This window comes from Talpa occidentalis, unplaced genomic scaffold (genome assembly GCF_014898055.3).
Source record: "Talpa occidentalis isolate TD23 unplaced genomic scaffold, MPIMG_talOcc4v2.1 talOcc4.9, whole genome shotgun sequence".
NCBI lineage: Eukaryota > Metazoa > Chordata > Mammalia > Eulipotyphla > Talpidae > Talpa > Talpa occidentalis.
In genome coordinates this window covers 44,321,343-45,474,775 of record NW_023605305.1, presented here as the reverse complement: position 1 = coordinate 45,474,775, position 1,153,433 = coordinate 44,321,343, and the positions used below count along the sequence as shown (strand labels likewise).

At 36.2% G+C, this 1,153,433-nt stretch overlaps 1 protein-coding gene, 3 long non-coding RNA genes and 1 pseudogene across 22 annotated transcripts; 3 read left to right on the top strand and 2 right to left on the bottom strand.

The window, feature by feature from the left end:
* Window positions 1–163,174: 163,174 nt before the first annotated feature.
* LOC119235394 (uncharacterized) lies at window positions 163,175–200,273 on the bottom strand. 3 transcript variants are annotated; one of them, XR_005122838.2, is made up of 7 exons: window positions 200,088–200,273; window positions 194,519–194,683; window positions 193,591–193,792; window positions 177,300–177,488; window positions 176,476–176,536; window positions 169,700–169,760; window positions 163,175–164,179 (listed from the first exon to the last, which is right to left on the bottom strand). It is a non-coding gene; the product is annotated as an uncharacterized LOC119235394 (long non-coding RNA). The 3 variants fall into 3 exon arrangements; XR_005122837.2 differs by lacking the exon at window positions 200,088–200,273 and adding an exon at window positions 194,952–195,133; XR_008550397.1 differs by lacking the exons at window positions 176,476–176,536; window positions 200,088–200,273 and adding an exon at window positions 194,952–195,133.
* A 17,826-nt stretch (window positions 200,274–218,099) lies between these two features.
* ADGRL2 (adhesion G protein-coupled receptor L2) lies at window positions 218,100–812,703 on the top strand. Of its 17 annotated transcripts, XM_054691650.1 has the most exons (25): window positions 218,100–218,235; window positions 300,912–301,092; window positions 327,741–327,809; window positions 602,376–602,417; window positions 665,117–665,289; window positions 732,628–732,841; window positions 759,121–759,230; window positions 765,293–766,093; window positions 772,325–772,618; window positions 773,464–773,567; window positions 774,419–774,604; window positions 775,422–775,460; window positions 778,228–778,411; window positions 786,554–786,679; window positions 786,936–787,141; window positions 788,268–788,441; window positions 789,695–789,904; window positions 790,798–791,018; window positions 792,298–792,364; window positions 799,793–799,884; window positions 801,727–801,895; window positions 804,791–804,919; window positions 805,456–805,552; window positions 807,229–807,357; window positions 810,647–812,703. In XM_054691650.1, exons 5-25 carry the CDS (start codon window positions 665,217–665,219, stop codon window positions 811,399–811,401), a joined length of 4,380 nt encoding a protein of 1,459 aa, XP_054547625.1. In that variant the 5' UTR covers window positions 218,100–218,235; window positions 300,912–301,092; window positions 327,741–327,809; window positions 602,376–602,417; window positions 665,117–665,216; the 3' UTR covers window positions 811,402–812,703. The 17 variants fall into 17 exon arrangements, with proteins under 17 accessions (XP_054547625.1, XP_054547624.1, XP_054547632.1 ...); XM_054691649.1 differs by lacking the exons at window positions 218,100–218,235; window positions 300,912–301,092; window positions 327,741–327,809 and adding an exon at window positions 540,394–540,482; XM_054691657.1 differs by lacking the exons at window positions 218,100–218,235; window positions 300,912–301,092; window positions 327,741–327,809; window positions 807,229–807,357 and adding an exon at window positions 807,622–807,674 and having other exon boundaries at window positions 810,647–810,695.
* LOC119235985 (uncharacterized) lies at window positions 458,659–516,440 on the bottom strand. The gene is made up of 3 exons (XR_008550398.1): window positions 516,264–516,440; window positions 460,928–461,043; window positions 458,659–458,764 (listed from the first exon to the last, which is right to left on the bottom strand). It is a non-coding gene; the product is annotated as an uncharacterized LOC119235985 (long non-coding RNA).
* Window positions 812,704–876,595: 63,892 nt separating the features above from the next.
* On the top strand, window positions 876,596–940,797 carry LOC129145152 (uncharacterized). The gene is made up of 3 exons (XR_008550292.1): window positions 876,596–876,714; window positions 876,833–876,976; window positions 940,712–940,797. It is a non-coding gene; the product is annotated as an uncharacterized LOC129145152 (long non-coding RNA).
* Window positions 903,732–903,884, top strand: LOC119237299 (U1 spliceosomal RNA; annotated as a pseudogene).
* Window positions 940,798–1,153,433: the final 212,636 nt, after the last annotated feature.

The window sequence follows — 1,153,433 nt, the reverse complement described above, 5'->3', positions numbered from 1 at the left end:
GTTGGTGGGAGTGCCAACTGGTCCAACCACTATGGAGAGCTGTGTGGAGATTCCTCAACCTACTAAACATAGAGCTTCCATATGATCCAGCAATTCCACTCCTAGGTATTTACCCAAAGGACACAGATACATCAATTCCAAAGAGCACCTGCACCCCTATGTTTATAGCAGCACTGTTTACAATAGCTAAGCTTTGGAAACAACCCAAATGCCCAAAAATAGATGACTGGATCAAGAAGATGTGGTACATATACACCATGGAATATTACTCAGCATTCAAAAAAGATAAACACATGCAATTTGCAGCAACATGGATGGCGCTGGAAGGGATCATGCTCAGCGAAATAAGCCAGAAAGAAAAAGAAAAATACCGGATGGTCTCACTCATAGCAGGAATCTAGAAAACTTAAATAAGGGACCAGGAAAATGAATAACTACAAGAAAGTGAAAATCAAAATCAACAAAAAAATATGAACCAGAGACACTCTATGGAGGGTGGGGGGCAGCGAGGGGAGGGATTGGGGTCAAAATAAGGGGGTTGCAATTGTATGGGGAATATAAAAATAAAACTTATTTTTAAAAAAAAAACTGTAAATAATACCAAGCAAAAAAAATAAATAAATTGCATCATAGTATAAAAAAAAAAGAAAGAGAGCACATGCATTTCTTAGTAGACAAAGTGAAGCTCCTGTATAACTTCTACCTCCTGCTTTTTTTTTTTCCCAGAAATAAAAGCATCGGAACTAGTTCTATTTCGTTAGATTTCCTTCACCCTTTTGATATCTGTTTACTTTATCCTCACTGCCATGTAACCCACTGTACTGGACTTCTATAGTTCTCTCCATTTTCCAAATACTGAGCTGCCTTGCTTCTACCCATGAAATAAAATGTAGATGAAGTTGTTCAATTTGTCCTTTTTATTGAGTATTGTATTTGAATTTGTCCTTTTAATTGAGTATTATACTCTTCAACTGAATAATAGCAATTAACCTAACCAATAGTTAGGTGATAACTCAGCTAACTCAACATCAACATAGAAAACAAAAATGTTCACTTTTCTTTTAAACTTTCTCATGCTAATCCTCCTTAAACTCAGTGTCATCACTCTTATCACACTCCCCAGCAAAATCAAGCCTTCAGAATTATTTTCTATTCTTCACTGTTTCACCACTAAATTAGCATGCCAGAATCTCCCTGGTGGTGCAAAGGGTTAAGTTCCTGCACTATGAAGCTATTGGCAGCCACTGCAGCAGCGGATCAATCCCTGGCTAGGGAGCTAACCCACATGGCACAGCAGACCTCTCCTGTCTCGCCTGCTGCTCCCCTCAGCAGTGTATTTCAGTAGATCTGCCTGTTCTGCTCCCCACTTTGTCTCTGGTGAATCTTCCTACCCCCACACCTCTAGACTGTATGGCAGTATGCATAAAAATAAACCTTAAAATAAATAAATAGATATGCCAAATGTCATTGTTGTTATTTATTCTAAAGTCTACATCGTTTCTCCTTTCTTTTAATCTCTGTATTCCCAGTCTTAACAGATTTTGATGTTCCACTTCAGTAAACATAAAATGGATATAAAAAAGTTAATCAATTTATGGTACTTTCCTGAAAGTACTAAGGCACCAATTGTTTGTTTTCTACCATTAAATACATTTATACTTTTTGAACATGGTTTGTCAATTTGAAATCACGCTGCACAGCTATTAAGTCTTACAAATATTGGATTCAGAATATTATCTTATCTACCTTTTTGACACTAATGTTTAATTTTATATCATTTCTACCTTGAAAAATATATAGATTTACCTTTCTCCTTCATTCTAATATCCATATTTGTTTTAACTCAATTCTATAATTATAGATTCTATGCTCACACCAAACATTGTTTGACAGAGATTAACACACTGATAGATGTGGACACTTGTAGGAAGGTATTTTTTGAGTTCTTGCCTATTTAATATTGGTTTTTCTATAACATATACACCAGAAGGCAATTTGACAGGTTAAAACTAGCTCACAATTTCTTTCTTAGAGAGCCTTTACTCTCTTTTCTACTAATTAAGAAATAATCTGCAGGATACCCAGGTCAACTTGATTTTTTTTTTGTATTTAAAAGTTACTTGACAAATATTTACCAAATCATAAATCTAAAAAGATTAATATTCTCAATATATAAAGAACTCCCACAATTTACACACACACACACATACACACACACAAAATTGATAAAAAGTGGGCAAAGAGAGCCTCCCCTGGTGTATTGTATTTCAGTCAAGTGCAGGCGGTTGAGAATAGAGCTGTGGAGCTGTCCGCAGCCTCTGCAGTGCCAGTTTGATCCTGGCCGGGACACGAGATATCCACATGACACAGCAGACCTCTCCTGTCTCTCCCACTGCTCCCCTCAGCAGTGTATTTCAGTCAGTTTGCCTGTTCTGTTCTCCTTTCTGTCTCTGTTTCTCACCCTCCCAAAATCTGGCCTGTACCCCGGTTCTTGTATGCATGAATAAATAAATCTTTAAAAAAATGGGCAAAGAATTTATCTAATGAGGATATACAATTGACCAATAGCACATAAAAAGATGTCCAACAGCACTAATCATTGGGGAGATGTCAATCAAAGTACAATTAGATTCCACTTGTACCATTAGGATGGTAATTATCAAAACTAAACTAAATAGAAAATCACAAGTATTAGAAAGAACATGGAAAAATTAAAACTCTGTGTATTGATGGTGAAAATGCTGCAGATACTTTGGAAAACAATATGACAAACAATATGGTGGACCCTCAAAAAATTAAAAATAAAGTAGCAATATATGATCCAACAATTCTACTTCATGTTATATTCCACAAAGAACATGAAAGCCCAGACTCAACAGATAAGACTCCACCCATTTTCACAGCAGCATCTTGACAACTGCCAAAAGATAGAGGCAACCCAAGAAATTATGGACAGATGACTGGATAAATAAAATATACACTAAATGGAAGAGTATCTAGTCTCAAGTGTGAGGAAATTCTGGCATTGGCTAACATGGGTGAACCTTGAAGGCATTATGTTAATGGAAATAAGCTTGTCACCAAAAGACAAACGCAGTATGATTCTAGCTATATGAGAAGTCAAAATCATAGAGACAGAAAGTAGAATGGCGGCTGCCAGGGGCAGGGCATGAGTAAACAGGAAGTTATCATTTAATGAATAAAAGTTCAATTTGCAAAATAAAAAAAGAACTAAAGACAGATGGTTCCTATATGTGTACAACAATGTGAAAGTACATAATGATGCAGAACTACCCTCTAAAGAATACAAGTTCTTCTCAAATGCATATGGAACATGAGCAAGGATCGACTACATATTGAATTACAAAACAAGGTCAATAAATTCATGAAGATTGAAAATATTTCAAGTATTCTCTGATCACAGTGATGTTAAACTAGAAACCAATCACAAAAAGAAAGCAGGAAAAACCTCCAATATGAGGATACTGAACAACTTACCATTGAATAACTGCTAGGTTAATGAGGAAATCAAAGGAGAAATTTCAAAATACCTGGAGACAAATGAAAATTAATACAGGAGCTTTCAGAACCTGTGGGACACATTAAAAGCTCTAAAAAGAGGAATGTATGCAGCAATACAGGTCCACATCAAGAAACAAGAAAGATATCAAATAAATAATATAACACTAGAACTTTAAAGGGACTATAAAAAGAGTGAAAAAAATCAAAAGCCAGTAGAAGGAAGAAAATAATAAATATTAGAGAAGAAATAAGTGAGATAGAAATTTAAAAGCCAGTCCAATAAATAAATGAAACCAAAAACTTGTTTTCTAAAAAAAAAAAAAAAAATGGAATAGACAAACCTCTAGCTAGACTCACTGAGAAAAAAAGGGAGAACAGTCTAATAAATGCAATCAGAAATGAAAGAAAATTTAATAGACATCTCAGAAAGAATACCTGTATGATCTGTACATATATATGAACATCTTTATGCCCATAAATTAAATAACTTAGAAAAAATAGCCAAGTTTTCAGAAGCATACAACTTTCCTTGATTGAACCAGAAACAGAAAATGTGAATAGACCATTAACAAACAAGGAATTTAAAACAACAATCCAAAGTCTCCCCAAAAAATAAAAGCCTGAGAAGAGATGATTTTACTAGTTAATTCTACCAAACCTTCAAAGAGAACTAATACCAATCCTTATCAAATCTTCCCAAAAATGAAAGCATAGGTAATGTCTCCAAATACATACTACAGGCCCATATTAGTGATACCAAAAGTAAACAAAGTCATCATAAAAAAATGAAAACTACTGACCAATATCCCTGAGGAACATAGATGTAAAAATCTTCAAAAATATTAGCAAACAGAATTCAGCAATATATTATAAAGATCACACATCATAACCAAGTGGTATTTATTCAAGAGACAAAGGGTGCATCATCCATAAATTGATCAATATAATTCACCCCATCAGCAAAAGGAAAGACAAAAATCATCTGAGCAAAAGGAAAGAGAAAAATCATCTGAGCATATCAATGGATGTAGAGACAGAACTTGACAAGATTCAGTATCCATTTATGATAAAAACTCTCAGTTCAATGGTGATAAAATGTATAAAGATGGTCAACAGGTTCTTAAAAAAAAAGGCTCATTATCACCAAGCATCAAGGAAAGCAGATCAAAACCACAATGAGATGCCACCACACAACTATAGGAATGGCCCATATCAAAAATAAATAAATAAAATAAAATAAAAAAATCAGAAACAAGTGTTGGTGCAGTGTGGAGAAAAAGGAAGCCCATGAATTATTAATGGGTATGTAGACTGGTCTAGTCCTTATGGAAAAGAGTATGGAGGTCCCTCAAAATATTTTTTTAAATTGCATACCATATGATCCAGCAATTTCATTCCAAAGCATCTCTCTGAAAAATGAAAAAAAAAAAAAAAAAACACGAATTTGAAGGGACATATGTCTGTTCCGTTCACTGCAGCACTCTACAGTATTCAAGTTTCGGAGACAACCTAAGTCTCAAAGACAGTTGAATAGATTATGTACACAATGGAATATCACTCAATTTAAAAAGAGAAAAATTCTTGCCATTTGTGACAACACAGATTGAATGAGAGGAAATTATGATACATGAAAAACAAAAACAGAAAACTTCACTCATGCAGAATATAAAGAAATAAAAAAAAGGAATAGACATAACTAAACCAAAATAAACCCTAAAATCTAATTATAGAATTGAGGCCACATCAAAGTGAGTGGGCGTCTGCAGAATAAAGGGGTAGGAGGACCAATGGATTGTGGCAGAGGATTATGATGATTTGGTAATAAGTGTAGTCTGATAACATACAAGTGAAGATGTGTTTACCTATATTCTAAATCATATAAAATGTTGTAAACCAATCTTACCTCAACAAAAATAATTCAAAAAAATAAAAATAGTTAAAATAATGAATTTCGTATATTTTACCACAAAAGTATATTCAATTTTGAAAGTGAACTGGAATAAGTTTTAAATGAGCACTTGTTTTTCAATAAAATAATGTGATTCTAGGGGCCTCCCTGATTGCACAAGGGGTTAAGACGCAGCACTCTGAAGCTATCCGCAGACACTGCAACAGGAGTTCGATCCCTGGCCAGGGAGGCGACCCACATGGTGCAGCAGGCTTCTCCTGTCTCACCCATTGCTCCCCTTAACAGTGTATTTCAGTCAATCTGCCTGGTCTGTTCCCTACTCTGTCTCTGGTGAATCCTCTCACCCCCTGCACCCTGGCCTGTACCCTAGTTCTGTTATGCATAAATAAATAAATCTTTTAAAAACCGTGATTCTTATAATTGACAATGAAATCATTGAATCCCTTTAAAAAATTATTTGATATACCCATTTGACAGCTGGCAGTTGATAATTTGATATTTTCATACAATGAAATACCAACCAGCCGATACAATATAGAGAAACCTTCACTATCTGTGGAGGGACAAATTTTGCTACAAAATTTGACATGCTGTGTAGTTATATGAATTGTCATTTGGTGACAGAAATAAGAATAGACAATAACGTAAATGAAAGTGACTAGAAAAGGGCATCCACATATTTTAGGTGATAATATCCTTTATCTCAGTTGAGGCAGTGATTACACAGATATGCTCTTTTAAAAAATATATCAAATTTGTGTACATAAATTCTCTGCATTTTATAGCATGTGAGATTTACTTCAATTCTGATTGTTAGGCTCTCAATGTTAGGATTGGTAAGATATATACTTACTAAGATCCAGTCTCATCACATTCTCTCTGTCATGGTATGTTTGTTTATTATACAGACACAATTCTTATTTTATTTTAGAAAAGGTTTCATAAACTGTATATATATAAATATATGTAGCATTTTTTTAAAGCACGGGAGGGTGAGAGCCAGAGCAGGGAACAGAACAGGCAGACTGACGAAATACACTGCTGAGGGGAGCAGTGGACAGCAGGAGAGGTCTGCGCACCATGTGGGACCCTCGCCGGCAGCTGGGGATTGAATCGGCGGTGCAGAGGCTGCGGGCAGCTTCACAGCCCAGTGCTCAACCACAGCGCCACCAGGGGAGGCCCTGTGTTGCATTGTTTTTAATTGGGTTTTTTCTTCAGACTTTTAATATGTCTATGCTGTTCTTTTCCCAACTTTTCTTATTTTTTCCTAGGCATTTTTAATTCTTTTAATACTACACATACCACCATTATTTCACTGAAATAGCTTTAAATAAGATTACAATAACTTTAACATCAACAAATCTAAAGCAAAATGGTTTGTTTTCATATAATTTGATCATCATTTTCATCTCTTTTTAGAATTAGTATCTTTCCCTAGCTTCATGTGTAACACATTTTTAAAAAACTTTTTTTTTTTCCCAACCTATCTGGCTTATCTCTCTTTCTACATTTCTACTTAGGCAGATCTATCCCTATCCAGAGATGAAATAATGTACAAACTCAACATTTTTTGTTTTTTTATTTCACATCGATGTTCATTTTTAAACAATATTTGCTTCCCCCATCCCCTCAGGTGTAGTCCCCATAGAATTTCCTTCACCAATGCACCCATGCACCATAACTTCAGTCCCCTGTGCTCCTCCCTCCCTCCCTCTGATCCCTCTCCCTCCACCTCCCCAATGGAATATTATTCAGCAATCAAAAAAGATAAACTCATGCCATTCGTAGCAATGTAGATGGAGCTATAAGGAATTATGCTCAGTGAAATAAGCCAGAAGGAAAAAGAAAAATATCGGGCAGTTTCACTTATAGCAGGAATATAGGGGAACCAAATAAGACCTCAAAAACAGACAATTATTAATCAACATTTTTCTTTAGTCCTATTTTTCCTCGTTCAATGCATACTTCTTAGATGACCTCATCTACACATATCTTTATTATTTATATGCAGATGAGTCCAAAATTTGTACTTCCAGCCTAGACTGTCACTTTAAACTACCTTTGTATTTTCATATGCATTATTATGATCTCCAAGTGGACCGATCAAAAGCACCTTAAAATTAATATTTCCAAAATGAAACCAGAGGTGGACTTCTCCCTCCAAATTTCATTATTGCAATCAGTGACTTCATCTTCCATCAAACTAAAGAAGCTAAATTCTAGATATATAGCCTAACCACCATATAAAATCTACTACCAAGACTTATTGAATTTATCTATTTGTCATCTAATTATTTCTCTTTAAAACCATAGCTACAACATACCCATAGCAACTGTTCTAGTGCAAACTCATCACCTCTACCCTGAGGTACATAGCCTCCTAACTGCACCACCCTACACATATCCATTCTGTTTCTCTCAAATCTATATCCCATAGCAGTCATGTGATTTTTAAAATACAATTCTGATCATGTCAATCCTCTACTTAAAACCTACAATGAATATCCACTGATGTTGAAATAAAGTCTAAAATCTTATAAGAAACTACATACCTGGTTACCAATCTATTTATCTAACTTCATCTCAAAATTGGATCCCTTCATTCTGTGCATTTAAGCATCACTGTTTTGTTTTAATTCTTAACATGATTCATACCACATTCTGCCAAGGATTTTTAAAATGTTCTTTTTTTTAATTACATGAAATGCTTTCTTCTGCTCTTTCTTAAGTTCACCTTCTGCTCATTTTCATTTTTCTTCACAAATCACTATTTTACCAGAGAATTTTTAGCCCTCAAGCTAGTCAGAACTACTATATTTCATTACATCATGAAACTCTGCCCTTAAAAATACAGTTATAATTTTATGATTTTTTTAGTGTAATTATATTTATATATAGTTCAACATCGAAGGTTACACCTCATTTGACGTGGGACTATATTTGTTTGGCTGATTATCTGAACTCACTGCCTAGCAGGGTGATTGTTTTTTTTTGTTTTTTTTTTTTTTTTAAATTCTATTTATTTATATACATAAGAACTGAGGTACAGGCAAGATTTGTGGAGGGTGAGAGGGTTCACCAGAGACAGAGTGGGGAACAGAACAGGCAGATTGACTGAAATATACTGCTGAGGGGAGCAGCAGGCGAGTCAGGAGAGGTCTGCTGCACCATGTGGGTAGCTCCCTGGCCGGGGATCAAACTCATTCTAAAGTAGCTGTGGCAAGCTTCATAGGCTGCATCTTAACCTCTTGCGCCACCAGGGAGGCCCAGAGTGATTGCTTTTTAACAGGAATCCAATATGCAGAATTTGAATGAGTAAATTAGCAGTAAGAGATAATCCAGAACATTACTAATTGCAAACCAGTTTTTGAAGGATATCCAGCATAAGGATAAGAAGTTGATACATAATTTGGTAGGAAACAAAATTCCTGTAGGATCTTGAATGAGTGAATAACATGAGGTAAACTATCAGAAAGAGCAATGTGTTAATGTTGCATGTTTTGTGGGAAGTTGAGGTCAATTAGCAGTTAGTGTTTAGAGTTGGACTTAAAAATATAAAATAAATAGACAAAGAACAGAAGTTCAGTGAGACTGGATAGAAATACTCTTTTATTGTGGCACTATGCGTGTCATGTTCTTAAAGGCATACCAAAGCTTATCCATAACAAAGCTAAACGGAAAAGAATGAAAAAAAAATTAAAAAACAGCATATGAGTATCATGGAATTGTATGAAATGAATAATAATTTAACATTCATTTAAATAAAATCCCAAAACAAAAAGGATATTTGAAGAATGAGTAGTTGAATTTTTCTTCAAAATTGATAAAACGTATCAAGCCATAATTCCTAGAAATTAGAAAACCTAAGATACTACGAATATTGCTGTAAGCATATGACAGTCAAACCCCTGAGAAACAAAGGTTAAAAAAAAAGTTTTGAAACTATATAAAGTAAAAACCCATATTACTTTCAATGGAACAAGAGCAGCAGTTAATTAGAACTGCTATTAGAAATAATGGAAGTTTGAAGGCAATGGATAAGAGCAACATGCTGAAGAAAAAAAAATAACTATCAACAAGAAATTAATATCCAGAAAAGTATTTTTAAAACACAAAAGTGAAATAAAAGCAGGTTTAGATAAGTACAGAGAAATTTGTCATCAGAAGAACTGTTAAGTAAACACTATAGAACATTTATACTAAAAGGGAAACAATTTCTGAAGATAGCACAACTTGGTAAGATAGTAAGAACTACAGAAATAGAAAATATGTAGATAAAAATAAAATATTTTTCTTAATTTTTTGAAAATCTATTTCCTTTTCAATATAGATTAAAATACATTATATGTTTATAGCAAAAGCACAGTAAAAAGCACATAAAAATTAAAATCACAACAAGCTAACATTATCCACCTAAAATAGCTGGAATTAAAATAACTACAAATGTATGTTAGCATACACTAAGTTTTTGCTGGGACATTAAAATGGTGTAACCACTTTGGAACACTGTTGATAGTTTACAATAAAAATAAACACATATTTACTCTATAATTTATCAATTCCACAAGAGTGAAACTATGACCATAAAAAAATTGCTTGGAAATTTGTTTATAGCAACGTTATTCAAAAAGGTCAAAAAACAGGAACAACACAAGTATCCATCAATATGAGAAGAGAGAATCACAGTATGATTTATTTATATATAATGCAGCAAATAGGAATGAAATATCAATACATGCAACAATATTATGAAATTAAAAATATGTTGAACAAAAGGAAATAACACGAAGGAATACCCACTATATAATCTTATATGAAATTAACACTAGGCAAAGCTAATCTATAATAATAGCAACTAGAATAGTAGTTGTTTGAGGGAGTATTAACTGGAAAGGTTACTCTCAGAAGTAATAGAGATAACAAATGTCTTCATTGGTGGTATTAATTATACGTGTATATGGCAAAACTAATCTAACTGTTCATTTAAAATTTTTGCATATTACCATACTTAAAACAGACTTCAAATTTTCTGAAGTCAAAGAGTATGCTTAAGATTCTAAAAGCAAAAATCATATCTAAAAACTAGACCAACTATTAATGAAACAACAAACATGAAGATATGGATCAAAAATAGATGGACGTGAGAAGAAACCAATTAAAATCCAGAAAGTGGGATATATAATATTCAGTATCATTCAAAGAAAATTCACAATAAAGTCTATCTACAATAGATGGAAATAAAGAGAAATTAATAAAATAAAAGGTAACACAAAGGAGTAAATACAGAGCATAACACAGAGATGGAAAATATGAAAAGAAAGTGAAAATTAGCAAAAGATAGATAGATAATCTATAAAAGTCTAACAGGTTCACAGGATAACAGATCTGAAACCATATTCTACATTTGTAATGTGAGTTACTTTAGGCTTCTCTACTCATTTCTTCATGTGTAAAATTGTAATAATATAAAGCTCCTATTTTAAAAGGTTATCATGAGATTAAATGAATTAAAACATAAATGTTTTGAGAAATTTTTGCAAACATTAAACATAAAATAGAACATAGATGTTAGTATGTAATAACAACTGCAGAAGCAGAAAATAGATTGGTACACCAGTAATATTTGAAATATAATGTTTAAAATAATTTTAGAACTATTGAAGAACAGACAAATTAAAAAGCATTGCAAATTTTGACAAATAATGCACATTTTCTACAAATAAATAACATTTGTACTAATAGTAAACTTCTAATAGCTTATACAACAAATTACTCCATTGCGTGTAAGCAGTAAGAAAAAAGGTTATATCTAGATAGAAAAATGGGATGTATGTAACAATAACAAGTTATCAGTAAAATATGGTATAAAAAAAATCTATTTTTACAAAACTTATTATACATATTATACAAAACATAACATATTATACAAAACATAACATAAAACCACTGACAGAAAAAAGTGGTATAATAGAGGAAAGTAATTTTAATTGATTCAGAAATGATTTGACTATCATTCTAGGTAACACTAGCAAAGAAGATAAGAGAATAATGTTTGTTTTCAAACTTTTAAAAATTATATATACACTCCTGGTAGTAACAAGAGTAATTATTTTTCTAAACAAGTAAAGGAAATGAGACTAAAATAACAACAATAGAATCAAAAGAAAGAAAGAACAAAGCCTACAAAGCAAAGCCCACAACAGCAAATTAAAAACACTGAATAAGATGACAAAGCCTGGTAATCACAATACATTTCTATAGATTAAATGTGCAGGAAAAATTCAAAGAGACTAGTTTGGGTTGTGTGTGTGTGTGTGTGTGTAATTTAATAAAGTTATATGTGCATAACTTAGAAAATAAAGGGATGGACTAAATCTTGACAGAAACAGTTACCAAAGAAAAGCTAGTACACAGTGCAGTGTAATATTACACAAAACATAACTTAAGGATAAAATCACTGACAGAAAAAAGTGGTATGCCAAGTATTGAAAGCTATAGTAATCCATCAACAAGAAATAAGAAACCATGAACCAAATATCCATATGATAGTCTTTAAAATACAATATAAAATCATAGTGATTTAAAAATAAATATTGACAAATATATCCTCATCCTTAAATTATTTTAGTAAAACTTTTTAAGGAATTTGTGCACTATCAAGCAGATATTTTAAGCATTAATGAATATTTAGAAAACTTAAACACTTATGAAAAGGTACATGAAAAGAAATTCAACATCGTTAATCATCCGGAAAATGCTAGGCAAAACCAAAATGAGATCATCAAATTACATCTGTTTAACGGCTATGATGAAAAATGACAAGAAATATCAAGTGTTAGTGAAGATGTGGAGAAAAGGCAAATCATGTGCACTATCGATGGGAATGTAAATTAATGTAGTCACTATGGAAAACAGTAGGAAGCTTCCTCAAAAATTAAAAAATTCAACTACGATATGATCCAACAATTCTATTTCTGGTTATTTATCCAAAGCACTTGAAACACTAACTCAAAAAGATATATAAATACCAAGTTGATTACAATATAAGTCATAATAGCCAAGATATGGGAACAACCTAAGCATCTATTGATCCATGAATGGATAAAGAAGATATATACTACATAAACAATGAAATTTTATTCAATCATAATAAATATTACCACTTGTGTCAACAAGGATAGATACTAAGGACATTAAGCTAAGTGAAATATGTCAAAGAAAGCCAAAATTCTGTATGATCAGTTTTATATAGGGAACCTTAAGAAAACAAGCTCAGAGGGGACTCTCTGGTGGAGCAAGGGGTTAAGACACAACCTATGAAGCTATCCGTAGCCTCTGTAGTATGAGTTGGATCCCCATCCAGGGAGCTACCCACAGCGCAGCAGACCTCTCCTGACTTGCCCGCTGCTCCCCTCAGCAGTGTATTTCAGTCAATTGCCTGTCCTGTTCCCCATTCTGTCTCTGGTGAATCCTCTCACCCCCCACGCCTCGGGCCTGTACCCCAGTTCTTGCATGCATAAATAAATAATCTTAAAAAAAAAAGACTGAAAGAGAAGAAAGACTAGCTGGAAAGCAGTTGTGGTGAAGAAAAGAAGTGGTAGAATATGAGATGAGATATGAGTAACAGGATGATTCCAAGTGAGACTAAGTTTCTTCCAGCTCCTAAGTTACATCGAGTTCTTTATATTTGAGGACATTAAGAAAATCTATAGAAGTCTTCCATTTCCAATCAAGATGATGTAATTGAAACTGGATTTACCCTACTACATTAAGAAAGTGAAAAAAAAAAATAACATGACTGATTATATGAAACCAAGTCTTTCAGGGAGTAGACAGTAGGCAGTGGGGAACAGTGATCTCTAAGAAGTAGAAAACCAATGAAATGTGGCCTTCAATTGTCATTATGGAAAGTATCCCAGTTGCAACTCACAGATGAGAACCCAGATATAGCTAAGCAGCCATCCTGTGTTCAGGAGACAGATGTGAGGCTGGGATTTGGTGGTAGCCAGGCTTGTGATATAGAGTACCAGAGAGAAGATTACTGAAAAGAGAACAGAATTCTAGATATCTATAGATGGTTTCATTTGACTCATAAATTGAGTATTGATCAGTCCGGGAATGTAAGGAAAGGTAAGAACGACTCCAGAATAGGAGAGTGAATAGCCTACAGATATCCCCAAGGGCTGGGAGTTGTTTGTGTGCTCATCACTTCAAAAAGGTAGAGGGTGAGTAATCAGCAGATTATCTCCGAAATCTGCCAAAATTAGCCATAGATTAAGGGTGACTCTGTTCTAACTACTCTAAGGAAAAAGCAAGGCTCAAAAGGGATCAGTTTCCAAAGCTAAAGGACAGGTAGTATCTGATTTCAAGACCTTTTAAAACTCCACAGTAATCAAGAGAGTGTGGTATTGGCATATAGATAGATAAATAGGTCAATAGAGAAAGAATAGAGAGTCCAGAAATAGACCCACAGGTATATATTCAATTGATTTTTGACAGAAGTGTCAAAGCTATTCAATATGAAACAATAATCTTTTCAAGAAGTGATGCTGGAACAATTGGAAAGTCATACGCAACAACAAAACCCAAAATACATTAAGCCTAGTCTCATACCATGAAGGAAAATGTTAGCTTGGAATTGTCATTGACAAAATTTAAGAGATAAAACTTCTAGAAGGAGTCAGGAGAAAATCTTAGTGACATGGATTTGGCAAAGGTTTTCTATATATATATGATACCAAAATGCTTATCATAAAATAAAAAACAATAAATAGGACTTCATCAAAATGAAACACTTCCACTCTTTAAAAAATATTGTTAAGAAAAGGAAAAGAGAATCCAAAGACTGGAAAAAGTATGCAAAACCTATAGCTAAAAGGAGATTTGCAAATAGAAGATACAAAAAACTCCTGTACTTCGATAAAAAAAAAATGAAATTGTTTAGCAGAATGTTTGCTAAAAAATATGTACAAATGACAAATAATGCATTAAAAGATGCTTAATAGCATTGTCACTAGAAAATTTTAAATTTCAGTCACTGTTAGATGTCACTATACATTCACCAAGCACCAAGCATAACTAAAACTAAAGCCTGGACATATAAAGACGTGCAACTGGATCTCTCAAGTACAACTTGGAAAAACAACAGAGCAGTTTCTTAAAACACTAAGCACACCCTGATTTTGTGACTCAAGCTATGTATTTACCTGAGAAAATAAAAGCATAAATCCATGCAGTTCTGTATCTCCATAGGATATAATTTGCAATAGTCACAATTAAAAGCAACCAAGTGTCCATCAAGTTGTCTTGTATCTGCACAATGAAATAATACTCAGCTTAAAATGGAATGAACTATAGATACATGCAACTGCCAAGATGAATCTCAAAGAAATTATGTTGAGTGAAAAGAACCAGGCTGAAGAAGACAGAGTACACACTGCCTGACTTCCTTTTTTAAAAAAATTCTAGAAGATGAAATTTATTCTATAGTTACCAAGTAATGGTTCCTTTAAATGAAGGAGTCAGAGAAAAAGAGATGTTTCAAGTTACAAAGGGGCATAAGGAAATTTTTTAGATTGCTGAATATGTTCATTATCTTGATTGTGGTGATAGTATCACCCCCATGTCAAAATTTATCAATTAGTACTCTTTATATATGTGTATTTTATTGTCTCAATCCTCATTCAAAAAAGGTATAATTAAAATAAAAAACATTTTCTGAATGTTAGTTAATAATTTAATGCTGGAGCTATAGAGAACATCACAAGATCTGGAGTAGAAAAGAAAAACATATTTGTATCTCTGAAGAATAAAGTAAGAAATTAAAAAATACTGACAATTAAAATGAAGAGATGATTTTGTAATAAGGAGGCATGAGCATTAGAAAAGACATGTTGGACAATATTGGTAAATTTGAAATAATGTAGGAAAAGGGCTCAGAAATCCTTAACTTCCTTAACTGAAAATCAATTAATACTTACACTATACCTTTTGTTAAATGTGGTGAAACTTTGCTACATAATAATCATGAAAATATCATGTATGATATCACCATACAACATAATTGTGCCCTTTATATAAAAGGATTCATCTGTCATTTTATGTATTTGTTAAATTGGTTATACAGGTCAAGCATTATGAATCTTTACCTTGTTTAGGATCATATGTAATAATTCATTTTAATGGCAAACAGTTTGCACTGGTAATAGTCTATGTACTTATAGATTCTTTATCAAACACAAAATAGAATTGAAAGCAGTTTCATTTATTCTTGTCTCAATTAAACTTAAAAGCAGGTTCTTTCAATGAAATACTAAGAACCTAGGATTTCATTTTATCAATTAGACAGTCATTAGATAATTGAACACATTGCTATAAGAGCTATTTTTAGAGCATGTTCAAAGATTGCTTCCATTATTTCATCTTTATCTCAACATTCATATTACTCTGATTCTCCAACCTATGCACTCATTATTATCAAATAAAGATATAGTTAGTATAGTTGCATATATAGTTAATCAGTAAGTGAGGTCAATGACAGCTTGCATAAAATAGAAAAATAATACAGACATCTATGAAATAGGGGGACAATTACACCTTAATAAAAATATATTCAAACAAGTGACAACAAAACTTTCAAGAGAATATAATTCTTTCACTCAACAAATGTCCCAGGCATCATACCAGACACAGGATAAATCAATGAGGAGAAAAGAACAAAATTCCCAGAGTTTTTGTTTTTATAAGCTATTTATTATTTAGAATATAAGTATTTTAAAAGGTCACAAATTCTGTGGGGACAGAAAAATAGAACAGGTAAAGGAAAACAAAGAGGACAAGGTATTTTGAATAAGTAGTAAGTAGAACCTGATTGAGAAGGTGACTTCTGGGTAAGTCTTGAATGAAGTGATAGATTTAACCACATTCAGATAGGGTCCAAAGGTTCCTGCAGCTGCTTCCTGGGAGCAAGGAAGCGAGGTTGGAGAGGAGGGGCCTGAAGAGAATAACACTGGAAAAGGCAGCCAGCTAGGTATAGGGCAAGATCAAGTAGAGCATTGTGTTACATTGGTTTTTACTGAGTGAACTAGAAGCCATTAAATATTTTGAAAAACGATAATGTGAACTCGTTGCATCTTAAGAGAATAATTCCTACCATATTACTGGCACTAGAATGTAGGAGATAGGAATGGAAGTAGGAAGTCAGCAGACTGTTGCAGTAATCCAAGTGAGAGTTGAGGAGGCTAAAACCACAGTGAATGTAATGACAAGCTGTGTTCTAGATATACTTTTTTTATTTTTTTAATATTTTGTTTTATATATTTTTACAACATTTTTCATTTTTGCACAATGTATGCATTTTCATCTTGGTTATATTCCCCATACAATTCCCATCCCCCATATTTTGACTCTAATCCCTCCTTCCCTCCCTCACCCCAGGAAGTGCGTCTCTGGTTTATAGCTGCTTGTTGATTTTGATTTTTACTTCATAGATATACTTTGGTTTCAAAGACAAAAATACAGTAAAATTGACAGGATGTGTAGTTTGAAGGTAAGATTTAAGTTAAAGGAAAATTAACAGTTTTTAGGCAAAGAGACTAAGACAGGCTAGAGTTGCTACTGAGATTGGAAGGCTTTGGATATAGCAGGTTTGGGGGGGCGCACATCAGGAAAGTCAGAACATACTAAGAGTGAATCTGTATAAAAAGAATTGTACGGGGTACCTGGTGATAGACACAAAAGTATCAATAAAGCAAAATCCCAGTCCTCATAGAATTGAGTCAAATGGGTCCACTAATGAACACTGGGGACTCTATGATCTCAAAAGAAATTGTCTGTGATGGGTTTATGCCTAACTTCTATAAGATCCCCAAATATCAGAATACTAAAATGTAGAAAATAAAATGCAGTTAAATTTCAAACAAATTAGATCTCTTGACCTCATTGGTAGCACACACATGAAGCTAACAGAAATTGTTAGTCATTTAAACAAGAAAATATGACACGAAACTAACATATTAAACTTTTGTAAGTGCTTTATATACTTTGTTTTATATTTTCAACCATTAGTGCAAGCGAAAAATAGTTTTCCAAAGTTGGGCCACTGGCTGAGTAGACAATGCCCACAATTTGATGATTTTGCCCAAGGCGCCCCATTCTCCTGTCAATGGTGTACCCGGACAGGCTAGATTCAGCTACATCAGTCCTCTTACAACAGGGCTATAGCATTGAACAGAGGGTCAAGGGGCAGTGCCAACATAAAGGACAGGTCACTGTCTATCGGTTCTTATCCATGTGTTCCAATGCAAGAACCCTAAGACTCAGAGAACAAAAATGGAGTTTATATAACAAATAGGGTAAATAGTTTCTAAGGCCACAAATGACCAGTTGTCTTACCCCACAGAGTGTCCGCAGTGTCCTGATGTCCCAAACAAAAGGCTGCTCCTCCAAGATCATGGTGTCCCATCAAAGGGTCTGGAGCTCATGGCACACTGGCCAGTTATGGGCCAGGGTCCAACACATCTGGCAGCTGGATGTGCTCAAGGTGGGGGCACTGACATGACACCACAGCAGGCCCCAGCAACCATCTGAATGCTGGACTGGACAGCACTGGATGCTGGACAGGACAGAAAAGGAGTCAACAAATCAGGAGGTAGTGCCAGATGATTAGAAGCACTGGGCATCTCGCAAAGCTGACCCAGACACAGAGTGTCAGTCACCTGTCAAGAGTGCTGGACAGTGCTGGACCCTATGTTCCTCCCTGCAAGCCTGAACTAGGGGCCACCAGGCTTGCTGTTGCCGCTTCTGCTGGAGCTCCCACACAGCAACCTTGCTTGACAGCCCCAGTAGGGCTGCATGCATTGAGGTTCCATGGCAGGGAAATTACTGCCTCCTGCTGTCACTGCCAGCCTTGCCAACAGCCTGAACCGCAGGGGGGCCGCTGGTGGTTTGTGATAAAATACCTGGCATGCACTGCCACCGCTGTCAGTTACACTGCTTGCAAGCAGTGTACTTCTGGGGCTTGGAGGGGGAACCCCAAGGAGAGGGTGTCTCTAGTGAATATACCTGACTAACACAGGGGCGGCTATCAAGCCTGGCCCATTGAGGCAGGCCTCCATGAAGCTGTCCTTCATGGTCGGGCTGCTGGGTGGCCTGGGTGCTGCCCAAAGGCAGCATTTCTGGGCAGCTGGTGGGAAACTCCTGCTGGTGCCCGAAGAGTCTTAGGGTCTCCCGCACTCAAAGCCGACGTGCACCCAGGGAAAAGGAAGGGGCTACCCGCAGGCAGCACATCCTGGTAGCTGCTGGTGCTCCTGCGCAGATGCTGATTTTAGAAGATGCGCTTGCGCAGGCGGCTGCTTGCACATGCGGGAAACCGATGCTGCTGCTTTTGCAGCCGCCACCTGACCGCGGTTTTAGGCCCCAGGGCAGGCGGCAGGAAAGAGCTGGTTTTGCCTCCCAACCCTCCCAGGTTGTGCTACAGGGAAGTGATTTCACTCTGAGATCTGTGTAAAGCAGTGAGCGAGGCACTGAAGACAGAGTCCAAAGAAGATGCTTAAACGGCATCTGGCAGTAACTGTGAAAGTGAAAAAGGAATAATCTCGGATTAGAATTTGAAAGCTCCATTTTCAAGGTGAAGGTAAGGGGGAACAGGTTATGATGCATTGAAAGTGATCTCTGGGGGCCTCCCTGGTGGTGCAAGGGGTTAAGATGCAACCTGTGAAGCTATCAGCAGCCACTGCGGCACCAGTTGGATCCGGGCCAGGAGATACCCACATGGTGCAGCAGACCTCTTCTGACTCACAGGCTGCTCCCCTCAGCAGTATATTTCAGTCAGTCTGCCTGTTCTGCCCCCTACTCTGTCTCTGGTGAATCCTCTCTCTCACACACCCTGATACACACCTCTGGCCTGTACCCCAGTTCTTATATGCATAAGTAAATAAATCTTTAAAAAAGAAAAGAAAAGAAAAAATGTTCTCTGGCCCTCTATGGTGGTGCAGTGGTTAAAGTCTCAGTATGATGAAGCTATGGCCAGCCACTGCGGCATGAGTTTGATTCCAGGCCAGGGACCTGGCCACCTCTCCTGTTTCACCTGCTACTCACTTTAGTAGTGTATTTCAGTCAGTCCACCTGTTCTACTTCCCACTCTGTCTCTGGTGAATCTTCTCACCACTCCTCCCCCGCCCCCACCTCTGGCCTACACCCCAGTTCTTATATGCATAAATAAATAAAAATAAATCTTAACCAAAAAAAAAAAAGAAAGAAAGAAAATGATCTCTGATCAAGGGAATAAGAGTCTTTCTTATTTATAGATAGATACTGCCAATAAATTGAAGTACAATTCAAAACACTATTTCCATTTCCAAAAATGTTTGAAGAAATACATGAGGTGAGAAAAACAAAATAATAAATCAATCTGGAATTTGAGAAAATAGTCTTCCCTTTGATACTGACCAAGCTTTGTGGCTACAGCTATAGCCATGACACAGTTGATTTCACCAGGCTGCCCACGCTGACGTAGTAACATTGTTGGTGTTGCACAATCCCTAGTTCACACTGACGATCTCAATGTGACTGAGATGTAGATTTGATAACTACTGTCTCCTAAAAGATATCATCATGTTTATGTTATGAAGTATTTAAAATAATATTAAATAATTTGGAAAACAAAGAAAAAAGAATCTTAAAAACAGAAAAGCCATTTTTCCCTACTTTCAGGGTTAACGTCCACTAACGTCCTAAATTTACAGGTGTAAAATGTACATTTTGTTATAAACACACATCTATCAATTTCCCTGAGAGATGATTTTGAGGAAAGGATTTATGTATTTAGACTACATATTGATGAAAAAGGTGACAGTGAAAATAAACATTATCAAGTATTGTCATATTTAGAAACATTCTAAATCTCTAAATTCAGAAGGTGACAATTGTCAATCAAAATATTACTCACTACATGTTTAATTTTCTTATAAAAATTTTTCAGTTAGATACATCAGCCCTGATTTTTTTTATATTATCAATATAAAATTCTTAAAATAGATACCTTAATAAAGCTGTTACATCTACTTAAAATGCTATGGTGTGTGTGTGTGTGTGTGTGTGTGTGTGTATCCACTTGTTAAGCTCTTCTTTCAGTCACTGGTACAATGCTAGGTGAAGAATGACAAAATAATACTTAAAACAACAAACATTATTTAGAACTTAATATGTCTTTCACTCTTTTATGTGCTTTCTTATTTAGCAGCTAATGTGAACTTCACAACACCTTAATGAGCTAAGCACTGTTATTATCACACTTTACTAATGAGGAGAAATGAGTCACAGAGAGATGTAGTGTCTTATCTTAACCTGCTTACCTTGGGTCACACATATCAGAGGCGCTTCTGGGTTTCATAGTACAACAGTGCCTGGCTTTCCAGCCCTAGAATTTGTGCTGTACTGTGCTGCTTCCTGTAGTCTTATCCTATCAATTTCAGATTTTTCATGAATAGCCATTTATTAATTATGTTGGATTAAAAACATGTAATTGTGAATACTCACCATTACTCTCATCTTAAAAAAAAAAAAAAAAACTTAGATTTTTAGTCTCATTTTCTCTGTGAACTTTTTTCCAGGCAATTTATATTTACCAATTACATTTTACAATTATTCAACCAATTTACATTTCTAATTTTTTCATAAAATCTCAGAAACTTTTCTTAGATTTTAGCACCTCCTGTTATTTTCCAGTATTTACATAACCATCGTTCCCCCCTCAGGCTTGAAAAAAGATTATTTATAATTTGACTTTTCTGGTAGTAATTAACAAGTCACTGCACTAGTTTATTTGATCCTACTGCTGCTTAACAGACTACTGTGTGCCTAATATTATACTGGATATTTGAAGAAATTGAAGGCATGGATTGTCCAGTGGAAAATTTCACAGTCTAATTGATAAAGAGCTTACCTTTACAATCAAAAACTGTCATGCCAGCATGCTTTTGCTTCTTTAATCCATGAAAAAGTGATTTTTACCACGTTTCACATACCAATGAATAAAGATTGTTGGTCAGGCACACTAGTTCAGACACTAAAACCACACACACACACACACACACACACACACACACACTCTTAAAATTACCCACCATCCAATATTTTTCTTTTTCCTTCTGACTTATTTCACTGAGCATAATCCCTTCCAGCTCCATCCATGTCGCTGTGAATGGCATAAATTTATCTATTTTGATTGCTGAGTAAGTTGTGTATATATACCACATCTTCTTGAAAATGATCAAAATTAAATGAAATTATATTTAAGTTAGTATGATTGGCCTTATACTTAAATCATTCTTGAATTTTGTTGTTTGCTTAAGCAAATTAAAACAATCTGTATTCTGTTTTACCAAGAGCATCTATTGAGGTGGTTATATGACTTTTCTCAAAAATTGTATCATTTTGTTTTCAATTAGCGTTTTCCATTTTTGCTGGCATAGCCTGGATCATGATTAACTCTCCTAGCAAGATTGGCCTTTTGTATCTTTGCTACACACATATAGTAAATATATATTCCCCTATTCATTCCTATACCTTATCTATCATCCTCTCCAAGACACACTGTTTATTGGAAAAAAATTATTGCCCATAAAAAAATTTTAAAATAGTTTTTACTGAGAAGCTCTTATTTTTAAGTGCACAATTATCTAATTTCTAATTCTAAATTCTAATTATCTTACAACAAAACTAAACATTTATTTCTATTACAAGGCAAGCACTTTTAAAATACAATATTCTAGAAATACCACTTTTCTAATGAAAGAAAATATTTTGAATGTTGAGTACAACAAATTAAAAAGCACATGTAAAATGATATGTCTATACCAAGTTTTTCTTTCAGCATATTTAGCAGCGACAAATTATGGTCACAGGCAAATCTAGAAAACTGACTAAACAATGCCCCTTCTGTTAAAATTTAAAATTTAATTATGAGAGTTTTATTACAGTTACATTAGTGTCTAAGGTAGGGTTTCTCAGTTGTTTTGCATTAATTGAATATTTCCAATGGTGGAACTTTCAGTGCATTTCTTGAAGGAGTTAAATGTTTTAAAGAATACTAACCAAGCCAGCAATGACCATCATGTCATGGTCACCACAGTCATGGAACAACACTCACTGCCCTATGTCCTCGGCACCACCCCTCAGCTTGTGTCCTTATCTGAACAATTATCGACTTCTCCCTGCTTTGTATTCCTGGAGAGGCAATCACTGGATTTTGATTTTTCTTCCTATAGGTTCTCCATGTTACATAACCTTTCTACCTCTTATTCCCAATCAGTCATACCCTTGCAATTGGTGACTTACACCCATGCTTTCTCTGTATATTCAGTAAGAGTAACAGTGCATTTTAAACATAGATCGATGTTGACAACATGTGTATCAAATAATTTGGCTTTTGAACTAAAATTAGAACCTGAGAAATATGCTACTCCATTGAACAGAGTTTTATGGAGAGTTACAGTTCCTTTATAAACATATCCAAAGACTAAAATGTATTTTGAACTTTCTTCATAGGTCTAATTTCTGATACACTAACTTTCTTTTTTGTGCGGTTTAACTTTTTCACTGTTCATAATCCAGAGAAGAGATGACAGATTATTTCATGGCTAATAGCCATAAATTTGTAAACTTGTGATATCAAGGTCTGGATTCAAATTTACTAGAAAATATTCCTTTGATCTTGGCACTATGCTGGGCATAGCTCCAGTCTTAAAATTTATGTGGCCTCTATAAATGAGTGGAGGATAATAAAATACAGTTTTAAATTTTCATGAGTCATAGGAAATGAACAAGAATGAAAGTTTTTTTTTTTAATTCTTAATTGTTCTCCTTATATGATTATGTCCAAAATCAACACTGCCTTTTCATTATTAATACAGATTTTATATTTTTAAAAATAATGATGTGGTTTCATTCCTCAATAATTCTAGTTTCTGACTGTTTATTATTTTTTTAAAGATTTATTTTTATTTATACAAGAACAAGGGTACAGGCCAGAGGCATGAGAGAGTGAGAGGATTCACCAGAGAAAGAGTGGGGAACAGAACAGGCAACTGGACCAAAAACACTGCTGAGGGAAGCAGCGGGCCAGACAGGAGAGGTCTGCTGCGCCATGTGGGTCTCTCCCTGGCCAGCCAGGAATCAAACCCGCACTGCAGAGGCTGCAGACAACTTCACAGCGTGGCGCTCAACCTGCTGTGCCACCGGGGAGGCCCCTGACTGTTTATTGACAGTGGGTGACATAATAGTTTGAAGTGTCTTAAGGACAATTAGAAAGTATATTGCAATTTGACATTTATTCAAGAAATAGTATTTTTTTAAGTCTCTCAGATACAATCTAGGTGTAAAAGTTTAAATAGAATAAAATGGTGATAAAAACTAATCTCTCTTCTTTAGAATCTAGTATCTGTAAGCCTAGATAGTAGAGCAAAGTTAGAACATATGCTGTCTTCATTGATAGCAAAATTTCATATTCTTGATTTGAAACCAAACTCATTATAAGTTGACCATGATTATATCCAGATAATATCAATTGTGATTTTATCAATAATTATTTATGAATTCATAGTATTTTATGATCATGTGAAGATATTATTTAATCTTCTGAGAGGAGGAAGGTATTTCCATGAAGGTAGAGTAATTTATGGTGGACTTGGAAAAAAGGATTTCCAAATACAGAAAGAATAATAAGAACAAAAGGAATGGAAGAGCGAAAGTACATGCAGCTAAACAATAAGGAAAGTAAAGGGTACTTTAATGTTATATTAAATAAATATTATTCCCAGTCTTAAATTCAGATTTGGAAACACAAAACAATGTTTAATTCTACACACAATGGAAACCCAAAACCTAATAGACTTGAAAAAGGAAAGATAGTGTTAAAGTGAGAATAGAAACAGAATTAGCCCAATAGTAGTAAATATGATTTTCTAGAATCAGGAGGTAGAAACATAGAGATCTTGCCAGAGATTATTTTAATGATTCAGAAGAGAAATGATGAAGGCTTGAACTAGGCTTGTATCAGTATAGTTGGAAAAAAAGAAGGCTTGATTTTTTTTGTTGTTAAGAGAAAAGATAATATGTAAAGATAAGTACTAAATGCTGTGAAGCAATATAAAGTGAAGATTTAAAGATTACTGAGGCACTTATATAGCATATAATTGAAAGAATGCTGCTAATATTACAAAACAAGAATACGGGAGCAGTTTTGTGGGACGATGAGTGGAGTTAATTTAAGAGTTGACAAAGTCTCTAAGTGAACTTACAAGGAAAATTGTGGAAATGCACGTTTGAAGCTCTGGAGAGAGATGAGGGCAAGTACTTAGATTTAGTAGTCACATCGACAATGATCCTGCTCACTCTGTAGTTATCTACTTACTGCCAAACCTATATTCAGAATTCCATAAAACTCTCAGTCAGTGCATTTATTATAGAGCTGCCACATATTTTCTGTTCTGTTTGTTTTTAACTCTACTAAAATTAAAATTGCATAATATCCCTTAGTTCAGGATAGTGTAGTATCTTTTCTCTGATTTTAAAACAGAAAATACTATTTCCTTAAGTCATTTGAAGCTTGTATCACATGATTCTTAAGCAAATGCTCTGGTCTTCAATCAATATCCCACTAGTATAGGTAGCAAGATTTTGAGTAGGCTTGTTAAATGCTTTCTTAATTTATAAAATTTGAGTAATTATCTTGCCTATCACCTAATTGTGCATTATTATTAAATGAGACAGGAATAAACACTAGTCACATATAAGAGGTGATTAATAAACTTTCTCTCTACTTCTGTTTTGCACTTCCATGTGAAAATTTCAGTGAATCAGAGGGTAGAGACATTTTATATCAGACGTCAGGCTTCAGATGGGCTATGCTCAGGATTTGGTAGGTTAGAGCATCAATATTAGAGACGCCAAGCCTCCATATGAGGCATTGTGTATTTGTGCATGTGAGTGAGAAGATTTTGGGCACCGTGACACTCACATTGTATGTCAGTTTAATGAAGAATAACACTGGAATGATAATAGAACCTCTCTTTTAGGTTATTGTGACTACAAGGTTCTTAGAAATATTAGCTCTAGATTAATATTCTTATACATTTAAGTCTTTAGTTTCAAAGTTAGATGTATACAATTGTTACTTATTTTCTTGAAAAATTATTTTTAAAAATATTTATTTATTTATGCATACAAGAGCTGGGGTATAGGCCATAGGTGGGGGGGTAAGAGAATTCACCAGAGGCAGAATGGGAAGCAGAACAGGCAGATCTACTGAAATACACTGCTGAGAGGAGCAGCGGGTGAGACAGGAATGGTCTGCTGTGCCATGTGAGTTAGCTCCCTGGCCAGGGTTCGGACTCATGCTGCAGTGGCTGGTGATAGCTTCATAGTGCTGAGACTTAACCCCTTGCATCACCAAGGAGGCCCTGAAAAATTAAAATTAACAAAGCTTTGCTGCCTTTATTCCAGTTACTGAAAAATTTCTTACCAACTCAAAGGTAAGTCACTTTTAGTTTTAGAAATCCTCAATTCAGGATTTTGATTCAGATAACTAAGGTTTTCACAATTATTCCTTTTAAATACCCTCATCACTGGCGCTTAGTGATAGGCAGGTCTTCGGGTCAAGGCTGTCTGGTCTATGCGCTCACTTGCCAGTCTCTCTCCTTGCTATTCTCCACATTGTGTAGCTTTAATCTTGGTTCTTATCATTGTGCACTAGTATATGCTGCTGACATCCATCATCTTTGTGACCTCTGGTAGAAAAGTTCACATGCTGTATCTGCACTGTACTCACTTCTATTGATCACTAAGTTATTAAATAGTAACTAATAACCTCCACCTCCTAATGACTTACAACAGCAGAGATTTATTTCTAGCTTGGGTTACATATCTAGTGAAGGTCAGCAGTAGTTCCCCTTAATGTCAATTTTATTCCAGGATACAATCTGAAGGACTTGCTCCCATCAAGGCTTGGTCAATCTCGTCATGTAAAGGAAAAGAGATGGTGGAGCCATATAAGGGATCATAAAGCTTCTGTTAGAAAGTGTCTGTATCATTTACATTTACACCTCATTGACCAGAGGAGATCATGTAGTCAAGTCTAATTTAATTGGCATGCGGAAATATAATCTTCTCTCAGAGAGGAAAAGCAATTTTTAATAATACAGTCTTTTCCAAAAAACAGGACTTCTTTGAGTCCCGATATCACTCTGTCATAACCCTCTCAGGCTCAGGTATTAACAACATCCACCAAGATGCTGTGAGCAGGATTCTCAAGCTATTCTCAGTGGCATCTGCTTAGACACACCAGAGTGCAGATTTCCAGATTTGTGGAAGGTACACAGTCACTTAATGTCAGCTCTCCAAACACTTTTAAATCTCAATGTCTAATAAAATTTTAAACACAGTAGACAGTCTAATAGACTTCCTCTAAACATTTGCAGGGCCTAAGGCAAGGTTTCTACTTCATATGTTGAAATATTTGAGTTATGATATGTTATGAATTACATAAAATATGTTCTAACTCTCCACCTTGACAAATACATCTTCATTCAGACTGGAAAGGCTAGTCCCTCATCAGAACCTGACAAAGCATACGGACCCTCCACAGGCCTAGAACCCAAACCCAATTTGATTCACCTTCTCTTTTTACCTCTGGCTCCCTGTCATACTCAAAGAAGGCTCCTGTCCAGGACATTCCAGCCCAACTTTCCATGCTTTGTATACATCTTCTACATCAAGGACTGTATTTACCAGCAGTAGCTTGGTCTGCCTTCAGGAAGGCACACATGGGCAAAAGACCCACACAGGCCTGTAAGACAATGTCAGTAACATTTGGGCTAGATATTCAGGGGCTCTGAAACCTGTATAAAGGCCTAGAAGGGGTGTGTAAGCTATTGATGGCATATACTTTTGGACTTTGGGACACCTCATCTACTAAAAAAAGTAGTCAAATGAGGGCCAAAATGGGATCCTTTAAACACATGGTGTAGAATGGGGGGATGCTCATCTGTTGTCTAAGGATGCTAAGTTGAACTAAATGTTTAAACATGTAAGTTACATGTGTATCAAAGTATTTGTCAGTAATAGTACTCATAAAAATATTCTAAAAGATCACATTTTATGCTATCCTTTTTTCTTTTTACCTCTAGGCACTGATTCCACTATGATCAGCCTCATCTAGATTTTGAGTAAAACTGACCCAGTCAATGAGCATTTTAAGAAATCCCTATCCATTTTACAAAATATATATTCCTTCTGGGGAAGAATACTCTAAAAGTTTCTCACAAATAAGTGTTTCCTTGTAAGACATTAAAAAAAAGCATAAGATTTCCAAATGTATGCACGCTCTCAAGACTTTTATATCTGCTATGTAAAGTAATATCTACTTGTCTTTGCAAATAACACAAATTCTGACTTTTGTCTAAGAACACGATACTCATTTATCAACGAAATGTCCGCATCAGTGTGATATATCACTGGAGACTTATCTGCCTTCGTTTGCATGAGCCCTGCTCTGTGAGAAGGGAGATGTCTTTTGTACACAGCTGGCCAAGATTCAAGGACTATCCCTGTGGCCAAGACAGAAAGGTTTTGCTCTGGAATAAATTTAAGGGGACCCCAACTTTGGCCTTACTAGTATACAAGCTTCGAGTTCTCTGCTCCTAACGCTGTCAATGCATACCATTTACTTAAAAATGAATAAGTGGCATTATGATTAACTGGCAGATCTTCCTTAGAAAAACACTGCATGGAAAGGCTTTACAAATGTGTTATGACATGTGAGATAGAATTCTGCTTGCTATAAAAATATCTATTTTTTTTATCTTGTCACTCACTGCAAAGGCAGTTTTTAAGAAAACTGCCAATTTGCTTGATCTTATGTGTATTTAATTTTTTGATTCTCAAACGGGGAAAACAGAAAACAGAAAATCTCACATGTAACCAAGCTGAAACAAGAAAGACAATTACTTTTCCCTAATGAAATGTTCTATTTCCTTAGTTTGCTGTTTCATTAATTTCCCAACTTCATTTTATGCTGATCTAGATTTTAGTAGTTTTCCCTGAACACAATTTAAACAAAAGATATTTAAATTAATTCAAAAAATTATTGTGTATCTATGGTATGAGAGACACTCTTTCTATGAGCTGGTTAATGGCAAAAGGCAATACAGATTTCTACTGTCATGGAACTTTTGTTTTAGATAGAGTGAGGGCAAATTAAAACAGGCAAAAGAAATAAATAAGAATCAAACATACTGATAAATATTACCAAGCAAGAGAATGGCTGTGGGGCACATAACCTATAGGGAGCCCTATGTAAAGAGGTAAGATTTGAGTAGAGAACTTTTTAATGAGAAAGACAAAGTAATACATGTAAATATTTGGAGGCGGGACTCCCCAGTGGCGCAGTGGTTGAGCGCTGGGTTGCGAAGCTGCCCGCAGCCTCTGCAGCACCAGTTAGATCCCCGGCCGCCAGCGAAGGTCCCACATGGTGAGCAGACCTCTCCTGCCTCCCGCTGCTCCCCTCAGCAGTGTATTTGGTCAGTCTGCCTGTTCTGCTGTCCTCTCTGGCTCTGGTGAATTCTCTCACCCTCCCATGCTTCTGACTGTACCCAGCGCTTGTATAAATAAATAAATCTTTAAGAAAATAAAAATTATAAATAAATAAATAATTAAATAAATAAATAAATAAATAAATATTTAGAGGTATATTCAGCTACCAGAGTAAAAGTCAAGGACAACAGACCAAGAAAGGGACTAGTTTTATGTTCCAGGACTAGAAAGAACATTGTTGTAATGAAGAAAAATAAACAAAGGAAAGCATGATAGGAAATGAAGAAAAAAAAATTGGAGTCAATTACAGTATATAAGGAAAAACAATATTGGGGAGTCAAATTAATTATAGTACTGTAAGTTCCTTTTTTATTTAGAAGTCACAGGAAGATTTTAACAGAGGAGCTTTGTGACAAAATTTTGATAGCTGCATGTGGATGTATTGTGCCTGGATGTGACAGAGTGGGTAATAAAGAGCAGAGAATCTTTAGGCCACCATTATAGTGTGAACCTGGGTCCTTTCTGATTTTTGGTCTTTCCAAAGAAAAATATGACATCATTCAAACATATCAAATAATATGTTGAATTTTCTTTTTGGTATTTGACCTGGGTTCCTAAGTAGTGGCCCCCTTATTTCTGGGTCTTTACTCCCTTTATTTAAGATATGTTATGAAACCATTTACATTTCCTGCAAATACTTAGCACTCCTCCTCTAATCTCCTATATGGGGGAATATACAGAAATCTCTTCTGATAAAGGCACCATAGTACATAGCAATTGCACTTGGAAGCACCAGACCCTGGTGTCCTGATGGATGACAGTATTTACAGAAGCTACACACAATCTTCCAAAAGTTAGCCACCCACTATTAGCTACTCACTATTTTCCAGCAGTATTTGATAGTCAAAAGCATATATGTGATACAGTAATTTTAGATAATAGACAAATATATTGTTTTTGTCTCTTTCTGGCTTAGTCATTTTAAGCTCTTAAACTATAATTGATGAGAAAACCAACTTCATGGACATGGAAATTCCTTCAAGCTATAAGAAAAGCAAAAAAGCCGATGTTTTTCTGATTTTTTCCCAAGTTATTGGATGCTGGCAGCTGGGTAACATTAAGAGGATTAGAAACGTGCATGGTCTTCTACTTAGATTTCTGTCCTTATCATACATGTCCAGTCTAATTTCTGGAACATCACTTTTGTTGTCAGTTATTAATCTTTCTGAGGTGGAACACTTAGTGGTTTCGGTTCAGTCAATAGCTTCTCTGGTATTAAAATGCTCTCAAAATGCAGTGACTCATGTGTATTCTTTAATTTCATTTCTGGCTGAGAGTCTTTTTTTCCTTTGGTGGAGCCAAAATGGGGGCCAACTTCATAGAACTACTTATGCTAAAAAGGCCCTGGATTTAGTAAATAGAGGGAGGTATTTCCCATTGCATTGAGGTGTTGGGTGGTTTCCACAATTCCTTTCTTCCAAAATCTCATCATTGTTATTTCTGTGCTTTCAAGGAATGGATGTGCAGAACAGAAATGAGGTTGTGGTTTAGACTGAAAAGAGCCATAAATAAGGAAGATATTGCCATGTTTTCCAACAGATGCTCTCTCTGGCTCAAAGTTTGAGTCTATCAAATTATTGAAAGGAACATTTGTAACATCATGTCTCAGTAAGGAATTGTGAAAAAAAAAAAAAAAAAAAAAAAAGCTCTCTCAGCTTTTCTTCCTGAAAGATCCTGTGTATTTAGAATTAACTATTACATGTGAATGAGTCAGTGGCATAAATGGCAACATTTTTAAGATGTAAGATAGCTACCTTATTCTTAAAATCAAGTCCAGATAAGCAAGCACTCATTTTATCTTCTCTAGAAGGTTACGCTATTGTATTAAATTCAGCCAAGATAATTCAGTGCATGTAAGTCTACATATTAGATGTAAACTTTGAGTGCTTAAATTTTGTCAGTTCACATCATCTTTCTTCCTGTTTCTGGACTAAATTTCAGATCCAGAAGAAGATGATTTACTGCTTCTATGACTGAAGGCATAAAATTTATTGTAAATGCTGTAATGAGATAATTGTGAACTATATTCTGAATGAGTGCCGTTTTCTGAATAGTTTGCCATTTTCTAAGTAAGTAATTCAGTGGAAGTTTCTGGATGCTGACTGGACGTGATATCAATTTGTTTCTATCAATCATTTCTACTTCACTCTATGTTTTACTACCAATGACCCTAAAGGAGGGAAATCAGTACTTATAACTTAAGAAATGTAAATTATTTTTAAAACAATGAGTCAGGATATCTAGGATTGTGGCATGAGAACAAACAACTAAAATAAAAGCTGCTTTCCTGCTCATGTCACATGGCTTTTGAAAGCAGGCAAGAAGTATTTTGCTCATGTTACTCAATAAGAGATCAGGCTGACTGAGAAGACATCATTTTCAGAATTGCCTGTTCCTAAGTCAAAGGAAAGAGTTCTTGTCCAATTCATTGTTCAAAAGACACCATGTGACTCCAAGGGGCAGGGAGGTAGAATGGGGTTTGTGTGCCAGTTGTAGAGAGTGCAGTTCCACAAGTAACCTAAAGAAAGGGAAAACCACAAATAATTTTATAAAAACTTTAATGGTTTCTCTAGCACTCTACACTCACTCTAAGACTGGCCTTCTCTAGGCTTTTGTGGACTGCTCTATTGAAATTCAGCTGTGTTTTTTTCTAGCAACCTAACCTGAAGAAATAAGTCCTCAGGAAAGTCAGAAAAAAATTCCCCACTCTGTCTCAGGTGAATCCTCTCACCCACCCACCCCCACACCTCTGGCCTGTACCTGTTATTTTATGCATAAATAAATCTTTAAAAAAGAAGAAGAAAAAAAAGCCTCTGAGTCCAGGAAAGAGAAAGAGGAGTATCAATTTTGCCTTTCCTCCTTGTTTTCTGATTAGTTAAAAAATAGAAGCTGGTGTTGAAATTAATCTCCTTCCTGACATTTGCACAATAGCCACTCCATGGACTCACTTGCCCTAGCACATATCCTGACACTGATAGAGACAAAGAATTTAGTTGCACTGTGTCTCTGAGATTCCCTGAGGGAGAACTGATGTTATCTGGCACTTTCTTGGCATCCCTGGACTTCTGTTTCTCTGTGAAATACTTCCATACCAGGAAATCAAAAACTATTAATAATTGTTCATTTGGAAGGTAGAGCAGATTGAAAAAAAATCTAAATCGTGCCTTGTCTTTGCTTAAGGGAATTCCCTTGGCCTACTCCCAAGCATTCTGTTAGTTTCCTCAGATTTCACAAAGAAACGTTCACCATAATTTCAACAGCATTGCTGTCTACTAGTCAGCATGTCTACCAGTAACATTAATCTGCTAGAGTCTAGGCATTCACCAGGGGTATTATGTTTGCTCTGATTGCCACTTGAAATTATCAAGAATTCAGATGAAGCCTTTTTTAACAACTTTATCAAGGTAAATTTACATATAATCACACCTACTAAAATATACAAATTGACTGTTTGTTTCTTTACTCAGACAAGCTTCAAAACTAACCCTTGATAGCTGACTGCAGAAATGAAGCACCAATGGGGGCCTCCCTGGTGGCGCAGGGATTAAGGCTTAGCACTATCATGATCATACTATCACTGTTCTGGCCTGAGTTCCATCCCAGCCAGGGAGCTAACCCACCTGGCACAGCAGACCTCTCCTGTCTCGCCTGCTGTTCCCCTCAGCAGTGTGTTTCAGTCAATATGCCTGTTCTGCTCCCCACTCTGTCTCTGTCTTTTTTAAAGATTTATTTATTTATGCATACAAGAACTGGGGTACAGGCCAGAGGTGTGAGGGTTGAGAGGATTCACCAGAGGCAAAGTGGGGAACAGAACAGGCAGATTGACTGAAATACACTGCTGAGGGGAGCAGCGGGCAAGTCAGGAGAGGTGTGCTGCACCATGTGGGTAGTTTCCTGGCCAGGGATTGAACTTGTGCTGCAGTGGCTGCGAATAGCTTCACAGGCTGCCTTTTAACCCCTTGCACCACCAGGGAGACCCCAATAAAAATAAATCTTAAAAAAAAAAAGAAATGAAGCACCAAGCCGGGGAAAGAGGTGGAGGAGGGAAGGATGCACAATGGGCTGTTGGTGGTGAACTAGGAGTGATTTTGTGGTGGGTGCACTATGGTGACAATACCTGATGAGTGTATCCAAATATTAACCTCAATTAAAAATTAATTAATAGGGCCTCCCTGGTGGCACAAGGGGTTAAGCACTGCACTACAAAGCAATCCACAGCCTTTGCAGCATGAGTTCGATTCCCGGCCGGCCAGAGAGCAACCCACATGGCGAAGCAGATCTCTCCGATCTTGCCCGCTGCTCCCCTCAGCAGTGTATTTCATCAGTCTGCCTGTTCTGTTCCCCACTCTATCTCTGGTGAATCTTCTCACTGCCTGCATATCTGGTCTGTTCCCCAGCTCTTGTATGCATAAATAAATAAATCTTGAAAAAAAAGGAAAATTAATTAATGTAAAAATAGGAATTAAAAATAGAGCTTAAATATTTTGTCATAAAAATATAAAATTATATATATAGACACCCATGAATTATGTATATATAGACACCTGTGAAACTATCAACACAGTCACAGAAGGAATACTTCTGTGGAGGAAAGCATTGTTGTCTACTAGTCAGCATACTTTTCAGGAGGAAAGGAAATTTTCCTCCTGAAAGTTTCTTGATGCCTTCTTTTATCCCTCCTTCTGGCTTTCCCTTCCTCCTAGCTTCAGACAACAAGTGATGTGCTTTCTCTCATAGATTAGTTCATATTTTCTAGAATTTTATACAAAGAGATTCAAAGAGGGCCTACCTGTTGGCGCACTGGGTTAAAGCACAGAATTATGAAGCTATCAGCAGCCTCTGCAGCACAAGTTAGATCCCGGGGTGGACAAGGACCAACCCACATGGCACAGCAGACCTCTCCTGTCTCACCCGCTGCTCCCCTCAGCAGTGTATTTCAGTACATCTGCCTATTCTGCTCCCCATATGTCTCTGGTGAATCATATCACCCCTGCACCTCTGGCCTATACCCCAGTTGTTGTATGCATAAATACATAAATCTTAATAAAAAAAAAACAAAGTCAAAGGGTATATACCCTTTTTGTCTGATTTCTTTCACTCAGCATAATATTATTATGAGATTTAACCATGTCATTGTGTGTGATATTGATTGATTCTTTTTTATTGAGTAGCATTATATACACATTCATGTATTGGTGAACATCTGGGTTGTTTCCAGGTTTTTAATATTAGTAATAAATCTGTGGGTATTTGTACAAAAGTCTTTATATCAACACATGCCTTTATTTCTCTTGGGTAAATACTTTTGACTAGAATGACTGGGTCCTATAGTAGGTGTATATTTAACTATTTAAGAAACTGTCAAACTGTTTTCCACATCAATGGTACTATATCATAGTCTCAGAAGCAATGCATGAGAGTTCCAGTTTATGTACTTTTCCACCCAACAATTGATATTGTCAGTCATTTCACACTTCATGTGTCCTGATGTTTCCATATGGTTTTGGTTTGCTTTCCCCTAATGACTAATGATATTGAATATCTTACCATATGCTTATTAATCACCCATTTATCATTTGTGACAAGTATCAGTTAAAATCCTTTGCCCACATTTTATGTGAATTTTTTGTATTTTTATTATCGAAATATGGTTTTTAATTTTTAAATTGTTATTTTCTTAAATAATTACAAACTTAAGCAACATTTGGAAGAAACACACACGTAGCAGTTCTCAACTACATCTGCAACCTTGACACTTTTAAAGATCACAGGTCAGTAATTTTGTGGAATGTTCTTCAGCTTAGGTTTAACTTCTGGTTAAGCTTTTTTAACAGGAATAGCTAGAGGTGATGTTAAGTCTGCTCTGTATTATTTTTATTTAAGTGACTTTATTGTGGTATGATTGACAATCAATAAGCAGCTCATATTCAAAGTATACAATTTGATGAGATATAACTGCTGTATATGTCATTCTCTGACATCAAGGAAACTGCTTTCTGTCACTGTACATTAGTTTCTATTTTTTTTTAATTTTGTAAAAATGGAGTCATACAATACACACTATTTTTTTGCCTGGCTTCTTTCTCTTGGCACATTTAGATTCATCCATGTTTCAGCATGCATCAATATTTAGTCCTTTTTACTTTTAAGGAAGATTATATCGCATGGTATATCACAGTTGTTGGCACTTGTTGATGGACCTTTGGGTAGTTGCCAGGTTTTGACTATTACAAATAAAGCTGATATGAATATTCATGCACATGTCTTTGTGTGGACATATGTTTTTATCTCTCTTGGGAAAATACTTTGGCATGAAGTAGCTGGATTATACAGTAAGTGTATTTTTAACTCTTTATAAAATTGCCAAATATTTTCCAACATGATTGTGCCATTTTACATCCACCAATATTGGATGAGAGATTCAGTTGGCACACTTCCTCTCCAGCACTTGATAGAGTCAGACTTTTTAGCTTTAACTATTACAAAATGTATGTCATGGTATCTCATTGTATTTTCAGTTTGTATTTCCCTAATTAATAATATTGAAAGTTTTTCATGTGCTTATTTCTTATACATGTATCATGTGCTATTAACAAATCACTCAAAATATGCTTGCTTAAAAATTGTCAAGCTGTATTCATAATGAACATCTGTAGCTATGTGTCATAATTCCCTGTCTTTTTAGGAAGAGGGTAGGCTGAGACTGTATTTTCTGTTCAGTCATCAGTACCTGCCTCTGCATAGAATGGCTGAAAACCTGGTCTATCGTTTTCTCTGACTCCTTTAATACATATCATAGTTATTCAAAGAACTCTTGTGTGTCTCCCACAAGTATTTTTATAGTTGTTATAGTTTATTGCTGTTTATTTGTTTGTTTACTTTGGGACTCAAAGCTTCCCTTGGAAACAGTTTTTAGTTCTCAGACCTACAAAAGTAATACTAGCTGTTTCTATGTACACTGCTGGCTTATTTTCTCAAATAGCATTTTTTTAATCAGGAATTTTTAATTTCTGAGGCACTGAATTTCAAGCTAGGTGTAAAATGGTCATTTTAGAAATAAAATATCTAACTAATATTTTATATACTTTGGGATACCAATGATAACATCATATATATGAACAGTATCATATCCTCTCTTTCCTCTACACACAACTCAGCTTCAATCCCAGCCATCCTATCCCTTGCAGATAGGCATGGTCATGTCACTGAGTTCTGACCAACTGAACAGTATTCAAATAAATGTAATGTGTCACTTCCAGATCTGGGTCATAAAAATCCAACCCATAAAATCCTCAACATTCTACCTTTACCTTCTAGTTGACCTTGTGACAAGTCAAGTAGAAGATGGAACAGAACTGGGTACCCAATAGCCATTTGGAAGAGAACCACACATGGACCAGGACATCAATCTGGTAGATAATCTGAAAATCTTCCCTTATTTTACATGACTGGAATTTGGTAATTTACCTGTCACCTTACCTTTATTACATAAGTCATTATGGTTGGAAAGATATGTCAATAATAAGGCTTCTACATTTTTTTCAGTTACTCTCCCTCCTTATTCGGACTTCTAGCCCCTGATAAAATACTAAACCCACTGAGACAACAGTGCTTAGAGTTTAATTGAAAGGCATAACTACTGTGCAACAGTCCTTTTAATCAAGATGTTAAAAGGAAACTTTATTAAACTGTGATTGAATATATAAAATTAAGAGCTATGCATTTTAAATATATTAGCTAAAATTATAAAATATTAAATTAAGATTTAATATATTAAATTAAATACAGATTAAACTAGATTAAAAAATACTTTTAAAAATCTCAAATACACCAGAGGAATAGTTAGCCATTTTATTTAAAAATAAATGTCTAGCAAGTACCGGTGCTATAGTGGGGATCTACTGTGTCTAGTCACTTTGGGTGTCCAGCAGTTACTCCACTTGTTACATGAGATTATCAAAAGACTGAAATGTAAATTTGGTCCTGGGTTAAAGAGTATAACAGCAAGATGTAACAACCTAATGAATTTACCAGACCCCATGTGATACTGAAGGCAGAGTAACAACCCTGTTGGTGAGCATAAGGCTCATCTATTTAGAACTGTTATTTTTTTCCCATACCTAACATTAAAATTTCTTGAAGTGATTTTGTGTTTGTGCTTGCATATATTCGTGATGCAGGCTGGTTTTCTGCAGATATCGACCCTTTGGGTCTAGCAGGAGACTTTTCACAGGGAAAAATATATAATAAAGGGAATAAAGTATTTTAAACCAAAAAAAAAAAAAATTTAAAAGAGAAAAATGACCTAAGACTTCATGTTTCATGTATAATCCTGAAGATAAATCAAAGCAAACACAGCTTTTGTGTTATTCTTATGAAGTGCCAATTCAAAACTCTTTATGTAAATGTTACCTCATCCAACTTTTACAATGATCCTATAAAAAAGTGTTATTTTTCCAATTATAAAAATGAGGAAATGACAAAAACAAAGGATAAAGGTTTTTCAATGGATAAAAGAGCTAGAAAGCAATGTAACCAGACTCAAGGTTTTGTCTTACACTAAATCTATCCTCTTGCCATTATTTCAACTCTGTGTGTGTGTGTGTGTGTGTGTGTGTGTCTATGGTGGATGACAGTAGCAGTCTGTATTTATGACTGGATTATTTCCATAAAATAAGTAAAGCAATTTCCTAGATAACAAATTACTAAGCATAAACACAAGGAATTAGAAAATAGATGATGATGATGATAATAATAATAATAATAATAAATAATCATTAGAGTAGTTACCATTTATTAAACACTTAATGATGTGAGACAGAATGATAAATACTTTACTTGCAAAAACCCCTTTGATCATCTGAATAACTTGTGAAATAAGTGCCATCAGTACTACCATTTTATAGGTCAGAAGTCTGAGACTTAGAGAGCTTAAGAAACACGTCCTAGCCCACAAAGATTTTAAGTCACAAGACCATATTCAAACTCAGAATTACCCACTTCTTGTTCCTCCCAATGAACACTCTCCATTGACCTACTTGAGGTAATTAAATGGACTTAGATGAAAGAATGAAAATTGTGGAGCACCTTGGTTTCTACAATAAACCTGTTCAGATGTCTCTTCCTGAACATTAGATCCTATAAATAACAATACTCTGATGTCCTGTGGGATCTTTACCAGGTTGACATAAAGTTTTTATCCTAATACTGAAATGAGCAATGGATATATTTCTGGATGGTATACTAAGAGCCAGAAGAGTGAATAAATTCTGTTTTTATTTACTATTTCAAACAATCATTAACCAATTTTTAATATTAGAGATGGAAGATACCTAAAGTAGACTCAAATGGAAGTGGTGACAATAGCCTGCGCTCCTCCACAAAACAATAGCCTGCGCTCCTGGCTATGGAGATAGGTTCTTAAGGTAGCTGAGGGTTAGCACCTCCTACTTCACTGACCACCCAAGAAACTATTCCCCTTGGCACCCAGTATCACCAGATCTGGTATGAAACAATCTGCAATGAGATAGTTCAACTTGGCCAACAGTTCTTCCAGGTCCAGCCAAGTTTTGAACCTTGTCTTGAAGTTCTCTTCAGTGTGCTCCATCACTGACAATCTGGCTCCTTCAGGAAGATTGCTTTGGACTATATCCAAGAAAATCTCTGCAAATACAAATTCAAACTACTAAGTTGAACCACTTGCTCAGGTGGTGAGAAATGAGTCGATGAATATATCACTGTCTTCTTCCTGCAGCTGCAACAGCTTCTTGGTTTTGGTGGGCATTGCATGACTTTCCTTTATGTTAATGGCAAGCTGGTAGCAGACACTGTGCCAGGGCCATGTCATATGCATTTAGGTGAGCATTTAAAACCACATATTCAAAATATGTCCCCACATTAATAGGACTTACCTCCACTTTTCCTCTCTTCTTCTTGTGTCCTTGTGCTTTAACCAGGTGCTTACATCTTCAGGTGCCATGGGTGGACTTTGTGTTATGTTGCTGAGTGGCACACTGTAGAATGCCACCTGCAGAACAGATGGAATTGTCTCCTGAAGTTCTGATTCTTAAGAAGGAAAAGGATAATTTAAAAATGATTTCAGTCCACACATATAGCACCTTTCCCAGAGTTCTGCTCATCCTTTGCTTCTAAGGCCTGTGATGGTGCAATTCAGAGAACAGCCTGAGCAGCTGTTAATTCTGCGTGTCTAAAAACTGTCCTTAACATCTTCACTCACTTCACTCTTCAGCCCCCTGTAACCTGACTTGAATCTTTTCCACTTCACTGAAATTTAACAATAACAATTATGAAATCTCAATGGCCACTTTTTAAACCTCATTACTCTTGGCCATATTTAACAGTCAACTACTCTCATCTTCTCAAAATTCTTCTCCTGACTCAGCTTCTGAAACACTGGCCTCCTAATTTTCCTCTTATGTCTTGGTTGTTCCACTTAACACTTTTAATCCTTTTCATTTCCCTCTTAACTTGACCACTCAATTTTAATGTGTCTGTATTTGGTTATTTCCTGAACTATTCTGCCAATGCATGCTAGAGATACCACCTGTTATTATTAATGACACAATGTTTCTACTATCATGTCTTCTTTTCAGTCAGAGTATAAACTTCTGGACACTATTTTTTGGGTCATTTCATCCACATTCATGTTTCCGAACCTATGTTCAGCCAATAGCTCTATGCTGACCCTTGAAATTATATTTTCAAGTCCTTCTTTCTCAATATTTCTTAAAACCTTTATCTAAATATTGAATGAAGTGTATTCCAAATTGATTTAATCCTAAGTGGGGGTTAAGAACATGTTCTTTGGAACCTAATTCTTCCACACACTATCTGTGGCCTTTGGCAAGTTTCTTAGTGTCTTTCCTGGTGTACTAGGGGCTTTACAGCACCTTAGCGCTTTAATAATTAACTGTATTATCATTATATTATAATGATAACAGTAACAATAACATTAATACATTCAATAATAATATCACAGCCTGCATACCTAACAAGGATCAAATCCTTATATCAAGACTACCAGGTAATGTCTATGTTTAACAGATGAGGAAATAGAGTGAAACTTGCATAAAACACTAAATCAAAATTTAAACCCAGTCATTCTGTGATTAACTCATATGTTCTACTATATCCTCACGCTTTGCACATGGTTTAATAAGTTTTTCTCATGTCTCTCATCTAATAGTAGATAAACTCAAAAACAGCATCGTTTTTATTCATATTTTTTCAACATGGTATTTATCGCATAGTTTTTTAACAAAAAATATTTGTTGATGAATAAATTAGTCAACCAACTGTTGATCAAAATCCATATTGGTACTAAACACATATTGGCTCTAAAGAGTTATTGACGAGAAAATAGAAAACATGGCCTCAACTTCAAGTCACTTACTATCTTCCAATTGAGTGCAGTATGGAATACTATAAAGGCACAGGAGTAAGTTCTGGCAGAATTAAATTTGTAATTTTCATTTTGCCAATATCAGGACTGTGAAACTCATTGAATTTCTTTGTGACTTGACTTCATGTCTTCTCAAAAGCCAAAAGCTAGAGTATGTAATCAAAAAAGCTTGCTTCCCACTCTAATAATCTGTCATCACCCCACAAGGAAGTCAACTCTTTGTAGTACTGCACAGTAAATATGTGTAAATCACTGACATTTAGGGGGAAAAAAAGTGCTTCAAAGGTGTGGGAAATTATAACAGGCCTCATGTCAAAGGAGCTTTATGTATCTGTTAAAGTTTTTGAATGATTATGAATAGCAGAAGAATTGATTTAGATATTTTACTTCTGTTAGTTTATTTAATCTCAAAACCTGAGTTTCAATACCCTTGTCTTTATAATGGAGGTTATGTGAAAAGATAAAAAGTCTCAACTAGGAACTAGTTGTCAGATGTCATATTCCATTCCTTTTTTCTGTCTCTAATCACTTCTTATACCATCTGCAAATGTTTCATAACTTGTCTATCTAATCTCTTACATACAGAGCTGATCTTTAAAACTTATTTAACACTTGATGGGCACCAGAACTGACCAACCAAAACTGGGCTTTTCTTTGTCATCAGGAAGCTCAAAACAACCTGCCTCAGAGTCTAGACAGCTGTACTCTGATGGATTACTAGCCTTGATCCAGATTATTTGAATTTTACAGTCAGAGATGCAACAATTTACCTTATCAAATTTGTATTATCTATTTATCTCTCCATAACCCAGGTGTGGTATATGGGAAAGTTTTAATATTCTACCAGAAACCCCAGTTTCAAATGTAGCATTACCTTTCTTTCTACTTGACACTTCCCTCAGCACTAAATTTTACCATATTTATTTTCCTTTAAAAAAGGAAAAGCAATGAAAACAAGAAAAATGTTACGTCAGTGCAACTATGATGAACATGAATTGGGTACTTATATTTATTGAAACTTATGTTGTGCAAGGAAATATAAAATTGACAGCTAGCAGACATGTAAACAAGTGGCAAAAAAGAAACCCCAAAATCTGTAGCTTGGTTCCAGCAGTAAAATAAAAAGGTGTTAGCATCTACAAATTTAAAATCAAAATGTAATTTCATAATACTTTGAATATCTATCAATGGTTCGCAGTAACTTTCAGGTGTAAATTAGCCAACTTTTGACTAACAGCTATAAGATCTGAAGTATTATTCAATTAAGTAGTCATGATATATATATATATATATATATGATATATGCATATTAACCACAGCACCATAAAGGAATATTTTAACCTTTGTGGCAGGTTTCTCTTGATTGAAAATTGTATGTATCTGGTCCATTAGCTATTAGTATCATCCCACAAAATACTGCTTCACAAATATTTAGACAAATACTCCCAGAAATTTTTTCCTCCTTCTTCACCAAATACTATTAGAACAGAGAGTATTATTACAGCATATTCTTACAGAAGAATCCAAAAAGTATTTTTGGTTATGACACAAAGACATTTCACATTTCTTGAGTAGAGATGGTAGGGAAAATTAGTCACTGATCATAATTTGGCAGAAAATTGCTAAGTATACAAAAACTATTTAAGAGCAGTGAAAAAATCTTATTAATGAAATGTCACAAAATATCATGGTTCATTAGGCCTGACTTTCTGAAGCCTACTGAACTACAGACTTTCAAATAAATGACTCCTTTTATGCACACATTTTTAAAAATATCAAAAATATTAATCATCAAAATCACCAAATATAACAATAAATAATTATTGAAAATGTAATTTAATATATCTAAAAGCACCTTACTTGAAGACTGCAATGTGCATAATATCTAAATTCAACCAAATCAATTATTGGGAAGCAGTATTAAGATTTAATTTTAATTCTTGGATTTACTGAAATCAAGAAAGTACTTAGTAATCTATTTATGTGCTATGTATGTTGTAATTAAAGCTTTAAATGTATTCATTAGCACATTTATAAAAATTATAATGGCATGTGTCTTAAATTCTTGATTTTATTAACCTTAAATATGCAAGAAAAGTAAAAAAAATCTTAAAACTGTCATGTCTCTATATCTTCATTGTGTCCTTCGCTTCCCATAGTACTGAAATATGGACATTTTTAGTTGGTGATAGTATTTTTTCTTGTTGCACAGGCTTCGATATGGGAGAGCCCTTCTTTACTCCCTAAGGTTGCATGGAAAATGGTTTGTAAAAGTAACCAGGTCTGGGTGCCCAACAGCATTTTCTTAATTTTTCCCAGAAACGATAAGGAGAAAATAACTTATTTGATTTTCTTTTTCTTTCTCTTTGTAATCTTCTGTGTGTCTAAGTCATCTAAAATGGAATCAAGGACACGATAAACATTCCTCTAGCTACAATATCCACATAAAATATTGTTGATAGTGTTCATTATTTTGATATCTGCCCCAATAATATTATTTTCATTTTAATATATGTTTGAGAACTAAAACATTCAATGAATAGTATTTCCCTTGAGGATCTGTCGACATTTCCTTTTCACAGTTCTTTTCTTATATCTTACTCTAGGGACCATTTTGCTTGTAAGGATTATAATTACAAGAATTTTGCTTATAAATATTATATTTCAAAGACTTACACCATGTCTGTGTCTTTTTATGTCATGTAAATATACATATGCTTACATATTAAAATTGCAGTTCACTAGTTGTTCACTTGGCTGCAATAGTTTTGCTTAAAACAACCTCAAATGATACATTCAGAACTTAAGCCTGGAGTTCTATATCTCATTATAAAATTTAGATAGTAGAAATTAATCTTTCCATTTGGTTTTCAGCAGGAAGCCCTTTTCTTGGTTGATGGTACAACCATGGCTTAGCAGCAAAGTTTACTTCTGTTTCACTTTAGAATATCTGACATAGTGTAACATTATATATGTATTTGAGCTAAATGAAAAGTTATCACAAATGTGACTTCAATTTGCAAGAGTTCTTGTAGGTTATGTGAGCTCAGACCACATATTAGAGTGTGCAGGTATCATTAAAACTTTTCCTTTGTGTTATATTCAGATGAAAATCATTTTACTGTCTGAACATAAGAACTGCGTCTACAGGGAAAGTTGAGAGAGTTTTCAGGAAGAGAGCCTTCTGAAATTCAGGTTTTCCTCAAAAGGTAACTGAAACTAGACCAAATAATAAATTGCTAATTCAAAATACAGACATCAATAGCATGAAAAACTGATGTTTACCCAGAAGTTCCAAGGGACAATCAGATGCTCAGGAACTGTTTGTTGAATAAATGGGTAAATAACTATTAGAGGTCAAAGCAGATCAAGTTTGATTTATTCAGGGTGTTTGTCCCTGCTCTCTTCTCATATCCTCACTATTGTGACTGCCAGTACTCAGAGAGGATAGGTGCAGCCACAAAGGAGAGAAACCACAGGCTCACATTGTTTCCAATTGTGAAAAGGCAGAGGTGCTAAAACTTAACCAGAGATTTTCACACGCACTTTATTATATAACACTGGCATTTTTTTTTTAAGATTGATTTATTTATACAAGAACTGGAATACAGGCCAGAGGCGTGGGAGGGTGAGAGGATTCACCAGAGACAGAGTGGGGAGCAGAACAGGCAGATGACCGAAATACACTGCTGAGGGAAGCAGCAGGCGAGACAGGAGAGGTCTGCTGCGCCATGTGGGATTCTCGCTGGCCAGCCAGGATCAAACCCACACTGCAGAGGCTGCGGACAGCTTCACAGTGCAGCGCTCAACCGCCTGCGCCACCAGGGAGGCCACTATAACACTGGCTTTTAAAAAATTTTTTGGAAAAACCAAAGGAGGCTGTTCAAAAATAAAAGTCTGTGTTGCAAAAGTGAAATACTGTGGAAGTCTGATAGAGCTAGTTTCAAAATAAACATTAGCTGTTGTCTTGCCCCTGAGAAGACTAATATTTACTATTGAGACCAAAAAAAAGTAGAGATATCTTACATAGTTTTGATTATTTTGAAGAACCAGCTTAAAGGCAGCCAGAAACAGAATTAAAATGAAGAATAATTACATTCTGAAAAAATAACAGGAATTTTCTCACAATTGTGAATTTGGTATGGAGTTGAATGATGACAATAAGTTAGAAAGTGAGTTTGTCGTGTCTCTAACTGGTCAGGCACCCTGAGCTTCATTTTACTTCTGCCACTTACAGATGTGCAATTTAAGTTCTTTGGCTTTTAATACCATCATCAAAAAATATTGACATAAGAGTTATTACCTTCAAAGGGTTATTTTGAGAATGAGCCATCTTGCGGCAGGTAGTTTATTAATGCTCTGTGGTACATTCAATCAACAAACTATTATTGTCCAGCACTGGGTTAGCTGCCAGGCACAAAAATTAAAAATATATAACTTCCTTGCCCTTGAGAAGATCACTATTTAGTGACAAAACAAACAGATCTGTACTTACAGTCTAGTGTATGCTATTCACTAATATAGCCCTGTACTCATTGCATAAGGGGCCTGGATTCTGCATGGAAAGAAAATTCCAAAAACATTGTCCCTTCACTGAATATCCCACTTTTCCAACTTTCTTGTCTAAATCACTGCAGAGATCATAGTGGCAACAAGACTGTGAAAGTCAAGTGAGCTAAGGCCAATACAAGCTCCGTTAGAGGTATGAAGACTAGAAAATCTCCATTCCCATGAAGCTGTGAGATCATGCCTGCTTTAAGCCCCAATACTAAGCAAAGTAGACCTCACACTGGGTTTCATGTGTAGAGGTTCATGTCCAATCCCTGTAACGAGGTGATAAGGTTTGTGTCACAGTTAGTCAGTAGCAGGCGATGGCAATTAACAGGATTGCACTAACCTGGAGATGCGCCAAGCTGGCAAAAGAAGGATTAGAGAGTAAATGAAGTGAACAACCATGAACCAGCAAATAGGGCTTAATGGACAGTACAGTCAGTGAGGCAAAAATGGACCAATTTGCTCTCATTGATTTTCACTGCCCATTGAGCTGCATTCCTCTTTTGCTTTCTAATGCATTTATCTTGGCCTAGGCAAGTTTTCCAGCTGTCATCCTGAGGACAATTCCATTGACCACAGTAGCTCCATGAATGACTGAAGTTGACCAGAGCACAATTTGACCTACAGAGTTTTCTCTGTCCAGGCATCCTGATGGGGTGTTCTGATGACTTGAGTGGCCAGAGAAATACCAATGAGGTCTCATGTTATACCTATGGAATCACAGAGGAGACTTTTATGAGAGAAATGGAAGTAAATATTGCAAAGTTGTATTCAATGTATGTATTCCACCTAATTTATAAACAATTCATCAAGGTAAATGAAAACACTAATTTCCCATTTTCCACTAGTTCTGAATCATCTACAGTGGAAGTACCAAGTGACTTTTGCTATCCAGAATAAGTGATTCTTGATGATCATTTGTTGTTCACTAATTCTTATTAAGAGGAAAGTCAGGCAGCTGCTTAAATAAAAAATAGACAAAATATAAGTGCCAACTAGGCTAGGATAATAAGGAAAATTTCCACCTAGAATAAATCCTTTCTCTCCTCCTCTTCTCTAAGCCTTTCTTGCTTCTTCATGTCTCCTGAGATTGTACCTACCCTTTTTTTTTTCTTTTTCTTTGGCTCTATCTTGCCTCTCTCTTCGTCTGAACCACTGACACTTTCTTCTTTCTTATTCTTCCTACATGACAACCTAAAAGCACTGCCCAATAAAGGAAAATTCACATTTGTCTGCTGAATTATTCAACAATTATGTTCCAGATAATTTCTCCATAGCCCTACCATTAATGCTTAATCTCAGAATTAAGTGGCTTCTGGGACTTTGAAATTCCATCAGTTGATGACGGGAAATAAATCTCCATCCAGTTTCAAGTGAAACTGGATATCTTGCTGTGAACATGATTTAAGTTCCATGCCTTTAAAATAAACTCAGACAGGACAGAAAAGATTTATCCATAATAAAATTGTTGTGTTGCATTAGGAAGTAATAGGCATTGTACATAGTTGATATTTACCTTCATATGAGCCTTGCTATGTAAGGGCCACCTTATACCTTCAGCAACTCAGAGTCCCTCAGCATTACAGAGATCAGAAAGAATGCACCTAGTCACAAACACTGCATGAGGAAGCCTCTGAGTTTTCCCTGGTGGTGCTGGAAGGTCAGATCCTACTTAACTTGTGCAAGCTAATAAGATTCCAACCTGACAAGAATGGCTGCAGGCCTGAAAACTTTTTTTTTTTTTTCCAAGCTAATTAACAGGTATTTTTCATGAGTCCAGAAAAGTAACAACTCATTTCTCTAGTTGCCTTTATAAACAATGCTTCATTCATTATTTGGTACTACGACACAGTTATGGAGAAATGATCAGAGTAAGCTGGGGAGTCTGCTAACAGGGTCACAAATATGTTGACTCCTTTATTTCTTGCTTTGTTTGAAACTATTATCCAAATGGGAGGTGAGGAGGGGAAGGACAGGAAGACAGGGATAGGGGTTAGCCTTGGCTGTCACAGGTCATATTACATTCGGTTATTAGTTCTGTCCTTACCTCATTTTGCTTCCCAATGGACCATTTCCTCCCCCCACCCCATCCCTCCTTCAAGTAGTGTTGCTTTCCCTTAGATGTTCCCTGGGAATTACCTGGCTAGCTGCTGTGGTCCTTTCCTGGGGCTGCTGCTACCACGGTCAGTAAAATAGATTCTAGGGTCATTTAAACTCCACGTGTTAACTGCAGCTGCTAAGGAGAGGGGGGAAAAAAGTCTTATTCTGAGCCTCCCTGGTGGCGCAAGGGGTTAAGCACAGCGCTATGAAGCTATTGCAGCCACTGCAGCACGAGTTCAAGCCCCTGCCAGCCAGGGAGATGCCCACATGGCACAGCAGACCTCTCCTGCCTCGCCCGCTGCTCCCCTCAGCAGTGTTTTCAGTCAATCTGCCTGTTCTGCTCCCCACTCTGTCTCTGGTGAATCCTCTCACCCTCCATACCTCTGGCCTGTACCCCAGTTCTTATATGCATAAATAAATAAATCTTTAAAAAAATAAAATAAAATTGTTGCTTTCTTTATAAAAAAAAGAAAAAAGAAAAAGTCTTATTTTAAGTTGTGCATTACGTGGCATGTGCATTTGATGTTTCTTCTTTCCAAAGCAATGTGCAACATATCACACTCAAACTATCACCATCTGAGATGTAGCAACACACATGCAAAATGTTCCAGTAAGTCTATTTTGTGCATGGGTTCCACCTGAAGCACCTGGAAATAAACTCCCAAACATAGGGCAGCTTTGCTTTAATAAAATAGCAATCTTTCATTGACATGAGTATCTTTTTAACTGCATTAATTTATCCTGCTGTGGACCTACTGAGTATTTTTAACTTTACTTTGGATTACTCCTAATAGTCTTTGAATTTGTCTTCCTTTCTGTTTCTTTTCTAATTCCTTTACATTCTATATGATTTTCTGGGGAAAAATCTACACTTTTTCAGTATCATTCCTCTACTTAAAACCATAAATGGTTTCTTTGATGCCAAAAATGAAGATCAAATGCCTTAACTTGACATTTAAAGTTCTCTACCATCTGGCCTCAACTTGCTATGGTTTCTGCTGAGCTCTCTTATATTTTTAAAAATAATTCTATTTCAAAGTAGTCTAATCGCTGTCATGCCATCTCCCTATTTTCACAGACCCCAATAAAAAAACCCATTAATTTTCTGAATGTGAATTCTCTTTCTCCTTGCTTGAAATTACCACTTTCTATCTGCCTTTATTCAATATTTCACTTATTCTGGAAGGGTTTTCCTTACCTGCACAGTTAGTGAGGATGGTGGAGTCTACTAGGAAGGGAATGGTGGAAAACAAAGTCTAAAACTATGGAGGATTTTAGTTTGAGTTTAATTCCAGCCTAAAATAACAAAAGATGAACTTGAAAGAGTACATTAACCCTCTGGTGTTCTGTTTTCTCATGCTTGTTCACAAAATGGGTTTACTAATAACTGCTTTCCATAACTCAATTACAGTCATATAAGAACATGTCTGAAAAAGTACTATAAAGCTAATAAAACACCCTGTGAATATAAAACATGACAATTTTTTTTTCTAAATAACATTTCCTGTTAATTGTTCTGCCTAATCCATCACAGTGTTACTTAATTATTAACATAAATTATTCTTATGAACTCCCCAAGGTCAATCACCACAGCACATCTTCTTTGTTTTTTCCAGATGACTTTCACTCTTTGCCTCGGATGCTTGTCACATGGCTTAGAAGATTCACTCCCTCGTGTCCTTAGGTCTTTGTCCAAATGAATCCCTGATATGGATTCTCTGACTACCATATTTTAAATTGTAGCCATCCAGTTTTTCCTATTCACACCATCTACTTTAGTTCCTCCATGTCCTTATCATTTGACATCTTACATGTTTTAAATATTCATAGTTTTATTGTCATGTCCCATTAGCATGTAAGTTCCACAAAGACAGAGGTTTATTTACTACTATATTCCCACTACCTACAACAGTGCTTATTACATATAAGCTATTCAAAAAATAGTTGCTAATAAATAAATGATTTAACTTTCTATGTGATTGATTAGATGCTTTGGAAGTTTTTTTTTTTTAAGATTTTTTTAATTTATATATTTATAAAAGAACTGGGCCAGAGGCATGGGAGGGTGAGAGAATTCACCAGAGACAGAGTGGGGAGCAGAACAGGAAGACTGATGGAAAACACTTCTGAGGGGAGCAGCTGGTAAGGCAGGAGAGGTCTGCCACGCCAAGTGGTTATCTCCCTGGCTGGCCAGGAATCAAACCCATGCTGCAGAGGCTGTGCTCAACCCGCTACACCACTGGGGAGGCCCCTAATTTGGAAGTTTTATTTTAACTGAAAACTATTAACACTTTTATGCAATTGTGTGGACATAGAATGTAGACAGTATTGATAATTATGGCATTCTCTTTAAATAAATCCATGGTTGGTGTCATTTGCATTAAGAGGTATGATAAATGCACTTTGATTTGGATAGGCAAGAGAGAATAGTAGTTTATTTGTAACTGAATAAAGCTCAGTTTTGTTTTAATTTATAAATATTGAATTAAAGAAAAACTACTTTGAATAAACTTCTCTCTTCTGTCTGCAAAGATTTTGCCTATCATAGTGTCAAATATATCAATGCTGATCACAGGATAAAAATCTAAATCTATGATCGTGAGCTACAAATTGTTTTAAGATGTTGTCACCATCTATGTATAGGTCCACATTCATTTCTTATCACTCCCCATTTCAGAAGCAAAACCCAATAGACAAATCACAAACCCTGGGAATCACAGTATCTGGCATTAAATACTACATTCATTTCCATTTGTGGCCATGTAACTTTGTTTCGTTACACCTCAATTTTCCTATTAGTAAAATAGGATAGTAATATTAACTAATTCCTAGAGTAAAATAAAATAACCCATGCTGAACACTTAGCAAACTACTCAGTGCAAAGTGTTTTTTTGGTTTATTGATAAATTTTTTAATTCCAGTTTTCAATGCAGCTACTTGAAGTTCCCCAGGGACCTCAACAAAAACTCACTCTCTCATGCCTTTGTACCTGTGAACATCAAGTTCTGTAAAAATCACTTTCCCTAACTTATTCAACTGGCAGATTCCTGCTTAACTTGCAGGTCTCAACCTAAATGCTGCTTTCACTGAGAAGTCTCCCCTGACTTCCACTTCAACCTAAGGAGTTACCCCTTTAAGTCCCACCTTCATATTGAACATATTTAAACTGACAATATTATGTTCCATTGGTTTGCTTGAAAATCTGTTTTCCTACTGAACTGTAAATACCTTAAAGGCAGAGAACATGAATTTCATTTTTTGTATCACCAATGACTAACCCATAGTTATCATCCAATAGATGCATTAACTTCATGAATTAATGTCAAGTTTTTGTTTGTTTGTTTTTAATTGACAATCAACCCTGAAAATACATCTATTTGTGCCCTAATTATTTAAAATTAAATGATTATTTAAGTGTTTGATTTTTTTTTCAGTGGCATTTGTTAGAAAACCTGTTTTCTCTATGTGAAGTAAGCTCTATTTGCGCAAATTCTTCAATCTTCCACTTCTTCATTCACCCCTCCTCACACACAAATTCTTAGGCAGAATGGGAAGCTGAGAATGAAAAGTAGTACCAATAAGCCAAGTCCCTTTCCATCTCTTGAAAGAGAGGGTCTGCCCATGGAGTACAGGCTATGTTCAAATTGTCAACTTGGCCATGAATTTTTACTGTCACGGTGGAAGCATTTGATTGCCCCAAATTCTACCTAAATTTTAACTTTCAATACCAGGAATCTGGGTTATTTTCAGCTGTAGTCCACATTGGCCAATAAGAGAAATATCAGTTGATAATTTTCAAAGTTAATTTTTTTCTTTCACATTTGACTTCTTCATTTGTCTTATTTTTCAACTCATTTGGAATTGAAGTGTGAAACATGTGGCTCTTAAATGGACCCTTGAAATCTCAAACATTTTTCATAATTATGTTTGCACTATGTCATAAATTAGTAGGTATTACTCATCAGCATTGCCATGCCTGTAACATTGAATTCACATATCTCAAGGAATCTTAAGTGTATACAAGAATTGGCACAAGGAAAATATTCACTATGATTATAAAATAAAACAAGCCATTTGAGTTAGCTGTTCCATCAAGAAGAAACATGGTCTACCCCATCAATGAAAATCACTCTGGTGCCACTAGAATAATGTACAGGAGAGAGAAAATATAAAACTCAGTCATGTAAGTGGTATCTTATCAAAATCCTCACATTCTACAGACAATCTTGCTCACAAATATTATTTCTACAGATCCTAACATGCTTTTTATCTAGTTTGAATTTCATTTACACATTTTATATATCCACTTACTCCACTTTCCATTGAAAATAAGCCTCTAATGAATAAAATGTTGTTTTTTCCACTTTATTAAGTAAAAATTAACATAGTGAAAGACAATTTTAAGTTGAAGTGTCATATCAAATTGTGTTTATTCACTAATCAAACATGATTATAACTGACAGAAGTTGTTTGCATTTTCATTTTACAATGTTACGATACTATTGAACATAAGAATAAAAATGAAACAAATTACAGTCATATTAAAATAGATTTTAGAGAGATTGGGGAAATAGTTTCTCATCACTATGTAATTACAGTTCTAAGATTTCATGAATAAACTATGCCAGAATATCAACTATTATTTGGTAGTTAACATTTCTTTCCTTATAGGTTTTCTGTGTTTTTGTCACTTTTAAGTTTATTGTATCTGGAAAAGCATGAGAAAATGATTATTGACATATTATTACTCACTTCTTTAGTGAGTACCTATTCAAATAAAATATTTGTTATTCATCTGAGTTGTCAATTCAAAAATTTTACAGACATCTCTAAATAGTTCATATATAAATTTTATTTTTCTTTCTTAATCTACAAATATAAAACAATTAATAACATTTATGAACATAGAGGATACAGAGTTACATACAGGTGACATTTCTACATGGTAGTATCCCACATCTAATGAAATTTCAGTGAGTCAAGGACAAAATACTTAGACTCAATCCAAATTTTATCAATACTTTCAAAAACCTATGAACTCCATGCAGTTAACTAAGATACTGTAGTGATACCTTTATACTAATCAGTATTCTGCTCTAGTGTACTAATGATTACTGCCCTTCATGCTGTGTGTACCAGAAAATGGTTTTGTACTGAACAAAATGTCTTGAATATCTCTCTTGCTCACACTCTTTCTGAAAATGTGTGCAACATTTATTGATTCACTTTTTAAAATTTTAACAAGAAAATTGCTATTATCTTTTCTCAAGATTTATTTATTTATGCACACAAGAACTGGGGTGCAAGCAAGAGGTACAGGGGCTGAGCGGCTTCACCAGAGACAGAGTGGGAAACAGAATGGGAGAATCTACTGAAAAACACTGCTGAGGGGAGCAGCAGGCAAGACAGCAGAGGTCTGGGGATAGCTTGATAGGATTATGTCTTTAGCCCCTGCACCACCAGGGAGGCCCTGCTATTATCTTTGTATCTATTATTTTTCAGTCTAAGAGACTTCATTTTTATTTTAAGGGTTAAAAGATATTACTGGAAAAGGCCTGACACATTTGGTAAAACCACCTGCCTCTCTAGCAATCCCAGAAAGGGCCTCAGTGAGTGTTACTCACTTTGATCAGTTACATGCCCATCTCTGGCCTGAAGGTCAAAGAAATAAAATGTCCCATTTACCTGATATGTGCACTATCCCTGGAAAACTGAAATAGTAGAAATGAGTACAACTCAGAAGAAATAAGAGAATTGGCATTTCCCCAAGGAAATTTAGACACCATTACCACGAGAGAAAACACACACTTCAAAGCCAAACAATGAAATTTCATTGTAACTTTTCTTTGATGAACAAGCACATTAGGATAGATTATTATTTTAAGCCATTTGCATATTAGTGGGAATTAATTTTCTTTCAGTTTCAATAGATTCATCAAGTGGAAAGAATTAATTTTAAAATATTCATTCAATTCCTAACATGTTTTAGGCTATAATCGCTGGGATTCTGTAGAAATTGCCTTAAAAATCTTACAAATTGTGCACAATTGGCCACTTTTTATGACTCCAAACACCGTGATGACTTCAATGTGAAGACTACCCCAGAGAAAGTGTTGGACTTTCCTTTTAAGAGATAACAGTTTCTGCAGCTTCCCTGGTGGCACAGGGGGTTAAAACACAACCTATGAGGCTGTCCACAGCCACTGCAGCACCAGTGTGATTCCTGGCCGGCTGGAAAGCAGCCCACATGGAGCAGCAGACCTCTCCTGACTCGCCCACTGCTCCCCTCAGCAGTGTATTTCAGTCTGCCTGTTCTGCTCCTCACTCTATCTCTGGTGAATCCTCTCACCCCCCACACCTCTGGCCTGTACCCCAGATTTCGTATGCATAAATAAAAAAGAGACAACTGTTTCTTGCATCAATGCGTCAATATATTCTTTATGTGCAAGAAATATTCTTGATATTCTTGAAGCATATTTAGAAAGCAGATATTATCTTGACTTCATAGATTAAAAGCAAAAAAGGACAGAAGGTCAGAGAAAATCTTTTAACATTTGTAGAACTACTGCAATTTGAAGTATAAATCAGATGTGGGTGATGACTAAAATCAATGTTTTCTGTTTTGTTCACCATATTTTTAGCCAACAAGCAGCATACAGAAATACACCTTTTTAGTCTTATGCACAAAACACAAAACACTTGCCAAACTGGTCTTTTTTTTTTTTTTTTTTTTTTTCTGACCAAGTTAGAAGAAGCATCACATATAAACTCGAGTCTATAGCATTCAGATACACTTGGATCCTGTACACTTGGATAGGAAGCTAAGTCTCAGTTTTCATATCTGCAAAACAGAGACAACAATAATGCCCTCTTCATAAGATAATAGTTTCCAGATCAGATGCTGAGTTACATGTTTAGCACAATGTCTTCACCTACTATGTCCTTTAGAACCATTAATTATTATTCCTTAGCTTCTTTGATAAATAAAAGACATTTTTCCCCTGAAAGATAAGGCTCTAGTTTAAAATGCATTGCTTGGAAAAAATCAGCTTGCTTGCAGTGCTCACTACTATTATTTAGTAGTAGGAATAAGAGACTACAGCCTTCTGCAACCATTTCAAGAGTAGTTTCTTTAAAATCAACAACAATCTTCTGTGGTTTATGTCTTTCATTATTCACTTTTACATGGTGAATTGAGAAGGATACTTCATCCCCTCAGAATCTGAAGAACAAAATGTGCTCAGTTGCAGACCAATTATGATATTCAAGTATTTTCAAGACTGCTGAATGGGAAATGTTGAACTGTGTTTGTATGATTAGCTTCATTGATTTCTATAGAAATGCAGTACTTAACTGCAATCACTATGGTAGTTCAGTAGTTCAAGGAAGTCTACTACTCCTTTGAAATTCATAAGGAAAATACAGTACAAAGCCAGCCTTGAAAGGGTCACAATGATGATTTAACAAAACTGCATGTCTCAGGATAATCTGTAATTTGTTCACTAATTTGAGCAGATTAGACCATCTCAAAACTCATGTGTGTTTTCAGTCTTACCTTCCTTACAGATTATACTACGCAATTACTTGCAAACAACTATTGATTACTTTAAAAATAAATAGGGATCCATTACATGGGAGTCTCTACTGTTTCTTTTGTTTAGAAATGCTTTACCGTCTTCTAGTTGAAATAGTGATGTCTTAGCCTTGGAAGATGATAGCCATTCACTAAAAAATATGGAAGCTTTTAGCACAATGAAAAAGCTTAAGTAGAAAACTAGTGGTTAATGGATCCTCAACAATAACAGAGATGCAACTTGGTGAACCCTTAAGTCAATCTACTTTTCCCATCTATCCATCTAATTATTACTATGGCGCCTGTGATCAAACTTATTTAGGCAAGCCCATATCAAAGGATACTAGAATTGCAACAGAATAGATAAAGGAAAGATTTTAATTTGCACTTGACTGGAGCCATATTAGGGATGTATTAGGACTAATGACACAACATTTAGACAATACCCTAAGTTTGGAAGAAAATCAGAACAAAATTTTAAGGGCTAAGCTTTCATTATCTTAACCTCGCACTGGGGTGAGCCTTTCCTAGCTAATTCAGGTGCTATCTGACCAGTCAGCTGCTCTCAACAACTTAATTGCATGATATTCTAGGTATGGCAGATATTTCAAATTTTACAAAAAAGCAACAATCTTAGGATTGTTTTTCAAACATCCAGTGTCAAATTAAAGAAGTCTATAGAGAAAACATCAGAAGCAAATTGCACACTTCCACTTCTCAAGGTCATTATCTAAAGCAGAATCACATCCAAATTATCTAGCTCATTCCTTCTAGCAAGACCAAAATCATGAGGCCCATGATCAATAGTGTGGTGAGTAGTTAATAGTCCCAATATATATTTCTGAAATATTATTTTCAAGCATTTGCACAGATCAATGTTGAACATATAGATTTTTTCCTTCAGTACTATTCTCAACTCTTCTGATAAAATGTACATTTAAATTTATTATGGAAACAGAAGTGCTCAGAATGTGAAAGTGAAACTCATAACCACCCTGGCTATTTTCTCTCATGTTTATATTTGCTCTAATTTTGAATTTGTAAGATGATATTTGTTAAAGGTCTCTAAGACAGTACTCAAGAGGCCAGTTATTTCTTTTGCCTTCTGCCCTGCAAACTCAAGGAAGCTTTGTTGTCTTTGAGAACCTGTAACCAATTGAGATGTGCATGTATGAATGAAGGTCAAATGTGGTGGATTCTAGAGTTGGCAGATTCTGGGGTTCACTCTCTCATGGGCCCTTGTTATAGAAGCAGTAAAGAATATTTCTTAAATTTAATTCTTTAACATACTTCATATAGAATTCAGGAAAGCTTTCACAGGTTTCTGTGGGGTTCCATCAAATTGAATAGACGTAATATGTAAGTACTCATTTCATAAAGGTTTTATCACTTGGCTTTTGGAATGACATTGCTCTGATTTTCCATTTGAGAATAATAAGATGTCTTTGAATAGTATAGATAATGTTCACAGGAATGTGAGTAAGCTAATTCATTCATTCAGTCACTCATGCATTCAGTCAATACATATTTGCATTCAACAAATACATTACATATTCATCTATTCTGCTAACAGAAGAGCCTTTTGTTCCAAAAGGTGACTGAATTTTCATGAAAAGTTTATGCTTCTTTTTTGTGGGATACTTTAAATTTTATACCATCAGAGCTAACCTATGAAAACATTGTAATTTTAAGAAATTTTAGAATTTTTAGATATTTGTAAGTTCTAAATCTTATTTATATCATGAAATCATTTGACTTCACTGTCATTGTCATTATAAGGATATTTCAGAGAATTGTAAGTATATGCCACTGAAAACATACCATTTCACTTTTGAGCTCGTAAGTGATTTTTAGGTCAACAACTTTTTGGTAGTATTTTGTAATGTGTTGATTACAATTAATATTCCCATGCTTGAGGCAGATGTTTTGGTTTTGGTTCTCTTCCTATCTGATTTAGCTGTCATATACAAATCATGTTTTATTAACAGTAATAGCAAAAGTTTCTCCAAACACTCTAATGTCGAGACTTGGCCAAAAATCAGATGTCACAGCATGGCCATAAATATACCATATATGTGGCTTTTTAAGAGTATTACCTGTTTTGATGGAAGGTTATATTTCACAATCTGTTAACTTGGGCAATTCCTTCTTACATGATGTCAGATGATCCTAAAGGTCTACCTCAACATGTCACTAGTTATTTCTGAAATGTGTGAGAAATGGTTACCGCATTAGTAAGTTTCACTGCCATCTTGCTCTTAAAAATCATCTCAGATGTCAACTCTAATAGTACTTTTTAAACATTCTCTGTTCTCCTTGATTTTAATTGGCACTATCCACTTGTCACAGATGAAAAATGCTTCTATTGTATAAATTCAAGGAGTTAAAATGTTGATTTTCTGCCCAAAATAAATTAGAGAAACCTAATCTCTTCATATAAAAGAATCAAGAGTGTATTTCAGAATATTAGAGCAAAGATTGTTCACAGACTGGTTTGCAACTTGTTTGCTGAAGGATATGAAAAAGTAGAAAACTAGCTAATTTAATAGGCCTGCGTGGAGATGGTTACAAATCCTGATTGTTTCCTTATAAAGAAAATGGGGCTTGATATTTAGAAAGCTTTTCCTTTCTATGGAAAAATCAATACAAATAATTTAATGATATATTGTTTTGGTGAAAGGAGCTAAAATCTCGACGTAAAAGTAAATCAGTTTTCTTTTACGAAATAGTGGATGGCACTAGGAAGCAAAGTATCCTATTCCTTAGTCAAAAAGTGTGGCAGAACTCTGGAATATAAGGTTGCTCAAAAACATCTACAATTGCCAACAGTTAACTTATGGGAATAAAATCTTTTTTGTTTAAGTGATTAGATTTTCAGGGCTTCAAAGAGAGTTACTGCATCTTAACTACTTGGAACATAACTACTCCAGTTAAAAACAAAATATTCAAGGTGAAAATACACAGTAGAGTTAAGCAGTATTATTTCAACCTTGAAATTGAAGTTTATCTTATCACTGTATTACCCTGTAATGGAAAACTGAACTTGTGTTAATCACTATGCCTGACTACAAATATAGGGAAATTTAAGGGGATTTTTCAGTCTTCCTTTTATTTTAAATGTAATGTCATCACCATGATTTAGATAGAAATATTTTGTAGAGGATAAAAGCTTTTAAAATTCTGATAAACACAGCCTAACTTCTGAGATGTATAACTTATTGAACTTCTTATGCATAAACCATTTAGGTTGATTTATTTAAATGAATGATTGGATTGTTCTGCTGTCACTGCCTCAGATGTGTCTGCTTGGGCTTTCTCTTCCATAAAGTACATTTAGTGATTAGCTGAGTACATTTAAATGCAATTTGTCTTGAATAAGAAAAATCTGAAGATAAAGTAGCTGTAAACAACTATCTAAATAAATAAAGCTGTAACAATGCTAAGGAGAGACACAAAGCTGAGAACTGGATAAGAGAATTGCAAGCATTGAATATATTTGGGACTCCAGTTCACAGTAAGTATATCTGTCTGTCTTACTGTTTCATATTTTTAATGAGGTCAAAACCAAAGAAAAATGAAAAGAATTACATGAATGTCATTATCATCTTAGTGTTTCTATACTACTTCAAAATACACAAAGAAAAATGGGGTCCATATCGTTAAAGCTCAGAACAATTCCACAGCTTGGAAGACTCTAGTTCACCCTGAGTTTCTCCCTATTCTATGACAGAAAACTATCATAGATCAGTATACCTCTAGGGCAACCTATGTGAACCAGGGTTTAGGGATTCCACATCAAGGAACCTCATGGTTCTGACTCAGCTGCGAGAAGTAAATCAGAAACTGCTCAAAATAAGATCCACAGTTTTGTTTTTCCAAAATTGCTTCAGAGTAAACTTGAGCTAGGTTTTATTTTTTCAATATACAAAATACATTTAAACATTTAATTCTAATTTGTAAAAGAACAATTATTAACAAAGAGGATTTTAGCATTTTAAAATATAATTGCCAGAACAAATATGTATATAACAAATGTGGATTCAACATTGAATTTAGTGGTAAAATCCTAGATGTTTCCTTCTTCAGTCAGTAGATATACCCTCCACCCTTTGCCCCCAGGATGCAGATTTTATGTTTATTTATTTATATATTTAATAATATGGCTAGTATTGATTTTTTAGTTAAGTATTTTGAGGTTGGGCCTCCCTGATGGCGCAAGGGGTTAAGCACTGCACTGTGAAGCAATTTGCAACCCCTGCAGCAGGAGTTCGATTCCTGGCCACCCAGGAAGCAGCCCACATGGTGCAGTAGACCTCTCCTGTCTCTCCCTCTGCTCCGCTCAGCAGTGTACTTCGGGCATTCTGTCTGTTCTGTTCCCCACTCTGTCTCTGGTGAATTCTCTCACCCCCCACACCTCTGGCCTGTGCCCTAGCTCTTGTATGCATAAATAAATAAATCTTGAAAAAAAATGTTTATTGAGGTGATGTTGAGCTAGGTTTGATACAGACTGGAACCCATTTCCTCTGAACATGCACTGTTATCCCCGTTTCCGAAGAACCAGAGTGGGTCTTGAGAGTTTCTGCTTATTGCCCTAAGAACGCTCTGGATACATAATGATACCTGTGGGATGAATCCTCTATCATAACCTCTGTTATTGTTCTTATCCTCTAGCTGAACACTCAGCATTTAAAAATATCAATATATTTCATTGCTTTCAGTTGAATTAGAGAAAGATTTACACAAACTGAAGAGAAACTAGAGCATGAGAATTACAAGAGTAATGCACCATGGACCAAAGTTCCTGAAGATTAAAAATAGAACTATAGTAAATCTATGAATGTAGAAGACAAAGGAAAATAGTTTTAAACTGAATCATGATCAGATTTAGAGCCTTTTATTTTCATATTTTTCTCTAGTATATTAACTGTTTCCAAAATAAAGAAGTAAAAATAATTCTTTCATATTGAAATAATGTTGGAAAAGCATTAAAATGTTCCTTTCCATTTTGTTTGTTGCCAAAATGTATCAAGTGCAAAAGTGCTGACAAAGGGGTTTTATAGGGCTCAATGTTCTGAATTAAATTCTCCTCCAAAGCAGTCTTCTTTTTGGCAGGAACCCTATTCCAAAGACATAAAGGTCAATTTTTTTGTGTAACAATTCTTTATTCTTTTCTGACTTTTTACCTTGTTGCCCATCAACCTTGTTAGCTAGCATGGTTTAGTTATTCAGCTTAATTTGATCATGCTTAGCACAGTGAGAGATCAGACTAATCTGGTTTTCTTCTTTTGGATCATTTAGTGCAAAATGTTCTAGATCCTACTAAATTGCAGATTCCTCTGACAATTTCACACGCACACGTCATTTTTTGACATGCCTTTGTCTTTAAACTCCCCTCTAAATATTGAAGAATAAAAACACATGGACTGCAAGTTATAATGTACTCTGTGAAATGTAATTAGCTCTCAGTCTTTGGGTTGTTGTTAAATATGTTTTGGATAATGCATAAACCACCAAAAGATGGAGGGAATGAGAGGGAGAGGGAGGGAGGAGGAAGAGAGAGAAAGAGAGGAGAGAGGGTGGTGGGGAGAGAACTTTACTGCTGGTCAAAAAAAAAAAATACAAAAAAACCTCTTAAGACCAAAGAACAATGTTTTCAATATGTTATGCATCACCTGTTCGGTGACTCAATTTGCCATGAAATTCTTTCTAAAACAGAGGCACAGTATATGGATGTAATTAGTTTCTTTGACAAATGCCTGTGTATTTGAATTTGTCGAACTTTTTTGTTTGTGATATGTTTGGTGCTTATGAGGGTGTGTGTGTGTGTGTGTGTGTGAGTGTGTGTGTTCTATCTCCCCTGGTACAGAGATCTTAAAATGCTTGGGAACTGTTTCTAATTGGTGTATAAAGCCATCTTTATGCTGTTTGATATTAATGTAACCTCTCAAAAACCATCACAAACTCAACATAGATCAAGATAAACATACATTCTTAAGTTGAAATTTTTCAGTTATTCCAATAATTCAAGTTGGATGAAAGTTCAGTGTTACCAGGTTTTTTAGATACAACTTTGTTTTGTTATAAAGTAGTGCCTACCTTATAAAAGAAAATATGGAGTGAAAAAATAAACATATCTAAAATCACAAGATTGACATTTTTTGGTGTGTTTTCTTTTAGACATTGCATACCACAATAGAGAGCTTTTCTTGATGACTTGGATTAACTGCTATTCTGGGCAGACAATAGATGAATCCTCCTTTAAGAGGAAGCTTAGAGTCCTCAACATAAGTTATGGTGCCCTCATATAAAAAAAAAATAAGCAACAACAAATGTTGGCAAGGATGTGGTGAAAAAGGAACTCTCCTACACTGCTGGTGGGAGTGCCAGCTGGTCTAACCACTATGGAAAGCTGTCTGGAGATTCCTCAGTCTACTAAAAATGGAGCTACCATATTACCCCGCAATTCTACCCTATGGGATCTGCCCAAAGGACATAAAAACATTGATTCAAAAGACCACCTGTACCCCTATATTTATTGTAGCACTATTCACGATAAGTAAAACCTGGAAACAACCCAAATGCCCAAAAATAGATGACTGAATCAACAAGATATGGTGTATATACACAATGGAATATTATTCAGCAATCAAAAAAGATAAAATCATGCCATTCACAGCAATATAGATGGAGCTAGAAGGAATTATGCTCAGTGAAATAAGCCAGAAAGAAAAAGAAAAAAATTGGATAGTTTCACTTATAGCAGGAATGTAGGGGAACCAAGTAAGACATCAGTGTAAAAAAACAATAACAGTACAAAACACAACAACGCAAAAAACAGACAATTATAAATCAGAGACATCCTGAAGAGGAGGAGGAGGGAGAGGGATCAGAGGGAGGGAGGAACACAGGTGACTAAGGCGACGGTGCACGGGTGCATTGGTGAAAGAAACACTATGGGGACTACATCTGAGGGGTGAGGGGAAGCAAATATTGTTTAAAAATGAACAATAATGGAAAAAAAATAATTAAATAAATAAAAAATTATGATGCCCTGTGTAAAACTGTCCCCCATCAATGCATCATCTGCAAATATTACTGGTGAACATTTTGGTCTCTGTTCACATATAGATACATATCTGCTTTCTAGTTTTGCCCTAATAATTGTGAACACTTAATTAAGTGGAAAAAATTACAGTCAGAAAAATTCTTAGTAGTATCATTAAGTTTCCATAGTTAGTCACCCCTGAAACTTGAGTCCTACAGTCATGTCTATTATATGTGAACCAAAAAATTCTCTTTTATTAAGCCCTGTTAATCTGATTCCCATTGCCCTTCCAGTTTGTCTAACTTAACAAGCAATTCATTTGATGGCCACATCTGCTTTGTGGCATAATTTTGAGAGTAAATTAAAGAGGAGAATTAATGTACCCCATTCTCCTAAGTGAAGATATATATTTTCAAAGGGCCTCCCCGGTGGCACAGCGGTTGAGCGCTGGGTTGAGAAGCTGCCCACAGCATCTGCGGCACCGGTTCTATCCCTGGCTGCTCCCCGGCCACCACAGGAGGGTCCCACATGGCACGCAGACCTCTCCTGCCGCCCGCTGCTCCCCTCAGCAGTGTACTTCGGTCCTTCTGCCTGCTCTGCTCCCTGCTCTGGCTCTGGTGAATTCTCTCGCCCTCCCGCGCTTCTGACTGTACCCAGTGCTTGTCTAAATAAATAAATAAATAAATAAATAAATAAATAAATAAATAAATAAATAAATCTTAAAAAAAAAAAAAGGAAAGCGACCATCTAGCTCTGGCGTCTTTTATAATGCCAACCTGAATGAGTATTCCCCATAGGGTGTCTCTGAACAAATAATCAGTATCTACTGAACTCACACAGGATGTCAAACCCAGTGCTAGAACCCTGCAGTACTTAAGAAGAATACTCAAAGTCCTGATTTTGCCCAGATGACAGACCCAATGGATTATGTGAAGGATTATGGATGTTTTTGTGGTGGGTGTTGTGTGGTAACATACATCTGAACCTGTACCTACAATCATATGCAGTGAGTAAACCATTCCCTCAATAAAAAAAAAAAAAATTAAAAAGGAGTTGTGTGTATATGTCAGTAAACAGGGTTGAAGGTATCAGTATAGATATAAAGCTAAGGGGTCAAAGTCCAACACACCTTCACTTGAATCTGGCTTTTTGACTTTCCCACTTTGGGACTGTGGAAGGGTAACTGAGGTTTCTAGAGCCACAATTTCCCACATAGGAAAAGAGAAAGCAGCAGCATTGTCACAGTAGATAATGCTTATTGAATGTTTACCATGTTTCAGACAGCTCTTTTGTACTTTGCAGATTTTAACTCAACTATTCCATATAACAAAAGTGAGAGATAAACACTATCTGCCTATCTAAAAGATTTGAAATTGAGACACAAAGAATTAAGCAGCCTGCCCAAGGTCACAAAACTAGCAGCTGAAAGAGTCAAGATTTGATCATAAGCAAGTGAATTCCAGTATCTGGATTTTTAGTCTCTATTCTACACAGCCTCTGAGGCTTGTGAGAATTAAATAAAATAACATATAAACTATTTAGCATTGTGCAAAATCGTAACTTCTAAATAACATCTGACTCCCTGATGAACTGAGGAATTTGCAAAAGAGAAGAGTTTACTTGAAAGTGAACTTGACTTTTGACTTAGAAGAAAAGGCAATGAAAGTTGTTTGACTTTTTTTAAGATGCAAAGAAAATTTACCTGAACTTTACTATGCTTCTTTAGATGTGAAATTTTTCTTCCCAGAGTATCTTAATTCTATTCCAAAACAGGTACATGTTTTCCTTCAAATTATTCTACTGAGAGCTTTGACTGTAAAATCAGAGGTAAGGTCATTCCTTAGAAATAGTACAGCTGTGATACACAGATTTCAACATGGATTTTAGAATACAAATTTTTCTACAAAATATACAAAGGTAAGGATTATTATGACTTTTTGTCATTCATATTCTTAATAAGGAATGTTTATTCATTCAATAACTATTAAGTCAATCAATATAAGGATCCACTACACACAAGGTAGTATAAAAATAAATGCACAGACAACTTTTATCAATATGAGGACATTTTACACTTACTTCCTGGCATCTTTTTCCCAGTGTTGTATGAATCCCTCAATTTGTTTTGGAAAACTGTATCCTACTTCTTACTTTGATGAGTTTCAAGAGAACTTGGTATCATCTCCTGGCTTCTGTCACATAACGTCCCTCTGACCACACTGATTTGTTTAGAGCTATGTAGACAAATTAATTACATCAATTCCATTGAAAGAGTTTGCTGAGAATTCTGGACAAAGATGTTGGTTCTCTCACATTAGTTGGCATCTTATGAATGTGAAGTCCTGGAGGCCCAGCAGACATATTTGCATCTTTAGGACAGCTAACCTTAGGGTGAAACTAACTCCACAGATGTCAGAATGTTCAGATGAAAAAAAAAAAATCTTGATACTATCATTAAATTTCTGTATTGCCATCCCTGAAGTTTGACTCCTTCACTCTTTTCAATTATATGTGAACCAATTAATTCCCTCTTATTATTTAAATCAGTTGCATTGGATTTTATTTCCTTAAATAAATGGATTTCTGATTGCTCTAAGTCCTGACGTGAATGTGATCTGAAATCCTTGTCTTTGATAACCATGAGAATGCACTAGCAAAATAAGTTGCCCTCAGCCCCCTGAACTCTTGGTACATATTATTTTTTTAAGATTTTTTTTTTTTTTATTTGTACAAGCACTAGGTACAGTCAGAAGCACAGGAGGGTGAGAGAATTTACCAGAGCCAGAGCGGGGAACAGAACAGGCAGACTGACGAAATACACTGCTGAGGGGAGCAGCGGGCGGCAGGAGAGGTCTGTGTGCCATGCGGGACCCTCGCCGGGGGCCGGGGATCGAACCGGCACTGTAGAGACTGCAGGCAGCTTCACAGCCCAGTGCTTAACCGCTGTGCCACCAGAGGAGGCCCTCTTGACACATATTTTAAGCTCCCTGGATCTCATTAGGAATTAGCTACTTAGCCACAAAGGTTCCATTAGTTACCTGACTTGCCAATGCGTTTGGTTTGTTTTGTTTTATTATGTTGTTATGTTTCTGATGTGACTGCCAAGAAGAAAGCCAAGAATTGAACAAATGTATGAGCACTTTTATAACTTGTTGGAATGATTCAAATAGATATAATACTTTTGATAATCAACACTGGATAATAAGAAATCCCTGGGCTGATGTCTTTTAAGATCTATTTAAGACATTGCACAATAATCTGCTAATTTCAAAATGTCCTACAACACACTGAATATATTACAAAGAACAGGAGGAAAAGTATTATTTCTGCAATGTTTCTGACTTATTCGGTTCACTTGCTCTACTCTACCCTCATTAAACTTCTTACTCTTCCTGGAATATTCCAGGTATGTTCCTGTCTCTGGGCTTTTGCACTGGCCCTTTCTTCTAGCAGGTACATGAATTGTTGTTACTCTTAGTTTGCTAATCTAGAAATCCACATGGTTCTCTCCCTCCCCTTCCTAAATCCTTTACTAAAATATCTCTTTTCTAAGATCTCTCCTAGCCACCCCATTTTAAAATTGTAAGTACTTCCCTATAAACCAGCAATTTCTACTCCTTTCCTGCCTTATAATACCTCTGGCATTTATCATTATTTAACACATTTTGTGCTTTTTTTTTTTTTTTTACTGTTTCCACCCATTAGAATGGAAGCTTGGTGAGAGCAAAACTTTTTGTTTGTTCCCATCTGTATCCCCAGTGCCTCCAAGAGTCCATCCCTAATTGAAAATATGTGTTTGTTAAGTGGAGGGATCTAACCTTCTATCAAAATGAGTTCCTCTATACTCTTAGGTATCACAGTGTAAGAAAGTGTCTAATTGGAGGAAAATTTAAGAAGATAGAATTTCAGATGAGTTAAGATGAAAATAAATAAGACTTAAAGATGCTATGAATGAAATATAAAACGTAAGGACAAGGAGCACACCTTAAAGTTTGAAAAAAAATTAAAAAAAAAAAACATGCATTATTTGGTATGGGTAAGGAATCAAGACATCAGATAGCCGGGTGTAACATATTGTGAGAAATTATCTGAAAGGAATTAACTCCTTGTGAATAAAGACCAGTTTAATGGGGGACAAAACATGAAAGTTTGCCGGTGCCTCAAGTTTTCCTCATCGTGAGTCAGAATCCCTCAAGGGGAAAAGATTGTCCCTCGCCTACTGCATAGAAGGGGCTGAGGAGAAGTGAGGTTTGGCTTAACCTCACTGTTTAAATAAAATCACAGGACAGAAATCAAAGGGAAATTTCCAATTCCTATCTTCAGAGGCGAGTCATAGAAAGGAACAGGATTGTAAGAACTTTGTAAATGTGCATAACCTTCCTTACTTTCCCACATTTGTTATTTTTATCTTTTCAATTTTTTCCCCAAAGGAATTAACAGTAAAACCCTTAAAACAAAACAAAACAAAAAGGTCTGTGTGATTCAGTCAAAGGTCGATAAATAATGGGTCAAACTGGCAAGACTTCACAAGCCTCTGTCTTCCTTCTTGGTAGATAACAAAACCCTAAAAGATAGAGCGGGCGGCAGGGACTATCAGAAAGAGAAAAACTGGCCGAGTATTTTCTGCTGGCAGCTGGAATAGAAGTGTCCCTTATGAAACAGTCTCTATGGCTACACTATGGAAATGTCTTTGGACTCCCCAACCTTTAAAATTTCACTACCTCGAAAAGACAGAGTTTATATACAAGTGGGTGCAAAATGCATATTAAATACAGGGCCTCCCCGGTGGCGCAGTGGTTGAGCGCTGGGCTGCAAAGCTGCCCACAGCCTCTGAAGCACAGATTCAATCCCCGGCTGCAGGGCGAGGGTCCCACATGGCACACAGACCCCTCCTGCCACCTGCTCCTCCCTTCAGCAGTGTACTTCATCAGTCTGCCTGTTCTGCTCTCCTCTCTGACTCTGGTGAATTCTTTCACCATATCGTGCTTCTGACTGTACCCAGTGCTTGTATAAATAAAATTAAAAATATATATTTTTTAAAAAGTCTTAAATACACTAATAGTGTAGCTTATAATGAGTATTTTAAGCAAATGAGGAATGTTTGAAAATCTTTTTAGAATGTGGTATTATGCAAAGCATCTCTAAAAGCTTCAAAATATACCTTGGTGAGCATCAGAGCCAAATCATAAACTGACTATATGATTAACAGGTTTGACCAAGTATGGCACATATAACTTTCTGTGATTATGCTGGAAAATTGTTTCTAAATCAAAATGCCTGTAGAAATCTAGGCTAGTAGATCCCTAGGTAAAACAAAACATTTCTAAATTGGGGAAAATATCAAATGCATTCTATAATGAAACAAAATGTTGCATCTTGCTTTCTGAAAATTTTCAGAATGATATGCCTTACCAAAATGTCTATGAATGTTACCACTGCTTCTTACTGAATTAATCAAATGCATTAATAATGATGTATCTCTATGTAATACTAATAGACACAACTCTGCTTTCTGAGGAATACTTGGCATATCCAGAGGCATCTTGATTTTTTGCAACTAGAAGGGATGCTATTGGTATCTGGTAGGTATAGAATAGGGATGTTACAAAATATCCAACAAGGTACAATACCACTCTCACAGAAAGAAGCATGTAGTCCAAAATGTCAATCCTGCCAAATTGAGAACCACTGTTCAGAGAACGTTAGGCAGTGAAGTTAGCAAAAACAAGCCAAAACAAAACCTTCATGTAAGTGTACATCTAATTTTAATTTTTATTGCAAATTTTAGCATGGTGAGAAATTTTCCTGTAGGTTCACATCAAAAGTAGAATAAAGTTGCGTTCAACATATGCCCCTAACATTTAACAATTGCCTGGAATTTAAGCATATGATATGATATCTTCCACAAACACCCCATTAGTACATTTTCATATCTCTCCCATTAATAGACACATGATTTATCTCTTGGTACATGACTCCAATGTGTTCTCCCTCCCGGCATTCATATCATGATAATACACTGCAGATGGCCAACGACCCACATCTCGAAACTTTGTTCCCATCTAAGCCTATCAGTAAACAATTGTTTCTACTGCCTTCTTGGATGAAAAATACCAAAGAAAAGTGGGATAGCAATAAGTAAAGTGAATAAATGAGGTCTCACTCAGATCTGTTGTTTCATTTTGGACTAAGTCTTCCATAAAGTGATGAGATGTCCCGGATGGCCGGCCAGCCAGACACATTCCTTGAATGATGAGACAGGTCCCAACAATAGCAAAGTGTTCTATCAATCCCTGAGTGCTGTAACAATAGACACATGCAAACATTCCATCCCTACAAGAGGGTTTCTGGTAAAATAATTTGGCTCACTCTCCAGATTCAAACAACTGCAGATACATTCCAATGTGTCATTTTCAATAAAGACAGGTGGCCTGCTGGTTCTTCAGACCGGAACTCTGCTGTATGCTGTGAATGATATGTAAGCTGCAGTTTAACCATACATGTGTATAAAGTATGGTGACATAAATTGGAGGCTCTTCAATTGGCTTTATATCAAGTGATCTTATCCTCTGCATACTTCACAGAGTTATAGAGTAGTCTCTTTTTTACCCCTAGAGCATTAAAATTTGAGTCAGCTACCAGCATGAATGCTATGAACTTTCTCGCTAGCAACTGAATTAAGTGGCAGCCTTAATACACAGATAAGCTGTTCTGTGTTCCCATTCCAAGCCTGAGAGATTCACTGTATACTTTTCATGTTTGCCATTTCATGTGGCACCACTTGTACACCCGTCTTCAAGTTCTTACAGTAATAAACCTGCACTTTTGGAGAAAGCTTCTAGAAAGCAAAGCAGAGGTAATCAAACAATAGAGGAACAGTGTAAGGAGCTGTCAAAAGAGATGGATTTGAGACTGACTGTGGTACCCTTGCTTTGGCTTATTAATGAAGTTATTGGCACCAAGTTTCTCTGCTGTATAGTCAGTTTTACTTTAACCTTATCATTGAATAAAGAGTATTGACTACAGTATTCCAAAAGGATTATAATCTTTACCCCTTGGTTTGGAATAGAGAGTTTATTGATAACCTAAAGAAATATGACTGCCATAAAAAGACATTGGTTCCAGGACTCATCTCCTGAAGTAAATAATTATTTGTATGTCTACATGTATCTGGTGAAGATGAAAGGCATCAAAATGATCTAATTTTAAGGTCATTATTATTTGTTCCAATTTTAAAACAAACATCCTTTTAAATCCAATGAATGTCCTCATAGCCTTTCTACTACTGTATGCTTATGACTATGTGTACAATACAAATTCTTTCCTGTATTCTAGCCATTAAGAAATGTCTAAAGGACCTAATGTGACCTTACTACACTTGCTGTGAATGTTCAGTATAAGTTTGATTATAATGGAGAAATTCTGATTAAATATGTAGTTTACAAAAATAGCTTATTGAAAAGTCTCAGATGGAAAGAGGGTTGAGTACCTGATTTCCCTCAGTCACTGTTTTCAGGCATGCAGTGTTAAATTTGCATCCGCAGCCTCTGCAGCATGAGTTTTATCCCCAGCCGGCCAGAGAGAAACCCATATGGCACAGCAGACATCTCCTCCTTGCCTGCTGCTCCCCTCAGCAGTGTATTTCAGTCAGTCTGCCTGTTCCGTTCCCCACTCTGGCTCTGGTGAATCCTCTCATTTCCACCCCCCCCCCATCTCTGGCCTGTACCCCAGCTCTTGTATGCATAAATAAATAGATCTAGAAAAAAAATTGCATGTCTTAATCCTTGAAGAGTGTAGGTTCTTCAAATTTCTGAATGCTTTTGACATGTAAAACTTGGTTTGAGCTGGTTTAAAATGTCTGTATTGCATCTACTCTTCCTCCCCCAATATAGACTGAGCTTCTGGCATGAGGAATAGAGCTAGAAACCTTGCACTTTACACACTTCTCTTTCCCTTCCATTTTTGAAATTGGAATAGAAAAGAGAGAAATGAGAACAAGATAGCAAACATCTTGTTCTGTAATAAGGCAAGAGTAGGCATTTGCATGAGTGGTGCTGACTGGTGATGTCCTCGGTGACATCATTGTTCAAATGTTGGTCCTTGTGAGCTCTAAATATACACTTTGGATGACCCAGTAGAGCTTCTTCAATTGTGGGTTCAGATTCAGGCTCAAGTTCAACTTTTCAGCTCCTAAAAAGAGCTGATGTGCTCTCTACATCCAGAATGGGATGAGCTATCTTAGATGGGGGACCAGAAATGCCTAATTATATATAACTCAGTTACCTCCCATGGAATTTTAAATATCACTATCCCTGCCAAGCAGACAGTGATAGTGCAGGGTGAGTTTGAATGAGATGATACCGAGTGTCTTTTCTTTTCAGCTTTGACTTTAGCTCAAGTAAAAATCAGATTCAATATTCTACATTATTCAAATTAGAAAAATGCATGAAACACTGCGTAGAATAGCATCAAATTGTCTTATATAAAACACAGTTCTACAATTTACTATCTGTATGACCTTAGCAAAGTCATATAATATCTGTAAGCCTCAGTTTCCTCAACTGCAGGATGGAACAACTGAAACAGGACAAAGAGGAGAACAGAGATAGACCCACTTGATGGGACCTTGTACAAGCTCTGAAGAACACAGAACAGCACCAAAAGCAGACAGACCCTATGGAATAGAAACAACAGAATTTATTTACATAGTAAGAAAAAGGAGAGTAAAGAGAAAAGTTATAGGCTGGCATGTGGCCAGATGTGGTCTGTCTTACCTCAGATAGCAAGATCCAAGTTGAAGGTGCATGGGGACAAATGGGCAGCTTCTCCAGACATCCCTCCTTACCTGTGGTTTAACCACAAAAACCCCAGCCATACAATTGTCAAAGCGCCAGTCATTTTGATTGCCAAAGTCTGAGCAGCCTAACTGCCAAACTGCTAAAAAAGCTCCAGTTCCGCCTCTTTTTCATATCTGCCCCAGGGCAGGGGAAGGAGCATAGAAAGTTCCACCTTCTGCTATTGGTTGGTTATGAGCACCACCCACTGGCATGGAGGTTGCTCCTCACTGTTCCTCTTACATAACTACGGTCCTTTAAAGTTAGCTTAATTTATGGATTTGTCAGCCAAGTCATTTGGCTAAAAAAACTATTTTTTAAATCTTTTTATATGGTAATGAAACTGGGCAGAGCAGTGAGAGAGATCATAATTTGTGAGTTCTCACCCATGTGCTCAAATAGCAAGTGGGTGCAACAACAGGGTTTTTTACAAAGAGGTGATTGAAATAAGGAAATAAGGAAAGAGTTCCTAAGGCCACAAATGGCCAGCTGTCCTACCCCAGATAGTGTCCATGGTGTCCAGCAGTCCAAACTAAAAGCTGCTTGTACAAGATGGCATTGTCCTACTAATGAGAGCCTGCAGCTGGCCCCACACTGGTAAGCAATGGACTGCAATCCAACTAACCTGTAGCAGCTGTGGGTATTTAGAATCTCTCCCTTCTATCAGGAGCACCTGAGCACCTGAGGCAGCACTGCAGAATTGTGGAAGCAACCTGAAGGCCAGGGTCGGTCAGTTCCAGTTGCTGGACAAAAGAGCTCTCAAAGGCAGTGCTAGAGAACCAGGCCCCAGTGTGACAGCTCAAGATGTTGGACTTAGCAGTACCGATGAATGCAGCTGAAACACAGGTCTCAAAGTTCTAAAAAGTTCTCAAAGGACTCATAGGACTGTGAAGGTCTCCAAAGTTCTATGTTGAAGGGCTTCTCAGGAGAGGGTGCAGATGAGACTCTTTCCTCAAGTCCAGTATCTCCTGAAGCCGCTCTGAATCCTCAAGCCAAGTCACTCTGTAGCCCTCTGAACCTCTTAAGTAGAGCAAAGCCTTGACTTATATCCTCATTCAAGGTACCTACCTTTCAAATCTGATTGGTCCATTTTCCAAACCAGCTGTTTCCAAGACTTGTTTTGTGCTGATGCAAGCTTGAATCCAATTAGTTTGTTTTCAAGACCAGCCCAAGATTCAAAACTGAACCCCTAGTAGCTCATCCAACCTGAGCTGTGCTGTCTTGTGCCGGAGCTGGGCAGGTGAACTCTGCTGTAGCTGAATGGCATCGGTCTGTGTCTCCAAACCTGCCTCTCGCCAAGGGTGACACTGGGTTGGAACATGGTTGGTTTCTGTTTGAACAGTTGCTGTCAGTTCTATTTTTACAGTAAGATTAAAAGTTCAACAATAGTAAAAAGAAGCAAATTTTACTTCTGAGACGATTTCATCTATTGGTGTTTTCTATACTGAAGCTATTTGTTTCTCTTTGAATCTCTTTAAAATAGATTTTTTAAATCCTTCTCTTTTCTTGGATAACTTGGGATATGGGTGCCCTGGAGTGGGTGGGGTGTAGTAATACACATCTCAGGAGTTATGAACCTATTCCTCTAAATCATATATAGTGATATAAACCAATGTTAGCTCAAGTAAATATTTAAAAATTATTAAGCTACCAAAAAATTATAGTTTTTAAAGTGATGTAAGCATATCAGCGTTTTTTACAAGTGTCAAATTTTATCTAATGATAGCTCACAAATTTTTTACACACAATCCTCAGATATGCTAACTTAATAGCACTACAGTTGGTAATGGGAATCTACTTTTGATAAAACATTTCCTGATTCCCAAAGAATTTGAAGCAGGGGATCCCCGGGCCCCATTTAGACAAACACTGTTTAAATATGAATGAGAAATTTTCTCACTAATAAATTCCTGTGAATGTTTGCAACTCTGTACACCACAGTTTTCCAAGAATGCCTTGCACTAATAGGAAAACCCAGGGGCAATTTGTATGACATTAAAGTTGTGACTTGATCATTGATTCTATAGTTACAGAAATTAAGTGATATTTACAAATAATTATAGTATTATATATTTATTATGCATGGGCAATTCTATTACCAAAAATCTTTCTTAGAGGTGTACAAGAGAAAACTGATTTTGAAGGTAATGCAGCATAGGTGGGGAAAATGGCAAATCTATTTTTGTTGTACATAAATGACCATAGTTTTAAAAAGTTTATAAAAACAAATGATTTTTTCTATGTATCATCTTAGAATTTTTTGCAATGCTTTATCGCTATCTTAAATACAATGGCATATTTAGACTTATAAAACAGGTGGTAGATTAAATATTTTCCAGGAAAATTTTTAAATTCTTAAAATTCTAGATTCTGTGTTTCCCTCTCTGTCTCTGGCTAACTTTCTTTGATTCAGAATACCTCCCTTTTACCAGGAGCACCTGGAAAATTTCTTTAGCATTTTGATGCAAATTATAAATATATATATATATATATATATATATACAGGGCCTCCCTGGTGGTGCAGGGGTTAAGATGCAAACTATGAAGCTATCTGTAGCCACTGCAGCACGAGTTCAATCCCCAGCCAGGGAGCTACACATATGGCTCAGCAGACCTCTCCTTCCTTGCCCACTTCTCCCCTCAGCTGTGTATTTCAGTCGGTCTGCCTGTTCTGTTCCTCACTCTGTCCCTGGTAAATCCTCTCACACCCCACACCCCTGGTCTGTACCCCAGCTCCTGTATGCATAAATAAATAAATCTTAAAAAAAATAAATATATACACACATATATGTATGCATATATCTCCACTCCACCTATCCCTAACACTCAACCCCCAATAGCAATTTCCCCAACAATAATTTCCAATGAAGAAAAACATTGAAATGGTAAGTGGCATTAAACACAAAATATTTTATATTTTGAAATAAAGTGATGAACTTAGCCACTTTATATACAGCAAGATGTAACCTCCTTTGTCTCTGACTCAGGACAGAACATCCCAACATCCTGACTTCTCTGTGGGAAATGGCTTTGTAAGTAAAATTTGCTGGAGGAGTCTCTTTACTCATACTGATGTACTCAGCAGCCAGTGATTTTGAGGATATTTAATGTCCCCACTTAAATAAATTTGGATTTAAAGTAGAAAAGTTGTGTTATCTAGACTCACTGTGATTTTCCATAGTACCTAAGATCAGTATTAGAAGCATTATATAAAAGACAAATTTATTCTTGTGTCTTCCTGTACAAAGCATAATTCAGTCCTGTGACTGCATTACATTTAGACAACCAGATTGTATGTGTGAACCTTATGTTATTCTGCCCTTTCTCAATATTTAAAAACTGATACCTATCTCTTCAAGAGGATAAGTGTATTCTTAATTTTAAAAAAAAAAAGTTAGTTCAGTCTTGGCCTGCATTAACTCTATTGAATTCTTCAAATACATACCAGATTAATGAAGGCTAAACCATGGTGGGCTAAATTTTTTGATAAATATCGTAGTCTCCTTTGATCTTGATAACCCACAACTGTTCAACATGAGTGAGTTTTCATGGTCAGCATGCAGTGATTTTGATATTTGACTTAAGCTCTAGCCCAATGTAGTTTATTTCACTTATGTGCATGGTATGCTTAGAACTAAGAAGCAGGAAAAATTAGAAACAGAACAAGGGTACAAGACATGACATATAAGGCGCTTTTTCCCATTTATCTAAGAGTCTGCACTATTTACTGGTGGCTTTGTGGGCTCTCTTTTTGTATGTGAGTTCATTAGAAGTAAAACAAACAAAGCTCAGAAAACAGTTCTTCATTTTATTTTGTTGACCAGCTTTTGTCTTCTTCCTTCTATGAATCAGAACTCCCTTTCTCTTCATGGTAAAGCTTTTTGAATAAACAGAGATCACGTGAATTTCCATCACTTGGCAACAGGAGAAACGTGGATGGAATAAGATAAGGTAAATTCAAGTAAACAGATATCCCCCAGAAATTACTACATTCTCATCCAATGCTTAAGTAATAACAAGAGCCCTCAATAAATGCATTGTAGATTCAAAGGTCTTCAAGTTTCTCTAAGTTAGAATAAATCCCATCTGTAGGATTTGTGGGATTCATCATGTGGGATTCAAATGGAAGGAGAGAATGTCTATGTAATTTATATTTTACATATATGTGTGTGCATATATATATATCATTTTATGATTCTACTTAAGTGTTCTTATACATCAGGAGAATTATTATCCTTTGGGGGAGTGGGCAGTAGCTGAAAGAGAGCATGAAGGGATTCCAGGGTCTGGATCATGATGTTTTCTTGATCTTGCTGTTACTTATATGGATGTATACTATTTAAGAAAGTAGGTGAAGTTTATTGTTTATGTTTATGATGTGTTGGCTTTCTATATCCCTGTATGCATACATACACACACACACACACACACACACACACAGACACACACACACACCCCTCAGTATTTCTCAACCTCAGCACTACTGATGGTTTGGACCACATAATTCTGATCAGTTGTTCTGGGCAATGGAGGATGTTTAGAGTATCCCTCACCTCTACTCACTAGATGCCAGCAATATCTCCCCTCCCCAGGTGTGAGTAGCAAAAATGTCTCTAGAATCATCAGATGTCTCCTGGGAAACAAAATCTTGAGAACCTCTGATGAAATCTATCACTGTAGAAGACTGTAAGTCACAGGTGTAGAAAAAATAATTTTTTAAGATTAGTTCAACAGAGCAATGAGTAATATCATCAGACTTGGAGAGAATTACGTGGGTTGGCATTACTTGAAATTCATGCTGTCTTCAAAATCATTAAAGTTTATTATAGTTTCGATATGCCATGTTTCTCATTGCTTAATATTCCTGCATTGCTTCTATAAATCAAATACAGCTGATTCAGAAATGCTTTTGACAACTGATTGATTGATAAATCTCAGTTTTGAGCAGAATAATTGGCAAGAAAAGGGAAACCATTATGGGACTACATTATTTATAGAAACAAGAGGGCTCAAAATTACCTGCAAGACAAATATACGAGGGTATTCTCAGCTCTAATAACAAAACCTGACTTTACAAATGGTTGTTGAGGCAGACAAGTTAGTAATGGAAAAGAATGAAAGTTGCCAAATCTCTAGGAATAAAGAATGACTAGTATAAGTTCAGATTGTTTGCAACAACAGATAAAATTAGTAGTAACTGGGTTGTTACAGAGACAAGCCAAACAAGAAATTCTGAGATAAAGCACTGTGGGTAAAGAGTCAAACAAAAAGGTGTTAAAAATGAACATTAACATTCTAGGCAAACACTTTAAAAGGCTCCGGCACCAGCCTCACAGACACCAGCAAATCTTGATAACTCTTTTTATTAGGACAAAATGTTTTCTGTTTAAAGGGCAGCCAATATGTTTTTGTTTGGCTTTTGTTTTGGTTTTGGTATTTTGCTATGTGTATTTTTTTAAGACGACTTATGGCTTGAAAAGGAAAATAATGCCATCTGAATTCAATGTTGTACCAAGAACTGTTTATCAGTGTTTCATTCTGCGCACTCAGAGCATAAATGCTTTCTTTTTTTCCTGAAGCCAGATTTGGATCACTCACTTGAGCTGGGCCTGGGGGAGAAACACAGCGAGTATGATGAGCTGATTAATTACCAGAAATCAAATGCCTTGCAGTCAGGAGCTCTTTGCTTGAGAGCAAGCGTGGGGACTAGAGGAATGGCGAGCTTCAGAGCTTCACATGCATGCATGGACAGACAGGAACACCCCAGGGATTAAGTTTCTCTGTGGCCTGAAACAAGGACTTAAGAATGACTGTTTATCCTTGGCTGTATGACCTGCCCAATCTTTTTTTTTTTTTTTTACAAAAGCTTTCAGCATATGATTTTTCAAGTCAAAGAACCCCTGTTAAATCAACCTCAAGATTTTGTCATCTTAAAAAAATTCTGCATGATTTTCTCATTGCTTTTCCACCTCCTTTCACACTCCTTGAAACTTAGGTAGTAATTCATAATTAAAGGTTAGGATATGTCTTATTTCAAGTCCTGTGTGCATAAATAGAACCCTTTGCAGCTGTCTCTTAGGAAGAACTCCTCATTTACAGTGGAGTATGTGTCTACCAGGGAGATATAAACAGAGACAGAATAATAAGAAATGTTGGGAACAATATATTGCCAAGTGCTGAAATCTTGAAAGCCATTAATAATCATAGATGGGCAAGATCAGCCTGTTGACAAACTTTTCTTCAAAGATCACAGAAATATGAGACTTATTTCCTCAATTCACTGTGTAGTTGGTTCCGTTTCCATGTCTAATATCCATAAAAACCCCATTAAAATTGCAGATCCATTCATACAAGAGGACTAAGGTCAAAGGGTCCAGTACTGAATTCTCACACAGGAGAGTTTTTTTTTTTTTTAATTTTGGTTGCTGTTATTTTTGTGAGTATCATTTGTTCCCCTGTTCCCCTCCCCAATTTGTTTATTCAATTAATTCTCTGCCCCCAAAGAAGCACCCAGCAATAGGATCTAGAGTTCTGTGCTGTTTCACAGGAGGGTCTTTTCTCAGAAAGCTGTGCAATACCATTAGAAACTGCTGACCCCAGTTTCGCTGCTTGAAGTCACTGAAACAGCTGAGTCCTTTTTGAAACATAGTTTTCCTTTTATTTATTTTTTTTCAAAATCATAACTGATTTGATTAAAAGGAACATGAGGCCAAACTCTATCTAAACCACCCCAGTTTGTCTATCTCAGAAAACAGGTGGATTGTGAACTCCAATAGCAGGACATTGAATTGTTCTTTGGTATTGGAAATCTTTTCTGGTTACTTTAGAAAGCTCTGCAACCCTAAGTCAGAGGATGAAATGAGATGAGAATACCTCCAATTTGGGGAAAGACAAACAAGTTAACCTTATATTGGATATATTTTCAGATTAATCCATGGCATGAATGGGGTTTATGTTTAAAAGCCATTTACAAGGGAAAACAAAACAAAACAAAACACCTATGCGTGAAGATATGAATATGGAATGGAAATGATTTAAAATGTGTAGCCTTTATCTACTCCTTTCCAGAGTGTTCTCTGCTTTGAAATTTCCATCTTCTGACCTGTGAGTCTGGCACCCTCTGGCACATCAGGTTATCAGGCAAAGGCAAGCTCAGAGGTTACAACTTAGAACTGCTCTTATTGGGCAGGGTACTTATAAGAGCCCGACTGGACTGGTGATCCAGGAGATGTTAATTAGAAAATTAGTTCTCTCTCTCAAAGTTGAAACTTCTGGACTGAAAAATATCGTAGTATGTGATTTATAGAGGGGCACAACAGATAGAAAATACTTGAAAATATAACAATTAGAAAATCATCATGAAAATCACAATGATCTGAAAATTTATAGGGCTCAAAAATAAAAACAAATCTTTTTAAAAGTGAAAAATTGTTTTCATTACTCTTATACCTTGTCTCTTCTGCCATTCCTGTAATTATTATTATCATTATTATTATTATTACTATTATTTTGATAATGTTTTCAGGCTCACCTTATTATTTCCTTACCCTATGCTACCAATCATTTTACAATGATTTACTGAGACTTTCCTCTATTTTCTGGAGAAATATGATGATGAAAAAGGCAAAGAAAAAGAAAAAGGCAAAGAAGTACCTGTCCTTAAGTTGCTCATACATATATATTCTCATGCCCAATTTTCTATTAATATTCATTAAATCGCCACCATTAAGTGAAAATGATTGTCTTATTTACATTTCCCTAAATATTTTTTATTTTATGTTCTGACCATTCAATTACCTGGAATTCATTTTACAGATAAAATATTTATGGAGTTCTATATCTTTACCTATAGCAGTATAATTCCATAGTATGTTGAGGAGGTATTTGTTGACTATTTTGCAAGAAAGTATAGGATTAATGTCTTAAAAATTATTTTCAAAATTATTCTCCGTAGTAAACAAATGGTAGCCATTTATGGATGATCTCTAACTCTGGGTTTCTTTGATGTGATATTTTGGGGAAGTATTAGAGATACATTTTCTTTACAAAAATTATATTACAATTGGAAATACATTGTATGATTTCCCCCACTTTTGGCAGAAAATTTACCCTTCTAATTATGTTTACCTTAGGCTAATATGAAAATTGGTTTGCATTCCTTGACATAAAAACTGCCTCAGGGAGAGGGCACAGAAAGAGGGACTTGACCCAGAAACACAGAGACAAGGGAGAAGTCTGCCAGGGGTGCAGATTTAACCTAGATAGTTCAGAAAGTGGTTAAGCCACAAACATATAACCAAGAGGTGCTTGTCTCTAAAAAGTGAACTAGAAACCTTATTAAAACTTTTCATTCTTGCAAATTTTTCAATTTTTGTCATTATCCATGTTCAGCTAAAAGTCACAAAAAGCCTATTTCATTTTATTCTTTTATCTTTTTCCTCTTTGGAAGAGAAATTTCTAATTTTTGATACTCCAAAACAAAACCTATTCAGTTGGCTTCACTTTGGCAAGAATTTTAGGTATGGTTGTTGTCCCCATATTTTAGTTTGTTTGTTTTTCCCCTACATAACTTGGGTGAAATTTGCTTTTGCCCTCATTGTAATTAACCTTCTCTAAGAAGCAATAACAATTGAAACTATATACTGCTTTTCTCTAATAAAGTCTAATTGATGCATCACCATTATCTTTGGTGCGGTCATTCTCTCCTTGTGAAGTAGGCAGGAGAGGTGGTATTGTTCTCATTTCACAAATGAGAAATTTGTGTCATAGAAAGCTGACATGAACTTTTTAAGGTCACAAAGCAAATTACTGTATGTATTATATCACTCATATGTAGAATTTCTTTAAAGTCATTTATGAGTTATAAATGAATCCATTATCCACATCCATTTTTTTCTTTTTTTAAGTTTTGTTCTATAAATCTTTTCATCTATACTTGCTTTGTTTTGTTTTATTTTTAACATTTTTTAAAGATTTATTTATTTATTTTATACAAGCACTGGGTACAGTTAGAAGCGCAGGAGGCTGAGAATTCACCAGAGCCAGAGGGGATAGCAGAGCAGGCAGACTTACGAAGTACACTGCTGAGGGGAGCAGCTGGCAGCAGGAGAGGTCTGTGTGCCATGTGGGACCTTCGCCAGGTGGCCGGGGATCGAACCAGCGCTACAGTGGCTGCGGGCAGCCTCGCAACCCAGCGCTCAACTGCTGTGCCACCAGGGAGGCCCTATCCTTGCTTTGTTATTTCAAGGAACAGCGTGAGAAAATATACTATCTTCCAAACAGTAAAATTATTTGTATTCTATTGCTGCCATTTTTTGCACACAAAGACAGAAATACAGACAAAAAAATATTAAAATTTGCTTTCAAAGAAATCAAATATTCTAAGACAAACCTCAGAGCCCATATAGTTTACATTTACTAGTCAGTATCAATTTTCTGTTGTATTTTGCTTACCAAAATAAAATATTTACAAAACTTAGGGGTTATATTTATATACACTTTAGTTTTGTTTCTGATCACTAATGTCCTAATTCCTCAGCTACTCAAAAACCATGTTTCAGAATCTTAGAGGCAGTTTTTCTTTTTTTTGTGGTGAAGTTTAACTACAGACTACTGTTCACCTATTTCCTCTACTGTTCATAGTATCTTCATTCTCTATGATAAATAACAAAATATTTACTTATAGCAACATAAAACAATTATGTGAATTGTTCACTAACTTCTGGGTGAAAATGTACCTAAACTGATGACTAAACAATCTTCCTTCATTTAATATATAAGGTAATTATTTTTAAATATAGCCCTTAAAAATAGATACCAAATGTTAGAAGAAAATTCATGATTGTATTTACTACTAGCCTCTATTTTCATTTTTAAAATTCACTTGAAGAATTTGCTTTCCAAAGGAAAGAAACAGCTCCTCAACAACTCTAAAAATAAAGAAATAAATGTCAAAGGAACTATTCTTGTCTTTTGTTTTTGAACTGCTGCTCTTGTTGCCAACTCTTGTTTTATTAGGAATGCAAATGTGGTAGGTAGAAACAAAATGAAGAATGCCCTTTAAGTTGTATGTGCTCTTCAAAAAGGTCAGGTCTATGGGACCTGTCTTTTTTTTTTTTTTCTTCTTCTTCTTCTTCTTTTTTTTTTTTTTTTTTTGGTTATAATTGTTGAAAAGGTAGCAAAAGTCTTGTAGAATGAACTCTTAGTTTTATGTTTTCTTTTTTCACATTGTTTCTAGCAGCAATTAGCAGAGCAAGGGAATGCAGACTCACAATCTCATTCATTGGGTAAGATCAATCAAATATATATTAAGGATATACCATATGCTTTCACTGTACTGTTCATTGGGGATACAATAAAGGATGAGGACTATTGAGATTCTGGAGTATATGTGCTGCAGGGGTTGGGATAGGATGGCAAATAAAATTATTTCAGATGGTGACTATTGCTGTGTAGAAAATAGATCACAGTTTTAGGATAGAGAATGATTGGGTTGTGGAAGGGGATTCCTTCTTTAAGAGAGATATTAAGGGGCCTCCCTGGGGGCACAAGGGTTAAAGTCTCAGCATTATTAAACTATCGCCAGTCACTGAGACCTGAGTTTGATCCACAGTCAGGGTGCTAACTCACATGGTGCAGCAGACCTCTCCTGTCTCACCTGCTGCTCCCCTCAGCAGTATATTTCAATATATTCACCTATTAGCTCCCCAGTCTGTCTCTGGTGAATCCTCTCACCTCCCACTCCTCTGGCCTACACCTCAGCTATTATATACATAAATGAATAAAAATCTTTTTTTTTTAAAAAAAAAAAGAAAGATATTAAGGAAGACAGCTCCTTAGAGCTAATTTTGAGGCTGACATCTGCACAGTGAAAATGAATTATGTAGTCAAGGCCCTAGCAAATGTGTGTTCCAGACACAGAGAGCCACAAGTGCAAGGTTCTTAGGTTATAACCTGTGACTGGTATATCTGAGGAAAAGAGATGGGGAGAAAATTGAGCAAGTAGAGGAAAAGAGAAAAAAGAATTAGTTAGGAGCACCTTGAAGACCATGGAAAAATAGATCAGATTTTTCTGTGTAACATAAAATCAAAAGCCTTTTTATGGTTTTAAGCAAACCAATGTTAAAATGGTGTTTATATATTGAAATATCTGTTTGCTGATATGTGGAAATGTGGTCTTAGGGAAATGAGTCTTAAAGGAGATCAGAAACCTACTTCAATAATTGTTCAGATAAGAGATGATAACAACTTGAATGTGGGTGGTTAAAAGTGAAAATCAAGAGAAGTAGTGTAGTTCAAGAAAGCCTTTGAGATAGAGTCTAAAGGACTTGATAGATTATGTGTAAAGAGTAAAGGAAATAAAGAAGATAAGAATAACACTTGAAAAGGGAAAATCTCTTCAACAAATGGTGCTGGGAAACTCAGACAGCCACATGCAAAACAAAACAAAACAAAAAGAACTAGATCACTATTTAACTCCTTACATGAAAAATAACTAAAACATGTATTGAACATTTGGATATGAAACATAAAATTAGGGCCTCCCATGGTGGCGCAGGAGGTTGAGTGCTGCGCTGTGAAGCTGTCCGCAGCCTCTGCAGCGCAGGTTCGATCCCAGCCACAGACTTCTCCCAACGTGCCCACTGCTCCCCTCAGCAGTGTATTTCATCAGTCTGCCTGTTCTGTTCCCCACTCTGTCTCCAGTGAATCCTCTCACCCTCCCACGCATCTGGCCTGTACCCCAGTTCTTTCATAAATAAATAAATCTTTAAAAAAAAAGAAACAAAATTATAAAATACATAGGAGAAAACATAGGTGTCATTGGAGACTTAACTCTAAGGAAACAGAAGATCGATAAATAGAACTATATTACATTTAAAAACTTTTGTACAGCAAAGGACCCACTTCTAAAACAAAAAGGCAAACTACCTACTGCGAGAAAACATTTGAACATCATATACCTGAGGACATCTGATAAAGGGTTAATATCCAAAACTTATTTAAAAATAGTAACAAAAACAAACAGCCCAATCAAAAAATGGACAGAAGACTTGAATAGACCCTTCTCCAAAGGAGATATACCAGGGCCATGATAAAAATCTCAACTTTCACTTATTTTACAGAAATACAAATCAAAACCACATGAGATATCATTTCATATCTGTGAGAATGGTATTAATAAGTATTCTATAGTTTTGTGTCATATCATAGTAGTGTTAATTAATGGGAAATCAATGATACCTTATTAAAAATAGAAAGAATAACTCCTAAGATTTGGACATGAGAAATTTTACAATTGTCCCTTAACTCTCATAGAAAACATTGTGTATGGGGGAATGGGGATAGAATAAGGAAGATGAGGGTTGGGGGAAAGAGTTCTACTTCCTGACACAGGAATGTTCTCCTCAATCTAAGGATGACATACAGGTGAACCATTAGACACTATTTGATCATTGTAGGGATAGAAATTTCACTACATTCAAAGCAGTCTTAAGCATGCTGTATACCTAATTGCAATTAATTCCCACAATATTCCTATGAGGAAACTGCTGTTATTATATTCTCTATACAAATGAGAAAATTAAGCTTTAGAGAGGCTACATAAGTCATGCAAAAAAATAAGAGTTTATCACTTTGAATTCACACTCAGATCTGGTTGGCACCAAAGCCCAAGCTCTGAAATTCTATGTTAGGAAGAAGGTCCAAGATCCCAAGGTAGAAAGCAATTCCCAAATCCCTGAGAATGGATTTGGATTCAGGAGATTTGGTCATAATGATGAAGATAGAAATCCAAAAAGTAAATCCAATATCAAAGGTGGTCTAACTCATTTTGGCTGCTTTTGGCCCACTCCTGTGCCATCAGACTAAAGAACATAAATTTCCTCTCCCTGGGAAGAAGTTTGTTCCAAGAACCAGAGATAGAACTTAATTTGCCAGTTGGCTATTAAGTGATTCCAGTTATATGGATTGGAAAGATGCTGGTTTAGAAATCATTCTATCAGTTTGAAGGAAATTTAACCTCTTATACAAGGCATCTCTGACTAGTCAGGACATAAATAAGTTTACCCAAATCTCTTTTCTCTCAGATTCCACTCAGATTTATGCTAGATAAAATGAATATGAAATGGTTAAATCGGGTTATTCTCAGACTTCCAATCTGCTGAGGTTAAGTGTTTAATATTCACATACTGGAAGTTACCTTTTCATATGTCTCACAAATGAATGGTCTTTTAAAATTTTCTTTAGAAAGAGATTTCCTTCCAAGAGCAGTTTTAAAAATCTCCCTGCAATTATGATAACATAAAGACAGCAGATATTGTAGATCAGCAAGATTTAACATTCTGAAAGATAAATAAGAATTTGATTTGAAAGACAAAAATATCATTTCAGGATTAATAAGTGTACCAAAAGTTATTCTTTAGCACTTGAAAAGAGAATAATCTGAGCTACCCTAAAAAGTACATATGACCCTTTTTCAATTCCTTAAGTGAAAAGACTTCAAAATTTATATCTTGATCATATGCTTTAATGTATGATTATGACTTAATGAATTAATTAAGTTGCTCATTATTATGATGACTGATTCATTTAACAGATATTGTAGGTTTCAGACACTATCGAGTGTCAGATACCGTGCTAGAACAAGGAGTCTTTGCCCTTTTGCAGTTCACAGTTTGATAAGGCAGGCAAACAAAATCATGCAATTGCAAATTCTGGTAAGTCAAAGGAAGAAAATAATAAATCCACTGGGAGAAAATAATGAGGAAAACTTCGTTCTGATTGGTTTACTTAGGAAATTTCTCTGAGAAGGTAAAAATTAAGTTGAGATCCAAAAAAAATAATTTTGTCAAACAGAGAGGGAGGAGGGGAAAATGCTAACAGTTTAGTCCAGCCCAAGCAAGAACTGAGTACTTGTTAGATTCAGTGAATAGAAAATGATGGCATGACAGGAGGCAGATAATAGGTGGGGAGAATTGAATTTGGAAAATAGGAAACAGATCATGAAAAATTTTAAGATATGTGAGGCATTATAATTTTCTTGCTTTCAAATGCAAGAAAAACCAAGAGTGGGGAACAATTTAACAGAGGTTCTTAAAGACCACACTGGCTGTTAAGTCAATAATGAATTAAAAGAGAGCAAGAGTAAAAATAAAAAGACATATTTTGGACAATATTTCAAATAAGAAGCAGTGATGGTTTAGCCAAAGAGAAATGGTTGCAATAGAGACAGAAAGTATAGATTAGACATTAATTTTATATACTTTTTAAAGATTGATTTATTTATGCATACAAGAACTAGGGTATAGGCCAGAGGTATGGGGGGTGAGAGGATTCACCAGAGGCAGAGTGGGGAACAAACAGGCAGACTGACTGAAATACACTGCTGAGGGGAGCAATGAGCGAGACAGAAGTCTGATGCGCCATGTGGGTCACCTCCCTGGCTGGGGATTGAACTTGTTCTGCAGCGGCTGCCATTAGCTTCATAGTGCTGTGACTTAACCCCTTGTGCCACCAGAGAGCCCCCTAGACATTAATTTTAAAGGTAAAATAAAGAACTTAGTCATGTTCTGTCACTGTAGAGGAGGAATGGGTAAAATGAACAAATTCCAGGCTTGAATCTGAGTATATAGAATTAATTTGAAGAAAATCAACATCATTTTCATATTATTTTAATTCAGCTGTTGCTATTTATTTTTGTTGTCTTTCCAAATAAACTGAAAACAATATTTCTTCCATTTTTGATTAAAGGAATGAGCAGTACTTTACCCAGTGACCTCACCTAAATGAAGGAGCCCAGGCTTTACTTTGGATGACTTCTCCCTTGGGAAGTACTGACAAGATTCTTTTCCTGTCCCCATGGCTAGGCCCATAAAGCATGACTGAAGGAGAATTCTAGGAGGACGGGGTGCATAGAAATATGAAACACTTTAAATATTATTGTATTTTCAGGTGTAATAAATGTGGTGATTTTTTCCCCTCCTTTCTCATTTTTGAAATATAACAAGCTATCTACCCTGGAGCTACACACGCACTAAAAGATATATATTTAAAGGATATATATTTTTAAGCCTAGTTATTAACAGAATGCCAAAGACTGTCTCTCAGTTTTTATTCAACAATTTTTATGTGTATCAGGAGTAGAAAATGTTAGAAACACTACACATACACACAGCATATATGTTTTGTTTTTGTTCCTTTATTAATAAGACATTTAGCTTAGACAATATGACATAGAAGGCAGTTACTAGTTTGTCCCTAAGTATAGCTAATAGCTGGCAGTTTGTTGGTTTTTTTAAAAGATTTATTTATTTATTCATTCATTCATTCATTCATTCAAGCACTGGGTACAGTCAGAAATGCGGGAGGGTGAGGGAATTCACCAGAGCCAGAGCAGGGAACAGAACAGGCAGACTGATGATACATACTGTTGAGGAGAGCAGCAAGCGCAGCAGGAGACATCTGCACAACATGTGGGACCCTCGCAGGCCAGCCGGGGATCAAACAGGCCCAGCAGCGGCTGCGGACAGCTTCATAGTCCAGCAATCAACCACCTGCACCACCGGGGAGGCCCTACCTGGCAGTTTTTTTTAAACTAGTCTATTAATCTGGACTGTCCTCTTTCTCCACCTGTGTGTGTGTGTGTGTGTGTGTAGTTTAATTCTTTACCCATGTACTAAGACTGCTCAGGGCATTTTTGTACCATTCCTTCTGCCAATCTGAAACTAATTCTGAACTTGTTCCTAAATGCAGTTTATCATTTACTCTAAGTTTTCTGCGTATATACTTGTCAACTAGATATAGATCTGAACTGAAATATTTGATATCCCAGTACAGTAGCTTTCACTGGTTGTCTTGCATCATGATTCACAGGCCTCCCTTCCACTCCTGAGAATTTAACTTGAATTGGAATTCAAGTTTGGGTTTATTAGAATGTATTCCTAGGAGACTTAACTCACTTTGACCCTCTTAAACCCTTTCACTAGGAAGAAATTGTAAAATATTCCATTTATGAGCAGCTGGTCAACACATAAACATTACTTATTGAGTACTGTTTATGAGCAGAATACAAGGAGCTATAGATCATTGTAACAGAATTAGAGAATTCAATCCCTATCCTTAAGAAAGTTACTATGTAATGAAAAAGACAATATACTATCTATTGACTCAGCTGTCTTTGAGGTCACATAACCATAATCAGAGGTGATCAAAACTACAAATTAAAAATAAGAAGAAATAAAAAAAAGACGATATCAAGAGTATAGGAATTTAAAGGATAGCAGAGGACAAGTGAAGGTACCCTTAGCAGGACAATAAATGCTGTTCACTTTCTGCATGGTTAACCCTGGCGTATTGGTTCAGTGGACTTAAAATTGAAAGAAACTAGCCATAGAGCACAGAATATACATGCCCTATTTTATACCCAGGCTTTTAAAAAACATTTCTTCAAAACTAATCTCCTAATTTAAGAATGTAACTACTTAAAGACTCTGAGTAACATGCAGAAACATCTTTCATCAAGTCTGGGCATTTCTCATGGCTTTATGTTAGAAATTGTTCATCATGTTATTCAATTATAAAAGGTGAAAACAGTTGTTTAAAATGCTATTAGAATAAAAAAAACAACTTTTACCACACAGTCTCACTCACAGATACACAATATTGCCCATATGCATCCATTTTATCTATTTCAATTCTTGGAGTTCATTTTAACCATCTACTGTAGTTCGATTATCTAATTTCCATATTCATTGCTCAGTAAGGAGTCTGATCACATTAGTTGTTATACAACCTTCTTGAGAATGGAAAAAATAACTTTTGTGTCATGATACCTACTTAAACTTAACTTGAAAACACCGTGGGAGATACTCAATAAGCCTACACTCATTTGGCTGGAAGAAGGAGGAGACTAGAGCTGTATCTGGAGGCAAAATTGCATATTCATCACTTTTCCAAATTTAGATATACAGATGAATTTCTCAGTGCTTAATTGCTCAGTGAAGACTTCCCCGTGAGTCCTGTGGAGTATAAGTGATAAAAAGAGAATTAAAGGACTCCTTAAGGGTGTAAGCTTCCCTCAGCTGGCCCTTCACTTTTGCCCAAACTCTATTATACTCAGAAGCTCTCCTTACAACAAAGTAGAACTGCCAAGTAAATGTGGATGATTATTATGGAGGCGCACTCCCCTGCTTTGAATAATCTGAGGTGTGCATAACACCTACATTCACATCAAAACACCTTTCAAGAAAGTCAACCCAGTGTGTGACACTTTAGTAGTCTTGAGGTAAATTTAGCAAGTTCTGATTGGTAGTTTAAGATGAAACAGAATAAAGTATTGTACTTCATTATTAACAAAATATTAAATATTAACTATGATTTTGGTTGCAGTTTTAAGGGGAAGTATTGTTACATAAAAATATTAACTTCTGATACACACATACTCCTTATGTCGTAATAAACAATAAATTTCTTGTGTGAGTAGAGGTGTTTGAAGTTTGAAAAACCTTACCAGGATAAGATATAAAATATATGTGGTGGAAGCAGGGACTGTGTTGTGGTACTAGGACCTTAAGGATGCCACACCGGAGACTTGAGGGGAATTCATCACAAAGAGAAAGTTGAAAAGATTGCCAGTATCAACCACCACTTTATACAATTTTGTTCTGGATCAAACCTGGAATAAATAGGCAAAAACAGGTGCTCAATAAATCTTTGTTGAATGACTGTAGCCCTGGAAGACTATATTTTGCCTAGAATCTCCAGGGTTACTTCAAATGAAACACTGAACTAAATCTTTAGACCATCAGAACAAATTAAATTTAACAGGAACCTGATACACATTATCCTGAAGTCTACATCTTCACATCTCTAGTCTTTTTCAGTCCTTAGGTGGGACAAACAACATTCATCATAGAGATAATTTTCAGAAAATGAGTTAGGGAAACAAATAAAAATATTTGAAATGATATTTTGTTTAATTAGTCAATAATGCATTGTAACCTGGTATAATAATGAAGTGTCTCAAACAGAAATGAAAATGATGAAGCAAATATGATAATTTTGAAGACTTAGCCTCATGAGTAAAGGCTTTTCTCTTCACCCCTCATGCTTCATCTAGTTTCAGATATATGTTAGGTGTTGATTTTTATTTCAACCTCTAACATATAAATATTACTTTGTTTTAAATATTCCAGTGCTTATTATAAACCTAGTAATATTTTAATTTGGGGGATTATAATATAAAACACAAAATATCATCAGTTAGGCATTTTAAACTGAAATTATGTTGTAATATGTCACATTTTATTCAAAAATCTATACTTTTAGACTGAATTTTTTAAGAATCCAGAGTCACCAATGATTCAAGAAAGTTCACACTTGTCTAATGGTGTAAGCATCATGATTTAGTGAATTTATTTGAAATGTGATATATAAAAGTTACGTAGGAACAAAGAATTATATTAACTATAGTCATCCCTCAAGCATTTATTGATTAAACACTGAAAAAAATAGCAACAGTAAGGCTTACAAGGCCCCTCTTTGAAGTTTTCATTTAAAGGGAAATACTCATTTCTTATGATACTTTTAATACCTATAATTTATTTACTTAGTTTTTTTGTGTTATCATAAATAAACCTTCAACTTTCTTTTGATCTTACAATAGTGATGACCTAAGGGGGCACTATGGAGATTTCATAAAAGTTTCACCTTCTTCATCTGACTAAATAGCATATCAGTATGTAACTCAAGTTTTTTTAAAGACTTAGCTTTTCTTTTAGTTTCTTTTTCCAGTTTAACCTTTCACTTTTCTTAGTAACATCTCAATAATAAATGAAATAATAACAATTGGAATGTTTGTTAGAATAAATAATGTCATTTGTGTCTTAAAAAAATCATCAAACTCATCACAGCAACTTATATGCTATCAGGACAAACAGATTTCTCAGAAACCTCAGTTGGAAATGAAGCTGTGATACCTATATTTGCTGTATATTCTTGGCCTCTTGGCTGCCAAATCTATGCCCATCTGTTTAGATGGCCGGTTGCCTAGTCACAAGTTGGCTGGCCCCTTGTACTACGACATGAGCTCCAGCCAATGACAGCTAACAAAATGCTTCAGGAAGCAGTTCTTCTTATAGGAGGTCCTTTCTCATGCCAGAGTTAGAGAAGCTATTGGCACCATGCATCCATTTAAACTTTGTTACACCTGTTGACACTTTTGTGCCAAATGCAGACAATACAACAAATGAACAAGAAAAGCACAAAGGATTTAATGAAGCTTAAAATAACCCTTTTCACCCTCTTAGAAATAGATGTTCAATTTCACTGTTGATTACTTGTACAGGTGACATTTAATTAATAAGTGAGGACTGCCTTCTAAGTGACCAGAAAAGAGTTTGAAATAGGTATCCTACATCTTCAGGATTTGAGCTCTTAATGCCCCATATTGTGTCATGTAGTAAAAGTCAATAATTAGACTAACTACCTCTTTTGTCTATCTTTTTGTTAATAAATGCAGACACATGTCACTCAAAGAAGATACCTTTTAAGATAGTTTTTTTTTTTTAAACTGGAGAATTAAGGTAATTATTGCAATGATTCAGACTCCCAAATGCACTGATTTGCTTATATTGTATCTTTCCTAAAACAGGTAAAGTCTATTAGGTGAAAAGATACTAGAACATAGTTCCAGAACTTCATTTAAACAATAAGTTTATTTAAAAATATGCATATTTCAGAAAATATTTTTAAATAGGTATATTGCAAAAAATTATGTTCAAATGTAATAATAAGGTATTTATGATTGTATACATTTTGTATTATTTTAATTGCTCTTGATTTACTGTGCTTTGTTGTCTATTTTATCACCAGCATACTCCTAAAATATGTGTCTGTAGTTAAAATGATTAAAAGCATACAGTTTCCCATCCCTGTCCCCATCCACACTTCTCCACAAACTAATGCCAGATCATCAATTTTCTTTTCTTTTATTTTTTTAACTTGATTTGTTTTTTTAGATTCATTCATTTATATAAGAACTGGGGCACAGGCCAGAGGCATGGGAGGTCGAGGGAACTCACCAGAGACAGAGCAGGGAGCAGAACAGACAGACAGAAAGCACTGCTGGGGGAGCAGCGGGCGAGACAGGCGAGGTCTACTGTGCCACATGGGTATCTCCCTGGCTGGCTGGGAATTGAACCCATGCTGCAGAGACTGCAGATAGCCTCACAGTGCTGCACTCAACCAGCTGCACCACAAGGGAGGCCCAGAACATCAATTTTCGATTTAATATTATGGAGATATTTCTGGGAACCAGGAAAAATATTGATTTGTAAATAATAATGATAAAATCATAAAATGATTAAACTAGTAATACATAATGCCTCAAAGGCTGTTGGAAGTAGATGGAGTATCTAGTTTCCTAACATGACCTGTAAAAATGTTAATGATCTCTTATTTCACAAATCAGCAGTAACAACTAGTATTTACTGAGAACTTCTTGTTTATCAGACTCTATGCTAATTTCCTTACATTCAATTCTAATTGAATATGAAAAACACCTAGTGAGATACCATTTATCCATTTCACAGATTAGTAAACTGAAGCACAGAAATGAAATAATTTGCCTTGGTGCAATAATGAATAACTGATCCAGGGAATTCAGTCTGTCTCTTGAATGATCAGTCTTAATTACTACACAATTCTAGCTCTTTTCTCATCACTTCTATTTTATGGATATTATTTAAGCATAAGTAATAAAATTTAAGTGGACAACGAACTTTTCAAAAGTTCTTGCAACATGTCATTGTCTCTTGAACCCATTTCTTCAGTCACACCTTTATTCCAGTCTACTTGTCTTTAAGTTCCCAAGTTTGATGTCACTCTATTGGTTGGACATCAGTGTCCTCCTTGACACCAAATTTTAGGTTTCAGGTGTGTATGTGTGTGTGTGTGTGTGTGTGTGTGCACGCGTGTGCACGCGCGCGCACGCGCGTGCGCCCATGTTTGCATTATAATCTCTGATGCTTACATTCTTTGTGTTTTACAGAAAAGGAGTAAATTAATATCTTTCTTCCAATCTAGATCATAAGTTTTTTGAAGAGGAAAGTGCCATCTATCTTATTCATTTTGTTATTGTAAAACTAGCAAGCTGAATAGCAGCTAATAGATTCTCAATAGGTATCTGCTCTCTCCAACATCTGCTATATGGCAGGAGAGTTCTAGGGCTTAGAGATACAACAGTGAAGCTGACATATGAAAGAGTTGCCCTTATTTTCTTGTTGGGGATTGGGTCAAACAATACAATAAGTAAATTATTCTTTAGATAGTAATAGATGCTCTGGGGGAAATAAAACTATGATGTGGAATAGGATTTGTGGTGGGGCTGAGGATTTTACCAATAACGGAGAAACATAGTCATCAATGTTTCACAAAGAAGGTGGCACTGGGAAAAAGATAGGAGTAAGGGGTAAAATTAAATGATATTATGGGTGGAGGGGACTATTCACAACAGGAAGAAAAGACAATAGCAAAATACCTCAAGTAAATGTATGAATTAACTCTTGGATTTAGCAATATAGCTGTAGCTTATCAACCTTGATAAGGACAATTTCATGAATTCATAGTAACCTGACAGTAATGGAGACATGAAGCAGGGAAAAAAAGGACTTTCTCTATAAAGTTCAACAGAGTAAAGATGGTTAAGGAAGTAGAAGACTCATGAAAAGGTTTTTAAAGATAATAGAAAATAGAAGAGGAAAGGATTGCTGGAACTATGTACTTGAATAGGTAGGACATGAGGCTGGCTATGTGCAGTAGATACCAGTTAATAGTTATTTGAAAACAATAGAAGTTTAGGGCCTCCCGGATAACGCAAGGAGTTAAGACGCAACCTATGAAGCTATCTGCAGCCACTGCAGCACAATTTTGATTCTCCGGCCAGGGAGCAACTCACATGGCACAGCAGACCTCTCCTGTGTTGCCTGCTGCTCCCCTCAGCAGTGTATTTCAGTCAGTCTGCCTGTTCTGTTCCCCACTCTGTCTCTGGTGAATCCTCTCACCCCCTACACCTCTGGCCTGTACCCCAGTTCTTGTATGCATAAATAATTAAATCCTTAAAAAAATAGAGGTTTATTTCTTTACCTGTCAAAATAAAAGCTATGGTGTTGAGACTACAGGATCAGGATCACAGAGACTTCATTGGTTTATTTCTCAACTACCTCTAAGCTTGCTCTGGTCAACCTAGTACAAAATGGCCCATAGGCACTTTCTAGCAAGTAGAAAAAGGGAAAATAGGAGGAAGAGGTAGGCCATGTATGTTCTTTCTCTCTGAAGGCAAGACCCAAAAGTGGCATATATTCTATATAAATGACCCTAGGACAGAATTTACACACAAGCACACCTAATTCTAAAGGTGGTGGAAATGTAATCCTTATTCTGGCCTACGGTCTCAATTTTAAATTTGTGATTTCTTTACCCATAGCAAAAAGGGAGTGAGGATTTGACCTATTTTCCACTCCATAGTCTTTCCAATCATGATCATTAGTATGTAGAATATATTTAAATCGTCCTTACTTCCATTTACCTCCAGCCTTGATTTGTTTGTGGTTTGTAGATGTGGGGAAGGAAGGAAAATTGGAAACAATTATATACATGAAAGAAAAAGATAGTTTTCATGTCTAGGGGTGTTAGGGGGAAATGATGTCCTGAGTTAATTCCATACAGGCTTTGTGGACCCCACCCCCACTCCAGACTAAAGCCATCAAGACATTGGGAAAGACAAATCCCATCACCACCAAAGGGAAGGTGGCTGGGACCTGAGGGTGGAGTTGGGCAGCCAGGTTGGATATAAAAACCAAACACGTGGGCTTGGGGGGCTCGCTATCGCTCGCCTCCTGGCTTCACCGCTCTTGGCTGGCGGCCAGCTCTCAGAGTGCCATTTTGGGATTCCTGATAGGCGGATTGGGTAGGACTCATTTAAAACTTTGTCTCCCACTTTTCTCCCTGAGCTGTACATTTCCTCATTTCCCCTTCCCTTGTAAATAAACCTTTTATTAACCTTGTGTGTGTGCCTGCAGTAGAGCATTGATAAGTCCTTTTAAGCACGCGGGTGTGGACCCACAGTCAGGCACCCCGTTTTGTATCAGGGTTGCTCTACAACAGTTGGAACACATTTTTTTCATGCCTCTGGGGCAAGAAAATCTACATGGAAAGGACATGAAAGCTGCACCTATGGTAAAGCAATAAATCCATATTTTAGTCAAAAATCTTTTTTAGCTCTCATGTATGTCATAAATTAAATTGCTTGATATTTTTATTGTGAAGCAGTATAGTGGGGTAAGCAAAGCATGAAAGAGCTAAAATAGAGTCCAGGTTGATACCCCAACTCTTGTGCTTATTTTCTATGTGACCTTAAACAAGTTACCTTACTTATTTAAGCTTTAGTTTCCTCATATCTGAAAAAGGGTTAATAATAATACTGGCCTCATGTGGCTGTTTGAAGAACTGAATATTAAGTAATTAGGCTAGTGCCTGATTATAATCAGTTCACAAAAATAACAGCTATTGTTGTCTTAACCTTACAAAACTCTTCATGCACAATTAGAACCAGTAGTTCTGATATTGTTTGAGCATCTAAATAACAATGGAAATATTAAGTCTGTCATGTGCCTTTGATTTAAAAATTATTGTGAAGACAGTGTAAGTTATGAGGAAGCACTAAGAGGTGACAATAATAAGAATTTCTCAATCATCTCTTTATAAAAACTTTTCTGATTTTAACAGCCCACTTAGGAGTTCCTTCCTGAATACAATTTTTAAATCTGAAGTACAACAATTTATACTTCAGGCTATTAGTGTAGCAATTACTAATCACATGATAATGATTCTGTTTATGTATTTTCTCTTTAGAAACAAAGGAAAATTCTTAACACTAACAGAAAAGCGACACAGATAGATGGATGATGGGTAGATAGATAGACCGATAATACAAAGATAGTATAGTCTATAGAGTTACATAAAATTAAGTCCAAATGCAAACTATTTTATACAGGGTTTTTACTAAATGGCTCATTTTCTCTGTCTCATTTTACTCATTTGTAAAATGGAAATATTATGCTATCTTTGCTGTAGATTGAATGTTTGTTTCCCCTCCCCAAATTCAGATATTAAGATAGTACCCCTTCTCCTCTCCAAAAGAGGTTGGTATTAGGAGGCAGGGTCACTGAGATGCGATTAAGATTAGAATTGTCATAACAATGGAGCCCGTGGGGGAGGGAAATGAAAGGGACCTTACTGGGCCTCCCCCGTGGTGCAGTGGGTTGAGCACAGTGCTGTAAAGCTGTACGCAGCCTCTGCATCATGGTTACGATTCCCAGTCGGCCAGGGAGATTCCCACATTGTGCGACAGACCTCTCCTGTCTCCACCGCTGCTCCCCTCAGCAGTGTTTTCGATCTGTCTGCCTGTTCTGCTCCCCTTTCTCTCTCTGATGAATCCTCTCACCCTCCTGCGCCTCTGGCCTCCAGCTATTGTATAAATCAATCCACCCTCCAGCTATTGTATAAATCAATCAGTCAATCAATCAATCTTTAAAAAAAAAAAAGGGAACTTACTGATCTTTGCTTTTGACCTTGTGAGGAAAAGAGAAATCAGTCTGCCCTCTGCAACCTGGAAGAAGGTTCTCATCAGGATTCTGCCATGCTGAAACTCTAATCGCAGACTTTCAGCTTCCAGAACCATGAGAATAAGTTTCTGTTCTTTATAAGCCACCCATCCTCTAATAATTTATTGTAACAGTCCAAACAGACCAAGACAGTCTTGTAAAGTCATTATGATTAAGTGAAATAGTAAATAATTTCTTGATTCAATTCCTAACACATGAGCTGCATAATGTATTTTCACTTCTCTCTCCTATCAGAGGATTATATACCCTGTGGGATGAAAGACTTTATAATACTACTGGATCCCCACTGCACAGTACAAAGAATACTAGTTGCTCAATAAATACCTGAGATTTAATGTGAGGCACAGTCTAGTATTTATTTCAACAAATATTAAAATAAGATAAAACCCAGAGGTTAGCGTCTCAGACCTCTCCTGACTTGCCTGCTGCTCCCCTTAGCAGTGTATATTCAGTCAGTCTGCCTCTTCTGTTCCCCACTCTGTCTCTGGTGAATCCTCTCACCCCCCCATACCTCCAGCCTGTACCCCAGTTCTTGTATGCATAAATAATTAAAAAAAAAAAACAGAGGTCTTCTTCCTTTTTTATAATTTGGTTATTTAAAAGCTTTTACTACTTTACAGGTCCTTTGCGTCATGATTTTTGGCTGAAAATAAGCAGTTCCACATCTTCATTAGGTCGGCTTAACTGATAATATCTTCAGGCAGTTTGGACCAATACCACAGGTCTTGAAGTTATGATGTCAACATCCACGTGTTTCTTCTGCTCACAATGCTAGGATAACCCAGAGAATGTTCGTAGCATCCGGATAATGGATCTATTTGAAACCCAACTATAGTACATGTTGCTTTAGATGTCTTGGTCAAGTAAAATTTGCTTAGTGCTGGAAAACTTTAAAGGGAAGTATTGTAGAAGAACACTGAGGTGCTAGTGAAAACATCTGCGGGCTGAGTGTTAATGTCTATGACCCCACTAATAGAAGAATATTGAAAGGATAGAAATATAGGTATTGAAAGAATACCAACAAAGAAACTTATACGTCACTATGTTAGCAGACTGTTCCTTTAATTTAAAAAAAAAAAATGGTCTATTAATGTATCCTAAAAATATCTCTTATATTTGGGCTTTATTTCTCTTGCCTTAATCAGCATATTACATTCAATTCTGTGAAACAATATTTGATTAGTCATATTTCTAAAGAGATATGAAGGATTAATCTAGTAGGCCTAAAATTTTGTAGTTTTAATCCACTGAGGTTAATTTTTTTAGCTACTTGTAAAATTTGTCTTCCATTACAAATCCTCATCCATACTCCTTTTACAGTTTTATTGGAAAATTGGCACTAATTTTTAAATATCATAAAAATATAGTTTACCTTCAAAAGAAAATAAAAAGATAAATTTCAGAAAAGCTTTCTGGAAATAAAGCTCCTAAAGAATTTTTTTCTGGGCAGTTATAAATTATCAATACTGCATTATAGTCTTGTCTACTTTAAAGGAAAGGAGGGAACAATAGTAGTGGTTTATAAACTATGATTTACACTAGGTTAGGAAGAAAGCTATATTTTAAAAGTATGTGCATTCCACAAATTTCACTTGCACTAAGCCTTTTCCTCCCTTTATGCTTCAGGATAAATCTGACTTTTACCCTGAAGGGAAGCTTTACATTCCACAAAAAGAAGAAACCAGCTGAAAACAGGTGTTCTGTACACAACAAAGCAATCTGGATGTCTGAGGACCTTCATTTTTTTCAACGACGTTTTTACTAAGAAGGGAAAATTTACTGTCTGGGTGGGGATTTTATAGGTATTTTTTAGTCCATATTTGTTACACTTTTATTAGTCTCAAAAATAGTTGCCATGGTGATAGCTCCATTTATCTCTAATCTTAGAGCAGAATTATAGAAAACCTTCCCACTGGGTAGCGTACAATGCCATTTGATGGTTTCATCTAGCCTATTATTTAAAGTTGGAATTATTTTAAATACTTTCAAATTGTTACATTCTATTTATGACTTTTCTTTTGTGACTCTCAAGTTAGTGAACTCCTTCAATGTGCAATTTTGGAAGAACTGTGTTTAATTTCAATATGTATTCTTTAATAATTTTGTATTACTCTTCCTTTTAGGAATGCTTTATAAATTTAGACATAAATGATCAATTATTTCCTTTTATAACAAAATTCAAGAGAAATTATCAACAATTATTTTCACATAAAATCTGTATTAAATCACAATAGCAGCAACTTCTAAGGGCTCTTAGGTATAAGGAATGACTTTCTCTAAAAGTATTCATAACTTGTTAAGAAGAGTTGTAAATAAATAAAACATGACCATAGATTCATAAGCTTTAAAGAAAACAATTTGAGGAGCTCTCCAATTTATCCTTCCAACTTTAGTCTAAATAGAAATTAAATCATCAACGTGACTATTCTCTAGAGCACATTCTGTAAAAATGACACTTGTACACTCCATGAAACTACACATCAGTGTTTCACCACCCTCATTTTTCAGAAGCCCTTCCTGTCTTACGTCATTTTCACTAAACCACCCATGACGAGTCATTTTGCTTATTGATATTAATAAGGCAATTTTTTGACTTTTCCAATATGCTTTAAGTTGAAATGTTGTAAACAATAGTAATCTATGAAGAAATGTGAAAATCTCATGCATTGCTAATATGGAATTACTAAGAAAAGAGATAAAGCTATCAACTGACTGTAGTGCCAGGATGGGCACAGAGCAAGTTTCTAAGTTTCTATGATTGGAGCAGACCAGATGGGTAAAGGAGAGTCCTGGCTCCCTCGGTGGCTTTCTCAGGCATTTATTGAGCTTTTACATGTAGTGCAGCAACAAGGTACACGGCAGGTAGGGGTGAGGGGTGGAGGATGCCAGGAGGTCTGCAGGCCCCCAGCAAATCTTCAATCTGGGCTTCTCTGGCCTTCTTTATCCCCTTCTCTCTCCTGCCTCTGCTTCTCTTGGCAAGTATCTCAATACTGAGCTATGGCCCACAGACATAAACAACATAAGTTAAAAAAACAATGTAATGAATGCAGGTACCCCATCAGGCAAGACATCCTAATGGCAAGAGAGCACAAAAGCCTGAAAATCATTTACCCTACACTGACTGAACACTAAAGCTGTTAGTTAAAAAGAAAGTTTACCGCTGTTGGAAGGTTAATGACACCTTGCGGAAGAAAGGGATATTATGGCACTCTAGCATAGTATGTTTATGAACAGATTTTAAAACCTGTGGATATCAAAACTTAGAATGAGAGAATAATAATAATAATTGCTTTGTAATGTTATTGAAAAGTGAGCATTTTTTTATATTGTTTTCCAATTTGGACAATGTTTTATTTTTAAATTTCTTTGAAAAAGAGGAAAGAATAAAATAAATATGAAGCTACTGAGCACCCATTTCCAACTTTTTCCCTCTTATTTGTCTTCATGTTAGAGAGTAAGAGTCAAACACAGGGCCACCCTGGTGGTGCAAGAGTTTAAGCACAGCATTGTGAAGCTATCAGCAGCCTCTGCCCACATGGCGCAGCAGGCCTCTCCTGTCTTGCCTGCTGCTCCCCTCAGCAGTGTTATCTCAGTCAGTCTGCCTGTTCTGTTCCCCACTCTGTCTCTGGTGAATCCTCTCATCCCCCACACCTCTGGCCTGTACCCCAGTTCTTGTATGCATAAATAAATAAATATTTTTTTTAAAAAAAGAGTGAAACACAAATAAACTCTTACTTTCCTAGTATCTTCAGTAGGGAGCAAGAGCATGCAACGGAGTATATAAGGAGATATAAGCAGACTTCTAGCGGCAAATATCTGAGAAAATGTGTTTTTCTGCTAAAAATGAGAAAATTGGTAGCTTTTCATTCATTCCTCACTCACCGATTTTTCCAGCCACGAATAGCAATTTCATGTCTAAACTGGAGCCTCGAAAACAATGATAGAAAGTCTAATGCTCATCTTTATATCATTTAGTTATTCTACTAATACAAGCAATTCTGAGACTCTATAATTGGAGAAATATAAACCTATATTTGCTTCAGCCACTACCGCCCATATTTTCTGTTTCTTTCAGCCAAAATCATTTCTCTGTGATCAAATATGGCACATGTAATTTCATATTATGTGAGCTTGATATCTTCGAGTTTCTCTATGAGAAATTTATTCTACTTTTTCAATTCTTGTTTATACAGTAATGAACACTGTTGTGTTTAATCTTATTTTTTAAAAAAAGATTTATTTATTTATATATACAAGAACTGGGGTGTAAGCCAGAGGTATAGGGGGTGAGAGGATTCACTAGAGAGAGTGGGGAGCATAACAGGCAGTTCTACTGAAATACACTGCTGAGGGGAGCAGTGGGCGAGACAGGAGAGGTCTGCTGTGCCATGTGGGTTAGGCCCTGGCTGGGAATCAACTCATGCTGCAGTGATCAGTGACAGCTTGACAGCACTGTTTTTAATCCCTGTGCCACCAGGAGGCCCTGTGCTTAAACTTCTTAAGGATGTTTTGTTTACTGTTGTGCTATAAAACAAACTAAAAGGACAGATTTTCATTTTGAAAGATAGGTGTTGTTCCTAGATGTGAAATAGCTTTCACAAAAATTTTTGTGATGAAAGAATAAGTGGATCTCAAGTCAATTAATATTATTTATTCAAAGAAACAAATTTATCAAATGCAATAGTAACTTATTGAGACAAAGTCACTTTTGAGTTTTTGGGCACTTGCGTTGTTCAAGAATTTGATTCATCTTTAACAAGTTTCCAAGTCTGGGGGCCTCCCTGTGGCGCAAGCGGTTAAGTCTGAGCACTATGAAGTTATGTGCAGCGTCAGTTCGATCCTGCCAGGGGCCTAACCCACATGGCGCAGCAGACCTCTCCTGTCTCTCCCGCTGTTCCCCTCAGCAGTGTATTTCCATAGATCTGCCTGTTTTACTCCCCACTCTGTCTCTGGTGAATCCTCTTACCCTCTTACCCCTCCTCCACACCTGTGGCCTACACCCCAGCTCTTGTATGCATAAATAAATAAAAAAAAATCTTTAAAAAAAAGTAAGTTTCCAAGTCTGAAATTATTAGCAAGAATGCCTCTTAAAAGAAATCTAAGTAAGTAGTAAACTGTTATTATTGGCGTTTACATTGAAAAAGTTCCCAAGATTACATGAGTATTATAGGTTACTGGGTCATGTTATGAAGTTTGTTAATGTTGACATCAAGAATTAAGTAATTAAGAGATTTAGTTCTTTCAAAATGGATCAAAGCACAAGAAAAATATGCCAAAGAAATGTCATTATTTTGACACAGTCCCTTTGAACTATATTAAAATATAGGATTAGATAAGAATGTAGATAAGACTGGGGTCCTATAACTAAACAAGTATTTGTAAATCCTCTTTCTGTTCCATTATTTTTGCAGAGGAATTGCAAAGAAACCACCTACAGTTCGCAACAGGTACCGGATGTTTTCACTTATTTGGGGACTATAAATGACCAAAGAACACACAACAGCAAAACTAGTTCTCAGACTGTGAAAAATATACTGATGGCCAGTGGAAATAAGAGGAGGAAAGAGGGGACAGAAAAAGGAAAAAGATACAACAGAGGCACAGGAGTTTTGGGGGTGAATGAAGCATGTGAACGTATAGAGGTGTGAAAATGTTTTTCCCCCCTAACAAAAATGCATACCCAAAGTTATAGAATATATATATATATATACACACACACACATACATATATACATATATATATGTAAACTACATGATGGAGGACAAGAATTGGAAAAAAAAATAACTAAAAAGGGAGGTGCCACAAGACCAGAAACCTGGTGCTCATATAGAGGTGGAGGCAGAAGGGATTAGCATAACCATCAGGCACTGTTGCAGAAACTAGTATCCTGAGGCACAAGATGCCTAGATTACAAAGCATAACATTCAAGAAGGTATCAGATGCTGTCGAGAGCACAGGCCCAAAGGTAAAGATAGGGAGATTGAGCCCAATGCAAAGTTCTATAATATGCAGATATGCAGATTGAGCCCATTGTAGAATCTCCCTTCCCTTTCAAATTCTACAGTTATCCAAAACTAGCAACCAACTGACAGCTCACAAGAAGTGACCCCTCCCAAACAGAAGACTTTATCAGGGCAGTCTCTGCAGAGGCTTGAGGCAGCAATCCCACTGCCTACCTGTATCTATGCAGGTGCCTCTTTTCACCAACTTGATCCTCCACAGGGCAGCAGCCTTCCTGCCTGCCCATGACCTGTCAAGGCCACCTGCTTGCAACCACACAGGCCTGTCTCAGCAAACCTGTCCCTTCTGGGGTAGCTCTTCCTGCCTGCTTGTGTCTATGCAAGTGTCTTTAACTGTTTTATCCCTTCCCTAATAAACTTGTCCTTTAAATATAACTAATGTCTCTGTCACGTGGATAAACTTACCTGGGAAAGTCGCCACGTGTTGCTGATACGGGAGCTCTGGTGAAACATTTCCCAAGTAAACCCAAGACCCCGCAACTCCAAACCCACAGACTCCAAAAAACGACAACACTACACACAAATTAATTTAAAAAAAAAAAAGAAAAGAAAAGAAATGCAATCAGAAATAAGTAAATATTTCACTTAAAACATATTTGGTTTTGGGGAAAAAACTTTTTGGGGAGAAAAGGTTTTTTGGGGAAAAGCTTTCCAATGGAATTATCCATACTTTGCATCAATCTACAACCATATTTTTTCTTTGGTGAAATCCAATGATTTTATTCCTTCAGAAAGGGCATTAGAGCCTCCCCTGTGGCACAGCAGGTTGAACACAACCCTGAGAAACTGTGTGCAGCCTCCGCGGCACTGGTTCGATTCCCACCAGCCAGGGAGATTTCCACATGGCGTGGCAGACCTCTCCTGTCTCGCCCCCTGCTCCCCTCAGCAGTGTATTTCGGTCCTTCTGCCTGTTCTGCTCCCCACTCTGTCTCTGGTGGATTCTCTCACCCTCCCGTGCCTCTGGCCTATACCCCAGTGCTTGTATAAATAAATAAACCTTAAAAAAAAAGGACATTAATACTCACTTTCCCACTTTTATATATCACAAAACAACATCTTATTTTCCGTTTGCACCTAGCACCTAGGACAATGCTGAAATCCACAATTTCTGGAAATGTTCAAAAGTTAGATCCAAATGCGTCATTGAAAAGAATTTGAGTTAAATATTTGTTGGTACAAATCATATTTCTACCAATACATTTTGAAAATCATTTTAATGATACCATCTTTACTCTTTACAAAAGAGGATAGTTTGGGATTCTCTGGTGGCACAAGGGGTTAAGTCTCAGCACTGTGAAGCTATCTGCAGCTACTGCAGCATGAGTTTGGTCCCCTAGCCCGGGAGCAAACCCACACGGCACAGCAGACCTCTCCTGTCTCACCCCCTTCTCCCCTCAGCAGCATGTTTCAGTTGACCTGCCTGTTCTGCTCCCCACTCTGTGATGAATCCTCTTACCTCCCTACTCCACCCCCACCTGCACACATCTATCCTATACCCCGGCTCTTGTATGCATAAATAAATAAAATAAGTCTTTAAAAAAAAAGCATATTTTTTTTCTCACTATACAAATGTTCCTGGAAAACCGTTTGTCTCCCAGGTGGGAGATCACCAGAAGAGTGGTTTCTTCACCTGGATAAAAAACGTTTTTTACAGAGAAGAAAATTGAAATAATGGGTGGATTTTGAATTTATGTTTGTGGCTACACTATGCAGTATACGAAATATTTTTATTAATAGAAATATCAATATTTAAAGTATTATTTTACTATCTTTTATTATAAAAATTTCAATTTGCCTGCCAAGATCTAGGAAAATTGTTATCAAATTCACTACTATTCTCAACACTCTCATATGAAAATAAAACTAGTAAAAAAGCAATATTATTAAAGAAGGAATCTGGAATGAAAGTGCTTCACATTTTACTGGTACCTATTTAAGGATCAAAATTTATTTTTGAAATACAAAAGATTTCACCATAGTAATTCAAAGGTGTTTAATTATTAAGTAGTTCAAACATGATTTGAAACTCTCATTTGCTCCTAAGTCCTTGCTACTGGAAAAAAAAAAAAAAAAAAAAAAAAGATAAAATAGTATATCTAATCTACTGAAATGCCAGTAGGCATTAATAAGTAAAACAGTCGATAAAAGTAAACATTCTTTCTTAGGAACAATAAAACAAGGAAATATTTGATAAATTTAGCAAAGAAAAGTCTAGGCCAATAAAAAAGAAATAATCCTGTGTTCCTCAGAATGGCTAGTTAGTGATATTTCCAAGAAATTAAGTAAATTTGTAGCTATTTAGCAATGTAGCTATTTTTTGTTAGATCATCTTTACTCTCACCCATGAAGCAGAGAGAAATGTCCTCTTGTAACCAAAAGAATGGGAACAAGAGGGATAAAAATTGAGATGACTTGCAGGAAGGAAAAATTTTAACAATTGCAATTGCATCACCTATGCATTTTTTTTATATTAGCCACTAGGATAAACTGGGGAGTGGAGGTGGGCTGTAAGAAACAACACTTAGATCTATTCTAAATGCATATTAGACAAATTTGAAAGATTGTAGAGTTGAAAATAGACCAAAGTTAGAATTCTGAAGAAGAGTTGTCTTTTTTTTTTTTTTTTTTAATGTATGAGGTAAAAAGAACAGCATCAGTTGAAATGGACTTTGCTATGTTTGCAAACATTATTAGAAATTAGCTGTTTCAGCTGGGACTGCATCAAATTAAAGAGCTTCTGCATAGCAAAAGAGACAATAACAAAAACAAAGAGAAACCCCACCAACTGGGAGAACATTTTTGCACCCAACACTAATGATAAAGGACTGATCACAAAAATCTGCAAAGAGCTGATGAGACTCAGCAACAACAAAGAAAATAATCCAGTGAAAAAATGGGCAGAAGAGCTAAAAAGAAACTTCTCTGAAGAGGAAATGCAAATGGCCAACAGGCATATGAAAAAATGTTCAACATCACTTGTAATCAGGGAAATGCAAATCAAAACTAGCATGAGATACCATCTTACACCAGTGAGAATGGCACATATTAAAAAAACTAGCAACAACAAATGTTGGCGAGGGTGTGGAGAAAAAGGAACTCTTCTGCACTGCTGGTGGGAGTGCAAACTGGTCCAACCACTATGGAGAGCTGTGTGGAGATTTCTGGACCTACTAAACATAGAGCTTCCATATGATCCAGCAATTCCACTCCTAGGTATCTACCCAAAGGACACAGAAACATCAATTCCAAAGAACACCTGCACCCCTATGTTTATAGCAGCACTGTTTACAATAGCTAAGCTTTGGAAACAACCCAAATGCCCAAAAATAGATGACTGGATCAAGAAGATGTGGTACATATACACCATGGAATATTACTCAGCATTCAAAAAAGATAAGCACATGCAATTTGCAGCAACATGGATGGCGCTGGAAGGGATCATGCTCAGAGAAAAAAGCCAAAAAGAAAAAGAAAAATACCGGATGGTCTCACTCATAGCAGGAATCTAGAAAACTTAAATAAGGGACCAGGAAAATGAATAACTATAAGAAAGTGAAAATCAGAATCAACAAAAAACTATGAACCAGAGACACTTTTTGGGGGTGGGGGGCGGGAGGGGAGGGATTGGGATCAGAAAGGGGGGGTTGCAACTGTATGGGGAATATAAAAATAAAATTTATTATTAAAAAAAAAAAAAGAAATTAGCTGTTTCCAGGAAACTAAAACATTTCAACTGGAACCAGGCATTCAGGAGGGAGGAACTTTTGTATTTTGAAAGAATAATGAAACCAAAGAGTTGCAGTCAAATTTTGAAGGGGAATCTAAATGCTGTTTAGGGAAAAGATGACTGAATGAATCCCAGTGGCTGTTTGTCACCTTCCAAAGCTCTGTTGCAGAGACAGTATTGAATAGCTTTTATAATCTTTTTTTCTCTCTTACCATTTTCTTTCAAATCAAGTCAAGCAGAATATAGTTAAAGGCTTAATTTTCACTGAAATCTTCCCTGTGAAATTAGATCTGAATCCAACTTTTCCCAGCCCTGTATTTTTTTAAAAAAAACAGTAAGTAATCAGTCTTTAATTATTTGACTTTTGCATGGTACAACCTTTGAGACTTTGCTGACTTACTGAGACTTCAAGGTGCATTGTTCAGAATGCTCAATGACCTGGAATGTCTTGTTAGTACTAAATATGCTATGTTTAGAAATGAGGAAAGTGCACTGTAATATGATCTTCAGGTGCAGCACTACACATATTCTAAAAATTAAATTATTTAATTGTGAGAACAGATGTAAGGTAGAAATAGAAATGTAGTCCAGTTTTTCCTTATGATTGCAGGTTCATTGCTAATGAAACTTTCAGTTGAGAGACAATGTTTTGTGACTATATTACAGAATATTAAAATATAGGAAAAGAATTATTTTATTCTGTTAAAATAGATAAATAAGTAACTGAGAACCAAAACATGCACAGTAACAAAAAGCTTATCTATAATATTCATATTTAGGTTAAGCATGTGTATTTTAGGTGGCAATTTTTCAAAAACCCAGATTAAGACTCATACTACTTTCCAAATTGCTTTATAGGATCTACCTATGTGAAAATCACAATATTAATTTATGGTGTTCTTCATAATTTAAAAAAAAAATAAACCAATTTAAGGAAAGCAATTATGGCATGTTCTACCTTTGAATTTCAATAATGAATCAAAGATTTATGTGTAATTTAAGGAAAAGTAACTCAAAAGATCTCTTGTGGCTTTAAATACATGCAATTTCTACTCTCAAAAATATTCCTCAAGATTTATTAAATATAAGCAATAATATACCAGGACATTTATGTAATAAAAGATCAAAGAGAAATAGATCTAATAATACATGGCAAGAGTCTATCATTTTATTTATTTATTTTTATTTATTTACACAAGAGCCAGGGTACAGGCCAGATGCACGGGAAGGTGAGAGGATTCACCAGAGAGAGCGGGGAACAGAATGCAGACTGATGAAATACACTGCCGAGGGGAGCAGCAGGCAAGACAGGAGAGATCTGCTCGCCATGTGGGTTGCTCCAAGGCCGACAGGGATCGAACCGGCACTGCAGAGGCTTCAGACAGCTTCACAGCGCTGCGCTCAACCACCTGAGCCACCAGGGAGGCCCCCAAAAGTCTATCATTTTAAATACTGATAGCTTAGTATTCCATTGTGTGCATATCCCACATCTTAATCTGCTAATTTTTCATTGGGCACTTAGGTTATTTCCAAAACTCGGTTATTGTAAATACTGCTACAGTGAACACAGGGGTGCATATATACCCTTTCAAATTAGTGTTTTTTCATTCTTTGAGTAAATATCTAGTGAAGTAAGTCAGAAGAAGAAAGACAAATACTGGATAATTTCATACATATGTGGAATATAAAGAAACAAAACAAAGTCACAGACAAAAATAAGCCAAAACAAAACCTAGAAATCTGACTGTAGAATTCAGGCTACCAGAGTGGGGAGTAGAACAGGGGAGCAAACTGGGGAGGGGCCCCAATGGACTACAGTAGATTATTAAGGATGCATTGGTGGTGAGTGTGGTGTGATGACATACATCTGAAGGATGAATTTATTCCCCTACATAATATACTGTGCTGTAAACATAACATTAACCACAGTTTTAGAAAACACAATTTAAAAATATTTGGGAATGAGAACTGTCTTGGCAAGGACTTATGAATATGGAATTACTAGGAAATTAATTTGATCACTTATGGTTGATTATTACTTATAATGAATATGACCTGTTTCTGGTCTTTTCTTTCCAACAATCTGTTTGATCCTTAGTGGGACACAGTAGAACCACACTCCACCATCTTCAATATCACTCAGGTAACTCCATGCAGGCAGGAACTCAATTCATTTTACCAATACTTTTCTCAACATCTTAATTTATAAGTCCCAATTCAAATCATTCTGGAAAATGTCTACTAAAAAAAATTTTACCTTGATATATAACTTTATCCTGAAGCTGCTTCTAGACTCCAGGTACTTTGAGTGTAAAACCCTGCTCTCTTGTTCACTTTTTTATCCTCATTGAAAGGCCCAGTGCATAGGATCATCCGGATTTCCCCAGAAGCCTGTGTTAACAAGGAATAAAAAAATTAGTAGAGATGGATCACATTTATAGTAAATAGATAAACTGCTACTTTTCTTCTTAGCTCTCATTTTTCATTAGAAAAACCAAAGATAATTAATCTATATCAGTTATTCCTAGTTGTTGTGACTTATTTAATTTTTCATTGTTTTCTTTTCCGATTATTTCAATGATTATGTGTGGTTTTATTATCAGGAAAAAAACAATGCGCATGATTCAAAATTGTTAGAACAATTTCAAAAAAGGAAAATTTCAGAGAAAATATGTCTTCTAACCTAGAATGAAGCTTTATCTGGACTGAATATTTTTAAAAGGGAAAAAAAAACATGCAAATGTACTCTTGACTAATCCTTGAAGGTTTGGACACTTATTATTTTTTAATTTTTTTATTATATATATATTTTACATCATTTTTCATTTTTGCACAATGTATGCATTTTCATCTTGGCTATAATCACCACACAATTCCCACTTATTATTTTAATGTACTTTCTATAGTATTTGCTAAAATAGCTGTTTGATAGCATGGCCCTAAAGTTCAAATTAGATAAAACGATTGCATTTAGTATTGTGCTTGATATGATTAAGCATCTAAAGAGGGGTGAGTGCAGAAAGGGAGAAGTTGAGGAGGATCAGGAGAAGAAGAAAACAGAAAGATGAAAAGGACATATAACAGGAGGAGGTGAAAGAGAGGAGGCAGAGAGGGAAAGGGAAGAGAGGAGGAATAGGAGGGAGAGCAAGAAAAGGTAGGGGAGGAGAGGAGAAGAGAACAGAGCAGGATTAGGAGGAAAAGGAGGAGAAAGAGCAGAAGGAAGAAGGGGAGGAGAAGAGGAATAGATGGAGAAGAAGATTCCTATCCATTTTTATACATTGCTACATTTCTTGTCCTTGCAACTCTAAATTATCTGAACTATCTGCAATTTCAGGCCTTCTTTACATTTTTATGTACCACTACTGGTACTATTTATAGATGTCTCAGATGCTAAATTAAGACTTTTAAATAAGAGCAATCTCATTTAATCATTACAAGTGTCCTATGAGATAGAAACTTTCTCCATTTAATAATGAAGAAATTAAGATTCACAGTTAATCCTTATGCCTAAATTCACACAAACCTAGAAAAAGCTCAGCCAGAATTTAAATTCCAGTCCACTTATGGCTTTTGAAATCTTAAAATACATCATATATTCTCTTAAAACCTGGGTTTGTTTGCTATTTCAAGGAATACCTAAAATAAAGTTAAAAATATATTTGAGGATACATTATGAATAGCAGCAGAACATTTAATCATTTAATTTCAAGTTTTTTTTTTTTTTAATTTACTGTGCAGATGATTGCTTAAATTCAAAAGACACAAGGAGTTTCTTTTTTTTTTTTAATGTCGTTTAGGACTTTTTTTTTAAGTATTTATTTATTTATGCATACAACAACCGGGATACAGGCCAGAGGTGTGGGGGGATAAGGGGATCCACCAGAGACAGAGTGGGGAACACAGGCAGACTGACCGAAATATACTGCTGAGGGAGCAGTGGACAAGACAGGTGAGGTCTGCTGTGCTGTGCCATGTGGGTAGCTCCCTGGCTGAGGATCAAACTCCTGCTGCAGAAACCGCGAACAGCTTCATAGGTTGCGTCTTAACCCCTTGAGCCACCAGGGAAGCCCCCCATAAGGAGTTTCTTTAGTAAGGATTTGTAGGGTAAATGGTTTTTCAGGCTTTTCTGCCCTCCCACCATTAGGATTGCCCTGAGTCATGGGACACCTGCAGTTGTTATATTGTTGCAAACTGTCTTATTTACTTCTGTGGGCCATGGGAGGAATATTGAGATAGTCCTGGAGAGAAGCAGAAGCAGGAGAGAAACAGGAGAGAGAAGGGGAGAAGAAAGGCCAGAGAAGCCCAGAGTGAAGACTTGCTGGGGGCTTGGGGGCTTGGAGGCCTGGAGGCCTGGAGGCCTCCTGGCCCCCGGGGCACCCTTGCCTGCCATGTACCTGTTTGCTGCACTGAGGGTAAAGCTCAGTAAAAGCCTGAGAAACCCACCGAGGGCTCCAGGACTCCTCCTTAAGGAAACCTGCTCAGTGCCCACCCTGCCCCTACAGATTGCAGCTAAAATGAGAAATAAGATTGCTTCAGCATCATTTACTTCAAATATGAAGTCTTTCCCCATTGAAACATTTCTTTTAATTATTTCCAAAAGATATTGTCGATTTTTCCTTTTCTATTGATTTTGAAATATAGACAAAGTCAGGATAATAATGAGCAAAATATTCCACATTTTTAAATTAATAGTTTGCTAACTTTATTAAATTGTTATCAATAATATCCTTTTTAAATTTCTTTAGAAAAATAATTCTAATTTTCTGTACCTTCTTTCACTACCCAAAGGAAATTTTTGATTGCCTAGTTTATCTGCACCTTATAGACAAAGCAAGAATAAATTCTAATTTTTCTATTTAACTAGTTATCAGTAAATACCATTTGGTTAATGAAAAATTTAAATTATTGGACAATTGTCTCACACTTTAAAATTTTTTATTAACTTTATATTTAAATGAATGTATTTCCCCAATAAGAATATAAAACTTGTGCTCTTCTATTACTGTCAATATTTTTGTAGCTCTCTGATAATTGGTTGTGTAGGGTAAATGGTTTTCAGGCTTTTCTGCCCTCCCACCATTAGGATTGCCCTGCCTGATGGGGCACCTGCAGTTGTTACATTGTTGTAAGCTGTGTTGTTTACTTCTGTGGACCATGGCTCAGCATTGAGAAATCCGCCAAGAGAAGCAAAAGCAGGAGAAGAGGCAGGAGAGAGAAGGGGAGAATAGATGACCAAGAAGCCCAGAGTGAAGACTTGCTGGGGGCCTGGGGGCCTGGAGGCCTGCCCGCCTCCTGGCCCCCTGGTACCCCTGCCTACCATGTGCCTGGTTGCTGTACTACATGTAAAAGCTCAATAAAAGCCTGAGAAAGCCACCAAGGACTCCAGGACTCTCCTTTACCCATCCGGTCTGCTCGGATCATAGAGAACCTGCCCTGTGACCATCCTGCCGCTATAGCTGGTCACCAAATTTATAAAATTGCCATTTTCTCTGAACATTTTCCCTTTTCAAACAAACAAAGGCAAGTGAGTGATATATTTTCTTGGTTTAGTCTCATTTGAAGCTTGAAATAACTTGGAAGTAAATAACTGACCTAATTATGTACACAGTGGAGGTATTTAACAAACAACATATGAAGCCGGCCTTGCTTGACTACAAAATAGAAACTGTTGTTCTTGTACTCATGTAAAAGCCATTGTAATGACAGGATATTACATTAACTACCTTCCTAACATGAACAGATCCTTACATCACAGACAATCCAATTTAGTGATAGAGGTTATGGGATGTGGGAAGGAAATCAAAGCATTCCATTTCATCTACATTCTCTCTCTTTTGCTCTCCCCCTCTCTCCACCCCCTCTCCCCCGTCTCTGTGTGTGTGTGTGTGTGTGTGTGCGTGTGTGTGTTTGGGGGTTAGTATTTTATTTGGATTTTTTTTGCTGTTCGGGCTTCTTTTTTTCAGGCTATATGAGAATTTTCCTGGGGTTGGGAAAAGAGTGATGGGAGAAAGCAGAAGAGGGGGTACATATATTACAATAAGAACAAAATAGGAAACAGATAATCTTTTCTTTCAAAATTGCACTATAGAAATAGATATATATCAATGACTTGAGGTGCCCCACCTGAATGACCACAAATAAAAGTTGCCTGTATCTTTGGGCTGCCAGGCTATGATAACTATAAAGGGTTTCTGTTCAAAGATGATTTAATACTGTTAACAGGGAAAGAAGTCAGCGGGGCATATCCTTTGGAGACTAATATTCTTCGTATCTGAATTCAGCTTTGGTTAAGGACTCCAAAAGAAACTTTAGAGATTGGGGAACTGCATGATTTTGCAGAATTTGACTAGCATGGCATTTCTGCCATATCAAACATGTCATATACTATTCAGAGAATCCTGGTTGGTTGCAGCTTCTGCTAAATTGTAAGTTATTTTAAAATGCAAAACTGTCTTCAGGTTTTAATTTAGAATATGATTTAAAGTATGCATGTGTGTATGCACAGGTAGTTATACTACAATTTGAAAATTTTGAAATCAAAAAGCAAGGGATTTTTCCTCTGTCTTCTCCAAACCAGGTTTTTAAGCTAATCAAAATATTCTTTTTAAAGTTTTATTTAAAAATAACTGGCAAATATAAGAGTGTGTGTGTGTGTGTGTGTATAATGGGTACAATGTGCTGATTTGATGTATATATACATTGAGAATGGTGATTACCAAGGTCAATTAGCAGATCTGTCATTTCATATAATTAACAGGTTGTGGTGTGTGTGTATGTGTGTGTCTAATATACACTCTCAGCAACTTTCAATTCTATAATACCATAGCATTAACCCTAGTCATCAGGATGCATATTAGATCCTCAATTTATTTTTCCTGTAACAAAAATTAAATTACTTGATTTATATCATATTTTGCCTTCCCCAACCTCTGAAAAATCACTATTTTCTAGTCTATTTTTATGAAATCAGTTTTTTGGTTTTGTTTTTTTTTTAGACTATACAAGAAAGTGATACCATGCGGTATTTGTCTTTCTCTCTCTGGTTTATTTCACTTAGCATACTGTCTTTCATTTTCTTCCACGTTGCAAATGACAAAATTTCCTTCCTTTTTATGGCAGAATAATAATCCATTGTGCACATATAAAAGTACACATAAAGGTACATTAAATATGTGTATATATACATGTAAATACATATGCATATATGCGTAAGTATATAGAGAGACACAGTATTTTCTTTTTTTTTTTTTTTAATATTAAATTTTATTTTTATATTCCCCCATACAATTGCAAACGCCCCATTCTGACACCAATCCTTCCCCTCCCGCCCCCCACCCCCCAAAAAGTGTCTCTGGTTCATAGTTTTTTGTTGATTTTGATTTTCACTTTCTTATATTCATTTTCCTGGTCCCTTATTTAAGTTTTCTAGATTCCTGCTATGAGTGAGACCATCCAGTATTTTTCTTTTTCTTTCTGGCTTATTTCGCTGAGCATGATCCCTTCCAGCGCCATCCATGTTGCTGCAAATTGCATGTGTTTATCTTTTTTGAATGCTGAGTAATATTCCATGGTATATATGTACCACATCTTCTTGATCCAGTCATCTATTTTTGGGCATTTGGGTTGTTTCCAAAGCTTAGCTATTGTAAACAGTGCTGCTATAAACATAGGAGTGCAGGTGCTCTTTGGAATTGATGTTTCTGTGTCCTTTGGGTAAATACCTAGGAGTGGAATTGCTGGATCATATGGAAGCTCTATGTTTAGTAGGTCCAGAAATCTCCACACAGCTCTCCATAGTGGTTGGACCAGTTTGCACTCCCACCAACAGTGCACAAGAGTTCCTTTTTCTCCACATCCTCGCCAACATTTGTTGTTGCTAGTTTTTTTAATATGTGCCATTCTCACTGGTGTGAGATGGTATCTCATGGTAGTTTTGATTTGCATTTCCCTGATTACAAGTGATGTTGAACATTTTTTCATATGCCTGTTGGCCATTTGCATTTCCTCTTCAGAGAAGTTTCTTTTTAGCTCTTCTGCCCATTTTTTGACTGGATTATTTTCTTTGTTGTTGCTGAGTCTCATCAGCTCTTTGCAGATGACACAGTATTTTCTACATCTATTGAAGAACATCACTTAGATGGTTTCCATATCTTGACTTGTGGCTAATGTTGCAGTGGACAGATTTGCAGGTATCTCTCTGAGATACTGTATGGGCAGGGCACAGAGCAGGTTTTCTATGATAGGGCAGGCGGGTAAAGGAGAGTGTCCTGGAGCCCTCGGTGGCTTTTTCAGACTTTTATTGAGTTTATCAGGTACACGGCAGACAGGGATGCTGGGGGGCCGGGAGGCTCACAGGCCTCCCAGCCCCCACCAAGTCTTCACTCTTTCCGGCGTTTTCTTGTAGCTTCTGCTTCTCTGCTGGTTATCTTCCCATCTCTCAATTGTTCTCCTTCTGATGTTCTCTTTCACTCTGCTGGCATCCCTGTGACGCCACCCTTATAAGCCCAATCTCAGCACAGGTGTACCCACCTACCTATGCCCACACCCTAGTCCAGGTGCCCGCCATCAGGCATGCATTCAGGACAACAGGGATCCATCATCAATCCTAATGGCAGGAGGGCAGAAAAATCTGATACTTTTTTTACTTTACCCTACAGACACTGATTTCACTTTCTTCATATACATACCCAGTAGGATGCTGGGGCCAATTCTGGCTCAGGTAGTGCAGGCTTGGTAAGGAGCACTCAATGTTTGTTGGAGGCTTGAAGAAGGGCAAGAATCCCTCCTGGTGTAGAATCCACAGCACTCCCTACAAGGAAGGGAGACTCTTGCTTGTGCAGCTGGCTGCCTGATTTTCCCCAATTGAACTCAGTGCCCCAGTACATTCATAGACAAGGTCTGCTGTTCCACACAAGTAGGCAAGGTTTGTACTCCCAGCTCACTGAATGAGATTGCAGGCACAAGGTCAGGGTCCATTCCTGGCTTGCTCAGCGTGTTGATATGACTGCCCTGTCCACGACTCCCTTGTCAGTTAGTTGCTCTGCCGCATCAATGAGTCAAGAACCTCAGAGCAAGATATGCATGTTTTGCTTTCCTGTTGCTGATGTTAAACTGGTAATATTATCTGAGAGCAAAAATTTGTTTTTTCTGTAGTTTCATGGAGGGGAGATATTTATCATAACCTCCCATTCTGCTGTATTGTGGGTTAAGCATTGTATTTTATTTCTGCTATAATATTGATTTGCTTCATTCTGCCGACTTTGGACTTTGTTTTTACTCTTCAGTTTTATTTGAAGTAATATAATATTCTTAAATTCTTACAGCACTGTCAATAAATTTTGAGTATATGTCATACATGTGAAACTTTCGTTCTCTTCAGAATGAATTTCCAAAATTTTTTCCTTAGCATATGTTCTTTGGCAGTTTCTCATTTCCTTCCTTCCTCCTGGATAGGAATTTGAACTCAAAGAAATTCAGTTTTCATATCCAGTACCTATTATAATTTGTCTTAATCCATGCTTATTATTTTACTAAAATCTTAAATGTATTACATATATATGTATGCATGTATATATGTATTCAATACCAATCTTAATTCTATTTGTTAAGAATATCTTCTATTAATGTAAGAAAAGAAAATAATACATTATAAAATATAACTTTGCAAAATATAATCTATCATTTTAAGGATAAAAATTGAGACTTCTCTTTCAAAATATGACTTTAAGTAAGTCCTTTAAATACAAAATTATTACTTAATTTTGACCAATTAACTGTAATGTAAAGGGAAAAAAATCTCTTGTCCTGGGGCTAGTATAAATACACTTATGTATATATTTTAAAATATTGAAATAAAAAATAGTTCTTTGTTATCCATATAAGAATACAATGTGTTAAAGGGGAAATATAAAAATGAATGTGAAAAGAAAACTTTCCTCTTACAAGTTGACTTTTCAAAAGAAAGTATTTTTTTTTAAGTATATACTTGAATAGCAAAAACAGTGAAGTTAAGAGTAATGTTTAGAAAGCATATCTTTGTCAAATGTTTTTAAACATTTGCCTTCTTTTCAAGAATTGATGTTACTGGACATTCATGAGACAAAATGTGTTGATATGTTTATGTTAACAAACTACACAAAATATATTTATTTTGTAAATTGTCTGCATGCCAACAAAGAAACATATTCTAGTCAAAACTTTTTGGACATGGAGAAAAATATCTGATTCAGAAATAATTAAGCACGGCATTATATTTGTTCTAATCTAAAGCAATGACTTTAAAATCAGAAGTTATTTTGTTAAGTATGTCTGATATTCAGATCAGCTTTGTGTGTTGGTCATATAGTATATAAAGTCTTAGGGAACTGGCTCTGCTATCATATGATATACATCCACATCTGGACTTTTCTGCTTCTGTACTGAACAAACAGTCAAGTTCTCTATCCAGCATAAAGGTCTCTAAACTCCCTGAACGTCAGTCACAGTAGCTTACTCATAGTTTGCTTTTTAATGCTATTGTATGAATCAAGTTAATCTAAGTAGAGCTTATTAGTTTGCCAACAACATAGTAAGTGCTATGTAAATAATAGCAATTTTTATCTGCAGGGATTGATTTTTACAAGTGAATACTAACATTTAATTAAGTTAGTACTTAATAGTAACAGCTAATTAAGTTACAATTTATGCCTTGTATTTTAAAACAATCTATTTAATCATGTTTGTTTTATTTAATACATTTAATCAACATAGTAAAAAAGAACTATTTCTTGCCTACTATTTATGTTATTGCATTAATGAATTATAAGAAAAAGAACTCAATGATTACAAGTTTGGTTAATTTTGGTTCCATCCCCTATTTATGTTTCTTGCTCATTTTTCTCTTTAACTATGGAAGGAATGCATCAATAGCTTTTATCATTTCTCTTTCTGTCCATCTATTATTTATCAGTCTTTATCTGGGGTGTCTATTGTTGTTGCACTGATGTCCTATCTAGTGTATATTGCAAACTTCAGAGACTCAGCCTGAAGAGGGAATTTGCAGAAGGCCTTGATTTGGCAGATCCAAAGGGAAAATTTTCAGGCCTGAGGGGCTTTGTTGTCTGGTGAAATAACAGGACAAAGAAAACAACTAGGAGATAAACCAAGGGAATTCTGAAAAATAGAAGGATACCAAGATATGAGTAGTGTTATCAAATTTCTGAGCATAGGAAGAAAATTAATCTCACCTCTGCAAACTAGATATTTTCACAAAGAAGATAACTTTAATGAAATCTTCATTAGCTTCAAAGTTTGAATTCAAAACATTGGTGGAGTCATTTTATGCCATGTATTGATGGAACACATTTTTTAAAGACCTTATTTGGGGAATTTCATAAAGACCTTATTTTCCTAAACATTTTCAATAACAAGATCATTGGGTTAATAAAAGTATTTTAAAGCAAATACATGACGCTCAGAAAATTAACTTAATCAGTCTTACCTACTTATTCATCATATCACTGATAAAAATTATATGGATTAATTTCTATTATGATGAATGAATGAACCCAGTTAACTGAGACTCACAGAGTGCAGATCTGGGAAATAAGTAAAGAACAAGTTAACAGGAATTCTAAGTGCTGTGAAGTGTGTGTGTGGTGTGTGCATGACCAAGGTGAGGGGAATAAGGTTAAAGGAAAAGCCAAACAGGCAGACATAACCCTGGATAAAAAGAGGGTGGTGAACTTTTGAACCGTGCTGGTGTACAAAGCATACAATAATACCCACCCTCCCATTTCTGCAGGTAATACAATCAGTTCTCAGGGTAAATAAAATCTAATCCCTCAGGGTGTACTTCAAATAAGAACTTTGTTTCAGTGGTATTAGCTCCTTATTTTTTCAGTTGTTTCTAAGTCTTTTAAATATTTGTATCATCAGTACTGCTCTGAGCTTTTATTCTTTAAAAGATAAGGACCAATACTTTAATTTTGCAATGAAAAACACCCAGTAATATACTAAGAATATAGAATTGCCTAATATATGCTTTTTAATTATAATGGCATTTTCTTCTTCCATTTCCCAAATGTAAATTAAATGCATAATTATTTAACATTAATTAAATAATTGTGGAACAATGTAAAAATTGAATAATTCTTTTTAGAGATTAAAAATAACTGTGACTTTTTAATTCATAGGGTACAGTAAAGAAAAGCAAAATAACAAACTTGCTATCTTGTCTTTCTAACATGTTTTGTTCTAGTATAATTTGCATTAAATTTTTATCATTTTTTTAAATATCTGGTATGATTCAAATTCAGTAACTTGTGCCAAAAAGTAAGATGATCATTTTTCAGAGAAATTTTGGACTAAAGAACATCTATTATTTATCATCTTATCTTTGTTCAAAATATTATGAAGTTGGGAAAAAGTCACATATAAGAAAAACATGTACATGGACTCAAAATAGGGAACACCAGCTAATATTAAAGTACCAATTGCTTCCTAACTACCAATATTTTCTGTGGGTTATTTAATTTCACCTCCCTGTGTCCTTCAAAGTGGGTTTTATTATGACATTCCCAATTTATACATGAGGAAAGAAGTTGTCATTTGTCCAAGTTGACACAACAAGTGCTTGTTAGAGTTAAGAGCCTAATATCAGATTTCAGCATTGCTTTCCTCTCTGGAATGTAATCTTTTGTTATTTAAACACATAAAAAATGTGTTTCTCATGCCCTGTTCTTAGTTTTTCTGCTTAAATTATTTAAATATAAAAAATAATTATAAACAAATCTATTAAATTATTATAAAGTAATTTGAAATATCTCTTGAAAAATGTATGGTATTCTCTATCTTTCTGTCACACAATCTGTCATACAATGTCATATTTACATGTATTTGTAAGGGTTAATTGAAAACACATCTGTTACAAAATTTAAAATTTATTTACAGACATACATAAAATACTATAGAAGAATCATACTATTTTGTAGTTCAACACTTAAAATGTAATGAATTATTATTTATATTAATCAAATTTATATTCATTAAGATGAAATAACTTGAAGAGCCACATGAAATATTTTTATTCTTCTAGATTGTTATTGTAAATTCATCATGAACCACACAAGTCAGTGTGAAGCAATTTGTGAAAGCATTTCACTATTTGTGAAAGTCATATTTTTGGAATGTATATTACTGCTTTCATACACACCCCTAATATTTCATCGTATAAAACACATATTTTGTATATATGATGTAAATAAATACATAAGCACTTTGTTTAAATATATATTATGCTAGTTTTATTTATACATTTTCAATACAAATTATACATAGTATAAAATGAATAATTTGTCTTGCTTAATTGTATTGTTTTGTAACATGTTCATGTATTTTTGATACATATCACATATGTATGTCATAATTCAAAGAGTGTTATATACAATGGCCATCATTAGATTTTTATCACATATTTTTTAATTGCACTTAATCTTTCCGGACTATTTTTTTTCTTTAAGTGTCAGAGAGGATGAAAGTACTCTAAAAACCAATCAAAACACATTTAGGATTATCTTAAATTTGGTGGGAAAAAAGAAAGATTGTATCCATACACTGCAATTTAATCTTTATGGATTACTTTTATTTACCCTCATGTCACTGTTTTGGTTTGTGGAGTTAACTTGAGTTTGTTGAGCTAATTAATACCTAGTCATCATTAAATGTTAGAGCCTCCTTTTTACTTTACACTTAATTTCTTAATATAGTGTTCTTCATAAGTGAAATACATGGATTGGGTTATACTATAAGGAAAGCTTTTATTTTTACCTCTAAGCATTGTGTATATTTTTGCCACATTAAAAAAATAAGTTTTAAAATAACTTTTATAAGAAAAGTTAAATGAATTGCTTTTTATTTGGCTATTGTCAGTCTTATAAAACATCTTTATCATGTGTTATCCTTTGTATGTATATCCTAGTTCCTAGCACATTTCCTTACTTGTAAATACATAATAAATATGTATTGAAAAAATATTCTGTGAATATTAATTTCACTGATGTAACGAATAATCTGTAGCTAGAATGTCACTCTTTGCTTCTCATGTAAACCTAAAAATGATTTGAAAAAGCCAAAACATTTCAAGAATTGCAGCAAGCAACCAGTGTTTCCTAATAAATTTCTCATTGAAAATTTTAAAGTAATAAATCAATTGAAAATAGTGCTACTGTTTTAAGTTTAGACCTTTTGCAGCCAAGTTTAAACCAGATACTTTCCATTATCTCTCATGAATGATATCAAACAAGAATTCCCAAGCAAATCACTATCCATGAAAAGTAAAACTATAATTCTTAGTAATACATCCCTTTAACATGCAAGTTTTTCTCCTTTATTAAATCTATAAAATGCTATTCTTTACTACTTTATTGTGAATGATAATTACTTGAAAAATCCAAAAGTCAGTTGTGTATCTCCGTAAATTCTCCTTTCATTCCATAATAAAAATCAATATATATTTAGAATTAATATAATCCTTTAGAATCAAATTTCATCAACCATTAGACATTTTTTGGCCTAAATGTCTGTATTTGTACATGTCTCATTGCTCAATAAGACTTCTTTATTTTATTGCCAAAGACATAAAATCCGGGAATAATTACCTAGGTTTCATGTTAAGTTTTTGAGCTAATCCAGATGTTGTGTACCTAATATTGATAATATTTAAAATGGGCTGGTGTTTTTAGTGGGAGAAATTAATACATTTAAAGGGAATTCTGTTTGTATTACAACCTCCATTCACCTCTTTTTTTCTTTACTATGAACAAATATATTCTCTTAGCATAGTTTAGGTAACTTATAAAGTTTCCTGTATAACAAATATATTTGTGCATCTCATATTTTGCAGTTGGATCCCGATCCCAAATTCAACTTATAAATTTCTCTTCACAAGATGTCAATTATGTTATTTTTCAGCATAGCTTAGAACACATTTTTATTCAGAATATATTTTACAGTATTTTTAAATCTGCTATTTAACACTCCATTGAACTTGTTAAAATTTGGTAAAGTGACACAATAAATTAAAAACTGAACATAATATTTTGCACAATGTTATGATTGTTAAACTGTACACTATTCCTTTCAAGAGAATTAAAATGACAGATTCTCTAACAATTCATTTAAAATCACCAACCATGCGATAGCATAGCATATTGCCCTTGACATTTGATGAGTGACTTATATATTCCAATGAAAGAAATATCCAATCAATATAAAAAGCATTACTTTTCAGAAGAAAAAGTTAATCAAGTGATCCTTTTAGAGTCACGTTTCTGCAATCATCTGTCATTTGTGAACTTAAATATCTATACTTATGTCTGGCCCATTACTGAGAAGGGTGTTATTTTCTTATTGCCAAAGATATGAATAGTCAGGACTGGTTACCAAGTTTTCATATTGAACCACTGACTTAATACAGAAATTAACTTTGTCTTTTTTCTTATTACCTTCTTAATAAATTTAAAACTCAGTATATTTTCCAGGTATATCATTACCTTCTCCAACGAGTTATGGTTATTTTTCTGAAGTATTGTATATTGACAAAATAATTTTTCTATGAGATAATAAAATTATTAAAGAAAAGGAAGAGATAAGTGTAAATTTACTTCATCAGATGTCTGGATATTTTTCATAATTGGGAATGAATGAAACTGTTACAGAGCAACCCCGATATAAAGCGGGTTGCCTGGCTGTGGGTCCTCACCCGAGCGCTTAAAAGGGACTTATGAATACTTCACTACAGGCACACACAAAAGGTTAATAAAAGGTTTATTTACAAAGGAAAGGGAATTAAGGAAATGTACAACTCAGGGAGAAAAATAGGGAAATAAAGTCTTTAATGCGTCCTACCTGATCTGCCGACCTGGAAACCCAAAGGCACTCTCAGAGCTGGTCAGATGCTGCGAGCCGGCGGAGAGCCAAAATAGGGGAAACTTCTCCAAAGCCCACGTGTCCCGTTTTACCAAACTTGGCTGCTTAACCCCACCCTCAGGTTCCAGCAACCTTCCCTTTGGTGGTGATGGGATTTGGAGTTCCCAGTGTCTTTTGGCTTTGGTCTGGTGTGGGGGGTGGAGTCCACAAAGCCTGTATGGAATTAGCTTTAGGACATCTTTCCCCCTAACAAAACTACAAAGTAAAAATTGTACAAGTTAATGTTTCTAAGGATGTCTTTGGATTTTTATGACCATTGTTGAGATTAACCATTTCCAAAACAAAAGAAACGTAGGAATCAATAAAATGCAGCAATGACCAGTATAGACAACAAATATAATTCTGAAAGTTGAAGGATACCATAGACTAAGTGTTCAGTCACCTTAATGAAGCATATTCCTTTTATCTTGTTCTTTCATTTTTGTTTTAGCTCATGCCTAGTATTTACTCAAGACAACAAGATCTTTCAATAGTTGATGAACTCTGGTTGTTGCTGGTTGTTGTCTCTGCAGACAGCTGTTCCACAACACACTCCTCCACCCTTTTTTAGGGCCTTACACCCATCTGACAAAGGGCCTGTCCCAGATAGCATTTATGCCACTCAACACTTCAACAGATTCTTCTAAGGTGTGACTTTATGTTGTGTTGCAACTAAGTTAAAGATTAAAATGTTGGTTTTAGAAATATGTATTAAGAAAACCAGTTTAAACTTTCTATCCAGCTTTCTTAAAAGCGTCTGCAAATTCTTCTATTCTTGTATAATATTTTCTACTCTCTAATTTTTTCACACACATACACACAAATGTTCCCAGTATATTGATTTTACTCCTTAAAAATACATGTCATTATTAAAATACATTGCTACCTGTAACGAAATGCTTTACAAATGACCAACTTAAGTCTTAAGTTATTTTCAGAATAAATTTCAAACTTAATACCATGATTTGGAAACCCTCAGTGATTTGGATTTTGCTTCCCTTTTAGGCTCACCTCCTGTGATTTCATCTTGAAATACATTCTGCTTATTGTATAGAAGGTATCATGTGCCTCTGGCTTGTTCACTATCTGGCCTGTTCTATTCCTTGTGACGCTGCCCTTACATGCCCAGTCTCAGCCCAGGTGAACCCACCTACTTATGCCCACACCCTATTCCAGGTGGCCGCCATCAGGCATGCATTCAGGACCACAGGGATCCATCATCAATCCTAATGGCGGGAGGGCAGAAAAGCCCGACAATTACTTACCCTACAGGGGCGTTAGTTCCCCCCAAATATATCAAAATACAGAGAATGACATAATGAACCCCTGGGTAACTGTCAATGAGATAAACAGTCATCATTCTGCCATTCTTCATATCTTTGTTTCCATCACACTCTATTCTAGTTGAGTGTCTGTGTTACCCTTAAATTCTATATAGTGAGTGTGATGAAGTTTGTCTAATTCACTTTTTATGCCTATTGTCTAGCCAGCCTGTGTCTGACCGTACATTTTCAATAGCTACAGGCTACAGGATATATTGTTAATACAATTAATATCCAAAACAATTTATAGTGATTAATGAGATTTTAATTAGTGACTGCTTTATCCCCTGGAAATGATTTAGGCATATATGCATATATATAAATTCAAATAGAAACATACAGGCTATAGATTTAGAAAGTAAACTATAGAGACTGCATACACACATACAGACATACATAGAGAGATCATTTAACAGATATCTAAAATAATGAATCTGAATAAAACAAGTAATATGTTAAGCAAGTAGCTAATGTAAATACTTCAAATGAACAACAAAATTAGCTCTAAACCTCTTGACAGCTACAGCACAAAGGGGTTTCCTATGATATGTAATTATAATTATGTAAGGGCAGGACTGGCCATAGTGCAGGTTTTCTGATCCCATGCAGACCGGGTAAAGGAGTCAGAGTCCTCAGTAGTTTTGCAGGTTTTTTATTGGGGTTCACCAGGCATATGGCAGGCAGGGGTGCTGGCTGGGAGGCTGGCAGGCCTCCCAGCCCCCAGCAAGTCTTTACTCTATCTGGGCTCTCTGGTGTTCGTTCTGCTGCTTCTCGGCTTCTCTTTCGGCTTCTGCTTCGGCTTCTACTGCTGCTGCTGCTGGCGTCCCCGTGATGCTGCCCTTAAAAAGCACAGTCTTAGCTCAGCTGAATCCCATCTACCTATGCCCGCACCCTATTCCAGGTGCCCGCCATCAGGCATGCATTCAGGACAAGGATCCATCATCTATCCTGATGACGGAAGGGCAGAAAAGCCTGATATTTTCTTTACCCTACAAATTATCAGAAAGAAAAATTCCAGTTTTTCAAGAAAACCAACTTTGGAAGGGGAGGAGCACTCAAACTAAATATAACTGACCTCCCAAGAAAATAGTTGGAATTATTATTAAAATATTTTAAAAACTTAGATTATTGCCTACCATTTAAAGTCAGTTATAAACACTAAGGACACCATATATACCCCTACATTGATGAAAAGAACATTTTTTTTGCAATAGGAACAAAAGAGTAAGCATGAAGATTTTCATTTCAAATAAACTAAGGGACATAGATCTGCTTAATTGCACAGACTATCCTACATGATTTTTAATAGTGCAGGACAGTTCCACAAACCACATATCTTAGGTGTTAAGCTCTCTGATTAACTTCTCTATGAGAGTCACTCTAATTACCCAAGACTAATAATTGACATTCAGAAAGGTAGCAGAAAGCACCTGCCACGCTGACCACTGCTGACCTCCACCATGAATGAACTGAAAAAATCCATGTCAGGCAGCTAATTGAATGAAGCTGTAGACTTGTAAGTGGTAATGGTTATGATTAGTGTGTAACATACCACATATCAGTAATGATGTAATCTGGATCTCCACAGACCTCAAATTGCTGGTTAAGGAGTCATATTGTAATGAAAGGGAGCATAAATGACAATAGAAAACTTGAAATGGACAGACAGAGCTCCCTGGCTCCTGTCTCCAAAAATTTCAATCAGATTTGAAAGGTTGGTGGGTATTACACTGTGCCCTTGCATTTGATAGCTCGTTAAGGTAGATAGGCCTGACAGTGCTCCTTTCATTTAGGACTGAGGGCTTTTTCTTCATTTGCAGCAGGGAGTGAGGAGTCAAATTGGAAGTGCTGACTGCTGCCTTTCTTAGAAGTCGGTGAATTGCATGTTTCAATGAGGTGCCTGCTGAGCATGGCATGTGCATGTGTAGTGGCTTACCGTTACTTTTTTGTCGCATGTTTTCAGAGCTATTACAGTAATGAGATTAGTGATGCACAAGCTGATCATGCTTTCTTTAGACATTAAACTTTGTATACAAGTGACAAATATGAAGTGAGCAGCCAGAAAATGTCATTTGGTAAGAAAGCAGAATATGTGGGTGTTCTGGCTAAGCACACACTGTGTGCACGATGGAAGAGCTTTTGTAGGCTAGATGAATCCTGCTGGGCTCTTAGCCCTACTGCTCTCAGATTAAAAAGAAAGCTTGTCCTGTGTGAAATCTGCTCCTGACTTCAGAGTCTGGCCCATGCTTGTTAGAATATGACATCTTGTAAATATACTCAGGAAGATATGTTACTGAACCTCTAAATGAGAAAAATGAAGCCTTTTATAGCAAATGTATCAGCCCAGTGACCAGCTTACTCATGAGCAGAAAGTGAACATGTGTCCAGAAATGCAAAGTGAGGCTTCAGAATGTGCTGTCAGTCCAGGATATTCTACATGCAGTTGGAGTTTCTATGATTCAACAGGACCCTGTGGTGTGCAAATGGGTTGCACTTCTGCCATTCCTTTCCATAGACTCATAGATTTACTGTATAAATGATACTTGAAGTTAATAGTGAGTAGAAAACTGCTTAATGGAACTCAAGAGCAGATCTGCGAAATGGCATCAGTCTACCGATAGTGCTATTAGAATGGTCACATATTTGCATCACAGATGCTGCATTAACCTTGCAAGTGCATCAACTAATTCCATAAAACCTGGTGTGTTTATACTGTATCCTGTCAGTAGGTTTGCAAGCTGTCTGCAATAAAAAGGAAGTCGTGGTATAGGACTATTAGGGGGGCAGCATATGTCTACTAGTAACCAGTGTGAAAGATAGATGGAATGTTATTTTTTCTCCCATTGGTACAAAAGTTATACTAAAAATATGTTTTCAGTTTGAGTAGAAATATTGATGAACAAGTAAAATTCAAGATCCTGAATTAGAGGATTAGGAAAATGAGTAATAAGCAAAAACTGGAAGGAAACATTACGATTAAGGGAAATACTGTGAGATCAATGGTAATCTCATCAACGCACAATGCCTAACTGTGTCTTTCAGGATATTTCTCTGGTAATATTAATCTGAGTTCATATTATATGTTTTTTAATTTAATAACTGACAGCCCATTCAAACTAAAGATTTATTCACAATCTGGAATCAAAACAAGACAGAAGAAAAAGGAAGGTCATGGCCTGAAAATCATCTTAAAATATTGCTTGAAAAGAACTTCCTGGAATTCATACCTGGTATTGTAATTATTGATTCTAATCCAATAAATAGAGAAGAATTTTAAAATGAGAGTCTTTTCTATTTCTTTAATTAAGGAATTAGGGTGAGGTTTACATGAAATTTTGTAGACATAATTTCTCTTCTACCACAATGTCTTTTAAGTTACCTAATACTCACTCAATCAAAAACACTGAGAAATAAGAGGTTTTCTACTAAAAAAGAAACTATCTTAACTTGGTATTTTACTTTTTAAATTTTTGAAATCAGGATTTATAGGTGTGACAACAAATAATATTTGTTATTATTAGCAGTGTAATAAATTACACTGATTTTACCTCATATATTTTCATTATTCTGAATTTATAGATCTCTATATACTGATATGACATATGTATATATGCACATATATTTAACATTATCATCTTTAAGATAAATTTGTGGTAATATATACAAAACACAATTGGATAAATACTGCAATATATTTCAAAAATGTTAGATTTGTCATAGCATATTTGTCAACATTCGACAACCAATCATAGGCTAGTCAAATAGCATCATCTTTCAAACTGAGAAGCTACAAAGCTTGCTTTTCTCAAAGTGTTAAAATATATTTATTATTACATTTAACACTTACATTTAGCAACCTTTTAAGTTCCAACTATTGTAACACTACTAAAGAAAAGTCACTATCTATTTAAACTGATTGAACAAATTATTAACTCCACTTAAGAATTTCAGAAGCCTGCATATTCATCACTGGATAACATTCATTTGTTAGTATTTTGTTATATTCTTAACAGTTCTGAGTGAAGGGGAAAACTCCTAAGTAAGGGCTCCCATGAATGCAGTTTTAAATGGGTAGTGTAATGAAAGGGAATATTAAAAATCCAAAAGAATTTGTAAAATAGAGCATGGTTTAGTAAAGTTTGCATAACTTTAAGTCACTTGAGCTAAAGCAAAATGAAAACCAAATTTTTAAAGGTATGGCTACAACAAATATTAAATCTAGTATGGTTTTAAAAACAGTAAATAGAACAAAATTTGAAAACCTCCCTATCCAAATACACTTACATCTTATAGCTTTTCTATTTCCCTTAGTAGATTAATTCAAATTTAAGGCCTATCAAAGAGTAATAACTTTTATATTAAGATTAGAGGATAAAAACAAAAGCTTCTATGTTGTAAAAATTGCTTCAAGGAATACACTTTGTTTCGGGGGGGGGGTATGATAAAAGTAGCTGGTATAAAGTAATAAATATTCCAAGGGTATAAATGCCCACCATGTTAGGAATGATTTCAAAAGCCATATAAGAACTTTAGAAATAAACCTTTATAACTTGGATAGTATACTTTTTAAAAATCCTATCATTTTTAAGTTGAAAACTTCTTACACATTGAATGGGTAAAAATAATTTGTTCTAAATATTTTTTTTACATATTCGTAGGTACTTGTATTATTAATTTAATTCTGTTAGCATTTCATGCTTTAAGAATGAAAACATCAGACATGATTCAGAAAACATGAATGTAAAACATTAGGAAACATAAGGAAGTCATAGAAAAAAAAGTCCACTTAAGTTATCAATGTGCACCTAATCAAAAGAACGAGGAACCAAAATCATATCCTAGGACCTGGTTGTGCACAATTATGTCTACATGGGGGGATGGAATTGTCTCGAAATACTTTTGTGACCAAATTCCTAGAAGAGACATATTGGGTCTACGACAAATTTGTTTCCACTTCAGACCGTTCATGACAAAGACAATGATACTAGTAAGATTGTCCACTGACAGGCTCAGCATCTACCATAACATTTCTCATTACTGTGATAATCAATATAAGCCAAATTACAGGCATTAAGCTGGTGAGTTCTATTTTTGTGTAGGAACCTGTCTTTGGAGCTAAAACAAAAAGCAAAATAAATTTGTAGTTTTCAAGTGGTATCACCTTTGAAAAACCATGATTATCACTTGTTTATACTTTAAATTTTTAATTTGAAGAGATTAGAAATTTTCTGGGAAATACTAATTTAATGTACTTTAAGTTTTCAAGTAATTTTATTAACTTTAGCAATCAGTCTATGTCTACTCCAAGTAAAAGACTGTTTATTTGGTAAAAACAATCAAATTGACAATCTCTGCATGATTATAAATAGATGTTTTATTTCATTTTCCAAAAGTCAAGGAACAAGAGATAAGAATAGAAAAATCATTGAAGCAACTCCCTTTATTTTGAAAATACCTAAATTTATGACAGAAATAATTAGTTCTTATTTCTAAATATAACATGGTAATGTGACATATGACATACTAAAAATTATTTTTCCATACTTTTTAAATTAAAATCTGTTTAACCTACATTAAGCAAATTAAACAAAAACTACATTTTCTCTTCACTTGATGGCAACTTTAAAAAAAAAACTTTTCTTATCCCTGCCCCCTCATTTTAATGCATTAGATGGTATTTAAAACATCATAACTAAGATTTCTTGTTGATTGAAGTAATTTTAGACTCTCTTAAATGGAGGTTTAGATACATCCTGTGTTTTCTTTTAATCTGAACTGTATTTGATATTAACACACATTTTTCTCCTTTCTGAGAATGTAAACTATACTGTGGGTAACAAGTTAAAGAAAATCATCAGTTGATTGCAACCAGAGTATATGTATTTAAAGTTCAACTTTTGACCAAAAAAGTCATTCTGATTTTATTTCTACCAAAGTATAAGTAAAGATAGTAATTATATATGATTGGTATAAATTGTTGAAATAAAACATACTCATTTAACTTGTCCTGTTTTTTTTCTTCATTATTTTTAGTTATTTTTGTTCACTTAGCCTATAAAGCTGTTTTATATGTTTTAATAATTTTTCTATAATTTTACTCATTATATATCTCAAAGAGGTCTTTTGCTAAAGTCAGCCAATCTTTTCCTTTTAGTTTTCTGAATGCAGGTATTTGAGCTATCATTCAATAAACAAATTCAGAAAATGATCTATCTCATATGTTTATTTGAGGAGCCTAGAAATAAAAAGGTACTGTTCCTTCATATTTTTCTTAGATCTTTTGGGTTTAGGTCATGTCTACAATTCGGTTGTCATAGGAAAACTCTAAAATAGGTGTCCTTCCATGCCTACCTTCTAACTTTTCCCCTGACTAATATCTTCAGTTTTCCAGTAGAGTAAACACGATGTATTTTTCGTAAATACTTATGTGGATGTTAACAAAATGAAATAGGGCATTGCTCCAAAAAGAGGGGAGGTGGGAGAAAGGAAAAGAACCTTCTCCACAATGCTGCTAGCAAGGCTTTATCTTTATGACACTAACAATAATCCCCTGTGTAATTAACTGGAGAGTGGTTATGCATGCAGCGCGCAGCCCATGACAAGCCTCATAGAAAATACATCAGTATTAGCCACAGGTGAATTCGTTTAGAAAGATTAATGACTGCACCTGAATTTTAATGTCTGAAAAGGGATGGAACACTGAATCCTTAATTAAAAAGTTGAATGACTGGTATGGTTTGTTTAACATCACAAATTTCAACGGGAGGGTTTGTATTCAAATGAAGTACACTAAAGGAAACTTTCCTTAGCAAGTGGTGAAGGGTGCAAAGAAAAAAATGTTTTATGTGCTTTTACTTTATGTAAATCGATACATGGATCAGTGGCTTTGATATGGATCAAATGTGGCATAATTGTGGCTCTTTTCTGTTTACAGTGAATGTGAAGCAAAGAATTCCTGCAAAACACGAGCCAGTATTACCGCCAACCAAGAAAAAAATTCGTAGGAGAGCAGTAAAACTGACCAGTGGTCTTTTTCTTTCCTTAATGGGAAGCCGTTTGTTCTTCATTATTATTTTACAAAGTTTTTAATGAAGAAAAAGTAACCTTGAAAAACAAGGTGGCAATGCCATTCCCAGAAGAGTTTTCACTCTGCTTTGCAAACTCTTCTAATGAGTATGTTAAAGCTTGTCACGAACAGATTTTTCAATGACAATTTTAACCTTTTTATTAGGAGTTGGAGAAAGGGGAAGGATGCTTTGGCCGTGCTTCTATCTAGAGGAGAAGGAAACCACTCATATTAATCATTTGTCCTTTGGGTAAGAGTAGCTAAAAGCAGATGTCTTAAGCAAGAATGACAAAGTTTTATTTTGGCCATTGTGTTTACAACATTAATATGTTTTTAATTTTTCCAATTAACCAAAGAAACAGCCAAAATATTCTGGAGCTTTAACAATATCCATTTTGGAAGGAAAGGAAAAAAAAAAGAGAAAAAAAGGAAACGTATATAAAAGACTGACTTAATATTAATAATCTATCCAGGGTTGACAAGTAACGTATTTGGTGTAGACGCAGGTCCAAATTTTTTCCTTTAAAAAAATCTTAATGTGTATTGTCATATGTGGGTCTCAAAAGAATGAAACTACATATATATCTGGTAGCTTTGAACTAACATAGCCTATACAATTGTCTGCATTTTGTTTGTTCTTTGTTTCAAAATGGGAATTCCACTGAAATTGTAGTTTAGAAGATATCAAAGCCCATGTAAAAATTCCTTTGCCTTTTTTTTTTCTAGGTCAAAATGCTGCTCACATCCATGGCAAAGTAGATTTTGATGCTCCTTAGCTTCACACATTGCCTGCTGTACCACTTTTTCTGCCAAGTAAAAAGCATGGCTTTTAGTTCTGTCCGCTTTCCAAGGGAACACATTTTTAATGAAATGTCATTTAGGAGTATTTGTTACTTCCTGTAAAAGCTTCTTTCATGGTTTTGTGTGTGTGTGAAGAAAAAAAAAAATCAGCCTCTAAAAATGTTGTAGTTGTAACTATTCCCAGTACTCAGAACACTGCGGGGGGGTGCGGGGTGGGGGGGCTCCAGTTCTCACAGATGTATCAGATGTTTTTAATAATGGATTGAAAAAGCTTGTGTTCTGGGTAACGCTAGAGTCGCTGAGATTATTATAAAGCAAGTTTATCATTGCCGATTTCCATTAGCTATAATTACCTGCTCCGTAGTGTAAGGCAACTTTATTGGCATATGAACTATAAATATTTTTCAGAGATTGGCTTTAGTTTTAAAGTAAACATTGACATCTTAACATAAAGCCAAAACTGAAATGTAAAGAAATGCTAATGCTTTGGCAGCTCTTGTCTGCTGAATTCAGTTAATCCATTAGGAGTCAATCTGTGGGATAAGGTTTAAGGGGGCTTAAGGAGTGGTATTGTTGATACCAGTTAAAATAATTTACAAAGGTGTCCATTAAACCTGTCAGCAAAGTGTTGATGGACAAAAATAGGTTGAGTCTGGATCCGCCCAGAGCTATTCACATTAAATGTCAGTTAATAATGCCTGCTGTAATTTTAGTAAGCAAATCTCTGAAAGTTAAGAATTATATCTTTCTCCAAGTTATGTACCTAAATCTTTTTCCAAACGTATTTAAATCCTCCTCACTAAAAGTTAAGCATAACCTCAATGGGTTCGTAAGCATTGCTGGAAGAGTCCTTATAATTTTTCTGAAACTCTAGGGGCTCATGTTCAATCCTAACCAGATTTTAAAAAAAAAGCAAATTTCAGACAAAAAATTAAAGGATTAAAATCAAAACATGTTAAGGTTACCGTGAAAGTATTTGATTGCTATTAACATAACAGTCATTCAAAATGATTGCTAAAGGGGAAATTGTTTAAAGAAAAATTGTTTTTATTCGCTGAAATTTGGTGTTTGGACTGAAATGTGAAATAGGACAAAACCCCATATCCATAAGTAAGTCTTTCCAATACACACACACACACTTGTTAATTATATGCATGTGTGTGAAATATATATGCAGTATATAAATTTATATATAGATAGAGATAACTCTCAAAGGTGTAATTTGGCTGTTATGCTACACAGTAAGTGCTCCATCTGTGGCATCTTACACTGTGACTTCATAAACCTGCCACATGTGGTACCCCAGCAGATCAAATTTGAAACACTTTCCTTGCTGAATGGAAGAACAGTATGTTTATATCTGAGTCATCCTCTGTCTCTCTCCCAAAGTGCAACATTAATTTTTAACATTACATTCTAATATATACACGATTTCTCAACATAAGTTAGCATTCTTAAAATATTTATAGTCTAGGTAAAGGTGTATCTACGTTTTGATTAAATGATTTAAACACATTTTGATATATGTGCATACAACATATATGGTTAGTTATTTTTTAAAAAAACATAAATACATAAAGTTAAAAAAATATACTATTCTCCTATCTGAAAATTAAAGAGAAGCACACTAGGAAGCTGATACTCAAATTTATTGATTATTTATTATATGTCAGTCACAGTATTCAAAATGTTGAATGTTTTCTCCTTTCGAGTTGAAAATATGTTTGTGGTGGGTATTATAAAAGCCTCATTTTATAGGTAGCATTCTGAAGTATAATGGCTATTTGGGTCTAAAACTTTGTGGTATGCTAAGCACAGAGAGATTTTAAAATTTGTCTTTTTTCTGTCAACTCCATTTAACATTTGCTATTGAATAAATTAAGAACTATTGATATCTTCACTCTAGAATTTTAGAATTTTTGCCCTGGAATTTGTTTGGGAATTCCTTCAAAATTTGTAGACAAATCTGTGGCAGCAAATGCATTAATAAACAATGGTTAAAAAAAAAAAAAACATAAAACCTCTAACTGCTTTGTGTGCCTAATAGTAACAGAACTGATGAAGTCTGCAGCAAGACTTTCCCTCAGGGCTGTGCCTGGAAGATAACAGTAGATGTTGGCAACATTTATGAAAACAAAGGTACTCAGCAAAGTCATAGACTGATACTTATTTTATTTAAAAATACCCATAAAGTTGTCTGTTTCTTTGGTTTGGGGTTCGGGTTACCTTACGTAGACAGGACACACATTTCACTGTCTTTCTGTCAAGGCTACACTCTGTTTACTCCAAGCCTCTTTTTCACTGCAAATCTGAAGTCCTCAGAGAACAAGGAAGAAATATAAATGATATTTTTCTTCTTGTGAAATGATTCCTTTTCACTGCATACTTTGTATGTCTGTAAAATTAAAGTAATTTAATGATAAAGGAATGAGAAGCATTTCTGTAATGTAAAATGTTTAAGACACGATATCATAAAGTTAATTGTGGAATCTATGTAGCATGTTTGTGGGATTTCTGTTTTCTGTAGGTTTGAAATTTTTCATAATAAAATTCTGGATGAAAGGGGAGCTTTAAATACACTAAAGTATAGCCTAGAAATTACACACCACACAAAACAATGATTATTTCTGTGAAGGTTAGGAGTTAATAAGAGAGTAACACTTCCTCTGAATTACATCTTATGCAAAAAACTTGTGGTATTAGAAAAAGCTATTGCCATTTTATATGTGAAATAAAATTTCTAGAACAAGTTATCAGTAAAACAGAAAATGGATCACTGGGCTGCTTTTGATGAAAAGTAAAAAGGAAAAGTGATGTCACTCATCCTGGAGAGGTTCTTTCTTCCCATGGTCTGTGGTAGAGAAATGACTTTAAATTTTGCTAAGGTCCAAATCAATGAAAAATAAAAAAGTAATCACAAGGGCTGTATGTTGACATGCTATTATATACAGTGCGTTACTGGAAACAAACATTTATATATATATATATTATTTAATCAATTGCTATTTTGTGAACAGTCATGTTTGGTCAGCACTTCACTGGTGTTCTAAACTAAATAATATTGAAGAATAGCCTTATTCTTTTTATATGTTTATATATGTAAAATATATAAAATATATGATATTTTCAGACAGCCAAGTACATTACTCTTGTCCTTAACATTGATCCCTGCTCTACTGTTAGCTCTGAGATCCGGGATAATGGATGGTTTTTATACCTTACATGAGGTATAGCAACAGGTGCTGTAATTTAAGGAAAAGTCACATATGAAAATCAATTCATATGTGAGAAACTGTGAACAAAATCTCCATTTTATACAAATATTTTCCCACAAGATTTCTAATTACCAATGTGCTTAAAATATATTTCCATTTATAACATTCTAATTTATATGCCTTAGCACACACATTGGTGGTGATACATATTACATTTATTGCATTATAATTTTGGTGCATCTCCTAAAGTTAAAATTAATTGATACAAATGCCATCCACTTTCTTTTAAGTACTTTTAAAACTAATTTTATTAAGAATAAACTGCCATATATTACTATATAAACATTTGCTAAAAGTTATTTATTATCATCTATAAGTTCAACTACTTATATTCAGCATGTCAGAAATTCAGATGTTTAGGTTTTTATTACAAAATAAATTATTTTGCAGAGATTATTTCCAGAATGAAGATGCAGTGTTACTGCCATAGTTTCTCTGGTAGTGCAAGTATTCCATTTGCTTTGAAGATTTAATATTTTTCAAAAAGTAGTTGCATGAACAAACTTCCAGAACCATTTGTCATTTACCTACATTTCTGTGTTTACTTGTGTCTATCTATTTCAAAACTTCACTTTTAATAGGAGAAAATAGGCCTTCAAATGGGGAAGCAGTGTTTTACTGCTGAGCAAGAAACTATTGGTATTCGTCTTTCAAAGCCTGCCCAGGAGCATGTAGAATGCCTCTTGACCAAAGGAGACGGTATGAATATTCATGTGTTTTATGAATCACAGAGTTGAGGCCGTATGGTTTTCCCATTTATCAATTACTGGTTTAGGATTATCCAGCCGAAGAGTTGAACTGATTAACAACGCTCTTTTTGTTTGCTCCGTGTTGAGGTGAAACAGCCCAGTGACAACTGTATTATTTCTTGCCTCTTCAGCTGTCCACACTTGTGCAATAAGCTTAACATCCTGTCAGGTTTCATCATGTAGCCTCTTTATTACCACATTGTGAGAGTTTGTATAGTTGTAAATCAGAATGACTTTTTAAAGTTTAATTTCTCATCGCAGTAAAGAGCCCATGGTTACTATGCCTAACAAGCATGGCTAATCATGCCCATCATAAGTGATCTCAGGTATGCTTGGCATCTGACTGGAAAATTAAAGTTTTAAAAGTTAATGCCACAGGCAATGGCAAAGTCACAAGCAGCTACAGTCACAAGTCGACTTGTAGAGAAGTAAAAATAATTTAGACAAACTCACCTTGATTGACTATATTAATATATTTATTTTGCTTTTGCTTTCCATTTGTTGCTGCTTTCCTTTCTCTTTTCCTCTAACCTCCTACCTTAGTTCCTGTTTAAATTTTCACCAGGAGATTTCTGCTAGGACTATTTCTGCTATTAAAATTAGGAAAAAAAAAAAAATGAATTCTTGGGCCTCCCCAGTGGCGCAGCGGTTGAGCGCTGGGTTGAGAAGCTGCCCGCGGCCTCTGCGGCGCTGGTTCGATCCCCGGCTGCTCCCCAGCCACCGGAGGAGGGTCCCGCATGGCGCGCAGACCTCTCCTGCCACCCGCTGCTCCCCTCAGCAGTGTGCTTCGGTCCTTCTGCCTGTTCTGCTCCCCGCTCTGGCTCTGGTGAATTCTCTCACCCTCCCGCGCTTCTGACTGTACCCAGTGCATGTATAAACAAAACAAACAAACAAATAAATAAATAAAACATGCCTCTATAAAAAAAAAAAAATGAATTCTTTAGTGAATTGAATTCTTTGCAAAAAATTGAATTCTTTGCAAACTCTGTGGTTCAGTGACTCTAAATTCTAAACTTTTTTTTGAAAAGTGAAAAAAGTAGTTAGTGACCTACAGACTTGATACCTCTCCTCTCTCTCTCTCTGTCTCTCTCTCTCTCCCTCCCCCCACCCCCGCCCTCCAATCCCTTACCTCTCCTTTTCCCCTCCTTCATGTTCACTTTTATTAGTACCAACAGTACAGTTTTAATGGGGTGGTGTGAAAACAGTCAAAGCCTAAAGGGGCTTTCTGGGGTATTTTCTCCCTTTAAATGCTGAAGAAGCAATTTCATTTATAAGAGAACAATGAACCTGTTTGCCCAGTATTTATGCAGCTTAAATTTGTTTATTTGTTTATTTATTTATTTATTTTATTTTTATATTCCCCATACAATTGCACCCCCCCTTATTTTGGCCCCAATCCCTAAATCCTTCCTTCCCCCCCATAGTGTGTCTCTGGTTTATAGTTGTTTGTTGATTTTGACTTTTTCTTTCTTACAGTTATTCTTTTTCCTGGTCCCTTATTTAGGTTTTCTAGATTCCTGCTATGAGTGAGACCATCCGGTATTTTTCTTTTTCTTTCTGGATTATTTCGCTGAGCATGATCCCTTCCAGCTCCATCCATGTTGTATGCAGCTTAAATTTAGATCCAAACACCTCTTTCTGTACTGTTACTTATTCACACTGTATCCCATTTTCAGTGTCTTTGTTGTTTAGCTTGTTATTTTTGACTGGGGTCATCTACTTCAGGTTGTTTGTGTACAAACACCTCTGTGCTTCGTTCTTTTCTTCAGTGATGGGCAGCCAGTTTCAAATCTATAGAAGATTATATTTTTACTATATTTTGAATTATTTCTTACATTTATCTTTTATTGTAATTATAAAGGAAATAAAACTTCCCCTACAATGTTCTGAATAATCCAGTGCATTCTGAATTAGCTGCTATTTAGTTCTTTCTTCATTTGCACAACTTGACTGCTAACCTATTTGAAAAGGGTCCGGGGAGAAGAGAAACTGCTCTGCACATTAGTTGTATAGATCTACTACTTTTGCTCTAGTATGGGAGAATCTAATTTTCTCTCTGAATCTGGGGCAACACAAGAGGCAAGTTAGCACCTTCCAGAACTTAGGAATTCCTCAAATGGTTTTTGCTGGAAAAGAAAACAAACCAAAAAACCAAAAACCTGCATATTTTAAGTGGTTGTAAAAGAAGTCTTAGTTGGGGAAAACAAATTAAACTTTCTTTGAAAAAAACACCCATTTGCCATGTAGGACTCTAACCCGTCAAGACAGACTGTGTCAGTGCTGTTGAAATTCACTTCTCAGATCCAAGCATATCATTCCTCATAGGCATTACGACACTTTGCCTGTCTGGGATTCTGAAAATTCTGTTTGTAAAGCAATGAACAGTGTCAAATTCTTTGTTCAACATTCTGAACACCAAGTCTCACATTGTGAATTCTGTTTTTTAGGTTTCTAAATCCTGGGTAGTGGCATGCAATATACATGTGGGACTGAGATTAGAAAGATTCTGTCTGTATAAATTCTTTTTCCTTCTAAAGCTGTGCTTTATTTGGTGAGTGCAACTCAAGTACATCCATGCTCATTTTTTTCCTGAAGAATGAGTTAGACTTTGATTTACATTTTATCAAATATACTTTCAACATTACACACACTCTAAGGCTCTCACACTGCATCTCATTTCTGATTTAGATTTGGTGTCTTCTAGACCACTACATGGCCAAGAAAAATTATACATTCATGGGCAAAATAGTGAATAAAACGCAAAGCTACATTAAATGAAACATAAAGAGAAAACCAACAGCCTTCAATGTTTTGTAGGGTTTGCAATGAGATTGATCTCACTCTAATGTCCTCCTTCCTCATACAATTTTCTCTTTCCTTCACTTTCTTCCCATGGTCTTTTGTTGTTGTTGTTATTCTTTTTTAAAAGATTTATTTATTTATAGAAGAACCAGGGCACAGGCCAGATGTGGGGGAGGGTGAGAGGATTCACCAGAGACAGAGTGGGGAACAGAACAGGCAGACTGACGAAATACACTGCTGAGGGGAGCAGCAGGCGAGACAGGAGAAGTCTGCTTCGCCATGTGGGATTCTTGCCGGCCAGCGGGGATCGAACAGGCGCTACAGAGGCTGTGGACAGCTTCACAGGCACTCAACTGCCTGCGCCACCAGGAAGGCCCCCTTCCCATGTTCTATAAATAAAAATATCAAGTGCTATAATCCTTTGTTTCTACATTGTCATACCCATCATTGAGAATCTTATCAATTACAATCATTACTTCAGATACATAGGCTAAGAAATAATGTATAACATCCTTACAATTTTCTACATGTCAATTGCAACTCTAGACAAAGCTGCATTCAGCAAATGACTGGAAAAGTTGGCCACTTTAAGTTCATCATTAAATGCATCTTTAAAGATAAATAATGGCAAATATGAAATTAACCTGATGCATAAAAACAAATCTCTTAAAAATGCAAATGTGTTATCTCCATTTTTATAATTGGAGTATTCATTTTCCCTCCTTCGTTAGATAGAGTTTGCTTTTGTAGAATGATTTTAGATTCACAGCAAATTGAATAGAAAGTAGAGTCCTAATATACCCTCTACCCCAACACACTTGCAGCATCCATTGCCAATATCACCACCAGAGTGATTTATTTCTTGCAATTTTCCTTTTTATTTGTTGTTGCAAAGAGACAAAGCTCAGTGGTTAGATCCATTGACACTCTTGGTTAAAAAGTCTAATTTTACCTCCATTTCAAGAGTGCTGCTAAATCCATGGTACGAAATGAGGTATTGAGGACAAACTGTGTTGAGTGCATGATACAGAAGGGACGCTAAAAGTAACAACTTGGAAAATTTGTCAGTAGAAGGACTAGTTGGTTGGTAGATAAAACCTGACAAATACCTTCCTGGAGGTTAACATTGGGGATATAGCATAGCCATTAGTGAGACTTCTCCTTCTGTGATTGGTAATTGCCTCTACCTGTTGGTTGACAAAATACCAGATGTAATCATTCAACCCTGGAACCCTGCTTCCTCCATCTGCTTCATAAAGGGACTATTAAAATTGAAACTCTACACAGAAATTAAAATAGAATGTTTCATAACATCTTAGAGAGAAATAAACTTATTTTTTCAGCCAAACAAAGGCCAATTTATAAAAGCAACAAAATAAATAATAGTTATGTAAAAGCAGAATAAGCCATTTGAAAGAGATGCTAATTAGAAATAATACATACTTGGTACGCTGGTTTTTTTTTTTTTTTTTTCAGGCTCTCATGAGATAATAAACATGTTTAGTCCATAAAGCTAAATGGTAGATCTTTCTGATAGCAATTCCAGGATGAATACCAGTTCCCAGCATTAAATACAGTGTGTTTCAGGCACTTGCTAAGCCCATGAATCAGAAAGATATCTATCCCGTTTGGCCATCCAGGTCTTGAATATTAAATAGGAAATCCTTAACCCGAGTTCCATAATCTTTCATCATATTGGAGACAGATGTAATTTTTAATGAATCAGGACTATGAGTATTGATTCTATCAAAGAGTTCTGGGAACATTAACAGAAAAGAGATTCTCATGACATCATGTCCCTCAACATAATGGTGTTCATATTGTTCATGAGAGCCATGTATATTTTATAAAATTATTGATGAGAAAAGGGATTCCTTTAAACCTTTACTCTTTAAATGATGTTTCTCTGAGATCCTCTTATCTTGTTGCTTTGAGGTTTTTCTAAGTGGTTGCTGGTTCTCTGTGTCTACCCAGATTTTCTACTAGAACCGTTTCTGCTTCAAAAAGTGCCTAAAATTTGCAGTCAGTCCTCATTGTGATTGCCCCTAATGCTTTTGCCTCTATACCCCTTCCCATCTTAACTTATTCACACAAACTATTAACAAATAATCATTATTAAGAGTCACTTAAGAATTCACAGTGCCCCTGCTTTGTAGGAAAATTGGCTATGAAATATATAAAGCCGATGCCATCATCAAATTATTAGAGCACTGTTGAATGGAACTTTCAATTTCAAAGTCAACAATACGTAGCCAAAAATAAGTTATTTTTTTTTTTTTACTTCCTGAGAATCCTTTATCATTGTTCAATGTTTATTAACTGTCAGTGGAATTTAAGTAATTTCATATAACAATTACTTATTTTTATCTATTTTTGTTTTAATTACTTTTTAAATTTTGGATAAACACAATCATTTATGTATCAGCCTTGTCACATTAAAAAATTCTGTGTAAATATTTATTGTATGAATGAATGAGGAAAATGTCTCCATTTAGCACTGGGATTTTCTTTTTTCCAAATAATATATTTAATAAAATAAGTATGGAAAAGCATTACCAAATCCATATGCATATATGCCACAAAACATTTGAGCGTTACTATTTCTTAAAGCATTTATTTTTTTCTGCAGTGTTTAAAGACAGCAACCCTGCTTTTATATTGGCATAATGGTGTCAAAAAAGAAAGCTGAGGGTAAGAAAAGCACGTCTTTCTTCTGTAGCTATGCTCTGATAGAAAGACAGTATTGGTGGTTTCAATCTGTAGGCTACATGGTTGAAGGCAGACAGTTACTTAGGGCTCATTACATGTGGTTTGAATCTCTAAGAATAGATATGTTCAAAGCACAGATATCAATGTCTTAAAAGCCACTCATGGGATAGACAACAGCTTCTTCTTTAAGCCACTTAATTTTTTGTCTCGAAATTAATATTTCATTATTCCTTGGAGTGCTTGACATGGTCTTTATGGTTTGAAGATGTACAGCAACCACCATACAAAGTAATATTAAACTGAGTCTTCAAAACCCATAGAGAGAAGGTGCTGCTACTAAATGCTTTAGCACGTAACAGAAGTAATTAACTGTAGTGGATAGATTAATGCTATGATGGTTTATTTTAACCAAGGACAAAGGTAGAGAGGGCAGCGCAGGAAAAGAAATGGATACAGTGGGAAAGTGAAAAATAAAATAAATGTCTGCGTTGTCCACACCAGGAACAGTGGCTCCCTGATACTTTCTGAACTATCATGTTCAAAGCTGTTGATTTAGGCTCCTACTGGCAAACATGATTTTTTATATCCTCAACTCATCCGTATTTCACACAAGAGACTTCATAAAAGAGACAGATTTATAATTTTCTGTCACTGAATTCAAGATCACCAATTATTTCTTTATTGAAATTTTTGCATCCTTTACTAGAATAGGTATTCATAGCTTTATAGACCTTTTATTCTTTCTTAGTAACTCAATTAGATTTATGAAACCTGAGATATTTTCTCCTGCAGCAACACACAAAAACATTCTATTTCAAATTCACAGTATCCCAATGAATGTAATTATTTCCAGGAGCAAGTAATAAGTTTTAGAATTGATATACTTTCCTAATTCCATATTCTTGGATTATGCAATGATTTTGCAGGAAAGGAAGTAAGGATTTTTTTTTTTTTTTGAGGACAGGATATATGGGAATGTTTAAAGTTTCCTTTGTAGATTAATTAGATGTTCATATTCAAAATTTTAACTTTTCTCTGTGTACAATCTAAGATTTAAACCATTCCCAATCATATCAATAGTTGATTTCAGAACACTACACTGAAATTTGCAGACAGCAAAAAAATTCAATTGCTATCTTGCTTTGGTCAAACTGAAAAAGCAGGGACAGCAAATTTATAAAATGTTTGTGATCTTTTGACCCTCAGGTCTTAAGGGCAATGTCCACAAAAGGATGAACAACATGTCACATCATCTACAGGCACTGTGTTTGGCTTGTGCATAGAGTTATGTTTCAGGTGCAGTTCTAATATGTGGTGGAATTAATAGGAATGTTAGAAAAAAAAATCATGAATATGTCTTGTATGTCTGAGAAATGATATGGATCGAGAGAAAAGCTATCTAAAATGCATCGTGAAGAAGTTGGCATTTTGTAGAGGGCTAAGCGTGATCTCAAAAAGAAAAGTGTTGATTCCAAAGGAAAAGACTCTGGGTTCTCCCAAACTTTGGTTTTTTAAGACTAGAAAAAGAAGCTCCCAGTCACCCAAGCAGACATCGGACTTCCCTTGCCAGATGAAATGGCAGTTACAGAGAGGAGGCTAGATTCAACCCTCCTGCCAGAAAGCACCCAAAAGGCACCTAGTGCTGGCAACTTGCACAGCCATATGTTAGATCTCCTGATCAGGTCCCAGGCAGTTCAAAGCGGGGTGAGTAAAGAAAATGACACCCAGATCGCTCTTCATTCCAGACATCCCACTGAAACATTCTCTATGAACACGGAAAGTCTGAAGAGCAACCACAGATTACTCTCAAAGAATGAGGAATTATTTGAATCGAATTCTATGTATCTAGCTGACTACTGCTTTTATAAACTAGATATGTGTGTTTATAGTTTATGCCATCTTCAGGTCGATCTTCACCCTCATGTTGATCTATCTTGAGATAGGGCTCAATATTTTTATCTACACGTCTCCGTGAAGGACATTTTAACCTCAGAGAGTTTAAAATGACCGGTCTAAAGCTACACAGCAAGTTAGGCTGTAAAAATCACATGTAAAATCTTCTGAATGCAAAACTGAGACAGAAACTACTATTGAGTTTCATAGGAGAGAATGAGTATTTGAACTTTGAGATTTTATGTAATGATTATCAGTTGAATATTGGTGGATAGGAGAGCCCATGGAAAATATGGACAGGTTTTCCACACATTTGTTAGCAGTTGTCCTTCAAGTTTTTCAAATATTTCAGGAATTTTCAAAATACTTAGAAACTCACACTAATTTTGTCATGTTTCTCAATTTATTTTGCTTGTGAATTTATGCAAATGTGAGGCTGTGTGTTTAATTTGGCATTGAATGCAGTAATAACTACAACCCATGAAGGAGATCCAAAACAGGGTATAAGGATAAAGATTTAAGAAGAGACATGGTAAAAAATTTCAAACAAGAACTAATTTAAGGAAATTTATAAATAATGGTATAGAATCATTTCCAGCCCTCCTCACTGATAGGAACACATTCATAAAACACTCTTCAATCAACAAAGCAACTATAAGCATCTCATGTGTAAATAATTCCTTGTTAGTTCATTTTGTTCCTTTGTCCTTGTCCAGAATTTTAAAAATTACTTGAAAATATCAGGTTAGACTAGGTGGTCATTAATGCTATATATTTTCTTAAGATTTTGTGAGATGCCATTTTAAAAAATTTTAAGACTCTCGCAGTAGAGTTTGTAAATATTCTGAATTGTAAATATTCTGTTCTATGAGTGATGTAAGTATATATAAGGAATATAACTATATATAAGGAATAAAACACATTGCAAATGAGTTGAAATTGTGCCAGTCTGAGTTTTTGTTTATCCTCAAGGGTATATTGTTTTTATCTTTCTTATAATATAAGCATAACACAGTATCAGAGACCCTTTATAAAGTCAAATTTAATGGCACACAATCCATGTTTTTGTAATATCAAGTGCATAGATTAACTTGAAGGTAACAAAACAGAAAAAAGAGCAAGGAAAAAAATATATACATTTTATGTAAAACATTTTGACTCACTATATCCTGAAGAGGGAAAAAAGTTGTTCATCTGTAACTTTCACATATTGTTGTTTAGTATGCTAACAGTAAAACATGGGACTCACAAAACCTATCTCGATCGACTTATTTTCATCAGTACTCCTGTATTCTGTTGTAAATTTGAAGCAAAATACTGAAAAAAGAAACACAAAATCAGTGAGATTTTTATGATTCATTTTGAGAGAAATAAACTCTATTAAATTTATTTTTCTAATGGCCAACCACACCACATTATATTTATCTTTTCTTAATGCACTGATTTTATCCCTTGTTATTGTGCGACTCCTTTAAATAAATTCCAACTTTTCTTACAGTATAAAAAATTACATCTCTGTTTTTACCTTTTTAATATAATAATATGCAGTTATTTTAAATAATATTGAAATGAAACATAATAATGTAAAATGAACAGTGAAAGAGTTTTCTGGAGAGTCAGAGCTGGAAATGTAAATAAATTAAGAACCCCTTGGATTCTAATGCTACATTTTCAGATTTCTTTTTAAGAAGAAATCTTCTTTTTCTTTCTTTTTTTTTTTTTGCCCATAAGACTTATGAAATCCTTCCAAGATTTTGCAAGCCTCTTTTGGGGGCTCTCCATAATGACGACTGCAGGCTGTTACTTCAGGTGACTGTGAAATCATCTTCTTAGAAGTCAATGAAAATTATGTGTATAGTAATCATCTGAATTTATTCTGAGGATAGAGCAAATAAATATGTATAAGATCAATTTTTACATTCAATTAAATTTTTGCATTTTACTCAAATAATTAACTTGAGGATGAAAATGATCTTGTAAAGCACATCACATACATTTATATAGTATGTTTTACCAGGGTTAAAATATTTTCATTATGCCTGATATACAAATGTGAAAGCAGATCCTAGGAATGAAGCATTTATAGTAAACAACCCATATGTTTTAGTAAACACAATTGCATGCTTTTCAGAGTAAGCAAAAGTGTGACTTCCTTAAAAGGTACTGAAGAATTTAAATAGTCACTCTTATTATATCCCTGAAAAAAAAATCAACACTAAGTAGCGTGCTTTAAGAGTATAACAAAATAATAATAGTGAAAATAGTAACAAAGAGCACCTATTTGGATTTATTACATTCTACTTATTTAAAATTTTAACATTTTTCTGGGTATAAGAGAGAAGTTTAACCACAATACTAAGTAAGCCTTATAATCTAGGGCATTCTGTCTTGATAATTTACCAAAAACTGAAGGCAATTTAGTAATTTTCAGGTGGTAATTGACCTAATAGGACTTCAGATCTAATTTTAAGGAACTAGTCAATAATAATAACAACGAATACTTACATAGTATTTACCAATTGAGGCACTGGGCATTTTTCTAAAAGTGTTCCATATATTAATTCATAAAATCTACCTTATTTAATTGATTCCATTATCATCCATTATCAGCCTCATTTTACTGATGAGGAAAGTAAGACACAGCATGATTCAATAATTATTTTTTATGTTTTACAATTTTTTATTTTAGGTGTGCATTATACTCAAGACCACCATTGTCATTTAAATTTCCCAAACATTTTTTGCTACATTTTGAAAATTACTTTTTTTATTTAGTGAGTCAAAATACAAATTTCTGGATCCAGGCATATTTTTTTGCTGAGCTGGAGAAAGATGAATTATTTTTTAAAAAACTTTAATTTCTTCAGAATGTAAACAAAGAAATCAATGTTCTGTATTATCTAATGCCTTTATATTCACTTTTAAACATTATTAAAAATTGTATGGGGAATATAAAAATAAAAAAATAAATGAAAAATGAAAAATATATTTTCTAATACTCAAAATTTTACTTAAGATTACATTTTATTGAATTTCATTGCATTAGATATATCCTTTGAGTTACATGTGCCAAAAGCAAAAAATTGCAAAAAAATCCAATGCATAAATTTTCTTTGCTATCTACACAACATAGAAAGACATTAAAGAGATTTTAGATGTGTTAAAAAAGAAAAATATTAAAATTATTAAGAAATAAGTCATAATAAATCCAATCCTTAATTTTTATAAAAAGTTTAATTCTTGCTTTAAAAAAGCAATGTTAAATTTCTATCTTGAGATACAGTAGGAGTTAGTTGTATTTTGTGATTTTTTGCAACATTAAATAGCATTATGGTTAATGACATATATAATAGGTTCAATGACTTTACAAAAGGTTACACAGCTGGTAGATCATAGTAGGGATTCAAAGGCAAGTATTCTAGCTTTGAGATATGTCTCAATCATGCTTAGGCTTAGATGTGGGGTATTTTTAGTTTAAATGGTTCCAAGTTGATCTAACTCTGATAGTTCACAGTCTTAATTTATAGATGTCCCAGGCTGTGTTCTGTCATGATTTGAGCTCTGGATGGTAGATTGGGATTCCCAGTGGCAATGAGACTGACACCATCCACCTCTTTTCATTAGAGACTCCTTTATCAGGAGACTTTTCATATTTCTAGCACTTCATGATCTCATGACTGTGGGAGAAAAAATTTGCTCTTCATTAAAATTTTTATTGGGGGTAACTGCCCACAGGTAAGGGAAATACTTTTATGCTGTCTCTTCTAGAGAAAAACCACAAGTGGTGTACCAACAATTGCTATTAGGATTAATGAAAGTACTTCATTTGAAAAAGTTAAAGGAAATAAGCAAGAAAAAAAGAACTATATAAACTTTGCTGCTTCATAAGTGTTCTCCTAGTGTCATTCTAGAATAGTTGGATCCCTAGTCTAGAATCAGGGAGATCAGGACTCAGAAAGAAGTTTAGGAATGTACTGTTAAGTCTCCAGCAATGCCCTTTCAAATGCCTGATGAGAAGCATGGTTGGGATGAGGACCATTCCCTATCCCTGCACCTAAATAAGCCTACAAGATAGGATCTATCAGATTATAGTAGGGTCATCAGGCATTGCTGGATTCATTTTCTCCAAGTGTGATTACATTGATCACAACTATAGGAACCAAAACTCCTAAGGCTCTTGCCATGTTTACTTAACTGAGGTAAAGGGCCCAAAGAAAGAAAAAGACTTGTGTACACTAGTGACCCAGGGTTTTAAAATTTACTATTACAGACCAATCTCTGTCCTTAGGTTGGGTTTCATCTACAACATCCAGCTTAGAGTTTTTGAAATGCATTTTACAACTAGTCTCACAACTCCTAACATTGGTTCTAGATAGAATCACTTTTCAAAAGCCCCAAATTTCTCTTTTTTCACTGAAATTCTATAATACCTTGAACATTTTTTAGACATATTAAAATAGGATAGTGACTTTTAAATAACTGCCTAATTTTTAACATGAACTTTTCATGGTGAATTTAATGTAGTCTATACACATGTTGATTCATAATAATGCACACCTGAAATTTATATAATGTTATAATGCCATGTTACTTCAATAAAAAATAGAAAAATAAAATAACAAAATATTTTAAACACATTGAGAAGCTAAATGGAAAAAAGAAAGAATAATGTTTTACCAACAAATATATTAGCCCCCATATAAAAACATTTTGTGGCATATGGATAAGGACAGACACAGACTAATTCACTCCTATACAAATCTGTGTTAATATTATGGTTCTTATTTGAAGTCTTGTCCACAGATTTAGGCTTTCTAGTTCAGTGAAACCACAGCTTAGCTATAACCACTGGGATTTCCTATTACAACTGAGTACTGAGCTCAACATATAAACCATTCTGGGAGAGGAAACAGAGGGTATTTGACAAGACAGGGCAAAGAATTAAAAGAAACTGTTACAAAAAAGTCATACTCCATTCTCCTTTCCAAAAGGATTTAGCTGGACTGTGGGAGTTGGAGAAAAGCTGGACATGCAACTTCATGACTGAATGTTATGTGCTTACTTAGACCTCTTCTATCATTTTTCCCCCTTGGGTTTCACTTTAAAAGTTATTGTTATAAGTAACTAATAAAATGTGCAGTCATTGCATAAAAGTTAAAAATAATCCATCTTTATACGCTAGGACTTAGGGGAACATGGTTTTTGGTCCCAATCTTTTTTTCTTTCCTCTCTATGCACTTTCCCAGGCCACCCCCAATCTGGCAGGGAGTCTTTTACCCTGGCCCTGAATTTCTTCACAGACAGTTGTTCATAATCTTTCTATTCTTGCAGCAAACCTTGGTCCCCAGACTATCATTACTATCCCTGTAGTATTTGTTAGACAAGATTTCTGATAACCAAAATTTCTTAAAATTGTTTAGTAAAGTTTTGGAGGTTATAAGTTGGCAGTTATCAAGTAATTGCCAAGTTGGTCAAAATTAAGTTTAGTCTATTTTGTTTCAGTAAGGGAAAATAACCAATTGAATCAATGTCTCATGAAGATATACTAATGGATTCATTTAGCCTAAAACATTTATATTTTTAGAAGTGAATGGATTTTATTCTACTCAGATCTATTCTCAATGAAAAATTTCATTTTAACCATAAATATATCCACTCATATAAAAGAAGTCTCTGTAATTATATTTTATGCTATGTAATGTAAAAATACCCTACAATATGTTTTCCTGTATCAGATCAATTCTTTTCTCATTCTTTATATCCCAAAGTCAAGCTACCAGTCTCATTAAAATTCTATCAACATTTGATTAGAATGCATTTAAAATCATTTATTTTTCCAATCATTATGCTATTAGGATTGAAAAATATTGTTATCACCTTCATAGAGATATGTTGGCAATGTACTTTAAATAGTGCATGACCTATAAAAAAGTTCATATATTCCATTATTATTCTTATCTTACTGAATCCTCATAATGCTGTAAAAAATAGAAGCCCTGTGATCCCAGCATATAGATGAAAAACTAGAATATGAAGTTAAGTAACTTTTCAATGATCAAACAACTGTTGATTAGCACAGCCAGAATTTAGTTGCAGATTTGATTCTAAGTGAAATGTATAAAAGATTTTCCAAATTCTGATTGTCTTTTCTATCTACTTGTCTTTGTAATCTAGTAAATTGCTATAGAAAAACATATAAAACTCATTAAAGTTCATGACAAAGAAGAAACAATTATTTGTGTGTATACCAATAGGTAACACTAATCTAAACTATGAACTGAAGTACTTGGTTAAAGCAAAGACTCCATAATCCATATTTCCTATCTGATCACTTCTTCCAGTGGAAAATGAATTCTGTTGTAACAATAAAGTGTCATTGCTTAAGCAAGTTGAGGGATGAAGGAGGGAATTATGCAGACATCTGTTTTAGCAATAGGGGGTATGATGATTCATATTCAAATCACAGTACATTGGGATTCAATGCTTTGGGGATATAACAATCTAAAAATACTATTAGATCAAATATACATGACTACACACTGCAAGCTTAGTGAAACATCCCATAAGAAACTAAAATGGCAATGATTAAGCTAAACTAAAAATTAATTTATAATTAAAGGCAAGGATAACAGCAATTAAAATCCTGGCCAACTCTAGACATTTCTGGTTCACCTATAACAAATTGTCCTCCCCAAAAACTAAAGGAATATTGTCAAGTGTTATCAACACCTCTGAGTATAAAATTGAACTTCTCTTCAGGAAGCTCTAGCAACTTGATATTTTTAGTAAATAAATACCAAATGTTAATATCATGGGTTACTAGTAAAACAATACAAAACAAAAACATCATAGTTTAATAAATAAAGGTAAGAGAGGTCTATGGAATAAAATCTGATTTTTCTCTAAGAATAAAAAGGACAATGTGCATTCAGTTTGAGGCTCTAAGATAGATTGCTTAAAACCCTTCACAGGGCCACAGAACATTCTTTGAGAATCAGTGCTGTAGAATTTATGCTCATCTCAAAGGAGTAAAGTTAAATGGTCCATCTCCAATTTATCTCAAGCTGTACTAATGTTTAAAACAATATAAATTGTCTTTTATGTCTCATAAGTGCTATGGGCTTTATTAGAAACACAGACAGACAACATACTTACATAACTTTGAAAGAATTTCCCTTGCACCCCAACTTCTTTCCCAAATTTTATTCCTCAACTTGCAAAATAATATCATCATTAATATGGCTATTTATGCACTAAACCTCCTTAGCTTTATTTCTCCCTCATGAGGAGATGTTGTCATCTGTACTAAAAAAGCAGCTTAGATTTACTCACCACCATGTTTGTGCAAGCCCAGGTCTCCCCCAGTGCCTGTAACAACTACTTGATTAGACCCTATTTCTATTTGTGTTTCTCTACTCTCTCAGATCTACAGGGTGATCTTTCCAAAAATGCAAAGCAGATCATAACATTTGGAGGCTCAGCCACCCATAGTTTTCCATATCATGGAAAGCCAACATCCTTCCCAATAAGTCTAATCTCCCGGCCCTTCTCACTCCTTCTGGGTAGGTAATCACATGGTCTCTTAACTGTTCCGAGGGAGGGAGGGGGGAGGGAGGGAGCGAGCGAGGAAGGAAAGGCCCCCACCTCAGTGACTTCACACTTGGAATTTTATCTACCTGGAATGCTTTTCCCAGGAATATGTATGGCTTGCATCTTTACTGAATTGCATCTAATTCTTATGTCACTTCCTCAGAGATCTCTCCCCTAAAGCTTGTAGAATACAATATTCAAAATGCACACTGTGTCACTCATCATCTCTTTACCCTGTTTCCTGTTTTTCAGTCTACATAATTTACTATGTTCAATTGCTTAAATGTGTGTCAGCTGTCTCCCGCACAAGAAAAATTCTGAGACAGGGTCTTCCTTCAGTCTCATTTACCTCTGTAACCCTAGTTCATAAGAGAGTTCCTCATATGTGGGAGACTATTGGGACTCCCTGGTGCCACAAGGGGTTAAGCACAGCACTGGGAAGCTATCTGCAGCCTTTGCAGCACAAATTTTCTCCCTGGCCAGCCAGGGAGCTGACCCACATGGTGCAGCAGACCTCTCCTGACTCACCCACTGCTCCCCTCAGCAGTATATTTCAGTAGATCTTCCTGTTCTGATCCCTGCACTGTCTCTGGTGAAACCTCTCACCTCCCACACCACTGACCCTTACCCCAGTTCTTGTATGCATAAATAAAATAAATCTTAAAAAAAAATGTGGAAGACTGTTCAATAAATATTTCTTATATGAATTATATTTCCATCTACATTTAGATCATTCTTAGGATCAGTTTACATAACTGCCTAATGTCATAATCACATAGAAAATTACTGGAGAATTCCACTGAAGTTTTTGTTTATTTGATGCTTTTGTAGGCTGAGACCACATGGTCCTTCCCAATCTGTGAGAAAGCAGGAGAATAGCAGGGTTGATTTTAGTTTCTTCTATGCAAAGCTGGCTGGACATTTAGCATTGAGATGAGACTTATATTTAGCAAAAACAAAAAAGAACTATCTCCTTACCTAGCCTCACTCTCCAACCAAAGAGCCTCCATTCATAATTCTGAATGACAACTATTGTAACCACTCTCCTCTCCTTGATTTTGCTGCTCCTGGTGCAGGGGGAAATGTTTAAGAGACTGAAACTTTAAGAAATCTCTGCCTTCATTTTATATGACACTTTGATTTGCTAGTTAGAAAGATTGCAAATTGGAAGTGCATTATATTTAAATGAGCTAAACACATTCCAATAGGGGAAAGAGTTAAAAGACATACCCTGGCAATATCATGCAAATCTAATCCAATAAAAACCTTTTTCCAACTTTTCAAAATAGAAGAGGTTGTATTTTTTAAGATCCATAACTCTACTTTAAAAATTGTACTGACATCATAGAATATGATGTCATAATAATTAGAAACATAATGCAGGAAATATGGACCACTTACACTTTTATATTAGTGACAAAACTGGTGAAAATAATAAAAATGATAATACTATGTAACAGGCATTGTTGCAAGTACTTTACATCTGGTATTCACTCTCTTCCAACCTGATACAAGCAACCGCATCTCTTGTGTGAATTAGTGAAATTGCTTCCTGCCCTGTCTATCTTCCTTTGACCCCTGTAGGGTAAATGGAAGTGATCAGGCTTTTTTCGGCCTCCTGCCATTAGCATCAATGATTGATACCTGTGGTCTTAAACGCATGCCTGATAGCAGCACCTGGAGCGTGTTGTGGGCGTGCATGAGTGGGAGCACCTGAGCCAGAGACTGAGGTCTAAGTGTGGTGGCAAAGGACAGGAGGCGGTAGAGGGCCATGCTGTGGGGTGCAGTAGAGACTAGCAAAGAGATCTCCAGAGAACACCAAGAGAAACTAGAGAGTCAAGATTTACCTGGGACTAAAAGGCCTACCACCCTCCTGGCCCCCAGGCCTCCCTACGTGACCTGCACCTGGTTGCCTCACTACAAAAGGTGTAGAAAGGTCATTAAAAGCCTGAAAAAGTCCCTTTTTCAGGTTCCAGGACTCATCCTTTACTCATCGGCCTGAATCAATAGAGAACCTGCACTGTGACTTGCTGGCACTACAGCCTCCTACAAACTGTTTTCAGTCTGGCTACCAATTGATGCTTTCAATGATAGTCATACTGAACAGAGCTGCTAGAGCAGTGCTATAGGGGGCTATAGCCTCAAAATGACAGTGGCCAACTAGAGGCCAGGTCACTGTTTAGGTTTTTCACCCACATACACAATTGCAAGACCACTCAGGCACAGGGAACAGCATCAATGGGGTTTATTTAACAAACAAGGGAAACTATAGTGTGCACAGTGTCCAGAAATCCCAAACAAAAGGCCATTCATTTAAGATGGCACCATCCTACCTATAAGGGCCTGGAGCTCTTGGCACCCTGGCAAGTGGTAGGCCAGGATGTGACTTACCGCAGCTGGAGGTGCTCATAGGTGGTGCCCCTGAGATGACACTGCAGCAGCCCCCAGAAAAGTCTGAAGGTCAGGATGGGCAGCACCAGACAGCGACAGAGGCAGCAGCACCAGGAGGTGGTACCAGACGATCAGAAAAAGCTAACATCTCTCAGAGGTGACCCAGACAGAGAGTGCTGGTCACCTGTTAACAGTGCTGGGCAGCACTGACGAGTAGGGTCAGTCACCAAGAAGCGGTGTCAGAACACCAGCATCATAGCTCTTTGTGAGTTGCTGGCCCACACCAACAACAAACAGTTCTTTGAAGCACAGGCCTGGGACTCTTGGTACTGCTTTCAGGCGATGTTAGAGGTAGGCCGGAGGCAAGTAGGGCCATGGCCGGCCTGAGTTCAGCAAAATTCTCTTGCTTCTTTTCAAAGCTTTTTGGTTTCTCTTCTTTCTTCACAGGTAGGCTTCTGGATGCTTTTTCTTTCTTCAGCGAACAAGTACAGCATTCAAGAATGAGTCCCAAGCTGGCTCCTGCCTTGCCTTTTATCCTCTTTCTGAGTCCCCTTACCTACAATTCCGTTTGGGCTTTTTCAATCCTGTGACTGACTGGACCATTTAGCACCAATAAGCTCATAGCTTGTAGATGATCGGTCCATTCTATGATCCAGACACCAAATATAAAAGGGAAAACTTGATGTTTGTACAAAACCTGAGGTCAGGGCAGGCTTATGGGCTGGTAGGCTGTGAGGAGTCACAACCAAAGCTGCCTAAATGGGGCCTGAGGCACTCTGCAGTGGATAGCCCTACATTGGGGCCAGGTGTAACAGTGTAATGAGGGGGAGCCTGTAACGACACTGCAGGGTGGGCTCCACTGGTAGCCTGCCTGTCGTTCTGGACTCCACTGCTGCAGCTGGGGCCCTGTTTTCCTCCCTGCAGCCTGAACCACGGGCTGTGATGGTGTTGTAGGGGAACCACTGCTGCCCGCCATCACTGCTGGCCTCTGAGCCCTAGTGGCAGTGCAAGGGGCAGCAGGTGACAGGTGGGAAAATGCCTATCACCTGCTGCCACTTGCACTACCTGTAAGCTGCTTCTTCTGGTGTGAGCAGAAAATTGCTACCTCTTTTCCAACAACTCCCGCCACTTAGCTGGTGGTGGAAAAGAACCCGTTTTGCCTCACAGCGTGTGCCCCTGGGTCTCAGTTTCAGTACCATATACTTTTCGGCTCAAAATCTTTTTCCAGGGCCTCTGGTGGCGCCAGGGGTTAAGATGCAACCTATGAAGGTATCCGCAGCCTCTGCAGCATGAGCTCGATCCCTGCCCAGGGAACAACATAAATGGCGCAGCAAACCTCTCCTGGCTTGCCTGCTGCTCCCCTCAGCAGTGTATATCAATCTGCCTGTTCTATTCCCCACTCTGTCTTTGGTGAATCCTTTCACCCCTTACACCTCTGGCCTGTACCCCAGTTCTTGGATGCATAAATAAATCTTTTAAAAAAAACAAAAATCCTTTTCCTCTCCAAATAACATCAAAGTTTTTACCATGTTCTACAGAAGGCAGGTTCTAATACTTCCCTGATGACATTTTCTTCTTGCTCACAATGACTTCTGTGCTGCTCTTTAAACTTTCCAATCATGCTCCTTCCCCCTACATTTGCAGTTGATATTCCCTCTGCCTGGAGCACTTCTGCAGATGTTTGCATGACAGTGTTCTTTCCTCATTCAGTCTTTATTCAAATGTCATCCTCTCACTTAAGCTGCCCACACCACACAATTTTTTAGATCCCATTCCAATATTCCTCAATTTTCTTCCATTATAGCATTTATCACCACCCTCCATATTATACACAGTTGAACACTAATTTGCTTATAGACTCCAACCTCCAGAACACAAGCTCCATAGAAGGTTTTTTGTCTTATTCGCTCCTATAACATTAGTCCTTAGAATAGTGCTTGATAAATAAAAGTTAATAAATAATGTTTAAAAAGTGAATACATTAAACAAAAATGAGATACTATTGCATATCTATTAGAATGGATGAAATCCTAAACACTAACAGACAACACCAAATTCAGCAAGGTATGAAGCAACAGGAAATCTCTTTCATTGTTGTTGATGTTAGGGGGAAAGGATGTCCTGAGTTAATCCCATACAGGCTTTGTGGACCCCACCCCCACTCCAGACTAAAGCCATCAAGACATTGGGAAAGACAAATCCCATCACCACCAAAGGGAAGGTGGCTGGGACCTGAGGGTGGAGTTGGGCAGCCAGGTTGGATATAAAAACCAAACACGTGGGGCTTGGGGCTCTTGCTATCGCTCACCTCCTGGCTTCACCGCTCTTGGCTGGCGGCCAGCTCTCAGAGTGCCATTTTGGGATTCCTGATAGGCGGATTGGGTAGGACTCATTTAAAACTTTGTCTCCCACTTTTCTCCCTGAGCTGTACATTTCCTCATTTCCCCTTCCCTTGTAAATAAACCTTTTATTAACCTTGTGTGTGTGCCTGCAGTAGAGCATTGATAAGTCCTTTTAAGCACGCGGGTGAGGACCCACAGTCAGGCACCCCATTTTGTATCGGGGTTGCTCTACAACATTGGGATTTCAAAATGGTTCTGCCACTTTGGAAAATAGTTTGAGACTTTCTTATAAAGCTAAACATAATCTTATCATATAATCCATAATTGTGTTCCTAATCACCCTAAAGACTTAAAAACATGTATACCCAAAAACTGTCCCCATGACTGTTTATTTTTTTACTCATAACTAAAAACTAGAAGGACCATTTTGGTCAACGGGTGAACAATTAAGCAAACTGCAGTACATGCATACAATGAAGTATACAATATTGTGACTTATAAGTAATAAGCTTTGGTCATTTAGATGACCAAAATATATTTCCTATACATATTTGTCTTTTGTTTTGTTAATGATTAAATTACAACAGCACCTAAGGGTGGGAGGCTGGTTGCCAGGAGAACCAATTATGTGATTAGAGCACTGAAATTTCCAGATCCACCCTAGACCTCCAGAGCAGGGATTAGGGCCGGGGATTGTTGTGGTTTTTTTGTTTGTTTGTTTGTTTAAGATTCATTTATTTTTGTAAGCACTGGGGTACAGGCCAGAGGCGTGGGAGGCTGAGAGAATTCACCAGAGATAGAGCAGGGATTAGAACAGGCAGAGGGAACAAAATACACTGCTGAGGGGAGCAGCACGTGAGACAGGAGAGGTCTGCCACACCATGTGGGAATCTGCCTGGCCGGCTGGGAATCAAACCAGTACTGCAGAGGCTGGGGACAGCTTCACAGCGCTGTGCTCAACCTGCTGCACCACAGGGGGAGAGGGCTGGGGATTGTATCAATTGCCAATGGCCAGTGTTCTAATCAATCTGATGCTTAAGTAATGAAGACTCATTGATGGGTTTTTTTGGAGTCAGTGGGTTTGGAGTGCGGGGCCCCTGGGTTCGCTCTGGGAAAGGTTTCACCAGAGCTTCCTTTTCAGCGGCATGCAGCGAGTTTCCCAGGTGAGTTTCTCCCCAAGACAGAAACATTAGATATATTTAAAGGGCAGGTTTATTAAGGAAAGGGCCAGAAGAGTAAAAGACGCTTGCATAGACACAAGTGAGCAGGAAGAGCTGCCCCGAAAGGGAAAGATTTGCTGAGAAAGGCCTGCATGTTTGCAGGAGGTGGCCTTGAGGAGAGCAGCCTCAGCTGAGGGAGGTCAGTTGAGGAGAAGCCCCGGCAATGTACAGGTAACAGGCAGGCAGGAAGCTGCTGAATGCAGAGGGAGGAGAAATTTGGTGGAAGGAAACACCTGCATAGTCACAGGTGGGCAGAAGGATTGCTGCCTTGGGCCAGTGCAGAGACTGCACTGAGAGAGTCCTTTTCTCTTCGGAAGGGGCTCACTCCTCCTTTGAGTGGCCTGTTTGTTGCTGATGCTGGATAACTAGCAAAACCAGGAAGGGATCACAGATTCCAGAATGGGCCCAGTCTCCATATCTTTACCCTCAGGCTCACTCCCTATAGCAGTCTGATCCTGCTCAGGTCTTATGCCTTGTGATAATGTACTGGCACCTAAGGATCCCGACCTCTACAGTGGGTTAATGCTCAAGTTATTTCCCTCTACCCCCATCTCCTTGTACGAGTCACGTTCTGATCTTGGGGCACCTACTTTTCAGTCTTTCTATTCTTGTCCTCCATCATCATGAGAACCCAAGAGGAGGAGATTCAGAGTTTTCAAGCTGGTGAACTAATAGCGATTTGGGGAAAAAGGCAAGACGGAAATGGTATGGATGCCCCGAGTTCTGTTCCCATAATTTGCCTTATGCATTTCTCCCATATGTCTGATCCTTTTATGAGTACATCCTTTTATAATAGATATAATAATGATCTATTAAGTAATCGGTTTACCTAGTTGTGTGAGCCACTCTAGCAAATTAATTGAAACTAAGGAGGGTTTCTCTGCTTCATAGCCTGGGTTTAGGACTGATACCTGGTGTATATATATATATATATATATATATATATATATATATATATATGGATCGGTTTGGAAGACTGAGCACTTAACCTATGAATCTAATACTATCTCCAAGCTGATAGTATGAGAATTTAGTTCAATCTTAGGACACCTTGCCAAATTTTTAAGTATTGGTTATGTGAAGAAATTTCCTCACATAATCACATTGGAACTGGCTTAAGGAATGAATCAAGTATTACTCAATGATAAAAAATAGTTAACTGTATGTTGCTAAATGTAATAAGCAAAACTGGAAAGATTACAGACTATATGACACCAACTATATGGCATTTTGGAAAAAGTACAACTACATAGACAATAAAATGATGAGTAGTTACCAGGGCTTTGGGGGAATGTCAGTGAGGATGAAAATGTGGAGGCTCAAGCTATTGTAGGACAGAGATTATTCTGTATTATGCTGTATAGAAGAATACACACTATTATACACAGAACTTCTGTACAACACAAAGTGAATCCTAACACGAACTATGAATTTTAGTTAATAATAATGTACTAGTATTGCTTAGCAATCATGACAAATATACATGTTAATGTAAGATGTTAATAACAAGGAGAAGTTTGGGGTGAGGAAAAGCAAATGGAAAATACATTCTGCCAAATATTTTTGTACATCTAAAACTGCTCAAAATAAATAAAATCTAATAATTAAGCAAATGCATTTAGTTACTAATTTGGTAAGAGATAAATATATCAACTATTTTAATCATAAAATCACAATAATGTAGTTTCTACTTTTATCTCCATTTTGAAAATGGGAGAATGTGACTCACTCAAGTTGAGTTACTTGTCCAAGTTCATACAGCTAGTACTTGGGAGCTGTGCATGGAACTCAGATTGGATCCTCTCTAAAGCAGTACTCTCAATTTTGCACTCCCCAAAGACGTTAACTACATAATGGAAAGAGTGATTAAAGAAGTTATAACCAGCCATCCAGGCTTAAACTTATTTCTTTGTATTTTTTTAAAGATTTGCTTATTTATGCATACAAATGCTGGGGTGCAGGCCAGAGGTACAGTGGCAGGGGTGTATGAAAGGATTCACCAGAGATAGGAGTGGGGAACAGAACAGGCAGATAGACTAAAAACACTGTTGAGGGGAGCAGGGGGCACGAAAGGAGAGGTCTGCTGCGCCATGTGGGTCAGTCTTCCTGGCCAGGGATCAAACTCTTGCTGCAGCGGCTGGCGGTAGCTTTATAGTGCTGAGACTTTAACCCCGGCACCACCAGGGAGGCCCCTTAAACTTATTTCTTATCACCTGTTACAGAGGTGGCCCACCTTGTGGTCAGAGAGTGAATACATCTATATGTAGTAGTTGTGCTGAGAAAAAAAAAAAATGAGCATTAGGGAAAGCAGCCTGATAGTTCCAGGGTTTGTTTGTTACCATTTTATTTTTGCTATTGCCTTTGAAAACAATTTCACATATGTTGTCTTTTGATGGTGAACATTTTCTACATTATTGCATAGATTTCAATATGGATAGATTCAGAGACACACCTTTTCTGTTTTGTAGCTGTTTGTGAGGCTAATGTGTGTGTGCTCTATAGGGAAGGCAGGGTTGTGTCATTTTTGTAAAGGATTTTTAAATATACCTGAGGTATCAGTTAGGTAAAATTAGAGACATGACAGGCCAAGTCACGAAGTATGAAACAAAGAATTTCAGTTGTCTGATGAGCCCTCTAGGCATATCACTGAGGGCTTTATAGTTTTCTTCTTTAAAGTAGTTTCTAGATATTCTGTTATCATGACAATCCTCCTCAAAGTCTGGATCTTCAAAGTGACCTTTTCCCTGCACTGCCCAAAATAGAAATTCCACTCCATTTCTGCCCATGGCAGTAATAAAACAACCCTAATATTCAGTCTCTTTCCCGATTATATAGTCCATAATAGGATATCATCATAACTTCTTTCCAAAGTATAATATCCAGCCAATTAACCTCGAATACTTTTTAAGAAAGTTCACAATAGCAAAGATAATTGCATGGGTGTCAAAAATTGTGATTAACAATGTACAATAGAGTCCCATAAAATAAAATAATTCCTATCAAAACATTAACATTTATCATTTTGACTAATGACACATTAAAAAATTTAAAAATAAAAAAAAAATTTAAAATTTAAAAATAAATAACTGGATAAACAGTATATAGTCACTGCATACCAATTGTACAAATAAAATGAACATAAAGGGAAAGGAAAATACATTTACTTCACCACAAAATACATTTTCTATATTTAACACAGGAATGGAATATATCTCACAATACAGAAATTATTCTCTCCAAATACTTGTGAAAGAGAGAGGACAGATGGAATAAAACGCTTTTCTTGCCCCTTTGTGGTGTCACAAGGTTATTTAATGAACAGGTTTCTACTATATCCCCCTTACTAAAAAGTCAAAGCCTTTAAGGTTCAGTCTTTGGTAAGAAATGGCAGGAAAAACCTTTCACACATACAGAAATGGAGAAAATTGCAAAAGAAAGGGAAAAAAGCCCCCTTGACAGATAAGCAATAGCTCTGCTTACACAGTAATTTATGGTAATATCAGAAAGCTTTTGATAAAATTCACACATATTGCAGGGTAGGACATTGAAGAAGATAAAGGACTCAAAGAGATAGGTGGAAATTAAACCATTTATAGGAGGGGGAAGTATTTTGTTAAAAAAATGGCAATTGGTTTTGATAGTCATAACAATTTATGTAATTTCTGTGTGCATTAGGCACTTGCGGTATGAAAAAGTGACAGCCTAACATTTTCCCCATTGTTGCAAAAAGTCATTTTTAAGAATAATAAATATGCAAAGGTGTATATGTGTAAGTTTTTGTGCACACATACATATGTACACACACACTCACACATGTACTATCATTCCCAGGCATGTACAAAACAATTGCAATCCAGTAATGCTTGTAAGCTAAATTTCTATCATTTGACTAGTTTAAATTTCTATCATATGATTAGTTTAGAACTTTTAAACTATTATCTTTATTTTATTTGATAGCGAATCAATGCTCCAATAAAATAATTTTGCCTTTGGGGGTTAATATTGAAAAAGCAATTTAAAATATAGTCCTATAAATATTGAAAAGGATCTTCATACTAGATACACAGTAAATAAATGAAGAAATATTCACACAACTTGCTACTTCCTTTCTTGTTATCTGAAAAATAATGAGCTTTAATTTACATATTTCTCCATCAACCCCAGTAGCTTTTTTGAAGGTCAAAGCTTGGATATACTATATTTGTTATTTGACAAAATTTTATATTTTGAATTTTAAAGTGTATTCGTTGCTCTGCTTTTACTTTCTATATCAAGAGATATACGTGGCATACATGAATTTTTTTTTATATTTTTCAATGTCCATTTTCAATAAAGTAACTGACCTGCCTTTCTAGGAATTTCATTGTCATAGTCATTCTTACTCATTGATTACCAAATTCAGTTTCTGACCACAGTCATTATAAAGACCTTCACCTTAGGAAGCATAAAAATATTATGCCATTTATAAAAAGCATATTATGAGAACTCTGGTTATTTGTTTGTAAGAATACTAACAGGAAAATTTGGAAAAAAGAAATGCCAGTCTGTCTCATTTATCACTAACCAATTTTTCCTGAGGCAGAGCTTTAACGAGTAGTTCTAGAAACTTCTTAAACAATATGTGTCACTGACTGGGATGGCTGACCCTTTCAAGCTGGCTGATACTATTCAATAAAGATACTATCAGAGTCTGAAGTAACTGGTTTAAGTTTCTCCAGTGTTTTGAGGAAATATTTTGTGAGAATGGGAAGCGTATTTTAATGCCATTCACATGTTTTCCTGAGAATGAAAGCTGATCTGCAAGGGCGTTGAAAGCATTACAGGCTAATTTCATTGCAATTTCAGAGCCTGAGAGGCAGGTTGGGAGAATCAGGAGGAAGGTGGGGGGGGTTGGGGTTGTTCAAGAACACTGAGGTGAACACTGTTGACCCATTAGAAAATCACTAAGTGCTGAAACTCACTCTAGAAGCTCATGTTTTCAGTCTTTATAGCAATTGTGTAACTCTTGAAAATTTACACTGTCACTTTATTTATAGCAGATGTCTCTTAAAGCAAACATTTTTACTTTATACTATACAAATCTTATGGAAAATTGCAAACATAATGTGAAGTTCTGGTCATGCTGTAGAAATCTACAGTATTTTCTATAATGGATTTGAGCAAGGGGAAAAAACTGATACTGATCTAAGGCTGAAGGATAAAGGGTAATCAAAACAAGCTTCTGCAGATGCTTTTATGAAACTTGTTTTAAAAGAAAAGGCAAAAGTTGAAACTGGATTAAACCAACTAAATTAAATCATCTTGTATTCAAAAAACATTCTACACTTCAGAAAGCAGTGACCAGAAGCCAGCATGAGCCTTAGGAAAGACCCTTAGTTGTGTGAGCTATAAAAACTTTAAAAAAAGAAAATTTAAAAAGTTTTCATTGGATTTTCCTAAGTAAAACTTGTATTTGTTTCTCGTGCATCCAATGAAAAATCTAAACATTTCTTTTTATTTTTCTAGATAGTTCTGAATTTCAGTTCTCTTGTAACTTAATTTCGGGTACAGTGATCAAAATACATTTTGGGCACAGTGTTTTTGATGAAACAAAAAGGTGCAGCATCTGAAATTTAGCTATTTTTAGAAACAAATATTATGTACAATTTAAGAAAAGAATAAAATCTGCCTAGAAAGGCACCCCAGGAAATACAATGAAAGAAAACAAGAGATATTATAATTTACAAAAGTAAATATTATAATTTACAAAAGTGAATGTCAGCTTTAATTATCTGAGGCATAGTCCATCCAGCTCCAAATATTTACTCCTATAATTGCTCTCCTAATGAGAGAATTTAAAAACAGAGAATTATATAAATTTTGGAAGTTGAAATCCAGATAAGTAAGACTAATCTTTCTGAGAATTTGCTGTTCATTATGCATGGTTTGTAACAATACACATTTCAAAAAGGAAGTCATAAAAATAATGTGGCTGTTATATTTTCATGTCTTTACTGAGAGTTTAACCAATACAACAGCATAATCTCCTGGACTTCAAAAACACAAATCCATGACAAAGACATTAGATTAATGGAATTTGTAGTCATATATTTTTAACATATTTAATAAATTATCATTTCAAGATCAATATTCAAAATGAACCCCTGTGTGACAGTGTGTGGATTCTATGCTGTTTTGCATAAACGTCTGCAGAAAATTTTCACACTCTTCACAATTTGCTGATGGTGTTTCAATGGGTTCCTTACTATTATAATTCTGGTCCACAAATGAGGGTTGAAATATCTCTAACCTTTACAAATGTTTTATGTGGTACCATTGACATAGCTTTTATTGCAGATAAAATCTATGACAAATTTTCTGTATGACAGAAGAACATGATTTCATATTAAATTGTGATGATGGAGACATATTTCTCTGCTTGTACTTCTGAAATGTTTTGAATATAGTAACAGTGGGCAATACTTCCTTGTCTATTCATCAATAAAATCTCTACATTTACTTCATTTTTAATAGGTCTAGAGCTTCAGTAAATATTTCTTAAGAGAACTGAAAAATAGTGGAAAAATGTTGAGAATCCAGTGCACTTATAAAATTTCTGATCAAAACAGACAAAACTTTCAGCTGGTTAGACATAATGAGAAGCAGAAAGAGGAAGCCACAAAAGAGACTAGAAATTGAGTGTTTCCATGAAGGTATATAAGAGCTCAAGCAAAAGTTTCTCAAATATAAGTGTCAAGATAATGGTAGGTCCCTCTGACAGTCATTTCAAAGAAAGAATAAAGCCTATTATAGTAACTTTTATAGAGTTATAAAAGCACCTGAGTTTTCAGGGAACCACAGACTTGTAAAATGTTTCTGACATTCTATCAAAAAAATTAGTATTATGACATTGTCATAATACAAAATCATAGAGTCAAAGAATGATTGGAAGTAAATCCATAATAGCAGATTTTCTTTATCGAATTTCACATTGCATTCCAGACATCTTTCTCCCTTCTACCCTCAGATTTAGTGATCAAGAGAGCACATTATTTTTCTTGATCCCTTTTCCAGAAAATCTCTTGGAAAAGAAGATAATTTTGGATGGTCTATTTTTTTTTCAGGTTTTAGATGTGAAGAGTCTCAAATGTGTCCATGTTTGAGGACTCTTTGATATGGTATTGATCACCTCTCCAAAGTTAGGAGAGCATATCCCTTAAAATTGCCAGGATACATCACAAACTATGTCACGGACTTGGTGGATTGTATTAAGATCTTGAGGATCTGCTGCACTTGAGCCTCCATCCATTGCCTTAACTGCATGTCACCAGAGACTGCCCTAGACTCTTTAGGGAATAGGCCTTTAATCATAAGATTACCTTAAACCAGACCTACACTTAACATTTGGAGTAGCCAACAGTCATATAAATATGAGCTTCCCCCCAAAAAAAGGTAACATATGGCTTTAATTTTATTTAATTTATTTATTCTTTCAATTTATTTAAAATAAAATTCCTCACCCATTGCCTAAGCCTTTGGGCACATGTGCATAATAAAAAACATTGCTGAGCATAAATAATGTATGTTAACTGTGTCTATTAGGATTCCCCTCAAAAAGTCCATCAAAGTGACCTATTTTATAGTCAAAAGTCTCAATTGAAAATCTATTAGCAAAATAATTTTATTAAGTTATATGATACTTCTAACATCAATTAATTACATTTATATCCTGTTCTATGGTGTAATGACTTTTTAATATTAATTTTGATTTTAATTTAGGAGAGAAGTTATAAGTTTGCCTCAAGTTTTAGTGTTGAATGGTTTTTCCACATTTAGACAGTTTTCCATAAACTGAGTCCTTTTCCATTTTTCTAGTTAACAACTGGACATTTCAAAGCTTATCTTTTATTATTTGACTCATTTAATTGACTTTGAGGATAATAAAGAAACACAGTAAAATAGACAAACTAGAAATTACTACTGAATATATTTTATTTTGACCAGGTATTGTTCACATTTGGACATAAAACCAGTAACTTATTTTCACAAACATTGGAATTATAGTTCCTGTAACTGAGCATAGAAAAAGCCAATAAACTGAATTTAAAATAGAGCATGTTCATACTTTATATTAGTTAATCAAACCAACTAAAACATCTATAAAGGTCAACATTAAGTTTATTCATTCCCGCAATCAACAAGTTTCACCTCCAGTCCTTTCAACAAGAAAAGTAAACTGGCTCTGAAATTACCTGGGTCTGGATCTAAAATCCTCCCTACGTAGTTCATATATTTCTCTTTGGTTCTTGCTTCTTCATTTTAAGACAGAAATTGATGATGAAAAAAAGGTAGTAGAAGCAAAGTGCTTAAAACTGCCTCATATAAGTGATTGTAAATGTTTGCTACTACTATTACTATTATTATTCAACTTAATACTGTGATTTAAGTATTTCACTTTTAGCATATTCTATTTCCTCTTACTGTTTTGTCTTTGTAAATTCAATAAATTTCTTTAAGACTCAGCTAAGCACCAGTTCAAAGTGATCTGCCTCATCTGTGACTTATGTTGACCCTATATCTCATATTACAATTTAAGACATGAGTCATTTATTCTCTAAACATTTATTAGCCATAAAAAAAGTGCATGTTGCTTTAAGAAGAGGATGCTTGCTATATTTCTTTGCCTGAATATGACACGTAACACATGCTATAAAAACACAGCACAATTAATGTTGTACAGAATCCAAAGAGTTAACTGGTTACTGTTTATGACATCCTTTATTTTTGTTAGTCAAGTTAAAAACCACATTGCTCTACAAAGATCCAGTTTGGCTTTCTTTTGTTCTTGTTTAAAACAATAACTTGAGTTTCTTTAATGGTGACTCCATATGTGCCTTTAAATTGCAAAACATATTCTTGTGCACTAAAATTCTTCTGATTGAGTCCAACGAGGTCCAGAATTATATAGTTTTTCCCTCTACGATGTAGTTTCCAAAACAGGTTATATGTCTTGCTGTTGCATTACAGAATATAAATATAGCTCCTTTAACTTCAATTCCCTGAAGCCAAAACAGATATGCTTATTATTATCGACATAGTTAAGAGTTACAATTATTAGGCATAGCTTATATATGCAATATATGCAGTTTTCATTGTCAACAATGGAAGTTTTAATTATTTAATATTTATATATAGATTTAATTTCAGCCCATTAAGGATCTTGGATGAAGGAAAGGTAGTAGTCTAAATGATTAGATACCTAGAAAGTGATTTTTTTTTAATTTCTCAATTGTCTCATAGGTAAGAAATCTGGCTTATTGCTTTTTTTGCACAAACCAAAGTTCTGTTACTTTTTTCACAGGATCATAAAAGATTCAATAAATTCTGATTTGCATTTCAAATTCACCTCTTTTTTTCAGAAGGATATTACATTCAATGACAATTACATCACTGATCTCTTTAGCACTGGCAGTAGGAACCAAAGTTAAGCTCCTTCTGAATAAAATCCTAAAGGTGGAAGGGAAGGTAATATTATTCTTTAATCATAGTAACTTTTGATGATCTCTTTAATCCCTTTTTATTAATCAATATGTGTTCATTTAAGCCATTTCCTTTGGTTAGATGCTGCATATTATTTGTTCCCTATCATTAAGAAATATACATGTTGCTATTTTGCTATAGAAAAAAATTGGCCATGGTTGTGTGTGTGTGTGTGTGTATGTCTAAATGATACATATAAATATTTTGACATGTAGTACGGGGGAGAAAAGTAAATCTCGCTATTGAGTAAATGTTCTTATGAATCAATTGTAACTATTTTAGATTCTATATAATTTTTTCATCTATTTTGAAAGGAGTTACAGTCAACTCTATTGCGGAAACAATATAAAACTATAGAACTTATATTTCTGAAGATTAATACATTTTTCTGACTCTGTAAAGAAACAATCAATAGATCCACATAGAAGTCATTATAACAAGGTAGTATACACTTAATGCCGTGACGAGAAAATATCCTGATATGCACATAAGATGGACAAAAAAATAGAAGGAAAAGGAATGTTTAAAAGAAAGTAATGCCAATTTCCAAACAACTTAGTTATGCTACATTAAAGTAAAATAATTTTTTGTATAAAGTGGAGATTTCAACATATGTAATTTTCTAATTTGTTACTCAAATTGGAATCCTAGTTATTTTGTTTAAATTCATATTTTAAATATTTGAGTTATCCAGAAAAGTTATTAACCAATGATTATTTGTAGGACACTTGCATAAAGTGTTTATCTTAGAAAGTGTAGTGTTAAGATTGGGTAGAGAAATATAATCAGATCACAAAATAAGTGCAAACATCACATTTCTGTATTTTTAAATCTATGTATCAGCTTTGAATGCCCTGACCTTCTGGATCACATAAATTAAACCATTAAAGGACATATATCATTTTATGTAAAAAGTGGATACTTAAATAATTCTTCAATTACGTAAAAAAAATATTGTTACAGAGGGTATGGGGGAAGCAGAAAGAATAGCAGATTGCAAGTAGTAGGGTATTTGCACTGGCAGTTTGGTAGAGGTGAGTGAAGCAAGTGCACTTATAGAGGTGTGAAGCTGTACTCCCAAAATTAAATTATATAGTTACATAAATGATTGGAAAATCAATAAAATTTGAAAAAAAAAGTAAAGCAGGAGAATAAAGTGGTACTTAATAAACACTTATTAAATTTGATTGTGAGGAAGAGAATCAATGAGTTATTTAACTTTTTGTGACCAGAAAATTCCATAATTAAAAAAAAAGTAAACTGGTTACTTCAGCCAAAAGAGCTGATGGATTGACCATTATTTTAATTGTATATAATGCTGTGTGTATGTGGTTACAAGTTCAGAAAATCTAAAAACATTTCAAAAAGAAATCAAAATAAAAAACAAAAGCCACAATGCAATACCTGAAATATTTCTGGTAAATTTTGAATAAAAAGTCTGATCAAGTTAAGTATTGTGAAGTGTTTAGGAAGTTAGGAAGAAAGGTAGGAAATTTAAAGGTGGATTAAATAAATAATTATTCATGTCAAAATTGTGTGTATACTAATCATGTAATAAAGAGTAACTGGTATCAATAAAGAATTCTTGTATAAACATCAAGATAAAATTCCATTAATGTTTCTTTTTTCCGTCCCTGTTTAAATTTTTTATTTTGCCTGTTTTTAAGAAAATAAAGCATGAATTTTCCATTACTTTTTGAAGTATTGCTGTATGATAAAATGAAGTAAATGTTTTGTTTACTAAAACTGAATATTATAAGCTGTTTGTATTATATCATATGGATATAAAAACCTATTGATTACATGACATAGAATTCATATGATAAACTGAATCATGTGAACAGCTATCATTTTTATTTCCAAGAATCTGTCTGATTGTTAAAAATAAATCAGCAATGAGTTCACAGTTACTCCGTTTATGTTAAAGTACACACAAAGCTCTGTCTATTTCAACCAGAATAACTAAATGAAAGAAAAAATCTTTATCACTATCTAAACAATACCCATTCATTTAGGGTCTCCCCGGTGGCGCAGCGGTTGAGCGCTGGGTTGCGAAGCTACCCGCGGCCTCCGTGACGCCGGTTCGATCCCCGGATGCTCCCAGGACACCGGAGGAGGGTCCCACATGGCGCACAGACCTCTCCTGCCGCCCGCTGCTCCCCTCAGCAGTGTACTTCAGTCCTTCTGCCTGCTCTGCTCCCCACTCTGGCTCTGGTGAATTCTCTCACCCTCCCGCGCTTCTGACTGTACCCAGTGCATGTATAAACAAAACAAACAAACAAATAAATAAATAAATAAAACTTAAAAAAAAATAAAATAAAATAAACAATACCCATTCATTTAGATATTGAGAAGAAATTGTTTGATATGTACCGATGAAGAAAACATCCCATGTTAGATGTCTTGTCGACCAAACAAATATTTTTTTTAAGATTTAGTTTACTACCCATACAAGAGCTGGAGTGTAGGTCAGAAGTGTGGGGGTAGGGGATGAGAGGATTCACCAGAGACAGAGTGGAAGTGGAACAGGAAGACTACTGAAATACACTGCTGAGGGGAGCAGGGGGTGAGACAAGAGAGGTCTGCTGCGCCATTGTGGCTTAGCAACCTAGCCAGGGATCAAACTTCTGGTGTGGTGGCTGCAGATAACTTCATAATGCTGAGACTTAACTCCTTGCACCACCATGGAGGCCCCAATAAATAATTTGACTCAATTTTCCAGCTGAATGTCCGGGCAATATGTAGACACATTCAATAAATTACCTTACTTTTAAAAGATCTGGGTAAGTGCCAGGAAATTATTTACTTGTACTGAGATAATGCAGTTGTATATGACTTTGTAACTGTATGTGATATTAAGAAATGTAAATATGGGAGAGACAAAAATTTTCTTATTTTTAGAGAAAAAAATGCGTTAATACACTTGTGTTCAAAATTGTCTCTTTTCGGGCCTCCCTGGTGGTGCAGCGGTTGAGTGCTGGGTTGCAAAGCTGCCCACGGCCTCTGCAGTGCCAGTTCAATGCCCAGCCGCCGGCGAGGGTCCCACATGGCGCAACAGACCTCTCCTGCCACGCCCGCTGCTCCCCTCAGCAGTGTATTTCATCAATCTGTCTGTTCTGCTCCCCGCTCTGGTTCTGGTGAATTCTTTCACCCTCCGGCACTTCTGACTGTACCCAGTGCTTGTATAAATAAATAAATAAATCTTTAAAAAAAAAAAAATCGTCTCCTTTCCTTCAATGTATGTAGCTACTGAAAGAGACCACAGAATGTCTCCTAGTGGAAAAATAGACCAAAGGAAGGACATAGTTGGCAAGCAAGAGTAGAGAGCTGGTTGACAAGGCATAAAAAGAAAAGATCCCAGAGGCAAAAAATATGTGGGAACAGCAGTCATAGATGAAGGAATATGTGGGGAGTATACAAACTTGGAGAAGACAAAAAAGCAGATCACATCAAGTTTACAGATCTAAAACTCACACATTCCCTAGTCTTGGTGCTTTGTAATTTCAATATTCTAGATATATATATATTTTTTTTTTGCCATTATGCTCTGACAAAGTGCAGAGAGGTGAAAGAGAGTATGAATTTATTAACTGAACTAATCAGAAAGTTTTTGCCTAAACACTATCATTACAGGTTTAGGAAAATACCACTTTCGGTAGAGGCAAAAAATGTAAATTAAGGATTTGGTTTGATGCCACAGAGTCAAAAAATTATTTTCAAGTAACTACCACAATGTATTTGCCATTTTATGCACATGTTGCTTTAGACAGAAAAATAAATTACTAGAGAAAGAGAAACCCATCAGTTGTGTCTTCAAGAAAATGTGAGAAACTCAAAAAAATGTGTATAGATAATTTTAGTGATTCTGTTTTTTCTAAGGAAGAGTACTAATATTAGTCACAATCCACATTGTCTATTCTACTCTGTAGAAAGAATTGATCAAAAAAAGCCATCCACCTAGTTTTTCTGAAACTCCTTCCACCTAGTTTTCTTCCAAAAGAAATGCCACTGACTTGCACTTTCCAATGTCTGTTACAAAACCCCTAGGCAAGGCATTCACTGTACGTAATAATACAGAAAATAATGAAAATATGAAATAAAAGACAATAAAAAATTCTATTAAACTAGGCATAACCTTCCATAACTTTCTTTTCAAAACATTTAAGCATTTTCTTTATATTTTTGTACTTAAGACATCAACGGGTATCAGTAGAAAATTGAATACCTTAAATAACCCAGAGAGAAGAGAATATATGGGACCACATTCTAGAAAGGTGCCAGAAAATATTCTAAGAAGTGAAGTTTATTATAGTGTTCAGCAGTATTAAAATAAATAAATTAGCTATAAAAATAATAATAATACTGAACATATTGAACTGATTTTAGTATAACAGTTTCAAATGTTTCCAGCCAGGGACTTTTCTGACATTCAACTAAATTTCATAGACTTTGCTTTTTATTTCATTTGCCTTTCATACCCCAAGGCCAATGCTTAAAATAACTCCAGAATCAGGTTCCTTATATCATCCTCATCTGTGTTCCCCAAGACATTTCTTCTTTCCCCTATCTACCTACATCCCTCATCCATCAAAAGAACTATCCATCTCCTTTTCATTTGCACTACATTCTTTCTCACTCTCTACCCTTGAAATCCATTCTATGGGACCATGCTCTGTGTGAAAGTGCTATAATTAGATCCTTCTGGTTCATTTGGTAATAAACCCATCTGGATTTGATCCAATATGTATTAGTTTTATACTAAATCTGACCTATTATGGCTAGAATTACACTGAGAGTCCATTCCACAGTCTTTCTTTTTTCAATTGTGAGCAGTCATTCAAGGATTCTAGGCAGTAAACTATGAAAATGAAGCTTACATTAAGATAACTTAAACAACATATTATTAGGTGTGACTTTTCTGGAGAAGAATCAGGGACAAATACAACCTGATTTTGTCACCTGCTAATTAGAATAGTAGCTCTCAAACAATTTAACCAGTGTCCATTTTAACATGGCAAATGGTCCTGAAACTCACTTACCTTTCCTGGTGCTCATTTCCTTTGGAAATGTTACTCCTTGAGAACTATTAAATATCACTCACTGTAAAAAATTAAATTTGGGGGAGGAGATTAGGGTTAGATGATATGGGCAATTTACACGTGATTCACAATGCATATCTTAGTGTCAAGCTATTATACGATTAGAGGACAGAAAATTAGTGGTAAAGTTATGCCTTGCTACCCACTACAACAAAGTGGATAATGATGATGCTAAACTGAAAGGAACTTATATAAAATAAAGCCAAGAATAATAACTGAAAATTACCACCACTACAATATAGTCTTCGTAATGTTCTTACCAGCAACCTTCCTGAGGTTTGCAGGAATGCCATGCTCTCTAGAAGCTTCTAGGAATTGCAAAGCACTGTGTGGCCACCAGACTTCTTAATAGAAGAAAGAAATCTATCAAATCTAGCATTTTATAAATTTTGGTTTAAAAATACTAAATTATGGTAATCCTGATTAAATTACATAGTATTTTACTAGTAACTTGGTTTTAATTATATACTAAGATGGAATTCCTATAGAAGTGCTTGTCAGTGCTCCAAAAGGACAAAGAAAAAAGTCACACAATTGTAGCAGTTTACAGACTATCTCTGGATCGATCAAGGAACTTAACTTTTTTAAAATCTCATTCACCTTCTGAGACGCTGAAAAATTAGATATACATTTGTTTGTTATGGTAATAGAGAATTTTTTCAAGGATCATATGTGCCTCATTTGGATGACAACTCTGTAACCAAATACTACAACTCACTTTTGGTTCCTAAATATGCATTTGTGCTCAGGATTTCACTGGATCAAGCTGCATTCCCTTAATTGTCTAAGACTAATAAGAAGTGTGTACTTCCTAAATAAATGAAGGGACCTCCTGAGTAAAGGTCAACCAATGCCATTTGAAATCTGGTGAAAATTTGTTTGAATAAAAAAAATGGTGAGAGAGTTAAGTGATGTGACAAGCTAGCACTGATACACCAAACTCAAAAGAGGCTGATTGTCATTTAAGTTGTGAGCTGCAATTTAATTTCCACAAAGCAACTTCTTCTGTCCATTAAATTAATTATGTTAATTTAAACTTTATTAGTTTTGTTGTTTTTATTGAATTGAACTTGTAAAATGGTTTTCCTTATACATAGCTATATAAAGCTGATAAGTACACAGAGTTTATACCTATTTTTATGTTTAAACGTGTTTAAGTAATACTATAATAAGAATAATTAAATCAAAGCTTAGTATCATTAAGAAACTTTGCTCTTAAAAAGGGTCTATGCAATAGTGCCCTAGTCTGTGGCACAGAGAAGCCGTTATGTGGCCTAGTCACAGTTTGTCACAGCTAATCCTCAAAAGAACAAAGCCATAAAATGAATGGCGCAGACTGAACCTATGGAGAAAATGGGCACAGAGATTAGAAAACATTCTGTAGTCAGCTGTGAGGATTATAGTATGGAACTGCTGAACAAAAAGCTTCCCCATGGCCTTTGAAGATTTCTAGAATATTATCACCAGGGAAACTCAGACAACTAGCACTCCCTGGTTCTTCTAAAGAATCCTACAAAAGCTCTAAAAAATTTCTCTCAAACTTCCAGAAATAATGTATTTTGCCAATTCTCCCTTGTCCTCACATCAAAGCAAATACAAAGTTGGGTTTACCTTCGTACTCTTGAATTAGAACCCTCCTCAACTTTTCCATTGTCACTGCCATTGCCAAAACCTGACTCCACTTCTTGACTTTCCTCCAATGTTTCTTTACTGTGAACCCTTCCTCCACTTCAATCCATTTTACACCTGTTTGCTATTTCCACGTCAAAGTTCAGATCATTTTGTTTGCATGATCTAGGAGCAATGAATGTTCCACATTGCCAACTAAATCAGGCACTCAAGACAATCATTCTGTTGCTCAAAGTTGTTTACAAAGTGGCGTCAATTTCTTACCGAATGTTTCCCTATATATCCTACACTTCAACAATACATTATTGTTAAACCTATCACTTTTCACAACACTGTGCATTTAAACCAGCTGCTTCTTTAAAAGGAAATGCTTTCTCCAATATCCAACTGTCATAGGACCATTTCCTTAAGAAAGAGACCCTGAGACCCTGAAATGTATTTATAGGGGTTTGGAGAATCCTCTCTAGGGTGGTATCTATAAAAGAGCAAGGAAACAGGATTGCTTGGGCAATGAAGTTAAACTTGGACAAAATTGCAAGTGTATTCAGTTGATCTTAGTGAGAACAGGAAGAACTAGGAAGGCATTTCAGAGATGTCCCTAATCTAAGAAAGCATTCAGGCAGGTCTTTGTATCTGTGCCTACCAGTCATTGGATGTAAGCTGCCCTGAAAATGTAGCACAGCCTTTGGCAAGGCAATTTTCTTCAACTGTGGATAAGAGAAAGGGAGGTAGTTATCTGTGAACAATCAATAGTCAACAATCAGGTGCTAAACATAGATATGCATAGCACAAATCATCATCTCAGCTGACCCCTTGTGCAACCCAGATCTATTTGCTTCATAAAGCAGGCTCACCCTATCTAGGAAAAATGTCAGAATTGTGGTTGATCTCCTTTTTAACTCATAAGAGAAGGTTGGTGAGTCAAAGGCATACCCAAGATACATATGATATTCATTATCCTTCCTCCAGTATTTGTTGTAATTCTCCTACTCCTACCTAGTCTAGATCTCTGTCTGCTTAGGTAAGCTACTTTGTAGGGTGCACAAGACCCTAAACCTTGAGAGACCTGGCCCCCTGAGAAATTACTCAGGCCTTCATTGCTCCACCATTTGATTTTACCATCAAATTGTGATAGGGAGTGCCAAAAAATGGCCCAGTGGATCACAAGGATATCCATTCTATTCTTCTGTACTCCTATGTTGTAATACCAGCCCTGCTTCTTCCTAATTTTAGGGACCAATTAACCTACAAAACTCACCACTGCTTTCCTTGTCTGTTGGTTTCTTGGAAAAGGAATTTGATGTGACTAGGTAGGAATCATCACATAAGGTTTACTTATTTATTTATTTATTTATTTATTTATTTATTAATTTTTTACATCATTGTTCCTTTTTAAACAATGTTTGCTCCCCCCCATGCAGGTATAGTCCCAATAAAATTTCTTTCACCAATTCACCTGTGCACCATCACCACAGTCCCATGTGTTCCTCCCTCTCTCCCTCTGATCCCTCTCCCTTCTCCTCCCCTGCAGAATGTCTCTGGTTTATAATTGTCTGTTTCTGTTTTGTTGTGTTGTGTTTTGTATTGTTATTTTCCCCCCTGCTATCTGATTTTGTTCCCCTATATTCCTGCTATAAGTGAAACCATCCAATATTTTTATTTTTCCTTCTGACTTATTTCACTAAGCATAATTCCTTCTGGCTCCATCCAAGTTGCTGCAAGTGACATTAGTTTATCTTTTTTGATTGCTGAGTAGTATTCCATTACATCACATAAGGTTTAATGGAACCCATGTGATATCCCTTGGGTAATCTCTGAGAGCAAGCATTGCTACACATATAAAGTCTAGAGTTACAAATAAAAGAAGCACAAACTGCATAAATAGGTCACTGCAAAAGATGATAAGTGAGGCCACTTAGATCTCTATGCCTTGATCCCTAGATTATATATGCCACCTATGGGGTATGAAACATCATATAACAGTCATTCAATCAAATACTGAATTCCATGGGGCTGTACCTATCCACAAATTGGCTCCTCAGTTGTACCTTCCAGATATTGTTCAACCAGTAACCACTGAATTGTCAGTGTGTAATAAGACCAGTGTACCCCATCATAAGCTCACTATCTCCATTGTTGCAAAGTTGTTTCTTGCATTGTTGCAAAGTTGTTTTCTTTGGTCCAAGAAAATTTTAATCAGTTTTCTATGTTGATGGCTCAAACCATCAAGCAGTGGTATTGGCTGAAGTTCTATAAACTAGAAATGGAATAAGGAAAAATATGGAAAATTGAATATGCTCAGACTATGTTATTCATTTCAGTCAATATCAATCTCAGTCCTTTCCAGAGTAAAAGGAATTCTGTGGAACTAACTTGTCATCAAATCGGTTGGTGATACCCTGAAAGACTGGAGTTATATCAGAGGTTTTTCACTGGTTTCTGTTGACATCATTGTATACCATTCCTGCCCAGTGAAATAAGCCAGAAAGAAAAAGAAAAATACTGGATGGTCTCACTCATAGCAGGAATTTAGAAAACCTAAATAAGGGACCAGGAAAAAGACTAATTATAATAAAGAAAAAATCAAAATCAACAAGCAACTATAAACCAGAGACACACTATGGGGGGTTGGGGAAGAAGAGGGATTAGGGTCAAAATAATGGGGGGCCAAATTGTATGGGGAATATAACCAAAATGAAAATGCATACATTGTGCAAAAATGAAAAATGATGTAAGAATTATATAAAATAAAATATATTAAAAATAAAAATAATAAATAACAATAGTAGTTAGATCAGTCTAGAGAAATAGAAATAGACTGAGTGATGTTGCCCAAATGATTCATTTGTAACATTCCTATAGTGGGTACTCTGGTGGAAATAAATGCAAAGAGAACCAAACTTTGTGCCCACACACATACATCTACTTAGATGCCTCTTCTGTAAACCTCTTATTCTGAATATGCCTTTCTTTTTCTTTTCAAACCATGTAACTAATGAACTGAGTCATTGACACTGTCCACAAGCCCAGATGTATTCTTATCTGGAGCCATTTCTCTTTCCACACAAAATACTTCACTGTGTTCACTGACAAAAACTGAACTTGATGAGTGCATTATTCTTTGCCACACTCTTCTGGGACTATCCTTGAGTTGAGCTCTAATAGACTTGCATCCACCTTCCAAAACAAATGAATTACGAATTATTCTCTTCTATCCATGAGCCTTGGTCATAAGGGACAACACCTCACGTGACTATATGTGTGAGCTAAGGGAAAGGCAATAATGCAACTGTGATAGGTGACATAGGATCCTGGATCATTTGTTCAAACCTCTTACTTGCATCTTATGGCACTACTCACACTCCATCCCAAGTGAAATACTTCCATGTTATGATGGTCTTATAACTCAGAGGGTCTATGAGAATCCAGTTCACAGTGAGGATCTCTGGATCACTGAGAAATTTTTATTGCATGATCAAATTATTTATGTCTACCAGAACTCAACAGCACAGAAGTTGCTGTTTATGCAACATATATCAACAGCTCTATGATGTAGCTGACACGACTAGGTCCAGATAACTACATGTCTATGTTGTGATTCTATTTTAGTTTTACCCTACATATATCTATGTAGGGTAGATAAAAGGGTAGAAAAGATTGTATATTCTAAGTGGCAAGACTGCTTGAAGTCTGAATTGTGCAGAGCATATTCTTTAAAGGTGGCATTCTTTGGTGTCACTAAGTAAAGGGGTTGGAGCAATAATCCTAAGAGTGTAATATATTACTTCCAGTACCTAAAGCCTAAGAGGTACCACATTGATGTCTTAGTGGTAGGAGCATAAGATGCAATCATTTATCCTTGTCTTAGAAGGAATGTCCTGGCATGCACTAAACTCCTAATTATTTCAACAATGATTCAGTTCCTGAATCTTTGTACTATTTATCTCCAATCTTTTAGAGTGCACATTCCTACTTAGGCCTTCATTGCACTTGCCATTCTTTTCCCCCATCTACTCTGGTTAGCATGTTATCAATATAGTATTCCTACGTGGTACTATGTGGCATATATAAATTGTTTTGATCCCTGCAGGTTATATACTGATAGAGAGCTCAAAATATGGAGCAAGACAATAAATACATACTCTTGTCTACCTTATAAGAATTCACTTTACTCTGGCCCTCCTTTATGAGGATGGACAAGAATCATATTATAATTCAGTGATAATATCCTATGTGCCATTAGCCATGTTAAATATTTGGCAAAAATAGCACATATAGCATAGTAACTTCAATTGGTGTTACTACTGGGTTGAGTATACAGGTCTGTTTTTATCTTTTAGATTCCATCTGTGTTTCCATAGAAACTAGGTTGGTGAATTAAATCAAGGATATGATGGATACCATCACCCCTACATCCTTGAGTTCTTTAACAGTTGCACTAATATATGCCATTCTTTCTAGGATGCAGTATGTGTGTGTGTGTGTGTATATATATATATTTTTTTTTTAAAGATTTATTTATGTATGTATACAAGAACTGGGGTCCAGGCCAGAGGTGTGGGGGGTAAGAAGATTCACCAGAGACATAGTGGGGAACAGAACAGGCAGATCAACTGAAACACACTGCTGAGGGCGACTCAGGAGAGGTCTGCTGTGCCATGTGGGCAGCTCCCTGGCCGGGGATTGAACTCGTGCTGCAGTGGCTGTGGATAGCTTCCTAGGTTGTGTTTTAACCCCTTGAACCACCAGGGAGACCCAGTATATATTATTTTGATCAACTATCTTGGCTAGGATTTTTGAGGAGCAGTTTCAGAGGCTTCTGGCTGGCCTTGCTTATGATAACTCACATTCCTTAGTATGAAAGTTTCAATGTGAGGGGCTTGCCAACTGCCAAGTATGTTAATTTTGGGACCTCATATATGACATTCTAACAGGTACCCCTGATATCAAGATCAACTGAAATCCTATGTCCAATAGTCCTCAAAATGTAAAAAAAAAAAAAAAAAAACAAAAAAAAACAAAACACTTTATCTATTACACAGTAGTATGTATACTTTGGGAGGAAGAACTAGGGTATTAATTATTACCTTTTTGCTATAGTAACAGGGTCTTTCTTTCTAAGATCTTCAGTCAGTAATGAGTCCAGGTCTGAAAATAGACTCAGTTGAAGAAATTGAACAAGGGATATGATTTTTTATATGACAGCTTATATAACCTAATTTATTCTTAGGTTAACCTTAGATTACCCATATGGACTATCATTAGGTTATCCTTATGGTTATCATTAGCTTTGGGTATGAATTTTTCCTTTAAAATTGTACGGATAAAAATACTCTTGTCATTGACCCATTAATATAGAAATAATGTATTCTATAAATCATTTCCATTGCTATTAACAAGTCAACATCTTCCCACATCCTGGTCATCATTTCAATCTTCCCTTGTATCATATCATATAATGCTTCCAAAGTTTCCATGATTTGAGGATTTTGTTATGAGAGTAAAGTTCTTTCCCCCACTTAGCAGATTCTGAACTTATCCATTTGATTTACTATTGTTATTTAAGTCTATGTGTTGGTTCTTGTGGCCAGAGGGAAGGAAGGTAGGGTTAAATTCAGAAGGCATATATGCTGAAACCTCTACATTTGAAACCTCTACATTATCTTGGAGCAGCAGCCTTCAACTGGGATCACTTCTGTAGTCTCAGAAGTTCAGAGAATCTAAGGAGTGAAGAATTTTAGCACAAACATTCAGATGCACTTAACCCACTTTGTTTTTTTTTTTTTTCGTTGTCATAGCAAGTTTGCTAAGATGGAGAATTCAACTCCCTCTGGAATTTGTTAATTTTATAATTAAGCACTAAGTTGACCCTGTGTCTTCCAAATATAGGAAATGTGATTTTCACACTTACCTTCTAATTGGTGATTACTCTGAGACTTCATAGGCTTTCCTCAATGCATACATTCCAAACAGTATCACGTATCTAATACCGTAACACTTAAAATTTCCCTCAAACTTCTTAAACACCTGAGATCAAAGTATTTCAGGCATTTTGACCGCAGGATAGAACTGAGTAAAAGACTCCAGAAAGGTTGGCTGTCTGAAAGAGAACAGGAGGACCTTGAGCCTTTGAGGTTAAAGATAAGATAAAGAGGTATTTCCATATGATGAGGGTTATAGGGAGTAAAGTAATACTGTTAAAGTCAAACTTTGTCTTGTTTGCTCTTTGACCACATCTTTCCATCAATGATCAGAGGACTGCCTTTGAGCCGTATCAGAAAACCTACCACAAGGCTCACTCTGCTTTTAGAAAATAAGGTCAAAAGAAGTAATGAATGGCTCTGTGGACATTTTTTCCAAATTCCTTGACTAGGTAGCACTGCAGATAGTAAGGATCACAAATACTCTTTTCTAATCAAGATTGATTCATGATATATGTTTATATGTGTGGGGGTGGGGTGTACGTATATATGTGTATATGCATACATACACACATCTTTATCATGTGTGTGCACATACACATGTGTATTTACTATGCTTATTTTGTTTATCTATTGTATTTATAGAAAAACACATATATTCCATGTGTCAATGGCTCAATATATATTTTTTCATTTTAGGATTTTTTAATATTTCCTATTATAACGGATGGGCTTTGGCATCAGAATATCTGAGTTTGAATCCTGTGTAAACCAATTATGAGCCATCTTTGAATATTCACTTGAGCTGAGTTTCCTCCTCTATAAAACAAAAGATAATAGGAAAAGCTGTGCTAGCACTATCTTAATGATCAAATTAAGAAATCAATATAAACGGATAAGTCACTACCCCTACAATTAGTTGTGATAATGACAGGCCAAGTTCAGTAACTTCGTAAAGAACTTTGTAAAGGCAATTGTTGATAAGGATAAGGTCTTCTCGTCAATACTTTATTTGGGGCAAGTGAAAAACCCCATCATGCTCTAAATGATTATTTTAAGTAATAAAAGTGCTTTAGAAGAAAAGTCTACTATTAACCCATTGACTGATTGAATGGTTGATGTTCATGGTGATTATTGGTTAATGTTCATAGTGTCAAAAAGTTGATGGAGAGAGCATTTTAGTTGTCAAATATCTATAATTTTATGTCACTTATTTATGAAGAAAATCTCAGGGTCTAAAATTCATATATGGTCCATTGATTTTTTTCACAGTGGTACCAAGGTAGCTCCAGGAGAAAGGATTTATATTTTTTTCAACATATTATGCTGAAATAACTAAATATCAGTGTGTGGGGGGAATTAATCTCAATCTTACCCTAATGTGCATACACAAAAATGCTAATTCTAAGTGAATCATAGATTAAAGCAAAAAGCTAAAACTACAAATCTTCTAGAAAAAGATAGAGAAGGAAAACTTTTTCCCTTCAGAACTGCCAACAATTCTTAAGAAAGTCAGGAAAACTATAGAAGAAAAATGATTATGTAAACCTTACCAAAAAATCTGCTTTTTGAAAGACACCTTTAAGAAATGAAAAGATAATCTATAAACTGGGGAAAGCAGTCACCATACATTCTAGCAAAGAACTTGAATTCAGGCTATGTTAGAACTATTTCAATCAATAATAAAAAAATGAAATAATAATCAGCAATAAAAAGGAACAAAGTGCTGATATGAATGACTTTGAAATATGTTAGGCTGACTGAAATAGACAAGCAGAAAATCTACAGACCTTGTGATTTTATTAATGTAAAGTCCTAGAGCAGATAAAACTTCTCTATTGTGAGGGAATTGGATCAGTATTTGCCTGGGGTTGAAGATGGGTAGAGGAATAACTGACTACATGAAGGAACTGTTAGGTGTAATACAAATGCTTTATAATATCTTCATTGGAGAGGTTTCAGTGTTTACAACTCTCAATTTGTTAAAAGGTGTGTTAATGATAAGTTGGCATTTTTTTTTTTTTTTAGTGGAAGTCCAATTATGTTTGTGCTAAGGGAATCCTCTGATAATATTTGTGACCACAGGTTGTACCCTTGTTTATTGATGGAATGAGTCTAATGTAGAATACAGATCTGGTATTAGTAAAATTCTATTCTAGTGCAAGCTCCTTCATGTGTCACTGTGAACTTGGGCAAGCCATTGTGATCCTGGATTCTTAACTGTAAAACTGGGAATATATTTAAACTAACATTTATTGAATACCTACTATAACCAAGGACTCTGCAGGATACTGACAGTGCTTCTAGAATGCCTTTGACAGCATAAAACCTAATAACATTTTTCTGGTTTTGAGTCTTGAGGATGCTTCCTTTCTTCTCTCAACCCATTTCAGCATGATTCTCCTCCTTCCATTAATTTATTTGTAAAATATATCCATATATATGTGCAATGTATGTGTATACATATATCTTGCCTCTCAACCAAAAAAAATATAGGTACTTTATGTTAATCTTTTTATTCCTTTTACCAACTATTCTCACATTTAGCATTCATTCAGCAGTTATGCATAGTAGGTGCTAGATGAAATTTAAGTATATAAAATATTAATAGCTATTATCAAAGGAAGAATCAAAAAATGTCATAATAGAAATTTAAAGAATTTACTCTGAATAAGTAGAACTTCTTAAGCTTCTCACAGAAGTTTAATTGCATTATCTCAGAAGATAACCTAGGAAGACAAATAGACATTTTGTACATAGAGAATTCAGACTCAGTGTAGCCTAATAATTTGTAGATAAAGTCTGGATTCATTAAAAAACAAAACTATGCATTCCCATAGCTCATAATATTCTAATCATATTTTCCATAGTATCACACATTAAAAGTATTGGAAAATGTTCCTAAAATTGGTGATCTTTGAGATTGATCTTGAGGTCAGGTAGAATTCTGAAAGCAAAGCTAAGGACCATTAACAAAGGTCAGAATTTGAAGTTTGGAATATGATTGAGGAAACAATAATCCAGGTCAGCTATAGATTGTGATTTGTGGATAGTTATCAAAAATAATATGAGGCAATAATATGAGGCAAAGCTATTAATATACTTTTGCTCTTTTTAAAACGTTTATATTATGTTAGTCTCTGCTCAAAAATACTTTAGGACTTTCCACTTCTTTCAGAATAAATCAAAGATAATTTCCAAATGACTTCTATGGGTGGCACACTGAGCTCACTAACACTACTCTTCTTCTTTTACCCATTTATTTTCCATCCATATTAACTTTCTTGCTACTTGTTTAACTCACCAAAGTGCTACTTCATGGTGACTACATTGGCATTTCCTAGGTCTGGAAATTTCTTTCCAGATATAATTCTATAGGTTGGTCCCTTGATACTTCCAAGTTTCAATTCAACTGTCTTGCCCTAAATTTGACTTGCCCAGTCATCCTATTGGGATGACTTACCAGCATCCTTTACTCTCTAACCAAATACACAGTTTTCATTTTATTAATATTATTGGTTTCTAAACAACATTAAAATAACTGTCAAGGTGATCAAAAAACAAGGAACATCTAAAATAAAATGACAGCCAAGAGATTTCTAAGAATATATGACAACAAATATAATTTGGTATCCTGAATGGGATCTTGTGTAAAAAAAAAAAAAAAAAATTAACATTATATAAAATGTAAAAAAATCTGAATAACTTTGAACTTAAGGTTAGTAATAATAATATAAGCTGTTAATATAAGAAAATCTGGGTATGAAGGAGCACTGTACTGTCTTTATATAGTTTATAATTTTTCAGGGCCTCCCTGGTGGCTTAAGGGGTTAAGTCTCAGCACTATCAAGCTATTGCCAGCCACTGCATCATAAGTTCAATCCCTCGCGAGGGAGTTAACCCACATGGCACAGCAGACCTCTCCTGTCTCACCCCTCTGCTTGTCTCAGCAGTGTATTTCAGTAGATCTTCCTGTTTTGCTCCCCTCTCTGTCTCTGGTGCATTCTCTCACTCCCACACCTCTGGCCTACACCCCAGCTCTTGTATGCATAAATGAATAATTCTTTAAATATATATATATATATAATTGTTCTGCACATCTAAAACTAATCTAAAATAAAAAGATTATTTTTGAAAGTGTATGTGTGTCTACTGTTTGGTTGTTGTCCATCTCCCTAGAAAATTCTTGCTCACTGTTTTATTATCAGTCTTAGAACAAGACCTTGCACATAGCAGACACTTGATAAATATTTGTTTAATTAGGTAATCAATCAATTGTGTCATTTATACTTCGCACAAACCTTACGATGGGTTATGCGATCTTAGTGACATTTGTTAGATTATATAAAAGAGCAAAAGTTAGAACCATGATTCAAACTCAGTTCAGTCAAATTCCGACATTAATATATTTAATCAGAATTTGGGACTGAAAATCAGAGTACTGAATTTATACTTAACATATGTACAGAAGGAAACCATGGAAGATTTTGAGCAGTGAGAGTAGCAAAGTGGCTCTTTAAAGTGAAGAATGGACTTAGAAGGGCAGAGTCAGTAATGGGAAGGCCAATTTGAAGATTATGGCAATGATACAGATGAAAAGAAATGAGACTTAAGCTAAGTGGCAATGGAAATAAAAAGAAATACATAGGTGTAAAAGATATTTTAGTCTAGGAATTTACAGCACTGACAAGTGGTTCCAGGTATTGAGCAAGGGAAAAAAAATAGAGATTAAATTTAAGTTATGAATCTGGATGACTGAAGAATGTTATTCTCATCCCTTGGAAGTGGAAACAGTAAATTTTCTCTGCCATTCTTACGCATCCACATATTTCATTTGGTTAACATAAGCAGAAAAATGAAATTTATATACAGAAAAATTGAAAATTCTCTTTAAAAAGTTTAACACAGACAAAATGTAAATTATTTTCAAAATGACTTTATAAGATTTCTCAGTGAAAAACTAGAACAGGAGAGTTTATTACGCTGCTTTAGTATATGCTTTGGTTTATCTGACAAAGCATTATGAAAGGTTTTCATATCTCAGTTATAAAACTTTGATAATAAAAAAAAAAAAACCTCCCTGTAGAAAGCATATTGAGACCTCTACTCTCCACATCAATCTTGGGGTTATTAAATGATAATTATTGCTATTACTTAATATCTATCTGAGACTAACATACAAACAACCAACAGAACAAATGAAAGGTGTTACCCTGGAGCAAAGCAATTTTTTTATGATCAATAGTGTATCATTAGCATAATGTTTATTTTATGCATCTGCAGACTTTTTATCACCCGAATTGTGGTTTATAAATATTAACCTATTGATCTTTGCTGCTCTTCCATTCACTATAAGAGTTTCAGATAAACATCACCACTTCTTTTTTGTGGGTGAAGGACAAAACAATAAAGCAAAGCTCTAGATATCTGATGACTACTCATGGTTATAGAAAGATTCAGAATTCAAGGTTGTCCAGCCATATGAATTCCTCCAAGCTATCCTAAAGGCTTATGTCCCAGCTTATTCATAAAATACAAACTGATAATATGTTCTTTTAAATAGAAATGTAGGTTGAGTACAATAAAACATACATCTTTTACCTAGTAATATGATTTGTGACTTACATATGCTTTATAAATTGTCAAATAACATGCTGACAGTGTACTTGGCTTGTTTTACAAAAACCTACTGCCATTTTTTAATATCTTATCTTTAAAGTTTTAGTAGCAATTTATTAAGCAAGAATTTCTGAATTTTTCTCTGAAAACTTGTCTGTTCGTTCTTTTGAGAATTCATTACACTAAATAGCAATCTGATTTCATTTAGGTAGTGAAGATCAGTTCTTTGAGTGATCAAAATAACATAGCCTTAAAAATAATAAAGGAATACCATCAGAGAAATTTAAGAAATCCATTTACTTTTCCTAAACTATTTCTTCACTCGGTTTGTGTGTAATTCCTGATAGAAAGCTTTATTTGGTCCATTATTTCTCTAATTTATTTTGCTAAAGTTAACCTGACACAAGACAGAAGGCTGGGACCAGCATTTGAGTTATATTTAATGAAAGCTTAGAGCACAAAAGCACTTCAATTATTCTTATTTCCTGATTTATACTGAAAAATGGGTGCACATCTGTGTGTTCCTTTGATAGGGTTCAAATTAGCAGTGAGCTTTTGAAAATTGGTCCTTAGTAACTTCAACAAATGTCTTTTACCAGCTTATCTTAAGCAAAACAGAGACTTCTAAATCAAACTTCTATTTCATCTATTTCTTTCTTTATTACTGAAATGAATAAAGTAATTTTGTATGAAAACTTAAATGCTTATCAAAAATGGGAAGCAATAAGTACAACAATAAAACCATTTGTTAGAAGCTTATTATATTATTATGACTAGAGTGATACATTTGTCTTTTCATAGGGAGTTAGGTGGGTTTCCTAGACTGCTAAACCAGACATGTCACGTCTGTGCAAGCAAGGCACCAAAAATCATATTCAGTTGAACTCACTGAAATTTGTTTATGCATAGGAACTTTAGAACTGGAACCCAATATCCCCCATTTCACCACTTGCAACACAGAAAAGACTCTCAGTAACAGATCTGACAAATCTATATACAGTTCCATAAGGCTATTTATCCTCCCTATGTCTTTGAAAGTAAAATACTGTGAAGGCGGCATTTGAGTTTTTGGTGACAAATTGCTTTTCTCAATGGAATCAAAGACTGTGGCCATCTGCAATGAAATAGATGAGCCACAGCTGGCTTTCATAATAATCAATCCTGATTGCAACAGGACTATGGCATTTCTGGATTGATTATGAGGACCTGCTGTGACGGACAATACTGACCAACTCAGTCACATTGACAAGCAGTTATTTCTCATGTTAAGAAACACACTCTACCTTATGTCATCAGATGGAAGAGAAGAGAGAAAATATATAATACATTTGGTGAGTACCAGAAACCTGAAAATATGGAAACTCCTTAAACTAGATTTGGAACTGTAAATTATCTATGTAATACATCAATACTGAGACTATATCTATATTGTATCAATAAAACGGGAGCCAAAGATTGCCATGGATCTTCAGCACTGCCTGCTCCATATACTTTTGCATCCCACAGAAAACTGCCTTACCCACAAATCCTGCTGTATGAACTGTACACCACTTTATTCCCGATTTTTCTCTTCTGTCTCACAGTCTTGGCTGAGTCAACCAGAAACAGACCTGATGAAAAGGCCAGCAGTTCACATGCATGGTAGTTACTTATGATTTTTGGCCTAAGCATGTCAAATTCATCCATTGGGAATCTGGATTCAAACATCTAAGATGCTGTGGTAGTTAATGGTGGAAAATTAAGCCAAAAGGTTATATAATCTTTATTGCTGGCCAAGCTGGTATAGGGCAAGCATTAGTGGCAGAAAAAGAAAAGCAATAATGACTAACAAGTTGAATATTTGCTATATGCTAAACACAAAGCTAAAAGTATATCATCCACTCTATATCCAATATATATGTTTTAAACCTCATGTCACTGTTAACATCTTTAGTAAATATTATTATCCTTGTCTAATTGATGAAAAATCTGAAATTTGGAGAGATAATTCAAATTATTCTTATCATGTAAGTATAAAACAAAGAACTGAAACCTAATTCTGTTGGACTCCTCTTGACTATTGAGCTATAGATCTGGGAATCTATGGGAAGTAGGGGTGGAGGAGGGAGGGAGAGAGAGAGAGAGAGAGAGAGAGATGAAAACAGAGAAGAAATGATCTTGCTCTATAGCCTTAAGAGATTGGCCTTCTCTCCTAAGAGCTTCTAAGCTGCAGTTCCCGTGGGTCTATATGTTCATTGATCTCTGAACTCCAGCTGTGTCTCTATATGGAATACAGTACACAATAGAGTTTGAGGTAATTAATATTTGTATTCATTTCTTCATACATTAATTTCAATGCTGGATAATTCATTTTAATGTTGGTGATTTTGACTTTGGCATTCTGTAGTTTTCTCAATATGAAATATAAAACTACCTTGTATCTAGGAGTAAGTAGGAAATTTGGATTTTTCCAGCAATTTTCTTCTACATTCTAATTTTATAAGGGACTTTTAAGATCAAATCAAAGAATATGTGTATATTTATTTTTAATCATCTACATAGTTAAATATGTCTGAGCTTTTCCTCCCTCTAGAATCTTCTTATTGTGAGATTTTAAATCTGATCCAAATGAACACTATTGGCTTCAGTCCATAATATTTCAATCCCATAAACAAAATTCCAACTTGGGGATAGCAGAGTTGGTCCCCTTCCCCACTCCCTAGTAACTAGTTAAACTGTCATACTAAGGATGAGGTATTAGGAGATTTATAACCAATTTTGTCTTTTCTAGATAGAAAAGATCAAGCAGGCTGGCATGATTCTAGTAGCCCCACATTTCCAAAGAATACTATTTCTTCCATAGGAGTGACATTCAAAGGAGAACAAAAATTCCATATCATTTTATATTATTATGCATTTTATTGCCCAAGATTTTATTTTTCCAGGCTTTGTTTGAGGTCGGGAATGTTAACTCCATTGCCAACTAGGGCAAATTCAAGTTTCAAACTATTCAAAGGCAAGATTCTCCAAGGGCCTCATCATCAGTAATGTGACTGTCTAAGCAAGGCCTCCTTACTACCTGTGGGTCCATCAGCTTTTGTTTGTTCCATCTTCCACAAGCAGACAGTACAATCAATGTTTCTACTGCTATGTTTAGCAATAGTTAACTGTTTAAGCAAATGTAGGATACTAGAAGAACATTTAAGATGTAGAATGAGGAACAGAAATAGTTCCTTAGCATTTTCCATTCTTTTCATAATGCTTTACCATCATTCTTCTTAAAATTGTTTCTGTTTGTTTTTAAAGGAGGAGGACTAAAATAAAATTATCACAAAAATATAAAGAATTCTTTATTCTTTCTCATATTGTTCACAAATTCTGTCATTATAGACAAATTGTTGAGAAGATTTGCAGATAATCTTATTCCAATTGCCCTAACGTCATTTCAATATACTTCTCCATTTTTCCTTAGAGCAAAACCCTCACTATAATGGAATTTCAAATATGTTAGCACATACCATTATTGATCTGACCTTTCCTTATGTTAAATAACTATTAAATCTATATGTTGCACTCATAGAAATTAAACAAACAATTTATAGATATGTTTGTATTTACATTATTCTACTTATTTTTTTAGCATATCTTTTTGGACCAATGATCCGTTTGTTTTTTTCTTTGAGTTGTAGGACTTTCTGTCTCATCAAAAAAAAAAAAGCATGAACAAAGGCCTGGGACCTGAATACTCTAGGTTTACTTGTTGTAGCACAAGAGGGAGGTCTAGAGCTGGAAGGTTGGAAACAGAAGGGGGTGGCAAGAGGTGTGGTGGGTGACATATCAGGTCAAATGGAGTCTCACAGGTAATGGAGGGGCTTTACATTCTACTCCAGGAAAGAGTGATCATAATAAAGGCTTCTAAGCAGATGTATAGCATGATCTGATATACAATTCTAAAAACTACTCTTTGTGTCTTGTTTTTTTTTTTTTTTTTTTAAATTATGGTGTATGTGTTGGGGTCGGGTAGGGCGTGCACTATCTAATTGGCTCAATGGATCCTCTATTGTCTAACACAGTGCCTGCTTCACTCATTCACTTTCCCTTCTTGACCTCTGACAGCACCTGCATTTTTGACACTTATTCCAGGCTCTTAAAATTTCTGCCCTTTACCACACAATAGGAAAATACTCTTAAAAGAAAAGCTCAAGCTGTTCTCCTTCATGTTTCCTTTTTTCCGTCCTGATGCACCAGGTCTCCCCTGACTTTCCCAAGTTCACATTCTGAATTGTAAAGCAAGTTTAAAATTTCTCTGTCTTCTGGGACCTGCTGTGGCATTCAGAATAGTTTAGACCTAAGAAACTGGATACTCCAGAGATCTTGAGCTTAGAGTTCAGAAAACAGGCTGGTTCTAGCAATCTTGTGAATTTCTTTTGAAGAAGAACCAGGCATAACTGGAACAAGACTCCTCCCTAGACAAGGTCATTCCTGAGGAATGAGGAGGCCAGTCACAGTACTTCATAAAATGTACTGCCTGACTCCAAAACTTACTGTTACAGAAATAATATCAGTTGAAAATTCACTTGGAAGACAGACTTGAAGAGGGAAAGAACTCTCCAAGGATCAGCATAAATATGCTTAGAAGAGGAAATAAAATAGCACACATTTGTTCTGGTAACAGCATGTGAAAGAGTTGAAGGGGAAGGACCTCAGGCTTCATCTACCTGCAAAATGTCCTCTTTTCAGCTGCCTCCATGTGTGCCTGCTATGGCAGGGGAGTTCAGAACTATCACTACTAAACATAGGATTACTAGACACCCCAATTTATCATTGCATAGAAGATAAAACTGTCATATTACATCATTTAGTTTACCTTTTTATGAAATTCTCAGCACGGGCTCAACAATACTCCAGAAATGAGCTCATAGAGTCCATAAAATTCCCCAAGCAAATTTAATTCTTATTTGCTCTGTTTAATATGCATTACCAGTTAGATTTATTAAGCATGTACTATGTGTCAAGCACTCTGGGTCCTGGATATTAGGCCTTGGGTATAACAAGATTAATAAGAACTATTCTGTCCTTGATGAATGCATGTTCTAGTAGAGTAGACAGAACTATAAATAGATAAATGGTGATATAGTCTATTAAGTGTTATTACTGAGGTAAAAATAAAGTGAGAATACACAGAGGGCACTCTCTCACTGAAAGATCACATTCAGAATTGAGCACCTCACTTTTCACTTGTCGTTTTATGTTTTAACTCATACTGGAATCTGGGAAAGAATAATTTCATGTATCACAAATCCTATAAGGTTGTAAAGGTAAGGTAGTAGAAGGGCTTCGATGACATCTTAAAGGCTTGAACTGCTTGTTATAGGAATGGGAAGCCACCGAGGATGCTTAAGCACAGGTGAGACTTGACATTTCCTCATTTCTATCACTAGACCAGTCCTCTCCTTCCACATCTGATTCATATATCCCACAGCCTTTATCTCCACTTTACAACCCCTTTACCTCTCTGCTTGAAGGAACCACGGTGTCAATACCATAACATGTTCAAGATTCTTCCTTTCTTTCCAATCTAGTTCTTCCCCTAATCTTTGTGATCTCTGACAGAATGACACCCACTGCTAAAACCAGAAACTTAGAAGTCTTTCTTGAGTCTTCCCTTTTTCCTCATCCATCATCACCAAATCCTTTTAATTGTCAATCTCTGGGTTATATTTTGGATCTGTCCATTTCTCTTATTTTCACAATTCCCACCTTAGTTCCAGACACACTCATCTGTTAGCATCTGTATTGTGCAATACCTCCCACTTGGTTTCTCCACTTTCACTTCAGCTTGAACAGCACAGCCTTTACAATTGCCCAGAAACATCTCTAATTGGAAACCAGATGAAGTCTCTCCACCTTACCCCAGCACCATCTTATTGCAAAATGCAAGGGCCTCCACGGTCTTCATACTATGTTCAGAATAGTCAGAATTGTTAGCATGACTGAGTCCGGCTCCCAGTCTCCAGTTACACTGCCAGTACCTCTCTTCCTCACTCTAAGTTCCAACCCCAGTTCTCTTTTTGTTCTTAAATGGGCTGAACATTTTTGCCATATAAAGTTATCACACATGATAACTTTATCTCCTTTCTCTCCTGTTGTCATTCTTTTCTCCATCCCACATAAGGAAACTTTTTCTTACTTCTCTGTTTTCTTATTAAATCTGAACTCTTCCTTGACCATCATAACATTTTCTGGTTATTCACTCATCTACATGATAATACCTGCTTTTCATCTTTCATAAAATATATTTGAGTCTACAATTAAATAGATAATGATGACAGATTATAGATAGATACATGGATGGAAGGAAGGTAGGAAGGAAGGAAGGAAGATAGATTGCTGTCATTTACTTGTTTAATGTTTGCCTCCCCTCTTAGACAATTATACTGCAATCTCCATGCATCTATTTCGTCCACTGTATCCTCAAGTTCAAAGTACTCAATAGGGCCTCCCAGATGGTGCAATGGGTTAAGATGCAACCTATGAAGCTATCCTCAGCCACTGCAGCACGAGTTCGATCCCTGGCCAGGCAGCTCCCCACATGGTGCAGCAGACCCTTCCTGTCTCACCCACTGCTCCCCTCAGCAGTGTATTTCAGTCAGTCTGCCTGCTTTGTTCCCCCACTCTGTCTCTGGTGAATCTCCTCACCCCCAACACCTCTGCCTGTAGCCCAGTTCTTGTATGCATAAATAAATAAATCTTAAAAAAAAAACAAAAAAAACCACAGTGCTCAATACAAGTCTTTGAATGAATAAAATATACCTTTTTCTTTTTTGATCATTTTAACTTCTGTAACTAATTTGTACATATTACCTAATTATTTTACTTAGCTATCTAAAACCTACTTCCTGACTACTTTCTACTAGATGCCAAGAAGAATGCAAGCAATAACATCTCATCGACCTCATTTTCACTGGAAAGTGCTAAGAAAACAACAGGGCATTTTCAAATGCTACAATGTGTTTTTAGCTCCCATTGACCAGTGAATCTCTGATACCCCAACAAATAATCACTTTCTAGTTTTATTAAAATTTTTATGAAATTGCATATTCATTTATTATCTGTCATCAAAAATAAGCAGACAGTTAAGCTTGCTTTTCTACTGCTTGCATCCTGAACAAAATTAAAGGTCCATTCAAACCTTGTTTTAATATATGAAGTAGAATAGGTAACTTTTCATCACAAGTATACATAAACATTTTTCTTGTGCTATTTCACTCCCAGCTTCTAGCCAAAACATTAAAAAAGTCTGTTCTTGCAATCATTGCAGAATTTCAAGCCTTAGTCAAAGAAGAAAGCCTAAAAATCTTTTCAGAAATCCTGTTTGGGCGCTATTCCCAGCTTAATTTTGCAAACCAAGATGTTTGGGCAGTCCTGGTATGCTGGGAATAAGCAGTTGAGGATTTTTATCTGAATCAAACCCAAACTCCAACCCTAATTAAAATACCACAACATTGTTAACTCCTTGACTATGTTAGACATCAGTTTAGTTCAACTAATTCCACTTCTGGAATATAGCCTCCCATTTATGTTCCTGCTGATTGCTTATATTTTCATTTCAGCTTTCCCATTGCTTTTCAAAGGACAGAGTATTGTTCCACTTTCTGTTGCTATGCAAATAACTCTGAGGTTACATAAAAAAAGCCAGATTACTAAAGCCATATAACACAAATATGGTGACAGGAGCTACTGTTGCTGCTGGGCTTTCTGTTTTAGCCATTGTTTCCCCACTGATGACTAAGGATGGTGCAAAAGATATTTTGTGACACTTTATATTGTGTGTGTATAAATGTATGTGCATCCATATACACACACACATTGGCAAATGAATTTACTGTCAGCATTCAAGTTCATAGTTCCCTATACAGGAAACATGAACTGCAAAGATACTGTAAACTCTGTTTAAAGGACTGAGTATATATGTTACAGATGCTTAGAAGCTATCAGTCTATAAGAACATGCCCTAAATTCTTTGAAATTCCATCAAAGAAAATCAGCAAAGGACACACACTCTCTGTCCATCTCAAGGAATTTTTATATGTACATCAACTTTTTGATCCTGTTCCCTTCAACACTTCTGTAAGGCCCTAAATTTCACCTTGCATTACCTGTTGCTAGTAGTGCTGCTATCCCCTCAATACTATTTTACTCAGGGTTTTGGAACCTTGTATAAAAGCCAAACATGAAGTGACAAGAGAAAACAAAGGAGTTTCAAAGTGAAAATTGAGTATGATCTTTTGCCATAAGAGAACAGTGCCATTTTCCTATAAAATTAGAGCATCTATATGCTTCTTCTCCAGAGAATTACAAACATTAGTTTTATTTTAAAGCTAATAGGAATTCTAAAAATATCCTCCAGAAATAGCATAGGGAATTCCCAGATCCTAAATATAAATAATTCCCTCTGATCATAAACTGTGTTAAGGCAAATAGTTGTTGATTCAGTGTCTCTCCTAAATGAGGGCCATAAAACAATAAGGAAAAGTCAAAAGACCCTCTCTCTTTCTCTAGGAGCTTACCTTCTAGTTGGGAGGACAATTAACAAACAAATGAATAAATATGGTATATAGTAGGCCAGAGGATAAGTGCTATGGAAAGAAATAGGGCAGGGAAATAGGACAGGACTGGGCCAGAGGTAGAGGGGTTTGGGCAGTGGATGGAATTTTAACAGCCTGATCAGAAAAATGTTCAATACATCAACTATATTTCCTAAGAATCCTGAAAGGGGCCTCCCTGGTGGTGCAAGAGGTTAAGACACAACCTATGAAGGGGTCCGCAGCCACTGCCGCACGTTTGATCCCTGGCCAGGGAGCTACCCACACGGCGCAGCCAACCTCTGCTGACTCTCCTGCTCCTCCCCTCAGCAGTGTATTTTGGTCAATCCACCTATTCTGTTCCCCACTCTGTCTCTGGTGAATCCTCTTACCTCCCAAACCTCTGGCCTGTACACCCAGTTCTTGTTTGCATAAATAAATAAATCTTTTAAATAAAAAGAATCCTGAAAGAGTCATGCAGGTAGAATATCTGGGAGAAGGACATGGTAAGCAGAGGGACACGGGAATACAAAGACCCAAAAGAGGGTGCATACCTTATATGCTGAAAGAAGAGTGAGCAGCCCGGAAAAGCTTAAGGTAAGAGAGTTAAGGAGAAAGTGTAGGATGCATGACAGAGGGGATAGGAGAAGGGAAATGAGTCCAGGTAGGGCCTGGAAGTCAGTGTAAGGACTTGGTAGTTGTACTTTACTCCGAATGAGATGGAAGCCATTGAGGATATGTTAGTTCCTTTGGACTTTTTAACAAAGTGCCGCAGACTAAGTGACTTAACATATTTTCCCTCTGTTAGTGCTGGAGATCAAAAGTCCAAAAACAAATTTGCTTTTTGGCAGCTCATGGAACCCTCAAAGATTCTAAGGGAGATTCCTTTCTTGACTTTTTCTGCTTTTTGTGGCCACACACACTCCTTAACTTTGGACTAAATACTCCATTCTCTGCCTCTTCACATAGCCTTCTCTGCGTCACGTCTTCTCCTTTGCTGTCTTTTCTAAGGACACTTGTCATTGGATTTAAAGCCTATCCAGATAATCCAGAGAGATGTCAATTCAAGAGCCTTAACTTAATTACAAGAAGTTACTTGAGGAGGGAGATTGCACAGCAGAATCCAAGAGACCATAGGGCACACAGTAATTCAGTTACACATTCTAGGTGAGTGACCTATATCTGAACAACAGTAATGAAGGTGGTGGAACCATTTAGATTCTACACATATTTTGAAGGTAGAGGTGACAGAATTTTCGGAAGATTACACATGAGAAGTAAAAGAAAAAGCATCATCAAGGGTTCTTGCAAGATTCTTGATCTGAATATTGGGGAGCGATTTTTGTGTTAATTTATTTTCTTACATCATTGTCAATTTTTGGACCATATTTGATTTCTCACCTCAGGTATAGTCTCTGTAGTTCTCCAACCACCATGGAACCTGTGATTGATCTCAGGGAGTGATTTTTGATGTACGTAGTAGGAATGCCTCCTTTCCTATAAAGCTTTACATTGCCAGGATCAAGGTCATTAACTACCTGTTTTTTCCTCCTCCAATAAGTCTCAGGTAGGATATGATTTCCTTTTGGCCACCATCCCTGAGTTTTAAAAGATTGGATTAATCTGTCTTTATGGTCTGCACCCTAAGTTTTTCACCATCCTAGCTCTTTTTGTCATTTGTCTTAGTTTGATTTCATGAACTGTTAAGGCAGAATTCCATCAGGGAAGCAGGCATCACTCAGAAAGGAGAGGGAAGTTCTTTCTTAATGCTGGTGGGCTCAGAGCAGATCCTTCTCCAAAGTCTGAGATCCAAGTAATTAGGGAACTGGTTATTTACTACCTAAAGAGGGGGTTACATTATCAATTTAAAGCCAGCTGATATACAGAAGCAGGAGACTTCTAAGTGGTTATCTGGGGTGTATGTGTCAGGCTTGTGGCCTTGAGATCCTTTATCAGTAACTCTCTAGAACTTTCGGTCTACAGTGAGGCTTTGTTTCAACATAACTTTAGACATTTTCCACTTGAGAACCACCTCAAAATACTTTAAAGTAAAATTATTAATTTAGCTCATGATTTTGCAAATGGACAAATGACTTACCTTGGCTGTGCTTCTGGTCTGGGCTGAATGCTGATCTTGACTGGACTTGCTCTAGTAACTACAGTTAGCAAGTGTTCCAATGGGGGCGTCCTGATTCATAATGACCTCAGGAGCGATGACTGAGATAACTGAAGTCCTCACCCACTGTGGTCTTCCCTCCTCTACCCACTGGCCCGAGCTTGTTCACATAGCTGTCAATGGACTGCAAGAGTATGAGAACAGAAATTGCAAGATCTCTTGAACTTGCTAAGTTCAAAATTAGCATAATTTCACCTCCATCAAATTCTATTGATCAAAACAAGCCACAAAACCACTCAAATTCAAGGGAGGAGGAAATAAATTCCATGTATCTAGAGGAGAAGTTATCAGGTATTTTTGCAATTTTTGTAATCTATCAAATCATTTAATACAGTTGTTTGCTTTGGTTTCTACCCCACAAGCAAGAAAACTTTGGTTTCTACCCCTTACTTTGTAGCTACCCCATAAGCAAGAAAACAAGTTTCTCTTTGTTCACTATTTTATCTTCAGACAGTAGACACAGTGTACATATTTATTAGGAAATGAAGGAAAAGAATGAAGGCGCGAATCAATCGATAGACAAACTAAAAGGCAATTTTGTTGGCAAATATCATGCTTGCCTGGTCAGTCTCCATTTTCTTGAGTTCTGCATCAGAATTTCCATGTATTCAGTATGTAGAAACTGTATTTGCACTTGGGGCAAATTATTGCTAAATCTGAGATATAAATTAATGTAGGCATATGCAAGAAATGGTAAAAATAAACATTCTTAATTTTTTTAAATATTCACATTTGTGAAATAACTTTCTAAGGAGTTTAGAGACTCATTTGCTTTATATCAACTGAGAACAATGATTTTTTTTTGTTTGAAACAGTTGTATTTTTACATTCAAGTTAACAGTATACTTACTTTTTGAATTATAGTGGGTGTTATATAGATCCTTTTTTCTTTAAATTTCTGAGTTGAGGTAAATCTCTTCTTTGCTTAAGTTATCTGGATCTTTTTTTAGGAATGTCTCACAATAACCAGGTTATAAAAGGATCCTTCTATTCCTTATTAATGTCACCTTAGAATCTAAAATGCAAAGAATTTCATTAATTATGTTACACGTCTGTTGCTCAACAATGCCATTGTCTGGGAAAATTCCAGTGTTTTACAAATGGAATACAGAGGTTAGTTTTTATCTTTTTTTCATTGGAAACATATAAGTGCCTTGGTGATATAAATAAGAATTGAAATTAAAGTCTTTGTACCCAAGCATTTTCACTAATAACTTCACTCCAAAGCCTCTATCTATTTTTCTCTGTTGCTCTATACACCACAAAGAATTTAAACTACCTACCAATAAGCTCCTGCTGGACTCTCTTACATCTTTCAAACCCTCCTTAATGTGAACTTCTTTCAGCACTGAACCTGAACGTCTTCCAGAGTCTTATTGATCCAAGTACATCAACATGTTGTTTGTGCTGCTTGTCTGTCTGTTGCAGTTAGTCTAATAAGTCTATTGGACTATTCAATTCTGAGTTTGGTAGTGTGCCTGTGTTTTCTACTCAGTACGCCAGAGCTATGGAAACAAAGTAGTAATCTGAGGAGCAATTCAGTGAGAGTAAGTCCTACTAACCTAAATCTCCCCACATAATCTTGTATTGTTTCAAGAACAAGAACATTTGGGAATTGGAAACATACTTGGGAGTTATCTTTATGCCCTCTGTATGTATGAAGAGTAGGAGGTCAGGTCTTTGGAAATCAAAGAGAGGAAGGAGAAAGAAGAAGAAAAGTAGCTTCTATGCCAAGTAAAAATTGTGACAGCTAGGAACTTGTATCTCCTGGCAAGCGGTCTGAGAATAGTTCAGAGTATAAGAGATTTATCAGGGACCCAAGCCTGTAAAAGTCAGATGATGGAAAAGGCAGGGTTGTGCAGAAAGCTCACGCCATAATGTGATCTGACAAAATCTTAACCCACCTAGAGGAGTCCTGTCCAGGACAGAAACGGACAGGCCGTAAGAGTCCCATTATGTTCATTGTCTAAGCGCTGTCTGACCCTGAGCATTGTGAAGATGCTAATTGCTGGAGGCTGTCAGAACCACCAGGCTTCTCTTGCAGGAAAATCCAAAGTGGCACACACCCTTAGCTACCTAGAGCTTTAAGTAGTTTTATGATATTTAAGAAAGGGCCAAATATTGAACCAAATATCTCTTCCCACCTTGGGGAGGGGTGGGGGGAATGAAGGACAGCAATCGAAAGATAATTTAAAAGAACCCTAATGTATTCAGTCATTCTGTTAATCAGCATAATTTTTTAATCATTTGTGGCTTAGGTGCCCTTTTTGGAGGTTTTTCTTGTCATTGTGTTTATGGGAAATTGACAGTTATTAATTGTTTTTAAGCTTGAACCAGTCCTTATTAGAATTCAAATATATTTCCCACTACTGGGTCCAATATCTATGTAATCATTTATCTTACAGTGAATTTTACTGTAAGTGTAATATTTACAAGAAGCAATTTGTCATCCTTGGGTTAAGTATAGAAACTTCAATATTTTCTGGATAAATATGTCAAAATAACTAAGATTCAAGCAATAGAAGAGAATGGGAAGCTTATAATACAGCATTTTATAATAGAGTCGGGAGGTTTGCTATTAGGTTTCACTCTATTATCATTATTGTTTTTGTAAATAAATATGATTTTGCAATTATTAACCATCAGTGGTATTAATGGCATTAATGCTAGTAATCTGTCTCACTAAGGATTTCAAAGTGCTGTGTTTTTTATACACTAAATGAGTTCCAGGGCTCTAACAGTGATTCCCTCCCTGATTTGCTACATCCCAAAGTCTCCAAACACAATTAATTTTAATTCCTATATGTATGTGCCATATAGCACTTTAGGGTAGAGGAATGGGGTGGCAAACCACACAAACAGTTTGGGGGTATTGCAACTCCTTAAAGATTTAAATCTCTAATTGGCAATATAGCTCCCTTTTCTAGCTGATGGTAGCACTCCTTGCCATTTAAAACACATCCTATGAATGTATTCCCAGGGCTGGGAGGTGTGGATGAATGCATGCACAAGGCTGAGGGAGGCAGAGAAAAAAGGTCCAAGCTGAAGCTCAAAAGTACCCACAATCTGTCCTGCTTGTGCCCTTCGTCTCCTGTCTGTGACTGCTCCTCAGTTCTCTTCTAACATTCCATTCAGTTCTCTCCTCATTTCCCACTAACCCTACTACTGTGCTCTGAGCATACTCAGTGATAGTCCCAGCTAACTGTCTCAGGTCACCCTGCTCTACCTGGAATACAACTGCAGCCTTGTCCTCCTTCCTCCCTTTGTTACCCAAACAACTCCTACTTTGACTTTGAGAGTCCCATCCAGTGTTGCCTAGTTTGTAAAGACCTTTGTCATTACCCCAACTGTGATTTGCCTCTTTTCCTCTGCTGTTAAATGAATGAATGAATGAATGATTCTTTGTTCTTCCAGCAAAGCATCAGGAGACAGCACCTCACGTCACTTTCTTGGCTCTTGCTTGCTGCAGGACCACTCACACAGAGCAGATCCAAGTAAACACAAACAGGGGTATAGCAGGATCCTTTTTAGGATTTCACCCCTGCACACTCTCATATACCAATTGAGCTTTCTTGCGCTCTTCACTGAAATATGACTATTCTTTCTTAGCTTTGCCAATCTTCAGCTAGTTACTAGAAGATAGGATCTCTGATGAGATCATTAAAACTACTCTGAATTCATGTGTTACTCTACGTGTAAACTTGTGAATGTGTTCATTCTGACAGTGGTATGTGAATTAAGAAAGAGAATGGGAAGCCAGTAAAACATATAAATGAACCCCTAATGGTGGCATTTCAGGAAATAGAGGAGGACAGATGGGAAGATATTTCTGGACTGGGAGCTTCTGGGTGCCCTTCACATTGTACCACGCAAGCCAATCCTTACTCCTGTACAGAAGGCTGGATCTGCTGCTACGACACCCTCTAGCTCTCCTGAGAATAGTACTTCTATTTCTGACTTTTATAAAAAGGTAGAGGAACCATTCCTTCTGGTTGTCAGCAACTAGGTAGAAGCTCTCCTCATACAATGGCCAGAAAAAGCTAGAACCAGAGATGTCTTTTTTCTGTACCTATATAGACACAAAAATAAAGTATTCCAGCTAGAGAGAGGCAATCAAGTTCAATGGAAACAGATTTATAATAATTATAACAGCTTACACTGATTACGTCTTTACCCAGGTATTATGTTAAGCCTTCCCTTTCTTCCTTAAGTCAACCATACAATAAAGGTCATTTTATTATTGCCATCTTACAAACAAGGAAACTGCCCATGTCTCGAAACTGATAATTCTTTGAGTAAGTACTGGGTGACCAGAAAGACAACTTAAATCCTAAATATACCTTCTGAAATATACTCCCTGGTATAGGAACGGGGAACCTAATTAAGCTTGCCTGTTCATACACAATTTAACTACTACTGGTAATTTTCTTGCAATCTTATATGTGGCAAGAAATTTACATTTTATTTCCATTTATTTAATACGGGTACAGAAGGTTTATAATTTCTGAATCCAATATTTACATCAAACAACTGGTATAAAAAATACAAATGTTTTCATATTATTTCCAATATTTTTTTCTACAAACTTCATGAATTAGCTAAAATATGTAAAGGATACTTTTCAAATATTGTGGGGAATATTTTAAAGGATATTGTAGGGCCTCTGAGTTCAAAGCGCTTACAACCTGGAAAGAAACATTAAGACTTCAGTAACATTCCAACTTCGACCTGTGTACAAACTGTGTCCAAATTGATATAGAAAACCTGAGAACTCACACCCATCCACTCAAAGAGCATTCAGACTATTATTGGATGTCAGAGACATAAAATAAGCATTGTCTTCACCCTTTTACTTTCAAGCAATTGTTTTCTAAACACTTACAATCTAAGTCTGCACACTTCAGAAATTCCAGAACTTTACTAAATCTCATGGAGATGTGTGTTGGCATTTTCCCTGAGATTTCTTTTCAAGTATCACTTCTGTCCATCAAGTCAAAGTTCCTAAGTAAATTGTGTTTAAATTCTTTATCTTTGCTGACAGGATGTGGATACCCAATAGCAGCAAAAATATAACTGGTCTCTTACTACCTTCTGGAAATATTGCTCACATGCTTATGTAAAGTGTTTTAATACCATTTGTTGAAAAATATTTAACCGGTGTCATTTGGTGCATACCAAGTTAATACTGGCTTCCCCAAGGCTATGATCAATTCAGTCAACCAGCAGATTTGACTGATTTATCCTTTGAATTGACTTGATTGCCTGGCTGTTTGGGCATCTGCAGACACCTTTACACAAAGAGAAGGCAAGCTTCACATTAACTTGCTAAATGAGGGTTATTCTTTTCTTCTTAGAGCTTCCACGTCCTTATTGAGTGACTGTTGGCAAGAGTTAAAATCATACCTCCACTTCTCATTTTTAAAAGGAATACAAATATATAAAACTCTGAAATGTGAACATAAAAGCAATAATAATTGCATATTTAAAGATCTATATAGTATAGAAAGAAGGTATTCTATTCTGTAATACCAACAAAGATAACTTGATGGAAATAAAACAACATAAAGAAATTTTTTAACACCCTTCTTGTACATATGGGTACTTTTGTATAATTAATCATTAATAAATTTTCAAGTACTATTTTATTTTTGCATTGCAAAAATAAAAGACTAGATCTTCGAAAGTTAAAGGAATTAATTTTGTTTTAAAAAATATATATTCTATTCAGCAAATTGTCTAGGTTCTTTCATTCCTTCATTGATATGTATACTAATCAAATCAAAGCTCTGATCTCAGTCAAAACTCAGTTTTATCCAAATTTGTTTACCTGGCTACAAATAAAAGATTTTCAGCCTACCACCTAAAATCCTGATGACAAAACAGAAAGAATCGTAAAATGTTCATAAAAATCAAATCAGATGGAGCATCAGCTAATCTGGGTATATTTTTCCCTATGATTAACCAGTTCTTAATGACAACATTTCTTATCTTACAACTGTGACATGAAGAGGGAGCTGTAGCTCTTCCGAGACACAGTTCTGCAAGAAGCAGCTTATCCACGCTCTCCGATCTCGTGTCTGTTTCTCTTTCTCTCTCCCTCTCTTGCGCTGTCCCTCATTCATTCACTCTTCCATCTTTTTGCCATTGTGCCAGCTCAATTTAAATGTATCTGCTCTGTATCTGTTCAAGTGGAGATAATCCATGCAAATCAGGAGCAGTGGCTTTCAATGCTTGGTTCACAGAGAGGACTCAGCTTGAGGAGGTCACTCGTTCACAGCCGCTCCTCCCATTATATTTTTCCCCTTATTGCAGAACTGCTGTATGTATACAGTGACTGAAAGGACTCAATTTACTGCAACTGCTGCCTGGCTTTACTTACAACTTTTTTTTTTTTTTTTTTTTTTTATAAAGGAACTTACCTCCATCTGTCTTTTCAAGGTAGGAAGTCTGATTCTTCTAAAGACGTGTGTAATGCCTCCACTGTCTGCTCATTATCAAATGTCACTTGAATGCTTTATATTGTTGCTGGCATTAGGAACAAATGCTGAGATTCCAGGTGCCTCACGCTTTTGTTACTTAACGTATAATACAATTGTTTAAGTGCCGGGTATTGTAATGTTTATTTTCCCTGCAGCCAGCTTCAGTTTTACAATGCCAGAAAGATTACAGTGTCCACATTCTAATCTAGAAATACAATCCTGCATCAAGTTTACCCTCTTAAAAAAAAAATCTCTCAGTGTGTTTTAACTTATCATGTATCCTGTCCAATAATAGTCAAGTGTAAAATGCAGCCGTGTTAAGGTTTGTTGTTTTTTTTTTTTTTTTTAAACCTGGAACCTTCCTGCAGCATTTTCTGTGAAAAAGAACTAACTGTTGAAATGTTTTTAACAACAGCAAGAAAAGGATAGATTTTACTTCATTCTGCTGCAAAGCAAGAAACTGAGGGCCTTATTACTAACAGGCCTGTCAAATAGATTTATTCTTCACAATTCATAAATTGTTACTAGGCTAGGCAGAAGTATTACAATTAGTTAGAATTCAGTTACTGTCACTGTACATGTTATCATTTATTGTTTTGAGATTGAAATTGCATTTTAAAAAGTTTAAATATAGCGAGACTGAAAGACAGCTTATATTCATATAATACAGTTTGATATCTTTTTTCATACTGATTTCAATAGCTAAAGGGCTATGTTTGGATTAAAAATGCATGCAAAAGGCTAACAGATTTGATGATATATGTGTTGATTTATGAGGGCAATTGCTGGACTTATATTACTTCATATGTATTTCCTTGAAGTTACTTATAATAATAGTTTAATCATTCCTTTGTCATTTCAATTCTAAAACATACTAAATGTCATAAAATTATAGCCTCAAAAATCTCTTTTTGATTAGTACAAATATAACTAGAACATGCTAGCTGTAAGTTAGATTTCTGTCTTTAAAAGCGCTCCTTATTAATAGAATTTTACATTTGTTACTTATTCTAAGAAGATTTGACATGTGACTATGACAGAACTATTTAATCTCTTGTATAGGATAGAATTGAACATAAATAGTAAGCAAAGTTGACAGTCTTGAAAAGAAGAAAAAATGATCCTCTGGTCTACTGAATACTTCTAATGACATAAATCTTAGATTTCATCTTCTAGGTAGATACTTGTAGTTAGTGGAGTTCAAGGGAAAAAATTTATTATCCACATAAAATATCTCACTGCCAAAAATGTGCAGTTCTTTTTCTTTTTGATAGTCTTTTTTTAAAAATGCACTCTGATTTTTGAGTACAGTACAAGGCATGAAACCCTGTCATTGTTAGCATAAAGAAGACATCTACACAAGTATTCCTGTACAGAGGGCAATCTTTTCTGTCTCTGGCATTTGTTAGGTTACTGTACATAGAATTTTACAGATAAATATGTTCTGCTTCGTGGCATTTTAGTGATCCTATTGGTATGCAAGCTACTCTGCTAAGATAGCAACAGAAAAATATATATATATATGTTTTATGGCAATGAGTAATAAAAGCCCTCCATAGTGAGAGAAATTTGACTTATTTTTTATGCAATAATTAGAATTTCTTTAAAACTCTCTGAAATATGAGTCGTAGAGTAAACTGAGGCTTCCCAGGAAGGGCTAATTGAATTTATCTATTCAAATCATGTAGTTGTCCATGAATATCTTCTTCCCAGACACTGTCACTGGAGGATTCCATTCACATCTTCAGTTTTACAGGGAAAGAAAAGGAATCGTCACTAATAGTGAGGGTGATTCTTTCGTATTTAAAATGAGTGTGAGACAACACAGGAAAACCTTAACAGATGGAAAGGTGTGTGGATTGCCTGGTTGCATGAACTTGAGACTAGTGTGAAACTAAAGGATGCCCTTTCAGAACAAAGGAACGCCATGCAATACTCTGTCAGCAGTCAAGCTGAGGATAGATAAAAAGTGTCCAGGGAGAGCTTTTGGGGACAGAGAAAGTGTAAACTACTAGGCAATCTCTTTTCAACAAAATTACCAGTATTTGCTAGTTCTGATGGTATTCCCCATGGGATCTCAAACCATTATTTTATAGGGTTATTTCAAAAGTACATATTTTATATACCTCTACATTTTTGCAGACCTTTTAGAAAACTCTTCAAAGACCTAACTTGCATGCCTTAAGTTAGATTTTACTGTGTATCCTGAGTAAAATGGTCACATCCTTCAACACCCACGGGTTTCTTTTGCTTCATCTGTAAGCTTGCCATATACCTCTAGTAACTCATTCAAGCAACTGCTCAAAATAAGTTGCATTTTACTCCATTTTAGTGTGCCTTGCAGCAGAATCTTTAGAACTGAAAAAGCTTGTAGCTGTATATAATACCATGATTTTATTCCCACTAGTCTCTTGCTACCATTTTTACTAAGTACAGTTAAAAAGATAAATTGCCATCTTAAAAAGATGTTATGGAAGGTGTTAATAAGTTCTCAGTAACTTCAGGAATGTTCTGTATGGCCAGAGAAACTTGCAACTCTGCTGGAGGGAAAATGATGTGCTTTATCAGCAGACATTCTATGCCCATATCATCTGTAGACATTCCAAATTTCTCAGGAAGGATTGTTTTATAAATTTCTAAGTCTTGTAACTCATTGCTGTATATGGATTGATAGTAATATTAAGTAAAAATTCAGAGGATGCTAATTTATCTGTGTATTAATTTAATCTGCATAACACTAAAAGGCCTATGAATCCATTATGTGCATTTCATAGATAAAAACATCAAGGTACAGAGAGGTTCTGTAACTTAGCCAAGGTCACACAGTTGTGGTAGAACTTAGATTTGAACCCATTTATTCTGATACTGGCTTCAAAGCATTCCACAATAATGCCTTCTTGGATCATTAACTCAAATGACTAAATATAAGGACATGCCCCCAACCCCAAAAAGCAAAAACATTTCTATTTACCCATTTGTCGTCTTGATTCAAATGTCAGATACCGATTTCCAGCTCTTCTCATAGTTCTTCACTTCTATCCGTATTGCCATAATAGTACAGATTTTTAAAAGTTTTTTTTTTTTTTTTCATTTAATGCATGCCAGGAATGGTTACTCTTGCTGAACATTTGTCTTTTACCTCAAGGAGTTAAGAACTAAATCAGATCTGTAATTGACTGACTTGTCTACTGACAGCCTTTGAAGCATAGCGCCCCCCCTTCCTTTTTTTTTCTGTCTAAAGAACAAGATTGACATCTCTTTATATGTTTAGAATTTTTCAGTGGTGTAAAGTGCTTGGTAATGATGGAAATTAACCTGAGGCTTTTTCTAACTACCTTTCCTAGCAACTCCATTGAAGTTCTGGTAACAATTAAAATTTCCATGCAAACAATTATTTCTATCAGAAAAAATACATTCTTCTATCTTGTCATATCTTTCTTTAACATCTCCTAGGTAGTGAAGGGAAAACCTTTTCCTTGCCTTCCTTTGCATTGGGCACATCTGAATAAAAATTTCCCCCAGTTGAAATATGCCAGCACAATAGAAAAGCAGATAAAGAAAACATGAAGTGAAAATGTATCTTTAAATGGTCAGACTCTGAAACATTGAACAGAGTTATCTGTCCTTGTGTCAGAAGGTGTTATCTCCTTAAGGAGAAATGAACAAGAACAGGTCCGAACAGCAAAGCATTTGTGACTTTTCTTCGGTTTATTTGGGCCAGTTTGAACCGTCTCCCACTGTTCAGAACATGAACTATTATACATGTATCTCATAGGATTCTGATTCAAAGGCTGTGTTCATTTGACCTTTGGATATCAAATTTGTAATGTAAACAAAAATCTGAACAGCATCAACACATAATAAAGTGGAAGAAGTGTGGGGACCATGGGTCAGCAGCAATTGAGCAAGCCACACATTTCTGGAGTAACGAATGAAAAACAATTTTGATGCCATTCGATGATACCAGCATTCTTTGTAGATCTTATTTGAAGTATCAGGCAGATGGACTGCCCTATATATCCAGAACCCCTATCTCCTGGCAGGCAGAAAGCCTGAAAACCTATCTTTAAAGTTATTGTAATATATCAGTTTTGCCAGATTAGCTAAGTTAGACATCGACCATTGGCACTGAAAAGGTTGGGAATTAATTTAAATTTCAGCTTACCCTACCATCATCTCTTGCTGAGTGAGAGAAGATAGGAAGACAGTCCTTTCAGATTTGATTTCTCCATTACTTAGTTGATATTCCTACCTTCAAAGAAAAAAGGGAGGGGGGTTGAAAAAGAAAAGCAGGGCATGGTGATTTTGAGCTATATGTGGATATAAACATTCAAAGAAGTTAAAACTGACCTAAAACCATTTAAAGACTGTTTCTCATTGCTAAATTCTTCAGCTGCATAACTGAGTTTCCTATCTGAAAAGACATCAATTTCCTGCAATTAAAAATAAAAGCAAAAAAATAATCACACTGCAGAAAGCTTAGGAAAGGAGCAAAAATATTCAGATAACTTAATTCTAAAATGTCTTAGCAATTGTTTAATACTGGACAGTTATCACTTCAGAGCTTAGAAATAAAACTTCAATAGCTAGTAAAATTCACAGTTGAGAAAGCAAAGCAAAAAATTTTCAGAGTCTTCAACACTGGAATGTTAAAAAAATTGCGTATTTGTAATTGTTGTTATACATGTTACTTTCCTATCTACCCTCGCCCAGAAAAAATAATCAGGTGTTTTTTCCACAGTCGTTGATAATTCTTATAGTATATTCACTATACTGCAGTTTACACCACACAAGTCAATCTCTAGTTATATTATTTTCTCCTATTTCCCCAGATGTTGTTTAGGTCACACTTCTGCATCAAAATAGCAAAAGAAATCTAATTTGAGGATAAATATCACACCTGTACTGTGTCTTTCACTGACCTGAGCTCAGTGCTAAGACTGGAGACTATTAATATTTGAATGATTAATATTCATCTAATTAGCTTAGGTTATATGTTTTTGGAAATTTGTCTTGGGGCAAAGAGAGGAACAGCTATGCACTCAAAACATTTATTTATTAAGGCCTAGAATTAAGACCTATTCCAGAGGTTATTCCAATAGATAAAATTGCATATATATAATATATGATTTCTTCTTTTGGAAATTAAAGGGAGAGACTCATAAAGAAACTAAGGTAGAATGTGAGAGAAGGGGGAGACTGAAAAAGACAAAGAAAATAATGCTCGTTATAAGGTTGTACAGGAATAGGGTAGTGAGGGATCTCTTGGAGGTGAAAAGAGAAGGGTTTAGGAGATTTTAAAGAATTCGTACTTTGGCATTTCTTATTAACCCAGCTTTACAGCTTTTTAACTTTTATCGTGTCTTCATATACTATAAATATAAAAGAAACAGTAATTAATCTCAAAGAGAAATTATTCTTTGGTCTAAAGCTTTGACTCCCTGGAATGAAAACATTAAGTGGGGTTGAGGTTCTAAGTAAAGATGAAAGCAAAAGAGGATACAAGGTGGCTTTTAAGGCAAACTATGAAACCGTCAATCCAATAAGAAATCCCACAGAGGGAGCTTATAACCATAAATCAAATCCTAAAAAGAATTTGGCAACTCCATTATCACCTAGGCAGACATCAACACCTAAGCAGAGTGAATGTGGAGCCAGTCGGAAAAAAGGGTTTCAGGGTGGCACCAGAGGTTCAATGTTTCACCCAATGCATTCCTGGAAAGAGGCTGAAATGGCTGGAATATGATACAGGTTTCAGGAAGCAGTGCTGGCAGGAGAGAAGCAGGAAAAGTAATTTGGGGTTCACCGACCTGGATAGAAAGCAGGGCTCCCTATCTCTAGTCCTCTGGGTGCCAGGAATGGGGGGGAAACAAAACTCTCCCAGTTCCTCGGAAAATTCAGCGTAAAGGCACTGCACATACAGCTGCTCTTCCCAGTCGGGGAGCTCTGGCCTCATGCTAGTGGCATTTTGTTGTTTCAGTTCTCAGTCATTTTTCACTTCTCTGCCCTTACCCATGGAGATATTAAAGATTATTGGTGAAATGTGACTGACTAACAACTGAGAAGTCACTGTGTACTGGCTACTGGGAATTTTTGGATTCAGAGCGGGACAGAGCAGCCTGCAGGTGACTATGGATAATTTTTCCTAATTAATGAAAAGGTTACAGGACCATGATTTTAATATCTCTGTCCTTGATTGGAAAACAAAAGTCAAAGTCATTTAAAATCATATGAACTGAATTTACAGAAGCAGCATAATGAAACAGAGCATTAGATTCAGACAGACAGACCTGGGTTGGAATCCAGATACTGGGAGTATTATTTTACTATTCTGAATTTTAGCTTCCTCATCTGTAAACGGGTAATAATAATAATAATAATAATAATAATAATAATAAAACATTGCTTAGTTTCATAATCAAAAATGGAATAATATCTGCTATATTCTCCAAACAATATTCAGTTCCTAGAAGACATCTGACTTCTCCACATTAATTTTGTTTTCTATTCAAAATGAAATTTACCTTACCCTTGATCCCACCCATAGACATATGTGTTTAGATGTTTTATGGCATAATTTTATTCTATAGCTAGAAAAGAAAAGATATTCATGGGAAAACAAAGCACTGATCCTCTTGCTAATATAGTATTGGAGGATTGTCAAACTTAAAATTCTGAAGTCTTCTGTGGCAATGAGGTAGATCATTGCCATGAATAGTATAACCTTAAAGACAGGTGCTTTGCTTTTTTTTTTTTAGATTTATTTATGTATGCGTATAAGAACTGGGGTATAGGTCAGAGGTGCAGGGGGTGAGAGGATTCACCAGAAACAAGCAGGGAACAGAACAGGCAGATTGACCAAAGTACACTGCTGAGGGGAGCAGCAGGCAAGACAGAAGAGGTCTGTTGCACCATATGGGTAGCTCCCTGGCCACCCAGGGATCGAACTCATGCTACAGAGGCTGCAGATAGCTTCACAGTGCTGTGTTTAACCCCTTGTGCCACCAGGGAGGCCCAAGACAGGTGCTTTCTTTGCTGTGGGTAATAGTTAGAATTTTGATTAAAATTATTTTCACCTACCTCTGCGTCTCAAGCCCTGATTTAATATCCTTAAGGTGTAATGTCTAATGACCAACATGTGTTAATTTCTATAGCTCTTAAAATGTCCTGCTTGCCTGCCAGTGCTCCCAGGAACTTGGGAGATAGCTACAGAGCTTGCAGAATTCCCTTTTAAGTGGTGTGCAGGCCCCTGTCAGTCTCCATCACCCAAGTTCAAAATCCAGACTGAGAACTTTTGGAAGAATTGACTATGAATTAGTCAAATATAGAACTCCTTCTCATGTCTACTTTTTTCTGCATGGGAGCTGAGCACATATCATAAGAAAAGAAACATCAGGACATAAGGAAGCCAGGAGCATATTTCTCATCTTGGTAGGATTTTTTTTTTATTTCTTTGGAAACTATGTAAATGAATTCCTTAAACACAGACTGTCATTGATTTTTTTCTGATGTTCATCGATCCCCTCGTCATTGCTTCATGTATGTGTTCTCCCAAAACATCTAGTATCGATATTTCTTTCCCTCAACTCTGTCTCCAATCCATTACAAGTATATCATTAAAATCTGTTTAATTTCCTATGAAAGATTATATTAAGTGCACTTTTAGTGTAATTATGTCAATAGTGGAAGATAAACATGTATTAGACAGTGAAAAATGCTGATTATCTGTCAGGGTAAATCTGTTTATTTCAGATATAGCAATCTGACAACCCCCTGGTGTTAATCGTGAAAGTACATGCTCGTGCCAGGTACTGTTTTGTGGGGTCCTGACAGCAAAATACGCTCTGTGGCCTCCTGCTGTCACATAATCTCCGTCCTATATAAACCCATATACATGCATATCTCCGAAATAAATACAGATGTGTGGATCATGTGTTTTAGAGATACATGATGTACATTCTGGTGTTTGTGCATTTATAGGAAATAAAGCATATTTTGAAGAGCACTGAAATCCAGTTTGTAGTAACAGCTCTGCTAGGATGGCGTGTCTTGGGGAAGGGCAGAGTGAGTTACAGGATTAGTCTGCATTTTAGTTTGTGCCCAGGGTAGAGTTTGCCCTCTGTCATGTCAGCTCGGAACCATCTGTATTAATCCACTGAAAAAAAGAAAATCTACACAAAAGGAAAATCTAGAGAAGTAGGACTGGTATGAGATGCTCATCAGATTCTCAATACAAACATGCTTCTTTAATTCTTTTAACTTTTTTCCTTGAGATAGTAGTTTCTAAATATATCCTAGAAACAGTACCGACTGCCAGCTGCTATTGGGCATGAGATTCCTCTTTAATGAGATAAAACACTACCAGGAAGTCAACATGCCACATGTGCGGTGGCTGAATTTCACTAGGCTTTTGTGCAGCAGAAAATGAATCAAAATTAATATGAATTGAATATTTGAGCACAGTTTGCCAACCCCTCTGAAAAATAATTTTGTCTGACTTTATTATATTGTGATCATTTCCTGAATGCCATAAAATGCTGAGTAGAATAATAAAAATTGATATGTATATTGACATTTCAGTTTTCTAAATGGAAGCGGGGAAAATATAAACAGCATTTGGGCTTTGCAACTCTTCAGGCCAACCATTCATATGCTGACTAACTCGTTCTCAAATACCTCATTCGGCCTTAATATAAATGTCTTCTGAAATAATTTCTCTCCAGTAGATTATGCACATCTTCGTTTTGATTCAGAATTTACATGTGTAGTTTGCATATTTTTGCATCAGAGTGTCTGCTTTAAATTAGATAAAGGTCACTGTCATTCTCAATCAAGAAGAAGGTGGATTAAAGGTCACAATTCAATAAAAAAAAATCTGATTAGATGTAGAGGTTTGTTCATGTGATTCAATATCATTGGGTAAGTGGAAATCATGAGTCAACAAATTAACCTCAATATAATGGGTGACTTGCTTCATTGCTATCAAAAATCATATTCACAGATTCTTTCATTCCCAATGTGTAACTTGTTTGTCTCTATGTAGCAGTCACGGTTCGTTCTTTTAATACTTTTACCACTATGTCATTTGCTTTCAGGAGTGACATAAATGACAACTCTATCTCCAAAATAAAGTATTAAGTTATAATGAATTAATATAGACACATGTAGATTAGAGTCCCTGAGGGCATAAGGTTACTCTACCCCTCAGGTAGTTCTCCTTCTTCCAATCTTTTTAAAGGATGGAGCTGTCACCACATTTCTTCTCTTCCAAATCTATTTTATACCTTTTGCGGACACTCGCAGTCACTTAAGAACCCCTATAAGTCCTTCCAATTCTTGACATTTACTCAGCATTTCCATCTGTGGTATTGGATAAGTTTGAAATAAATTTAGCTAGTGGAAGACAATTAGGCTTTTTCAATTCGTAGAACTTTTTAAGGTAAGTTTAACTATAGCCTGAAATAATGTAAAGCAGTCAAAAAATGAACAAATAAATTCCAGTATAATTTTGCCTATAACTCAATCTGCATACCAGAGAAAGATAATTGAGATATCTTTCACTTATGTTTGGAGGTTTGGTAAGTAACAACGTGTTAACATCAATGCTTTACTATGACAGAACTCACTATTACTACCAAGAAGTAAAGAACCATTTATTCATCTTATATTTCTTTTCCTTTGTAAATGTGCTCTTGACTTAAAGAGAAATCTTTGTTTCTCCCTTAATTGTTTGTCTACTCAATTTGCTATATTGACAACTTAGTATCAGATCATCTACCCCCTCCTGCACCCCCCCAAAAAAAAAGTAAAAAGAAAATAAGGAAAGATAGATGAAGAGGCATTGTCTTTTTAAAAGACCAGTGTTTATTTTTCCAAAGAAAATCAAACATTTTTATAGGAACAATAAAGGTTAAATGGTTTTAGCAGATTGTAATTAGTTAATTTTGTTAAACATATATTGGATCAATTTTACATTATTTTAATTACCTTTTGGAATAAATGGTTTGGTGAACAAATTCACTTGATGTTCAGGATCAAACAAAATTACCTTTCCTCTGGGTAGGCTTAAGTTTCACAAAATGATTTGGAAATGACCTCCTTTGCTTTCATCTAAAAATATCTTTGGATTTAGAAAATGATTAAAGTTGGATATATTGTGTTTTAAGTCAATCATATTTTATCATTTTCATGGCTTATTATTTCTTTAAAGAACACGATAATGAAACCTCACTAAACAGATGTTCCCCCTTTAAGGAGACTTCAAATTCATGTGATATCATGTATTTGTACAGTTGATTCGACTCTTATTTCTGCCAGAAGACATGTATTATCTACATTCTGGTTAATTTATGAAGATTTTTCTGACCAAAAAAAAAAAAAAAGATTAGAAATGAATGCTAGATCATCATTAAATATCATGATCAAATCAGAAATATTCTAATGTATTTCACTGCAGTGTGTGTGTGTTTATACCTATATTCACATCTATAAATAGACAATCCTTGGATTGTAAATGCTAGATTTCAGGTAATTGGGTGGTACATAATAAACTTATACCCAATCTCTTACCCACTCCAATTTACGGCATATAGGAGGCAATTTGGGAGAATGCAAATATAATTTGCCCTATTTTTGTTATGTAGGGTTAGCAAGTTATTTTCATTCCCAAAGATAGCCACCTTTCTTTTTCCTTATGAAAGGGGTAATCTTGCATTTCAGGGGACATTTGATAATTCCTGGAGACAATTCTGTTTGGGGTTGAGGGGCAGTTGTTTATACTATTAACATCTAAAGAGTAGATGTAGGCATACTGTTAAATAATCTACAATGCACAGAATACCTTCCCACAACAAAGAATTGTGCTGCCCAAATTGTAAACAGTCCTAAGTTTCAAAAACCCTCTCTTATAGAAAAAAAGGAGATGTTTCTACATATGTGTTCATCTCTACAGTACATCTCTCTCCACCTAACTATAGTAGGTTTCTTTCCTAACCTGCCTCTAACTTCTCTTCATCCCTTGGAACCCTCGGGGCACTCAACACCTCATTTCCTTTTGGAAAGGTCTGATGATTTGTCATCTGATTATATGGCATTCTTTACCTTTCCACTACAACCCTCTGAACTCTTATTTGCTTTTCTGTCTCCTTTGCTATACAATAAATCTCCTCAGAATGTACTTTGTATTGCTAACATCTAGCATCTTTGTGGGACATAATAGCTGTCCTGTTAAGATTTGTTTTTGAGTAAAATCAAGCTTATCTCTAGACAACAGTGCACAGAGTGTTTGGATTTAGCTTAAATAGAACTTAAGTTACTACTTTCCTACTTCAGGCATTGTGGATTAAATATATAAATTATAATTGCTGGCATAAAAGCATAATGCTTTGAAAATATTTTTGAAACACAGCCATTTGTAAGTAGGGGGTCTGCCTACATATTTATTTATATCTATATAGCTGGATGTGCTTTAAAACTTAATCATGTGTTTATGAAACATGGCATGATTGCATGTATACATATTTTTTCACTAAGGTATACATTTTAATGAGACACTGTAAGATTGTATCACGAATATACACATATCTAAATGAAGCAAAGTTTTATATTTACATTATTAAAATTTCCAAGCTCTAATTTTATAGTTTTTTAGCAAAATCTGTTTATATTTAACATGTTGACTATTATATTTTAATAAAATTAGCAAAAGTACTTTCACCTCTACAAACATAACTTTGTTACAAACAAAAGGTATTTCTATGTTTTATGTTTTCTTGATGTTTGTGTTTTAGGTCATGAATATGGTAATAATAGTATCTTGTCAAAAAAAATACACCTGTACAACTGAATAATAAGTGGTTAACTTAGTGATTGGTACTAATCCGTAAGAATGCAGGACTGCCTTTTATATCAGTTGTTATATCTTTCAAAGTAATATTAACTTTGCCCCTTATTAGTACAAGAATGGATAAAGTGAAAATCCTGGCCCATTTCTGATTAATACATATCAATCTAAACAGCTAATTTGGATTAATAACAAAAAAAATCAACACAATTTAAAGTTTCACATGCTGCTTTGAAAATATAGAGTTTATATTCTATTTCTGACTTTTCTATTTAGAAGCCTTGAGACCTTAAGCAAAATTTTTAACCCCCTAAACTTCATGTTCATCTGAAAAATGGGGGTGACACTATTAAGTACTAAGTACTATCAAATTCTGTTGTTTATAGATAAAGAAAATGTTCCTTATAAAAGAATTTTTATGTGCATATAGACACAAAATTAATTCAATAAGTGGTGTCTATTAATAAATACTAGGAGTTGCAGAAATAGCTTTGATAGTTATAATAGCAGTGGTAAGGAACCATCAATTTAGGGTTTCCTTTGCAACCTGAAATATACTTAATAACATTCCCATGACTTAAAATTGGATTTATATTTGGAAAAAATTTACAAAAGTAAATTCTCATGTTTTCTTCTTACCACAGTCATAATTTTCACATCACTCATACCCTCCAACTCTCTACTTCTTTCCATTCTTCTGTTTTGTATAGCAGTCATTTAACCTCCCATCAATTTTACAGTGTTCTGCAAGTTAATCTGAAAATTTTTTGAGAATATTTTCTACAGAACACTTTTTTTAGTAAACCCAATAGCATTATTTTTTTATTGAGGTAACACTGGTTTATATCACTATTCATGTTTTAGAAGTGTATGTTCTCTTTCAGATGTTATTATTGCACCACACCCACCATCAAAACACCCATAGTCCACTACCTTAGTCCATTTGGTGCCCTCCTCACTTTGTTTTTACCTGCTCCAACTCCTCTGGTAGTGTGAGTTATTCATCAGTTTTCTGAGTTTACTTTTTAGTTTGGCTTTATCTTACCCTTTTTTGGTTTCTTTATAGTCTACATTTACATTACAACATCAAGTATTTGTCTTTCTCCTTCTGACTTTTTTAGCTTAGCATAATACTTGCCAGCTCCATCCATGTTGTTGCAAATGGTAAGAGTTTACCTTTTTTGATTGCTGAGTAGTATTCTATTGTGTCTGTATACCTCATTTTCCTGATCTACTCTTTTGTATTTGGGCATTTATGTTGTTTCTATTTGCAACAGTTTGGCTATTATAAATGGTGATGCAGGGAACATGGGGTGCATGATTCCCTTTGAATTTGTGTTTTGTATTCTTTGGGTAGATACCTAAGTGTGGAATTGCTGGATTATATGCCAGATCCTTTTGGAGGCGGCCACCCTGCATAGTGAGCAAAAGGGCCTTGACCCGAGTCTCTAAGGCATGTGAAAACACATGCATCTCGGAGGAAAACCTCTGAGTGACAGGACTTGGTGTTGAGAGCCTGGAAAGTGACCTGCGTGGAGTCGGGCTTCTACATCTCCACAGCCTGAGAATAATAAAATGGAGAGATCCTGCGCAGTAAGCAGAAGGGCCTTGACCTGAGTCCCTAAGGCATGTGAAAACACATGCGTCTCGGAGGAAAACCTCTGGGTGACAGGACTTGGTGTTGAGAGCCTGGAAGTGAACTGCGTACATCTCCACAGATTGACAACAACAAATAATGAGCGAACTTCCCAGGCTCAGGCTAGGAGGCGATAAGATTATGTGTGTGAGAACTAACCGCCCATACCCTACTGTCTGAAGTAAATAGATAATAGTAAGAAAATAGACTAATCATTCATGCATGTTATCATTATGTGGTATGCTTTGATGTTACACCTGCTGCAATTAAAATAGTATATAATGAGCACTAAGACAATAAAGATTTACTGCATGCTGGACATGACAGTCCCCCATGTCTGATTTCCTTCACCGTTGCGGTTCAGGTTCAGACTCACTAGAAGTCCACAAGATCCAAATTTAATCTTTCAAAAATCTCCATGATGTTTTCCATAAGGGCTGGGCCAGCCTACATCCCCACCAATAATGTAGAAGTTTCCTTTTTCTCTAAATCCTCATCTATATTTGTTGTCACTGGTATTTTTGATATGGGCCATTCTCACAGGTGTGAGGTGGCATCTCATTGTGGTTTTGATTTGTATTTCCCTGATGGTAAGTGACAATGAACATTTACTCTTGTGCCTGTTGGGCACCTGTATGCCTTGGATAGTAGCCCCTTATTTGATGTATGATGTGCAAATATTTTCTCCCATTCAGTACTGTGTCTTTTTGTTTTAATTTTAGTTTTTTTCTCTGTGAATTTTTTTTTTTTTTTTTTTAGTTTTATGTAGTCCCAATTGCTTATAATCACTTTTGTTTTCCTTGCTACTTAAAACAAACCCCCAGTGACATATCTGAAGTCTGTTGTTTTGGAATATTTTATTTCTGCTTTCTACTGTGATTTTTATAGTTTCAAGACTTAAATCCAAGTCTTTAATTTATTTTGAGTTGATTATTGTAAATGGTGTGAAATAATGGTCTAGTTTCAAGGAGCTGTCCAGATTTTCCAACACCACTTATTAAAAAGGTTTTCCTTGTTCCAGTATATATTCTTGGTTCCTTTGTCATAGACTAACTGTCCATATTGGTGTGTGTTTATTTCAGGGCTCTCAATTCTATCAGTTTGTATGTCTATTTTTGGTCCAGTGCCTTACTGTTTTGATTATTATAGCTTTTTAGTATGCTTTGGACTGGACTTGAGATACCTCCATTCTTCCTCTTTTTTGTCAGCATTGTTTTGGCTATTAAGGTTCTTTTGGGGTTCCATATGAATTTCACTAATATTTGTCCAATTTCTTTGAAATTTCATTGAATCTGCATGTTGCTTTGTATCGTATGGTCATTTTGACAATGCTAATTTTTCCAATAAAATTATATATAATGTATATTTTGTATGGGTTATATATTTGGTTCTTGATTCAAAATAATATGAACCAAATACTATGGTTTCTTGAGTCCTACTGAGAGGGAGGAAAGGGTAAACACCAGGATTTTCTTTGGCCCTTGTTTTTTCTAAATCATATACATACATACATACATACATACATACAAACATACATACACACATACATACATACAAACACACACACACACACACACACACACACACTTTTCCAGATGCAATTAATATAACAAAGAGCAAGATAAGTGATAATTGTGTATTTAAGGTCCTCCCTCGTGGTGCAAGGGGTTAAGTCTCAGCACTATGAAGCTGTCTGCAGCCACTGCAGCATAAGTTCTATTCCCAGCCAGGGAGCTAACCCACATGGCACAGCAGAACTTTCCTGTCTCACCCGCTGCTCCCCTCAATAGTGTATTTCAGTCAATCTGCCTGTTTTATTCCCTACACTGTTTCTGGTGAGTCCTCTCACCAGACCCCCATACCTCTGGCCTATATCTCAGCTCCTGTGTACATAAATTAATAAAATAAATCTTTTTTAAATATTGTGTATTAAAATAGGCTTTCTAGGTAGGAAACATAGGAGAAAAAAATGCATCAGTTTGCTCTACACCAATAGTGCAATAGTGAGATCTGGTTGCTTAAAAAGCACATGGTTACTTTAGGCTAAATTAATAGATATTTAAGGACAGTGAAAGAATGGTACCATTTTAAAGTCAAGTGGAGGAAACAAAACTTTAAATAACTAATCGTGCAAATGAACATTCAATAACAAATAGTGATAAAGAAAGAAAAAGCTACAATGGAAAAATAAACTGATCTCAGCTACTGGGGCTAGAGCATGCTGTCAGGGAAGCTTATCGAAAGAAGAGACATTTAAATCAAATTAATTAAGAGGTGGGACAAGCTTGATACCAAACAATGATAATAGCATATGGAAACTTTCCTAGTCAAGGCCACTAAGGTGAAAAAGAACTTAGTAAAGTTGAAAAAGGGTGATTAAAGCAAATTCAACCAATAAAGAAGAAAGGTGTGAGGAGAAGAGGGTCTAGATTATTCTAGTCATTTGAAGAAGTTCAATAAGCTTCCATTCTAAGGGGCAGGGGAAGTGACTGAGGATTTAAACAGAGGGAAGGGTCAGAATATTTGTGTTTTACAAAGATCATTGGATTTGTTTGGATAATGTATTGGACAGAGACTAGAAGTGGTAAGGGAAACAGAAGTTATTGCAGCAGAACAGGCAAAAAATATAAATGTCATTTGACCTCAAGTGGAGAAGATGAAGATTAAAAAGAAAAAAGATTCAAAAACACTTGGAAGTAATATCAAGATAATTTGGTGGTGGTGGTGGGCTGCATGTGGCTATGAAGCAGTAAATCTGGTAGCAAGCCACATTCTGGTATGAGTAACTAGATAAATTACTGAGAAAGGGAAGAAGAAACTTTAAAGTAAATGCTCCAAAAGCCTTACTGTGGCCACAGTAAGCTTGAGAAACTGTATCAATGGCTTAAAAACAATAACCAAAACACACAAAAAAATCAGTTTTTGTATTACTTGAACGAATATCTGGTGGACTGTCAGGCCGAAAATAAAGCAGAATTCCTTTGTGTACTTCAAAAGAGAAGATTCACAAACACAATGTCAAATTTACCAGGAAGTCAACTTCAACTCAGTCCATTTTTAAACCTAGACTATCCTCAAAGAGAAAAACTACCTTAGAAGGGAATGTTTTTGCTCACAGTAGCTATACAGGCAGAGACAAAGTCTATAGGTGATGTTTTCTTTTAACTATTTCAGCACTTTTTGGAACACTAGAGACTTTTATATGCAAAGCTTTTATATTCAATTCCAGATATCAAGTTCAAATTTTGAGGAGAAAACAAAGAAGATTCTCACTTAGGTCACTGTAGGTGTTTGGCAAACCATCTAATTGCTGATTGCTACTGGGCAGGTACCTACAACCTTTCTACCAGAAGAATTATTGATTAACTAAAGCAGCTATTGGCTGTTTACTGAAATGTGCACACTTTTCCTTTCAGGTAAGTGAAGATCAACACCAGGCCAGAAATCAGCTGCAAAGGTTAGAAGTTGAGATTTCTCTTCCATTATGACCCTAAACTCTCTTCCTGCAAATGTCACTAATTTATTGAGGCTTGCTTTCTTGCTGTGCTTAAACTTAGCCTCAAGCATCCTTCTCCACCCAGCACTCTCAGACAATCAATATCCACTGATTGGCATTGTCATTTGAGATGATATTCAACCCAGCTGTCAGGAGCACTCAACCCCATGACTCATAGCTCTTAAGGGCGTCTACCCTCACAGACTCCACAGGAGAGGAAAAGCTATGATGATTTCTTCTAGATCCAGAGGATCTTGCTGAGAATTAATACCACTTGCCAGTTGGAGCAATTTTTTCCTCCCCTCCCCCACCCCACACTTGGTCAGCGCTTCATTTTTTTTCCTGAAAAAGCTTTGTAAATTTAAGAAGATTCTGTAGCATGGTCTATATAAATAAATGCAGGTGAAAAGAGCACTATGATTTAAGTTTGTCATAATAGCTTGGTGGGGTGATCCTGCTTTAAATGGAATAGGAGAAAGAATTGGCCACATAACCAGGCATCCCGTGATAGATATTATGTATAATCAGAGATTTGAGGTGCAGCATCCCTGTCCTCAGGAAAAAAAAAGACTTATTTTTCTTTTCCATAGACTTGAGTCTTCAACTGTGGGCTTTGTGATTATGGTTCAGGGATAGTACCTATCACATTAGAGTTCAATTTTAATATATCTAGAGCTCTTTAATAAGACAGTCTGTTAAGACTAGGGCACTGACTGATTAATAAGTTGGTTCAAGTAGACCTTCATTCAGGTCTCAGGAATAAGTGCTCTGTCTAGTTGATAAATTTCCACACTAAACACAAACGTTGTTATTTGTCATATACTAACTGTTTTAATGGGCCATTCTTCATGATCTTTAACAACTATCAATTGATCTCTAGGACTCAGATGTCACACTGCAATCCAGCTATGTTCAAAGAATCTAAGTTTAAGTGAATTACAATACAAAAGAAGAAAAAATGTCATTAATTTTCTCTAGGGACAGAAGTATATTAAGCACATTAATGAAGATGTGAGCAGCAAACAGTGATTCAAGGCTGTTATTTTCCTCCAGAACTGAAATATAGTAATCAATCTGGACACTTACATCTTCAGATCCTCAGGTTTTAATAAAGGTAAGTCTAAGAATTCTATTTAGACTTTCAGACCATTACATCTTGAACCATCAGAAATAATCAGATATGTTTTAAATCAGCTGGGAGAGAAACTGATCGATTTCATACTTGTAAAACATAAACTCTAGAGGTAGCTTAATTTTCACATTTATCATTTGTGATTATTTTTCCAGTTCCTCCTTGCCTAAAAAAACTACATCAAACTTATATTTCTCTTCAACAAACTGGCAGATCTGCACCATTTAATACAAATAAAACCCAAAATGCTTAGAAATGAAATGAGTTGTTTTTTAAAGAGGTTCAGGGCAAGCACTATGTCCTCAGAGTACAAAGAGATAGGCCTACTTCTTTATCTGAGAGTCTCTGGTGGCAACATTAGCACATGGATGTTTTATGCATTTCATACATAATGTTGCATGTGATTATAAAATCCAGACCGCAGAACTGAATTAAGTTTGCTGAGAATGGAATGGGGCAGAAGGGAGAACATCTACTATTGAGAAAAATCATCCCTTTCCTTTATCTTCTAGGAGATCTGTGGAAGTCTTACTTTTGGAAAGTGCTCAGACAGATCAAATGTGATAATAAAGGGTCACTATCTGAACAGGTCTGCCCTAGAAATAGTGCTTTGGAAATCTGAGGTGGGAAAGAAAGGCAGCCTGTGCCAGAAACTGATTAAATTTCAGTCATCTATCCAAAGAAGTCCCTAGTTGCTTGTAAAATGCTCCATATAATTACAGTAACTACCGATTTTAAAGGAATTTACACATTAGCCCTTATCATGGGACTTTCTTTGTGGGTGCATTTCTACTTTAAAATCAATATCCTTAAAATAAACTTTAATAAGATTTATTAATTTTATCTATGTGGACCTTTTAAAAGTCAATAGCAAATATCTTTCTCCAGATTCTTCTTGGCATTTGAGGAAGCTTAGATATAATCAAATGTCATGCCCTCTGTATGTTAAACGATCACGGTTCTATGACTTTGCTCTTGTATACAAGTTAGCCCTATTTTAAACTTCGGGAAGAGTTGTGAATCAATACAGAGACTGTTTAAAATGTATGGGTCATCCTGATACATGCTCTCAGTACTGTGGACAAGGCCCATTAGTTGCTTCTTGAGTTATTAACTTGCTCAGTGATAGATTTGAATAACCCAAAGAAGGAGTTTGACAGTCCCCAGCCAAACCTGCACCATTGTGGCTAAGATCACATTTTTGAAACAATCTACAAGCTCAAAGAACAAAAAACAAAAGATTTTTAGACAGTTATGTCCCAGAGAAGAAAAGACTACCACCTTTCATTGAACATTTATAGGATACCGTAATTCTCAAATATTTCCCTTTACAAAATAGACGTGGCACCCACATTTCTCTACAGTAACCTTTAAAGGGGAAGAATCCCTACCAACCACATACCTAACTTGATGTTAGCTGACAATAATCTGATTACAAAGACAAGCGAATATACATTTTTCATTGGAAAGAAGACTTCTGAGGAAGTCAAATGTTAAGATCTTCATGAAAGCCAGAAGAATTCTAGCATAAAGCATTAGAGACAGCAAATTTTGTTATCCTCAGAAAATGAAACTTGATTTAATCTTAGATCTCAGACCTTTGTAAATGTAAAAGTCAAGCAATTCCTCCATTCCTTAAAAAAAAAAAAAAAAAGTAAAAAGTAAATCTTGGTACTAGATTTAAAGCTTACTGAAAGCAATAACTAAGTCTAGTGTTTTCTATCTCTATTCTACCCAATAGTGTCTAATTTTTTGAGATAGTTTCTATATAAAAAATGTTTTAATATCATCTGGAAATGTTTTATAAAATTAATTCATAATATTGAAACTATACTGGTTAGGCATATCTTAAAAAGATTATTCACTAGTTAGCAAAGGTAAGCAATCCATCTTTCCACTTGGATGAGTAAGAGAGGACAATATCCCAATCCTTTGGCATGGCTAATTGCCCAGGGGTAAGGATTATCTCAATTCCAATATCCATTATCCACCTTACAATAAACAATAAACTATCTCTAGTCACCCCATTGTCCCTCCTATAAACAGGAAAATACTATCTGATGGTGCCCAGTAGTACTTAGTTATTTTCTAGTTTGACCTTCACCTTGACTATTTAAGTGAGGTATTCATTTCCTTTGTTATTTGCCAGTAAAAGGCATTTTGCATGATAAATAGAGGAGTTACAAATCCATATTAGAATTGGATTTTATGGAAAACAAACCCTCTAAATCTAACTGCAGAGACTATCACAAGAGGAGCATCAGAGAAGGGGCCTCAATGGACCATGGTGGAGGATTATGGGTGTACTAGCACACTATGGATAATACTGTGGTGTAATAACACACATCAGAAGAATTGTGAACCAATAACCCTAGATCATATAGAATAGTGTAAACCAATATTTCTGCACTAAAAAAAGAATAAATTTTTTTAGAAAAGCACAAAATTTAGTTGTGTAAAATGTGAAAACCAAGTAATTGTGTCTTAAACCAGCAAATACAATTTTCTATGCAAAAGGATTCTCTAGGTAGTCAACCCAGGAGGAGCATGGTACCTCCATAGTTGTGACTCACCCGTGCTCCCAGTGTCTTCTCCTCTGCCACCCTGAATGTGTTCTTCCTTTAAGATTCCTGAGTGATAGCTCTGGCGATTACGTTCTTTCTTCTGAACACCAGCAAGGATAAAGGGAAAACAGCCTGCACACCCATCCTATTGCATTCTCAGAATACCACCACCACATCCAGAATCATATTTATATCTGATTATACACCCTTGTTTTAAAAACAGTCTGAGAGATAATTTTATAAACAGAATATCACTGTTCCCAACTAATAAAGGATTCAGTTTCTTAGGAAGTGGGGAAGAATATGTTTTAGGTGGGCTGTTCACAGTGTCTGCCATACAATCTTAAAATTAGTCCTTAAATATGCTTCCAAAGTATTTACTATTTGGGGGAACAGTGGCCTCAAATTTAATGCAGAATATTTCTCCAGAAACTAAACAGCAATTCTATTAGCTAAGATATTTTAGCCTCACATGCCTGCCTGAACAACATCATCTTTATTAGTGAAAGCTCTAAATATAATGCACATTTTAAAATAATTTGATTTAATCAAAACTGCCCAAACCACCGACTGATTTTTTAGGTGCCAATTTATTTTTCACTTTTGAAATTTTGAGGTGATAGGTTTAAGCAACTGCTATTTTCAAAGTTTAAGAGAATGAGAGAGAAAAATGGTTGGTTTCACTCTATAAATGATCCTATTCTATTTCTCCTGAAGCACTGTTGTTACCAGCACATTATTATATTGCTCTAGAAAGTGTGATCATTACAGATTAATTGTCATCTGACAACTCTACTGGTGTGGATATCCTTATTTTGTGTTGCACATTTCTGAGGATCAGTTTTTAACCCGAGACAAGGTGAAAAAGAAAGAAAATTGTCATTGTGATTAAATTGCTCTTAAATAAATGACAATATTTTTGATCATCAAAGAAGCTTTTTAATTTCTAGCTGGTATCTGCTCTAAGCTAATAAACTAGAACATCACAAGATTAAAGACTATTATGATTTTCCTGAGCATGTTTAGCAACTCATCATCATGATGACGATAAGCAAAACTAAAATAAGCTTTTTTAAGAAATAGTATTTTTTTTATTGCAGAAATATTGGTTTACACCATTCTATATGATCTAGGGTTACTGGCTCACAATTTTAGAGAAAAATAGGGTCAGAGGATAATTTCAAATACTGACCCAATGGGAATTAATTCAAACAGATTTCTAAAACTGTCACATGCCACTGAATGAAACACATGTGATACACTGTCTGATCCATGACATCTGTAGGTCATAGCTGATTAAAGAGAGGTCACATATTTTTATATTAACATGTATGCATGCTTCCTCAGAGAATATTCCACTGCTGGGGAACATTTAGAAAATGCAACTGTAACTTATCTAACTTCAGTCTAAGAAATTCTAAGGTAGTGTACTTGATTAGAGTCAAGGTACACTGTAGAGGTTAGTAATCTGGGGAATTTGCATGTCCTTAGGTCAGAAACTATTTCTTAATATGGGATATCTTTACAATTCAGTCAAATAATGGACCTTTCCTATTACACTCAGCCATTATCATCTAAGTACACAAAACCTGTTAATATATGACATACCTGATCATCATCACTACTGGCTGCCAACAAAAACATCAGTCCACAACAAATATATTCTAGTCGTGCCCTGGAAAGAACTGTTTCACACCTTTGGAAGCTGACATCTGCACCATGCAGAAGTGCAAACAAGTGATTATGGTCTGCATTTATTGTTACCTGTTATATGCATTTGAGGAAACCTGTAAGGGTTGCTCAGAGGATGTTCCTGAAGAACTCTGAACACATTATTAGCTCTTGTTACCTATATTTTAAAATTTAAAAATATGGATTAATTTAGTTAAGTACATATATGACTGAATCATACATATTCTGAGAGCTGGGGCCATGTCTAAATTTACTGCATGTCCCATAGTGCCTGGCACAGTCCCTGAAAAATTGTGTGCTCTCAATAAATATTTGACCATAGTGAATACTTACATCTATATCAGACCTAGGCACCAACTGAAAAGGGGAGAGTTTTTGACATTTAGAACTCTTTACTTCCCTATACACATACCCATTTAATTTCTGCAAAAAAAAAAAAAATCAAGTACAATGGAACTGCCCCAAAATAAGAAATATGCAAAAAATGCCAGTGACAACAGATAAGTTAGATTGCACATTTGCAAGTAAAATGGATGGTTTTGGAACTAATTCATGTAACTAATTGGAAATAGTGATTAGGTAAATTTTTACTCTTTGCAGGTATACTATTTTTTCTTTAAAATTTGGGTCCATGAAATAGAAATATAGGCAATAATATATCAAGTCACAGACATGAAGGAGCAATGAATAGTGCTCATCTTTCTCATCATTATTACCTCCATGTTATATTTATTTTCCCCAAATAATTATTAGCTTTATATAAATAATATACTTTATTCCCTTGCTAGTGGAGAATGATGTTTGACATTAAGGAAAGGTCAGGTATCATGAATAGGAAACCACAATGAGCATTGCCTTTAAGGATTATTGAATTAAGAGGTACATATATTTGACAAAGTATAGAAATCAAATAGCTGCCATGTTAGCAGTGCCCTTTTACATGCCATAGATTTATTGACATTTACTAAATATAAAAACAAGGTTGAAACTGTGAGTGCTTAGTATGCATTACGATGAAAAACCTAATATCACTTCCCTGAAGACTTTAGGAGAGCATGTTAACCAGGGCAATTCACCAAATGATTTTGGACATAAGATTGAAATATAAATTAAACAGGGTATTTAATTTAAGAAAATACACATGCACACACACAAAAAAAGTTAAGTTACGAATGTCAGTTCAGTTGTATCTACCTGTCTGAGAAGTACAGGTTAAATCCATATCACACCTACCTGCACATACCAACACAGATGTTTTAATGGACCAAGTCATTCTTGGTGTTTTGATGTGACAAGTGGCTTTTGTAAATCACAGAGATGCTTACTGCTATAGATGCCACAGTAGTAGCTCTCCTGCTAAAAAGAGAAGAAAAAAATTGCGCAACCCCACACCTTTCATTGGAGTGTAAAATCACATTGTAGATTTTATAATCACGTCTATTGTGGTAGCAATCAAAATAAATGTCTACAGTCAAGGTTCTTGAATATTTACCTTCATAACTTCATTTTTTTTTCCCTGTCAGACAACACAATGTTTGCTATTAATTCTGTATTCTCCCACTTAATTATCAGTATATTTAATCAGTAAAAGAAACATTATTTGCAGAGATTGGGGAAAAAAATGGAGTTTTTAAAGACTTTCCATAAAATCTTTCATATGCCAATCAAGTTCAGTAAGCACCTCATGGGGACAAATTGATTTATATTCATCAGATTTAGTGATACCCATGTTCCAAGAGTTTTAGAAAAGTTAAATTCAAACCTCCTCATGGAGATACAATTTAATCCCAGGTAAATGTGCTTGTTTGCTATTACCTGAATGATTACATAGCCTTTGAAAGTAATACAAGCTTGAAATGTACCCAAAATGTTGGACTCCTCTGAGGAAATATATATTTAAATGTATAACAATAATACTTTTATATGAAATTGAACCAAATACCCATAACCTAAGTGCCTTTTCTCTTATTTTCTCTAGTAATACATCAAAGCAAGAAAGTTGGTTTTAAAAGGGAGGGGTGTGCACTTCCTATGAAATTTAAAAATACTGAATTCAGGGTTTTTTTTTTTCACTTTTTCATTTACTTTTTAAGATAGGTTTGTCTAGTTTTCCTTTGTTTTTCCCTCAGAGAAAAATGAGTCATCCTAAGATTGTAATATTTCACCATTAGGTGAGTTTAGACTTCTTACACTAGAGAGAACATGGCATTAGAATTAAGAAACTAGTTTCTGAAGTGAATTCTATCATCAACCAGTTGTATGATGGTGGCTAAGTCACCAAACCTCTCTAGACTTGTTGAAGTTGTTCATGATGTTGTAAAGGGAGGATTAAAAGTCATTTAAAGATTTATTTTTATTTATTTATGCATATAAGAACTGGGGTGTAGGCCAGAGGTGGGGAGAGGGGTGAAAGGATTCACCAGAGACAGAGTGGGACACCTAATGAGCGGATCTACTGAAATACACTGCTGAGGGGAGCAGCAGGCACAACAGGAGAGGTCTGCTGTGCCATGTGGGTTAGGTCCCCGGCAGGGATCGAACTCATGCTGCAGTGGGGGCCAATGGCTTGATAGCACTGAGACTTTAACCCCTGCACCACCAGGGAATAAGTCATTTAAATGCACTGTGTTAGTGCTCTGCTTAGCTTCTATAAGCAACATAGAAAATTCATAGAGAGATAACCCAAATACATAGTGTTTATTACCAACTGGGGCTTCTTTCCTAAATCTGCTCTTCTACTTTGAGAAAATAGGCTCAAAATAGAGAAATGCCAGGGATATCATTTTTGTTTTATTCTTAAAACCTAAACCAGTATCAAGCCAGAGGTCTCAGTCCTTTGTCTTTAGCCAGGATTACTTCTACTTCCCACTCCTTCTTAGCCTTTCAGAGCTAAGGGTTTTCAAGCCATTTCCACTTTCCCCCAAAAGAAATGTCACTTCCAAACCTAACAGGAAATAATAGACAGACATTGTTCTGGGGCAGTCAACATCCCAGGGACATTTTGAGTCTGAAACCTCTCCAGAATATTTCCTGTCTACTTCATATCCCAGAGCTTCTTTTGAGTAATGCAAGTGTAGGTAGGGGTTTCTCACTATTCACAACTCTACTGGTATCTTTAAGCATCTCAAAAATTAGAGTAGAACGATTGGATATGCAGCGCTAGAATCAGCCTGTGTCTTTGTCTCAGCTTTGCCCTATGTAGCTAAGAAAGCTATCCGATTTCACTAAGTCTTGATTTCTCCATGGGTGAACTGCATATCATATGAGAATTTTCTTCAATGGCATATCTGGTCTTTGACCACATGCAGCCTTGACTCCATAATTAATACTCTTTGACACTACACTGCTTCATACTCTACCCATTATAGCATACTTCCTCTCAATTTCAATAAAAGTTACTATCTCTTCGGCTAATCTCAGAGCAGAGCATGGGGACCATTTGGAATAGGACATTTTTCTGCCAGTAGATGAAATATAATCTAAGTTTTGCATATGTTTGGTACCAAATAAATACTAACTTTCTAGCCTTCCAGAGCACCAGAAACAGAATGTTGCCATTTATAAACATTTAATAGACTTTAATAGACTAATGGCCAGTGAATAAGGTCTCTAATTCCTTCTCTAATCATGTGTTGAGGGTGGCTATTGGTGGCCTTACTATCTTCCTTAACTACAATAGTTTACAAGACTCATTATGATGTGAGGTAGGTCAGCCAGTCACATAGTCAAGAATGCAAGCGGGTAGCCCAGGCAAAGACATGAACTTCCAGTATTCATTCATGTACCATCTCTTCATTCATGCAATTAATATTTACTGAAAATAATGATTCTATCATGGAACAGTGAACAATACTTTGCTCTTATAGCCATTCTAGTAAAGGGAGACATTCAATAAATAAGGAAGTAAATAAATAAGCCAGTTGATATTGAATAATAAGGTCTTAGAATTTGTAAAGGGTAACATGATAGTGAGTGACTGGCATAGAATAAGGGGCTATTTCAGGTGATGAGGAAGGACTCTCTGCTGATATGAATTTTGTTATTGGTAAATTGTAATAGGTCTGCTAATAGTTGCTTTATATAACTAGGTGCTCCTATATTTAAAACATATATAACAATAATTAAATTTTCTTGGTAATTGTTCCCTTGATCATTATATAGTGTCTGTTTTTGTCCCTGGTTACGTTTTCAAGTTGAAAGTCTAGCTTATTAGATATAAGAATAGCAGTTTCTGATTGATTTACTCTGAGTTGTCAGATAGTTTCTTTCTCTCTTTTCTACTGTCCTTCTCATTTTGCTTTGCCATCTTGCATTGGGATGTTCCTAACTTCCTAGGCATGTATATTGACTTATTTACTGCTATATATGTGTGTGTATGTGGTTGGGTGCTGGGGATTTATCTATGTTTATACTCTTATTAGTTTATCTCAGTGTCGGGTGGAGGGGGGTTTAGGGCTTTTTAATACTTGATCTTGGTTTGCGGAGTGACCTTGGCCAGCTGTATTCTGTGCTTCATTTGGCTTCACTTTCCTCCCGGTTGTGCCTTTTTTCTGGGGATCATGATCTATGAAGCTTGGGCATCCCAGAGAAAAAGGTAGTATCCAGATCTCCAGGCTCACAGTCCAGGAATAATTTGCACTTGACAGAATGGCTCACCTAGGGGGCGCACGTGTTCCCACTTAATGCTATGGCACCCACTATGGCTGCAGTTGCTGGGCTCTAGCCCCAGTTACCACTTCTCCAGGTCTGGGAAGTATACGTGATCTTGGCTTGCCTTCCTAGAGGGTCTGTGTAGGGTAGGGTAAGAGTAACAGGCTTTTCTGCCCTCCCGCCATTAGGATAGATGACAGAACCCTGCCATCCTGAATGCATGCCTGATGGCGGGCACCTGGAGTAGGGTGTGGGCATATGTAAATGGGATTCATCTGGGCTAAGACTGGGCTTTTAAGGGTGGTGTCATGGGGATGCCAGGAGAAGACAACAGAAGCAGAACGAATGGAGAAGGAGGAGAGAGAGAGAGAGAGAGAGAGAGAGAGAGAGAGAGAGAGAGAGAGAGAGAGAGAGAGAAGAAGCTGAGAGAATGCAAGAGAATGCGAGAGAAGGCCGGAGAGCCCAGAAAGAGTGAAGACTTGCTGGGAGCTGGGAGGCCTTCCAGCCTCCCGGCCCCCCAGTACCCTGGCCTGCCCTATACCTGGTAAATCCCAAAAAAAGCCTGCAAAAACCACTGAGGCCTCCAGGACTCTTTTCTCCTTTACCTGGCCTGCTGGATCAGAAAACCTGCTCAGTGCCCATTCCTGCCACTACAATCTGTAAGTTCACTCCAAAGTCCTTCTTTATGCTTTTGAGCTTTTATGGAGTCTAGCCTAGCTCGGCTTTCATCTCTTCTGGAAGGGGTAGGGGGGCGGGCTTTCAGTGGGCACGCCAACTCGTTGCAAGGTTCCTAATTACCAGGGTCAGAGTCTGCTGAGCTCCTACTGCCCCAGGGATTTGCATCCCAGGCCTGATAGGTTCACCATCGGTTCAGGCATCATCCCCAGAAGTTTTTTAATAGTACTTAGGGGAAACAAGCCAGCAGGGAGACAGCAACTTAAGCCTCCCGCAAATCTTTTTTTTTTTTTAAAGATTTATTTATTTATACAAGAACTGGGGTACAGTCAGTGGCGCAGGAGAGTGAGAGAATTCACCAGAGACAGAGTAGGGAACAGAACAGGCAGACAGACCAAAGACACTGATGAAGACAGCAGCGGGCGAGGCAAGAGAGGCTTGTTGCGCCATGTGGTATTTCCCTGGCCAGCCGGGAATCGAACCCAAGCTGCAGAGGCTGCGGACAGCTTCACAGGGCGGCGCTCAACCCGTGCGCCATCGGGAGGCCCTCTCGCAAATCTTTATACGTTCTTTTCTCTGGATTTTCCCTGGCATTCTCTCCCTGTCTCTTCCTCTAGCAGCTGAAGCTCGTCCTCTTGTAGCCTCTCTGCCAACACAGCCGTTTTTGCCTCTGAGTGAGGCCAATTTTATATCCCTGATCTCCTAGGCACTGGTGTCCATACTTACGCACGCCCACACCGTACCCCAAGTGTCCACCGTGGGGACTGCGTGCCCGAAGCCCACGCTGTCAAGCACCTCCTGCATGCAAAGCCGCCGGGGATAGCCACAAAGGCCAGCAGCATAAAAGCCTGACCAATTCTCTTACTCTAAACCCAGTTTGAGCCCGGGCCACTCTCGTGTCCGGAAAATTCCTTCAAGGAATTTTTCATTGTCCTGGGTTGCCCTGAGCCTGGTTTGGGATGTCTACCCCCAGCCCCGATGGCGCCCCTTTGCCACCACCTGTCTTTCCCCTCAGCGGCCACTACCTTTCTTGAACTCCCGGGGATGTCCTGGAGCTATATAGCTGGTTTAAAGTGTCTGTATTTTCCTACGAGCACATTATCAGTTTTTGTAAATTGACTGAGAGGGTTTCTGCAGCCTCCAATCCGCCATGTTGTGGGTGGAGTCTCAGGAAGGTGATTTTTTGAATTAATATTAATTTTTTTTTTATTTTCTTACATCATTGTTCATTTTTGTATTAACTTCTCCCCTTATGTGTAGTCCCCATAATTTTCCACCCCACCACTGGGGCATCCATGACCATCTGCCTGGTCCCTTGTGCTTTCCCCTCCCCTGTTCTGATCCCTCTCCTTTTCACTGCCCTGTTGTATGTCTCAGATCTATGGTTTGCTTGCAAGTTTTATCTTTTTCCTGATCCTTTGTTCGTTTTCCCTGTATCATCCCTAAATATAAGACCATCTGATTTTTTTCTTTCTCCTTCTGACTTATTTTGCTTATCATAATCCCTTCCAATTCTCTCCATGTTGCTGCAAATGGCATGTGTATCTTCTTTGATTACTGAGTAATAGCCTATTGTGTATATATACCACATCTTCTTGATCCCCCCATCTGTTTTGGGGCAGTTAGTTTATTTCCATTGTTGGCTATTGTAAGTAGTGCTGCTATAATCACAGAAGTGCAGATTTCCTTCCAAATTAGTGTTTTTGTGTCCTTTGGGTATTTACCCAGGAGTCGAATAACTGGATCATTTCATAGATCCCTTTTTAGTGTTTTGAGGATCCTCTGAGGAGGCCATTTTGAGCTGAGGCCTCAGTGACAAGGAGGAACACATACAGGAACTTCTCAGGAGGGAAAACCATATTCAGAGGAATAGCATAGAAAGAGCATTTGATGAGGAGGAATCCTCATGGTTAGGGCTCATGGTTAGTGCTCACTGATCCAAGAAGGACATATGCTGAGATTGAGTCAGAGAGTTAGTAGGACAAGACCCATTTAGCAGAGAATAATGGAGAACTGAATCAAAGAGGTGAAATCAGGCTAACAAAGCTTGAGCATTTTTAGTATCAAATCTGTGCTCAATGCCTTGCTTATTGTGAGACTATGGAAAAGTCACTAAAGGTCTCTGAGTTTCAATTCCAGTCAACAGTTGATAGTAACTACTCCCCATAAGTCTTGTGAGAGTGTGAATGTAAGGAGCTTAGCTAAGTGCCTCACATACACTAAATAAGAACTCAACAAGTGCAGTACTATATCATATTTATTGTGATGATGGATGGTGATAATCTCAGGGTAGTGCTAGTGATGGTGGTGGGTTCCAATTTTCTGTTTTTCACTCAGATATATTTTCCTGACATAAGGTAAAATTTGTGTGGTAATATAATCAAACTATAAAATAATTTCACTATATATTTCATATTATATAGTATATATATTATATCAAAATGTGAAAAAATAAGTCCTTTAGACAAGATTCTGGTTACTAGAAGAATACTCCAAAGTTATTCATAACTTCCATCCAATTTTGTCTAGATAAAGTTTGCTTACAATCTCAGTCTCGTGAAAGGGAGGGGAACTTTCCCCATAGTTCCAGCACATCATGTGGTGAAAAGCACAGGCTCTGGAGTCAGCCAGCCTGTGTTTCAACTTGGCTCACTGCTTCTTGGCTGTGACCTTGTGCAAGTTGCTCATCCTCCCTGTGTCTTGGTATTCTCATCTCCAAAAGCAATACCTACATAGCAATCTTGTGAATATCAGTTAAACAGTGCCTATAAATTGCATAGTACAGATTTCACATGCTATGAATTCTCAGAAATGTTAGGTGCTAACTATTTTTCTGTCCCATGAACCAGTCTTCCTACCATACTAGTTTCATGCCTTCTAAACACTTCTGTAATTTTAAGATGAAAGTCTAGAAAATGACTTCCATGTTGCAGCCTCCCCAAATATATCCAGATATTGCCATTTTAGTGGCTTAAGAGAAATGCAAATTTCATAGTTACAATTTCTTAGCCAATGCATTGATAAGTTTCATGAATATATGTTTTTCTAAAAACCTTAATAAAGCAAAAGACAAAAGAAAGGAGTTTGTTAACATTTAAATGGAGCCATCAATGGGCAGTAGGTTTTCAGGTGACATTTACTGTATTCTTTTTTTTTTTCTTATGGCCTATTAACACATTTATTTTCCCAGAATTGGCACTTGTAAAAAATGGTTGCTCACCTCTGCCTGAAGTCATTATCACACATTGATTATCAGTCAGCACCTTAGAGGGATTAGTTGCCAGTCAGAGACAGTAAGAATCCTCACAGGATAGATGTGTGCAGGATGGTGGAAGCTGAGGGCCAGGGAAAAGTCTTCTAAGGAAAAGAAAAAGAAAGCCATCTATGGAGAAGACTCAGTGAAGCAAGGTGTGTCAAGAAATTAACATGTTCCTTAACTCACAGTGCATTCTATTACCATGAATGAGTCTTCCCCACTTGTGAATAACCATCACAAATTCCTCCTTTTAAAATGAGTAGATTGTCATTTGCCCAAGGTCACGCCTATGGAAGAGTCATAATATGAAATCAGATCAGTTTGAATCCAAAGCCTTACAAATGCTGTGATATCAATAAGATAAAAATATTTTTAAAATATTTGCCTAAGCTTCTGTATTTAAAAAGAATTTTTTTGACTTATTTCATCTGACCTTCACCAACAACATATCGAATAGCATTGTTCCCTTTTGCAGATGAAATTGCAAAGTTCACGGTGTGAAAGTCATTTATAATCACATAGCCAGCCAGAGCTGGATTCTGAACACACAATTTTTGACATTTAGTCCACTGTCACTCCGGTTCCATACTGTCTTTCTTCACTAATTGATCACACTCTAAATATCAAAATGAAACCTCCATAAGCCAGTCCCTTGCCATACTAAAATCCATGATTCTGGTTTTACTAAAACACACAATTTAGTGTGAGAAATAAAATTTGCATGCACAAAAGAAATTAAGAGCCCTTCCTTAGTACAGATGAGCAAATACAGGATCAAATATAATTTGCCTGCATGATTCCAGCTGCCCCTTGCACATTCCTCCTACTTCCATTTTCCCCTGATAGCAGTCATTGAAAATCAATTTTGGAAGGAGGTATATAATAATATGTGCATTTCTTTCACCATCTGTCTCAGTTTTCACTTGATTTTATATTCCTTATTTTTCCTTCCTTCATATTACATTTATTAAAAATCTTACTAATAGCCAAGTTCCTATATCAAGTGCTGGGACTATAGGTTTTTTTTTTAAAAGATATCAACCTCTCCTTTCCCCCCAACTCCACCTTTCACCCCAGGAGCTTGCCAGTTCTTACAATGTTTAATATAAAATTTGTCGTTCAAAAAGAGCATAATTTGTTGGAGTCTAGATCCCAAAATTTCCTAACAGTTCCAATCTCTTTAGCCAATCTCTTTTTTTATGTACAAGTCTGCTTTAAGTATGACTGTGAGACAAGAGAGATTATTATCATCGTTCCGTTGTGATGACCTTCACTTTATCTTCCTTTCATTTTTGATTAACATTCAGTAGTCTTGTCAGAGTATCTTCTCTACTATGCCCATCTGCCCCTTTGAGACCTGCTTCACCTCCCTTTGTTGCTTGTATCAGGCAGAACAGGATTTCTGAAAAACATTTGTGCAAGCTATAATAGTACTTTTTTCTATAAACATAATGATAAATATATGAATGTGACTGATTGTGATAATGATCAAGGATTAGAAAAGGAAAGTTACACCGTAGCACATTGTAATCTCTCCTTTCACTCTTCAGGTTGATTGAAACAGTTTTCTTCTTGAATATTAGCCCCAGAACTAGGTGAGACTGTAAGGCTTGATGGAGCCAGTCAACTGTGTCCATTTCCTTGATCTCCCATCTCAGTTGGGGGTTCTTGTTCATTGGCTTTGTAATCTGCTTGTGTGAATATTTCCCAGGTTTCTGAGCACTGTTAATGTGAACTGGGACTGTTCCTATATCCATATGACTGTCAGTGTACAAGGTTATGTTAATACCATAAGCAAACTTGAGTGGGGAAATAAGTCATCCTCACTTGGGGTGTCTTGATGATCTGATTCTCCTCTAGAAAAAGTTCATGAACCTTACCTGTGTCATCCTAGCACTATAGATCTCTCAGAGAAATGCCATTGCTATAAATTATAGGAGGTCAAGGCTTCCCAGTGTTTCAATGACTGCTAATATATGATCTTCTTTTAGGTTCATCACCAGTTATATCACTGTCCAGTTCTATGTTTTTTCAAGTTCTCCGTTGGGAAGAAAACAAACAAAAAATGTTGCTAATAAAAGTTACCATACATTTTATACACTGACATGGTCTTATGCTCAGCAATTCTTTGGTACTGCATCATATGATCAAGCCCAGTCATCTGAGGTTTCATTATGTACATTATGAGTTCTGAGAGTCTGATGAGGTCTTCATTCAAGTCATTTGTAAACTGAGATCCCAAAGGGCCAGAGTTTTTGGTCTATAAAATATCACTTATAGGGCCTCCCAGGTGGCGCAGCTGTTGAGCGCTGGGATGCGAAGCTGCCCGCAACCTCTGCGGCGCTGGTTCAATCCCCGGCTGCTCCCTGGCCACTGGAGGAGGGTCCCACATGGCGCGCAGACCTCTCCTGCCGCCCGCTGCTCCCCTCAGCAGTGTACTTCGGTCCTTCTGCCTGCTCAGCTCCCCGCTCTGGCTCTGGTGAATTCTCTCACCCTCCCGCGCTTCTGGCTGTACCCAGTGCATGTATAAACAAAGCAAACAAACAAGCAAATAAATAAATAAATAAAACATGCCTCTATTAAAAAAAAAAAAAAAAGAAAGTCTTTAAAATATCACTTATAAATTTAAATTATTTTCCCCCCAAATAACCTTCTCTAAGTAGGAAAAATAAAGTGCATGTTTATTTACATGGCGATTTTAGGAATAGTCGAAACTTAAAGGTGGTATTGACTTATCACAATTAATACTCAGCTGGCAATCAGCAAATATTTTCTTGACATCTAGTCTGGACCAGACACTTGAATATTAACTGATAGTCCAAAGGTAAATGACTGTGTGGTGTCTGACTTTGAATTCACAGTGATAGAAATTAAGCGACTTAACTAAGAAAAGACTAATGTGCAGCACTCCAAAAACCTCCTTCATATTTGCAGATGTTTATAGTACAAACTATACTATAAACCTGGAGATTTAATAACAATAATTGATAATTCTATAGTATTCACCAAATGCCAGATTATGTTTTAAGTAATTCCATACTCTACCCACAGGAAAATTTGACCTTTCTTTTGTGGAGAAAATTGAGTCACAGAGAGATTACATCACTGCTAAATTTAGATATCCTCCAAATGACAGAGCTAGAAATTAATTCTGGTCTGACTCCAGTGTCCAAACTCTTGAAAGCACATGGGACAGTTTCTCATTGAACTCTGCTCTTGACCTTGGGGTCATAAAATGCTTCCTTTGCCCTCTAGTTTTGAGAATTCACTCATTTCCCATTGCGTTACCTTACTTTAATGTCTAGAATGTTCTTTATCAACTCTTTGAGATAATAATTCCTATTCATAAAACTCAACTTATGGTTCACTCTCTTCCTTGAAACTTTAGTCTAATTTAGGCTACCCTTCTTCTTGCTCTCATAGTGCTTGTAGATATGTATGTAAATAACTTATTTATTGAGCATTATTATGTGCCAATTATTTTGTTCCATCTTTGTCACAGCTTAAGATTAGAATTAATTATTTCATGGTAACTGAGAAAGCCAGAATTCAAACCCAGATGATCTGATTCCAAATAGCTTGTTCTTAAGCACCCTATCTACATGTGTGTTACATGTGCACACACATATAATTATAATGATAATACTTGCTATATTATGCTTTACACCTCACTGAAAGCACCTTGAGAGTCACAGCCATGACATAATTTTGTATACCAAGTTCCTACCACAGTGTCTAGAAAATGACTTCAAAATTGTATGTTAAGTCTTTCTGATTCTTCTACATTTACATATTTTTTCCATCTAGTGCCTCTCTTGATACTCGTTTCATAATGTTCTTCAAGGCTTCTATTCTCAGTTTTCTCACTTAAGATGAAATTCACTATTGTGGCTTCATACTCATGATTTCCTATATATTCCTCATTTCCAAATTGAAGTACTGATCTTTTCTGGAACTTGTCCTTTTCCCTATCTTTGGACACACTGAACCTTCTGCCTGGAATGCTTCTCATTCCCGTCTCTGATTTGCAATCTCCAAATTATTCATCAGGATTCAGCTAAATCATGAACTCTGTTTGGCATACGTGTTCTTCCCTCTGTAATTTGTTATCCACGTTCCTGTGTTAGCAGGACCTGTGATTTGCATCATGTTATTGATTACCTGTATCTGCTCCCCGGGGGAGATTATCCAAAAGAACTGTGCTATAGTCATTTTAATACCCCAGTCCAGAAAGAGTGGATCACATTAAGTGTGCTCAAAAAAAAAATCAGTAAATGAGTGAATGAGAAATCTGAAGAATTTATCTTGAATAATACTATGTATGAGAATGCTTTTATTGGGAAGTTATGTGTACTGTCATTTTATAATGAAAGTAATTTGAAGATGTTGTCATAAACAAATAGTATTTTATTAACTTTTTATTTCTAAATATAGATTTAATGTAAGAAGATAGATATTTCATTCTGCCTTTTTCGAGCTTTTTCTATGTTTAATTAGCAAAAGTAAGAAACATTAACCTTATCACTAATATCCAAATCTCTGGTTTTTGAAGAGTCAAAATCCTTTGCACAACTTGTGCTTGCCCCAGGTCACGAGTCCACATCAGCACTTCTCGTACAGAAGCAATTTTTTCTCTCTACTAGGGTAGCAGGGTCATCTGATTGGACTTTCCATGGTCCTGGCTGAATAGGAAGGGAATTAAATTGCAGTGTCAAAGGAAATTACTCATTCTAAGAAGCATTCACACATTATCTATGGCCAAAACCATCTCTGACACTCATTTATGATTAAAATTAAAAGTAATAAAGAAGAGGCAGTTTGGCAGTATTCTATGACAGTAAAAATGGACCAAATTAAATCGCTGGTACAAGACCGTGGCACAACAGATAAGAAAATGGTTTTCTCAGTGGTTTTTTAGTGTTTATAGGCATACCTAGTGAGACAAGGAGAGGACATGTTGCCCCTATGTGAGATGGTCTATATAGAACTTCCTTCTAGAACAAATTTATTTAGTATGGTGCCTGATAAGTTCCAGTCATCGAAGGCATTCTCTCATAGAAAGCAGTTAAGGAGCAAAGGTCTTTTTAAATAGATCTCTAAAGGTCTTAAAGTAGAAATTTCTCCAAAGCAAGCTCATTCTTCACATTGTCAATAGCATATACTATTCTAGTTAATTTTATTACCATCATTGTCCCAAGTCATACATTTGTAACCTGCTTATATTTGCTAAGGTAATGTGTGGTTGCAAAAGTGACAGAAACTATAATAATTTCTTAATAATAATATCTCCCTGAAATAACATGGAATTGAGGTAAAATGAATGATTTAAAGTATTTCAAAATTATACAATTGGCTTAAAAACAGTGCTGAATCCTGAGCACATAAAGGAAATAAAATTAAAATATTAGATTTTAGAGAAAACGCAAAATGATTGTTGGGAGTATAAATGTTCTTTTTTTTTTTTTTTTTGAAAGGCCAAGGAACTATTTTAGTTTCTGGGATAAATATAGTAGCAATGATAGCTTTAATGAGAAAACCTTCTAGATTTATTTAAAAGACATGTCATCTCTTTGATCTATTCACATAGGGCCGACAGAACAAAAATGACTTATCAGTTGGGCTATTTGCCTTTTAGAATACTGTGATTTGTTTCTTATATAAGCCTATTTTTATACTTTTATTTCTGGCATTTAAACACCGAAGAATTTTTTTCTTCAAGCATCAGCTTTCTCAACCTACTGAGCATTTACCTTCTTATTGAAAGCATATTCTTTTCAACTTTAAGATACTTTCTTCTGATTTATAAACAATTTAATGAAAGTGATACTTACAATACTTATAAGTGATCACACTAATTGATGATACTATATTTCATAAAAATATACTTGTGGATCTCCTTGTGAATTATATTCATTATGTATGTTACTTACCTGTCTTCTAAAACCCTTTAACACTAATGAGGAATTATTACCAATTAATATAATAAATATTAGTAACTATTTTATATCAAAGTTTGAACTAAACCAAATATAATTTCAAATTTTAAGATATTGTATTTTTTCTTTAGGAAGGGTAAATCTCATGAAAAGCAGTTGTTTCCTTAAAAAAATAGAAGATGAGTAGTGGATAACATTTTTGATGATGTGGTTAATGTGTTCAACACAAAGTAGATTGCTAACTCTTATGAGTTTATAGGACTTTGTAAATTAACGACAGATTTACAAAGCAAAGTTTGCTTTGGACAGAGCTACAGGGCTGCAGTCATAATACCCTGAATATAAGTATTTGTGAGTAGATAGTATTGTATTTCATCTTAATATGAAACAAATTTCTTGCAGGAAATTTTCCTCTTGGTAAAATCCTCACTGTAATTATCCAAGTCAATCCATTTAAAAATATTATTTAAATGCCCATGTTTTTAGATCCTATGTTGAGAATCCATAGAAAGAATTAGTTAACTGGGATTGAGCAAATAAATTAGATCTATATTTCAATTTCATCACAGAGCCTATGGCCATTTTCTGTTCATTTTCTGATGGTTATGGAAGAAATTGATTGGCCTTGTCTGAATTTGGCTATACTGCTAAATGATATCAAACTATGTCTTTACTTTAATTTATGGGTCAACTCATCGTTTTATAACTAATGATAAAGTTGCCATATGGCAATTTGATATGATTTTAAATTGATATCACTGGCATTCAAATTTGCTTCAGTCAACCACTTTAGCAGAGTAAAATAATGAAAATCAAAATAATATAAAAATTTTGATATTCCATTAATAGCTTTATTTTTTAATTGAGTTCTTAATACATGCATTAAGTATTTTTCCATTAATGTATTATTTTGTCTTTATAATAGTCTAATGAAGTTTAATATTATTGTTCCTTAACTTATAGACAAAAAATTAAATCAAGGTCTTCAAATGCTACACAGCTTTTCTTCTGAAAAACAAAGTTACTGAATTTAGATTTGAGATCATTCTGTTTGCAAAGTCTGGCTGTTTCTGTTTGCAAAATCTGACTTTTTATCATAACATCAGTGTTTTCCAACATGTATTCTGTTCTTCTAGATATAGTAATAGATTTTCTATAAATATGTAAAATAACACCAATGACATCTTTTCTTTAAAGATAATTTTTTTCTGTACATAAAAATAATGCACGCACTTATATAATTACAGCTATATAATAATCTTCTTTTAACAACAGATTATTTGTTGTATTTATTTTTTAGTGTATACTTTGAATAAAAGATCTTTCCTTGAAATTTTATATATATTAGCATTTATCACCAATCATTGGGTGAGTTCCTAACAACTCATAGTTTATATTGCCAGTTACAGGTGTATATAAACAACCTCTGTCTATGTGCCAGAACTATTCTAGGCATGTGTAAAAACATATTTTCAAAAGTAGAAAGGACATGCACTATTGAAGTTAAGCACATGTCTAAGATGCTTAATTAGGAAAATCCTATTCATAAATACTTTTCCTTCTTGTGAGCAACATCTATATGGACAGAGCAAAATTAACTTTTTGAATTATAATTTCAGTTAATAATTTTCAATCTAAAACTTCAAGAAGTTTACATATTTTGAAAATATTTCTGGAAAAACAAGTTGCATAGAAAGACTAATTATTCACAGTGTTAACAAAGCAATTTATCTTCTATTTCTTATATTTATCATATATGATACTTTTTTTTTTTTTTGTGGGACCCTCGCTGGTGGCGGAATGACAGGTGCTGCAGAGGCTGTGGGCAGCCTCGCAGCCCAGTGCTCAACTGCTGCGCCACCAGGGGAGGCCCTATGAAAAAATACTTTTTAAAGGCAAGTCAAAGTTTCACACAAAATGCTGTAGTTTACTTATATCTTAGTCAACTCACATTGCAATCAACTTTTGTGGCATAGACAGGATAGCTTAACCAATAGACATTTACTTTTGACAGTTCTGAAGCCTAGGAAATTCAGCATGAAGGTATTACCAGTCTTGATTCTTGGTAAGGGCCCTCTTCCTGGCTCACAGATGGTCACCTTCTAGCTGTATCCTCATGTGGGGGAGAGTAGGAGTGCTAGAATCTCTTGCTCATTTTTGAAAGTGATCCAATCCCCATCATGGGTTCTCCACCCTCATGATCTCGTATAACCCAAATTACCACTCCAAAATGGCACCTCATAATGCCTTCACACTGGGGGTTAGGTCTTCAACCTAGGAATTTTGAGGCGATACAAGCATTTGCAAACATTTAGTACTTAACATATCAGATGGGAAATAACTCGTTTGAAATGAGTAAAATATAAGAAAGTGTAAATACTTGATAACCTAGCTTTGGGGTTTGGTGGTAGATTGACAAGGAGTTGTTTAATCACAAAGAATGACTTAAACATTTTTGTGAGAATCATACAGGAATCAATGATGAGGGTGAACCAAGACTTGCAATTTGTATGATTTATAATAGATTTAATTTTTGTGACTGAGGAGAGGGCAGTTGAAAGGAAGGCAGGAAAGAAAGGGAATCAGCCTGTTTGCCATTGAGAAATCCAGATATTCAAATGAAAAGTCATCTGATTTACAAAAGGATAATTTTCAGTTTCATATTTAAATTTAGGCAGTCTTTACTAACAAGATTTCACTTTAGTATCTGGATGATGTTACAAACTTTGCCTAAAAACTTCGGTATTTTGGATTATGAATTTTTATCCTGTTTAGCCTATGGTTGAGAGAACACTTTAAAGAGAGTCATGTCTGAATAAAATAAGCAAAATTGCTCAAAATAAAAATCACCAAACTTAGCCTTTAATTTCTCAAAATATTAAAGCAGTTGTTCTACATGAGATAATTATTTTTGAAGCATTTCATTTCACCATGCAGATTTATGTAGTAATTCCCCCCCCTTAAAATGATGTACTGATATCAAACAGTTGAATGATGTTTATAATCATTTTCTCATCAAATGTCATTTTTCTTTAGGTATAAAAATTTTCCCAAAAGGGTAAAATTAATTACTTTTTATTTTTGCATTTTACCTTAAAAGATTTTTTGTTTTATTCTTAAAAAAGAAATTATGTCATTTTTTTTTTCTGTTTTACTGAGAGTTTGAGACTAATATAAAGTTTGTGGATTACCTGTCACTGTATAACAAAGTGACTCAACACATAGTGATACAAAACAAAAACCATTTTTATTTCACGGTGTTTATGGATCAAAAGTATGGGTTTGCCATCACGATAGGATAGAACCAGGCAGGCTTGACTGTCCTTGGGCCACTAGTGGTTTATATGCTGGAGCTGGCTCACCTGGCTTATAACAAAGGAGTCTTAAATGATTGCGAATGATACTAGTTGTTAAATATAACCATTATTCAAAATTTAATTGCATAAAAATTATGTTGGCAGATTTTACACTTTTATATAAATTACATTAAAACCAAAGGCAGTAAATACTCAAAACTAATCATTTTCTAATCCATATTCTAATCATTTTTTATTTTTTTGCAATTGATGCTTTTGTATCTGTGTAGTAGAAAGACTAGAGAACTGTAAGATACTGTGCATCTCTTCCCAACTATACGTTCTGTGACATAAATTGCTAGGTTGAAATTGGCCATGCTTTGAGTTTTTGTGCAACATAAATGGACAAATTCTATGAATTGGGGTTTGATTTAATGTTTTGTTTATTGCTGAGACTTAAGAAAATAATGCAGAAAATGTTGATAATCCAGAGTATATTCAAAAGTGTGTTGCACTGTAGCTTTTATGTTGTCAACAGCATGAAAAACCTGAAGAAATAGTTTCACAGTACTTGAAAATTATTTTCCATTCAGCAGAGAAGTCATTGATACTATTGATGAAAAAGTCAAGGCCCAACATATGTATCTACTTTATTCTTTAATGTAAACAAAATTATCAACCAGATTCATCATAAAACTACAACCATTTATCAGTGACCTCAGTGACTTCTTTGTAGAATTGACTAGTATTCAAGCATTTATTCAAAATCTGATTTTATGACACTGTTGTTGGCAATAAATTACAAAACTGATTGTGGACTTTGCTAGAAATTGGAGGTCACACTGAAGTATAGGTATGTGGAATGTATAATAAAAATATATATTACTGAGAAATTTTGTTATGAATTCTTTATATTGAGCATATGTGTATGTGTATGTGTACGTACAAAAATGCACACATGCTTTTTTTGGAGACTAGAACAACACTGACAGTACCATTGAACTGATTGGACCTCATTGTGGCTCACTGACATGACTGAGAAGTTGGTGGTGGTTCTTGACAAGAGGGTCAGTTCCTCCCCATGCAGGTTTCTCCTCAGAGCTGTTCAACATGGCATCTGGCTTTCTCCAGAGTGAGCAAACCAAGAGAGGAAGGGCCAGATAGAAATTATACCCATTTCATGAACTAGCCTTAGAACTCTCATAGTGTCTTCACAGCATCTTCTTTTCTTTTTTTGAAACACATCTAAATCTAGTGTTGTAGTTAGTTAGATATAAGTAACTATGATAGGCGGATTATATGTGCTTACTCAGATATATATTGAAGGCCCCTTCATGCCCACAGTGTGGAGGTATTAGGAGGTGAGGCCTTTGGAAGTTCTTAGGCCATAAGAGGGTGGAACATATTAAAAGCGATTCTGTGTCCCTTTGCCACATCAAGTTACAGTGAGAAGATCACCATTTATGAATCAGGAAACTCTGTCTTACCAGACACCAAACCTGCCAGTGCCTTGATTTGGAATTTTCAGTTTCTGGAACTATAAGAAATAGATTTCTGTTGTTTATCAGTCACCATTTCATGGCATTTTTGTTACAATGACGTCAATAGATTAAGTCAGTAAGCCCTGGCCACGTCCATAGGAGAGTGAAATCTCTCTGTCCCCTTTCCACCGTCTTCTTTCCTCCCTCCCTCCTCTCATCCAAGGTTATACATTTCATGTCAAGGACAGTTAGCAGTAGTCCATCAATATAATATATTTTTGAAAGAACTACATTGGAGAATTAAGTTTTGAAAGTCATGCATCCTGCCATATCATCCCCTCTATTTCTATGCTCACGAAATGCCTTCCTAGAAGTAATCAGGAGATTACTTCTAATAGTGTTTTTGTTAAAATATCAGAAACAGAATAATAAGTAAATTATCTGTTAATTCCAATAAAAATAAATGTATAGAATAATTTCTGCTTTATAAATATTAATGCCACAGAATCTGTACAGCACCTGGAAAATTCAGGTGAACTACTTTTGGTCTATGAGCCATAACTGTCCTAGATTCAGAATTATTGAAAGAGAGAGAGAAAGAGAGACAGAATGAGGGAAGAAGAGAGAGGTGCAGGAAGGAAGACAGGAAATATATAATAATGTAAAATAATGTAAAATGTAATACTTAGGGAATTTTTTAATCATATTCTAAATTTTGTTAGTAAAGATCTAGACATTCAATTGAGATTGTTACGTTTGAAATATTCATTATATATTCTATTCACTTACCTAACTACCATTTCAAAGGATTTGAGCTTTTGTTGAATCTGCTCTTGGATTCTGAATTTTATGAATAAATAATTTTTTTATATTTCTAGCCTCTATTGTTTCACATTTGATTTTCTGTGACAAGATATAATACAGCAACAGAAATACTTTGCTTTTCCATAACAGTTTCTGCAGCAAGTTTATAAAATTATTGTCTGTTAACCCAAAGCTAAATTGCATACTGAGAAATATGACAGGTATTTGGGGGTGGGGAAAGGTAAAAAGGGATACGGTGGGGGATAGTCATCTGGGAATACAATGCTTCTTACACTGGCTGGCAAAATATTTGCAAAATGAAAGTTATCCATCATACTTACATAAAAATAGGTCACAGTCACATTTGTGCTATTGCTATAATCCTTTTGACTACTGCAGACCCACTCCATGTCTGTGGCATTATGATCTCATAATCAGAAGGAACAATTTGGTAAATGATTTTTACCTCAAGGATATGATTTTTTTCAAAGTCTACATACTCCACATTCCAGGTTGGATTACAGCAGCATCAGAGGCAGCTATGGACTAAATTTTGTCCCCCTCCACAAATTTGGGGTTGAACTCCTGATTCCCAGTATAACTAACTATACCTAGGGATAGGGTCTTTAGGAGGTATGTGGTTGAATGAGATCGTCATTTACTTTAATCCAATGGGACTGTGGTTGATAATAAAAGGAAGTGATATCTTTCTCTAGGGATGTGTCTCTTTTTGCCTTCCTCTCTTTTTCTCTTATTGCTCACAACGTGAGCACACAGCCGTCTATAAACCGTAAAAGTGGTCTCACCAGATCTAATTGGCTAAAATCTTGACCTCAGACTTTCCAGTCTCTAAAACTGTGAGAAATAAATATCTGTTGTTTAGCCACCCAGTCTGTGGTATTTTGTTATGGAAACCTGAGCCGATAAAAATAAATATTCATATGGAGAGGTGGGGTGTTGTTGTAACATAGACCTAAAAGTGTAGAAGTAGTTTTAGAACAGGGAGGTGGGTAGAGGTTGGAGCAGTTTTGGGGTACATGACAGGAAAAGAGAAGATTTTGGTGAAAGGATCATTGGTAGAAATGTGGATATTAACAGTAAGTCTGATGAGGGCTCAGGAGCCGTAAAGTTGGAAAGGAAAAAGAATTCAGATGGAAACGAGTTGGAGAGAAAACTTCCACCTTCCTAGAGAATATATACATAATCTTGGACAGAATTTTGTGAGAAATATGGACTTGAAAGGTCATTCTGGTGTGGTTTCAGATGAAAATGAGGAGCAGATTATTTGAAACTGGATTATGGTTATTGGAAAGACCGTTCTTGTTATAAATTGGCAAAGAGTTTCACTGAATTGCCTTTTAGTGTTTTGTGGAAGGTAAAACTTGAGAGGGATGAAATTGGATATTTAGTAGAGGAGATTTCTAAACAAAGTATGCAGCCTGGGTCCTCCTTACTGTAAGCATACAGTAAAATGAAAGAGAAAATGGTGACCTGAAAAATAAATTGTTAGGCAAAAGGAACTAGAACTTGGAAAATTCTCAGTTTAGTCTTATTGCAAAAAATAAGAAAGCTTATTCTCCATTTTTCTCATTTGTTCTCATTTTCTCACATGCTATTGAAGAGAACCCTAAGTGTGTGACTGTAGAAGTGTTTGATAAGAGATCATGGGTGCAGCTCATGCATTTAATCAGCCATCTCAGCAGAAGCCAAGAATAGAGAGATTACAACAGCAGAGGTACTGCCAGTTTGAAATAAAAGGGACAAAGAAAGCAGGAAGGAATAAAGGAAGTTTGTTGAGTTTCTTGGATTCTATAGGACAAGATTTTAGAGCTATTTGGCTGCAAATACGTGCTATTTTTCAATAAAAAGTAAAAATGACCCAGAAGCATCAGAAATCACCCAGACTACCACTCCCACCACAGACTGTAAGGGTGCAGCTGCCCTGCAGACCCAGGGAGGTCACATGGCCATCCCGGTGGGCCTAGATATAGCATAGAACCAAAGAGAATTATAGCTTCCAAATCTCATGGAGTTTAGCTTCTCCCGCAGCTAAGATTCCAAAACACACCCTGTGCCTTTGCCACCAAACATCCACCTCCTCAGCCACTGATTTAATTCAGCTGCTCCTGCTATTATAAAAGATGATCATGACGAAAAACATCCTCTGGGATTGCAGTGTTCGTTAGTGTTATGCAGAGTCTAACTTCTCAAGTCTCCCTTCTCTTTTACATCTCTTCCACTTCTCTAGCCATAAAAGGTTCAAATTAGTATTTTAGTTCTCTGTTGGGGGCGGGGGTTAGGATGGAGCAAAGACAACTTTATGAAAAACAGGATGATTTCCCTGAACCTGGCTAATAGAAACATGAATTGAGATGGAAATTCATGAGTTTGAGAGGCAGATTTTAGAAACATCAAAAAAATTAAAACCAAGAATAAACAACAAAGATTCACAGTGAAGCTTTCAAAGACAATTCTTTCTTGCTGTCATTAAGAAGCAAAAAAAAGTTTCAACGTTAGAATAGTATGAAATATGAGATGGCCCAATCAAGCCTTTCTAGTGTAATACTGAGAAACAGTAAACAATTACATTATATAAACCAACCATCTGAACAGAAATGATAATTAAAGTAATGCATCTGTATGCTTCATTGATTTATGAATTTGTTTAATGATTCTTGTTCTGAGTAACAAAAACTATTATGCATTCACTGATTTTAAGAGACGATATATAACTGTGTGACCTTTCACTGCACCAGTGGAAATAATCTGCAGTAATACTGCAAGAGATTCAGTCACACCAATTTTTGATTACACTTTAACCATATATATTTTTTCTTCATTGAAAAAGTTTATAATTGTGTATTCATAACTATTGATTGTTTGGGAAAGAATCATGACACCCTAGCAAAATTGCCTCCCAAGAGCCAGGGAGGTAAGGGTTAGACTTAAATCAATGCAAGTAAAGCCATTAACCACGGTGGGGATCTTGGCTCCAGGCCCCTCCACAGGCCTCATTCCACAGCCACTAAAGAGGTGTCTGCTTGTAACCTGGTGCCAGTGGACAAATGCTAAGTGACTGGTGGTCATTCTTATCAGTCTTTGTTTATATAGTGTTCAGTCACAAGCTGATCTTTCTATTCATGTCTTGTGGTGTAAACTTCCTTGTTTGTTTTCATTTCTTTTTAACCTGGGAGCCAGAGAACATAAGCACACAAGCTAACCTGAGAAGGCAGAACAGGAATTTAAGACTAAGTGATGATAAGGCTGGCAGAAATGTAAGAATGGTATTAAGGCTTGGAATTTTGAACTCTTTAAAAAGCCTCTCTCTCTCTCTCTCTCTCTCTCTCTCTCTCTCTCTCTCTCTCTCTCTCTCTCTCTCTCTCACACACACACACACACACACACACACACCTTGCACCAATCTACTAATCTCTCCAAAAATCCAAAGAAATCAGCATTCATTCAGTAAATCCTAACTTTCTCTCATCAACATGCCCATGCTTGACTGGAAGCAAAAATCAGAAATAAATATAAAAAAATATAGAAGCAGGCAATTTGCCACACCAAATCAGACCACACATTTATATGTTTCTGTACCTTGCCTCTGGGACTGGCCAGTTTCTGAGGCTTCGTAAGAAGTTGGGGGTGCGGGGCTGTGTGAAATCAAACAAAAGAAAAAATACTTTTTTCTAACAAGCTTTACAAACTCATTCCCTAGTCAGGATAGCACTCTACAATCTTCTCTTTTTTGTCTTTTTATCCCCTGCCCCTCCCTTTCCTGTATTAAACTTAAAATATCACTAGGAATGCCATTTGAATATTCTGTGAAACATTTTGGCAACCTTACAATGTATTATGCACCTTTTTTTTATTCCTTTTTTTTTTTTTTTGAGATTTGCCTCTGTTGAAAAATTCACTGTGTTTTTGGAAAGAATTTTTAAGGGTAAGAAACAAAACAACAACAAAAAACCTAGCTTATAAATCTCTTTGAGTTCCTTAGTGTATGACTATAACTAAGCCACATACCACTTTCTCATAGAATGTATTGTATTTAAATGATGCAGAGAGGGGGTCCCCCTGATGGCACAGCAGGTTGAGCACAGTGCTATGAAGCTGTCCGCAGCCTCTGCAGCACAGGTTCGATTCCCAGACGGCCAGGGAATTCCCTGTCGCACCTGCTGCTCCCCTCAGCAGTGTACTTTGGTCATTCTGCCTGTTCTGTTCCCCACTCTGTCTCTGGTGAATCCTCTCACCCTCCCGCACCTCTGGCCTGCATCCCAGCTCTTGTATAAAAATAAATAAATCTTTAAAAAAAAAAATGATGCAGAGATTCAGCTTCCTGGAAGTGTTCTGACGATAATACATGCACATAAAATGGTGTATGCAGAGGTTTGGTATTGATTCAAGTGAATATTTATAAAACATTTTTCCCCATAAACCAAGATTAAACTAGTTTATTCAAGGATTTCACTTAAAAACACCCAAAATTATTTTGAGGCAATTTGAAAGGTATTGCCAAGATTCAAATTAAAAGAATAATTGGTGGAGAAAGCAATATAATAGCATCAAATATTGAAAAGAAACCAGATGAAAATATTTGAATATAGAAGTTCTATTAAACGTATATAATAGTTTGGACACTGATAACAGAATTTGGGTTTTACTTTACATGGAAGTCTAAAGAAAGCACAAAAGTGTAGTCTTCCAAAGTAAGATGGCAAAATGTAATGGCAATAAAGCAGGCTTATGGTATTTGACAATTTTTATCCTTCCACAATTTAAAAATTTTAGTTTTTTATATGTAGGCTTTTAGTTTACACATGCATGTGGGCAACTTGGCTGTGATGAAGCATTACACAGGAGGATTTACATGTTGATTTTGTAGAATGAATTTTCTATCAGCATATCTGATAGTGAAAAGAAAAATTTTGCTCACACTTACTGACTTACAACTTAAAGGAACAATCCTAAATAGGTTATGTACATTACGTTTTCATTATTTTCAAGGATAAATGCAAAGTTACAAAAATAAAAATATTTAAAATTTGGAACATAATACTCACCAGATTATGACAATTTAAGACTAGGTCAAAATTAACCCTAAACTATTTGACAGTGTCTTTTAAGCCTTGTAAGGGTCACTTAGCATTTCCATTATAAATCTTGACTTTCAGAGATTTAACTTTTGGCAGTTTAAAGTTGTAGGAGTCTGGAACTTATACAAGTTGTCAGAACAGATGTTTTTTATTTATTTGTGTGAAATTTTTCGCCCTTTCTTTTCTTTTTCCTTTTCACTAAATGTGTTTCTAAAGCTGCTGTTAACTTCCAAAGTCCACAAAAACTAAAAATGTAATTTTTTATTTTTCTGCACCAGAACCATATTTTTATTTAAAAATATAATATGTAGAGTTGTTCTTATTCCCATGATGAAAATAATTCCACCAGAATATTTATATATAATATTGCAAGGATGACAAGTAAAAATGAATTTTAAATACCAATGCAAAATAGTAATCTGAAGATACAAAAACAAACGAAGATTTTTTTGAATGGGCAAGGCAATTGACAAATGAACAAAAGTCCTTGCTGTCCTTTATCCAGTGTGTAAAACCTTCAAGTAGGTGGAAAGAGGCTTGAATCCTTGCTGATACTGAATGCTCAGAAGCAAGTTCAAGTTAAAAAATGTTTTTAATGCTTACATTTTCTGCCAAAAAAGTATTCCTATTATCAACTGTACTCGCTTTTTAAGTATCTGAATGACTACACAGGTGACAAAGTTATAAACCCCTTCAAATAACTGACAAGTGTCTAAGTCAGTTTAAAAAGATTAAGAGTGGCTCCCTTGTTCTAAAATTATACAAAAGTGCCATTTCACTTTTCAAGCAATTTGAAAGCCATTCATTTCAGTGGCAGGTAGCCAAAACACAAAAGCCAGAGAAAGGCAGCAGAGATGTCATACAGGCCTACACACATGCTTTCCAAGGGCTTGTGCTGCTTCTGACTCAAAGGCACAGCCTCAATAGGTTGCATAGACAAAGGTGTCACAGCAAAGATCAGTACTGGGTATACACATGTGTCTGGATCCCCTTGATTCACCAGCGCTGATTGCCATTCCTTAATTGAAGTCTTGAGCCCAGATGCCAGTGTGAAGTTGCTAGTGATTGAACAGAATTTACATCATCCCAAATAGCTGGTGTACAAAGTCTCCATATGCCAGTTGAAATTCTGATGAATCACACCTGAGTTTTATTTTCTGAAATCTTCTTGCCGTTTATGTATCAGCTAGGATGACACAAAATATATACAAGTACATTTCTCCTCTCACTCAATATAGTTGATATGTAACTCTGCACAGGCTTAAGCACTTGTTATAAAAGTCTGAGTTTGAATAGTCTGAAAGTTATTAGTTGGGGCAGTATGCTAATTCTCGGGTTCTAGAGACTGCTAGAACCTCCAGTGCAAATTGAGTATCAAGACAGTCTTGGAAAACTTGGAAAATTCTCTTATACCTCAAAGTTCTACTTTAATTTTTTAAGCCAGTAGTGGTTAAATAATATTGTATGTTAGTTCATATTATACGGCCTTCCTCCCAACTTGAAATATGCCATGTGAGAAGGAAAGTGATATTCTATAAAGTGCTTTTGATTAATTTTATGTACCTCTCTAGTTTCATAGCCATTCCTTTTAGTCACCTAGGCATTTTTCAGTACAGAAACAAAAAATACATTTGAACAATTCCATACAATTAAAGCAGTAGCAATGGAAGTCATGGGAAACAAGTACTGCAATCTCACTAGTTGAGTCAAGAAAGGCTTCATAAGTAAGGTGACATTAAAATTGCTGTTAAGAAATAGGAGGGAGGGGGTATGATGGAGTGTTATTGGTGTTTTGGTGGTGGGCAAGTTGTGAGAACATATAATTGCACAAGTTTTAATCTATACACCCTAAAACGAATACAGTGTCAACATCGAAAGAAAAGGAAGGAAGAGAAGGGGGAGAGGGTTAGTGAGTGGAAAAGAAAGATAAAACAAATATTCAAGGAGATGATAATGATGAAACATTAATTGAATGTTGGGGGCTATTAAGAGGATTGGGAGTAATGATAACTAATTTGTAATGAATACTTACAACATAATGGTCAAAATTCTGCATTTTCAACTACATTACTAATCATCACAAAAGTCTGATCACTGGGTTATTATTAAGCTCAATTTTCTGGCTAGGATTTACAAACAGGCAACACTCTATGCTTGACCCCATGCTTAGGCATCACCCCTTCTGACAGCAGAAATAGATGAGATGGAATATCAGGGAAGAATAAAAACAACAAATGCCTTGGTTAGAATTATGGACAATTAAAACTGAGTTGTTTAATTCTATAGTTATTAGATATATGGATAATTTATAGATTTCTGCACAGCTGAATGTCATAATTCAGATTTGCTTGTCATTTGAGTCAAGGACAAATGACAAGGGCCAAGCCTGGAAGGAAAGGAAGCACAGTCTAGGATAGAGGTTCTGATGACTAAGCCACTGAACACTCCTGGACTCCCCACCTAGAGGCCTGGACTCCCCACCTAGATATAAGAATTTCTGGGGAAATGGATGAAATTAATGAATGAAAGGGCAAAAACATAGCGATAGTGGAATGAATTTGAAGAAAAATATGTAAAGAAGATTTTATAGGTTATCTTCATTGATTTGAAGTAGAAAGATAAGGAAGAGGGAAAAAAAGTCTAGGTTTGGGCCTCCCTGGTGGCGCAGCGGTTGAGCACTGGGTTGCAAAGTGGCCCGCAGCCTCTGCAGCACCAGTTCGATCCCCGGCTGCTCCCCGGCCACCGGAGGAGGGTCCCACATGGTGCGCAGACCTCTCCTGCCGCCTGCTGCTCCCCTCAGCAGTGTACTTCAGTCTGCCTGCTCTGCTCCCCACTCTGGCTCTGGTGAATTCTCTCACCCTCCCGTGCTTCTGACTGTACCCAGTGCTTGTATAAATAAATAAAAAAATAAATCTTAAAAAAAATAAAAGTCTAGGTTTACTGCAAGGTTGGTGCATAGAAGTGCATTGGATAGCAATGTCTTTTAAAAATGAGAAAACACAGGACCTCCCCTGGTGGCGCAGCAGTTGAGCGCTGGGTTGCGAGGTTGCCCACAGCCTCTGCAGTGCCAGTTCAATCCCCGGCCACCGGCGAGGGTCCCACAAAAAAAAAAGAGAAAACACAAAAGGGAAAAGATGGTGAATATGGCGCATTTTAAGTGGCTTTGAGATGGTCGTGTGGACATACCCAGGATGCTGTGGTTCTGGAGCTCCCAAGAGAAGTGTTGGGTAGTTTCATATTGAAAGTTGGTAATCACCAGTGGACTGATGATTGTTGATGCCATGTTTAAGAGAGAAGGTGTCCTGGAATAAAACATATAGAATAAGCGAAGATGATGGAGCAAGAACCTCTGGGAACTGTGGTATTTAATGGGTATTAAATAAGAAATCACAGAAGGAATGTTGCAAAATTTGTAGGGTTCAATAGCACTGAGGATCAGTGGTATGAGAATGTGGGTGTAAGATAATGAAGTGGTAAAGAGGTGGACTTTGGAGTCCAGCAGACTTGGATTTGAATTTATCGGGCAATTACTGTAAGTCAAGTTCTATATGAGTACTTCGCATACACTCTTTCATTTAATCCCACTAAATAATCCTACAAAGAAACTATAATTATCAGTTTCTTTTCACTGGTAGGAGAAATGAACCTTAGTTATTAGGAATAACTTGCTCAACATCACTTACTTAGTTAATGATAAAACTGATTCCACTTCTATCCCCAGAGTCTGAACTCCTAAATATATGCTGAACTACCTCTGTAAATTCATACTCCAAATGCATGGACATATGTATCTTATTGAACACTGCATTTCCTTGTACCTAGCCACTACTGGAAACAGTAAGTTCTCCACAAGCATTGATTAAATGAAAGAAAGAACAAGAGTTAAAGTATTAACTTGCCTTTCCTCTCATCTCATTCCCTCCCAGAATGACTTCTCACTAACCTTATTGGAAACCAAATGATTCACTAGTGTCATAAAGCCTTCCTTGTTAGCCCCATCCAAAAACAGGCTTCCTCTCCAGTACTCTTGCAATATTTGTCTGTGCCACATTCCTAGAATTTTTTTCTACCTTGTATAATCAATTCCCTTTTTGGATTCTTGTACTCTGCTTCACAGGCTGACTGCCAGCTTTGCAAGGACATCTGTGTGCTTGTGTCTTCGTCGCAGCAACTAGCTCCCTGCCTTTTACTATGCAGGTCTTAGTAATTGTTCGCTGATTGACTCAACTGGTTAAAATCAGAATACTAAATGGCATTTAACTTACGGCTGTATCACAAATACAGTTCTCCCTTTACATTTTTCAGAAAGATTCTAAAGGATGTAAAATATAGATTTTAGGAAAAGCAACTGCATAGGAAAAAATTACTTGCCAGACATCCACAGTTACTCTCTGTAATATGCTTTGCTACTTACCATTACAGCAGGCAGCCTTTTTCTATGCTTAAATAAATCCCAATTGTCATAGCTTTTATGTCTTATGCATTTCAAGTTATATTCAGTGAAACATGGCATATGATTTTCTGAGTTTTCAGAGTTTTTCATATATATATTTCAAATGTGTGTATATATATACACACACACACAGACATACATATATTTCTGTTAATCTATACATTTGCTTGAATGTCTCGTAAATTACTTCCGTTGCCTAGTTAGATTAAGATGGAAGAAGTAAAGGGTACAGGCATCCATAAAGGGAACATAACTTCTGCTGGCATTTGGGAAAGTAAGCATTGCAGTCCCAGGAAGTGTACTGCAGACAGCATGCAGAACCCTTCAAAGAAGATGAGAGGTAATTAGAAGCAGTTTCACACTGGGCGGGCAGCTTTGCCTGCTCTACACACAAAACAGCTTCTGAATTCTCACTGCTGTTTTGTGGGCAATAAGGACCTTTTTTAAATCTGCCCTTTACCCAGTGAATGGTGATGTGCTCCCTCTCCACTGACCTTGCCTCTTTCTCTGCAACCCTTGGATTAGACCATTGCTCTGCATTTATACAGATAACATAGACAACTGCCCAAGACCCGCATCTTGTGTAAAATTAAGAAAATGTTTTTTATTGATGCCACTACATATTTTTCCCTCCTGGCATTATTCTTTTTATCTTGCTTAGGATATGAACATTGTTTGCTTTAGAAACCCTAACCAAATGCTTACCAATTGACGTGAAATTATTCTGTTGGGTAATGATTTGCCAGTGGGTAGAAATAAAAAAGACCTAAGATAGCACTCCAGGACAATTCTCTAATGCTTCCCTAACTCCCACCCCTAATATTTATACAATTGCATTCTTCAATTAGATTTAAAATGAACTAAGGGAAATGGTGTCATGTCTAATAGTAATGGTAAAAAAAATTAAGCATACTAAATTCAACCTAAAATTTCACGGAGGCTTAGGTTATACCTTGCAAAATGCTAGCTCCTTTCATGAAAAATAAAGATTCTCAAATCACATCAACAAAAAGATGTGGATCAATGAGAACAATATAGGATTTTTGCTAAGCAAGGATTCAACTTCTGTGTCCTCTGCTTACTGGATTACCTTGGGCACAAGACTAAGTTCTAAACTATGTACTTTTTGAAGTGGTGGGGACATTCAAAAATTGGAAAGCAAGAAAAAAATAAGGAGAAAGAAATGAGAGGATCACATTTAATTCTTTGTGAGGGAATCCCTGGTTATTTTCTCAAGGTTATTGAATGTTGTGGACTGGAGTTCCCTTCTAACAAACCTTCTAAACGTCTTCTCAGTGGGATGCTTCAGTCTGTCTTCAGGGGAGCATTAAGAAGTTTTCTTTTTGAAGCCCATTAAGAGTCACAGATTTCCTTTCATCTAAGCTCTAAGGTACTTTAAGCTCATCTATCCAAGAGATGGCTAGATAATGGCTACTCACATCCAAAGACTTATGAGAAAGAGCGTAAACATAGCAAGACTTTCCACCCCCTCTTGACCCTCCTCTTCATCCTAAAGGAACAAACTGAAGGAAGAGCACTGAGTCTTTGGACTTTATCCATATGTTACATTTTCCTTCGTCTCATGATTTATATTCATAGACTACAAAGATCGTCAGTCTCCCAGAGCCCTCTCTCCAGCTTCTAGCTGGTAAACCTACATCTAAAATACAGCCCAACTTGTAAGTTTTAATTCTAGGCTCCTTTACATTCAATTGATTGCTTTGCTAAGCCCTTGGTCTATGAAAGTCATAGATCTTTACTTTTATTATCTTTTTCTTTCAAAGTTTCCAGTATATTTTTGGACTCTAACTCATTTTTTTTATCCCTTTATTTATCATTGTGTAGCCTTACATTATGAAAAAAAAATTGGTCTTTGGTAAAAAACTACCATTTTATATATTTTTTTTAATTCACATATATCTTGCTATTTAATCTTTACAACAATAATATGATGTTAATAACACCAACATTTTACAGATGAAAAAATGAAGCTTACAGGGGTGGGGCATGGGTAGAGATGGAGATAAGGAAGTAGATGTGTAAGTAGATGTGTAAGGTTCTACAGCAAGTAGCTGAGAAAATATACAAAATTGGTTCTATCTTCTTTAATATGCATGTTCTTATCACTATTGTGACTCTGAATTTATTCAAATTCCTTAAGCCTTCATTCATTCATTTACCAAATGAAAAAATTCATCTCAGTGAAGATCAGAGTGTGCTTATGAAAACAAAATAAATGAGACTGACAAACATTAAAATGTTATATAGGGCAATATAAAATAGCACACATAATCATGTTCTATAAATTATTTTACATATTAAACAAAAAAGCATTTATTAATATTAGCCTTTTTTACTTAAAAGAATCAAGCCTCTAAGTGTGAAAATTAGACCACTGTTGCTTTGTGAACATTTATTTCATCCCCAACGCTAATTTATGGAAACAGGGTAAATTTTGCACTTTTAAAACTGTGTCACAAAGGGTGACTTTCCAAGGCAATGTGGGAAAAGACAGATTTTTCATAAGCAGGCCTGAGAATATTTTTCCCACATCGTGTGAATAAGGTGCAGCTAGAGAAAGCAGTGACCTCGCCTCTCTTGAAATGAATGTGCCTTGATGACTAAGTTGAAGATACCATTGCATGCCCTGTGTGCTCAGGGTAAAGTACAAGCATTGAATCTAGATTTTCCAGGAGCTGATGGTGTCCTAGATTTTTGTTGTATTAAATTCAGTCTGAATCACTGTATAGTCTCAATTGAAAAACAGATATATGTGCAATGGAAGTTCTGCTTTTGTGTTCTTTAATTTCTTTAAAGATATAGTATATATGAATTCTTCTCGTGAAAATTTCATTGCTAGTTTTACTAAATTCCATTGGTATAGCTAAAAATCAGCCTGAATAAAACTCTGCTTTTTTCTGGCATTTTATAGATGTCATAATTCTTGTAACTTTAGAAATCATGAAGATATTTGATTTATATTAAGCACCTGCTGTTGTCCTTATCTATATGCAATTGTGAGTGAAACAGGTATGTTTAAATCATAATGAGGAAGCAGGCTATTAATCAATGACTCAAATATATAATTAGAATTTTTAATAAGTGCTATATAGAAGAATTATTAGTTGGTTGGAGAGAGGTCTGCTCAGGGGGATCAGGAGAGTCTTCCAATGAAGTGATACTTGAGCTAAATCTGAAAATTGGGCAGGCGTTAATTCGAGCAAAAGGATAGAGAAGCAGGAAGAAATAAAAGAATTCAGGGAAAGGAAAACAGCACTTTAAAAAGCCCTGACGTAGAAAGATCTTCGGTTCTCCCCAAAAGATGAAAACAAATTGGTATAGTAGGGAAGAGGATATATGGGGACATGACATACACCAATGGAGCCCAAATCATGATGAGATATAGACACTAACTTGACTATGAACAACAAATATGACGACTATGACTGTATTTGCTAACTAATTATATATGATTTCTTCATTCTCATTATATTTACTGAGCATCTGGTATTACTCAGCATTATGCTACAAGGTTGACAAAAGAGAGAAACAGGAGTAAGATAGGAAAGGCATTTGTCCATCCAGGTGCTAACAGAATATAGTCCAATCCAAATTTGCTTACTTAGGTCCTCCAAAGGATAAAGGAACTTCAAGTTTTGGGTTAAATCCTAAATGTCAAGAGTAATCATGCAGATGTTACGTTTAATTCATACCTTCATCCATCTTGTGTCCTCCACTCTGGGAAAATTGGTGGCTCTTTGAAATTTATGTAAATAACTAAGTAAGTGGCTAAATAAATAAATAAGTGAACAAACTTGTATAATAGTGATTTGATCAATGACTTGATAATATGCCATGAGAGATGAAGTATTATTATTGAGCTACAATGTACATGTAATATATTCGTTTTAATTGTACAATGAAATGATTAGATATTTGTATATATATTTCAAATGAGAGGGTAAAATATATTTTCTGCTAGATTTCTTAAAAGAATTTATATGAGCCACATCTGTATATAGATGATTCTAATGTATGGACCAATTCATAAACAAATTTCCTAATTAACTGAAGTATAAGTTTAAAAGTCAGCTTGTAGGATTCTGGAAGAGTTAGGAGACTAGATCCTTTAGATGAAATTTGTTCCTGGATCTTCTTTATGCATGTTATAGAGATTCATAGTAGTTCTACTCATTGCTTTTCCCCTAGATTCCAATTATTACAAAGATCTGGATATAAGTTCCCAGTAGGGGTGAAAGGAGTGCCTCAGGGAACTCACAAGTGATTTCTTTTGCGTGAATATCTAAATTAATTCATTACCAATATGACACTCATTAACTCATGGTCATTGGAAAGTACTGATTACTTTGTTTGGATATGAAGGACTGTATTGTTTGGATATGTGGACTGTATCCCTAAAGTTTTCTCCAATTTTCTGCCACTAATCATAATAGAGATTGTCCCAAGTACTATATGGGTGAAGGGGCCAGAGCTAGCCTTGTGAGCTTATGAGTAAGTTTTTATTTTTAGTCTTGATCTTGTTCATGAGCTCCAGTATTAAATATCCGACTGCATACTTGTGGTCTCTACCTAAATATTTAATAAACGTCTCAAGTTTAAGATGGTCTTAAGCAGAATTTTTTATTTACCTACATAAACCCTCTTACTCTTACCCTATTTCTCTCCTAAACTTCCATATTCGGTGAGGACAATCACAATTCACAGTCAAAAAATTATGAGTCATCCTGGACTTCCCTCTTTCCTCACTTTTCCCACAATTGATTAATCCATCCTTTAAGTTCTACATCCATAATTTATCCAGAGTCTATCTTTATAATAATCCCTCAACACTATAGTAGATAATAACACTTTCTCCACACAGCAGCAGGATGATCATTTTGTTAATAATGATCAAAGTGTGTCACTCCCTAAATTAAAACTCTAATTACTTGTCATTGAATAAAAGTTGGATGTTCAACAAGCCATCCAAGACTCGATATCATCTATTCTTTGCCTAGGTCTTTCTCTTCATTTCATGCATATCCTGCTTTCTTTTGTGCTCCAAGTTTCATTCATGCTGCCCATTTTACTATTTCTTGAACAAAGCAAACAGGACCTTTGCACTTGCTGTTTTCTTTACTCAGAACTCTCTGCCCCCAGATCTTTGACTGTTTTCTCCTTATGTTATTCATTTCACAGTGCTAATGTTATTTCATCAGAGACATTTTCAACCACAAATATATTATCTCATTCATCCAAACCTTTAGTTTTATTTAGCTTTGTTTTCTGCATCCTTCTTATTATCTTTCTGTAAATATGCTTACTTTCTATTTCAAGTAAAAATATAAAGTGCTTGAGAAAAGGAATAATATTTATATTTTTCATGTCTATATTTCCAGTACCCAGAAAAATGATCCATAGATATTTATTTCAAAAAAGGAAGGAAGGAAACAGGAAAGCAGGAAGGAAGAGAGGGAGGTAAGGCAAACAAATAAAAGGGTAAAAAAGTCTAATTGTCTAATAAAAGCAAGTTAGCATGCTTGCATAGCCACTCTCCAGTCTAGATATAATGTAAGGAAAAACATACTTTTCCCAAAGCATTTTAATGTACCCTGGGGAGAAAATCTACTTACCTAATACCTATGTGGAAAAACTGAGTAGAAAATATATGGATAAATCAGGAATGCAAATGACAAAAGAAAAAGAAAAAAAGACCTCCTTTTGCAATGCGGAGCAGTGTTAGTTGTATTTTCTTGTTTTCCCTTTAGTTTAATTTTGGGAAAAATGGAAGGAAGAAAGGAAGAAAGACAGCAAACCACAATGACAACTCAAATGCATGTTTATTCTATTGGGTATCATTCATTAGATGATACATGGGGCTACATTCTCAGAGTGTGTGTAATTCTCTCTGAGTGGAGCTCCATTGATTTCAAATTCTCTAAGCTGCCATTTTGGAGACTGCTGAGTGCAAATATTATAATGCCATTTGGGATACTCTAATGTGCTTTTTAGAAAAGTAGTCTCTCAGTAATTCTCAAACTGGCCCTGATTGGGGTTTGGACTACATTCTTGCTGAGAAAAGATAGCTCTCCTAACTCTTATGCTTTATTTTAAGCACTTTAAATTTGACAAATCTCATCAGAGCTCTTGCCCAGGACTTCACCTATTCTACGCAGGGTAGCCCAAAGCTTTGAAGAAAGTCTTTGATAAGTGCTCCCTAAGGACAAGGGCTCTGTATTATAAATCATTGTATCACAAGAGCCTTGATAAATGTTTGTTGAGTGAATAAGTGAGTGAAGAAATGATTCCATATTAACTTCTACTTTCTGAGGGCAAAATGAACAATCTGCTCTGTCAACATGATTTTCCTCTTCAGGTACTCTAGAGTGACATAAAAAATTCTTTTACAAGTTCAAAAGGAATAAATACTTTTTCCTCTCATATTTTACTAAAGAAACATTTATTAATCACCTAATACATCCAAGGCACTATAATGAACACAGAAAATTAAAGCATATTCTGCCTCAAAGAAAAGTTGTTTAGAGACAACTCTGTGAAGAGCCCTTACCTATCTTTAAAATATTTTTTTTGCCTCTTCTACAACTGTTCCTTGTTCTACTAGAGTGTGCAGTATTTTTTTTTTTTCAAAAACACATTCCCTGTTAGTGCTGCTCTCCATTTCCGGAAAGTTCTTGACCTTCCAGGTTTATGTTTAATTAAGGATATGGATTCTATTCTTTCTTTAAGCTTTAATAGATACTATATCTGAATACAGGTATCCCAAGAAACTAAATATTAAACGATACTCTTTTGGCCTCTGATTTCTTTCTCCAAGATACTTTGGTATAGTATCCTAGGCTTTCATTAAACATTCCTATAGTAAACGCCATAGGAATCTCACCTTGACATTTAATACAGGAACTATTTTTGAGCATGATTTTTTCATTATATTACTTTGTGTCATCCCTCTCTATGAAGTGTCACATGAGAAGATTTTTTTAAAACTAAGAGCTGGGTAAATCCTTGCTTCTCCCAAGGAATTCTTTTCATTATATTCAAGGTTAATCTTATAACTTTTACAGCTGTCTTTTTGATTTTTTTTTTTTTTACTACTGGAAAGCTTAGAATTGGAAATACAACTGAATTTTAGTCATTACATGGGATTACATTGTGCTCCTATATTATGCTAACGTCTCCATGAGAAAATAGAGTTCTCCAAATTTATATGAAATTCCTTAAAAATAGAAACCAATTTCCAGAAACATTAGGTTTATTTTCCACTTTTTTTGCGGGCAATAGAGCAGTGATGAGTACAGATCAAAATGTACATCCTCGTGGAAAAATGCAATTCTTTGTATTTGTCCATATTATTTTTAACTAAATTAAGTGGGGAGAAGAACCTATCTCTTTTATCACTCAAATGATCATATTTGCTAATATTTTGTTTAATTTCCTTATATTTTGCTTATATATAAAACCTTTCCAATGCTATTAAATATCTTTTCAAATGATCATATAATATTCCTTCGAAGTATATGCTAAAATTACTTAACCTATTCTAACATGCAGACTGTTTTCTGCTATTTAATCATTTTAATTCTGTTATGTTTGGGAATATCGACCTATCAGAATGTCTAACACTTTTTCTGTTAGTTTGTTCCAGAATACCTATATATCATAGTATTGCATTCATTAATGGATTCTTCTTTCATTACTAGCATTTATATAGTGTTACATGTACTTGTATATTGTTAGAGATTTGTTAAGCAAAATGAATACGTTTAGTCATTTAAGTATTTAGATATAATTATTGATATAAAAATGCTTTACAATAAGATGATGAAATTTAGTAACATGTAGTATTCCTGACAGCCATAAAGACTAGAGCAGGAAACTTTGATTTAATCTTGGAGAAAAAGAGTCTTTCTGTGATATTTCAATAATCCCCTTGCTAACGCATGCTAAAGGGTAACTTAGTCATTATTCAAATCAGGATATTAATGAGTCAATCCTATGGTAATCCAACTGAATAATTTTTTCTCTAGAGATGTCTATACATAACACATTTTCCATAAAGTTTGACAATTTTCAAAAAAAAAAAAGGTGTCCTTGTACAGAATTTCCCTCCCTCTGAGGAACTGTAGGTCTATCAGCTAGGTAGCAGTCTTGCTTAAGAGTAGTCACTAGAGAGCTCAAATCTGTATTAACCCTACACCTAAACAACTGCCTCATTTAATCAAATGAAAAACAAAAAGCCATCCTGGATACTGCTAGCCAATCAACTCATTTTAATGTTATTTAATGTAGCAACAGCATTGTAAAAGAGTTGTATTTTATTTTTATTTTCCCATTTCAGAGATGTAACTTACTGGCCACATTGGGTGTATATTTTTCTTTAAAGATTTATTTATTTACGCATATAAGAACTGGGATACAAGCCATAGGTGTGAAGGATGAGAGGATTCACCAGAGAGAGTGGGGAGCAGAACAGGCAGAGCCACTGAAATACACTGCTGAGGGCAGCAGCAGGCGAGTCAGGAGAGGTCTGCTGTGCCAGGTGGATCACCTCCCTGGCTGGGGATCGCACTCATGCTGCAGTGGCTGTGGATAGCTTCAATGCTATTAAATATCTTCTCAAATGATCAAGAATATTCCCTCAAGGTATATGCTAAAATTAACCATTTTTAAGGTTGTGTCTTAACCCTTTGCGCCACTAGGGAGGCCCCCCGCATTGAGAGGTTTATTAAGACCTACATATACTGCACAAACTGAGGAAACAGTAGCCTAGTAATAGAAGCCTATAGATACTTACACTGTGATGTTATTCTTAGGTCCCTCTGTAAACACCTGCTCTATTACTACATACCTATTTCTAATATAAAATGAAAATTGCAAATGATCTTTCTAAGATCATTAAGTATTGTTGAAAGAGATGTTTCTTTATGAGGATGAACCATTTTTATATTTTGTATCTGTAGGGGAGTTAACTCACTCCTCAGTGCTCACATTAGCATGTTTTACTGTAAATCATCTTTTATTTCCTCTTACTCTGTCCCTTTCCTCCTACTGCTCCAGATTGAAGGATAACATGAAGGATGTGGATTTTTTAGGATAAGCCCAGAAATGTTCTATTTTTTTTAATGATTTTGCCAACTTCTAATGCCATGCTTTCCTTTATTTAAATTAGAGAGGAAGCCCATCACATATATTTTAGCCTATCTGTATGCTCAAGGCACATTTCTGCATGAATATATTCTGCAATCAAAAGTTTAACCTATTTTTCATTTCATGAGTAAAGTAAGAATATCTATATAAAAGAAATAGACAATTAATCATTTTTAATGTGATATACCCAAATGTAGGACAATTATTTCAGTAGATATGAATGTCTAACTCTGCTGTCCAGATCCAACCATTCCTAACATGAAAGGTCATTAAAAAAATTTGAATACCCGGGCCTCCCTTGATGATGCAGCGGTTGAGCATTGGGTTGCAAAGCTGCCCGCAGCCTCTGCAGCGCTGGTTCAATCCCTAGCCGCCAGCGAGGATCCCACATGGCGCGACAGACCTCTCCTGCAGCGCCCACAGCTCCCCTCAGCAGTGTGTTTCATCAGTCTGCCTGTTCTGTTCCCTGCTCTGGCTCTGGTGAATTCTCTCACCCCCCGCGCTTCTGACTGTACCCAGTGCTTGTATAAATAAATAAATAAATAAATCCTTAAAAAAAATTTTTTTGAATACCCAAAAGTTTAAAACCGTATCTTCTGTTAGGAATCTAGAAAACTTAAATAAGGGACCAGGAAAATGAATAACTATAAGAAAGTGAAAATCAAAATCAACAAAAAACTATGAACCAGAGACACTTTCGGGGGGTGGGGGGGCGGGAGGGGAGGGATTGGGGTCAGAATGGGGGGGCTGCAATTGTATGGGGAATATAAAAATAAAATTTATTATAAAAAAATGTATCTTCTGTTATAATGAAAAAAGAGGAGTAAAACAATTAATGTGAAATTCTAAGTAGTACCCTAATTAATCATTAGAATTCTTCACAACCAGTAATATCTGGTGTCACGAACAGCAGGATGTTGTTAATGAATATTTTAAATCTGTGATTCATCAGAGACTGGGACCAATTGTTGCTTGCATCTGTTTCCTTTATTTGCTTCTCATCCTATTTGACAACAGATCTACCTATGACTGGAGCTTAGATAAAGATATTCTGGACCTAGGCTAACTAGATTTCCAGTTGTATGCTATTTTATGTATTCAACTTATCAGATCAGAGTATGTGCTGTTTTAACAAAAACCTAACTTGTATGAGGCCAAACAGTGTCAAGTCCGAAGAGAGGCAATAAACCATGAATTAAAATATATAATGGCAGTTTAGACAATAAGTCATACTGAATCAAAATGGGAACTAAGGTGAAGACTGGTGACCTAGAAAGCAGAGGAGGTGAATAGTTGTCAAAGTATAGAGAAAACAGTGATGGGAATTTGTGGGCATGATTCATTTGCACTTCTGTCTATATATAATACAGATCTTAGATTGCCCTTCAAATGGGATATAAACAGTTATAGATGCCACCCTCCCTCATTTTACGGTGCTTATTGCCCACTTGTATTACTTTGCATTTATTTAACCTTAGTTGATATCTGTTGAACTGTAAATACTGACATTAGGTCATTTCACTTTGGATGACAACTTTACCACTGTCTAGCTATCTAATTTTCAACATATTACCTAATTTCCCAAGAGTATGGATTCTTCACTAGCAAATGGGGTAACATATTTCAAAGAATTGTTTTAAGGGCTAAATGCATCTATTAATATTTATAGACACTGTTAGCAGAGGGCATGGTTGCCCATAAGTACTTTAACAATAGTAATTTCTTTTTATTCTCTGCTACTCTAGTGACTTTCCTACTCTGAATAGGGATACATACGGATTGTATGTTGATTTTCAACAGGTATTCTCATACTTCCTCTTCAAAATATCTATGAAAACTTCAAAGGTGGGTTTTCCTCATCATAAATTTTCTGTTTCCCTTACTTCAAATGACAAGCAAAATGGTTACTTTGATAATATTTAAACTTAAGTATGTAGAAGGAATCTCCTGCATCCCCAACATCTTCATGAGCTCTTTATAGAGAATTCATATGATATATATGGCTCCAGAAAAAGAAATAGTAAATCCAATTTGGCAAAATATGTCCTTTTTAAAATCACATTTACTCAAAGAAGTAGGTTCGGTGCACAAATATTTATAAGAACATGCCAGAAACACTACAAAATTGCTGTCAGCAGAGAGTAGTAAAACAAAGGATTGTAAAATTAAATGCAAAATTAAATTTTGTGCAGATTCTAAATTTTCTATCTAGTTTTCTTGCCTTACTGTTTCATTTTTATTCTTTTGACTGCCCAGGAGCACACGCTCTTTATTTTTTTTTTTAAATGTTATTCTACCACTTGGATTCTTTTTTTTTTTTTTAATTTTTATTTATTTATTTATTTATTTATTTATACAAGCACTGGGTACAGTTAGAAGCGCGGGAGGATGAGAGAATTCACCAGAGCCAGAGCAAGGAGCAGAGCAGGCAGAAGGACCAAAGTACACTGCTGAGGGGAGCAGCAGGTGGCAGGAAAGGTCTGCACGCCATGTGGGACCCTCCTCCGGTGGCTGGGGAGCAGCTGGGGATCAAGCCGGCACTGCAGAGGCTGCGGGCAGCTTTGCAACACAGCACTCAACCACAGGGCCACCGGGGAGGCCCTCACGCTCTTTAATATATGTCAAAAACATATTTCTCTGTCTATATCCTAAATTCTCTGGTCTAATTTAATACAGAAATAGCATGAATTTCATATTTGGACTGTGGATTCGACTAGACTTTTGAAATAACATAATATAAAAGGTCTCAATATATAAAACTTAGCCTTATGTATTTTTTTAGACTAATGAATTAAATTTTCAAATATATGATTTTTGAAAGTGTTCCAATTATTGGCTTCTATGATGTAAGACTCATCATTTCTTATTCTACTTCTCCTCTTCACTATCCATGCTTAAATTTTGTTGTGCCCCAAGGTTTTAATAATACATTTTATTCTTTATTTATGCTATATATTTTGCTGAGATTATCCTGTGAATGCTTTTGATATATAAGTTCTCCATCACCTTCCTCCTGAGTTCTAGACTCATATTGCTAATTGATATTATTATTATCACAAATTTAAATGCCTGAAAACTTTCTTGCCGACCCAATTTTGTCACATATTTCTTATCTTGACAAATGTCACCACTTTCCGTATACTTGAATGACCCTACACCCAGGCTAAAATTCTTAATTGGTTTTTCCTTTCCCTTTTTCTAATAATTTGCCAAGTACTATCATTTTTTTCTCCATACTATCTCTGCAGAAGGTTAGCCATCTGTACATCCATTGACCACTTCCTTCATTAAGACTTACATGTTTTTCCTCCCATACCACATATCTGCTTAAGTGGATGATCTGAATGTACATCTGGACAAGTCAATCCATTGTTTAAAATCTTTTAATGACTCTATACCACATATAAGAAAGTTAAACTCGTCAGTGGCATACAAAGACCCTCACCATTGGATCCTCAGTGATTTCAACATCTGTCTTTAATGTCTTTTTTCACACTTTACATTCCTTCAGTACTGAACTGCTAGCAATCTGTCCTTCTCCCATATGCCCTAACTTTCCTACCACAGCATTGTTTTGTTTCCCTCCATCTCATTTAATGTACGTTGCTGATACATGAAATGTGCTCACAAACATCTGTACATGTCCATCCATTTGGGGAACTCATCTTTACTGTCTACCCTTTTTCAGACATAAATCTGCTACAAAATTTTGTCTGTCACCACAGATATCTTGCAAGGTATTTTTTTCCTCCCCTCCAGAAAATCTTAATCTTCTATATATTTCTATTATTATATCAAATGTATATATTTATTGCAAGAGCCAAAATGACAAATGCTGGACGTTGCTCTGAATAAACTGGAAAGGAGAAAAGGAAGAAATATTTGTATAAGTGAGTTTGTGTGTATGTGTGTGATTGACAGGTAAAAAGAAACAAAGATAGTAACACAGGGAGAACAAGAGAAATGGGAAGAGAAAGATGGAGAGAATGCACAGGATATATTCAAGGTTCCAATAAGTATAATACTTGACATCAAGAAATTAAAATTTTCATTAAAATGTTTGCAACTTGGCTACAGTTTCCCTTCAAAACATTTCTCTCTAAAAGTCACCAAAGGAAAACCCCTAAATATTTAAATTCAGTAAAAGTATAAAGTTTTTAATGCATGCACTGGTGGTAGTATAGTTATAATTTAGGTTTTGCTTACTTGGTAAATATTTTAATGTGTTTTCCCTTCAAGCAAATACTACAATATGTTTAACTGCATGTATTTTTGACAAGGACAACTAGTATATGGTGAGAAATATGTTTATTCTTCCATCTAGCTAGTTACATCAGAAAGATTAAAAGGATGTCTGTGTTTATCCAAACATACATGTACGGATATATATTTACATATACCTATGTATACATATATGTGTATATGTGTGCACATGCATACACACACATGTCTGAGGCTAGTCGCCAATTGGCACAATGCAACATTTCCAGGGTTGTTTTCTATTTAGGTTAGATTTAAAGGATTTTGCAAAAAGAATTCAGATATAGTCTACTTCTGGCAAAATGCATGCTTCCTTATACAGGGCTATTGTTCTGCTTTAAAAAGCAATCTTGGTTCAGCTGAATGGATGACCTTATTCTGAAGTGATTGGCTCATTTGAAAGGCCATGCATACTTTTTTCCTTGAGCAAAGGAAAGCTAGACTAAATCGATTTATATTTCCTATGAACATGAAAAAACTCTTTGGCTCAGAAAAATCATGGCAGAAAAACAAGGCATCATTGAACTTGAGCATTAATTTGCATGAAGCACTTGTAAGCTTACAGAAAGTGCTAGACTACCAATGGTTTTGGGATTAGGAGTTTTCATTTATTTATTTTTCATTATCACTAAGCTTTTTGGTTGGGAGGTATTACAGACCAAACAGCAGCTTGTACTGATTTCTAAAGCTATTGGAAGAGCATTGAGAGTTTCTTCCTTACAGGGTGATGTCATCAGTTAGTCAGTTTCTGTGGAGCCCCATACACTACCAAAGAAGTTCCTCTCTGTATTAGTTCTACCTTCACCTGCCAAGAAATGAAAACACACAACTTCCTTTATTCTACGGTGAAACAAAGTGGTATGGACATAATTTGGAGGAGAACTGCCAGAAAAAAAAGACTTTAACTTAATAACATTTCCATATATTTCGATGCTCTTCTAGAATATATGACTTTAATTGATTTTAACCTATTTTTACAGAATACAACTGGTATAATAGAAATGGAACTTTGGCATTTATCCAGAATCTTAAAGGAAAGATAAAAAAATTCTATATATCAAAACCCAAACTATTATATCATTGCTGAAGGGATATTTTCTTTTGCACTTCAGAAAATAACACAATGCTTGTTGTTATTAACAGAAAATATTCCTAATTTTATATGAGGTAATTATTTTTCTGTAGTAGTAAGACAAAATCCTAAACAAGGTGATTCATTAAAACCATATTGTGTACCAAAGAAACTGAACTAATTGCTATTGTTTCCACATGAAAAATATTTATAAAACTAAATATAGATATTGTAAAGATATTTGTGTGTTCCATTTTCAGAAAAAAAAAACTCACCAATAAGTTTTTTAGGTATTTTTAAAATTTATTTATGCATACAACAGCTGGGGTACAGGCCAGAGATGTGCAGGGTGAGAGAATTCACCAGAGACAGAGTGGGGAACAGAACAAGCAGATTGAGTGAAATATACTGCTGATGGGAGCAGTGGCCAAGTCAGGAGAGGTCTGCTGCACCATGTGGGTAGCTCCCTGGCCAGGGATTGAACTCATGGTGCAATGGCTGCAGATAGCTTCATAGGTTGTGTCTTAACCACTTGTGTGACCAGGGAGGCCCTAAATTTTTTAGGTATTGAGTCCTGAAAACAACTAAAATGTATCTTACCATCAGAATGCCCAGGGCAGAGGACTTGAGAAAATTTGAATGATTCCAATTCTTTGAGGAACACACTGTAGCACTTAAAATCATCTCATCCCTCATTAAATATGATTTTACCCTTTATGCTTTTAAAAAATTTCTCTATGTAATAAATTTTCATTTGGAGATACAAAAAGAATTAAGTTACAGTAAGTATAATAGAATCATTGATATTAGATATGAGAAAAACCTATTAGGCCTATCCTTTGAAGTCTCATGAAGGACAGTTTTCAATATAGTGTGTGACTTAGTGAGTTCTCTAGTCTAGCGTTTAATGGGAATTTTCAGTATGCTAATAAAATGCTTTTAAAAAATCTATCTATTCGGTCCATGTGTACCCGAGTGAGGCAAATGTTACTGAAAAGTGGTATAAGTTCTCATTTTCTGTAGATCATTAATATTGGTCTTGAGTGGAAAGGCAGCATCTTTAGATTTCCACCACCCTCAGACCCACTAAATGGATCAAGGCAACAGAAACAACACTTCTCCCTTTTTAGGCCTGTTTGGGCCATAGCCATAGGAATAAAGCCTTAGTGGTCTGCACAAATTGGGTATTTCCTCTAATTCTACATTTCTGTACAAGTTAGGTTGAAATAACATAGGGAAGAATGATATAGTGGGTCCAGAAAAAGACAATTAAAAGACAGAGAGTGAAGCACTGAGGGAGGAAAATTATAAAGCAAAAGAACGAATTGGTTAAATGATGTTTAGATGTCCAAAGCAAATGTTTTCTATTCAAAGCATTAAATAAATCTATTAATAGTCTCACTATAAACACCTGTTTGTTTTCACTGTCAACTGAGAGGAAAATAGTAAAGCATTTAGCACATCATAGAATATGTATTTCATAATCATTTTTCTTTATAGATGAAACATTCTATCATAGGCAAAAAGTAACCTGAAATATGTAAAAAGTTAAGGTCTTAAATCTCAGTGTTATTTTCCATTGTAATTGCTTAGTAGGAAATATAAAAGCCATTTTGGGGAAAGCACGCTATGATTTTGGTTAACAAAAAAAAAATCATGTACTTCCTCATCCACCTCTTCATTCATTTATGTAGTAAATACTTATGAAATAAATAATTTCTGAAGCACTGTAATGATTGCTAGGCATAAAGAAATGGACTGAAAAACCCAATATCCTCAAATTTCAACAAAGGTGACAGATATATAAATAAAAACAAAGAATAAAAGAATTAATGCTGATATGGAGGTCTATTCCAGGTACTTCTGAATGATCCTCATGTGAGAAGGGTCACCATAAGAGACCAAAAACAAATGTCTTCAGTCAGTAGTAAGCTGGAGCATAAAGATCATAGATACCACAAACCTGTGCATCCAACTTATCTTCATTTGGAGATACATTTATTTAAATCTGCAATGTCACTAAGACCTTTAGAACTACATGAAACCAATTTTTAAAAATACTGGAATACTATTACAGCAGTACTTGAATTAATGACTCATCTGAGCATAAAGATGAATAAAGTCAAATTGTGTTTAGGAAAAAAAGTGAATGAAAGTCTTTATAAATAATTCAAAGAATGTTAGTGCGTCAGAGTGCTCAGGAAGCATGTTCTTTTTCAGATATCATGGTGCCAGGCAATGCCAAAGATTCTCACCTTCTGTAAGAAGGTCAAATAGGGTATATACAAGAGGGGGCAGTGACATTTACTTTTCTCATTTGTATCCAACTAGCCTCCATTTGCTAGCACTTGTACAAGCTCATCTGTGGCTGGATGAACTGGTTTTAATTTAGTTCGTTTTAGTTCTTTACCTCATCATATTTTGGCTTCCCATGTTATGACTCTTTGATTAAAGAATAGAGGATGAGTTTGATCTTGTGACACCATCTCATTCCAAAAATGTTTTGATGTAACAAATTCTCTGATAGTTAATAATAAAATTTGCCATTTGTTAAAATAATTTATATCAATAGGCAGGTGGAGAGACATTTTCTTTCCATAAGGGAACCCTTGAAACAAAACCATATATATGTCCACCTATATGTGTATGAGTAAGTCACACAGGTTAGTGACACATTCCTGTATTATTTTGAATTATCATCCTCTGTTCTCTAGAAGTTTACTGACAACTGTAACACATATCTATCTTATTTCAGTTGTTCTTAAACTTTAATGTGCACCATCATAATGATACAAGGGATAGGACCTGTTAAAACATGCTGCAAGAATTTCTGATTCACTATGTATGGGAGGTAGTCCCCACATATATGTTTCTAACAATTTCCATGGTAATACTGAAGCTGCTAATTTGGGATCATACCTTGAGAAGCAGTGTCCTGTCCAATGCCTGGTAAATAGCTAAATAATAGTAAACAAGTCTTTCCTCTGTATATAAACTTCTAGAAAGTGCCCAATAAATAGTGAAAACATTAAATGAATTAATGAATAATTATATCTGGTTTAGTACTCCAATGAGGGAAGAATAAATAGCTCCTGATCCTATTTCTCAAATTGTTGTCCTTTAAAGAATACTAAGTAGGATGAGCTTGGAGGCAACACCAGAGTGATAAGTGGAAACTATTACTGGAAATATCAAACAGCATTTTGATCTTCAGTTCCTCATTGAGAGACATGTGATTTCCACATAAAGCCTCGGGAAGAACCAAAACACACTACTGAAGGAATGGGTTGTGAAAATGTGGAAAGAGCAGCAGTATTCAAGGGAAACCTGTGGGTTCATCAAGCACAAAGACTGACTGACATCATTTTTGGCAATATTGCTTTCAAGAGCAGCAGGAAAATAGAGCAGGCACAAAGTAAATGGGACCACAAAATGTTCTTTCTTCTTAAGCACAACATGAATGAAAGTTTAGGTGTTTAAAAATATAAAAATATTAATTAAGACCTAAATGGACATAGTGATCTTAGATTGAGAAGTCACAGTTGTGGCTTCTCATTTAACTCCAAGTGCTGCTTCTCATCCGGTTTGGATGATGTCATGGAGGGTGGGACACCAAAATTTCAGATGAATCAAAACTGGGGAATTAGCAAGTGATTCAGAAGATTGAATTTGAATCTGACAGTTTCCAGACAATCTGAAGCAATAAAGCAAAGCAAATATTACATTTATTAAATTTGATGAATTGAAATGTAGTGGTTCCAAAGATTAAGCATATAAACCTCAGATTTAATATCATGCATGAGAAAGGGTGAGAATAATAGGTTTGATAGGGGTCAACAATACTTTGTGATCACCTTTAAATATATTTAATTATAAATATGTATACAAATATATGTGACTGTATATCAATAATAAATATGAATATATATATTCATATATATACATGATAGAGGCACACGGTGCAGATAAATGTATCAGAATGAATAGGATAATAGTTCCATTCTTTAAAATACTCACATTAATCAAATTTTATAACACCCTTTTATCAGGTATTGATTTTAAAATATTAAAGTATATATAAGTCCTAACATGAGTGAATGGAGCAAACATGTTTAACATAAAATCTATGTTCCCTTGGTAGGAAATTAATGAAGTGACTAGAACAAACCTTCCCAGTGAATGCATTGACAGTTCTGGGGGTCTTGGCAACCAAACACATGTAGGTCACAGTTTCAGACTATCTGATGCTCATTCTCACTTACACACCCACTCTGTTGTCAAGCATGGCTTGCATATCCATTTAGGATACTAGGATTAACTGATCATCCCAGCACCATGAGAGCTATTTCATGCATTTCCTGATTAATTGGCATCCTGTTAATTGGTCCCCATGCAGGAAGATGAGGAGAGAGAGCATTGAAGACAAGGAAATCCATTCTTTGCCTCCTCACTTCCTGAATCAAGAGTGGTCCTCCTTTTCCCAATTGGTCCTCATTTTAGAGCAGGTGTGGGTGAAAGATCATGCCCAGCACTAATCATGTTCTGTTTGCTTGAGGATTTCCATGGATGCCAGTTTTCAGAGTTTTGTTCCAGACACCATAGTAGCCTCTCAGCCCACAAAGATAAGCTATTCCTGTCCTCAGTAAAGTTGTAGTCATGTCAGATATATCAGTGAACAAATTGAGTTTGATATCTGTCTTACCATGTGTGTAAAAAGTGCAATGGCAGCAACCCTGATCATTTAAGTCTAACTCAGGAAGTCATTGCATACAAAGTATCATTAAAGCTCAAAATTAATTGATGAATAGGTGTTTGCTAGAAGATAAATAACCAAGTTTTTTTCCATTGCAAAATCAGAAAATGAAATTATGTAGTCAAGCAGAATCAGATTATAAAGGGCCTTGGATTTTACTCAGAAGTATTTAAGGTAGGAAATAGCAGCCAGAATTGATCATCTATAATAATATATGTGTATAAACAAGAAGAGGAAATTTTTCAGTTAAGAAGCTGTGAATGAACCAGCTGTAGTATTAAGTAACCGTTGAGTATTTGTGTTTTCAGAAACATTTATACAAATGGAAAGAGTATGTTACTATTTGCAAATACTTTGGAAAGAGAACCATCTTTAGTTGCTTCAAACATTCTACTACTAGTTCTAGGATTAGGAAATATGTGATCAAGTCTGGAATGTTGCAAGAATATTAGTACTTGAAATGATTTCACATTATTTACTTAGTGTACAATCTTGGATGATTCCTTGATTATGTTTAAAAGTAGTCCCTTAGTGAATGGAATTCTGGACCCCCTTCTGTGGAGCCTTGCACTAGATTCATACTATAATGTAGTGGTGGCCTCAGGGATAAATTCAGCTCTGCTTCATCACTTGGACTTAATGATTTTTTTTTTTTTCAAAATGCTATACTCGATGCTATTTTTAGAAACAAGAATACATCCTTTGACATTCTGTTAATTAGGACAAAGACACCCATATTGGGCCTGATGCTTACCATGTTTAATAAAATAAATGGATTCATTTTTCTAATACTACAACATCATTATCAAGGTAGCAATAAATACCAGCTTGTACTCTTAGGTAGATTGGCCCCTGACACTCCTGGCATTGACCCTGTTCTCTATTCCTTCTAATAGGATGAATAATATATTGTAGCTATGTCCTCTCTTTCTTCATAAGACAATTAACAAACTTTTCAAAATCCATTTTGTTCAGCTCAAAGCCATAAAGTCCAAAGCTGGACATAACTAGTTTATTGCTAACCTATTCCAGAGAACCCTTAGGCATTTACCCAGCTGCCTGTGGGTAACTTTTACTTTTCACACTTATTCCATCACTGAGAAGGCAACAAGAGAACACTGCCAACCAAGAAAACACTGCCTAGTGGCCTGGTATTCTGGGAATGTTTCCAGCGCGATTTGTGGAGGCAGTGCAAACACCATAGTGTTCCCAAAATGCCTGATTGGGCTGACTAAACTTATGGTAATTTCACACAATTGTATATTACAGCCTTGTCAATATGAATTTCACTACTTCCTTTCCTTTCCTTTCTCCCTCCCTCCTTCCCTACCTTCCTTCCTTTCCTCTCCTACTTCTTTCTAATTTCCTCCCTTTCCATACATTTATCTTTTCTTTCTTCCCTCATTTTCTCCCTTCTATATTTCCTATTAATTATTCAGCCCTCAACCTGTGATGATTTGAGATAAAGTCCACTTTATTCCCATCCTGGAGCTTGAGTACCCCAAGAATTGGACTGGCCTCTTCACTGAGACCCAAGCAGACTGACTATAGCTGTGACTGTTGGAGGTCTACAGTGTTCAGCAGGAGTTGTCCACACTAGTAGCACAATAGTTGGTAAGGAAGATAAGTGCATGATTCTTCGTCTTCATCAGAGACAAACTGAAGCAAAGAGATAAAAAGTGTATTTTGAAAAATAATCATTAGCAAACATATAAAATTATGTTGTGAGGTTGCTCTGAGAACTAAATGCACAAAAATGGCAGAGAAATATTCAGTATAGTGTATGGCATTTCAAAAAAGCTCAGTAAGTTTTACTATCATTACCATCACCTTCATCTTTTAGTTATTGGAATCTCAAATTAGCAAAATCTTAAATTAGGACCCATTTTTATAAATTTATATTCAGGTATGTTCTGAGTATCATTTTGTATATACTCAAGTATATAGGCAGGAAAAGGTATTAACCAAGAAGCAGATTTAGGTTGGAAACCCTCAGATGTGTCTAAGGTGACTTTGTCACATTCATCATTGGCTTACGTCCAGCTGGAGAGTCAGACTGGTGATGGGACAACCTGTGTGTGTATATATTTTTTGCCTGACAGTTCTTCATTTTAAAAATATCTGACTTTAAGTGCTATGCCCTAATTTTTCATTAACTTCAAAAATGAATTGTCTATCCCAGCACTTCAGCACCTCTCACCACTTTGATCTATTTCATTTTGAATTTTTATGCCCTATTTAGAGTCATAATTATAATGTGCATAGGACATCATACCATGGTGTTTCTTATTATACTATATTGTTGTGATTAAGAACAGATTTCATTATCAGAATATCCAGGTTCAAATTGTAGGTCTGTTTGTCTATTGGCTATCTAATCTTTGAAGTCTCTTAACCTTCCTGAGACTCAATTTCTCTTCACGTAAAAATGAGGTAATAATAACAACAGCAATAACATACATTCCACTGTGAGAACTAAATGAGAGATTCCAAGTCAAGGTTACTTGCAATACCCAAAACATAATACTCAATAAATTTTGTGCATTTTAGCAGTTGAAAGTAGTACCTAAACTTTCAGCCATCTCTAACTGGTTATTAATGTCCAGTAATGTAACATGATAAATGAGGTTATAGGTAGCAATATTCCAGGTTCACACTACCCTTCCTATCAGGAATATTTTTTACTGATGTGATTTTTGAAAGATGATGTCATAGTTTATATTTTTAATGCCACTCTTAGCTGTTTATTAAAATTCTTCAATTTAACTAAAGAAAATAACAGCAGGCTTGTCAGAGTTCTTCAACATCCAACTTTCCTCCTCTACTCCCTCTCATACCACTCAGCCACCTCTGCTGGGGGCAGCTCCAGGGTGAGTGTGGTGGGATAGATCAGTACTATGACATGGTCTTCTTCCTGTTAGTTCACAGCTCACACTTTCCCTAACACACAGAAGTCCCAAGGCTCAAACTGTCTACTCTCCTCCTTTTTCTCAGAAGCCTAAGCTACAAAAACAAATGGTATCTTTTTTCCCAATCTAAGTATAATTTACATTCCTTTTCCTACTAATGAGGTGAACGTTTTCCCATATGTTTGTTTACTTGTATTTCCTCTTTGGCAAATTGTTCATGTCCTATGCCCTGTACTTATGAATGTGTATGGGCAAATTCACAAAGTTATTAACCCTTTATCAGATGCAGAGTGGAGATGTTTTTATGAAATAGGGAGTTTTTATATTTAAAAATCTAAATTTATTGATTTTTTTTCTTTTGAGTACTTTTTTATAAATTGCAAATTCATAGGCATCTTCTATACAAAAATCTAAATATTTACTTCCATATTTTCTATCTTAACAGTGGTTTGATTTTTTTGTTAGCATTTTAATTCGTTTAGAAGTTAATTGGAATAATAGGTGAGGTGAAGGAGTACATAGTTCTTTTCCAAATTGCAATTATCCTAGACCACTTTTGACTAAGCCTTCTCCTTCCATTTTATTGATTTATAATAACTTTATTATAGAAGACATTTTTACAGATAATAACAATTATTTCTGAGCTATTTATTCTTTTCCATTCAGCTGTCTATTTTTATATCAAAACCATAGATTTAGTTATGAGTTTACAATGTATTTCAGTGGTTATGGTGGTGGTATCAAATTTACTTTGATAGGCTTGCCCGTTCATTCTTTTTTTTTTTTTTTTTTTTTTTTTTATAGAGGCATGCTTTATTTATTTGTTTGCTGGTTTGTTTGTTTTGTTTATACATGCACTGGGTACAGTCAGAAGCGCGGGAGGGTGAGAGAATTCACCAGAGCCAGAGCGGGGAGCAGAGCAGGCAGAAGGACCGAAGTACACTGCTGAGGGGAGCAGCGGGCGGCAGGAGAAGTCTGCACGCCATGTGGGACCCTCCTCCGGTGGCCGGGGAGCAGCCGGGGATCGAACCGGCGCCGCAGAGGCCGCGGGCAGCTTCGCAACCCAGCGCTCAACCGCTGCGCCACCGGGGAGGCCCTTGCCCGTTCATTCTTTCTAACAGAATTTTATGTTGGGAAAAATGTTTTCAGTTTCCCAGAAGCTTCTATTTTTTTAATTATGCAAAATATGTAAATAAATGTGGGAATCATCTAACATGCAAGTACAAATGAGGTTCAGTCATCTCTTCCAAAATTAATTTTTAGCAATTTAATATCAATAAAATTTTCAGTTTTCCTTACATGTTTTACTTATATAGAATTCAGTTAAAATTGTAATTTTCTTTATATATGGTTTCAAAAGATCTTTTTAAGATCATTTCTGGGTTGCTGATATCTTTTGTTGTTTTGAATGGGATTTCGTCTTTTAATTATGAATCTAAACTTTCATTATATGCAACTTTATTTTATTTCATATGACTCTTTGGAGATTATAACTGCCAAAAATTTATACCCCATATTTGATTTCATCCTACATTGGTTAATCAGAAATCCCCAAATAATAATGCAAATTAATAATTATAAGGGGAATACTTATTTTATTCCTAGGTTTTGTCATTAAATGAAAACTGTCTGCTGGTTAAAAACAGTTTCTCTATCATGTCCAAGAAATAATCTGCTATTTCCTTTAGCATTTGCATGGAGAATGTCTGTAGATATTTTCAGTCTCCTTTTCAACACCTTTTGACATAAACATATCATTTCCTTTTAATATATCGATCTGCTATTCTCCATGAATAGATTTTATAATACTGAATCATGCTTCCTCTCCTGAGACTAAACCTCATGTGGTTGTGGTAAATTATTTTTCACAACGCTCCAATGATGTACTTATAGCCTAAGAATTTAAACAAATAATAATTGTTGTGTCAAACATTTCCCTAAAGTCCTGCTCTTATAACCCCTCTTGTCTTCCTTTATGCACCGATTTGGTAATCCCAGCACACACACACACATACACACACGCAAACACACATAAGCTTGTCTGGCCTGATTTGTACTAAGGAAGGTTATGCCCTTCATGGTGATGACTCCTTTGTTTAATAGTGGTTTAGTTTCTCTCCTGTAATATTTGTTCCTCTTTCACTAACTATTGACAATAAAGAATCTAACAGATATTCTTCCCAAATATTGACCTAACTGAGCCTTTTTCTGTTTTAAGGTTCCAAATAAGTCTCAGCATAGCATGGAGCACATTACATAAACATCATTATATAGTATTTTCCCAAAGGCATTATTCTGTACACCAACAGTTAGCAAACCTCAGCTCTCACACCAAATCACATCAACATTCATAGCTATAAAGCAGGTTTTGTTCTCTTCCACTTGATTAAAATGTAAAATCACCCAGATAAAACATATGGGAGTTTTCAATATCCCATTATTACTGGGACTACTACTGTTATTTGAGTTTAAAATAACAATCTGAATGTCCATTAAGTAACAACTAAGAAACGATAGGGGTAGCTATTATGAGCCACCGCTTGTTAGGCGTATTGTGGGCCAGGAGATCCACACATGCTTGAGATAAAAATGAACCATTTCATTTGACTGCTAAATTATTTGCTTTTTTAAAATATTAACTGTAACATTTATTTTCATGTTGAGAAAAATTGTGAAGCACTGGGAAAAAACAACAGACAACCAAAAGACATAAACTAGGAAATAAACTTGATCAAAGACAAAAATTGAATTTCAAGAATGCTGGTTCTGTTTTCCAAACTAAAAATCTCCCAAAAATAAACAGGAAAAAAATCAAGGAAAAAATAGGCTTAATACCATTGTTCTTATCTTAATATACCAGAAAACTGAGGGTAATGGGAAATAAGGAAGACTTTTATTGTGTGTTAGGAGAATCCATTCTGCTAGCCTAGTAATTATAAAATGTGAATGTTTCCATAGGGATACCAGCATATATTTTGAGATGTTTCCATTTAGCAAAGAAAATTTTCAGTATCCTTCCTCCAAGATAAATGTGTAATGCTTTTACTAACATGTTTATTATCTGTAATTGTCCGTGTATTCATTCAGTTCATAATCTGTCTTAATCACATACAAGTTTAACACTGTCCTAGACTTTGAGCAAATTTTTCTCATTCACACATCATCTACTCTTTCCATCCATTATTGCAACTGTCTCTAGACTGACCTATATTGAAGGAGGGCTTAGACATATAGAAAGAATGTATTCCTCTGCAGTTATTTTAAGTTGAAAAATTTCTTTGAAATTGATTAACCTTTAATATTTATTTGAAGTTGATTTTACTTGTATATCAAAGGGATTGACCTGATATCCTATACCATTGTAACATCTAACTTAAAGATTCAACAGCTAAAGAAAGGCTTTAAAGAATGTGAATGTTCTAACTGTGTGTGTGTGTTTGTGTGTGTGAGTGTGTGTGTGTGTGTGAGCACCATGCACTCAGGGCCTTAAATTATTTACCTTATTTAACAACAAGAAGTCCTTCAGAGAAGATTTTGTCCAAGATGCTCAACTTCTCTGACACTTAAAGCTATGTAAATTAAAACAACTATAAGATACATCTTAGAAAAATCTAAAGACTTCTATATCAACCAGTGTGAACTAATACTTAGGAAAACAGATTCTTTGTGGATTCTGCTATGGAAAAGCAACTTGTTATAACATTTTTGGACGGAAATTTAGTAATATCTGTCAAAAAGAAAAATGCACAATGCTTTCACTCTTTTTTTTATTTTTAGGGTTCTTTTCTATGACAATTCATGAAAATGTAAAGATATATACAGCAATGTACATTGTGGATTGGTTTATCATAGAAAACAATTAGAAACTAACTCTCTAAATGCATGTAAGATGGAAACCAGATTGATAAATTATGGCTTATGTATATCATGGCATGTAACAGAGTCTTTAAAAATGAAAAAAGTCTATATGTATGCTATGTTGGGAAATATGTTTTTAGATGATTAAAAATAGTTGACAGTTGTATAGTAAAATTTCGCTTTCATAGAAAAAGGTGTGATGTGTGTGTATGTGTGTATGATTAGAAAATTACCATAAAGATATTTAAGGAATCCTTAAAATGGTTTACCTGGCTAGGAAGGGTGGGCAAGTTTTAGGGGGTGAGGAAAGAGAATTGTATTTTTTACTTCATGCCTCTTTCTTCTAATTTTTTAACATTTTAAATTAATATATAAATAATGAATCATTCATTTCTCATTTTGAGTTGTATGAAACTAAACAAGTATACCAGATGTGAAATCAGAATGTCCTGTTTTAGCCACTGTCACTATAATTCCATACCTTGTGTGTTTTTAAGTTTTCCTAAAACATGCTCCAAAATATTTCAATAAATTCCATGTGAACTTTCTTGGGCTACCCTAACAAAATACTATAGTCTGGGCAGCTTAAACAACAGACATTTATTTTCTCCCAGTTCTGGAAACAGGAAGTCCCAGATATAGGCAATAGCATGGTCAATTTCACTTCCTGTCTTGTAGAGATCTGCATTCTCACTGTCTTCATATGTCCTTTCCTGTTTGTGGCAGGAAGAGAGAGATCGTTCCCTTCTCTTTTTTATAGAAACACCAATTTATTGGAATAAGGCCCCACACTTACCATTAAGGCTTAATTACCTCCTTAAAGGGCCTGTCTCCACTATGACAGTACTGATACATTGAAGTTTAAGACTTTAACATATGAATTAGGGAAGGTATGCCTAATTCAGTTCATACACCTTCTAAAAGATTTAAAACACCATAAGTGACAATGTACCAATGATAATTGGCATGCAAGAAAATGTGGCTTGGAAAGACTATTGCATTATATACCTGGTAATAGATTAAGGTGAAAGAAACAGCCAAGTTACCGATTTCACTTACTTATTTTAAGTGTAAAATATTTTTTAAAAGATTTATTTATTTTATACAAGAACTGGGGTACAGGTCAGAATCACAGGAGGGTAAGAGAATTCACCAGAGCCTGAGCGGGGAACAGAACAGGCAGACAGACCGAAGACACTGCTGAGGGGAGCAGCGGGCAAGGCAGGAGAGGTCTGCTGTGCCATATGGGGTTCTCCCTGGCTGGTGGGGAATGGAGCTGGCGCTATGGAGGCTGCGGACAACATCGCAGCGTGGCGCTTAATTGCAGCGCCACTGGGGAGGCCCAGTGTAAAATATTTATAAGTAATTTTCAAATGTATGTTTTCTTCTTTACTAATCATTGATGTTAACAAATGACTTTATTTCCTCCTCTTGCCCTGTTTACTTTAAATAACATACCCCAATTGCTACCATAACCCACAGTTGTCCAATAAGATATCAAATTGTGGTCAGTTCTACATTTGTTGCCTGTAGTCAGGTAATCTTTGATAAATATGTAAAAAGGGGCACAATATTCCATTCCTTTGTTCTTCTGCTACACCTGAAGAGAATACTTAAATTTTATCAATACAATTTCCATATATTCTTTTACTGTATGGCCATATAAAAGTGATGGTCCTGTAAATTTATTTAAAACCTACTATTTTTCTTTAGTGACATGTAGCTTTAGGGGTTTGGGCAAATACTGGAAAATCATAAAGCCTTGTGAATGTAAACCAAGCCTGAAAATAAAGTTTTTAAATTCACATTATTTTTTCTAGTTGAAATATATTCCAAAGCCCACCTGAAATGAGAACTGGAATAATGTTACATTTACTACATTTATGAAATGTGAAAATTTGATCTATTCACAGTAACTAGTTGATGTCAAGTAATTGGAAACAGGGGAAAGGCAAATGAAGGGTCATCTCTTGTGTGTTTGAGAAAGAATGAGAAAGAATGTACACAGGAGTGATTTAGATAAAACAAACAGAAATATTTTCTGATTTGTCAAGCTATTAAGCATTGTTTTGGAGAGAATGACAAAGGAAAAAATACTTAGATATTATTCAATGAACCTGGAATGTTTTCCCTACAATTAGAGAAAGTTATAACATGTAGGAGGATTAGAAAATGAGTTAACAGTGTGTAGATAATGAAATCTGTGTTCTATTTAATTAATAACTAAAATAAAAATAAGAGAATCTGCAAAATTTATATCAAGATAATTCCCTTAAAGAAAATTAAGAAGATGATTCTAGATTCCTCATCTAGAGATGATGCTCAGTAAATATATATATTTTCTCAGAAGCAAAAGAAAATGGTCCTGGAAGTAATTGCAAAAAAAAAAATGAACATTCTTCAGAAACCAGGAAAATAAGTGTTAACTTGAAGTCTGAGACCACATAGTATGTTTCTATAATTGTCTAATGTCCTTTAGGAACTTGTGGCTAATTAAAAAAAAAAAAAGGCTCGAGAGCAATCTTAATTTGTTTTCTGTTTAAATAGCACAATCTATTAGGTTTCAATGTCTCTAACTTGAAAGCATTTTCTTTCTTTTCCCTGAAAAAAAAATCCTATTCTTTACCATAAAAAATGACAAGGACAAGGTCAAATTCAAAGGTAATCTAATGACATGTCTGACTATCCTTCTACCTAAATGAAATAAAACAGACACAGACTCTTTTTTAAGGGACCTAATAGAATAAACCTAGTAAGCAGGAAATCATTTAATTTAGCTTAATTGATTTGGCCTTGGTTTCAAAGGTGACTAGAAGTCCTTGGTGTGGGGTAAGGTGGTTATTGAACAGGTTTTATTTGCTAACCTCCATAATACCTTCTTTCACAGTGTTTGGTTAGGTTTGGCTTGGAATCATGCACCAAAACATACTCAGGATATTTCTTTCTCCTCTCCTATTTGGTAATAACTTGGTAACAGATTGTCAACCTAAACCAAGAGGCATGTGCAGTTACAACCTAGAATAATGCATTGGCTTTATACCCTATGTTTTTAGTGCCCATGTCTTACAACAGAAAATACATTAAAGCATCTTTTTAATGATGTGATATGTATATGCCAAGTTTAAAAGACATTTGACCACTGTGGTGCACACAGTTGGTGCTAAATAAGTGTTCATTGACTCAACGGTCATTATTGAAATGTACATATTGCAACCACTGACATAGAAACATCATTAATAGAAGTGTACTTTCAAATCACACCTGATTGAATTTTCTTTCATTGCTGCTTTCATTGATACTGTCCTTTTCTACTCTGTTGTCTATCAATATTCAATTTGTAATGTATGAGGATTGCAGAGACCACTGTTTTCTCATTACCTTGAAAATTACCTAGGCGGGCCTCCCTGGTGACACAAAGGGTTAAGCACCATACTATGAAGCAATCCGCAGCCTCTGCAGCATGAGTTCGATCCCCAGCCAGGGAGAAACCCACATGGTGCAGCAGACCTCTCCTGTCTCGCCCGCTGCCCCACTCAGCAGTGTATTTCAGTCTGCCTGTTCTGTTCCCCACTCTGTCTCTGGTGAATCCTTTCACCCCCCACACCCGCATCGCTGGCCTGCACCCCCAGGTCTTGTATGCGTAAATAAATAAATCTTAAAAAAAAAAAAGAAAATTAGCTAGGCAATATGTCATATTAGGTAGTCAAGACTTTTCTTTATTGGATTGTAATACTTTAGTGGATGTTGATCCTTATTTTCAGAATTAACTTCCCCTCCTGTTGCTAGTGATTTAAAATTCCATCAAAGTTACCCATTCTCCAGAAGATGGTAGTGTTGGCAAAGTCCATCATGGAATGTTGTATGTTAAAGCACTTTGAACTTGTGAAACAATATACCAATATTAATTGTTATTGTTATTGCTTTTTTAAGATTTATTTATTTATGCATACAAGAGCTGGGGTACAGGCTAGAAGCGTGGGGGTTCAAAGGATACACCAGAGGCAGATTGACCGAAGTATACTGCTGAGGGGAGCAGCGGGCGAGTCAGGAGAGGTCTGCTGCGCCATGTGGATTGCTCCCTGGCCAGGGATCGAACTCATGCTATAGAGGCTGTGGACAGCTTCATAGGTTGCATCTTAACCCCTTGTGCCAGCAGGAGGCCCCTCATTATTGTTTTTTGAAACTGTGTCAAAATTTGTAGAATATGTTATTCATAAATAATTTTCTAAAATAATTCAAAATCACAGAGAAGCAGATTATACCAGCAAAGTGTACTTGTTGTAGAGATAAACTTAGAAAATAAGGGGGAAAAAGCTTTTCATATATAAATGATAAATTATGCTAATGGACTTTTTTGGTAATATAATAACAAAGTTAGTTTGCATTTTTATGTATTTTCCATGAAAGGCACTTTTTGCCATGCTTTAAATAAGTATTTAATCCTGTCTGTATCCATTAAAGTTAGTACAGTTATTATCATCTTTTACAGAGGAGGAACTTATACTTGGAGAGATGAAGTTTCTTGGCTTGTACCATGTGACTACACATGACAGTCTAAACTTGTAGCCTTCACTTTAGTTTGATTCATTTAGTCAGTTACTTGTTAACCAGCTGCTGTATTCCATGCAGTGTTTCTTATAGTCTGTAGTTTCAAGATGATAAAGGAACTATGTTTATCTTTTCTAATATCTCTACCCAGAGACAGGGAGTGGCTCTTGAGTCTATGAATTAGTGACTTTCTTTAACAGAGAAAAACATTTAGCTATTCTTTCCAAATAATGTCACTGTCTCATTCTTTTTAAATTCTTCTGGGATTCTAACTTATACTGGAATCTGCCATTCTTGCTATATCCCTTTTCCTCTAATTTTTTATTTCTCTATACTTCATTCTGAATAAATTTCCTGACCTACTCATTGGTGTCTTATGCTCTGTTCAATCTGTTCACAGAATTTAGTTTAGTTTTCTTTTTCAAAAATGTTTAAGGTCATACTTTTTCAAATCTTGTATGTCAGTTTTTATAGCTCCTGCTCTCTGCAGCTGTTTTCAGATTTGTCATTTGATTCCTTAACTGTGGCCATAGTAGTTGCCGCTTCATGACTGATAATTCCAATATCTGAAGTTTGTTGCCTTGTCCTGCTGACTGATGCTTCTCTTGGTAGTCACTCACAATGCCTTGTTTCCTTGTGTGTTAAGTTATGGGATTCCTTCAGGCCTAGCATAAAGGTACTTTGCTACAGAGAGAAAATATGGTGATTTCTGCCAGATACCTAAGGACACCAATTGTCTGGAACCATCTCAATCAAAGTTTATAGATTAAAGATCCTAGACCTCAAAACAGTGCATAGTGTAGGATTCAAGTCTGCAAAAATGCTGGCAATGACTTCTCCAGGAAAGGTTGTCTTTCCTTTTGTCACCTGCTCTGTGATGTGGCAGATCAATACTCACTCAGATCTACTGGGAGCAGAGGATAGAAGGGCAGAGGCATGGTTACTGCTAGTTCCTTTGTCCCTTGAGAATTGGGGCCCTGGTATCCCAGCTCAATATAGGTGGGATATCATTTATACTCCTTTCTTTGGAGAGTCTTGAAGAGTCTGCCAAAACCATAGTTCTAATTTGACAGGATGAAAAAATAACCTTGGAGCAAAGTCAGCTTAAGTCATCCATGATCCACTTGCATTTCTAGATCTCTGCTTTTTCTTCAATTTTTATCTTGTAGACTTTAGTATCTGTCACCTCTTAGGTGCATTGAAGAAAAAAAAAATCTCTTTAATATGAATTCATTGTTGTTTTTAGCAAGATTACTCAAAATAATGTAAACTTTGTTGAAACTCTCAACATTCAATAATGTAGCCATGATTGAAAATAGAGACCCTGTGCATAATAGGGACAAGCTCCTTTTTTTTCCTAATAGAGATTGCACTCTAGTCATAGGATCAGACCCAACAGAAGCAAAAAGATGAAATCACACTAGGCTTCCTAGAAGATGTTGTGTTCTGTGTTGTATGAATTCCTCTTCCCCACTTATACCCCTCACTTCCACTATAGGCTGCCCCAGAAAAAGCAGGAGGAGAGTTCTGAAGCTTCATTCTGAAATCAATCAGAAAATTCTACTTTTATCTATTCTAATACTGGGCTTTGCAATAATATTTCATAAACATGAATAAAGGATGGTGCAGATAGCAAACATTTTAAAAACCACTGGTTTACTTATTTGTTCAAAAAGGTAAAAGAGTAACAAAACAATGTAGACTGGTTTTCATTTTTTGTAATGAAAAAACTATGGGGACGCTGCAGAATTATTGCAAAGAATTTTCACAGAGGCATGAACTAAGCATGAGTCATTGGCAGAATATATAGTTCTTACATGGAAGTGTGAATATATACACACGCACACACACATATATATAATAAAGAGATAACACATAGATATACTATTTTGATTTTAAAATACAAATAATTTATTCTCATGAGTAAAATTCAAACAGTATAATAGTTTATGACCTGAAAGTAAATCCCTATTGCTATTATACTCAATTTAAGCTATTGTATATTCTTCTAGAATTTTTTCATATGCATCCCAACAGACCTGTGTAGTTTTTTCCTACACAAAGGAAATTATACTGTACATTCCATGCTGCAATTTTATGTTCTCTCTTAATATCTCTTGGATATTTTTTCTGTATCTGTATATATTGATCTAGCATCCTTCTTTTTTTAGTGTTATGAAATATTTCATTATATAAGTGCAGCATAATTTATTTAACCAAGCCACTATGGGTGGACATTTATTATGTTTTCATAATGGATCTTCAGTTGTTTTGCTATTACAAAGATGTTGCCACAAACACACTTTATATTACCAGTTTTGAATAGATGTGGGAACTGCTTTGGCAGTTGCTGTGCCATGTATTTTCTCAATCAAGAGATAATTCAAGTACAAATACTCATAAAATTTTTTGACACTTAAAGGAGATCTTCATGCTAAAATCGTTTGGTAACTATTGAGTGAGAAATTCATTTTAAGCTTCAGCTTAGCATTTGCTGTTTTAAAGTATAACAGGCAATCAAGTTTGTTAACAAATGAGATAAATGAATGCTCTTATCTGGGTCTCACCAAAATTGATTCATTGATGTAGCAAACTTGTTTTTGAGCACTTATTCTGTGGTCAGGATTGGTGATATACAAATAAGATATGACCCAGTACTTGTAGCACTTGTGGGAGAGACAACCATATTAACATAAATTGCAATACAATATTGCAAGTGCTGTCATAGCAGAGCTGCCCTGTGATTTTGCTATTTTAATGCAAACATTGAAAATGATGAACTAGTACTGCTGCTTTCTGTACCAATGTATGCAGTCATTCTTCAGGCATTTTCAGTAACTGTTGGATATTTTTCTGCAGAAAAACAAACAAACAAACAAACAAAAATACCACAAACAGAGAATTTGGCAAACAACCTTCAGTTTTCATGTACTTCACTATCATTTCCTATCTGTGGCTCACATATTTTTTCTTTTGAAATAAAGGGAGGATTTATTTTTCTAGTGTTACCTCTTTAGAATGTCCTCTAGTCTTTATTTATCTTCATGTGCCCTTTGAATGCAGCAGTAGAGGTTTTTCCCTGCAGAAGTAGAACTATGGTAAATTCAAACTAACACTTGACAATTTAGTCACTTATATTTCACTTGGAATCTAAACCTATCTCACACTGAATGCTTTAGTGTCTTTTCTCTAATCAGAAGATGCATATCTGGAGTCCTTCTGGAAAGGAGAAATAGTGACTATCTAGGAATAAATACATTAGTGTTGTCAATGAAGCTTTGGAATGCTTCTAAAAGAAGAATAATAATAGCTACTAATACCTATAACACCCCTACTATTTGAAGTGCTTTAGTTACTATACTAAGCATGTCACATATGTCATCTTATTTAATTTAGGTAGCAATCATGATCTCCAATTTACTGATGAGAATAAAGAAGTATGGGAGCATTTAGCTCATAAAATCATACAACCTGCAAATTACAAAACCAAGACCCGCACGCATCTAGGTCATCCACTTCCATTGTACATTCTTTCAACCACTACACAATACTACTTCCCCAATTAAAGTTATCTTTCAGGGGCCTCCCTGGTGGTGCAAGGGGTTAAGACACAGTACTAAGGGGTTAAGTTAGCACTAAGGCGTTAAGCTAGCTGCAGCCACTGCAGCATGAGTTCGATCCCCGGCCAGGGAAGTGACCCACGTGGTGCAGCAGACCTCTCCTGTCTTGCCTGCTGCTCCCCTCAGCAGTGTATTTCGTCAGTCTGCCTGTTCTGTTCCCCACTCTGTCTCTGGTGAATCCTCTCAACCTCCTGCGCATCTGGCCTGTACCCCAGCTCTTGGATGCATAAATAAATAAATCTTTAAATAAAAAAGGTCTCATTCAAATCAAGATAGCTTTGGTATCTCCAAACCATGTGTAGAAGCACCAAATGCATAAATCCTGCCATTCACCCTGATTCGACCCACAAAATAAAAGGCATCTCCTAAACTTAAGAAGAAACTTCCTGCCTGGATATATGGACTATAAATAATGTTTATTTTAGGAAGAAGATTTGAATATGTTTGAGATATTTAAGTTTTATACATACCTTCCCATATAACTTTGCTGCCTTAGGGTCTTTATAGATACTAAGGCTCATCTATTTTTACCAATTTCTACTCAATTATACTGGAGGAGAAAGTTAATGCTAACAAAGAGCTAGCTTGACAGATAAAGCCCCAAAGAAGTAAAAAAAAAAAAAAATTATCTCTATTAGAGTAGTATTAGTCTAATCCCACATCCCAAAATGCCATACTTGGATTAACCAATCTCTCTTAGATAAGCAAGATTTAAATTAGCAGTGGAAGACTTTCCCAACCTCTCAGCTGGAAGCATATTATTAAAAGACCATGCCCAATAGTATTAGGGAGATATGTGTTTGACTACAATCTTGAAATCCAGCAGGAAAGAGTGCCAACTGGCAGTTTCTTTTTATTAGTTCAACCTTTCTTGCTTGTTTAATGTGGTAGAGGTAAAACCATTCATAGTTCATAAAGTCAATCATCGAGTATAAGCTATACCTATCACTGAGTTAGAAAATCTTTTGCAAAATCTTGCTCGAATATAGTCCACCTCATCTTGTTGATTCTCGGTGTTTTCCTGAAAACAGAAGAGTGTAACTTTTGGTGCCTCGTTCAACCAAATCACATTTTGATAAAATTGTTTTCCTCTTTCATTGTTTGTACACATTTTTTTGATTGTCTGGTAACATGTGCATATGTGAGTGTAAATTTCAACATTGTTGATGTTTCCAAACAGTTATAAGTTCCAGCTGCAAGTTTTTTTCTCTCCAATGGAGATCTAACATTACAAAGGAAAAGAAAAAAAAATGTAACTAGTTCCCTAGTCTCTCATTATAGAGGAGATAAATTATATGCTAAAAATTCTATTAGCAATTACATTTTTAACAAATCAGAAATTCTCAGCAAGCAGTGTTTTAATATTCCCAGTTGTCTTTTCACTTTGGGGTGGAAAGGAGATCAGTGATTATAACCTGGGTATGCAGAAAGTTCAGATGAAGCACAAACTCCATAACCATGAAAAATCATTGCTCACATGTAGGATTTTATGAAATGCATTCTCTTGAAATCCGAGAACAATTATAAAGTACTAATTATTTCAGAGGTGAGGCTTTAATAGCTAACCAGTTCCTGTTCCTATTGCTCCCTAAATTAAATCTATATGACTTAACTTTTGGTAAAAAAGAAAGATTCTACAAGTGGCTTCTTTCTTTCTAATTTCTTAAGAGTCTGTGTGTTTTAATTTAGCAATGACGAAGAAACACCAATGAGAGGTCTATATGGTAAGATGGTTTTAGGTAAGAAGATGCTATCTGTTACCCACCTCCATCATATAAGATCCTTACAAGAACACGAAGCCAAAGCTTAATATTGGAGAGTTATCAAATGGCTGCATGAGTGTAATGAATAAGGAATATACCACATGTGATAGGTATATATCAATCAACCAATTAATAATTGAATACCTATTATGTTACACCACTGCCTGCTCATTTTAAGTGTTTATAAGTTGCCAGTGTTTGATTTCTAAGAATTTTTAAATAAAATTAAAGAAATATCCTAAGGTAATTAAACAGCATCACTTTCAGCTCCTTGCTCAAACTTATTGTGCATTAGTGGATTGTCTATTTAGGGGAATAAAACCCATATAAATGTCCCATTTTTAACATTTAAATTTAAAATTAAATAAACCCAAATGTATATTATGCTAAAATCTCTAGACACATCGTTCCCTTAAAGATAATCACTCATTTGACCACAGAGAGTAACATGTGATAACCAGACTTTCTTTCTAAAAAATTAAAAGCAGCAATTTTTTGTAAATCCTAGAGTAATAAACTAAATCTATGTGAATGCGCAATGAAAGACTTAGTAGATGATGTACATTTTTTCAAAACAGATAAGCAAATTAGCCTGTCTTTCTTCTTTCTCAAGAACCAGTGAAATCTAAACTCTTTCCTTAACTAAATGAGAAGATAACCATCTCTCAGTGCCATGGGGTTATGATCAGATCCTTGCTGTTTTTCTTAGCTTGGTGCTTTTCCCGTTGAGTGTGTCATCCACAAACAGACAACACAGTGTCTGAGAAATTGAGGTCAGGAGGAAATATGTCACTCTGCCTGCCAGGCTCCCTAGTATGTTATTTCACCTGCTGGGTACAGAAACTTTTCTCTAGAGTTCAACAAAGAAGGTGCTTCCTTGATTAATCACATACGCCTTCCGGTACCCAGGGGTCACTGGGTGACGATTCCTTGATACATAGCAAGAGAATCCTCCATATAAAGGTGATATTACTGCTGCCATCAACTCTCCTGGTATACATTGTTCTAACCTACAGTTTCTACAGCCAGCTTGTTTTAATAAGATTACAGAAAATGACTCGATGGAAAAGTGGGAAAAAATACTGTGGAAACATTTTTAAAACTCTTCCTAAACTCCTCTGAAACAAAATGATGAGTCATGTTTTTCCATTGTAGTCAGAACTTGTTTTCTCTCTTTTTTTAAGTTTTTCTAGTGTTATCTTTCCATATTCACTCCTTGAAACAAGGAGTGAAATGGGATCATCCACGATGAATTCTTATATTCACATAGCTTCCATCATGCCACAAATATGCAACCAGTTTTTATTTGAACTACTTATGACTGCCACCCCTAAGCAGCCTTGTCAGAGGCCAGTCACTTCCATTTATTCAATTGGCAAACCTTTATTGAGCAGTTATTCCAGTCTATGCTAGATGCCATGCTGGGTGCCAGGGAAAAAAGGACGAGCAAACTGCAAATATTTCCTACATTCACTGAGCTTTCAGTGGAATGGAGAAAAAACTCATGTTGCACACAGTTTTTTTTTAATGTGTAATAAAAAATTGTGAAAGACGTAAGCTAGAAAGATTCACTCAGTTGAGAGAAAAATCTAACCAACATGTTTGATATACTCAGAGGAATATAGGAAGATGTCTTTGATAAAATGACCTTGGTAACGAGCAATTAATTCCAATATAGCAACAATAAAAAAGAAAGTATCTGTTGGAATTTGCTTGACACTTTTAATAATAATACTTCTATATTTCCATATCAAAAGTAGGGTTACCATAAAAAAATTCAATGGGCAGGTTCTCTTGGAAAGGATAAATGCATTTAAAAATGAAAAAAAAAATGAAGCCACACTCTTACATGAATGCTTGTAATTTATGTATTTCCATATTTTGTTATTTACCTACTACTCCTAACTAAAGTGACAGAGATTGTAGACACAGTAGTATGCTTGTTTTTTATTAGAAAATCTGACTTTAAATTTTTATTCGGTGGTAAAAGTTTATGGATAGACCTTAAACCCTTTTAGTTCATTCTACAGGAAATTTGTGGCCCCTGAAGTGAAACATACAGAATAATCATCCCCTTGCTGCTACCTACTAAATGTATGATCTTAGGCAAATATTCAACTTTGGGGACTTTGGTTAATTTTCCTTTAAAATAAAAATAATAGTTTTATCATTGGCAGTTCTTATGAGAATGTTTTAATAAAACTATATTTAGTGCTTAGTGTGTCACAGGTACTATTCCAAGAACTTTCCCAGTAGCTACTCAATGAAACCTCATAAAAAAAAAACAAAACTATAAGGAAAGTTCTATTATTACTTTATATCACATTTTAAATGCGTTCTGGCCAAGATTATACAACTAGTATGGGGCAAGGTTCACTTTTAAACCTAGAGCTTGTACTGTCAGCCACTTCTCTCAGAGGCGCTGAATACACATAAACACTGTACAAAATGCCTAGAATGTTGTGAGCATTTTAAAATGTTAACTACTGTTTCATACATCTATTTATATGTCCATGTTCTGATGAGTAGTCAACTTTCTCCAGACTAATACAGATTTCTAAGCGGAGAATTAAATCACCTCTTTGTTTGTCCACTTAGTATTTCATCAAAATTGTCTTTCTCTCTTCTGTCCCATGCAGTCATTAATTCCCTCTAATAAACAAATACGTGACAATTATTTTTAATTTAATTATATTATATCAAAAAGATAAACCAAAATTACTATGAAATGCTTTTAAACTTGTATGCACAGTATCTGAATTGAACATAAATATGGCTTTTAGTAAAGATTCCTAAAGTCATGTTTATATTCTAAGATAATTTTTAGATATTGCTTAACAGTGTTGAGATTTCAATGTTTGAACTGATCATTCATTGTCTTCCCTTTAACATAGAAATCACTGTGTTAGTTTTTGTGACAGAATATATAAATTGCACTAAATTTTATAATGGTTCATTAGCAAGCCTAAAAACAACTGCAAATACTTTCTGAGGAAGGCCCAGGCTATGAGCTGGAACTTGCTTAAAATTATATTTCACTGAGATGTTATCACTTTCTCAACAACACACACAAGAATTGGAAGACTGAAGGTTTTTTTTTTGTTTGTTTGTTTGTTTTTTAGGATTTCCAATGATTCTGTGTTTATTTGGATGAACTATTTTGGATAAGACAAGACCTGCATTCAAATATACTTCCACATAGTTAGGAAACTATTTAAGATATTGAAATATACTATTTCATACTTTAAGCAAACTATATTATACTCTCAGAATAATAATAGAGGCTGTTTCCATAGATTTTTGCAACTTTCCAAGAAATTAAAAAATTAGTTGGACAATCTCCTCTGCTCCCCCATATAGTCATTGTGAACATATGATTATAGCATATAAAGTATCATATGTAATACTTTTTTTTTTGTGGGACCCTCGCTGGTGGCTGGGGGTCAACCTGGGATGCAGAGGCTACGGGCAGCCTTGCAACCCAGTGCTCAACCGCTGCGCCACCAGGGGAGGCCCTCATATGTAATACTTTTATTTTGTTTCCTTTTAAAATCCAATAAAATGTTATCTTTTCATGAAAACTTATAAAATGTTAGTCCTCTTGAAAAAGATTATAATTAATCTAAGGCTTCAGACACATTTAATCTATTAGTAGAAAAATTTCCCATCTCTACTGTAATTATCTTCAAAAAGTTTAAGAGGAGACTTTAAAAAATCTTTACCCATACATTAAACAATTTTGAATATTGCTCTCTTACTGAGAACAGATCAAGAGGAAGTATATTCTTAGCTGCAGTAGAGAAGATTTAAGCTAGAGAGAAAAATGGCCTCTGGTAGTTTTTACATTATGGAATTTTATCAGTGGAAATCACAGACCCTCTCTGGTAAGGGCTTCACAATAGAATTTTCACCTTTCAAATACAATTTACGTTTAACACTGTTTTAAGATAAGGCATGAACTGAGTGACATCTTAGCATCTTTTGATCCCTCACCTTGAAGGGCTTCACAGGATCATAATAGCAACAATCTTGAGAGAAGTAGAACCGATTTTGCTAAAACATCTGAAATATCCTCTTCCTAAATAGTAACACCTGGTCATAGAGAACGTCCCCGGGAGTCATCATTCCCGAGAGATTCCCAGCCCAGTTTTTTGCTCCTGAGAGGCTTAGATATCACACAGCTTGGGCCAGACAAAGCTGCCAGGGGTCCAGCCTCGAGGCTATTCCTTAAATAGAATAGCTTCTCTGACTCTCCTCACTCTCAAGTTTTGAATACTATGCAATTTCAACCATTCCTATCGATATTTTTCTGTTAATTAAAAATAACAAATGACATTGTTGTCTGAGAGGAGTTATGCTCTCCATGGTAGATGCCACAGGAGCCTAGAAATCACTGACTTTGGGGAAAGCAGAACTCTGCTCCCCAATCAGCAACATCTGCGATATGAAAAGGGGACTCTGGAGGTTAAAACCAATTTCAGCTTGTCAGTCTCTAGGCAAATACCGCAGAATCTTCAGAAACAGCTTGTGATGAGGGAGTGTTGAATGGAAATAAGCTCAATCAACCTTCCAGTTTGGATCACTGAGAACACTGGGATTTTTGAAAACTTTATTATTATTGTTTGGTTTGGGTTACATTTAGTTTGAGCTCCTTTTCTTTGTGTGGTGTCACTTGAAGAAATGTGTGTTTCTGTGCAATCTATTTCCTCCTATTTCAAGAAATCTTCATGGAAGAGAAGTTCATTGCTACCATCTGTACTTGGTTTAGGAGAGCTTTGATTAATAGGACCACCCTATTGTTCATTTGTTTGACATGTGGAAATATTTGTAATCTATTCCTGGTGTAAGAGATTTCAACAAGGACCTGGTTTGACTTTCAAACCCACATTGCCAATGAAAACCAGCCTCCTGAATCCCGAGGTCAGTGGGGAACAAGCAAAGGTGTTTTATCCTCCCCTTAGCCCCTCCCGCAAACACCAACACCTGTTAGAAGTGAGGTTGAAACGATCCTGTTGGAACTCTGGGACAGAGACCCAATTCCAACCTGAAAGAGGCTCTGATGTATGGCGTATAATGAGAGCTGGAGACTGCCCACTGCTACACATCATTATCATTCAGATCATGAAAGAAAATGAAATGGTTCAAGCAGATAACAGCTGTTTTTATTCTGCTTTTCAAAGATACTCTTAAACAACCTGATCTCATTGCTTTTATTTAAGGGTGAACACCCAATTGTAAACATAGGAGAGATGCATTCTCATGATGTCAGTAATAAAAGCATGTATAAAGCAGCATGTGTATTCTGGAAAGCTAACTAACCATTAAAGCCAAGAAACATAGTCTGGCACAAATCTTATTATGTGTCCAAGAGGACTTTATGGTATGCACGTAAGAAAATGTAATGAAACAGCGGGAAGGAGTAAAGAAAGGAGGTGAAGGAGCCACAGGGTTGGGGTGCACAGTTTTATATCTGTGAGAGGTTAACGAAATTAGAGAAAGCAAAGCTGCCAAGATCATCTGAGAAAAGAGTTAGCATAGTACAAATGCAAGCAATTTGGTTTTTGTTCCATTATATATTGTATTACAGAATCACCTCGTTGCAGTTTGTCTATTAGTTATATGCAGTGGGGCTCTTACACAGAACACACACAGAAAAAAGGAAGAGGCTCAGTCTTCTATCAGTTCTCATCTCGTTTGGGGTGATGTACATCTATTCTGTTTGTAATTGTTGTGAAGATTATCATAAGCATTCGGTATAGCTTGCTTGCGGAATTGAACATTTAACACCACCATTTAACACAAAGACATTATTCGTCAGAATTTTGTAAAAATAAACTAAGATGCAAGGGAAATTTGACAGTGTAAACCTTATAGAAAGTAATCTAATTGATATTTGTTATAATTTTTCATTTTTGTGAAAATATGCATTCTCTCCCAGATGATAGCAATGATCATTTTTAATGTTTTTTTTTCCTTAGCTCAGTATAATGGATAGCAAGCATCCTTTATGAAATGAGTCATATATATTAATTGAAGTAGAAATAAATCATTACCTGAAAACAGAAATAATTGTGTCTGAGGAAAGCAGACACACGCACACACACACACACATCTAATCTTGGTTTATGACCATATAAACTATTCCATTGAATGAAAATGTGAGTTCAACAGCAGTTTAAAATGAGGAAAAATTAGGAATGTGATACACCTCTGAGGAGGTGTAAACCTATTCCTCTGAATTATATACAATGATGTAAATCAATGTTAATCCAAATAAATAAATGAAATAAAAAATAAAATAAGGAATGTGATGTTCATGTCCTTTGACTTGCACTTTAAAAAAAGAGAAAAAGCATAAAAATGTCAGTTACATAGATCTGCTGCTAAAAAATTCTTGTTCACCTATCCATAAAATACAACTGCCCCCAAAGGTGTACAATTTTACAAAGGCAAATTAATCTCTCACTTGCCCAATACACAAACTATAGTGTATTTCAAAATCAAATAATATAAACTATTAAATATAAGATTGTTTTAGATAGTTGTGCCAAAGGAAAACTATAATCTATGGTTTGAGGTCCTAAATTATAGCTGAATTTTCTGCTTCTAGATGTTCATTAGTTTATGTGGAAGAGGCCAAGGAAATAAAGTAGGAACATCTTGTTCCACTATTTGACTTTCTATGTCTTTGAAACAAATAGGAAATTATGTGGAGATTTACACTGTTCAGTACTCTTAGAAACAATTTTCAGGTTAAACTGAAAATTTTTTCATCAGTGTGAAAAATATTGATTCCATCAGCTTATGCTAAAATGTAGACTAGAATGAACTCACACAAATAACACATACAAAGTGATAATTCCTAATGATTTAAACTAATATACTCTAACATTCTATTAATTTTTACTATGCTAAGTGAGTTTTCTAGGTGGTGAATTGTGTGGATTCCAAACTCCTATTTTTATTTTTTCCTCCACAGCACCTGGGTAAGATCACTATTAAATATGAGTAAAAATAAAAGGAGAATATAAAGAGGACTTCCAGTACACAGCAAAGGAACACAAAAAGTATATACATTTTATATGTTGTATACACATACACATAATATGAACATGTCGATTAGCAGTTTTGTATTGAATAAAGGATTTTTAACTGACCAAAATTACTATTTGAATCTATAAATATATTCTGAATCACAAAAGCTGTGTAGGTTAAGCAGGTAGAGTAGCAAAGGGTATAGCTCTGAAATTCAGAGGATCATTTCTATTTAAGGCACATTGCTATGAAACATGAATTCAGATGCCAACTGAATAACAAGTTTAAAGGCTGAGAGCCAAGTGACTTTAAACATCTGTGAAGTGAAAATATCCCTGTACCATGCCATGTTACTGTGTTGAAAAACAATTACCATTACTGATCATTTTCTTGCTTTGGATAAAGTGCATCTCTTCTGACAAGAGCAGGTGTACTGATAGCCTTGTGAATTGTCATTGATCAAATCACAAATGGACATGCCCCCCCATCTCCTTTTTTTGGGTAAATCCATGCATATAATATCACAACTTCTTATCATCTCAAAGATAGAAACCTGTGATTTGTTACCGAGGAAGGATAAATTTCACCTACCCTCTTCCCCAGGAGTCATAGTAATCCAAAATCAAGTAAGCAGAGACACTTTGAAAATCTGCCCCTGTACCCTCTGCCTTTGGTATATTAATGACTACAAGATGTTGAATGCATAGTTGAGCCATAAAAAGAACCTGCTTCCCAAATGAAAAAATGAAACTGGGAACAGACCCAGTGGAACAATGTTAGCGGACAGGTCTAAAAAGCTCTGAATATAAGCACGTCCGAAAACTTAGTAACAAAACTTATACTATTGCATGATCTGTACATCAAAGTCATGGCAAACACTTTCATTATAACTTCTAGAACATGACTTATTTTTCAGAAAAAAAAAAAAAACAGGTTTTTGTCTTTCATTGGAATTCATTGTATGATGCTAATAATTAGCATTCTGCCATTGCCTTTTTTGTCCTAGTCATAAAATGTTTTACTAACGAGCTAAAAAAAAATCAGAGAGAGGGGAGTATTTAGTATTTAATTCATGCATTCAATTTAGGTTCCTCTTTAAAGGATGGGGTAGAACAAAAATGTCCTGCTTTCAAAATGTGTATTTTGGTTGTAGAAAGCACTCTAGCCCAGGTGCCCTTCTTTCCTTCATTTACTTTTCTTTCAATTGTCTCGCTTTTCCTGCAGACATCCATGATGCAGATTAACAGAGGCCTCCAAGCCCCAGGCATCAAAGGAATTAGGTCAGACCCAGAAGAAATCAGGTTGCAGGCAAGAAAAAAAATTAATAAAATAGAAGCTATGCCAGCCTGGAACTTCTCTACTCCTTCAGGCAGACTAAGAAGCCCAGGCTTTAGATGTAACAGTATTAAGTAATTGGTATGTTGGGGAAGGAGGGAAGTGCTGAATGATGTTTGAGAGACCAAAGATTATAATATTAGAAACATGATAAATTCTCTTAAATATAGTCTGTATATACACTGTGTGTGAATACACACACACACACACACACACACGCATATGTATATAAAGAAAGAGAGAGAGGAGATACTGGGTTCCCAGCCATAAAGCAGTATTTGCAATTAAAAGTATTTCCAAAAAAGATCTAAAGCAACATCTTTTCCTATAATCTAAGCTTTAAAAAAAGTTTTTGTATTTGTATTCCACCTGAGACAAATAGTCTTTCAAAGCATGTATTATTTATCTACAGGAAATTCATTTTTGTATTACCATGTTTAGCACTTCTTTACTCAAGTAGTATTATATTATCTCCTTTTGGGTTATTGTAAGGATAAGAAAAAGAGATTTTATTAGAAAATGTCCATGCTTAGTTCTTTCTTCGGATGACCATTTCAGTTGCCATTATTACTGCCTCCAAAATGAGTGGAGGAGTAATTCAAATTCAACCTATCACATTATCCAAGGGCATTCTATGAATAGCTGTAACCCAGAGCAAGTTCTGGCAAAGATGCAAAGGCAGCCTATCAAAGTCAGCAATAACATTCAAGAGTGTTTTCCAGAGTTAGCGAATGCAGATGAGAATATTTATATGTGATCTCTCAAACTATAGGAAGTATTTTGGGAAATATATTTTTCACAATCCTTAGATTAGCCAGTATGTATTTTCTAAGCATTTTAAAGGATTTTTTGGATGATGAGACAAATCTTTGGGTGATGCCAGTCACATCTCACCCTATTTAATCCCCCCAGACACCCCCTCAGAGAGATTTTGGTGTGAAAATCTCATGTGACAGAAAAACCTGAGGCACCGGCATTAAGTAACTTGCCCAGAGTTGAAAGGTTGCTGAGACAGAATTTGAACTCAGGGTATTTGAGTGGTTTTGCTACCTTACTGCAAACAGTTTTAAGAAGGGGAAAATTGGGCCTCCCCGGTGGTGCAGCGGGTTGAGTGCAGAGCTGTGAAACTGTCTGCAGCCTCTGCAGTGCAGGTTCGATTTCTGGCTGACCAGGGAGATACCCACATGGCGCGGCAGACCTTTCCTGTTGGAGAGGTCTCCCATCAGCAGTGTTTTCAGTTGTCTGCCTGTTCTGCTTCCCGCTCTGTCTCTGGTGAATTCTCTCACCCTCCCTTGCCTCTGGCCTGTACCGCAATTCTTGTATAAATAAAAATAAAATCTTTAAAAAAAAAAAAAAGAAGGGGAAAATCTCTTTGGGTACTGAATGTAGTAAATCTTAGCTTTTTAGATCTCAGGCATCCCCTCATGGATAATAATAAATAATATTATTATCATCATTTTATCAAAATATAATTTTAACAAAACACTATCCTAGTGAATATATTGAGTTGTTGGAAAAGTTGTGACTTGTTTTTGCATAGAAAACAGAAAAAAAAATACATCATGACTTTTCTGATAGCCCAATATATTGAGCAATTATTTCAGGACTGATAGAAAGAGAAAATGAGTCAGAGAGATGTTGAGTAACTTCACCCGGATTATCAGGTAGAACAAAGGAGCAAGGATAGACACAGAAGTCTGGTTCTAGATCCAGTACATGTAACCGCTATGCTCTCTTGCCTCCCCAGGACATAGTTCATTGAATCATTACACCTTCTTGTGTATAAAGTCATGGAGTTTTGTTAAATAATTATGTTGTGATTATAAACAGATGTCAATTAAGGGCACATTTTGCATATGCTATATCTTTTCTCTCTAGAATTACCTATCTTTTTTACCACCTACCCAATTTTTCTTATGTTAAAATTCAGCTTTAATGTTAGCCTTGCCAGATCCACCAATCTGACTTACAAGCTCTTCTATCCTCACAGGCTAGTGCTATCATAGCATCTATCATACTACATAGAACTGATGTACTTAACTTTCTTTACAGCTGGACTCTAAGCTCCTTGAGGTAATGAACCTGATCTTCTATGTCTTTATATCAGTAGTAACAGTCTCTGGCGAGTTGCAGGCACCAAAAATATGTTTGTGAAGGGGTAAAGGAATAAAATGATTTATCAATACTTTGATGGGAAAAACATGATTAGATGAAGGGTGGATTATGGGTGGATGGGTAAGTGAATATATAAAAGAATAAGTGACATCAAATATAAAAATACATGAGTTAGTCTAATGCATTGGCCAGTTTTATAAAAAACAGAATTTCTTAAACATATTTTAAAAAAATCAAACATTTTCAATGTAATCATTTCCTACCTTGTCTTTACATACCATTTTTCTTCTACTGATTTCTATTAATCGTGATTAATGATGACTCAGCAAGCTAGTGGTGAAATTGGCTCTTGGAAATTTTCTCTACTTTTTTACTTTATAATACATACATATGTACATATATGTACATGTATCTCTACACATATATGTATATTTATTTTTATATGTCAAAGTTTGTGAGTTTGATTTAACTCATGTTAAGGCAGACATTTGGTCCCCTAGATGCCTTTGGATGGAAGAGCAGCATTGCAACCCCTTGTTCTCAGACTGAGGCCCATCCACATTTGCCTAGCAGGTGCAACTTGAGGATTTGGCCTTTGTTACTCCTACTACATTTAGCAATGAAAACAGCATGAAATCCTAAACCTACTGCCATATGTGAATCACTTGCTTCAAAACAGATATATCATCCTGGTCCTAACCAGGAAAAGATTTTTTAAAAATGTCTAATATTTTAATATTACACTACTCCAAGTGTCTATTATGTCTACCTACCTGTTCAGAACAAGATAAAAAAAAAAATGTCTTCTTCATTAATTGCCACAGCATTGTAAGAAAACATTAATTCCACCTTAAAAGAAATGAAACTGTAGGTTATCATCTTTGTTAATTTGATGGTATTGCTTATCAATATACTATATTTATGAATATGAATATATTATGTATATGTCATGAATATAATGCTCTGTTAAGAATCCAATTACAGAAGAGATTTCTCCATGAAAGATTTGGGATTATTTATAGCCACAGAAAAATTATCCACTGCTTTGAGAGTTGCACAATTACAAGTGAAAGCTTAAAAGTTGGACAATTACAAGTGAAAGCTTAAAATATAAAGACAGGTAAACATTAGTTTTCTACTTAAAGTCAATTAGTTCACTGATTTTTGTTAAGAAAAATAATTTACTAAATTCCTTTTACACTAGCAGTCTCTCATTTTTAATGTGATAGATTATTTTCCATAGTGGTATAATTTATCTGTTGATTATTTCACTGGATATGTATAAAGCGCTCGCTGTTTGCCAATGTAATATATTTTTGACTTATTTCTCTCTTACTGTTTTTGCCTCTTGTGACCAAGCGCTTATGACTGCACAAGCTAGTCAGTCAAAAACTCCAACAAAAATAATATTGGGGCAAAATATGCAAGTATGAGAGTATATTTTAATTAATAATAACAGTAGTAGCCAGGCTTATATTAAACTATGGGAGATTTGTTCAGATTTTAATTTGAACATAAATTCAATATATTATTGGTTGTTACTAAGTGGCAAGAAGGGTGATTGGACAGAGACATACTGCAGAGAAAGGGAGGGAGGGAGGCGCACAGGGGACTGAAGCGATGGGGCATGGGTGCATTGGTGAAGGAATCTCTATGGGGACTACACCAGAGGGTGTGGGGGAAACAAATATTGTTTAAAAATGAACAATGATGTAAAAATTTTAAAAAGTTAAAAAAAAGAAGGGTGATTGGAGTCTGCCATCTTATGATTATCTAAGTTAGACAATATGAAAAATCTCTGATTCTTGATTTAATTTTGCCTGGTCAAATATTTGTTTATAAAATTTAAGTGCTGTCATAATATGAAGTGAGGGGGCATATGGGCATAGGTGTGTATACACACACACATATACATACATACATACATGCATACCCACACAGATATATTCACATAAATGTGTCATATTTATATGTGCATAAAGATACACACATAGATATGTATATTTTAATATGACACTTGATTGTGAATGTATCAAAAACTTTACGATGCAGAGTCAGGTAGAAGAAAACTATTGGGGCTCCACAGTCACTGTGTACAAGAAATTTGTAGGGGTGGTCTGAAGACTGGTTGATCAATATTCAAAAGTCATCACAACTCTTAAAGGTTACCAATATAACATTTTAAACCAAACTAAAAGATAAGATACATGTTGGAAAGAGTGTGTGGGTTTTCCAAACATTCTTTTTAGCTAACTCTGTGCTGTCCACTCTTGCAAGGTTCATGGGATGCTTCTTAAACACACTTCACCTTTCTCTCTTCAGTTGCAGGGTAGAAAGGGTCCCTTTAACTCCTGAAGACAGTAAATCACAGTTTGTGTGGCAGTTCTCAGAAGACACTTAAAGAACTGAATTGGATGCTCTACATAGCACCCTTGCCAAAAGAGTTCGGAAATGACTTCCAGCTTCCCACAGTAATAAAATGGCAGTATTTGGCATCTTTAAGGTAATAAAAGTGAATTTTTTCCATTCTAGTAAATGAGAAGAGAGGCTTGGTTGTTTTAAAAACTGATTAAAATTCATGTGTTTTCCTCAAATTATAAAGCTCGATATAAGCACACTTACATGTGAACTTGAGACCACCTCAGAGCGTTATTATAGCCAATGCCTGAGGCAAACAGGATGTGCTGGAGGGTGGGTGGAAGGGGAAGGACCGTCAGGTGCTGTGAATACTGAGGTCATGATTCAATAGGTGGCACTCTTCCCTCTGAGTCAGTGGTGAATGAATTCCGAGTGTGCTCTTTGGAGGATATTATTTTGCTTGAAGGAAACGGTTTGGAAGTTCGTAAGTGTTTCTGGCACTTTTAAACAGCTGCTGAATCTAATCGCAGACTCTGGTTGTATTTTGGTGATGGGAAAAACTCTAGAAAACAGGTTTTATGTCTTTAAGAAAGAGGCTTATGTAAGGCATTACCGTCATTTGTATACAAGACATTTTAAAATTCAGTTTCACTCTCCTGCCGTTTCAAAGGAAAATCTTTTGTCATTCCTATTTGACTCATAAGGTCTATGAGGAAGTTTGATCATCTTCCATTTCCCATCTGGTTATTCATAAGACACCTGCATCTCTGTGATTTCTCCTAGACTACACAATGCTACCAGCTGACAACAAACACTTTATAAGGAAGACCACCTTTTCCGAAAGGTTCCCAGCCAAAGGCATGGAATGTAGCTTCCTAGCCTTATTTCAACTCTACCAGAAGCAGAAATTAGAGTTGCTTTAACCAGAAAAGACAAGATTGTTACTTTACACATATAGTCCAACCCACATTTGCCATTGTTTATATGCTGCAATTAGAAGGCTATTACAAACAAATTAGTAGTATCACGGAAGAACTTTTAATGACTTGCTGATTTCAATTATTGCCAAATACCTCCATCTACCCATCACATTCTTAATTAAGAGACACCAGTGTGTGTGTTTATATAATCTCTTTGTTAAAATTACGCAATAGTGGCCTCAGTAGTTAGGGACTAGTCCAGTAATTAAGTAGACAAAACTATTAGAGAGATAAAACAGATTATTACAAAAGAAGCAGGATGTAGGCACACCCAGTTTAACAATGGTAGGGAAGGCGGTGTCCCCAACAAAGATATAAGAGGAAGGGGAAATATTATTGCTGCTCTTAATGATGGTCTGTAAACAGTTGAGTACATATTTATTAAGCCTATGACAGCTCACTTCAACAAAGAGAATTAGATGTAAATGCTCATGTCTTTTGTTCAGAAAGTGTGACCCAAATTGGATCATTCAACTTCAGTGGGTAACCATCTGTAAAAGAAAGGTGAATGTTTCCTTCTGGGCTAGCACTGAAATACCACTGCAGTGGGTCCTTGACCTTCACCTTCAAGTACTTATTTACCCGTTAAATTATGTGGTCACCAAGCAGACTCATGGCAGAACTTAAAGAAAGAATAGTCCCAGCTATAGTATGGATCATCAATAAAATATGACACATGTTTATAGACCTATGTTTGCCCTTATCCCTTTGTAATGTAATTTAACTGTTTCTCTAAAAATTTGACTTACGAGCTTTTCATGTTCAGAGACCATATCTAACTTAATTCTAAACAGAGTACACAACCAATGAGTATTTGCTTAATAAATAAACATGTAAAAATGAGTATTTTTCTCATTGCCAAATGAAATCTTACATTCAGCAAATATGTAAGAGTATGTTCTTGATTTTCAAAAGTGTAATAAATTTATTCCTAAATACAGGACCTGTATTTACCCCAAACAACCTTCCTACTTAAAAATATTAAGTTTTGTAAAAATTAGAGCAAATTTAACACCTCTATCTTTTATATGTACAAGAACTTGCTGAAGAGTTTATGAAAACACTTAGGCTAGTTCCTTGTCCTGTATAACTTAAATTATTTATCTTCTGTGTTTAAAATATTATATACATCTAGTAGATGAAATAATCAATTTACTTTGAAAATTTTTAATCGTGACATTCTGTTCTTCCATGTATATGACATTTTATCTGTGTAAAATCCACTTATCCTTGCATTAAATATATATTGATTGAATGATGACCATGTGCAAGATAATCTATCAAATGCAAGGTTGCAACAGAGAACATTTTAACTTCTCTTTTTTCTACATGTTTCAGAAATACCCTAATCCCATTGGTTTGCTTTGATTTGGTCAGGGATCCCAAATGATCGTGCAAGCTAAAGATTTGCTTTTACAGGAGTGATTCTGCAAGTTGTCCGTGCTTAAGAAGCATCTGTGACTATGCATGTAGTGAAATAGGTCCTGAATTCCATTCTCTTGGAATCAGGGTTATTTCTACAAGTTTCTAACAAATTTCCCAGGTGATTCCCAGGCTAGTGGTCCTCAGACCATGCATTGAGAAATGGTACCTTATTAAAGAGATTTTTTCTTTCCATGCAACCTTTATTCCAGGAACAACAAACGTTATTTTTTACTTCCTCATTTTTCTTTTAAAATTTCCTGAATTATATTTTCATAATTACAACAAAATCTGTTATGACCCAAAAGTATACTGTAGACTTTTCTTATCACTCTAAAGTGGTACAGATAAATAAGGAGTATTAAAAGTGAGTCACATTTTGAGGATAACAAAAATCTTTTCATTGCCTTCATTCCATTCTACATTGCTAATTCATTATGCTAAAAATTCACATTTTTTGTCATTAACTTTGACTATCAATTTGCAAGATAATTTTCACAAGTTTCCACTCAGTGCTTTTCCTTAATATTTTCTTTTGTAATTCTCCCTTAAATTTTTCCTTTACCAATATGAATTACTCCTTTGGAAGAGAGTATATAAAAGAAGTAAGATCTGTTTTCCTTCTTATACCAATAATATCGTACTTCGATCTTTGAATGGATTATATGCCTATACAAGTCCTTTAATACCATGACTTAATGGCATGGCTTAAGTGCACATGACACTATTCAAGGTCAAGGTAAATAAAAATCTGTAACCACTATGCTTGTTGTGTCAGGGTCTACCATTCTCCTACAGAAATGGTGCCTTGTTACTTCCTAATTTGGGTTCAGACATAGTTTTCTTCATAGTTTTCTTGCTTCCAAGGTTGATGGGTCATCTCTTTAAGGAGATTTGATATATTTCTATCTTTTCTCATTTGAAAATAGTCATTGTGTGTCTTGATTTATTTTACATAAGTCAGTAGTCTCCAAGCTGCATTAGAACATATCAGTTGATATTAACAGTCACCTTCAGTCAAATCTCACACCATTTAACATTTTCTTTGCATGACAATGTCTCATTTACTTTTACTTTCTTCTTCCTGTTTTTTAAACTTATTTTAAAAGGCTCCTTTGGAAACAGCTCATAATAATAGACAACTGTGAAATGTTCAGTTTCATTGAGTGCTCTGACCAAATTTAACTAAATGACCCAGCTCGATAAAACTGAAATATATTCTAATTATTTGAGAAAATGTAGTGTCCAGTGATAGTTACCCAACAAATGGGAAAAAGCTAATCAAAATTGAATGAACCAGGATATCTTCCCTTCTCAAAACAAATTTAAAAGAGGAATAGATTTTTATTTTAAAAGTTAAAAAGGCTAAATAAATTTAAAATCCTGCCTTAAAGTATACTTTCATGTAATAACATGCCCTTGGGCCTGGAAACAATTATAATAAAATTTTTGGAGAAATATACTCACGGTTTCTGTGGTGGCATTTCTGCCATGGTTCAAATTAGAACTCTTATAAATCTGGGAATTGAGCAAATAGGGAAATAAAAATCTCATAAAATACCTGTCTTTATTCAGACTGAAAGAATGAATTTGGATGAAATTTCAAATCAAACTTTCTAACTAATTGAGGTTGACACATTTATATCTGCTTTCCAATTTGTGGCAAGCAATCTAAACAATTTCAAGTTAAAATAGAATGTATATTTTCATCATTCCTTTTTAAATGAAATCATGATAATTTTGGCCCAATTCCCTACACTGATGTATCCATTTCCCCACTTGGAATTCTGTTCAGTGGTACTAATAAACAACTAACTTTTTTTTCCACAAATGATGAGACTAAGAATCCAAAAGTCTCACATACTGAACCAGTGACAGACCAGGCACGTAAACGTGGACAAAAGAATTTTCTATCAACTTTACAATGGTAAAGTGTAAGGTAGTACACGTTTACCCTTTTAACTGTTTCCTTTTCAGCAACCTCATACAGAAAGTCTTTATCTTTTTAAATGTCATAATGGCATAATTGTAAATATTATGCAAATTATCTATTCACTCACTGAATGACAAATCCAAAATAATAAGCATCACCAAACTTTGAAAAATGCATAAATATCTCTAGGGCAGTATTTTCAAATGATGCATAGAAGTAAATACAAATGCTTCTGAACCATAGGCAAAGCTTAAAAAAAAATTAAATAGAAAAGTCCCTTGAGGAAAGCCTGACTAGATTTAAGAATGAAAATACCACAGTGCAGTAGAAGGAACCTATATAGAAGTTTTAATTCCTCTAACCCTGTCAAAAGGAATACAATCTAAGTATGTTTGTTACAGAGAAGACATCTTACAATGAAGGTCTAACTGCCCTCATTGTCTTATCAGAATATATTGTTGGTAAAGGAAAATACATTGTTTTTAACCATAAACATCAAGAAATTAGATGTAACTAGCAACAGTTACATAATTGTAATGAAAGTTATTAATCCTCTTCTTTCTTTTTAAATCCTAATGTACAGATGTTTTAGTATTACCCAAATGAGGGAAGAAAGCCAGAGGAAAAGAGGCAATAATCTATAATCTACTTTGCAATTGCTCACCAATAATGCCAAGGTGAAAACAGATTATTAAGATCAGAGCTGCATTTTGGTAGGAAAAACATATGTAGTCTACTTGATAATATTAATACTGTAATTCTCATCAGCATATTGGATATCATCCTCCCTCTATAGACTTCAATCTCATTAAATTTCTCTCTCTTATGCTTTAGTTTTTTGAAAGCCTTTGTGTAATTTAAGTACTTTAGCTGTCGTCTAACTATAAATCTTAATAACCATCCATCCATCTATCCAAATATGTACAACTCCCTGTCTATATCTATATAGATGTCTTCTAAAATCAGAGGACAGAAGCCTTTTCAAATACCTTACCAAAAAATTCCCACAGTATTAAAAGCTGCAAGAAATTATAAGTAAATATCTGCTAGGTTTGAAACCAGGCACACCTCTACCCTTTTAATTGATTTCCATTCAGTATGATTTTCCATATATTTTCCTAGTTTTTTCAGCATTTTTTTGATAATGAGATAAAGTGCATTGTTTTGTCCTTCGATGTTGCATAGTGATGTTGACACAAGGACTTTTGATTTGAAAATCTTTATCTGGCATAATTATACATTCTGTTCAGGACTCCATTGACGGGAAGTAAACTGTTTCTTTCCTTCAGTTGTCGTGCTTAGGGGAAAGGCCAGATGGGTCCAGTAGCTAAAACTACACAAGAAGCTCTCCTAGGTCGTTGGTGGGAAGCTCAATATTATTGCATCCCTAATAGCAGCTGCTTCTGTTTGAACTCGGGGTTATGAAAGATGAACTACATTAAATGGTAAATCATTAAATATCAGCTGAGTAAAAGCACTGTGGTGCGTTCCCTGCTTAAATCACCAGCATCTGTCTTCTCACATGCAAAGAGTTGCTCTTTACAATCATGCAGTGAAACCCTGACAGAAGGGCCAAGGCTGAAACCACACAAAAAACCTCAAATAGCATCTTTTAGATTTTCAGTTGTGAGTAAATGATCATCAGCAAACATTCAGCCATGGAACTAAAGCACACATTGCATTTAACAGAGCTATAAAATATTTAGGAATGCATAATCCCTTTAGAGCCTCATTTTTCCTCCTATTATGTGTTTGTTCTTCAGAAAAAGAAAAACAACTGTTTAAATTATGTCCACCTAATACCTTAGATTTATTGCAAAGCCTACAATTTGCTGGTTTCCTTTTACTATTGATCCTCTTCTTACTTATGGGGATGCGAGCATCATAACTAGAGCTAAAACTCATATGAACTCAAAACTACAATTGTACAATCATGGATACCATAAGATAAGGTGTCAGGATTATCAAAAAATTAGACCTATCTGGGCCTCCCTGGTGGCGCAAGGGGTTGAGACCAGCCTGTGAGGCTGTCTGCAGCCTCTGGAGCACGAGTTCGATCCCCGGCCAGGGAGCTACCCGCATGGCACAGCAGACCTCTCTTTTCTTGCCCGCTGGTCCCCTCAGCACTGTACTTTGGTCCATTTGCCTTTTCTGTTCCCTGCTCTGCTTCTGCTGAATCCTCTCAACCCTGCCGCCCCCACACCTCTGGCCTGTACCCCAGCTCTTGTATGCATAAATAAATAAATCTTTGAAAAAAATTAGACCTATCTGATCTACTTGAATTTGGGAGCAGAATAATCTCCAGTGACAATTAGAGCTCTAGTATCCCACTCTCTGCAGGGCTGAGACGCAGAGTAATATGCACAACTGCAAGCAGTTACCATAAAAGATGATGGCCTTTCATTATTTTCATGCTGCTGAGCTTTTGTGTGGCTGTGCTCCAATGCGGGTGTGTCTCTCCCTCAGAAGTGTGTGAGTTATCACACTACATGCCAGTATCATGGCAAGACACTAAAGTCACTGCAGACCATCTCAACTATACATTCTCTTCAACCCCCTGATTATAGAGGCCTGGAATAAAAAAAATATAAATGAGAATCTAGATTTTACTTTTGAGTTTCTAATTAGTCATCTCTCTTTGACATGAGACATATTTCGAGAGTTACTATTTTCAAAGTTTGGGGGGAAATGTAAAGCTTAACCTCATTAAATATGTTCTCCCAATCATTTTTATGGTATACTTATTTTGAAAATGTAACTTGTCATGTCATTCCCACACTTGTCTCAGCTGGGAGTATATTACCTTCTACAGACAATAGAAAGACAGTCTTTAAAATTTTCTTAGTAATTTCACTTAAAGACTCAACAAATGAAAGGAAGAATTGTCTTTTCATTTCTATTAAAGGAAATCATGAAATTATTTTTATAGCAATCATAAAACAAATGAAATTTTGAGGAAAAAATATTAATTTTGCGTGTCTTTTAAAAATACCTATATTCTACATATTTTATACCATCAAACATCCTTTTTACAGGAATTATGTTATATTAAAAACTGTAAAAATATAAAAAACAATCTTTTCATTGCTTTATTAATTAGCACCTACATCCTATAGGAATATCATGGAAGGTCTTATATGCACAGTCATATTTTCATTTAGGAAAGAAACATTTACATCTTATAAGATAAGGATGTGGAAATCATTGTATTGTATGATCTTATGTAAATCATTTATCAGCTTTGTGCCACTATTTTTTCACTAGTATGTGGGATGAAATGTTGTTTTGTTCTCCAAAACATACAATAGGATTCAAAACTACACTGTGTAGTTTATTGTGTTTTCTACAGCCTGTATACCCCTCTTCCTTGCTTGGTTCTGCCATTACTAAAAACAATCCTTTTTACAGATTCTCCTTCTATGTGCTTTAGTCCCTGAAATCTTTCAGAGACCAACCAGTGAGACCAACTTGCAAATATATTAACAGAAAATATATATAGCATGTGGTTACCTCTTCTGGGACATGAATAGACAAACAGAAAATGTCAGAGTGTCATGTTTTAGAGGAAATATAAATCTTCATGAACTGCTAGACATGATTTTGCTAACACAAAAAAGGAAAGGCAACAATTTTGACAAAATTAAACTTAACCCTCTGGGACATGGTAATCCCCAAGTTGGCTGCTTTTAAGATTTTATAGGCCTATACTCATATTCAGGTCAAACTAAAGATAGCCAAATATTACTTAGCGACATTGGAAAGTGGATTAAGCTGGCAGGCAGGCGTGCCCAGGACACTGTCTAGAAGACAGACACAGGACATTACCTATTATTTAATACTGTCTTGTCATTGTGTTAAAATACATTTGTCCAAACAGCTCAGAATGGTCACTGGGCAGAACAAAGACTCTAGAACCTGAAAGGGTTTATGTGAGAGGAAGAAGCATACGTCAGTCATGAGAAATCTGTAACTCAGATTCTGAATAATGAATCATCCAGCAGAAGCATTGTTCAAAGTGTTAGTCCACATCTTTGTCCATCAGCTTCCTCTCATCTTATGACTCCCAAAATAATGTCATACACAGATATGTATTGTGTCAATAATGAAGATAGAAACTTATGTTTTGTGTTAAAATGCTTCCTGAAGTGTAAAAACCACTTAATTAATTCTTTAGCCACTGAGACTAATTTCATCATAGATTACATCATTCACAAGTCATGTCATTACTGAAACTAAGGTTAAATAGCTTTTTTTCAAAAAACACAAAGCTAATCTTTAAAGAGCTTCCCCACAATGAAAGAACTGACAGATCGTGCCTCACGTTCTGAGGAAAAAGTGACCCATCTATCCATGTATCAAACTCTCTGTGTAGTTAGTCCTTCTTACCTGTAATAAAAAGTTTCCAAGGGCAATACATTTTAGCATTATATTGCGCATTTCTTTTCATAAGGACACTTTCTCTTCGTTTCTGGGGGAAAATGAATTTTGTCACAACATTCCAGACAGTGTTGCTTGAGAGAAGTCAGTTGCACACCAGTATTTATTGAAGTCCCAAGCTCAGGTGTCAGAGAGCAACCAAAAAAAGATGAAGCATCACCCCACAACTGCCATCTGTTGAGTGTTTTCCCGACAGCTGTATCTCTTGACCATCGCAAATGCTGATAATCACAAGAGGCATGAAGGAATAGCGCAGCCGTCAGACACGGAGGAAAATTCCATGTCCGTCTGTGAAACAGCATTGCTTTTAATTGCACCATAATGATTTTCTAACAGACACAATGGTATGTAGTGTAGTCTTAGAGCTGATTTAAAGCACACAATAAACCACAGCACAGCTGAAAAACCAATTGAGACTTCTTAGTGCCAGGAAGGTTTTTGTTCTACGTGAATACTTAAGAGCATTTTCGCCAGCTCCTCTGTCCACAATCCACTTTTACCAAAAATAACTGTCCCTATCATTGTGCTGGGACAGTTCTGAAAAGAAAATGAACATTTTTATTTCAAATATCAGTGAAGTTAAGCCTTAGATTTATTTTTAATCTTCGTGATATACAATTCTAAAATAAGACAAGTTCGTCTACTGGTGAACGGCTCAGAATTTCACTTTCCTGATATTTTTTCCAAACCACTTAACATTTTTGTTCTTAACCTTCAGTGTAAGACTCTGCCCAGCTGCAACAGTCTTTACCTCTTACAAAACTTAGCGTGGCATAGTGGTTCAGATGATATGGAAGTGGTGTGATTCATTGATCTGACATTGAAATACTTGGTTTCTTAAAAGGTACAATTGATAATACAGCTAGAAACGACTGTTATTTGAGGCAGTACTCTAGGGCCATCCTGTTCTCAGTATTTCATAGCCTTGGATTCGAAAGATTCCAGTCAAAATGTCACTTGTGTAAAAGTCTAATACTCTGTTTCTGGGAATTCAGTTGTCAGGATATGATGGATTAATCAGTAGAGACTTTTTAATTCCCCCAGCTCTCTTCCATGCTGAGGCACAAAAGAATGAGAGAGAGAGACAGAGAATAAAAGCCAGAGCCAGATAGAGAATGAAGGGAACTTCAAAGATAATACATTTTCCAACTTTCCATTAATTTTATCATCATCATTAAAATAACCAACATATACAATACGTTAACCCTATCACATATATATATTTCATATATGCTAGATATATATACATACAAACAACGCAAAAAACACATGGCATAGGCACACACACACACGTGTAGTTGTACATATGTACTCTAGACTCTTGTTTTCTTAACTATTGCTTGCTCTCACCTGTATTCGATCATATGTCTGTTACTATTACTCAGAGTGCAGCAGCCAGAACAGATGTTAGACCCACATTTAAAACAAACAAATAAACAAAACCAAGATCTGTGCAAAACTTGCATTAGGTACACTGGACTCATTATTTTTCAAGGTGATAAAACCTGCACGAAATTTGCCCCCACAGGCCTAGAAGTGATATTTTTGAGGAAAAAGTCTGTACCACCTATTCAGAACCACAGGTGGCACAAACATTTTGAATGCCCACATTTGAATACTAATAGCTATGTTTGTGAACTATGCAGAATGCATTTCCAAACAGCTTTTTCTGTAAGGACCTATTCTTCTTGGTGTAAAACCTGTCTGTGAACCTGATTTATCTGGTCCTGTGTCTTCACAGTGAATAATTGTGAGAGAATAGTTAATTCTGTTGTCACCTGGATGTGTGACTTTTTTTTTCAGTCCAATAGATTTTGCACACTAATAGTAGGTAAACATTGTCTCATTGTGCAAAAAAGTGTACACATAATTCAAGAGGTGTGAAGGGCTACAAGGTTAAGAAGCCATTCCTAATCGAGAAAATTTAGAAATGTGGAAAGAGAGCAGGAGAGTATAAACATAGCCAGTCTGTTTTAGGAATATTTTTTATCCCTAAATCAGCAGTCCGCACCATTCCTGCCTACTATCACTTTGCTGTCAGTCCTAAGAAATATTACTCTCACTCCTGCTATTCAAAATCAGTTGCATTAAAGAATGCAAGCACCAAATACGTACACTTCCTCAGTTGTACCCCCACCTATGCCACTAGGGGACCATTCAATCTCTCTCTCAAAACAATGGTATGCCAAACAGTATAGTCTATATAGACATTGTTTCTTGTCCACACAGACAAAAAAGAGAAAAATTAGGACTATAAAATTATATACAATTATAAGTGAAACAAATATGTATTGAGTACCTTACCTGTACCTGGCAAGGTTTTATTTTTTTTTAAGATTCATTTATTTATGCATTTAAGAACCAGGTACAGGCCAGAGGTAAGGGGGGGGGTGTGTGTGAGAGGATTCACCAGAAACAGAGTGGGGAGCAGAACAGGCGGATTGACTGAAATGCACTGCTGAGGGGCACAGCAGGTGAGACAGGAGAGGTCTGCTGTGCCAAGTGGATAGCTCCCTGGCTGGGGATAGAACTATGCTGCAGTGGCTGCAGATAGCTTCATAGTGCTGAGACTTAACCCCTTGCAGCACCAGGGAGGCCCACAGATTTTACATTCTAATGGAGGAAACAGATATTAAGCAAATAAATAATATAGAGACAGGTAGTAACAAGTATGTGACAGAAACAAAACAAAGTAAGGAGAGGGAGAGGAATGCAGGCAAGGAAGGGGCAGGCTTGTCAGCATGGGGTCTGGGGAGAGGAGCTTTAAATAGTGTGGCTAGAGAAGCCCAGCTTCTTGTGGTTAGGTTGGAGTGCAGAGATCTGCCAATGTCCCAGGGAATAGATTTCCAGTCAGAGGAAAGGCTGGGGCAAAAGCAACAAGGTGGGAAGAGGTTTGGTGTGTTTCAGGAACTGGCTGTTTCTGAAGGCCTTTGTGGCACGTTGGTGAAAAGTTGCCAACTCCTCATTCTTGAAAAGCCTGTCTTGTATTCTGAGATTATGGCTTTCTTCCTTCCTTCCAACTCTCACTGATGTTAACATGTCCTTTCTTTTAAGAAATGATGTAAGATTTCAATGTTAGTGTTTTTTTTTTTTTTAATAATAGCCTAACTTGGCAATATAAAATGTTGGCAACCTTATGTTGTTTCCCTTTGTCCCCCCAAACTAATTCATGAAATACAAAACTCTGTGAAGATCTGGCTTAAGACAGCTAGTGCTTAAAGTGCCAAGTCTCCCTCCCTATCCAGGGAGAACTCCATCTTAACTACTCCTAAGTGTTTGCTTTGTTTCACTAATTTTGGTACTTACTTCTTATTTTCCAGGTTTGCTCTCAAAGAAAAGGAAACACTGTGTTCCCCAAAATCACATTTTATATGTTTGGTTTATTTTATTTTGTTTTAACATGAAAAAGTGGTGGTAAAATTTATCCCTGATTCTTTCATAAAACAGCATGTCAGCAGAACAGGTACAGGAAATGGGGCCCTCCCAAGATCTTTTATAGTCTGACATCGAAATTAAATTGGGATGTTGAGAACATCTGGACCTCGCCTCCTTTTTTGTTTCCGCCTAGAAATTCCGAGAGGTACGGTGTTTGTTTTGTGTATGTGTTTTGGAGGTAAGATAGGGAGTCTGTAGCTGCTTTTCCCCCCCTTCTTTAAGGGAAAAAGAGAAAACCAGATATTTTCAAGGGAATTGACTAGTAGTGGCCAGTATAACAAAGAAACCCCACTAAGCCTAACCACAACCTGACAGAATGAAAAGTGATTCCAGAGCTGCCACTCACCACAAATCCCTGTGAAACATGCCAGGAAACCAGCTGAAAGCTGTAGAGAGGGTGCTTCTCAAGGGCCACATCGTGGCCCCCAGAGAATCTCCTGGTCCCATTCAAATTCAAAGTTGCAAAGTAGGGGGAGGGGTAGAAACTGGAGACAGAATTAGCAGCCCTGGGATCACTTTCAGGGTTATGATGGAACTGATTTAAAATGCAAAACCGCATTCCATCGTAAACACTGAGACAAACTGGAAGCCGGGAGGAAATAGGATTTCATTTGGTGATTTTCAATTTTAGGATTGAAATGGGGATGGGAACAGCACTATTTATTTTTCTAGAACTGAGATTGCCTGTTCTTTTTTTGTAGGATAAGTGAACATGGACTGATATATTACTTCTTTGGGCTTTAATGCTAATAAGGCATACTTCCCACAGAATCTGACAAAAAGGATGAATACCTTGCCCTGCTAATGGTTAATTTGTAGTGGCATGTGTATTTCTTGAATGTTCATGAAGTTTTCTAATTCATCAGCACACAATTGGGCTTTTTCCTCCCTTTAAACAGAATGAAATGCTGAGAGGGCAAGAGGTTTGGGGTGTTGTATTATCCCACAACCAGTGTATTTACTACCCAAAAGTTATTGCTAATTTTTTTTTTCTACTCAGGAACAAAATTGTTCTTCAGCAAATAATTTAGTACTGACCACACTTTAAAATGTTTATTACTGTTGAATCTGTCACAGATTGCATCAAGCCACAGAGATGCTAATCTATCTCATGTATTTGAAACTCCTCTGGGAAACATATATTTGGACTTACTGCTGAGTGAACATGACTGTTAGGATTATGGAGACCATACACAGTGAAGAAAAGCAGCATCGCTTTTCTGACTGGAAAGTAAACAATAGGGCGATTGTCAGCTTACACATTGGGGCCAACAGCCCTACTGCTGAGGAGCTGTATGTAAAAACCAAGATCAGCAAGCAGTCTTGATGTTTTCTTCTTGGAGTTGGATGTTGTCAAGGATTCAGATGAGCCACCCCAGTGAGTTTGCAGGAAACAAAACAGGATATTCTTGTTTAAGGACTGCTTTCTGTAATTATGTTGATTTTTTATGCAACACTTGAACTTTTAAAAACTCAAGGATGCATAAGAAGTACTCCAGAGGAGAATAAATGATTGGGATTTTGTCTTAAGTGAAATGTTAGCGTGTGTTCTTAACAAAATTAACTTGTTTGTATTTGTGAGTGGGTCTATGAATTAAGGATACTTAGACCATGTCTGTTTTGTCTCCCCACCTAGCAACCCCCACCCCCATTTTCAAACAGGAGGTCAAGTTGTCTTTGGAACATCATGTTTCCTGCTTGAAAAAGGCACTGGATTGTATAATAGTCTGACAGGAAAGTTTCAAGAGTACCAGGAGTTTCCCCTGGAAGCCTTGGAGGAGGTGTGGGGGGGGGAGGTGGGAGGTGTGGGGGAGGGTTATTGAGTCTATAAAGTTCTTTTCTTTGAGCTATCATGTGCTGTTCTATTGTTGTATATACAAAGTCTGTAGAATGGAAACAGCTAAACTAAACTGTAAATACCTTGAGGAAAAACGTCTTTGGAAATCTGTACCATGGCTTGCTTGGCACATTGTACTGTTATCTGTCCTTCCTAGCTGAGGAAGGAACATCTGGCCCAGAGACTGTCTGCTTAACGCTATCATGCTCCAGACATCCTGTTACCCCTTTCTCATCCGAATATCAGTTCTGTGTATTAGACAAGGGATGTAACATAGCTGCATGCCAAGAAATTTGATTTTGTAACAATTTTTTTAAAGATTTATTTATGCATATAAGAACCGGGGTACAGGCCAGAGGTGTGGGGGCAGGTGAGAGGATTCACCAGAAACAAAGTGAGGAGCAGAACAGGCAGACTGACTGAAAACACTGCTGAGGGGAGCAGCAGGAGAGGTCTGCTGCACCATGTGGGTTGCTCCCTGGCCAACTGGGGATTGAACTCGGTGCTGCAGAGGCTGCGGATAGCTTTATAGTGTTGTGCTTAACCCTGCACCACCAGGGAGGCCCGCTTTTGTGACAATTATTTGCTCTTTAACAGAATTACTTTGTGCTCCTTTTCTTTCATCAAAATGCAATGCCATTTCCTATTTCACTTGAATAATTTTCATAATTTTACAACACAATGAAAGGATTTATAGATTAGTACAGATCCATCTCTTTGGTATCCTCCTGATTTTTCTAAGATTCCAATCCACTGAAGGTCAGAGGCAACATCATACTTTTAGGACAAGGATACCACAAAGTCCTGTTGCAAAAGCACCCCAGCTGAGCATCAGTATTCCAACGGCAGTGTGCCCCGAGTTTTAACCGCTGTGACTCAATGGGGAAAATGAAGTAAAAACTAGTTGGCAAGTGCCACGCAGTCAGGGGCACCCTGGGAATGCTGACCTTACACTCACGGGGTAAAGCTGTGTGGGGTAGAATTGCAAGTGGTGTTCGCGGGGTCAGACTGCTAGGGTTTGAATCCAGGTTCTACCACTTGATGAGCCGTTCCTCTAACCCTTATCACTTGGTTTGTTCTTTTACAAAAGGAAGATTTTAGTTTTTATAATTAGTCATTGCTAAGTATCAAAAACACCCCAAACCTTAGCAGCTTAAAAATAACTATCTCTCATTTTTATGTGGCCTGCATGATTCTCACTCTGGTTTGTCATTCTGGTGCAGTCAGATAGCAGCAGGAGTTGGAGTTGGAGTTGGAATTATTTGAAGGGGAAGGATAGGCCTCCCCCAAATGTTCAGATAGACTTTTTCCAAGACTTGCTGAGCAGGCTTTTTCCCTTTTTTTACTATGTGTCACCTTGGCATGTGGAGGTAAGGTCAATCAAGGCCCTGTAAGCTTCAAGAAACACTGTTATCTTAAAAAATGAGTAACCCAGATTTAGGGCTATCTCCAGAAATAAACTTTTCATTTGAGCATCTGGTTTTGTCATTTGACTCCTCTCTCTCCTATTCATGTGAGACCCCCTACTTTAATTTTTGATGTCCCAGGTCCCCATGCCATTCCTTAGCTCAGCATGTAAACTCTCTGTCCTATTTATTCTAGAATTCAAGTAAATGTAAATTCCCCACACTTATGTAATTACATTTGTTCTTTTTTCTCCCTTTGACAGTTTGATTTTCAATTGTTTGTTCATCCAGCCCAAAAGGTACCCAGAGGGGTGGGGAATTTTCTCTTATGCTGCTACAATTCCTTCACTCATTCATTCAACAAATATTTATGATACTTTCTTTGTGTAAATAAACATTTTTCTAGACCTTGCAAAAAATGAAATCCCTATGATTGTGAAGTTAATATTTAGGTGGAAACAGAGAAAGTAAACACATGCATATAGCATAAATAACAAAGCAGAGAAAGATAAATGCAATGAAGAAATATAAAATAGGATATGGAGCTAGAAAATAATAACTTATTGAAAATATATTAAAGTGGCAGATACTGTTCTAAGAACATTATGTAGATTAATTTGTTTAATTCCCACAAAACTCTATGTAGTAGAGAATGTAATTGTGATAGATCGGGGATGGCAGCAAATTACTAACTTAATTCTTGAATTGAGAGGTGACCCTAAATCTATGTTATTATCATTTTTTAAGGTAACGGTAACTGTTTCTCTTGAGACCCACAGGTTTTTAATTGACCGTTGATGTTAACTACTCAAGCAATGGTGACATATTAGAAAAAGCTGCTCTGGTCATCTTAGAAAAAGCCCATCTGAACATTTTGGGGGGAGCTAGAAAATAATAACCTACAGAGTGAATAAGCTTGTGATCCCCTAGGGACTGGAGAAAACAAACACTTTGAATTTTCAGTTTTGGAAAATGGGTGTGTGTTCTGGGTTGGTGGAAGATTGCCTATAGAGTGGTTGACATTCTAATTTATCTAAATGTTTTCAAAATTAGGATCAATATCACCTCTCATCTGGAGCAGTTTTTAAAGGAAATTCCTTAAAAGCACAAAATATATGAAGCAGGCCTATCTTGTCATCAGAATAGCTGAGCACTATAGGCACAATTAGAAAACTGCCTTCTGCCACCCATAGACCTTAGAATCTGACAGGTCCAGGTTTAAGCCCCTGCTCTGCTATTTTGTTGCTGCCCGACATAAAAAAGTTATTTTTAACTTATCTGAGTTTTTCATTTATCTGAGTTGTAAAATTTGTAAAATCAGACAAGGCATATTTCATGAGATGCCTGTGAGAATTAAATACAGCTGACAAAGGACTTTAACAAAAGTACTGAACGCAATTGATAAAAATGTACCAACCCCCCAAAATATTAATGTTAACGAAATCTTCCTGACATGAATTTTATTATACTTACACTTTGTGTTAGTGTGATGGGTTTTCAATATCTATTTTTCAAAAACCTCTCTCAGGTTTCTAAACACATTGCAAAATATTAAAATAATGTTAAGTTCTCTTTTTACTAACTCAACATTCAATCTATGGGTATATTGATCTATAATTTGGCCTTTCTTTTCTACCAGTATTTGACACAGAAACTGAAACAGAATATTGAATGAATTCGAACAGCCATGTTAAAAATAAATATTTATATTCATCAAGAGAAATTGTGACATCAAAGGAAGTAAACATCATGTCCAAAGAACAACTTCCTAGAATTCAAGGGGAATTCCCCTAGTCCAGCCCTCTTAGTGAGGATGTCCAAAAGTAAATTACTTAATCAACAGATGGTGGTTGTTGAGAGTTCAAGAAATTTAAGCATTTGGAACTTTGGGAAATTTTAAAAGGGAAATCACTTCTCAATTTTTAGAACTCCTAGTATTTCAAACCATATGTATTGACCAAGATGAACTGACATCTGCAACAATTTATTTCTTTAAAACTTACATATATAATAATGCAAGAGGGGCAATATATAGATACATATATATAATTATATAAACTTGTAGTGGGTAAATTGGACAGAAATTTGTCTGTGTTCTTGTTTTGGAAAAGCTGTCAAATATTTCTAAAGTTAAAAGACTGCTCTTGAATGTGTGGAAGATGGAAACTTTGAAGAAAAGATGACACATAGAGAATCTTACATCTTCAAAAAAAATATTCAGCCATAACATTGTATATTGCTGGCAGTTATACAGAACAGCATATATTCTAATCTCCAAGCAGCAAAAAACACCAGAGAGGGGCACATAGCAGGCACTACTAGGTCCTTCAATGTGAAGAATTTGTTTGCAGAAGTCTAAATTTTAGCATAGTGAAAAATATTGAATTGATTTCCTTTTGTTTAGGGCATTGTGGGGAGGAGTGACATACAAATATAGGACTAACAGCTTTGATACCAGATAGTGGCCACATGTGCTGGATTCATCTTGTGGTCCTTTATTCTCAAGTAAACAAACCTAATCTGGTGAAGATTTACTCAAGGCAGGTGACTGGCTCCATCAATGGCCAGTATGGGTAAAGTCAAAGCCAGGTGCAATAAATATTATTTAAATTTATCTGAACAGTTTTATCATCCGATATTTAGTTTCTCCATGATCCATATATTATGAAGATAAGCATGTCAAAGCTTATCTTTTTTGTGAACCCCACTTAACATGAATGAGGAATCCCTTGTTATTCCCTATCAGGATCTTATTGGATCAGATTATATATATATAATCTAATATAATCTGTATATATATATACAGATATATATACATATGTATATGTGTGTATATATATATATATATATATATATATATATACAGGCTTCATATAAGCACATAATGACATGACATTCATGCCACAGGTATTTTTACTAGACAGATATGCTAACCAAAAAAATTTATTTTTTCCTTCCACATCCTACCCCTTCTTGAGACTATAATTCCCCTCCTTAAAATAGTAAATCCACATGGTAAGAACTCTTTACAAAAAGGTGTGCATAAACATTCACCTCTTTCTTCTGCATTTGAAGCAATGATAATTAATGACTATTGTTTGGATTATAATTTTTCAATTTATCCAACCAAGACAAAGCACTATAGGGAAATTTCAATGTCCAGTCTATTACTTAACTTCAGGAATCAAAACACCACATTGCCTCACTTAAAAAAGATTCATTGCAAGGGTTAAGAACAGATGAGATGGTGTCTAGAGTCTCCTGGAATCACAAATGTACAAACAAGACAACTATTTTTTCTCTACTGTTTTTATAAAAAATAAAAAAAGGAAAGATTTTTTCACACTAGGCAAACAGCAACTGGTTTAGTCTCATAAATTTACATATTCTAAGTAGTGTCAGTATTTAGGCAGATTAGATTAACAGGCCCTGTGTTATCATCCAAGGAAAAAAAACGAAAAATATATCCAAAGTCATCTGGTTAATTGGAGGAGGTGGGGAGATGAAGTTGCTTCCATTAAGTTCTTTTGGAACAGTTGCAAGATCCACAAAATCTGTTTTTAGCTCAGTCATTCATCCTGTTGGATGTGTGATGTGTTTTCAATTTAATGATAATTGCCCTTTCCATTTCTTTGATAATTGCCCTCTCTATTATCATTTATGGAGATTCGAATTATAAATCAAGAAAAGACAGCCAGAAAAATATTATGATTGTCCCTTCTGAGGCCACAGCAACTCAAGTAACACTGCCAAAGTCTGAGAGCTTAAGCTATTTTCATTTGCATGTTTCTGAACATTTTATTTTAGGGTCCAATGGTTTTCCTAAAGAGAAGATTGCACGACAATAATAGGAGGGAATGATAATGAATACAGAGAATGTAAGTTTAGCTTCAATTCAAGTTATAAATCTGTGTTTGAAACCAGAAACTCGCTCCCCTGACTATTTGAAAGCAAAGGTGGGGAGTCAGCCAAGAAACATTTGCTATTAGTCACCGTTGTCCCTGTGGAAGCCTGCACAGCCCTGCCCCCCAAAAGCTCCCCTCCCCCCTCTGCTCTCAGCTTGTTTGAGAAAACACTGCATTCTTCTCACTGATCCTGCCTGATGACCAACACACTGTGCAGTGTGCAAAGACACGAGTGAGCTTTTGTCCAGGATTCTAGGAACCATCTCCCAAGAAAAAAGCCAGAATATAAAAATGTACAACCAAGAATAATTCTTTGAGGTGGTGACAGTGATTTGCCGGTGCCAGCTCCTACCTGCCCAGACTATCCTCCTAGTACATTTTCAGGAATTTGGCAAGTTGTTCCACAAAAGCAGCTATTTAAAAAATTTATATACATTTTGAAATTCAATACATATTCAAAATGAAGGAAATAAATACACAGAACTAGTCACTTTCTAACAATTGTAGTACATTGTATTATTTTCTGTGTTCTTGAGGATATTTTCATCTATGGTATCTGAATGTTAGAAATACCATATAATGGTGTGACTTGGAGCATCTCTCCCCAACTTTGTATTCATATTAATGTCTTCAAATCAGCAATAGTATTTATACCAGTGATATCAGAAAACACTACAAATCAGCACTTTCCCCCAGACAGCTGTTTTTTAAGCATTTTTCAGCCCAGCCCTAAACAGTGTTATGTGTGTGAGAAAAGACCCAGAGCTAGGAGGCCCTTCAGCTCAATTAGTAGCTCTGTGATCTCGGGTGGCTTATTTATGTATACTCTCTGAGTCTTAACTTGTCACTTTCCTAGTTATATCTTTCAACATCTTTCCATTACTCTCAGGATAAAGTCCAAAAATCCTCAGGGCCTTTCCTCCCCTTCTTTTTTTTAAAGATTTATTTTTATTTATGCATACAAGAACTGGGGTCTATGTCAGAGATGTAGAGGTGTAGGATGGGGGGGGGGCTGATGAGAGGATTCACCAGAGACAGAGTGGGGAGCAGAACAGGCAGATCTACTGAAATACACTGCTGAGGGGAGCAGCAGGCATAACAGGAGAGGTCTGCTGTGCCATGTGTGTCACCTCCCTGGCCAGGGATGGAACTCCGGCCCCAGGGCAATAGCATTAAGCACTGAAGTCAAGCACTGAGACTTAACTTCAGCACCACCAAAGAGGCCCTTTTCCCCTTATCCTCACCCCAGATTTCCTTGCCCCTTAAATCCTGCCTAAAAGGGCCCTCGGATCTGGAGCACTCTTTTCAATTTTGTCACGCAAAGTTCTACCCATAATTTAGGTCTCCCTTTAAATGTCACGTTCTCTGGGTAGGACTTCTGCGATAGCAACTCCCTATACCTGCCAAATTAAAAAATCAGAACTCTTGATATAGCCTTTCATAAATTGATACAATAACCCTTCATAGCACCAAAGGCCTAACAAAATTATTTTGCCTGTATTTATTTGTTTAATATGAAAAGTGTTCTTTCATTTGTGCTTCTCATGCATGTTGCTGACCTAAATGTTTAACTGTAATCTGCATAATTTCTATTTGAATGAAACCAATTCTCTCTTCAAAGACACTCTCTCTACCTAGGTGCAACTGCAACACAGGCTATAGTGGCTAAGACAGGGCTCTGAGGCTGAACTTTCTAGACACACCACATATGAACTTTCTAGACACACCACATATGAGCTGTGTGATCTTAGCAGTCCCCTTGTACCTCCATTTCCTAATTTTCGAAGTAGGATTAATAACAAAATCTACTTCCCAGTGGTGGCTGTGACAGCAAACTCAGTTAACCTCTGTAGAGTGTTTAGAGAGGTGTTGATCAGGCAAGAACCAGTATTTAACTGTTTGATATTAGTCCTACTTTGCCTTCACTGTACTTGTGCTTTCCTCAATTATGTAATTTCCTAGAATTCCCGCTTTTATGGAAACTGTAAGCCTCTCTTACCTCTGATGATTATAGACAATCCTGAAGCTTTAAACTATTGTGCTCATCAGAAAGACATCCAAATCAAGCTCTAGTGTCTCTTCTAATTAATAATCTTACATTTTCAGCTACTGTCATCTCCTTGAGATTTTCTGATACCTCAAACACAATATACCACACCTGAATTCATCATTACCCCATAAAACTATTTCCTTCTTTTGATATCTGCAATTCTGTTAATAGCATCCCAATTTCTTCAGTGAGTCTCCAAGTTTCTAATTTATCTGTGTCTCTTCCCGTTCCTTTACTGCACATCTCAGCAGTTGCCAATTCCTATTGATTGTCTCTAAAATACCTCTTGCATCTTTTTCTTCCTTTTAATTCCCACTGCTCCCACCTAGTCTAGGTCCTCATTAATCTCTTTCTTGTCTGGACTATAACAATAGCCTACTATCCAGTCTTCACAGCTTTAGAATCAGTTTAACTTAACAAGAAGCATTCTTCTAGAATTAGACACTCTCATAACACGTATTCCTCTTCTCTCTCTCTTTCCTGATGTTTGATGTGATAGCAGAGACCTTGTCCAACTAATTTACCATTATATTCTCAACACCCAAAAGTATAAATAGCACTTTACTACTGAATTTCGTACTATTATTACTAAGCATTACTTTAGTAATAATATATATTAGGTTATAGTATGTCATTATTACTTAAAAATCACACTAGGAAAACTTAAGTATTACCAAAATTTAACTTGTTGGGCTATTTTTTTTTAATAAATCCACTTTCTGTTATTCTTCTAATCAATAGTACACACTTCATCTACTTAAATCGGATTTCTGGTTAATTCACTTCTCTACTCAAACATCACCAGTACTTTCCATTGATTGCCTAATGTCTAATGTCCCCATCCTAGAAACAGGCCTCCAATTACGAGGTCTATGAAAAGCTCTATCTACTCGGATAATCAAAGAATTGTTTCAATTAGAGACGTGGCAATATTAGTTGTGATTTCAAAACTTTCTCAGGTTATATCATGCAGGTCAATGGAGAAGGCAGAAACACTAATCTTTGTCAATTATACTTGCTCCTAAAACAGAAGGCAGAGTTAGAAATTTACCATTGGAGTCCAGGCATGAGGACACAGTTAGGCATGAGGGTATTAGTTAGGGGAAAGTGATGTATATTTGTAAGTACCAAAAATATAAGACCAGAGTTTCCTCAAAACCTTTCAAGATTTTTTTCTTTTAGAGATAGAAAAGACAACATAAGATGATACTGAAATCTTCCACTATTTTATTTCAATTCATTTTACTTCAGCTTTTCTCTAGATGTCAATGGATATTTTTTTCCAAACTGATTTCTTTTAATTCTTGAGCTTTTTTCATATTGAATTGTGTACTCTTTTCTCAGTTTATATTCATAATTATGATTTATTCATTTGCATCTTGATTAAAACATTGCCTCTATGTTATTTGGAATTTGTCTTTTCTCAAATATCATAGAGTTTTCACCTGAACTATAGTTTAAAGAATTCATCTTCTAATTGGTTTATAAATTCCTAACCTTGCATTTTTTTAATATTGATGCTAACACTACCACTACATAAGGAATAATAGTTACTCAAACATGACAAGTTTGTTAAAATGCTATTGTTTTGAACATTGAAATTTTTCCAGAGAAACTGACTTCTAAATTTGAAGAACTTACACAGAACACAACTCTCTTCAAAGCAGTTTTTATTCAGGCCTCCCTGGTGGTGCAGGGGTATAAGCACAGCACTGTGAAGCTATCCTCAGCCTCTGCAGCAGGAGTTCGATCCCCGGCCAGCCAGGACTCTACCCACATGGCACAGCAGACCTCTTCTGTCTCACCTGCTGCTCCCCTCAGCAGTGTATTTCAGTAGACCCGCCCGTTCTGCTCCCCATTCTGTCTCTGGTGAATACTCTCACCCCCACCCCCGCACCTCTGTCCTATACCCCAGTTCTTATATGCATAAATAAATAAATCTTTTAAAAAAACATTTTTTTATTCAACAAATGTAATAGGAATAGTGTTCAAAGGAGATTATCCAGTCCTTTCCACCTTTCCAATGAACAAGGAAGTCTCAACTTTACCAAGAATAACATCTTTTGTATATATGATTACACTTGGTTAATGTTGTTTCATTTACTCGCAAACATTATATATATATATATATATGTTTTATATATAAAAGAAACATTGGAATTAATTCTGTTTCTGTAATTCTGCTGCAAAATTATCATATATGGTGTTCATTGAATTGTATACCCTATAAAAAACCTACTTTTTTCAAGAAAATATTAAAAATCTCTTGAACCCTGCATTTTCAGAAACAGTGGCCTATTTAAAAAAATAGAAGGCTGGCTATCAACTCAAAAGCTAAACTAATTACTATAATATCAACAATGACTCAATTATCTTTGTTGTTTTTTTAAGATTTATTTTAGTTATTTATGCATGTATGCAAGAGCTGGGGAATAGGCCAGAGGTGTTTGGGGTGGAGGGTGTAGACCAGAGGTGAATTCTGGAGAGGATTCACTAGAGATAGAGTGGGTAGCAGAATAGGCAGATCCACTGAAATACACCACTGAGGGGTGCAGCCGGCGAGACAGGTCTGCTATGTCATGTGGGTCAGCTTCCTGGCCAGTGATGGAACTCGTGCTGCAGATAGCTTCATAGTGCTGAGACTTAACTTTGTAAGACTTACCTCAATTACCTTTGTCTTCTTCAAGATGGTATTTTTTGAGTCATTAATTCATCCTACAAAGAAGAGCTTTTTATTATGGAAAGATTTCTCTTTCACAAAACTATACAATCAGATGTTCATTACTTCTAAGTTAATTTCATGTCTATGGCTTACCCATGAAATGGAGAAATTGTCAAGAAAAAACTTTAAATGCTTCTTATTCACTTTTAACAATATTTTAAGTTTTATGTCCAAGTGTAACTGTGCATAACTAAGGACAGTGTGAAGTCTAGAAATGAGTCCATCTAGAAATTTCCTTTCTTACTGGTCACAGAATCTATAAAACTATGTTAGCTCTTCACCATAAAACACAGTGCCAGGAAGAAAAATTCCATGTTAGCTAGATTTACCCCTGGACTACATCTGAGGGACTCTCCTTGAATCTGAGATCAGATGATAGAAGGATGTATATCCATTCCTAACCTACCTTTTTAAGGTCAAATTTTGCATATTCACTTAGCAATCTGATCAAAGCCTTTGTAATTATAAATCTTTTTTTTTTATCCTGATCATCTCATGCCTAACTTAAAGTATATTGAGAAACTAAAATTTCTGGTCTCCAAAAACTTATTCTCTTACTTTTTGATTAGTAATTTACACATGTGAAAGTTTAATAGAACCATATTCTTTATAACATAGTTCAATCAGGGATATGTGGTATTTACAAGCCTCTTTAAATTCAAGAAACAACTAATAAATAATCTAGCCCTAAAATATATTAGTGCTTAGTGTCTCTTGAAATTTTATTGTTATAAAATTCACTAATGCATTTTTTTTTAATAACAGTCATATTTTGGTCAGCTCTTTTGATAAATCTTATATCCATTTTAGGCTAGAGACAATACTATATCTGATTTTCCCTTGCAAGTATGAGACTCATTTGATAGAAAATCCATCCATCTATACACTACTTAATTAAGGATGCACTTTCAGCACTCAGAACTTACAAACAATACTTTGATTTTTAGAGTAAAATGAGCAGAGGAGAGAACAATAATTAGCTACCAGGCCACAAGCTGACTTAACCTCACTCACTGCTCTGAGAAATTAACTAACTACTACATCTCACCATCCTTCTCCTCAGTTAGCATTTTACTGAGTGAAAAAGGTTTTTGACTGGAATGGTAATGTTCAACATAAAGAGAAAACTATTACTTGGTAGCCAAATAAATACAGATAGCTTGAATGGTGATAATAAATGATAGATATGCATATCATCAAACAAATTAGACTAAAAAAATCATTTCATTAAAGTTGATATAATCTGAGTCCTCCCATCACATATCTGATGCCTGGATAAATGTCAAATCAGGGGGTGAGAAAAGAATTGAAACACCCATTTATAATTGGAGTGTGAAGAAGCTGAGAGAAGTAGACAAAAGCTGCTGAAGGAAAAGTTCCTGTTACTGGGCCTCCCCGGTGGCGCAGCGGTTGCGAAGCTGCCTGCGGCCTCTGCGGCGCTGGTTCGATCCCCGGCTGCTCCCCGGCCACTGGAGGCGGGTCCCACATGGCGCGCAGACCTCTCCTGCCGCCCGCTGCTCCCCTCAGCAGTGTGCTTCGGTCCTTCTGCCTGCTCTGCTCCCCGCTCTGGCTCTGGTGAATTCTCTCACCCTCCCACGCTTCTGACTGTACCCAGTGCATGTATAAACAAACAACAAACAAACAAATAAATAAATAAATAAAACATGCCTCTATAAAAAAAAAAAAGTTCCTGTTACTGCCCTAAAATAATAATAATAATAATAGAAGCTTCCTCATTGTCCATCAATTGTTAGCAGGCATTTGCTGTGCTTTAGGAAATAATGTTATTTTTGAGCCTTTAATTATTGGACACTGATCTCAAATACAGGTAAATCTTTTCTTACATTTTGGTGGGAGAATAATCAACGACACAAAAGAGTCAGTGTTTCTCAAAAATCATTAAAAAACAAAAAGTTTGTGTAATTGGTACATTTTAACATATGGCCACTTTAAATCTGAGGTATAGAATAATATAAGAGGAACAAAAATCCCAAATTATTTTATAGTTTACAAGTAAAGTGTTTCTGGTATTTACAGTAATAATAACCTAATAAACACTTCATATTTTGGTATATTCATTGAAGAGGAAACCACCCCCACTCTCACGCCCACCCCCAGGGTAAAGACTTGTTTTCTGATCTGTCCTCACATCTGCATTTACCAGAAGAACAGATGCTCAGCTTCTCCGGGTCAGAGTTTGGCCTTTTCCCTCCTATCACTAGAACAGAAAGAAAGGGGGTTCCAAAGCAATGGCAGTTTTCCAATGGCTGCCTGTACTTTTACATTTAAAGTAAGCAGGTGGCATCAATGGGTTGTCTAATGACTAACAAGATAAGAGTGCAATTGATCTTTTTATTAACCATTTCCCCAGGTGGGTGGCAGCCTGCTCCTCCCTCCTGGGTCCAGTTACGTTGCTCACTTCCAGGAATCATTTCAGACTCCTCTACTTTTTAGTCTAAACTAATTCTTAAAGCAGAGGGGCACAAGTAGTGATATTCCGTCTCATCTAAATTATATCCTCTTTGAACTTCCAAACTGGTAAATGCCTTTACAATTTGAATCTGATTCAAAATGGATATTTAAAGTACATGTGACTGTATTATTCAATCCTGTTGATATTCTTTTCAGCTGAATTTGAACTGTGGCTTTGTTTGTCTTCCTTGCAGGTTGCAGACCTCTTCCTCTAAACCCCCCAACTAGTTCTGAAGAGTATGGAGCCTACATAGATTCATAAGGTAAGTGATTAATTTAAAAAAAAGACATAAATGATTCAGTAAATGTTTGAATTCCAACATTGCACAAATGTACTGTCCTTTATCTATGGGTGACTTTCTAAATTGTGACACTGGATAATCTATTAGTAGCAAGTAGAATCCTGACCCTGGGTAGTGCAAAGGGAATAATCTACATCTGTGGGTTCCCTCTCATCAGAGTCGGGTTATTTGTTGGATATTGATGAAAGTTGGCTATCTACCTAGATTTCTTGCAGAAGTATTCTTGTGCTCTAAGGAAGTTCCTGTCCTGGAATATGCCAGAACATCAGAATCACATAGTTGGCTGGAGTGATTATACTGTTTCCATAGATGAATCTCAAAAATTACTAAGATGCATTCCTTTGCAGAAGTAGGAAGAGGTAGAAACATCTCACTGAAGTTACTTCTAATGTAGGCATAGAGGTATTTTTTTAAAGAATGGTTTTATATTTCTATTTCTCTGAATCATGGTTATGATTTGTTTTTCTACTTGTTAAAAAATTGCATATTTCTAGAAGCTATTGATTCTCTATTTCAGTGGAATGGTGTAGGATCTTTGATATCACCTACAGCAAAATGACTAAGAGCTTAGATTTCAAAACCAACCTAAATTCAAATGGTGGTTCTGTCATTTACTAACTATGATACTTGCACATGAATTTTCTCATCTACAACATAAGTAAAGAAATAGTACTACTTAGATAGCCTTGGCGTCGTATAAGCAAGTGAGAAGATATAAAGCACTTAGAATATTTCCTGGCATCTAGTAAATACTGAATTTACTGATCAACTAAAGTCCTTTTAGTCTACTTCTTCACTTTGTGTATTTCTGTATTTGTCAGTTTCTCAATTTCCCTTTAGTCCAGAAACTCAAAAGTTATGAGAAATATTAAGGGAACCAAACTCTCAGTTCCCTTTCAGCAGCCTCTCTCCTAAAGGAGATATATCATAACTTTCATTTAATGCCAGAAAGGAAAGTAATTGGCATCCCATGCCCTTTGAATGGGTCCCTGGTTAGCCCTAGGTAGTGTGATGTGTAAAGTGACCCGAGTGGGGTGCCCGCCAGCTTGGTGCACAGTGTAGTGGGAGAATCAATTAGAAGGCTCCTCGCCATTTCAGAAACATGCAGACACCAATTGGCATAGAGTTTCAGGAAGCAGAATAAAAAGGAACCTACAAAACAAAAAGCCTTTCAAAGGGATGGAGGCACCATTCTTTCAAATAACAAATGGATGATTATGATCACCATTAGAGCTTAATGAGCCTATAGATGGCTAATGACTTCATCTTCAAATCAGCAGATTTGCCAATAGCCCATGTTTCCCTTCACATTCATCCTTCTCTTCTCAGAAGCATAACCACGATGCTAGTTGGTCAGCATAAATTGTTGGATTTCTCCTTCCTCCATGAGCAAAAGCAAATTTCTCAAATCTACCACCTCCCCAGTTTCCTTTTAGGACTGAAGGTGGCAAATGAGAGAAAAGAAATAACACCAATGTATGGTTGATAGCACTCTGCAACACCTGGGATCAATCCAAAAGTGGTCATAAACTCTCTTACCTAGTTTGCTCATCTCCAAAATGTAATTGGTCACTATTCTATTTCCAAAGATAAATTTAAAGATTAAAAATGGGTGAAATTGTTCTTTCAACACACATAGAAATATGGTTTACTTCAGTTAATTTAGACATTTGTTGTTGCAAATTTTTTCATTTATAATTACTGTATGTCTATTTTAACAAATCAAATGCAGAAGATGATATTATAATGTAGAAATAAGTTATCTACTGAACCATTGAAAGACTTCTAATTTGAATTAGAAGTAAGAGCTAAACTTAAACACTTTTTTTAAATTCACTATACTATTATCATTTTAGTCAAAAGAGTAAAATTTGGTGAAATAGAAATAGTATGTTGTTTTGTAAGAGGTGTAATAGGTTACTTATTAGAAAAAGAAAATTAATAAAAAACAATTGATACCATAGTCCATTCATGAATCTTACTCAAATTTCAGTTCAATATTTCATTTTCCTATTTTCAAAATAGAACCCAGTAAATAAAGTGTACTTAGTATAATCTTGAATAATAATCATACCAATATTGTTATCTTAATCTTAAATAATATCAAATGACTAGAATATTGAAAGCAAAGCAAATAATACTTACAATGGAAAGGAGATAATGTTAGCTATTAAGACAATGATTTAGTGTAATAATTTAGATTTTTTAAATTGTTTTAAGTTAAAATATTCCAGTATAGTTTTTCTGGGATCTTTATGCTATAAATAAACCTTGATTGCTATGGTAATGTAAGGAACATGAATGGATAATGTCTATTCCCTCTAACCAGCATTATCAGGAAAGTGTGATTGTTAAAAATACTTGGCTGGCATAGCATTTGGGGGTTCTAATCCCAAATTTGCATCTGAACTTTCTCAGTGATCATGAGCAAGTAACATCTGTCTGACTGAAATTTTTTATACACATTTTGAAGAAATAATCATAATAAATAAAGGTTGATTCTTAGGAAAATCCTACCTAAAAAAAGGCTTAGCAAGTTATAACAAGCACACATTCTGCTGTCACTCATTCCTTACAACTATCTGCACACCTCTCTTGCCTCACTGATCCTATCATTTAAAGAATAAAAGGGTTAGTTTAAAATGAATCCTCTTCATATTCACTGGACACTTCAAAATAAAAAAAAGTACAATCTAATTTTATTTTTTATTCTCACTGACTAAATATTTAGAGAGCTTTTTAAAGTCATTTTACTAACTTATTGGTGTCTATATGTCCAAAGCTTTTCCAAAACAAAGAATTAAAAGAATGTAAAGTGTCACCTGAGTATTATAAATTATAAATTTTGAAGGAGTTCTGGTAGAAAAGGTGGGATACAAGGGAGGTTTTAATAATGAATATAGCTTGGATAATATACTGCTTTTCTGGACTAAATAACCAGTGGTCCTATGAATTTGTATTATCTAGGATATATGTACGTATGTGAGCTGGCACTCATTAAAAAAAGCAAGGCAAAAGAACAGTTGAAGGGCTAGGTAATTCACCATGAGTGTTAGGTAAATCCCAGCAAACAAAATCTTTCGTTCTTCCATGCCCAGGAAAAATGCACATAAACATCCCACCAAAATCTCCAGCTTAACTGGACACTGAAACTCTTCCCACAGTTTGCAATAATGAAGACTCCAGGATGGCTGGAGAGAATTTTTTCCCCCTCGGAGAGAACTGCAGCTATTATAACTGGTTTCAAGACTTTAAGACCCAAATGTTGGTCTTGGGTATAAAGCTTACGAATTAACCTATCTCTCTGAAATGGAAATCCAGTCTCTGAGCCTCATCAAGCATAAGCATTTTCTCCCTGAAGATTCAGTATCCTGGATTCTCCCTGCTGGCTGTTCATCCCCTTTCTTTTGGTTCTTTGGTTTCTGAACATCCCCAAAGTGAAGAAATTGAGAGAGAGAAAACTGGTGCTATTAACATGGATAGAAAAGGATTTGAGAATCTGAAACATGAGACCATTTCATATCAAATTCTATGAATTATCTGCCAATCTAAGGGGGGAAATAAAATCATCCTTATATTAATAATCCAAAATTTGACTCAGGCAAAGAAAATTGAAATTATTGTTCTTGAAGCTCTAAGTTCTATTGTTGTAAAAGTGAACTTTGAGTATGTTGAAGACAATATCATAGATACCATTTATTGAAAGTTTATTGTATGTCTGGTATCCTGCTAGATGGTTTAATTTTAATTATGTATACATCATATAACCTTAGATATTTACATTAGGAAGCAAGTATTGTTGAATGTTAAAGAGAGAAATTGGATTCAAAAATTTAATTTGATCAAATTTAACAAATATGGTGTGATAGAGCAGGATTTGAACTCATGGCTTCCTGAGGCCAAAGGCCATGCTCCTTCCATTATGTGTACTACCTTTCAGACAGTGCTGTCTAATGATGCTTTTCCTATATATAATCACTGTCTAATGATGCTTTTCCTATATACTCAGGTATACCAGGAAGATGACTGAGTTGACAGTTTTATTGCATGTATGTACATTAACATCAACCAATACTTATTATTTAGTCCCATGAAGTCAATGAATGTTTTGCAAGCAGATGGGCTACAGATTCAGAAAAATCAATGAATATTTGACTAAGCAAGTGAATTATGAAGAGTAAAAGCATTTTATGTGCTTTTTCTTGGAAGTAAAGGGAAAGCTATAGTGTTAATAAAATGGACCCAAAGCTAATGACTTAGAGCTCCCCCAAAGTAGAAATCAATCTTACAGTAACGTTGATTTTGCTCATTCCATAAACTTATTTCCCAATGGAGTTTCTTAATTTTGACTTTCAAAATAGAGAATCCGGTCATGACTTTTTATGTTCAGATTCAAGGCCAGTTTACTTCCTAATCTCTTCTCATTTATTATTCACTTTCATATAAGGTTCACTTTGCCTTGTTTTCACATTCTTCATGTTCTTACACACTCTGTAAGAGACTCTTCTCGCTGTCTGGAATTTCTTCCATTGATCTTACCTTTTCCCCTTTGTGTCTATCAAATCTTCACTGTATTCAGTTTCCAGGATCTGAAGTTCTGATTTTGCTCAAAACTTTTGCAGTTAATTAAATATAAAACATTATAATCCTTCTATGGAAATCATCTTTCATCTGTAGCCAAAGTCATCACCAGTGGTAAATGTATTCATTTGCATCTAACAGTAATTTCAAAAGAATGTATTTTTTATTCATCTGTTTTTCCTGATTAAAATAGAAATGTTATTATAGAAAATTTATAAATATCAAAAGAAAATAAGTTATTGTTTATGACAGCACCCAGAGAAAAAGCATACTTAACATTTTATGTCTTTCTAGTCTTTTTGAAACATGTTTGTTTGTTTTTAAACTTAAATTTGCTATCTTACTATATCTTATCCTGACTTATTTCCCCTAAAATTAGACTCTCCTGGGTTTTTATTCACCTATTTTCCTGGATTCATAATGCCAAGTAGCCAGTCAGAGTGTTGAACTTTAAGATATTTGGTAAAGTATCGACTCCTAGCAACATAAAGTCATTCAAATTTCTGAGCTTGTTTATTATAAAGATATAAGTCCAGTATGGTCTTGTGTGCAACTCCTGGCTAGTTCTCTTTGCTTCCATCATGTGTTAAATTCCTAAGAATTAAAGCCACTCTGTTGTATTTCATATATTATTTTTAAAATAATATTTCTGTGTTCTTGATTTGTAAATGAAATTATAGATTTATAAAACTATTTTATGTTCATGAATTGTTAGAGAGGCTATCTGTGGGTTTTTCCCGTCCATGGGCCCTTCTTAACTATATAGAAGATGAAATTTTCTTGTTCAACTTATAGTTTCTAGATATCTAGTTTTAATTCCCCTATCCTCCAGCTCATTTTATCAAGACAACATTAATTTTTATCTGGTGAGCATATATTGTCTTCTCTGGACAAGTAAGTCACATAGACAAATAAGTCACATTTTGGGGTTCAACTTTTTGTCATTTACTACATTAGGAAAGACTTACTCCTAGGTAAGTGTCATGCATCTTATTTTTTTCACCTATTAAAAACAAATTTGATTATTCCACTCAGTATTCAACATTGATTCAGTTCAGATGAGTTTGTGAACCAAACTTTTAAATACCCTATCCAACTTTCCTCCAACATGCATTTAAAATGTGACTTCGTATGAGAAACAGTTTTACAATCTATGGAATATCTCACAGTTCTCCTGAAACAAAATATATCCTCACCACACAGAGCATTGTGTCATCATTAGCTATTTATAAATGAACAAATATCCTTCAAAGCATCAAAACCCATTTAAAGTAAGTAAGTAGGACTTACTGACTTATGAGAGTTAAAGGAATGCATTGCTTAGATAAGATAAAATTAAAAAGCATTTCACCCTACAAAAATGTTTCCTTAAATACTATCTATGACTGTTGCCTATGAGAACAGCATTTTTAGCACCTTTTTTTTTTTCCCTCACACTACCTAAAAGAGGTGCAGGAGACTATCCAAGTTAAATCTCAGTCTGGTTCAGCCCCTATGGAAAAACAGTATGAAGGTTTTTCAAAAGATTGAAAATGAATCTTCCATATGACCTTTCAGATCCATTCTTAAGTATCTACTAGAAGAATATAAAACACTAATTTGAAGGGAAACATGCAATCCCATGTTCATTGTAGCACTTTGTATAGTTGTCAAGTTAGGGAAGCAACCTAAGTACCCAAAAACAGATGAGTGGATCAGGAAGACGTGGTATATATACATAATGGAATACTACTCAGTTATCAAAAAAGATAAATTCTTGCCATGTGCAGCACATACATGGAGCTGGAGGGGATTATATAAGCAAAATAATTCAGGATGGTAAAGACAAATATTGGCTATTGTTACTTACAGATAGAACATAGACAAACATTATACAAAGGGTCAGAAAGCCAATCTAAGAACTAACCCTAAAAACCTGACTATAGGACTGAGGCTACCAAAGGGGGAGCAGGAAGGTAGAGAGCAAGGTGAGGAGGGAGCACAATAGACTGTAGTGACTGAGTGTGGGGGGTCTTGGTGGCGGGTACAGTGTGGTAACAACACCTGATGGGGAGAGCCTATACTTCAAATACACAAAAAATGATGTAAACCAAGGTTAGCTCAAATAAATAAAAAAAAATAATCTTTTAAAAAGACCCTGAGTCTAGAACTATTGGAAAACTGCTTAGTTTATTCACACATCTGTAATGTAGATTTTACATACAAAGATCAAGGAGCTTGATGTATCAGCAGCATGGAGGATAAACCCAAAAACTAAACAGCTGTTACTGCTGAGGTTCCACAGGCAGCGGGGTTCAGGAGGACAATCATGAGGTGTCAGGAAAATCAAGACACCACAATATTTTAAACTGCAGACATTCTGCATCAGGGCAGATACTGCCAGCAAGAGGTCTGTGTTTTATTGAAATCTAAACTAATTCCCCTTGTTTTATGCTACTGAATGGTTCATTTGCTTTGGGAGCCTCAGGAGGTAAAGGGGAGGGAAACAAATTAAGTCAAAACTACAAAGACTTGTTAAAACTACACTAGGTGTGTCTAGTTCTCTTATTGTTATACGCTATGTTGGGAAAAAATGTCTGTGGGAATTCCTCCCTCACTGACTCTACAACAACTCACAGCTGATTAATCAACCTTTAAAACATGCAGTGAAAACACAGAGAAAACCAAACTTAATATGCAATAGCATAAACTAATCATTGTTTCATTTTCTGGAAATTGTGCTGGCACCAGGGTGAGAAGTAGATGAAAAAACTCCAAGAAAAACAAAGACGTCTCCCTGTAAATCAGTTAAGTTTACTGATTAACTAAGAACCAGATTTTGCTGTTAAGAACTTGAAGCTCAGTGATTATGAACATGTCCCTCAGTAGCAGCTGCCACTTAAGACTTCCAAGGAGAGGCTCATATATGTGCCTAGAGAATGAAGGAAGTAGAAACATTTATGACTTTTGCAACACCCAACATACACAGAAACACACCCTCCCTTAATCCCTGTCCATAAAACCTTATTTATGTTATTGTAAATTGGAAATATCAAGCATAAAATTCTATATCTATTGAACACACAATGGTTTAGTGGACTGGTGGCTGTAGCAGAGTTGCTTATTTTTGCTTTTTCTGGCTCCAAATGATAGGAAATCATAGAGAATCCTTATCTCTAAAGTCAAAGAATCGCTCCCAATCATTTGTGGAATCATTAGCAACGTGGTGATATCCCTTAAGGACAGAACACATACGATGTTCTCCTGTCACTTACAATTGTGTCAAGGAGAAAACCAAAATGAACTTGCAAAGTCATGCACTAGCTCAATTTTGGAAGGAAAAAAAAAATCTTCCTTTGAAGGAAACGAAATCAATCCCCAGTTCAAATTAAATTTGGACTATTCTGTGAAGCTCCAATACACAGCTCCAATAACAATCAGTGCTTTACGGACTTAAGGTGCAGGCAAATAATGTTTCATTTAAAAGAAATTGAATGAGGATTACTGACAGCGAAAGTTTTGATGCTATTTTGTCATTAAAGTTAAATCATACCATTATTGGCTCAGTCGTGAACATCTCAATCTTCACTCTCCTTTTTTTTTTTCTTTTTTTTTTTTTTCCAAAAGCACTAGGAGCCCTTTTGCCTGGTTGGGCTTGTATCTTGATCTTATTAAAAACTTGTCATGCAAATGTATCATAAATGTAGCCTGAAGACTTCTGTCTCATGCAAAATTTAGCTTAAATTCTACAGGCATAAAATACTTTGTTATGCACAAACCTTCTGTTTGGTTTGCTGACATTCTTCTTAGTCGACTCTCATGGTGATTCATTATCTTGTGGTATAGATTTCCAAGTATCATCTTTGTATTGATTTTTATATCTTTAATAACCACTCCACAGAAGATGGCTCCACTGGTGTCATTGATCGCATCAAAAATTCAAGGCTTACAGAAATACTAGAGGGCTAATTGGTAGCAGAACATTTCAGACTTAATCTTAATGCAGTCTTAATCTTCTGCATTAAACCTACCTGCAGGTTTCCTCTTGGAGTCAAGGAGGGGAAGTTTAGTGCTTCGTTGAAAAACACCTGGTGAGAGCATGTAAGAACAGAGCAATAAACAGGCTGCAAACTTGAAAATGTCATATAACAAATATTCAGAAGTTAAAAGCTCTCCTTTCACACAGGGCTTTCATACCTGGAATGTGCCTTGCTTTTCCTTTCATCACCTTTGGCTCAACTGAATCAGATTTCTTCTGTTTTAGAACTAAAACTATTTAATTTCCCATATTCTGAAGCATGTGCCTCCCTGGGATTAGATAATTTCCTAATTTTGCAATAGAAGGAGTCCTCTGAAGAAATTGAGAGTGAGCATACTGCTTGCATAAATGACATTAAACAACAAATTTAGGACTGCTGGGGTAGAGCCAGCAACATGACTAGGTGTATCACACTCTGAACCCCTTCCTGCTAGCATTCCAGGGAGCATCTAGATCTGGTTTTGGTAATCAAAAACCTAACAAAGAGGAAGAGATTGGTACTTTCTACAAAGCTTAAAAGTAATTTGATTAAAAAGTTGACCCTATACCTCTGAATCACATACCAATGCTACATCAATAAAATGTAGATAGATAAGTAAAATTATGTGAACATAAAAAATGGAAACTTCAACTTTTTTGATTCATTCCAGTAACTTTTTGTGATCCTACTTTGCCCAGTCATGTATCAAAGGGCAAATAAGTATAGTCTCTTGGTACCTGCCACAGAAGATGTTGCTTTCGGAAGTCTATGGGTGGAAGGTAGAAAGAGAACTGGAAGGTACCTACTAACTAGAAAGCAGAGCTCAAAGGATATAGGCTTTGGAATTGGCCACACATGATTTATATTTCACATCCGTCATTGTCCTACATGGCACTTGCTAGATTGCTGCCTTGCTGAAAAATGATGACATGAGAAAAAAGAGGGGCAGTGCAATGCATATTTTGGGGGAATATATTTTATGCACTCAAGGTATATTTCCTATTGACTACATTAAGGAGGAAACCATGTAGTTGCCCTCCCCCCTTCCCATAGGTAGCTGAAAAAGTCACTTAAGAAAGTAGAAAAGGGAATCAATTTTAAAAATATATCTAGGGGAACCTCCTTGGTGGATGTAGGGTAAGGAATATTGTCAGGCTTTTCTGCCCTCCCACCATCAGGATATATGATGGACCCTTGCGGTCCTGAATGCATGCCTGATGGCGGGCACCTGGAGTAGGGTGTGGGCATAGGTAGATGGGATTCACCTGAGCTGAGACTGTGCTTTTATAAGGGCGGCGTCACAGGAACGCCAGAAGAAGCTGAAAGAGAAGCCAAGAGCAGAGAAGCAGAGAGATCACCGGAAAGCCCAGACAGAGTGAGGATTTGCTGGGGGCTGGGAGGCCTGCCAGCCTACCGGCCCCCCAGCACCCCAGCCTGCTGTGTACTGGGTAAATCCCAATAAAAGACCTGCAAAAACCACTGAGGACTCTGACTCCTCCTTTACCCAGTCTGCTGGATCATAGAAAACCTGCACTGTGTCCTTCCTGCCCCTACAGTGGAGCAGGAGTTAATGCCTTGGTATTATCAAGCTATTACCAGCCATTACCAGCCACTATGGCATGAGTTTAATCCCCAGCCAGGGAGCTATGGACGTGGTGCAACAGACCTCTTCTGTCTCACCCGCTGCTCCCATCAGCAGTGTACTTGAGTAGATCTGCCTATTCTGTTCCCCACTCTGTCTCTGATGAATTCTCTCACCCCCACTCTGTATATCTGTCCTTCAACCCAGTTCTTGTATGCATAAATAAAAATAAAATCTTTAGTAAGTATAAAACATTAAAAAATGTATATGATATATTCTGTTTTTTTCAGGAAAGTTAACAAAGAGCTAGACATATATTCTCATTCAGCATTATAGATGTAGCATCAAACACTGAGGGGAAGTGGAGTTTTTAAGACTTTCGGAGTTAGAATGAAGATTTTAGAAAGATCGGAAAAAAGGAAAGAATTGTGGATGTGGCCACAGTGAGATATAATAAAGGTCATGGTGAGATTTTGATATTTAGCATTTAGTTACTCATAAATAAGTGATTATAATTTTTAACTTACCAGAAATTGCAGTACAGATTTCAAAATTCTCTTTAAAATTAGATGCAACTATCTCATAAACAAAATAGTAAATAGGTAAAGGTCTAAGCAGTTCATTACGTATCAGAGTACTGTTGGAATTAATTGCTGAGATTATCTTCAATATGTTACATTTACAAAGTAAGAGTGGATTTCAAATAGTTTACCAAGTGTATAGTATTTAAAAGAAATGGCAGGGCCTCCCCGGTGGCGCAGCGGTTGAGCACTGGGCTGTGAAGTTGCCCGCAGCCTCTGCAGCACCGGTTTGATCCCCGGCTGCTCCCCGGCCACCAGTGAGGGTCCCACATGGCACGCAGACCTCTCCTGCCGTGCCCGCTGCTCCCCTCAGCAGTGTATTTCGGTCCTTCTGCCTGCTCTGCTTCTGCTCTGGCTCTGGTGAATTCTCTCGCCCTCCCGCGCTTCTGACTGCACCCAGTGCTTGTATAAATAAATAAATAAATCTTAAAAAAAAAAATAAAAGAAATGGCAAAAGCTTGTATTATACACACTATTTTTCTATTCATTATTGGTGTTGCAGTTATTTGATTTACAAAGTTTAGTGATCGGTCTGGTCCATATATGCTATTTATTGAGGAAATTTCAATTAGTGCTTTCACCACATCCTGTTTTCCCAAACTGGCTATAGTTTTCCACTTAGAAGAGAAACACATTTCCAGGAGGTTTTCATATCACCCTGTATATTTGCATCTTGAGCTCTTTCCTGTAAAATGGCTTCTGATTTTATTAGTTCCTCAAGAAACTCATCATCCCACCTGCCTCTTCCTTTTGCCTTTTATTTGCCTCTGCCACCTTGATTTCCTTCCTCTCATTTCCTTCTCTGCTACCTTTTGCTCTGTTTCTAAACTTATTTTTTCTCTCAACTTTATTTCATTAACTTTCGTTTCTTCCCTTCCCTTTTCCCTAATCCTGTGATTAACTTAACTGAAACCCAATGCACAGAAATGTAAGTTTGATTCAAATTTTATTTATCCTTTGGATATTTAAAAATAACAACAGTTTTCCATCTGTTACAAGAAGGATTATGACATGAAAGGGAGAAAAGTTCTACCAAAATCAGACACTACATAATGAAGCGAAGGTATTCAATAGTTTTTCAAGTGCTAAGAAATTTGTCTTTTCCTTAACCTTTACCGTTTTTTTCTTACAATATAGCAGAAACTATTAAAGGTCTCTGTGATCCTCAGTATAGGAAAAAAACCTTTTCCTCAATGGAGACTTAATATGGAATATGAAAGTTAATTTTTCATTTTTAAAGAATTCAAATACTACAAAAAGAAAATAGTGTTCTCTACTTCAATACACTGGAAAAATAATTTAAACATTCAATTACTCACCCATTTATTTTTTCTGAAAAATTTTCTTTCCTTTTTTCAAGTATTATCCTTTAAAATTGTTAGGGAATTATTTTACTTATTGACACAATAAAAATAATAGTATTTGATTATTGACCAATTGATCAATAATTGACTATGTAGGGAATATAGTAAAATGTTACTATTGAAAGTATATTTTTAAGTTTTCCTTTTCATTGAATTCCTTTATAATAATGGCAAAAGCCTCAAAAAAGGAGAATTAACAGAGATTTCTAGCCAAGTAATTTTTTTTTTAAATATTGGTTTCATATCTAAAATAGCCCAGAGATGAAATATAAAGTTTTGACATTTTGAAAGTATTTACTTTTCAGGACTTTCTCCTTCTGAGAATGCTCTCCAATTGGAAGCCCCACATCATTCCATAGCTGGAGTCACCTTTGCAAATATCATGATCCCATTCTTAAAAGTAAATCACACATGACTTTTAACTTGCCACTATGGAATTTATGTGACTTCAAATTAAAATTGAATGCCTATTGGAAAAAACTGACATCCAACTTCCAGTCACATGATAATAATAACTGCCTATTTAAGCAACTATATCGCTTTTACTTGGATTATGTTGAATTGTTACAAAGACTCAATATGAGAAATATCATCATCTTCATGTCACAGATGAGAAAACCAGGAATCAGAAAAATAAATTATTTTCTTGCCCAAAGAATACAGAATAATTACTCCAGATAGACTTTTTGTTCTGTTTGGCAAATAGCAGTGTCCTGAAAATTTACCAATTGGTTAGTAAGAGATTTTGTTTCCTTTAGTTCTGTTTATGCAGTAAGAAACTTTCACATGAGATCTACCCTTTTAGTGATGTTTAAGTGCATGCAAAAATATTGCTAACTACTCCGGCACCATCTTGCACAGTGGATCTTTAGATCTCATTCATTCTGCACAACTGAAACCTGGGAAGCAGGATTTGTGTATTTAACATATTTCCCCCACTGATCGGATATGTTATAGGAATTTGAAGTTTTATCCCTTTTAATTTACAAGAGATCAGCAAAATGATCAGAAGGAAGGCTGGAAACTTTTGATTTCCTGGATGCTATGAACTTGCCTCTGAATGCTATTTTTTTAAAGATTGATTTATTAATTTATGCATAGAAGAGCTAGGGTGTAGGCCAGAGCTGTGGGGGTGAGAAGATTCACCAGGGACAGAGTGGGGAGTAGAACAGGTAGATCTATTGAACTACACTGCTAAGGGAGGCCGCAGGCGAGACAGGAGAGGTCTGCTGTGCCATGTGGGTTAGCTCCCTGGCCAGGGATCGAACTCAGGCCTCAATGATGATAGCTTGGTAGCTCAACCCTTATGCTCCCAGGGAGGTCCTGAAAACTACTTCTTGTCAGGTCAGAGACATTTGCATGGCCTCTGTCTTTCCTGCAAAATAAGTGGAGTTTTTACTGCTTTGGGATCATCTATCTTGTTTGTCTCAGTCAGGTGTACATTTTATATCCAATTCAGAAGGAAACAGGAGTACCTATGCAGATGTATGGCAGCATATGGCCAGGATTTAGATGAGTGAATACTTGCACCTGGAAATCAAATATCAGCACACATAGATCCCAGATGCCGCCCACGGCAGCATCCACCTAATGGGTCAGGGAGCGAGTTGCCAGATCAAACGCAATCCAGATGTCTCCTTGGCTCCTCCTCTTCCCCATACAACCTTCCATTGTTTTCTTTGTCCTTTGGCAATATTTCTAAGTTTTTAAAAGAGAAAGGGAGCCCAGAAAATAGAACAAAATATGTTTTTAAAGCAGAACAAACACATCTTCCATTGAGAAGTAAAAGTTTTTTTTGTGTGTGAAAAGTTTGTTTTAGTTTTTCAGAAGTTTTATTTTCGTTATCTTCTTGGTCAAAGACTTAGGAGCATGTCCTTCAGGCTGGCTAAGGCAGTTTTTGAGAAGTTGCCAACTCAGATGTCACAGTGTGTCAATAATGTCCCAGCCACCTGCACTGGTTCTTACTTGCTAACTGTATGTTCCCAGTATTTAATACTTAAATCTAGCATGTTGCTTGGGGTAGTGTACTAGTAAAGGATCTTGTTTTATTTTTTCTAAACACTTATTCGTCAACATGTCATGTAACCACTTTGTACTTTAATATCCGTCTCTATATATTTTTTACTTCAGAAAGATAAAAAAGATAAAATGCTGTAAATGTTGAGAGCTTCTAATCACGCAAAATCTCATGTAACTACAGCTTTATAAAACTGGACAAAAGAGGGGAAGGAGGGAGCTTTCCAATGTATTTATTTCCCAATGAAATAAAATTTAAAACTAGCCAGTAAACATGAATTCTTCAAGCAGAAATGAATAGCTAATAACCTTACAAAAAAAAAAAAAAAAAGGGCCTCCCTGGTGGCACAAGGGGTTAAGATGCAATCTATGAAGCTATCCACAGCCACTGCAGCATGAATTGGATCCCCGGCCAGGGAGCTACCCACGTTGCACAGCAGACCTCTCCTGATTCGTGCGCTGCTCCCCTCAGCAGTGTATTTCAGTCAGTCTGTCTGTTCTGTTCCCCACTCTGTCTCTGGTGAATCCTCTCACCCCCACCCCCACACCTCTGGCCTGTACCCCAGTTCTTGTATCAATCAATAAATAAATCTTTAAATAAATAAATAAATGTGGTTTCTCTTTGCCAACAATTTTTTCTCTTCAAAATATTTCTACTATTTGTTACAGATGATGATGGTTCCCTAAACTGGGAACTTTTGTTCCAAGGCTGTTCCAAAGACGGCCCAGAAAATCTAAGACTACAGATGTTGTCTAATTTCAAAATTAGGGAGTTTCTCCTTTGGTCTCTTTCCCCAATTTGCTGAATTCCCAAGGTTTTGAGAATGATTGAATCTCCTATTTATTTGTCTTGGTTTCTTTTTTTGTGAGATAGTTACCTAAATTAGTGAGTAAAATATAAAGACAGCAAATGAACCAGAAATGTAACAATCCCCTGCCCAATCAGTTTCATGAGGCGTGCTGAGTCTGTATCAGGAGATTGATATGTATGAAAACAGTTTTAAGTTCTTTGCAGAAAAGTAGTGCCATTATTTGGGACGGGTAAGAAAGAAAAATATCTAGCACTGCTTTCATTAAAAATGAAAATTGTATTGAAAGTGAATTTAAACCTATACTCAGATTTTTAAAAATAGTGTGGGAAGGGAAGTTTCTTTTCTCTTTTTAATTTTTACAAAATGCAAGCAAGCCAAAATAATCCCTATTAGTTCTTCTATGTCTAAAGGAAAAGAATCACACGTATACACATACGATCATATCAGAAATATATTCCATCAGCAAATCTTGAAATGACTGCTATTTAAAGTGTTATCAGTTCAATTGAAAGCTCCTGTCAAGTACGAATTTATAACAGTTGCATTTTTTCATTCTTCTTTTCGGCAAGCGTGGACAGGAGACCCACATAAATGGGGCTAACTGCCTTTTCTCTCTCTCTGTTTAGGGCCTTCCTGTTCATCTCTCCACCTCTCCTCATTAGCTAACCCCAATTTGTGCACACGATCTCCTCAGCCCCCACCCCTCTCTTGTGGTGTGAAAATAGAAAAGCATCTGAGTATCTGGGCAGCCTATCAGTTTGCTAAGGTTCATTTTAGCTAATCCAGACATCCCGCACAGCAGGGGGAAAACTGCTGTATCTAGTGAAACAAGAGCATGAATAATTAAAACTCTGTTATTAATGAACTTCCAGTCGTTATGTAAATGAAACTGATTTCAAGTCTAATTTGTCAGCCTGAATTCTTTTTCTGTTCTCCCTTTGTCTAGGACAAGAACTGATCATAATGGACTTGATAATAAAACACTAGTAGACATGCTGTGTGCAGTGCCCATCTGAGTTACAGCTTTTAGCGTGGTTAATTGATACAGTTACTCCAGAACAAGTCTATAAGGCATTTTGTATGGCTCTAAGTTTTAAAAGCCGCTCTTTTTCCTTTTGACAGGGCTGCCTATTCTTCGCACATACCTCATTATCATTTACCTTTACATGAGGGGTAGCATATAATTACTGCCTAGTAAATAGTTTCTTTTGCAATATCCATGATGTTCAAAGACAGCAGAGTTCAAAAAGGTCCAGGGGAAGGGAAGTCTGTAGTCTTCCGAGAATGACAAATAGCCACCAGGGAGAGAAAAGAAAAGAAAAGAAAAAAGAATACTTGACAAAGCGCGAGACCACTTAGTACCACTCGCCCACTGTCCCACCATCAAGTGTCACTCATGCTATTGGTGGCATTGTCCTAGCGATGCCCTGATGTTTGTGGTCACATTTTCAGTTACTTTGTTTAGATCCACTGTATTGTGTGTGAAATCATTCACTATTAAGGTGACAGTTTCAAATACAACAGTCTGATTTCCTAGAGTTACAAATACTTTACACAACATAAAAGCAATAATTCTTTCAGCAGTAAGCTACTCTGCAGTGTTAACTTATTTAGAATTTACTGAGCTGAAATTGTCAGATTTGAATTTTGAGAGCGCTTCTGTGTCATTTTTAGGGAAATGTATCAATTAGATAGAAATTGTTTTGTATTTTGGATCTTTGACGCATTTTTATATCCTCAAAGCAATGTATAAATTAGATAATAAAAATTAACTTAGCTGGTGAATTTCTGTTACATGAAAATAATTTACTCCATATTTAGATGGAGGGAAAAATAGTTCTTCATTCCAAAAAATCTTATCTTTTAAGCTGCAGATGCTAATAACATGATTCTTGTTCATCTGGTAGATTTTTTTATTAGTGTAATCATAGTTTGTGGTGATATTAAGAACTGAAAAACTTCTAGCCTCCTCCCAGATACTAGTGTAACAACTCTGGAGTAATTTTATATCCTTATATCAGCATCTGCAGTTCCTTTGTGTTATTGAAATCAGAGAAGTGTTGTTTGCATTGTTTAGCTGTGCTGTCTGTGTCAGCTCATAACATTGCTTTGTTTATAATACCAAAGAATAAATACTATTCTAATCACCTTTGTCCAAACAAAGAAATATGGACATCTCAGCATCTGCTTGAATGATATAGTCAATCCTTCAGGGATCAGTCAGTATAAAACTGTAACAAACATTTTCAGGCTCCTGAAGTGTGCTACACTCTGAACTAAGCAACAAAAATGATAATTTGAAAAGGAAACAATCATTTTCAAAGGAGGGAAGATAGTCCAATTAGCAAATATTTATTTATTTTTAAAAATATATGTGAATACACTGTATATACAAAAATGTGCAAAGTGTCAGAGAAGCATTACAAAAGTAATTTGCAGCAAGCCAGGAGACGTGATGCTTGAGAATCTTGTCTTTCTACTTTGTCTAATAGCAAAATATGATCTAGCCCAAGCACTGTCAGTATTGGCAAGCACGAGGGGCTGGTTATAATTTGATTCCTTTTCTTCTAGATGCGTTATGTCACAATACATGCCTCAATTTCCCAGCCTGCAAAAGGCATACAGTTATTCCAGAACATGTCTGATTTTCATGATGTCAAAGTGTAAGTTGAAGATTTAGGTTAAGTAAATTCAGTTCCCTGCAGTTTCACAGGAACGTGAATCCATCCATGGCATCGCAGCATATGCAGCACAATGTGCTGTCTGGTGGTGCCCAACTTGACCTTGTTCAAGGGACTGTCCCACACATATGTCAGGCTTGTGTTGAAAAGATTCCATCCCCATTGTGTCTCATTCTCCCATTTCAGAAACCCTGGAATTCCTCTAATCCAATCTAAACCTAACAACTACCTACTTTAAAAGAAAAAAGAACCCAGCAAAAAGTGATAGGTGATGACATAAAACAAAAATTTCACACATACACACACACAACCCCCCCCCCCATGTCTTTCTACATTCCACTAATAATATGGCTCAGGGGGGCAGCAATTCTGATCATTCTAATTCCTAGCCAACTCCAGAAGAAGTCATAAAAACACGTAATCTGAAATTAAAGACAATTAAACTACGTTGCTTCCTCAGAAAGTTAAAAGGAAAACACATAAGTAATAGAAATCAATTATTGTATATTCCCAGGTCTGTTCTTATAAGCTGAAGAGGTAATCAATCACTCTAGAGATTTCTACAAGGTAATTACTGTTTATTCTTTAATGATAGTACTGTCTTCTTTTCCTCCTTCACACCGGCCTCCTATAGCTGCCACCTTGCAGAAAGCAAATAAGCTGTAGTTAAAAAAAAAAAAAAAAAAGCCCGACTTGAGAAAGTTGGTGTTGTGCATAATGTGGACAATAAGACTGCTGAACTTCATCCCTTTCTGTGACCTGAGGCTACAATACTTTATGGCTCATGCTGCATATACACATCATAACTGCTTTGCAGTAGTAAATGCATCCGTGGCTTTGAGCAGGGGCATTGCTGCATAGGGAGAATTAATGGGAAATATCTTTCTTATGGAAGTTTAGTCACTTAAAAGAACGAAGTTCGAAAATAATAAGCAGCTAAAAAAGAACATGAACCAATTAAGGATTTAAAACAAACTAGCATCCAACTAAGTCTCTTTCCCCTCTTTAAAAAGAAGGGGAGAAAAATAAAGAGTAAAAATAAATGCTGCTGCTATTATTGAGAGCCAAAAGCACTAACCAAGAGATTTCACAGCGTTTCAGTCAGAGCTGGGCTAATGAATATAAGTTACCTTAGCCGGTTTTAGCTGACTTTGAAATTAAAGTTCCAAACCCTTGCATGCAGGGAGAGCTGGACTTGAGCAAAATGGACTTAATAAACTCCATTGTGCGGTTAGATCCCTGGTGAGATTTCCTGCCCATCCATGACCAATCGGTATTATTTTTTCAGTGACTGGTACTTTTGTGAGTAAGATTGGGGTTTCTGCGAGTGATTAGCACTTTTCACCATTGATTGGCAGGTTCAAACAGAAATGAGACAATAGGAGGAGTCATTAGGAATTCAAATGTAAGGTTGTGTTTGCCGGCTTTACGAGAGATTTTAATAGACAAGAACAATATATGGAAGGAAAGTAGTTAATGTTTAAAATGTTAGTCTATGAAGTATAGACTAACATTTTCTATTAAAAATATTTTAGAACTGAAATTAATCAAAAATTAGAAATGAAACTGTAATGTTTTAGGCATTCTTTCTAGAAATTTCTTATTTCAACCGTGGATACTTTTAATTCTTTGCTTTAAATGTTTTAAAACCAGAGACTTAAAATCTTAGAGAAATTCTCAGCAGTAAAGGTTTAGAGGTGGGTTTTTCATAGATTAAAAGTCTTATTGGAAAAAAAAAAGGATTGTTTTTCTAGGAAAATAAATATGATGAAGCCCTCCATTATATCCAGGGAAGATACCGTAGGGAAATAATTATGGTGAATGATTCTAGCATTGACCAGTAATTGATAATTGGCCACAAATAATTAGAGTAGAATATCTTTACTAGTGTAAATTATGCTAATAGCTCAGCCTTGTCCCTAGGTGATGATGTTGGTTTCTTATAAGTAATTTTGTCTTAAATTCACATTATAAATTCAGCATACTATACTTGAATATTTAATCTTGTTTGGCATCAAACCAAAGGCAGATAATACAGAATTAAGCCTAATCAAAGAAGGAAGATAAGAAGCACACCATCATTTTTCAGGACTTTTCAGAGTAGACTTCTTATGGGAAAAGAAGTTTCTGTGACAGTCACGCACACAAACTGTTTAAAAAAGAAAAAAACAAATCAAACAGAGCAAAATCTGTTACTTGAAGTCACCTCAAAAATTTGAATAGAAGCATTTCCAATACCTCATAAGTTGTTAATATTTAAAGGCTGACAGCATAAACCTTATACCCTGTGCATGAAATAATCACCGTATCATATTTTTATGCATATCCTGTGTGTAGCTCAGTTTTCAAGCTGCATTTTTGAATATGTTGTGACTAATTTATGCCAAGTTTTCATCAACCTAGCATTTTTCATTTTTCAATTGACATACCAAGTTCTGTAATTTGTGTGCTCAGTGTGTTAATAGACTGAGATAGTACGAGAAAATCCAATACGTCACAATAACAAAAATAAACTATCAGGAAGCCTCGGTGGTAGTCAGAGGTCAAGAAAACATGTTCAACCCAGTGAGTGGCTAGTGTTAGGGTTTCTGTGGATCATTTATAAACCACAGTTCCATATCACAAGATGGTTTCTGTTGGTCCTTCTGAGCAATCCATCTACCATCTGCTCTTCAATCTCCCTCCAAAATGCCAAGACACACTGTATCAGTGGTTCTCCCACTTTGCTGCAAATTGGAATCACTTGGGAATCTAAAAAATTCAGAGGCTTGGTTCCTACTCCAAACATTCTGATTTCTTGGTTGGGGCACAACCCAGTCATCAATCAATTGTTCTGAGTTTTCCATGAGAGTCTAACGTGCAGCAAAATTGGGAAACAGCTGTTATGCTTTCCGTCCCAGGTTTCTCTAATTTGGCCTGAAAAGACACCAGTGTCTTCTCATATACATAGTTAAAAGAAACGCTTCTCCATCTTGCAGTTGATTTCAGACACACATAGCTCCTTCATCTGCTGTCTTGTCTGAGAAGGATCACATCATCATACTCAGGGCTTCTGCCAAACTCGCTTACAGCCTCTCATCCACTCTCAACTTCTTTCCTATTTTCCCTTTTATTCTCTTTCATCCCCTAAATTACTACAGATCAACTGTTATCCCTCCGAGTTTTCGGCACTTATTCAATTTCCTATCTTTAGCTATCTTCAGCATCTTATTGCCAGTTTAAGCATGAAAAAGGTTCCTTTTCAGTGTTACCTATTTCTTTCCTTTTATCCTAAAACCCACAGGCAGGCTCTATTCCTTTCTTCAATCTTCATCCAAGAGCTAAGTGAAGACTCTTAGTGACTTTTTTTATCTCATTATAGTGGACTTCTCAGTTGCAGACTCTGGGTTTCTGTCTGTCTCCTCTCAACAGGCTCATCACTTTCCAGTACAAAATGCTACTGTCAGACTTCTTGTCATTTCCCTTGCTTATTATGAACACTTCATCAGTGTGTTTCTTATACACATTCTATCCAATTCTTGTCCCTATTCTCCTATCGCTGAGGTGCCTGCAGTCCCAGGCTTACCCTAGAATTGTAGGTCCAGATGAGAGTCTGTGCAAGGAATAATCAGCAATATTTAGTAAATGCTATGCCCAAGGATGCATACAGAGAGCGAGTCCACAGTGTGAATGAGCAAGAGCATCTCTAGATTTCCTGGAAGACTCTATAGGCCTTAGAAACTCAGTGTTTTTACGCTTATTCTTCCTTTCCTCAGCTCATTTTATCGAGACTTACACAGTTAATGCTGAACCAGGATCATCCAAAGAACTGATAGTTATATACTCTACATCTGGTTCTATTATTTGTGTGATTATACAAGTTGTACATTTCATTGGAAAATTATAAAAGCAATGCCTTTTTGCTTTCCACCTCAAGGGCCTATTTATTACCTAAACTGAGCTTTGCAAAAGCCATCATCTCTGTTTCTGCCCCCCACCCCTGTGCTCCTATCCACCATCCCACAATTTCCCTTCTCATCAAATTCTACACCCAACTGCTCCCTTTCTTCTCTTTTCCCTGTCTTGTCTGTATTAACCTCAAGTTCCGTATTCTCATCTGCCAAACAGGTCACCACATTGTATTTTCTCAACTTACTTTTGTAATTTTTCTTCTTGCACTGATACTATTCTATCAGCTTTTCAAATAAGCTTTTTTTTTTTTTAAAGAAAAAAATGTTATTTTTTTTTTTTACTGCAAAGAAATATAGACCAGAAAGAACGCTATCTTCTGACTGGATACATTATATTTCTAAGCCTTTTAATACACCTAGGTACTGCACAGTTATGTATGTTAAGACCTGGGTTAGCATGCAAGGAAAATAGCTGCAGAGGAAGCAAAAAGCAAGATTTGATTTTCACAAGAGTTAAATGTCTTACAGTGAGATTCTAAAAAATAAATTAAATAATTGATGTCATTTTTTAATTTGTTAATTTTAAATGATGTTTATTATTAAGAGAGAAGACTAATTTCTTTGACTTGAGATGGGAGGGGGACAGATTTGTTACCCATTTTCACTGCTTTTCTGTTAGTTGTAGTACCCTCAGCCGGTAATTTTACCGGCTGTTCCTCATTTTTTTTTTTATGGTGAATTTCAAATCTTTTTTTTTAAATTTTATATTTTTTTCATATTTCTTCATTTTTGTACAATGTATGCTTTCTCATCTTGATTATAGTGTTTTTCATTGTTAATATGATCATATAAACAATGTTTTATTTGAAGTACATCTTTAAGATCTAAATGATGTGTTCAGTACATGTAGGACTGCAACATAGGAGGAAATCTGTAAATAATGGTTGACACTATTATTATGTGCTTGCCTTAGTAAACCTATATTGAAATATCTAGGTTTTTTCTATATTTCTTGGGAAACACTGATATGAATCTTTTCGCAGAATACCCCAGATCCATCCCTGGCATTTAACATGTCAATATAAAGAGATTTTTATACTTGCTCATAAACCTTAGCTATAGTCAGTATAAAGTATACTCTGCTCATTTTTCTTGTTTTTATATACACACTTTTATTATATAGACACACATTTCTATGTACTATTCATTTGATATGTGTATAAATGTGTATAAGCACATTTCCATATATGTATGTATTTTTAAATGCATACAACAAACCTTATATATGAACATCTAATGCTATTTTTATCTGCTTCTGCTTTGTCCATTTTTCATTCAAGAAAATTTTAAATTAAGATACTACATGTGCTTTCAATTGAGTATATCTGTTATCAGCCTCTATAACCACTAGATGTCAATACAATGTTTATCTGGAAGGTTTAATAAAGACTCATTAGTATCCTATTTAATGATTAATTAATGTATTCCCTCTGCAAGGTATTTTAATATGGTAGGGTTTCAGAACATTTTACTTTAATACATATGGAATCCACTCCACTAGCAACTGAAATGCCTCACCTCATCCAGGTGTCAACAGTTGTTGAATAGAAACAGAGTTTAAAGCCTGAATCAAATTAAAATTGCTGAGGAAAATGTATATAAGCAGAATATAATTGCCCTAATTGGATTTTTGCCAGGTATTTTGCTTGCAGAAAAACAATGAGATCTGTTCTATTCATAACTATGTAAGACCTAAATTTTATATTTCACATTGAAGGGCGCATCTATGTTTTCATAGTTACAACAGTAATTCTGAGAGAATACATAATCTAAGCCATTTCTAAAATTATTTCCTTCAGGATATTGGCTATTATATTAGTGATTTAGATAAAGATAATTTAGATTACTGCCAAGGTTCAGCTTTAAAAGGCTTGAATGTTTGCTCTTCAATCTTTAACCCTCAAATTACAGACACTAACTTTTTCCTGAACATACTAAATAACTTTAGAAGCCCACAGTGATATAGAATAAGGTAAATCAACTCTTCTTTCCTTTGACGTTTTAGTACCATGCCTTACATATAAATAGCAAGAAAAGTACCTCAAAGCAAACAAATAAAACTTGAACAAACAAGAACTGTGTAAACTTTATCTGAGAATGTATGAGATAGATATATTTTTCCCAAGCCCAACTTTGCTTGTTTTTTTTTTTTTTCCTGAATGTGTCGTATAACCTACCTGCTCATTTCAGCCAAAAAAAGTTCACAAAAGAAATAGGAAAATCCACTAGCATAAAATAAATCATTAGTCTAACATTTAGTGTAAACATCTCTTGTTATGTTTCCTAAGCATATCCTACATTATCAACACCCAACCATCAACAAAATGACTCTGAAATGAAATTTGGGGCAAGAACTGAAATTTTAGGAGTGTATTAGGAAGTTTCTGGAAGTTTCTTTTTGTCTTTGTCTGCCTTTCCTCATCTATACTGCAAGTTGGCAACACTTTGCATAAGATTATAATCTAGCATATTAAAAACTTTAGCAAAAAAAGAAAGCAAAGATAGTAGGGGAAGGGGGAGGAAGGAAACTGAGGCCAAGAGGATCTATTTGAGACCCATGCCTTTCTTTCCCACCATTTTATGGAAATCCTCTTCACTATTATGGCCCCAGTGGCTGTTGTGTGAGATTAATGGATAAATGTAAGACTATCAGTGATAGGAGCCTCCCTGGCGGCACAAGGGATTAAGACACAGCACTGTGAAGCTATCCGCAGCCATTACAGCACGAGTTCAATTCCCAGCCAGGGAAGGTGACCCACAAGGCACAGCAGACCTCTTCTGTCTTGCCCACTGCTCCCCTCAGCAGTTTATCTCAGTCAGTCTACCTGTTTTGTTCCCCACTGTGTCTCTGGTGAATCCTTTCACCTCCCACACCTCTGACCTGTACCCCAGATCTTGTATGCATAAATAAATAAATCTTAAAAAAAACTATCAGGGATAGGGAGAGAAGGGGAGGAGGAAATGATGATGAAAGGTGGGTAGGAGTGACAGAGGGGATGATGATGTGATAGGAAGAAAGATTTATGTAGTTTCAGAATGTTGAGTTCCCAGGTTTAACTGTTATATCACTTTAAGGGCAGGACTAGTCCTGCCTTGTCCAACATAGTTAGGTACTAGGTACTGAGCCAAGTGAACTCTTAGAGTGTGTCTAGTTGAGCTGAGATTTGTTGTGTTTGATACACACCGGTTTCCAAAACTATGGCATGACAACAGAATATGAAATATCTCAATATTTTTATATTTATTAAGCATCAAAATAATAAAACTTGAGATACATTTGAATAAGTGTGTTATTAAAATTAATATCACTGCTTTCTTTTGAATTTTTAAATGTGACTACCAGAAGATTTTAAATTATATACATGGCTTGCATTATATTTCTACTGGATATCACTGGATGACACTACTGTCCATCCAAAAGGACTTTGCTAAAAAATAGCACAAATGGTTCTGTGGCTCTACTATTATCACCCACCTCCAGCTTAATATTGTAAGAATAATGAGAGTCAAGAATGTATTGCAAAGGAAAAAATTATATTCTATCAAGAATATCACTGAGGCATCTTCTGTCGTTGGGCAAGGAATATGCTTCTAGCAAATACTAAGTGAAGCAAAGAGGAACTTCAAGAAGGAAGTTAAGATAGAGATACAAGGCCAAAGAGGAGATTGATACCTCACAATTTCTAGATATCCATAGGGTTACAGAAAAACTTAGGAAACTCTTTCTATGGTATATTGAGCTGAAGATGATAAGAGCACTTAGAAAAATTTGACTTAGACTTCTTACAGTCGAAAGAAGTCAGAAGTGGGGCCTCCCCGGTGGCGCAGCGGTTGAGCGCTGGGTTGCAAAGCTGCCCGCAGCCTCTGCGGCGCCGGTTCGATCCCCGGCTGCTCCCTGGCCACCGGAGGAGGGTCCCACATGGCGCGCAGACCTCTCCTGCCGCCCGCTGCTCCCCTCAGCAGTGTACTTCGGTCCTTCTGCCTGCTCTGCTCTCCGCTCTGGCTCTGGTGAATTCTCTCACCCTCCCGAGCTTCTGACTGTACCCAGTGCATGTATAGAAAGAAAGAAAGAAAGAAAGAAAGAAAGAAAGAAAGAAAGAAAGAAAGAAAGAAAGAAAGAAAGAAAGAAAGAAAGAAAGAAAGAAAGAAAGAAAGAAAGAAAGAAAGAAAGAAAGAAAGAAAGAAAGAAAGAAAGAAAGAAAGAAAAAAGAAAGAAAGAAAGAAAGAAAGAAAGAAAGAAAGAAAGAAAGAAAGAAAGAAATAAAAAAAAAAAAAAAAAAAAAAAGTCAGAAGTGACAGTGAGTAAGGGGGGGAAATGGAGAGCAAAGTGGTAGAAGGAAAGAGACCACATCACGTCCTCTGTCCCTATTAGAGTGTTCCTAATGCGAGCTGGCTTGAGTTGGGGAAGAAGAAGGAACCCTTCATTAGATGTGAAATCAATATTTTGGTGTGGCTGGAATTAGACTTTTTAACAATTCAAAGTGACACATCCAATACATGAAAATGACAAGAAAGCCCATGGAATATGCCTGAGTTCAGGGAGAGAAAAATATTTATTATAATATTATCTTCAACCCCCCCCACCCACCGCCAACCCCATCAGAATTTAAGCTTCAGGAGGGCAGAGTTCTTTTGTCTGTTTTGGTTTGTTTTCACTTGCATACCCTAAAGGGCCTAAAATAGCACTTGATACACAGTAGGTATGCAATAAATATTGGTTGAATGGATGGCTAAATGAATCTGACATAATATGATTGAAGGCAGTAGTTGGAATGAAAATGTTCCCTTTAGTATCTAAGAGTCTCACATGTTCAATATACTCAACACTTGTGTTAGGAAAAGCAATGCACATGTCATTTAATGAACATGAAGTGGCTGGTAGATAAGGGGAGGGATTACTGGTCAGTTCAGCAAATGCAGTCCATTTTAGAAATTATAGACTATAGTCAAATCACTGCATGATTCTATACTATCAGGAACTCTTTTGAATTTTCCTTGCCAATAGTCTCATATTAAGGCTTGTGGTGCTTAAAATATTTCCACTCTTTTAGAGTTATTGAACCTCTTTCAGTCAGTAAGATCCTTAGTGAATTTTTTCCCATCAGTCATGGCCAATTACCTTTGTTTTTTCAATTACTGGTCATTTTGTTGGAGATGGGGTTTGGAGTATGATGAACACTTTTCATCATTATTTTATGTAGATTGAAGAAACAGTGAGAAAAATTATATCTTTGACAAAGACATATGCTACCACCTGTACAGTTCCTAACCTTTCTAAACAAAACACCTTGTGTTTTGGGGGGTATGTGCTTACCACCCAGGGCCTAAATGCAATCAGCCAGGGCCTAAATGCAATCAGAGTCAGCTTTGGCTTTCTAGGCATCTAAGGCTTTAGTGTTCTATTCTTTAGTTTTCTAGAAGTCACTGACATCAGTTTTTGTACTTCAAAGTCAATAATAAGGATATAACAGAATGTTGAACCTCTACTTTTAAAAAGTTTGTTCCTGAAAATTTTTGAAAAACAGATTCATAGGTTTCAAAATATAGTCATGGCATACTCAAGATTTGCTTTCAGGTAATAAAATAGTGATAATTATTATTCTATTATTCTGCATTTGTGAACTTAGTTAAAAAGCTGTGAGCACAATCAGGCCCTCCATCTGTACAGGTTCCATTACTTTGGTTATGACCTGACAGATCTTCCTCTTTCTTCCATGCCTGACATCTTTGTTCCAAAGTACCAACTAGCCTTTGAGCTATATATACAGATGAGTGTTCTCACAAAAGATTCTTAAAACATTTATTCATATTGTTAAATAATTATGAGAGGGAGTTAGGTATCTCTACATTCCTATTTCTTGAAGTAAAAATATGGCCAATTTTAGTCTCATTTCCATTACTTTGTGGGTGGTGGGAAAAGTATGTTATAACCTTTAATAACTTTAGAAATGATTTCTGAAGGAGATAAACAATGACCTGTCATACTAGAAGGGGTATTCTATGAGTGGAGATGGGCAGAGAACAAAAGAAAAGGAAATCAGCAAGGGATAACGGTTGGGACAAGTAGATAAAATGAATAAAATGGGAACAAAATTGAAGGATATCAAATTGTTCTCAACTCAAATGTCAAAGAAGGTTAATAGTGGCTTTCCTGAGCAGGTTGTTTAGAAAATATTTAAGGCTATTACAATCTGTGTAGGAAAGAGTTTCATGATCACAGTGCATGAAGGGGGAGTAGGGTCACACAAGTCTTGTATTTCCATTTCTATTCTAGAAGATAAATTTTTCAGTCGCAAGATAGCCAGCAAGATTCAAAGGAACCAGAGGCACTATCTTAGTGCTGGAAAATCTTAGCTGTCAATATGAAGAACTAATTCTGAAATTATTTTTTCCACTGAAAAGGAAATTCTTCACACAAGACATTTAAATTTAAAGTAAATATATGGTTTGGAAAGACCATAATGAAGAAAAAAAGGAGGCACATAAGGTCACTTGACTATTTCAGAGCAGTCTATGTGTTTGAGGTCTCCATTATTTTATCTTAAACTACTGAGAGAACTTAAATACATGATTGGTGAGCCACTCTAAGTAAAATTATAAGATCTATGGAGAATAGGAAAAGTGCTATTAATCTAGATATAAGGCAAATATTCTTCCAATGCTCAAAAAAAGGAGGAAAGGATAGATTGTGTTAACCATGAAAACAGAGACTTCTCATTTCCAGAGAAAACCTCCTCCTCTGCTCCTTCTCCCCATACCAAGATCCCTCCTCCTTTTTTCACTAGACATATTTATTGAAGGAGTATTAATTGTGCCTAGTTACCTTCCATTTTTCTTTTTCCATTGCTCTCTCAAGGACTTACAATGGATTGCATTCTATTCTACTGGAATCTCACAAAATTCCTGTTTCAAGAATTATTAAGTGTCCAGTTTGCAGTGCATTATTAACCAGCTTTTACTATACCTTATTTTAGGTAACATTGTGTTGTTTTACTGTAGGAGACCCTGTTTTTTCTTTAGCCATCTTATGTTTTTTTCCAAAATTCCTCATCTCTCCCCGCCTAAATTAAATATTCTCTTATAGTCCTCAGCTTTCTCATTCCAAATGTCTTACCTTAGAAATATTGACCATCATGGATTAAGCTGTATTTTATGTCACTGATGCTTAAGTCTATATGTCTAGCCCAGATTGCCAAAATATTGGCCTGTGTTCCAACTACCCAGTAGCTATGTCCATAGTTGTCTGGTACGTACCTCAATTCAACATGCCCCAAATAAAATTTATCATCTTTTTGTCCCCCAGATTGGTTGACAATTTCTGGTGATCTGTTATTGAACCAGCACTCTGCATGCACCATGTACTTTTCAAAGGCTTATTTGTGCCATGACATAATATGCACAGTAACTCTCTGGCGTGGATCACGATTATGATGCCCATTTCACAGATGAGGAAGTGGAGGCACTTGTCACAAAGGACAGTAGACTCATAAGTTATGGAACCAGGATTCCTACTGAAATCTGATTGTCTTGAAAAACATTAAAATATGTTTTCCAACGGGGAGGAAACATGTAAGGAGAGGTGGTTTTATGTCAAAACTCAACAAAACATAGAAATTATGAATATTTCAGTCCACTTATAAAAGAATTTCAGTCAATTTATAAAAGAATCTCTTAAAAAGTGTTGACATTGAACAAAGAAATAAATTTCCTTGCAAAATAATGTCTTTAGACATAGGACCGTTGCAGAAAAATCTTTTGGATGGGGAAGAAATTCACTACCCACAAACTTCTAAAGTTCACAGCAGAATAGCATTCCCAGGTGCTGCCTCATCTGGGAAATAAAATTAAATAATAGGCCTGCTAATTATAAGAAAAACTAAACAGATGTATTGAATAAATATACGGCATTTTGGATAATCAGTGTGCTGTATATTAAACAGTCTGAAGTCATGAACACTTTGGTAATCTGAAATTTTTTTAAATAGAAAAGTGTTTGTTTTTTTTTTTTCATGTTTTAGTGGTTCATCTGCATTGGGTCATGTCATGTTCTGTCTTTTGAAAAACACCTAACATAGCTGCCGCAAATATTTCCAAATGATCCTTGCTATAATGTCATCCTGGCTATAGGTGTCACCTTGCGTGGTTTGAATAGGAAAAGGGATGAAAAGTGTGACTGGAACAAATCCGGCACTATGTTGTGAAATTGAAGAGGCCATTTCTGGTATGTTTGGGTGTGATTTTTGCTTTTCTGCCTAAGGTGTAGTACATCTGTGTTGTATGCAGTTGGGTTTATGTTGTTTTTATTTTTGTTTTTTAACATAGTCTTTAATCTGGCTTCTGTTGTTGCTTTAATCTCTTCTTTCAGAAAGGGTCTGTACACAACACTTTGTACCATGTGATAATCATTTCTCAGTAGAACTAGCAAATAGGTGCAAGGACAGGCGAATCATCCTCTCCAACTCTAACTTTTGTGGGGGAAATCTGAAAGGTGAGACACCAAATAAATCTTGCCAGAATCCATGCTTCGTGCCAGTGGCCAGACATGCTGGGCAATGTGCCCAGGGTTCTAGCTGGTTCTGCAGAGGCCACCAGCAGGTGCCTACAATTGAGACTGTGTTCATTCACTTTAATTAGCACCTCATCACTTTCAGCTTGGTGTCACCCAGCTGGCTAGAGCAAGACGACACCTCCAGCCTGAACTGGGCCCCATTCCATTTTCTTGGAGCTCATTGAGACATGTGGTGCTTTCCTTAAGTGCAGCTGGTGCTGGCACTTTCATTGTAAATTTAAATCTCTGTTTGGAAAAAGGTGATAAGAACAGTTTGTTTCAAATCCCTGGTGTTTAAGCCTTAAGCAATTCCCAGCAAATACATTCAAGACTCCTTCTGGTTTGATCAGCTACGATCTGTAGTCTTATTAATAGTAGCAGTGTTCAGAATCTTCTTAATGATAGGCCTCTACCAAGGAGGTCTCCACACAGGCATCACTGCTTCTCTGTGCTTCAAAGTTTGTGCTGATTGTTTTTAGCATTTTTGGTGGTGCCTGTTGATCAGTGCAAGTTATGAGAACATTACCAATGTCTGCATGCATTTATGTGAGGGGTTTTTTCTTGTTTCAGTGTGCAAAAAAAAAAATGGGATGCTTACTAGATGTATTCTGTTTTGTTGCAGTTCCTCCTAATAACATGAATGCTTGTATTTAGACTTCACAGTGAGCTACATGTAAGAACTTAACATCATGATGTTTTTCTATACAGTTACTGCACCATCAGTATTTAGTTCATTTCTTTCTAAATTATCTTGATGTGTGTTGTGCCTGAAAGTTATTATATAATGACAGCTTCATCTATTTTAAAATCATTTTGTATATCTCTTGGCTTTGTCCTGAAGGTGGGTGGATTTGATTAAAATATTTGCCTTTTCTTTGTTATCTTCTTAAATACCATTACATATTCTGTAGGCATCAGATACCTAAAATTAGGAGATAGGGGATTAAATAAGTCAAATAAAGATTCATTCATTTCTATGTAATATTCCAAGCAACATATCAGATGTCTGCATTTGTACTCTCAATTTCAAGATAATCCTTTTAAAATGATCATTATATAAGATAACACCTTAAATTGTATGCATAGTATTTTCTGGACATTATCTAATTTGGTTCTCATGGCAATTCTGAATTTTATAGGTGAGGTAACTGAAATTTAGACAAGCTAAGTTGTGAACTGGGACACCCAGCTAATAGTAGAGGAGTAAATGCCAGGCCGACTGTGTGTTCCACAGCACCAGACCAGACGGGAAGCCTACTACCTTGCTATAGACCCAACTCCTACCCTTGACCAGAATCTTTCACCCAATAAGCAACCAACAAGCACAACTAGAAGGCAATAGGATTTAGTAAGGGCCTTAGACTTTACTAGTCTGTTATTTTGACCTAGTAGTTGAACATTTTAGTCCTCGTTTTAGCCTTTGTAAAAGAGAAAAAAAACAAATCGTACCAACCACACATTATGAAGACTACATAATGTAAAAGTTAAGTATTAAGCACAGTAAATGTTAGTTGTTTTTTTTTCCTCTTTTATAGGAAGAATATAGGGACCCGATCTAGCATTATCTGTCGAAAGGGAAATATTCTCAGTGGGTCAAAAGATATAAGGGGCCTCCCTGGTGGCACAGTAGGTTAAGTTTCAGCACTATAAAGCTACCCACAGCCACTGCAGCATGAGTTCGATCCCCTGCTAGGGAGCTAACCCATATGGCACTGTAGACCTCTCCTGTCTGTCTCTCCCGCTGCTCCCCTTAGCAATGTATTTCAGAACAGTAGATCCACCTGTTCTGCTCCCCACTCTGTCTCTGGTGAAAACTCTCAACCCCCTCACCCCTGCACCTCTGACCTATACCCCAGTTCTTATATGCCTAAAAAAATAAAAAATAATTTTTAAAAAAAGATACATGATATTTATCTTGACAACTTTCCTGAGGCAGAGTAATATTTAAATATAAGTTTTAATTTCAGAACAGAACATATAAACCTTTATTTTCTCTGTATAAAACAGATGGGCGATTTTTTTAAATAGAAAAAGGTATAGATAAACATTCAGAAAGGAAGTACACATTTTTTTAAAACTTGGCTTAATTCATAGTACTAATAATAATAGTAAGAGCCAACATTCATTTTATAATTAAGTATCTTTTGTAAGATCATATTTTCCTCACAACAATATTGTCTGATGGATAGTTTCTATTAAACCCACTTTGCAGATGAAGAAACTGTTATAAAAAGCTAAGTGCAGAAATTTATGCCAGTCGGGGGGTCTCCCTGGCGGTGCCGGGGTTCGAGGACAGTGCTGTCAGGCTGTCGCCAGCCACTGCAGCACAAGTTCGATCCGACCTGGTCAGGGAGCAACTCACATGGCCCAGCAGACATCTCCTGCCTCGCCCACTCTTTCCCTCAGCAGTATAATTCGGTGGATCCTCCTTTTCTGTTCCCCACTCTCTCTGGTGAGTCCTCTCACCCCCCGCACCTCTGGCTTGCACTCCAGTTCTTGTATGCATAAATAAATAAATCTTTAAAATAAAAAATTATGCCAGTTGGTCTGATGATGGTGCCCTCATAATCAGCACAATATACTGCCCTAAAATATATGAACTACTACTTGCTACAGTATTTTTATCAACATTTATATGTATACATATATTACGAATAATGAAGCTCCCTTCACTAGATGCATTTGTATACTGCCCTCATCTTTTGCCTTCTCAGATTAGTGCAATGTGTATTTTAGCATTTATATCATTTATTGCTAAAATCAGTCATTGTCAAATTGAAGAAATTTAATTTGAACTTTGCATAACACCAAAAATATATGTCCATTAAATATTTTCCAATTATTTTGATCAGTTCCTAATGACAATTCTTTCAGAAATAGTAACTCTGATATTAGTAGCCTATTTGTGGAAAATAATGGATGAACTAATTGAGGTTTCTAAACCAATAAATTGTCGCTGTGGAAATAACTCCACAGAATTCCAGCTTTGGTAAATAAAATTTTCCTGTGAAAATTCTCTCAAATGTAAAGCCACAGAGCAAATATTTCCCCCAGAGAAATTATGCATTAATTCTACAAAGAGAGAAGATGAAATTAGGCTGCAATTATCAATGTAATTTTAAATGTTTTAGTCATCCTTTTGAAGTTGTTTCTCCATCTTTGGTGAGGTTACAGGGAACCGTTGTGGCCCTTAGCTCAGAAGCTCCTGGGCAAATGGACAGTTGCCTGGGGCTGAACCAGCTATGGGTAGCAAGCAGCCTTCCTCCCCCTGAGCTGGAGGAGAACCAAGAGTTGTGTTTTGTTAATCTGGGTAACCTCATTTTCTTCTCATTTAACTAGTGGGAGTTAATTGAACTACCTGCTGAGATCTCTGGCACATAGCTAAATAAGGTGAAATGAGGTTATAATGTTCCCTAACCCACTTTTGGCCCCATTTACAGTATAGGCTGGTTTACAAAGAGGGTCAAAAAACACTTTGAAAGCAGCAGATTACATCCAATTACTTTGTAGTTATATCTGTGTAGATTCCTTGTGGTCCTTCTAACTCCACCCCTCCCGACATATTAAATCCTACCCCGTTTCTTCCCCTCCGTCTCACCCAGATCCACTTCCCATCTTTTCAAGCCAATTACCAGCAAATTCTTAGGACCTTCCCATCCATATCTATGTAGCTCCTTGATGTTTCCAGACACATTGTGTCCAGAACTGTATTCTACGGCTCTTTGTCTCCTAACACACCCCACTAATCCCTGCTGAATTTCAGCCTAAAAAGACTATCTATAAAAAGTTAAGCATTGCCTTGAAATATAAAAATCCAACTCACCAATTACCTACATATATATTTTAAGTATCAAGCTTTGATATTCTACCATTGCTATACATTCGTCAATTATTTGGGCTTAAGCAGAAACAGATACTGGTTACTTCTGACATGTAGAACAGAGCTACATTTTTGGCCAAGATAAATTAAAATGAATAATGCATTCGACATGTCTGCATTGTTTTTCCGTGGAAAGGTGCTAATGAAGGATTCATTTCAGTATCTCCTTAAAAGTGTATATTATTCCTCTACTACCCAAGTAATACATATTTATTGTGGAAAACATTTTTTAATTCAAAAAACAAATACATAATCACCACCTTTTTTCTTGTTCTAACTAAACTCACACATAATGAATTGCTGTAAAGAAGTGAGGCAAATACCCATTTTTATATCACTTTCTGAAGCTGAAGTAAAAATGCCTTATATTAGGCAGGCAATATTTGCCATAAATTCCCACTTCATATTTTAAGAATTCACCAAATATTTTTCTTTACTTTAAAATTTTGTTTCCATCACTATTAACGTTTTATGCTAGTAGAATAATAGTAATTATAAAAATGCTGAAATATATTGTAGCATGAATACATTTTTACTTTGTGCTTATGAACAGTATAGCCATTAGCTAGGGTTTTGTTCAGATATGTGATATAAATAATTTCTTCTTATACATTATCACTTAAAGTCTTCCCCCTGCATTATATACATACTTATATTTCATATTAAGCACATGGAGACTTACTATATGCCACTCTATTTTTATTTAAATTGGTGATTGTCTTCTCTTGATTCCTCCCGCTTGCTGCTATCTGTATAAATTTAGCCAAGTGTGTGGGGTTATTTTTCTTATTTGATTTGTCTCCAAACTTATTGTAGAAAGTTACCTGTAATAAGACATCAAAAGGGGGAACAAATTATCATCATCAGTACCTGGATTCAGCAATAAAACAATTCTCCACCAGGTATTTCGTGAAACATGAACACACACTCAAATCTAGTGTGCATGTCATAGGATTGTTACTGAACTCCGTCTATCTTATGTAGGGTCCAAAGGGACACTTTAGATCTTTTAGTTCAAGTTAGAAGTATAAGTACCTTTCATATTGAATCTTACTGAACCCACAAGTGAGGTTAGATGAATCAGTCAAGAAGAATGTGAAGCAGCCAAGATGAATGCTCAAGCAACTTTGTGCATTTAGAAGCTTATAAGTGCACCAGCAAATAAGGGACTATCCCTGAGTTAATAATAAAAGAAATGTGAGGAAGCGAAACCGTGCTTGCATGAGTCAAACATTATCTGGTAACAGGTATTTCTATTTCAATTCAGTCAGTATTTCAGTGATCGCTCTACATAAAACCCCAAAACTGCATAGGAATATATATTCTATTTAGGAAGGGGGAAAAAAAAACACCATTTAGCAATGTGCAAACAGAATCAAGAAATCAGGCACAGTGAAGTCTTAACCACATTTCTATGCAGACTGCCAGTCTCAGAATGATTAGAGTTTAAAGCCAGGAGAAATGTTTGACCAGGTTATTTTTTATTATACATTGGATGTGACTTGATGTTTGAGCTTAACAAAAGTGTTTTCAAGCATATTTCCTTTCATATAACTTTTAATATACATATGGAAATGGAAGACACATGTTGAACAATTATAAGATAAGCTCATTTGAAACTCTCCAGAATACAAGAGAATGTTCTCCAAACCTTGGTGTCTCTGATTTCCAAAAGACTAAATCAAATCCCCAAAAGAAAGCAATTGTGATGGAGTTAATTAAGACAACTTTGTGGCTATATTTGATCATTTTTAAAGGGTATAAGTTTCTAAAGGGTATAGGTTTTCATGTCTTAAATTGTGTAAGTCTACAGTATAAAGGGGCCAGCTCCCTTCACCAGATGTATTTGTATACCTGCTGGGGGCTACTTGTACACAAAAAATGTGGGGGGAATAAATCCTTCATTGATTAGTCTTTTATAAATTAAAATTTAAGAATAAAACTCAAACATTAATTGATCAAAATCATACAACAGGTAAAAAAAATCAACATTTTCTTGTTAAATCTAATTATTTAAAAAGTACAGTCTTAAATCTTAATATATTTTTCTTTTTAAAAACCAATTGGACAATAGAGAAACACCACACTTGCCCATGTCAGCAGATCATTTTATTTGGGCTCCAGGTTTCTGAATGAACTTCCACACAGACCCCGGTAGACATCTGAACCTCATAAATCCACAGGTGTTTAAGAAGCCCTAAAGGCTGGGTCAGATAGCAGACTTGTTCCACTCTGACTTTACAAGGATTTCTACTGTGTAAACAACACTTGCAAGGATTTCTCTTTACTGCTGAGTAAAACCAGTAGCAGGAAGAACCACTTTTAGTTCCCTTCCCTAAACTAAGAAGCAGTTCAGTTTTATTTCAGTTACAAGCTATGTTTAGTAGGTTATCTAAACACAATATAGGTATCATTTCAGTCCTTTGATTCATGAAAAGAACCCGTCTTCATCAAACATCACCTCAAAAAAGGGAAAAAAGACATCTCAGAAGAGAAAATGTCCTCGGTTACAGTGATTTTCCATCTTTCCATTTTCTGCACTAAGAAAAAAGTGAAATGCCCAACTATCACTTATCTGTTCCTCTTTAAAATTAGAAAGTTTGCATTTCTCAAGTACCCCTCCCACAAAGGAAATTTAGTGAAGTAGTCTAGGCAAATTATAGATTATACCAATAAAATACCTGAAAAATCTAGTTTTGTTTTTGTTTTACTTCTTTCAGTTTTGTTTTAGTAATTAAGCCAAGAACTAAATTTAGAGAACAAATTCAGAATAAAAGCTAAAAATTTCATAGCATAATAGATAGTGTGCCCTGAATTCCAAACAAAAATATACAAATGTCCTTCCATAGAACATTATTAGTTCAGTTTAGGCAGGAATATTCAATCTAAAGAAAAAATAATAATAATGTGCTATAGAGTGAAAATTAGATTGCTTACCTACTAGTGAGATACAGAATTTAGAAACTAGAAATTGAAATCAAAACTATTAGAGGATTTTCAAGATCAAAAGAATACAAAAGGAAAAAATGTGATGGTCTTTAAGAGGAGTTTGTCCGCACAGGCATAATTAACTCAATAAAAAGCCTAGAGTCTCCATGTTGCTCTTATTTAAAATTGATTTTAGGTGTATGTTTATGATAAAAGTTTTCTATCACATATTAAAAATGGTATACTTTGAAGTGTACTTGATACTGTTGTTTTATATGGTCCAAATGATTTGTATGCAATATTTTATTTATTTTTTTAAAATTTTTATAAATTTTATTTTTATATTCCCCATACAATTGCAACCCCCTTATTTTGACCCCAATCCCTCTCCTCCCCACCTCCCATCCCTCATAGAGTGTCTCTGGTTCATAATTTTTTTTGATTTTGATTTTTACTTTCTTATAGTTATTCATTTTCCTGGTCCCTTATTTAGGTTTTCTAGATTCCTGCTATGAGTGAGACCATTCAGTATTTTTCTTTTTCTTTCTGGCTTATTTTGCTGAGCATGATCCCTTCCAGCACCATCCATGTTGCTGCAAATTGCATGTGTTTATCTTTTTTGAATGCTGAGTAATATTCCATGGTATATATGTAACACATCTTCTTGATCCAGTCATCTATTTTTGGGCATTTGGGTTGTTTTGTATGCGATATTTTATTTTGATAAAGATGCTTCTAAGGATGTGTCCAGGGCAGTGAACACGAGTCTCCTAGAAAAATAATAATTTCTTAGCACTGCTGTGGAGTACACACAGGTACCAACAGGTACCAGAGTCTTTCTGCATTAGGTACCTCTCTGCATTAGGAAAGTTGCTTAGGAACACTGTCCTGCCTCCATGATGAATAAACAAAACATTTCAGGGTCTCCCCTGGTGGCGCAGGCAGTTGAGGCTGCTCTATGAAGCTCTCCACAGCCTCTGAAGTGCCGGTTAGTTCCCAGCTGGCTGGCGAAGTCCCACATGGCGTACAGACCTCTCCTGCCTCGCCCACTGCAACTCTCAGCAGTGTATTTCGTCAGTCTGCCTGTTCCCGGCTCTGTCTCTGGTGAATCCTCTCCCTCCCGCGCATCTGGCCTGTACCCCAGCTCTTGTATAAAAATAAATAAATCTTAAAAAATAAATAAATAAACAAAACATTTCAGAGAGAGCCAGATCCACACAAATAAGCATCAATTAGCAGTCCAGCCTAATTCACCTATCAATGAATCATGTGTAAGTGATGAATCAAATGAAGGACTGAAGATCAAAGATGATCGGCACATAAAAGTAAAAACTCAGAGTTAACCTGCACACGAGATTAGATGTCTACTGAGGCCACAACTTTGCATTAGACCCAGCACCCTCCTTATACTTTATGTGCATGTAAGCCAGACAGTGAAGGTGTGATCCACACCCATGTGTGTGTGTATTCCTCTCTCTGGGCTTTGCTGTATGTTACTAACATTGTCTATTCATAAGTTTGATCTTTCCACTCAGTTACAAGTTACTCAAAGTCATGAACCAAACTGCTGTCTTTCTTTTCTATTCCCAGTGTACTTCCCATTGGTTGAAAAGAGTTGATGTTTTTGTATCTCTGAAGGCAATCCAAAAGAAATGCAAGACCCAACACCTCTGTAAATGCTATTTGGTAGAAAAACTCTTATGTATTCTAAAATTTTAAAAGCTAAATCCAAGTATACATCATGAAGTATATATCTGCTACATATTGATAAAACTTCAATAAAATGCTAGTGCTAATAGGTAGATGGGAGTTCTTTAAAATGGATATCAACTTATATATCATTATTTCTGCTTTTATCCAAGTGCTATATATAGATTCTGAACATTATGGCTCACCCCCAGAGTTATATAAATCTTTGCCCATCTTATGCAGCTCATGGAGATGTAGGTCTCATTGGACATATGAGTTAGAAAACCTACAAAAGTTTGCAGATTTCTAAATGATTGAGTAATTTTGTTCTCATTTTAGTTTGTGATTATTGATTCCACAGGGGAAAGGTAACTTCAAAAAAATATACACCTGTTTGAAAGTGATAAGACTTTAGTTGTAGCAGGAAGTTGTAAGATTACCAGATGACAGTGAAGGGCAAGTAAAATGATTGAGTTTAAAACAAATCCAAAAAAAAAAAAAAGTAAAAGAGGCCTATTTTTACCTGAAGCTCAAACAAGATAAGCCCATTTTAAATATATTAGAAAATGAAAATGAAACATTGCTGAAGTACAAAGGAACTAAAGTTGTATATTTAGTAAGACTTGACAATTCAAATAACCATTTCAAGGTCTTATTCTAGAATTTGAGGCAGAGGTTATCTGAATACTCATTTACTTGAAAAATGGACAAGCTGAAGAGGAGATGTAGAAAAATGTATACATATGTCAGTCTAAAGTACATTCTTCTCTCATATATTTAGAAACTACTGGTTTTTTTAGCTACATGTAGTAATGTATGTATTCAGTTCAGTGAAATAGTTTAGTAGTGTGTGTGTGCATTTTAACATTTTTGTTTGTTTCTAGTAGGATATAAAACTGTCAATCTGCAATGATAGTGCTTTCATTCTTTTTCCATTCTAACATTTTCATTATCTTTATTAATATATTTAAAAACTCTTGTGACTTTCCTTTTGTGCTTTCAATTAATAAAAAAGAAGAAAAGCAAATGTTGAACATAAAGAGAAGCATTTTCACATAAACATCCTTGTAAAATGACCAAGAAATGAAGAACACTTTAAATTCTATTTGCTTCTTTAATATCAAATAACAAGTAGATTTGTGTATGTTTCATAAGTTCAAAATTCAGCTAGATGTAAAGAACTTTATTCTGATAATGATAGTCTATTGACCGAGATCTTTTCTCACTGGGAATGAGAAATGTAATATAATGTAGAAATACTTAAGTTATAGCAAAAAAAAAAGGGGGGGGCTGTAAATGAGAAATACTTGGACCTAGGCGTGCTGTGCTAGGAATGTGTTTCTAATTGTTGAAAATCATCACTGTGCAATATTTAAACTTACACTAGGGACATTTCATTTCTAAACTTGGAAAAACTGATTTCATGTGAATAAAATCATCCTCAAATTGGATATAATGTTCAATATTCCAAGTTCAGAAAGATGTTTTAAACAGCGAGGCATTTAATACTGTGGTCCAAAAACTGTTCTGATGTGCTGATGCAGAGAGTTTTCCTGACGTCTTTCGGAAATTTGCTGATGTAGGGACTGATGAATATACTTCCTTTCTGGATTTCTTCCTCTATCTAGAAACAGAACAGGAAGATCATTTATTTGGCCATCTTATCTTATTCACATACTCTCCTATATGTGAAGTATAAAATGGCTTGGATAATGACTTCTTCTGACATCTAATATCCAATATACTTTTTAAATCTAGAAACAAATATAAAAGTATGCATAAGTAATAAATAAACTTGAAAAAAAAGGTCTACAAATCCTTTTTAAAAGTACGATGCAATCCTAGCACTAATGAGAAATACTCACAACCACATGTCATATAGCTCTAACCATTGAAAGAAATAGTCATTCAGCTTCAAGAGGTCTGTGAAATATACTTCAGGAACAACAAAATCTTTAAAAAAAAACTTAATACAATAACATGATCGCTGAGCAGATGCAATATCATATCACCCCACACAACACGATTCCAAGAGAGTGTATCACAATAGCCAAAAGCCACACTCCTAGGGAAGGAATATTTGCTGTCCATCAAACACAGGCCTATGGTTGCAATAAATATTTCTCTCCACATATCATTGGCTACCTGCCTGTCTTTAATTTCAGGCCCTTGAAATTTTATCTCATGAAATATTAAGATATCCTTGTGCTCTCCTATTTTTAGTCCTATTTCTCAAAAGTGTTCTATTTGTATAATACATCAAAAAAGAAGGCAGAGAGGCTGTATGTTTCTTCCCTTTGTTGGGATATGTGGAAGGAAGGGAGTGGAGGTTATTTTGGGCGTGAGTTTGTCTCTGGTCAGCTGAAATACATCAGTGAAGTAATTTCTATTTAAGTCTTGGCTTTGCACTCAGTTTGTAATAATAAGGCAGAACTATCAAACAGAAATCACAGCTCAAATCAGTAATGATTGCCAGAGAAAATGCATAGAACAGGAGAATTACTTTTATAAGGTAGAGGAAGAGGTCAGTGGCTATTCAAAGTACAAACCAACAGTCTCCCCAGAAGTTTGGGTCAGTAGATGCTCTGTACTTTGTTCCAAATCCTGTAACTACTTAAAACAGCATGGGGGTGGGAGGGTGCTGCTGGATTGTTCTCAATCTGATTCTTGATGTGGGGAATGTAAAAGGAGTTGTTGGGTAAGTAAGATAAGATCGAGACACTTTCTGAAACAATTTCACATTAATAGCTCTCTTCACTTTAAATGAGCTGAATACCAAACAAGTGTCAACATTCCCGAACTCATGTCTCCTTCATGTTTTGACAATGTTCACCGACCTAATAACACCAAGTTTTGCAAACTCTTTTGCCTAAATGCCAATTCTGCATATTAAGTTAGCTCTGTCTTGCGAGGGGTGTCAGAATCTTGCTGATTTTCTCTCGCTCAAGTGGAAGACTTGCTTCTATCAATCAGCAACATTCACAGCAATTTATCTATTCCATGTAAACTTAAGCAAGATAGGGTGTCCCATTTTTCAAATTTCATCTATACTCATCATTTTAAAAGTGTCATCAGAACTTCTGAAAATGGATAGCTAATTCTGAACAATATCAAATGTCCCTGCTGTGGCTATACCACACAGCAACTTTCTTACCATCTGCAATGGGTTTCATAGTAACAAATAATAGTCAGGTCATTTTACTGAAGCAGAAAACTTTAAATATCACCTATAACATTCATTTCATGTCATTATGAATGAAGCAGAAGCTCAGAGAAATTAAGTAACTAAATAACTTTCCTAAGAGTATACCACACAGTGATGGCAGGGTGTGGACTGGCACCGAGTTTTCTTGATAATATCCACAGATGTTACTGTAAAAAAATATTTATCAACACATCTCTTTCACAAATATTTTCTCTTTCCTCTCTCTTGCACACTCTTTTTCTCTCATTCTCCAGTTTTATTTTTTCTTCTCTTTGGAATATTAGGAATCAATTCTTTTATTAAATACTTTGTTTTAATAGATAATTTACTTTCTTTTGGTAATATCTCTGCTCAGGATAATTCACAGCAAGAGTTCAGAACTGACACATGCCAAATAATGAAGTTGCTCACCTATATTGCCAGTTTTTACTTAACAAATTAATCCGCCTAGGGTGGGCAAGTTTGTACTTAGATTGCGTCAGAGAACCACCTTTATGACAGAGAACTATTAACTCCTGTTAAGCTTTCAACTGCCTTAGTGTGAAGGAGTAAAAGAATCTAAAAACTGCAGCTCTTATTCAAATGATTCAGCGTAGAGCAGATGGTTGAAGAAGGCACACAAGCAAGAAGGAAATCTCCTGTTCTCCCTTTCTGATTGCTTTGCCCACAGAGGAATAACGATTCAAAGAAAATCAGTAATCATGGAGGATGTCATTAGCATATTCCCAATAAGGGAGCTTACATAAAAATTCCCAGAGAAAATGAATGACTGCCTGAAGATCAATGTGTAAAGAGCACATTTCCAGCTGCTTGCCTTCTCCCCGAATGCGAGCCATGTAAGACTTTAAAAAATGGAAGTTTATAAAAGATATGGACAAGTACAGAGGATTGTTTGGATTAATAATGATGATTACTATAAGCAAAATACAGCAGGTATATTTCAAAGTTTGCCAATGTATGAAATGTTTAGTACCTAATGTTTCGCATTTCTTAATTAAATTTCGTTTGAGCTGCAACAAAGTCCAAAGACTTATTAAAATATTGAATATCCCTTTTCTTCTCATCCTTTGTAATGGAGGATTAAGCAAGCTACAATGAAGCACCTTCATTGCTTTATCGTGAATCCATGTGGCAAAATGTGTTTTTTCCACCTCTTAATTGATGAGCAGAAATCACTGGAACAGTACGTGTACTTTAAAGAAAACTTGCATGAAGCAATTTTAAAAGAGGAAAAATTTCAACAGGTAATTTGGATTTAATATACCAGTATAGATGAAACCATGTTATGATATTTATTGAATTAAATGTTAAGAAAGAAAATAATAGATGCTAACTTAAAGTCATATGTTACACACCTGATGAGAATTCTAATTGGTATACATTTCTCATTGTTTCCTTATATAGTTTCTAGATTTCTAGTTATAAAGGTGATACAAATACCCGTTGCTGTTTGTCAAGCGAATACCTAACTTTTCAAATATGAGACAGGAGAATTTTCCTTTATCGGAAGAACAGCAGTCACCAAATATGCAAATAACTTTATCAATAATAAATCTGCTCATAAATTAAACATAAGCAAAATATCTGTAGGTTTTCTTGTTAAATAGAGAGGCTCTATGTAATGTCATCTTTGATTGGGCCAGTAGGAAGCAGATGGTTAAATAACACAATAGAAAATATCACAATAGTTTTAATTTTATTATCAAAACCCAAACTTTCAGTGGTGGTAGACAGATTGCCTTCATCTTTCATCCATAAAACAACCATCTTGAACATTTCATCAAAAAGAACTTTTTCTTACACTGGCATTGCAACCAATAAAACCTTTTATGCATGGCAAGTTGGCAGAAACTATTAATAAAATGTCTGTCAACTGCACATCTTTTTTTCTTTAGCAAAAAAGGGGGGGAATCATTAATTACAGTTTCTGTCACACACAAAAGACACAATGATTCTTCTGGTTTCTTAACAGGCTGGATTCATCTAGTGACCACTTCTTCTGTTGAATTTGAAAAGGGATAGGTCCTTATCCATCGAAACAAAAAGCTACAGAGCAATCCGAACACATTGCCTGTGTCTGCCTGGGCAACAAATGTGGTATTTTAGGTTGACTCTGAAAGAGGATTATGAATATGGATAGAATGCAAATACTTCATCTATCTTAATCAGAATACAGGAATTCAAGCTGTTGAGGAAAAAAAAAAGAGACCTTAGAATTCCCATACAAGGAAAGAAATTTTATAGTGCTTATTGAATTTAGAAGCGAACTTAATGATTCTGTTCATCAGGAGCCAAGCAACAGACAACAGACATAGCAACAAGTGTAGATCAATTACCCTGATGACAAATAAATATAATGAACTTTGAGAGTGGGAAACAACTGTTTAACACAATTAAAAAAGAAAATGATTTTGTTTCCTTAGGCAGATTTGCTTTTTCCTCTGCTTTCTACCTGAATCTTTTTCCTCCTTCTATTCACAGTTTTTAAAGCCCTATCCATCCTCCTAAAATTATCTTTTTTCCACGAGTTTTATGGTATGTAGTAAGAGTAGGAAAAAAAGAACACAACTGCACAATTCTTATAACCAAATATAAAAGAGAACAAAAGGGCCAGGAATGAATTGTGCAGGTTCCCTCTGAATTTGCAACAAGGTTTTAGCAATAACACTGTGTAGAAAGCTGCCAGTTTTCTTTATTATTTCAATTTTTCTACTCCAAGTATGTCAACAAAGAGGTCTAGGTAACCAGGTTCACCTCATTTGGATTCCCCATTTATTTTGACTTTTTGTGGATGCATTTGCTCCAGGTGCTAAAGTACTGAAATGCAAATGGTTTCTTCATTTTTTGTTTAAAGAAATTTTTCAATTTAATGTATGTCTTAATATGAACACTGATGATTACCAGCCCATGATGCTATAGATTATCTAAATATGTGTTATAATTAGTTTATGAAGTTCATTTAAGGATTTATATTAAAAGGATCGGAAATTTGAAGAGATGGAATAAGTCTAATCTTAAGGTGCAAAAAAAGCTTTACAATAATCTGTAAACTTAAGAAGATAAGAATAGTTACTAGTGTTTTTATCTACAAATGTATGTTGTAATATATCAGGTTTCAAATTTTTATTAGCTATGTTATAACAGATTTCCACTTGTTATTAGCGTGTGACTTCTTCACCTTCTTTACCTACAAAAGAAGGAAAATATGAGTAATTACTTCACGTAAAGACTAAACTATTTAAAATATATGAAGTGTTAGAATACTACTGGGACATTGTAAATGATATGTAATTGTTAACCAGTTTTATGAACTGGTCAAATTTTACTTGATCTGAAGCCAAAAATGAAAAGATGGGAACTAAGTGAAAAAATGAAAAGGAGAAAGATAAATACTGGATGGCATCACTTATATGTTGAATATAGAGAAACAGAACAAAGGGTCAGATAAAACTAAACCAATAACAAACTCTAGAAATGTGACTGTAGAATTAAGGCTGCCAGAGGGGGAACAAAAAGGGGAGCACAGGTTCTCCCTGGTGGTGCAGTGGGTTGAGTACAGCACTGTGAAGCTGTGTAGCCTCTACAGCATGGGTTCGATGCCCCACTGTTCAGGGAGATACCCACATGGTGCGGCAGACCTCTCCTGTCTTGCCCACTGCTCCCCTCAGCAGTGTTTTCGGTCCATCTGCCAGTTCTGCTCCCTGCTCTTTCTCTGGTGAATCTTCTCACCCTCCCATGCCTGTAGCCCTCATTCTCATGTAAATAAATAAATCTTAAAAAAAATAATTTTTTTTTTGAAAAAAAGGAGGAGCACAAAGTGGGAACAGAGCACAGTGGACTATGAGTGCCCTGGTGGTTGGTGTGATGTGTTTCTACATCTGAAGGGTGGGTCCCTATAGCTCTATATCATATGCAATGTTGTAGACCTTGGTACTGCAATAAAAAGTAGATAAATAAAACTGAAATGAAAAATAAAAATAAATGAAAAAATCAATGCATACATTAAATCTACTCATTCTTGACAGTGGGCAGATTAGATATGGTAAAAATTGTACAAAATGAATGGGATACTGTGGACAACTATTCCCTTTAGGAGCCAGAAGAGTGTAGAGGATATTAGTATTGATAATATTCAGGTATACACAGTTTATGATCAGAACCAGTGACCGCAAAAATCTGGCCAATATTATGCATGATAGTATCATATTTATAAAGTTGTTTTCAAGGTAAGAGATGACTGTAGTCTTTGTTACTTTAACATGTGCATATGCATGTGCAATATTTTTTTTTCTTAAAATATCTATGGAAGAGAACTTTTTATTACCACTAGTTAAAAATGTCATATCATAAGAATCTGGCAAGCATTCAGAACCATTTAATCTTTCATCAAGGTTTAATCAGAAGAGGTTTATATCTCTTTTGTGCATTGTCAAGTGCCCACCACAATTTGTCTCCCCCGTCCTAGACTGACAGATTGAGCGAATAAGCAAAGAGCCGGAACATTTGAGTATAATTGCAGTGTCAGCACTGTTAACTGTATTTATGAGAAGAGAGTTAACACTATGACATTAATAATTTCATCAGATTACACATGTTTGCTTGACAAACAAGCAAGCTATTCTCTTTAAATTATCTGTGACTAGCGCTGTTTTCAGCTGGAGAACAGCCATGAATTCCAGTTTAAAAAGAAAAATAAACTCTCCAAAAACACTATTCAACTTATATTGCTATGTTTTGGGGAGGAAAAAATTAAGACTTTAAATATTTGCATTGAGCCAGACTTTATAAATCCTTGTTTCCTGTCAATAAGAAGGAAAAAAAATGGTTAGGCACATACAATAAAAAGGAAGGGGCAGGAAGTATAATAATTGTGTCTAGCTGCACTGTAGTTCAAAAATAGCTTCAGGCAGAGACATGAAGTCTTTTAGTTTGCCTTGACTTTTTAAACCACTAGATGCTCACCTGCAGTGGTTTCTGTGATTTGTGGCAGCTTACCAAAGGCACAGGATAATAAAGACAGTTTGTTACCCTCTAATTTTGGAGGGGTATAACACATGAAGCTTGTACAGCAATCTCTTACCTACATATTTCACTCCATAAGGGGAAACAATAAGAGAGAACATGACATGTATTAGAGAAGTAAATTACAATGTTATACTCTTTGGTCCAATAAACCATTGTGGGCTGTCACGCTCCTGACTACTGAAGTGTTGTTTTATGCTACAGCTTAATCAGCTGGGTCTAGGCTGTGCTTTCATATGCTGGTGCCTTAGGCGGCATAAATGCTATGATTCACACCCATGATCACAGGAGCCTGGATGGTAAGGTCCACACAACCTGCCGTGGAAGTTATTGGCCAGGTGATGGATCTGCTTGTTCTTCATTTAGGAAAGGGAATGGGACTGGCACTGGATTGTTAAAATTATCACAAAACACTGAGTCACCTGTTTGTCTTATTTAATAGGAACTTCTTGCTAGTATTGGTTCTAGCAAAGGTAATGTTTCATCATTGGAGCCTAGAATATATGCCCTGGTGAGAACTTCACAGGCAGGAAGCATCTGTATTTATGATGCTTATGCAAGGCAGTATGATGTGAAACTTAATGCAAAAAGTTAAAAATGAGATCTATTGATTCCATCACTACCAGATCCCAGAACAAAAGCCCACCACTTGTATGAATACATACAAAATTATGTAAGGGTCGAAAGTATTTGGCTACCTTCTTTTATAATCCTGATAGTGGTTTTATATTGGCTGTCATTATTCTATGGCAGTAGGTATTTATAATATACAAAAAAATAAGATAATGAATTATTTATACATATAGCATATACTCAAAATCTAAGTATAAACACATGGAGTATGTGCACTTCAAAAAAAAAAAAAAAAAAACTAATAGACCTGATAAAAGAGAAAGAATAATATACTCTTGGACTGAAAAAATTCTCAATTCAATATAAGCCACTTGGAAATCATATCAGATTTCCAAGAGTTTTGAAAAACTTATAAAACACAAAATATAAAGCACATTTCCCCGTTAGTGTACTAATTGCCAGGAAGAAAGAGGGAGGGAAGGAGAGGTTAGAGGGGGAGGGAAGGAAAGACAACAAGTAGTGGCAAAGATATGAAGAAATTGGGATGCCCCCTGTTTATGGTTAGTGGGAATGAAAAATGGTGTAGCCATTGGTCCTCAAAAAATTAACATATTTGCCTAATTATCTAACAGTTCCACATCTCAGTATATACCCAAAAGAAGTATAAGCAGGAACTTGAAAAGATATTTGCCCAGTATTTCACTATTCACAACAGCCAAAAGATAGAAACAACCCAAATGTCCATCCATGAATAAATTATAAATAAACAATATGTGGTATATTCATGTATACACACACATATGTATATATATACACATATATGTATACATACATGCATACATAAAATGGAGTATTATTCGGCCTTCAAAAATAAAATCCTTGGGCCTCCCTGGTGGTGCAAGGGGTTGAGACACAGCCTGTGAGGCTGTCCGCAGCCACTGCAGCATGAGTTTGATCCCCAGCTAGGGGGCTACCCACATGACCTCTCTTGGCTTGCCTGCTGCTCCCCTCAGCAGTGTGTTTCGGTCAATCTGCCTGTTCTGTTCCCTGCTTTGTCTCTTGTGAATCCTCTTGCCCCCACGCTTCTGGCCTATACCCCAGTTCTTGTGTGCATGGATGAATAAACCTTTTTAAAAAAAATTCTTACACATGCTAGGTAAAATAAGCCAGACAAAAAGGACCAATATTGTGTGATTCTACTTATATAAAGTAACTAGAATAGTCAAATTCATTGAGCTTGAAAGTAGATTAGTGATTATAAGTGACTAGAGAAAAATTCAAATAAGGAAATTGTGTTTAATGTATACAGTTTCAGTTGGGATGACAATAATTTTCTAGAAATGGCTAATGGTGATAGTAGCAAAGCATTGTGAATATAGATTACACTGAACTGCATGCTTAAAAATGATTAAATGGTTAATTTTGTTACATACATTTTGCCACAATTAAAAAAAATCAAGTTTTGTAAAGAAAAAAAAGTCCTCCCTCCAAAAAAAAAAAAAAGAAGAAAAACTACTTGTTACCCAGAACTGATAATTTAAATATATCAAAAGAGAACTTTTATAACCTTAGAAACTTCAATTAGGGTAAACTCACAAATTTGTGGATCTCAAATTGATAGTGATATGTTCAAGCAAGGTCAAGGATTCCTAAGTATCAGATTCATACCCTTTTGTCCTGGAGACCAGAGGTGCTCATTAGTATCCTCAAGATTACAGTTTTAGGAGCAAAGTTCATAGCTGCTGCAATGTTAATTATTTAAGGATAGATTTGATGCTCATATTAGAGGTATGCAAGTATTTGCATTTATTAAATTCATTGTTCACACTTCCATATACAATGTGGCATGTTAACCCTCAATCTGTGAGTGAATTGTTATGGATTTTACCAAAACATTTGAAAACATTTACCAGACATTTGAAAATCTGTCTAAAAGTATCTCTCTATTACTTTTTAGTCTACTGTTTAGGAAGAATTCTACCATTTTATTTTACTAGTTCTCTGGGTCAACTCCTGTGTGTGTAGAGTGCAGTGTAAATGTTTCTGCTTAGGGCTGCTGAAATCCTATTTTAGTAATAGCTCTGCCTGTTTTGAAACTGTACTGTATACCTTAAATGTTTGTTGCTTGGATCACCCATCAAAAGCACAGAGTATGTATCTTTGTTTTTACATTAACATCAATTACAACAGTGGGATCCTGAAACCTGGAATTGAGGTACCCAGGCTTTTTATTTGATTTGCTTTTACTTTCTTATGTCCACCTCATTTTTTGCTTTCTAATATGGGATCAATATCAACACACCATTTTCATTAAAATTCTTTAGAAAACATCACATTACGTTCAAGATGGGCATAACCTGTGTGCAGAGATCATTACATGTTGCTGGGTCCTTTCCTTCCTCCAGGAGGAGCTTCCGTTCTTTTTCAGATGGAGAGAGAGAGCTGTGTGTGTGCAGAATTAAAGGAAGGCAGAGTACTAATGGGCAGAGTAACCAAGACAGTGGCATTTGTATCAAATGCAAATCAAGAGTGAACTTCTATTCATATGAAATACAGCAATATGATGAGACTGGACTGTAGGATCTGGGCATTAGCACATTTCTAAGCCAAAAAAAAATTAAAAAGGCTGCCTCATAAAATAATTAAGAACTCAAATGAAAGGGGTGAATATACTCCAGTAAAAGATTCATTTAAAATTCTATGAGGTCAATAAATTACCACTTAGGATGACATTTCCCAAAATGTGTTCCGAAGAATACTCATTGTAAATACAAAAAAAACAGTTCCATAGTCCAATTATACACTGTATTTTTGTTGGAGATTGACCGTGAATACAGAACTACCAAATGCCCTGTAAAGTCCTGCAATAAAGAAGATAGTTGAGGTTTGTTTAATCTGTTCCTTCCCAAATTTGATCACCTTCCAGGCCCATTATATCCCTCTCCTCCCCACTCCCCCTCAACATTCATCCATCTAACAAGTGTTTGTGGAGAACCTACTCTGGATATAGTAGTGAAAAATCAAAGACTTTGCTCGGCAGACTTTACTAGTAGGAAGAGACAGACAAAAAACAAAGTACTATACATGATTCAGAAAGAGTCAAATTCAGTGATGAAATATTTTTTAATGATCAAGGGTTGCTATTGTTAGGACACAAAGGAAAACATCAGATGCCCGTTTCGTTCTTCTAGGCTGGTGAATAATCAAACAGACATCAGATAGATTGATAAGAGAAAAAGCCAAAAAGAAGTCCAATAATAATACATATGTCTCCTACATACATGGGAGAGATCCAGCATGACCAAGTGACTCACCACCTATTTGACTTCAGATTTCATCCTACATAGTTGACCTAAGACAGAAACACTTTGGGAGAGCAAAAAGGGAAGGTCAGTTTAGGGACGTTACCAGGGAAGACTCAGTAGACAAAATATGTAGATTTAATTTCTGCCTTCCTCCTTGAAAAGACATAGGAGATTTGGTCTCCTCAATATTTGCCTTTATTTATTATTATTTTTTGAGACAGGATGTCTTTATTTTAGTATGTTATTTTTTATGTTTAATATATTTTATTTTATATAATGCTTACATCACTTTTCATTTTTGCACAATGTATGCATTTCCATTTTGGTTATATTCCCCATACAATTCCACCTCCCTTATTTTGACCCTAATTCCTCCTCTCCTCCCGCCCCCATCCCCACCCCATAGTGTGTCTCTGATTTATAGTTGCTTGTTAATTTTTCATTTATTATAATTAGTCTTTTTCCTGGGAGAAAATTTTTGCACACAACACTAATATTTGCCTTTAGACGAGAAGTTTACATGTTAATATCTTTATCAAACCTCTGTCCTGACTTCAGTGCACTTTTCATGAAATCAACCTTTTGCCAAAGGTATATTTTGGGGTGGCATATTTTTGCCGCCCTCTGCTATTTTAGACAAGGTGGTCAGGGATAAGATGACACTTGAGACACAGGTGAAATATTCTGATTTGGTTTTTTTGTTTGTTTTTTTTAAAGATTTATTTATTTATGCATACAATAGCTGTGTTACAGGCCAGAGATTTGGGGAGTGAGAGGATTCACCAGAGACAGAGTGGGGAACAGAAGAAGCAGACTGATTGAAATACACTGCTGAGGGGAGCAGTGGGCGGGCCAGACAGGAGAGGTCTACATTGCCATGTGGGTTGCTCCCTGGCAGGCTGGGGATTGAACTCGTGCTGCAAAGGCTGCAGATTGCTTCATAGTGTGGTGCTTAATCCCTTGCGCCACCAGGGAGGCCTGAAATATTCTGATTTAATTGATTGCTGGGGAGCCAATGGAAGCCCCAAAGGAGTATGGGAATTAGCATTCCCTATAACAAGAGCCCCTCAGCACTTTCTTTCCAACAGAGGGAAACTTAATGGTGATAGAAAAGTTCTACATGAGCCCACCATTAAGAAATTCTAGTGAGGGATTGATTTCACCAATGTGGATGGGGTAAATCACTCATCTTTTAAAAACAAATTAACTATTTGGATCCCTAGCATATTGTTCATTTATTAATTGACTTACAATAACTTCTATATGGTGACAATGTCCTTGGCGACCACATGTTTTGGAAGTATGTTACTCCATTGAACATTATATGGAGACAGCATGTGTGATCACCTGGTCATACATCATTTGCCATAACCAGGAAAGTAGCCATCAAGTTGCTAAGCTGTGTTGAGTGGAATGATGACACAAGACTGACAAGTTTGCTGTCTGAGCTGATTCTTGATATCACAAGAAGGGCCTGTTTATTATTGTTATAATTGAAATTGAATGACACAACTTCAAAGATAAAATAATTAAGAGGTTGAAAGTTTGCCTTATGCTATGTAGGAACACCGTATTTTCTGTTTCTCTGAGAGAAATAGTTCCTACTTTCAGTGTCGGTTACATAGTTTCATAGATCATGTGGTTCAGTGCAAAATTAAAATGTGAGCCTGTTCAAAAAACAGGAGAAATGTGGTTTTAAAGATCCTAAAGCATGCAGCTTTCTTTTCTTTCTATTCATGGTCTCTTTCTCTTGACTTGTGTTGACATTTATTTACTTGCTATTTAATTTCATTCTAATTAATATAAAATTTTAAATTGTTAGCATGAATTTTATCATTTGTTTATGTCATTCAATGTCCACTTTAAATACAAATGTAAGAGCATTTATGTCAGGTGGAAACATAAAAATCATACAATTTATATTTCAAAATTTAGATATGCCTATGCATTTTATTTTTACAAAATTATCACAAAATTATCTCAACTGTTACATTTCATTTTTGATACATGCACATTCTATCATCACTCTATTTACTGATGAGTAAAGAAAGATTTAAAGAAAGGAAACCTTGTGTTGTCCTGTGTTTTAGTTCCATTCTTATCAACACCATCACATTAGTAGTAGATGTTATATAGTTACCTTGTCCTCACTTAAATACTCACTGAAGTCACATATATTCAGGTCTACCAGAATTCTGTGTTCTTGAAGCATCACAAATGTTCCATGTGAAAGGGAAAGCAAGAGGCAAGAGGTCGATAACTTCTGTGTAATTCCTATGTTCATATGCATGCAACAGACTTCACTTATAAAACACAAGTTTAAAGTTAAAACTATTCTGAATTTCATACATCATACTTAAAAGGTTCTGGACAGCAAAAAAAAATTACAGAATGAAGAAGCAACCTACAAATAGGAAGAAAAATATTTACAAATGATAAGCCAGATTAAGGGTTGATATTAAAAATATATAAGTAACTCAAGTCAATAGCATTAAACAAATAATCTGATTAAAAATAGGCAGTAGAACTGATTAGGCATTTTTACAAAGAAGACATATAAGTACATGAAAAGATGCTCAATGTCACTAATCCTCAGGAAAATGCAAATCAAAACCACAATGAGATACCACTTCACACCTGTGAGAAAGGCTGTTATCAAAAAAGAGATAGTAAGTGTCCCCTAAGTGCTACCAAGGTTGTACAGGAAAGGAAACCCTTGTGCACTATTGGTAGGGATGTGAATTGTTATAGCCATTATGAAAAACAGTATGGACATTACTCAAAAATAGAAAATTAATAAAAATAAAGCTCTCACATTGTCCAGTAATTCTACTTGTGGTTATATACCCAAAAGAAATGAAATCACTATCTCAGAGTCTCAGAGATTCTATACCCCATGTCCATTGTAGCATTACTCCTAATATGCAAGATATGGAAACAACTTAAGTGTCCATGGATACAGAAAATATTTTACACACACACGCACACTGGAATATTATTCAGCCATAAAAAAGAGGGGAATCCTGCCATTAGTGACAACATGATGGACCTTGAGAGCATTACGTTAAGTGAAACAAATCAGGCAAGGAAAAATAAATACTGTTCTCACTTACGTGTGGAATCAACAAAAAAAGCCAAACTCATTACAAAGAATAGAATGGTTGTTGCTAGAGTTGGAGGTGGAGGAAATGGGAAAACATTGTCAAAGAGTACAAACTCCTACTTTAAGATGAGTAAGTTCTCGGGAACTAATATTCAGTATGGTAATCATACTGAGCAATACTGTGTTATGTCCTTGAAAATTACTAATCGAGCAGGTCTTCAATGTTATAACTACCAAAACAATATAATGGCATGAGGTGATGGTGTTAACCAACCCTATTTTGGTAATTATTTCACAATATACACATGTATCATCATCATGTTGAACATCCTAAGCATACACAGTGTTGTCAATTATACTCAACAAATTTTGAGGAAAATGAAAGTTACAGAACGGGGCTTAAAAGGAAGGCTTACTAAATGGAGAATACATTTTAAGAAATCAAATTGATTCCAATCAAAGAATAGAATTGGTTAATAGCATCAAATTAAGATTAAAGAAGGGGATGAAAATCTATTTGCACAAGTTGTTTCAAAACAAGACTTTCACTGCTGATACCATATTATATCAATCTGATTATGCTGTACATAATAAAGCATGTCCTACGATTAGAAAAAAATAATAATTTCCAGAGTGTGACAACAGAGCATTAAAGCATATGCCAGGCCCCTATTGGCATGCGGCCTCGTGCCAGGGTTACAAAACCATGAAGCCGGACCTGCCAGTTTTATACTAAGCACACCCATACGCAGTGTGGGGACCACAAATGAGTGCATTTCATCTCAAAAGGAATGTTGCAAACACTGTTCATTCATTTATTTTCCAGATGTAACTCTGACATAACCTTTAGAAGGTGAAATATTCACCAAGAATATATATTAAATATTAGTTTCAAAATAGCTTCAGGACTTACTTTGAACAACTTTGCTCAAAATGCTCCCAGCCCACGTGCCCTTTTACTTTGGGCTCAAATCAAGAACTTTTGATTCACTAATGGAATGGTTCATCCATCTTTTAATGTATGCAACATCATAACTCCTCTTTTTTATCTTCTTGGGCTAAAGTCACGTTTTCATCAAAGTCACTCTTTGTTTCCTTTTTTTCTGTAACTCTGCCACATTCCTCTGTGTATCAAATCACCATCTTTCAGAAGGATTCAAACTGAGTAATGGAGTATCTCAACTGCCAAAATGAATTGGCAACTGACGCACAAAACACACAGTCACCAAGCCTGCTAGTGATTCTGACACCCTGTTAATTGAATCTAGGGTCTGATCACCTTTGCATCTTCTTTAGGGAACATTAGACTCTTTGACCTGTTCAAGGTGCATTGCGTTCCTTTTGTGGGAAATCATTAGGGAAGAAAATAGGTAAATGACATGGCAAAAATGATGCTGCCTCTAGTAGTACAAACAAAAAGCTGCTTCCGACACATTCCTCTGAGCTCTCTATCTGCCATCATACATTGTATTGACCTTCTGCCCTGTTCAGATACATGCTTTGGAATGGATGTGGAATATACAGCATTTTGACGGGTCGTATGAATTGACGGTAAACCCGGTGCCTGCCTGCGTTGTGGCAGAAAACATATTGCCAGATTCCTAACAAGAAGCATGATGATGTTAGAACTGTTGAGAAAAAAAAAAAATCATGAAAGAAAAAAAAAAAGACCCCTTTACACAGATCCCGGAGAACTAGTTCAAGTAACAAAGCCCCATTTTCCATCTTTTATGTAAAGCAAATGGATTAACAACTGGCACGAAGCTGAACTGACACCCTGACTTGCTGTGCCAGGCAGGCTCCCAATTGAATTGTTTGCACCAGCCATGCCTTGTGTGCAAACAGGAGGAACTTGTTCAGGCAGCAGCCACTCTGAATGGTATGTGCGGATTTAGCGAGATACATGCTCAGGACAGCTTTCTTAATCCTTGCAAGTCTGCCCAACAGAGGGAATTCCAGGGTGACAGATGAAGGAAGCCTCCGAGTCTTTCATTGCACTACAGTCAAGTCCAGAAAAGAAAGTTTGTGGCGCTTTGTTATATATTCAGTTGCTGCTCATACAACAAACACCACTGCTAAGAGAAAAAGTTACATGAATGACTAATAAACAGACTGGCAGTACCCACTGATTAAAGTGTCATGATGCCTCTTTAGAAATCAAAGTAGTTATCCTGCTAATGAACTAAATTAGACTGAACTAACATTCATGTTAATAATTATTACTTACAGAGCTATCTGTGTTAGGAGTGGTGATGATAAAGTGAAAGCTTAATATAATAATATTTCTCAGGTGCATATCTTCCGGTTTAAAGCAAACTTGACAGGAACATGCAAGCACCCCACCAGCCCAATTTTGAAGGCTATGGGGAATTTTTTCAGTGTAAGGATGGTAGATTAGGTCCTCGATGAGTAATGAAAAGAGGGTTGAAAAACAAAATTCCTTATTAGAACCAGAAGTGTTAACCTGACAAACACACTCATTCAAACTCTTTAATACTATATATGAAGTACATATGGTACTCATTTTCCCTTAAAATGAGCCATGATAAAAAACATTTTTATATTCTCAAGGCTAGAACTAGAGAAGATATGCATTGGTGATAATATTGATTTTTCTTAAAAAATTCTACTGAATGGCCATTATTAGACATAGGTTATAGTTACAGTGAAAACTGAGAGCTGTTTTTAATCCCCTGGGGGGGAAGTTATGTTGGCTCCTTTTTGTCATTGTCAAGGTGTAGAAAGAATGAAAAATACTTTGATGTATTTCATTATTAGTACACATGAACAGTTTGAACCCTCCATTATTGGGTTGTCTTTTTTCATAGTCAATGCCTTTTTCAGCCTCCTTTAAAAAAAATCTATTTGACAAGGAAAAAATAGCTTTCTTGGTTTGATATGTGAGTATATACAAGTTCACACAAGTTTTCACAAGAAAGTAAATGAAGAGCATGCCCTGTGAGTTTAATCATATTAACTCTGAATATAATCAAGGCTTCAAGTTTTAACTATATCTTAGTGCTAAAGGTGAATGGCAAACAAAAAAGATAGAGATATATGTTGAATTTGGACAGATTTTTTTTTTAATAAATAGAATCTATCCCTATCCTTCAAAGTAAAATGTATAGGATACCTAAAACAATAGGAAGTGTCTCAGCTAGCAACAGCCAGATATTATTATGCAACCATTTGGAATGTGGAATAAAATTCTTCTAGAATAAGTAATCATTGGCAATCAAAATGCTCTTGTTACCATAAGGATGGCTATCTCCCTTTCGACTAAGACCACAGCTGAAGAAGACTTTTCAAAACACAGACGATTAGGGAGGTTTAGGATTGCTTTTGTAATACTGCAGCTCTCTAAAAAAGTCTCACTCTTAATAATTATAGGTATCTTGCAACTTTATTTTCTTTGCGTAAGGGAAAAGAGGTGACTAAAGGATTTTTTAAAGCTACTAATCTCATTTTTTCCATCTAAGTTTAATGAATTTATGTGAGTATATTTTCCTTAGGTTTCTTCTTTGCCTCTTTGTCTTTGACATTAGGCAAGGTGAGTGAAAAAGAAAAACACATTTCATGTGATATTTGACTTTGACACTATTTGGACCAAATAATAGTGAGAACAATGTTCTGGAAATGATTATTGTTTTTGTTAAACCTGTGAAGTGTCAGAATAGGTCTTAGTGAGTTAGATAAGAACATTTTCCCAATTATTTCAGTAAAGGATGGAGAGCTGTAGAAACAACTTTTTACATTTCAATGTTTTGTAGTAGCTTTTCCCTTTTTTCATAGAAAAATGCTATCTCTTTAATATCTAGGTGTTTATCCATGATGTATGTTTGTGTGACTCTAATATGGACTTTCTACTCCATTGTGCTAAATGAGCAGATCAGGTGATTTTAAACATGTCTACATTTTAATATGTGAGCCACCAGCCTTTTCTGCCTGATCTTCAATGGTTTATAGTGTGATGTTTCACATCAATTAAAAAAAAGATGAGAGAATGGGTTACTTGAAGAGTTTGTTTCCTTGTAATCAACTGTAAAGAGACCAAGGTCATGTAACAAATTTCTTCTTTCATTCCTTCTTAGCCAGGAAGACTATGTGAATGCAAATTGCTTTATTGGTGAAGGGAATTAAAATTATAAAAAGCCAGGCTTAAAGAAGTGCAAAATCAGGGCTGTGTCGGAGCAGGGACAATATAATTGTGGTATGGATTCCCATATGGGGCTAAATTATCTAGATTTTAGTAATGTCAGCAGTTCTGTGTAGTTGCTGGAATGTGGCCAACTTGCCATAGTTGCTTCATTTTTTTAAGATGGTTCTGATTCTACACAGTTTTAAATATGCAGAAAGCTAAAATTGTGAAGATATTTTGGTGACACTTCTCTGATACATGTCTTTGCATGTCAGGTATTCTATTTACCATTAAACAGGAAGTGACTCTGATATTGTTTTATTTTTCTAAGCAATGTCATTTATTACCATTTTTATCGAGTCCACAAAATCTTTCCAGTAAGGAGGAAAAATACCCTATTCTGTGAGTACATATCAAGGTTGTCTTCCTTTACAGTGCACCATTCAGTAATACTATTTTGTAGCAACTCAATAAAGCTGATAGTTTTTCTGGGTAATTACCCACAGCCCCCTGCAGGACAAATTAGCATTCATGACCTGAATAATGCTTACTAGAAAGAGTTCAATGGAATTTACTTAATCAGAATCATTGCTTTCTCTTGGCTAATTTTTTTTTTACCTAGTCCCCAATGCCTGCTAATAGCAAATATCTTTCTTTCAAGCCAGTGTTTGATACCTAATAGCTAAAAAAAACATGAATCATTATATTTTGTAATCCCTTTGTGGTTTGGGGAAAAAAATGCATTTTTTTACATACAGTGTGTGAAAATTAAAAAATGTATCTTCTTTAACATTTTCTAGTTGGATTTATATGTTGTATTCTCTTTTAAATACTTCTTGGTTTTAGAAGGTTTTTTTTTTCATTTACTAATTAGCTCTCAACAATTTCTCAATTTGTTGAAAACAAACTTAGAGAGTGAGTCACAGCTTTAGAGCAAATATTTTGTTATCACTGTATTCCTGGGCATCAAAAACTAGAGAACTTTGGAAAATATTTTTAGCAATTTGATTTTTGTTTTGATTGTTTCAATGATCTGAACTAAAATAACAATCAATGTAATTATAATAGTAAAAGAAATGAGAAGGAGGAAATGACATTAATTTAGCTTCTACTTTGTGCAAAACACTTCGCCAAGTTAACTGTTTATTTCAGTAATTCTTGAAATGGAGCAGTAAGGGAAGCACTAGCCTCTCCACATTTTAAAAGGAAGAAAATGAGTTTCAGAAGTTAAGATATTAACCACACTCTATGTGCAGTAACCAAAATGAAGTTCAAAGACTAAATCTAAAGCTGACACTATTCTTTTTGTAGTTATGTGTAGTAATTCTGCCTTTTTAGGCAAGGTTTGAAAAGTAAATATTAAACCAATTCCATTTACAGAATCTCTAGTTTGGAAAAGATTTCTTACCTGGAAGAGAAGACATTTCTTAAATGCAGTTGCAAATCTGTGTTTGGAAGGACAACCAAACATAAGGCAACCATAGTCTGAGAAGCGTAGAGTAATCCATAGCAATGCTGTTTCCTCTAAAAATTTGTTTTAGCCCATTTACCCTCTTTCCTGCCATCTTCTGTGACTTTCCACAACCCAGCAAAGTAAAAGGCAGGTGGAAACTGCTAGGACAAGAGTTCGTGGGTAGGACCTCATCAAGAGTTGGGAAGTAGTTTGGTCAAGTCAAGCTAAAAGACAAAGGTGTGAGATTGGATTCAAGAGAACAAAACAGAACCAGGGAGGTCCTTCAGCGTTTCTATGTACTTACCTCAGTGTAGACACAGTTTTTGTGGGATGGCGAAACGTGTCTGGAGGCTCAGTTTGTATAGCAACCTCATAAAAACTATGGTTGTTTTGGTTTGCATATTGTGCTTGTTAATTATTTATTGTATGTTGGAGGTGACTTGAGGGGAAGCTGATGGAGATTAGATGGGGTAATTAGAGTCCCAGAAAGAAACCTCTTGGTTCCTCCACTGATTAGATGCCACCCTTCAAATGTATTAAAACTGTTCAATACAACTGAAAAGAGAAATTCAGTCATTCAGGTCCTTGCTCCATGCAGTGCTGAACTGAATTTGGTACTTAATTAAGTTTCCCAGGGTGCAAAATGATTATCCCATTTCTAAATCTAAATAAATCAAAATGTTTTTTCAACTTTGGGGGTTTCAGAAAACCCGCAACACATTTTTGCACAGATTTTCCTTCCAAACACTAGAATATTGCGAGGAAAATTCAATCCATATGTTTCAGATTTGCTTAGAGTTGTATCAAAATCTTGTGTTGCAATTGACATTTGATGTTCATGAAGTTTTCTGAATGCTTTTTATTTGCCTTTAACTCAAGAACAGAAAGTTGATTTGTCAGGCTTATATGTACCAAAACCCCAAAATATTAAATTTGGGTTGAAGACAACCAACTTTAAATTCTGCGTCAGGCATAAAATTTAATAAAGCATTTGTCTTGCCATCTCTACAATGTTGTGTACTTGCGTATACACATATGCCTGGCAATATAGAGTAGGTAGATATACTTTTGATATTGACATGGCGAAGAGAAAGTGTAACAGTGAAAAACAACAAGGTCAAATACCTTTCTGATTTAAATGTTAACATTATATTGTTTATAATTCAACACAAAAAATATGTGTGCTGACAGCCTATATCTAATTTTCTTTTCCCCTGCAACAATCTCCATTCTGTCTCTGATTGGTTCTTCAGCTCTTCATCTCCTATTGGTATGTAGGAGATATTTTTCTGCTCAGTGGTGTCCTACCTCATCACCACACAGATAGACGACACTGAGAAGAGGACAGGCGAGAGTGAGAATAAATAATTTAAACCTCAGTGTGAATGTCTCAGGGTGGTAATATAAAAGAATCTGCATTTGTTGCTGTTAGTGCTATTTTAGAGAGCTGTAAAATGGCTACTTTTCTTGTTTATGGCTAATGATGTGGCTCTGCCTCTACTTAGAAGGTGGCAATAGTGCCTTCCAACCAGGGTGATCAGAGAGCTCTTGTGTTTCTTAGAAACCGAGCACCTCAGGAAAACAACAACAAAATGGTTTCTGTTAGCGCAAAATAAATAACAATCTCGCAGTGTTTGTTTACGATAGTGTCTACAGACGGTGTAGAAGTGGGCATTCACTTTGTTCCATGATTTGTATGCGCAGACTCTTTTACAGTTGCCACTACTTTTACTTCCAGTGTTTCTTCTCATAAACCAAAAATCACTTGAGAAAAAAACAATTTTTGAATGTGGAAAAATAAGAAGGTGTATGTAACTAAAAGAAAAAATTTAAAATTCCCATGGCCTCTCTTCCCAATGATAAGTATATGTGTCACAGATGTGTCCCTCCATTGTATTTTATATATGCAAACAGGCCTGTATTACATTTTTTACAAAAAATTAGGTCAGATGCACATATTACCTTATTCATTGGCAGTACAGAACAATACATGGTTGTTCTATCATTTAAATGGCTGTATAATATTCCATTATTAGGGCAAACTAACATTCAAATATTTAAATATATGAGTTTTCAAATTAATGATTTAAAATTTTAATTTTCAGATTATTCCAATATATCAGATACAAAAACAATACTGCAAATATCTTTAAATATGTTCCAATTCAATAATTATTTCCTTATAATTTCCAGAACTAAAATGATTGATCAAAACATTAAATCTTTTGAAGTATGTTTACTAAAATAGAATGTACTTTCACATGACAATGCGCATGTATATATATCAATAACTGTTTCTCCATGACTTCTTTTGATTCCTCTTAAAACACTTATGCATCTTTGTAAGAGAGCCAGAAGGTTGAGGAGGTGACGTGTGTGTGTGTGTGTGTGTGTGTGTGTGTATGTGTGTGTTGGGTGGTGGGGAGGAGTTGGATGGCCATGAAAGAAAAGTAGGCTGGAATCCAAAGTGACTCAAATACACTTCTTGTTTCAAGAATCTGTCTGATATTTGGATGCCTGAATTTCCTTTCTGCTTATTCCTGCATTTCTTCATCTTACTCAAAGTCCTTATCATTCTTCCAAAGAATTACCTGGACCTTAGGATCTATTGTAGAACTACCCATGAGTCCCATGTGTTTTCCATGAATGGATACCATTTTTATAATGAAATCTGAAATTTGATAAAATAACATTTAATTGCAAAGAAACAAAATATACAAATTCTTATGACATTCGTATTGATTAACTTCTACATGGAGGCATAAAACCCTGTGTTGTTTCTATTGAGTGAACAGGAGGAGGGATGAAGTGATTATCTCCCTGCTTAGAAAACAAGACAGGAGAACTAAGCAGAAATATACATATATAGATATATAGATATAGATATGTAGATATCTCCTGTATGTTTTACATATATATATATATATCCCTTTCAGAGAGAGATCCAGGGTTTATATCCGATCGTCCATCCATTCACTGCGTGATCATAAGCAAATGGCTCAGCATCTATTAATGTCAGAGTCCTCTGTCAGATGCTGATACTATCTTCATGCTGCCGTATACAAATCACCGGTGTTCATGGTACACCTTATGTGCAGTTGTTACTTAATAAATGGTAGATACTGTAGATACATTTAGATAAGGAAGGCACATAGTACTCATTGAAGTCTACTTTAAATGCTTTTAGTCCATTTCAGCTAGAGGTCATATTGATTAAAATTGTTTTCTGCCACAAGTAACAAAAAAAAAAAAGAGAAATTTACACAAGCAGAGCATCTTTTTCCCATATAATTCCATAACCAGGGACAGGCCTTATTGGTGTTGATCAGTGGCTTAAGGATGTCAGCACCAAGCTGCTTGGGATTAACTTAGCTTTTTCCCTAACCTATCAACATATGGCTATTGTTGTTGCTTTAGTCCCATGTCCTCATTTCAGGAAAGGAAAAAGTAGGAAGTGACCAGGAAGGTTATTCATGTGGGTCATGAAGTACCCACATGAGAAATTCAGAGCTGAGCTGACTGTGAGTATCTCATTGGCCATTGTCCCTCCTGCTTCCAGGGTTACTTGAGCTGGCATTTGCTTTTCTAAAGAAAACCAAAGAAATCTGCCTCCCAGCGATGTCCTTTCCTCTTACCCTGCCTCTTTATCTTACTTGCTTCTATGGAAGATAGTGTAGACTCAGTTGTCATGATTTTAGAGATGTTGCAAATCCCACCCAATAATTCTTTCCCACCCACCAGTTTCTGTTAATGCCTAAAATTTTATCATCAGCAAATTAAGCTACCACCCACTGTATGTTAAAATGTAGTCATTTATAGAAAGAAAAGTAGCACATTTCTTTGCTTCATTTCAGTTGTTACCACTTTAGATATTCAGTAAGTTCATAGATGAGACCCCTTTAAAATTAAAGGAAATAGGGGCCTCCCTGGTGGCAGAAGGGGTTAATTTGCAGCACTATGAAGTAACCTGCAGCATGAGTTCAATCCCCAGGAGGAAGCTAACCCACAAGGTGCAGCAGACCTCTTCTGTCTCACCCGCTGCTCCCCTGCTGTTCCCCTCAGCAATGTATTTCAGTCAGTCTGCCTGTTCTGTTCCCCACTCTGTCTCTGGTGAATACTCACAGCCTCCCCCCACCCCTTGCAACCTCTGGCCTCTACCCCAGTTCTTGTATGCATAAATAAACAAATCTTTAAAAAAATAAAATAATAGAATTAAAGGAAATAAATTGAGACTAGGTTTTTAGCTAGGGAAGAAGGAAAGCTCAGTTCTGAGTGACAGGCAATAGTCTGGCAGGCATAGTAATGGTGAAAGGGAGTGAGGAACAGAAAGGACAGCAGGAAGAGGCGGAGCAGTGGTAAGCTGTCATAAAGTAACTAATAACCACATCAATAGCAAATATCACCTTATTCACGGTTTGGTTTGTGCTACTTATTGCTTCATTGTTCTTTTTTCTTTAATCCTCAATACTTATTATGCAGAGCTTTATATTAATGCACGTCCCAACACACCAAACCATAAAGAAAGAAACTGGCTCTAATGTGCAATATGCTATTAGATACAGCTGCAATTTTCACATTATGTTAAGCTCCACCTGGTTACACTAGAACCCATTATGCAGAGGAATGGGGATGTTGGTTACACAGTGAGTGTCTTCTGGTTTGATGTTGATGTTAAGGTATTAGGACAGAGGCATTCATCTTCACATTTTTCTAACAACAGAGACTGTACATTGTGGAACTAAACTATCTGGGTTCAAATACACAATAACTATAGGCAAGGGGCCTCAGTTTCCTCATCTGTGAGATGGCCATAATAATGGCATTTATCTCTTTGCTGTGAAGATTAAATGAGGTGATGAAATTTTGAAGAGTTTTATCTGGAGCACAGAAGTATTTCTTTATTAAGTTAAATGTGGTCCCTTTTTTCTATCTCAGAACATTTCCTTACAGACTAACCATTCTATATTTTTTTTGCACTTCCAAAGTGCTCTCCTATGTATTTGCTCATTTTAGACAAGTGGACTATTTTCATTATCCCCATTTTACAGATCAGTGAAAGAGTCAGAGAGACTAAATAAGCTCAGGCCCAAGGCCAAGCAGATAGTGACAAGGCAGAGATTTAAACCTAAAAATTTGAAGACAAGTTCAGTGAACTTTCTGTTATGCTGCACTGACTTCTATTTGGAAGGAAAAGATTTGGAATTATGGCAAAATGAACATGTCTCAGGATTGATTCTGTTTACATGTATTCATGATTCCCAAAGGCTGTTTTTATGTATAGTCCAGTATACTTGCCTAGAAAGGTTTGAGTGGTCTTTGACTTGCTGATTTCTATATAATTTCTCTACTAGCCCAGAAAAATCCCAATTTATTCCCACAATATTGAATGATCCAATAATTATACTTCTAGGAGCAGACCCAAGAAGATAATGTTAAAGAGGGAGAAAGAAAAAGTTTTATAAAGAAGGATATTAATTTTAGAGGTAAATATTATAGCCAGAAAAGCAACAAATAACCTAAATATACTTGACATAGGATCAATTAAGTAGACTAGGACATCAACAAAATGAAATACAGATAATCATAATGGCCACCAGGTTGTAAGCGTCCCACATGAGCAATGCATTTCACTAGCTCCTTTCAAATGACATCTCTTTGATTTCTTAAGAGTTGGGCTTCATTGTCACCCCATAATATTGATAATGTCACAAAGTCAAGATCATATGACTAGTATAACAGATAGAGCTAACAACCACCTTAGATACTCAGTAAGTTCATAGATGAGAGTATAATGTATAGAAGTATAGTGTATATACTTATACTTAAGCCATTTTTACTTTTTTTATTGTTAATGAATTACTGATTTTTTTTTTGAGAAGAAAGGGAAACAGATCCAAGACATGAATTGAGACTAGTCTGCATTGAGTAGAGCAGTCCCTGTCTCCTGTAGTAAGTTTAGGGGTGGACTTGTGATATAATTCTGGTCAATGACACTTAAGAATAAACTTGCTGGCGGCTTTGAAAAGTGTGTCCTCCAATTTTCCTTTTCTGTTCAGACCTTTCTTTCCTTCCTTAGCCATTCCTTTCCTTTTCCTTCACCCTTTCTTCTTCCTTTGAACATTTTTACTTGAGTTGATGATGCTGGAGGCTGAAACAGTCATCTGGGGACCGCAAAGGGATAAGAAGTAGAATGATGAGAATGACGAAGTGAACAAGGGAAATAATTCAAATCCCTGACAATTGGAGTAAGCTACCAACCCACCATGGAATTGTCTGGCTCTAAGGCATTTCATTTGTTTGTGGGTCTTTTTGTTTCTTGTAATGGTAACACATATGCTTTTGTTATAAACCATGTTCATTTATTATTTATCACTGAAAGTAAGTGTATTAGTTAAGATAAGATAAAGCTGTGAGTAACTTAGCGCACCCCCAACGTAACTAGGACTTAAAAACATACAAAATTTTTTCTCATCTAAACCCATAATAGGCAGTCTGGGGCACATACGGCATTCCACAGTCCTTAGAGACTCGAGTTCCTCAGCCTTCCTCTCCTCTCTTCCAGGAGTGTCCTCTTGGCCCTAACATCACAATGGCTACCTGGACTCCAGGCGTCATGCCTGCATTCCAACCAGCAGAAAGAAGGTTAGGTCAAAGAAGAGCATAGTACCTTGTTTGTAGGAAAAAGCCTGGAAGTTTCACACACCATTTTACTCACATCACGTTGCATAGAACTGCTAGCTGCAAGAAAGGCAAGGAAATGTCATCTTCATTTTGGGAGCTCATGTACACAGTTAAAAATCAGCAATTCAATCAGTAAGAAAAAATGAAGACTGTATAGAGGAAGGCGCAATGGGTGAACCCACATCTGTCTGAGTTTAAAGTTGTACACTCACGGCTGTGCTCCACAGTCGCTTGTAGCTAGTTAGGTTATATAATGATGGAGAAAATTAGTTCTATTATTTTCTAGAACTTATTTTAAAATTATTTCATAATTTAAATATATTATAAAGGGAAAATGATTTTAATATACTATGCAGGATAAAACTATGTATATATGTATGTATGTATGTATATATACATATATATAGGCAAAATTATGCTTTCAAAAGATTTGAAGGAGAGGTTGTGTTTGAATTTAGGAACATGAATGAATTGGAGATTTGCTTCTACATTTCTCTATTTTAGTGTTTCTTAAATAAGCAACTAATAATTTTACAATAAAAATATCTTACACTTATGAATATATACCAATTAAAAGCCACACGGTCAGGGAATTTTTTATATATAGCCACACTAAGCAGAGTCTATAAGTGGTAGATTTTATGAAGAAGAAAAATGATAAATAGCATGTCATTTGATGCTTCATAATTTTTGGTTTGTAACTTTCTGGGTCACTGATTTCTCAAAGAGTTTTTATTCTTTCCACATATTAGTTAGGTGATTGAGGAAGGTGTCAGGCTACTGAGACATGGGAAAAGATGATGTGGAGAATTAAATTCTTCTTTTCTTTTGGCTGAGTATACAAAATACACAGTTTGATTTAGTAGTCTTTCCCCTCTGTATATTAACCTCTGTCTGCCGTGGGCATTGTTGAGACTACACTGTCATTGGCATCCAAATAAGATGCCTCCTTTAAAAAATAAACAATGTACTGATTTAATAAAATCAATATCAAAAATAAGTGGAATAGTAAGGGCTGAGAAATATGAGCTAAGATAAGAAAGAATTGCTGATTCATTATGATTAAGGAATATGTTGAGATAGGGTTAAGAAGAAACACTGTTGGAAGAATATTATGAACATAATACATCAGTTCAAGAGGTCTTCATGTCCCTTCAGTAAGTGCACATGTACAGGTTCCTTAAGTGTAGCTGGAATGACCAGCAGCATATATCAAAGAGGTAAAGGATCCCAAGATTGTTCTGCCATGTAAATGATGTATATCTTTAAGAAATATAGGTATAGACACTTTAATCTGTATCTATGCTCTCTTTTATATCTTTTATATTTGTTTGTTGACTTTTTATAGAGAAAAGGGACAAAAATTTAAATTTTAAAATGTTTTAAACCAGTGTTGTAATTATGATAAAACATAATATTTTACCTCTTAAGCTATAAGGACAATAAAACTACCTCTTCTTTGATTTGTATCCATTTTCCAGTCCAAATAAATTGAGTGCACTAATCTCACTGTCATTCAACAAGAAGTCCATGGCTCACTTCTAGTAATTTATTTACATTCAAAGGTTGAATAGAAATTTTATTTTTGAATATGTTCTAGGAAACATACACTGCTTTTCAGTTTCCCACCTATGTCTTTCAAGAACAGTAAATTGAAGTACAATAAAAGTTTGGCTTCTTAATGGTAGCACACACTCACAAAATACAAATTAGAAAGGGCCAGTAAAAATAGCACCCAGAAAGAGACTAACATGCTACAGTTGTAAAAATGTCAAAATGGACATTCTATATGACATAATTTGTAAAATGTCTTCCCAACTTTACCTTCAGTGATACACAGTGGTAGTTTGCAATCAACTCTGTGGGAGAATTTACCCCAAGGAAATGAGCAAACACTATAATCAGGGTTTTAATAGCATTGGTTAAGGGGAAAGCTAGTAGTGAGACATTTTCCAGCATAGTACTGGCCCACATGTTCTGAGTCTTCCCATGATTTTCTTTGAGACTTTCAAATTATTTGACATTATTTGCTGTGACATGGGTGGACATTTACTTGATAGTGAAGCTGATGAGAGATGTGTGGTAAGAGAAGACAACCATAATACAAGTGGACTGATAATAATTAAAATTGTGTTCTCATTCTGATGCACAACTAGAGTCATTCACTGAAAGAATAAGAGCAAGGTGACACCACACACTTCCAGGTTCAAAGTAAAGAGAATTTTCTGTGTCTCATTTTTAGACCATTACATAAAAGCTAGAGAAATAAAATTAAGCAGATTTGCAAGATTATTTTGTCCCTTTGCATCATAGACTGAGTCTCTCATTTAATATTTGCTTGTTTTATTAATAATTGAAAACAAACTTTGCAACTCATAAGCATGCAGAATAACTTTTGATCCTATGGGATTTAATGTCTAGTGACAGTGGTCCAGAAATGATATAAGTTATGATAATAAAAACTCTGGTCAGCTATTTTGCACTTTAAGTATATACTGTGGATATTTTCCTTTAAGAATGGCCCCCTTCACATGGAATTTGTATAACAAATTAATCTAGATCTTACAGCTTGATAAGTAGCAAACTATTTATACATAGATATAGGGCCATAAAATAAAGTTAACCTTTTCTTACTAAATATGATGAAAGAAAACACAGAATGTCATATGTGTCTTCAAAGGAAAATCACTTTGAATGCATAAAAAAAAGGAATGTAATGTTTGACATCATTCTGTGTTAAACTTTTATAAGTCCCAATTAGGGATCCCTTCTAGTATTGTTTTTCTCTGAAGTGACTATATACTCAAGAGGGAGAAGATTGGGTTTTTCAGGAATATTTGTATTTTTACTCCTTCAAAAACAAATCGTGTTTATGTAAATATGCCTACCTTGCCATTACCTGTATCATTACTGCCCAAAGGGAAGTCTATTTCAAATATACCAGCTCTCCAATATTTGGGAAATGAAAATTAAATCAGATATTTTTGTCTATTTGTTTGTTATTAAATTCTAATGTAAGATTCCCCAAGGGCAAAGCTAACACAAGCAAGCACACCTAATCAGACTGCTGGAATGCACATATTTACTTTGTCTGAAAGAGTTGTATTGACCATTTTGAGACACCTCTGGCTGTGGCATTTCTCTGCTTAACAAGCTAATGGATATGCTGTGGTGGTATTAAAAATCAAAAGTCAATGATCTTTAAATCTCCTCTAGCTGTAAAAGTTGCAAAAGCAACAACAAAAAAAAATCACTATATGAAAATCAGAATATTTTTGTTCAATAAATTCAAAGTAAACATTTAATCTGTTAGGTACTGTTAGTGTGACCCATAATATCCCCAACAGGGCCTGCCCTTCAAGCAGTTCAAAGACAACGCAGATGATCTATCAGTTGAATCAACATTGTACCAGTCACACAACCTTTGTAAGCCTCGGTTTCTTCATCTTAAAGTGGTGTTAGTGGGATAAAATAAGCACTATGCATTTAATGCCAAAATTACTGATCCAATGAATCTCTCTGAGGGGGAGGGGTCCGGGGAAGGGACTCTTGAGAATAAAAACCCTCTTACTCATATTGGTAATCTAAACACCTGATGGGGTGTCTGGTTTATAATGAACCCTCAAAAAACACCCCTTGCAGGATTAGAGTGATCAGAAGTTCATTGTTGGCTGATGTTGGAGAAAATCGAATTTTAACTCCATCCTGAAGGTAGGACAGAATCATATGGATGAAGAGACTAGGAAAAGATATTAAAAGTGGGGAACACTGCAGAAGTTGAACTCTGGAGAGAAAATGAGAAGAGTGCTTTAAGAGTACAAGGAATACGATTTCCAGATTAGCACTAAGAACACATGGAGCCAAAAGTAAATCTAAATGTTGCTGGGAAAGGTGAAAAAAGATTTATGAAAAGCCTTAAAAACCAAGTGGAGGAGTGCAGACTTTATTAGGTAAGTAAATGAGCAGTGGAGGAAAGACATGATGAAAAATGTTGTTTTAGGGAGTTAACTTGGCAGTGTTGGGGGAGAGAATCCAAGGAAGGAAGTTTGAGCTGCAGCCCCACAAAGGGGAGGTGGATGCAGCAAAGCAGCTGGTGTTGAGGTGAAGGGTAGTGGAAAAAACAGGGAGGAAAGGATTTGGGAGAAAAGATAAAATAAGAATCAAGAACATTTAGTGACTTTTAATATGAAGAATGAGTATGAGGAACCAAGAGAATAGTAAAGTCAGAGCTAATAATGAACTGTAGCAAGAATAAACAACATGCTTCAGATGGGCCCTGTGGCACTTTTCTGAGAATAATTGCATCGTTAGAATGAACTGTCCAATATATACTGGGTGCAATTAAGTATTTATTGAATGCTTATTCTTTGTCCAGTCTGTGCTAGATTCTGTGGGGGAATATAAAGGAAGTAAGTCAATGACATAAATATCCTCAAGATACTGATTAGGATGAATATTAAGAATATTAAGAGCAATGTGTATTGAGCACATAGTATGTACCAGGTACATTAAGTAGACTGTCTTATTTAATCTGTGCAACAATTTTATGAGGCAGGTACTACAATTTATCCCTCATTTACTTACATTGAAACTTAGTCTTACAGTGGTTAATTAACTTGCCCTGTGTAAACAGTAGTCAGGAATAAAATCCCTACAGTCTGACCTCAAAGCCTGCAGTTTCACCACGAGCATGTATGAAAGCCAATAATGGGTGACGTAAGACTAAATAGCATTGAGGTACAACATATGTGGTATCATGGAATTTGTTTCAGGGTAGGAACTAGAGAAAGGAACTTATAAGAAAAGTTGCATAAGAAAATACACAGAAAAGAGTAAACACAATATGCTCCAAAACATTAGGGAGATCAGCCTCACTGCTACATGGGGGTGAATAATAAAGGGAAGACAGTTGAAGGTGTAACCAGATAATGGCAACAGACTGAGTGCTTGCCACAGAATTCCGGACTCTCTTCAATATATACTAGAATCAATCTAATAAGAAATGCTTATTGATCAGCAATCATCATTCCCAGTAGTGGAGGCCCAGGAATCTAAAATAAATGAAACTTTCTCTCACATTTCTAAACTTCAGTTTTATCTTCACACCTGTGCAAGTCCTGGATGGGGTCTACATAAGCTACTTATTTCAGACTGATTCAAGCTGAACTTTCCAGAATGACCCAAACTCAAAAACATCTCCATGGTCTGCATCACACTCAGTTTCTTGTTCAGTCTTATTAGGCTGGGACAAAACCTCTAGAGGTTCCATGTAATTGAATGAGAGTAATCTTTCTAGTACATAGAATAGCCTGGAAAGGAAAAAGAACAAGAGTTTAGAAAGATAAGTATGAGGTAGTATCTAATGCATACCTGCTATGCAATAAACACTTGTTGCAAGAAAACTTTAAAGAGGCATTCTTCTCCAAGTTTGAGCAGAGAAGGACTTACATAATAGAATTCAAAAAGAAGCAAAAGACATTTCTTAGGGACAAATCAACACAGAGGTTGGGTATATGAGAAAGGAAAGTGAAAAATCATGGACTACACTGAGTTTCTAAATCTGCTTATTTGAGGGGAAAAAAGATAAATTTCAAGAAGTTGGAGTTTCATTAGTGTAGGAATGATTTCTCTGGTTTGCTATTATAATCTAGGAACTACCAGAACACCAATATACAGTAAACAGGAAGCAAATCATTAGGATAATAAATAAATAATGTTTTAGGTTTTTATAAACATTTATTTTTATTTTTGCATGCAAGAACTGGGGTGTAGGCCAGAGTTGCAGGCATGAGAGTGTTCAGCAGAGAAAGAGTGGGGAGCATAACAGGCGGATCTACTGAAATACTGAGGGGAGCAGTGGGCAAGACAGGAGAGGTCTGCTGTGCCACATAGGTCACCTCCCTGGCTGAGGATCGAACTTGTGCTGCAGTGGCTGCCCATAGCTTCATAGTGCTGACTCCTAACCTCTTGTGCCACCGGGGAGGCCTGAGAATCAAAATCTTATATCCTAATATGTTGAATCTCAACTCAAAGCCATGACATTTGCTACTAAGAATCTCATAAGTTCTTAATAATCCACGTTAATAAAGGAAATTTATTACACCCTTTAATGAGTTAGAGTAGGGAAAAAAATAATTTGAGGACCACTGCCTTAATGCAGAGCACAAACATCTAGTAGTGGTCCTGATTTAAGATTAGGTCTAGAATTAAAGGCCAAAGCTAGGTATTGGCTGGATTCCTGAAACCAATTTCAAGGTGGATTTATGGGGAAAGTCAATGGGTTTCCCACTTTCATGGGCCCTTATATCTAATTGTTTAAAATTTCTAAATTTTATAAACTTCAAATCTCACAAAATAATGGATCCAGCTCTGAACCTCTAGCCATACATTGGATCCAGTCTGTGCAAAAAACAGTTGAAATTCCCCCCTGTCATTTCATCATCCCATATAACCAAAGCTTGCGTTCTGGACTGTGGGTTGAGTTAGAACTGAGTTTGAGTTCCAGCTATGCCATTTACAAGTTCCATGACTTTGGTCCACTATTTCCTCATCTGCAAAATGGGAAATCCAATAAATACCCTTCAGTATTATTATAAAACTTAAATGTGCACAGGAGTTCAAGAAATTGCAACTCTGCTTCTGTTATTAATTAGTTCAGTGATTCTTATCTTTATTTCCCATTTTAAATTCAATTATATATAATTGACATTTAAAAATTCTCAGTAGGGCCTCCCCTGGTGGCACAGGCGGTTGAGCGCTGTTCTGTGAAGCTGTCTGCAGCCTCTGCAGTGCCAGTTTGAACCCGGCTTGCCAGCCAGCGAGGGTCCCACATGGCATAGCAGACCTCTCCTGTCTCGCCCACTGCTCCCCTCAGCAGTGTATTTCGTCAGTCTGCCTGTTCTGTTCCCCGCTCTGTCTCTGGTGGATCCTCTCACCCTCCCAGGAATCTGGCCCATACCCTGGTTCTTGTATAAATAAATCTTTAAAAAAAAAAAAAAATTCTCGGGCCTCCCCGGTGGCACAGCAGTTGAGCACTGGGTTGCAAAGCTGCCCACAGCTTCTGCAGCACCGGTTCGATCCCCCGCTGCCGGGCGAGGGTCCCACATGGCGCGCAGACCTCTCCTGCCACCCGCTGCTCCCCTCAGCAGTGTACTTTGCCAGCCTGCCTGTTCTGTTCCTGGTTCTGGCTCTGGTGAATTCTCTCACCCTCCCTCACTTCTGACTGTACCCAGTGCTTGTATAAATAAATAAATCTTGAAAAAAAAAATTTCTCAGTAGTCCATTATATAAGATTACTATTTTTCCTTTACTTTTCAACTTATCTTGCTAAAAATATTCCTGGATATGCTGACTTGCAAGAGTTATTTACCAAATTCAAAACATATATTTTCTTTTTTTAAATTTCTGCAATCTCAATGTCCATTGAATATAAGTCTAAACTTAATCACTAAATTTTTATAAATATTGGCCTGCAGAGATTCTCCTCTCACCAATTTATTTCAAGGAAGTTTTCAGGCTGAACAAAAGCCTCAAAATAATTTCGTGGTCATTCTTACCATCTGGAAACCAAAAAAAAAAAGCCATGATAATCAGTGAATAAGAGTATCATAACAATCACCAAACAAAGAGGAATTAGAATTTGTCTGCATCATCATCTTTTGAAGAAAAGTGGACTCGTACATACTTGGGGTGGGGTATGCTTGCACATACTTTTGCCCTTAAATATGTTTTCTGGAATTTGTCTCTTGAATGACCTAGTCACTGTATTATTCCAGCACAGGAAGAAAATGGCCAACTAGGCCAAAATTTCTTAATTTTGTGATGTCCAAGGGGTCCTTTCTCCACTAGTTGTATGTACTTTAAGTATCCTTTCATTTAAATAAACACAAAATGTCAGAAGTTACCATGAATTCCATAATTCTTTCATATGAATTCTACCTGAATATCTTTTTTTAAGATTTATTTTTACGTATTTATGCATACAAGAACTGGGGTTTAGGCCAGGGTGTGTGGGGGGGGGCAGTGAGAGGATTCACAGAGAGAGACAGAGTGGGGAACAGAACAGGCAGATCTACTGAAATACACTGCTGAGGGGAACAGCAGGAAAGATAGGACAGGTCTACTGCGCCATGTGGGTGAGCTTCTTGGCCAGGATCGAACTCATGCTGCAGAGGCTGGCAATAGCTTGATGGTGCTGAGATTTTAACCCCTGTGCCACCAGGGAGGCCCTCTGCATGAATATCTTAATAGCAGCTACAAACATTAAACATATAGCAATACAAACATATGCATGCTGTATGACCTATTAGAGAGCTTGGTATACATTCTTTTGGAAATAATTCCATATTCAATCCCTCCTCCCACTTGCAACAGGAGTCTAAAGAATGCCAACTGGGAATCATTGTTTGAGGCACTTCAGAGCTCATAGGCAGGATGCCTGTGTCCATTCTGCAAGTCTCGACACCTCCCTGGCCTAAGAGAAAGTCATTACAGGAATTTCAGAAAAGAAGGGGAGCACATGGAGTGACTCTAAGAACTTGGGCTCATCAGGCATAGCCTCCCTTTAAAAACCTGAGAAAAATCTCCTTTTATGGACTATTTCATAAATTCCGATTCTATTTCTGGCCCTGCCTTCTGTTAAAATGTGGGTGTCACCTACCACACTGGGTATCGTTCACTTATCTGTTGATTCAAGTTTTATCAGAAGATAACAGCTTTTACCTGTAGCATGCTTAACCTGCAACCAAGCACTTTCACATATATTATTGAATTTTGAGCTAAGGCATGACAAATAATACTATTCCCATTTTTCAGGTAAGAGAATTGAGACTTAGAGGTTAAATAGCTTTTCAGAATTAGACTTCATGAGTGCTTGAGGCAGACGCCTAGAAGTTCTTCTGAGTCTTGAACTAAAGAGATTCTCACTACATCCCCCTTGACCCCACTTCTATAAACCTAAAATTCTCAAACTCATGTTCCATCTTAGAGGCACTTTACATGGTTGATGCCTGAGAATAAGCAGTGTCTGATAAAAGCATAAAAATGCTGCTATTCTTTAAAGTTTTTTCAAAGGTTACAGAATCAAATCATTTTTAAAGATTATTAATTCAGATATTGGGTACAAATTGTGATCTTTCTTACTTTGATGACAAGAGTCTTTTTCTCTTTCTCTTTCCCCCTCTTTTTTAACCTACAACCAGAGCTTGCTGGTTCTATACTTTATGGCATCTCGGGGCGAATCTTAGTGATTTGAAATAGCTGTTACTGAACAGTTGTTTAGTACTTTGGTCCAAGTCTGTTCTAAATGTGTGCAAGCGTAGAAAGGAGTTCCTTTCTGAGGTCTGAGACTAAGCTTCAAGAACCATTGAAGGGTTTTGTTTTCCCAGAGCTGTCAAGTTTCTTTGAGAGAACTGAAAAGAAGCAACAAAGGAAGATGTGAGAGTGATTTTAAAATATTTTAAATGTCTCATTGGTTTTTCAATCTTTTTCAAATTAAAGTTCTGTTGTTAACCATTGCTTAAATGTCTCTATCTTTGGAATGTTGTTCTGTAATGAGATGACCCTTCTTCACTGTGTGTATGTGAGAGAGAGCGTGCGTGCACTTTCTTCCTTTTTTTTTTTCTTTTTTGTATTTTAGCATTTTCTCTAAAAGGTAAGAGTTTATCAGAAACTCAAAATTTCACATCTTTTCAAAGAACTAAATTTGTAAAGCATGGTTTAATTTAGAAATAAATATGGAGAGGATGTGGAAATAAAAGAATATAAGGTAGAAGAAACAGACAGCAGACCAAAATTGTACAGCCTACCATGTTTAAGTGATTTACTTGGGGTTATGTGTTTTTTAAAGCAACATATAAATGCATAGCAGGATTTTGGCAGATGAAATTGTGATGTGTTTAGTTTAAGGCACTAGATGATGATAAACAGTTATTTAGTACAAGTAGTATGCCCAGTGGTGCAAAGAACACTGAATTAGATACGGCTCCTGCAAAGTAGGTTTGAAATCTAAATACAAATTAGAAAGGCAGGGTAGAAAACATCCAGAAAAAGCTAACATTCTACCCATGTAAAGATGTCATAATGGCATTCTACATGTACTTTCAGACATAATTTGTAAAATTTCTTAACTGCACATACAAACATTGGGAATAGAATCATATTTACACAGATTTGATGTGTGCACAGATATATAAGCACACAGATCTCAGATGGCAATTTTAGGCAATACGTTTACCTGCTAAATATAGGCATCCACCTGAAAATCGTTATCCTTACTGTTCATCTCCTTACAGTTTTTAATTCCTTCCAAATATCTTTTAAAATTACAACTTTGAATAAACATGTGAACATTTGCTGTTTCTGAAGAATATGTGTCAGATGCATATTTAAGTGAAATTTCCTCTAAGTAATTTTTTTTTATTTTTTATTTGATCTCTGTAGTTGCTATGTGCTCACTTTATGAAAATTCTTTACTTTTTGAATTAGAAAAATAGAAAATTGAAGAGCCTTGAGAAAAACAAACTAAATTTTTCATGTGAACAATTGTTTCACTTTGATGTCTTGAAACAAGAAAGATTTCTGCTATTTATTTACCAAAGATGAATACAGATAATTTCATTGTGCATTGATTTTCTCTAAGGAGGGAGGAAGTGTGGTCAGCTAAAACAAAGCACTGAAATGGAGAATCAGCAGTCATGACTTCTAGTCTCATCTCTATCTTCAGAATTTGTTCTGACTCTTAGGATCTCTAGATTACGTGGCCCAGAGTTTGTCATTTTTTGTTTGTTCCCTTGGGTGTTTTTTGTTGTTTTTGGACAGACATGATCAGACTCACACATGGAATTGTTTGAGTTGTTTTGGGGGTCCATTTTAATGGGTCTTGTCTAAAACACAATGTATTGATAAAATGAGAACCAATACATTGCCATACCATTCAGGAATATAATCATTCTACATTTATGTCACCAAATGTTTAGTGAGAGCCTAAAGTATGCAGGCACAGAGCTAGACACTGCATAAGCATATTTGAACCTCACATCACAATGTAACGGTGAAAGTGTCATTGCGTGAAAATACAAGCTTTCCAATAGGCTAATATTTTGTGAATTAAGGGTAAATATACCAAAAAAAATCCACTGGGCATTTGAAATATACAGAACTCTTTTATTTTTGAGAAATATTTCTTAAACACATGAAAAATCTCAAGCTCTTGATTGACCTCTTTTATTCTCTTTTCAAAGTACTGTTTTTTAATTTGTAGAATATGTTCTTTGTATACATTTGGAAGTCTAGCGTGAATAAGTATACATACATGTATGTAATGGAAAAAAATGATGCTTATGCAAAATACACATATATTCATGCCTTTTAAATTGTGAATAAGAATTCCCAGTAACAATATTTATAACTAAAATTATTTTATCCTTAGTAGAGTTGAATTTGCTATTTTTTCTATTCTCAAGTATTTTTAGTCTGTTCTGTTCTCTGGGTTACAGTGAAAGATTGAAAAACTATCAGTGCCCTTTACAAATAGTTTGTTTTATAATCATGCTATCTTTTTAATATTTAAAATATTTTTAGGATTATATGCTTAACAAGAAATTCGGTGGCTTCTACTGGATTGCATTCGTATTTTGCTTTTCACATCTATATTATATAGGAACCTACTTAAGATGCTGTAACCAAAAAAAAAATCTCAAAACACAGAGACTCTGACAAGATGAGTTTATTCTCTCTCATATAACAGCTTAGATTGGTGGGATTGTTGAATACAGCATCTTTGCACTGTAAGGGTCACAAACTTTTGCTGTCACATTGCTCTGTCAACTCAATTGTGACTTCTGACTCTCAAACCAACCTGGCTGCTACAGCTCCAGCCATCATATTTGCCTTCAGCCAGCAGGAAAACAGAAGGGGACAGATATATGCATTCTTCTTCCTCTTGTGGGCATAACATGAAATTTTCATATGTAGTTTTTGAAATAACTCATAGTAGATGATCAGACACAACCACATTGAAGATACAACAAAGCGGTAAGATACTTACATCTATATACAGAATCTTACACCATATACAGAATCTGTTATATGACTATAACAAACACAAAGGCAGCCCTATGCCAGGACATTGTGCTATGTTGATGCAACATTACTGTGGCCAAATTTTCTGAAATGGACTAAATTACTAGCAAAGCTTGGAATGAGTCAACAAAAAAGATTCCCTCAATTTACACAGTCTTTGAATTTCTGAAAAATCCAGTGTGCTGAAACAATGCAAAGTAAAAACAAAGACTTTGTGTTGGATGTAAAATAGAATTAGGTCCTATGCTTGAATAATTACAGACAGGTTTTTCACCTATAGGAATGTCCATATGAGTGTTTGAAAGTCATGAGGGATGTAGATCAATTCTTTGTTGTAAAGGACTTTCCTGTAGCTTACAGATATTTGCCACCACAACCCTGACCACAAAATGATCTCCTCCAATTATTGTGGCAACCAAAATCAGCTCCATGAATTTCTAAAATGCTTTCTCATATAGTCAGTTCTAAAGTTACACAGCATGCTACCACCTGCCTATTTCCAGTATGTCAGAAATAACAATTTTACCTAATGCCTTCAATAGTCTAATGAAGGGTCATCAGTTTCTTACCATTAATATCTACATCATCACCACATATCATGCCTACACTTTCTAGGCACAACAATTCTGGGCACTAAGTGATATATTTGTTATTAATTCAAACTACTATTGGACAAACTACTATTGAACCCTAAACTGAACATATGTTTATTTCCTTCTCATGTAAAAGTTGTTCTAAGATTTCTAGGCCATAGATTGATAATTTGGGGGCCTGGTTTCTTCGCTCCTTTTGCTCTGCCTTTCTCAACATATGTAATTTTCATCTCATGGTCCAATATCGTTGTTCTAGCGCTAGCCGTTGCATGTGTCTTCTAGCAATGAACAGGTAAAAGATACCAAAAAAAAGGACATAACCTTCTCTTTAAAGGTAAACTCCAAAGGTTGCATAGAACTTCTGTTTATATCCCTTTCTCAAGAACTTAAATGTTTTTTCTTTATTTTTGATATTCTAAAATTACAGATTATTGGTGACTCTAAGCATCTGATAGGTACTGTCCTACCATGCCAGTGACATAGTGAAATGAACCCCAAACCAAAAATTCTAATTCTGACTGTACTGCTACCTTGACCCCAGGTAGACCATTTAATTTCAGTGATTCTGTTTCTCCATCTGCAAAATGAGAAAAGGAGAGTTGATAATTTCCAGAATCCAGAGTGTACTATAAGGCCTAGCACATCTAATGGCCAGACTCAATCTTAAACCTTTTTTATCCTAAAAATTTTCTGGTTTATTGTAGGTAGTTGGTTTTTGTTTTCAGAAGTCATTCCAGTTTTATCAAATACATTAGGACACAGAATTTAATGTAAAATGTTTACTTATGTCTTTGTCATCATAATTTGAAGAAATATGTATTGAGCATTTGGCACATGGCAGACATTGAATTAGATACTGGAGACATAATGGTGAGTAAGACTGGTAGAGTTTCTTCCTTATGAAGACAAATAAAAAATAATTGCAGTTTGTAGCCAATACTATGAAAGAAATATATAAATACCTAAATAAGAGGACTAGCAAAGTTGTCCAGCTATAGATAGGGTGTCATAAAAGGCCAAACAGAAACTTCTAGAAGAGAATAAGTCCCCTCTGCAAATTGTGGGGACAGGGACAGAATTCCAGACAGAGAACAGCCTAGGCTAAGGTCTTCAGCCAGGTGAGGGGTTGGGGAGAAGAAGAAAGAAAGACCAGTGGGACTAAAGAATAGAGAAAGGTGAGGGAATAGAAAAGTGATCCAAGAAGAGAGTGGAAAAATGAATTGGGAGGGGGGGATCACAGAGCTTACTGGACTGATAGACCTTGGTTAGAAATTTGGATGTTTTCCAATTTATTCTTTTTTAAAAAAGATTTATTTATTTATGCACACAAGAACTGGGGTAGAGGCCAGAGGTGTAGGGGGTGAGAGGATTCACCAGAGACAGAGTGGAGAGCAGAACAGGCAGACTGACTGAAACACACTGCTGAGGGGAGCAGCGGGAGAGACAGGAGAGGTCTGCCTCACCATGTGGGTCACCTCCCTGGCTGGCCAGGGATTGAACTTTGCTGCAGTGGCTGTAGATAGCTTCACAGTACTATGCTTAACCCCTTACGCGCCACCAGGAAGGCCCTTCCAATTTATTCTTCAGGATATAGGTTAAGGCATTGAAAGGATTCAAACAGGATAATAATGCGAATCAGTTTTTATTTTAATACTGCTTTCGGTGCAAAGAAATAAATGAGAGAGCAGATAGACCAGGAATCCAGAGAGAAATTATAGTAGTTAAAACAAAGGGGTGGCAACCTCCCTGGTGGCGCAAAGGGTTAAGTACTGCACTATGAAGCAATCCGCAGCCTCTGTAGCATGAGTTCCATCCCCAACTGGCCAGGGAGAAACCACATGGTGAAGCAGACCTCTCCTGTCTCGCCCGCTGCTCCCCTCAGCAGTGTATTTCAGTCAGTCTGCCTGTTCTGTTCTCCACTCTGTCCCTGGTGAATCCTCTCACCCCCCACATCTCTGGCCTGTACCCCAGCTATTGTATGCATAAATAAATAAATCTTTTAAAAAAATAAAATAAAATAAAACAAAGGGCTAGCAATAAGAGAAAAGATACCTGTGTAAAGTTCAATTTGAAAGGTTTAATTACATCTTACATTACATTCAATCAACCAATAAACAGTCACATTTTGAAGTCCTATCATATATCCAGCAACAGAGTGTAAAGATGCTTGATGTATTGTCCCTGACTTCTGGGAACTTATCATTTATTTTGGGGGACAACTAACATATAGGAAACCATATCAGCAAGCTCATAAGCCCTCCCCTGACACCTTAGAAAAGCTTATTTCTTTGGTTATCAAGGGAAATATGTAGAAATCTGAGGATAATAAGTTTGTGTTATATTATTGCGGTTGCTTTATTGTATTTATAGCTTGATTTGCCTGTGCCAGTAATCAGAATGTAAATGATGTTCAAATAGGTATTTCTTTCTTTTCCATTTATCACATTTTTCCTTATTTAGGCCAGGTCTTGGACATGGGGGAGGTACCAGATTGCAGCAGGTGGTGGAAGTTGAAAAGAACACTCAATTTAGATTTTACCAGCATATTCCAAGCTCTCACTCACACCTGCCTACAGAGATACTGAACTCTGGTCTCTTTACAGATCTACTTTTGCAAACACTTCTGCTTAAATAAGAGACAAACTCACAGATGGCAAAAATTGGCTATTTGCTTTCTAGAAATTATAAGAAACTGATTTAATTTCAATAGAAATACACAATCAAATGTAGCAAATGATCACATTTAAAATGACCAGTGTGGGGCCTCTCTGGTGGTGCAAGAGGTCAAGCACAGTACTATGAAGCTATTGGCAGCCACTGCAGCACAAGTTCAATCCTTAGGCAGGGGGCTAACTCACATGGTGCAGCAGACCTCTCCTGTCTCACCTGCTGCTCCCCTCAGCAGTGTATTTCAGTAGATCTGCCTGTTCTGCTCCTCACTCTGTCTCTGATGATTGCTCTCACTCCCCACATCTCTGGCCTACACCCTAGTTCTCGTATGCATAAATAAATAAATCTCTAAAAAAATTAAAATGGCCAGTGTGGTCTATTAGAATATCTTTTCACATCATGGAATAAACTGAGAGTAACTTGCCTCAGATTGAAAAGTCCTAGATGATTGCACCGATACTATGGCTACTTAAATGATCAAATTGGGGCCTCCCCAGTGGCACAATGATTGAGCGCTGGGTTGTGAAGCTGCCCACAGCCTCTGCAGTGCTGGTTCGATCCCCAGTCACCAGGCGAGGGTCCCACATGGTGCGCAGACCTCTCCTGCTGCCCGCTGCTCACCTCAGCAGTGTACTTGTCAGTCTGCCTGTTCTGCTCCCCCCTCTGGCTCTGGTGAATTCTCTCACCCTCCCTTGCTTCTGACTGTACCCAGTGCTTATATAAATAAATAAATAAATAATCTTTAAATGATCAAAGAATTTGTGAAGAAATTCTCATGATAACCTCATGGGGTTCTCCATACCGAAGGTTTGGAAACTACCCTGCTTCCACTGTCACTCCAGTTCATGTGGATGGTAGTGTGGATGGCCCTTTGAGTCTGTCAAGAACAAGTGGAATAAGGAAAATAAAAAGAAAGCAGAGACCTAACACTTGTAGCCATTACCATTCCCAGAGTGCCTTTTGCTGGAGTAGAGAATGTTAATTCTGATATCCTGGACACATTTTAAACTGAGTAATAACACTTTGCCTACTTAAATGCCCCCTGTAGTTTCAATTAGCTGGGCATGCTTCTGAACATTCTTTTGCTGTTAGGTGAGGCATGGTAACAGCCTGCATACATTGCTTCAGCTGTGAATAAAGAGGTGTTCTCATCTAGAACCAACTTTTCAAACCTGTGCAAAGGTAAGGATATAATTTAAACATTTAGGCTTTAATTTGCAAGACATTTTCTGAACAGTAGGGTCAATAACACTTGTATAACATTTCCACTCTTGGAAGAGGCATAAAATCCAAGAATAAATACACTGGCCTATTATTTTTATTATCTATTCAATAAATAGAATCATGCATTATTGCTATTGAATGCCTAGTTAATAACTACACAATAATACTCCAAAGCTCAATAGTAATGTAGAGATAGGTGTAATTCAGCAACAGATTTTACAGTAGATATTTCTTAGCAAATAACATTGCCTATAAAAACACTTCTTCCACTGTTTCACAGAAAACCATGTCTTTAGATATCGTAGTAAATGTCCATCAAGCACAGTTTTTGCTCTCTAACAAGTTTGTGATAGGCTGACTTGAATAATGTTGAAAGCATTTCGTCTTAGTTTTGGTTTTGTTGTTTTCATAATGCCTTAATAATATGCTAATGTTTATTTTGAAATCCAAAGGATCTAATGTATTGGACTGCATTTCCCCAATAGATGTGACTGTAGAACTCGGAACATACATTACCATATATGGTACCGATTTGCACTGGTTATTCCCTCTACTTGTCAGGGTCTCCCCCGAGAGAGAAAGGGCTTATTCCTGCATTTCAAGTCATTTGTTCAAATGGTACCTTCTTAGCAGGACCTACCCACTCTCACTAACTTGTTTAAAATGACAGAGCCTGCTCTTACCCTCTGACAACCCCAGGTCCCCTATCCTGATGTTTTACCTTTTATTCATTGTATTTATTAGCTACATAATTAATTCATTTATTATATTTTTAACTCCTTCTGCGAGAAAATAAACAGGAAAGAGTTTTTACTTTCACTTTACATGATGCATACCTACTTTGTAGAGCAGGGCCTAGCATATATTAGGTTCTCAATAAATATTTGTTGGCTGAAGGAAAAAAGGAGACTATTTTCCATATGTTTTTGAAATCAACCTGTGTCACATGAATGATATATTTCCTTTTTTGCTATTATGGAATTTATGATCTATGCATAGACAGTTATGTCTTAGAATCTTGGAAATATAAATCAGGGGACAGTTGCATTTTTCAGAACGCACTACCTCCAGAGGTAATTTAATATCTGGTAAGAAAGAAAGAGCTTAATGTCATTCGTGACTTTCCTTTCTCTAATTTCATCACTCCCCCTTCCTCCGCCTGAAATTAATTTTTTGCCAAGTTGCCGAGCCCGGCCAACTCTGTTTCAATAATAACTTCCTCATTAATTTCCTCCCCTTCTTCCCCACTAGGAAGGGCCCATATAGGGGGACAGCCGGCAATAACCCTGGAGAGGAGGCCAAAACCTTGTATAGGTGGCCTTCAATGCAATTAGACTTTCTGTGGGAAGCAGAAGGAAGCCTTTGCATTGTTTGAAGCAAGATCAGAATTTTTGGAACAGTATCTCTGACAGTGAGGTATCAAATGGCCTGATGATCAGCATGATTCTCATTTTTAATTCTGCACCAATTCTTTCTATTTTTATTTTATAAATTTTTACATCATTTTTCATTTTTGCACAATGTATGCATTTTCATCTTGGTTATAGTCACCGTACAAGTCCCACCCCCCTTGTTTTGATCCTACTCCCTTCTCCCCCTCCTGTAGTGTGTCTCTGGTTTATAGTTGCTTGTTGATTTTGATTTTTACTTTATTATAATTAGTCTTTTTCCTGATCCCGTATTTAGGTTGTCTAAATTCCTGCTATGAGTGAGACCATCCAGCATTTTTCTTTTCTTTCTGATTTATTTTGCTGAGCGTGATCTCTTCCAGCTCCATCCATGTTGCTGCAAATGGCATGAGTTTATCTTTTTTGATTGATGAGTAATATTAGTAATATTCCACTGTGTATATGTACCACATGTTTTTTTTAAAAGAGATTTTTTTTTAAATTTATTTATTTATTCATACAAGAACCGGGGTACAGGCCAGATTCGTAGGAGGGTGAGAGGATTCACCGAGACAGAGCAGGGAACAGAACAGGCAGACTGACGAAATCCACTGCTGAGGAGAGCAGCGGGCGAGACAGGAGAGGTCTGCTTTGCCATGTGGGACCCTCGACAGCTGGCCGGGATCGAACCAGCACTGCAGAGGTTGCGGACAGCTTCGCAGAGCTGCGCTCAACTGCCTGCGCCACCAGAGGAGGACCTGTATCACATCTTCTTGATCCAGTTATCTATTTTTGGGCATTTGGGTTGTTTCCATAGCTTACCTATTGTAAACAGTGCTGCTATAAACATATGGGTGCAGGTGCCCTTTTGAATTAATGTTTTTGTGTCCTTTGGGTAAATACCTAGGAGTGGAATTGCTGGGTCATATGGAAGCTCTGTTTTTTGTTTTTTGTTTTTTTTTTGTGGGACCCTCACCTGCGGCCAGGGAACTAACCGGCACTGCAGAGGCTGCGGGCAGCCTCCGCAGCCCAGCGCTCAACCGCTGCACCACCAGGGGAGGCTCTGGAAGCTCCGTTTTTCTCTGCACTAATTCTTGATTTTCCTTCTTATGATGCTCTTTCCACCCATTTCTCATCTGCTTTCTTTGGCCACCTACTGACGTCCAGACCTCCTAGATCCCCGAGAATTGGGATTTACAACAAAGAGTGACTCAAAGAGATCCTGCTCCATCTCCTCTCACTCTTTCTGGTCTTCTTGTACACACTAACCAGAAGAAAAGCATCAAAGGGAAGAGAGGGAGCAAAAAGAGCTTGAGGTCTGGGCCTCCCCGGTGGCGCAGCGGTTGAGCGCTGGGTTGCGAAGCTGCCCGCAGCCTCTGCAGCGACGGTTCGATCCCTGGCTGCTCCCCGGCCACTGGAGGAGGGTCCCACATGGCGCGCAGACCTCTCCTGCCGCCCGCTGCTCCCCTCAGCAGTGTACTTCGGTCCTTCTGCCTGCTCTGCTCCCCTGCTCTGCACCTTGCTCTGGCTCTGGTGAATTCTCTCACCCTCCTGCGCTTCTGACTGTACCCAGTGCATGTATAAACAAAACAAACAAACAAATAAATAAATAAAACATGCCTCTATAAAAAAAAAAGTATTAAAAAAAAAAGAGCTTGATGTCTGTTTCTAATCACAGTCCTAAATAATCTCATAAAAAGTGAGTTAGTCTCACTTTACAAATAAGGGAACCCCAGTTCATAAAACTTAAAAATTTACTGAACTTCACATAGGTAATGAGAGTCAAGCCTCAGGTTGCCCCAAAGAATAGAGAATAAAACTGATTAAATTTTAATGAGCCTGGGCTTCCCTGGTGGTGCAAGGGGTTAAGTAGCACACTATGAAGCAATCCACAGCCTCTGCAGCACGAGTTCGATCCCCGGCCAGGGAGCAACTCACATGGCACAATGGACCTCTTCTGTCTCACCCACTGCATTTAGCAATGTATTTCAGTCAGTCTGCCTGTTCTGTTCCCCATTCTGTCTCTGGTGGATCCTCTCATCCCCTACATCTCTGTCCTGTACTCCAGTTCTTGTATGCATAAATAAATAAATATTTAAAATAAAAAATAGGGCCTCCCCTGATGGCACAGTGGTTGAGCGCTGGGCTGCGAAGCTGCCCACAGCCTCTGCAATGCAGGTTCGATCCCCAGCTGCCAGCAAGGGTCCCACATGGCGCGACAGACCTCTCCTGCCACACCAGCTACTCCCCTCAGCAGTGTATTTCGTCAGTCTGCCTGTTCTGTTCCCGGCTCTGGCTCTGGTGAATTCTCTCACCCTCCCATGCTTCTGACTGTACCCAGTGCTTGTATAAATAAATAAATAAATCTTTAAAATAAAAAATAAATTCTAATGAGCCTAATGTAAGTTTCAGATAGCAAGAGGTATGCTTTATGTGAATTATCTCATTTAAATTCCAGCAGCCTTCTGAGAAGCTTCAATTGTTAACTTCATTTTATAGAACAAGAGGCTAAAGTTAAGAAGATTAAGTAATTTGTCTAAGTCCACACAGCTAGAAAATGGTGATTCTAGGGCTGGTTTTATTTTACTGGCGTGACAGGCCCAACCCCCTCACCTTCACTAACGCCAGTGTGTTCCATTACTCCATCTTGCCCCCAGAGACATGGGCACAAGAACCATAAGGAAACACACTGGCCTGGCACTGGCCATCACGATGGATGGTCTGTCCTTTTTGGGTATCAGTAAGTTCTCTGCTCTCAGTGTTCTCAACATGCCTATAACAGCCAGTGTTGTGGAAGAGAAGGACAGATGGTGCCCTAAAATATAGAGAGGTTTTCCTCATGTCTTTCCCTGATTCCTTTTAACAATTTATATCTCTACCAGCACCATTTTCATGTGCAATTGCAAAGAAGGGACAAAACTCTAAAGATTATGATATGAAAGTATATAGTCACTACCAAAGCATAAATGTCCTCTGTAAACTTTAAATTTTACCGTTAATTTCCAGCCCAGCACAGTGGATTACTCTAGATGCAATGAGACTGTCCTTTTCTTTATTTGGTATACATTTGGGTTTGGTTCTGCAACTGAGATTTGGGATAGAGACATCTAAATTAGATAATGATTCATTGGTATCAAAGGAGTTATTACTCAAAATATTCTGATACAAAGACTGGTGCAAATAAAGATATAGAAAAAATATAATTGCCATCAATATGATGATATGACACAATAGTAATGATAAATTAGAAGCATTATAATTGTATTTATACTGTGCTCATATGTGCAAAGAACCTGAATTTCTTTCTTTTTTTTTAATTGATCAGGCCTTCTTCACAATCCCACACCCACCAGGTAGTTTAGAAAAATTATTTTTGTTAAATTGTCAATTCAGTTTTATTTGGTTATTCAGCCCATCTCTCTCTTTATTGTGATGAGTAAGGGTGTTGCTTGTTAGAGAGCTGCGCTCTCCACCTGGATATATGTGGGACGAGTGAGATGTGTAATCTTAAAGGAGGGGGAGTCCTGGAGTCCATAAAGTCTTCTCTAAGCTCTCCTGGTTTGACCAACTACCAGAGATGGTAACATCTCAGGAGTGATGTTTCATCCTGTGAGCATTCTTATGTCCCCATTGCTAGAAACTACTTTTAGTGATCTTCATTCCTATTTTGTTCACTCAACTCAGACAATGCTCTGAGGCAACATTTCCTCTTGCTGATTGGGCCTCTCTCTCCACTTTTGCTGAGAGTATGCATTCCCTCACACATAGCTGTGATCCCCATTTAAACTCTGGTTTTACTTTATGGATGGTGCCATTCCTCTTACTCAATCTCCCTTGGCAAAGTTATCAAGCAGGTCCTTCAACTACTTTTAGCCAGATCCTTTTGTTTCATTCCAGAGGACACTTAAGAACTTCTGGGTAGTTACCACATCATACAGGAGCCAAGGAAGACTCTGCACATAGAGCAAAAAAAACATGTTAAGTCACTGAATTTATTTATATTTTTAAAAAGATTTAGTTATTTATTTATACATACAAGCACTGGGTACAGTCAGAAGCGTGGGAGGGTGAGAGAATTCACCAGAGCCAGAGCAAGGAGCAGAGCAGGCAGAAGGACCGAAGTACACTGCTGAGGGGAGCAGTGGGTGGCAGGAGAGGTCTGCGCACCATGTGGGACCCTCCTCCGGTGACAGGGGAGCAGCCAGGGATTGAACCGGTGCTGCAGAGGCTGCGGGCAGCTTTGCAACCCAGCGCTCAACCGCTGCGCCACCGGGGAGGCCCAAGGCACTGAATTTAATTTGGTATAACAACCCTCAGGTTTAAGCAGAAATCTGGAAGATGGTATCTTCCAATATCCTGCCCCCTCAGCATTTCCCTCAACCTTCCTAGAAAATCTTTACACTTCTCCTATCCCACTGAACACTGTTAGTCTACCTCTCTGCCTTCTTCCACCAAGAAACAAAATGGAAGTGAGAAGTCAGGCCTTTCCTACCTCCTCAACCCTTGCTCTCATTTTAAGCTCTGGTATCAGGGCCTCCCTGCTGGTGCAGGGGTAAACTCTCAGCACTATCAAGCTATCTCCAGCCACTGCAGCATGAGATCAGTCCTGGCCAGGTAGCCAAACCACATGGCACAGCAGACTTCTCCTTTCTGGCCTGCTGCTCCCCTCAGCAGTGTATTTCAGTAGATCCACCTGTTCTGCTCCCCACTTTGTCTCTGGTAAATCTTCTCACCCTCCCTCTGCCCTTACCTCTGACCTGTACCCCAGTTCTTGTATGCATTAAAAAAATAAATAATAAAAATAAATCTTAAAAAAACCCCACCAACTCTGGTATCAACCCTTAAAAACTGACCATAGATCCCAGGTGTCCAGGAGTGGAGGGGAAGGGGATGAAGGAGGTGAGAGACTATGGTGGAGGAGTATGGGTGCTTTGGTGGTGAGAAAACTATGGTGACCACACCCGAGGGAAGAAATCCTAGGTTGTGAAGAAACAAAGAAGGATGTAAAATAATGATATGGCATTAATAGTAAAAATAATAATAAAACCCTGGCATTGTTTGGCCAACTTCTCAACATCTTAAGAAGAAATAAGGGATTTAACAAATTCTTTTCTATCTTACAACCCAGTTTCATGACTATTGTCTCAAAGGGGTCAGCTCATGAAATCCAAAGTTCATGAATGGGCTCTTTGTTCTAACCTTAGGAATGCTGGGCTTCTTCCTTTGGGCTATATGTTCAAGAAGCAGTAGTTTGCATAGGGGCATGACTGAAAGGAGAATGATTCAAATATTATTTATTATTTGAAATTTATTTATGTCAAATAATTCAAACATTATTTCAAGTACAACTTCAAATAAATTCTTATTATAACTCAAACTAAAGTAATAATGGTTCTTCCTACATTAGACACTGTGCACCAACATTAATTTATTTCATCCTTAACTTCTACAACAATCCTAGCCTGAAAGTCTTATGACACAGATTTTCAAAAAAAGAAAAGTAAGGTTCAGAGTGATGCACTTAGCTTATTAGGAGCTCTTTGCTCTTACCTACAGCAGTCTGAAAAAGAGTTTTTTATTTTTATTTCAACTCACATAAAAAATCCAATTAATGCCACCATCCAAATACACACATAAACTGAAGCAAGAGTTTCATATAACAATGCTTAGCTCTCACTCATTTCTTAAATTCTATGTGATTCTATTCCTTTATTATTAATATTTTTCAATGCTGGTCACAACTAACAAGATTGATTTCACAACCTACGAAAGGGTCATATTTGACAGCTGAAATGCTGCTCTAATGCCTGCACTAGCAATATCAAAGAATCCTAATAGAAATTACATCAAACTATTTAGCCGTTTGGAAATCAGGCTAAGGTAATTTTTCATGTACAAGTTGTAATGGGGAGAGCTTGAGTATGAAAGACTTGAAGCAAGTAAAATAGTGAGTAAAATGTCAATTAAATACTGTTAAGTAGCTTTAAAACTACTTAGCAGGAGGAAATCCAGAAGCTGAACAAACATAGATTTGTGCTTTAAAGACTTGCCATTTTAGCAGTCTTCTTTAATTTTGCTTCTTAGAACTTGTACCTAGGTATTTTTACACTTAATTTTGATGTGCAGATTTTAATCATATATTAGTATTTGTATTTTCCCAAGAATGTAGATAAAAATGCAGCATTGCTTCTTTCAAAAGTATATTCAAAAATTCCTAAAGAGTTCCAAATGAAAACGCTTTCTTGAGCTCTAAAATCATGGATGATAATGGATTTTGTCAATTGATGTTCTGTTCTTAGAATAAGGAAGAAAAATCCAGGATTATTAATTAATAACAACTTGATAACTGGGGGTGAAAATGACATTTTAGGAAACAGATTAGGAAAATATACAAGAATTTCAAGATCATAAAACCTAGAAAAGTCAACCTATTCTTGCCTTTCCAACTAAATGATGATTACAAGGTTGTATGTTGGAATAGTTTGCTTTAGGCAATTTTCAAGTAAATCAAGAAGTGAGCCTTCTCCCGTGTTTATTGCACTTTCTATTTCTCACTAAATTATACCTTTGACCTCTGGGACATTTGTAATAGTGCCAGGATATGGCAACAAATTGGATTAGTATAGCCAAGCAGATGCTTCTGGCCGACTGGAATCCCTAATCCATCCTTTACCTACAGAAGTCAAATGGTTGGCATTTTTGAGATGAGATACACAACTTTAAGACAAAATAGATGCTTTTGAAAATGTAGTAAAGAAACTATGCAAAACACAGTACAGGAGAGGGTGCTTGAGCAATGTTGGGAGACCCGAATTCTCCCAATGACAAGTTTCAGAAGCCTCACAAGATTGCTTGACCTTTTTAGACTTCAGATTTCTCACTATAAATGTCCCACATAACTCTCACCTATAAATGGTTTTATAGCTGCTAATGTTATGTTAAATATTTTGAATCAATTACTACCCTCAAATTGCACATAAGATTCAAGCCACCACTTAGTCATTTCTTCAACCTTACACTTCAGAGAATATCATAAATAAATAAACCTCCTGGATTCCCTAGCCCTTGAGTAGAACCTAGAACTACTGATTTCAGGTTTAAGAAGAAAATCAGCGTCCACAAAATTGTGGGAGGAGAAATTCATATAACCTGCAGGGGGCACTAAGGTACTTTTAGAGAAAGAATCACTAATGGGCATGAAAGGTACCTGTTACCCCACATGTAACGAGCAAGTGAAAAGAAAGAAACAGAGAGATATCTTCATTTATCATTACTCATGTGATTCTGTTACTCTCTGCCTTCTATCTCAAGTAGGCAGCATAGACAGCAATCAGTGATTATAAAAGACAAACTACTAATACATAGGAGAGGAAAACAAATTCCAAAAGGAGAGGCTTCCTTCTAAGGATTTGATAAATGAACCCTTGTTACCTAATAACTTCACAATTTGACATTTAGTCAGGATTAGGAATTAGGAAATCCATGGAGAAAATGTTCAGAGCTCATGACATATTGATTATTGGCAGAGCAGAGGTAAATTACAGAGAAAATTCTAGGAGTCTTAGTTCTTCCTTTATAGAAAAGGGTCAAAAGGGTATCACAGATGGAAGGCTCAAGTCAATGCTTTCTATTGCAGGATTGCCTCTCAGAAAGGAACGAACCGGATTAACAATAATGCCCAGAAATGCCCTTACATTTGTATACTACTTAACAATTTGTAAAGCCCTTTTTTAAAGATATCTCATTTGATCCTCATGATCACCATTTCACATATGAAGGTTTACAGGCAGGTAAGTGCCTTGTCCAGAGTCACACAGTAAATTTCAGAGAGGGGTCTTTAATGAAAAGACAGATTTCTAGTGATTCTTAGCAAATCATTGGGCTGTTCTGTCAAACAAGTGTGTTTTGAGGACTTATTCACAATGGAAATATTCTGTTACCAGCCCAAAAGATGTCAGTTTATGTTTCGAAATGAAAATCAAATGACAGATATTCACAAAGCAAAATAAGGAAAATTTCTCATCACATGTTTTGTAGTTCCAAGAAGCTAACAGGAGTTTTCACAACATTGTCGAGCCAACACAAATGGCTAATCTTAACAGTACGCTAAATTGGCAGTCATGTCTGCCTGATCAACAGCATGCCATGCTGCTTGAAATTTATCCTTTCACAGTTCCTTTAGGTGAAGGTATCATTTCCAATAGGTCCCCTGTCAGAAAGTAAATAAAATCTAGTCATAAATGTTCATAGAAATAGAATCCTGTATGCCTTTCATCTCCCACACCTACTTCCCCCCAAGAACAACATTCCATTACTGCCTATATTCCAGAGCCCCAAAGTCAAAGGGAATCTGGAGTCAAAACAGGAAGAACCAGTTTTGGTAAGTTCTCCACCCTCTGGGAAACCTCAGATCTCATGAGGGGAGGTAATGTTGTCATGGGCATGAGGAGGGGCTTTGAAGTAGAACTGGGGTTGGAACCCAGTTCTGCCCATTAAAAGTACTTGGTCTCATTGAGCCTCATGTTCATATCTATGAAATGGGGGATAAATACTGGTCCTCCAAATTGTGGTAAGGTTCAGAAATAATACATGTAAAGTTTATGGCATGTGATAAAATAACCCAATCATTGATACCTAGAATTTTAGTGTTCCTGATGCTTGGTGAGAAATGTGACATAGAGTAAGGTGGAAAACCCTGGAGAGGTTTATATCCTTTTCCCAAAACTGTCTAAAGCTAGCCCTGACTTCAGGTCTTACAATAGATCGGCTATCACAAGACATCTTTCCTGAGTGTCACTTTAATTCCCAAATGTAAATTTATTGTACTTTGATTTGTAAGAGGCCTCCAAGATCAAAGATGGATTCTGAATGCTTGTTGTCAAATAAACGAACGATTGCGGAAATATAAAAGCAAAGCAATTCATGTTGCCTTAGGAATAGCTCATTTGCACAATCTAATATGCTATTACATTGACATATCTCACCATTTCACCTATTAAATCTTTCGTTTTAATAAAACTAGTTTATCACAACCAAATGCTGCAATTATATACATTTATGTACACATCCTATGGGTATAGTTTGCCTATACTATCTAAAAAATACAAGATCTAATTTGGGAAAAAAAAGGAAGAACAGGAAACCAAAATCCAAATATGAGTAACAGCCTTTGCATTCAAATATCTTTGAGTGTGGCTATAGTAAGAAAAAATTCTTCTGAAATTCATAGTGTTTAGTTCTTTACTAACACTTTAGTTCTTTCAGCCCATTAATCAAACTAAAAAGTGTTCTTTTAAAAAAAAGATCTCTAATTGAAGAACCTACAACAACTGATACCATGAATTGAAACACTTCCAAGGTAACTATTGTGTAAAGGACACTGTTTGTCGAATATTGTATTGGAGGTAGGTAGGCACTCACTTTCCTATTCCCTGAGTTTTTTAATCTAATCTTCCATCTGTGATTTGGCCTATTTAATTTGCATTTGGCCTGGGAAAAATGCTTATGTAAAAACTGACCTCTCTGAGTCTCCCAATAACTTCTGTGTAGTATGGAAGAGCGTGCTAGTTCCAGCTCCTCTGTTCACTGTTGACTAAGACCTTGAAGAGTTCTTCAGGCTCCACTAGGCCTGAAGAGAGACTATTGAGAGACTCGGCCTTTTTCTTTCTGCCAAGTTACTTTTTTTTTATTAGGCTGATAAACTCCTGAATTGTTGAAAAGCAGATGTTTAAAAAAGGAGTTAGCTTATTCCCTTGGGATTCTGGATGTGGGGGTAATACATATTTGACTTGGAGCCATTGGTGCCTAACATATTCAGACCTGGGTGACCTCCCTTTCTAGCTCTAAAAAGGTTTGTGAGGTGTGATGGAACAAAGCACAATTTTTCAGAGAAGGTCATAGTTGCTAAAACAGTTTCCTTCTCCCTCCTGTCTCCCATCTAATGTGGATATCTCTCTATAAATGTTAGTATTTAAAATTCAGGTAACTTGATGTTCACTAGGTAAAAGCCAACTAAATAAGGTATATGCAGGTTTGCTGAGAAAAAGGAGAGAAAGAGAGAGAGAGAGAGAGAGAGAGAGAGTAACAAGGTAGAAAGGGAGGGACAGGTGAGGAAAAGAGAGAGGGAGGGAAAAAGAAAAGGAGGGAAAGAAAAAGAAAGGGGTTGGGAAGGAAGAGAAAAGAGAATGGAAAAAAGAACCCCTCCTCAATACCACGAGTTCTGAATAGTGTTGTGTCTGTTTGGATGCCTGAAAGGGTTTAAACTGTTAATTTTCACATATTGCTCAAGTAAGCAAAACTAAAAGCATTTAATTTTTGTAATAATCTCAGACATGGTTTCCTTGTAATGTACTACACAATCTGTATTGATTACTCTGTCGGTGAGATACGCATTTAATAAACATGTATTCCAAAGTGAAGCGTAAAATCAAAGTTTAAATTACTATTTTTGAAAGCCACTTTTTTCCCTAGTGTGTCAAAACAAAATGTCAACTAGCAGGAAAAAAGACTTATATTTCCATTGTTTCTTGGGAAATTCATTCATAACAGATAGTAGGATGAACAGGGCAAAAGTAGAAAGCAGAGACCAGAATAATAATCTATATTCCTTTCTAAAATAAGTTAGAAACATGTAAAAACATCTTCCATGAGTTCATTTGAGGGACAGGAAAAAACTTGGTTGGACGTATAGAGGAAAGGTAAGTTTTTATGCTTCTAAAAAGGAAGTAAAAATTTCCAGTGTTCCTTTAAAATTGTTGAATTGATAAAAGTTATTTAAATATTGATTCACCAAATATGCCATTTATATGTATGTAATCAAGATTAGATTATAAGCTTTGAGCATTACTTACAAAGGGCATTATTTACATATAAGAACAAATTACTTTGCCAAATTTAAACAACCAGTTTCTGAACTTTTAGTATCCCCCAAAGCGGTATATGCAACTATGCAAAAATTTTACACATTTTAATGCTCTTCAAAAGAGGTCTACAGGAAAGGAAATTGTAAATGTGCAAAGTGGTAAATAGGAGGGGTGATTAAAAGGAAAAGCAAATGTATATTTGTAGTGGTGAAGGTACTGTTGTTTTGGATTTGTTATATGCCTTAATCTGGCATGCTATTTCACCCTTCATGACACACATCAATACCTTCTTTATGTCTGGCTATTACCACTCATTTAAAAATCTATTTTACATGATTCTTTCAGCCAAAAATGGACCATAATGACACAGAATACAGCATGTGCTTCATAAATTCTGTAAGAATCAATACTTTGGCTGGAAATTTGTCAGTCTCTCAAAGTTATGCATCATTAAACTTTACTGTTATTACAGTGGACTCTTCTTCAAAGTTCAGTACCTAGCTCATCTTGGAGGGACGCTTTTAGAGTCAGGAAAGGTTGAACAAAGCCAAGACTGCCTGCAAATGGATATATACCTTCAGATGATACTTAATTTGTAAAATGCAAACAGAACAAAAGCTATTTTGCTTATATATGGGTAGATATTGTATAAGATTTAGGTTACTTTAACTAAAGATTATATAGATGATATTTAAACAAGTTTGGAAAAAACGAGTCAGAGTCATCTACAGACCAGATTCCACCTCTCTTCTAATTCTCTGACAATGATAGCAGACGGGTTAAGAAACAGATGACACTTAGAAACACCACCCATTTTATAATACTCCCTGGATTAACTTGGAATGAGAACACCCCAGCTCCTTTTGGTTTTGTCCTTTGTGAGAGGCACTTGGAGATTGTCATAATGACTAGTCTGTGTAGACACCTTCCTTTCAGCCACACCTATAGGGATTCCAACTGTAATCATAGCACCTACCAAAGGTCTCATCAGCATCAAAAAACAAACAATGGTGGGGTTTCCTTTATGAGCTGTCTCCTGCTTACCTCTCTAGTCTCCTGGGTCAAGTTCTCGGTGTGCTCCTAACCATAATGAAATGTTTTAAGTTCCCAAGGGCAGACTAAACTCTTGCTGTTGGGTTCAAGGCCTTAACACTCATAGCTCCCAGTTCACTTCAGCTGTTCTGCCCTTACCTCCCTTAACTATTTTCCTTTTTTTTATGATCACAGAATGTTTCTCACTTCCTCGGGAAAGTTCTCCTGGATCATATTAGAAAGCCCTCACTACTCCTCCATTCTAGTGAGCACCCCTCTATTGCCCCCACATTGTATTTAAAAAGTTGTGCTGATTGCACTGCTTCTCTGTAACAATGACAATTTTAGTAGGGACTATATCTTATTTGCTATTGTATTCCCTTGCCCACCCAGTGCCTGGCATATAGTAGGTACTCAAAAATTAATTCATAAGTGAATAAAGTATTTCATGTGCAAAGTTGAAGCATAGAAACTAGAAAATTTATAAGGGCTACACAAGTAGCCCTATTCTTGAGTGGTGGGAATTTTAAGGGGACTACACCTGAGAGGAGAAAGCAAACATCGTACAAAAATGACCAATGATGTAAATTATATAAATAAATAAAAATAATAATAATATAGGACTCAGTGCCTAGCATATATGCTTAAAAATAGTGTAAATTTTATTAGTTAAAAAAATTAATGAAAATCTAACCCTATTCTTGAGGAACCTACACATCAAGGAGAGGAAACAGAACACAGATTTTTTTTTTAAGAAGAAAAGGAACTAAGAAAGAAGTAAAATACATTTTCATCAGCTACAAGTATTACTGCAAAAATTCATTTCTCAAATTAGTCATTTACAGACTACATGAATAAGCAAAAAATAAATGGTCATTTGGTGAAGGAATTATATGAAGTCTTAACACCTTTCATAAGCATGTTTTTACTGATTCCAGTAGCTGAAATGTCTCACCCACTGTTTGTTGACAATGCCTTCAGGGCCACATTGCTACATGGGAGAGTTTAAGGTACAATGATTGCTTTATGTTCTTTCTTTAACCCAACCAAAATTTGTTCTTGAAAATCATAAAAGCTGAAACTCACATATTTAATGAGTTGATACAATAAAGCATTTATAATAGTACCTGGCACCTGCTTAGTTTTCAAAAAGTGGTTTTGTTTTCGATTTATTTATTTATTTATACATACAAGAGCTAGGGTATAGGCCAGAAGTAGAGGGAGTGAGAGGATTCACCAGAGACAGAGCGGGGAGCAGAACAGACAGATCTACTGAAATTCACTGCTGAGGGGAGCAGCAGGTGATACAGGAGAGGTCTGCTGTGCCATGTGATTCAGCTCTCTGCCTGGGGATTGAACTCATGCTGTAGTGGCTGCATTATGCTTCATAGTGCTGAGACTTAACCCCTTGCGCCACCAGTGAGGCCTCGTTTATTCTTATTTCATACCTCCTGATATCTGCAAGTTACCCTTTCAAGAGCACCATATGTAAGCCTAAAAGCAAGAAGAGAGGAAAACAAAGATAATATAATGGTCTTGCAGCAAATTCTTGGACTATTTTGTGCATTTGAAATGAGTTCTGTGTTCAGTCATTTGAATTGGCTGCTTAAATAATAAGCACTTGTGGCTGTCTGGGTCAGGTGTAAGCAAGCTGGAACCTGGCACAGAGTCCTCACTAGTCCACCGTTCTGACTGTATGCTCCCTCTGTTTCCATAATCTTCACCTCCAATTCTTCTAAGGGTTAGGATTGGTCATCCACCCACATTATGCTGAAAGGCAACCTGGCATGAAAGACTTGAACCATTCACCTCCCTGCTTCTCCTTTTCCTTATTTGTGAAGATGGAATTAATAACAATACTTTAAAATCTCTTGAGGATAAGTGGTAATTAATATAAAATTAGTGGCATGGCTATGCTGTTCTGATCTTGATGAGAGAAAAATCTCTTCTGCACAGGTAACTGATTAATGTCAGTTGTGATGGATATAAACACTATGAAGAATTAGTATTATGTGCAGCTCAATAGTGCTTTAGTGCATCATAGTCTGTGGTCTGTGCCCAAGAGGCTAACTTCCATGTTTTTTGAATAGCCTACATGTTCGAAACTCAATATGTACTTTTGAATGGAATGGAATTAATAAGGGATCGAACTAAAAGAATGGCAGAAATAAACTCGTAAATTTTGTGTCCTATTACTGTTCAAATAATAATAATTTCCAACATTGTGTCACCTGAGTTCACATGGGAAAATTTTAAGAGTCTATTGATAAAGCCCCCAAAGGTCTTATAGGAAAGAAATGAGTTTTCTTACCTATTATGCATGATTTGTTTTTCATCTCTAATGAACAATGTTTTGTTATCTTTTATTGAATCATATAGAGCTGTCAGGTACAACACTTTAGGTTGTGCACTTTATAAGGGGTGTTATTACATCATAAATACCTTTAATAGTTTGGCTTTCATATTTATTTTACCTTTGGAAATACAAATAAATTTTTGTATTTATTATGACAAATTTTCATCAGTGACAGTTAAATATCTTTCCTTTAAAAGATCAGAATATTTTGGCAATTTTCCAAATAATACAGGGCCTTAAGGAAGAGACACCTTCTTCTAATTCATACAAAGACAGCATAGAGCCTTGCAGCTGTTCTGTTTCCACAATGCCTAACAGTGCTGAGAAGACAGTGGCATGTTAATACTTTGTGAATGAACACGCTTATAAACAAAACATTTCAAAGAGTGTTCATATTGTAAAGGATTAAAACAAAAGGAATTAGTATTGTGAATGACCAAGAACACAGGCTCCTAAGTTAAAAATACCTGAGTTCAAATTTTAGTTCTATGACATACTGTGAGTCTTAGATGAGTTACTTAACCTTTCTGTGCTTTTGTTTTTCTCACCTGCAAAATGGAAAAATAACAGCATCCATCTTACAGAGTTGCTGGGATGACTTAGTGAGTTAATATATCTAAAACATTTACTACTGTATCCTGTTCAATAGTGGCTAGACAAGCATACTCGGTAGTATCCAACAGATTTCATCTCTATTTTTCAAATGTGTCTAAGACAATTTCGTACACATTAAGAATTCCACACATTTTTTTGGACTGAAGGGAATTGATAAGAATAGCTGTGACAATGCACTTCTAAAACTTTAGGGCATTATTATTGCTCAAATAAAGACAAGTGTTCAATAAGTGCCTTGGTAATAAAGGTGATAATGGTAAAGAAGTAAGTGCATGTGTAGGGGAAGAGGATAGGAGGAGGAAATAGTGCATGGCAAGGACAAAAAATTGGTCAGTCAGGAGTCAGAGTCCAAGTCTTCACAAAGGCTTACAAGTTTGTGAAATATCTGCACCACCACCTCCCCCCCAGACACATCCTTCCTTGCCTCTGTTCCAACCACATTTATTCTCTTATCCTGGAATGTACCAGACACATTCTGATATCTGTTGGGATATTTCCTTGCTTTGTTCAGATTTTGCTCAAATACCACTTTCTCAGCAAGACCTGCCTACATTGCCCCATACATGACCCTGGTGTCACTAAACTCTGACCCCACCTCCACATACTGTCGGTTCTCTTCACCCAGCTCTACATTTTCCTTTCTCTTTGGCATAGAGTCCCTTTCTCACATATTGTATAGTTTATTATGTCTTTCTCCTTTCACCAAGTGGTCCCTCAAGTGCTCACTAGCATGTGAGCCTCAAGAGAGTGGAATTTTTTGTTAATTTTATTCACTGAGGTAATCTAAGAATCTGGAACAATACCTGACCCATAAAAAGCATTAAATAAATATTAGTTGTAAGATTTCACCTTTTTTAATCCTTTTCTTTCTTACTATTGTATTTTCTTTCTGATTAAATCCAATAAAAATTTTCATTTCGTACCGATATTATGTTGGTTGGATATAGGATTTCTGTACAACTGACTTGCTCCATTGTGGTTCAGTTCTAATATGAGCAAAGACCAGAATTAAAATTAAGTGCAAGATTTTACTTTGTTTTGTTATTGTTATACACACTCAACTTTCATTCCTTTCTGGGAAACTCACAAAATATAAAAGTTTGTATGACTGTATAAAAAACATTCCTGACTCAGTCTTCCTTGTTTTTATGATTATTTTTTATTGAGGTAACATTGGTTTACAATACAGTATATGATTGAGAAATAAAGGTTCATACCTTTTCAGACATATGTTACTACATGACACCCACCACCAAGGTATCTGCAGACAAGCTAAAATATTTTAAAATTATAATTTTTAAGGAATAAGAACAAGTACATAAATGACTTTTCAAGTGACCAAAACAACATTCCCAACCATCAATATGGATTTCTGTTTGCAAACAAAAGTTCAAATTTATCAATAATGAGTAGAAGATAGAGAAAATATGAGGAGAGAAGGAAATCACATTGTACCCCAAAAAGAGGTCCTTTAGGACTAAATGTATAGGTAAAAAAAATATTCTAACAAAATTGTGAGAGGCTCTTCAGTAGCAAAGAAAGATAGTTCAATTAGAAACACCAGTGACATTGTGCTGTATATAAATTCTCAAGTGTGGGTACACATATTCATACTACCCACACATATGTTCATTAAAGGACTAGGAAACAATTGCATCCAGACTGTGCATGTTTAATGTGTTGACTAACTAACAAATGCCAACTGAAAAATGCTTTTTTTTCTAAGCCAAAGTTTAGTCTATGTGTACTTTTAAATTTTTCTTAGGTCCAATAAATGTAAGTAAATTCTGTTTATTTCCACTTGGTCTGAAATATTAAATTATGCATTCCTAGGTGGAAAATACAATTTGATAAAGGCTTTGTTTATTTGCTGATTCCTGATACATATTTCTATTACTTAAGATTTTAACAAATTTTATTTTAATTTTTTATAAACTATGATTTTTCAGTTTTGGGTTTTTTTAAGATTTATTTATTTTATGCATGCAAGAGCTGGGGTATAGGCCAGAGGTGGTGGGGGCGGGGATGAGAGGATTCACCAGAAACAGAGTGGGGAACAGAACAGGCAGATCTACTGAAGTATGGTGCTGAGGGGAGCAGCAGGTGAGACAGGAGAGGTCTGCTGCACCATGTGGATTAGCTCCCTGACTGGGGATTGAACTCCTGCTGCAGTGGCTGCTGATAGCTTCACAGTGCTGAGACTTAACCCCTTGTGCCACCAGGGAGGCCTGATTTTTCTGTTTTTTTTAAATATTTCACACCAACATTCTGTGAATATTAGTTTTTTTTTAAATATTTTTGTCCATCATATACATAACTTTATAATTTGGGGAGTAAGAAATTTTATGCATCACTCACCCTTCTCCAAAGCTCCAGTGCCATTATCCTATTCCCTTCCTTTCACTAACCCCTTTTCATTTAAGGTTACATTCTTTAAGGTAACCAACATATTTTAAAAAGTGTCTACAAATTTTCTTGCTTTATTAGTTTGGTTTGGTTTTGGTTAATTAAATTCCATAAATGAGTGAAACCATGTGGTAACTGTATTTCATTTCCTAATAGTATAATCACCTCAAGAGTCATCCATTTTGTCTCAAGAGGCTCTATTTCATCTTTTTCATAACTGAATAGTATTTCCTTGAGTATGTATTCCACAACTTCCTTATCCAGTCTTCTTTCATTGGGTATTTAGTTTGGTTCTATGACTTGTCTATTGTGAATACTCCTGCTATGATCATAGACGAGCTTAAATCTTTTCATATTAGTGTTGACATATTATTTGAGCAAATGCCTAGCAGTGATATTGCTGGATCATGTGGCATTTTTATTTTATTTTTAAAGTATATGTTGTTGTTGTTGTTATTTTGCAATAACTTTGGTTTACATTGTTGTTCATGTATTAGAAGTATAGGCTCTCCCCCATCAGGAGGTGTTACCACACCGTACCTACAACCAAGATACCCATAGTCTATCAGCAAGTTCATTGGGGTCTCTCCCAACTTGTTCTTGCCACTTCCCATCCCTTTGCCACTCTGGTAGTCTCAGTTCTGTATTAAACTTTCTAGTGTTAGATCTCAGTTTGTTTTTATCTGATCCATTGTTTGGTTTCTCTCCATTCCACATATAAGTAACACCATCCAATATTTTTCCTTCTCTTTCTGACTTATTTTGCCTAGCATAATCCCCTCCAACTCTATCCATGTCACAGTGGCAAGAGTTTATCTTTTTTGATTGCTTAGCACTATCTCATTGTATATATATATACCAAATCTTCCTGACCCACTCATCTGTGTTTGGGCACTTGGATTGTTACCATAGTTCAGCTATTGTAAATAGTGCTGCAGTGATCATAGGGGTATATGTTTCCCTTCAAAGTGGCATTTTGTATTCTTTGGGTAGATACGAGGCATAGAATTCCTGGTCACAGGCAGATCCATTTTTAGTATTCTGAGAAACTTTTTTTTTTAAAGATTTATTTATTTATGCATACAAGAGCTGGTGTACAGGCCAGAGGTGCGGGAGGTGAGAGGATTCACTAGAGACAGAGTGGGGAACAGAACAGGCTGATTGACTGAAATACACTGCTGAGGGGAGCAGTGGGCGAGTCAGGAAAGGTTTGCTGAGCCATGTGGATAACTCCCTGGCCGGCTGGGAATCAAACTTGTGCTGCAGAGGCTGCGGACAGCTTCATAGGTTGTTTCTTAACCCCGTGTACCACCAGGGAGGCTCCCTGAGAAAATTCTATACTGTTTTCCACAGGAGCTGAAACAGTCTGCATTCCCACAGCACTGTAATAGGGTTCCTTTTTCTCTACCTCCCTACCAGCACTTGTTATTCCGGGTCTTTTAAATATGGCCATTCTCACAAGTGTGAGGTGGTACATCATAGATTGTTTTCTGTAGAGACTATACCAGATAACATTCCCTCCAAAAGTGTATTAGTGCTCCTTTTTCTCCATGTCCTCACAAACATTAGGAATTTTTTTTTTTTTTATATTTACTGCCTATCTAGCAAGGTCTTTAGAGAATTGATTTTTCTGTTTTGGGCTAATTGTTTAATTTCTAAATCCAAGGGGTTAATGCATAGAAACAAATATTATTAAAGAAAAGAGTACTTTCTTTACTATTGTTTCTGTAATATTTCACATAAATAGAAAGCATTTCATTCATTCACTTATTCATTCAGCCATTCAACAAATATTTCTATGTTCCTTTATTAACAAAGCAAACTTGACTTTTTGACAGCTTTGATTTACAGGAGCTCATTGTTAGGTGGATGTCACATTATGTCCGGTGTTGCGATACATTGTATTTAGCTGTCAATATCTATAAACATTTCTCAATGTGACCTGTAAATGTTAAGCTGTTTACAGTATTTCCTGCAATTATCTCTTCATAAATGTGACAGAAAAAATGGACTCATGTCACCCATAGGATTTGAGAAGCATCTAATGAAAATCATTGTAACTTTGCTCCTATTTTAAGATATTACACATTTGTTATTACCATACTCTTAGATTATTTTTGTGCCTTGCACAATATTATAGAATGTTTTTATTGTTTTTCCTTGACATCATCCTGGTGTTCAGATCACTATTATTTCTGTCTTTACTGGGAATTCTTTGATTACTTAGGGAATGGGATCATCATTTGGGATTAATTACCAACTTCCTTTGTTGGAAAGCATTAGCTAAAAGAGAAAGAAAGGAGATAAAGAAAAAAGAAGCTCAAGAAATAATGAATATAAAATTGACTTCTTATGTTTGTCTTATTAATGGCATGATTAATGTAAATAGCATTATTTACACATATTTGGTGATTACACTGTAGACATTATTACATATTTCTACAATGAAGAAACAATATCTAAAAGAGAAAAGAAATTCTACTTTCCTAACTCTACTGCTTATATTTCTTCTTATATCTCCTTCTAGCCTATGATGAACTTAATATCTCAGAACAAAAGCACCATATACAAATATGAATACCAAATTTATTCTTCTAGTACAATGTATTTACATATGCAAAATTAAAGCTACACCCAAATACTCATAGTTGTTATAGAGAAAGAAGAATTTGGAAATTTGAGGTATAGGAAATAAAAGGTTTCTGAATACCACCTTACCTGATCATATATCTCAACAGAAAACAATATTAAAATAGGGAAGAAGTCACTTTGTGAAGAACACACTTTGTGTTTTCTCTAGAATCCTCCTTCCCAAAGAGGAGGGTTGATTCCCTAGAATCGTGTTTTTTCATTAATATTTTACAAAATGCCATTAATTAAGTATTAATTCTTACCATAGGAATAATAATGTCAGGAATGCAAAACCAATATGGGTAGATGTCATTCATAGATGTAAATTCAAATGAAGGAATAATTGTAAAATAGCTAGCACTTTCTGAGTGTTTACTAAAAGCCAAACATTTTTGCTTTATTTTCATGATCTCACTTAAAAAAACAACAACTATGCATTAGATAATATAGGTAGATTGTTTTACAGATGAGAAAAGGGAGAATCACAGATATTAAATGACTTCCTCAGTGTCTTCAAGCTAGTAAATGGCAAATCCAGACACAGCCCAGATGTTTCTAATCCCAAAGCAATGATCTTATCCTCTATGCAGTTTTCATATTTACTGACATCAAATTCTTTCCCAAAATTAAGTCCAGATAGTGGGAAAGGCATTATGTACTTATAGGGTAGGAAAAAGAAGTCTATTAAAATCAGTGTACTAGTTATAAATTGCTGTGTAACAAATTACCCTCAAAATTTAGCAGTTCAAGGTAACAAACAGTTGATCTCACAAATTTCTATTAGAAATGGCTTAGTTGCTTCCTCTGTATCAAGGTCTGTAAGACTATAGTCAAGATGCCCATTAGATCTTGTAGTCAGCTCAGGGTAGACTGAATGTGGATAGACTCCCGAGTACACTCAAACAGTTGTTGACAAGATTCAGTTCCTCTTGGGTTGTTGGACAAAAGCAGTTCACTAACTGCTGGCTGGAGCCTCCCTCAGTTTCATGGGCCTCTTCACAAGGAAGTCCAGAGAATGGCAGCTGGCTTTCATCAAGATGAGCAAGCAACAAAGGGTGGGCAAGACAGAAGCCAGAGTTTTTCTGTAACCTAATCTCAGAAGTGACACCCATCTCATTTGCCATATTTTATTCATAAGAAGCAAGTCTGTAGGTCCACAGTACTCGAAGAGAAGGAATTTTATGTGAATACCAGGAGGGGGAGATCACTAGGAGCCATCTTAGAAGCTGCCCTCCATAGTTAATGGAGTGTTGTCAGAGGATATTGAGGACTAAAGGCTCAGTTGACTCTGGACTACATCTGGCTCTAGTGAAACTCATGAAGTGAATCTCCTTCAGTAGCCTCCATCCTCATTCAGGCAGAGCTGAACATTATGCTGAGTACAGCCTGAGAAACAGTATAATTCTGCCTAGGAGTCACCACAAACAAAATTAACTCTTTCTCATATAGAGAAAAAGACCTAGATTTTCATTGAAAAAAAATCAGAAAAGTAAAATAATAGCTGTAAGTAACAATTTTTGTAAAATGGAATGAAATGAAGGCAGATTCTAGAATTTTCTGACCAAGTTTAAAGATACAACTTAAAGATGCCAACTGTTTGAATATAGGTAACTTCCTTACACTAACAGAGCTTCAGCTTCCTGGTTGTGATTCAAGGACATACTAACTTTCACCATACTCCTATGAGGATTAAATAAAATTTTATATATGACTGTATTTTGTTAAACTGGAAAGGGCAACATCGAAATGCAAATTTTGTCAATACTTCCCTCAACAATCAAACAGGATACCTGTAAGGAACTGCTCAGTATACTATTCGACTACCTTGTTAGAGAAATAACTCTTTGAATATGGATAATAAATGAACGATGTTTTTATGGCATTCAAAGTACCATAAATAGCCATATTTACTGTTGATTTACTAAAGAGAAAATTAAAAAAAAAAAATTTCCAGGCAGTTTTGTTTCCAAGAGGCACTGTTTTTAGAACTGGCTTGTCTCTACCACACTGCAGACATTTTAAGACAAAGCATGAGTTTTCTGCCGTGTTGAAACAATTTGGCAGCTCTCACTTCCCTCAGCCACTTTCCTTCATTCCACACTGCTCCCAGTTAAAATGTTTCCGCTGTGTGTCTTTGACTTGAGAGAAAACATTTTCCCATTTCATGCAAGAACTACATGGAGTTTTGGCCCCTGATGGACCAGAAGCGTACATTAGCCTTTCTTCTTTAGTGGCCCTGATTGAAATGGCATCTAATGTTTTCCCATTGGAAATGAGATGGCAAGATGTTTTCTGGGAAGTGATTTAGGTATACTAAAACAATCTATAAGGATCTATTGATTAGAAGTAGATTTGCCTCAAATTTGATTTGTGTGCAATGAAATTCCTTGGAAGGTGATGTGATTGACAGACAATGCAGAATAGATTTTGGGCTGGAATAGTTACGATATTGTAGCTTTTTATAGAGGTGAATGGGCAGAGCTAATCTATGGAGAACAACCTAAGAAAGAAAAATAAGGAATTTAGAGTACTGAAAAACTGCTTACTCTGGGGTTTAGTTAATGTTTAGAAAATCAAATAAACAAACAAACAAAAAAAAGGGATTTTGCATACAGAATTAGAAAGGAACAGAATTCCAGGGTATTTCTCTGAACTTTGAAACATTCCCATTCTCACAAACATGTATTGGTTGCCATTAGGGTATTCTAATTAATTTTGGTAAATGAAATTGTTTTAAAATAACTTACCTGCAGATAATAATGACATTTTCCATTTAAGTGGAATTAATCAAACAAACAAACCTGAATCCAAATGCCCTGCCAATAACCTTATAATACACTATAGTGGAAAAGACAGAATGGGGCCTCCCCTGGTGGCACAGCGGTTGAGCACTGGGCTGCGAAGTTGCCTGCAGCCTCTATAGTGCCAGTTTGATCCCTGGCCACCGGCGAGGGGCCCACATGGCTCGCAGACCTCTCCTGCCGCCCGCTGCTCCCCTCAGCAGTGTATTTCGTCGGTCTGCCTGTTCTGTTCCCGGCTCTGGCTCTAGTGAATTCTCTCACCCTCCCGCGCTTCTGACTGTACCCAGTGCTTGTATAAATAACTAAAATAAATCTTAAAAAAAAAAAAAAAAAGAAAAAGAAAAGGACAGAATGATGAATTAAGGATTTCACAACTGGGCTAACAGGATAAAATGTTTACTAATACAATAAGTGAAACCACAGTTATGAAAATGCAGGGGCATTTTGAAAATTTTACATTCACTATACACTTTTTTTTAAAAGATTTATTTATTTATGCATACAAGAGCTGGGGCACAGGCCAGAGATGGAGCGGGTGAGAGGATCCACCAGAGACAGAGTGGGGAGCAGAACAGAAAGATTGACTGAAATATACTGCTAAGGGGAGCAGCCGGCAAGACAGGAGAGGTCTGCCTCACCATGTGGGTTTCTCCCTGGCCAGCCAGGGATCAAACTCGGGCTGTAGAGACTATGGATTGCTTCATAGTGTGGTGCTTAACCCCTTGTACCACCAGGGAGGCCCTCACTATACCATTTCACTCCACACATTTACTTAGAACTCAAGTTATCTGTAAGCAACATTTAAAATAATATGCTTTTAGCTCTCCCTAGGCATATTTTTCCTGAAACAAGCTTCCCTCTGCACCAAGCAAATATGAATCTTGCTGAAGAGATTCTAAGGAAGAAAGAATCTGTGAAAGAATAACTTCTTTAAGTCTAGCTGGTCACTCTATGAGGCTAAATGCTATCTGAAAATACTGAACTTTTCATATATGATAGCATTTTGTTTATTCTGAAAAGTATTCTTGATACTTCCATTTGAAGAAATTTCAAAATAATTATGGTGCTGAAGCAAGGGGAAAGTCAGTTATATTAATAAATCACAAATTTGGAACAAGTAAATTTAAATTAAATTTCTCCTGAACATCTCAAGTCTTGCAAATAGTAGTTAAATAAATGTCTTTGTGGGCCTCCCCTGGTGGCGCAGTGGTTGAGTGCTGGGCTACAAGGCTGCCCACAGCCTCTGCAGCACCGGTTCGATCCCCAACCGCCAGCAAGGGTCCCACATGACACGCAGACCTCTCCTGCCACACCCGCTGCTCCCCTCAGCAGTGTACTTTGGTCCTTCTGCCTGTTCTGCTCCCCACTCTGTCTCTGTTGTATTCTCTCACCTTCCCGCGCTTCTGACTGTACCCAGTGCTTGTATAAATAAATAAATAGTTTTTAATAAATAAATAAATAAATGTCTTTGTATCTTCATATGCAAAATACTTCAAAGGCAGGCATTCTTTAGTAAATTTAACTCTATAACATTGAAAATAACACAGAGACTAATCTTTTCTATGAGGATTAGAGCTGCCAGAGCTAGAAATTTAGATATGCAATCATGGTTGGATTGGCTGTTCTTTTATAAATCTGGTCCCAACTGATCTAGTCCTAAACTGTCCAGACTTGCCACTGGCAATATGTTGCTAGCTAAATATAAATAAATTAGAATAAATAAAATTTAAAATTTGATATTAATCACATTTCAGGTGTTCAACAGTCACATGTAGTTGGTGGTTACAGATTTGGACAGTAGAGATACAGCACATTTCTGATTCTGGATAGCACTGAATTCTACCTCCCACTTGCCATGTCCCTGTGTATGGTTTGTGCCCTGGGTTGAATCAGGAAAATATGTAGCACACTTAATATTCTGTTCCTAATGCTGATGACTGGATATCATTTCTCTTCCTTTTTAAAAGTTAATGAACACAAATACTTCATTGCCCAAGGTGTTCTATTAAACTATGGAAGTTATAACAAAATGAGGGTTGAAGATGCTTAGAATTATATATTGGGCTCAATGAAGCACTAAGAGATGTCTATCAATTCTCCATTTGTCCTCTGTGTTTGGAAAGAAGTTAATGAAAGAAAGCATATTTGTTAAAATACGTTTGCACCTAAACAAAACAATATTATGAAAGGAAGTTCTTAATGTGTGTAGAAAATTAGAATATCATTGAAACAAGATATCTTGTACAATAATAGGGGTTTCATTCTACTGGGGGAAAAGAGATTTTTTTTTTGTAAGCTGAATGTGTTTAAATATTCAAAGTTATCAATAATAAGATAAGCACAGCATTTCTTTATATCTGAAAACTCATGTATGAGGATGGCTATAAAACACTTTTAAAAAGTCAGATTGCCCAATTCTTTACCCAGTTTTTACTGCCAGTGATAGTTTAAAATTGAGCTACAATGACTTTACAAAGAAAACCATGAATTCTGAAACCTCAAATTAAACCATTAATATGATGACTTAAATAGCAGGGAGTTTTTCTCTAAAAATGTATAGTGGTGTTTTTCATTGTTAAAGAAAAGCTGAAGCAATGGCTTTTCATCCATGTAATGTATTCCTAGAAATAAGGATCATTGTCTCTGAACTTTTTTGACCTTAGCCTGTTCTCTTTTGCTAAAGTTATTAAAATGATTAGAACCTCAAGGAGGGTTACAGTGTTCTGTTCTTTTTCTCTTTTTAACTTACTCCAAACTGAATCAACCAGCTTTAAATCCTGCACACATCCTATTAATCCCATCAAGCTCTTCTGTCTGTCTGGGTGAGTTTCTTCAACAGATTCCCTGAATATGCGTTAAAAAACATAAATCACTGGATTAAACTTGTAGAGAATGATGAAAGCTAAATTCGTGTATATACATGTGGTGGGACAAATGGACCCTTTTATTATTTAACCTGAATGAAAGCAATAAATTTGAAACAGGTTTAACTGATGATATTGGTAATCCACAACAGATTTCGTAAATGTTTTTGAATAACATTGGTTTTGTTCAATAATCCCTTGGATTAAAGAAGGGCTAGATAACTCAAACAATCTGCAAAGAATCACATTATTTTGCTATTTATCTTTTATTTAAAAAAAATATGTATGGTTTTGGACCTTAGCAAATTAGTCCAAAAATTACATTTGTCATTTTATTTCTTAAAATTCATGACTGAAGTTAGACTACAAAATTCTACATATGTATTTTGGTAGCAACTTGTTCTTCATCCTTTTTTTGATTAAATATAATATCATGCAATAATAATACATATCTTGTTTTCAAGTCTATTAGCAATAGCTTCTTCTCTTAATTACTTATTTTTACTTAGCATATAGGATAAAAGTTCTTTAAAATTCTCTGATGAATTCACTTAGTTGTCAAAAAAAGGAGGTGTAAAAGAATTCTTAGATGGATACTTGGAATCAGTTCTACTAATAATTAAAAGTGAACAAATACTAACAACTGCAACATAGCAGAAAATCTTTATTCACTAACTCATTAAATTCCTCACAATTTCAAAAGATATGTAGAATCATATCTTTTTTTGCAATCATTTTTGCAGATGATAAAATTAAATCAGTGGGGCCTCCCGGGTGGCACAGTGGGTTGAGCACAGCGCTGTGAAGCTGTCCGCAGCTTCTGCAGTACAAGTTCAATCCCGGCCGGCCGGGGAGATACCCATGTAGTGGAGGAGACCTCTCCTGTCTCGCCAGCTTCTTCCCTCAGCAGTGTATTTCAGTCAGTCTGCCTGTTCTGTTCCCCACTCTGTCACTGGTGAATCCTCTCACCCTCCCGCACATCTGGGCTGTACCCTGGTTCTTGTATAAATAAATAAATTAAAAAAAAAAAAAGAAAAGTCAAATAATTTGCCCAAGACCACACATTTAGTAAGGTGTAGATCAGGGGACTATCTGTAAGTTGTATGGCATTAAAACCCACACTCTCATATATCATATTTGTTATTGATTGCTACATATAAATTACCCCAAAATTTAGAGGTCTACACCAGTAAGCATTTATTGTCTCATAGATTTTGAAGGCTGGTAATTCAAGAATGACTTAGTTTGGCGTGTCTGGCTTGGGGTCTCTTAGGAGTTATCATCAAGGTGTCAGCAGAAGTTGTAACCATCTAAACACTTTGAGCTTAAGGGTATACTTCCAAGAGGTCTCACTTACAAGGTTATTATTTTTTGGATGTCTCAGTTCCTCTTAAACTGTTGACAGGAGACTCAGTTCCCTGCTACATCTACCTTTCCAAAAGTGGGCTCAAAAGTTCTCTCAGCAGCAGCACTCCCATTGCCCACCTGTGACTAAGCAGGTGCCTCTTTTTACCAACTCTCTCCCTCTGCAGAGCAGCAGCTTCCTGCCTGCCCATGACCTGTCAAGGTTGCCTGCAACCAAGCAGGCCTCTTTTGCCAAACTTGTCCCTTTCAGGGCAGCTCTTCCTGCCCATTTGTGTCTATACAAGTTTTCTTTATTCCTCCATCCCTTTCCCTAATAAACCTGTTTTTTAAATATAAAAAAAAAGTTCTCTCAGCAGGTGCAGAAATCACAATGTCTAACCCATCCTCAAAGGTCAGACTCCATACCTTTTACAATATCATATTGCTTACACCTACCAGCCTTATGAATAGGGATCATTTGAAACACTCCAGAGCCTACAATAGCTACTACTTCCTGAGATAAGTTCTACCCTCCCAATGTAAAGTGTATTACTACAAAATTTACACATTCTAATGTGTAAATTCTAATGGGTAAATTCATACCCATACTTATAGATATTGAATAAAAGAACATCACTGAAATGGAGTTCTAACCAGTAGTTGTTGAGCTATTTAGAGGATATTTTTTATTAAAAAAAACATTGTTAACACATAAAAAATAAAATAAAAAATGAAATTTCCATAATATTCACATCAAATTAAATACAGGAGCAAAATTACATCAAAAGGGAAATACTGAATATTTTTTATAGTTTTTTTAAAGATTTATTTATTTATTTATTTATTTATACAAGTACTGGGTACAGTCAGAAGCGCAGGAGGGTGAGAAAATTCACCAGAGCCAGAGCGGGGAGCAGAACAGGCAGAACGACGGAAATACACTGCTGAGGGGAGCAGCGGGTGGCAGGAGAGGTCTGCGCGCCAAGTGGGACCCTCGCCAGCAGCCAGGGATTGAATCGGCGTTGCAGAGGCTGTGGGCAGCTTTGCAACCCAGCGCTCAACCGCTGCTCCACCGGGGAGGCCCCTGAATATTTTTTAATGATCCATAATTTGCTTTCCCACAAACTGCCATTCTTCTCTAACCAATTTACCAGTAGTCATCTAGAGAAGGAGTTGGCATGCTACTTCTCAAAAGGACTGGAAAGTAAATATTTTCAGCTCCGCAGACCATGCAATCCCTCTTGCAACTATTCAGTTTTGTTGTTGCAACATGAAAACAATCATACAGTATGTAAGTGAATAGATAGATGTGTTTCAATAAAATTTTTTTTACAAAGCATATGTTAGGGTAGATCTGGCCCACACAGGCTATCAACTTAGTTGAAACTATTCTTTAGACAGACTTCTGAACAATTATTACTTTGAGTTAAGATGACTAAAATGACTTTAAATTTTGTTACAGAATCATATTAAGTGGCATTGTCATGGCCCATGAAATATTGTACAATATTAGGAATAGTTGGCAGCATTGTCAAGACAGAAAAGATGAACCTCTGTAAAAACAGATCACAATAGATACAACAAACAGTTTACATGTCAAATGATCTCTCTAAAAATATAAACTGATTTAGGAAGGATGAAATTTTGATAATTCTTGATTCTATTGACATTGGTCTTATGAATATTTCATGTTTTTTGAATGACCTTGAATTACCTAGACTTTACATACTATGCCCAGCAAAGAACAGGTACTCTATAAATATTTGTTGAATGAATTAGATATCTTACCTCTCTTCCCTCTTCTGCACTTCACACTTCTCACTTGTCCACCTTCACTGTCTTTTCTTGTCTCGAATAGGTTTGTCAGAGCAAATTATGATAAATGAAGCTCATTGTTAGTTTTGCTTTTAAGGAGTCATTCAACAAAAAAGTAAAGGGCAGGTAAGAAATAGCTATTGGAAAATTATTGAAGATATGAAGACTCAAAAAACAAATTGGAAAATTATAGAATAGTATGAGCATTGACTTCAAATTGACCAGCTAATAGGAGCAATGAAGCATCAAATAATAGAGTAATTGGTAAGGAATTTATTGGCCTCTCACAAAGCTATTAAACACCAGTTCAATTTAGTCATCTCACTTTCACTTCTGTTATTTTTATTTTGAGGCCAAGCATTAATTTTTTGAAACCCACATTCTTATATTATTACAGCTTTAAAAGATGTTTATGACAGTGGTCATTCATTCATTCAGACACATACTTAGTGACTGCTTACAATGTGCCAAACACTGAACAAGTTACTTAGCTTACTTAGGGACTGATGAGAGCTACAGCAAAGAAAACAGGCAAGGTAAAAATGAACATCATAAGGTACAAGTTTCATATCTTACTTAATGGACTGCACATTTCCAGATGGATTAAACTTCAGTATGTCTGGTCTCAAAAATAGCATGTATCATGTTCTTCGCTATTTCTAGTTTCCTAACCAAAAATAACAACAAAATCACAGATATTATTGCAGAAATATACTGCTTTATAACTGTTCCAGAAAAAATGACCACTTACTTAAAGTACTTTAAGGAGAAAATCGTTCACACCCAAATTTTTGGTAGAATCTTGGATTCAACGTAGGTGTTTGGTTTTTGTTTTTTTTTTTCCAATGCTGGACCTCTCAGTTCCTATAATAAGGTGAGAAGTGCTGCAATTCACTCAGAAGGCATGTATGATGTAGTGTTTAGAAATGTACTTGATGATGTTTTTTTAAAAGGAGGCATTAGTTAATATCTAGCAGGACATGGAATTTTTTGAGACAAAATTTGAGAACAGTAACACACAATTTCACATTTTAATCAAATCACATTTAGTATATTCTGGAAGAGATAATTCTTTAAGTGAAATATTAATAAATGTTTTTATTAGGTGACCAAAAATTTTTTTAAAGATTTATTTATTAATGCATACAGGAACTGGGGTTCAGGCCAGAGGTGTGGAAGTGAGAGGATGCACCAGAGACAGACAGAGAGGAGAACAGAACAGCCGGATTGACTGAAATACACTGCTGAGAGGTTCAGGAGGCAAGTCAGGAGGGGTCTGCTGTGCCATGTGGGTAGCTCCCTGGCTGGGGATAGAACTCATAATGCAGTGGCTGCGGATAGCTTCATAGGTTGTGTCTTAACCCCTTGTGCCACCAGGGAGGCCCACTGATATTCTGTTTTTTAAAGAAACATTTGTCCCAATCAAAGCCACCAGGTTTTCCTAATTATGTGACAGCATACAGAGAAGTCCACTGAGTGGCAAGACATATGTGGCCTCAGTGTACAGATGACAGCCAAAGGATGAACAGGTCATTCAACCAATGGCAGCAATCAATTGTGTCCTCGAGTCCCATTTTCTTTCCTTTCCTCCAACTTTTTCTCCCTCTTATTTCTTCACAAGTTTATTTTTTCCTTTCCCGCTCTGTTTCTTTGCTTCCCCTCCCTTTTACTTACCCATCCCTTTACCAAAGACTTGTTTGTTGATGGTCTCCAAAGGTTTAGATTCAACCCTATAATGGGGTAGCATAGTGACTTAGCATAACCTATGATGGGTAGCATAGCAACCATATTTCGGCAATGTTTTATAATTCATGTATGGAAATAGTGAAGTAGGCATCTCATTCACAGCAATGGAAGGGACAGCAGAATCTGGCCTCTGGTTGCCCATCTCTTCTCGACCGGCTCATTCGATACTGACTCAATCTTATATATATAGCAGAGTTGGATGATACAGCCACACCATCATAGTCATGTCGGTGGAGGAGAACTACATTTTAGATAGGATTTGACTTATACAATATTTTTCTCTTAATCAGGCATTGTAGGGTAAGGAAAAACGTCAGGCTTTTCTGCCCTCCCACCATCAGGACAGATGACGGAACTCTGTGGTCCTCAATGCATGCCTGACGACGGGCACCTGGAGTAGGGTGTGGGCATAGGTAGATGGGATTCACCTGGGCTAAGACTGTGCTTTTTTAAGGGCGGCATCATGGGGACGCCAGGAGAAGCCAAAAGAGAGGCTGAGAAAGAAGCAAAGAAGCAAAAGCCAAGATCATTGGAGAGCCCAGATAGAGTGAAGACTTGCTGGGGCCTGGAAGGCTGGCAGGCCTCCCAGCCACCCAGCATCCCTGCCTGCCGTGTACCGGGTAAATCCCAATAAAACGACCTGCAAAAAGCCACTAAGGATTCTGACTCCTCCTTTACCCGGTCTGCTGGATCAGGAAACCTGCACTGTGTCATTCCTGCCTTACAGGCATCTTATATTTGAGTTCCTCACGTTATAAGGTGCTCTCTCAGCTACTTATTGTGAACATTGAAGTACTATTTGGAGAAGACACATAGCCTCAAAGAGACTCAAACAATAGTTTCAAATCACTGGAAAAGTCTCTAATTGAATTGGTAAAAATAGGAGACAAAGAAAGTTAACACAGAAACACAGACAATAATTATTCCTGGGGAATCTAGCTTCGAAATTGCAAGTGTTAGATAATGTTGTAAACATATCTTCGTTCAGATTACTTTAAAAACTACATACTAAGTTATTGCAAAGATCAAACAGATACCTACAAAATGAATTTTTTTTAATGTTTTAAGTACTTTTTAAAAAAAGCCTATGGGAATCCCTACAAGCTTAAGCAGGAAAATCATCTAGCATGCAGTGAGTACTTATAGAAGTAGGAGGGGGAATGGGTAGGTGGATATGAAAATGAAAATGGTTTAAGCTAAAAAAGGAAGGAAAATCAGAGATTGGTGAATGACCAAAGGAAGCACCTGCTTTCCGGAAATTAAAATCATGTATTAAGCAGTGCTGACTTAATTGCCAAATGGGGTGAAGCCCAGTCTCTAATGTAAAAGGGTCCCAAATTATAATTGGGCATCATGGATTAAAATTCAATACCTGAAAATTTCCTCAGAAATGAATAGGCAACTGGGGCAGACTGCAGAGCCCAGTACAATATGCTTCCCGCAGCTGACACTGGCAGGTCACTTTATTTGGCACCAAATAAAGTTCCCAAGTGGTCTTTAAGGGCATTCAGCTGCTGAGTGCTTATTTCATTCATCCCTTATTGTGCTGCCAGTAGCAGATCCAAAGAAGTAGCATGAATCAGCTCTGTGGATGAAATTTTCTCAGGCTGACTGATAGAGATGCAACTGGACTTCCTTCACTGCTTTCGTGCGACCTCCGTTAGCAGTGATACCCTGAATGGTAATGAACTTCACATCATATAAATCAACAGGAAATTTAGGGGAAAACAAGATAAATATGAACATTAAAATACTTTCAAAACAGAAACTGTTTAGTGAGGAAAAAAATTTTCACAGGAAATATTATATAGTCTGTCATGATGATATAACTTAGAAAATTATCAAATAAGGCTGATTTCCCTTTGTGTGTACCTCCAGATACAAAGTGAAGACTGGCCCTTCAATTTCTTCCATTACCCTAAAACACCACTTTTTCTTGAGCAGAATAAATATAGAAGCCAAATCAGTTTTAAATTGGTAGTAACTTTCTTCAGATGCTTCTTTTAAGGTCCCTAGAGTAATAAAAGTCAACCCATGTAATATCTTTAGTTTTATATGTGCTAATTTCAGAGCATATACACAATATTGGGTGTGTTTCCTTGTTTCTGTCAATTCTAGTAAAATTTTCTAGTCATAAAATAATATTCCGTGTCTTCCCCCATGCCGCTTAAGAACTGCAGGAGCTGGAGCAATTCTACTGAGGTCATGAACCTGTCTGATGAACTACAGACGAATGTAAAATACTATTCCAAGCTTAACAGGCCTTATTAATGTGCAGTTCCAGTACACATTTTTTATTTAAATTCATGGAAAGGTTAAAAGGCAGTAGTTTTTATTATTGTTTTGCCTTTGGTTTAGGACAAATTCTGCATGTATCTACAACAGAAACAGTCTGGTAATTATTTCATATAAATCACTGTTAGCAGCAGTGTATAATAGTGCTAGTATCACTGAATAGTTGAGAGTCTTACATTTCCATTAGAATTAGGAGCAAGGGCTAATTATTTTAGTTAAAGCTAAATTTGATCTAAACGGGAAGCACATTTGGCATTCAGTCTAGAAACCTAGGGCTGTTATAAAAAGACTGCTTGTGAATGCAGAGATTAGAATATATATATACAGATTTTTTTCGTTTTCCATTTTTAGGAGATCTTGGTATAGTTACAGTGGGATCATTAACATAAGTATAGCAATATAATATAATTAATATAAGATGTTCTGTTCTCCTGTTTATGGGCAAGTTTTGCTGTATAAAATGAATTGATTTGCTCAAGTAAGTTTGTGCAAGTATCTAAATGCTTCTCTAAATTGGATTTCTTTTAACTTTTTATTATGGAAAATTCCAAATTTATACTAAAGTAAACAGAATAGTATAACAAATCCCTACAGACCCACTCTCCAAATCAGTGATTAGCAACGCTATCTTGTTGCATCTATAGCCCAACCACCTTCCTTATCATTTTTCTTGAGCAGAATAAATATAGAAGCCAAATCAGTTTTAAATTGGTAGAACTTATCTTTTTTAATGGTGCATTCTTAGGGTCTACTGTGTTACTTTTTCCTCCCCACTTTACCCAGGAAAAGACTGGTGGACATTTCTCACAACAGAAAGTGATAAATAAGGTAGGCAGTTAGTAAAATACTTCCAACACCAGAAATTCAATGATCTGGATTATTATTTTCTGTAAATTGTCTAGGTAACTCATATGGTGCATTTTTTTCACCAGTAGAATCTCTAGTGTTCTAATCCTATGCTCCTCTAAGACTCCAGTCTGTCTTTCTTTCTCTCTTATTTATTTTTGCCTTTCTATAAATCATACTTAATAATAGTTCCCACATCATAGCTTGTTAGAGTTTAATGACAGCCTCCAAGGACAGGTGTCAGTTAAATGAAACATATAATTAAAATTTGTGCTATTCTAAAATTGGGTTACTTGGCAATACTCCAGTCAGAGACTGCCCCCATTCAGATGGAGGCCTGCAGTGCTCCTCCAGCTAACAGAGTGTGCTACAGATTCAATGGAGGCCAGTCTTTGATAGGTGCCAAAAATATGTTGGAATGCTTAGTTCGGCACACCCACATTTCAGGCACCATAATAAATGTTTTACACCTTGGGATTTTGACAACCAGTGTCCTTGTTCTTGATTAACTTAGCAACTTGGATAAAGGTGATATGTATGTTTTACCAAGCAATTAGTTTTGGTATATGCATAAAGTGTTTTAACCTCCAAAACGTCCTCTCTGAGCGATAGAGAGAAATGGTCTCAGTCTCAGTCTTGGACAGATACAACATCTTGTTAGGTCCCAGGCTTGACCTTTCAGGCACAGTTACCATTTTCTTACAAGGAATATTATGTAGTATCCAAGCTTGCAGAAGGGCCTGAGATTCAGCAGGAGATTACTCAAGAGCAAGCTCTCTGACTTTATTCCTGTTCCTGTTAATTCTGCTCTGGTAACTCTTCAACCTTTCATTGATTTCTATCTCTTTGGATTTGCCGTTTGTGCTCTGCATCACTCTGCTGTGGGAGAAACACATAATCTCTATTGAATTGGAAAAGTGTGTTCTCATCTGGTCATTCAACCACTGGCACCCTGCATGAATTTGTTCGGAAAGCCAGTTCTTTGGGCCACACTAGCCAATGATAGTCATTCTCTTCTCGTGATGGATTCCTGTGTGTTCAATCCTCATGTTACTCAGGGGGACCCCACAAGAGTCTCCTCTACCTTTACAACATCCCTTGTTGACTTTAGTGGCAAGCCTTCTCTGTGTTCTAACCAGGTTCCTTGGTGATCCACTAGCTGGCAGACACATCTAATGACTCCACTCTGGTAACTTAGCTAAGTCTGGAGTCTCAATGATGTCTCCACCTGCCTCAACTCTTAAGCCTGGACCTCTGTAAATCAGTGGTCAGACTAGGGCAATTTCTTTTCCCAAACTTGGTGTCACTGGCAGAATTATCCTGTTAGGAAATTAGCTCCTGTTCAGTCATTCAGTTTCCTGTTTCAAATCTTGCCCTTCTCCCAGAACTGCAAAGCAGAGGGGGGAAAATTCAAGTTGCTACTATTCAACCAGAAACACCTTTATTTTTAAATTATTTAAATGTTCAATCTTTCCTGTCTTACTGTATGTGGGTTTCACTCTAACAAACGTGCTATAGAAAGATTTTGATGTATGTTTTATTTGACTTTCTTTTGAATAAATCTAGATTTGAAAAAAAAATCAGTAAGAAAAGGCACAAACCATTAGGAATGCATTCAGGGTAGATTAATTGCTTATCAAGTTTTCATTCTCTCTTCAAACCATATTGAACCACTTGTTTTACATGAATTCCAAAGGCTGGCACTAGCTTTCACTTCAGGAAATAAATGACACAGGGTATTATATTTTAAGGACCATTAAAACCTTGAAATTGCACAGTGACTTTAAAAAACAACAAGTTATTTAGCCTGGATAGCTTTGTAATGGTTATACAATGGGGAAATTCATTGTTAAATGACCCTCCCACTCTAACTTCACATATAATGCTTGGCAGGAAGAGGAAGGAGGAATGAGACCAGCATCCAGGCACACAGGGTGTAATATAAATGGTGTAGGAACATTACGGGTTTGCATACAAAGTAGATCAGAGAACCTTCCTCAGAATCTTGGGTTCATTGATCCATGGCTGCTGATTAGAAATCATGTGTTTTCCTGGACTAACAAGGCTAGCTCATTGTCGTTGTCATAATTCCAAACCTCTATGTTCTGTTACCAAAGTTACTTTTATCTGTATTTTAATAGTTTGAGATAAACAACAGAAGGAAGGAGTAATAATGTTAATGAAACTAATCTAATATAAATAGATTCTGGAATATATTTAGTGGCATTTGAATTGGAGGCTTCTGTTGTCTAATTTATCACCTTTCTGACCTTTTCTTTTACACCTTCATTGCAACATCTATTAAGGTAATGAAACCTAGCTACCAGGATAAAGGCAGAAGGTGACAAGTTCTAAAATAACAAAAATTATTGCATCAAGAATAGTTTGAGCAAAGCTGCAAACCAACAACAATGATAAACAACAAACCCCACCTGTTTTTATGATGAAAACCAAACAGCATTTGAGTCTATAAAGAAGCAATAATTACTTAACAAACCAAAATGATACAGTTCATTATTTTTCTATTGCATGTTTATGTAGTTTTCCCCCCTGAAGCACAGGCATAATTTGTTTTTTTTTTTTTTAAAAAAATATGATTTACATATGGCACTTGAGGAAAGATGCTTTAGAAAATCATAAAGCATTCTTCCTTGTAAAAGTAATGTCCTTCCTTGTTAATGCCAAGGATGCTGTTCCCCAAACGCTCATTCCCTGCTCAAGACAGTGTAGCCACTAATGAGGAAAACACGGCAAGTACCTCAGTGGAATGTTTTCCTTTGTTTATATACCGGGAGTTCATTCTGCAATGGGAAGAATCCCTTAGTATCAATGAGTCTGAAAGGGCGCAAATTCTGCCAAGAGGAAAGTTGTAAAGCTTTGTGTACCCACACTTTAAATTAATCGAAAGCAATGCAAAGGAGCTCTGTCATCTCAGAGAACATCAACCACACTGCTTCCATTGTCTCAGTTTATAAAATACATTCCATCTGATTTACATGGGTCTCGTCACAGGGTCGCTGCGGCAACACTAGAAGACGTGTGTTTAAAATGACAAACTCTAAGGCTGCCACTTGCCACTTATTAAGAGTATATGAGGTTTTTTCAGCTTGCTTGGGATTTCCAGGGTAGTTTCAGTTACTGGCCATCAGTCCTTGAAAATGACTCTATGCCCAGTAATAATGAGCACCTTCAGATGGATTTTTTAAAAAGATGGCATTAGTTCAGAATATAAATTAAGAGAATACGTTTGATGGTGAAAAAGTACAAGCCTACCCACACATTTTGGTTTCATGTATAAAATATAAATAGCATGTGAACTCTCCCTTGTGTCCTCAGAGAGAGCTACAGTATTTTTTTTTCCTTCTGAAGGGTGTTCAAATTATGCTATTTTAAACATAATAATCCACAAATAAAATACAGTGCTTGCCAAAATTATTTTTTCACCCCTATATCTAGGGTCTTTAGACAGTGTTCTGAACTCTGATTTTCTTCTGAAACACAATTTAAGAGCTTAAAAAATGTCTTTAAATGACTTCCTATGAAATATGCAGGGTTTTTTTTTTAAATTTTCTGTTTCTATATGGTCAAATTGCTCTGTTGTTATAAATACTGTATTTAAAATTACCAGATTGCCTGGCATTCCATTTTTACAGGGGATACTGCATCATTAAGCATTGAAAGAATATAATATAACTATTCAAACTGCTTAAAATATTTTGTAACCATAAATTATTATCCAAAAATATTTTTCAAGTAGATAAAAAGAGTTGTCAATTCTGCATAGTGAATGCCTCATAAGGGGCTCGTTTGTGGTTGAAAACTGAATAAAAGCAGTAAATTAAGACCAGACTTTACCATAGAGAAGCTGTAATCCACTGCAGATTTCCTTGGTGAATGAAGTATTGTTATGTGCATTTACCCTCCTTGCTTGTACAGTTAACCAGTCACATCTGTGGCCAAAGTGCTGTCTGTGCTCACAGACAACGTGGGTTCACTAACCCCAAGGAGGTAAGCCCACGCTGGTTTACATTGTATTGATAAGTGCAAAATAAACTTCACAACTGTTTCACAGGGGCTGCCTGTGAAAGGGCAGATAGAATATTGAAATGCAACTACTGTATTGCTAAGGGTGAAAAAAAAAATCACCAAATGAGCAGGCACTTGAAAAACTGACAGTGACACTTGGTGTTCAGTTTTTGAATAGGCTTAAATGTGTGAATATTAGCAGAAAGGACCTTGATGAAGCCAAGTGAAAGGTGGGTGTGAAAAATGGTCGGGAGCATCTGGGGTTTCTGATGCAGGCAGAGCTGAGAACTGACAGAAATATGGTATACATTAAAGGAGCATCACTCATCATAAATATTCAATTTCAAGAATTTAAATAGTTTACAGACATAGAAACCCTTGATGATTATTTTATCCAGCACTGTTGATTTTCCTCTGTTGTTTGTCAGCAGCCACCATAATTAATGAATAAGACCCTGGAAGTCTTGACAATGAGTAGGTTTAGTCTTAAGTCTGTGTATTTTTCTTTGTGATTACATGCCAATAAAATAACTGATTTGCCTTTTTGTAAACTAAAGAAAGCCAAATAAGTCATATCTCTGCTATTTTTTCTTCTCATAGAGTCCAATGTTTCCAAAGGCATTAATTTTTATCTCTCATGAAAGCTTGGGGCTGCCCTTCATACTTTATAAAATATTACCAAGTCAGAGCCAAAACAGAAAATCATAAGTGAATATTACTTCACAACATTATGTTTTCATTGTCAAATGTTTCGTTGTTGTTTTTCTTTCCTCTGCGTTTGCTTTGTAAGAGATATATGCAAAGGAGAGAGGGAAGGAGGGGTGAAGGGAAGGAGGGAGAAACAGAACACAGTGAAAAATAACTTTTTAATCTATATAATGTTGGTATTTAAACTCTTTAAGATCCCAACAAATTTCTAAAAGAGTATTTTATTAATAGAGTATTTTATAAATAAGGTAGTTTTCACAAGACAAAAGGTTTTATTCTTGAATGTAAGAAGGTACTTGTACCTTAACACTATAGTATCACGAATGTGAAATATATCCATACTAGCTTGTTATGGTATTTGAATCCTTCGCATTAAGAAACGTTTTCTTTGATTTTTTCAACGTTGAAATGTTTTTCTTGAAAAGGGAAAATATTTACGCCAATGAGCGCTTTATGAGATTCAATAGCTCTACGAAATTGTAAATAGGTTATCTGCTCAAGAAAAGGCCATTGGCACTTGAAGAAATGTGGACTTCCTTACATTAAATAGAAAGATTACAGAAAATATCAGTTCTTCAAAAATACGTACTTGTTTTCACTTGATTCCTGAAGGATAAAGCTTATAATTACCACTACCACTTAATTAAAAGAAAACACAACTAGATTATATACCCATTACATCTTGACAAAGTGTCTGTTTCTTAGGAATGTACAATCATAAAATCTCTGACATTACAGGCTTTTTCATCAATACTTCTAAAGTATTCAAAAGCTAAAGATTCAAAAGCTTTTCCTTCCAGTTAGTGAAAAGGGATGCTGTGATAGGTGCATATAAGTTTAGCTCCAATTGCCAGAAAATACTGTTTAAGCATCTGAACCTAAAGATAGTGTTTTTTGTAATCAAATACAACTCTTTAAATCACACACACACACCTTGAAAGTTGAAGGGAGAACACTTCAGTAGAAACTGTCTTGAGTAATGTATTACTCTTTGGTGCTTTGGAGTTATATTTTCTAAAATGGTCACAGATTGATCAAAACAACCATTTATGGTTATGCGTTTCCATGGCTTTGTGTACTGCAATAATTTGATAAAGTAATAGGGCTTCTCTTTAAAAGAAAAAGTGCTCATTAGCGTTTGTAATTCCATGTTGTGTGGCACGTTAAGTGTTGTGAAAAGGTTATGGATCTACTCACTGTAGCATCAAAAGTGTAAAGGTGATAGGTGAGATTCTCTCTGTTGCAAGTGCTGAGAAATAATCATTTAAAGGTCAGTTGCACTCAAAAAAAGAACATTTGTTTAATAAGTAACTCATTTTGGGATATGCTGCACTTTTAAAGGTTACAGAGTAGACCAATTTGCCAGTGATGTCAGCAAGAAGTACTATTAAAGTCATCGGTCCTATTAAAACAATCCTTCGTAAAATTCAAACTGCATGCCTTCTCACATAGCCCAGGACACATCAAAAAAAGCGCCTAAACTGTAACATGATTTCAAGGAGATATTGCCTATTGCACTTTACCCTAAGTTTTCTGTTCCTCTTAGAAGTGACAAAGGGGCCTCTCTGGTGGCTCAGAAATTAAGTCTCAGGGCTATCACCACGAGGGCCTCAGTGGCCTCAGTTGGATCCCTGCCAGGGAGCTTATCCACATGGCACAGCAAACCTCTCCTGTCTTGCCTGCTGCTCCCCTCAGCAGTGTGCTTCAGTAGATCTGCCTGTTCTGCTCCCCATTCTGTCTCTGATGAACCCTTGCACACACATCTCTGGCCTACACCCCAGTTCTATGCATAACTTAATAAATCTTAAAACAATAAATAAAAATAAAAGCAACAATGGAGTGTCAGATGGGAAAATATATTAATACACACACACACCATCCCACATCTGATTCATCCTATTTTTGCCTTATTCTTTCAGTTTTATTAATTTAAAAGAATATATCTTGGCTATAAGATTTCTCACTAGATCTTATACCAACAATTATCCTGCTAGAAACTCTTATATAAATGAAATAACTATTGATTTAGCTACGTAAACATAGAAGTATTTATTTCTATCCTTTCCCAGTCCACAGCCAACTTCCCTCTCCTACTATTCCCCCCAAAAGTCAAAGAGAATATGATTTGCCAATAAAATAGAATGTTAATCTGATATGTAGACAACAGAGTAGTATCAATCATTGTAATATGGGCAACTTTTTCTTTTAATACCAAAAGAGCTTTCCCCTCCCAAGATCAGAATAAAGGTGGTAGTTTATTTAATATAACCTTGTACTATTAAAAATATTACCTTTAGAGAAGTGAAACATAGCAAATAAAAGCATTTTGTTGTTTTTATATATAACATTTTCAAAGCAGTATTTTTAAGTGGCAATAATTTTCTCTAAAATGTTAGTTCTTGGCTTGAGATAAGTATATGAATAAAATAACTTCAAGAAAAACTTCAAGAAAAGCCATCCCTCTGAACACTTGATTGCTTAAGATTTATATTTAACTCTTTACAGAGGTCGCAAAGCTTCTCAGTTGTGACATTTTGTTAGTGGTAAAAGTGAGTTCTCAAATTTTTATAAGGAGTTGATTTTTAACATATGCTGAATAAGAAATTTAATTACAGTTTAAAACATTACATTTTCATGCAAACTCTAAGATTCATTATTTAGATTAAAGGAATTAGAAAGCTTGTAATTCTTACCCTATTGTAAAGTAAGAACTCTCTTTATGTACATAAGACATTTGCAATTAGATGAAAATACGACACTCTTATTTCATGCAACTTAGCTAAGAATCAAGTTATTCTCTTAATTTGCCTTGCTTTTCATTTGAAAGAGGGCAAAATCTATTTCCTGGGTAATTTTGCAGAGCAAAGATATTAATACTATGGGGTTTAATTGTATCCTGTGTTTAAATACACTGTGGGTGAAACCCCAGACCTCTGCTTAATTGCTGTGAGAAAATAGCCTGATTTCCCTGAGATTAGGCACACGCTTATGTATACTCTGACCCAAGAGTGCCTCCTTCAGAATTAATCTTCTAAGGTAGAGGGATTTGCTTTTATATGTGCAGCAGGGCCATTCGTGACAAACGGGGCCTAATAAACTAACTTCACCCTCCAGACCTTGCTTTTGCTGTCAACGTTTTTCTTCATCTATTCATTTCACACATCTCTTGTCCAGTGGCTTATTAGCAAAACCCTAAACTGGGCAGAAGGAATGATTTTAATGGTATTTTTTAATTAGAGGACTTTGAAATTTAAATCAAATACTTCGGAAATAAACCTGGGGAAATAAACTTTCATTTTTACTAATGAAACATCAAGTGCTCTAAAATAACTCCATTTGAGTAAATACCATTCCCTGTGAAAAGACAAACAATTCATATTTACTTAAAATTTTGTTCTGCAGCTGTATTTTGTTGGATTTTTCTAATGTATGAAAGCACTTTTTCTTTCCCATCAGCTATATCAGAATTGTTTTTGTAAAATGTAACAGAATGTTCTAGCTTTTAAATATTTATATTAATCAAAGTTAGGGCTGTTTATATTTTTTGGCAATGGGGCTTTTCTTTAAAAGTGATGCACTTCCATTTAACTAAACAAAAGTGTTGAAATGACCTGTCATATAAACTTCAACATAGTACAGTTGGTTAGAGAAATTTGGAAAAAGGAAGAAAGGAGAGCTGGTTTCTAGGCTTCAGGTTAAACATGGATTAATAAAATGTGCAACACTGGTCATTTCCAAGATTTTCCTGAGGAAATGTCATTCATTGCCACTTATAAGCTATACAGTTACCTGGTTGAAAGGTTTGAGTTCAAGTTTCTGGCTCTGTTTTCTTGGGCATCGGTAAGACAAGTCTAAAAGCTGTCTAAAAAAATGACGAATCACCAAAGCTTGGAACTTATTACTAAATGCAATTCATTAAAAAAATCTCCTTTATATTTTATGTATTTCTAAACTATTTTAGTAGTGAAAAAATACCTTCATGTTATTTACTGTGATCTTCTATATTTGGGAGCAGAAACAGCTTGAACTAAAGCATTTTTCCAAGGTTCCAGATGCTGTTATGTTCTAATCTGTAGTTGGTTAATACAGAATTATACGGCATACCTAGACTTTCATGAAGAAAATAGAGTCTCTGCAAAGGACATTTAACCAGCAACTCAACTTGGGAGAAATTCATTCAGGTCATATATCATTCTTTTGTTGTTTAGACAATCCCAAATATTCTGGATGCTTAAAAAGACACAGCTTTAAGTAAGCTGATCCCCGGGGATGTCGTTTTCATTGGGTAGTTCTAACTATATTAATTCACTCCTCTGGAAAGTGTCCTAAACAGGAAGAGTCGGCCCAGAGCACTTAGTCTCCAACATGAAAATTATAAATGTTTTTGCTTTCAGGAAATGGTAAGCACCTATCAAACAAACAGGAAGTATTAGTACACATTACAGACAGAGGGTTAAAGGCCTCCTGTTCAACCTTTTGGCCTCTCCAGAATCCTTGATCCTTCGTTATTTTGCTTAACTTGATGTACGTTTTGACCAGTAGTTCACTCTGAGAAACAAGTCCTGACATCATTTTCAGAGGTGAAGTGGGATTATTATACTTGCTTTTTTATTTGGGGTTGGAAATGAGAAGTCCAGCAGTGGTTTCTGGTTAATATGTCACAGACTATGGTCTTCAAATTACCAGCTCAGGCAAATTCATTCCTTTGGCATCCAGAATTACTTCATTTTTAAACATTGGTTAAAAAACCAATGTACATACACACATGCATCCCAAACACACAAATGTATTTATGGCGGGGGGAGAGGGGGAATGTGCTATACTAGAAAGATGTAGATTCTTTTTAATTACCTCATTTTTAATATAAAGTGATGAGGGTAGAGGGAAAAAAAGGTCAGGGTATAATACACATAAAATTTAAATCTCTAAACTAATTTACTTTTTTTATTGTGCCAGAGAAAGCCAATGAAAATAAGCATGTATTCCATTATGTTATACCATTATGGATTATTATTAATATCTTGTTTCCAATTTTATGCAATTTTGGTATAATCCAAATCTATGCATTAGCCTGGGTAGGGGTTTTTGCTTGGGGTAATTGACATTATATAGTCCAAAGCACAGAAAGAAGAAAACATATCTATAATCTCTCCCCATTTCCAAACAGAGGGGGATAATGGGAGCAATTCTTCTATTGTGTGCCCTCCCTCTTCATGCCGTTTCCTTTGAAGTCAGAGGGAACTGGAGGAGCTGAAGCTGAGAATGTGGCTGGAGGAAAAGAATGAATATTATCAGGTCAGATTCTCATAACCAGGTTTTATGCCACATTAACCATTGAGTTTCCTATAATACCGAGGGTTGTTTTTTTTGTTTTGTTTTGTTTTGTTTTGTTTTTATCGTTTTTACCTTCTGGTTTATTCCCGGATCACTAGTACAATTTCTAACAATATACTGGGTATTTTTCTTAAGTATGATTATTTGAACTTCCTAAGGCTAAATCCACAACCCAGCTTCTGAAAAATATAACAGAATTTTTTTTTTTTTTTTAGAAAAAATGGAAAACTTAAAAAGCAATACTTTCTGTTTATATGGGTGTGTAGGTGAATCGGAAACAGTAGCCAATGACTGGTACCCAAAGTGACTACAAGGTAGTGGAATTGTGCATTTGGAGGTGGGGGGTTACTTACTGATAAAACAGTTGCCTCTAAGTTCTTTTTTTGCATATTTCCACTTTGAGGAGAGATAAAATGTAGATTTGCATTTATGTCATCTAGCTAAATTTCAGACTTGTTAATCCCCACTTGAAAGTTTATTTCTTAGCCTGTTTATTACAAATCACAGGGAGCATGAATGTGTGTGAATGCATAGGAGGTAAAGGTACATAAACTCATGCAATAGTGGACTGAAAGTATGGAAAGTCATTTCACTTAGATGAAGACACATCGTCCAAAGAAAGTCTTCAGTCTCCAAATCTCCAACAAGAGAAAAAAAGCCAAGCTCCTCATTCAGTTCATATGTGTGTGTGTGTGTATAGTCTCACAGTCTTTGAAAAATTGCAAGTTGTAGAAGGCAAGAGAAGAAAATCATATTAAATAAATACAAAACATATGACAAGCATCATAATACAGTTGTATACTTAGTGCTATGAGAACAGAGAGAAGAGAGTTATTAATTCTTTCTGGAGTTCAGAAAGAGTGCAATCAGTCGGTCAACAGCAGTTTCACCAAAAAAAAAAAAAAAATTGATCAATAAGCTGTGTCTTAAATTATAAACAGTATTCCCAACCAGAAGAGGAAGGAGTCATCCCAGGCAAAAGGAGTAGCATGGATTTCAACCAAAGTGAGTCTTATTCAGGGAATAAGAATTTGCCGAGTATGATTGTAGCACATGGTGTGCAGGCTGGATGGCAGGGGAAAAGTCTATCATAATTCTGTTCCAAATTGCAGCCCAATAAACAAAGCCTTGTATGTTATGCTAAGAAGTTGAGACTTCATCCAGGAAACAGTGGAAAGTCACCAAAATGTTTAAACAGGGGAGTAACATGATCAGAATTGTGTTTTGAAACTTAGCTGGCCTCAGTATAGAGGAAGGCTTGAAAATGAGAATCAAATAATGGCCATCAGTTAATGTTGAAAATTGAAAATGAATGAAAGCCTTTATTATGCTAATAAATTTAAAAGCGATTTCAGGTGGTGATTTTTCAAAAACTCCAATTGATACAACTTTTAATGTGCATGTTATCTGGTTTGGATCAGAGTGATATTGGTGGATAAAAGATTTTCCAGTAGAGTTAAGAGAAGATGGTGTCTTAAGGCAGAATTCTTAGAGGTAGAGTCTAAGATTGAAATTCTTCTAACAATGATTAATCAAGGTGTGCTCTCAGCAGAAGGGGAGTAAGAGAAGTAGAATAGGTCAAAGAAGAAAGCCAAGAAGGATGTGATCTTGGCTGGAAATTGTCTAGCTTAGCCCGGCTGCTTGGAGAGCTCTGAAACATAAATTATACCACAGGTTTAACCCCTTTGATCCTTCGAGAGGATAATTTTCTGGTGGTAATTCTCCAGCTAAAGGCAAATCTTTGGGAAGGGCACGTAGCCATGAGCTGTTAGCACCTGGGGGATGGGAGAGAAGCAACAAGAACCCCTGTAATCCATCCCTTGCACTGTCAGACCCACTTGCCTCTTACATTCTTTACTCCTTTCAGGCATAGATGTTCAGATCACTAGTCACATTTTCTGGGCTAATGTATAATAGACATTAGCATAACAAAGGAAAATTGTCCTCTGCTGCGGTTTGTCCCATGGCCATAACATAGTCGCCATCCCCTCCAACTTCACCCTTCTCAACACTCCTCCTAAGGACTAGTATAATACTTCAGTGAGACTGGCTGGCTTGGCTGGAAGGGAAAAGCAGATTTTCCTCTCCAAGGTAACTGAAAACCTGATTGCCATTTCCTATTGCACATTTCAGTTAAATAAGACATGGGAACACCAAAATCCCCCCCAGCAGATCACCTGAGTGACATATGCATGATTCCCTTCCTTCAGTATGTGGAAGCAATGCTGCCTTCTCATGATAATCAGATCAGTTTCCCTGTCAACGTAGTAACTCTTATGCCAACTCCTCTACTGTCATGAGGAGCCCAAAGTAATCTGGATGTAAGTTTAAATTTACTGAGACTTTTACTATATTCCCTGATGGCAGTTTCCCTCTTCTGGAATCGAGAATTTCTAGACTTACTAAACCAAAGATTGCAGGGTGAGTCATGGGGAGTGATGGTGAGTGGCATCCAATCTTATGTCCACTCTCTGATTCTTGGACTTATTTTTCTACCTATTATGGATTAAAATTCATATAATATTCATTGGTTGAAATGGTATACTATACCCTGAAAGATTATATCCATCCTGTCAGGGTGTCATCTCTAAACAGGTGCTTTTAGCTGTGCCAGAATGTGGTAGGACCAGTGAATCCCACAGTCATGTGCCAGCTGCCATGCCTCCTTTGCCATAAAATGAGTGCTTTGGTGCAATTAACATGATTGCATAATGGCACTAATCTATGAAATTTCTGTCAGTATGTGATTATTGATTTTGATTTGCTAACATAGCCAGAATGATAGTTTTAAGCATTTCTGCTTGCATTAGCCTCTACTAATACAATAGCTAGTCAAGAAAACAATGGTAGAAGTCTACCAGTCTTTAATAGGTCCATTCCAATCCTACATGCAAAGACAGGTAAATGAGCACTGAGCAAGTATATGAAGCCTATAGAATGATGGCGAAAAGAATTTGCTTTAACAGGGGCCCCATGATAATGTTATCAACATTAACTCCTATATTGTACCTAACAGTCCCAGAGAGATCTGAGTTTACCCTTTTCCTCAGTGTACAGTTTCCTGAGTAAAGAACTCTTGCCCTTTCAGGGAAGGACCGGGTATTGACCTGCTTGCTGTAATGTTGCTGTTCCTTTCTGATGAGTACCTGGCTCAGTCAATGGATTCTGGATCTGATAACTGGCTTGGGTCTAAAGACAGAGCAAAAGATTAATTAAGACTTTTCATTGAGTTATTTGACCTTAGCCTTTTTGTCATCTATTTTTTAAATCTCTTTGATTGTATGTATGAATAATACGCTTGGTATCTTACTCATCTATCTTGCCATTATACTTGGTAGCCATTTCCATGGAAACTTTGGAAAAGACTCCAATCCCACCTACAGAATTGCCATTCCAAGTTTATGTTCCTTTGTGGTAATTTCACCCACCACCTTGATTCTGACAGTTAAGTGCTGACTGTAGCCTCTGTTAATTTGGAATACTATCATCCCCGGTGCTACAGTGGAGTCCAGCCTTCTAACAGCGTCTACTTTCCCTCATCTAGAAGGACTATGACTCTCCACAGTTGAAATCACCTCATTTGCAGATTCCTTACCATGTTGATAAACAGAATGTCCTTTAAGCCCTCCTAAGGAATATAGTCAAATATGGATTTTTTTCCAGACTAACCCATTTTCTCTATGTCCATTTTATATTTTTATCCTTAACCCATGATAACACAGTTCAGATCTGTGCTTTTCATGTTGACCATCACTTTTTCCAAGAGAGCTATCCTGGTTTTATATTAGACCTGTCACTCAGGGCCATGCTAGGATGTTAATTCTGTGACAAAACAGAGTAATTCTCTATTAGCATACTGTCCCTTATATAGCTTTATATTGTGTACACATTGTTCAAGGCCTTTAAGAGTCACTCCCAGACATACTCTTTTGGGACATATGTCAGCTAGCTCCTAGCACTCCTTTCATAGATAACTTACATCCTCCCTTAGTAATGTGGCCCAAATTTTCAGTCTGAATCCTGTAAAGGTACAGGCAGATTCTAAGAATTGTTTTGTAAGGAACTTACCTCATTTGAGACTTCTATATAGTCTTCAAGAAAGAGGTTCTCTCTCCCAACAAGAGAGAAGGGGCTCACTTGTATGAGCCTAAAGTTTTCAGAGGAATATTTAGCAGACTTAAGGTTCTCAAGTGCCCAGCTATCACTATCCCACATCGCAAGAACCTACTCCCTTTCTTCCAGTGCCCTGGATTTGACTTAAGAGACTTGTCTAGGCTGAGGATTTAGCTTTCTTTAAATTTATGCCACTTTTACAATTACTGCTTTAGACTGATGTTCAAATCTGGCTGTGCTCTAGCTAAGAAATAAGTCTCTGTAACTGCAGCTAATGGATCTTTCTATCTCTCACAGTTGCTTTAAGTTCTAGGTAATACATCTTAGTGGCAGAGAGACTCTAAGATGACATCCAATGAGCCCTGCCTCCTAGCATTCACATCATTGCATAATCCATTCCCTTGAGTATGAAATAGACTTGTAATTTGATTTTAACCAATTCAGTATGCACAGATGATAGGAGATTACTTCCATGATTAGACTTCTTAAGATTGTCACTTCCTTCTTGCTAGCAAAATCCTTCTTGATGACTTGGATAAATATTTACTGTATTGGGGGGGGTCCTTATGGTAAAGAAGTTAAGAAAAGGCTGCAGCCAATGGTTCACAATGAACTGAATCCTGTTAATTAAAAGTGGAGACTTCCCCAGTCAAGCCTTCAGGTGAGACCCAGCCCTAAATGATACATGATTGCAGCCTTTTAAAAGATCCTACAGCAGAGGATGGTCCCCAGACTCATGACCAATGAAAATAAGGAGACAAGTATGTGTTGTTTTAAGCTACTACACTTGTGATAATTTGTGACACACCAGTGATAACTAATGGAGCATTTTGTTTTCTCTCTTCAATGCATCAATGATACTTGATAATAGTCACACAAATCCACAGTCCTTATAGTTACAATTTCCCCATACCTCTCAAAACCAGAAACATTGCACAGTTAAGTACCTTTCCTATCTGCATTCCAACCCAGTTTATTTATGCCATGCATAAACATTTTAGCCTGGAGTTGGTAAACTTTTTCTGTAAAGGACCAGATAGTAAATATTTTAGGCTTTGTTGTTCAATTGATAAATGTCTCAAATGCTTAGCTCTGTTTGACAATACATAAATGAATATGTTCCGTAAAATTTTGTTTTCAAAAAGCAGTGAGCTGAATTTGACCTACAAGCTATTCTTTGATGACCTCAGTCTTAAAAATCTCTGTGGTGTAGAATGCCAGAGATTAACAGTATTATACCTGCCACTAGTGACCGGGACTTCATTACAGAGCTTCCAAAATACCATCTCATATTCTGCTTCTCAGGACCACTTCCAGTACCATCCATCTTGGCTTGGCTTCTCTAAAAGCAGAACCTAAGGGGAAGCATCATAAGAACGATTTATTGAAGGAGTGCTCTTAGGATAAATGGGATGGAGGAAACAAAAGAGGGCAAAGGAAGAAGCTAAGCAACAACGCTTACTCAGCTAAAAACTGTGAAAGCCTGGTCCCATGGACGCTCTGGAGCACCAGGGTTCAGTGCACTCCTGCAGTAAGAAGAGGACTGGAGAAGGATACCTTTTATATTCCTTACATGAGTTAATAATTGGCTGCTGGCTTACCCTACTTGGGGAGCATTCCAAGCAAACTAGTGCTCTTTTCAGAAGGAGACAGCTGCAAGCTGTTTAACACTCACAGTAGCTAGAGTATGGGGTATCTCTATTCTTCCTCTGGAGAAACCCCTTTTCCCCAATTAAACTTTGGATAACAGTTTGCAAGCATTTTCAATAATTTCTCAGGGATAGAAATAGGGTGATTAAAATAAAAAGGATATTAATGATGCCAAAATGATACAAAATAATGTGTTAATTTTTGTTATATACTTTATAGGTGTTGGTGAGGATAATTTTCCTTAATTTATCATAAGGAGAATCAACATGGTCAAAGAGGACAAAATTGAATGACAGTTTGAGAACAATTAAGGGAAACGTAAAGGGGAAAAATTAATCTTCACATGAAGATGTGAAGAGAATGCTACAAAGTTGTCCTATCATTGGATGCTCACTATTACATAGCACAAAAGTAATCACTCCCTGTTTCTGTTTCCATCCCATCCTACCCCACACTAGTGTTAAAAGTTACTAAATTTTGGCCTCCAAACTGGTGGTGCAGGGGTTGAGTCACAGCGCTATCAAGCTATCCCCAGCCACTGCAGCAGGAGTTCTATCCCCAGGCAGGGAGGTGACCCACATGGTGTAGCAGGCCTGCTACTCGCCTCAGCAGTGTGTTTCAGTACATCTGCCTATTCTGCTCCCCACTCTGTCTCTAGTGAATCCTTTCACACACACCCCCAATACCTCTGGTCTACACCTCAGTTCTTATATGCATAAATAAATTTAAAAAAAGTCATTAAATTTTTGTGCCTTAGTTTCCTATCTGTAAAATGGTGTTAATGCTAATACCAACTTCATAAGGTCACTCTGGGAATTAATACACAAAAGTGTTTATAAGAGTTTTTGGTATGGAAATACATTTAGTAAATGATAGCTTTATTATTGCTATTTGTGGCATTACATTTATTGTGATCACTAACTTAACTATAGTTATATTTAAATGTAACTTTTTTAGTACACGTCAGGGGTTCCAATTCCTTTTAGTTCTGTACTTCATTCACAGTGCTAGAAAATAGAATTATATGAATGTGCTTTTTAAGCAAGAATCCAAGTCTCCTTCCTAGGCACGAAAGAAATACTGTAAGACCTGTATTCTTGAGTCTCTGCTATAGACAAAACTTTGGAAGTGTACTTATGCTTCTAAGCAAATATTATAATTTTTTTTTACTCTATTCACATCTGAGATAGTTATTCTTTGGTAATGAAACTTCAAGAGCCTCCAGTTTTTGATAAGATAAAATCATGCCTTCATTTTGTGAAGTTTGTTGGCTAATTGAGTCTTCACATAGTTAGAATATTCTACACATTTTCGTAAGCAGATTTGCAACTATGTATATAGAAACACTTAAGTAAGGATTATTGTTCATTTTATATTTGTGTACAGTGCTCAAGAAATTCTATATTTCCAACTTTTAGATCTATTTCAAATATTTTGAATTTATAGTAATGCTCAGAGTACAAGATTTCTTATATTGGGCCCACATGAAATATATCTAATCCTCATCATCTGTCTAGCATTTCTACTTTTCTTCATCTTTATAAATCACTGCTCAATAAACAAGGAAATAAGAACCAAGTAACCAGGGAGATTTGGAAGAAAGATCACAATTATTCAACAAGTGAAACATCTGGAAAGGGATCATGGCCTCATTATCTTTCAAAAAATAGTTAATGAAACTCTTCTTTTAGTTCACTGAAGAATTGTAAGTGGAAGTGCTTCATCAAACATTAACTAAGAAAATGTATGCCAATGCTTTGGATAAGTCAAGTTGTCATTCTGCTCCATAAATATTTATTCTGCAGATGGTTTTTAAACCTACCAGCTTCCTTTTTATAAGAAAAAGTTAAGTTGGTATATTTATTTTAGATTATATTACAGAACTTTTCAACAGTTGGGATTTTTAAAAACATTTATTCAATTTCTTTTCCTATTTAAAATCAGTCACTTGAACAAATCACAACGTAGCACGAATTCTAATACTTATCAGGTGAAGGCTTGATCTCACCTATTATGTTTTTTCCTGGGCAATGTAAAAAAAAAAAAAAACTGCTTTTAAAATTAGAAAACTTTTTCAACCCTAATCTTCAGAAAGAAAATATTTAAAATCAATAAGGCAGTGGACAGCAAACAGTTTTTGAAAGAAAATTAAACTAGAGAAATAAACTATTTTCAACCCAAATATGATTATGCCATCTAGTTTTAAAACTCAGTCTTTTCATAAGGACTTAAGTAGACTGTACCAAAGAATAACCAGTGTCATGCAAACCAGCACCCACTTAAATATCAACAAACTGCATTGTCTCTTTAATTCAATCACCAAATACTTATTGAGACAGAGTAAATGACAGGAGCTGTGACAGGTGCTAAGAATGCAAAAACGAAGTGGTTACTGCCTTCAGGGAACTCATAGTCTAATGCAGGCGACAGTCTCTTTGGCAACTATCCGTAATCCAGTATGACAAGTGCTGTACCAGCAGCCTCAGCTAAGTATTATGGGAGCAGAAAAAAAAAAAAAAAAAAACAAGTGACAGCCTAAATATAGTTTAAAATTGAGTAATGCAATGAGAACTTTTTAAGAGCCAAGGATCACAAAGAAAGTCAGTCAGTACATGAATGAAGATTGGCAAAAGCTTTTGTGGGAACAAATAGAGAGGAAATTTCTTAACTGTAACCTCCCAGGAAAAACAAGAATAAAAACATTCAGAGAACCACAAGATTGTGAGCAATGTGCCAACTTAAAAGTTCAAGAATATTTTGATGGAACCTATGTTGTGATTCTAATTACAGACCTCATTCCGGTTCCATGTAACTGTAGCAAATGTGCTAAATTTCACTAAAATCGTTAACAATTACAAACAATCATTATTTCCACATAGCGATCAACCACATGCTACAACTAAATTTTCACTGTGGTGTATTCAGTTCTGAGGCATATGTGGTCAAAATTGATTAATATCTAATAAAATTATGGTGTGACAAAAACTGAAGTCCTCAGCTCTTCATTCAGTTAATAAAACTCATTTAGTCAGCAAGATATAATTACATAAGCTTGAAATATGAATGTATTGCTTTAGTATTTGCTTTCATATTTCCTTGGGCTGTTAAATATATTACCACTCACAGTTCTTTACCTGTATTATCCTCTTCTCCCCCATTTTATTTCCAGAATGCATAGATTTTACTTTTTCCCCCCTAGTGTTCTGAGCAAGTTACTTAAAGAATATTAAGCAACAAAAACCTCTACCTTGACAAACTTTTTTCCTGAAAAATATCCCACACACTTGTTTTTATTTGGGAGTTAACACACAGGTTTAATTCTTTGCCTCCATATTGAACTTGCCTTTTTGGCAGAAAGGGGAGACTCTTAAGTACACGTCTGCTTCTTAAACTCTTATTTGTCCCCCACCTGTCTGATTTGGGTCAGTGGAATGATTTTGCCTTATCCTTCTGAATATTTGAATGACATGATTAACTTTTAAAGCACTTTATAAAATAGAGATTTAAATACAACCCCTGCCCTGTGAATTTATAATGTAATGAAAAGGCACCTTCCAAACAAAGAAAAGACAGAAAGATATTCTTCCCCCAAGGAGTAAGTGACAATAGGGAAAAGCCTTTGTCTTTGACATCTGTCATTTTGGGGAGAGAGTTATGTAGGTGTTGGGTGGTATTACAGTAGTAGTTGAAAAGTTCTCTTCATCCTAGGGTGCTAATTCTCTACCCTTTGTCAGTAGTTTGCTCTCTTAACATTATTATTTTCAGATAGTTTTCCCTTTAACCCACATCTGAAGAATTATATTTGTAAATATTTTACATGCGTGCATAAAAGTTGAAAGCATACGATATCAACAGCAATAATAATGATTAAAATATGTGAATTTATTTAGTGTTTCACCATTTTTAAAGCACTTGTACATAAATTATCTCATTTGAGTCACACAATCACCACATGGACAAGTATTATTGTTTTCACTCTACACATAAAAGACTTGAATACTTGGAGTGTGTTCTCCCAGAAGCTTATACTTGTACTTTCAAGTGCAAGTATATTATTTCAGACCTGATCCCAGGAAACACAGACAGGTTGTGAGGAATGAGAGAAGGAATGCAAGGAGGCCAATAAAAAGTGCATTTTTAAAGCAGTTTCCATTTTGGCAACTGGAGCTCAGTCCTGTTGCTGGTACTTTGAGGTACTATGAAACATGGGACAAAACTCAGTCCACTGTTAGCCCAACTAAGGGGAAAGAAGCTAGGAATTTCCAGCTTGCTTTAATTGTGAACTGAACACATTCTCAGAGAGAAAAAAATAAATAAATATATCCACCCATATATATGTATATGTCCTTATCCCCAGAGTCACAGATATTCACAGGAAGCAGTCTTTGGGTACAGAGGTCAGTACTGAGGGAAAAAGGTTGGGGCAGGACAGAGGCTAGCCAATCTCAGCAAGGTTAAGATTTATCAATCCAAAAATCACACAGTGAGGATGGGCAAAGCCAGGGAAGGAAGTAGGCCCTGACTGTGTGGGTAGATTTCCTGATACCATAAAATAGATGGCATTCCTTGTGTTCAAAGTAGCAGAGAGTATAAAGAAGACAGCATATACTAAATCATGAAAAAGTCTTCTTTCAAAAGATTTTACAGAAATTGAAAATTTATTCTGTACATATAATAAAGTTATTCAAAGGCTTAGTTTTTATAGAATGCAATGAAATATCAATGCTTTACACAGCAAACATACTATAACCTTGCCAAAATACATTGCCAAGGTTTTCAGTCCAATTGGAGGCGTTTTGCCAAGGACACTGGAACAAATTTTAGTATTTACAAGTGCCATAATACATTTAAAGAACATGTATATCGCAGAAAATTATGACACACAAGTGTTTAGGCAAACATTATATGGAAAAGTCACAGCCGAAGTGTATGTGTCTCCACTGGCCAGCCTCTTCACATCAGCATTACTCACTCATCGACACTTGTGGGTTTTCATAGTTGTGAAATATTTGCATACAGATGTGAAGGTATTCTTGTGGCTTACTCAATAAACCAGAATGGGGCTTTATGCGCCCCTGAGTTTTCAATTAATGTTGTTGACAGAATGAATGGCTATTTATGCCAACCGGCCTTTCATGTTCATTCACGGTACACAATACCTAAGTCTGAAAGATCTCATCTAAATGCCTCCTCTCCTAGGAGGGTGCTTATGGATTCCATTGTATATATAGGGTAGCATAAGGTTCAATGATTCTATCTAATCAGGAGAGAGAACCTTCCATTTCAGCAAAGCCTGCTGAAGTCTTTGTTCGGCAATGGGGCATTATCCCACAACTTCTGCAATAAGTCAAGAGCGTGATTGTACAAAGACCTTAGGTAACTAATGCCTGAACTTAACCTTCTCTAGAGTACCCCATCCTCACCACATTCCAGCATTCAAACATTTGGAGAAAAGATACCTATATAGGAAAATCACTTTTCTAGGTACATTAAAGCCCTGGCATGCTTATCCATCTGACTATATGATCAGGGGCTTAGCACATAGTTGGAGTCCAAAATTCTTAATGCAATAATCAACAAGTCCATCACAAAACTATCAGCTTTGGTGACTGAGTGTTTTAAGATTTCTGTAACATGGTATAGTTTCTGGGAGGTGGTAGATTTCTTCCTTCACTTGACCCATCCCACAACCTCTTCATGCTGGGAAAGGAATGTGTAAAGGTTATCTGAGAAAGGTGTTCATGGTAGAAGACTGGAATTCTACCTTTCTGCTTGAGACAGAAATGGAGAATTCACTAATTAAATTAAAAACAATAATCTTTTTTTTCTTTATAGCATTACTATTTGAAAAAGCACTTTCACAACTCCATGATGTCTTTTTAGTCACATATCAGGCCTATGCAGCAACTGAGGATTACTGTCTCCATTCTTCAGATGAGAAAACCAAATGATTAAACTTAAGTGATGTTCCCCATTACATACTTAAGTGAAAGAAAAAAAGCAGAATTCCATTCAGACAATATTGAAGACAGTTTATTGACTCAAGTTTATCAAATATAAAGTTCAAACTACATTTCCCAAGTTTTGAGGCTGTATATAAAAAGTACAGGCATGTTTGTTTACTTCTGCAAAGCAAATTAAATGTGTAGCCCATGCATTATTGATGTCTATTATTTTAATTCCTAAGAAGTATGTGTATCAAATTGCCTTTACAAGAGAAACTGTATTAAAACAATTTGTATTTACATGGCTTTTTCGTTTACACTTGAGTGTTTATTTTACTGTTAACTTTAGGACAGTGATATAACGTGACACTATTTTAAAAATCTGACAAGCTAGTGACTTTCCCAAGCAGAGATCAATATTTGTACGCCAGGGAGCCCCCGCCAGATGGGAATCAACTAAGACTAGAATCTTCTCATTAAGAGTTCATGTGCAAACAACCAAATGGTTACCAAAGGCCTTGTATTTGTAAACTAACCCCAGAAGATACTTTCAGAGTTTTTACAGCATGTGCTCATCATTTCTAGAAGAATCTCGATGGTTCTCACCCATCTCTGGTTTCTTATTTTTCTCAATTGTAGATAATTTCCTCTTAAAATCTTTCTCCTGCTCTGTGGCCAGAACAGAAAAGAAGGGGCAGAGGAGCCCAGCATAGACCTGAGGCTCCTAAATTAATTTAGGGATGAGATGCCCCAGACAAATATTCACAGGACTCTCAGGAACTCCAGCAGCAGGGAACTCACTACTGATTTGCAGTTATAAGTGCTAACCATCTGAAGTTTAGATCTGAAAGAAAATTTAGAGATTACTTAAAAAAACATACATGTTGAATAAATTAGGAAACAAGTCTTGGAGAACTGAAATGACTTGCCCAAGTCAACGGCAAAACTGGAGCTAAAGACACCACTTGGAATGAACTAAGTGTTATTTAAAAACGTGAAATATAATCAAGATAGACTAGTGGTGAAGCTGGTCGACCAGACTTTAGAGCACAAGATTTCTAAGTAAATCTTGATTTACTTAGAAGCCTTGAGACAGAATACAAGTCAGTTTGGCCTCCCTGCCTAAATAATGAGGTTAATATTTATTTCTGAAAAGGCTTAGATCTATCATCCAAAGCCTTAAATCATATCCATTCAATGCCATGCTTAAGCATTATAGTAATGAAAAGGTACAGCCAGTCTCAAACATAGAGGCTGCTGATAGATGCTAAAATAATGAGTATGCTTCCACCCCGGGCATAGGTGATCATTGGTGAGAGAAGGGCATGACTAGCAACTGCTTTTTCCTTGGTGCAGTGTACAGTTGAGCGGGATGATTTATAAACCTCAACACATTGAAGACCAAAAAAATAAATCATTAAGTAGCATGGCTCATGATTCAACTTGCTTTTTTCCCCCCCTAACATGGGTAATAAATTGTGTGGGCTTTAATAATTTATAGGAGATGTTGTTATAATGTGAGAATATTAACTTTGGTGAGTCTTTTAATTTGCTTGTGATGTCAATAGAGTGCTGAAGTGTTTCTTCCACAGGACAGCAATACTACGGGTGCACAATTGTATTTTGACACTTCAGTCAGAGGCTCCTGGGGACTGGATGAGACAGTTCACTTCAGCACTGAGCTTATCAATTTGGTGCATATCCCTCAGGAATTACACACCACAGAGAGAATTAAACAGAATGGTTTGAAAGCACTTAGAATCATATTAGCACCTTCATATGCAACCCTTTTCCCTCTTGTCCTTGTGGAAGCAGAACCTGACAAAGACCATTTGATTTCTGTCCAGGAATACGCCTTCTGTTTTGCTAGAAAAAAATAGATGAAAAAAATTGAAACTAACAGAATGCAGCACCAGGAAAACCACCGATAAATTCTAGATTCATCTGGGAATGTGGCCAATATCTTTCCAGTTAATAATGTCCTCCACACATTCCCTCAGATGTTTTCTCATCATTCTACAAATGTGTGGCGACAGTGACCTCTCTCCTATTTCATAAACAATTCCTTGCTGTCCCGTCTATGTTTCAATCTGGAAGGAAAGAAGTATGTAACAGTTTAGTGAACATCAGAGCCAGAAAAACATGTACATGGGGGAAAAGACTGAATGAGAGAAAAGAGAAGAGGAAACACTTCATGAGATGGTGCTGTGGGAACAGAGTCTGCAGGTGACAGGGCTGAGGAGACCAAGAACATTAGCGAGAAAGACACCTTTCCCAAATTTTAGTTTTCATCTAGAAGTCACATGCACACACACAAGGTGTGTGTTTCAAACCAGCATTTCTCAATATATAGTCTGGGGTTTTCTTATTTTAAGAAACTGAAGTAGTATGTTTGAGAGATTAAAAATGTGGTGACTGACAGTGGGAAAAATCATCAGAATGAGAGTGTTGGAAGCACTGGATGTTAGCGAGAAAGGCTGGTGTTAATAGATTAGTGCATGACAGTGGGAGGTTAATGACAAGTGGAAAAATGAACAGAATCAAACACTAAAAGCTCAGTCTTTCTTTCTCATTCATGTTCCTAATGACTATTCCTGCTTCTTTGAATTTTCATTAAAACATTTTTCCTTGGCCCTGAAATATTTAGTTCCTCTCTCTAACCTAACATGAATTTAGGTGTTTCTCTATAACCCAAGCCCAAGAAATTTTTACTAATCTCAACTGGCCATTTTTTCTTTAATTCAACACTTTATCCAATTTCCCTTATAGGTTCTTTCCAAAGAGGGTGTGTGTATGTTTGTGTGTGTGTTTGTGTGTGTGTGTGTGCGTACGTGCTTGCTATCATATGTACATTACAACACATAATTGTTTTCCAGAAAATGTAGAATGCCTGCCCATGCAGTAAATATTTTTCATAACTAAATCAACCTAGAATGACACCAGGTCTATAAGCCAATGCACAGGTTGACCTACAGGATACCATAAATTTCTCACATGCTAAGAAAAGTTTTGAAACAGCAGGCTTTAAAATTGTTTTCTTGTATTGCGTATTGTCGTTGCGTATTGTCATCATCCATTAACTTCACTCATAAGTGAACTATCACATGGTAACTTGTGCTATTCAAAGACTGGGAATGATGCTCAGGAAGAAAGGACAATTAGGAAAACTAGTTTACAATGATCAACATTTGACTGCGAGAGCAGTATTTTTTATACACAACAAAAAGGAAAAAAGCAAAGGTTATTATATAAAAGGCTAGTCCTATTCCTCCCCAGTCTGGTTTATTTATTACAATCTAAGTAACGTTCTTGAATTTTGTTTAACAAAGGAATATATTACCACTATCAATCTTTCGTAAACCCAATATCTTAAACAGAATGTAGCAATTGTGAGACCAGAGTTAGAACTCCATGTACTGGACTTCTTGTACAGATACCAGAGTTCAGTGACATGCAGCTTGAAGGCTCAGGCTAGAGCATAGCACAAGGTAATAGGAAGGGGGATTTCATCAGACTCAAATAATGTTAGAGGAACAGACAATTGTGCCAGCAGCAACCATCTCACGCTGTTGTTTTCAGGAAGGAGTACTAAGAACTGAGAATCTATCAATCCCAGGACTAAGGATTTGAAAAAGAAAATTTTTAACTGCTAAAATCTAGTAGTCCTGGACAAATTGGAACCTTTGATCATCACCGTACTGAGGGCACCCTCTCTGAGAGTGTAAATGACAAGTCAAATCATGTGTTTCAATGTTGCAACAGAAGCAGCAACATCTTCACACAGAAACAACGCATTAAGATTCAACTGCACAGGCCTCCCTTATAGCACAAGTGGTTAAGCACAGCACTGTGAAGCTATCTGCAGCCTCTGCAGCAAGAGTTCCATCCCCAGACAGCCCGGGAGCTAACCACATGGCACAGCAGACCTCTCCTGACTCGCCTGCTGCTCCCCTCAGCAGTGTATTTCAGTCAATCAGCCTGTTCTGTTCCCCACTCTGTCTTTGGTGAATCCTCTCACCCCCCCTGCACCTCTGGACTGTACCCCAGTTCTTGTATGCATAAATAAATATATCTTTAAAAAAATATTCAACTGCACAGAAAGCATTGGAGAGCTCTGGGCTCCTTGATAAAGGGTAAGAGGGGAAACAATGAAAAAACACCCATGTTATAAACTACAGCTCACAGAGCAAGTATACAACTGAGCAGCCACAGACTTTGAGAAAGACTTAAAAATATTTATTCCTTTTTATCACCAATTGGTTCTTCCTTAGAGTAGATACAAAGCACTGAGACGTAATCTCATTTCAGCCTCCAAAAAGGGAATTTTACTGATAAAACTGACTCCCAGGTCCAAATTTAGTGCCCAGTGTCCTACTAACCCATATAACCTGGGGGTATGATTTAGGGTCACAGATAGGGGCAGCAATTCCCTCAGATGTTATAATGCCTGCCATCCAAGGTCAATGCATATAGCCCTTCCCCCAGGCTGCAAATCCTTTTGTATCGGCTCTGACTGTGGAAATTGGGCCCTATTTAATTATAAGGCTGAATTCTAAGTGTGCTTGGTGTTTGTCAGCCAGGAAGAGAGAAACTATCCTGTCTGTGATTTATGTGTGCCCAATGACAAAGTATATTATTCAAGTGAGAAGAGCAGATGGCCCCAAAACAAGACAGTTATGGCCCACAATTATAATAATTATAGTACCCAGTGGATCTCCAGGATACCAAGAGAGCTAGGAATCTAACAGTCACCCCCAAAGACACTTAAAGGAAAAGGAGTTTAAACTAAGCCCCAAGTAATAAAACAAGCTGAGACCTTTCTTCATCAAGATGAAAGGTTTATTTCCTCACAGTAGAAGACAACACCATAGGGAGAGTAGACCATGGCCCCAGGCAGGACTTGGAGTTTCTCTGGGAATGTCATCAGTTACTTCCATGAACATCAACTTTATGAGCAAGGACATGGTGCAGATTTGGGTTATCTTGGGAGAAACCTAAGTTTTCAAGGACTGATTTACATCAGTCATTTTTGTCCCTTATTTCCATTGCTGACAGTCTGGTTCTATTGTCTGTGACAATTAGATTTTGCAGTCTTGAATATAGCCATGCAAATTACCAAAATGTTTTCCATTTGAGACCTTATACATATTTGAATAAAATCAACTCTATGAATTAAATGAAATAGGCTAACTGTGATGACTGAAATTTTAAACTTCTGGAAGCGCCTCCCGCTATCTCAACCCCTTTATTAATGGCCAATTGTAAATGACTTTCGCAAATGGAAACACCATTTGTCACTTTTTTTAACAAGTACTGCACTGTACTGTCTCAACTCCCCTCACTCAATTTAAACATCAAGATTTATAGCTCATCGTGAGCTCCTCTATCTTTCTGTTCCTTCTTTGTACCTCTCCAAATGCTCAAGTAGCTTTTTTTAGAATAAAGTGAAGATAGCTTGTACTGTACTCAAACCCAGCATTCTGAAACTTGACTTAAAAAAATTTGTATTCTTCTCTATTCCCTTCATTTGACTCCCTCAGTGTATTTTGTGCTCCTTCTCTTCTGTTCCAGCAGCATCCATATTTTATATGAGCATGCACTATTTTTCAAAAGTCCTACCCTGTGTATCCTTCCTTGGTTTTTTTCTGTCTTCTTGTTGTTTTGGTTGGTTTGTTGCTATTTTGATTGGTCAGTAAAAATGTATTGGCCACATGGCAACCAATGACACTTAAATTTCAAAATTAGTTCATTTCACATGATCTGTCTGCAATGTGCAATCAAATTTTGGTCTTTAAAAATTCCTTTAGTATTTACTTTATTTGTACAGAAGAAAGTTTTATCAAAGATTACAGACACCTGATACATGTATGTATAAACTAGTGAACACAGAGATTACCAAGAAAAGATTTCGGCATAAACACACACACATACACACAGGCTTCAGTTTAGTTTATAACAATCAAATATCTGTTTGTTTTTGTTCAGTTGACTTATTTATACCAGGAACCCAAGAATTTGGCTATGCATTCAATTTCTTCTCTCTCTGCCTATGTCATTATTTTTTTTTACTTTATGTTTTCTGCCCCTCCTTCTCTTTCTTTTCATCCATAATGCTCTCACACACATCCACATGCATGTATACAACTAAATAGCTCAAGAAAGCATCTTTTGTGTATTTCTGTGTGTGTAAACTAAGGCTTTCATTTATTTGCTTATTCATCTGCAGCTTTCACATGAGTCCTTGACCTCTACAATCATGTGACTAGAAAACCACAAAGCAAGCTCACATACATTTTGCTGAATCAGGCATCTTAAACAATGAAATGCCTCTCAGTCATCTAACTTTGAGTATAACCAAAAGCAATGTTTTCATGAAGAAAATCATTTCTATGAATTTCCAAAAGACAATATTGCTTCAGAATCTTCATCTCCTAAGTCTTTCATTTCTAGTTACCCTAACTCTTAAACTGAGCTTTTCTTTGTATTCTAGTTAAATTACCCTGGAGCCACTCTCAGAATATAGTTTTCTCTGAGTGACTATGACAGTATATGTATGAACATGAAACTAATAAGTATACCTATGTAAGTTTGCTCAAATGCAACATTGGGTATCAAAATGTAGATTCTAATTTAAACCAAAACTGTATTAACCACTTTATTAAGCACCAATTTCCTGCCAGACCATTTGCTAGACTCTGAGGACTAATGAATGAAAGAGATACATGTGGTAATAAAATATGTAATCTAGTGGTAAATGGGCAATTAAACACACAAGCAAGTGTGATAAGGGACATTACAATGGGGCACCCAATCAGGTTTTTCTAGACTAGGTGGGTGGCTCAGGGAAGGCTTGCCAAGTTAAATGCCATCTAAACTAAGGACTGAGGGTGAACGGCAATTAGTGAAGGAAAGATGAGATCAATGAATTCCAAGTTGAAAAAACAATACATATGAAGTTCATTGGGTAACAAAGAGCAACTTCCCATTATTTTTTTTACTTTGCATATGGACGTATTCACATGTCCCTGATATTATTCAAACATTTGGTAATGTGATTGTATGCATTTTGGAGTATGTAGTTCTATTTTAGGATTCGCTCCCAAATTGTATTTGCCTCTCTGACATGATTTGATTTTTAGTTAATTAAAGTTAATAAAAAAAGGAAAATAGACTTATTCCCTTTGCACTTACTGAGTTTAGAAAATTTAACTAATTCAGATGTTTTAGTTGTGATTTTATGGAAAGAGATAGAGACAAAATCCATTAAAAGTCGCTTTTCTTTTCCTCTCTCTGAGTCCCTAGAGTTTATTCTCAAGGGCATTCTCAAGGCCATAAACTCATGAACCTTACTAAAGTGAAACACCTTTATAATATTTCTCCGAGGGCTAAGGAAAGGAAGCATTGAGTATGTGTGAGCATTAGAGTGATCTTTAAAAGGATGTAGTAAGTGGGTTTCGCTGTACTGGCAACTCTCATGGGTTCATTTTTTCTGCTACACTGGGTAGCACGTTCATATCCGATTTTCAGTGCATGATTGCTCCTAGTTATCTCTCAGTATTCCAGCTTCAGGGAGGTTCAGCCGTTCAGTCCATCTTCCTTTCTCTGGGTGAAGGGTGGGTCAGAAGGTAGAACTAGACTCAAAGTTGTTTCCCTGATTGCTTCAGAACCCAGTTGCAGACACTCTCCACGCATGAGGAACACAGGAAAGAAGGTTAGATTCTTGCCCCAGAACTAGCTTCAGAGGATAATGAAAGCACTGGTATTTTCTTTACCAGTTTTTTATCTGCATTCTTTATGCCTTTGCTAAAGTCTTTTACAGAGTTTGTTAATAAATGTCACAGAGGAAAAGAGCCAAGTTCCATTCTCAAATAAGTTTGGGAAATACTGAGTAAAATAAAGTTAATAAGGCATTTTGTTTGGTGTGTGTGGATTGTCTTTAATATGTTCATGTACATTGTGGATATTTAAGAAAAGTTTATATTGCCCCTACGATCTTACTTAATGACTAAATTTTATATATATATATATTGGTGAGGGGTTTTTTTTAAGATTTATTTATTTATGCATACAACTGTGGGGTACAGGCCAGAGGTGCGGGGGGTGAGAGTGTTATAGGAAAGGGAGAGGGTCAGCCCAAACCCCGCAAACCTGCCTATTCTAAATGGGTTCTGCCATCCGCCGCATCAACACAAAACATAGGAGACTTTAATGGGAAGGAACTTTAATAAAACTAGGAAACAATATAGGTAAGTCAAAGAGTCTAGTTTCTAAATGAAGCACCCAAAGTTACCCGTCCCCTCGTGGGTAAAAGTCCATCCATATGGGATCGGCCCAGAGCAAGGCCCCAAAGCCTGCCACAAGTCTAAAGCATCTTCCAGTGGGGACCCACAGAAAAGGATCAGAAACTACCAGACAAGCACGGAAGGAAAAGAGCAAAATCAACATCCAGATAAAAGCTGCCATTGTCACCTCCCCACGGGTCTCACCCACATCTGTGTCACCCAGTCCACGACCAAAAGACAAGCGCAGTTTCTTCACATGTCTCTAGGCTCCATGCGCCTCCTCCAGGTCTCCTGGCTCCATCCTGCTTCCTTCCTCAGTCTCTTCTGCCGCTTCTCCTCTTCCTGCTCAGCTCCACCCTCCCTTGGGTGGGGCAGGGAACCTCCCCCTTTCCTGGGACCACCCTGTTACAAGAGGATTCATCAGAGACAGAGTGGGGAACAGAACAGGCAGACTGACTGAAATACACTGCTGAAGGGAGCAGCAGGCAAGGAAGGAGAGGTCTGCTGCGTCATGTGGGTAGCTCCCTGACCAGGGATCGAACTCATGCTGCAGTGGCTGCGGATAGCTTCATAGGTTGCATCTTAACCCCTTGCTCCACCAGGGAGGCCCGTAGAGGCTTTTTATTATTATTATTATTATTATTGAAGTTGACATGCAAGATTATTTTAGTTTTAGGGGTACAACTTAATGATTAAACATATGTCCACTTTTCAAAATCATCATCACATTAAGTCTATTAACTGTATTTTTTTTGGTAATCTTCAAATTTGCAGCACCATACTATGATTATACTCCCAATGCTGTAATCATATCTCCTTCAGATATTTATTTTGTTAATAGAGGTTTGTACCTCTTGATCCCCTTCACCCATATTGTCTATCCATCAACCCTCCACCTCTCTAGTAACTACCAACCTCTATGAATTTTAGGGGTTTTGTTTGTTTGCTTGTTTCTTTCTTTCAGATTTCACATTAGTGTAATCATATGGTATTTGTGATTGTCTGACTTATTTCACTCAGCATAGGACTCTCAAATGGCAAGACATCATTTTTCATGTCTGAAATATATAATATAACGTAACCCTATAAAAAAAAAAGACTTTGATGTGGACTGCACTTAATCTGTAAATTGCCTTTGGCATTATGAACATTTTAACAATATAAACTCTTCTAATTCATGAGCATGTTATATCTTTCCATTTCTTTGTATCTTCTTTAATTTAACTATATTTTTCTTCATAGCATCCTATATGTTCAGAATTCCAAGAAACACACTTTTCTCCACTGCCTATTTAAGACTAAGAATTTTTTGTTTGCTGACTGCCTCTTTAAGTACCTTTTCTTCAGCCTTCTCCCTTTTTTTTTTTTTTAATCCCTGAGATGGGTGAGCTACTCCCACTACAATCTTGCCATTAGCTTATGAATGAAAGCAAGACTCATACCAAATCCTACCACGCAAATAAAATTTACTAGCAAACAGACATAAAAAAGTTAAAACAACTTTATTTCATGAGTTATTTACATCGTAAATTGATGTCCTTTTCAGTATTATTACCAAATCTTACATGAACGGTAGATAGATACGACAATATTCCAGAGGCAGGATTCTGCTACCCTCAAGGTCAACATCAGGCAATCAAGAGTCATATAAACCAATGGTGGGACACAGGTGATTTCAAATCTAAGAAAACCTTTCTATTTCAAACCTAAGGAAAAAGTGCTTCTATACCTTGTTTTACCAGATTGGGTGCTAGAACCAAAATGTTTTTTGACACATTCACCTTTAATTTTACCAGTGAGAGTCCATGTCTAGCATTTATCATGCTAATTAACAAGGCACTAATTTCACCAATAAAAATCCACTTCTGACATTCACTATGCTAATTAGTAAAACCTCTTATCAGAGATAAAGAGCTGAAGTGCCTGTAGTATCCTCCTCTGGAGTGTGGCCTTTCTGCACAACATTAGCTAAAGCCTCCCACCTTCCTATGGGGGAGTGAATTCCTGCTTAGAATGTCATATGCACCTGGGTTTAACTTCAGCTTACTCATTCTTATATCACAAGACCTATTCCAATACATTTTATGTAAATTGCCTCTCTAGGTTAGGTTAAGAAAATGGTACCAGTAGTGACTAGGAGTTTATATGAGACAGTCTCTAAAAAGAAGATAGGTGACACCTTAATATATTCAAACTAATATCTGAGTGAAGAGAACAGCTAGACTTCTGAACATTTGGGGACGTGCTTTCCAGGGAGAAAGAAAAGGAAGTACAGAGTTCCCAATGCCAAGTATACTTGATGTGTTCAAGGAGCCCACAGGAGTACAGTATGCCGAGCCTATGAGACAGTGTTAAGAATGAGAGGAGATGAAACTGTTGCTGAAGGCCATGTTAAGGCATTTGGATTTCATTCCAAATGAAATGGGAATTTATTGCAGTTTTAAGTAGGGGAGTGACATGGGATTTACATTTTAAAAGAGGTCTCTGCCAAGTGAGAATAGACTTGAGGGGAGGGGTAGATAAGAGAAGGAATTCCTGAGATCACTTAAGAGGCTATTGAATGGGGCCTCCCTGGTGGCACAAGGGGTTAATGCACCATAATATGAAGCAATCCGCAGCCACTGCAGCATGAGTTCGATCTCCAGCCAGGGAGGTGACCCACATGGTCTCAGCAGACCTCTCCTGTCTCGCCTGCTGCTCCCCTCACCCATGTATTTGTCAGTCCATCTGTTCTGCTCCCCACTCTGTCTCTGGTGAATCCTCTCACCACCCCCACACCTCTGATCTGCCACCCAAGCTCTTGTATGCATAAATAAACAAGTCTTTTAAAAAAGGGGGCTATTGCAGATTATGAAAGAGACTATGGTTGTCTGATTTATGGCATTAGGGAAGGAAGAGAGAAGTGGGACATTTTCAGATTTATTTCATCATAGAGGCAGTTGGACCAGTGATGACTAGGCATTCAGAAGCAGATTTGTTAGGGAGAAATAATGTCCTGAGCTAATCCCATACAGGCTTTGTGGACCCCACCCCCACTCCAGACTAAAGCCATCAAGACATTGGGAAAGACAAATCCCATCACCACCAAAGGGAAGGTGGCTGGGACCTGAGGGTGGAGTTAAGCAGCCAGGTTGGATATAAAAACCAAACACGTGGGCCTTGGGCTGGCTCGGTGTGCTTGCCTCCTGGCTTCACGGTTCCTGGCTTGCAGCCAGCTCTCAGAGCGCCATTTTGGGATTCCTGATTGGCAGGTCGGGTAGGACTCATTTAAAACTTTGTCTCCCACTTTTCTCCCAGAGCTGTACATTTCCTCATTTCCCCTTCCCTTGTAAATAAACCTTTTATTAACCTTTCGCGTATGCCTGCAGTAAAGCATTGATAAGTCCTTTTAAGGGGCGGGTGAGGACCCACAGTCAGGCACCCCGTTTTGTATCGGGGCTGCTCTACAACAGTTTGAGGATAACAAAAATCAAATCTAGTTTTGCGCTTGTGCATCTACATCGCTTGTAATGCCATATATTAAAATGGACGGGATGAACTTAAGGAAAAATACAATCTTTGGAGAAATGATGGGAGGGGAATCAATATCACAGAATGAGATACTAAACAAAAAGATGAAGATCTACTTATTGAAAGGTTCGGTGCGGTAAAGAAGGACACCCATACATTCCATTTTATTGGTTTTCAAGCCAATTTCTCCCACCAACACTAGCCAAATTTTTTATGGTTTCTGGAAATTGCTGGAGACACATTAGAGCCTTCTGCAGCATCATGCTATACATTCCTTTTAGCTGTTTTACAATAAAAAAATTCTATTCTTCTTAAGAATCTAAAAGCTCTGTGTAAATGAAATGTAGTTCCTTTTCACATAAAGACTAGAAGTTCTACTTTAACTGGCTGCAAGGTACTTATTAGATTAAGAAGGTGTTATTAAGGAATGGAATACTTCATGGCCTTCGGATTCAAAAGATACCAGATCAAATTCTGGTTACGCTCCTGATTCACGTTGTGACTTTGCACAAGTCAGGAAGCCTCAGTTCTGTAATTTATAAAAGGGAAATAATCTATGAACACTGAATAAAATAATATATGTGAAAAAATTTAACCAAGTAAAACTGCTATATAACGTTAGCCATTACTTTTATTACTATTTTAAAAAATCCAAGTAGGGGCCTCCCTGGTGGTGCAAGGGGTTAAGACACAACCTGTGAAGCAATCTGCAGCCACTGCAGCATGAGTTCGATCCCTGACCAGCCAGGGAGCAACCCACATGGCGCAGCAGACCTTTCCTGACTCACCTGCTGCTCCCCTCAGCAGTGTATTTCAGTCAATCGGCCTGTTCTGTTCCCCCCTTTGTCTCTGGTGAATCCTCTCACCCACCTCCACACCTCTGGCCTGTACCCCAGTTCTTGTATGCATAAATAAATAAATCTTTAAAAAAAAACTCCAAGTGGGCCTCCCTGGTGGCGCAGTGGTTGAGCGCTGGGTTGCGAAGCTGCCCGCAGCCTCTGCAGCGCCGGTTCGATCCCCGGCTGCTCCCCGGCCACCGGAGGAGGGACCCACATGGCGCGCTGGCCGCCCTCTGCTCCCCTCGGCAGTGTACTTCGTCAGTCTGCCTGTTCTGCTCCCTGCTCTGGTTCTGGTGAATTCTCTCACCCTCCCGTGCTTCTGACTGTACCCAGTGCTTGTATAAATAAATAAAAAGATAAAATAAAAAGAAAACTTTAAAAAAATTAAAAAAAAGAATAGAGTGATCCCAAGATCATTGGCTTTAAAAAAAAAAAAAAACTCCAAGTAACATAAGCCTCATTCATGAATGTAATAAATATGAAACCCACTCATTGAGCATAATACACACATGGTCCTCATTTTATAGGCCTTTAGTATGTATAAATTAACAATTTTAACAAAAAATATATTCTACTGAACCTCCAAGAAGTAAGCCTGGGTAATAAATTACATTATCTCTTAGCTAAAAATCATTTATTCCTGTGGTATGCAAAAATTCATTCAGAAAGCAAAAGAAACTATCACTAAAACAAAAAGATACCCTACCAAATGGGAGAAAATATTTGTACATCATACATCCAGCCAGGGGATAATATCCAATATCTACAAAGAATACAACTTGACAATAAGAAACCAAATAATCCTATCAAAAATGAACACTTCCCTGAAAAAGACATAACGAAAGTCAACAGGCACATGAGAAAAATGTTCATCATCACTTATCATAGAGAAATACAAATCAAAACCATAATGGGAAACCAACTCATACCTGTAATCGAGATTGGTCCATATAAAAAAGACCAGAAACAAATAATGTTGGTGAGGTTATAAACTGTTGGTGAGTATATAAACTAGTCCAGCCTCTGTGGAAAACAATATTGAGACTTCATAAAGCATCAAAAATAGATCTACCATATGATTTGGCAATTCCTCTTCTAGGTATCTGCTTGAAGAATATAAAAACATTAATTTGAAGAGATACACACACTCCTATGTTCATCTTAGCACTATTTACAATAGCCAAGCAACCTTCATGCCCAAGGACAGATGAGTGGATTGGGAAGATGTGGTATATATATATATACACAATGAAATACTGCTCAACAGTTAAAAAAAAAAAAAAGAAGCTGTATTCTTGCCATTCTCAACACAATGGATGGAACCAGAGGGTATTATGCTAAATGAAAAGTCAGAAGAAGAAAGACCAATGTAATGAAACAAAACTACAGACATACAGGATGATTTTCACTCATATGTAGAATACAAAGAAACAAAGCAAAGGAACAAACAAAACCAAACCCTTGACTTCTGACTGTAGAACTGTTGCTACCAGAAAAGACTAGAGTGGGGAGCAAAGGGTAAAAGGAAAGGGGTAGGAGAAAGAAGGACAGGAGGAGCCTTGGGTTGGGTGTGGGTAGAGGGTGTTCAATGGACTATGATGGAGGATTATTGGGGCTTTTGTGGTGGGTGTGATATGAAAACATACATGTGTAGATCTATAAACAGGTACTCCTAAATGGTATACAGTATGGTAAACCAACATTACCTAAAAAAACATAATTTTAAAAAAATCACATGGCAAAAATCACCCGGAGAGCTTTTACTCTTCCTTTCCCTGACTCTACAAAATCAGAATGTGTATGAATGGGACCCAGGAGTATTTATCAAATACTCCCTTGGTGATGATGATGTAGTTGGCTCACAGTCTAACACCTGAAAAGACAGTTTGAAAGTCAGAAAACTGAAATGCAGAGAAATTAAGGTCACTGACACATATAGCATAATTGGATTGAGAACCATCTTTCCAACCTAGATCAACATGCTTTCCATTGCATCTCCAGGGAACCATCCAGGGACTGGATCTTCCTTATCCTTATACATAAGAAAAATTTGATTGATAACTATAGTAAGAGCTGATTCTCTCTGATGTCAAAAGCAGTATGTGGATCTTTCTATTCAATTGAACCACTCATGAGACTAATAGTTAAAGTGAACCAGCTCAAGAAAAGTAAATGAACAGGTGCAACAAAAACTAGACTGAGTATCTACATTTGTGCATATACTTGGTTTCACCCATGTATTTAAGTTGAGGTTTGTTGGAACTTGTTTTTGTAGGATCCTACAGATGGTTTGTGACTATTTTTTGTCAGATGAGAATGCAAAATGGTTTATCCAAAAAAGGGAAGAATTTGCAACCTGATCTATAGAATGTTGAAAATGTTATTCAGTCCTCTAAGCCTCAGGTTCTCCAGTCTAAACTAAAATAATTTTTCTACTCTGTGATGTTTTGTGAGTGATGCATGCAAAAATACATGCAAATTGCCTAGTGTAATTAGCGCTCACCTAACATTAATTATCCTATTGTTATTATTATTAAGCTCTGTGTACCATGCAAGGTAGTAAAGATGCCAGATGATCATGACAGGTCCCTCTCCCCAAGAAGATTGCACAAGTGGTAGAGGTAGACAAGGAAACAAATTATTGTAATAGCATAATTTTAAAAGAATGGATTCTAGAAGCAGTTTGAATCCCAGTTCTGCCACTTACTGGTTGCACAATCTTGGACAGGTTATGTAGCCTAATGTGAAGTTACTTCATGTACAGAAATGAGACCTTAAGTTTTATGATTGCAAAGACAATGCATAAAAACACATAGCACAGAGTCTGGAACATAATTAAATGCTCCATAAATATAGCCATTACCATCATCAAATTAGTGTGTTAGAATTAGCAGTGGATGTGATAGCAGTGCCAAACCAAAATCAGGGGAAGGTATGATTTCTGTGCAAGAGAGTCTGTGAAGGAGATGAGGCCAGAACTGAATCTTGAAGGTCATATGGAGATAACCCAGAAAAGAGAATGGAGTGGAGCGGTGAGCAGATGGTGCAGTTAGTAATAAGGTGGGATGCAATCAGGGAGCTACAAATAATTCAGCCTGGATGCAATGAGGAGTGCCGAGCAGACAGATCAGTACATGAAGGAGCCTGGAAAGATGGACAAACAGTGAATGAAAGGGCTAAAAAGCGGGGATTCCATCCTGGAGGAAACCCAGAACCTTTTAAGGATTTTAGCAAAGAAATGACACGATCAGATTTGTATATCCAAATCATAAGAATAAAATGTATAACCCAATGGAATAAAAATAGCTTGAAGTGGGGAGGGGTTAGCACTTATAAATGTGAGCAATGCCTATGAACAGTTTCTGAGCTAAATGACTTTTAAAACAATTTCCATTGCTGATTTAAGATACTTTGCACAGATGTGAAAGAACATTTTTTTTTCTGATGGAATCTCATTTCTGTTCTAAATTCTTTATATCCTTTTGTTTGCCCTCATTTGTGTTTACACCACCTGTCAATTTAGTATAATCTGTGATTTTAATGTGTTTTCTCCGTCGTCTTCCAGATCATTATTAAATGCGCTAAATAAAACCAGACCCATCACTGCCTCTGGCACTTCCCTCCCTGAACACTTCCACCTAGTTCAATATGCTGATTGTTATTGGCATAATACCTCTAAACTCCTTGAAACTTCCTTAGTATGCGCTAGTCCATATCTGTGAACAAGATAAACAGACAAATGTTTTTTCTTTAATGAGGCAGAACACGGCCTTCTAGCCTGCTCACGTTAGTCTTGACCATCTTGATTTAGTACCTCACAAGGGTACATATATGGAGTCCAAAATGATGTTACTGATAAGCACATGTAAATCAATAGGTTCTTGCTCAATGTGCTTTTCAATACAAATGTCCTAATGAATAGAACTAATCAATCTCTTAACTTCATAGAGAAATGGGGTATGTATATGTGTGTGTGTGAGTGTGTGTGTGTGTGTTGGGGGAATGGGCTTCTGAAATCAGATTGCATGGCATCAAAACCTTTTCTAAGTTATTATAGAGAAACCAGGTTTCTCCCAGTGGTCCAGAGATTTTTATATAAATAAGGAAATGCATAAAGTAGTCACAGACATCTTAAGCATTCAGGTCACCCCTGATTCTGCAGTTCTCAACTCCACCTCCAGTTCTTCTCCTGGATTCCAGTTCTACAGGAAGTGCAAGCCAGACTTCCCAGGCACACTGGCATGATATGAGTAAGGACAGAGGAGAGGTTGTTCCCCAATGCAAGAGGTATCAGTAAATCAAAAAGTAGTAAATATAAACATAAAATATATTATAGACCATTCTTGACTTGGATCCTAGATATTGCCATTCCATTCATTTCTTTTTTATTTTAAAGATTGATTTATTTATTCAAGAACCAGAGTACAGACCAGATGTGTGGGAGGGTGAGAGTATTCGCCAGAGACAGAGCGGGGAACAGAATAGGCAGACTGACAAAATACACTGCTGAGGGGAGCAGCGGGCAAGACAGGAGAGGTCTGCTGTGCTATGTGGGATTCTCGCCGGCTGGCAGGGATCAAACCCGTGCTGCAGAGGCTGCAGACAGCTTCACAGTGCAGCACTAAACCACCTGCACCACCAGGGAGGCCCTCCATTCATTTCTTCAACAACTATTTTTGAAGCTCCACCTAAGTGTTAAGCACTACTCTAGAATCACCAAAAAGTTAAAATCAAGATAGAAAAGTGAAGCATAGCAGCCTCTTTAGAATGCTGAAATCTGGTTGGGAAGAATGACTAGGGGGGGAAGTAGTCCAGAGCTATGTTTTCTTGCACTTAATAATCCCCCCCCCTTTTCCAAAATGGTATCTCAGAGTGGGTCTATTACAGACACATCTTCACCTGATTTGTTTTTTTAAAGATTTTTATTTATTTATGCATATAAGAACTGGGGTACAGGCCAGAGTGGGGAGAGGTGAGAGGATTCACCAGAGACAGAGTGTGGAACGGAACAGGCAGATTGACTGAAATACACTGCTGAGGGGAGCAGCGGTTGAAGCAGGAAAGGTCTGCTGTGCCATGTGGGTCACCTCCCTGGCCGGGGATCAAACTCATGCTGCAGTAGCTGCAGATTGCTTCATAGTGCTGCATCTTAACCCAACCCCTTGCGTCACTAGGGAGGCCCCTACCTTCACCTGATTGGGTTGAGAGTTTCAAAGCAGACAGCTTCAGATTATATACACCAATCATCCCACCATATTCATGCTTTATCTCGCTGCAAACCCATACCTCAGCCTTCCCACTTCCACCCAATGTCAAGAACTGACAGTCAGCCTTATTGTCTTGTGCCAAGGTCACCTACAGCACCATCCCTGGAAGTATTTGGAGTGTGGGCCTCTCAAATAGGGTAGCATCCAGCCCAGATCGTGAAATGAGCTTGGGCTACTCAGGTGACAACAACTATAGGCTCCCTGGCACAAACTTAGGAAAATGAATTTAATGGCATTCCGAGAAGAGGAGTGAGATCCAAACTTACTCCTCTCCCTCTACTAGACCTCAAGCACAGGATCCAGGGAAAGATGCCTCAGTACCCTAAACAAGAGGTAGATCTAATATCTGAATTTTTATATTTGCAATCTTGCAAAGTCTGGCTATTTCTGGTCACTGGCTGCCCATTTGTCCTCAGTTTCTCTTTCAGCTCTGGTGCCTTCATATTCAGCTCATTGAGAGTAGAGCAATTTTTGGAAGAATTATACATTTTTGGTTATCCCGCCTTAAGGTCAATTTGTCCCAAGTGTTGTATTTTATAAAGCTGTTGATTCTCAGTCTTCAGCACTATGGGTCTTTTCTCTTTCTGTCTGGGGCTATCTCTTCATTAGCATTCAATTCTAGTTTTCAAAGAGATCAGGTACTTCCACAAGCCAGTTTGCTGAACAGTGGTCTACACGGTTTAGAAAGCCAGCAGGCAGAACCTCGCTCAGGTACCCTCCACTTGGGTCATTTATTTCAAATGTCCCAAATTGCCAGCAGAGCAGCTTTCTTTCCTGGCTTTGGTAATAGCCCCGTTCTGCTTTTGAGTAGTCGATCTCCATCTGGGATGTGAAGAACCATGAATTTACAATTATGTCAATGATACAGGGCACACAATCCACACAAAGAACCTTTTCCTTTTCAAGAATAGACTTGGCCTCCAAAACATACCAGGATGGAAGCAGAGCTCAGATGCCATGTCAATGTTTCTTTAAATGGCGTTTTTCATTGCAAGCGCCATTCCTGTAGCATAATCTAAAATATTCCCCGTGGAGTTACCTCCACAAACAAACACACTTCACTAAGTAGCCCTTTGCCAGGGTCACTGGAACTAAAATGAACAACAAAAAATTCTACCCACTCATTTCTGATGGTGACTTAATGTTACCCTTGAAATGTGGAAGGAGCATTACCCCAGGGGCATAACCTTAGTAGGTTATGGGCCTTCCCCTGGGTTATATTCCTTTTTTATTTTCAATTGCTGAATTTTTACAGTTACATAACAAAAAGCTTTCTTCTTGAAGGCTATGTTGCTTGTTTTCCCTTCCAATTATAAGGAGTAGATTTTTGTCTTTGTGACTGTAGGGTCAGGAATGGCCACAGTGCAGGTTTTCTAATATCCAGCAGACCGGGTAAAGGAGGAGTCAGAGTCCTCAGTAGCTTTTGCAGGTTTTTTATTTAGATTTCCAGGTACATGGCAGGCAAGGGTGCTGGGGGGCTGGTAGGCTGGCAGGCCTCCTGGCCCCCAGCAAGTCTTCACTCTGGGCTCTCCGGCCTTCTCTCAGCTTCTCTGCTTCTTTCTCAGCTTCTCTTTCAGCTTCTTCTGGCGTCCCCGTGATGCTGCCCTTAAAAAGCACAGTCTCAGCCCAGGTGAATCCCCTCTACCTAGGCCCATACCCTATTCCAGGTGCCCGCCATCAGGCATGCATTCAGGACTGCAAGGATCCATCATCTATCCTGATGGCGGGAGGGCAGAAAAGCCTAGCATTTTTCCTTACTCTACAATGCCATAGGAAAGGCAGCAAAAATATAAGCGCATTAAATAAGTATATTAAGTGATTTGTTTTCATCATAGGTTAAATAATGGTACTTGACATGTATGTTTGACTGTATCAAAGTATCTGAAAACAACACTTTAAATAGTAAAGTTTTAGTGGAAAAGTCACTTCTTGGTCACCATATAATAGTTTTGTGGACCCCATGCCCCTGAATCCCTTGCCATCGCTCATAATACACTGTTCCCTGTCCACTCAGAGGCAACTGTCTAAACAAGATTGACTATTACAAGAAGAACAGAAAGCTTCCCATGTAATGTCACCACTTTTTTTACAGTCTGAGAATCCTTCCCCAGGCACCAGCACAGTTTTAAAGGCAGAAAGGTGACCATATTTTTATGACAGTTTTTTTTTTTCCCTTGGTCTGAGGTTGGAGCATAAGAACAAAATAGCTCTTTTTGTTCATTGTACCAAGAAATTCCCTCCTGGATCTATCAAGTGTGACTGTTCACCTGGCAAATAGCTTGGACATATCCAGACATAAACACCACATGAATAAAACATGTTGCGATTGTTGAATATAGTTATGTTTTCACAAAGACAAGGTGTTCTGCTCTGCGCTATCTGCAGAAGTTCACGGTAATCATTCTCCACTGTGACACTTTATCTTATTAACTGAATAAAAATACTTTTAATTATCTCAGTTAACTCTGTTTATTGTGACAGTATATGCATCATTAATTTGGAGATTTTTTTTTTAACTATTACTGTAACATAATGCCTTGTCTAGGTTGAGCTCTAAATTGGGTTTGGTTTGGTTTGGTTTTGTTTTATTTTGTTTTTCTTGGTTGAACATTTGGTTTCCACATTTCAACTGAGACATTTATTTATATATTTTCTGTTAACTTTAACTAAAGTCCTTTAAACTGAGCACTGAGGAGAAGGCTCCTTTATTAGTTGTATCTTGATGTTTTACTGATAGTCAGAAGTTATACAAAATAAGTAATTCAGTCTAATCCCAATTGTTGCACCATGGCTAAAGAGAATATGATCCTAATATAAAATTCATCCATATCACACAGGGATGGATAAGCTGAGATCAGACCTTGATTTGCATGCATGTGCTGAAGAAACCCGGGAGTATCACCATTTATGAGTGGACGCCCTAAACCCAGCACAGTTGTGGATATTTTTATTTTTAATGGCTGCCTTCAAACCACCTGCAGTGCCTTTAGTACCTCATTGCCCTGGGCACTGACCCAGTGGAGATTTCCCTATTCACCAACAATCTAAAGCAATTTGCACTTATTGACACCATAGCAACTAATTGGTCTTCATGACCTGCAAACTTTCAGGAAGGTCAATTTAAGCCACTATTATTGTGTCAGGGATCAATGTAAAATTCCTCAAATCAGATGCACTTCTGCTCTCTAACCCCACTGGAAAGTTGTCTAACATTCTCTTAGTTGCCTCAGTAAGAAGGCACAAGTATGAGGATTAAAGACCAATAGAATACCATTTTCATCAGATCACTATGAAAGGTTGAAATAAAATATACCAATATATCTTTTAGAAAGATCATTAAATTGTATTGAATTCTTTCTATACATTAAGTCCGATATTAGGTGAGGGTGTGTGTGTGTGTGTGTGTGTGTGTGTGTGTGTGTTATTTTATTTGGCATTTAATCTTCATAATACCAGATTAAATTAGGGAAGAAATATATGAGGCATAAGGCAATAGACTCTGGAGTCAGACTGTCTAGGTTCAAATCTCTGATCCTTGCTCATAATGTGATTTTGAGAAAGTTACCTAATTTCTCTGTGCCTTAGAATCTGTCTGGAAAAAAAGGGGAATAATAACATAGACTTGTTTTGTAGATTTAATAAATAAAGACATATAAAATTCTTAGAACTTTACCAGGTACATGTACTGAATATTAAACATTAGTTACTGTTGCTATTATTACGTTTATCCTACATTTGGGGATTCAGATCTCAAAGTGGTGGAAATGGAGCCTGGGACTAGAAGTATTTCTTATTATGCAAGGTGTATATGCACTATCAGTGGTATAGGAAGTAATTGTAGGTGGTATATGGACAACACTTAATTTTAATACTGTATATTTTCAAGTGAAATTGAAAACTGTAAAATACATAACTAGCATATGAAGTGCATGGTTTGATGCTGTTAATTTTTAGGCCTAGTCTTCTAGCCAGAAATGGATCCCAGGCTGCAGTAGCTGAATCCCAGCCACTAGACCACCATGGGTTGATGTCTCACCAAGCCTTAAAAAGAAATTAGCAGACATTTTAGATAAGTAAGCAGGGAGAGACAAACCTTGTTTAAGAAAGTAAAGTTTATTTAAAGGAAGAAAGTAATGACTCCCAAGTAGGCTGTACCTGGGAGGGGCAAGGAAACTGGGGAGGGTCAAGGAAACTGTTGTGGGCTCCTATATAGGAGTATTTAAACCTTTTTTTTTTTTCTCTCTACTCTAAAATCCCATCATTTTATTTTGTGATTGACTGTTTCTCCTAGTGGCCATATACTCCTCTGGGAAAATGTGCCCATTTTTCTAGCTTTTATCTTAGAGTTTACCACCCCTGTCCAAGGTCTTATTTTCTTAAGTTTTACTGTCTTTGTTTAGTCTTCCTGGACTTTTTGACCTCATCTTTGGAGTATATTTTGGTTAGCACTTTTTAGAATTCACTGTCCTTATCTCAGAGACCTGTTTAACTCTCCCCAAGTCCCTGCCTGTACTGTCCCGCCAGCTGTCTACTTAACCCTAACTAGCCCTGGGGCTCCTTCCCCCTCTACAGGTGGAGCCCCTAACTATTGTTATGACAAAGGGCTAACTTGCCCTGGAACTCAGTTTCATGTATACTATTGTCTAGATTGAGGTCAACTAAGATTCAATTTTAAAATTCTTCTTTAATTTATTTGCTCAATCTGGATAGATCTAGAAATCGAAAAGACTTAAAATTTTTCAGACAAGTTAAACATTGAAAAATAGTAAATGGATATCAATTTTGGCCTGAATCACATCTGTATTTTCAAATTGCAATGAGCATCACCTTCCGGCCTTACTAAAATGCAGATTGTGGGCCTCCCGTGGTGGCGCAGGTGGTTGAGCGCCACACTACGAAGCTGTCCGCAGCCTCTGCAGCACCAGTTCGATATCGGCCAGTCAGCAAGGGTCCCACATGGTGCGGCAGACCTCTCCTTGTCTCGCCCTCTGCTCCCCTCAGCAGTGTATTTCAGTCATTCTGCCTGTTCTGTTCCCCGCTCTGTCTCTGGTGAATCCTCTCACCCTCCCGCACATCTGGCGTGTATCCCGGTTCTTGTGTAAATGAATAAATAAAAATCTTTAAAAAAAACATGCAGAGTCTAATTTAGGATCAGAGTCTAATTTAGGATGAAGGCAAGAATTTTTATTTCTACCAAACTTTTAGCTGATACTGATGTTCCCTATTCTTGAACCACATCAGAATCAACAAGACTAGAAATTGATGGCTATTTCAAAAGAAGAAATAATATAACATCAGGACCGATAAATCTAGAACATAAGTATAATAGAAGAATAAAAACTTTTGTTTCCTAATCTGGAATACTTCAAGTTTGGTGATATTGCTCATAGAAATGATGTCCATTTCAAGATTGAGATGAGTTTGATTTTGATGGATGAGTAGATGATTGTTATGGGTTGATTTGTGTCCCCCCCAAAAGATAATTGGAAGGCTGAACCCATGTGATGTTATTTGGGGATAAGGTTTTTTTTAGATATAATCATGTTAAGATGAGGTCATTCTGGATTAGGGTAGGTCTACACCTAATGCCAAGCATCTTGCTAATGAGACAGAGATTTGGAGACAGAGATAGACACAGGCAAGTAGGTCACATGATGGCAGAGTCAAAGACTAGAGTGACACAGCTAAAGCCAAGGAATGTCAAGGACTGCCAGCAACAAACAGAAACTAGGAAGAAGCAAGGAAGGACTCTTTCCTGGGGAAACCAGAGGGAGTAAGTCTCCACTGACACTTTGACTTCAGACTTGTAACATACAGAACTGTGACAGAATAAATTTCGATTTTAAGCCATACATTTTGTGATGTTTATCACAGCAAGTCTAGGAAACAAATACCATTATCTAATCATTAAAATTGTGAAACCAAGGGCCTCCCTGGTGGCACAAGGGATTAAACACAGCACTGTGGAGCTATCTGCAGCACAAGTTCAATTCACGGTCTGCCAGGGAGCTACCCACATGGCACAACAGACCTCTCCTGTCTGGCCCGCTGTTCCCCTCAGAAGTGTATTTCAGTCAATCTGCCTGTTCTGCTCCCAGTTCTGTCTCTGGTGAATCCCCTTGGCCCCCGCATCTCTGGCCTGTACCCCAGCTCTTGTATGCATAAATAAATAAATCTTTAAAAAGAAAAGCTGTGAAAACAAGAAGTGTGATATTGAAGAGTTCACTGGTCAGAGACAGAGATGTCAATTTTAGAAACTTTAGAATGTAGATTGTAGCTCAAATTTAAATAGTTCAAATCACTAAGAAAATAAGAGAATTCACAGCATAGTCTTGAAAATTACCCTTAGTTGAGAAAACTGAGGAGAGAAGTCAAGCCCAAAAGACATTTAAACTCTCCAGGCCCCACTATCCATTTCTCTATAAAAGAAAAGCCTAGCTTAGATAATCTTTGAGTTCTTTTGCAGCTCTGTTATTTTACATCCATCATTAAGGTACTACTTTGGCTAGACACAGAGAAACTAAGAAGCAATAAGGGGGGAGTACAGAGTATCTTTGGTGACAATGACAACAAAAGGAATACTTTGTATTGTGTCTTCCTGGGGAGCTCAAAACATTTTTATCTATAATATACTATTAATCCTAACACCTTCACTATGAAGCAGAACAAGTATTATCATCATTTAAAGGATAAAGAAACAGAAACACAGGAGAGTTAAATGAAAAAGATTTTTCAATGTAATATATTGCCTGAATGAAGCAGCATGCTTATCAGGAGAAAAACTAATGACAATATAAAGAGCATAGAAATTTGGGAGACACATCACATTCTCCCCTCTCCCTCTCTTTTCCTACCTCCCTTTCTCCTCAAAATTACCTTGCCCCTATTTGTAAAAATACATTTTGGCTACAGAATATTTGACACTCAGAAATAAGGCAGAAGGAAAAAGAAAAAATCGGATGGTTTCACTTATAACAGGAATATAGGAGAACCAAGTAAGATATTAGTGTAAAAAAATAATAACAGTACAAAAAACAACAAAGCAAAAACAGACAATTATAAATCAGAGACATCCTGCAGGGGAGGAGGAGGGAGAGGGATGAGAGGGAGGGAGGGAGGAGCACAGGGGACTGTGGTGATGGTGCACGGGTGCCTTGGGGAAGGAAATTCTATGGGGACTCAATCTGAGGGGGTGGGGGGAAGCAAATATTGTTTAAAAATAAAAACATTTAAAAAAGAAAAAAAGAAAGAGAAAAAAAAACGAATATTTGACACTCAACAGTAGAGAAATAATTGACGTGTTTGGGTGATTAGAAACACAGGTATTTTTCTTCCTGTTATTTCCAATGTTTTCCTTCTTAAGGTTAATGAATAAAGAATAGTTATGTTAGGTACTCTATCATTTTTGTAAAGCTGTCAGTTCTCTTCAGTCTTTAAGGACTGGAGCAGCTATCAATGGTATTTTACTTAAGGAAAGAAACTTCAGAACTGCCAAATCTAAGCTGTAAGAGTTGAGATTCATTTTCTTTAAGAAAAAACCAATCGTAAAACTGTCTTACCCCTTCAAGAGAGTCGTTCCCTTATGTGCTTTAACAAAGTGTTAAAATTTTGTTCTTTTTTTTTTTTTTAGTTTTTTTGAAAAATATTTATTTATGCATACAAGAACTGGGATACAGGCCAGAGTGTGGGGGGTGGGGGGTAAGAGGATTCACCAGAGAAAGAGTGGGCAGCTGAACAGGTGGATCTATTGAAATTCACTGCTGAGGGCAGCAGTGGGCAAGGCAGGAGAGGTCTGCTGCGCCATGTGGGTAGCTCCCTGGATGGCGGGGGATAGAACTCATGCTGCAGAGGTTTCTGATAGCTTCACAGGACTGTGCTTAACCCTTTGTGCCACCGGGGAGGCCCCAAATTTTATTCTTTATTACAGGTGCATGGGGGGGGGTCGGTCTTGTTACCTAAAAATTGAAAACAACAGCAGTCAACACCAAATGGTCTGTATCGAAACAGACACTTCACCAGCAACCATATCTTCCTATTGGCAGTAACTATCTCAAGAGCAGAACATACCTAAAAACAATGGCATGCCTTGACCGCTTGGATTGTAGACAATATACAGTTAAAAGTTCTTTAAAAAAACTGTCAGAGGGCCTCCCCAGTGGCGCAGTGGTTAAGCGCTGGGTTGCAAAGCTGGGTTGCAAAGCGGCCTCTGTGGTGCCAGTTCGATCCCCGGCTGCTCCCCGGCCACCGGAGGAGGGTCCCACATGGTGCGCAGACCTCTCCTGCCGCCCACTGCTCCCCTCAGCAGTGTACTTCAGTCCTTCTGCCTGCTCTGCTCTGGCTCTGGTGAATTCTCTCACCCTCCCGCGCTTCTGACTGTACCCAGTGCATGTATAAACAAAACAAACAAACAAACAAATAAATAAAACATGCCTCTATAAAAAAAAAAAAAAAACTGTCAGAGAAGAATTTTCATTCTTTCATTTGCCATTGAAGGGTGACTAGCCTGCAGCAACCTCAGCTATTTTTTTTCCCTAGTATGGCAGAAAAACAGTTCCAAGTGGCACACCTCTGGAATGATTAGAAAGTAGTTTAGGCTATGGGAACTTGAGAACCAAAAACACAGTGGCTTAAACATTCTGCCACAAAATCCCATCAGTAATGAAGGGTTTTCTAGCAGGATTTCCCAGAGGGACTTGGCTCAAAGTTCTCCATTCTCTCCCAACTGTTGACTAGTAAATACCTAAGATCAACCAATACCAATACCACCAAACAGCAAATAGTGTTGCCATCCGTCGGTGGACTGTTGCTTTAATGACCACTACAGAAGTGTAGTGATAAATTGGAGCTATAACTCAAGTACCTTTTTTTTAATGGTCATGTCACATTTACGCAAGCTGTAAAATAGGACATGGTATCATCATGTAAAACATGTTTTTAAATGATGTATAAAATTTTGTTGAAAAACTATTCACTGCAGGGGCCTCCCTGGTGGCGCAGGTGTTAAGATGCAACCTATGAAGCTATCTACAGCCACTGCAGCATGAGTTTGATCCCTGGCCAGGGAGATACCCACATGGTACAGCAGACCTCTCCTGTGTCACCCACTGCTCCCCTCAGCATGTATTTCAGTCAGTCTGTCTGTTCTGCCCCCCACTCTGTCTCTGGTGAATCCTCTCACACACACCCCACCTCTGGCCTGTACCCCAGTTCTTGTATGCATAAATATATAAATCTTAAAAAAAAAAAGAAGAAAAGAAAAACTATTCACTGTAGTATAGTGCTATTCACTGTAATATAGTGTACTGGTGAGGGGAGTAAACCAGTGAGACATCCCAAGACCTCTGGACTAGATGATCCATGAAGGAACATTCAGTTTCAGTCCTTAGACCAGTGCTTTAAAGCAGGCATTCAATAAATCTTTCCCAATGTGCAAATGGAAGTATTTGTACCTGTGCATTACCAATGGAAAGCAAAAATTGGCAGTTACACAGTTTGATGATGCCTGACACATGTTAACACTGGAATAGCGGGGAGTAAAAGATGCGGGGAGGGGCCATTCCTTTCTTTTTCCTTTAACATCTTTGTCATTCTAGTGATGCCAAACCAGATACACATCAAAAGTTTTTGAAGCAACCTTAATAATCATTAGTAAATGTTAGCTATTATTCTTTTTGTTATTATTATTTTAGAAATAGATAGATAATGGGATCAGAAGTCATGAAAATTAAATTCATATTTTCATAGCAAATGTGACATGACCATTAAAAAAAAGGTACTTGAGTTATAGCTCCAATTTATCCAACCAACTTAGTGCCCTTAATGGCTTTTTCTTCTGTGAGCTGAACTTTGGACATTCTATAAGAGGTTCCCTACCCCAATAATGGGTCTCTAGCATCCCATTTTGGGGAGCTCCAAGAGAGACAGACCTCTGATTGACCTGAACTTTCTAGGTATTCAGCTGAACACAGAGGTATTTTGGGTTCTGTTTCACCACTACTGTGAATAAAAATAACGTTAGCAATATAATTTTTTTAAAGATGTATTTCTTTATGCATACAAGAACTGGGGTGTAAGGCAGAGGTGCAGGGGGTGAGAGGATTCACCAGAGACAGAATCGGGGGCAGAGCAGGCAGATTGACTGAAATATACTGCTGAGGGGAGCAGCGGCAAGACAGGGGAGGTCTGCTGCGCCATGTGGGTCAGCTCCTTGGCTATAGATAGAACTCATACTGCAGTGGCTAGGGATAGCTTCATAAAGCTGTGACTTAACTATTATATTTCCATTTTCAGTGTGAGGAATCTGAGCTTCCAAAAGGTTAAATAACTTTTCCTGTGACCATGAATGAGCTCTCTCATTCTCGGTATAAGCTGAGTAAGGACTTATTTAAAACAGTGAGCAGAGAGCTTGAACTGGACCAGAACAATCACATCTCAGTTAAGACAGATACTGAACATGGAACCTTGAGAGATATATGGAAGTACTTAAGTTCCCTAGTTATGATCTCCTACCCTCAGCACACCACAAAATTCCACAGCCTAGAGGCCTCCTGGGTGGCCTACAGGTTCAGACTCAGCACTGTCACCGCTATGGTCTGAGTTCGATTCCTGACCAGAGACCTAACCCACATATGGCACAACAGACCTCTCCTGTCTCACCTGCTGCTCCCCTTAGCAGTATGGTTCCACATAAAAATAAATAAATATTGAAAAAAAAATTCCACAGTCTGGCCCTTTCCTGTAGCTATGGTTTGATCCTGAGAAGTGGAAAACCACCCTTGGCTACTTGATGAAGATCACCATTCATTCCTTTCTGTCTTACGGTTTCTTGGCAACCATGCATCACCGCATTTTTAGAATTCCTTTTTTTATGTTGCCTTCAGGTAGGCCTTGCATTGCATTTTTTAAAATGACTTAACCTTTTAAGGTCAAATTGGACTTTTGAAACCACCCAAAGTCATTAAGATCTAAACCTGATGAGAAAGCTGGAGAGCCAGTTGGGTAAATACTGATAAGAGCAGTCATAAAATATGTCTCTAAAGTAAGATTCATCAGGGCAATTCCCAAGTGGAGTTCTGAAGATAATTCTGCATGAGGACATCATCTCTGGCCCAACATATAATCTCTCAGAGCTATTATTTGAATGAATAAGTCCCAATGCATATGTTAAAGAACCAGAGGATTTTCTCACGGTTTCTATGACTTCTCTCACCAGCTAAATGCTCCGCCAGCTTGGTGAATATTGTTGACTATTGATTGATATAAATCAACATTTCATGAGTACTGAAAGACATAAGTTAGCCACTCAATCCATTATTGTATTTTTTTCCTCAGAACAACCTTATAATATTATTATCCCATTTTAAATATAAGGAAACAGGGGCCTCCCTGGTGACGGAAGGGGTTAAGACACAATCTATGAAGCTATCTGCAGCCTCTGCAGCATGAGTTCGATCCCCGCCCAGCAAGGGAGCAACCCACATGGCACAGCAGACTTCTCCTGACTCACCTGCTGCTCCCCTCAGCAGTATACTTCAGTCAGTCTGCCAGTTCTGTTCCCCACTCTGTCTCTTCTGTATCCTCTCACTGCCCACCCCCACCCCCACACACCTCTGGCCTGTACCCTAGCTCTTGTATGCATAAATAAATAAATCTTTAAAAAAAAATAAAAAATAAAGATAAGGAAACTGAAATTCATATGCAAATGCTATACCACTTGTTTCTTCACTAAAATTAGTATTTAAATCCGGGTCATGTTTAGAGTAATATTTTCTTTCTACCGTTCACAACTGCTTTTGTCTTGACCTTTCAGTCCCCTCTCCAAAAAGAATATTTGCAGAAAACACAGTACTTTGTTACTTCTAAATCAATCAAATGGCAAACATATGTCATAACCTTTTCTCAAGAAGAAAATGAATTTTTTGGTTCAAAAACTACAGTTCTTTTACTTCACAAATATTTATTACCTATATTAAATATCTTTACTTCTCTAAGAGATAACAAGAAATAATGTGATTTGAGATAAAGTTTTAAGATTGTTTAAAGGCTGTTACATTTAGAGGATAGTTCCTGAATCACAGATTGTATATTATTCCCAAGTCTCATTAGAGTTTTCAAGGAGAAAATCATCCTTAAATCTACTGGCTAGTGGAGAATCTGCCAATAGAATTTATAGTGCAAGAGTGACCATTAACTTCTACATCTTTAAAGCACATTTTCTCTTAGAGACCTTGACAGTTTAGACATAGGGCAAAAGCTTCATTTATTGACTACAGTTGAAGAAGATGAAAAGAGTATTTTGAAAAGAAATACTAATAAAATAGAGGCTGACTCATGTCTTCAAGGAAGAAGATAACAACACCATGCATATACCAGTGAGATAGATATATATATATATTTCCTCCTGATATTAAATATCATATCAAATTGAATGCCTAAAGGTATTAACAAAATTCTCCTTATATGTTATAAAATAAGACATGACACTATAAAGGAAATATTTTCTTACTTATGACCACAACTCTCAAACGTATTGAGTGGGTCATTTTTTTTTAAAGGATAGAAAGCGGTAGATTTTAAAAGAAAAAATTAGAATAGAATACAATGTATCATCCTGCACTATGCATGCTAAAATGTTATATATGAATATCAACTCTATATTCATCAAATAAGATAGAGAAATGTGCCTGGCACATAATGGGCAATAAATAAATATTTGTTATTAAATGAATGAGTGAATGAATATATGTATGTGTATGTGTTTGCAGTTAAATAGATATATTTTTATTAATCTTTTCTACTAAATCAAAAATGTGAGATGTATTTCTTAAAGTAGGACAGGAGAAACAAACATATACATACACAAACCTACTATATATTGTAATAATCAGACATACAGTGTCTTAGGTTGGTTCAGATTTCCCAGAAGCAAAGTCTGAGGTGGGAGTTATGTGCCAGTAACATAAAGAAAATGCTTACAGGAGATACCTGTAAGGGAGGGGGACGAGTAGGATAAAGTAGTAGAGAGAGAGCAGGAAAAAGTTGTGGCTTCAGAAGTCTAACCTACCAACTTTCCAGAAATGGCAGCTCCCATCAGCCAAGAGTACTCCCTTTCATTTATTATTTTTTATAATTTTTTTAAAGATTTATTTATGCATACAAGAACTGGGGTACAAGCCAGAGGTACGGGGGGTGAGAGGATTCACCAGAGACAAAGTGGGGAACAGTACAGGTGAGGGGAGGGGAGCAGCAGGCAAGACAGGAGAGGTCTGCTGCACCATGTGTGTAGCTCCCTGGCGGGCCAGGGATCAAACTTGTGCTTCAGAGGCTTCAGATAGCTCCATAGTGCTGTGCTTAACCCCTTGCGCTACCAGGAAGGCCCAAGAGTAATCCCTTTTACCAGAAAGGGGGGCAATAAAATTTAGATTCCTCCCAGACTAAAAGCTGATAATTATTCATTGCTAACAAATATTTACTGAACACTTACTCTATATCAGAAATATTATTAAACCCTGGAATCTGACCCTTCTAGGAATAGAGTTTGGTAGTTCAAAACCCAATTGCAATTTTTAAACATGTAGAATAAATATGCAGAATTTTTTTTTTTAATAGGAGAGGAGGCCATCACAAATCAGATTCCAAAGATGAGCCTCAAGTTTCTTTCACTTCCTGGTTTTCTAACTGTTCACAATGAAGCCAGCACATGCATTTAAAATGAGGTGATGCCCCACCCCCCCACCCACCCCCACCCCCCACCCCCCACCCCCCACCCCCCCACCCCCACCCCCCCCCCACCCCCCCACCCCCCCACCCCCCACCCCCCACCCCCCACCCCACCACCCCCACCCCCACCCCCACCCCCCACCCCCACCCCCCACCCCCACCCCACCCCCAACCCCCACCCCCCCAACCCCACCCACCCCCCAACCCCACCCCCCCACCCCCCACCCCCACCCCCCACCCCCACCCCCCACCCCCCACCCCCACCCCCCCACCCCCCACCCCCACCCCCCACCCCCACCCCCCCACCCCCCACCCCCCCACCCCCCCACCCCCACCCCCCCACCCCCCCCCACCCCCACCCCCCACCCACCCCCCCCACCCCCACCCCCACCCCCCGGTGGCGCAGCAGTTGAGCGCTGGGTTGCGAAGCTGCTGGCAGCCTCTGCAGCACCAGTTCGATCCCTGGTTGCTGCTCCCCGGCCACCGAGGGTCCCACATGGTGCACAGACCTCTCCTGCCGCTGCTCCCCTCAGCAGTGTACCTCGGTCCTTCTGCTTGCTCTGCTCCCGCTCTGGCTCTGGTGAATTCTCTCACCCTCCCGCGCTTCTGACTGTACCCAGTGCTTGTATAAATAAATAAATAAAAATAAAATCTTTTTTAAAAAATTAAAAAACAATAATAATAAAAAAAAGTGAGGTGATATAAAAGTGTATATTGGACTTGTTTAGAAGCCTAGAGGAATTTCTGAATATACTAATACTTTTTAAAATATGTGCAATGTGTTACAACATAAAGGTTTGCAATTGTAAGAATAGTTATACGATGTGGCAAAAAAAATGTCGTCTATGCTCTTGATAAGGAAATATGTTGCTGAAAAATAGAATTTAACAGAATCTTAACAAAGCTTAACAAAGCAAAACAATTTTTAATTTATTGTTGACTTCTACATGTTCTCCTGATTTTAGATGATGTTTTAATATTTGAATGACTAAAGTATTCAATAAGTTCCATAACCTAATTTAGAGACTTGTAAACATGTATTTCAGAACTGTGAAAAATGACCACTTATTCTTCCACTATCCTTGCCTCATTGTTTTCCTTCGGAATACATCAAGAATTTCTACCTGGTCAATATGAGCTCAAAATAGATGTTATACACCATCTGTGACTATCTGTGACTCATTTTCTGTTGGGAACCAGCTGCCTTTTCAATTATCCTACTAGTTGCCACACATTGGATTTAAACTCTACCTGGTTGCCTATTCCATTATCTGATCTCCTCTCAGAGTTATTGCCATTTATCACCCACTTTTTTTTTAAGATTTTATTTTTTATTTATTTATACATACAAGAACTGGAGTGTAGGCCAGAGGTGGAGGGTACAGGGTGAGAGGATTCACCAGAGACAGAGTAAAAAGCAGAACAGGCAGATCTACTGAAATACACTGCTGAAGGGAGCAGCAGGCAATATAGGAGAGGTCTGCTGCACCATGTGGGTCAGCTCCCTGGCTGGGGAAAGAACTCATTCTTCAGTGTCTGGGGATAGCTTCACAGTACTGAGACTTAACCCCTTGTGCCACCAGGGAGGCCCCATACCAGTGGTATTTAAAGCCAGAAGCCTGGATGAGATACCTGGGGTATGTGTAAACATAGAGAAAATGTCCAAAAACTGAGCCGTAGACACCCTAATGAAGGAAAGAGCCCTAAAAGGTAGTAAAAGAATTAAGAGAAAGTGGTGTTCTGGAAGTCAAGGCAAGAAAATGCTTCAAAAGGAAGATGCAAACAATTATGCCAAATACTCCTTATAGATTGAGTAAAATGAAGACTAATAATCTATCACTGAACTCAATTGGTTTTGATCTCTTGCCTTCTTACAGACCATCTTACTCTAAAGAAACAAAAACCTGCTTTAATTTGATCATATCAAATCATTTTCTCACTTTAAACATTCCAACAGCTATTCATTGCAAATGGACTTAAAACTTACAAGTTAGAAATTACCTGGATTCTGCCTGTCTCTCTTACGTATAAATTTTTTTTATTAAATAAGATTCAGTTATTTATTTTATTTTTTTAAGATTTATTAATTTATTTGTTTATTTGTTTGTTTGTTTGTTTGTTTATTTATTTATACAAGCACTGGGTACCATCAGAAGGGCGGAGGGTGAGAGAATTCACCAGAGCCAGAGCAGGGAGCAGAGCAGGCAGAAGGACTGAAGTACACTGCTGAGGGGAGCAGCGGGTGGCAGGAGAGGCCTGCACGCCATGTGGAACCCTCCTCCGGTGGCCGGGGAGCAGCCGGGGATCAAACCGGCGCTGCAGAGGCTGCAGGCAGCTTCGCAACCCAGCACTCAACGGCTGCGCCACCAGGGAGGCCCTGTCTCTCTTATGTTCCCCTAATGCACTCCACCCAAGTTAGTTTTGAGTTATATTCTGTGGAAGACAGATGTCTATGATGCCCCCCATTATCTTTCTTATCCTTTTTAGCATACTGAGAGCTTCCGACCTTTAGCACCTGTGTGTCTCTCCTTATTTGCCTGAAAACTTTGTTTAGTTCTTCAGGAGTTTGTTTTATCTCCTTAGGTACAACAAGAAAATGTAGGACGTTAACACCTGAGAATACTTAGCCAGTGTGATATGGGAGAAGGCAAATGCATGGCCTTACCTCCTAGTGCCCTGGTAGGATGATTCTGAGGTTGGTTCCAATAACTTCTCAAAGGGCTCGGCCCTAAGGGAAAAAAGTCCCTCTTGCCCATAGCAATAACCCACTCATAACTCACCCTTTATTGCTTTCTCTCTCTTCTTGTCTACTTTTCTCCATTTCCTCTGATTCTTCCTGGGGTGACCTCCCTAATAAACTACACATACTCCAGTCCTTATTGTAAAGTCTATTATGAGAAATCCAAACTAAACAAATGTCAAGCCACTTCCCATCCATGGCCATTGCAGGGTGCTTTGTTTGTTTGTTTGTTTTTGGTGGTTTTTTAAAAAGATTTATTTATTTATGCGTATAAGAACTGGGGTACAGGCCAGAGGTATAGGGGGGTGAGAAGATTCACCAGAGACAGAGTGGGGAACAGAACAGACAGACTGACTGAAACACACTGCTGAGGGGAGCAGCGGGCAAGTCAGGGGAGATCTGCTGCGCCATGTGAGTTAGCTCCCTGGCCGGGGATTGAACTTGTGCTGCAGTGGCTGCGGATAGCTTTATAGTGCTATGTCTTAACCCCTTGCGCCACCAGGGACGCCCCAGGGTGCTTTGTTTTTGACTTAGAAAGCTCTTTGCTCCAATCTTTGTTTGGCATCCTTCTTATCAGTGGAATTCAACCTGAACATTTCATCTTCAAAGACTTTCCCTGACTTTCTGGTCCAAGTGACTTCCACTAGTCACTCTATCACTTGCATCAGTTGCATCTCCTTCATGGCATCAGAAGCTAAAAGTTATCTTATTTGTCATTTCATGAGTTTATTGTCTATTTCACTTCTTCCCTTTGTATGCTCAGCACATAAATCTCCTCCCACATTCATGGGACACAAGTTTGCACAAGACAATAAGAACTCCTTAAAGGTGCATACTTTCTGCATTCTTCCTTAGTCCTAAAACTGTACCTGGACTATGGAAATCAGTAAATATTTGTAAATTAGCTGAATGAAAGTCCCACTTCTCATGCTCCAGTATATTCTTCCCATGGTTGCTCATTATTACATCAGGGAGACTGCATTTATATACCCAATAAGCATGAAATATGCCATCTTCTAGGAAGATAAATTTGATTGAAAAAAGTGGGGGAGGGGAGGTCAGGAGAGGTAGTCAATCATTTTTCCATAATTAAATTTTTTATTTTTATATTTAAACAAACAACTATCATATGGAGTAACATAGTTGGTTCTCGAGGGCTTTCATGATGAAATAAGTGTTCGGTGTCCCTTGCTTTAGGGGTACTTTGATGGGAAAGTATGAAAACCTTCCTCTAAGGGACCCATACTCTAATTGGAAAAAGGGAGGAAACTCTAATGGGAATGGATGGCTACACAAACTGTCCCTAATTTTTTTTCTAAGTTTTTCCCCTGTTCTCAAGAGCTTTAAAGCCATTACCCATACTTCCCCATTTTCTGGCCCAGTTTTCCCCAAACTGAGATCCCTAGAACCATTAATTTATATTCTCTGGAGATTAAAGAAAATCTATGCTCAAATAAGATTATAAAACACCAGATTAAGCCCTTTAGAGTCTTTAATATGCTAATGTGCATTTTCTTACATCAAGGAAAAGGACATTTCACAACATAGCTGTCCCCAAAATTTAATTGACCCAGAAACTCCTGTAAGAGTTTTTTGAAAAAAGGTTGGGAAACACTGCTGACCCAACAGGAAAAGAAAGGTATTCCAAATCCTAAGCTTCATGCAAAGGGATTTTCATTAGGATTTGTATACCTATAAGGTAAAGGAGTGATTATTTCCTTTAATCCAAAACAAAAAACATGAAAAACCCACAAACCCTTCAAGGTAGGAGTTATAATTTTTAATTTCTAAAAACTGAGAAATAATACAATTTGACCTAGGTTCCACAGTTAGTGAGTACTGGAGAAAAAATTTAAAAACGTTTTGGTCTTGTTGCAGGACCCATTTTTCTACTTAACACAGCTGGGGGAAAAAAAAAAAAAAGTTGTGAAAAGCTTTTTCTGAAACTAAGGAATAGGATTTTTAGATGTCTTTGTTAAAAATAGGTATTTTGCAAAATAGGGTAAGGGGATAAATATGTAATATTTTTAAGTTATTGCTCATTTCAGATATATTTTGTTTTATATTCTTGGAAATAATTATTTTTTATTAATTGCATGGAATTTGAAGAAAATAGAAATATTCAGTTTGAATCAATTCTATATAATCAGTCCACATATGTTTCAAAACATTAAAAGGTGAAAAATATTTTCTGTGGAAGCATTCAAGAAATTGTCCACATTTCTGAAATAACTATGAAAACACTAACTTAAAATTCAACTTGAAGCATAGCTAGTAAAAGCATCATTTGTTGGCCTAAGCATCTTATGAAAGGTGCCATATTTGTCTAAATGATATTACTATCTTATATTTTTTAATTCAATTTTTAGAAAATTTGAATTATTTTAAAACCTTCAAATACTCTCTATTTTATTTTTTGATATTACTAGACAGTTGAATAAGCACTGTATAATTCCACTTCTGAACATCTGGCCACCCTATTTAGAAAAATTAATTGGGAAATAATTTTTTTAAGTTAAAAAAAAAAGCTTTCTGATGGTAGGATAAGTTAAATGACATCTCTTAACAGGTCCAAGGTCCTGTTTTTGTCCTTGACTTTTATTCTCCCACTCATATTTTTTCACCAGGAGACCTTTGAGGTAGTTATGGGTAGGCTGCCTTTAGCATTAGTGACGACAGTTCAATGTGCTGACCAAAGAGTTGAAGAACTGAGAGTATATTGTTGTGGTAAACAATATGATCCTGTCACTCACAGAATGGCCAATTATACAGTGTCCTAAGGTTGATAGTTTCCAGGCATACTTTAGCAAAGCAAACAGAATGACTGCAATCTTACTTTGAAAAGAAACCATCTCTCAACTTGCAGAAAATTAAAACAATTGAGTGAAACTGTGGAGAACTGGCTCTCTCCTACGGAATAACTTTAGACAAATCGCTTAACCTATGAATCTCTCAATTTCCTTATTTGTAAAATGATACTTGGAATAACTAAAAGTGTATTTTTACACATAACACATAAAGTATGTGTTATGAAACGCTACAATCAGTTCTCCAAAGTCTACTAAACATCTTCTCTGTTATCCCCTCTGAATCTCATCTTCCTCTTTGTTTTTAATCTGCAAAATTTCTCAAATAATAGTACAAAAAATTGTATAATAGAGTTCAATTGAAACATTTATCATATTTATTTTTACCCCAAACTTGTACAGGAAGGTATCATTCTTCCAATACTATATTCAGATTTTTCACACAACTTTCATGAGGCAAAATGAGCTATGACCCAGATCTCCTTATCTGGTATACAGTTTCCACTACAACACAATTTATTTTTTTTTATTCTTTCTTTCTTTCTTTCTTTCTTTCTTTCTTTCTTTCTTTCTTTCTTCTCTCTCTCTCTCTCTCCTCTCTCTCTCTCTCTCTCTCTCTCTCTCTCTCTCTCTCTCTCTCTCTCTTTCTTTCTTTCTTTCCACATACAAGAGCTGGGATGCAGGCCAGAGGTGAAGGGGGTGAGAGGATTCACCAGAGACAGAGTGGGAAGAAGAACAGCCACCTGTTGGCTGAAATACACTGCTGAGGGGAGCAGCAGGCAAGACAAGAGAGGTCTACTGTGCCATGTGGGTCACCTCCCTGGTCAGGGATTGAACTCATGTGGCAGTGGCTGAGGATAGCTTCATAAGTGCTGCGTCTTAGCCCCTTGCGCCACCAGGGAGGCCCCTACAACACAATTTAATGTACATAAGTTGTTCAATTAAACAAAATTTGATAAATTTACTTTGCAAAGCCATTCACTGTGTTGCTATCACAGTGTCTGCTGATATTATTAAAGTGTAAAAACCAGAAAGAACATATTTAAGAGTCATTTTCTTAATGCTTTCTTATCCCCCACTTCTCAGTAGACCTACTCTTTTACTGGAAAATTTAAAAAGAAGGTATAAAATAAGCTGTTCTAGGCAATACCAAAGATGTGAACTATGTGTAGGGTCAGAGAGGAAATTTTCCCCACCCATCTCCAGCTTCCCTTGCAATCAAATTAACCTAAGACAAACTCGTTAGAGAAAGAACAAATTTGATTACACAAAAATGGAGAATCCCTATGGATGTGGATGCTGAAGTCAGTGGAGCAAATGGAGGATTCTTATCCTGAGCTAAGGAATAGGATGGGGGCCTGTAGCTTCAGGAAGGGCAAAGAGGGGCTCACATGATGAGGGGTGGACATCTCATGTGGTGAAGACCAGGTACTCTGTGATTTCAAATAGAGAAATCTCTATCCCATATAGAGATATGTTTCTCCAATAGAAAGGTTATTTCAGTAAAAATCCTAATTCTGGGTTATAGCACAATTTTCATCCTTCTAGGTAGTTAAGGGAGTGGGAAAATTTTCTCATGAGCTTGCAGGTCCTCAACTGGCCTTAGTTCCAAACAATCTACATGACAAAATGGCATATCTTGAGAAGGTCTGTTTTGGATATCATGAGGAGGCCAGTTTGAACATGCTGGGGAGGCCTATGCTTCATAGGTAAAATGTTCTGTCCTTGGGCCTCCCCTGGTGGTGCAGCGGTTGAGCGCTGGGCTGTGAAGCTGCCCGCAGCCTCTGTGGCGCCGGGTTCGATCCCCAGCCAACTGAGAGGGTCCCACATGGTACACAGACCTCTCTTGCCACGCCCGCTGCACCCCTCAGCAGTGTATTTCATCAGTCTGCCTGTTCTGTTCCCCACTCTGGCGCTGGTGAATTCTCTTGTCCTCTCGTGCTTCTGACTGTACCTAGTGCTTGTATAAACAAATAAATAAATCTTAAAAAAAAAAAAAGGGCAATCTTTAAAAATAAAATAAAATAAAATGTTCTGTCCTTGACGTCACACTTTCCCAAAGCTGTCCCTACTCTAAACCCTCACCCCACATTCGTAAGGGTAATAGCATCTTTTATATGCATACCAAGGAAATTTAGCAAGGTGTGTTTGGTATCCTGAGTGTAAGCTCAAAATTTTCAAAGGTGTTAGAACCAAAATCAGAAGATAAAAGATGCATTTGAGCACCAATAAGTAATATGATCTTCAACAGATTCATCATACTTAAGAAGAGAAAGTTGCCATGTGCTTAAAACCTTTTGAAAACCTTGTATTCTCCCATTGAATTACTCACTTTTGATTTTCAGAGCACCTGTCAATTAGGTATTATGTCTTATCCAGTGCATTCTTTCTCTTTTTAAATACATGAGTACATTGCAGTAAAAAAAAAAAAATTTGAAATTACAGTTCTAAAATCTCCTTCATCTACTACCTCCCGATCTCAGATCTAGATACCAGCACTATTATCAATTTAACACATTTTCTATTTGTTTCTGTACAAATATGAAGATATATAAATATACAGGAGAGGTAAAAGAAAAGAGGTCTTATTTTTTTAGGTTCACACTGTGTATTAATTGTCTTCCTATTTTAATATGTGCTGATTGTTCTCATTGCTTACAACTACTACCTAAGTAAATCTGTTACAGGGCAGGGAGAGGGGCATCCCAGACCCCACAAACCTGTCTGCTCTAAATAGGTTTTGCCATCCACCTCATTATTACAGAACATATGAGACTTTCATGGGAGGAAACTTTAATACAATTAGGAAACAATACAGGAAAGGCAAAGAATATAGTTTTTAAATTAAGTTACCCACCCTCTTGTGGGTAAAAGTCTACCCAAATGGGATTGGCACAGAGCAAGGCCTCAAAACCTGCCACAAGTCTAAAGCATCTTTCAGTGGGGATCCACAGAAAAGGATCAGAAGCAACCAGACAAGCCTGGAGGGAAAAGAGCAAAATTAAAATTAAGACAAAAAGCATTATTGTCACCTCCCCACATGTCTCTCACCCACATTTGTGTCAACCAGTCCACGACCAAAAGGCAAGCGCAGTTTATTTATCTGTCTTTTTGCTCCATGTGCCCCCTCCAGGTCTCCTTCTGGCTTTGAATTCTGTTTCCTTCCCTCCTCAGTCTCCTCTGCAGCATTTTTTCTCTGCTCAGCTCCACCCTCCCTTGGGTGGGGCAGGAAACCTGGAACCTCCCCCTTTCCTGGGGACCACCCTGTTACAATTCAGGATATGAATGTCATCTGTATCATGAAATTATTCTTTCTTTCTGGATATTTAAACTGTTTCCTATTTGTTTCCCCCCTGTAATAACAAAGATGCATTGGACAGGCTTGCATGTGTCTCTGGTCCTATGTGTGACCTTATTTTCCTTTTTTTAGATTTTTAGATGAAATTTAATTATAATATAAAGTCAATTCATGCTCCAAAGTCACAGAACCAATTTGTTCTTCCCACCTGCAAAACCAATACTTGTTGATGTTATCACAACTTAAGTCAGTCTAAAAAGTAAAACTGTTACCTTGTCCTTAATTTCAATAATTCTTTCCTGTACTGGAACTTGTTCCTCAAAACTTCTGGTCTCTATTTCTCCCAACACCCCAATAAGTGTTTAGCCAGAACCCCTTCCTCCAGTAATTGTAACCTCAAGAAATAATCTGGTAAAATTTTGTATCTAGGTAAGAAAGGAAGTCCGTCAGCTACTGTCTTTATGAGTATTTACATTTAAAGCCTTATTTCTAATTACAAAATAAAAAAATTATAAAGTAATTGAAAGATAAATATAAGAGGAGAATTATCTCTTTGTCTAGGAAGCTTTTCCATCTTCAGAAGTCACACTATTAAAACCCTGGCCATGATCTACTAGGAGTGATTCATTGATGTGTGGAAAATCATCATGTTCTGGTTAGAAAACACTTGTTTATGCTGATTGCCACTCAGATCATCTCAATATCAGAGAACTCTTCAAGTAGCAAATGTGCAGAACTCTCTTCAGAATGGCAATGTGGTATGGCTGTTGAGGGAAGATGAGACACGAGAATTCTGCAACAAAATTCACTTAATGTTAACAGGAACATCATTGACTCATGGTCAGAAATATTTCTTCTGAGCTTATGAAAGGACATAAGACATTTTCAACCACTCAGCATGTCTATTCTTGAATTGATAGAATCCTTCCAATTTTTTTCTTTTTTCAAGTGTGTATGTCTGCATACACACATGTGTGTGTGTATTTTAGAAAGATATATTGCTCATATTCTTTCCCTCAAACAAATTTGCTCCTGAACTAGGTTTAGGTCTCTGTTCTGTCCTTTATTTTTATTAAAAAATATGCTGTCTCAGGGGGCCTCCCTGGTGGCACAAAGTGTTAAGTCTCAGCATTATGAAGCTATCCTTGGCTACTGCAGCATGAGTTTGATCCCCTGCCAGGGAGGTGACCCACATGGCATAGCAGACCTTTCCTGACTCGCCCCACTGCTCCCCTCAGCAGTGTATTTCAATCCATCCACCTGTTCTGTTCCCCACTCTGTCTTTGGTGAATCCTCTCACCCGCCCCCCCCAATCTCTGGCTCCGTTCTTGAATGCATAAGTAAATAAATCTTTAAAAAATATAAAATAAAATGCTAAGTAATATCTGAAAGTACTTTTATCAATTCTAAAATGAGGGCTGTAATTATTATTAAGTAAATTAATTAATAAAACAACATTTTTTTAATATCTGTTTGTGCCTTGTGAGATAGAGGTATTGTTAGATAAATATTGTTGTTCCCAAGGGAAAGTGGTAGCACAGAAAAATTGAAAATTTTAATCAAGGTAAACTTTGCACAAAATATGAATCTAAAACCAGACTCTGCCTCCTTCATTTACAGTATACTACTTCTAGCATGTACTTAATAACTGTATCTTAAGTGGCAACATTGATGAAAGTTTACATTGTGTTTAAATGCAAATTCTAAATGCCATGAAATTTCACTTCATTTAAATATGCAAGTATCCAAGGCAAAATATCATTAATATCCATATCAATCACACTATAATAATAGTTCAAGGTTCACTGCCAACAAGACAGCATCTATCCATAGGTAGTAGGTAATATTCTGGAATTATTTCGACTCACAAAATGAAGGTAGAACTGACAAAGCAACTAGAAAGTTGCTATTCCGTGCAGTTTCCCCAGGCTGGTGCCAGTACACATTCTGGGGAGATGCGATAACAGCACATTTTACATCTTCATGTGTTGAAACCAATAAATCTTAGTCCTTCCAGAAGCACAGCCCTGCTTTGGGGTAAAATTGCAGCCATTGATCTACAGTTCAGCTCTGACTTAACTTTCTGCCTTTTTTTCTTTTCAAGTAACCTCCACCTATTTAGATGTGGGTCAATGAAAGGGAACCAAATGTGGGGGGTGATCAGATCAGTCAGTAAGTTAGGAATTTGGGATTTCTGCCTCTAAATTGAGGCTGAAAGGAGTGATTTCACAGCAAATGCTTGCTATTTCCTAGAGCCAGCAATGAGATCAGAACCAAGAAGCTGTCTGCTAATTTAGTGCTGAAATGAATACCACCTTTATATAAAGGATGCCCGGATCACGACAACTTGGAGATTAGAACCACAGACCAAGGAATCTGGCACATTCATTTTATAGATCAGGAGCTGAAATTCATAAAGGGGATATGGCTAGGATTCAAACTCAGAACAAGAGTAGGGTTCAGGGACCACTGCCCAGGTCTCTGCCTTCTGCCACCTACCTTTTTCTCTGCTAAGTACATAAATATGTTAGAGTCAACCCTTTGTAAGTCCTTTCTGTTTAATAGGGCAAAAACAAGGAAAAATGCATCTTCCTTTTCCCGTGACACAACTCCCAAGATCATGTGCAGATGCCATGGTTAATTGCAGTTAAAATGTAATGCCACAAGAACCAATTGCACTAGATGGGAGAGAGAACTGAAGAGTTAATAAGCTCCAAAGAGAGCCAATTTTCTGGTCCTGCTTAAAGGATAGGTTAGTTGCCAGTTTTGCATAGCGCTTAGGATACATGTTATATACTGACATTTCTATAAGTCTTAAGTTTCTTCTTAACCAATCCTTTCAGTAGTAGTGGGCTCCCTGGCTTGAAGTATTTCAGAGAAGACTTTTAAAGACATAATTTAAATAATAAAGTCAAGCATGTTTCAGGGAGAAAACAAGCTGCACAGTCCTAGGAATCCTGACTCATCCAACTGGACGAGTCTGCCTGTACAATCTCTTGGGACACTTGCAACCGAAGAATTTTGTGCCATAGGGTTTGTCCTGACCAAAATTTCAGGCATCAGCATCATGCCACTGTTGCCAAAGGCAAACTAGGAGATGACTTTTGTTGACATCAGGCAGTTAACAGTCCTTTACTAAATCACAAAATAAAGGAAGTTTATTGTGGAGTTCTCCCACATTTTCTAGACTCTTCTTCCTCTTTTGGAAAACCTTGTATCTCCTTACACAAGCACCTAGGACCCTCGGATCTCCACCATCCAGGCCAAAGATATTGGACCTCTACTAATCCTCTCTCCTCTAGACCTACTCTAAAGTGCACCAAAATCCCCTTTCTTCTTGCTGTCCAGAAGATTTTAAGTAAGATATTACTTGACCAAAAGAATTCCTAACATAATCACTGAGAAATGCTATCACTTTGTTCTTTCTACCCCCAGAGGCTTGCATTTTAAATGGTCTGTTGACTTATTCCAAAGGAATCTCTTGATATGTAAAAAAGGTGTTTCTGAGCTGAGGCTTTAGACTTCCTTGGGCAGAGCTTTGAGTCAGACCCCCTACTCTAACACTAACACTGACAAATAAAATACACTAATGATTAATTTCCATTTCTATTCTCCCTGAGCATCCTGTTTTATTTCATTCAACTGGAGTTTCTTCTTTTTAAAAGAGTTCTATAAGAAAACTAACTGGAATTTCTGATCCTGCTTGAAGGCAGGATCTAACCTAGTTAATCCTTTCTGGGTCTGGACTTCGTGCTAAGCACAAGCTTTGTATTATTACTACTTCCCACAACTCTCTGAAGAAGGTTCTATCATGACTCCATTTTAGAGAAAACAGACTTAGTAACTAGCCCAAGGTCAAAATAAGGAGCAGAGCTGTGAGTCAGACCCAAATCCTTCAGATTCCAGAGCCACTCTTGTCAGACTTTCGCCATTGTGGAAAAAGCATTGATTCCTACCTAACCAGAAGGCCCAAGTTTCGGTCTTAACTCTGCCACTAAGCAATGATGATTGCATTTCTGTTTGCCTTTCTAGAATAACATCCTTGCCTGTAAAATAGGAATAACAGTACATATTATGCCAGGGTTCAAGTGAGAATTAAGTGTGAAAAGAGATTTATAAATTGGTACCAAATTTATTATGATTAGTTCTCACTGATATAAATAGGGTACTTAATTTTCTCACTGGTATAAATAAGGTAACTTCCCAAGGAAATTTTATTTCTGTGAATATGTTAATACTATATATAAAATTGGTCTTGGAACATAGATGATAGTAAGCTGACACCCTTCCTGACTTTTCCTTCATTCAGACTCTCAATAAATATCTGTTAAATGAATGATTGATCTATGTTTGGAATGCAAAAGAGGTATATGGCGGGTGAAAGAAGAAGGTTTTGTTAACTGACAAATTATAACTGATGTGAAGAAACACTACTGTCTTACACATGACTGCCAAGCCCTAAGTAGCTAATATTAATAAGACCTGCTCTGATATTATATTAAAATGAAATCTTGTGTTTGTCTTAAACAAATCAACAGAGTTTAAAGGTTTGACTTTTAGCCCTAGTTTGACCTATGTTCAGCTCCAGTTAGACTTGCTAAAGTTACCTTAATCCTATTTGAACTTCTGTACCCCATTTTCCAGTGATTTGCAAGTCTTTAAAAATATGGCTTTGTGTAGAGTGTGTTTGTTTAGTCCAGTTCATTTCCCCACCCCCACCTCAATTTTCTATTTTCGTTCTTCGCCCTCCCCTCTTCTACCTGGCATGTTTCCCAAGAAGTGCTTCAGTTGCAAAGAAGGAAAATACTGACAGTGCATAATTTAAATGAGAGAGATGTGCCATGCCACATTTTCATTAAAATTACAGAAAATTCCAAGCTGTGTGGAGTTTAAGGGAGATCAGAATAGAGTCCAAAGTGCTATCATTACATTTTGTAGTGTTTTTTTAGCTCAATAAAGCAGCTGTCCTATATTTGCAAAATAGCTTGGAAATTGTTGGTCGTGGAAAAGGAAAGATGCACACAGGGTTTTTTCTTTCTTCATTTCAGTTTCGAGTTCTCTACTAGTTACAAGAATTAGGGGAGAAAAAAAAGCAAAGTGCATAATTCCCATCATTTCTATTAGCATCTAAATATCAAACCAAGGATATGTTGAAAGGAATTTCTAAAAGTGGATTGGGACAAAGCCTTGCTCACAGATTAACACATTCTTACCCACAAATCAGATAGATAACTCCTCTGGCAGATAAACCATATAAGACAAGGACACTTGTTTATAATAGTTCTTCAGTAAGCAAAATTTTCTGTGAACTTAAACAAAGCAATCCAAGAAAGATGTGACTCTAAAATAAATAAATAAATAAATAAATGGGTAAGTAAATAAATAAATAAATAAATAAATCTGAAGCAAATGTGGAGAATAAGGAATACAAAACAATACTACTTTTCTCAATAATTGCGAGATTCTGCCATATTTGAGATTAGTCATCCTTTCATACTGGGGAGTCATTATATTTTGACATCAGTTCTAATAACAGAACACTCCTGTCATCAGCCAGATTTTCATCTCAGTAGCCCACGAACCCATTAGTGTAAAAAAGAATAAACAATAATAAGGGAGTAATTTGTCACTCAAGTGGACATCTTTAAATATTATAGTTTAATCTTGCCAGTTTTAATTTTTTTTATTTCCTTAATTATAGTTTCCATCCAGTTCTCTTTTTTATTATTACAATTTGTTGAGTAAAGTGAATCATTTGATCATTTGTCTTAAACAGATAATCCTCAGCTAAGATTTTATTAATTGCATCGCCTTGGTGTTATCCAACATATTTTCTCTGTTCTCTATAATTCCTATGATATAGGCATATATTTAAAATATTTAATCAAAGAGGATGTTCTGAGGAAAAAAGTTTAGATACTGTTGTTGGATATTTGTTCTATGGAGCTGAGTTTCTGCAAAACTAGATTGCCTGTTGAGTATCTCCGTGCAAATGATTTGTCATCATCTCAAACTCAACCTATAGAAAAATGAAATTCCTTTTGCCCTCAAGCTCCAGCTTCTCCCCTGATTTCTGTGTTTCTATAAGTGGCATCAGCAGCCTTCTACTAGTCACCCACCCTCGAAACCTTGAGTCATCTTTTGTCTCCACATCCCAGCTCAATTTTTGCAATACCTTTCCCATATGTTTCCGCCTCCATTTCCATGGTCACCACCCTTTCTCGGGCAGTCTAACTGCTTTCCACCCAGTCTCTTTTGTATTTTTTTAAAGATTATAATTATATTTTACGCTGCTGTGGGGAGCAGTTGGCGAGACAGGAGCTGTCTGCAGTGCCATTTGGGTCAGTTCCCTGGCTGGGAATTGAACTCATGCTTCAGTGGCTACAGATAGCTTCATAGTACTGAGACTTAACCCCTTGCACCACCAGGGAGGCCCCATTTTCTTTTAACTTGATGTATAAATCTTACATTCACACTGCTAATCATCCCACAAACCTGTTGCAACTCCACCTATTATTAAAAGTTGCCAACTGGAAAATGTCAAAACTGTCCTTCAGCATGATATTGAAGAGCCTCCACACACCTGGGCGTCAAACTGTTTTTCTGAAGCTACCACCCTCTCCTTTTCTTTGCTAAAATGTATTCAATTGAACCCTTATTCTGTGCCTGATGTTTGGCAAACGAGTGAGGGGAGGTTTTTCTCCACCTCTTAGGTTCTCTGGGTCTGAAATTAAACTGGCAAAGAGAGTTAATAGGAGAAAAGCACCCACATTATTTAATGTGTGTTTTTTTTAAGGATTTATTTATTTATACAAGAACTGGGGTACAGGCCAGAAGCGTGGGAGGGTTAGCGAATTCAGAGACAGAGCATGGAGCAGAACAGGCAGATGACTGAAAACACTGCTGAGGGGAGCAGTGAGCGAGACAGGAGAAGTCTGCTGCACCATGTGGGTATCTCCCTGGCTGGCTGGGAATCAAACCCCGCCACAGAGGCTGGGACAGCTTCACAGTGCTGAGCTCAACCCTCTGCACCACTGGGGAGGCCCAATATAAATTTAAAAAAAAAAAAAAAGATTTATTTATTTATGCATATAAGGGCTGGGGTACAGGCCAGAGGTGCAGGGGGTAAGAGGATTCACCAGAGACAGATTAGGTAACAGAACAGGCGGATTGAATGGAATATACTGCTGAGGGGAGCAGTGGGTGAGACAGGAGAGGTCTGCTGTGCCATGTGGGTTGCTGCCTGCCTGGAGAGCCAACACATGCTGCAGTGGCTGCGGATTGCTTCATAATGCTGAGGCTTAACCCCTTGTGCCACCAGGGAGGTCCTATTTAATATAAGTTTTATATGACATGAGAATCTTCATAAGGAAATGAAGACCAGAAGAAACAGATGAGTATACTTAAGCTTCATGAGTTAACTTAGCTAACTGGAGAAACTTAGGAAGGTCTGTGTGTAGACTTCTTTCTGTTGTCCCTTTGCCTTCAAAGATAACACAATGTGGCTTTCCTCTAGGCAAAGGGAAGGCACTTTACACATGAAAGTTTTATGACCTGTTTCAGGGGACATAGAAGATTTTTTCCTTGGGCAGGGGGTGTCCACCAATTTCTCAAATGACGAAAGCTTAAAATATTTGATATGCTACAGTGCCATATTTTAAGGTAATATATCCTGAAATTCATCACTAGGTATATTATAGGTGCTATCTCCTTTAATTCTTAACACACTCTATGAAGTAGATGACTGAACTTCTAATAATGAAGAGGGTTCCAGAACCAGAAAGCCTGGATTCCGATCCCAGTGTTATCAACTCTGTGACAAACAACTTGCTGGACAGGTTTGTTACCTTCTCTTGACTCATTCTCCTCATATGCAAAATTGTGACAATATTGTATCTACCTGACAGGGTTGTTGTAAAGACTGTGTTAATACCTGTCAAATGTTTAGAACCATGTCTGGCACAGACTAAATATACTATTTGCTTACTGACTTAGATGTGTGATTTTATAATATTGTTATATAAATAAATGTTATTTTTTTATTTAGTATTAGTATTATCTCCACTTTCCAGAATAGGACGCTGAGGCTCACAGAAGTTAAGTCAGTTGCCCCTGCTCTCAACAACTAGTGAGTGTCAGAACAGGACTCTAAAACCTACAATCTTTTTATTTTAATTTATTTATGCATACAAGAACTGGGGTGTAGGCCAGAGGTGGGGGGGGGGTGAGAGGATTCACCAGCGACAGATTGGGTAGCAGAATAGGCAGATCTACTGAAATACACTGCTGAGGGGAGCAGCGGGTGAGACAGCAGAGGTCTGCTGCACCATGTGGGTTTCTCCCTGGCCAGGGATTGAATTCATGCTGCAGTGGCTGGTGATAGCTTGATTGTGCTGAGAAGTAACCTCTTGCATCACCAGGGTGGCCCAAAACCCACATCCTTACAATGATCCTTAATTGCCTCCAGTTTCTTAATTCCTATCCATGTGCACTTGAAGTTTTCAGTTACATTACTCACAGGTCTCCAGGATGCTTTGTACTTTTCTTCCCTTTTTTTTCTTTTTGGATTTTGCCTTTCTCATGATACATTCCAGTTAATGTGTATTTCATACCTCTCCGTCCTCTTTCATGGTGATCTCAGCCTCTTAAAATCCTACCCATTCCTAGGAAAGGTCACCTTCTTTGTGACACTATCATTGCCCTCTTTCCTCTTCTGTGAAACAAGCAACTGTGATCTCTCTGAATGGACATATATGTTATAGTTGTTATTGTATTTCTAAACTTTTATTATAGATATTTGTACACCTATGGGAGAAAACAGGATTTTATATTTAAAAATCCCCCAGAGGTCATTTTGCCTGAAGATTGTTTTCAGTGCCCCAGGGTTCAAAGGAGATTGTCCAGGACTGTAGGAGGTGCTGGGAAAGGCTGAGTGGGCGGGCTTATGCCCTCCTCACACACCCCCACATCCTTCAAACAGAATATCCCCTTTTTATCTGCTTCACATATTGGGATTAATGTCTACACACATCCTATAATAAGTTATTGTCTTCTCTCTCTCCCACTACATCTCCAATACTTTGTGGGAAGAGAGTCTTAAAGGTAGTGTGTCTCCAGCAGAAATGGGGTCAGGGCCTTAAGAGCATAACTGCTTATTCAAATTAGGTTCACACAAAGAGAGGGCAGCCTGTGTGTAGCATTTTAACACATCCTGTCTCAAATATTTAACCTTTCCACAGTCATTTCAGATAGGCATTCTCTCCACATTAAAGACAGGAAATGAAGGCCTGTCTCGCCAAAGTCAAGAAATCTTTCCAAGTTTACAGTTAGTGAGTGTTAAAAGGAGAATTCAAATCTAGCTCTGACTCAGATTCTGAGTTTTGATGAACCAGGATTCAAATTCCTGTCTGTCTCTAACTAGCTCTGTGATAGTGGCAAGTTATTTAATCGTCCTGATCTCACCTTTTAACTCTAAACACTGCCAGACGGCTGGCTCTCAACCACAGTTGGCTAATGTGAGTTTCATGATCTTCTCTACCACAATGTTTCCCAAGAAAACTCTAGGTATCTTAACCTCTGAATCTTCTTTGGCAATAGGTTGTTGTTTTTTTTTTTTTAATATGTATTTATTTATGCATACAAGAACAGGGGAGTAGGCCAGAGGTGCGGGGAGTGAGAAGATTCACCAGAGACTGAGTGGGGAGCAGAACAGGCAGATTTCCTGAAATACACTGCAGAGGAGAGCAACGGGGAGACAGGTGAGGTCTGTTGTGCCATGTGGGTTGCTACCTGTCCTGCTGGGGATCAGACTCGTGCTGCACTGGCTGGTGAGAGCTTTATAGTGCTGTCTGTAAGCCCTGTGCCACCAGGGAGGCCTTTAGCAATAGGTTTTAAGGAACAGCTTGCGGAGACATTTAGCCAAGTATCCTATGTAACTTTAAAATGTTGACAGAGTCCATGTGATTTCTGGAAAGAGAGTCCATGTGATTTTAGGGAAAGTAATGCAGGGTTCCAATGTGAATCAGTGATACAGCAAGTCCTGTTGTATAGGACAGCACGAAACCTGGTGAATCTGGTCTGCTGAAGGAATTACCCTGTGATTAAAATATCCTAAGGGAGAAGATGACTTCTGTTCCCTCCCCAATAAATTCCTCTTTCACTTGTGCCATCAGTAGAGTTAAAGCCAGTTGTGAAAGGTGTGTGTGTGTGTGCATGCACACATGCGTGTGCATGTGCATTGGCTTATTTTACTATTATGAGGATGAGTAAATTTCTTATAAAGTATAAAAACAAAAAGAATGATAAGAGGTCTGTTTGTGCCTGGAAGAATGTTATTGAAAGGTTCACTGCCATATAGCTTTACCACATATGATACAATATGCTCATTGATGTTGAATCATGTCATTATTTAATTGTACACGTAAATACATAAAATTACCTTTTTAAATGATTGCCTCTAATATATCACTTGTATTTCTGAACAACTACTAGTTATATATTTTCTTAAAGATTTATTTATTTATGCATACAAGAGCCTGTGGTACAGGCCAGAGGTGCGGGGGTGTGAGAGGATTCACCAGAGACAGAGCAGGGAACAGAACAGGCAGATTGACCGAAGTACACTGCTGAGGGGAGCAGCGGGCGAGACAGGAGAGGTGTGCTGTGCCATGTGGGCTGCTCTCTGGCAGGCTGGGGATTGAACTCATGCTGCAGAGGGTGAGGACTCCTTCATAGTGTGGTGTTTAACCACTTACGCCACCAGGGAGACCCTGTGGAAAGGCTCTTAATAAATATAATTTCTAGAGACAAGCTTAAAAGCTAACTCTTGGAAGCTGACTATAGAATTGAAACATCTAGAGGGGGGACAGAGTGGGTGAGAGGAAGCACAATGGAATAAGGTGGTGGACAGAGGTGATTTGGATGCACTATGGTGATGATACCTGATGGGTTATTGTTACCTCGATTTAAAATAATTAATTAATTCAAAAATAAAATAAAACATCCAGAGTCAAAATAAAATAGTATTCCATGGTCGCTGAATGACTTATAGATTGCTGTCACATGTCACTACTACCTTTTCCGTCCAACTAGTTTTACCAATTATAATCAGATGTGCTATAGCTGAATTTAACATAATGTATCAAAAATATTTATAAAGTACTTTCTTTTCTGGCATTAATTTAGTTAGCAAGCCATGAATCAATGTTTATTGGCAAAACAGATTTTCACATATAATAAAATGCTGTTGTGTGTGGGAAAGTACATTTTTGCAAGAAAACCATTATTTCAATCACAAATCTTCAGAATCTATCATCCCACAACTGTCTATTGTGATCACTACCGATGATTTTTCAGATTGCTTTTTGCCCTTTTGACAATCTATTACCAATACAATATGGCCATATCTTATTCCAAACAGAAATTCCAGTAACTAATTGGATGTAATCTGAGAATTTGGATTTAATATTTCCTTCACCAGGCTTCCCTATCCCCGCTGCAGCCTAAGTTCGATACCCAGACAGGGAGCTAACCGTATATGGCGCAGCAGACCTCTCCTGTCTCACCTGCTGCTTCCCTTAGCAGTGAATTTCAGTAGATCTGTCTGTTCTGCTCCCCACTCTCTCTGGTGAATCCTCTCACCACCCCCTCTACACCTCTGGCCTACACTCCAGTTCTTCTACACACACACACATACACACACACACACACACACACGTGCACACACACACACACTAATAATAATAATAATAATAATAATAATAATAAAGTCTCCTTCACCAAGTATCCCTACTTTAAAACTGGGCTGAAGGGGACAGATGACAAAGTATACTTCGTAAAAGTTTACATTTGTTTGATGGGCTTAATTTGTTTTAGGAGTCAGCAAAGCAATAATGTGCTGTCTTTTGTATATTAGAGCTACCATGAGCTGCTCCTGTTCCTAACTATTAATGGTTTGTTCTGAGTAACCTGCACTCTCTTTGTGACCCAAGAGAAATCACTGAGCTTGGAGGTACAATCTGTGACTCTGGGGCTGTTTTTCTCTGTGTAAAGCTAATAAAACTTGCACCCTTACTCTTATTAGTGCTTTCCTCTCACCAACTGAGCTAACACCTCTGAAAGTAAATAGATCATTTGCACAAAGCCACATCCACATACAATTTCCAAACCAGTTCTTCCAGTGTCACAGAGGAGAGGTAGCCTATGGTGAAAATTTATAGAACTTCTAGTAGTTCTTAAAAGCTTCCTTTTCTACCTTTTAGTGGAAAAGGGATGTTTGAAAAAGGTCAAACATCAAATTCAAAAGAAAACAGAATCTGGCAGAGATCTAATAGAGAATGTTAATATTCAAACAGTGATATTCTGTTTCTGTAAATTTGTCATAAACATTAATAAATTTGGTAAATAATAATTCTTGAGTATCAACATTGGATCAGAGACTGCAATTTAATGACAGATAAAATATAGCTGGGTCTTGCAAAGCCTATAGCCCACTAGGGAACACAGATAAACAAACAATAACAAGTGTTAGAGCGTAGTTCAGGGTGAAGTTAGAGGCTTTCTGAAGGTGTTAGCAAATCATCAAGGACTGAAAATCTTCTAGTGGGAAAGATCTATTTTTCTTCCATTTTATTGAAATGTATTTCTCTATATACTATTTTAAATGCTATGCTTAATTCTATGTGTTCTGAGAGTTTTTGTGCCTCTTCCTCTTACCTTCTATGTTACTACAAAAATTTTGAAAATAAAATATGAAAGCATGTTAGGTGTTTAAAATATTGCCACAGCCTTCCCTAGGAAATTAATTAGTGATACTATCACCTTTGCTACAATGAAAAAAATAGAGTGAAAGTAAGTTCTAGTTGGTAATGGCATTAGAATGAAAACAATATTTAGATTGTTTGATTTCTAGTCTAATGGTCTTTCCATTTGGCTTTATGCATCTTGCTTATCAGTCATTACAGTTTTTTGGTTGCCCAGAAAATTGTATTACTGTGAGAGTTTTAAATGATAAATGTTTTAACAAAATAAAGGTGAAAAATTATGAACTAATCCTTAGAAAAAATGTAAATACATGCCATTTAAACTGTATGATAAAATAAGGAATGTCGTTTTGAATTAATGACATGATTTTCTAAAACTGGGTAATCAACTGTGTGGACCAAACTTTAAATAAGCAAATTAGCCTATACAGCCCAAACACAATTAACTTTATTGATTTGTCTTAACTCACTTAAAATTATCCAGTTATGGCTGATTTTTCATAGGTTGATCATACATTCCAGTTTCCTGGGATGTTCCAAGTTTAGGCCAATGAGCTGGCATAAGTAAAAACAATGCTCTTTCACTTGAAAAGCACAATGTTTTAATAATAAATGCTATGCTCACACTAGTTATTCAGCATATTCTGGTCAAATGAGTTGAAAACTCACCAAAATGAGTCCCAAACCCACCTTGACTCTCCATTGTGTATCTTCTCATCATCTACATAAGATTTTTAATGCCAATTTAATTGTGATAGTGTATAGGAGGAAAAAGGGAATACAGTCTGCTTAAATATTTTTCAAATATTAGTAGCAAAATTCCTCCCATGTCATTTGGTAATAGTACTCTAGTCCAATTTTTATTAATTAATCACTGTATTTTGGATATAAAGTTTGGTCTGCTGGATTGCAAGAAGATATGAGCATGTGATGAACATTTAGCCATTTGGTCTTGCTGCTAAATGTTCCATTTGTAGGATCCAGGCTTTTGCTGTACTAATTGGTAAAGTCCATTTTATATTTTTTTCAAAGATATTTTTAAAATATTTATTTATTTATTATTTACGCATACAAGAGCTGGCGTGTAGGCCAGAGGTGTAGGGGGGTGGGTGAGAGTATTCACCAGAGACAGAGTGGGGAGGAGAATAGGCAGTGCTACTGAAATACACTGTTAAGGGGAACAGCAGGCAAGACAGGAGAGGTCTGCTGCAACATTTGGGTAGCTCCGTGGCCAGGATGGAACTCAGGCTATCAAGGTGATAGCGCTGAGACTTAACCCTTAGGCCAACAGGAAGACCTGATTTAGGATTTCATAAGGCTAAAAGGATCATGGATAAATTGTATATTCTGTGCTATTAAGCATGATGACAGGTAATAAAATATTTCAGCTGTCAAAAGAGAATATTGTATCTTAAGAGTCTTTTATTTCTTCTCCTCTTTTTATTTGTGTTTCTAAATTCTCTATTTCTGGGAAGTCTGTGTATTCTCCACAGTGCATAACGCAATGCCTTATAACTAATGCTCAAAGAAATATTTATCAAATGAACAAGTGAGAAGGTGAGTATTCTTTATATCTTAACATATATATATATATCAGATTTCTTTAAAAATGAGAAAGTAAACTATATCCCCAATTTATAATAAAATTTTCTTTCATGTTTTCATAATTCAAAGATATGTTAAGATCTCCATGTATATATGTATCCCTTTCAGAAAAGCAATAAAACATTCCAAGCAGAGAAACCCATAATTCCGCTCTAGTTTCACTATAATAATGTTGATGTGCTTCCTTCTGAAATAATCAGTGGCATTTAAAAAAAATAACAGCATGTAGTGATTAGAATATGCATTCCATGAATGGTACAAAACCTTTTTGTGAATCAAATTCTTTCAATTCTCAAGAGTTTCCCTAACCAGGCATAGATTCAAGAAATTTCTCAGTGATTGCCTTGCTTACCAGAGAGTGATTGAAAAAGAACATACACTTAGTCTCCAAAATCTAAAAAGCTTTCTGAGGGCACGGATAATTTAGACAATTTAAGAAACTTCCTTTATTTCAGTCTATGAATAATAGTATCACACCATTTCCTTCCCTGTCTCTATATAGTCCTGTAGCCTTCTGTCATAGGGTATCCATAAATATGCCTTTGCTTAGTCTCATTTCTTAAAAAATATTTTCTTTGATAGAGCATGAGCCTGATGTCTAGGCCACATTCATTTATTTCACGGATTTATTGAGTCACTATTAAATAACCTCATACTAAACCAAATTCTGGGAATAAAAAAATAATTAAACAAACCAATAAGCAACACAAAACCTTCTAAGGCAACTGCCTGCCACCATGTAATGTGTCCTTTCAAATCAATTTTGAAATTAGACTTAAGGAAAGGAAATGCTACACATTGCAACATCTGCTAGAGTGCATTTATTTCCAGCAGAAACAATAGAACAACTCCATGTGGCATTTAGCTTACTGAAAAACACCAAATTGCTAAAAGGATGCAATACCATAAATAGACATTTATAAAAGTTTGTCAACTCCATTGAACTGGGTTTTTTGGGCTTTACTCTTTTCTGTGCTCCTCTGAATCTCCTCCTTCCCATAATAAGTATGACAGATAAATGATGAGATAGATAGATAGATAGATAGATAGATAGATAGATAGATAGCCACTAAAATGATGAAATCTTAATATAACCATTTCAGCAACAGAAAAAAAACATATTGATTGGTGACTGCTGAAGGACATCATTAAACTCCCAGTGTTTGATTTCATTTCTTCACTTATTTTATTTGTTTATTTATTGTTTGGTGCCTCAAGGCATCTCTGTACTGACTGACCCTGCTAGTTCAACTATTAAAGAATTTCTCTCTCCACGGAGGCCTAACGTAAACACGATAATCTGTTTGGCGGCTCTTGTGATGGTCCATGAATAAAACATACAACAACCCAGTTGGAATTGAAGCAGTTCACTTTTTGTTACCAAAGAGGCTGTTTGAAAGCTCCTGGAAAACTTCACATAGTTAATCTCAGAGGCCTGGAACTCCATTCTTAGCTCAAACTAACCCATAAGGGCCGTGGCTAACTATTGACTTTATGGTCAACCACCATATCATATCAGATTAAACAGGTCCTAAGACTAGGATTGGATTTGTATGTTCCTATAATTGAGACAGAACTCAAATTGAAGTTATGTATATATATATATCCTTGGACATAGAAGAAAATGTTGAGTAGGTGAGAGTGGAGAAGAGGAGTGAAAGAACTAGAAAGTCACATCAATGACATGTGATAGTGTATTCTGAATTCAAAATGCAAAATTACCAATTTATTTTTTTATAAAATTGAAAAGAAGTGATTGGGTATTTTTTGCCTTTGATATCTATTCAAACTCAAGATAAGTTTGTAACAAAAGAAAGGGTTATGCTATAGTCAGTGCACTGGCAAATTCAAAAGGCAAAACCTATGCCTGGTTGGATGAATGCTGTTGGGTGGGTAAATTCAGAGAGGAATTATTTAATGTGACCTTTCCCACACAACAAGAGAACAATTGTTATAATTCACGTTTGTTTTAAAATGCAGTCATTAAAAAAATGCTTTTAACACATTTTTTCCCTCTGGAAATCTCTCCCTTTGTGCATTGGCTTTGGCCATTAATTATGTTCAATTATGTTCTTGCATATATTTAATTTTTGATCTCCTGTAGAAGGAAACATAAAATGAACATTTTATATTAAGACAACTTTATATTGCTATGTAACAGCTGCTATTGACTAAACAACTTCCCTGGGAATCTCTTATGTCTGTCAACAAGTTCTCCTTATCATCTGAAATACTTTCTTTTTTTCACATGGTTGTCATTATTCTTTGTTTTAATGAAAAAATTAAATGCCATTCTGGATACTAGCAACATTTGTAAATTTTAAATAAATTTTTGCATTCCTAGTATACCTTAAAGTAAGCATGATTTTGAGGTGCAATATGAGTGTGAGTGGTTTTTATAAAATTCAGCAATCTAAGAAGAGCACTGTCAAAATACAGGATATAATTAATGTAAAATTATAAGTTAATGTCCAAGAAACATCCACTTTTTAAATATAATAAATAATAAAATTTGCATCTATTGCATATTTATAAGATTTAGTCTATGTTATTTATGCATCTCCATTGTAAGATTTAGTTAACTTAATTTAAATATAATGGCTAACAGTAAATTATTATTGAAAAGAATGTTGGGTTTTAAAACTCTTTGAAATCACAATCAAATCTGTTGAACAATTACCTGAAAAGGGCCTCCCTGATGCAAGGGGTTAAGGTTAAGTCCCAGGACTATGAAGCTATCTGCAGCATGAGTTCGATCCTTGGCCACACAACTGACTCACATGGCACAGCAGACTTCTGTCTTGCCTGCTGCTCCCCTCAGCAGTGTATTTCGTCAGTCTGCCTGTTCTGTTCCCCACTCTGTCTCTGGTGAATGCTCTCACCTCCTGTAACCCTGGCCTACACCCCGGCTCTTGTATGAATAAATAAATAAAATAAATCTGTTTTTAAAATTACCTGAAAAATTAATATCTAAATACCTTTGATAATATTAGTGAGAAAATTTCAGGAACACTTAATTCATCAGCTTCACCAAGGAATGAGGTGTTCCACATAAACTAATATACCTGCCAATTGTACCTTACCCCTTCCTGTATTTTTACGAAAATGTTCAAATAAAACCAGGTATAGAAAAGTGCACTATAAACTTAAAGTACATTTTCATTATGTTACAAACTCACTTAGATAATTTATTTATAAAGAAAATTCCCAAGATATATTCTTTCTTTTCTTCTTAGGCAGCATATACAAGATAAATTTTTATTTGGATTTTTAAACCAAGATTATCAACAACATTAATTATGGGATTCCAAAGGTTTTGCCCCAGATAATGAGTCCAAATGGTTATGTTCTCTTAATTCTTTTTTCCCTGCTGTTTCTTCTAGCTCTGTGAAATTGTCAATCAAGTTCACCTTTTTTAGCTTACTACTTGATTCTGTTGTGGTTTGGGGAAAAAATTCACTTGATTATGTCTAAACAGTAAATAGGTATGAGTAAGGGCTCAGTAACTTCCTCTAAATCTCAGTGTATATGCTTTATTGTAAAACTTTGGGAATATAGGTTTAGGCTATTAAATGTAAATTCAATGAGCAAGTGGCCAGTGTGTTTCAGCCATACAATTAGATAGACAAGGCCCTTGTCTTCAGAAAACTTTCAATCCACTGGAATGATCATCATAAAACATAATTACCCGAATATTTAATTATATGAATTATATTAGATTACCCAAACCATTAGATTGCCCAAGATATTAATCAATTAATTAAATATTTAATTATCTGCTGTAAGGCAAAAATGTTCCATTTCAAAGAAGGTATCTAAGCTAATCTAAGAAGGCTTCTCATTTAAACTAAAACCTGCAGGGCCTCCTTGATGGTGCAAGGGGTTGAGCACAGCACTGTGATGCTACCTGCAGCCTCTGCAGAACAAGTTCAATCCCTTGCTGGCCAGGGAGCTACCCACATGGTGTAGCAGACCCATCCTGTCTCACCCGCTGCTCCCCTCAGCAGTGTATTTCAGTTAGTCTGCCAGTTCTGTTCCCCACTCTGTCTCTGGTGAATCCTCTCACCACCCCCTCTACACCTTTGTCCTGTACCCCAGTTCTTGTATGCATAAATAAATAAACCTTTAAAAAATAAATAACTAAAACCTGCAGGAGGGGCACATAAGGGGCCAGATAAAGAGATTAACATATAAGAAAAGTGCACAGTGTTCGGGGAATTTTGTTTATTTTTGGAATCTCCTAACGAGGTGAGACAGGAATTTAAAAGACTTCTTGATAATTGAGTAGGTTACTACTTAATTTAAGACGTTTTAAAAATTCTTTTGATGACTATAGTTTAAACTTATTTTCACCAGCTTCTCCCTCCAGAACTTGGGGAAATTCTTTGCTAAATTTTCAATGTATTTGCTATTCAGTTGTGGAATGTGACTCTTCTATAACTAGGACACTTATGCTGCCTTACCTGGAGGACAAATTTCCAATTCTACACTGTGCTCTGCTCTCAATCTGATTTGTAGAACTCCCACTGACGGCAGTTGGAGCTGTGCTTGTATATCTAGGAAAGCACACTGCCCTCTGTGTCACTGTCAGACTCTTCTGGCATGAAGCCTGGAAGCAGGAGTTGTAGATGTGAGTCTCTAAGGAAACAGAGCTCTCAGCGCTGCCACACTAGCGGTAGTGTGAATGGAAGCAGAGAACATAGCTGAAAGAGAAGGGCATGGCATCTGGACCGGCACCCTTTATCCCACCAACCAGGGCAGGAGAAGGAGGGGTGGAAGAAATTGCAAGCATTTTTTTTTTCTGAGACTAGTGACTTGATTTCACAATTATCAACTTTATAGCCATGGATTGTTTTTATTTTTATTTTTTAAAGATTTATTTATTTATGCATACAAGAACTGGGGTACAGGCCAGAGGTGCAGAGGGTGAGAGGATTTACCAGAAGCAGAGTGGGGAACAGAACAGGCAGATTGACCGAAGCACACTGCTGAGGGGAACAGAGGGTGAGACAGGAAAGGTCTGCTGTGCCATGTGGGTAGCTCCCTGGCCCCGGCGGGGATCAAACTGGTGCTGCAGTGCTGAGGATAGCTTCATGGTGCCATGCTGAATCCCTTGCGCCACCAGGGAGACCCATGGATTGTTTTTTAAATAATGACATACTCCCTAACATAGGTAAGACATAGGAAAGAGCACAAATAGAGGTCTGGGCTTGGGACCCACCTTGCCTTCTTCCACCTCCTACTCCATTCTGTAAGATGCACTGGCTGACCAAGAAACTGTTCAGCCTCCATTTCTCCCCTTCTCACCACACTAGACAGACATACCCTTGGGAAGACTGACCCAGGGAACAGGCCCAAGTTGGCCCTGACAGTGGGCTCTAAGCCATTTGGATAGGAATTGCTGGAAAGACTTTCTCTTAACCACTCACTAAACTGTACTTCTTAGATAATGGGGAATTTCATAATGGTTTGAAATTGAAGAAGCATGTGTTTTAGGGATGAGAGCACTGTGCAAATTTTAAGGCTTGTTTCTAAGCCAGTGTGTCTCAAACTTAATGTGCACAAGTATCATTTAGGTCTTTTAAAATCCAGATTCTGAATCTATAAGGCTGTGGTGGGGTTCCCCATTCTGAGGTTCTAATAAGTTCCCACATGATGCTGTCTGTTCAGTAGAAAGACCTACGTGAGTATTACCCGTATCGTTTTTGTTTGTGTGTGTTTATATATGTACAATCTACTATTTTGAGATGGGAGGTTTTACTAGTATGTGAAGAAAAATCACAAAGTTGCATAAAGTAACTTTATGGGTTAGATTTATCATTATTTGAGATTCATGTTGCAGATGATATTCCAGAAAACAAACTTTCATATCTATTTCTCTTCCATATTCATCTTTCAGCAGTGATGCCACCATGTCTTATCTTTGAATGGGGTTTTCAGGTGTTGTTTTATTTTTTTAAAGATTTATTTTTATTTACTTATGCATACAGGAAATGAGGTCTAGGCCAGAGCCTCGGGAGGTGAGAGCATTCACCAGAGACAGAGTAAAAAGCAGAGAAGGCAGGTCTACTCCACTACAGGGGAGTAACGGACAAGACAGGAGAGGTCTGCTGCGCCATGTGGGTATCTCCCTGGCCAGATTAGAAATCATGCCACAGTGGCTGGCTATAGCTTTATAGTGCTGAGACTTAATCCCTTGCACCACCAGGGAGGCCCTCAGGTGGTATTTTAGCAGCTTTCTAGAACCCTATAGGTTTCTAAGAAACATTAGAGTCAGTAGAAGACTACAGGTCTCCTGGTGCAGAAAAGAGATTTGGATTATATTTTAAAAGCTATTATCTTTGAAACATCCCTCTCTCAACCATTTTCTGTTCTTAACAAGTGCTTATAGGTTCCTTTTTCTTCAATGGATGCTGCAATTGCTACCCTTCTAACTATTCGTGTGAACTGTGTCCCATGGCATGGAATTGAACATATTTAAGAACATCTTCACTAGCTTAAAAAAAAGAAACACTTGCTTAGAGAAATTTTACTCAGGTATCTCCTTTGCTGTAATAATTATTTGTCTTTTTACTGAACAGAAGAAGGACAATGATACTGCAGGTTGCATAGCTAATAGCAATTTTGAAAGCTGTCATAAAACTTACCACTTTTCACTTTACCTAGATAAAATGAAATCTAATATATTTATATATTTTTTCAAAGGCAGTTAGCTATCAATTATGGAGAATTCTGAATTTCTGGGAAATGATAATTTAAAATGTTAACTTTGAACCAAGATTACATAATGGAAAATTGACTAATGTTTTAAAGATAAATATAATTCTAGATAGTGTTATTCTACATTTTAAAAATAAAATGTGAAATACTCTCTGGAGTATTAGTCAACCTCCCCCTGAGAATTTATAGATTATTAACTGAAATGGCATTTTTCTTGTTAGTTATGATCAAAGTGATTTGCAAATGTCCAAAAACACGTGAAAGCTGATTATACATTTTATTGCTGGCACCACATTGGCTGGCCACCCATATGATGGAGCAATTGTGACTGTGGACTACTTCCAACTAGCCTCGGGGAAAGAGTACACTGAGTCAAGACCTTTAGAAAGCATTTATTTGCTTGCCTCATTTAGTCAAGTGACTTTTATAATTTTCCAGCTTTTAGTCTTATTTATTTCACATAATGAGAAAACAGTATCTTATTTCTGGCATTTCAACAAAGAATAGCCACCATTTAAAATTTTCATTTCAAGATGCACATACCTTATACAAGAAAATGACGTTTATTTTTTTCCAGAGACAAAAGGCACACTTACAGAGAGGAATTCTATTTGATCTTAATGTAACAAATATTTGTCTTCAGAGTCATACCTTTCTCTCAAAATCCTATCCATTTTCAAAGATGCAGTAAAATTCCTTCTTTGCCAGGAAGCCTGTACCCCTCTAGTGAGAATTACTCTCTTGCTCTTCTGTACTCTGACAATAAAATTTATGCAGATCTAGTAATTTGTCTTCATGGGCACAACTAGATATGTGTGCTCTCAGAAAGTGAGCTCCCGGGGAACAGACAGAATGTCTTTTTTTTTTTTTTAAGATTTATTTATTTATGCATACAAGAACTGGGGTACAGGAGAGAGGTGTGGGAAATGAGAGGACTCACCAGAGACAGAGTGGGGAATAGAACAGGCAGATTGACTGAAATACACAGGTGAGGGGAGCAGCGGGCGAGTCAGGAGAGGTCTACTGCAGTATATGGGTAGCTCCCTGATCAGGGATCAAACTTGCGCTGCAGGGGCTGTTGATAACTTCACAGGTTGTGTCTTAACCCCTTGCTCCACCAGGGAGACCCAGAATGTCTGTTGTTGTTGTTGTTTTTTCCAAAAGAGCCTAACCCAGTGTTTCTTAATTATTGAGATAAGTTAGCTATAAAATATTTCAACTGAATTTGTATAATGTGAGTGACTATGGGTAAATGCATTGTGGGGTTTCCACTTTATGCAGTAAGATCACCAAATCATCACAACATTTTAAAAAATGACCTGTGTAAAAATGATTTTTAGGGGCCTCCCCGGTGGCGCAGCGGTTGAGCGCTGGGTTGCAAAGCTGCCGGCGCAGCCTCTGTAGCGCCGGTTCGATCCCCGGCTGCTCCCCGGCCACTGGAGGAGGGTCCCACATGGCGCGCAGACCTCTCCTGCCGCCCTCTGCTCCCCTCAGCAGTGTACTTCGGTGCTTCTGCCTGCTCTGCTCCCTGCTCTGGCTCTGGTGAATTCTCTCACCCTCCCACGCTTCTGACTGTACCCAGTGCTTGTATAAATAAAAATAAATAAATCTTAAAAAAAAAAAAGAAAATAACATTAAAAAAATGATTTTTAGTAATGATTAGGGCCCAGGCAATATTTCAAAAAGTAACATTTAAATGCAATTAGATAAAATAAAACTGCATTTAAAATCATTTTGTGCTTCATCATTCTCTCTTTAACATAGAAATTTTAAAATATTTAATGGTGGTTTCCTTATTTGTACAATTTCATGCAGCACTTACCTCTGTTTCCTTCAAAATAATTAATATATAGTCCTTAATATACAGTCCATAGAATGTGTTTTGCTGGTATGTCAAAGTACCTTCATCTGTATTCAAAATAGCATTTTTTTTTTTTTGCAAAATAGCATATTAACCAAACACGTAATAATGAACATACCTACTGCTTATTTCTATATCATGTTCACTATTACAGGAAACTAAATAAGATGGGCCAATAGAAAATCAGAGCCAGACTTAAATAAGACTTATCCTCTGGCCCAGGTTTTAACTTAATTTCTTGCAATAAAAATATGTTTATATATTTTCTTTTCTGCATTCCTTTTTCTTTTAATGGGTGACTTTGGCAACTTTTCCATTTTTCCTTTTTTTAGAGATTGTTAAGTCCACAGGCATCAGAGGAAATACATTCTCTGAAGTATTCAAACTCAAGAAATGGTAATGATAATTTACACTTCCAATCCAGGAAATTCTTTTACAATGGCATTAAGACTTTCACATGAAAAATATAAATTAGTAATTTAAATTCAAGCACTAAAGTAAAAAAGCAAAACAAAACTTGGATTTAGGGACCAATTCTATCACTCAGTAATTGAATGACCTTGAGAAAGACACTAATGTCTTTTAGATTTGATTCCCTAATTTGAAACAGTAGAAATGATAACAAGACCTACCTAGGTTGGTTTGAGGACTCTGAGGCATGTAAAGTACTTTCACTGTGTGTTGGAAAGATCTCATTCCCTAGAGCCAGAACTTGTCATCCATCAGCCAGTCAGGCATACGCGCTGGGGATAGTGTGTTTCTTCACCAATTGTTTCTGTTTTTGTTTACTTACAAGCAAAAGGGGACACCAGATTGTAACAATTAGGAAAGAAAGTGAGAACCCTCAAAGTCAAAGAAAGAAAAATCAAAGCAAAGACTAAGTTACTAAATCTTCCAGAAGGAAGAAGGAGAAAAAAGAGTGAAGGCTTGAAGGATTAAATTCTGAATGTAGTTTCTTAAAAGGAATTTTTGTGGTAAGGGACAATGGAAAGATACTAAGTTACAATACAAACCCAAGGGCAGGCCTCATGGAAATCAAAGAAAGTGACACTACAGGCACATTGTAGAATAAGGGAATGTTTGAAAAGAGAGGGCTATGTATTTACCATTTTGCTTGATCTACATATCAAAAGCATCCTCCAACTGTATATAGAAGATCCTTGCAGGAAAATGTTTCATATGAAAATTAAAAAATGTAATAAAATAAAAAAGAAAGAAGAAAGTGCTAGAGGCCATGTCATTTTTTTTTTTTTTCATCCTGTTCTCTTTTATAGATTTCAGACCAGGTGCAAATAGCTCATGCAAACTAATACTTTCTCAAATCACCACAAAAGCAAAAGCAAATACTGGGGAATACAGGACCCACCATACTGAAAGGAGATACTCTGAGAAGTAGAAATAATGGAAGGTTAAGTGGCCTCAACATGAAAAAGCACATCTATTTTTGTTAAAACCCATCTAATAACCTGTTGTGTAATAAAAGTCCACTGTGCTTTTTAGAAAAAAAGAAAATTTGCTCAGCTAATTTTAGAGATATTTTTATTCAAAAATATATTTTCCGAAGTTTTGAATCAGTAATATTGAAAAATTGAAAGTCAAATCTCCAACGAATTGAAATCAATCGATTAGCTATTTGAAAACCTGTATTATTCTACTCATGTGTTAGGCATCTTCTCCAGCAGACAGACTCCTTCATAGCAAAGACTTTTCCTTAGCCAAGAGATGTCAATCTTTGTTATTACAAACCAGTTAACAGAACTATAAGTTAAATTCTTTTTAGGGGACTGGGGGTATTTTTTTTGGGGAGGTGTAGGGTATTTTTTGCAGCAAATAAATTTGTCCAGGCATTTAACCAGAATAAAATAATTTAAGGCTCTTATTTAAAATGAAGGTTTGAATTTATCGTAACACTCGTTAATCAAATTTATTATTTATGTTGATTCAAATTCCACTTGAGTGGTTTAGCAGGGGAATTTCTTTTTTTTTTAATTTTCTTTTTTATGCATCCAAGAGCTGGGGTGTAGGCCAGGGGTGAGGGGGAGAGGGTAAAACGATTCACCAGAGTGGGGAGCAGAACAGGCAGATCTACTGAAATACACTGCTGAGGGGAGCAGCGGGCAAGACAGAAGAGGTCTGCCGGGCCTTGTGGGTCACCTCCCTGGCTGGGGATCCAACTTGTGCTGCAGTGGCTGCTGATATCTTCTTAGTGCTGAGACTTAACCCCTTGCGCCATCAGGGAGGCCCTAGCAGGGGAATTTCTTAAGTGTTAACTTAAGACTGTGGAAATGTGTGAAGAACGCTCTGGCTTTTTGTAAGACTCTGCTTCAAAACTTGACTCCATTGTGTTCTAGTTGTGACATTCAGCAACTGTCTCAAGCTTCCCGAGTTTCATATAAAATAGAGATAAATGTGCTTATTGTTTATGTCACATTATTATCATAAGATTTGAATAAATTAACATAAGAAAATAACTCAGTACAGTTCTCGAACTATTTAGAGTGCAACATAATGCAATATACCCCTATAAGAGCACCACCATCTAGAAAATTGTAAAGTTGACTTCCCTCTCACACATGTCCTATTAGTTATCTAGTCCTATCATTCTCCCTCATAAATATCTCTTAATTACATTTTCTTTCTTGCATTTGCCTTGTAAAGACCCTCATTACCTTAGGCCTTGACCAAAATAATGGCTGTGCGATTCACCCTTACCTACAGACTCACTATAGCCAACCCATTTTTTTATATTGAGAGCTCTTTCTAGAGACTAAATATAATCATAACATCTTTCTGTTTAAAACTCTTATAATGTTCCAATGCCCATAAAACATAATTTAATCTCCCTAGAGGGATACACAAGGGCCTCCATCATTAGGTAGTTCAAAGTCACCTTCTACTACTATTTCTCATCACATACTCAATGTATTAGACACACAATTCTATCTTTCTCCCTGGACTTCTGTTGTTCTACTTGCTGTTTCCTTTGCTGTGATATATATTTCCCACCCTCTCATAGAGAACAACTATTCATCTTTGAGACACAACTGAAATGTCACATCCCACATGTCGCCTTCTCAGCGCACATGGGAAGAATTTATCATTCCTGTAGCACTTATTTACATTATATTACACCATATTTTATTAATTACTTGCTTACATGTGTATCCCTACGCTGGACTGTGAGCTCTTCTGTATAGTTTGGATATGGCAGTATTTGCTATTTACTGAATTAATTATTGAGAATAACAACATCAAATTGATGACATTGTGATGGGTCTGCTCATGAATATGCCCCAAATTTGCAAGTGGTCTTTCATTTTTATAGTATATTTGTAGTGTCTGTCCACACAGGGGAGCAAAAGTAATGGAACTATATCATTATTATGGAACTCTACCAAAACAAACAAAAAACCCATCAATAACCTTTTGGAATCAATTATAATGATATTACAAGCAAACATATCTTTGGCTTAAATTATCAAGTTTAAGTGTCTCAACTTATTCTGCTCATTTAGACACAGCATGGACACAGACACATTTTTGTGATTCTCAGAAAATATAAATTTTAGATAGTCCACTCTTTCCCTTTGCATGCATGCTGATATGTATATATGGATGTTGTATATGGCTGACTCTTGAAGGGCTTTTAAATCAGCATATGGTACCTTGGTTCCTCTTTCTACAAAAAGTACTAGCCGTTATCTTCAGGATGCTGTGGATTTAATGAGAAGGCCCAGCAGTGGCCCCATTTTTTTTTTTCTTTTTGGTAAGAAAATAGAAGAAAGTAAAATATCTCAGAATATTAATTTCAGTACTGGCTTCAGTAATTAACTTCATTTAGTGCCTACCAGAGTGACAGCAAATAAATGTTCCTTGCTGATGATGAAATACTAAATAGGAGAACCTGTGTTTCTAGTTCTGCACTGTCATAAAGCTGCTATTATTATTCAGCATTTATTAGGCACCCACAGAGCATGAGGCATAAACATGACAAGTGGAAAACACAGTCCCAAACCTCTACATTACAAAAGACAGATGCACAGGAAAGTAGGTGGACCTCGAAATTGTTTCCAAATGGCTGTTTGTAGGAGGATTTAGAGAGTAGGAAAACCGAAAGGAGCAGGGGGAGCTGGGAAGAAGGAAGTGTAAGGAATTAGGAGGTGTACGAGAAGTTAATGTTTTCATGAAAGGAATAGGTAGAAGGTCAGGTCAATTTCCAGAAGCATAAGAGTGGAACTGAGTGATCCACTGGTGATAAGGAAGAGCCCAAGGCAATAAAGAAGGAAAAGTGTTTTCCTATTATCTCTCCTCATCTTTCCAGCTAGGGTCACTTCCTCCAACTTTTCTGGTTGGAAGCAAGAGAAAAATCAAGATTTTTTTTTTTTAAGTAAGGCACACCCATGCTAAATGAATGGTTCTGCCATTTACTAGCCTCAGTTTCCTCATTTAAAAAATGGAACAGTAACACTTCAAAGAATTGACCTAAGAATTAATAGGCGATGAAGCGTATGAATGATCCACACTAGTGCCTGGTACACAGTTTAGAGATTCTGGAATCTTAGTTTAGTTTCCAGTCTCTGATGTCCCAGGTTTCTTGCTCATTTTGCTTTCTCTTTCTCCTGTCAAAAAAGGTAAGATATAGTCTGGAAAGAGAAGATCAAGTTTAAACAAGCATTATTGGTTAATAAATACATAGACAGGATTATATTAATGCTGAGACTCTTTCCTACTGAATTTGGGGACAGTGAGATTTCAACCTAGTTAGTAACTTTTTCTTAGCAGTCATTAGATAGAGACCAAAAAAAATCACTGTGGGAGCCTTGTGAAATGGTTCTTGGGGACCCTCCAGGGCATTTCTCTCAGTCTTTTCATCAACAGAGCTGGTCTATATCGTAAGTCTTATTTATAAGGAGGCTTTCAGGCAATTTCACACTGCTTTTCTCTGATGTAGCCCCAAAAAAACATGTAAACCCAAGGGATTAGTAGCGACTTAAAGGGAAAATAGTGTAAAGTTACACCATGAACCGAGGCAGTGCAGCTGCCTTGATGCACTGTTCCCTTGGGCTCCTACAGTGAATGAAACTTATCTAAGCCGCGCAGTCCACTCCCACACCGCCAGACCCGCAGCCCATTGTTACCACGCGCACGCGAATTGCTCGGTCTCGGGGGGCAGCCGAGTCTGTAATGACCTGCATTGTAGAAACACACAGGAGTTCACTATCTAGGAATGAAAACTTAAATCTCCTTTTATATTTCTTTGTTGACAGTTGCAAGTAGAGCTGTGTAGTAAACAAAATGTTTATTCTGGCAGTGTTGCTTTCATAGGTGGTTCAGATGCATTTATTGAGTAGGGCAGCAGCCTGAAATGAAAATGAAGCAGGAATATCATTTGAGGGTATTGTAGAAGTCTTGAAAAAGGCTGAATAGTCCCCAAATGAAACCATCATGAGGCTGGCATACTTACATTGATGATTTCATCAGACCAATAATTAATAAGTGTGAATTAGGCTAATGAAATCAGATAGGGTAATGAAAGGCAGCCTCCTACTTGTTAACATTGCTATTTTCTTCACTATTCATTTCTACCAGATACTGAATTTGCTGCTCAAGATCTAATTGGGCTTATTTGACTTCTGAACAATTTTTTTAAATTGTGTCAAAGAGCCTTTAAGAAGGTGTAAAAGTGAAACTATTAAGAATCTATAGGATGTATGCAATATTGGAACATAGATCAAATCCAAACAACTGCAGGCTTTTCCTGCTCCTTTGATAAGACTAAATTCCAAGTAAAGGAAATGATTCAGAGGATTTTTTTCCCAAGCCTGGGATTTTTAAAAGGCAGAGATTCTTTATCTCCAAATGGCAGCTTTTTTAACTTTTTGACATACATAATTTAGTAAATAATTAAATTATAACTTCTTTCTCTCTGACTATAAGCACTGTAGTATAATCTGGAAAAGTGATGGGCATCAAAACTAAGCCCTTTGGTCTATAGGACAGAGCTGTGAAAACTTGACCTGGAAATCACCTTCTCTGATGAGAATTCATGAGCTGCCACTGTATCTTAAATCTAAAAGAAAAGGGTAGATGTGGGTCTGATGTGATTTGGTTTTGATTTGAGGCTTCTCTTCCAAAGAAAGCTTGAGAATCTGTAAAAGGGATCAAGGGCAGAGGAAGCATATGCTTCCCATTCTTCTTCCCATTAGCAGCAAATAAGGGGAGCTCCCTTTGCAAACTGGAACTATTTGGGACCCCTTCCAGTGACTTCACTTGTTCTCACATCTTCAGTTTGAAAGCAAGTGCCAAAAAGGAGACAGGAAGCGTGCATTCATGGGTAAGGGGTTAAACCCAGCAGGATGTGTGGATAAAATTACAGTGTATTTCCTATTTGATAATATTGGATCTATTTTGAGATTACTTATCAGTTGGTTATTGTGCTAATAATTGCCATTAAAATTAATACTACATTTTGGGAATTAGGCAAAGTGCTAACAAGTTTGCTTTTACACAGTGCTTTCCAAAAGCAATCTGGGTAACTTGTTTCTGGAATGCAGCTGTGTAAGTTTTCATTAACATCTTGCAGGTGGAGCCTAATTTTAGTTCAGCCTTGAGAAGGGGGAATTGTTTTCCTCCTGATACACACAGCACCACAACAGCAGCAAAGCAGGTGGGGCTTTGCCAAGTACTTGTTTACTTTCCTGTTTTTAAAAAACAGATGATTCATATCGTTAATCATACAGTTTCTATTTGATTTTAACATGTCTTTAACAGAATAGTATGGAGTATGTTTGACCTACAGTTACTCAAATGTGAAACAAAAGCAATGAAATGGAAAATGATAAGAAAATGAGCAATGAATCCTAAATATAGTGGAGAAGAAGCCAGTGAATGAAGTGAAGTAAAATTTAGAACTACATCTGTTTGGCTACAAAAGCATTTTAAAAAGCAACCTTCCAGATTCTAGTTTGGCAATCTGAAGTTGGCTCAGTGAGAAAGTTCAATTTTTTTTTTTTCTGCATTTGCAAGGAGGAAACTATTAGGGGAAGGAAGCAGTTGCTGGGAAGAGGGGGTTCAGGGGTCAGAAAGGACCACTGAGATGCAGATTGGTTTCCTTTACATGTTCTTCTCAGGCCTTTGAATCTCAGGGAATGACCGGTAATCAGCTTAAATTTTTGGTTTGAGGAAAAAACATTTTAAAGAATGAGAGAGTGATTAATGACACTAATTTCTCTTTAATTTGTTTAGAAAATATTGTGAGCTTTGCTAAGCATCCAGGGCACAAACTCCACACCTTTGTTGTTTACTGTGATTCAGCACAGTGAACCTACTGTGTGTATCTCTCTGGATGTGAGGACAGTGTGATGTGAAGACCATAATACCACCGCTTGTCATCTGGCTTAAACAAGTGCCTTTGAATCCTTCCACCCCATGGGGTGTGCATGAAAATTCCATTACCTCCACAGAGAGGGGGCAGTTCTATGTGCTTTTTTTTTTTTTTATTCAGTGTCTTGGAATGGATGGAATTTGTGATTATGCTGCATAGAAGTCTATTGTTCTGATCCTTAAAATAAACCTTTTCTTATAAGCCCTCTTCTGGACCTTGAAGGTCACCATTCAAGGGCTGTGCCTTTGGGAAAGTTCTTAACCTGGGATACACGTATGTCCATGGATGTACTTCAGAATGTTTATGACAAAGTTTCTCATTTTTTTAAAATAAATATGGATGCACAGTATTTTTCTCCTTGGGAGAGAGTCAATATCATTCTTTGGATTCCCAAAAGGATATGTAAACCCCCAAATCATAAAATTATCACTTTATGCAGAATGGTTTCAATTACTGCCTTTAATGTAAAGGAAATACAGCAGTTTACTTTGACTAAAGAATATAATTAAGATGTAGTACTTGCCAGCTTTCCTCATAGACTGAATCTTAGTCTCACTTAGGAGGTTTTACACTCTGAGTCTACCTAGTTACTTTCCCTGGGATATCATAATTCTTTTCTTATCTCTAATCTGTTACTATGCTAAATGTCCAACTAAGAGGATATTAAATCTCTAAGATTTATTCCTTCTTTCAATATAGATTTGCTAAACATCTATTACATTTAAGGTACTTCTGGATTTCAGAAATGCATGATACAATCTCCCCTTTAAGAAGTTTCCAGATCCTTGGTAGACAATCTTCTAGGAAAAGAAACTCAATCAACTGATCAGTTCGCAAAAGGGGACATTGTTATATGAAGCCTCAGATTTCCAAAACATATTGCACATCCTCATTTTGAGATATAAATGCAAAAAGTTAAAAGCAAATCACTCTGACCCTTTGAAAATATGACAAGAACAAAGCCACACCCAAACCTGTTTGCTCTGCCATCCCATTCCACCCACCTACAGACGTGGCTGTAGAGGGGCCGTGTGGGTGACAGAATAGAGGGTGGAACTTTAGAAGTGGCTTCCAGGGTGGAATGGAAGGAAAGGTTATCAACCGGCAAGCAAAAACTGATTGGTTTGACTTAGTCTAAGTATTTTTAACTGATTTGATCTGCACATTCCCTAAAGCACTATCAGATTATGATTTTGCAACACACTTGAGGATATGGCCCTACTGGAGTTTTCACAAACAAAATGCCCTTCTGTTTTCCCTGATAAAACCTTAATCTTTGGATAGCTATCTCTTGTAGATACCTGAAATTCAGACACTCTTCCTTTCTTCCATTGCTCAACATCTGAGGCTCTTTTAACTTCACTCTACTTAAGAAGGGAAATAAGTTAAAATAGAGCAGGAATAGGAAGTATTCTAATTTTCTCTCTCTGTGAGCCAGGCTAACAATAGCAGGTGTCATAGATCAGAACTTCTTAATATTCAGTTTGCAGTTAGCCTCTTTCAAAATGTGAGCTTCAGGGCCTCCCTGGTGGCACAGGGGTTAAGCACAGCATGATGAAACAATCTGCAGCCTCTGCAGCATGAGTTCAATCCCCGGCTGGCCAGGGAGCTACCCACATGGCGCAATAGACCTCTCCTGTCTCGCCTCCTGCTCCCCTCAGCAGTATATTTTAGTCAGTCTGCCTGTTCTGTTCCCCATTCTCTCTCTGGTGAATCTTCTCACCCCTTTCACCTCTGGCCTGTATCCCAGCTCATGTATGCATAAATAAATAAATCTTTAAAAAAAAAAAACCAAAATGTAAACTTCAGGGGCCTCCCTGGTGGTGCAAGGGATTAAGACACAGCACTCTGAAGCTATCCACAGCCACTGCAGCACAAGTTTGATCCCCAGCCAGGGAGGTGACCCACATGGCACAGCAGACCTCCCCTGTCTCACCTACCTGCTGCTCCCTTCAGCAATGTATTTCAGTGGATCTGTCTGTTCTGCTCCCTACTGTCTCTGGTGAATCCTATCACCCCTCCGCATTTCTGGCTTACACCCCAGTTCTTATATGCATAAATAGATAATCTTTTTTAAAAATGTAAACTTAAGCCCCCAACTTCTACTAGTCATCAAGAAATCCAGGACTGTCTTGGAGAGGATGAAATGAAATTGCATCACTTTTCCCAGAAAAGTATGGAAAGGGTGTTTTGGCTGTCTATACAGAGGGCTCAGTTTTTTGCTAATATTTCTAGTTTAAAATGACAGAATTAATAACCTTCCTTCCTAGTTTCTAAGTTTCTCATCTTTGTGAATTTTTCCTACACTTCTCTCTAGGCAAACCTACACTTTTCCTGCTGAGATTCCTTAAGTCATAGAGTGAAATGTCACCTACAGGAAACATGTGATTCATTTCACTCTTGCTGGTAGGTACATTCAGAACTGTACTTCAAGAGCTTTATTTCCCGTTTTTAATCTAAACCTTATTGGGCTGCCTGCAGCAGAAGCCTCAACCACAGCTGCTGAAATAAAGTCTTTACAGAAGCACTTAAGAAGACCCGCTTGTTCTGGTGCTGCTTCTGAAGAAGTTCCTATCAGCAGCAGGGTAAAATTTATGAGATTCTTATGAGATTTTTGGTTTCTTAAAAAAAAAAAAAACACATGTCACAGTGAATCTGAATACATTCCATGAAAATTGCACAGACCTCTCAACCAGTACAAGGACGTATACAGAAAATTTGAGAGGTCACTGGCAGAACCACACTAAAATCATCTCAGACAAATGAGATAAATCCTGTCTAAAGATTTAAAGCGAAAGAAAGAGATTCTGCAACTTCAAATGGGAAGGCCTGCCAATCTGATTGTTATCTTTAGTTTTAAAATCTGTCTTCAGTATTCATTAGTATCCGTGATGCTTGTTTTTTGTTTTTTGTTTTCCTTAGCCTACAAATTAGGTAAGGACAAACATAACTATAGCCAAAAGCTCTGCAAGTACATGACAAGAATCTCTACTTTGTAGAAGAGAAATAATAATTTAAAAATAGAGGATATTTTGATAGCTCATACCAATATGTTTAGGTAATGTCTACTCACTTGTCTCTTGTAGACTTTTGATTATCCAGAGTTATGTTGGCTGAGTCAAAATGACTTTTATTTATATATTATAATCAAATTAGATAAACTATTTTAAAATTATTTATACTCATACTACAGACAAAGGAAGAGCCAATACTCAAATAACTTGAATCGGTTGTGATAACAGAGAGACCAACTGCTCTTCTTCCAGCAGTGAGCTGTGCTGAACTGGTTCCTTTGAGGTCAGGCTATGGTAGGGCATGTTCTTATTTGGATTACTGTTAAACAAAAATGAGGTGAGGAAGAGTAAGGAGATACAAATCTCCTTGTTGAAAAATGAGAATTGGGCCTCCCTGGTGGGGCAGGGGTTAAAGTCTCAGTGCTATCAAGCTATCTCCAGGCACAGTGCCCCTACCTCCCCACCACACCCTCCAGCTAACCCATAGGGCCACATGGCAGGAGCAGACCTCTCCCGTCTTGCCCCATCCCCCACCCCGCTCCCCTCAGCAGTGTATTTCAGCATATCTGAAATACAGAATCTGAATCCTCTCACCCCCTGTACCTCTGGCCTGCACCCCAATTCTTGTATGCATAAATAAATTTTTAAAAAATCTTTAAAAAAGGAAAGAAAAAATGAGAATTGGCAGCATTATTTATAATATAAATGATATTTAAATTGCCATAACACATTATAATTTTCTAAGTATAAATGATTTGATCTTTTTAATAATCTCTTGATGAAGATAGAGCAAGTATTATCAAGTCATTTTATAGAATAGAAAGTTAAAATCAGGGTTTGTTGGGTGGTAACAAATATGTTTTTGCCAGCATAATATTTAGCTATTAACATATATTTAGATATTAATATTAACATAATATTAGCTATTAGACATTATTATTAGATGTTAGAGTATTTAGATAGTAATGTTAAATTAGTTGACAATACCTTAAAAATTGGAGACTTGACATTAAAATATGGATATCTGATTTATCTAGAAAAATTCAAAGTTGTGGTACCTTTGGATAGCACTGGGCCCATATTGCTCATGGCAATACAATAGTACTTCCTTTTGCTTTCTGCCCAGTCTTTTCACTCATTCATCATTATTTGTGTGGACTCTGTTGGCATTGGGAGTGATTTTTGGACTCCTGGTATAAAAGGACTTCAGAAGTCCATGCCTTGAAGTCATGACAGAAGTAGGTCTAGCCTTTATGTCAACTATTGTGTTCTTTAACCACAAAACCTTCACATTGGACTGTGAAAGCACATTCTTCACTCCTCTCCTCCAGGAGTTTTCTTCTTCACCAAACTTCTCACAGTTGCTCACAAGTCCTGTGACCTCCCTGCCCCTGAGGGGTTGGTGTCATTCCTCATGCTTTTCATAGTGTATACTTGCCGCTCTCCCTCTCTCTCTCTTTTTTCTTTTAAGATTTATTTTTTTATGCATAGAAGAACTGGGGTACAGGCCAGAGGTGTCAGGGGTGAGAGGACTCACCAGACACAGAGTAGGGAACAGAATAGGTAGATTGACTGAAATACACTGCTAAGGGGAGCAGCAAGCAAGTCAGGAGAGGTCTGCTGCGCCATGTGGGTAGCTCCCTGGCCGGGGATTGAACTTGTGCTGCAGTGGCTGCAGATAGTTTCATAGTTTGCGTCTTAACCCCTTGAGCCACCAGGAAGGCCACCCACTCTCCCTATCTTGACTGAACCTTAATCCTAGTACTCCACGCAAAGCTCCTCTACTCTCTGCAGTCATCTGATAGCCCACTGGCAACTTTCCTCCTCTCCCCAAGTCATCATTTATTCAGCCTTTTATTCATTCTGTTGTAAATGTCAGATGAGTTAATGAAGACAGGATATAGAGAATTTATGCCAACACATTAGTCTGCACTTGACTTACTTTTTTTCTCTGGTTTATGTTGGAGTGGAAACATTACAGCTTCCTTCTGTTTAGACTGTGGGTCAGATTATTTAATAATAAAGATATTAGAGAATAACATTGTCACACCTATTTCAGGCAATATGGGTAAACTTTTGGCAACTTCTCTCTGAGGTAATCCAACACAAAGCTGGTTGATTCAGCATTTTAAACTTATTTATTTATCAAAATTGCTCCTTGTTTGAGTAGAGAAATTCTTGTTTCTTTATCATTTTAGGGGAAACATTAATTTAAAGTCCAGAGAAAGCAGTATACTGCTTTTCCCCAGCAGGAGACAAATTGATGCCTGGCAGGGAAAATTATGTGTCAAAAAATGATACAGAAAAGACAAGGACTAGTACCAGTTATTGATTCATTCTATAAATGTTCTTTAACATATACTGTGTCCCAAAACCAAGCAAGGCCCTAGAGATAAGTAGATATGCAAATAAATAGGAGGAGTGGATATTTTGGGCATACATAGGCATCTATTTGAACAGGTTATGGGGCATAGAAAAGAGACAACAGTCATTTCTACTCAATGAAACCACCATAAGTTCCCTAAAGAAATTGATCCTTGAGCTGAGTCCTATGGATACAAGTATATTTCGCACTCACTTTGGATAAGATATCGAAGACTGCTTGTCACTACAAAATAAATTAGGAACATAGACTTCTCCTTCATTAGGGAAAAATCACATGAAAACCACTTAAGAATACACTGGATGCATAAAGAAAGCACCCCAGTAGATGCAAAAGAATGAATAGAAGTAGACAGTCTAACAGATTCTACCTTAGTTTCATCCTGGCTCAATAACTTACTAACAGTGACACTGGACACATAGTTTAGCTTCTTTGTACCTCAGATTCTTCCTATGTTAAAAGAAGATAATAGAGTTGAGGTAGTAATGAATGAGATACTGTATAAAAAATTCTTAGCACAACAGTGGCAAAAGTTAGCTATTAGAATTATTATAATATAATATAAGCCCATGTTGCAGTTTCTTTGAAAGAGCCAGCATTAATAAAGGGGGTTATATATTTCAAAGCACTTATTAATGAAAACTTAGATAATTAAAACAAAAAAGAAATCTTATAGTTAATATGTCTTGCATCATTTATGTTTCAGCTTTGCATGTTATTCTCACTCATCTTAGATAATGAAATCAGACCAGGTCCCATAATTACCCTTCTGCAACTAACTGCTCAGTATTCAGTTTCTTGAATTTTTCAGCAAGGTTCATCTTGCAGCCATAATGCATTAGCATAATACTACTGTGCTGATGCTTTTAATACTGTATATTACCAAAAAAGAACCATTCTTATCAATTTACTTTCAAACATTGATTTAAATTGTGGATCTTAAATTTTATTACATACATATGCACATACTTACCTACACTTCTTTTAATACTATATAAATTATTTTACATTCTCCCTCAGAATCATTTTTATTAATCAACCTTTATTGTATTGAGAATATTTTAGAAACAGAAAAAAAATCGATGTAAACACACAAATTCCTTTAAAAAGAATCTCCAAAAGTCTTAATTTCCTGCTAATTCTTTTCTTATTTCTTTTAAATTCATATAAAACTTATGCTTTAGTCTTTTCTAGGTAGAATAAAGTAACATTTAAATTTTTTCTTACATTTGTGGGACTCTACAGACTTTTGGTAATATATCTCCCTTTCATTCATACTCATCTGCTAGAAATAATCTTGGGAGATTCTATGCAATAAAAGCATTAACTATACTAGAAAAGAATTAATATATAATTCTTTAAAAAATACAGTATAATCAAAGTACAATTAATGAAAAGTCATAACAATAGAATATTATGAAAGATAAGGAACTTTATTATTTTTCTATTTCACTCAAATGGAAATGATACATTACCAAATAAAAGCTATTTACTCTTCTAATGATATTTTTCATTTTACAAAATTGGTATCATCCTCCACAACTTCATCTTGAAGAAAAAAATCCTGTGTTATGTTGTCATTTGTGTGTCATCTCTTGGGCTAGCATGGCACGAAGGCAGCTATGAGATTTGAGTGTGAACAGCTTCAGAATTTCTGTCTCTATTCCTCTGTTGCATTTTGGGTTTTCTGCCATGATCTTGGGCAACACGACACTTTTTAGACCTCTTTCTTTCTCCTCATTTCCAGTTCTTGTTTCCCAGACTAAGAAATTGTTTATAAAGCATTCTATTTTTTAAGACAGTACCTCTTTTTTTTTTTTTTTCAATTTAGCCCTCTCTTTTTTCACTGTTGTACTCAAAAGAACCTTCCCATCATGGGAAATGAACCAAAAAAAGAGAAGCAAAGTGAACATTTTGAGAAGATGGCAGTGACTATTAAGAATCAATATATGTGATCACTAAGAACGAAGTGGTTCCAAGCAAGCTAATTTATTTTTATTGTTCAAAAGAGAGTATAGCTGAATTTTGGCAATTCTTTTAATCAAAATAATCAGATGTTCCGGGCCTCCCCTGGTGGCACAGCGGTTGAGTGCTGGGTTGTGAGGCTGCCCGCAGCCTCTGCAGCACCAGTTCAATCCCCGGCCACCGGCAAGGTTCCCACCAAAAAAAAAAAAAAAAAAATCAGATGTTCCTCTAAGATAAGTTAGAGCTAGTTTATAGTATGGTTAGAATTACCTCCTTTAAAGTGATTTATTATGAACTCTGGGGCACACAGGACCTTGGGAGTACAAAATGAATCTCTTTAACTTACAGTTATATAAACTTGTGCAGGTCACATAGACTTCCTGAGCTTTAATTCCCTATACTGTATGGAGGAATCAAGCCCACCTATGTCATAATAATGCTGTGCTTCTTAAATGATATAACATGCAAAATGCTTTTTTTTCCATATCATTATGTAAGTAGTCAATAAAAATGATAAGTGTTCTATTTTACTCTTATCTAAGGCTTGTGTAAATCTGGAGAGGTCTCTAAGAGGTACACTAGCAACCTTTTTCAACAGTGACCTTCAAGGAACCAGCAAAGGCATGATAATGATATTAGCAGTCTCTTTGCCATGCTCTTTCTGGAATGTGACCATGTTGTACTTGACATAATACCTGACCCATAGTGGCCACTCTGATGTGTTCAAAAGAATGACACAAAATGAAATATGGTAACCCTGACACTGGACAGCAAAATCAGGATTCAAAAATGCCATAAGTAATTACAACAATGGATCTGTATCAAAGATGAGCTCTAGTATGGTTGGATATAAAGCCCACTATTTCCAATCAAAATATCAACTGCAACAAGAACAAGTCGCAAAAAATTTGATTAGACAGAATGTGGTATGAAAAAGATTTAAGCATTTTAGACTTGTAAAAGTTCAAGAACTAAGAATATGATAATGATGCCAACCTCTCTTTAGAGTGCATTTCCTGCCTTCATAAAATTCTAAATTATTAGAAATAGAGCCCAGAACAAGACAGGCATCAGTACCCCTGTACTTTGCATAATTAGACCACATCTCAAGTAATGCATTCAGTTCCGATGCCACATTTAGGAGAGACATGGACAAACTGGAATCTATCCAATATGGTGAGAGGCCTTAAAAGCCATCTCATATTAGAATGATTAAAGGAATGTTCAGTCTGAAAAAAGAGTAGACTTAGGGAAAAATGATAGCCATTTTTCAAATAGTTGAATAACTTTCATGTGGAATAGGGATTAAATTTATCCTCAAAGCTTCATGAAGCTTCAGAAAAAAACTCAATACCAAAGAATAGACAATTCAGAAAGATATTGGTCAAAAATAAAGATGATGTCTATTTAAATAGAGAATAGATTGTGTTAGACAAAGTAATATATTCTCTTCAAAGTTATTTAATTTCAATTCATTTACCAAATGATTGCCATTCACATTCATGTGCAAGCCTTGTACCAGCCTGCATAGGAAGGAAGATTATGCAGGTGAGTTGATTTATATCACAAAGTCCACGTTCACAGTTATACATGAAACACTAAGCACTTACTTGGAAGATATTTATTCAATATTATTACATGTCAATTTTCTGTTAGATGGTGGGCAAATGGAAGAAAGGCAACATTATATAGGACATTCTTACTTTAGGTGGAATATTGGACCAAACTTTGATACTTAAGAGTAAATCAATCCCCCAAAAAAGAATTTTGCTTGATTTTAATGTCACTAAAGAATCGAGAGGTCTGAAAAAAATAATATCCCACCACTTCTAAAGTACATTGGTAAAGTGTCTGGAAATTGTTCAAAGATATGTCCTTTACATCCACTGAACCCCCAGGTTTTCTAGACTCTGTTCTGATCATTTTATACTTACAACAATGAACAAAACATAATTTCAGCTTGTTTCTAAAATCTTGTTTTGCTACTTCCATACCTCAATTCCATTTACATGTACGCCTATAAAGAAATATGTAACCAACCACCTTTTTGAAAAATGCCACCATCAATGAAAAGAAAAGAGCATTGAGTGCCAGCAGGTTCTCTCTTCATGAGAAATTGACAGAACACATCTCCTATTATCTTCTTCTCCGAAGAATAAAAGAATCATAACTAACAGATGTATTTCATTTGCTATCAGAAAATTTAAGAGCAAAATGTACTGCATAGGCAGTGATTTCTGTTTTAATTGGGGAACTCTGATTTTTTCTTTGCCTTTTATTTTGCAAGTGCTTGCTTTAAAAAAAAAAGTTTAAAAATAAATAAATAAAATGGTTAAAACATAATTCTCTATGCCTAAAAAACCTATATTTTTATGGAATGAGCATCAAAAAAAGAATCTATTTTTGCTAAGTAGTCTAATTAGAAGAGGGTGATTTCTAAAAAGGAAACAAACAGAAAGCAGTAGAACAGCCTAGTCCTGCTCCGTGCAGCCCAATCCTGATTCAGCAAAGAGGTATTTGCCAGTAGCAATGTGCATTGTGTACTAGAACCATGGTGCTGCTTAACTCGATACTGTTCCCACACCTCTGTTAGTTGGACCCAGTGCATGGATAACTCATGAAGTCACTGGGTACCTGAGAGAAATATTAAAAGCAGTGGAGGTTATGAAGGTTTAGAGACAGGTGGAACTGGCTACATGATCACTGCCACGCCCATCTCTTAAAATGTACTTGGCAATGAAATTCATGCCAATATGACACCTGTCTGCGTAGGAAATTCATGACAAGACAGAAGGGCAGGCTTCTGATCATGGTAATAGTGTGGGTACTGTGATCTCTCTAGAAGCCTCTCCGGGGAAGGCTCAATACTCCTTTCTCGCTTGTATGCCGATTGGAATTTGAAGGGAGCTTGCTAACTGATATTCTTTGTGGACCCAGAAGTACCATTAATAAGGTAAGGAAAATTATATCTCTTGGTTTGATCATTAGAAATTGATTATAAAGAAGTTCCCTACTTGATCATCCCTTTCAAATGTAGATTACTGGGGCTCTTCTTGGCAGTATATTTCAGGATCTTGAGCTTGAGGGTTAGAACTGCTTGGTGACTGCTCTGAAAAGAGACATCCAGGGCCTCCCTGGTGGCTCAGGCGGTTGAGCACAGGACTGTGAAGCTGTCCGCAGCCTCTGCAGTGCCAGTTCGATCCCCGCTTGTGGCAGGCCTCTCTTGTCTCGCCCACTGCTCCCCTCAGCGGTGTATTTTGGTCATTCTGCCTGTTCGGTTCCCTACTCTTTCTCTGGTGAATCCCCTCACTCTCCCGCACATCTAGCCTGTACCCCGGTTCTTGTATAAATAAAATAAATCTTTTTTTTAAAAAAAGAGAAAGAGCTATCCAGCCCTTGCAATAGCTCTCTGTGCCATTTCTGACTATGGGATTCAGAGAAAGGACTCTGGTGAGCTGTGGTTGAGTGGTAAGGAGTGATTTGAGAGGAATGTGTCAAAGTTGCTCATCTCCTGGATCCTACATGATGATGTTTTCAGTAGCCACCTGTATTCAAAGGTTTAAATTTATGAAAAGAAATGGGAATGATCTCTTAATTGTCTTTTCAAAGGAATTGACACAGAAACAGTTTCTTCAGAGGGACTGAGAAACCAAAAAGGATGACTTTATTGTGCAAGAGCTGAGGACAGCCTTCTGCCCTAGAACTTAATGTTTATGGATCTTTTTTGCAAATAATAGTCTCCATTTCAATACTGTTCTATTTGATGAGGATTCACAAAGTCTTAATCAAATCTAGCAGTCATTGCTGCTTCTTTTTCTCCTAATCCCCCGATCTTGAATTATGAGATCCTTATCTATTAAAATAAAAGACCATCAAAACTAATTGTTTGCTGGTATCAAATAAACAAATTTTTTAAGTTTGATGAATTGTTTGTAAGCTCTAATCAAGTGGGTGGAGTCGTGAAAGGGGAGGAAACCAAATGAAACAATATATATAATTTGTTTGCATTATTATTTGCGATAATTACAAAGCAAGCTCAAAAGCTGTTCTTTATCTTTATAACAGAAAGGGGGGTGGGGGAGGAAATAGGGAGGAAAGGGAAAACACAAGAACACCCAGGCATTGTCAGCTGCAGTCTAAAATATTGCCGGATTTTCAATTGTCGAACATTAGCATTACTAAGAATGCCAGGGACAGAAGTGTCACATTGAATGTAGAGTGATGACTTCATAGGAAGGCAAAGCTGAGGATATGACCAGTTTGCAGTCACAGAGAAATCAGCTTTAATTAATTTGAGTGCCAGCTCTGTGTATAATTACACAGCATGAGAGTTTGCATGCAAATGCGGAAATGCTGATTGTTCAAATACTTGCACTTGCTCATTAATACGGTGGGACTAAGCAGGGCTGGCAAGCAGACAGAGTACAGCACACACGGTGCCTGCAGGCTAATTTGTATTATACTGTAGTTAGCAAACAGATTTCAGATGTTTCTCTTTTCTTTAAATAATAAGTACAAAAATATGTGTGTCATTTTCATCTATGACATACCTTATTTTCTTCTTGATTAAAATAAAATGTTTTGGGTTTTTAAAAAAACTGTTGCGGGTACAGTAAACATGGCTATAATATTGATTTGTAACTATTTGATATCAGGAACATTTATATCAGTTATGGGATATTTCTATTTGATATTTCATGTAATTATCCAATATAGTTATTTTTCATAATTGGGGAGTGAAATTATTTTTTTAAAAAATTCCTAATTAAGTCAGGGAATAAAGCAATGGTCACAGTTGAATTGTCTACTTGCATATCAAATGTAGCATCTATGCCTGTCAGAGGCTGAGGGAAAGGATGGATTTCTTTGAGAAAACAGCTAACCCTAAAAAGGACTGAGGTGAGGCCTCCCGGGTGGCACAAGGGGTTAAGATGCAGTCTATGAAGCTGACTGCAGCCACAGCAGCACGAGTTCTATCCCCGGCCAGGGAGCAACCCACATGGCACAGCAGACCTCTCCTGACTTGCCCGCTGCTCCCCTCAGCAGTGTATTTCAGTCAATCTGCCTGTTGTGTTCCCCACTCTGTCTCTGATGAATCCTCTCACACACACACCCACACACCTCTGGCCTGTAACCCCATTCTTGTATGCATAAATAAATAAATCTTTAAAAATATATTTTTTAAATGTACTGAGGTGATATTTTCCATTCTGACCTCCGAACTGATTATCAGAGATCACTGTCAACCACCCCAACTTCTTTGACAGTGCCCCAGGAGAATAACTTCCTAAATCACAACCTTGGGAATATCTGATACTTTCTTGGGAAAATACTTTAGAAAACAAGGAATCTGCACAAATCTCCAAAATCTGGTGCTACCATCTTTGCTGTCTCTTTCCTTGGCAACATTTCAATGCATTTTAACCCCACAAATAGTTATAGAACACCTATTTCTGTCAGATATTATGAAGCAGAAGATATACAAGAGTGAGAAGATAGACACAGTCCCTGAATATGCCATCTTTTTTCTCTCAGGAGTTACAGGAAGGAAACTAACTCAGTTCTGCACCTGGGAAAAACATGCTATTAGCAGTTATCTCCTTGCAGAAATTTGAATCTATGGGCTTCTGTAAACACTGTGGCCTTTCTGGGAAGCTAAACTCCCTCTTTGGATATTTCAAGCCAACTCTTGTGTAAATGAAGGGAGTTGCCTCTGCCCCAGGGTTGTATGGAAACTAAAGGATTCCTGAAACAATCCATGGGCAAGCAGCCACTCACTATGGAAAACAGTATGGAAATTTCTCAAATAGACTACCTGATCCAGCTCTTCCACTTCTATGTATCTGCCAGAAGAATACAAAGCATTAATTTGAAAATGTATACGTACCCTCATGTTCACTGCGGTACTAATATTCACAATATACAAGATGTGGAAACAACCTAAGTGTCCATGGAGGAATAAGTGGATAAAGAAGATGTGGTGGGGCCTCCCTGGTGGCACAAGTGTTAAGCACAGCACTGTGAAGCTATCTGCAGTATGAGTTAGATCCCCGGCCAGCCAGGGAGCAACCCACATGTCGTATCAGACCTCTCCTGACTCGCCCGTTGCTCCCTTCAGCAGTGTATTTCGGTAGATCCACCTGTTCTGCTCCCCACTCGTCTCTGGTGAATCCTCTCACCACACCACACCCCCACCTCTGGCCAGTGACATGCGCTCTATCTCTTAAAAAAAAAAAAAAAGATGTGGTATATAGATATACAACAGAATATATTATTCAACTGTTAAGAAAGAAACCTTGCCATGTGTGACATGGATAGATCTTGAAAGGATTATACTAAGTGGACTAAGTCAGACAGAAAATGATAAAAAAAACCTTCTGTTTTCACTCATATGTGGAAGATTAAAAAAAAAAACTAAGCAAATGAACAAACAAAATAAAATATAAACAAACCCTCAGATTATGACAACAGAATGGTGGTTACCAGATGGAAAGAGAACAATTGTGAGTGAGTAAGGCAAGTAAAGCAGTCAACTGTTCGGTAGTGAATGGAAACTAGATTTTTGGTAAAGATTATAATGTAGCACGTAGAAGTGTCCAGCTGTAATACTGTGTACCTATCTATAGTTGTAAATCAATGTTACTTCACTAATTTTTAAATTTCATAAGAGTATATTGAAGAGGAAGGCTGTCAATCCCCTTCTCTGAAAGTGTGAGAATAATCAGTTCTCAAGGAAAAACAGTGACACATCCCATGGAAGGCTACAGACACCACACCATTTGGTCTAACCAAAAGTAGGGACCATCTGTCTCTCAATCAGATTTGTATATGACACACTGAGATACACTGAGCAGAAAGTATGACCATTCCTTCCTAAAAAGTCTGTTCAAATGTTCCACTGCCAACAACTTCCTATGATATAGAATGTATGTATGTACAAAGAGGGACAGTGGCAGTAAAAACAATTATCCCTACTACATAGACTCCTATTTCACTCTCAAAGTAGTCATAACCCTCACAACCTATTTATAAATAATATAGAGAAAATATGGGGCCATGGAAGAATGCAAGGGTATTTCCATTATAGCCGAACACAGTAATTTGGAAATAGTAGTTTTCAAGGGCTGATTATAAATTGTTAGTGTCCTGAGCTCATACAACTTTTCTTCATAGCTCTATCATGATTGGGCACCCAAGACAGAAAATAAAAACAAAAATAGAACAAAAATAAATTTCCCAAATGTGTGTGCATTAAGAGGATTCCATCTGGCTGGGACCAAAATTTAAAATAATCATGTAATATGTGAAGAGACTGGTATCTTTACCAAGGAAAACAAACAAAAAAAAAAATTAGGGGATTTTGTTTATTGGAAATGACAACTAAGGTAGGGTTGTGGTAATATATGAAAGAGCTGTCATGGATGATTCAAGTGATTTTATGAAACAATTACAGACTAGGAAGGATAGAGAACAAATGTGTAAAGAAGAAAGAAGAAAATTTACTATGGAGATCAAAAGTGTTCAGGAACTCTGAGGAAACTAGTCACAGTCTGAAGAGCTTGTAACCCGTTGTAGAAACAAAACACACCAGGGTGATTCAAGAAAGTCAACTGGACTGATTATTACAGTGAGAACCACAAACAAGCTGAGAGTAGCTAATGATTCAACATTGATTAGGTTAATGAGAAGAGTTTCCCAAGATTTGTGGGTACAGAAGTTATATTTTCAGAGCATAAGAAGAATGAAGGTGAGAATAATTGGAAATAAGAAATGTGTAGAATCTTTATTTAAAAGTTGAAGGGGAAAAATGAAGCAAAATTTTTGTTTTTTGTTTTTTGTTTTTAGGCAAGTAGAAATGTGGCTATGTTTGTAGGAGAGAAAAAGCTAGTGGACAGGAGCAATTGAGGGCATATATAGACATTTGTCCTTCGTGGGGCAGGAATTACAAATCGTCCAGGTAACTATATTTGCTTTAGATTTTTTATTTTAATCTTGGTGCAAGAAAGAAAAGGAGAAGAGGATGGTGACAAAGAAAATCTGAGAAGGAAGTGAAAAAAGTTGTCAGAATACATTCTGTCTGCCTTGATCCTAGTGAAGACTGGTGAGATTATTTCTTTGGATGGCATAGGAAAGGGTGGGCATGAAGAAATAAAAAATGATTTTACAACTGTACTGAAAACAAAAAGGTACAGCAATATAATTTACGGTGGGATTAGGTACAGGAAGGAAGGAGAATGGAGACATGGAAAGTAGTCATTGTAAAGATTCACTGATGCATTAATTCCTACCAAGGTGAAGCCAGTAATGGGATCAGACATTACAGAGAACAATATGTAAATTTGCATTGTCCAATGTCAGTACACCTTGTTTTTTACAGTTTAGCACTGAATTCTACACTGGGGGAAGAAATATAGGGAAGGTATCTGCACATGAAGAAGAAAAGCCCAGTACTCCACAGAAAAGTTTATCTTTGGGTGCCTCCCTTGTGGCCTTAGGGGTTAAATCTCAGTGCTATTGCTATCACCAAGACATCCCACCATTTGCTGGCCTGAGGTCGATCCCCAGCCAGGGAGCTAACCCACATGCTACAGCAGAACTCTCCTGTTTCACCCACTGCTCCCCTTAGCAGTGCATTTAGTAGATCCGCCTGTTCTGCTCCCCACTCTGTCTCTGATGATTCCTCTCACCCACTCCCACCTCTGGCCTGCACCCTAGTTCTATGCAAAAATAAATAAATATATATATATATATTTTTTTAAAGAAAGAAAGCTTATATTTGCAGGAAAACCTACCATCTCTCTAGAACTCCCCTTCTCCTCTGCTCACCTTTGTCCTCCTGGTGACAGTAAATGTATTTCTTTAACAGAGGAGAAAGCTCTACGGAGCTGCCTAGGTCTCCTTTCCTCACAGTACTTAGCTCCAACACAACCCAGATTCCTTTTGGCTCACAGCCAACAGGTTTAGACACCGAGTAATCTAAGTTATGCAAATGGCACCAAAAGCAGGATAGCATCTCCTGAAAACCACTGTTAAGAGCAGTATACGTGTATCACTGGGCAAAGAGAGAGAAGGCCCCAAAGGTCCAGCTCTCCGCTTAATCTGTCTACAATTACCATTAACATTTTTAGGACTGGTGTATTCTTAGGTTTAGCTGGCTATTCCAGTTTTCCTGCCAGAAGACAGCAACACAGCACATCAGGGCTTGAGTGTCTGCCAATGGACACAGGGCATCCCCTGGGAGTGGCAGGTCTGTGCCCGGCACAACAAAGCCACCTAGCATTCTGAGATTCCTGGATATGGTGGTTGTGGTATGCAAATATCTAGGCCCCCAAGGACCAGGTCAGGTAGCACTCAGCAGGCAAAAGGACAAGACAAAGAATGTCTCACAATGCTCTTAGGTTGCCATTTGCTGCTTCTCTCAGTTTTCTTTTTGGTTGAATTTCTTTTGGTTGAATTTAGGAGGATATTGTGATAGTCTATAGAAGAGAGGGGGTGGAAAAGAGGAAACAAATGGCCACAATATTGCAGAGGAAGTATTCACATGATTTTGCAAATTATTGTGGAAACAGATAGGAAAATTGTATACTTGACTTTGAGATTTCAAACCTTGGTGATAACATTTTAAAAAAATAGGAAACAGGGGCCTCCCTGGTGGTGCAAGTTTACCTCCAAGGGAGGTGACCCACATGGCACAGCAGACCTCTCCTGTCTCGCCTGCTGCCCACTCTGTCTCTGGTGAATCCTCTCAACCCCTGCACCTCTGGCCTGCACCCCAGCTCTTGTATGCATAAATAAATAAATCTTTAATAAATAAATAAATAATAGGAAACATGAAGAGGTGACGAAAATGTGAACGGGAAGGTACTGAATTCAGTTTGGATCCAGTGAGTTTTTTGAGGTGCCAGAAAATGTTCTTGTAGAGGAGGAAATATGTGGGTGAAAACCTGTGTCCAGCACTCTAAGGAGAAGATGGGGCCAAAGAAAGGTGGGGTTCATCTGCAGACAAAGCCCAAAGAATAGATGAGATTATCAAGGAAGATAGAGAACAAGGAGAAACAAAAGCTGAGGAACTTTTAGATTACTTAAATGAAAAGTGTGAACAGAAAGGAAACAAGAGTTGAAATCCCACAGTTAAAAAGAAAAGCAGGAATGTCCATAGAGAAGGGTGGAGAGTTTCTGGAATGAGGGCCTGATTAGGCAACAAGGAGACACAGACAAGGAAGAAGAAATATGAGAACATTGGATGTCACAATTATTTAGTCACTAGAGACTTTCAGGAGAGAAGTTTCATTAGATGATGAGAAAAGAGATCATATTATTGGTGATAAGGTCTTAGCCATTGTCCAGTGCACTTGAATACTGAAATTAACACAATGCGTTATGCTTTCTAAGAATTTACCCTAAAATTACAAGAAGATGAGATAAAAAATAGGGATAATCTCAGAGTAAGTCAAGTGGCACCCAATTAACTAAGTTTACTGCACCATTTTACCCAGTCAGAGGCCTGTTGTAATGCTGATTTCTCTCAAGAGCTTACTTCCTGTTGTCAAGTAAAGGTAGCCGGCAGTTAACAGGGAAAAGTTGATGGTGTTCAGAGATGACTAAGGTCGTAAACAACAATCTGAATCTCTACATTTCATACCCAGGAATTTCAAAAATTTCCCCATAAGAAACTCTTCTCTGCTCCACCCACAGTTCCTGGTCTATTTTATCTTTTTGAGCACAGTTTAACCTCATAGGTGTTGTGCAAATTTCTTGTCTCATTTGGCAAGCCCATTTGAAAAGGCCTAGATGGTATCCCCTTCACACATAAATGTGACTTCTTCATCTACAACTACAGAATTGTCCAAATAGCTCTGCTATCCGTGGAGCAAATTCCTTAAGTCAGTCTCCCAAACTTATTATGCTTAGCTAAAGAAACAGGTTAACCTAGAAATTGCTAAATGAATGTACATCTTTCCTCAGTTTTTGCTTTGATGTATCCATATGGTCTAGTGCTCAGTGTTCAAATTTACCTAAAATGATCTTATAACAAGTAGTGCCATATTCACTGTGAGTAGAAAATTATTATTTGCCCTATTCAAATACTATTTTTTTAACAATTTATTTTTATTTATTTATGCATACACAAACAGGGGTGTAGGCCAGAAGTGCAGGGGATGAGAGGATTCACCAAAGACAGAATGGGGAGCAGAACAGGCAGATGGACTGAAATACACTGCTGAGGGGAGCAGCAGGGCTAGATGGGAGAGGTCTGCTGCGCCATGAGGGTTAGCTCCCTGGGTTTGCGTTTGGGGATCGAACTCATGCCTGTTGCAGTGGCAAGCAATAGCTTGATAGCACTGACTTTAACCCCTGTGCCACCAGGGGGGCTCTCAAATAGTATTTTTTGATAAGCCACCCACAAATCTTATCCAGACATCTATAGATGTAGATGCCTGTTTAAGTGTGGGGCTGTGGTGTGGTATCTAGATTGTTAGAAGAGAGTATAATTACATGTTTACCTAATAAGCAATCTCTGTTATTATTCTCCATACATATATGAATGGAGAATATGAATTATGTATATGCCACAAAAAACATGATATTTTGTGTTCTTTTTAAATATAAGTAGCTATTTGATAGCTGGGCTTTACCATATACTTTGAGTTGGAAGACTATCTCTGCCAGTATAAAATTCTGCAGAATTTTTATTTGCCTATATGCATATGAATACATATAACACACACATATACATTGTCTTTCTCCTTTAACTCCTCTCCCTCTCTTTTTCTTGGTCTCAAGCACTCAGGGAGGCACCTTCATAAACTTACCCTGCATGGTTGTTGGTTTATCTGTCAAAGAAATTCATTACCAACAGAATGCCTTGCTTTATATGCTTACTAAATTTTTAAAAAATGTTTTTCATTATATTTATGCAAACGTAACTTGGCTAGCTCATAATTTACCAAATGTGAGCATTTGTCAGGGTTATTTCCAATCACTCAGAAAAATGTGCCTTTGTGTATTTTGATTATTTAAAGCAATTTTGTTTCCATTATGCGTATGTGCAGCCAGAACAGCATGACTGTCTTGACTGAGGAAGTGGGAATGCTCTTAATTTTCATATGTGCATCTGCAGAAGTACTTTTGATTGTTTAACCAATATACAGATAGTGATGTGGGCATAAGTGTTTTGCATATATTTATTTTCCTTGGCATTCAGAAGAGAGGGGTAATGCAAAGGAAATTACATATGCTGTTGATGGCATTTAAAATTACATATATACTTAATTATAAGCTGAGGAGATATTTAATATTTTGGAACAAAAATTAGGATGCACTTCTTGTATAGAAGTCTTGTCTTCTGACCACATCTTATTTATACATTAGCTAAACATCTGGATTTCCCCCCCTTGGGGTTTGTGCAAACTTTATACTAAACTCTTAATTTCTCAGGAATCCTATACTGTCATTCAAACTTGCTTACCTTGCCTTGAAGCAAATCAGCTTATTTGCTTATAAGATGAATCCATGATTTTCCACTAAGACAGGAAAGGGAAATAGAACTGATTGAAGTCAAGGCATTAGAGACCACCATCCTGACATCGGTGTCTCCATACAACTATACAATCAGTTTTTTTTTTTTTTCCTAGGCCACTTAATTTCATTGAATCTGAAATGCTATCACCAGTAAGATGCACCAATATTTCATATTCTACAAAGAAAATGTAAAACCCTGCCAATGAAACTGTGCATGGAGCAACCTATCCCAATTTCAAAGATGTTAAAATGGGAAATTGCATTTTATAATGGATAAAATGGAATATGAAATAAATTAGGGGGCTTTAGCTCTTGAATATAGTATGTTAACTACATCAGCACAACTCAGAGGTGCTCCTTTCCTGGAAAGGAAAGATTTATTATCTTTTCCATGCAGTAGTACAAAAAGAATGTAGTATATCTTCCAAGCTGTTTCTACCTTTTCCCATTCACAAAGTTATCAAGAAAACATTCTCTTTTAAAAGAATCAACTTTGTATTTTATTTAACTTCATTGAAGTATAATTGATAAACAAAATTGTAAGACATTTAAAATGTACAAGTGGATGATGATTCAATATATGTAACAACTGTGAAAGAATTCCTCCCATTGAGTTAATTAGCACATCCATCACCTCACATACCTACTTTTATTTTAGGGGGTGAGAACACAGTTGACTTCTGTTTTGAAGGAGGCAAAATAGTAGTACAAATTTTTTTTTAAAGTAGGGTTTAGAATTTTTTTTTGTAAGTCCTGTCTTGATTCTTGCTTCTGTGAGACTTTATGTTATAAATTAATCTAGCTAAAAAATAAATCCAAAAAACATTAATCTGATTAAGATTCTGTTTCCACATTCATTCTGTCCCCTCAGGTCTCTGTTTTTCTGCTCATCAAAACGCCCCCTCCACAGCACTGTGGAACTAATAGGCATTTATGCTTTTGTTACAGGAAACCACAACAGAGGTGGTTATTCAATATTCTGTCAAATACAATGATAAAACAATATAAAAGAGAGTTAACTAATGCTTGTAAAAATCTTCAAAAGGTATTAAAACCACTTTACACCAACTACATAGTTGTCAGATATATAAACTGATTATTAAACAAATTCTTTGATTTGGCTGTCAAATAGTAACCCATTTCGCTTTTCCCCTCGCCACCACTAATACCTATACCTAATAGTATTTTCCCAGGAGATGCTTCTGAAGTGATTTAATTAAGTGATTATTACCAAAGATTCCCTTTCCTTATCTCAGCTTCCTGGATAGGCATTATGAGGCCAAAACCAGTGATCAGGGGAAAAATAAATTAAATTTTAATTGGTTCCTCACATATTAATTCAATTTAAAATTACAATAATAAACCTATAAATATCAAAATCACATTTCATGATAAATAATTATATAGTCTAAAAAGTGATATTAGTTACATTTTTGAAAATATCTTTAATGTCTGGATTAAGAGAGGATAGTTGAATTTTTATATTTACCTCCATATCAATCTATTTAATAAATTGTTTTGTTTGAAATATATGAAGAACATCAGCCTCACACAGCTATTAGTAGAAAAAAGGAGCAACATTTAAAAAGGCTTTTCAGATAAACTTAATATTCTTTTATATACTAGATTAGAATCTGTTTTATTTATCAATTTACTTAAATTGTATTATTTTTGATTGAGGTAATATTGGTGTACAACACTGTATATGATTCAGAGGTATAGGGTCATTCCTCTTCAGATTTATGTTACCACACCACATCCACCACCAAGGTCCCCACAGGCCTCCACCATAGTCCATTATGCCCCCTCAAAATTTTGTTCCCTCCCCCTCTTGTAGCCTCAATTCTACAGTCAGATTCCTAGGGTTTATTTGGCTAAACCAGAATTCGTCAAATAATAGTTGATTAAAGGTTAGCTGCAAGGTGGAATTTGAAATCATATCAAAGTACTTTTTAAAATATGTTGCATGGTTTATATTTATGGTTTATCTCACATTTAGCATACATCTTTTACTCATGTATTATTTGTATGATTTTGTACCCTAATATATGTGTCATTTGGGAAATATTGTTTTACTGAATTATGCAGATTTTCCAAATATCAATATATTTCATAAAACCTTTTTTTTTTAAATCACCACTGTTTATAGCACTGTTTATAGCTTGCTTCTCCATCAAGCTTCTCCAAAAAAAAATCTTTCATACTGGGCAGTCATCAAGATCATAGTTATAGATCCAAAGGGTTCTTTAGATTACATTTGTTGCTTGAATACTTATTATTGGCAATATATACCAGTGGTTGTTTTTCTGAAAGTGACTTTTTTGCTTTCATTCATCTTTTGAAAAATATTTGTGAAATAACCATAGCTGAGTAACTATACTTTGCTTTCAGTATTAAAGTAAAAATGTTATTCTGCAAAAAGAGCAGTTATTTCAGCTTGAAACTCCAATGTTTATCTCACACGTACTTTTCTTGGAGACAAAAGTCATGCTTTAGTCAACAATGGAAATGCTTTTTATTTATATCCCATTTTGTCATACAGAATACTAAAGACATGTATTCATGGATTGGGTTTTTATAAAGTAAATATTAGCTCTCATTGCTTTCGAAGGACAACCTTCATTGAAATTGGTATGTCACTTTTTGTTTTTTCTTTGTTTTATGTTGTTATGTTTTTGTTTTACTGCAGGAGTGAGGTGATTAAGATTATAACAAATCTAATACTATAACTCTGGTGCCACTGTCCTAATTCATAATCCTGTGTTAGCAGTTTTATACACCAATACATTTCATCATCAGTGCAAATGTCAATAGAGCAAAAAAGACAAACAATGTCTTAATATTATTATGCATACAGATTTGACTTTGTAAATGCCCCTAGGAGAGTCTCAGGGACCCTGAGGGGTCTGTTGATTTTACTTGGAGAACTACTACCCCAGAGATTCAAAGGTTAAGGGAACAGGTAGATAAATGAACCTGACTTTTTGTCATCTGTAATAAGCACAGCAATAAAGAAACACACAGGTTACTTAGGAGCATTTCCCAAAAAAAGGATATGTCTGAGTGGGATCCTGAAGGATACCTGAGCCTCAGCCAAGAAAAGAAGTAAGTCTTTGGCTGATTGAATCCTGTGCCTCAGAATATTATTTCTGTTTTCATTTTACTAATGCTCTTTCTAATGTCTAAAGATATCTCAACCATATGGTTCCTATATGGCAACTGGATTCCAAAAGAACATGTATACTCAGTCAAGTAAGGTCATTAATAAACTATTACCACTCAAGGTTGAGTTACTATGGGAATTTGGAAGAGAAAACCTGGATAGTTAAGTGAGATTCTGTGCTGTTTTGCAAGGCATTTTTATGTGGCAAACCAGATGCCATCTATTTTACAGGCTCTGTGTTCCAACAGAGCTACCTATACACCGATCCTCATGAGTGTGACCTGGTTAGATATCATTAGCCATTTTAACATCAGAATAAGGTAAATTAAATGACGTGGATTGAATTCCTGGTATGAGACTTAGTGAATTATAGACATTATCACATTTAATTATCATTATCACATTTATTATCACCTATCAATTTGATAGGTGCTTATACTATCCCCATTTTTAAAACCAGGAAATTGAAGTTGAGAGACATTGTATCAAACGTCAAAGGTCACAAAAGGTTAGTGTGCTGAACTGGCTTCTAAGCCAGCTGTATCTAATTGGGAAGTCTCTGCTCTTGCTCAAACTGGGGTGCATGTGTCCTGGGAGCAAGCAGAGGTATATCAGGAAGAAGCTGAGTCCAAAGCACACACTGCTCATTTTAGGAGCACCAATTTACCTTGCTAGTAGATTCTTAAAACACTTTTAAATTGAAAACAAAACCAACATATAGTGAAATAAAATAGAAACCACTTGAACATTGACGCTACAGATAGAAAATTCAAAGAAATGTCCTCTCTGGAGGGAAAATTCTGGCATCTTCCTAGATTATCTAAGAGCCAGAGTTCATACCCCTTTGCATTATGGTGACTTTGGGATGTACCCTGGGACTCTCATTCTTATATCAGACAAATCAATGTGTTTTTTCCATTATCTAGACCAAATGCTGTCTAGTTAATACCCAAAGCAGTCCAAAAGTACTAGTAAAGTTCTCATAACTCCTGATTGTACAAGGCAAATTTCTAAACCTTTTTCACAGATGTGACATCAGTACCAGAAGGGATGAGGTTAGGGAGGTGGCAATTAACTCTAATATTTACAAACAGCCACTAATGGCAAATGATAGTAATGATGATTATGAGAATGACGGTGATGAAAACTGTATTTTTTGCGTAGCTACCATGTGTTGAGCACTATGCATGAATTCATCATTTTAAGTAAACAGCACAACAATCTGATAAGGTGATCTTATTATCCCCATTTGTGTCTGTACCCAGACATAATACTATTGCATTCATGTTATCCCAACAAGTCTATGAGCTATTATTATCCATATGCTGCTGATGACAAAATTGGTCTCAGAGTAGATAAGTAATTGCCCAAGTCTATACAGTAAGTAAATGATGAAAGCATGCACAGACCCTGGTTAGGTTGTCGCAAAAGCCTCAGACTTTTTCGTGCAAGGCTGCCTTGATATGTGAGGTAGAGGTAACGATATAGTTTTTCTTTCAACTTGTATACCTTTGAGACTAACAGGGATGCTATTAATAATTGTGACAGAACAAGAGACATACATCAGGATTGCCCCAGACAACAAGGGATAAATGGTTACCTTGTTGTTAGGCAAAGATTGGGACAATATGGTATCAAACTTCTTAAAAATAAGTGCATTGAGATGTTTCTCTTTGTTTCAAAATATTTACTAGTTTGTCCTAAGCAAACTTCTATAATTTAGGGGGGGAATCACTTTTGTGTTATGCTTTATAATTGAGAAATAATTCTTACCTAGTAATATAAAAAATGACAGTACAGTAAAAATATGCATCATTTTGGACACATTTTATACACAATAAAATAGAAGTCAGGCATAAAACTCTAAAGGGGATAAAGAAGATTTAGAAAACTCTAATTCAGTATTAGAAATTAATGAATGTGACACTTGCTGTGTTCTGAAATGTTATAACATTGATTTGAGGGAGAAAATTCTGAGAAGTATGTTACCTACTTGAATATTTTTCTATTTCAGAAATAATCCTGTAACAATAACTTGAAACAGTTTTACATAATTGTGGCAGGTAGCTACTCCACCTGATCCAAGTACAGGTTTGGGCATGTTTTTTTTTTTTTTTCTTTTATGGTTGCTTCTACTTCAGTGTATCATAGGTGTAAGTCTTAATTTCTTTCCAGTAAAAGAAGAATAGCTTATAATTTCTTTTGTTTCTTTTTCTTTGATGTAAGAGTACTCTCCTCCCAGTTTTTAACCTGCTTTGTTCTGTCTTTTTTTTTTTTCCTGTTCTCATTTTTTTCCTCCTCAGTAGATTTACATAAAGTTAAGTGACTTAAGCTGTTTGCGATATTATTTTGGGATTTTACTGCTTCTTGCTTTGGCTGCTCCTGATCATCTCCAGATTTCTTTTCTAGAAAAAGCTAATTTAGTAAAGTCTTTTTTTTTTTTTGGTAAAATAAGTACTATAAACTTTCAACCAAACAGGCCACTCCAAAGTACAGATTTGTAAAAAAAAAAAAAAAAAGTACAGATTTGTTCACAAACAGATGGGCTTTTCTTTTTTCTTTTTTTTTTAATTCTGAAGAGACATATATATATATATATATATATATATATATATTCTTGAGTGATACAATATGTACCAGCTTTGAACAAACAATTTACCCAGACTTTAGGTCTAAACAAGAGAAAGAACAACAATTCAAATAGTATATATTACCATTATGAGATTTTGCTCTGTGTGTGTGTACATCTTACACATATTTGCACTTAAATTTACCTTTCAACCTCTAAAATCATCCTTATGAACCTTTTCAGTAGCTGGACATAAGAAAAGAAGGCTTTTTCTCTTGAATGAATACAAGAGTTATTATGTTAAGTGTTGAGTAAGAATGTGTTGAGCACTTAATGTGACGTGACATGCATGGTACTCCCCAAAAGCTTACCTTCAAAAGGATGAGACAGAGACAAATATAGATCTGCGTGAATGTCAAATTGCCAAGTGGGGGGGAAATATCTTTTATCCCTCCTGCTTTCTCTTCCAATGTCCCTTCATGAAACCAAGAAGTCAAAGGAAGCAGAGTTCTTAGGCCAGCTGTACATAATAGGCCAGGTATTACGATTAATAGCTGGGGTTTTGAGGCCATTCAAATCAAGGCAAGCAAGGCATCCTGTTCTCACAAGCACCTTTAAGGTTGGTGATGCTAACGTTAGAGATGATTTGTTTCTTCCCTTCACTTACAGCAATCACTGCCAGGACATCCAAAGCCCCAAAACATCACAAATACTTGAGGTACTGAAATATAAAATATCATTTCATATGATGATGGTACAAGGGCAGAGGGTAGATGTAAATGATAAGTGATAAGAAGGGAAGAAAGACATTTAAACTATTGTAACTAATATGAATGACCTTCACTTTTCATCTTTAACACAGTTTGCCAGGCCTTAAAAGTTTATTTCTAGCCTTAAAGAAACTAGTTTGGAACGGTTCATTCTCTTGGATATGGCAGGCAGTGTGTTAAAGAACAGAACAAAGTCCCTGGAGACAGAAAATTCTGTGTTGGATAAATTCTGCTTTAGACTTTGCATAACTTTTTTTTTTTAAGATTTATTTATTTATGCATACAAGAGCTGGGGTACAGGCCAGAGGCGTGGGGGTGGAGAGGTGAGAGGATTCACCAGAGACAGAGTGGGGAACAGAACTGGCAGACTGACTGAAATACCTGCTGAGGGGAGCAGCAGGCAAGACAGGAGAGGTCTGCTGCACCATGTGGGTAGCTCCCTGGCCAGCTGGGGATCGAACTCGTGCTACAGAGGCTACAGATAGCTTCACAGTGCTGTGCTTAACCCCTTGGGCCACCAGGGAGGCCCAGACTTTGCATAACCTTAAGAAAATGCTTCAAATTATTTGAGCTCCATTTTGTTATCTGTAAACTGGTTATAGTAATTTTCCACCATGCTGTTGTGAGTGCTGGTTGGATTCCAGCACTCACAAGATCTGATCTGTATGTGTGCTCATTCACTGGCAATAATTTTGGTACTCTAGAATCATGTAGACCAACAACAACAAAAGAAGAATCTTTATGTTCTCATCCCAGTGTCATCAGCATTTTTGAACAAAAATCTCTGAGAAGGAAATTAAAGCAGTCTAACTGTGATTCGTCAGGGTCATACTAAAAGCTGCACAGCCCCAACAACAACAAAATCAGAATCTAAAACCTAAATTAAACCACATAAAACCACCAAAAGCAGCACAAAAAGGTAAAAGTCACAAAAATCAATATGTATCCTGAAAAGTATTTATAGAAAGTAAATTACTTTTTTCAATGATGTATTTGATTGGGAGGATTGAAGAGGACAGTTATTTAAAGTGGCTAAGATAGTTGGACATAAGTTGAAATTCATCTCCACCCACACACAGCATTTGATCTTAAAAAATAGAATGCTAAATATTTTTGATTTTCAGCCTTTTCGTCTGTCAAATGAGGACAATAATAGACCAGTTTCATAGGATTGTTGCAAGGCTGTAAAGCAATCAATTCAAACTTGAGTAAGTGCTCAATACTATTACTAATACCTATAAATCTTTGGTCTCTGTTTATCAATGGTCGGATACATATTTTGCTTATCCCTCTGTTTTTCTAAATCATTAGGACTTCCTAAAACAAACCTTGAAGTATTTATTCTAGAACACTTGAGTGCATTTGAGAGCTCCGTGAGTAAATTCTAGAATATAAGTCATGAGCCAGTCATATATGATTGTCTGCCCAGGTCCACAGGAACCTCCTTAAGAGAGAGACACCACATGATTCCCAAAGGCCAACCATAAGTCAAAGATCATGCATCATGTTTTGACGTTTCACCATCAGAATTCATCTATCAGTGAGATTCAGTTCATATGACTAATCTTGTTTGATTTGGCAATGAGGTGAAATGTCAATAGGCTTCTTATTTTGACTAAAATTATTAACTATACCAAAGGGAATATTGCATGTGTGTTAGTCATCCCAGAATAAAGATGAGCATACTTTCCTGAAAAGTTCAAACTACACTAATGGGATAATGGATCATCAGAATACTTTATATTTGAAATGCATACTTTTTTTTCACATTCTTGCTTCACTTGGAGAATTGTGTCATTGTTGCCAAAGTCTTGGGTTTCCTTTACCCCAGGCCTGGATTCTCCATTGACACTAATGGGATTTTTACTTTCAAGCACAAGACAGTATATGGAACTAAAATGACAATAGCAGAAGGTAAAGAATACATTTTGTACATTGTGCTACACAATATTTTTCTTGACTATTTCTGTTATAGTCATTGACTATTGCTAAGAGAGGTCCATTTGGAAATCCAAAAACACCTTGTCTCTAGGGGTTAGTCTTTTGAAAATACACTTTACCCATACATGTCATCACAAATTATATAAAAGAATAATTACCAATCAATCTACATAATTTTAATTTTATGCTTAGTTAATTACAAAAGCATATCCTACTGGCACTGCCATTAGTCTATAAAATCTGTGTACTTTTTACAATCTAAAGGAATGGAATTTCTGGACAAAAACATGTTCAGATTTTCTTAAGGAAACAATGTAAAATTTGCCACCTACTAAAATTCAAAATGTGATGAACTCTTTGTAGTTCATGTTCATATATTAGCAATAACCTGTAGAGCTGCAAGCTGTTAAAATCTAGCATTAAAAAAGCAAACCTATGTGAAAGAAGAAGAAATACAAGGCCTACTTTTACAAGTGACCAAGTGTCAAAAATGTATTAAAGCAGTTTATGGGCTATCCTGTTCATTATTTTGCTGACTTAGAAACCTTGAAGTGTTTGTATCCATTTCATTATCTGCAAAAGTATGAACTGTAATGGAATTTACATAAAAATCCTGCTAGAGAGTGGGGACTTTACTGCATAGTCAGCTTTGCCTCCTAATCCAATCTTCCCCAATGCAGCTGGTATGGCAGTTGCCAAACTCAAAACAGCAGGATCCTTTTTGTAGAGAAAAGTGTGAATTTGAGCTGTAAAATGAGCACAAGTATTTTTCTATTACTCTGGATGCTTCCTCTTGCTGAGTTTACATGAGAAATCTAGCAGGAGGTGTTATTAAATAGCCTCAGATATTAGCCCCAAAACAATTATCTTGATTTAGCTATGGAAAAGACACAAGAGGCTTAATGAAATGAGAATTTAAATTTTTGTGATTGAATATCTGTTGGACACCTATGTAGTTATTAACCCTTATGGGCAGGATTTCAGATTTTTTATTATTTTTAATTGAATTGTTTTTGGAAAACTGCAGATTAAAAACAGTTTTCTCCCCTATAATAGTCAGAGATCCTAGGGCAAACTGTGTAATAATGGGTTTTTTAAAACTTTGGTTTAAACTTCGCTGCATGGTAAGGAATATACCCCTGTTCAACATACATTTGGATTTTCAAATTATAATAGATAAATTTGGAAACACTAATAAAATATATAGAAACACTAAATAATAATAATAAAAAAACTCCAGTCATTGAATCCACCAGTGGTTCCTTACTATCATTTTCTTCCAACACTAATGCATGTGTTAGTAAATCTTTCATGAATTGAAGCTTTCTACGGACTCCTTAAGAGAATATTCCAAAACTTATTATTGTTATTATTATTACTATTATTTTATTTTCTTCTCCCCCTATAGTTAGAATTTTGGCTTTATCAATTTTGCTTCTTTCCTTGTGGTCATTTACCATTCCAAATAATTCCTCTGTCGCTATAGTATTTGCTATTTTAATATATTTGTTGGCTCTTATTATGTCCAATCTTAAAAGTTACTTAGTCATTTTCTTTAATCTTTCCTCTCAAACTCCCTCCCAATCTCACCTCCCTAGCCACTTCATCATTTTCAAAAATTTTCTCTTAACTCTCTCCAATCGTCCACATATTTCTGGAATTGAGTTTATCCAAACTGAATGCAATTTTCCAGGTGCATCATATATCATCCCTAAGTCTGGGATGTGATGGTTCTTTGCAAACAGCCCAAATACTAGTGGAGTTTGTCTTTTTTTCCTGATCACTGTCAGCATGTTGACTCAGGGTGTTTTTTGAACATCTCCCACTGATTCCTGAGGGAGTTTTTCTGAAAATAGGCTATCTTCTACCTGGTTAGTCTATTTAAGGAATGTGATATGAGAGAAAACATGATTTTGTGACCAATGTAAGAAAACTCATGCAGTCACCACATCACATTCCCCTGCTGGTTTTAGAATCACATCTATTTTCGTGGTATTTTCTTTCTTGTTAAATATATTTTATTAAGAAAATACAATGGCCACACAAAGCATTAAAAAAAGGTTATCAGTGTACATGTACAAGTGGCGAGTTCACCTCAACTCAACTTAGGACAGAAGAATCCCCCTGGCTGTGTTAGAGATTTAAAAAAAAAAAAAAGAACTTGAGAAGACCTGTACTAAAGTTAAAATATTCTTTATTTAATGTTGGGTCTTCACGTTTTCTTTATTTATTCCAATTCTTTTAAACTATTTTTCCTGATCTTCAAATCAGTTCATATTAAGTATAGAAGTGGGGATGAAAAACAAGAGAAAATAATTATAGAATTAAATATATGAAAACATTTATAAAAGTTGTTTTTATGTCATAAGAACTACTACTTAATATTAAGACTGTATACAGTTATTAGATGAAAGTAAGCTATACAAAAGCAACCATAAGTCACTTAAAGTAGTATAAGAAAAGAGCATAATGCTTGTGCATCAATAAAGCAAGCATAGAAAATGTATAAGCCAATAGGGGAAAACATTGTTGTCCTTAAGTTTTATGTATACATAAAAATATACATATATACCTATATGTAAATACATGCAGCATTCATGTATTTTTAGGTGTTGTCAACTATAAGAATTTGTCCCATTGATTTAATAGCAGCTTTTCAGAAAAAAATTATATAAATTTATAGATTTTTTTTGCTAAATAATGATAGACATTTATCTATATAATTACATATCACTCTTATCTTTGAATTGCAATCAAAGTTTGATTGAAATTTTTTTATATCCTCAGAGTCACTTTTGAACTTTTATTGTGACATCGAAGAGAAAACCACATTGCTTTTCATTTAATACATCTTTGTATATCTCAGTCAATACTCCTTTACTTATATCTCAAAACAACAGAACAGGCCCAAATTATCTTGAGGCAGAGGAAAATTTGTGGATATTGTAACTTAAAAATCTGTACCTAATTTTCCTGCTAGCTCATGGACTCACATGCATCACCCTGATCTGGCTTCTCTCTCACTAAGTAGATTCTTTCTCACCCATGCAGTCTGCATACTCAGCAGCATTGTCACATGGGACAACTACAAGAGTAACCTAAAGACCACAGTGTGATTCAAGAGAACTTTCTTTTCTTTCTTTTTTTTTTTAAAGATTTATTTATTTATTTATTTATTTATTTATTTATTTGTTTGTTTGTTTGTTTGTTTATTTATACAAGCACTGGGTACAGTCAGAAGCGCCAGAGGGTGAGAGAATTCACCAGAGCCAGAGCGGGGAACAGAACAGGCAGAGTGACGAAATACACTGCTGAGGGGAGCCCCGGGAGGCAGGAGAGGTCTGCGCGCCATGTGGGACCCTCGCCCAGCAGCCGGGGATCGAACCGGCGCTGCAGAGGCTATGGACAGCTTTGCAGCCCAGCGCTCAACCGCTGTGCCTCGAGGGCAGGCCCTCATTTTTTTTTTTTTTTAAAGATTTATTTATTTATTTATACAAGAACCAGGGTATAGGCCAGATTCGCGGGAGGGTGAGAGGATTCAACAGAGACAGAGTGGGGAACAGAACAGGCAGACTGATGAAATACACTGCTGATGGGAGCAGCAGGTGCAAAAGGAGAGGTCTGCCACACCATGTGGGACCCTCGCCAGCCTGGCAGGAATCGAACTGGCACTGCAGAGGCTGCAGAGAGCTTCACAGCACTGCGTTCAACCACCTGCGCCATCAGGGGAGACTCTCAAGAGAACTTTCTTGATGACACAAATGTTCTGTAATCTGCACTGTCCAGTTTGATAGCCAGTAACTGTGTGTGACTAACAATCACTTGAAATGCCACTAAGGAATTAAATTTTATTTTAAGTAACTTAGAATTAAATAATACTACTATATATATATAGATACCAAAGGGTATGTATAATACCTGTAATATAACAAACAAAAGACAATAAATATTTACATATTGTACCCTAAAATTTTTTTATCACACATTTTGAACTGATAGTTTAATTTCACATTATATGACTTGTATCTATTTCTGAAGTTTTTCTATTTTCTGTTGCTTTGTTATCCTTAATTAACATGCATACACCAGAAATTTTAGACACATAGTTGCTCAGGCTTAAATGAGACTCAATCTTGAGCTATTGGTAGGGATCCACTACCTTTAATTGAATTATCTTTTACATACAATATACTCATCTTACCAAAGGGCATTTTAAACATATATGGATTCAAATTTAAGTTAAAATTCCTGTGGCATTTTCAATGTAAATAACTCAACTGGGGCCTCCCCTGGTGGCACAGCGGTTGAGCGCTGGGCTGCAAAGCTGCCCGCAGCCTCTGCAGCACCGGTTCAATGCCCGGCCGCCGGGCGAGGGTCCCACATGGTACGCAGACCTCTCCTGCCGCCCGCTGTGCCCCTCAGCAGTGTATTTCGTCGGTCTATCTGTTCTGTTCCCTGCTCTGGCTCTGGTGAATTCTCTCACCCTCTCATGCTTCTGACTGTACTTAGTGCTCGTATAAATAAATAAATAAATCTTAAAAAAAATAAATAAATAACTCAACTGAAGTGACAAAAGTACCAATCAGCTAATGGGCACTGCTGATGTCAATCATGCACAGTGACAATTTTACTACAATGTACTCTTTTTCCTGTATTGTGGAAATTTTCTTCTTGACATTGACATATTATTCATTGTTTCAACTGGGGTTCCAAGACAGACAGATTCCTGCCCCCCAGTGAACTTATAATTCTCAATGATAAATATATGAAAATGTGAAAGTGTACATTTTACACTTGAAACAAAAGATGTCAGTTTAATACAGATTTATTACAGAAAATATAAAAAACTGGAGACATAGTAAGAGAAAAAATGACAATTATCTATAGTTCCATCACATAGAGGCAGCCACTGTTAATGTTTCAGAATTGACTTCTTTTGATCTTAAGAAAATATATTTAATTTTAAGAAAATATATGACTTTAAGAAAAATGTATTTAAGGAAGTACACTAACCCGGCCAGGTTAGTGAGAGCCAGATTCAGCACCATGTAAGATTTTCTTAAAACTTCTTTCTTGGGCCTCCCTGGTGGTACAAAGGTTAAGTCGCAGCACTATGAAGCTATCCGCAGCTACTGCAGCTAGTTCAATACCCAGCCAGGGAGCTAAATCACATGGCGCAGCAGACCTCTCCAGCCTTGCCCCGCTGCTCCCCTCAGCAGTGTATTTCAGTCAATCTGCCTCTGTTCTCCACTCTGTCTCTGGTGAATCCTCTCACTTCCCACCTCTGGCCTGTACCCCAGTTCTTGTATGCATAAATAAATAAATCTTAAAAAAAAAACTTCTTTCTTAAAATATTTAAGAAAGATATATATATATTAAAAAATGCATAGATAGATCTATATAACATATGTTTCAGTATAGATTTTTTTTTGATTTTAGGAAAATATTCTTTCACCACCTAATTTTTACCTAACAACAAAGTCTTTGAAATATTGTGTTTAGTGGCTTCATAATATTCCATTGTGTGAATAAAAATAGACTAAATAGTACAATTCAGGTTAAACTGATATACGTGTTTCCTAACATTTTTTTTTAAAGATTTGTTTATTTATACAAGAACGGGGTACAGACCAGATGCACATGAGGGTGAGAGGATTCACCAGAGACAGAGCAGGGAACAGAACAGGCAGACTGATGAAATACACTGCTGAGGGGAGCAGCGGGCCTGACAGGAGAGGTCTGCTGCACCATGTGGTATTCTCACCGGCTGGCCAGGATCAAACCTGCGCTGCAGAGGCTGCGGACAGCTTCACAGCACTGTGCTCAACTGCCTGCGCCACCAGGGAGGCCCTTAACACTTTTTTTTAAAAAAATAGTCTGTAGGCAGAGATTTTTTTTTTAAACTATTTATTTATGTGTACAAGAGCTGGGATGTAGGCCAGAGATGTGGAGGGGTGAGAGGATTCACCAGAGACAGAGTGGGGAACAGAAGAAGCAGACTGACTGAAATACACTGCTGAGGGGAGAAGTGGGCAAGACAGGAGAGGTCTGCTGTGCCATGTGGGTAGCTCCCTGGCCAACTGGGGATTGAACTGTAGAGGCTGCAGACAGCTTCACAGTGTTGTGCTTAACCCCTTGCACCACCAGGGAGGCCCTGTAGGCAGATATTTATGCCTGTTTTGTTCACTACTGAATTTCTGTGCCTTGAACAGTGCCTGACATCTAGAATACAGTCAGTAAATTTTGTTGAATGAATGAGCATTGTTCTATTTCCTATTACCATTCAGACAGCCAAGTATGAGATGGCCCACTTCCCTAAACCCTCATCAACTCTGAATTTTTTTCCAAATTGTAGACAGAACATGGCATCTCATTACAATTTTTGTTCTAACTTTTTATTTCTACTGGAAGTACAAATTGTGTCAAATCATGCTTACTTAGGCAAAAACACATTTGATAGAGTAAGAAACTTGTAGCCTAATTTTGGTTGAATGTCTCAAAATCTTAAAGTTTTGACTAAGCAAAATCTAGTAGAAGGATTATGTGTTCAGAAATCATATTCCAATTCACTAAGAAACCATATGATATAGACAAGTTGCCAAGCATACTTTGCCTCATTATTATATCTTCACAATTAAAGAGTCATTAGATGCCGGTATTCCGTTTTAATAAATTATCAAATAGAGAACCCTAAAAGAAATGTGAGGACTCTGAGAAATAATAAGCTTATTTTTCTCTATGTCCTATTTTTAGATCATAGCCTAATAGAAGTTTATTATATAAACTATAGGGAAAACTCACAGAAACCAATGTGGGGGAAACTGTAAACTCTGAAACTATGACCAGTACATAGAGAGTAAGAACCTTTCATGGGGGCTGTCTCTGACTAACATCTGCTTTTCTATGGCTATCTTCTTTTCCTACTCTTGTTCTTGTCCCTTAGTGTCTTTTTCATGCTCTCTTTTTTCTTGCCACTATGTGATGTTCTCCACTTCTGCACATGCCCAAACATGCCATTCACTGGCTTTACTCCCCTCTGCTTTGATAATAGGAAAGTTCAATCTGCTTCGATGATAGGAAAGGAATACCTAGTTCAAACATGGTTCTTGCACTCACTATAGAGAGGAGACTAGTTTTCAAAGAAGAGGGTTAGTGCTAGTAAACATCCCAAAAGGCACAAGTTACAGTGTGTCTGCACTTGTTAGATGCTGGGATTCACTGTTAGGTAGAACATGGCTCCTATTATATACATACATACACAAATACACACACACACACACACATTCACTAATCTGACTTGTGTATACGCTTCTTAAAAAAAAACAACTTCCAAATACCATTTTAAAAATCACATGTGGGGCCTCCCTGGTGGCGCAAGGGGTTAAGCACAGCACTTTGAAGCTGCCTCAGCAGCCTCAGCAGCCTCTGCAGCGCAAGTTTGATCCCTGGCCGGCCAGGGAGCAAACCACATGGCACAGCAGACCTCTCCTGGCTTGCCCGCTGCTCCCCTCAGCAGTGTATTTCAGTAGATCTGCCTGTTCTGTTCACTACTCTGTCTCTGATGAATCCTCTCACCACCCCACCCCTCCGCACCTTTGGCCTACACCCTAGTTCTTGTATGCATAAATAAATAAAAATAAATCTTTAATAAAAAATTAAAATCATGTATGATAATCACTTTCTAATATGGTTTTAATTAAATGAATAAGTTGCTCTGTATTTATTTGTCAAGTGTTTTGTCCATGTCAGAAATTTTTGACACCATAGAAAGAGAATAAAAAATGTTTGTTTTTTGTTCACTGGGTATAGGTTTCTGCTTGTAGTTATTTTTTTTAAAAGATTTATTTATTTATTTATACAAGCACTGGATACAGTCAGAAGTGCGGGAGGGTGAGAGAATTCACCAGAGCCAGGAACAGAACAGGCAGAGTGATGAAATACACTGCTGTGGGGAGCAGCGGGCACAGCAGGAGAAGTCTTCCGTACCACGTGGGACCCTCGCCGGTGGCCGGGGATCGAACTGGCGCTGCAGAGGCTGCAGGCAGCTTCACAGCCCAGAGCTCAACCACGGCGCCACCAGGGGAGGCCCTGCTTGTAGTTATTTTTAACTGGGATGCAGTGTATTGCAATTTTAGGACTTTCTCACAGTACCATTTCTCTCAAAATTATGTGACTTTATAAAAATTAAGTGAATGATACTACCTCTTGCAGTATAACATTTCAAGCATTTTTTAAAAATAATCCAATATAAACTATGCTTTCCATACTAAGTAAAATGATTATTCTGAAGTACTGATTTCATGGTGTGTATATTTCCTCCATATTTTCATTGTCTTGAATTTCATAATTTCCTTATTTGCCCCTATAATTTTGTAATTAAAGTCATTTATGGTCTATATTAAATGATTTTCTCTTTCTTATCTAGGGATTTTCTGATAGTTACATACCCTGGGCCTAACTAGGAATGTCATTTTAAGGAAAAACAAACAAAAAATTACATTTAAGTCAACACTAAGAAAAATAAACTATTTAACTCAAATAATGTCTATCATTAATATCTATCACCCTGGTCATATATTCTAGATCTTGTAATAGATGATAAATGCCTAAATTAATGGCATTGGCCATGTTGTAGTTTCACTACTTCCACTAATCAGGTATATTCTCAAATTATGGTAATATGTGTGACATGACACCTTCTATAATGACCTGTAGGAATAGTCTCATCATGATTCTGGCCACTGTGATAAGCATCAATCACAAAAACAACAAAATATGTCAAATCTGCTGAGATCTTCTTGAACGCTGTATTCCTAGAAAGTCACAAATGTCAGCATAGATCCAAGCGACTGTCTAGCTTGATAGGCCCTAACCTATTCCAGTTAGATGAACCATATTACACAAGAACCATTATTGAAGAATTGCACACAATGGCCCAAACTAAGCATATTGTAACAAACACATTTTGAGCTGTTTGCTCTGCTATAACCAGCCCCTCTTCTTTCAGAGCTATTCCCTGATCTACAGAGGTAGGCACTTGTGCCATATTTGAAGTCAGAAATATTTGTAAATGAAATTTTTAAAAAAGATTTTATTTATTTTTGTGTAGAAGAACTAGGGTGTAGGCCAGAGGATTCACCAGAGACAGAGAGAGGAGCAGAACAGGAAGATCTACTGAAATACACTGCTGAGGGAAGCAGCAGGCAAGAGAGGATAGGTATGCTGTGCCATGTGGGTTAGCTCCCTGGCCAGGGATGAACTCAGGCTGTCGCTGTGGTAGCACTGAGACTTAACCCCTAGGCTACCAGGGAGGCCCTATAAATGAAATTCTTTTTTAAAAGATTTATTTATTTATGCATACAAGAACTGGGGTATAGGCCAGAGGTGTGGGGTGTGAGAGGATTCACCAGAGACAGAGAGAGGAACAGAACAGGCAGATCTACTGAAATACACTTCTGAGGGGTGCAGTGGGCGAGTCAGGAAAAAGGTCTGCTGCACCATCCTTACCTTAATGATTTAAGTAACCGAGGAAGTTTGTTTTATTCATTACTCAACATTATCGATCAACTCAGTTCTCCACTTAATGTTTACAGACAAAGTCTATAATTTTATAGAAAACCATGTCTAAGAGATCACAATTACTCTCCCATGATTCAGGTAGGGTAAAATTATGAGCGGATTTCCCTGTGGTGCAGTAAAAGAGTTTATTTATTACCATTTCCTCAACATCTCACGCACAGGTGGTTAGATTTTAAAAAAATTATTAACTAGGCTTGTATAGGCAAGTACAACAATTTGACTTCAGGAAGCCATTATCTGAGCCAGCCTTTCTCCTGCTAAGACCCAAGGATATTATTTACAGAAATGAACCTATGCATTATGTTTAATACATTCTTAGAGCATTTGTACATATACTATGCCAAGATTTCTTGTTTAAATGCTTCTATGTTATATGAGTTTATAATAAACTCAGTTTATAAATAAAAAATTTTCCCACATAATATTTTCTACTAGGTTCTTTCTAATCTATCAATTCCTATAGAGCTTTCAAAATTATCAATTTTGTATTTCTCTTTGCCAAAGGAGAACTCTCACTTTCTTCAAAATCTGATTCAAACCTTATTTCTCCTAAGAAATTTTCACAATAAACTCCATTTGATCTTGCATTTCTGCTAGAGATTTCCTAGGTAAGATTTTAAATCCCTTTTTCTTTTGTCCAGTATATATACCATGCTTATATATTCAGTTTGAATTGCTTTACGCTTTGTGATTTACATATGTATTGTAATTGCAGTTACTTTCTTATTTCATAAATGTGTGTATGCTTGCTCCTCTCTCTGCATCTTGAGACTGCTTTACTTGAGCCCGAGGCAACATGGTCCACTTGCTTTTTAGTTTTGCTTTAATCTGCCCAAATGATGCTCGGTGCCATTTATCACTGTTGACTAAATAGCTAATACATTGTTTCCTAACAAAACCAGTGAGTGGCCTTCTCTAATGATGAATGCTAATACACTTTGTAGTTTGCTTATTCACTAATGTATCCATTGAAAATTGGTTATTGGTCACCTTCTGGGTACCTGGTACTCTGCTAAGCATTTAGGGTATAATGACAAAAGAGAGAGACTCAGTGGATGTAATTTACAGTCTAGACAATCTGCTCAAGACTTTTGAATCATGATGCTGTTCAAGTATCCTTCCAATGCTCATATTAGCCATCAAGACTAGTCTGTAACTAATCCTGGCATCCCTTGCTTTTCTCCGTAACCTATTAATTCTATTAATACAGTGAAGGAACATGTTGATTATGGTACTGTAAGGAATCTATGTATTTTCAAAGCAAAGTGGGTAGTGGATCACAAATTTGTGTCCTTGACCTTGAAACAGGTCAGATTAGAAGCAGAGAGGATTGTTACCTGCTGCCAACTATTGTTGAGAGCAATATAAATACAATGTGAGATCCACCCCAGAACACTAGTTGATGTTGCCCTACAATCTCCTGTTATGTCAGTCATAAGAAATACATCAGATAAATATATTAACAAAAAATATATTTGAGGGGCCTCCCTGGTGGTGCTAGGGGTTGAGCACAGCACTATGAAGCTTTCCACAGCTTCTGCAGCTCGAGTTCGATCCCCAGCCAGGGAGGTGACCCACATGACACAGAGACCTCTCTTGTCTCACCCACTGCTCCCCAAGCAGTGTATTAGAGTAGATCTGCCTGTTCCTTTCCCAACTCTTTCTCTGGTGAATCCTCTCACCTCCGCATATCAGTCCTGTATCCCAGTTCTTGTATGCATAAATAAATCAATCTTTAAAAAAAATATATATATACATATTTGAAACTCTCATTGTCAGAGAAATCCTTAAGTGACAATATATGCATCTTTCAATCTATTTCTGTTATTTTCTGTCTTAGAGGTTGCTAATATCATTATTAATATTTACTGTTAATTGCTTATGTATATTATTTGAGTGCTGAAATAGACTTACCGATGTGTTCTTTTTAATGACAAAGATAACAATAACTGAAATGGTGATTAAAAATACACAATAAGCTTAGCACCTTCATAAAAATCCCAGAGCTTTTTACAAAAGCAATAAAACAATGAACAAAAATAACAGCTGTGCTGATCATAGCTAGTTTAAAAAGATAACACTTAGGAATTTATGGTATTTTTTAAACTGTAAATTAAAAGGTGCAAAGTTTCATAATCATGAAGGATAATTTTTAAAATTTGCTAATGGAGGATTTTAGAATAGGTGACAACATGCAAGAAAAATGGCTCTTTGGTCGAAATAGGGTTGAATACCATGTATAAGTCTTAGGTTTTTTATTTTACTTTATTAGCCAAAATTATCAATTTATCAAATTTTTTACATTCAAATTACAAAAGGAAAGGTATACCACAGGAAAGCTATTTCATAATAAAGATTTTTATTTTAAATAAGCCTCTAGTACTCATTAATATAAATTCTCTGTTTATTACATCTATTGTGAAATCTTGGATTTCACGATAAACCTAATATTCATTATGATGGGCTGAGATCCTGCAGAACTTTAGTTATCAGTGCTTGACCACATTTACTTATTTTTCGTAACTCAGCTATGAAACCAAACAGAATTTCAGTAAGGTGAGACTGCCTGGAGTACTAAACAGTATCTGAGCAGAAGAGAAAGTGAGCTTCCCTCACACCTTAAGTTCACTGTAAACAAGGGTTTCATGACCACACTGCTAGGCATCAGATGCCCTGTGTAAACTTCTCAATGTCCAAAGGAACTAAAGAAAGCAGGCCTACCATGTTGTACATGTTGTATTTGTTTGCTAGAGTTACCATAACAAATTAATATGGGCTGTGTGGCTTCAACAACAGAAATTTATTTTCTAGAAGGCTGTGGGTCCAAGACCAAGATGTCAGGAGGTTTGGTTTCTTCTGAGGCTCCATTCCTTGACTTGAAGATGGCCACTATTTCCCTGTATCCTCATATAGGGTGCCCTTTCCTCTGCTCATATGTAGCCCTTTGCGTCCAAATCTTTTCTTATTAGGATGCAAGTCAGATTAGACTAGGGCCCACACCAATGGTCTCATTTTAACTTAATTACATCTTTAAAGACCTTATATCCAAATGCAGCTACATTCTGAGATGTTGGGGGTTAGGATTTCAACATGTGAATGTTGGAAGATATCGTTCACCTAAGAATATGTTATACAATGGGTTGAACAGAACCCCACCACCACCACCCCAAAGGATACATCCACTCAGGAACTCTAAATATGACTTTATTTGCAATAAAGGTCTTTGCAAATATAATTAAGGCAAAAAATTAGAAATAGATATTCCATATAATTTAGTTATGCCACTTCTGGGTATTTACCTGAAAAATACAAAAACAGTAATTCAGAGAGATATATACACCTCCATATTTATTGCAGCATTATTTGCAATAGCTCAGAACTAGAAAAACCTAATTGCTCATTGACAGATGAACAGCTCGAGAAGATATGGCACACATCCACAATGGAATACTACTCAGCTATATAAAAAAAAGATAAAGTTCTTCAATATGAAATAAAGGTGAAACTCAAGGGTGTTTTGTTTAGTAAAATAAGTCATACAGAAAAAGACACAAACACAAAGATAAATATATGTGTTTTTCTTTATAGTTGCAAAACTAGGAGATGTTGTATTTACCCCATAAAATAATTCTGGGGAAATGATCAAACTATCTTTTGATATGCTAGCTATAACTAAAAACTTGAGAACAACTTGAAAGCCAGGTTTGGATTCAAAATTTGAAACAGTGTAGTAAACAGATAACAGAACTAAATTTAAATAATAATGATGTCCTAAAATAAACTCTCTATATCATCCAATGCTGGAAATGTATCAAAATTGTCCAATTCTGTCAGTATGCCACCATACATTTTGACAGGATTTGAATTAAAGACAAGATTGAATGTTGAACTAACCAATAAGCAATATTGGACACCAACCAATATCTACCTTACCTAGAATCCTAATTCTCATGACTGGAAGAATGCCAGATTCTTTGAATCATACAGTATGTTCTAGTGTTATACTCAGTAACTACTGAAGAAACTCTTCCATCTCAATCTGATTCTCCCATGGTAGGGACAGTCCAACACGAGACAGGTCAATGAAATAGCAGAGTGGAAAATGATACCTCTCCAAAGCGATCCACCATTTTAGGAGACTAAAGTTGAAAAGGAGAACTTATACTGATGCTTTTCAACATCAAGACCTTACATAAATAAATAAGGCACCAATGGGTTGAAATGGCTTGCAGGGTAAGGTGTAGATGAGACTCCACCAAGTGCAGTGGGGTATTCTTCCTGTTACTCATCTAGTAGTTTGACCTGTTTCCAGTCTGTACAGCAAATGTGAACTGTGGTGTAATTTATCTACCCCCGTTTTCCGGAGGCAGTCTGATTTCTAACACCTGTGTTTCTGACCTCATTTTCTTTGTGCTGTCTTGGCCACACCTGAGTTCCTGAACTCTGTGCTCTTTACCTGGAACTCTTAACCTGGTGACCTAAATGATCATTTCTCGAGATTCTATCTTCCCAATAATTAACCCGGTTCTAGGATTCCAGCCAGCATGACTTGAGCTACTTCTGTTGTCACTCATGCCACTAGGCGCTTCTCTATGTGTGCTGCCCCAGAGACCAGTGGCCGGGTGTCCTCCTTATAGTGCTGGTGCTTTTGCCTTTGTAAAAATCAGGCCAAGAGAAAGAGCTCCACAGAAAGCTCTTTTGTGCTGGCAACTGTAGACAAGGCAATCTATTCAGCGTGAACCAATCAGGCGAAGCAACTCTAGCAGACAGAAAACAAAACAAAACAAAACCACAACCTCACACAACAAGCGCTGAATTAATTAACTCAGTTATCCTAGGGCAACCTTAGTTGTTGAGAGTACAATCTCTCAAGTCAAATTGCAGGTTTCCACCCCTGACTGCACGACTCACTGCATGACCTTAGGCAAATTATATAACTGATTGGTGCCTCGGTTTTCTCCTCTGCGAAAAGGGGATAGCTGTGTTGGAACTAAAAAGTGAACCCATCCATGTGATCATCTACAATAGCAAGCACTCAATAAATTATTAATGGTTTAATAGAATTCGTCAACCCATCTCTTCTACCTTAGATACAAAACCATCAGCTCAGTCAACAAAATGCCCCGATTTGGAGCAATGAGAAAGAGTCAGGGTAAGGTCTTATTAACTGTTTATACTAGAACACAATGTAAACTAATCTCTTTTCTATCCCAATCGAGCCTGGTGATTGACAAAGAAGGTAAATGAAATAAGAAATACTCGCCTCAGCAGAAGTCCTACAAGCATCAGGCTCGACTCACTCTGCTGCATGCTAAGCATATCTCCACCATGCCACAGTATTTCTCAATGGGGGAACTTTGGGAGTGAAGTTACTCTAAGAAAAAGAGCGTAGCTCATGCACTTTTCTTCCAAATAATTCTGACAAGATTCCTCTTATTCTATTCCATCGATTAAACACGTGTTTATTAAATCCCCACTGAGTACACAGCACTCTGGATGTGCATCCATTCTAAAGAATTATTTGAATCAGTACAAAGTACAATAAGTTTCTGGAGTCTTTGAGTATGATTTCTAGTCTATTTGATAGCCATGTGTGAATTTGCAGCTTATTTTTGAGCTCCAAGTGACAGTCATTAGCACACTGTACTTTGAAACCAGTTTTTTACTTTTTGCTATTTTTTTGTGATAGTAAGTCACACACTCTGGCATAGCAATATTTTTCACAGCTTCAATGCCTTTTGGCTTCAACAATTGCATTGAATAATCCTAACAAAGTTGAAACAAGCACATGGTTATTCAGACACAGATATGGAGTCCAGACATACATAGGGGCTTGATTCAAAGATTTTGAGCCCCCATAGTGCTTACTGTTTGTATTATACAGGCGTGCCCTTTGGAGCTCTAGCCAACATTCACATTTAGCATTTGAAAGTTAAACCATTTGGTGGTCTCTTTCCTCTACATTCCCTCCCTAGATAAGTTATCTATAGGATCACCTGCTATGAACAGAAGTAGGGAACTTCTGAAAGGAGAAAGGTTTGTGATATAGTGAAAGGGATGAAAGAGGTTTAGATCTCAAAGAGAGTAATAGAGAAGGAGGGTCAAAACCTGCAAGTTGACTGTGGAAAAGCAAAGTGATAGATTATAGAGCAATGGAGAAAGACATGGTTACATGTTTCTATTAGCACAGAAAGAGGCTTCATATGAAAAAAATATTATAAACCTGAGTTTTATGTTTCAGCACACTGAATGGTCGTGCACTTCTTTTGTCTACTATTGGCTAGAGACTAATCTCAGGTGAAGATGAGACAAGGGCATTCTAGGATAAGTGACAGGTTATAGAATAAGGGTAAAGAAAATCAGAGTGAAATAAAGTTGAAGAGTGAGGCTAAAACACATATAGAAAATGAGGGAAAAAGGAACCAGTGATAATGAAAAAGTATATTATAAAGGAAAAAGCATACAAAAATAAAGTTATGCTTTTCTTGAATTTTGTGTCAGTTTGCTTTTTAAAAAATAGATCTTATTTTTGCATTTTGAGGCCATACCACTGAGACACTAAAACTTAGTTCAGGAAGAAATAGTCTTTGCATTTTAAGACCCATATCCTGAGAGCAAATTTAACATAATAGTGATCATACTTAGAACATAATGTGATTAGATTTATTCAATTAAATTTTGAACACTACTTCTACTTCTTACAAGATTTGGGATCTTTTGCACTTAAAATTTAAAGGTACATGTGAATTTTACACAAGTCAATTCACCTTTTCTCTAAAAGCTAACATCCTAATAGCCAGGACTGAATTCCTCTTAGAAACTAATTTTTTTAAGTAGGAGAAATCAACTGAAGACAACTTTTAAATATTTCTAACCAAGAGGATTGCAATATTCCATCAAGTTAATGTTATCAGTGTGGAGATTATTTGAATATCTTTGATGTCAGAGGCATGCCACAGAATTTCAAAATTCACTTTACCTTGAAATCAAAGTATACATACTTTTTTTCCTACTGTAATATAAAATACATATTAAATCTTTATCAAAAAATTGAACATACAAAAGGAAAGTGCAAACTTTGCCAAGAATTTTGATAAAAATTTGTTTTCATGTCTTTTTATCTAAGAAATATATAAAACATAAGCTAAATGTGAATGTGGCATATATTTTACTATTTGTATGACAAAAAGACTTAAGTTTTACTGCATGAGTTACATTAGCATGCATATTTTTAAAAGGCAGAAGTATGAATTATAGTGGGGAAAAAATGGGCCCAGGGTTTAGAAAACCTGTTTAGCTGAGTGTCTTATTTTTTCCCTCTTTTAAACTAGGAATATGTTCTCTATCTAGTTAATTGAGCATGAAAAAGCTTGTTTTGAACCAAATCTGTAAAATCATATGAAACATAGTTATCTAAATGTAGTTTTCTTAGGAGTCATAAATAACTTCACTCATTAAAGGTTTTTATACAACATATGACTATTTCTCTTTTCGTCATTTCAACTTCTATTAATGGAATAAGCAGAAAAGGGGAAAAAAGAGGAAAGCATTTCAATTTTCAAATCCATCCTTTTGTCATCATATTTTAAACTACTCTGGTTGAAGATTTTGAGGGAGATAGCATTGATTTCAATATTTAAAATCAAGGGGTCCATGTATTATTGCACTTTGAATACCATCATGTGAAAAGTTAAGAATGGACACAGAGGTCTCCCTGATGGCGCAATGGGTTAAGTCACAGCGCTATAAAGCTATCGGCAGTCACTGCAGCACAAGTTCGATCCCTGGCCAGGGAGCTACCCACATGTTGCAGCAGACCTCTCCTGACTCACCCTCTGCTCCCCTCAGCAGTGTACTTCATCAGTCTGCCTGTTCTGTTCCCCACTCTGTCTCTGGTGAATACTCTCACCACCCCCCACCACTCTTCTGACCTACACCCCAGTTCATGTATGCATACATAAATAAATCTTTAAATAAATAAACAAATAAAAACCTCAAACAAATAAAAATTTATAAAAAGAATGGACACAGTGACTGCAACAAAAAAATAACTTATTCCATAAATGGAAACTTGAGAAAGAAGATATTTTACTGTTAAAACTTATTACCATTCTAGACTCTAGCAAAGTGGGATCTGGAAAAGTTATGATATGAATAAATGAATAAATAAACAAATGTCTCTATCTTTACAAGAAAAAATAATTTCTATTCTAATTTGCTGTGGAGTCACTCTTACCACAAATGTTTCTCCGTCCCCATGCAATTGCTTTGCTCAAGATTTCAAAATTATGGTTTGTTGCCATTTTATCAAATCTAAGACTTAAAGTCATTTCTTAAATTGTTTGGCAAGTTCAGGAGTAACACGTCTCTTCTACTTAATCTAGAGGTGAGATTTCCAGAACATCTTTAAAAAAGGGGGGTTAAGATTTAGAGAACTTGGGCCTCCCCAGTGGCGCAGAGGTTGAGCGCTGGGTTGCGAAGCTGCCCGCGGCCTCTGCGGCGCCAGTTCGATCCCCGGCTGCTCCCCGGCCACAGGAGGAGGGCCCCACATGGCGCGCAGACCTCTCCTGCCGCCCGCTGCTCCCCTCAGCAGTGTACTTCAGTCCTTCTGCCTGCTCTGCTCCCCGCTCTGGCTCTGGCGAATTCTCTCACCCTCCCGGGCTTCTGACTGTACCCAGTGCATGTATAAACAAAAACAAACAAAGAAACAAACAAACAAATAAATAAATAAACATGCCTCTATAAAAAAAAAAAAAAAAGATTTAGAGAACTTAAAAAAGGAAAAAAAACACTGTCCTTGCAAAGAGCGATGTAAGAGCTAAGGAAGCTAAGAGACAAAACTTGAACAAATGAGTTTGGGGAGAAAACTAGCCTTTTATGGAGTAAAAGGAAACAGAAAGGTTGAAGTACTTTTGGCCAGCCTAATGAAGGGTTTTGAAATTGAGGGTCCTTGGAGGAAACCTGGAATTAGAACCAGTCAAAGAAGTAAAGAATGTAGGGAATGAATGGAGAGGGCTTGTTTGTCTAGAGTTGGTGCTTTAATAGAAAAAAGACAGGCCAGCAGCAATGGCTGCAGCTGATAAATTGGCAAGTGTAAGAATGGGGGCGGTAAAGCAGAGTGCTAATGACAGTTAGAGATTTTTTTAAAGGAGCACATGAATTAATCCAAAGGAGTTACTTGAAATTACAATTTGCTTTTTTTCTCTCTTTCTCAGAATTGCTTAAAGAGATGAGGGAGAGGAACAGGAAAGGGTAATTTATAGGATGTACCTTAGATACTATTATTAGAAGAATGAAAAAGAGAACTACTGGCAAATGTAAGTGCATTAGAAATGCAGTAATTAAAAGGTTCTTCAAGAAAAAGAAAATCAGAGCTAACAGTCTTCTATTAACCTCTTCAGACTTATAACTCACATTTCGCTTTTCCTGACTAGTAAAAAGTTTCCTGCTTTTGTGTGTGATATCCACCTGCAATTTTTAGTTGTTGTAGCCCCGACTATGTAGTAGTGGGTAGATTTAATTTGTTTTTGTATGTCCTTCTAGTTCATCAGTTTTAATCTCAGGGCAGAATTTCTCTGTACTTTGAAAAGCACCTAGCATAGCTACTTTCTGATAGCAACTGATATCTATTTTGGTAATAAAACAGTTATCAATAAGTGATAAGGAGTAACAGTGGATTGCATTACAACACTGAAGGCAAAGGACAGACAAGGTTAGATGTAACTGCAGATGTATTCTGAGAAAACTGAGCTGGTGTGTAAATTTTGGGAAGTGGGAAGTTAAAGATATATACAGGAAATAAAGCGAGAATAAGATAAATGCAAGGAGCATAATGAATCAGTTCTTAAAAAATTAACCTAATTCCTGATGGATATGTAAGCCTACTATGAACATATGAAAGTGCTGTGTTTCTAAATGTTAAATTAAGATATGCTCAAAATTTCACAAGAAATCAATATTCATTAAAATACTGAGCCTGCTCGGCAGTACATTACATTACCCCATTAAAATATTTCTAAATTGTATAAAGTAGAAAGTAGTATAATCCCCATGTTACAAATGAAAAACTGATGAATAGCCGTGTGAAGCAACTTGCCTGAAATCACATAGGTAGATAAGTGGCTGCGATTTCAAAGAGAGGTGAATCTGGTTTTGAACAAAGGTTGTCTCCTGAGTCAAGCAATGGGAACCATTATACCCTTGTGTCCAGGAGAATTACAAAGAAAAAATGTTACTATTATAGGTGATATTTTTTTTAAAGATTTATTTATTTATACAAGAACTGGGGTACAGGCCAGATGTGCAGGAGGGTAAGAGGATTCACCAAAGACAGAGTGGGGAACAGAACATGAAGACTGACTGCAATACATTGCTGAGGGGAGCAGTGGGCAAGAAAGGAGAGGTCTGTTCGCCATGTGGGTATCTCCATGGCCGGCGGGGATGGAATCGGCACTGCAGAGGCTGTGGACAGCTTTACAGCGCTGCGCTCAACCGCCTGCGCCACTAGGGAGGCCCTGTAGGTGATATTTTTTTACAAAAAATTCCAACAGTATTTTCGTACTTGATTGGAAATGCTGTACCTGCTGAGTTGCTAAGAAAGATCTTGGTGTTCTCAGGGCTAAGATGATCTCCTTGGTCTAAATACAGTGCACCAAAAGCTACTCCAAGATAAAGTCTCTAAGTGCCTAACTTACTATAAGAGAGTATCTGAGACATTTATGAAAATAGAGCAGAAGAGCAAAATAGAACCACCAGATGTCCCTACTTAGATTCCTTTTTCTTCTGCTGTATATACTTTCGAAAATGCCCCTGGTTCCAGCTCAAATAAAATCACATCGAATTATGTTTGAAGATTATTTTTGTGTGCTACTTGAGACATGAAAATGTTTCATGGTGTTTTGTTTTTTTTGTTTTGTTTTGTTTTTTTTGTTTTTTAATGTTATCCCCAATAGCACTTGCAGCTTGTTTGTTCCAAGGACAGCATAAAAAATAATTTGACCAAATTATTACCCCAGTATCTTAATCATTTAGAATTTTGATACCAGGAAAAGCTAAAGATGCATGATAAAGTCATCCTTTCAGTCAATTTAGAGGGGAAGTGTCTCAGAAGAAGATAAATATGAAAGCTTTTTGTCTTGATAACTAGAAGCATCATTTCCTGATTATTAAGGAGTGAATAATTCAATATGAAACTAGGAAGGAGAGACTTCAAAATTTTACATTTTTAAAGATTTATTTATTTATGAATATAAGAATGGGGTACAGGCCAGAGGTATGGGGGTGAGAGGATTCACCAGAGGCAGAGTGGGGAACAGAACAGACAGACTGACTGAAATACACTGCTGAGGGGAGCAGCGGGTAAGTCAGGAGAGGTCTGCTGCACCATGTGGGTAGCTCACTGGCTAGGGATCAAACTCATGTTGAAGTGGCTGCGGATGGCTTCATAGATTGCGTCTTAACCCCTTGTGCCACCAGGGAGGCCCAACTTCAAAATTTTAACAGTAAAAATAGCTGAACATTTTTAGTGCTAGGAAACTTACAAAGTGCACAAACATATAATCTTTCTTGATCTCTAAGAAGCCGATAGTTGTGTGTCCTTAGAAGGGTCACTTCGTTTTTCTTATCAGCTTTCTCGATTAGATTTCAAGATGGGAAAATATAAGTCTCTGTAAGTGAGAAGTCTCCTTAACTTAATCTTTGTTCCTCAGTTTCCTCATCTGTTAAGATGAAAGAAACTGTAGTACTAGATTGAAACATAATTTTGCTGGTAATCAATTCTTTTTCATTCATAGAAATGACAATTTCGTACAGGTCAATCTAATAGCACTGTGGTGAATATTGAATGAATTAACACACTTAAAAGAGAGCCCAACTCTTAGTACACACTCATTGCTAGTTGTGTGACTATGATTTCACCTCATCCTTCTAGTGGGCCTATGACAGATAATAAGATTTCACCTTTGAGTATAAATTCACCTGAAAAAAATGTGAATAGTATTTTTTAATTTTTAAGGCAAAGAAATGTAGCTTTACAACAAATGCCCCAGGAATATGATCCTTTGTCCTGTGGTTTCTAGTATGCTCAGTTTTTATGTCAAGTCAACTTAAAATATCTTTGAGCTGCTTCTCCTTCCCCATCCAAATTTACCATCCAGCAGGTTACTATCTACTTTTATAGTTGAGACTTTAAAAAATACTCTTGTAACTTTGTTTACCTTATAAAATAGCTTATGGCCATAAGAATGAGTATTCTAGGATCATCAATTCAGAGAGGGGTTTAGAAGCATACAAATATATCAAAAAAAAAATTTTAATGGGTTCAGATGCTATTTTTTTTATTTATGCATACACAAAGTGGGGTGTATGCCAGAGGTGTAGGGGTGTGTGTGAAGGGATTCGCCAGAGACAGAGTGGGGTGCAGAACAGATAGATCTAACTGAAATACACTGCTGAGGGGAGTAGTGGGTGAGACAGGAGAGGTCTGCTGTGTGCACCATGTGGGTCAGCTCCCTGACAGGCGATGGAACTCAGGCCGCAGGGGCTGGAGATAGCTTGATAGGGCTGAGAATTTATTTATTTATTTTTTTTAAGATTTATTTATTGGGCCTCCCCCGGTGGCACCGGCGGTTGAGCGCAGTGCTGTGAAGCTGTTCACAGCCTCTGCAGCGCCGGTTCGATTCCGGGCAGCCTGCGAGGGTCCCACATGGAGCAGGCAGACCTCCCCTCTCTCTCCCGCTGCTCCCCTCAGCAGTGTATTTCTTCAGTCTGCCTGTTCTGTTCCCCACTCTGTCTTTGGTGAATCCTCTTACCCACCTGCGCCTCTGGCCTGTACACCGGTTCTTGTATAAATAAATAAATCTTTAAAAAATAAAATAAAATCTCTTAAAAAATAAAGATTTATTTATTTATGCATACAAGAACTGGGGTATAGGCCAGACATACGGAGAGCGAGAGGATTCACCAGAGAGAGAGTGGAGAATAAAACAGGCAGATTGACAGAAATACACTGGTGAAGGGAGCAGTGGGCGAGTCAGGAGAGGTCTGCTGTGTAGGGCTGAGACTTTAACCCCTGCGCCAGCAGGGAGGCTTTCAGGTGCTATTTGGTTATAAAAATAAAGTACAATGAAAGTTACATTATAACATGTAGGAATAAATAAAATGTAAGTTCAAAGTTGAGTGTTCTGATTATTTAGTGGAATGTTTTTAATTTTTATTTCCAAAATAATATTCATAAGTTTCATTGGTATTTATGAAAAGGAATAATTTGTTAAAATTTACAATTATAGGATGTTTACTATAGTAGTTAAAGGAGTTGCAGAAATATTTGTTAAATTGTTTAACCTATATTTTATACAATGCTGTTGAGAATGTAGAATGTACCATTTTTTCATAAAATGACATTTTTAACATATGCAGATGATACATATTTGTGTAAAGTATTATCTGCTGTGAATAAATGTTTTATATAAAAGACAATGTATTATATTTAACAAAACTTACTGGATTTTTTTTCTGAAATTTCAAATAGCATAATAGTTATTTTATCTACTCTTAATAAGAATGAATAGACTAACTTAAGGCTGTACTTTAAATAATATTTCCTTGAGAAATAATGTAGGATATACCAGATATTTTTTATAAATGACATTTTAATATATGTAAAATCTAAATGACAAAGATATTGCCATCTTTTGTGAACACTTAAACAAATAAAAGACAAAAAGAAAAACATACTATTTGCATTTCTCCCGATTTCTTTTTACTCAACTGTAATCATTTGAAAGAATTACTGTAAATTTTGAAAGGATCTAAAGGAAGATCAGTAATATTTAAAAAATTGAGTATTCAAAAGAAATTTTAGCAAAAGAAATTTTAAAAGAAATTTTAGCAAAAGAAATGTTAAAAATTGAGTATTCAATATATTCTCTTTTTGATTGAAAAATTTGTTTTTCTGTAATACCGTGTATGTGTATGTGATGAAAGAGTGTGTATGTCAAAACACGAGTCTGGTAGATTTTTTTGTTGGACTTTTTGTTTGTTTTAAATGTAGAATCCTGTTTCTAACTGGTGACTCTAGACACAAACTAACTTCATCTTTATTCTACTAAAGAGGAGACTAAATGTAAGAAAGTAGGCATTATTTGCCCAAAGTTACACAATGATAAGTAGAAAGCCAGGACTCGATTCTTTATCCAACATGCTTCCTTTTACATATAGATGTTATGGACTTCTATCTTAGAATTTAACACTTTCACGTTTTTACTTTTCTTTCCTTTTAATTAATAATATCAGTTCTTTACAATGTAAAAATTTCATTTTAGAACTATGAAGATAATGTAACCCATGTAGAACCCAAACAATATAAGAAAGTTTTCTTTTAAATTTAAAAATCCACTCAATCGGCTTCCCCAACTAACTCTTTCTTTCCTGTCTATTTCCCCCAATTTACCATCTTGATTAACACCTTTCCAATCTTTACAAAATGTGTTAGTTGTAGCTAAGAATTCACTATAAATTTGACCCAAACATACAAAAGACAAAACAATAACAAATACGAAAATTAACATATTTTTCATCCTGAGAAGGAGACTCTCACTGGATAAATGACAAATTGATGACTAGGAAAATAACTAAACCATGTATTTGTCTTAGAAAGTTCAGTCACCCTACTCATTCATATCTTATTCTCTCACCTTTCTTTATTTTTCCTCCTAGCACTTATATTAATCTGGAATAGCAAACATTATCTGTTGATTATCTTCCCCTCCCAACTAGATAGTAAGCTCCATGAAAGTAAGAACTTTAATAAATTTTTATTTTCCTTACAGTGCCTGACATTTATGAAACATTTATGTTTCATAAATATTTGTTGAATGGATAAATAAACTAGAACATGGTTGTTTGGGGAATATAATTTTATGGCTGATTGAATAAAGCTATATTTGTTGAAAAGATTTCTTAAAATATCTGTAATTCACTTGCTAATGTTTTGATTGTGATTGCATTCCATATTCTTTTTTAGGGTCATAATTCTGAATATCATTTCTTATTATATAGTATATGAGTCATGATATTTAGAGTAAAATCCGTACAGACTTCATGACTGACACTGTGTTGAATAAATATTCAATTTGGATATCATTTCTTATAATTGGCCAATTTCCCTGAAAAGCTAGTAAGTTAAACTTTATTGATTGAGAACTATATTTAATTGGGTTTTTACTAATATTTATTATATTTGCACAGAATAGACACTTGATAAATGTCAAATATGTGAAGTCTAGTTAGGGTTATTCTATTTTCAGTTTCCAAAAAAAAAAAACTTTCAGTTAAATATATGATGTGCAATAGTATAAGAATCCACATTTTCTTCTTTTTCATCTTTCTTTCCCCCTTTTCTTCAATTCTCTCACCTTCCTTTTTTTTTTTTTAAATAATTTTTTTTAAATAATTCAGTCTCAGGGCCTCCCTGGTGGTGCAGGGGTTAAAGTCTCAGTGCTATCAATTGATCAGCAGCCAGTCACTTGAGTTCAGCCAGGGAGCAAACTCACACGGTGCAGCAGGCCTCTCCTGTCTCACCAACTGCTCCCCTCAGCAGTGTATTTCAGTCAGTCTGTCTGTTCTGTTCCCCACTCTGTCTCTGGTGAATCCTCTCACCCCCCTGCACCTCTGACCTAGACCCCAGTTTTTATATGCATAAATAAATAAAATAAATCTTTAAATAAATAAATAGATAGATAGATAAATACATAAATAATTCGGTCCTAAATCTATTAGGTAAGAATAAAAAAATAAGTTAGTCATCCCCAGGAGAGGTTTGGAAGGGAAGAGCCTTGACACCCAAAGAACAGCACTGAAGCTCAAGGAAGGTGAGAAGAATATTTACATGGCAGTTTGGGTACTAAGCAACATTAGGATATTGATTGCACACAGGGAGATTGATCAAATAAGTAAGCATATTAAATGGGTAATGGGAGATAGGGTTTTTGGTGTTGGAGAAAATACTTACAAAGAAGAAAAGAAGAAACTAAATTGGATTCCATAGTATTGGTTTGGAAAAAGAGGTATCAGTGTGAATTCCTGGCATTTTAGCATAGCTATACATATAGGTATACAAGTATATGTAGACATAGGTATAAGTATAGATAAATAGATGTTAGAATGTGTATGTGTATATGTTAATATAGAGACAGATAGATACAGAGAGGGATAGATTTCTTTTCTACATTTTGAGTCCTTGGTTCTAGATCCTAAGAATAATAATATACCAAAAACAATAGGCACACCCTATTTTGGTTTCCAAATACCATACTCCACTAAAAAGACACTAGAACTTCTTGAAGAAATAGCTGATTCTGAGGTTGAGTAATGAAAAATACAAAATGAACCCAGAATATTTTATTGTACCTGAAGTATGGAAGTACTCAAACAATGTCAGGGACATGTCAAGGAAGGAAGTTAGATTAAGGGGGGGTCACACTGGCCATATGTGAGAATATTTGAAAATCAAGGTGACCAGTAACAGTAGCGCAGGTTATAACTCACTGGACAAAATGGATATACATGACTCCACACTAATTTTATATATATATACACATATATAAATAAGTTGAATGATAACATATTAAACTATACTTATTAAACTATAAGTATACTTATACTTATTAAAAATGGTAAAAAGAGGGCCTCCCCAGTGGTGCAGTGGTTGAGGGCTGGGCTATGAAGCTGCCCCGCAGCCTCTGCAGCGCCGGTTTGATCCCTGGCTGCTGGGTGAGGGTCCCACATGGCGCGCAGACCTCTCCTGCTGCCCGCTGCTCCCCTCAGCAGTGTGTTTCGTCAGTCTGCCTGTTCTGTTCCCCGATCTGTCTCTGGTGAATTCTCTCACCCTCCCGCGCTTCTGACTGTACCCAGTGCTTGTATAAATAAATAAATAAATCTTAAAAAAAAATGACTGAAAACCACAAAAGATTTAAAAAATAAGTAAATAAATAAAATAAAAATGGTAAAAAGAACAATTGCACAATGATTATTTCAATCACAAGATCAATATTATTATCATAAGCAATGTGCCAATTGATAGGATGATATGAGATGAGAGCAGTATCATTTTTGCAATTTTCCTGGCAAAGATAAAGAAATTTAATCTAACTAGAAAGCAGAAACAAATGTGAAACAAGGAGCATTACTTACAAAGCAATAACTTGTAGTCTCTGGAAAGTGAAATCCATGAAAATCATGGGGAAACTGAGGATATTTTCCAGCTCAAAAGAGATTAAAGAAGTGTACTAACTGCAATGCAGCATTCTGGACTGCATCATCACCTTACTATAAAGGACACTTGAGAAAAGTAGTAAAATTTGAATGAGATCACATGGTAGTGATTTTTCATTTTTCTGATTTTGGTTGTATTTTTTTATATTTACATGTATTTTTACAAAAAAATATGTTAAAGTATTGGGGGTAATGGGTTATTATGTTCCAAAATTACTCTCAAATAATTCAGGAAAATGTTTTTTATACTATAATTGCAACATTTTTGTGATTTAAAATTGTTTCAAATTTAGATAATTTTTTAAATTTCATATTCAATATCACCATGAAATTTTGACATAATTCTGAAATAGTTTTCACGTTAACTTACAGAAAAGTCTTGCATATTTCATGAGTTTTTGTAATACAATCTGAGATACAGAATGCAGAGTTCTACCCCCATCTTCCTAAAACTAAGGTGAGAACATAATGAAAAAGAACAAGTCTATTTTGTGTGAGTTCAAGTAAAACTAATGAAGACTTCTCAAATATCTGGTATTGATGTTGTGATATTTTCTGCTTTTGTTTGTTTTATATTAAAACCTTTTTAAATATACTTTTATATACTTACATTTTTTTAAAGATTTATTTGTTTATGCATACAAGAACTGGGGTACAGGCCAGAGGTGTGGGGGAGGGAGGGCGAGAGGATTCACCAGAGACAGAGTGGGGAACAGAAAAGGCAGACTGACTGAAATACACTGCTGAGGGGAGCAGTGGGCAAGATAGGAGACGTCTGCTATGCCATGTGGGCTGCTCCCTGGCTTGCTGGGCATAGAACTCATGCTGCAGAGGCTGCAGACAGCTTCACATTGCTGTGCTTAATCCCTTGTGCCATCAGAGAGGCCCTATTTACTTACATTTTTATATTACAACTATTTTCAAATAACATGCCAAATTATAAATTGTAGTGTTCCCTTCCTGAGTAAATTTGAAGGGAATTCCAGCAAGAACCAGCCATGGAGGCCTGGCATGAGGAGACTAAGTGCTGCAGAAATCACTGCATCTATTCAATGTTTTCCATATCTGGGTGTGTACTAGACACTGAGTTAGAATAGCACAGAAATTTATGGAGTGGGTGGTTGAACTGGCTATCAGAGATGGATTTTGAAAAGTATATTGGTGTACTTTAAAAAATGGAAATGATTTTCTGTAAAACAAAATAAGAAAATGCATAATTTCTGATATTATGATGTTGCAATATGAAATTTATCAAGATGGAATTTAAATATAAAAAAACTGATTTTAGAATACTAAACTCATGTAGCAGAATAAAATATTCTACTTATATTTGATTGCTATTTTACCAGACCAATGAAGTAATTTTTTTCATACCTGGGACTTAAGATAACTGGAAGCTTGTTGTTATTACTCGCAGTACTACAAGGGATCATAGAAACTATCTTTCATTAAAGGCAAAAAAAAGTTTAAAGGAGACTATATCTTTTGAATATGCCTTTCCTGTTTAGTGAATACTTTATTATTTGTTTGAATTGAGATGGGGTATGAAAGGCTTGGAATATGACTGGAGAGGTGAGGTGTAAAGGAGTACTAAGTTATCTCAGGTTTGCTGGTCTTTCACTGAAAGATTTTAGGCCCTCCCTGGTGGCACAAGGGGTTAAGCACAGCACTGTGAAGCTATCTGCTGCCTTCCAGCATGAGTTCCATCTGGGCTGGCCAGGGAACCACCCACATGGCACAGCAGACCTCTCCTGTCTCGCCTGCTGCTCCCTGCAGCAGTGTATTTCAGTCAGTCTGCCTGTTCTGCTCCCCACTCTGTCTCTGGTGAATCCTCTCACCTGCCCCCTCCCACCGTTATCGCTGGCCTATACCCCGACTCTTGTATGCATAAATAAATGAATTTTTAAAAAAAATAAAAGCCAAGAAGTAACAGTTAGGTTTGTTGGACTTTATGAACTTTTCTTTAATCTGTGAGAAAATTAACTCTTTACAAACATTTGGATTTGAAGAAATTTATGGTCCTTATATAAGAAAACAGAAGTCCATGTTAAGTAAGGACAAGTTAGGCTAAGGTCAGTAACAATGTAATAGTTCAAAATACAATTCTCCGGCTCTGTAGCTATGGAAATTTAGACCAATTATTTAATCTTCTTTGTGCCTCATTTTCTTCATATGTAAAATGAGGATAATAATAACACCCAAATCATAAGATTACTAACAGCGTTAAGACATCACGTGTAAATTGCTTTAAATAGTGCCTGGGACATAGGAAACACTCACTAATTCCTAACCATTATAATAATTATTGGAGATCAAGGAACAAAGACAAAGCTATCAAGCAAAAGTAGAAGCTATATTATGAAATCAGTGATTTTTTAGAACACATTTGGATTCCTCATTCACTGAATAAGTATATTTATTAGTATGTACCTGATGCCATATTAGGGCAAACAAGTACTCTTTTTGCATCTGTAAAAGTGGGGGTACTAATAACAGTATCCCTCCCAGCAATGTTATAAGTATTTAATTATAAAATTTAACAATTTACATGGATCTACTAAAAAGTCCTCCAAAAAAGACTAGTTGTACTATTATTCCTAATAATTATTATCATTATGCTATCATAAGATCAGAGTTTGAGAGATGTATGTGTGGGCATAAGTACGATTTTATAGGATGAAGAGAACAGAAGAGGTAACATTGCAAGTCTTTTTAAGAATGAATACAGTTTTTCCAGATGGAGAGAAGGGAAAGCACATTTATGGATTCCCCATGTGTTTTACCTAAACTCCAAAAGTCAGTGGGCCCATGATTATTCCACTGAGAAAATGCGTTTGAATGACCATGTCCATCCAAACTAATCAATCAACAGGTAACTATACCCCAAACCTGTGAAACATGCAGATAAACTATAAGACAACCTCCCAGCTGGTTTTCCTATAGCCACCTTCTCTCTTCTTTAGCATACTTTTCATGAGATTGAAACACTAATGTTCCTAAATGCTGTTTTCATCATACCATAACTCCCAAAATCATAGAGAAGTTCTCGAGTGTCTTCTCTATTAAGCCCAAATGACTCTGTCTAGCTGTAAAGATCCCCTACAGTCTTGGAACTGAGAGCGTGGCAGCAGCACCAATATCACCTCACAACCTGCTTGAAATAAATAATCTCACAACTCAATCTGGACCTACTAAATTAGATTCTGCAATTTAACAAGCTCCCTAAATATACAAACTAAAGTTTGAAAAGCACTACTCTACAATATTAAGAAATATTAATAATCTAAATCAATTTAATAAGTTTAATTAATAGATTTAATAAATTTTAATAAATTAATTTTAAATAGATTTTAATACATAATATTTAATAAAATAATTTTAGTAAATATAAATATTAATAAATCTAAACAAAATGACTAACTCACAACACAACGCATAGTCCCATCAACAATTAAATCCTTTCATTATTATCTCTGCTTCCAAAGCAATCCTTTGCTCATGCTCTTAACTCCATTAGAAATACCTTTTATCCTACCATATCTACTATTTAAATCCCATCCATTCTTGAAGACCCAGTCAAATGCCCCATTTCTTCCACCAAACCAAGACCACTTCAAGTCACACTAACCGTGCAGAATACTTCCTGCATTAAGGACATCCCATTTCATCCCTGTTATTTACCATTCCTTCATTTTTATTGAATAATTATTTTCTGAATGTTTGTTATTCATTGCCAGAGACTACTACACTGGCTATAATGCAAACAAACATGCAGACTTTCCCTACCTTCGATAAGCTCACAATCAGAGATTAACAGCTCAGTAGAGAAACCTTAATTTCAATAAGCAAGAATTCCAGGTGGTTCAACATAGGGGTGCAGGAAAATATTGGATAAAGCCATTTGATTTGTGTTTTTGTAATTAAAACTACTTTAATGAAGTTATGTTGAAATAGATGAAGCATTTTATGTTATAAAATAGATTAAACATTTCAACTGACAGAAACCAGTCAGTAATGTTGTACTTTCTTTCATTTTAATGTCACAATCCTATAGATGACTAAGATTTTTATAGACCAACATCATGTCTGTCTGTCTTCATTCAATATATAACAGAATTTTAAAATAGCTCCCATTTGTGTCCTTTTCTGACTTCTTAAGTTATAGACATGGTAGCCACTAAATAAATACTTGTTGATTGAAGACAGCCTTTGATCTCAAGTTGGGAGCTAGGTTTACACACATGGAACAACCATTGCACAAATGCAGGCCTTTCCTCCTCCTGCTATTCACAACATAAAGAAATGTTCATGAATTTGCAATGACATTTTGGTTTGCTCATAGTGTCTTTTGGATCAAAAAGTTCCTCCAGGGTGCCATGGAAGTTTCTGTTTCTCTGTAGCTAATGTTTGTGTTCACTAGAGACTGGGTTGGAGCACAGCCAACCAAATGGAATTGGCTAGTAAAAGTGTCTGTGGGTGAGCGTTTGGGAAACAAGTTTCAAGACCATTTGCCAGCAAAATCTCAGCAGGTGGAATTATAAACAACATAAGTCAATGTAAAGGTTTGATTTGAAGAGACCTGGGGGGGCAGGGGAGATAAAATACTTATATAGTATTTTATAGAATCTCCAGATTCTGTGAGAGTAAAAAATAAAAGTTAGCTTATCTTGTTACAAAACTACTCATCAACTCTTTAGAGAGAAACAGATGCTTCAAGTAGACAGCTATTCTTCAAAAGATCTCATGCTCTAAGTAACAGCAATGGAGTGGAGTACGGTTAAATATTACGCAAGACCTTTTAAAGTCCTTTGTTCCTTCAATGGAATTCAAGAGTGGGATCACATGAGGAGACTTCAAAACCAAACTATGCAATAACACTAATACAATCTAACTAATACAAAATAGAGTTTCATAGGATCTGGTGTTACATAAGACTGCATGTTACTTTGACTCAAGAATCAGCAATTTCCTTATATTTATAATCTTCAAATTGGTTACAACTTTCCTTTATCTTATTCAGCAGTCTTGCTGAGGGTGAGCATTCCCATATGATGAGCAATTTTCTCTTCAACTTTTAATTTCTCTTGGTAAAGAAGTAAAGCCCTCGACCCTTAATTGAGCAATTATTATTTAAGTGAACATAGAGTTTGAGGATAGTGCCAAAACCTTCCTTTCATCCAGAGAACAAGTCTAGCATAGGCAGCAACATACATGTTGTCTGGCAGCACCCCAGGTTAGGTAGAAGAGCCAAGTCAATACTGAAAGGGGAACTCATTCTTCACCTCTAGTCACTCCCAGGCATCTACTGAGGTTCTTGAAAGAAAGCCAATTAGAACCAATTTACATGACTCCTTGGAGGTTTAGATAACTCTTCACTAAGAACTGTTTATTTTTCTCATTTAGACTAGTTCTCTAGAGTAGGATTTGCGAACTTGTTGCTGAATATGCTGTTTGTAGATCATTGCTAGGTTTCCATATCTATATACAGCACCAGTCTTTGAAAAATTCATTAAGAAGTGACTCATCTGAACTGCCAAATCTAAATTTGTGAAGTGGTTCTACCACATTTTCTACAACATTGTCCCAGAATATAAGTAACAAAAATACGAGTTTCATGCAAACAGTTCATGGAATATGTCTAGACAGGGAGCTTGCTGCCTCATGGCTTGTGCCATTGTTTAAGCAATTCTAATTGTTTCAAGTTTCCTTTATAGACAGCTGCAATCCACTTTGTCTGGAATTTCTACCAATTGGCTTAGTTTTCTAAGACGCTCACCGTCTACTTTACATAAGAAGCCCTTTAAATATTTGAGGATACTTCTCCTCTTGTATAGATTTCTCTTTTAATTAAACTTTTCCTATTCCTTCAGCTACTCCTAAAACTATGTGGCTTCCAAACATCACCTTAATGGCAAATCATCTTTGCGATAACCACATTTTGACTATAATCTGCTATTACCTAACTCTATTATAGTTAAAAATATATAAGCCCTGTATTTTAAATAATCTTTGTTTTTTAGTCAAGTTTTGGTTTAATACTCTATTTATTCATCTGTAATACATAAGATACTATATAGATCTCATTATTAAGATGTCAAATTAGCAGACCTAGCTATGGAAAGCATCTTTTTTGGTTGTTTCCATTAATGAAAATTTTACTAGACACCACCAAATAGTGAATGAAAAATCAAACTGAAATATTACAGTCAGCTACTAGTGCAAAATTTCTTACTAGAGAACTATCATATTCTATCAAAATACAAATTTTAGCAGTCACTAAAATTGTTAGGAAGATCTTACATCATTTTGCTTATTAATTACAGTTTTAAAAAGTTTATTGCACAGTATCAGATTAAAATGTATTTGTTATTTGCAAAATTCCTGTCATTTATGATTCGCTAACACTTTAAATGAGACTTTGAATATTCTTTATAGTTCCACAAAAGTTTCTCTAATCTTTTGCAAAATAGTAACATGATAGCCCAATAATACAGATGGTTATTATCACCAAATCAATAATCCAATGTGTAATGCCTCTACTTCTCATTAAAACTGCTATATTACTGAAGCGTGACCAAATTTTTTTCATGCTTGGTCTTCTGTTTAAGTTGGATTCTCTACATTTTCCCCTATATCACGTTTTGCTTTGTTTTTAATTATTTTCCATCTTTTACCTGCTTTCAAGAAACAGATAAAGGCACTTTGATATGCCAATCCAAAGTATGTTCAGATAAAAGGTAAATAATTCAATAGATTTGTTGAGGATTGACATTTGAATTTGGAGTTGTTTCCTTTGCTCATCAGCTCTCCCATTGAGGGCAGGTGACCCATGGTAGTGACTCACTGAAGTGAGTTTTGAATTGATGAAAAACTCTAATAAAGGAATGATGACAGAAATAGGAAAAGAAAAAAAAAAGCAATGAAATAGGAAAGTCCAAATGTATGTTCTTATCAAGTCTTATACATGTCCAATAGTTACAAACCTCTCTGAAAATATTTATGTGTGTGGGTGGAGGCAAGTTGCCCATTAAATTGTAAGAAGTGTTATCATATTCATCAGGACTTGGTTGTAAATTTGACTGCACAGTTTTGGCTCATAGAAAAATGAGAAGGAAATATCTGATTAAAGTGTGCATTGCTGCTCAGGCAACTGAATGTTGCCATAGCAATTGAGATGAAATGTGCAAGAAGTGAGATAATTAAATCTAACCCCTTTAGTAGTTTTGACAGTCAATGCACTGCCAATAGAAAAAGTTATCTACAGTATTAAGATAAAACACATTCCTCGTGGAAAGTCTCCTTACGAGTATTTTGTTGTACCCTTTCTAAATACATTGCTTTAGGTGTCTAATTTGAATGTTCTCTCTTAATAATCAAATGCAGTTTTGACCTTGGTCTGCAGCTCCCTAGAATTTCTGCTGGTTTATTGTATCATAGGAGCAGACATCTATATAAAAAAATCCATTTTTTTCCTCTTGTTTTTAAGAAGTAATCTAAAGCCAAAGCTGTCATGTTTGAGCTTAGAATTCAATAATATCTAGAACGTGCTGCCCTCTTCAGGAACTGGTGCTTAAAAATATTTTGTTGGGGTTTTCATTTTTTTGTTGTTGGCAGTTTAGAAATCATAAATATGAGTTTTAACTTCAAAAGTTGTATTGATAACTCTTTAGGAATAAGCATAACACACAATAAAGAATTCCTGAGTTTGATATGTTTTTTCTTTTAAAATCTCTTATTAAAAATCAATAAATAGAAAAATTTGAAATGAATTATTAACATTTATTATTAAATATGACATAATAGTTTCCTTAAAAGAAACCATGTTCAGGGAGAGAAGTCCTGCATTATTTCAGAAATTCAGATTTATGTAGTCTATCCAAATGTTTCTTTAAGATGTAAATATCTAATATATTTTTCTCTGTGAAAATCTGATGCACTCCCCAACTCCTAATTTTATTCCCCAGCAAGAGGTGATAATTTGTGAATACCAGTATTTGTAGTGTGAAATTGTAGCTAGCTTACATTTACAGAAACTGTATCTTTCTTGGGAATAGTGACTTCAAATCATATTAACACACAATTTTTATTCAAAATTTCAATATATTTGAATTTCATTTGAAAGTAATATTGAAAGTCCTGAAATGTCATCATCCAAAATTTCAAGCAACAACTTTTGCTGTGTATTTTATCTATTAAAATTTCCTTAGCCATTATTTTGCTGTGGTAAAGGGAGATGAACTCAATGTGCTTTTTTTCTAAATTAATTGTATGAAAATTTAAAAAAACAAAGGAACAAAAATGACCAACACTGAATAACATTATCTGGATATGAGAAAAGTATATTTCTTTCATTATAGCATATTCCATATATTAATATTAGAATTATCGACAGTAAGAAATTTTTATACTGATTATTAAATGTTAAATTTTAAAAATTAAAGTACAAAAAACTTTATAAATTTATTTATTTATAATTATTTTATATATTTTTAAAAGTACAAAAACCTTTTCAAAACACAATTTTGTTCTAATTTTTATGATGTGATGAATTTAAAAATTACCTTTAATCAAAAGAAAATAATAAGAAAATGAATGGTTCTCTGTTATTTATTTAGTGTGGGAAAAATAGGAGCTTGGATTTCTAATTTTCTCAGTTCCTACATCATATTTTCATGTTAAGATTCCAAGCAAGAAATTTATTTACCTATAAATGGATGTCATGTTCATTAATATTGCCTTCAGGAAAGTAGAACACTCCTCAATTATTATTTAAAGTGTTTTAGATATAGCTGTCCTAGCTTTATCAGTGAAAAATTCAACCTAGCTAAAGAGAGCAAAAAATACATATTGACAAAATTCTCTTAATACTATAATATTTGTTTTTGTGGAATACAGAATGTGTTATTCCTGAATTTAAAAGTACTTATCACAACAATTGTTTAATACTCAGGTAGCTTTGTCCAAAAGCATGTAATACCTGTTCAAGAATTCTTAGAAGACTGAACTGTGTTTTCTGCAATAGATTTACTTCATTTTTGTTTTGCTGCTGATGCATTGCATTTGGCAGTTACGATCCCTGTGGATGGAGGTATAATACATAAAATATTTTCTTTGCTTTCTAGGATATTTATGGCAAAATGATAAATTTCATCTTTCCCAGAATGGTAAGTAAATAGCTCTTTCTATTTTTGATAGTATTGAATGTAAATGAATAAAAATGAATTGTTATATTAAAAGTAGAGTATCATTTGCTAAGTGTGTTGAATAACTTGATAATTATAAAGTAACCTATACTCTTAAAATAAAAGTATGCTGTATTCAAATTCTAAAAGCATTCCAAAGTGCTCACCAAATATACTACAATCCTTCACAGAGAATTTGTTTTTGCTTTCTCTATTGGATTGCAATTGAACATGGTACACTCAACATTTTGTTTTCTAGAGAAATTTTTTTCTAAAACATACAAAAATATAGAAATAAATGTGGTTTGCAGTTCAGGGGCAAAAGAAAAAGCATATCTGTAACATATATTCAGGGGGTGTAAAAGTCCTTTGGAATTTTTACTGTTACATCAAAATTGATTTTAACTTATGTTTGACCAGGTTTTCTCAACATCTCTCAGTTTAAAAATGTTTGTCTTCTGAGAATATAGCTCATAACATACTAAGTAAGCTAGCTAATGTATGATTTTGTTTATTTTGTTGTCTTTATGTTTTTGTGAATTATAAGGTAATGTTTAGTTTTAATCTTAATCATAACTTCCTTACAATTCAAATAACAGAAAAATTAATTTTATTGAATGAGAAAGGTTAATGTAAAATTGTGGTTTTCAACACATTCTACATACTGTCGCCTATGAAGTTTTATTTTCACAGTGGTTTTTGTTATTCCCTGGAAAAAGACAGAATTTCTCACAGTAGAAAAAATTCATCACTTTGAAATAAAAAAGTCAACATGAAGTGCTGTGTTAAGTGTAGGACACGGAATCATCCATTCTATATTGTGAGCATATGTACTAGTGTATCGAGAAGAGACAAAATTGGAACGATATTACAGGCTTAGAAAAAAAATTTGAAGTGGACACAAAACAGTGGGAATGCGGGTTTAATAGTTATCATTCTTTCTTCAATTTCTGAATTTCCAATAATAGATATGTATGGCTCTTATAAACAGAACACAAACATTATTTGAATAATAGGCTATTCAAAGTGGTGTATTTATCATGAATGAAATGTGTATATTAAAATTAAGCAGCAACTTTTGTGTCAATTGGATGATCAAAATGATCTTATAATTTTTTTTTTTTTAAAAGCCTTCCACCTAATCCTAAAGGACCTAAAAATATAAAATGAAGATTACATAATTGGGTAAAAAATAAAGTATAAAGAATTTAAAGTAAAAATAAAACTGTTATTTTATTAATTTTTTCCCAAATAAAAGCCCTCCTAGAATTCAGGCATATGTGAGAATATAAACATTTAAAAAACAATACAAAAAAGACCTATGGTTTCACATCGACTTTTAGTAATAAGAATTTGGTATTTTATGAACTATTTTAGAAGAAGAAAAATTCTTTCTAGGAAAAGGCTAAAACATGAAAGTATATGAGAAAAAAAAATAGTATCAGCTTTTTCTATAGTGAGGAGCCAAATTCATACCTGCTTGTAAATGGAAATATATATTTCTAAAAAGTTTATGCTACCAAGATGTTAATCTGATATACTAAGGAATCAAAATTTTGTATTCATAATTTTTTTTGCATCTACTCTATAACATCTTTAGTACAACCAAAATATCATAATATTTTAGAAAGAAAATAAACAAATTTAGCCTCCTGTCCATGCTCAAGATTAGGGTCATAGTAACAAATAGTTGAATGATTAAAACATCTGCTCATTTCAACTGTTTCTTTCTGATTTGTTAGTGTGCAAATTTAAGAACGCAATCAAAGTACTGAATTACATGAACTAAACTGAAATGCAAATGTATTTATTAAAGTGGAAGCTTAAAACAGAATAAATCTTAAGCATTACTGAGCTTTTCTAATAGGGTAAATATAAATTCCAACTATTTAAATAAAGTAGATTTCTTAGTGTAGCTTCTCTGCCCTTCAACGAAACAGTTCTTCCCTCTCATTCCAAACTGTGGTTGTACTTAATGAACAAAGATTGAATGTGTATTTCTGCCAATAGTTACAGCATCTAGTTTTCAAACAATAAAATGTACTTTATTTCTGAGCACATTAATAAAAATGCATTACCTTATATCATTAATGACAGCTATTCCATAATGGAGTTAACTCTAGCAAATAGTTATTTTGCCATCTAGCTTTTAAAACTCCATACCTATTTCCAATTTATCAAACTTCAATTTTCAGGTCAGATGATAGTAATGTTAAAGCATTGTTAATTGGTCAACAGTTTGATTAGTTTTAAGAAAAAAGCAAAGATAAAAACAGGTCTCTTTCTTTTCTTTCCATTAAAATCTCATGCAATTATTCCTGTAGATTATAGATTTCTTCTGGGATTTCCAGTTTCATACAACTTTTTGGTTCATTTCACAGGAATAATATTCATCTTAAATAGCAAAAAAACAATTGATGGGCTTTTTACAAGAGGGAGTTCACTCTCTGCACTGATTATTGCCACTAAATTATACTGTTTTTTTTTTTGTTATGTTTTGTTTTTTGTTTTTTTTTGGTTAAACCCCTGTTGTAAAGCAACTAGTCGAACATGTTTTCTGTTAGTAGCCATTCTCTTTGAATACCTGTGTCCCCACTAACCAAATTAAAAACAATAATAATATAGTGATCTTTTAAATTCTGTGTACTCTTTCTTTCATAATTCCTTAACTCTCTGCTTTAACCAGAGTTATATATTATCCTAAATGTTCTCTATCTTTTTGTTTTTCCTTGAATTTTCTCTCTGTATTTTTATCCCTAAATATTTTATCAATTCATTTACATGCTTGCAATTATATGCATATGAAAATATATGTATTTTACTTTTACAATCAACATTAAGTTAAGTTTTAACATTTGTAGTTCATAACTATAACTTATTAGTTTACACTGTTGTATAGTATTCCATTGTGTGACATAATTTGTCTTCATTAACATCAATGGATATTTAGGTTATTTTTATTATTACACATAGAGATGCTATAACATGTATAAGATATTTGAACATGTATAAGATATCTACAGAAATTTCTCTATGGCAGTGGCTCTTAACCTGGAGTGATTTTGCCTCCAGGTAATATTTGGCAATGTGTAGAAACATTTTTGCTTGTCATAACTTGAAAGATGATACTGACTTCTAATAGGTAGTGGCCAGGGATACTCTAAACATTCTACAAGCCACACAAGACAGATCCAACAACAACAACAACAAAATTATCTGATTTAAAATGCCAATAGCATAAAATTGAGAAACTGCTCTAGAATATAAGTTGTGAAAATGAAGTTTTTGGTAATAGAGCATGGGGGAATTTCAAATATGTTAGATAATTCCTGTTGTATAAAAGTATATCAATTTTATGCCTTTATCAGGAGTATAAAGACAAATGTACCAGTAGTTTTTCATAATTGTTGACATTTAATATTTTTTAAAGATTTATTTATTTTATTTATGCATATAAGAACCGGGGTACAGGCCAGATGTATGGGTGGGTGTGAAGATTCACCAGAGACAGAGCAGGGAACAGAACAGGCAGACTGACTGAAATACATTGCTGTGGGGAGCAGCAGGCAAGACAGGAGAGGTCTGCTGTGCCATGTGGGAATCTCCTTGGCTGGTGGGTATCGAACCTGTGCTGCAGAGGCTGAGGACAGCTTCATAGGTTGTGTCTTAACCCCTTGCGCCACCAGGGAGGCCCGACATTTAATATTGTCAAATACTTTAAATTTTTAAGTGATTTTGTGAATAAGAAATAAAACTCCTCATAGTTCTGACTTTCATTCATTGATTACTAATAAGATTGTTCATCTTTTCTCATTTTATTGACAATTAGGGTTTCCTGTTCTATGAGGTACTGTGCTGATTCAAACAATTTTTTTAAAGATTTATTTTATTTATGCATATAAGAACTGGGGTACAGGCCAGATGCGCGGGAGGGCGTGAGGACTCACCAGAGACAGAGCACGGAACAGAACAGGCAGACTGGCTGAAATACGCTGCTAGGGGAGCACCGGGTGAGATGGAGAGGTCTGCCACGCCATGTGGGATGCTCGCAGGCCGTCCGGGATCGAACCAACACTGCAGAGGTTGCAGACAGCTTCACAGCACTATGCTCAACCACCTGTGCCACCAGAGAGGCCCCTCAAACAAAATTTTTAAAAATTAAACTGTAGGCAATATCTATACTAATCTATTCTTCATTTGTGTGACAAATCCCTTTTTCCAGTCTGTGGATTGTTTTCTCACCTTTTTGAACAGAGTTCTTCATTCAATGACGTTGAACTTAGTAAATTTTTCTTTTTACTTATATCTCTCCCACTTAAGAAATTTTTCCTTTTACCATTTAACTACTTTAATATTTTCATTTTCCACATTTGTCTTTAATTCTCTTGAAATATTTTTGTATGGTGTGAAGGGAGAATGAATTTTCTAAAAAAGAAACTCTATTCTTAGTACTATATTATCAAATACTGTTTACTTTCCCTACTGATCTTCAAAGCTAGCCTTTTAGTGAATCAAGTTTCCAGATATTTATGACCTCATTTTTGGTTCTTTATTCTGTTGGTCAAATCACTATCATTTCACCAATATAATACTACCTCAGATATTATAGCTTTATAATAACTTCAAAAATCTGCTACAATCCACTATCTGTTCTTTAGGAGTATCTTGTCTATTGTGATCCTTTTCTATACGATACTTAGGAAAAACCTGTCACTACTCCCTCTTACACTCACACAAAATCTGATGGAAATTTTTTTGAATTTACAGATCACCTGAAGGGAACTGATTCCTATGTTACAATTTTTATTATTTCAATCCAAGAATATGGTTTATTTTTCCATTCGTTGAGATTTTTCTGTTTTTTCAAAAAATGTTTAGTTTCTCTTGTAAATTTATATCTCTGAATACTTTTTATAGTTTTTAAAATTATATATTTTAATGCTTTTTTAAGATAGATTTATTTATTTATTTATTTATTTGTTTGTTTATTTATACAAGCACTGGGTACAGTCAGAAGCGCGGGAGGGTGAGAGAATTCACCAGAGCCAGAGCGGGGAGCAGAGCAGGCAGAAGGACCGAAGTACACTGCTAAGGGGAGCAGCATACAGCAGGAGAGGTCTGTGCGCTATGCGGGACCCTTCTTTGGTATGCGGGACCCTTCTCCGGTGGCCAGGGAGCAGCTGGGGATTGAACCGGCACCGCAGAGGCTGCGGGCAGCTTCGCAACCCAGCGCTCAACCACTGCACCACCGGGGAGGCCCTTCTGCACATTTTTAAATTGGGTTATTTGTCTTCATGTTGAGTTGTATGAGTTTTTTGTAGATCTTGGATATTAGCTTTGTTGGATGCATTGTATGCAGATATTTTCTCCCAGGTGGTGTGATGAGTAACGAGAACCTTTAGAGATGAACTCTATGTCAGTCTTTTTTTTTTAAAGATTTATTTATTTATGCATACAAGAACCTGGGTACAGGCCAGAGGTGCGGGGGGTGAGAGGATTTGCCAGAGACAGAGTGGGGAACAGAACAGGCAGACTGACTGAAATACACTGCTGAGGGGAGCAGCGGGCCAGTCAGGAGGGGTCTTCTGTGCCATGTGGGTAGCTTCCTGGCCAGGCATCGAACTCGTGCTGCAGTGGCTGTGGATAGTTTCACAGTGCTGTGTTTAACCCCTTGTGCCACCAGGGATGCCCTCTATGTTAGTCTTTACATGAAATCAAAGGCACTCCTTCAAGTCATACTTAGATACCAAAAGAAAAACTCGCTAAATATATTTACTAAATATAATTCAATAAATATTTGTGCCTACTATATCAAGTACTATATAATCTTTGAAGATCAACTGACTCAATTTCTGATTTCACAGAGGATTCTGTTTAGTTAATAGACAGCCTTTAAAAAAAATTAAAAAGGATGCTTATAGGAGCCTGGAATGGAGACAGAGGGAGAGTATAAAAATAGCAGTCATGCTCAAATGACACCTCCTGGAGGGACTACTTATTCTGTGCTCAGAGAGCAACAGTTAGGAGTAGCCTGGAACTTGAGTAAACAAAAGAGCATGACCTCCACTTTTGTACAGTTTTTGCTACCCATGCATACATTGTGAAAAAGGTGGCTAGAAAAGCTAAATATTATCCATGGTCTACTTTTCCTGTTCTAAATGTATACATTGACGAATTCATTCTACAAATATTTTTATAAGAAATACTTATAAAATAAAGCCTCTTAGGATGATTGAAAGGCCTCAGTATGAAGTGATATATTAATCAACTATGTCATCTTCTGCTTAATTTGTCCTGGCTCTTATTTCTAACATAGTCGATCATAACCTTGACCATATTTAACAAGTTTCCAGGCTTGGAAACTTCCAGGGTTAGCATCTCTAGGAATAACAAGTATGCAATCTATTTTATCAAGATATTGCATCTTGGAAAAATTCGCATTATATGTGGTTCTGTTTTCAAACTAATATGTGCCTCATTATACCATGCAGCATTTTAATTTAGCATTTTCAGTCAACTCAGAATAAAGCTAATCCCTCCTCCAAATTATAATTGTTTTAATTGAAAAATACAAGGAAGATTGTTATGAAATTAGGAGAGGTTCAGAAAAGTAGATTTGGAAAATTAAAAGAAGTAGATTAAAAAAAGGAAATACATTTTGCCAGTATTCAAGACAACCACAATCAAAATATCAGTATATCTATGTCTGGTGTTTTTTACTGTAAATAGTTTTCTCTGTTATTTTTACATAATTTTGTCATCACATATGTAAATGCACACACATGCATTATGTAATTTCATTTCCTTTTAGTGGAGGACATATGGTATAGAGGACAATACACAGCACTGGAGAAAGACAGACCTGGCTTCAAAGAGAACAATATCACTTGCTAGCTTTATTATCTTGGATATGTTGTTTAATGTCTCTCAGTCTCAATTTTCTATCATATATCTTCTCGGTTGTGACTAGGACTAATTAATGTAAAATTTTTGATATTGTGCCTAGTTAATAGTAAATGCTGAATAATGATTGAAATTATTGTTTTTATAGTGTTCTGATTATGCTATCAAATACAATAATTTCCAGGCTAAAAATTCCTCAATTCTTTAACTGTTTTCTCATCACATACGCTGAAGTCCCCTCATCACATACACTGTAAATATTGGATTCATGTACCTCCTGAATGTATGAACATAGCCTAAATTACTTCTCCCTCTTCTTCCTTTCTTCCTCCTTTTCCTCCTCTCATGTCACCATATATGCCATTGAGTCACTGCCAAGGAAAGCTCTTTTTTCCCCAGGAGTACTGTTAATGACTCATATAGACCTTAAATCTAATTGAGGCAGTTGGTGTTTCGGTTCCAATGTATGACCTCACAATTATTCCAACAAAATTATATATTGTTAGATTTTATTCATTTTAATTTGTAAATTTCATGATCTTGTAATCCAGTGAATTTATTCACTTTCTTTATTCTCAGTAACTGATTTTTTATAGGCATGCTTTCTTATCTCAGTTATTGATAAGTATGTTCTTATGAGGAAAAGTCAAGGACAAAGGCCTATGCTCTGCCTTTTGAAAACCTTTCCTCCAGGCTGACACAGATTATTAAAATTCCATTGGGTATAATCATCCAGCCAGTTATGAAAACATGCAATAGTACTATCTCTAAACTTAAATGTTCCCATCTAATTCAAAAGAATATATAAAGAAGACCTAATAATGACTTGCTAAAACCCCAATATCTGTATCTACTGCATTGATATAGTGGTTTATAAATTTTATAAAGACTATAGAAGATTGGTCTGAATAGTTTATTCTTGTTGAATGTATACATTTCCCCAATAACCACCTTTTTAAATTCTCACGAAATAGCATTTTATAAATATAATCAAAGTTATTCTGCGCCCAAGCAAAATCAGTTTCATGGATATGAAGTGTCCATACTCTTCCATTTTTTAAAGATGCAGTCGTCCTCTATTATCCTCTCATTTCTCAAAAGAAATCAGCTGAACACTCCATACATAATCTCATTTAGATCTTTGGTAATAATTCATAGAAGTCAGGAGACATATTGGCAGGTTCTCCCAGTGCAGCATATGGGAAAAGTGCTGGGAACTTAACTATCATCTTGGCTCAAATCCTAGTTCTTCACTTTTTGAGTTGTATGTATGATTCAACCCAATAATAGTACATACTTGGTAGGGTGCTATGATGATTAAATGAGTGAGTGCATGTAACTACTTAATATATGATAACTAGTAGGTCCTCAATAAATGTTACCTATCTTATAGCCCCTTTATCTATTTTTGCTTTTCAATTTTTAGTCAATGTTTAATGGTCTTAACTTCATTCATTCAACAGATATTTATTGAGTAATACTCAGTTACATTCAAGGCCCTGGAGATACAGTACTGAACAAATCAAAATCCCTGCACTCATAGATCTCACATTCCAATACAGCTTGTAGATAATGGTGGCCAGTGCTAGGAAGAAAGAAAAGTCTAAAAGTTAGAGGATGTCAGAAAAAATTATTTAAAAAAGGATTTCCAGGGTCCTCTATGAAGAGATGATGTAAGCAGAGACATGAATGAACCAACAGGGAAAAACAAAAGAGAAAAAGATGGTTGGCTTTCTATTTTTGTGAATGAGTTTTACGTCTTAAATTTTTAAAAATGAGATATTCCTGAATTGATCTTCTTCTTCATTTCATGCTAAGGAAATCATTTCTGGTTCACTTTAAAATCTTTCACAAGCCCCAGCTCATTTGTGCTTTTAGTCTTGCTGATGTTATTTTTACAAGTCTATGCTACCTTTATATATTTGCGCTTGATCAGTGTCCCCTTTTTTCATCTCCTGCACACGCTGTTTTAGATTCAGAGCCTGTCAGTAGGTCCCTGCGCAGTGCCCTGGTATCTTTAGTTTCTTCCCCATTTTCTTGCTCATTAGAGTCATTTGTGTTTGCATAGGCAGAACACTGCTTAAATCAAACTCTAAGAGCGCTCCGTTGCTTTTCCCCAAGGTTCCAATCATTTTCATTTTACCTACTGGTTTCTGTCAGAATTGGGTCCGGAGTAGGAGTTCCCCTTACTGCTTACTCTGCCTTCTGGGAAATGAAATTATCAGCAAGGCTGGTCAAGAAATTGTCAGTGCTTTGTGAGGAATGAAAGTTTTTGCAAATCCTTCAAGACTAAAATCCCTAATACTGAGATATGTTGCTTCCCTGATGATTTTGTTGTCTGCATTAGAAAAGCACCCTTCCGGCCAAGATGTCTATGGTGCTATCACTTCTCTCTGTCTCTCATTTTATATTCATCTAGATTTTCCTCCAGAGTTCCTCCACCACAATTTTGTGGATTTACAAGTATATTTAGCAAGCACTTTTCACTTACCTTTCCATCAGCTCTGTCTAATTATAAGCAGATTTGGATTAAAAATTAGGTTTAGGGCCTTGCTGCTGGTGCAAGGGGATAAGATGCAGCCTATGAAGCTATCCACAGCCACTGCAGCACGAGTTCGATCCCCAGCCAGGGAGCTACCCACATGGCACAGCAGACCTCTCCTGACTCTCCCACTGCTCCCCTCAGCAGTGTATTTCAGTCAGTCCACCTGTTCTGTTCCCCACTCTGTCTCTGGTGAGTCCTCTCAAACCCCACACCTCTGGCCTGTACCCCAGTTCTTGTATGCATAAATAAATAAATCATTAAAAGCAAAACAAAAAAAAAAAAACCAGGTTTATATGAACAAGCTCTATGCCCAGGAAACCAGGAAATTTCCTTACACCTTAATATTAACAAGCAGCATGAAACTGCAGAAAGTTTTGAAATAGAAAGTGTATTCTATTCCTGACACAGACATTATATTAGCTTAGAGATTTAACTCATGTAAGAACTAATGGGCCCTTCTGTGGGGTTTGAAAGAGCTGCATGCTCTACTTTACTGATGAGTAAATTGTGACCTAAAAATGTTAACTGACTTGTCCAAAGTCTCACAGCTAGTTGGGGAGAGAGACTGTAAGAAAAGTTTATTTTTTTCTATAGGCTAGTAATCTCACCCCATACCTTATTGCCTTTGTTTTAACAGCCCAGAGACTTACTCTTTTGTGAAACCCAAACAATAATATCTGCCCTTCCTACCTCCCAGAGTTGTTGTTAGAAGGGAAAGAGATAATAGCTATGTAATAATAGTGGCTGTGCAAGGTGGTATTATTATGATAATGATTTTAATGGTTTAATCTGTAGGTTTCTAGGCTTTTTTTCATTCTTATTAAAATGATTTGCATTTTAAATTTAAATCTGTGGTGAAATGTGCTTACTTTGTTAAAGATTTACAACAAATTGCAGGCTACATCCTACTGGAAGATGGAACCAGTTTGGTATCCCTGAGGTAATAATCTTTATTCTGTCACTCTAGGCTGCAATGATAATCCATCCTCTGGACTTCTCTGATTTTAGTTTTCCCATCTGTTAAAGGGTTAACATTCCTGTCTCTTACAGTTGTGGGAATTGATACAGAAACTCATTATCAGTGGTTTTTTTTAATACATTTATATATATATTTCCTCTTCCGTAAGACTATGAGCTTCTTGACAGCAGGCACTATTGTCTTTGTATTCCTAGAGTCTGGCTCTCAATAGCTACATGGTATGTTTGCTGAATAAATTATTTACCAAGGTGAACAACACAGTGTGGGTGTGAGGGTGGCAGCACCTTGTAAGTCAATGTTTTTCCAACTCTTTTTTTAAGAGCACTGCATTGAGTTTTGTGGAGGTACTTCTTGAGAACTGCTTAAAAGTAGAGAGAGTATAGCTGAAAGTCAACCCTTGGCCTTCATCTTGTTTTAATCAATCAGACATACTTGCTTCTTATTAATATGTGGGGCTTATATGTAAGATTGTTTTTAAGGGAAAAAGTTTTTCAGTTAAAATAAATTTGAAACAGTATATGTAGGCTTTAGAGTCTCAAAGACACATCTAATACCTCTTTTACCATTAGACACCTTAGGTAAGCTAGCCTTTCTATTTCATAATCTCTTTATTTATCATAGGACTTACAGCAGTTCAGGTTGGTTGTAGATGGACAGGAAGATATCACATGCACACCTGCCATTTCCTAATGTGTTTAGCCAAGAACACCAAAGTAGATCCCACCTGGATCCAGATGGCCGATTGCATCAGGAGCAGGTGCATGCAGACACAGTGTACCTTGGCGTGGCTTTTCTTTACCTCTGGTTCCCTATGGACCACACAGCTGCCAGGGCCGCTATCATCAGGGTTGAAAAATACAATTTTTTAAACTCATACTTGCCACTCTAGAATTTATACCTATGGCTTAGACACTTCCATGTAAGAAAATGATTATAAACATTAGCTTCTCCCAATTCTAGAACCAAACTAGCATAAGCAAGTAAACCTCTGGGCAGAATGGGGAACAGCAGGGAAAATAAGGGCCGGGGGTCCCTGAGTAGTCTAACTGGAGGTATATTTCGAAGATCAAATAAAGTAGGAGTAACACTAAAATATTCAGTAATGTGTAGATGGCTGGGCTTGGGCGCCAATAGATCAGAACAGATGCTGGTCATAAACTGCCAGCAAGCCTCACCAGTGCATGCCAGCCAAATGCCAGTCCTAAAATAAAGTTACATTAAAATGTCCTCATGATATCTGACACATAGATGGTGTTTGATTAATGTTCATCCCCAAGCTTCCCCTTCCTCTTGAATAAAATCTAGTAAAAACTAAACACTAAAATGGCAATCCAAAAAGACACACCTCCAGATAACCTGAGAAGTCATGCTTATTATTTAATATTGCAGTATATTAATGAGAGGATAATTTCTAACATCAAGATTCTTTTTCTGGTCTCTAGTAAAATGTATGTACTTTTTAAATATATATATATACTTTACATAATTGTTCGTTTTTGTACAATGTATGCTTGTATGCTTTCTTCTCTCAGATGTACTCCCCATAAAATTCCCACCACCAATTCACCTGTGAACCATCACCATAGTCCCTCGTGTTCTTCCCTCCCCTGTGTTTTTTTTTTTTTTTTTTAAGATTTATTTATTGGGCCTCCCCGGTGGTGCAAGGTTTTAAGCACAGCACTATGAAGCTATCACAGCCTCTGCAGCACAAGTTCAATCCCTGGCCAGCCAAGGAGATACCCACAGGCGCAGCAGACCTCTCCTGACTCACGCAGTGTTTTCACTCAATCTGCCTTTCTGCTCCCCACTCTGTCTCTGGTAAATCCCCTCATCCCCCCACACCTGTGGCCTGCTTCATAGTGCTGAGACTTAATCCCTTGTGCCCCAGGGAGGCCCTGCCTCATCATTTATAGTTACTCTTATTACTTTATTTCTATTTGTAAATTTCTTTAAATTCTTTTTGTGATTTGAAGTTATAAATTAATATAAAATAGATAGTGCCTAACAGAAAACTTTTAAATTATGGGACCTCCCTGGTGGTGCAAGGGGTTAAGACACAACCTATGAAGCTATCCGCAGCCAATGCAGCACAAGTTCAATCCCCAGCCAGGGAGCTACCCACATGGTGCAGCCGACCTCTCCTGACTTGCCCCCTGCTCCCTTCAGCAGTGTATTTCAATCTATCTGCTGTTCTATTCCCCACTCTGTCTCTGGTGAATCCTCTCACCACCCCCCCACACGTGTGGCCTGTACCCCAGTTCTCATATACATAAATAAATCTTTTAAAAAATAAATAAATTCTGTTTAGTTCTTTCAGAGCATAAGTTTAATTAGAGGTTCTTCTAATGTTATGGATTTAAGGAAAAACTAAGCACTTTGAAATATAAAAGAATAAGAATCATTGCTGTGAACATAAGTAACAGTTAATGAGTTCTTCAGATTGCTAACTTAATAATCAGAAGTACTAGCAATAACACTGACATACATGTGATAGTAATTTGTTTGTGATAAATATAAAGCTGTTTCAAATATTTCAAAATGTTCTTCTAAAATGCTTTGCTATTATATAGCCCACTATGGAAGAATATGTCAAAATATTCAAAATTGTTCCGTATTAGTTCATACAATTGTAGGCATTTATTTAGCAGCATTTTGAAATGTTGTCAACTGTACCAAAATGATAACAAATATTTGATGACTGACTATATGTCAGATATTACCTGGATTAGTTCATATAACACTCACAGCAACATTATAAAATATATGTAATTATTATTACCATTTTATAAATAACAAGAAACAGTGAAAAGATGAGCTTTTATAACCCGCTTAAGGACATACAGCTTAAAAATAGTGAAGCTAAGAGTTGGCCCATGTAGTGCAGTCTAAATTCAAAGTATTTACATTATGTTGCTTTTCTAAGAGATTATTTTAAATTAACATTTACCAAAGTTAAGCTATTTTATGCTCTATTTTATGAGGTCCTTTTCAAATCTTTATCAATAAGTTTTTTTCAGGGTAAGGGAGAAGAAAATGTGAACCTTTTAAAGTTTTTATTTTTACGTAGTAATGTATGACTTTTTAAAAGGATATGTCAAGTGCTTCAGTGGTGTTTTAAAAACTTTTGCAGAGCAAAGTGATTTAAAATAGTATTTACCAAATTCTTTACTGTACCAAATTGTAGAATTTTAAGTAAAAACTGAATGTAAATGACTTCAGCTAGGTATAGCCTACTGAGATCAAGAGAAGAAATTCCACTTTCTATTGTATGTGTTCTGTTAAGAGTCTAAATGATAATAAATGTTCCATACTTTTTAGTATGGATGCAGACTAAATTAATTGGCTGAATTATCCATTTTTATGATTTGACTATATCCTTTACCTTACAAGTTGGCAGGAAAAGTGAGCAGGAAAAGAATAAAAATTTTGAAAAAGAAATTCTATGATTATTAGAAGCTCAGTGGAACTTTGTTATTTAGAAGCACCTTGTTAAGGAAGGGAAGTTATTCATATATGTCACCATCAGTTTATTGGTTGTCCTGGAAATTATTTGTGGTGACACTTTTCTAAACAGAGCCAAATCCAAAAATAAACACATATAATTGTTCTAATAAAGTTTAAATCCCCACTCTGGTGAATCCTCTGACTCCCCACACCTTTGGCCTGCACCCTAGCTCTTGTATGCATAAATAAATAAATCTTTTAAAAAAAAGAAAGTATCAAGTTATAAAAGACTATTTTTAACATACCTGAAACCACCAATTACTTGTAATAAATTTCAGTAAATGTTTAACTTGTTCACCTTAACACACTTTGTGTTTAGCTATTTCTGTTTTATTAGTTTCTTAATTATTAAGCCAATGATTCTTTTAAACTGTGTGCATTAATCCTTAAAAGGTGTTTGTTCCCATTTGTTTGGTGGACAGAAAGGCCATTCCTTTCATCTGTTCTCCCTTGGTGAACTATACTTAGGGGATATTTGGTAATACAAAAGCAATAAAGGCACCAATTTTTATTGTCAAGGTACTCCACGTAGGGAAACAGAACAGGTCACAGAAAGAAAATGCAAGAGAAAAATCAGAAGAGTGGTGGAAAGTGGTGTTGAGTAAGGAGAAGTGAAACTGTGACTGTAAGTATAGAGAGAGCTGGGCCAAACATTAAGAATAAAACAGAAACTATAATTTCGATACTGCGTTATCAATATGTGTACAAAGGAAGTGGTTTATAGACAAATTCTTTAAATTCAGTAAAGCAATATTATTACTATTCAAGATATTTTTCACAACTATAGAACGTATGTTGACAATAACATTCACACATTCATTCACATATAAGTGGCCACCAGAGCTCAAAATTTAAAATGGTTACAGGAGCCAGAAAGATAAAAGTAGCGAATTTCGGGCAGTTGGGTGAAATATATAGTCCTCTTGATCTGTCTTTCCATTTTCCACTTTAGAGAGATAAGGTAAAAACGTATTTCACTGGCCTTTCATTCTACTAGTAGGAGCAAACAAAACCTCACAGATTGGGTGATTCATGGAACAAGAAACTTGGCCTTGTTTTTGAGGTGGTAATATGGAATGGTGGAGGATGTGGTGTGTTCAGTTTGTGTTTTACTTAAAAGGGAAGGCCTCTACTGCTGAATGTTGTTATGAAATAATAATGTACAATAATGTTGCTTGGGCCTTTCTTTTTTTTCCCCAGAAGTTTGAAGTTCATATATTGTTTTAATTTGATATATCTAGATTTCTTTTCCATTCTCTCACTATATAAATTATATTTGTTAGCTAGATTTTCTTTTATAGGACAGCATTTTAAGACTTTCAGTGCATGTTGTGCTAATAACTGGGCATATGAAGTTCACTGAGATTTTAAGGAGCTTACTGTCCAGTGGGAGAAGAGCAAATCAATAAATACAACATGTAATAACTGGTATAATCATTAGTATTCATTTTGATGGTCCTTCAACACTGAAAAGTTCCACATCATCAAAGAGATAAAATGATACATAGTATGATTTAAATAGCAAAGTCTATACTAAAACATTTTGGACCGTATTTTTATTTTTAAAGGAATGTAAACCAAATGAAAGAGCGTTTGAAGTGTCAGCAGAATATCAGGACATCTTCCTTGGGAATGTGATTAATTTACTCTTTAAAACAATATTAATAAATGTGCTGGTGATTTGGCAGGAAAAAATAATTAAAAAAGCTTTTTGCTTCTTGACTTTGTAGTTTCAGTCTTTGACTGCCTAGTGAATCCTAACAGATGAAGTATGATACTTTTTACCAAAATGCATAAAATGTCAAACATGTTTTGATTTTGAATAAAATCCAAATGCCAGGATGTAAAGTATACCTTTGAAAAGCTTCATGTACGTTCCAGTGATTCTAATTTCTGAGGTTTCCTGGATATACTTTTATCTTATACAAGTTGCTGGGATAGGAAGGGTAGTGGGGAGAAAGGTTATTCTAGGTAAAGTGGGATTCAAAATAAAATCCATTCAATTTTTCTGAATCCAAAAAACAAATGCTTTAATTTCTTGCCTCCTTTGAGCTATTTCTCAACTCCTAGTCTCTCTAAATAAGATATTAATTCTAGAAACTCCTTAAACAATTGATGTTTGTACTTAAAAGCACATGCATATGTGTACGTTATTATTTTAAATTCATTTTTTGGAAATCACCCAATTTTCTTGGTAATCACTAATTTGTGGAGATATTAAAATATTTAAATACAGCCTATAAAAATATTTCAATAAACTGACTAAACAAGTTTATTAGTAAGTAAATGGCATGTGCATGTGTTCACATATGTACACTTATGATAACTACATTTGTATAAGATTTCTAGGTTATTTGACTTGTAATATCGTATCAGCAAAACAGTGCTACAATATTTGGATAGCAAGTAACCTTATTAAACAAGTAAATATTATAATAGTATTCACGCTTATAGGATTCTATAAAATTTGTTCCACAAATACATTTCAACAAACAACTATAATTTGGGGTTTTTGCAAGACACTAAAATGGTCACTGTTCTTCAAAAATCTGAGAGTAGGTGAAGTGTTTCAAAAATGATTTCATCCAATTGGTGCTTACCATTCTGAATAATAAGATATTACTTCCTGTATTACACAACTTGGGGACCATTTACACTTCTCGGTACAAGAATGTGGGCAGGGAAGGAGGTGCTTCCAGAGAGGGAGTTCCAGAAAGGGACTTCAGGCACATAATAGCCTGCTTAAAAGACTGTTTCCCCAGGAGATCAAGATGTTACTTTAGATTATCAGGGACATTTAAATGTTGTGTTAGACAGCTGACAGTTTCTAATACTCCTTAATAAAGTTTGAGAACTATGGATAAACGGGCATAAAAATGGTACTGTGATATATATATAGCTGTGTTTATGGATGGCTGGATGAGTGGAGAAAAGACTGGAGAAGAGAGAGGCTTCAAAGTTAACTAAATACCACAAACAGATATTAATATTTTAGTATGTGTAAAATTAGGACCTCTCTGGAAATTAAAGTTAAAAGGAATTTGTTAAAAGAATGGGTCACTAGGGCCTCCCCGGTGGCGCAGCGGTTGAGCGCTGGGTTGCGAAGCTGCGCGCGGCCTCTGCGGCGCCGGTTCGATCCCCGGCTGCTCCCCGGCCACCGGAGGAGGGTCCCACATGGTGTGCAGGCCTCGCCTGCCGCCCGCTGCTCCCCTCAGCAGTGTGCTTCAGTCCTTCTGCCTGCTCTGCTCCCCGCTCTGGCTCTGGTGAGTTCTCTCACCCTCCCGCGCTTCTGACTGTACCCAGTGCATGTATAAACAAAACAAACAAACAAACCAGCAAACAAATAAAGCATGCCTCTATAAAAAAAAAAAAAAAAAAAAAAAAAAAAAAAAAAAAAAAAAAAAAAAAAAGAATGGGTCACTAAACTGAAATAAAGCCTGTGTGAACCCACCAAAACCTAATATGATGGAAAGGAAAGCAGTACCACAAAGGAAAAACTGGATGTATTTTCCAACAAAAATGGGGGAACTTGAAGGAAAAACAAAATTCCCCCATCCCCCAGCATTTATTCTGTGCAGGAGATACATAAGTGAAAGTTTATTTCCTATATCTTCTTAAAAATAATACTGATAAGGGGCCTCCCTGGTGGCATAAGGGGTTAAGCACCACACTATGAAGAAATCTGCAGCCAATGCAGCACAAGTTCGATCCCCGGCTGGCCAGGGAGCTACCCACATGGTGCAGCAGACCTCTCCTAACTTGTCCACTGCTCTCCTCAGCAGTGTATTTCAGTCAGTCTGCCTGTTCTGTTCCCTGCTCTGTCTCTGTTGAATCCTCTCACCCCCACCTCCGCACCCCTGGCCTGTGCCCCAGCTCTTGTATGCATAAATAAATAAATCTTTAAAAAAATAAAAATAAAACTGATAAGAACCTGTCATAAATTTATTCTGTAGACACATCAAAATTAGGAAATTATTACACCATTTTCATGAATAAAAAAATGCATCTTCACAGAAAAAAAAAAAGATCTGAGAGAAAACTGTGAATAGTCTGTAAAGAAAGAGTAATTTAGTTAAAATTTCTGAATGCCATGTATATTAAGCATATACTATAAATCTTTATGCCCTAATTAGTTTTGTATATTCCCTTATAAATTTATATGTATATTCCTATTTATTTTGCATGCATATTTGCCCTTTGTTTCCACTGATGATTTATTTCTCCAGGGAGGGTGTATGTTTACCACTCTGCAGTAGCACCTAGAGCACTGAATTGAGTAAATCAGGTTTTCTATGAGATTTGAATAATTGCCTTTATTATCCTCACATTTTGAAAGCTATGTCAGCCTACAATTTCAGTAAAAATGCAAAATTAAAAATGAATATAGAAAAATAATGTGCATGTCTCTTTTACATTAAATCACCCTGATGTGCCAAATGTAGCACAAATGGCCCTCTAACAGGGGTCCTATGCAAACAGTGGGTGATCAAAGAACACATCAGCAGCAACACCAAGTTACACTGGTAGTGTCAAGGACAATGTATTCTGAATTCTATTTTGTATTTCTTCCATGATATTGTGCTAGAACACAAATATATAGACACAGATATATACATATACATGTGCGTATATATATTTTACAGAATTTAAATAATTCATCCAAATAAATTATTTAAGTGATTTAAAAATTCCTTTGTCAAACAGATTAATGGAACCTTGTTATTCAAAAGATAAATCATTTTATATGAAGTGGCAAAGACTTCAAGGGCTAATAAAGGTTTTATGAGAGATAAACTTTTAATGAATTAATATTTTTGCATGTACTTATTTTCTATATACATATAGAGACAAATGTTTATAATGATATTTATATCAGCATTTCTGACTGATTTTTAAGGAACCAGTATTCACAGTGTTTAAAATAAAGTATTTTTATAGATTTCATTTTTAGGAGCTGGTGGAATATAATTCACCAAGCAAAATAGGTTTAAATAATAGTGCTGTAATATTATTATTTGTGTAATGAGATGAAATAGGCTATTTTTTTTTCTTCTCTTTGTAATTTATATGAATCCAGTATTCATTAGTCCTGAACATTTTTATACACGTCGTCTTCTAGGGCTTGAAATGTATGCAGGACTGAAGTCTTTTTGCTGCATGGGTCTTAATCAGAAAGATGTTTTGCTCTAGAAAACTGTGGTGAACTAGTATTTGTATAACAAGACCTTAGACCCTGGGAAAAATTTTAAGGATTTTTATGAAGCTCAGTACACATTCTTCAGCTAAATTTTGGCATAGCTTCAATTTGAGACTCCAATGAAATTCGATTGGTTTATTTTATAATTAAAAACAAGGAAATCGTGGTAACAAAAATATATAATGTATAGCACTTGTGTTTATAATAGAAACATCCATAAAGTAAGAAACATGTTCTAACTTTTCTCATTACTCCAAAGGGAATTGCATCTTTAATCACACAAAGCACAACTGCTTTCTAATTTTGTTTAAAGTGTTTCGATACTTACAAAAACCAGATCAGGTTATTGTAAATCTAGAGCAAATTAGAATCATTGGCCTCTGCTCAGCTCTATGTAAGGGTTCTATGTAAATCATAAATTTAATGGCATACTAAGACACACATCTGTTTCAGTTTTGTAGAAGTTAATAATCTAACTATAGAGTATTTAAACACTTCTTTCATTAACTGGAAAATTGAGGAAAAGATAGACTTCCCTCAGTTATATGGTGTAATGTTTTACCTCCAAATTTTGATAATCTATAAATTCACCTAAGTAGTAAAGACAGTTTTTTATATATTCAATCTAGTATCTATTTTTGACATTAGAAGGTTTCCTTCCGTACAGAAATATTCAGTATAAACAAATAGGCCAGTATTATTGTTATAGGACAGGGAGAGGGTCAGCCCAAACCCTGCAAACCTGCCTATTCTAAATGGGTTCTGCCATCCGCCGCATCAACACAAAACATAGGAGACTTTAATGGGAAGGAACTTTAATTAAACTAGGAAACAATACAGGTAAGGCAAAGAGTCTAGTTTCTAAATGAAACACCCAAAGTTACCCATCCCCTCGTGGGTAAAAGTCCATCCATATGGGATCGGCCCAGAACAAGGCCCCAAAGCCTGCTACAAGTCTAAAGCATCTTCCAGTGGGGACCCACAGCAAAGGGTCACAAACAACCGGACAAGCCCGGAAGGAAAAGAGCAAAATCAACATCAAGATAAAAGCTGCCATTGTCACCTCCCCACGGGTCTCACCCACATCTGTGTCACCCAGTCCACGACCAAAAGACAAGCGCAGTTTCTTTACGTGTCTCTAGGCTCCATGCGCCTCCTCCAGGTCTCCTGGCTCCATCCTGCTTCCTTCCTCAGTCTCTTCTGCTTCTCCTCTTCCTGCTCAGCTCCACCCTCCCTTGGGTGGGGCAGGGAACCTCCCCCTTTCCTGGGGACCACCCTGTTACATTATCTCAAATCTACACCTGCATAAAAATTTTGATTTATGTATATATCATATTTAAAATAATTTTGCAATAGGGCATTGAAGAGAAAGAAAATATTGAATAGTTATATGAAATGTCAAAATTCATTATTTTCAATATTTTTCAGGCCCCTTTTACCTATATTATTCCTGATTATCCACAGTTTATTTTTAAACGATAAGTGCTATTCTTCTGGGGGTTCATATTATTTAAAGTAGTTTGCATTCTTGAACTTCTCAAAAATGTACATTTTGCAGCTAGCCTTCGCACTCAACTTTGCTCTGATTTTAACAAACTATATTTTTTCATGTTATTTACATGACCTCTTTCTTTGAGACATTGTACTTCATATATAATAGCAACCCAGTATTATAATGAATTATTGTGTTTCAATTATCATTAGATAATAAACAGGAAATTGCAAAATATTCTACATTTTCTGAACAATGAAATATATGTAGTTTGAATTTGGGTCATTAATTCAGGTAGTAAGAGCAGAGTACGAATTAAAATGGCATCATAAATTACATTCACATAATAAAGGGGGATGCCCTCTTAATGCATTAACAATTCTATTTAGTTATATTGTAGATAGGTGATTTTGGTAATCAGGACAGTTGATTAAGAATGAAAAGTTCAGTGCAACATCTCCATCACTGAAACAAAGCCATTCAAAGAATATGTTACCCAGCTGATGATTTAACGACTTCATTTTTAATGTAGAATAGCTGAAGAGGTTATTTATGGGTTTTTATTTTTTAAACCTAAAATATTTTCATTGACTGTAGCTCAATGAAACCTTATTATCAAATCACTTTAGTACTCCTTTGAGATATAAGTGTCATTTTAGTATGATTCTGTATTTGCCTGCTAATTTTAAAGAAAACAGATTCTTTTCTAATGCACTTTTACTTATCACAAAAACATATGCCTATTACATCATTGTTTGGTCTAGGACCTAAGTGATTGATTTCATATTGACCTTAAGAATGCATAGCAAAGAGTTGCAATAAGTTGAAAACGTAATTATAAAGATTTAAATTATTCCTGAATATAAAGATGGCAACATTCCATTATCTTATCAGGAAACTATGATGAGAGCTAGGTTTGGAGGAAAATCTTTGCAAATTACTGTCCTAATTCCACATGCTGAGGCAAATTTATTTTTTTTACTAAACTATACACAACAAATCAAAGCCTTTTTAAAAGAAAGGAGAAGAGCAGAGTTTAAAAATAACTATCATATTAGAGAACAAACTAATAGAAAATGTTAGTAACAGATAATTTATGGGATCAGAAATATCAAAGTCAAAGTCAAATATCTCATACAATTCTAACATACAAAGTATTTTCAAAACTGCAGCAAAACAATTTTTTGTTAAAAAAATATACTAAGATCATATCTCATTTTTAAAGATCATATCTTATTACTATGCTATCTTATACCATTAAGAAATCATTAATATATCCTAATATGAAAATATTAAAGGTGTTATGTAATTGTATCTGACTCACTTTCTAAAATGCAAAGAGGGCATTTGTGAGTTTGTCTCCTGACTCTTAAGTCTTTTGCAAGTTTTGCTGTACTAGAATGAACTATGACATGAATAATCAAAGACATATTCTCAGAGGCACTAAAAATTCAATTTGTACTTCTGTGAAATTGCTATTTGGTTGTCTTTAAAGTTTTAGATTCAATAGAGTGGAGTTGCCTCTACTATTAACCATTGCCTGGCTTTTGTTCTCATTCTCAGCTAAGCTATGCCAAGAACTGCCCATTCAAATGTTTTAAATTTAAACAAAGAATTGTGGTTTTAAGTTACACTTAGTTTAACTTCAATATATTTTTTAAAATTAAAGAAATTTCATCTGTATTGTTGACAGAAACTTGCATATAGTAAAAAGGAATAAGGAGGCCTTTTTTAAAACCACTTTAACAAGAAAACATTGGTTATGTATATTTATGATGAATAAAATAATTACTATAAGGAATATAGACAGCTTTGTATAAAATGAGTGTTCTTATAGTTACATTTCAGGGCTTGACAGAAACATTGATAGAAAAGATCTATAAGATCCAATTATAGAAAATCCTCAAGGTACAGAGATTAACAAGAGTTATGGGAACAATCTATGGGAAAGAAAGAGACTAACTGAGTTGTGTAAGTCTCAATGGAACAACGATTATGGATTATGAGGGATATCTTTTTTTAATTTACTTACTTTTGAGTATCATAATAACAATAGTATAAAAATTGTATAATCCTTTATTTAGTTAAACATACAAACATTAAGTGTACAGAGTAATGCTACCACTTGTACTGGTATTTTTAAAAAGTATTAAAAACAAAGTGATAGGTATTTAATAATACATGTGACTATATACTTCTAAATAATATTAAATACAGGACACCATATTTGTGCTATTGTTCAAACTGTCATAACTGCATCTCTACATTTGAGATAGGATTTGGCCTTCTTAGACAAAGATTTACTCAGCCTGGAGAGAGCTGGGAGAATAGTTAAAAACTTATTGGCTTTGCCAAATGCTTTCATATGTTTCTGCTCTCATGGAAAATGAGTTTTGATTTCTTTTCAGCCTACATGCATGGCAAAGCTAAAATGAAAAACAAAGCTAGCAACTTTCAACCAGTTCTAGTTACGTTTGATATTCACACATTGCTTTGATCTGCTCTAGAGCTTTAAGAAATTTATTTTCTAGACTAGGGAAAACCAGCTTCAGCACTAAGCATCACTGAACAGTAATGATGAAGAAAAGAGAACTAAGTTTAGGATGAAATTCAGCTAATTTTATTTCTATTTCTGTTCAGAAATTCGACTAGTTTCACATATTTTTTATTTGTTTATTTTAGAGCTCTCGCAATATTCTCATCTTAGGCAAAAATATGCTCCCCATAATAAATACAATTTAGTTCTCTTCAGCTGTGTTGCTCAAACTTTAGTCCAGTGTTGTCCACTTTAAAGTTCCAGATCACCCTACCCCACCCCAGCGCATTCCCACTTACTCCTTTTACAGTGGGTTTATCTAATCCACATTTTCCAGAGTGAGGCAGTGAAGAAGTTACTTACTATATTCTACCAACTCATATTAATCACAATATTGTAAGCATGTCCATTTTCATTATTTCTTCAGATTGTTTAATTTGGTACCCAAACTATTGTTATTCATACTTATATTTTGACAAGTACCTCATCACTTCCCTCTAAACACAGATGCTCGGTTGATAAATAGCTTTAAAATTAGCATAATTTCTGTATCAAAATATGTGAACTCATTGAATAAAATAATCTTTAGTTTCTTAAAGTTGCTTAAATTAAAAACATCAGTTTCTACAGTTGGAAAAAACATGTATGGTTAAAATGTTTGAAGCCCATCAATCTCTCTAACCACATAAGCTAATGAGTTCCTTCTGTTTTCTTTGAATGAAATCACCATGAGTGGTTAGATGTTGATTTAACATAAAACAAATGGAAGTGGGTGTTTCCTTTGTCTTCGTAGAATTTATTTTTAAAAACAATTAGCAGGTATTATGAATAAGTCAATGATTTTTGCCATTGCTTAAATAATAATATAGATTGAGTAGTTAAATTGATTGCATTTTAGGGAATGCATAGCATACTCCAACTTCCTTTAACTTGCTAACATCTGCAGACATTATTAAGCTTCTCATTTCATTTTTTACCATAACACCTGTATTGTTATAAATTATGTTTTGAATTGTCATGAAGTGTCAGGCAAATTACGTTTTCTAGATGTGTGTCATTTAAGTGTTTCTTTGTAATGGCAGGTTTGTGGCTAACAGCTTAATCTCGAATATATTAATGCAATTGAAAGCTCTGCTTCAATTCTTTGTGGATACAGAGACGGTTGAAATATTATGTTTAAGTGCGGAAAAAGAATTAAAAATACTTTACTTCTCTAAAAATACTTTTGAGAACAGGAATATGCTTGGATGTAAATTTAAAAACAGCAAGATCACTATATTCTGGAAAAAAAGGAAAAAAAGTGTTGAACACTTTGAGCTATATAAAATACACACCCTATTGAATTAAAATTAAAAACTGGTAGGAGGAGTTTTCCACTCTCTATAGTTTTAACCCACTTCTGACAAATCCTTCCCTCTCCCATGCATCCTGCTTTTTTTCGTGATGTAGTCTCTTTAGGAACAGCAGAGTGTGACTCACTTATGTCCTCAGCATCAGTGTCAGCTCTATGAAATGCAGACATTGGGTTTTTCCAGAGATTCTTTCTAAGAGAGTTAAATAAATAAGTAAATGAGCCAACATATGGCCAGTTTAAATCAGGCAAAAATTTCTATTGATTACTTACTAAGCTCACTAAATAAAAACTTCAACCTAAGTTTTGCCTCCCAAAAGAAAATAGGATTAGACTGATCTATGCACTCATTGGGGCTTCTTGTGAATCATGCCCAGCTGAGTGAAAAATCTTCAAAGGTGGACAAAAGAAAGGGCTAAACTTTTCCAGTAAATGCATTATTACTAGTTTGACATATTTTGGCTTACAATCTTGAATAAAAATGATTTTAAATTCTAAAGGAGACCATAAAAAAATGACCTCTGAGGGGTGAGAACTCTACAAGTCTGTCTTCTTTTCAACTACTTTTAAGTAGCCTGATTTAGTTTCCCTAAGCAGAGCTGCTGTATGTATAAATTTTGACAGATGTAAAAACTTAGGTGTGTAATAAAATTTCACAACAGCTCTGGGTAAGTATATTTTTCCTCCAAACTAGTTTCTATCCTGCAATGACAATACTCGAAGCTAAGAAATTCCAAATGTAAGGTGTATGTAGTTAAAAGCACAAATGCTCTAAGGGGCCCTCTTCCTTTTGGAATGCTGAGAATATTAACCCTGAATACATTAAGTAGGAAGAAATGTGATCCTCAAGGATTCCTGTTTTAATCTGAGAATTGTAATGAAACAACCAAAAGAGCATGTTTCAGATATTTGCACAGATGCATCTTCTTATGCTTTTTAACAATTTGAGAACTTGACCAATAGCTGCATTTACTTTAAATACTACAACTATATGGCTTTGTGACAAAAAAAAAAAAACACTGATAGGTATTTAGTCTTTAAGTCTTTGGAACATTCTGCTGTCGACATGTTAATATCATTGTTGTTTGAAATGATTTCAGAAGTACGACTGCAACGTACCCGGAGCAAAAAAAGTATATATTGTTTCTGAAAGGAAAGCAGCTCAAGTTTCATCCTATCTTCTGGAGGTTTTAAATCTTGAGAGAATCAGTCCCCCCCCCCCCCGACCCCCCACCCCCCAATCAATGCAAACATGCTTCTTTAATTGACGGTTGCATTCACTGGTAGAATCAGTGACTTAGAAATACATCCGCAAACTTCAGCTCTGATATTTTGTAATTAAAAAAAAAAAAATCACCCGGGTTTGTTCTTCCTCTCATGCAGCGGGACACTTAACTGGCATTTAAACGTTTTTCAAGCATGATTGGCCCCATCTTAAGGTTTGGTCCATCGTTGACGACGCTGCCAATCTGTTCGCTGATACTACCTACAGAGGTGCAAGGAAGTGTAATCAGAGGACAAGAGCAAAAGCCGTTTCAAAGGAAGGAAATGAGAGAAACAGACCTAGCAGTACGATGAATGCACTTGGAAGAAAAGTACCTTGTAGTCTCCTTTCCTTCCTTTGCTTATCCTAGTGAGTTTAATCAAAAACAAACAAAACGCTCTTGTGAAATACAGTCAATAAAGTCAAAGTTTAGCTAGCTCTCTGCAACTACAAAGAAAAAGTCATCGCAATTTAAAAAAAATGTAACTTTCATTAAGGAGCGCGCCGGAAATCTCAGGTATCAAAGACGCATTAACCCTGGAGCGTCCCCCGCGCGCCGCAGCCGGACGGAGGCAGCCGCGGCGAACAGACGTTCTTTCTCCTCGGAGCAGTCACACAAAAGGAGGGTTGCGGAAACTAAAAGTTTCGGGGCCTCCGGCTCGCTACGTGGAGAAAAGAGAAAACCTGGAGACGGGGTGGGTAAAAGACGCATCCTGGGCGCCTTTCCGAAGTGCAGGCAGGAGAAAGCTCCTGGGCCTGTTGGGGAGAGGAGAGGAGAGGAGAGGAGAGGGGCGGAGAGGGGAGGGGAGTCGGGGGGGTACCCCGAGCTGCTGGCCGGCCCCCGGCGCCCCGCCTCGGCGGCCGGAGCGCCTCGCTCTCCCGATACCCTTCACCCGGTTCCAGAAATAAAATAAATGTTTTTAAAGTGCGTGTGTGTGGACGGGATGGAGAGCGCGCGCAGGCAGAGCGCGCGGAGCACCGAGCGCGCAGTGAGTGGAGTTTGGGGGCGGGGGTGTGGGAGGGTGGGGACCGGGGTTGAATGGGTGTGTTGCTGGCGTGGGGGGCGGGAGGGCGGCCGGCCGAGCCCCTGGAGGAGGTGTAGGGGAGAGTGCGGACGGGGAGGAGCGGAAGGGCGCGAGCCACCGCAGGCCGCCTCCGGGCGCGTTCCGCGGCCGGGTGCGCGCGTCCCTCGCCGCCGCCGCCCCCTGGACAGCCCTGCGGCCGCCCCGCCGGCGCAGCCGGGGCCGGCCTGTCCTCGGCGGCTGCTTGGTCCCCGCCGCCGCCACCCGCAGCTCGTAAGTGTCCCCTTGCGCCCCCTCCCCCGCGCCCGCTCGGGCGCACGGCCGCCGCAGCTGCTCAAATGGAGTGGAAAATGGCCATTGGGCGGCAATGAGTTATAGATTATCTGCTCCACGTTTTGGACTTAGCTGCCTGTAATCTTCTTTCGAGTTTGCCTGAGCCCCTCGCTGGAAAAATCAGGAGGGAGAGATTTGTCCTCTGCCGCCGTACACGTTAATATGTTTATATGATTAGCCGAACTCGGGGAGGGGGGGTAGGTGGGGATTGGGGGGTGGGGAGGAGGAGGAGGAGGAGGCTGGAGGTGACTCCAGTTCAGACCTCGCCGAGAGTCTGTGTCAGGACTTCGCACTCCCCCGTCTCTCGCGCTCTCCCTCTCGCTCCCTCTCTCCCTCACTCTCTCGGCTCGCACGCGCACACACGCAGAGGTGCCGGAGCGCAAGCGGGAGCTTACCGGGGGAGAATTCCTTGGGATTGTCGGGGGGCAGCCCCCTTCCGTGGCTGTGCGTGGCGTGGCTCTTCCCTGCACCTCCCCGCCTCCCCGAGCCCGAGTCTCGCCGTGCGCCTTCCGCGGGGCAGCGGCCACCTCTCCGCCCGCGCCCGGAGACCCGACATGTGAGGAGGGGCCGCCGCGGCTCCCGCCCCAGGCCGCAGGGTCGGCGCGAGGGATGCTCGTCCGGCCGGCGCGGACGGCGGGCTGAGGGGCTTCGCCTGACAAACTGAGTTGGCCTCGCGCCGCCGGCGTCTGCCCGCCCCTCCCGCGGCCGCCGCTCCGAGGGGACTCCCCCAAGTCTGCGCACCTCAGTCGGGCTCCGGCCCCCACCACCCCCTGCGCGCAGATCCCCCATTTTTTTTTCTTTTTCTGGGGTGCGCGCGCGCGCGTGTGAAAGATCCCTCGGGCGGAGCGGCGTGCGGGAAACTGCGGGAAAATGTTGACCTAACCCCAGGAGCCGCCTGGCGCTGGCTGCTTGGCTGGAGGACGAGGAGGCGGCCGCCGAGGAGAAGGACGCGCCGAGCCGCGGCGCCCTGTCCGGCCGGCGAGCTGCGGCGCTGCCTCCCGCGCGGACTCGGCGGCCGGCGACCCGCTCGCGGCCGGCCTCGGCCCTCTCCGGCCGAGGTCGCCGCTGCGCTCTGCGCCTCTCCCCGCGCGGCCCCCGCGCCAGACGGCCGGCCCCCGGGGCGCGCTCGCCGACCGAGGTAAGAGCCGCAGGAGCGAACAATGTGCCTCTGTGCCGGGCTGCGGAGACCTGTTTGCTTTGCGCCTCCTGCCCGGGGGTGGATGCTGGAGGTGGAGGGAGCCGCGGGTTATTTGGGGCTCGGCTGTTTGTTTATGTGCGGCCGGGCCGAAGGGGGAGACCCGCGCTCGCTGGGGCTGCGCGCCCCCCTTCCTCCCCCTCTCGCCCCCCTTCTCCGAAATCGATCCGCCGAACTCTCAGTCCCGTCCAGCCTGCTTCTCCTTTTCCTTCTCCTTCTCCGCCCGAGCCCTGGCTACGTCCTCAAGGCTTAAGTCCAGTTGCCCCGAGCGCCCTGGAGGAAGTGGGGGGCCCGGGGGAGGGGGAGGGTGCGGGATTGGGCCGTGCATTTTTTTTCTGTTCTGAAGCTTGGGATCGGAAGGTGCCCGCCGTTCGCCCTTTCCAAGCTTGCCTTGGGTGGATGGGGGGGGGGGAGGTGGTGGCGCGAGGCGCGCCCTCGGCGGGAGGCAAGGGAGGGGGCTCTGCTCCGGGTGCGGGGCCCCGGGCCTGGCGGAGAGCGCGCCCCAGTTTCCTACTGCTCGCCCCCATGCGCCCCCCACCGCCGCCGCCGAGTGTCCCGGGCTGTTAGTGGAGCGGGGAGTCGAGCGCTGGGAGCGAGCTCAAGGGGAGTGGACGCTTGGGGAGGGCTGGGATGAGTTGTGCGGGTTGTTCTTCTCCTGGGGGGTGCTCAGGTGTGGTGGAGAGGCGAGGATGACAGCAAAGCGCGGCCAGATGTGGCGGGGCGGGCGCTGGGGCTGGCAGCGATTAGGGGCGGCGGGGCGGGCGGGAGCGCGGCGGGGCCGGGCAGGCGCTCGGCGGACCCTGGGGAGGACGGAGAGCCTCCCGGACCCGCAGTGAGAGGGCAGCAGCGCGCCGCGCTGGGCCTGCGGGAGAAGTTTCGGGGTGTGGGCTCCTGGAGTGGCTGTGGCGCCGGGCTCCTCGGGCAGCCAGGTTTGGAGGAGGGGGTACTGGATGGGGAGCGATGGGGAGGAAAAGACGTGGGAGGAGCGCGAGGAAAGGGGAGACCCCTAGGCTAACCAAGCGTGGGCTCCTTGATTGGCTGGGGCCACCCGACCCTCCGAGGGAGAGGCGCGGACGAATCCAAGAAAGCGTCCCAGCGGCGGGGAGGTTCGCTTGCAATAATCCTCCTTTGCTTGGGATCAGTAAAGTTTGGTCTTTTCTGAGAACTCTGGGGCTTGGGTTCAGGCAAGTCTTGGGAAGCTTTACTTTGTGCAAAGTGTCACCGAGCGGAGGCTGAGGAACATGTGCCTGTAACATCGGTATTTTTTAACCTTTGTTCACTCTTCTCCAAAAACCATAGTTGGAAGGACAAGTCCTCCTGGCCCATCTTCTTTCCAGTCCTCTGTGGACGTCTGCCCTGCATCCTTTCCTCCTTCCCTGGCCCCTTCTACCCGCCCTTCATTAGGCACGCTGTTGTCTGGGATTCCGACCGAGGAAATGTTTCCCTCCTGTTTCTTGAAAGGTGTCAGGCTGCTTAGCATCTTCTCCCAAGCATCCTGGGAGCGTCTGAGCCACAGCCACCGACCATATGGTTCCCGTTACAAAGGCCAGGTTCTAAAACACTCTCTTCCCCACCCCCGCTCTCGATCCTTAATTTTTCTTCTGCATTCTTTACAGTATGTGCACTTCTCTCTTCCCCTTTCCAGACGCGTAGATTTAACGGATCTGGTTGATTCATTCATTTCCCTGTCAGTGTTTGTGTCTGGAACGCGCCCCACCGAATTTGCTCTTTGCTCAACTCGAGTTGCACAATGAAGAAAAGTCACATCCGATTGGTAAATAATTGCCTGTTGGGATGTCTCTTACTGAATCAGGTTTGAATTTTGAGCAAACTTTAAATGATGGGTAGTGACAAAGCCATCAATAGATGTCCTCAACAGAAAAAGTGAAATAGTTTTGGGGGTGTATTGGGGTGTATTTGGCAACTTTCCAAGTAGTGTGGGCGTCTCTTTTGACCTAGGTAAAGATAACTTTGTAACTTTACATTTGGTCTCTTTATTGTACTGGAGAAACCTTTTATCAGAAAACCTACTTCTGTCAGGTGTGTTAGGGAACTTTTTGTCGACTCTCCCTCCCCTACGATAAATTTATGCATGATAGAGAGAATACCGCAGAACAAATGTTCTGTTGTTTAGTTTCTTCAGACATTCCGATTCTCTCCTTTTGTTGCTTGCCTCCAAAAGAGGTGCCATTTCACATCATTCTGCACAAATTGTTTGAATTAATGCAAGTGTGAATTCTTACCGTTTGAAGGGGACTATTAGCATATCAAAGGTTTCTTAGCTTCAGCTCAATTGAGAAAACTTCAGCCTGTCTTCCATTTGCTTCCAAGCAGAGGCCCAAAGGGCAATGAGAATTGTAAAGGGTAAAAATAGGGAGGTGGATTCAGGCTGTGTTTCTGAACTTTTACTGTTTTGTAATTATGTGAGCGAAAAACATTGTCTATTGCTGTGGAGCCCTTGCAAATGGCAAGACAATTATTTTCTATTGATAAATGGTTTGTTCCTAGAAAAAGGGTGACCTTTTATTTTATGATAGTCACTGTTGCTTGTCTTTGGGGTCCCTTTAGTGGAAAAGACTGAGAAAGCTTGTTTCTTCTAACTTAATACTTTTCTAGGGCCTACAGTTTGAAATATTTGTAAAATGGGGAAGAAGTCTTTTAATTAGTCTATAAAACAATGGCAATCTTGTAATAAAAGAACATTCATTACTACATTCATGAAACTATTTTTAAAATACTAACTTAACAAGAAAGAAATCAGTGAATTTTGAATATTAAAAGCAACATGAACTTTGTTAATGCAACTTCTATTGCAAGTGTAAGTTTGAAAATGGTTTGTAAGTGAACTCAGATTTTTTTAGTTAATTGCGTTTAAAGAGACATAATTCTGTTTGAAATCTTATTGCTTTTGTCTCAGTTTTTGTATTACATCAAACAGTAAATCTAGAGTTCATCTTAAATCTGGTTTATTTTTTTCTTAGTATTTATAGCATATTTGCTCATGCTTTGCATTTTCAGAGATGTGTTGTCTGAGTTTCTTTTAACAACTCAGTATCCTTAAATGAAGAAGCAAGTAAGAGCAAGTACTTGGGTCATCAAGTCATTTTATGGCAAGCAGATGGGTCAAGGTACAAGTTTTATCTTCAGCTACTGGGGAAATATTGGTTTTATTTATTTAGCTTAAGGTTTTATAATACCTAGTTTTGAAATGAAAATAAATCTCAGGGAATGTTTTGGAGATAAGTAAGCTCATATTTTTTAGTTTTACATTTGATGGTTGGTTGATTTTGAACATGAGTTGATATTCCTTAATTGGATGAGAATTTTTTTTTTACTAATGTTCAGAACTTCTTGTTTCTAATAGTGAAAATGAACTCAAGAAACAATTTTGGAGTGAAAAAAAAATCATTAAATGCCTAACATTTTTAGTCTTTAATTTAATAGGATAATTTTTTTTTTCAGATTAAGATGAGGTTTCTTTTAGTGGCATTCAAATTGTATATCATTACCCTGAAATCATTTTTATAATAGTTTATTTATCTGATCCCTTCAGTTGTCTAAGAAGTACTTTCGAGGTTAAAAAAAAAGGGAAAAAAAACCCACATTGATGTAATTGCCATTATTGCACTTAAGTTGCTGTTAACTAGTCTGCTTTGAATGCAGAGTGCTATAAAGAAAACACATTATCCTTTAGAGCTATTAGTGATAATCTAAAAATTGTCTTGAAAACATTGCTCTTCATTTTATATCATGGTGATCCTGAATTCTGCAAATCTCTGAAGGTGTAAAAAGCAGTGAAAAGAAGATTTTTCAACATTTAGATGACAAAATTGGACTACTTAGAGAAAAATTAATGTGTTGTAGAAGCACTTCAGCTGCCATTTTCAATCACTGTGGGTTACTATGTGTTGGCAACAGAAAACAAATTTAGAAATGCAGATAGCTCTGGGAGCAGGTAGTTGGAGAAATCAGAATATTGAATCATGTGGGGTAGGACAAGCCAATTACTTCAGGTTTTGACTTGAGAAATTCCAATAAATATAATTTTTTCCAGGCTTTTGACTCTGCTTTATTAATGGACTAACATCAAAGCAGACAACAAAACTTCTAAATGTTATAAAAACTAATATAAATATACAGATCTCACATGGAGTACTACAAGTCTTAATTTAAGACAAGCATTTGGAGTTTTTATTGCTGCAATTTTCACAATCAGCAGAAACGTTAACACCAGGCTTCTGGGTGTTTCCTTTCTTAAAATTAGCAGGAGGAGAGCTTTAAAAACCAAGGTTTATTTAGGGTTAGCTCTTTATTTGGTCATTATTGAAGCTTTCTGTGTTTCATCAAAAAAATTAAAATAATATTTTAATACCATAAGTACTAAAGGAACCTGTGAACTAAGATTGAGGTGTTGGGAAGGTCAAGAAGTATCTAGATGTATGCACACCATGGTTTAAACTGTTACTGCTCTATTTTCTATCAAAATATTTACTTGACCTAACATTTTTGAATAAACGTTCAAGTAACACTTAGTTTATTGACAGGTGTGGAAGGAGGTAAAGCGATCATTACAATTTATACTAACGTGGGCTAAGCACTCTTGTGCCTACCTACCTGAGAGAAATCTGTTTTCGTTTTAGTAAGAATCCATACAACTTGCACAATTATTGATATTTAATAGCATAGATTCAGTGTGCTTAGATTAAGAATGAGATATAGTTTTGGAAAATGGAAAAACTTAGGTCATACAAGATTGCTATTTTTACAAAAAGTTTCTTCAGAGACTGTGCACTTTTCTTCTTGGTGATCACAGGATCTGATTTGGAATCTTGGAGACGCACACATTTGACGTTCGTCGGCTTTCCTGCAGAAAAGCTTCATGTAAATTGCAGTGGAATTACTGTCCAGTAAATTTTTCAAATCAAATGTGTAATTCTTTTTGTATTACATCATTACATTACAATACATTAATTTAAAAAAATTAAAAATGGCTCAAGTTATTTGCTGAAAAGCCTACCTAAAAAATTAAAGCAACAAATTGATGATTTTGACCAGGTGTTAAAAGAGCAACTTCAGCCGCTATATCTGAAAAGGACATGAAGTCTTGTTTCTGTTTTGGTGATATCAGTTCCTGAGGTAATTTGTTTAAATATTAGTTCACATTACCTAAATAGATAACTGTTTTGTATCTATTTTCAGGAAAGATTAAAACATTTCTATTTTAAAGATAGATAAAAATCATAGCTTAGTTAACTTCTCTCTTACATAACACCAATTACTTTATCGCCCCACCCAAATATTCATCTCTTCAAATAATTCTTGATTGAAGGTTGAAAGGTTGAAAAGTGCTTAATGGTCCCGATTACTGTAATTAGACTTGATGTTATCAGGAAAACTGAGACTGTCTTTAAAATCTTTTTGCTATTCAAGAGTGGTCCAGTAGTGATGATTATTATATTTTTAATGCTGTAAGAAAAAGGTCAAGGAAGTGGATAAAGAGTTAAATATTGAAATTAGGAAATTAGAATCTTAAAATAGTGTCATTTTTCTTGACTTAGTATAATTTTCAAAGGAGTGAGTATATAAAATCTAATTCTCAAATTTTATTTACTTCAAGGTGGCATTTTGAATTTAGTATATTGATTTTGTTAACTATATATTATAAACTAGGAAGATTTTGAAGTGAGTAGGTTTTTTTTTTTTTTTTTTTTTTGGATGGGTCATTGCATCATAAGAAAAGTTTCCAGTCAACCAAAAATACTTAAAAAAATGTTCAGGTCATTTATCCAATGACCTAAATATAGACAATGATTTACAAATACTTCCCAGTATATTCTTATCCAGTGGCTTTTCAAAAGGTATTTCTTACAGTAAAAAAAAAAACCATTTACATTTTGCAAAAACAAATATTTTTTGAAAAGGTAGATGAAATGAAGGAAACAGGCGCTTAACACCTGCAGGTGAAGTGCAGCTCCTAGCAAAATGTTACTGATCGCATTGGAAGCATAGAACAAGTTTAAATATAATTTGTTCAATTACAACAAAAATGCAGTTTTATGAAGTAATATGGTTTGTCTTTGTAGAGGATTTTATGCTTTGTGTGGTGGTAAGTAAAATCCCATCACAGTTGTATAAATTTGTTCAATTACCAGAACAGCTAAAAGAAAAAAAATCAATTTACGTTGAAAAGCAACAGAAATTAGATTACCTTGGTTAGTAGGAACTTACCAGCAATGTCTAAATTGCTTAATAATATCAAAAGTTACAATGTTTCAAAGAGTAAGAATATTGGTGCCTGTTTTATTAAGCTTACATCTTGTTTACTTGGTGACTTTTGTTATGTGAGCATTTTTGTCATCTTTTTTCCTTTACATCTTTGTTCTTATGGAAGCTATTGCACGACATACAAGAAAACATTTACACTTGCATATTCTTACTTGTTTTAGAGGTTTGTTTTTCACCAGTCACTTCTGGATTCCTAGAATTTGTAATCAGTTGTTATTTGAGATTGGTATAGTGAAATTTCAGATGTCATTTTATGAATCAAAGGAAACCTTGTCCATCCGTAGGGATAGCAGCGTTATTCTGAGCAACGGAAACACATCTTAGAAATTTTTACTACTAACTAGAATTATATGGAAGTCAAAATCTTTAATTCTTGTAGCAATAAAGTGGCATGGGATTCATCGCAGCAGATTGCCGGGCACCTGTTTCTATAACCACCTTGATTCGTTCTGGCACCCAGATTTACCGAAGTGCAAGAACAGGCACAACTGCTGCTCAAAGCCACCCGGCTGTTTTTAGGTCATGAAGTCAACTTCCTGGAATTTCTGGGGAAACCAGTTGAAAAGAGAGGACAAATGTCACTTTAAATAGAGATGTTTAAATCAGATTTCTGCCTGAGGGTAAAATTTAGGTCTGTTTTAGCCCGGATGTAATGTCTCCCTCTACAGAGCACAGCATTAATCACGACCTGACAAGAAAACGTATGCTGAGCAAAACGGGCCCCTGTTGGTCTTGTCATTGATTTTTCCAATCTGTGAGGAGTGCATGATAAACATTAAAATTCACACATAGGGATTATACCTTAATCTCTGAATTTCAGTATTGAAAGTATTTGCCTCAAAAAAAAAAAAAAAGCCTATTTAAAGCTGAAAAATCTTTGGGAGACATTTTTTAAAGGATAGGATTCAATACTTTAATAAAAATAGAAATATGAGATTAACAAACAGGCAGGTTAAGCCGAAGTTAACTTCTTGAAATAATGACCAAGTTTTAATCCTGTTTTAAGACGTGTTAAGGAACTCAGAGATTTTTTTTTTTAATCTGATGGTAGGTAAAAGAAATGGTGATAGGAACAAACTCTTCGTTTTTGACCAAGAGAAATGGGAGAAGTTGAAAAGATGGTTGAGTTTAGACTGAGATCAATTCAAGCATACTTTGTTAGAACAAAACCAAATACAACTGTCTATCTTCTTTTGAATGAGTAAATGACAAACCCTTTAGCCATTGTCCTAGTGAAAGAGAATGTACCATGAGGTTCCTTGTTAAAGGAAAAAGGTTTAGTTTTGTTCTTTCAATTATTAGATAGCAGCTATATTACATTAGATAAATTATTAGATAATCTGTAACTCCTTTTTGTTCAAATATATACACATGCGTGTATATATATATATATATAAAAACACGCAATTTATAGTTTGTCCTTTTGTAGATGTCAGTATTTGTTGATTATTGTCTTAAAATGAGCACAAAGGCAAGTTTGAAATGCAAATGCATATGATTAAGATATCCATTTGATATGAATGACTGAATCCATATTTTGTTCTCAAAGGTTATTTCCTGCTTCTGGACCATGAAATACTTGTACTGTTCACACTTTGCATCATTTTGTAGGTATTTTTACATCAGTCTGCACCTCAAGCATTATTGCTTTGGATTTAGATGACAGAATAATCTAACCCCAATTGCTGTCAAAAATGGTTGTTGGCTACTACTGGGAGAGGGCTAAGTGACCTTGCTTTTGAATGATGCTTCTCTTACAGATCACAGTAAATCGTGTTTATAGAAAGAGCAAAAGAGAATTCTCTCTGCTTTGACTATAAAATTGAGTTCTAATTTTAATTCTTTATTCCTAAAATTAATGTTATAGTAAGTCTCCATATAATGGGTAAATCATAAAATTTTAAAGTTGTTAGTTGATATTTCTGTTTTATGTAGGTTATATTTACTTAGTTGTCAGCTGCAGTTTACATTAAAAAGTCACGTTGAAAATGATCTTCCCTGGGTTCTCTACTTTGAAGCTTAAATATTTCTGTTTGGAATTTCTTTATTTCCTCTGTACCTTCCATACAGAAATTTTATTTCTCAGCATTAAAAGCCTACCATTTGTTAGTGTTCATTACTGTGTTTATTACTTAGAAATTACAGAACACATTTTAAACATAGCGTTTTTTTATCTACTCGTCTTTGTGTTCTAACCTAAGGATGCTTATGGTGTATTTTAATTCTTATATTCCTGGCTTTCCTATGGTTAACTTTTAAGACAGTTTGGGAAGCATTAAATTTGGTGATGTTGGAAGCTTATACTTTTGTAACCCAGTGATTGTATGTATTTGAATAGAATTCACCAGGTCTTAATGTATTAAAATACAATGCTGCTGAATTTTATATAGTTTGTTTTTCATTTTAGAAAAGATAGGTATAATTCGTCAACAATTAATTTTGGTTTCTATACACCAATAAGTAAAAATTACAATTATGATGTCCTAGATATTGTTACTTTTGCTAAAGACATTTAACTGTTTTTGTCCTTTTCAAAATTCTGTCTGTTATCAGAGAGATAATACTTGGATATTAGCTGCTTCCTCTTCATAGCTGTATAGATGTAGAAGCAGGAGCCGTTTTCCTCCGCTTTGCTTTCTCTTCTGTCTGTGCTGTGATGCCCATAGCCTTGATGGAAACCACTTTCTTATTGTCAGTGCTTTTACACTAGGTCTGCAGTCTGAATATTTGAAAATGTAAGTGAAACCAGATTTTATTTTTAATATCTTAAGCAAAAAAGTCACCAAAATGCTGCTTATTAGTTGCCTTTCCCCTTAATCTTATTTCCTTTGTTTAATTGGAAGGTAGAAATAGAACTTATAACTGTATATTTTATATGTTTAGCATGAAAACATTTCTTTTATAATTTTTGTTTGTTTAGTAAGGCTCTTTGTTGTTTAAAAATCATTTTTTATGAATCATTTATAGGTGAGTCAAACTGAATTTGCCTTAAATTTCCAGCTATTACTTATATTTTATAAAGGTGGTGTACATATAGTTGAAGGGGGAAATCTTAAAAATAGGAGGAGGGTGATAATTGTATTTTTGGGGTTTTTTTTTTGGTGACACCTTGACCCTAAGGCTTTGAAACTGTTCTTGAACTTTTCTTTTTTTCAAATTTCTCTTTGGCTGAGATGCACCTGATCTCTGATCTCTGTATATCTGGGGAAAAAAGAATATAGCAGAAGAGGAGAGTATAAACAAATCTAAAAAAGTTTCTGAAAATAAGATTGCAGAAAGCTAAAGAGCAATTTGCAAAAAACAAACCAGTTTGTCCTTTTTTGTTGTATTAAAGTAAGGGAAATAGAAGACTTATTTTTCAGAAATAAATACAGTCCAGGTTGGAATTTTTGAATTACTCTCAATGAAGAGAAAAAATAGTTGTTTTACTTCATTTATTTAAAATCGATGTTTTATCTTTCATTGTAATTTAATCTTAAAATGCCACCTTTGATTGTTTGGTATGCAATCAGAAGATGCATCAGATAAACAGATTAAACAGCTTTGTTTTGGGTGGTCTCTGGATTCAGGCTGGTGCTGTGTGAGCAAGGTGCTATTTTCTTTTCCTTGAAATACTCTTTGTGAGAGTAGCTCTTTGGGTGACTTTGTCAAAAGTTTGTGTGTCCTGCCTTCTAGCAGCATTCCTAACTGAGATGAAGGACAAGAATAATCATGTTGAACCACAATTTTTCAAGAGCAGTTATTTTAATCAGATAATTGGTAAGGAGGAGGGTGCATGCTAGATAATAGTGTTTCTAGACAATGGTGACCTGCATCTATAAGCAGGCAACTGCCTACATGTTTCAAATATTTTTGCTAACTCTTGTTATTACCTGCAGAGGGAGCTTGTATATGAGAGAAAATAATCAAGGCAGTATAAATTGATAATTTCTCTTTTGAAAATTATATTTTACTAAGCAGCTTTTTATTTTAACTTGAGAATAATTGATCTAAGGAAAATAGAGCACTTTTGAATTAGCTGAATTATCAGAAAATTTAACATACTACACACCAGGTATTTTTATCCTGTATTTATAGGTTACAGATGTGCTAAAATAATAAAGATACCACATTCTTTTCGAGGTTCTTATTTCTCTTTTAATGACTGGCAAAAGCGGGGTGGATGACCACAGAACTCTGTTTTTTAAATATCTAATAAATCCTAACATAAGAAAATTACAGGTAATTTTCCAGATTGTGTAAAATATTATAAAATGATCATAGTAACTAGTAAATGATGCTTCTCTACATTTAATTAATAGATCAGGTTAGATGTGTTGCATATGCTCTTTTCTAAAAACAAAAATGATCACTTTGGATTAATGAGTTTGCAGTAATGGACCGATTAGTGCAGTGACACTGAAACAGGGAAATTACCAGTAAGGATCTAATATTAAATGGTTTAGAAAACTGCTAACTTGGAAAAAATAGACAGTACTTGATAAAGAACAGAATTGTTTATAAACCCTGTGTCAACTAAAATTTTAGGAAATTTTAAGCCAAATACTCAGTAAGTAATACTTGAGTGTTTAGATCAGGTATTTTGATAATCTGGGTAAAAAGCCTTTAAGAGCATTCTGATCTTTTTGGTGAGCAGAATTTTTTGTATTACCTGAATATACTTGACTGCCAGGAAATTTAAGTGTAAGATACTATATTAAATTCTGTTAGTAATAAATGATTTTTTTAGGTTGTGGTCTAGTAACATTATATCAGAATTTGCTTGCACATCTTTGAAAGGAGATACAATAGTTCATTTTTCTTCTTATCTTACCAAGGAATGATAGGACAAATAAAAAGAAAGATTTCATATTTTAAGAGGCCTTAGTTCTTAATTCATTGTTACGGATTTTCTATTAATCAGTCTTACTAATGTCAAGAGTCAGATTGTTAACTGTTTCACAGAGTGACACTCTGAGTAAGGAAACTTGTCTAATAAAGAGATTTATTAGCGTGGGCTTTTGTGTAAGTATTACCCTCTCAGCATGATTGTGTATTATCTTAACAATTCTGTGCTATATTTACCTAGAGCATTTTCATACCAGGGTGTAAGAATATTAGCAACAGCAATTGCACTTGAATAGGATTATGGTGGTATGTTTTACAAAAGTATACAAATGTTGCTTTTCCATAGAATTATTGATAGGCATCCTCTGTTGCCAAGTTTACTCATTGTCTTTAAACAATGTGATTAAAAAGAGATCTTATCTTAAATATGATAGGCACTGGAAAATGGAATCCTTATTACAGTTCATTTGCCTTTTCCCTCAAATACCACACCTCCCTTTACAGAGAGGTAAGGGTTACTAGAGAATTCATTCCAGGAATATTGTTACGTGAGAAGCAGTAACTGTCAAGGAGTGTATAACTTCTGTGAGGTTATTGGAAAGGCACAGCGAGGGTAAGTTCTACTTGTTCTGTCTTAAAATTTGAAGGAAGACTTTTTGAGTGATTTTTTTCAAATGGTAAAATTTGAATCCATTGCAAATGTGTTATTTTAATTATTGTTTTTATAAGAGTGTTACTGTCTTTTTATTACATTGTGATGTTTATGACAGGGAAGTTAATTGGTCAGTGCTTTTCAGTTTAAAGTAGCCTTCATATTTGTAAATTAGCCAAGAAAATTTTATTAACATTGTTGAATGAATTAAAAACAAAGGATATGAATTATATCATCCTGTGCTCTTTGTACTTATATATATATTTAAAGAGTAAATGTGTATTACTTGCTCCTGCATCTATTTGAGCAGAATTTTTTTTGGAAAGCTATTTTATGAGTAGAATATAGTAGGAAGAATAATTCTGCAGATAACAGAAATGTGTTATGAATACAGACTTGAAGTAATCTTTTTTAATAAAAATGTAAGTTCTTATTAAGAAAGATATGTTTAATACTTTTTGAGTTGGGTGAATTAGTTTAACATGTTGACATTTTAAATGAAAGTTAACAAAACATATAATAAGCCCTAAATAACGTTGATCAAAAATTTATATGTACCTTTATGAAAAGTCTGTAATGTTAAAAAGTGAGCCTGCATGTTTTAAAAAAAAAAATTGGAAAAATTTAAAAATCTATTGTAAATTTCCTTATTACCAGGATTAAAAACTAATATTTTAATGATTAAAAATAAACAATGTTTGTTTCTTTTTGTTTTTTATATGTTTCAAAGACATTCCCTTTTGTCTAGTTTATAGACCTCTTCAATTCGAAATCTAACAAAGGTTTTTAAAAAGAATACTTTTACTACGTATACTTTATATGGTATGATTTAGTAGCATTAATATGCTATTGCTAATTAGAAATTGCCCTGAGAAGTGAAAATGTTAAAATCTTCAAATATCAAATTTCTGTTCATTTTAATAGAAAATGAATGTTAGGATCTCACCATTTTTTTTTCAAATTTAAACATAATTGTATTTCTTCTATATAAAAATATATACAATACTTAAGGAAGTATATGAAATCCAAAATAAAAATTACTGAGACTTTCTATTTATGTGTGATTTTTGTATCTTATCTGTGTGCTTTTCATATTTTAATGTAAATATAATTGTCTTTTGTGAGGTTTTTATTAACAATGAAAAAGGAGTCATTAACTGTTGAGTTTTCATGTAGTGGTTTTTAAACATGTTTATATTTAGTGCTCTGTGAGTTAGATGATTGATTCAGAGGGGTTTATTTTCACCAAATTTAGTCAAAATGGGAAGGTAGTTGTTACTTCTCATATCAGATGTCCTAAATAAAAAGTTAGCTTAGCCAGCTTTTTACTGCATATCAGCCGTGCATCATAGTAAATGCTTTGTTATTATCTCCTAGTAGTAATTACTGGCCTAACAATAGCCCTCGGGTAATGCAGAAATAAGTACCTGGACCATTGAAATTATTTGAATCATTCTTCAAAAAAAATCTTTGTTTTAAGTGTTTATCAAATGGGATTCAGATAACAGCTGCAACACATTAAGGGACTTAAGAATACATTCTATAAGCACCTTTCTGTCTGTCATTTTTATAGGAATTCAGGATTGATTAGTGTTTATAAAATATTTTGTAGAATTGTGGTGACACAATTATTAGGAATTGCTGATAAAGCAGAACTTTATAGTTCACCTATTTTAGTAATGTAGTCACTCCCCCACACCTCCCATGTGTTATTTATTTATTTTGCTAATTATGCTGTGATAGTCCTACCTTAAGAAGTGCAGGACTCCTACCAACATTTCATTCTGGGAACCTTTAATTGGTTTCTTTAAATGAGAATAGATATCCTTGAAAGCAATAATTATTTAGCTAATAATGCATGATTAAAAAAAATCTAGAAACATATCTTTAGTATCTTTAGTACTCTCATTTTCTACATTTTCTAGAGTTGCATTTTTCAAAACAAATGTGGGATTGATTCTTAATAGTTTAAGAACGTTCTTAAAAATTAGAGATTAAGAATCAAAGCTCTTTAAAGCAGTATTAAGTTGGATAACTCATAGTGTATAATTCTTGTTTAAGACTCCTTGAAATTTTGTACATTCCATACACTGAGAGCCTTATTCTCTGTATTGTCTTTTAATTGAAGACCAAGAGATGCATAGCTAGAAGGTTTCAATTAAGTCACAATGTTAACTTTTAATTGAAAATAAGCTAAAATGTAATAGTTTAATTTACTTTATTAACTTTATTAAAATTGGTATTGCCTATTTATAAAGAATAAATCATTCCAAACTACTATTAATTATAAAATTTGGTGATACTGGATTTTTATATTGTTCCTAATTGGGTATATTGTGTATACATTTAATATTTTTGGCATTCCTTCTGGTAGAATGTTTTGTAGGTATTATTTTAATGGCATGCTGTTGCTAATTTCTAAATTGAAGACTGGGGAGCTTATTTGTCTCTCTTTTTTAAAAGCACACTTTTTTTGCTTTCCAAATAAGCTACTTTTTGGCTTCCTAAAAAGAGCCTATATGTAGATTTGGTGACCAGTATCACTGTATAGATTACCAGTTTACTGTGGACTCATATGGTAGTAGTCATCAGAGTGTTTTCGTATGACTCAATATATGCTAGACCCTTCATAATTACGATTTTTTCCAACATGTAACTATTCATATTCAATTGCCTGTGAATCTATCCATCCTCTATCATTTAAGTCAATTATTTTTTGCTTAGTAGCAGTATATGTTGTTTGCACATACCATAATTTACCCATCAGGTTCTCAGTTTCAGGTTTTGCCAACATAAACAATACTGCAGTGAACTTCCCTACACATCCGCATTTCTAAGTTTTTGTCTAACGCTTACTTTAGTAACACGATATTTAAACTACTATTACTCTTGACTGGTAACCAGGCTGAGAAGAAAGGGTAGATTTTGTTACTCCATTTTGCAAATGAAGCAATAGGAAGAAAGGGAAGCAACAACTTGTCCAGAGACCACTCAGCTGAACTATGACAGCACCTTGAATTTGAGGCCAGCGCCCCTCTTTCCATGCTGCACTAAAGCACTGGGCAGTAGCGGCAGCCATAACTGGGCAGAAAAGAGTTGATCAGTGAGCAGGCATCTGCACTAACTTGTATTAAATAAAAAAAATAAAATATACAAAAAACTCAAGGCCAAACACATTTAAAGATAGTGTTTGGAAGAAACACACTAGTAATGAATTGAGGAATCAGCATAAGATGAGTTCTTAGCTCATCTCTTTCCAGTGTTCTCAGTATGGTATCTAAATGGATAAGCCCTCCATGGTTGAAAAAATGGTATTAGCTCTATCTTCATGTTTACCATTACTTATTAACTCTTGTAAAAGATTCTTTTAATGTTTAGTCTGATAATCATTAGTGATATTTTTATCCTTGCCTCCTTTTATTTAAATGTACAAAATAACTGTTCTATATACTTTTCTTCATTAAAGGAAATATAAGATTTTTATTGAAGTGTCTTAAATGACAGTTTAGGAGTATGTATATACATCTATTCTATAGTTAAATTTGTTACAAATAAAATGATTTTAAAAGAAAAAAGTTACTTTGTATATAAAATATTGGAGAAATTATATAGCATAATAGATGGTTTTGATTGGCCATCCTTTATTTAGATTTGTTTTAAACAAATTATGATAAGGGTGTGTATGTAATTAGTTCTTGGACAGAATTTTACATTGTCTTTAGAAATTATTGCACTGTGCGTAAAGCTTTAGTATCTATTGATTTATTTTTACTCTCCTTTTTTATTAGATCTGAAGATTTAGATAATTTTTTGTGTTAATTTTACTATTTAATTTGTTAACATTATATTTGTTTCATAAAAAAGAAAAAGATATGCAACCTATAAAAATATATGCAACCTGTAAGAAAGGTAGGTTTTCGATAGAGACCTATAACATGTATCAGTAATGAAAGTAGTTAGAAAGGCAAACTGAAAATTTTAGGAGAGATTCCATGAAACAGTATATAATTTTGGCTAAATAAAATTTTCATTAGTACTGCTTATAACAGGTAACTTTTAGATAACATCACAAGTATTCTCAATTTTTAAATCTCCACCTATCTCTTTGGACATTAATTCCTCATCAAATTGACTTTTAAATGCCGAGTATGCATTAAAGTTTCAATGCTTTACATCATTTTAACAATCAAAAATCTTTTTGGACATTAATTCCTCATCAAATTGATTTTTAAATGCCGAGTATGCATTAAAGTTTCAATTCTTTACATCATTTTAACAATCAAAATTCATGAAATTTAAGAGCTTACCATCCTGATTAATTTTTTTTGAAATCACTTGTGTTGGGGTTTGAAATGGATATAGAGAGAGGATTTAAGTTCATTTTTGTTGTTACAAAAATCTATGACTAGATTGAAAAAATATTTTAACGAAGTAAGTGGAAATTAGTAGCTCCCTTTCTTTAGTAATGATCTTCCTTTGTACAGACTTTGAATTTTATTTATGTTATGCAAGTACAACAGATATATACTAGACTAATGAATCTAAAACAGCACACTTTTTGGTTAATATATGTAAATATTACAACTTAATAAATTGAAAGTTGCTATTCTAACAATCAGAATTTTATCTTTTAAAATATAGTATACATACCTAGTTGTACTTAAGGAATATTTTAGATTGTATTAATCTAACTAAAACCTTAAATATAGTTTTAATTTATAGGGGCACTTATGGGGTACAACTGAGATGATACAGGTAAATTTGAATGAAGTAAATCTTGATTTTTGGCAGCCTTGTCACCCTCTGTGTTATGCAGTGTAGTTAAGATATTATCACCAACCCATTAAGATATCACCAAGACAGTAGCAATTTATGCTGCTGTCCTATTTCTCAATCCAAGTTTTAATAAATTGTATGAAGATGCACAATTATAGAGAATTCTTACTATATAAATAATTGTTTTGACGATCTAATTAAAGTTAAAGTCATACCCAAATTATCTTTTGAAAACTAGTATTTCGTATATGGGTATGTTCTCTTTATATTATGCTTTGATTTTATTCCCAATAATGTTACATGTGTATAAATGATAGGTGAGGGCTTGGATTTACTTTAATAATGCACAATATTTATAATGCTTTGGAATTTAATTTCAAGACACCATTTTTGGTTTCTTTCAATGCCACAGAGGTTTTAGCAATCCATGTGGTTTGAAAAACTTGACAGAAATCCTAGTACCGAGTTTACCATAATTGCTAGACCGAAAGTATGTCATTGCTTTGGTCTTAAAGTCTGTATTTTTAAAATATTCATTGTTTTTTATCCTTTATAAGAACAGTTATCTGTAAGTGCATTTCAGCCTATTATTCATTAATGTCTGGCCTTTAATTGTAGACCAACAGCCATTTTTAAAGGCTGGAAAAATGCAGTGTTTAAGGACTGTGCTCTCTTAAGTACTTACGAGTCATGAAAGAAGCAGACATTTCCACAAATAATTACAATACAAGGGACACTGTTACTGACATGCTAAAATGAAGTGTAGAGGGAAAGGCTATGGAAGTACAGGGTAGGAGGCATGAACTCAGAATGAATAGCATGGAAAACAGAGACCCTGGCCCGGCAGACGTCTCCTGTCTCGCCCAGTGCTCCCCTCAGCACTGTATTTTCAGCCAGTCTGCCTGTTGTGTTCCCCACTCTGTCTCTTGTGAGTCCTCTCACCCTCCTATGCATCTGGCCTGTTCCCCGGTTCTTGTATGCATGAATAAATAAATCTTTAAAAAAATAAAATAAGATAAGAGACCTGGAAAGTAGACCTGAAGGCAGAAGAGCATTTTGGCAGATGCAGGCTTTGTGAGGAGTAAAAGTTAGCTTTCAAGACAGGAGAAACACAAGCAGAAATACATTGTTTTAAGGAGAATGGCTATGTAACGTATGAATTCCATAGTGAATGGAATGAAGTGAAACTTGGATCCTTGTTTAGGACATTTATTAAGAACCTACTCTGATAAGATTAGACTTTATCATATAGCTTGTAAAAAAGCTACTAATATTTTTGACTGAGATAGTGTTACATTATTTGTTAACTCTCAACACACTGTAGCCAATGACCTGGAGCAGGGAAATAGAAGAACTAGAAAACTAGTTAGAAGGCACGGATTGTAGTCCAAATCAGAGGCAGTGGCAATAGAAGTTTCATAATGATAGAATAGAATGTGCTAATTGATTGAATTTGGGGTAGAAGACGAGCTTGGAATCTATGCCGTGGTTATAAAAATAAGTCATTCCTACCTTTAGCCTGAGCAAGGGAGGAAGAATAAGTGCATATTCTCAGGGCTACTTTGAGGTGTGTGCAAAGAATACCAGCTACCCAAAGAAATTTCTTCCACTGATGTTTATTTTTTTTAAAGTTATACCTGTGAAAAAAGTGCGATTTTGCTTTCTTTATAGATGTTTCTAAAAGTATTGAGTATATACCTGTTTGTTTAAATGTATGTTTTTTCAAGTGCTCATTGAAGTGAAAATTTTTATTATGTGGGCTTAAAGTTCAGGGTTTTTGTTTGTGTGTTTTTTTTTTTAATTTTATGTATTTCCGTGAGGTAATCAAATATAAAAGTCAGCTATTTATCAGCTAGTTAGAGAAAAATCTTCATTTTGTTAAAGAATATTTTGGTTATGATTAGACCTATTGATATCCTCATTGTTTAAGATCATTTCTGAAACATTCTTAACAGCTCTTTAACCAAGTAATTTGATGTATTTAGGTTTCTTTAAATACCACCCTGCCTCTTTTCAGAAAGCTTATATATCATGAACTTATATATTTATTCTGTTGAAACATAGGAAATTTTCAAAATAAATCTTGTTCAAAATAAGAATAAGAAAATCATTTTTGCAATAGTTTTTCAGCTCTTTAGAGCCAGCAGTAACTTTCAGATTTTATGACTAATCCTGTATCTAGTTAATTATGGGTGACAAGGCTGAACAACAACTAAAAGCACCTGTCAGCAGTGAATAACTCAGTAAACTCTCAGTATATATTTGAACAGTTACCATTTTTTTAAAGATTTATTATACATACAAAAACTGGGGTACAGGACAGAGGTGTGGGGGGATGAGAGAATTCACCAGAGACAGAGTAGGGAGCAAAAGAGGCGGATTGGCTGAAATACATGCTGAGGGGAGCAGTGGGCGAGTCAGGAGAGGTCTGCTGCGCCATGTAGGTAGCTCCCTGGCTGGGGATCGAACTCTTGCTGCAGAGGCTGCGGATAGCTTCATAGGTTGCGGAAGGCTGTGAACAGTTACCGTTTTTGATTCTGAAGATCTCAGTCAGCGACATGAGATCCTAGTAACATGTTCCTCTTATGGATATAGGAATGGTAAAGGTAAGAATGAAAGGGTTAGTGCTCCTTTTCCTCTGCTAACCAGTATTCTTGCTTCCATTGAATAGAGAAAATTTGTGTGATGCAGTGATCATAGTACTTTAAACAAAGTAAGTTCTCAACAAATACTTACTGTCATTATTGACTAAATTTGATGAGAATTGATTCACATAATGAAGAGACTCATGTCTTCTGACATCTATTTTCAGTCTTAGGATATGTTTTTTTCTCTTGTTGTTTGGGAGATCTGTCCTTTCTACTTTTCTCATTTCTGCTCAGGGTTTTCTGTAGGGGTTGCTGTTGTTGCTGTCTTCCTTAGATTATAATAAATCAGTGACTCACCTGACTGTCCTTTATCAAAATTGATGTTCTAATGTTGAAAACAGGAAGTGTTGATGTCTACTCATCTACCTGAAAGAATAATTTCTGCTTTCACTTTTCCTGTGTGACTCAGTAAAAATGACTGTTTCTCTTATTTTACTTTTATAATCTGATACCTGAATTGATTACCACAGGAAAAGAATCCTATTTTCACTAGTTCTCCCTGACTTACATTCACAACCCCCAAATCTCTGCCCCTAAATCATATAGGATACTAGGATACTCCCATGTATAATAACAGTTTTAAAAGGAATTCAGTAGAGGATCTTGTCAGAACTGTCTCCTGGAAGGAAGACAGGCTTCTCTTTTTTTCCTGCTAATGGATCAGTCATGCTGAAGACAGATTATGTAAGGTAATTAATACGAATTAAATGGAGGTTAATGCAATATGGTTATTGATACTGTAATGTGAATTTTATTTAATTGGTTAAAGAAGCCATAAAAATATTAAAGTTTTCAAGGATATTTATGATCATTACATACAAAATGCAAAGAATTGCTTAGCAAAATATTTTAGAAAAGTCAGGGTATTACCATCCACTTAGAGAACTGTGAAATACTAGCATTTAATATCATGAAAACGTTTAGCAAAGATGGCCCCAATTTAGCATCAGAGCCATTTTCTGGTATGAAAGAGCTGTTGTTCCATTTCTTTTCTGCAATGGGTAATTAGATACCAGGCAGATTATTTTTTAAATTGTGAAAAATTTTTTTAGGTGGGGAGGTACTATGTCTTACAAAATGCCTTCTCTTCTCGTGATTAATGCTAAAATCTCATTATGTTCTTGCATTTACAAAAGACTGCTATAAATTACATTATATGAAACTGAATGATAGCTATGGTTTGATTTAAAGTATTAATAAAATCAAAATTTGTACGTTGTGGCTGTAGGGTTTCAAGATTATAATTTAGTGAATGCCAGGACAATTTCTTGTATTTTGTTGATAAGTATTATGTGAAAAGCACGTCTTCCTAAATGAGGACAGACATATGCATTATACCGTTCACAGAGTCTAATTATTAAAACCTGTTAAATTTCATATTTAATATTCAGATATCTTTCTGAAATGAACTGCTTAGATTTATTATCAACATTTTTGCTTCATATTTTAAAGTTGATTAAATTGTAAATAGTGGTTTTGAGGATGGTTGGAAAGTTAGGATTTAGAAAAGCCATGGTTTTTCAATCCCAGTGAAACTTGGTAAATGATAAATAATGTAAAATTCTACAGTGCTATTTGCATTATAGGCAATATCAGATACCTTAATTGCAAAATAAGGCAGAAATTTAATCCCCAATGTGAAATTTACTGGTTTTTCATATAGAGGGGGGAGATACTAACTCAAGATAGGTGATAAAGTATGAATGTGAGTTCCGTCATTTGGGAGATTAAAAAGTCATGGATTTTAATTGTTTTCATTATTTGTTCTGAATGGTGATAAAAAGTATATTGTGCTCATATATTCCTGTCTTTTAAAAACATGCAAATAGTACTTTCTCAAATTCAAAATTTGGAAAAATTTATAGATACGAAAGTTTGTTAAAAATTTTTTGAAAGAAAATGATTTTGTATTTTCAGTGTACTTTGGAAAATTTATTTGCCCAAATCCTGTTTTTATTTGAAAGGACATTTATATATATTTCATATAATTTCACATTTGAAATTCTTTAAACATTTTAAAAAAATTAAATTGCTTATATAGGTGTTAAATTTTCAAGTATTATAAAGAAAAACTATCAAGGGTTGATTCTATTGATGTTTGGTTGTATCTGAATTGAAGTTTTATTTTCTCTATTAAATGCGGACTTTTCTGCTTCTTACCTCTTAATAAGGGACTCAGTGGTTTCAAAAACTCTCCTTTGAGTGGCTTATTTCACTTCTATAAATGATGAAAATTTTGAAGTATCTTATGCCAAATGTTGGTAAATGAATTCTTCCGAAACATAGCCACTTTCATTTTCTGTCTTTTAAATTGACATTCTTCAATGTTAAATTAAATCTTTAATTTATAGCCCTACGTAGAAAAAAATCCTTGAAAATCCCTATTCTGGCAGATATCTGTTTCCAGTTTTAAGACATTCAGTTTCTGAATTCCACTCACTTTCATTCATTCATTCCACTATTGCTATACATTACTTTCAGCTTATTCATTCACTCCTTCCTCTTTCCTCCCTTTATACTTACCATCCTTACTTTCTGCGGGAAACACTTATGATAGGATATTTGCGAGGCACGATGCAAGGGTGCCTGGCACTGTGGAAATAGTTGTGATAGCGATGAGTTCTGTTTTGAATTAGCTTACAATTATTTTAAAATGATACCTCAGTTACCTGGTCATAGCATATTGTACTATGAACACAGTTGGCGGTGTTCTACGGTGTATCTAGTAGAGGTGATAGGAAGGAGGAAATTAGATAGTCAATTAATGGGCCAAAACTATAGTGTCTTGGAAAGGGAATAGGAGTTTGCAAAGGAATAATTGGCAGAAGTGATTCTAGAGGGAAGGAACATATGTCAAGAAAGGTACGAAGGTGAGGGTAAGCCTCCCAAGGTTCCAAAATCAAATAAGCTTAATATTTAATGAGAAAGAACTAGAAATGAAAAAAGGATGGGCATTCTCAAATTTAGGCATCGGCTGAAAAAGATCCATCAACATTATGGTTGTTTTTTCAGGGTTTGGTTAATTTATTGTACATTCACTGTATTAACACCAGAATATTGTACTATTCATCAAAATCAAGATTAAAGTGATGAACAAAAGCTGTGGTCCATAAGGAACACTTACTCTTAATTACATTAAAGTAAGTTGTTAAGTTTTTTGTGCTTTGTCCTATTTCCTTTTCATTTGCATCCTTAGATTGTTTATGGTACTGGACTCAGAACCTTGAGAAAATTCTTGACTATGTATTGTGAAAATTTATTTTTGGTTTTGTTTGAAAAAACAATAATTGAAAAACATAAATATTAAAAATTTCAGTAGATTTCAAAGAGCTTAAAAGCTTAATTGCAGAGAGTTACAGGAAAACCTAATAGCAACTACCATGGAAATGGTGCAGATAATGATTGTAGGGAATTGGGAGGTCAGATTGGCTTTATGGCATAGATGGTTTTTTAACCAATCAAATCTGTGTAGAATATTGTTAGGTGGAATGCAGGGAGATGATTTCTATATGAGTAAAAAGACAGTAGACGTCAACTTAAAAGGGTGTATTCAGAATTACTGAGCAAGTAAGTTTGACAGAAACAGAGGTTGGGTTAAGTATTTTTGAAGTTAGATCTGTTAGCATTCTATTCCCAGATTTGCTTTTTGCCACTTTCGTTTTAAACTTTTTCCCCTTATAAGTGGGAATTACCCTGTATCCCTGGACCCTCCCTATTGTTAAAATAGAGATAACATATTTGTTGTGAAAATTAAATTACGGTGATAAAATAATATTTGTACCTTGGGGAAAATTTAAAAACCAGCTGTTCTGAGATTTGTCTTTGTTAAAACACAACCCCAAGTGTTTTCTTTGTCTTATATATAAAATGATCTCTAGTTCCAGTTTTACATATTTTTATGGTTTGGAGTGAAGTTAGGAAGATTTGTATAGTGGAGGTTTGCAAAGTGGATGGGGGATGAGAAATCAGCTATGAGATTTTTACAGAACTTTAGAGGGGTTTGTTAGGGCAGAGAGAATGAAAAGAATGAGGGGGATTAAGACATTTCAGAGAAAAGAATCAATCCAACAGTGAATAAACGTATGCCACTTTAAAATGAAGTCCCTATTACACTAACAGAACTGTATTTTACAAAAATTTAGTCTGAATAATGCTCCAAAGGAGTTTTGGCTTTAAAAACTACTAGACCTTGAGCTGATTTCATTTGTGTGAGAGTGTGTGTGTGTGTTTCAGTTTATCCATGCAGGCACTTACACACAGTCAGTATAGTTCAGAAGGATTTCTTTCTTTTACCATTTCACACTAATGTATTTCTTTGTTATTTTAAGTCACCAATTGAAAGATATATTTATAATTCATATTAAATCAGTATACCGGTCTAGAAGGTTTTCAGGACACTAATAATGAAGTAGAGACTTCTTTAATACATATGACTATATAAAACATTATTAATGTTAACAGATGTTGCACTTTAATCCCATAGAATGATTGTTTGGTACCAGCAGGAGATTTATTAAGCCTGAGTTGTGTGAAATTGTGTGTGCATAAGCTGCTACTAAGATTGTAAAAACGCTATTGAAAACTGTTAAAAAGTTTTAGCTATAATTGGCAGAGAAGTATTAACTTTGCTAAAAGAAGTATGTGTATATGGTTGGCCCATGTGCCTTAACCTTTTTATCATTTATCTTCTTGTATTAATGTCACTGAATTATTAATTCATGAGCCAGGGTGGGAAGGGTGAAGGCACCATTTAAATGTGCGGCAAATTTATCCTTATCGCTAGAGACATGAAAAAAGTCATTTTGTGTTATCTGAAAAATGGAAAGGACATTTTAAAATTTCATTTACAGTAATCCACTTCACTTCCAGTAAAACACCTAGATTATTACTACCATAATATAATGCTCTTATTAAAAATTTGTAACCTTCTCCACTCTTTTGTCTTATATGTGGTATTGATAGGAAAGTTTAGCCTTTGTGTATTTTAATGTGATACCTATTGTAGCTTAGGAATGTTATTTCTATGGTATGTTGTAGCATGACTGTTAAATTTAAGAAACATTTGATTGTAGAAAATAAAATTATTTACAGTAATTAAAAACAAGGTATTTTGTTTGGGAAAGAGCTTAGATGCAGGGAATTGAGAAACAAAATTTTTGTTCTAAAATGTGTGCATTTATTGTGATTTCATATTTTTTGGAATAAGTGATTTTGGCTAGGTGGAATTTTTAGCTTTACAGCAGAAATTCAGCAAATTGGAATTTAGTAGTTTCCTGTTGAATACATTGTGGAACTGGGATATATCCAGTGTTTTATATGGGTGAGTAACAACGGTGACAGAAATTTCAGAAGTTTGAAGCCACTTTTACAAACAGTCATTTGAAACCATCATACTAATGGTAGAATACCTCAGGGGTCTTGTCCAAACCTCATTACTTTTCAGTCTCCCATTACTTACTGTTTTGATTGGTTTTACATTCTCTCCTGCCAAACAAAGTAGTAAGGTAGGTTACTGTGGTAATGTCCTTTGTTTTCTTTTCTCCCCAAACTCTGTAAGCTCTACACGTGACTTTGTTAGACACACACTTAAACACTAATTTGTTTTGGTCAGTATAATGCTGCTTCTGCCTGAGCCTGCATGCTAGCATGGCTAATTTACCTTTACATTAACATTTAAATTAATTTCTAAAATAACTGTTTAAACTTGGTTTATTTTGGCAGACAGGATAGTTAATGATCAGTTCATTACTTGACTGAACTGCATTCAGTTATCTTCATCGTGTGCAGCAGGGATTGGCAAACTATGGACGGTTGGCTATTTTTGTTAAGATTATTGACATGCACAGAGCCATACTCATTCATTACACATTGTCTGTGGCAGCTTTTGTTACAATGGCAGAGTTGTATAGTTGTGGTCCTAAAAGCCTAAAATATTTACTAATGTGGCCTTCAATTAATTTAAAATGTTTCCTGGCCCCGTCTCTGTATCTGCCCACATAACTCCTTGCTTCTGATCTTTCCTAACACAATGTGATACTTCTGACAATTTTTAACTTAAGTGAGTTAAAGAATCACTAGTCATTATAATTGTTATTAAGAACAAATTTTTGCTTTACTTTCTATGTGAAGTGGTAACAGTAAGTGATATGTTTTTACCCCTCGATTTTTTTCTGGATTGGAAGAATTTTTTAAATTGTTATAATATTGCAAAATTATGTAAGTCTTTTCTAAAATGGATGTTTTGGCAAGTTCAGGCTTTTAGTCAGTTTTCCTCAGATTTTTACATCTTACGCTTTTTATTAAAAATCACTGTTTCATTACTACTTTGATGTTATCTGAAATTATAATAGTGGTTGTACGATTATTTTTTAAAGTTGAAAAACCCCCTTTCTAGAAACCATTTATTTCCATGATTGAGTAGTTACGAAGCACTAACACATAAAACTTGATGTTTTAATTTTTTTAAGGACATATTTATTTATGCATGAAAGAACTGGGGTGTTGGCCAGAGGTGCAAGGGAGTGGAAGGATTCACCAGAGACAGAGTGGGGAACTGAACAGGCATACTAACTGAAACACACTGCTGAGGGGAGCAGCGGGTAAGAGAGGAGAGGTCTGCTGTGCCAATTGGGTAGTTCCCTGGCCAGGGATCGAGCTCAGGCCATAGTGGCTGGTGTGACTGGGTGACTGGCGATAGCTTGACAGTGCTGAGACTTTAATCCCTGTGCCACCAGGGAGGCCCTTGATGTTTTAATTTTTTTTTAAAGATTTATTTATTTATTTATACAAGCACTGAGTACAGTCAGAAGTGCAGGAGGTTGAGAGGATTCACTAGAGACAGAGTAGGGAACAGAACAGGTAGACTGACGAAATACACTGCTAAGGGGAGCAGCGGGCGAGACAGGAGAGGTCTGTCGCACCATGTGGGACCCTCATCCGGTGGCCAGGGATCAACCAGTGCTGCACGCAACCACTGTGCCACCAGGGAGGCCTGATGTTTTAATTTTTAAAGAAACTACAGCTTTTGCTTTTGTTTTTAATATTTTGCACTTAAGAAACCATTCAAAATGACCCAGTTTGTTATGTTTCTTAATTGTGTCCATGAATATTTTCCTTGCCTTTGTATCTAAGTCTATTAATTACTCTTTATTGGATGAATTTACAACTACATGAAATCTAACAATGGATGTAAGGGTTTGTTCTGTTTATTAACTTAGAGCCCAATTTTATTGCTAATTTTCAGAAATAATCAGCTTTTTCTACATCTCAATAAAATGCTATTATTTTGAGTTTTGCTTGTAAACAGATTATATATATATATAATAGAGCATAGGAGTTGGTAGTGACTACTCTTGGCTAAGTGCAGGAATTTGTTCTTTATGGAAAAAGTCCCAAATACCATTTTGCTTTTTGATCGTGTAGTTTTTCCCTTGACGACAGAGTATGAAATAAGTTAGCTGAGTAAGTCTCAGGTTATTGTTTATGGCTGCCAATGTAATAACCTGTGAGTAGGTTTGAAAAAAAATGTGATTCTGAAGTAGCAACTCCTTTAGATGTAATTTTTAAAATGTGACTTGTTAGAGTAATTGCTGAGAAATATTTGGATAAAAGAGAGGTCCATAAGTTTTGTTAAGTTGGAACCAGGACCAAAAACATATAATTGGGAAAATAATGGAAACAGACTTATTATATATTCCTAAATGTGTATGTAGTTGATCTTTAGGCCTACATGTTAGTTGTCTTAAACCTTGTAGTGGTAAGTTAAGCCAGAATTCTGTGTTCCTGATCTCTAAACCTTGCGATCTTTTCTTCAAGATGATACTTGGTTGGGGGGGGCCTCCCTGTTGGTTCAGGGGTTAAAGACATAGCACTATCAAGCCATTGCTGGCCACTGCAATATGAGTTGGATCCCCTACCAGGGAGATAATCCACAATGGGCCGCAGAACTCTCCTCTCTCTGCCCCCCTCAGCAGTGTATTTCAGTCAGTCTGCCTGTTCTGCTCCCCACTCTGTCTCTGGTGAATCCTTTCACCACCACCCTCCCCCAACCCCCACCTGCACCTCTTTCCCACACCCTAGCTCTCGTATGCATAAATAAATAAATCTTTAAAAAAAGATACTGGTTGATATCCCATTATTTTGGCATTACCAGTAAGTTTTTAGGAAGTTAGAATTATTAACTAATATATATTTTGGGTTTTAGTAACTGTCTTGTGTGTTTAATGGTTAGGAGATGAAAGTGGTGACAATATCTTAGTTTTGTAATCCCTCTAAAATCTAATGCAGGCTCATTTAATATATAAGATAAAAATAATAAGTAAAGCCCATTGAGTACTCAATATAAAAAATATATATAGTATACAGTCACTAGAAATTCATTGACTGGACCTGCCGTATGTATAATTATAGTGTTAATATTTTGACCTTTTTTAGAAGAATGGGAAGTTTAGATGACTATATACACACACATAGCTTACAAATGAGTTATATGATTTACTGATTACAAAAGGCAATGTGCTATACTTTAAAAAATTTTCTTTGACTTCTTACTGTGTATTCTTAATTGGCAATTTTTCATTTTTTTAAAGATTATTTGACATATTTTATTCACATTACCTCATTGCCTCTAAGAAACTTCTGATGGTGATATTGATGACCTAATATATGACAGATCCTGGGTCATTATTATTTCATTTAGTGGTTGTATATATAGACCAAGAGGGAATCTGAATATTGATTCAGGGAATTGCTAGTAACAATGATTTATGAACAAAGATCTAGTGCTGTATGCCAAACAGAAGATTGCATTTCATGAGAAGCAGTGGCGTTTTTTTTCTCTTTGCCTAAACAAAGTTTAGTCCCTAATATCATAGTTGTTAATACTAATAGTAATTAATTTAATGTTAATATTAACAGGAAAACATTCTTTCTATGATTTATTATAAATTATATTTTTAGGAAATATGGGCTTTTCTTCCCCCTTGCTTATAAGCAATTTCTTGTCTACATTAGCTGTTAAGATTTACCAGTCAGGAATAATTTGTTAATTTATAACATGTATTATAAGCAATTTAAATAGCACAATAAATGAGTAAAATTAAGATAGTTCAACTGGAAATACTAAAAATTAAGTTAGCATTTAGCTGTTGTTACCTAAGGGATGTTAGTTTTGTTCTATAAACAGTTTGAGAAACAACTCATTATTCTTTCGGTATTTTATCACTTTCATAATCCCAAATGATGACTTTATTTTACTTCCTGTTTTTATTCTAAAGGGGAAGATAATAAAACATATATAAAATAAATGTTATCTGAATTATTTCATCAGTGACAGTGGTGGTTTTAGAATGTGGACTTCTATCCTACCCTGTTATTTAAGTTTGTGAGCAGGTTAAATGTTGTCATTTTAGGGCCAAATGCTAATAGTCCACATAAATGATAATTACATATTTAGACTGTGTGAAGATTTTGTGAAATAATAAAAGAAAATAGTCTGTTTATCTCTGTCATTTTTGGGGACCCAAACTATGTGCTAGACTTAGAAATGGTTGTTTTTGAACTAGAATATAAGGTCCCTGAGTGTTTGGCATTTTTTTTTTTTAAGATTTATTTTAATTTATTTATGCATATAAGAACTGGGGTGGTAGGCCGGGGTGGGGGGGGTGTTAAGAGGGTTCACCAAATACACGGCAGAGGGGTGCAGCAGACAGGTGAGGTCTGCTATGCCATGTAAGTTATCTCCCTGGAGAGGGGGGATCCAACTCATGCTGCAGTTGCTGGAGATAGCTTGATAGTGCTGAGACTTTAACCCTTGCACCACAAGGAGGCCCAAGTATTTGGAGTTTTTAAATCATTTTTTTCCCTCAATATATAGCATGTAATAGATGCTCAGGAAATATTTTTTACCTGAATTACTTTAGTGACTAGCCGAAAGAATGGCTTTGTAATTAGTCTTGATCAGAATTTAAGTTCTGTAACCTGCGAGCTGAGTAACTTGGATCCAATTACTTTTCATCTCTGTGCCTTAATTTTCTGACTTTGATAACATTGACCTAATAAGGATTAATGATATGTGTTTGATACAGCATTTAGCACACAGTAGGTACTCAGGAAATATTTCTAGACCTAGTACCCATAATTTGTATTCAGTGCAAAATAATTCCTTAAAGTTGGAGAGAACTGCCACTCTAAAATAACTTCCCCTTTTTCCCAAATGGGGAAAACACTGAAGTCTATGTTGTTAAATTTTAAAATAAGTACAAATTAAAGCAAATGGATTCATGATTTTTTTTTTTCAGTAGAAAAGTTGGGGAAGCCATCATCTTTCATGATATATAAGTAATATTTTGAACTGGGCATGTAGCTTCATATTTTTCTTTTGAAACTTCATTTGCAAGTTTATGTTCAGTCATAAAATGTCCCCTACATTGGTTTGAAAATGACAGCCATTTGTTTTTATTATTTCAACTGGAAGGATTTTAATGAAGAGAATAGCAGACTGCCGTGCACTGTATCTCCAGTGTCCACAGCTACAAGCCTCTTTTGCATGCTCAGCATGACTCCTAGATATTATAGCAGATAGCAGATGTAATTTACTGGGAGCATTCCTGAACTCTTCTCCTTTCTGCTCCTCCTCTAAGCCCTCTCATAGGAGAATTTATTCCTTCTCAATGAAGAACTTTCAATAAAGGGTAAGAGCAATAATGAATGTTAAGGGGACTTTAGCATAAATAGTTTAATCGAAGTACACTAGACTTGATATCAGTGTCGGCAGAAATAAAATGGGAAAAGAGGGTGGTGACTAGTGGTTGTCCACGTGGTCTTAGAATCTCCATCAGCATTCTTAGCTCCCTCCCTATCTCTGTGAAGGGAAAGAAAATAAACTCAATGCAAAAGAACACTGACTGTCTAGAGCTAAAAAGGGCTTTCTGATTAGTGATATAGCAAGGGTTTACTTAGACAACTTACTGAAAGAAAACTCCCAAGGGTGTTGTTGTTTTCTTCTGTGTTAACAAGAAGGGGAAATTCTGGCCTGTAAGGACTGCTTGTAAGACTGTTCTAAAAACTGAATGCCCTGAATGAGGTTTAACTAAATTGAAATGAAACTAATTTATTTTTCATTTTCTGATCCTTTGCATGGAGTTGGAGTGTGGTTAGTATTACCTTTTTTTTGGGGGGCGGGGGCGGATGGTAAGATGCAGCTTCTTTTTTGCTACTAAATTCTGCCCATGATTATAATTTTATAGCACAAATGAGATCAGAGGCTGATTTTTTTTTTTTTTTTTTGGTAAAGCTATCTTTAGCTTTAGTTTAGATTTGAAATACATCAATGCATACAATTTTAGGCTTACCCAAAGAGTTAATGTTTCATTTTACACAGTGCTTAATAATGAGGATGGGTCGACTTTGGTCCAGGCATCTGCTCAGATGCCTCTTTCCTTTCTCTGTTCACATGCTTATAGTTGTTGGTTTAATATCCAGGCATCACAGTGGTTCAGTGTACATGAGTAGAAATCAAAGGTAAAGCTTTAGACATGAATCTTTATGATGGCTTTGCTCTTAGTAGAATATCCATGTTAGTTAATCAGTTTTAGAAAATTTTGGCTGAATTTTCTTTTCCTCTTAATCTTCTTTCATTGATGCTTAAGAAACTGGTTTTATTTTTCTAGTTTTTCCTAAATAGGCAGCATTACTTATAAAGTTAACCGCGATTTCCTGATAATGTAATTGAAATACACTAATTTTAAAACTGATTAGTAGTGTTTTCTTAATTTTGCTGACAGTTTTTAAGGCATGGGATGTTTAATGCAGCTAATAAATATAAGCAGATTACTGTCTGAAGTCTACAGCTAACTGTGCATTGTAAGTAGTGTATAAAACATTGAGGGCTGTTGGGATGTAAACAATGCTGAGTCTTATTCCTGGAAGTCACTGTTCAGCTTTGGAAGGTTTAGTAGTAAGGATGCATTAATTGACTTTTTACATGACAGAGTAATTGGATACTTACATCTCAAAAAAAAATCTTGACAGAGGCTTGGTAGACAATGGTATTTAGTTTATTGAAACAAGATTAGAATGAAATTATTTGAATGTTCTTACTAAAAGGATAGGAAAAAGAGGAGGAGGTTGTATATTAGAAGTGGTCCAGGTTTTTAATAATAGAATCATTTATCATTTAAGTAGAAGCATTCTGTTTCTGTTTTTATTAAGAAACGATCTGTTACTTAGCATTAGGAGAGTTTTCATCTGTGTACTGTGACTACATTCCAATTCCTCTGTGAAAGCTTGGAAAAAGGGCTTTATAAAAATCTTTAGACAAACTGCTGATTGATATGAAGAATCACTTAATATTTTCTGTTTGTTGAAAGTAACATTAATACTCTTTCTGATTTTTGTTGTCATGCAATCTGAGAAACTTCTGTAGAGCTTTATCTGGTAGTTTATAAAATTTGAAGGACAAGTGTGTTAGCTACATCTATGCCTGTGAGTGTCCTTAGGCATTTTCTTGCTATTAGTGTCTCCATATTTCATTGTTTATTCATTTTGTGCTTAGCTTATTTAATTAACTTTGCTAAGTATTTCAAATTTTTATTAACTTTTTAATGAAGGTGGTTCTAAATTTGTATCATAGTAGTAAAATCTTTTGTCTTAGGTTTCAAAATTGCATTTAAAGCTTGAACTTTTGGGAAAAAAAATTGAAACTGATTGCAGATAGGTTGTAGAATTAGAAAAATAAAGTTGATGTACTTTTATTTAGTCATTGCACAGACAGATGGACTAAAGCTTTATTTGCATAAAAGAAGTCATGATTGTTTTACATTCCAGAAACAGTCATTTATACAAAGTCTCATAACTGACTGGAGTGTACTCTTAAAATTGCATTTCACATTCTAAGATCTTAAAATTATATTTTATGTTCACATCTTAAGAATACATTGAAATTTTACTCTAGTTAAAATCTGCTCATGAAATAGTCTATCCTGGCCAAAGACCACAAAAGAGATCTTGGTTGTGTGGTTTCCTCCTTCTTCCCCCTCACTAACAGAGGTTTTCCTATCTTGGCAGCTGTTTCCTACAAGGCCGTCATCAGTCCCTGATTTCTTCCTTCCCTTTATGCCCACAAACAAGGACTCTTTCAAATGGGGATGACCGAAGACAGACTGGTCTTGGATCGCTTTAAGAACCTGGAAATGTGTTCAAGAGTTGTGCTTGTGGGCAAGCAGCCTGTAGGCATTAGTACATTGGAATGAAAGTATCCATTACAACCAAAACTTGGTCAGAATGCTTTGCTTGAATCAGGAGCATTCCAAGGGCTGACTTAATTTTTTCTGGTTGTAATTAATGCACCTTGTTCATACATTAAAATTATTCTAATTGCTTGATCAGACCACTTGAACGGTCTATAGGATATAATAATTCGTTGATTAGCCTTTTTAGGTGATAGGCCATGAAATTATCTGACTTCTCTTTATACCTATGTAAAAAGGCTTGCAGTTTTAAGGCAGGTACTTTGAATAGCAGCTGTAAACTGCAGGTTTACCTTTTTTTTTTTCCTTAGAGTTTCAAGTGAAAAATGAGCACTGTGAACTAGTCAGTTTTGCAGAGATGCATGCCATGTGTCACCATCGGATTGATTTTTGATATATTGTCCTTACATTTTTGACGTTGAGAAGAGAAAGTTTACGCTTTCCTTTGCTTTTGTTTTACTTCTTTGCATAGAGAAGCATCTGAGGTGTTCTGATAACTGGATAATACCAGTTCTGACCCCCTTATCATGATACGTAAATGTCTGCAGAAATTATACCTAAATGCTGTTGGTGACTTCAGAGTGAAAAGATCAGGCTGAATATGCGTCGGGGAGGAGTATAAAACAAACTTATTACCAAAATATCTTGCTAGTTTGATCTGTGATTTTGTGGACCTTTATATTTAAACACTAGATAATAGCTTCAGATTTTTTACATTCTTTTTGGTGTGTTTGTTGATAAAAGCAAGATAGTGACTTTATAGCTTGTTAAGTGTTCTAAACCATTTAAAAGCTGACCGTTTTTCCACTTAAGTTACATTAGAGTGAACTGATAATAGAATGTAGTGAACTGCTAATAGAATCCCATGTGATACATGAAGCATGTCGCAAGCGCTGAGCAACTCAGATAATGTGGTATAGAGAACTGAATGAATGTTATCTGGGAAAAATGTTTTCTATATTTCCTTTATGTTTTAGTGACAGCATCTAAATTATTTAAATTTAAATTATGTATTGAATGAAATAAAAATCTAAATTATGTAGCCTCATTTTATTTGAGTTATAGACACAACATTGGAAAGGGCAGGGATATTCTTACTGCCCCACTTTAAAAAACTCTTCCTATCCATCAGGGTAAGGGTACCTTAAAAAATTTTGGTTAAGTGTATTACTTAGAAAAAAATGATAGTAGATTAATATGAAGAAACTGTTAAGATATCCCTTCAAGGAAAAAGTTTGTAATTTCTTTAAGAGCCTAGACTAAGAGACTGGGTATATTTGGGAACTGTGTCCATTTTATATGATTAAGGTTAGTGTGTATTCTGAAATTCCTCCAACTATCCTCAAAGAAAGTAGACCACTTCCAGTGAACCAGTAAGTAGTCTCTGGTCTAATGCAATCATAGTAACTGAGAAATACTGATTATAAGTTACATTCCTAAGATTTTTTCTCCTTTCCAGTTGAAGGACTGGATCCTTAAGGCCCATCGGATTAGACTTGACTGCAGGTTTATATTTAAATTGTCACTAGAAACTGCATGTGTATTCACAAATTTTGTTAAAGGTATTATGTTCTAATGCCACTACTTCGATAAAAAGACTAATATGTGGCATAAAGAGATAATTATTCTAGAATGACTTTCTGTACTTTCCGAGGAGAAAGGTATTATTAGGAATTGATTTAACTATTGTCAGTTCATTTGTCCTGGTTATTCATGTTTTGGGGCTTTCTTTTCAGAATGTAAAGTGCGGATACCCAGTGTGTAGGAGCATCTTTCATACTGGATATAGAATAAAAACATATAACACTTTTTATACCTGGAAGAGGGAGGGAGAATCGGAGGAAAAGAGTGTTTTGTTGTTATTTATGTATTTTTTATGACGTAGCAGGATCATAGAGAAAATGATGGATTTCTTTGTTTTTCAGATATGAGGATCAATGATGCAGACTGCTGGGTTCGATGAAGCTGGCCTTTTATAACTAGATTCATTAAGGAATACAAAGAAAATATTTAAAGGGATCAATAATGGTGTCTTCTGGTTGCAGAATGCGAAGTCTGTGGTTTATCATTATAATCAGCTTCTTATCGAATACAGAAGGTAAGATACAGTTTAAATTTTATTTTTTTAATTCAGAACTTAAGCTCTGCAGACTTAGAAGTGACTTGAATGACTATTATTTCAAAAGATTTTTTTCAGTGTTGCATTCTTTTTTTTCTTAGAGGTTGAATTATTGTCACTGCATAGTTGCATAGTGTAGAAAATGCTAGAAGCTGGATTTATATTTTATATAAATTTATAAAATATTATAATTGCAAATAATCCAGAGAGAACTAAATGAATGGTTTGTTTTGATAGAAAATTACTTTCATTGACTATATTTATTCCAGTGAATTTGACAATATTTTGTGGCAACTCTTTTGCTTTAGTTTTGTCATTTTCTCAAATACAGTCATAGTTCTAAAATTCCTAAATAAAATTTTTCCTTCTTCTGGAAGATGCTGACTTTTTGGTAGTTCTTCCTTCTTAATGCTACTTACTTTTGAAGACTGATCTGACTTTCAAAAAAGTAGATAACTTTTGAGGTTTAATGAAATAATTGGAATCATCATTTCTTAATAAACATGGATTTCTTAGTATCCAGTACTTTTTTAATCTTAAATAATATGTGAGAATAACATCCAGGTGCCTTTTAAAGAGGAGGTCAGAAGTTAATGTGGAGCTCAGATGCATTAATTTTATGACTAATTAATTTAAAATTACCACTAGCTGACATTGGTAGTTATTGTATTTCGTGTGGAAGTATATCAATCTTGTAAAGTTTGTGAAGAAAACAAAGTCTTTGAGAAAAACATGTAAAATATAAGGTAATATTTTTGCCCCAATTAATATTGTTGAAAAAAATGAGAATTTTGAGGTTGACTTTCTATGTACTTTCAGTTGATTTCATTTATACCTATTAGTAAAATGATAAGTAGAGAATCAGAGGCATACTGTCAATTGATAGAAACTTATTATTCTAATATCTTTGTAATAAGTTTCAACATGTTAATATTTTAATTTAGCCAATAGATTTTTTTAAAAAGATTTATTTATTTATTATTTATGCAAGCACTGGGTACCGTCAGAAGCGCGGGAGGGTGAGAGAATTCACCAGAGCCAGAGCTGGGAGCAGAGCAGGCAGAAGGACCGAAGTACACTGCTGAGGGGAGCAGTGGGCGGCAGGAGAAGTCTGCGCGCCATGTGGGACCCTCCTCCGGTGGCCGGGGTGCAACCGGGAATGGAACCAGCGCTGCAGAGGCTGCGGGCAGCTTCGCAACCCAGCGCTCAACTGCTGCACTACCGGGGAGGCCCTAGCCAATAGATTTTTAATTGAATTGCTATTTAAAATTGTGTTTTATTAATTTCTCCATGTTCTTCTAGTCCCCTACACATTTAATACTGATATAACTTAATATTATAAGCAACAAATTTAGAGATGTTAAAATAAGAATATATGTATTTAGAAAGTAAACAATGATTACTTGAACCTAAGTCATACTTGAAAGGTGCAAATAACTTACACTATTATTTTCAGAAGGCATTACTCTTTGCATTAGAATTGAAAGGTGTATCAAACCTAATAATAAAATGAATGAATAATACTGTAATGATAAACAGTGAACAGAAACTGAGTTACAGATTGCTAGGAAATCTTGTGTATAGTTTATAATTTTGCATTTTAGGTTTTTTTGAGGGAAAACTAACTGAATTCCTGCTGTTATGATTGAATGTTTTTATACATTTAAAAAAGATTCCAGTTGTGGGCCAATAGCTCATTAGTCCACATAATGGAAAAATTTCCAATCAAAGTAGAGACTACTTTGCTAGTACAGTAGCTTAACTCAGCAGAGGACTAGCAAACAGAGACTTTTTCATGAGATACTGCTGTTTTATTTCTAGTGTCACCTATTAGGTCAGGATTCATATCTGCTATTAAGAGAAATTTCATTTTTGGCGCATCAGGCCAGGGGGTGTTGCTTTTGAAGCACTTCACTCCTATGGGTAAAAAGAACCTGGGATGAGCCCATACTGCTAGCTTTGAGAGTATATGCAGGTCATGTACACTCTTCGAACACTGATCCCACCACATACGGTTTTGCTTTCGAAAAGTTGATCATGACATGATAGTCCTTTATTACCGGAAAGCAGATAATGCTCTGTGAACACTCATAGAGAAAACAATCATAAGTTTGGTATGAGAGCACAGGAAAGAATAAATAAATTTAACCATTCAGCCAGTAAGTTTCTTTGGGGCCTTACATGATTTTTATCTTTTCTTATTTTACAGGGATGAGCACTTTTTTGTATAAGTTCTTGGGTCCTTACAGATAAACTCATAAGATTTCCTAGATGATTTCCTCCCTCTTTCCTCATTGAGTAACTAAATTGAGCAGGGCACCTATGATTAAAAGCTGCACAAGGCACAGTTCTGCCCTTGAGGAGCTCATGGTCTTTTGCGGAATACCTGCTGGGTATAAAGTATCTGCTGGGGCCAAGCAGGCAAAGTAATTTGAGTACTGCCGCCTTTTGAATTCTGCAGCAGACAGGAAAGTACTTGGTCTGAGTGATTATCATTCAACATTTAGCCTGGTTTTCCTAGTCTTCTAACTCTTCAATAGAAACCAGACATTATTTTTAAGTAATAGCAACTAATTAAGATTTAAAACAAAACGAGCCTGTGTATTATATTCAGCTATGGACCATGCTTTCTTTTCTCCTGTTTACAAGTAGTGTTTTGCCTTAGTATTTAAAGGCTCACCATAAGTTGGGATTTGTTTTACATCTGTTCATATGAAAGCTAAATTTCCACATTTGCAAGGGCTTATATTTTCTATGCACAGAACCTTAATAAATATGTAATGGTTTGTGTGCATATTAAAGAGCAAATCACCAAGTACTTTTTTAAGTTTTACCATAGTAAAGCTGATTATACAAAGGTACAATTGTTAGAATTGGCTTATTTTTCTCCCTTTCTTTGCTTGTAAGTTTTCCTTAGAACTGATTTTATTCCTGGAGAACTAGCTTCAAATCCTACCAAAATCAGTTTGTTGAGAAACTGGTGTGCTTTGATTCTTTCAGCCAATTTTTATAAGCATAGTAACCCACTGTGGAATCATGTAACAGGAAGTAGGAAAGTAAATTGAATTTTTGTGTCCTAGAGAATTAAATTATGCTATATAATGGAGCTCTGGCAACTAAAGTTAGGCATATAAAGGCTTGCTAAAGTGACAAGTTGCAAATAATAGCAGTTCTTCAGCAAATTTGGTAATATGAATTTCAGATTGAATTCTTTATGCAATGAGTATGTAATTAGATTGCATTAATCAAAATCTTAGTTGATTAACTCAGATTACATTGTTGCTTATCCTTATTTTAAAGAAAAATATTATGCCATGTATAAATGCCAAATATGCCAGATAGCAACTACATATTTGTTTATATACATCAAGAAAATTTAAGAACATACCTGTAGAAATAGTATCTTACCAGCTTTCAATGTACTTTTAAATTCTCTAAGCACATTTTATAATGTGCTTGAGTTCATGATATCTTACTGAAAAATGGTGGTTGACTGCAGGGTATTTTCACTAGTTGAGTGAAAATAGAGTGAAAACAGTTGATCTAAGGGTAAAATGTGAATTAGAAAGAAACATTTCAGTATAAAAATCATTCCTCCAGGATGGTCATTTGGTGGAAGAACAGATGTTTTGTTGATTCTTTAAAATTTAAGAAAGATTAAAATAATTCCAACCTATTTTCATTTATTCTTTTCCCCTTATTTTTTATACACACATATAATGAAATGTGTAAAACTTAATATATACTTACACCTATTATCAATTTCACAAGGATAGTGATTTTTTGTTTGTTCCAAAAGTATATCCTAGGAAGATATCTTACTTACAGTAGGTATTTATTCTGTAGTAATCATGTGAAATAGCATAAATCTTTGTAGAGGGTTAGTCATAGATTTAAAAGTGAGAGAGGGGATAAAAAGTCATAATAACAGGTAATTAATACCATTATGATGCTGTTCACAGAGACATGGGGATGAAGGTTGTCTGAGTAGTTAGGTATTTGACAGGAAGGCTTCCAACTGGAACTGATGGTGACTGAGCTGAATCTTAGGATGAGCTGAATAAGCTAGGTAAAGACAGTAGTGAGCATGATGGCATGATGGTGGAGAACAAAGATCAGTGGAGGACAACATGGACGTGGAAAAATTATTGCACTGTTCTTAAATTTTAGGAGCAACAGAATCACCTGGAAGGTTGGGGTGGGGCCCGGATATTGCATGGCCTGACAAATTCCTGGGATGGCACTGATATTGCACATCACACTTGGGAACCACTGTAATGAGTACAGTGCCTGGGGGTGGTTGAGGTGGATTATAGGCTGTGAATGCCTGGGTGTGGCTATAATATAGGTTTTTAAGAATTTTTTTTAGAAAAAAAATATGTTTTTTTATTTTTTATTTATTTTTTTTTTTTGTGATTCTTACCTAGTAACCAGTTTTTTACTGGGAATTACAATGTATACCTCTTCATGTGACTATTCCTCTCCTAGGCTTCTTGGGCATAATTAGGCTTAGGATTTTTAAAAAAAAAAAAAAATTCTTACAACATACTGAAAAAGAAATAAGAGTTTGATTCCAAATTGGAAAAACAGAACACATTTTCTCTTAAGGATAAATATTACATCTTTAGAGCTCCTAAACCCTTGCTTCAGTTTGTCTCTTTTCATTGTGATAACCTTGTTCTTTTTCTTGTTGAAAATAACTACATAGCCATTGCTATGATAATGCTGAATTAACTTACTGTAGAGACTTAAATTTTCCAGTCTAGCAAAAGTAGGTACTGTGTTCATTTCAGTATAGTTGATTTGAAAGCTGGGAGGTAAATTTTCAGCAAAGGTACATGGGGATTTGGCCGTATGACTGCTATTAAACTTAATGGGAGTCACAACTCCCATTAAATTAATAGGAATTGTACAGCATATCTGTGTTCGCTGCATAGCAAATGCAATCTTATTTTTTTAATTTATAAATTATGTAAATTAACAGTGGTTTCAAACAATTAATTAAAAAAATTATTTTTAGTGCAGATCAATGTGATTTTACTCCTTGAGAAAGTAGGTAGCTAGATTGCTCTTAGAACACTTTAAATATTCTTTATTGCATTATCTGGGTATAATATAATTTGATTGTAACATCTTCTCTAGGAAGTGATGTAATTTAGTTTTAAAATATAAATATTAATGCCATTTACAAATGTGTGACGTGGCTTCTTATCTTGCAAAACCAAATCCTTATTATGTACCAGGATTCAAGAACAAGGTATATTTTTTCTTTATATGACTCAGAAATGAAAAAAATAAAACTAAGCTTAATCGGATTCATTGTTTTTTTTTTTTTTTTAAGATTTATTTATTTATGCATACGGGCTGGGCTGTAGGCCAGAGATATTGGGGGGAGCGAGAGGATTCACCAGAGACAGAGTGGGGAGCAGAACAGGGAGATTGAGTGAAATACACTGCTTAGGGAGCTGTGGGCAGGACAGAAGTCTGCTGCACCTTGTGGCCGGGGATCAAACTCCATGCTGCAGTGGCAGCAGATAGCTTCATAGTGCTGCATCTTGACCTCTTGTGCCATCAGGGAGGCTCCACATTGGTATCTTTTAAAAAGTTAATTTGTGGTATATTTTGGTCTTTGTATATCTATATCAGCATTAGAATATACCTTATTTGCTGTATGAGTTTAAGTTACTGGTTTTCACCCTATCCATCCTCTTGTTTCATTTCCAGTTTTAAAAAAGGTTTGTTTTTGGTTGCTTATCCACAATTTCTGTTGATTTACCAGTAGATCTTTTGCTGTTGGAAAAATTTTACAAATCAGAATATTATGCAGAACAGCCATCCAAGAGACCTCAATAACATTGTTTTGCTTGGCTATTTAGCTTCTGCCATCCTCCATGTTCTGACAGAAAAGACCACTCAAGTATTTAATAAATAAATGTGTTAATGTGAAATAATTTGCAAAAGTAAAGAGGTTATATACTTGTCCATATTGATTTTACATCCTTATTAGACATTTATCACAGTTATTGCTATATTTTGAAAAGAATCAATAGTGTACTAAAGGTAGCCTAATTAAAAGCACAGGAAACATTTAAAGCACCTTAATTTTGCAATACTGTAATTGTGTTAATTACTCCATACTGAGTCATTTCAGTTTTGATTAATCTCTTGCTTCATTTTTTGAATTCACACACCTTCTTTTATGTACTATTTACTTAGGTTGTGGTATTAGAGAATAAGATAATACAAATGATTGAGCACATTTGGGTATTAATGTAGGGCTGGTATGTGTGAAAGAACCAATTTATCTGCCAGGTTATTAAAGGAGTGTCTTACTGAAACATATGCTTGGTACCCTATGGTACTCTTTATTTTCTTTTCACCTCCTGCATGACAGAGAATGACATATGACAGCCGTGCAGTCTACATGCATTAGACATCAATGTGGATTAGTGAATATCTCATGACATCTTTCAACCCTATTCTTGAACTCCTTTTGTCAACTTGACAGAAGTGATTCCAGGAGAATACCTAGCCCCTGCCATGGGATCTCTTGGCTAAAATGTAAGACTGAGAAGGGAATTCCATATCAGAGCTTCAGGAAGCAAAAAAACAACATTTATTCTTCCTTATCAGCATGGGACTCTGCTGAGTTTGACTTTTATGTCTGCCATCCTTGCTTTTTTTCCTTAAAAGTTAATTTTTTTCTTCTTATTTTGAATGTAATATATTCTTACAAGAAAAGGTGAACAATGGGGGAATTAAGATAATTGTTTAAAATTGTTTGATAAACCTGTAATACATTTACTTTTTTTTCTAAACACACATTGTTGATACTATGTATAAACAAAATTAGGATCTTCATCTTCGTATACTTTTATATCCTGCTTATTCACTTTAAATTATTGTAACTTGTATTACCATGTCATTATATATTTAGATAGTGGATTTTAACACCTTCACTGTAATTGATCAAGTACAAATCAAAAGTGATTTAATCCAGGCCTCCCCTGGTGGCGCAGTGGTTGGGCTCTGGGCTGCTCGCAGCCCGCAGCCTTTGCAGCGCTTGTTAGATCCCCAGCCACTGGCGAGGGTCCCACATGGCACAACAGAACCTCTCCTGCCTCACCCAGACCTCTCTTGCCTCGCCCACTGCTCCCGTCAGCAGTGTGTTTTGTCAGTCTGTGTGTTCTGTTCCCTGCTCTGGCTCTGGTGAATTCTCTCACCCTCCCATGCTTCTGACTGTACCCAGTGCTTGTGTAAATAAATAAATAAATCTTTAAAAAAAAAATCTTAAAAAAAAAGTGCTTTAATCCACTCCCTTTACTTGTTGGCCATTTGAACTTAATCTCTTTCAAGCAGAAATAAAATAAATATGTTTTCTTTCCTATCTGGTTATTTCCTGAGACTAGAATTCTGGAATACTGATTACTATATCAGACATATAGACATCTTCTAAGCTGATTTTTCTAAATCCGATTATACAAATGTCCAATTTGATGATCAGTGTGTAAAAATATCAGTTTACACACCTTAACACCACTGATTTAAAATTTTAAGAATTGTTGTCACTTGGATATGTGAAAATAGGTATTTTGATTGTAAATTAAATTTGTAATTTGGGAACTATTGTGAGAAACACTTTTCATGGATTTACTTATCAGTTTTTAATTTTAATTCAGTATTTTTGCCAATTTTGCTGTTGTTACACATTCCTATTTGTTTCTAAAGATTTGTTTATTTATGCATACAAGAGCTGGGGTACAGGCCAGAGGTATGGGGGGTGAGAGGATTCACCAGAGACATAGTGGGGAACAGAACAGGCAGACTGACTGAAATACACTGCTGGGGGAGCAGTGGGCTAGTTAGGAGAGGTCTGCTGTGCCATGTTGGTAGCTCCCTGGCCGGGGATCGAACTTGTGCTGCAGAGGCTGCAGATAGCTTCATGTACTGCATCTTAACCCCTTGCGCCACCAGGGAGGCCCCATTTTTATTTTTTAAACTGATATTTTGTTATTTTTACCAATAAACATATATTCTGGTTTACCTTTTAAGTCCATATTGCTTAATTTTATGAAAATTCAAACAGAATAGAGCATTTTCTAATGAGATATAACAATGATCAGTATTTTGCTTATTATTCTTTAGCCATTTTTCTTAATTTTGATGTGGAAGTATTTCCTTTTGTAAGCTCGTCCATTATTTTGATACTTAAAAGTTAATATTTTGAGAATAATTAAATACTTAATCACTTGAATTTTACTGTGGCTCTAAAATGTTTATATTTAAATTTCTAATCCAGTTGGAATTAACTTTTTTATAGGGTGAAAGCTGTGGTCTCAGTTAATTTAAAATGAAGTTAGCTATTATTAAATCATTTATTATGAATCAGATATTAAGTAAATAGATGAAGTTGGACCATGCCCAAATTACAGGTGGATAATAGACAATCATTAAAAAAGAAAAAGAATGAGCACATTTTTTTTTTAAAAGATTTGTTTATTTATTTATTTATACAAGCACTGGGTACAGTCAGAAGCACGGGAGGGTGAGAGAATTCACCAGAGCCAGAGCAGGGAGCAGAGCAGGCAGAAGGACCGAAGTACACTCCTGAGGGGAGCAGAGGGCGGCAGGAGAGGTCTGCGCACCATGTGGGACCCTTGCAGGTGGCCGGGGAGCAGCCCGGGAACGAATTGGTGCTTCAGAGGCTGCGGGCAGCTTCGCAACCCAGCGCTCAACCACTGTGCCACCGGGGAGGCCCCAGAATGAGCACATTTATATCACAGATTGAACTTTGGGTGAAAATATCCCTGTTGTTCAGATTCCAATAATACATCAATGCTCTTCTCTACGAAAGTGATATCTGTTGCATCTGTTTAATTAGTTTTAATGGGTAAGTTTTTGTTGTTAGGAACAAGCAAAAATGACACTAGTGATTAAAATGCACTAGAGTTCTAGGCACTTAAAAGTTCTGCATTTTTAGGGATTCTGAAGTGCCAAGAAATATAAGCCATTTCCTGGAGTGGAAAAGAAAAATAGGGATGCAAGGGCCCCTCTGGTGGCGCAGGGGTTAAAGACACAGCACTATCAAGCTTCACCAGCCAGTGCAGCATGAGTTCGATCCCTGGCTGGCCAGGGAGCTAACTTATGTGGCACAGCAGACCTCTCCTGTCTTGCCTGCTGCTCACCTTAGCAGTGTATTTCAGTAGATCTGCATGTTGTGCTCCCCACTCTGTCTTTGGTGAATCCTCTCACCACCCCTACGTCTGGCCTATACCCCAGTTCTTGTATGCGTAAATAAATAAATCTTAAAAAAAAGAAAAAGAGAGATGCAGATGAAGCAGACTTTTGTTTTGCATAGGGTTTAATCTAAAAAGGAGATGACATAAAATTATTGTTCATATTGTTCTTTATTTATAGAGCTCTATATTCTTCTCAGTATTTAATTGGTGTGTGTGTGAGTATATTAATCATTGTTCTCTTTCATTCACCTTTCTGTTTCCTCTTCTTTTTTATATGTAATATTTAATCTAACCCAGGTGATAGATGTGCCTATTGTTAAATTTAGGTTTCGATTAGAAGCAATATAGTATATTAGTAAGAGGCAAGGACTTCATAGCTTAGTTAAATGTAATAGGAAGGATGCAGGGTACTTGGGAGTGTTGCTGCTGGCAGTGGGTTGGGGCCCTGATTTTAAAAGACCTACTTTTATATATGGCAGAACTCTGTGAGGTGGTCGCTGGTGATTCAAAAATTATTAAGTGAAGGACAGAGTGATGTAGGTAGGTTCAGATATTTCATTGTTTAAAAGTGCTCTTTATATTTTTCCTTTTTGGTTGTTTTTAGTAGATATGTTGTATACCTGAATTTGTTTCCAGGCAGAAAGAATGGAAAATAGGGAATTTAGTGCAATTATAGGCCCTCTCATCTAGGAAAAAACCCTGTGCATTATGATCCAGGGGGAGGAAGGTTTAGGAAGAATGTGTACAAGAGAATAGAAATATCAGGAAAGTCATACTAGATGTGTTTGATTTTCTTATTTATCTAAAACAGTGCTCCTCAAAATTTAAAGCACATATAAATCACATGGAGTATCTTGGTGAAATGTAGATTCTGTTTCAGTCATCTGGCTGGGCCTCAGGGTCTGCATTTCTAATAAGCTCCCAAGTGTTGGCTGGTGTCTGAGAGGACATCTGTATGAAAGAGTTTGGTGATCAAAATATTTAGTCTAAAAAATCAGATTTTGTGTGACAGTGATTTCTACCATTGCAAATTGAAGTTTCTTTCTAACTTTAACAAGGTTGAAATATAGAAATAACACCACTTTCAGTTATATGACTCATTTATTTTATAAAAGCACCAAGCAATCCTGAAACTTTATTGAATATTCTTATATATTGTTACACTTCTAGTCTTGTTTTGTATGCGTTCTATTGACCTTTTATCTGATGAATCTTTTGAAAAATCCCAGAGTAACAGTGCAGTCTAACTCTTTCTCCCTAGGAGTATTTCCTACTGTGCCCTGTTGATCTGTCCTTTCTTTCTGGATAACATGGAAACATTTATAGCATCTTACTACAGATGCTTTTATGACTTAAAGTAACATGATAGAAACATGTAGTGCAAAGTGTTAAGTTGATTTTAACCCTTTTCGAAAAAGTTTATATTTACTAGTTTTCCAAAATCAACATTTTGAAAAACTAGGAACTATTGCCATTTTTGCTTGAGTAAAAGATGGTATTATTTGAATGTAAACTGTTTATCACAAGTAGTTTAAAAATGTTTTATCTGCTGCTTAAGGTCATCTAGTAATTTTTTTCTCTGTAGTATTAGACATGCTGAACTTTTGTATTTTTTCTATTTAATTTTAGTGAGAATCTCCTTTTGCTTTCCTGACAGATAAAGATAGGTTATTTATGAATGATTTATTTCAGTTTTATAATGCAAATTTCAAATTTATATTTATTTGTAAACCTCATTAGACTCTTCAGCTTTTTAATGCCTAACAATAAGTAAATGAACAGCAAATTTTAAATGAGAATTTTATATAGGTGATTTAGAGATCAAGATATTTTTATTTTTTGGTAGAATTTAAGAAGTTTAGATTTTAAAACAGTTTGGAGATCAGGAATGTAGAAGATTAAATCTTACAGTGAACCAGTTAAAGCCTTCAAAGATCGAAGCCAGGCTTGGCTTAAGTCAACCTGTTTTTCTTTCTGTAGATCTTTTATATTTAGTTTCAGACTACTGTATTTTTCTACGTCATGACCTTATCACTTGAGAATATTTAAGAAATATTTTAAATGGCGATCAAAAAAATTTTTTTCCAGTTTTTTAAAATTATACCATTTAAGATCAAAACTATTAAGACTGATTTTTATCTTGAAATATGTAAAACTTATATAGGAGGATCAGTATTGCTAACTGTTAACATCAAATAATCTCAGGAAATACAGGCTTTTTTTTAAAAATTAAATTACAATTTCTCTTTGAAGGTACTAACAAATGCTGAGTATGATTAACTTCCTAACACTGAAAAATTGAAATATTACAACAGTAATTTTATCTTTTACTGTATCAGTTCACACTGATTAGCAGTCATCATTAAACTTGTTAAAGGCATGCCTTTGGAACCCCCCTCCCCTCTTTAAGTATGGGTTTTGGACATTATCTTTTCCCTTTTGTTACACTACAACAGGAAGCTCTTTAATCCTTTACTTTGTTTTAGAGTTTAGGCAAATAGAGACTATCCCTGTTCGCTTTCTAAAAGCCCCTACTTTTGTTCCTTTTAATGGCACTCACTGTAGAGTTGGTGATGCTGCTTTATTTACCAGAAAGCTTGTCTTGCAGAGCTGTCATTCCATTCTTTCAACAGTGTTGTTAATTGACTGATAGCAAAGATTGAGTGGAAAACCTTTAGTGACAAAGGACTGGATATAGGTGTGACTCCAAAGGCTAGTGAATCTTTGCTTCTTGATCCCATTTCTGTTTGTACTTGAAATACTAAATACAGACTAGAAGAACAAAGTACATTTAAAAGCATTCAGAAATGTTAAGCAACAATAAAACTCCGTAACCATTTAAATGACAGCAGCTGACTATTTGAATTAACTTTGTGTTTGGCTTAATTTGGGGCCCTAATTATTCCTAACTTACGTGAGTAGATTTCAATTATAGTATCCTGCAGGGATTTGTAGCTAAGGCAACTAAAAGAATCATTTTACATAAAGTACTTTTGTTCAACTGATTAGGCAAGTTAAAACGTAATGATGTAAAATTGAAACCCTTCTGACAAGGTCCAAACAAATGTTTCTAGTAATGTAGTTAAAAAGAAGATAGAACTAAGTTTAATTTTAAATAATATTTTGGTCTTCTGGGAATATTAACTTTAGTGTAATAGTGATAACTATGTACTTGTGTCTTGAAATTGCATGTTTTAATAAAGTAGTAAAACATAAAAGGGCAAATTTATCACTGTGGAAACCTCTCGAAATAGTCTTTGTTTGCTTTATAATCCTTACTACACAGTTTAAAGCTTCAAATATATAGGATACAGATAAATAGCTTGAATGACCAGCACCTCTTTACTTGGAATACATTTCAGGCGACACAAATCAGAAACTCATTTACAGATTTCAAATGCTGTGTACTAAGAAGTACTCCAGATATGGTTGATACTGTCAGTAGACAACTCAATATTTAACTGCCCTGCCTAAACACTCTTTCTCACTACTGTGGCACTCACAGCATATATAAAAACCTTTACTAGATGAAAACTATTTTAGTAACTATTAGAAGTAGATACTACTTTAGTTTCTGTCTAGTCTATGTACTAGAACAGAGTATATTAAAGGAAAACAGTATTTGTCAACATCAGTAGACCATTTTGAGGTTGAACCATGACATTTCACTAGAGTCTTATCGTTGTTTAATGGTAGTCTAGCCTAGTGCACAAAGTAATAATTCTTTAGTTTTGTTCTCTGTATTTTCTCAGTATCCCTTTTTGGTCTTCCACCCCTTAGGTCCTCTCCATCCTTTCTCTCTTTTCCTCCATTCTCTACCCGTTTCATCAGTCATTTTCCCTCTCTTAGATTTTGAGCATCTGAGTTTGTTTTTACATGCTGATATATGCATTATTTCAATTAATCTTGTCAATTCTATGACCAGTTTTTTACCCAGTAAAACAAAAAATTAAATTGCATGGCATAAAATTCAAGAGCCTCAAATTTGACTTCAAAGTGGGATTTTCTTTCCTCCCCTAACTCCAGTTAAGCTATATTACTTTTCAAACATATTTTTAAGAGCCTCTTTTCTCATATAAATAGGAATCCTGAATTTGTATAGCAACACAGTGCAATAGAATAAGTCGCTAGCCATAAGTGGTTATAGAGCACTTGAAATACGGCAAATGTGACTGGAAAGGTGCATTTTAATTTTACTGAATGTAATTTAAATGGCCACAAGTGACTAGGGGATAATATATTGGACAAAATGATTTAAGGTACTTTGTTCACATAGACTACTTTTTGGTCAGCCTATAAGCTCCTTTATAAGTTCCTTGAGTCGAAGGACAGTGTTATAGTAATATCTGTGTTTTTCATAGTGCTTTGACGCTCAACTGAGAAGTGCATTCAAGGAGTGTTAGCACCAAAACAATATTTTAAATACATGCTTTATTCATGGTTAAGCTAATTTCACTACTGATCACCTGAAAACAATCTGGTGAATTTGTGAATATCAAAATACAACAGATGTGGCTGTTTAAATAATATGTATCCTGCAGGAATAAAGTCTTTAGGGTTAAGAGCTGAGTATACAAGATTTAATGGTAACATACTCTGATTACTGATTGCAACCTCAGTTATTATAGGATTTTTGTTTTTTAAATTATCTAGATGTTAGTAACAACACTATAAAAGAAGGTCAGCTAATGTTGACTTTTCTGAAAATGGAGCTTCTTTCTTGCAATCCAGTGATGAACCCAGCTGATAATGCCATTTGCTTTCTATGGTTTGAGAAAATGCTTTAGAAGATAATAAGTATCAGCTTAAATGGGGCTTGCCTGGTGGCGCAGGCTGTTGAGAGCAGCGCTGTGAAGCTGTCTACAGCCTCTCTAATGCTGGTTAGATTCCTGCCGGCCGTGGAGCAACCCACATGGCGAAGCAGACCTCTCCTTCTCGCCCGCTGTGCCCCTCAGCAGTGTATTTCAGTCAGTCTGCCTGTTCTGTTCCCTGCTCTATCTCTGGTGAATCCTCTCACCCTCCCACACATCTGGCCTGTACCCCGGTTCTTGTATAAATAAATAAATCTTTTTTTTAAAGATTTTTTTAAAGATTTATTTATTTATGCATATAATAGCTGCAGTACAGGTGAGAGGTATGGGGGGTGAGAGGATTCACCAGAGACAGAGTGGGGAACAGATCAGGCAGACTGACTGAAATACACTGCTGAGGGGAGCAGTGGGTGAGACAGGAGAGGTCTGCTGCGCCATGTGGGTTGCTCTCTGGCCAGCCTGGGAATCGAACTCGTGCTGCAGAGGCTGCAGACAGCTTGATAGGTTGCATCTTAACCCCTTGCACCACCAGAGAGGCCCTAAATAAATAAATCTTAACAAAAAATAATCAGCTTAAAAATGATGAGTAATGAATATCTCTAGTGATTTAGAAAATTCTTGTGATGTTGTCTTGTGAATTTCTTATTAATAAATAGAAAATTCTCTGAAAGTTTATAGCTTTTTTGGTCAATATATGCTTAATGACATTATTATTAACATTGAAATGGTTATAGCTTATATTAAAAATGATGTCTGGGGGATTCTCCATAAAGTGCCCTATAACAAATGTATATACACATATACATGTGTGTGTATGTATGTATATTTGCGTATGTATGTATAATGGTTGTCAATTTTGTATTCTTTCCTTATTTGGCCAACATTTCTAAATGGTTATCTGATTTAACATCCTATCTATGTCTGTGAATGATTTAGGCAATTGACACATTCTATATTTAGTAGAAATCAAGGTTAAATGCACAGTGCAATTAGAGGAAGTAACTTCTTTATTCATTAATTTTGAAGAAGAATTTTATTTAGAATGGTATGTTAAAAGTACTATATTCTGAACTTCTAAATATTCAAACCTTAGATACCTTGTAATTAAACGATTTGCTCAGAAAACTTAAGAAGTTTTTATTGACAAACTGCATTGATTTGAGGTTTGAGTCTCACATATAATAGTTCATTACCACCTTTTGTTTTAAAACAATAAAGGTGTTGAAGCATTATTTTAGCAGTTTCATTACTGAATAATTTATATCTATTTTCTCAAATCAGTCCAGTCTTAAATGGGGAAATATAAAGGGAAAGTTCCAGAAATGGTTGAACCCTGGCCACATTATTAGAATAAATGAGCAATCATCCAGGTGCCTATCTGGAAGGAGAAGGCATAGTTTATTATGGGGGAGATATTATTTATTATTATGAATATAATCTGGTATATATGTAGGAAAAATAACAAATCAGTAATACTTTATAAAACATTGTTCACATTTGTCATTTAAATAAAGGGGGATTTGAAAATCTGGAACTTCTAATTTTCTGACTATAACATTAACTTAATTGCCTTTCTATAAGTAACTCTTGAAAAGATGATTATAGGGAAATATCTGAAAAATGAAACTGCATACATTTAGGTTAAATTTTTTTTCCTATTTAGCATTTACAAATAAATACCTGACTTACAATGCTCTCTCTATGCATCTGCCCTCCCTTCTCTCTCTTACTTAATCTTAATAAATTTTACTTAATCTTAATAAAATTTATACTCAGTAGAAATATGTATTTTCATGGTGGGGTGGTTGAAGTACTGCATTAAATAAAGATACACAGACACAGTAAAACATTTGTTACAACTTTATTATTTTCCTTAACTGCCTAAGAAAATTTTATTAGTATTTTTTTCTGCATGAGTGTTTGATACTTTAAATTTGCCTATAAATATAAAATGTTTTGCTCGTAGATGGACAAAGCACTCAAGTGTCAGTCCCTTCCAAGAGTGAAGGAGGCAGATGCAGCTGGTCCAGAGGAGAAAGGGTCTAGTTGGTGCATAAAAAATTCATGTCAGCATTTCCACACTGCATTCTTTCGGAGTATCTGTTATCACTGAATAGGAAACTGTTTCAAATTGACAGGCAGACAGAATGTTGTGCTGAATGTGTAAATTGGAATTATCACATCTAGCAGTTCCCTTCACCAGGTGCCGACTTGGAGCTCCGTTCTGCTCTAATGTCGAGAGAGTGCCAGGAATAGTTTTATTTGCTAATTATCCCTCATCTCTTCCAATGTCTAGTTTTTTTAGTAAACAGCTTGCCCAGGTGTTTTTAGGAATGCCTAGCAGGACAATGCAAGACTGCAGGTGCTTATGTGGCAATAAGATTCCATACAGAACACTGAAAACATCTATATCCATCTGTGTGAAAACGATGATTGCTTTCAAGGGTTTTACTCCCGCATGTACTGAAAACAATACTTGTCAGTATTTAGTTGGCTCTGAGATACTAGGGAGGGGGAAAGAAAAAAAAAGTGGGCGCTGGTGTTTTTAAGAAAGCTAGGACATCTAATATGACTTTATGTATCAATCCTTTAAAAACAAAAAAACTATGATTTGTAGCCTATGGTGATAAATAGTGAAGTTTTCAAAGATTGCAAAAAATAAAAGCAAATCAGTTGTTAATGAAGGAATATTAAAAGTTTTATTTTTGTATCTTTGGGCTCTTTGATCTTGCTAGAAAGATTTGCTATTACAAGGTATACATTTTTTCCATGAAATTCTTGTGTAATATAGTACTATGATATTTGAAAACAAAATCTAGAATTTATGTTTTACAAATTTACATCACAAGCTGTTGCTAAGTATTCTCAAATTAATTTGTGCTTGAAACATTTATAGCAGCATTACTTTTTTTAAATTCAATAACCTGAATCACAGAATTATCCTTTAATTAGTTCTGTTAATCGTGCTTTCTTTGCTGTCATAAATATTTTTCTTGAGAGTTTATGATCTATCTTTTGCCTATCCTGTGGGCATTGAATTTTCTTAATACATTTTCTATCATAGATTGGTTTTTTCATTTTCTTTTAATTTTTAAAAAAGATTTATTTATTTATTTATACAAGCACTGGGTACAGTCAGAAGCACAGGAGGGTGAGAGAATTCACCAGAGCCATAGCGGGGAACAGAGCAGGCAGAAGGACCGAGGTACACTGCTGAGGGGAGCAGCGGGTGGCAGGAGAGGTCTGCGTGCCATGCAGGACCCTCCTCCGGTGGCTGGGAGCAGCCGGGGATTGAACTGGTGCCGCAGAGGCTGCGGGCAGCTTCGCAACCCAGCACTCAACCACTGCACCACCGGGGAGGCCCTCATTTTCTTTTTTTTTTTTTTTTTTTTTTTAGGGGCATGTTTTTTAATTTTATTTATTTATTATTTATTCGTTTGTTTGTTTTTGTTTATACACGCACTGGGTACAGTCAGAAGCACGGGAGGGTGAGAGAATTCACCAGAGCCAGAGCGGGGAGCAGAGCAGGCAGAAGGACCGAAGTACACTGCTGAGGGGAGCAGCGGGCGGCAGGAGAGGTCTGCGCGCCATGTGGGACCCTCCTCCGGTGGCAGGGGAGCAGCCGGGGATCGAACCAGCGCCGCAGAGGCCGCGGGCAGCTTCGCAACCCAGTGCTCAACCGCTGCGCCACCGGGGAGGCCCCTCATTTTCTTTTTTCTAATCACCTTCCTATATTATGGTAAAATAATGAAGTTCTGAATGCTCACAATATGAAGATTTTGTGAAGTTTCTCCAAGTTTGCTTAGGACTTAAAAATTATCTTGACATTCAACAACCATTCACATTTCAGTGAAACTGCTGAACATTTCAGAGGACTTATCCTGTCACCTTTGATTTAGGATTAGACATTATTATCTTTTGTATTGACTTGATCTCTGTTTCCTTTCGCTGATGTATCCTGTAGTGAAATTACATTTATACCAGAGTTTCCCATGACGCTGAGAAAGAGTATATATTTAAAAACATCAAGTTTTAGTTCAGTGGTTTAAGTGCAGACTCTTTACATACTAACTGTGTGAACCTGTGTGAATTGTTTAAATAAGTCTCTTTTCTTACTATAAAAATGGGAAAATACCTACTTTTTAGAACTGTTGATGCTTAGAAATGAGATGTTTAAGACATTATTCATTGGTAGTTATTGAAAACTAGCATGTGCCAGGACTATGCTTTGTGCTTGACATGGGTTTTTGACTTTAATGAACTTAATAATAGTGATGGTACATTATGGCATTTATAAGATTAGAGAGCTGCATATGTGGCACACCCAGCTGAAACTAGGTATGTCAAGGAACGCCTTCTGGCAGAGATACCTAAATGAGTAAGAATTGGTCAGCTGAAGAATGAGGGATTCCAGGAGAGAATCTAGAGTGTAACAAAAACATTGCCTTAAAAACCGTGGTGAACAACCAGTGATTTAAAGTGTTTGTGATTTAGCGTGTTTGGAAGGTGAGGGGTGACAAATAACACTGGATGAAAAGTATAGGCCGGATCCTGTAAAAGCATAAGGATTTTATCATTAGATCACAGATAATACTGAATAATTTCAAAGATGGTTTTTATTCTAGATGTATTTATTTGAGTTGAATGGAGTTGGTTATTGAAAATACAACACTGAACAGATTCCTATGGAGGCAGGCAATAAACAAAGAAGTGAAAACAGGGAGAGTATAAAGAAATGGAACAAAACTGGAAAAATGCATGTCTAAAGTAGCCAGATGGTACTCAGCTTCAGGTGATTATTTTGTCATTATTTTTATATTTTGTCAATGTGAGTCTGTTGTCAGTTGATTTGATTTTTTCCCCAAGAAAAGTCAGAATTGGTTTTGAATGTTATATCTCCATATTTTCATATGTTGGCTATTAATTCAGAACACAATTCAAACATTGAGGGGCAAATGAACACTTGTGAGCTGGATTTATCTTGTGATCTGCCCATATTCTTAAATAAGCCTACAATAATCTAGATGAGAAAAATGCAATGAATAAAAAGAAATGAATTGACAGGATTTCAGGGATAGAATTTGATTGGATTTAGTAAATTCCTAATTAGGGATAGAACAATCTATTTAAGTTTGTTGATCATAAAGAAAGGAGACTAATGGATGTTTGGAAATTAATAAGCTTCGGTTGCCTAAGGGTAGAGTGAGGGGGGTGGTTATGCTGCCCTTTTGGAAATTGGAAGATGGGAGGAAGCTGGTCGTGTATAGCACAGATCCAAGGTCTGGGCTAGCAGGAATTTGTGTTTGTGTTTACTCACCATAGGTTCCCTTTGTATCTGCCTGTTCTTCTGGAAACCATCTGGCTTTTCTACTCTGTTTTTTCCCCCTTTGCTTTACTCATAGTTTTACCTTGGGAGGTGTACACCTCCCAACCTTGTTTTACCCTGTCACCTTCAGCTCTTGCTGTGATTCTGGAATTGTTCTGTTTTTCCCAGTTCACCTTCATTAGAAGAGAGAAAATCAGAGCCTTCTTTATTTTTATTTTTTTCCTATAACACTACATTCTGCATTGCTGTGGGGATCACTGATTGATTGCCCTTGAGTTGAGCCATTACTTTTCCAATGAGCTGTCTTGGGATGCTGGTAGCATTGCCTTGTCAACTTGGCTTTTACCCACTCAGCAATGCCTGTATAAAGAGCATTTTCAGTTGGAATGAAATGACCGTTTGTATTTAGGAATGATGAATGATGAATTTGGGGAGTCAAGTAGATTGTTAGTTCACCAAGATGAGAAATATAAAAAAAAATGAATTTGATGGATAATTTTGTATGTAAAACTATCACCATTAAAAACATAATTGTAGTGAGCTCAAACTTAAACAGACTTGCCAATAGGGTATACTTACAGAATTAAAAAAATACTCACAGGACCTTAATATTCCTTTAGCTATTATAAACATTTAACATGAGGCTTACTTTAATCATTAAATAATAAACATGAGTCAAGTCTGGGAAACTTTTATTATAGAAATACAGAAACAACTAGTTTTAATTTCTCTCCCTAATTTGTGCTTTTAATTTAGATTTATAAACAGTGATTACCCTTAGTTGGACCTTTAATAGATACCAGGGACTGTTCTAGGTACTTTTTATTCATTGCCCCTGGTAATGCTGCTGCTCTGTGGGGTTTGTATTATTTACTCAATTTTGTACCTGAAGAAACTTAAGCTCAGTTTGGTGACTTTGGTGGCATTAAATCAATAATAAATGCAGAGATGAGACTAATTCATTCTGTGACTATCTGACATAGCATTTTGATGCCCTTTAATTTGTAAAATAATGGAAATTTATTTTCATTTTCAATCTGGAATGTTTCTAGATTTATATTCTATGGTGCCTATAATTTAACTAAACCATAATTTAAGCAATGCATAGGTGTAAAAAGGAAATGGCTTTAAAGATTCATAAGTGTACATATACTATTCATACTCAGGCTTGATGATGCCAGACAGCCTATTGAGAAAGTGGAATATGCAGGCATTCAACATATGCTTTTTGTCTCTGGTGCCAGACATCTTACTTAGCTTTATTTTTTTAGCTGCATTGACTACATATTTTGGCATTGTGTAGACATGTCAGTAGAAAAGCTTCTATCAGACCCCAGATGGTTCCTTCTGATGGCAACCTTCTCAAATTCACCCTTTATTGACAGCTTCTATGAAGAGAGGGTTCTGTTTCTAATCAACACACATACAGTTGAAAGTTTACATTGTTATTTGAATATATCACCATTTTCTATTTTAAAATCTGTGGGTTCTTGATAAATGACAGTTATTTAAATAAGTTGTTGAATAAATGAATAAAAAATTTAAGGCTCATTTCGTGATAATTATAGAGGGAATGTCATTAACTATATATACCATCTATATAACCTTCTATGGACCTGTTAATTTTTTTCCTTGTGTTTATGTATCAGTCAGTCTTCTTAATTTTCATTGAAATCTTTATGTTCTTTGAAACTAAACCTTGGAAATCTATGGAAATGATAAAATATTTTCATCTCAAATGAGGCATTAAAATTAATGGTTAGTTTGGAATAGGAAAATAAGGAAATACAAAGATAATTATCACTGCATTGGGTCTTAGAGATGTGAAAACTGGAAACTAAGGAGAATGATAGAAAGTATTATAATACTCTTAACTGGGAGATATAAGTTATTAGTTCTAGCCCCTGACACTCATTACTATTTTTCTAGGTCAGTAGTAATACTGGATTAAATGAAACCGCATATAGAAAATTTGAAATTCTGTGCACTGTCTGAATGGAGAAAGCCATACATATCTAATAGCACTGAGGAAATAGAACTAACATGATTGACCCAATGGTACTACCTTTCTTGACTTGAGATTTATCTGGAAGGTTATTTGCTATTTCACATTCAACAAGTGCTATATTGAGTTGTTACTATGCACTCTTGTTTTTTTTTGTTGTTTGTTTTGTTTTGTTTTTTTTTGCTTGGTGGTGTGAAAAACTGAAACTAAGGAGGATCATCATTTTAACTAATCCCTGAAACCTACTCTTAGGGCAAGAACAAGTGTATTATAAAAATATTTAGAAGTAAGGCTTAAGACAGTATATTCCTTAATTTTTACTGTCTTCCAAAGCTTGACACATCCATCCTTACCTCTTTAGATTTCAAATTGAATTCAATGAATTAGAAACAGGGTCACTATTTGACCTAGTGTTCTTATTTCTTAAATTCTCAGAGGTGGGGATAATTACCTACATCAGAGCCAGTGAATGCTGGCAACATTAAAAAATGGTAGTAAGTGTGTAACAACCTGGAGAAGAAAATTATCCGTAAAACTTAAACACATGAAACAAATGGTAGACACATCGAACATTTTTGCTCCCCAGATGTAATGTAGAGTAAGTGTTCTGTTTGTAATTTAGAGTGCTTATTTTCCACTGGATATGGCTCATTTTCAACCCATTATGGAGTGTTTTTTTTTTTTTTTCCCCATCATGGAGTTTTTAACAAGCCATGGAGTTTATAGTCATATAATGTATATCATCATTTCAACATCATTGAAAAATGTTGATTGAATAAAAAGTTTGATGTGTACCTCTGTGAAATTAATTGTCCAGAGTTCATTTAAGTAATTATGTTCCACCATTCAGATTTTGATAATGAGTAAAGACTGAGAAGATATAACCAATAAAAGTTATAAATAATAGACACAATTTATGATAATAAACTACAATACATTGAGTTTCAAATATTAAATATATTTATTTCGTATAATAAAATATATTCCATATATTTAATAAATCTAAATATTTACTATAACATAATTTTAATAATTTGATAATCATTATTTTAAAACACTTGTCACTTTAACTCTGACATTATATATGATCTTTCATATTATAAAAAGTTGTTAAAATCTCATGTCAATTTAATAGTAGTATTTTTTATTTCCATTATGTACTATTTTTAAAATTTGCGTTCTTCTGCCCCTAAGTTATTTGAAATTCTTTAAGTAAAAATCACCATACAATAAAACTTTTATAATCATTTGATTAATACTCATAAGTTTTTTTCTATTTGCTCACTTGAGTTTTTATATTGTATAAGACTTTTGGATAAATACTGGTAATTTAATGAACTTATTGAATTCTAAGCAAATTGAACCATTATGGACTGTTAGAAAAAAATAAAAAATAGTTTGGAATCCTGACATCCAGAAGCTATCAGGTTTAGGAAAATATTCCTTAGTGATTTATTTTAAAGTAAATGAAGGTATTTCTAAAAAATTTTTAAGGGCAAATAACTGGCTGTTACATTGGTCTCTTATTTTTCAGTTCATTAAAGTGTTAAAAGTACACCATTTCTAGCAAATTTCATAATTACATGTTATATAGTTTCAGGCACTTAGGTTTGTATCTATATTAGATGGAGAATATTCCCTGGTAACATGACAAGGAGGTACTTTAAGGAAAAAAAAAATCTAAAAATCCAATATCTTGATTCTTGGTCCTAACTGCTAATCTAGTTAGCTATTTTCTCTCCTCCACATTTCCTCATTTTAAAAGTTAAGAAAGGACAGCAATATCTATGTTGACTCTAACCCCTTGAAATAAAAGTTCAGCCCACTAGAGCAGAATATTTGCTTCTAACTTTAAAAATTTACTTGTTTTTTGGTATGCTTTTTATTCATTATTTTTCATTTTGCCTTATAAAACACTTTCTGTATGTGAGAGATAATCTTAAGTAGATGATTTCCAGTTGCCTAAATCATTTTCATTTTATATCCTCATTAATTTTAGAACATGTTCACATTTCACTGACATTTTAATAGGATGATAAAGTATCGAAGTATTTTACCATAGCTAATTTTGCAAAGATTTTAATGTTTTCAATAATATTAAATCAGTTTAAGAAACTCATCTGCCACTTGATAAGAACGTCAGAATGTCTTGTCAGGTTCCACATGTTTGATTAAAGGTGTTGCTGTGCAGTGTTATACCCAGAGAAATTTATATATTATTAATTCTGTGAGCCTCATTTCTAAAATCTTAACATTTCATATTTTTCTTTATCAACAAATACCTTAAAGTGTTTGGTATTTAGACGATGAACATTTTCCACCACATATTATCTTATTATAAAGCAATTTGGATTTAGTTAGTGCTATGCCTTACTTACATCAGTCTGTTTATATATACTTTGCCATTGCAAAATATGGCTAAAGATAATTTATAAAAAATAAACTTACATTTATCCTGGAATTGTATTTTACTTGACAAAGTTGAAACTGGCAATGTTGATTCAAAGACAAGAAAATTAGTAATATGGATTCATTATATTGATTTAGTAGAATAATTTTAAAAGGGAGGCTGAAATATGAATAAGGTAATTTTTAAGAATTGAAGAAGAATGTTATTTTTACATTATCTGCATTGATAAATTCCCCAGGAAAAAAAAATCAGCTGATCCATAATAGGCCAATACCTTTTGGCAACACTCACTTTTTTGCCACTAATTTTTGAGCCTTCTCTTAACCTCTTTGTAGCTCCTATTGACTTGCTTTATCATTCTCTGAACTTTCCTATTTCTGAGTTACTAAGCAACTACTTTCATCTAACAAATAGGTCTTGATTCAAAATTATTTTTACATAGATTTATTGTAGCATCATGAAGGCAGGGACACCATGCCTTGTGCCAGTGTGTATTCCCAGGCTCAGGAAAGCAAATAGCAAGTATTTTTCAATAAATAAATATTTGATGGATGAATGAATGAATTTCCCAGCAGATGACTGTTAATAGAACATAAACAAACCTGTTTTTGCTGTATCTTGTTTTTATAAACCCTAGAGAAAGAAGTATTTAATTTTTCATGACATTTTCCTTCTTTGACCAAACAGATTGACCTGTCATTTTTCACATCTGCTGATATCTCCCATGCAACTGCAATTGTATATGATATAGAAACCAAATAAATGTCTGTTGGAGGAATGAGTAAATGAATGATTCCTTTCATATTTACACTATTTCAAAAAAGAAAAAAAGTTGTTTTGGAAAAAAATCATATAATGCAAAATAATATATTGGTTTCTAAGTTTTAAGGCACAGAAAAAAACCAGCATACACTGGAAATAATGGGAATTTGATTTCTAGTGTCACCTTTATACTTTCTCGCAGGTAATACTCTGTTTTGATTTTACTGGGCATAGAGGCTTTTTATTTTGTGGGGGTCTGACTGTGTAGAAAATTTAAATGGTTTGTGATCAACAGCAAGCTGCTGTCAGAACATGAATTAGAGATCAGTTTGTATGTTTCTCAGGTGTATTGACCTTTGGCTGGTGTAGGATTAATTCCTCCGTGGTTCTAGACCTTGTCTTATGAGTTGAGAATGGACAAGAGAGAACTCAGGTTGGTCTTCATATTACCAGCTTTTGAGGTGCTTAAACTAAACCACAGTGACCATTGGATGCAACTCAGGGTTACTTGGTCATTGCTGTTCCCTGTTGCCTCTTAAGTACTGCTTATATTGCTAAGACCCATGGAGCGTCAGGGTTTAAATCATGGTTCCAGGAAGGATACTCTTAGAAACTGAAAAAATACTACCTAAAATCACCTTTGACAATCCTTTTTCTTTGCTTCTCCAACCACCACACCCCCTAACTTGAGGATTGTGACCCTTTTGTTCTAAACAATAGTGTCTTTCTGTGATCTTTAAGTTGCAGTGTGGTTTGTAGTGATCATATGAAAATATGGCTAGAGGTGTCTCTTGCTGTTACTTAAATTTGATTTAGTGTAAAGTGAGATTTTATTCTTTAAGATCAATTAATGGGAAAAACCCAAGAAATTTGGTATCATATATGGAAAGACTGCTGCAAAATAAATGAGCATGTTTTCTTACACAAAAAGATTGGTAGTGGAGTTACGCTTTAGTTTAAAAAAAAAAAGAAATTTGAAAAGATTAAAAGTCAATACATTTGACCCAGGCATATTGAATTATATGTCACAAGTGTTAAATGACCTCTGACTCTTATAGTTCCTTAGTATCAGGATTTAAATTAATCTGGATAACAGCGGATATTTATTTTTCAACAGTTTTAAGTATTTATAGGACAGTGTTAAAAAGTACAATTTTCTCTAAGTAGCAATTATAGAGGAAGAGCTAAAAATGGTGGAATAGAACTTTTTATTCCAAGTTACTAAAACTGAAAATAGTGTTATGTTTTTAGCACTTGAGATTTCAATTTTATAAATTACTCTGCACTTACTGTAGGTAGAGGCCAACATTGATATGGCAACAGTTATGACCACTTCTACATACTAAGTTGAATATATTTCATGGCTTAATTTCATACAGCCTTTAAAAATAAACGTAAGGTACTCATTGTGAGCCTCAGAACTGTCAAGCATGAAGGTTTTGTTGTATGCAAAATTGTTGGAATTATGTATCTGAAGATAGCAATATCGCTTGGCAAAATGAGTACATATTTAGTGAGGATCTGCTTCTGATTCAGAGGAAATTGAATGTATTTCTTACAGCATTGAGAAGGTGCATAGAATTCTTTTTTTCTTGTTCCTGCAATGGCAGTCACTGACACACAAAATATTGCACTAGAGAATGAATCGACCAATTAAGGGTATAATTAAAATGAAAACTGTGATTATTGGTTTTTAGTTAACTTGACAATGTCTCTTTTGCATCTTTGTTAATATGAAAATTTCCATCACTATAAATATATTTACAGTGAAGCAGGGAAGTGAGATTTTTGGGCTTGAGTGTCCATTTAATTTTATTTCTAAAACTTGTAAAAGCTCCTGTACACTGCTTTGCAGATAGCAGATTCTCCGAGTGTTAGTATCTCTACCCTTTTTCTCTTTTCTGTGTTCACTCTAAACAGGCATGACTATTTAAAGTAAATGTTAAATTAACTTGAGTGCTCCCTTTTCTTTTTTTCCAATCTGTTTCCAAAACTGTAATCTTAAATTATTTTTGTTTTTCTAAAATTTAATGTAATTTTAACTGGTAGGTAAAACCAGTTGAAATATTGGGCATTTCTTTCAGTTACTTTCATGCTTCCATTGTTCCATACTTTCACTTTCCAGTTCTAACTTACTCACTAAAATATATAAAAAATACTGAGTGTTGAAGACTGAGCCATAAAATAAATGTGAAGTTTTAAAATTGGAAGCACTTAGCAGCTTTCACAGTACATTGCAGCTATTTTTTCATGTTTATTTGGAGATATAGGATGTTCCTATAGTTTCTACTTTAACGATTTTAATTTATTCATCCCCCTTCATTCCCCACCCCTACTCCCATCTCTTTCCATGAGCACCATATTGTTCTAGAAAGCAGTCTTTTTTTTTTTTTTTTTCTGACTCACTTTGTTTTTCCTTAAGTGTAGGATAAGCTACTAGTTTTCCGTCAGTGGTGTAGTTCTTTTGAGAGTCACCCAAAAAGTGAGGTGGTTCTTAAGTAACCTTTGCTGTATGCCCCACCTATATAGTACCTAGACTGGAACTCTGAGGGGGACAATTTATCACCCTAAAGGGAGTGAGAGGGCTTACATCATAACTTTCATTGAAAACTTGGTTAGTTAAAGTCTTGATTTCTTGGTCATTGAAAATTTTGTTTAAATTATTATTTTTTTTATGTTTTACATAGACTGTGAAAGTAAAAAAAAATTGGCGTTTATTTTAAAGCTCAAAAATATAAAAGTGACACCAGTTTTGGGAGAAGAAAGGAATTTGTTGTTTGCTGACTATCTTTTATGTCAACAATCTTGAAATATGAATCTTATTTTCTCCCCTATGTAGTGTAGGAAAAAGAAGCTAAAAATATTTTGCCCAAGATCACATAATTTTTATTTTATTTTATTTTATTTAAGATTTATATATTTATGCATACAAGAGCTGGGGTACAGGCCAGAAGCACGGGAGGGAAGTCACCAGAGACAGAGCAGGGAGCAGAACAGGCAGATGGACTGAAAACACTGCTGTTTTCCGGGAGGGGAGCAGCAGGCAAGACAGGAGAGATCTGCCTTGCCATGTGGGAATCCCCCTGGCCAGCCCGGAATCGAACCTGCGCTGCAGAGGCTGGGGACAGCTCCACGACGCTGCGCTCAACCTGCTGCGCCACTGGGGAGGCCTGATCACATAATTTTTAAGTTAGTAGAGCTGAAATTGAGATTCAGACCTCTTTGCTTCAGAGTCCATGTTCTTCTATTAAGCCATGCTGATCTTAGAAAATAGAAAAGAAGTGTTGTCATCTCATGAACTTGCCTTCATTTTCTGGAAAACTCCAGACTTTTTCTTGTGCCTAGAACTCATTCCTCGGCCTGCCATGTCACTGATTTGTTTTTTTTTTTTTTTTTTTTTTGGTCATCCTTTATGTCTTGTCTCTAATTAATGTCAACCCCCAGAGACTTATCTTATGGAAAGCTCCTCTGAAGTTACATCATCCTATTTATTTTCTCCTGAATAGTTCTAGTATCTGTAAATACTAGTATGTCTCTCCCACTATAAGCTCTATGAGGACAGGGACTGGTCATTTTTCTTTGTTTATTAAAATTTTGTTTTACAGAACAGTATTTTGTACACATTAGCATACTAGGTTTAATGAAGAAATGCCTTTATATATTTGGCTAAGTAATGTTTCCTCAGAAAATAAAAAAATAATTAAAACTGCACTTAAGTTTTATATTTCATATTGTTACTGTGGCAGTCAAGAGCTGTTATAAAGAAATAATAAATTATATGTAATTTCTATGAAAATGATTGGATATTTTTATTGAGACTATTGTTTACTCATATAATTTGGAATCTTGCATTCATATTCCATACAAGTGTCACTTGTGCAAGCATATCTCAATGATTGTTGTATGTCTTACACTAAAGGAAATAGTCTCTCACTGATCTCAAAATACAAAATTCCAGGAGCAAGTAAATGCTTTCAATGCTAGAATATTAATTGCTATCCATAGTTATAATTGATTTTATAACATTATTAAGAATTACAATTTTTCTAGACAGAATTTGAGATCTATGTAACATGGAATAATAATTAATTTTTAAATTTGGGAAGCAGAAAAACCAAAGCCTCACTAATTTAAATAGTTTTCTTGAGTCAATATAAGCAGGGACTTTTTCCCTGTCCAGTTCCTATGGTTAGAGGGATAGCTAAAAGGAAATGAACCTTGTAAAACATTTCTAGGGATGTTAATAGTATCAATTGATTTTGCTTTTAAAATTACAGAATTTTCTTATCTCAGAATTCTTATATATCTGACTTTATTTTGGCAATAAATTATTACTTTTAGTGTTTGATGACTTCTAAAATCCCAGCAATTGAAATGTCTGCTTTTAAAGGTAACAAAAAACAGCCTGCATAGAATAGTGTTTTTCTACCAGTGGACAAAGTATTGTTGTGACTGAGCCCCATGGGATGAAGGGGATCTGTTTTGGGTGTCTATAAAAACAAACCAAACTTCTTCCCTAGGGTGTTCTGATTTCCTTTGCTATATGCACATTGGCCTGTATTCTATAGCTCTTTTTATATCTGTGTGAGAAACTTAGGAGGCAACTCTGCTGTACATACAAGAAAGAAAATAAAATCGAGGCTGGTGAGTGAGTTTTATGTTTAATGCTGTTCCTAAAAGTGGTTATTTAGTTAAAACAATTACGATTATCTGCAAATAAGTTATTATCCATAAACATTTTTAAAGTGTAACTTTATGCTGCCTTTCCTTACTTGGAATTGCTAATCTAAGCACCTACATGAAATACAGCTATGAAGGAAAACCAAATATTTAATCTCAAAATCAAGAGTAAGTAATGTTTTTTTAAAAATTTTAATTTGTGTGATAGTTGTACTTTGAGAGAAATCAAGAGGTAACTTTCTTATCTAAGAACTTAGATTCTCATTTTTTTTTTATGTCCTATAACAAATCCAACTTCTGATTTATGGTGTAGTGTAGGCTTTAATGGTTCTTAAAATTTTGGAGCTTGTAGACTCCTTGGAGCGCTTGATAAGAAATGGAAACCAATTCCCCAGATAAATATGGAGAGTGACAGAGACACAAAATATTATACTCTTGACATCTATTTAATAATAAAACTTCACTTTGGGTGAAGTGTGTATATACTTATAAAAATTACTGACTTATTTCCATTACACTTGAAGGGTTTCATGGATAATATTCATCTATTGATATTGTTGAAGAAAACCGTACAAGGTTTAATTGGTACTTAAGTGAGATGTGAGGAGACATGCGTTAACTAAATTACAAATGTGTGGTAGGTTTTACAAAGGCGACTGCTTGGTTCAGTGGCCACTTTCATTCTGCCCCCCTTTTTCTCCATTCTTTACAGCTTTGCAAAACTGAACTTTGTAAAATATAATAGATCACTTTCTTTTCCTGTTAAAGACTCCCTGGTTGCTTGTAGGTACAAACCCCTAAGCCATCTACCTTCTGATTCTCTCAAGTGTCAACGAACCACTGGGTTCACTTGACTCCAGGAGTATTGGTCCTATTTTAGTTTCTGTAAACAGGAGAGGACCTTTACACCTATGGTTTCTTTGCCCATCTTTTTTGGGGGAGATAAACATCTTATTTGTACTAGAATGTTGAGTTAATGTGGCTGGGAAACCCTATCTTTGGTTTTTAACAGTTCCTTGCATATAGAATGCTGTCAGTATTTAATAAATAAAAAGAAGAGTTGACATATATAATGGGGATATTTGACTAAATCAGGGGCTATCCCTATGTGCAGAACTGTGCTTGTTACATTTGACTAATTGAAGTGACTCAGTACATCAAAGAATGTATTTTCAAACCAAGTAGGATCTGTGGCCTATGTTCATGCTAAGAACTGTAGTAACCAGGAAATTGACCTGATCAGATGGTTGCTATGATGAGAAAGAGTGGTGATGTGGGAAAGGTGAAACATATATACAGGGGTATTAAAAAGGATGTTATGAGACCACTGGGATTAAGTATCAGTAACTGGATCATCTTATTTAAGTAAATGAAGAAATGGGAAAAAATATGTGTGTGTGACAGTATGTATGTGTTCTTAATAAATTAACTACATTTTATTCTCTATATAAACTCAGAATATGTATAGAGTTTTATGTTCAGATACATGCACCAATATGTATGAAATTAACTGTATAACTTGTACAAAGTCTGTAATTTCGTAGAAATCTCATCAATTTTGTCTTGTTCCATAAAGAGAAATGTACATTTATTACTTATTCAATTTTGATCTAATAGAGCGATCTATAATTTCAAGATATGCAGCAAATACAAATATTTGACAGCATAAATCTAATGACTAACAAGTTGCCATATATAGATATGAACACATAAGTGTATACAGAAGAATTCACAATTAAATCTGGCTTCATGAGAACTCAATTCAAAGCTCACTTAAAAAAAAAAACAGACTGACATGCCTGCCTAAATAAACAAAAAGCATTCATTTAAATGTAAATTATATCCAGTTTTAATAAGTCACAAATTTTATTTTACATTTTATAAACATGAAAAATCAGTGGTTTGGTGATCAAATTGACCATTCTTTGAACACAAAGATGAAAGATTGTACAGCGTTATAGGTTGTAGAGGAAATAGATGGAGAATTCAAACTATAGCCATATTAGTACTTTCCTATCATGACATTCTGTAATTTTAATCATTTTATACATATACTATATTTACTCTGGGTAGAAAAGCCATTACACATAGCGATCTAATACTAATAATAGGAATGGTTAATATTAAGTTGATTCAAAACTCTACTTGCAATGTGTGGTCCCTTTGATCTCAGTCAAAAGCAACAGCATTCATTCTGATTGCACAAGTCAGTCATCCTAGAGTCATCCTTGACCCATCTCCTACCTCTCGAATCTCCAAGTTTGAATGACTTTAATGTTTTACATATCTCATACACACACACACACACACACACACACACGCGCGCGCGCGCTTTTTAATCCACATCTCTACTTTTATTTAGCAAGATGATTCAATTACTGATACTTGATTCCACTGGTCTCTCAACATCCTTTCTAACATTCCTGCATATTATCGATACAATAAAATTAAAACATACATGATATAAAAACTTTCATTTATGCCTAAATATCTGCACTGGAGTAGTTGGATTCCCTAGGCCTTATTTAACACAAAAAATAAGGGATAGTCAGTGTCACTCTCCCATTTATACTTATAAGTTCTTAAGCACAGCTAAGTATTCCTGTTTATCCTTGAAATATTTTGATATATTAGCACGTAAGAAGTTATAAGGTGACATTTCTAATTGCAAAAATGAGTTTTCAGTTAAAATTAGATGGGGACTTTTCTCTTAATTTTCTCTTAATTTACAATAGAGTTTCATATTTTGGAAAGCATCCAAAATGATAGTCTAATTTTGGCATATTTGACCATTACTGGCTATGAAATTATTTTCAAGATGTTGGAATGTAAATATAACATGTCAGAATCACTAGTCCTAAAAAGCATTTTTTCATTTTTTGCAGACAAGAAATATTGTGAGATAATCAAGGTTTTGAGTTTTTGATGTAGTACTGTTAAAATGATTTCTATCTCTATTCATTTATATGTTAATATAGTTAAAACAACCAAAAATGTATTTTTTTTTTTTAAAAGATTTATTTATTTATTTATTCATACAAATGCTGGGTACAGTCAGAAGGGCGGGAGGGTGAGAGAATTCACCAGAGCCAGAGCGGGGAGCAGAGCAGGCAGAAGGACCGAAGTACACTGCTGAGGGGAGCAGCGGGCGGCAGGAGAGGTCTGCGCGCCATGTGGGACCCTCCTCCGGTGGCCGGGGAGCAGCCGGGGATTGAACCGGCACCGTGGAGGCTGCAGGCAGCTTCGCAACCCAGCGCTCTACCGCTGCGCCACCGGGGAGGCCCGTATTTTTTGTTTTTTATTATTTCTGTTTATGAAAAAATTTACATCAGTGTTAGAAAATGACAAAACTACTTTTGGGTCATAGCGTTTCAGTAGGTTTTTATTTCTCATTGATTATAAGCGTTAATTTGTCACTAGGTACTGGTAACGAGGGTAATTAAAATTTCCTAAATTTAAAGTTACCATTAAAAAAATTTGCTATATAGATTGGTTTGTTCTTTATAATTTTGTAATCACCCCGTTCAAAAATTTCTTAGCAGTTTTTTAAAATACTGACTTTTCTTTAGAAAGTGCTTAAAATACTCATAACTTGAATTTTCTCTACATATCTTTTTGCATGACTTAATTCCTGACAAATAATTCTTCTTTATTGAATATTGGTACAATCTGGCTCTAGAAGGATATGTCCTTTGAAATTGTTTAATTATTTAATAATTTTATTTCTGAAAAGTCTTCACAAATAGAAGACTTTTTTTTTTTACATACTATGTAGCTATATATTCTGGATATCTTAGGACTAGTATATTGTTTATTTATATTAGCCCATATAATCATAATTTTCTTATTGTAATGGTGTTAAAAATGTGGTGTTCATCAGTCTAAATGAATGCTGACAATTCTATAGTGTGCAGTAATAAGGAAAATAAAATAAGATTATCCGAAACTTTGTTTCTTACTAGATCATTTTTGTCAGCTCTATTAGCTTAAATGCTTAACTCTTTGGAAAACATGCAAAATTCAAATGAGCAAATTTATAGTACAAAACCAGTAAGTGGAATGAAAATTAAAATAAGAACAAGCTAAGTACTATGTTTATTCTGTATTATTGCATCTTGTAGAGAAAATGATGAAGTTAAAACTCAAGTTTATTTTTAATTCAGGGTCTTGACTGAAAAGTAAAGGCATATTAAGTCACCTACCTATTTCAAAAGATGGTATGGATACAGATTACCTGCTGTTAACATGCTTTAAGGAAAAAGGAGGGATGTAAATGAGTTTTGGTGATTTGCTTGTGTCTGAATATCAATGAAGGTGAAAATCTTGTGTCCTCTACTCTAGTGAACTACTAGAATGTTCCAAGTCTTTGAGCAAAAGTGAATACTGTCATAAGGGATCGCCATTAGTCTTTGTATTTTCTTATTAAGTGAATACATGTTAAAACTGGATAATAAAAGATAACTTAGTTAATAACACTCTTTAATATGTTTCTAAATATGGTACTTTCTAATTGTGCTTTGGCAGTTCTGATTGAAATGTAGAAAAATTCATTTCTCTTGAACATCATAAATGACAGATATGATTTATGGCTATGAAATAAGAGAGGGAAAATGGAGAGGCCTTTACAGTGTATACAAAGTCAAATTAGCAGAGGTAGTAAACATTTTTAAATCCAAATACCTTCCACATGAGACAAAATTTTCTTAGTATAATTGATGGGAGTATAAAATGATGGGAATTTTTGTAAATGGTATTGTAATCTTTGACTTAGAGAATGAGAAAAATTGAGGTAATAACATGATTTTTTGTTTTTTCCCCAATGTGGAAATATCTGATTCTTATTTATGAATACACCCAAAGTGCTAATGCTGCTCAGAAGAACCTGTTTTGTTTTAATTATCCATTAATAGAATTTATACACTCATATTCCCTTGAATATTGTGTTATCAAGATGAGAAAAATGAACAAAATTATCATTTGATTTCTATGATACATGTAGGCAGTTTTATCTTAAGAATGTGTAGCGTTTCCTAGATCTTTTCCCACTCATAAACTTTCAAAACCATAAAATCATGATTCATTATGGATGGTGGTTGCTCTAACATGCCCTCTTTTATATTCATCCATGGCATTGAAAACTTGCCCTTCCACTCTTTCTGCTTGCCTTTCTTAGGAAGCAATTTAATTGTATAATATCTTATAATGCACCTCTAACTCCTTCTCAAGATCATAGGTCTGGCTAAAATTAAAGGTGAGTCTGACTTTATAGTGTCAGTTACACCTTTTGGAGCATTAGTGGAATATTGATCAAATATTTTAATAGTAAGTTTCACTCTGGATTAATTTGTATGCTATATAAATTAATTTGTTACATAAAGGTAAGCATTAACATTGACTGAGGTTGTGAAATTTTTGATCCTGGATGTCTCTGCTTTTTTACCCTTAATGAAATCAGCCATATGAAAATTTCATTGAAATTTAAGATCAAGTAAAATTTATGATTTATGTACTCTTGAGTTTTCCTAAAATGTTTCCTGTCTTCTAGATCTGACTTCTATCATGGTTAAATAGCAGAGTAGCAACATCTTTGTATTTTTTAATATTCAGTTGTCTGTATTATTTTGTGATGAAATCTTTTGTACGCCTATCATCTAGATCTAAAGAAAGGTTTTATGGAAAAGTCATTTGCCTTTTGATGAGCTTGAGAATTTTGACTTTTGCATTAAAGGAGAAATGCTGACTTGCTCAATGAGCAAAAATCTTTGTTGTTAGTGCTGATTTACTCTTGTTTCCCAAGAAAAATATTTGGCTTGCCTATGTTCTAAACTCCTAATTCTTTAGGCTTGCAACCCTTTCTTCCTAAAATCCCTACAGCAAGTGACCTTGTCAAACAAAAGTGGGGAATAATGGGAGGCAGCTCAGGGATGGTGGCTCATTTACAAGCAGCTGTTTGCTACTGTCAGAACAAAGGCAAATCAGAGTTGCATTAAAGGGAAATGACAGGCAGAGTGAACAACTGTCCCACTGCCAACCCCCTGCCCTAATGACACTTACCTTGTGCTGTGTGGTCGAAAACTGACTGGTTTGAGTAGTTAGTCATAATGGTATACAGTAAAAATATACAAGAAACTAAAGATCCATTGTTGTCCTTCAGAAAAATATAGAATTGGGCCTCCCTGGTGGCACAAGGGATTAAGCACTGCACTATGAAGCAATCTGCAGCCTCTGCAGCACGAGTTTGATCCCTGGCCAGGGAGAAACCCACATGGTATGGCAGACCTCTCCTGTCTCCCCGCTGCTCCCTTCAACAGTGTATCTCAGTGGATCTGCCTGTTCTGTTCCCCACTCTGTCTCTGGTGAATCCTCTCATACCCCTACATCTCTGGCCTGTACCCCAGCTCTTGTATGCATAAATAAATAAATCTAAAAAAAAAAGAAAAAATACAGAATAATGGAGTAAAATTTATTAAAGCACCTTTACAATGCTTTTGAGTAGCAAGAACATCACAAATGTGTTACATTACATAGACTTTTAATTGCACTGTTAATTGTTATGTAAAATTTCTACTGATACATTGACTCTGTTTAATATTGCACCATGTTGTGACTAGATTTTTGATGAACTTTTATAAACTTGGAACAACAGTAAAATCTTATTATTTAAAATTATAGCTGAGTGTGGTATCCTCCTTACTTGTTCACATGTAAAGATCTCCCTTTTATTTGATAGATAATCTGCTCTTTTGTTATTTTTTTTTAGAGGGGAACTTAGAGTTTACTCTAGGATTTATGTGTTAATGTGACATGAAGAGCAACTCATATCTGGCATTTGTATTTTTAAAATGTTCCAGAGAGGCACATTTTCTTTCACCCTGCCTCTTTAATACACAGTTAATATTGTATCCTTCACTTGAATTTCCCTCCCAAAATCAATTATGAATTTACCATAGTAGTCCAACTTTTTAAAGTTCACAAAGGAGACTATTGTATATCAAGTCCTTGTGGAATAAGTCCTTTGTTCATTTGAGTGATAATGAAGACCTTGATTGTCACATCTTTTTGTGTTTCATTGAAATTTACAGCAATTTAAAAAATTAGCATTTTAGTAAACTGGTCAGACCGCGTGGGAAGATGTGTGGGGGTTCATCAGAACACTAAAAATGGGTCTACCATATGATCCAGCAATTCCACTCCTAGGTATCTATTAAAAGTACAAAAAAACACTAATCCAAAAGGAATCCTGTATGCCTATGTTTATTGCAATACTATTTACAATAACCAGGATGTGGAAATGAGCTAAATGTGCCCAAACATATGAATGGATCAAGAAGATTTCACACACACACACACACACACACACACACACACAGGAATATTACTAAGTAGTCACACAAGACTTAAATATGCCATTTGCAGCAATATGGATGGAGCTGGAAGGGGTTATGCTAGGTGAAATAAGGGAAGAGCACAAGCGACTCTGGTGATGGGTCACAGGTGCTATCGTTGTGGGAGAACTATGGAGACCACACATGCAGGGAGAAATCAGATACTGACCCAAAATTATTAATAATGTAAGAATGTAAATATAAAAAATAATAAAAGTTAGCATTTTAAAAAAATTAACATTTATGCTAATTTGTAGAGCACTGAAAAAAGTTAACCTTTAAAAATGCCTTACCCCCCTTTTTTAAGATTTATTTATTTCTGCATACAAGAACTGGGGTATAGGACAGAGGTGCAGAGGGTAAGAGGATTCACCAGAGACAGAGTGGGGTGCAGAACAGGCAGACTGACCGAAGTACACTGCTGAGGGGAGCAGTGGGCAAGACAGGAGAGGTCTGCTGCGCTGTGTGGGTATCTCCCTGGATGGCTGGCTCTGACCTGCTGTGCAGAGGCAGCCAACAGCTTCAAAGCACTTTACTCAACTCCCTGCGCCACCAGGAGGCCTGCCTTCCCCCTTTGACTATAAAAAGTTTTTAATGCCTGGTCAACAATGAGAATCATGTTGCTTTTATTATGTGCTTTTAATATGTTTCTGAAATATTTTTAAATCAGATACTTGCATATTGAGCTTTCATTTTTATTCCTTTTGAAACTTGGTATATTCTACCATGAAACAATATTTAAAAATCCCCACTTTTGTTTTTAGGACTGTATTTTGGATATATTGTAATCCATATGCATTATTTTCCTGTAAAATTATTAGTAATACTAAAGACAATACTTGATCTTTTATGCTCACTCACATTTGCCACAATATTAACTTTTCCCCAGTGACTTTGTTAGACCATTTAGGACCACAAGAGGAATCCACAATTTACAGTTAGCAGAGCTTCTCATGTAGTGAGATGTACAGTTACCTGACTGAAAAATGCTTGTTTAACTTGAGTGGCTATGTTAAAGGACTGTGGAAGTAAAATGAACTTTGGAGATAATTTAATGCAAACCCTTCATTCTTCACTCAAGGAATCAGATTCATAGGCGTTGATGACTTGGTATTTGTTTAGTATAACATAGTAAGTGGCAGAATTTGGGTAACTTAAACTCAGAGACTGAGAAAAAAATTGTTTCATATAATCGACATTCATTGTTATTTCCTGTCATTGATTTTATACAACTAAATCTATTGATGGAAGTTTGACTTCAAATGACTACGGTCTGGTGTTTGATGTATATCAGTAAGCTCAATCTTATTTACTAGAATTATAAGTAAAATCAACTCCTTTTATGAATCAGGATTCTTTGGGTATTCATCTTAACTACTCCTACTCAAATCCTCATTCTAGAGTATTGAATTCTAAATCTGTTCCTGTTTTCCTAACCACCCTTTTAGATAGTTTATTCTTTTTCTGGGAATGCCAATGAAGTAAGCTTTTATTATGATAGATGTGTTTACTTTAAGATGACAATAAAGTGCAGTCGTTTTCAGGATTGACTATCAGACTCAAAAATGTTTTCCTTTATCTTTGTGTGTCAACATTTATTGCCACACTTCTCAGACTAAGGTGGCGTAAAAGAGCGTGATCTGGGACCACATTGGTTGAGTGAATCAAAGACTGAACAATTTTGAAGAGTAGTGCTCTGGTGTCTGAACTTGATCCACTTACATAACCTCTCTGTGCGTTTGTCTTATTTGTCATTAAAATGAGGATTGTAGTAGTACTGTTAGAAAGAGAAAGACAATTGATATTTGTAAAGCACTGAGAACAGTGCCTATAGATATCTAGTAAGGCTATGTAAAGGAGTCCAGTGGCTTATTTCTGGTATTTTATTTAAGTGTGTGTAATTGGAGGTCTATAGATACTCTAGGTGTGAGACACGTTCTTAGTATAATCTAATGGAGCCAGAGTTATTTAATTATTCAGCCTGTATTATATATGTTTTTCGAACCGCAGTTTACCAAAACTGTAAACCTGTATCTGCTGAGGTCAGACATGTATTTAAGATCATTACTTTGCTTAAAGACAAAACAACACAAAAAACACTTGGTTATGTGGAATGAAGTTAGAGCTTGATCTTAAAAAAATTTTGATACTAGCTTAAATAGTTATATGGATATCCTGCCCTTAGAAGTTCTTGAGGATGACTTAATCTGCTTAATAGCAGCCAGAACCACTTACAGTGTTTACCAGGTGTTAGTCATGAGTCAGGCTTGACAAAGGCAGATTAATTGTATTTGAATGAAAGGAAAAAAATCTCTGTAAATCATGTTTACATATTTATAAAACAAATTGACTAGGAATATTCATTATAAAAATCTATAATTTTCCATTTGTTTACCATCTTAGAACACAATGTAATTTTAATGAATAGGCATGTGTAGTTCGTGGTATTAAAATGGACTACAATTTGTGGGTAGTTTCAATAGTCTGTAGTAAATCTCCCAAGAGATTCCGGGAAACAGTAGTTTTTCAAGTGAGTAAATCTTTAAGTTCAAAGTCCACTCCATAGGTGAGGGAAAACTGTTTCAGTGGTTCACGTTGATATTTTCCCTAGCATAACCAGACATGATGGAATTTCTCATTGGTACACAGGTTGTGTACTTGTTACATAGAATTATATATTATACATACATGGAAATGACTGTACTAAGAAACATATCTGTTTATCAATTGATTGACATCCTTAACTAATTTATTTGTAAATAAACAAGCATCACTTTACCCAACTCATTGAAATGTATACTTATGGCATACATTTTTGAAAAACATTTCAAAATATATGAATTTATAATGACCTATGAAATTTAAGTTACAATGTTTTTTTTTTTAATTATATGTCTACCCAGGTATTTATGTTAGGCAAGTAATCACTCTCTGAATATGATGTTCAGGAAATAAATAGATCTTATATTAGAAGAATTGATACAAAGTTTGATTTTTAGTTGTTTGCTTTATCCTTTCTCAACTATGTAAAAAGGAGATTTTAGAAGATTTATTTATACTTTTAATTAAAACATGTATTTAAAAATTATTCTATTGAAGTTGTTGATACTGAAAAATGATTCTATATGACACTGAATCAGTCTATTAGTTTCATGTTTCTTTTTCTGCGTTTCTTTCATTTAATAGTCCCTTTCTCACAGCAAATGAGGTCATTTAGTCATTACTTTGCCCGAATAATACTAACACACTAGCAGATGGTCACTTTCCAACTGGTTTGTCTTTAAAAAAAAATTAAAATATTATAGTACCAGAGAGAGATAGTGTAATGTGTCCTTTTTAAATTAACAGGCCGTTCTTTTCAACTATAATTATAAAATAGCTCAATGTCACATAAAAGGCAAAAACCTAGAATAAATTGAATCATGGGAAACATGAAATAAATACAAGCCTATCTGGGTTATAGTCCTATTCTTGAATTGCTGTTTCTTTAAAAAGGTGCACATTGATCTTGTATTTCTTAAAATGATGCAGTTTGATTCTCTTGCATTCTAGTACAGTTAGCTCATATCAAAAGGTAGCAATTTTAAAACATGTATACGTTATGAAGATATTTCCCCCAAAACCATTTAATTAAACAAATCTGTTAGTCTAACAATGAAAATATGAAAATAATTTATCTGCGTTTTTAAATCCACACCTCATCCCCCCAACCCCCTGCTCCCCCAGAAAATGGTCTCTATCTTTGAGACTATTGAATGGTCCAATCTAGGACCAGACTGAAATTAGCATTGCAGGACTAAAATGCAAGTAGGTATATAAAGAGATTCAGAGTTAGTGTGATTGGAGAGTATTGAATAAACTGAACTTTGCTTAAAACAGAGAATTACTGCTGAGCAAGCTAGGGAAAATGTAAAAATACTTATGAGCAAATGTTTAAAGAAACAAGCATCGTGGCAGTTGAAAGTAAATCATTTGTTTTGACCTTTCTCTGGCACCAAATTGCTCTGTGTCCACAGGCAGTGACAGATCTGAGCTATCATTTCCTCAACTACAGCATTAACCAGTTGAATTAGACAACTCTTAAGCACCCCCTCCTTGTTAAGTTTTATGACTATTTGGTGATAATCACTCAGCCCAGAATAGTATATTTAAAATGCACTTGCCTCAGTGAGCCAGGTGTATCTATAGTGAAATATGAGTTTTTAATGACTGTAAAAATCAAGTGTTATAGAAACTAATCTATAAAACAACTAAATTTGATTTCCAGTTCTAATTGCTAGCACATAGTACAAAAACAACTCATTTAAGTGTGCTGAGATTTAGTTTTTCATGTGAACGATGGAAGAAAAAACTTGTTTGAAGTTACCTCACTGTGCTGAAAGAGATTCTCTGATAATTTGCTTTGATCATTTGAACATCTTTATTGTACCCTGTTACAATTTTTTAGCATATTAATTGACCCTCAGATACAGTTGGTGGACTTATTTCACAAGTAGTTGGACTTTCCCAGTCACCCTAAGAGTAAAAGCCAAGTAAACAACCTTCCCTGATGTATGCAGATATGAAAGATACCTGCCATATCTTCTTAAAGTTAGCCTTAAATTCTTCCTTCACTGAGGTTTAAAGAAAGCAATTTTAAGATATCTTATTTCTGATTCTTCAAACTTTAATCAGTGCAGTAGCATCTTACAGTCTTTAGCACTGTAGTGTTCTCCCCCACTCCCAACCCCAGACTCCATTTCTTCCTATATTTATTTGAAGTACCAGTATACCAAATTGCATATTATGGGATAAAGAGGTTTACATGCTGAGTGTGAAATTGTATATTGCTATGAAGTGGTATGGGGATTGATGGATTCAGGGCTCAAAACAATGAGTGATAGAACTTTTTTCTTTTTTTTTTTTTTTTGGTAATACCTTCATTCCTTTGTACTTTATTTAATGTTTCTGTTTTCCCTGTCAAGTCACTCTTATTGTTTGCAGGTTGTTACACTTAAGAGAATTGCACTGAGAGAGGGAGGGAGGAGGGTGGGGGGGCACAGACTAAATAATAAATTCCACTTTTGAGATTATTTTGTACTCTTGGTGCTCTACCACTGTGCCGTCTTTCTTGCTCACACCTTTGCAGTTAAGCTGAATCTTGCTTTTGCCGTTTCAAGTCTCATTAATCTTCCTTTACTCCTGATTTGTACACCACACAGCCAAATAGTGTGTGCCACATGACTGAATATTTACTTATATAAACTGCCTTTTGTGGGTCTGTTTCACACTATTCAAGTTGAAGACAATGTTTTATCTTAATTTTGCCTTAAATCTCCCTCAGACTGTGCTAAAGCCACCTGGGTGATGATCAGTGAATACTCAATTGATTTCTCAGTTTGTTTTTTTTTTCCCATTAACCTTTTTTTTTTCATTGAGGGTGAAATAATTTTCTAGAGGTGCTCCCCATGCCTTGTTCTTGTTAAATCTGACCTTGCTGCTTTTCTGGTATGCCAACATAGACAGATATACTATAGAATAAAAATTGTACAGAATTTGGACAACTTATTTCCTGATATTAGGTGCTTAAGGGAAAATGTGAAGATAGAGAAGTGATGATCCATAATATGTTCTAACTAGAAATGATAAAGTTGGATAAACATCCAGTAATCAGTTGGGTACTAAATAGTTAGAAGTATTTCCCCGCCCCCCCCATAAATCATTGTAGTTTCAGAGTTATACTAGTTGTACTGTAACCAAGGTGCTTTCTAGAATACTTATTGAAGGATTTTGATTATGCTGAATATAGTTTTATCTAAAAAGGAAAACCTAAAAATTCATGCTTTCTGCCAAACCTATCCAAATGACCATATCTATATTTTATGGATAATGATAGAATAAACATGTAAAGCACTTTAAAAAATTAGAAACATTTTAAATAAACAAGTGAGCCTTATGGTTTGGAGATACCTAGGAGGAAGAGATAAATGTGCTTTGTATCTGAATGAAATGTGTTTTTAACTGAAAAATATGATGTCTGTTCTCATAGTTAATAAGACACTCTATTATGAAACATCTCTAGTAGATAATTAAGATCCATGGTATGTAATGAATCAGGTTCTCTCCAATGCATCTAAAAGGGCAGAATTGAGGATATAAACCCTTGATCATTTTATATAGGTCTGCATTGTCTGTGGTTCCCAGTTAAGAAAAGGTTAAAAAAAAAAAAAAAAAAAAAAACACCACACACTTTCCCCCTCATTTTCATAGAACCTTCTTTTCCTACAAATATGATTTTATAAGCTTTCCCCCATGTATAGTATTTTTTTTTATTTGACCCAAATGGCTAGTGATTAAGATGTATTGATTCTGCAATATATTCCAAATGTGGTTGGTCCTATTTGTTTTCAAAGTTTTAAATGTTGTAACCATGTTTTATTGACAGCATTTTTTCTACTTAATTATGTCTTTTGTTGACAGCTCAAACTGTCTCTGTTTACTCTTATTTAAAATGCAGCTGGCAACAGCAGTTGGTTTGTGAAACCAAAGCACATAATTACCTTCCCCAGTAAAGGTATGATGTGTTTCATTGGAAGAGAATGGATTTTATGGGATATGTTGCTTTAGTCTGAGAAGTACAGTTTATTTTTCCGGATGGTGGATTTCATGGGAGAACTTAAGCAAAGTTAAAAAACAAACCTATATAATATTCTAAGTTTATTTGAGTACCAAATAAATTACTACAAGAAGTACTTTAATTTATTTTTTTCCTTTAAATGAGCCAAGAAAATCAGGTACTAATCTTCATTGCAAGTATCAAATTAATACAGTGAAGCCAAATAATAGCTAACACTGGGCATCATGATCTTTTTTTCTTCTTACCTCTTTTTGTATTAATAATCAACTTTTTTTTAAAGATTTATTTATTCATACAAGAGCTGGGGTGCAGGCCAGAGGTGTAGAGGAGTGAGAGGATTTACCAGAGACACAATGGGGAGCAGAACAGGGAGATCCAGTGAAATACACTGCTGAGGAGAGCAGCAGTACAGACAGGAGAGGTCTGCTGCGCCATGTGGCTCCCCAACCTGGCAGGGATCGAACTCATGCTGGAGTGGCTGTGGATAGCTTCTTAGTGCTGACACTTAACCCCTTGTGCCACCAGAGAGGCCCCCGAATAATCAACTTTAACAATATTGCTTTGATTGAGATTTTTCAAGAATAGTCCTCCTACTCTTCTTATTTTCAAGGACTTTGTAATTAATAATTTGTGAAAAATAAGTGAATCCATCTATTTGAAATAAGATAAAAGCAAGGAAAATATTAAAGCAATAAATTTCATGCTATGAAATTTCTTATATCTCATATGTTTACTTAGTGAGTTGCCATGTGTTTGTCTTGATATTGCACTAAACTTTAATTCCAGATCCCCCTTTTCCAGGTATCACCCAATTCAACTTTATTGTTTTTTTCATTTCTAATATTCTACCTGAATTCCTGTAACTTAATGCTTTCTTTTTTTGTTGAGTAGTTACTTCCCTTGCTACCCTGTAAAAACAAGACATATGTTTCTTTGTTTCTTAAAAACTAAGATACATGGCATCTTTGTGATTAGAACTGTAGCTTTATTAGTAGTCATACACTGCAATACTGAAAGTCCTAGGTTGCTAATATTTTACACTTACAAGTGTTTTTGCTTGTTAAAAAAAAAATCATGTTTTAAGATGAAACTCTTTCCTTTATTGCTCTTCCCATAGGAATAGCCCTGTGTTTGTGAATTATTTGTAATGAATCTTACCACATTTTTGCTGTTGGAATTGTGTGGTTGACAGGCTATATGTTCCTAAGAGGATATAGTGGAATATTTTTTTATTCAAGATTTACCAACTTTTCTGACCTGTTACCAAATAGTAGAATTCCCTGCCTAGTATTTTAATTTTAAGTTGAAATTAAGGAAACTAATAGTGATATTGGAAGCTAAAATTTATCAAATTCTTTTTGACTAAACCTTAACTGAATAGAGATAGGTAAGTGACCAGCTCTAGAGAAACTTGGTTTGTGTGTGACTATATTGAGTTTATGCAAATAAAACAAAAAAAATTGAATATGTGGCAGTTGTCCTGCTGATGATGAGGGTAATTTTGATTTCAGTGTATACTGATAGAAAAAAAAATATGTTGGTAATATTGTTTTCATACTATTTTGTAATTAAAAAGAGTGAGAGAACTTCAGAATTGAATGATCTAAAAAACGTAGCCAAATAAAGAAGTCCTTTAAAAAAATTAATGGAACTACATTAGAAATAAATATTTTGGAATCTATTTAAAGACATAAAAAAATTACTAGTAAACAAAATGGAAGAGTATATGGAATTAGAGACATAAAATTGACAATTTGTTTCAGAATTTTATTTTGTAATAGTCTAAAAATGAACAATATGAAAATATAGAAGTAGGGGGAAATTAAGAAAGTCATTTTGTGCTAGTAATTTCTATTTGGCGGTGCTTTTATTGTTTTATAATATTTGGTTTATAAAACTTAAATGTAGTGCTTTAACATATATATTAGTGCTTATGTACGTATATTTGTGCTTATATATGTATATTCCAAGCCTAATATTTGGTCTTTATTTTCAAAAGAATTTTAAAAAATGTTGTTTAAGGTATTAATGATTATTGACTCACAAATAGGTCTTTGTTAATAAATTAGTAAAAGCTTCCTTATAAACACAGTTGCTAAGACCTGCCAAGGTGCCTTGGTCTCATTTCTCATCTGAAGCTTGATAGAAGTATACTTCTACCTACTAGTTAATTGCTGTCTCCAGGTAGAAAAGAAAAGGCCTTGAATTCAGTGTTTGTATGGTCGCATGGCCCTGTTCAGTCAAGCTCAATGCATGTTATATGATTGCCTGAGAGGAATAGAAAAGCTACTTTCTTAGTTTCTGACCAGAATGCATGATAAGGCTTGGTGTCAAAAAGGGCAGAATGGGGATCACAGCAATTATGGCAGAGGCAAAGTAGTTTCCTTGACAACCAGATTGAGGTTTCATTGTGATTTATTATTTACTACTTCAAATCCTCATTCTCTGATTTAATTAAGGTTTGGGATTTCCATATATTCTGTCTCTTCCAAAATTGAATGCCCTGTTAATATTGTTCAAATATATACTAAAACAGTCCCAAACTGATGTTACTCTAAAATAGAGACAAATTAGGGCTACCTGTAGCTTTGTGAAAATCTAGGTAGGTCACTTAGATAACAGTTAACTGAAATTAAATGGATACTATGTTGGGTAATACTGTTAATCAACACAAACTATTAACTTTATAATGATGACCCCTCTTGCAATCTGCATAGGAGCATAGTTGCAAAGAGAGAATTTAGCTTTGTTGTTGTTGTTGTTGTTGGAAGCGTTTTAAAATAGTTTGTGCATGATTTGTATTTCAGTGTATCATTTTAGATATGATACACATGTTGTTTCTTTGCAATTACCTGTAATTATACATCTTTTATATTGCTCAAATTATAGTCTTTTAAATTGGGTGGCAATCAGATAATTCTTTGCCAGGAAGCAGAAGTTCAGCTTTTCAGAGTGAGTTAACTATCAGGCAATTTTGTATTTCCTATGTTTTCTCTTCCCAAATATTCCTCAGATACTTATTACCTTTATAGATGAAGCTCCAAGTTGACTATTCTGCATTATTAAGATATAGTGTGAGAAGTTTTTTAACATGTGGTTTTTATTGAAACAACAAAACCTTCCAAATAAAAATAACTTTAACCTTTATTGAATCCTATTCAAAATGAAATATCTACATGTATACTTTTTAATTAAAATAGCATCATCTGCTTAGCTCATTTACGTTCTTTCTGTCGTAAATTCTGCCTGAGGATTCTATATATAATTAATGTAAGAAAAACAAGACAGTAATCCCTTGGTAGAAAACTGGTAATGGATTAAAAGACCATAGCTCTGAAATTCCAGGAACGTGACATACTTTCTCAGAAAGATGCACTTAGTCCTGAAGTCTTAGAGATCTTGAAAAATGCCCCTAGTGTAATTAGCCAAAGACAGACATTCTGAGTATATATTGTTATATGCTTAATATGGATTATTATTAGTAAATTTACAAATGATACTGAATATGTTTTGAGGAGACTCATTACTTTGTGCAGAGTAGAGTTATGAGTATTCATTGTAAGTTTTGAATTTCTTTCCAAGCCAGTTGATAGAATGCACATAGGCACTTTGAGAACAGGCTGACCAGTTGCCCAGACCAATGTTTTAGAATATAGTGCCTTCTTACATTAACTAATTCAGGAATCTCAAGGAACTAACATATTTATCCTGAATTCCATTTTCTTTAAGGACTTGCACTAGATTAATGCCTTTTAAATTGTAGGTTGCCACCCATTATCAGTTTCTGAAGACAACATTTATTAGGCTGTGATCAGCATTTAAATAAGAGAATAACAAAAACACTATTGTAGGGTCAGGAATGGACACAGTGCAGGTTTTCTAATCCAGCAGACCAGGTAAAGGAGGAGTCAGAGTCCTCAGTGTTTTTTTTTGCAGGTCTTTTATTGGGATTACCAGGTACACGCAGGCAGGAGTGCTGGTCTTCAATCTATCTGGGCTCTCTGGCGTTCTCTGCTTCTCTCTCGGCTTCTGCTACTTCTTTCTCTGCTTCTCTTTCAGCTTCTGCTGCTTCTACTGGCGTCCCCGTGACACCGCCCTTAAAAGTCCAGTCATAGCCCAGGTGAATCCCACCTACCTATGCCCACACCCTAATCCAGGTGCCCGCCATCAGGCATGCATTCAGGACCGCAAGGATCCATCATCTATCCTGATGGTGGGAGGGCAGAAAAGCCTGACACTTTTCCTTACCCTACAACTATATAATAAAGATATTTTGTCATGAAATTTACATTGTATTTTGTAACGGCAGGAGGACACGGAGCAGGTTCTATATGACTGGAGTAGACGGGGAAGGAAGAGTCCTGGAACCCTCAGTGGCTTTTCAGGCTTTTATTGGGATTTACCAGGTACACGGCAGGCAGGGGTGCTGGGGGAGGCACCCCCAGCAAGTCTTCACTCTTTCTGGGCTCTCTGGTGTTCTCTCGTGTTCTCTCTGCTTCTCTCGTGGTTCTGCTCTCTGCACTTCTGCTCTACTTCTGCTGGCGTCCCTGTGACGCTGTCCTTATAAGCCCAGTCTTAGCCTAGGTGAATCCCATCTACATCTGCCCACACCCTATTCCAGGTGCCCGCCATCAGGCATGCATTCAGGACCACAAGGATCCATCATCTATCCTGATGGCAGGAGGGCAGAAAAGCCTGACATTTTTTCCTTACCCTGCAATCCCTAAGTGAATTTTAACTGTTTAGATTTTTCGTAGATGGCAGTTTTTAAAGCAAGAGTATTTTTCACCTGTAGTTATTTGAGGAATATAAAGAAAAAGACATATAGGAATTGATATGCTGGGCCTTCCTGGTGGCTCAGCGGTTGAGCTCTGGGTTGCGAAGCTGCCCGTAGCCTCTGCAGCACTGGTTCAATCTCTGGCTGCAGACGAGGGTCCCACAAGGCGCGCAGACCTCTCCTGCTGCCCGCTGCTCCCTTCAGCAGTGTGCTTGTCAGTCTGCCTGTTCTGCTCTCTGCTCTGGCTCCGGTGAATTCTCTCACCCTCCCACTCGTCTGACTGTACCCAGGGCTTGTATAAATAAATAAATAAATAAATCTTAAAAAAAAAAAAAAAAAAAAAAACCAAAACAATTGATATGCTGAGGGAGTAGTCCCTAGATGAATACAACTATTCCTGAGGGAGTAGTCCCTAGATGAATACAACTATTCCTAATTACAAAATGTGATCATTTACACTTGTGTGATTTTTGTTATGATGGTCAGGTCCAGAAAATGCCTCTTGAGATTAGAATATATTTTTGAAAGCTGATTGTGATTATTATTCATTTGGGTTAGAGAATTGAGAGAGATGAGTCTGGACACTTTGGATGTGGCTAGAAAATCAAGAGTTACTTTGAATGCTAGATTTGGGTATTTGGGCTTTGAAGACTGCGGAGAGCTGTCAAACCCATTAAACTTGCCAGAATCAGATCTGCTTTTAGAAAGATAAAGGTAGGAGAGTGGTTGTTAAAAACTGAAGAAGAGAAAGATTTAAATTATGGAGATGATGAATTATGAGAGAATTTGAGAAGGGCCATTCATAAAATGAGGAGGAAGGGGTCAGTAGACAATGAGGCAGTCAGAAACTCCTCTTTTGATAAAGAGTGAAATAAATAAATGTGACAGTCATACAGTCCACTAATTGAGTTTAATTGAGTTTCTTAGCATGCTGAGTTTCAGTATTTTGGAAATACTGGAGCAGTTTTCAATACCCACATAAACATGTGAAATGTTGAGTGACTGAAATGAAACTAGTACTCTTAATTAAAAAAATATAGTGAGAAAAATATTTTGACAGAATTATTTCATCTCTGCATTCCATGCATTATAGTATTTTTGTAATGAAAGTTCTTAGAATTAAAATAATAGTAGGAATTTAAAAAAATGACCTTAATGTGATCTTTCTGTTATTTCACTTCTGGTCTGTTAGACTTTGTATACATTTGATATTGGAGATTTGAAAACATTGCCCTCCTCAGGGATTATCCTTGACATCCCCACCATATAGATAATTTACTCTTTTGTTGTTCACCTTTCTCTACTACATGATGTATTCCCACTTCATACTTTCAAGAGTGAGCAGCTTAAATGTAGAAAAGGCAAAATCCATTTTAGTATACTGTGTCGTTATTATTAGCATATGGTGATCCCTAATAAATCTTTCAGGGATGACTAAATGAGCTTAAAAACTGAAATATGCAATAAAAGTAGAGGAAGTATAGGCAATTGAATTTAAAAGATTAAAAAGGAATTACGATTTAAAACTTGATCTAGTAACATTTGGACATAAAGTGGCTTACTGTAAGCATGTTCACATGAATTTACAAAGTACCTACCTTATTAAGTGTTGTGATTATGATTGTGAGCAAAATGGGAACTTTATGTACTGTCCCTGTCCCCACTCCCCCAACTTTACCGGAAAGCTTGTGAATTCAAATTATGGCTTGATGGATATTGGAAATATATTATGAAAGGAATTTATGCTTGAGATATAATTATACCTGAGACTATAGTAGAGTTTCTCATTAAAGATATATAATTTCCTTTACTGAGTTTACTGACATTAGATTTTTGACACCACAATATCTTATTTTTACAGACCATATAAGATGACAACTGCTACATAAAAGTGTAACCAATTGTTTGCCAGTTTCAGAGTGCATACTGCACCAGGTCTTAAAGTTCTATATGGTTAAGAAAACTATCTGTGGCTTTCTATGTAGTGACCCTTCCTATTTCCCTCAGAGGGCATGCCTATATAGGCTTCCAGTATATATTTACTATAAAGTAAGGTATAGTAAAGCATATTTCCTCCAGAAATAATTCAAGTTTTAGTAAGACTGATTCATTTATTCAGCCAGCTGACTTTGTACTAGACATTGTGAAAGCATAGATGACCACGGCAGTAGGGCAGTATATATAGAGCTTTCATTCTCTTTTCTTTGAAACCTATATAGGTTTTATAGTCTTTCATTATTTCGTTTGAATAATAAAACCGGTATCTGAATGCTCAGAAAAAAATACAATGTTGCATGTAATGAAGCTGTTATTAAAATGTTTGCTACGACCTTGGATGACTTTGAAATTTTGCCTATCAGATTTCCAAATAAAATATCCACTTGTCTAATACACAAGTGTATTTATAGTTGAGGGGATTATGTATTTAAATAATATGGTTTGCAGAGTAAGGCTGGGAAATTCTCTGAAAAAATTATCAATGTGTCCCATCAATATGCATTTGATGTTGAACTTACATGCCTACAAAAGGTTTTGAGGAATTTCTTAGGGTTGCAGTGATGCACATGGTGAAATCAGCTGACACACTGCTGAAGTGAAGGGGTCTGGAAATTTACCAAGTAACTGTTTGTAGAACTTGAGATAGAACATGACACTGTGCCATGGTGTCCTGAGTGGAGTATTAGTGTTCAGATTTCTTTTATGGTAGTTTGACCTTGTATGCCACTGAGTCTCCATTTTCTGAGCTGTAAAGTCAACATATGTATATATTAAGTGCTTAAAATAACTAAGTGCTGCTAGATGCTTGATAAAAACAAGAGTATGCATCCATTCCTGCCTTCCAGGAATTTTTAGTCTTGAAAGGAGAAACACAAAGTTAACTTTGAAACTGTGTTGCAGGTACAAAGGATGCCCAGGAATGTATTGTCACAATTAGAGCACAGTTTACAAAGTAAGATGGAATAGCTTTGGTTTGTGGTCAGAGAAAACTCCTCTGAGGATGTTTTAGTCTTAAAAACGGATGAGTGAAAATGCACCACTCGGCCAGAATGTTGTATGGATTCAGCTAGGGTCATTGTAATAATTAAATGAGGTAATGTACACTGTGTCTCAAATATTCTAAATACTTGCAAGTTATGATCTGTTCTCTTGACTTCACTCACAGACACACACACACAGAGCAAATGAATTTAGTGCCCTCAAAGAAAATAGAGGGAGGAGAGATGAGAACAACAGGGACTAGCTTATTTCTAATTACCTATGATTATGATTTCATAATCTGTAAATTATCTACATATAGTTAGTCAATTATATCTGATTTATAATTTACCAATTAGTCTGTTTCCTTAAGTCACTGGAGATGGAATCCAGAACTTATGACCAGGTGTCAAAAGCACCACTTTCTAAGAAAAGTATGCTGGCAAATCAAGCACTCACATTTGCCAAGTATTGTTTTGAATACTTTGCATGTAGTGACCTATCTAATCCCCACAAAATCCTATGAGACGTAGGGCCTATTAGTATTCCAGTTTTACAGATAAGGAAACTGAGTTTACTGAGTTTACCTCTGAGCAACTTCACTCAAGTAGTGAAATAGAGGAGCCTGGGTTGAAATGTAGATGGTGTGTGCTGGACAGAGTACATCTGCAAAATATCATATAGTTAAGAATTTCCTAGAAAAAAGAAGACTAAGACGTCCAAGATCAACAGTTAACAAATTGGTTTTAAAGCACACAGGAAGCAAGCAGATTAGCCAGCCTGTAGAATGTAAGTGACACTTTGCTAAAAGTTAATGTGGTTGCCAAGCTTGCAGAATACCATTGCAGAGCAGACACTGCAAGTCAAAAATCTGCATCACCAAGGAGATGGAGAGAACATCTTACTGAACAGCAGGGTGATTATTCTCTCATTATTCTTGGGGCACCTTGAGAAATATGAAAGTGCTGGGTTTGCTCCCCACCCCCGCTTTTTTAAAAAAGATTTATTTATTTATGCATTCAAGAACTGAGGTACAGGCCAGAGGTGTGGGGGTGAGAGGATTCACCAGAGACAGAGTGGGGAACAGAACAGGCAGACTGACTGAAATACACTGCTGAGGGGAGCAGCAAGCAAGTCAGGAGAGGTCTGCTGCGTCATGTGGGTAGCTCCCTGCCCCGGGATCGAACTCATACTACAGTGGTTGCAAATAGCTTCATGGGTTGTATCTTAACCCCTTGCGCCACCATGGAGGCCCTGGCTTTGCCCTTTGCCTTTTCAGTAAGAATCAGTGTACAGGAGTGGAGCATGTGAGGCGTTATTATCATCAGTGACCCCTTCTTAGTATCCCTCTCCTTTGGCAATAAATCACTACTCTTGCCAAATGTAACTTTTGTTAGTGTGATTTTCAGGGTCTTGGGCACATAATTTGTGTAACTGCAATATTTATCATCCCATCTCTGAAACAAGTCTGCCTTTTGTCATTTTCATGGTAGTTTTATATGTATCTTCTGCTCGGGAAAACTAAGAAAAGGGGTTCTTGATCCTTAAGGGAAAAGAGGGGCCCAGAAGTTAATCTGAGGAAGGAATTCCAAGTGGGGAGAATGCTATGAAGAAAGTTAGGGATGCACTTATCAGATTTCAGACTGAATAAATTACTTTACAACTTAATTCCATAATGTAAATAGATTAACTGTATTTTATTTATTTATTTATTTATTTATTTATTTATTTATTTATTTATTTATTTATTTATTTATTTATTTATTTATACATACAAGCACTGGGTACAGTCAGAAGCGCGGGAGGGTGAGAGGATTCACCAGAGCCAGAGCGGGGAGTAGAACAGGCAGAAGGACCGAAGTACACTGCTGAGGGGAGCAGCGGGCGGCAGGAGAGGTCTGCGCGCCATGTGGGACCCTCCTCCGGTGGCCGGGGAGCAGCCGGGGATCGAACCGTCACTGCAGAGGCTGCGGGCAGCTTCGCAACCCAGCGCTAAACCTCTGGGCCACCGGGGAGGCCCTAACTGTGTATTTTAATAAAGTATAGGTAATAAAAGAAACTAGTGATATTTTCTACATAGCACCTTCATGTCACAAGCACCATTTGCTTCCTTCTTTCGTATAGTTAATTCCCTAAAAATACATCACTCATCCACCTTTCAGGATATAAGGGTTAACACAAACAATGGCAAAGTGGTACCATGGCATGTAGTGGAAAGAAGTCTGGTTTGAGTTGGAGGAAATATAGAACAGCAAGAAGGTAATTATGAGTTGGGAGAAGTGGGAAGGAGGAAGAAAAACAAGCCCGATACAGTCACATCGTTGCTTAAGGAAAATACTTCTTTCCTTATTAATTTAGTGTTTTGGGGCACAGATCATCCAAGGGAAATGTATCTCAGATCCAGTGAAGGAATTACGGCGTAAGGAGTAGGAATATATGCAGTATTTGGGGGAAAAAAACCCAGGTTCTCCACATCACATAGGGAACTGGTATATAGTCGGGTAGCTTAGAACCAAGAAGGTCTTGTAAACACTTAGACTTTCAGAATGAGAGATAGTCTATTTCAGATGGTTCTCATAAAGGGAAACAGGATTTCCATTATCTTCCTAGGTTGCATGCCACTCAGTTTAACTCAAGTTTACTTTTTGGTTCTCCTGGGTTGGTGGCCAAAATCCCTCAGTTCCCTGAATGCTGATGAGTTGATTTTGATGAGTTAGTCACTGCTACGCAAAAAAGGGTTTCCACATCCTTCCTTTCTTTTTTTGTTTTACATAACACACACACACAAATTCATATTTCTTTTGCATAGTTTTCTGCAAATGTTATTGTAGTATTTATTGTTTTTTTTTAAACCATTTCCTTTATTTGGACTTTTAGTGTGTCTCAAGATTTTCATTCTTATGAGTAAACTTTCTAGCCAGATCTTTTCATCAAATATTTGCATCATTTTTAGAATATGGATTTTTTTAAGGATTTTTTTTAAGGATTTTTTTTTTTAATTTATTAATGCATGCAAGAACTGGGATGTAGGCCAGAGATGCTGTGGATGAGAGGATTCACCAAAGACAGAGTAGGAGCAGAACAGGCAGAGAGGTCTGCTGCGCCCTGTGGGTTAGCTCCCTGGCTGGGCATTAAACTCATGCCACTGTGCCTAGAGACAGCTTGATCATAATGAGACTTTAACCCCTGCACCACCAGGGAGGTTTTTTAGAATAGATTCTTTTTTTTTTTTTTTTTTTTAAAAAGATTTATTTATTTATTTATTATTTATACAAGCATTGGGTACAATCAGAAGCGCGGGACGGTGAGAGAATTCACCAGAGCCAGAGCAGGGAGCAGAACAGGCAGAAGGACCAAAGTACACTGCTGAGGGAAGCAGCGGGCGGCAGGAGAGGTCTGCGCGCCATGTGGGACCCTCCTCCGGTGGCCGGGGAGCAGCCGGGGATCGAACTGGCACTGCAGAGGCTGTGGGCAGCTTCGCAACCCAGCGCTCAACCGCTGCGCCACCGGGGAGGCCCTAGAATAGATTCTTACAAAAAGGATTTGTTTATGCTCTTTTAGTCAAATTTGTACCAGTGTGTGGTATCAAAAATATAGGAGACTGTTTTACAATAACCTGATAAATCTTTGTTAATTTGATAGAAAATTTCACCAAAATTTAATTTTGTCTTCTTTTTATCCTTAGCAATTCATTATTTTATAGGTTTATCTGTAACTTTTTATTTCCTTTTTCTAGACTTGTTTGAAATTTATACTCAGCACTCATTATATATAATATTTAACCTTTGTGTAACTTGTTTAGACAGTTTATCTTGAGAGGTGTAATTTTCTCAAGCATACCCATTGTGATTGTAAATCAGATTCACCTAAACTTACTTTCATTTTTTCATAAGAAGCGCTTGCTTGATTTGGACATTTTCATCAAGCCTGTCTTTGTCTTCTGTTTTTCTTTTTACTATGAGTAGAAGCTTTTTATCAGGCAACATTCTGCTTAATAATGGCGAAATTAAAAATATTTAGGTTGTAAAGGATAAAGGTACACAACCATTTAAAGTACCAGGAAAGTGGCATTAGAATTGTCCAGCTCGACATGGTAACAGACTCAAACAGCATACCTAAGAGTCTTTTTCCCTGCAACTCCTTACTATTTCTTCGAGTCTCTGAATGCAGAGCTGGAACTGCTTGGCTGCTTCTTGCACCTGGAGTGAGCAAGTGTGAAAGAGGACAGTAGATTGAATATGTAGGGGCAGGGCCTATGCATTTGCATTGGTTACCCTGCTGTTTCTACTTTCCTTGATGATCAGCTTGGCAATTAAATATGAGACAGTTTATAATTTTAACTCCAGAAAAGTAGAGTATTTCTTTTTTAAGGTAACATTGTGTGGTTTTACAGATGTCAGATTAAATTTATCTCTCCCTCCCTCTTTGAATGTCCCGGTGACCCAGATTTGAAAATAGTTTGAGTGTGTTCTTTAAAAGCTGATCTTTTCATTAAAAACTGAACATCTCTCAAATTTACAATACAGAAATGACAACATTGAAACAATCATGAAATCAAAGCCATCATATTGTCAGTTAAGAAATTATTTGATAATCTTCATACTATTTTGGGAAAATTTGTTTTAATTCATAGTGTCATAGTATCATACAAATATATCGTCTTGTCTTCTTGTCTTCAAGGGGGACTTTTATCACAAGATGGGCTCTCTGTGGTTTGTGGAAGCAGTGGGGTTACCTGTGGTTGGAGAGTTTTTAGTTTCTAGTGTTTATACCAAAATAGTCTAATGAAGGAATTAGACTGTACTAAGAGCACAAATATGTAATGAGTGAATGAAAGAGTGAACAATAAATCTTTTTAAGTGAGGTGGCCAACAATGTTAAATAAGAGATAAATTTAGAAATTATATTTACCATTTGGAGGAGATTTTGATTTGAATTTGTATTTCGAGGTAGAGTTTACAAAATAGGCTCTAATGCATTTGGTTTCACTCATTTTGTCATTGTGTTGTTTTTAATTGTTCCACAAATGTTCACTGAGAAAAGTAAATGACAAAACAGTACAGTTTTCACTGGAGTAATTTTATTTGTTTTATATATATCATGTTACCCACTTGGTTAGTTGTCCTATAAGCTTGTGTATCTTTCACAAATTTATCTTTACTGCTGTTTATAATATAAAAATAACCTTCAAAAATTTTAAGGAAAGACAGTCTACTTTGGGGGTTTAGAGTTATGTATGTAACATAATTTAGATTCACATTTTAAGTGTTGTTTAGAGAGGAAAATTTAAAAATTCAACTTGATTTCATGGGTTCCCTGTTGTTAAATGCTTTCCTCACTCCTGACAGAAAACCCTTTCTTTCCTCTTTGATACTATTATTACTTTTCAGTAAAAAAAAAAGTTTTTATTTTCTAGAAGTCATTTGAGGTTTTAGGGGGAAAGATGCATTTTAGTGAGAAAAACAGGAAGTTCCTCCACTCTTCAGTAGGGAAAAAGTTAAATGACTGACACTTTTTAAAATAATTGAAATATTAGTGTGGGTAACAATTTGTGAAAAGTCAAGAGTTGAGACTGGGTTTCAGGCTGTTAATCTTTCCTACCTGAAGTGAGACATAAATACCTCATAGGTATGTATATGGTGATATAATGGTTTTCCCACCTAGGACACTTGAGTCAGCAGTGGTTGAATGTGATTACCTTTGGATTCTTGTTTGGGATTAAGAGAAATGAGTGGGTGGTTTCTGTGCAGTTTCAATGTAGTTAACGCAAATAAGTTCTAGAATTGGTATTAATTGGCCACCTTATAGATACATTTAATGAGGAAGCCAGTTGTTAAACTGGCAGACTTCTTCATACCTTTAGAATTTATTGTTGCCAAATAAAAGTTCATTAATAGGAAAATCTTATATTTATAATACTTTGTGGTTTCTCTTGTGAGGCAACTCAAATGTACCTTATACAAATGAAATTATGGTTAATTTTTTTGGTGTGTGTTTTTGTTGCAGTTTTTTAATTTTATTTTTTTAATAAACATTTATTTATTTATTTATTTTAAAAGATTTATTTATACAAGCACTGGGTACAGTCAGAAGCGCGGGAGGGTGAGAGAATTCACCAGAGCCAGAGCAGGGAGCAGAGCAGGCAGAAGGACCTAAGTACACTGCTGAGGGGAGCAGCGGGCGGCAGGAGAGGTCTGCACGTCATGTGGGACCCTCCTCTGGTGGCCGGGGAGCAGCCAGGGATCCAACCAGTGCTGCAGAGGCTGCGGGCAACTTCTCAACCCAGTGCTCTACCGCTGTGCCACTGGGGAGGCCCTTGTTGCAGTTTAAAAAAAAAAAAAAATATTTGTTTATGTTTAAATAAAACAAGATTTTAACAGAAAGCCTTAGAATCCAAATTTACACCCCCATTGATCTGGGACCAGTCTGGGAAACACATTAAATAGGCTCTCTACCTTTAGTCAGTTCTAGTCATCAGACTAATGCAGTGACAGAAAAGGAATAGAATCCTTAAGTCCATGTCTCTTGGGGCAGCTACGGATGAGGTAACAAATTTCACATTTCTGGACCTTTGCTTCTTATTTAGTGGCTTTAAGAACAATCTCTTCGAGGCTGGGTTGTGTGGGGAGAGGTAATGGAATGTCTGGTAATGAAAGAGTAGTTTAAAAATCGGGAAATTGCTAACAGATTATGTTCTGTGATAGTAAAGTTGTTGTACTCAAGGAGATGATGAAATTGTTGTTTTGTTTTTTATCCTGTGATAATTCTCTAGTTTTTTGTCGTTACTATTTGGGAATGAATTTTCCAGAATTACTTTCAAATTTTAATTTTATAGTGCAATATGAGCAGCTTGAAGAATTACATTTCTGATGGTAAATTCTTAATGTTAAACTGATTTTAATTAGTTATAAAATGATGTAAGAATATTTCCTTTTAGAGGAGAGAAGATGAGAGAGAGAAGTAAAGTTTTTATTCTGGCTTTTGTGACATTTTGTATGAGTAATGACCCCAAATTCAGGATGATTTAAATTTTGACATCTTTTAAAAAATTATCATTTTCTGATAATGTGCATAGCTAAAGCATCAAAAAAAATTTTAAAAACTAAGATATGAAAATACAGTTGTGTTGTTTCTGTATTTCTCCTATAAAAACATTTATTTTATGGTTTTGGATCTCTTTGACATCTTCCTGTACAAGGAATTAAAGTATAAAATGAACTAAATTAAAAATTGAGAGCCTACTATGTGTCATATACTGTTTTAGAAACCAAAAATACAGAAGTAAATAGGAGGAATCACTTCTTTCTGTTGAGAAGCTCAGAGTTCAGTAGAGGAGGGATAGAAAGTAAGACACCCTTGTTACCTGCTTTGATCAAGGAGCTGACCATTGTTAACTCATTCATACATGTTTATTTAACATACTTTCATTTTGTAGTGTACAGAGAGCTGTAAACTGATCCTGTATCAGATTTTGACATGGTAATGGCAAACCAAATAGGATAGCTTTACATACCAAGAACTCAGGCCTCATATAAATCATTCAAATATAGGGATTAATGACATTTTGGTTCACTACTTTTTCCCAAGTATCTATAAGATTGGTAGGCATATGGTAGGTGCCTAGCAAATATTTACTAGAAGAAAGTCTATAGATGACATGAACCTGCATTCAGGTTCTTCTTTAATTAATAAAAGAACCTTGAACTGAATTTTGGAGAGTAATTGTTGCCTAAGGGAAACATGAGTAGAACATCTTGTGCAAGGGGAATACCTTAAACACGGGCACTAAGCAGTAGGAGCAATATTGAGTTTTAATACAAAATTCACAAATATTTAATTTATTTATTTATAAAGATTTATTTATTTATACAAGCACTGGGTACACATGAGAAGTGCGGGAGGGTGAGAGAATTTACCAGAGCCAGAGTGGGCAGAACAGGCAGACTGACGAAATACACTGCTGAGGGGAGCAGTGGGCGGCAGGAGAGGTCTTCGTGCCATGTGGTTCCCTCGCTGGTGGCCGGGGATCGAACCGGCGCTGCAGAGGCTGCGGGCAGCTTCTCAGCCCAGCACTCAACTGCCGTGCCACCAGGGGAGGCCCCAAAATTCACAAATATTTTAAAATAGTAGGTCAGAATTAAAGTTTCCTATATTTGTGAATTTTGAAGAAATTACAGCCATATACTGATACTATTAAACCTCTCCATGTCATATGTTATCAGGATTTTTTTTTTAAAGAGTTCAGTATTAAACTAATAGTATTTTGGAATTTTGTAAGTTGCTATGTTTTAATGGTACTTGTGAATTATTAATCAGTTGTGGATACTTCAGACTTTTGTAAACGTCAGTTCCTTTCTAAATAAGGAATTTAATACCAAAATATTTTGAAGGTCTCAATGCATTCTTTCCCCTTTAAATTTTCAGAAGTAGTAATATTTGAACGTATAGCAAATGGCATTTTAAAAATGTATTTTAACCTTCAAGTGTCCAGGATATTGTTACTTTTAGTGAATCCTAAAGATGATTTTCCCCTGGTTGTTTATGTAATTGGATTTTATTGTGTAGTAATTATTCATCATGCATCTCTTTGTTAGGAATTTTTTGTGTCTTCCAGTGTTAATCACAATATTTTATATATGCACTGATTTTACCTAAAACTATAAACATCCTTCTCAAAAGAGGCATAACACTCAGGTATGATAAGTTGATGATATTGTAGTTGCATGGTCTTTGTTTGAATACTTTCATTTGCAAAAACTTTATCTTTCTATAAGGATTTGATTGGTGTCTCATGCTAACCAGATATATTTACAAATTGCTACATTTCAAAAGCCAGTGTGCTTATGTTGAGAAATGACACTTCATCCTTTTTATTTTCTTTTTTTCTCGGCATGACAACAAGTTGAAAGGTGAAGATAGTTTTTTTACTTTCTACATATGTAGACACCTTAAATAAAATGCTGATAGGTTAAGATAATTACATGTTAATGAACACACAAAAAAGAGATATTTTAGTGTTTGATAAAATTATTTCTTGAATGGACTAATAGATTAACTAAAACAATAGTGATAGTGTGTAAGTTTACTAACATAAATTTTTAATATTCTGCTTTTTAGTATACAAAGAAATTTTATTATGCAGCCTTAATTTTTTAAATTTTTATCTGATGGCCTCATGAATATGCAGAGATAAATGGAAGAGTTGAACTATTAGTGAACTAAGTTATCTTTTAATTTTACTTTTAACATTCTCTTTTTATCTCAATTCAAATGAAATAGAAATAACTTTTCTGGAAACTTATAAGCTAGAGTTCAACCTGGTTGAAATCACGTCCCCTCATTAAGTATTTTTCTCACTTCCATTTTAGGAAGAAATCACATTAACATATATAAGCAGGGTTGATGAGAGATTTCACATGCCAGCACTGTGGCCTGAGTTAATGTTTCGGTAGAGCTTGAAGTCACAGTCTCAGTTCATAGAGGCCCCTCATAATCAAAAGGCCTAGTGCTTACTGGAGCCCTACACAGCATAAGCAGTAGCGCCCATGACAGTGTTTAGTTGAGCATAATTAAGAAAGACCGTACCAGAAAATTTGAAGTTTTCATATTACATTGTGGTAAAAAGAATTGTGTAGGAATGTATGATTTTACAAAAATGTGCAAAGAGCAAACTGAGTGGAGACAATGTTAGAAATCAAAATGTTCCTAATCAAGTATTTGAAGTCCATCAGAGCTATAAACCTTATAACAGAGTGTACTATTTATTGCCAGAGCAGCAATATATTTTCTTACAAAAATGCTCATAAATGATGCAAAATCCAATGATAGAATTCCAATTCTGGTCTTACAAATTCCCATCTGGTAGCAGTGCATCTGTTTATTTAGAGTTATCCCCTGAATGTGAATGATTTCAGTCCTAAGTTACTGCACCTGTTGCCGAGAGGTATTTAGTCCAATCACCAGCCTAAAGCACAGAAAGTTATTGTTTGACATTTTATATAGCTGGGGCGGGCGGGGGGTGGGAGGGACGGGACGGGACGGGACTGTCTTTTCAAAATCATTTGTCCAGAGTGGAGAAAAGGAGAAAAACAGTTCATTTTACTCTAAGCACCACTATTTGGCAGTATTCACATTTGCACAGCACAAAGCTGCAATATTGATTTTTTTGTTCACAGGGCCTCCCACAAGTTTTTTCTTCGATTGTCAGGGCTGCAAGAGGGATTGGATTACACTTTGCTTGTTGGGATTCTTATTTTATTTTCTTTGTTGAAACAGAGAGATTGAAAATACAGCTTACAGAATAAATGTTATAGTAATAGTGTGATTTAAAAGGCTTTTATTTAGGAATTTCTTTATGTTGATTTTGTTTACTGAGCAATTTCAATGAATATATGATAGCCAGACACAGTATTTTCTTTCCTGCCCTTCTTCCCCTAAGACTTAAAGTACTCAGGTCCTTATGCCCTCTACCACAGGGGTCCCCAAACCTGCTGTTAATTGTCACCGTTGTTTGGATAGGCAAACTTTGATTTCATTCTTACTGTATGTATGATCATAGAAAATGTGACTTATCTGTGTTCCCTCCTGTGTAAAATGGTGACAGTAACAACTATTTCATATGGTTGTTTTGAGAATTTACCTTCAATAAGTACTTGCAAAATTTTGAAGGAACTTTTGGTGATGATGGGGTGAAGAAGGTAGCAGTTCCCTCCCTCCCCCTCCCAAAACAGCTATAAAACTGAACAAAATTGTCAGCAACCATTTTGGGGCTTTTGAAATCAACCAAAGCCAAACAAGAAATTGGGATGCATTTATTTATGAAAAAACTGGTAGAACTTCTATTATGAGCAGTGGAATTTTAAAGTCCTCCAGCCTCTAGGAGGTTGCTCCTATCCCAGGAGCAGTTTCCTACTCCTTAGCTAATTGTCTTTGTGGTAGTTTCATAAGGGCAGAATTGTGTTGAAACTTAGTGACTTTGCTGCCAGGATGAGTTGACTTGATTTGGAGTGAAGGGTAGAAAGCCATGGTCAGCAGTGCTGTTAGTACAATGATAAACACTATGAAAAACAAATGGGAAAAGCTCTGCTAGTATGTGGTCCCAGTTGGGGAGACTGGAGAGCCCAACTGGGCTCTGGGGAATTTTGGAAGTGAAAGCCAAATGTTCTCTGTGCATTCTGGATTTACAGGGATGCTAGCTATATATGGAGTAGATGTGAGAGAACTCAGCAGAAAGTAAATAATCAAGGCTTACTTGAAAATGGCCCGCATTTTGAACGCTTCTGAACACACTCTCAGATTAATAGCCAGCAGAGGGTGGAGACTTTATTGTGGGTTGATAGTTTTGTACAAAGTCTCTGCACAATCACAGGCTGGCTACTAAGCTATGTAGCGACTAGGGTGATCTCTAGGAAGCCAGGCTAGAAAAGAAAAAATATTAATTAAAATGGCAATAATACCAGTAATGAGAAGAGACAGCAGCTGCATATTACGGGGAAGACAGATTCTACAGATTAAGTCCTGTCAGATACTGGCAAGAAAATATAACAACAGGAGGAAAAGTCTGAATCCAGAGTTGTTAAAAGTATGCTATTCAAAATGTTTAGTTTTTTTTTTTTTTTTTTATAGAGGCATGTTTTTATTTATTTATTTATTATATTTGTTTGTTTTTGTTTATACATGCACTGGGTACAGTCAGAAGCGCGGGAGGGTGAGAGAATTCACCAGAGCCAGAGCGGGGAGCAGAGCAGGCAGAAGGGCTGAAGTACACTGCTGAGGGGAGCAGCGGGTGGCAGGAGAGGTCTGCGCACCATGTGGGATCCTCCTCCGGTGGCCGGGGAGCAGCCGGGGATCGAACCGGCGCCGCAGAGGCCGCCGGCAGCTTCGCAACCCAGCGCTCAACCGCTGCGCCACCGGGGAGGCCCTCAAAATGTTTAGTTTTCAACTACAACAAATTTACTCTTATTCAGGAGGTAAAGCATCCATAAAACAGCCGGTAATATGAGCTCAAATGTTAGATTTAATAGATGAACATTTAATGTTGACTGTTGTGAATATATTGAAAGATTAAAGTAAAACTATATTAGAGAATTAAGAGAAATGTGATGATAGTAACTTAGCAAATATGTAATCTCAGTAGAGAAATGAACTATTTTAAAAAGACCTTAGAGAAATCCATAGCACACCTCAGTTAACATATCAAAGTAAATTAATGTTTTCCTCTCCAAATGCAAACTTCATCTGAATTCAAATCCTGAATCAATGTGTGTGAATTAAGGCTTGAAAATTCTTTTTTAAAAACACTTATCAGGTGACTCTGATGCAAAGTCATGGTTGGGGATCAGTTGTATGATCTTGGCAAGTTATTTATTTTTTTTAAATGCCCTAAAACACCTCATTTAAACAGTCAAAAATTACTTCATGTACAAAGGAGGAAAATGTAATTAAGAAATTGTAATCAGATCCATGATGCTTTCTTTCTTCATGTCAAGTGTTGCAGGTGGTCATTCCATGGTACAAATATGGGTGCAAATAAATATTTTTAGGAATAAATTTTGTTCCATCTTTTCATAGTTAAAATATTGAATTTTCAAAATGAATATTAATTTCAATTGGCTTTCCAAACTTCCATTGAAGTTCAATGGTCGTTGAAAGAGGTTGAATCAATATCCCTTTAAGTTTTCAGAGAAATTGTATGAAGTGGTTAAAGAAGGCACAAAATTTATATTTTTTCCTGAAAATTTTATGTGAATTTTTCTTTTGGCTCCATAATTGACCTGTGTTTATTTTCTTCCTTCCGTTAAGCATTTAATTAGATCCCTGCCATGATTTGTGAGAACTTCACCTTGTTCCCCACAAGTACTTTTGAGTAGCATTAGCTTGATAATCCATATAATATACAAAACAAATCCATGTTAATATATTTAAATGTGTTTATATTTTAAAGAAAAATTGTTAATTATTGATTCCTTGAAAATGTTGGAATACCACGATCACAAAGCTTGTCTGTTTAGAATTGTAGATGGGGGAGGATTTGTTAGAACCTTGAAATGGCTTTGAGCAGTGTAGTTCTCCATATTTATGGTATAAATCTCTGCATTTTTGTACACATAATTTTCTTGTTTTTATGTTTTGTGAGCCTTTATAAGGATTGTTTCCTGTCATATTTGCTAACATTCTTTGGTAACTTTCAGAGTTTTATAAACTTTCAGAAGTTTATAAAATCTTCTGTTATCAACAAATTGGCTAGAGAGTAATTTTCTGTTCATGAGTTTAGAATTAACTGAAATAATCCTTGAGATCTGAATTACTGTTTGATGCATTAGTTTCATACTCTGTAAAATTGATAGTATAGTAGTAGCTACTTCATTATTTATTCCTTTTGTTGTTTTTGATGTTGAGTTTAAAGCAGAGTGATCCATATACAGCATTTAGCACAGAGCCATCATAGTTGTGTAAATGTTAGCAATTATAATGACTACTTTCATTTCTCTTGATATATACACATATATATTAGATTGATTTCTGGTTGCAAACAGAAATAATTTTAAAATATGTATCTCATTTGTCTTTGTAAGAAACACTGACAAACCTCAGCAGAATCTAGACAATGAAAATTGGCAGTTTAAATATTTTGTTTTTCCTGAAGGTGGCTAATTATTTTCATTGATTATAAATAGTTTATTTCTTAATGCTCACTGTCTTTATTTTCACTACCAAGGGAAGCAGGTTTTGCAATGGAAGACACACCGCAGTTTATATTGTTTTAAAGAAATAATCGTCTAATTTAGCAATTTGGTGTGATAGCGTGTACTGGCATTACATGGTATGTACCAGTGTAGGCACTGGAATCATAACTATTAACTCTGTCCTCACAGTCCGTTGGAGAAGGTATTACGTTAAGATTGAATATGCACAGTAACCACAGGGCAATGATAGCCACTTTAATGAAGATATGTATAAAGTTGAATGGAAATAGCAGCTTGAGAGCAAGAACTTCCTAAAAAGAGAAATTGTGACTTAAAATAGTAGGCATCGTAGCAGTAGATAAAGCATTTCACACTATTAAGAACTCATACAGTTCTGTGCAGTGAGAGCCTAAGTACCATGATATCTTTTCTTTGAAGATTCTACATTAAAAGTCTACTGAATTATTAAAGTGTGCTGCTCTTGACATTTTCTTTTCCTTGTTTTACTTTTTTGGTTGACTCTTACTTTTTCAGAATCCTCTCAGATCTCAGATCTTTTTGAGTTGAACTTTTCAAATCTCTTTCAAAAGCAGAGGAAAATTCACTTAGGATCGTAACTAGAATCCTGAAGATTAACAACAAAAATTAAAAGACACTTTAAAATGCATTATTTTATAAACAGTTCTATTTCTTGACAAATGGTAAAAATGGTTAATAACAACTTTAAATCAGTTTCCAAATGCCACATTGTCATATTCCTAATATTTTCTAATATGATCTACTAATTTTTATTAATGAATTTAATTGCAAATTATCTGTACTGTTAGAATGGGCTGGGCTCTGAAATTTTATGTCATTTGTTTGAAATTCCTCACAGCTTTTGCCACAGAAATAAGTGTTAGCTTCTGAAGGCCTAAAAATTATTTTTCAGTAAATCGAATATTTGTTTAAGCTAAATTACTTGTACAGGGTGGTACAGTACAGTACAGGATCAGGAAATGATTGAAAGCAATAATATATGTAAAAGGTTATGAACTTGTTGGAAAAGAAATAGCTTTTTGAATGGTTGTCCTGTTTACTGTTTGTCTTAACATTTGCCCGGGTCCATTTCTGTATTCTTGCTTTATCAAGTGTTTCTTTCTAAATAGTTTTTGTTATCTCATAATAGGATAGGCAATCTTTGTCAAGATCTACTGTGGTTGGGTTTACCACAGTCCCCTGAAGATTTCCATGCCCCAAATTGTATTCTTTTCTTCTTCCATTCCAATTACACCTTTGGTTTTCTTAGTAGGAATGAGAGTTCAGACAAGTTTGAGAATTACTGATTTCCTAAATCATACCAATGTGTAACCCAATAACCCTTTGGGAGGATTATTTACATTAGAAAGAGGATACATATTCATCCAGGTGACTTTCTATTTCATTGAATTAATGAAAGGCATTGTGTAATAAAGATAAAGAAGATAGATTTTGGTATTAGATTAACCTGGACATAAAATCCAGCTCTTCAGCTAGAAGTTTATAACTCGAAACCATTTATTTTACTTCTGGATGTCAGCGTTTTTCTGTAAAAAAGGCATATAAGGCACAATTCATACAATGCAGAGTAATTAAAAGTATAAAGGGAAAATTACTGCTAGTATTTATTAACAGGATGGTAACAGGTTAGGAAATGGAAATTTAAAAAATGTGATAATTTAGTTTTCTTTTCTATTTGTTTTAATCATAGTAACTAGTCAACCCAGCACAACAGTAAATGTACTTCTCACACATGATTCCTCTTGACTCTTCTTGTTTTTCTCTCCTTTTGGACTTTGTTCAGTGCCCTTTATAGGACCATTTGAAAACTTTGAATAAAACAGTATTCTAGTTTTTCATTTCATTTGGGAATCTTTTGCAAGAACTCATAAACAGTAATTGTTAACACTGTGCCTAATACAAATCATACATAAATTTATGTAGACCTTTTAATTAAGGACTTCTGTATATACTGTCTCATTTTAGAACTAAACAAGTAGGAAAAGAAACAAATGTTCCATCACCGTTTTGTGGATGACAAGACTGAACTTTACTCTTTCAGGGTATTTCAGTTTTGTTGCATTCGATGGGAGTAGTGCAAGCATCTCTGAGTGCCTGATTCGGTCATTGATGTCAGTTTTAAATAAATTATTTTTGATAATGCTACTAACAACAATTAATATATGTATGTTGAGAAAGTTTAAGACCAGAAGTATAGCATAGCTTTTATTCTTTTACAAAAAATGAAATGTTTTCCTTAATAGTTGTTAAATTCTATATTTGTATAACGTGCAACTATTTAAAAATCCATTGTTTAAATTTCTCCTGTTTCATTGAATTTACTTAAAAAGACTGATTTAGTTTCTGATTATGACCAAGTTATGCAGAAAATATTTTGTGTGTGTGTGTGTGTGTGTGTGTGTGTGTGTATATATATTTAATAATAAATTCTTGACACAATAAAGAACCAAAGAATTACGTAGTAACTGTGTGAATGGATGACTTAAAAACATATTTTGTGGGACATCTCAAATATAGACATGAATCACAGTACTTGAAATGCCTTATTAAAATAATATACTTAATAATTGAGTTAAGTTTCATTTTCTTTCTTTTTTATTTTAAAGGTTTCAGCAGAGCAGCTTTACCATTTGGGTTAGTTAGGCGAGAATTGTCCTGTGAAGGTTATTCTATAGATCTGCGGTGTCCAGGCAGTGATGTCATCATGATTGAGAGTGCTAACTATGGTCGAACAGATGACAAGATTTGTGATGCTGACCCATTTCAAATGGAGAATACAGACTGCTACCTCCCAGATGCCTTCAAAATTATGACTCAAAGGTAAATACTCTTAATATCCCTTTTTAGCTACTAAAACCAAATTAGTAAAATTATACTAGTTCCAAAGTGGCCAGATAGAGTAAATATCTCAGCATTTTTATTAAAACATGGGCTTTGCCTACTATTGATTTCCACTTTGTAAGTTTCAGCATTTAAATTTCTGTATCATTTTATACAGTTTGACATATCAAAGGGAAGATGTAATAATAATTTTTAATTTTCATATATCATAAAATAAAGAGTAAGAATATTTCAAATGTAATCTTGTTTTAAAGACTTCAAAATTTTGAAATGTCTTTGTAAAGTCAACAATGTTTAAATTTCAGTATTTTTGAAATAATTGTTCTGGAATTTTTGTTAGTAAATAAACTATATTACAACTAAATTGAGCTGAAAGTACTGAGAGTAATCATAGCTCCATCCCTACAGATACTCAAGCTCCCCAGCAATCAACATCCCCCACCATGGTAGTACATTTGTTACAATAGATGAACTCATTTTGACATACCATTATCACTCCAAGTTCATAATTTGCATTAGAGTTTACTCTTGGTATTGAACATTTTAATGAGTTTCTACAACTTGTTAATGATATATTCACCATTGTAGTATCACATAGAATAGTTTGAGAGTCCTAAATTTCCTATGTGCCACTATTCATACTGCTTCCTAACCCATGACAACCACAGATCCTTTTCCTTTCCATAGCTTTGCCTTTTCCAAGATATCATATAGTTGAAATTATACAGTTTCTAGCCTTTAAAGATTGTCTTATTTCACTTAGTAATACCCAGCTCAATTTCTTCCATGTCTTTCATGGCTTAAAGTTTTTTCAGTGTCTCTTCATGACTTAATGACTCATTGCTTTTTAGCATTAAATATTACTCCATATTGAGTATATACTACAGTTTATGTAGTTTACTGGTTTCTTCACTTACTGAAGGACAGCTTAATTGCTCCTAAGTTTCAGCAGTTATAGTCACAATAAGCTTTTAGAAACATCTGTTAAAGTTTTTGTATAGATAGAAGTTTTCTGTTCATTTGGGTAAATTTTATGGAACACAATTGCTGAATCATAGTGGAAGAGTGTGTTTAGTTTTCCTCAGAAACTGGCAAACTGCTTCTAAAGTGACTGTACTATTTTGCATTACTACCAGCAATGAATGAGACTTCCTGTTGCTCTACACAGTTGTCAGCGCTTGGTGTTGTCAGTGTTTAGAGTTTGACCATTCTTAAAGAAGTGTAGTGGTATCTCATTGCTGCTTTAATTTACATTTTCCTAATGCCGTACCCTGCAGAACATCTGTTAATATACTCATTTGCCTTCTATATATATATTTTTTTAAAGATTTATTTATTTATTTATACAAGCACTGGGTACAGTCAGAAGCGTGGGAGGGTGAGAGAATTCACCAAGCCAGAGCGGGAGCAGAACAGACAGACTGATGAAATATACCTCTGAGGGGAGCAGCAGGCGGCAGGAGAGGTCTGCGTGCCATGTGGGACCCTCACCCAGTGGCCGGGTATCGAACCGGCGCTGCAAAGGCTGCGGTCAGCTTTGCAACCCAGTGCTCAACCGCTGTGCTACCAGGGGAGGCCCACCTTCTATATATCTTAATTAGTGAAGTATCCAGGCTTTTGCCATCTTTTAGTTGGGTGATTGTTAAGGGAGAGAGAGAGAGAGAGAAAGAGAGTGAGTGTGTGTGTGTGTGTGTGTGTGTGTGTGTGAGAGAGAGAGAGAGAGAATATACAGACCATTGGTTAATTCTGTATTTAAAAATATGTTGGAAAGTGTTGTGAATCTTAAAATATATAAATATCTTTACTGGACAATTACTTTTCTCCATGTGAAAGATAGAATATAAAAAAATCCTGATGACAGATACTGCTTTTCCTTTGCCTTGGCATCATTTTCTTTTTCTTCTTCTAAATTATGGTACTCTTGGCATCTTAATTAGAATTTCCTTACCTATAAGATATTAAAATAGTTGTTAGTTATGATTGAGCTAGTACAGTAATAGCTCTCTTGTCCAGAGTTTCCTATCTAGCAATCCCAATGACTTGGAACATAAAGACTATCTGAAGTAAAACTTGAGTATCACAGAATTTTTAATTAATTATTGCTTTTATATTTTGTTTATTAGGAAAATTCTTTTCTTCTTAATTCAAAGCCTTCATTTCACCCTTTACTCTGACCTTTTCTCACCCTCTGGACACAATGCTCTGTGTAATTTTGTGGCTTATTGCCTACCTACCTCAGAGTAGATTTAAAAAAAAATTTCTAGAGTGGGGACTGGTTAGTTTGGATGCACTAATATCACCAAATGATAAAGAAAATAATGGAAAACCTGTTTTCTAAGTATCCATACCGTAAGAGTGTTTATATAAATAGTTATAAAAGTCCTAAATTCACAGAATATGAACTAGTATATTTTTATTGATAGTACAACATTGTAATCAATTTTTTAATGTTGATACTGATCAAGATATTATGAAGAAAGCAAAGAACATACACATTACATTGGAAAGATTTCCATCAAAATGATTTCATTCTCAGTTCTTAAAGGGTAGTTTTTAAGAATTAAGGCAATCTTATTTACATAAATGTTACTTGTTAAATTTTTTTCTACTTAAATTTAATAAGAACCTTACATACTGTGTAGGATCTGAAGTCTGACCTGTGAAACAAGCTACCATTTATAATTACCTTCTTTGCAAAAATGGCTTCTGTACTGTAGTAAAATTATAATGGTTTGAGTTACAATTCAATCATTTGCATGTGGTATTTCAAAATTCAGGAAATGCCTAAGCTAAGTAGACAATAAACACAACCCGGTAACTTACCATTTATTCATTCATTCATTCATTAATTCATTCTTTATGTGTTAATCCAACTATTCAATAGTAGTAATAAGAGTTGAGCATTTAAACAGAGAGAAATAGTAAGTGAAGAATTATGTAAAATTATTTTTACTAGACTGACAAGCAAGAAACAGTGAGAATAAATGCAGAAAGAATCTGAAAGAGATGACATTGAGGAATTCTACATTTTAGGTAACTTAATCTTTGTAAGATTACGTATTTAAATGCGGAGTTGAATATCTTGTAGAATACACAAGTCTTCTCATAATTATAATTACATATTATAGGAGATATACAAGATAAGATAGCAAGTTATTTTCTTTATGCTGTAAAAGCAGGGCTGCCTTTCTAATACTTTAAAAAATAATTAGAGTTTTGGGGTATTTAAATTCTTTGAAAGCATACAATTATTTTCTGTACTGTAGTGTGACAGTTCAAATAAGGGTTAACTCTAAAACCAACTATAAAAAACCCCATTGAAAAGATGTTTTATTATATTGGTGATATAAAATTATTTAATTAGTACAGTGACAATATAAACCTGAACACTTCATTGATAAAAACAGTATTATAAGACTTGAAAATTATTTTCATAGGAATAGTTTATAAGTACTCTATTCTATATATACCTGGTTATAATCTGTCACATTTATTGGTTTCATTAGCTAAGAAAAATAGGTAGACAATATTTTTGAAACTGAGTTATCACTAAATAATTACTGAGTATGTAGAATACTTGTCCCTAGTTATTTTGTAATTTAAAAATACTGTCAGTATTTATAAAAGAGAGTGATTTTTTTTTTTTACCAAACTCCTAATAATTTGGAGATTTTCTTATTTACAATCATCTGAAAATGTGGTTTCATTAGTACAGAAAGAGACATTTTTGTAGGAAACTTTTTCTTGAAATGTTCAAATAAAAGCCCTACAATTTTTCTGTTAAATTTGCATGCCCCCCTTTCTACAAATTATATTGATAGCAGCAGGCAAAGAAATTACAGTACCATTATAATGTGTATATTGTATTTCAGGGCTTTTTCTATCCCCTCCCATACCATCAGCAACAGTTGAGAGTCAGATAAACTTTTAATTCAGACTGTGGTAATGGTCAAAATATTAGTAATTATTATTCATTCTCTATTTTCTGTGTATTGCTTCTTTAAAAGTGTATAACCGAAACTATTAACTGATAATACCCTAAAAAATGAGAAATGAATTTTTTTCCTGAAATGATATGTATATTAATGCTTTTTAAAAATAATCACCATTGGAGTTTTTTTTGCTGCACTCTTTGAAGATAATTGTAGTTCAGTGTAAATATGAAGGAGTAATAACATTTTGAATTTATTAAAACAAACAAAAATTCAGCAACTGCTCCTGGAGTATTGATGAGTAAGTAAATTAGAATTTTGCTATCAGTATTGGGTTCTTTGAAGCAGTTGGGCACAATCTAGTCAGCCTCTTAAAGCAATGGGCTAAATGGTACCTCAGGTCCTCTTTCCATGTGGTTTATGACTGTCCCCTTGATTTAGAGTATACTTCATAACATATCCTTAAGTTTTTAGCACATTGACCTAGAGATAGGGAAATAATTAAGTATGTATGAACTAATTTTTCTCCAATGTTAAAAGGTTAATATGTATGGATAAGACCTATTTTTCAGAGTATTAATTCATACTCTCATGTGCATCAATGCATTCGTCAATACAAAGAGGTTCTATGAGTAATATGTACTGTTCTCAAGTATTAAATACAGCTAACCCACTTGGCGCAACAGACCTCTCCTGTCTCGCCCGCTGCTCCCCTCAGCAGTGTATTTCACTGGATCTGCCTGTTCTGCTCCCCACTCTGTTTCTGGTGAATCCTTTAAAAACCCTCCCCTCCCACACATCTGGCCTACACTCCAGTTCTTATATGCATAAATAAATAAAAATAATCTTTTAAAAACCGAATTTAATATGAATATGTACCTCAGTTTTCTCCCATGATAGGAAAGGTTTATTTTGTGCTATTTTTGAATTAAAAATAGCTCCACTCCCACCCTACCCTTTTTGTATTGAAATTGCCCCAGGGAAAGTATCTTAGTGCCCTCAACGTAGGGAACAAGCCTAGTTCCTTTAAAACTTTTAGCCAAAAATTTTAGCCAATTTATAGATAACAATTAACTAGACCCTCATAACAACATTAATCAGATTTCTTACTAAGTAAGTTACAGTGTATTTTTGGCTGTTATATTACATCTTTAAACTCCTTAAATTTTGGTGGGGAAGGAACAGGGCAGAAGTTTGACATCAGGGAAACTAAATTAGGTACAGGAGTATAATATAAAACAAATTAGGTACAGGAGTATACTTTACTAAGTATCAAAAAGATACATTTTTTTCTCATTGATATTGAAGACTTTCATTCTGTGTAGGCAGTTCAAAAAAGAATGTGTTAGGATTTTCAAGGATAAAATTCAAGAAAATGACATACAACGTTGTATAGATAAGAACAATTAGGTAATAACATTGTCACTGGGAGCTAGAAAATGAATTTAAAAAAATACATGATCTCAATTTATAAATGAGGAGTACAGTTCAGGGTTATTTATCCTAGGGGAAATCTGGCTTCTAGAACTTGGGAAATTTTGATTAGATCAAGTAAGTGACAAGATTTATTTCAGAGTATAGCTCTTTTCCATAAAAGATGAAAATGGACTCAAATACCTAGGAGCCAGATTATTTAATCCCATCCTATACACTATTCGATAGCTTTCCTCTCTTTGAATTTCTTTTTTTCTAATCCTATGTCTGTCCCAACCAATTTATTCAAAGTATAATAATTACATATTTTCAGCATTTGTAGCTCAACAGCATTCAAGAGGTCATTTCTTTTGTATGTGAGAATTTGAAGAAATATGTTATTGTATAGGTGTGTACACAGAATATGCATACACATTTTCTGTCCTATCTTATTATTATTATTTTTTTTACATTACAGACAATGCAGAGTGTGTGCTCCCAGCATGCAGTTAAACCTCAGGCTGCATGGAAAGGACCACATATGTCTTAGTCTGGCATAAGCAGAATGATCTTTCCCTGTCTCTCCACTAGCTGTTCTACTAGTTGGGGCACATAACAAGGGACCCTCTGTGGGAGAGGAAAAAACACAAGCTTCTGCTTCTGTTGAATAGCAGATTGTTAAACTGCAGAAGAACTTGGAATACATCATAGTCTGACTCCCTTTCTTTACACTAGGTGAATCCCCTGTCAGTGCATTCGTACACTTTGTTCATACTGCAGCATATGTATTCTCCTTATTTTTGAACCTCCTGGATGGACTGGAAGCATGAGATCACTCTTCTCACTTTGTGAACCTTTATAAAGGTTGAATCATTTGCCAAAAGGACTGTAGTGTCAAATTGTCTATACCAGGAACCTCTCTAATTTAATCTTTGTGGTGTGGAAAAAATATTCTTCAGTAACAGTTAATATTCTTAAATAATTCTGCTATCTAGATTTTTTAATATACTTCTGTTATTATTAAGTATACTGATAGGTTTTAAGAGTATGTAAAATATGTAAAGACAGGATACTAAAACACACACACCATTCCTTTGAAAACTGATTAAGATTGGAAACTCTCAGATTCTAATCAAGAAAATATATTAATGTGTAGTCACAGTTCTGCCAGTGTTCTGGCAGACTTCATGATTATAGATTTCACTGGGATATGCTCTCCTTGACATACAAACCCTCTCAAATTCTATCTTGATCCCTCTGTCTTCATGATGAAACTTTGTATCTAAGTCAGAGAGCTAATATGAAAAAGTTTGTTGCTTAATTTTTGTTTCCTGATCTCTTAACAGGTAATGATAAACTTTTTTCAAGTTTTATTGATTTGCCAATTATTTGCCTAATTAACAATGAAATTGAAACCTACCTTACTAAGATGTCCCTATCCCTGGCTTATAATTAGCATGTTTTAAGAGGCAAAGCTGAGGCCAATCTGTCTTTTCGCCCAACTTGATGTTTTGTGACATTTTAGGGATTATTGGTATTTTTAATTCTTGCATTATTATAAATGCTTTCTGATCAGGGATACACTTTTCTTGCTTAGCATTTTTATTCAGTGTCCCTGTTAACAGGCTCTTAGCCTGCCATTTCTGAGAAACTACATTCTTTCCTTTATCCTGTTTATTTCAAGTACTGTTATCTGTCTGTATTGTCAGGTTTATCACCCATTTGTCTATTAAGATGAAATGCATTTGGGGAAAAATAAATAACTCACATGCTGCTAACCCATCTTCTGTGTGTGAGGTACTTAGGTTATTTTTTGTTAGGTGATGGATTTCCACTAATTCTTCGCTCTTGGCTGAACTGTTTCAAGACAAATAACTGGATTATAAGCACTTCTCTTTGGCCAAGAATTTGAGAGGTTACTAGTATAGACTCTTGAACCTTCGCACAGCAATAAATAACCATTAAAGCTCTAATTGGTATATCTAATTGGACACATACTTTGCATGTCACTTACTGATGGGCATAAACCAAAACTCATTATAGGAAGGGGAGACTATTGGTAGTAATAAACATGAACCATATTAAACATTTACATTTAGTGTGCAAGAAAGACTAATAAATTATAAAATGACTTAGAAGACAAATCATCTAAATATCCCGTATGACCCTGCTTATCAAATGTAAAAACTATAAACAATGTCACATCAAAGATTCTGCCCTACAGGGTCCTCTGTTTCTCCTTTTCAAATGAAAATTAGTAAAATAATTTTACTAGGTAATGAAGACGTAGAATGCAAGTGTGAATTGCTGATTTTCACTGGTACTTCCTATTAATATGTGGTGTTTTGTCTTTATATTAATGTCCTTTGGTCAAGAAAGCCAGGGTCTTTATCCCTGTGGGCACTGCATTGCTGATCTTAAGTGTTTCCCTAGAATTATTTAGTGAAATTAAGAGGCTTGAATACTTCCTTAAGAGTTTGAATTTGATTTTATTTTCATACAAGTAGTGGTTAGATGAGGGAAAGGGAAATTAATTTTTAAAACAAAGTCATAACTCATTTCAACTTTATTTTGCTTCAGTTTTTATTTTTAGAAGTTGTCTTTATTTTTGAAACTAAAGTGGGAATGTGAAAAAAATAAAAGTGAATATGAGCATTCTTTTGACATAAATTTCAGAATTCTATAATTATCTTTTCATAGTGCTTTTTCATAGTCCTAGGTGTTGCTAATTTTAGCTTTATCATTTGATTGATGTCTCTTATAGATGACAATGATATTTCTAGTACATTCATTTTCATATTCCCTGTATTTTTTTAGTTACAACATTCCCTACTGATACTAAACTAATGGTTTCTATTTACAAAGTTAACTTCAACAAATTAATTGACAGAAAACAAGTCTAGATTTAGACATATCACTAAAATGTACTAGATGATCAGGTGTTAATTCACTAACTAAAGCTACTAGATGTGCTTATGCAAAACTAATTTTGAAAACAAAGTACATCATTTTGTGTAACTAGTTTGATTTGTTTTGGTGCTGTTTGCTGTTTTGGTGCTTATTTTCCCTTTGGATTTATTTTCCTGGTTCTTTTTCCCCACCAAAACCTCATAGGCAAAATGCTACTGAAATGTAATATAATGGTAATTTCTATCAGTATAAAAAAGGAAGAATAATTTATGAACTGTAGCTTCATTTAAGAATTTGGAATTGTTTTCATATGTAGCACAACTTCATATTGGTGTCTTTATCAAGCAAATTGATACATTAATTGAAGTTGTAGGATGAAAATATGTCTACTTATGTTTTTCTTTCTAAAATGTTTATTATTTAATACATTCTATTATGTAATAAATAATACTGAAAATAATTTTGAATGAAATCAGTTTATTGATATTTATAAGTAAATTTTCAGAAGTGCATGTTTTTATTTGATAAGGAAAACTTCTCTAGTCATTGTTTACTCCAAATCCTTATTTTCTTAACTAGTAGTTTAGAAGCTCTGCTTTGCTATCTCATAAGCAGGGTAGCAGTTGTGAGTCACTGTACTCATGACTAATTTTACTAGATGAAGAGAGAAAAAGACTTGATTTTAAATTATTTAGAAACACCTTAAAACTGTCATTTATTATGACCATATTAATTTTTTCATATATCACAATGAAATCGCAAGCTTGGGCTATATTGACAACAATAGTAATAATAAAAACAGCAGTATCAGTTCTTTGCATTATATAAGCATAAGGATTGTGGTTTCTTATAATTACATTTTTGAAAATATTTCACTGATTTATATTTGTCATACGTATTTTTATAACTTTTTTTACTTTACTGTATATTTCCTTTAAATATGTGATTGCAATTTAGTTATAGTTTTTATTGCTGTTTGCAAAGAAAAATCTGGTTGTGAAGAAATACAAAATGAATGATACTGTAATCTTAATATTTATTTTGCATAAATCAAGTACACCATGTAAAACATGTCACAGTTCTCCTGTGTCTTCACATGCCATATGCTGTTAAAGAAAACGTGATTTTAGAGCTCAACTAAACACATTCCCCAGTTGTCACAAATGAGTGTCACTTACTTCAAGTTGTTTTCCAGACCACGATTCTGTCATTGTTACTGAACTCACCTATAATTTGTGAAAATATTACTTTTTTTCCTAAAGGCAGTTTGCCATGAAGCTAATGAATCTTAAAACATCAGTCTTTTCTAAGATACTGTTAGAGCACCTAACAACATGTTCACAGGCTTATATGATTTTGTGAAATTTGCTGAAGAATATTTAAGCACAATCTTTTAAGGTTTTTGAATTCGTTCTCTGCCTCTCTGTTACACTTTCTCTCATTTATGGTTGGAAGAGAATTGCTAAGAGCATGCTGGGATTCTGATAAGTGGAGTTCAATTGGTGGTAAATTCAGTTTTGGTTTAGTGATTTTTTTTTTTTTTTAAAGGAGGTTTGCAGACACTCATGTTATTGCTAGCTATTCTGGTGAAGAAATGGCCTTTAGAAATACTCTTTTTACTCATTTTACTGCCTTATAGCTCATGACAAAAATGTGTAAGGGCAGATGTCATATTACAATTTGAATATGTCCTATGGCACCTGAAATATGTGGCAAGTGGTAGAGAAATAGTGTTTGAAATGTGTGGAGCTAGAAGCTAATCTGTGGAATCATTAAATGTGTAGAACAGTAAATGGGAGATTTTGGTTCTCATAGATAGCTAATCAAAAAATACGTACTTTCCTATATATTCTTGGTGGAAAACATGTAGTACGGGGAGAATAAAATAAATGTAGTGTTTGCAATTACTGGTGTACTGTGCTTCCCCTGCTTCTAGTGAGTGTCATATAAAGCAGAGTTTATCGGAATACATGTTTGTGAGGCACAGACTATAGCAATTCATCAAACGTGAATATTGAAGATGTTATAGGTGCATAGTTTATGTATAATAAAACCAAATTTTCATCAGCTGTTCTAAAGGAAAGGCAAAATTGTAGAAAGTGACACTATAAAATTGTTATATAAAAAGGCACTTGTAGAGGGCCTCCCCGGTGGCGCAGCAGTAGAGCGCTGGGTTGCAAAGCTGCCTGCGGCCTCTGTAGCGTAGGTACAATCCCCGGCCAACGGGTGAGGGTCCCACATGGCGCGGCAGACCTCTCCTGCCGCCCGCTGCTCCCCTCAGCAGTGTACTTGGTCACTCTGCCTGCTCTGCTCTCCCCTCTGGCTCTGGTGAATTCTCTCACTCTCCCGCGCTCTGACTGTACCCAGTGCTTATATAAATAAATAAATAAATCTTTAAAAAAAAAAAAAAAAAGGGGGGCAATTGCAGAATATGATTTATTTATTTATTTATGGTTTATTTATTTTAATTTATTAAAATGTTATTTAGTTTTCTGGGTTTTGTTACTTGTATTACTTGTTGATTTTTTAAAACTTTATTATGATTTGTTTTCTAAATGCCTTCATTTTGGCACCTGATTTTCTTGTAATTTTTCTGTTTTTTCCTTAAAGGAGTCCCCCTGAGTTTGATGTTTTAAACTTCACAAAATTTGAACCCTCTTATTATTTTTAAATTTATAACAGAGTTGATATTTATATATCACGATATTTCATTGTACATTCTTACATTTTATTTTATTGTGTCTCCCTTTTATTCTAATGACTTAGGATTTGGGAGAAAAAAGTGAAAAATTAAGAACTTACAAGTCAATTTATTTATTTATTAAGAAGTGTTAATTAAGTAGATAAATGAGAAAACATTCTTTTAGTAGAAGATTTGAGGTTGAAAAACCCATTTTCACAGTTTATAATATAGTCTTGGTGTAAAATCTTATAATATAGATTAAACTAAGAAAATATTAAACTAAGATTTTAGAGAAGACTTTAAGAAACTATTGACATACTAATGGACTCTGCTTTTGTACTTTCTTCCCTCTCTTTCCATTTCCCCATTCTTGGAAGTTTTTTTTTACTATCACTTCAGTCCTTACTCCCATTACAATTTTTGTGTGGACAAAAGTACTTAAGTTACTTTTTTTAGTTATATTTGTAGGGTATATATGTAAGATCTGTTATCAGAAAATTTATATAAATGAAAATACTTTTTGTTATTACTCTTGGAACTTAAGGAAACAATTCAGCCAGAGGAGGCAAGAGAATGCATGTTGATTTTTTTCTGGGACATACTATAATTTGTATTTTTTCCCCATACATTAAATTATCTTTTGACTCCGCCCTATGATTTCCTCATTGCTAATTCATGTAATTCTGTATATAATGTAAAAGAATGTTTATAAGTAACTTTTGCAATTAATTTGTGGGTTGTTATGTGAATAATAGATACCTTTTAAAATATATACTATAAGCAGGTATGTGCAATAGATAGATAATGGTCATTACAAATATACTATCTGATAAGTTGATTTTGGACCTTTATATGCTCATTGCCATTTATTTCAACTCTTTATGAGTAGACCTTTATTAAGCTGTGATGATTACTGAATATGAAATGTAACCAAGATTATTTTTTATTCAAATATAATTTAAATATTCATCAAAGGGAAGTTATGCTTGAGACTGACAGAGACTATTAACATCAAAAAGTATAATTAACTGCATTGGGTATCATGAAGCAGAGTTAGCCAAATAGCCGAGAGGTCTAATTGCTCTGAGTTTGAGAAGCAATGGTTTTATTTTATGCTGTAGCTGTGGAATTAATAGTAATGTGGTTTCCTATGTGGGCCAATTAAAAGCTGCCTGTTAAGGTTCATTGCTCTATAGGAAACTCATTGAATATCGCTTAGTAAACAGGATTGACATGTCGCTTTGTACAAGAAGATAAAATACAATAAAAACCATGAAAATGAGAAGTAGTATTAAAAGAGCTGTTTTTGAAAGCAGTTCATTTAACTCTTTAAAATTACAGCATTGTAGTTGGTGGCTGTTGTGGTATGCCCTTCAGCATCAGGCTTGCTTTCCACCAGCTGCCAACGGAGTTGCCTGCTCTTGGGCTCACAGTGAGTTGCTGCCCAGGAACTGCCATAGGCTGAAGGGATCTTAAACCCTTTTTCCCAGAGGCAATGCTCAGTGAATGCCCCAGTACAAAGGCTTGGCCTCCTCATCTAAAAATGCTTCATTTTTAGATATTTCTGAAGTGCTTTCCCAACTACAGAGCTCCCTCCCGGGAGGAATTTGCTGGGCCTTAGTTGCAACTGCATTGGACCTCTCTCACTCTTCTGTCTACTTTCCTCCTGGCTTCAGTGATAGTTCTAAGTGTGCCTTAAGCTTCTCAGTGATTGCCGACTCAAAGTCCTTACCCTGTCACCCAACTTAAGAAAGGTGCTAACATTAAATATAAATTCAAGTACTGTTAATACTTTCGGTTACATACATTATGGGAATCTGGCAATTAAAAACTGAAATAAATTTAAAGTGATAAAATTTTCCAACTCAGGTATAAAAATGGCATTTTACATTTTTTTTTTTATAGACACGTTTTTGTTTTATTTATTTATTTGTTTGTTTTTTGTTTATACATGCACTGGGTACAGTCAGAAGCACAGGAGGGTAAGAGAATTCACCAGAGCCAGAGCAGGGAGCAGAGCAGGCAGAAGGACTGAAGTACACTGCTGAGGAGAGCAGCGGGCGGCAGGAGAGGTCTGCACGCCATGTGGGACCTTCCTCCAGTGGCTGGGGAGCAGCCGGGGATCGAACTGGAGCCGCAGAGGCTGCGGGCAGCTTCGCAACCCCGCGCTCAACCGCTGCGCCACTGGGGAGGCCCGGCATTTTACATTTTAAAGTTTATCTTGTAGCTCTTTTTCTTTAGTAAAGGTAAAAACTCTGATCTGTGTAACTCTGTTAATGAGTTTTTTAATTGAATACAAAATGAAAGCACTACTAAGTGAACCTAAAAGATTTTGCCATGCCAGGGCTGTTGAGATTTCCAAGTGGGCAAATGCCCTGATGGCATTTTGACATTAATGAGGTTGTTGAAATGGGAAAAGTTGAAGGGTCAAAGATAAGAGCAGTGGCAAGGTCTGGTGTTTCTGTTTTTTAGTAATGACATATCAAATACATGTAATAAATTGAGCATGATTCCTAGCATGCAATATGTAATGTTTAAGTGTTCTACTCTGTTTTGAATTTTTTTTAATTAAAATAATTCTAAGGGCCTCCCCGGTGGTGCAGCGGTTGAGCGCTGGGTTGTGAAGCTGCCCGCAGCCTCTGCAGCGCTGGTTCGATCCCCGGCTGCTCCCCGGCCACCAGAGGAGGGTCCCACATGGCGTGCAGACCTCTCCTGCCGCCCGCTGCTCCCCTCAGCAGTGTACCTCGGTCCTTCTGCCTGCTCTGCTCCCTGCTCTGGCTCTGGTGAATTCTCTCACCCTCCCACGCTTCTGACTGTACCCAGTGCTTGTATGAATAAATAAATAAATAAATAAATAATAAATAAATAAAATAAAATAAATCTTTAAAAAAAAATAAAATAATTCTAAGACCCTCTAGCTAGAAAATACACAATTTTACCCCTTTTAAATTAAGATAATCGGGCCTCCCCGGTGGTGCATCGGTTGAGCGCTGGGTTGCGAAGCTGCCCGCAGCCTCTCAGCGCAGGTTCAATCCCCGGCTGCTCCCCTGCCACTGGAGGAGGGTCCCGCATGGCGCGCAGACCTCTCCTGCCGCCGGCTCCTCCCCTCAGCAGTGTACTTCGGTCCTTCTGCCTGCTCTGCTCCCTGCTCTGGCTCTGGTGAATTCTCTCACCCTCCCGCGCTTCTGACTGTACCCAATGCTTGTATAAATAAATAAAAAATAAATCTTGGGGGAAAAAAAAAATAAATTAAGATAATCTCAGATTTTAGTTATAACTTGTAAAACATAAAAATCTTAAAATACCTTATTATATTTTAATGTGTGTAGTACAGTGAGGTATATATTGTTTTTTTAAACTCTGAGATGTAAAGTTTTTTTCCTAGTAATTTATTATTTAACTTGCTTACTCTGTTTATATCTGTGGCCTAAGAGGGGACATTAGCTTTTAGTAGGACGGTGTTGCCACTTCACAGCACACAGCCCTGTACTCCCAAGCCTGTACATGATGTTAGAGGCATTTAAAGCTCTTGAGCCTAACATTTTATGGGTCACGAGGAACTGAGCCTTTCAGGCAAGTTACTGATAGGAAGCTAATTTAGGCTAGGTGTATAATAGAGAGTGGAAGTTGTCTGCCTTCATTATAATTTTCAAAAACTTATACTCACCACTTAAATTGTATAAGGTAGAAACGTTTTAACTTTGCTTATATTATATGATTATGAAACTTTGCATGGCTTCTGATACTTATCATTCATTGATTTATGCTACCAAATAATTGCACACTAATGTGCCAGTCTAAAACTTTTTATGAACTGGCATGAATATATGCATATTTACAAGCTTACAGGCTGATGCTTATGGAATTAATACATTTTAGGATAAGGAACAACATTATGAACTGCTTGTGATTCAGAGATTCTTAAAACTAACCCCTTAAAGATGCAGTCTGGTGAAGAAGATGAATTATGAACAGAAATTACTATAATACCAAATCTTTCAGCACAGTAAATTTGCAAACATGGATGAAGAAGGGAAAATAATATAATGAATGTTGAGGGAATACTGAGGAGATCTGTTATGACTTCTGTCCTCATCCTTTGAAATTTTTTTCTATAATGTGCTGCCTTACTTTCTACTTCCTTTTGGGCATTGAGAATTCTCTTGTATTTAGGCTAAAGAGGAAAGACCTTTTATAGATTTTTGTTCTTATATTTCTCACAGTTATGTAAGAGTACTATAAAACTACTATATTTAAAAAATTGAGGGCCTCCCTGGTGGTGCAAGGGATTAAGTCTCAGCACTATCAAGCTCTGGGCAGCCACTGCAGCAAGAGTCCGATCCCCTGGCTGGCCAGGGAACTAACTCTTAGGGCGCAGCAGACCTCTCCTGTTTTGCCTGTTGCTCCTCTCAGCAGTGCATTTCAGTCAGTCCACTTGTTCTGCTCCCCGTTCTGTCTCTGGTGAATCCTCTCACCCACTGCACCTCTGGACTGCACCCCAGCTCTTGTATGCATAAGTAAATAAATCTTTAAAAAAATAAAATAAAAATAAAAAATTGCTTAAATCCTAATGTCAATATGGAAAATATCACTTAGGGTGGTAAGCCCTTCATATATAATGCATTTGCTCCTTTTATAACAGGACAGTAATATATAAATTTATATTCATTTATTATTTTTTGCATAAATATTGCCCGAATGTGGTACATTTAGTGTATTACTATGCTTCCAGAACTGCAAATATTTCTATACCTAGAATAGCAACTGATAGTGTCTTTGGGTGCTGTTTTCAGTGCCAGAATCACAGGTGGATGTAAAATTTTCCTTCCATTCTCCCTCCCTCTCTTTTTTCCCTTCCTGCTTCCCTTCCTTCCTACCTATGTATCCATCTATCTTTTTAAGGATAATTTTTTGCTTTTGTGACTGGGATATAGTAAGAGGACACTTTTCCTTCATCTCTGTGTTTTTTTTTAAAGCATACTTTGTAAGATACTGAAACCTGAATGCTTATGAGTGAGTGTTAAGTTATCCAGAATGCTATCAGCAATACCTTGTTGCTTCGTTATCAGCTACTTCCTGCTGTCAGCTTGGCACTTACTTCAATAGAAACGGATTTGCATCAAATGTAATGTCTTATTATATACAGCTAACATGGGGTTTTTAATTGTGAAAACACATGAGACTCCTAAAGTGATAGTCAATTTGATAAAAGGATTAGATTATGAATATTTTGTCATAATTAAAGATCAGTTCTGATTTATCAGAAGTAAGCCAGTGAAATTTGCCATGTATTTATCAGTCAGGTGAGACTCCATTAATTTTGAGTGAGTATGAACCACAAAGTATCCATCTCTTTATAAATCTCTGGTGAATTTGATTATTTATATTCAGATTATGAGTATTAAGGATTGTTTTAGCCTTCCACACCTGCTCTTACTACTACTAGGTATGACCCAAGAGTCTGTGGTTCCAGCTTTCTGTCTTTTTTGTTTTTCAGCTCTTGTCTTACAGAAGAGTTAGGTAAACATCTATACAAGATTTCTGCAGTTTTTATAAAGGACATAACTAGTATTTATCAACAGGATATTTTGAGTTGTTCCTTTTGTGAAAATTCCTGACTAAAATATAGAAGAAGGTGAATTCCAATTTAGAAAGTGTTCATTGAGGGAGCACTTTTTACAGTGAACAGGACTAGTAATTCTAATGAATTTTAAAGAAGCTACCAATATCCGACTGGATATATAAAACTAGCATCCTTCCTGAACGTTCACTGTATAGACCTCTATCGTAAAGTACCCAGCAGTATTTACTAGTATTTAGAAAAGAATATAAACAAAAACAAGGAATTTATAGCTTCATTCTAAACAGAGAGGCTATTTGGTGAGCTTAATGACAACTAAAATGCAAAATATAGATGTGCCACAAAGAAAATTATAATTAATTGCCAAAATAATTACATAGACAGTTCCTGCCATAGGGAAAAGACATCGATCACTTCAGGTTTGGGTAATCAAAAGAACTGAATACCATTTTGCTTGCATAGTTTATGTGTTGACTTTCTTTGTACCTCCTCTTGACTGATGGGACTGTAAGTGTGTGCTTCTCTCTCTTATCCAAGTATACAATGAGGAGTTGCTAGTCCTAGGTATCTGTAGAAAGGGCACCACTGAATGCTGAAAGACTGTCCTCAGAAAAATAGCCTAGCGACATAAGCTCTGAAAATGCTCTACCTCAGAGACATAATATGTTTCAAATAGATCTTCACATTAAGGAAGAAATAGTTCAAGATGTGTACACTGATAGTAATTTCTGTCTGAATTCAGTTTAAATCCATCTTTCTAGGTTATGAAGAACAATGTAAGGGAAGCATAGATAACAGATTTGTTGGGGGCACAAAGTTAAAACTAGGTAGCTAATGGAAAAGATTCATGGCTTTCAGAATTATCAGATAGCATTTTGTTTTCAGATTGTGTTTTCACTTAGTTGACCCTTTGAAGAAATATTAACTCTGTGTATTTCCTTGAGTCCCATCATTAATCTGTTAATTCTGTTTATATTATTAAGATGTTTATATTATTATAAACATGCTTACTTCTCCTTTACACAAGGCATTCCTACATATTTGTCTGTGAATATAACACATTTTATTACTTAACAATTTTCTAAGTTCCATGAGGAAAACGAATTACTTTAAAATAAAAACAATAATAAAAAAGTGTATTTAGATGAAAAAATAAGTTTGATAAGGCAATAATAGTCCTGCTAGTTATGAAAGGTTTTAGTACCAAAAGTACTCACTTTGGGTAAAGTGTGTTCTTGCCTCTTAATAAAAGAAAACTAAGCACTTAAAATTGTTATGCTTATTTAATTTAATTAAAATGTAAAACTTCAAATTGATTAAATAATTCAACAAGTAGTTTTATTTTGTCATAGTTTTGCATAGATGGGGGGATGTGGGAGGCTATACTACCAAAAAGTTTTAAGCTTTTATTTCTATGCTTTCAGTTTGATTTGTATAGGAAGTTCTGTGAACAGTTGTTGCTGTGCTGTTACAAAGTATGAAACCTTGAATAGAGGAAATTAGGTTAGATATCAATTGGACAAGAAATCCATTCGCTTTATATATATGGAGATTTACAATACTAACCAAATGACACTCCGTCAGGCAATTTGGGATTTAAAAAATATTTATGGCATAATTTTCCTGTTTATCAAAATCATATCCAAAACAAGGGAGTAATCTTTAAGGTGAATTTAAAATAGCAACGGAAATCTAATTTACTCAGTTTTGCCCTCTAAAACTCCTTTTAGTTGTAAGTTCTTTTGCATTATTTCAAACTCTAATCCTCTGAGCGGGTAATTAACGGACCAGAAAAGCCATTTGTGGAAAAGAAGAGCCATAAGGGTGAAAATATTTCTTTGCTGAATGATCTTTGAGAAGTAAATAATTACAAAAGGAAAAAGATTTGGGATGACCAATCTAAATCTGAGGATAATTAGAAGGAAGAGAGTATAAGAATCGAAATGCTTGGCATGTGCAACAATTCTCATATCATAACAAGACTAATTAAATATTTAGAAACCAAAAATCCCCTCACAATTTCAAGAAAAATAACCCACGACAAAAGGGTCTGTAACTTTGCAGATAATTAGCAAGGGTTATAGGAAGGAAAAACATCACAGATTGGCTCCAAGGCTCTGCAAGGTCATGTCTTATTACGATGTGTCTTTTATATGGTCTGGTAACAAGTTTCTTGCTAATTTAATCTAACTAGGGCATCCCATAGCGATTTCCCATTTCCCTTGTTAAAAATGTGGTAGTTTCTGCAAGTGCAAACTGTTGTAGGTTAACATTTTTATAAATAATTGCTCCTAATTGATACAGGTCATAATAATTTTTTGAATTATTAAAAGCAGAGGTCTTGGAAATTTGGACACAGAAGCAATATTTTTTAAATATTTCAAATTTTATAGTTTTTATCCCCACTTAAATTACCTTGTTCCTTTCATTAAGTAGTTAGACCTGATGACCCTGTGAATGAAACTTAGTCTCAGTGGCATGCTTTGTAAATAAATACTTCTTATTTTGCTAATAAAAGCAAGCACATTTATGTTGAATGTGCATTTCTGCAAACAAGAGATTTTGTACTGGATTAATAAGGCTCTGAGTGAGTCAAGCCTAATTTGCATTAAACTGACCCCAAGGTCCAGTAAAAACTGCAAGGAATTTCAAAGGTTTCTAATACATAAAAAGTTGTTTCTAGCAAACCAGCATTGCCTTTTCAAAGTGCTTATTTTAGTAATTAATGTAGAATTTCTGAGGAAAATTATTGTTTCTGAGATGCAAATTAATGGTAAATATAAATTCTTCTCACAATACTTTACTCATACAAAATGATTGTGGAGGCTGTAGCTTTTTGAACTTCCAGTTTTAACATACTGATAAATGGGATAGCAGCCTTTTGGATAAAAGCTTAATAAAAGTGTTTTCCCATCAAGTTTTTGTTGAACTGCTGATACAGGTTGCCTGATTTTTGTTCATTTATTGACTTTGTTTCTGTTGCATGCTAGACACTTTTTTAGCCAGATATATTTGTGTTTGTTTATATATAGATAGGACAGAAATATATTTTTAAGTGATCAGTTGGCCCTTATTTACTTTATTCAAATATAATTATAAATGTTAAGATGTACTTTATAAAAACCCAGTATTATAGGGCCTCCCCTGGTGGCGCAGTGGTTGAGCGCTGGGCTGCGAGGCTGCCCACAGCCTCTGCAGCGCCGGTTTGTTCCCTGGCCACCGGCGAGGATCCCACCAAAAAAAAAAAAAAAAAAAAAAAAGTATTATATTTAAAATTTTTGAAAATACTGGTATATAGAAAACAATTAGAAATGCTAGATCTTTTTTTCAAATTATGTATCCACAAAGTACGATATTCTAGCATATTTTCCTTGAGATTAGTAACTTGATTTCAGTAATCCACCTTTACTTCAATGATTTCAAACACTTTACATATAATATTCTGTGATGCTTACAGTATGATATTCTAACTTGCCTAAAAAAACTAAATATAATATGATGGATAGAAATCTTCTAGACTGCAAAAAATTATTAAATAAATTATGAGAACACAGTTATGTGACAAATGGGAACATTACTATAGAACACCTCTTTTTTACCATATTAATTACACACCATTTAGCTTCCTAATGTTATGTTTACCTAGCAATTAGTTAGACTTACAAATCATCATTAATAAATATTTAAAGAAAGCAGGACTCACTTTCCTTAGCTCTGCAGAATAGAAGTTTAAATGATAAAAGAGCATTTCATTATACCAAAAAAAAAAAGGTTTGATTTAACATTCAACTCTATTTCCCTCTTTGATCTGTGAGGATGATTGTAACCTTGCATCTTGGAGAGCAACTTCTTTTCACCCCCTGGGTTTATTTGATTACTTTGCTTCAGCAAATCTATTTGCAATGGAATCTACCTGTTCATGTTGTAAGGTCATCTACTATAGGTATAAAACGTATTCCAAATTCTGACTGAAATGTACAGGGATTCTAGCACCTAGAGTACTAGGTTCCTAGGAATTGTTGGCATATGAAGAAATGTTTTGGAAGCTGAAGTTTACTTTCTTTTTCCTACTTCCCCTTAAATAGATCTACCTCCCAAGTGTTGTATTATTGATTTTCATGGTACAAAACTATGTCCAAATTGACAGAGTTCTCTATGAATCAGGTACTGCTGATTGAAGCAGAATTGGATGTCTGGTATTTATTTTCTCCTAACTGTGTTTATTTATGAGCTGAAATAGCCAGGTTAACCATTCATCATTATTTCATTCATTCAAACACAATTACTAAACTTCTGTTATGTGCCAGGCTTATAAACACCTCCAGTAAGAATTTATAGGTTAACAATTTACTTTTTCCATATTCCCTTTATTTTTTGTCTTTTGTGGTAAAGTTTATAAAATTTTTAAAGCTTAGGCACTTGAATGAAATTTGCTTATAACATGCTTTTTTTTTTAAGTAATTGAGACTCAAGAATGAATATCACTTCTATTCTATTAATTAGAGAACAGATTCATTTACAATAAATCAACTGTAGATATTCTTTTCATTTAGAATATGTAATGTGCCTGTGGATGTAGCTTAAAATCTTCCAGGATACTCCTGTGAATTTTCTGCTTATGGTTGGCATTTTAGAAAGGAGTATCATTACACGATATTCTAGTATCTTGAAAATTTTTATTTCATTTCCAAAAAAGTGAGCAGTTTTAACAAAGACAGAAGGTAATTCAGAAAACAGATGTAATATTGCTGATAATTTATAATTGAATTTAAAAAATAAAAGATTCCTCTAAGAGACTGAGATTGTTGAAGCAATTATCACTGAACATATAGACTCAGAATGGGACTAATTCTAGAGGACTCCAAATTTCAGCAAACTTTAATTTTTAGTTTCTGTCATGATATGCTCAACATTTCTGTTGAAAGCTAGAGTATTTGTTCAAGTCGGTAGATTTTGCATTTTTAATCTTCCTTAGTACTGTGGTGAATAATGGCCCCTGGCAGGAGATAATGAAATTTTCTTAATTTATATTTTCAAGCAGAAGCTTCAATTGAAAATGGCATCCTATGGCCCGGAGACATAGCTCTAGTGCAAGTTTCAGGGGAGATGCAATAATAATGCAGTGCCATCGAGACGAGGAATGATGGGACAGTGAAGAAGTAATTTAAGGAAGAAAAGAGAATGTACCAAAGCTTTATTGTAGCATATCTAATGATCTGCTGAAGATTCCCAATGGTTTTTGGAGCATGACTGGAGAAACTAATGTTATCTTGCCAAAACAGAAGCCCCTGCTTAATCAGCAGAACAAGACTATTGATTAAAACACCTCTCACAATAGATTACACATGGAATCTCATCTCCATACTTTGCACTTGGTAAAGTGTAATAATGAGCATAAGATAATCAAAAGAAGAGTAAAAGCAATTTGTTGGGCATTGTACAATTCAAGATTAGCGTTGGAAAGGAAACAAATTTGCATGAATAGTTCGGCCTGTGTTTAAAGCTATACACAGGAAGTCATGCACAGTGTAGGGACTACTTTGGAATAAAACATGCTGTGCAGTTAAGGTTTGCAAATCCATGTCCATTTTATGTAAGGGACTACTTACTATTGTTAATGCTTTTGTTGTTGGCAGTAATTCATATTTGTTGGTGTATTTGCAAAGATTTTGCCTGAATTATCCCATTTAACAATAAAGACAAACTTCTAAAATAAGGTATTATGCTTTACAGATGAGAAAGCTAAATTTGAAAGGCTCAATACATTGTTTATGCACACACAGTTAAGTGTCAGCCGAGCTGGAACTTAATTCTAAAGCCTCTGCTTTTAAACAATAATCTTTATTTTTTTCTTCTTTGTGTAAATTCTGACAGCTTTACTGTCCTTAAATATTATACTTTTAATTTTGCTCATATATACATATGTTAGTGTTCCCTTATGCATCAGAAATAAATTTATAAACTATGAGCTTCAAAATATTCAATTTTATTATCCTTTTTGAGACATACTATGGTTTTTATTCCTGAATAGACTTTCTCCCCCTTAGAAAGGAGTTTTAAAATAATTTTTTAAATTCCAGATTTTTGTTACATTTAAAGCAACTTTATGGCCTGTAAAGCAGGATTTAATATCTTTTTTGTTTTGGTTCATGGTGTAAGTTTTATGAAGGTTTATGTCACAAATAAGACTTTTATTCTGATATTTGAGCTTAATGTTACAGAACATTTATTTTTTAATTTATTTTAGTTACATTTGGAATTTTAGGATGTTTGACATGCTTTATATATTTAGATTCAAGAAAATTAGTAGAACTATTAATGAGATAAGAAGTTGCAACCTAAGGCAATGTATAGAAAGTATATCGGTCATATTTTGATACTGATTTTAATCCAGTGATGTGAAATAATAATTAGCCTTTAGTTTAGGGAGCGCATTGTGAGAACCAGTGCCTTAACTGTCCTCACTCATCTGTGCATATTCACAAATGTAAAAAGTAATATCAGTTATTTAAAAGTTAAGGTGTTTAAGATATATCTAGTATGCATTTTTATTGCAAATGAACAACAAATATATTTCCTTCAAATTTTGATCATAGCTTTACTCATTTAAAAGCCCTCATTCTTTTCTGTCTTGTTTTCACTCATTCAATTTTCATGCGTAACATCTGAGAAAAGTGTAGTTTGACATAATGAATCCATGTACTACCAAAAAACACTGATGCTTTGATTGTTAAGACAATTAAATAGAATCAAATCTTTACTGATAAATCTTTTGCTGTTGGGTGAAGAGAGAGAAAATCATAGCAGGAACTATGCCCAAGGCTGAAAATACAAATGCCTTTCCTTGACTTAGCTGTGCCTTTTCATTTTCATTAAAATAAAACTTGAAGCAATGCAGTTCAAAGAATTTATTTTGCTTCTGTTGCAAATTGTTTTCACTATTCTTAAATGATACTAGCTTATAATTTTACCATATTAGTTTGTATTGGTACAGGTATTTTCAGACTCATCTTAGTACTAACAGGTCACATTGGGTATTTCCTCTTCCACCCTTGTGTCCCCACATTTACTGTATTTGGAAACCAAGGACTACTTGATCCATTCATAAAGGAATGTACATAGTCTATGTTTTTGTTCTCATCAGTTGGTCCTCTAAAAGCTTAGTTTTTCTTTTTTATGAATCAAAACGCTGGTATGCAAATCTAATATTATTATGCTTTTCAAAATTGTTTTCCCCTTCTTGTTAGCTGTTTCTTATTTTAGCCCCCCAATTCTATAATTTTTCTCAAGATTAATTTCTTACCCTTGCAGAAAAGGAATATTTAATATCGTGGAACATCATGAATTCAAGAAATCTATATGATTTTATTTGTAGGAACTCCATTGAGTCCTCTTCTATTTTATTTAAGACTGTAGACCTAGAATTTATAATTTTTGCTGTCAAAAGTAAAAAATTTTGTGCAATATGATTACTAAAAGTAATAAAAATTATGTGGTTGATATAAGTTATGGTCATTATTTTTAAATAATTTTGAAGTCTTAAAATTCTGGTCAGATGCATAATACAAAGTTGTTGAGAATAAAATAAATATGAGCAATTTTTTTTTTATTTTATGGCAATGGTCTTTAAGAAAGCAAGTGTAATGACAGCAAGAATGCTTACATATATAATTGTATGCATCTTGGAAACATATGGTGACATTGAAAAATATAAAATGAAATATATTTTAAATACTTATTTAAAGCCATTTATTCATCTAATCTTCCAGTGGAAAAATTAAATAATTTTCAGTATATTCTTTATTTTGAAAAAATATATAAATTCTTAAATCCTCTGAGCTAGAGCCTCCTTCACTTTGGTCAAAAGTACTTAACTCTCTCCATCCATTTCAACCTTGAATTCAGTTCCCTTTCTTTCCCACTTATTCCTGAATTAGTGATATGATGAAGTATATGAAAAACTTACTCATAAATCAGATTGTTATTTCATGTAATTTCAATCATGAATACATTGTTGATACATATTAAAACCATTTGAAGCATGGCAGAGTTTTTGTTGTGACTGCAAAGTATATACAAAGTGAGTATAGTATAAAAGGTATATCACAGAAGTGAAGATTTCTTTGTTTCTGAAAGGTACCAGGATGAAATAAAGGGAGCACCCTTGTAGGTATGAATAAATACAAGGAAGGATATAAAAGGGCTTTTGTTTTCAGTGGGAACTGATTAGTGGTTGAGAATTTCTGGGAGATCAAGAAACTTAAATAGAACTCTCTTTTTGCTGCAAATTTAAGAAAGTATAGCATTATTTGAAACATATATTGACCTATTGAGAAATAGTAAATCCACCTATTTTTAAAATGATAGGATATAAAAGTGGTTCTATGATTAATGTTAAAATAATTCATTTACACTTAATGGAGAACCATAAGGAAATTTCTTCAAATGATTGACCCAGTTTAAGAGAAATACAGAATGAGAGAAAAACATGATGTGTAAGAATGTGACACTACAACATTTACATTATCCATGCTCTTGAAAATTATTTTGTATGCTATTTTTTAAAATATGCATATGGTATTACAGATCAATCATGGTAAGTTATCCCCTCTTTAACGTGATTCTCCTTCCACTGTCTCCTTAGGTAGTTGTACTTCAAATTGGGCTGCTTTTCCTTCTTTCTTTTGCTATTTTATAGTCCATCTTTTCCATACCTGATAGACTATCTTGTATTCAAATTTTTAAATGAATTTAACTATAATGCTCTTTTTCTGTTTTCTTAGCCTTCTTAAATTTATGTACTACCTCTTGATTTGTGTATTAGTATTTATGTACTAATAAAATCCTGCAAAGTTTATATTCCATTGGGTTGTTAGAAAGGCACATTATAAAGAAAATGGCTCTTGCCTTTACAGAACTTACAGAAAGATATTTGTACAAATTCATAGAAATTAAATATTATCTTGCCTGGAATTCTGCCTTCATTCTAATAATCTTGATATGTTTCTGACAGTAGTAATACATAGGGCATTCTAAGCATTATGTTAGTGTCATTCATTTTAATGTCGTATTTTAGGGTACTAATGTAGAACAACTGAGGCTCATAGTCATACCATACTGATAGAATAAATGCATTGATCTATGAAAATAGCAAGACTAACAAAAATGCTTGGACGTTTAGCCAGGCACTGTGCTGAATGCTTTAAATGCATTCATTGTTCATGCAGGCCATAGGAGGGAAGGTGTGACCTGTTAATATAGTATCTAGAATTCAAGCTGTCCATATTACTTATAGTAGAAAACACAAATCTGATTTAGAGGAGAAGCTTAAAAACCTGACTCCACCTTTGTGTTAATACATTATCAAAACTTCCAAGCTATTAAATTTAAGATTCTTTTTCTCTTTAGTCACAACACCATTTCCATTTCTTAAGTATGGTTAGTATACTGGTAAGTTTTGTGTTGCATATGCATATGGCAAAAATTCCAATTAAAATGAATAAGAGAACTGATAGCTATTTTCTTTTTACTTGGAGTTAATATTTAGTGTAACCCATAACACAGAAATAGTACAACATAAAGAAAATAGACTTTTGTTGCTTTAATAACATAGAGCGATCTAAATCAGTTGAGTTTTTAATATTATATACTACTTTCTTGAAGAAAGTATGAATCAACTCTGTAATGTTTATATAGTAAAAATAAATGGTATGTTACCCAGATTTGATTTCTTTTCCAGGTGCAACAACCGAACACAATGTATAGTAGTTACTGGGTCAGATGTATTTCCTGATCCATGTCCTGGAACATACAAATATCTTGAAGTCCAGTATGAATGTGTCCCTTACAGTAAGTATGAAGTTTATATTTTTCTCTTTCTCCAGCATTCCTCATTGATGCTGAAAGACTACACATGTGAAAGAAGCATATGTTTATGGCCTACAAACCATTATGCATGCAGAGCACTAACAGACTTGAGCCTCCAATTAGCTTCATGAAGTGTGGAAGGAAGCCATAGTGTGATGCTGGCCAAGTGTCTGTCTGTGTTCTTAAGTGTTTGGCTTTTAAGGCTAGTGTTTTTCCAGAAAACAAACTTGAATTAGCTATTCAATAGGGCAGATAGAAATCTGTACTTTTGCCCAATACCAGTTGCTGACAAATTGGTTTGGCTCACAGTTTTCTAAAGAAGGAATTGACTTCAGTTTTAATCGTGAGCTACTTGAATGGCTACCTGCTGCTGTGGTAACTTTAGTGCCTGGTAAAAGCTACCATTACAGTAACTGAGGCCAGTGGTTTTGGTCCCAAAGGGAGCATTTCTTTACCAGATTCAGTGGTGAAGTTTTACAATAAATAAAATATACCAGAATCTTATATATACTTCTATTTTAAATTTTGCAACATTCATTTTTGTAAGATCCTCTAGAGTGATACTTAAAATTCATTTGGAAATTTTATAATTAAGCTTCAATCTATGTTCTAATTCTGTGTAGTTTTCCTCCTATTCTCAGTTCATACTTCTAAATTGTATTCTATACTTTGAATTTAAAAAAAAAGTTTAGAAACTGAAAGTTTTAGTATGTTTTCCAATTTTCATAAGCTAGTTTTTATGATAGTGTTCTTATCTTTTTAAATTAAAAAGAAATGTGCCACGTCTCTTTAATTCCTAGGCATTTGAATTAAAACTCGTTTGGTGTCAGTTTTATTAATTTAAGAGTTATTGTACACCCCTCTTAAAAAAATGGATTTACTAAATAATGAATTTGCTTTTTCCAGAACCTCAAAAGAGCTCTTGTTTTGATAGAATCCTATGTCCAGAGTATCAATATCTCTAAAACCAGAAGGATGAATTTTTATAGATATATATCCAATATGGTAGTAATACATTCTTACCTAACCTGTGAAGGCACTGTCTCTCTCTCTCTCTGCCCATAGTTTTCATAAATTGGCTTTTTGTGGAGGATCAGTTAAAGGCCAAACACAGATTATCTTTTCTTTTTTATCCTTGCTCTGTAGAGTTCCGGTGAAATGGATGCTTTTTTATGTTTTTTCAGTATTTTCTATACCATTTGTAGGATTGGAAACCTACTGAGTGCACTGATATTATATCATTTCTCCTGTGTGTAGTGTTGGTGGCTTACATAATCACTCTTCGAGTGCCACTAGAGGAACATTGTATTCTTTTAAGCTAACGAAAATTTTGTTCCGTAAAATCACTTTCACCTGAATTTAGCGTGGTTTCTGTCCTCAAATTAGAAAAGGAATACAGCATCCATTCCCAAAGGGAGGAATCAGGCAGAGCTGCCAAGAATTGTATCTTTCAGGAACCAGTGCCTGTAACCTAGTCTATAGACCAAGAACAGTGTTAAGAAATATTATTTTCAGACTTAATAAGTTATTTCTTGTGCTGTTTAAGAAAGAAATATGTGGATATCTTCTGGAACATCTAACTTTCAAAATTTTACTTTTTCAGTTCTCCAGAAGTTTTGTACATTGTGCACTAAACTTGCAAATAGCTATACTCAGAGAAGTATTTGTTCTTTTTAGTTTTTGTCCTTAACAACGAAAGAAAAAACCCAGTAATTAATTTCCTGTTACCTTTCTAGATGTTTGCACGAGGCAGAAATAAGTCTATGGCTTTTTAAAACTACTCCTTGTTAAATTATACAAGTAATAATAATTCCTATATACTGTACAGTAGTGACACACTATAAATTACATGATTTTTACTAATTAAAATTTAAAAGAGGATCTTATAGATTGTTCTGATCAGTAGGATTGAATGCTTCCTTATCCGTTACTCCATTTACCTCTTTTTTTATTTCTTTGTACTCCTGTTCATGATACCCATCCCTTATACTTGCTTTGGTTTTAAGCCTCTAGTTTTACTTTTCCCTTGTTTAATAGTGTTTATGTATTTAGTAACACTTGCATATGCCTTTTACACTTAGTTGGTAAAAATTGCACCATCAGATAATATTTATGTATCTTGCTACCTGTCTTGATGCCATTTCAACCCAGAGCAATTTATCCAGAAGCTTCTATATCCCAAACAGTTTCCTCTTGTTTTGAACAATTTCAGAAACTTTCCATGATTATTGAAAAGATATAATAATTTTGCTCAGTAGAGTCCATTAGAAATGCTGTTGTTTGTTTTACTTTTAATGTTTATAGACAGGGCACATGTATTAAATGTGATATTTATACTTGCCCAGATAATGTTTGTGTCACTAGTATATGTGAACAAGGCATCCTACATCCTTTATTATTAACAGAAATTTTAGTAATTTGAATATGTACACTTAAAAGAAGTCATAAGGCTTTGTAGAATAAAGGAGAGTGATAAGATTGGAACTTCCTATCCTACAGGCAAAATTTGGTTCTGGTTTTTGTAACCTCTTATTTCAAATTATCATAAATTTATAAAAATTATACAATAATTTTAGTAAATTTAATTTGATGAGGGGAAAAATGACCATTCTTATTGATGAAACCATTACTATAAATAAAGATTATCTTATTCAAAATGAAATAGTGTGTCACTTCAGATACAGAGTATGTAGGCTGTAGTTTGTTTGAGTCAATTTCTTGTCTTGCATATTCATATAGTTCTCCACTGACGTTAGTAGTCATGTACTTATGTTTGGTCTATAGAATAGTAAATGTAAAGTCTCTTAAGACAAGTTGCAGTAAATAGTTGGCATGTTTGAAAGAATGCTAATTTCATTCATTTTATTATATTTTTTGTATTCTGGGTTTGTAGAAGTTTGAATGACTTGATACCTATATCTGCCTTTGGTTTTTCATAAAAATCATAATGTAAACTCTTTTGAATATTTATATCCATCAGAGAGTTCATTTAATTTTTTATATTGGGTGTTACTTTTTAGTTTTTATTAGAATTATAATTTCCACACAATTTATATTTATTTTATTTAATGTAGGTGATACCAGTTAAATCACAAACAAATAAGGACCTCCCTATTTAATATTTTGCTCAGTAACTGCACAATCACTTTAGTGTATTGGATAATAAAACCCCCAACCATTTTCAGTTAATGAAAAATAAAATGTATTTTCTGCATCCTTTATTGGACTTGTTTTTAAGTTCCATTTTCAATGAGTAGCATTTCAAAATGTATTATTCCCATCATTTACATTTGATTGATTTATTTTAGTAAAATCATCCTTTCCCTCCCTAAAATAAAAATACAACCATATAGAAATACAGTTTGGGCAGTCACCATACTAATGATTTCTCTTATCCTCATTTTTCCACCAATGCCCTTTCGTTATTGATCTAAGCAGGTATAATACTGCTCCTCACTGAGGAGTTAATTTTAGGACCAGTGGTTTATAAACAAGAATTTTTTCATGTCAGTACATTGAATTTCTTCTTTTTGCTGGATGTAGTCAGAATCACACATTATAGAGCAAGTATGTTTCCTGAAAGTGGTTGAATAGACCATGTTGGATGGGGGTGGTGGTGTGACTTAATGCAGGAGGTTATATGCTGTTCCTATGGCAAAAATATTTGTGTGATAATGTTTTTCCCTAAGGTATTTCAGGAGGTCAGTATTTAATCTTGATGAATTATGTGATTTTTAAAAATTAATCAAGCTGCGACATCTTAATGAAATGTGCAACTACAGTATCTTTGAGTAATCAGTTTGGAGATATAGTATTAGCACACCCTAATGAATTTTAATAAGGGAAGAGGGAGAAGCACAGACATTAATCTGGTCACTTTATGAAATTCAGGCAACATACTTCATAGTCTACATACAATTTAAAATAGTGTTTTATGGTTTGTAATTATTTGCATACTATTTACTGGCAAAAATCTTACGTAGCACCCTTCCTTACTGTATAATGTATTTCTTCAAACTTCTTGGAGGGAGGATTTTTTTTCTTATATAACTCTACTAATCAGGTTTGTTTTATGAAAGCATTTACCTTTTATGGGGTCTGTGGAGTCAAGGTATTTGCTTTGAATGCTTGGTATGATTGCTGTTGCATGCTAGCTTGCTTTCTGTGTAAGTTGATGATGGTAGACAATGTCATAATAAGCTAACCACAATTCTTTCTTCCTTTTTCTCCTTGCCTACTGTGCTTGCTTTTCCTTGTATGTATTTTGCTTACTTTTTTTAATAGAATTAGTATTAGAATTTTGAGATATGTGATAGCATATTTAATAAAAATTTTATAATATAAAGATTATATAAACCTAAATAACTAAAGTTATTAATTTTTAGTGGGGAAAAAAAGCCATGCCTTACCCCACATTTCAAAATCCCTGTTGGGGAGGGGGAGGAGATTTTTATATTCCTGAGGAGGCATTTTTTAATGTAAAGATCGATTTTTCTAAAGGTAGACAGTAATAGAAAAATAATTGAAATATATACTGAGATGCATAAGTATCTATTTCTTCTAACAAATATATTTGAAAAAATGTTAAACTGTAATTATATTGATACTCATTAATTTGACCTAAACTTCAAAAATGAGTTGTCATATTTATATTTACCTTTTATGCTTATCTAATGCAGTCAGTTTGATGTGTTCATATGATAAGTTAAATGGGATGATACACCTATGCATGCATTTGTGTCGGTAGCTTATATATATAAAATAAAACTTGATAACAATGCAGAGTGACTTTGGAAAGGCAAGAGTATGTATACCATGCATTAGTGAAGAGTTTCATTATTTATTCAGGTACACTAAGTGAAGCAACATGCCAACATATTTGTATTGCCTCCTTAATCTACTAAAATGATTGATCCATGTTCTTTTATGTAACTTTAGAATCTTTCTCCTGCTAGGTTTTCCTGTTGTGTGTTTCTCTTTATCCAAATTAGTGCAGCTCTATTCTTCCTATATTTAGCATCTATTACGAATTCAGTCTTAGACTAATAGTCAATTTATTTTAATCTTCTTTCTTTTTTCCTTGCACTTTTTTTATTTTTCTTCCGATGCTTAAAATAGAAGTGGAGCAAAAAGGTAAATAATGTATACAGTCTGAACCCCAGCTCCCCGTTATGTGCCTTATGGATGTTACCTCCTCCCTTCCCTTTCCCTGCAACACTCTTGACATTAAAAATATCAGCAGGATCTCATAAATGCACCTCATAAAGAAGTCTACTGTTTACAATGAAATTATATGACTGCTGAATCTGATGATGGGGTAAAAATTGTGAAGCTGGAGAGGGGAAGATGCCCTTTCTCTGTTTCTTTTTCACCTTTTATCTCTTTTTTTTCTGACACCCTTGGATATTTTATTATTAAAGTGTCATCTTGCCTGGCTTCCAGAACCCTCTCCATAGCATGCCATGGTTACAGGGTCTCCTGGTCGTTTCATCTCTGCTTTCCTCGTATTTACTTTCTCTGTTCTTAATTGCATTTTCCGAATATTTATGTTCCTTCAATGGAAGCACCTTTGTTTTCAGTCTAACTTGTGTAAAAGTTTTAAATAACTGTCATGTTGGTTTTTTGTTTTCTTTATTTTAGTGTTTTGCTTTTGGGGGTCTAATAAGTGGACTGGGGAGGAAGGGTACAAAGTCTGGACTAAAGTACTTTGTGCCTGGTGCACAAAGCTCAAAAGTCTTAAATTTAAATTACCAAATTATAAGATGGAAACACATAGCAAAAAATGTAAATTGGCAGCATAATTATGAATGATCTTATCCTTAGGTTTGTATTTGTGAAGATAAACCCCAGCCACTTTGTATGCTAGCGCATTGGTTACGGTAACTTAAGGAAAACAGAGTTAACACTTGTCTATAATGTGCATTTGGTAAAATTGACTATTGATAAAATTATTCTTGTCTTGATTTATGATCATTAAAATTTTAGTTTGCCTTAGTAAGATTTTAACTGGGCTTAAATTCTTGTCTTTTCTCCATGACTGTTAGTTTTTGTGTGCCCTGGGACCTTGAAAGCAATTGTGGACTCACCATGTATATATGAAGCTGAACAGAAGGCAGGTGCTTGGTGCAAGGACCCTCTTCAGGCTGCAGATAAAATTTATTTCATGCCCTGGACTCCGTATCGTACTGATACTTTAATAGAATATGCTTCTCTAGAAGACTTTCAAAACAGTCGCCAAACAACAACATACAAACTCCCAAACCGAGTAGATGGAACTGGATTTGTGGTGTATGATGGTGCTGTTTTCTTTAACAAAGAAAGAACAAGGAATATTGTGAAATTTGACCTGAGGACTAGAATTAAGAGTGGAGAGGCCATAATTAACTATGCCAATTATCATGATACCTCACCATATAGATGGGGAGGAAAAACTGATATCGACCTAGCTGTTGATGAAAATGGCTTATGGGTCATTTATGCCACTGAACAGAACAATGGAATGATAGTTATTAGCCAACTCAATCCATACACTCTTCGATTTGAAGCAACGTGGGAGACTGTCTATGACAAACGTGCTGCATCAAATGCTTTTATGATCTGTGGAGTCCTCTATGTGGTCAGGTCCGTTTATCAAGACAATGAAAGTGAAACAGGCAAGAATGCTATCGATTACATTTACAATACCCGATTAAACCGAGGAGAATATGTAGATGTCCCGTTCCCCAACCAATACCAGTATATTGCTGCAGTGGATTACAATCCAAGAGATAACCAACTCTACGTGTGGAACAATAATTTCATTTTACGATATTCTCTGGAGTTTGGTCCACCTGATCCTGCCCAAGGTAAGATTGTTTGCTTGCTACTATTTATGTGTTTTGTGAGCAACTTACTTCTAAAAGATTTGTGGGGGGGGGTTTTCCTCCTACTTATTTTCTTGTCCTAATTCAAGCACAAAAAATAATACTGTTGTGGCATTTCCTGTTGTCACATAGTATATATACAGTTTAGCCTTACATTGTCCATTTTCTTTTTCTGAATTTCTTTATTTAAATGTTGGCTGCAAAATGTAGCATCCTTGGTCACTTTCGTTTTTCATTGCTAAAAATATACCAACTATAAACCTGTTAGCTTGTGTTTTTTTTCTACCTGACTTCTGAATTGATTACAATCTATGTGCAGACCTTTTAACTTCTTGGCGCCAGTGGTTAAGGGAAATGTGTGTTAGGAAGTCCTAGGAGAATTGCTAGGCTTGATGTGCAATGCCAGGCATAAGTGTTCTAAGTTTTGGCGTCTGCTCTTAGGCTAGGGAAGGGAGTCATCCAACATGTTCCTAGAGCATCATGCAAAATTATACATTTTTATTGCCTGATAAATTAATGATGATTTTAGCTCAGTATTTCTGTGACTTTACTGTCACACATTGTACTATGCTTTAAGTGAAGATTTTTATAAAAATAGATCTGCTATCACTTTTTCATTTGTGTTCTCTTTAGACATCTTTGTGGAGGATCATTACTTTAGAAAGCAATGTTAAATCTTTGGATATATATTTCAGTTTTTCAAGTGAGTTCAGTTATGTGAACTCATGATAAAAGTAATTTGTTACTGTGTTATTGTACTGTTTACATTAATTATAAATACTTATTTGAACAGTAATATTCATGTTTTGAAGATCTGACTTAATTCATTTTACTGAGTTACTAAGAATTTTCAGATTTAAGGTACTTAAATTTTAGGAGCCAGAAACCCTTTAGAAAAATTTAACATCTCTTCAAAAAGGTAGGACAGAAATTAATATGTTCTTCTGTTAAAGAAATAACACATTCCTACATTTAAACACAGCCATGTATTCTTATACATGTTTTAAGATAAACTTACTAAATTCTAAATATTATCATAGAATCAGGACCTCAAAAAAAGCATTTTGTAGTTGAATTTCTAATTTTAGTTATTAGAGAATACCAAAATATGTGATTTTTTTGTTCATAAAATAAGATCAATATTGAAATATTGACTTAATGTAAAATCTCCTTGCCTCATTTATGTATGTCTAGAATTTTTTTAATTAAAATGTCCCATTGTTGAGTTGAGTTTTCACCAAGCAAATGCTCTATCAGGGAATAAAGTCTTTGTTGATAGTAACTTAGTATGATTTATTTTAAAATTTAGGCATCTTTTTTCTCACGTGGCTAGCAATTTGGGATGTTTCTTATTTTTCTAAAAGTTAGTATCATCCTTCTTTTTTATCCTATAGGTTTGTCAAAGGCAAATTTCAGGAATTGACAACATTTGATATTTTATCAAACTTTGTGTTAACCTTGTTTTATTACCTGTATTGCCAGTACAAGTGTGAGGTTTACTTTGGGTGATAGTAAATCTCTTCCCCTCCATGGGGCGGTGGGGGGGGGGCGTGGGCAGGCATTTTAAAGATGCAAATTCATAAACAAACAATACCTGTACAATAGTGAATAAAATTGAGTACAGGTTCAATTTAACGAAGAATCATTGCCTTGTTGACTTGTCACAAAGTGTTCTATTAAATACAAGATGAATAATGAAGTCATTTTCCATATGACATATTCTAGTAAATAATTTGATTAATTTCAGATGAATAAGTCTTAGATAATTTTTGGAAGGAGTAGTTACCATCTTTGAAAATGAAAAACTTTAGACATATTTGGTAACAGTTAGCGATTCTTAACTACTCCTAGAAAGTGAAAATTCATATTGGAACCCATATTAAACTTTTGTTGTAAAAAAGTTTTATCTGACCTAAATTTCACTTGCTGCTGTTTGAATCATATTCTCTCTCTAGTTATAATTCATCTTCATGTGCTTTTAGAGACTCCTGTCTCTTATCCAGGATATGTGCTGATATCTTTATGCATGTTGATGGGTCTTGTAGAACTATCCTGGCCCATAAATTTAGGTCAAACCAATAAGCCACTGTCAGCTTTCCAGAAGCAAGATCCAAGAAACTGATTGAACAGAACAATCAGAGAAATAAGGTCTTTGCTTGTCATAAATCAGTGATTGAGTGGTTTGGCTAAAGTTCACCAAGTCTTAAGTACTGGATTTGCTATGATGTATATGGCCAAGGCATACATTGTGCTGTAAAATTAACCATTCCTTTCATTTTTTCATTGTGTACTATTTTATAGTGTATTAACTTCAATAGTTTTAGCCTTTTATATATCCAAGCCTTTTCACTCCTAACAGCACAAGCATATTATTTCTTCACTTGATCATGGTTTTTGAAATACATCTTTTTCTTTGAATTTTTAGCTCTCTGTGATCTATGCATAATTCATTTGCTCCATTTTCTTAAACTAGGTCTGTCTTTCCTCTCACTTTCGCCCTCTCTAGAATGGACTGAGGAAAAACCCCTTTTAAACTCTCTTCTATTTCTTTTAATCTAAATTGCTTTATATTTACTTATTCTGTCTGCAAATTTGATATCCAGATCTTACCTAAAAATACTGTCTTGGGTTTTGACAGTTCCTGAATATTTGATTAGAGTGCTTATAAAGTACAATACTTCAATAATATGAGAAAAAAAATTTTTTTGCAAGAGAACCGCTTAAGCTTATTTATTTAGGAAGTATTTAGCATGGAATACCTACTTCTTGAAACATCTTTCCACTAATAATGAATGCTCAATAAAAGATAGTATTTTCAGACATTGAATAAAAAGGTAAATTTAATGAATATGCATTTTTGCCTTATATACCTATGTACTCACTCTAGTTGGAGTATATTCAGTGAACAAAGGATGAGTTCTTAGACCTGGGTGAGGAAAATTCTAGTATTTAGCATAAATATTGTCCTTAAATACTTTCATACAGAAAAAAGGTAGTAATAAACTGCAAGTTCCCAGTAAACATTACCATAGTAAATGTAACCATTTTGTATGTGTTTGTCAAAATCTTCATGGGTATCTATTAAATACCTTTATTAGCATTTTATTGGCTTAATTTTAGGCCTTTGCACTCATATGGTAAGCAGAATGCTTAATCAGTTAATCTGCATGCTTGCTATGGAATCCTAATAACCCTGGGATATAACCCAGCAAAGTACAGTTTGGATTTAAAATATTTTATTGTGAATCTTCATATTTTCTGTAATCATTTATAGGATATTTTTAAGTTTTGATGTTTTTGTGTCCCATAAATTTCATTATAGAAATTTTTTATTGTTTATCATTTTAGTGTCTTATGTTAGCTTCCCATATCTTTCCTTCTTTTAGGCATTTACACAAAATATAGTGCCAGCTAAATGCTCCAAAATAAGGGCAAATTGCTTTGGGGATGCCATACTTTTTCTAGAGTCTATAAAAATACTTTTATCTATAAAAGTAAAATGTAGCATTTAAGAGTATGAAAAGTTGACCTTGAACAAATTGCTTCACCTTCTCCATGGCTCAGTTTCCTCATCTTTCAAAGAAAGATAATCATAGTATCTACCTACATCATGGGGCTGTGGTAAGAATTAAATAAGATGATCCAGTGACCCATGAATGGTGATTAAAATGGTGTCTTATAAACAATTGCTGATTAAAGATAAGTTTTATCATTATCAGATACCTTGTTGTGATCTCTCTTCACCTATTGAAAGAAATACTAATTTTTAGAAATACTTCTGCATTTCTAGTTTCAACTTAGAAAAAAATTGCTTTCCTTGAGCCTGCTAAATATCAACCTTGCAAAATTTTAATTCTAGTTTTCCTCCAACAGGGTTTAATTTTGCCACTTAAAGTTTACTTTCATGTTTATTTTCATACTATTCCAATACTTGATTGATCTTTGAAAAATTTGATTTCCTCTAAACATAGTTTCATGAGCAAAATGTAAAAAGGTGTAAGAATACATTATTAAAACACACAGAAACAGACTATAGAGTTTTGTATGAAATTTTGTGTTTTAGAGGTCATTTTATTACATACTTTGACTCAATCATTATGAATCTTTTTTTTTTAAGATTTATGAACTGGGGTACAGGCCAGATGTGTGGGAGGGTGAGAGGATTCACTAGAGACAGAGCGGGGAACAGAACAGGCAGACTGACGAAATACGCTGCTAAGGGGAGCAGCAGGCATGACAGGAGAGGTCTGCTGCACCATGTGGGATTCTCGCCGGCCGGCCGGGATCAAACCCGCGCTGCAGCGTCTGCGGACAGCTTCGTAGTGCGGCACTCAACCGCCTGCGCCACCAGGGAGGCCCCATTATGAATCTTTGTTGAAGTTTAGCTAACATATCACTGGTGGTATATTGTATATTTCCATGATTAGATATGTACTAGGTAGTACCATGTCGGGGGCCACATAAGATGGTGCAGCACTAAGCCATTTTGCTCTGCCCTTTTCTCATTTTGCTCTGATTTCCATTCCCCTTTAAGATTTGATTCAGTTGTAGTCATTTGACACATCTGCAAAAGATTGTGATGCTTTTGACAAATGTTAATTGAGAAAGCACTGAAAGGCTGGCTGCATTGTAATCAAAAGAAAATTACAGAGGTTTAACAAGATGTCAGGCAAGTGCTTTACAGAAAAAGATAGACAGGTTTGAATAGGTTTCTGCAGCAGCTGGCTAGGCATGATGTTTGACTGATGTACACAGGCATCTCTCATATGGTCAATAAATTATGCCCTGGAAATAAAACACATGTTTAAGAAATTTCTCTTGAGAGAGAAAAAAAAGATGTCAAATGTGTATAGTGTGCACTTATCAATAGCAAGAAGTTTGTCACTAAAAAACTAGGATACTGATAAACTTAGACTATACTGTGCCAATAGAATGTTATAAACAATTATTTATGGATCAGACCTTAAAATATTGAACATGTCAGTGATAGTATGAACTTGTTTTCTAATCAGTTTTATGTTCCGATTTATATCTTATGTATAGAAAAAACATAAGTTAATGTTTTTATAAGATATTTAAAAATTGTTATTTTTAATTTGTTGTACTCAATTTAAAGTTGCCATCATGTTTTAAGAGCCGGTGATTTATAAATGTGGTTAAAACTTTAGTGTAATTATCTCATCAATTCTGAATGGCAGGATTAAACTTTTATTGGCAGAAGTTTTGTTATTTAAACTTATTAAATGATAATTAATGAAAAAAATTTCTCTAGTTTTTTAATCCAGTGAATTAAAGTTTAAGTTTGAAAGTAACATTGGATACTAAAAATAACCTTTCATGATTTCTTTTTAATTTCTACTTTTAAATGTAGGGTACCTGTCATTCCTTTCATAATCTCTGTTATGGCTCAGTAAGGTATGTAGGGTAGCTTTGGTATCAGACATAATTTTTCTAGCCTGTTATCTTCAAAAGAGATTGTGATATAACCTCTGACCAGAACCAGTTGCTTTAACATACCTATGTTTTCAAACATAAAGATGCAAAGCCTCAGATGTTTCCTTTCTAAAATAGCACAAGCATGCCAAGCCTATCTTCTGTTTGGATCTAATCAGGCATGCTCGAAAATCTCTCAAGCAAGAATGGCTGCTGGGTGGAAAGATGTCACAGTATTTATTTTACTGCAAGATGTAGAGTGGGTGACTAAATTTTCTGTTGTCTTAGTTATGCATTATAGCTGCCAGACTGTTGTTGATATGTTAAATTTGGTTGGTTATAGCACTATTAATTTATATCAGAAAGTAAGTTTCACACATTTCTCAGTAGTGCTAATACATTTGATATATACTTTGAACTTTATATAAAACTTATTTATTTCTTGTTAGATAATATTTGATCAAATTATATTTAAATTGTATCATTCAGTATTTCATTGAGAAGTAAACCTAACACAATTAGAGTCCTACAGCAAAATCTATAATAAAGCCTCAACTACCATCACTTAGCCACCAAGATAGATAAATGGAATAAATGAAGAGATTTGTTCTTTCCACCCTGGTGATGTTCTCAGTAATTCTCATTTTGCCAATTTTGGGATAGTGGGTTGGGTGGGGTTGTGTTCATGTGTGTTTGTGTTTGCACACATGTATACATGTGTTACCTGTGTGTGAGTGTGACTGTGTGTTTGTGATTAACGTACTCATCTTTTTTCCATAGTGCCTACCACAGCTGTGACAATAACTTCTTCAGCTGAGCTGTTCAAAACCACAGTATCAACCACAAGCACTACTTCACAGAAAGGCCCCATGAGCACAACTGTAGCTGGATCACAGGAAGGAGGCAAAGGGACAAAACCACCTCCAGCAGTTTCTACAACCAAAATTCCTCCTGTAACAAATATTTTTCCCCTGCCAGAGAGATTCTGCGAAGCATTAGATGCGAGGGGAATAAGGTGGCCTCAGACTCAAAGGGGAATGATGGTTGAACGACCATGTCCCAAGGGAACAAGAGGTATTTCCTCTAAAATATGCCTTTCAGATTTATATATACTGTACACACATTTTCTTTTATAAAGATTTATTTGTTTATGCATATAAAAAACTGGGATACAGGCCAGAGGTGTGGGGGGACGGGTGAGAGGATTCACCAGAAACAGAGTGGGGAACAGAAGAGGAGGACTGACTACAATACACTGCTGAGGGGAGCAGCGGGCGAGTCCAGAGAGGTCTGCTGTGCCATGTGGGTAGCTCCCTGGCTGGGGATCAAACTTGTGCTGCTGCGGACAGCTTCATAGCTTGCATCTCAACCCCTTGCACCATCAGGGAGGCCCCAACACATATATTTAAATTTAGTAAAAGCAGGTTCTGAATTACTCTGGAATGTTTTTGAGAAAAGAATATTCACAATAACTAACCTTGTCATTATCATTTAACTTTGGTGAAGTTGCATCTGTATACAAAGATTTTTAGACTGTGAAAGCCATTTAAGGTCAACCACTGAATTTTTTTTTTTTTAATCTCTTTCTCTTAATGACCTGTGTCAAGCCTAAGATTTTTGCCCTTGGACTCTAGTAAGGCTTCCTTAGGACTGCCTTTCTCATTACAAATATTATTTTGGATGAGTCTCAGGAAAATCAAAGGCTTTCTGTTTGCTGTAAATGTCCAATTTAATTTCTCTGCTGACTTTATTTTTACTGTTTACAACTGCGTTATGCCCTTTTTGTCAGTTATTGTCAACCACTTCCATTAGTGTTTATTCAAAATTTAACACACAGAGTAGGATTATCATAGCTGATTTCCCGAATGCATGCAGAAAAATGGTTTCAATTTCACTGTTGTTTTCTACATCTGTTGTAGGAACTGCCTCGTATCTCTGCATGGTTTCCACTGGAACATGGAACCCTAAGGGCCCCGATCTTAGCAACTGTACCTCACACTGGGTAAATCAGCTGGCTCAGAAGGTTGGTTGGAACCTTTTAATATGATACACATTGGTGAATAAGGGCTTTAACTTCTAACGTAAATAATTTAGCTTTGTATGTTAAAACCAGCATCATTGCTCTTTGTTCAGCATAAAAGTAAAAAATTATGCATAGTTTTGTCTGTAAACTATTTTTCAAAGTTACATATGTTTGGGAGCATGCTGTTTCTATGTTCAGCTTTTAATGAGTGCATACTTGCTTAATTTTATTCATATTTAGTTTCTTCTGTTTCTTTTGATGTTTGTAAGACAAATAGTGCATTGGCCTAATAAATCAAATATCATTGAACCCACAGAATGCAAACAGATGTGTATATCACAGATGATTATAATAGAATAAGTTTTTAAAATGACTTTAAAAGGCATTAGTATCTTTCATATCACAATGTAATGCAGTGACATTTTAGTTTGTCCTTCCCCATCTACCTTTCTGTGATGCAGACAGTAGATAATAACCCTGAGTGTAATACTGATTACATTCTGATTTAAATTTCTGGATCATTGGAATAAATAAATAAGATTTTTAAATAGCAGTTTAAAATGGTTACAGTGAAATGAGAAAGCTGTCTGAAAAAAATTTAAAGGATTTCTGGTTTTATATTTTTCCTTTTGTTTCTTCTAAATTCCTGGATAAGAATTTCTTTTGTGTGTTGAAGATCTAAGAACCTTTAATCAACTGAAATGAAGAGAAAGTTATTGGTCTCAATTAGTTGCAGATTTTGACATATTTGCAAATGCTTTTTTCACCACAACAAAAATACTCAGGAGAAGAACAAGCAGCCACAGATAGAACAAGAAATCTTACTGAAGCAATATACACTGTCATTTCAGATCAGAAGTGGAGAAAATGCTGCTAGTCTTGCCAATGAACTGGCTAAACATACCAAAGGGCCGGTTTTTGCTGGGGATGTGAGTTCTTCAGTGAGACTGATGGAGCAGTTGGTGGACATCCTTGATGCACAGCTGCAGGAACTGAAACCTAGTGAGAAGGATTCAGCTGGACGGACTTTTAACAAAGTAGGTAGAAATTTTGTAATTTTCAATTAAACATTTTGTATGGCAGCTCTTGAATCTAGCAGTTGTCTGCCAAACCTCCAGCCCCCTTGTCATACAACTTAGCACCAGAATTTCTAATTTGGTTCATTTCTCAATAAAGAATTATGGTTGAGAAAGGAGCAATGTGCCTGCCCTCCCCCAAATGAATACCAGAGGGAGATCTTAGTGGCAAACTTCATCCTCCTGATTGTGGTCAATACTCTTACTTTAGAATGCATTTATCTGCACTTGGAGAGATTATGTGTTGTACAGCACACACACTTTCTGTGTAGATACATTCAACTCTTACAGTTGGAACAAGTTTGTGATACATACAGGAATGTCAGCCACTGAAATCCAGTTTTCAGTGGCAGGTTTGGGGAGGAGGAAACGTTCTTCCTCTCTAGGCATATTAGTATATTAGTGCTATTAATTTTTCCAACTATGACAAATTTGATCATTGTTTCAACATGCTATAAAATGAGAGTTTATATGAGCTCCATATAAATCCAAAATCTGTGACTAATACAATTTTGTAAAGTTTCAAAAATTAACTTTTTTCTTTTTGACCACATGCTTTATTTCTAGTTATATCAAAATGCTTTTGACTGGTGTACTTAGTAAAAGACAACAAAAAACTAAATACACAATTTTGGCACTCACTGTAGAGTCACAGAATTCCAGAGGACTACTGTACATAATAAAGTTTTGAGCTCAGCTCAATTTTTGAGGATTTTTTCCTTCCTCATTTTCAACAGATAAAATCTAACCTCTGATTTTCTTTTCTTTTACTAAAAAGCTCCAAAAACGAGAGAAGACATGCAGGGCTTACCTTAAGGTATCTCTCCTGTGCTGTCACCCTGCTTTCTCCCTTCTTCAGCTACCTGCCACGCTTTATCATCTTGCTGCATGATCCAATGTATTTCAGTCTTTGATAATTATATAATGTGCCCCATATCAGCTGTACAAATGTTGATTTTTCACAGGTATATTACTTTCAGAATAGCAAATTTATTTTTATAACTTCTGCTGTTTTTCCATTTACTCAAAGATACCAGAATTTTAATGGCATATCCTCTGATTGGAAAATAATCATATAGTCACTTTGTTTCCTGTTGTCATCTCTGTGGATTAAAAAAAAAAAAACTTGATTAAAACAGCTATGATATATTCTTGGCAGTTTATCATATCAAAGACTGTATAGTCATAATGTATGTGCATGAAAAAAAATCACTGCTTTCTGGTCTCTGTTGTGTACTCTTAAGTAAAATATGCTTTGTTCTGAAATATTTAGGGGTCATCTCTAGACTCAGGCTGATATGCAGTGGGGTTACTAGAAGTGAAATATAAGCTATGTAACAGTGCTATCAATATTTATTATGTTGGGTTTTCATCAAGCTAAGAGGAGTAGCAAGCAGCTGTTATGCTCAGAAACTTTGTCCACTTGTTTTTATATCCACATAGTAGCAAACATGCTGAGGCCAATAATGGAATTATGACATGCTGGTTCTATATCATAGATCAAAATAATCATGCCAAATCGCATTTTGTTTTAGTCTGAATTTTGGAAGTTTCTTTGGGGATGATAGTTGTTTTCTAACCTTGCTCATCTGAAGACCCATGTCCCTGATGAGTCAAACTTTGAAGGACTAAACCAGTTGCTTACAACGATGAGAAGTTTTCCAAAGTCATAACTTACCAATTTTGAAGAACAAGGTCTAGAAAAAAAGAATGGCCTCTCACTAGTTAATAATAGGCATTGTTGGACCTGACAACTCTGCAAGAATAGTCAGCAAGAAAGTCAGTTTATAGGTAGGAATTCTCTGAAAGTCCCCTTTTAGCCTGTGTAATGGGAGCAAAGAAATAACTGCTGAAGTGTGTAGAATTTGTCATACTCAAATTTTCATTTCACCTTTAAGGTATTAGTTAATGTGTGAAATGTAATAATTGGTATGTTGCCCAGGACATATATCTTAGCAAGAAAAGAATAGCATTTTTTCTTTGGCAGAGTCTACTTCAGGAATATGATTAGGCTAATGATCATTTTGATTCCACTAGAAAAGTACAAATGGCAATAAATAAGGAGTGTTTCAAATTAATAAAAAGCACGCCATTAGCGAGTTATGTGTATACCTAGTAAATTTCGGTATGACCTTAATTTCTGACCAGTGTCATTTTCAGTCTGTCTCAAATGAGCTTCTCTGTTCAGATAAGACTAATAAAACCCCTTAAATTACAAATCAGAAGCTGACTTACACTATGCAAATGAGGCAAGTTCTCGCTTTGTGACAGAGTATTCATTTGTTACTTAGATTAGAGGCTCCAGTCTGTATTTCTTGGTGACTAATGAATCTGGCCTCAGCAGACCAATTTCTGTTCCACTCTAGTTAATGGCTGCAGCAGTATCACTGTGAGCATTTTGACTATTCTGTCTCCCATTAGAGAGAGAAAAAAGCCTTTAACGCCACTTGGAAGTATCTTCCACCTGCCAAGAAGGTCGTGGTGGCTCACAAGGCAGACAGAACGAGGATATTAAGATGGATTAAGCTAATTAATCTTACTCTGACAGTAGCCTCAAACAACTTTTCCCCTACTCATTTCAATATAGTACCTAAAACTAGCATTTTTGCTGTTACTCTTTGTACAATATATGTTCTTTTTTCCTCAGTGATTACCAATAGATCAAGGCAATTTATATGGCTTAATGACACATTATAACTAGGTAAATGGGTTAGAGAAAATAAATTCAGTGACTTCAGCTATCTAAGCCATAGTCAGTGCACAGCTACAGTAAGTATTAGTACAAAAGCCTGCTTTCAATTGCTTAACCGACTGGATTATATTTTTATTTAATGTTATCTTGCATCGTAATAAACTAAGCTATCTATAAATGAATATTTACAACTTGGGTATTTATGAAGACTTTATTCTGCTGTTCTGTTTTCATTAAATGTTTAATAATATAGGCTTTAAATATTTTTATTTTTCTCTTGATTCCTTTAAAAAATCATTGTTTATGAATTAAGATATACCATCAACTGTTTTTTAGCTAGACAGGGAACTGGGACAGTGAAGATGTTCATAGATAATTTATGAACTTTGAAATCACCTTTGGTTTTAACTTTCTGGAGATAGTAAGTGGACAATGTTATCAACAACTTGATTATTTTAGTTCAGATTCCAAAACAAGGCTTGATTCATTTTTCAAGAATGAATATTAGGCCCTTCCAGAGACATCAGTGCTTCCTATTTCAAACGTTCAAAGTCCTGAGATTTTTAGGGTGACTATACATGTAAGAGTACCTTAGGTAATGAGCTGATGCTATTTATTATATTTCTCTTCAACAATTGAGATTTCCATAAATAAAAACAAATCTTTTACACTTTATAATCAAACAGCAGTCAACTAATAATTAGTTACTCATGTTTTGAAATGGTCAGATATATTTCAACTTGACCAGATAAATGTCCAGGTGTTTTTCCGTCTTGACATGAGAGTAAATCATCATGACAGATAAATATTACAATTGTCACTAGTCAGTGATTGAAAATCACCTTGGTACTAGAAGCAGTCAAAACTAATGATAGTTTTCTAATGGATGCAGGCGATTGTTGACACAGTGGACAACCTGCTGAGACCTGAAGCTTTGGAATCATGGAAGCACATGAATTCTTCTGAACAAGCACACACTGCAACAATGTTACTTGATACATTGGAAGAAGGAGCTTTTGTCCTGGCTGACAATCTAGCAGAACCCACCAGGGTCTCAATGCCCACAGAAAATATTGGTAAGTAAATCTATTGTCAGGTTTTATTTTGATTTAGAAGATGGATGTTTAAGAAAGTGGTATTTCCATTGTGAATCTGTTGAGTTTTTACCAATGCTAAACTTATCTTTTGTCAAATTATTTTTGTCTATTAACAAAATATATTATTGATCACACTTCATAAAATTAATGCAAAAGCCAAAATATACCCTATGTCTTTTAAAAGTTGGCTTTATGTGGTTTTTTCCCAACTGAAAAATCATTACAGGAAAAAAGTGTTAAGAGTACTTAAATGCCACAATATGGATTGCTTAAGTAATGAAAATGCTTGCTATGGAACTGTGGCAAATGTTTTTCCATTTTATATAATATGTTCCTAATGAATTTAAATTACTTTCTGGAATGTGTTTTCCCAGTTACATATTTTAGGCACACAAATTTAAGCCAAATGTTTATATATTAAACACAACTGCCTTCAGGTAAAAATGTGGTCAGCGAACTACATCTCCCATAATGCAGTATATCCATGCTTTATAGATTATGAAATAGTTGCAGATATGTTTGAAGCGTAACTTAGAATTTAAATGCTGGCAATGAGAGGTGAGAATGCACTTTTGATGATCTTAGAAGGACATAAAACAAGTATGGTAAATACAGTAAAGGATTAATTTGGGCTTGATTTAAAATTGTTGTAATTCAGTAATGATGAGCTCAAATAAAGTTTATAGTATCCCTTAGTAAAGAAGAAAAGCTTCCCAAGCATAAATGGTAAAAAAAATGTCAAAAGGGAACACAGACTGCTCTTGCTTGCATTGAGAGTGTGTGAGAGTAGTTGATACTGAATGAAGCCTCTACAGCTGGGATGCCATATGTTATCACCTAATGTTAGGGTTGTGTATGAAAGAAATGCAGAAAAGAAAGGTGTATAGAAGAATAGTCATTAATCAGATTAAAGTATCTGGATAAAAATTCAAAACCTTAAGTTTACTTTAAATAATTTATAGAAAGAGTTATTAAAATCATGTTATTTACTGTGAGGTTTTGTAAGGACTCAAAAACTTTATTTTTTTTAAAGATTATTTATTTATGCTTACAAGAGCTGGGGTACAGGCCAGAGGTGTGGGGGGTGAGAGGATTCACCAGAGACAGATTGGGAAGCAGAATTAGGCAGATTGACTGAAATACACTGCTGAGAGGAGCTGTGGGCAAGTCAGGAGAGGTCTGCTGCGCCATGTGGGTTGCTCCCTGGCTGGCCGGGAATCAAACTTGTGCTGCAGAGCCAACGGATCGCTTCATAGGTTGTGTCTTAACCCCTTGCGCCACCAGGGAGGCCCAGAATTCAAAAACTTTAAATGAAGTCAATGTAGCTTGCCTGGCCATGATCTAGAATACTAGTCATAAGGAAAATGATTCTTCATCATAGCCTTAGTATTTATACAAAATGAATAAAGCTCCCTCTTCTGATCTAAAGGTTTCTTAACTTTTGAGGTTAATGTATTTACTATTCTAATAAAGTTCTTAACCAAAAACCTAATATTTCCCTCTTCTGCCCTTTTCAAGAATGCAAGAAAATTTGGTGGTGCAGATTGACATTATACTCCCAGAAGCCTCATACATAGATGCACTGTTATTATATGTGTGAGGTATTTTTATCCCAGTTTGAGACTTACTTTGAAAATGTAAATCAGTGCCCAAGGATATATTTTGCCTAAGACCTGTGTTTTTCCAAAGTAATAAAGGATTATTCTTAAAAAAATAAAAGGGGGGGGGCTTCCCTGGTGGTGCAGTGGGTTGAGGGCAACGCTGTGAAGCTGTCTGCAGCCTCTGCAGCGCGGGTTTGATTCCCGGCCGCCGTCCAGGGAGATTCCCACATGGCATGGCAGACCTCTCCTGTAGCTCCCGCTGCTCTTCTCAGCAGTGCTTTTAATCCCTCTGCCTGTTCTGCTCTCCGCTCTGTCTCTGGTGAATCCTCTCACCCTCCCACGCCTCTGGCGTGTACCCCAGCTATTGTATATATTTTTTTTTTTAAAAAAGCGATGATTTAGTGTGAGGAAGATAGTGACCTTTTCTAGGATTTGTTCTCTTTTAGACATTAGGAATAAAATAGCTCATTATCCTTGTATTCTTTTCTCTCTTGAAACTTACATCTAAATTTAGGGCATGGCTGCAGTATTGTAGGTTATTAAGACAATTTGATTTTCCTCCTTGGTGATTTCTACTTGAATCCTATTTTAACTTTCTTATATGATTTACCCTTATAATATATAACCTCATAAAAATGGTATAATTATATGTTACAATTATGGCTGATTATAACTCTACTAAATCAATGTTGAGGTATAATTTACATACAATAAGGACAGTAATTGGACAGTAACAATAATACTTGTTACAAGTATACAGTTTGATGAGTTTGACAAATGTACACCTATATAGCCACCATTTCTCAGAAGAGTTCTTTATTCTCTTCTCTCATTTCCCATGCCCTAAGTCACAGGGAATCCCTGATCTGGTTTTTATTACTATGGTTTTGTTTTGCTTTTTCTAGATCTTCAGTACTCTTTTTGGTATTAATTTCTTCTCTACAGAATGTTTCTTAGATTCATCCATGTTGGTGTGAACATCAATAATTCAGTTTTTTTTTTGTTGCCATGTAGTATTCCATTATAAAGTCACATTACTCTTTGTGTCTCTGTCACTCGTTATACATTCAGGTTTTTTTCACTTTTGACTGTTAGGTTTAAAGCTGCTGTTTTCTGAAGTAGTTGTGCAATTTTATACACCTAACAACATTGAGGGTTTTAGTTGTTCATCTTCACAAACATTTAGGATTGTCAGTGTTCTTAAATACTAGTCAATTTGGTGGTTTGTAGTCTTACCTCCTATTGGTTTATTTTGCATTTGTATTACTACTTTGCTACATTTTGCTGATATCCAATTTTTAATGTGCTTATTGGCTATTCATATATATTTTTGCGAAGTGTTCATATATTCTGCCCCCTTTTAATAGGGTTGTTTGTCTTCTTACTAGTGATTTATAAAGATTCTTTATATATTCCTGATGCAAATATTTTATCATTGTATGTGTTTGTACACTCTTAGGTTTTCCTAGTATGTAACTTTTCTTGTTTTCAATTTTGAAGAAACTTTTTAACAAGTTTATGATGTACATTTAAGACACATTGCTAAAGTCTTTTAATGAAGTCATTTTTCCCTACATGTTTTTTTAACCTCCTTTTTCATTGTTGTTGAAGAAATTTTATTAATGATTTGTGTGTAAAATTTCCTACATTCTGGATTTCTGGACTTGCCTTACTTCACCTCCACTTTTATCATTTTACTTATATATAGTGATAAGTAGATCTAGAGGCTTGATCTGGTCAGGTTTAAGTCCATCCCCCATACTCCTCAGAACTTTGTCACATTATATGAAAGAGGTACAGAATGTTTGGTTGTCGTGTGTGTGTGTGTGTGTGTGTGTGTGTGTGTGTGTGTGTGAGATCTGAGGATTGATTAGGTGGTTTACGTTTTATTAGCCTAACCCATCCTTTGTAAAATCCCCCATCATTTATTTTCCCAAGAGGCTTAGCAGCCAGCATGATTTTATCTCTGTCAATTTGAACTTACTTATATTATGGGAACTAAGCCCCCAAAGTCACAGTTTCTTACAGAAAAGGTCTTACTGTTTTTCACACCTCAAATCACCTTAAAGGCTTCACTTTGTTCTTCTCCTGACATCTTCACTCTGCTCCATGTTGATTTTACGGAAGCTTGGGCTGATGGAGCCTACAATGTGAACTGTCAGTGGCTATTGTTTTTCCTAAATGCTCTCTCTTTTTCTCCTTCCTAATCACTGTAGCCACTCCACCATGATCAATTTGAAAAATAGAATGACAGAGAAATATATTAAAATCCCATCTACAGCATTGACTGAGTGAGGCTCTGGGTGATTCCCCTGTGTATCCAGGATATTCACTTTCAGGGAATTCATTGAGCAGGGCATATGCAGAAAGTATCATCAACATCTGTGCCTCACTCACCCAGCTGAGCCACCTCTTAGTAGTTTACCAGATTTGCTACAGGTGCTAGAGGAGAAAAATAGTTATAGATAATAAGTCACCTGGGTCTTCCCTCCCTCCTAATCAGATCAAGAAGGGAGCTATCATCATCCTTGATTTACTTGTTAACATGAGTAAGCTTTAAAATTTTTTGCATACTTATGTATATCTATTACTTTTCATGTTTTAAACATTAAGGATGTAACATTCTAAGTATAATTGTGTAATTTTTCCTTACTATTATATATTTCATATTTAACCTCCTTGGTATGTCGCTCTAGTTTGACCATTCGATCTGCCTCAAAGTACACCAAAATTATTTCCCTTATGCTAGTGACAGATATTTTATTGGCTTATGCTTTTTTGCTGATTAAAAAACTGTGGTGAAAGTGCTTGTATGTCTTCTTGTTCAAACATACATGCTTTTTTCTATGTGCATGCCATATACAATCACAAAAGTAGGGTAACTTGAGCATGATAGAGCATGCCCATTTTCAGCTTGACCCAATATTGCCAAGCTGCTTTGTAATACTGTTTTTACCAGTTTACTTCCTCACCCGTCATGCCATCACACTTTCTTATTGACATCCATTTTGTTAATCTAATGGGTTTGAGTTGATCACATTAGTGTTTTAATTTGCAGTTCCCTCATTACTTGATGTGTTTACTGGGTAGTTTTAAGTTTTCTCTTCTTTGAATTTGTTGGCCACAACTTTTTCTTGTTTATTTCTCTCTAGAAAATGTATTCTGGATACTAATTATTTGAGTATGAAGTTTGTAGATATTTATTCTGTATATGCCTTCTCTTTTTTACTGGTTTGTGATATCTTTTGTTTGACAAAATACTGAAGTCAAATTTTAGTTGGCTTTAGGGTTGGCATTTCTGGTATCTTGTTTTTGTTTTGTTTGTGCAGAAGAACTGGGGTGTAAGCCAGATGTGTTAGGGGTGAGAGGATTCACCAGAGACAGTTGGGGGGAGGGGGGAATAGGCAGAGTTACTTAAATACACTGCTAAGGGAAACAGCAGGTGATACAGGAGAGGTCTGCTGTGCCAAATGGGGATTAGCTCCTGGCCAGGGATCTGTAGTGGTGATAGCGCTGAAACATAACCCCTAGGCCACCAGGGAGCCCCTTTGGTATCTTGTTTAAGAAGCATTTTCCTTTTGGTATCTCCTATTTAGAAATTTTGGTCTTTCCTGTTTAGAAACTTCAATACTTTGAGATTACTAAAATTTTACGTCTTTAGAAATGATGAAGTTCTGCCTTTTGCGATTTGTCTTTAGTCCATCTGAAACTTATATTTGTTTATGAGAAAGGGAAGAAGTGAGGCAGGAAATGCATTTGAATTTTTTTTCTATGTGGATAATCAGTTGTTTCATTACTTTTACTGCATCACTTACTTCCTGTGGTTTGTAATGATATCTGTCATATGTCAAGTTTTTATACATCTTGGGAGTGCCTGTCGTGTTCTGATGCTTTTATTTAAAAAGTGTCAATATATGGTGACTCTTTGCATCCTGGATCTTTAAGAATTGCCTTGACTGCTTTTTGGCATGTCTCTTCCACATATTTTAAAATCAAGTTCTACACACTCAAAAAATCTTGCTCATGTTTTTATTAGAGACTGAATATGTAGATTTTTTTTTTGCAATTTACCAAACAACATAAATTTTAGGGGTGTATCTTCATCTCTATGTGTTCATAAGCCTCACCTCACCCACCACTCCAGATTTTGATCAAGTGCCAGTTTTACCTGCTGAGTTCTCCAGATAAAAACTATGATACAGTTTTCTTTGTTGTTAGGTCATCTAATAAACTTCTGTATTTTTCCCTTTAAAATATCTTGCACTTTTTAAATTAGGTTTATTCCTGGATTACATATTTGTTTTTGTTTTTGTTGTGAATGTTCCTTTTGAATTAAATATTTGAATTGTTTGTTGATTTTCCTCATTGCAAATTTGCTAAATTCTTTTACTTCTGGTAGTATATATTGTCTTCCTTCATTAGTACATGTGGTTAATCATATGTGCTATAAATAACGGCAGTTTGCTCATTCCTTTCAGTCACTATACTTTTGTCATTCTTGAATTGCTTCATTAGCTTTTTAGTAGAATGCTAACTAAAACTTTTGCTCTAGAGTTTTCATATTTACTATAAGTTTGGCTAACCTTTATCTTATTATCATCTTTATCTGGGCAAGGAATTTCCCTTTTATTCCTATTATTTTGTAAAGATTTTTTACATTGAATGGGTGTTGAAATTTGTTGAGTTATTTTTGTTAGTAATTTTTTTTCTTTAATTTCTTAATTTGGTGAAATACATTAAAATAATTTCTAATCTAGTGATCTCTGCATGTCTCCAAGTTAAACTCTGTTCAGAATATTATACTTAAAGCCTGCGTGTAATTTAATAAATGTTTTTGCATCCTTTTAACAAGTTGGAATATCTATAATTTCTTTGTGCTGTTCTGTGCATGAAATGAAGTCTTGTGAAAATGAGTTGGAATACCTTTTACGTTTTCTGGAGCAGTTTGTTTTAGATTCACTATATACTTAGATATCAGCTAATTTTAATGTTCATAAACTTCAATTAAACATAGCAATTGAACATTAATAGTTTTGTGTTTCTAGGAAGTTTTGCCTATTTTAAGTTTATTTATATAAATTTATTTTATTGGTATAAAGTTATTAAATTCTTGACTAAGATCTTTATTAATCATTCTGCTTTTTAATTTAAACAACTTTTTTTTACTATGGATGTTATTATAAACTAATAAGAACTATTATATATAAGCTACATGTAAGATAGATTACAGTATGTTGAATGAATTTAACTCTGTCTTATATACCTATATTCAGGACATTTCATGCAGCTCAAAGATTTTATTTTTTTGCCTATTGTCTGTTTTAAGAGTAAACAATAATTATTTTCCATATTTAAAAGAGTGAATATTGATATAAAGTATTGCAGTCTTTATTGAAATCACGTAGGCCATTTATGTTGTCATTGTTGGTATTATACTTTGAACCAAACAAACATAATTAACTGACATTGGCACACTAAACCAGTTATAGACAATATGTAAATGTTAAGAATGGCTATATCCTAATAAATCTTTATTTACAAATACCGGCAACAGGTCAGATGTTGCCAAGAATTCTATTTTGGGGCCTCCCCGGTGGCGCAGCAGTTGAGCGCTGGGTTGCAAAGCTGCCCACAGCCTTTGTGGCGCCAGTTCGATCCCCGGCTGCTCCCCGGCCACCTGCAAGGGTCCCACATGGCGTGCAGACCTCTCCTGCCGCCCGCTGCTCCGCTCAGCAGTTTACTTCAGTCCTTCTGCCTGCTCTGCTCCCCACACTGGCTCTAGTGAATTCTTTCACCCTCCCGTGCTTCTGACTGTACCCAGTGCTTGTATAAATAAATAAATAAATAAATAAATAAATAAATAAATAAATAAATAAATAAATAAATAAATGAATAAATAAATCTTTAAAAATAAATAAATAAATAAATTGTGTCTTCCGTGTTACACTTTAAAAAAAGAAAAAAGAATTCAGTTTTGCCAAACTTGGGAATATAAAGGTTGGTGGTTACTAGTGAGAATTAATGGAAAGTTTTAACATAGGCCAGATGTTTCGTATGCAGAAATAGATGTATTTATGCAATAAAGACATTCAGATTTATGCTTTTTTATTTAATTTTATCATTGTCATGTAGTTTTCATTGAAAAGTTTCTCAACATAAAGAGCCAGAAAGTCATTTTGAATTAAAGTCATTTTGAATTGTTTTTGTTTAATGATTTAAATGAAACTTTGAAAGTTGTCTATTATGAATCATACAGTTCATATTCACAAGCTGAAATTCTGGAATTAATTTACTGTAAAAAGATACAAAACTGAGGAAAATGTGTAAAATTTTTGTGTAAATGATTCTACAAGTTATTTTTGAGTAGTCAAGATTCTTAGAATAGTTTCTTATTCATGCTTTTGTTGAAATTCTAACAGTAAAGTTTTGTAAGAAAAAAGAAAACAGTAGTTTCCATGTAAATTATCATTTGCCTCTTTGTGGTTTAAAGAATGCCCCTTTTTTCCTTTGTCTCATCTAGTTCTGGAAGTTGCAGTACTCAGTACTGAAGGACAGGTCCAGGATTTTAAATTTCCTCTGGGCATCAAAGGAGCAGGCAGCTCAATCCAACTCTCCGCAAATACTGTCAAACAGAACAGCAGGAATGGTAAGATGGAACTGTCTTTTAAAAATTGAAAGATTTTTTTTTTTTTCATTTAAATCTATTCTAAAATGCTGAGTATTTGACTCCTAATATGACAAACACAGCTTAACATTTAAGAGTAGATTTGAAATAATCCTTTACTCTTGCCCAATAAATTTAATCTAAATAAATGTTCTATAGGATTTTTTTAATCTTACTGTATCGTTTTATTCATAAGCAGATTACCTGTATAGTCATGTGACTATTTTTATCTTCTTAGGGCTTGCAAAGTTGGTGTTCATCATTTACCGGAGTCTGGGACAGTTCCTTAGTACAGAAAATGCAACCATAAAACTGGGTGCTGACTTCATTGGTCGTAATAGCACCATTGCAGTGAATTCTCACGTCATTTCAGTTTCAATCAATAAAGAATCCAGCCGAGTATACTTGACAGATCCTGTGCTTTTTACTCTGCCACACATCGATGTAAGTTATATATGCTAATGAAGTAGTGGAAGGTTATAAAACCTATAAAACCAGTGAGGAAGGAAAGCAAAACTGACATGCTGGGGATGAGGGTAGGGGGAAGGGGAAATGGCAGAGAGAGGAAAGAAAAGACCTTTCCATTTGAATTTTAAATGTTGGACTGGGTCAGAGACACAAGTTTATTTAAGTCTGTGAACATAAAATTAAATGAGCCTGGTTCAGTGATTATTAGAACTTAAGTGTATTCTTAATGAAAGCTAATTCAGTAATCAACAGGAAAATGTAAATGACTGTAATTTGTTTTAGAATGAAAATTAACTCTTACCTTAGCAGCAGGATGGCTGATTATTAACTCTTAAGACTCTGCCTTTTTAATGTGGCAAATCTTTTTGGTCTTACTGATTACAGTTGACATGATTGTTACAAATATTGTGTTTTTAAAATGTAAGATGGAAGAGATATGATATCTTTGCTGTGCCTTAAGAATGCAAGTTGGTAATTAGACATCATAGTGTGTTGGAAGATTATAGAATTTTTTGGCTCTTGTTACATAAGGAAAGTGAGTAAGTGCCCACAGATAGCCAAGTGGGTCTCCAGCATATGGCAAAAAAGGAGTAAATTAGTACAGCCTATTTTCTTCTTATATTCAATTCAGCTGATTCACTGTTTCAGGAACCTTGGTATGAGTATGCTAAACTGCCTGATTCAAATTGTCACTAGCATGTCACTTAGAACAAAAATGGGTACAAAACTGAAAATGGATTTTAAAACATTGGTCCTCAAAGAATTTTCTCAGAACAAATTAATGACTCTAATTTTGTCAGAAAAGAAAAAAATAATTATTGTAATGTACTTTTAGTATGTAAAATCATACGATGGAAATTTTAATTGTGTAAAATGGGTCTTTGGTAATTTGGAGTACACTGTAGAGTGTTTCGGACTATAAAACCTCCTGTAAGTTAGATATCTGCCTTGTATAACATAGTCTACAATTTTGCTGATGAAAAACTTTATAGTCCGAAACATGCAAAGTTTAATCTAAATTACCTTTTACACATATTAAACAATTGCTATTGCCATCTTAGAGTGTAAAATCCTAATTTTATCTTGTCATTTTATTTCCCAGCCTGACAATTATTTCAATGCAAACTGCTCCTTCTGGAACTACTCAGAGAGAACTATGATGGGATATTGGTCTACCCAGGGCTGCAAGCTGGTTGACACTAATAAAACTCGTACAACGTGTGCATGCAGCCACCTAACCAATTTTGCAATTCTCATGGCCCACAGGGAAATTGCAGTAAGTATTTGCACTTCTAATTAGAACCTCAGAGATTCAAAACAGCTTGTGTAATAGTTCCTTCTTTGGGTGCTTATCATAACTAAAAAGCAAAGTAATGTGGATTTCTATTTGTTTCTACACTGTCCATATATTTTAGGAAGTCTTGGCAATAAATTGTTACTTTTCAAAGACATGTGCTAAACAGACTTAAGTTTTTCTTCTTTGGGCAGGTATTTGGCAGAGGTAGTTGTGAATTTAAAAATCAACAGCAGTAGGTTATACCAAAGAGAGAAAGGCTTCTAAAGTTTAACATGTCCTCCCATCTTAAATGTTTTCTTATTTTGCAACTTTCACATTAAATTTTCTAACTACTTTTACATTACAAAACTGCAGATTTTGAAAGGTCTGAGTGACTTCTGGAGTGTTTCTTAGTATTCTTCCTTCTTGTGATGATGATACCCAGAAGATGAAAACGTTCTAAAAATTTTTTGCATGAAGTCTCTCAGAATATTGTGTACTTGATTCTTGGAACATCAATATAAAAGCCCAAGATGAAAATTAAAATGTAAAACTTGACTTATGGTAGTTAAAAAAGCCATTATAATGTCATTTATTTCTAATCATGTGAATAAATGTCCTTTAGTCTCTCATATAAATGTTTTCCAAATGTTTTATGTAGGTGATTTATTTCAATTATTATTTTGGAATCGCTGGACACTTGTATAATTTTCTTGGCAAAATCTTCCACTTTGAAAGATCATGATTTGGATATAAAATCTATAAACCAGTATTGAACTCTGCCTTATGATTATAATTCCTTTTTATTTTTTTTTTAATTTTTTTTAAAAGATTTATTTATTTATTTATACAAGCACTAGGTACAGTCAGAAGCGCGGGAGGGTGAGAGAATTCACCAGAGCCAGAGGGGAGAGTAGAACAGGCAGAGTGACGAAGTACACTGCTGAGGGGAGCAGCGGGCGGCAGGAGAGGTCTGCGCGCCATGCGGGACCCTCCTCCGGTGGCCGGGGAGCAACCGGGGATCGAACCAGCGCCGCAGAGGCTGCGGGCAGCTTCGCAACCCAGCGCTCAACCGCTGCGCCACCAGGGAGGCCCTATAATTCCTTTTTATTAATGAGTCCTGTTTGAACACATGTGAATATTCACAGTTCAGTACTAACATGATGAGCTATCACATGTGAAAGCTATTTTACCTTTAGTTGGTGTAATACAGGAATACTAATGTACCACATATCTTTTTTTTTAATTTTCAGTACAAAGATGGAGTTCACGAATTACTCCTTACAGTCATCACCTGGGTGGGAATTGTCATTTCCCTCGTTTGCCTGGCCATCTGCATCTTCACCTTCTGCTTTTTCCGCGGTCTCCAAAGTGACCGCAATACTATTCACAAGAACCTTTGTATCAACCTTTTCATTGCTGAATTTATTTTCCTAATAGGCATTGATAAAACAAAATACATGGTAAGCACTCCTTCAGTTGATTGACCTCAGATTTCTGAGAATTATTATAACAGGTGTGAAGCCACACATGATGCTATATTTATATTTGACCTTGTAACGTGATATAATTGCCATGACACTATTGAAGAATAATTTACAGTAATTTAAAGGACAACCCAATCATTATGAAGTAATACTATTATAAGTTAATTCATTGTATTAAGGTACAGTGGCATTTTCCTAACTTGTTATTGAGACATGTAATTTTCATAGAAGAGTGCTGGGGATACTGAAATGAAACTACCATTTCAAAAATTTTTCATTTTGCTTATATAGTCATTCTCTGATCATGTCTTCATCATCTAAGCAGTTTATTCATTATCATGAGATCTCAGTGTCAGAAATAGAACTTAATTAGCTTGTGCTTCTTGCCATGTTCATGTGCACTGCGATCAACTTAAGAATGCTCCAGATATGACTTAAAAATGTTAGAGCCAGGGTATTTGTCATTAAAGCAAATTTTTAAAATTCAGTTATAGAAATAATATATTTGAAAAAGTCTATTCTGAAACGATCCTCTGTAAGTAGAATATTCAAATTTAATAGCTGGTAATTCTAGAAGAGAAATTAGGTAATGTTTTCTTACTTATAGTCAATTTCACTAAAAAATAGTCAGGTCTTTTAGTGATGAAATTTCTAGCATGCTTTGTAAGCTTTAAACTTTAAAAATTTGGAAGTGTTTCTAACTTGCTTCATTTTAAAAAATTTTAAAGAACCAATAGTTTACACTAAATAATAATATATTTTAAAAACAACAATGAATATTGTCTGTGAACATGTCACAATTTTCAAGTGAGCTGTTTGTATTCATATGTTCTCTTGTGTTTGTTTGTTTTTTTCCTTTTTCTTTGTAGATTGCATGCCCAATATTTGCAGGACTCCTACATTTTTTCTTTTTGGCTGCTTTTGCTTGGATGTGCCTAGAAGGTGTGCAGCTCTATCTAATGTTAGTTGAAGTTTTTGAAAGTGAATATTCAAGGAAGAAGTACTACTATGTTGCTGGTTACTTGTTTCCTGCCACAGTGGTTGGAGTTTCAGCTGCTATTGACTATAAGAGCTATGGAACAGAAAAAGCGTAAGTAATTGCAAGTGACCTGAGTGTTTTTCAAGTGAATAATTTTTTAAAGCCTGTTAGCTGTCAGTGAGGGTCCCTGACAGACTAAAATAGCATTTGAAAGCTTTATTGGTAAGAGAATGGGCATGCCGTGCACAAATTACAATCAAGTCTTTTGTAATTTTCTAGGTTCAGAGGATTTGTACTCTGGCAAGGCAGATTCTAAATTATGGACTTTCTTTTTAACACAAAAGATTGACCTGAAACAAATTGAAAAAGTAAATAACTTTTTGGCCTTAGAAAGATATTAAGTAAAAATTCTCCTGAACTTAAAGCATCTGACAGGTTTAACTACTCGATTTTAAGCTAATGCTTCATTAGTTCTCTTTGTGCAGCCAACCCTCTAACTAACTTTCATTCTGAATTGTGACAGTAGCACACTCTATCCCATATGTTTTACTTTGATAATATTTTATCAGGCAGCTTGAAAGACTAAAATAAGTCACTGTCTTTCATTTATAAAAACATATAGATATTTATGGGAAGTGACAGAAGGTAGACACAGTCATGTTTCTAAGGATTTTATTTGCTGGAGGCATGAATTTGCCTTCCATTTCTGTTTATTTCTTCCTTTGATAACATTAGTTATATAAAGATTCTTTGGACTAAAGAAAGCTTTTTTGACTGAACAGATGATGAAAGACAAATAAAAGAAATTCAGTGGGGATTCAATATTATATGAAAAATGAACCACTAAGTAAAATCTGTCTTAATAAGTTTATGCATCATTTACTCTAATACTGTATGAATACAATGTTTTGATTTTTTTTCACTAGTAGTCATCAATTCCCAGTTGAGGTATAATATTTGTACTATCCAGTTTTGTAACGAACATAATATCTGAACATATTTTTTCTGTTATATTCCATAAGGTTCAGTACTTTAGATCAGAGTTATAGAGCTGAAAGGAAAGTTTTAAGATTAAAAACTTTAAAAGGATGAGACAGTTTTAAATAAAGTCAGAGGTCTTGAGAATTTGGGGGTAAGAGTTGTTTTTATCATATAAGAATAAGTGTGTATCAAATGTAAAGCCCAAAAGGGGGGAAAAACAATAGATTGAAATAAGTTACTACTATTTGTAAAATAAAAGCCAAATCATAATTATTAAAGTTGTTCTTGCCCACTATAACTGAATTTTCAAAGATTAATACAAAGATAGCTTTGTTTCTTATCTGTTTTCCTTGTGCTATTGGGGATCCATTGAAACTATTGATTACATACTTTTCTCTTTTCATAATAGTTGCTGGCTTCATGTTGATAACTATTTTATATGGAGTTTCATTGGACCAGTTACCTTTATTATTTTGGTAAGCAAAGTGTTTCCCTTCATTATAAACTTGCTGCTTTAGTAATGCTATTGAAACAGGGATTTATGTTTTATTATAGTTTATCTGTATTCAGTGATTCATAAACATCTAACTTATAGCATAAAATTATATAGTACAATTTAAATAGTATGCCATTCTTGAGTTATATTTGCTAATTAGTACTATTTCTGAAAATTCTCTCCTTTAAAAAGTACATTTTCTCATTTCTAATTTTGTTTGCTAAAATGTCATCTAAAAAGTATCTAATATGTAAACTATGTTAAGAATATATGTTTTGAAACTATTTTGATAATTAGTAAGGAATAGCTAATATATATGATATATTTTGTTTATGACTTTTGCTAAGAACTTTAATTCAGAAATTTGTCCTAAAATCTGTGATATTTGCCCTCTGTCAACCCTGTATAGCACTTATAAATTAAATGTTTCATGAAAGTGAGAGAACATTACCTTAATATTATTTTAATTTCTACATAGTGCTTTTGTACTTTTAAATAAATGGCCACAAACTAAATTCTATTTAGGTCACAAAACATGTTTTTAAGTTTAGATTAGCAAATGAATAGTAAGTCAATAAAATTACTTTTCTAAGACTTAGAAATACAAAATAAAAAAATACTGGATTTTAAGAAATTATTTTAAAATAAATTTAAAACAAGTTAAATATAGTGATGTTTAGTATTTTTAACTTTATCATAAGTCAGATATTTGAAATACATGTGAAATAAAAGAATTTAGCTAAAATCATTGGTTTTATTACTTTATTGCTTTAAGTTAATATTGTCCATTGTAAGATTGAAAAGGAAAGAAAATTAAATCCTGCCTATCTTTTTATTCCTATTTTAACAATTTTTTTCTTTAAAAAAGTGTTACAAATGTTCTCTCTCTTGTTAACTAGTGTTTCATAAAATGGAGAAAATCTTTTAGTAGTTCATGGAAACTTGAAACTATTTCAAGCGTGTGTACTTTATTATTAAAATAAATTATTTTACACAAAGATTTTACCAAGCAAAATGAAAATTTGAAATGAATGCCCGTATGAGTTAAATAAAGCTGTAATATATTTCAAGTGCTCCTAGGAAAGCTGATTTCTCATCAAAATTATTCAATCCAGATGATTGCCCCAGTTTTTATTCTTGCTTTACCTGATGTTAACACATCCTAAGCCTAGCTCAAATTAAATGACAAACAGCTGATATGAAAGGTGTGTCCCCTACAAACACAGCGTCTGCCTCCTCCCACCCCACCCCCCACCAGCCCTTGGCCAAATTTACTGATATCTAGGAACTTATAAAGTCTATTTTAGAAAAATTTGTCCTATAAAAGTATCATGTTTACTTCATTGTGTTGTAGTTTTGTTTCTTTTCTATCTTTGAAGATAATTATTGACTTTAGGGTATTAAAAAAATTCATTTGGTGGAAGAAGTTAATGTCTACAAATATTCAACTTCCAGTAACAAGAGATAAATTGCCCATTTCATTATTTTTCTATACCAAATAATTTAGGTTGAGATGCGAAGGGCTTTTGGGAAACAGTGTTCCAAACTTAAAAATCAAACCAAAAAAAAAAAAAAAATCCCAGCTGGTAGCAATCAACTAATAGATCCTGGGAGTAGTTCTTCTGCAGTTGATTTGTCCTCCAATAATCCCAACGCAGAGAGACAAAGGATAGAGAAGTGTAAAACATTATCTAGCATGTAACCTAAATTGAGATCTGAAAAGATTATACAACACAGGTTTGTTAATATTAGTATTTTACCTACACATATCCCTGTGGTGATTTTTTAGGACATTTAAAAATCAATTCAGTTACAAATCTTCATAATAGGAATCAAGTTGTATATAACCCTTTTAAGGAATACACTTGTAGCCAAATTACCTGTTAATATTGCCAGAAAGTATAATTTTGCATTTCCAACTTTATGAACCATAACAGCATAACTTAGTAGTACTAAATAAGTGTATGTTTTAAATGATGTTCTATGAAGACAAATAACATGGGAAGATAAAACTTCCGATTTCTGTATTTCTATAGAATGTCTTGCCTACAGGCACTAGAGTTATTATATCTATGAGAAAAGTGCTTGTAAGTAATGAGCAGTGGGAAACCATTAGTATGCCTGAAATGGTTTAATGAAAGCTTGGATCATGACACGTCAGGAGCTGTTCTTATCATTTGGACAGCTCCATCTGCATCGTTAATAATTAATTCAGTTCAGTAAGAGTTCAGCTCACACACTCATTTAGAAGTCTTCTTCAGAGAACACCTCTCTGGCTTCCAGTCCCAGGGAGAAATAGGTTTCTGCTTGGCTAACAGCAAAGATCTGGAGATACAAGTGCAGTTTTAGAGTTGCATTTGCCAGGTAGCAAAAGCTCCAGGGAGGACAAAAAGGGTCAGAACATGTGCAGTTCAGTTAGGTTACTTCAGAGTGGTGTTTCTGTTCTTCTGTCTTATCATATCCATGTCAGCACTGCAAGCTGTGGAATGAATTTTAAGCTGCTGTGCTCAGACGGATGTGATTCAATTGAGCGGGTTGATGACTATAAAACAAACGGTGCCCTCCTATCATCTGTGGTACTTTTTCTTTTTTAAAACTTCTTCATATTTTCAGCAAATTATATTAAAGGCAGGTTATTTAAACAGTAACTGATGAAATTATTGTTTTGGGATTCATTTTGGCTGAATTGGGAAGTTTTTTTTCCTTCTGATTTTGTTTTTACTCACATAGAATTCAGTTAAGTTTTCCATCTAGTTATTTACTCATGTGTGTACACACATGCGTGCACATACACACACACAGAGCAAGAGTTGAAATCTGATGAATTCCTGGATGATTTGACTAATCTCTAAGTTAATTATCAGTATGGGTTTTCAGACTGGTAGGTTGACATACAATATGTAACAGAATCCTACCAGCTTGTACTTGCTAGGAGTTTCTTGGTGAATGAATGAGTGACAACATGTACTTACCAGGCTTAAGCAAATCTTTGTGTACCTAGATGGAGAACATTTTTTAACCTATCTCAAAGTATTTTGTTTAACCTTAGTATGCTATGTTAGAAAGGAAAAGCAAAGGGCAAGCAGACAAAAAGTGACTACTTTGGAATTGAGGAGACAAAAACAGCAATTGCATGTGTAGTCAATTTTCTTTTCCTATCAAGCCTGCCTTCTAATAGAAATGGGAGAATTCCATGTTAAATTTTGTGATTTCCTTTATTTTTCAAATGCATACAAGGCAGGAAAATAGGGAAGAAATAAAATTGAAATCACTTACTATAACCAGAAAAAAGAAAAAAAGCACGAAAGTACGTGGCAGAAAAGAGTCATTTATATTATGGGGAAGATGCAAAGAAGAAAGAACTCAAATTGCAACCACTAGTACTGCATTTGAGAGACCATTTTGGATAAGTTTTATCAAAGATGTTTCTATTTGCCCTTGTATTTCCTGTATGAAAATAACTGATTCATACAGTAATATATTAAGAACAGGAAGAAGTAGAATGTTGAAATATTTTACTCCACAAAATCCTAATTCTTACCAGAGTATTAACTCTAGAAAAGATCATTGCAACGGTATTTGTTCTGTGAAAATAAAAGTCAACATTTTATATTTTTAATCTGTAAAGAGAACTGTGAAAGCTCTTAAAAAATTTTCTTTATACATCAATAGATATCAACTTAATTCTAAGAAATATTTCACTCATCTTGGTGGTTACATTAAAATATTTAATACCTAAATGATATAAATATCTTGTTTTTCTAATAAGATGAATGTATAATATCTATTAAAGAAAATTTTAACTTTGTAACGTGGAGATATGGAAAAGAAAAATATCATAGATTTAGCATTTTTAGCCATATTATGCTTCACAATATCTTGCATGCTTTTTCATAATTACTTTGTCTTGAAATGTTGGCATTTTGTCGTGTTAAAGATAGCACTGTCTCTTGTTTTGCTTATATTCAAGTCATATTTCAGAGGCTAAATGAGTGTTGCATTTAACTATAAATTTCTTGGTAACCTAAATTATTAGTATATTAGCTGTAAATTTTACTTTCAATTTCTTTAACATGGACATTTCACAGACATTTGTGAAGCAGTCTGACAGGAAAAATTCTTTTGTTTTATAATTAGTTTTCTATTATTTTAAGTTGTTTTTAAATAGACTCGCTTTTAAAATGTCTTTTGAGACATTTAATTTTAAGTATGTTAGAAATAGCAGCTTTTTTTGTGTGTGCCCAGATTTTATGGGTTTGAGTAAACACATGTAACTGTTGTCAAACATAATTTTACTAATGGGAGTAGAAGAATGTCTGCATTTTCACCATTTGCCAATTATGGAATGGTATTGCTTTACAAAGGAAATAGAGAATTAGTTATTCTAGCAAATTGCATCAGATGGAAGTCACTTAAAAAACATTTCATGAATCATTCAGTATTTCTTTGAAGCTATATCTTATACATTAATTTATAATTTTATCTTCTAATTCATCTGAGTGATTTCTAAATTGTATTACTCTTTATAGATGTTGAACTTTTTTTTTTTAATATGTAAAACTAGTAGATCTTTGCTTTGTTACATTCCTTGTTTTCTCACCCAAAACAAATGGTTAATTTTATTTGGAAAGACTGAATTATGGAGCCAGACCATGGGTATATTGTATCTCAGAACTGACATTATAGAAGAAGCTAAGTAACTTTGATAAGGTATTTAACATGTCAGATTTGTAAAATGGAGCCCAGAGCTGCCGTCTCCCTCTAGAAATAGGATTACGGGATATTATTGTGGGGTTTTGTTTTTTTTTTCTTCCCCTGTAATTTTCTGTATTCTCTGAACTTTGTGTATTGTGAATCTATAATATTTGTATCTAGAAAGAAACACTAAACACATGTAATGTTAAAAACCTCAATAGAATGAAGGGAGAAAAACAAGATGTATTAAATGAGATATGTTTTCTGTGGCACATTCAACTTGGTTAGTCCTGTCTTAACCAAAAAAATCTGTGCATTATATTTAAGCTTTGATCCTGTTTTTATGTTGGTAGATTTCATTTCATTGCAACTGTAATAGAAAATGTATTAGGTTTGAAATAACTTGTTTTTACTTGATTTTCTTCATTGAAAATGTTTGCATAAGAATTTACATTTTCTACTGATTATCTTTTCATAGCATAACTATACATCCACATTTTTCACAGTGTTTATTTTCCTGTAGTTTATACATTATAATGAATAATAAGTGATTTCTTTCCTGGACTCTCATACTAGTAGTAGTAGTACTAGTAGGAGTTACTGTTACTGTTAGTTTATTCCCGAAAGGATAATTAATATGCTTAAATAATGAATGCCAAATTGTGGTCCTATGTGCTTCAGAAAATTGTTTAAGAAAAGAGGGAAGGATAACCCTATGTTCAGAAAACCAATAAGTAATTTTACTAGGGTGATCAAGAAGAAAGAAAGGAAGGCTTAATGCATTTTAACTCTTTATCTATAAATTTAGCAGCCTTTCTTACCTGAGTCATAGTCAGTTTGTCTGTTTACATTGTTTTGGTTTTTTTGGTTTTAGGATATTTAGAGTTAGTATTGTTTTGATTTTCTAATCTTACTAGTTAAAGTTTGCTGCTATACTAAATAGAAAATAAAATACTGTTGATGCTGCCTTAAAAAACAGATACACTGTACATGGTTCTTTAAGAAGGAAATCACATATTTATTATACAGCTGGAGGGATTAATTTCTCAAAGGCAGAAATTGTATCTAGCTCAATACAACAAACACATCTTGTGTAGAGAAGTAAAGACAACAAATATTTGGTATATGGAATGTATCATATTGCCAAATCCTTAAAAATGTAAATATTTATATTGTGATCAACTGGAATGATCTTCAGAATATGAAGCTATAAAAATGTTTCTACAACTGTACTTAGTTTTTGCAGACAAATATTTTAAGAAATTTATTTTTAAGTACCTTTTAAACGAAGAACTTCATTTGTCCTTGAGTAATTAACATCAAGTGATATATTGCTATCTCCAATTGCAAATTATGCCCATTAATTTCTTTTTATCCCTTAAGAGGAAATTTTACATCTAAGAGAAATAATAAAGCACAGTAGAGGAAATGACTGATAAACAGCTTAAAGATATCAGTCCATTCCTGAAACTCATCATTACGAAGGACATGGGAACTTTATTTATCGCCCTATATTATTTTTCTTAATTATGAAATCCAGAGTAGTGATGAGTAAAATAAGTTATCATTTCATCAGATGGTGGTGTGACTCGGTAAAAATGATCACGTTACTGTAATGAAGTTATGTTGTTTACCACTAGGATTGCTTTTATTCCCAAATACAATATATCTTATTCACGGTTGCTTTTCTTAATATATACCATTTGGGCCTGGATTAACTTTATTTTATCTTTTTTAAAGTAATGATCTTAAGCAAGTAAGACATTAAAAAATGTCCAGGCACAGTATTACTTTCAGTTCTGTTACTAGAGCATAAAAATGGAACTCCCTCCCAACCACCTAGCATTCTGCCAGTGTGTGCAGAAGCAAATGCGAATTACAAACTTTATCTCTCAATGCACAGCTCCTTTCTTTTGAGTCACTTACATTGAACTCCCAAACATTTCTTCCATGTTAGGTTCCATTCCACCCTCTCTTTGTTTTTTTTTTGCAACTAGATTCTTTGCACAGGTGAATGTATAGAGGGACTCAAGCAGCCATTATTCAAAATTCACCCACCTCCATGCAATATAATGGTGGGAGAAAAAAAGAACTGCTAACTACTAATAGTTGGATACTAAATATGTACATGTTTCTAGTTTAACAATTTACCTTATTTTATATAGTAAATTAATATTTTATACATTTTATTTCACTTGATCCTCACAGCTGCCTTATAAATATGTTCTATAAATGCAATTATGTTCATTTAATCAATCAAAATCAAGGGCTAGACCTTATAACTAAGTCTTGGGGCCCAAAACCCAGCCATATTTCCATTTTAAGCTACATGATGTAAATGCCCTTCCTAAGAAATTCACTTCAGTGTTTCCATTAGATAGCTTTTAGGCCCTGGAGTACCTCTAGCTAAAGAAACTAATTTAGGTTTTCTAATTTATTTAATCATCACCACATGATCCTGATTTAATGAGGTTGCAATTTCATGTCAAATGATCTATTAAAAAAATCGATCATACATAGCCAGAGTATGTTTTATTTAGCTCAACTTGATCATTGCATATGTAAAGTAAAATTGAATCTGTGTTTACCATGTTCCCATGTCATTGTTATTTATATTTAACTGCATTAATTCATTAAATATATTAGCAAAAGCTTACTCATTTTTTACTCTTTGTTCACAGTGGTCTAATTCTTTCTTTATTTGTTATGACAGCTAAATATTATCTTTCTGGTGATCACATTGTGCAAAATGGTGAAGCACTCAAACACTTTGAAACCAGATTCTAGCAGGTTGGAAAACATTAAGTAAGTGTTTTGTATTTTAATTTTAGTGCTTGACAAACTTAAGTGAAAGATATTCTCCACAGGGAATACATGAATGCCTTCTATCAACTGTAGAGATTATTCAGAATGAAGTTTTACTGATCAAGGTTGAGTCTCTCTGTTTCCGTGTCACAGACATTGGTCAAAAATTAGATAACAATTTCTGTTTTGATCTAAAGCCAAGGAATTGTTTCAGTGGCTTTGTGGAAATTCCATACCACTGGAGCAATTTCATTTGAATTTAAAATGCAGTTCAAAGTGATCTTCCTGTTTGCATGGCTGATATCATTATATTAAGTTTGTTTTGTTAAATGACTTTTTGATTTAAGGATTCTGAGCAGTTTCCACTTCTAATCCTGTTTTCCTAAGAGAATTTACTCTCTTACTACTGTTAACTTGGAGATTATCTGTTGTTTTCATAATCATTAAATAAATGTTTATTTTATTTACAATGTTGAATAAAATGCAACAACCTATCAATGGAAAAATGCTTTCTAATTAACAAAAATTTTATATCTGTTGATTCATTAAATCATCTTATGGAAGCATTTTCAGACCTTTTTTAAATATGAGTCTTAATTTAAAATTTGTGGAGGTGTTATTCAAGTTGGTTATGATAGGATTGTGAAAAAATATTTTTAATGTAAAAAAATGGCAGATTTATAGTAAGGATAATTTTTTTAAAAATTAGATGTTTTAGATAGGTTAGTGCCAGCTTCATTGCATGTTGCATGGTAAGAGAGAGAGCTAATCTTTAGCATCTCTCTCTTTTCTTCCTTTTCCTCTTTCTGTCTTCTCATCTACACCAGTAATTACCGTGTTTGTGATGGCTACTATAATACGGACTTACCTGGGTAAGGTAGAACCCTGCATTAACAAATTTATGGCATGATTTATATTTTTTTACAAATCCGTCAATATCATGAATTACCCTTAATTTTTATAATTATTTTGGAATATCTAATTTGCTGTAGTACCTTTAAACTATAATATGCCTTTATTTTTTAATTGCTTGCCTCTGCATTTTGACTTTCTTAATTTTGACTAATTTATAAAATATATAAATGCTTTCTTATTACTTTCTATTTTAATTCTGTCTAATAATTTTGTTTCTCTTTTCTGCTTATAATGCTTTCTAGCTATGAAGATAATAAGCCATTTATCAAGTAAGATCATTAGTTAGACATGGAATGCACTGACTTTAAATCCTTCTCATTCCCTCCTATTTTCTACAGTTCTTTTCTCCTTAAGCTACTCATGATGAAATCTCTCCAAAATTATTTTATTTTGAAGTTGCTCTCATGTTTTTGTCCCATTTCAGCCAGGCTTCTTCATGCTTTAGTTATAAAACCTTAGGTTCACCTAAGATTAGTTTATTAGAATGTGAAGATTAGGTGTTCAGTGATTATCTGCCATTTAACCTTTCTGTATGTGTCACATTATTCAGTGTCATGAGTACACCACAGGAATAAATATATAGGAGTAAACTCATTAAGGACTCCTGAGTTTCTTTTACCAAAATGCATATAAGACAATAGAGTCAATGGGGGATGATTTGCACCTTGTATTTTAATATAGTTCTGATACCTTGTTTATTCTGGAGTAAGAAAAGGTCATACCTGCTGTTGCTGTTTTCACTGGAGGCTGCAGTACTAAATGCTATTGTTCTTTCTTTAGTCAATGAAAGGTTAAAGCCAAAGTGCTGTTGAATTTGAATATGAACATAGAGAGAGTCAACTGCTACTCCTGATTTGTTAATATTTAAGTGTGATATATGCTGTTCTCTCTTTGAACTTGTTAATAAAATTCACTTTATTTTTTCAGGTCTTGGGTGCTTGGCGCTTTCGCTCTTCTATGTCTTCTTGGCCTAACGTGGTCATTTGGCTTGCTTTTTATTAATGAGGAGACTATTGTGATGGCATATCTCTTCACCATCTTTAATGCTTTCCAGGGAGTGTTCATTTTCATCTTTCACTGTGCTCTCCAAAAGAAAGTAAGTGAAAACACCCAAGCACTCTGCTTGCTTGTGTGTGTGTGTGTGTGTGTGTGTGTGTGTGTGTGTGTGTGTGTGTTTTTAAAGATTTATTTATACAAGCACTGGGCACAGTCAGAGGCGCGGGAGGGTGAGAGAATTCACCAGAGCCAGAGCGAGGAGCAGAATGGGCAGACTGATGAAATACACTGCTGAGGGGAGCAGCGGGCGGCAGGAGAGGTCTGTGCGCCATGTGGAACCCTCACCCAGTGGCTGGGGATCAAACCGGCACGCGGGCAGCTTCACAACCCAGCACTCAACCGCTGGTCCACCAGGAGAGGCCCTCTGCTTGCTTGTTTTTTGATTGAAAAAATAACAGATATAATAGAGAAAATTTTAAGTTACATATACTAATAAACAGCATATTTTTAATTCTAAAGCAGTTATAATGCTTGCCTGGAAGTTCAGGCTCCCCATATAAAATATGCCAATTCCAGTCATTTTTGGATCTCAGTTTGGAAATGTTATAAATTAGATTTGTAAAGTTTCTTCTTTGCTAATGGGCTCTACAAAAACATGTTTTTTGCAAAGGGCATACAAGATAAAGAAAAAGTTAAATAACATCATTCCTTGCTTCATAGAGAAGAATGCAGCAGTCTGAAGTGAAATTTAGTATAAGGATAAATGACTTTAATTTTAGAAGCACCAGGCATACAAAAAATTAGTACTAATTTTGCCTTTTGAGTAATTTTAAAAGATCTAAAACCCAGTAATTTAATATCTTCTATCTTACTACTTTATTCTGATTTTATGTAAGTGGAGTCACAAAAATGATTCAAAAATTAAAGTTGAAGATAAAAAAGTTTAATGTATTGTAAGAAGATATAAACCTAAGAAAATAGCTGCCATTTAAGTTTAAAATTTCCATGTGTTTCACTAGGTATCATCCTTACCCTGTCTGCATATCTAATGTAGTCTTTTTATTCTGTTATTACTAGTTGGTCACTAAATTGAACAGAGAAATAGAATTGTGAAAGTGAAAACTATTATGTTTTCAGCCTGACAAGATGATAGTGTTGTTACTTCCATCAGTTTTGGATAAGCTATAATTTTGAGATAATGACAGTGGAATGTGCAATACTGACAGATAATGTACATTCACAGCAATATAGGCATTAGGCAAAACCAACACCGGAGGGTATTATTTGGATAAAATACTGTTCTGATTGCCATTGTCTTGGTTATACAGCATTTCAGAGCAGTTAATAGCCATTAAATGTACAAAAAATTTTTGTGAGGTATCATGTGTTATTTAATAAAACTGAACTTTAGCTTTATAAACATTACACAGTTATAACCTTAGTAATTGCTTTTGGTTTTATATATTTCTTAAAAAATGAATGCATGAGCATTTTGTATACATGCATATAATCACATATTCACAATTTCTACCAAATGTTTTGTACATAAAGCATAAACTTAGCAGAAAAAGAGTGAGGAAGTCATCCTTTCCTCATTATATGTGTTAATTGATCAGAGGTTTTGCTGTGCTTTTTAAAGTAACAATTATGTTTTCTTTTGAACATGTTCTACTTAGTCTTGGATCTGTCCTATTGGATGCTGCCAGGATGAATTGTTATGGACATGATATAAATAAAATGATTTAGTTAAAATGAGTGAGCATATTTAGGCAAAGAAAATGCTTTGAAAGTTCAACCTCATTGTTTTTTGCTCTAATAGGTGTAATTAAATAAATCTGGGAGGATGGAAATAGGAAATAGAAGTTAGAAGTGCACTTAGATTTAAAAGGTCATCTAGTGATTTTAATTCTCTCATTTTGCAAGAAATAACTGTCAGAGTCGTGATATTTGCAGGCAGGTACTGAGCATTGAGCTGTCAAGAAGGAAAAAGTCTTTGAGAGGTTTTTGGAACCTGTTTGAAAACATAACTTTTTATGCAACTTCTCCTCCTTGTAATTTCAAAGTCTTGCTCTGACCCACCACTCACCATGTCTATAAGATAGTATTGCTGACCAGAACCCAGGTCTCTCCCCTACTTCTTCCAAATCTGTGCTTCCTCTCTAGGCAGGGACCCTATTATTTAGCAATTGTTTGGACTTCACTTTTTAAAGTTTACTTTAAACTTTCTTTTAGCCTAACAGCTTGTCTATCTATTCATATATCCAAGCTTCAGGGGAAAAGGGAAATTACATGGGTAACTCATTAATGTGAATGGAAATTGCATAAATAGTTCCCTTGTGTGCTAATGAAGTGAATAGGCATCTTAGACTCTCTGTACTGGATGTTAAAGCTATACACATCAGAAAATGAGGAAAACATTCCATCCTAATTAATGGCATATGTATCAAAGTGCTTTTCTTCTTTATTCTTATGCCAAAGGAGTCTTGTCATTATACAGAGGTTACCCACAAAACTGTGCAATCCAGTGAAAGAAGTTTATGTATTGACCTACCTAAGAGGATGTGAAGCATATAAACTTAAATGACTGAATTACAAGTAATTAGTTGTGAATAAGCAAGGAAAATACTAATTTTTGTGTTTGTTCTATTCTCAGAGTGAAATGTGAAATTGTGGTTATTAAGTGTCTAAATAGACTAAGACAAAATATTACTATTGTTAATTTAAAACATGGCATGATAGTAACAACATAGAAGGCATTTTTATAGATTATATCACATTTTGAAGATCCTGCTAGCCAGTCTAGTGGACAGAGATATTTTTCTGATTACTATTTCAGCAGTTTCAACGAACTTTGCTTTTTGTTAAGTTCAACTTATTTCTCCATAGAAAAGGGTTGTGGAACTTATTTATCTCCACTGCTCAATTCATTAGAGAGAGAGAGCGAGAAGCAAATGTATTCATATTAATCCCTCAGTCTCCTGGTTATTCATAACAGGTACGGAAAGAATACGGCAAGTGCTTCAGACACTCGTATTGCTGTGGTGGCCTCCCAACTGAGAGCCCCCACAGTTCTGTGAAGGCATCAGCGACCAGAACCAGCGCTCGGTATTCCTCTGGCACACAGGTAACAAAGAATTTGACAGCATCTTTAATTAACGTTCTTTATAGAAAGCCTATTGAGACATGTTCTGTTCAGATGCATTAATTGTCTCCTCATTATAATGATCTAGGTAGCAAATACTTGCTTTTTCAGTATTTTGATTTTAATTTCTTCCTAAAGATTTCTCCAGGATGCTTCTTTTTTTAGGTGTGAACGTCCTTTTACGAGAGGTTATACTTCTTTAAGAAGTATATCCTAACATCTGATAACCTTGAGCTCAGAGTGGGCACTCATTAAACATTTGTTTAGTAATCAACCATTTCTACTTAAACAAAAGGCAATTAAAGAAAACTTTTTTACGAGTGGAAGATTAAATAGCCCTTAATAGAAAAGCAACAGAACAATATAGACTTCCTTAGTTTTAGACCAGAATCAACTCACATGTTTTTGAAAAGGCCAACAGCTAATCCTACACAGATTTCTTAGGGTAAATCTTTATGTGTCTTTAATAAGGTAAACCTGGGGTAACTAACATATGTCTTGCTATTTTATATTGATAGAGTCGTATAAGAAGGATGTGGAATGACACTGTGAGAAAACAATCTGAATCTTCTTTTATCTCAGGTGACATCAATAGCACTTCAACACTTAATCAAGGTCAGTCACTAGGAAAATTTGAGTTTACAATATAAATTTTGTATCTTTTACCAATTTACAATAATTCTAGAGAAAATGCTGGATTTTTCTCTCAAATGGGTTTCTATCACAGCTCTCAAACCTTTTGAGTCAACTTCGACCTTTTATAAAAGTACATATAAATTCTTTCTATTCTTAATGTAATGCAAAAAGTATATTTTAAGACTCCACATTAACAGAATAAAGCTGGAAAAATTACTAAGAACCTACTTTGCCATTTTAAAATGTTTTCTTAGAGAAGACAGTTTATTCTTTATAACAGACATTTATGAAAGTTTTCTTAAAGCTTTTATATAATTAGTGTAACTATTATTTACATTAAACAGTGCCAGTTTAGTAGTGGAAATTCCTATTATAATAAATATCCAAAACTAAATATCCAAAAATAAAATATTCATAAATAAAAAAACACTAGAATTTACAAAGTAATTTTTCCTTTGAATTACTGGTTTTTAATGTCCATAACTCCAACTTTAATTTTATCATGTAATCATTATAATGCTTAATTAAAATAAGGTGAAAAATAAGATTGTTTAGGAAGGCTACACGTGCACATACACATGTCGTCTTCAGTGCAAGCTTAGTAAATTTAAATTTGCTGTGAAAAACCATATGCAACTGTATATATACCCTTGGAAAGGTAATTTTACCTTGGAAAGGTAATTTATCCAGGTAATTTCAGCTTTGATATACTGATTTGTAATATAATACAACATGTTATATTTTATCACAATGAAATATTAAGGACATTTTTCATTGTTGACATTGCTCTGATGAGATTCTGGTTTAAAATGAAAAAAGGAGTATGTATGGCATCAAAACCAACCTGAATTTTAAAATATTTTTAGTCAAATTACATTAGCTATGCAAAATTATGTCTGATAAGTATTGAAAGGTTTGTAATTTATCAATTAGAATGACTGAAATGTGTGTTTATTCCATTGCTCTGATGTTTTACCTTATTGTGTTAAGATTACTATTAAAAAGGAAATGAATTATTCATTGATTCATTTTGAAACCTGGCAAATTAGGTTACCAACTGAAAATTCTGGTTATATAGAATTTGTGAACAGTCTAATAATTCATTACACCTAGTCTTTTTTTCCCCTCAGCATGTGTGCTCTTGCATTTACTAAGAGAAGCTTTTTGCAATGTGCCATACTTTTTACCTGTTTGTGAAAGTTGTTTTGCCTCCTGCTTGTTTCAAAGTTGGTATTAACACAGATGTTTTCATGAGGGATAATCCCACACCTGTAAATTCTGAAAGTTTGAGATTCCCTCTTCTGGGCCTTAGTGGGTAGGTTTTTAATATTAAGCAGTAACATCTTGAAACATAATGTTGATCTCTATGCATTTAATTGCCATTTTTGTTTAACAGTGATTTTGTATAAATTAGTAAATGTCATCCTCAGCAGGTGTTTACTTGGGGGACTTAGAAAGCACCTGTGAATTACTGAAATTTAACTTCCCTCTCCCCTTTCTCCTTCAAATTAGTAGTTCAAATACAGTCAGAAAATTTCAGCAGAATTTCCGTTGCCAACTTGTCCACTACCCTTGATGAATACAAAACGTACTTTACTGCAACTGTAACACTAAAATAAGAGAACTGATACATTTTTTTTGTCTCTTTGCTTTAGGAATGACTGGCAATTACCTACTAACAAACCCTCTTCTTCGACCCCACGGCACTAACAACCCCTATAACACATTGCTCGCTGAAACAGTTGTATGTAATGCCCCTTCAGCTCCTGTATTTAACTCACCAGGTGTGCTTATACTTACAAATAAAACTACCTTTCTTTGCTGCTAAACAGTGCTCTGATCTTTGCCCATTTCTAGAGTACAACTCAAGTTGTCATGTATTTATTATGAACCCCTTAATTTCTCAATTAAAAAAGATTTATGGTATTGCCCATGCCAGGCTTCTAAAACTGCACTATATTATAGTAAAAGTTTAGTCATGATAGTATTTACCAATAATTATCCATGTTTTTGACACAGGTGGCATAAATCTTAATATATTATTACAGGACTGACATCACATGGTCCGAGAGCCCATCTTCAAGATTTATATCATTTAGAGGTATCCTATCTATGTAATATACTGTTCAGTTGACTCTAAAGCTTGCTGACAGAATTTGTTTCTGGAATGAATTAGCTAATAAAGATAATTTGGATGCCTAGGTATAGAAAACTACGTCCAGCTTTATCAATGTAACCAAACTATAGTATAGTGCAGCTTTGTTTTTCTTTTTTCTTAAAAAAATTTTGAGAATAAAGTTAATATCAGTTAGTTTATACCTGCAATGTTTTTATGGGGAGGGGGAGGGTGTCACTAACCCATTCTATATTACGATGTCTTCTAATAGCTTATTTTTTTAAACATACATATTTAATATTAACAGAAAGTTCAAGGTTTTTGTAAAAGTTAATGCATAATTACTGCTAGCTTATAATCTTCATTTGTGATTGATATTTATCACTAAATTAAACACAGAACTTCGTTTCCGTTTTTTTTTTCCTTAAAATTCTTTTTAATGTAACTGCAGCTTCTCTTTTCATTCTCTTGTTTTTCTTACTTTCCTTATGCTTTCCTCTAGCAACCTACAGAGAGACAAGTATGGGAGTAAAACTTAACTTTGCCTATCAAATGTAAATTTTTTCAGCATGATTTTTAACCGGCACAATTAAAACATAACTAGCAGTCATGAAGTAGACTCAGCGGGCAAGTGGTTCACAATTTGCAACTAAAATGTCACCAAATTCAAACAGTACATCTTATCTGTGCTGTCTGTTGTCAGTAATAGAGGTCTGTAGCAAATGCTGTCCATACTTTAAGTATATGCAATGCTGAAATAATTTGCTTTTTAAAGCCTGAGGTACTGTCAACCAGAATGCTTAATAATTGACTTATCATTTCTGCATTCCCACAGTAATCTTGCTACAGGCTGTGGAAAGTCTTCAAGTGAATTACTCGAACTTGGGCAGAAAAAGTTGCATCTTCAAAACCAGTCAAAGATGTGCTTAAATCTGCAGTATATCATAGAAAACACCTTTTGGATGATCCAGTATATTTTATTATATTTCATTAAGTAACACTAAAAAGAAAGAAAAGTAACAAATCGAACCTCTGCAGAGGAAACAAATACTAGCATGTGTCACCTCTAACTTAAAACGCCAAATGTTTTCTAGTGGTAGCTCTTATAAATAAAGACTGGTGCATATGTGAATTTATAAAGCTAAAGGAAGTCTTACCAGTAATTCTCATGATTTCATTTTGTGATACATGGAGCGTGATACAAATTGAATGGTCAGTTTTTCAAATGTGGAGGTTGGATCAAAGTTTTTAAAGTAACACGAGTTACCAACAAATCTTAATTCCCTCCCTCCCCCCGTTTTCTGCTAATGATAATATATTGAACAATTAATCAGATTGAGTTTTCTAGGATAATCTGCAGCTTTAAGAGTGGAGTGAGCATTAAAAAAAGGAAATTTTCTATTTTTTCCAAGAATAAAATTTTTTCCTAAACTCCTCCAAGCCTTGCATACAATGCAGCAGCCTCACAGTGGTCAGATTCATTTCACTAACATCATTTCATTCTTTTTTTTTTCCAGACCTATCTGTAGACAAGTGATTTTTTTTTTTCTCTAGGATTTTGAGAATGAATAACCTACCTTTCCATGTGCAGAACATTTAATTTTCTCTAAGACTTTTATTTTCATTTGCCTGAGAAGCACTGTGATGTCTTAGTTTACATGTTTATGTGTCTATAGAAAATACAACTCTGATTCAAAGAGAGCATGTTACCATATTTTTTTTCCTCCTAAACCTCTCTTCATATCTTCAGCAGACTTATCCAATCTTTCATTCCTTTAGAGATAAAAATATATTAGCCAAGGCTGACACCCTTTTCCCATTCCATAGTTAATATTTATTCTTGGTTTAATTTCTGTGACCCATACTTAAGAAATCTCTTAACATTTCTGCGTTTAACCTCCATGCCCATGGTGTCTGTGGGCCAGTCTCGTACAGTAGACTCTGCTGGTTCATTCGGTGCTGTCACTGTGACTGATGCAGACTGCAGGGCTGCAGGCAAACTTTGACCATTAGGAGCCTGGGGCCATTGCTATTAGAAAGAGTAATATTACAAAAAATTCAAAATAATGAGAAATATTAAATGAAAAAATAAAAGGCTGCTATTGCTGGTAATTTAATTTGTTGAACCCTTGCTCTGACTAAGTTGCTGAGAAGCTTAGAAATTCTTCATCATGTTACAATAAATCATTTTACTTTCTTTTATATATCAGCTACTCTTAGGCCAGATAGCCTGAGCAGACAGACATGATGTGAGTTGTCCAAAGTGAGTCATCCCACCTGCTGTCTGTCGTGTTTTTGGATGGTGCTTGTGCGACCCTGGTGCAGTCAGTGTGAGAGATGGCTGTCTTTGTTTAACATGAATTCTTTGTATCTGTCCATTTTTTCATTCTTTTTTTTACTTCATCTCCAGAAAAAGGAAATGTTAGAATGTTGTTTAATAAGTTGCTTGCCAGTTATGTGGGTTTATGTTGTACATTTGCCTTTGGTTTTTGTATGTGACTTATTCCTTTTTAATTTAGTGTTGTTTAGGACAAATTCTGTTAATTTTATTTTTATAAACCATAGTCTTGTACTTTAAAATGTAAATGTCACTAATGAATTGCTTTGCATTAACTATGCAAGGGCATGGAGTGAAGTCTTCTTTGTACGTGTGTCAGAGATTTGACCAAAAATCAATTCATAACTACTGTCTCCCCGAAATTGATCGAGTAATATTCTGTATGCCATCTTCCCTCCCTGGAAAACAGTATTATTCTTTCACACTTTTTCCTGTTACCTAAGTAAGGGCTTGCAACTGTTTATAGTTGGGAACGCTGGAAAGCCTGGCACTTTTCAAGTGTTAGCTTTCAAACACAACTTTGTCCTGAACGACATTAAAAAGTCTTGTACAAAAGAAGTAAAGACTGTTTAGGAAGGAACAGAGGCAGTAATGGACAACCCCCCCTTTTCTGTTTCAGGACATTCACTGAACAATGCCAGGGATACAAGTGCCATGGATACTCTACCGCTAAATGGTAATTTTAACAACAGCTACTCACTGCGCAAAGGGGACTATAATGACAGCGTGCAAGTCGTGGACTGTGGACTAAGTCTGAATGATACTGCTTTTGAGAAAATGATCATTTCAGAGTTAGTGCACAACAACCTACGGGGCAGCAGCAAGACTCACAACCTGGAGCTCACGCTCCCAGTCAAACCTGTGATTGGAGGAAGCAGCAGCGAAGATGATGCTATTGTGGCGGACGCCTCATCTTTAATGCACAGCGACAACCCAGGGCTGGAGCTCCATCACAAAGAACTCGAGGCACCACTCATTCCTCAGCGGACTCACTCCCTTCTGTACCAACCCCAGAAGAAAGCGAAGCCCGAGGGGACTGACAGCTACGTCTCCCAGCTGACTGCGGAGGCTGAGGACCACCTGCAGTCCCCCAACAGAGACTCTCTTTATACAAGCATGCCCAACCTTAGAGACTCTCCCTATCAGGAGAGCAGCCCTGACATAGAAGAGGACCTCTCTCCCTCCAGGAGGAGTGAGAATGAGGACATTTACTATAAAAGCATGCCAAATCTCGGAGCTGGCCGCCAGCTTCAGATGTGCTACCAGATCAGCAGGGGCAATAGTGATGGTTACATAATCCCCATTAACAAAGAAGGGTGTATCCCTGAAGGAGATGTTAGAGAAGGACAAATGCAGCTGGTAACAAGTCTTTAATAGTGCAGCTAAGGAATTCCACGGGCCACATGCAAGTATTAATAAATAAAGGCTCCATTGGCCCCATGCAGCTCCCTCAAACTCTGCCTGAAGAGACGGCTCTGTTGACCTGTGGTTCTCCAGTGTAAAAAGATGACTGAACCTTGCAGTTCTGTGAATTTTTATAAAACATGCAAAAACTTTGTATATACAGAGTATACTAAAATGAATTATTTGTTACAAAGAAAAGAGATGCCAACCAGGTATTTTAAGATTCTGCTGCTGTTTAGAAAAATTGTGAAACAAGCAAAACAAACTTTCCAGCCATTTTACTGCAGCAGTTTGTGAACTAAATTTGTAAATATGGCTGCACCATTTTTGTAGGCCTGCATTGTATTATATACAAGACGTAGGCTTTAAAATCCTGTGGGACAAATTTACTGTACCTTACTGTTCCTGACAAGACTTGGAAAAGCAGGAGAGATATTCTGCATCAGTTTGCAGTTCACTGCAAATCTTTTACATTAAGGCAAAGATTGAAAACATGTTTAACCACTAGCAATCAAGCCACAGGCCTTATTTCATATGTTTCCTCAACTGTACAATGAACTATTCTCATGAGAAATGGCTACAGAAATTATATTTTGTTCTATTGCTAGGGTAAAATAAATACATTTGTGTCCAACTGAAATATAATTGTCATTAAAATAATTTTAAAGAGTTTGAAGAAAATATTGTGAAAAGCTCTTGGTTGCACATATGTTATGAAATGTTTTTTCTTACACTTTGTCTTGGTAAGTTCTACCCATTTCCACTTATTTTCCACTGTATACAGTGTTCTGCTTTGACAAGTTAGTCTTTATTCTTACATTTAAATTTCTTATTGCCAAAAGAACGTGTTTTATGGGGAGAAAACTCTTTGAAGCCAGTTATGCCATGCCTTGCACAAATGTGGTGAAATCTAGAAAAGATTGTGTGTCAACCTCTGTTTATTCTTGAACAGAGGGCAAAGATTTGGGCACTGGGCACTTCTCACAAACTTTCTAGTGAACAAAAGGTGCCTATTCTTTTTTAAAAAATAAAATAAAACATAAATATTACTCTTCCATATTCCTTCTGCCTATATTTAGTAATTAATTTATTTTATGATAAAGTTCTAATGAAATGTAAATTGTTTCAGCAAAATTCTGCTTTTCTTTTCATCCCTTTGTGTAAACCTGTTAATAATGAGCCCATCACTAATATCCAGTGTAAAGTTTAACACGGTTTGACAGTAAATAAATGTGAATTTTTTCAAGTAGTTAATGTGCACTTTTATGTATGACACATAATGGACATTTACACACTGGTGTTTCCCACTCCTATCTGCTGGGGTGTATTTATGTCCCTTTTCATATATGTAAAAGAATACAGTAAGTCCCCTGTTTGTTTCTTATGCTGAAAAGAACATATTTTTATTTTAATTATCTACTCCCATCCACAAATCTTATCTGGTAAGTTTTAAAAGGTTAACATGTTGAAAGTATTTTTGTTTGTTTCATTGCACCAGGACTAAAATAGATTAAAATGGCAAAATAAAAGAGGTTGGAAAATCTGCAGTTGAACTCGGGCAGCATAAAAAATTGATTTTTCAGCAGAGTTGAGAAGAAATTCCTAAAACATACTTTTACAGTTTTAGGATTATAAATATCCCCAGAAGCAGCTGTCAATGACAATATTTGTTATCATAGAAAGGTTTTACTCAGGTTCAAAAATCATATAATTGAATCTCAGCAAATATCTTTGTCCTCTCTACACCATAAGCATTTATACCAAATTCTTCTAAAACTGTGGTTCTCAAGTGCATCCACCAAATTAGAAATCACTCTGTTGTATGCTTGTAGTCAATCCTATTGAATTAAAAAGAGTAATATGAAAATGTCTAATGTATAGTATAGTGGGTATAGTAAGGTAGACACTAGGGTAAAATGTCAATATTTTAACAATAAGAGTACAATGGACAGATGTCACACATTCAGTTAATATCTAACAAATTGAAGATTGGTTGTAAGAAATTGTGTTAATGTTCAAACAGATTTAATAGTCTTCTGAGGAGTGTATTCATATTTTGGCTGAAATTCTTTAGGAATTTCAAAAGTTTATTTGCCAGAGGGGTCTATACATAAATCATGATACTTTTTTTTTTTTTTAAAGATTGATTTATTTATCTATACAAGCACTGGGTACAATCAGAAGCACAGGAGGGTGAGAGAATTCACCAGAGCCAGAGTGGGAAGCAGAATAGGCAGACGACTGAAATACACTGCTGAGGGAAGCACTGGGCACGGCAGGAGAGGTCTGTGCTCCATGTGGGACCCTCGCCTGCGGCCGGGGATAGAACCAGCCCTGCAGAGGCTGCTGGCAGCTTCGCAGCCCAGCACTCAACCGCTACACCACCAGGGAAGCCCAATCATGATACTTCTTTTTCAAAACCTGAAACTGTATGGTACTGTGTATAGTATATATGCTAACTAAGATTAGGCTGGTTTGGTAACATTATCTACCTTTCTCGTCCTCCAAAAAGGGTGGCATTGGTTATTCAATTAGTGCTGTTTCTCTTGAGGCAGTTCTCAAAACTATAATGTGAATAAGCAGGCAAGTATCTAAATGGTTAATATCCTGTTAAGGAAAAGTAGTTTACCATGTCTCATAGTAGAGGATATAATTTGGAAGCTACCATTTAACTTTGCCAACAACAATAACAAAAAAGAATCGTTTTTTAAATAGGTTTTTTTTTTTAGATTTATTTGTTTGTTTGTTTGTTTGTTTGTTTGTTTATACAAGCACTGGGTACAGTCAGAAGCACGGGAGGGTGAGAGAATTCACCAGAGCCAGAGCAGGGAGCAGAGCAGGCAGAAGGACTGAAGTTCACTGCTGAGGGGAGCAGTGGGCGGCAGGAGAGGTCTGCGCGCCATGTGGGACCCTCCTCCAGTGGCTGGGGAGCAGCCGGGGATCAAACCTGCGCTGCAGAGGCTGCGGGCAGCTTCGCAACCCAGCGCTCAACCGCTGCGCCACCAGGGAGGCCCAGGTTTCTTTTTTTAACGTGTAAATGTTGTCTTTGATTCCACCAAGGAATTATCCCAGTGCAAGGTAATTTCTTATTTTAAAATTATCAATGTACTGGCTATCTTTTTAATGCTCATGCATTACTCTTTATTAGTTGACCACTAGTTTCTTTGTGTCTACCCAGATTATACCTGGATATTTCCACATCCTTGTTTATTTTCTTTTTATGGGGCTAAACTTTATTGTAAAGTTACATTATTTTACCTCTTCTTGGGGACACTCAGCTGGCCTATTAAGAATAAGAAGTGGTTTTTATTTATTTTTGGATGTGACTTCATATAGATTAGTCCAGGTTGACCTTTTATTTTTAATTCTAGTCTTGTGTGTTCTACTGCAAAAAGAATTGTAGCTTATTCATCTCTGTCTATTCATCTTACAGACTTTTAAATAATATGTGGAAGAGGATACTTCCAGATCTAAAAATTATGTAATACATTGTCAGCTCCAACTCATCCACATGCATTTGAAAATAATTACATATATGTTAACCTGAAAAACTAAAGTAACAATTATTTGACAGAAAGTTGCCTTCACTGTCCTCTTCCCCAAAATTAAAAGAAACATGATACACAAATTCATTGCCAAATTTCAAAAGAAGTCATGTGTGCTTGTTTTGGGGTGTATTGGTATACCTACTCTATCTTGCCTTCAATTCAGTTTTGAACCTCAGTCTTAAAACTGACTGTTTAAAAATGTCCTTGTGAAATAGGGTGTGTTGGAAAAAGTTTTAATTCAGTAAAATTTTAATTTCAGGTATAACCTAGGTAGGAAGGCTGCAGAAAATGTGTACAAGTTGAGTTTCTGAAGTGCAAACAGCTCTCCATATTTTACTGATAACTGAAATTTTCTTTAAAGACAGTAATAATCCCTGCACTGTGTTACAAGTAAAACTTAGTACCAAGAATTCACAGGATCCTGTGTTCCAGATACTTCTCCTTCCATTAAATTGTTGAATTAAACCTCAAACATCAATATGAAAAGTTACTGGTATGTTGAATATAGAAGAGGATTGTTGCACAGGGTAATTAGTATGCTTTTTGTGAAAAATGCTGTATCACATGCTTCCTGCTAGTGGGCATCAAGTTGATTTTGAGTTGTCCTTATAAAGCACGAATGGCAGCCTGGAAGCATTAGTGATAAAGAATGCATGGGTACTAGTGGGTTGGAAATTAATTCATGACAGTGTTATTTGAGTGGTATGGAATGAGAATTTTCTGTTATGTCACTCTGAGTCTCTGAATGATAATAGAAACACATTATGTTAGGGAAATGCACCAAGCAGAAAACCTTGAATGTTTAAGAAGAATATCACGTTTTAAATGAACATGTACTTTGTGCATATTACTAGTGCTTTGTTCCAAATGAATAGGGCTGATGAAAACTCCTGGATGTTATCCAAGTTCATTTCAAGGCACTATGGCCACAGAACTTTAAAGGCAAGGGTAACACATCTCTGTCAGCAGGCATTAATAAGAAGCTCTAAGTGCATCATGTAATTAGGCTAATTAAATGTACTATGAGCATTTTTCATTTATTGGCGATAGACCACCCCTCATCTCTTAGTAAGGTTTCTCTGGAGTCTTCATCCTTTTCCTAATGGCATTATCGTTTACTGAGCGTACACTTTCTCAAAAAGAAGACTTAGGAGGGAAGTTTGATTTTAAAGATTATTTTTATTTATTTATGCATACAAGAACTGGGGTACAGGCCAGAGGTGCAGGGGGAGGTGTGAGAGAATTCACCAGAAACAGAATGGGGAGCAGAACAGGCGGGTTTACTGAAGTACTGCTGAGAGGAGCAGTGGGCGAAATAGGAGAGGTCTGCTGTGGCATGTGGGTTAGCTCCATGGCCAGGAATCAAACTCAGGCCATGGAGGTGATAGCACTGAGACTTAATCCCTATGCCACCAGGGAGGCCCTGATTTTGAAACCGATTGTTCTAACTGGTAAAACCTTTTTGAATTAACACAATGTGGAATGGCTGTTTGGTATGCTGACATAGATATTGATGAAATAAGAAAAAACAAAATAGGTAATCCAATATAATCGAACCCACCAAAACGTTTACATGCAATGGGAAAAAAAAAATACTGCCTCATGAATCTTTCACACATTTCTCTATTATGTGCTTATTGAAGCTATAAGACCAAAATGTCTTACAGATGTCTAAAAGGCCTAGTTTTTCTTAAACCAACGTGCAGCATAAGAGACTAGTGATGATCAATTTTTAAAGTTTTCTGGATATTTTTCATGAGCATTTTTAAATAATGTCATAAGTTTAGAAGGGATAGTTAGAATTAGTCTTAAACCCAATATATGAGCATGAGCCTAGTGATAAATGATCAATTTTTGAATAGTTTCCTGTATGTTTTTCATAAACATTTGTAAATCATGTCAGAACTAAGCTTTTTAAAAAGCATTTTGGCAGACAGTATGCATGGCTTTTCTGTTTGAATTTATTAGGCAATGAATGACTAACTTTATTATATTCTCTTAGAAAGACTGACAGTTAACTATATAGAACACCCTGAAATAATAATAATGACAAGTATCACAAATATTGATTAGGTGAAAGATCCAGGTATGTTTTTCTGATGAAATCTCAATCTTAATAAATAGAGGGCTTTTGAACCAAAGCAGTACTAGCATAGAGTAAATTTCTTCAACAGTTAAGGAATAACAAAACAAAATTGCTGTCTAATTTCTGAAAGATGTCTCGATGAAATAATTGTTCTCATACTAATTTTACATATCACACTGAGAATAAAATGCTAGCATCTATCCTTTAATAGATGCTTCATGTATGCCCGGCTCTGTACCAAATGTTATGTGATTTACTGTGCTTAATCCTCTCAACAATCCTCTGAGAAGGGTACTTGTTATCCACTTTTGCAAAAGAAGAAAAATAATTTGCTGAAGCTCTCACAGTCTGTGAGTGGCTGAGCCTGTATGATGTTTATTTGGTTCCGGAGTTTGAGATTTAACAAGCATGTGCCACCTCTGGTTTTACTCTGAATTCCAAGAATATCCTTGATATTTCATGTACTTTTTCTCTGCTGGCAGTAAGAAAGGATTTGTTTGTTTTGAGCCTTTTATAGAACTGTAAAGAAATTGAAAGAAGTCAATTTAATTAAAGTGTTTCAGAAGAAGATACCCTTTTAAAGGATCATCTACCTCAGAAAATTTGAGCAAAAGTGGGGTGGGCACATTAGCTGGGAGATGATCAAATATAAAGTTTATCCATTACCTTTGGAAATAAAATGTCTTCACAGGGAGTTGTAACAGGAAAAAGATTCAGAATATTTTTATTCAAGATGTCAAATAATACTGGCTTACCCAGTTAGCAGTGTGAGCAAAAACACAAAAATGACAGTTTATGCAGATAGATACTTTTTATTCCTCTTTACAAATAAGCCATAATAATGAAAATATCATGTGAAAAATGAAAACATTGAGTTAGACTCTTAAATGACAGTACTCTTTTAAATGTGTGTGTGTGTGTGTGTGTGTGTGTTTCAGTATTTAGTGCTTTTCAAGTTTATAGTCTAGATTTAGTTTTTAACATTTGACTAGAGGTCAATTATTTTCCCCTGAAAAATGAAGAGTTAGAATTTTGATAGTGTTGTATATTGTTGTCCCCCAAAATGTGTCTAGCAGAGCCCGGAAGTTACAGGTGCAGGCTCAGAAGAGCAATGTGGTTATGGGTGCCCTGTGAGTTAAGTTGCTGGAGATACAGCCTACTGAGGCATGCGTAATCCTGAGTAATTAATTCTTATTAATTCTCACAATTTTCTAAGTATTATTACAAGTAAGAAAACTAACCACCTAAGTACTTCAGCCAACTACAAAGTGGTAGAAACTCAGCAGCTTGCCTGAGGCCAGTGAGCACTGTTTAACTCTGTACTAGGGAGTTTGGGGACCCTCTGACCTGCATAGAGACCTACCCTACCCTACCCTGGCGCCCTGGAGTAGTCATAGAGCACCAAAGGCCACAGACCCTGATTCTCTGGGGACAGCTCATTCATTCTCAGAGGGAAAGGAGTGCAGAAGGGGCATGATACTTTGTACCATGGGTGTCAGCCCAAGATGGACACTCTCTTCCTGGGCCCTGCACCTGAGGCTGCCCGAATGCATGCTCACTTTTGTCCCTGGCTCCTTTCTTTCCTTATTTCTTTCTTTCCTTTCTTTCCTTATTTCCTTATTCCTTATTTCTCTCCTCTGTTTTCCTTCTCTTTGAGAGATTTGTTTCTCTCTCCATTTCCTACTGTTTTTTTTTTTTAAAAATTATTTGGGTTTGGGCCTCCCCTGGTGGCACAGGTGGTTGAGCACAGTGCTGTGAAGCTGTCGGCAGCCTCTGCAGTGCTGGTTTGAGCCCCACCAACCATGGAGCAACCCACATGGTGCAGCAGACCTCTCCTGTCTCGCCCGCTGCTCCCTTCAGCAGTGTATTTCCGTAGATCTGCCTGTTCTGCTCCCCACTCTGTCTCTGGTGAATCTTCTCACCCTCCTGCGCATCTGATCTGTATCCCGGTTCTTGTATGTATGAATAAATAAAATCTTTAAAAAAAATTCTTTAAAAAAATTTTTTGGTTTTAAGAACTTTTTTTGCATATCTTTCCATTTCCTCAATTTTAGTCCTTTTTTCTGCTAGGCTATATGGTTTAGCATGTGGCTTTCCTTTCATATCTATCTTCTGGCTTCATGCTTTTATTTACTTTTTATTTTATTTATTTTTTAATGATTTACTTATTTTGCAGGATTGTAGGCCAGAGGTGCAGGGAATGAGAGGATTCACCAGAGACAGAGTGGGGAGCAGAAGAGGCAGATCTACTGAAATACACTGCTGAGGGGAGCAGCGGGTGAAACAGAAGTCTGCTGTACCATATGTGGATTAGCTCCCTGGCTGGGGACTGAATTCATGCTGTGATGTGAAAGTGCCAAGACTTAACCCCTAGGCTTCCAAGGGGGCCCCATATGTTTTTTTTAAGACCTCATAGAGGATACTAATTTTTAGTATTAACCTTTAATCTTTGTTAGAGTATAAGCTTGCTTATATTTAAATTTCTCCTTTATTACACTTTTTAATTACCTTCTCATTTTCTTTTTACCCCTCACATTCTTTAATAAATTCAAAAGTTCCTGTGTTTCCTTTTCATTTTCTTCTCTTAACTTTCTTTTTTCATAGTCAGCAAACATGGCCCCACATTTCACAGCACCACAAAGATGGTAGTGAGGCAAAAGTATCTACAGCCTTTTAATCCTACTTGTAATTTTACATATTTATCCCAATTTTAGTCTTCATTTTATATAAGATATTCATATAAATAATTTAATGAAGTAGAGGTATTATAGTTATGAAATGTTGGATTCACATAGACATGGGTGTAAGCCCTGACTCTCTTGGGCAAATTATTTAACCTCTCTCAAATTGTTTCCTCCTCCGTAAAATTGGAATCAGCCTACCTTGCCAAGGGTTGCTGTGCAGATTAGAAGTAATGTATGTAAAGTGTCTTAGCACAGTGTCTGGCACGTGACAGGAGTCCAGAGATAGTAGCTTTTTTTTTTTTTTTTTTAGGAAGATACTGTGAGTAGCATAAACATCTCTTGACTTAAAGTTTCAGAAAAATAATCAGTCATCAGGACTTTAACTGGATTGTCATTATCTCCCTCAAGCCATGCGGTCGGGGTATATCAGTAACACTTGTGAACAATGGGCCACAACCACACCAGATTTCCGCCTGGGAGGGACCTGGACTCCCGGGAATGCTCTGCTTTGTGCTGTGCTGTGATCTAAGTTAATGAGAGCAAAGGGGAGCAGGTCTCTGTGTCTCCTCCTGGAATATTAATTTAACTAATTAAAACAATATTTATCTTGTGCGCAGAAGTATGTCACTCGGTTTTTCCACTTTTGTCCTTGCCTTCTTTCTGCCTTCTCATTCTTTCCTACAAAGCAATAAGGAAGTTTCTTCTTCCTTTATTTCATCTTTTGTAATAACTATTTCTTGTCTAACAGTATGAGTTTTCATGTGTAAATGTAGATGGTAGAACAGAAAATAAGGATACCCCTGTCCTTCAAATAATGATGAAATAAAATGCCTAACATATGTTCACCAACTACTGTTGGCTAAGTTCTATATTTAAACTGTTCATGATTACTTTATTTATAAAGTTATTTCATTAAAATATGCCAATTCTTGTAGCAATCTTATGTAATATAAATTATTATCTGAACTTTGTAGGTGAAGAAACTGAGGTTTAGCAAGGTGAAGTAACTGACTGAAGATTAAAAATCTGTTGCTGGGAAACCTGAGGATTTTGTTCCTAAGGACCTTGTAATAATACAAATGACATTGCTTGAGAGGAAACCACATTTTAAAAGATAATTACAAAGCAATATGATAAAAGACTTACCTATTTTAGGGCACGAAGGAGAGAGGAATTGATTCTGAAAAGAAAACATAAAGAAGTAGGGTTGGATCTGGGTTTTGAAGGATCAGTAGAAGTTTGCTAGATGAACAAAGTAGAAAAAGAAATCAAGGGGTGGGCCAAGTTATGTGAAAAACAATCAGGTATGAAAATACATGTCCTGATTTCAGTGAGAAGTCCAGTGTGACTGGAACAATAATGTCTGTGATGAAATGTGGAGAAACAACAGTGTGGGGAGAGAATGAGGTCAGATTGAAAGGAGTCTTGAATACCCCTTCGGTGCGAAAACTGATGCCTGAGCTTTTTGCCCACAATGGAAGAAAGGAAGGGAAAGGGGAACTAATGTCCGTGTTTGGTGCGTTCTCTTGTGTGCTTTTTGAACTAATTTAAATAAGTAATGCTTCATTGACAACATTCCAAATAAATCTCAACCATACAAAGAAGTAGACATTATTATTAAAGTTATTAGTGCTATTGCTTATGGCATACAAATTATGTCCCACAGTTAGTAAACATAGGAACCAGGACTCAAATACAGAGAGTTTGGCCTCAAACCAGAGCTGTGAAGGGCAAAATGATGTAGGATGCCGCGGTGAGAAAACTGATCTCACTAAGATGTGGGGAAAGACCTGCTTGTGGAAGACTTGTCTGAGCTGGAGACCTGAACAGTGAACACAAGGTATGTGTTTGCTGTTCTGGAGGGAGAATGTCCAGAGCTTAAGAAGCAGCAAGTAATAAGGCTCTGAGTCAGGAATGACCTTGGAGGGTTTAAGATGAGGAGGAAAGAGAAGAGTGTAGGGAAATGACATTTTAACCTGTGTGGGATGGGACGTCTCAAGACAGGCATTGGAAAGCCACTTACTAGATACTGTTTTTCTTTCAATGTTGTTTCCTAATGGACAGCGTTGGTCTCTTCTGTGGAATAAATGTGGTGATCATACAAAGAACATGACAAGACAAGTGGTAAGTCTTCAAAACTTTGTTTTGTTTTTGTTCATGTTCTCCCCTGCTATTCCTACCCAGACAGCTGTGGTGAAACCAGGAACTGTCAGAGGAGGTCAGTATCTTGGGAAAGAATATGACTGACTCTTCTTTTCTCAGTTTCCTGTCTGTTGTTTTCCCTTAATGATTGCAAATTGCCAACTAGGTTTAGGAGCTGTCACGAAGGGCATCTGGGATCAGAATCCTTTGCACATTCATGTAGCAGATGTGGCAAGGGTCAGTGCGAAAGGAAAGGACAAAAAGAGCAGGAGGCTCAGTGAGTCTTTACCGGGACACATCTAAAGTCTGGAAGTGCATTTCCCGGAATGCTTGAAGTCTGTCAGGGTGCATTTCAAGTGAGAAAGCTGCCTGTTTGGGATTAGTTCTCACCTTTGAGACAGGATGCTCTGCACTGTTTCAAGGTGAGACAATGTTATGTGCTGCTCGTCGGATGAGCCTGTTCTAATTATATGCCTCCCTGATTATTGTTCTGCAGATTGATTAGAACCATATTCAAGACATTTGTAGATCATAGTTCCTGGACACTTCTATATGTTAGCAAATCAAGTATGATTTATCCCTGGAATTATTGGTTAGGGATGGCTTCTTTTTTTCAATGCATGTTCTCTCTAGCTTATAATTTTAATTAGTGCTCGCTCCCAGTTCACACTGAGAATAGGGATGATTGTCACTTCAGCACTGATGCACAGCACTAGCTTGTAATGCAACTTTAACTTTTGCATTCAGACTCCTTAATCAATGCTAGATATAGAGTAAGAAAAACTGCTGAGTTAAAGTTACAGTGCAAGAGGAAATTGAATAGCACTTCAATTTAGGAGGTGAATTTGAATTAGATGACTGATGGGAAGAGTTGAATTTGCCAGTCCAGGTATCCTTATCTATCATGCCCGATTCTGGATAACGATACATCCTCTTCCTGTCACCTTTCTCATTTATAAGTGCCCAAATCCATATGCTGGAGACAGCCAGGTACAGCCGGAGAGACTCTGAAGTCAGTCTTCTCTGTTGGTTGCAGTTCCTTGAGAAAAAGGAATGTCAGCTACCTTTGCTGTGCTATCGTAGCAGCTTTTGCTGCTTAGACTGCCTCGTCATCTTTCTTCCTGCCATATAGACACATCAGAATGGCTTCCTTTTTTTCTTCTACACAGAGGGAAGTAAACAGAAGCCTGCTTGCCATTTCTCTACCTTTGACTGTGGCAAATGTCTGTGTGTGAGGGAAGAACAATTACTTCCTGAAAATGTAAAATAACTTTAAGAAAAACCTGCTTTGAATTTCTGATTACTCTTTTTCTACCCAAGATAATATTGCATTGTTTCTTGAAAGATCTAGTATCTTGAACAAGATAATTATATTCCTCCTAATACTCAAGTAGAATTTTCCCTCTGTGAAATACAAGAGCGCTACCTATTTCAGAAAGATTTAAGTTCAAATTTAATCACTTCATCTCTGAATTTCAAGTGAAATTTAATTATCATCGTCTTGACATACATCGACTAATATACAAATAGTGCCAGAGAGAGCGCAAAGTGAGAATGTGTGCTAAGGAAAATAAAGAGCTGAGAGAGGAATTTGACAGAAGTTTGGGAGTTTCGAGGAAGCAATTTTTTCTGTGAGTTCAAGCTCTTTTCTTCCTAAAAATGCAATTGGTATTAAAATGCAATATTGCTTGACATTGAAAAAAATGAATATTTAACAGTAACAACTTGGTGCAGCCTAAATGTTACTGTTTAAACGTTCTTTTAAATGTTCAAATGAATTTTGTTAGGAAGATTTACTTTCATGAAGCGAAAGGAGGTATTTGAAATGAAATAGAATCCTTGAGGATTTTTATCACCCACTAAAGCCCAGAGCAGGCCTTTTTTTTTTTTTTTAATCATGGAGTTGAACAAATTCTCAGGAAACAAGTATAAACTTTCTCCTAAACAGTCCAAGTAAGGAACAAATTTCCCTAAGTAAAATGAATGCTTTGATATGTATTGTGTTAGTTACTACACGTTGAAGTTTTCCACAGAAACAATAGAATATATGCATACGCATGTATATGACTTATTTTAAAAAATTAGTTTATATGGTTCTAGAGGCTGCCATCTACAAAATCTATAGGGTGGTCAGGCAACTGATAGACCCAGGGGAGAACTAACTACAGTTTAAGTTTGAGAGCCATCAGCCTGAAGAATTCCCTCGTTTGGGGGAGTCACTCTTTATTCCATTCAGGTTTTCTTTATTCTTTTATTTCTTTATTTCTTTTATTTCTTTATTCTTTTATTCTTTATTCTATTCAGGTTTTCTTTTTTTTTTTAAGATTTATTTATTTAGGGGTCTCCCTGGTGGTGCAGGCGGTTGAGCGCAGCACTGTGAAGCTGTCCACAGCCTCGGCAGTGCTGGTTCGATCCCCTCGGCCATGGAGCAACCCACATGGTCATGCCCGCTGCTCCCCTCAGCAGTGGATTTCAGTAGATCTGCCTGTTCTGCTCCCCACTCTGTCTCTGGTGAGTCCTCTCACCCTCCCGCACTTCTTTTTTTTAAAGACTTACTTATTTATACAAGAGCTGGGGTACAAACCAGAGGCACAGGAGGGTGAGAGAATTCACCAGAGACAGAGTGGGGAGCAGAACAGGCAGACGGAGTGAGAACACTGCTGAGGGGAGCAGCAGGCAAGACAGGAGAAGATTGCTGCACCATGTGGGTATCTCCCTGGCCGGCCAGGAATCAAACATGCACTGCAGAGGCTGCAGACAGCTCCACAGTGCTGTGCTCAACCTGCTGTGCCACCGGGGAGGCCCTCTATTCAGATTTTCAACTGATTGCATGAGGCTCAGCCACACCATGGAGGACAATCTGCTTTACTCAGAGTTGATTGATGTAAATGTTAATCTCATTCAAAACACTCATGGAAACTTCCAGAACATTTGACCACAAATATGGATACTATGACCCATTCAAATTGACATAAAATTGATCATCACAGTTATTAATAATGGGTCTTGGAATCTCTATTTCTGCATTCAATTTGAACTATTTTCAAAATAGTATCCTATTGGCCTTTTGATGATTTTGCTTTTTTAAATATTTTGGATCTTAGGGCTCTTTATATCAGAATCAATAATAACAGACAACTAAAACTGAATTGATTTAGGAATAAGAAAAAGGTTAATGAACTGATAATTTGGATGACATGAACTGGAAAGAATTACAATAAATTAATCCCATAGAGGTCCCACTGATTTCCCATATTTTGTCATCTCTATTCAATAATTCACCAAGCTTAATTCCTTATCCAGGAAGGAAAATAAAAGGAGAACCAACGTTTATTAAGTGCCTAATACTCGCACAGTGCTAAGTCCTTATAAACATTTCAGTTCCTGTCTTAAATCCATCCTTTCTTCTTCATTTCTGTTACCACTACCTGAGTGTCTGTTCTGTCATATCAGCCTCCCATAGAAAGTCCTGCTGCACTTTCCACTCTCTGGTAGTTACCTTATTAACACCAGATGTAACTTTTTTTTTTTTTATGATTTTATTTATACATATAAGAACTGGGGGGCCTCCTCGGTGGCGCAGCAGTTGAGCGCTGGGTTGCAAAGCTGCCCGCAGCCTCTGAAGCGCCGGTTCTATCCCCGGTTGCTCCCCGGCCACCGGAGGAGGGTCCCACATGGCGCGCAGACCTCTCCTGCCGCCCGCTGCGCCCCTCAGCAGTGTACTTCGGTCCTTCTGCCTGCTCTGCTCCCCGGTCTGGCTCTGGTGAATTCTCACCCTCCCGTGCTTCTGACTGTACCCAGTGCATGTATAAACAAAAAACAAACAAACAAACAAATAAATAAATAAATAAACATGCCTCAAAAAAAAAAAAAAAAAAGAACTGGGGTATAAGGTAGAGGTATGGGGAGTAAGAGGATTCATCAGAGAAAGAGTGGGGAACGGAACAGGCAGACTGACTGAAATACACCACTGAGGGGAGCAGTGGGCGAGGCAGGAGAGGTCTGCTGTGCTATACGTGTTAGCTCCCTGGCCATGGATCAGACTCAGGCACTAGTGGTGATAATGCTGAGACTTAACCCCTATGCCACCAGGTAAAATGTGATAGCAAAATGGAAGGAAAATGTTAACTTTCACTTTTAGTAAAAAGTGAATTCCAATTTTAGAAGATGTAAACTGTTCTGGAGATAAGTAGTGGTCACGGTCATGTGACATGAATCTACATAATACCTCTGAACCAAATACAATGGAAATTTTATAGCATGTATTTTTATCATAATTTAAAAAGTTATCTATTATTTTCCCATGTTTAATTACCAATTTATTAAAAATAAAATGTATTTAATAAAACATGTATTAAACTTATCTAAAATCAGTATAAAATTGACCCAGAGATAATCTGAAAATAATTTTTCTAAGCAGAAACTTGGTATATATAAGAACTTAATATATTAAAAAAAAGTCATTAACACTGCATGAGGTATGTTGACTTTTTGGCGTCTCACTTGAGATGGCATGCTAAAAACGAGTAAACAAGCCAAACAAAATCATGAACATTCAAAAGTTAAATACAAAAATGGGAATTTTTAAAGTGAAAATAAAAAGAAGTTTGGATATGAAGATTTTATAATCATGTAAGAGCAATGAAGGACAATATGACATAAATATGATGAGATCACATGAAGACAAAACTACATGAAAAATAATAAAAACAGTATCAAGCAATCGATAATCAATAGAAAATTAAAATATATTCATATTTACCAATAGTGAAGAGATATAAATTATTGCAAGGAAAAAAATGGACAGTTAGTAAACTAGATAGTACCAACATCTAGTACAATGTCTAGGTAAAGAACCTGACTTGTACATTTGCTAAATTTATCAATAGTGAAACCAGAGTTCATTGTGCTATTTTGGTTTTCACAAAATTATGTGGGAAATTTCTGGACAAGTTCAGTGAAGAGGCACAGAGATAATTAATTTATTAAGATTTACACAGAAAATCCAAGGCAACCTATATTTATATTTAATCTAAGAAATAAGGTGCTTAAAACAGTGAAAGTAGAATTATTAATCTATCAAAGGATGCTAAATGGTTTCATTTACACAGAAGAAAGGAAAACAGGAAGTAGATCTTACAGGGTAATTTACATTACAGGGAAGGTATTTTAGATATTCTGAGACACCAATTTTGCAGTAGCTTATGAAAGATAGCTTGAAAATCTTTTTGGATGTTTTTCTTTGAAAGCAGAAGAGATTTTCTTCTATCTCAGGTGCTTCTGCTTCAGGTTAGAAGCTCTACTAAAAACCTTCTCAAAGACCCCTTTGGAATTATGATTCCAAATTCAGACTATGAAACACAGCTTTTAAAAAGCATGTTTAAACAGATCTCACTGCTCGGTAAAACCAGCTTTCATGCTCTAGGCTAAAATATTCCTCTGACATCACAGAGTCGACTTACTCATGGTACTTGATCAAGCAAAGGGAACAAGTTATTCGCTCTACCAAAAGAACTCTTTTTGGGGTGTGTTAAAATTAGGTATTCTCTGAGGGTTTATGAGGTAGGCCAAATGAGATAACAAATGAAAACGCTTAAGCTAGAGCTTGATCAGAGGAGCAAGCAAGTACCTCAGCAAATAAGACTTCAGACACTAGCAGAAAAGTATATATTTATTTATATACTTAACTATATATATATATATATATATATATATTTTCATATATTCAGTCCTGGGCTTACATTAGTGCAACAAATAATACTAATTATAATGTTAATATAGATAACACTATGTGCTAGGCACTAATTAATAACTCTATGAAGGAGGTATTATTAATATTATTATTATTATCCTTTTCTAAGAAAAAGAAACTAAGGTACAGGATGGTTAGGAGAAAAAAGATATTGGGCCTCCCTGATGGCTCAAGGGGTTAAGAAGTACCACTGTGAAGCTATCTGCAGTCACTGCAGCAGGAGTTTGATCCCCGGCCAGGGCGCTACCCACATGGTACAGCAGACCTCTCCTGTCTCACCCGCTGCTCCCCTCAGGAGTGTATTTCTGTCAGTCTGACTGTTCTGCTCCCCACTCTGTCTCTGGTGAATCCTCTCACCCCCACCCCTGCCGCCACACCTCTGGCCTGTACCCCAGTTCTTGTATGCATAAATAAATAAATCTTAAAAACAAAAAAGAGGCTATGAAATGTTGTGGGAAGGGAGCAATCAGTTTGAACAACAACTTGAGGACAGTGTGTGGGATAGCTGGGACACAGCAATGTTTGTATTTTGCTCTAGGTAAGCCTTTGTGAAAAAAGGAATAACTAACCACAGGTATGCCTATAGCATTTTGTGTAGTTTTTGTTTCAGTGGTAATTAGGTGCTGGAGATGAGAACTACATTCTTGAGATATTGGAGGAGTTGAGCTGTTGAGTAAGAGAGAGATGAGTGGGAATGAGAAGACTTAGTTTGAGAAATTATGGGGAAAGAATTTACAGGACTTCATTGCTAGTTGTATGTCCAGTAGCGGGAAAAGGACATTAAGGATATTTTCTCTTTAGTAATTTAATAAAGAAAAGATTATATTTCTTGAATAGTATCTACACACAGTTGACTCCAATTTCTGAAATGCAATGATGATCCAGGTCATTAACTTTTATACATTCTTAATTTGTTTATTCAAATTTTAAATATTCAGCCAAACCCCCGATCTCTTAGTACATAAAAAATAAAGTCAAGCGTATTTTTGAATTTGTGACCAAATAATAGAGTTAAGTAAACTCAGGCATTTAATGAAATAGATTAGTTCAATATATGTTTCTTGAGTGAAAGAGTCAAGGGACAAGTTGAACTCTCCCAGACCATTGTGGTAAATTCTGAAGTTGAGGAATTCTTGGCAACCCTTTGGAGTCCAATCAAAAGTTTAAACACGAAAAGTTTAAACAAAAAATTAAAATGCTGCAGCATTTTAATAACTCATAACTCTCAGGAAAGTAGAAGAGGAAAAAAAATTGGAATCGGTATATCCAACTACACATGCGCACTGCACAGATTGGTAGTGTGAACAAAGTAATAAGACTCTTGTGTCTTCTTTCAATCATTCTAGTTATTCTTGGCATCTGATTCCTCTTTCTCCTCCCATACTAATCTTTTTACCACTCAGTTCAATTTTCTGCCCTTCATTCAGTTCCTTCCCTCCTTCCTTCTGGAGACACCTCAATTTTCTTCTAATTGCATACCTTTATGCCTTCCCCTCCCTGTGTCTAGAGAGTTTCCCCTGCCTGGATTTGCCAAATATCTTTCCTTACAGCCTTCAAAGATCTCTTTCATTTTCCCTTCCTCTCTGTAGCCCATCATGACTAAGTGCGTGTGATATTGAATCTCTCTTTTATTCTAACGTGCTACTCGTCCATTCCACAAAAACCACAACAGCTGAACTCAAAACATAATGTAATACTTATTTAGAATAGGCTTGCTTTTGCTCTTATATCACCCAGGGTAGGTAATTCTATTTTGATCACATTAATATGGTGTGGTCTGAAATGTAGGCGTGTAGACAATAGGAATTGATGCTCTTTAACTCACTTAGAAAAGCATAAGCCTAGTGCAATGGGACTAAATGTACTATTAATAAGTACTGCAGTAGGTACCATTTTGTAACACTGATACTCACCACCAAGGCTGCCTGTGTATATTTATTTTATTTGTGCTTTGTGGTGCAAGGTTTGAGTTGTGAACATTACAGGATTCTCTTCAGGTCAGGGATTGGGACAAGAAAAAGGAAAAGGAAGATGAAAATTCGTAAGTGCCTTATGAAATTCCACCTCTGCTCTCTCATTCCAATAGGAATATGATAGAGATTTGGGCACTCTGGTTTAGGATACTGACATTATTTCTTCTTATACCTTCTCCCCTTTACTTCATTAGCTAATCATAGAGCAGGAGCCGTTCCACCAGCATGCACCGTTTCTTCTAACTCTGCAAGTAAAGCTAACACTCACTGTTTAATCACTTTTCTCTCAACAGGTAAGGATAATAAAACAGTGGGGAAAATGACAAAATTTAGTGCACCATTTTCTGTTAGGAGTCATGCACTAACTTTTTCGTTGACATTCAATCACTTACCGTAGCACAGCAAGAAACTCAAGCAGGTGCCACCTCAGTGTTCTGAAATAAAAACAAGCAGTATCCTCCAGTTCAAATCTTGGACTTCACAGCATCTGCAGGACTGACTGCGAGATGGCAGTAGAGGACCAAGCAAGAAAGTTTGGGCCATATTTTGTAGAACTTCCATAATTCCCAGTGCATTTGAGACACAAGTTAGGAAAAGTTAGGGACACACACAGATGTCAGTTACTCCAGAGTCCTATTTGTAGGTTAAGAAACCAAGGCCCATGAGGTTGAAGTGGCTTTCGCAAGTGACAAGGGGAATTGAGTAATAATGGAAATGGAGTAAGTAGATGCCTGTGAGTGATTAATGGAGTAAGTAGGTCAGTGAATTCTGATAAACATTTCAATTTTGATTTTACTGTATCCTTGCGAACACAGTTTTTCACATGAAGTATTGGCAAGCAGTAATGTCGTATGTATAAGTAATAAATAATTAAGGTAATAAAAAAAAAAAGGTCAGAAAAGCAAAATAGACTGTTTTCCAAAGAAGACATAGGTATGGCCAACAGGCACATGAAAAAATGTTCATCATCACTTATTGTCAGGGAAATGCAAATCAAAAATACAGAGAAATACCAGCTCATACATGTGAGAATATTATATGTCGATAAGACCAGAAACAAGTGCTGGTGAAGATGAGGGGGAAAAAGGAAGCCTCTTACACTGTTGGTGGGAATGTAGGCTGGTCCAGACCCTATGGAAAACAGCAAAAAGGTTTCTCAAAGCATTGAAAATGGATCTGCCATGTGACCCAACAGTTCCAGTCCTAGAGATCTACCCAGAGAAGATAAAAGCACTAATTCGAAAGGAGACCTGCACTCCCATGTTCATTGCAGCACTATTTACAATAGCTAAGCTGTGGAAGCAACATAGATAACCCAAAACAGATGAGTGAGGCAAGAAGATGTGCTATGGATGTGCTCAGCAATTTAAAAAAAGATAAGCTTTTGTGATTTGTGGCAATATGGGTGGAGTTGAAAGGGGTTATGTTAAGCAAAATATTGATAAGTCTGTAACAGAAAGACAAATACCAGATTCCACTTACATGTAGAATATAGAGAAACCAACAAGCACCAGATGAAGTGCAACTAAAAAGAATAACTACAAAAAAGAAAATATCAAAATCAACAAACAACTATGAACCAGAGACACTCTATGGGGGGTAGGGGGCTGGGAAAGGAGGGATTGGGGTCAAAATAAGGGGGTTGTAATTGTATGAGGAATATAAAAATAAAATTTAAATAAAAAAAAAGTAACCCTTGAAAGCTGACTATAGAATTGAGGCATGGGTGGTGGGTGGGGTGAAAACAAAGTGGGGAGGGTGCGCAAGGGAATATGGTGACAGTATGGGTGCTTAGTTTGTGGGTATTCTATGATAACACCACCTGAACGTGTTGGGGGATTCTGAATTTCTAAAATACAAACAATGGGGGCCTCCCTGGTGGCTGAGGAGTTAAGTTTCAGCATTATCACTGATATGGCCTGTGTTCCTCCCCAGCCAGGGAGCTATCCACATGGCACAGCAGACCTCTCCTGACTCACCTGCTGCTCCCCTTAACAGTGTATTTCAGTCAGTCTGCCTGTTCTGTTCCCCACTCTGTCTCTGGTGAATCCTCTCACCCCCAGCACCTCTGGCCTGTATCCCAGTTTTTCTATGCAAAAATAAATTTTAAACCTGAAAAAAAATACAAACAATAATGTAAACCAATACTACCACAATGGAAGTTTCTTCTTTTTTTTTGCTAAATAAGTTTATTATGGTAGGCATGACCAATGTTTTTTTAAGATAAAGTTTCCTTTCTTCCTAGGACCACTGAAAACTACCCTTACCAGTCTTTTTGCAGTTGGGTGAAGCCATATACTAAAAGACCCTTCCTGTGTGTTCCTTCTGAGGTCAAGCAATAAATATTTGCATGGTTTCTCAGAATTTTTCTTCCCCACCCCTCATTGCCTAGAGTGGAAACAATAGATTTCCACTCTATGCCTCAGATTCCAGAGGCATAGGATTGAAGCAGCCTGGATTACCTAGCCATCACATAGATGTTAGACTGCTCTGGAGAATTGTCTGCAGGAGAAAAAATTGTTTTAAGTAGCGAATTTTACAATATGTTCTCTTAGCTAAAGGATAGCCCATTCTAACTTGAGAAAAAGATACTGGCGTTTTTATGGGTTTGTTTGCTATTATTATTACTCTTTACTATTATATTGTGTAGGCAGGATATCTAAATTATTATTTATGTCAGGTAGTGATTTTAAAGAAATTTTGACATGATATATAGAGAGAGCTTCTTCAGTTAAAAAAAATAAATCTGATTAGCTCATTTAAATAGTTTTTCTTTTTTGAAGTATAACTATAAACATGGAAAAGTGTACAAATCACAACTGCATGGTTTGATTAATTTTCTGAAAGTACTCAGATGGGATAATAAAATGTTAACCCACCAAAGTATCTCTCTGGTGTCACCTTCCATCATGACTGCTGCCACCCTAGGGTAATGACTATTCTGACTTGTAAGGTCATTGATTAATCTTGCCTGGTTTTGAACTTTATATAAATAGAATTATACTGTGTGTGTACATGTGTGCTTTCTTTCTTCCAGTATTTGTGAGAATAACCAATGTTATTGCATGTAGTTGTCGTTTGTTCATTTTCATTATTACACAGTATTCTTTGTATAATATTCTGCAAATAAGTTAATCATTGTACCAAAGATGGATATTTTATTTGTTTTCATATTTTGGTTATTATGTATGATGCTGATATGAATATTTTTATATGTGTCTTTTGATGAACTTTCATACTCATTTCAAATGCGTATTCACATAGGAACAGAATCACTGGGTCACGTGGTGTGCATATGTTTAGTTTCAGTAGAAACTGCCAAATAATTTCCCAAAGTAGTTCTACCAATTTACACTTGAATCTGCAGTTAACAAACAGTTCTTTTGCCAGTGATCTGACTCTCCATCAAGCCTGCTTATCTGTTAGTGATGACTTTTTCTCTTAGTATGGATTTTCTAGAAGACAAAATCTGAAGCAAAAACTTAAGCACCAATATTTTATGGAAGTTCTACCCTAGGGAAGCCAAAGTGAGGTCAGAGGACCACAAAGCCAGGAAAAGAGAACAAATATATGGAAGTAAATTACAAAGCTAGTCACAGCTTTGTGATAAACTGACCATTTGGCTTCTCAGAGGTCTTCAGAGAATCTGAAGGAAACTGTTGTGTCTCCAAATAGTGTGGACAGTGAACAAGAAGAGAGACAAATATATCCTCTCATTCCCATCTCTTACTGGTCAATGTTTGGCCCAAAGGCCTTGAGCTCCCTGACATTTTGGATTTGCATATGCCTAAGTGTGGCAGTGTCTGCTGCCTCAGTGTTGACAGGAAAGTCCCGTGGCTTAAGATGAGATTTCTGTGCTTGTGAGAAAAACATGGAGTTAGGAACTTCTGCTGCAGCAGACAGCAGAGATCAGCTTCAAGATGTTGGAGTAGCAGTTAAGTTTTTTGTTTAGTCATTCCAGCTAGCTAGCACAACAAATGAGCAGATCTTGGGGGATGCATAGACAGAATTGGTTAGAATTTAAAACTCTAAAGAGATGATAATACTATAGCTTATTTAAGGATTAAGAGATACAATGTATATAAAATGTTTATCACAAGTTTTGGCACAAATTTAGTAACTAGAGGCCAAAGAAATCTATTTGGTAATGATATAGCTTGTTAAATATACCTAAGTCTTTTTGCATATTTATTCTCCATTGTCCTTTTATTAGATCTTTGAATAATAAGATTGGTAATTTTCATTTTTATTTTATTGGTGGGGAAACAGAAGCAACAAAATTGTTGAGTTACCTTTCCAATGTCCATCAGGCCTGGGTATTGCAGTTGGAAGGTCCAATTTTTTATTACCAGTTTCATGATAAAGCAAAATTTTTTATTACCAGTTTCATGATAAAGCAAAGATATGCCAACAAAGCTGTCATTCTAGCATTTCAACTAGCTTCACTTAACATCTGGACTCTTGGTAGCCATAAAGCACTAAATGTTCCTAAGAAGGAAGAATTCTATTCTTTTTACAACTTTAAAATAGTTGAACCATTAATTCATATATGATATATAGATAAGTACCTAAAAGATTAATAAATATTGTGGAAAGGTAAAGTTAAAATTTATTTTTCAATCAGATTTTGTTTTAAAAAATTAATAGCTGTTGTTTAGAGCAAGCAAACAAAAATCTTAAGTATCATGCAAAAATGTGTGATGACAATTCTGGTGCTGTGGACATTTCTAAATTTTTTTCATAATATGTATATATAGATTTTGCTTACAGGAATAAATACTATGCAAGAAAATTAACAGAAATAAGCAAACAGAAGTTAATGTATAATTTCAATAGCCAGAATTACTTTTATTTAAACATCTCAAAACTAATTATCCTTCTTCTTCCCTCTCCACTTCTTCTTCTCCACTCTACACTTACTCTTTCCTTTTTTCCTTAATCCCACCAAAAAGAAATCATTTTGCACTGCTTTTTTATACTTCACATTGTAGACTCTACCAGTGCTTTGATTTTAAGCAAAAATTTCATGTCCACAAGTTTCTATTGCTTTAGCAATTTTATTTAATAATTCTCAGGATATTTCCATTAGAGGATTCCAGGTGATGGTTATATAACCTGCACTCAGATTTCACCTAAGATCGCTTGTTTGATATTCTAAGAACTTAACAGCATTGGCTCATATAGTAAGAACGGTCCATTCCTTTGAACCCCCAACATTTGCACCATGCATTGAGTGACACAGAAGCACTAGCCTTAATCACACACTCTTAGGGACCACCCCAGGAACTTGCATTTGGTGATAAAATGTTGAATCCCCTAATTACAGTATCATAAAATTGCAGGTGTGCTGCTTTCAGAAATTCAGAAATTTTGAGTATACTACTAAAATTGAATTTGCTAATAAAAATTATCATTTCCTTAGAAGATTTTGTTAGTAAGAACCATCAACCCTGCAGAACAGAAAACATTCAGAGAAAAAAAATCCCCAAATTAAAAAAAAATACTCCTAGAATAAATTTGTTATAACACATTGTCTACTCTTTTTTTTAGCCCATGCCATTCTGTCCATGCTCTGTGCAGATGAGTAGCATCAGGAGAAAACAGCTCTTTCATTGAAAAGGTGCAGAGAAGTAATTTATGACACCTTTGCAAACACACTGGGGACTGGGACATCATTTCACTTTCACCTACTAGCGTGCAGAAAAAGCAAAGGAAAAGTATTAATGTGATACATCATTGCCTTTGGAAATTGGGAGAATAATTAAGTTCCTCCCTGCCTCCCATTAACACAGTTTGCCATTTGCTATAACCATCCAGCCCCTACATACACCTCAGAGTGATTACTTTATGAAAGAAACAATAATAAACCCCAAAACTTGATGTAAAAAATCTGTAAAATGTAAACAGAGCATGTTATTAGTACCCCAACATTTTTGGTGACCCCCTATCATATACCACTTATGGTTACAAGCTGCAGGAATGAATTGTAATTGAATTTTGTACTGTCAAGTCAATATATCAGTCACGATGTTTTTTAAGAAACAATTTGGTTAAACAATGTTGTCATTTCAGTCAAAATGATCAAACCGGTTGTAAATATAACACCAGTCATGGACATACTTCTTAAGGTTCTTGTGCAGTTTGTAATGCTTGGAGTGAGGGAAGGCCTATTTCAGAAGCAGTTATCAAATGACTATAATGACTTTAGCCTATGTTCTAGTACTAGAGAATGGGACACATTGTCTGCCCTGAAGGGACTTTCAATTAATGTTTAACAGAAGTGGAAGTTTATTTATTATTATTATTATTATTATTATTATTATGTGTGTGTGTAAAAGAATCGAGGTGTAGACCAGAGACGTGGGGGTGCAAGGGGAGCAGAATAGGTGGATCTACTGAAATAACTGCTAAGGGGAGCGCAGGTGAGATAGGAGAGGTCTGCTGCGCCATATGTGGGGTCAGCTCCCTGGCCAAGGCCAAGGCAGTGAAAGTGCTGAAACTTATCTCCCACACCACCAGGGAGGCCACAGACGAGAAAAGTTTATGAAGAATACATTACAGGGACCTTCCTGGTGGTGCAGGGGTTAAAGTCTCAGTGTTAGCAAGCTATCACCAGCAGGAGTCATCAGTTCCATCCTTGGCCAGGGAACAAACCCACATGGCACAGCGGACCTCCTCTGTCTCCCCTCAGCAGTGTATTTCAGAAGATCCACCTGTTCCTTTCTCCACTCTGTCTCTGGTGAATCCTCTTACCCCCCCCCCACCTCTGGCCTGCACGCCAGTTCTTGTACACATAAATCAATAAAAATAAATCTTACAAAAAATACATTATAAGATGTAAGTACCAGATGAGTGGGAATGTTGAAGATGTTTAGAAGCAGTTGAGAACAGGCACTGCGGTCTGGTCAGAAAATTTTTCTAGAAGAGTGAGGAACCGGTGGTTGTTGGGCTGGTCTATATCTGTACTGCAGAGATGAGGAGATATAGCAGTGCAGAATGGAGGCAGAACAAACCATCAAATGAAAAACGAGAGAGAACAAGTAATTTGTTCGTTTATTAGTTTATCAAATATTTGTGGAATGAAGTCCATGTGCCTCTCTCCACCAGGTGCTGGAGACACGGACCTGCAGGAGAGACACTGCATCTGTTCTTCTGAAGATTTCAGGTAACCTTGAGGAACTCATGCTGCTGGGGAGCAGAATGACATAAAGTTGGAAGAATGGAGTAAGGTCAGGGAAAATTTGGTCCTCTCATATTTCATTCCCTTGCCCACAGTCAGGTAACACTGGCTTGGTTTATTTATTTTTTTCCTAAAGATTTATTTATTTTTTTTTTTTTTTTAAATAATTTTTTTTAATAGAGGCATGTTTTTATTTATTTATTTATTTGTTTGTTTTGTTTTGTTTGTTTGTTTATACATGCACTGGGTACAGTCAGAAGCGCGGGAGGGTAAGAGAATTCACCAGAGCCAGAGCAGGGAGCAGAGCAGGCAGAAGGACCGAAGTACACTGCTGAGGGGAGCAGCGGGCGGCAGGAGAGGTCTGCGCGCCATGTGGGACCCTCCTCTGGTGGCCGGGGAGCAGCCGGGGATCGAACCAGCGCCGCAGAGGCTGCGGGCAGCTTCGCAACCCAGCGCTCAACCGCTGCGCCACCGGGGAGGCCCTTAAAGATTTATTTTTTTAAGCAGAACAGGCAGATCTACTGAAATACACTGCTGAGGGGAGCAGCGGGCAAGACAGGAGAGTTCTGCTGTGCCATATGGGTTATCTCCCTGGCCAAGGATTGAACTCATGTCACAGTGACTGGCAATAGCTTTATAGCTCTGGGACTTTAAACCCTGCACCACCAGGAAGGCCCAAGCCTGCTTGGTTTATAAAAACAATGTTGACATTAGGAGCAGGACCATCTTTGCCAGGTTTGTGCAATATGCAAATGCAGGATGTGTGGTATAGGGTGGGGTGCATGGGGTTGCAAGCTTTTATGAACTGGTTGCCTTAAGAATAGGTAGGTCCCACTTCAGGTGTGCCAAGGTGGTAAAAGTAAAATAAAGAATGGGATTTTTTCCCCTGCTCTGTGCAAGACACTGTACTGGATTTTTCAACTTCACAGAAATCTATTTATTAATATACTTACGGCAAAACCATTATTATCATTATGTAGATTAAGAAACTGAACTTTAGAGAGATTTAGTGGCTTCTCCAAGAACATACAACTGGCTAAGTAGGGGAGCCACACTTGTAACTCAGACACAATTAATTCTTCTGCTCATTGATTTACCACTATTGCTATTCTGTTATATTGCTATTGAGAAAAATGAGGGTATTAGGAACAGAAGCCATTTTATGAAGGAATATAATGAATTTAGCAATAGAATGTAGAATCCTAGTCTCCATTCCCAGCTATAAACTTCTAGTATAAGGGATCTGGGTTAATAATAATAGGTATGTAAGAAGAAATAAAAAGAAAAATTAAAGAAAGACAACCCTAAGGGTAGTAATAATTAAATTTTAACAAGAAAGACCCATGTAGACAGAAACCAATTACATTTAGCAATATACACTTGTGCCTTCTGAAATGATTTCCAAGTATGGATTTGGCTTTGAACAAAAACCTAGTTGCAGTGCTGGTTTTGAATCGTCTTCCATTGACAAAAGCCTTCTTTGATAGGCAGAGTAGTGTCCCCTAAAATATTTCCATGTCCTAATCCCCCAAACCAGTGAATGTGTTAATTTACATGACAAAGGAGAATTTGCAGATGTAATTAATGTGAGGATTTTGAGTTGGAAGATTATCCTCGATTATCCAGGCAAGCCCAATGTCACTGCAAGAATCCTTGTAAGGAGACAGAAGGGTCAATGTCAGTGACAACAGAAGCAGAGGGATGAAGGAGCCATGGGGATGCTATGGGGCTATGAACCAAGGAATGCAGCCCTCCCCTAGAAGCTGGAAGAGTCAAGGAAATGGATTTCCCCCCTAGAACCTCTATAAGAAATACCTTTTTTTTTGTTGTGAAAGTTGAGGTATAATTGACATATAACATATGGGTTCAGATGTATGATATTATGATTCAATGTGTATATATGTTAAGAAATGATTACCACACTAAGTCTAGTATCGTTTGCCCCCATATATAGAATAATCAGGGTTTTTTTGTGATGAGGGATTTTAAGATCTATTCTCTTAGTGACTTTATACTACATGCAATACAGTCTTATTAACTGTAATGCAGAATAAAAGAGAGGAGTAGATAATTTACAAATTGGCAATGTATTTACTTTTTAACCTTGGAATCAAAACAACAATATTTAAAGTTTGTTAAAAAACAAAGTTTTAAAAGTTAAAATTAATCTCAGCGATAAATATAGGAAGCAAAAATAAGTATAAAATTTTGACAGTTATTCAATAAACTCAAAGTAAAACATGAATCTGAATAATTAATGCTGCCAGGAATATATGGGTTATTTTGGTAGCCCAAATTATTCAAATTCATTATCTACTTGAGCTATGCTTCTTTTCTGACTTCCTCTAATTTTATGTCAATTAATTATTTTTTCCATCTTAATATAAGCAGTAATTTCCTTCCATCTCCCGAATCTTTGTTAAATGTCATAGATAAGAATCTATCAGCTTCTTTCTGGGGCAGCCTCAGAACATTGCTATCCTCTGAGTTATAGTGTCAATTTTAGGTCATTCCACTATGTAACTGACAAAACATATTAAATCCTACATAGAAAGAGAAGTTGATTAAGTTAGTGGATAACCTTCATTTTTACTTAACAGAAAAAAGTATCCTATTCCTTAACTTGATAGTATATTTTTAATTTTGCATTTGGGAAAGATTGACATCAGTTTTTAGATAAGGGATATATCACAGAATAGAGGCTTATCAGTTTAAAAATATGGACACTTCCTTCAGCAGAATTGCTATTGATAATCCAGGTTGCTTTGGGTAAATCTTCAACTCTTCCTTATATTGTAAAATGATGGTAATAGTGCTGTCTTCCTAGCTTCCAGGTTTTTCTTTTTTTCTTTTTTAAAGACTAGAATTGTAGAATAAATAGGACAATACAATTGAATATTAGGGATTGTTCTTATTTGACAACTAATCTGATTGTGTAACCAGAATGCAGTATATTTACCTACAGAACACTCTCCATTCAGCAGATTCAGTCCTTTCTCAAGTGTGATGATCTTTCCCATTTAATAAATCAATTGTGGTTCATTTAAAACTAATCATAAGTACCTAGCTGAATTTCCACTTAAGCTTTTTTTTTCCCATTGTGAACAAAATTCCAACAGAACAAATTGGTCCTTGGATGAAAAGTTTTTCCTGCAAAACCTATGGTGTGGGTGGTGAAATGATTCACCAGAGACAGAGTGGGAAGCAGAACAGGTAGATCTACTGAAATACACTGCTGAGGGGAGCAGCAGGCGAGGCAGGAGAGGTCTGCTCCACCATGTGGGTTGTTCGCTGGCTGGGGATTGAACTCATGCCTCAGTAGCTGGCAAAAGGTTGATAGCGCTGAGACTTTAACCCCTACACCACGAGGGAGGCCTGACATCACATTTTTTCCCCAGCTTTTGCTGGGTTAGGCACTTGTGCCTCTTGATGTTCACATCACTTTTTATGGTGTCTTGATAGGTTACCCATCAGCCTGGATCATCGTTCTTTGTTTTCATTCCTGTCTCTTTATTCTTGGAAGCAGGGACAGTGTCCTTTGTTTGTATTTCTTGATAGTGACTCTTCAGGAATGAACTCAGAGCTCCATGTTGAATGCATGAATGGATCACCTTTATTTTTATACTAGCAATGTATGAGGGCAAATTTTTGACTTAGATTTTGTTCAAATTCACTTAATGAATTATAGTTAAATGAAAACATGTCACTGGTTTCTGGTATTTTTTAATTAAACTGTAACTATGGAGGTAATTTTTCCAAAAATCAATGAAGTACAATGCCCTAAAGTAATGACTTTGATTTTCTGGGATTTTAGATTATAGCTTCAGAAATAGCTCATGCAACTTCTTAATTCCTTCAGCCTAGAAAGAAGGCAATTTTTAATCCCCAGTAACTTGAAAAACAACAGAGACAAACAAACAATACCGCTGCATGCTTCCGAATGAGATCAGTTTTCATTCCAAGTATGGAAAAATCACTTGGATGCTGAGAGCTTCAGGGCTGCTCCGCATAGGGAGAGAAGGCTTGGTCTATTGAACGTGTCAGCATCCTTCTGGGTCTCCATTCTGCCTCCTTTTCACAGTGAACCTGCCATGTTCTGGGCTTGCTCTTCTGGGACCTGGAAGTTATCTTTCCTTTCCTTCTGTCATTCACATCCTGGGCCCTGCTGGAGTCCATCCATCTTGCCCCATCATGCACTGTGCTGTGCCCTTTCTGGCCCCTGCAGCCAGAAGCTGCTGGACTAGACCAAGCTTTCATCTTAGCATTGAAACTTAGAGACACATATCATCTCCCCCAGGCCCAGCAGAATCTGCAGTTGGCCCTAAATGAATTCTTGAGTTGAACTGGGTGGAGCCAGGGTTCTAAGTGAGCTGTGTATTTACTCCCAAAAGCCTCAATCCAGAGATGGCAAGTGTGTCTTAAGAATTTCAGAAATTCCTCACAGAGTGGCCACAATTTTCTCAATTTTGACTGAGCGTATCGTGTATAAGCCTGCTTTCAACCATTTGCAAAATGCTAGTCGCATCTCCTAATAAGTTTTAAACTCAATTTTCACATTAGAATATATAATATTCTATAGGAAAAAGGCAGTCTTACCAATATAATTTCAAGGTGACTGCATCTTTTATGTAACATATGTCTAATACCCTGGATACAGTAACTACCATTGTGGAACAGCCCCTAAATTTCCATGGGTAATTAATTGATAACTACTCTGTGGATGTTATATAAACAATTTATTAAAACACATAATTCAATAAAGAGAGATATAAGTCCAAATCACAGAGAAGGACAGCATATAGGGTTCTTTATGTCTGTGTGCAGAAAAATTGCGGGTGCCAGGTGGGGACCCTTGCCTCAAGGTTGGTGACATCAGTCCTTTGTAAAAGAAAGTAGGGGCCTCCCTGGCAAGGGGTTAAGTCACAGCACTATGACGCTATCCACAGCCACTGCAGCCTGAGTTCCATCCCCAGCCAGGGAGCTAATCCACATGGCACAGCAGACCTCTCCTGTCTCACCCACTGCTCCCCTCAGCAATGTATCTCAGTAGATCCACCTGTTCTGCTTCCCATTCTGTCTCAGATGAATCCTCTCACCCCCTCATTCCCCGCACTTCTGGCCTGTACCCCAGCTCTTGTATGCATAAATAAATAAATCTTAAAAAAAAAAGAAAGAAAACAACCAGTCGTCAGTCCTTTCATGTAACAGCTTCAAATTAAACTGTGAAAAGCACAGTCAGACAGAAGTCTCTCCTCTGGTTGGGGTTAGCTCCTGTGCTTGGCCCTTGGAACTTTCTGTAATGAAAGACAAATTAGCACACTGCACATATAAATAGGGGAATCGATGAAACCAAAAAGAAGCTGCAGCAGGAAAATAAAGATTGAATGGCAGACAAAGAGTGATGTCCTCAAATACTGGAAATATTTCTCACCCAACAAAAGGCTCCTTTGTATTGTTTTTGCTAAAGGAGACCATAATTTTGATGTTTCATAAAAATTTAAGTGGAGATTTTCTTTCCATGGTAGATATAAATCTCCTGGAGAAAAGATTTTATATGTAATTCCAATTTTGTGGTGCTAAGAAAACAAAGAACAGGTGAAGATTTTACTGCAGGTAATTTTGTAAATTATTAAAGAAAAAAAATCTCCCATGCCATAAACACACTTTCTATCAAAAACTAAAATAGCAAATCAACAATGCCTTTTTAAGGTATTGTAAGATACAATACTCAAACCCTAAACTAGAAATAAAACTGCCCATAAATATTTACTGGTAAGGGGACTGTGATAATAAATAGGTCTTTTAAACCAATGCAGAAAATATCAAAATACTGAAATGTACCTGCGACTGAATATGTAAAATAAGTGCAATCTAATACAAGCAGTACATCCAATGTGTGTATGCTAAGGCTTTGTTGAAAACTGCATCTTTGGGATTTTAAATTATTTAAGGAGCATAAAATAGTTCATTACAAATCTGTTTTTAAGAAACTACAGAATTAAATGTATAATGGATCCATTCATAAAGTTTAGGAGGCAAATTTAAGAAAATTTTTTTATTATTATTTTTTTAATATGCCATGTGTGAGCTCAAGGAAGTCTTTCTCGTGTGTGGGAAACAATATCTGAACTTGGCACTTTGCTACCTTCCACCTTTCCAAAGAAAGCAAAAGAAAATTTGGCATAAGGAAATATTTCTTGGAAGAAATGGAAAGACTCCATGATTGATTGGTTGTTCATTTTTATCTTTAGACACAAAAATTCATTGTAGTAGTTTATTTCCCTCCATTTTTAGAGAGCCATAAAAGGAAATGATGTTTGAGGCTCATTTCATTTCTAGAAATATTTTAATCTTGGGAGTTTGTCCCACTGGCACCTTAATATCAAATGAAGTCATTATTCCAATGATGTCAACCTAAATACATCTTACAGGATGGTGGTGACTTTCTGGGGAAACTCAGCATACACTGAGACAGAGAGAAAGAGAAGCAAGGGTAGGCAGAGTGACAGAGAAGACAAAGACAGAGAGATTGAGAGGCAGAGAGAGAAAGTGGGGGGAGCAAGAAGAGACGGACAGACAGGTAGAGAGATAGAAACAGAGAGAGAAATCTTGGAGAAATCTTGTTGCTTTCAAAGTGAGTTTAACAACCCTTGCTGAGATTGCATGAACTTAATGTGACTGGTGGCCTGGTTCCCATTTTTGGTTATCATATGATAATGAATATATTTTTTGGGCAATTTGATATGTCAGTTTGTTGCTCATCATTCTCTCTTTGGATTTCTCTGGACAGCAGAAGATTTAAAAGGAAAATGGAAAGTGAAAAAGCAGCTCCTTCTGCATCCCCCTGCCACCACCCAGCACCAGAATGAAGCATATTACTCAGCGGTTTACCTAAAAACCCAGAGACTGCAGTTCGTTAACGTGAAATCTATCTCATGCCTGGCTCTCTTGGTCAGGCCCCTGGGAATCTCATCAGAGGTTGGCAGTCATGGTGTTTGAAGAGAGTGCTGCAGCTGCTTCTGGTACAGATCCCAGGAAGCCCAGTGCCAACATGAATCAATCTGTTGGTGGTTTCGTCCAATCTAGGGTTACATTGAGAGCATCCTAATCAGGATGCCTTGCCCTCCTTCTTTCTTTCTATCACCTGCCAATGTGAATGTTAAACCAAAAGACCAAGAGGAAGTTCCACAGGCTGTTCTGGACAATTCACATGGAGGTAGCTCTAGGGAACTTTACAAAGTAGCTAGCGTTATGCTGAAATGGAATAGTTCTTTGCACACTTTATTGAGGAAGTTGTTTAGAGCCTAGAAGTTACTGTCTGGGGGCGCAGACTGTGTACACAGTCAATAGATCCAGTCTTACTGTGAGAAGGTCTATCTGCTCTAGGTTTCCATAAACATAATTGTTTTTAACTTCATTCTCTGAACAGTTTTAATGGAAGACTGATTTGCTGTTTCTCATACGTATTTCACACTCCCATGAGTATTCTGCTTCTTTGTGTGGGAAAATTATTTGAGAATTTTCTCATGAGCCTAACTTTAAAAAAAGTGCTTTTTTAAAAAATCACCAACTTCGGGCAACCTGTGACTGTTCTCCCAACTTCCCACACTCTCCTTTAAACCTTATATTCTAAAAGTTTCTCCAAAAGTAAAAATTTCAGGCAAATCTGTCTTTGCCCATGATGCTCTGTCTGTCTGCAAAGACAGTTCCTTTTGACCTACCTGGCCACACACCTACTCATGTTTGAAGCCTTGGTTTCATTTTCACCTTCCCCTAACATCTGTTTCTAATCGGTCCTTCCCCTCTACACATTCCCAGAATGGAGTTCTGAGCTCCCCAAGGCACTGGCTATTACCTTAGAGGTCTTTACTTTCTCAGTATATAACCAGAAACATAGTAGGTATTCAACAAAATGAATGAATGAATAAATGAATGAATGAATGAATAAAAATAAAGGTAAGAACTTAGGTTTGTTCTCATCAGATCTGTGTGTGGATCTCTAACTTTATCATTTGTTATCCATGTAACTTTAGGTAAATTTCCTAACATTTCTGAGTTTTACCACGAACATTTGTGAAATGTGATCAAGGTTAATAGTTCTTGATAAGATTGAATGAGATTAATATATCAAGTGTGTAGCACATATAAGCACTAAATCAAATAAATTCCTTCCCCCCTTGTGAATACATGATAGTGTAAATTTGTATTTGTAGGACAAAGAAATAATCCAGGGTTGTAAAAGGAGGCATCTAAAAATCTGGCATTTTGGTGTTTTAAAGAAATCATCTCTGCTTTCCATCCTGCCCCTTTGATGGAGACCCTTTTGTCATGATGATGTGCACTGCTTGTGTATGAATGAAACTCTTGGATTTAGTGATTTATCTATAGTGTTTGAAATGGTTCTTTAAAAAAAAAATATTTATTTATTTATACAAGCACTGGGTACAGTCAGAAGCACAGGAGGGTGAGAGAATTCACCAGAGCCAGAGCAGAGAGCAGAACAGACACACTGACTAAGTGCACTGCTGAGGGGAACAGCGGGCTGCAGGAGAGGTCTGTGGCACCATGTGGGACCCTCACTGGCGGTGGGGGATCTAACCGGCACTGCAGGGGCAGTGGGCAGCCTTGCAGCCCAGTGTTCAACCACTGCGCCACCAGGGAGGCCCATAGTGTTTGAAATCGCTCTGACTGACCTTCACAATTCTTAAAATCTTCAGTTAAAAACAAATATATTAAACCACCTTTAGTTAATTATTTCAAAGAAGATTTTAACTAACGTTTTTAATTTTACTAACATCATGATCAATTTACTGTCACCTCCACAACCTTTTAAATCTTCTATGACATGTAGAATTATTCATTACTTGACTGACAGTATTTTAAAGGTAAAACTAATAGTAATAATAATAAACAATTAGTAATACACAAGATTACACTAGAGAGGGAGTGTTTTAAAAGAAACAATAAAAAAAACCCTGAATTTTAAAGATGTTTCATTCAACTACCAGGGCAGCCAAACTCTCTGAGAGATTTAATGGCTCATCTTATAGCTGCTGAGAAGAAAGAAATAATCTATTCATATGTGGCCCTGAATACAGAATAGTAAAGACACAAAGCTTTCTAATATTTCAAGAATCTTTAGTTTGTGTTTTGAAAGACAGAGATGGGACTTTGTATCATTCACCTAAAATGGGAAGTACTGGAAAACGAGAGTCTGAATAATAATAATTAATAATAAATTCTTGCAATTATGAAGCATCTTTCATCCCAACATCCTCAAGAGTTTAATATTTTTCCCAAAGGCACTGTTTAATTCTCCTCTCATGCAATTGACTTACAGCACACTGACATGGTGAATCAAAGGCAAAACAGCACTTAACATTGAAAGATTGAGCCACTGCAGCAAAACCAAACACAAAGCTCATTCTAGTACACTCTGCTCTTTTTCTTTAAAAAAAAAAAATTGTTTTTAGATGCTGAGAAAGTCAGCCAAATCTGTAGCCTCTTCACACAGTCATTGCTCTGCAACTTGGACTAGTCCTTTTTGTTGCCATGATAGGTCAAATTAATCCTTCATTTTTTGCATACTCATGGGGCTTCTCTTTGCTGGCCCACTGGGACACATATTAATCATTTTTTAATAGCCCATTAGGTATAGTTGTATCCTGTGGCAACCAGGTCTCTATTAATTTCAATGTCTTTAGTTTTATGTAGCATAACCAATAATACAGTTCTCCATCTGTTTAGGTGGACTGAGCTTGGAGATAATGGCCAAAACAGCACTTTGTAACTTTTCGTTAAATCATATGTTTTTTGGGGGATGGAAGGCAATATCCTAAATTATATGTGTTAAATATACAGAATATAATAGGATCATTATTACAAGTAAATGCCAGTAGATTATTCAAATCATAATGGCTAGTCCACCATCTATGTAATAGATACATAGTATGAATAAATATACATGCATTACATTCCTATTTGGACCTCAATAAACCTGTTTCTAATAAATATCAGTCTTGCTGCATCTAGAGAGTCTTGCGGCTCTCTTTTTCTGAAACCTGACTCTTGGACTGCATGATGCTTAATATTTACAAATGGGATATGGTACATATGAAATTTAGGTATTGTAGTAACAATTTTGTTCTAAATAGAATTGGCATTTATTGTACATCACTATGTCTGGCACATTATCTCAGATAATTGTCACAAGAGATTGGAGTTATTTTCAAACATTGAGGTAAGAAACTTGAGTCTCAGAATAGTAAACGATCTAACTGACTGAGTGATGGGCTCAAAATTATTCAGTTAATAAATTAAGATTTGCTGAATTTTTTTTTGCGGTCAAAGAATTTCCTAAAAGTAATTTTATCTAAGAGAAATGAATTTTAAGCTGTTTAGACAAATCTAAATTTAAAATGCTTAAGATTAGAGCTTTGCTGTACAACAAGAAGTCTGTAATCTCTAAAATGACAAAGATTTTGTCTGTCTTATTTATCATTGTATCTGCATGACTGTGCAGTATCTGGCACAAATTAGGTGAATATGTGTGAGTGTGTGTGTGTAAAATAAATGAATGAATGAAAGCCATCTTTTATGGTCATGCCTGTCACCTTATAAATGACCACACATGTAGATGTTTTTGAGGTTGAGCTATGCCTTAATTTTATCCTCCAGGGAGAAATAAAGCTCATTTATTATGTTAGAAATATTAGAGCAAATCAATCTTCATAAATTATATGAAACATTTTTGCTCTTTTTCAGAATGCTCAACATGTTTCTGATGGATTGCATACTTCCATACTTTTGATTTCATGAACTCAGCATATATTGCTTTGTTGCCATTTTGAACGGTAGGTACATAAAGATGAATAAGATAGTGCCCTTATCCTCAGTCACTAGCATAACATAATGGAAAACAATTGGATGCTGGGATCAGAAAAAAAAGAATGTAGAAACCTATGGCCTTGGGCATATTATTTAATTTATCCCGGACTTGGTTTTCTTATTTCTCGTATTAACTGTTACCTTTCTGTATTCTTGTGTGTTGGGGGTGTCCCTTATAAGTAGTATGTATCCAGACATTGTTTTAATCCATATGTAATATTTTCCTTTATTTGGAGAGCGTAAGCAATTTGTATTTCTATATTTGACTTGTTTCTGTTTTCTTATTTTGTGTTCCCTATTTGTTCCTCTTTTTTTCTTACTTTATTTATTTATTTATTTATTAAGATTTATTTATTTATATGAGAACCAGGGTACAAGCCAGATCCAGAGGAGGGTGAGAGGATTCACCAGAGACAGAGCAGGGGACAGAACAGGCAGACTGATGAAATACGCTGCTGAGGGGAGCAGCAGGCACGACAGGAGAGGTCTGCTGCACCGTGTGGGATTCTCACCAGCAGGCCAGGATTGAACCCGCACTGCAGAGGCTGCGGATAGCTTCACAGTGCGGCGCTCAACCGCCTGCGCCACCAGGGAGATCTCTCTTACTTTATTTTTTATTAAGACAATTTTTAGGGCAGTTTTAGGTTCACCAAAAAATTAAGGGGATGATAAAGAGATTTCCTACATACCGGTGTCCCCACAAATTCACTTTCATAATCAACTTCTCCCATTAGAGTGATCAATTTGTCATAATTGATGGACCTATACTGACACTGACACATTATGGTCACTCAAAGTTTATAATTTATATCATGGTTACTCTTGCTGTTGTAGTTTTATGAGTTTGGGCAAATGTATAGTGATCTGTATCCATCTGTTACTTTTTTCCTTCTTCCATTTTGCCTTATTTTGTATTGGATAAGTTTCTACCATTCCTCCCAACTTGCACAACTCCCCCAAATTGTTTTCCTCTTTGAATATTGTATGATTTATGGCGATTCCTCTAGGGCTTTCACAGCTATTTTAGAATGCATGTTTATTGCTTATGCAATAAAATGACTTTCAAAGACATTAAATCTTATCAACGTCTTCCCAACTTAAAAGCCTTTGTTCTGAAATATTTTCAGCCTATCTTCTTTCTTGATGTCCCCACCTGAAGTAAATTAGTCATTGCCATTGTTTTTTTAAAAATTTATTTATTTATGCATATGATGAATAAGAGAGAACTGGGGTACAGGCCAGAGTACCCCATATGATAACGGGGGTACAGGCCAGAGGTGTGGGTCAGGCTGTGTGTGTGTCAGAGGATTCACCAGAGACAGAGCAGGGAACAGAACAGGCAGACTGACAGAAATACACTGCTGAGGGGAGCAGTGGGCGAGACAGGAGAGGTCTGTGGTGCCATATGGGTAGCTCCCTGCCGGCTGGGGATGGAACTTGTGCTGCAGAGGCTGTGCGGACAGCTTCACAGTGCTGTGCTTAACCCCTGGTGCCACCAGGGGGGCCCTGTCATTGCCACTGTTTTATTCCCAGAAACTAGAGCTTGAGACAGAGGTGTATAAGCAAGTAGTTTATATAATTGAGAGAGAAGAATGAACTAGGGAAGGAGAGAGAACTGGTACAAAGATGTGTTTGAGTTAACTATTATTAGAGGTGACTGGGAGTGCAGTCTTTCAGGGTTTTGTGAAAAGTTTGGGATAAGTGTTACTAAATGAGTCTCAGGCTATGGGCTTTGAGGAGGAAGTGGAGGCATTCTTCATTGGCTTCCAGTTCCCCTGAGTTAAAATGTCTCATTATTCTTTGAGGTATGAATTGTCAGTCCTGAATCAAGCATTGCTACAAGAGTAGGAAGTAGACAGTACAGTGGTGTCAGGCAAAGTGGATTGAAGTCTGCCTACATTGGTTGGTGTGGGTGTGGTTAAGCCACGCCAAAGGTGTGGCTAAGAAAATTTGAGAGGCATACAAATATAATGTCTAATTCAACTTTTCTTTTGCTCCTTGGAATGTGTCCTTCTGCCTAAAGAGGATCTCTTGCAATTCTCCCCCCTTTTTTTGGTGGTAAAAATAATTATTTTTTTGTTTTCCTAAGAATGTCTGTTGTTCTCTTATTTCCCAGTTCTTGAAAGATTGCTTTCATATTTCAACATAGATAAACTCTCTGGTGAAAGTCATTTTCTCTCAAAACATTGATTCTATTATTTCACTGTCTTGGGCTCTGTTGGCAATGTGGAGATGTTAGCCATTAGTTTAATTGCACTGTTTCTTGTAGAGATGCTGCCATTTTTCTCTGGGATTGTATTAAGGTTCTTCTTTTTCACTTTGTTCCCTATAGTTTCCTTTTTATTTATCTAGATGTGCCTGTTTGGAATTTTTGAGCTTCCTATATTTGATCGTTTGTCAGCCTCATCAATTCTGAAAAGTTCTCAGCCTTCTCTCTTTGAATGTTACTCTTTTTCCTGTTTTCTCTGTTAAATCTGCCTGAAGCTTTGATTAGACTGTCATCTTTATTTCTGTCATCTATGTCCATTTTTTCTATTTATTCCTTTAGAGTGTATTGTGACTAGTTTTTAAAAAATCGGCCAGTTCATTAATTCTCTCTTTAGTGTTATCCTTTCTTTTGTCTAACTCAACCATTGGTCCCTTTTACTTAAATAATTGTATTTTTTATTTACAAAACATCTACTTTTGATTCTTTTTCAAATACGTTTAGCTAGGGCCTCCCTGGCGGCATAGGCTGTTGAGCACTGCACTGTGAAGCTGTCTCCAGCCTCTGCAGCGCGGGATCCATCCTGACCTGCCAGTGAGAGTCCCACACGACACAGCAGACCTCCTCTCTCACCCGCTGCTCCCCTCAGGAGCGTATTTCTTCGTCTGTCTGCCTGTTCTGTTTCCGGCTCTGTCTCTGATGAATCCTCTCACCCTCCTGCGAGTCTGGCCTGTACCCCAGTTCTTGTATAAAAATAAATAAATCTTTAAAAAAAATATATAGTGTCAAATACATTTAAGCATTCCTTTTAAGTTCTCAATCACTAATCAATTTTCACATGCTTTGTTAATTTTTCAAAAAAAAATAAACAGATCAATGCCATTTATTTTATATTTTCAATGTCATGGAGTCTTTATGGATTTATATCTTATTTCTGTCATTTCTCCTGATGTTTATTCATAGTTCCTTCTTCCCAAATATGTTTTGTGATCCTTTTTTTTCCATTGTGAGTAGTCTATTTTCTTTATACCTTATAGATTCAGTGCTGTTTTCCAAGGATCAGATTGAATTTTAATTCCTGTAGAGAGGATATATACTTGTTTCTGGCAGTTCCTTACTGGCAATATCAACTCTGAATCGCTTTACATTAAATTAAATTATCCAAATTCTAAATTTTATGATCATATAGGCAACATAAGTTTGAATCATTAAACTCTATGATTAGTCTCCCCAAAAGGGTCAGATTGGCTTTTCTCAGTAGGCCACTATCACTTGAGTACTGGAACTGGAGGTCAGTTAGGGTGTTGGGAGCCTTGGGAGGTCTATTACCATTGCTTAGAGAATGCTTTTTGTTTGGGGTTGAGAGCAGTGAGGGTCTTTATTCTACTGGAAGAAGAGATTATCATCACATCCTACACTTCTGCCCTTTTTCTAGTCAAATAAACAATCACTTCTCCCTCCTTTTCGACAAAAAGAATGTAGTTTATTCTTTGAACTGTATCTGTCAAAGATGACACCAAGATTTCCAAGAGTTGGCAGAGGCTTGGGACAAAAGCCAAATATGGAATCTACTTTAATCCAGGGTCCTGAGTTTTTAGTTCTATGAATTCCCTAATATCATGGTTGCTTAGTAATTTATTTTTTTAATGTATTTACCTAGTATCTTCATTGTTTCAAACAAAAACTTAGAAATAGGAATATAATCATAATGTTGTAAACAATTGCTACTTCTCACTTTTTCATTTTAATTTGTTTTTATCATTTTTAATATTTTTTTACTCAATGTGAGCACCTTTATTCTTCTCTTTCTTTTCTTTCTTCTCTAGGTTGTTATTCCTTTCTTCCTCTCCGTTTATTTCCTGCTTTCGCTACCTTTTTCTTCCTTGTGTAAAATAGACTACAAAAGAATCCGTTGTATGATTTACCCTTGGAGATCTATTGATTGATTATATTTTAATGTAGTTTTAATCTTTTAGTCACTTACCCTTTTCACATTTTTTCCTATAATATAAAAAGAAGACTCTCCCCTCTCGCTTGTGGACATTTGAAATTCTTTCATTAGGGGACAAATTGCTTTTGGGCGTCAATACTACTGAATCTCATTTTCCTCAAGTTTGTGCTAATGGTAAATGTAATTTTAATTTTACCTATTATAAATTCTTCCTTCCATTGGGTATTTGGTACCAGGCTAAGTGCTTTACCTATGTAATCTCAAATCTTCAAACTACCTGGTAAGGTAAATACTATTGTCTTTCTTTTATTTTATTATTATTATTTTTGGCAGATATTAAATATTTATTTATTTATTTTGATTTCTTACTTTTTTTAATTTATTTTTTTTATATTTCCCATACAATTACAACCCCCTTATTTTGACCCCATGCCCTCCTTTCCCCACTCCCCATCTCCCATAGAGTGTCTCTTGTTCATAGTTATTTGTTGATTTTGATATTTTCTTTCTCATTGTTATTCTTTTTCCTGGTCCCTTATTTAAGTTTTCTAGATTCCTGCTATGAGTGAGACCATCCAGTATTTTTCTTTTTCTTTCTGGCTTATTTCGCTGAGCATGATCCCTTCCAGCTCCATCCATGTTGCTGCAAATTGCATGTGTTTATCTTTTTTGAATGCTGAGTAATATTCCATGGTGTATATGTACCACATCTTCTTGATCCAGTCATCTATTTTTGGGCATTTGGGTTGTTTCCAAAGCTTAGCTATTGTAAATAGTGCTACTATAAACATAGGCATGCAGGTGCTCTTTGGAATTGATGTTTCTGTGTCCTCTGGGTAAATACCTAGGAGTGGAATTGCTGGATCATATGGAAGCTCTATGTTTAGTAGGTCAAGAAATCTCCACACAGCTCTCCATAGTGGTTGGACTAGTTTCTTTCTTTTATTAATGGAGAAAACAGATTCTCTAGTGGTTAAGGAAATTTAGCCAAGTTCTCTTAGTTACTGAGATTTTCACTCTGACTTGTCTGATTCCCTAGACCTGCCTTCTCTTCCACTGTCCACATGGTCTCTCTCGAGTAGTTAGATTTAACAAAAACTGCCTCATAATCTCTCCCATTGGCTGACTGCTACATTTTAGCGGAGACATGAGATAGCATAGTTCTAATTGTGCTTCTGGACAACTTATTTCTAGGTTCTGGTTGGAAACTGGAGGTCTTGAGATTAAGATACTGGACCGTATTTATTTTTACATTCTCTATATATTCCTCCTAACACCTAGGAGTCTATTAGATAATATTTTTATTTTCAGACTTTCCCAAACCCAAATCTTATCCCTCATTTTGCCATAAAATACTTTAAATGATAATTTTATTTTCTAGAACAGGTGGTATTATGTACATTAGTGTTGATCACATGACCAGACTATAATTGATTCCTTTACTGGCATTCTGAAATATCTTTCTAATGCCTCATATATTTCAAGCTCTGATAATAAAGTTTCTGACAATAAAGTGTGTTGCTTGAGTGTAGCTTCTTCATTAATGTAAGTATTACTCTACTTCCCTAACAAAATCTTTTTTGGGCAAAAGCCAACATGGACCAGTCTTATGCTAAAATCTGCTATATTCATCCAGAGTGGTTCCAGAGCACTGCTTTCAAAACTCAGTTATTGATTCAAGCTTTCTTTTCCTCTCAGGCAAATGAGGACAAAGCCTTGCCTCTCATCTCCCCAGATTGATGAGGGTGTTAAGTGGGTAGAAGGGAAAGCCAATTAAATGAGTTGAATTCCTAAGACAAACTATTATAAGTCAAGCTACCATGATTATGAAGCAGTTTATTGCATTTTGCAAAGAATATATTTAAATAAAGAGTAGAAATTATGTTTAGCATGCATAGTTTATATAAATGTGGTATTAAGCTATGTACTTGTAGACATCTGTATAATATAAAATACTGTATGATTGAAGTTCCATGTTTTAAAATAACATCTTCCAAGATGCTTACCTAATTAGCTGTTTTCTGCATTCTAAGGAAGCGTTCCACATGAGGGAGACTTACAGAAGAATCCAAGTTGGGAAAACCTAGAACTGGGTGATAGGAGAGCATTCTCTTAGACATCATTTCCATGCCCCTTTGATTTCTCAGCAACTGGTACATCTCAGGGAAAGCAAAGATTAGTCAAAAGGGAAATTTGACTCCGCCGTGCTATAGTTGTTTGTCTATTCATTTATGGCACCTCACTTCTGCGCGGAGAGTTGGTATAGTTGTTGCCTTGAAAGAGATAGGACACTAAGTCACAATAAAATGGTGAAAACTCTTCACTAAACAATGGTCAAAAACTCATGGGAAAATCCTACCTGGGATATTAGGGAAGTTGAATGCAGGTTAGAATAAGTAAAAATTGACTGTTAGACTAAAATAAAATACACTGTAATTTGAATGTACTGCTATTTGGGTGCTACAACTAACAGTAAATCTACATTTTAATATCTTTAGATTCAACGCAGAGAAAACAAAACAAGCAATACCAAGTGCAACCAAACTCATCATAATTCAAACCCAATGTGTGTGAAAAGGGAAAAGAAAATTTCAGTTTTCCACCACCACTTCCCCTCCCCCCCACATTTTCCAGCCTTCAAATTTTCAAATGGGAGTTTAATTTCCATTGAGAAGTTAATACTGGACACTTTCATTCTAAACACAGACTCAGTAACCGAACTGTAAAACAAGCAGGATCGCAGGCTTGTGAGTCTTTATTGGCATACTTTCTCTGTTGTGTTTGCACAAGGCAGCTCTTCTCATTATGGTGCCATCCACCCACATCAAAGGAAAAAAGTAAGCCCTTGAATGGCTCACACACCTTCTTGAAGGGCGTCTCCTGCTTTCCATTCCCTTGCACAGTTTTGTTGAGATGCCTCACTTTGAAGCCTGCCCTTGCTGACCAGGCTTCCCCAATTTGGTGGATCATAAGAGATTTTCTCCATTCAAGTGTCTGGCAGGAAATGCATTAAGCTGAACTCTATGGGAAGTGGGCTAAGAATACCCTCTTTCGTGTAGGGGTATTTCAAAGTGGAATCACAACTCCTAATTTTAGATCAGTCCCAGGAGTACATGTTTACATGGTCCAGGGGGATGGCCTTGGATGTCTCTTACAAAGCAGGAGGCAGTGGGCCTGTTTGTGGTCTGAGTGTCAGGGTCTTGTTCCTCCTGTCTTGTGACTCCTACTGGGTTGCTGCCCTCACTTAGGTGAAATTGACTTAGTGTCTTGGATCTGGCCAGAGAAGACCCGGAACAGGAAAGGACATTTCAGGATGTAAATAAAGGCCCACTTATCGGATATTTACTTTCAGAGAGAGCCTTGAGACAGTTCATTGCTTGTCTCCAGAGTCCTGGTGTCTTCTTTCAGCAAGAGCTGGGTGTTTGGATGAACTTTAAAGCTTCCTGAGTTTTGATGTGGTGCTGAAACAGAAGCTTTGATGCTTCAAGCTGCTGACTGCAGAGGAAATGCAGGGTTTATAGCTTATCAGCAGATGTGCAGAACACACTATATCCAGAAACGTTCCTGTCTACAGTGGAGACACTAGGAACTCCATAAGGTCCTTGGTAGCAAAGGGCAGACCTAATACATTGTACACAGTACTCAAGACCTGCCCTTGACCCCTGCTCTGCCGCAGCTCCCAGCATCCTCTTGGGATGGCCCCGCTCTCAAACCATTTTTGAGGGTGATGTTTCATTTCTAGGCATTTGTCTCTTTGATTTTCTTTATCTAGAATGCTCCTTTGTTTTCTTTTTGTTCTGATATATTAGTTTTCTTGGACTGCTCTAACAAAATCCTGCAAAATAGGTGACTTTAAACAGAAATGTTTTCTCACAGTTCTGGAGACTAGAAATCTGAGAGGTGCTGGCAGGGCCTGCTCCCCCTGAAACTTGCAGAGGAATTCTTTGCCTCTTCCTAGCTTCCAGTGGTTTGTTGGCAATCACTTGTCGTTCCTTGGTCTAGAGATGCAGCGCAATAATCCTCCATCTTCACATAGTGTTCTTTCTGTCTTTCATTATAGAACCTTTGCTCTGCCTTGTCTCTGTGTGTAAATTTCCCCTTTTTGTAAGGACACCAGTCATATTGGATAAAGGCTCACCCCATGATCTCATTTTAACCTGCTTATGTCTATAAAAGACTGGATTACCAAATAAGGTCAAATGCTGGGGTATTGGGAGTTAGGACTTTGATATGTCCTTTTTAGGGGGAACAATTCAGCCCTTAACTCCTGGCTAATGTCTTCACTGAGAACTCAGCTTCTCAGCAGTCTTTGTTATCCCTCAAGCTGAGATACAATACCCTGTCTGTGAACTTTCTTAGCACTTGGTATTTCCCCTTATGATGAGACTCAGAACATTGTGTTGTCTGCTTAATTGTTTTCCACAAAAAGTCAATCTCCTGAGTCCTCAGCCTAGCATACAGGGAGCTTAGGCTGAACTCATGTCAGCAAGATGCGAAGTGGGAAAAAATTTTCTGCATCTGTGTAACTTTCACAGTAATATTTTATATTAAATAAGGAAGCAGCCTTCCAATTCACTAAATACATTACTTTATCTGAAAATGGGCAATTGGCTATCCTTTGCATTGGTTTGGAGACTTTGCAATGAATCAGATGTGAATTTGAGAAGTGAGAGGGTGGTTTTGTTACCAGAGAGATTTAGGGAGTACCCCGAGACCCCCAAACTTGCACACTCTAAATGTGTTCTGCCATCTACTGCAGAAAGACAAAGCATTCTCTTAGTGTAAGAGAACTTTAATAAGATTAGTGTGCACAGAAAGAGAAGGAAGAATAATAGTTTTCCAATAAAACGCCCAAAGCTACCCATCCCCTTGTGAGCAAACGCCCAGCCAGTGTTGGCCCCAAACAGGGCCACCAAAGCACAAAAGCTAGCTACAAGTCTAAGGCACCTTCTGGCAGGGAACCATTGGAGAGAGGCAGAAGAGGACAGGCAAGCCTGGGATGAAAGGAGCAAAATCAAACTACAAATCAAGGTAATAGCTACCACTGCAGGCATTCCCACAGGTCTATCACCCAAGTCTTTTCAAAGCATCTTTCTTTATTTCCAATCCACATGCGTCCTTCCATGTCCCTCCAGTCCCTGGTGTAAATACAAAGTCGAGAAGCAAACTCGACTTTTTCTTCCCATGTCTCTAATGCATGTTTCTCCTCCAAGTCTTCATTCAAGATTTCTTAGCTTCTCCTCACCATTAAGTTCCACTCAGCTCCATTAGGTGGGGCAGGGAACACAGAACCCCACCCCCTTTTATAAAGAGCATTCTCTGTACCAACCCTCTTCTGTAACAGTTTCAGCACTTCCACCACCCCCTTTTATAGAAGATGAATTGAGAGAAAAACTAAAATAACTGAAAAAAAAAGTAGAAGATGAATTGTACAGGGCTCTGGGATAAGTGTCTCAGTAATGATGGGGTGTATGGGAATGGATGTTGTGGAGGTGATTAGAGCAAGGGGCAACTAGTGCACACAGCTGGCTTCTATTCTTGACTCACCCTGGATTTGCTGTGACCTTCAGCAAATCACTTACCTTCTGATGCTCTTTCAAGTAAGCTTTAAAATAAGGGTGGCAATTGTGACCATGTAAACAAATGGAATGTGATGAGGACTAATTCTTAGGGTAAGGGTTTAAAGAGATTTCCCGGAAAGCTATTATTTACTTTATATGTTATAAATGTCATACACTGGCAAACTGGTAATTTTGGCTACAATTTAAAAAGATAAACTCATTTGAATGAGTAGATACAACTTCACTAAGTTTAGAAGCACGTATCCCCTCCCCTTTGGTAAATAAAGCCAGATGTATAGCAGGCAAACTGCTTTAAAGAAAGAAATTTTGATTTATCTCAAGCTCCCCCCGCCTCCACCCCGCGGCCTACCTCCACCCCTTGATAAATTTTGTTACTTTCCACAGAGAGTTAACTGGAAAGTTGATCCTTGGAAGAGGCTGGATGGGAACCAAAATAGCAGAAGTGGAGAGTTTAAGGGAAATGGAGCTGACTACACCCGTCCCTGGAGGATTTTCATGGAGAAAATAGAACTAGAGACTACACTCTATTATCTGCATGAATTTCAGAGGCAAGTATAGAAGCACAATTTCTGTTTGTGAAGTTCAGTGGTATTCGTATTGTCAGAAAGGGGACTGGAGGCCAGGAAACTTGAGTTGTGCTTGCAGAGAATTTTATATTATATTATAAAATTAAAGTTAGATATTTTACAAATTAGTCAGATGGAACAGATGGAGATTATGTAAATGTTCAGGATGCCACTAGTTTCTACCTTGGACACCTTATAAACTGCCAGTGCGTGCCCGGGCTAGTAAAAGTAACACATGTAATGGAGGTATACATCTCCAACTACACATTGACAGGCATCCCAACTGAGAATGACGCTTACTCCCTACCTCTGGAGCATTAATGCTGAAAGGAATAGACAATGCACTTGATCTTTGCAACAAGATTTCTGATTTCCTCTGAAAACAGCCAGTGTAGTCAATCAATGCATATATTCCAAAGTAGACATTAGCTAACTATTATATTCACTACAGTGTGTTATGTTGTGTGGGGTTATTCAACTGGGAAGGGTTTGGTGAAGGGTAAGTGGAACATATGCTCCTATACAGGAATAAAAATGTAACCCCCAAATGAAAATAATAATAATAAAAAAGGGAAGGGTGAGGAAATATGAAACATTTTCCCTGCCACCAAATTGTTTATAGTTTAGTCACTGAGGCTAACTGTAGTGGCAATAAACATTTATGGGAAAAGTGTAGAACAACATAAATTCTGTGATATATTCTAAGAAGGTAATAAATGTTGTAGTTGGTTATGAAATGACAGAGGAGATAGAAGCATTCAAGAAAATTATGGAAAATATGAGATTGCAGCTGACCTTGAGGGAGATCTGAGTTGGCAAAGGGGAGGGGAAGGCTGGGGGGTGGCAAGTGCAGTTATTTTCACAATTACTCCTTTGCTCGGGGTAGACATTATTAGTGACCCCATAGCAGACTTTGTTTTTCTTAGAAACTATCTATCTACCTTCAACTTTCTTAGATTAATTTAGGTAATTTATTTATGTTACAATACTACACACTAAAGATAAAGCGGTATTTGTCTCTGAACCCACTGAGTTTGGCACATACAAGAGGCTCACCTTGGCAACCTCGAGGCGCTCTGCTGGATCTCTCTTCAAGAGAACTTTCCATTCAGCAGTGGGGAATGTAGTTAGCTGATAGTGTCCATTTGAAAAGCTTCAGGGATCTGCTGCCACTGTAGCAGCAGCATTTGAGCTAAGGCCAACCTGTCCTGGCCAGGTCCCAGCCAATGACTGAGCAAGGTGGGGAGCGGGCTCTATCAATTGTGCTGAAGGCAGGCCTCTAACAAGCTGTATTTGCTCTGGAGTCCCCATCATGTTGACTTGAGTATCAGATCTGCATTGCAGTCTGAGAGTCTCCCTCCCAATCCTGTTTCTGCCTTTTTTTCACAGGCAATACCTCTCAGTTAAACTTGTGCACGCCTAATGTGGTTTCAGTGTCTGCTTCCAGAAAGAGTAGCTATGACTCAGCAAAAGTGTTTGGGATTGAATGGCGTAGGTGATATCAGATCAACAATTTGGTGCTGTTAAATTCCCAGTTGAGCCTCTTTCTCTGACTCTACAAACATTCTGAGCCCTGACAAAATGTTGGGCTCTGAAATGCTGGAAATTCAAAGATGTCTATGGCTGATCCCGATCATTGATAGACTCACAAACATGTATGTAGAACCTGAGACTTTTAATTTAGTCTTAGTGTAATATACCTATAAGGAGTTCTTTGGAACAGTCATCCTTCAAGAGGTCTTTAGAGAACGAACATGTTAAAATTATTAAAATAGGTTTCTTTTTTTAAAAAAAAAAAGATTGATTGATTTATTTTATACGAGAACTGCGGCATAGGCCAGATGTGCGCGGGAGGATGAGAGGATTCACCAGACAGAGCAGGGAACAGAACAGGCAGACTGACTGAAATACACTGCTGAGGGGAGCAGCGGGCGAGACAGGAGAGGTCTGCCGCACCATGTGGGACCCTCGCTGGCTGGCCGGGATCGAACTGGTGCTGCAGAGGCTGCTGACAGTGTCACAGCGCGGCGCTCAACTGCTTGCGCCACCAGCGGAGGCCCTAAAATAGATTTCTTGACTGCAGTTTGGGGGAGACTTTTCTATGCTAAGTCTTTTAATTTTTTTTTTATTTATTTATGCATACAAAACTGGGGTGTAAGCCAGCAGTGCAAGGGGTGAAAGGATTTAGCAGAGACAGAGTGGGGAGCAGAGCAGGCAGAACTATTGAAATACACTGCTGAGTGGAGCAGCAGGCGAGAAAGGAGAGGTCTGCTGTACCATGTGGGTCAGCTTCCAGGCCAGGGATGGAACACATGCCTCAGTGGCTATTGAGAGCTTGAGAGCGCTGAGACTTTAACCCTTGCACCACCAGGGAGGCCCCTATGCTAAGTCTTTATTTGCTTTCACGTGCACTGATTTCTAAGAGCAGGTGAAGTTGTCAACATTTTCCAAACTTATTTATTTCAAGCATTGCTTTACAGGACATCTTTGAGCAATGCTTTCTTATCCTATAAATCAATTGATGGTATATTCCTTCCTACAACCATTAGCCAGCATCTATTCAACCTGTTTTATGTGCTAGTTTCTGCAGTTCTGTGATGGCGGCACTATGATTGACCCCAGGTCTCTGATGAGGAATCCGAGGTACAGGGAATTGAGTAACTTCCCCTAAGCTACACAGAAGGGCAGAGGGCCCCTGCACTCTCCTGTGTCCTAGAGTCTGATCCGTTGACTTCAGTGAGTCTGCTCTTTTCAAGAGGAGGACATATGACTAAAATTCACCAAGGACACAGAAAAGTGCATGTGAAAGAATTCAAACTGCTTTGCTCATCCACAGGGACTATAGGTTTTATGCAATTCAGTGAAACATATGCACAAAGGCCTGAAACAAAGGTTGGTCTGGATGATGTTTAGCGGGAGGGAAGAGCAGGCTAAGCATTAATGCTTCCATCTGGCAGTCTGGCAAAGAGGGGTTTTCTCTTTTGAAGACATATCTAGGGCTGAATCTCACCTCTTTGGTGCCCTCTCACCTCCCCTTTTCACACTGGCCTCTGTTGTCCAGTACCCCACACTCTTTCCCTTACACCCCCAAACATACCATCAGATAGAAGTTGGCAGATGTAGTTACAGCAAGGACTTAACAATTAGATGCTTGGGTTTGGATCACCCCTGTTTCACTTGCCAATGTTCAAGTTGCTAAATCTTTTGAAGCTTCAGCATTCACTTGAGTAAGTGGGTGCTATAAAAACTGTCTACATCATGAGATTATGGAAACGATTCACAAATTAACATATGCAAGGTACTAAGTACATAGTGGGCTCTTAGTAAATGGTGAAATCTTATCTTTGTAGCTATTTCTGAAATGAGTGCTCTTAAACTAAATATCCCTCCAAATGTAAGGGTTTGGGTACAGATTATAAAGTCAGGCTCCAGGCAGGTAGTAGGGAAAGAAGTAAATCTCCCCCAAGGGAGATTGTGACTTTTTGCCCTTCCCCAATAAACCACCTAAGTACATGATTACCACATATACCTCTCCTGTAAAAGAGACCCCTGCTTCAGTTTATGTTGTGATGACTTCAGGCTTTGCAGATCTGCACGCGCTCAGTGGGTTTGCTGACCATCGGCCGGTGTTTTCTTAAGATTTTCTACTGTCACCTCAATACCTTGCTGGTAATTTGAGTCTTTGAAGAGGCAGACAATGAGGGTTTTAGTTGGCTCTAATGTCTATTCTGTGGCTTTATTTGCCTCTTTCCCAGAGATTGAACATTTGTGTCTACGGGCATAAGATCGATTACTGCATTGTGCAGCGGAAATGAAAAGGAAACATTCTTTCTGTCCTCTCAAGCTCTGCCTGGCATGGGCTGCAGCCAACGGCCTTGTCTGCATGGTCACATGTCCTGAGCACATGGACACGGGGACTGTAATTGCACACTTATCTCTGAGACAAAAAATAAATGAATTTGCTATCTAATTTATTCAGATGGCTCTCAAAATGCACCATTCCATGTACCGATTTGATATCCAGGAACTAGAAAGTAGCCATGGATGCTTTGTTAGGAAAATTACTTCAGCACAAAATGAATCCCTTCGTTTTTTCTTCTGGCCACAGTAACTAATAGCTTAAGATATAAGATAAAAATAACGTATTTTGTAATTAATATTTTAATTTACTAAGAAGGGAGCTAAAATGGTGACTAGACTTCTCTTCCCCTGGATAATAACCAACCCAGGCAATTTCAAACGAAGGAGAGCGGCCAGGAGTTTAATACCTTTGATTAAGAACATGTTTCCACAGTGGCTATTATGTTCCTATTTAAAAGAGCAAAACAAAACTCAGGCTTATTTTATTTTGGAACTGCAGGGGGTCTTATGGCATCAAAAGAAGACGAGAAAATGTTTAAGGATAATTAAAGGCAATTTGCCTCATCAGGCCTTTCTCCTCCTCCTTTTTCCTCTTCCCCTCCTTCTCCCCACAATACTTGCTAATTGCTGCTTCAGTGACCTGAGGATTTTTTTTTTCATCAAGTAACTTGCCTATTTGGCTGTTGCCCACACTTATAATTGACTGCATAAATCAATGAATCTCCATTAGTTCATTTAAAACACAGAACATGAGTTACTCCTTGTCTTAGCATGCTGGTTAGTGAGACATTAAGAAAGCTAAAGGCAAAAATGAATTACAAGTATTCATTCATTTTGTCTTCATAAGAATGCCATGATGTCCCTGCAAGAGAAGGGGGAAGCCAGAGTAGCTTGCTTAGGGTCCCTCTGCTCAGGGTGGGATTAGAACTCCAACCTTTGCTTTTGCCTTATTGCCTCTCTAAGTTAAGCTTTCTCTATTTCTTTATTCATTTTAAAACATGCCATTTAGAGTTTTCTTGCTTTCCTTCAATTTGAATGCCCCTGGCACGCATTTAAGCATATAACACTTAGCTTGCAAAAAGTGAACTTGGCGACTCTCAGAAAAGGCATTGTGAAAAGTCATTCACAGCAGCTTCCCCCAGGACTGGGGAAACTCAGTCACCTCTGGGAAATTTTTAGCTAAAGTTTTAAAATAACAGAACCCTGGGTAGGAACTGAGCTCCTAAAAGGCAAACAATATTGTGTTTTCAACTCTGAAAATTGATGGTAAATGGCATCAGACGCCCAGATAAAGCAACTTCCTGGGAAAAGGAGAGATTCATGAACTTTTGACCTCAGGGTTCACGCAAGTTTTCTTTAAACTTAGGTGAATTGAACAGTGAGGACCTATGCGTCCGTGCTAAGTAAGTGCAGGAAAAATGATGTTGAATTAAGTAAAGGATTACATTGTGTGTTATGGAGGGGAATCCCACAATGATCACAGATCTAGAACAGGGTAGCTTTACTGCTGGCTTGGGGAAGGGACACCACAGGCGTGATGGGGCAAAGAGCAATGGCTTTATGTCAGTCTTTCAGCTGTAGAATATAAGGGAACAGGAAAACAATCTCAATCTGATCTCCTAGTGAGCCTCAGAAAATCCTTCCAGATTTGCTTTCCTTACCAACTCCCTGCCATCCCCAAACAGGAAGCAAATCACACTCCCAACCAATGTGTGCACCATTTGGGTTTTTAAGGTTTTCTATTTTTGTTTTTATAGCTTTGATTTTTAACTCCATTTTACACACAGAAACAGTCAAATATTTGCACATGAAGTACATTTGCTCCTAGATCTAATTTCAAGGGAACATAGAGTATTAGTGGTTAAGAAAGCCTTTGGAGAAGTAGCATAGGAAGGGAGGATTAGAGAAATCCCTAGAATATTCTGGGAGTTCTCTCCCTTAGATTCTAAGGATAAAGGAGGTAAGACACAACTTTTAGCCTGAATGTCCTCAATGGGGGAGAAAGCAGAATGAACCAGATTTGAGTGTTGCCCCTTTACCACTGTTCAGTCTGTGTGCCTAGAGATTTTTCAATACTAAGAATCCTGTAAGACATTTTATATCCTAGGACACTACTTAGTTCCTAACCAGTCAGGTTGGACCAAAATTAACCCAGCCCTCAAAAATGAGGAAATGTTTGAAAAATTGCCAGTTTACTAGAAAGTTGTGAGTCTGGATTATTTATGATGTCATTTGCTTCCTAAATTTGCTGCGACTTTGGAGAAAAGTATCTTCAGATGGAGTGACGGATCTGTTCTTGTAGTTTCCTGCTTTTCCAACCCCGTGTCTTGTGATTCTCCTCTAGACTGCAGCTGCACTGGCCACCTTTCTGGTCCTCTGACACTTTCATTCTCTGCCCTGGTACACTGTCCTCAGCCAAGGACTCTCCCCCTGGATCCTTCCAATTCCTTTTTGGGATCAATCTCTGCTCATCTATGACATGACTAGTTAAAAGTTTCCTTGTTTTGTTCTCAAACCACCATATATTTTTCTTTATTGGACATATAACCATAATTGAAAGTCACTTGTGTAAACCTACTTTTATGTGAATCTCCCTTTGCAGCATTATAAGAGTCATGTGGATAGAGGCTATAATTATCTTGTTGACCATTATATAATGTTTCTAGGCTATACCAGGTCCTTGATAAATTACTATTCTAAAAATGATTAGACAGGGCCTCCCCTGGTGGCACAGGTGGTGTGAGCGCCGCGCTGTGAAGCTGTCTGCAGCCTCTGCAGCGCCAGCGAGGGGGTCCCACATGGTGTGGCAGACCTCTCCTGTCTCCTGCTGCTCCCCTCAGCAATGTATTTTGTCAGCCTGCCTGCTCAGTTCCCCGTTCTGTCTCTGGTGAATCCTCTCACCCTCCCACACATCTGGTCTGTACCCCCGTTTTTATATAAAATAAATAATCTTTAAAAAAAATAAAATAAAAAATAAAAATTAGACAAAGAACAAAGTTTACCTGGAATCCTTCCATGGGAGGAAATGGGAAGGGACTGATAAACTGAAACAGTTTGATGCCTCCTTATTGACAGTCCTTGGCATCCAATATGCTATTCATGGTAACCCAAGTCTGGCAGTAAGGCAATTTCTTGACCTTCTAATAAGGATAGGAGCCATGGATTCAGTGTTATCTGTCCATACACATAGAATACAGTATTTTACATCCTTCTGTATATCTCTGATACCTAACATTCTACAACTTTCTCCAGGAAACTTTCTTAGTCATGGATACTTCCTTTGTAACCCCAAAGTGCCCTCAGTGTCAATCATATATATATATATATATATATATATATATATATATATATATACTTATTGTCTGTATTATCCCTGTAAGAGTACTTAGCAACATAGGTCTTATAGTCACACTTAATATTAAGTTTATTGTTGAACCAATTTTAGGTATATATATTTTGGTAGATTAATATAAAAATCTCATCTCTGAAATGTGATTTTTCAGCATGCCCTAGCAAAACATGCCTTCTTTTTACCCAGTCCTTGAATATTGACTGGCCTTAGAATTTGGTTTAGCTAGTAAAATGTGCCAGAAATAATGGTGTTCAGGTCGCAAGCCTATATTTCCCCTCTGCTCTCTTGAAACTTGGCTCAATTGTTTTGTGAACAAGTCTAGACATCATTCTAGCTGAGGTCATCCTGAACCAACTGCTTCCCAGCTGACCAGGCAACTCAGCACAAATGTGTTGATTGAACCCAGCTAAGACCAGACCCACTAGCTGTGCACAGTCCAAAGTGCTGAACTACTGAATTGTAAGTCATGAAAAAATAACAACAACAACAACAACATTCACACATTTCAATATCTAATTGGTTTTATTCGGCAACATCTCATCTAGATCCTGCAAGGGGTTACACAAAACTGAGGGTATTTATAGATGAAAGAGGGTGGGACAAGATTATTAGCAAAATAAAAGATTATTTCAGGTAAAATTACCTTCCCCCAGGGGATGGCAAGGGGGGTTCTTATCATGCAGATTAGGAAATTCCAGATGGATTGGTTAAAATTACACTTTTGGGAGAGATTGAAACTCTTTTTGATCTGACCCATGCATAAGGCATTCCTTGCAGAAAGTTCCTAGATGGAAAGATCTAAACCCTGGAAGACTTGAGACAGTAAATACCTTGGTGGGATTTGGAATATGACCTAGGAGGATATCTTCTTCAGGGAATAAACAATGACAAACAACACATAAGGCTTCTCATAAAGAGTGCAAGCTTCCTCAAAATTAGAGGACAGAGCAAACATAAAGGTGAGGTAATTAGATATTTGACAAGGTAAGCAAGCCATGCCACACATGATACTGGGAGGAGTCAGCACAAATTAGGATAATTGCAGTCCATCAGGACGTGGGAAGAATACATATCATAAGCAAAATAATTATAAGCTGTGGGATTAAAAATTAGGAGTGATTTTAAGAAAAAATGTGAATAAAGGAGCAATTCCTGCAAGGATGAAGACTGTCAACAGCTCTTCCGACGTGCAGTGTGGAGGTCTGAATTTGCTTTCTATCACCTCTAAGAAAATCAGAAAGCCTCAGGTTATTTAAGTGGAAATTGGGTTACTATAACTCTATTTCTCAGAGAGAATCAAATAAGAAAATAGACAGGAAAGCCCAGAGTTTGTTGTAGAGAGCTAGAACAGTGGTTCTTAATATCTGCAGTTGATACTGGGTATCATAGCGAGGTAATTCTGGGTGATCAGCCATGGGCAGTCAGTCATATGGGAGAGTGTAAAAAAATTCTCCACTTCTGTCATTTTTGTCCCCTTCCTTATTGTCCTTCTGTTCACTTCTCTTCAGAATAACCTTGCTTATTGCAGACAGTGGCAAAGCCTTCATTTTGCTGAGACTGGAATGTTCGCTCACCCTGTGAATCAGGGTGATGATACAGCCTCACCTGTTTGTGAATAGTTCTGCTCTTATTTTTTCTGTGACATGCTCCAGGCCACTCTATAGCAAAGGTATGTCAAAGAACAGATGTACCCACTGCTAGTTTGTTAACAATCTTTTGTAATTGAAGATTAATAAATAAATAAATAAATAAGGAGCAAAAGAGGCATGAGTTTGAGATATTCTCTCCTTTATTTTTAATTCCCTTTAGTTCATTGGCTCCATGGTCCCGCCCATTGAGTCATGATATCCATTGCTTCAGGCGAAGGGCAGAACCCAGCCAAGAACAAAGGAGATAATGTTCAGTTTTTGAATTCCAAAACATGCTCTTGAAGCTTAATTTCAGAAACAATAGTGTTGAAAAGCCAAAGCATTCACTTGCAATACCCAGGTTTGTTGAAAGAGAGAATGGGAACATTGCTTTAAATATTAACTATTCCTTTAAAATATTAAGAGGTTAGAGAACTGTAGGGAGAAAGATTTGCCATAAGCCACAGAATACAGAATATGCAGAGCATAACACAAGGGTAATTTTCCAATATGCCAGGAAGAAAAAAAAACTGGTGGAGTGATACCATAATTTCAGGTTTTCAGGCCTAGTCTCCCAGCCAAGAATGGATCCCAGGCTGCACTGGCAGCGCTGAGTCCCAGCCACTAGACCACCAAGGGTTGGTGTCTAACGAAGTGGCAGCAGGCACTTCACTGACGCTCAGGCAAGCAAGTGAAAAGAGGCAGAGTTGTTGAGAGAAAGGAAGGTTATTGAGGAGGAAAGAACAGAAATAAAGTGGGACTCCCAGGCCAGTGGAACCAGGCCAGGGAGGGTCCAGGAAGCCAAAGGAGTTGTGCCTCAGGGAATATATATGTTCTTTCCCTAATAATTCTAAAGCTCCACCAGTCTCTTTGTGATTGGTTAGTTCTCCGTGGTCTCACTCACTGCCTAAATGTCTCTGCCCAGAACTAAGTCTCTGTGTCCCTGTCCTTATCTTAGCATCCTTTTCTTTATCATTCTTGTTTCAGAATGTTCTGTTGCCCCTAGTCCTGGGGTGTTTGATTAGTTCTCATTCCATTCTATTCTATTCTATTCTATTCTATTCTATTCTATTCTATTCTATTCTATTCTATTCTATTCTATTCTATTCTATTCTATTCTATTCTATTCTATTCTATTCTAACCCTAAGGGTGCTCAGCTTGCCCTATGACTCAGGAGCCTGGAGAGAAGGAGTGATAGGAAAATCAGATTGCAGAACCCTAGACTGGGGCTGGGTCCTGGACCTGGGTGGAACAGAGACTCCAGGTGATTTTAGAAATAATTGATTAGGAGCTGCTTCTCACATCTTGTCTAGAGCTCTGGATGGATATGATTGCTTCAAAGTGTGTATTCTTAGAACAGAAATTATGGGGTTATGTGTATATGAGGTAGGCCAGGGAATAGCTCAGGCCCAAAGTTTTTGGCTCCAACAAAGGATTCAGAGAGACCTAGGAAACTTCCTAAAATTCAGAATTGGAGCATGGGGTGGTATTTGAGAATTAGCAAACAGCATGTCTGCCAGGAGGCTGCTACAGCTTAAAATGGAAACTACAAATTGGATAGCCAAAAGCAGGGGCCTTATGTGAATGTGGTTAAATCTCTGAATGTCAGTTGAGTATGTCAGTTGAGGTGAAAGCTTTAGGCTATGGGCACAGAATAGGCAGTTACCTGAAAGTCCCCACTCCCTGTTCTTAAGTAAACAGAATACAGATGTCAGCTTCACACTAGTTAGTATAGTGACAGAAGCGGTTGGGGAAACATGAATTCCACCTGTAACAGGGGGCTGAAGTCAAAGACTATTACAGATGGTGCCTCTTGGAGGGGGGTGCTGGTGAGGATGAATAGCCCCGAGAGATATAAACAAAATATCTGTGGGAGTGAGATTCTGATAAGAATCAGAATTTCAGTGATTACGGGGTCAGCTATTTCTGCCCCCATCATGCCGATCTGGCAGAAAGATTTTGCAGGCCTCTGAAGGATGTGGAGAGTCTTCCAGCAGTCAAACTCAGAAAGAAAGCTCAGAGGCTTTGCAGGTAGTTGAGTGACCGAAACTGTTCCCAGCTTTGCTGCTGTTACAGCCTGTAAGGGGAAGGCGAAGACCTGGAGCCGGGCGCCTCGCTGAGCTGTGTGAGTGTGGGCCGTTTGTTGGGCTGTTTGGCCGCTGCAACTGCTGTTTTGAGTGTCAATTGTCTGCTGCTGTGCTGGCTCATCTCGGCAGCTCTGGTGAGCATCTCCTGTTGTGTCTTCTGCTATCTTTGTGAGTTGGATCCTGGCCTATAGTCTGGCTGCTCCAGGCCCTGAGTGGTGGGACACCATTTTAGGAGTCTGTGTTTAGGACTTTGAATCATTGGACACTGCTTTTGGTGAGGTTAACGGCCATCTGAGGCCTCACTGACTCTGTTTCCCCTGGTTTGTTACATACATCCCATTATTGTTGTTCTCTAAACTTGAGTAGTATTGCAATTGTGTACGCAGGTAAGGAACTCATACAGTGACTGGTAAACTATTTGGGCACACTGTCCTTGGCCAGTTTTAGTGCCCCTTGTTGCCCTGTATGACACCCACTGATATTTTATGGACTCAAGTGTATGGGTGAGGACTCACACCGTAGTCACTCTTTTTCCCTTTGGGGTTGCTCTGTAACAAGGCCAGTTGATGCTGGGACACCAGCTAAGCCCAGATGTCTTTTTCCGAATGACAATTGTAGGGGCAGGAAGAACACAGAGCAGGTTTTCTGATCCAGCAGACCAGGTAAAGGAGGAGTCAGAGTCCTCAGTGGCTTTTGCAGGCCTTTTATTGGGATTTACTAGGCATATGGCAGGCAGGGGTGCGGGGGGTGCCGGGAGGCTGGCAGTCCTCCCAGCTAATCCTCACTCTATTTGGGCTCTCTGGCATTCTCTGGGGGGTCTCTTCTTCTCTCGGCTTCCTTTCGTTCTTGGCTTCTGCTGGCATCCCCCTGACGCCGCCCTTATAAACTCAGTCTCTCAGCCCAGGTGTACCCACTTCAGGTGCCTGCCATCAGGCATGCATTCAGGACCACAGGGTTCCCTCCTCTATCCTAATGGCTGGAGGGCAGAAAAGCCTGATAATTTTTCCTTACCCTACACAACTCATAAGTCCCTTAGGGGTTTGTAAGGGCAGGACAGGACACTGTGCAGGTTCTCTGATCCCATGCAGACCGGGTAAAGGAGGAGTCAGAGTCCTCAGTGGATTTGCAGGTCTTTTATTGGGGTTCACCAGGCATATGGCAGGCAGGGGTGCTGGCTGGGGGGCTGGGAGGCTGGCAGGCCTCCCAGCCCCCAGCAAGTCTTTACTCTATCTGGGCTCTCTGGCGTTCTCTGCTCCTGCGTCGGCTTCTCCTTCAGGTTCTGCTGCTGCTGGCTGGGGCTGCTCCTGCTGCTGGCGTCCCCCCCGTGACGCCGCCCTTAAAAGCACAGTCTCAGCTCAGCTGAATCCCATCTACCTATGCCCACACCCTATTCCAGGTGCCCGCCATCAGGCATGCATTCAGGACAAGGATCCATCATCTATCCTGATGGCGGAAGGGCAGAAAAGCCTGACATTTTCTTTACCCTACAGGGTTGGAGAAGGATACTGGGAAAACCAGAAATTTGGCTATCGAAAAGAAATTGTACTTAAAAAAAGGAAGGTTCTACGTTAACTTGAACTAGGAAGATCTAATTTTTGCTTTTAACATGGATGAAAATGAAAGTTCATAAATATGAGTTTAGTTCTGTACCACATATATACAGTTAAGCCCCATACTAGTTATAGTTTCGACCACTTTTTAACGGGGTGGGACATTGTAATGGCAGGAAGGACAAAGGGCAGATTTTCTGATCCAGCAGACCAGGTAAAGGAGGAGAGAGTGTCCTGGAGCCATCGGTGGCTTTTGCAGGCTTTTATTGGGATTTACCTGGTACACAGGGGTACTGGGGAGGCTGGCAGGCCTCCCAGCCCCCAGCAAGTCTTCACTCTATCTGGGCTCTCCGGCGTTCTCTGGTGGTCTCTGCTTCTCCCTCGGCTTCTGCTGGCATCTCCGTGATGCTTCCCTTATAAGCCCAACTCAGGGGAATCCCATCTACATGTGCACACACCCCTCTCCAGGTCCCTACCATCAGGCATGAATTCGGGACCACAGGGTTCCATCATCTATCCTAATGGCAGGAGGGCAGAAAAGCCTGATACTTTTTACCTTACCCTACAGACATATATCCATTTGGCCCTTAGATATACGTTAACAAATTCTTTGTACCCCATCTGAAAGCAGTCTCTGCACTGCATCATGTGTGTAGATGTAGATGTTTGTCTCCTCTACTTGACTGGAATCTTGATCATGGTAGGGACCACATTTCATTCCTTTTTATATTCTCAGCTGCTAGCACAGCATCTGATACATAGTTAACTCTCATGAAATGTCTGTTAAATAAATCTATGATGACAAACCAAATGGGTAGAATGTGGACATTTTTACAAAAAAAACTGTTGTAGGATTTTAGAAAAATCTGATGATTCTTGATTAATCAGAATTAAATGATTGGAAATTCCTATAATGTGAAAGTATAGCAGTTATCACGGAGTCCTACGGCAAAATTTTGAGATGATTTTGAAAAATGAAAATAGGTCTTTGGACTTCCCCTAATGCAAAAATAGAAAAATGGTCTTTAATATTTGTGGGTTAATTCAGTAGGACTTCAGGCTATGTTGTGCCAATAGGCACTGGGATAACGAGTTGATTTTTATATAGTTTGATTGGTTTGTGCCTAAGCCATATTGGCTGTTTCATATGTTAATGCACCCCCCACCTTCAGGAGGAGAAAGAATGTTGCCAAAATAAAACCAATTCTATCAGAATACATGAGACATTGTCTTTGTTTCATTTCTAAAAAAAATTAATAATTTTTCTAGCGTCACTATAAGAAGGTAATAAACATCAAAGCTGGCATAGTCAATGATTCCTTTGCAGAGATATGACCAGACAAGCCTCTTTTCATTGAGCTCTTGAGGAAAGAACATTCCCAGGAGAGAAGAGGAACATTAAACCGTGTGTCATTCATTCTGCAGCAATAGAAATGTTAGTTTCTCAGGTTGTAATAATTTAGAGATTAAATGTTGGACATGTGACTGCAGGAAAGCTGTGCTTTGTTTCCTAAATCATAAAATCTTGTTTCCATTCCTCATCGTGCATGCATCTCCTTTGGAAAATCATATAATTTGTCCAGCATGCCATTGTGTGGAATTGTATCAGAGTTTGTAGGTCTCTCAATAAATCATGCCACGTACAGCCTTTCTTCATTAGTCAACCCCCCATCTTTCTACAATCCCAGAAAAAAAAAGTGCTTTGTTACAGGTGATTGGAAGCTTTCAAATCTGTCTTGGCTCTTTTCTTTCACTTAAGTCTTTCAAATTTACCCTTAGCTATTGTGGAAAAGTTGCCTTTGCTACCATGCTCACCAGCATCTGGTGCTCTGAAACTTTATCAGAGGGTATATTCCTTAATCATTTTCAATTGTGTGAAGGCTTGGGACCTGACTTCTGACCACCTGTAATACTCAGTACCACAACTGTCTTTTATTTTCCTGACTACTTGTCACATCCTACTTGTTGGAACATAATATTTGTGGCTCACAGAATCCCAGGACCAACCAAGTGATGGATGGGTGCACTGTTGATGATTAATCCATATCTCTATGTAGTTTAGAGTGTATTGCTTTTCCATTGATTTGTGCTGAGGGTTAAGCAACTGATTGAATGGTTGCTAAGGTTTGATTCTTACCTGTAATACTTTTCCTAGAGTTTGGGTTTGCATTCTCTTCAACCTGTTGATGGTCAAATAGACCATTATTGTAGATAAAACAAAACAAAATGTCCTGTGTAAATTAACAATATGCCGTCTAGTTAAGCATGTCACAACCTGAGAGTGATGTTTCTCTCTGCCTTTCATTGCAGATGCAACCTGTTAATCATACTTATTTTCAGACAAATGGAGAGTCTTATTTATTTGTTTTAACTGTTTGTTTCATCTCTACCCCACCCATTCCCTTCAGAGCAGGAGCAGAGAGAATTAAAGGAGTTCCCAAGCTTTGATTTGGGAATCTTACCCTCCAAGTTCTGGGCCATCAAAGAGGTCATACAGGATAATTTGAATGGGATGCAGTAACTTCATGTGCCATTGAATATTATTCTGAAAGGTTTAAATTCCATTTCTATAGGCAACTGCTATGATGTATATCTTTTTTGTTTTACGTGCTGTTTCATTGTTTTGTATATACATATTTTATGCAAATGATATCAGATGATGTTTATACATTTCTCCCTTCCTCTCACCCTTCTCCCCCTCTTACCTTCTCTCTCTTTCTATCTTGATCTTCTATGTTGCTCTGAACAAATCTCATCTGTTCCTTTTAATTGCCACCTGATGCTCCATGATGTGCACCCAGCATTTTCATGCTGACATACATTTTTTTCCAGCGATGGGCATGAGTCGCTTCAATATCCTTTCTGCCAATCACAACTAAAGCTGCTATGAAATGTCCTAGGTATGTATGTTTGCTAATTAACTGACAGGTTTTCTTCTTTAGTATGTCTTCCTCATGTTTATGAAAGACTGAGTGTATGAGGCAAAACTTCATATTGGTTTCAATTCTTTTTTACCCTTTAAAAAAATCCTTTAATAGTTAAATAATGCTTCATAGTAGAAAGGTTACTTATAGATTAGTCATGCCCTTTGCTCAAAATTGATCTGTTTTCTCTTCTTGCTTAAATTTATAATTATCATAGTTTTTTGTTATGCTCACTGGGTGACCTAAATGTTTGAGAGAATAACTCAGTTTGCATTTTTGTCATGGTAACAGTACCACTCCTACATTAAGTCAAAATGTAAATTAATAAAATTCAATACTACAACAGTCAGTGAAGCTATGTAGAAGGTTGTTGGTACTGTTAAAAATTATCCTATGTGTAACAGAGATGGAAAGACCAGACAACACGTTTTTCACATTTTCCTTTTTCTTGAAGAACCCATCTGTTAGCTATGACATGGGTGGCTAGCCCTGAGGTTCAATATTTTCCTGCTCTCTAAAATACTAAGACAACAGTAAACTGAGAACGATGCATATAGCTTTAGTCATTAAAAAACAGTTCTTCACAATGCTGTTTTGGAGAGAAACCTATGAATCAGTGGGCTGGGCCTCACCCAAGGCTCTCGTTGGAGCTAAGCTGCCAGAGGGGAGTCGTGGAGACCACAGTCAGCTGGTATCCTACAACTTTCAGCCACTTTGGCTGAGCCAGATGGTATTAGGCCGCTGTAGGGTTAGGAAAAAGTATCAGGCTTTCCTGCCCTCCTGCCATTAGGATAGATGAAGGAACCCTGTGGTCCTGAATGCATGCCTGATGGCGGGCACCTGAAGTGGGTACACCTGGGCTGAGAGACTGAGTTTATAAGGTCGGCGTCATGGGGACGCCAGCAGAAGCCAAGAACAAACGGAAGCCGAGAGAAGAAGAAGAGAAGCAGAGAGAACGCCAGAGAGCCCAGATAGACTGAGGATTTGCTGGGGGCTGGGAGGACTGCCATGTACCCGGTAAACCCAATAAAAGCCTGAAAAGCCACTGAGGGCTCCAGGACTCTTCTCCTTTACCACGTCTGCATGAGATCATAGAAAACCTGCTCCGTGCCCATTCCTGCCCCTACAGCCACTGTCCTTGACCAAGGCAACCATACATAGACTGAGTAGTGATCTATGAAGGGAGATCCTATGAGAACTTTACCCCAAAGAAGTGCTACAATTGGAACATGATTAACTGAACCAATTAGACATATTGTTAGCAGGCAGACTGATGAGTACTCTGGGACCCCCAAACCTGCATGCTCTAAATGTCTTCTGCCATTCACCACATAAAGACAGAGAATATGCTTAGTGTGAAAGGACTTTAATATAATCATGTGCATTGAGAGAGAAAGGAAGGTAATCATTTCCCAAGAAAACACCTGATGTTACCCATCCCCTCATGGGTAAATGCTAGTAAAACAGAGTTGGCCCAAAGTGGGGTCACTGAGGCCAGAAAGCTTGCCACAAGTCTAAGGCATCTTTTGGCAGGGAACCACAGGAAACGAGCAGAAGGGGCCAGGCAAGTCTGGGATGAAAGGAGCAAAATCGAAGAACAAATCAAGTTAAAGTTTGCCACTGTCAGTTTCTTCATGGGCCGAGAAGCAAGCGGACATTGTTCTTTACACGTCTCCCCATGTGTCTGGTCTTCCTCTAGTTTCCTCCCTACTCAACACCAGCCTCCATTAGATGGGGCAGGGAATATGGAATATGGAATCTTTCCTTTATATGAAGATTATACTGTAATAGTATTTTGGGGGGTTCTTGAAACAAACAACATAGAAAGAAGCAGCTAATAAAAAGAAATAAAGCAGTGAAAAAAGGGACTAATAGATGGATTTAATTTCTGTGGTAGCCACCAAAAGATTCCATTTTTCTTTTCTGCTTGAATTCTGACACAGTTTTCTGTGCAACAGATTCTGTTCCTAGAATATATATTTTAAAAAAACCAAAACAATCTCAAATAAAAGCATTTAGAAGCCAAAAACCAATGTTGAAAGTGGTAATGAGAATGAAAGAGGTTCTGCTTTTAGCAGCTTATATTAAAGTATACATTAAATAAAGAGGTTACTGAATCAATAAAATATATTGGACCTCTGAGTGTCTATAAAGGGGCTGACATATTAAACTCTGATCATGACTATGTGTTAAAAATGAAAGGAAGGAGCACAGCTGATTTTTCCAATACAATAACTATTGACCTCTGCACTTGGGACACTATGTCAATGGAAGGTAAGGATATTGTTCAAGGTGAGAAAAAAAAAACAAAAACCTAAGCACATGAAGCACCTATCACAGGCAGTGTGACAGGGATTATCCTGTCCCAAAATATCCATGTACTCACCATGGATCCATGGCGGGGGTGTGGGGGCAGGTACAGAAAATATCCAGGTACTCCAGTGCATTTTACAAACTTATAGTTAGGCAACCTGAAGTGTTCTGGCTAGTGGGCTATAGGCAGCTATGACTATGTCCATGGAAGTGACTATGATAATCATGATCAGTTGTGAGCTCTTTGTGTTCTCTCTTTGCTTATCTTGAAGACACTGGGAGTCATGTGTTAAGATGGAGAAGCCAGAGAAGCCATAATCTAGAAGCTGCAAGGATCCATGATTTACTGCTGGAAAGTGCCTGCCTTGCATAGTATAAACTTGCGGAGGGTTTGTGAGAGTAGATAATACACTTTTATATAGAGAGAGACTAAAATTCTTAAGGTTGCTTATTACTGTCAGATTCATAACTGGTAGAATTTGAATCCTGGCCAATCTATTTCACTAGAAAGATTACATTGCTCCCACCATATTATATTCACTTCAATAAAGTCAGAAATCTAAGATAAATGCAACTCAATTCTGTCATCTCAAAAAAATGGGGATAAAACTCCCATAGGAGTGGTACAAAAGTTAAATGATGTAACTTTTGTAGAGTAAATGAAGTCCATTAGGCTTTTATGCCATTGGCCTCTGTGGCTATCACCTGTGGCCTCAATCTTGTTAACGTGGAGGATCAGTGTGTGGGGGGCATGAGTGCCTGACTATGGACACCTGAGCAAAGGTGTGTGTGCATGTGCAATTGTGCACACCTGACCCTACAGGTCAGGGATATAAGGGCGCAGTTACTCAGAGATGGGAGATTGGCCACTAGAGGAGGAGACCACGCGAGAAAGCCAGAGAAAGCCCAGAGAAAAGAGCATAAAGAGATTTGCAAGAGGCTCAAGTTGCTGCCTCCCTGCTGGCTTGTTTCTCCTGCTTACCATTAAAAGCTGTGAAAATGATGCCAAGGTCTGCAAAATTCTCCTTCAAATCGCTAGAACCAACAGTGAACCTACCCAGCCTGGGATGGTTGTACAACACTGCTTTAAAAATGTTACTTTTTTTTTTTTTTTAAATTTATGTACAGTGGGACCAGTGGCTCCATTTTCAACTGCCATGGAAAAGAGGTTCTCATGGTTCCCAACAGTACTAGCTGGACCTCACCATACAAGGTCACAAAGGAAGGTACCAGAGTTGGTCAGGCAGCAGAAGGAATGAGGAGGAAATACAGGTAAGTGCTTTATTGTTAATTTAATTGGAATGAATGGAAAGGAAGGGTAAGCAGATTTGGGTTTGGCTGGTTTGAATAATTTCAGTGGGCTTGGGATTAGGAATTGTCTTTAGTTAAACTAGACCTGGGGCGATTAAAAGCAGCTGAAGAGTAGTCTGGTGTGGAGAGAGACTGATAAAAGAGGAGGCGGGGCAGGGATTCTGGATTGTTTGATTTACACAAGAAAAGAGAATTGCTTAAGATCTCTAGGAATTGACTAGTTTTGGGAGGGTCAGGCTCTTCAGGGTCAGCAAGGTCCCAGATGTCAAAGCATCAGAATAAAAAAACAAAATAAAACATGCTTGATACAATAGCATGTGAGAAAGTACCAAAGTAAAATTCTGGCCTAGAGTATGTCTGAGACAAATTCAGAAGCAGGTTTACAGGGGAGCAAGTCAGAAATCTAGGGGTCCAGGGAGGAGGCAGTTTCAGGGTACACTATCAATCTAGTTTATTCTCAGAAATGCAAAGGGATTCTTGCAAAATGTTTTGTGGATTATGTCACTTGTCTTTTTTGAAACCCTGAATTAGTTTATATTATTTTCTACATTTGTGTCCCTCTAATCCCACATTTATGAGAATTAATCCTCTTCATTTTCTCTCAGTGAATGACATTTCTTCTGGGACACCTTGACCTCCCTTCAGTAACCCTTCCGCGCTCCCCCAACTACATCCCCCAATCTGTGTCCCTTTCCCTTCAGGTCTGTGTTAATGGTCTCCTATTGCACTGACACATCACTGATGGCATCATTCATGCAATGGTGTTGGAAATCTTCTGTTTGTCTTCTTTAGCAAGGATGTTACATGAAGGTGGAGAGATTTTGAGAACTCCCTCCTCTAACTTAGATTAATTCCCTTAATATAAGTTCTCTTTGCACTTGTACTTGGTCCTTTGTAACACTAGCAGGTTTTTTTTTTTTTTTTTAATTGTAACTGTGTCTTGTTTTCAAATGGTAGCTCCAAAAGGGTCTATTTTATTGCTGGAACTCCTGGACTGCAGTACATGGTCCATGCTCAAGGCATGTTTGTGGACTATCTGTTGGGCAGGACTTGTGTCTATCTTGTTCCTCATAATGCTCTAGTCTTTAAAACAGTAACTGGTCCACTACAGTTGCTTATTTGAATAAGAGCAATCATAAATCTTCATAAAAATCCTCAAAGGTAAACATTGCTGTAAGGACTTTTAAGTATAAGCAAATGGGCATCGAGGAAATGAGGACTTACTTGCCCCAGTAAGTAAGTAACAGAGCTGGGACTCATACTGAATTCTGACTTCTTTCTCCCTGTGACAATGTCCAGGGTACAGTTGGTACCCTGTACCACAACAGTGGTACAGTTCTTAGCAAGCTTTAATATAACACAGTTGTCTATGAATCCTGACCAAATGCACATTTTGAGTCAGTAGATCTGGGGTGGCACCTGAGATTCTGTGTTTTTAATGAGCTCTCAGATGATGCCCAAATTACTGGTACAGTAACTACATTTTGAAAAACAAATTAAAGGGGGTCCACAGATTAATTTTCTTGTCATTTAAGTTTATAACTAACAGAGAAATTAAGTAAAACTGAAGAAAAATTAAAATATAAAGTTTTCTTGTTATTAAGGGAAAGAGTATTCAAACTAGATTGTTTAAATTGATTATATTCATTACACAATTGCTCAACTCTCCTTGATTACTGTGAAGAGAAGGTCTATAACTCTCAAACGGGTCTTTATTTTTTGGTTTATCATTTAAAGAAATTGAAAACAAAACAATTTCAATCGAAATGAACTATAGGTTTTAAAAATGGGCTTCGAATGTGATGGTATCGTTGCATTGTCTTAGGATAAGACAGATTTGTTCTTGGGTTTACCTGGGAGTTAGGGAATTGCTCTGGGACAGTATAACTTGAATGGGGTGGTTTTGACCAAGAGCTATTTAGAGAGAGGGACTCAGGGTAGGTAGTCAGCCACTCTCAGGCAAAGAAATTAGTGAATGGGAACTTCTGCACAAAGCAGGTTTCTATGACATTGATTACTCACATTGCTCCTTGAACTAAGACATTTCTAAAAAACATCTTTTTTAATGTCTTCACCAGCACTCTCTCTGAGTGTTGTAAAAAATCGCTCTGCAGACTCTAGAGAAACAGGATTTTTTTGAAACAAAAAACTGGAAGTCACTAGAAAAGAGCTGGGTAGGGGAGAATGAACTAGACAGAAAGCAGTTTTGTACTACCTAGATCTACTGTTAACCATATTCAGAACCCTTTGAAATAATTACAACTACAAAAATTTCACAAGTGTCTATTGGATCAACCCACATATCTGCTCTTTTTATTTTTCTAGCTTTTTCTTCTTTAGTTTCTACATTATGAAATGCAGGGTTTCAAACTGATGATCTATAAAATCCCAGACAGTTTTAATAAAATTCTGATTATGTAACTTTCTCCTTCTAAATCCCTGTCCTTATCAACTGGCACAGAGAACAGAAATTTGGCCTAACCCAAACATGATTTTTTGCCCATGAACATCTACTCCAAGAATCAAGAAATACCTAAAAAGAAAAAGGAGCAATTGGAAGACATACGGGTTCATTTAGGCCATAAATCTAAGCTAAAAAATTTTAAGCTCAAAAATTAAGTTAAAATTTATTTTAACTTCATAGAACAATTGTAATACAGAGGAAACAAAAGAAATTTTCACAGTAATCTTAATTTGTTAACATTTAATTGTATTTCCACTTTCTACGTTCTATATAATTATAATCCTATAATTATGCAATTTTGTATCCTTTTTCTTTAACAATGCATATCCAAAGCATTCCCACATGTATTGAATGTTCATTGTAATTGAATTTAAATATCTTTATATTATTTCAAACAAAATAAATTAGAATTTACTTAATGCTTCTATTGGGAGATTTTTCTTATTTAAATTTTTTGCTAATGGATACAGCTTTTTCATAACTTTTCTCTAAAATTTGAATTAAGTGTTAGGATAGAAATGAAGCAAGTTTCAAGGTCAAGGAAAAGCAATTAAGGTGAGCAGAGCAACAGAAGAGGCCAAAGCTGGGAAGATAGTTTTATCAACAGTACTGCTATATTCTCTACCTCAGTTTGATGATTACATTTATTAATGGCCAGATCACACTGCATTGCTTTAGAAGGCCCAAGATTGGCAGTAAATGCCATGAAAAATTAATGGACAGGAAGAGGGAAGATGGTAGGAAGGAAGTATAAAGAACAAATATGAATTGTTCTAACACATTTGTGGGTTCTGTAAATTGATCTTCTATTTCCCCCTTAACTAAAAGGCACTTACCTCATTGGGGAGACATAATCAAACAATATCCTTTGTACTCCATTTTTGCACAAGTCTTTGTGTGGTGAACAAGGAGGCAGATTATAGAAGTCATTCTACACCCTGGGCAGAATATTATTATTCTAATATGTGGTTTGGAACAGGGGGTGTGAAATTCTCCTTCATTGGAGAGTTAGAGGAGAATGGAATGTTATTTCTCATCTGGAAACACAATTTGGAAGAAGAATGATCAACCTTTCAAAACAAATCCTCTTCTACTGCTAAAAATTAAAAATCTAAAGGAAAAGGGCAAACTCTTAGATTTCATCTTGTATTTTTCTTTTTTTAATCAAAACTCCCTTGTGTTCTACTAAACTTTCTTTTCTTTACAGGATATCCAGTTCCTATTTCTGAGTTTCTTCTTTATTTCTATTTGGCAAGGGTGACCAGCAATACCAGTTAACCTTTAAAAAATAGTCTGGGAAAATTTCCAAGCTGACTAGCCATAGATAATTTCATGGATCCCCTCTGCCGAACTGGTATAAATAACAGGTTAAACCCAGGGCCACTGGGTAACGTTAATTGCTTTTTGGCATAGCTCAAGCAGGCATAAACACTTCTAGCAGAATTTGGAGTTGGTATTCATAGATGCACTATTTCTTCTTCATAAATATTCTTGATTCAGGTCAATGCAAGTCAACCCACAGAAGTAAAACAGAGGTGTGTGTGTGTGTGTGTGTGTGTGTGTGTGTGTGTGTGTGTGTATATTTCTAGCGCTGGTGTTACTGACATATATATATATATATATGTCAGCTATTACTGCTAGTATCATCCAACCATTGACTCTCACTCTGTGACTCTTAGAGGCATTGCAGACTTAGGTGGGCTAAGAAAAGCACAGCATGATTGTGAGCTCTTGTTCCATGGCTGAAGGTAACTTCCTTTGTGTAGAGGACTTAATCTCAGGGTTTCCGTTGATGGCTATGTGAGAATGAGCCCAACAATACTAACTGAGCTCTGAAATGATTTGGTGGTGTACTAATATAAATTATGGAAAGCAGGCCCTCCCTGGGGCGCAGCAAGTTGAGCACAGTGCTGTGAGGCTGTCCGCAGCCGCTGCAGTGTGGGTTCGATTGCTGGCCCACCAGGAGCTACCCACATGGCACGGCAAACCTCTCCTATCTCGCCCACTGCTCCCCTCAGCAGTGTATTTCAGTCCATCTGCCTGTTCTGCTTCCTGTTCTGTCTCTGGTGAGTTCTCTTACCCTCCCTGTGCCTCTGGCCTATATAAAAATAAAATAGTTCTTTCATAAAAATAAATCTTTAAACAAATAAAAGAAATTTAAAAAAAGAAAAATAATAATAAAAAAAGAAAGGCAACATACTTAAAACAAAGTTATGGAAAGCAACTATCAAGTGATAGACAAACATTTAAGGATTGTTTCCTCTTAATGGCTTGGAATTCCTGAGGTTTCTCTATTTTCTGGCTGGTTTTGCCTTCTCTCATGATTTGTATGCCAAATACAGGGTCTTACCTAGACGAGCAGAAACTTTCCTGTTGGAGACCCCTGCTCCTCTTTGATACTGATCTTTGTCTGTAGCCTATTACACACCCATGGATGACCTAGTTCACTGTTACAAAACTCTCAGATATGTGCATTTTCAATAGAGCAAGTAATGCAGGCACTTGTGATCCATACTTTGCAAACTGTATGGATAACTCTAGAAAATATACAAGAGCCTGGCAGTATTTTATTTGAAATCTCTTGGATTCTAAGAACTGCTTGTTTCTAAAACTTTCATTGACTTATTCCTTCCACAATTATAGACAAAACTGCTGTTTGGATTCTGTGCTTTTCAGATATGGGAATTGAGGATAGAGAAGTAAAGTAGTAAGAGCTACGATCTTAGTTGGGATATGTAGAAACAAATTATACAACAATGTTCAAAAAAGTCATAAATGCAATAAAGGTAGTAAAACATGGTTGTATGAGGCCCTATGTAAAGGAAGTCTTCTGGACTGAGTGGTCAAGGAAGGCTGTTTGAGTAACAGCAGCTGCTCAAAGGCCTGAGGATAAGAAAACATAAACCATCAGATGAGAAATTTCCATCTGCTGCCACCACCACATCTATCCACCTCCTGAACTCTGACCTCCTCCCCGGTGCTATTGATGAGCTCCCCCTGCTTGTCTCACTCACCTGTCAACTGGACACCCCCCTTTCCTATCAAGGGAATCACATCACGATTATTTCTTTGTGCTTCTGAAAAATCAAAATTTTAATTTTCATGTGTGTTTTCATCGATATGTGAGTACCCTGAAATATATTTCTATCTTCAAAAATACTGGGTGTCTACTACTCTTCCTCACCTCAATCATCTTTTTCCTCTTATTGAAGATTTCTTAAACTCTGTCCTTTTTGTCTTTTCTGCTCCACTTTTGGAGCCATGCCAATCATGGTTTATCCTTAGCACTCACTGAAGCAGCTAGATAATCTCAATGTTGATAAAGTCAATGGCTAACAATCTGAACCTAACCTACCAGCAGCATTTGACAGACTTGATCACGCTCCTAGAAACAACCATGTCACTTGAAATACAGGATGTATACACAAGCCAGGATGCCTCACTGCCTATTCCTTCTCATTCATATCCTTTGATAACTTCCCCTCATATTCTTGGGAGCCCTCTGTAATTCAAGCCTCATACTTTTCCTCCCCTCCACCTATATTCACCACTTAGGCCATCTCGTGGATTAAATTTTGGGTCTATACTGGTGAAACCCTAATTAATCTCTTCATTCTGGAAGCCTAAACTCTTATATTCAAACAGTCGCCTGATACATTCAATTGCAAGCCTAGTACTATTTCAATTTAGCATGTCCCAGAAATCCTTCTGCCCTTAGAAAATGATTTATCCCTTTGACCAAATGGGAAAAATGGGAGAAGAAACAGTTTTGTGAAAATCTCCCAGGTCATCGGTCATGTTGGGCAAAAGTTCAATAGACTGCCAGGGCCAGAGGAAAAGAATGGAGAGAATGTTTCTGATTTTCACAGCAGTGTAGCTATCAGAGATATGATTTCTGTTCTTCCTCTAGCTATCTGCCAGAGTGAGCTTAGGAATGTAGAAAATAACAAAAATTTGATGGGATTTCTTCGGTGTGTTTTTATTCCATTTTTGAAATAGCCTGTGCCATTTGGCAGAGGCAATGTAGGGTAAATAGATTTGCCTATACTGTTTATGTTATACTAAGCATTTATATCATTTAGGAAGCATTATATCACAAAAAAAGTATTTGTTGTATCCAAATCATCACTAACACTGTGAGAAATACTGAAAAATCAAAAACTATGAAGTTATGTGTGATACTGAAAAGTTTATAATTTCTGAGAAGATAAGACCTATAAAGCAAATAGGGTTATAAACAGAACAAACAGTAGTGGATATTTCAGATACTTTTCCCATGAGGTATGGTGTGAATAAGTTTTAGTCCTAAATGATAATGTATCAAGAGGCTATAGTCTAATATTACTTGAAGGATGTGAAATTTGCAAGTCAGTTTGACTAAAACATCTCCTAAAATAATTCAGCAGAGACAAAAACTGTCTGATATGCCAAATTTAGATATTCTCTTGGTTCATTATAAAAATTAAATTGCTTTTTATTGGTTAGATTGATATTGAATATGATATTCAATTTGAAAATGTCAGGGGGAAATTCAGAAAATCAAACTTGTAAGGCATACATTCCATGTAATTCTAATTAAAGAATTGTTTTGTATCCTATTTCTACTTAATACAAAACAAAACAAAGGACATTAACAGTTTCCTGCATGAAAAGATTTAAGGCAAATGAAGAAATTTCTACGTAGGTGCGCTTGCTCCTTTTAATTATAATTTTTAAAGGAAAGAGTCAATTAGAGTGCATTGAGCTTAGAGAAACCAAAACATTTGGATACCACACTTGTGTGTGTTTTTTAAATGCTTCAAGTTCCCCAAGTTTATGAGCCCAGAACAAACACAATTAAAGCCATTGGGGAAAAACGCTTAAGAAGCTATTCTGAGATGCACACAACTTTTAATAAGTCAATGTTTGATATAGCCAGGAAACAGCTTAGAGACATGTGGTATTAAGGGGATGGAAGGAAGAATGAAAAAATGCAAGGAGAGAGGCATATGCATTACTTCCATCTTCCTTGATAGTGGCTCCGTGGTTTATATTTACAAAGTCTTGGCCATGTGCTTAATTGAGACTCACCTGCTAATTGTATTGCCTCACTGGTTTGCTGGCAGAATCCTCACTGCGTTTGTTTTCCAGTAGCAACATGCCTTCCTCTCCTCTTTCTGTTACTCCTGGGTTTGCGAGTGATACTGAACTCTCCTAGAAATGGTTTCTGTAGGAATGGTTTCTGAGCCAGCAGAGATGGTTCTCTCAACTTTCTATTGTGATAAATGTCTCCCTTGGCCCTCTTTAGCTACTTCTCCTCTCTGGTGCTCTCCAGGCAACCCTCTTGACACCTGCTTCCTATCTCGGGAGGGAAGCTGAGAATTCCAATTTATAAAGAGGTACTTTTCACTGAAGTTGGAACTCCTGTGTGGCTTTCCTATATGATCTGTTCTGTCTCTGGAAATGTGATCTGCATGATAGATGTGAACAAATGAGTTGAGTGATCTTCCTTTTTTTCCCCTCTCGGGATCATCAGTTTTTCCCCAGTTGACTGGCAAATTTGCAGATTACAAACAAAACTGACACTTTCAGTGGGAAAGCAAGAAATGAATCCTGAGTTTATGGCTAGTTGGGAGCTGTAGTGGGCCAACTGCTTCATCCATGTTGAAAAAGCGTAATATAAGGGGAGAAAGTTTCCTCTCTGGGTTGCGTATTTATTGAATTGCCAATTGCCTCTCCCATTGTCCCTGTACCACTTCTGTTTATAGCTTTATTTCTGAAGTAGTGTCCTTCCTCTATTTTCCCTAGAAATCCATAGTCAAATATCATGAAAAAGCATTAGGAAATGAAAATGCCTTTAGCCTCAGGGGCTTATCAGCAGGGATCCAAGATTTTAAACCTCTGCCAGGAAGTGGCTTCAGATGCTTGGATTCTGAAGAGGGAAAACTCTAATCCTTGGAGTTGCTGCAGGTTCCAGCACGTAGGGAGGAAATTCCTGTTAAGTGGAGCTGAGGTGTCTGCAGAGTGCAGGGGGTTAAACTGACATAATTGGAGTTGGCCAGCATGCAATGCAGGTCCCACCTCAGTCCAATTCTCTCTGTCTTGTGACTTTCTGTGCTTAATTGTAAATTATTCTTCCTTCTCTCATTTTCCATTTTCCTTGTGTCAGTGAAATGATTCAAAGAAAAGTGCTGGAACTGGGCTCCCCTTGGAAAAGAAAAAAGCAGCACTCAGTGTCTACCAGGGTTTCTCTTGCTGGCCACTGGAGCTGGTGACATTATGGAGCTTGTTAACTTCAAATCTTCTCCATTTTACATTTTTTTGGTGATACATTTTACAGAAACCCACCCTGGGGAGAGAAGGGCCAGTTGCCTCTTTATTACACCGTAGAAGAGCCACATTAGCGTTCCAGTCTATATATTATGAAATTAAGTGGATACCCTTGGGGTTAATTCCTTGTTGTAATTGTAATGAAAAGAAACAATTTCTAACCCTCCATTTAAGATCTATAACTATTAAAATCCACTAGTCTTAGTGACTCCTGGGGCCAGTGGAGTGCTTCAGTGTGTATGAAAAAGGGCACTCCCACAGTGTCCAATATCAGTAATTTAAAAAATAACAACCTCCAAGTGGGAAAACTAACAAATGAGTTTTCCATTTAGCCCCTCCCTGCTGTTTACCCATGGTGTGTTATATTCATCAACTGTGTGAAATTATATGCATATTAAAATTGCGGGCTTGGGTTCTAGGATTTTGGTTGGACCTGAGCTGGGGCAGGGTGCAGCATGATGCTCTTCAGCATGAGATTTAGAGTGAATCATCATAAAAGACTGTGTTGGAGGAAACCAGCACCTTGCATCCTCCCCCGCTGCCTTCAGAACCTCTTCTGCTTATCTTAGAGTGGTTTCAACACACGCTTTCAATTGCAAATGGATACAAGTTTTGCTTTATAATATTTAGCCTGTTATAATTCAGTTTATTGTTAGCGGCAAAAATGTGCATTCTGCCTATGACATCTGATTTAATTTCTTTATTAGAGCTATTATAGCCATTAAAATACCAAATTTACTAGGGTATTATCATCTGACACAGCGTAAATCACTGGTTTGTATATGCACAGGGGGCGATGACAATAATTTAAAATAAAAGAAATGGACGTTTCAGTTCTTAATAGAGTTAGAATATGAAAAAGAATGAGACTTTGGGAGGCTTCTAAGATTTCTGGTGGGAGTTCTTTTGAATAAATATGTATTTGTTTGGTTGTGGTTGACATGATCATAGCTCTTTTTATTTCTCTTCTTTCACTCATCATAATATGAACTGCTTCAGAAGAAAGAAAAAGCAGTTGCAGGCTTGACAGAAAAGAGCAAACTAAGAAATTATTTTATTAAAATTTTTTCATTCTATTGCCTCCAGAAATGTGATGAAAAGTTCTAGAGGGTTTTTTTTTTTTTTTTTTCAGATAGTGCAATGCATTGCAAGTCACAATTTACTGTGGACAAGTTTTATTTTGGGTGAATATTCCCTGTTAATTTATGCAGCGTAGGTCCCGGTGACTCCATGGATATGTGTGCCTATCTCAGAACGCCCATGAAAAGTCATGACTGCTCTGCCGTTCTCATGTCATTTGCAAATCTCTCCTTTCCAGATTCTCCTGTGTAGTCATTTCAGAATGTCAGCAAAGGGCTGGTAATGGCCCATCATGCTTAGGTCACTGGCTTGTATCCGAACCAGGCAGGTGGTCTGGGTGAAATTAGCAGTCTTGTCTCAATTCAGTTCCCAGCTTTCTCCAGGCCACTCAATCAAAACATTTTGCCAGTTTTATGAGTGAGTTTCCTATTTATCCCTAATTGGCCACTTTGGAGAGAAGCTTTTGAGATGCTCAAACCTGAATATGAGGGAAACTGCTTTGTACTGAATCTACCTGGGAGCATCTAATTCCTGATACATTAGATGAATTTTTTGCTTTTAACTTGTTTTAAAGTTACATAAATTCACAAAATCTGTACAGGGTATTCATATGTACTCTTCATCCAGCTTACCCTACATTAATGATTCACATAATCATAGTACAATTATCAAAATCAGAAAATCAGAATTACTGTAATTGTATATTTCATATATAGTATTAGTATTATACATTACAATATAGTATCATAATATTATTAAATACATTATTTAAGTTTCTTAAAACTCAAGCACATCTAAATTTCATTGGTTTTTCTCTTGGGGTCTTTTATTGTATCCTAGTATCCAGTCCTGGAATCTATATTGCTTTTAGTTATTTCTTCTTAGTCTTCTCCAGTCTGTGACAGACTCTTAGTCTTGTCCTTTGTGGCCTTGACATTTTTCCAGAGTACCCTGGACCAGTAGCCATTTTTCCAGGGATAAGTATAATGTCTTTTGAAGCTGGTCTCTCTGCTGTTTTTTTTTTTTTTTTTTCATGATTAGATTAAGGTTACACATTTTTGGTAAGGAATACCAAAGAAGTGATTCGTGTATCATGTGTAGAGTACTGGATGTAGCTAAGTCTTATTATTGGTCATGTTAACCTTGATCACATGGCCAAGTAGCATCTGCTGAGTTTTTCAACTGTACAGTTAACTATTTTTTTTCCAGTATAGTAAGTTTAACATTCAACATTTTAATGTCTTTGCAAGGAGTTATATGTTTGTATGTTTATTTCAAGGAGGGAAAAAAAAAGACTGCTTTGTATTTAACTAAACCTAACTTATTTTTGTTTTCACAATCTGCAATCCAGTTACAGCGGAAGAAGGTCAAGTAATTGATGTAGGGTGACAGCATCAAGGATAATTTTACAAGAACTGTAATAGTGGAGCATGAGAACAATGCAAGCTGTGTACCTGGTCAGTGGCAGTGCTGTAATTAATGGCTGGGCCAGGCAGAGGAGTTAAATTTGGGTGTAATTTTGTAACCCGTGACTGAAGCTAAAAGACTGCTGTAGTTGGTTCCCCCTGGAGGGTGTTGCTGGTGAGGATAGATAGCCCCAGGGAAAATGCTAAAAAGTATCAAATTTTGGGATGGGGCGGCTGATAAGAAATATAAGTGACAGCAGAAGGGGGCCCAGATTCATTCATCATGTGGCATTAGCAGATTTTGTCCTCTATGGTACCGATATCCCAGAATGCTGCTCTGGGCCTCTTAAGGTGGAGGCTTTTAGCAGCCAACCTCAGAGAGGAAAAGTTCTGAAACTTTGCAAGTAGTAGAGCAACTGAAACTGTTCCAGTTTTTGCTGCTGCTGTGGCCTGGCAGGGAAGGTGAAGACTCAGAGCTGGGCTTCTTACTGAGATACGTGAGTGTGGCCATTTGTGTTTTGAGTTTCATTTGTCTGGTGCTGTGCTGGGGCATCTCGGCAGCTCATGGAGCATCTCTTATGTTTTCTGCTGTCTTCATGAGTTGGAACATGGCCTATGGTCTGGCTGCCATGTGTCTGCAGTGGCATGAAGATGTCATCTTGGACATGTGGCCTATTGGTAGGGAGAGGATCACTGTGTCCTCAGTGGTGGGAAAATGCCATTTTAACTGCTTTTGTTTAGGACTGAAAAATACCAGATATGGCTTTGGGTGAGGTAAAGAGCCATTTTTGGCTTCAGTAACTCTTTGTTTTTCCCCTGGTTTGTTAAATAAATCCCACTGTTGTTCTCTGAGCCTGAGTGGGCTTGCAATTGTGCGCAGGGGTGAAGAACTCAGACAGTGACCAGTAAACTACTTGGGCCAGTTTTAGTGCCCTTGCAGCCCTGTATCACTTTGGGCTCTATTCCTGACATCACTTTTTAAATTCTCCTTGCTTGTGTAATCTTTATAAGTAATAGTGACCTCTTTCCACTCTTTTTGGAGAGCTTGTTACATGTATGTGCTTGTGCTTGGTGTTTAACATATTATATATGTCTGATTTTATGCTCTCCTATTTTTCGGATGTGGAAATTAAAGCTAGGAGGGTTTCAATAATTTATGTAGCTAACAGATACCAGAGTTAGAATTTTTTTCTTTGAATTTTAATTTTTTTAATTTCTTTAAAAAAAGATTTATTTATTTATGCATATAAGAGCTGGGGTACAGGCCAGAGATGCGGGGTGGGGGGAAGGGTGAGAGGATTCACCAGAGACAGAGTGGGGAAAAGAACAGGCAGACTGACTGAAATACACTGCTGAGGGAGCAGCGGGAGAGACAGGAGAGGTCTGTTGCTCCATGTGGGTTTCTTCCTGGCCAGCAGGGGATCCGACTCATGCTGCAGAGGCTGCGGATTGCTTCATAGGTTGAGTCTTAACCCCTTGCACCACCAGGGAGGCCCAGGTGGCTTCTATATGTGAGCTGAACCCCGTTCTCTTTGGCTCCCTTTTGACACAGGCAGGCCCAGCTGTGTATCCAGCCTAGAAACCTGGGACTAGCCACTGCCCCTGTTTCTGACCTGGACCTTATTCTCTGTTTTTCTATTAAACAATAGCTTTTGAATCCTTGGTTGGTAAATCAAAACCAAAAGGTAAAAATGGCCATAAATAGACCCATGGACTACACATTAAGAAAGTATATTCATATTTTAAAATGAAGAAATGAAGAGTAATTCCCTTTAATTTGCTCTCATTTATAAACTTCTAAGGGTTAAGTTTTCCTTCCAGGGTTAAGTTTTCAACAGTTGTATTTGTCTTTTCAAATTGCACAGGTTGTCTAGAGCTGCATTTGGAAAGAAGGCTCATAAATGAAAATTTTGCAATAGGCTATTGCTGGGTTAAAAGTAGAAAAAAATTCTGAGAAATCCCAAATTCAGTGGAAGCTATAACAGCATTAAAAATCTAAATCAATTTATTATGGAAACTTACAGAAATGCTCCCAACGGAGGTTATAATCATCAGATCATGTAATTACTACAACCAAATTTTCTTTATCAGAATGAACAGAGATTTTCTTCCTTTTGGACTAGATTACTGAAACATCATGACTTCCCCCTTAGCCTTTCCTGTTTTTGCTGGCCTATGTATCCTTTGTCTACCTGGCACTATAGATATCCTTGGGGACCAGCCATCGGTGAAATCCATCCAACAACTGAACAAAGATCCTCTGAGAGAAGCTAACAGATTATATGTCAGATCATTCCTGTGCCTCTGATATTCTGCCAGATCCACTGTATGGTGAACTTTAGATATCTAAAGGCCACCTTTCATTCATGGTCCTTTTATTTAAGGCATAATATTTCTGATACATACTTCAGCTATTGGAAATTGTCTCAGTTTTCGAATACTAGAACTACAAATTTCTTCTGTAGTTTTTCTAACTGCTACTCTTTTCTTCAGTTTTTTTAATCTTAGATCAACTTAGGTGAAACTTTTGATAAATTTTAGTGGTACTTTTTAAAATAGTGAAGTTTATTTTATATCTTTATCTGTTTGAACTCTATATCTCTCTCTATATTACATATATGTGTGTGTGTGTGTGTATATATATATATATATATATATATATATATATATAATAAAGAAGTTGCTGACATCATTATGGAGGCTGGCAGGTCCCAGGGCCTTAGGGTAAGCTGGCACATTGACAAAGGCCTGAGAACCAGGAGAGTTGATGATCTAGTTCTAGTACAAAAGCTGGAGATCCAGGAGGAAGGGCTGATTTTTGTGGTTGAGTCCAAAAACAAAAAAAGTGAAGGCTCTTGTTAGAAGAACATCAGTTTGCAAAAGGAATTTTGTTAAATTGGGGCGGATCATTCTTTCTGTTCTAGTCAGGCCTTCAACTGATTGGATAATTTCACTCACATTAGGGAAAACAATATGCTTTACGGTTGTTCATTCAAATGTTAATCTCATCAAAAATAATCCCACAGGCACCCAGGGTTATGTTTGATCAAATATCTGGGCACCCCATTCCCCAAATTGACACATAAAATTAACCATCCTGGTGTCCATAGACAGAGTACTTTCAGTGTTTATCAACATTTATCAACATTGCATTTTGCCTATTATGAACTCAATCCTGGTGTACTTTCCAGGGAATTGTTTTATTCCTTAAACATTAGACTGTGTGACTAGGTTCAGGCAACATGAGTCACAGAGGGGAAAATAAATGGTGAGATATTTGCTTCCTCATTCTACATGAATCTCAAAGACCGATACAGACTTAGCTTTCTGAAAATCCCAGGGATTGGATACCTGGAAATCTGCAGTCAGCAATACTTCCTAATTTATAACTCCTTCTCAGAGTAGCTCTTTGTTCTTGATGAGCCACATGTGTGGGTTTTTTTTTTTTTTAAGATTTATTTTGATTTAGTCATACAAGAACTGGGGTGTAGGCCAGAGGTGTGGGGGGTGAGAGGATTCACCAGAGACAAAGTGGGGAGCAGAATGGACAGATCTACTGAAATAACACTCCTGAGGGGAGCAGTGGGTGAGACAGGAGAGGTCTGCTGCGCCATGTGGGTTACCTACCAGGCTGGGGCTCAAACTCATGCCATAATGGCTGGCAATAGCTTGATAGTGCTGAGACTTTAACCCCTGTGCCACCAGGGAGGCCTGATGAGCCCCATTTGTGTGGGTGTGGTAACTCTCAGGAGTTTGGAAGTCTTCTTATGTCCATTTGTGCAGGATGCCCTCAGTGTATCCTGTGTGGACACTATGTCAGTCATGGTCTCTGCCTGTGATTCCATCAGCTCATGCTGCTGTTCTTTGCCATTCTGTTGGCATAAAAGGAGAGGACACTATGGATTCTGTACCTAAATGCTGCAGAAATGAGAGGGAAGCACCAGTGAGTCACTGTGGAAAATGATTTCCTTGTAATGCTAAGGAGAAGTGTGTTGTTGAAAATTATAAACTTTACCATAGCACCAAGACCCCAACTATTTAAAGTATGCCTGACAGTTAAAGAAAGAAAAGATGAACACAGTGGGATTTCTGGGTGGTATCATTCAATTCTAAATGGACTTTTGTGGAGAAAAAAATAACATTTGGTTATTTTTAAAAGTTTACGGTGCTAAGCAAAATAAATTTTATTTCTAAATGCTTAAACTTTTGAATATTCTGCCTGCATTTTCAACATTTTACTTCTGTTACCCTTGTTGATCAACTTATCTTCATTCTTAGACTGCTTTATTGGTGATTATTTTAGAGTAATTAAAACCACATTCCCATAATCCTACTACTCAAAGGCAATTTTCTCTTTGAGATTCTATAAAAATGCATTTGTGCTATATATATTTCTATATAGCTGTAATAAAAGGTCATATCTTTTTAAGATATCAATTTCTAATCTGGCCTCACTGAAAGTCTTCTTTGGGGAAATTTTCCATTCCATCATCAATCTTTAACACTAACCATGATTATATGTAAAACTGGTATGTGTGAGAAGTAAGCAGTTTCTCAGTATCTTCCACTATTTTAAGTAAATATTAGTTGATAAACCTTCTGTTATAAAAATTAAAATACCTTCTAGGCCTCATTCACATAAGTTTATTGAGCTAAGCAGTGATACTCTTTTTTGTTTTTATTTTATTTTTAAATTTTTAAAAAAAGATTTATTTCTTTATTTATACAAGCACTGGGTACAGTCAGAAGCTCTATACCCAGGGTGAGAGAATTCACCAGAGCCAGAGCGGGAAACAGAACAGGCAGACTGATGAAAACACACTGCTGAGGGGAGCAGCGGGAGTGGCAGGAGAGGTCTGCGCACCATGTGGGACCCTTGCCAGCAGCCTGGGATCGAACCGGCGCTGCAGAGGCTGCGGGCAGCTTCACAGCCCAGTGCTTAACCACTGCACCACCAAGGGAGGCCCAGTGATACTCTTTTTTAAATAAACCATATATTATTTTTTTGATTTAGTTTTAAATTTATTATTTTATTGAATTAACATTGTTTACAACACTGTATGTGATTCAGAGGCACAGGATCCCACCTCCTTAGAAATATGTTACCACACTGCACCTACCATCAAGGCACCCATATTCCTTCACCAGGATCCATTGCCTTCCCGTCTTTCCCCTCACCTGCCTCTCATTCTGGTAGTCATACTTCTATGGTCAAATGGACTGATTTTTCTTACAGAAAATTACATGTATATATGTATACACAAGCACATAAATATACTTATGTCGAAAATCTGTCATGCTGTAGTATATTTTGATTTGGTCTTTAGGATGGGCAATTTTTATAAAAAATGAAGTCTTTTAAATCAGTCTTTTAAAAAAGAATATGGTGGACTCTATATTCTATTTTTAAGACCTGGCAGTTTGCATCACAATGGTTAAACTCCCCGGGCCTGGTGATGTTTGCTTGCTTAGTGAAGAAAGAGAAGTCTGTTAATACCTCTAAATTGGCAAATATATTTTAAATTAAACACATTCTGATTGTGGAACTTGGTGCCAGAAGATGTCATTGAAGGTGAAAACACATGGCCATGACTGGCGTCTGGCTAAGGACCCCTAAGTTTTAAAATCCTAATGCTTCCTGCAAAAAACTGAGCTCTTATAGGGGAAAGGAAGAAATTATTCTTTCTTGATACTCCAGAGTACTGGGCTATCAAGTACATTATGGTGCTTTTATACCTTCTCAAGAGGGTCATTAGTCTATTTCTCTACAACAATTTTTATGTTTTTTAATGTACATCAGTGTGGAAGGAATATCTAACTAACCTATTTATAAGAATCATAAAATATTGTTTTTTTCTCTTAAAATTATGATATAAAAGCAAATCTTTCCCACTGCTTTATTGCTGGATGTATTTTCAAGATTTTTATTTTTTTTCTTTTTATGAAACATTTATTCTCTCTTAAAAATATTAGCACTTGTCCTTTCTCATTACGGAGAGAAGAACCAATGTTAACAGTGGTTTGAAAAGAGAAAACTCGCAAATTATCTCCAGACACAGTGAATTTAACTCTAAATCTACATGCAAAATGCATGTACCAACTACAACAGGAACAGTTTTTCTATTCATAACTGAAGATAAATCTCCATAGTTACAATGTAAGAGAATTACTAAAAAGGTTTAAAAGTTCTAAATTGGCAGTAAGCCAATCATGTAAAAGACTCATTCCTATTCTTATTCTAATTCTGTCTAAAATGCTTGTTTTACTCCCATAAAATAAGCACACTGTGATAAGTACACATCCCCTAAGGAATTAACTTTTTCCTGTGAGATTTGAGATTTGCTGTGTGAAGAATTGATAGATAATATTGTACAGATATGTCTCTGCTAGAACAGTCAAGTTATGCTGTAGTAACAATCTGAAATTCTCATAGAATTAAGTACATCTCCCCATGCAGGGTGGCAGGGAGCCCTGCTCAGGGCAGCCACTCAGTGACTCAGGACAAGGATTTTTTTTTTAAGATTTATTCATGCATACAAGAACCAGGGTACAGGCCAGATGCGCGGGAGGGTGAGAGGATTCACCAGAGACAGAGCGGGGAACAGAACAGGCAGACCGACAAAATGCACTGCTGAAGGGAGCAGCAGGCGAGACAGGAGAGGTCTGCTGCACCATGTGGGATTCTCCACTGGCCGGTAGGGATTGAACTGGTGCTGCGGAGGCTGCGGACAGCTTCACAGTGCTGTGCTCAACCACTTGTGCCACCAGGGGAAGCCCAGGGTAGGGACTTTCTATGGGCCATGTCACCATGGGAAAAGGGAATACATCTTGTACCTAAAAGTGATGTATTTTACTTCCTGTCACATTTCTTTGGGTGGGGCAAGTAACAGGATTATGCTTTACTTCAAGGAGGATGGGAAAGTAAGAGTCATGGTGAACAGGACTAATGACTTTGGTAGCATATTACATTTGTGCAGTATGAGCATGGAACTGTGACAGCAGCAGGCAGGCTGGCTGAGGTGAGATGGGGTCAGTGTTACTGTGGAAGTGGGCTGCAAACAAATTCCATGGGTTTCAGAATTTAAATATTTTAGGATAGTTTTAGATTTACAGAAACATTTTGACACTAGTATAGAGAGTTCTCATCCTCCTCATCCACCATGTCCATTTATGCTTACATCTTATATTAATACACCAATCAATGACTGACTATTGATACATTATTAAGTTTATACAGATTTCCTTAGCTTTTACCAACTGTTCTATTTCTGTTTCAGGATCTCATCCAGGATACCACATTGCCTTTAGACCTGGTGTCTGTTGCCTGGTTTTTACTTTCTAAGAAAGATGGGAAGGCGCCAAATACCTGTTAGATAAGTTGATCATTTGAAACTGTCACTGACTTGAAGTACGGTGAGCAGCAAAAATCCTCTCTCTAGAAGAGAGGTTACAAAAGGAAAAGATGTGCAGTGCTCAGAGATCCAGGCAGACTATGATATTTCTACCCATCAAGGACTATCTTCTAGCAGTGGTATTTGTATGAATACAATCAAATGGTCTCCACTGTCTGGAATGATTTCAGGAAAAGATTGGGTGCACTGATACTTTGTTTTCTCTACTATTACATGGTCTTTTAATTGAGCTTTTGTGTAGGGTCCATTAGTACTGTAATTCAATATGTAATGCATACTCATGATAATAATTGCTATATTTGCTTTGTCACTAAGGATTTTTAAAAATCATTCCACTATTTTCATTGTATCATGCTAGTTGAGAGCAATCTCTTGCTCTTGCTGTTACAAAGAAACTAATTACTAAAGCTGTTCATACAAATGAAAGGCTCTTTATCAAGTATGCACTTCAATTGTGATTTGGTTTTGTTGCTGTAGCATGGACTGTCGCTGTCAGCTTGGGTCATAAAACCTTTGGATAACTGGTAGACAGTAATCACCACCAATCTGGGCTAGATGTTTTAATTGTCAGTTCAGGCCTACAGAGCTCTGTCTTGCCCTCCATCTGCCAGCAGATCTCCTTAGGCATGGGAATATCACTGCTACTGGAATACATAATCTCTCATGCAAAAACATTAGAAGTATACCAAAGGGGCATGACAAAGTGACTTTTATTTTAACTGAGTTGAGGGGCATTGCCTGGAAATAGTGAAGAATGGCCGAAAACAGTGGGGATTCTTGTTTACAGGCAAAATAGTTCAGAGCTACTTCACACTGGAGAGTGCTCTTGGAATTGAATGAGAAGAGACAAGAGCTAGGGATAGACTCTCAGGCCTGCAAGCAAACATTTCTGGAGAGATTTATTCTTCCATTTGTGCTGTAGAAAAGCAAAGGGAACGTGGCAGAATGGGCACTATCAGTTGGTTTCTCCCATAGCTGAAACCCACATCGTTAAGGGCCTTGGAAATTCAACAGCATTTTAAATTGGTTGCTAAGTTGTGCTGGTTGCCAGCAGAGAGAACAAAGGTTTTGGGCAAATGTGTTCTTGGTGGCATATGCTGGCTTGTAAGAGGGTTGATGCTTTCCACACCAGATGAAAATTCTCTATGGCCACCTGTGCCGTGTGCCATTACCAATTCCCTCAGCTCTAGGGACCCCTTTAGTTAGGACAAAAGACCTCTTACTACTACTGGAATTCAAAAGACTTGAAAGGCCTCCAGGAGGCACTGTAGAGAGTGTGCGGTTAGAATTAAATAGCTTTCAGTTGAGGAGAACCAGTTTCACAACGGTCTCTGAACTTGGAAATCTTAGCATTTTTCTCCCCCGGGAGATGGGGTGTTGAAATCAGATTGCTGAAGCTGTGTTACATGAATGAGAGCTTAAAAAAAGATTAAAGAAGTTTAAGGCAAAGTTCAGATATATCTTTACTATCTTCCTCAGCACATTGACACAAAGGATTAAATACAGTTTAACAGAAAAGTAGAAAAATGATTTTAATAGAATATGGTCAGAATTTGGGAACTCAAAGATTGTTATCACTATTCCTGAAAGTAGAATAGTCTCACATAAAATTGAGAAGTCATTGAAGTTGTATTCGTCTATAATGACATTCAGAAAATCCCTATTTATTTTTACCTGAGAGAAGGCGTTAGGAAAAAAAAAATCTCTCCGAGGAGCCAATATTTTATTTCGTTTTCCTCCTAACTCACAATCATACCTGATTTATTGTTAGCATCCACCAGTGACTGAGGTTGTTAAAGACCCCAGAGCTGTGCTTAAAGTATCTCTTATAATAAACAAACTTTATTTGAATAAATATTCCTAAGTGGGAAGAAAAAGAAAAAAAAAATAAAACCCAAATTACTGAAGTTAAAACCCTTAATACTTTATATATGCACAACCAAGAATATCAATGAAATTTGCTTTCCTGGTACTTACTTTTAAAAATTAAATTAAAACCAAGATGACACTTTAAGACATTGTACTTTGATGGTACTTGGTAGAGGGAAAAAAGTTCCCCCAAGTGCCTAACGTGAAGAGCCCCATGAGATTCTGAGAAATATACTTTTTGAATACTTCAACTTACAGTGTCTTTTCACTACCAATTAGCATAATTTCACACAATTATAGGTATAAACATTTTACAGGCACTTGGTAGCAGGAGTGTCAAAAATGTGTTGATCTCCATCCACTTATATTGGCAACACTCACCTCGTTCTAGCATGACACTTGAATGAGCAGTGAAATATGCTCCCTACTATTAATAAAATTCAAAGCATATTTCATCTTGACACCATATCACAAGTCTGACACTGCGGTTCCTCTCTGTGGAATTTTGAGTCATGGAGACATCCCCTTGCTACATCCCCATCTCAACTAGATGATAATTTGATTCAGACTATTTCAATACATGCCAATATGTGTATCTCCCTGCAAAATGGAGGCATGCCCACTGAGAGAAGAAGGTGTAACTGGCAGGTCAACATCATTTTTGTGAGGTGGTACCTTAGTGATTTAAAAACATACTTAACTATGACTTACTTTCACCAGTTCTCCTTCTCTCCTGCTTTGTGAATAGGACTTTTCAGGAATATGAAATTGTACAAAATCGAAAAAATCATTTTAATTGTCTGATAAGATTCTATTTTTAATGAATTACTTTTTAAAAATTTCAATCGTGGAAGAAATGTTTAAAGTAGCCATAACGTGTTTCTAAATTGGATGGCATAGAGATTTATTGACATTAGCAACCTCCTACAAGTGTTTGGTTTGATTTGTTATTTTCTAAATAGCCGGGGTGGCGGGGGTGGGGCGTGGTGGTGGGGGGAGAGGTGTGGGGGTGTGTGTGTGTGTTTTACCTAAATGCTTGGAGAGGAAAAAAATTGAATGACCAGCAAAAGAGGTATGGGAGAAAGAACTTCCATTATTAGGCAAAAATGATCAGCTGTGACGTTTGTTCAGGTCTACCTTCTCTTATGTTAATTATTCCAAGTTTTCCAGAAATGATATGAAGTCCATTTGGTTTCACATCATTTTATCTGTGATTTAGCATTACTGATTAAAATTTATGCCTGATAAAAATAACTAGTGCTATTGAAAATAGAAAGCAAGTTCCATCTCGGTAGTGTTTGGATCAACATAATTTAATTTTAAAGGGTCATTTTTGATATTTGTACTTATTTTTAGAATCAGCTTTTAGAGACATTATCTTAATGTTCCTTTGCACAAATTTTGCCTGGATTAGGGCATCTCTGTTTCTTAATTTTAAATTTAAATCACTCAGTTTCATATTATAATGAAAAGATTATCATAAGGATTGTTTTTATTTAGTATCTAACAATGTAAAAGTGGTGAAGTAATATGAGTATACCCTCATAGTGGTACGGATATATATAGTATTTGAAGTACTTTGACCTATATCTTAGTTGCTATTCACAATAACACAAATAGGTAGGACAGTTCTCGGAGGAAGTGAATCTATTTTTCAGTGATCGGAAACTGAAATATATCCTTGGAATTTTGACCATGTTATTGAATTATTTTGCATATTTTATATACCTCCTAAGAACAATTATTGTCCTCATTTTACAGATGAACAAACCAAGGCATGAAGTAGTTGGGATAATTTGACCAAGGTCAGGAGGTGGTCTGTGGCAGAGTTTGAATTTGAATGCAAGTCTCCGTGTTTGAGTTCAGGATTTCAACTTCTACTTTAACTTGTATCCTTGGAGAACAGCTAACTCAAAGGCTTTCTTTTTTTTAAAGGTTTAGTTTTTTTAAGAGCAATTTAGATTTACAATAAAGTTGGGGGGAAGTTACCTTGATTGCTCATTATACGCCTTGCCCAGATTCAGGCTTAGCCTCCTCCATTATCGACATCACTCACCAGATTGTTTTTTTCTTTCTTTTTTTTTATTTTTAAACCAGGAAATGAACCTACATTGACATATGATAATCACTCGAACTCTGTAAGGGTTAATTCTTGGTGGTGTATGTTTTGTGTGTTTACACAAATGTATAATTACAGGTAAATATTGTCATAACATCAGTCAAAGTACTTTTACTTCCCTAAAAGTACTTATTTATTCCTGTCCTCCCCACTGATCCTAAGCTCTGGTAACCACTCATCTTTTTATTGTCTTCACAGTTTGTCCTTTCCAGAATATTGTACAGTTGGACTCACATAGTATGTAACCTCCAGTTGATTTCTTTCACTTTCACATCTTTTCATGAGTGAAAGTTCATCTTTTTCGTACTGAATAATATTCGGTTGTCTGGATGGACCTTAGTTTGTTCATCCATTCATCTCCTGAAGGGTCTCTTGGTTGCTTCCACGTTTTGACAATTTAGGGTGAAATTGCTATAATTATACAAGTTCACGTGTGTGTGTATATGTACATGTATATATGCATGCTTTCATATATCCCTTGGGTAATTATTAAAAAGTGTGATTGTTGGATTGATAGAGTATGCTTAAGCTTTATAAGAACTGCCATAATGTTTTCCAAAGTGTCTGTACCATTTTGTATTCCTACTGGCAATAAGTGAGAGTTCCTGTAGCTCCATATCCTTGACAATATTTGGTGTTATCAGTGTTCTGGATTTAGCTATTTAATAGGTGTATAACTATTTGATTTTTTAGATTAAAAATCTGATTTCCTGGAAAGGCAGAGTGTTTGTGATCCAATTTACCAGTCACTTAGTAGAAAAACTAGAGAGTCCAGGCTTTGTTGCTGTTATCTACCAGTACTGAATTTCTGTGGCTACATTGTTCTCTTATTGTGCGCCTCTTATACATGAATCATTGGATAGGTGAAGGAGTTACTTAACTCAAATGTGTTCAATAATTAATGGCAACGAGGGGTGATTTCTTACCTGTGCTTCATGAATAATGTTTCAGAAATGCCAGGTATAGATTTATTCTGCAGCTCAGATGGGATTTGAGCTTGTCATGATCACTCAGCGGTATGGATCAAATCATACTTTCTAAATGCCGTTCCCCCTTGATGTGCTACCCCTTTACCTACACTGATCAATGGGCTGCTTGTTATAAAGATAGGATTAGAGGGGGTTTCTTTGATTTCTCTTGATGATTTCAAAGACATGAAAGGCTACCATCCCTTTTGTGGGCCCTGGGCTAAGGTTGAGAGGATGGGGCATGTTATGATAGTTAGCCAAGCCAGTCCTGACTTTTCCTTGCTGTTCTTGAGCAAATAGAGACAGAATGGGAAGGACAGACTATACTGTAGAACAATATAGCTTTTAGCATCTATGACATACTTCAAGAGGATCACAGGGACAATAATGCGAAAGGATGAATAGCAACAGTGATTCTGTAAGAATGAGAGATGACAACTGCAGAGAATCAGAGAGGAGAATGGTGAAATGTGAAGAAATGTCAACATAATCATGTAGCTAAGAGAGGTCGTCTTGTAGTTAGGTGATGTGATCTTTCCCCATCTCCATGTTGTTGTTATTGTTGTTGATTTTCCCCTGGAAGAGAGGATGTAAAAATACAAAACTGGTTTTGGGGTGTTAGTTGCATATAATGAGGCCATTCCTACACGAGATGGGATAATTTTTGCAACTAAAATACTTATATCAGTGTCTTTAAAATAGATGGTGGACAAGAATAATTTATGCAGTGTTAGTGATTCTTAATGATTGATTAACTAGTTGGTGCCCCTTTTGAAGTTCTAATAAAAACAAGGATATTTTCCCTATGAAAATGAACATATACCTATATCCCATTAAAAAAATTAATCTTGGGTCTCCCTGGTGGCGCAAGGGGTTAAGACGCAACCTATGAAGCTGTCCATAGCCACTGCAGCACCAGTTCGATCCCTGGCCAGGGAGAAACCCACATGGTACAGCAGACCAATCAATCCACCTGTTCTGCTCCCTGCTCTGTCTCTGGTGCATCCTCTCAACCACTACATCTCTGGCCTGTTCCCCAGCTCTTGTATACATAAATAAATTTTTAAAAAAATTAATCTCTGCTTTATAGACTTTCCTGAGGTGATTACTGAACTGTCAAAGAATCCTTGGTTTAGATTGTCACACTAGACTTCAAAAGGAGAACAGAGAAAGTGTGAGAAATTGAGTAATTTTTTGATCGGTAGAAAGATTATATGAGAAGCATATGGAAAATGCTCAATAATTTTGGTAAACTAGAACAGGTGATTGAGCTAAGTGAATTTTCTCATTACAGTCAGCTTCTCTACCTTTTTATTTTTCCCCTACTAAAGATTCAACTACCTTTGTAGAGATTTGTGCCCTTCACCTCCACCCCTTCTTTTCTCTCCTTAGTCACATCTGAGGACAGAAACTCTGCTATGAACTAGCAGACAGACTGGAAATGCCTCAGAGCCTAATAGCTACTTATGTCAGCTGTGGCAATAAAATGGTTACAGCAACCCAAATTTCTGGGAATTGTGTACTCAGCTTTAGCCGAACAGTCCATTTTTTAGGCCAGTGCTTCTTGAACTTTAATGTGTATGTGTTTCTCTGGGGATCATGATAAAATGAAGATTTTGGTTCTGCAGGTCTGGGGTGAGTTGGAGTCTGCATTTCTAACGAGCTCCCAGGTGCCGCTGCTGCTGCTGCTGCACACGATCCACTCCATGAGTGACAATGCTCTGTGTTTCCTAAGAAGCTGGCACAATGACCCTCTTCCTTGAGGGTTAAACTTTGTGTGTGTGTCAAATAATCTAAGTTTACTTTCCTAGATAATGCTAATTTCTCAACAGGACCCACCAAAAAAGATTTTAAGCCAAAAAAGAAAGTAGAGAATTGCTTCATTTTTGAAAATCTGAATTTTTCAGAAAATTCAAAATCGACTCTTTGATCTAATTATAGAGAGTCTGGTAGAGGTGTTATAATCTCACCTGTGCCCCAATCTGCTCACCCTCCCCATGAATGTCAGCTAGAGAGGACCAGAGGAAGTTTACTTTTCTTGCATAAAAGTCATCATTTATCGGTGTATAATAGTATCTAAAGGCTTACATTTTATAACGAAGTAGAGGTTATTTCTTCATACTCATTTTAAGGGCTGTAAGATAAAAATTACTATATTTTCAGGGCCTCCCCTGTGGCACAGCGGTTGAGCGCTGGGTTGCGAAGCTGCCCGCAGCCTCTGTAGTGCTGGTTCGATCCCCGGCTGCTCCCCGGCCACTGGAGGAGGGTCCCACATGGCGTGCAGACCTCTCCTGCCGCCCGCTGCTCCCCTCAGCAGTGTACTTCGGTCCTTCTGCCTGCTTTGCTCCCCGCTCTGGTGAATTCTCTCACCCTCCCGCTCTTCTGACTGTACCCAGTGCTTGTATAAATAAACAAAGAAACAAACAAAAAAACAAATAAATAAATCTTTAAAAAAATTACTATATTTTCATTGGTTCTAATGTACATATTTTATCCACATTTCAACAGAGCTAAATGATAGGGTTCATATGCATGAAACATGATAATGTCATATTTAATGGTGTGTTATTATTGCTCTTGTCCATATGGCTGTTGTCAGGAAGGTGTATTTGAGTGTGTATGTGTGGACTTAATTGTTTTTCTTGTTGGTATGACTGGACAATGGCAACCTCTTGACGGTTCAGTCAGAAAGCATCAGGACTATTTGAAGAATGATAGGAGTACAGACTGGGCACTGGCAGTTTGAAAAAGGGTATGGGGACAAATTTTGAATGCTGCATCATGATGCTCTTGGTAGCACAGAGGTTGCTAATGTGTCACCTGATATCTGTGACTCTGAAATGAAATGTAGGTCAGGAAAGCTGGACTCTACATGCACAGGAATTTTTAAGTTACTATTAAACATATATATTTTTTCTTTTAACTTATTAACAACTTAGAATACATGCTAGAAATCCAAGTGTGAATGAGTCTGGAAGAGCTCTTTTACTGAGTATAAAATAAAAATCCTAAGTAACAAGAAAGCATTGTGCCCTAGTGTGATTCCAGCATTTTGTTTGATTTTTTTAGTGGTACATCATACAATTAAACTACTTAACTGGCAGGGGAGATACCATGATTAAGAAGGTGGTTTTCCCAGGGTGAGGCTTATCCATTGCACTCCGAATGTGCTGACTCCTGCGATTTCCCCAAATGTGGGAACTCAACTGCATAATTTGTGGTAGTGGGGTACTATGTCCACAGGAAAAAAAAATGGCAACTTGATTTGATGAAATACCACAATTTAAAACTTGCATGTTGTGGAAATAAAAATATGCTTAATAATAAGATTTCAAGAAATAGATCAAAAGCAAATTTAAGAAATTACATTAGTGAGTGTTAAAATCAACCAGGTGATTCAAGGTCTAAAAATGTAGAGAATAGTGACTGTTACTATGAGTCCAAAATTTCAGGTGGAAGTTTGTTCTGTATATGAGTGGCTGTGTGATATTAGGCAAGTCACTTGAGTTCTCTGGGTCTCAGTTACCTAATGTATAAAAATCAAGTTTGTCTTTGATAATACCCAACATACCTTCTAAATATTAAATTCTGTGTGTATTTTTAAAATGCAATGCATAAAAGGTTAGCTCATCCAATATCTATTATTTTTGCCTGATGAATAACTGATCTTACATTTTAGCTTGAACTCATCCAGAGTCAGGTGTTCAGGTATGGAGAACAGGTGGTCATCCTCTTAACAAATCTATGAATACTTGAAAAATTGTCATTTTTTCCAGTGAATTTAAAAAGTTATGTATTTGTTGAGGTAACATTGGTTTACAACCCTGATTATGAGTTAAGTGTATACTTCACACCTCTTCAGATATGTTGCCACACCATACCTGCAACCAAAGCACCAATAATAAAAAATAAAAATATAAAAATATAATAACAAAAATATAAAAAAATAATAAAAATAGAAGTAGTGCTGAAAATAAAAAAAAAAACTGTAATTTATAGTTTCCTTAGTTTTTTTCCAAGATAAATTGTTAAATTCTTTAATATTTTCAAAAAAGGACAAAGTTGCAATTCTGTAACAACTTCTGTTCTATCACCTCACAACTGGGTTTTTTGGCTGCCTACCAACCCCTTCCTAAGAGTGCTCTGATGTCTACCTGTCTCCACACTGTAGTCTTGCTGGGATTGTGAGTGAAGACCCTTCCTTACCAAAATAAAGGCATTTTCCCCAGACAAACCTATCACCTTGATTTTAATTTTTTTTTTAGGTGGGGGTATTTGAATTCAGGGTTAAAGGAATGTAAACGAGTTGGTATTCACTAGTTCCCGCTTGGCATCCTGTGGCCTTTAATGCCCCAAACATCTCCCAGTTGTTACAGGGCAACCCCGATATGAAGTGGGTTGCCTGACTGTGGGTCCTTACCTATGTGCTTGAAGGGGACTTATTAATGCTAAACTGCAGTTACACACAAAAAGTTGATAGAAGATTTATTTACAAGGGAAGGGCAAATGGGGAAATGAATAACTTGGGGAGAAAAAGAGGGAGACAAATTTGTAAATGTGTCCTGCCTGTTCCGCTGACCTAGAATCCCAATGACCCACCGAGCTGGTGAAAAAACAAGTGCTATGGGGCCAAGAGGGTGACCCCAGCTCACATGGCTGGTTACATACTCAAAAAACATGGCTGGTTACCTCTGCCCTCAGGTCCTTGCGACCCTCCCTTTGGTGCTTATGGGATTTATAGTTCCCAGTGTCTTGATGGAGTGGGAGTGGAGTCCATAAAGCCTGTCTGGAGTTTGCTCAGGACATCCCTTCCCCCTAACACAGTGTTTTGATAAATAAACTTGTGCAGTGAGTAGAGCAACACTGTTAGTATCATGTCTCACTACATGCCACATGACTGGTGTCAATCATGTATAACATGAAACTAAAGCATCTCCACATTTTTAACTTTTCCTTTGAGTTCCCCCAAATCTTTCAATCTGTGTGATGGGCTTTGATTTTTGACACAAATTATATATCCAAACAGAATTTTGAAAATTTTTATATTTCTCCTTCTGTCCGTAATAAAAAGTAATTGTGTCCCTTCCTTGATTGAGCACCAAATGTAGTGTACAAAATATATTCAAGAAGGGAAACTATTCAAAGTCTGTTTTATTTTATTTGAATGTCTCTTCACCAAAAAAGAGATAACAAGATGACTTATTTTTCTAATGGGCTGGGGTGTTTCCATTCATTAATTATAAAATGTCATAAAATTTTTCACAAACTGCTGTTCTTTTGGAAACCCACTACCTTGCTTCTACTATTCTAAATATTATAAACCATTCATGATTTAAATGAAAAGAAAGAGGCAAAAGACCATAAATACTGAAAGAAAGCAATCCTTGGTTTTCTGACTTACCCCTCTTAGATATAAAAACTCTGGAGGGTTAAAAATTCTTTCATGTTGTGCTCACCTCTTGCTCTGCCACTTCCAAATGGCTTATAACACCCGAGGTTCATAGGAAACATTCTCCAGCGCATTTAGAGTTGCACTTATAGTTTGAGCTGTGGAATCACATTTTGTAAGTGCAAATAGTATATTAACTAATGTTGTGACCTTGGGGAAATTAATCCCTGGCTCAAAACTTATTTTTTTTCCATCTATAAAAGACTTATTCAGAATGTGTTCTCATCTGATTATTGTGAGAATCATATGAGGAACATTCTTAGCACAGCACCTGGCACCCTATTAGACCCTTGTTGCTTATTATTTTCTGTGGTTATATTTTTAATGTTAGTCCATGGGCAGATGCAAATACATAATGAAGACACAGTTTTAAATCATATGGTGAATGTGTGATGAATTACAGAGGAGAGGGTATGAGGCAGCAAGCTAGTGGGTTACTTTTGCAGTAGATCTCATGTGATTTTCAAAGGGCTGGATATAGGGCCTCCCTGGTGGTGCAGGGGTTAAAGTCTCAGTGCTATCAAGCTATTGCCAGCCACTGCAGCATGAGTTCGATACCCAGCCAGGGAGCTAACATGCAAGGTTAGCAGTCATAAAAACAATAAACACATTGTCCAAAAGCTTAAGAGGTTTATATGATACAATACTACTACTCTCTGTCTCAGTGACTGCTCCCCTCAGCACTGTTTTTTAGTGGATCTGCCTGTCTGCTCCCAACTCTGTTTCTGGTGAATCCTCTTACCCCCTGTTCCTCTGGCCTACACCCCAGTTCTTATATGCATAAATAAAGAAAAAATAAATCTTTTTTTTTTTTAAATAAAGAGCTGGATATGGCAGGTGAGTATTAATGGTGTAAAAAGGGGGAGAGATGAAATGAACTAGTAGTTTGTTGATGATCAGGTAAGAGTAGCAAAGGGAAAAGCTATTCCTGAGTGATTGACTCAGACATAGTAAGGGAAATCCAGGGAGGGGACTAGATTTAGGAAGAAAGAAGAAACATTGTGTGCAGGAGGGGCCTCCAAATGAAAATGTCCAGCCTATAGGAAGATAAGCCAGGTGGAAGAGTTTAGCTGAATCCCTTAGTAGGCCTTTTGCATGAATAAACCACGCATTACCTTTTTCTTTTCCATGAGTTACATGTGGAAGTTGTGGAAAACAGTGGCTTCTGAAAAGCATGTAGCCTTATATAACCTCAGTTTCCCTTTCATAAATGTGATAATTGGAATGATCTCTATGTGCGACCTGCCAAAATGAAATGGCCACTCAAAGTGTGCATTTAAATAGCTGACGGCCTCCCTGGTGACCTAGGGGTTAAGTGTCAGTGCTACCACTGCTACAGCCAGAGTTTGATCACAGGCCAGGAAGCGAACCCACATGGTGCAGCAGGCCTTTCCTGTTTCATCCGCTGCTCCCCTTAGCAGCATATATCAGTAAAATCTGCCTGTTCTGCTCCCCACCTGTCTCTGGTGAATCCTTTCACCCCTGCACTATACCCCAGTTCTGTGCAAAAAAACTTTAGGTGAGTTGAAGTGAAAATTAAAGAATGAATGTATGTTCATTGAATGTATGTCCATTACTATTTATCTAATTTCTTTAAAATTTTTAATTTTTGTATGATGTTTGGAATATTTAAGATAGTATCTGAAAAAGCAGAGAGTTTTGTTCACATGGCAGAAAAAGTATCCCTTCTGTACTGTTTCTCCCAGATCTGATGTAAGGTATTATAACCAAAGACATTGGCAAACAATAAACACATTGTCCAACAGCTTAAGAGGTTTATATGATACAATACTACAGAAAATATGATTAACTTCAAAGTATATATATAAACATACAAAAACACAAGGACATTATTTGTACTAGAAATGGAAACCAAAGGTGGAAAAATATATATGCATTACACCTTAGCAATTTATATATGTGTGTAAGCCTATTCTCAATGAAATACAAGTATAATGATTAAGCATGTAAATTTGGATTGCAAACAGACTTCAATTGTGCTCACCTAATTGTCCATTATATACACAATTTACTGATTTGCACGCTCAAATAGACAGTCTCAAATATTACCTGGATGTCACTTAAATATCCATGGTTTGTAAGTTAAGAGTTCAAAATAAAGACTCACTTCCTTAGCAGGCATTCCATTTCACTTTTTATCCTGCTTGCACAGTAATACAATAAAGTGTCTGTGCTAATTTCTTTTAAACCTCCTTTTGCCTTTAATTATATAGATTTTGGTTTGTAATTTTTTACCTCCTATAAAGAAAATTTATTTCATTTGATTTGGCTGGTAATGGGTGTACTGATTCCTATCACATCATTGTATCCATACTTGTTTCACAAGTGATGAATTGGAAGTAGCCTTTGGGCTCAACTAAAACTTTTCTTTCTTTTTTTAAAGATTTATTTATTTATTTATACTGAGTACAGTCAGAAGCATAGGAGGGTGAGAGAATTCACTAGAGCCAGAGCGGGGAACAGAACAGGTGGACTGATGAAACACACTGCTGAGGGGAGCAGTGGGCGGCAGGAGAGGTCTGTGCACCATGTGAGACCCTCGCCAGTGGCCGAGGATCGAATGGGCGCTGCAGAGGCTGCTGGCAGCTTCACAGTCCAGCGCTCAACCGCTGCACCACCAGGGGAGGCCCTCAACTAAAACTTAATGGCATGTTTTACCTTCCGATATTTTAAAGATTTTTTTTTTTAAGATTTATTTATTCATACAAGAACCAGGGTACAGGCCAGATGTGCAGGAGGGTGAGAGGATTCACCAGAGGCAGAGCGGGGAACAGAACAGTCAGACTGATGAAGTACACTGCTGAGGCGAGCAGTGGGCGCGGCAGGAGAGGTCTGCCACACCATGTGGGACCCTTGCCAGCAGGGATTAAACCGGCGCTGCAGAGGCTGTGGACAGCTTCACAGCGCAGCACTCAACCGCCTGCACCACCAGGGGAGGGCCCCTTCCGATATTTTAATTTATAGAATTACATCTCTGTAGTGGACATTTGAAACTTTGGGGGAATAATTTTATGTTAAAGACTGGTTTAGAAAGTTTATACTCTTTCCTAAATTTCATCATCTAGCATTTATATTGGTATTTTATTTCTTCTTTGATCCTGAGGTCACACTGGATGAGTATCTGTTTCCTCACAGAAAACTTTGGTTGAAGAGATGTATGTTGGAATGGACTTGTGGCTAATTACATGGACAAATAGAAAAATCCTGGAACTAAGTGTAAATTATAATGTTTTCTTTAAAGGTTGGCACAAGAAGGGTTTTTCATGTTGTTTCCTTTTGCTGTGCCCACTGGAAATTTTTTTCTTGAAGGAATCTATACTTAGCTTGTATAGATCCTCAGTGACCCATAGCTCAAGAGTGCAGTCCTGGACTCAGAACTTTGGACCCAAGTACAAGATATACTAGTCACTAACAAGGGGCTCTGAGCACTTTTCATAATCTGTGTAAGCTACAGATTTTTTTTTTTTCCTGTGGGACCCTCGCCGGTGGCCAGGGATCGAACTGGCTCTGCAGAGGATGCAGGCAGCCTCGCAGCCCAGCGCTCAACCGCTGCACCACCAGGGGAGGCCCAGCTACAGATTTTTAATTAAAAATATTTTTGAAAACAGCAATCCTCTGAAAGCTATCTAGTATGTATGGCACAATGCATTTAAAGCACTTGGACATAGCAAACATATTGCTGTTACTAATATTATGTATCAGAGTTGCCATTTCCTCTTACATATGTCAGTACTGCATCAAAATTTAATGGTTCAAATGGCAACTGTCAAAAAAATTTTATTGAATCATCATTGGTTAATACATTGTATGTGAGTCTATATATATATCATATATATATATATATATATATATATATAGAGAGAGAGAGAGAGTGCAAGAGTGAAAAATAAAATGAATATCTATGTCATAGAAGTCGTATTTTATTTGTTAAGTACCCCTCCCTTTCTTACTGATTTATATGATGGGGCACTACAGCAGAAATTTTGCATGTGCTTCCAAATGGACTTCAGCAACATAAGATCACATAGCTATATTATTTGAAGTGTATGTTAAAACATGTCTTATTCATTAATCTTTTTGCAGCCATACCACAGATGTTATAAGACTCAGCTAAAAGATGGTATCTCTTAAAATTTGAAAACATCAACCCTGCCAATTTACTCATTACTATTAACAAGATCAAATCATAGCAACATTCAGCTCAGCATGCATTTATATATTGTTGCTATTTGAAATGTCTGGCACTGCTGAAATAAATAAGATTTGTGAAAATAATAACAATAAATATACCAAGAACTCACTGGGAAACCTACTATGTGCCAGAATTTTACAAACTTTTCTTTTTAAAATAAAACCATTCTGCAATAAAGAAGCTATTTTACGGGCAAAGAAATGGAGGTTAGAGAATTTAAGTTGCTTTTTTGCAACTAATTAGTAAGTTCTGTATTATGGGCTTGAGATCTTACCTGTGTGACTTAACAGACTTTCTTGTTGTTGTTATATTCTGAGTTGTTGTACCTTAAATACATTGTGTATAATATATATGCAAAATTGGATTCGTAAAAAAATCATCCGTATTTATATGTCCTATGTATAAAACTACATCCATGTATGTATCTAAACAAATACATGCTAATAACTATCAATCCCTATATTTAAGAATTGTATATTTAGCCATTAATATTTAGCTATTATACTATTGTATAATAATATATTTTAAAATTGATATTTTAAATATAAAATAGTTAAAATAATATTAGAATATGATATGAGCACGTAAAATCACTTTGAATTGAGTAGGATGTAAAAAGTAGTCAAGAAGGAAAATGGTAGACATTATTGTTTGCATTTACCAGAATAAAAATTTTGGCTTAGTCTTATGGTAAAAGTGAGACTATTTGTAAAATGGAGAGAGAAAGGAACAGAATATGGATATATTGAGCACTTAGTATGTTCTCAGCATGGTGAGAAGCAGTCTTATTTTACCGAGGTGAATAATCCTCTTGCTATCCTCACTGCACAGGGAAGGACAATTATCTAAAAAGACAAAGTAACCCACAACCTAGAGCAAGACTTGAACTAAGTCCTGTGGGAGATCAAACAATTGGACAGAATGAATGGAATTTTTGAGCTTAATAAAGCAATTTTAGAGCTGAAAAGTAGCCTGAACTAAGCTGTGCCAATATGATGGGAGAAAATACACATGATTTTATTTCTCCTAATCATAAGTGGTTCTTCATCTCTGAAATACTTAAGTTTTTCAACAGTTCAAAAGTCACCTCAGATCTTCCATTCATTTGATAAGAGCACATTCATCTAAATTAATCTATGTAAGTACTTACAAGTGTTTGCAGGTTGTCAGATAACTTAAGAGCTGGAAATAAACAAGGTAGTTATATAGAATTCACTAGATGTAAAACAGGTCAAGCTGACAGAATAGGTTATGAAGTTCCCGCATGCTGAAATATGTTCAGGGTGGAGAGAAGGTGCTGAAAAATGTTCTGGTATTTTTAAATGAGTTCAAATGTACTGATTTCATGGAATTACAGGAGTGGTCTTGAGAGGGCTCAGAAATGACATAACAATTCTCAGAGATTTTATTGTTACGAAAATTTGAAGACAAAAAATTGGCAAACTGGAAATAAACAAATAATCATTATCAGTTTTGGAAAAAAGATATTTGGCAAATTAGAGATTATATTATATATTAATAATAGTTTTCATTATATTAGTAACTAATAGTTTTTTCTCTTTACTTTTAGGTAACTGATAGAAAAGCATCAACAAAGCATCTCTGATTTTAGTGTCTTAGTGGTAGGGGCTTTCTGTAGGAATTCTAGTTATAAGTTTGATGAAATTTGAATTCTTGAGTATTAATCTCTGGCAAGACTAGAATGAACTGGAGAAGGCTGGTTTCACACTTCTACAGGGTCGATAGGAACCAGTATGGACTCCCTAAGTTCAAAGCATGTGACAATAACTCATTTCATTTTTTAATGACGTTGGTGTCATTAAACAGACCGTTGTGGTGACATTTCCCTAGACATTTCATCCATCTAGTTGCATGATTAGTTTAGATCTGCCCTGTCTACACGTCCATTTCCAGCTGCCTATTCCTCACTCTCACTTGATGACCATATTCCTTTTCTTCACCGAGGGAAAATAAAAGCAATCAGAGGGATCATCTGTATAGTTCTTCCACCAGAATCCCCCCTTTTCCAGCATCTGTGCCCACAGCCTTTTCTCTCCTCCTCTGGCTATGAACTTCCTTCCTCCAAAGTGAATTCAGCTCCCAACTAGTGCTCTGCATCCACTTCCTCCTGCTTATACACTGCCCGGCCACCAGCAATGCCCCTTCTTTCTTCAGTGTTGTAAATTTACTTTCTTTTGGATCATAACCATCAACACAGAGATGTGTTAGAGTATTTCCCAACTTAAAAACAAATGAAGCCACAAGTCAAACAAATATAAATGTTCTTTGTAAATCTACTTCCAAGATTTGCTTCATTTCTCTGATTCCCTGTAGACTAAAACTCCTCCAAAGAGTTGTTCGTATTTGCTATCTCTAATTCTCCTCCTTGTGTTTTCTCTTGAACGTACTTCTTACAAACTTTGCTAGCTACACTGCCGTGGTATTATTCCAATTAATATTATCAATGCTGATGCCCCAAGGTTTTGACTTAATTAGTCTAGGATGGGGCCCTGGGGCTCTCTGTAATTTTTTGTAGCTATTGATTGTAAAGAGGTTTCTGTAGTTTTTTTTTTTTTTTAAAGATTGATTTATTTATGCATACAAGAGCTGGCTGGGGTACAGGCCAGAGATGCAGGAGAGGAGGGTGAGAGGATTCACCAGAGACAGAGTGGGGAACAGAACAGGCAGACTGACTGAAATACACTGCTGAGGGGAGCAGCAGGTGAGACAGGAGAGGTCTGCTGCGCCATGTGGGTTTCTTCCTGGCTGGCCGGGGATTGAACTCGTGCTGCAGAGGCTGTGGATTGCTTCGTAGTGCTGTGCTTAACTCCTTGCACCACCGGGGAGGCCTGGCTTCTGTAGTTCTTATAAGTAAGGATCAGATCTCCTAGCATGCTTCCTTAACATTGCTGGCTACCTCTGAGGGTCTGCCGCAGATATCTAGCGATTACTTTTTAGCAAGTCTATAGTTAAAATAGGGTGATTATTTTGAATTATTCTGTATAGGAGAATTCTGTATAGAGAAGAGCCCCCTTAAATAGAAAAACTTATAATGTATTTATAAATAAGATTATAATTTACAAAAAAATCGATCCATTTTTGAATTGTGTGAAACACAGCTATTGCATTAGGCCAGGTACATACTTAGTTCTCAGTCTGTTGAGGAGCTTGCATGCCTTTATAAACCAATAATCATGAAGAATATGAAACATAAAGAAAACAATATAATAATTTCATTTTGTCTTGTGTGAAGCATCTTCTCTCAAGCAATTTAAAGTATTTTACATCTTTGTAGGACAGTACTTGACATGTTGTATTTTTGAATTGAAATATTTGCCCAGACTGCTAAAAATTCACAGATGCCCTTAAGCTGAGAGTTCTTTTGCTTGTGTGCACAAAAAGCTTTGAGGAGTTAAGTATTATGTATTGAAAATGTAATAGTGGGTGAATTTTCTATCTATCAATCTCTGGGGTCTGTCATCCACTTTTACAGTGCTTATCACACTATCGTGTATTTGCTACATAGTTTCTCAGGATATACAGTTTGTACTTTTCTCCATATTTATGGCACATAATGATTTTTGATGTTTATTTGTTCCTATTTCTCTTTTGAGAAAGATCAGGATAACATCAGTATACAGTAATGGAAAGAATGAAAGAAATAGTTGACTTTTCAACATTACATAAAAACTTTGAAGATCAAATCTTCAGTTGAATAAACTGAGCAGTCCTACAGGCAATCAGAGGAGTAAGAAGAGATGCTGGTCCCACCTTGGGTTAGCCACTAATTAGTCATCTGAACTTGGATGAGTCATTAAGTGTTCCAGGTTCGCTATTCCTTGAACTCCAAAAAGTCTCACATTTAGGTCACTCCAAAATGCTTGGGGTTGTATAAAGCACTTTATAGCTCTACCTGGGAAAACAGTAATCTATACTTTAATAAGGATTTTATTATTTAATAAAAAATAGGAATAATGTTATATTAGCTATGAATAAACCTTGTTTTAGTGAGTGCTAAAAGAAATTAATTTGGTAATCTTTCTTTATGAAAATTGTCAGAGAAATTAGATCTGGTTTTGAGCACAAACATGAGAGGCAAACGAACAGTAAATGTAATTTCAATTTCATTCATATCTTTTCAGAGATTGGAGAATTTGGAACACTTCCAAAAGACCCAAGTAAACAGAGAGCAAATTTCAGAAGGCTGAATTAGAGCCAGAAAAACTAAGATTTCTGTTTAGGACGGATATTACAAAGGGATCTAAAAGATGGCTCAAGGAGATAAATTTAGATCTGGAAATCAGGCCAAGTTGTTTTAATTAAAAAAAATCACAATTAGCAAATTAATTTTTATCAATTTTAATCTGTGGGAGATGAGTAGGCTATGCAGGAAAGGTACTTTGACTAATGATACGTCTTTTACCTCTACTGTATCAAAACCTGTGGTCATGGCTTGGTCCTTGTGGAAAGAAGTGTGGAGGTATCTTAAAAACATTAAAAATGGATCTGCCAGTTGACCCAGTAATTCTACTTCTAGGCATCTACCCCCAAAATTCAAAAACTCTAATTCAAAAGGAAACTTGCACTTCCATGTCTATTGCAGTGCTATTAACTATAGCTAAGTTATGGAAACAATTTAAGTGCCCCCAAAGAGATGACTGTATCAAGATGTGGTATATATACACACAGTGGAATATTACTTAGCAATTAAAAGAGATAAACTCATGACATTTGTGGCAACATGGATGAGTTGGAAAGGATAATGCTAAGTGAAATAAGTCAGAAAGAGAAAGATAAATATTGGGTGGTGTCACTCATATGTGAAATATAAAGTCGCTAAACTAAGTCAGATAAAGACAAGTTTAAAAACTGACCCTTGAGGGCCTCCCCGGTGGCGCAGCGGTTGAGCGCTGGGTTGCGAAGCTGCCCGCAGCCTCTGCAGCGCCGGTTTGATCCCCGGCTGCTCCCCGGCCATCGGAGGAGGGTCCCACATGGCGCGCAAACCTCTCCTGCCGCCCGCTACTCCCCTCAGCAGTGAACTTCATTATTCTGCCTGTTCTACTCTCCGCTCTGGCTCTGGTGAATTCTCTCACCCTCCCGCGCCTCTGACTGTACCCAGTGCTTGTATAAATAAATAAATAAAAATTAAAAAAAAAAAAAAAACTGACCCTTGAAAATTGACTACAGATCTGAAGTACCAGGGAAAGGGAGAGTGAAGATGGGTAAGAAGAAAGAGAGAAGGAAACATGATAGACTATGGTGGTGCTATGCGTGATTTGATGGTGGATGCACTGTGGTGGCAATAACTGATGGGGATATCCAAATATTACCTAAATTAAATATAATAAAAACAAAACAAAAACCTGTGGTTAGTTAAGTGAAAAAAGTCAAATTAACTCTATGTGGTTGTTAATATAGTAAAATAATATTTATAAAAAATATATATAGTTTCTTTTGTTTTGCTCTTGAGAATAAATAGAAATATGTTCTTTAAATTATTTTTTTACATCATTGTTCATTTTTAAACAATATTTGCTTCCCCCTACCCCCTCAGGTGTAGTCCTCATAGAGCTTCCTTCACCAATGCATCTGTGCACCATCACTTCAGTCCCCTGTGCTCCTCCTCCCTCCATCTAGTCTCTCTCCCTCTTCCTCTTCTGCAGGATGTCTCTGATTTATAATTGACTGTTTTTGTTTTGTTGTGTTTTGTATTGCTATTTTTTTGCACTGATGTCTTATGTGGTTTCCCTATATTCCTGCTATAAGTGAAATTTTTTCATATGTGATTTTTTTTTCCTTCAGGCTTATTTCTGATATTTTTCTTTTTCCTTCAGGCTTATTTCACTGAGCATAATTCCTTCTAGATCCATCCATGTTGCTGTGAATGGCATGAGTTTATCTTTTATGATTGCTGAGTAATATTTCATTGTGTATATATACCACATCTCTTTAATCTAGTCACCTATTTTTGGGCCTTTGGGTTGTTTCCAGGTTTTACCTATTATAAATAGTGCTGCAATAAACATAGGGGTACAGGTGGTCTTTTGAATCAATGTTTTTGTGTCCTTTGGGTAGATCCCTAGGAATGGAATTGCTGGGTCATATGTTAGCTCCATTTTTAGTACACTGAGGAACCTCTATCTTATGTTTTAATACAATTTTAGAAAAGATGTAAGTTGTACAAAAGATATCTTTGGAATCAGTGTTTTTGTGTCCTTTGGGTAGATCCCTAGGAATGGAATTGCGGGGTCATATGGTAGCTACATTTTTAGTATACTGAGGAACCTCTATCTTATGTTTTAATACAATTTTAGAAAAGATGTAAGCTGTACAAAGGCACTCAAATCAATGAAAAGGATATAGTGATCAATGTGGTTAAAATACTATTAAACTTATCTTGATGCAATTTGACTTTTAATTGATCCTACAGAAAATAATTAGATTGGTGTGATTGACCATGACATGGCAGAGTTCTGAAAAAGTTCAGGTTGACTTTATTACTTGTTTATGATCAGATATCCTTAGAATAACTTCATGTTTAGAATAACATGTTTTCTACCTTATGAAGTCTGATCAATATTGTACAAATAGTTTGGTTGTTACCAATTTCAGAGAATTGCAGATAGGTAGAATACTTATCCTATCTTGAATAAGAACTCAACTGATATGTAATATGATTTAGTAATAATAGTTATTTTTCTCTTGATTTTTAGGTGATAGAAAAGCTTGAATAAACAATATCTAAAACATTGGCAGAAAACATCTCTGATTTTAATGCCTTAGCATGCTAGGGGTTTTCTGTAGGAACACTAGTGCCAGTTCATACCATAATATAATTTCAGTTTTTGAGTTACTGAAAGTAGCAGAACTATTGTCAAATCTGTCTACTATTTATCAATTACATAAATTGAAGTGGATGGACATTGTTTTAAGGTATTAAAATAGTCACTTTTTAAATTAACCTTTATCATTTTAAGATTTCAGCTAGAATTTACAGTTGTAATAATTTTGATAACATTTCTCATCATTCTTTAGTGAAATGCAGCCTATTTTGTAGAAATAAATATAAACCTCATCCATTTATTCAATAAATATTTACAGAGTACTTAGTATGGTGAGTTGCTTTATTAGACGATAAATATTTTTCTACTTTGTTTAGTCTTAACTTCACTAAATAAGAAACACATTTTACTTTTCATTAAATGTGGATTTTGTTTTATGCTAGAGTCAAAATGAGTACTTTAGGAGATTTCTTTTGAGATATGTTCTTATTTTTTAACATGCACTATGAACAATTATTGGATCATCAGTATTAGGGGAGCTTCTCTAGAATTCTGCTAAACTCACCTATTCCATTGACATCATATTCAGCTCTCCTCATGGAAATAGAAATGTGTGGGCTTTGCAAGGGTCATCTGAAAGCTTAGTCAACCCCTAATTTCTTCTTCCATAATAGCATGAGAGTTCAATATCCTGTCCTTTGTAGCATATCCATTAGCAATTTAAAAAGCAATAAAATGAGAGTAAAAAAAAATAGTTGGAGCAAAATAATGTTCATGAATTTGCTTCCTATAGGTAATACCTGGATAATTAATTGGTGGTGTTTGTGCTTTATCACCATGCAGCTAAACTTAAGGAATAATAAAACACAAAATTTCCTGTTTGGACAGGACTATGACAAATCCACAGCAACATATGGTCAACACCAATATATGGCCAACAAACAATAGCAAGATTGTACATTTCAGGGCCTCCCTGGTGGCACAGGTGGTTGAGCGCAGTGCTGTGAAGCTGTCCTCAGTCTCTGTAGTGCTGGTTCGATCCCCGTCGGCAGCGGAGATGCCCACATGGAGCAGCAGACCTCTCCTGTCTCTCCTGCTGCTCCCCTCAGCAGTGTATTTCGTCATTTTGTCTGTTTTGTTCCCAGCTCTGTCTCTGGTGAGTCCTCTCATCCTCCCGCATATCTGGCCTGTGCCCCAGTTCTTGTATAAATAAAAAAAAAATCTTTAAAAAACAAAGATTGTACATTTCAATGTGCCTAACACCACCACGACATTGATATTTGTAGGAACACAGACTTGTGTTTGAAACCTGATATGCCAATTACAGCTATGTGGCCTTGGTTAAGTTTCTTATCTTCTTTAAACCACAGAAAATGTTGGCAAATGGGTATGACAATTTCTACCTCACTCAATTATTGAGGATTAAATGGAATACTGAAAATGAAGTGTTTATCACACTGTCTAATATGTGGTTTTAAAAATTACTTATCAAATCTTGTTTTTGTCAGCAAATACTCATGAATCCAATTATTAAATCTTTTTCGCCCCCCCTTTTTATTTAAAAGATTTATTTATTTATCTATCTATTTATTTATTTATTTAAGCACTGGGTACAGTCAGAAGCATGGGAGGGTGAGAGAATTCACCAGAGCCAGAGCAGGGAGCAGAGCAGGCAGAAGGACCAAAGTACACTGCTGAGGGGAGCAGCAGGCGGCAGGAGAGGTCTGCGCGCCATGCAGGACCCTCCTCCAGTGGTCGGGGAGCAGCCGGGGATCGAACCGGCGCTGCAGAGGCTGCGGGCAGCTTCACAACCCAGCACTCAACTGTTGCACCACCGGTGAGGCCCCTATCAGCAGCTTTTATACACTGAGGTCTCTACCATGAGTTAGCAGTATAAGGTTAAACACTGTTTCATGGGGAGAGAAAAGAGGTTAGTAGCTATGACTGGAAATCATATACGAGCACACTGAATTTCCTTGTAAGCATATAGTTCTATTTATGAGATGGAGAAAATTTTAGGTTATTTTAAAAGCTACTTTTCTTGGGAAAGCCATGCAAATCTTTGTTTTACACTATGATATGTGCAAAGACAAGACAGTAAAGAGATTAAAAGCAGAGCTCTAAATTAGACTGCCTGAATTTCTGTTTTGGCTTTATCACTCACTAGCTGTCTGACCTCAGGCTGTTTATCTTTTACTGTTTTCCTTTTTTCAACAGAAAACAGGGGATAATTATATTACCTGTTTCTTAGGATTGTTTTAGGTCTAAATGTTAAAATGTGCATAAAATTCTCAAAGCAGTTCTTGGCTCATATTGAGCACTCAGTAAATGTTGACTATTATTAACATTATATATCACATACTATTCAGATATAGTTAAAGACTATTGCGTGTGTATTAGGGCTTAGCACTAGAACTTAGTGCTATATCAAGCAAAATAATATCAGTATTCTATATTCCACAATTTGTCTTTACCAGTTTTAATAATATATCCAATAACGATCTATGTTCAGTAACATTACGTTAAGTCATAGGGATAATAGTGTCAGGTATAAATGGCACAATTAAAAACACTACAGGAGTTTAGTTGCTCAGAAAGTTGCAATGCAAATGTTCTTTCTAAAAGCCTTGCAAATGCACAATGAGAAAGAATGAGGGTATCTTATTTTATTCCCTGGTGGGAATCTATCCACATCAAATGTACTACATAACTCTGCACGTGGGCAAACTCTGCTGAGACTCCCTGCTTGTCACATAGACCTTCTCGAGAAAGAAATTGATGGGCATTGATTTCATTTTAAAGGAGTCAGTATATTATAAGTCTAAGTTAAAAGTAGAAGCATATTGGGATTCTTAGAGGTGTTTTGGAATATGCCTATTTAAAAGTAGTAATGTTAACACACAAATTGGAGCTCTTTACAGATCACTGTGAAGTAATATTTCCTTTATATCCAAAAATGCTTCAGAAATGACATTCTGTTTATTCCAGGACGATGAAGTTACTTTGTTCATTCATTAAAAATCATTTATTCATTATTATGGTATATTAAACACTGTAATAATCACTGAGATACAAAAATTGGTTATACTTTCCCTGACCTCCAGAAACAGACCATGTAATAGGGGAAAAAGGAAATAAGAAAATTATGTAACAACTGGCACTATGTTTTAGATTTGATTAGCAGGGTACAGAGGACAGAAGAGAGGTTTCCAATTAAGACCAGTTAGTTGTCACCAAAGGCTTCCCACAAGTTGAATCTTTAGTTCTTGCTGGCCTGAGTAGCTAGTAGTGGGAGCATATGTTGGGCAATGTAGCATGGGTGAGTGGTGGAAGAAGACCAGGTTATATTCCAGGTATTGGGAACAGCTTGTGTGAAGGGTCAAAGATGTGAACCAGCTGAACTGTTTGGGGAACAAGTGTTCCTATAGTTTAGCACAGAGATCAATGAGTTTATGAAGACAGTTCAGTGACTCTACATAGTCAACTAGAAACTGGATGCTGGGTGAAACTGGGGGCAGAGTCAGGGAATCCTGTGTCAGGACTGGGACCGGAAATGTCCTTTGCCCATGGACCGTCGTGTGCAGCAGAGCACAAGGGATGATTCATGTGACCACACTTGGACAGAATGAGAAATTGTAAGTTGGATGGGTCTGAAGTCCAAGGAGAGAACCAGGCAGCTTTCAGAGTGGAGATTGAAGGAAATCAGGGACTGAGATGAGTGTAGAGGCTCAAAGCTGCGACCTGGGTGTGATGTGGAGCTTGGAGGAATTTCCTGAGCAGCCGGAACATAGCTGCAGCAGATTTTTATAGGGCACTTGCAGCCTCCTAAATTGGCGGGGAGGGAGCTGTTAAGGGCACTGATCTGGCTCAGGCAGAGGGCTTCCAACTAAACTGAGGAGTGCGAACTGCATCCTCAAGGCTTTGGGGAGTCATTGCAGAGGTTTAAGCAGGGCAGTGGTGTGATAGGATTTGTGTTTTAAAAAGATCTCCTTGGCTGCTGTGTACAGATGGATTGAGTTGGTGAGACTGCAGGCTTGGAAATCAGGGAGGAGGGTTTCTACAGATGAGAGATGATGGGCATCTGATCCAAGATGCTGTAGAGCAAATGGACACGTAGCTGACATTCTGGGGAGACCAGGGTGGATAGGAGATGCACAACTGGTTAAGCGGAAGAGGAATCGCAGAGTCTAGGAATCATTGGATGTTCATGAATTGAGTATGTGGGATAGAATTTAGTACATGTGACAGAGTCAAGAGGAGTTACAAAATTAATTTTAAGGGTGGAGGAGTTGAAGTCATGAGCTTGCTGAAAAGATAGATGGGATAATCTGAAAGATGTGCTGCACAGAGGTCTAGAGCTTAGATGATCTGTTTTAGAGATAAAGAGAGATTCCATTAGTAATTAGATGGTAATTGAAATTGATGGATTTGAATGAAATATAGAGTGAAAAGAGAGAGTCCTGATAAACTTTGTCATTTTGGAGAGACTAGAGGCAAATAATTCATGAAAGTGAGAAATAATGACCAGGGAAATAAAGAGATATTGGTGATAGGGAAGCAATGGAAGAAAATAATTTTAAGACTAAGGAAATACTTCAGAAACTCAGTGTGATGACTGATTGTACTGTGAATGTAAAGTGCAAAATGACAATTGCACTAACTTTGCCAGACTACAAATAGTGCCTCATTTTGTCCTGATAGCAAACCTATGGGTTGGATCCTCGCATTATTCCTGTGATACAAATGAGGCTGCTGAGGCACAGAGAGGTTAAATTACCTGCCCCACATGATAAAACAAGACAAATACTAGAATCTACATTGTTTGACTCCTGAGTTCGGACCGTAACAACCAGCTCTGTCATTGCTCAAGAGGTGGAGGTCTGTGAAGTAAAGTTATATTGTAGTGAGCTGGGGAAGGATAGGGGAGATTAGGAAGTAGAACCTCTTTTACAGTTAGCTAGAGGGGGTCAGGATAGAGGGGAGCTGGAACTTAATTAACTAATTAATTGACTGTATTATTTTTGTTGAGGTAGCAATGGTTTACAACATTAGTAATGGGGGGGGTATAGATTCACAGCTCTTCAGATGTATGTTACCACCACCCAAACACCCATAATCCTCCACCATTGTCCATTGGGCCTCATCCCCCTCTGCTTGCCTGCCCCATCTTCCTGGCCTGGTGGCATTAATTCTTTGGCCATTTCTACAGTTTGTTTTGGTTTAGTTTCTACAGTTTGTTTTGGTTTAGTTTCTCCATTCTTTTTTTGTTTGTTTGTTTCCCTATATTTCACATCACATAAGAATGAGATATATATGACATATTATATATGTCATATATTATATATAATATGGCATATTATATATAATGTAAATATATTTTATATAACACACACATATATTATACACATATATACACACCACATATATTTTATTCCATTCATCTGTCATTCGGTATTTAGGTTTCTATAAGTTGGTTATTGTAAATAGTTCTGCAAAGAACTTAGGACTGTATATGTCCCTTTCAGTTAGTATTTTTGTGTGCTTATGGTAGATACCTAAGAATGGGATTGCCTGGTCATAAGGCAGATCTATGTGTGATATTTTGAGAAACTGCCATATTGTTTTCCACAGAGGCTGTGCTAGTGTACATGACCACTAACAGTGTACAAGAATTGCCTTTTCCCCTACCCTCTCCAACTTTTGTTTCTGCTTCCTTATATTTGGGCCATTCTCACAGGATTGAGGTGGTATCTCGTTGTGGTTTTGATTTGCATTTACCTGGTGTAAAGTGATGATGAAAATTTTTTCAGGTACCTATTGGTGCCATCTGCCTGTCTTCTGTGGAGAAATGTCCATTTAGGTCTTCTACCCATTTTTTAATTGGGCTGTTGTGTTGAATGAGTTATTTGTATATCTTGAATATTAGTCATTTTTCAGAATTATTATTTGCAAATATTTTTTTCTCATTTCACCTAGGAGCTATAGTTTTCTCGTACAAGGTCTTATTATTTTAAGATCTGTTCTGAGTGTAGTATTTTTTAAAGATTGGAAATAATTTATTGAGTTAATAGAGTTTAAAGTTGTAGATAAATATGGAAAAATAATGAAGTGAGTGCTTGCAGTTGCCAGGAGGGTTTAAGGTCAAAACATAGGTGCAGGCATTAATCTTAGATGAATATTGAAAAAATATACTGTGAACTTAGCCCTAAAAGGTGGTAGGATATAAAGCTGTATAGTGTATGATAATTGCCCTCAGAGTTAAATGTTGAATTGGAGTCAGAAAATTGTAATAACATACGCTGTTATGAAAGGGGAAACTGATGGACTGACTTCAAGGCACTGGGAATGAGAAGTGTCTGAGTGAAAACTCATCTCCTCTTACTTAGCTCATAGTTTTATGCTCTAGTTATACTGGTCTCCTTTTAATTCCTGAATAGGCCAAGGACCTTCTAGTTGCAGGAATTCATACCTGGTACTTTCTCATCCTCATTGGCTGAGATGTCACTTCTGCAGAGTCCGTTGCTTACCACCTTATCTAAAGTTAGCAACCCCTTCTTCGCTCTTACATCACTCTATTTACTTTCTGCACAGCTGATTTCGTGATTTGTAATTATCTTTAAATATTTTTTTAAAGATTTATTTATGCACATAAGAACTATGGTGTAGGCCAGAGGTAGGGCCTGGTGAGAGGGTTCACCAGAGGCAGAGTGGGGAGCAGGACAGGTGGATCTACTGAAATACACTGCTGAGGGGAGCAGTGGGCAAGACAGGAAAGGTCTGCTGTACCATGTGAGTTAGCTTCCTGGCCAGGGCTTGAACTCATGCTTCAGTGGCCTGCGACAGCTTAATAGTGCTGAGACTTAACCCCTGCATCACCAGGGAGGCCCATAATTATCTTTTTTTATTATGCATTTGTTATTATACATTGTTAAGGGAGCTTTTCCTACATGTAAGCCCCATAGGGGTAGGACTATCTTGTTTACCACTGTCTCACCAGTGCCTAAACAAACCCTGGCTCATAGGAGATGGTCAATGTGCTTTTGAATTAATGAATAACTAAAAGAAATAATATTTAGGCAGAGTTATAAAATATAGTCATTGGTTGCATGGGGGGTGATTTTAGGTTGGTGGAAAAATGTACGACATCTTAGAAACATGGGCCAGGATGGTATATTTAAACAGCAATCAGAACTTGGTATGTTTGTATTATCCCATATAATGGTGAATGGCAGTGGTGGTGAGGGTGAAGGACATAAGAGAAAAGGGTTTGCCACAGAATGGCACACATTGGGTTTGTATGCTAAGTCAGAAATTCTGTTGACAATGGACAGTTCATTGAAAAAGTGCATTTAATGGAAATTAGATCTTAAAAATAAATCTTGTATTAATATTTATACTTAAATTCCAAACAATTAGCAAATGTTTATTATGTTCCATCTTGCTATAGTAATGATTGCACAATACAGATTAAATACCTCAGCCCTTCATTAGAAGCTGAATTTCTGTGAAAAATCAAAAATCACTGTTTAGTGTATACCGTGTTTTCTTATGCCCACTCCCTCATGATTCAGTAGACAGAGAATAAAGGGCTTTGTCATTTCAAGAAGACATCAATATTCATTAAAAAGGTTGGGCTGATCTTTGTAGATACAATAATGGAAATCTGCAAACTTGTTTAACCAAAGATCAAACAACCTAATTAAATGCTAGTTATTAATAATAATAACCTCATTTTGGGGGGTAAGAAATGGCAAATGATGGAAATAATAGCATAATAAGAAAGCAAGCAACATTCATTGAAGAAAGTCTTTGTTTCTTTATTAATTACTAGATTAGGGAAAGGACATTTGCAGAAGAAAATAACAGATCATTTAATGCAGTTGCCAAAAGTCTTTGAACCTCCAGAGAATTGAAGAAATGAGTTAAGTGATCAAAACTCATGTTGAGAGCCAGAAATGTAATACTTGCTAACAGTTTTGCTAATTTGACAAGTCATATGAACTTTTAAGCAACATAATGAGAGCAAGGAAGGGACTGTAATGGGGAAAAATACTCTAATTTACATTTCAGTTTGTGGTGTTAATCATCGGATGCTATTTACATTAGATGATTTTTTTTAAAGATTTATTTCTGTTAACAAAAACTGGGGTACAGGCCAGAGGTGTGGGGGTGAGAGGATTCACAGAGACAGAGCAGGGAACAGAACAGGCAGACTGACTGAAATACACTGCTGAGGGGAGCAGTGGGTGAGGCAGGAGAGGTCTGCTGCGCCATGTGGGTCTTCTTCCTGGCTGGCGATCGAACTCGTGCTGCAATGGCTGCTGATAGCTTCATAGGTTGCATCTTACCCCTTGCGCCACCAGGCAGGCCCGAGATGATACTATTTTGATGGGGATTTTGTAGGATAAGTATTATTAGATATATATATAAGGAGACAGTTTCACCTTACCCCTTAATTTCATCATTTGCTTAGAATAATGTATGGCTTTATGAAAATGTAGCTTTATAACTTTTATAATTATTAACCAAAATAAAGAACATAAATGGGGTCTTTTCACTTTTCTAGTATATTTAATACACATATTTATCTTAATTCTGTATTTGAAGTATATGTCTATCTTAATTCTTTCCATTTGCTTGAAAGCATATGACTGTTTTAAATCGGTGTAATTATGCCAGATCATCTATGAAATGGTAGGCATCTACTTGTTTTGAGCTGAAGACTATAGCTACCTTAGCACTTACTGTATCTTTCCTTTATTCAACATAATTGAAAAAGGATCACTGCTTGCCTATGTCTTTTTATGTCACAGTAAAGTGCAAAAAGCTCCTTGTGGCTTTTGCTTCCTGGACAACTCTTGAAGATGAATCATAGTTGATAAAGATAATGAACTTGCAGCTTCTATTTCTGGAAGAATGATGATCATATCTCCATTTCTGGTGCTGGCAAACTATCTGGTGTACTGTGTTTTTGTAAATGAAGTTTTATTGGATTATGGCCATACACTTTTATTTACATATTAATTATGATTATTTACATGCTACAAAGGTAAGGTTGAGTAGTTGCTACAGATACCATATGGAACTCAGAGTCTAAGGTAGTTGTTACTTAGTTCTTTACAGAAAACATGTGTTGACTTTTGCTTTAGGGCAAATTTTCTAAATATTTCCATGTGATTATTATAAGGGGATGTGATGGGTGAGATTGGTCGAAGGTCAAATAGTTAGGGATGCAATTGGCTAAATAAATTTAATTTTTTACTTAAATGTAGTATTTCTCAGAATGATTAATGCACTATTGCACATTTTAACCCTTTTGGAAGAAATATTGCATTAGTATTTCCCCAAATTACTTGGTTATATATCTTTTCCTTGTGGACCATATATGGGATTAGTGATCTGTGAAACACATTAGAGGAAATGCTCAAATACATGATTCCTTCATGATTCTTTCCTTCCTTCCTTCCTTCCTTCCTTCCTTCCTTCCTTCCTTCCTTCCTTCCTTCCTTCCTTCCTTCCTTCCTTCCTTCCTTCCTTCCTTCCTTCCTTCCTTCCTTCCTTCCTTCCTTCCTTCCCCTTTTTCTTTTTTTTAAAAGATTTATTTATTTATGCATACAAGATCTGGGGTACAGGCCAGATGTGCAGGAGGGTGAGAGGATTCATCAGAGACAGAACAGGGAACAGAACAGGCAGACTGACGAAATACACTGCTGAGGGGAGCAGTGGGCAAGACAGGAGAGGTCTGCCTCACCATGTGGGTATCTCCGTGGCCGGTGGGGATCGAACCGACACTGCAGAGACTGCGGACAGCTTCACAGCACTGCGCTCAACTGCCTGCGCCACCAGGGAGGCCCATGATTTATTATTTCTGAAGTTTGCTACTGCTTGAGAGGACTGTCAATTCTCTCTTCTCTCTATAATTTAGATGCTATAAGAGTTATTTAACATAATATGATTTGTACCTTGCTCTAATTATTTCAACATGCTCTTAGGAAAGATTATTTTGATATCTGACCGTTGTAAAGGAATCTTTTTTTATTATTCTTTTGAGCAATTTTATTTATTTTTTTATTTTCTGAGCAATTTTAAACTAAACTTGAGCACAGTATATATTGAAGAGTTATATAATTATTTTTTTTTCTATGCTAACTGCACTTAGAAAATACTTGAAAGTCAGCTTTCTACTACTATTCTGGAAAAGTTTAATTTGCTTCTAGCTTCTTCTTCCCAGTGAACAGTCCTAGCTAACAAGTTATCTTTATATAGAAGGATCACTTACTAAAAGGAAATGCGCGTGGACATTATGGTCAGTATAATAGAGTGCTTTTCCCCCTTTTAGGGTAAAAGTTAGATTAATAAAAAGGAATGATTGAAGATCACTATGTTTCTATGTTTCAATGACGCCAATAAAAATTTATCTTGGTGTTTGATTAAGTTTCCTTCTATCATATAACACATGGTGTCTCAGAGCAGAGGCTATACTATAAATTGTGAGTTTATAGTATGCCCCTCCCAGTGGGAAGAATGGGATTATCATGAAATGGAGAAGTGTAGTGAATTAGTTGGTGTAGATTATATGGCTAATGCAAGTAATTCCTAATGTGGCCAAACTCTTGATCAGAACAGCACTTATAGATGATCAAGCTTGGACAATTCCTTTGATCTACTCACCTAAAATTTTATAACTCAATATGCTCAGTTTCCTCATTAGAACATTTTGATTGACAATGTAGAATTTTCATTAATAATTGAGTTAAGCTATCTTGAAATCTATAGTTTTTTAAATTTTTGAATTAAATTAGACAGTGCATTTTGATTTGCTGAGTTATTTGTTAATTTCATTTCCACACACTGGATCATAACTTCCGTGAAGCAGAGAATATATGTATTGTGTGCTTGATACTCAGTAGGATCTTACTAATGTTGAAAGAGTGAATTTTGATTACCTTTTCTAATCCTTTTAATTGACTGAAATGAAGTAGAGATTTAACCTTCATCCTACGTAGGTAAATGGAACTACTAATCAGTGTGTGTGTGTGTGTGTGTGTGTGTGTGTAGGATTTTGTGACCATTCTAAATCAAAGATTGGCAGTTTATGTCTAAGGGTACAATGCCACCCATATCTTGTTTTAATCAGGTCTGTGAGCTAAAAATTAGCCTTAAAGTTTTAGATGTTTGGGAAAAAAATCAAAAGGGCATTATTTCATGATATGTAAAAATTATAAGATATTAAAAGTTCAGTGTCCATGAGTAGCTTTACTAGAAAACAGATTTGTTCATTCATTTCCATATCATCTATGGCTGATTGCACCGAAGTAATGGTTAGGTAGTTGTAGCAAAGTTTATATGACCCAAAGTATAAATCATTGATAATCTGCCCCTTTACAGAAAAAATTCCCCAATATCTTCTCTAAATAAAATGAATAAAAAGAGACACTATGTGGTTGAACTTGCTTTTGAAAAAATCAAGATAAATGACCATTTATCTTTATATTTAGCTATGAATTATATTTAGTTTTCTATCGATCATGGTCACTAAATTATAAGCTATGCAATTTTTTAAACCAAATATTTATGTAAGAAAATAAACCTATTGAAAGTATATGTATTATTTAATATCATATTAAATGATTTGTAAGGGTTTATGTTCCCACTTGTTTACATTTATATACCCTTAAAAATTTATGTGTGTGTGTATAATTATGAGTTTGTTTGTGTTTTTTTAAAGATTTATTTATTTATTTATACAAGCACTGGGTACAATCAGAAGCGCGGGAGGGTGAGAGGATTCACCAGAGCCAGAGCGGGGAGCAGAACAGACAAACTGATGAAATACACTGCTGAGGGGAGCAGCGGGATGCAGGAGAGGTCTGCGCACCATGTGGAACCCTCACCTGGTGGCCGGGGATCAAACTGGTGCTGCGCGGAGGCTGTGGGCAGCTTCATAACCCAGCGTTCAACCGCTACACCACTGGGGAGGTCACTAATTATGAGTTTTTTGAGAATAAAGTATAACTTAAATTTTAAATTTAGACATTTTGGGGATATAAATATTCTAACTTCAGAAATACTTTTCATTTTTCTTGTATAAGCCTGTTTTGCCTCACTTTCTTAGATCTCAACTGCCAAAATTTGAAAAAAAGAAAATTCTAGATGGAAACAGTGATAATAATAATGCTTTATATTATGTATTATGTGATATTTTTTCTAGTTTTCTTTTATACATATCATGGACACCTACTGAATTTACTCTAAAACCTCATAGGGTAAGGCATGGTATATTTCACTCTTGGATTTGATATAAGGCAGCTACAGTAGACTTGAGGAATGTTGTTAACCCTGTTATTTTTTCTAGTCTATTAATTCCCATCCTAATATCAAAGACTGTTTATATAATTAAATAAATAAATAAATAAATAAAAGGTAAAATGACAAAAAGGCCATTCTTTAATTTCAGTAGCTGAAAAACAACCATAGGCAATTAGAATTAGATTTTTAAAAAAAATTGTAAAGGGAGTCATCAAGTAATAATATTTTTTTGTGTGTGTGTGTGTGTGTGGGGGGTCAAAAAGGCCCTATGAACTATGCATAATTTGTTTTAAAATATTTGGTTGTTCTAGTCATAGACAATTTCTCATTGGCTTGGTATCTTTCAAAATTACTCCTATGATTTTATTCTTCCTAATATGTGCTGTGATAAATTGAACGCTGACTAAAATGCTGTTACATAAAGAATCCAAAATAATCATCAGGGGCCTCCCTGGTGGTGCAGGCGGTTGAGCGCAGTGCTGTGGAGCTGTCTGCAACCTCTGCAGTGCTGGTTCGATCCCCGCCGGCCTCGGAGCAACCCACATGGTGAGTAGACCTCTCCTCTCTTGCCTGCTGCTCCCCTCAGCAGAGTATTTCAGTCAGTCTGCCTGTTCTGTTCCCCACTTTGTCTCTGGTGAATCCTCTTACCCCCCATATCTCTGGCCTGTATCCTGGTTCTTGTATAAATAAAAAAACAAATCTTAAAAAAAATCATCAAAAATGATAGAATTGTCTGTTTCCCTTTCAACAACTCAGAGTCATGTGACCCAGAGCTGGTAAGAAGATGTTGCCATCCTCATCACTATCTGTGGTCTCTGGGTCTACAGGGGCAATTTCAGTTGTTACTATTTTCCAACAAAGCCTGGGAGCATTTGCACAAATCAATTTTAGGGAGAAGACCTGAGACTGGCGTCTCTATCACTTCTGCTCTCATCTAGTAGAATCTAGGCAAATGGCCCTACTAACCATATATTATGTTTATAACAAAGTACATTTGCCAATCTGAACTCAATCCTATCATCAAAGAAGGAGAAAGTGAATATTGATTGATAACAAATAATTGTTGGTATAGTAATGTTGTTACCCATTTTGTGTCTATTTATATTGATTGCAAATAGACATAAATATAGACATTTCTTCTTTTTACTAAGAGAAAAGCTGTGTAGATATAATTTGCTCAGATTAACTTAGTTTTCTCATTCCAATTGCTCTACAGTATTGCACACAAATCAGTTAATATTACTAAACATTCTTTCTATAAGCTGTTATGTGGCCATTTCTTAAGTTTGAACCATTTCTCAAGATAGTGGTTTGAATGGACACCTTTATTCAGACTAGAAAGGATTGAAGACTTTAGGCCAGCTCCCTGTGGGTCCACAGATACTCAGGAGAAAACATGTAGAGTCCAGCTTATTAGGGCAAAAAGAATTAGAAATTCTCAAAGTAAAAAAAAAATTCTGAAAAATTAAACAACCCTTATTAATAATATATTGGTAAGTTAAATGTAACAATTCAACACAGTTAATTTTATATTTAAAACGACCTAGTTTGAAATTATTTGGGTCGAAGATTCAATAGCATGTTAGTGACGTTTAATTCTATTGGGTTTATTTTCAAATGTTATCTAAAGACTGATTTGTAGTATTTAGAAATTCTAAGATAATGTATGGCTAATTAACACACATTTTAGGTGGCATTCCAATAATTTTCAAGGATAAATTCAGTAAGTAGAACTCATTTACTTCAAGATTTTATATGATTTGCATTGGCTATGCCTCTTTCTTGGATGAGTAGTTTCTCTATAGTCTGTACCCTAATATTAGACTATCTCTTGAATTTTTAAACAGACTTATTAAAAGAAAAGGCTTGAGTGAGAAAAATCATACAATTACAAAACCATCCTTTCCACTTACTATTAAGCTAACAATGTAAGCCTAATATTTAATGTTATTAACAATGCCCAAAGTCAAAGGTTTGTGATTAAATGAAGGATACAAAAGGACTGCTGTATTTAAAACATCATTTAGTTTTTTTTTTTTTAGAAAAATGCAAATCAAAGGCTAGAATTAAAGCCCAAGAGAAAATTTCATTTAAGCATATTCGAATTCCTACTCAGCTCCATTTAACCCTCAGGTTTTTTTCTCCCCTTCTGATAAACTTTTGCCCTCTAGACTGCTGTGAAAAGAACAATGAAACAGCCACCAATATTCCCTAAACTCTGTAAGTGACTCTTCCTGAGTCATTATCCTTCAGTTTCTATAAGAAGCATGAAAAATCTCTTTTCTACATCTCACACCAGGAATCCAGACCAAGACATCGCGCTCAATGTCTCATGGAGCGGAAATCAAGAAAAATGTACACAGGGCCCATCTGTTTACATCTTGAAGGCTGAATGGAAAACATTATCATCATTATAAATTAGCAAGAATCCTTTATCAGGCCCAGCTCTTTTCCCACACAATGTAAGTAATGTGGCAGAGATCTGAGACTCCATGAAAAGACCGTTCCCGTCTGGCTTTTCCAGTTTAAGTTAAAGAAGAATGGGGACCTGGAAAACATTCAGGGTCTTGGGCCATGAATCTGCTTGCTGGGCTGGCAAAACCTTTGTGCTTTAAGTTTTCTTTTGTTTCAAAAGAAGAAGAAAGGCAGAACAAAAAAAAAAAAGGGGAGGAAAGACTCAAAGTTTGCATTTTAAATTTCATGATTGAAGATTGATACTTATTTTATTTTCCTTTTTCCTATTTCTGTCCAGAAACCAAACTCTTATTTTCATGTATGGTTTCTGTTTCTTTGTCAAATCATTAGCATATGAATGCACAGATTTTCATCTGAGAATCAGCCTTCAAATCCCAAGGATATCAATGACTCTATAAGGTGATAAACAATATCCCAACTTTGCATACTGCCCTCTAATAAGGTGGTACTCTCTTCAAGAAATCCAGGACTGGGCCTCCCTGGTGGTACAAGGATTGAGTCTCAGCACTATCAAGCTATCGCTAGCCAATGCAGCATGAGTTTAGTCCCTGGCCCTGGAGATAACCCACATGGTGCAGCAGACCTCTCCTATCTTGCCCTGCTCCCCTCAGCAGTGTATTTTAGTGGTTTCAGTGGATCCACATGTTCTGCCCCCACACTGTCTCTGGTGAATCCTTTCCCCCTCCCTCTACCCCGTATCTCTGGCCTATACCCCAGCTGTTGTATGCATAAATAAATAAAATCAATTAAAAAAATTCAGAGCTTTAGGTTGACATCATTGGCCTGAGGTTCCTACTCCACTATTTATTACCACATGGATTCATTGATTATTTGATCAGAATCAGGAACTTTCAAACCCTAAATAAAAACCAGAGGAGAAAAGTATATTTAACTTGAGTAATAACATATGAGAACATCTTCTGTGAAAAATGCTTTCCCAATCTATTTTATGTCTTCCACCCATGTGCCTACCTCCTCCTTTTGAGTAGCCAAATTCTCGTTCCTTTTTTTTTTTTAAACCTGGATTTTTAAAAAAATATTTATACAAGAACCGTGGTACAGGCCAGATGCACAGGAGGGATAGAGGATTCACCGGAGACAGAGCGGGGAACAGAACAGGCAGACTGATGAAGTACACTGCTGAGGGGAGCAGTGGGCGAGACAGGAGAGGTCTGCTTCACCATGTGGGATTCTTGCTGGCCGACTGGGATCGAACCTGCACTGCAGAGGCTGTGGACAGCTTCACAGAGCAGCGCTCAACCGCCTGCGCCACCAGGGAGGCCCCAAATTCTCATTCTTGACCTTTTTTCTTTTCACCCTTGACATATCTTGTTCCCCTACTGCAATCAATCCTGGCAACTACCTAACTAATAAGTAGTACATTTCTTTTATAAAAATATGTATTTTCTAAATTATAGCCAGATATTTTGCCCCATAAGTCTCTAAGGAGGTGAATAGTCTCTATTATCTGGCACATACATGATAGTAAATTTAAGTATAATTGACTTATCCCCTGTGGTGGTGTTCTGTCTATCATTAGTAGTTATTTTTTCACGTTCATGGTATATATTTTTGTGGCGAGGTCAATATTGTTTATCTATCTGGAAAGGAAGGTGCCAATCCTTTGCTGTTTCTCTTCCCACATCTTATATTTCCCATTTCCATCTCTATCTTGCTCTAATTTCTACTTGAGATAGAAATGAACCGATTAAGAAAGGTTTTTTGAATACATCTACTAATATACAGGCATCTCTCCCAACATTTTTCTGTCTTCAATAGTGGGTCATGCTAAACATTGATTTACAGGAAAACAACTAACTGCATCTGTAACAGCTTCGCACCAAGATTTTGGCTTAGAAATTACAGCCTCCATAAAAGTCAATTGTTAAATGACAGAACTTGAAAAGATTTTGCTTACTTAGTGAATGTGATACAGATTGACTTAAGTTTTCAGATACAAAACTTCTAGATAGAAAGGCACAGACACCAGTGACTATCCCTAGCCACTTTCTATATAAGCTTTTTGTGGCAGTCCCATAAGCAGAGCGTGTCTGCATGATATCTCTGTGATCCACACCTCTGGGATTGTAGAAGTTGGTCGCAGAGTCATATTCCTTTATTGTTTTCTCTCACTTCCAAGGCATGAGTAACCAAAATTAAATTCAAATGCCCAAAGACAGAGCAACCAAAATGAAAGAGGGAGGTGATTTCCGAGGAGCAAACTCTCTAAATGTGAAATTACATAAAACATGTAGCAAGAGAGTCCTGTTGCTCAGCTTGTTCCATCAAAACCAAACTCCACACTCAAAGGCAGCCTTTGGGTTGCAAATATTAACCCATTTGGAAGTCCAGTTATGGATATTAGGGCCAGAAATGAATATATAGTGAAACTCATAAGCATGTCCTTCTGGTTGAAAGACCTATAGTAATTTATCCCATTCTTTAACTACTAATATAAAACACTGCATCCAAGTTTTAAACTTGATTTAAAACATACATCTTTAACACAATACATAAATTTTAGCATAAAAATAATGTTAACATTTGAAAGATGTAAACACCTTATTTAAATTTTTAACTATTGTTAAAATTATAACATTTTAATTAAATAAAAAGTGGCAGATGAGGCAACAATGCGATAACAGCATATTGGCAAGAAGTATGGGTTGTAAGTTTATACTTTGTGTGAAAGAAAAGAGAATTCTAAATTTATATTCATCTCATGAATTACTTTTAACATACTTCTAATTAAGACAAAAGCTAAATATATGAAACAATTCAGAATAAGAATGTGAAATTATGTTGCAAAATTAAATGTCTCTCTTGTAAGCTAATAAGTTTGCCAAATAATTAGATTCAAAAATGAATACCACATATATGATATCTATTTTAGACGTATTAGTCTAAGCAAGAATCCCTTGATAAATCATATAAACATAATTAAAATATATATTGCCCAGAACACCAGAGAAAATTAAAATCTATTAGTTGCTAAAGATTTAAAGTCCCATCTAGCCCTGGAGAGGAAATTCCATAGTTGAAAATCTTTTAACAGAATGAGAAAAAGGAAATATGTATTGATAGTTACTTGATGTTAGAAACTTTCCAAAAGAAGAATTTTATAAAATCAAGTGGATAAGGAGAGAATCTTTAAGAATCACATGCTCTTCTGACTAAAATAAGCTGCCAGTAAAACTTATACAAATATGGGATAAGTGAGGTTTGCTCTATTTTAATTACCATTACTCTCATTTGGATAAGAGATTAATGGATAATAATGGTATTATTGGGAAATATTAGAGGGTTAACGAAAAATACCTGAAGAGTTCCAAATTAATAAACTCAATTTTCTATTAGAAATAAGCCATATGTGAAATCAGTTTGTTTGCAATGGAAGTTCAAGCTAAATAGGAAGTGTTTTCAAAGTCTCAGGAAATGCATTTTAATTTCCACTTAACAAGTTTTTCTGAAAAGATGCAAACAAATCCTTAAAAAACTCAACTGAAAAAAAAAGTCATACAGATCAAAAAGTTGATAGTTTTATCAAGGCTGATAGCTGTTTACATGTGTGGTATTTTCTTACCGTGGTCAAGCCATGAGTGTAACTGAGTTGACGAGAACTTTGGTAAGCTCTACAAATAATTACAGAGTGAATGATGATGATTTGCTAAGACGCACACTTATTTAGCATTTGTTATGCAGCAATCACATTATCTTCTCTGTCAAGAATACATGCATTTATAACTTACTGACCCATGGTCAGGGCTTATATTTTATGAAATCTATGTATAAAAATTTAACCTTATGACACTGGAGTTATATTTCAAGCCATCCTTTAATAGTCTCTTTTTCAAATTATGTTATTCACATTGACAGAAGTTGAATGTTATCCTTTTATTTTCAAGAACTAGTCAGTTGTGTTAAAACAAACACTGGGATTCTCTTTTTTTTCAAATGAAAAGTGTAATTTACCTCATGGATTGTTGTGAAGGGTCAATGAGAAGACATTATACAGTTAAAGCGTTTTGTAGAATGTAAGGGGCCATTGAAATGCAAAATATTTGAAGTGCCTTCCTTGTGAACATGTGAAAGATTCAGAACATTTGTGGGGAAAAGTGTTGACTTCTCTGAGATAAGGATGACTTGAGAAGGAACTATATGGCTTTGCCAATTCTGGAACTGGAAACTTGGACAGAGCTAAGACTTATGCCTTAGGGCTGACAAATGTGAAAGCAGCAACTGGCAAGAAAAGTATAAAATATAGTGATGAGATTTTATTTTAATGTTGATAGGATATCATTTTCTTGGGAATTAGATTGATTTTCTATGTATGCTGTCCTCTCATAGAGTAGGTACTTATTAAAATTGGCTACGTTATGAGGATCTCATTCTGGACCATGAGGACTGAAAGGGAACATGGGAAAGTTGGAGAGATTTCTAAGGAGAGTTATAAATGCAATTAAAGAGTTTGGGCATGGGACCTGTGGGGGAAAAGTTCTGGAATTATTCAGTTTGCTAAGGAGAAGGCTAAATGTAGAAATATGGGAATGTGTAATACACTAAACATAAAAGAACATCTGTTTTCTATGTGTAAGAAAAATTCAAAAAAAAACTGGGCTTAAGCTATAGGATAACAAATTTAAATTAACGACAAGAAAGAATTTCCTGACAGTGAGGGTTGTTGGACATCCAAGGAAGGACTTGCTGGAATCTCCTTTGTACATCTTTAGAAAAGTGTTTTCATTAAAATAGAATGGTGTAGGAGTTGACCTTCCTGAATGTGGGATGTTATTAGAAATAGCATTTCTATTTCCCTAATCATTTAATATTCTTATTCTCATAAAATAAAAGAGAACTCTGGCAAAAATTGTCCAAAATGAGAAGACTTTTTATTTATGGAACAAAGAGAAATGCACATTGATTCTAGTTATCCTATATCATATTATTGTATAATAAGTAAATTATTGCTTATAATATTCTGGAACATGGGGTGTTTTAAAAAGGCCTAATGGAAACAAACAAAAAAAATAACCTATCACAGGACTCCTTAGAAATTTTATGTTTGAATTCTTTCACCTCTGGAGTGATGTGGATATAATAGGCCACAGAAAGTGTGGAAAAGACTGTGTGCTATTAATCAAATACTTGCTCTTTTTCCTGTGCTAGACTGTATTTCCCAGGCTTCTTTGTATTGATGTGTAACAATATGTCGGAGTTCCAATCCATAGGAATGTGAATGTGGTCGGGGTGATATGTGCCATTTCTGGACCTTTTTAACAAATATTTATTTATTTATGCATACATACTGGGATGTAGGCCAGTGGTGCAGGGAGTGAGAGGATTCACTAGAGACAGAGTGGGGAGCAGAACAGGCAGATCTACTGAAATACACTGCTGAGGGGAGCAGTGGGTGAGAGAAGAGAGGTCTGCTGCACCATGTGGGTTAGTTGGCCAGGACTGAACTCTTGCTGCAGTGGCTGCCATTAGCTTCATAGTGCTGAGACTTAACCTTTTGTGCCCCCAGTTCTGGACCTTTTGAAAAAATGGCATGCCATTTCCACTTGTTCCTCTTTCTGTCTGCTGGAAGCAGACCTTTAGATGGCTGAGTCACAAGTTTTGAAGGAGCTTGGGTCTCTGTGATACCAATGTAGGCTAACTAGCCAATTGGGATCATCTGTCTTAGTTTGTTATACAATTGAGAAAAAGAAAACTTCTATTTTGATTTTAATATTTGTTTCTTTTGCACACTGCCAGAGACATGGAGCAGCTAGGTTCACATTATTCTCTTAACTTCTTCTCAGATCTTGCAAATGTTTCTCCTTGTTTTGGTTTTTCTTTCATAAAGCACTGAGAACAATAAACTTTTTTTTTTCTTATTGGAATGATGAATGACATTGCATCTTGAATTGTAGTTTTATTATTTAACCTAAAGCATCAAAAGATTTTTCTAGTGGTTGAATAATTATATTAGAATGTATTTCTTACATTATGGAGATTTATAACCCATTTTGCTCTATCTTCAAAGAAAAACAAAGAGAAAAGCCTTAAAATATAGGAAGAGGGCCAAAGATTTACTACAAAGAACTGTTTGCAAATGAATTCTTCAAACAAACTCTGTTAAAAACATATCTTTTTTACTGGAAAGATTTCTTCAGTATGCTTAATAATGGTTATTCATAAGAAAGCTGTATTTAAATTCCATCTGTCAGTTAGAATTTTGCATTTCATTCTTTTCTTCCAGGGACCAGTACAGCAAATACTTTTACAGAAAAAAAGAAAAACAACTATTGCATGATATTTAACTATGTCTCTGACATTGAAATATAAACCAAAGGAAATTTAATGAACTTTCTAATTATTTTTTCTGTCTATGGACATTGGCATTCAAAAAAATGTAGAAATATTTGCATACTAATTTGTGCAGTAGATTATTTAGAATGTGTTTTCCATGTCTTCAAGACTTTTGAAACTGGTAACAGAAATTTAGTAAATATGGCTAGATGCATAATTCTAGATAAAGAGATTTAAGATTATAGAACATAACAAGTCATCTGTTATTCTCTTTGGACCCCTATCTCTACTGAAATCAAATCATTTGTTTATTTGTGTGCTAGTAGGAGCTTGGGTTCTGAGTGAGAATGAATACATAAGTTTAAATTCTGCTCTGATATTTACTGACAGTGGGACCTGTGATATTTCCTTCTCTCTCTTCTCAGTCCCTCCAGCTTTTAAAATGAGGTCTATACTAGTTCTTATATAGTTTGTGTGGAGTAATACCTTATGTTCTGGTACATGGTAAACAATCAAGAAACCACAACTTTTATTCAATAAATATTTACGATGATTGGTTATAATAAAACAATTTATTAAATCTCACAGTATGTTGGGTAATGTACCTGGAATTTTAGAAACTGTTTCACTAAATTCTAACAGCCCCTCTGTGAAGTAGGTACTGCTATGTTAACTGCACAGATATAGTAATTAAGACCGAGAGGTTAAAATACTTGCCTAAAGTCACACAATTAACAAATGGCAAGGCCATAATCTAAAACCAGGCTTTCTCAGCTCCAAAGCATTTTACATTGAATAACAGAGGTGGGTGCAAAGATAAAAATGATGTAGTCCAGAAGAAATCAGTTTAGGCACTGCAAAATATTAAAAAGGATATATCTTGCTAAGTGTTAAAATAAAAATATCAATGATGTGCTGTGAGAAGAAACCTGGTATGTTTTTCATTGCAATTATTAGAGTTATATTTCCTGACATTGGTGGGTTAGAAATTTAATGTTAATGAGATCATCCTTGAGCTTTGGTCATTGTCCAGTCTACTTTGTGCTCCTTGCTACCACTCCACATGCTTGCCCTCATTCTGTCAATCATCTCATGTGCATCTTGACTCTAAGAAGAACAAAGTAGCTATCTGTGGGCAAGAGAGAGCAAGGGCATCATTGCTATTGGAAAAGTCACTCAATGTGGACAAATGGGCCAAAAGTGGAATATTTACATGCACAAAGACTTGCCCATCAGAACCCAGACCTGACACACCTTAGGCTGGACTGCACATTGAAACTAAAGTAGAATCCAGGTCAAGATGACAGAGAGAGTTCAATAGTTACACACTACTGGTTATGTACAATCTGGAGCTTTCTGTCACTTCATTTAATTTCTCAGCCATGGTGGGTTAATGCAAATTTAGTCATCTATTCAGATAAATTATTTACATAGGTGAGAAGTTTCAGTGATGTTAATCATAGAATTATAAGGTCAGAAGGGAACTTAGTGTCACTTCGTTCAGTGTTCTTGTAGTACCAGCAGTGAACAGAGACCTAGAGACAGTTGGTAGATGAATCTGAATCACATGGTCTCCTGTGTGCAGGACTGGACTTGTCTTCTTGCTCAGATGCAATATAGAATGAGGCAAGAAGTCTAGTTATTGATTATATTTCACTATTTTTGATACCCAGCCTCTTCTACATTTTCATGGTCTCTGCCCTTCTTTTAACTTCAACAGGAAAGACAGCTGGTTATGGGCTAAAGAGAAAAGCCTAAAATTAGAGGTTCTTTTAGTTATCAGTGACCCTAGTACTATATAGCTTTGTCTTCAGCTGGCCTTAGCAAAGGAACTCCCTCTTCCGTGGCAGCCAGATTTTCTCCTGTAGATCAAAGCCAAGGCTTCATTCTAGTTCCAATCAGACCCTGTGCTTGATCTCATTATACCCTTGGGAAAATCTGATGAGAAAGTGCTTTTAAGGGAGAGAATGATGATGGTGAGGAGAAGCTGGACAAAGTTTCAGATTTAAAGCCAAGAGGACCCTTAGAGGTTACCTTACTTACCTGTCTCAATTTATAGTGGATAAAATCAAGTCCTGGATGAGCACAGTAACTTTTGAGATCAAACAGAATGGAGAATGGGGGTTGATTCCTGGTTCCAAGTAATTCCTTCATTACACAAGAGCCATAGTAGGTAGCAGGCAAATTTATTTAGCTCATTCTCTGTGCTTGGCATTATACTAATGTGTGAATTACATGTTATTATATTGTGTTATACTTAAACTCTTAAGGCTTTCCCCAAAGCTAAGTAAACTTAGTCTTGAAGAGTTTAAATAGCTTTCTTATCATCATTTAATTAGTAAACAAAAGAGCCAGGGTTCCAATATGGGCCTTGTCAGGAAGAATGAAGTATGTGAGACTTACACTTTGCTAGCTAATACGTTGGCTTGCTATAGTTTCATGAATACTTACAGAACTTGAGAACCCTTGGTCAGAGACAAAGGATGCTATTGCTAGTATTAATAAAAGTAGTCATAGTAACAGCATTTTCCTGAACCTTACTTCCTACAGAATGATGAGAAGAGTGCCAGCTGTCACCTGCATTGGAATGAGCTGTGTTATGGGAACCCTGAGCTGAGGAAGGAAACCTTTTTTAATGGGCAGTAAGTATAATTACCTTTACTCTGAAGGGAGATGGTATCTTGATCTTCCAAGACTGTTTGCTGTTTGATAATGTTTGAAAAGATAATTCTGATCTCATAAATGCCACTGCTGGCAAGAAATTCAGACATGTGAAAGACCCTTGGAGAATTGTCTCCCAGCATACATTGACTGTAATACTCTGTTAACAGCTCCTACACCATGCTATCTCGGTAGCAATGCAGCTGGCAGGAAAGCATGTTGAAATGGTTGGCTGTTGAGAAGGAAGCATTTCAATAATAGAAATTGAAATGCCATTGGTAGTCAGATCATTAAATCTTGTGATGAATCAAACTGAGTGGGGTGCTTCTAGAGCCACAGATGTATAATTGGGGCTGATTTTGAAAACTTCTGCTCTACACATTTTTCTCCCTTACTTAGCAGCCTACTTGAAGGAAGGAAGTTAGAAAAGAGGTGCTAAGCATAGTTTGAAGAGAATAGCATCTCTAGCTTATGCATTGTGAGCAGGTGTCACTGTGTGTCCTTCTTAACAGATGTTACTGATGTCATTTGGGTTTGCTCACAAATCAAAAGAGATAGTAACTACCATGGTAGAAAGGGCAGTTTAGTCCCCTGAGTTTAATACATTCTGCTTACTCACTGGTTTTCTTGGATAAATTTCGGCTCCATCTCGGGCCTCCCCTGGTGGCACAGATGGTAGAGTGCCATGCTGTGAAGCTGTCAGCAGCCTCTGCAGCACCAGTTCAACCCCGGCTGGCCGGTGAGGGTCCCACATGGTGCGGCAGACCTCTTCTGTCTTGCCCGCTGCTCCCCTCAGGAGTGTATTTCATCAGTCTGCCTGTTCTGTTCCCCACTCTGTCTCTGGTGAATCCTCTCACCCTCCTGTGCATCTGGCCTGCACCCTGGTTCTTGTATAAATAAATAAATAAATCTTTAAAAAAAAATTTTGTCTCCATCTCTGGGAGTTTCATTAGTGCTGGGGTGAGGGTGACCCTTGTCAATCACATAATACAGCCCCAGACAATAACAGCAGTCAGTTAACATTAGTTATTAATATTCATTTTAATATTTATTTTTGCTTATTTATGCATAGAAGAACTGGCGTGTAGGCCAGAGGTGCAAGGGGTGAGAGGATTCAGCAGAGACAGAGTAGGGAGCAGAACAGGAAGGTCTACTGAAATACACTGCTGAGGGGAGCAGCGGGTGAGACAGGAGAGGTCTGCTGCGTCATGTGGGATAGCTCCCTGGCAGGGAATTGAACTTATGCCATTGTGGCTGGCGATAGCTTGATAGCACTGAGACTTTAGCCCCTGTGCCCCCCCATTAGTTATTATTATTAAAAATAGTAGAGGTATAGCATGGCTGGAAGTAATACTGAAAGGTGCTTTTGATTCCCAGAAACCCTATAATAAATGCCACTTTGAGCTAAAATCAGTACAAGGGGGAATTTTACATTGACAAGGTGAATTTTTATTATTTAAAAAATGTAGAAATAATATTTGTGATGATAATATTAATGCTGCTGCCTTTAAATCCCTGAATAAAACTCAACTGCCTTCATTTATGCATTGCTCCAAAAAAAGGACCCTTTTGTTAAGCCTCACTTAGTCCATCTTAAAGCACCTTTCAGTCAAAGAACAGCTTCTCATTAAGGAAAAAATGATTATTAACATCCTCATTTTGCTTCCTCTCGTGAATTATTTGCATTCAGAAATGTGCATGGCATTAGTTTCAGGGTAAATGCAAATATGACAGCGGGATTTCTCACCAAGCTCTTTTTTATTATTAGCTCTTTTTATGTACTCCATTTATTATTCCCTCATCATTTTTCACATTGTATTAAAATGTTAGGTTTCTTAAAATAATAATATTTCTTTCATTCGGTAATTGTCTCAGCCCTGTCTACAATAGACCACATCACAGAGTGCCCATCTATAATTTGGAATGGCTTATAATGACTGTTCGTCTTTGCTTAGGGGAGGCCCAGGAATTAGCTATCATGGTTACTGAATCCCCTCTCTCCCACCGAGAATGTGATTACTCCAGGTGAGGTTCATGGGCTTGCGAAAGAGGGCAGTGGTGTGAGGAAGGTGTCTGCTGTGAGGGCTGGCAGTATATTTACCGTCTGGGGCTTGAAGATAAATTAAGATTTTTTTCCCCTCAGCTTTGAGCAGTGTCCATCTCCAATGCCTTTTAAATACAATAAACCACTAGATTTTTCTCTCTGTTGTAAAGTCATTTTGTGAGAAGCCTTTGTTGCTGTATCCAATGGCCTCTGTATGAGGCGTGAATGAATTGGGAGGTTAAATATTCCTATTGAAAAGGTAGTGGGCACAGCTTGGCTGGAGTGAATCAGGGAAGAAGGGCTGTACTTTCCACTGGGGTCTGCCTTGATAAACTGATTATAATTATTTTGTTTTTCCCTGGTCATAAAAAAAAGGTAATAGATCTGACTAATAAAATGAAACTAATAAAATCATTTGATCATTTTGATTCACTGCACTTCACTGTACCAAGCTTCCCTGTTGACTCACAAATTGTTACTGTCAAATCATTTAATATTTGTTTCTTTTGGATATGACTTAGAGTCTCCTTTTCTCTCCCTTTGTAATTGTCCATCATTTCATTTCTTCTTTCCAGAGAGCAGGGCGAATGATCAATGATTGAGGCTCAAAGCAAGCTACCCACTAGATCATAAAATATGTGTCTGTTCTTACAATGGTATAATATGTGCAACATGTAGATACTTTGACAAAGCTTTACCATAGGATCTGCTTCTTGGCTCATAGCAAACTACAGTATTAATAATGAGCTTCTGTACTTTTGTTGTGTGATATGTAAATTTTTACTTTGTAGAATATGAAATGAGAGAGTGCTGACTTTAACATGACCTGGAAAAGAGTTACAGGAGCAAGCATCCCACTCAGGGTTCTGCTGGTGCACGCCTGCAGTTAGACTAGTTCGCCCACATATTTTATAATGCCGACCTTCCACCAATTTTACTAAAAATGCTCTAGCAAATGGTGGGTTAGCACAGAACAATTGCATTTGGTGGGTGCAGAAAGGGGGATAAAGTATCTCTCACACCTGTCATGTTCTCTAGTGTACCAGGCAGCACTGTTGTGGGAGGTGTTAACTTTGAGTGGTTGCATGTGCCCAAAATTTTGTTAGCAGCTCTAAGAGATGGTTGGATTATTTGCATTTATAAAGAGGAAGTTGAGAATCCAAGAGGTTGATCAAAATTTTCCAACTTTTCCATGTTGTAAAAAAATCCTGGAATCTTACTGGTCTGTGGCACAACTGAGGGAGTGGATGAGGATGCTTGCTCTCAGAGGTGTTCAACCAAAGTGCCAGACAGGCCACAGCAACATGCATCTGATGGAAATTTTCAAGCCACCATTTTTCATGCAGTTTCCTTTCTCTTTCTTTCCACTATTTGCAGTCCTTCTTTCTGGAATTATCAGTTTATTCCTCCATAAAGAGAAGTTCATTTTTCACAATTGATGCAAAAAATGACTTTGGGTCTACAGAAGGCAAGCAGCAGGCTCTGAATTCAAACTTTTCAAACTTCCTGGGTTCACACACTGGCACCATTCATGCACTGATCAAGTTCATGTTCTGTTACTTGTTAACTGTGACTATTGGTAAGTAACTTAGTCACCTTTCCCTTAAAGAGGTGACAATTATAATAGAACCACCCATTGGGATTATTATACCTGCAAACCACAGAGAACTGTGTCTATTACATAGAAAGGACTCATAAATATCAGCTATTATGGTATAGACATGAACATTTTGTCACATATATTGAAATTACTTTAGTTTCCATATTTATCTTCTTATCCTTATCTATGAGGTTTATACACACACACACACACACCTTTTTGGTGATGAATGAATGGTGAGCTTGGAAAAATCTATACCAGTTAAAAATTACTATTAAAAAGACTTGTTTAAAGCAGACATGCATTTATAGCAGTGTGTAAAACAGGAAAAACATACCCACGACTTTTCCATTGACACTTTATTTTATTCATTTATCTGTACATCCCAAGGATTTCTTACTGGGGAAAAAAAGCAAATAATACATGTTACAGTTACCAGTTGATTTCTTCAGGCTCTTTCCCCTATTCACATTCATCTTTTGACAGTCTGAAATGAAGGAAGCATTTTTATGTCAGGAGGAACCGCACAGCTCAGAATGTTTGACTTTGATGTCCTCACTGTAAAGCACCACCATTGCCAGGAGGTACTCAGTGTCATCACTCAAAACCTGGGCCAATTGTATTGGGAACCCTGGAGCACAGGGGTTGCAGCAACTATTTAGCTGCCACCCAGGCAAACACCTTGGGGGACTGGGCTCCCTGACTGAGAGACCTTGAAGGATGGTCCCCCATCAGTGCTATTATGTGTATTATATGAATGACAGGCTAATACAATTCCTCCTCCATAAAGAATTGATAAGAAAAATAGACTCCAAATGGAACCAGTAAGAATCATCATTTGGCCAAAAGATAAATTGCTATCATTTTTTTAACTTAAGCTAATAGCTGCTTTCTGATTTATATATACTTTTTTTACTTTTTCTTGGAAGGATATTCACTCAATTAAAAACAGACTTGATAGAGTTGTCTAACTGTTTTATAACTGATACTGTATATGATAGTTTTCCTGTTTAGATTAACTTATTTTGGACAAATTGAAAGGGCCCCCCAAATAGCAGAGAACCCCTAAAAAGAAAGAAACTCAACACCGTAAAGCATAGATACCTAGATCTTTGAAAGTGGTGATGGTGTTGGCTTGAATCTTAGTAAAATAGCTTATTCTTTGGGGTCCCTGGAAACTTAAAAAGGTTCCTATCACCCCAATGTCCAATAAGGCACAGATGATTTGTATTATTAACAACTCTACATGCCAATACAGAAAACTATACGTGCCAACATTTTATGTGCCAATACAGAAAATTACCACAGTGGGCCAATTTTAAAATATGCTCAGAATAATTAAATGTATTCTATCAACAAATATAGTTAATCAATGTTTCGAAGCCCAGGAGGTTGTCCATATGTTCTCAATTCCTTAGGTGATTCTGGCATCCATTGATCAAACTCCAGGCCAGAGATTCCTTCAAGTCACATGGATCTGCCAGACAGGAACTGGCAAGGATCTCATTTTGTTACTGCTTGGCTGGGGACCAGTGTGAAAAGCTATATAGATGAACATATGAATAAAAACTACTGTCCATATCAAAAAGGGGTAGCTATCATCTGCATAATTTGGGTTCCCAGGCGATGCCTGTGTTACATTGTCATGATAATGTGACCGCTGTTAAGAAGAATATTCGGCTGGTACTGCATTAAAATACAGTCATTTATACATCTGAAAGTTAAGGGAAAATTATAATTATTGAAATAACTCAATAAGCATCCATCTGGATTGGTATTAATGCTTGCTGGTTTGTGCACATCTAAGTTAAATATAAACAGATCCCTCAACTTCTAAAAGCTTAATATGAGTGGCAGATGCATAAACAGATTGAATGATACACAGACAAATGCCAACACCAACCAAGAAAGTAAATTCAATCAAATATTTACATGATGTACAATTGCTTGCACAATGCTTGGAAAGTGAAATTTGAGACATGAAATGTGCCTATCTAACTATCTGCTATTGAGGGAGAAATAATCTCATTAATTCCGGTTACTGATAGAGAACTTTCGAAGGCAGTAGTTTTCCTCCCCCTTCTCTCAAAAATAAATACTTTTATTTCAAAATGCTAATATGTCATCTGGACCATAATGGATGTTTAGTAAATTTTGATAGAAGGAATAAAGGAAAGGTAAGTCTGGAGGAAAAGGGGAGTTTCAAGTACGGGTGAAGAGAAGATTTTGAACCTAGGAAAAATGGACAATTGGATTGAGGATCTGAGAAAAGACCTTTACCAATAAAGCAAAGCAAAAGCGTGCAAATAAGCAGAACCTTAGCAAGACGAGAGATGGAGTGAGAAAAATAAAATTCAATTTTAGTTGAACAATTCTCAGACTTTGATAATGTACTTCCCAGCTTGATTTGTGAAAACTTGTATTTGACAAACATAATAATGATTAACCAGTTAATTGGATGAGAAAAATAATGACAGAACTGTGTGCCACTTTTTATTTTTAAAGTTTTCCTATCTCTTATTCTTACAGGCTTGGGAAATAGGAACTCTTTTTTGCTTAGGATGGTATTGGAGTGATCTTGGGACTCTTGTTTCTTCCTGTTTGTCATGCCTATAAGAAAACCTCTTGGAAGGCGTCATACAGAGCAAGAACCATTAATTTTCTATTGTCAAGTTTACCTTTGTTGTGATGTATAACAGCTTTGTTCCAAACCAGTGGGTCCTGCACTGTCAGGTGGAGGAGCTTGCATTCCAGCAAGATTGTGCTCAAAAGGAAGTGTGGCCAATCGTAATGCCAGGGTTGTCGTAAGTGTGATGTTGAGACATTCAGCCCACCAGACAATAAGGACAGTGAGAGTTCTGCGCTGCCTGGGTGAGGCTCCTTTCAAAGCTCCCAAAGAGTATAGTCAGAAAAGAAGTGGAGGAAACCACTAAAGCCACTTCAAAGAGAAGAAGGAAATCACAAAAATGAGCCAGCGCAAGGCAATCTGATTACAATCAACAAAAGCTAACTTCAAAATGGTCATTTTGAAAAATCATGTATTTTATGATCTGATTTTTCCTCTTCTGCTCTTGTAGGTTAGGGTTTCAGGATTCTGAAAGGAGTGGAGTGCAGTGTGTGACTGTCTTTTCCCACCCACAATCTAATGCAACCCTCTGTAATTAAGTGAGTGTGGTCTTTGGCATCAGACCCAAGTTTAAATTCTAGCTTTCTTCCTTACTAGTTACCAGCATGGTAGCTTTGGGCAAATGACTTAAACTTTCCGAGTTTCACTTTCATTTTCTTAAAATGGAGATAATAAGACCTATCAAATAGAGGTATTGTGAAGATCTGATGTTATAACATCACCTAAAACTAGGAAATGAGTTTCCCTTCCACTGAAGAATTGGGAATAAGAAGAACCATATTTAAGAGAAAGAACTGTTAAAATTACTATGCGTTTTTATAGTTAATGAAATATAGCGATGCCTAGTAATAAGCAAATGAGAAAATGTAGCCAAAGGATAAAACTATGATATTGTACAAATATTTATCTAAAAGAATGTTACTTACAGCTTTGTGCGTAATGGAGAAAATTAGAAATGATCTACATGTCCAACATGGGATTTCTTAAACAGATGATGGCAAATCCATTTATTATAATGCTATGCAACCATTAAAAGTGTTAGAGCTGGACACTTAACATTCTGGTAATAGTTACAGTGTTTCATGAAAAGAAAAAGCCTAATTTATTAATAAAGAATTCCAGCTTTAAATAGAAAAATATACAAACATTAAAAAATAGAATGTAATAAATCTACATGGTAAAGCTGTTATGTCTTCAGGGCAGTATTATGTGTCTTTTTTTTTAGGTCATTTTTGGGCTTTTCTAATTTTTGAATAACATAAAACATTTCATTTTGTAACAACAAAAAAATATATTCAAATAATTTTTGGCTTACATTTTAAATAATAGCACCACTAATTAGGGGAACAGTTCCTTAAATTATAAGAGTCAAAGGAAAATAAACAGTGGGAAAATTATTAAGAGGATTATTTGTCTGCATATGTTTTAAGAAAAACAGCTGAATTTGTAGAGTTGATAATGCATATTACAAGGATGTCTGGCTTGCTCTGGTTATTAGACATATCTTAATATCATACTTTCAATAACCAGCAACATTTTAATTTATGTTAGAATTGACTCCTCTGGTGAATCAAGGTAAAACGTTTAGATAGAATATTTGATTTTCATTAGGTCATTTAGATGGGGGGATACTTTGTTTTTTGGCTGAGAATATCAGTAAAACAGATTGTTTTTGTTTACTAAATTAAATACATGTGAATTCTAACATAAAGGCTAAATGATTAATATGTGTTACTAAATTTGAATTCAGTAGAAATTGCTGTGGTTGTAAGAATGCATTCATTTATCCACTAATTCATTTATTCTTTTATTAATAAGTACGTCTTTCTTCTATTTAAAAGTGTTGAAGTTTAAAATAAAAACATAGAACATTTAAAATATAGTACTAAATATTATAAAGTAATCCAGGAACAACAATGTTCTTGCTATTTTCTGCCTCATTTTGGACTAATTAAATCATACAACTAAAAGAAAATGAACTAGCTATGCATTTGCTTAAAATTGATTTTGTTAATATAGTAGTGGCCTTTGTTGTAGGGAAAATATTCCATTAGTCCTGTTAGGTTAATTAATAATTTTGAGAATTTAGGGAACCAGATCCCATTATGATACTAAAGTTATAATATCTGTGTTAATTTGAGTCTGGAATTAAGCTGATATGTAGTATTATTTGTTAATATCATTGGGTCAATATGGTGGATATTTTGCCAAAATAATTATCTTCACAAGTTGCTGAATTGGCTACTTTTAGCTATTTTTGTAGGCATTCTCATGATTGACTTCTTCAAAATCACATTATGAAGAAGATCTGATTTGCCCACTTGGAAAACTAAACACAGATGAATATTCTGAAAATCAGTACATTGGCACAGGTCTTAATAGTAAAGATAGTGAAGAACACACAACAAGTAAGTGGAGATGACTTAGTAAATATCTTCTCATATCATCTTTGATGTTAGATAGAAAAACAGAATTCACGGGTTACATAACTCTGAGATAGAAATGATTTATCAGGTACTCAGTGGAACATTAAATACATTTAAAAACTAAATTTTATATATGCTGTATATATGCACATATGCACAATAAATGTTAACATCTATTAAAAATTGAAAGTTTGCTTCTGTCAAATTTTAAAGCAAAATATTTATATTTGAGGAAAATGGTAAAGTACACTATATTGTAGTATAAGTAAAGAAAAAAATCTTAAAGGGAAAAGAATAATGATATAGAGGTCTTCAACTTCATATAAATGTTTTAAATAATTTAGATTATTCTGTATTTAATTGCAGTACCAGCTTTTTATCTATATAATATCATATAGATAGTCTAGGAACAACATATTATATCATGCAATATCTTCCCATACAACTGGCTACTTGAATATGTCATTTTCTACTAAAAATTGTAATGGCTGCTTACTAGTCCATTATATGGATAACTTATAATTTATTTAACTCTTTGCCATAGTTTGATATCTAGTTTTTATTACAGTTCTGATGGACATATTTAGTCAAAATCTTTGTATATTTCTAATGATTGGGTGCCACATTTTTTATCTGTATATAAATTTGTTTAAATACATCCTTAGGGTCTAAATTAATCTCTTTCAAGACTGCATGACTAACATGGGACATATGTAAGCACTAAAAATGTACTTTGAAATACAATAATGGTGCTGCTCCCTCACTCAGTTAAGATGTACCTATGGAATACCTGCATGTCAGTACTATTCTACAAGCTGGAGAACCATTCATTCTTTCAGAACCAGGTTTAATGCTGCTAGGTTTAATGCAACCACATTTGTCAAGGTTGCTGTTAATTTTTCTGTAACAAAATATAATGGTCAATGTTCATATTTTTTAAAATGGACTCAGCAATAGCATTTAATGCAATTACTTAACCAGACTTTTTACTTCCACTTTTTTCTGTTTATCTGAGAGAGCACTCACTCTTAACTTCCCTTCCATTCCATTGACTGCTTTTTTTTTTCCCTGCTTATCTTCCTGATACTTATCTATAAATATCAATTGACCCAGGCTTTCTTCTCAAACTTTTCTATGTTATTTACAACTGAGAAGAGCCCATCTGCCCCATAGTTTTATTTTATTTATTTATTTATTTTTTAATAGAGGCATTTTTTATTTATTTGTTTGTTTTTTGTTTATACAAGCACTGGGCACAGTCAGAAGTACGGGAGGGTGAGAGAATTCACCAGAGCCAGAGCAGGGAGCAGAGCAGGCAGAAGGACCGAAGTACACTGCTGAGGGGAGCAGCGGGTGGCAGGAGAGGTCTGTGCGCCACGTGGGACCCTCCTCCAGTGACCGGGGAGCAGCCGGGGATCGAACCAGCACTGAAGAGGCCTCAGGCAGCTTCGCAACCCAGCGCTCAACCGCTGCGCCACCGGGGAGGCCCTGCCCCATAGTTTTAAATACTGTTTATTCCCTAGAAAAATTACTGCTCTATCTATGCTTTCCCCTACTCTCCAGTTATACACTGAATTCTCCACTGAGTATCTAGAAGACATTTCAAATTTAACATGTCCAGAAACAAACCAGTGATTTCACACTCACCCACTATTAAAACAATCAACTTGCCTCTGTAGTTGTTCCTTTCCCATCCTTCACCCTTAAAAATGACAATTTCATTAATCTGATTTTTCTCTTCAAATCCTTTGAGTCATCATGTCATTTATTTGATGATTAGTGAACGAATCAATATTATTTTCAAGGTTTCGTTGTAGACCCAGGTGATCAATCAGTGAGACACACACATACACACATACAGACACAGAGTCATAATAGAATTTACATTCTCATGAACTTGATTTCTGTCTCTCAGTTTCCCCATAATTCTATTGATTCTACTCTGATAATATATTTAAAGTTAACCACATTCCATAATCAATGTCCCTTTCTACCTAGTCATCATCTTTCTGCTGTACTGTTGCTCTAGTCTTTTAGCTGGTCTCTTTGCTCCTGTCTTTGTCCCAGAAAAGTTTGTTGTCGATACAGCATCCAGAGTGATGTTTTACAAACCGAAGTCCGATCATATCACTCCTTGAATTAGAGTCCCTCCTACTTTGAATAAAATCCAAAGTCCTGTCAGGAACATCTAGACACATAGTATGAACTCAACAAATATTTAGGATAAAAGACTAGAAAAAAGGGTGAAAGGACATGACTTACAGGGCATGTATAACAGTTGCCCCAACTTAACAATTTCAAAGGCAAGATCACACTTGCTATTATAGCTGACTTTGGTGGATGAGGTAGACTGCCGTGCCACAGAAGTCTGAGTACTTGATTAACAAATTGTCAATCTAGTTTTGACATTAAGACCAATCTGGTTAGATGTGGCCATGGCTGCTCTGGGAAGAAGAAAAAATATCAAACTGAATCTTTTCAGTGGGAGGAAGGAGATTGATTTGACATAAGGGCTTCACTCTTATCCTTTTACCATCCTCTTTTATGTGGCATTGAAGAGCTATGAATTCAGATGCTCTGCTATCATTCAATCTATCCATATAGAATTCTTGATTTATTTGAATCATATGTATCTATTGCTCAATAGTTATGGGTATCAGTCACTCTGTACCCACCTCATCTGTTATTGTTAACAGTAATCGGTTGACCAAGCTTGGCAAGCTACCCAGACTTTAATCCATAAGTGGAAACAAGGGAAAAAAAATCAATTTTTTTTGGTTTATATGTGTGAAATTAAAACACTTCTAGCTTAAAACTGCCTGGGCTAAAAGAACTAAGTTTGCCTCACTATCATTTTTAAAATAGAACCATTTGTCACAACTTTCCTGTTAATGTGTTGATCAGTAGCAAATTTCACTTAGTGGTATTCAATATTAATTTTAGTAGTTAGCTCTCAGTGGCTTGCCTTACTAAGGGGCTATTTGCTGCTTTCTTTCTTTTAAAAAATGGAAGCAATTATTTGTGCTTATGAGAGCGATGGGAGCAAGCAAACACTAAAAATAGAAATTATGAAATTAGCCACAGGCAAATTAGAGAGCAGGGACAAGGCCATGAACATTTCCTCTGACTGGCCTGCTGCTGACCTCCCTCTTGAAGTGGACAGGCTATTTACTTGAATGGATGACATGTTGGAGAGTCTTCTTTTCTTACTGGGTTCCATGTCTCTTCAGTTCAAAATGCCAGTTGAGGACTTAGTTTGATGCTATACTTTGGTTCTGGAGAAAAACCTATTAGAACCACAACTGAGAACAGAAAATGCATTATGTCAGGGCCACCTGTTAAAGTTGAGCCATAACCTTTAGATTGGGTGACAATTTTGTCGTTTTTAATTCTACTTTCATGTCTTTGAACTTTTAGCTGTTTCCGTGCAAAGCTACTCCCATTTGATAAATTTAATGCAGGAAAATGTTTTGAATTGAATTGGAGAAGTGCTATGTGTTGTAACTACCCCAAATACATATATCCCCCCCCCCAAAAATAATCTGATGCTTCTTTGAAAAAGAAAAAGAAAACACACACACACACACATTGGGGAAAAGGCTGTAAGCAAAATCACATTTAGTGATCAGATTCTCTGTTTTCTTGGCTGCTGTTGCCAAGGCATCTGCAATTATTATCCTTTTTTTGTATCGGGATGAATACATGGAAGCAAACAGAGCTTGCATGTAACAAATGAAATATAAGAATCATTTGGGTGTAGGTGGTAAGGAAGTGATAGAGCTCAGAGGAACAGGTGTTCTAAGAGTTATTTAAACTTTTCAAAATGAAATTTCAGACCTGTGTCTAATGATTGCATTGCTCCTATTATATCATGAGTACTCAGCCCTGTGAAAATCCTTGAGGAGAGAGATATTAGCCAAAGCAGCTTTCAGTAGATCAGGGCAACTTTCAGCCAGCCGTCTCTTGACCTTCTCTTCAGCTGATCTATCGTCAGTGTTACAGCATTGCCCACAAAAAAGCCAGAGAACAGTACTTTGACCTGCATTTTTTTATTCTTCAAATACATTATTAGAATTCCTTCTCTGAAAGCCCCCTGCTACATTATTGTTCTCAAAATAAGCGCTCTTTGATTTGTTTGATTTTGTGTTTGCAATACCCTCCAACAGATTCCATTTTGTTCTCTAGTGCCAAGTTATCTGAGCATGCATTTTCTTTCCATGGAAAATTAGGCTTTCTGCACCCATAGATTGGGAGCTAAATGCTTCATATTTATTATCTTTAAGGTGCTGTGTTAATGAAAGAATTTTAATCATTGACATTGCTCTGTGAATTATGTATTACAAAAACCCCTGCTGGTGAGTTAGACAAAATTAACCTACTATAAGGGGCATTAAAAAAATCACAGCTAATTAGTAAGCCAACAGGAACAAAGAACATGTAAAACAAAGACGTTGAGAACAAGACATTTAGGTGGGCTGCCTCCATTTCAGACGTGGCTCTTTCATTCAAGCTACATTTGTAATACTGTCTGCCATTGCTGGAATCTCCCTCCAATCTGATATGTTCCATTAGACTTGAACATTTTTATGTTTTGTAATTAGTTTTCTAAGCTGTAGTCTCTTCACTCTTTCAAACTGTGGAAATCCAAAGTCTCATAATAGAAAATGGAAGATATTTTTAAATGCTTTTAAATTATTTCCCAGGCGATCTATATTAGAGATGTAAGGCAATTCGCCGGGATTATAATGGGAAATGATTTCCATTGCTTTTTTTTCCCGTTGAATCCCTCTGTATGCTCATCATATATCCTGTATCCATTCCTATATTTTAAAGTAGCAGAGCTTTGTCCAGCCTCCCTTCTTGGTACAATTCCATGCGGAGCACACAAAAGCTGACGTGGGTTTAAATCACAGGCCGCTTGCATCCTCAGCTCCTCCTCATGCTGACATCCAAGGGGCCATGTATCACGCGGCTGGAGCAGGAGCTGGGAGGAGACAATTGACCCTGAGAGGCTGCTGGAGAGGTGCTCATGCTGGGGCCCATTTGTTTATAATTGCTCTTTCTAAGTTATAGGTGGAGATAAAGCAACCAAAATGGGAGAAGCAGAGGCAAGAGACAACAATAACGTCTACTTCAGTTTTCCCTGCTCAACAGAGGCCCCCGAGCATTAAAAAGGAGAAGACAATTCTTTGACCTTTCGTTTTCTTCGGTACTATTTCTTTTTATTTTCTTCATATTAAAAAGTTCTCCTTACCTAATAAGTTCCAAGAGCATTGTCTATCTCATGAGAATCTGAGTTGCTGTTCTTTACAGAAAGCATCGTTAATCTTTACAATTCCATTCTCGCTTACTGTTGTGGTAACCTCTAATTCATGGATGATTTAAAACAAAAGCAAACTGAAAATTTTTGTGAAAATCTTGCCTATTAAAGGAATTTTTAGACAAAAGAAAATGGCCAAATGTAGCAAAGTGGGGTCCCTGTCTAAAAGTGATTAAGTGTGGAAGGATATGGGTGTTCACGAGAGCATGTAAGAATTTTGCTTCCCGCCACTTTTCAGTTTTGAGCAGCGCGTATTTCTTTCATGTTAGTCTTCACTGCTTCTCTTGGGCTTAGAAAACTTAAAGGATCATTCTATCCATCAATTCAGAGGATTTTATTTATTTTATTATTATTATTATTATTATTATTACAAGCTCAGCGAAGTTCTAGAGTCAAAGAGCCCCCTTCTCACAGCTTGCTTCTTTTGTCTTCATAGTTCCAAACAGAAGCCCACAAACCTTTCCTCCAGAACCTCTGCACTGTGTCTACCTTGTCGCCACTGTTTCAGGTTTATGTCAGTCACCTGAGGAACTTTCAGAGTCTAGACCATTCCTTTCCACACTAATTCCCACAGGCTCATCCATAGCCCATTTCTCTACTCACTTACAGGGGTTTCCCCTTTACTAGAAGTTTTGATCTTTCTCCCACCTGACTCCTCAGGCCCACAGGGCCTCCTCCCCCCCCCCCAATCCATCAAGCTGTCTCTTCTCAAAATATTTTGGGACCACAGTGACATCTATCTATGGGGACCATAATCTATTGAGATATTACTTTATGCTTTCCCACTAACCCACTGCCCTCACTGGCTTCCTTATATAACTTGAATTCTTTTGTCCATCAACTTTTGTAACCTTGCCTTGCAGAACCTCTGAACCCCCCTTCCAATTTTGCTTTGTTGTATTCACTTGAGAAAATCACTACTTGATTATATCTACCCATTTGCCTAATTTACAGTCAAATAAGATTACAAATACAGCACCTCATGGAATGGTTTCACTTCAGACTCATAACCAGGAACAAGTGTGTTTTTATTGCTACTAAGTAATGGTATGATATCTTTCTAATGCATTTACTCCTCCCCTATCCTTGGAAATTCACACTTTTCTCTTGTTTAATCTTATGCATACTGTTTTAAATTGTATCAGATTCTTGGCAAGTTCATAAATATATCATACTTTTTTAGGTTTCTCTGACAGCTCTGCCACCTTATTTATAACTGTGTGATCTGCGATCTTGAGCAAGTTGTTTGACTTCTCTGTACCTCAACCTCCTCAACTGTACTATAAATATATCTTTAGATTGCTAAGGAGATTGATTAAAGTAATATTTATAAAGTCCTTGGTTTACTGCCAGACACATGTTTGAGGCGTAAAAGTATTGTTTAATATTGTTACTATAATATATTGAACATTTAGGCAAGGAATTCCCTTTACCTGTTTCTAGACTCCAACTCATCTTTAAAGATGGGACATTATTTTCTCTTCCAATGAGACTGTCACACATTCATGTCTATGACCATAGCATCCTAGGCAGATGTTTTGCAGTAGTTATTATATTGCATTGTAATTGTTTCTTATATATCTCACTCTTCAGTTAAAGTGTCTTTTCCTTGGTAATACTTTATATGTCTTATTTAAATATGCATCTGGATGGTCTAGCTTAGTGACTGGCAATAATTATTTTAGTTGTGTGAATAAAAGAAGAGTTAATATTTAAGTGTAATATTTCTGTGTCTAGCTCCATTATCATAATTGTTCTCAAATAGAGAAATTATTTTATGAAGAATTATTTTAAAACAAAGTACAAATTCAAAGTAGAATTTGAATCCTGCTCAACATTCACAAGTATAAAAATTATATCTCAGTAGTCTAGCTAGTTCAGTGGGTGTTTCAGTTGAATCTGTAGCTCATGGTTCAGGGCTGAAGTTCTAACTAGGACCCTACTCTAACACAAGGCCCTGTCAGCCAGCACCATATTAGGCCTGTGTGTGTCACAAACCTTTAGGTGTTCAGCTCTTCCCAGAGTTTATTCTGCAATAGATTTTTAACACAAAGGCATGGGTTGCTTCCCTAAATAAACTTAACTTCAGATTTCAGTATGAGGGTCATCTACCCATCTTCCCTTTGGGAGTTCTGATGAGCTTTTCCTTGAAAAACTCTCTTATCCTTCAGAGTCATCTGGGATCATAAAGTTTGGTTTGAGACTTTCTGGCAAAAGGAGAATTCTGCTGTAATCTTTTTGATGCGTTCATCCTATAAATTGTTATCTTTACCTCTTTAAGAAGATTAACTGATAGAAGTAATATAAAGCAATGTCATCGCATGCATTTTACTGATGACACATAAAAAAAAAAGGAGTAGGTTGCTTGCCCTCATAGAAAAGCCAGTCATCCACAGGGCAGGGGGTAGTTTTTCCAATGCTTTAACATACTTTCTTTTATTGTTTTGTATTTTTGTCACTTGGGGCTTGACTCATGTAAGAAAGAACTACTATTTCAAGTTTATGTTTGGACATATCACTTTTTTTAAGGGAAGGTGGGAGAACAATGAACAAACTGTGTAGATGTTGTCACCACTTATAAACAGTTTTGCTGAGGGCATTACAAGGTGCGAAGAACTGTCAGCTGAAAAAAGATCTATTGGTTCTCTGACTTTCCAGAATCTGGGAAAGAAGCGAGTGGCCATTTGAAACCTCATACCATGCAAAATTATATTAGATTCTTCAGAGTTAGTTCACGGCCCTTCGCCTTCTGGATGGAGAACTCCTACAGGGCATGTTCCCATCCCCCCCTCCACATCAGCCGGATGAATCATCTGAAACTCTCTGAGGATGCTTCTTAAGGATTTGCACAAAGGAATACTGTAAGTAAAATGCTACTAGAGACCATGCAAACATCTACATGCATGTTGGAAAGTAAAATGCTAGGGAAACTGTGCCAAGACTGGAGTCTACAAGCAGGTTATAAAAAACTGTCTTGTCCTCATACTCGATCAATTAATCTGTTGTGTAACAGTAAAAACAGCAAAGAACAAGTCACTCTTTCACAAGACAGTCTTTTGTTATTTGTAAACGACTATCTTCTCCGTTGAATCTGCATTTCTGTGTAATGAGCTACAGGATGACAAAAAGCCCGAGACCACTAACATTGAACAGCAGACTTCAGGCCACTGAGCTTGACAATGACAGTGAGAATAATATTATTAACAACCTCTTGTTTACCAGCTGATTTCATAGTACTAGGTCCTGTGCTTAATAAATATACATTGTTATCTCCTTTAATCCTTGTAAGTATCATGTAGGGTTGCTCTGTCATTGTCATGTTACAGACTTGGAAATGCAAAGTCACAGAGGTAAGTCACTTGCTAAAGTCACACAGGGAGCAAGAAAGGGTGATATTGATCCAGAGCCTGCAGCATCTTTCCCTCAGTCTCCCTTCAAAACCTATAGCCTGGATCCTTTCCTCCTACTTCTCAAATCTATTCCCAACATGCCAGGATTAGATATCTGTTCCCAAAGAACATGTGCTCTGTGACTATGAAGCAGACTTGGAGAGCCCCAGGTTACAGGTACCTTCATGAGGCTGTACTTATAGATCATAGAAGTTAAAGTCAGCAGTTGATCTCAAATCCAATCATTTGCTCAAGTCTGGATAAGAATAAATGCTTGGAGGGGAGGGTGGAGGAATGTGGATGACTCTATTGCTAGTCTCATCCCAAGAGCAAAGAATTCAGCTCCCTGCCACCTCTACCCACCCACTAATGAATATGTTTACCATATCTGAACCCTAAACACTCATTTTTTTAGGGGGACCACTTTCCAGTTTGCCCTGCAGAGCACTGGGTTACACAGATCCTGGCATATTGTTAATAGCACCCTCAAAAGTGTCCTGGTGTGGACAAAAAAAGTCATAAAATCACCTTAAGTGTAGGTGTTTTTCGCCTATGTAGGAAACAAGAGAGACTTTTTTGGGCCAAGTAATGCTTACTTTAGCGGTAATGAGTTTTCTGTACACATTTTCTTCTCTGTGAAAAACTCCATGAGAAGAGTGGGAAAGAAACTGCAGGTATTTGATGGTACATGGAGTTCCCGGACTCTGAATTGTCCATTCCTCTTCCCCTTGGCTATGTCACCCCAGGAGCTTGCTCCCTTGGCTGGTGTGAGGGGAGAAGGGGCGCTTAGGGAATTGCATCCCTTTTAGCTTTCAAAGATCTACCTGTGGGGTAGAGTTATTGCCTCTCTAAGCTGGGACCTTTTGATTAAGTGAAGTTCAAAGTACAACTTCTGATGAACCTTGCAGGCCTCAAAATCAATGCTGGATCCCTTTTTTGAATCTGAAACTTGGGCAGCATCTGTGCTCTTAGAAGCAAACGTGCTCCTAGACATTCCACCCCTTGTGCAGAGCAGCTGACGCTGCAGCTGGGAGCCCCACAGCCTGCCTCGGCCCCTTGTGCAGGCTGCAGAGTCAGATGGACTCAGTTATAGGGTTTCCGGGACACCTCTCCCCTCCCGTTCCCTGTTTGACACTCCAGTCCTCATTTTTCGTAAAACTCCAGGAGAAATTGAAAGAGAGAACAACTTATTTCTCAAGTCAGGACAAACATAGTATTTTCATATTTAAAAGGTCCAAATGAATAAAAACTTGAGTCTGTAAAATTCAAAAATAGTCACGGTGCTGCCACCTCTGTTGGAGCTTCTCTTGAAATGTCAGGATTCTGTGTGTAGTCTGGGCCAGGCTTTTGAACTGCAACTGAGTCACCTCTGTGACTGTTTTAATGTGTTTTCTGTTAAGCCTGGCAAAATTATATAAATAAACTGTCTTCAGATTTTCATCTTTGCTCAGCTGTGTTGCAAAGGGGTAATCGGACCCCACTACAAGCTCTATGGAAAAACACAGCTTAGCTGACAAATTAGTGGTATCTGGTGCTAATATTACTAATTCAACATTTGGAAGGGTTGCTCACTGGGGAAAAATAACATGTTCTCTAAGTCACCGGAGAAACTAGGGAGATAGTTAATGGGTGTTGGCTCTATTGCACATATCGCTCACAATACTCTTCAAACTGCTGCTGACTTGATGCCAATAGACGTGGAAGTAATTGTCAACAAGATTTATTGTTAGTTTCACATTTACACAGTGAGAGAGGAAAGGTTGAAAGAGTTCTGCGAAGTTCAGTCCTGATTCTTACTGAACCATAGCAACGCTCCCTGATTATCGCTAATGTGTGCCACAGAAAGAATTTTGCATCATTTGTGGCCTTAAAATCATTCTTCTTGTCAGGAGTAAATTCCCCCACCATCCTCGGTAATTCCTCCTAAGATCAATGAGCTGACTGTCAGTTTGTGTTTTTCTACAGCCCAGTGGTGATTTTGCACATGGCGAAAACAGTGTCCTTCAGCCCCAGCATTAGGAGTCAGATTTAAAGGGGTGACCAAATAACCCCAGCCTGCAGAACTAACACAAAACCTAACTTGACAAAGAGAAGGGAGATTTTCATTTTGAAAGGGAAAGGTTTTGCTAGCCAATTTAGAAGCTGTCAGGGAAGGAGTATACTTGGTTAAGGAAGCTAATGAATATTCAGGACTTTCTATGGCATCTTATTCTTTCCTTTTCAACTCTACCTGGTAGTGTGAATTTGGGAGGAGTTTCTTGAAATGGCATCCAGCACTACAGGGGTGAAATGAAGATGATGAGATTGCAATTTCCTGCAATCTGGGTAGACTTTCCTACCAGTGGGAACACACATAGGAGTGTCAAGAAGAATGTCAGCAGACTGTTGGCTTCCCAAGCCATGCATACAATTAAACCCACACACCACTAATACACACAAGAGATTATCTCTTCCTTGAATTTCAGGATGGCATTTCCAGGCACAAGAAGCACCTGTTGGTAAAATTTCTCTCTGTAATGAAGGCCATCTGGAAGGAGACAAAAGTAGGGTGTGAGGACACTGGAAAGTGAAGGGAGAGCCTGCAGTACTGATTGAGGCAGCAACTGCTCTGAGAACTGTTAACAACTGTGGAGGAACAAATACCTTGGACAGAGAGTCATTTATCTCAGCACTATTTACACAGGCAGCAGGCATTCGAAAAGGAATGGATTTGGATTATGAAATTTTTCTTTATCCCTATGCAAAAAATAGGCGTGAGGCAGGAAATCTGAAACCTCCTGGCATACCCCCCTGTCATTTGAACATTTAACATGGTGCTTGTTTTCATACCATTGAGTGTTTATCCCTTGATTACTTTTTGGAGAGGAAGAAGAAAGATATAAAGGGACCTATCATTTTAAATACCACCTTTCGAAATGTAGATAAAAGTGGGGCAGAAGCAGTATTGATGAATAGCGCTAACGATATTAGGTGTCAGAGTAGAACATAGAACTTGCTGTACTGAATCGATAAAGTGGTCTATTCAGCTTTGTATTTTGTGTCTTCGTGGCACAAAGAGGTATTTCCTGGGAGGCCATGGTGCCTTGACATGGCATGAACCCTGAAATGATGCGGAAGTAAAGTTCTCTGAGGACTGGCCATCTAGAAATTCATGAACACTTTTGTTGTTTGTAGAATGTTTTTTCTTCTATTGCTCTGGACTTTTACATGAAGATATTCATTAATTTATTTAACAGATATTTAGTAAGCATCTACTTTGTGTCAAGCATTTTGTGTTAGGCAATGAGGATGAAGCAGTGAGAACAGATTAAAAATCTCTTCTCTCCAAAGGAAAAATCAGAGTAATAAAAATATTATTATTGAAAGAAAATGAAATACGGGGAAAATAAAGCAGGTCAGGAGGCATTTGGGGTGTAGGGAGAGGGAGAGTCTACTTTTACCTTGGGTGGCAAGTCAAGGTGGCATTTGGGTAAATTACTAAAAGAGATGAAGCCATGTAGCATCTGGGAGAATGGTCCAAGCTGAAGAAAAGGAAGGAAAATGCCCTGCTGAAACAGCAGGACTGTTACTTTCAAGGAACAACAAGGAAGCTTCCATGTAGATGAGAATATGGAAGAGAACAGGAGACCTATTGGATAACATCTTTTTGGCCCTTATAAGGACTTTGGCTATTGCTTAAGGTGAGATGAGAAGTTGTTGGAAGGCTTCAAGGAGAGAAATAACTTTTTTTATTTGATTTCTTAATTGACGTAAAGTTGGTTTACGATAGTGGACATGGTTTAGGTGAATAGCTTCATGTTTCTTCTGATGTATATCAGAACACTACACCCACTGCCACAGCCATGTTCTAGAAAGAGGACGACTAATTTCAACCCATCCACTAGCCACGTTGAGAAAACTCCGCATGTCAGCAAGATGGAAAGTAGGTAATGAATTAGGAGGCTAGTGAAATGACCCAGCTAAGAGGTCATGATGGCTCAGAGAAGATTGTTAGAAGTAGAGATAGTGAAAAGTGGGTGGATTCTAAGACTATTCTATTTATTTATTAAAGATTTATTTATTTATACATACAATAGCTGGGGTACAGGCCAGAGATGCGGTGGGTGAGAGGATTCACCAGAGACAGAGTGGGGAACAGAACAGGCAGACTGATTGAAATACACTGCTGAGCAGAGCAGCGGGCAAGACAGGAGAGGTCTGTTAAGACATGTGGGTAACCTTCCTGGCCAGTGATTGAACAAGTGCTGCAGTGGCTGCAGATAACTTCATAGGGCTGCGTCTTAACCCCTTGTGCCACCAGGGAGGCCCTCTGAGACTATTTTAATGGTAATGAAAGGGTCAACAAGATTGCCTGGTATGGAGTATATATAATGAATTGTCCTTAAAGCATCTTTTTATATCTTCTAGGAGTTGGCTCACATGCTCTGGCATTTGTTGGAGAAACCCACTCCCACATCATATATTATTTTCTTGATTTTGTAAACTTTGATCATATTTTCCACTGAGGCTTTCACCTTTCTACATGGAAGTTCTTCCACAGTGACCTCCCTTCTGACTGTCATCCTGCTTGTCCTCTGTCCACCTGCAATTTTGTGATGGAGGGTTGCATATAGTGTTGCAGAGGAGTTATGCTATGTCTTGATGTGCAAATCCATGTTACATCTATCAGAAAAAAAATATATATATATTACTATTCCAGCTTCCTTGTTTCATGTTTCTTCCTCCTGATTAGACTTAAGCAATGTATCAAACTATAATGTGAATCAGTTCATCCCAGTACCAAACATGCTTTGTTTACTTAATGCGTAGTGTAGCTATTCTGTCAGTCAGGATTCCATCAGTAGTTCTAATACTAGTAATATAAATTATACTTAAAAAGCACTATTGATAGCAAAGGACTATTTTGAGTATATTACGCTTACTTTCTTACTTGTTCTTTACAGCCATTCCCTGAAGTAGACACTGATTAGAGTGATTAGATGCCTTGACTAAGGTCATTCAGTGGGTTTCAGCTCTGGCCTCTGGAACTATTCTGTATTTCTGATATTCCTGACCTCATGTTTTATATTCTTGATGTAATATTTAATTTTTTGCACCAACTTGAAGGGTATTTTGGGGGTGAGATTAACCTTTAAATCAAGTCACTGTAGGTAAAGCAGCTAAGGGGATAGCCAAATCCAAACAATAGGGAATTCTTCAGCAGACTGACTTTGGACTGGAAAAGAAACATGAACTTTATTCATTCTCTGCCTGCAGGCCTTTGAACTGGAACTGCTCCATCAGCTTTCCTGGGTCTGAGTCTACTGACCCACCTTGTAAATTTTGAACTCATCGGTCTCTGTCATCACCTGAGCCACAACATAAAAAGTAATTGGCTCAGGTGATGATGGAGGCTGATACATCCACCCCAGCAACACACACACACACATACACACACACACACATTCTATTGCTTCTATTTCTCTGAAGAAGTCTAATACACTAGAAATTATTTTTCAAATTTTTTTGGATAAGAGTTACTTTGTGAAATGCAGCTGTCACTAGTTCAGTTTAGGCTACTAAAGCCTAAAGGCACTGCATCAGAGACCTGCTGGGATGTAGGGTTTCTGCCCACATAAGAGCGATATTTACCTTCTTTCTACCATTATTGTTCCTATGCTAATTTGGATCCAAATAATCAAACTTTTACACCAACTTTAGAGTCATACTATTTCCATGCTTTCTAATGGTGAATTTTACAACTTCATCATTGTATGAATTAAAAGCAGCTATTTTTTTTTCTTTTTTTAAGGATTTATTTTATTTCTGTATATAAGAGCTAGGGTGTAGGCCAGAGGTAAGAGGATTCACTAGATACAGAGCGGGGAACAGAACGGGTGAATTGACTGAAATACATTGCTGAGGGGAGTGGTAGGTGAGACAGGAGAGGTCTGCTGTGCCATACAGGTTAGTTCCCTGGTGGGGGATCGAAGTCATGCTGCAGTGACTGGTAATAACTTCATAGTGCTGAGACTTAACCCCTTTTGCCACCAGGGAGGCCCTGAAAAGCAGCCAATTTTTCATTCATATTTTTCTGCTTATTGGCATACAATTGGTTTTCTTCTCTTTAAGTTGGTGGGACACTTTACAATTTTTTTTTAATACAAAAAAACCCAAAAAAACCAACAACAAAACTCTGGTTAATTCACTGTTCTGAAAGTATTGTATAATGCTCCAATAAAAAAATCTCAAACTACTTTCTAATTGCTCTAGGATATGAAATTTAAAAAATTTCTCTTTATGAAGTTTTTTTTGATAAAAAGCAATTAAAAAAAAAAAACCTAGGTAAAAATTATCCTTTTCATAGACTGGGATCTAGGTTTAAGCTTCTAAGATATTACTGCATCTTGCCCACAATTATAAAAAAGTTTCTAGATTTTCTAGGTATATATCTTGCAAAGGTGACCAATAGCAATTACTTTCAATACAGTTCAGAGAATATTGGAATAAGAAAAATTAATAGAGAGAGCAGGAGAAAATAGTAAGTTTCTGTGCTGTTTTAAAAAGATTCCATCATAATTACCATTTTTATTTTCACAGCTATGCAAGGCATTTTTCTTAATTGCAGGTTGCTTTGTTTAAAAAAAAATCAGATAAGTCGGTTGGTTGATTAAAAGGTAGAAACTTTATGAATAAATTAAACAAAGTAGAATCTATCAACTATATAATGAATAAATACAATTTGTTACAACAAACAAATGAAACATGCTCCTAGTCTTAAGATTTACAATATATAACTTTGTACTTTGAGAAGTCACAACGTCATGAGAGAATTTTCTTATAGGCATTTAATTTTTAATTTAAGTTAGAATTTAATTTCATAATAAGATATAGATTAAGTACAAAACTGATAAAAAAAGAACTTTGAACCCAGTCTAGCTATTAATTATATCCTTATTGTTTATAAGCATCAACCTCCAAACTTTTATTTTTTTTATTTTTATTACAAGATGTCAAAGGCCAGCTCAGTGCTCTGCATTCTCAAAGTATTTTTGTCAATAATTCAGTGTTACTTTCTCTTCAGGTTACTCTTATTGGAGCCAATTATTTCTTGTTTCAACTCATTTATATTAAAAATATTTGTATCTTACTCTTTTTAATTACCACGAGGGCTGTGGCCTTGTATTGCACACAGAGCAAGGCACAGCAGAGAGCAAGGGCTTGTAACAAAGCACATGGGTTTGATTCTTTGGTTCCTAACTGACCACATGCCTGACCCGTCACTGTCCACTTGATCTGCTGGAGCCTCTTTCATTTCTTCATATCTAAGCTGTAAGAATTAAATGACACGTTGGTATAATGTGTAGATAAATGATAGCAATTCAAGAGTAATTTGGCTTGTAAGATCGTCGGCTTCGATGAACCTCAGGTCAGCTCACAACCTGTGGTCCTGCATAAGCTTTTAATAAAAGTTCTGTTGGACACAGCCCTACTTTTAGTTAGGTGTTGTCTATGGCTTGTTGAGTGGTTGTGACAGAGATTATCCCGCAAAACCTCAAAATATTCACTCTCTGACTGTTGACAAAAGTTTGCTGACCTCTGTTAAAGACCTATATAAAGACCAATTTTAAATAGTTAACATTCCTTTCCAATTTTTTTTGAAGATGTTACAAAGTTAGAATTAGAGATTGATGTGTGAGAGAAATTCTGGTCCTGTTTCTCTAAAAACTGCAGGGAAATAAAGATAAAACAACAGCAACCAATAACAAAATAAAAGTTCCTGCTCACAAACTCTAGGGCAGACTAGAATGGTATGTTGCTGGAGGCAAGGGAACTCAAAGCCCCTAAGTCTGGAGTTTGCTGTTAAATTTGGCATTACTAATTTTCAAGTGGTTCAAATGCAACAAAATGCTTTCTTCAATAATGATATGTACGTGTCATTGCTTGAACTGCGTGGTGAGTATTAATTAAGGTATTTTTCTGCATAAACTTGATCTTCAGGGAGATCGTGAAACTCTAACAATCACTTTACTATCATGAGATTTAAAAAAAATAAGCTGTGAAGCATAAGGGTCAACAATTCATTTTATTAGATTTGAATCTATTTGATTTTGTTTTCTGCGTTTCAGAACCATAATCTTTCTCCCTTTTCTCTTTTTTAAAAAAATCTTCCATTGCTACAGTACAGAACAAAAGTCAGGTGCACAAACTTTGCCATCAACATCCTGGATTTCAAATGTTGTTCCTGCCACCTCTTAGCTGTGTGACCTTGGGAAATCACTTAAGCACTCTCATACTCAGTTCCCACATCCACTAGACCAGAATAATACTGGTGTCTTCTTGTAAGAAAGGATTACATGAGCTAATAGATGTAAAGTGGTTTTAAACAGTGTTAGCACATAGAAAGTACCAGAATGTAATTTGTTACTACTATCATCCTTGTAGTTTGTTAGTAGCTTAGTTTGCTCCAGCGTTGAGATGTTTCAAGTAGATTTTTAGGTGAGATATGGCTTACATGCCTAGAAAAAAGAAAAAAAAATATATGGCACTCCTGTCAACTGGTATGGCAATTTCTGATTCAAATAAATGGATATCTATGTAGCAGGTATTATGTACCTAATATTGTGACAGATTACTGGTGATTAAAAAAAAAAGTGACACAATCCTGCTCACAAATAATTTACAGTCTAGTAGGAGAGATAAAATATACACACAGGAAACAATTAGAGACCTATTCAGTACTAGCATCCTCTTCATTATCTCATCGTCCAAACTTCTATTTATTGATTACTTACTCTTGCCAGATTCTCTGCTTTACTTGCCATTTACATACATTATCTCCAAGAATTCCTATATATCAATTCTGCAATGAGTCGTTGTTACTCTTGTTTAGCTTATAAAGACATTGTAGCTCAAAGAAGTTTATGATTTGCCCAAGGTCATGCATAGAGTTATATACTCTGTATATAGCCATTAAAATATGATTTAACAAATAATTTCTCTCCAGATGTTTCTAAGTAGTGTTTTTAAAAGGAATGTTAATTTTGTTTTTAAAAAAGACTCCTATTTGAGTATAAGTGAGGAATATTAGAAAATGTCAACAACTTATAATCCACCCCTAACACAGGATTATTATAAAGCTGAATTTAGTGAGGTTCAAAATAAGTGATATGAATCAATGATTCTACATGCTCTAGAATTTGAAAATAAGACTATTGGGAAAAAATTGAGAGGCACACTTTATGAAGATTTCAGTGATGATTTTTGGTGATTGTTTTAATTCAGCACCATTGTATTTTTTGTTTGTTTTGTTCAAAGACCTGCTCTTGAAAATCAGACATGCATTTAAATATACACCAAAGAGTCTGTAAATGTCACTCTGTTCTCCCATGTGGGTATATTTTGCTTTCTACAATACATGCATTTTTTAAATAAATTGAAACATGATCATTTGGCATGTAGTGGGTGCTTAATAAATACTAGCTAATAAAAAGAATGAATATATTTACATTGAATTTACATTGCAATTTCAGAGCTGCTTTATTTTTATTTTTGATTGATTTTTAATTGGTATGGCCTTGCCACTCTAATTATGTCTGTCTCAACAGACTCTGTAACAAATAGTGTTAGATGACTAACTATCCAAATAATTTCAAATGATATACATTCCTTTGAAAAATACTCAAAAATGAAACAAAACAAAACAAACACCTTGATTTATCCAATCTCTAACTTCAATATATTTTGTGATTTATTTTCTTAAATTGTTCATTGAATATGATAGAGGATCCAGCAAGCCTACTGTTAAAATGGGAGGGGGCATATTTGTGCAGGTATGTGCATGGGTCATAATTTTCTAAGCTGTAAGAAATGTGTGAGAAGAATATGGGAGATTTTAAGAGATCTTCAATCATTTTTGCAAGATGAGGGTATGAAATGGAAGTAAATTAATATCAGTTTTTCCCTTAGTCCTGTGTTATTCCAAGTGACTTTAAGATCTTCCTGGATAGGAATCACCTGGGACATCTATTAAAATGCAGTTTCCTATGCCCCATCCCAGGTACATTGAATCCAATTTCTGGGGACAGGCCATAAAACATATTATTAAGGAGTGTCTCAGGATATTTTTGTAAAAATTAAAATTAAGAACCACTTCTCTAGTTCTAAAGAAGACTAACAGATTAGACAATCTAAAAAAATTTTCTGAAACCAGTATTTGAACTATATGTTTGCTAACATGAAATCTTTACTATACAAAAACATATATCTAGGACATCACAAATTCTTCCCAATTAAAAAGTTCACACTTATAAACAAAACATGGAAAACTAGATATGGCAGTAACCTAATTAGGATGGAAATGGAGTGATTAACATTTACCTCTGAAATTAAAAATATTGTTAAGTTTCATTTTGTACATCTTTACCATTGCTAGGGAAATGGTGGGATGGGGGTCAGGTGAGGGATGAGAAGTTTCATTCAGGCAAGTGCTTAAATCCTGTAAAAGCGGCTACGTCTTTTCTTTTTTCTGTTTTTGCATAGAAGAACTGGGGTGTAGGCCAGAGGTGCGGGGGATGAGAGGATTCACCAGAGACAGAGTGGGGAACAGAACAGGCAGATCTACTTAAATACACTGCTGAGGGGAGCAGCTGGCCAGTCAGGAGAGGTCTGCTGCGCCATGTGGGTCAGCTCCCTGGCAGGGATTCCAGCTCAGGCCATAGTGGTGATAGTGCTGAGATTTAACCCCTCATTCACCAGGAAGACCCTATATATTTATTTATAATCAAACATATTTGGCTTCTACTTAATAGCTCCATGACTGTTACGTAATATTTTTTTCTTAACCCTCCACCACTTGTTCCCATACCCCATCTTCTCCCTTCTTCCACCCCTCCATCCTTTCTTTTATTATTATATAACATTTTATTTTTTATTAATTTTTTTTTAGTTTTTACATCATTGTTCAATTTTAAACAGTATTTGCTTCCCCCCACCCCCTCAGGTGTAGTCCCCATAGAATTTCCTTCGCCAACGCACCCGTGCACCATCACCTCAGTCCCCTGTGCTCCTCCCTCCCTCCCTCTGATTCCTCTCCCTCCTCCTCCCCTGCAGGATGTCTCTGATTTATAATTGTCTGTTTTTGTTTTGTACTGTTATTATTTTTTTTCACACCGATGTCTTATTTGGTTCCCCTATATTCCTGCTGTAAGTGAGACCATCTGATATTTTTCTTTTTCCTTCTGGATTATTTCACTGAGCATAATTCCTTCTAGCTCCATCCTCGTTGCTGCGAATGGCATGAGTTTATCTTTTTTGATTGCTGAATAATATTCCACCCTCCCTCAGCATTTTAAAGAATATAAAAACTGACACTTGAAAGTTTACCATAGATTTGAGGCATCCATAAGCAGAGAAGAAGAAGGAGAGAGGAAGGGGAGTAAGTGGGCGTGGGGCTGAGGGTGGGGGATGGAAAGCCCAGTGAACGATGGTAGAGAGATATGGTGGTAGAAAAACTATGGTGACCATACCTGTGGGGAGAAATCCTATATTATGAATAAACAAGTGTGTTAAATAATACCATGTCATTAATAATAATAATTAAAAAACCCTAAAAATGGTTATAATACTACACATAAGGTCAAGGGTCAGAGCTCAAAAGTAGTTTTCTTATAAGATCTGTCTTTGGTGAATCAATTTTTTTTCACTGATACTTAGACTAATTTATGACAGGTTCCAAAAAGTCAAAAAAGAGACAATAATGGTATCATTTTTATGAAGTTAATCTCTAAGTATTGGCTATTTTTCTACTTCGCATGTTAGGTCATTTGTGCATATTTTTCTATGCAAAGTAGAATACTCAGAATCAACTTCCATGGAGGTATCGTTACTAAGTTTTATAAGTGAAGAGGTGACTATTTAGAGAGGTTTTATAACTCTCAGGATGTCACACAGATAGGCAGGGGCAGGCCTGGGAGTGACCTCAGCTGTATCTCAGTCCAGAATGTGGGAGCTTGAGAAAGCATCTTGCTGGCTGATAATATAATCATAATCTGGTGATGGCATAGCAAAAGCAGCATGAGACTTGAATGAAATAAAGTAAAAATCGATTTCCCTGTGGTTAATCCCTTTGTCTGTTATTTTCATATCAGTAGTCTCACTGGCCGATGTGGAGAACTCATCATGTTTGACTTGAATATTTGATGTCTGAACTACCTGGGGTTTACAGACATGCAACGGTGACATTTTTTGTCATCTGAAACTAGTTTAAGAAAGAGTCAAAGATTAGGGTGTTTATTGACATTTATCTTGGCAAACTGAATTGATACCACACACACACACACACACACACACACACATTATTAGACTCTAGAAATTGTGTATGATCAAATAGTTCCTGAATCATGGCTAGTTGATCTTCATCAGCAGTGACATAATGATTGAGGCGCTGGGCCTGATTCCCATGTCCATCATCATCTGGGCAGGCTCTCTGCTCCATTTCTTATCACAAAGTTGAGAGGAGGGCCTCCCCTGGTGGCGCAGTGGTTGAGCACTGGGCTGTGAAGCTGCCCGCAGCCTCTGCAGTGCCGGTTCGATCCCCGGCCGCCAGCAAGGGTCCCACATGGTGCGCAGACCTCTCCTGCCTCCCGCTGCTCCCCTCAGCAGTGTATTTCATCGATCTGCCTGTTCTGTTCCCCGCTCTGGCTCTGGTGAATTCTCTCACCCTCCCGAGCTTCTGACTATACCCAGTGCTTGTATAAATAAATCTTAAAAAAAAAAAAAAAGTTGAGAAGAAATTCTTTTTCTTAGGAGTAATGTTCTAAACCAAGTATCTGAGTTATAATCCCAACATTTTCCCAATTGTAATGAAAAACTGACTGAACTCCAAGGAATTGGAAGTCTATTTGAATGAGTAAATTTAGAGGATAGGAGCAGAGGAAGTCATAATTTTGAAATTTAAAGGGTCAGGATAGGCAAACAACGTAACTCTGCACTCAGATGAAAACCAGCTGAATGTATAAACTGGAATGGAGTTTAAAATATGTACAATCAAAATTAATTAAATCATGAAGAAAAGAACTATGGTCACAATAATATTCAATGAGTGTGCAAATGGAAACATAGAGCATATTGTTTGAAAAGGAATGGAAAAGAGGAAATAAAAAACACTCCCAACCTCATGAAAAGAACTGGAGACAGTTTTTTTTTTTCCCCTGAAATATTGCAATGGGTAAAATGTAGACGTCTTTTGTAGCCTATGATACAAGGTTTGCAGGATTTGAATATCAACAGATATTGAATGTTGGAGGCCATCCAACACTATGTAACTGTTAAGTTCAAGATGTCATTTTCTAGGACTAATTTTCTATTCACCAGAGTTGCAAACTTCTTGTACTAATATCCAGCAAAGACATATTCTGTCCTTTGAAGATCATTGCAACAAGCTTTCTAGAAAGGCAAACAAGTTTCTACCAATTTCTTTGATAAGCTCGGTCCAGGATTACAGCTTGCCAATAGACCAAGCATTTCTTGTTCTGAAGACTTCAGTGGTCTTATTTGTATCCTAGAGCTCCTTTCAAACAGTAGCTGGCGATGATTTTTCTCCCTGTACCCCAGGGACTTGATGTAAAAGAACAAGGTTAATTTAACAGGAAGTTTTCTAGGGGCATTTATTGCTCTGGAGCAATCTTAGTGTGATTCCTTGGCCAACTTTATCTTCACTTATAAGTGATTTTATAAACAAAATCCTGTATGTGAAATTGGTTACTCATGGAGGACAATAAGGCTGTTTCTTTTTAAATAAGTATCTGTAGCTGGTACTCTACATAAGATTTGTGCTTTCTAGAAAGGTTTGCCAAAATGAAAAAAAGGAGAATAATCTGCATTTGTTTTACTTCTGTATTGAAACTAGGTGTAAAGACTATATTTGATGCCAGGAAGAAATTATTACAATAAACTGGAGAATTTGCTATGTGAAACAGACCAGCATAACGTAGATGTAACATATTTTAGACAAAGATAACTTAAACATGTACAAGGTTATCTGGATGATTAGACACACATTTCTCTAAGTTTCTCTTCCAAAGCTTAGCTAAAGTAAGGGAATTTTAAAAATACATGAGAAGAGGAAAGAAGGCCATAGTAGATAGTAAATTTGGGGCGGAGATAAAGGATTAAGGACTAAATCTTATTTAGGCAAGGTGAAGAAGGTTGAAGTAAATGACTGCAGAAGGGTTTACTGAGGAGAGGGGGTTAAATTTACTTTGTATAACTCCATGAAAGGAGGCACCAGTTCCCTTGGGAGGCGTGAAAGAGGTGTGGCAAGAATCCAAGGTGTCTGCATGTGGATCAGTTAGACTCCCTGGCTTATCTTCCAAACTTGGCTCAGCTCAGAGGCTCTGATTTTTATTCTCTACTCCTCCCCTCCCCCAGGGCAATCCAGAGCTTCTATATTCAGAAATAGAAGTTCAACTTCTTTAGAAACTTTAGAAATTGAACCAAAAATTTCTGATTTCAGGTACTCCAGAAGGAGTGGGAAAAGTGTTTAGTTAAATGGTAAAATTCACATCTGCATATTGAAAGTTGGGATAGCCAGCTCACTCTCTCTTGTAAAATACAGAGCCTGTAGACAACTCTTCTCCCTTCCTGTTCCTAGGAATAGGGGGCAGCTTGTCTTTAAAAAAACCATAATAGCCCAAAAGGAAACAGTAAATTTCATCTTGACGTTGGGAACTCCCCTGCAAAATATAGATTGTCACTTAATAACCTTATAATACAGGGCCTCCTTGGTGGCACAAGGGGTTAAACACCACACTATGAAGCAATCCGCAGCCTCTGCAGCATGAGTTTGATCCCCCGCCAGGCAGAGAGAAACCGACATGGCGAAGTAGACCTTTCTTCTCTCTCCTGCTGCTCCCCTCAGCAGTGTATTTCAGTATATCTGCCTGTTTTGCTCCCCGCTTTGTCTCTGGTGAATCCTCTCACCGCCCCACCCTGCATCTCTGGCCTGTACCCCAGCTCTGGTATGCATAAATAAATAAATCTTAAATAAAAAAACTCTACTAAAAAAAAAAACCTTATAATACATTCAACAATTAACAAGTCCCATCCTAACTCCAAGATTTCCCATGAATGTTTTCAGTATCTTAAACATACAAAAATAGGTAAGGTCAATAGAGAATAGGGGAAAATCTCTGATAGTGAGAAAAGAACCAGAATAATCTGGGAAAAAAAAAACTCAAAACACAACAATAAGGAATCAGAAGAAAACACTGAATATGACACCACTACAGTAATCTCATAGAAATGTCCAAGGATACTGCATCTATGAAGCAAAGTAAAGCTCTAAAAATAAAAAAAGCAATAAAAGGACAGAGATTTTATATATGGCAATTAAAAAATTACTAGTTGGGGCCTCTCGGGGCACAAGGGGTTAGTTAAGTCTCAGCACTATGAAGGTCAGAGAGCTATCCCACCTGTGGCTCAGCAGACCTCTCCTGTCTCACCTGCTGCTTCCCTCAGCAGTGCATTTCAGTCAGTCCTGCTCCCCACACTATCTCTGGTGAATTTTCTCATCCCCATATGCCTCTCGTCTACACCCCAGCTCTTGTATGCATAAGTAAATGAATCTTTTAAAAGAATTAATAGACTGTAAGAAAAAATTGAGAATAACTTTCTGAGACTAGAACAAACAGAGGGAAAATAGGAGAGAGGGAGAAAACACTAGGAAATAAAAAGACCAGTCATGGAGATCCAAAAACTAGTTCTAGAGAGAAAATAAAGGGGAGGAAGCTATCAAAGAAATTATACCAAGACAACTTTCACTACATTTGTCTTCATGTTTAAAGGGGCTACTAAAAGTCTTCAATGACCATAAAAAAATTTGAGGCCAAGAATGTTGCTTAGGTAATAGCACTTCCTGCTTTTATGAAGACCAACATAATTGTGGCTGCAACAAAAATGGAAATTTTCTCTCAAATAGCTGTCCAAACACAAGCACTATAGCTTCTTCACGTGATAGAGAATCTAAGTACCTTTCATCTTTTGGCTCTATCATTTTAAAAATATGATTTCCATTCTTGGCTTAAGATGACTGCTTTAGCTTTCACCATCACATATGTGTTAAGTCTGCAGAAATAGAAAAAAGGGAAAGTGAGGCCATCTGTATTTCTTTTCAGAGTCCATTCATGAAGCTATATATAGTTTCTGCTCACATAGTTGGCCTCAAGTTGGTCATATGATTACCCCAGTACAAGGGAAGCTGGGAATTGTAGACTTTAGTTTGATCTGTCATGGGTCTAGTTAAATTATAAAACTCCTATTATTAACAGAAGAAGGGAAGATTGGCTATTGGGGAGCCCAGAAAAAAAGAAGAAAACTTGAAAGCTCCCAAGGAGGAACAACAATAAAAATAAACACCAACAACCAGGAACATATAAAGGGTTAGGGGAAAAAAGGCATCTGATTGCTCATTAGCAACACTTTAAGCTTGAAAGCAATGGAATAATTCTTTTAATGCAGAGAAGGAAAAGAAGTTCTATATTAAGGGAAGTAAACTAAAAACCAAGTGCAAAAGTTGAAATCATGACATTAAAAAAAAGCAAATTCTCAGAAACAAATTGTCTTTCCATATAGTCTTTCTTAGAAATATATGAAATGCTGTGTTTTAGTATTGGGATAGAATAAATTAAAAATAAGTCATAGGATTTAGAAATCGGGGAAGTCTAACACAGAATCTTGAAGTGAAATCCCAGCTGAACAGGGGACTGAGAATATTGAGTCCAGATTGGAGCAGGTCTAAACACAGGATTTTATTTGAAGTATTAGGTGGATAAAAGTCAAGCTATGATGTAAAAGAAGTTTCTATTGCTTAAGGAGTGGGGACTTCTTAAGACTGAGAGGTAGTCTTGAGCAAGGGAAAGGTTTGGCAGGAATAAGACTGGAGTTAGAATATCCTGAGGTCCCTCAGTGATCCACTAGCTCACAAAATGGGGTTTGGGAAGAAAGCAAGATTGATAAAAATCCCAGCAAGTTTGAGTGAAAAATCTAAAATAGAGAAGATTTGTGTGGAATTCTAGAATATGCTACATACATGTAAGAGAGCTGTAGGAGAGTCAGAATTTCATTTAAGCAAAAACTGACCTTGTCTATTTCAGCATTTCCCTCAGGTGGAAGGTAGAGTAGAATTTCTGGATTATAAGATATAATATTTTTAACATGATTAGAACAAAGTAAATTGTTTTTCGGTGTTACACCCGTTGGGAGATGCTAAAGCTGTCATTGAATTTATTTAGATAAAGTTTGACAAAGTAGGGAATTTCAGTGCTATGTGCCTACCTTTCAAGTAGGGTGTTTAATAGGAATTACAGCCAGATCACAAAAGAGTTCTGAGATTTAGTCAGTAGGGGAATTTGCTGTGTTCTCAGGACATGTAGCTGGATTCTTGGGGAACAATCATAGCACTTAACCACTTACCTTTGTAGAGAGAACAGATCCCAAAATAGCCTGAAAGAAGTGTGTGTGTGTGTGTGAGAGTGTGTGTGCATGAAAGAGATGGGTATTGAGAAGTGAAGGAAGTGAAAATATGCACTTTCGATTATTTACCTTTGTATTTCTAGTGCTTGTCAGAGCATCTGGACTATAAATATTTGTTAATGAATGAGAAGCAAAACAGAAACAATTCTTAGAAGAATGACCTAGAAATATATTCTGAGAACAAGAGAAAATAAACAACTTTGTTTGGACAATATGTCCAGTTTATGATATTTTATAATTTTATTATAAAGACATAGCCTAATGTTGCAGTTTTACCACATTAGGCATAAATAGCAATATTATTGCTTGGACTTTGATCTGGAAACTGGATAAAATTGAATCCAGGCCTGACTAGATTAAAATTTTTAGGTGATTTCCCATTTTAGGTTTTGTGCATGCCAACTAGTTGAGAAAACATTTTACTTGAATGTGGATTAGCGGTTTGTGAAAAATAACAAATTATCACTTATTGGATTTAAGGAAGTCAATATTAAAAGATGAAGGAAAACTTTTATTCCAGGTATGAAACGTAGACCATAAAATGCTGGGATACAAGCCAGAGAATTATTGGACTGAGCATCAAAAAAATAGTATCCTTCTGAAAGATTAAAGTTGATAAAGCAGTGTTGGGACTGTTGATTGAAGCACAAATTTTAACATTAAAGGTTTGGAGAAAATAGCATTTAAGCCAATAACTCATAGTTTAGGCTATGATCCTAATCACATATTCTAGAAATAGAAAGATAAATATTATTATAGGGTTTTTATTTTTCTCAGTGGAGACTAAGGAACCCTAAGGATTTTGTGAGAAGTCTACTTTAGAGTTTTATTTATTTATTTATTTTGGCTAGAGAGCTTTCAACTCAAACCCTATTGAGATTTGCTCATCAGTAGTTGTTAAGACTTCAATATATTTTGACAATAGAAAGCAATAATAATTATTGTATGTTCTTTCTGTATGATATACAGAAAGTGGAGAAGAGAAGCAATCAGTTTGTGTATTTTATTAACTCATTCATTATACTAGGTGACACTGGTTATATCAAGATTGTATAATTGCCTATTCTAAAGCATGGATTTTTTTTTTTTCATAAAACAGCATGAGTGTATCACGCCAAAGTTCTATGAATGTGAAAGAATATCCATCATAGAATAATAAAAGAAGGATAAAATCATTTTACAAAATGAGACACAGAATTCATTTGATCAAGTAGCTGCCAGTTTGTTGTCTGATAAAAGAGCTAATACTTAAGATTCAGTTTACAGACGTGTATTAATGGAAAAGTGGGCATTTAAGCCTTGTGGGGAACAATATACGGGTACTTTAATGTGTGTGGAGGAGTGAACTTTTGAATACATTTGTTCTGCCTGTGGTACTGGATTCTAATTCCAACTTTTTCATTGTGCCATCTTGAACTTTCCTAGCATTTTACCACTTTATGCTTTAATGAATCACACTGTATTCATCTGTGCAATGAAGGAGTTGAGCAAAATCTTCTCCTTTCCTTATGCTATGATTTTTAAAAATATATATATTTTTTAATTGAAATACCATTGGTTTACACCGTTGTTGGTATTTTGGGAGTATAGGATCTCCCCCTTCAGGTATAGTCAGAGTAATGCACCCCCCCCACCAAAGCACCCATAGTGTTCCACCATAGTCCATTGTGCTCTCTTCCTATCCTGTTCTCAACCTCCCTCTTCTCTCTCTGGATGCCTCAGTTCTATGGTCAGCTTTCAAGTCTGTTTTAAAATTTGTCTTTGTCTGACCCATTGTTTGGTTTCTCTATATACCACATATGAGAGATACCATTCTGTATCTATCTTTCTCCTTCTGACTTATCTCACTTAGCATAACCCCTTCCAGCTCCATCAGTGTTGCCACAAATGGCATGAGTTTACCCTTTCTGATCACTGAGTAGTATTCCATACTACTTTCCATAGGGGTAGAATCAGTCTACATTCCCACCAACAGTGTAAGAGGGTTCCTTTTTCTCTATACCCTCACCAGCACTTGTTGATTCAGGTCTTTTTGATGAGCCGCTTTCACAGGTGTGAGGTGCTATCTCATCGTGGTTTTGATTTACATTTCCTTGATCTTGATAAGTGATATTGAACCTTTTTTCATGTGCCCGATGGCCATTTTTATGACTTCTTTGGAGAAGGGCCTATTCAGTTCTTCTGCCCAGTTTTTGATTGGGTTATTTGTTTTCTTTTCTTTTCTTTTCTTTTTTTTTTTTTTGAGTTGTGTAAGGTCTTTGTTGTAGATCTTTGATATCAGTCCCTTGTCAGGTGTAAAGTGTTCACATATTTTCTTCTATTCAGTAGGCTGTCTCTTCTTTTTAGTTATAGTTCCTTTCTCTGTACAGAAGCTTTTTAGTTTGATGTAGTCCCAATTGTTTACATTTTCTTTTGTTTTCCTTGCTATTGGAGACGAATCAGCAAAGACATCACTGAAGCTTATGTTGTAAAGTGTTTTACCTATGTTTTCTTCTATGTTTTTTATGGTTTCAGCTCTTACATCGAAATCTTTTATCCCATGCTATGATTTGAACTAAAGGGGAGGCATAGTTAATAACAGCATCTCTCAGGATTGACTGTCTGCTGATCAATTTCAAGAGGTCAATCTTTACCTAACAGGAAGTACTATGGAAAATGCTTAGAGATGATTGTGCAAAGGATGTTTTAAGGAAAAAGACTCATAGTGTCTCTGACTACTGGTTATATGGAGATAGTGGGGGTATTGAATCAACTGGCTGACTTTAGCACTGTTCTACTGTGAGTAGATCATCTAGAAAATTCTTCCTAGGTTAAAGAAATGGGTGGGGGGCCTCCCTGGTGGTGCAAGGGGTTAAGATGTAACCTATGAAGCTGTCTGCTGCTACTGCAGCACGAATTTGATCCCCAGCCAACCAGGAAGCTACCCACATGGCATGGCAGACCTCTCCTGACTCGCCCGCTGCTCCCCTCAGCAGTGTACTTCGGTCAATCTGCCTATTCTGTTCCCCACTCTGTCTCTCGTGAATCCTCTCACCCACCACAACTCTGGCCTGTACCCCAGCTCTTGTATATGTAAATAAATCAATCTTTTTTTAAAAAAAATTTATGTATATAAAGACCAGGATACAGGCCAGATTCGTGGGAGGGTGAGAGGATTCACCAGAGACAGAGTGGGGAACAGAACAGGCTGACTGATGAAATACACTGCTGAGGGGAGCAGCAGGCGAGACAGGAGAGGTCTGCCACGCCATGTGAGACCCTCGCTGGCTATCCGGGATCAAACTGGTGTTGCAGAGGCTGCAGACAGCTTCATAGCACTGCGCTCAACTGCCTGTGCCACCAGGGGAGGCCCAAATAAATAAATCTTTAATAAAAACAAAGAAACAGGTGGGAGTAAAGATATGTGAGTAAGGGAAAAGTTGTATTATTTCTCTTCCTTCCTCCCTCCCCACTTCCTTTCCTCTCATTCTCTCTCCCTACCTTTTCTTCTTTCCCATATCTTTTCGTTTTCATTCCCTTTTATCCCCTTTACTCCTATTCTCAGAAAATAATTTCATTTGGGAAGCGACAAACTAAACAGTTCAAATATGTATTATATGGGGCTAAGCATTTTTGATACATCTATGCACTTTAAATCGCCTTCTTGATATCTAAGGTTTCTACAAAATGCTTCTATAGAATGTCACATTTAATTCCATTAAAATATTACATTGTATTAAAACCTGTACAAATACCAAAGCAAAAAATACACACACACACAAAATAAAGACAACAATGTGTTTTCCCAGTTTTAGCACTTAGAGCCTGTCAAGCATACAATGAGCAGTGGGTTTTACTTGTTTTCTTGCAGATTTCAGGCTGTGGCTTCTTTTGCTTATTTCTGCATATATTTGACCTTTCTGCAAACATGTAATTGATTAGGAAGGGCGATTTTTTTCCCCACTCTGGTCTTTTTTTGCATTCTAGCCTGTACACGTCTGCTCATATAAAATTTAACAAGTGAGTTCACTAGTTCAGCACATGTGTACTGTGCTCAATTAAATGCTGGGCAAAGCTTAGGCACATCTGTTTAGCTCATGCTCTTATCATGGCTTATTAGCCAATTGTGTAATAACAGGTGAAATCTACACATTGCATCATGACCATGTTGTATTAAAGATCGCATTAGAAGTTACTTGGCTAAATTAAATATCCATGTCAGTGTAACTGTTAAAACTGAGGGGAAATAATTGGCCCTCAAACTTGATGTTGATCACTATATAAAAATAGGGAGTTTCAAAAGAAAATAAAATTTCATGGTTTATACCATGAACATTTATAGAATCAGATGAAAAAAGACAAATAATGCCGGTCCCAAATATAGCACCCTCTACACACTCTTTGTGATTGTGAATTTAAAATTTAGAAAGTTTATTGTTCTGTGAATTCTGACATGTTCTGAAATTCTGAAATGAAAGATGACTCTCAAGATGTCTCCCAGCATCTTGTAGAGCACTTGAAATCACCACTGAATGCTCTTGAAAATTTAATCTGGACAGAGGGGAGAAATGGTGGACAGATAAGATCCTTGAGTCATTTCCTCTAAAGACACCGAGGGTAGGTATCTAGAGGGAGGAGACACATCTGGAATGGGGTTGGGGACGTAGGGACCAGTGTCTCAGCAAGGAGGAGACAGAAACCTTCAGAAGGGTAGGAAAGGCTGAGAAACTAAGTAAGGAATGGCCCTAGTCACCAGGAGTGATACCTGCCTTTGCCCCACTGAGCCCTATAGGCTTTCTGGTGGCCCCAGCTCAGAAAGGAGAGTGCAGACTTTTCAGCCAGACCGCATGGTGACTATTCAACTGCTTGGCAAGGGTTATCTGGGCAGCCAGTGATTGGGTACAGCAGTAGTAAGAACCATTTGTCTGCCCCCTGGGCAGTTGCTGGGCTCCTGGGGTTGTCTCTGTCCACTATCAAGAGCAGGGGAAGGCACCCAAACAACCTCTGGCCCAAGTCCAAGATGCACAGAAAGAAACTTGGCATAACTACAGTGAATAGCTTCACTAGTGGGTTCTTTTTTTTTTTTTTTTAAAGATTTATTTATTCATGCATACAATAACTGGGGTACAGGCCAGATGTACAGGAGGGTAAGAGGATTCACCAGAGACAGAGTGGGGAACAGAACAGGTGGATTGACTGAAATACACTGCTGAGGGGAGCAGCAGGTGAGGCAGGAGAGGTCTGCCGTGCCATGTGGGTGTCTCCCCAGCTGGTTGTTATCGAACCTGTTCTGCAGAGGCTGCGGACAGCTTCACAGCACTGTGCTCCACCGCCTGTGCCACCAGGGAGGCCCAACTAGTGGGTTCTTTGTACCTGCCTTGGGAATCTGTAGAAGAGTAGGCCTGAACAGGTGCTATTTCTGGTACTTGTTCCCTTCAATGTTGGGAGAGACTAGAACCTCTACATACAGTATGTCTAACCTTGTTGGCATGGGACTCCTAGGCCATGGGTGTCAAAGGCTGTGAGCTCCCATCCATCACTACCCACTGCGTGACCTCGGGGTCATCCCCTGAACATGCAGTCAGAAACTACGGTGAATACATCATGCAGACAAAGAACATCCTTGTTGCTTGTGGCCAGTGTGGGGAGTAAGGTATGATACTTACCTCCCTGCAGTGTGCTTTCTTGGGCTTCCCCTGAAACTCCCAACTTGTTACTGCTAGAGAATGCAGAGCTCCTGGGAGAAAATCCACAATAGCAAATGGGCCAACCGAAAAATTGAACATATGTCCACTTGATTCAGCAATCCCACTTTGGGGGGCTGTCTGAGGAATTTGAAATTATCAACTCAAGAAATTATGCTCCATGGTGTTTGTTGCAGTATTATTTACAACAGCTAGGATTTGGGAGTTCTCATATAGGGGATTGGATAAAGAAGATGTAGTATAAATACACAATGAATTCTATTTATCTGTGAGGAAAGATGAAATGTTACCATTTTATAGCAAAATGGAAGTAGCTCAAGGGAATTATGTAAGATGGGAAGATAGAAAACTAAGCTAAAAAGACAAAAAATGATTTCACATATATGAACAAAGCAAAGAAACAAAATAAATGAACTGATAATGCAAAATAAACCAGTAAACATTTATAATCAAAATAAGATTTCTGAGGTTATGAGTGAAGGGGGGAAGAAGAGGTCAAAGGGGGAAGCTGTGGAGAAAAAATGAAATAAGGAGAAAAATAAAGTAACTTTTTAGAATAAAATTTAAATCTGTCCATAAAAAGTATCTATAGTACCGTTTGAAGCTATCATGTGGCTAGCAGGGAAAAAGCACCAGATATGAGGAAAAAATTCATTCAACCCTATACTATTGATTTAGCGACAGTCTCGGTAAATGAGCAAGCAATGAATGTACACTTACTGCCATTACTTTAAAATATTGTAAAAACTAAGGAGTTGTTCATGAAGCATTGTTTATTTCAAACAGTAGAATTACATGAAATCATTACAGTCCAACTGTTTCAAGGTATGAATGCTGTGTAGTACAGTAATTTGTTAGTAAGATATAACAATAAAAGAACACAAATGACATATATTCCTGGATAATATCCTTGAAGCACATGCAACAGGAAAAGTGTTTAAATTATATGTCAACTAATTTATTTTTTTAAAAGATTTATTTATTTGTTTATGCATACAAGAACTGCGGTATAGGTCAGAGGTGTGGGGGAGTGAGGGCATTCACCAGAGACAGAGTGGGGAGAACAGCTGGATCTACTGAAATACTCTGCTGAGGGGAGCAGTGGGCAAGATAGGAGAGGTCTGCTGCCCCATGTGGCTTAGCTCCCTGGCTGGGGATCAAACTCATACTGCAGTGGCTGACAGTAGCTTGATAGTGCTGAGACTTAACCCCTTGTAGCACCAGAGAGGCCCATATATGTTAATTTAAAAATATGCCATCAAGTCAATTGTCAAAATATATTGGTGTTGAAAAACTATAGAATTTGTAATCATAAAAGAGCAGTTTCCTAAAACACACTAATTTTAAAGAATATATGTACTCACAGCCTCCCCTATGGCGCAGGGGGTTGAGCGCAGCACTGTGAAGCTGTCCGCAGCCCCTGTAGCACTGGTTCGATTCCTGGCGGCCAGGGAGAGTCCCATATGGCGAGTCAGAGCTCTCCTGTCTCACCCGCTACTCCCCTCAGCAGTGTACTTTGGTCGTTCTGCCTGTTCTGCTTCCTTGCTCTGTCTCTGGTGAATTCTCTCACCCTCCCGTGCCTCTGGCCTGTACCCCAGTGCTTGTATAAATAAATAAATCTTAAAAAAAAAGAATATATGCACTACCATGTTCATTGCAGTGCTATTTACAATAGTTACGAAAACAATCTTAATGCCCAAGGATAGAGGGGTGGAAAGGAAGATGTAACATATATAACAATGGAATACTATTAAAGTATAAAAAAAAACAAAACTGAGTTACTCATTCTGGACAATGTGGATGGAACTGGAGGGGATTATATTAAATGAATGAATCAGAAGAATGAAGAGGAATACCAGATGATTTTATTCAAGTAGAAGATAAAGAAACAAAGCAAATGACAGACAAAACTAAGTGAAACTAAATCCTAGAAATGTGTCTGCAAAATCAAAGCTTCCAGAAGGGGTGAGTGGAAGGCTGGGATCCAAAGGACTATGGTAATGGATAATGGCCATTGGGTGGTGGGCATGGTGTAGTAACACATCTGAAGAGGTTTGAACCTAAACCCCAATATACCTCAATAAAGAATACTATGATCTTAAAAAAAGAAGAGCAGTTCACTGAAAGAATTCAAATAACTACAGTATAGACAAGTACGTGCTAGTAAGTAGGTTAATGAGCATGTTTCAAAATAGTTTTTAGTTTTGTGATGGACAATGCCAACATTTAAAGGTGTTGTCTTTACAATGCAAAATTTTTAGCATTATTTGTGTTGATATAGATGATGAGGTCCCAAAATTCTCTTTTTAATTTAAGTTCAATGATTCTTCCAAGGTTAAATACTGATAAAAATCTTTTTTTTTTCCTCCCTGGTTATAGCTCCGTTAACAAACCACTTCTAAAACATGGTTGTACTTGCATCTCTTACTGACAATTTAATAATCTGAAAGAACTCAATATGACAATGCTAGCCAGCTACGTTAATCTAATTTACAAATACCTGTAAAGTTAGCAATAAAGTTGAAACTTAAAATTTGGATTCAATATAAAAAATAATTTAAATCTGATTCTTACAAAACTCTAAGTGAATATGTGATGAAGAAGGGCATTGAGAAATATGAGATTCTTTAATAACACTGAATGTCTCATAATTCAAGATACATATATATCTATCTTTATATGTGTGTGTATATAATATATAAAAATTTACATTTTTTGAGAAAACCATTTATCAAATGTAATTCTGAGATATTGCTAGTTACTCAAAGTGCAAGCAAAAATTTTGTAATACTTTTAAGGTTTTGCAAATATTTAAAGACTTCTAAGATTACAAGGAAAGATATTAAATTCAATAGTCTTTGGTGTAAGTCAGGATTATATCTATCTTGTGCAACCAAAATAAATGCAGAAATAAATAGGATACTCATGCTAAAATCAGATTATAGCCATCAGCCATAGCACCTGTTACCTAAGTTTTCTGTACTGTCTAATAATCTCATTTTCTTATTGATTATCTGAGTAAATATTACAAAAAAAAAATAAAATAAATAATATAACATACTTTTATATAGGTTTTGTATTTGGGTATCTGCCCAAGATTTAATTTTTGTTTCATTTCATTTCATTTTATTTTTTCTTCTTTCTTTTTATTTCCATAAGTATGCTGTCTTTCATTTATATTAGTTGACCATCTACTGTGTGCCAGTCAATATTCTAGGTTCTAGGGATTTAAAGGAAAATAAATCAGAGAAGTTCTCTGGTTATGTGGGACCTATATTTCATTAGGGTAATAGTAAAAACAGTTGTTAATTTTTTAAAACTATGATCCTACCGTTTTATTTCTAACCTAAATCTGTAAAATCTTTTTTTTTGGCTAGAGATGCTTGACAATGGCACAGACTTCCTAAGGAAATTTGGAAGTACAGGGAACACTGTGTGTGTGTGTGTGTGTGTGTGTGTGTGTGTATATATATATATATATATATATATATATATACTCTTTGTAAGTCATATAAATTACTCTTTGTAAGTCATATTCAGAACTTTTAAATGACGCAAGCTTATAAATATTTACATATGACACTTCACTAAAGTATCGGTACCATGTAAGGGCTTGGATTACTCTTTAAAAAAAAAAAGATTTATTTATTTATGCAAACAAGAACTAGGGTATAGGCCAGAGGTGGGAGTGGATTCACCAGAGACTGAGTAGGGAGCAGAACAGGTGGATCTACTGAAATACACTGCTAAGGGGAGCAGTGGGCAAGACAGAAGAGATCTGTGCCTGTGGGTCAGCTCCCTGGCCATGGACCTAACTCAGGCTTCTGTGGCAATAGCCTGATAGCACTGAGACATAATCCCTGTGCTACCAGGGAGTCCTCAGAAGAATTTTTCTAGTGAACATATATCTATATGAATAGATCTTTTTGGAAATAGTTTAATTCCTGTAATGGGTTGAAGTATGTCCTTCCAAAAGATGGTGAAGTCTTAATGTAGTATCTCCCAATGTGATCTCATTGGAAATATGATTTTTGCAGAAGATCAAGTTAAGAGAAGCTCATTGTAGTGCCAGGAAGGGCATGGAGCAGGTTTTCTAAGATTGTAGCAGACTGGGGTAAAGGAGAGTCTTGGAGCCCTTGGTGGGTTTCTCAGGCTTTTATTGAGCTCTTACATGTAGTGCAGTAACCAAGTACTTGGCAGGCAGCGGTGCTGGGAGTGGGGGCCAGGAGGCCGGCAGGCCTTCAAGCCCCCAGCAAGTCTTCACTCTGGGCTTCTCTGCCATTCTTTCTCCCCTTCTCTCTCCTGCCTGTTCTGCTTCTGTTGGTGACTATCTCAGTATTCCTCCCATGGCCCACAGAAGTACACAAGACAGCTTACAATAATGTAACAACTGCAGGTGCCCCATCAGGCAAAACAATCCTAATGGTGGGAGGGCAGAAAAACCTGAAAACCATTTACCCTACACTCATTAAGGTGGGTCCTATTCCAATATGACTGATATTCATATACAAGGGGGAAATTTCAACACAGAGACAAAATAGTGACAGAGGAAAGACAGTGTGAAAACACACGGACTATAGCGCTACAAGCCAAGGAATGCATCAGACTGTTAGAAAGTAGGAGGGACTCACAGAAAAGATCTACCTCATAGTTCTCAATGGAAACCAACCCTGCTGACAGCTCATATTGTACTTCTAGACTCTGCAACTGTCAAACAATACCTTTATGCTGCAAAGACACCAAATCTGTGATATTTCATAATGGCAGCTCCCAAAAACGAATCCAGTCTAATTCCATGTTTCTCTTTGATGAATATTCACTGAGATTTCCCCCTAACTCACCCTGTAATGAGCTAGCCCTTGCCAAGCAACTTACTGACCATGCTGAACTCATTCTATAGATTTCCACCCACTCTGGTAAAAAATTTATTTCTAATGCTACATTTCTGCAAGTGCCTATAAATCACAAAAGAAAAGAATCATTAAATGTCTTCTACTGTTCTCAGGCTTGTCCTCGTACTTAATGTGGCCTTTTGAAACTGGAGCCTAAGGTAATATAGAGAGCTCCAATCCTGATATTTTTTTCCCTATTAAATTCTTAGCATTTCTTCCTGGAGCCATAGACAAAGGTTGTGTCTTCAGAGTAAAAGAGAAATACAAAGTGGGTAATTATCCTGTTAATTTTAAGGGTATAATTTTAGGCCCCAAGGTGAATACTTTTTATTGGAATTATCCAGTTTGCTGAGGAGAGAAAGCCAAAGAAAACATGAGCATGACAGACTTTAGTTTAGTTCCAAATCTGTGGGTTTTGCCCTCTCATAGTGATCTGAGCTTTGAAGATGAATTCCTGGCATAGCCAGGTATTCCCTTTGTATACAAGGATGTTTCTGTGTTATTCTTCAGCATGCATGCAATAGTATTGTGCAAGCTGTACCATAGAGAGCAAGGAGTGATTAAAAACATTTGTGGCTCATTGTTAAATATAGATATCATTATAATTGGATTAATTTAGGGAATATACAATGATGCTGAATTTCCCCTTGAGAACCAAATGTACATAATGAACTAAATTTTCCAAAAGTGTAGAGTTGTCTTTCTCTCATAAAAATATATGCATTCATAATGCAGACTCTTAATCCCAGGCTTCACTAAAATAAGTATTTTATATGTATGTATGTATGTGTTTGTATATACACACACATACATACATACATACCTGGTTGGGTGATATTTTTGCTTGAGTCAAATCCATTTTCTTTTGAAACTCTGGATGTATTTCTACATATGAATCTACCTCTGCTAGAGTAGATTTAGTGCTAGAGTTGCAACTGGACTTTTGCAAATGCCACTGGAAGCAGTTATATTAATTCTAGTAGAAGAAAGGAGTATAGCGGATGCAAGAAATATAAGTGATGGGATTGTCATCTAATAAAATACTTTCAACATAGCTTTTGTTATGTAACGTTACCCATGACATGCCTATCAATGACACTGTCAGAGGCTGTAATTGAAGAGATACACTAATTATCAGTCACCTTCAGCTCTCTCATGGCTGGAAGAGTGATGTCTTCATAAAATGATGACACTGTGTTGTCTGGTGTGATGTTGTCTGGAAAGTAATGGAGATGAGATTTTTTTTTTTTCCAGTGGGGGTAGATTAAAGATGCTCTGAATTGCAATTCCTTTTAAGCACATTTCCTAAATCCTTGGACAGAAAATTTACTGGAGATGAAATCCTGATCTTTATTCTCTCTTTTCTCATCACCTCCTTTCAGTTGTGGTCTGGGAAAAGAAAAATTAAGAACACATTGTGGTTAACAAGCCCAGTGGCAAGAGCTGGCAGGGCTAATGAGGACTAAGGCTCTTCAGTTGGATTTCCCCTTCAACTGGGCTGAGGTATTCATTCAGCTGCTTCCTCCTCAGTCTTCTGCCCACCTCCCACTCTGCGTGTCAGTACAAAGTTGAGCTATATCAAGGCGGTTCAGAGCCTGCCCATTCTTTCCTCCACTTCCTCACTTAATAAGCATCAATTTTGTAGAGGCAGGTAGTAGGTTGTTAGAAGAAAGTAATAGATTCCTCACAAGCCAGGCAAGGTATTGTGTGTATTTTTTTTTTTTTTTGCTGTTGATTTTAATTGAAATTGAGAACATATTCAGAATAAAACCTGATCATTTTCAACTTATGATCCCCCCCTCCAATTATTTGAGATAATTGGAATTATAGTGAACTCTGCATATCACATGTGAAGGTCAGAGTCCATTTGGCAAAGTCGGAGTCAAAATAATTCCTCCCAACCCGCAGCAGCAGTGTGATAGGAGTGCTGCTATAAACATCTCCCCAAATTATTTGAAATGATTTCAGCAGGATGGAATGAAAAACAAGGGTTACTGGGGGAGTGATTCCCAGAACGGGGAATGAGGGGCTGACTGATGGGGAAAGTCTGCAACTTTTCTTTAGCAGATCCTTTCCACTCTGGAGGATGTGAATATTTTTCAAGAATCATATTTATGTCATTACCTTATGGCTGCTCCTGAAAGTATTCATTTTTGGAAACTCAAATAAATAGATTCAGAGATGTGTTCATTTTTATTTGTATAAAACCAGACTGAAAGCAAAGAAAAATAAAGCACCAAACAGTAACTTTTTGGCTAGTGGTTGGAGTGAATTAGGTCTTGTTTACATATTACCTGAGTTCCCATTAATGATATACTTATTTGGTCATGAAAATCACTAGTGTAAGTGGTTGTAATCTAATTACAAGTCTTATATCACCAACATTTTATCTTCATTATTTGAGTGTATGTTGAATTATCTATCAATGCTACTTTTAAAAAATTACACTTTTTGTTTATTTTGAAGGTATTATTTTTATATTGAAATTTATGTTAAAATGTTGGAGATTAACAGGTACCTTAGAAATTCTTGAGGTTCTCAAGTGATCTTTGCATACAGAAACCATTATTCTTACATATTTCCCTTTTTGCCTTTGTCATTTCAACCACACACGTATATAAGAATATAACTCGTGTAGTGGTGGTAATGTTCTGTTAACTTTGACATGTATATTTGAAAATGTTTTCGTGTTTGCCCTCCTGGCCACAAAGTGTTTTGACACTGAAGTTCATCATTCACATCAAAGAAAGGACATTGAAAATTTTTTAAGTGTTTGGTCTTGAGATGTTTCTAGTCTTTATATTTCCTAGTGAGATCTGTTCAGTATCATTAAAAAATATTAATCCACTACAATCTTTCATGTCTTGCTAAGGAATTTAAAAAGTAATTCTATTCTTTAAAACCTCAGAACACTGAATGTTATAACTCTTATTTAATTCTTCACTGTAAAACTCAAGGAATTGAAAAATTAAGTTACCTAAGCTATTTTTTTTTTTAAAACTCATTTCCCCACATGAATGGCTCTTCTTTTCCATAATACTCTTGCCTTTTATGGACTAATTGCTGCGAACACACAATTTTCTGTCCATGTATGTAACATCCCATTTGAAAATTTTTGAGCAATCCGAAATGGCTGATAATAGGGATTCCTATATCCTTACTCTCAATTCATGACTTCACAGTGTCACTGCCTTTCCATCTTCAAATTATATTATGGCATTCAGGAGGGCTAAGGAGGAATACGGAGAATGGATTTTGAGGTTTGAAAGACCAATTTAGAAATGCTGGCCAATTCATCTGGGGCAAATTATTTAATGTCTCTCTTTCTTCATTTCATCATCTGTGAAAATGAAGATAATGATAGTATCAATCTCATGGCCATGAGGATTAAGTGAGATATTATAAGTAAAGTGTATCCCATAAAATAAGCACTCAGTAAATGTTAGATATTAATAAGATATTGGTTTATCAATAAGGTACTAGAGATTCTGTCCAAGAATAGACATTTCTTTATTGGACATATTATTTTACTTTCCCAGCATAATTTATTATTTTATAACTACCATTCTAAATTATTCCACAGTTAATTCTCATTTGTGAGATTCATATTTTCCCACTGTAATGTGGAAATTGCAATTTATCACAGCATGTGCACAAAGGTAATTGGATTAAAGGGGACATGAGAGGTCTCTGAGGGGATATAGATGGACATGTTGTGTGTGTGTGAGTTTTATTTGCAGTTTCTAAATCTTAATTCCACACTTGACCTTTCATGCGCTGATATAAGTGAACAGGGACTTCTGAAACTGTCTGAGCTTATGAGGCTGTAATCAGCCATCCTGCAGGCAATGGGAGAAAGCTAGGGCAACACCAGGTATGCTGGGCTTGCATTCAAATTCCAACTAGTCACTTACTCTCTAAACCAGGGTTTGCGTGAGACTTTTAACCTCTCAGAGCTTCAGTTCCTACATCTATAGATCAGGTACTAATACTTACCTCATGGTGTTGTTTTGAGAATTCAATGAGATAACATGCATAAAATTGGTGAGACCCATGTTTGGCATCAATAAGAACTTAATCACTGTCATTTAAATCTAAGAAGGTATGTCCTCTTCAATGGGTCTATTAATGAATTGTTTTTTAAGATTTCGCTAGTGAGAAGTGAATCTTGCAGTGATGCAAATACTTTGCAGCTCATCTTTTTGGCACCCAAACTTGACTTGTGTACTTCCTGTGCATGTGGACTTGCTTTGGATAAAAAATATTCACGTTTGCAAGCAGCTCAGAGAGTTCCTGTGTTAGGATTCTCTGCTGCTCACTCATGCCATTGTCAGAGTCTGCAGATGTGTCTGGAAGTTGTGGAGAAAGAATTTTACCCAGTATGAATCACTCTGTCATGCTGGAGAGATTAATATACATTTAATGTAATTTAACAAATTTCATCAAATTTGTGATGGCTTTGATTTTAAAAAGACATCCAGATTTCAGGAAACGTGCATTGTAGATGTGCATTACCATCCATGAAAGATGGTAAATATCAATCTTCAAGGATTATTCTCATTGGGAACAGTATGTGCTTTGTGATTCAAATTCCCTCTTCCCTTCTCATCGCCAGCCTAATGGACTGACTGGCACTTACAAGGATGAGAGATCCTAGGAAACAAGCTTTGACAAATATTTTTGGATGCCTTTGTTGGGAAAGCCAAAATTATTCACCTTATTTCTCAGGCAGCTATCTGAATGATTATATTGAGATAATCTTATTTTTAAAAAAGAAAACATAATAGTTCCTTCTATTAAAGGTAACTGAATATAGACATTTGTTAGGGCCTAGATATGGTTTCTACTAACTGATGATACATTTAATAACATACATTTGATAAAATAGATGTTGTTTTTATGCAAAAATCTTTGATTATAGTGAGCTGCTTGTTCAATTTTTTTTGAGTGTTACATTGCTTGTTATATTACTATTAAAATCTATATATTATAATTTTAATAAAACAATGTCCTTGAGATATATGATTGCTATTAACCAATCTTTTCAATAAATGAAAATGCATATATTTTAACAGCCTAGTTGGATATGAATGAAAACTGCATAGATTATATGGAAACTGGACCTTTGTTTTTATCATTGTTTATTGATTCTAGACCTACACTTGTTGCTGTGTGAAGTTTCTTCTTGATGCTTAGTAGAATCCCAAACCAGAGATGCTTTGGCCCTCAAATTTCTCTATTTAATCCCATTTAATTGGCTGCATACACCTGTAAATTTAAGGAACCAATCAACCTGACAAATGGCTTCGGTCTAGAAAACAAATGCATGGGGAATTAGACATTTTTTTTTGTAGAATTATAAACTAACTTATGGAAAATGATTATGAGATAATATATATGCATATAAAATATTAACACATAAGCATAAGTTCATTCATCTTGCAGGAGCATATGTAATGTCATACCTCAAAAATTGAACAAATATTTTTAGACAGATAAAATATTAAAACCACGCTGATGTGGGGGCATCCTATAATGTTAGGGTAAAGGTTCAGCATAGTGGACCCAGTCCAGGTTCTTAGTTGGAGGCCTAATTGAGAAATCCTAGCTCTCTTGTGAAGTGGGTATCAACTTAGACAATCATTTGAACTTTCTGCATCTGGTATTCACTTCGGCAGCACATATACTAAAATTGAAATTTCTGCATCTGTTTCTTCAAGTATAAGACTATTAGTGAAGACCTTCCTTACATTACAGTTGTATCAAGAAGTTGGTTGACATAAAATATATGAATACAATGAACTCTGTCTCACACTAAGCACTGAAAAAGGTTTTTGAGTAATTCTAAGATCAGTATTGTGAATTGATTATTATGTAGAAGCTTCTGTGTACAAACGAAAATGCAAATACATTTGATATGGTTCTCTAGTCAGAAACATTAGTCATGCTCTCTGTATGTGTCATGTTTCTTTCAGCAGGAGTAAAGAGAAAACTCTAGACTCCTATCCATTCTCCAGCACCATCATTTTAACTTTGGCACTGCTACCTGCTCTGAGACCCACAGTTTAAACTCTGTTATGTCTTTTGTTTCTGCTGTGTTTAACCCCATAAAAAGTCCCAGAATCCCAGCCTACCCATCATTTGCACTCTACCACTTTATATCAGTTTGGGAAATCCTGCCACTGGGTCCCCTGGAAATCATAGGTAATTATCACCCAAATATTTTCAACATTTTGCACCTTCTATGAACAATTGTCTCACTGTAAACCTGGTTCTAGATATGGATACTGCTGTAATCCTCTCTAGTAGGTATTGATTTTTCTTGCACTCCACTTATATATCTTTGCCAGTAGTTTGGTCCATGTCCACCTATTCCTCGTTATTACTTTTACTCCTTTTTCTCACGCTTTCCAAATCCCTGATTTGAATTTTATACCATCTGTCCTGTTTTGTTGGTAACCACACCCTCCTTGTTGTAATTGCCTACCCATCCCCTTCGTTACTTAAAGAACTTTGCTCCTGGTTCCTTGCTTTGAAATCTAAAGCTGTCGAAACTCTTGTTGATTTTGATATATTTATAGCCTATCCTTTCCATATGCAGGCTTTCAGTTCTTTGAGTGCTTCCTTCAATAATTTTGTCTCTTACTTGACTGCAGCCACTCATTTACTCTCAGGGAAATATCCAAACTTGGATGTTTATGGAAAGAGAAACCTTTCCATAACTCCAAGTACATGTAAGCCACATAGTGACCACCACTCTTTTTTTTTTTTTTTCAGATTATTTCTTTTAGTACCTTGACTTGGACAATCTTTAATTCCTGCTGGAATTGATATGGATGATTTTCCTCTACACATCTATTGTTACTATCCTTTATACATCTCATATTTTCACTTCCATCCCTAGACAGTTAAAAATTATATTTAATTAACAAAATGATCCCTTTCAGTCATCCTCAAATTTCTCAGTTATGAAAGTGTTGTTCTAGTGGATCTGAAAAGATGTGTTGCTCTAATCCCCCTTTGAGAAGGAAATGGCCAAACAGCAAAGTATATGACTGGCAATCTCCAGTTTTTAGCATCTTTCTGTCTGCTGTGATTTCTCCTTGGCATGGTCCAATGGCTGCAACCAATGACTGGTCAAGAATGTCAGGTCTAGCCATTTCACTCCAGATGATACTTCTTTGATGGGCTTCCTGTTCTACTGTAGTTTCTCTTTGCTTCAAGATCTGCCAAGTCTATTATTCCAATCTTATTTCATTCCCTTTTATGATTCCCCAATAAGTGTTTGCACTCTAAACTCCATTCAGTGTTTGGCACAGATGGCAAAACTACAGCCCCAAGTTACTCTCTCTGCTGATTGTTTACCTGTACCAGGACATTGCTTTTGGTTTTGTTTTGAATGTATGATCCTATAGTTATTGGGTACTTTGTGTGCCAGCCAATTATCCTAGGTATTCTTAGTCCATTTACAATTTGAATCTCATAAATCATCATTTCCTATCTTTTATTTTTCTCCCACAATCTATATATATGTAATTCTATTTGTATCTCTAGCTCAGATTCCATTCCTAAACTCTATTCTTCTTATCTATCTACACACATCCCTGTTAGAAAGGTTAACAGGCACCACAAATAGACCCTAAATAGAAGTGATTTCTCTTAACATCCTTCACCAAATCTGCATTTCCTATTGTATTCCCCAACTCAGTTAATGACTAGTTCATTATTCTAATTGACAATGACCAGAACGTTATGTTCTTGATCAATGCTTCCATTTTTCTTATAAGTCACATTTAGGCTATTAGAAAATGTTATAGTTTTCGCTTCAAAATATATCCTGAATCTGGTCACTTTGTACCATGTCTTCTGCTACCAACCCAGACTAAGCCATCTTCTAATGGTCTCCCTGCTTTGGTCCTTGTGTCTCTGTAGTCTATTTTCAGCCCAGAGGCCATATTGATGATCGGGAAGTATAAAACAATAAGTTAGATCATAAAATTCTTCTGTTCAACTCCTTTTAATGGTTCTCACTCAGAATAAAAGCACATAATAACCAGTCCTTAAGAAGGTATAAGGGTTTGCCAGACAGGAGTATCTGTTACCGATCTGATCATTCTCCCCTGTTTTCTTTATTCTCACAAAACATCATCTCACTATTCTTAGAATATTCTAGAATTCTTTCCATTTTACGATCTTTACTCCCAGATATTTTTTTCTCCAAGATATTCACAACACTTGCTGTTGAACTTTCAGATATTTGTTATAATGTGTAAATTTGTTGTACATTTTTTAAAAACAATATTTTATTAAATTGATGAGATTTTGTGATTTATTTTTTTAAATTTTTAAAAAAGATTTATTTATTTATTTATACAAGCAGTGGGTACAGTCAGAAGCACAGGAGAGTGAGAGAATTCACCAGAGCCAGAGTGGGGAGCAGAACAGGCAGACAGATGGAGGACACTGCTGAGGAGAGCAGCGGGCGTAACAGGAGAGGCCTGTGCACCATGTGGGACCCTCACCGGTGGCCGGGGATCGAACCCGTGCTGCAGAGGCTGTGGGCACCTTCGCAGCCCAGCGCTCAACCACTGCGCCACCGTGGAGACCCAATTTGCTGTACATTTTAATTCAAATCAACTGTCCCATATTCCCCTCTGCTGTTCCATTTTACTTCTTGGGACTCATCACTATCCAGTATCCTCTCTATTTTATTAATTTATTTTATTACTCTTCCTCTTCGATATACTGTGAGTTCAAAGAGGATATAACAAGTTTTGCTCATTTTCTTTACTGGTCTATTTCTAGCACACCAAACAGTGATGGCATACAGTAAGGCATGCAAAAACTTCCTAGCTTCCTGTTTATACCTTTAAAAACTAGAAAATAAATGTATATATTCTTTTTTTAAAAGATTTATTTATTTATGCATACAAGAACTGGGGTGTAGGCCAGAGGTGGGGGGGGGTGAGAGGATTCACCAGAGATAGAGCGGGGAGCAGAAAAGGCAGATTCACTGAAATACACTGCTGAGGGAGCCACAGGTGAGGCAGGAGAGGTCTGCTGTGCCATGTGGTTTGCTCCCTGGCCGGCTGGGATCGAACTTGTGCTGCAGTGGCTGGCAATAGCTTGATAGTACTGACTTTAACCCCTGTGCCACCAGGGAGGTCCTGTATATATTCTTTTAAACCCTCAGTCTTTCTATTACCTACCTGGACAATTTTTACTGCCTTTTCATACACAAGTGAATTCATACTGTATTACAGTTCTCACTAACATGGATTTGAAAATCATAGCATATTAGAGTCACAGACATGATGGCCACATTTTATACCACAAAGCAGCACTTATTCTTTAGTGTCATGCCTTTTAGAACTCAGTGCTATTTAATGCAACCTTTTATTTATGTGTTTTTGGCAGATTATTTAATAATTTCTTGTGGGTTATTCTCATTTCCAAAACAATAACATAACAGTCTAGTTCAAATCAAAACTGTGTTTCTGAATCTAGACCAAGAAATGTTTTGGACTTCTAGATTCTTGAGCATTTGAGTTAATTAAAATGATTTTTGTAGTAGCAACTCTGATTAAATCAGAAGGTCTAAATAATTAGCGTACATCATGGAAGTTTAAACAGAAAACAATTCATGAATTTCCTTATTGCACTATTACCATTTTATACAATCATGAGTTCTCAACCTTTATCTCTAGCCCTGACCCCTCCTAAACACCTACCTCATATTCACCTACTCTTCTGCCTACTAGATATTTCCATCTGATTGTCCCTTAGCATCTCAAACATTATTTAACTACTGAGTTGGTAGCTTTCTTTGTTTCTTGTTTTAGTGAATGACATTATCAAAGCAGAAGTTGGGCCCCTTCTAGAGTTATTTCTATGTGTATAGCACTGTGCTTTATGCTTAGAACATAAAATTAATTAACAGACATATCCTATCCTAGAGGAAGTCATATGCAGTGGGTTAAATTGACACAAAATTATAATTTAACTTTATTGTAGTTAGTGGTACAAATCAGAAAAAATATCATTTTTTATTGAATTTGAACTTTATTGGCTGGTTATTGTTATCTCTTCTTAGCTAAGGTTTTAAGTGGTGCATGGGTCTGAAGAGAAAGAAATGACATGCATTTCATATATATTTGTTGAAAGAGAAATTTATGCAAAGTCATGAATGGCTTCACTGAAATATATGCAAAGTTGTATGTTGCCTTGATTTTTAGGTGAAAACCTTTGTTTTTTTCTTTTAGCAAGAAAACCTTGATATTTTAATTTCCCTGTTTGTCGTAGTCCAAGTATGACATGAAACACCTTACCTGGAATTAGTATAGAAAGCAGCAAGATATTTGGAGAAAAATAATTAAGGAAGAATGACAGACAACCAAAGTAGTATTATTTGAATTCACTATTACATCAATAAAATAAGTTAATTTTAGAGTATGTATGTGTTTCTTTTGAATGCTGAATCTTGAAAAGTAGTTATCCATTCAAAATCTTTGATAAAAATCTTAATAGAATGAGACAAAAAATATTTACACTCTCATTAACTTAAAAAGTAATTAAAAAATTAATACCTCTGACTGTCTACAGCTCTATTGACTGGTACTTCAGAAATCACAAAGTAACAAACAACTAAATAAAGCAGCACAGATTAAGAATATTTAATGTCTTTTTTGCATCATTAATTTAATTAGAGAAAAGGCATTTGAGTACATGATTCAAACATCTTAGAGATGAGTTTGACTAAGTCTCAATGTATTCCCTATGTTTGGAAAGTATTTACATATCCTGATAGCAACAAATTGTACCCATGGCCTTCACTTCTACTACTCTAAAGTATTAAAGTTAGAACAGCGGTAGCAATCATTTACAAGGCAAAGGTCTGGGTTTTTAAAATTTCAACTATGCAATTAGTTCTCTTCATTGTCTTCCCTAAAATTTGCTATGAGAGCTACCAGTAAAAAAAAAAAAAAAAGGGTCAGTATTAATTACAGCAGGTTTAGCTTTCCTGCATATTGCATGAGACATCAGGATAATAATAGTCTGCTATCTTCATACTTTTGCATTACGTTAATGATCATCATCAGGGAGGCAATGTGCCAGGAAGACTACCCAGGCTTCTACTTCTGCCTGAGGTATCTGCGTTTTAATCCAAAATATCTATGTTTAAATTCCAATCCCTGAAGAGACTCAAATGAGTCTACTCTATCTTATGAAACACTTCCTTGTGCCAGTGAGTGGATTTTCATGCTGTGGTGCAGTCACACTCCAGTTCTACAGCAAGTGTTCCTTAAAGACAGGATTCTGTGCTTTGCCTCCACACTGGATATCACTTTGGCAATGGTCCAGTGAGACTGAGAAAATACTCTCAAATTAGGCACGGACTGGTGATAATTGCTAATTATTGAATGTCAATGGGTGAGAAAAATCCATGTAACGGCAAAACGATGGTGTGTAAAAGTGCCAACCGCGCTGTCATAGTACACAATCCATCAGTCTTTATAAATAAAGGGCAAATTCAATTAGGCTAAGTAGATGGTTATTTAACAATAGTCAATAAAATATTTCTTTTCTGTATAGTAAATAAGGCTTATATTTAACCACAGCTTAGTATATTCTAATGTTAATACCAGGGCAGTTTGTTTTCATAGCTTGATCTAAACAGCACTTTATGTTGACACTTCTATTGCGTATTTAATGAACTCATATCAAATATGCATGGCAAATAAATACTATGTTCCTGGTAAACCTCTGTTCCTTATCCACTCCCTTGATCTTTTCAAGTGAAGTAATGCGCTTTCACAATATATTTCTTCTCTCATAAAAATGCATATCACAACATTGTAACTAAATCTTATTTCAATATTTTTGCAAGACAGAAAAATCTAGATCATTGTAAGTGCAGTCTTGCTGGTGTTTTGAAATGCAGCTCGGAATTCTACCATAGTTTGCCTCTGAGCAGCCAGTCTACTGAGAAGTACCCTTCTGACAGAAAGGATTAAGCCTTCCTGAAAGTCTGTAATCTGCTGCCCATATGGCAGTGCACGTGATGCCGCCAATCAGAATCAAGACTGACAGTGATGTCTGACCTCGGCTCTTTAAGCAGAAGAGCATATAGAAAATGGAGCTGTGGTGTGGCTCCGCTTCTGGGCATAGGAGCAAAGTCTTGCTCCTGTCTCCCGAGAACAAAGTAAAGAATATTAAAATCCAGAATTTAGGGGGCTTGGGTAAGTCTTCACTGTTATGAAGTTGATACAAACTTGTACTACAAATGACATGGATTTCAAAGATTTGAAAGGGTCACATAATTGGCAGCTCTTTAAATCTTCTATTTAATCCATACTTAAAGTACAAGTAAAGGCTAAGCAGTGGAAAGAAATGTATTAATACATGCATAGTCAGTGTACTGTCTCTTGATTTCTGGAAAAATCTTTTTGGGTTGTGATGCTACCAGGAGAGCTGCCTTCACTGAAGAAGCAGAGCATGGCAATTTGCTCTCTGGGTTTCTAGCACTTGCATGTGGTACAGCTAAACAGAGAGCAAAATAGTCATTTCTTCCTTACTCTGCAGACAAATATGAAGATAGAAACTGCTCTGCAGTGTTTGTCTTGCCCAGAGACAGAATGTGGGATCTGTAAGGGTTTTCCTGGTAATTAAATTTTGAAAAGGATATGAATCCCTTTATTTATATTGGGTAACTCTGAGACCAGAAATAACAAATGTTTGATTCTTTAGCTCAATGGACTTTGAAATAAATGCTTATTTTTGTTCCTCTCCAGCTTTGGGTATATTTTGAAATGCCGCTTTAAAGCTAGCCTTCCTTGTAATTCACTATGGGATGTCTTTATATACCGCTGACAGTAATACAACTCATTTTGGGTGATTAACTTAACCCCCAGTATTGCAAGTGTCGTGCTGCATTAGCATATCTTTCAAGGAATAGTTGCAGTGTGAGAAAATTGCCTGTAGGATTATTTGCAACTAGGAACCTGTGAAATGTAAAATAAAATTGAGGACTATAAAGTAAAACATCAAAGCTACCTAAAATATTAATAGCCAGCACTCTAAAAAGTAATTTAGAAGATTGCACGAGGTAGTGAAAATTACTAATTTAAAAACAGAGTTAAAAAAAAAAAAACAGGCAGGGATTTAAAACAAAAAACAGACAATAGAAATGCATTTTGTTCATATTTCAAAAGGAGTTCTAGGGATTTTGAAACCTTATCAGTTAAGAGGGTCCAAACTTCAATATTTGACCATCCTGAACTTAAAAAAAAAAAAAAAGTGAAAAGCAAGGCTGACATTTTCCCCATTTCAAAATTCAAGGGCAAATATATTTTACCTTTAGTAAAATATTTTTTTAAAGATTTATACATACAAGAAATGGGGTACAGGCCAGAGGTGCGGGAGGTGAGAGAATTTACCAGAAACAGAGTGGGAACAGAACAGGCAGACTGACTGCAATACACTGCTGAGGGGAACAGCTGGCAAGATAGGAGAGGTCTGGCCAGGAATCGAACTCATGCTGCAGTGGCTGTGGATAGCTTCTTAGTGCTGTGACTTCACCTCTTGCATCACCAGCAAGGCCCCCCTTTAGTAAAATATTGTGGAGAATTCAAAGAACATTTTCAATCTCCCCCACTCTACCCCATTCCAGGAAATTTCATTTTATTGAAGCATATGTTTCTTGACACACTGATATCTGCCTGTGATTCAGAGGTCATTGATTGACCATTTTAAAGGCATTTTCCAGATTCAAAGTCAAACCTTGAGTATTTTGTCATTCTTTCTAGTTTTTTCTTTTAAGTGAAAAAGTATCCAGTGACAGGGTGAAGGTACTTTCCTTTCTGAAAATGGAGAATTGGTTTATGATCAGAATGCATGGATTTTGGAGTCCTACACATTTAGGTTTACATCTGGTGCCTGCCACTTACTAGCTTCCCGATCCTGTTAAATTGCTTAATATCATTATACCTTAGTTTAGTCATTATAAATAGGTTATGATATTTTACTCAATGTATTGTCAAAGATTGCGTGAAATAGCACCCAGAACACTTTGAGAATATTGCTTGGTAAGTAGCAAACATTCAATAAATAGTAGTAACTCTCATTCCTCATTCAAGATGGTAATTTCAGAGGCGGCAGATGAGGCTCTCCGCATGACGGCATGAGTCCATGTGATGGTCATAAAGTGGTAGACATGAGGGCCTTTCTGATACCATTCCATGCAGGGAAATGTTTTCTGCTTAGATCTGTGGTGAATCTACATGGAGAAAGGAAGATGTGGAAGAAATGAAATGCATAGTGCAGGAAGGGAAGTGTTAAACTTCCTGTATCTAGGGAGTGGTGATTCAGTGCTCAGGGTGGGTGTCTAGATTTGCTGTGCCTCTTTCAGGTAGTGCCTAAGTAATACAGAGAAAAAATCAGTGAAACTGGACTCTTTGGCACAGTACATCATATTTCTGTACATTTTGTCTGATGAAGTACAGACTGTACTCAGAATCAAGTAGAAGAATCAAGTTAAAGAAAGTTTGGAGCAAGTGAGCATATTAGAGAAAAAAATAGAACTCTAGCAAAAAGGAAGGAAATGTAGAAAAACTATGTGTGAGAGAGAAAAAAATCTGAGAGAAACAACTCAAAATAAGGATGATGGAGATGATAATAATAATGAACTAATAATATCATTTTATGAACAGTGACTAAATGCCAGGCTCTGAAATAGATAGTAAAAAATCCTTGAGAATTTTCTCTCTCCCTGGCCATTGTGGTGGCTGCTCTTGGTTGGGGTTTGGGGGAATCCCACATCTAAGGCAGGAAGATGGTGGCTGTAATGAAGATGAAGTAGCCTCCACTCTAGTCTCCAGCTTGTTATGAAAATGGAAAGTACATGTTAGGGTGCAAGCAGACTCTGATTACAAGTTGAGCAAAACTGGTCTCTATGTCAACAGCTGCCCAGGCTTGAGAAAATCTGAGGTACATTACTAAGCCATGTTAGCCCAAACCTGTGGCCATCATTATAGTGGCAATAATATTAAATTGGGCACAGTGTGTGAAAAAATACTAGAGTATGCACACGGCTACCACTGATCCAGGTGATTCTGATATCATTAGAAGTATGCCAGAACAGTTTGATGCACAGTAAGTCATGCAAAATCTTTCATTAGTAAAACTGGTCAGAGCTTGCTTTTTTTAAAAAAAAAAATTCTTGAGATTTGAAAAAAATATTTTATTATTTCCATTTATTAGTAAGGGAACAGGTTCAGGAAAGTTTTGAACTTGTCCAATATATATAATATTTAGGAAACCATAAATTAAGAAATATGAGGAAAATTATTTTTACTCCATAGGTATCAAGTGAGATCATGTTATAAGACTGAAACAAGAATATAATCATAGGAAAAGTCACTGTGAAAGTACTTGTAAAGTTAAATGAAGCCATATAAAATCTATTGAATTATGAGAAGAGTATACTATTATTATAAAATGTATGTATTTATCATTTTATATATGTGTATATGATATCCATATGCCATTAGATTTTTCAAATTATTACTATAACAAGAAGAAAGTATATCTTTAATTACTACGAGTATAGTCAGACTTTTTACTATTAATTGAGCAGTCATTAGAGGCATACCACTTAATAAAACATGCTGGAAATGAATAAGACAGAGAACACAATAACTTCTTTTATATTTTGGCATCAACATTTAGTCTTTAGCAGATTGTATTTTATGTTCAGCATTGTTCAAGGACTTTTTAGAAATAAAGAAAGAAAATATGTGATTGTGTTTGGACTGAGTTTATAGTTTAGCTACAGACCTTGAACTACACGAAACACTTTAATATAAAAATCTTAGCAAAAATTAGAACAAATGATGTGGATCAATTAGCAACCCAGATATGAGTCATTGTGGCTAGAAATTTGAGGAAGATTATTAATAATTTTAATATGCTGTGGACCAATTTTAAGGAGGTCACATAAGTAAAACAATAAAAGTACTAAAATGAAATATTGGAAAAAATGCCTTATAGGAGCAAGATAAACCTAAAAATCTAGAAGTCAAAAAAAAAAGATTCACTATATGAAAATAAAGCTCAAGTATGGAGTGAAATTAAAATGCCCTAAGAAAGGGTAAAACTCAGTGGGCAAACAAATCATCAATGCCACTGTTATATGAGACAAATGGATCAGTCCTTCAACTATACAGTGAGCTTAGAGAAATTGCTGAGAGAGGGATAAACAACCTAGAAAAAATGAACCTGGAATATGAAATGGAAGTTCACTGAAAAGGAACAACAAATGGTTCTTAAATCTACAGAGGTTTACTTAATCTGATTCATGACAAGAAAAATGTAGACTACATTGAAGTGCTCTTTTCTAGTCATCTAAACCAGAAATGGAACCCCAAATAAACCACACAAACTAGTGAGGAAGACAGATTCTCCAAACAAATTTTGATGTAATATCATAAAGAGAAAGAAGGAGAATGGATACTGGGCAGCAAGCAACCGCAACCACCCCCCCCCCCAAAAAAAAAAAAAAACAAAAAACCAACTATCTAATATAAAGACTAAAACTGTATCATGTGATCATTTTATCATAATTATTTTATGTCACAGATGTTCCTACTGAGAAGATTGTGTATTCTGAAAATGTTTGACATCTTTTTTGTACTGAAATATCTTTTAAGTCTTTTGCTTTTAATCAAGGTGAAGTAACAGGACATCAGATTTATTTTCCCACTTGAAATAATTGAAAAAGCATACAAAATGTATTAAACTAGGAATTTTTAGGAAAACGCACTTTGGTGAAAGAAGGACTGTAATCCCTAGGAGTCAGGAAACAAATGAGGTGAGCCCCAGTTTTAGTCCTGGATGATGTGCAGGTTGCAGTGCCTGCTGCTTGACTTGGGGGGCAGAAGTTGAGACTAGAGAGACCAAGGTTCACAAAACCAAGTAAACAAGCAAGCAAACAAACAAATACCTCTTGCTATATGCAAGTAGTTCACTTCACACAATTAGCAAAGTATGCTTAGCAAATATGTGAGGAAATTACTGGAGGTCAAGGAAAGAACTACCTGACAGCACTAGAAGCCACACTTAGAGATTGCATAGAGCAAAGAATATTGCTAATTTCCCAGCCTGACTGGAAAATCATGTAAATACACAGAAAGGTCTTGCCTCAGTAGAGGAAAAAAATTAGACACAAACTACTGTCTTGATTCAGTATAACAAATCTTAAAACTAAGACCCAAATGTATCAAAATGTTTCTGAACCCCAAAATAAAACTTGAGAATTTTTAGAGGACTAGAAAAGTATTCAGCATCCAACAAGGTATGATTCACAATTTCTGGCATGCAACCAACAAATTACTAGGCATAAAAAGATCCAGGAAAGTGAAATCCATAATGAGGACAAAAGTTAATCAATTGAAACCATCCCAGATCTGAAACAGATGTTAGAATTAGCAGACAAGGACATTAAACCACTTATAACTGTATTCTACACACTCAAGAAGCTACAGGAAAGATTGAAAGTGTTATATAAAAACATGGAAGATATAACAAAATATCATAATCAAATTTCTGGAAATGAAAATTACAATGTCTGAAGTGAAAAATATACTGGCTAGGACTAATTGCAGATTAGACACTGCAGAAGAAATGATTAGGGAAATTTAAGAATTAGCAATAGAAACTATTCAAAATGAAAACCCGTGAGGACAAGAATCAAAGAAAAGAATAATGACAAAGCAAGACCATTGGGGAGCTGCGGAACAAGTTCAGGCAATTCAAGGTATGTGTAGTTGAAGTCTTGAAAGACAAGAGAGTGGACAAAAGTATTCAAAAACAACGGTAAAAATTTCCAAATTTTATGAAAACTGTAACACCACAGATCCAAGACACTCAAGGAACCCCAAGGAGAAAGTTATATATACTAAGGTCAAAAATAATCTATTCATTGAAAATGAGTGATAAAGTGAAAATCTTAAAAGCAACCAGATAAAAAGAAATGTAATGAACAGAGGACAAAAAATAAGGTAGTAGCAGATTTTCTTTTTTTATACAGTGCAAGTGAGAAGACAATGAAACAATGTTTTGACAGAAGAAAAACTGTAAACTAGGAACTCTATAACCAGTTCAGCGTCTATTTCAGCTTGGAGATGGAGAGATGTGGGAAGAGCATTGCAATGAGGAAATGCCTGACAAACTGCAGATTAATGACTTGTCTTGAATTTACCAGGGAATTGCAATAGGAAATCTTGTGGGTAGTGAGGTGGCTATATATAGAGAAATAGGATCCAAGTATTTATTTTCTTCCGGCATCACCACTGACTGTTATAAAAGCTGGTAAGAAGATACAGTTAAAAAGTGTTAACAAATTATTGAAAGTGGAATGTGGGCTGACATAAAAGTGGAAAATCCCTGGGGCTTCAGATATTTTAATATTCTCAAACTCTTGCAAGAAAAAGCATTAACCCCCCCAAGGCACTAACAGAGATGATGGACAGAGTTCTGTGATAGGTTTTCTCATGGTGCTGTTTGTGAGAAGAGAGTAACAGCCACTGCAACTGCTCCAACCAGGACCATTTTTTTTCTATTTCTCTTTCAGATCAAAAGCCTCACTTTTTGAAAATGGGTAGTGATGGGTGAAGAGAGGCAAAAATGTGTTGCTTTGCTATCCCAATAAAAATCCCAATGACATTCTTCAAAGAAATAGAACAAATACTGATGAAAATCATATGGAACCACAAAAAACCACGAATAGCCAAAGCCCTACTGATGAAAACAAAGGAGAAAGGAGGTATCACACTTCCAAACTTCAAGCTATACTACAAAGCCATAATAATTAAAGCGGTTTGGTATTGGAACAAAAACAGACACACAGACCAATGGAACTGAATAGAGAGCTCAGAAATAAAGCCGCACTTATATGAACAACTAAACTTTGACAAAGCAGCAAAGAATATGCTATGGAACATGGACAGTTTGTTCAATAAATGGTGTTGGGAAAACTGGACCTCCACATGCAAAAATATGAAACTAGACCACTACCTCTCACCATGCACAAAAATCCACTCAAAATGGATAAAAGAACTGGACATAAGACCTGAAAAAATAAAATATATAGAAGAAAATATAGTAAAACTCTACAAGACATACATCGCAAAAACATCTTTAAAGACTCATCACCCAAAGAAGTGACATTGAAGGCAAAGATAAACACCTGGGATTATATCAAACTGAAAGCTTCTGCACAGCAAAAGAGACATTAACCAAAACAGAGAGACACCCCACTGATTGGGAAAAAAATCTTTGCACTCCATCCAACTGATAAGGGACTGATCACAATGATATACAAAGAACTCACATGGCTCAACAAAAACAAAATAAACAATCCAGTCAAGACATGGGTGAAGAGGGCCTCTCTAGTGGCGCAGCGGTTGAGCGCTGGGTTGCGAAGCTGCCCGTAGCCTCTGCAGTGCCGGTTAGATCCCCGGCTGCTCCCCGGCCACAGGAGGAGGGTCCCACGTGGCGCGCAGACCTCTCCTGCCGCCCGCTGCTCCCCTCAGCAGTGTGCTTCGGTCCTTCTGCCTGCTCTGCTCCCCGCTCTGGTGAATTCTGTCACCCTCCCGCACTTCTGACTGTACCCAGTGCTTGTATAAATAAATTAAATAAATAAATCTTTAAAAAAAAAAAAAAAAGAAATGGGCGAAGAGCTCAAAAGACATTTCTCCAAAGAGGAAATGCAAATGGCCAACAAGCATATGAAAAAATGTTCAACATCCTTTATTATCAGGGAAATGCAAATCAAAACCACACTGAGATACCGCCTTACACCAGTAAGAATGGCACATATCAAAAAAACAAGCAACAATAAATGTTGGTGAGGATGCGGTGAAAAAGGAACTCTCCTACATTGCTGGTGGGAGTGCAAACTGGTCCAACTATTGTGGAAAGCTGTCTAGAGATTCCTCAGTCTACTAAAAATAGAGCTCCCATGCGACCCAGCAATTCCATTACTAGGGATATACCAAAGGACACAAAAATAGTGATTCAAAAGAACACCTGTGCACCATGTTTATTGCAGCGCTGTTTACAATAGGTAAAACCTGGAAACAACTCAAATGCCCCAAAACAGATGACCGGATCAAAAAAATGTGGCATATATACACAATGGGATATTATTCAGCTATCAAAAAAGATAAACTCATGCCGTTTGCAGCAACGTGGATGGAGCTAGAAGGAATTATGCTTAGTGAAATAAGCCAGAAGGAAAAAGAAAAATATCGGATGGTTTCACTTATAGCAGGAATATAGGGGAACCAAATAAGACAGCAGTGTAAAAAAGGTAATAACAGTACAAAACACAACAAAGCAAAAACAGACAATTATAAACCAGAGACATCCTGCAGGGGAGGAGGAGGGAGAGGGATGATCAGGGGGAGGGAGGGAGGAGCACAGGGGACTGTGGTAATGGTGCATGGGTGCCTTGGGGAAGGAAATTCTATGGGGACTCAATCTGAGGGGATGGGGGGAAGCAAATATTGTCTAAAAATGAAAAAAATGATAAATGTTAAAAACAAGTAAAAAAAAAAGACAATAAAAAATGTGTTGCTTTACAGGCACTGGTTGAAGTTCTCTGCAATATAGAAAGGGACCTTTGCTAAAAGTTCTACCTGTGGTATATATTTAGGTATAGCTCAGTGCTACAGCAGAAGGAGAGGCAGGTGTGTAGGACATCCTGTGGTTGCCCTCAGAGACACCACATTAACCTGTATTAAGCATAACAAATGCTGGATTAAAAATAATAGCAGAATACAGCTCAGAGATCTACAAGGAATAGATTCTCTCTGGGAAAAAGTACCGTGGAAAAACAATACCAACTGGGAACAATCATTTAAAAAAATCATCTCTGGCAATCACTCCACTCCCTAAACCCAATATATCATTAGAGGGACTTGAGCTGATGGTGAATTGAGGACAGCCATTGGAACAAATCTCAAATATGTCTAGATTCACATAGTGCCTCATTAATGGGTGATCAGAAAAAGTGCTTATTTCTAAGCATAAAAATATTTATCTCAATATCTATCACTCTATGAAATATCTGGATTTTGTCAAAAAGTTGTGAGACATCCAAAAAGACAAAGAAAAACATTCTAAAGAAATAAAAGGCAATTGCCAGAATAGTTATCTGAGTAACAATACAGATATTGAAACCACTATTTGACAGGGAATTTAAAATAACTGTGACTAATATGTTAAAAACGCTAATGGAAAAGTTAAATTGCATGCATGATCAGAGAGGTAATTTCAACAGAGAATGAAATTTTGATTTCCATCTAATGTCCTTCTATTAAGTCATTTTGAGGCTAGTTGCTCACCAAATCCCTTTTCTCTTCTTGGTCAGACAGCTAGATACATTTCCTATTTTTTGTAGTTGGTGTGTCCATGTGCCTGAGTTCTTGCCAATGGCATGCAAGCAAAACTGATAGGGATGAATTTTAGAACTGATCCTTAAATATCTCTTGCATATGACCTTTCTTGTCTTTCTCCATTCATTGTTAGTTGAATGAGAACCCTTGTAAAACCCTAGAGGAAAGCAAAACCACATAAAAACGCTTGTTTATAAATTGAATGTGGAAATTTTCATGATAACATATGGAATCAGACTATTATGTGAGTTACAAATTAACATTTATTGGGTAAAGTCATAAAATTTGGTGGTTGCTTTGCCAAAGCAGCCATATTATCATAACTATCATACGCTGATTTTTTTTTTTTTTTACCAGTATTGATCTCAGCAAAGGTGTCTCTTCGATGGCAGTGTCTTACCATGGACAATTGTTTTAGAGTTATTTTCATGAATTTTAATTTGGTCCTGGATCGCAATAAATATTTAATAAGTGCGTCTTAACTTTTATGACTTATGATTTTTCTTTTTGGAACATAACAACAAAAACAAATGTATATAAATTTGTTTCAATTAGCACTTTTTGTTTCAAAATTAAAAAGAACATTTGAGAAGTTTTGTCAATACCATTGTCTTCTAGTGTCTTCCTTATTATTTCTGTAAGAATAGGAATCATATTACATTGTGATTGAGAGAAATAATTACTATTGAAATAGAGTGTGTATAAGGATTTGTAGTTACTTGCAGAAAACTTATTCACACTTTTGATCAAAATTCCATTATACAATTCCAAATTATGTTTTCAAAAACAAATTACAAAACAAAATACTTTTCTTTAGTGTAAAGTCATCTTGTAAAAGGATTATTTTCATGAATAGCGATATTTCATTTCAATTTGTGGGTGTTATTTCTAAAGAAACTATTAAGTGGCTCTATTTCTCAACAGGGTTTACTAAAACAAGTCTGACTACATGAATACAGAAGGGATATAGTCATTTGATTCTACAATGCAACTAACTGGCAATTGTTAAAAAGGCTGCCCATGGTGTCCCTTTTCTGGGTAGATTCAGTAGCTGTAATATCACCTCCACAAGGCACTCACTCTACCTTCATGTAGCATAACCACAGGCTCTAAAGTCAACATGAACCCTAGAGGAGAAAAAAAAAAGAATTCTCAAATTGCAAGAAATACCCTTCCCAGAGAAATTACTACAATCATAGCAGATTGCTATTTCTTTAAGGAATAAAAAAAGGGAATGTATGTGGATAGGTGGAAGTCTATAGAGTTTAAAGCAGAAGATGTGAAAATGGCCACTTGAAGATATAGAGAAGCACATTATTGAATCAAGCCCTTCCTTGACAAGTACAGATGGGCTTGGAAAAAAAAAAAAAGTGAGCTAACTCAGTTCAGAGGGTAGTGTTACCTGGGGGCAATGTGCTTTATACACTGAGATCACAGATGTTCAATAAGCATTGAGATACTCTAATGAAGTTCTAGCCTTCCTACCTTGTTTGCTTATTTATTAGAGATGCCTATTAACTGGAGGAATAGACATACATTTGGTAACAGATAGACTCATGCCATAAATACTAAACATGGGATCTTTATCTAAGGACTGAAGAGCTTAAGAAAGAGCTTGAATAGATTGGGAATACCCTAAAGAGAGGTTGAAGAGACAGCCTTGGGGCAGTTCACAGGTCATAGACCTTCAGATGTGTGAAGAGTCACTGAAAACATCCATCTATACCTTATTTAAAATATATCAATGGGCATAATGTGAATAAATCAACTCCATTCCTTTGCCCCAGAAGATCATAAATAGAAAATCAAAGAATTAAAATCAGAGGGCTACGAAGGACTTAGAGAAGTCACAGGGTTCACCGATTTGCCTCCCAGCACAAGATGGCATCTAAGTCTAACAAGGCAGGTGATGAATATTCTTAAAGGTGGCTGGTGGGTCACTCTGTTCAAATGGATGTCCGACTACTATTATTAAAAGAAAGAGCTTTTTTTCCCCTGTTGAAACCAGTAGCAGAACCATTCTAACTAAAATATGTGTTAGATATCAGAGCTCTTGTAGAGATTTATATTTCTTATGCTGCACAGTAACATTGGACAGTGTGATTTGAAATTGTGACTTTTAAATAACTTCTCTGTATACTTAAGGGACAAATTTTTTAAACCACAATTTGCCTTTACTTTTCTCCCTGTCCAAAAAGAGTTGTAGTTGGTCTCTTAAAATTTGTTCTCATGTTCTTTTCCTCTTCTATTTTAGTCCTGGGGTCTTGATTTGGAATTCAACAACTCTGGCATAATGGGAGAGAACACTGGACTCCTGATGGTTGTCTGAGTACAAGAGAAGCAAGTAAGATGTTCAAGGTAGTGTGGTAGAAGCTCTGGTGGAATGTCTGCAGTGGATCACTAATGGAACTGTTAACTCTTTTTGGGGAATCAGGGAAAATATTTTGTGATTTGGCCAAGAGGAAAGAGATGAGGATGAGTGTTTCACAGGAAACAGCAGAAGCAAACTTGTGAAGCTTTCAAATAGCACAGTCCATAGTGTTTAACAATTGACTTGTCGTGATTGAAGTTTAGAGTAGGGAGCACGGAGAACTGGAGGATAAGCCTGGAAATCTGTGTATAGGCCCAGTCACGAAGGAACTTGTATCATTAAGGAGAGGCTTTTAGATGTGACCATTGACATATTATTAGATCTTAATCTTTCTTAAAGCTTTTTCTATCCTTGAGTATAATCCAAGAATTAGCTATCAGGAGGTGTACAAAGACTAGAGAGACTGCTCTGGACCTAGTTGGGACCAGTGTGGTAGACCTACTGAGAAAGGAACCCAAGAAGGAAATGAAGACATTTTATGACCCAACTCAGCTGTTTTTTTCTCTCAGGGTTACCTTCTGAAGAATCATCCTACTGCTCAGAAAGGTCATCTTCTCTCAGGCTTACATAGCTATGTCTGTAGTTCAGATTTTAGCAGCAAGATCCTTTTTAATCATGCCAAGAGTTGACCTAAGTTTAGAAGGACATAAGGTTGTTAGACAACCAGAAGACCAGCTGACAGAATTCTCTTGTCACACAGGGTAATGTCTAATGCTTTTGATCCCAAGCCATTCAAATGTCAACATCTCCTCTGCCCCCTTCCAATCCAGGGCAGTTTAATGTTGCATCTTGTCCTTAATATGCTGATGAGGGTCTCATAACACTGATACATTGCCTGAACTGCCTTTTTTTCAAGGCTAATTTGGGCTTCATGGTAAATCTCAGTATTAGTGAAGTCTGTTTCCAGTTGCAAAATCATTCTCCCTATATGAAGATGTATTAGAAAAACATTTATCCTATACATATGAGGAAGAATCATAAAGTCATGGTGGACTGACTGAAATACACTGCTGAGGGGAGCAGTGGGAGAGATGGGAGAGGTCTGCTGTGCCATGTGGGTCACCTCCCTGGCCGGGGATCGAACTTCTGCTGCAGTGGCTGCGGATAGGTTCATACTGCTTCGACTTAACCACCTTGCACCACCAAGGAGGCCCCTAAAAGAATGTTAAGTAGGGAATGGCAAGGCTTATCTGGATATTCCCCAAGATTTACATTTTCCCAAATGAAAAGTTATTGTGCCAATCTCACTTCAGGTTTGACAATAAAGAAAAGATCTATGCTAAAATCTAAATAAATAAGTAAACACATTTTAAAAAGAAAAAGAGATAAAGGAAGAAACCAAGTCTCTAGCCTGAATCCCAGGGCCTCAGAACTCTGCCAAGCCCTGTTCTAGGCCTGGGTTGAAAGTGACTGTTATTGTCACATGTTGAGACAGCACTTTTCCTTCCTCTTATGCTGTTCACTAAAGTGTAAATCATGACTGGGTAGAAGTGAACTTTTAGGATAATGGACTTAGTCTAAGTAGCTAACATTTGTTGCCTATTAGGTCAGTTTTGCCCTGATTCAGTCTTGCTTGATGGAGAGGCTAATGGGCTGTTGACTCTTCCCCCATGTGCCCAGGCCTTTCTCTGTGAGTATCTTCCAGATCTCCCTGGGTCACAAAAAATAATGAGCACATGAGCACATGTCATGGTAGGTCTGAAAGGGTATTGGCCTAGTTTTCAGGGGAAGGTGTCCCAGGTCCAAGGCTGGTTAGAAAAAGTTTTGTTTCACTTTTTACCATGCAAGTAACATGTCAGCATATTAAGGAAGGGAGTAGAAGGAGATGTCATCTTTTCAATGGCTTGTGATCTAAAACATTAAACTCTATTCTGTAAAAAATCACTCCACATGAGATCACATTTTAGCTTCCTAATCACAATTTTGACTAATAATTTTGAGATGCTAATTCTAGCACTATAGTTTAAGAAACATATCCACTTAGCCATCTTTCAGTGGATATGCCATGTTCTACGATATTTGATTTATAAGAGGTAACTTATTTTCCATATCACTGTAGTTTTCTTTTTCAGACATATGGACAAGGTAAAATCCCTTACCTTTTAAGATTGTGGTCAATGCCATTAAGATTTATTCAGTTAGTTTCCAGGCTACTGTATTTGTTAATATAAATTTTCACAAACTAAGTGATTTGAAGATAACTAATTACATAGTGTGACAAAGGAGGTTTATACATTTCTCACCCAGAAGTATTATGCTGAAAGCACAATTTCATTTTATTTTTCACATTGTAAAAATTAAAGGCAGATTTTTCTATTTGGGACTTCTCTGTTTGGGGCTCTCATTGTCTATGACAAATGATGCAGTTGCAGTAGGACAGTTCTATTGTTTAATTTGATATCCTTGACATTCTAATGTTTTCATCATATGTCCCACATTTTCATCTAGTTGTTCCAGATATCTTTATGGTTTTTTTATGGGAGTGACAGAGTCAGGAAAAAAAAATGCCTCTTTAAGTTGTCATTCTGCTTAACCCCTCCTCTGCAATTACATTTGCATGCATTATACAGCATAACAAATTAGATGTTGCAAAGACACACGACATGAATTTTATGAGTTTGTGGCAAGAGATGTAGCTGTTGTTAATAAGAGAGATCATGGGGGGAGGGAAAAAAGAAAAAGAAAACTAATAATCACCATAGAAGATGGCAGCTGAAATCTATCTTCTCATTTTTTTAAGGCCAGTGATCAATTGAAGAAAAGTAAATGAAAAGAGGAAATGAAAAAGTGATTTTGTTACTACCAATCTGTAGAGAGATTAAAATTAAACAATCTAATTGTTTTTAGAAGAGGGGATGCACATTGGTTGTTAGACAGCAAAAGTAACTGGCATTGAGAAAATCTCTTTATTTCAAATGTTAACCTGCAAAGAAGAAATAAAAAGGAAAGAAAGGAAGAAAAGAAAAGAAGTAGAAAGATATTGAAGTTGTAATTCAAGCTTATTGGAAGTGTTTCTAGTAGACTGGAAACAATCTTCTTGACTGAATGGGCCTAGGCTGAAATTACAGCTATACCCATAAACACCACAGCTACTCTGTTCTGTTCCTACCTTATAATGACTGGATTAAAGTGTTTTTCTTATGTGATTGTATGTCTTCTGGCCTCCTGACACACAAAATTGGCCAATCTAAAAGCATTGGTACCTGATGGTCATTGAAAGGCCATTGTCCCTGAAGTGCTATTAGTACATGTCATACCTTGGCCAATACCTGGTGCAAGGACCAGGTCCTTCCCTAAAAGGTTTGAATAGCCACTTTCAAAATGATGAGGCTCAGCCAGTATCTGCTGATGATTTTAAATGTTTTACTTGGTCTGACAAAAAAGGGGGGAACAGAAATTGGACTCCTAGTTTTCTCAGTTTCTGTCTCCTTTTTCTTTTGTCTCTTTCTAGTTTCCTTACTCATTTTCTGTCTGTTTTCCACACATACATAAGGGAAATAATAAATTTTCAGTAACATGGAAGTTGGATTAAGTTCAGGAGAAGCCCAAAATATTAGAGTGGCTACGATACACGCTATAAATCTTCACCCTCTGTACTGTTCTCCTCGACTTCTATTTCCTTTGCTTCCTCTCTGTCCTATTACTTCTCCTCTCATCTCAGGCCAGGCACCCTGCTCTGCAAGGAGGAGAGTAACAGATTGCTTCGCTGAAGCATTTGCCATTCTCTAGGATTTTTCTCATCCTTCTCTCACAGACTTTTTCCAATGCTCCTGACAATGTGAAAGGGCTCCCCAGCCAATCATTTTCTGGCATTCCACTGGTTCCATGGCGGGATCTGAGGAAGCCCATCAGCCTCTGCTAGGCTGATAACCATCATTGCTTCTAATGTGCGCTTCGGCATTTCTCATCACAGCATGCATCTGTTAGGGAGATAAAAGGAGAGATTTACAAATATATAATCAGCAGATGTATGAAGGCTGTTGAGGCAAAGTAGACTAAGAAGGAAGCATATCCATATTTTCTTGGGAGTAAGAGGGGAAAAATAGGCTGGCTTTTGTATGATTAGGTCATTACTAACACCTGGAGGCTGTCTCGGTCCTTGGAGGAAAACCATGGAGAATATTTGGTAACGAACACATTTGGTTCACAGAGGGGGTTATTTTGAGCCAGATTGGAAAACATTTTAAAATGGAATATTGCCTGCATAAAAGAAGCCGATATTTCAGCTTTCCTACATAACAGGAGTTCTCTTGTGGATCCTTCTGCATAATGGAGCCGTATGGTAGGCCTATGGAATATTACACTCTGATGTCAGAAAAGCATACATATCCTTAGCCAAATGTTTGCATGTGCATTCGAGCATACACATTATTATCAAATTACTTTCCCTTGAACCCTTGTGTATTAACTCCCTAATCTCAATTGTATAAGGAACATCACTTAAAACCAGTGGGGTTTCTGAATACTAATGGAGGGTTAACATCACACTAGTTCTTTAACTATTGTTTGAAGTCCATCTCTTGTTAATCGTTAACATTCTCTTCCCCTCTCTCCTTAAATTTCCTACATGGAAAATGAGAAACTTTGGAAACTTGTAGAGTAAACGTCAAAATAATTTCTGGTTTGGGGCTTTCCTTTTATCTTAACTAATACAGAACTGATGGAGAATGTTGTCTTTCCTAATAAAACACATCTTATTGATGAATTTCTTTAGCATAGATTTTAGAAGTCATAATTTTTAAGGAAAGGGATAAGGACAGATCATAAACTGTGGGGAAGGAAACAAATAGTAAAAATTAATTACCTAGCCTTTGCTTGACATCAAGAAAAACTTAGTGTGGTGATTTCTCACCATGAGCCCAGATTCGCAGAAAACTATACATAACCAACAGCTTCTCTGTGGGTCACACTAAGTCATCAGGATATCGGGAGGTTGCATTAGGATGACACTGTTGGACAGAGAGGAATTGCTTGCCCTGGTAAGAGATTAAAAATTTAATACTGGAGGATATTATATCATTCCCGGCCTCTTTCTATTCCTTTCCATTTTTGTTCTCATATCACCTAGCTGTTTTTTCCTTTCTGCTCTATCTATGGCGAAAATCTTGTGCTTAAAAATTATTGAAAGGAATTTTTCAGACTTTTCCTTTGCAAGCTGATTAATTTCTATGGGCTAAATTTTCTTACACATGAAACTTTCCTTTCTGTATGCAGGAACTAAAGGAAAGCATTAACCTAGCTGCTGAATACTGTGTCTACAAAAAAGCAAAATGACGGTTATATTTGCATAGAATTAAATAAATAGAAACACTGAAACACTGCCACTACCAGTTTTAGACATACAGGCTTCCTTGGCTTAACATGACCTAAGCTATTTTAGGGTACAGTTACATGTCTTTAGTGATTTCAAATCTTTCACCTCCAGAGTGAGATGAAAGAAAATTATATCTGTTTTTCTTCATTGTCTAAAAGGTATATGCATAATCTATATGATAAACATGTGGTAAGCAACTGGCATATAAATAATTTAGTAATGTTGAACAGGGGATACATTACAGAAGGTTATTCCCACATCCCATAATACCCTTCCCCTTTCCATCTGCAGAAGTCAATACCAGCATGACAGCCATCGAGCAGGTAGTGCAATTTGAAATTTAGGGAACTTTTCAAGTACTATTAGAACTTCAAAATCAAAACAAAACAAAAACTAAAATAACTTACTCTTTCATTTTCAAAGCATTCATTCCCTTTTAAAGAGGCCCATTTACCCTCTCCTCTAGTCAAATAAGTTTGAAAATCTGATAAAGCTGAATTTGGAGAGGATTTCTCTCTCTCCACTTACATCCTACTTCATAGAATTTCTATGAGTCATATTGTTTTAAGGGTTCATAAAAATACACTTGGTATTGTACCAATTTAATGTTCCAAAGGAAACATTTGCCCTTGAGATTCTTCTAATATGCTGCATTTGGATTCAATGAAAGAGTTTATGTTCATAACTTTTGCTGTCTTATGGGATTTTCTTTGTGGTCTGTCTTATGGCAATTTGGGCATGAGAAAGGAAATGAGAATCAATATTGTATCATCAATTTCTGTTAATCATCATCGGCCTTCTGTCTCTCCCCCTAACATATTCTCATATGCAAGCACAATCTTCTCTTTTTCATGGCATTAGTACATGATAACACTTTACTTCACAGCTTAAACATAATTTTGTGGTGGAAAAGAAAAAAATGCTTTTCAGAATAAGCATTGGTTTTGTAGCCAAACTTTGCTTCAGTTCCTGATGCCAAAAATATAAACTGTAATGATTCTATTTTTCCCATGTAGTTAATAGCTGATCACATTACTGTTCTCTGTGATAGATATGTCTATTCTGACAGGAATGACATTTCAATTCCTAATTTGGACATATATTTTGAGCACTGAAAAGAAAATGTTAACAAAATTCAAAAGTTTATAATACTGTAGCATCTTATATATATGCAGCTTTTCCTTTGTGCTGGTATTGGTGAGCTGATACTAACAATAACACTTGGAGAACTTTATTATCCAATTTTGTGTGCATTCAATAGGATTATGAGTTTTTGATCATACAAATGCAAAAGAGATTTGGCAGTAACAGGAAGCAACATAGTTCTAGAAACACAATTTCATTTTATTAATCTGAGATAGAACTACTTTTTCCCAAATTGCTACACAGCTTGAATTATCTGTTTAGCTTTCTCTGTTTATTCCTTGCACCACTAACCTCAGAATGTTGGTGGTTTACATAAATTCACAATTCTGTGAAATCTGGGGTGAAGGGACTGGAATCTTTGCAGGCCATTCACATGACTAAGTTGGAGCCAATAAAATTTTCAACTTTCTTTGTGGGTGGTCTGTGTTATTCTTGGTTAGTGACCTGTGTAAATTAGAAGTGATGAAGACTCTAGAGATTTATTTAAGGTAAATAAGTTTAATAGTTTAAAAATTTACTAGAATTCTCTTTAATGTGCCTTTGAAATCCATGCTGAGCTCACCTTCCTATACAAAACTCTTAAAATGAGGTATCTCAGTTACTTCAGAAACTAGTTACCTGCCTGACACAAGAAAATGACAACTTAGAGAAATATGGCAGTGAGAGGATGGAGAACTTGAAGAGTCACTAGAATTAAATGAAGATTTGCTTTAATTAAGTTTGTAGTTTGTGTTAGCTAATAAGGGTTAGGTGGCCTTGGTGAAATCCCAGTGTCACCACAGGAATTTGACCCTTTTAAGTAGTTACTGAAGGATGTGCCACCTGTGGAGGCAGTGTTCATTGATGCAGTCTATCAGCTGCCAGTTGGCTTTCTGATTTACTCCAGAAGCAAAAGAGAGATTTTTGGGGGAGCTCACACCACATCCCCTGTGTTCGAACAGACTATCTTTCCAGCTCCCAGCCCATTGGCCAGAAAAGTCAGTTGCTCTGACTTTAACGGGGGGCTGAAAAATGTCCGGAGCATGTGCAATATCAGATGAACATTCCCTGCTCTGTCACACAATGAAGTGGGTCATATCACTTATTCATATCTAAATGTTACAGCACACAGGGTGGACTTTATAACTTCTTACACTGTTTTAGTTTGAGCCAGTGATCTTGCAATGGTTTCCAAGTTCCATGTGGAAGTTTCTCCACTTTAGGCATAGATACAACTGTTCCCCCTTAAGAAGTTAAGACTAAGAATGGTTATATTGTAAGACTTTTACTGAAAAAGCATATGATAGCATTTGATAGCTTTGTAGATAGATGCTTTGGCATGGGATTGCCAGCTTGTGGGCCTGGGTAGGGAGAGACTAAAAGGTAGCTTTCTACCAGGAATGAGAAAGCTTAGATAGAAAATAACAAAATGGATCAGCAACACAGGCTGCCTCTGGAGATTCTGCAATTGAATCTTCTGTGATTGAAGTCTTATACTTTATCTTCCCTTATTACCATTTTCAGGTTTTGCCAAACTCACATCCGTTTGGTACTGATGTTAGCCTTCACTCAGCTAATCTGAGGGATAGAGCATGGGGTGGTTGAGGGAGGGCAATTCTGTGTCCTTCTGACTCCTGTGAACAGGCTGATGGTTGCTAGCCTTGCTTTGTAGATGGAGTTCAGCCTCCAGATTTCTCTAGTGTACAATATATACAACATTTCTATTCCTCTCTCCTCAGGTTTCAGAACAGTATCAACCATCCTGAACAAAGCCCTGGAAGCTGCAATAAAAAGGTTTTAAAACCTCAGAAAAGAGAGCCTGAGGAAGTACCACAGTAGTCAAGGTAAATTAGTATCACCCGGTGGAAAAAGCAGGCTCTCCCTTCCATACAGGGCACAGCCACAGTCTGCCTCCTGAGGCATCATGGATTTCCCAAGGCCATGTGGATGAGCAAGGTAGGCCCCATTTTAAGGACAAATGATTTGATATAATATGATGATCTGTGAGCAAACAGTCTACAGAGGAAACAATGATAAGCTCTCAGAACACAAAACACGAACTCCTCTAGGCAAAAAAAGAAAATGGGGAAAAGGTCTTACATAAATAACCTTATCGCTCATGGAAGACAGTAACTTTCCTTCTCTTTCCTCCCTCCCCCAACCCATCCTGATCCCCACCCCACCCCACCCCCATGCCTTTCTGCCTTCTTTGACTTTTGAGTCTTTTCTTTCAGTGATTCCTATGTAAGCAAGTTGATATGTAAAATAAGAGTGTCAGGAGCCTCCCCTGGTGGTGCAGCGGTTGAGGGCTGGGTTGCAAGGCACCAGTTCGATCCCCAGCTGTTGGCGAGGGTCCCACAAAAAAAAAAAAAAGTGTCAGTACAGGTGGGTTTGTGGGTGAAACAATGTGATGCTGCTGATTTAGGGGCCCTCCCTGTCCTCCCTGCACCTAGACCACCAAAGTTCCCTGCTGAGGTGGTTCTGGAAGAGTCTAGGATTCCAGAAAGCATAGTGTGAAGACCACCTGGCCAGAATTAAAGAGACTAAAATTCAAGAACTGCAATAATTCATTTGTAATTTTGGACTCATATAAAAAGACAGCCTGAATTTATATTTACAATTCTGGATTTCTTTCTGTCCATGAAAATGATTTTTCATCTATTCTAAATTCCTGACATCTAGGTTTCTGTGTAATCTTACCTTTCCTTGCATATCTGTCAGCCAGTTCTATTCTATTTCTTATTTTCTACATGTCAATGTCTCATCCATGCTGCTCTCTACCTGCAATCTTAGACTTTGTATGGTTAATTACTCTTTGTACTTTAGGTCTCAACTTAATGTGATTACCTTAGAGAATCTCATCAAAACCCAAATATAATTTAGGGCTTGTTTTAAACTTTCAATGTGTGCTGTTCTTATCACTTTGTCATGATTTCCATTATCTGAGTATCAGTGTATCACTATCTGCTTAATATTCAGATAGTATCACTATCTGCTTAATATCCAGCTCCCCACAAAATTTACGCTTCAGAGGGAAAGCTTATATGATTCATTCATCATTTTGTTCTAATAACTAACAAAATAGTTGATAAATTAGGAGAGTCAGGTAAAGAATTATTGATCTCATACCACATACAAGGATTAACTCAAAGTGGGTTAAAAGACTTAGATGTAAGACCTAAAACTATAAAATACATGGAAAATAACATAGACAAAATACTCCATGATATTGGAGTATACATCACTGATGTATTTGTGGACTCCATGCCTCTGGCAAGGAAAATAAAAGCAAAAATAAACCAATGGGAATACACCAAACTAAAAAGCTCCTGCAGAGTGAAAGAACTACATTAAAATGAAAAGACCCCACTGAATAGGAGAAAATATCTGCATCCCATATGTCTCACGAAGGACTAATGTCCAAAATCTACAAAAAAACCTCTCACAACTCAAGAGAAAGAAAACAACCCAATCAAAAACTGTGTGAATGAAATAGATACTTCTCCAAAGAAAACATAGGCACATGAAAAAATCTTCCTCATCATTTATCATCAGGGAATGCAAATCAAAGCTACAGTGAGAAACCACCTCACATCTGTAAGAATAGCCTATATCAAAATGTCCAGAAGCAACAAGTGTTGGTGAGGATGTGGAGAAAAAGGAAACCTCTTATAGTGTTGGTGGAAATGTAGACTGGTCCAGCCTTTATGGAAAATAGTATGGTATTTAATAGTCTCAAAATATTAAAAGTAGATCTATATGATCATGTAATGCCACTTGTATGTATCTACCTGAAGAATGCAAAACCACAAATTCAAAGGGATATGTTCATTGCAACATTATTTACAATTGCCAAGTTTGGAAAGCAGCTTAAGTGTCCAAAGACAGATGAGTGTAATGGGAATATGTGGTATATATACATATATACAAAATAGAATACTATTCTGCTATAAAAATAGATGAACTCTTGACTTTTGTGACAACATGGATGGAACTGGAAAGGATGATGCTAAATGAAATAAGCCAGAAGGAAAAAAGACAAATACTAGATGGTTTTGTTCCTATGTGGAAAATAGAGAAACAAAGCAAAGAGGCAAACAGTGTAAAACCAAAATAAAACTCTAAAAATCTTACTAAAAAACTGAGGCTATCAGAGGGGGGAGGAAATGTTAGAGAAGAAAAGGGTGAGGGGACATAATGGGCTATGTTAGAGGACTATGGGTATCTTGCTGGGGGGTGTGGTGTGATAACATATACCTGAAGATGTGGGATTCTCCATATCTGAATCATATATAGTGTTGAAAAACCAGAATTACCTTTTTTTTTTAAATATTTATTTATGCATACAAGAATTGGGGTACAGGCCAGAAGTATGTGGGTGAGAGGATTCACCAGAGACAGAGTGGGGAGCAGAACAGGTGGATTGACTGAAATACACTGCTGAGGAGAGCAGCGGATGAGTTAGGAGAGGTCTGCTGTGCCATGTGGGTTGCTCCCTTGCCGGGGATTGAACTTGTGCTGCAGAGGCTGTGAACAGCTTCATTGGTTGCGTCTTAACCCCTTGTGCCACCAGGGAGGCCCAAAACCAACATTACCTTAATAAAAAAATTATAAAAAATGGATTGTTGAGTAAATCAGCGTTATAACCACATGCAACTGTCCATTGTCTTTCCTTTAAAAAGACTTCATTTCTAATATGGTAATACTCCATATGTTTATACTTTGCTGCCATGTATGTATATGTTTCATATATAGTACATGCTTCCAATTTAAGTCTCATGGACATTGCCTTGATGGTGCAACAGTCAGAGTTTGGGGGGCATAAATAATAGTCCTATGTATTTGGATGGTGCTTATATTAATTGTTTTCCTGCCTATGGTAAACCTTAAGGTCCACATTGACTCTAAGAAGAATATAAGTAATCATTTTCTTGTTCATGAGGAATTGAAAAAGTCACATAAGAGGTTGTATCTTGTCTGAGCTTCTAAAACTTAGTAGTGAAGTAGTAGTAAAACTATTTTAGTGTAACTACAACAAAACCTGAAATTTTTAGTCTAGTGGTAATTTTTTTAATTTTGACATTTATCATTTTTTACATTTTTTAGACAATATTTGCTTCCCCCACCCCCTCAGATTGAGTCCCCACAGAATTTCCTTTCTCAAGGCACCCATGCACCATCATCTAGTGGTAATTTTTTTTTTTTTTTGTGGGACCCTCGCTGGCGGCCAGGGAATGAACAGGCGCTGCAGAGGCTGCGGGCAGCCTCGCAGTCCAGCGCTCAACCGCTGAGCCACCAGGGGAGGCCCACTAGTGGTAATTTTTTTTAAAAAAGCAAATATATGGAATATCACAACTTGGAGCCTATTGAGCAGTTCAGGAAGCCAAATTGATATTATATTTCAATTAAGGTTAGTACCATTGATCCATATCTTCACTTAAGTTCTGTCTTACCTAAATGAGTGAGCAAATATCTACTTTCCCAAGAGGGTTTCTGGATATCCAGTTGAGTTGTCATTTGATGTACATCTTTATGTATACAACAGCATATATTCTTCTTGTCACAAATCCAAACATGGCTAGGCAAAACTGGATCCTTGCTAAAATGTGTGGCAGTAACAATTGCAGCATCTCCTATTAACAGCTGCATCTCAAATACTTGGACAGAAATGAGATGGAAGGACTGCTTATGAACTCTGGTAAAGGGAATTTCTGGAACCAGAAAGGATAAAAAGTGAAAAACATTCAGAGGAAACCTTGTTAAAAAAATTAGTAATGGGATATGGAAATATGTTCTCTTCAATTTGTGGACATGACTCAACTCAATTATTAGTAACCAAAAATCTATTGCACTTCGGAATTTTAGAAGCTCTGGTGGGATTATTTAGGATGGAATGCCTTTGTTTTATGGATCATTGTCAATGACATTTTTATTTTTAAAAACAACATTTTCCATATGCATGTGTTTTCTTTTCTGACTCCTTTTACTTATTGCTGAGCAGGTACTTCTCATGACTGACTCCTCTGACATTGTTTATGCTAGAGATCATCTGTTTGTAATACATTGAAATTCCACTTTAAGACTATTTGTCTCTGAAAATACTTTCATAATTAAAGCAAATCCTTTCTGGAGTGCACCTAGGATAATTTAATTTCTAAGACTGAAATTACCTATAGCCCCACACAGTCATCCCAAGAATGTTCTGAAACTGAATCTGAAGACAGTAACTAAGAAAATACCCCTGGGTTCTCAAAATAATCTGGAAAGACTATATTGCACATCAAAATAGAGGTCATTTTGGACTGTCTCATCTCACCAGGTTATCCCTGAAAATATTTACTATCAGTCTGGAAAAAGGGATATTCTCTCAAAGGAAAGATCTGAAGGAGAGCTTGGAGAAAAATCAGGCAAGGCCAAGAAGAGCGCCGTTGGCATTGGCCTGGCCCTCACCATCCTCGACACACAATTTCTGTTTTAGTTGGAGGGCATTGAGGAGACGCTATAGTATTGATGGCTCTGGGCCAAGTACAGAAGGAAATGAGCAAAAGTATATGAGGTAATACATTAGAGAAGCAATGTATTTATTTCCAGGCATAGATGATTCTGAAAAAATTCACCATTGCAATCGGTGGTTTTACAGATGTCAATGAATAAACAATAGGTCACAAAGGCTCAGCTTTATTGATACCTAGAAATAGAGCATCTAGATTAAGGTTAAGGCATGCTAGTGGAATTTGAAGTTTGAATGTCTGAAATGCCACTCCCTCTCTTGCACCTGTTCACTGGTGAAATAGAGGACTTTGCATAGGAAAACCCGCACCTTCCACCAGCACTTAATTTAGTTGTTTGGAAAAGTAATTGGAGAAAAACAAAGAGATTCTTGTTCAGTCTGAAATTCAGAAGAAACTCTTGCCAACTTTATGAATGATGAGAGTTCCACTTTCCATGTCGAAATTGTTGGCCCTGTTACTGATATTCATAAATTAAGCAGCTGGGTTGTTGTTGTTTTTTTTTTTCTTTTTGCAATTAAGCACACAGTGCTCACAATGCACAATAGGTCCCTTAGAAGTGTGTCTAATCTGACTACTCCCACTTAAAAAAAAAAAACAAAAAAAAACTGGATACAGGACCATAAACAAAGAGTCAGTTACAGTACATCTGTATGAAGCTGGAGAGTTGAGTTCCAGGAGGATTTACATTGGGAAAATCCCCAAAGCAATAAAAAGAGACAAGCACAAACGTGTCCATACTCCAAATAGTGAGGCAAAGCCTGCTCCCAAGCCAAAATGCTGATTCAAAGAATTGGAAAGCTTGCATTTAATAAAACATAATTCAAATAGCTGTGTTCACAGTATCGTGGATTGCTTATAATGATTGTTTCAACAAGGAGGGACTACGTAAAATTAATTTCTAATGCAATCTTCTAATTTAAAATGTCTGCATTCTGGCTATAAAGGTATTAGAATTTAAAGACTATCAACCAGTGAAATGTTGATTCCCCCGCTTCAGGAAAGCTCAGAAGCACCTTTTAACCAAGGTTGTGAGACCCTAGTTCCTTTATGAAAGTGATAGACCTTAATCACCATATTTTCTTTCAAATTTTAGGTTGGCATGAACCATCAGTATCTTGGTTCATGTCTAAGTATTTCTTTAGAAGAGAAGTTTACTGCAGTCAGAGCCCTCCCAGCTGGGAGTTATGGCTCTCCCTGGTTCACCTTCACCTCAGCATGACAGAACAGGCAGCAACCTGGAGCATTCACTGGGGGATGAAGCTTGGCTGTGTTTATAAGTAACACCTGTGTTTATCTGCGCTTAGAGGTGCCAGATACCCCTTTGTCAAAAATAGCAAAGCTTCCACCAATATGCTAGTCATTTCTGAGAAAGGCTTATGGTATCATTTTGTTTTCCAAAGAATCCTTTCTCCAGCAGTCTCCATTTATTTAGACTTGAAGAGAATTAGATGTGTTCAGAATCAATCATTCTAGGGCTGAGTTTCTAAACCTAAGTGATAGAAACAACAATTTAAAAAGATAATCCTCTTAATTTATTACAGAAAGAGATTCCTCTCTTCTAATCCTCATTTTCTTTCTTACTTTTTTTTTAATGTGCCCCCCCCCCACCCCCAAGCAATCATGCACATGTTTTATTGGAAGCAATGCTTTTCTAAACCATCCAGAAGCAAACATCGAAATGCCTCACTCTTGTGATGGCAATTCAGGGTTTACTTTGGACCTTGAGCTCATTAGGGAAATATTTGACATCTCAACTCCAATTATTTAGTAGTCGCCATGCTACAAAGGCCACACATAACTGCCTGCAACTGGTTATAATTGGAGAGGATCAGAAGAATGATAGCAGAGAAATGCCTTTCTCTTAATCTCCAAAGACAACAATACCTCAGGTAATGGTTGCTTTCCAAAATATACTGAAAGGGTAGAAAACAATATAGAACTTCTTTCAGATTAGGAGCAATCAAAATATTTCTGCAGATTATAAATGTTATAAAGTCTCAGGGAAGTCCTATAGACCTACATGTGTCTATTCTTTATCTTTAAATTCTGTCAGTAAAGCATTCGTATGTTTTTCCTGATAGATTCAGTTATTGAATACCTCGCTGGTTCTTCTTTTTCTTTGTTCTCTGTCCACAATCCAGACTTGATTCTGAGTCAGTCTATTAAGTTGTTTCATTGCCAAGGGCAAATATTTGTTTCCCAAGGGTTTTGTTTGTGAAAAGAAGCTGTTTCTTTACTTATAATACATCTTCAACAGTTACTTTTCTCTTTTCTTTTCTATAGTTGAACTATTATTATCAAAATCACTTTCTTTAGCTTCCAGAAAATTTATATTATCAATACTAGTACTTTCATGGAAGAATCATCATGGTTTCCATGGGACTTTGTGGATAGGACAATGTTTATTTGCAAATGATAAGTTTTTCATTATAAATACGGATTCTAAAAGAATTTTTAAAACTTATTCATATATATAACCCTGACAATATGACATTCTTGAAAAGATGAAACTATCCAGAGAATAAAGAGAGCAGTACTTCTCAGGAATAGGGCAGAAGAGAGATGACTAGAAAGACAGAGAGGACTTTTACGGCAATGAAAATACTTTGTATATTATAATGATGGGGATATGTCGGTGAACATTTTCCCGAATTCATTGAGGATAAAACACCAAGAATGAACCATTAGGTAAACTATGGACTCTGAGTGATTCTGATGTGTCAGTGTAAAAGTTATACCATTTTGGTTAAGTGATCTTGATAACCGGGAGGTGATACGTGAGGAAGGGTTGCATGGGAAATTTATGGACTTTCCTGTTAATTTTGTTGTAAAACTAAAACTGCTCTAAAATTGTCTTTCAAAAGAGTAACACATTTACTACGAACATTTTCCTTTTATTTTTCTCAACCAGTGAAATTTAAAATTTTTCCTATCTTTTTTGAAAGGAGCGTATAGTGAACTCATGTGCCTATCAATTCAGTTTAACAATTATTCCTCCCTGACCAATCTTTAGCATCTCCTCATTTTTCAGCTTTGTATTGCAATGTAGTAGCTATACCACCATTAACATAACTCAACCTCTAACGTTGGATATTAGATTATTTCTAGTTTTCCAGTGTTATAGCAAAGCCATTGTTTACATGCTTTACTCCTTCATGTTTAGTTTTACTTCTAGAAGATCAAAGGCTATTTTTCATAATCTTGATACATCCCACTTATTAACTTTCCAAAAGCCTTGAGCAATTTATATTCTCAACCATGATTTTATTTTGCATAATTAAAAGGTTAAAGATTAAAGGTGGTTTCTCTTTGGTATACATCGTTTTTATTTTATATATGGAAACTCTGGACAGTTTTTGATAGTTTCCCTTCTAATTGTTCTTCCTCACTTGGGAGCTTTCTTGTCCTTAGCTCAGCATTTATTCAGTAACTTTTATTTATTTTTTGTGTGGAAAAACTGTAGACTGGAGGTGTGAAGTGGGATGGATTGTGAGAAGAGTCACCAGAGACAGAAGGAATAGAATAGGCAGATCTACTGAAATACACTGCAAAGGGGAGCAGTGGGCAAGACAGAAGAGGTCTGCTGCGCCATGTGTGGGTTAGCTCCCTGGCTAGGAATCAGACCATAGTGGTGATAGAGCTGAGACTTAACTCTTAAGCAACCGGGGAGACCCTATTCAGTATTTTTTACATTTTAAAATATGATATTTCTAAATAATAAGGATATTAACTCTTTGAGAGTGGCAATTTTTAAGGGACAGAGTATACCGTTGTGTTTTTTGTTTTGTTTTGTTGCTTTGTTTAGTGAAAAGGTAATGATGAAACATTTAAATCTATAGAGACTTGAGTTATGGTTTGAGCAGACGTGGGTGAACATAGTGGATGATTTCATGACTTTAGCGGTGTTCTTAGAGGGGATACCACTAGGGTGGTATTTTATAAAATAGGGTGTATTATATAAAATAAATGTCTTGTTTCTTGACACTGGAATATAGATACACGAGAATATTGGAAAAATTTCTAGAAAACTTTAGAGAAATTTAGCCCCCCTCCCATCTTGGGATCGGTTTTAAAATGCACTTTAAAATAATGCATTTCCCAAATAACCATCCTCTATTTTTTTGCACTCTATTTAAATATAGGGTGGACCAGGAAGAGTTTTCAGAGATGAGTCTGTGATAGGTGGTTTGTGATTCCAGGAGCTGCTTTTGGATGAGCCATGCTATTACTATTGGCACCAGTCCTAGACATGCCTTTGATACTTAGGTGATTGTTTACTGACAAATATGTAATTATTGTTTATAAATGAAAGATGTATCTATCTGTCACTTCTGTTTCATTTGCCCCCTGATTGTCAGAAACAGGAGCAACAGAAAAGAGAGCCTGAAAGAAGAAAAGGTGACAGAAAATGTGTTCTATTGAGTCATGTGTGGTTGGCACTCTGAGCCCTAGCCCTGTAAGTCTGAAATGTCTAGAGCTACTAGAGAGCGGGGACATGCTGAGGACAAGTGGTTCCATTTGTGTGCAATGTGAACCTGTCTGTCAGATGGCAACGCTACATGCAGGAATGCATTCATCGACCATTTCCATCAGTTGTGAGAAAAACCTGGCAAAATGCATTAAAATGAATGTTTTTGGAATACCGAAAAACTGTGAAAGAACTTATCCTTTCCTTTTTCCATCCTCTAATATTAAACTTACCTGTTCTTATTCTGGATGATCTAGTTCTTCAAGGATCTGCTAGATGATTAAATTTAATAGGTTAAACAGGACTATAGAATGATTTTATGGCTTATAATATTTTAATGTAACACACCTCCATTCTCACTGAATAACAAGGCAGTTTTAACAAGTCTTTGATGCCTCAACTCCAGAATGTGACTCACAATGGAAATATAAGAAACTATGAAATGCTAGTGATGAGAACTGTGCGATCAGAACTTTGACAGAGGGTTTATTCCAGTATCAGATTTTCTACGAAGGGGGGCACCTACTTCTATGTATGTATCTATTGATCTCAAAATCTCTGAGAGAGACGGAGAGATTGAGGCAGGGAAAGAGGGAGAGTTTGTGTTGTTTTAGGTTAAAAATACTGTAGGAAATTTTGGTTCTAATCTTTTCTTACTCCAGTACATGTAATTTTAAAATATACTGTTAATTCACATTAATGTATAAAAATGTATTCATTTTCACTTCAAATCTAAGGCTAGATCTTTAGCTCTGTGGAAAAGTAGGTTCTTGAAATGGAAAAAAAAAATGGTCATTTGGCAAAACTAGCAGTATGATATTTTTAAAGCCTATTCCTAACTTCTAAGAGCCTCAGTTTATTTATCTGGGGAAAAAAAAGGAATCAAGCACTTTTCTTTTTGTCTTTAGTGCTCATCATAGTACCTTTTACAGATGAATAGTGTTCAGAATTAAGACAATATATGTCATTGCACTATATACACTTTAATAGGAATTTGATGACAAATTGATGATAGAACTGTAATGTGAGAATTGCAATTTGAAAATGAACTTGGAAATTCTGACACATTTAATTCTTTTCACTGTTTATTTGTTAGAAAGAGTTACATCAAAGGTGATAAAAACCACAAGGTTAGATTTGTTAAATACACTTGAGGACCTCTAAAAGGTACAATTGCTTAGTTCAAGGATTTAAGAAATAGTTTCTAGGGGGTTGCTTTTCTTGTATTGTGTTCATTGGAGTATTATGATTTTCTTCTAGCATCTGCCTGTCAGGGGAGCTGACTTGTTAACAAATTCCAGGGGCAGCTGTGAAGACGAAAGCTGTCAGTAACTTCCCATTAAGTTTCAAGCTTCAGTCTAGCATGGAGAATGTGCTAGTCTGTGATGGATGATCCTTCCCAAATGCTGCATTTGAAAATGGCTTTCTATTGTGAATGGTTAATCTTATGAAGTTCGAATCGAGATTTTTCTCAGAATTCACAAATCATTTCAGTTTTGAAAACTAATCCAACTACAGCTGAGATATTTCTCAGTTTTTAAAATCACACTTTTACTACTATTATGAAAGGTGTTTGTATAAGACAATATTTTCTCATTTTCAGAAAAATAATGAAATTATTAATGTAATTTTTGGTGAGGACTCTTTACCAGATCAGTGATTCCATTATCAACACTTGAAATAATGCCTCAAATGAGCATGATTTTAATATTCTTTATTTGATCATTTTGTAGTTGTGGACTTCTTTAGTTGTTTGACATTAAAACAAATCTCTGCAAAAATATTGACTTTTCAGGAGATGGTCCTCATTTAAAATTGCATCAGTGGGATATTCCTCACATAGGTTTGTGGAATTTTTCTGTCATGCTATGGCTTAATGAGTGTGAAATCTTTCAGATACTGGATAAGTTGTTGTGGTCTGATTCTCTTTACAAGGTTGATGGAGTTGTGATATTTTTCATCTGAGTGAAATGAGTTCATCACTCTGGTCCTTTGGAACCTAATTGGTAAAAAGGCTGGGTGCTTCTCTGGTTGAGAGTGCCCTTCATAGGTGGAGATTTAATAACCATTTTCATAGGTGGAATCTTAATACTACCAAGATATTTCTCAATATTATGCAATGAACTCAGAATGTTCTACAAAATATTTGTTTAAACTAGGTGGTTGAAGTGATAGATAGTGCTTACTAAAGATGATCTTACAACTTGAAATTTAATTATGGTAGAAAAGCATGATGGTTAAATACTATGGCCTTGGACTCAATAGATTTGGGTGTTATCTGGTGTCCATAGCTAAGTCACTGAATGGCATTAGTCAGATGACATAAGCTTCCTACTTCTGTTCTCATGTCTATAAAATAGAAGCACTAATTCCTATCTCGGGGTGATTTTCAAGTTAAATAAATTTACACAAAGTACTGTGATACTGTGATTTATAATAAGAACTATGGATTAGGTCTTCATATTTGTTTCTGGAACAGAAATCTCAAAACCTGGGAATTTCCTAAGTGCTAAGAGCAAAAAAGGTATCTTTTAAATGCTAATTAGTTTAATTTTGTATCACATCAAAGGATAGGGGCTGGTTGTTCAGAGAGCCAACCATGTGATTGGAGGGTTGAGACTTTAGTCCCGCCCCTGAACCTCAAGGAAAGGAAAGTTCCTGGAGTTTGAATCAACCCATAATGTCCAGTGGTTTAATCAAGTCATGACTGTAAGAAAAATTCCATTGAAAAACTCAAAAGACATAGTTTGAAAAACTTCCTATTAATGAAGATTTGGGGGTATGACATGATGTCTGAATAGGACATGAAAGCTTCACATCCTTTCTCCATACAATGCCCTGTTCTTGTCTTCCATCTTGCTATTACTGACTAATATTCCTTTATAATAACCCATGATCTAGTGGATAAAATATGTACCTTAGTTCTGTGAAACACTCTAGCAAATTAATTAAATCTGCAGAGGGGTTTGGGGGAACTTCTGTCTTATAGCCAGTCAGTCAGAAATACAGATAATAACTTGAATTTGTGACTGACATCTGAAGTCTAAAGGTGAGGCAGTTGAAACTCGAGTTGGTCAGGGTACAGATAACAATGTGGGCTTGTCACTGGCATCTGAAGTTGGGTTGGAGGGAGGAAGTGGGCATTCTTGTGAGTCCTCAACTGGTGGAATATGATACTATCTTCTGGTAGATAATAATATCAGATTTAAGTTAAATTGCAGGACACCCAGATGTAGGACACAGTGCTTGGTGGTATGGAGAAAACACCCTCCCATCCATACACATTGGTAATTTGAGTCTCGGAACACACTTTTAAGTACCTGTAGAATTCTAGATTGTATTGGCAAGCCATAAACTGAAATTTTTTAAGCAGGTATTTCCCTAGGTAAACTTTCCCCTCATTTAATAATCCTCTTCCCTTTCCCCACTATTATGGACTGCCAGAAAGAATGCTATTTGGGGTATAATAGAAAATCTTTCTCAGATTTTTCTCCCACAGAGAACAAAGGATGTAGCAAAAAGACCTCTATTCTTGAGCCATCATTATCCTCAGTGCCTAACTGACGTGGAGCAAATGCATGGCCATATTTGAATGGCATATGCCCCACTATTTCCCACAGTTGCAGTCAAGGTCAGGATGACACTATTGGTCATCAAAAGTATAATCTGTTGGATCTTGAAAGGCTTTAACTGGAAATTCTCCCCTTCTCATATGCACCATCCGAAAGGCCAGTCTCAAAGCTTTTTAAGTTTCTCTTTTAGACTTTTACTTTTGGTCCTACATACTGTTAGTGTGCCTTGCCTTGAACTATTTGAGGTTCATTGTTTACTTTCTTCTTCTTTGGAGTGTATTTCAAGCATGTTATTCTTAGTGGTCTTTTGTTAAACCTCTCAGAGGCCTTCAGGCTCTAAGACAACAATGAATTAAAAGTTATCATGTTATTATTTTTTTCTTGCTGTAATTGCATCTTAGTATTTGAGAGTGCCAATGCTTTCAAATACCTAGCTCTAAACCTGACATAACACTTCAAATGTCTCTCAGAATTTACAAAGACTCTTAAATGAACCAGCAGAATGATTTCTCAATATTACAAAGTCGAAATCACAAAGCTTTTAACCCCTGAAAAGTTGTTCGTGGAATCCGAGGCAGAACGGTAAATGTTAAGCTTTCCTGGCACAATAATGCCATTTGTCAAATGATGGCAGATCCTAGATTACTGTCTACTTCACCCCCATTTTATTTTTAGTAAACCTCCTTATCTATCATTCTTAAGAGGGAATAAATATTCCCACTTTAAGATTTATCTCAAGGTATGTGACATTAAAGAATGACCTATTTTAAAAAATTGTGAAATACAGTGTTTATTTCTGCGCTAGGTTATGTATATCAAGTAGCCAAACCATCTGTACTGAAGAGACTGTCAAACTCAGTATGGTCTGGGACAATTGATACACTCTGAACAGAAAGAGTACATAGCTCAACCCTAAATTACTAATTTATTAAAAAATATATTTAGAAATTAAGTGAATGCCCTTATTAATGCTGCATCTTGACTCAGTTTCTCGGAGCATGCCTATGTATGCTGATCAATTATACCCCTGGCTCAGTTTTTAAAACCTGTGTCTGAGAGTCTATTGGTGAATTTACCTTTTGATGTTACAGACTGATGAAACTGACAGTGAGATCCAGAGTCCAGTTACCGCGTGGTCCTGGGGGCAGGAACTGTTCACTTGGCCATGCACATCTTCTGTCTGTTGGTTGCCCTTATGGGTATTTTGGTTTCATTCTCAGGACTGTCAGACTGAAACTTAGACATGAGTAGCAGAAGGAGTTTCGAAAAAACCCTTTGACACTTTCAGATGAAGTACATCTCTGGGTTCAATGCAGTGCATTTTACTGAAGAATTTACAACCAGGACATTGAATATTTCACAACAAATGTGGTATAGGTTATGAATAAATCAATTTTATATCATAACATTTACATTACAGAAGGTTACTCCAACCTGGTTTTCAATTCTAATGGACTACAGTTCATATACTGTGGATAATTAATTTTATGTGCTACAAAATGGCTGATGATTTTTTAAAGTTAAAACTCAGAAAAAGCAGAAAGAGAATTTGTTGCAATTGTGGCAGAGGTTGAGATATTGGAATGAAAACAAAACTGCCGTAATTGCGACTGATCTATTTGTGATGGGTGCAAGGCAACAGTGATTAATGCTTTGCTGTCTTTTAGAACTGCTTGACTTTCTGGCCACTTGATTTCCAGATGGAGACCAAAATGTTCTAATGAAACCTCTTTTCATGTTATATAATCATTGACCTACAATCCATCTTGCAAAGAAATTTGTAAAGGCCTATAAATTATAACTGCTGGTATTAGAATATTAATTAATCATTCAACTTATTAGTGATCTTAAATGCTGCCTCCCTCTTACCCCCTCCAGCTTTTTAGTTTTTTTCAACTTGATGTCTGGATCTTTCTTGATAAGGAAATCTAGATGGTAATTATGCTTAACTTTGAGATAATCACCAGAATCTGGTGGCCAAGAACTCAATATTCTTAATGAAATTTGCAAATAATACTTAATTTTGGTTGGGTCATTTTAGAGAGCAAAGAAAGAAAATGATGATACTTGAAAACTGATCACTAAATAGTAATTTTGCACAATCTCATGAATAGTTGAGAAAACAACTATGTGCTCTAAATTGCTGTCTATAAAAGATGATTAGATGACCTGTCATTTTTCCATGGTTATGTGTCACAATGCACTTTATAAATGAAATAAAACACTTGATAACACCCATAGGATGAAAAACATGTTCTCAGCTTTTATATGTCTTTCTGCTTTATTTGAGATTTTGTCCTTTACTTTCACATTGGTCATTTGAGATCTGTGACAGGTAAGTAAAATAATTGACTGAATGTAAAAGTGTTAAGCTTTTCTAGTACCTCTTGAAAACAATGAAAATGTAGCAGACAATAGACTTGAAGCAGTAACAGTGAAATGGCTTACTAAACTGAATTAGTAGGTTGCACCAGATTTCATCCCGCTCTTTAACATATGTTTATCTATCCAGCTATCTATTTATCTATCTAATGTGTGTGTTTACACACAATACATAAATGTTATGCAAAAAGTATATAGAAGCAGATGCCTTACAAAGATTAAATGTTATTTTTTATATGTCTCTAAAGTCTGTGTCTCATATTAATACAATGGATTGTCAGATTTTTCCATTGTTCCACTTCAAAGCATGCAATTATATTGCCTTAATTGGAAGCACTGATGTGTTTTCACCAAGGATGTTTATTTGTATTGTGACTACTGAGATATAAATATGGGACCATTTGCTATTTTTAGTTCTCTACTAACATGTATTTTTTTTTTAAACTTTTTATCTTTATAAACAGACAGTAGTGAGTTTATTGTCAGTTCAAAACTCTGAAGTTGTAGTGAAATCATGTAAAAATCTTACTAGCTGTAGTACTGAAATGAATCTTTATTCAAGGATCCTGATAATATTTAGCAGAAAGTACAACAGACAAATCCAGGAACTTGCTGATTTAGGAAGTGCCATAAATTCAACTGGCATGGATTTTATCCAACAAGCTTTGGTATCCATTTGACCAGAAGAGCCTTAAATATTTAGTTATCTCTGATCAGTTTAGTCAGCATGGATTTAAAATAACTTTTGATAATCACATGTTACTAGTGAAAATACAGTTTCTTTTCAAACTTTTGACTATAATCTCTCCAGGGATTTTAGTGGAACGACATTTTCTTCTTGTCAGGTAATATCAGTATCATTTTATACTAATTCTCACTGAATAGGAACTAGAGACTTTTCTTTAACCCTATGTATGACAGCATTGACCAACACTGACTGCCTGATTTCTACCTTTTCCCCATATCTGTGGCTGTGGTGAGATGAATTAATCAGTGGAAAGCAGGAGTTCAACATAGAAAGCAGGAGTCAGAAGAACATCTTTGGGGCCTCCCAGGTGGTGCAGGGGTTAAAGAGAGTGCTGTAAAGCTACTGCCAGCCAGGGAGCAACCCACATGGCACAGCAGGCCTCTCCTGCCTCTCCCGCTGCTCCCCACAGCAGTGTATTTCCATACATCTGTCTGTTCTGCTCCCCACTCTCTCTTGTGCATCCTCTCACCTCTTGTACCTCTGGTTTACACCCTAGTTCTTGAATGCATAAATAAATAAATTTTTTTTAAAAAAGAACATCTTTGGACCATGTGAAGTGTTAGAGAACACAATGATTTCCTGTATTTCCCTGGGGCATGTGACCTGGGCAGTGTTTAATAGCAACCATGGGGAGGAGTGGCAGGTAAAACTAGTCTAGGTCTCTTCTTTATGGAAATAGCTCCACTTCTGACCATACTGAGCTATGGCAGACATGAGCATGGCCAGAGGCTCAGCAACTGTTTTAAGTGTATGACATTGGCTTTTGTACAATGACATTCATAATAGATGTAAAGAGCTAAGTGGGGGTTTCTAATTGGTTTGTGACAAAAAGGTAGACACTTTGTAGTTCCCCCTTGGTAAAAACACAATTTCCCTCTTTTGTATTCAAGTTACATATAAATTTTTCTTTTTTCAAAAATAGGGCCACTGCTTTTTCTCTACAGAAATCTGAGCACCTGTATCATATTGTACTTAGTTCTTTCAAGGGAAAAGATGGATTACAAGACTTTGAATTCAAATGGTGGTCTATTGCTGCTTTTCAAATCACCAGGATCCTGAGTATTAATTTCACATGTGCACATCTTAAACTATAATTAAATTGAACAGCAATACTATGGAAGGTTCCATCTTGTAATGCTCAGATCTTATTCTCAAACTCCTTGGGGACACTATAGTTTTCTTTTTCTACTCACATGGTTCACTTGATATGCCATTTTAGTGGGATATATTTTTTCTATGAGGTTATTTAAATTTAGGAAGCTTTTTCAAAGAATAGAAATGGGTTCCTCACTTTTTTTTCCAGACTAATAGGATGGAAAAGTTGGGCTGAGGAGTAGATTAAGATGTATGGCAAGCCCCTTTTTTAAAAATCAAATTTCCTGACTAGTGAAATACTGTATGAATTTACTTAATTGATTGTTGTTAACAGATTGACTCTAATGGCAGAAAAGAAGGAAGCAGGAAGAAAGGGAAAAAAGTGCCATAGTTTGGTAATTTTCTTTTTTCCTTTTTAAAATAAGTTTTTGTGGAGTTCAGGGTTGAAATGACTCTTCAATAAACTACGGTTCCCGGGAATATTGGCAGAAGAATTTCTTTCTTTCTGGTGGTCTTGGGGAGACCCATCAGGCAAAGAAAGTTTAGGATTTGGATCACTGTTGTCACCAGAACCTTCCAGTTATCCAACATTGGCATAACTAGAGTGGGAATTCCCAAACAAGGACCATACCTGATAACAGTGATTTGGGAGATTTCGAAATACAAAGTCCTAAACTTTATGCTCAAAAGATCAGGTTCAATAGGATCTGAGGAGATGAGTTTTGGGGGCACAAAAATCCATGCAATTTTTTTATAGCTGTGTTTGGATCCCTCTCTTAACTCAGCTTTTGCAAATGAGAGCTTGTCCAGGCACTGAAGAACTCTGTTTTCCTATTAGTATTTTCTTGATTTCTCTTCACCTTCCTGTTCATTTTCTTCTTTTTTTACTCTTCCTGAATCAATTCTAGTTATTTTTGAAGAGGGTGAAAACAATATTATACTATGAGCAATTATAGAAATATTGTGGAATTTACACAGAAAATTTATTAAGAAATGTATTATTTTTAAAACTCAAACTGTATTATTGTGAGATGACTCTTTTATCTCCCTAATGAATTTATTCCACAAAACCCAAATCTTTTCACATTTTTCTTCTTGAGAATGGGTGAGGTAGGGTGAATCTGTCTCTTGTCTGCAACTGGCAGATTGTATGCCACCTAAACAATTTCTGTTCCTCTGCTTTTCTGCCCTTGAAGTCCAACATTTCTGGATCTTCCAAAAATCAAATGTTAACATCTAATGTCATTAAGGATCCACTGGTTCTAGGCTTGATGATTCCTCGGTGAGGAGACTGCCTCATCTATTTCCTGCCCATACCATCTCCTGCTGGACATCTCAGCAATTTAAACACCACTGTTCCACTTGCACTATCCTTGTGATTCAGTTCCTTCGGACACTCTGTTCTCCTATTTAGTCCCCACCATTATGAACGTATTCTGGACTTCACCATCATTCTTTTCTGGAAACTTCCGCCATCTCTGGACGTAGCCTGTTCACAAATTGTTTTCTTTTGTTTTAAAAATGTATTGATATTTCCCCTTTTTGTTAGGGCCCATAGGTATTACAGTCTTCTCAGTGACCCTAGGTTAGTAGTCTCCATCTAATATATTTGAGAATACGTATAATTTGGATAACATAATTGAATTTATTTTGTTCAAAAATCACTTGTGGAAGGTTCTTTGGGTAATGTATCAGAGATAAATATACTGTGTTTGTATTTCAGTATTGAAATTCTAGCTAGAGAGCTATATAGTTGGTTTTAATAAAATGTAGACTATACTGTGGCAGAATTGTGTAGAGAATGCTACAGAGAGTAGGAAAAAGACATTTAGTCCAACACGTGGATGTAAGAGAAGGATTCCTGGAGGAGAATTGATACTTGAAGAGTCCTAAAAGAGATGAAAGAGTTAGATGGAAGAAGGAAGGGGGAGCATATTATGGATAGAAGTAAACTCATCAGTATTGGTGAGGAGGCATGCAGAGGCTGGTCATGGGAGGAGACCTATGGGTGAGCTGTGGTGGGTGAGAAGGAGAGGTAGGTGAGGGTATCCTGAAGGCCATGATCACTATGCCCTAGTGCTCGGATGTCATCTAGTTGATGGTGTCCAGTGGAGGAGTCTATGGTGGGGAATGATTTAGTCAGACTAGTGTTTTAGATCAGGCAGTAGGTCTATTTATAGTGAATGGACCTGAGAACAGTAGTGCTGGAGGCAGAAAGACCAGTTAGAAGACAACAGCAGTAGTTTGGGACCTTAATTTGAAAAGGAATTTTTAAAGGTAGAAAAGAAGAGAGACTCTGATAATAGTTGAGAGGTAATGTACAGAGTTTGAAACTGCTTGTTCATTAATTCTTAAAATTAATTTTCTTTTTTTATTTTAACATTTATCTTTTTTTAACCTTTTTTTAAACAATATTTGCTTCCGCCCACCCCCTCAGATTGAGTCCCCATAGAATTTCCTTCCCCAAGGCACCCATGAACCACCACCACAGCCCCCTGTGCTCCTCCCTCCCTCCCTCTGATCCCTCTCCCTCCTCCTCCCCTGCAGGATGTCTCTGGTTTATAATTGTCTGGTTTTGCTTTGTTGTGGTTTCTACTGTTGTTATTTTTTTTTTTACACTGCTGTCTTTTTTGGTTCCCCTGTATTCCTGTTATAAGTGAAACCATTCGATGTTTTTCTTTTTCCTTCTGGCTTATTTCACTGAGCATAATTCCTTCTAGCTCCATCCACGTTGCTGCAAATGGCATGAGTTTATCTTTTTTGATTGCTGAATACACATCTTCTTGATCCAGTCATCTGTTTTTGGGCATTTGGATTGTTTCCAGGTTTTACCTATTGTAAATAGTGCTGCAATAAACATAGGTGTACTGGGCCTCCCTGTGCCAACAGTCTGTCTGTTCTGTTCTGTTCTCCGCTCTGGCTCTGGTGAATTCTCTCACCCTCCCACGTTTCTGACTATACCCAGTACTTGTATAAATAAATAAATAAATAAATCTTTTAAAAAAAATAAATAAACATACATGTACAGGTGCTCTTTTGAATCACTGTTTTTGTGTCCTTTGGGTCGATCCCTAGTAGTGGATATACCAGATCATATGGTAGCTCCATTTTTAGTAGACTGAGGAACATCCCCTATCATCAGGGAAATGAAAATCAAAACCACACTGAGATACCACCTTACACCAGTGAGAATGGCACATATCAAAAAAACAAGCAACAAAAAATGTTGGCAAGGATGTGGTTAAAAAGGAACTCTCCTACATTGCTGGTGGGACTGCAAACTGGTCCAACCCCTGTAAAATTAATTTTCACTGAATGTCTGCTGTGTGCTAGACACCAGTCTAGGTGCTTAGATACAGCAGAGAACAAAACGAATGTCCCTGCCCGTTTATGTAGTTCACATTCTAGAGTGAAAGAGTGGAAATTACAATTAAAGGTAAATGTGGAGTATGCTACATGATAACAAGTGCTTGGAGCAGATAAAGGGATAGAAAGTGTGGGGTTAAATTAGTAGATTTAGCCAAACTCACACAAGTAATGCACAAGACATCTTCTTAAATTTTAATTTCAGAAACCAATACATAAATTTTTACTCTATGCATTTTGGGGGGCATACTTAGACTAAAACAAAACTCATTATTTATGTAATATTGAAATGTAAGCAGGTATCCTGCATTTTACCAGAAAACCTATGTGTGATTGGCATTGCTATTTATAGAGGAAGGTGAGTGAAGACTCCCTAAAAAATGATCTTTGAGTTCTGCCCAAAGGAAGTGCAGAGTTCTGGAAATAACATGCTGACAAGGGAACAGCAAGGGCCAAGACCTGAACTACAATACTGTGTGCTCTGTAGATTGCAAGGAGGCAACCCTGCAGAAAAGGCAATGCAAATAGTAAGGGAAAATTCCAGTTTTAGTGGGGGCTTATACAAATACAATTATGGGTACTGAGATAAAAGCCCCAAATTAGGTATGAGTCAAGATTTATTTAAGGAATTAAATAAATCACAGAAAATTACAAAATTAAAGGCATAAAATAGTGCAAACATCACAATTTCCAGAGAAAGAAAACAAATTTATTAATGAACTATCTGATACACACTTCTGTAGTACATTTTCCCCATAGCTTTATCCTTTTCTTTTCTTTTTTTAACTATAATGTCCTCTCCTGATGAAAACAATATTGTAATGTACTTTCTGTAGAACAAGGAAAGGAAGATAATCCAGTCGTTCTTTTAGCATAGTCTATCAAAAATTGTACTTTATGATTGATAACAGAGAAAACTTTCAGATAAACAATTGATTAAGGCTATCAAGTGAAGCTTTAGATTCTTACCACATTTTGGAAAACTTTCCATCTTCATATAGTAGTAGTAAAATTTCAGAACACTTCAAATTTCTGAGGCAGAGCCTGATCTTTAATTCTTTGTGAATGAACAATTTTCAAGTGATTTGTTGATGATGTCTTAACTCTTGCTGTTGTTTGTGAATGGCAGAATTGTATTGTATTACAGAGTATATTTATAAAAGAAGAGCGCTGTTTTTTTTAAAGATTTATTTGTTTATTCATACAAAAGCTGGGGTACAGGTCAGAGATACGGGAGGGTGAGAGGACTCACCTGAGACAGAGTGGGAAGCAGAACAGGCAGCAATGAAATACACTGCTGAGGGGAGCAGCGGGTGAGACAGGAGAGGTCTGCTTAGCCATGTGGGTTGCCCCCCAGCTGGGGATTAAACTTGTGCTGCAGAGGCTTTGGATTGCTTCATAGTGCTGTGCGTAACCCCTTGCGCCACCAAGGAGGCCCAAGAAGAGCACTGTTTTGAATAGGTTTTGATTAGAACTTAATCCACACACTTTCAAACTGCCTTTCTCCTCCTTGTTCCCAGTGCTCTTTAGCCTAGTGCTAGTGCCTGTTGCAGAAAGATTTCACCCTTTGCTTCAGGCCGTGATGCCTGGTGAGTTGACACAGTGAGCAGGAACAACAGAACTACAGGGTGGCCAGCAACAGCATAAAAATGCATGGGAGGGACATCAAACTGTACAAAGTTATTCCTCTAAGCCTCAGTTCAGTGTATCCTCATATTAGTTTCCTCTACAAGTACGATTACAGCTAACTGATCACAAGGAGTAATGTGACAGAAAATGCGTGTACAGCCAGAGTGGAAAGGGCTGGTGCACTTAACTGGTTGCAATAAAAATACTTTACTTTTGCAATTTTTACCAAAAAAAAATTTTTGATCGTTTCAACACATTGCAAAGACACCCAGATGCTTTGAAGGTGCAAATTCTAGTGAAGGGTCAGTCCTTCATGAGCTTCACAGTAAATTTACCTCCACAATATTTAACATCTGTGTGACTCAAACAAGTAAACTTTGTTGATCGAACCAAAATGATATTTTGAATTTTATTAATTTTGACCTCTACATAGTAATAAAACTATGTAAAAATTAGGATCATCTTACGTGAATGATGTTTTATAAATGTTGTTGGCCAAACAGCCAGTATCATTCTCAATGGTGAAAAGCTGAAAGCAATTCCATTAAGATCTGGAACAAGACAAGGATGTCCACTCTCACCACTGCTTTTCAATATAATACTGGAAGTCCTAGCCAGAGCAATAAGACAAGAGAAAGACATCCAAGGAATCCAAATAGGAAAAGAAGAAGTCAAACTATCACTATTTGCAGATGATATGATAATATACATAGAGAACCCCAAAAAGTCCACAGAAAAACTAATTCAACTCATCAATCAGTTCAGTAAAGTGGCAGGATACAAAATCAACATGCAAAAGTCAGTAGCCTTCCTATACACAAACAATAAATCTGAAGAAGAAGAAATCAAAAAAACCACCCCTTTTTTTATTGAAACAAAAAAAATCAAATATTTGGGAATAAATCTAACAAAAGAGGTAAAGGACCTATACAAAGAAAACTATAAAACACTGTTAAAAGAAATAGAAGAAGACACAAAGAAATGGAAAGACATCCCCTGCTCATGGATTGGAAGAATAAACATTATTAAAATGGCCATCCTCCCAAAAGCAATATACAGATTCAATGCTATTCCAATCAAAATTTCAATGTCATTCTTCAAAGAAATAGAACAATTATTGATGAAATTCATATGGAATCACAAAAAACCCCGAATAGCCAAAGCTCTCCTGAAAAAAAAAGAAGGGAATGGAGGCATCACACTCCCAGACTTCAAACTCTACTACAAAGCCATAATCATCAAAACTGCATGGTATTGGAACAAGAACAGACATACAGACCAATGGAATCGAATAGAAAATCCAGAAATAAACCCACAGATTTATGGTCAACTAATCTTTGACAAAGGAGCAAAGACTATGCATTGGAGCAAAGAAAGTTTGTTCAATAAATGGTGCTGGGAAAACTGGGTCGCTACATGCAAAAGAATGAAGCTTGACCACTACCTCACACCATACACAAAAATCAACTCAAAATGGATTAAAGAACTAGACATAAGACCTGAAACCATAAAATATATAGAAGGAAATATAGGCGAAACACTACGTGATTTGCACATCAAAGACATCTTTACAGACACATCACCCAAAGCAGTGATAGTGAAGAGAAAGATCAACAGCTGGGACTACATCAAATTAAAGAGCTTCTGCACAGCAAAAGAGACAATAACAAAAACAAAGAGAAACCCCACCAACTGGGAGAACATTTTTGCACCCAACACTAATGATAAAGGACTGATCACAAAAATCTGCAAAGAGCTAATGAGACTTAACAACAACAAAGAAAAGAATCCAGTCAAAAAATGGGCAGAAGAGCTAAAAAGAAACTTCTCTGAAGAGGAAATGCAAATGGCCAACAGGCATATGAAAAAATGTTCAACATCACTTGTCATCAGGGATATGCAAATCAAAACTACCATGAGATACCATCTTACACCAGTGAGAATGGCACATATTAAAAAAACTAGCAACAACAAATATTGGCGAGGGTGTGGAGAAAAAGGAACTCTTCTGCACTGTTGGTGGGAGTGCAAACTGGTCCAACCACTGTGGAGAGCTGTGTGGAGATTTCTGGACCTACTAAACATAGAGCTTCCATATGATCCAGCAATTCCACTCCTAGGTATTTACCCAAAGGACACAGAAACATCAATTCCAAAGAACACCTGCACCCCTGTTTATAGCAGCACTGTTTACAATAGCTAAGCTTTGGAAACAACCCAAATGCCCAAAAATAGATGACTGGATCAAGAAGATGTGCTACATATATACCATGGAATATTACTCAGCATTCAAAAAAGATAAACACATGCAATTTGCAGCAACATGGATGGCACTGGAAGGGATCATGCTCAGCGAAATAAGCCAGAAAGAAAAAGAAAAATATCGGATGGTCTCACTCATAGCAGGAATCTAGAAAACTTAAATAAGGGACCAGGAAAACGAATAACTATAAGAAAGTGAAAATCAAAATCAACAAAAAACTACGAACCAGAGACACTTTTAGGGGGCGGGGGTGGGAGGGGAGGGATTGGGGTCAGAATGGGGGGGCTGCAATTGTATGGGGAATATAAAAATAAAATTTATTATTAAAAAAAAAATTAAAAGTCTACTTAAATAAAAAAAAAAAAAGACTAAAAAAAAAATTAAATAAATAAATAAATGTTGTTGGCCAGGCAGCAATTCATAATAAAATTGTCATTACCTAAGCAAGCACACATCTCAAGTACCAGCATCACAGTGTGCTGAAGGTGTTCTGTAATTGATTTGGTAGTGGCTCCATGATATATATGTATGTAAGCAATCAGTGTGTGGGATAAATTGAAGTAATAAAGGAGATGCATTTAGCAATAGTCTCAAAAATGAAATGAAAATTCTGGATAGCTTCATAACATAAAACTGGATTTAGAATCCAGCGTCAAGACCTTCTAGTATTTTAAGAGTTCTTTTATTTTGTTTAGATTTATTTTTATTTATTTATGCATACAAGAACTAGGGTATAGGCCAGAGGTGTTGAAGGGTGAGAGGATTAACCAGACACAGAGTGGGGGGCAGAACAGGCACATCCACTAAAAAACACTGCTAAGGGGAGCAGTAGCGAGTCAGGAGAGATCTGTTGCTCCATGTGGGTTAGCTCCCTGGCTGGGGATCGAACTCATGCTGCAGTGGCTGACGATAGCTAGATAGCACTGAGACTTACCCCTGTGCCACCAGAGAGGCCAGTTTTTTAGTTCTTTTATGAAAACAGCACCATCAACATTCTTGACTCTACAAAGGATGTTAGTGTAGAAATTACATGCATTGTAAGACTCTGAGTCAAATAAGTGATTTGCGATAGCCAGATATCGAATTTGAAAAAGTTTAGGTAGAGTGTCAATAATTTATTTCACTTATATTTTCAACTTGAGTAAGAATGATAATGATCATATCTATGATTGGCTAATTCGAAAAAACTATTTTCCAGTAAAAAAAGTCTAAGTGAAGTGATAAGAAAATTTTGTGTCATAGTTTAATTGGCAATATTTTTCTTTCTTAGTGGTACATAAAAATGATAGTGTGTTTTAAAATCAATAGCCTCTTAGATCAATGAAATACAGTAACTATATTCAGAAGATGGACAGCATGGCTGCCCATGTGCAGATGTGGGTGGGAAAGCAGTGAAAGTGATGTAAATTCTCATCTTCTTCAGGAGTAAGTCAATATATATTGCCTAAATCTGAAAAACCAAGAAATAACAATGCCAGTGTATTATTTGGAGATAAACAAGCTTGTTTTATTAGTTTTCTGGGGAAGCCATAATAAAGTATGTCTGTCTGTGTAGTTTAAGAACCAAAAATTATTTTCTCGCAGTTTTAGAGGTTTGAAGTCCGAGATCAAGGTGTCAGCAAGTTCAATTTCTTCTGAGGCCTCCCTTTTCTAGATGGTTGCCCTCTCCCTGTCTTCACCTGTTCTTACCCCCGCCTGTCTGTATCCAAGTTTCCTCTTGAGAGAAGGGCATCAGTCATACTGTCTACCCTAATGATCACATTTTAACCTTTCAAAGACTCTCCCTCCAAGTACAATCTCATTCTGAAGTATGGCAGTTAGGAAAGACTTCAGCATGTGAATTTGGAGGGTGAGGGTGGAATTCAGTCCAAAACAATGTCAAATGACTTACAGAAATGATTTAAAATTTCTTGGATATCAGATGGTCTCACTCATCTGTGGAATATAAATATATAAATACCAACCAACCAACCAACAAATATATGCAAATAATAGAAGAAATGAAATTATGAACTCAGCATAAAAGAAGATAATGGTTACCAGAGGGAATGGGGGGCAGCATGAAGGAGATGGGGCATAGGGTCAGATACGCAGGGCCAAGGGAGATTTGGTGCAGGCAAAAAAGAAAAGAAATTCCTCTTAATAAGTTATGCAGAGAAAAAAAAATTCTGTTGAGGAAAATTTGGGACAATGCTGTCATCCTTATGAATGCTTCACTTTGAGCAAAATTGGTTTGAAAATGCAACAACAGCAAAGACAGAGAAAGAGAATAAGAAGAGAGAAACTGGAGACAGAAAGAATTTTTTTTTAAAGATTTACTTTTATTTATTTATGCATACAAGAGCTTGGGTGTAGGCCAGAGGTGGGACGTGGGGTGGTGAGAAGATTCACCAGAGACAGAGTAGGGAGAGGAACAGGCGGATTGACTGAAATACACTGCTGAGGGGAACAGCGGGAGAGACAGGAGAGGTCTGCTTTGCCATGGGGCCTGAGATGAAACTCATGCCACAGTGGCTGTCCATAGCTTGATAGCACTGACTGCAACCCCTGCACCACCAGGGAGGCCCTGACAGAAAGTATTAATAGATCATTCTTTGGGAGAGTATTGTTATAAAGGACAGAGAAACAGTAGTAGCTGGAGAAGAATGTAGGAAGTCATGGTTACTTTTTAATAGTAAAACGAATATTTATGGGAATAGCCTAAGAGAGAGAAAATTGATGATGTAGCTGACTGAAGCCTCCTCTAGAGAAGGATGTCTGGATGAAGTACAGTGTGACCAGCTATAGGGAGCCCAATTTAAATGTGTCCCAATGCAGAGGACAAAGATGTGGAAGTAGGAGCTTGTGGAAGGCCTCTTGGATTGTTTCTATTGTTAAGTGAAATAATATGCAAAGCTGAGAATGAAGACCAGGGAGAAGTTTTAGTAGCTGGAGGAGAAGGAGAAATGATGAAATGGGCATTTAGAAGAGAGAGTGAACTGACCAAGTTTGCTCAGAGCACCCTGGAGTTAAATGGTTATGACTATAAAGTGAAGGCAGGGCCTCCCTGGTGGCGCAGGCGGTTGAGTACAGCACTGTGAAGCTGTCTATAGCCTCTGCAGTGCTTGTTCGATCCCTGCCGGCTGTGGAGCTACCCACATGGTGAGCGGACCTCTCCTGTCTCGCCCAGTGCTCCCCTCAGCAGTGTATTTCAGTCAGTCTGCCTGTTCTGTTCCCCGTTCTGTCTCTGGTGAATCCTCTCACCCTCCCGCACATCTGGCCTGTACTCCAGTTCTTGTATAAATAAATAAATCTTTAAAAAAAAATGAAGGCAGTCAGTATGCAGTTACTGATTACTTGGCCATGAAGAGTGTGCAGTGAGGAATGGGAAGCCCCTAGAATCTCCGGAGTTCTTGCCTTGAGCAATGGTGTGATATTGGTGCTACTGAATCTGCGGTGGAGGGAGAGATGCAGGTGTGGAGATGATGGTGAGAATGTAGTTTAAAAGTAATTCTCATTTTAAGATACTTTAAATGGAGAAATGATATTCAGTCAGAATTTAAGTTCTTAAGTTCTGGAAAGCAAAGGGAAATTGTAGTCATGGTAATGTTAAATTTACATCACCAGCACATGTAAACATGAATCAGATGCTGTTGGCTGGATTTAGTGTTTAGAATCAGCCTCACTGTGATGTTTGTTGGTTGTAAAATGCTTGTGGGGGCTGATTTCATAAGAAGGAGGACCTGAGAGAGATTCAGGAATAAGGAGCAAAGGAAGCCTCAATATAGGAATGTGGACACAGAAGTTTGTCCTCTGCCAGGGCTGATGAGCTGTGCCTGCCTGTTGGACTGAGGATGCCATTGTACTGATGGGCCTACTGACACCACAGCAATTCAGTACTGGCCCTGCTTTTATTCTCACAAAGGCTATTAATCTATTTATTAAAATAGAAACTGTATTAATTGAAAAATTACTTTCAGAAAAATTATTGCAATCAGATGTCAACTGAGCAAATACATAACTGAATGTTTTCCAACGTCAATAAATGTGGAAATATGTCTGTTACATAGAAGGTACATAATATCTATGCACTAAATGAAAAAATGTTTGAAAACACCAACAAAAATGTCTTTACTAGATCTGTGATGTTATTGTTTTATTTGGAAAGACATGAGTCCTCTGAATGTCCTCTTTAGATGTTTGAAATTTGTATCATGAATATACCATTTTATTGATGTTTCTTAGGTTTTTAAATCTACATTGAGGGCCTCCCTGGTGGTGCAGGCGGTTGAGCGCAGCACTGTGAATTTGTCTGCAGCCTCTGCAGTGACGGTTCCAACCCCGCCAGGCTTGGAGCTACCCACATGGAGAGGCAGACCTCTCCTATCTCACCTGCTGCTCCCCTCAGCAGTGTATTTCGTCAGTCTGCTTGTTCTGTTCCCCACTCTGTCTCTGGTGAATCCTCTCACCCTCCCGCGCATCTGGCCTGTATCCTGGTTCTTGTATAAAATAAAATAAATCTTAAAAAAAAAAATCTACATTGAATTCACTCTTTAAGCAGATCAGAATTAGAATAAATGACAATTAGAACAGGATCCCATTCATAAGAGCTTCTCTGGTTTAATTAGAGGAACATTTTAAGATATCTACCAGTCATATAATACAATTTAATTGTGCATTGCATACTTCATAAAACTGAAATCTTGGAATGTTTCATAATTAATAATCAAAAAAAGTTAAAGAAATTAATAGTGTCAAGATAATGTTTAGAGGATAAATTAAAGTATTTGGTCCTGTGTTCAAGAGCAGAAGAAAATGCTTTAAAGAGAATGAAATCAATACATTTTTAATAGTTTTCTACATTATAGTATGTAGTAGTATGAAAATGATCAGATTGGCTGCATATGGTAATGCATTTTGCATACATTTATTAAATTGTATTCAAATTCAATGCTTTATAGTCATTTAAATAGAAATATCATTTTAAATTTTATAATGTGCTAAATAGTCAATTTAATATGGAAAAATTTAATGTACTATTTTGAAAATATACTGGGATTTATAGAAAATTAGTTTTTTATTTTTTTCTTCAATTCTGAAAATAATATGTGTCAGCATATGAACTTCATTTGTATTTTCTCTTATAAAGATTTCTCTTTAGAATACAACACTATTGGGGATCTAATGGAATTTTTTTCAACTTTGAAAATAAAATGTGTGCACATAATCATGTCATTCTGACCAGTATATGCATTTATCCTATTGTGCTTTCTTGGAGGAGGGAATTTATTGTACCTCCAGGATAAGTCATGTTCAATAAATACAGTATTGTGGTAGCCTAGAATTCCTTGCTATATTTGTTATGTTTTCATGTTTATATTGCTGTGTACATTACTGTGTTTAATATAACTTCACATAATCTTATTTATTTACATTTACTCCCTCACTGTCATTAGACAGAGATAGCCCTGGCTGTATTTTGTATATATCTTTTTCTTCCTCCTCCCAACATGTCACTTTTGTATTACAGGCTTTGTGGGTAATTTCTGGGTGGAGTCCTTCCTTTGTATCTGTATACTGATGCAACTTAGCATCTTGTAAGTTTTGAGTTACAGTGTATGCTCAAATAGCTTAGCTATTAAGAAGGTAGTATTTGTAACAGTTCTGAGAACAAACATTGGAGTTAGTCAATTTTGGGTTCATTCTGTCATTTTCCAGCTTTGTGATTCTGAGTAAATCATTTAAGTTTTCCAAGTCTCAATTTCACATGTATGAAATGGGATAATAATATAATGAGGATTCCTACCTCAAAGGGTTATCATAAATACTAAAAAAATAGCATAGGTAAAACTTTTAGCAACATGTTGTGCTTATAGCAATCGGTTACTGTATTACTATTCTTCATTTGGACTTCTCCCACCACATGATCTAGTCATGAATGTTGGATGTTGTGGTGAACACCAACTGGAGTATCTCCTTAGCACAGAACACGCTCTCTCTTTCTGAGAATGGCTCAGCTATTCAGAAGTGCATCATGATAGGGTCTCTTAGTTTTGAGACAATTGGACTACCGGATCTAAGCCATGTCAGTCAAGTTCCTTCCCATGAAGTTATCAAACTAAAGCAGGAAAATAAGTTTTATTGAATCAAGCTTTGAGAATGTGATGCTCAAAAATAACTATAGTCTTACTTGAAGACATCAGCTTGCTAATTAGGGAGACTACAGTTAAAAGCAGAAAGAGGCATTACTTCAGTCTTTAATCCTATGTTTGTTGAGCACCTGCTTGCTAGATAATGATAAGCACTGAAGGTACAGTGGTGAGCAGAAATAGACAAGATTTGTTTCTTGGCATGCATCTGTTAAAAAATGTCAAGTGTTGGGCCTCCCTGGTGACACAGGGGTTAAAGTCTTGCACTAATAAGCTATTGCCAGCCACTGTGGCATGAGTTTGATCCCCAGCCAGGGAGCTAACCCACAGGACTGCACAGCAGACCTCTCCTATCTCTCCTGTTGCTCCCCTCAGCAGTGTATTTCAGCCAATCTGCCTGTCCTGCTCCCCACTCTGTCTCTGGTGAATGCTCTTACTCCTCTGCACCTCTGGCCTATATCCCAGTTCTTGTATGCATAAATAAATAAAAATAAATCTTAAAAAAAAAGTTAAGTGTTGGAGAAAGGCAATAATGGAATAAATACAATGATGAGTCACTGATCACAAGTTTATTGCTATGAAAAAAGATGTAAGTGTTCAATGACAACACTGACTTGCGAGTCAGAAAAATCTTCTGTGAGTTGTCACACTTGAGTTCATATAAAGAAGCAGAAGTGGGTATCTAGGCAAAGATGAAGTGCAAGTGGTTCAGGTAGTAGGTAAAGATCTATAACGAGTGAAAAGAAGAACAGGCAGCACTTGGGAAACTAAAAGAAATGTGGATGATGGATGGGGGTTCAGAATGTAGAATATGGATTTAAACTACTTGTTTTCAATCAGAGAGCTACCAGTAACCAGGTGAATTTCTTTGGGAAAATTATTTAACCACAGTCTGTATCAACTTTATGAAATGCTTAAGGGGGATGCCACAAGTTACAGGATAACCTCAGAATGATCTGTGAGGACTGAGTGAAATAATATATGTAAAGCACTTAGCACAATGTGTTCAGCATACACTGAGAGTTCAATGTATGTTTGCCAGCTTAGAGGATAAAAATGAAGCAAGAAAAGGCTGAGAGGTAGCCAAGAGCATGAGAGTTTATCTGATTTCCATTTTGGAAAGATCTGCAAGTCTGTAGAATAGAAAAGAAATGCAAGGGAGATAAGATTAGATGGAGGGAGTTGTAGCTGTGCTACAGGGCCAGTTGATTGAGCTTTGATGTAGGTGGTGGCAATGGAGGGGCCTGATTTTAGAGTGGCAATGGAGGGGCCTGATTTTAGAGTGTTTGGGAAATGGAATATGTAGATAAGTTGGAAATGAACATAAAGAAAAAAGGTGTCAAGACTAACAAGGAAGTTCTAAGAGATGAGGAGATAAAGGAAAAGGAAATACATGCAAGTACAAAAATTATAATTCAGGATAATAACTCTTATCACCAAGATAGATAGAAACAAACTGCTAAGTGAACACAGAAGAGGGGTAGGTCTATAAACAATCTGAGGATCTCTGGGAATTTCCATTCTGGAGTGTGGGAATTTGCTGGGTTATTTTTCCTTTTTTGACTTCCAATTAAGTAGAGTGAATAAAATAATGTTGAGAATATTTTCCTATGCTTCCCTCTAAAATCAGGTAGCTATTCACAGGAAGCACATTTAAACAACTCATTTATGCTTCATTATTATATCAAAACTCTTTTATATTTTGAAATACATGATTGGATGCTGATTTCCAAATATAAAAGCATAATTAGAAAAAGTGATAATTTCTGATTTACAGACTAATTATTGTACCCTTGGATATCGTCAAGTAGACAAGTCTGCTGTCTCCTTGGTAAAGTGAGGGGAGGAAGAGAAGGAACAGGGTATTGACTACATGCTCCTGTTACCTTCTGAGAGAAATTTCCTTCCTCTCTATAAAAGCTTGAGGGATAAGTGTGCAATGAAGACATGGAAGAACAATATAACAAGTTAAAACTAAATAATTGCTTAAAGTTTCTGGAAATTGAATTTCTGAATATATGGATGCCATATTTATATTTAATAAAACAACAGATACATTTGGTATGAGAACTTTCTTCTTCAGTAATTTGGGGAACATGCAAACAAAAGTTAGTATCACTGCAAATTGGTAAAATGCAAATAAACATGTATTTCTTAAACCTGAGTAAACATAATATATCATTGATAAATAAAGGATAGCTGTATTTTATTCAAATAAAGTTTTTTGTAGGAAACAAGAAAGAAGCAAGATTGTATATTTTACTGTGAAAAATGAAAAAAATCCTATACTCCGAATTACTTTAAGAATTTAACTTAAAGAACTTATTCTCCAAAACTTTAGAATTTCAAAATTTAAGTTCCTATTGATACCATGAAGTTCCACAGTGAAAAAGAAATTGATCATTTTATTCACCTACTAATAAATGTTAATATTATGTATATAAAAGCAGTTTAGAATTACTTTTCTACTGATGCCTTAACAAATTATATACTTGGGGGCTTAAAACAACACACATTTGTTATCTCACAGTTCCATAGGTTTGACAGCCAAGACCGTCTCCTGGGCTAAAATCCAGGTGTCAGATGAGGTAAATTACTTATCCAATAAACTGCTTGTAGGTTCCTTCAAGTTCTTGGTGGAATTCAATTCCATGCAAGTAAGACTATCACATTTCCTTGCCAACTTTTGGCCAAGAGTCCCTTTTAGATTTCAGAAGTCATTCTAATTACTTTCATCTTTCAAAGCCAGCAAAGGTGAATACAATCCTCTTCATTCTTCTCCCTGAACTCCTTTTCAGCTTTGTCAATTCTGATGCTTCTTCCGTAATTCTTTGACTTCATCTGGAGACAGTACTGTTTTTAAAGGCATGTCATGAGACTGGACAAGTTTGGATGATCCAGGACAATGACCACTTTCCGATTTTAAAATTCATAAACTTAATTACATCTGCAAAGTCTCCTTTGCCATAGAACAGTGTTACATGTTTACTGGTTCCAGGGATTAAGCAGTAGAAATCTCTGGGGGCCATTATTCTGCATACCACAACTATGTATTTTCAAAAAATTATTTGTTGGAATTTTCGGCAAATCCACAAAGTCTGAGAAGGTTTTTTTTTTTTTTAACCAGTAAACAATTAAGAAAACCATATAACATATGTACTGCATTTTCATAAGGAAATTTGTAAGTCATACTTACATTAGCTAACATTGTTTTATTTCTTAAATTACCATCAAATTACACTTGTTTGGTAACTCCCTTTGAAGTAAATGAGCAACATTTATTCTCAATAAAGCTTCCATTTTAACTAGGCACATTAAATATCATTAGCACAAATTCATTATAAATTACATTCCAGATTTCATACAGGGTTTATTTACCCAGCACTTGTTATATATGAAAAGTTAACTAAGATAATGTTAATATTAGTTTTAGCAAATGCCCTGCAGTTAACTAGAACCTACTTAATATAAGAAACAACTCCTGCCTTCTTTTGTAATATTCACAATGGACAAATATTTAATCCATGCTTAGTTTATATTTATTGATCTAGCCATTCTAAATTTTTTTTATTCTAACGATATATATATAATCCAGAAGTAAAATTTTAAGTAGATGGACTTTATGTCTCAAACTTCAGTGCTTTATGTCATTAATTATATTAAAATATACATAAATTCTCTATAATTACCCAGCTTATCACTATTTTAATGTAGCATCCTTTCTTAAAAATGCAATTTGGATTTTTTGGCATTAGTCCTTGATTCATATTTTATGCAAGCACCATGGCCTGGGATATCCCCTGCAGAGACAGATCCATTCCTAACAAGGGTCCTTTTTTTTCAGAAGTTGGTAATGATTATAATACAGATGACAATCCCTGTCACTCTTTTTAGGCTGTAGCTTTTCCAGGCAGAGTGGTGCTCCCAGATCCTTCTTAAGCCCCTGTTTAAATGTAAATTAGAAGAGACCAATTTACATTACTTATTCAAGGCATCAGTATGCAACACCAGATTGCAAAAAAAAAAATATATTTGTAAGAAGCTATTCTTGTATTTATCTTCTGACACTCACCATTACGACACTTTAGTGCTTGAATCACCAAACTAGAAATATTTCAATTATTCCCTTAGGTATAAGGGAAAAACCATCCAAAATAGATAGATCTTTATGTCTTTCAGAACTGGATAGAGTAAATGGAAAGCAAGTGACTTTTTAGTGCTCTTGATCTAATTAGACAGCAGTTGGGTTAAAGTGGTTATTTGCATCTTTTCCTGAATGAGAGAAATTGAATGCCCTTAACTGGATTCTGTAAGGCAGAGGTGACCTCAGATGGCCTATATACCTTTTCCACTGAAGACTTTCATTTTCAAAAAGTTTCATCTTTAGGTAAATGAAGGGGCAGTATCTTGGGCAGAAAGCAACTATTAGCAGCATTCAAGAGCAAAAAGAATAAAGAAAAATAGCAAGATCCTTCTCCTTGGGGTTTAAGGGATAGAAAAATAAAGTGGAAAAGTAAGAGAGTTTTACCTGTGAAAGAAAAGTCTTCCTTTCTCTAAATGTTCATTGAGTTTTTTATTTAACTCAATTTTGGTGATTTGGCATTCAAGTAATTTAAAACTTGACTGTGGAATTTTCTTATCAACACAAGTGCAACTATTATGGTCAAACATCATTATCATTTGAAAATGAAGAGGTCAGGAGAAAAAAATACTCTTCTTGTTGGTATTTAATGAGTAGATAAAATCTCTTTGATATCATGTGTATTTTATGTCACTAAAATCTTTGAATGAAATCTTTCTGCTTTTCCATTTGCAATCTGGATTCTAATTCGTTGAACCTACCAATCCTCAATTACAAAACTGGATCAATATTACTCATTTCATAGATTTCTTTTAATGGCTAATTGAGCTAAGGCTTGTGAAATAGTTCACATTTCCTTGTGAGTAGCTGGGCAAGCATGAAGTGCTATAAATCACTACAGGCATTCATCCCAATGCGTGCAAGAAAACTTCCAACTAATTCTAAGTCTCAGTTTCTTCATCTGTGAAATGGTAATAACAATGCCTCTCTTACCTAATGCATAGGTTTCTATGAGCAGTAAATAAATTAAGTAATATATCAGTTATGGCATCTTTTTGTATTGAGTGCTCAGATTATAAATATGTCTGTCTTCCTGATGTTTCCTCATACTTCTTGACTCAGAGAATTTACTCAAAAGCATAATTATGGGGTTGAGGTCAAAGAGAATATAATGCTGTCAATAATATGCATTCTCCAATACTAAGGATCTGGTGCTAACCCAGCCTCCTTCCTCTCTTTTATCTTTTGGACAAAATAATCACCCCTAATTGCCCATTATTTTTCCCTTTCCTTTTTTTGTATCACTAAATAGACTTCTATTGGAAGAAAAGCAGTTTAGTCTGACCTCTCTAGCAAATAAATGCATTATTTCCTGTATGTGTTTATTTTAGCATTTCTGAAAAAGTTAAATGATAAGCTTTGAAAGTAGAGAAGTATAGATGACTTTTTTCCCCTAACTCACTATTGACATTAGCCACCATTTGGTATTTAATTACAGTGTTAATAAGCGATTTCAGTTTTTCCTCCTTGACTATAGAAATTAACAGGTGCTGGTTAAAGAAAATATAGAATTTTTTTTTAAATGATGGATTAAGTTAAGGGGATTGTGGGTGGCTTTCTTTTAAAGTTTTACTTCAACTGTTTTTACAACCCTTAAAAAGAGCTAGCATTATCTTTTGAGTGACACAGGAGATGGTTCAAGGTTTCTGCAAGCTGAGTATGTTGTCTTGGATCACAAAACATGCTGACAGATGACAACTGGATTCAATATAAGGATATAGAGAATAAGCAGGTATATTGAATTAAGTTTTTGTGGAGAGAGAGAGAGAGAGAGAGAGAGAGAGAGAGAGAGAGAGAGAGAGATGAATTAGAACAGGAAGGGATTAAGTAGGAGAGCATAAAAACAAGATAAAATGGCAAACACAAAGAATGCAAAGGCTCCAAAACCCTGGTTTTGGTCAGAATCCAATGGAGCATAGATTTTATGTGTCTCTCACTGCATCTTTTCTCCCCCTGCTTATCATTCCTCTTCAATTCCATCATAGAGCTCCTTTAAATCTGTTGTGTAATAAGACAACTCCAGTGAGCTATATTTTTTCCTTCAGTTTTGTTTCAGTATGAGGTCTCTGTAACCAGAAAAATCTGTTTGGAGGCAAATAGCATGACCCACAGCATGAGAATATTTCCCAGTGATAAAGAATCAGATTTATTAGAGCATACTCAAGTAACCATATTTTCTGAGTTGGATACTGATAGCACATCTTCAAACATCTATCTGCATTGCCAGGTGACAAGGGCTAATCATCTTTTCTATCTATCTTTTTAAAATTGAAACTATATAGGAATCAGCTAGAGTGTCTAGAGCTAGAGTGGGAACAAACTAGCAAAATCTTTTGAGATGCAACTGTTCAAGTTGTTGTAAAAACCACAAGGTTGTATTTATTCCTAATTCTAAATGTCTATTATGGTTTAGAATCCAAAAATCTGAGAGCAGAATAAGGGACTATTTAAAGATATCTTCATGGGGTCATAGGAGACATTTTCCTCTCATGATAAACTGTGGCCATATATCTGGCTTTTAGAGATGAAAGATATTTTATTAACCATCCTGTTTAGTACTCATTTAATAGCAATGTTAATTGAATCAGAGATACACTAACTTGTCTTAATTTTACATAGCAAGTTAGTGAAAAGTTCTCAATGATGAAAAATTTAAGTATCCAGGAAATCTCATATATTAGAATAATTGAGGCATTTTGAGGGGGAAAAAAAGCAATAAAAAACTTAAAATTATTGTGGAATGAATGAAAATGTGAATGCTTTAATTTGATTCATTTAATGCCAGGAACAATCCAACTGCACTTTCCAGACCTAAGAGTTGTTTGGCTTTATGATAATCCAGTTCTTTCAGCTGTACCTACCCAACATGCCTCTTTATGGTGAATGTCACCTCACAGCTGAAACAAGTTTATGGGGCACCGCCTCAGTTCCCCGGGTGCTCTTTGTTCAGTGGAGAACCAGAGAACTTCAGTCTCGGGGACTGTGAATCCACCAGCTTTCATCAGTCTGAAATGCATTTTAAATCAATGTCAGGCTGGCTGCAAAATTTATGTCGCCAACTTCATAGTAACTCCAGCTGTCCCACCGTCCTGTGGGTACCTATGCCAATTACATATGATAAGGCATAAGAAATGAACAAAACAACGCTTTTATGCTATGTTTGAAGAAAGAGATGAAAATGCAGAATCAAAATTATATGATCAAAACAAAAATAAGCCTAATAAGTGTGTGAGGGTAAAAACCCCTTCTGGGTATATTTTCACGGAGGTAAAGACAACACATCCAAATAGAAGCTTATACTGCTATCCATACCAAAGTCAAACCATTACATTTTGGTGTTTTCTCTGGATAATGCCAAAAATCTTTCATTTTCTTTTGTCTGGTATTTCTGAAACCATCTTTTCTCACATCTGAGTCTGGTTAGTCACTATTTCAAACATTATTATACTGAAAATGTTATTATACTGAAAATTCAAATAAAATGATTTTGTCTTTAGGTCTCAGATTCCACACAGTATTCTTTAATTATTAGGGGAAAAAAGTTTGATTTCTTTTTTCCATATTGAAGCTCAGTGCTTCTAGGATTCAAATATTTTTTGGTATTAATTTCATGTCATTAGTGTAGTCATCTGATTGGTACATTTTGTTCTTCATTATTTCCACAATTGGTGATTACCTGACCAGAATAGGGAAATCACTTCAAGAAGCAGTGCTTATCAGTGATGTGCCTGCATATGCAATTTTGCTGATGTGGTTTTGCTACATTGACACATTTGAATATAATTCAATGGCCCGATAATGTCCACTGCTTAAGTGACATTGCTGGGAAAAGTAGACAATCAGGCTGTGTTGGAAGATGTCCTAATATTGCCCAAAGTATAGGGGAACATAAGTGCTATAACCATAAAATAAGCATTCATTACCAGGAAAGAATACGGGGAAAGTAGTACATAAATAAGGAGGAATGAGAAAATATAACTATTTGAGAAAAATATGGAAGCCAACTCATACGTTTCTCTCAGTTGCTGGGGAGACAACAGAAGAGGATTGCAAACAGAGTTTTATGCTGTTAAAATATTGAGGAAAAAACAGGGCATTGGAGTAAAAGTAAAAATACAGGTTTTAGAGTCAGAATTCCTGGGTTTAAGGCCTAACTTATGCTGTGAGATCAGTTGCAAATGGCTTAATGTAAGTCTCAGTTATTTAACTCTGAAATGGGTCTAATAACAGTACCTATCTCAGATCCAGTGGAAAGAGTCCATCAGATAAGCCACGTCTTGGTCCTTAATTAAGGATATTATCTCTCTGAATGTTAACTATTATTTTTAAATCTCAAGAATTGTTGTGATGTTGTTATGTATAGGGAAGCTCTAAAGAAAACTGTTAAGTCAGAGTAAATGAATCTAATGATATTTTTGCTGATAAAAGGACTTGATAAGACAAATATGTGCTACCATGGCTACAATGTAAAGTTGCTGGAAATAGATTTGAGAGAGAGTAGATTGTGACAGCCAATTTTAAGTTGGAAGGAAAGTAGAGTTATTATTTTTTAGGTCCAAGTAGAATTACCTAATGGATTCCATACGTAATGTAAGACTTTATGTCTGACTTACTTTCCTTGGCTCCATTTGAAGAGGGATAATGAGGGATCTAGTAGAAGGTGACTTGGCATAAAGAACAGCACAATCTCATACTCATTGTCTCTGGAGATCCTGGTGAGATAAGGATCTGCACATACTGCTGGAAAGGGGACAAAGTTTTTATCCAAAAAATTTGTGAAGCCTTGATTCATCACAGACTAGACTTAATGTAAAGGGAACTTTGCTTTAGTGGATAATCTGGTGGAAACTAACTGGTAATATGCATGTACACTTATAATGGGGCTAAATGGGCAGTTTTCCTTATAGATTGCAGTTTACATATTTTTAAAATTGTTTCATCATAACTTTCTTAAAAATGAAAACATATCACATTCAAAAAAACCACTTAGTATGATGTTTGGTACATAGCAATTGTGATATAATAGTTAATTCCCTTTCTTTACCTATTTGCTCAGAATTTCTTCAGTAATCCTTTGGGTACTTTCTTGCAATTACTGCCTTCTGACATCTGGTTGACAGCATGACTTTTCTGTTGTTTTTCTTGCCTTCTTAGCTTATAGCCTATTGCTTTTCCCAGTCTGTATATTTCCCTTGTCTGCTTTCTTGGATAGATTGTCTCTTTGTGCACTTCTGTGCTCAGTATCATCCAATGGCTCCTCTAGATTCATTTCACCTTCTCTACTTTGCTCAGGTTTAACAAGAGACTGGTCCTCATGCATCTGGCTTCTGACTAGGTTTGACCAAGGCAAAAAAGAAAACAAGTCTCTTCTTATAGAGTCAGTAGGACTGTGTTAGGGTAGATGGCCCTCTCTGTATAGCAATCTCCTCATTCATGTTAAGTTCTATACTTCCCATCAGACCAAGCGGTAGTTCCCCACTGTTACTAGTCCAAGATCTTTATAAATATCTCCCTTTAAACTCTTCTCTAATGACTCACTTTGAAATTGGCATCTTTTTCTAGCTAGGATGCATGGAAGAATATACCTCCTCTGCATTTCGATTCTATCACTCTTGATCTACATTAATATAAATATCTATCTTACATCTAGAAAGTTTCAAATGTATAAGAAAATCAAAGCACATTTAAATAATGCATATCTCAGTGTAGCTCACCCTGGATTCCAAGTTTCATAGGTCTGATTATTAGGTATCTGAATGGATATGTTTCTAATCTGTTAATATATTTTTCTATGTCAATATATAAACTGGAAGTTGGCTGCCAATATAATATGATTTTGGAATTAAATGTGGCTTACTTTCAAGATCTGTTGTTTAGAAGGTCAATGAAGTTTATAAATAAGATGCTCTGAGGTATGAACTCAAAGAAATATTGTGAAGTTTTATGCTCTGTATTTGTTTATTTAGATGCACATTTATATCACTAACCCAAAGATTAGGTAGAAAAATAGGTTATTTTAGTAAATTCTAAATGGAACTGGCTACTGTTTTAATTATTTATTACTTAAAATTATAAAGATCTGAAACCAACACCTAAGTAGAAATGTACTCAAGAACATGAAATATCTAAAGAAAGGAAGTTTACTAGAAATTAAATGTTCTTTTTAATTAGATCTGGTGTTCACATCTGAGGAAAATCAAATGGCCTTTAGCAAATGCTTTACAAGTGTGGTTTTTGTATAAGGAAAGGTAGATGACATAATGATCAATTATGGGACTGACATACTAGTTTCTTTTATCTTTGGCTGTTTTGCAAGAATTCAAAGTGCATGTCTTGCAGGAGTCCTATTAGATGTGTGTTCTATTTGCTAATTAGTGTTGGTGTTTGCTCAGTTTGTAACCAGTGGGGCACTATGCATTGGATCAGAAAGCTATCTGACAAGAACTGACATGTGTATCCAAAAGTAAAAACTAAATTTATTATATTTTTCATTTTTACAGAAAGTTTAAAAATAGTTTCTTTGTAATATAATGCAAATGTAATATACAGGAAAGAGAAATGCAAATGCAAATGTAATATACAGGAAAGAGAAATGTTAAGGTAGAATGTAACATTCTTGTATAGAAGAACTGTATATATGTTTATATGATACCAAATAATTTCAATATTACAAACAGGTAAAATTCCACAAGGTTTTTCCAAAGGTGAACTTTTTCCCAAGTATAGTTTTATATTGTAATTTGATGTTTGTATTAATTAGTTATATATTAAATTAATGTAAGTTATATAAAATGTGATTTTCTCTAGCCACATAAATAATATTTATCAATTTATTCAGCAAATATTTATTAAGCCTCTTTGAAGTTCTGGGCACTAGTGCTACAGCAGTGAGCTCAGCATGATCTCTGCCATCATGAACATTCCATGTGTTTAAGCACTTGCTGTGGATATGAATGATTTTCTCCATAAAGAACACAACCGCTTAGGAAAATTTAAAGACAGAAATAGTAAAACAAATAATTTTATTATTATTAATCTAGGTATAAAGAAATAAATACATTTATCATTGATAATCTACACCTAAAAAATCCAGTAGATTGCCTCTTAAGTTTTCGATTAAGAAACTAATCACAAATAAAATGGAATACTAGGTTTCAGGGTATTTTGTTTTCTCATTTCTATTATGGATCAATACGGTTCTTCCTGTTAACAAAAGTTAAACTTTTCCTCTCTCTTTTCCTTAATTTGAAGTTTTAAAAATGGATTTTAGCTACATTGTTAATGTTATTATCCCTTATAATATTATATGGTTTGGCCTCATTTAAATGTCATTAAATAACATCTTTGAAGCATTTATTTTCCACAAACATCTTCGTTTTTCTGAGGAATGATGGGCTTTTTATGCTGCCAGGAAGAACAGTTTAATTTTCATAGCACCAATATCTGATCTCTTAATTCATATAACATGCACAATTTGCAGATTTAAAAAAAAAAAAAACATAAGTGGACTGACTAACCTAATGACGACTGGTACATGTGCAGGAAATGCCCAAATAAGAGGTGAGGAAGGTATGCAAATGACAAGTTTGCAGGAGTAATTCAGGGGCCCTGCTGACCTCCCAACGCAGTATCAAAGATTTTATTAATTTTATGACCATTATAAAAAGAAATAAGAAAATAATAATGAACATATAGCAGTTATTATAGTTATAAAAAAATAAAGAAAATAAATTATTAATGGTCCAATAAAATGAAAATATGGTAGAAAAATGTAATAGAACTAGACACAATATAGCCCATAACCATAGATTTCAAAAACCATTAAATTGCAACTGTTCTCAGCATGGTCACCCAAATGGAATATCATGAAATGGCTAATGGTTCACTTGATACTTCCCAAAGTTTAGAGAGCAGCAGGGGTAGAAAAATTCACTTGTCATTTGAACCCTTATGAATTACTAAGAGAATTATGCTCTTCTCTACATTCACCAGGCAACACCAGAAAGTGTAGGAGGGATGTGATAGGGGCCGTGACATCCAACACAAGGGTTGAAAGATGTACAGCTGTTGATGAAGGAAGGGAATGTTGTCATTAGTGTGGGTAGAGAAACAGTATCTTTTGGAAAGGAAAGCAGGATCCTGGCAGAAAGGAATTTCAGATCACATTCTATTGAAATCGCTGATCCTGAAAATAGTACAGATGTAGGTTTGAGTTCTTAGAGTCTGTATCCTACAAGAATCAATCCAATAGTGGTTCTTCCCATTCTCATGGATCTGTTTGTGAACCATAGTGCCCCAAGTAGAAGCTGGCTATCCATATTAGTGTGCATAGCCACTCTCAAGCAATGGAGAACAGAACCCTTCTAAAATCATTTTACTTTACTAGCCTGCCAGATTGTTTTGAAAAGCACTAAATGCAGAATTTTAAAAAGGTAACAAGATCTAATTGACAAAACTTTAGCAGATTTTTAATAAAGTCTTCAAAAGATTAATGTGTAAAAGATGAGAGATAAAAGGCACTATTAGGGATTAAAAGTGTTTGAAGAAGAAAAAAGAAAGAATAAGAATCTATGGGCCATTTTCTCTATGATGAAAGGTAAATGGATACCCAGAAGACTATACCTTGAGTTGAATGTTTCAATATATTTATGACCTGTGGGGGTGATGGAAAGGGAGGGAGAAAGAAATAAATTGCAAAATCTGCCAGAAATACAAGATTTATATTTTTATTGGAAAATAATTTTATTTCTAAATGCACATGCATTATGTACTGTGAGTTTTCTTTTGCTTTGTTAATTTTTACCTTTTTAAAAAAATTATTTATTTAAATCTTATCCTCTGGTTTTGACATAAATTTAAACCTCTCTAGACCCTATATTCATACAACGTTTCTAAATATTAAAGACATTTCAAATATTCTCAGTGTGCATATTAAGTGCAAATTTTACAAGTGTTGAAAAATGCATTTCTAGACCTTAAAAGAAAACTTCATGGAAAGTAAATTTTGAAGCATTTTGGCAAACTGAAACATACTAAAAAAGGCTCTACTCAAAAAAACCAGCAGTGTATATTATGAAATATTATTGTCATTTTAAGAACAGTGAGTAATGATGAAAATGAACCCATTAACTGATGCCAATATTTTATTTTATAATAGGAAATAGATATAATTTTTAATAATATTTGTTGAGGTATGCCAATAATATCCCAATTATTTTCATCTTTATCTTGGAACAGAATTTTCACTGTGACCTAAGAATTGAGAAGACTTGAGATACAAGATTTAGCTTTAGGACTGGTAAGAAGCCAGAACCCAATTTCAGATTTTAAAAATATTCTTGGAATTCTGAAAACATATAGAGTTTTAAAATTCATGAAATGAGTGTGTATACACCTAGGAATAACTTTATTGCTTACCCTACTCAGTAGTTATAATATCCAATCTCTATAGGACAGCATTTTAGTTACTGGCCAAGAAATTTTTATATAGTTTGTGAGGTGCAGAAATCCTTGGGATATATTTTACTGTGCTTTAAGTATACCATAAAAAACATTAGTGAGGAGAATTTATAAAAATTATAACCCTGCAAACTTTTTAATTTTAAAATGAATTATCTGTATATTAAGTGCTGCTGGTCTATGTTAAAACTATGCAGAAAGAGCTTAAATATATGAGTGGGGCACAGAAAAAATATCATTATTTTCCATTTTTTTTCTGGCCACTTCCATGCATAATATAGATTAGTTAACTAACTAATCCATTCATGATGGTTTCTCACCTGAATATATTTAAATGAAAGTCTAAAAATACCCCAATCCACAAGTGTAGTGGTTCTTTATTTTGCCTCTTTGCTTCAACTCACAATTTGTTGCTGAAATCAAACCATACTGTATATGGCAGTAACTCTTGCACTTTCTTTAAGGGTGTAAACTTTATATGTCTTATTTTTAAAAAAGCTATTTTTTGTGCAGTACCTTGTGTCATAAGTGAATTTATCCAGAAAAGTCATATATATATATATATATATATATATACACACACACACATACACACACACACACACACAAGGTCCCAGAGAAGAGAAAGTGTTGTAAGGCAACACAGAGTGTTAAATCTACTTGAGTGTGAAAAAATCACTTCCTGGATGCAAGTGCTATAATAGCTACCACATATCAGAGCTAACTTCTCATGATAAAGTTCTTATATTTATTATAAAAGCAAAATGGGTGATAATGGGATAAAATTATGCAATCTTCAAATTAAACTATTACTGTGAGGACTTGATGACAAAATCTCTGATATGCGACTCTTGAAAATTTCTGCCACCTGTTATAGAAAAGAAAGTTGAGGAAAACATTGGACATTCTTTGCAAATACACTAAATTTTAAAGAAGGAAAAAAGAAGAAGGAAACTAATAGGGAAAAAGTTGGGGACTAGTACTTTCTTGAGATTTAAGTTCAGGAGCTAGAGCTTGTCAGTTTTTATTGGTTATAGGATTGAGAAAATAGGTGGCAAGTACAGATGGTAAAAAGACTATATTCTAGATACAACCCTTTTAGCCTTCAGAGTATATATCTTTTTCATGAAATCCTCTGTTTTTCCTGCTTGGCACTCTCTCAGAGGATTTTGTCCACTGTTCCAACTTTAACTTGCCCCTACATCTTGATGACATCTAAATAAATATCTTCAGCCTCAATATGTCTGAGAAACTCCAGATCTGAATTTCCAAATGTTTACTGGACCTATGTACCCAGATGTTTTACAGGCATCTTAAACCCAGTCTGTTTGTTTCTTTCCCATTTCTTCTATTACAAAGCTGCCTGTGTTCATTGTCTTAAGTACCACTGTACACCCAGTTCCCCAAGCTAAAGTATCTGAGTCAAGCTTAACTCTTCTCCATGCAGAGCTCCCTAAATCCAAACCATCAGGAAATCTTTTCGCTTATAATTTCCGGAAAAAAAGCTATTAAATCTATTTCTCTCTTTTCTGATGGAATTGCTCTAGAGATCTTTATGACTGTTTTCTAGATGATTTCCATATTTTTCATTAATTAAGTGTTCCACTTACTATCGCTAATATTTCTTAAACCCATATATGCATATCTTCGGTCAGCATTTAAAAAATGTTAAAAAGTAACAGTAGTTTAAAGTTTTATATAGGCTCCAAGTTTATATTTTCTCACTATGTCTGATGCCAAATTTCTATTCACCATCCACCATAAACCAATTGCCCCTTTCTACACAGTCTGTCCCCCTCCTTCTATGTTGGAAACCACAATTCTGTAGTCTAAGTCCATAGGTTTGTTTTTTTGTTTTCTTTATATTCAACAAATGAGTGAAGTCATGCAGCATTTGTCTTTCTCCTTCTGACTTACTTCACTTAACATAATCCCCTCATGGGCCATCCATCTTGTTGTGAATGGAGGACTTCATTTTTTTTTTTTTTAATGGCTGAGTAGTATTCTATTGTGTATATACACAACACCTTCTTTATGCATTGTTGGGCACTTAGGCAATTTGCATACCTTCACAGTGGTAAATAGTACTGCAATTGAACATAGAAGTGCATATGATTTTCCAAATTCTTCAGAGATATATCCAGAAATCTCCACTCATTCTTTTCAAAAACTTTTCGTAAGTCCCTAAATTCCTAAGTATATGGTCCAAACTCCTTGGCTTGTACTGTATATGTATACTCCAGGATCATTGGATTCAGTGATTTTCCATGAGAAAGCCAGGATTTTATGCCTCATTTTCACTCTAGAAATACCCTCCACTTAGAATTAGTGTCTGTCCAATGTCATCTTGTGGAACTGTAAAATTTTTGTTTATCATTTAAGTCTCAAATCAAATACTACCTCTTCTGACAGAAATCCTCATTCTCTCTTACAGAGTTATTTATTCTGTGATCATTTAATTCCTTAATACCTCTGTTAAAACACGAACCAAATTATGTTAGAGGTTGTTTTGTTTATATTTCTTATTCTTCCTATATCTTTATCTTCTCCATTATTTTCCTTTTATGTATTTTTTAATCCTTCTTTTTCTATTTATAAAACTATGAGATTCTTGAAGTCAGTGACCTTTGTATAATTAATGCCAAGCAGAGGATTAAACATGCAGCAGAGCCTCAGTATAAGCATCATGAGTGAACAACGTAAACTTAGAATGCAGAAGCCTGAAAACAGCCTGGAGAGATTTGCACAGCCACCAAGGACTATAGAAAAAAAGTTGATGAATATAAATTAGTAAAGTTATTTCTGAGTTACATAGAAATTTAGTTGAGATTGTAGTCTTCATGTATATTGGGCCTGATCAGGAGGTGCCATAGTGGAGATAAGTGTGACAGAACAGCAAGGGAGAATAAAGAATTTAAGCTTTGACTAACAATGGATATAAAGAAAGTAATTGTCTGAAGGGTACCAGTGTAGTCACATAAGTGAGTCAAAGTTGACTACATTGCCCCTGAGACCATGAACATTCTTCTGTGCATGCATGGGGAAATGGCACCAAAATGGGAAACTTTGTCTTCATAAGTGGTAGAAGAAATGTTCTAAGAAAATTTACACATGATTTCTAATTTGGGAGACAAAAAATGGGATGTTAATAAAATCAATGGCAGAAAAGCAAGCAGAAAACATGCTTTGCATCTGGACTGCTGATTATTAGATGGTATATATTGATAAGTTAATAGGGACAATGAAAACAAGGGAATTCAAAGGGAAAAGGTGGTTTCTAGGCTCCAGTGGGAAGTAAATGTTACTTCACTTTTGCTTTATCATTTTCTCTAATGGACCTTTCCCATTACAGTAAAAATATTTTTGCATAAAAAAAGCTAACTTATTTTTATATACTTAACTTGCCATCCACCACTCCACTTCTTTTCTTACTTTAATAGAAAAACTCCTTAGAGAAACTATATTTATCCTCTTGGATTCTTTTCCATTGCCTCTTGATCCCAAAATTTTGCTTCCATGATTGCAAGGAAACTCATTTTTTTCCCAAGTTCACCAAAGACATTTTTAAGTTACTAAATTTAACTCATATTCTTGGTCCACTTCTTCAATGACATTTTGGCATCATTTGATGATCACTCGCTCTTCCTTAAAATGGTTCTTTCCTGCCTTGACTTCCAGGATACCCCATTCCCTTGATTTGTTTTCATTCAGCTTCACTGGGTCCTCCTTCTTAGTCTTTTATGTTTGTTGCTGATTTGTATTTTAAAACTTTGAGTACCATAGAGATAGATGTTCTCCTCTCTCTGTCTCTTTCTCTCTCTCTCTTTCTCCCATTTACTAAGTTCACTTCCTAGATTATGTTATTTACTCTTAGGGCTCTAATTGCTATCTATCATTGATAACTCCCAAGTGTGTATATTGAGTCTGGCTATTCCTTTTAACTCTAGACTCAACTGTATACTTAACATCTCAACTTGGAGAGGAAACTGGCATCTCACACTTAATATATCCAAAACCACATTCCTGATCTTCCTCCTCAAACTATTTTTATAAAAACTCTCATCTCATTTAATTGTAATACCCTTTTCCAGTTGCTTAGACTCATTTATTATTTAGAATCCTGGACTCATTTTTCTTACACCCCACATCTAATCTATAGCGAGATCTATTGACTCTAATTTCAAAATATATCTCAAATCTGACCACTTCTTAGCATCTCATTACTTTCTTCTGGTTGCAGTCACCAACAACTTTAATCTGGTATGTTGCAATGACCTCATAAGTGGTTTGTTTACCTCATTTCAAACTATTTTTAGTTTGTAGCCAGAATAAACCTCTGTAAATGACAGTCAAAATGTCTAATACTTATGCCTCAAATCCACAAATAGCACTTTATCTATCCCACTCATTTACCTCTTTGATCTTATCTAGCATGACTCTCATTCTCTCTTACGGTGTTTTTACCTAACCATACTGACATCCTCAGAGTTATTTATACACATTAGGCAAATCCCTGTCTCATGGCCTTTGTACTTGCAGTTTCTTCTTCCTATAATGTTCTTCTTTATGATAACAAAGTAATTTTGTGTCTGATTTCCTTTAGGTCTGCCCAAATATTGCCTTCCTATTGACATTCCCTGACTACCTAGTCTGCAATTCTAAGCATCTCTATTTCTCCTTCTTTCCTGATTTATTGTTTCCTGTATTAATTCCCTACCTAACAAGTTCTTGACAAGACTTACTATGAGTAAGGCAGTATTCTAGGCACTGAAAATTTTACTAATAAAATTTCATTAGTAAATTTGAGCTCAACAATATCATTAGTCCTACTTTACAGATGAGAAAACTGGAACCAGGTTGGTTAAGTGATGTGGCCACCGTAAAACATAGATTCAAACTCTGGTCACCTGGTTCTGTAAGTCATGCTCTTAACTACCATGCTGGATAGCAAATTACCAAACAAGCATTCTGTACATATTACTTATTTGTATTTTAGATTCTCTGTCTCTCTAACTAGACTTGGAGGATGTTCTAGTCCTAAAAGTTGAAATACATGAGAAGAGATAATGTTGAGGCAAAGTTAAAAGAGATTAATTTTGGATACATGAATTAATGTCAAAATCATATAAATGGTACATGATATTTTATAAATTACCTAAAGCAAATAAACAAAATTTGAAAAATGTCTACACATAGACAGAAGGACTCACAAAAGACTCAAATAAATGTTCAAAGAGTTATAAGAAAATTAAATGAGTTTCAAAATGAAGAGCCAATATGGTCAAATACCACAGGAAGATTAGTTAAAATCAGAAATTCAGAGTCCTTACTGGGTTTTACCAATGACAATATTATTGACCTTTCTTACTGCAATTTCCATTGAATGGTAAGGATAAAAGTACTATTGCAATGTGCTGAATAGAGGCAGAGGTAAGAATGAAGACAGCATAATCTTTCAAGAAACTACCTGTGTAAAGAAAGAAGGAATTATCAGGAGGTAAATGAAGCCTTATCCCCCCTTCTGTCCACAAAAATCTTTCCCTTTTTCTCAGAACTCATAGCCAAAATCTTGCTACTTCCTTCCTACACCTACTGGTCGTATGTCATAATCATAAAATGGCTGCATGTTTGCTAACCCAAGTACAGTTTCCTGCAATTTAGGACTTTATTTTCACTTAATTATTTTATGACATTTATATCTACCCAGTTAGAATGGATTAGGCTATTCAACATGGAAACTGTTTATTTTCACTCCATCATCCATTTATTCATTCATGCAACTGATATTTATTCAGTATTTAGTATGTACCAGACATTATTTTCGGTGCTAAGACTTTAGGGCTGAACAAAATGAGACACAGAATTCCCCCATAATACTCTCTGCACTCTCTTTCTCTTTTTTCTCTTCTGCTAGCTATAATGCTTTATATTTAGTGGAGGATTCTGCATTCTTCATGGGTGGAATGAGCCAACTGTAGGAGAGCTGACCCACAGAGGCAACTGACTAGAGACCCAATTCCCAGATCATTGCATGAGCAATCCCACAATCGGGGAGGTGGGATTGTCTTTGCATGAATAGCACAGAAATCATCCACATAGTTGGGGTATTTGAAGATAGTGATTCAAGTCATTGAAAGACTCCAAAGAAAGATTAAAAAATAGATGACCAAGAGCAGATTATTGGGAGACACAGCTGGGTAAAGTGAGAGATCAAAAAGCTAATCAAAGAGAGAAAAGTAAAAAATGAATTTAAGACTGTACATCATCACTGAAATCTAAGCATAAAAGAGTCTCAAGAAAGGAACAGGTCAAGACCAATTAGAGAATACCATTTAGAATTACTAGAAAGAGCTTATTGCTAAATTAACAGAACATAATTGGTAGAAGTTTATTTAAAACAAGAGCAACCTGAGCCTTTTTGAAGATGGAAGCATAAGAGCCAATATGGAGAGGTTAATTGAAGAAACTTGGGAGAGGCCCATGGGATTAAATTATAGAAAGTAGAAAGGAATAAATTTTATAGTATAGGTAAATGGAGAAAATTAAAAGAGGAAGAGGGAAACTTTCCTTGAAGGGAAAGATGAGAGAACGGAGAGCTATTCTGACACATAACTAACATGTTTTATGTTTCATTTCTTCAAGATAATAAAGAAGCTATGTTCTGATTGAACTTGGGAATGGAAAACAATTCTTAAACTGGTTCTTATGGGTTGGAGCTATGCTGTCAAAGGATCATGAGAAAATTCTAAAATTCTAAAATCTGTCAAAGGATCATGAGAAAATTCTAAAATTTGGTAGTTTCCAATTACAAATAAATTATGGATTCAAGGCAGAAGGAAAATTTACATGTATCAATATTTTCTTGGCCCACTTAAAATATATCCAACTCTTCCAATTCCAATTAGCCAATTAATTTGATGTGGTTGTCTATATTGGTATGAATCATGGACAAACAACATAAATGATATTTTCTCCTTTTATCAAGTGAAATGTCTAAAAAACAGTAGTGATAAGAAAAGCAATTACTAATCCAATATCCTGTTATTTAAGTGCATTCAGTTTGTGAGCAATAATTGACCATGTTTATGATTTATTGTTTTGGTTTTTTTTTGGAAGATGTCTTTAACAGGGTGATTAGTAAGATTAGGAAAATCACGTATTTAGTAATGGAAAGGTAAGATTAGTCACATTAGACCTCTCTGGGCCTTAGTTCATCACCCCATAAACTCACTAATGATTCAGGTCCATTGCAGTCATAAAAAATTCTGTAATTCTAGGGCCTCCCCGGTGGTGCAACGTTTGAGCTCTGGGTTGCGAAGCTGCCCTCAGCCTCTGCAGCGCCAGTTTGATCCCCGGCCATCAGGCGAGGGTCCCACACGGCCCACAGACCTCTCCTGCCACCCGCTGCTCCCCTCAGCAGTGTACTTCGTCAGTCTGCCTGTTCTGTTCCCCACTCTGGCTCTGGTGAATTCTCTCACCCTCCTGCACTTCTGACTGTACCCAGTGCTTGTATAAATAAATAAATCTTTTTTTTAAAATCTGTAATTCTAGAGATATATCACTTTTCATTAATTCAAACTTGGAGATTACTCAGATAAAAACAGAAAGCAAGTGACCCTTCTCTGATCTTAGAAGAAAGAAGTATACTATAACATATTTTCTGGGCTAAGATGAGCCTGAGTATTGGTACAATTTCCTTCTCTTCCATTTCCACAAATAAGGACTAAAGGCTTCCTTCACATCTTTAAATAACTAGCAACAACCTAAATACTAATTCAGATTTGGAAAATGTTATTATTCTGTTTCTCTCATTAATACTGAATGACATTTAAGCAAATGGTGCCTAGATGGAAGATACAAGTTCTCTGTAGATAGAGATCAATATGATAAATGCTATCAAATTTGTTTTTTAAGTAACCCCTGCAATGTCATGAGCAATTGTACTATGTATTAACTTGAGAACTAATAGCATTGTTAGTCAAACTATACCATGATATCCACTTAAAATCCAGTAGAATTTCCAGGACTATTCCTCATGGCATAAAGGCTATTTCAGAAACTGCCCCCTCTTTTACTTTGCCAGCTTCAAGATGTATATGTTGATACTGTGGTTTTAATATCTTAGTCAGACTAGAATTTTAACAGTAATCAGCTATAGGGTCAGGAACGGACACGGTGCAGGTTTTCTGATCCCATGCAGACCGGGTAAAGGAGGAGTCAGAGTCCTCAGTGGTTTTGCAGGTCTTTTATTGGGATTACCCGGTACATGGCAGGCAGGGGTGCTGGTGGGCCGGGAGGCAGGCAGGCCTCCGAGCCCCCAGCAAGTCTTCACTCTATCTGGGCTCTCCGGCGTTCTCTGCTTCTCTCTCGGCTTCTGCTACTTCTTTCTCGGCTTCTCTTTCGGCTTCTGCTGCTACTGGGTGATGGGGTGGCCTGGAGGGCTGGGTGGCCGCGTCACCTGCCTCTGGGCCTAGCCTCGCCCCTGTGCCGAGTCCACGTATCCCCTGCGGTTGCCAGCAAAGGGGGTGGTTCTGTGTGGCTGGGTGTTTTTGGCCTGGAGAGCTGGAACTTTGCACATGACATAAGGGGTTGTTCCTGCTACAACTGCCCCCCAGCCCTGTCGATCACTACTGCTGCTGCTGGCGTCCCCATGACCCCACCCTTAAAAGTCCAGTCTCTCAGCCCAGGTGTACCCACTTCAGGTGCCCGCCATCAGGCATGCATTCAGAACCACAGGGTTATCATCTATCCTGATGGCGGAAGGGCAGAAAAGCCTGATACCTTTTACCTTACCCTACATCAGCTAACATAATTGCTGCAATGTGTTTAAGTAAACTATATTGTTTAAATAAAGGGGTATTTTGGTAAAAAAAAAAAAAAAGTTTTATAACCCTGTTTGGTAACCCTGTGATTTGTTAAATATAAATCTTCCATGAACAGGCTTTGCAATACAAAGTGTGTCAAGTCAGAGAAAATTGCAAAGAGGGCGACTTCAGCCTTGATCCCCTTATTTTATTCTTTTTGTGATTTTTGGGAAAATGAAACAAGCCCTGGCAGGGAACAGATCAAAAGGTTAGAGAGAGGCGATAGCATCATTCTCTTTCCTGATTAGTCTAGGAGGGCAATTAAGTAAGAGCTCTAAAGCAGAATTTTTCTTTTACTCTTTTTTTTTTTGGAGAAAAATATGGCATGTTATATAATCATAATCCTTTTGAATGCTGTTTTACATGTTGAGATGCCTAAGGTCTCTTACTAATTGGGTATCTTAGATGGGACTCATGTTGGGATGACACATCTTGCTGAGGGAGCTGTGTGGGGCATAAGACAGGAATGAGGAACTTTTTACATTTTATAATTTCTCTGTAAATTTCAAGTCTTGGGTAGGTCAATTAACTCCTCTATCGTTTACTAAGCATTGGCCACATCCGATTGTATTTGCTAATTGTGTTTCAGACCTAACGATGTAAATGCAAGATGGGGGCTGCCTGTCTATCCCTGGGTCTGTCCTTTGACCTGCTGTTGAGGCCCAAGGACCAATATTGGCAGGACACACGAATTTTTCATTCTGCTGAAAATTTCTAAATCTAGCTGTAGGGTAAATAAAAATGTCAGGCTTTTCTGCCCTCCTGCCATCAGGATAGATGATGGATCCTTGCGGTCCTGAATGCATGCCTGATGGCGGGCACCTGGAGCAGGGTGTGGGCAGATGTAGATAGGATTCACCTGGGCTAAGACTGTGCTTTTAAGGGCGGCATCACGGGGGCGCCAGTAGAAGCCGAAAGAGAAGCAGAAGCCGAAGAGAAGCCAAGAGAGAAGCAAAGAAGCAGAAGCAGAAGCAGAGAACGCCAGTGAGACCAGATAGAATGAAGACTTGCTGGGGGCTGGGAGGCCTGCCAGCCTCCTGGCCCCCCAGCACCCCTGCCTGCCGTGTAACTGTAATCCCAATAAAAGCCTGCAAAACCACTGAGGACTCTGACTCCTCCTTTACCCGGTCTGCATGGGATCAGAAAACCTGCACTCTGTCCATTCCTGACCCTTACACTAGCCGTGAAAATAAATCATCTTTTATTTCAAACTGTGTGTAGACCATTGGAATGATTCCATTTTAATATTATAAGGTGGAAAACATTGGTTTAGATTTTGAAGACTTAGTTTCTAATCTTGTGCAAAAGCTAAAATAGTCCCATAATCTGCCTGTGCCTTAACTTCTCACCTGTAGACAAAGAATCTGTCCCTTAGACTTGTTCGAAGGTTAAAGGAGGAAATTTATAAAATTGCATTTAACATCACACTTACATCCAGAATATGCTCAACCTGAATCCTGAGTGTAGGTCAGGCTTTTGCACTGCTATTCTCTCTGGCTATCACCTGAGGCCTTGAATGCAGAAGGCACTTGAGATGGTTGGCTCGGGGTAGTCATGCCTGATGGTGGACACCTGGAGTATGGTGGGGGGGGCATGTATAAGTGAGCACACCTGAGCTTGGAGGCAGAGGGTATGAAGGCAGAGGAAAAGGGCAGCAGAAGATGGAGATGGCTGAACGGTTACAAGAGAAAGAGAACAGGAGACGATGCCAGAGAGAGCCCAATGAGAAAATAAAGATTTGCCAGGGGGCTGGGAGGCCTGCTAGCCTCCCGATTCCCCCAGCCTCCCTGCCTTGCTAGCTTTGTCAGCCTGTGGGCTTCTCCACAACAATTGCCATAGAAAGAGCATTAAAGCCTGGGAAAAGCCAGTGAGGGCTCCAGGACTTTCCTTTGTCTGCGGGCCTGAATCCATAGAGAACCTGCCCCGTGTCTTGCTGGCACTATACTGAGAAAGTTGAGAGTGAACTTCCATTTTTCTAAAGAATATATGAAGATCTGGCTCTGCTTGAAGAAAGGCAGCATTAGTGTGCTGGTGTGGGCTCCATTTATAGACCTGGAACATTATGTCCCTGGAAATGGATGGGAAAGGCTGAGGTTAGAAGGCAGAAGCACATTTTGGAGTCCAAGAAGGTAGGGCTTGTTCAATGAATACAAGTTCAAGACAGACAATGGGGCACAGTTAAGGGGAAATAAGAGGATTTTGACAGGAGCCTGAGTACAGCTTCTAACCAGCACCTGCCGGGTGAATCTATAAAGAGGTGGAGGTATCACCTGTGATGGAGGAGCGGGTTTGCTAACCTTTGTTCCAGGTATGAATAGCTTTCCTGGTACGGGAAGGTTAAAGAGTAGTGGGTTTTGGCCATGCAGAGAGAAATGAGGTCCTGTCAGCACCAATAGTAGCAATAAAGGGTCGTGCCCTCTGTGTGGTTTTCCCAGTTCACACAGGCTCAGCTTGACTCTCCGCATTTCTGTGGGAGCTTATGTAACAGAGATTTCTGAATTCGAAGGGATGAATTCTGACTGACAGGCAGGTGACCTGTGAGGTTGTCTCACTGGAGTTTCCACTTATCCCTGGTGTTAAGTGGTGATTGGATACATTTCAGGTAACAGTGGGCATAAAGTTTGGACTTACACATGGGCTTTAGATTCAGGTAAAGCTGATTTCAAGTCCACACTCTACCATTTATATCTATGTCCTTAGTCAGCTTATTTGTATCTTAACAGTACAATAGGAGATTGTTATCTGCATTGAGTAAATGAAATCTTCTGATGTTTCTGACACTTAGTGCACATCAGTAAGTGTTAACTAATACAATTTGGGAAGTGGAGCAAACATTTAAGAAAAAGGACTATTCACTTACATAGCATTTCTTCTCTGGAATTCTACAGATTATGACTGACTAGCATGTGAATAGTCCATGAGCTAGAACTTGTTTTCTCAGTTGTTCACTGTTTATTATTTAATGATGCATGATATGTAACCCCAATGATATTTCCATTGGCTTTTTTTTTTTAATTTTAGATTTATTTATTTATTTATATAAGCACTGGGTACAGTCAGAAGTGCAGGAGGGTGAGAGAATTCACCAGAGCCAGAGCTGAGAGCAGACCAGGCAGATTGACGAAGTACACTGCTGAGGGGAGCAGAGGGTGGCAGGAGAGGTCTGCATGCCATGTGGGACCCTTGCCCGGTGGCCGGGGATTGAACCGGCGCTGTAGAGGCTGCTGGCAGCTTTGCAACCCAACGCTCAACCGCTGCGCCACCAGGGAGGCCCTCCATTGGCTTTTGATATCTCTGTGCCAGGTATGAACATATCTACAGAGCTAAATTGTACCTATTAATACCTAAGGTGTCTAAATATATTTTAATACAATTAGCATTATTTATTAATGAAAAGATGGATTGGTAATAATGATAAGGGTATATTTTACTGATGCATTTGGTTTCCCATTTTCTGTTCTTCCTTCACAATTTCCTTAAACATTCCTATCAGTAAGGAAACAGGTAAGATCCCACTGGGCACAAAGAAATCCTTGTGGATAAATGGTACATACCAAAAAAATCTATGGACTTATCATCTAGTTACAGCTGGCCAACTCTCTTTCTCCCTACTGTGAGAGTCACTGGCTGAATCATCAGAAGTTGATTAATAATCAAAAAACAGAATCTGCTAGGGTATAGGAAATAGGCACTCTTCTGCACATTGCAGCTGAGAATGAAGATGGTACTTTTTTTTCCTGGAGAAGAGTTTGGTATATATATATTAACGACTTAAAATATGGTTACTTGTTAGCCTAACAATTCCTCATTCATTAAACTATTCTAAAGAAGAAATCAAACAAATGTGTAAATAGATATGCACAAAGATGTTCACTACAGAATTGTTTCTAATAGTAAAAATTGGGAACCCAAAGTGATCAACAAATGCACTGGATATGGTAATCTTATATGAATGAATGCATTGTACATATTTTAAAATTTTATAAATACTACCTAATGACATATGAAAATATTCATAAACTATTGGCAAGTGAATAAAAGCAAGATGGAAACTAAGTTTAGGTAACATGTTTTTGCAATAAAATATGTATATTTATCTACTTAGAAAAAACCTGAAAGAATGTGTATCAAAAAGGACAAAAATTGCTTTAGTGATATCGCAGGTGATTTTATTTTTTTTCTTATGCTTTTTTGACATTTCATAAACGTGTCTGAATTTTATTATATTTAATGGTAATTCTGATATAGGACACGTACTTTTTTCTAAAAGTAAAAATGCCATCAGAACAAAGATTTTTATCTACAATGCAGGATGCTCTGCCCAATACTAGAAGAACATCTAGCAAATAGTAGAAGCTCAATAAATATATCTATGGAGTGAATTTTCATTATGTTCTATATTCTTAAACATTAGCAGAGATATAGTACCTTCCTAGAAAACAGTTATGTGGGAAAGGATGTGAGCTTAAATGAGCCACTGTCCCAGAGATAAGATAGGTATTTTAATGCTTTAAGATATGGGGCTTTAATTCTGAAATGCCCCAATCAAGCTTACATTATTTGTAGAGTTAAGGAAGGTGGGGACTAGATGTCAAATCAGTGATAACAAAAGACTTTCATTGTACTAACTACAAAACTACTAACAATAAAAAAGTAGGTATTCATCTATTTATTCAGTTAAAATGATTTCATACTTATTTTTATTAAGGATTATCTGTGAAAAATGCTGGGAATATAACAGCAAATATATAAATACCTGTAGTTTATACTTGCTCTAATTACCCAGCATGCTCTGAATACTCTTCTATGTTCAAGGAATTTCTCCCTAATCTTACTTTTCAAACTTCCTTTATAACTAGGCCCCAAAGAGTTTGATCAACTGAGGCATCCAAGAGGGGAGGAGAGGGTAGGGGGTGAACACAACAGATTGTGGGTAGGATTATGGGCGCTCTGGTAGTGGGAGAGCTAGGATGACCACCTAAGGGGACAAATCCTATATTGTCAAAATAGTAACAAGATATAATATTAAAAAAAAAAAAACTCTTAAACAAAAAAAAGGACAAAGAATTTGATCAATATTTCTCTCATTATATGTTCCCAGGCATGACTTTTATTAGGCAGTACTGTAGGTAGGAGGAGGCAAATGCAAGACCCATTTTTCTGGTGAGAGCACAGGGAGACAGTGTCACAGGGTTCCAACAGTTGGACCTTTGGGTCCACATAGGCAGGAAAATGTGGGGACCTACCATCAGTGAAAAACTGTCTTCTTAGAATTTTTTTTCATAGTGATTTGGATATTACACTGGCTGGAGAGCCTCCCTTGTTTTGGCCTTCTCAAAAATCCTGCAGTCGCCTAATAGTGTTTCATAGCATGTTTCATCTTCTAAAAGGAATGGAATACCCAAGAGAACAATTTTTTTTTGTAAATTTGAATTTTATTTGTTTAATTTCTTACATCATTGTTCATTTTTGCATAATATTTGCTTTCTCCCCTCAGGTGTCTTCCCCATTGTTCTCCCACCACCATCAGCCTCTGTGCTCTTCCCTCCCCTGTTTTGACCCCTCTCCCTCCCATTCCCCTGCTCGATGCCTTAGGTCTATGGTCAGCTTGCAAGCTGTGTCTTTTTCTTGACCCTTTGTTCAGTTTCCCTATATTCCTCCTATAAGTGAAACCATCCCATAGTTCTAAGAGAACACACTGGTGATTTTGTCTTCTTCCTCACCAGAGCGACTCCCCTTTCACTGTCCATTACTACCTCTCATGTCCTTCTTTCCTTCCCTAGCTGGTTTATTCTATGGTCTGTTACCATAAAATGATTTTCATTCCCACTCATACATATTAATTCGGACTGATCTCACTTTACATTCGACACTCAGCTCGGGTAGCCTAATTTGTTCAAAAATCAAAATCTTCTTGAATATCTGAGATGAGTTTTGCCCACATCTGCTTCCTCTGCTCTGGCCATCTATTAAGATACAAAAGAGATTTTTCTATAGCTGTCCCACTAAATTTACTGCCTTGCTTGTGTTTGTATCTAAGCTGCTACCATCGGTTTTCACGTGGGCCTCTGCAATGGCCTCCTTTGTGTCTCTCTGCTTCCTCACTAACAAACCATACTCTACTCAGAGTAGTTAGAGTGACTTTTTAAAACAGGAATAAGATTTTATTTCTTGCTCAAAATTCCCCCATGCTTTCATCATACTAAAATAAAAATCACAAGTCATTGCCAGAGCTTACAAGAGCCTGAGTTGGCACTTGGCTACTTTTCTGATCTCGTTTCCCTCTTTTCTCACCTTCCGATTACATCTGTTCCTCCTCTTTTCTGCTTCTGCCCTCAAGCTTGTGCACTTGCTATTCCTTCTTCCTTGAACACGCTTCCCCAAAGTTGTCACAGTTTGCCTTACTCAATTCTGAGTTTTACCCAAATGCTTCATTGTCATGGAGGATTTTTCTCCCCACTTTATGTACAATACCGCCCACCACCCCTCATTTCTCACTCTTGATTTCATTTTCTTCAGAGGATTATTACCTCTGCCATTTGTTATGTGCTTATTTGCTCATTAACTCTTACTCCCACTAGATATTATCTTCATGAGAGAAAGAATATTCTTTTGATCACTGTTGCATCTCCAGTGTTTAGAGGCATTGAGTAAATATTTGTAAGCTTTGAATAAATATTTATTTAATAAGTGCCTGTGGTCCTATGAGAGCAAAGAGAAAAGATGTCATGCTCTTCCTAGGAGATTCTTCTGGAACAAATACTTTATAATGGTTCGGACAAATGCCAGGCAACAAGAACATTGTGGAAGAGAGAATTGTATCTTCAGAGGCACAGAGAAATGGAAGTTTAATCCTAGGCAGAAACAACTTCCTTTAAAACTAGAACTTCAGAGTGGTCGTAAAGTGTGGGATGGAAATTTAAAAGGTTAACCTGAAATGACACTGTGATATGTGAGTTAAGCAGAGTCTCCCAAAGTTTATAGAATAATGTTATGAACACAATACCATTACCAAATAAGCACACATTTTTCATATGTTTCTATTACTGAGTATTGGAAAGAAAATTTAACAACTCTATATTGTTGTGGAAAAAATGGTACAGAACTAAAAATTCAGTCTCCTAATTTATATCTTCCTCTCTGAAGAAGCACCTATTGCTTCTCTTATTTTCTTAGCCTTTACCAAGTGATATAACCTTGTATGTAAATCTGTCCATGAGCTATACTTATATGAAGTGACAGATCAGAAATCAAATTATTCTTTATTTGAATGAACAGTGTTAGTTTCTGTCAATCTGATTCAAGAACAGTAAAGGAAGATATTCTCTTTATCATACAGTGTTTCTTAATTATTTGAGACTCTCAAAAATTATAGATAGTCCGAAAATAGGTATAGACAAACCTAAGCAATATTTTATAAATTTTCAGAAGATCCTACTCCAAGGCTATTCTTGTCTCTGTTGTGTACATTGGCAAGACTAGTCGTCCCTTCTAATATAATTACTATGTTACACATATGGTGCGTAGTAAGTCAAAATAATAAGAAGTGAATTAACTAAATATTTGCAAAATTAAACACTTGGGGAGACTAATAGCAAATGAATATTTTTTGAAACATATTTGAAGTCTTTATTCAGTGTGTTTCTGCATTGTTTATAAAATACTGAATTCTCTAAAGATATAAACAATTTTGAAATTGGTCCCTCAGACACAATAGTTATAAAACAGCATTTTAGATTAACTGGATAAAAATAAGAAGTAAAATTAGGATATTTCTAAATTAACAAAATGATAAAACCAAGGCAGTTAAGTGGAAACTTAATGTATTAAGTCTTAAAAGTTTGACCTATAGACCAAGGTAATGGAGAATTTTATTGCTTAGGATATGTTTGGTTGAAAATATGAAAATATAACTCAAAATGCTTAACTCTAGAGAGAGTTTATTGTTTCAATTATAAATAGTTCTGATATAGGATGACTCCAAGGTCAAGCAGTTCAGCCACTGAAAAATATCATCAGAGATGAAGGTACTTTCCATCTTCCCGCTGCCAGAACTTCAGGGAATTGTCTAGGTCCTCAGACCAGTTTCCCTTATGTATGCATTATGGCTTCTGCAGTTCGAGATATTTCAACATCCAGAGGAATATAATGGCAGGGGTTTTTTTTGTATTTCTTGCTGTACCTTCCCCCTCCCCCTTACACACAGAAGACCACTTCTTAGAGCTAATGGGTCATAATGGGTCATATGCCCATATGTACAATTAATCATTGGTAAAAACAATGTTATAATTTTATGATAGAGTTTGATATTTTAAGATTTGCACAGAAGAAGGGTAAAATTGTAGATAAGCAACCACTGATCTCCTATAGAGTTCAACAAAAATATGAAAGGAATATGTTTTCTTAAAAAAATATAATTATTTAGTGTATGTGTCTGCAATATTGAATTCAGTGGGTGATGGAGGAAAAATATCATGATAATTAGCTTCATAAGAGTTGATTAATAGGCTTATTGAGTACAAACAGAAGGATTCATGGTTATATCAGAAATATCTGTTCATTTTTGAGAGGTATTATGATGCAGATAAATGATTTAATCTCCCCAAGACTGATTCCTTGTTGTGAAATTTAGATAAAGCAACTTGCCCTGCCCACTTGATAGACTTCCAGTAATATCACAAATAGGAAGGTTTATTATTAAAATAAAATTAAAAAGTTTTTACTTAACAGGAAGAATCAGTAAAATTCATGAGTAAAAGAAGAGCTATTCCAAATAATCTCCAATATTTTTCTAAAAGTTTAATAATTCCATGTGATATTGTTTATAGTTTATTTATAGTCTATTTCTCTCAAATTTCAAAGCACTTGACACAAATAGTCTTATTAAATTGTTACCAATAAACTAGTTTATAAATGCTATTATAATCCCTGTTTAGAAATAAAACCATTTAGAGTTCTTGACTTGCACAGGAACCAATAATGAATAGATAATGAAGTTAGAAATAGAATCATATCTCTTAATATCTGCCTCAGTTTTCTCCATAGGATTTGACCACTTTGATATTAAAAATAAATCCTAACATTTTGTTTTAATTACTTTTTCCTCTATAGCACTCAACAGTGGCTTAAACACTTTTTGACAATGAAAGAAAAAAATTAGTTTTATATTATAAGCGAGTACATGTACACAAGTACCTGTATACACACCTAAATGCAGGCACATGCCACACATCTATCTACACATATACATACATATAAAACAGATGTAAAATATTTTTCTTTTTATGTGCGATTATCCCTGATATCTTATATTTTGTTAATTTTTTTAAAGATTTATTTTTATGCATACAAGATTGGGGTACAGGCCAGAGGTGCAGGGGTGGGGTGAGTGAGAGGATTCACCAGAGACAGAGTGTGGAACAGAACAGGCAGATTGACTGGAATACACTGCTGAGGGGAGCAACAGGCGAGTCAGGAGAGGTCTGCTGCGCCTGAGGTAGCTTCCCGGTGGAGGATCGGACTCATGCTACAGTGGCTGCAGTTAGCTTCATAGGTTGCGTCTTAACCCCTTGCGCCACCAGGGAGGCCCTATTTTGTTAAATTTTATTCAAACACTTATTGCAAACTACTAAATTGATTTCAAGAGCAAGTAGTAGGTTGTGTTTCTTAGTTTATAACACATACCTACAAAATCGGTGAAACAATGGTAATCCAGAATCTTTGGGACTCTACCCATCTAACAGATTTTACAAGTATATTTTATTAGGTCTGGCTAGTGTTTTGTCGGTTGGTTGATTGGCTTTTATTGGCCTAAGTTTCATCTTAGTACTACTGAATCTTAAGCCTGTGTAGGCACTTTTTGAAAAATCCTCACAGTTGACAAGACAACTTTAATTTTGTCATGCAAATCTCATCCAGCCCTATGATGTTACAATCATCAATATTCTACTGAAATGGATATATCCATCAAACGCAACATGTAACAGCTGGAATTACCATCTCCAAACAATCTCACCAGACTATCTCAGTTTCCCTTTAATATCCCTACTCACATACACACATGATATCGTCTATAATCATTTCTGGTACACTTCTACCTCAATAGAGCATATCACCATGTACTCAATTACTATGAGTTAGACCCATTTTTTCTAATTAGCGTTACTCATTATTTCTGCCATCACTGCTCCTACCTTAGTTCAATGTCTCTTCTTTCCTTACCTGGACTATTTCACAATTCCTCTTAGCTGGTTTTCTTATGTCTCTCCATTCTGTTCAAATCAGTTCTCAATGTTATTGTACAAGCCAGAGAAATACTGAGAGTTTTCTTGCCTAAAAATCATCAATGACTGTCTCCTAATAGGATAAATTCTAAACTCTTTTTTGACAAAGAAAAGAATGAGAATCTTTTTGACAGTAAAGGAAGAGCAAGATCTTTATTTGCAGGCTTCTATTTACTTTTCCCATTGTAATCTCTGTAGCTATCCTTCAAATACCTGTCTTCAGTATCTCTTTCTGCCAGTGTCATACTTCTATACCATTGTGCATGCCAGACTATTGACAGAATGCTCTCATTTGACTCCCAGATCTGGTCTTCACTCCTTTCAATCACCATGACCATCTTGACAGATGTTGGGGAGAAACACCTGTATTGTGTCTGCGCCTTAATCTTGTTGCCTCCTTGTATCTTAACTTGCCCCTCTGACTTGCAAGGATCTTGCAAGGTTTAGTCTTAATACATGTACACTGCACAGCATATTTTCTGAACATCAAAAGCATTTTCTAACCCTGATTTCATGTATGTAAAGTTTAAACTACATGTTTTGTATAGCAGAATTAATATGCAAAATCATTTGGTTCTGAACAATTGATGAATTATCTGAAAATATGCATTAATTGTATATGTTTTTATTAAACATCTATTTTATATCAAATCTGGAAGTAAAAAAAAAGTGACTAAACTAGTAGCACTTACAATTGGTATCTTTTTATATCAATACTACAAACTCTAAAAACATTTTCAACATTTATACACTGATGATAGTGACTGCTGTAAAATATATTTTAGTATGTCTTTTGGGGGGGACAAGATCTCAAAGCCAATCACTTGGAAACAAGCTTACCTTTTGTAAAGAGCATCACAATGCTTTAAAATGGTCATGAATTGACAGTTTGGAGAGGGAATTACTAAACTGTAGCATAATTTCACTCATTAAAACAAATCTTTAATGGTCTATAAGAGAAAGTAAATAGGACTTAAATTTAAAAATAATGCCAATAGTCCCAAGAAAAGAAGAATCCTGACTATGGTGTAGGATTATGGGCACCTTGGTGGTACCTGTGGAGTAGTAACAGAGGTGAAGAATTGTGAGACTATTCTCCAAATTATATACATTGTTGTAAACCACCGTTACCTTAGTATCAAAATAATAATTTATTTTTTTTTTAAAGGGAACACACTGTCTTGGAACAGGAACAGAGTTTACTGCTAAGTAAGATTTAAGTGTAAAGTGAGACAAATTAATCAGAAACAGGTTTTTCAATAGGCAGAAATGGTTGCTGGGGTAAAGAGAGATAACTGTAGTGACTCATGGGCAAAGCTTCCCCTCGTTTAGAGAGTGCTGGAAGGAGGATCACTGAAGAGAGGCATTTCCTTTTTAATTAACTTCTGGACATTGTCCTAATCTCACCCTCTTGGGAAACAGAATACACAAAAGAGTTGGCATTAGGGTTGGTTTTAGTTCCTACAGGCAGCCTCTCAGGAAAGAAATAGTCACCGGGTTTATCTTGGATGAGTAATAAAAACCGGGGCATAATTAATCCCAGAAGTATTAGAATAGTATAAATATCCACAGCAGGGCAATTTTTATACTGAGTTCAGAAAATTAAAAAGCAAGAAAATTAGCAAAGTCAAATTTTAGTAGTAATTTTAAGGGAAAAGAATGAGAGTCTAAGAACTCATTATTCAGAAACAAACTGCTAAGAAAAGGAACTGAAAGCTGTGACACAGAAAATGCACTAATTTCCAGGTGACAACACCTAAGATGTATTGTTTGAGGCTGATCCTCTGTCAGAGCAAGATTGAATGGATAACGTATTTGGTCTTTTCTATCTCTAGCTCTTTTTTATTTCCATTGCCAATATTGTGTGAATACACAAGAAAGGAAAATATAATATTGTTAAAGCTCAGCTATGATTTATTGACTCACTGTATCTTTAAGATAACACATGTACATTGTGTTGTTATACCTGATAGCACGTTTTTTCATGAATAGTCGTGAACAGAGTAAACAGACTCATAAAGCCTTTTAAAAGTGTCGGTGCATAAGTTACTGCCAGTGGTGTCTTGGGGCTGCATTAACTTATACATGTAATTTTTCTTCCTTTCTCTTCCCTTTCTCTTCTCCTTTTTAATTAATAGATTTTCTCACTCATAAGCATTTAGCATCTCCTTGTTTGCTTGATGCAGTTCCCTTTGGGGTTTCCCCTGTGGATGTAGTAGAAGGACAGGGGGGAAACAGTTTGATGAATCACAATTTGTGGAAGGCAGTTATGGTAGCAGCGATAGAGAAATGGAATATTTGCAAAATGCCAGAGGTGAAGGAATAGGACACACATGATTAAAGTTGCCATAAAATCAAAGCTGTCAAAGCAACAAAAGCCATAAAAAAGAAATATTCTGGCAACGTCAGTCTCCCTACATATCCAGGGGTGCCATGAAGCATATTACTGAAGGAAGTCCATTAGGAGTAGAGGAAGAATTTTTTTCCCATTGACTGTGAAAACATGTGCTGAACTATAAATGTTCTCTACCCCAGGAATTTTACCTTGAGACACCTGGGGACTGCAACCTGAAAACACCAATTCAGACAGCAAACACTGGCAACACTGTTTGAAAAGACTGAAGAAAAGAATCAGGTGGGGGAGGATGAGGCAGAAAGGGTGAATTGAGAAAGGAGATTCAAGTCCAAGACTGACTTTTGGGGATTGTTATAGGAGATCCAGAAACTCGCAGTGATCAACATCTCTGTCATCCTTTTATAAGTATAGTATTACCTGAAGCCGGAAGTGTGGAAAATGCCTCCATTTCCTTCCCAGAATCCACAAGTGCCCAGCAGGTGGACTCTGCTGAGTGACATATGATATGTGTGTTTGGAGAACAAATGGCATTTATTTCTTACCTGATGAGATCCAAGCACCTTTGGCACAAGTGTTTTGTTCAAAGGCAAACAATGTGGAAACCTGATGGGATAACTTAAATACCTTGAGATGTGCCAGGAGGCTACAATGATGGTTTTTGCTGTCCAGGATAGAGACCGCACACGGACATGAATTCTGAAGTTATTGTACAATCAGGGTTTGAGTGAGTGATCAGAGAAATCAAAAGGGCTGGCAAAAGAACAGATGTGAAGTTGGATTTAAACAGAAACAATAGCTCCTTGTATGGAAAATATCGACATGAATTTTTAGAACCACATTGTTTCTGTCTGGCTACTAGTGGCATCACTTAAAATACTCTTGTGAATACATAAAACTATTCCTTGGCTGCTCACTGAATCTAGTTGCTTTCAAATGTTCTTCTGATACCATGAAACCATAACCACTTTCTAATGAGGAGCTTACTTTCCTTTCCTCGAAGCTTTTTTGAAATCTCCAGTAGGCTTGGTGATAAAGCAGTTAAGAGTAGAGTCAAAGCTGGAGGAAATTGAAAAACCTACTTGTAGTACATGTGCACTCCTGCTAGAGGACATCCTGGAAGATTGAACAGCAGGAAATACTGTGTTGACAACCAGGTAGCAGGGGCACCAGCTAGATATCAAAGGCCCCTGAAAGGTCTCAGTCTCCTGCAAATCCATTCTGTTACTTGCTCTCCGAATTCCTTGGGAATTGTGTTTTATCGACATTCGGGGTTACTCAGGGCCACTTGATTACTTTCAATTCTTACAAATAGTGCCAAAAAATAATAACATACCTTTCTGGAGGGGAGCTGGCTAATTCCTGTGGTGTTGGCTGATTCCTGGGGTGAAGATCCTTTAAGAGTAGAGCCCAGCTATCCACACAGTGCTGTCTACACAGCAGTCAGGGGAGAGGCTGTGTAGGCATACAGTGATTACTAAATGTTCCATTAGATCACTTGTTTGTAAAACAAAGGAACTGACACCAGATCACTTAGCAATTTTAAGTAAATTAACTACTTTGAGTCTGTTTTCTTACCTGTGAAAATGGGGGTATGAAAATTAGTACTTCTTTTGGAAGATTGTTGTAAACTGACTTGTTGCAAATTTTATAACATTATATGGTTATAAATAATTCATTATTAGCACTGACATGATCTTTACCATTCTCATTTTTAACAAATAATTTCCTATAAAATGAGAATTCTATTTTGGAGACTTTGATTTTTGAATGTATTAAAAATACAGAATGTCTTTAAAAATACAATATGTAAGAGTTTGCATTATTTTTTCTTTATTAATATCTGAACTCACCTTGCACTAAAATATGTACTGGTATGATTATAATCACTTTCATGGTAGATCAGGGGTCACGCACAAAGGTTTGAGACTTGACTGCAGGTTCAAGCAGCAGGAGAAACTGATTTGGGACCAAATAAGCTCTTATTCAAGTAAAACTGTTGAAAAACACTGCCAAGGGAATACAGAAAATAACTGGGGAAGGAAATTGCTTTTGGAATAAATGTTCTGTTCTTTCAAGTTTGCGCTGGTAGAAAAGTGCCCCTTTGAAGAGACTTAATAGAACCATTAGAAGGACCAAACATGAAATATCTCATGAAATCTTAAAAGGTTTATTTTATAACCATTTTTCCTAAAGGTGTATATGTAGGAAAAAGAAACCAAGGAGATGAAATTTGTATTCTTGTACACAAATGCACAGGCTATTTGATGTAGGACAATTACTTATGTCTAAATCTATTCCAAATATGCTATCTGATCTCCTCTTTGCTATGTTTCTTGTTATTGTTTATATATCCTGTGCTAGCCATATGTCTGGACATCAAACTGAAGTGCTTGGTTTTCCCTTGGCTTGCTTATTTACTAACTTTTGCAGTTACTTCCAGCCTTTTAATTATAAATTGAATTTCTCCTTAATTTCAATGAAATTTTTTGACACATCTTGCCTTTATCAGTTTTGAACATTGACTAGGTACTAGACTGTTCATTTGTTCAACAAATAAAACCTCAGTCCTATGCCCTGAGAATAAAAAAAAATGCATAAAATATATTACGTGCTTGAAAATAATTTGCGCTTTGGTTGAATTTAAGGTGTAGATCATTTAATAAATACAGTCCTAAGGGACAACAGTGTCTTTCATCTATGAGGGACAATTAATTTAGTGTTGTCTAGAGGAGGAGCCAAAATTGTCAGTTGTATTTATACTTTTGCTGAGGCATGAAAAGACCAGCAGGAATTAGCTTGTTCATTGGGGAAAGTGGGGAGGGGATGCAGAAAAGGAAAAGTGAGGTATTTCTAGGCTAAGAATGCAAAGAGGGTGATTAGTGTATTAAGTGACCATAACAGAATACCACAGACTATTCGGCTTAAACAACAGAAATCCATTTTTTTTTAGTTCTAAAGGACTGGAAGGTCCATGATTAAAATTCTATCAGATTTGATATCTGTGAGGCCTTTCTATCCTGAAGATGTACCCTTCAAGATATGACCTTATCTCTGTGTGTGTACACTCTTGTCTCCTCTTCTTATAAGGGCATCAGTCCTATTGGATTAGGGACCCCCTCATTTAACCTGTTATTTCATTAAATGCCCTATGAAGGCTTATTTTGAGAGTTTGAGCTGTAATTGGGGGTTTTTTTGGGGGGGTGGGAGTATAATTTAGCCCATAATAGAGAGCAATGGGTTTATTTCATTAGTGTACTATTTCTTAAGTTTAGTCAATGAGGTACAGGATTGAGAAACATAAAATGCTTGAATGTTAGATTGTGTCTAAGTTAATAAATTTATGGCACAGGGAATCTGTTGAAGGATTCTGTCTGATGGACTACAGTGATCATATTTGCCCTTTGTAAGAAACAGTCTGGGCTGCAGGGTGAAGGTGAATGGAGGTTGAGTCAGTGGAAGAGGCAAGATTAGATATACAGAGACTAGTTTATAGTGTTCAACTGTAGCCAGGGCAAGGATAATGATGAATCATAAGTGGATAGGACCGGGAGAAATTTAGGAAAGACAATTGATTGTAATTAATGATTAATTGTGTATACAAAGTTATCTTTGCACATTTAGAAGAACTGTGAAAAGAAATATAGGAAAACTAGTAAGATTTAGGAGTTAGGATATGATGTGATCAGCTTCAACATGGTGAGTTTAAGGTCTGTAGAACATCCAAGTGGAGATGGGATACAACATATGTTTAACCTAGTATGTCCTAGATAGTTATATAAGATTTCAGAAAAGAAATCTTGAATAAGGTCAGTTTGAATTGTTTTTAGGACATGGGTAAATAAACACTAGAGCCATAAGGGTAAATGGAATCACTTAGATTAGTGTAAAATAAGAAGTGAGCAGAAGACCATTTCTACAAATAGAAAGATAGGAAGCATTGTTATTTATGATGTGAGTAGAAGAGACAATTCCTTCCTTCTTACTAGTGGATATAAGACATATAATTCAAATAATACTTTAATTGTAATGTGATTCAATGTTCCAAAAAATAGTAAATCGCATTTGTATTGTGATTTACCCATAAATTGCATTACAAAGATGATTTCTGTTGTACTTAAATATTTCATTCTCTTTGATTTAACTTTCAATTTATGATTTGATTTTCAGCTTAATGTCTTCTTAAAATCTAATTATTACTTTGGTTGACTAATTTGCCAAATCTTCCAATTAGCATTAAAATTAGAACCTAACTCCCTATTAACTTAGTAATGGAGTTTTAAAATTTCTAACACCAGTATTTTACTCAGATGTGGGAAAATTTGACTTTCTAAACATTGTGCCATGCTTTTGATTTCATGTTACATAAATTTAACAGTTATATCTTAGAGCACTGTCAGGAGATGTTAATTTATATTCTTGACAGTGATATACATCACTTCTGTGTCACACACGCAAGCACAGGTATATGTGCTACCTAACACTCTTTACTTTGGCTGAATGGTTGGTCAGGTAATTAGAGACATTATCAGAGGTTCAGACAGTTGGTAGCAGTCATTTATAAGCCTTGTCTGAATCCTTCAAGCATCTCTTTACTGTTTCAGGCACTGTATTAGGTGCAGTGAATATGGAAAAGAGTGGTGAAAAAGACTTAAATGAACCCTCTTCTTTCTGAGCATACAGCCTATCTACTTTATGAATGTGCCTATAAGCACTATTATAGAAGCCCTTTTCCTATGAGAACGTGATGAGACAGCCCTTTTGCTTGCTCTTGTCTATGAAGCTATTATATCTTCGAAGTCTTGTTGAAGGCAGCTGTTCTGTGCCCCAGATCTTGCTGCACGATGGTAGAAGTAATGTGTTGGAATAAGATGAGTGGCCATGGACTCATTTTTTACTGGGTCCAGGAGGGTAGAAATATAGTCCATGATTCTCTTTGAATTATTCCTTTTTGTTTAAGATTTATTTATTTATGCATAGAAGAACTGGGGTACAGGCCAGAGATGCAGGGGGTGAGAGGATTCACCAGAGGCAGAGTGGGGAACAGGCAGATTGACTGAAATACACTGGTGAGGGGAGCAGAGGGCAAATCAGGAGAGGTCTGCAGCACCATGTGGGTAGCTCCCTGGCTGGGGATTGAACTCGTGCGAAAGTGGCTGTGGATAGCTTCATAGGTTGCGTCTTAACCCCTTGCACCACCAGAGAGGCCTTCTTTGAATTATTTTTCTTTTCAAATCTCTGTTCATGACTCTATCTCTCCAGGCTTAAACATTCATGAATATAGGTGATGTAGTTGAAGCAGCAAGGAAGCCAATGTGGGGTTGATTTTAGTTAATGAAAAGTGACAGTCTTTTGAACCTATAAACTCTGATAAGAATTGGTAAGAATTTCAAGGCTTTAACTGTTCCTTTGGTGTTGATTTCCACAGATTTTTGCATCATTATTTTAAAAAATCAAACAAGCTAAGGAGAAGCAAAACTCTAGAACATTATGTTACTTGTTATAAAGTAAATGTAATGGTGTTAATACATAAAATAGAAAAGACACATCTTGAAATGTGTATTTAATGTTGTGGTTGAGCTGTAAATAACATTTACTGTGCCTTCATTTAGAACATTTAGATAAAGAAAAAGCCTATAAAATTTTCATATTATTTTCCTTTCTTAAAATGCAAAAAGAGAGAACTGTTAAGTAAACATTCAATCACTTTAATGATAAATATTTCCAAGCATCAAATGAATGAATGTTTTCATTGTCCATTATTTTCCATATTTGTTAGGCAGTGAATTAAAAAATCTCAATTTGAAAAAATGGAAATGCCAAAGTTAGAAATATGTATTGTTATTACATTGACCTTAGAATGTGATATTGTCTGGTCCTCATTCTTGTATTTCAGTACCTTGATAGATCATAGATGTTCGGTTGTTATCAAATGCTGACAGAAAGGGCTGTGATTTGAGAGCTTCCTTAAGAATTCTATCTCTAATTTCTTTTAACATTTGACAGAGTTTCATGACATTATAACCACCAAATTCATTGAAATTCAACATTGTCTGAGTTTCTGGCATACACCTCTCATTTAGTGATAACACTTCTGTTTCCTGACATGTAGATTCAAAATGCATATCTCAGGAAGAAGGAAAAAAAAAAAAACAGAAACTACAAAAAAAACACCCTCATTTCAAAATAAAATTAAGTACAACAGAACAAGTACCATATTGGGAAGCATTTTTAAGTGGGGGAAAAAGGAGCAGATTTAATTGATAGAAAATAGACTTTCATACTCAAGTTCAAACAACTCATCTTTTCTGTCTTGTCAAAGCAGTACCAAATACATTTAGAAAATAAACAGTAATAACTCAAATTTCCCTGGGGCTATTTTTTCAACCTCAGTAGTTCTAGAATTTATGATTAAAATGGTAACTATCTCACAAATATTAACAATTCAATAGTTTTTGCAACTTGTTTTAAGATATATATGGTCAGGAATGTTCGAGTTTATTGTCTCTATGTGGACACATTTAAATAGGAAGCCACTCTAAGGTAAGCTGGTCAAAATGATTTCATTTGACAATTCCTAAGAATGATCATATGTATATTTGATAGGCTAAAAAATAATCAGACAGCTCTCTTTCCCACCCCCATGAGATTTTCAGGAAAAAGCAATAGAAAAACAATATTTGTAGAAACTGCAGATTCAAAATGGCTCATATGAAATCACATACACTTGATATGAAGATATAAAGTAGACATTCAATGTACTTGTTGAATTTTGGAATTATATTTTGCTAAACAAAGATGGGCAATTTTTCCCCAAAAAACTAAGCATTTTTTTTTAATTTGATGACACTTATAAAGAATAAAATATCAGTGGTTGAATATGGTCCTCTTTGGGAGATTCTAACCATTAAATTGCTTAGAACATTTTCATCAGTAACATTTTTCTGGGTCCTAAAATATGACAGGGTTTTTCTTCTCTTTGGGGGACACTGAAATTTGGACAATAACTACCTGTTCATGGCTATTACGTTAGGCATTATGCTGTGTTTCTATATAAATATAAAAATACTCTGGATCTTCCTGTTCCTTCCATTGTCTTGTATGTCAGCAACAATCTCTAACTTCCAAATTGTCAATGAATGATTAATTCATGTCATGGTTACAGGTACTATCTGGTAGTTGTACTCTTAATGTCAAACTTGGAATTTCCAGGGTGAAATAATAGTTTATGCCAATAGTAACAAAAAAATAGAGTGCTTGCAAGTGTGACTCTTTCATACAAACTGAAATGTATAGACCCACATCACTATGGAGCACCAGGAAGAATGCCCTTTAGATAAGAGTGTGTGTGTACATAACACATACATTTTATGAATGTTAGAATTGTAACAAAAAGGTCATTGCACCTTGGAAATGTCTCACATCAAAGAGTCCAGTTTCTGGTTTCTATTTCGCACTTCTAAGTGTTTTCTAGAGCCTTTGGAATGTCTTGTCTGCAATGGCAATACCATTTTAACAACTTAATCTGTGCCTTTTGTGTAACTTTATTTCTAATTAGTTGTTGCCTCCTTAAAGATGAAAGCCCTTTTGCACCTTCAAGGGCGATGTGAACTTAACGAAAATATGCTGATACAAGTTAAAGATGTTTCCTTATATGAGTAAGGGCATTGAAGGTTAACCCTGACCTTCTCTGAGGAAAATTGCTCTACTATATTATAGTTAAGATTATGTATTACCATATTTCTTTAGGCTAAACCAGGCATATAATTTCAGATTGAAAAAAATGTGTTTTCTTTAGAGTCAGTCACCTAAACACAAGTTGGTTTAAATGGATAGCTGCAAGGATAAATCCTTGGCAGTCATCACAATAGTAGGAGAAAATGTGGTGCGTTATCAAGTCTCATCAGTGCAAAGGATCTGCCTTCCTGTTTGTTTTTCTTTGACAGAGGAAATAACATTTTCCTGGCAATAACTTCTGACATTCCTTTATGTATCCTGAAGTATCCAGGGTGGACACTGTCATCTGTGCCCAGGTGCGGCTATAAGGGTCATTTGTTGGCCTAGCTACTAGGAATGCTAGGAATCCCCTTCGAGATCACCTCAGCCAAGAGTGACCCTGCCCACGTCTATGCTTTTCCAGTCAGCCACCATCAGATGACTAATAATGTGGGTGGGAGACATAAAGATCTGGTTACCTCACAGTGAGACTCTGTTTTGAAGGCCATTCTAGTCTTTGGATTGCCTATGAAAACATGAAAGAAAAGTGCTATGAATCATCTAACCTTCTCTTAAATTCACCCATTTCCCACATTTGTTTTATTTTTGCATACAAATATACACGTGCAAAAGCTAAATTTTAGGGGTTTATTTCAGGCATTATGATGTATCACCTTGCAATACATCAGCATTTATTTTCCATGAATAAGGATATTCTACTTTGTAGCTGTAACATTGTCACTCTCAAGAGACATTAATCCATACAATCCTCTGATGAACGATCCATATTCATATTTTCCCAGAGTCCTAATAATGTCTTTTATAGGTATTTTTCCACACGGAATCAAGAATAACACATGGCATTTATTTTTCTCTTTAGCCTTCTTTAATCTGTGATAACGTCCCTGGTTTTTACTGACATTTTTTAATAGTTCAGAAAATTGTTTTGTAGAATATCACACAATCATTGTTTCCTCTTGAGTACATTTGTATTCAACATCTTTGGAAATAATACTGTATATGTGATACTATGTGTTTCTCAATGTATTGTCTCAGAAGGCAAATAAGGTGATTTTATTTCTTTTGAGGTAATGCCAAGTTGATGACTTAGTTAAGGTAGCATCTGCCAAACTTCCCCACTATGGTTATCTATTACATTTATAATTAATATGCAATACATAGGGAATGTCTATATATAGGGAATTTTTAAGACTTTTTGGATTTTATCATCTTAACAACCTCTAATAGTTAACATACATTGAAAATCTTTGGATAAACATACTATTATGTTGGTATTTGCAAAATAGAGGTTTTCTATTTTCCCTTTTACATTCATTAGTTGGATTTCTTCTGTAAAGGTAATCTCGCCCAAATCTGCTCTCAGCAGTGTATTTCAGTAGATCTGCCTGTTCTGTTCCCCACTCTGTCACTGGTGAATCCTCTCACCCCTCACTCCCACACCTCTGGGGTTCTTCTATACCCCAGTTCTTCTGTGCAAAAAGAAAAAGATATTGAAAGTAAAATAACAGGTCCAACAGAGTTGTTTTGTTTTGTTGTTTTGTTTTACAACATCAACAGCTGTACCAGTCTATTTTTCAGTGTAGATCATTCTTTATCAGTTGTTTTCAGAACAGTGTACGTACTTTTATTCTGTAGATTAGGCTTATATTTCTAGAAAATGTTCATGAATTACATAAGTCCACTGTTCCTATTTAAAGCCTATTGTTTTCATGTATAGTTAAACCTTGACCTCCATTTATACTTTTTGCTTTTTTAGTAGAATGTTCTCCTTTGCATTGTGATCAATGAAGCTTCAGTAATTTTTTCTTATTCAACTTCTTTCTCTCACACTGTTCCTATTTCTCTGTATCCATCATTTATTTTCTTTAAGGCCTCTGTATTTGAACTCTTGGCCTATTAAATCAAAATTCATAATGATATCTTTGGTATTATAATTGTCTTTAGTTCTTTGATTGTTTCCAGCCTTCATTCATTACTTTGCTGTATTATGGGGTAGATCCTGTACTGGATTGATTTTTAGCAGGAAGTTTATGTGAGAAAGGTGTCATGGCAATCCTGTGGGCCAGTAGGAATTCATGTTAGTACACATGATGCCATGTTGGGTGTGTGAGAGAGATATTTTAATCTTGACTTCTCCAGAAGCAATAAAGATCAACAGCTATAAGAGGTTCCCAAGTCCCAAATTTCTGCCTATAGACTATCTCCAATCTTCTAATCATTAAAATATTTTTTTTATTTCCTTGTTGAATTCTTGGTACAGCATGGTGCCACATGGTATTTCTCACTAGCTGGAGTGTTCCATTTCCTTTGTTTTAAATAGAAAAGATTTTAAAAGAAAGAGGTCAGCTGCAGTCCCTACTTAAGTAATAACTGCTCTGCTGACTTTGTTTAGGATCTGCAGGCTTTCTCAGTTGATGCTTCCCCACACCTGTCTGCTCTTTGTTACATTTGGCAGTTCCTTGACAAATTTTGAGGCTTAGGGTTAGAATGTTACATTGTTAGTTTCCTGAGACCTATTTCCAACTGGGTATGTGTAGACTGCCCAACAACACAAGCAATTATCAGTCACCTGGCAGGGTGAGAATTCAACTCAGTTCTGCCACTGTCTACCCAGAGAGAGTGTCACATTCCACAGATAAAGAATTCAGTCTCCCAAGACAGCTCTCTTCTTCAGACACCACCAGCTGCAAGCCCCATATAAGTCCAGATTGTCATCAGGCTGCTGACCAACCAGCTATAAACAAGAGGTCCCAAAACTTCCCCCTCAGACTTCAGATGCCTGTCACACACCTAGATTATTATCTGTGCTTCTGACCAACTGGTCATAAATCAGAAGTTCCCAGGACACTCTCTTCAGGTTGAGGTTCAATTAATTTGCTGGACCATCACACAGAACTCATGAAACCATTTATTCACCAGATCAGTGATTTATTACAAAGGATACTAAGGGATATGAATCAATGGCCAGCTGAAAGAGATGCACAGGGCGAGTGTGGTTGGTGGGAAAAGTGTGTAACTTCCATATTCTTGCTAGACACGCCAATTCCCCCCAAATCTTCATGTGTTTGTTAACACAGAAGCTCTCTGAAGCTCCTCCTTTTGGGGGACTTTTTATCAATCAAGGCTTTTTTTTTTTTAAGGCATGATTGATTAACTCATTGACCATTTGCAATTGAACTCAACCTCCGGCCTCTTCTTCTTCCCCCAGATGTCAAGGGTATAGGATTAGAAATTCCAACCCTATAATCACAAGGCTGGTTGCACTGGCAATTACCCCCATTTTTGCTGCTACCTAAAAAGTCACCTTATTAACTTAGCAAAAAATACCTTAAACAGTCTCAACACTTAGGAAGTTGCAAGGGGAGCTGTGGCTAGGAACTGTGGAGGAAGCCCATTAGTATTGAGAAATATATTTTGGTCATCTGAATGATTTAAATATATATCTTACCTATAAGTCTCAATATCATAGTGTAAGGTCAAGAATGACACAGTGCAGGTTTTCTATGATCCAGCAGACCAGGTAAAGGAGGAGTCAGAGTCCTCAGTGGTTTGTTTTTGCAGGGGTAATCCCTTTTACTGGGATTACCATGTACACGGCAGGCAGGGGTGCTGGGGGGCTGGTAGGCTGGCAGGCCTCCCAGCCCCCAGCAAATCTTCACTCTATCTGGGCTCTCTGGCGTTCTCTCTGCTTCTCTTCTTCTTTTGGCTTCTGTTCGTTCTCGGCTTCTGCAGGTGTCCCCATGACGCCGCCCTTAAAAGCCCAGCCTCAGCCCAGGTGAATCCCATCTACCTATGCCCACACCCTACTCCAGGTGCCCTCCATCAGGCATGCATTCAGGACCACAAGGATCCATCATGGATCCTGATGATGGGAGGGCAGAAAAGCCTGACATTTTTTCCTTACCCTACACATAGGTGTCCTGTAATTTCAGAAAGGCAAATTATTTTGTGATTCTAATCCTTCAGATATGTTCACTAATTTTCAGTGATTTCTAAGAGATGGTGGAAGTGAGACTGTAAGTATTCTGCTCTTGACTTCATAATTCAGGACGGTTACCATGAATGTAATGAATCTTAACTAATAAAAAATGAACAACAGGCCTCCCGGTAGCCCAGGTCCACCGCAACAGTCTGCGTTTGATCCCCAACCAGGGAGCTAACCCACATGGCTCTGCAGACCTCTCCTGCCTCACCTGCTGCTCCCCTCAGCAGTATATTTCAGTAGATCTGCCTGTTCTGTTCCCCACTCTGTCTCTGGTGAATCCTCATACCCAGTCCCGCACCTCTGGCCTGCACCCCAGTTCTTCTACGCAACAATAAAATCTTTTTAAAGAGAAAAGAATGAGTGAAAAAGATGATACAGAGGTTTTTGTAGCTTATATGATTTCAAACTTAAAGATGCTTAAGGAATATACCATAGACTTCAAGGAACAAATTCAATCTTGACATTTTGTGTGTGTGGGGGAGGTATAATTTATATATAAGAAAATTCACCAGATCCTAACTTTAACTTAGCGTTTGTTCTTCATTTTTCTTTTTCTCTCTTTCTTATAATCACTATTTAATTTTATCTTACAACTATGTGAGATTGTTGCCACAAGTAACAGAAAATCAATTAGGAGATTGTTGCCACAAGTAACAGAAAATCCAACCAAAATGACTTAAATCAGTGGCTCTCAAACTTTCAAAGGACCACCGAGATCACTTGCCCAGAGTTTCTGATTCAGTAAGTTCAGGGTGTGTCTGGGAATTTGCTTTTCTGACAAGCTCCCAGGAACTGTGATGCTGACTTGGAAACATTACCTTGAGAATCACTGGATGAAACAATTAGATTTATTAACTTACAGTAAAGGATGGTATAAGAGGCAGGAATGGCCACTGAGCAGGTTTTCTAGGATCCCATGCAGACCGGGTAAAGGAGGAGTTCTGGAGCCCTCAGTGATTTTTTGTAGGTCTTTTATTGGGATTACCAGGTACATGGCAGGCAGGGGGTGCTGGGGGGCCGGTAGGCTGGCAGGCCTCCCAGCCCCCAGCAAGTCTTCACTCTATGTGGACTCTCCGGCGTTCTCTGCTTCTCTCTCGGCTGCTTCTTTCGGCTTCTACTGGCATCCCTGTGATGCTGCCCTTAAAAGCACAGTATCATCCCAGTTGAATCCCAGCTACCTATGCCCACACCCTACTCCAGGTGCCCACCATCAAGCATGCATTCAGGACTGCAAGGATCCATCATCTATCCTGATGGTGGGAAGGCAGAAAAGCCTATTTTTCCTTACCCTACAGATGGTAAGATAGTTCCATGACTTTATTCTGAGAAATATAGATTACCATCTTTCACTGGAGCAAGCTGGCTGTGGCACCTCAGGGCACAACAGTGTTTGGAGTGGGGAAGAAAGTGAAAGCTTAATCCTCCTTTTTTCAATGTTAAATATCAATGAGCATTCTAGCTGATAAAAATTAGGCAGTATAATATTTTCCATGTCCATTTACTAACAAGTGGACTGTAACTACTAGTAATCAATACACTGGATTAATCAAGATTTACTTGTTTGATCTGACCCAGGACTAGATAGCTAAATGAGACAAGAGTTTGGGACTGAAAGTGGTAGAAGTTAAGTTGCCTGGAAGGAGTAAGTGGCAGCTCGATGATTTATTATATTTACAGATTTCCTAAGGCCTCTTTACAGTTTGGGCCAGTTTTTCCAGTTTATTTTCATCTGCTCAGAAGTTAAAATCCAAGCCACATTAACACTTTCTTGTTAATTAGTAAGAACAACAATGTCTCAGAATCAAACTGCAGTTTTTATGTTTGAGTTGTGCAAAATGCCTTCTTCAATGTTTGCTTCAGTTATGATTTTTCTTCCATGTTTCTGGAACAAATATATATATTCCTGCTTCTGGAATAAACGTGCACTTACCTTTCTTCAAAAATTCTAAACTTCCATTTTTGTTATTATTTTGGGTATTTTGTTGCTTCATTTGTTCAAGATTCATTCACAATGACCTTTTCTCTTCAGGTAATTGTTTTATAATTAAGAGACCAGAGAATCTTATAGTGCAACTCAACATATGTTAATAATGATTATTATTATCTCATGGCTACACACACAAAAGTAATCAGCTCGTTAAAAGTAAAGATACTCATTTAATCACCAGTCAGATCCACAAACTGAACATCACATGGTCCTAAAAGTCCTTTACATGTGCCTGCTAATCAGTATTCCCGCTCTTCTACACCTGAGGTGACATAGTTTTATTTATTTTCCCTGCTTTTGAACATAATATAAATGAAGTCACATACTATTAACTGTATTATGTTATATTTCTTTGGATTAGTCTGATATGTGAGATTGATCCCTATTTTTCATTTGTGCAAAGTAATCACAACTTATAGTATTTTATGGAAATACTTTAAGTTTTTCCAGTAGCTTTATATCTAGGAAACATTTATTATTTTCTATCTTTTTAACTCAAGCAGTTATGGTGGGTATTTATTGCTCTAATTTTAGTTTTAATTTGCATTTCTCTCATGACTAATGAGGCAAAATTTTTCATTCTAAGTTTAATAACTTTAATACATATAAGACTATTCAGATTTCTATTTTTTCTCATTTTGTTAAGTTCTTTTTATAGTTGTCTTTTCATCCAAATTTTTATACATATCAGCTTGTAATTATTTATAATAGCTTATTATTATCTTTTTAATTATTATCTTTTAATCGTGTAGTCTAGATTTATGTCTATATTTTATTCCCAATGTTTAGTTTTTTATATTTGCTTATTTGTTAATTTCCTTATATATTCTGATACTTTCTTTTGGCTAGGGTTTTGCTACTCTTGTTTCTTTTTTCAAAGAACATAAAATTTATCTTCTTTAGTTTTATCTATTGAGGATTTTTTTCTATTTGACTAATTTCCATTTTTTTCTCTTTTTCATGTATTTCTACTATCATTGGATTTAATTGCCTGCTTCTGCTAACTTTTGAGGTGGACACATATATAATTTATTATCCACTATTTTTCTCCTTCAATATGTAAATTTAACTTGAAATTAGTTTTGACTTTTATTAGTTAAAATATTTAATTGAATTTTCTTCTTTAATCCTAGGATTATTTAAAAATATAATTTTTGTTTTCCAAACATTTGGGGATTTTTCATTATCCCTTTGTTATTGATTTCTAGCTTATAGTCATTTTATTCCAAAAACAATATATAATTTTAATCCATTAAAATCTGTTAAGCTTGTTTTGTGTTCCTGCATATGGTTAATTTTGGAAGGGTTTTACAGGGACAGAATGTTCTGTAGGATGCAATATTCTACATACATCACTTATGTGGATCTGATTTTGTAAATCATGCGCAGACTTCTACGTGCTAACTGATTTTTGTCTGATCAAGTATAGAGCTGTATTTAAATGTCCTTTTATTTCTTCTTTCATTTCTGTCAAATTTTTCTGTATGTATTTTGATGTGAGGCTTTTATTTATTTATTTTCAAAGATTTATTTATTTATTTAGACAAGCGCTGGGTACAGTCAGAAGCTTGGGAGGGTGAGAGAATTCACCAGAGCCAGAGTAGGGAGCAGAGCAGGCAGACTGACGAAGTACACTGCTGAGGGGAGCAGCGAGCGTGGCAGGAGAGGTCTGCGCGCCATGTGGGACCCTCGCCCGGTGGCCAGGGATTGAACTGGTGCTGCAGAGGCTGCAGGTAGCTTCGCAACCCAGCGCTCAACCACTGCGCCGCCGGGGAGGCCCTGATGTGATGCTTTTAGATGAGCATGAATTACAAGTTTTTATACCTTCCTGTTAAGTGCAAAGTTTTGTCATAATAACCCCCCTATTACTTTTTCTCTAAGAATTTACATATATTGCATAACAAATAATGAGGCTATACGCAACTTTTGAGATATATAATTTGGGTAACATACCACAATTTTCCAGGATTTTATTTTATTTATTTACGCATACAGAACTGGGGTCTAGGCCAGAGGTGCAGGGCAGGTAGTGTGTGTGTGTGAGAGAGGATTCACCAGAGATAGAGTGGGGAATAGAACAGGCAGATTGATGAAATACACCGCAGAGGGGAGCAGCGGGAGAGACAGGAGAGGTCTGCTGTGTCTTGTGGGTTGGCTAGGGATCAAACTCAGGCCACAGCTGGCAATAGCTTGATAGTGCTGAAATTTAACCCCTGCGCCACCAGGAAGGCCCCAATTTTCCAGGATTTTATACAAAATAATAACTGGGTTCCAGGTCTCAAGATGATATTCAGTTGTTTGTTGGCTCTTTTCATTACAGAAGTTCTTTAGGTCTTTATTTTAGTAAAAACTTCATGATGACTATTTGTCTGTGGGACCTTCAATTTCAGAATAGAACTATCATTTCATAGGCACCTGCCTGTCTACTCTGGCTGCACCATAGACTAGGGGCTTAACCCACAGAAATTTACTTTCTCACAGTTCTGGAAATTGGAAGCCCACGATAAGGGTGTTGGCAGGTTTGGTTTTTCCTGAGGACACTGCCCTGGGCTTACAGATTTCACCTTCTTACTATGGCCTCTCATAGTTTTTCCTTTGTGTGCATGTATCATTAAGTGTTTCCAAAAATTGTCCAAATTTTCTCTTTTATAAGGACACCAGTCAAATTAGATTCAGTTCTATTTTTTTTTTTTAGCTTCAATTACTTTGTTTGAAAATTCAATTATCGGGCCTCCCTGGTGACTCATGGGTTAAAGTCTCAGCACTATCAAGCCATCACTGGCTTCTGCCTCTAGGTTTGTGTTCCATCCCCAGCTAACCCACGAGGCGCGCAGCAGACCTCTCCTGTCTCACCTGCTGCTCCTTTCAGCAGTGTATTTCAGTAGATCTCTCTGTTCTGCTCCCTACTCTGTCTCTGGTGAATCCTTTTACCACCCACATCCCTGTCCTACAGCCCAGTTCTTCTGCACAAAAATAAATAAAAATAAATCTTTTTTTTTTTTTTTTAAAGAATGAAAATTCAATTAGAGTCTTAACAAATGGATACCACTTATGGTTCTTGGGCAGATAATTGATGAGGTCTAGAGTTACCAAGACACAGACTAATAACAGCAACCATAGCAGATTGGATAGACACTATGTCTTATGTTATAAAATGGTTATAGGCCCTATCTCCAAATATAGAACACATACTGAGACATTGGAGGTTAGGTCTTCAGTATATGAATTTTGGGGAATACAATTCATCCCATAGTAATATCATTGGATACTACATACACTACTTCAGCTAGTACTTTCTAGGTTGTTATATTTTTCAAGCGTACTTACATGATAAATCAGTTTTATGTAATTAAAAATGTCCTTTATTTCAGTGTGTTTTATAATATCTTATAGTGTGTTTTGTAATATCTTACATATAGATATGTATTCTTTAATATTTAGTCACAAATATTCTTTCAGTAATTCACATGTGAAATTCACAAAGAGAATATGGGTATTTGGAAAGTTTACATGTAACACAGTGAAATATTGAAATATTTCCCATATCAAGACATTCAAACAGACCTAAATATTTTAGAACCTAAGCAATCACACATACTGATTTAGATCCACTTGAAAAAAAAAAAAACTTTATTGCTTCCTTATGAGGCTAAATCAATTTTGAACAAGAATAATACCATGACTAGTAATATAAAAATTAGTTTTCATCTTTACTTGCTCAGGTGTTATGTTTGTCAAAAGTTGAGTTTTGTAAATTCCAACTTGAACATGCAAACATGTTAGATTGCTTACATAACAGATTGCTTTTTTTATATATAAAACATTTTCTTTTTCTTAGCCTACTTTTCAACTGGATGAGGCCCATATGATTGAATTCCAGTCAGTGAAATTTAGACAAAAATGGATACCACTTCCAGCCCTAACCAATTAAAACTTCAGGTGCTAATCCTCCTCCTCTCTTTCTCTTTTTGCTGAATAGACTCCCTATGGATCTAGAGGATGACAAAACTAAAATATAAAGCTTAACTCAGAGACTAGCAATGTGAAAGGCTGTCATTTGACCAGGAACATTATTAAAGAACAAATTTTCTTGTACTAAGTCACTAAGATTTTGGGTCTTGCTTGTCCTAGCAGCAAACATTTACTTAGCAAGTGCAGATAGCCAAAGTGTAACCTGCTTTAACTCATATAACATTCATTGCTGAAAAGCTTCCTTTTTAATTATCTTATTATAAATCACTTCACAGAACTTTTCCTTAAATTTTTTATACTTGATTAAAATGCCATCCATATTCTATGTGATATTCATGAAAAACTGGAAATTTCTCTAACTGCCTCTTCTCCAATCTTAACATTCCCTTCTCCATTTTACACTATTTGCCTCCAGTTTGACTAATTTTCCATTTATTATTACTCAAACTTTTAATTAATTTCCCCTTCTATCCATTTACTTTCCTGATATGTCTTTTCCCAGATGCTTATTTAAGTCCTGTATTATCTGTGAAACCTTTATTGTCTTACACAGTAAATTCCTGATTCTTATTTTCTAAGCATATATTTTGGCACTAATCAAATTGATGCCTGTTCTTAGGAGAAAGAAATCTAGTCTTTGCCAAGTAATTCTAATACGCTACTAGTATTTTAAATATATTTACTTTCTACAATCATTCCAGGGCTCACCCTGTGCCAGATGCCTCCTACGCACAAATTTTCATTTAATCATCAGAAAGACCTTAGGACATAGATTGTTTCACTCCCAATTTATAGAGGAAAAACTGAGAGATAAAAGAGGTAAAAAAATTTACAACCCAATTAGAACTGGACTTTAAAAATTAAGCTTTCCCCATTATATCGCACATGACTTAATGTATCATAGTTTGTTTTTTAAGTCAAACTTAAAGCACACCTCACTTTCTGTATTCAGAAAATGCATTTTGTTCTAAATATTCAGTGTTTGATAATTAGTATTTCCATATGGGTTCATTTTAGAGTGGGTCTTAGTTTCAGGAAAATGTACTTTGATTTAATCCTGCACTTGACTCTGGGTTTACTAAAGTCATCTTTGGGGTTCAAATGCACAACACTGTGGTTCTTTAGTATGGACATTGGGACTCCAGGAAATTTCCTAGATTACTACTGAAATGCCAGACCAGACACTAAAAATTACAGATTTCTTGGGATTACTCCATTTTAAATGAAGTGTGTACCCACAACAGATCTGGATCAGGACTACCACTGTAAACACTTAGTAAAGCTCAAAGTTCCTATGTTCACCTTCAGGAGCCATCTTGAGAATTCATCCATGAAATAATAAACATCCAGAATTTGTCTGTTTGATTATAGCCTCATGCCAATTTCTAATCTATGTTTCTCTGTAAAAGAGAATTAGAAGATGTTTCAATGAAGATCAAAATGAGGAGACTATAATTAGGGCTGCAGTCAATTACAATCCTACTTTACTTATTTAACATTATTTGAAAGCTCATCTCATGTATTTTGGTTGCTGGAAAAAAACGGAATTATTTTAATTCTTAATAATATCATTATATTCACAATATGTTTTCAGGTTTTCATGAATTATATATATATATTTATTATTTTATGACAATTTATGTATTTTATGTATTCCTGTTTTCAGCAGAAAAAAATGGGTTGTAAATAAAGTAGGATAATGTCTAATATATATTCCATGACTTTAATGGCCTTTTCTTCCCTGTGGACCATTATTAGTTTTCTCTTAAAGCCCTTTTAATTAATCAAAAGAAAATGGTAGATTTCCATTAATATCTGAGCATCTTTTTACCTTAATTTGTCCTGAAATGCATATGTGTCATGAATTGTGAGTCTCTGAACAGATAGAAAAGAAAGAAAGAAACCTCCATGGTTTCTTACAAAGGTGAAAAGTGTTATTGGTCTTTCTTGTGATACTTGTTTCCCCAAAATATGTTTATCCAGGCTTCTTTGTTCTTTGTGTTTGACAGTCCCTAGGGACAGGGCATTCATAAATGTGACAATATCAGATTCACTGGCAGGTTTTTCAAAGTTATCTAAACCAAAGTCTTGTCATCTGAAAGTTTCATTTGGGTGTAAAGAAGAATGTAACCACACATTACCAAGAATTGCACTTAACAGTGTGTACCTCGTCAGCAGAAATACAAATAAAAAGACATAAATGTCATTTAACTGTGGATTTTAGATAGAATGAAACAGTAAATAATCACTGGGGCTTTTTTTCAAGAAAAGGGTATTTCATTTAAAATTAATTCCTTCCAATTCAAGAAATTTACAAAAAAGATATGAGGACTACTTTGAGATACTTGAGAATATTGAAGAACTAAATAAAACAACTACACTTATGTGGGTTTTTTTTTTTTCTGATTTTAATTTGTGTATTTCTCAAAATGTAAGAGAGATGATCACTTAAAGATCTAAGAGTTTCCCAAATGATGGGAAGTAATGGAAACATCAGGAGAGCAGAGTCCATTGTCACTGGGTATTGTGCAACCCACAAACGAAATTACCACTCACGTATCTTATATCCCAAACTGAATTCCCAGGAATAGCAGAAGACAAGTGATAGTCATTCTGATTTCCTGACTGGAAAGATGAGTGTGAGTCAGTACCTGGAATCTAATTACAGGCAAGCCACTAATAAAACCACGAGATACTTGACAATATGAGAGGGAAAATTGTACAAACAGAAAATTTATGACAGTGATCCACAGCACCACTGCAATAAAGGAATCTAGTTTGAGTGACACTTCCTGAATAGTAATAAAAAATTAGAAGCCCATTCAACCACCCGGGATATTATCAATATTTACTTCTTCTTTGGTTGTCAGTTTCATGTCATGCCCCCAAAACTCCTTTAAGGGAAAGAAAAGAAATGTAGGCTTTCCTCCCTACATAAATTTAAAGTGTAAGTCTTTAGCCTTTAGGACTTTTTTTTTTTATTTTTCTGCAGGCAAAGGCAAGGGATCCTCTTTTGTCATTCTCAAGAAAAGCTCCTTTGTAGTTAAGAATGCACTTTTAGAGCCAGACAGGCATAGATTTTGATTCCAACTTTTCCATAAGCTACAAGAATATGACCCTATTTGTTTACATATTGATTTCCTCATTTTTTAATATGAAGATGATAGCAATTACTTGAGGAATTACTGTGAGAATTAAACTAGATGTTTTATCAACTGTAAAATGCAATGTCCTGGAAATAAGAAACATTCAATGCTGAGAGAGAGAGAGAGAGAGAGAGAGAGAGAGAGAGAGAGAGAGAGAGAGAGAGAGAGAGAGAAGACTAATTTAATTCATGGTTCACAGCAACTTTTCAAACCAAACAGTACAAACATCATTCAGAAAATATATTTAAAGTAGAAATAATGGATTAATTTCTGAAATTTATGTGTAAAATAAGTGTCTTCCTATTAGTAGGCAGGCTGAGTGGTACTCTGGGATTCCCAAACCTGCCTGCTATATATAGGTTCTGCCACTGGCCAGATCAAGACAGACATACTCAGTGCATACAGACTTCAATGGAAAAGAACTTAAATGCAATTAATGTGAAATGGAGAGAAGAGAAGGTAAAGAATGTAGTTAAAATAGTTTCCACATGAAATACCCAAAGTTCCCCATCACCTCGTAGGTAAATGCTCAGCCAAACAGGGTCGGCCCAAAGTGGTGCCACTGAGGCCTGAAAGCTTGCCACAAGTCTAAGGTACCCTCTGGACCTATGGGAAAGGGGCAGAAGGGGCCAGGCAAGTCTGGAAGGAAAAGAGAAAATCAAAGTAGAAGTCAAGATAAAGTCTGCCATTATTAAGAGAACTGCCCCACAGTTCTCTCACCCATGTCTATGTCTCTTTATAGTGTCTCCTTCCATGTCCCCCAGGTTTCTGGTGCAAGTCCAAGGTTGAGAAGCAAGTGTGGCTTCTTCACGTGTCTCTCGGCTCCATGTGCCTCATCCAGGACTTCTTCATGTCCTCTTCTTCATCTCCCACCCCTATCCTTCTCCCAGTCTTTTCTAGCTTCTCCTGGCTGCCCAGCTCCACACTTCCTTGGGTGGGACAGAGAACCTGAAACCTCCCCTCTCTATGGATATGATACGATTACATTTCTATACAGTATTTTGATTTAATTGCTCAACTTTATTGTAATCAAATATCAATATTCATTTATTATTGATCACCATTGGTAAGATTCCTAAGAACATTTCTTAGCTCTTAGGTAACACAAAAACAAATAGTTAAGTATACTGGATGAAATACTGTGTAAAATCACAGTTTAATGCAAAGAATTAGCATTTCTATAAGAGTAGTGAATAATAGTTCATTGCCATTTTTGTTCAGAAATTTCTAGGAATTGTATTTTTTCTCAGGTGAATTTGCAAATTTGTGTCTTTACTTTGTCATGGCCAAGACTGAGACCCAAATCAGACTACTGTAAGAAAGCGGCATTCAACTAGAACATTCCCATAATTTAAGATATTAGTGGTGTTTGGGGGCAAAAATCTACCATCAAAAATATGTTTTGGGGGTTTCTTTGGCCAAAGAGTAATTTTAGGGAGGATTCTGAAGCCTGGATAGAGGCTACTTTTGCTATTTATAGCTAAACCACTCTCTGTAAAAGTCAATTCCAGGAAGACCTACTCCCCTTATCTCTTTGCATTGCAGAAGGCAGAAGTACCTTTGTTTTCTCCAGCAAAAGCCCAGAAAACTGAAATTTCCCTTCTTCCCCCAGTTATCCTGCCCTTGCTAAGCCATTTACTTATTTATTTTTAAAAATTTATTTATGCATACAAGAGCGGGGGTAGAGGCCAGAGGCTTGAGGGGGTGAGAGGATTCACCAGAGACAGAGTAGGGAACAGAACAGGCAGATTGACCAAAGTACATTGCTGAGGGGAACAGTGGGTGAGTCAGGAGAGGTCTGCTGCGCCATGTGGGTTGCTCCCTGGCTGGCCGGGGGATCGAACTCATGCTGCACAGGCTGCGGATAGGTTCATAGGTTGCGTCTTAACTCCTAGTGCCACGAGGGAGGCCCCTAGCTTAAAATGGCATCTGCAGCCACTTGGATAGTTTGGTCAGTCAGGCTGGGTCTCTCCCATGGATATAGAAGTTACATGTTTCTAGACTCCTATATGGCTTTTTCTCTTTTCAATGTATTTGATGCTTATTTGATTATTTGCCAGCCAGAAAAATCCAGAGAGTAATGGAGTAATTTCTTTTTCCTTAAAAGTTGCTTTTCAGAAGCCTTTATGGATTAGGGGGAGTAGTGGTAATTGACTGAATTTCTGGAGGCTTTATTGAAGACAACAAATATCATGGGTTATGTATGAAGTAAAAACTATCTCTGATCAGTAGCAGAAATCTAGAAAATTTCAAAAGTATTCTAATTCTACTGACTGACACAAAGATATGTTCTGATACATATGATATTTAGTACTGAAAAGTGTTAAGGCTGCTTGAGTGTCGCTGCTCTACCCCTGTGATAGTCTGAATGAAGACCACTGGGGGCATTGAAGAGAATGAGAGCTGGAGTCTCAGGTAGACTTTAAAAGCCTGAGCCAGCAGACATTGGGCTGGAAGGATATCTTCAGCTTCTGTAGTAGCCTTTCATTTTTGCTCCTACATTGGATTGGCTGCCCCTACTGTTGCAGTTCAGATTATGGGGTTCAGTGTGTGGGGTTCTTCTGAGAAAGAATTCAGCAGACGTTCCCATTCATCAGCACTCATCCAGTTTGTTGAGGAAAGGAAAAAACGAAAGAGACACCTGCACAGACACAGATGGGCAGTCTTAAAAGATAAGAGTTGAGTTTTGCTAGGGCAAACAGTGTTCTTTTATAATGTCCTTTGATGGAATTATTGTGGAAATTATTGCCTTTGGTCTGACTGGACTGATCTTCTAAGATCCATAATCTTCTCTGCTCTCACCTCTGGCTGATAATCTTTTCTGACCCCACTTCAGATTCCTGAAACTTCTATAGCCAGGTTTACTCTAAGATACATTGATCATCCCTACCCCCACCTCTGGCATTTGTCATTGTGAGAACTTTCATTCTAAATTTTTCTACTCTAAGTTTCTCTAACTACAGAGAGTTTCCTGCTTCTACTTATGTCTCACACACACACACATTCAGCAGGCTCCCACCTGTGGCTGTTTTTCTCTCCTTAGCTCTTTGACAGATGGTATGATTCCCTCTTTCCTGAGAGACCAAGGCAGCAGCCATCTTGAACTCATGGTGTGTCCCTTTCTATAAATAGCCATGCCATGCAGACACGAAAATGGCTAATGTCAATTCATGGGAGAAAGTTATGATCACTAAAGTGACAAGTCATATTTTGATTTCTATTTGTCTTCCTAAGGATAATGTGTTTAAGTAAAGTCTTCTCTTTTTTAAATGCCATTCACAACTGGAAGTACCCATTCAAAAACAAACTGACTTTAATTTACAAATGGTTAGTAATCGCTAAAAAAACAAAGGCAAAGAGAGCCTCCTAAGTTAGGGGGGAAAATCCTCAAAACCTTACTTAAGGGTAGTTTTACCTTGATTATGCTCAGTATACATGACTGTGATATTTAAATATGAGTCATGATTTTGACAATTATTTAGATTGTTTACTTTGTCTCTGATATAGAAAAATCATTGTATAGATATGATAGCATGCACTATTTATGATACAGGTATGCTTGAATAGAGGTAATATAGAAGATATGTTTTGAAATCTCTTCCAATTAAAAATATAAGAATAGGGCCTCCCCGGTGGTGCAGCCAGTTGAGCACAGTGCTGTGAAGCTGTCTGCAGCCTCTGTAGCGTGGGTTCAATTCCCAGCTAGCCAGGGAGATACCTACATGGTGTGGCAGACCTCTTCTGTCTTGCCCGCTGTTCCCCTCAGCAGTGCTTTCAGCCCATCTGCATGTTGTGCTCCCTGTTCTGTCTCTGATGAATCCTCTCACCCTCCCATGCCTCTGGCCTTTACCCCAGCTCTTGCATGGATAAAATAAATCATACATATATGTAAAAACACAAGATTTTGGTGCTCTATTTTTTTTTTATTTATTTTTTAATTTTGACATTTCCCCCTCCGCCCCCTTGGTGCTCTATTTTTAAAATAATATTTGAAAAATCTTTGGAATAAAACCAACAGAAAATGGAAACAGACTATTTCTCTTGTTTCAAGAAACAGTGAGTTGAGGTGCTGTGAGAAAATGCTCTCTGGCACAACCCGGTTTAAGCAAATTAATTCAGACCATTCAAATCATATGATAATAAAAACAAAGATTTCCCCAAATTGTCTTGTAACAAAAGATATCCCTCTCCCCCTCAACCCCCCCCCCCATCAACTTTTAAAAGCATAATATCTGAAGAAACAGAACCTGTGGCAGGTTAGTAAAATTTATCAGGGGAATTCAAGGAAATGAATGAAAGAAAAGAAAAAAAATGGGAGTAATAAAGGGGATTTCTGTTGGGGAAAGTGCCTTGTTGAGGATCCTGACAGAATCTGGAGGTTCTACTCTGAGTGTGGCGCTGATGCTTGCCAATCCATTCAATCACACCTTAATCCGCCACTGCTGGGCTGGACCTAGAGCAACATAGATTTTTCTGTACCCCCTGCCAAGAGTCTAATAATCCACTTCCTTTCTTTTGAAGGGTAGAAATCTCAATAGGATTGGAAACAAGTCACAAAAAAGGTGCCAGCGGGGGGGCTTGTTTCATTATAATAACAAACCAGCTCCTGTTCAAAGAGAAATCACATTGAATTCCTTGCTGTCTTGTCCTGGTTGATTCTTTTTTTATCCTAAATATTTACCTTAATCCCTTTAAACCTAGGCCCTCCCAAAGGAATAGCAGCACTTTTTCCTGCATCTGGAGACTCCTCTCTTTTGTGGGATTCCTTTAGTTGTTGCTATGGGCTTACTCTTCTCTCTGGAGAGGCTTTTGTTGCTTCTTTACTTCCTGGCTCTACATTTTATTTTCATTCTAAGCTGTTAACGTGAATTTGCTTTTCTTTCTCATGTGGGCCTTTTTCAAGACTGAAATATGGAATCCTTCTGATATAGACAATGTGAAATATGGTAAGTATCTAGCTATATTATCAATTTAGATTTTAGTCAGCCCCAGAGAGATAAAAACATTCATACTAGGCTTTTTTTTTTTTTTAACAGCATCCTTGATTTATCCATAAATCATTGTCATCATGGTGCCAATCAGTAGCAACTGATTCTAGCAGCTCTGAATATGTAGCATCCCTCTGGGGACTCAGCCTAGACCAGATTGCCCTTCTGCAAAGATGGAATGGATTCTGGCCTTGTCCTAGTGATCTCAGCTTCTTGAACTGAATAGACATCTACCCCAGGCTGGACCAAGGCTCTTTGAGAAAATATTAGAATTAGGATTCAGAGATAGTAGTTCACCTCTGGTAGTATTTACATCAAGTGGGAAGGCTGCTCTTCTGGAGCGCCATGTTCTGTGCCTGATGAAGCAGAGAGAACTGATTGGAAGGGAAAGACAAATAAGGCTAATATTCAGAGATGAGCAAACATAAGAATCCAGGGCTCCCTAGAGACACAAAGAAATTTATAACCTTGTTATAGTGCCAGTTTTTAGTCCTTATTCCTGGTAAGGCCTCCTGTTTTTCTTTACTTTGGGATCCATGAGAAAGTCCTCTGTCCCTATAATAAATATATATATATATATATATTTACTTGTACTTGCCTGATTGGGTTTTTGTTACATGAAACAGAAAGACTTCTGAATAAGACAATTGATTTCACAGTAATTGTGGAATCATGTTATCTCTTAGGGAGGTGGCTAAGAGATAATTCAACTATTTATATTATACATAAGAGAAATGTGTAAGTTGAGAAATGTGCTCATAATTGAACCAAAATTAAAGACAAATCCTAAGGCTAGAAATTCAGATGAGTGACAGGAAGTGCTGGCAGCCTCCAGCACACACTGAAATGCATGTTTGGGGCAGAGCCCTGGAAGTGAAGCCAGAACATGTGAAGGCTCGCCCGGTCTTAGAGAATTCTTAGTTATGTAACCTTGGGTTTGTTCTTGGAATCTTCGGCTTTTATCTGTTACTGAAGAGGTTGGGACATAGGTTTTATCTGGTTCTATCTCTAAACTAATACACAGCATCTTCTACCACAAAGTAAATTAGGTATCAGAAGCAATTACTTAGAAAATGTCAATATGGATATGATTACTTGGGGATGAAATAAATCAGTTTATTCAGGGTCAGTGTCTTAAGTGTTAAAGTAGAAGCACTACTTTATAGCTCAAAGTTTCCTACTGAAGTCAGTCAGGGGGTCCCCAAAGCGATAGTTTTACTTGGTGGGTTTTTCATATCAAATCCAGTAGTAAACTGATAATGTGTGCAGACAATGAGTTTGCATTGAGTATCTGTCTGGAAAGCACCCAGAATCAGACACATGCCAAAACAGCATTCCTTCTTCCACAGAGTAGGAAAATTGAAAGGTTAACTGTAAATTGATTTCAGCCCCTGGCCCTTTGAAGAAATAAAATGAACTGAAACAAACCCGTTCCCCCTCCATCACTCCCCCTGATGCTCCTTCTTTCTCTTCCTTTTCTATTTTTTACTGGCTAATGATGTGTTTGCAGAATGATGAATGTAATTATGAGAGCTTTCCTCATATTTACTTATAAAAGATAGAGTACAAAGAAATTGGCAGTAGAGTGAGAAGTTTCTATCTCCGAAACTTTAAATTCCTGACAATACCTAAGATATACTCTCATCAGCACATGCATGGACCTGGAAAAGCATAAAAGTCCCTCTGTAATGCACACCATATACCATTGAACTCTCTCTGCTGGTATAGAAAGATAATTTCCCAGTGGATTGCATTCCTGTCTGATTTCTTTTCCCTGTCCTTCCTGAGGCCCTTCTCTGCCTCGGGATGTGACTATTCTATTGAATTGTCCCCTCTGTCAGTCAGTAATAAATCTCTGAATTACCACATTCAGTAACTTTCCTCAGGTTGCAATTTCCTCATTGTTTTTGCCAATTTGGTAGCTAGCCACTTACTCTCTTAGGACTTATTTTCTTCTCAGAACTCTTCAGTCTCTACCTCACTCAATGGCATAATTCAGTTAATCCTGGCTGCTCCTCCTTTTTGTCTTCTCTCATCTTTCTTCCTCTTCTCATTTCTTAAATATATCCATTCTTAGAAATTTTCTCTTGCTCTCCCTCCCGCCCACCCCACCACTAAGTTCTTTGGATGTTTCCTCAACTCCTGTGATTTACTGTTAAATCTCATTTGTTAAAGTGGGTGGGAGACTGACTGAGCATGGGAAAAGGAGTAACCAAAGAGATTTTAGATTGTTTGATAAATTGTTTGTAAATTGTTTGGTATGTTTGATATAAATTGTTTGTAAATTGTTTGATATGGAACATCTGATACAAGTCTAATTTCATTATGCCCTGCACTATCTTGAAGAAAACCGAACATTGCTCAATAGTCCATTTTATGTTATTTATATTTTTTGTGTTTGCTTTATTTGCCTTTTTTTCTTTTCAAAGATTTATTTTATTTATACATGATCTGGGGCACAGGCCAGATTCACGGGAGGGTGAGAGGACTCCCCAGAGACAGAGCGGGGAACAGAACAGGCAGACTGTTCTGAGGGGAGCAGCGGGTGCGACAGGAGAGGTCTGCCGCACCATGTGGTACCCTCGCCCTGTGGCCGGGGATTGAACCGGCTCTGCAGAGGTTGTGAGCAGTCCCACAGTGCTGCGCTCAACCGCCTGCGCCACCAGGGGAGGTCCTTTGCCTTTTTTTTTTTTTTTAAATAAAAAAAGATAATTGAACAAGTTCTAGGTTTCAGCATTAAGGTTAATTATATGCAGTTCAGAAAGAACATGTGGAAACCAAAGAGCAGAGGAAGAATGTCTCTTCAGAAGTTAAGTCTTCAAAGAATGTTTATACATCTTTTAGATACTTTGGACTTCCTCAGATAGTACTAAGATATTAGTTGTTTCAGTAAAACCTACCTCTGTGTCAATGGCCAAAGAATCTCAGCTGACATCTAAGTTATAAAGTGTCAAGTCTAGACTCATCATCCTCTCCATGACTCAAATGTTTCTCCTCTAGGATCATAAATTCCTCTCAGTGCTTTCAATCATTTCCCAGTGATCTAATAGTGATCCGTACACTGAGAGGAATTTTGTGTAAAGCTGAGGAAGTTCAAAATCAACTACAGTTAAAGGTCAGATTCTATTATATGGGTCCTTCAAAGAGGCAAATCTGAAAGTAGATATAAGAAAGTCAAAGATTAAAAAAAAAAATCTAGGAATGGAGTATAGAAGAAACAAGAATAAAACTGAGAAGAGAAAGTAATGGAGTAAAGATAAAATACAGAATAAAAAAACAAAGTGAAAATCTGTATCCCAAAACACCAATTAAATTCTGCCAACTTGGGTATTGCTCATGTTGACTTTTAATTTCTGTTGATTTGATCTGTTTCTATTCTCTGGAGTTCTCTATAAGCATGCATATAGTAATATTGCTTACTACATAAATTTAAAGTTTATTTTTCCTTCTCTTTTCTCTTTACATTTATATCCAGTTGGGTATTCCCATCTCCACTTCTCTCTCAGTTCACTTTTAATTCACTTCTTTTCATTCTTCTGCCAGTGTCCTTGTTGACATTCTGGCCCCCTTAATTTTTAAAATTTGAAATGATTGCTTAACAGATAAATCACCTTTATTCTTTGGATTGGGTCCCCACTCCAGAGAGTTCATCATGCATACCTCACACTCATGTTATTATAACAGCTTGAACCTGGCAGTCCTCTGCTCAAAAATATTTAGAAACTCCTCATTGACTGGGGGGAGAAGGAGTGGGAAAGACCAATATTTTGCTCTTAAATTTAAAACCTTTCAAAAATCTTCCTTTACCAGTCTTAAATTTATCTTCTTTGCCCTTTTCATATTCTCCTTTTTATAAATTTTATCTCCTTTTTCTTTCCTTTAGTCCTCATCTCTAGCTGTAGAAGTCTTGCCCATCCTTGAAGATTCAATTAAAATGGGTTTCATTTTCATTCTATGATTTTTTTGATGGTTCCTATGTTCCAGACTTTGTATGGCATGCTGAAGAAACAGGTGAATGATACTGTGTTTACTAAAATATAAATAGGCTAAATTACATATTATATAATTTATACATTCTATATTATAATACATGTCATAATAAATTATGATAAGGAACTGCAGTAACATATTTTAAATCAGCCTAGACAGAACCCCCTAGAAGAAGCTCCCCTTAATCAGGGTACACAAAGAGAAATTGAAGCCTACTAAGTAAAAAAAGGAATTGGGGTTGAGAAGTTTTTTTGTGCAAAAAGACAGCAAGTCTATTAAAAAACATGAGTTGTATAAGAAATTCTAAGAGTATATTAAGCAGTTTGCTCTAGGCAGAAATTATCTTTTCTCTCTCTGAAGTACTATTCGTACTACACAATAGGCAATTTTCATGTACTCCTGCATTTTTCATCTGTTTCATCTGTTTTTTCTCTAATTCTCATAAAAAGCAAGGATCACATCATAGGTCATTGTGCATGTGTCTCTTCTCAGCATAGCAGTGCATATTTAGTATGTGGTCACTATGCAATAAATATGAGTTGTATAAATGAAAAATGATATAGGCTATGTTAGCTACCTTCTATCGCTTGGCTTTTCTACTAGTCCCCTTGACTGAAGAAAGTTAAAATAAAAAAACAAAAACAAAAAAACTGACCTTTCCAGGAGCATCATGTCACTCAAAAGTGTGAAACTACAAGCAGACTTAAAAAAAAAAAAAAAAAGGCAGAGGGTTTTGATGGACTTTTTTTTTTTTTTTTAACTTAAAATAAAGAGTAGCTAGGTTCCTATCCTGTGATTTTTTTACATGGAGCTTTTTTGGAGTTGTTTTGGCACAGGGAATTTAAAAGGTAAGTAGAAAATTAAAAATTATTGTGACTGGTATTTTGAAAGAGAATGGTGTATTCAAGATTCTCTTAAATGTGGGAAACATAGTGAAATTTGTTATTGGAAGGCTCTATTAAGAATTCTGACGTTCTAAATGTTAGGGAACTCACATAGAAGGCTGACCAAGCACCTAGATTCTGCCCCTTTGCCCCTGTTTGGTTGCTTGTAGTCCATCTCTGGAAAGTCAGGAATAGTTTTTGGGTATAATAAAGGTGAACTGAGATCCCTCTGACACCTAGTTTTGTTAAGTGTCTGACATTTTCTCTTCAAACCAGAAGAATAAAATGAAGCAAAAGCAGAACAAAAGTGGACATTTTATTAGGCTTACATTTTTCTCAGTTCTACCACTAGTTCTCCTCACCACTACACTATTGAAACATAATAGCCCATGTCACCCCAGATCAACTACATGAGGTCACAGCCTGACAGACTGGACAATGGCATATGACCACCATTGTCCTGACTTACTCCTATATTAGCTAAATTCTGAACACTCAATTCCTCCCATTTCTTTGCTAAAAATGTCTCTCCAAACTTTCAAATTTCCAGCACACCTATCTCAAAGCTTTTCCCCCCAATTTGATTTCTGCGCAAAAAAGCTCTTAATGATATCAGCATTTTCATGCTGCCTAAGCTAGAAAACATGGACTACATGCGTATTCCACATCTTTAGATCTGGTATATAAACCCCTATTTTTACTATTGGTTAAACTACCTAGTTTTTGCTCATTCAGGTCACTGAGGTATTCCCTAAATGCTTGTTCTGCCTCTTCTTTTCTTGTGTGGCCTACTCTTTCTGGATTGTTTCCTTACATATTGACTGAGTCATAACACATTCTGCCACTTAGCAACCCAATAACTCTCTATTTCTGCACAAGTTACATATAAACTCTTATCCCAGCCATCCAAGACCATCTACATTATGACCTCAGTTCCACTGGTCAGTTTAGATATTAAGAAATGGTCTCTGTAGAGAGTTGACATGGGTTAAATTCTGAATCTGCCTCTCTCTAGTTAAGTGATGTGAACAAGTTGCTCAATCTGCCAGTGCTTTAATTTCCACATCTACAAAACAAGACTAATGGTATACACGGTGGAGATTACTGTGATGATTAAATGACCTAGGAATGTGAAGTACTTTGATCAAGGCCTTGGATATGATAAGCACTGATTGCACTAGATTATTATTAGTATCTTCCATTATTACCTCTCTTGTAATACCTTAAAGAAGTTATAGAACCAAATATCTTTGAACTATAACAAAAACCAAAATCTTTGAACTATAGGTTTTCATTTGATCTTGAAGTATTCATTTCACAATGATAAAAGTGAAGCCCAAAGAGGTTAAATATCTTTCTTGAAGTCACACAAAAACTTAATAGGAGGGTGGGCAGCATAATCCCTATATTCTGACAAGTGTTTTTAATGTCTTCAGGATCCCAAAGGCCCTTGTTATTGGTAAATATTGGCAACTAAACTGGAAATCAGTAATTCATTTCACAGAGCAAATGTAGATTAAAATAATCATGACACAATAAGTTGATAGACTAAAAACCATAGTCAAAGAAGGGAATATATAGAAACCAAATCCTACAAATAGTAACCTTAAAACTATTTTTCTTTTATACATTTAAGATCTGAGGAACTAATGATAGGACTGTTTCAGGCTTCAAGCAGGAGAGATCGGTATGTAGAATCTTAGAATGTGTAATGCCTTCCTAGACTGTATCTGCTTTTCAGCATCATATAGCAAGTTTTATTGTTGTTTATTTAAAAGAAATATTATGTGCATGTTTTTTTTTTGCTCTGCATTTGCAGTTAATCAAGAGTTCAATCTATTGGATTTTTGATTGTTCATTAAAAATCTTTCTTGTGTAGTATAAATTAAGTATAAATCTTTCTTGTGTGTATGCTAGTTTGTCAGTTTTACTTGTATGTTATTTGTATTCAAAATCTAGGTGTGCACTGCTCAGCTGCCATCACTGTTCACTTTTTCTACTAGGCTAAGTTGTCAAGGTGCTACCATCTGTTATTCCGTGATTCATATTCTCCAATATGCTGTGATTTACTAAGACTTTACTGTAAGGCATAGTGAAGAACAGGAAGGTCTCACTCTTTTGATTTTAGGATGTTAGACCACAAAGGACTATAACAGTTGAACTCAATTTCCCTCACTGCTTGGACAATCACATTTTTCTTTGTTAATTAAACATTAATATTCACTGATCAATTGGAACTTTTCTTATAATTCATACCTATGGTTGGAATGCAAAATAACATTTTAATTTTTCTTCTTGCTGTTTTTTTAAAAGAAACAATAATCTGTGAAAAAGGGAGAAAAGAGAGGAAAGCCCTCCAATGATTGGTAGATTAAAATTATACAAGTTTAAGGAGAACAGTTTTCATTTCTCAAGGGACAATCGAAAAAATATCTACATTGCAACTGTCTTATTTCGTGTTATCTACTTCATCTCTAAACCTTGCAGTACTCCTACAAATTCACAGATTATTACCACTATTCTAGAAACAACTCACTAAATGGCTACTGGTCTATATGGGGTAAGCACACAGAGCCAGAATCTATTAATTTTCAGGTGGCTATTCCAAATTTTGTTCTCTCATAACCTTTCAAAAAAGACCTCAAAGTAAGCTTTGATCCCACCAAGGTGGGCTCTGGGTTAGGGACATGTTCACTATATACATTTCTTTCTTTCTAGTGTTTGCATTATTACCATTAACAAATACACACAAAAAATTGAAATCTATATTTTATTTATTTAGAACATCTCTTTTATCTTTTTAGAATATTTAGCCAGCTCCAAATTGAAAGCAACAATAACAAAATTTGCAGAAAAGTACCTGAGGTTGAAGTGATTTGATGAACATATGGCAAGATAAATCCTCCTCAGGCTATGCAGAGTTATTATAAAATAGGAACAAATGATTTAAAAAATTATGAACACAAAGGCCTTTCCTTGAAGGAAACATAAAATATTACGTTACATAGATTTTCCAATATGAAGAAAGCTGAAAAATAATAAGTTTTGGAGTAATCCTCAGGAAATGAAAATATCTACATATTAAGTAAGGATAACTAGGCTTAAAACTTTCCAAACTCAATTCCAGGTGTTCAAAACCTCAATCCATATAATCATTATGAATAAGGTTTTGCCATCTCTTAAATAAATAAAACCATTTGATCTCTTCAATTAATTTTTTTTCATTAATAAAAACTAATAGTTCCTGGAAGGAAGAAATAAGAGAATTGAAACTTTCCTCTGACTTGCATGCTGGATGTAATAAAACATATTACAAAACCTGATATAATGGAACCAGGCCAACTTTGGCATGTTGAGATATCAGACTCAAGATTTTGACAGCAGAAAATGATGAGGCAACAATCCAACTTTTCTAAATCAGATTTCTCCTCTATATTCAGTTATTTACCTGCATACCTTTGGGGATTAGAATTTTCATTATCACTAAGGAGATGGCAGTAATTTTGCTCTGTGGTAAGGGTCTAGAGCTAAAGAAGCAAAAAGTTCAAAGTAGTCTCTTTAGTGTCTGTAGCACAGCACCCAGTGACAGAGTAGGGACTCTTTAAATATGGGTTAAGGGAATTAATTAACAATGGACATCTATCAGGTGTCTCAATGTTCTAGGAATTAAGACACATGAAAAAGATTGTCACTGATGTCAAAGAGCTAATAGTGCACTTTAGAAAACAAAAATAAACTGCAGAGGGCCTCCCCCGTGGCGCAGCGGTTGAGCGCTGGGTTGCGAAGCTGCCCGCAGCCTCTGCAGCGCCGGTTCGATCCCCGGCTGCTCCCAGGCCACCGGAGGAGGGTCCCACATGGCGCGCAGACCTCTCCTGCCGCCCGCTGCTCCCCTCAGCAGTGTACTTCGGTCCTTCTGCCTGTTCTGCTCCCCGCTCTGGCTCTGGTGAATTCTCTCACCCTCCCGCGCTTCTGACTGTACCCAGTGCATGTATAAATAAATAAATAAATAAATAAACAAATAAACAAATAAATAAATAAATCTTTAAAAAATAAAAATAAAAAAAATAAACTGCCGAATATATAATGCAATAGGCAATTTCATGGAGTTATTCACAGGCTACTATGGAAGGAGGAAACCAAGTAACTTGAAGATGGAATCTTAGAAAGATTTCTCTGTTTGAGTCTTCAAAATGTATAGAATTTTAAAAAGTGGAAGAAACAGGGAAATGTCCTCCAGATAGAGCAAGAATACAAGTCATACAAGTTCTGTATGACTGGAACATAAACAGCAAAAGATGAGCTGGGAAGTTAGTGACTAAATTATGAAATGCCTTATATTCTAAAAAAAAAAAGGCAGGTGAGGATTTTTATCTTCAATATGATTGGGGAAAATTAGAAGATGTAAATTCAGGGATCATGATCAGATTATATCATAATTGGTCAGTCTCATAATTGATTGTATTGTGCATGAGTTTGAGACTTGAGAGGGAAACTTTTAAATGATCTAAGGAAAAATCATGCAAATCATTTACTGTAAGGCAAAATATAAAAAATAATTACTAGATTGTACCTCTATAAGGGATCATGAAAAATCTTTATGTTGTCAGATATTCAAATTTGGGGGTTAGTTAGAACTAGCACATCTGCATTACTTTAAAAATTGGTATGGGGCCCTCCCTGGTGGCCTAAGGGTTAAGTCTCAGTACTATCACCAAGATGGCCTGAGTTCAATCCCCAGCTAGGGAGGTAACCCACATGGTGCAGCAGACCTCTTCAATCTCTGTACTAGTTCCCCTCAGCAGTGTATTTCAGTAGATCTGCCTGTTCTGCTCCCCACTCTGTCTCTTGTGAATCCTCTCACTCCCCCCACCCTGCAGCTCTGTCCTACACCCCAGTTTTTCTATGCAAAAATGAATAAAAATCTTTTAACAATATGCTATGAAAAGAAGATGCTGCTGAAACAAATAGCAAATTAAAATATGTAGGATTAGCTTGATGTCAGGGGAGGCAAGGTGTTTTTCATATGTTCAGGAAACTGATACTGGAGGTAAGCTGCAATCCATGTTATGCAATGAGGGATTGTTGAGATAACAGGGAGGAAGGTATTATACCTAATGAGCTTGTAGCTTTAAGGACAGGAATTGGATACTAGCATGTTAATAGGATACACTGTTTCTGAAGACATCTGACAAGACAATATAAGAAAAGATACAAGCTTAGATTGTAATTGGTCAGTTTGCAAGTAGAAATGAGAACATAGAGAATACAGAAATTAGAAGAGGCAGCTCTTTCTCAGCCCCAAATGGTAAAACCTAAAATCAATAAACATTTAAAGTTACAAAGACTTATTAAAACTCAACCTGGAAACAAGAATAAAATCAAGGACATGGTTGTCAAATTTATTGCTAAAACCTCCAAATGGATTACGGAGTGCCTAATAAACCTTTTCAGATTGTAGAAAACTGGCTCAGGAAGGGAGTAAAGGGGGATGACTCCATCGTGAAGTCTTTTCAGATTGTAGAAAACTGGCTCAGGAAGGGAGTAAAGGGGGATGACTCCATCGTGAAGTCACATAGCCTCTGGACTCGTGGAACTAAGTCAAGAGAGAATGAGACAAATGTCTTGTAGGGGATTTTTAATGCAGCTGTTGACACATGGAGCTATTGAACAAAAAGTAGAAGATAACCAATTAAGAAGAAGCCATAACCTGTATTAACAGTCTTTGTGCCTGCTTGATATTTAAGATGACTCCAGGGCAGGAAGTGGGTGTGATCACCAATGCACACAGTAAATGGCTAATGAGTGTAACAGTCATAGATCAGATCTAAGGGCCTTTGATAGCACAGGACTATGGCCACTACAGCATCTTTCCCCACGGAATACAGTTTAGGCCCAATGAAATATCTTCCAGAGCAGGACACTGAGGATCAATGTCTACTCCATACCTCCCACTCTCCGCTATTAGGAATGGGAGTGTTTATTGCAGTTATCTTGTTCCTCTTCCACCATTTAAATTTGGTTGTGAAAGAGTGATGTATCATTCTCAGGAAAGACCTTTCTGAACACAATTTGTCCTCTGATTCAGTGAACAGGAATTTCAATATGGTTTCTATTTTGTCAGCTTGGATCCCAGAGCACAGAGATATCTAGCAGAGCTGCTGGTCATGATGGAATTTTAGCATCAATGTAAACTAAATCTCTGTCTTTCAAAGTCATTGAAATTCGGGGCTTCTTTGCTGTTATAGCATATCTTATCCTATTATCCCTTGTGGCTATTGGGTCACTGATACATACATTGATTATGTTTCTTTCACTGCACAAGAAAGAGAATCAACAAATATCTGTTTGAAAGAATGAATGGATGATGACACACATTTGTTTTAACATTTACTGAAAGGTTTGCTTTTTTTTGTGGAATTTTTTTGTGTGACTTTTTTTGTTTAGAATTATAGGATTTCTTTTAAGTGAATGCTACATTTATTTTTTTAGTCCCCTTTATAATAGGAATTGATCAGTTTTTCAGCTATTCACCCATTTTAAGAAAATATTTGATACCAAATTTTCTGTTAGATATAGTTGCCTCTATTTTTCTTCTTCTCTTCATTTCTAGTGAATCTGATTGTTGGAAACTCTCTAGAGCAAGGTATGAAATGGAATGGGAAGTGTGATTTTACCATATTTAATAAGGAATGGACACCAAAGTGAGGCTGCAACAGGGCCTCCCCGGTGGCGCAGCGGTTGAGCGCTGGGTTGCGAAGCTGCCCGCAGCCTCTGCAGCACCGGTTCGATTCCCGGCTGCTCCCCGGCCACCGGAGGAGGGTCCCACATGGCGCGCAGACCTCTCCTGCCCCCCGCTGCTCCCCTCAGCAGTGTACTTCGGTCCTTCTGCCTGCTCTGCTCCCCGCTCTGGCTCTGGTGAATTCTCTCACCCTCCCGTGCTTCTGACTGTACCCAGTGCTTGTATAAATAAATAAATAAATAAATAAATAAATAAATAAATAAATAAATAAATAAAAATAAATCTTAAAAAAAAAAAAGTGAGGCTGCAACAGAGTTGAACAAGCCAAGCATTTGCATCCATGACGATGTGAAAGGAACAGGAAAAACAAACACATTTCAGGGATCATATTGTGGGCCACAGAGTTTCATATTCATCCAGAGGTCTTAGATGAGAGTGGAGAGGTGTGGCATTTTTCAGATTTGCAGTTTAGAAAGATCATGTTCACGATATTTTCTACATTCAGTACCTCCTCTACCTTCCAAACTCCACCTCCTCAATTCTATGTAATACCATTAACTAAGTATAAACCTCCTGGAGGAGTAAAAAGAATTTGCCCTGAATTGGCTTCTTCAGATATAATAACCATTTAAAAGTGCTACTGAGAGTCTCAATCTGGATTTTAATGGTAGCTGTACCCTGATTCAAAGTCATAGTTCAACAACTTGAGACTTTATTATTTTCTCTAATTTGTCACAAAGTGAGGCGTCTGAGCTATCTGCAGCTAACCCTTGCAAGCAAAATTGCTCCTTTATTTTGTGTAGTCGTGACTCTGATTCTGACACTGTAAAGACTAGTTTACAGGAAAAGTGGATCCCGGGAAACAAGGTCAAGGATGTCCCAAAAACGTGCTTTGCCTTTGTCATGCTATAGTGTGGAAGCAGAATATTATAAACTCATTGCAAAATCTACATTCCTGAATTGGTTTGCTATGGGTCATCCAGAAGTTTAAAATTCAAGCTTTGGGTTTGCTTTTTAGAAAATGTAATACTTCCAGACACCTCTTTTATATGACAAATTTATTCAACAGTGCATTTAAAAGCAAATGGTAGAATCTAGACTAAACCATTAGAAGATTTGTTCATAGAAATAAAGCTTAAATAGAATGCCAGGAATTAACTCATATATGGATTCTTGACATAAATTTGATTTGGTACCTTTTGAACCTAAATGAAACAATGAGGAGTAGAATGTACTAAATATTTGTGACCCCTTCCCCCATTCATATATTGAAACCTATTCCCCAGTATGATGATATTTGGAGGTGAGGCCTTTTGGGAGCGATTAAGTCATGAATGCACATGAATGGGATTATAAAAGAGATGTTGAAAATTCCCTCTCCTGCCATTTGAGGACATGGGAGGACTCGACAGTTTATAAAACAGGAAGCAGGACATCATCAGACACTAGACACTGACTTGCGCCTTGATCTTGGTCTGCCCAGTCCCCAGAAATGAAGTTTTTGTTTTTCATAAGTCCCTCACAGATGGCAATTTGTTTAGCAGTCTGAATGGATTACGACAGTACTTATTTTATAGTTATTTGCATGCAAAAGTGAAAGACAGACAGACAGACAGAATATATCTATATTACATTAAATATAAAGATATGTTACTTGTCAGATTGAATGTGAAGAGCCATGTGTTTTAGACAGGCTGGAAGAATGGAGACTATCTGGAGTGCCATTTTGCATGGAAGAAATTGTGTGTACACTATTGACAAGAAGAGTTTTTACTGATTAAGAATGCCCATTTTCTACAAATTGGTTTCTGGGAATTCTTATTGTGAATTTATCCTAATATGGAGCTGCTGGATGAGTTAAAAAATATATCCATTTATGACCTAAGCCTGTAGCTGTCCAGTGCAAGGATTAGATTTTCTGTGATATTCTAAGGGGACCTTATAATATCATGTAGTATCATATAATCCCATATTCTAGGGGGACCTTAGAATATTCTTAAGGGGACCTTAGCTCAGAGCTAGCACCCATGTTCTATTATTGACTCTGCCTGTATCACTGGTTTGTGAATGAGTCAAACTTAAACCAGCAAGGACCCTAAGATAGCAATCAGGATTTTTTTTTCCCCACTCTTAGTGCCTTCCTGTTCTTTTTAGTTCATACTTTGAGTAGGAGCTAGGAAATAAAGCACTCTCAGCAGGGGTTGGCATGGTGAGGATGAGCAAATCATCTTTTCTTCCCATGATTAAAGTCCTGACCTCAGATAAGTTTCCTCATATTGTCTTTTCTTAGACTGATATCCAGTGCTCTGCACCGGAGTAGCTTAAGCTACTGAGTACATCTCCTCTACTCCACACAGTGCTGTGACAGAAGTTCAGGTCTCGCAGTCCCTCGCACAGTGGCTGGCCCGATTAGCACAGTGCAGTGTAAAGATTACAAGTCCCCGCTCAGCTCCAAGTGTCAGTGATTTAATCAGAAGCTTCAGGTGAAATGCAAAACCAGAAATTCAGTGGCAGACGGAGGTAGTGGGGAAAATGCACCCATTGGTTTTCACTTATAAAAATAGTTTCTTTGGAGAGTGACTCCTTAATTACCCTTTGCCAGGGTTTAGTCCGCCAGCTTCCTCATGACAGATTAAATTTACCACATTCTGTTTCGATACCAAGTGAAGATTTCCCAGTCATTCTGATTATCTTTCTCCTTCTTTCTGCTGTGACCCTTCATTACTCCCTGTGGCCTTTCCTTCTGTTCTATTCCCAGGTACTTCAACTTTCTTTTCCTACAATTTTCAATTATACCTGCCACCCTTTTTTCCTGATGGAGAGATACAGATGTTGCCCAATAATTTCTCTGAAAATCTGAAATAAAACTAGACAAGTTATTGAAACAAATTCTTTAAAATCTGCCTAAAATTTACAAACCCAAACCCCTCTATCCTAGTATAATTTTCAAAATGGTCAAGAAATAAAATTTGGGTCAGAGCTGATGTGTAGCAGAAAAATGTGTTAATACCCACTTCAGTGGAGAAAGGAGCTTTAGAAAATAGTGGCCAAGGGGGTGAAGGAGGGGGTAAATGTGACAGTGTGTGGCACTAGGACTTCAGTGGTGTGTGGGTAAAGCCTTTACACAAGTCGAGGCATGAAGCTCTGTTTACACACAGTCTTGCAAATGAATTGTGAATCAACAACACTTGATTTTAAAATCATAAAACAACAGAGGGGTCTAGAGGAATAGGGAAGGAAAATACATTTTCAGGATAAGGGCAAGTATATTTCATTTGAAAGGGAATAAAGCTAGAACTTGTCATGGGAAGTAACAGGAAAATTTTGAAAATAAAATAGGAATAATAATAACAACAAAGTTATAATACTCTTGGAGTAAATGAGAGTATATAAAATATATTGTAAAGTGCTGGAAAGGTTCAGTTTTTTTTTCTAACAAAGCTGGGTTTTGTCCACAAATGGCACAAAATGTCAACTCTTTTATGCCCATTTATTCCCATAACATTTTATGTCTATATTTTATAACAAGCATGGATACTTTTCTCTAAAAAATTGTGCGTTTTGCATATTAAATAAACTGCAAGCTAGGAGGCCAGCTCTGTTTACTGTCTCCTGCTCATTCCCAACTCTCCCATTTGGACTAAGAGCAGAAAGCAACTGCATCCAACTTCTAGCTCTCTTCCCATGTGGGACTTGGAAAGGTCATTAAACCTTTCCAGTCCATTTTAGAGGGTCATTTTATTAGTTTATAAATTGAGAATGTTGGAGTAAACCATTTCTGGCATGTACACAGCAGAAGCATTCTATGAGTCTATGAAATCTTAGGAGGGATGTGTAGTCCACAACTATGCCTTGTCCCAAAAAATCCCCAGTTAGGCCATGGCATGGAAGATTTGGTGCATACCAGCCTTGATATGAAAATAAGTTTCTTTAACAACAGATCAACAATAATAAAGGTATGTGAGGTTTCAATAATACCTCTTCTTGAATTCAGTGAACTATATGCTAAATAACTTGAATTGTTTCTTCTTTCATTCCACTTTCATGCAACAGCAAGCTCATAGTAAATTTCACATTATTTGACTTGCTCTCACAGTAATTTATCACATTGGGGAAAACTGCATCTAGCCTCAACAAATTAAAGCCAAATTTGATTTAATCATTTTCATTTTAACAGAAGCCATTAGCATGGCAGGATTAAGAATAAATTCTTTGTTTTGATTATTTGTCTTGAATAAATTTATTAGATTCCTTACCAAATTACTCTTTACATTCTCTTGCTGCTCTAGCCCTGATTTGTTTATTAATGATTGAGGTCACTACCCGATTTATGAACAAAAGCATCTGTCCTATTCACAAAACCTCTCATGAAAATTCCTGGTGTTTATTGCCTTGTAATGAAAGCACTGATGGTGATTAGTGTCAAGCCAGCCTCTAAATATTTATAGGTTTGATTCATAAAAGTATCCAAAGTGTGGATTTTGTGAAATTTGAGCTCTGCAAGGTTGTTAGGCTTTTCATAGAATAGCTATTGTGTGATACCCAGAATTCAGTTGGGATATATTGTGTGTTTGAATGGATCTAGAATGGATATCAATACTTAAATCTTCACTGATCATGTCTAATATGCCATGCATTGTTCCAAACACTATAGGTGCATTATTGCTCTGGATCCTTAAATTTCCCATGAGCTCTGTATTTTTTCTTATGCCTAATATGTGAGTTAGGAAACTGAGACCCAGGTAGGTCAACTTATACAAGGTCAAAGACTCAATGGAGAACCAGGATGCACTATCAGGGAATCTACTTCACAGATTCCATTCTACTTCATTGAGTCCAACCTCGTTATTCTAGCTGTACCATTATAATTCATGCTATGTTCCAGGTACTTTTCAAAGGATTCTATAAATATTACCATCTTACTCATCAAAACAACCTTATAAGGGAGGTACTGCTATTATCTCTAAAGTAAAGAAATTAAAACACAGGAAGTTTGACTTAATTTGTACAAGGTCACAGTGAAACCAGAACTGGATGTATCTAATTCATCTGAGGCTTTCTAAAATTCTAACATCTTTAACTTTTCATAGGACACAAATGTTTTTTTTTTTTTTTTTTATTAAATAGAGGCATGCTTTTCTTTATTTATTTGTTTGCTTGTTTGTTTTGTTTATACATGCACTGGGTACAGTCAGAAGCGCGGGAGGGTGAGAGAATTCACCAGAGCCAGAGTGGGGAGCAGAGCAGGCAGAAGGACCGAAGTACACTGCTGAGGGGAGCAGCGGGCGGCAGGAGAGGTCTGCACGCCATGTGGGACCCTCCTCCGGTGGCCGGGGAGCAGCCGGGCATCGAACCGGCACCGCAGAGGCCGCGGGCAGCTTCGCAACCCAGCGCTCTACCGCTGCGCCACCGGGGAGGCCCCCAGGACACAAATGTTTTATAATTTACTAGTTCTATGTAATTTTGAAAAGCATTTCCTCACATAATACTGGTTACAAATATTTGTTTCACAAGGCTGCTTTGAAGTTCATTTAATTAACAGTGATATGTTGGGCCTCCCCAGTGGCACAGCGGTTGAGGGCTGGCTTACGAAGCTGCCCACAGCCTCTGCAGCGCCGGTTCAATCCCTGGCCTCCGGGCGAGGGTCCCACATGGCGCGTAGACCTCCCCTGCCGCCCGCTGCTCTCCTCAGCAGTGTATTTCATCACTCTGCCTGTTCTGTTCCCTGCTCTGGCTCTGGTGAATTCTCTCACCCTCCCACGCTTATGACTGTACCCAGTGCTTGTATAAATAAATAAATAAATCTTTAAAAAAAAATAAACAGTGATATGTTAAAGGATTTTGGAAAGCATAGAAAAGAATGTGCACTTCAAGTCTTGGTTCTGATCCTGGCACACTACCTCTTCCTAATTAAGTGAGAAAGATGATATATCTACTCCACCTTTTTGAGCCTCAGTTTTTTTCTAGTGATTATTTCTATACATTTCTCCAAGTCTTCTCCACCCCCGTGGCTTTAAATACATGTCCATTGAGGACTTCTAGTTTTTGCCAGAACTTTTCTCTGATTTCCAGTGCATAACTACAATTGCAGCTAAAATCTGTGCTTGGTAGATGAATGGTCATCTAATTAAACACTTCCAGTACTGAGCTCTTGACCAAGTGAGCCTTGTTTACCACTCACACTCATGATCTTGGCTCTCCTTATCATCATCTAACACTCTCTCCTGCCCCAGCCTCCCCCATTTATTTTTTTTCAAAGATTTATTTATTTATTCATACAAGCACTGGGTACAGTCAGAAGCATGGGAGGGTGAGAGAATTCACCAGAGCCAGAGCGGGGAGCAGAGCAGGCAGAAGGACCGAAGTACACTGCTGAGGGGAGCAGCGGGCGCGGCAGGAGAGTTCTGCGCACTATGTGGGACCCTCGCCGGTGACTGGGGATTGAACCTGTGCTCCAGAGGCTGTGGGCAGCTTTGCAGCCCAGCGCTCAACCACTGCACCACCAGGGGAGGCCCACCTGCCTCCCCCATTTAAAAAGTGGCATCTGAACGTATTCAGTGGCCTAGGCCAAAAAACTTACAGGGTCATTCTTTACTCCTCTGACTCCCTCCTACCAGTCTCTGCCTGTTCTAGCAAATTCGCCTCACTTACCTTCAACATATACACCCATCCAAAGACCACCACCTTCAGAATGACCCTTGGCCAAGCCACAATCCTTTTGCAATGATACCAACAGCTAACTAGTCTTTCTGTTGCCCCTAGTGATCTCTTGAAAATGTCCATTGAAGATGTCACTTTCTTGCTGAAGTTAAACCAAATTCATTACTTATGTGAACTTCAGAGTTTCTGTTCTGATCCTTGGCTCTCTCTATGTTTGACCTTGTCTGACTCTCTGTGTTAATGATCACTCTGTTGTAGTCACACTGATCTTGTTTTTGCTCAGATATGAAGTTTGTTTAATTTTAATGGGTTTTCTCCTCTTTTTTTTTTTTTTTAAAGATTTTATTTATTGATTTATACATGAACCGGGGTACAGGCCAGATGTGCGGGAGGGTGAGAGGATTCACCAGAGACAGAGCGGGGAACAGCACAGGCAGACTGATGAAATACACTGCTGAGGGGAGCAACGGACGCAACAGGAGAGGTCTGCAGTGCCATGTGGGACCCTCACCGGCCAGCGGGGATCAAACTGGCACCACAGAGGCTGCGGACAGCTTCATAGCGTGGCGCTCAACTGCCTGCGCCACCAGAGGAAGTCCGGTTTTCTCCTCTTATGCTTTCCCCTAGAATTTCCTAGAACACAAGCAATCAGGATATATTTGTTAATTTGTGTGAATTCCTCCTAAAGCAATGTAGTTGGTCCATGGTAATTTCATGGTCTGTAATCTGTCTAGAAAAAAAATGTTATTTCATATGTCAGGTGCTCTTAGAATACTCTCTGATATGCCAACTTTCACATATTCTCTAGACTCATTTCTGATCAGTAATTCTGGTTTCACTCATGGATTGGCTATTTTCCTGACTTGTAATTTCTGGCTCTATTCTCTGGCTTCAACTCTTATCTGTCTATTCATTCATGGCATCTCTATGGTTGATCAAACTTTTCTATTGGAAGTGGCTCCAGACCTCCTACCTGGAGTATTGATTGATCTCTCAAGCAGTTCCTGCCAAGAATTGCCAGCCCTTCTGTATATGATGAATTGTTAATCCTTTGACTTCTGATATAGGGAGGGTCTACTCAGTCTTGGTCCCATTTTTTTCTTGATGATGAAAAAATTTTAAAGTTTTTTCTTAGTTGTGAATATACCCATCAGTCTTTATCTATTTCGTGTCTGAAGTTCTTTTTTTGTCTCTAACCCTTTCTTGCATCACTGAAAATCAAGTATGGTATTTTATTAGATTCTTTAATCTCAGCAGCCTGTTACAGAATTAGTTAATTACCTTCCACTGATAGCCAAGATCACTTTTTTTTTAATTGCTATTTACTACCTATGTGACCTTGGGGAGATTGTATAATTAAGTTTTCTCATCTACAAAACAGCTATTGAAAATACGTACCAGAAATATTGTAAAGATTAAATTGAAACTGATATATTAGATATTTATTAAGGTCACAGTTTGTGGAGTCATAAAGATTGGGGGTTTTATATGTTTTCTGCCTCTTACTAGTTGCATGATTAGCTAACTTTTTTTTTTTTTTTAAGTATACTGCTGACCATTCAGAGGATACTGGGAAACTGAGAAATAGATCTTACATATAACATCAACATGATTATCAAACTCTAGCTTTCACGCCATATGTCCATGCTCTGGTTCTGTTCTGATTTTCATTTTGGTCTCTGGGAAACATACCCAGGCATCTTGCTATACCCTTGCTATTCTTCCCAGGTAGTTAAACCTTGTTCATATATTTCCAGCCAACTCTGGATCAGTTTAAAATTCAATCATCCTGGGCTGCCTCATAACTTAATAAGAATTTTCCTTGTCCTGAAATATTTCCTTTTGACTCCTTTCACAACACTGAACTCAGATGTCATTGTTCACTCACTTCATTCAGAAGTTAGCTATATCTCTTGAACTTTGTGGTTTTGAATGCTTCCCACCTTTTTCCTTACCTACAGGGAAAAGGTCATGTATCAAGTTCTTTCACAACAGCCAGTGAAGCACCTCACAGACATGGATGTGCCTATACGAAGCATAATAATAACCAGATATTCAGAAGACATCCAAGAGAGACATAAAAGCAACTATTTCAGTTTCATGTTGCTTAATTTATGGCTCCTTTTTGCATTGATCTGTACTTTTTTTTTTTTTTTTTAAATTGTACCAACATACCTTTGAGAAGAAAGTTTTTTTCTGGCACTGTGAAAAGAACTTGTTGGTAAATTTACCCTTTCAAAAAAGAGACTTAGAACAGTTCTCCAGTTAACCACTTTGTTTAAAAATATTGGAGAGTGTGTTAATTACATATATCCCTTCACTGGAGCAGGAAGCCAAAGAATTGTTCAAAAACCACCCGCTTGGATACCTACTTTGTCCACACCTGGTTTTTCTAATACCTCTTTGTGGCTTTAAGGTTGTAACTGTTTAAAAATTATGTCACTGTCAATTGCATATAAACTTTATTGTGGTTAGTCTGTTGAAAAGGAATTGATGACTATGAGAATCTGCTGTTTATATATAAACATCTTACTTAAAAGTTAGTACTCTTATAAGTTTTATAGTCCTTGGAGGTGGGACAAGTGAATCAGCTGCTTTGGTGGTTTAGAAGTATAGGTTGAAAACTTCAGTTTTCCCTGAAGATATTTTCTTCTTCCTTATTCTCTCTCTAATTTTGCTCCTTCTCTCTTTTCTTATATTTTTAATCTGTATTAATTTTAAAATTAAAAAAAGAACAAAACAAATTAATTTATTTGTTTTGTGAAAAGCATAAGCATTTAAACAAATTATTGAGCAATGCTTTTAAAATTCTCATGGGAAGCATAAATCATAGTGAATCAGTCTTGAGACACTACTATTATTAAAGAATTGCAAAGATAGTATCTTCTATCTTTCAGAAGAGATACTATATGGAATGAAATACATACTTGTCTTAATGAATAAATTGGTCAAATTAGCTTCTTGTAATTATAAGTATCTTCTTAAATGTCTTTCTTTTTGACCATAGTTTTTCTAGTACTACGCTCTTTCACGAGTAGATAATCTTGTCTTCCTAATGATGAGTAGATTGTTTTCTGCTTACATCATCCCTTTCATCTGAACATCTTAAAGTCTGCTTAATTATCCCATTTTACAGATGGAGAATCAAAACTCTTAAAGTTTAAATGACTTGCCCAGATTCACAGAGAGACACAGTGAAGAATTAAACACACTGAGGAATTAAAAAATCAGGAAATTTGTTGCATGGGTCCAAACACAAGATAGTGCTGTCACTTCCTATAGGTTTGAATCTTGTGTTCTACACTTAATAGGACAAAATGACCTGTTGTGTTTGATAAACTGCAGTACACATGTAATCAGTATTCATTCACAATAATTATTTGGTTGTCAGTAGAATGCTGTTCTGTTTACATCTGCCAGAACCACAGCTGTAACATATGTGTGAAACAATTAAAACTTGAATCAAGCTACATCTCAGAGGATTACAGATCCAGTATCATTTAGGTGGACAGAAAAATGGAAAAAAATAACCAGGCTTTTAGGGATGAGATTTACCCACTACATGTGCTGGAAATTTTCTGTAATCTCAGGTTAATGTGGGACAGTAACCTAATTTGCAATCATGTTTCCCCTTCTGCTCTTAGAAGAATGCTCTATATGTTCATGTTACCTCGGATCAACTGCCCTTTGGTAGCAAATTATTTCTAGTTACTAGTCTTTAAACTAATACCTTGATGAGAAAACTATTGTTTTTAATTATTATGAAATCTTTGAATATTAATTTTAAAGGGGTGAAAGTGACATGATTGAGTAGTTAAAAAATAATGAAGATGAAAATAAAAGCCATGTGGGACCTCCCTGGTGGCGCAGTTGGTTAATGTGCAGCGCTATGAAGCTGTCCACAGCTTCTCCAGCGCCGGTTCAATTCCCAGCTGGCCAGGGAGAATCCCACATGGAAAGGCAGACCCCTCCTTTCCTGCCCGCTGCTCCCCTAAGCAGTGTTTTTGGTCCATCTGCCGGTTCTGCTCCCTGCTGTCTCTGGTGAATCCTCTCATCCTCCTGCGACTCTGGCCTGTACCCTAGCTCTTCTATAAAAATAAATGAATAAATAAGTAAGTACATAAATAAATAAATAAATAAATAAATAAATAAATAAATCTTAAAAAAAAAAAAGAAGAAAAAGCCATGTGTAAATGCCTGGTCATTTTCAATGATATAATTTAAAAATCCCTGAAGATTCCCTATTGTAGTGAATGCAGCATTTGCAATACAGCATTTCAGTTGCTTTGTATTTTTGCATTTTGGGGTGGGGGTGGTGGGTTCACAGTAGTGTGTTATAATTCTTGTGCCAATTATCTGTCTCCTGTCTCTTCACCTCTTACCCACTTCCATATTACTATGTGATGCAGGGGCTAAGGGTTTGTAAACTCTCACTATCATGTAATGTTGTTGTTTATAAGCTTGTGAAAATTGGAACTTTAAGTGAAATTGCTATAACAAAGCAGGACTTTGAGCAAGATCATTTCAGTCATTTTGTCTAAATTGGCTGGAATTGTTTCTTTCTCATCAACATTATAATGAAACAATGTTGAATGTTGAATGAAACAGTGTTATTTTAGGACCTGCTGTATTTCCCACGACTGTTTGCTTCTATTATTAAGAGACAGTATGAAGAGATCAGTGTCTCTCCCCTCATCCTTCCTGTCATTTTTTCTCCCTTCCTCTCTTCTCTCTTTTTTCTCCTTCTCTCTTATCCTTTTTCCCTCCTCCTTCTCAATTTCTAAATTCTCAGTGTTTCTGAAAATGGCTAAATCACTCTCATGATCTTAGTTTTTGAGACAGTGGCTTCTGTTTCCTGGGCCCCTGCTTGGTAGGTTCTTGGAGACAGGTGGTCCTGGAGACAGGAATTCAGGTGCAGTGCTCAGGTTAAACACAGACTTTTTTCTCACTACTGCTGTTATGCTCACTGTCCCTGTATAGAGAAAAAATTACCCAATATCAAAGGCCAATATTGAGCCCACTGACCCTAAAGAGACTCAGTTTTCTTGATGGAAATGGTTTCATTCCTTCCAACATTAACAGGGAAGCATTTTGTGATAACTTGAATAAAAACTTATCTGGACATTGATTTGTTTTTACTACTCACAATCTTCCTGCCATCACAATCATCCATTCATGGTTGGAATGTTTTACTTATCGTCATTATTTCAAACCAAGGAATTTATTTTAAATTAAAGGTGGTACAGCAATAAGCTGCAGATAAAAGAGGAATGGGAAGGGAAGAAACAAAAGAATGAGCAGAAAGAAATTACTATATAATTATAATTACTATACTATATAATTTAAAATATTCATATCAAAGTAAGGAGGACATACTCATAGCTACTGTTGGCCTTCTTTTTGTATTTATAACCTTCCTTCTTCATTCCATGTTTCCTTGGTCTTTAACAAGCACCTCTATCAAGCATGGTTCTTGCCTATAGTTGATTCATTTTCATTACTGAAAATTCTGTGCCATAGCATTCCTACCTATGGTGGAAGTTTTTATGTCACTTATATCATAGGTCATCAGGGTGCTTAGAGGTGCCAAGATACTCTGCACTCAAAGATATTCTTTCCTGCCTTCACTATGTAGAAGGGACAATCTTCCTGACATCACCATCATCCATTCATGGTTGGAATGTTCCTATTAATAGCCAGAACCAGTCATCAGACCTTGTACACAAACACACTTTTTGCCCTTGGCTCACTAATATGAGGTCCAAAAGTTGCCACTTTATTGGAACCATTATTGTGTCACCTGGTGAAAACATTTCACTCTTGAGAACTAAAACTTTAAAACCAGAGCTGTAAGGGGCCTCCCCTGGTGGCGCAGCGGTTGAGCGCTGGGTTGCGAGGCTGCCTGCAGCCTCTGCAGCGCTAGTTCGATCCCTGGCCACTGGTGAGGGTCCCACAAAACAAAAACAAAAACAAAAAAAACAACAGAGCTGTAAGTTGCCAGAGTGAGAAGCACAGAATTCATTAATGGATAATTAATACTTATAGTGGAAAGAGTTGCTCCCAATCTATTCTCTGCCTCCCAGACCTGAATCTTAGATATGAAATTCATAATTTGATTGCTGATTCAGAATGGAGATCACATCCTACAGGGTGCAACTTGAGCTTCACAAGGTGCTGTCATCCATCTGATGCTGTACCGAATCATTCAAGTGGCCATTTCATCATTCTGTCAGAGTAGCTGCTTCAGGGTGATGGGAACATGGCAGGATGAGTGCATTTTGTGAATATGAGCCCGTTGTCACACTTCATTTGCTCTAAAATGAGTTCCCTGTTGAGAAGCAATGCTGGGTGGAATACCCAGATGGTGAATGAAACATTCTGTAAGTTTGCACTGGTGGTTTGGGTGAAAACAATGCAGGCAGGGAAGGCAAATCTATATCCAGAGTTAGTATCTATTCCAGTATGAAAAAAAACTTGGCACATTATATGATGGAAATAGCCAAAACAATCAGCCTGACATAGGTAAATAACTTGAGGGTCTCTACCAGGAAGGGAATGTTGCTCTATGGTCTTAGTGTTGGTCTCTCCTGTTGACCAGGTAGATACTTGTAATTGGTTCTAGCCAGACTAGCCTTGGTAAGTAGAAACTCATGTTACTGAGCCTATGTGTGTCCTCCATCCTTCCCAGTATAGGTTTTTGCTCATAATCCTACTGGGCAAAAACAAAAATGCATGGGGAAGATAGATGCCTGATATTTAAGCAGATTATTTTATTTACCTGAATATTAAGACCCTACTCTGATAAGTTTCCTTTTTGGTAAGCCTTCACATGCAATGTAAATATATTTGCATCCTCTGACCAGTCAGGGAAATCTACCTAATATCTTCCTCTGACTTTCTTGTCTCTAGTATTCCTCCCAGTTGTGTTTCTTCCGAGTTCCTGACCACCCAGTCATTACTCAGGAATCCATGTAGATCCATCCTCTTGCCATCTCTCCTTTCAAGCAAAACTAAGTGACCATGCATATAACTTGAAGTTCTGCTGACAGGTATGTTTTTTTGTTACTGCTTTCCTTCAAAGTTCCCCTGGAGTGGGGCTAGAGTGCTGCAGCCATCAACTTTAAGGTAGTGCTGGCTTATCATGCAGAACCATCTGTAAAGCAAGCTTGAGTTTTTCTTCTTTTGTCAGTTGGTTATAAGAAACTGTCTATGAAATCATAGGTATGGGTTTAAAGAGAAGCAGCAGTGTAATAGGTAGGGATTGTGGTAATCTGACCCACTTGCACATGTGATTTTATTGTGCTTTTGGGATTTGCTAAAGCTCAGTCTTGTATATAACACTTACACTTGATGATGGGATGCTTGCCAAATAGAAGGTTGCACAGAGTTTGTAATGGGAAACTCAGATTGCTCTGTAACTTGGTGTGCCATGACCAAGTGTGGAGTTTTAGTAGGCCTCAATAGGTAAATAGAAGCTGTTTCTCCAGGGAGAAAGTTGACAGCATAACTTCACTCCAAAATCTTAAATTAGTGAACTGTGATCCATCTGCAGATGCATGCCAAAGACTTAATACCTATTTCTATCTGCCACAGACACTTCATATACCATCAGCTCTGCTAGATTGTATGTGAAATTCAGAGCCATGTAAAAAAAATCCAAGGTAGTCACATAGAAAGAGGCATGTGGAGAAAGAAGAAGAGAGAGTGCAAGAGAGAGAGAGAGAAAGAAAGAGAAAGAGAGAGAGAGAGAGAGAATACTGAGTGTTTGATCAACTGTACTGAAGCCATCTTAGATATTTTATCCCCAGCAGTGGACTTGAAACTCATGACTTACTCCAACTAAATACAAGGAACTGAAGAACTGCTCAGAGATGTTCTGTCTATAGACTGTGTTAAGTAACTAAATGGTAATGTCAAAAATTAAAGGCCTTTAACTTTAGTTTTCACATATTAAATGATCCCATGTCATCATAAAAATTTTACTCTATTGGTGTCAATCAAATCCTGATTTTTCCTATTTTGTTCTACTGTCAAGTAGCCTCAAGTTCTACCTTCAAGTAGCCTCATTGTGAAATATGTTCTACTGTACACCTGTCTTAGTATTTGTTTCAGAACATAGGTCTCTCTTCTAAGGTAGTTTTAAACATTTTAATAAGATAGAAAAAATATAGTTTATTAATCACTTTAAAATGAAATTAATAGTTGTGAATTATCCAAAGTATTATTATCACTCCTTGCTTAGTAACATGTTTTCAGCAAAACCTACGAAGGTCCTTATTTTCTCATGTCTAGCCAGTATAGACTGTTTGCTACTCAACTAGGTGTCTTAAGTGTTCTAACTATACATTCCTTGTTCATATGAAAGTAACTCAAAAATATTTCAGGAAAGCAGACTGTACACTAAATATAATTAATTTCCTCAAAGCATTATAATAAGTGTTTGCCTAGTCACATAAAGATTAACTAGAGTGTGGTTTCTTCATGTTTAAGACACACAAGCTCCATTTATTTTGTTTCATTCAGGCAGTCTTGGTTTATTTAGAAGTAAGAATATTATACTGTTCTTTCTACCATAAAAGTATACATGTATATGGAATTTTATAAATAAAACTTTTAAAAGAATTTTAAAATCACCTACATTCTCTCAGGGGATAGGTAGCTACTGTTAACTTCTCTGTAAACCTTTTTTTCCCCAAGATTTATTTATTTATGCATACAAGAACTGATCAGAGGTGCAGGAGCAAGCGTGATGAGGGGGATGAGACGATTCACCAGAGACAGAGTGGGGTGAAGAACAGGCTGATCTACTGAAATACACTGCTGAGAGAGGCAGCAGGTGAGACAGGAGAGGTCTGCTGTGCCATGTGTGTTATCTCCCTGACTGGGGTTTGAATTCATGCCACAGTGGCTGCCAATAGCTTGATAGCACTTGCACACAAAATTTTACATGCTTTCTGTGCTATTATTCTCACATGGACATTTATTTAGAGTCTGTTTATTGTCAATGATTTAAAATATTTTTTTCATTTTAATTGCTGTAGAGTATTCTGTTGATTAGTTATGCTATACTTTATTAATTTCTCATGAGTAATATTTAAGATGTTTTCCAATTTTTCTATTATACAATCTATTTAAGTGAACATTAGCACAAATTAACACATGTCCATGTGTAAATATATAGATATATGTGTGCATTTATCCAGTTATAATCTGAGGAAATATTTCAAGAAAGATATTGGTGGTTATATACATGTAATTCTTCACACATGTTATGGATTCCTTATCAAAAGCTTGTACCAATTTATGTTCCATGAAACTTTCATGAGAATGATTTTTTTTTTTAGAGTAGGAAATTTATTTAATTGAAATGATTTTAGGGCCTCCCTGGTGGTGCAAGGGGTTAAGCACTGCCAGGGAGCAACCCACATGGCACAGTAGATCTCTCCTGACTTGCCCGCTGCTCCCTCAGCAGTATATTTCAGTCAGGCTGCCTGTTATGTTCCCCACGCTGTCTCTGGTGAATGCTCTCACCCCCCACGCCTCTGGCCTGTGCCCAGCTCTTGTATGCATAAATAAATAAATCTTAAAAAAAATAAAAGGATTTAAAGTGGAAGACTTCAAACTTTTTAAGGACTGAATTGTTTATTCAGCTTCATTCTTTCTTTTATGTTAAAATTTTCTTTTAAATGTAGAAAAACAATAAATAATCTTATTCCCTTAATGGCTATGATATGTGGCCATAACAGATAGATTCAGCATGTTTTGAACACTTTATTTTTCCATTTTTTGGCATCCCATAGGAATTAACAAAACTTTTTTTTTTTAATATGTAATTGCTAAATTTCTTTTCTTGGAGAAACAATTATACTTCAATTTTCTGGTAAGTAGTTAAAGTTTATCCATCTATTCCACATCACTTAGTTATACTCAGAGGTACTCTTATCCATAGATATGATGGAATTGGATTTCTAAATCAGCAATAGGAAACTTGTGAGAAAACTTCTTTTCCTAAAACTGAAACCTGAAAAAATTGCCTACAATTGTGAAATTGTATGCACACTATGGAAATAAAAAGACATAAAAGGTAGAAGCATAAGGAGGAAGTACCCTCACACTGTCAAGACTGTGTGTCAAGAAAGAAGATTAAGGAGAGAAACTTATCTTTCAAATTAGAGCACACAGTTTACAAAATAAAAAAAAAAATTTACTTGGAGTTTCAATGACGTGAATACATTTTCTTGGACAAAGGTAAAAACTTGATCAGCCTATTCACTCATGGGTAGCTTGCCGAAGATATTTAACCAATGCCTATTGCTACAATCTCCATAGTCTTTTATTATTTCATAGTCTTTTATTATTTCCTCTTAAGGAAATAATAAACACAGTAATATTCCAAAACCACTGGCCTCTAAACAAGAGAATATTTGTTACTTGCAACTTAAAAGATCCTTGTTTTAAAGGAATACTTTATATTGGCAAAAATGGGTCCCATCTTGCAGTGGTTTGCTGACAAAGTCTTTTCCTGATTTCTTCTTGCTGAGGCTCCATCTCTGGAGAACACAAATAACTTCCTGCTTGCCAAAAAAGGGAACCCCAAGACTGATGCTTAGGTGGTGAGGTAATATGTGCTTTTATAATTGCTATCTCAGAAAATTTTGTTTATTTGTTTAGTTCACTTCTATGTTTTGTAGAAGGTTATTACCCCATATGGCACACATTTGGAAAACCTTAAACTCAAGCATAGAAATTAGATGTATTTGAAAGAGAAAGCAGAGGAAATAATCAAGAAACAAGACAGTGCTTGCAGGGTCTGCATGACTCTTTGTCTCTGTTGATCATTTTCTTTTCATTTTCCTTTTTGGTAACTATTTCCTCTCTCTTTTTTTTTTTTTTTTTTTTGCTATTATAGCTCTTTTTTGCCCCAGCTATATTTACTTCTCCAGTTTTGACTTTCTATGAACTTTCAGCCCCAGAGTTCATAGAACAAACTGACTACAGTTAAGTATTTGCAACTCTGCATTCATTTTCCTCAAGAGAGGGCTCTTATTGGGCTGACTTCCAAAGTAGAAACTTCCCTGCCTCTGAAAGAATTCAAGCAGGGACAGGTTGGTCATCAGTCAATGTAGTAGAGTTCTAGTTGGGGCATGGAAGATGAACCAGATGACCCCTAATTCCTTTCAGTCCTAGGATTCAAGTAATATATCTTTGCTTAAAACCTTCTCCCTAGAAAATATCTTCCAAAATAAACATCTAGATCATTACTCTTTCTTCATTCTCTGTCAGAAGATTTGCTACTGTCATCATTGAAAAATGATGTAGAACATTCCAGCAATTTCAGTGCCTCACAATACCAGATGTTATATTATTAATCATATATACATAATATATATGCATAGATACACATATATTTACATATGTGTAGTATGAGACATGCATGTTCTACGGCATTAGGTAAATTCTTTCAAGGAAAAGTTTTTCAATTTGAAATATTTCCATTATAGATTGGTAAAATCCTACATGCAGTTCACAAGTAATAATGCAGACAATTCAGCATTCAGCTTTTGTATGGTCACTATCATAATTTTAAACCTGGTGCTTAATAAATATTGGTCGCATTGTTAAGAAGCCTATTCCTTTGGTTTCCCTGTGTATTTAGAAAGCATTGTATTGCTTTTGTGTCTGACTTAAAGATATTATATATTTAAGATAAGGTGAACATAAAACATAAAAAATAGCAAAACCCAAATACCTTCATTTTTAATTAACTGTGCTTTCAATTATACTGTAAAAGCTTAAGCAAAACTTTAATGAGACTCCTGCATGTCAAACTTCTGTCCCTTCGACAATAAGCACAAATTGATTAGACTTGATCTGTTTTATTTCAGGGAAAAGCAATTCTACTATTTTCATTCCACTCTGTCTTAAGAGGTAAAGGATGATGTCAAACAGCATTCCATTTTCTCTGGGGGAAAAATTCAGCACCATTGTTAGAGTCTCTCTTTCTCTTTTTAAAACTTTGGACACTTCCTTTATAAAGTAGTAAAATGTCTGTTTTAGAGGCTGTTCTGTCTCTTTCTTTTTTTCTTCACTGAGAGTTAAGTCACAAGCAATAAAATACACAGTCTGAAAGGTTCAGGTTGATGCATTTTGACAATTGTTTATTGTGCAACTGGTACCCTAGACAAGATATAAAACATTTCCTTTATCCCAGAAAATTTCCTTATGTTTTTTCTCTTGTTTCTTCTCCAAGGCAATCATCTTTTGGTTTATATCACTGAAAATTAGTTTTGTCTACTCCTGCACTTCACATAAATTTAATCAATTAGCATGTGTTCTATATCTGATTCATTTCATTTACCAGGTTTTTGAGATTTATCCATGTTGTATATTATTTTATATTTAGTATATGTAATATGTTAAGTAATTTGGGGGAATGATGTAACACTGGGGATTAAAAATGTGACCCTCTCCAGGGATGACATTATTCTGTTTACTAAATTTGCTTAATTCTTGTAATTTTTATCTTAATATAACTCTGACTGCTTGTTAGGTATAGTACTTGGTGTAATTTTAGTACTTAGTTTCGTCTATTTTTTCCCACTTGTATTTAGAAACTATTTTGTTTTAATTTAAAAGTATCACTTACAAGCAGCATGTAGATTGATTTTGCTTTTTAAAAAAATATTGATCTAATAGTCTCTGTCATTGAATTGGAATGCCCATTCCATTTACATTTATTGTAACTATTGAAGTTGGATTCAAGTCAAAACTATCAATATTTTTTCTTACTGTTCTGTTCTCTATTCCCATTATTCATTGTTTGTCCTTATTTCAGTCAATTATGTAATTTTGTATTCTATATATATTTTTACTTTACTTAAATGTGTCATTTTTAGTAATTTCTCTAGAGATTTGAATATACAAGTGATCTTATAACAGGATATCTTCAACTATTATTTGATTATTTTATAAACAATCATTTTATATCCACACTATGCGATTCCCCCTTCTACCATTTTTTCTGTTTGTTTTCATATTTTTTTAAGGTGCATTATTATTATTTTCATTTAAAATAATCAGTAGCTTTTCCAACAAAATTCTTATTTTTTTGGCTCTTTGTTCTTTCTGTTACTTTTAGGATTTCCTGAAAAAATAATCTTTACATATCTCAGTGTGGGCTTTCAGTAGTCGCCACTTCTCTAAGAAGACCCAAATGTTCTGACAACCTTCTTCTTGCATTTCAGGTTCTAGCTGTTCTACAGTGAGAGCCTCAGGTTCAAGCCAGTAATCCTTGCTATATACCCCAAGCCCTGCCCCTCTCCAGTAGTGTTCCACCAAATGTCCTATATGTCAACTTGTGCACTCCCTTGTGCAGTGCTGGGTCTCAGGAGTCGCCGTTGTGGGCATGTGCTAAGTTAACAGCTACTAAGAGGCAGCCACCCCTCCCTTTTGTGGATTTTATCTCTATAGTGACGTTCATTTAAAGGACCTGAAATCATAAAATACATAGAAGGAAATATAGGCGAAACACTACGTGATTTGCACCTCAAAGACATCTTTACAGACACATCACCCAAAGCAGTGATAGTGAAGGCAAAGATAAACAGCTGGGACTACATCAAATTAAAGAGCTTCTGCACAGCAAAAGAGACAATAACAAAAACAAAGAGAAACCCCACCAACTAGGAGAACATTTTTGCACACAACACTAATGATAAAGGACTGATCACAAAAATCTGCAAAGAGCTGATGAGACTCAGCAACAACAAAGAAAATAATCCAGTCAAAAAATGGGCAGAAGAGCTAAAAAGAAACTTCTCTGAAGAGGAAATGCAAATGGCCAACAGGCATATGAAAAAATGTTCAACATCACTTGTAATCAGGGAAATGCAAATCAAAACTACCATGAGATACCATCTTACACCAGTGAGAATGGCACATATTAAAAAAACTAGCAGCAACAAATGTTGGCGAGGGTGTGGAGAAAAAGGAACTCTTCTGCACTGTTGGTGGGAATGCAAACTGGTCCAACCACTATGGAGAGCTATGTGGAGATTTCTTGACCTACTAAACATAGAGCTTCCATATGATCCAGCAATTCCACTCCTAGGTATTTACCCAAAGGACACAGAAACATCAATTCCAAAGAACACCTGCACCCCTATGTTTATAGCAGCACTCTTTACAATAGCTAAGCTTTGGAAACAGCCCAGATGCCCAAAAATAGATGACTGGATCAAGAAGATGTGGTACATATATACCATGGAATATTACTCAGCATTTAAAAAAGATAAACACATGCAATTTGCAGCAACATGGATGACACTGGAAGGGATCATGCTCAGTGAAATAAGCCAGAAAGAAAAAGAAAAAAATACCGGATGGTCTCACTCATAGCAGGAATCTAGAAAACTTAAATAAGGGACCAGGAAAATGAATAACTGTAAGAAAGTGAAAATCAAAATCAACAAAAAACTATGAACCAGAGACACTTTTTGGGGGGTGGGAGGCAGGAGGGGAGGGACTGGGGTCAGAATGGGGGGGTTGAAATTGTATGGGGAATATAAAAATAAAATTTATAAAAAAAAAAAGAATAAAGTACCCATAATGTTAAAAAAATAAATAAATAAAGGTTTTCCTACCCCTTTCCTCTATCCTTCTATCTTTGTGTGTGCTGTGGTCTTCTGTTTTATTTTTCCTCAGGATGTTTTGGCTTTGCTTTACTGAAATTTGGTTGTATTTGGAGGATATGAGTTCAGTATCTTCCCTCTGCCACCATCTTGCCAGACTTTTTCCTCTGATATCAATTTTCTTCTGCCTGAAGAACTTCTTTACATTCCTTGTAGGGCAATTCTTTTGGAAACTAATTCTCCTAGCTACTTTCTAAATATTAAAAAATACTATTCCACCTTCATAAATGGTGAATATTTTTTTGCTAGATATACAATTTTTATATCAATTTGTCTTCCTGCTTTTCAGATTGGTTGTTCAAATTTCATCTGTCCTCATTGTTTCTGATTATAATCTAGCTCTCACATAAATATATTATATACTGGGAAACAGTATATAATATATTTAGGTTCTTCTTTGGCTAAATTTTTTTGTTTTCCCTTTTTCTTTGATTTTTAGAATTTTGATAATGAAGTCCTTAAGTGTAGTTTGCTTTAAATTTTTATTGCTTGCTGTTCATTTTGGGTTTTGGACCATAGGATTGCTATATTATACTGATTTTGGAAAATTCTCAGTATTTTTTTCACAGTCAAATTTTCTTTTCTTTCTCCTCCATATGTTTGATTTCAATTAATCATATATGAGGTCATTTAATTTTTAAATATTGTTCCACAGAACTTATACACTTAGTTCTAGTTTGTCACTTATAGCTTTCCTATACATTTTAGTTGGAATAATTTCTACTGGCCGGTATTCACACTTGCTTTTTATTTCCACTGTTGTTTCCAGTTGAATGTTAAGTCCACTGAATATATTGTTCATTTCTGATAATGTCTATTTCTATTAGGTTATTGTTGTTGTTTTTTTCTTCTTTCTGCTCATTTCTCCTGTTGATACATGCTGCTCCCTTTTCTCTAAATGAATTTTAGTATGTTTAAATATAAGAATATAGGACTTTAATTTGCTTTCTCATATTTCCAGCACCTATGCCATTTCTTGTTTTTTTTTTTAAGATTTATTTATTTGTGCATACAAGAACTGAGATATAAGCCAGAGGTGTGAGAGGTGAGAAGATTCACTAGAGATAAAGTGGGGAGCAGAACAGGCAGATCTACTGAAACACTGCTGAGGGGAGCAGTGGGTGAGACAGGAGGTCTGCTGCACCATGTGGGTAGCTCCCTGCCGGGGAATTGAACTCGTGCTACAGTAGCTGCAGATAGATTCATAGTGCTGTGACTTAACCCCTTGCATCACCAGGGAGGCTCCACCTATGCCATTTCTTGGTACATGTTTATTATATCTTCTATGAAATGTAGCTGACATTTTCCTGATTCTACATATATCTCATAATTTTTAATTAGATGCCACATACTGTGTGTAAAAAAAAATTCTAGGGACTGAAGTAAATACCTATTTCTCAGAAAAAAGCATATTCCCTCCTTTAGGCTGCTGGAGTGTCCAGAGGTAATAATTGAATAAGATAATTGAGCTGGGTTTAATGAAGCTTTATTTAGTTGTAAATCACCACTAGTTTCAAATATTTGAGGGGCTACAAAAATTTCTTTATGCTTTAGAGTTCTCCTACTGGCTTTCTGAGTTGTGGGTGATCTCTCTCCCCTTTGTACCCAGCTGCTTGCTTTGTTGGTTACTGGTGAGTTCTCTTTTTATTCCTGTTCCACCCTTGGCTTTACCACCCTTAGCTTTGGGTACCTCAAGAGTACATTCCACTCTGCTTTTCTGCACTAGCCTTTTGACCATCACTGTATTGCGTTGGGTCAAGTTTCAGAGTGTATCTGAGGAATACCTCCTTTCCTTCCTCTTTCCCTCCTTTTCTCCCTCTCTCCCTTCCTTCCTCTCTTGCTTTTTCTCAGATCTTTTGCAGTCAGGGATTTTACTACATGAAGGCTCTGTGTATACTTCAGAGGGATTTCCCTCAGCTCTCCAACACAGCCTGGCCACTGACTTACCTTAGGAAAGGTCTTTCAAAACACAGGGAAAATAAAAAAAAATAGGGGAAGTCTATTTCAGAATTCCCATCCTGACCAAGCCTTTGCCATATTACATCTGCATGGTGATGAAATGCCAAGGGAAAGAGTTGGCAAGTAGATGCAACCTCACTCTATGGCATTTAGTGAGTCTAATCCATGACACTGACCCAATCTTGTGATGCCCCTTTCCAACTCCTCTGCCACTCTAACAGCTCAGCTGTCATTCTCTTCCAGAAAATCCACCAAACATTTTGTAATTTCATTTATTTCTGTTTCCTTGGTTCTTGTACTCATTTAAAATACATGATTTTGTAGTTTAACTGACTCATTGTGGGGGGTGGGGGGGAATGACTATACTTTGTAGCATTCATATCCTAATCCAAATTGGAAATTCTTTTTTGGTGGATTTTTTTGTCATTTAAAAAATCAGAATAGAACCTCCCTGGTGGCCCAGGTGTTAAAGACAGTGCTATCAAGCTATAGCCAGCCACTGCAGCACGAGCTCGAGCCCCAGCCAGGGAACTACCCACATGGCACAGCAGATCTTTCCTGTCTCACTCATTGTTCCCCTCAGCAGTGTATTTCAGTAGATCTGCCTGTTCTGTTCCCCACTCTGTCTCTGGTGAATCCTCTCACCCCCTGCCCTTGCACATCTGGTCTATACCCCAGTTCTTGTATGCATAAATAAATAAATCTTTTAAAAAAAATCAGACTCATTGTTTGAGAGTACAAATGAGTCTGATATTAATTCTCTTCATTCTATCACTGTAGATATTAACAGGTTTATAATAAAATAATGTACAATTAGGTGACTGTATGCCATCTGTGATTTGTGTTCATCTGTTGGAGAATGTTCAGTGTAAAAAAGTGTTTCTACATGGTGGCCCAAAACAAAAAACTCAAAACATATCAAATACACCTAAAGGTCATGGAGCAATTCCTAGGAAAACCAAATAAGCTGTAAGCATGGTGTCCTTATCCTCAGCGGTTCTTGTACATTGTCAGATATTGCCACCTGTGCTATAATTCATAGCATAAGAAGTAAGCTATTCTTGCTTAAATAACAGCAAATGCTTAGCTATAAACAGTCTTGCTAGAAAAATAAGATGCATGACAACTCCAGAATGTCCCTCTCAGAGAAATATCTTTTTATGTGAATTAAGGGAAATAGAGGCCATAGGTTGAGGGTATATGGACAGTAAGAACACCTAAAGCCTGTGATTTATTTATCATAAACAAAGAGCCAGCTTTGCACTAATGGTACAGTTTGAAAAATTAGAGAAACAGAAAGAAGGGTGGGGTCACAAACAAGCACTTCACTGGCATAGGAATCAAAAGAAGTGATATTTATCAGGCTAAAATGGGAGGCCGCAGAGCTTGGCACATATAGAAGCATGTAGAACATGGATGTTTCTCACAGGCATGGTTTCAGGAGATTGGAGAAGATCTACTTTTGAAGAAAAGAGGCTCACCTTTCTAATAGCAAATGGCTTAAATCAGTGAAAGGAAGCTGTGTGTGGAGCACATGGTAACAAGGAATGGTTTTAGTCAGAGAATATGCTCAAATCAAATGAGATGCCTATAGACCTTTAACTATAGCCATGCTAGCAAGGCCTCTCTAATACTTAACACATAAAACAAATTATAACAATATCCTTAAGATTACCACACAAGTAATAGTGCTATATAAAAACTCATAAAAGCGAAATGTATGGCTACAATAACCATATTAAAACAACTACAGTTTTCTCTTAAATAACCATATAACCCATGCTTGGAGGATATTATACTATTTAGTGATTAAACTCAAGCAGCAATGTCTTCTAGCCATTTGAAGCTGAAGGAGAAAACAAAGGGCCAATTACTGTGATACAGGGTGATAATGACCTCAAATGAACAGAGAAAGGAATCAGGAACTTCTTGTCTCTGCAAGGGAGGCTGGGACAAGATGGAAGAGTGGATTTCTGTTCCACAATTATTTTTCTAAAGATAAGAAAAAACAATTCCTTTGTTGAAAATCACACACACACACACATACACACACACACACAACCAGTAGAGCCATTTAAATGTATGAGCAAGAATATTTTATTTTTAAGGAAATGAACAGTGAAAGGCTACATAATTACCAAGCACAACAAATCAATATCATTTACTGAGTATTTAATCTCATTTCTTTTTTTCTTTGCCCTTTTCTGATTTGCTATTGGTGTAGAAAATTTGATCTCTAAGATAAAGATATTTTGTGCTTCTGGCAGAGAAAGAAAGCAAAAATAAATACTCATGATAGTCATTTGCAGGCACAGCTCAAAGATATTGCATAATAATTGCATTAATTTGCATTTGTAGAAAATTTGGGAGTTTTGAGGGAAGCCATTAATAATGTAACCTCTTCCATAACAAAGTTGTAACCATATAAGAAATAAATGCAAAAATCAGTGAGCTGGAAGGACAATTTAAGTATTTTGTTACCGATGAAAACTGAATTGAGGACATGTGTGACCACAATAGCTTTGGTAATACTTAACTTTCTAATTAGACAAACTTACTTCCCTTCCATGGCGTGACTGTGTGATTGAAAACCTTTTATAGCATGGAATGGCAGAGAATAGATCTTTTCTGCAAGTGGCTGCTTTCAAGAGTCATGAGAGAATAAGGAGAGCATAGTTGCTTCCTTCTCTTACAAAATTCCAACTAGATATGTCATTCTTTCTTCCTGAAGAGTGGGAGAGAAGTCAAGAGTTTTATGCTAGCAGAAGCACCTCCTCATGAAAGAATGACGACTCTCATGAACACATATGGCATTTAATGCTCAGAACAACCTCAGGAATCAAAAAAAAATTACCTTAAACATGAAGGAACTTAGGTCTTCCATGCCCTGTTTTGACCCCTCATCTTTCCCCTACCCCGGTGTATGCTCAGATCTATAGTTGGCAAGTTTTGTCTTTTTCTTGAGCCCCTGTTCGGGTAATCTTTGACTTGTGAGTGCATAAGTGTAGGGTAAGGAGAAATGTCAGGCTTTTCTGCCCTCCTGCTATCAGGATAGATGATGGATCCTTGTGGATGAATGGATCCTGAATGCATGCCTGATGGCGGGCACCTGGAATAGGGTGTGGGCATAGGTAGATGGGATTCACCTGGGCTGAGACTGGGCTTTTTAAGGGTGGTGTCACCTTTTAAGGGTGGCGTCTCAGACAGAAGAAGCTGAGAAAGAAGCAGAGAAGCAGCCTGCCGTGTACGGGATAAATCCCAATAAAAGACCTGCAAAAACCACTGAGGACTCTGACTCCTCCTTTACCCGATCTGCTGGATCATAGAAAACCTGCACTGTGGTCTTCCTGACCCTTACAATAAGTCTAATCTGTTTCCTTCTTCATAAGACCTTCTCCTCTGTATGTTCTCCTTGCTTTTCTTTGTCTTTCCTCCATGTGTCTCTTATAAGAACACTTATCACTGGATTTAGGGAATACCCAGGTTAATCCAAGATATTCCCCTCACAAGATGCTTAACTTAATTACAGCTGCACAGAATCGTTTCCCAAATCAATGTACATTCATAGACTTTGGGAGCTAAGGTTTTGACATATCTTTTGGGGAACCAGCATTAAACCAACTCCAAGTTGGAGGAAGTCAAAAAGTCAGCCATGAGTTTTTGATTATCTGAACGAAGAAAGATAATTGATTTGATTATCAAAATATTAAAGATAATTTGATTATCATGATTATCTGAACAAAGAAAGATCCGGATAGTGAGGGAGTCTGAGGGAAGTCTTTAAGGTAGGACTGTGCCTGCCATCTTAAAAGAGCCGCAAGGGGACCTGTTGACTGAATCTCAATAAGAACCAGCCAAGCTAACTAAAATAAGGTAACCAAGGAGACCAGAGAAAACTAAGACTGCAATGTTTTGGAATCAAGTGAAGGAAAAGTTGGAAAGAATATTTGATGATATTTACTAGTGCTGATATGTTGAGTAAAATAAAGTCTGAACACAGATCATAGGTGACCTTGATAAAATCAGTTTGGTGTAGGAAGTATACATAGTCCAACTCAAGAGAATTCCTATCACACACCATTCTGCAAATCAAAACTCAATGACACATTTATGAGAGCTTTTCTGATTTTACTGCTTTCATAATAATAAGCTCAAATGTTTTACACATACCTTTCATATCTGCATTGGAATTATCTGTGTGTTTATTTCCCTGGCCAAATTGTAAACTTATAGAGATAATTTTAAAATTTACCTTTTTATCTCCTGTGCAACTTAAGACAGTGCCATGTACATACTAAGTGCATCTTGCGGACTATCCACTGAGTAAGTGAATGAACTCTAATAATGGATAAATTATCAGAATTTCTACCTAAAAATGGGACTTTTTGAGAACTCTGCTGCAACATTGTATTCAACACAAATCTTTAGAAAAATTTTTTAAAAAGAAGATTTTGGACAGATAAGACAAGGAAAAAAAGAGATTCTTCTCTTAGATGTTGTTCACTGAGGTCATAGCATCTAGTCCTCTCTTTCCATTTTAATTCCGGAAAGGAATGATGGCACATTGCCTGGTATATTAAATTATATATAGTGTGCCTAACTCTAACAATCAATTGTGCCATTTGCTTATAGTACAAGTATTTGTGGCTTGTCATTGTGAAGGGAAAATGTGATTAAATGAAGCAATTGCAAGGGGGGTCTACATGGGATGGACCCGAACCTATGACAATGTAATCAATTATCTGCCAAGCCAGGACAGGTGAGACTTCCTGGTAGATGCAATGACAGCCATGTCCCAGAGGATCCAGAAGAGACAGCTATGCAATATAAATCATCTTGACCCTGTACCTCAATCATTTTCAATAAAATACTTAAGTCTTGTTTACTGCCTTAATTTTTCCACTCCATCAGAATAGAAACATTTATTGGCAGAGACAACTCTTACTCCTCCTTTGCCTGTGTTTGTTTTATTATCTAACAGCTTCACTTTCAAGATAATATAGACAAGTTAAGTTGGCAGCAACTTTTCCTCTTGCGTTGATTTTAACTATTTATGTAAATAGTGTCCTGGGACAGTCTTCTTTGGTGATGGTTGAAGAACAAGTGTGCCTTTGTGTTGCGATGCTTGTGTTTATTTATATATTGCACTGGATTGTTACCTGTCAACTGTGCATCATTTCCTCCCCTCCCTTCTCCCTCTGCACCTTAGATCTCCTTTGCCCTGTGGAGTAAAGGAACTTGCATCCCGTAGTTTCCTTTCCTGTATGGTCCTGAGTTACTTTGAAAATGAGAAGGTAGAGAGAAGAGCTCCTTAATTTTAGAAGACTTGTTCATCAGCTGCAGTGACTTCTCAGTGTATTCCAGTTTACAGCAAAGTCATGGCAGACTTTCACACTCCTTTACAAGCTCCTGTTTGTTCCCAGGTTGTTGCAATTTCTCAGACTTCCCTGCAAGCTCCAGCATCTCCACCCACTGCAGTGCTTCAGGCAGAAGTCCGTAGTGTCTGTTTTTTCCACTCCTCCAGGTGTAGCCTTCCAGAACGTCACATCAGACTTTTATGTTATTCCCTCTTTTTTTATTAACTTATTCATTTACATATAATTTAGATCATTGTTCTTTTTTTTTTCTTTTACAATGTTTGCTTTCTTTTCTCAGGTGCAGTCCCCATAGAATTCCCACCAATTCACCCATGCACCATCACCAAAGTCCCTTGTGCTCTTCCCACCCTTGTTTTGATCCCTCCCTCGCCCCCTTCTCTGCAGAATGGCTCTGATTTATAGTTGTCTGGTTATTTTTGTATTGTTGTGGTTTTTTAATTGTTATTTATTTTTTTCCACTGATCCCTTATTTGGCTCCCCTATATTTCTCCTATAAGTGAAACCATCTGATATTCTTCTTTTTCCTTCTGACTTACTTCACCCAGCATAATCCCTTCCAGCCCCATCCATATTGCTGTGAATAGCATGAGTTTATTTATATTAAGCTCCACCCCTTTTCTTCCTGAGACACAGACTGATACATTCATTCCACAAACATTTCTTAAACTGTAAGAAATACTTGTGCTGAGATACACTCTAAGAGTACAGAGCTAAAGATGTGATCCTGCCCTCAAAAAATAAAATTTAAGTGAGGAAACTAAAAAGTGAGTACAAATGAGCATACCTAGGAAACCTTCCCAATTCAGACTGAGGAGATCAGAAGCACTCCCTGATCCTCTGAAGAGGTGATATTTACGCTAAAACCAAGTAAATTTCTATCTATTATTCCCATATCAGAGACTTATCTGAATTTTCAAAATCAAGATTCGAGGCTATATTTCTGAATACAATTTTCTTGCCATGACTTAAACGCAAACATATTTGCCAAATAGCCAGTAACAGCATTTCCCCTAAAATCATTCTGAACAGAGGAATGATTGGGCATTTAACTTTAATCTTCACATACACAGACTTTTGGAGAATTCCTACACAAAATGCCTGAGAATTTCTCTGCCGTGTTTGAAACAATTTGATTCGCATCTAAGAAAACTCTGAACGGGGCAGCTTCTCAGTTCACTCTGTGACCAAGCCCTCCCACCTTGGATTGTATCATCAGCATAAACAGCCGCACCACACTCAGAACATTGTCTTGTCAGCTCATTTATAAAGATCATAAATAACAATGGTCCACGGATTGATCCCTGAGGAACCCCCATAATGACATCCATTAAATCTGACATGACACTGTTTAATAACACAAGTGGTGTGTGCCCTCTTAAGTAGCTAGAACACCAATTAATTAAGGATGATGCCATACCTAGGCCATTCCTTTTATCTAGCAAAGAAGTATGCAGTAGCAATTAGGAAATAAAATGATGTTTGAAGCAACACTAAGTTATTTATCTAAGAGAAGATCTCTTGTCTTGAGCTATAACCATGAGAAGACTGTGCATACACACCCTCTCCTTCCATGATCTGTGACTGTTGACATGGAAAGAGAGGTATGATTTTAGCTTAGAAATGACCCTTTGACATCACATCCAGAATCTTCTCAGTGAAGGCATACTTAACCATAATTGCAGTAGATGAAGCTTTGAAGTAATAATTTTGCATGCTTACTTAAAGAGTTAATAAGACAATCTAGTCCATTGGTACTTCACAGGAAGTCATTTCCACATATTTAAGCCATTGGATGAAATCTAAAACTGTCCAGTGCCAGCTTTCGTTGCCAGTTTATTTTCAGTTGAGGAGTTGCAAATTGCTGGTAAAACAAATAAAGGGAAAATTCAACAGGAATTCTATTAGTAGTACATATAGCATTGGGGAAAAAGGAGAAAGGCAGAGAAAATAACTTCTTTCTTCTATTCAGAAACAGGGAGGTGGATGGTGAGAATAAAGATCATCTTATCTGGGAAGCTATGGGAAAGAAAGGAAAGAAGGAACATGCTTTGGCATCTCCAGCTGCCAGAGATAATGATGATGATAATGCCACATGATTGTACTTAATGATGTTGAATCAATTTATGATGATGATGATGATGATGATGATGATGATGATGAGTTTTAACTTGAATCATGTAATGCCCCTTTATTAACAGGAAAATAGAAGGGAGGGGGAATGAGAAGGGAACAGAAATGGAAAGGGAAGGTAAAGAAAATAAGAAAAACAAAGTGAGCAAAGAGGGAAGGACAGATAGATTAATTTGGCCTTTTTATTGTCAATATTAGTCAATTTAGTACTTTATTATCACAATAACATGGGTATGTTTTTCAAACCTATGTCTTGCATTTGATAAAGAAGATATTTACTTGGATATAATTTCAAAAGATTTTATTGCATTGGGAAAATTAGCAAAAAAGGAATGTCTTTATACACTTGCTTTTCTTCAACTAAGTGTCCACAAACAAGGTCAGATTGGAGAATTAAAAGACTGTCAGAAATAAAGTCAGAATGTTCTCCTTTTGCAGAAAAGGCCAACTGAACCAATGAATCTTTGTCCCAGGAGTCATTTAAACTTGGTCAGAGTAAATCCTTTTTTTAATATCAGAAGCTCTCCTACCCTTAGACACAGCTGCAGCTACCTCTTCAGTGGAACAGGAGGCTCTGCTGAGTGCTTGACATTTGGAAGCTACTTTTTCCCTCAAAAACTTCAGTCTTTACAAACAGTAAACTCATAAGTTTTCTATAATTACTATCTGGGGCAAGTGTGAATTGGCTATAGATTGCAGAGTTGCATCTGCTGGATTGGTTAATATTACAGGGGTTTTAAAAATAATAACCAGGACACTTGTGTGTGAAAGCACTTGCTATGTTAGGATTTCAAAAGGTTTTAAAACCTTAATTGTATAATTAGGAGCCTCACCCAGCATTAAGAATGTGCCTAATTATCAAACTGCCCTAGAAAATTAAGGATAGCTATCTTAACGCCACATAAAGAGAAACTGAAGTATATAGAGATTGGGAAATTGATATCAGATGTCTCAGTCAACCACTCCAAATTCTAAGCCTCTGGTAACCGACTGCTTATGATCAATCTGAATTTTCAGAAAATCTATACATCCTCACTCTAGTTACATCTTTTAGATCATGCTACTCCAAGTGTGGGTCATTGACCAGCAGCATCTGCCCACCCTGAGGGGCTATACAATACAAGATCTTAGGTGCTGCTCCCACACCCGGGACTTACTGAATCAGGACCCCTGGGAAAGGACCCCAGAAAAGTGTGTTTACAAACCCGCTCTCCAGGTAGTTCCAATGCTAGGTAACTTTTTTTAAAGATTTATTTATTTATACAAGCACTGGGTACAGTCAGAAGCGTGGGGGGGTGACAGACCTCACCAGAGTCAGAGTGGAGAGAACAGGCAGACTGATGAAA

Excerpts from the sequence above, each read along its gene's own strand:
- ADGRL2 (XM_054691650.1), top strand. The coding sequence starts at position 665,217 with ATGGTGTCTTCTGGTTGCAGAATGCGAAGTCTGTGGTTTATCATTATA. Across the intron at positions 775,461-778,227 it reads CATGCAGGGCTTACCTTAAG|GCGATTGTTGACACAGTGGA; the intron begins GTATCTCTCCTG and ends TAATGGATGCAG. Across the intron at positions 787,142-788,267 it reads TTACTCTGCCACACATCGAT|CCTGACAATTATTTCAATGC; the intron begins GTAAGTTATATA and ends TTTATTTCCCAG.